We start from the raw sequence: 1,153,433 nt of genomic DNA on the forward strand, positions 1-1,153,433 counted from the left end.
CTTTTTGCGGGTGGTGACTACGAAAACAAAGGTCCGATTAATTTTGCCTGGCCACCGGCGCCGCGGGCTCTTTTAAATCCTTTCTCGGCTTCACGACTATTTCTTTTATAATCCGCACCGCACTACCGATAATTTTGCTTTTCTTCGCCACGCGCGACCAACGAGAACTTTATCTTGCCTGGTACTTTATTGCAAATCGAGTCGCGCGCTTTGACTCGAGATAAGCGGTTAAGTTTTTGTTTGAATTTGATGTATAACAAAGCTCTGATTGTGTACCGTATTTATTAAAACTCTTGCTTTCTTTTAGAGTAATCGTGTCAATCCCCCCCTGCTGGAGAAGCCCTTGCGAAAGCTACTTCTGGGCATCAGATCGAGCGATAGACTTTCTTCGCAGACTCGATGAACTTGCGTGACCATCTCGACCGTCGTAGCATCGGTGCAAGCCCTTTGATAAGTGGATGAGTTCTTAATTGATTGCGACGAGCGACTGAAAGCTTCATTGATATCGCGTGCGCGCGCGCGCGAATCTTATTATTACGCTTGAAAGAATGTAACACCTCCAGCTCTTCCGCCTTGCGAGAATGTCGACAGCCGCTTGGGACAATTTCTCCTCGCCTACTCTCTTTTTTCTCTTTCGCGCTCGCGCTCTATCAGCTCGACTCCATCTTTCTTTGTAGCGCTCTGGCTGCTAGGTACTCTCTGTATCGGCTTTTTCTATACCTCGCCGTCTGCACTGCTCTGGCGTCCTAAGCCCCTCGGGGAGAGGCTCGAAGGAAAGGAACTTGCGCGAGAGTAGAGTGAGAGGGAGTGGGAGAGCCGCCAGTTGCCACCGGCATAAGTCGGGACGTTGGGAGGCTGCAAGCTGCTTCCGGCGAAGTTTAATTAACTTCTAAATCTTTCGCCTTTGATTATAATTTTCTCTCGCCTCTGCGCCGGGCCCTCCTTCCAGCTCTTTTTTGAATCACTTTGCCCGATTAGTCTTTCGGGATGTCGCAATTTCTTTTTTTTTTTAATAAGTAGAGAAGATACTCCGCCCGCACCTTCGCGATTTTTCGACGCCTTGTGGCACGCTTATTTTTTTATTGACACTTTTTTCATACTCCTTAATCCGTCGACCAGGGGAAAGCCGAGAGTTTCCAGCAGATTTAGAAGTTGTTCCGTCGATCTCGCGACTGTACTATTTTGCTATAGCTCGCTGAAATTGTTAAGACCCAAAAGCTTTAAATCACTAATTAAGGATTTAATGAAAGTGGCGCGAGTATAGGGTAATCCACATTGACGACATCATAATTCACTCAGGATTAAATATCAAAAGAAATCAGTCTGCGGGAAAATAAAATTTATTAATCCTTTCGGAGCAGTCCGTATAATCTGGAAAAACGGTTTACTGATTTACTTGGAAAACAGTCGACTAATATTGTATTTACTTTTGAGCCTGGAACTCTCCGAAGCGCATGCTATATCCCTGAACTCTTTTTTTAATCTCCTTGTGCGTTTCGAGGAATAATGAAAAGCCGGCTGTGCGCAAGCTCACAGCAGGACTAAATGAAGTAACGAAATTTCTACCGTTAATTTGCGGATTGCGTGGCTTCTCATTCCGGCGATGGTATGAAAGTTAAAAAAAAACTCCAGGTCGTTACGCTGGAGAGAGGCCTCCACCTCTCGTAATTGCCGGCTTTTTTTGTCGTCACGCAAATAGACTATGAATTTTCAAACTTTCAGTGAACGCGAAAATTTGAAAGTGTTTTTTGTCGTGTGTTTGCCAGTCTCATCGCGTCTTCTTCTTTGGAAAGATTCTCTCGTCTGGGTTTATTAATAAATTGAACGACCGCGTTCCAAAACTTCGAGGAAAATATTGAACGCTGCGCCGACAAGACAATTATTAAATTTACGTGCTTCGCTATATTCTATTAAAAAATTATTTTCTTTACTTCTGCTGCTCTGTATCGCAACTAGTTCATTGCCCGTCAGTCTCCACTTGAAATTAAAATCACTCCTCGTTCTCTTTGTCAGAAAAAAAATATTCTCCACCGTGTATGAAGATTTACACCTGTAGTCTCGAGGCGGTATCAGTGCCTATAGTGGTGAGGCGCCGACCCCTGCGGAATACTTTCCCTCGATTGGCAGGGACGTTCGATGCCGCTGCAGCCGCGCAATCTTCCTCTTCGTTCGCGTGCTGAAAGGTTATGCGACGAGGTCCCCTTGCGCGTTGGGTTATAACCTGCATCTGCCACAAGGCTGTAATGAAGCTTAATTACTTCGGAAAGGAGGCGAGAAAAGAGATTGCTGTGTAAATGAGGAATTCTACGGGAAAAATACACTTTCTTCACTTTCTTGACTTAAAAAACGTCGAAAAAAATGATTGGGGAACGCGCCCGGACCACTTATTTTCTAACTGTACATGTTCGAAATAATGCAAAACCATGTTCCAACACTGAAAAAGTGCCTTGTAACACTGTTTCTCGGCCCCTCAAATTCATCGAAAACTAGCCATTGTTCAACGGCATGTACCCAATGCTTGAGGGCACAAACAAACAATGTGCATTAGTATAGGATAAAAGCCTGCAATTGAAAATATGGAAAAATCATGAAAATTTCAAGATTTTTCCGAGTCAAGAAATTCGTACCTTTTTCATGATTTTTCTATACCTATTTTCAATTGCAGGTTACTCTTGACCAAATCGAGTATTGTAAACAGTTAATAATACTCCGCGTGTATAAAAAAATGTATATGGAAGAAAGAAAGAAGTTTTCCGCGCTCGTGTCAAAATACATCTATTGTTTCAACTTGAAAAATATAAACTTGGGTCGAGTAATTCATTGATTGCCTTGTTAAAATAATCACCTCCACTGTTTTCATTACCGCAAACACAACTCCGGGCTCCCGAACCTACAAATTACTATCCTCAGCCAACAGCACTATTAGCAGCAGTGAAGCTTAGCTCCCGATAATAAACCAAGTGTCGATTCGTCGATAATGCATGTCCCCCCCGTAGCCAAGAAGTCCCCAGCAGACTTGCCGCGATACTACTCCTTCGGACCTTCCGATACTGCGAAATTTCAATAATCGCCAGCAGCGAAACTTGGATGTACGGCATCAGCAGCATCGGCAGCGGAACGGTGTTACCTCGTTAAGCACACGGGCAAATCCGTCGCCAAACATCGGAGAGAGTCTGCGCTTGTCCATCGGACGATCGAGCGCCGCTCGGTATTATCCCGCCTCGAAAACGAGGGGAGGCTGCAAGCAGGCGGTATATAGCAACCGACGTAAGGGTGTCGTTATCCATGTCTATACGCACGTGCGCGTGCAGTCGGGATGGCTGCTCGAGAGGACTCTTAAGGGGGGTATTACATACCGCGAACATGTCTCGCAGAGACTAGAACTCTTTATTGGCCGAGCGCAGGGTTTAAAAAGCAATTAACTCTCAAGCTCGTGCGGGCCAACGTACACGATATTATCTTTTAACGGACGAACAAACAGGCCGAGCGTTCATAAACCCGCGTGTTTTTAATTTCTCCTATGCGCATACGGAAGGCGCGCGCAATAAATACGCGCATATCTTAGCTCGCGTCCGTCGAATATCGTATTAAAGTGGCGCGCGCGTTCATAAATCACGCGATGCAAAAAGGGGGAGGATTCTCCTCTCGCCATGCCAGTGGCTGTTCTCGGTGGGAAAGCATCGCGATCGAGAGCTCGCTCCGGGGAAATTGCATATAAAAATTATCATGTTTTATCACGGAGGAGGAGCGTGAGCTTGCGAAGCCCGGCAAATTGCCTATATTCATGGATTCTTTCGGGCTTTCTACGTGCTGGGGGATATTGCTCGCGATAATTGCACGGCGTGATCGATAGCCGATCTTTCGCCTGCGCGCATGATGTGTACCTTCGCTGGGATCCGTTTCTGGCGCTCGCTGAGTTATCACGTTGATGTATAAAGATGAATTATTATATGAGAAGTTGGAATACCGTATACTCGAGGTACCTGTGTGATACTCGCGCGAGATATTTTGTACTAAGTCGTGTAAACTAGGAAAGAAGTCATGCGTTTACCAAGTTTCCACTTTTGCTATCGCAGGAGTAACCGGGGGATCATTCAAAGTAGCAGCTACGAGAACAAGATCACGAGGAAGGTTGAATATGCGGGGACGTTTGGCCGATCGGGCTTCGCCTCGGTCGCATAAAATAAAAATATGATATCGACTTCTCAACCCGCTATTACGGAAGCTCGACGGGTCCATCAATTTTTCGAACTGCTCTCCGCGCAAGAAGCCTCGTCTCGTAATGCACACAGCCCGCTGTGGCGCAGCAGAGGGAGCGGGTAAGTAAGAAGAAACGAGGGGACGGCTGATTTTCCGCGTGAACTGCTTCCGGCTTCGAAAAGGCCAGGACGAGCCTGCAGGATTGCACGGGTCGTACGTTCAATTTCACATCCAACGCGTTAAATCGCCCTCTAAACTATGGATACGACTGGCCGGTAGCGGGAAAATCCCATTTCGGGGCCGCGATCGAACGCTTGTTACTCGCGCAAGTTTACTGTTACTTTCTCCGACTCGTCTCCATTTTTTCTCTCTCCGGTCTCGCGGAATTATTCAGTGCGCCGAGGCACGTGCGCCCGTTGTTTCCCGTGAAATATCGAGCAGCGGATAACGGGGGTTCCGGCGGAGGTGCGTCTTGTCCGAGTTCATTTGCAGCCGAGAAGCTCGCGTGAATTATTTTCTCGGCATCTCTCTCTCTCTCTCTCTCTCTCTCTCTCTCGCTCGCAGTCGGATACAAACTTCGTTAAAAAGGAACTGCGGCAATTACCACACTCGGAATTAATTAATCGAGCTTGCGGAGTAGCCTTGCGAGCACAAACTGTGTTACCGATTCATCCGAAAATAATTATCCAATAAGAGCCTACCAGTGCGCGGGTGCGCCCGAGTTGATGAAATATCGCGGAGAAATTTTGCCACTGATGCGATAGGTGCATAATAATCGAAACAAACATTCGCCGGAATTGCATCGAATCGATTCGGCGCAAAAGCTACCTAATCGTATCGAACGAATTGCCAAACGTGCGCCAGCCAAGTTCCCTCTCTCTCTCTCTCTCTCTCTCTCTCTCTCTCTCTCTCTCTCTCTCTCTCTTTCTCGCGGGGTTTCCCCACAACGCGTGCCTCCAAAAATAAAGTCGGCGCTCGGCGAGGCGGCGTCGCGCGCAGACCTTTTAGAGCGGGCCGAGCAGCTGCCCATCGCCCTTCGTTATTTATCATTCATTGCTGCTGCGCTCCGCACCTAAATTTTACCACTTGTTATCGCTAACAAGGGGAGAACGTCTTCCCGACTGTTTCGATAAATATTGGAGCGCTGTGTGTTTCACGCAACGGAGAGCTTTTGGCCTCCGATATGTCGTTTAGCTTTCCCAATCAGCTTCGCTGGAGGCGAGTGGAAGCCGCTGTATCGGCTTTTCCACAGCCTGGATAACGAGCGTGCTTTCCAAATAACAAACGAATCGACGTGCATTCGAAGATGCGATACTCGCCGAGATCTGACGAATACAAGTTATCAATTCTTTGCATGTATGCGTGGCATCCGCGAAGCCTGAAACGCATACTGCGCGCGCGTAAAAACCAATGCGAACTGCGATAAAGCAGCATTCATCGCGCTCTCTTTTTCGCTCCTTTTTTGTAATCTCCCTTTTCCCCGTCTCTCGCAAACTCTATACATGTATACACATCCACATCTCTCTCGCGCTCTCTCCCTCTCGTCTCTTCCTCTCTCTCTCTCTCTCTCTCTCTCTCTCTCTCTCTCTCTCTCTCTCTCTCTCTCTCTCTCGGCGCAGCTCCACGCTCGGCCGGCCTTTAAATTTAGAAATTTCGAATTTCCGCACGACGCCGGCCTGCCTGCCTGCCCTCCGTCGTCGTCGTCGCAGTTTACGACGAACGCGCGCGAGCCGAGCAACGACTGACTGCCTGCGTGCCTTGTTCATCAATCGACGCGATTTTAATCGACTCGAGAGAGTTATCGGGACGAAAGAGTCGATGGCGGGAGCGCGATGACGAACGGCTTTGTTCCGCAGTGCCTTTTTGTGGATTTTACATGGCGATACGTAGTTCGTTGTCACAGTCAAGTATTCGTGTGTTCTGCGAAAAAAACAAGTGCACGAAGCGGTCCATTTTTAAAAACACCTCATTATGGAATGCGCAGCAGTGACGAATCTTGAAAGCTTTCGTCGTGGTGGCGGAATAGCGCAGCGTGAAAATAAACAAAAACGGAAACTTGACGATACACTGAAGAGCCATATTTGCTCTCGGATTGAAAAGGCAGCGGTGCACTGAGCAGCAGCGAGAGAGAAAGTGCGCAGTTAGATAAGTGAAAAATAGCGACGGATTAACTCAGATTTTCGGCGAAAAGCACAACCGGGCGATTATCGTCTTGTGACGGTGCGCGTCGTATACACATACGTGGACGTTCACCCTATGCAGTAGCGTCTTCATCTCTCTCCGACTCTCTACAGCCGCCTAAAAATAGTGACACACAAGCGCGCAGCAGTTGCAGCAACAGCATCGGCGGCTTCTTCGTCGTCGATTTCATCTTTTTTCTGCGGACGTTTTAACGGACTTCGGTGCAGAGCTGAGAGCGCGCGCGTGTGTGTTTTTGTGCGTGTATGAGCGGACCTGAAAACGCGACGCTAGCGGGATGCAAATAAAGAGGAAGACGATGCCGGAGTGAGATTGCATTCCAGATTCGCGCTTGTATTTTCCGGATGTGCAGTTTTGCACTTGGACTTGGGCGCGAGGATGGCGTGAGCCATGTAAGAGTCAGCTGGGATGCTTTAAGCGTTTTCTGGGAGTATTGATTGATAACAACATAATTATTCAAGAGTTTTTTTAACCCGCCATTTGATTGACGATTTACCGATCGAGCGATAGGTTATGTAAACATTGAATATTTTTAGGGTCTATATAAACATTGATTAAGCCGCGAAGATCGTCGCGAAATCATTTTTCAAAATGAACTGTCTACTGTGAGTTTCGTTCAGGTATACCGGATAGTGGCATTTTCAACTTCTTTTATGCGATTGACATCTATTAACCTAAAATTCAAACACATGCTCTAAATTCTCATAAAAAAAAACATCCTTTTGCAATGTTTTCACTTAATCAGTTACAGTTATAGATATATTAAAAGTATATAATTTATTTATAAAAAGTCTTTTACCCATTAATCTCGCGTAACCTACTTATATTTGACATTTCTGAAATATTTGTGCACTATCCTTTGCGAAAAGCATGCTCGTGAAAAAAGCAAAACACTATTTTGATGGTCCCACCAAATATTAAAATGCATCTATTAAAATTCAATAGTATGAGCAGATGTGAAAATTACGTGCATTTGTTGTGACATGAATAGATAGATTTGTGTAATTCAGTTTGCATCGCGCTATTTGTATTTTGAAATGCAATTGATCCGATCACATTAATTGTACGATTTTCATCGAGTATTCATCGAGTTAATTGTCATAACCATGAAAATTGCGGTACTTTATTTTATAATAAATTATTTTAAATAATAATTCAAAATACACACTGCACTAAATAAACATCCAAAAAATTGACTTGGGCGTGTCGTACGAATTTTTAGAAAGAGCAATGATTAATGGTTATAGGAAATGCGTTTTCTAAAAATAAGCATTTTATTCAAAAGTGATGTGACACTGGAAGGCGTTGCACAAGATTCATGTTTATATTTTTATAAAACAATCGCCTCACACGTTCTATATCTGGTCTCCATTGTTTGACAGAATTTTTCTTCTCGAAGATCAAAGCGTGCAAAGACACAGATAAGTATATGACAGCTAGTGGTCGAGAAAGGCGTAAAATCTTCTTCAGAAGGGAAATTTTTAACCTATATCGTTAACTAAAGAGTGCATGGAAAATAATTTTAATTACAAATATTTAAAAGATTATTCTTTAGAACGAATTAGTCGTAAAAAATAGAATCAGAGGTATACATTTGCTATCTAGTATAACGATACGCACTAAGATGACAGATTTGGTATTTCTAGAGTCATTGTAACGATAAGACCTGTCATATAAAACGAGATTACTTTCTGTCAAACAAAATACGTAAATAAGTCAGGCGCAGTCCCGTGATATTAGTAATTATAAAAGTTTGAATTATTAAATACATTTAGAATTATATATTTCAAAATATACGTAACATTACACAAAACAAATTAAAGACATTTTTCAGAATTATTTATATTGTGTACCTAAACCAGACTGTTAACACTATAAATAAAGAATCTTTCATACATTAGAAATGTTTTCTAGAATCACAGCCAATATTGTCGATTCATAAGAACCATAAACCTAATGTTTATTCTATGGTTTTTTAATAATTTAAATTGAATAAATTAAAAATTGTATTACTACGATGAAAATTTAATTTTCTTGTTTTTCAGGAATAACCCCGAACATCAGAGCCATTGAATCGGGTCATTGCTATGACCAGTATGTTACGTTTGGAGATAGTAGGTGTCCTGCTACTGAGCTGTACGCAGATTCTTTCGGAGAATCGTGACTTTTACGGGTCGCGCAAACAGTATGGAGGTCATCGAGGCGGCTTCGGAAACGATCGAAGCCATCACGGCTCGAGAACGCGTGAGATAGAAGTCAAGTATGGACGTCTCAGGGGTATGGTCGTGCAGCCCAGGGCTGACAGCTCGCAGCTCGTCGACGTCTTTCTTGGTTCGTTTGATAAAGTATTCTACTCTAGTTTGAAATTAATAAAAATCACGTTTGCACAAGCCATATTCTTTGGACTGGACCCGCGGATCCGCGTGAACATGATTATCGTATACGACCTCTAAGTATAACCAGAGGCTTTTTTAAAATTGTTATTTTCAAAAGCAACTACACTATACTGTGTTTACTGAGATGGACAAATCTTTTTTTTCGCCTTTTCTGGGTCCCTTTCTCGAAAGTCACCCTCTCTCGTCATAAAACATTTTTCGCCTGCACTTTGCAATTCTTACATCTTGGCGAGTAGTTATAGGTGTAGGCGGAGGTCGAGTGGGCGTTTCTCAAAAGAAAAGTTTCCACCGCTCGTTTTTGAGCCTTCAACTTTTCATTGCGCCCAAGAGGAATCCGTATACGTTTCCAAGCCTTCTTAGGTGTGCGACTGGGTTGCTTTTAGTGAATGAGGAAAAAGTGCGACCGAAATTGTTTGCGATGAGTGTCGAGGCTATTCTGGCACGCTGATAAGTGCAAGTGTTATGTATAAGTTTCGGTGTATTTCGAAATGTAACGAAGCAATATTATTTTCTCGGTAACGATAGCAAATATTAGGAAAGTTGGCGTTCGAGCCCTAATCGATAAAGTGAAACACTGCTTCTTTTTGGCTGGTTCCTCCTCCTGATATTTTTCAACATCTCGCGTAAGATTGACTCAGGTTTTCTTCAGCATCGGCAAACTGCTGGCTTATGGTAGTTTTCTCGACTCCTTTAAATAACTTTTTAAATTGTCGAGCCAGGCTCACGTTATCGAGTTTTTCTTCTATAAAGTATAATTTCGAAGTCATTTGCTTCTCTCTGAAAGAAGCAGAAATCGGATGTTGCAAAGCGTACGAACAAGCAATCTGATTATAATTGAAATTACGTTTAACGATTAATTATTTTACAAATGCAGGCGAAGCGCATAAGCGAAATTGACGCGAGGATAACGCTCATAATGAGGTTGATGAATACGTTATCCTTTTGGACAATTAAAAGCCAAAATTATGGGTACTTATACGTGCAATCCAGAGTGCAGCCGCGAGGCAATTATTAACGGCCGACAGCGTGTAATTCATCACGATTAAATTAAAATATTAGCCCCGAAATAAATATTAATAAAGCCTCCGGCGCGACCGGCACGGGCGCGCATATCCGGAAATGGTGTTGTCAGTTTTCTCGCATCCGCTGGCATGGAGCGAGCGAACGCGCGCACGCGTGTGTATATAAACAGTCGTTACCTGGCCGCGCGCCGGATATTTTCTCATCCGACGTGCGCGTTCGTCTGCCTATTTCCAGTGCGCGAGGCGAAAAGTTTGAGAAATATGCCGGGCCGCGCGCTGCTTGGAATGGCTGCAGAAAATATACGAAATGGAAAAGCGCGCCGCGACTGAAACTGCAGGATACGCGTAGACATATTAAAAGCAGTGCAATCACACCCAATGGAGCTTGCTTTCTATTTCTTTTTTGTTCCCAAAAACTCAAGTCAATATACTGCCTTTTCGGTGTCTCTCGGAACGCGTCCATGCAGGTTATGCCAGCAATAAACGGCAGCGTCAAAGAGCGGGGCGCTATGACAATGGCAAAAGTAGGCGAATATGAAGAGGCAAGCGCAAGGCGAAGCGGAGAAAAGTCACGGATAAAGAAGAGAGAAAGAGAGCCAGCGCGTCGTCGCGGCCATGAGCGCGCGAGCGACTTCTCTCCGAGAATAGAATCGTCCGCCATGCGCGACTGTCAAGTTGAGTTCCCCTCGCGCTACCGCTGTGTAGCACTGATGCCGCTTCCAGCAGCGATCTACATAGCCTCTAACGGCCCGCGACTCGGTCTCGTAATTTATTTGTATACGACATTCTCGGCATTTTTGTGCGCGTGTTTTTTTCTCTTCTCGTCAAGGGTGACCAGTTGCGGGTTTCCGGTCAGCGTTGAGTCAGGCGCCCGGCGTTGTGTATTTTTGTAATCCCTCGTGATTTAGGGGGGTTCGCCGCGTCGAGACGTTATTTATTGAGTCGACCGCCGGGGATTAGGCATTGTGTAATCAAGTTAATAATTGAGCTACCGTGTTGAACAGCGATAATAGAAATTAACTGCAGTCCAAATATTTTAGCGGGAAATCGCACTGTGTTTGACGGGCGTTCATTCGAGATACGCGAATTCCGATCGCGCACTTTCTCTATGGCATATAAGAAAATGTCCAATATAGTCTGCGATCGAAAAAGCTGCGAGTACAAATAGAAGGGCTGCAGCATCGCGTCGAACGAGGAATCGAGTCTGACAAAAACACACTACTCGCACTTGGAAATGGAGAAAGCAGAAAATCAGCGGAGCTGCAGCGCGGGGCGCTTTATTTATCGGCGACGATTTCCCTTAAAAAGTTCGGCCCGAGGGAGCGCATCGATCTCTAATCGGGCGTGAAGTAACGCCGCGTGGCGAAAACGGACGGCTTGTCAGACGGGCATCAGTTTAAGTCGTCGGGAGAATGAGACGAGGCGACTGAGCCAGAGATAAATCGGCAGATAAAGGGCGGAGGGCTTGAGGATTGAGATGATATTTATCTCGGCGAAATTCTTTTTAGGCTTTCTCGAAATCGTCGGCTTGTTCGCGGATTAAGTTTGATTCGCGCGCGGTTCTGCGGGATTAGTCGACTGATCGATCGTTTCGAGTAAATGGCTGGAGTTTTTCTGGGACCGGGGAATAAGGGAGTACGCTCGATTCAAGAAGTTTGCTTTAATTTTAAGACGACGTCGTACGGCACGTTGGAAACTATTAATGACGGAGACGCCGATGGATGGGATTTCCGATCTCGCGCGACTATCGAAAGGCTTTTTCCAATTTTACGGATTACGTTTCTATCCGAATTATTCTGGTCTGGTTTCAAAAATACATTATCACATGACATCTCATAGATTATTACACAGAAGAAAATAATTAGATCATGCAATTGATTGAGCGCTCAGTCTCGAATGATCTAAAACACTTGGATCATATACATCACAGGGAATTGAAAAAACATGCATATTATAGCTTCTCAAATAGGAATGCGCCTTAGACAATGACTATCTATGTCAATCGACATTTATAGTAAATGATTATTTGAAGCACCCTTAATTTCGCGAGAGAAGGTTTAGGATCCTCTGTTATGAGTATGTGGTCATTTAGACGAGATGGATGGAATGGGAGAGAACGAGAATTTAACATTGTGATTTCTTAGGAAAACCGCCCAAGTCCAACTTTGGAATGAATCAAGCTAGGGCCGGTTGATATCTTCTTTCGGAACAGCTGATCAAACTTTCACATTGTCACACCCGCACTGAACTATACTTTTAAACAGCACTGAAATATACTTATATAACTATACTTATTGAAGGTCTGCTCAAATAAAAATTCTAATTTGATAGGTTTTATATGAAATTTTTGTAACGGTATATCCATCCGAAAAAAAGTCCGTCGAAAAAAATGTTCAAAGAAAAATCAAAGCTTTCAACGCTCTGTCGACAAATAATTATAGAGATCCAGTACAAAGCTGTATACTAAAATTAGCGAAGACGCGAGAAATACCGATGATTCCTCAGACTCGACACGTAATCGTGGCTCGAAAAATTTCAGGAGTGCCTTACGCCGAGCCTCCCGTGGGTCCGCATCGCTTCGAGCCGCCGACGACGCAGACGCCCTGGACTGGTGTGCGACATTTCGTCAGCTTCGCCCCCGTCTGCCCTCAGAAGCCGCCCCAACTGGAGGAAGAAGTCGATCCGGCGCGACATCAGTACCTAGAGCGCTTGCTGCCTTTCCTTCAGGACCAGAGCGAGGATTGCCTTTATTTGAACATCTACGCGCCGCATCAGGATAACAGTGAGTGGTTCCTATTATAGTGTCAATTATTTTTACCGCATTAAAGCATAAGAGCTCACGTGACGTTAAGACGACTGCACTTTCGTGTAAGTTTGTACTTAAACTAAGAAATCCATAAATAATACGCACGGATACATGCTGAAAACGTTGAGCTGTAAATGGAGCGGCACTCTCGCGCAGAAAATTTATAAGCGCAAAACTACGAAATTCAAAATTACCCAAGCTTTCGGAAAGAAAAGAAAATCGCGGAGGCCGCCGTAGATACGCGACAATACCACGGTAAAAATAAAGCGAGTGCTGTTCCCAAAAAAAATGACCTGAGCACGTGGCAAGAGCTCTCGCAATGAAAATTCACAGCGAGGTATACGTATAAGAAGTGAAGGAGTAAGGCTTGCCCAAAGAAGCAGGAGAGTAAAAAAAAGAGCGGGTTAAGGAGACGACGACTGTACGCCGAGAGAAAGGAAAAAGTTGAAAGAGATCTTGCCCCGTCACTCTGGAACCTCCGCTATATATAAAATTTGTCTAATGGCTTGAGCTGCGGCGGCGGCGCGAGCGCGCTCCTTTTTTCTTCCTTCTCCTTCCTTTCCTCCGTCTTCTTACTCTCTTACTCTCTTACTTACCACCAGCCTAGGCCTTCTCCCCAGTTCTTGATCACGCTATTTTCAGGCCGCGATTTCATTCTCCAGCGGCGCCGTTGCTCTTTAAGGCCAGACTGCACTCCTGCAATTCGGAAAATCTGAAATATTCAGGGCCGAATTTTTCAACTCGGCGTGAAATACTTTACGACTAGGCCGTTATTTTTTAATGGTGTATGCGAGGTTGGCATTGCAGCAGGCTCTGCCATGACCGGCAAGAAAAAAGCCGGAATCGGCTGGAAAAGAGGCTCACATTCATATACGCTCACGGCGGCCGAGTTGAGTAGAGTCCATAGAAAATGTTCAGTTTGAAAAAGCCCGTTTTAAAACAAATAAGATACTTGAAGTAATTACTGCCTCGCATTCTTTCAAACGCCACTTACCGCAATCTCCATTGTAGTCCAGCCTTAAAAAGCTCTCTTCCAGTTTTCTCCCTCTCTCTCCTTCACTTTCGTCCCCTACTAGCTCTCGTCTTTCTTCCCACTTTCTTAGACTCGCGAGAGTGCACCGGAGAGTTTGAAAAGAACTCCTTAAAATAAACGGCCGTAGCTGCCCTACACGGGCGAATGTGCAAATGTGTGGGTGGAGAATAAGGAGAGCCGGACAATACTTCCTCGAAGGAAGCAAAGCGAGAGAGAGAGAGAGAGAGAGAGAGAGAGAGAGAGAGAGAGAGACCCTTTGTGATGCTCCTGGCAACTCAAACGCTCGCAGCTCCATTCTCCCTCGCTTACCTAGTTTATGATAGATATATCGCGCTCGCGCCCTCCTTCGTCGCGGCATTGAGATTTAATACGACCAGCAGCAGCAGCAGCAGCAGCAGAGATAAGAAGAGGAATGAAGAAATCGCAAAGCGCTGCGTATACTCTCTTTCTCCGGCTTATTTATGGATTTTCAATAAGCCGTTTATAATGCAATTTACTGTTTCGCCGACCTTCTTTACGGGTCTTTCTTTTTTCCCAGCTCTCCTCGCTTTTCTTTTTCTCGGAAAGAAGAAGGAGCTGCAGCCTTCTTTGCTAGCATACGAGCGGTAGGGAGAGAGAGAGAGAGAGAGAGAGAGCGGCGGAGGAGAGAATCCGCGCGAATCCTCGCGATTGTGCTTTTATAACGCTTGAGAGGATTGAAATGAAGCGAGTCGAGAGACGATTATGCCTTCGTTCGTCTGGCCTTTTACGCGCGCGCGCGAGGCATAAAAGGATTCCGTTTATCTTGTTAAGTAGCCGGACCCTCTGCAACGTGTTTACGAAATTTTTCGCGAAAGAATTCACGCATAGTCGTGCAATCCGACCGAGCTCGTGTCAAAGTGCAGAAAGTCCCTCGCTCACCGGCCATCGAAAATACATGGCACTGCCTGCCGCTGTTTATATATATATATAAGTAGAGCTTAAGAAGTCCTCTGCATTGTCCCGTCTTCTATAGTGTATTCGTCTCTAAGCTTCTTTTTTGTGTCTCGAACGCGGCGCGTACCGTTTGACGTGGCTCTTCGTGAATCTGTGTATAGAGGGGCTTGACTCGCTTTTGAAGATTCTTGAAAGATCGCCTTTGAAGCCACTTGCATGCCGATACACTGCAGCGCATGTAGAAGAATTGTGGGCACTTTCATTGTCGTTAGCGCTCCGATTGAAAATGTTAACTTCCACAACTCCCTCTCGTTTACTTCTCAGAGCCAAAGTACGAAACTCGTTACATATATTGCGCCCGTTTAAAGCTTGCAGTGCACACATTTGCCGCGAGCACACACGGGGCCTCATTCATTATTCTCAGGGTATCACCCCTCGTTCGCTTCTCATTCTCTTTGTGTTGCGCGGCGGGTGCACTGCAGCCACTGCACTTTCTTCGACTGGCGAGTAGACGCTCGAGCAAAGAGCCTTTGCGGAGGCTGCTTTGATGAGATTCGCACACAATCTGCTTTGCTTGTGGTTTACGTCAAACTTCTGTGATTCTCTGTGATATTGTATTATTGCTTGATGCGACGGAACGAAGATCAAAAGATCGGATTTTTTTCCATGCGCGAGCTAGCGTTCCTCGACGAATACTATTGCAGTATTGCGTGTGCATTCGAATTGATTTTGCCGTTCATAAAACTTAGTACGAACAGTTTGTTTGGATTATAATGTGCATACAGCGGAAAATTAACGCACTGTTGCTCGCTCAACAATACACATGTCTGTGAGGCAATCAGCAACAATGACAATAATAGCCGAGTTATATATTGCTCGAGATTATGCGGCCAAAATTATTTCAGCTAAAGAAAGTTTAGTCGATTCCGGGACATCACCCCGTTGCCGCCGCCCCTCAACTCGAATAATATGTTCTATTTGCATAAATCTGTCGCGGGGATTGCCATTAAATTTGGCCAAGCCAATGTAAATTCCAGGAGCTAGGACAGTCGCGAAACTTTTCGGAGAGTATAATATTCAGCTAACGTTGGCTAATTGACTTTCGGCGCGTCATTTATAGCGGCTCTCGAAAAGGAGCAAATCGAAGAAGCCGATAGTTTGCATTCGCGTGTATAAATATATGTAGTCGGAAAAGCCCCTTCCCGAATTCCCCTCCACACGACGAGACAATGACCGGCTAACCCGGTCAGGCGCGCTGACCCGCGCGCGAAATGAATGTTGCATGCGTCTGCCACTCAGTAGATTACTTCAGTAAAGTCCGGCCGAATAGCTCCGCGCGTATACACAGCCGCTGGGTTTCCCTCGTAAAAACTCCAGTCCGTTTGAGCAGCTCCGCTTTTGCTGCACACCTGGCCGGCTCGTTTCGCGCGCCGCGCTTTACTTTTGCAGATGAATTGCGCAGCTCCTTTTATTCGTTTACGGCATACGCGTTGACTCGTCCTGCTCATATCTAATGATCGCGTTAAGGTTTCAGGCGCGCTGGCAGGCGTTTTGCAAAATTAGTGACCGGAGCGTCATGTAACTGGATGTGCAACTGCATATTCTATACTTTCGACTGCCAGCTAACGTATTAGACTTCGATATAATTAATTGGCACGATCAATGGATGAAAAAAATAATTCAATCATTCAGCAAAAGTTGCGGGTTTACATTTTCGGCCCGAAAGAGAAAGGGTCGCGCGGATATTCTCATTATTTTGTTACACCGCTCAATCCACTTCTCGCTCTTACCTCCTCTCTCTCTCTCTCTCTCTCTCTCTCTCTCTCTCTCTCCCTCGCTCTCTCTCTCTCTCTCTCTCTCTTTCTCTCTCTCTCTCTCCCTCTCTCTCTCTCTCTCTCTCTTTCTCGTCCGTCCCCTTAGCCGGGCGCCAAGAGCTCGTACACTTACGTATATAGAGCTAAGCGTTTACTTTCCGTTACCGCCTCGCGTTTACGGCCAATTTCGCAGCGGCTGCAGCTAGAGAGGATCGTTCGATTAGAAACTACTTTGCAAGAGTCAGTCGCCTTTCTTCGATTGTCCGCTGTTTGCTCTTTATCGCGTTTCACGTGTCTCTATTGCATAAGTATACGCTTTCCGCGCCAAAATCGAGTCGCCGGTGCGCCTTTTTTCTTTACCAGTAGCATCATCGGGATTCGGGTCGAGAGTCGCGAGGTGTATTCTTTTACGGCCTGCAGTGTAGTGTCGTCGTCGGAATCTGAGATTGACCCCGGCGACGTGAAATCCGACTGGAACGCGAAAAAATCCAGCTCGCTTCATGCGAAATATTCGCTGTCCTACAACTTTTTTTCGCTGCGTCCGCGATCGTCACTTTTATTACAGATTCACGAGCGAACGAACGATCGGACGAATGAAAAAAATCCGAGTTTGATTTCCACGCACTTAATCCAATGTCCAGCCGCCGCATATCATCGCTCATCGATACGACAATGAAAACTTCAATTCCGCAAATTTTTTTCCGCGCTCCTCCACAGCCTTCCCGCACTCTGGCATTTTGACGAGTTTTCGCGTAATTTTTACCCACAGGCTGTACACCAACGGAGACGTCGGACGGCGGGGTCGCGCGCTAATGGCGCCATTTTTCATGACGTCAGTCGTTTTCCACTCGGCCAAGCCGAATCGGGCAGCCGGCCGCGAAATATGCGCGATGCACTCTATCGTCCGCTTAACCCTTTTTTTCGGTTAACAAAGTTCCAGCCCGCGCTTTTTGCCGCATGCTGCTGGGCCGCCCTGCTGCTGTGTGATCGGTGGCGCGGCTTTCGTTATTCTGCGCCGATATGCGAGGGAGAGCTCGTTTATTTCTACCGCGCGTCGATATTATTTAGACGCTTTCTGCAGGAGGAAAGTAGTGCTCGTATAGTTTGCGAGCCTGAAATTTTTCGCATGAAATTAAATTGCTGGCACGAAGGGCCGGATGTTCTTAATGAAAGCAAATTCAATATTTGCTGGACCTTTTTCATCAAATGTGTGTTGATAATGCTGACGGAAAATTGACTGACTCGACTGGTCAATGTTTGCCATTGAATGTTTTCCTTCTCGTAGCCTTGGTTATTGTAAAATTTTGGTATGCTTACCTGCACACCTTGCAATATTGGGAACAATCGAAATACAACGCTTCCACGCAATGGGCGAACAAAGAAAAGTGTTCTTCTGTGCACGCATAACAAGAGCAAAACCCTTGAGAATCGCGCGGGGCGAGTAGTTTTGAACCGTCCCCTAATGAAGATTAAACGCGCGTGATTTGATTGAAGTTTGTTAACAACGGTCTCGCGCGATCTCCTCTAATTAGAATGTTTACGGGGATTCCTCGACGGCTCTAAATGAAGATGTCCGCTTGATGCATGGTTTAATTTTCAAGTATGTGGATCGATAAAACTGTCTCCGCTCCGCGAGTTCTGAATAGCTTTCTCTCTCTCTCTCTCTCTCTCCCTCTCTCTCTCTCTCCCTCTCTCTCTCTCGCCCTCTTACGCATTACCGTTAATACACGGTTATTACATCCTGGGCTATTAATCAATGCTTTTTATTGCTCCGACATTCTTGACAAATGTGTAGTGAAATAATAAATCTGCGCAGCCGCGATTGCTCCGTCACTCTCGATTTCGAAATTGAAATCGTTAATCTATGGAACGACCGTCCATTTGATTGTTTGACTCGTTGCAATGGCGTTTTAAAAAGACTCTCGTTGATTTTTAATGCCTCGTTATGCCAGCGCAATCGATGAACATTGACAAATGAAAATGAGTCTCGATGCACACGAGTATACCGTTTAGCGTTCAATTTCGGCATATATTCGACTCTTAGACAAAAAACATCACCAACGAATTTTGCTTCGTACATGTTCTATTTCGATTGAACGTCCATCATCCTGCTATATGAGTCATTCTACAAAAAGTTGGACACTTTCCTGTCAACAAATTGAGCTCTTGCAATTTTGAGGGCACACGCACCAGACCAAGTTTTTTACATGTGCTTGGGCATACAACATGTAAAAAGCATGGGTAGCACTTACATACCCTATGCCAACAAAAAGTTACGGGCCAATTACCAAAAAATTGCCTTTATTCACGACTGACCTATAATAGCCACTTTATTCCATGAAAAACGAGACTAAAGTAGCATTTTATTCCCTCATATTTTTTTCCCGCAAAATGCGGGAAATTTTTAAAAATTTCGAAAATTTTGGAAATTTTGCAACAATGTTAAAAAGTAGAAAAATTATTTAAAAAATGAAAATATTTTAAATAGTTTGAATATTATAAAAAAATTGTATTAATTTATTCAATTTAGCTGTTGTAGGTCCCACTTTTCGACAAATAAAGTGGCTGCACATAGTTCAGTTGTGAATAAAGCACTATATGAAACACGAGAGTAAAGTCGATTATTCCCTCGGGTGATTTACTGCCCTCGCTTCGCTCGGACAGTACACTCTCACCCGCGGGAATAATGAACGACTTTACTCCCTTGTTGCATAATGTACTATTATTGCGCCCCGAATAATTAATTGACTGGCCGAGTAATCCTTATTTTTTCCGGCATTAATGGACAGATGAACCCGAGATCTTGAATTAAAAAAAAAATCATCGAAAACGACCGTCCCTATCTATATGACAATGAAAAAGATAAAAATACAACCATAATTGATGTACATATATACTCGAAATATTAAAATGTCAAGTAAATGTTTTTTGCTATACGCATTAAGATATCATTTTTTGGGAAAACTAATTTTAACTTTAATTTTATATCTTAATGCGTATAGCAAAAAACATTTACTTGACATTTTAATATTTAGAGATTTCACTACGTTTATTAGTCTTTTTCTTGCCAAGATTTTCACTTTTGAAAAAAGTTTTTTTTTGAGAGATTTCACATCTTTTACAAAGCATATTATTCTTCTTGCTATTGCACTTCATTAAATCTTGATCTATTCGATAGACAACAAGCTACTGTTGGTTCAGACATTGATCGCATCGCGCATATAATCGTATAGCAATATATGCATATATACGTATAGCATAACATGCATATTATAATCGCGTGTCGACGAGTAGCAGACGAATGTCGGTAAAGTAGATTAACTACTGTAACCACTGGTGTATAATACCAAATATACTCACCGGAAGTCACGTGACCGGAGGAGACGAAAAATATCGGGAGAGGATGGAAACTCTGAACGAAATGAAATATACCGAGAAAATTTTCAACTTGCAATATTAAGTTAATAACTTAATATTCTTGAATGAACCTTTTATACATGAAAAATTAGGATAATATATTTAAGTAAATACCAACAGATTGCGCATACGCGCAATAATAATGATTTAAATGCAATCGAGATTTTTTTAAGGTTAGGAACACCTAATTTCAAAGTATATAGGGTCGCGCCGTCGACAAATCGTACTTTGTACTTTCTCTTGCCAAAGCGGCGCTATCGCGCCCCTTGATAGCTTATGAAACATGAAATATATTAATCTGATTTTTTAAATGAAATGTAGAAAAAAGATCTTAGATCAAAAGTCGTAAAGATTAAAAAAATGGGATACATCGCTGGATTTCGTAAAAGATCGAAACTTTCACGATTTTTTTATATTTTTAAGCCTATAGACAACTTTATACCCAGACAACCATTTTTAACATTTTGTTCACTCAGACCCCCTGAAGTGTCCGGTTTTCCGTGTATTTGCACATATATGATTTCTGGATCGATCAAACTGCGGCCATCACTGAGAGAAATGTAGAGTTGGATTAACCGGAAACTCTGGCAGTTTTTACCGGAGCACTCAAGCGAATGGTTTAAGATTGAATCTTAAACCATTAGGCCTTAGCACTACCGCTGTTTTTACCTGACAGTAAGCATAAGTATAAAAATTGAATATTTAATAAGTGATTCATTGTTTTGGCATGAAAATTGGTTTACAAGTCCTCAGAGTACAGTTTATCGTATTTGTAAATTTTCATGATCCCAAAGCAGAAGGTTTGCTTAGCTCTGACGAGCTTACGGCAACATCGGGTATTAAGGGAAATTCAGGTCTACGGCTTTCAGATAAGCCAAGAGACAAGCAGGGTATGTCACATTGTACTCTGAGGGCTTGTAAACCAATATTTATGGCTGAACAATGCATTGATTTATAATTATTAAAATTTTGTGCTTCAGCATAAGTTTACAAATTTTGAGATTAAGAGGTTAGGTTGTACATATTGCAATACTTATTCTCAAACCTTTCGCAAAACTTTTACAAATTCCACGAAACCAATAGGTCCCTTATGAATTTGTCACTCATTGTGATATGATATGCTAAAAAACATAAACATATAAGTAAAACCTCACGTGTTCGGCACAGCTGATATAGCGCGGGGAGGAGTCAAGCTTGGACTACTGCAAACTCCGATAGAATCCGCCTGAGTCCACCGCTAAATCAGCTGTGGTCGTCCAAGGTTAATACCACAGAAAAATGTACGGCTATTCTAACTCTACATTTCTCTCAGTTATCAGCGTATTTGTACACTACGAGAGGCTTTAGAGGCCGTTTAATGATAATCTTGCCAGTCGCGCCGACGCCCATTTGTATTTGCATTGTAATTCAAGCGCGTAAATATCGAAACTACCTCAAGCGCGTAGTGCGCAAGTTCAACGCATATACTCGAGAGCGCGCGAACCCATGCACTTTAAAGCTGCGCGTTATACCTAGCCGAAGCACATAATCAGCGGCTGAGTTTTATTATAATTCTCGCGCACGGCTTGTGCACTGACTCTGAATGATTTATGTCGGCCGCGGCTTTTTCTTCGCTTTCAGGCACCTACCGATTCACCGCATTCGCTCGAGCATGAGGGATTTATTTTAATAATCTTTTCCAATAGGATTATGGAAAAAATCATTTTATGATTAATCGGATGACTCGAACCAATAAATTTTCTAATAGCTGTAATTTATATTAGTAATTAATTGGATTTGGTTCAAATGAATCTTTTATTAGTGTGAAACTCATTGTTCTTGCGAAAATAACGATGGACTATGAAATTGCCCTTGCATGTGAAAGCTTATCTCTTCTCTCAGCGAGATGGTTAAAATTATTATGTAGGTCAAAATGAGCGCTACGCGCAAGTGCATTACATAGTCGACTGTGCAGTATGTACATTGCACATTAATTTGACGAGTACAACAGTGCTCGGCATAAACCGGCTTGAGAAGGGTTAAAGTTTCGAGGATTACTTGAGCAGAGGCTTGAGCGGTGCCGCATCTCGAAAGCCTGTACGAATAGATTCATCGCCCGGAATTTTACGGAAGTGGTTGGTTTTCTCCTTCTCTTTAAGCTTGCGATGGCCACCGAGTTGATATGGGTACAGTATTACGATTCATTATTTCGTACAAATCGGGGTGCACAGTTATAACTTCGCATGCAGTGAAAGAGCAAAATAGGATTAGGGCTTATATGGTTAATGCTGTGCAAGTGAATATGGTACTCGGATATAGTACGATCAGTATGTGTGTAGCTGCTGAAGCAATTCAATTTCATTTTGTATTTTCCCTAAAGAGAAGATTCTTGCATTCTTTAAAATGATTGTGTCATAACTTGAACACTAAAATAGCCTTTGAAAACTAAAATAGCCTTTTACCGAAACTTTTTCCTGATTTTTCCTGTTTCAAAGATTCAATTATATTTGATTGGAGCGATCGTGTGATGTTTAAAATCTCTTTTGGAGAAAGCAATATCCGCTGAATAAATTAGTGGCAGTCACGGAAAGATCTTTTCGAAAAATCGTTCATGTTTCACAAAAATCGATTACTTTTCCTATGGTAAATTACTAATTTTTAGTTTCCATATTGAATAATGCAGCTGTGTGAAAACATTAATAATGAAGTGCATTCTTTGCGGCTACATGAAAACGTTACAAATATAAAGTGCCGTATTGTTTCGAACAGTTTTCGTCGGTTGCGAAACTCTGCAATAACAATGGGGACAGCTGAAATTATTTAGTGCCATGTACGAGAGAAGCTTTCGCAACACGATACCCACGCAAAGGGCTATCAACGTCAACGCGCAGACGACCGAAGCAAGGGGCAAAGTGGCGAAGACGCGAGTTCAGGAATATAGGTAGCAATTGATACAAAGGCGAGGATAAATTACACGCGACGCGCAGCCGCTGTAATTCTGAAATGAAAGTTCCGCAGTGAAAATTAATTAACTACCCGCGTCGCTTATAAAACGAGAAGAGGAGAAAGAGTCAGCACAACAGAGAAAGGAGATAAAATAGAAATAAAATTTTAACGATCCGGCAACGTACCGTACAAACGCAATAACACTCGACGGCGAGTCCGTATTGCATTATTATTACGCAACTCGCTGCGAGAAACAAAACGCGGAGCCCGGTTCTTTTCGTTTTAGCGCTGAAAAGAGCGCAGAGGCAGTACCTCGCGTGTGTACACACGCGAGCGTAATGTGGCGCGCTCGGTCTCTCTCTCTCTCTCTCTCTCTCTCTCTCTCTCTCTCTTTCTCTCTCTCTCCCACACTCTTTGACCTGTATGTACGCGCGCTTCAGGAATCGCAATTCGCGTAATTACGCGTAACGCGAAAATGTACGTACCGAGCTTCGACATCGCGACTCGCGCGATATGCGAGCGAGCTTATGCATGTTGAGCTTGGATATTGCATTAGATGATTACCGAATTCATGAGTCGCTCTCCCGCGTGCCTCGTTACTGCGATTGATTCTCGCGCGCTCGCGATGTTCCCTCTTTTATGCTCGGCGCTGCTTCGCGTTAAGAGGATGATGGCTTTGACGTTCGCGTGCCTATCTGCTGAATCGGTGAAAGAATTTTCGCCATAGTTGCGGCTGAAGGTCAAACACTTGTTCGCTCCAATGCAGTTCAAGAATTGTTGGGGAAAATCACCGCATTAGATTATTTAGCAGCGTAATCGTAACGCGAAATTCTGATCTCGTCGTCGGCTAAGGTGTGCGTGGGGCAGCAGCTCACCTCATCGCAGGCGCTTTCGCAGTCGCTCAATTTTTTCAGTTCGCGCAATCCCCGCCCCGCACCTCTTCCCGAATGTAAAAAGCCGGCGACACGGCTTTGCACTTTGGCCGGAAGCGATCTACCGCTTCTTCGCCTTCGCATCAGTCGCCCGGCGCTGACGAGCACTGGCAAGAAGCTGCCACCCCCGCCGCGTATAATGGCAGCTGCAGCGCATTATCGTTGTATATACGCGCGCGAACGTCGCTTAAGCAGTCGAGTCTCCTTCAGCTCTTCTTCCTCTTTCGCGCTTTTTGCTCGCTTTGTTTGTTTGTTTGTTTTTTTCCTCTTCTTTCGATGGCTGTCGTAGGCGAGCAAAGTCGTTTTGAACGCGCGGAAAGTACCGCTCCTTTGGAGAACGCATATATTTTATAGCAATGCGTGACTAAGTTCGCGTTTCGTAATGTACTATTGTACCAAGATTTTATCATATACGAATGAGTATTTGGACATGGACTCGGAAAGTTAAATGTTAGGGATAAAGGAAAATAATAATATCCTTCGCTGGTGCGTGCTGCGTAATATTGACATCCTGCTTCGAATATAATTTACGAACATAATAGAATAATCAACGTTGCAGAATTTATCGAGAGCTTCACTCTTGAATCAGAGAGCTATCGCGTAATTGCACATAAATTAGTAAGCAGTAATTAATTTTCGCGAGGTAATAGGAGATAGTACAAATTTTTTTCAAACTTCCAATCCGACAATCGACAGCGATAAAAAGAGCGCGCAACTTACGTCAGCCCCGGCAACAAAAAAGTACACAGACCGGCCCGAGTGCATTTAATTGCGCTCGAGCTCTACCTCCAGCTGCAAAAGAAGAGACTACTTGCGGCCTCTGCCGTCGAGTCTGCAATCCGACTGAGCTCGCAGGGTAAGCTCTCCACGGCCCGACGCAGTTCGCGCGCAAGATCCGGGATGGCAGCAGCTTGTCCCCCGCGAAATCTCGTCCCTGGCACAGCACGCACGGCCTGCGTTCCCTCCCGAGCATCAGCAGCCGCGCAGTTCCGCTCGTTAATCCTGCGATATATACCTCGGCTGGACATCGCTTTTCAATTTGCGGTCGGATCGCTTTGATCGATGTGGCCTAACCCGCCGCGCTCGCTAAAGGTGACTAAAGAATAGCAGCGCGCAGGCGCGGTATAGAGTCGTTCGAGCGGTTATCAAATTTAATTGTCCCCCCGGCGCACCTGTAAACATGCTTCATGATGATAAAATACGCTCACACATACGCAGGAGGACAGGGTTTTATAGGACCGCGAGCTTTTATTGGGGGCGGGGGGGGGGGGGGGGGATGAAGCGACTCCGCGCAGAGCGCGTACGGCACTTTGACGAGCTCTTACATGAAATATTGCGTGCATACCGCCTGCATGGACGGTATTCGCCGAGCGAGCTCTTTTTAAGGACTCGCGAGATTTTCGAGCGCGCGCGCGGCTCCATTTCGCGATTGAATTTTTTTACAGCCACTTGCGGCAGCGAAACAATGCCGTTTCGCGGTGAATTAAACCGCGAGCCCTAGCTTCGCCGTAGACACTTTCTTTTTTATTCGCTGCGCTCTGAACGCTTTGCGCGCTTCCGGCTGAAAAACTCGGCTGATACGCTCTCATTCCTGCTGCGAGAATGTTATAATTGCCGTTTGTCTAGATCTCGGTACATCGATAATCCGCGGCGACTCGCCTGCAAAATCAGCCAACGTGTAACTTTTCGAGCTCGCACTGGAGCGAATAATCAATTACCATACTCTGTTTACAGCGCCTGTCCCGGAGACCGCGGCGCCGTCGAGTCTCTCGATCGGCGATATATAACGCCGCGGCACGACCCCCATAAATTTGTTGTCAAAACAAAATTAATTATTCCGTTATTAATCTTCGCTGCGTATATTCTCGGGGCGTGCAATATTTCATTAATAAAACGTTATGAGCGGACACCTCTCCCTAGCGGCCCTCGGCGAAATAAAAATTGAGACGCGCGACGCGAATAGGCCGCGAGTTTATATAGAGAGAAAGGAAATGAAAAATCATCGGGAGCTCGTTTCCCTAGAAGCGCATGGACTACATTTTACCCTTCATTGTAGTGCAGAGGAGGATGGGTTCATTTCGCACAACAGGACGCAGCTCTCCTTTCTTTCAATCCGACTGACGGATCGGACGCTCGCGCACACAACGTTAACGGAGAGAAAAGATTATAAAGTCTCTGCGAATTCTTGAATTATTATATTGCTTCGCGCGGCTAGTTCGCGTTGCACGCTTTAATCAAAGGCGAACTTTCTCTTTCTCAAACTTCGACACGAGAGTGTTGGATTACTTGTCTCGTCACTCGGTATACGCACTATTTTAAATGCAAGTTTCCGCGCTCCTCGCCTGAATGTCATTACCAACTTTCACCGAAAATACCAGCTCCGAAGACTTCTTGTCTGAAAACTTGCCGGAGAGCGATGAGGATATAGTAATTAGAAAAGCTTTTTCCTGACCAATTTGCAAATTTTCTCCGATAATCACAAAGGCGTATTCGGAGTATCGCGCGCGCAGAAAAAGGTAAAGATAAACAGAGAATGGCCTGCGAAGGAAAGCGTACATCTACGCGCGACGTATACGAGAGGGGGAGCGATTCGCTGCTGCATTCGCGTGGATATAAGGTGTTTCCCAGATTTTTCGCTCGGAGCAGCAGCAGCGGCAGCGAGTGATTTATAAGAGACGCTGCGCAAAATGAAAATATTCGCGAGCATGATTCTCCTCGATGCATCAATTTTCCTCCCGTCCCCCATCGATCCTTGCAGCGGCGGCTTTCAATTTTCATGTAAATCTCGGGGGCGACCCCACTTCGATTTTTCCCCGAGCTTCTTTCGATATCTTTTTATCGTTTGTACGATTGCTCTCTCTCTCTCTCTCTCTCTCTCTCTCTCTCTCTCTCTCTCTCTCTCTCTCTCTCTCTCTCTCTCTCTCGTAAATTTCTGTGTCTCTCTGGATTTTTTTCAGGCCAGTACCTGTCCGTCTCCTGCTTTTTACATCGACGGAGACAATGCCTCTGGCCCATAGTATCACCGGGATATAAAACCATTTGTTACGCGCACATAATTGCGAAAGCTAATTGAAAGCCATTCCGACGACGCGCACGCACGTAGGATCGACGAAATTTTACGAGCATTGCTTTTCAAAAAGCGTCTTTTTTTATCGACGCGAGCCTCGCAATCGCTCGTTATCGGACTCGACGATATCGTTGGGAGGCGGTTCGCGCGGATATTCGAAATTGTTTCTCGGTCGATATATGTATACGCTGATTCTGTAACGAGCTTGAGTTCGTAAAAGTTGACCATTGTTCGAATTTTTAATAAACGGTGGGTTTGTTCGTTAACTTTGTTCGCGCCTCGCGTTATTTCTTACCGAAACGGGCACAGGTCGTCCGTATACGGACCGCATAACATCGGCAAAACTCGTTAAAACATTCTCTAAGACGAGCAAACAAATTCGAGATTCTACATTTCACAGCTGCAGAAAAGAACGTCGTGTATAATCGCTGCGAGCAATTTAAAATGATCTTATCAAAGTCGCGTTGCGCAAGCGTGTCAGAGCCGCAGCGTCTTAATGCAAAAGTTACGCAATTATAAATTTCAAATTATAAAACTCGTCTCTAGCGAAATGTTAATTATGCACTATTAATTTATGCGCCTCGAGCGTAGAAGGAAAATAATACCCGAGGAGCGCAAAGTACATCTGTATAGACGCGTTTTTGAAATTCCCTTGATGCACACGCGCCAAGTGGCTCGTCCCTCACGCGGAGCTTAAGTTTATAAAGCGCGGCGATTGGTGAGCTTTCCTGCGCTTTCTTTCTTCCTGCTTATTTTTCGTTATTTACAGTCGTCGTCTGCGTCTCTCCGCGCTTCTCGGGAATGAGTCAGCCAATATTTGAGCCCCGAGCCTGTCAGCACTGTGTTTTTTGAAAAGATTGAACGATAGCTTGAAATTGTTCCGCGGGTTATTTTTTTTCTTTTATTTGGAAGTCCCAAACTTTAGTCTTCTCGATTAATTAACTATTCACCATCGGACAAATAATTCATCGGTGCATACGAAAATCTGTTTGTGATAGGTATATTGTGTTCTGCTTTTGTTAAGAATTTTTGTAGTGAAGACGAATGCTTATCGTATTCGAAAGCACCATGATTGGGTATGATATACCTTAGTAGATTAGAAAGAACTGATTGAAAGCATAAAAGTCACATTACTTGGTGTATGTTAATACACCTTGAAGGCAGTATCAAGGAAGTGGATAAAACTAATTGATTCGGTATCAGGTAATCTTGAAAAGCGTGAAAATTCACACTTTATAAGCTAATGCCTGTATTTAGAGCAATCGTCTATTTATGGAAGTTTTGGAAGACGAAAGATGACGAAAACTCCAAAGAGATACCCTTGTAAGTCTGCTCTCTAATGAGCTCGTTGCTCTTCGAGAAAAATTGTAAGGTGAGCGCCTAGTCCTTTCGATCGTCCATCGCGCTCGCAACTTTTCGACGCATGCACACTCAGCGTTCGTGCCCTCTCCCATACCCTGCACCCTGCGTCTCCTTGCGGCCCGGCGACGCATCGGAGCGATGAGAAATTTATCCCGTCCATTAGCATAACAAATTCGGCATTTCCCGAAAAATATTAGACCATCGCAGCCACCTGCTGGTGTTTACACCCGTGGAGGAGCTCTCGGCGCATACTGGCCCGCCTGTAGGTACGTACACGTATATGTACACGTATACGTACCTATAGGTAGCAGCGAAAAAAGGCCGTAGCCGGTGGCGGGAATTTTCATTCATTTTTCCATTATGCCCGTATAAATCAAAAGTTTTCCGCCAGGCCGCGAGAGAAAGTTTTTCATCGTGGAGCGCGAAATGTAAATCAAATAATAATAAGAGGAGTAGTGCCGCCAGACCGAGCGCGAGAACAAACGCCGGGGCCGAAGTTTCAGAGACGATTCAATTGCGCGTCGTCCCTCCTTTTTTCCTCTCTTCTCGGACTTTTTCCTCTCCCTTTTCATGGCCGGCACCTTGCATAAAAGGATCGCAAAAAGCTAGCCGCTGCAGGTGCCCCCTTGTCCCGCAGCGGGAGAAGTGGCCAAAGGGACGCCCCACGCTCCCCTGCGTATTCCTCGCTAGTCTCTTTCTGCTTTCGTTCGTTGTTCGCGGGCTCTCCGACCCGAGCGGGAACGCAAAAAGACGTGCGTCACGTGCGAGCAGAGCTCGTAAGTAGTAGAAGGCGAATTCGGTCGGACGATCACCGGGGCAGCAGTTCTCCCCTCTATTCGCCGCCTGCTAATAAACATTCACGCGAAATAACAAGGCGAGCGACGAGAAAGGAGCAGAGGAAAAAAATGAAGAGACACACGGACTCGCTGAATTATTAACAATAAAATCTCTTGGAACTCCGTCGCGCGGGGCGGAACACCTATTCAGCGACACACCTGCAGCCGGAGCTTTTAATAACTGACCCTGCGCTCGCTGTTTCGCACAATGACCGGCGAGTTCTATGCCTCCTCTCCTTTCTCATCTCTCGCCCCCTTTGTACATTCATTTATTCGGGCCGCGTGTGCTGCTGCCGCTGCTTCGCGCGGCTCATTCTTTTCGCCGCTCGTACGTACACATACAGCCGGAGAGCCAGACGCAATTGTACGATAATCCTTTGAACTATCACCTTGGACTGAATAATGGAGGCAGCCCGAGCCGGGGAAAGCACCTGTGAGTGGCGCGAAAAAACCGGTGCTTTCGAGAGCCGTTAATAACGGGGCTGAGGAAGTGTGCGGGGGTCAAGCTCTTGGTCCAGTGAATCGGGAAGATTTTTCAGATTCATACCCTGCACAGTGTACGAAATGTCATCGAGTGCAGTGTATACGCATTCCATGAAAATACTCTCTAAAGTCCGAAGAGTGAGACGACTTTCCCTGGAAAGGCTCGGAGCGGCTTGCTACAGACAAGGGAACCGGGCCATTTCAGTTTTATCTTTTGTTTCCAGTATCTTTCGTCAAATTTAAAACTGGCACGAGTACGTAGAATGGGAAATTCATTTAAGAGTAACTCTGTTTCGCTGCAGAAATGGTACAGAAATTTAACGAGCGAAAATCTTTACGAGCTTAATAGTTAATCGCTTTTAGTTTAAACTCAACTGAATTTAAATGAAAACCTAGCTGACAATCGCAGTTAAATAGCATGTTAAGCATGTTGGGTTAGATTTTGGGGTTCTCGTGATTTTGGTTCTTCGCGGCAGCTTCAGGCACAGGTTCGCGCGTATGAAACTCATCTGTATGCATTTTAAAGGTAAGCGCTTTCCATACACAAGACCAGAAAAACAAGTTGTAACGGATCGTACCTACTCCAGAGTTGATTTGATTTTAAACGACGCCTCGATACCGAGAAAGAAAGACGAAGAGTAGGGAGAACCAAGCACGTGTGTGTGCGTATAGAATAATGGTGTGTGTGAGACGCGGACTAGTTTAAGGAAAATCTACGCGCTGCATCGCCAGAACGCTGTGTGAGACCCAGAAGGACGCTTCAGTTTCTCATTTAAATTTGTAGAGAAATCCAGACGACGTACACATCACAAAAACCCGAGAAGGGTGCCCGCTACTGACCAGTGCAGTGCATGCTGAAGATCGCACATAGCATCGCCAGGACCAACTGCGAACGAAAGCATCATATCCAAAACACCAAGACCTATAGCCACTAGATTCCTGTGCGAGATAGTATGTGAATTCCGTAGCAGTCAGTGAGTAAATGTTTAACATAAAAATAAGATTCGAGGTTGATTCATTGTAATCATAACTTGGCCGCGCTGCGAGCGTCGCGCAAGATTTGACGAGCGTATAACGCATAATTATTAAGAAAGTCGTCTGTGATATTAATTTAACAGCGATCATCATCGCATGATCAATCCTACTGTGTGTATGTTTGTATGAGTGGAAAATTGTATGAGCATGAATTTATAACTATTTGATGAACTTACCGTCGCAAATTCTGAACCAAATATATCCTCCTTATTATATTGTCACGTTTCAAAAAATAAAAAATGTAAATATAAATTTTTCAAATATAATCCTAGCATTTTTTACAAAGTCTCGTTTCGGAAAGCATGTTATGGTCAATCAGCCAATATTAGCATATAATAAAAAATGCATAACTGCAGTTATCTCATGAGGCCAGAGTGATTTCCTAACCCAAAAAATTCTCCCAACTTCAATTCTATTCAATTTAACGATTTTTCAGCTAAATCTTAAGCGGCGCATTTGCGGTTTTTCGTTTAAATAAGTGAAACATCGGCTGAATATAACCGTTCACATTTCTACCTGGGTGCTGTGCGGGAAAAGCCCATTTCAGTGAAAATCGGGAATAACCGACGCAAATTTAATTCGTATAGGTATCATTAAATAACGTCTTTTCACGTGAAAATGGCGGGAGTTGGTGAAACCCTGTGAAGCTCTAGAATATAGGGTATATATAGGTACACGATGAACACACAAAATGTGAATTCTTTAAAAAGTACTACTGATAATCCAATACAACTGGTCAATATTACTTTCAGGTCAGAGAAACAACTTGGAGAAGTTTCCGGTGATGGTGTTCATCCACGGGGAGAGCTACGAGTGGAACAGCGGAAACCCATACAACGGCAGCGTTCTAGCGGCTTACGGCAACGTCGTTTTCGTCACTGTCAACTTTCGACTGGGTATTTTAGGTAAAATGATCGTCTCGAGGCGCAGCAGCGGTGTAACTCAATTTATTCGCAACTATTAATGAAAATCCCCGGCAGCCGACGCGGGGCTGGGAACTGCGTGAGCTTTTTGGAAAGCCTCTCAGACTCTGCGCGGCGCTGTTGCTCGCTGCACCTATTTTTTTCTTTTAGCCCCTTTTTCGGTAATCCTGCGGCGAGGTCCAGGCGTTATCCTCGCCGGTAAGTTTAAAGGTGATTTTCGAGCGGCGCTCCGCGCTGCCTGCGGCTGAAAGCTTTTACTCGTCCTCCTACGCGCGCGCGATTTTCCTAACGTCGTTTCGTCTAATTAATAATCGCGTTATAGCTGCTCTCGAACGCACCACGCGCTCGCTCTATCGTACCGTTCCAACTCGAGAAGCGCGATGGCATGCAGTTCTTCGCCGGTTGTAGGAGGCTTGTAAGTCGTTATGTGCACTGCGTCCTCGAGACAAACCCGCGCCACTTTTTGCCTCGCTCGTATAATAACCTTAGCCAAACCCAATAATGCCTCCCGACGACTCGGCTCCGTCGTTAATCCCCTTTTGTGAGGGATAGCCGAACTCGCGTCCTCGGCAGCTCACCCCATCCCCCGAGATTTTCCCTCTCAGTCTCTCGCTCACCCACACTTTGCACCCGACCATGTACACCCGCAGGTTTCCTACGGCCCGGCAAGAGGGACAACACCGCGAGCAACTTCGGCCTGCTCGACCAGATAGCCGCACTCGCCTGGCTCCAGGAGAACATCGGCCATTTCGGCGGGGACCCGAGCAGCGTGACCCTAGTCGGCCACGGTACCGGAGCCGTCTTCGTCAATTTACTGCTGCTTAGCCCTATTACAGACGGTCAGTATAGCCCGCAGCCGATACGAGACGAGGCGAGCTATAGCTCTCGCGATCCACTCTATCTCGCTGTGTGGACATTTACTTGAAGCGCGCGCGCTCCTGCTGCTCCCGTCGCCGCTGCTGCAACTTTGAATGTATCTACAATACGTACGTCGGGCTTTGTTGCTGTTTCGATTTTGCCGCACAGTACGGCAGTCTATTGATTATCGGAGGAAAGCTGTTATTCCGACAGCGCGAATAATCGTTTTCCGTTGAACGTCTTTCATCCGCAATCACAAGAGTAGCATCGCATTGTTGCAACGGCGAAGCTGGTGAGTGAAAAAACCCTGATGTATCATTCAATGTCCGCCGCGCTATATCCTTTTTCACTCGACGCCAGACCCGCACGTACGAGTGCTCCGCATCGGTTCTTTATGTCCTCTTTTTTACAGGTATGTTCAAGCGAGCCGTTCTCATGTCCGGCTCTGCCCTTAATCCAGACGCGATTGGCAAAGCTCCTCTGCAAATAACGGAACAGGTGGGTGTCTTGCGGTGGGGGCCTTAATCTTCTTTCTTGCGCTTATTCGTTTATTCGCTACATACTGCACTGCGAACCGTGTAACGCTCCGGAATTACGAAAACATTATTCCGCCCGGAGTGTTGTTTCAGTTTACGAACGAAAACGCACACAAACGCACGAGTTGCTTGCGTCGCGTAGAAATAATTTGAAATATTCACGCGAAGCTGAACCGTGTACATTAATTTCGTTTTATTTCGATCAACAATAAATTTAACGTTTTCGCGTGGATGTGAGGCGCGCTACGCGTATATTGCAATTTTCCATTTATTTAGCCGCTGCATGAAAGCGTCGACGAATTACATGGCCGCCGCGCATGTTGATTTATTCTCAGTGAAAAATACAAAAGAAATGAAGCCGTTTACTTTCCACCAGGTTGCACATGCCCTGAACTGTCCGCAGAGCAACGACGACGAGCTGGCCGCGTGCCTGAAGATCCGGCCGGTTGAGAAGCTGCTCTCGGTGAAGCTGTACCCGCCGAAATACGTGCCGGCGTTCGCGCCCCTCATCGACTCGGCTGTCATATCCGACAAGCCGGTCAACTTGATGAAGAATGCCGAACGTCTCGCCAGGTACGCGATCTATCGAGGCAGATTTCGTTGGGCCGCGCGCCTAGTTTGCATAAATATTCGCGGCTGCTGGGGATTCTCGAAGCGCGGTTATTAATCGCCTGCAATTAAATACTGCCGAGATGGGGAGGAGGGGGGGGGGTGCGAGAGTGAATCTTGATGATAAGTTGCAGGAGGGGAACGCCGGAGATTCGAGAGCCCGGAATTCGGGCTATTTAAAATTCGATTTAGCCGAGAGCGGGCTCGCTGGAGCGCCGCTGAATCAGAGAGGGAGAGAGAGAGAAAGATAGATAGATAGATAGAGAGAGAGAGAGAGAGAGAGAGAGAGAGAGAGAGAGAGAGAGAGAGAGAGAGAGAGAGAAAGAGAGAGAGAGAGAGACAGACAGACAGACAGACAGAGAGAGCGGTAGGGAGCCACGAGCGCGGAAATTCAATTTTCGCGGAATGCTCAGCCCATATAATTAACTCGTATAATACCGCTGCGAGAGTCAAGTCAAGCGCGTCGCTCTACTCTTTCGTCTAATATACTCGCTGCGGTGGATTTTGCCGTCGACGGTGTGAATAATAATATGCATTTCCAGGGATCTGGTAATAAATGCTGAACGCTTGCGGCTTGTGAATACGGATTGATGAAGTTTGTTTTGTTTTACAAGTGATCAATACACGCTCGAGTGCAGGATATGTTGTCCCAAACAATATTGACGTTTGCAACGCGCAAGTTACATTATTTCGATGCATCGAGCGTTTTGAAAAATTCGTCCGATCGGTCATAATATATCAAACGGAGCAGCCGAGCCACAGTTGCAATCCAGTGTCCTCAAACTTGGCAGACAGTTCCCCGCTGGGGAGCGCGCAACTTTTAAAATCGTTAATGCCGCTATACCCAGTCCTCTCCGCCGCAGCGAAACTTTGTTCCATCCGAGAAAGCGCAGCCAAGGTACACAAGAGAGGCCTATATATGTGTGTGTGTGTGTGTGTGGGTGCGTGCACGACTCTACTAATTCCGGCAAGTTGCCGGCACGTTAAAAGTCCGGCCTGGGAATGTCGGCTCGTGTACACACGGACAGGCCACATGGCATTGTTTTGCAGGTTCGACCTCATGTACGGCGTGACGGAATTGGAGAAATTCCACGCACTGCCGGGAGTGGCGCTACTCGAGGGACTGTCCAACTCCGCCCGGGACGAATTCATCCGCGACAGCGTCAAGGTAGGTAAATCGTGCCACAAGACACGCGCACCAACCGGCTGGCTCCGGAAATGCGACGCGCGCGATTTCGCGCCTGTATCCGACCCGCACACGTATTATGCCTTTTGCTTTGGAATTTTCCTTCGAGTCCTCGTTTTTTACGGCGTACGCCGCAACATTTTCGACGGGGAATTTCGAGTCAATCATGCTAATGCCATTATTCGCATCCTGGTAGTAGCGCAACAATGTGCCGTTTAATCGTTGACGTGTTTGTTTTTACTTTTTAAACTACTAGCTTAGAGAATAATCTTCGTATTTATTGATTTAATTATCCATACTATACGTGTTTTCTCGTTTCATAAAAGCGTCCATTATATGCAGTACCAATGCTCAGGAGCGTGGTCCGACCGTGTCGGGTTTTTACTATTTGCTATCATTTTCGCCTTTGCCAGCATTTTTATTACAGTTAACAAGCGAAATAGCCCACGCGCATTCCAAAATTGTTGGCGGCCTCGTTATAGCTTTAATCGACAGCACTAGAATGCGTCTGCCGCTGTAGCTATATCGGACAGAAATAATCAGCTCTCTCGTGGCGGTGAGCGTGTCCTCGACTCTCGACACGGATCTCGCATTTCCATCGCCGGTATCGAAGCTTCCGATGACCCGTGTGCATACATGCTGTCTCTCTCCTCAACGGAGGGAGATAACCATGTGTAGCGAGGCTGTACGTACAGAGCCGGCAGTGCAGCGCGGACTCTCGATTTTCACAGGCGACCCACGAGCTCGAGCCCGATCTGATTCTGCGAAAAGTTCTCGAGCACTACAAAGGGACGAAGCGCAGGCAGAGCCGCTCGACGAGCGGAGCGGAGTACCAGCGCAATCGCGATCTCGCTCTCGAGGTCGTCTCCGACAGCGGGGTCGTCGCGCCCCTAATAGCCACGGGGAACCTCCACTCAAGGGCCAATCCCAAGAGCTACATGTACGTTTTCTCGCACACGAGATCCATCAGGGACGACTCCGAGATGAACGTGAGTATGAGAGACATTGCTTCGCAAACATTTCATTTTTTTTCTCTGATAGTCCTCTAGTACGCTTGGAAAAAGAGCTAATCCTCGCTTCACTGAAATCCCTCGTCACCAGCTCAGCAAAGTCCTTCGCTCCTCGCCAAATGCCATTCCCATCGAATCCGCAGTCGGTCGTAGCTCCGAGCTGAATTTCACAAAGTCCTGCGCGTCAACAAAGGCTCGCGCGACATTCAAAAACGTCGACGTTTCAGCAACAGATCCGGCGCACAGTGCACGGCGAGGAACTGCCTTACGTCCTGGGCGTGCCTCTGGGCGGCGAGGGATATCACCTGAACGGACCATACGATAAGGGCGAGGAGCTCCTGTCAAAGGATATTATGGACTGGTGGTGCAATTTCGCCTATTACGGGTGAGAGAGGGCTTGACGCGTTCTTGCTCGACGCTTTTGCGCTGGGATTTTTCAGTTTTTCGCTTTAGCCATTGAATTCTTGAATCGAGCGATTTGACGGTATACTCGCAAGCTTTGCATTTAGCGAAAATAATTAAATCGGGTAGAGTAATGCATTTGGATCGGTGGACCAAAAGTTCGAGACGAGGAAATGAGAAGTCGGGAAAGCCTCCGTCACGCAAACGAACGACCCCACGACTTCACATAAGGCGAAGGAAAAACTAGCGCGCAAGTGTCCAACAGACTTCTTCCTGCACTGCATGCGATCGTAAATTAATATCGCTCGGACCGAATCAAGTCTACTCAGAAAGCTCGGAAAAGTTTGCTCTCGCGCTCGGGAGATAGTACCTTCTTGTTTCTCTAATTCACAGGAATCCGAACAACCTGCGACCGCCGCCCCGTCGGCTGTCTCACCTAAGGGACGAGTACAAGCCCAGCTCCTCGAGGTACCACATCGACTGGCCTGAGTACGACCCCGAGAACCAGACGTACTTTAATCTGAGTAAGTCGGCAGCGAGAGCTGAGAGAGAGGGGGAGGGGGGGGGGGAGGGCAGTTGGCGCTGCATCTTTGACCGCATTATGAGCGGGTCACGTTCCAGCCGTGTAAGAGCGGGCACGAGCATTAGCGCGATTGGCAATTGATAATTGAGGGGCTCGATCGCAGCCGCACGCGTTCTACATCACCGACGACCGCCAGCACCGCTCGATTTCGAGGCCGCGCGCCACGCGCGCATTCGGCTAATTGCTCCGGCCGTATAATTTGCTGCTCGTCTTTCGCCAAGGCTCATTGAGCGATTCTGGACAAATTGCTAAAGTAACTCGCTTTTCGCTCGTTTTCGCGCCTGAACTTATTCCCGTGGACAAGTACTATTTGCTCTCCTTTTTGCGTATCAGACTTCGCAAGTCGACGCTGATGGTATTTATTTCGCGGAACGAAAGTCTAGTGCGGTACGACAAAAGAGCCGACCTTTTTCCCCTGACCTAGGCTCGATAGAACATTGTAGCAGACCGCGGCACACATCGGGCGCATAGTTCGAATGCCGCGGTTAATCCGGAATGCTATCCTTGAAATTTCCGCTGATTTGCATAGCCTAATTAAACTCCCATCGGCAAAAGGGTGGAGGGAAAAATCTCGGTGCGCTCGAAATCACAATATCGCAGCGACGGGCCGGGGCCGCGCACTCGAAGCCGCGCGCATCGAAAGCCTCTCAAAACGCAACTCCGATAATCCAGACATTAACCCGGATCCGCCCCTCCGCGGCTCTCCGGGGGGAATCCGATATTTTGCGCTCTCGCGAAGCCTCCCACCCCCCTTTCTCTCTTTTCCTGAAATAAAAGAGTGGCTGTGCACGCGCAACAACAACGAGAAACGTTTGCAGCAACGCCACCGCAGCTGGGTCGGCGTTATCGCGCCGCGGAAATGGACTTCTGGAACGAGGCGATTCCGAGGCTGCTGCGCAGACCCAAGCCGGGAAGCGACGCCGCCACCAGCAGGAGGCCCCGACCCGGTCTCCTCGACGCCTTCGACCACGACTACGCCAACGGGAGCTTCGCTACGTCGCCGCCCGCGCCCCCGGCCAATGTCGCCAGGGATAACTCGAGCAGAGCTGCCGGACAGATGCCCGAGCCGCCGTCGAATCTCGGGGACGGCGAGCCCGATAAGCCCGATGTGAGTATGATGTGCAGGCTCTTCTTTCGGTTTTCAATTTAGAATCCGCTACCTTTTTTCTTTCATATCGCTCCTTAGATTTTCTGGCTTTTCGAATCCGATGAAGAGGCGAGATTATTCGAAATTGCCTACGGTTGCTTTAATTACAGCCGTGATGGAGTTGTGCAAATAATAAGCCCTTTTTAAGTATGTACAGCGAATGGGAGGTTAATCGCAATAGGATTGTAACAAATACAAAACTTTTCTATGTAATAACAATACTTACCATTGACTTTTCACGCACATTTTATTCTCTTTCAAATGCACTATAGCTGAATTGTTTGTAATAATGGGATGATTGAAAAAAACGCAAAATAGAGTTTTTCAAAAATCAAAAAATGGCGAGAGAATGAAAACTAGTTGGCAAAATCAAAAATAACTGCATTTCCCGAATTCAGAATCCAATATATATATATATATATATATATATATATATATATATATATATATATATATATATATATATATGTGTGTGTGTGTGTGTGTGTGTATATATATATATACACACATGTCAAATTTCATTGATATTGACGGAGTAGTTCCAGAAATATATTACGGTATAAATACACACACATCCCTACAGACATTTTCTAAAAACACGTAATTCTAACTCCAAACACTTCAAAATGTGTTTCTAACGTGTTTTCAATGAAGTCGAAAGTTTTACTATTACAAAGCTTCCTAAATAATAATTGCTGCACCGGCGAGTAAAATATACTTTAATTTGATAAAATTGATGACATGAATCTCCGAATGATCATCGTCAGCGCAGTTGCGTCCGCAAACATGATGGATTCCTCTATACCGCAGGGAAGCAATTATTATCAGCAACATGTGCATAGCAGCGGCGCATCTCGCATCAATTATCGTACATTACAGTCGTGGGCTTAAGATCAAACAGACTATTATCCAAAGCAAGAGACATAATAGCAAGGAGTCCTTGGTGTATGAAGCGTTAATCTCCTCGATTGTCCTGTTTCAGAAATCCGACAGCGACGACAATGGCAGAGGCGGCTCACTGAAGAACACCTCGGCCGTCTCTCTGGTAATTGGCTTTGGCGTCGTCTTCCTCCTGATCAACGCCACGGTATTTGTCTACCTCTATCACAAGCGCCAGCGGATGCAGAAAAAAGCTTCTGGCAGCGGCAACCCTCCGGGCCCAACCTCCAGTGCGTCCATCAACTCTGGAGGTGGGCTGGCTCAAGACGCCGCCGCTGTCGCGCTGGCCAAGAAGTCCAAGGGCAGAGATCGAGAACTGGGCTACTGTAACAGCGCCAGCAAGCCCGACATCAGGGAGCTTATCAAGAACGACAAGGCTTACGACAACAACTCGAACTTCGGCAGAAGGTCCCGGGAAAATTCGTCCTCCACCATAGACACCAGGATCAAGGTCAGGGAATGGATCCAGCAGGAAATCGTGCAAAGGTATATCAGAAGGTGGACTCTCTGACTTGTGCCTATATATGTGTATACACTGTACGAGAAGGTGGAAACGACTTGCGCGTAAATACGCTTCTTTGTTCCCGGGCGAGTGGAACGACGCGCTTTCTAAAATCTTGTCGTCGAGAAAATGCGAGTATAGAGAGGGAACGAATTGCCGGTTTCTTCGCTCGAAAATTGGATTCGCAGAAATGACATGTCGTTTCCAGCTTACGCTGCCGAGTCTCTCACGCTGTGTAAACGCCGAGAGTTATAGAAGAGAGAAATAAAGACGTTGTTTAATTTCGCATGTAGTAATAGCGAGTGAGGCGAGAAAATTTTTTTTTCTTAACACGTGAATGAAAAAGACCCGTTTCCATGCCTCTAAAGTGAATGGCAAGCTGCTCATTTCGAGCGTGCGGGAGGGAATCATTCCCTCCCGCTACTCATAAACACTCAAAAACACTCAAAAATAATCAAATTTATGAAAATTATTGAAAATATTTGAAAAATATTGATATTTTTTGAAAGAGAGTGGTTTACGACTCCAAATGCGCAACTTACCATTCACTCTATATGCATGAAAACGGGTCTTTACAGGCACTTGTCAAAAAAAGTACAGTGTGTAACAAGGGGGGGGGGGGAAGGGCGATATCTAACGAGGGTGAAATTTGAGCACGAGTTTGAGTCGAGGGTGCTTTCGGCGTGAATTTAACGTAACGTTGAATTTATTCAAACTAAACACATTCACAATTCACAGAGAAGATTATTCTAAGTATTAAAATACGACACCACAAATCTAGTGGAATACGACGAGACTTGTTACCTGAATGACCATAATTAAAGTTTTTTTTTCAATTCAAGCTTTCGCGGTACTTTAAGTGTGCATATTTCTCTCTGCATACATTGAATGTGTCTCGTTGTTGATCGCGGTATGAAAAAGAAAAAAATGTTTAAATTTGGCACTAGGCGACCTCGAATAGATTTAAAAAGATTTCTAGGTGTGCAGCAGAAGCCAGGGCCTGTTTGTTTGTTGACATGTTCGCAGCCATTACCATGGCCCACTTATCAATCTCACTTCCTCGAGCGCTCTTCTCCCGCCGCCTCTTTTCTTCAACCTCGTCGGAGAAAACGTTCGTCGTCGACGAATAGCTTGCGAGCGCGCGCGCGTGAGAGAGAGAGAGAGAGAGAGAGAGAGATAGAGAGAGATAGAGAGAGAGAGTATTAGAGCTTCGAGAGATTGGATGAGAGAAATAACCCGATAAACCGAGGCGGAACACCCCGGCGACTGAGCGCGAAACTCGGCAGAGGAGAAAAAAATCCATTAAAAGCCTCGAGACGCGATCGCGAAATCAGTGCCGAAATTCAGCGTCAGCCTCGGATAAACCCCGCGCAGTCGCGCTCTTAATGAAAAGCGCTGATTACGTGTCAGCCTTAATTCCGCAGACGGCCGGGCGAAGGAAAAAATCTCGAGGTGGGTATGTATTCCATAAGAAAGAGGCAGAAAGCTTCGCCGCGCGCGCGCACGAGCGACTTCTTCTCCCCGAGTCTCTCGGTCCGCGAGGGGGAAAAAGAAGAAGCAGCAGCAAGACGGTGGCCCGAGACGAAAAAATCCATTAGCCAGGTTTCTCGCGACTTACTCCTCGAGAAAAGACTCCCACTAGCGTGGTACTTCGGAGAAAGAGAAAGAGACGGGGGATTCCCATCGGGCCAAGAGAGCCAGAAAGGGATGTGTATGTGTCTTTTCCGACTTTGCCTAATTGGACGAGCGAGCCGAGAAGGAGGCAGTATAGCAGCGGCAGCGACGAGGGCTCAATTCGAGGGCACTTGTCCAGAGCTCGCCGACGCGACTTTGCCATCTTCGCGCTGCTGCTGCTGCTGCAGCTCGGGTATAGTTTGGAGTCGAGCAGTCGAGTGTAGAGTGAGAGAGGGAGAGAGAGAGAGAGAGAGAGAGAGAGAAGCCGGTCCAATTACAGGCTCCTTTAAAAAGAGACGCTGCTGCGCTCGCGAGCGAGCGAGCGAGCAACCCTTCGCGTTTCCACTCGCTATACATTGCGCGCTCAGCTTTAATTCGCACAATGCAAAGCCGGTTGACGATCTCGTACCTTGGTATCGTCTATATATTTGAACGAGGCAAGTCTTTTCTCGGCTGGTGATGGTTGAGTCTTTCCGCGGAGATTCAAAAAATTGCTATATAGGTCGATGCAGCGAAGAAGCTCTCAGTGGCGGCGCTTTGATGATTCAAATGCTGGTGGCACTCGCCAATGAGAGCTTTCAATAGGATTTTGCTAACAGTGCAAGGTTGACTGATTCCGGTGGTTGGTATTGACGTTCGTAAATAGAATGGTAAAATCACGATCACTGATGCCTATAGTGAACAAATGCAATTCCCGACTTTCAACAGCTATTAGTATCACTGCTCACAGTGATAGGTAAACATTTTAATGAATCAGAGAATAAGTGACGCGATCGTCTTGAAATAAGTGCATCAGTATTTGAAACAGTGCACATTCTTCATTTTCTCAAGCGGTGATGAATATTCATGCCCTTTCGGAGATGCACGCTTTGCACTTTTGGGAATAGCGCGGATAATATCCAGTTCTAAAAACGGTGAGGTGTTGTATGCGAGTAAGACTGGAATATGACTCGCGCGTGACGCTCCGCTATAATATTATGCATATTGAAATAGGTTTAGGCCGGGCTGAATTTACCGTGACTCGCTGTTTCTATACACCTGCGACGATCCAAACGAGGGGGATCGAATTTTATAATTACCCTTCTGCATATTTACGAGCTAATGAATCGCAAAATTCATACTAGAAATATCAATTACTCTTGTCAAAGTGAGCCTTAAACGCAGCGTGGCGTTATCAGTTTATGCTTAATAGGGCCATCGTCAGCTCTCTCTCTCTCTCTCTCTCTCTCTCTCTCTCTCTCTCTCTCTCTCTTGGGCGTGCGCGCGATTAATTGCGTCGCAGCTGCGAAAATTTCTGCGATATAATCCATTCATCTAAAAGACTCTCTACATCGCGCGCATTGAAAGGCCGCACATACGTCCGTTCATGAATTTTGTTCCGCAGAAAATAGTCCGCGCGATGGTACTCACATCGATATACGTATAATGTAATATTGGATGTATATAGGGCGGCTGTAATATTCTCACCGACTCCGAGCGCAGATACATCAGTTTGCTCTCGCTCGCCGCGATGTTTACGGCACGGTTCCCTGAATACACATCGCCTCAATGATTCCTCGCCAACGCTTGCCCTTTTTCTCCACTTCTCGGTATAGCCAGTGAAAAGTTATTATTCCAGTAGTCGTATTTTGATATAGCTACTTTTTATAGCTGCGTTCCCGGAAAGGAGAGCGAAAATCACGCGGTATTACTAAAAAAAGTCTCGGGCACCCTCGGCACGAGCCTGTGCTCCCACTCCTCGAAACGATGTGTAGTTCCGTGCCGATGATTTTCGGACTCCAGCAGCGGCCCGAAAATCGTACTAAAACAAAGGTGAGGCTATCGAAAGGCGACTCTCCAAAACTACCAGTGGCACACCGTTGTTCTTACTGAACAGTCGTTACGATGGCAGAACGGTTAAAATCACCGGGCTTTACAGCAGAAACGACTGTGTTTTTTCTCAGTGTATACGTACCGGCTGTATCACTGCAGCTATTATATAACATACCAAGCTGCGAATGTGGGAGAGCACCGGATGAGAGGGAACAAATTCAGTTTTCCGCGTAACTCGATAATGGCATCCCCTAACGATAGGTTAAATGCCGGTAGCCTTTTTCAATCCTCGAAAGCGGCATAGTATAGCACGCGGTGATCGAGCAGAATCTAACGGTCGCGAATGACTTGGCTATATTCAATCGATTGGCATCTTCTTCTCTCTCTCGTTTCTCTCAGCTGCGCCACAGCGGAGGAGATGTTTTCCTCGTCAAATCGAATACGATGCACTATGTAGGGAGTAGTGCAAGAAGCGCGCGCGTGGCTCTCTTACGCGTGTAATGGAATATAGATCGATGAAAAGCGCTCAACCGCGCTACGCGCACACTAAAGCCACGCGACGATGATTTAATCACTGTCCGAGCACTGTTTGATCAATCGCTGTTTGTTACTCTTTAACGATTCGTCGAAGCGTTATCTGTTGGTCGTTTTGAGCGCGCGCGCGCGCGAGAGAGAGAGAGGACGGGTAATTGAAATGTGATCGCCGCCGCCGCGCGGGCACATATATAATAAATACACGCGACTTTTGCACTTTGGAAGCGAAATAATTATTCAGCACGCGACGCGGATTCGCACGACGCGAGCTGCATGGCACACACGTGGCGTTGAGATGTCAGAGCCCTTTGAAAAATTAGCCGCGAAACTTTTACGACCAAGCAAACATCCGCCGCGTTAACTTTGTCCCTTTCGCGCCCCCTATTCTATTTCTCTATTCTGGCTCTCGCTCTCTCGCGAGCTCTTCTTTCCGCGTATAACCACACTGAAAGCACAAAGCGAGACGCGCCTCGGAGAATCACAGACCCGACGCTTGCTCTCGCCATTGTTGATCTCCTGCTCCTTCCTTTTCCAGCCATTCTCTCCTGTGCCTTCCTCCGCCTTCTGAGTGCGCGCATCCAGCGAGATTATACGCGGGGGGCTTTAAGAGCCGCTTCCGGTTTCGTGCACCGCCGCCGTTAACGGCCCATTGGAATACGTGCTCTCTCGAGCCACTTTGCCGCCAGCCGCTCCTCTGCTCCTTACGACAATGCGAACAGGCTAATAACAAATAATAACACCGAGCGCTGCACTGCGACTGGGGGCGGGAGGTGAATAAGAGAGCTATTTAATTAATGAGGACCGAACGAGCCGAGCAGCTTTTCGCGTGCGCGAGGCTGCAGGAGGATCGCACTCGGCGCCCGTCTTGGATTCGATTTTTTTCCGCGTCCGCGAGGCCGACGGGGCGATCATGCGCGATTATGTTACCGTTGTTACGAGATTACTTCATGCTGCGATTTACACTGCTTTTCGTCGCAAAGCTTTATAATTTCGAAAGCGAAGAAGTCCACTACGTTATCAAGTACAATCGAACGCGCGACAAGGGGTGCTCCCTTGTATCAAGCTCGCCAGCTGTGTGTAAAAGTTATCGCGGCTAACTTCTGCGTGCGCGGCAGCGTTAAAAGTTCATCAAGTATCAATATAGCGGCTGCAGCGGGCTATTTAGTTAATGAGCAGATAAGTGCACCCGCGATAGCCGATACATACCTGTACACGCGATGCGAGGGAGGGGAAGGAAACTGTCGCTCGCGACGCTGCGAAGTTTCGGAAGCCAATGTACAAAGGCCGACAACAGCCAGCGAACGTATCTCGAATTCTCCGCTGCTTCATTCCTTTTCTTTTCTTTCCCTCTTTTCTTTGCTACGAGCTTCGTTCATCTCGCTTTGTTTTTGACTGGCTTCTCGCCGAAGTTCCTCACATTTAAAATTACTATTTCGACTTTGTCGAAGACAATGGACTTACTTATCGAATGGTTTACTTCTTCCGAGAAGGTAGCGGTAATGGAAAAAAGCTTTCATTCTTCTTTGCTGAAGAATTCGAGCGAATGAAACACTTGTCTTGGCATTTCAAGGACTTTTGGATATTGGAAAAATTTTGCTTAAGGATATCAGTTCAAAATAAATTCCATAGCTGAACTATATGCTGATGCCAGTTTATTTTATGCTATTTAGAATATAGTTCAGTTCAAGTTAAATGACGATTCGACAAAATTTTCTGGATAGAGTAGCGAGACTAATTATTAGAGCTTCAATCGTTACTGCAGCCAATGGAGTAATTATGGGATGACTGCTTCAAAGTTATTATAACGCAAAAAGCAGTTAATTATTCTGAAAATCAATTTTCGTTAAAAAACTTTGATTATAACCGTTCGCCGTGTTAATATCCGACCATCATGAACGTATTTCCCAGCCGGTCGTTTTAAGCTTCCATGCATAATTTTCACCATTAACATCTCCCATATTTCGCGCATAAACTACTTACACAATACGGGCGGTAAATATAAAATAATCGGGCGTATTAAATTGTAATTTAATAATATAATTTTTCATTTACTTTGCTCTCAATGATTCACGTTTAATTTCTAGTTTATATTTTCATATGAAACGTTTTTTCGAACGCTTTTTGTGCAGCATATTATCGAAGGCTTTTTTAAGCTCGCTAACATATGCAGGATTTCATTATCTGAAGCAAAGCACGGGTAATAGCTAGTTAATGGTTGTGAAGGTGTTACGCAAAATAAGTCAGGTCATAATAAAATCGAAATGGGATCCCGCGTAGTGTATCGTAGTGTCACGAATAGTCGAGATGAATCTCGATTTGTCTCGAGTTGGCCTCACGCATTCTTAATGGAAGGATCCTCCATCAGGCCGTGTCGAAATTCAGCAGAAGCAAGTGACCGATATAATTATTCGATGATCGCTTCCTCTATCCTTCGATCTTTGGCTAACGCGAGTTAAACGTGCAACTAGCCGGGACATTTCCATCGCCTCGACACACGCGTACCCGAGCATTTTTGCATTCCGCTCGCTTTCGCTGTATAATTAATGATGTGGCATAAATTAACGTACCGGAACGCACGCGGAATTCTGTGAGAGGTGAAGCGAATATTCTACCTGCAACTAAACGCGTTCATTCCTTTTAAATCAGCTTGGTGCCATTTTTCTTGGAACTAATAAACAATTTACGCGACATCGAGAGCAATCTATAGCTCCTCCGACGATGCTGAGCTGAGTCGAATCGCTGATGCGCCGAGTTTTTCGACACCACCGACGCTGAGATATTGCGGTTTGAGAGTATAAGCGCGTCTCGTGCTAGTCTTTTGCGCTAATGTGACGGCTGTAATTTTAATGAGTTTAAAAATCAGTTAGTTAGTTAAGGATAGGTCAAGTTATCGACCACTGGGAGGAAGAACTAGTTAGTTCAACGGAGTCTCCGGAAACCGCAGGTATTTCAAAAAAGACATGAGAAAGCAGGTATTTCGGAAAATGACTTAAGAAACAAGGTATTTCAGTGATTGAGCTGAAGAACCAGGTACCCCCCCCCCTTCTTGTTGCAATCATTCTTCATTTTAAGGGGGTGTCGTTCCAAAAGCTTCGCAAATCCGCCACGGAGTATTTTGTATTTCCAAACTTCTAGAAAAACAAAAAGTCCGATCGAAATTTTCTTTTGGTATAACGATTCATTAAAATTAAAACTGCAGCGCTATACAGATTCGGTTTTTTATTTGCAAACTTTATTCAAAAAGTTTTATGTAATAGAAAAACAGTGTTTTTAACGACGACATCCCCTTAAGGAGGCACACCACCTTTGAAATTAAAATAAAAATTTTTCATTAAAAATTTATAAATACTTATATAAATAAACCAATTTTTTTACTATTCTCAGACAGAATTTCCTTCATTTTGATGGTTTTAGACCTTCTATATACCTCTATAATACCTACGTATAGTTGGGAGTCCATGATTCACTGACCGTAAGATTCCAAAAAAAAACGAATGGCCCAAATGAGCTCAAACTCCAGAATATTGTTTAAAAGTACATTAGTTATGGTATGAATGAGGGGATTTGGTTGAAATTTCATAGAAAAAGTTTTATAAGCATATTAATGATTTTTTCATCAATTTTTGATTAATTTTAACATAATTATCATGTAACTTTTTCTATGGAATCAGTGAATCATGGACTCCCAACTATACGTAGGTATTATAGAGGTATATAGAAGGTCTAAAACCATCAAAATAAAGGTAATTCTGTCTAAGAATAGTAAAAAAAATTGGTTTATTTATATAAGTATTTATAAATTTTTAATGAAAAATTTTGATTTTAATTTCCAAGGTGGTGTGCCTCTTAAAGGGTGAAAATAGAATTGGGGAGATAAAATCATGAAAAATTCACGAAAATACAAATTTCAAAATTTTCAAAATTTTCAAAATGTTTCCGATGAGCGCCGCTAGATTGATATGAATGAGATGCGTTAATCGAAATTTGAAATACTTGGTATACTTTTTTTCATGATAATGGGTGGTATATCTATATTGATAGTTAATAAGTGGAGCGGAGTCAAAGGGTGATGGAAGGTTCGGACGCGTCTGGAGAGGTGGAGTGCACGATTGTAGTATTTTCTAAGTAAACAGTCCACCCCTCAAACCTTGAATAGGTGTATCTATTAATGGTTAATTAGAGGAGTCGTGTAAGGGAATGGGGGGGGGGGGGAGTGGTTCAAGGGTGGATGGCATAATTGAACTCTTTTTTTCTACCTAAGCCATATGATATAACTCTAATATTTCAAATTGAAAAATTAATTGAAGAAATACAAGTACCTGCCTTTTTGAAATACCTGGTTACACTGAAAAAAAAACACAGCCTTTTTAACTGACTCGCACCAGTAATCCGTCATTGTACGAAGACTCGCCAAAATTACCGTAGAGTTCAGCAGTTTTTAAGAATCATTTCGGTCGTTTCTGCTGATGTCCCGCATAATCGACCAATTTTACGAGTCGGGACTCGCCAAAATTACCAGTGGCACACCGTTGTTCTTACTGAACAGTCGTTACGGTGGCAGAACGGTTAAAACTACCGAACTTTACAGCAGAAACGACAGTGTTTTTTTTAGTGTACCGGAGATTCCGCTGAAGTATTAACTAGTTCTTTCTCCCAACCGTCGATATACCGTGTTTTTAGTTCGTAATGCCCCATGTTATGCGAGTTGAAAAGTTATATTTAAAAAATTAAGCTACAATTATTTGCTTCCAACATTGTTCTGAATCGTCATTTTCAAATTTAATTTTTACAGTGCGTTCAACGCGAAATCTCCTCTATTAAAAAAGTAATGGCCGAATGTTGTGAAGCCAATTAATGCCGTATTTGGTCGCCAGGTTTAAGAATTTAGGAACGTAAATAAGAAATTTTATTCTTAAATTTTAAGAGATGCATGTCCGGCTTTCATGGCACCAACATTTAAAATTTAATATTTGAGATTGAACGTTAACGACGAGATAAAAACAATTGCATTTAGTTTTGTATTGCTTTAAATCTCAGATTTCGTTTGTATTAATTAATTTATTATAAAAGATTGATAGCGATAAAATATAATATTATCTAACCTCAAAAATTGAAGACTACATAGCCTATTGTATTGATGTGTTTTTTAGAAAGAACAATATCGAACCAGATACATATGCAAATAGAGTGTACAAATATTTGTCGAAGTTCAAGTGCTTTTTAGAATGTGACAAAAAAGCGCATACACAAAAATATCAAGCCCGATGCGCGCTGAATTTCGCTATAGTTAAAGAGACAGAGAGGTTATGATTAATATTAACCCCCGCTTAATAATGATTTATTCAAATTATGTTCCACATACTAGGTAAAACAGGGTATAGCTCTTTACGTATTTGCGAGAAACTGGTGCATTTAAAATTGTAGATACACAACGCTCGCATAGAGCCGTTCACTTCGAACGAGAGCCTCAACATTTTCGTTGCTCTTAGGCCACAGTCGTTCTCGTCGGTGCAGCAAGAAAATCTAGTGCTGTAGTGTTTCATAAATTTAACAGCAGCGAATTCGCGAATCTGCTCCAGAGTGAACATTTTCAACATTGTTGTTTTCAGTTTTGGCCATCAAGAGTGTCGGCAGAAAGAGCCTTAAAAATTGCAGTGCCCGTGCGGTTTCGCGTAATGGAGATTTGCATTTTTGATCGCGAGTGTGTAGCGCTACGCCACGAGGATACCGTCAAATTTTAATTCCCGACCCACCAGCTTGATTTCGCCTTTGAACTGAATCTCCCAAGCTAGAGTGTCCGGTTCTCTGAACTTTCAAAGCTGTGCCCCTGTTAAATGAGAATATCAGCTTTTCTCTGCAATGAAAACAATGCGCTATACGATATATCGATTTAATTATTGCGAAACAGTAGAGAATTTCACCATAATCAGGAGTTCATTGAAAATTCTTTCTTCGAAAACGTTGGCCTGCAGTATACAATGCATCGAATATTTTGTCGAACATATCGCTGTGTAAATATTTCGATGCGATGCAAACAATAATATTGAATTTTCGAAATCAATGAACTAAACAAAATGTAACTTTGCCAGTACCCTGAAAGCAGGAAATGCGTCGGTCCGAGCATTATGCATGAAGAGCAAATATAGAAACGGGATTAAATTTCAAATTTGGAGTCTCTCTCCCTGTAGTGAAATTGGATTGAAAACTAGGTCAATCGGAAGTGCTTGACATGTGCCATACTATATTAAGCCGAAAAGTTTGTAAGCTATAATTACCTTCCTAACTGTGAGTATAATCCCATTGTTTAGTTCCGAGAGATTTAATGTACCTTCTTTCGACCCCACATCAGATAAACAGACTATCCTTTATGTAGGTCACTCAATGGGCTTTCAACTAAATACTTTGCAGTCGAAAATTTACGCGAATTGCAACAGATGATAATATAACTGCTCTTCAATTATAGTACATGAATTAATACTCGTTCATTTCGGTGAATAACCGAAGCATTGATTAGCCATGAAACTGTACAACGCTTTTTCAGAAAAAAAACGCGACCGAGAACTCGTATAGCTACGATATCTCGATTGAAATTATCCTCCAGCGATGTATGCAAAGAATACACTCTCGTGATCGATGAAATAACGCATCCATGAAATAAATTGGCAAACTTCAGCTTATTGTCGTAATCTCCACTGAAGTGGAAATACTGCAGTATCCCCCCCCCCCCTCGAGAAAAAGCCTTCGCAACTAACTTTCCGAAATTTGGCCCGTCGACAGCTCATCAAAATCTCATCCCTCGCCCGCTTACAGATGCTCGCCGCGTTTCCTGCGCAAGACCCGCGAGACGCTGCAGCGGGAGCACCGCGAGAAACTCATGAAGCAACAACAGCACAAGAAGCAGCAGCACCACCTCGACGTGCCGTCCAGCCACGAGGAGGCGGAGGAGGAGTTGCGTCAGCGTAGGCTCGACGAGGCTGCCCTCTACGAGGAGAGCCGTCAGATCCGTGTGCGACCAGGTGTTCGCGGAGCCAGGGAGAAGCCGGGCAAAGTTTCCGTCGCGGTGGACGCAACCCCGGCCACCCGCACCGACTCCGTCCTCAATCAAATACCTATCGAGCTCGCGAGGAGCGCTCCTGGAGCTTCGAGCGAGTATCTCAACTCCTTCGAGGATGCGGGGACCATTCTCGGGACGTCCGAGTACTGCGAGCCGGCCGAGTTCCAGCCCGACGAACTTCGCGAGGCAAGGAGAGAGGTAAGGAGAGAGGTTAAGTGTGTGTGTGTGTGTGTGTGTACGCGCGAATCTGTTCAAGTGAACTCTTCCGTTTATTTTCTCGAAGAGAACTTTGTGACGATCAAATCAATTAGATTAGAGAAGATGCTCCATCGAAATCTTCCAGGCAAAGATTATTTGTTGAAGATGAAAGAAGGGGTTACATATTTGCATGCCTGTCATAACTGCAGTTACATGCGTTATTAAACTCTGACAATTTCGAGGAATACATAATTTAGTTTAAATATATGTACTTACAAGCCATTTCGTATAATAATTTGTTGTCAGAAGATCACGCTCCAGCCTGTTTATAACCAACTGATCTGCATACTGAATCCCGACGAGAAGTATCTGTATTATACAGTTATACGTTCCTGTTTTGTGCTGTGTTATCCCTTATTACGCCCGAGATCCTTTGGTTTTAAGTTGAATGTTGTATTCAAAATGCTTGAATGCTTGCTCTGAATAATAAGGGCCTTAAAATTTATAACTCATTATAAAATCTTCATCGTGCTTAATCCTGATAAAACTTTTTAAAGAACTTTTGAAAGTGAGTTTGCCTTTAAAATGTTGAAGCTTAAAATTAATTTGCTTATCGTCGTTGAAAAGGGCGTAAAAGAAATATTATCACGCTTACAACTTACACTTATAATAGCGTTTTTTATTGATGGACACGAAGTGACGAAGAGATAATATACATTTTTATCAGAGGCTTACAATTTTTCGGAAGCCCTTTTTATCGGGAATAAAGGAGATGACGCGACTAAAATACGCGTAAATGGAAAAAAAGTTTAGAATGCAATCGACTTTGGGATAACATGTTCTGGGCGAGTATTTCGAAAATATTGACAACCGTTTTCTTTGGAGTATTATACAGCGTCCTCGTGAGTGCTTTCAGTTTAGTTTAAAAATGTGACCGGAGATAACCCCGGCGAAGAGGAACATTTTGAAAGCGAATTTTAAAAACACACAACGTTTTGTGGATTTTCCGTCAAAGTATTTTACCCATAATCCCAGTCGATGGCAAAAGGGACTCTTTGCAATCAACTTTGTAAGCGCCGAATGGAAATCCGCGCAAAATAAAACATTCAGCCGTTTTCCATGATTATTATATAGCCAACTTTTTATTTAAGATTCAGGGAGAGTCTCCGAGAGATTTTCTTTTACTGGCCTATCTTTATTCCCAACTCTCCCCCATACTCCTCTCTCTCTCTCTCTCTCTCTCTCTCTCTCTCTCTCTCTCTCTCTCTCTCTCATTCCCTCCCTCCTTCTTACAATTGCGGTTACAGCTAGAGCAGGCTTCTATTAGAAACGCTTGCATTTTTCCCAACAGGATATTGCACCAGCGGCGCATTCGCTCGCGCGATCTGTATACATAAGGAAAGCCAGTGCAAAGCTCTACCGAGGCCTTGGCGAAATTGTTTTATGCTTGAATGGAGTTTCGCTGTACGTTCTGCTCATCTAGCTTTCAAGGCCTACTACGTTCTATAGAGTTTCATGAAGTCCCTTCCATTTTCTCATTTGACATTTCAATTTAAAGGAATTGCGCAGGGCTCTTACATTATACATAATACTTTTTAAAGATGATTAACCTCACATTCATAAAATATTAAATTATAATAGAATGTTCTGGCTCACTTTTCCAATACAACATAACTTGTGTCCGGCAAACTCAGTTGAGTCCACGTTTGAAATGCTTACAATAATACAATTTTTATCAAAATTCGCGATATGCTGGAATTAACAAGAAAATTAATTTATCATCGGCAAAATGATTTCAGTCCATTATTGTCTACGAACTATTCCAGGATAAGGAAAAAAATTTCGAAACTATAGAATTGTTTCATGTATCCCACGTTACTAAAATTGTGATTCCCTGAAAAGTCGAGAATGCGACTTAATTCGCATTGCCGAGGAGTGACAGAATTACAATCTTCCGTTAAGTATTATCATACTTCGCAATTAAACACATCGAACAAATTTTAGAAAGAAGCAAGAGAAGGCCCCAGCATAGTGGTCATCGAGCATCATCATTCCAGAAGTGATCCCCTACCGATGGACAAGCTTCCGAGCGGCAGCGCAGCTAAAGCCATTTCCACGGCAGCGAGAATAAACGAATCGGATTCCGGCAGCGCCAGCAGCCTCTACGCGAAAATCAATCCTAGGATGAAGTCCCGGCTCCCCGTGCATCAGCAGGTTCAACAAAAACATTTGGTAAAAAATTGATTTTTTTTTTATTTTGTAATGGATTTATTCTGCAGCCGGCCCCTGCGAATGATAACCGGATCAAATCCACGGCGTTTAGATGTACGTTAATCGATCGGGAATTGAATTTGTAATTCCGAGCTCCGGAAAAACTCCTCGATTGGTAGGGCAAATGCTGCTCAATCATCAGTCAAGCTCAATTAATATTTTTCACAAAATTTTATCTAACTATTCAGCAATATTAACAAGAGATTTTTCCGCGCAGTTTTGTTACTTTTCGAACGAGTATTTTCAGAGCAAATCCATCCATGTTGCAAACAGAATATAGCTCTGCTGAAAAAACTACGTTAAAAAAATAAAAACGTTTCAACGTTCGAACCGAGTTGAAACGGCTTCTGTTTCGCTAAAGCAAAGCTGTCCGTTTTAATGTCGGCTATGCGCGCACGCGAACAACACTCTTACTTCATACATAAAAAAAAACAAAAAGAAAACAAACATCCCGTGCCGCAGACGCAAACGACGATAAGCAGAGCTCAAAGAGAGTGAGAGAGGAATAAAAAAAATTGTCCCATTTCTTCTCAGCAGCCGACAGACGTCGAGGTGAGGAGCCAGCGGCAGCAGCCGGCGCTGATGGCCGCGGGCGGCTCGACGACGCTCCCGCGATTGCTCACTTTCGGCTCTCCGCCCGCGGCCCCTTTTCATTCAGCCGACGTGAACGTAACCAACCGCGAGGAGAACGTAACGACGAGTCCCGCCACGTCGTCTGAGACAGCAGCGGCGGCAGCGAGTAGTAGTCACGAGGAGGCCCTCAGGACGATCAGACGGCGCAATTACCCGAAGGTGCTGCCGGACATCGAGAAGCGTAGGTCTCTACCGCCCAATGCCTCCTTCGTCATCGGCACGAGTGTCGCCGCGAGCCCGAAGCATATGCCACCGCCCCAGGGCCATCATCGACAGCCGCTGTCGCCGCCGTCGCCGCCGCCGAGAATATACGGCACCTCGAGGTATGTCGCCGCAATGTTAACACTCGCGATTAGCGCCGCGATGAAAGCTCTGCTGATGTAAGATGCCGGGGACTTGCGCAGCGCTCGTTCTCGGCTCGGGGAGAGGCTGACCGAGGATTTACTGCCGCACTCGCGGATTTGAGATTGCTTTTTCGAGTCTACGATTGCTCGGCCGATTCCGCAGCGATCGGCCTTCTTCTCTTTAGATTAAAAAATCCCCATCAAAGTTGATGCTCATTTTTTGCGTTCACAAATCGCGTGTTAATCTATATGAGGCATTCTACGAGAAGCCGGACACTTCGCGGTCGAAAAATCGAGCTTTTGCAATTTGGAGGGCACACTGACCACACCGAGTTTTTTACATGCGCTTGGCCATACAATATATAAAAAACATAGGTACCACCTCCAAACCCTATGCCAACAAAAAGTTACGGGCCAATCACTAATTATCAAAAAATGGCCTAGAATAATCATTATTTTTCCGGCATCAATGAACAGCGGAACCCAAGATCTTGAATTTAAAAACAAATCATTGAAAAAACGACCATCTCTATCGAAAGTTGCAAGCAATTTAAAATAGGGTAAAAATCGTCAAAAATATGGAAATCAAAGTAAACGGTGAAAATTCTGGCTTTTCAGGCATGTTTTCCCATTTTCGACGATTTTCATTTATGCCGGAAAAAATAATGGCGCTCGGCCAAGTAATAAATTACCCAGGGTACAATAAAGGCTATTTTTTGGTAATTAGTAATTAGCGTGCCCTCAAAATTGAAAGAGCTCGATTTTTCGACCACGAAGTGTCCGACTTCTCGTAGAATGCCTCATATATACACGATTAGAGTGAACAATCTCTGTAAAAACGAACTCTCGAACTTGCAGAAGCCTGGACTGCGTGGAGGATCGCGACGAGAACGAGGAAGAGGACGACTCGCCGATTCTCGCTGTGACGACGAATCTGCACGTGGGTCCGCTGCGCAAAAAGACGGATTCGCCGAAGAATCAGTCGGTGCCGAGTCTCGCCGAGGCCTCTGATGACAGCCGCAGCAATTCCCAGATGCATCACAAACACTCGCTGTCCAGTGCCACGAGTCTTCCAGTCTGTCCGGTTCACGGGGCTCAAAGAGAACCTCTGCTCATCCCTGGGGCTAGGAGCGAGCCGAGAATAGTCATCACGCCGAGGATCGAGTGCAATCAGGAATCGCAGGTGAGTTTTTTTTTCATACACCACAGAGTATTAATTATCTTTGAGTCGCTCAACATTGCAAATGTTCGTAAACACATTTGAAATTGTAATGCTTCGGTCTGTTGTACGTCGGGTGAGTGATTCAGGCTATGTTTACACACATTTATAAAATAACGCGATTATCCGAGCGCGCCTCGTGAAGCGCAATAATACATGATTTCGCAAAATTTATTCTTCGCGTTATATTCCGTTGAGCGACGCGGTGACGCGTTAATTCATGCGCGCAATCAAAGAACCCGCACGACGGAGCCCTTTGTTGGCGTTAAATGTCGAAAGCTGTTATTGCTTCGAAAAAACCTCGTTACCCGACTCCGAAGCTTCTTTCACATAAAATCACGAACCGAGAAGAAAATCCGTCAAAGAGCATTCTCGAATCCCTCACGGAGAGTTCTTTGATACCCAACCAACCTATAGATGTCATAAGAGCATTTGCAAGACATGAGCGATTCCCATTTAAAATTTAGAGATAAAAGACTGATGCGTTCGTTCAACAGACGACAAAGGAGGAGGCAGCGTTTGGCAGCATCGATCAACTGGACTACCCGCGGCCACGACACATCCCAGAACGCGGTAACGCGAAGTTGCCACGCATCATTATCAAGCCCACGTCGCCTCCGAACAGCGGTGGCGCAGGTACTCAGCCCCGCCAGTGTAAACCCAACGTCGTCGTGCCGATGACTAACCAACTTCACAACAACGAGACGTACCAGCGGCTGCTGGCTCGTCGAGAGAAAATGCCGCTACCAGACGAAGCCGTCTCTACTCGCATACCGTTGATCAGACGCGCAGGGGTCGACGCGGCGGTCACGAAGCTCTGAGAGCGACATCAAAGGAGCGGCATCTTCTTCTACTTCTTTTACGAGCGGAGAATCGACTGGACCGACTTTGACTTTTGTTATTTCCTCTTTTTTGCGCCGAACTTTGTGTCGAGCTTATAGCTATATAGGCTGCAGCCGCGATGACATTGTTAGGGACTCGTTACCCTTTGCATGTGCGCTGTGGCGCTCGCGCGCGTGTACTCTCTCCATGGCTTTAGTCGACGATAATGGAAACATCCAGGGATTCTTTCGTTTTGCCCGCCCTCCTACGTCGGACTTTGCTTTGTGTTGCGAGCCAATTTTGATTGATTCGCCCGCGTATAGGGCGTGGGAAATATGCAGTGAGCCGATATTCCAGGTGCTCTCGAGCATTGACCGGGGACGGGATCGGACCGGGCGAGTTTTTACTTTGCTCGAGTATCCGACCATCGATTGATCCGTCGCTCTGTTATACTGCCGACGCGCGCTGCACACGCTTGTACGCGAGAGAGATGGAACATTTCGCTCCGCCGCGATGAGCGTGAAATATTATATGCCGTTAGCGTAGTTTTACTAGTTAATTTACTCTCTTGAGTGGGGAGCAACAAATAAACGTATAGGCTTTATAGTGAATTTTTCGAAGAGTCTTTTTGTAATTCGTACTCTTTTCTACTTTCTCTACGCACGATGACTTTTCTAAGCTAGTTTAAATAACAGACTGATATAATATACTACTTATGCACATGTACATATACATTGAAAACCAAAGTTATTGCTGCGCACCTGATTTCTGTAATCTCTTTCATGCACAATGCGCCCTGATTATATTTAGTTATTCTTCATACAAACAGTGGCGGGAAAAAGTTTCGGTCATCTCGCTAGTGTAAATGTGGGGATTTCGTTGTACAATAAATATTTAGGAGCTGTTTTCAAGATACGCCGTAAATTTTCATTTTAATTCTAATGGAAATGTCCGTCTCAGCATCAATACGCGCCATTTTTAGACGGGCGAATGCTGTCCTTTATTATAGTATGAAATTTATGTAAATAGGCGAGTCAATCGAAAAATAAGGAGAATTCCACTCCCAATGCGGCTTCGTATGATGTATGCATGCGACATATACATGTACGCCGCGTATGTGCGCACTGAATATTGTACATTCGAGTCTGCCGTTAACGCACTCTCGTAGGCGCCATTTGTATACTCTTTCTCCCTGGACATTGAATAAAAGACATTTTGTACTTCAACACCGCGCCGCAGAAGCTTTGTTTATTTTCCCCGATGCCCGACGAATCCGGTATGCAAATGAAATTCTGCTTTGTATAGAAAATTTCCGAGAAAATTTCGTAGTGAATTCGCCCTGGGCTTGATTTCATCAAACATTGCGGCTGTGTTAAATATTAACTGCTGATTTACAACATAATATATTGTTTCACAGCCTGCGCACGCAGCAACGAACAAGAGAAAATATGCAAACATTTTACAGATGGCCATTTGAATTACGGCCATATAGTATTTGCGGATAACCTCGATTTATCCAGTTCATCAGTTGCATAGGAGTTGAATTTCATATTACCAGTGAGCTTGTGCATCAAATAACGGGGTAAAAGCGTGAGAAAGCATTAAAAAAAGTAGAGAGAACACATTTCGCGCGGCGCACACACTTTTTCTCGCGAGTCAGCATCAAATCTTCAAAAGCCGTTGTATCTTACGTGACCTCCCTCTTAATCCCCAAGGCAATTTTCGTCTCGGAATGCTCGGAAAACTATAAAAAGTGAAAGCTCATATTAGACGAATTCTAACTCTATGATGAAAAACTTCGAGTGAGATACGCCACTGATAACTGGTCTTTCAATTTTCCGAATCAACCTTGTGGATCATGAATTAACATTACGCGAGAGTAGCACGGAGTTGCTATAAAGCGCGCGCGGAAAAATGGTTACGATCAGGAGATAATTCGCGGCGCTGCGAAGAGATAATCACTGTCATCGTATAAATCACGCGAAATTTTCGACCCAAAGAAGCAATTAGGTCGCTAGCCGCGCTATATGTACTTTGCGACCCCCCCTCACGATCACTGGCTTGTCGCGCCGAGGGGTCCCGAGTTCAGGAGTTTGCGCAAGCGAACCCTTGTTCCGCTAAAGTGATCCTAACCCAGGAAGTGGTGGAGGATGCGGTGCTTTGGCTAGCCGACCCCACTCTCAGGTACCGATCCGCGAAAGCGGAAAGGAGACCCTGAGAAGTGTGGGAACGCGAACCGAAGCGCCGGATTGGAAGCCACCGGGCTTGACAACCCCGGGGTTCCTAGTCCCAAGCGATGAGCGCCGTCGCTTGGCCCGTAAACCTTGCACCGTCTTCAACAACCTTCGCAGGGCGTGGCGTTGGTACGTTGACGATGTGGGGAGCGGGGGCTTGGCTTAATCGCCTGGCCGCGAGGTGGGGTCCTCTATAAAACCCCCCCAATCCTACGCTCAGGTGGGTGGCTATGGGATGAATGGCTCCTGGGCGAGGAGTCCCAAGCCCACCAACCCCCGTTGGCTGTGGCGGCTGACGGGATGTACTTGCCTTACCGGGGTAGGGCCGTATCCCCGGTGGACCGCCTGTTTCGTGCCGAGAATTGAACGCTCACCGTACGGCTTCGGCTAATATGGTGGGCGGTACGAACAAGATGACAGACAATTTAAAAACAGCCTCGGAATACGAAACGCAAAAGGGGGAGGAATCGGCGATTGAAGGATCAGGGAATGAGAGGGAGAGGAAGGATAGGAAAAACGAAGCGCCTGAGAGCAAACGTGAGACTCCTCCTGATGTTCGCTCTCGATCTGCTCTATGTGGGTCCTCTGGGCGCATCAATGGGAGCTCTTCGAGCGCTGCTTCAGGAGGGGAAAGTAAGGAGGAAGATGGGGAAGCATGGCAGCATGTTCCTCTTGGAAGGAACTTGCGAAGCAAGACGAAGAGGGGATGCAAAACGCAGGCGGGAAATGAAAAGCCGGTTAAAAGCGGACATAGGTCGAATGATGGACGCATGGACGTAGCAACGGTAAAGGCAGAATCAGAGAAAATGGATCTAGGTGAGTTGAAATTAGGTAAAAGAAGGATTGACAAGACAGCGGAGGTGAAGATGGGGGATGAGGGAAGTGAGAGTAGGAAGTATCTGAAATTATCACAAGAGAAAGAGAGGAATAGAACAGCGAAGAGAAAGGGAGGAGATGGGAAAGCAAGGAAACGAGAGGAAAAGAGAAGGGCACTCTTGCTAAATGAAAATGAGGATGATGATGATGATGATAATGGCGAGGACTCTTTAGAGGATGACAGGAATTTAGAAGTGAGCCTGGAGAAGGAACTCGCGAATATCCGAGCGGGCCTCCGTATGCTCGTCATTGGCAGCAAAGGCCTGACGAAGGGAGAGGCCAGCAGGATATTCGCCAGGATTGAACGATATGAAAACGTAATTGTACGCATGAGTGTAGAGAATGAGAGGTTGGAAAGTACGATGAAGTTGCAGGAGGAAATGTTTAATAAAAAATTGGCAGCTATGGATGAACGAATGAATAGTATGGAGGATATGATGAAGCAAGTTTTGGACAAAATGGTTAAAAAAAATAACTGAAGGTATGGCGAAGAGCATAGAAGCGAAGGTGGATGTGATGTGTGAGAAAGTGGCCGGGAGGATGAATGTCGAGTTGAGCGAAATGAAGGGTATACAACAGGGTTCTGCAAAATCAACTGCAGTTCCCGGTAAGAGCTATGCACTTATTGTTAAAGGAGCGAATGAGAAACTGACGAGTATGGAGGTACAAAAAAGAATGTTTGAAAGTTTGAGTGATGAAACTGGAGTGAAAATTGATAGAGTGCGTATGCTAAGGAATGGAGGAGTGGTGGTAGAGGCGGCGACGGAGGAGGATCGGAGGCGACTGGCCCAGTGTCCCCTGGGCGATGCCGGCTTGCGTGCGGATGCACCAAAACGGTTTGACCCCAGGGTGATCGTTTACGATCTTCCTTCATCGGTGACCGATGCCAACCTACTTGAGGAGCTAGCCCGTAAAAACCTAGATGGTTTAGCGAGGACAGAAGTTGTGAAAGAAAAGGTGAAAATTGTGAGGAGGGAAAAGAGAGGAAATGACGCAAGAGTGGGAAACGTGATTGTGGAGCTGCCGAATGAATGGAAGGAAAAATTGTTAAAGAATGGAAGATTGTATGTTGGATGGATGTCATATAAAGTAAGAGTGTATGAGAAAGTGTTGAGGTGTCATGGATGTATGTTATTTGACCATAGAGTGAATGATTGTAAGAATGGGAAAGTGTGTTACCGATGTGGTGTGGTGGGACATCAGGCCCGGGAGTGTCGGAGCCCCGAGGTCTGCGTCAACTGCAAGCGCAGGGGTAGACCTGCGGATCACTCAGCCTTCTGGTCTGAGTGTCCTGAGTTTGTGTGGCTGCTGAACGTATTGAGAAAACGTGTAAATGGCTAGTACAAATGTAGATAATAATGATGCGAATGTAAGTGTGTGTCCCGTTGTAAATGTTATACAGTATAATTGCCAGAAATCGAGTGGGGTGATGTATGATTTGGGTGAATGGTTGCTCCGGGAGGGGATCCAATTGGGTCTCCTCCAGGAGCCGTATGTTCGGAGCGATCGTGTGTGTGGTTTGCCCTCATGGATGCGTCTGTTTAAAAGTGTATCTGGATTAGCATGTGTAATTGTTCCCGATAGTGAATGTGAGTGTATGTTAGTAGAAGTGTGTAAGTTTGATGATGCGGTGTGTGTATGGTTTAAAAATAGTGTGTGTGAAATGTATGTTGTATCGCTGTATTGTCGACCGAGTGGAAACATGAATGAATGTGTAGAGTATTTGGAGAAATTGATTAGATGTATGAATGGAAAGTGTGTGTTAATTGGTATGGATGCGAATGCCACATCCGGCTTATGGCATAGCAAGGCCATGCGTGGAATAGTCTGAAAAGAGGTGAGATATTGGAAGAGTGGGTGATGAATGCGAGAGTGGATGTCTTGAATGTGCCCTCCCAGGAATTCACATTTAGTGGAGCCCGAGGAGAGAGTGACATCGATGTCACTCTCCTCAAGGGAGGGCAGTATCAATGTGACTGGATGATAAAAAGCGAATGGGGAATCTCCGACCACAACCCGATTCTTATTAGAATACGGGCGTTGGTTGGGGAGACAGAAATGAATGACAATGTGTGTAAAAGATGGAATGCAAGGAAGTATAACTGGGGCGTGTATGGGGGAATGGTCCTGTCATCCGCGGAGGACTGCGGAATTGAAAATTTCCGTAGTCTCTCTGTGGAGGATAGGATAAGCATGTTGTATGAATGGATGGAGCGAGCGAACGATGAATGCATGATTAGGCTGAAAAAAGGAATGATAAGGAAGGGATTAGTATGGTGGAATGAGGAATTAAAAGAGAAAAAACGAGAAGTAGCGAAGAAAAAGAAGAGATACCAGAAGGAGAAAAGAAGAGAGGGCGCGAATGTAAGAGAAAAATGGATAGAGTGGAAGACAAGTGTGAGTGAGTATAAAGAAATGATGAATGAAGCAAAAGAGAAAAATTGGAGGGAGTTTGTAGGAAACAAGAGTAGGGATGACGTGTGGAAGGTGATTAGTGTGTGCATGGGTAAAAGTAAGAATGAATCTCTGAGTGCTTTGAAAATTGGTGATGGATGGACGAAAGACTGGAGTGAAAGTGTGAACGTATTATTGAATGAATTCTTCCCTCCTGATGACGGGATACCCGTGGAGGGAGGGGGAGTGAATGAAAGGCTTGTGGATGAGTTTGATGAAAATGAATTTAGTATGAATGAGTTTATGGATGCGGTGAGGTTGATGAGTGTAAGAAAGGCGCCAGGTATGGATGGTATTACGAATGAGATGATTAGATGTATGTGTAGAGTGATTCCTGAATACGTGAAATGTGTATTTGATGGTTGTTTGAGTGAGGGCCTCTTTCCACAACAGTGGAAGGAGGCCAAAGTGGTTGTGTTGTTGAAAGGGTCAGGAAAGGATAGGACCGAGCCCAGGTCATACAGACCTATAAGTCTGTTAAGTGGCCTGGGTAAGGTACTGGAGAGGATGCTAGTGGCGAGAATGATGGTGCGTATGTATGGGAAGTGGAATGAATGTCAGTTTGGATTCGTCAAGAATAAATGTACGGAGGATGCATGGGAACGAGTGAAAGAGTGTGTATCAGTGAGTGAATCTAAATATGTTGCAGGAGTATTCGTAGATTTTAAAGGTGCGTTTGGCTATTTGTTGTGGCGTGTGATCTTGGAGAAGCTGGTTGTGTATGGGTGTACGGAAGCGGAAATGAAGGTATGGAGAAATTATTTTAGGAATAGGAAGGTGTGTATGTGCAATGGAATGAATGTTATTTGGAAGAATGTAAGCAGAGGTTGTCCACAGGGGTCGATCTCAGGACCACCCCTGTGGAACTTGTGTATGAATGAGCTGCTAAATGAGTTAGAAGGAATGAATTTAAAAGTAGTTGCGTATGCGGATGATTTGTTGGTGCTGATCGAAGGGAATGTAAGGGCTATGATTGAGAGTAGAATGAGTGAAGCGATGAGTGTAGTGTACGAATGGGGAAGTAGGTCTGGTGTGGAAGTGTCCGAGAAGAAAACGGTTTGTATGATGCTTAAAGGTGGATTGAACATGAGTCAGAGAGTAGTACGTGTGAGTGTAGATGAACGAGAGGTAGGAGTGTTGAGATTTGTGAATGACGTGAAGTATCTGGGTGTAAATATGAGTGTGGGTATGAATTTTCAGGTGCATATAGATAGATTGAGAGAACGTGTGTGGAAAGAGATAGGCATGATGAGAAGAGTAATGAGGAAAGACTGGGGAATGAAAAAGAGGGCTATAAAAATGTATGTAACTGGAATGATTGTGCCGATTGTTATGTATGGAGCGAGTGTGTGGAGTGGTGAATTGCGGAAAAAGAAAGTGCGTGAAGAATTAAATAGATGTCAGAGGTGGGTGTTGTATGCGAGTGTGAGAGTGTGTAAAACGGTCTCCACGGAGGCGATGCAAGTGATTGCGGGGTCGCTTCCGTGGGACCTGGAATGCCTAAAACAGAGTGCCTGCTACAAAGTACGTAAGGGTTTGAGTATGAGTGAGAATGATTTAGTCACGAATGATGAATTGGAAGGTATGGATGTTTTTGCGAGAAAGAAGAGAGTTGAGGATGCGGCGTATGAGGAATGGCAAAGGAGATGGGATGCAAGTGCGAATGGACGGGTAACGTATGAATGGGTTAAGGATGTGCGGCTCTCAGCCAGGAGAGATTATTTCGATCCTGGTCTGAGGGTCTGCTATATGTTGACTGGGCACGGGAGTCTCAATGCGTTCCTCCACCAGAGGAACCTACATGAAACTCCCGAATGTATGTGTGGAGCTGCGAGAGAGGATTGGGTGCATGTGTTGTGTGAGTGCGATATGTATGCTGGATTTAGAAATTTAGATAGTATGGGTATTGCTTGGGATGGGAATAAATGGGATGTGAGTGGGGTTCTGAAAGATAAGGTTAAGTATGACTGTCTGTGTGAGTATGTTGAGCGTGCGTATAGAATGAGAGATTCGGTGAAGGCGAGATTAGACGAAGAAGTGATGAATGACGAAGACATGAATGAAATCGATATGAATGAAGTGTGAATGTGTAAAGAAAGAATGAATGCATCTTATTGTTGTTAAAGTTGTTTGTTTTGTTATTTATTATCTGTTTGCGTTGCTATGTTATGTTGTTTATTGTTATAGTTGTTATGTATGGAAAGGTGATTGTTGATTTATCGCAGGGGGGTTCTTAACCTTTGGGCCTGGCGTACCCACGAACCCGAGCTGGCCTGCTGGTGCCGAGGTGGCAAGACCTCTACCGGCCCTCATACCAGAGGCTAAACGGTACCACGGGCGACCGGGAGGCCCGCGGGGGGGACTACGTCCGCCCCGCCCCGGTCACTGGGTTTGGACTCGTGGTGGCAGTGGTTGATAGCCCACATCGCTTAGGGCTAGAGGCTGGGGTTGAGTGAAAGTCTCCTTGGGTGCTCTGCATCATCGGAGTCTGGAACTCTTCCCTGGCCTCGACGTGTGAGTTGCGGTCTCAACTCGGGGAGCGGCCCGCTTAGCCGTTAGGGATTGGATGGGTCCCGGCCCCCACCGAGGGTTCCCTGCGGCCTTGCCAGCCAAAGGGAGAATCGGTAGTCGTGGTGAAGCTGAGGGTGCGGTTTCTGGTGAAATGTCTTGTGCATTCCTCCTTAAACCGTGCTCGAGGTGGAGCCGCGACGCGTTGGCCGAGCGTATCTCGGCCCCGCGCCCCATGGGGGGCCGTGTGGGAAAGCCTCTGGCAGAGCCCGCACGTAAAACAACGGACAAATGTACTTTGCGACCGTACGCGCAAGAATCGTTAATATAAGCAGATAACATATTATAGGTAAAACCATAAAAATGCAAATTAATAGTAAAAAAAACATTTACCCTAGACAATTTCGATACTCCTTCATTTTCGCAGCTCTAAATCAAGATTGTACTAGTTGACGCTTCAAATCAGGAATTCGATGAAAATCAAACCGTTGATCGATTTTAACAAAAAAATAATACTAAAAAAGTGCGGAAGTGTATATAGCTTGGAATAAACGAAAAAAAAGAAAAATACCGGAGCGCAAACATGCATGCATTCGCCACATCTAATATTCGTTTACCTACAGTTCACAGCAAACAAGATACTTTTATAAAAGTGTTTGGTAGAGAGGACTGCGTACACAGAGAGGAATTTCTTGATTTTTCGCGATCAACGTTGAGCGGCTCATGACTAAAGCAAACGACCGCATCAGGATGTCTCTCGTCGTTATTTAACGGCGACGGTGCACAGACGCGACGCGCAAGTAGTCCCGACGACAGCTGCCTAATGAAGTATCATCTCGGGCCAATAGCAGAATAAGCTTGCGGGGCCCTTCTAATTCGAGCTCATTGTCCAGGAACGGTCAATTAATAAATTTGCGCCGGCCGGCTGGACGCAAACTGGTGCCCCTTTCGACGCGCCATTGTACTGCCCGGGAACAATGCACCCCATAGTTCGCGGACAACCATTGCTGTAGGGCGGCGCCGCCTGACCTCCTTCGCCCGCGGAAGTCCACTGCAGGCGATGCATCGTTGAAATGTTTTTTCACGTGTTGGCTGCGCGCGTAAGATAGGTATATTATAATTATTGCCGCGCAGCTGAGTTAAATGGGGCTTTTCGTTGGATTAAAGCGAGAAACCAAGTAGCCACGGGCTGCTCGACAAATTGTTTACCGCCTCGAGGAGAACTGCCTGGGGTCCATTTTCAGCGGAACAAGCTCTATATTTACTGCAAGCAGACGCTGCTGCGGCCGCTGAAGGATTTGATATCTTGAACTGGTTGCGCCTCGGAGTATACACGCTGACGTTGGCTCTTGATACTCGATACCCGGGACTCATCCCGGTTAATCGCGCGTTTTATGAGGATGCAGGCCCTGCAACGATAAGTAACGACGAGATCGAATAAAATACTAAGTTACGTGATGTCGCAACGCAAAGTTACGTTTAAAGCACGCTGATAAAAAAACAAACGTTTTTCTCGCTACGACTTTGGAATACATTTTTAGTTCTCGTTCTCTTCAAACGAATTCAAAGTACGCGAGAGCTCTAGACAATAAAAACATTGAGAATTCCACGGCATATTCCGGCATCACTATATTGATCATCAAGTCGATTCTATAACCACCGCGACCGTATTCTCAGTGTTGAGCGAGTCAGCAAAAATGCTGAAAAGCTCGACATATTAAAACTTCAAAGTCGCGGCATGAAAAAAGGAGGAATCGAACTGTGGTGAGAACGAGCAAGAAAAGCCGGCGCTCATCTCTCGCAATCGAAAAATCTCACTCATCGCCTCGACTGTGTTTTCCCGCACTAGCAGAAGTCAGCTCGTCTCCAGGAGCATTCCAAATAACGAAAACTCTCGTCCAAAGCTTCCTCGCTAGAAAACTGTCGTCCATTCTCCCTCTATCTCACACACCAACCCACCCATACCCACACGACCAACCAAGAGTGCTTTCAGGAGGTTCAAGGAGCCGTCGCTGCAACCAGAGATTTTTTGGGCAGCTTTCAATCCATACGAAGGCGCTGAAAGTTTGTCGGTCGGTCTGCTGAAAGTTTCAGGGCTTTTCGCGAGAGCGAGCTAGCTATGTGTAGCATAATTCGGAGGAAAATGTTTTCGAGCCGCCGGATGTTATATATGTGACCTCTTGAACTCTCGCGGGTCAATGCGACATGGCAATGACCCACGCCCGACTCGTGTACACGAAGCGCCATCTCGTACAGCTATCGATTGCTGGCCCGCCCGAATGCATGTGTCGGTGTGTCGGTGTGTGTGTGTGTGTACAGTCTTATGGCGAGCCTCGCTGTTTCCATGTCCGCTGAGCTAGCTCTTCTCCGGGCCAGGGATCTATTCCTTTACCCGCGCGCGAGCGCGAGCTCAATTAGCCCGGCGATTAAAATTCGATAAATTACGCGCTGCGAACGTTCCCCGCCGTATGCATGTGCACGAATAGACGGTATGACTGCGCTTCTAACTGATAATCTTCATTGATCGAAACGTAATAGGTCCTGAAATTGGTAATTTAGCTGAGTATCGTCGAGTCGAGTACGGCGTCGCTGCCGGGGATGTAAATTTTCTCGCGGCGAGAGCTGTGCAGCAGCTAGCGTGTACGTCTGTTACTCTGAATTCTCTCTTGCGGGCTACTGCGTGTTTGTGAAAAATACGCGCAGCGCAGCCCTGCATGCACGTAGACGCAACAGTCGAAATTTATGGATGGATAACAAGTATACAGGTCGAGATAACGTCGATATGCGAGAGGTGAATGCATTCTGTCAGATGTGTGGAAAGTTTGAAAAAGCGGAGGATCGGGCGAATCCTGAATTATCCCTCGCAGCACGGCCAAATCGTCAAACACTCCCCCTACTCGACGGCTTCCCCCGCTGTAGAGCGGCTTGCTTATTATATAAGGACTGCGAGCAAAGCCGGAGAGGCTGTAAACTTTCGGCGACATTATTCCGCGCGCATGCTGTGCAGCGCCTGCACTTGTGAAGCTTCGGAACGAAGTTTAAAGAACTATTATACATAACGCACGCATGACTACAAGGCGTTCTGTATCCAGCCTCGGGCTCAAGCGCGGGGGAGAGGCGAAAGCTCTCTGAGCGCGACGGCTTTTAACGCTCGACTCGCGCTGTAATTGCGTCGAAGCGCTCGGAACACAGGCGCGCCCGGTTTTTCTCCAGCTTCCCTCCCTCCTGCCATCGGATGACGACGCATTTTATCGATATCGACTCATCGCACTTCAAAAGCGACTGCCAGAGAGACCGAGCGAAAAAGTCCGAAGTAAACGACTCGGCTGCCGGCGTGATAAGCCTTCGAGCTTCCTCTAATTTTATTGCTACGGCAAAGCGGTGGAAGTGAGGAGATCCCTTATAGGTATTAGCCGTCTGCATAAAGGAAGCACCTCGTTCAGGGGCGCTGATGCGACTGCTACTCTCCGGCCGCTCGGCGGATTAACCGTTTTTGCGCGCACGATTCCTACCCGGCATAAGTCTTATACATCCGCTCGCTGGACACGAGAGTCGAATGCACTTGAGTGAGATAACCTACGGGCTGTTTGCCTTTCCAAGCGGCTGTTCATGTGAGGTTCGCCTAGTGTGTGCTTGTGCCACTTACAAGGAGAGCCACCGGCGGGCTCCGGGAGCGGCAAGGTTCTCGGAGCCGAGGTTTTCACGAGAATATTCGGGAACATTCGGGAAACCCCAACTTTTGTGTCCGCTCGATGCATTGGGTTGGTCTGTGCGACTATTGCTACCGATCAAACTGGTCTCAAGGTCTAACCTATTTTCTTCAAAAGACGCAGCTGATTGATATAGAATTCTTAATCCGCGGAAGAGCGTGCAAGCGCGAAGTTAATTAAAGCCTTTATATCTGCCAAAGAAAATGGCATTTTCGTTTTGAAGCCATACATCTCAAAATCTTTCCGTACTTTGATGCTAGAGGATTCGTGCGACTGAATGAATTACTGACTGGATAGCGAGAATCATCTCCGAAAATCTTGGCAAAATTCCTTTCCCAGATCAAATTTCTCACAGCGAAACGGCTGGTACGACCAAGGGTTTGCAAAAATTGAAAGAGCACCATTGCCTGCAAACGTGCGCAACTACTTATTTTTCAGCCAGGAGCGAACACGACGGTGTCGCGCGAATTCCAACTAAGCGTCAACATCCGCGAGTGCGCTTAGCTTCTCCATTATTTCAACAAATTACCGATTCACAGCATACATCCAGCTGTAAGAATAGGAGCCGGATTCCCTGCGTTCCCCATCTAATTACGCGTGTGCAGATGCGCGCACGCATTCTCGGAATACCTTGACGCCGGGCTTCTCCATTCACTCTAAAACGCTCCTTCTCTCTCTCTCTCTCTCTCTCTCTCTCTCTCTCTCTCTCTCTCTCTCTCTCTCTCGCATGCGCAGCCGGCAAAAACGAATTCCAATAGCATCTCAGCTACTCGCTCTTCTCCTCTCGCGAATAAACACGGCCCCCGTTCATATATCTCCGGGCTGGCAGTTAAATTGAATCGGCGATGTTCTCCTATTTTTTCGCCCGAGAAACACGGAGAAAAAGGAGGCGCCATATAATCCGCTCCGTGGTCGCCGAGGACGACGTCGTTCTCGGAATAGGCGATTCATCATCTTCGCGGAGATTATTGTGGCCTAAGATCGGACGCGGCAAACACCTTTGGATCCGACATCCTACAATTTTCTCCCCATGGCAAGCGCGTGCAGCTGACCCCGGCGGCGTCATATCTGCTACTCACACACTGTACACACAGACGTACACACATACGCGTACACGCACACACCGTCTTCGTCGATTGATTGCGATCCATTAAACAAAACGACGCAGCCGCGCGCCTCTCGATTTATCAATTCTTCCCTTACCATTTTTCTCTTCGCCCGCCGTCTTCTAATTGTCTCTGCCCCTCTATCTCTCTCTCTCCTCCGATTCTTCTCCTCCTCCTCATTTTTCGGATCGAAGCGAGCAGAGCTGCAACTGAGGGCCTTTCTTTCGCGCGCGTACGATAATTGACTCACACGCGACGACGATTGTGGCGATGGATTCTCGAGTATACGGCACAAGTGGAATAGGCCGAGTTTGGTCGGACTCGCGCATCACTCGATCATTTTTCTCGTCTGTTGTTTTCGTTCTATAAGAAATCGCATTAAACTATGACGCATGAATTGCGAGAATCCTATACCGTAATGCAACAAACTCATCGACAGTTATAAATTACGCAGTACATGTGGACTTTCTGTGCAGTAATGATGTCGCGATTTGGGTCGTATATTATTAATTCGCTTATGAGTTCGCACGAGAAGCAGCTCATATTTATTTGTTCATAAAACCGCGATAGCCCAAAACATAATCAGCATCGATATATTGCAATAATATCGAAATTGAAAGCGAAAAGTACAAGCTCGAATTTGTCATCCAAATATGCGGCCGCAACGCTGCCAGTGATTAGTTATCGGCGATTGCGATAGCCAATACACATTCATAGTTCTATACACGTCACTTGGTTTGTATACTTTCTATAGCTAACCATTTCGCTTATTACACGTACACGTTACACACTTGATTAACTGCTCTGGCTACAAATTAGCCCTGCAAAAGGGAAACACGCGCGCATACGCGCAAAGACAAATAAACATGAATTTTTCCAATCAAATCGACCGCGCTCTCGCACTTTTCGTGCCCGCGTACGGAACAAGTGCCGAACGTAACTTTGTTACAGCAGCCATGGATGTAAAACTTTCACCGACAGGCATATTCGTGTGGTCTCCTGTAGCCGGCAGCTCAGTCCTATTCCAGCATGTAATAATTGCGTGGTTTGGATATTTAATGTACATATAATTTATAAGGAAGATATATCTCGTTCATGACATAGGATTTGATGACATAATTGTAATTATATAAAATAGTAGAATGCAATACAGAGCTATATTACCACGATAGTTCTCGCGAGATGTCTCGTATTTTACACGCACACACACCCATACCACTCATACTCACTCTTGTTTATACGTCCAAAAGACGTGGTCAGTATAATGTTAAATATTTATTATAGTCAAAACGAATTTTCCAACGAGATATTGACACGTCCCTCGTCGCCTATAATAAGTACGACACTTGCTTGCGGATCTCCAGCCCGGAGAGCTGGAAGGCCGATCTGTCTGTGGGAAGCCGTGCAAGAGGAGAACCGCTGAGGTCTTCGTTTGCTCCAAATGTAGATTCCGTGTGTGGATGTCTGTCGACTTTTGGTTTACCGGACTTCGACCTTGGCCTTTCTGCTCAGAAACTCTTGCCTTCGCACAATCGTTCTCCGTCCGTTTCAATAAACTGTTTCAATTAACTTCGTGTCATTTTTACAATAATTACATTTCGCTGACTGGCCAGTTACAGACATGCTTACCCCTTTCGGGTCACTCTGGTTATTCGCTGGGATCGCACTTTTCCGCAGGAGCCTGTTCGTCGCTGGCCTCCTCGCTCTAATCTGACCTGTTCGGCTTCGCGTTGTCTACAAATCACCTCTCATAACCCATACATACATACCGATACCTACATTTTGTCCTGCGCACGTCTCGTCCTCTCCTACTTCGCAAACGCGGACTTTTCGAATATGTCGAATGGCCTTCAGACCGTTACAAGCAGGGTATATATATTTTTATATATATCTTTTGAGCGATGAGGTTATAAACTCGGCGATAGCAATAAAATTTCAGTAGCCGTTTTTCGGATCCGTTTTTCCCTCTATGGCTAACGAGACCTTTTTCATTTTCAACAGGGAAAGTATCGTACTGCAGCGCAGTTATCGACTCGCGTCGCCGAAAACTCTCAGCCCCCTCGCGACTGATCTTATAATCACAGCTATAAAACTCGAACTGGAGTAAACCCCCGCAAAGGAGATCACGGCAAATGGACCTCTTCTCTCGTCAAGGTGTAAAGTTTCCGACCGTTATTGCGCGCTGCTGCGTGACACCGAAAACCCGAAATCGATGTCTCCCCTAATAGAAATGGAAAGTATGATAAAAATATTAATTTTAGCCATTGAAAAATTGTCGTTTTTCAATGATAAAAACGTGAGGTTTTGTTCCAGTTGGGGCATTTTCTAATACTTGTATCACATTTTTTTTAATACGTATGTCACATTTCTTAAACAGCTCTGACACACTTTCGTATAACGTATATGTTTAATCCAAAAATTGGATATATACATGTTCCAAAAGTGTAACAACTGTATTTTAAAACTGTTCTAAATAAATATCGTATACCTAAAATCATAATTTTCAGAAAAAAGTGTTATAAAATTTGATGAAAGCGTTACAACAGTGTTACAATAGGTTAAATACACTATTATATATTTTCTGCTTCGATATGCGTGAAATATAGGTAATTCATATGCATTACAAAAGTGTAACGTAGTCAAAAGGAAAATCTAAATATAATATGATGAAAGTATGACAAACTATCATAATTTGTCTATATATTGTGCTATATCTTGTCCCAACTACGACAAAAATTACGGTTTTCTTCGAGGTTTTATCACACTTTTGTTACACTCTTGTCATATTTTTATCGCACTTACGTCACACAATTATTTACTAGAGTCGCTCGCATCATATTATTATTGTTATAATACACACCATCGACTGATCCACGAATTGCTTGAAAAATTGAACCGAGCGCCTATTTGAACGTACAATCTGCAGTAATTGGTCATTTTGATATAATTCCTTGAAGTACGTTTTTCCGCGTATTGCTTTCTACTACGACGCATATCGGCGAGTCGGGTGACCCACGTTCTACATGTCCCTAATTGTCTTTTACCCAAATTCGTGGAAAAATCTGCGATGTAATAGAGATTCTCATTTGATAAATAATGATCGAGTGTAGCAATCACTGTTTCGTGTGTACATCTCTTTGATTTAATTTGACTTAGATGCCATAGTTACCCGCTGACGTTCCAGTCTCTTTTCATGTGTGATTCGCAGAAAAATCTACAATGCAGCAAAGGTTCGCATGTGATAATTGGTCACCTCGCTTCGTCCACGCGCAAAGTTTGCGACCATCTCTAGCAACTCGAGAAATTTAAAAAGAATCTGCGCTGTTTGGAAAAAGTGTGCGGAGAAAAATTCACCCAGGAGAATTGAGCAATATAAGGGAATCGAGTAGCCCCAGTGGTGCACGTCAGGTTGCCGCAAGCAACATATCGCCGCGTGTACGTACACACTGCAACGCCATAATTTTTCGCGAGAGAGGAAAGAGGAAGAGAGGGAGAGCTGACCGAAAGCATTAGAAGCGTAGCGTCCGCTCCTACTGTCTCTCCCTCGTGGTCCGTTATCTTGTAACAAAGCTGGCACGCGCGCAGCAGCCGGTGACAATTCCCTAGGCGGATCGAGAAATGTCGAAAGTCACTAAGGGCTCCTTCCACCCACCTCTTTCCGTCTTTCTCTCCAGTGGTTGGCAGGACTGAATCAATAGCACCGCCGCTGCCGCCGTCCTCTGCGAGCTACGGCGCAAACTCAAGCACAAAGCTCGAGCCGCCCCGAGCGCGAGGCTCTTATACGCTTGATGCCGCTTGTACGTTACCACCACGATGTGGACACGGTGTTTTACATGCACAGCTTTTCGAACGAATCTATTTCACGAGGGCTATGTTTTATTCGACATTCCCTAAATATGTTTTAAACCAACGAGAGATCCAATAGAAAAATAATTATTTTTCGCCCTCGCAACGATTGTTTTCGTATGCTTTTCGACGGTACATTTACGCAATTTTATTAACGGGATCGCATATCGTTGCTGTTGTGCGTGAATATTGACCGTATTCTAGAGATTTCGCTGCAGCAAATAACCGCAGCACTTTATTCCAGCCCACAGGCGTGCAGCTGCATAAGAACAATGCAGACCTGCAAAAATAACATTTCAACGTGCAGCGATTCTATGTGACTCAATTTTCTCGCGCATTAACTTAAAAACCTCCTCGTAATATACGTTCGGCGAGGACGACAGTGCACTTTAATCCATCTGACTCGCTCTGCTGCTGTTTTGGTTTTCTGCCAGACTCGCTGCTACATCTCCAATTCTCCCCGCGCGGCGGCGATAGTATATAGCGCAAAGTGATTAGACATGTTCGATGATTCCGATGAATTAAACTCTGGTTGAAAGTTCGCCATTTTCGTTGGTGATCGTACGTGTTAATCAAATGAGGCCATTATTACTCAAAATAAACCTGTATCTATACATGTGATCATATGTTTAGGTATGCCTATACACATACTTACCTTTTTAATCAATTGTTCTTTTCAAATAACAATTTAATAAACGTAGTGTGATGTTCTTTGAAAATTTCCTATAAATTGACAACCGACGGTGAGCATTTCTACCAGGGAAATTGCCGTGACTTTTTCAAGACTATGATGCCTCATTAGCGGCAAAGAAGCAAAGTTTTAGATACACCGTTAAAAGAAGTGTTATTATATGAAACACGAGACGAGTTGGGTTGAAAAAATGCGCTACTATAAACTTATTGACTTAATGAACTTGTTTACGCGACGTTGACTACTTCATCCTTTATTCATTAAGGCGCTACATTTTCTTTGGCACACCGTAATGGTCACTCTTAAAATTGCAGACTCAGTCATTCATTATTTGCAACTTCATCAATCCATCAAGCGCTGGGATATTTTATTAACGAAATAATATCCTCCACCTGGTTTTTTTTTTACATCAACATTTTATTTTGTATGATGTATAATCGTCGACTGAATTTGTAAAGCCTGCGTTGTAAAGCCACCACCGCTTATTTACCGCTAATCAGAAATGTCTCTTTGCTTGCAATTGCCACAATGACATACTTTTGCTGCTTTAAAGAAAAAAAAGACATACTTTTGCTTCCTTCCTATAAGAAAGCCTATTGTAATTGTAACTTTTGGAGTTTCTGTAAAAACACGTAGAAAATATCTTTTAATGCATTTTAAGTTAAAAAACAATATTTTTAGAACATGTCCGCACGGGTGTGTGCGTGCGCGCGTGTGTGTTCTTTTGTATACGCCTGCATCTCAGCTTCTACTCAGTGAATTTTGATTTTGTAGTTTTTTTCATTTAGTAGACGCGTTTTTCTTTTTGTAGAGATTATTTTTTTTTAGGGATTTTAATTTTTTCTAATAAAGTTACTAAAAAAAATTAGTTAAAGTGAATTGCGTAATATGTACCGGGAAGAAAAATAAATTACCTATCTTTTCACCGCGGATAATTTATATTATCGTTCGTCGTTCTTTTATTATAAACTATAAAGTGCAATTTTTTCAAACTGTTATAGAAACTCGAAAGCTAAATTTCAAACCTTTCTAAAAAAATCATGGTTATCAAAGGTTATTAAAAAAGTGGAAAAAGTCGTTTATAGCACTGGGTGGCATATATCCGCATCTATGTCAAGCCTATCCGTGACATAAATAGTCCATTATTGCACCGTGCTGATCGCCCTCGCTACGCTCGGGCGCTATAACTGCACGGTGCAAAAATGGACTGTTTAGGCCACGGATAGGCGTGACAGCGGATTTATGCTAGTCAGTGTTATAAAATAGCGTACGATACTCGTGGCATATACGGTCCGATACGGTACGGCGTTTAGCTCCCTCGCTACGCTCGGGTGCTAATACATGCTGTGCCGTAATGGACTATTTATGTCACTTGTATCGTAATATACTATTTTCTATAGGATGTGATAACTGAAATATAAAAGCAAAAATTGAGTTCACATTTTTGGATTTATAGTTATATTTTTATACATATGTTATATCCCAATCATTACAACTTCATAAATTAGTGCACTGTTATTATTTAGAAAGTAAAGTAAAGGGAGAGGATCTTAATTGATTAGAAATAAATTTATCCATCAAACGAAAAAAGACAAAAACTTTATAAAATTATATGTGAATATCTTCGACGAGCAGTAATTTACTTCAACACTTGATTTTGATAAGCCGAAACGTGGCTGCCTATTGATGCTTTGTCGCCGAAGTCAAAGAATCATAATTTACAACAAGTACTTACCTTTCTGGATTAGAAAATTTTTCAGAATATCCTTTTTCAGTGAGACTATAATTCTCTGAACTGACAACTTTTGGATCCTTTATATCTTTACAACAAATTTTTTGTAATAAACAAACAATTTCCTCGTTTTTAGACCTAATAAGAGGCCTTAAAAGTGGCTTTTTTTTGGTTGGCCTGGAAAAACCAGGCAAAATTGAATTAGAAAATGAATTCAAATCGAAAAAATGATTGAAACATTTTCACTTTCATAATAAAATAAGTAAATAAATAAATAAATATAAACATACCATGCATAGAGCTAAATACTATGGGCTGCTGCATTAAAAAAAAGTCATCTTTACAAAAACTATTGTGTGCGTACTGAGGGCTAAGCGGTCTTTTTGACCTTTGTGTGGTTGCTCTCCTTTACTCGGGCTATAGTTCGGCTCGACTCGTACTGCAAGCCTCACACTTGATCTGAAAAATCCTAATCCACACTCGAGATACACAATATACTATGAAAATATATTTTTAAATTATACTTGTTTCGCTTTATTTCAACTATACTAGGAAGTCTTAGTGGGCTTCGCAAACTCCTTATCATGTCATCAATTATATTTTTACAGAAAGATTTTAAATGTGGCCGCCTAATGCTGAGCACTAACAGTTTAAAGCGTTTGTTGTAAATTCTTGTACCAGGTGACCAATCATCAATTAAATCATTAGTTGCTTCACAACAAAGTCCACCGCATTTTCAAGAGTGAATCAATCAATATTTTTGAGATTTCTAAAATTCTATGAGAATCTCTCGAGCTAGGTGGGACTCTGCCTCATTTTGCCGAAAATATTTGAGATAAGTATAATGATTCATCCCGAGCTCGTCTTGCCCATTCTTACTGCAAACTACCTATTATATAGACTAGTCTAGTATCGTTGGCATCAGTTCTTATAAGAACAGTGTGCGACAAGTCAAGTTGTCCGCCGAAAATGAGCTCGAGTCGAGTCAATTATATAGGCAAAGAGGAAATAATTTTAAACATTTAATTAAAAATATAAAAATGTATATAAGTAAAAGAATCAGGCCTGTCCGCTCCGTATAATTATGCACCAACGTCGAGTCAGTCGCAAGTATGAGAGGCGCGAGCGCGACACGCGAGGGTAACCCGGCCTCGCCGGTGCGGCGGCGCCGCGCGCGCGCGCAGCCTCCGGGGCGCGCGCATCGGCGCGACTGCCTCCGCCGTCATTCCGCCGCCGTAGTCCGTCCCGCGTGCTTCGCCGTGACGTGTGCTTCGTCGTCTTGGTCGTAGTCGCAGTGCTCCCTCGCGACGTCCCCACAGTTTAGTGCGGGAGAGGTACAGCTCGAAGTGTGCCGCCGTTGTGTGTTATCGGCAATCGACCCTGCGAATCTCGTGCTCTTCGGCCTCCCCCTCCATCCTCCATCCGTGACCATCAGCAGCAGCGAAAGCCGGGAAGTTTGGCTTGACCTGTAGCTCTGCTACTCTCTTGGGAACACAAGCTCGAGCGATACGCTTCTCCACGAGCCTTCGCAGTCCGCGGTCGGGACAGTATACAATACGAGTGTTACACTCGGCCCGGCCGGCGAGTCGGCGTCCTTCCCTCCCAGCTCTCGCTGCTGTTTTTGCATCCGTTTTCCCCTCTCCCCTCGGTTAATCGATCCCACATTGCCCCGAGCTGTCACACGTCCGAGTTTTCTTCTTCTCTTTTTCTCCGCCGCAAAACTTTCCGTCACGTGCGTACACTAAGCACCAGTTTCCTGCAGTTGTTTCTTCTTCCTCAGTCCTACACCGTTTCGTATTTGTTTTCTATAGAGGGACCGAGAGGTAGAGGGGGAGGAGTGCGAACATGCAAAGAGCATCAGTGCAGCGCGCCAAACAGCAATCGCGCGATTGACCGGTCAGGGATGAATAAAAATTTGTGATTTTCAAGCTTGCATTGTGCCGATGGAAGAGGAGCCGAAGCGGCTAACGGCCGGGATATAGAGGTGGTGTGTGCTGTGCAGCCGTGGACACAATACACGTATTGCCAAGTTCGAAGAAGCGCGCATCGAAATCCTGCAAGCTGGATCGAGAGATGCGGAGTCGCGGCGACGGGTTCCCGGCTTCGATCCGGCGAAATCCGCGGGCTGCAGCCGTCAGGTGAGTCGCTTTTTATCCGAGAAATCCCGAAATCCTTGCGCGCGCCGATTCAACTTTCCATGCATCGAGTTGGCCCCCGTAAGATTTTTTTCCCGCCTGGAAATTCAAGCGCGCGAAAATGTCGCGAGATAGATACGCTTATACGCATGAATATTTAAACGAGATGCCGTCGTCGCGCTTCCTCGCGTCGCCTCGCGTCTCCTCGAATTTTATTTACCGAAATCTTCCAGCGCGAGTAGGCATGTTTTATTCATGAGTTCGCAGAGCCCGCGGCGCCTCTGTTTTTCCACGTTCGCGCGTACGTACATACGTATGAAAGTAGGGCCGAATTAGCGGCCCGATCAGAACGCTCGCCGCAACTTTGTCGCTAATCCCCCGGCCCCCCGGTGCGACGATAAGAATGACGGCAAAATTACGCGGCGGCCGTTCCGATAATCTAGCCGCCGGCGGAGTTAAGTGGGCTTAGCAGCTCGACGAAACTTTCCTGCGGTCGATGGACGCGGACTAAATATCGCGCGAGGGCGACCGGCTGCATGGCTCACCTGTTGTTGTGTTTTGCGCGCCGATAATCGCTCGTAACTTTCGGCGGCCGCGCCATTTAATTGAGCAAGTTTTGCACGCCCGCGTAACTTTAGGCGTTTGTAATGCGAAATCTAATTTCGGCGTGTCGCGCTCAATGAAAAAGCAGATCGCCGCGCTGCCACCGTCGCTTGATATGCAGATACGCCGGATGAGATTTGATGTCGCGAAGATGATTTGAATAATTAATTGCGACGAGAGGGAGAGAGGGAGGGAGAGGGGAGTAAAAAGAGGGACGACTGGGCCGTTAAGGGTTTAGTGCTCACGCGCCGTCTTTATTTTTTCTGTCGGCCCTTTACGGGGTTTAGGGGGACGTTACCTTTTTTACGCCCTACTGCCGACAATACAAATCTGTATAAAGTTTAATTGGAGAAAAACATTAAAACCTGGCATGGCGCGTTAAAGTTTGCCGGTATAAAGTGTGAATTAGAATTATGTTTAAACTTCGAGACAAGGAATGAAAGTTTTTACAGTGCCGTGCGCGTTGTAAAATCCGAATCACCAATTCGTTAAGATTAAAAGCTACGAGAGTAATGCAACAGCGAATTCGTTAGCCAACAATAACAATCGTGTCAAAGCGCTGGTTAATTCTTTATAGTACACCCGACTGCACCCGCTTTTAAATTAATCTCGTCGCGATGAATATTTTTTCCGCGGGCGCGACTATAAACGTTAGCGGAGCCAAGCAACATTTTTCCCCAACCATTCTCAGAGAGAATCGTATACGTAGGGGACGAGAACCGTTTATTCTTATATGCGGGTGCGCGATTTTATCGCAACGGTTTTCGCGCCCATTTTATTTTGATTCCCCGTGGCGGCGGCGGGGTCTGCAGGCTGAGCGCGCGCGCGCGTGCGACGAAATACACGAGCTTTTCGTCTCGACTCTAGCACCCCATTGTTTACCTTTCATCCTCTCGCGCTGCTCTATAGACTCCCTTCATTATCCGACACGTCAAAAGCTCTTTAATTCGGGGCCGCTGTTGTTGCACTTTTTCGGACGTGCTCCTCACGTTGTACATGCGGGAACTTTTTCTGCCCTAAATAATATTTTTTCGACTGTTACGCTTCGCTGGAACGTGTCATGGATTGTTAATTGAACGCGGCATGCACTGGACTTTGTCAGCCGGAATTTCGTTTACTCTCGCCTGCGAATTATTAACATTTTCATATCTGGATTTCAAAAGTTTTTGCTTTCGTTTCGCGACTTCAGGTTTAGTACGATGCAGCTGTTTGCGATAACGTTGCAGTGGTGGTTAGAATTTCTTTTTGTAACGCACAAAGGATTTCGCCGTTTTTTTTCTTAACATTTTGAAAAGCTGCTATTTTTTAAGTCAACAAATTAGCTGCGCAGTTGAATCGTGTGAATAAAGCTCTATACGTATACGGAACGAGTGTCAATTATTCTCCGGGTGATTACGGCCCTCGTTTCGCTATAATCTATGAATTTAGGCCCTTGTTGCATTATGTACTATTTCAGTAGTGTGTAGATTCTATGACTCGCTGACGACATTAAATGGAGGCGAATCTATTGATCACTGTGAGCCAGTTTAAATTAACGTTGATGGTCATCAAAGTTTAAATTGAAATGCAAAGAATTTGTGTAATGCATGCACGATTTTCGTTGTTTTTTGACCTATTAGCGGGACTAAAGCAACCTTTTTCAAGTTTTAGATTGAAAAGATTTGAAAGTTTTAAGAATTACAAAATTTTGATGAGCTTGTCCATCATAAACGTGCGAAAATACATGTACATGCGTTACAAAACATATTGTGTGCACAAAGAGCTGAGAGGCTGTTTGACCGCGTGTGATTGCGGTTCTCATTTCTGACTTGTGTTAGCTGCTCGCTTTGACTCGTACTGAAAACTTTATCAAGTCTAAAAAAAGTCCATTTCGTGCTTTTGGTACATAATGTATTAATTGTTTTCTTAAGGGGATGTCGTCCCAAAAGCTTCGCAAATCCGCCACGGAGTATTTTGTATTTTCAAACTTCTAAGTCCGATCGAAATTTTCTTTCGGTAGAACGGTTCATTAAACTTAACACTACGGCGCTACAGACTCGGTTTTTCATTTGCAAATGTAAAGGAAGACTCGTCGCGATTTATATTTTGATAAAGATTTTATTGATCCGATCAAAATAGATCCGCTCCGTGTGTAAGTTCTCGCGCTACTCCCAATCAAACGCGTCCAAGCCTTCGTCCCCAGCGCCGAAAAACAAAGAAACTTTCGTTTCGTTTTAGCAACGCTAAAAATGTCACTCCTCGGCAACCCACGCACCAAATCGTTAATTCAGAGCTTGATCCGAACATTCTTTGAAATTAAGATCAAAGTCGTTCTTCGCGCTCGAGACGGCCGACCACGAAATAACACGTTTATTCCGCGCCGGGGCACCGTGGCCCAACAGGAGGTTATGCGCTACGGTTCTATTTTTATTGTCGCGACAACTCTCGGGCCAGTTCCGCCAAATATCGACAAGAATTCTGTACACTGAAAAAAAACACAGTCGTTTCTGCTGTAAAGTCCGGTAGTTTTAACCGTTCTGCCTCTGTAACGACTGTGCCGTAATAACAACGGTGTGCCACTGGTAGTTTCGGCGAGTCGCGACTCGTAAAATTGGTCGCTTACGCGGGACACCAGCAAAAACGACCGTACTGATTCTTTAAAACTGCTGAACTCTACGGTAATCTTGGCGAGTCTTCGTACAATGACAGATTACTGGTGCGAGTTCAGTTAAAATGGCTGTGTTTTTTTTTCAGTGTATTCTTTCGATCTCAACGGCTCCAGAGACACTATTTCTCTCTGTGAACGAGGCGACTGACCACAAAAGAGACGACAACATTCTTTCGTGCCAGGGTGTCGCGAATTGTCGCATGAACTTAATATTAGAATTAAATTAGACCTTGCATACGAAGTTGTTACAAAACATGTAGTACTTCTTAACTTGTACAGCAACTTTATTCAAAAAGTTTTATGTAATAGAAAAACAGTGATTTTTGGGACGACATCCCCTTAATAACGCTTCACGCTAACTCTGAGAAGAGCAGAACGTAATCGGTTTCGGAGCCACCTCGCAGTTGAGTCCACCATTCACAGATTCGCTGTTAAAATCGAGTTGGTTGCAACGCTGCTAGTGGAGCAAGACGAAGAAATTAGTCGAGGAATTTCTGAACATCCCTCCTGTGTATGATCTAATTAGCGCAGAGCCGCGTAAATTCAGCAACAGTTTGCCCCGCTCGCGTGCTATACACGCATTGGCCCCCCGTGTACGCGCCTATGCGTCTTCATTAAACAATAGCGTCTGCGGCTTATTTGTATCGCATAATCCCGATGTAAACTTCAGCTGCGAGGACAAACGAGCGCGAGTAAACCCGAAGCACCGGCTGTTTATCAGCAGTCTAAGTATTTCCCAGCTTTCTTCTTCGCTTGATTTCGCGCGCGATACGCGTGATGACGAGAGCAAAAAATGTGTTCAACGATACGCGCGAGCACGCCGGGGGCAGAGTTCTCAAATTTTCTTCGCCCGATACCTAAATAACGACATCGCAGCGTCTGCATAAAGATACTGTTTAGTGCAGTACCGAAACCCTATATGTTTACGTCAGCAGGAGTCAAGATTTTTCCACCGTAAAATATCGAGTTTCCGGAGGAGCAAAAAGCGGCATCAAACTCGGAGATACGCACACGCCACGCTCGCCTCTTCCCAGCTCTATCGCTCATCATTGCGTTATTAATGGGCCAAAGCGAATTAGCTTTTTCCATCTTTCCTTCTCCCTCTGCTGCTTCTTCTTCTTCCTCTTTTCCTCGCTCGAGAGCCAAGTCTGTCTCCGGTCGTATTTTAAAAGTGCACCTAATTAATGCTATCCCGACGAGTTAAGTAATTGCAAAAGTTTTGCCTCCTCGGCTCTCCGCACACTTTTAAATCATTAGGTCTCTCTCGCGCGCCGGCCGGCGAGTTTGAGAAAGCTATCAGGCGGCCCCATTATGACGCGCGCCAGCTATAAGGCCGGCCTGCCAGCATCTATCTGCATGCATATCGCGACCCTCGTGCATCAGAAGTTCCTGTAACGGCATATATCGTTGCCGTACGCGGGCCTTTTGTTCTCGTCGCCCGGCTGCTCTTTATATTTTCGGCCGCTACTGGCTCTGCTGCTCCTTTGAACCAAGCAGCAGTAGCAGCCCCAACTTTTCGCTGCTCTAAAAATGGCAAATGGGTTATATGCCGGCTAGTACTACTACTGCATCAGGACTCTTCCGCTTCGCTGCTCCTTTTTCGCCGGCTGAAATAATTTATTTACTTAATCGGTCCGAGCTAGCGAGATAATTAAGTCAGCCGAGTGAAAGAGTACTACTATACACCGGTTTCCGGCCAATCGATAAATGCTCCTGATGCTGTAACTGCAAAAGTACTACATTTTTTCTATGCAATAATTTAAGAACTGGGTATACTTAAAATAGATAAAACTGTTCATGTACTCAAAACTTGCCAATAATTATCTATTTTTGATGGGAGAGAAATATATTTCATGAAAGTATCAATAATTTAATTAGTTTTTTAGATGCAACATAACAAATTATTAGTATTTAGACGTAAACTGAATAATTTTATTACTTTAAGCATATGGCGAACTTCGTTGATCTCGTGTGGAAGAACGTATCCGTGGCTCAGTCCGCTAATAAGCCGCACGACTGTACTATTTGGCCTCATGCAGGGCGTGTGTTGAGTCTCCGATCAGACAGAATACTCGTCTGCGGCTCGTAAACGCCCACGCCTTCGGCTCGGGCTAACTCGCCTTGACTCTAACTGCAAACTCCACACTTGGACTAAAAGAGCCCACTTTACGACCTTGGTACACAATATACTAATTCTTTACATACTAGGCAAAAACTCAAAAAAGCACTCGAAACTTTATTATGCGAGTGCGTAAATTAAATTTCGTATTAATATTCGAAAGCCTCAGGATTTTTTGTACTGACTCTCGCAGAGTAATTGCTCCATTTAGCCCGCGCCGGAAACTCTTTGCATCTCGGAGCTTCGAGCTGTGGATCATTCGGCACAAAATTGATGTCACGTGAATATACATACATACATATATATATATATATATATATATAGGACTTAGGTAGCTATATACAGATACGGATGCAAAATTCAACGGTCATTCCTTTTTATATGATTACATAATCGCTCGAGCGAGTCCCATTGTGTTATTTTACTCTTCGACGTTATATATAAATTCAGTTATGGATCTCATTTCGGGCTCGCGCCGGCCGGGCGTTCAGTAAAACTCAAATTGCAGCATCAATTTGAAATAAAATGAGCTCTGGGCGGGCAATCGAATATCGTTTCCGGGATGCCCGGGCTTTTGCATCGCGCTAAGCCAAAACAGATGAATATAAGTCTTCCATGGCCAGGACCGATTAAAGCGCATTATGATTTTAAAGCGCTATGCTAATGCGAAAAATAATAAAGGCGTTAGCCTCTCTATGTTGTTAATGCGAAATTTACATTTTAATAGTGCAGTACCGCATGCGCGCGCGGGCGAGCTCGCGTTATTCACATTATGGCACTGCAGCTTTTCTTCATCCCGTTGTTTTATATTGCTGTGCATGCGCTCGTGCGTTGTTATAGAGGGGATATAGGAGGAATATGAGCGTAAAATCCATTCAAACACTAATGCGTTGGTAGAGTTTTCAGGAGTTGATGTACGACTAACGTGGAAACGTATAAACAAACGTGATTTCGATGCAGCTTCTTATAAAAATGGAAAGTTTTCGATTGGAAAAAGCTATTTTAGTTAAAGTGCACACGCCTCGGATCTCAGGGCCGTAGGGGGTTGAATCCTCCTCTTCGCTTTACTTTTGCGCGATTTAGTTCTCAAAAATCCCGTTACAATGTAAATAGAGTAATTTACACAAGTTTTCATAAACTTTTTAATCATCAGTAGTTTTTGGAAGTCACTTTTTGTCAAACGACTGATTTTTGATAAAAATTTTAATTTCAGAAAACAAATTCTCGGGTGGGGATCATTGCAACGAAAGATAATTCACCGAAAGATGGAAATGCCAACGGTCAGAATATTCGATTTTCAAAAGTGCCGAAAAATTATTCACGACGGGTAAAAATGCCGATAAATAAAATGCCGAATCATATATGTTGATCGGTAAATGAACAAAATTTTTATCATTTTGAACAAATCTTAAATTTCGGCATTTTTACCCCACGTGACTTTTTTTCGGCAATTTTAACTTTCGGCAACTTTATTTAATGGGATTTGTTTCTTAGGTATTTTTATTTATCTGCAAAATAAGCTTTCGGTACATTTCTCCCCACCCCGTTTGCGCAAATGCTTGAAAGTAAATTAAACTAAATCTGTATTTTTTGTTTTATGTAACAGTCCTGGTAGAAAACTTAACCTCCCATAATAAATTATCAATAATAATGAATTACTAATTCTAAGGTTTTTTTTTTATAAAATTTTAGAAATTAAGCATGATATCGTTTGATGCAGGAAAAATCAATGCATGTGTAATTAATTATTCTCGAACATGAGCATGAGTCACTCGAGTTTTTCGCGTCGACCATGTCCAAGTGCTCAGGGGAGGACATAATCAGGTCTAGGTAGTGCGCTTTGTGATTTACAGTCTATTTTTTTTTAAGTGGCATTTGAAACTCGAAAGTTCATCGCCTCATCTACGCAAGCCTTCCACACTGCCCTATCTCTATCTTGTGTGAACCCCACCCAAGATGCACCTCTCCGATCGACACCCACCCGTCCTATTTCTACTAGATCCGCTTTTACGTTGTCCTCCCATCTACGTCTAGGTCTACCTAGTGGTCGCGCTACCATCGGCCTGCCCTTCATGACACGCGCTGCCGTACGGTCGTCACCCATTCTTACTACGTGCCCTGCCGATCCCAATCTGCGCGATTTTATTATTCTGTTAATATTTGGTGACGCGTACAGATTGTGTAACTCATCATTGTGTAGTCTCCACCATTCCCCGGTTTCCTCATCTTTCTTCGGCCCGTATATTTTTCGCAAGACTTTATTTTCAAATACCCTAAAACGGTTGTCCGCCTGCTTAGTGAGAGCCACGTTTCGCACCCGTACAGAACCACCGGCAGTATTATTGTCCTGTATATTCTTATTTTAACGTTTTTAGACAACAGCCTCGACTTAAGTAAATTACTCACGGCGTAGAAGCAAGCATTACCCGAATGGAGTCTCTTATTTATTTCGACATTAATCTCGTTTCTATCATTTATGGTCGTACCCAGATACCTAAATTTGCTAACCTTTTCAAAAGTAAAATTCCCAACTCTGAGATCTTCCTCCCCTCTGCAGATGCCTAGCTTATCCACAATCATGTACTTTGTTTTTGATTCACTCACTTCTAACCCTGCATACTCCACCGCTTTTATGAGGATTTCCGCGTTTCTTGCTACCGTTTCCCTACAATCCCCCAGTATATCCAAATCATCTGCGTAGCCTAGTATCTGCGTTGTTCCATTAAGCGTTGCGCCCAGCTGGCTAACCTGCATTTTTCTAACGGCATACTCTAACGTTAAGTTGAACAGCACCGTAGAGAGCCCATCCCCTTGTTTTAAACCATCGCGTATCATGAAGGGTTCTGATACATTACCGCCTACTCGGACCGTTCCCGTGCTTCCGTTCAGACATAGTTGAATTAATCTCACGAGTTTTTTCGGTACACCGAGAAGTACTAGAATTTGATACATTTTGCTTAGCTTAATAGAGTCGTACGCTTTTTTAAAATCTATAAATAGTTGGTGTATGGTTTCGCAAAATTCCCACTTTTTCTCTAACAACTGTCTTATGGTAAACATTTGATCGCTCGTCGATCTGTTGCGCCGAAATCCGCACTGATAATCTCCAACTATATCTTCCGCGAATGGAGTGAGTCTAGCTTGTATTACGTTTGACAGAACTTTGTAGCACGTTGCTAAAAGTGAGATACCCCTATAGTTATTGCAGTATGTCTTATCCCCCTTTTTAAAAATCGGTATAATGATAGATTCCTTCCAATTTTCGGATATTGTTTCATTTTTCCAGATGGCACATACTAGTTTATAGATTTTGAAAGTGAGCTCGACGCCCCCATATTTGAGTAACTCAGCTGGTATAGAGTCATTTCTCGCGGCTTTGTTGTTTTTTAGTTTTTTAATCGCGGCCTCTACTTCTTGGTAGCTCGGTTTCTTCACGTGGAGTTCAGCAGTGTGAATTTCGTCCCCTAATTCTTCGCTATTTTCGTGCACGTTTAATAATTTATCGAAATAATTTTTCCACAGCGACAGTAATTCGTTGTCATTTGTTACGAGGTCCCCGTTTTCGTCCTTCATCAATTGCGCTCTACTCCTAAAACCCTTTCTGATGGCGTTAATCCCTCTGTACATTTCGCGGGGGTTATTTTCCTTACTGTTAGTTTCTATTCTCCTAATAAGATTCTTTTGATACTCCCGCTTCTTATTTTTGTAGATCGCGCTCGTCTGTTTCCTAACGTTAGAATACTCTTTTACGGTCCTATCGCTTCTATTTTGTAAGCTATCTAATTTAGCCTTTTTGCGCCTTTCAAACCAGAGTTCGCACTCTTCGTCAAACCATGGTTTGCTCTTTGGCTTTTTCTTTTTACCCAGTACTTTGTTCGCGGCCTCTTTTACCGTTTTTTCGATGTCCCCCCATAAGCTATTCGGTTCGTCATTCCCCTCCGGCGATGTGTTTGCTTCTTCAAGTGCCTGAAACCTGTTATTAATTTCTATCTGGTGCCTAATTCGCTCTGTTCTATCTCGTAGTTTCTCAATATCGAAGCTTTCTACCTTGTTTGCTCGCTTACTATTTTGATTCGCTACTAGTCTAGCTCTTAATTTGGCTACTACTAGGAAGTGGTCCGAGTCGCTATCTGCCCCTCTGTAAGCCCTTACAGTCGCTATCTGCCCCTCTGTAAGCCCTTACGTCAAGAACATTAGTATGTCGTCTTTTTTCAATGAGAAAATGATCAATTTGGTTCTGTGTGGCCCCGTCCGGCGATATCCACGTTGCCTTGTGTATGTTCTTGTGCTTAAAACACGTAGTTTTGATTATAAGATCTTTTGCCGCCGCGAAATTTATGAACCTAATACCGTTATCGTTGCTGGCTTCGTGCAGGCTTTCCTTACCTATAGTAGGCCTAAACATTTCCTCCCTATCTATTTTAGCATTGAAATCGCATAATACTATTCTTGTGTCGTAAGACGCGAACTGGTCGATTACCTGCTCTAAAGTTTCGTAATAGAGATCCTTAGCTTCTTCTTCTTTGTCCTCCGTAGGACAGTGTACATTAATAAATACATATATATACCATTCCCCTTCGATAATGATATACGAGAGCCTATCATTGACGGATTTGAAACTTTTAACCGAGTGTATGATGCTTTTGCTTACGAGAAATCCGGTGCCTAGAGATCCCCCACTCCCGGCCCCATACAGGTACGTGAAGTTACCCGATGCTAGTACTCCGCCATCTGGCCACCGCGATTCCTGTATTGCTATCAAATCTAGATTGTACCTATCAGCTTCCTTTACGAGTTCTTTAAATGCACCTGCTCTGTATAGACTGCGAACATTCCAAGTTCCGACCCTTAAGTCCCTTATGGTTCGGATTTGATTTTTTTGAGCCATGATGTTATGTTAAACCCGCGCGTTTCGGATCCTGTTCCGATCGCAGGTGAGTCCACCGTTCTAGAGGTGATAACCCCCATACCTCTCTAGAACTAAGTATGAGAGCTTTCCGACTTTGACGAGGACAGTGTCAATTCGTCGTCAGACACACTACGGTTTCATTCTCGCATCCTAACGCCCCCCTGCAAGGCAGCGCGCCTTCGCTGGCATCGTTACCGCGTAAGACCAGGTGACGAATCATTCTACACATCCTCTTTCGGGGCAGTTGTCATCGCTCCCGCATCCTCCACGGCAGCAGGATTTTTGCCCATTTTTGTAATGTGTGATGAAAGAGATAGATTGAGAGATAAGAGATAATGTGAAGTGTTTTTGTTGTTGTGGTGCTTGCGTAGTGTTTCAAGATGAATGCGTTCGACAGTGTGGGCTCACCACACCCACACCTGGTCCTATCAGCTGTCCGCGGCTGCTTATTCAATTTATTCGCAGCCAACCTCTTTCTCAGGGGCTGTTCCTCTATCCGTAACCTAAGGACGCGCTGTGTAGTGGTGATAGGCACCCACCCGTCCGATCTGGACGACAACGCCCAAGACCCGCTTATGGTAGCGGCATTGTAACAGGATTTTCAGTCTATACATTTGTAAATTCTGCTCGAAAATGAGTCTCGTTATCCAGGACTCTCGTGGACAATGTCCAGGTGTTCGACGCCAGGTGAAATTGAAGTTTGGTAGTGCCTAGACATTGTTTACTAAAGTCTGAGGTAAAGCACTGAAAACTGCGAAAGGTTCTGTCTGGACTTAATTTTTTTCCTGGGTGAAGGTCACACAGCATACTATTTCACAGACTAGATTTTTTTTTGTTCCGGACACCTAGGCGTATTTTCTAGAGTTCCGAGTGGCCTGAGCATTATTTCCAGGAAGATGATTTGCGTAAACGTCAAAAGCTTACTTGTATTCTTCAAATTGAAGTTATTATCACGTAAAAGTAAAAGTCGATTATAGTAGTATTAAAATTTGCAACCTAAAGTTACTGTACTTTGAATTTTTACCAACGGATGGCTAATACTTTTTGTAACCGTTAACCAGAAATATTGTCCAACAATTAGTTGACATTTCGGTTGACTCGTTTTCTCCCAAGGATCAAAAAATGTTACTTCAGGTACTTGTGTCTAAGCGTATATCCTTCACTCCAATAAACGCATTAAAACTATACTAATTTTTGAAATCAAAGCTTTTCCGCGGATAATATAATCCATCTATCTAAAGCTACACTTTCCCTATAAATTTATCCGATAATCCGAAACGCTAGACACAAAAAATACTCGGCACAGCAGCGGCACTCAGCGAAATTTATCATTAAACCCGCGTCTCTTCTGATCTCTTTAATCCCGCGTTCAACTCCTCTCTTCCGCTTTCCGCTTCGTGCCGCACAGCACCGCTGCATGCGTCCCTCGGCTATTAGCGGCACAATGAAGCGAGCCGCGCTATATCCGCACGAAAAGGCACGCTTTTTTCCCGACCCTCTCGATGAAAATTTAATTAATTTTAATCCCCGAAGTGGACTCGCCGAGTTAAGGAAAGCCGGTTGCCCGCGAGATTGTATATCTGTAGCTGTATAAGCTATATCTGTATATACACTCCGGAAGGAAAGTCGCACGGAGAGAGCATTTCATCAAAACTTGCCTCACCTCCAGTCCGCCCCCCCCCCTCTCTCTCTCTCTCTCTCTCTCTTACTCGCTCTTTTACCTACTTCCGTCTTGTGCTCTCACTCTTGACCTACGGAAATGCAGATTCCGAGGCGAGATAGAAAATGCACGTAACCGAGCTTCCTCGCTCCGCTGCCGGTGCACTCGAAGGAAATATATTTTAGGCGACGCTAAGACATTTTTACGTTCCTTCCGCAGCCGCGACGACGACGGCGCGACTGCTGCTACTGCTACTGCCTTTTTTTATTTTTATTGTTTTTTGTCGTTTCTTTTTTCCTCCCTCTTCATCTGTCTTCTTTTTTTGCAGAGCAAAATACGAGATGCCCGAGATGGCCTTATTACAGGGAAAGAGTTTTTTTTATTAAGGAAAACTGAGTTCTTGGATATTTTTTAATTTTATGCCGAGATTTTTTCTGTTTTTGAATAATTAAGTGTCGCAAATGTGCAGCGTTGATCAAAAGCCAGCGTTAAGTAAACGTGATTGAATTTAAATGGAGTCGACTTAATAAAAGCGTTGTAATAATATTAATAAGCTTTCATATCAATGGTATAGCGTGTGCTCTCAACTCATGAAATCCAATCAAACTTATTATATAATTACTCTGCAGTTTCTCTCCTGCATTCTGTCGCATAGGACGTACATACTGCGTTAACAGAATCGAGATCCAAATTGATAAACAAATTCACCTTTGGTAGCTTTGATTAGATTGCACACCCAAGCCTTTCAAAATTTCATCAAAGTTTCTGCATAAAGTTTCACAACGGATGAGATTCTCTGGCCCATTCAGAAGTCGGAGTGCACGACGTTGCGAACATGCGTACGCGGACTGCAACACACTGAGCATTTTATGTTGAATAATTAGCCTTTTTCAATAAACTTTTGAAGGACATTGTAAAGAGGAAAGACTCGCCGTGATATTTGCAAATATAGTTTATTCCAATTTTTGAAAAATTCAAAGGTGTTGTTGTTCACACGCAAGCTTTTATTTCTCACTGATCAAGCTTGATTAAGCAAACTTGAATATGTTTCGAAAACAATCAAAATGTTTATAAATAGCAAGGCACTTTCCTTCCCTGAAAACCCACGCGCCAGTTGCTAAATGAACAGCGAATAATCGGCTATCCTCAAAGATATTAATCTTTGCGCTCGCCACATCGGACATCGAAATGGCCCAGTAGGCAGCATGACCCAACAGGAAATTTATTAAGTTCTATTATTCAGTAATAAATATCGCATCAATCCGCGAGCTTATTCGCCAAAATGAGCATAGAAAGAATCGAGCACCCCTTCACAATCCCTATCAACTAATCCCAAAACCTCTTCATCACTTTTTCGTGCTCAAGACGTTGTAGGTTGTCGTGCGTAACTCTACATGGAGAAAAAAATGCGTTGAAGGTACTGGGAAGATCGATAGAATCTACTCGGCATGCGAACACAAGTCGAGATAGATATGCAGAAGTTTGAACCTGCAGGTCCGTCATCACACCGAGCCGCTGCGAATCACCCCCCCCCCCCCCGTTAGTAACGTATTTAGCTGAAACAAAAACATCCAAAGGCAAGCATCTCAGTGCAATAGTTACGACAGCAGTTGTGTAGGCTGCGTGGAGCACGACCAAGCAATTGGGATCAATCGGGGCCGCTAATCACATCCCCAGCCGGTTACGGCTGATTAATGGATGAGGCCCGGAACAGGAAAAAAAATTTGAGTGTTTTCTCGGCATCTAGGTGCCCATGAGAGACGGTAAGTGGTTCACTTGTGTTTCAGGGGAAGCTGATGGTACACATGAGTAGCCATTTAGTTTTGTGGAGTGAAGAATTTAATGGACGATGCCCGCGTGGTTGATAATAAATTTGGTGATATTATTCGAGCTTTTTCCGCTTCATAGGCTTCGTATATCATATATTTTCGACTGCGTATAGAGCATTCTGGAATGCATGGGTTGTCTCGGAGAGAACGTTCGCGTTGTGCGATGTGTATACGTATATAAGGACGTGCAGTGTTCGGTTCGGTTTTATGGCTTTTCCTCGGAGGAAAAATGCACATCTGAGAAGCATAGCGACGATTCGAGCGTCTGGACAAGGCCTTTATTTTTTGGGTTCGAATTTTATGACGGATTGGATTAGCGCGGAAACAGCTTTGACGCCGGGCGCTGGAATGCCCTGCTTTCTTTCAAGGAGTGTTTTTGTGCGTAAATGAGTGTGAAGAGGGTCAATCGAGAACTGAACTTAGAGCTGTGTGCCTTGCTCTTTGCACTCGACTACTTGTCCTTTGATATACTTTTTCATTTTAATCTCACTTGTATTCAATTCGAAAGTATATTGACACCTCTACTCTATCGCGTTTGGATATGCAGAGTTTAGCAGACTTGCCCGTGACTATTTACTCGAGTAAATTCTACTGGAATTGGTTCGGTAGACGCAACGGTTTTTTTTACGCGTAATGTAAATTCATTAAAACTTGTATACCTGTTGTCACGATTATAACTTATAAGGAACTTCTTAACTTTAGCAAACAGTGTCGCTGCAGTGCGATTTTCAATCTGCAACCTCGGACGGAAAAAATCAAAGTCCTGATAGATTTGTAAAACGCAGTGCCACGTTTAGTCGCTGGAAGAGAAATCAATCATATATATATATATATATATATATATATATATATATATATATATATATATATATATATATATATATATATATATATATATATATATGGCACTCGCTCTTTTCTCATTATAAAATTTCGTGCTTGTCTCGCACGAGAAAATAAAAGACAGAGGGGGCTGAGGTATAGAGCTGAAAGGTGAGGAGCGCACTTACGCAGGGACGACGTCGTCTATAAGGTGTAAAGTGTAAAAGGCCGCGCGCGCGCGCGCTGAAAGAGTAGCTAGGCGTGAAAGGGGCTCGCGAAACGTGAGGAGAGTGCGCATCGTAAAGTGGGAGCTAGCTGTGGGTGGCTGCGAGCATTCGTGAGGAGCTTTATGACGTTTTCCGCTCGACTCTCGCGCGGGTAATTCATCTGCTACTGCTGCTGCTGAGGCGCTGCACTGTGTAGCTGACTTGAAAGATAATAAGCGCGGGAAAGCTGTTGCGAGAGAGCTAAGTGAATCGAAGCGTTTTGGAAATGCGCCCGAGGTCTGGTGCGAGTTTCCACGACGCAGAGAGAATTTTGCGTTTCCTTGATACATGTACCGAGTCCGAGCCTACATTTGCTTGGATCGCACGAAGCGGTTTTGCGCGTATACGAAAATAATAATTTTATATGAACTCTCTATTCCGCCGTAATAAAATAAGTAGCATGCGATGCCTTCAAGTATAGAGTCCAATATTTAAATAAAATACTCGCACTCGCCTCGGAAAAAGGCGAATTTTCAACGAAATACGCGTGTTTAATGGATAAGCTTACGCATTAGCAGGATTACGCAAAAAACAAAAAAGCGAAAATTAACAGCATTGCAAACCGCGCTAATGAGAAAAGCTGCGCATTAATATTTAATGTAAACATTAACTGCCTACTTATGGTCGTATTTTTTAATCCATCGTTGCAACTACGGAAGGCTGAGCTGAGCGAACTCGCTACTATACTCCCATACGCTCGCCTACATATGAAAAGTCAATTTATGAATTTATTGGACGAAAACATCTTAAATTTTTTAACAATTAATTGAGAATAGGTATATACACTGAGAGAAATAGTGCGTACATTTTACTATATGTTCATGATAATTTACTGGAAAGTTTGGTAATCTCGTCACAGACTGACAAAACTGACCTTTTTACTAGATTTATATCAATTTTTACTAAACTTCCATATAAAATTTACCATACTCAATAGGAAAAATTAACAGAAACTATAGTGAAAATCGCCAATGTATGAATTTTTACCTGACAGTATAGTAATTTTTAATAGAACGTATAGTACTTTTCATCTGAAAATCGGAACTGATGCGTATTGACGCGTTATGCGCATGCGCGTTTAGCAAACATGGCGGCCGCGAGAAGAAGCACCTGAAAATAAGCATCATGGCAAGACTCAACTTCAGAGCAGCAGTTTGAAGCCGGTGCTGTTTCAAATAAAGTCAAACTGTTTTGTGTGCTGCCGCTAGGGGGTGCACGGGAAATAAAACCCGCAAGCGGTAAGAAGTTAGCTCAGTTAGTATATAAGTCCGTTTAGCAACCCTGTTGTAACAATTGCGAGCGTATAAGCATATGCACTGCGAATTGCGAATATGTATAATAATTAAGCGTTTAGTTGTAGGAAATGTGTCTAGGTTAGTTTAATGTCTCTAAAAATCAACTGCGGCGAGTGAATCAATAATGTTCTCTGAATGAAGTGCGTTAGAATAGTAATCCTCCATAACCATAAAAATTTAGAGCCATATAATAATTGAAAATAATTTTTCCACTATGTGCATTTTTATATTTAATTTAGTCAGGGTAAAAATTACTACTCAGTATAGTAAAATTTATAGTTTTATAAACTTTACTATACAGTTTAGTAAAAATTACTAGACTGTCAGTCTGTGAGTGGATTACCAAACTTTTTATTAAAATTTCCTATCCAGTATAGTAAAATTTACTATAAATTTCTCTCAGTATATAGATAGTGTATATGTATACATTAGGGCGCGCGGGAAAGGGAGTCCGAGGATAATTCAGGCCTGATTAAATTATACTGCTCAAAAATTTCATCAAGCCAGAGTGCGGTGCAGCCAGAGAGCGGGAAATTCTCCAGGGCAAATGTTCGAAAGTTTGGACTCCCGGAATTTGTTGATCCAAGGATCCAACTATTTGTGCGCTCGCGCGCGCGCGGCAGCCGTATCAATCAAAACTTTCTTAATTCGCGCGCTCTGTATATTCTTTTCCGCACGCGTTCGAGCTCTCGACTGCTCAACTATTACTCGCTGCCGCCCTGTACTCCCTTCGCTCAATTAAAAACGCAACAAAGTCTTTCGCGAAGCTCTCGACTAGAGCTGCTCTTCCTCCTCTCTCTACTTAATCCAGTCGAGAGTATGCTTTCCTTTCGGCGAGCCAAGACTTTCGCGAGCACACGCGCAGAAACTGCTCTATTTGACACAGTGACTTTTATGGCGCGAAAAAAAAAATAACAGAAGCGGAGACGGAGACAAAAATTTGACGACCCCGAATCAATAGCAGAAAACAATATAGACTCGGCGATCGTTCAGTTCCCTCGCAAAAGAATTCGACCTACACGCAGGGTGAATTACCATTCTTGCTCGGCGATGAAGTATAAACTTAGGCATCGGCTGCAGAGAGCCATAAAACACGCGAGAAGAGTCTAAAAGAGTCCCCCACCCGAGTTTACAAATGGCCTTCACGCACGCGCGCTACATCGACGCAACAAAAATTCAAAGCAGCCGACTCGAATTCGGAATTTCGATCATGCCATCGATCCCCCATTCCTCCGCTCACATACGCGCTTTCTCCAAATACCAGAGTAGAGAGTGTCTCTCTCTCTCTTCTCCCTCTCTCTCTCTCTCTCTTGCAGTGACCTGCAGAGCAGTACACAGTAGCCCTATGCTGCTTCTGTACCTCGTTCTGTACTTTCCTTCGATGCCATAGGGGCTGCCTTTTGCGCGACGTGTGTGCGCACGTGCAGGTACGCGAGCTCCCAGACCGAGATTGGCAATTTGTAGGCAACCCATAGCAGCAAGCCAAAGACCAGTCGCGAGCGGCCCGCAACAGCAGCAGCAACGGTAGCAGCAAAGTTTCGCGAGAGGGGAGAGAATCACACGCGCGCGCGCACCGCAGCAATTACCTTGCGTGTCGTCGTCTCTCGGATGTAAGCTTCCGAGTCGACGACGACTAGCACAAGTTGTGATGCAATGATGGAATTAGGCGTGTGCACGCGTGTGCTCTCTCTCTCTCTCTCTCTCTCTCCCTCCCTCGCGAAGGAGCTGGTGACCTTTGTAACGGTGAGGTGCACTTGCGGCAAGTCGAAACTTGCTTGAAAGATTGCGTGCTTACTGTTTAGCGCGGCTGAAAATTTGATTATACGCTCCGGCTTGAGATTAGTTGGCAGCGATTAGGAAGTTGACGTTTGGAGAAGCTTCATTGGGATTGGATTAAAGTTTAACTTACTTTAGAATCGGACGATTGAACTTGCGCTCGATTCACTTGATTGTTGCTAACTTGCGAGAATATTTCTTACTCGAGGCAAATGTATTTACATTAGTTTTGTTGAGTGCCACTGCAGACCTCGAAGCTCAAACTTTGTACAGCCAAATTATTATTATGATTGAGCAAGAAAGACCATGGCTTCGCAGTGAACCACCTGCCCCACAGTCGAGGGGTCGTGGGTTTGAATCCCCATCATCGTGGTCCGGTAGAAATCTTACGACGGAGACGGGTTTAAGAAGGGCGTAGGCGTGATCAATTTGGCACCTCGAATAACAAAAAGAAACGGTGCAAAGCATTGTTTTTATCGGATCTTAGAAATTATTCAGCCTGTGAGGAACAAGAACTTAAACGCCTCGGATATAGCACCTTATCTTTTTAAATTCATGTTTTTTGCACTCCTCTAGGACCATTCAGGAGGCTATTCTACGTACTCCGCAGGCATCATCCAAATCAAATTTTCAAGAAATATCGTGTTTTGCCTAAAAGTCGCGTGCATTGTAAACGATTATTTGTAAAATTCAGCAATCAAGAGGTGCGTTGTGCTCTATTATGCTCCAACGTTAATGACCAAATAAACACGTTAATATATCCTCCAATTAAAGAATGCGGAATACCGAGTACATCGCATCTCTCGAGGCGTCACTCCCGCAATCTCCTCATATCGCTTTAGGATTAATTTTTCCAAAACTCCCGACGAGCATCAGAGTACCACGAGAAACGCGATTGAGGCCTGCAGCTTTCCTCTCTTTTTTCCCCATCACGTAAAACGAATCGACGGCTAGCGCGCGAGATATCCCGGCTCTGGAGCTCTCGCAGATTCTGTTTTGCCCCGCGCGCGTTCTCGTTTTAAGTAGAATGAATCGGGCTCCGGTTAGACGCTGTCTGGTAGGTGGAGGCGCGATTAAAGCGATCTTTCTCGGCAAGCTTGAACGCCGAAGGAACGGCCGCACGTGCGCGACAGCCTGTAAAGGATGGAGCTGGCGCACAAAATTCGTACCGAGAGAGAAAGAGAGAGAGAGAGAGAGAGAGAGAGAGAGAGGGGGGGGAGAGAGAGAGAGAGAGAGGCAGAGGGAAACGAGAAAAAGGGAGGGAAAGATCTGACTTTATCGCAGGAGCCCGCCGGAGAGGGATTTCGCTGCGCTGCGTTTGGCTGCAAATAGCGAGGATTAAAATTGCGAGAGCCAGCTCCGGAGTTTTTATACACACAAAGCTTTGTGAATAAACGATGCGGTGGCTTTGATGCTGATGGAAAGCACACAATCAACGCGAACGGTTAAATTGCACGCGCGTATATGGCTTCGTACATTGTTACCGTCGTGTTCTATATAAGATATGAAATTTGAGTGGATGGATACGCGGGGCGGAAGGGGCAGGGGCGGGTGCAGGAGGAGGGGAGAGAATTTCGGGAAGGAGAAATATGGCTTTCCATAAAATACGCTTTTATCGCTCGTCTCATCCGGAGGCAAGACCCACCCAAGCGCAGAGTCGTCTTCCAGCCATCTATTTTTGAACGCATGTACGCGTAAGCACACTTTTGTTTCTTTTTTTTAAGCGAATACAGCAACGAGTAATCTATGGCCGATCGTTACTTTTTATCATCATCGAGAGAGGAAGCGCGAGCAGTTGCGTGCAACGCAAAGTCGCAAAAGTCATCGTTCTCGAAGGATTCTCGAGAAGCAAAAGGCAGTGGCGTATTGTCGCGCTCTGTTTGTGCGATCGAGGTTAAAACATTTTTGGAGGCTTTCCGGGTCAGCACTTTTGAATCCGCGATAAAGGCATTCAAAGGCAAAGGAGCGAATCTGGTACATCCGAGGCGAAAACTGCGAGAGGGAATCATTTTTTTCGCTTGGATTTATGTATTCGGACGTCTCGCGGTACGGGTATTTCATTGTCGCCAACATCCTATTTCACGCCAGGCAGCAGACAATTACGACGAAAGTCGGATAACTCATGGATATCCATTGGCGATAAAGCACCGAAACGCACAGTTCGATCATTCCGGACAAAAGAGACGCGAGTAACCCGCCGGAAAAAATTATTCGTCCGCGCAATCGGCCAAAAATTCCATCCGCCCAAGCCGCAGAGCAGCAAAAAGCCATCACTCTTCTACGCCTCCTCTCTTTTGTTTTCCCCACCGAGACGCTCTCGAAGTCGTTCCACAGAATGATCTATTATTACCTTTTTTCACTCCCGAAACTTTCACCTCGACAGCTCTCTCTCTCTCTCTCTCTCTTCGGAGAGTTTCATGAAGTTGTGAGAGAGGGAGGGAGTTACGCAGCTAATACGGCCGTCTATTTTCGGGCAATTTTCCCGCGTTTAAATAAATATAAGCTGCGCCGCCGCTGTAACTGATGAGGAAACCTTTGTTTTCGTCGCGAGACGCCGAAAAACTGAATAAGCGTATCGAAAATCTGATTTTCCCTAACTTTGTTTCATCTCCGAGGCGCGGTTTTGCGATTCAAAGTAGCCTTATCGAGCGGCTCTTTTTATTTGCGATGAGAATTTGCAAGCGCCAGGGTTATGAGTTAATTACGCGAGAGCAACGTTTTCCTAGGCTGTAATTCAACCGCAGCGCTCGCGTATGAATAACGCTTTTAGTGAATTAAGCCAAGTGTGATATTAATATCTTAATTACGTTTGCCGCGCGCTACAGACTCTGTGCGAAATTCCCATGAAGAGCGCGCGCTTGTCGTCGCTCGTTGCAAAGTCCGACTTCGCGAAGTCACTCGTCGGATTTTCGTGAAACGACTGAGTTAGCGAGAGAGAAAGAGGCTACTTATTTCATTAAATCATTCGGATATATACTTTTCTGGATTGAAGTTATACTTCGCAAAGCAACTTCTCGTTAAAGTCAAACGATACGACCCGAGAGTGCGCTTCATTCCGAAGATTTAAAATTGAATAATGAATAATTTAAAGTTCAGCCGAACTTTCCGCAGTCGGTGAATAATCACGCGATAAAGGCGAAAGTCACATACCGGAAATTCTTTTTAATGCGGCGGAGAAGTACGAGATGGATAATAATTCCCTGGGATGTGCGCGATGGCAGGTTTCAAATGAGTCCTTTGAACTAAAAGTCTGATATGAGTTGTTAACAAAGTTTCATTGCAACAGCTCGCGCTGTTATACAAGTTCGCGTCAAACGGATTTGAATTGCACGATGCGCCATATGTGACGCAAAAATGATTCATTTATTGCTGCCGAAGCACCTATTAGAATTTCAACGCGGAAGATCATATTCGATATTTATATATTATTAGCGGTGGGAGTAGCTACCGTCGAGGAGTTATAAGAGGCTTTGCGTACGTCGCACCGTATAATGTACTTTATACACCGCTTCTTTGACCGATACCGTTGCAGCATAATTTCATTAACGTGTTCAGTGCAGCATTGAAGTGAGTTACTAAGAACTCCCGTGAATCACAAGTATCCGGCTCTCTCTCTCTCTCTCTCTCTCTCTCTCTCTCTCTCTCTCTCTCTCCAAGTTGAGTAATTGCTCGCGAAGCTGGCCTTGTTTTGCTCAGCGCTCAAACCAGCCACCACAATCAGTTTGCTTGCTGATTAACGTATTTTTCTAAAATGTTCTATAATATTTTCTAGATCAAAATTACGGGAGCGGTTTCAAAATTTTTGGTATATAATGTAATGGCACAGTAGAACAAATATCCGTCTACGCTTTACCTAACTAAAAATTGTAACATAAAGGCACAAATAAACCCCGCCATTATAGAATAAAAAAAAGAACAGCTTGACTCCAGCAAACAGAATAATTCGACAGAATTATCTAATAAAACGTCACGGAATAAACAAAAGCGTCATTTCGTGGTAATAAATATCGCTCGGCGCGCGAGCCAGAGCGAGTGTGTGTGTGTGTGTGTGTGTGTGAGAGAGAAAAAGAGAGAGAGAGAGAGAGAGAGAGAGAGATTGATTGATAATATTTATTAACGCCAAGGTCAAGGACCGTATGGCGAACTCAAAGTACATACAGAAAGATACAGGTGTTAAGGCGAAGAATGTACATAGTATAAGATTATAGCATAAAATATACAGATTATAAGAGTAATTTTGCTCTCTCTCGTTCGCAACTAGAACCAGAAAAGTACAATAAAAATAACGGTGAGAAATTACAAGAAAAACCAAATATTATGGATAAAATCGTAAGTAGTAATACAAATGTGTATGCTAACTAAACGCTAAACACTTATGCTACGTAACGTTGTTCGAGGCTTAATAGATACTCGTATAAACGAACTTTAAAAGTTTCGACGGTGTTACATAGTTTAATTGCGCACGGAATAGCGTCCCAGAAATACATGCTCTGGATAGAAAAAGCGTTCTTATACAGTTCTGTCCTCGGTGTCGGAATCGAGAAAGCCGATGACTGATTACGAGCCAATCTACGTGTATCATCCGCGATTTTAGGAAATAACTCTGCCAAGTATTTCGGTTTGTGGCGTGTAAAAATTTTATACAGTTTTACTCCTAAAAAATACTCACGCCTACGTGTTAAGGAAAGCCATTTCAATCTAGCAAAGTAGGGTGCTAATGGAGAGTCCTTCTTTAATCGAAAAATAAAGCGTATTGCTGAATTAAACAACCTAGAGTGCTCACTAGCTGAGCTTTAAGAGCATATGATAAATTATAACACTTAAATCGAAGGCGATACAAAACAAAGTGAGCATTCGCACATACCTGACTAATATGCGCATTCCATGTGAGAGTAGTTGAGAAGTAAACGCCTAAGTTTTTGACTGTATCAGACAAAGGTATCACACAACCGTCAACCACAATAGGTGGAATCAGATCCTTCTTCAATCGCATGTGATGTTGTACCGAACCTAACAAGATTGCTTTTGTCTTAGCGATGTTAAGCATCAGTCCCTTGTCTCTCGACCAAGAGACAACAGCGTTCGCATCTTCGTTCAACTTACAAACTGTCGACTCGAAGTCAGAAGGGTGGCACTGGATGTAAATTTGTAGATCGTCCGCAAAAAGCATACACGTTGAATTACAGTGGCGTAAAACTAAGGTGATAAGATTTATAAAAATAAGAAATATTATAGGCCCAGGAGACGACCCTTGAGGAACACCAGAGGTATTCATTTTAAAAGCCGAAGTTGTGCCATCTAAATCAACTACTGCTTGGGAATGACCAGTTATGTATGAATGAAACCACGTTATAGCATTAGCTGATAAATTTATATCACGCATTGTTTGTAATAGTAGTACGTGATTTATGGAATCAAAGGCACGTCTGAAATCGAAAAGCAACAGCAAGGTCATCAATCCTCGATCGGCTCCTCGTCGAATGTCTTCAACAATCCTCAGCAAAGCTGTTTCAGTACTGTGGTCTGCTCTAAAGCCGGATTGGCGAGGGGAGATAATAGACTCATTTTCAAGATATGCGATAGTCTGTTGTGTTATTAGTGAGTCGAAGACTTTAGCAAAATGGGCCAGATTCGCTACGGGTCTTGTTTCAGTAGTCGATTTCGGGCTTGCGACTTTACTTAAGGGCACAATTTGTGACTTTTTCCATAGCTCTGGATAGATACCTGATGTGATTGATCGATTAAATAAATCAGTAAGAAATGGAGTTATATCAGCTAGAACTGTTTCAAAATAAGTCAAGGAAAGACCATCACAGCTGCGGCTTTTTGACTTAGAAAGGCATTTTAGCATTGCCTGATAGACTTCAAGAGGTTGAAGTAAGGAGAGTTCAAACTTACCCACCTCCAAGTCGACGGAATCAGTAATAACCCTGAGTGTATCAATAGAACATGGGGGATGGATAGTGGTGACCGAAGAGTAATAATCAATTAACTCATCCTTCGAGAAGAAGTGAAGTGGAGATTTGAGAACATTACCAACCAGGCCAAATTTACGCAATATGCTCCAAGTTTTAGATACGTCTGAGCAGTTTTGAATGATGTAAGAATCCCTAGCCTCTTTAATTTCACTCTTCACATTACTGTCTAATTTTCTGTAGTGTCGAAACACACGGCTGTCTCCCGAACGTACTGCCCGCTTAAATTCATGATCACGTTTCTTACATTTATCTTTTATGTTCTTGGTGATCCACGGTGATGGCTGTTTAAGCACTTTACGAGTGGTGAACGGTGCGTATAAGTCAAATAGCTTTACTGATGTAGATTGGAAGAGATCCAAAGCCTCATTCACATCAGCATGAGCAGCCTCGGGAATTGTAAGGCTAGCCAGCAATTCGCTTGCGAATTGCTTTGGAGAAAATTTCCGAAAATCTCTTGAGACAATTTCCAAATCACGCTTTTTAGGAGTGTCAAACTCATACTCAATAAAAAGAGAGTCATGACCGTTAATAAACGGGGCAAGAGATTTTTCAAATGTGATCACCCTATCAAGTGAATCCACAATAAAAGTGTCAAGCCAAGAGTGTGAGTTCTCACAGTGATGCGTTGCGCCAAAGGGAACAATGTGCATGGACTGCTCAAAAACCAGCCGTTTTAGGTTAGAGCTATAGTAATCGTCAACAAGCAGATTGGAGTTCAAGTCACCTGCTAATACAATACTACTGTACGAGTGAGAGAATCCTTGCACAGTAGAAAAGAAATCATTCAAGGTTCTCCCTTTTGGCCGTCTATACATATATTATACCTAATAATAATTTATTTACAGAATTAATACTAACTAATAGATACTCAGTATCGTTAATATGGCTGATCTGCGGGGCATCGACAACCGTGAAACGTAGATCATCTCGAATGTAACACGCGACGCCACTTCCTTGAATATAGTCTCATAGACTCGAACCAAATGTATCTCTCTTCAACCCTCTATCGTTACGAATAAGGTTGTAGCCCTTGATATAAAAAACGGAGGAGTCATGAGTAGGTGTTAGCCACGACTCAGAAATACAAAGAATGTCAATACGTTTAAGAAATAAAAAAGCTTCAATCTCAACTAAATGTGCTTTAATGGAATTTGCGTTGATGTGTGCAATACGTAGAGTTTGACAAAATTGCTCTGCTGGGCTACTAACACAATTTGAAGGTACGACATCAACCCGGTTCGAATTTACGGTAAAACGTCATTGTATGCTCTCAATATCGTTCATGGTTACAATGTTTAAAATCGCCGAGTTATCATCCTTACGTACTAGAACATTATCATCATGAACCCACACGTGTTTGTACCCTCTCTCACGAGCACGTGTCTTCGCAGCCATTCGTAAACCATGAGCAAACGGTGATAACATCTCGTACATGTTGATAATATCGCTACTACCGTTTTGAACAATATCGCAGATTTTTAGGATTCCATACGAACGCTTCATTTTTAGGACCTTGTTACGTACGCAGAGTGATTTAAACTCGATGACCAACGATTTGTGGCCAGTATTTTGGGACGACCCTGATCCCTGCCTATGTTGTAGTTCCCTAAATCAAAAATATCGTTGAGATCCGCTGGAGTCAGACCTAGCTTAACGAACAAGTGTTCGGTGATCTGAGAAGGTGGCAGTTGACATGATGCCGGTATACCGACTACCTTAAGTTCAGGCTTCGCTGTGCCTCGAGAGTACCGTTCCTTCAAGCTAGCTACCTCAGATCGCAGAGAATCGTTCTCGAATTCTAGTAATTCAATGCGTTTACCCTGATCATCAACCTTAACAGCCAGGGCATCAACTTTGGTAACGAGGATGTCAGTAGTCGAGCGGACCGTGCCAACGAGATTGAAGACTGATGCTAGTTTATCATCAAGCGACATCATAGCCCAGTCACGTGGCAATGTAACCATGGCGGAAGATGTAGAGTTTGACGAAAGATCTAGACTCGTTGCAGCGTGAGGCTGCCCAACACCGTCTCTCACTGATAAGACCGAGCTGGTGCTAATCGAGCTGATATTAAGCACGGATTCAGAATGTAAATCGCGACCTAGATCGAATAAATTCTCACGTTCCTTAAGGCTAGGTGGATTTGGATGATTTACAGTAGATGTATCCACAAACGTGTTGTATGTCGCAAGACAACACGGTTTACAAACTTTAGAAAACGCAAATCTAGCTAAGCACTTCTCGTGAAATACCAATTTACATATAAGGCACGTGATACGCTTGTTTACGACACCGTTACTACATCTCCTACACCTTGGCATCTAGCAGAAAATTTATAACTTGTCAAGTAATAGCCAATATGGTGTTGTAACAATCTACGACAGGCAACGCAAAAAAATTGCGAAAAAAGCTTTTACAGCACTTTTGCAAGAAAGTAGAATTTTTCCTAACACCAACACGACCTACAAACACAATCTATGAAGCTGCGCAAGAACAAAAACGAAATATAACGAAACTCGATCGCCACGTGGTCGAATAAACCTAACCTACAAAGCCACTTAAATTCGCTACGCACTAATTCCACACACTGCCGGCGCTAATTATCTGACAACTACCACAAACACATCAATTTAACGCACAATAAAAATGAAAAATATTAAATTTCTAATAATTAAACAACTATATACACTATAATTACACTAAGCACCTCAGCTGATATCGGGTCAGCATGTATTTTGCGCAAAGTTAATTTAAAGTCACTTCACCACACACAAACTTGAGACTGGGTAGGCAGGGTCACTGGACGAAGCTGGGACAGGAAGAGCATCCAATAATCCTGGTCGCCAGCACAATAGCAGTCAGTCCAGGAAGAAAAAGCCAAGTCCAGGAATAAAATGTCGAGTGAAGCGAAGATGGCCGCAAGAGTCTCACTCTCTGCTACCTTGCTGATGTGAATATTCAGATCGAGTTTTCTCCGCAAGCACCGATCCCAGGCCAATAAATAATGGCACACTCGGAAGCTTGCAAAAAAGCGCATGCAAGGGTCTGTAAAAATAACGCCCGGAGGCAAATAAAGGCAGACAAAATCCAAGCTTTAGGGAGAGCGATGTAAAGCACGTCTATCTATACTTACAGAGAGAGAGAGAGAGAGAGAGAGAGAACGAGAGAGAGAGAGAGGCGGAGAGAATATTTCGCAGACGTTGCCAAAAGCAGCGGGAAAAAGCAGCGGGAAACGTATAAGCGTAACCGAAAAACGCGGATGCGTTATTGTCACGCTCGCGCCATATTTACCATGTCGTTGAGCGCGTAGAGATAGCGGTGTCTATCTCCCGACAAACAGTCTTTCGCTCTACACCGGCATAAATAATCGATCGGTCGTCTCCTCGGCTCTCGCGGGGCGAGTCTCCGCGCGGAGCAGAATAAATCCCAATGAGGAAAATCAATGCCCCGCGACCTCTCTCTCCCTCTATCTTTCTTTGTTTACCCCCCCCCCCTCCATTCCCCGAACACGATCCAAGAAGACGCGCTCCTGTCCCGACCGAATAGCATTTCGCAAGGCTGGCCGCTTCGCTGATTTCGCTCCTGATTTCGCGTCCATCGGCCGTCTTAATCCCACAGCCGACGCGTCAGGCAATCTCACGCTAGCCTAGCTCTACTCCTTATTTATATGCGCGCGCGTCGTCGGCCAAGAAAATAGCGCCAGCCGCGCGAATCTAATCGCATTAGACGTTGGCGACCAACTTCTCGTGCGCGCGCGAGACTTCGAATTTACATGAAGCTCGAGCGCGAGATAAGTGAAATTGAACGCATTCTAACTGAATTATTCGCTAATTCCGTAAGTGTTGAACCGCTCTCGCTCCCTGAGCGACGAGACGTCTTTGTGCAACAGCAGCAGCCGCCGCCGCCGGCGCAGCGCTCCTCTTTGCGTGCCCAATTTCATACGCATTCGCGTGCATCGCGGATCTCTGACGTATACGTACGACTTCTAGGGAGCGAGTGTTTGCTTACTGCGCGATGCCTTGGATTATCGTTCATTCGGCTTCGAATGGGAGCGATTGCTTCCGCGTCGCTGCTACATTCGATTTGCGCGCTCGTAATTGCCTATCGGGCTTCTCTCCTCGTCTCATATTTCCTTCTTTTTCCAAAGTTCCTCGCGGAACACGGTCATTACCGCGTGATGTTTCTTATTAAAATTTCGAAACTCGTGATTCAACTCGCAAATGAAACTCGTAATTACTCGGCGGGCGAGAGGAAAAATTTTAAATTTCTGCAGCGCCGCGGGAGTCCGGTAGAGCGCGACGACGAACTACGCCGTCGTCCATTTTTCTCTGCGACGCGAAGGATATTAGCATTCGGAGCTATAATTTCACACTCGTTTGTTTCGAAATAATTAACAAAGTAACGCATCCGCCGCCGACTATATCCAGAGAGTGGCATCTGAGTAGACCCTCTAATAGGCGCTCGAAAGTAAATTCACTGAGAGAATCGCTCGCGCCAAATACACCGAGAGAAAAGAATCCTTGACACAAAGAAGAATTCTTCACTGTTAAGAAAATTGGATTAAAATATGGACAAATCCAAGCGTCTTAACAGTTAGGTTTTCAGATTTTTTAATTTTTGTAACTTTCTTTCCGTCAACGTAAAATCACTCCCTGTTGAAAATAATCGGATGGATATCCAGCTGGATAATCCAACTGGATTTCCAGCTGGATATCTACATGGATTGACATGGATTCCATGTGACGAGTCGCGCTGTTGCTGCACTCGGTCGATAAGTCTTTACCGACAGTGCGCCACAATCGCTCAAAAATTCCTAAATCCTTAATAGTTGAGAATTATTCTCTTACTATGAAGAAATTTTCGTTTGCAGAAAATACATGAAAAATAAGCTGTGGTTAAGTCGCGAATCCTTTGCGACAAGGATTCTTTTCTCTCAGTGTAGCTCCCGCAGTTTCGCGCGGGCGCGCGTTAAAGAGGAGTGGCAAGTGGCTCAATGAGGTTCCTTTGCTCCCTCCTCGAAAAAAGCATTGCGAGTGAAGCGGCGCGCCGGTATACGCGCGCGCTCACGCGTAACAACGACGGTAGACAAAGCGATCGAAAAAAAGACGCGAAAGAGAATAGCGGTGACCCCGAGAAAGCGAGAGGAGAACTAAACGCAACCGGAAGCTGGGAGGGAGATAAATACCGACGCAATGAAAGGCGGACGAGGAATAACGATTAAAGAGAAGGAGCGAGCGGGTCGATTAAAAAGAGCGAGAACGGAGCGCAAAAGGAGAACGCAGCCGAGCTTTAGGGCGTGTGTATACGTGCGCGCGATCGGCGGAGCTTAACATCGCGTCGCGATAAATTTCTCAGTCCGCCCCGTCGAGACTTCCGCCGGCGGCGTCTTCCAGGGTAGGACGAGGAAAATTAGAGAATCCCGTGCGCCCCCCCTCTCCCTCTCCCTCCCCGCGCGCCATTTCTTCTTAACTTTGCCCGGACCCCAGCTGCTGGCGAGGCAGGCTGCATTACTTAATGAATGTTATCGGTTTTGCCAACAAATTTTGTGAAATTGCCGATGGTTATGCATACATATTGACGGGAAATAACGGATGTTCGTGCGGTGCTCTGTAAAGTGTATGATTTTTGCGCGTTCAAACTTTCAATTTCGTCGCCGTTTTGCCAAATCCTCGGCAGTACGAAGCGTGCGTAGGAGGAAAAAGCAAAGTCTTCCCTTCCCTTCGTAAAATTGAACTAGTTTAGCTGGCGCTGAACAAACTCGGCCGTGTTTGCACTGCGGCGGACCCGCCTGCTTCACCCGGTGTCAAGCTGGTACACTATGTACCTATATTATTCAGCAGTCGACGAATAATTACTTTTATTCCGGCATACCGATCGGGTGGAAGGCTAAATATTTTCTTTAGCTACCGGCCGCACGGATATTGGAGAATAATCTCGAGCGAACTGCGCGCGCGACTGATAGAGCTGAGCTTTCCCGCCTCCCCGACGTCGTCAAGTCCTTAAGTCGTCTTAAGGTTTCTCTCTCCATCTATCTCTCGATATTGCATGCGGCGGATCGACCGGTGCCGTTACCTTCTTGTGGCGAGCGCACACCAGCACTTGGATTTTCGGCCTTTCTTAATATACATGAGCGCGGGATCCACGCGGAGAATCGCCGCTGTAAATATGTCTCGAGAACAGAGGAGATCTCGTGTGTGTGTGAGCGCGCGCGCGCGTGTGTGCCTCGCCTACGTCGCTCGCTATTTTTATTAGAATTGCTGATGGATTCCTTCCCGAGTCCTTGATTAATTTTTTTCTTTTTTTCGAAGTATATGGTAATTGCCGTGCTGTACGAGCGAAGTCGGAATTATTGCTCCGACGTCCCGTAAGATATTCATAATAGATCTCGGCTGATCGAATATTCAGCGTGCTTCACATAATTTGCAACGCACGCTCGAAGATCTGGGCTACGCATCCTTCGTGTCCTATACTCATGCATAAAATGTCCGCGAGAGAGCATAGGTTCTTGTACACGCCAACCTCATGATCAGTCGCGCATATTCGCGTCTCATGATTCGTCGACGCGCGCAGCAGCGAGAGAACGAAAGAAACGCGCTATGCAAGCAGCGCGCCGAAACAAAAGAGCCAGTCTCTCCGCTCGTAAAATCGATAGCGCGCTCTCGCTCTCCGATAAAAGGTCGTTACAAATAACAAGGCGAGAGCAGAGCGCAAGGAATCCATTAACATCGATCGGCAAAAAATGAAAAATCCTCGCGGGTTATCATATATACCTGCAATGTTTTCCGCCATCGCGGAGCCCATGGACGGACAGTCGAGAGAGATCGAGCGCGTCCGGATTCCTCCCGCCCCCAACTCTGCCTCGTCCGCATCGGTATATTGCTACTTTTTTTACGCGTGCATCGCGAGCCGGCTCTTTCCAATTAGAGCGCACTGCGGCCAACGCAGGCCACGCGGCTCATTATAATGAATACGCGCGAGCGCGGTGCCGTAAACATGTCTTAGAAATTAATTAAACGAGATTTTATCAAGATTTGCTGCGCAGCATTGTACAGCGTTGTACAGTACAATTATACAGCGTACAGTTCTACTGCTATGCAATCTTCCACTTTTCCTATTCCCTTCTTCCCCGTTTTGTGCTGGAATTTCAGTTTTGCTCTTGTTATGGATTGTTTATGCCGGGGATGCTGAAAATAACGGCGCACGGATTATTGAATTCTCGCTGCTCTGTGCGTTGCGTTTCACTTTTTGTCGTATGGTTGAACAGTGTCTCCGATTCGCGTTCACCGACTGAGACAGACGTTTTCAACTTATGAAATTACATATTTCAATGTTTTTCTCCTGCTTGAACACCTGTTGGTTGAGTTTCATGTGTACATGTGACAAGGAAAGACGCACGTATTATAATTGTGATTTATTTTTTTTCCTGCATGGATATGACGTAACAAAATGGTTTATCCATGTGGAATATGAATTTATATAATCGCGATTCAACCTATAAAATTGAACATAGTGCTGCATTAAGGAGGTTCATCCGATTTGGAAACAACAAACAGATTAACTCGGAAAATCTAACAAAACAGATTAATTATAATTAATAACAAGCTATGCAAAATTTTGAGTCATTTGGATACCCCAGATACGAGATATTAATAAAAGTATTTTTTCCAATTTTACATATGGAGTATTATGGAGAATCACATTGTCCTGGTTTTAATTCGCAAATATTTATTATATTAACCACCCTGGACACCAGGTGCCTAGAAGGCCATTAGCGCCGCTTTATTCGTGTTCAGCAACCTCGAAAACCCCCGAGTAACGAGTTTCGACAAATCATATTATTAATTTCCCGTGAAACTCTAGGTGACGACGTTGATACTGGCCACCCTGGGCACCAGGTACCTCGGAGAGCGTCACAGTCACGATTTTCGTGCTCTGCGACGTCGAAAATCTCCGAGTAATGAGTTTCGACTAATTGTGTTTTAAATTCTATCGAAACTCCAGGAGAAAACTCGTTTTAATTAATTTATAACCTCAAAGTTCTTACTATTATTTGTCTCGCCACAATTTTCACCAGGTTCTAGCCGAGTACCGTCGCTACTGGGAGGAGATTTTGGGCAGAATCTCTAAGATATTCTGGCCACCCAGCATAAAATTCGCCAGATTCTGCGCAGATATAGGGCTAATTTTCCACTAGGGGCCCTTTATTTTTATTCCCGGGATAACATTGAAGCTTGTTGCCATGCATCTTTATTTCAATTATAATTTAATTCTTGTATTTCCGATCATTTATATTGAATGCACGTTTTACAGCTCATGATATTGAAATACAGTCGCGCGCGTGAGAACCTTTCCGTGTAGCTGATCTGAACACGTTTAACGATGTAAATTATCGATTACCGCTGAATAATATCATTAAAATTGTTAAGACAGCAGAACTTCATCATCGTGCTGGTTATTTATTTTTTACTCTACATATGTAGCCGTCTGTTAAATGGCATGCATACCGACGGTGGGTCAGTAGGTACTATATTTCGACTTTTATTTGTATTTTGCCTAAAGAAATCGTTACTGTTACAATGCCGCTACCCTAAGCGGGTCTTGGGCGTTGTCGTCCAGATCGGACGGGTGGGTGCCTATCACCACTACACAGCGCGTCCTTAGGTTGCGAATAGAGGAACAGCCCCTGAGAAAGAGGTTAGCTGCGAATAAATTGAATAAGCAGCCGCGGACAGCCGATAGGAACAGGCGTGGGTGTGATGAGCCCACACTGTCGAACGCATTCATCTAGAAACGCTACGCAAGCACCACAACAACAAAAACACTTCACATTATCTCTTATCTCTCAATCTATCTCTTTCCTCACACATTACAAAAATGGGCAAAAATCCTGCTGCCGAGGAGGATGCGGGAGCGATGACAACTGCCCCGAAAGGGGATGTGTAGAATGATTCGTCACCTGATCTTACGCGGTAACGATGCCAGCGAAGGCGCGCTGCCTTGCAGGGGGGCGTTAGGATGCGAAAATGAAACCGCAGTATGTCTGACGACGAGTTGACACTGTCCTCGTCAAAGTCGGAAAGCTCTCATACTTAGTTCTAGAGAGGTATGGGGGTTATCACCTCTAGAGCGGTGGACTCACCTGCGATCGGAACAGGATCCGAAGCGCGCGGGTTTAACATACTATCATGGCTTAAAAAAATCAAATCCGAACCAAAAGGGAATTAAGGGTCGGAACTTGGAATGTTCGCAGTCTATATAGAGCAGGCGCGTTTAAAGAACTCGTAAAGGAAGCTGATAGGTACAATCTAGATCTGGTAGCAATACAGGAATCGCGGTGGCCAGATGCCGGAGTACTAGCATCGGGTAAATTCACGTACCTGTATGGGGCCGGGAGTGGGGTATCTCTAGGCACCGGATTTCTCGTAAGCAAAAGCATCATACATTCGGTTAAAAGTTGATTCAATGATAGGCTCTCGTACATCATTATCGAAGGTGAATGGTATAGATATGTATTTATTAATGTACACTGTCCTACGGAGGACAAAGAAGAAGAAGCTAAGGATCTCTATTACCAAACTTTAGAGCAGGTAATCGACCAGTTCGCGTCTTATGACACAAGAATAGTATTAGGCGATTTCAATGCTAAAATAGGTAGGGAGGAAATGTTTAGGCTTACTATAGGTAAGGAAAGCCTGCACGAAGCCAGCAATGATAACGGTATTAGGGTCATAAATTTCGCGGCGGCAAAAGATCTTATAATCAAAACTACGTGTTTTAAGCACAAGAATATACACAAGGCAACGTGGACATCGCCGGATGGGGCCACACAGAACTAAATTGATCATTTCCTCATTGAAAAAAGACGTCATACTAATGTTCTTGGCGTAAGGGCTTACAGAGGGGCAGATAGCGACTCGGACCATTTCCTAGTAGTAGCCAAATTAAGAGATAGATTAGTAGCGAATCAAAATAGTAAGCGAGCAAACAAGATAGAAAGCTTCGATATTGAGAAACTACGAGATAGAACAGAGCGTATGAGGTACCAGATAGAAATTAATAACAGGTTTCAGGCACTTGAAGAAGCAAACACATCGCCGGAGGGGAATGACGAACCGAATAGCTTATGGGGGGACATCGAAAAAACGGTAAAAGAGGCCGCGAACAAAGTACTGGGTAAAAAGAAAAAGCCAAAGAGCAAACCATGGTTTGACAAAGAGTGCGAACTCTGGTTTGAAAGGCGCAAAAAGGCTAAATTAGATAGCTTACAAAATAGAAGCGATAGGACCGTAGAAGAGTATTCTAACGTAAGGAAACAGACGAACGCGATCTACAGAATTAAGAAGCGGGAGTATCAAAAGAATCTTATTAGGAGAATAGAAACTAACAGTAACAAATCACAACGAATTACTGTCGCTGTGGAAAAATTATTTCGATAAATTATTAAACGTGCACGAAAATAGCGAAGAATTAGGGGACGAAATTCACACTGCTGAACCCCGCGTGGAGGAACCAAGATACCAAGAAGTAGAGGCCGCGATTAAAAAACTAAAAAACAACAAAGCCACGGGAAATGACTCTATACCAGCTGAGTTACTCAAATATGTGGGCGTCGAGCTCACTTTCAAAATCTATAAACTAGTATGTGCCATCTGGAAAAATGAAACAATACCCGAAAATTGGAAGGAATCTATCATTATACCGATTTTTAAAAAGGGGGATAAGACAGACTGCAATAACTATAGGGGTATTTCACTTTTAGCAATGCGCTACAAAGTTCTGTCAAACGTAATACAAGCTAGACTCACTCCATTCGCGGAAGATATAGTAGGAGATTATCAGTGCGGATTTCGGCGCAACAGATCGACGAGCGATCAAATGTTTACCATAAGACAGTTGTTAGAGAAAAAGTGGGAATTTTGCGAAACCATACACCAACTATTTCTAGATTTTAAAAAAGCGTACGACTCTATTAAGCGAAGCAAAATGTATCAAATTCTAGTACTTCTCGGTGTACCGAAAAAACTCGTGAGATTAATTCAAATATGTCTGAACGGATGCACGGGAAAGGTCCGAGTAGGCGATAATGTATCAGAACCCTTCATGATACGCGATGGTTTAAAATAAGGGGATGGGCTCTCTACGGTGCTGTTCAACTTAACGTTAGAGTATGCCGTTAGAAAAATGCAGGTTAGCCAGCTGGGCGCAACGCTTAATGGAACAACGCAGATACTAGGCTATGCAGATGATTTGGATATACTGGGGGATTGTAGGGAAACCGTAGCAAGAAACGCGGAAATCCTCATAAAAGCGGTGGAGTATGCAGGGTTAGAAGTGAGTGAATCAAAAACAAAGTACATGATTGTGGATAAGCTAGGCATCTGCAGAGGGGAGGAAGATCTCAGAGTTGGGAATTTTACTTTTGAAAAGGTTAGCGAATTCAGGTATCTGGGTACGACCATAAATGATAAAAACGAGATTAATGTCGAAATAAATAAGAGACTCCATTCGGGTAATGCTTGCTTCTACGCCGTGAGTAATTTACTTAAGTCGAGGCTGTTGTCTAAAAACGTTAAAATAAGAATATACAGGACAATAATACTGCCGGTGGTTCTGTACGGGTGCGAAACGTGGGCTCTCACTAAGCAGGCGGACAACCGTTTTAGGGTATTTGAAAATAAAGTCTTGCGAAAAATATACGGGCCGCAGAAAGATGAGGAAACCGGGGAATGGAGGAGACTACACAATGATGAGTTACACAATCTGTACGCGTCACCAAATATTAACAGAATAATAAAATCGCGCAGATTGGGATGGGCAGGGCACGTAGCGAGAATGGGAGACGACCGTACGGCAGCGCGTGTCATGAAGGGCAGGCCGATGGTAACGCGATCTCTAGGTAGACCTAGACGTAGATGGGAGGACAACGTAAAAACGGATCTAGTAGAAATAGGACGGGTGGGTGTCGATCGGAGAGGTGCATCTTGGGTGGGGTTGACACAAGATAGGGCAGCGTGGAAGGCTTGCGTAGATGAGGCGATAAACTTTCGAGTTCCAAATGCCATGTAAAAAAAAAAAATGAAATCGTTGAATAAAACCACTCCCAGACACAGCACCAAAAATTTATTTATTTTAAGTTTTGTACTTCATTGGAACACCGACAAACGAAATCGCACTCGATCCCAGTCTGCACTTTCTTCACTTTCTCATTCAATTAATCTTTATTCAAATTTAATCAATATATCGGGCATCCGAGCAGAGGCCGTCGGCGACAGCCGGAAAAGGGAAGCCGCAAACTCGGCGCCTCTCTCAACTCACTCTCTCTCGCGCTGTCTCCCTTCCTTTCACACATACACACGCGCGTGTCAGCAATACGCGTCGTCGATCGTTTCCATGTCGTCGGCTCAAGGCTCACATCGTTCCTATAGGGCGCGCGATAATTCATGCAGTGCGCGCTTCGCTTCACTCTCTTCTGCCTCCCGCTAAGTGCGAGAATGCTTACGCTGCAAGTTTTTTTCAATTCGTCTCTGCGACCTACATATCCGGGGCCAATAAATTTTTCGCTTTTTCTCCTCTTTTACCCCCTCTGCTCCTGGGTTTTTCGCCGCCGCTACTTGCGATAAATTTATTTCTAAGCCTATGAATTTCCCTTATTAATTGAATCCTTGCGATTACGATACTATCGATCGGCAGCCTCGTAATATGGATGGAGGGCTAGTGCTGCCTGTCGGAGCAGATTCATCGGTTTTCGAGTCGGGAGTGACTCAATTAACACAATTATCGGTCCTCGATGATAGTCGCTGTGCGTCGATAAGTTTTTAATGAAATACTTGAACTTGTAATGGCGCCTGCTCGAAGGGACTTGAGGGCTCTTGGATCGATTGATATTTATATATCTTGGAGAAATTACAAGATTTATCTCATAATACACTTGAAGGAAGGATCTCATCACTATTATCATATTTCCAAACAAATTGCCGCGGCATCATCAGTCTCGGCGAAGTTTTCAACAATTTTAATTTATCACCAAAGACTGCAACTGATGTTTTCCGTTCGGCGATGAAATTTTGAAGTAAGGCCGACCTTACGCAAAACTTTAATGAGAGAGAAAGAGAGAGAGAGAGAGAGAGGGGGGGGGGGTCTTAGTTCCGTTTGAAGCACGAGCCGTGCGCAGCGTAATGAAAATCGAAAGCGCTGTAGCATCGATCATACTCTCCGTCACCCGACTGCAGCCGATAAATATTTTTTCCTTTTATGTTTTTCAATTAATCTTCATCCGCTCTGCCCCGTAATAAACGAGATTATTTCCGAGTCGGAAGTATCGCCGGTGTCGATTCATTCCGAAAATTCAGGCCTTAAAGGATTTGCACATTCAGTAATCTACTAAAACGTTTATATATAATAATACACCGAGTAATGTCGATGTCGGGGATGAAAGAGACTGCAGAGGCGCCGGCATCGTTGGGGCGCCGTATACGTCGTGTCAAACTTCTTAATTATTAAAGTTTTCCTGCTCTCTCGCTCTCTATCACGCGCGAGCGCGTCTCACCCTCAGCAGACGCTTCCAGAAATCCTTCGACCTTAAGACTATGGCCGTCGGCACTGCCGTAGACTTGAATCTCGGATTACTTGGCTCCGCCGCCAGGCTGGATGAGTGGGCGACGAAAATAAAGTTTCTTGGCTTGTCGCGCTTCGCATTGTTTGCGCCTCGACGGCTAATCATCGGAGGATCTGTTCGCGAGTGCAGACGAGTTGATAGTTAAAGCGCTTGATTATCCTATGGAGATGAGGCGAGGATTTTCGAGAGGCTTGTTAATGAACTCGATTTGATTGAAGCAGTTTGCTCATGTGTGGCTAATTTGTAGGAAAAATATAACTTTTTTGAGCAGCAAATAAAATATGACGTTATGCACTGTTTTCGCAATCATTATATTCTAGACAAGTAAAATTTTGCGCTGTGGCCTAAGCCTGCACTTTGAGTTAGAGCCCCGATACAATATTTTCTTATTCGCTATGGAATCTTACTTTTCATCATGAAACTCTCTCGCAATTGCGCAAATCTTTCTTGCCGATCCAAATTCCCATCAAGTCCCCTATCTCCCATCATAATATAATCCAATTTCGAAATCCTCCACTGGAATGAACAGATGCAAATTTTTCCATAATACACTTCGCAGTGACGAAAATAAAGAGAGAGAGATCAGAGAGAGAGAGAGAGAGAGAGAGAGAGAGAGAGAGAGAGAGAGAGAGCGAGAGAGAGAGCGAGCGAGCGAGAGAGAGAGCGAGCGAGCGAGAGAGAGAGCGAGCGAGCGAGAGAGAGAGCGAGCGAGCGAGAGAGAGAGAGAGTGAGAGAGAGACAGAGAGACTGAAACGTTCATTAATGCGATGTCGACGTATATTGATGGCACGGCTTCGACCGCTATTTATTGGATATTTCGACGGGGCGCGAGGGATGCAGAAGCATAGCCCAAATCGATGCTCTCGACCAGTGCCGACTTGAAGTTAATAGGTCCGCCAATTAAAGCCGCTGCGCTGGAGTATCTAGAAGATCAATGGACACGTCGGCGGTGGCGGCGGCGCTATTCGAGTACTCGTGATTTTCGTGAATGGGGGGGGGGGGGGGATTGAAAGAGAGCGATCATCAAAAAAAAAAAACAGAGGAGCAAGAAAATAGGTCGGATATTCTGGGAAAAAATCGATCCTGGCTTCGTTTTTTTTTGGTTTGCGCGCTCGCTCGCTGGGCTCTTGCTAATGGCGAGAGATATTTGTACACGTTTATAAGAATAAGCCGATTGTCTTTATCACTGACAATCGCGTAAATCCCTTGGCTGGCAGCAGTTAAGTGACGCGAGGACGAGAGCGGGGTTGTATATAGACGCGATGATGACAACGACGACACCCCGGTTGTCGTCGCCCGTTCCGGAGCTTTATTAAATTTGGTGTTGCTCCGACGCTCCCCGCTGACAGTTATTAAGATCGGTAATTGAGCGTGGGAAATTTGAAAAGATTTACCCCAGACGGATCTATATATAGCAAGCCGAGGTTCACGTCCGATTATTTTAGCTTGTTTGGAGGCTATCAGCTTGATCTATGAGGTGAATCTCGTTGCATTCGAATTTATAAACGGCGAAAAACGAATGCAATTAATCGTTCGACTATCTGTGAAAATAGAAAAACATGACCATATCGGTAAAATAAAAGAAAAAGATTATGAAGCCTTAATAAAGCAGTCATCTTGAAAAGAAGGTCGGCTATTATCCTCCACAGAGTCGTCCAATAACAGTGAAAGAGAAAAGGAAACTGCGCGCCAGGGAAAAACGTCTCACCCCCACAGTCAATTTCTGACAATCAAATGCCCATCAATTACATTTCAGCCCAGCGAGCGACGTTGAAAAAACTCCCGACAAGTGCGGATCGGCTCTCTATGTCGATAAAAATGCGGGTTTACGTGCGAAAAATCGTACGCGCGCGCGCAACAAACAATGGCGGCGAGGTAAAAATCGAAGGGGCGTGGCGCTGCAGCTTCCTGTTTGCGAGGCTTTATTTACCGGGCAAGTATCTCCGGCAGCTCGAGAGCGGGCCGATAAATAGCCCGGCGAGTAATGCCGAATATCGCGCTTGAGTGGCCCGCGCTGAATTTATCGGGGGGCCTGTGTGATTGTTCAATTAGCCGGTATACATCAAGCCTGTTCTATCGCGATGGCATGACGGGTTTTATAAGCCCGGCCCCGCAGTTGTTTGACGGCGATTTTCAAAGATGATTTGGTAGGCAATTGCCTGGCACAAAGTGCGCGCCGTCAAGAGTAAGGGCAACGATGTATCATGCGTACTCGAGGTGGTGCTTGTTTCTTCGTCTATTATTTATACTGTTCGGGTTAGGAGCGGAAGGATGATGTATGTGTGTAGTTTGGCTTGAACTTGGAGTCCGTGTATATATATATATATATATATATATATATATATATATATATATATATATACATATTAGGGTGGACCTTAATTTTTTTTTTTTCACTTGGGCCGGGCAAATATAGCTTCTATATACCTCAAAAACCATGCGCATATAGGTTTTGAACCCATAGCATCGATTTTTCACGTGCCTCAAACCACCCGAATTTTCTTATGGGACTTACATGTTAAAAAAGGGTCAAAACGTTTATCGTTCTGAAAACCTGTGAAAATTTTGGAATTTTAACTTTGGAAGTATATTTTCCCATGTATTTTGAGCCGCTGAATCGAATGGTGCTATTAGTTTTCGCCGTAATAGTGAAATAAAAAAGTTATAAGCCAAAATCGTTGAAAAACTCGAAAAATCGCAAAAAAACGTGTAAAAATGGACTTTTAACGTTTATAATCAGTGATAAGTTCGAAAGTTTTTTTCAAAAACATACATTTTTATGTATTTTGAGCTCATTAAACGAATGGTGCAATTGGCTTTTGCCGATTCAATTGAGAAAACAAGATATAAGCCAAAATCGTCAAAAAGGTCGAAAATTACGGTTAAGTGACCAAAAAATGGGTTTATTACAATGTTACTAATACGAGGTCAATTTTTTAATACATAAAAAGTATAGTTATACATATCTGAAAAATTCTTTTGTATCGGATACGGGCTATATTCAAAAACCGGAAGGGTAAACCGGAATGGCTGTGTGTGACTGTTGTCATTCCAGAATTTTTATTCCGGATTTTCGTTCCATCGATGGGACCGCGGCCTAAAGCATTTTCGGATCAGCGAAGGGATCAGCTGACACGAAGTAACGTGAATACAAAATGGTAGTGTTGAATGTATACATATTATATTATACAACGATAAACAATAAACACTGTACGTTCTCTCTATCATCGGACTCAGAGCAATAAGCACTGCACGGCGAGCATATAGCTCATGTAAACATAAGAATATTTATATTAAACTTATTTTCCTATTTAACCACGGCTCAATTTATTTCAACAGGTTCTTTTTAATTTCGAGATATATTCCTCCGTATCAACAATTTTATTTAGTTTTGCAACAATGGTTTATAATTTACGCGAAAGAGTCAATCACATTGGATATTATACTAATCAAATAGTTGCAACTAATAATCTACCAACGATAAAACTAGCTGCTTTATTCTATAACCTACGAAGAGTTTCAAAGTCTGTACGTGAAAGTGCGAAGTTAACCATTGAAGAGTGTACCATTTTTTGGAAGAAAGCTCGAATTCCTACGCAAGAAGATAAAAAATGTGTCATTAAACTGGAGGCTGAATATGAAAGGTGGAGAAAAATACAAAGAAATGCTTCACGTAGATCAGACACTCAAATAAAAAATGAACAAACATATAAAGAAAGCATAAACAAATTATTTGACATTGCTTGCGCAGATGCTTTGAAGAAGATGGAAGACGAATCTGATAAACAGTTTTTACTTGATCAGAGAGGTAATTATATTTTGTTTTTGAATACTTAATTATGACACGGCTGAACATGGAAAATAGAAATGGTGGTTATAGTCGATACTGCAGAAAGAACTGATGATCTACATATAGTTAAGCTTTGTTCAAAAGTGAGTTCTACGGAGAGCTGAAATTTTGCATTTTAAGTGATATCTTTTATTCTTTCTAAGATATAGACTTAAAACTTTACAGGTAAGTGTAATTTAACTTAATTAACAATAAAAAAGAAGTTATAGCACTTCAAGTCCTTGAAATATATTATTTGAAAGTACACCTCCTCTGAAAAGGCGAGCTACTGAACCAATTATGACTGCGAAATTGGCTACAGTATTAGATAAATGTAAAATTAGTAAAAGAGACGTAATGCATTTGTTGATGGCCGCTGCGGAAGCACTCAGCATTGATACGCGCAATTTAGTATTAAACACATCATCTATTCACAGGGCTCGTCAAAATTTTCGCAAAGAACGATATGAGGCAATTAAAAAACTTGCTCCACCACTTTTTTCTGGTTTACCGAGCACCATCCACTGGGATGGAAAGTTGCTTCCAGGATATTTACGAAGAGAAACTACTGATAGACTAGCGATTATTATTACAAGTAATGGAATGGAGCAACTCTTGGGTGTTCCAAATATCTCTTCTAGTAGTGGAATAAATCAAGCTCAAGCAGTATTCGATACTTTAAATGACTGTTCTTTATTAGAAAATATTGAAGCTCTTTGTTGTGATTCAACAGCTAGAAATACTGGTCGAATAAATGGAGCTTGTGTGTTATTAGAAAGATTAATCGATAAAGATCTTCTCTATTTTATCTGCCGGCATCATATTTACGAGCTTGTTCTAAGAAGTACTTTTGAAATTAAATTTGGTAAGACAACTGGTCCGGAGGTACAATTGTTTAAAAATTTTGGAGATTTTTGGAAATCTGTAGATCAAACAAAATTTGAACCGGGTATTAGTGATATCTTTGTAATTGAATCTCTGCTAGATGTAAAAGAATAAATTTTAGACTTTTGTTCGAAGTATTTAAAAAAGGATTTAAACAGAAGTGATTTCAAAGAATTTTTGGAACTAGTCATCATTTTTCTAGGCGGAAAATTACCTAGTGGTATAACTTTTTATCCACCTGGAGCTATTCACCATGCTAGGTGGATGGCAAAAGCTATATATTGTTTGAAAATATTCATCTTTCGGAAACAATATTTGCTAGATAAAAAAGATGTTCAAGTAAAATGTAGAGACGTTTGCATTTTTATAGTAAGAGTCTACGTTCATGCCTGGTTTTGTACTCCATTTGCTACTCAAGCACCAAATCAAGATTTAAAGTTTTTAAAATGTTTGTACGAATATAGAAGAATTGATGAAAGTATATCTGACTGTGCTGTTAGAAAATGTATGAATCACTTGTGGTATTTGACTCCGCAACTAACAGCACTATCATTTTTTGACTTTACTATTTCAAATGAAGAAAAGTTAAAAATGTGCGAAGCTCTACAGTCAAATTCTAGTGCGTTTCTTTATGGAAAACGAATTTTAGTCAATGAAAAAAATTTGGATAAAATAGTGAATTCAAGTATTAGTGATTTTATTTGCAAAGACACTTATGAAACTTTTAGACGTTTAAAAATTGACACAACTTTTTTAGAAAAAAATCCATCAATATGGGCCAAAGATAGAAACTACACTCATGGTTTGGAAGTTGTTAAAAACCTCAGAGTCGTGAATGATACAACCGAACGAGAAGTAAAATTGATAACTGAATTCAACAATCTTTTGACTAAAGATGAAAAGCATTTGCAATACCTATTACCTGTAATAAAAGATTATCGAAGCTTGTTTTCAGATAGCAAGAAGGAAACGCTGATGCGGCCATATGAATGAATATTTTGTTTGAATATACGATTAGAACATTTTTGTACTGTTTTTTAATTTTTACCTTCAGAATCTCGCTTCGACAGATCGTTTTTCTTTATCTCAGCTTATAAATTTTCTTTTATTTCTTTAAACTAATAAGTTTATGTGATTCAGTAGTTCAATGTATAAATTAGTAGAAAATATTACAAATCAGCTTTTTGGCCTTTTTACCATGATTTTCGTGTTTTTTGATGATTTTAACTTCTTTTCTCGATTGAATCGGCAAAAGCCAATTGCACCATTCGTTTAATGAGCTCAAAATACATAAAAATGTATGTTTTTGAAAAAAACTTTCGAACTTATCACTGATTATAAACGTTAAAAGTCCATTTTTACATGTTTTTTTGCGATTTTTCGAGTTTTTCAACGATTTTGGCTTATAACTTTTTTATTTCACTATTACGGCGAAAACTAATAGCACCATTCGATTCAGCGGCTCAAAATACATGGGAAAATATACTTCCAAAGTTAAAAATCTAAAATTTTCACAGGTTTTCAGAACGATAAACGTTTTGACCCTTTTTTAACATGTAAATCCCATAAGAAACTTCGGGTGCTTTGAGGCACGTGAAAAATCGATGTTATGGGTTCAAAACCTATATGCGCATGGTTTTTGAAGTCCATCCTAATATATATATATATATAAAATTTATTTCGGTATATAATAAGTCTCCATACAAGTTTACAAAGTTGTCTTCGTAGTGTCGCCTTAACCTAGGTTATCTCTCTACTACTCGTGACGAGAGCTGCGAATGAAGTGTCCGTCCGTTAGAATTTTCCGCCGAGCTGGGCCCTGCTCTTCCCCCTCTACAGGGTCGTTTCTCCCTTCTTGTCCTGCTTGGAGGACTGCGCGGAGGTGGTCGTAGCTTCGTGCTAAGAATCTCGTTGCTTGACCCCCCCTCTCGCTCCCTAGTCAACGCCGTCCCTCGTGAGGTCTAAAGCCTCGTCGGACTCCCGAGCATTAGGCGGACCTGCATTGGGCACCGGGAGCTTAGCTCCCTCGTGAGGTCAACAAGCCTCGTGGAGTTGCCGACGAGCTGTTCGGCGCCGCGTCCGCGAGTCGATCGGCTTGCGTCCGTGCTATGTGAGAGGGCGCGCTCCGAGGAGGATTCAATTCTGCGGGCCGACTTATTCATGCATACATCCATACACGCACGCATAGTCCACACATCCTATGCTTACAGAATTTGCGTAGGTCCTATTCGCTGGCGCGCTACACGTAACATACCTCGTGTAGCACGCAAATCTAACACGCAAACCCGCACATTGCATATCGCACTTTTGAGCCGCTATGCTCATCGCCATTTTCGGGGAAGCAAGTTTCTGGAAAGACGCTTCGATCTGTTAATACCGTCGTCGTGCGTTGCCGCACGTTCGCATCGAGCGATTTTATTAGCTATCGTCCGAGCGGTCCCGACCAAAAAACCCAGCGCTGTCTGCGTCGTTTACGCACCGTGCTTTCCGAGCAGCTTTTCTTTCGGGACGCGCTTTATGACCGATCCCTTTTCAATTGCGGGCCTCTGGGTTTTTCCAGGCCCGGATCTTCCATACGGCCGGCCATTAGCGCGCCTCGCCCCGTCGGACAGCCACGCTTAGCGTCACACGCCTCGATCGCCGTGTAGCGCTCGGCCCTCGTAAAGGCCCCCTTTTTAATCCGGAACATCTTGGCCCTCATAAAAGCCCCTTTTTAATCCGAAACATCTTGGCCCTCATAAAAGCCCGTTTTTAACCCGGAACATATACAACCTTTCTTTTGCGCGATTTCTATAATTTTACGCTTCATTATACGATACTGGTACTATATTAGACGCTCACGTTACGAGGTAGTGATACGTACTTGAACGCTCAGCGTTAGATGTGCCAATCGATCGCATCTGTTTCAATTTTCGAAATCCCTGCGGTTACACCCAGGCTAAACCCAAACATTTGTTCTACCGAAATCATCGTCAAAAATAACGAGTAGTAAAATCAAAGTCTGGTCAGGCATGCCTAGCATCTATTTGGGTTTCCGGAACCCCAGCAGTCACGTAGTTAAATCGAAACATCCATTCGAAACCATCATCGGATTTCGTTAACCAACAGTTAGGACTGATCCCTGTTCCCTAGCGAGAGCCGGATAGACAGTAACGAATGAGGCGCATGAAGAAAGAGAGATGGAGTAGAGAAATGAGCTAGCAGCAGCAGTGGTTTATTGATTAAACACGTGTCAGTGTAGCGGCAGCAGGAGCCACAGCAGCTTTTCTGGATGGGCTGTCGATGATTTTATCGGCAAACGGCGCCAAACATGCTAATCATCTTCGATCGCTGTGCCGATTCAGCCTCGAGTTTCACAGCTCCTTTTTTGCTGCCGCTTTGCTCCGATTGTCGGCCTCGAGTAAAAGAGAGACTTTGGTTGACGACGGTAATTTTACGCAAATGTGATTACCGCTGGACCGCGAAGAAGGTCAACATTTATCGATTTCAACGCTACTCCCGAAGTGCGTGTTTTTGCACCGAAAGCGACGAAACTAACGCTTCACGGGTAAGATTTTTCGAAGACCGCATATCCAGATAATTCGGATAACTGTAGGTTAGACTTAAGGTTAAGGTTAAACATTTCGAGCCGTTTCAGAGACAACCAATCACATTTCGTTTTAGTCGGATTCTCCTTTCATGAATCACGTTTTTTGATAAGGGATTATATATAGGTGCATTAATGAGCGCTCCGCGCACTCCTCATTTTGAGGTCAGAATTTGCAAATCTAGTGCCTGTTCCCGACGTGCGTGATCGGACCAAAGTAAAAGCATAAACTCTGTGGATGAATGCTCCAGCGCGAAAACCTCAGCGTATGTGTGGTCACTTGATTTTTTTTCTCCCTCGATAACTCAGCTAGATTTTTTTGTACAACATAACCTCAAAAGTTTTTATCACTCGTGCTCGGATAGTGCCGCATAATGCAACGGTTTTGCCTTGGCTAAATGGCGAATAGTATCATCGGGTGAGGTTAGAGGTAAAAGCGTTGCGCAATGAAAAATAACGCAACGCTTCTCGCAGTGCCCTCGTAGTCTACATAACCTCTCCCATTTTTTTGCCTCGGCAAAACCGTGCGTTAAGCGACACTTTATCCTCGCATTCGTAATAAAAAATAGTGTGGACAGCTAGTGCGATAAGTTGCACAATATACTATTGTATTACAGTTTTATAATAAAATAGAGATCTGAATTGATAGAGTTTCAATCTGACATAGTTATAGATAGTATTTGTTTTTTTTTTTTTTTTTTTTTTTACATGGCATTTGGAACTCGAAAGTTCATCGTCTCATCTACGCAAGCCTTCCACGCTGCCTTATCTTGTGTCAACCCCACCCAAGATGCACCTCTCCGATCGACACCCACCCGTCCTATTTCTACTAGATCCACTTTTACGTTGTCCTCCCATCTACGTCTAGGTCTACCTAGAGGTCGCGTTACCATCGGCCTGCCCTTCATGACACGCGCTGCCGTACGGTCGTCTCCCATTCTCGCTACGTGTCCTGCCCATCCCAATCTGCGCGATTTTATTATTCTGTTAATATTTGGTGACGCGTACAGATTGTATAACTCATCATTGTATAGTCTCCTCCATTCCCCGGTTTCCTCATCTTTCTTCGGCCCGTATATTTTTCGCAAGACTTTATTTTCAAATACCCTAAAACGGTTGTCCGCCTGCTTAGTGAGAGCCCACGTTTCGCACCCGTACAGAACCACCGGCAGTATTATTGTCCTGTATATTCTTATTTTAACGTTTTTAGACAACAGCCTCGACTTAAGTAAATTACTCACGGCGTAGAAGCAAGCATTACCCGAATGGAGTCTCTTATTTATTTCGACATTAATCTCGTTTTTATCATTTATGGTCGTACCCAGATACCTGAATTCGATAACCTTTTCAAAAGTAAAATTCCCAACTCTGAGATCTTCCTCCCCTCTGCAGATGCCTAGCTTATCCACAATCATGTACTTTGTTTTTGATTCACTCACTTCTAACCCTGCATACTCCACCGCTTTTATGAGGATTTCCGCGTTTCTTGCTACGGTTTCCCTACAATCCCCCAGTATATCCAAATCATCTGCGTAGCCTAGTATCTGCGTTGTTCCATTAAGCGTTGCGCCCATCTGGCTAACCTGCATTTTTCTAACGGCATACTCTAACGTTAAGTTGAACAGCGCCGTAGAGAGTCCATCCCCTTGTTTTAAACCATCGCGTATCATGAAGGGTTCTGATACATTACCGCCTACTCGGACCTTTCCCGTGCTTCCGTTCAGACATATTTGAATTAATCTCACGAGTTTTTTCGGTACACCGAGAAGTACTAGAATTTGATACATTTTGCTTCGCTTAATAGAGTCGTACGCTTTTTTAAAATCTATAAATAGTTGGTGTATGGTTTCGCAAAATTCCCACTTTTTCTCTAACAACTGTCTTATGGTAAACATTTGATCGCTCGTCGATCTGTTGCGCCGAAATCCGCACTGATAATCTCCTACTATATCTTCCGCGAATGGAGTGAGTCTAGCTTGTATTACGTTTGACAGAACTTTGTAGCACGTTGCTAAAAGTGAAATACCCCTATAGTTATTGCAGTTTGTCTTATCCCCCTTTTTAAAAATCGGTATAATGATAGATTCCTTCCAATTTTCGGGTATTGTTTCATTTTTCCAGATGGCACATACTAGTTTATAGATTTTGAAAGTGAGCTCGACGCCCCCATATTTGAGTAACTCAGCTGGTATAGAGTCATTTCTCGCGGCTTTGTTGTTTTTTAGTTTTTTAATCGCGGCCTCTACTTCTTGGTAGCTCGGTTCCTCCACGCGGGGTTCAGCAGTGTGAATTTCGTCCCCTAATTCTTCGCTATTTTCGTGCACGTTTAATAATTTATCGAAATAATTTTTCCATAGCGACAGTAATTCGTTGTGATTTGTTACGAGGTCCCTGTTTTCGTCCTTCATCAATTGCGCTCTACTCCTAAAACCCTTTCTGATGGCGTTAATCCCTCTGTACATTTCGCGGGGGTTATCTTCCTTACTGTTAGTTTCTATTCTCCTAATAAGATTCTTTTGATACTCCCCTTCTTCTTTCTGTAGATCGCGCTCGTCTGTTTCCTTACGTTAGAATACTCTTCTACGGTCCTATCGCTTCTATTTTGTAAGCTGTCTAATTTAGCCTTTTTTCGCCTTTCAAACCAGAGTTCGCACTCTTCATCAAACCATGATTTGCTCTTTGGCTTTTTCTTTTTACCCAGTACTTTGTTCGCGGCCTCTTTTGCTGTTTGTTTCTTCAAGTGCCTGAAACCTGTTATTAATTTCTATCTGGTACCTAATTCGCTCTGTTCTATCTCGTAGTTTCTCAATATCGAAGCTTTCTACCTTGTTTGCTCGCTTACTATTTTGATTCGCTACTAGTCTAGCTCTTAATTTGGCTACTACAGTTATAGATAGTATACGCTAATAAAATTATTGTCTTTGTTTTCGTTTTTACATTTGTCCATAGTCATTTTGTCCCCAAAGCAAAGTTTTTAATGTAAACCCTTGTCATTAAATGCGTTTGCACATCGCTCGCATCATTATAAGCAGTCTCAATGACAAAATCTTGTCCGCAACAGCTGAGGGAAATGATATTAGAATTAAAGTATCCCAGCGGAGAGGCCGTAGGAACATTTCCGTAAAAATCTACGCAAAAATATACAGTGAAACTTTGCAGAAAATAACAATCTGTAAAGGCATTCAGTGAGGATGGACTACAATTTATGACCCTGTAATAAATTCCGGAATACCGCTTCCATCGATATTATATTAGCTATTCATCGTTCAGATGGCACTTTTTAAAGAACGTTTCCTGAGACTTTTTTGTACATCTATAAAAAGTATAGCTGAATAGCAGTAAGTTTTTCTTGAGCAGCGCTTCATATTGTTAAATGAACAATCCTCCTTTTTTAAAAAAATCATACCGAAAAATGGAAGCCGAAAATGGATTGATTGATTCTGATGAATCGAATAAATTTGCAAATTTCTACCTTTAAATGCTGCCTTATTCATCAAGTAACGAAATCTCAAAGTTGAGCCGATTCGACAAGGTTTTTACTTTTGAAAAAAGTTTTTTAGGGAGGTTTCACATCTTTTACACAGCATATTCTCCTTGAAATCTTGATCTATTCGATAGAAAACAAGCTACTATTGCTTTAAACATTGATCCCTTCGCGCATATATTATAATCGTATAGCATTATTATATGTATATATATGTGTATATATATATATATATATATATATATATATATATATATATATATATATAATACAATCGCGTGTCATTGACTAGTAGACGAATGTCGATAAAGTAGGTTATAACTGCTGGAGTATAATACATCTCACCGGAAGTCGTGACCGAAGGAGACAAAATATCGGAAAAAGAAACTCTGACGAAAAGACACTGAACAAAATTTCAACTTGCAATATTAAGTTAGATAAAGAACAGCAGATCATGCGCTAGAATAATGCCCATGACTGCTTGACGTATACATTGCCGGGAGATTATCTAAAAGGTTAGATGTTGATAGAAATGTTCACATGCCAAATTTAATAGCATTCATAATTTATAAGCATGCACTGATCCATATTAGTATAAAAGCGGACAATGAACGATTACCAGTTAATGCGTCTTTACCTAAATTAGCAGACGCTCGCGAGGCTTTTTACCAGAGAATAAATGAAGATAATTCAACGATTTATATGAACTTGATTTTTGGTATAAATGGAACTTTATCTTCTGGTTGAAAGCCCAGCAAAAAGCCATTCCCCGAGCTTTAATTTCCACGCCGAGTGGTGAATCTTCACTGCAGGCTTGGAAGCGAAAATCTCCTCACTCGACTGTGAGCAATCGATGTATAAATCTCACGCCATCAAAAAAAGATTAGTCACGGGCGGCAGAAAACTCCTTCCCTCGATTATCCGCGTGAAACTGCGAAAATTCCTTCGGATATGTCCTTCTCTCTCGTCTTCGCAACACGGAAGGTCAAACTAACATAATCGATGCTTTGCGATTTTCAGAAGAATTTCGGGGGAAAATTTCCACTGAATTACATCCGCTCACGCGCTCGTGAGATTCAATTTGAGTCTGTGAATGCCTGCGAAAAAAAGGTTCGAGAGAGAGAGAGAGAGAGAGAGAGAGAGAGAGAGAGAGAGAGAGAGAGAGAAGGAAGAAAGCAGGAGGAATAGATGCGTTCGGGAAATGGACGAAAAGAGCGTAAAAGCTAGCGAAGGAGAGGGATCGGGCAGCACCGGGAAGAAGACGAATGATGCCCGTTCGCCGTAGCGCACACCGAGAGAAAGAGCTTTGAAATGGAATCTCCCAAATTTACTCCTCCCTCTCGCGTGCGCGTACTGCAGCACTGACCCTGTTTTTTCTCGTTCATGCTCGTCTGCCCTCACCCACCCTACCACCACTCCACTCGCCTCCCCTCTTTACATGACTACCCTTTTTTCGACTCGCGGACCTTTTGTTGCTTTCTCTCCCCATCTCTTTGCGCAAAACAACGAGCGTCGAGCGCGCTGATCTCGTGCGCACCAACCGCGTATGTATTTACGAAATTCTATGCGAGCTTCGTAAAATATTCATTTATCATTGGACTTCTGTCTAACGGGGACGCGGTGATCTCAATGGAGCGCGCGAGCTTTCGTAAATATTGTGCTTAATTTTCGACGTGACGCCTAGTTGGTTTTTCGATTTCAATTTCTCGTCCGGAAAATATTTGCCGCCGCACGAGGGTAGAGCTCTCTCTCTCTCTCTCTCTCTCTCTCTCTCTCTCTCTCTTCCACTGTCGTTAAAGATGTACGATCTATTCCTGTGCCATATTTCATTCAGAAAAATCGTTATTGTTGCGCGCCAGTGTAAATGCACACTCGCGAACGATACTTTTGTGCGCGAGGGCTAGCTGGAAAAAGCAATACGAAGAGTAGAGAATAAAGATTCTATTTAAAGGGAATAAAGGAACTCAATTTTCTATAATACGCGGCGTAGGTACTTGTGTAGAATGCGGGATTTATTATTTCCATTTCTCTTCACACTAACACGGTTCACCGCTTGCGTGAGCGCTCCATTCAATTCGCAGCCGACTTTTTTCCACCTTCCGGTGAACGGGTTTTTCAGTTTTCTTATTTTTTTCATGGCAGACTAAGTAGAATTTCGCGTGAAGGCGCGTATACGGCAGCTCGTAATCAAGCAACTGGCCGCTAGGTTTTGAGTTTAAGGAGATTCTATCGGTACTGCAATACTCAAAATGCGCGCCTTTTTTATTTATGATTTATTCGTAGGATGCATAGTTGTTTAAAATAATGATTATTATAATTTCGAAAAGTTCCGTCCGTCAAAGTTCCTTTTTCGTATTCAATGGGCTTTTACTTTTAGTAGATAAATGGGGTTCGTTGTGTATTTATTTTATACAACAAATTCGAACAAAATCACTTTGATTTTAAATTGTAACACGCGAACTTTGTAACACGCATAAATAACAAGATTTTCCCTTTGTTGATTGATCTGTTTGATTCTATTCCGTCTATAGCCGTATACTATTTTTGCAGAGGCACAATCTGCATACGAAATTTTAATTATGTCTTAATGTTAATTCCACTACCGATATTGAACGTCATTAAATAGCGTGCGCTGCAGGCTGGCACACATGAGCAAATTATACCGCCACTGTTTGTCACATCTAGATTATGCATTTAATTACCCAATGGCAGGTGCCGCAACTGATTGATACGTACACAATATTGCGTGTAGCTTATTTATCGATATATTATTTCGTTATATTCTATTCGCGTAAACTGATCACGTAGTATCGAGTGCTTTAGTCCTCGATAGAGAGAAAGGCTTATAAAAGCTGCACGGGAGAACTTCGGTCGCATAACATTCACAGCTTATCAAAAAGCTTTTGCAGCCGACGAATCCGAGCAATTTATTTAGCATCAGACGAATAAAAGCAGTCCACTAGAAATAATTAATTTTCTATTTATCCATACGCTATAGAGCTAATCACGAGCTGCACTGTGCAGTCAATAGTAGGTAAACTCGCGCCGGGCGATTTAGTTAATATTTGCGTATGTTGGTCTTCACTTTAATGGACATGCATGTATTAGTTGTTCCAGCTAATGTAATGTGTCGGCCTTTTGATTTACGTACGTATCCGATTGAATCAGGGAGAATAATTTGATCCTAACCAGGATGACCAAGCTTAAAGTTATAAGCCAATTATCAATGGTCAAAAGTTGAAATTTGGTTAGAGGAGTCGCAATTTGTTCAATAAAACAGCTTTTACGTAGTTGCAGGTACTGAATTATACTATTTTTCAGAGAATTCTAGCATGTCATCTTGGGCACCCTCAGCCACAGGCGAATAATGGAAAATCGTCCGCAGGCATCCAAAAATCACGACCCCGACTACTTGCCCTGCAGTGGAAACAACGTCGCTCGTGCGCAGTGTCAAGGGAAAAAATCCATCAGCCGTCACGAATTTCCGCAGTGTCAGGAGCTGGTCGCGCACAAATTTCCATTCGTTCAGCCGAATTTGCCCAAACGCCTAGCGTCTGTGTCCCCTCTGCGAATAAAGCGCGCGCGCGCTCGCACACACTGTCCAGGCACGCGGAAGTGTCTTCCGTTCGATATTTCACGCGAAAAACTCTCTGCGCATTTCTCGGCTCTTGTATTCAGCCATGTATATAAGAGCGTTTTCGCGCCCACGCTAGCGTGACTGTGTGTGTCCCGGCCAATTTTTGCGGTGCTCTCTTTGTCTGGCGCGCGAGGAAGAGGCGAGCCCAGACAGGCGGCAGGCAATATCACAGTCGACTAGCGCGATCAGCCGCGGCATACTAAGAGGATTTCCCCTCCCTCCGGCTTCCCGCTCACCGGGAGCCGGAGTGATTTTTAAAACAGAAGCGACGAAGGCCCGCGGGAATGTTAAATAAGCCCGCGCAGCGGATAAACCTCGAGTCGAAAAAGAGGAACAATGAAGGAAGCGCGTGCAGAGACAGAAAAATATTCCGAGCGAAAGGACGCGATGGTGAGAGTGACAAGACGGGAAATTGGAAAATTGAACTCGATGCTTTCTCTGTCCCTTTCTTTCTTCTATAAGACTGTATAGTCGATCTGTCACCTAGGAGTCCAAGACGCCACCGGCACCCTTTTCTCCGATGCAGCAGCCGAGTCATCGTGCCTCTCTCGCGAGGGTAGATTGACTCTGCGCTATTATGCCGAGGGTCGAGGGTAGCGGTTTGTGCGAAGGGCATCAGAATGAAAGTCGGTAAAAAAATTTCTTGGATCAAGCGTCTTAATCGAGTCGAAGAGATACGCGAGCCTCGTGCTAATGAAGCCGGTGCTCCGCATCCGCTGTCGATTTTCCATCGACGGCCTTATTCGTTGCGCTGATCCGCTATAGATGGCTGGAATGTTAAATATGGAGTTTGCGATTAAGATGTGCACGCGATAAAGTGTTGTCATATGCCACGTTATAGCGAGGGTGGAACTTTTTCCTCGCGTATGAGTACCTATAGTTTTGATCATAATCCACGCGTATTTATATTGTTAATCATTGCTACGCATGATTCATACTAAGGATGTGCGAGACTAGGCCGACAACCTTGAACTTTTTCGAGAATCCCGAAAAATAATCTGCGAGAAAAATGAAAATTCTAGCTTTTCAGGCATTTTTTCGCATTTTCGACGATTTTTACCCTGCTTTAAATTGCTCGCAACTTTTGATAAGGACGGTCGACTTCAACAATTTTTTTCTAAATTCAAGATCTCGGGCTCAGCTGTCCATTGATATCGGAAAAAATAACGTTTGCTCGGCCAGGTAATAAATTACCCGGGGCGCAATAAAGGCGATTTTTCAGTAATTAGTAATTGGCCCGTAACTTTTTGTTGGCATAGGGTTTGGAGGTGGCATACATGTGTTTTTTACATATTGTATGCTCAAACGCATGTTAAAAACTTGGTCTGGTCAGAGTGCCCTCAAAATTAAAAGAGCTCGATTTTTCGACCGTGAAGTGTCCGACTTCTTGTAGAATGCCTCATATTTATACTTCATAACTGCCCTGGTAGAAATGTTCAGCAGTTTATTAGCAGTCACTGCCCAGTTCAGATTGAACTGGCCAGTGCGTTGAGCAGTGACTCGCCAGTTGCTGTGCCTATTTCGTCAGATTTTAGACACAGTCACTGGCCAAGGACTGGGGAATCAGACTTGAAAATAGAACTAATGACAATTGTGCGTTTCTTACTATTTTTAGCAATGGAAATTAATAAAAATGACTTAGAATCAAAAGAAATAATCAAAAATATGTTTTTTAACAATGTCTCAATGTAAACTTTTAGTATAAAAGGTATTTGTTAAAAGGGTCAACCTAACCCTGCAGATGCATACACTCATATATGAAAGTATGTACAAGTATGTAGTACTGACTGACTTTGTGTTGTGTAAGTGCAAGTACTGTGTAAAAAGTGTCATCGATGTGCTCAAAGTCACCAATCATGAGGTTTGAACAGATATTTCAACCTCATCAGTATGCGAGTCAGTTTCTGTCAATGTCCAAGTATTATCATTATCATGCTAAATCCATGATATTAAAGTTGAAAATCTGTTCTTTTGTGTGAAGACTTGTTAAATTATTTAAAAACTGGCTGCCATGTCAGTTTTTACTTGACTGTCTTAGTTCGGCTTTTCACCTTGAACCTTATGGCTTCGGCGTCAAAAAATAAAGATGGGAGGTGGGCTTATACATGAAAGGCGAATTCATATCAGCTAGAATGAATTCAACTCAATATATTGTTTGAGCATGCCAATACAAATTAAGTTGCAAAATTTCAATGCTCTAGGTATGATAGTTTTCAAATAAGAGCAAAAATAAAACTGTGAAACCAGTAATCAAAACCAATAAAAATTTAATTTTGCTCTAATTTGTAAACTATCATAACTAGAGGACTAAAAATTTGCATCTTAATTTGTATTGGCATGTTGAAACAATATATTTAGTTGAATCCATTCTAGCTGATATGAATCCGTCTTTCATGTATAGACCCACCTGTATATTTTGCCGCCAAAGCCAAACATTTCATGTTCTTGAAGTCTTCTGCAGTACTGAGACACTATATGTGTTGGTGACCGTAAAGCACTACTCATTTTTCCTAGGTACGACTCAAAAGAAAATGCACTTAGTTCGTTAAAATTCATATTCATATTCTCTACATCATCACATACATGAATAAGATTATGAATATTTAGTGACATAAATGTCACTCCAAAAATGTCAACAGACTTCTCAACAAAGCAATTCAAATATTGTCGAGCTAGAGGAATATGCGCAAGTGGGTTCTCACTCGACATCAGTCTGCATGCTACAACAAACAGCATCAAATGTTTATACAGTTCAACGGACAATAATTGTTTCAAAATCACTGGTGCCGCATAGAGTATAAAAATTGTGTACTCTACTGCTTTATATTTGGCCCAGACTTTTGTTGGTCTTAATTTTCTTGGAAATTCTTCTGGTATGTTTGGATGAATTTGAACACTCCGTCGTTCCAATTCATTTTTCTCCAATCCACTTAGTCGAACCTTGTGCTTGGAAGGCTGCATAAAATATTCCAGAATCCTTTTAACACAACCAAGGTAGAGAAGATGCATTGGAACCACAACAAACTGGGATACCAAGCCTAGTGGTGGATTTAAACTATTGAGTAATGACACTCCGGTATGACATTGTGGGTCAACAAAATTTCGAAAATCATCATCTGTTTTTCTTGGATGGTCAACGCCTAAAGATACAGTGACACCATTCACTTTTACACAAACTACTCTGCATCTCTCACATGCATGAAATGCTACGTGGCTAACTATGCACTTTATTAATGATCTTGCGTATCACAACAGGAGAACTTAATTTTCACTTCTAAATGCTTGTTCTTAATTGTAAGTCCATCAAACATTAAATCTTGAATTTCATAAACAAATTCTTTCAAGTACTCAGACGAGCTTTTGGGTTTACCATTGCCAGCATACGCCGAAGCACTGAAAGGTTTATAACACTGATCACCTTTTGTATATACTTTAACGAGAATTGGCCAAATAGAAAGATTATTAGATTTAAATGGCGAAAAGCCATCAATGTTGACAATCAATTCTATAACATTAGACTCGTGCAGTTTAACTATCACAGAATCTTCTAATTTCTTTTTTAATCCAAAGTGAAAAAATTCACTACTTGTACCATCAGCCACTTCCATTTCTTCGACATTAAACTTGACATCACTTTTTAAAAAAGTTTTTGTGCATTTTGGCAATGTCAAGATAGCACCCTCTCTCATAATCTTTAAGAGTTTGTCGGAATGTGCCTGAGGTGTCTTCGTGTCCACAATCCAACGCTGTAATTATAGAGCCATAATTGATTGCGAATCTTGATCTTCTAGTAACTCTTCTTCAGACTCATCTGAAAAACTATTATTCTCTTATCGAGGACAACCTTGATGACTTGATGATTCACTGTCTAAAGTCTGGTTTGCGTCTGATGTGTCACTTACACTTGATAGTTCTATTATTGGATTATATTCTTCTAATAAATTTTCCATCTGTTACAATGCCGCTACCCTAAGCGGGTCTTGGGCGTTGTCGTCCAGATCGGACGGGTGGGTGCCTATCACCACTACACAGCGCGTCCTTAGGTTGCGGATAGAGGAACAGCCCCTGAGAAAGAGGTTAGCTGCGAATAAATTGAATAAGCAGCCTCGGACAGCCGATAGGAACAGGCTTGGGTGTGATGAGCCCACACTGTCGAACGCATTCATCTAGAAACACTACGCAAGCACCACAACAACAAAAACACTTCACATTATCTCTTATCTCTCAATCTATCTCTTTCATCACACATTACAAAAATGGGCAAAAATCCTGCTGCCGAGGAGGATGCGGGAGCGATGACAACTGCCCCGAAAGGGGATGTGTAGAATGATTCGTCACCTGGTCTTACGTGGTAACGATGCCAGCGAAGGCGCGCTGCCTTGCAGGGGGGCGTTAGGATGCGAGAATGAAACCGTAGTGTGTCTGACGACGAATTGACACTGTCCTCGTCAAAGTCGGAAAGCTCTCATACTTAGTTCTAGAGAGGTATGGGGGTTATCACCTCTAGAACGGTGGACTCACCTGCGATTGGAACAGGATCCGAAGCGCGCGGGTTTAACATAACATCATGGCTCAAAAAAATCAAATCCGAACCAAAACGGACTTAAGGGTCGGAAGTTGGAATGTTCGCAGTCTATACAGAGCAGGTGCGTTTAAAGAACTCGTAAAGGAAGCTGATAGGTACAATCTAGATTTGGTAGCAATACAGGAATCGCGGTGGCCAGATGGCGGAGTACTAGCATCGGGTAACTTCACGTACCTGTATGGGGCCGGGAGTGGGGGATCTCTAGGCACCGGATTTCTCGTAAGCAAAAGCATCATACATTCGGTTAAAAGTTACAAATCCGTCAATGATAGGCTCTCGTACATCATTATCGAAGGGGAATGGTATAGATATGTATTTATTAATGTACACTGTCCTACGGAGGACAAAGAAGAAGAAGCTAAGGATCTCTATTACGAAACTTTAGAGCAGGTAATCGACCAGTTCGCGTCTTACGACACAAGAATAGTATTAGGCGATTTCAATGCTAAAATAGGTAGGGAAGAAATGTTTAGGCCTACTATAGGTAAGGAAAGCCTGCACGAAGCCAGCAATGATAACGGTATTAGGGTCATAAATTTCGCGGCGGCAAAAGATCTTATAATCAAAACTACGTGTTTTAAGCACAAGAACATACACAAGGCAACGTGGACATCGCCGGACGGGGCCACACAGAACCAAATTGATCATTTCCTCATTGAAAAAAGACGTCATACTAATGTTCTTGACGTAAGGGCTTACAGAGGGGCAGATAGCGACTCGGACCACTTCCTAGTAGTAGCCAAATTAAGAGCTAGACTAGTAGCGAATCAAAATAGTAAGCGAGCAAACAAGGTAGAAAGCTTCGATATTGAGAAACTACGAGATAGAACAGAGCGTATGAGGTACAAGATAGAAATTAATAACAGGTTTCAGGCACTTGAAGAAGCAAACACATCGCCGGAGGGGAATGACGAAGCGAATAGCTTATGGGGGGACATCGAAAAAACGGTAAAAGAGGCCGCGAGCAAAGTACTGGGTAAAAAGAAAAAGCCAAAGAGCAAATCATGGTTTGACGAAGAGTGCGAACTCTGGTTTGAAAGGCGAAAAAAGGCTAAATTAGATAGCTTACAAAATAGAAGCGATAGGACCGTAGAAGAGTATTCTAACGTAAGGAAACAGACGAGCGCGATCTACAGAAATAAGAAGCAGGAGTAGCAAAAGAATCTTATTAGGAGAATAGAAACTAACAGTAAGGAAAATAACCCCCGCGAAATGTACAGAGGGATTAACGCCATCAGAAAGGGTTTTAGGAATAGAGCGCAATTGATGAAGGACGAAAACAGGGACCTCGTAACAAATCACAACGAATTACTGTCGCTATGGAAAAATTATTTCGATAAATTATTAAACGTGCACGAAAATAGCGAAGAATTAGGGGACGAAATTCACACTGCTGAACCCTGCGTGGAGGAACCGAGCTACCAAGAAGTAGAGGCCGCGATTAAAAAACTAAAAAACAACAAAGCCGCGGGAAATGACTCTATACCAGCTGAGTTACTCAAATATGGGGGCGTCGAGCTCACTTTCAAAATCTATAAACTAGTATGTGCCATCTGGAAAAATGAAACAATACCCGAAAATTGGAAGGAATCTATCATTATACCGATTTTTAAAAAGGGGGATAAGACAAACTGCAATAACTATAGGGGTATTTCACTTTTAGCAACGTGCTACAAAGTTCTGTCAAACGTAATACAAGCTAGACTCACTCCATTCGCGGAAGATATAGTAGGAGATTATCAGTGCGGATTTCGGCGCAACAGATCGACGAGCGATCAAATGTTTACCATAAGACAGTTGTTAGAGAAAAAGTGGGAATTTTGCGAAACCATACACCAACTATTTATAGATTTTAAAAAAGCGTACGACTCTATTAAGCGAAGCAAAATGTATCAAATTCTAGTACTTCTCGGTGTACCGAAAAAACTCGTGAGATTAATTCAAATATGTCTGAACGGAAGCACGGGAAAGGTCCGAGTAGGCGATAATGTATCAGAACCCTTCATGATACGCGATGGTTTAAAATAAGGGGATGGGCTCTCTACGGTGCTGTTCAACTTAACGTTAGAGTATGCCGTTAGAAAAATGCAGGTTAGCCAGCTGGCGCAACGCTTAATGGAACAACGCAGATACTAGGCTACGCAGATGATTTGGATATACGGGGGAATTGTAGGGAAACGGTAGCAAGAAACGCGGAAATCTTCATAAAAGCGGTGGAGTATACAGGGTTAGAAGTGAGTGAATCAAAAACAAAGTACATGATTGTGGATAAGCTAGGCATCTGCAGAGAGGAGGAAGATCTCAGAGTTGGGAGTTTACTTTTGAAAAGGTTAGCGAATTCAGGTATCTGGGTACGACCATAAATGATAAAAATGAGATTAATGTCGAAATAAATAAGAGACTCCATTCGGGTAATGCTTGCTTCTACGCCGTGAGTAATTTACTTAAGTCGAGGCTGTTGTCTAAAAACGTTAAAATAAGAATATACAGGACAATAATACTGCCGGTGGTTCTGTACGGGTGCGAAACGTGGGCTCTCACTAAGCAGGCGGACAACCGTTTTAGGGTATTTGAAAATAAAGTCTTGCGAAAAATATACGGGCCGCAGAAAGATGAGGAAACCGGGGAATGGAGGAGACTACACAATGATGAGTTACACAATCTGGACGCGTCACCAAATATTAACAGAATAATAAAATCGCGCAGATTGGGATGGGCAGGGCACTTAGCGAGAATGGGAGACGACCGTACGGCAGCGCGTGTCATGAAGGGCAGGCCGATGGTAACGCGACCTCTAGGTAGACCTAGACGTAGATGGGAGGACAACGTAAAAGCGGATCTAGTAGAAATAGGACGGGTGGATGTCGATCGGAGAGGTGCATCTTGGGTGGGGTTGACACATGATAGGGCAGCGTGGAAGGCTTGCGTAGATGAGGCGATGAACTTTCGAGTTCCCAATGCCATGTAAAAAAAAAAAAAAAAAAAAAAAATTATCCATTATTTTCTCTTTTTTTTGACGATAGATCTTGCTACTCAATTTTCTTTTTGTGCTCATCTTATCTTATTAATGTCTTGAAAAAAGAGTACAATATATTCAAAGTTTTAGGTTACGGAATCAATTGCTCCAAACTTAATCAAAACTTTTGTTATTGCAGTCGTTTACAAACACTTTCAAAAACTTTATTTACTAACTATTCACTCTGTTTGAGCCGTTTATAATTCATATTTCGCGCCTGATTAGCTTCGCCGATAATAACCCGTTCGTAGAAGCGCTGTACTCTAGCCTGATCACGTGATCGATTGGTGCTTCGAAGGAGACTACGCGCGCACTGGTCTCGGCCATATAATTCACGGACCGTCGACGCGGCATCATCCTTCGGCTTTTCTCTGACTCCGCAAGCTTTTCGACGATACTGATCTCGAGTCAAGTTAAATAGTTGTTAAGTTAGCATCAGTCTAGTGAATAAACAGTGTTCGTTTATTGAAATTAAAAGGTGTTTTGCCTAGCTGCCCGCCACTTCCTTCGCTTCTCTCCTCGTCCAACCTTTTGATCATAATCCTGCTGAGCCTTTCCTGGTCTTGCTGAACCCAGGCAAGAGCAACTACACACTCACTATTAATTATACTTTTATTGTTTCAAACTGCGCTATAGAAACAATTTCCGAATTTCGGAGCAGCATGCCACATGATCGCGACGATGACCGACGGTTAGACCATATTATGCTTGTGTGTGTGCTGCGTGCTCATGTATACACTTCCTTTCTCTCTCTCCCTACCATTCTCTCTTACTATATTTATCTTTCTCACTTGCACTGTAGTAATGAAACTTTTTTTTCTAGTTCACGCACTAAGTATTTAGCATAAAATTTCGTAGGAGACAAAGTAATGAAGTAGTTTTGTTTATTATTATAAATATTATTATAAATACGAAAAAAGGTTATGTTCGTATTATAGCCCTACGCTTAAGGTACCGTAAACTTATTGTAAGCTTACAATTTTTTAACATGAAACTTATTTTTACTTACTGATAGTAGCTTAACGTTATTAAGCTAGCTAACTCGGTAGGTTATTTCTGTACCAGGGAAGATGATGTACTTATAAGTCCTTATTAAAAGAAGCGCCGCTCCGCAGTTTAATATCTGCGAAAGTTGCTTAAGAAAAGGGTAAAACTCTCGACTAGCGACTAATCATGCAGCGGTAGTATTAATAAAGTTTGGCTTATATTGTACGCCCGAAATCAACTTTTACGGCAGAGGAAAAATAAAAAAGATAACGATTCGTTCTCTGTTTTATGATGATTTGTGCAGCAGCTGACTATAATAGCCCATGTTATATTACACTGTTGAAAAATAGTATATTACGATACGTGTGACTTAAATGATTCTTTTTTACACGGCGCTTAGCTTAACTGTGCCGTGTAAAACTGAACCATTTAAGTCAAGAGTATCGTATAAAATGTTATAGCACAGATTGCTAAAGTCCGCAAGTCTCGCCTATTCGTGACTAAAGTAGTCCTTATTTGTACCGTGAGATTAGCGCACGAGCGTAGCGAGTGTGATAAACACGGTGCAAAAAAGGAATACTTTAGTCACAAATAGGCGTGACTTAACAGCGGATTTTAGCCCCACTGTGCTATAAAGTGTATTTTTGTCAAGTTTAAATTTTACGTCGTAGAAATAACAACTTCTTTCGTTTAAAAACTGTATTTATGTGACACATCTTATGATAAGTAAAATCAATCTCCTCGATTTTTATTTCGATATTTATAGAGCACGTAATTGTATGCCAAATATCATATCAACAACAGTATTTTTGAAATTTTGCATCATTTATAAATCTTAATAAGCTCAAAAATTGAAAAAAGTCATGAAACCTTAAAATAGAATAGAACCCTCTACTCGAATCGACGAAAAACAATACCGAAGTGACGGTGTAGATTTTTCCGTTCTGTGTCGATCTACTCTCCAGCCCTCGTAAAAATAAATCAAGCCGAAGGATGAAACAGAAGCTATAATTGCAGTACTTTCGACGGCAACTCGTCAAAAGTTAATACTATCCATATTTACAACTTTGCCTTTGCGTAGCATTGTGTCATCCGCCGCGCAAATTGCACCGTAGTTCCGACTGTGAGAGCTTGCTTGAACGAACGAACGAACGAACGAACGAACGAGCGAGCGAACGAACGCAAAAGTCGCCTTGGCGTACAGCGTAATTGCTCACTCGAACGCGCGGTTCGCCCTCGTTGAGCGAAATTTTTTTGTATTCGCAGAGCTCTCCCTCGCGTTTTGAACACTGGAATTTTCCTCGCCGGTGACGTGGCCAATGTCGTCGCGCCAGTGCATGAATATAGTAAAGTCTCGGTTTGGGTATGTCAAAAGTCAAGATTCGCTTTCTCTTTTGCAAACGCGCGGCATTTTGAAAAATGCGAAATCTCACCCGAATCAAAACCGAGCATAATGAAAAGCAGAGCCGGATCTGGAGGAAGAGACGCGGAAGATATCTTGGCTCTCGGACTTTCTTGGCCCAGAAGTCTGCGAGCTATGACTTCATTTTCCGGCAAGAAACATCCCACGCGAGAAGAAGCGAAAATGAGGTGGCTGCCCTACAACGCGACGAGAGCAGCGGACGAGCCTAGACTCACGCAGAAGTGTGACGAATAAACGAATATAGAGCACGTGTGTGGCTGTGGGATGCGGAGACTTTTCACTACCAAAACGAGAGTGTTAAAATATAGAGCACGAGTCGCCGGGGCGGCAGATGTAAATGAAATAGGACTAATGACCTCCTTGCTTTTTCGGCTTCTTCTTCCATATTTTCTGTGCCAAGCTAGCTGCTTGTTACCCTGGATATACGCGAATTTTCAGTTTTCCTGTAATCTGCACACCTCTACAGAATGTAATTGCTGCTGGTTCTTATTTGCATAATTCGAAATTTCCTTTGCTTCTCTTAGCACTATATGGTTGTACCGCGCTCATGCTCTTTTCATGTTCTGGTATATTTTAGTATACACTGTTTCGCGAAGAGACTATAATTAGGTTTCTCAACGCATTCACCGTTTAATTGATAATCGGCAAAAATCTTGATGATCTGAAAGTAGGCTGAGCAAACAATTTCAGTAGAGATGAGCAAATAGGTACGGACGCCAAAAGATCCGTGAATAAGCGGAAATTCCGTTTACCCAGAAAAGAGTATTTAAATATAGAACAAAAGTGAGATAAAAGGAACTAACGACCTCAGCTCTAGTAGCGCTACTTTTTTCATATTATTCAGTTTACCGGGTTTGCTTTCATCGGAGATTTGTGGCAAGATGCGCGAGGTAGAGGTGACCTTTTGTAATCAGGAGGAACGGGTATTTTCGGCTCCAAAAGGATATCAGAATTATCCTAGTGAACTTCATGAAACAATTTCTATATCCGCTTATTGTACAAGTGGCACAATTTTAACTGTCATGTTTCAAGCTCATTCGCCGCAAAGCATGCAAAATTATAAGCTATTTATCCTCTTATTAATATTTTATATTCCTCATAACCTAGAATCGAGGCATTAATAACAGCCTCTCTGATTATAAACTATTTATCAACAATATGATATTATACTATAGTTGTGTGTTCATTCTAAATCTGTACCTATAACAACTTTGGTATAAACTATAATAATTTGTGCAATGAAAATCCAACAGCCCTCTAAAACATACAAATTGTCCAGATTCAATGTCCGGTGTAGTTGTTAATTCGCACTTGAGGGTTCAATTTGCCAATTTTGGTAATTTAATTAATGTTGGCGCTATTATGGAATTTTCTTCTCGCGCAACTCTGCTTTTTCTGGATTGTGATTCATTGCAATAGTCATTCTTTATATTATATAAGATATAAAAGTCAATAAGATCTAAATTTTTAGGGGTGCTCATGTCAATCACACAGGGAAAAATAAAAATAGAAGTGTCTTGCATTGCGCGTAAATTAATAGTTAGAAGTTTTAATGTCCCATTTGACTTAGAAAGACCTAAAGTTTGGATAGAAATTATTAGACAGATTACATAAGCGTATATAGAAAAAAAATGGCTGAGTCCCGTAGAATAACTTTTGACACTCCCATAAAATAAACAATTCTCTTATTAACTATATAGCTTTTGCTACAATAAATTAAAAATGCTGACTGGCCTCGAAGTGTGTTCAATAGACCACAAATACACACGTAGTAATCGATCTAAAGTGACTCCATCTGTTATCGAAAGCTGGAAACATTAAATTATCTATTCCAAAGAAATCGGTCAATACAAAACGAGCTGAAAACATACGAAAATCCCATCGATAGCTCGTCTTGAAATTATATACGTCAAATTTTCTTATCTCAGAGAGAGAGAAAGAGAGCTTGGGGATCTTGAATTTGTGCGGTTCGGTCTATTTTGCCGGTCGATCGAGGCCAAGCCAGATATCCATTGTATTCTCAGAGTCGCTCGCCGACAGAAGAAGCCACTTCCAAACCACTTTCCGATACTACAATTCGATACACCGTTCTCGCCCTGGTCCATATGTGTGAAACTGTACAGCGTCTCGGGGTCAGCGCGATACTCAGAAATTGATTTCGCGTGGAGGAAGCGAGAGAGAAAGACCGAGCATATGTACTTGCTTGCGCCTTGCGACGATTTATAGCCGTCGTCGCTGTCATCGTTACCGCGAGCAATCGCCATCGTTATGTTCCAGCGCCATTAGTCGCACACTCGTGTCTTTGGTTCAAGGGTAAAACGAATCATACGCACTCACGCACATCAGCGGTCCTGATCACTCGAGTCTTTTTACTTCAGTCGCAGTATACATCGAAACTAAAATAAGCATCGTACACTGGGCTCGCGTAACACCTTGAATACACGAGAGAACAAGGTTTCATTAGCTATGCTGAAAGCGGTTATTAGAGGTATACCGGTATCTTTCATTAATGCATCCGCTGTTAAATATTTAGCTCTATGCGGGCAAAATTACCAGCACGAGCCATCTCCCCGGCAGCTCGGCGCGTAAGCCTTTGAACCGATGTATATATAGAGCTTTCTGGAAAATTTTAAAGGTTCATTACTTCGAATTTCGCGAAAATCGGACTATAACAGCGGCTAAAACAAGCGAGATTTTGCCTCGACAATTTTCCTCAAAGAAGCATTGTTGCGCTTGCATAGACTTTCTCTATTTTTCCCTCTCGGAAAATGGATAGCGCAACGAAAACTCGGCTCGCATTAGCGCTCGCCAGGCTGACATAGCATCAGCATAACTTTGCGTAATTGCGCGCAATAAGCGTTTGCACTAGCGCTTGATACGCTCGGTTTCCAATAATCGCGACGTAGGACAGGATAGGGACTGGACAGAGAGAGAGAGAGAGAGAGAGAGAGAGAGACGGAGGCGCCGGTTAATGAAGCAGCCGCCACTGTGGCGTAGCGTCCGAACTTCGGCCGGGCCGCGATAGGACGATTAATGAACTCGGACACGCGTGCATTATACACGCGGCGCACGTATGACTTATAGGACGGACGGATTTACGATGCGAGGGATGACTATGCCGTTGTAGAGTGGCTGTGTGTGCTCGAGCCTCCGTGACGAGGTTTCCGCACTCGACCTCCTGCCGGTGACCCTCGACCCCTTCTTCTCCTTCTTCTACCCTGTGTGTGTGCCCATGCGGCTGTGTATATATGCATGTACAGCAGAGCCCTTTTACGACTCCCGGATTTTTTTTTCTCTATTTTTCCGCGGACTTTCTCCTCTCTTCTGCTGCTTTTTTTCAATTCTGCGGGAGCTGAGGGCTTAAGAATGAAGAGCGAGGAAATATTTTAAGATTTTTTGCTAGGCTTCGTGCTCCTTTTTCTTCGCCTGCTAAGCCGTACGTACTTTGAAGGTATAAATTATTAATTTTTTTGCACGCAGAGATTCCTATGAATAAACCACACACTCGTCGTGAATCAGCGATACCGATGAATTGTGGATTGTTTTACGCCACCAATATAGTTCTCGCAATAACTTGCTGCAGCGAGACCGTATAATCTCCGGCTCACTCGTCGGTGCATAACGAGCAGTATCAATTGTGACACAGAGGTAGTTAGAGAGAGAGAGAGAGAGAGAGCCGAATATAAAGGACGCGTCGTTCAAAGACAAGCGCAAGCTCGCGAAGTTGATACGGCCATGATAGGAATCGTTTTCGGATCATCGACCGTGCCGTAAACACGGCCATTCGAAATTATAGACGCCATCGAGCACGGCTGCAGCGACTCGAGTTAGTGCCACGGCGGTAAAGGGGCCGCTGCTATGTGTGTATATATATATATATATATATATATATATATATAGCTGCGAATATGTTTGTGTAATATATATATATATATATATATATATAGCTGCGACCGAATCCCACGACGACACGAAGAGCCGGACCAACTACTCGCCTCGTCGCGCCGCGAATTGATAATGAACGCTCAAACGATGACGAGAGCACGTCTGAGATGTGTCTAGAGTTATTTTGGTTGGCGCTGTATCGCCGCCGTCGCGCTGTCCTTCAATTTCGAAAGCACGGTTCGGCCGGCGATGTTTTCTTTCCGCCATTTGACTTATTCTCCCTCATTGTCAGTCTAGCACGAAAGATATGACAGCTCCAATCCGGAAAATAAATTGCAAGGAACAACAACAACTACAATAGTAAAGGGAGAGAGAGAGGGAGAGAGCTGCAACTGAGAAAAAAGTATCAGCCCGCCAGCAGAGCGCAGGTGTACCGCGACGTCCCGTTGTCTCAAGAAAGCTCTCGCTCGGGAGCACTTCTTTCTCCCTCTCTCTCTCTTTCCCCTATTTTTGCGCAGTATGGCAACACCGAACGAGACGCCGTAACAAGCCGCGCCAGGTGGAGATGGATCGCCCCGGCGACGACGACGACGTTCTTGGCTCATTAGACAAAAAATACGCGACGTACAGTCTCGGGGTTTCCTTTTCCAGACGGGCGACAGCATGTTACGTATTATACAGTAGAGGTCGGGCGCATATCGCATGCCTCATTATTAACGCGCAACCTCTCGTTCCCCTCACGCAGAGACAGCGTCGCGATGAGGATATTTTTTTTTGACCACCCTCTGAGAAATTTGAGAGCGCGAATGCGGGGGCACGTATGCGTGGGTAACGTGGGCGCGCATGTACATGAAGCGAGGCTCTGCACGTTTTTGCTTGGTTTTTGGGTCATTATTTCGGTGTGCACGTACAGCGTTGCGAAAATAGCTGTAAAATAGAGGAATTCCGTCGCTGGACAATCGAGTTGATGCGCGAGGTTGGGGGGCACGGAATCAGAATACATTATTTTTGTATAATGGCTTGGTTCGTCGCAGAGTACTTTATAAGAGAACTTATAGTAGGATATAAAAAGATTCCTTGATTAAAAATCATGAAAATTGCAGAATTTTCCGAATTCAAGAACTTTGTATCTTTTTTCGTGATTTTTCCAACTTTTGACTAAATCAAGCATTTTTAACGCATTTTTAAATTGAATCTCTTCCTGCTCATTCATTCTGCCGTAATACATTTTCTGTTCGTGTCCTTATGTATTACATGTCCTTGAACAATGGCTAGTTTCCAACGAATTTGAGAGGCCGAGAAAACAGTGTCGTAAGGCACTTTTTCAGTGTTGGAACGTGGTTTTGCATTGTTCTAAACATGTACAATAAGAAAAAAAGTACTTTTTTCCCGTAGAATTCCCTGTATACTTTCAGTTAGTATAGGTACTTACGTAGGACCGAGAAAAGCTGTCGGGCTATGAATACACCTCGTACCTAAGACTCCACATATTCCAGGGGTCTATTCGCTCGTACATACGACAAATATAGTTGCCGAGTGCAAGCCTTCCAGGGCTGCACGTGTCACCGGCTGTTTATGCGCGCAAACCCTGCAGTGGCACCAGCTTTTTGTGGCGCATCCGAGAGCGGCGCTAATGCGCGCATATATGTACGCAGAGGCGTAACGATGGAATAGCTAGTCAGTTTCTTTGAGGCTCGCTTCCTTTTTTGCATAGCAAACGTTGCCTACCACCAGCACTGGCGCTTTTGCTCGTTATGCACGTATCGCTAACTGTGAAAACTGGGAAGAGCGCGAAAGCTGGAGTAAGTGTCTCATTTTTGACTTCCTTTTTCCCTGTTATTTGCGGGGTTATTTTTAATGAAGCCGTGCTTGTGACGGGAATCGCGACAATTTTGCTAAGTAGAGTTTGAATTTGAGGTACTCATTGATCGCAGACACTCGGTAGTGCATGTTAGTCAAGGATATAAGGCATTAAACGGGAAGGATACAACGCTTGCGCTATAAAGTTTCTTGCTCGGGACGCGCAAGTCCGTGTTACTTATTTTGTATAACATTCGAGTACATTGTAGGTCGAAAGTTTCCCGTCATCCCGAGATACGGGGTGATGTATTAGAAATTCGATTTGGGAGCTCGAGTATTCCTTTTTTGAAAGTGCATCAAGATATTAACTTTCCGAACTGTCATGTTTTATCGGCGAGTTGCAAGCGGGTAAACTTTATGTACCGGCGCCGCTCTGTTGTATATGCGCATACTTGCGCAAGCTTAGCATTTTTCCGCCGCGATGATCTTGACAGGACTTTTCTATTTTATTTTCCCTTGATAATGATGCGAGAAAAACTGTTGCCCATTTTGAAAGCAAGCAGGGATATTCAATTAAAATAACCTCTCATCCCGACTTAAAAAAATAAGAGACATAACTCTTCGGGTTAAAAAATGCTCGGGTTAAGCGACACGACAGCGCTTAATTGAAGCAAATCCGAAATAAAGCGTCCCCAGCTCCCTCCTTCGCTCGCAGACACACTCGAACGCTAATGAAAAACCGACTTCTTTCTGCCGCTGTTTCAGGAATTGGCAGCAGGAAGAGCCGACAGAGGCAGAGCCGCTCAATGAGAAGCGAAAAATCTAAGGATAAATCGGCGCAGAGGCACGAGATGCAACAGCGAAAGGAGCAGCAGCAGCAGCAGCGCCTTAATTGGATTAACCAACGGATAAGACATTCTGGAGTGCAGCTGGAGATCTAGAGCGGCAGAGGCACGAGAGCGAGAGAAAGTGCAAAAACAGAGCGAGAGAGAGAGGGGAAGAGCAGGAGAAAGGTAGATAAGGATAGGTGAGGTCGATTGGCTGTGCGGAGGTTAATGCGATCTCGCGGTGAAAGGGCGCAGTAGCGCGAGATGCAGAGCGCCGATCGGTAAGGTGGGTGGAGAGCGCGAGGAGGCTGGAGGAGCCGGACGCCGACGCCGAGGGGGCGCGGCCAGCGCCAACGGCACCCTCTGTTGCAGGATGGACGTGTTGCCGCTCTGGCTGCTGCTGCCGATCATGATGATTCTCATCCTGATGGCGCCGCAGCCGACGCAGGCTCTCGCCACCAGGAGTAAGCTCAATCCTCGCGTCGTTCAGACCAGGTGAGTACGACACCTCGATCTTCTCTACTTTTAACTATGTGTATCAAATTAGTGCATTAATTGAGAACTGAACATTTTAAAAATTATAATTCCATTCCTTTCCCACACACAAAAAGGGCCTATTTTTCTTGCTCTTGTCAAAAATAAAGCGCGGTGTGCACCAATAAAGGGGGATGACTTTTTCAGACTCGGGTGATGATTTGTGCGCTCGTGCTCAAATAATCGCCCTCGCTAGGAAAAGCCAATCCCCCCCCCCTCCTAGTTGCACAGTGTACGATTAAAATTGTCTGTTGATAAAAGTGAAAATCTCACATTTTTCCTACTTCCTATACGGCCATCTCACCTCACAGAGATCCCAGAAAATTTTTTAACGAACGGACTTTTCATTTTTCAAGCGTGCCAGCTCGGGCGTCGATCGTTCCCAATTAACCTTTGCCACCTTTTTTGTTGCTCCGCAGGTACGGCAAGATCCAGGGCCTCGTCCTGTCGTTCGAGAACACGAGGCACCTGAAGCCGATCGACGTGTACCTCGGGGTGCCGTACGCGACGCCGCCAACCGGCGGCAATCGCTTCTCGCCGACGCGAGCGCTGAGCCCCTGGGACGGAAACAAGTGAGTCATTTATCATACACACCTCCGTCCTTCCTTCCTTCCTTCCTACGTGTCGTTTTTTTCCTCTCCCCCTCTCTTCGAGGCTCTTACGCCGCGTGCAGAAAGGGGGACTTTTTTCTCGTCCGGTTTCCTTCTTCCTTTAAAAGGGCCGCGGCGGTAGGTTATTGATGGTGGAAGTAAATTTTTTGGAACAACGCGCAGCCAGCCGCGGCGGTAGTTGAGATTTTGTTCGCCGGAGGAGCCGAGTGAATGTAGCAGTGTAGCTCATTTTTAATGCCGGGCAAAAAAGGAATGTTTAAAAATTCATTTGACATTCCCGGACGCCCCTCGTTTTTTCTTCCGCGCGTAATTGTTGAAGCGTAGCTTTCGCGGAGATTGATGATCCTTCGACGCGGTCTTCGACGGCCTAGGGAAATCGTTCCGGAAGAATTTTACAAATGATAGAGGCGCTCACAACAGATTACGCCGCATCGTTCTATCAGCGTCGCGTCTCATTCGCATTTGGGGAATAAAATTACACGCTCGCGCAGATTTCAGCATAGTGTAAACGAAAAACAGTGGAGACTTTCGCGCGGCGAAGTTCGATGGAGGGTCTCGAGCTTCCAATCAGGCCGCATGATTCATAATCCCCGGGAACAAAGCGCAGGGGAGACTGGAAACGAATGCCCGAGTGCATAAATGCCCGGGCATGAATTGCAGATTGGCGGAGAAGCTGGGCCCTGTCTGCCCGCAGAAACTGCCGGACATCTCGGACGAGAAGGAAGCGCTCGATCGCATGCCCAGGGGCAGGCTCGAGTACCTAAAGAGGATACTGCCGCATCTGCGCAATCAGAGCGAGGACTGTCTTTACCTCAATATCTACGCTCCCGCCATGGGTAAGTCGTTATACACAGTTACATATACCTGTGTAGTATAATATACACCCGCTATACTTCGTAAGCTATATACATATATATATATATGTGTGTGTGTGCGTGCGTGTGTGTGTGTGTACATATATAGGGTCAGACTGAGAGTCCAATCGTGTGATATTTATGAGGCGGAAATCGACGAATTTATTGCGGAAATTGATTACGAGCGGCATCCTTTAAAACGCTACATTTTAGCTATTTCCGATCAACAATTGGTCTGCGCATCCCACTTTTGTCCGTTTATCCACGGAAAAAAATGGTTTGTAACAGTAACAAAGCGCTTGGCAAAATACTCGCTAACTATATTTTTGGTTAACCTATTACCAAGAACTTGATAAATTTTACCAAAAAAGCAAGTAACCTGCCAATTTTTTTATTATACTTACCAAATACTTGGTAAGATTGACCAAAAATACAGTTGGTGCGTATTTTGCCAAGCGCTTTCTTACTGTTACCAAACTTTTTTTTACGTGTCGGTATTTTATAATAAACTTGATTTATACAAAGTGAAGTGCAGTGCACAAAATTTCGGCGGTTCGTCAGTAAAAATTGAATCGACCAACGCGTGGTATGTTTCTTGAAATCAAAATATCAATACATTACTCAGTGCTGCGAATGTGTTTATCAAAAATTCACGAGAATTCGCATGAGGAATCGGAGTGATTATAATGTATCTCTTGCTCGCTCGAGTCAATTTGTCGTGCAGCGCGATGCCGTCGATTACACGTTTTAATTTTCAAATTAGCCACGCGGCGTCTAATCGCAATTTCAAAACTCGCGCGTCCCTTGTCCCCAACTCAAGTCCCTCTGCGAATTTAGCACATCCCGGAAATCGCGAGACCCACACTATGCGGCGCTCATATCGATTTATCGATTAGCCAATAGCACTGCTCTCTAGGGCCATTTCGCGCCGCCGTGAACCGATGTATATTACTACGTCACTCCGTCAGAGCTCGCCGGCTAATGCATCGAGCGCAGCCAGCTCTCAGACCTCGATTTCGTGATCGCTTTTCTTCTGCGCGTTAAATTCATCATTCGTTAAACCGATGCATACCGATTAACGATCGATGTTTCGCAACGTCTGCCTCGCATAAGGCCCAAATTATGCAGTAAGTTGTTCATCAGTTTTAACAATGATAAACTTATTATGTACCCATCTTTTATACTCGCCAATGTACGATTTTTTCGATGCAATATAAACAAAAATTGGACCCCGCTTGATCGGACGAGCGTAATATATCAAGGCAGTTCCCGAATTCGCTTTCCTAAACTTTTACCGCATGTATGACCGATAAGCCTTTTCCACATGCATCCGAAAGCAGCGATGCGTTAAATTTTTACGGTAAAACTTTTTTATCCACATTGTTGCTCGTATTAAGCCACAAAGTCGTGATCTATGTTATGTTGTAAATTTTGTCCGCGAGTCGCCGTAAATTTAACGAATTGATCGCTGAACGAAACATCTGACTCACCTTCCCATCCGTATTGCGTTGTGTCTTTGACTCTTAGTCTAGACGCTCAGCTCGCGTAATTATCAGTGAAGGGTATAGGACTGAGAGAGAGAGAGAGAAGGAGAGAGAGAGAGAGAGAGAGAGAGAGAGAGAGAGAGAGAGAGAGAGACAGCCTTCGATAATCGTCTTTGTGACACACGCGTCGCAGAGCTTTGACTGGCGCGTCCTCGCCGCGGTGCTTCCCCTTGTGACAGTGTGCGTAGTTGCGTACACAGCGATTGCGCGCGGCAGCCTCGTCCCTGCGTGCATTCATCGCCGCCCACAGCGTTTCCAATTGTGTCACACCGCCGCAGGAATTATACTAAAGCTCGAAGCTCGTGTCTCTGGCTCCGATGTAGCAGACTCAATGTGCAGTGTGCACCCGCGGCGCTAGTTGATTCTGGTGGAAAGTTTCTTCAATAATTCGAGCACTCTGACTGGGGCGTTTTGAAAAATGTTCCTCCAGAATTCGTTACTACCGAGAGCCGGTTTCCATTTTCCGTGTAGTATACCCGGGGATACAAGTTATTGCGATGCAATATTAATGCTGATATTCTTCGCTGGCTGTAGTCGGAGGCATATTGGAAATCGTTATATCATAATACCATACGCGACGTATAATAATGTCACAGACACACACATAACGCCTCTAATCTGCGTGGTAATGCAGCCTGCAGTCTTGTGTCCGAACATGGCCGAAGGCCAAGACACAAGGCCGAAGAAAGCAGGAACTGCCTATCGGTAAGGAAGTGCGCGAGCCGAGGACGGCTCGCCTCAAAGGGGGGTGGTGTCACAGACGCACACGTCTGCAACGCGAGCAGCGAAGACGAGTCAGAGATAAGAGTCCGCCGAGCCGTACTACGATGCATAGCGTCCGAATGCATCGTAAACGTTAGCTCAGTGGTTAGAGCTCCCGCTTGTTAATCTCGGGGTCCGCGGTTCAATCCCGCGTCTACTCCTTTTCGCTTTCCGATTCGTCTCCTCTCCGTCCGTTACAGTAATAGCACACTCGTCTCATTTGCGTTCGGAGCACGAGCCAACATGAATATATTCAATAAACGCATGCGCGCGGGCTCTTCCTCGAAATTTACGATGAATGCTTATTACATAGCAGCGCCAGCGGATGATTTTCGCTGCAGCGATGAAACTTTTCGAGCACGCGCGGCGCGCTCTCCTCTCAATAAAAGAATCCCCATCGATTTTTTCCACGCACTCGCATCGTGCCCCTTCTCTTCTGCCAAAAGCTTCGAACGTAATACACTCTCTATGCTAAGAGGCCGGCAGCAGTTCCGCAAAGAGAAAACCCTCGCCCGGCGAGATATGTGAAAAACTTTCTTACATATTAAACTTTTACCTCCGCGAAAATATGCCAACTCCGCGCGAGCTCACGCCGGAAAACAAAACCTCCATCGAGTTATTTTTATACGAAGCGAAAAATAATCCGAGCGAGCGTAAATTGTAATCTCGCGAAAAAATGCGCGACGCTTTGAAAGAGCTACACTCTGTTTGCGCGCGTGTGCGAGAGAGCACGACTGTCGAAAATTTCAATAAATTTCAATATGCCGCGGCTTGCCCGCAGTGCGCGCGTAGCGCAAAAACGTTTCGCCGTCCGATGGAAAAACAAAACAAACGAAAAAACCGAGCGCGCATATACGAGGACCATCGACGAGCCTACTTCTCATCGAGTTATTCAAACTCTCGGATCGCCGAATCGCTCGAGTGTTATTCAGCCAGGATTTAGCCGCTTGCGGATTAAAAATGAAATCTAAAAGCGAGTCGCCGATATGTATATATGTGCGCGCACGCGTAAATATTTGACTCGCTTCTCTTTTTCTTACAGCGGCGGCCGGCCCTGTAAACTGCAGACCGTCGCATATGCGCTGCGCGTATAAGGTTCTTAAAGCGCGTTCTTTAGTTTTTAATCGGATTTGCGGGAATTGAGATCCCAACGTGTATTTTTATACCCGGAAGAGGAGACTCCCCGGTCGTACGGCTCGCTTCTGCACTTATGGAAACTTGACGAAGTCCTCTACTTCTTCGTCTCGCAGTCTCATCGCTTTCCCATTTTACTTCCTGGAATGCGAGATATAGCAGCGAATAAAGAGGTATGATAATGGGGAAATTTTATTTTTAAATAAAACGCCCTTGTAAAGGGTTTTGATTGCGCTGACTACATAATCTTCATTTTTTTAAAAGCTTTTTTTCACGGCGAACCTCTGGCTCTGTGAATGTTTGCGTCTCTTTGTGTACATTAAATTCACGCGGTGTTTTGACTCGTCGCTCGGAATTTTTAATGGAAATTTATTCGCCTCTGCGCTTTTGCATAAAATGTGCATCGATTTAGCTCGGATTAAACGTCCTTATGCTGCATGTGGTTGCTCTAGGAAGCAGTGTCGCGGACGGAGTTCGCGCCTCTAATTAAAAATTACTAAAATTTATTTAAATTAATAATAACAAATTCAAGCTAAAAATCGATTAAGACTGAAATGACAAAGCGAAAAAAACTACTATAATCGGAAAGAAAACTAAAATTAAAACTCTAAAATTTAATCAAAAATGCAGAAGATATATTTGACAAAAACTCTACAAGGCGAAGCTCTCAGCTCTGTGGACAACGCTTGCCCCCGTAAAGTCCTTGAAACACGGCTTCCCCTTCCCGGGTCTCTGTTTTTCTAGCCCGATTCATTTGCATCGCCAGAACTGACACATCTCAAATCGCGAACTTTTCCATCCGCGAAAAGCCATAAAATCCGGACTGTGACGCGCGCGCTCTCCTCGCTCAGAACCCGACTCCGCGCCAAGCACAGCGCTGGGCTGTAAATGCCACGACGCGAACAAAGACCCTTTTTTTCACGATCGCACACGTGCTACGCAGTCCTCACATTTTCGAGCCCTGCACTCTTACCGCATTCACTCTGGCTTTCGCCTGCGACGCCGGAAAAACCTCTTGAGGAGAAAATCTACGCCAGAAACAGCGCTTATACATAAAAAGTCCTTATTCTAAACGCACGCAAACTCATTATCGACCATAAATCTAGAGACTAATATTCCCACCCGTACGCTCGGTCGACCGAAACGTAGAACAACGACTCCATACTTTCTCTTCATGGCAGTCGATCGGGACACCATGCTCCCAACAAGCTTCGCTTGTCTTAGTGCAGCATGTGACACTGTTTTGTAGGCCCCTTAAATTCGTCGAAAAATAGTCATTGTTAAACGTCATGAAAATATATAACGGTAGAATGAGAGTACGGAAAAAGAGCTTCAATTTAAAAAAAATGCATTGTAAACGCTTGATTTGGTCTAAAGTTACCTGCAATTGAAAATATGGAAAAATCATTTTTCTGTATCATGAAAAATCCGAACACCAATATAGAAGTAAATAGTGTCACGGGCGCCGCGGCTTCGTCTGCTTCTCAAACTCGCCTTCGTGAATTGCGGAACATGATTTTGCATGGTTCTAAACATGTACAATAAGAAAATAAATGATCCGGCCGCGTGTCCCAACAATTTTTTTTTCGGTTACTCCAACCAGAAAATGGTATTTTTCCCGTAGAATTCCACATATACTTGAGCTTTTTTGAAGTTTGATGCACAAAAGTGTTTGAAACTGAAATTTTGCCCATACCGCGCAAATCATTTCTGTCGATGTGGCAGCTGGTGCAGTTCGTTTTATTTCCGAATACAGTTGTTCGCGTAGTATGCGTCTTTAGAATAAGAATGCGTATGGCATAGCATGGTTTGATTCTCGCGCCTCTCGGGGACATTTAATTATGGCGCTCGAAGAAAAAAGAGCGCATGCGTAAGCTTTATGTGGCGTGAATTCGATCAGCGCGCGCGAGAGCGGCAGTTGCGTTTCGGCATCGATCGAGTACCGTGATCCATAGCCTGGCTCAATGTAACGGATAGCCTTCGTTCACGAATATCTATAATTTCGATCAGACTCGCTTGTGTTATTCGAGTAAATTAACAAACTGAAAGTTAAGCTCTTATTACATTGCGTGGGCGAGACACGTGTGCTGTTATCGCATAGCGAGCTTTCGCTATGGATACCGGTAACGACGTTCCCAAAACGTCGGGTCCCTGTGACATGCTGGGTATCGCCACAGCGGACCATCACTATTGCTAGAACCAACACCTAACCAGAAAAGATGGTGGTTCGGCTTGATGTAGCGCACAAATAGCTTGCTATGGTTTTCCCTCAAAACTGTGAGGGTTTTTACGCCTAAGCAAGTTATTGTTTCATATCTAGCTAGTTTGTCCGCGAAATTGATGTGTTTTTTATTTCAAAAACATGTCGGCTCATTCCGATTCCTCTTCCATTATATAGACTCATATACTGATAAACTTTCAACCGTCCTTAATCATTATGTGCAACAGTTTATTTCTGTCGATGAGATGAATACGTTCAACACGAGTTACGTGTCATTTCACACTTATCGCACTGCCGGCATAACAATCTCGCGAATGTCGAGTACCTCTCGCGTAAAAGTCAAGAAAACGAAAGGCAATAACCGGACGCCTCCTTATAAAAGCGACGCCTCGCAGAAATGCAGGGGCAGGCGAAACAACGCCCGCGAGGCCCTTAAAACGCAAAAAGCGTCAAACGCTGAGACTTCCTTGGCGCAGAAAATATCAGCCTCTGCAGGCTTTCATTATATTCAGCGTCGTCGGGAGGGAAAATGGAAAATTTCGCGGCGGGTAGAAGAATAGAGCCGGGTGGCGGAAGCCTGAAAAATCCTAAAAGTGCAGAGCCCCCGCCACTCGCTAAAACAGAAAGCTGGCGCGGGAGTGAGAGAGCAGGACAAACAGAGGCGCGCGAGACACATTGCGGCGAAAAATAGCAGAGGGTTAAGGGGGAGGAGCGGCGACGAGTACACGCGAGGTAGAGGGAGAAGGCAATAGATAAGAGGCGCGAGGGGCGAGCGGAAATTGAACGGGTCGTCGTCGCCGAGAAAATCCGAGAAAACACATGGGGCTCAGCCGGCGCGCGGCGCCGTAGACTCTCGAGAGCAGGAGCAGCAGCAGCAGCCTATTGAATATCTGAAAATGTAAATCCCGAGAACGACGATGTGTGCGCGCGCCTAAAGCCCCAGCTCTCGAGCTTGTCCATTTGCTGTTTTACCATTTTACGAGGCGAATCCGCGTGCTCTAAATTTTTTAGAGGCCGAATTTTCGCTGCTGAAAATAGAGATGAGGTAGAGAGCGGAGAGGATGAGCTCAAGCACTCGCTCGCGCACATGCATGCATATACATGGCTACGTGTGTGCAGACGTATGTGCGATGCCAAAATGTTTGACTTCTTGCGGAGAGGCTCGAATGTGAGCAGAACGCCTGGGGAAGCGAGAGAGAAAGCTTTTATTGAGCTTTAAAGCTCTAGAAGCCGCTAATTGCCGGGCTTTTATTTAGCGGAAAGTCAAAGGCCCGACCGACGACGTAAAATATAAAAGAAGATGTCGCGGCGACGGGTTCGCGGGGAATTTCACTCTACTTCGTGAAAGTGAAAGTGTACAATCGAAAAATCGTCATAAAATGTTACCGGGGAGTAAAGGTACGTACGGTCGACGACTAATGAAGGCGACAGCGTCTTCGTTTTTTGCTTTTTAATGAACCGATGAAAATTCTCGGCGTACACGGAAAATCGATTTATGGGAAATTAAAATAGAATTCGCTTGGTCAATTGACGGCTATCAATTAAGCGCGAGTGAATTTATCCACGTGCGGCGGCCGACGCTGGTATATAGACACGAGCTACTGCGCCGATGAATTTTTTACTGCGCTCACCCGCCGCGAGCTCGACGACCGATTTATTCATCCATTGATCAGGTATAAAAATAAATAAATTATAACAGTGGCGTATTTTATCAGTGCCACGATAATGAACGTCATTGCAAATATAGGCTGTTGGATAGAGATACTTCTTTAATCAATGTCTTTTTATAAATACTCGTTTTTATATACTATGTATATAATATGTAGTTTTATACAGCTACTGCGACACGTCTAAGATCTTATCTCCGAGCGGTTTATTGCCACGTGCTGTTACTGCGAAATGCATCAACGAATATAACTACGCTTTTATAGCGACACTTTCACCATCCGCATCGGGAAAAATGAGTATAGAGGCGCGACGCACTTCCACGAGGCCTTCCCGATTCAGGCGACGAATGAAAAGAAGCGCGTGTCGGATATTTAAATCTTCTCCGAACAAACTTCCCCGCGCCTGATGATTCAACTTCCGATCAAATCTTCTTCCGCTGTGAGTCCTACAAAATGTCGAAAAAAGAGAGAGGCTATTCGCATCGTTTGATTGTGCCAGTGCGCGCGTCGGCCTTGCAAACCCTTGGATAAAAGCGCACGAAAAAATCCTTTCACGACCGAATTGGTGTAAAACGACAGCCGACCTCGTGTCACAGACGCACACGTCTGCAACGCGAGCAGCGAAGACGAGTCAGCGATAAGAGTCCGCCGAGCCGTACTACGATGCATAGCGTCCGAATGCATCGTAGACGTTAGCTCAGTGGTTAGAGCACAGGCCTCTGGTTCTCGGGTCCGCGAGTTCGAGTCCCGTCGTCTACTTTTTCGCTTTCGACTCTGTCTCCTTCCGTTTGTAACACTCGAGAGATCCGCGTCCATCAACATCGCGATCGTCTCCGCGGGAGCAAATCTTGGCGAGAGCAGACGCACAATGGCTGCTGCTGCCGTTGCAGCTCTGAGAAAGAGAGATGATGAAAGCGGTTTGACCCAGAATCCCTGTGTACATGCATGCGCGCGCGCTGGTGTGCGAGCGAACAATCGTCGCTTCGCGTGTGTGTGCGCCTCGTGTGCCAGCTCGTACAAGTCCGGGCGCATGATAACACACACTTCTTGGAGAGGTATGTAAGTAAGCGAGCGATTGTGGCGGAGGGGATTTTCCCGACTTTTGCCAAATTCCGGGCTACGTACATCTTTGATGCATGATGCTCAAATATATGTCGAGGATATCTCTCGGATTCACGCGTAATACGGGGGGTGCGGTGTGTATAGTGTATTTTGTGGAATTGCAGGTTTGTGAGCAAACTTGTTACAACTCGAACTCAGACTTAGCAGTATAATGTGCCTTATAAATGTAATATAGCAATCGCAGAATATCGAAAATCATGTTATTCTGCTTTCGCGTGAGCCGCTTTTGAATTCTCTTTGAAATGTGAATTTGTTTTGAATCAATAGCTAAAAATAAAAATTGACGGAAAACGAAAGCAGTATATTTGTAACTTAACTCATCCCGACATACGTCGCAGGTAGACGCGTCGGCACAGCCTATTTATCATAGAAGCTGGAGTGTAGGCCGGCGGCTCATTCGATTTATAGGAATCGAGTAGTGGGCGCCGCTTTTTTTCAATGAAACTACTTGTGAGAATTAAAGAGCGGCATTACAAGGCATGAGAGCTGAAGTGTCTTTCTTGTACTTATATAGGGAGCCACGCGAGCATCGTATCTACGGATACACGAGGTATACACTTGGCAAAAGTGGCCTAAGTTATTGAATAATTCCGAATTTGTTAATACTGCTCTTGACACGAGTTTTTCCTGAGTTACAAGTTTTGGCTCGTAACGCTTGAAAATGCGTTCAACGATCGTAACTATTATATGTGCTGTCGAATGCGAAGAAAGTGTTTATGGCGTGCAATGTGCATGTGTCAGGAATGAAGGGCTTGCTTTGTTTGCTGGTACTAGTCGAGCCGATTTTATGGTTTTCTTTGGAGCAAGTACCTGTAGATCGTCTCGAATTCATGCGAGTGACAACGATTAAAGTTTCGTAATTGATGGTTGCATAATATTTTCGAAGCATTCGGATACCCAACCACTCATAGCTCGTTCACGAAATCGATATCTCGATGAGAGCGCACTTTCCAATTCAAACGACCATATAAAATCTAATTCGCTGCACCCCAATAGAATCCACATGGGCGTATACTACCATACTACCATCGTCGTCTAACTTCCGAACATTACAGAAGCCCAGCCACGCCAGCGAGCGAGCCCAGAGAGTGAAGATTAAAAGTCGACGTACACGCACGCTCTAAACGGCAGTATGCGTCAACACTTGTATAGAAATAAATTAGGCAGATGATGTGCAGTCGCGCGCAGCATAGAGCGCCAGGTCGTGTACGAGTAAGTGCGATGTCTGGTCGGAGGGATGCCAGTGTTTTCGAGTGCGCCCAGTCTATTCGCACATACTCATATATATATATATATATATATATATATATATATATATATATATATATATATATACATACACATCTACACACGTACAGCAAGGTGGAATGCGCGCAACTATATGGCGGGACACTCGGCATATCCGTCCGCGAATGGCCTTCAGCTCCTATATAACGAGGGACGATAAAACCGAGCGCACGCCTTCGCGGCCTGAATTATATAAAACAGCGCGCGCACGAGGCGACGAGTCGAAGCTCGTTAAGGATTTTAACTGCCCTATGCTGGATCGCACGCGAGCTGAGTTTTGTTCGCGAACAGACTGGGACTGCTAATACTCTTATAATTGTGTTGTGGAGAGTGCTGGCTCATCCTATCCCAAGCGCGCGTGCGTGTATAAATGACGCACTTGGCGTAATAACGTCGTTGCAGGACGAGGTAGGTGCACACGCGTACACTTTGAAATCCCGGCGAGAGAAAACCTGTGCCGGCTCAGCGTGTAGCGCATTAATGAAGAGGTTGGGCCGTGCGTTTTATTCCTTGCGGCGAGCACGTGTCGGCCGGAGCAAATGACCGCGTTATCGTGTTTTCCTACTGACGATGCTCGCGTCTCGCTCTTTCTCTCCCCCTTGTCGCTGATTTTACCGAGCGGCAGCGGCGAAAGCAATAAATGCGCGCGCATCCGGCATCTTGCACGAGTTTTGAGTGAATATTTCAGCGACAATCGTAAAAATAACTTCTCGTTAAATCTCGTCCCAGTTACGTATACTTTTACGAGAGAACTTTGCAAAATGTTGGATCAGGGAAGAGTACGCGCGAGCGATTTTAAGAATCTTATTTATGGTCGATGAAGAGTGTGGCGATCGATTACAAATGTAACAATGTTTAGGAGGAGTAGGGCAAAACTCGTAAAAGATGCTGCTCGTAGCTTGTTGTTCGTGGAACATCCGCTTCAATAATCACTGATCCTTGAGAGAACGTCTCCTCGATGTAAATAATACAACGAATACAGAGAAGAGATTTGCCTAACAAGGCTCGAGCTTTCGTTATTAGAGATATTCGCCAAAGTATATCCTCCTCTCCTAGTTTCAATATATGCCCTGTACTATACTAAGGGATTACCGTCGACAAGGAGCTCTTGATACTCTGCTAACAACCTTGGAAATCAAACAGCTCTTCATTACAGACATATTTCGAGTAATCACTTATGCCACTCCATTCGTAGCTCCGGCTGTTTGCGCTCGCCCAAAAATTTTCCCGATGACCCCCTATAATATTACATTCTCCAACTTTCTAACACACTTTCGGGCAGTTGGCCTCAGTGCGCCTCGCGGAATCTCGTTGGGTTTCTCAAAATTCGATGATGGAGCGAGTTTTTCGCTGTACCTCTCGCGGTGCCAAGAAAAAGGCCTCGCAAGTTGCTCCGACGCGGAACTTCCATACTTGGGGGTGGGAAAAGGGACGCGGAACGTTTGCTCTTAAAATTGAGATTTCAAACAAAGTTTTCGAAAGTGAAATATCATTTCGCAGATGTGATACCTGCGCGCTGTTCCTTCGCCTGTTCTACTTGTCTGCGATGCTTCTCTTCGCACTTGTACAGCATTGTGCGGCATAGTTTCGCAGCGCAACTCAACTACACCGGCATTTGCCATTTGGACTAATAAAAAGTTGCATGGCTCCCCACTCGCGAAGAAGGAGAGTGAAATGCAATGGGCTCTTTGTTACGGCGCGCATATTGCCTATCAATGATTGCTCAACGGCAGCGAGTTTCTTACATCTCGTACGCGCGAAGCTTTATTTTTCATTCGGGCCGCCGACTGCAACGGGGCGTGCATGCATCTTGTTGCCCGTCACTCCGCGGGCATCTGCGTTATTCATATTTCATGTGTGTTTTGAGTGAATGCGTGCACCGGCTCCCGGTGTTCTTACTTCCTGCTTTTGCCGATTCAGCGTGTCGTTGCAAATTCATGAGAGAGCCGCGATGTTGGAATCGTTCGTCGGCTTTATCGGGGAACCGGGAAAGCTCGCTTCCTCTTCATTCTCATTCTCCCCCCCCCCCCCGCTTGCTGAGCCCCTTCCTTTTCTATAAGCTATGCACTGAGAAATTTAAGCGAACATTACAATGCTTTTATTGTCGTCGGAACATCATATCGCATAATGCATTAAGTAATATCGCTGCCTTGAAGCTGCGCTACAATATTAGGAGTTTTTATCAATCGATTTCAACGAAGAAACACTCATTCACAAATGCCTTGCTCCAGTATGGTTCAATAACGAAATCTACGTCTGATGAAAGTTGATGCGCAAGTCAGTGGTGGAATAAATAATCCAACCCAGGCTTCAACGACTGTTAGTTCCACACGACCCCTCCTCCGCGAACCATTTCTACGAGAATCGCCGAGATCAAAATTTGTCGGAGAAGCATGGAGAACTTTCATAACCCAGAACTTTACGTTTTATCGCAAATTGAAAAAAGCGAGAAATTCACGGCGCTTAAATCGTAAATAATGATTCGACATCGATTTGCCGAGTCCGGCTATCGGCCGAGATACAAGTGCCGAACTTTTTGCCAGAAATTTGTCCGCATTATCTCTTTTTCTCTTCTCTCCCCGTTCGGCTTGTCCAAAACGCGTCTCTGTACACAGCTCGCAGCAGTCGAATAAGAGAAAGAGAGGAAGCTCGTCGATTTAGCCACGGGTCAATTCACCGAATAAGTCGCCCGCGAGCAGTAGCTGTATTATAAGGTACTGCAGGAGCTGAAATAGAGGCAGTCGAGGAGGCGAATGCTAAATGTCCTGGCGCGGCGTCGTGGAGTGGAAGGAAATCGCGAGAGTCGCTCACGGAATATGGAATCGAGAGGGACAGGGAGTAGTGTGCACGTGAAATTTTACAATCGGGAGTATATCGTATACGCGCGCCGGCGCAGGCGGCATAAAGGAGTAGTGCTTTCAAGAGATGCTTTCCGGCTCAATGTATAGCGGCGATGAAAGATTAATTCTCATGAAGATGGATTCTTTGGAAATCGAGACGACTTCTGTTTACGAAGGAATTGAATTGATTGATTGCCATGCATGGCTAAGAGGACAAGTACTGTGATGCAATACTTATGTGCAAATCCTCGGAAAACCGGACACTTTAGGGGGTTTGAGCGAACAAACTTTAAATTTGAGGGCACACCTACCAGACCAACTTTTTTGGGTCACTTAGAACACGAAAAACTAGTCTAGCGTGCGTCAAATGAGTTGTGCTACTTATGAGGGGAAATTTGAACAGTGCTACCCTTCGTAGGGCACGACGATATGAGCGATGTTCTGCAGGCTACTATTGTGAGGGTAAAGATGCCGCGAAGTAGTAAAAAAGAATATGGTCAGACAAGATTGGTGGATAATTAATACTTGGTAAAACTAAGTATGCGACCACGAGTAGTACAAACACATGACAGCATCGATTTGAATCGACAATTTATGCTTATGCGCACGCTCAAAGAGACACGTTTTTGCATTGACAAAATGGATTTTAAATTGCGCACCACAGGCTTGAAAAATTATCAGATGGCAAGTTTTATCAGTTTTGAGCTACTTCTTTTTTTATTGAGATAGATACATAGAAAAGTTTGAGCAAAATTGCATTGAAATAAAAGTTCTATAAAGTAGTAAAAATATAATATGGTCAGAAAATGTGTGAATAATTATTGAATACTAGCTAGAGCTGAGTGGATGACCACAAGTAGTGCAGACGCAATATGGTCAGACATGTTGAATGGATAGCGTTCGAAGAAAATGAAAAATAAGAGATACTGTTTTTACCGATTTGGAATAAAATTGGTTCTTCATGAACCGCAGCCTATGCAGGGTGAAAAACGTCGTATCATTTTCTGTTAAACAAAGAGACCTGGAAACGTTTGAGCAAGATTGGATTCCCGGACTTTGTGGTCGTCCCTTGTCAGTGCTGTGGCTCTCAGAATCTGAAAAAATCTAGACGAAACAAAAAAAAAACAACAACATTAACTCATCGCTCATTTAGTTATTTCTCTTCTACGGAACATCCGCCGGTAACGGCAGCAAGAGTACATCGCCTTCGCTTACTCTTCCATCTCTTCTATGTGAATTTGCATGCGCCGAGATCAAAACAAAGCTACTCCGTCGCAGTATAGCGACCTCTCGAAGAAAGGACGCGACCGGGTGGAAGAAGAATCGGAGAGAGCACGAACTGTAGCTGCTTTAACAACGTCGCCCTTCTTGTCACTAGGCACATATATTTCCCAAGATCTCCGACACTCGTGAGAAAAGTTAAAAGAGAGGCCGAGGGAAAGCGCGGACAATAAGAAGCTGAGCCAGGGCAACGCCTCCACCAGACATGTAGAAAGCAGCCTCTCAGACGAGATCCTACAAAACATCGAGCTACTATATTGTTTGGCCTGGCATTTTTGTATACACGCAGTATGAGTGAGAAAGAGAGGGGGGGGGGGAGATAGAAATGCACCGTGCACCAGCCACGTCGTGTTTGTCACCCTCTAGCGGCGCTGCGAAATTTAATTAAAACGTAAAATGCGTTTCCCCGTGTTGACGGTGAAAAAATTGATAAAACTGACGTATGTGATGTGGCCGTTATGTAGGCGTTACTTACCGGGGTTTGCATATAGGTGAAGTGGGGCTCCTTAGATGGCTTCGAGTTTGGCGGTGTGTGGGTTGATATTTGATTCGAGAATTGAATACTGTCCCTGATTAAAACAGTGAGTAAAAATTATTTCATCCGTATCAAACCAACACTCAAAGCTTTTTCCTGCTCTGCTCCACTGGTTATCTAATGCTGTACTAGCAAAGGTTGCGAATACGTAAAACCAGTATTTTTACGGACGTTTAATTAGCTTTTCCTCCTCTTTTTTCTTCTTTGTTTCTCTCGCCTGCAGACCGATTCCTGCTTGCTCCTGAACAATACAACTTTAATTAGGTCTGTAATGACTTTTGAAAGTTGCAAAGAAATCGAGTCTAGTTAATTTTGTTCCCGTCAGCCGGTGCAATCAATGAACTCCAATATTATACTTTTTCGCCGACTTGTTTCTAGCGACATGATGCAGTGTGCGCGCCAAAAGGATATTGCAATTCGCGTCGAATCTCGCCTCGCGTCCACTGCTTCCGTAAAGTTTATTGCCTTTTTTCTGTGTAAATTGAGCTGCCAGCAGAACCGTATGCTGGATATTTCTCGGCATGAATTAGTGAGGTCGGCTGCAAACAATTTACGCCACTTATATCTTCAACTCCCGCGGGCAAACTCATTACATTACCTATTCAATTCGAAATGTTCTAATGTACAATAAGAGTCGTGCCCACTTGACAGTCCCTCCCGCGGTCTGTCAGTTAGTGCTAAACAATCAGAGGCAACAATATCAGATGCGAATCTCTACTGCATCAGATTCTTCGACGAATCCTGGCGGCAAAAGAGAGAGAGTGAGCTACTCGACAATATGTATATCTGACGCAGCAAATAAAGCTTACGAAGATGCACATCCTTCTCTCACTTTGCGAAGCAGTGATAAATCTTAGTTAGTTGTATACGCGATACAAAATTGTCCGTGCTCCAAGCAAATTTGCTTCTTTAGCCACAGAAGAAACCCCTCCAGAAAAGTATATCTCGTGCGCACACTCGCGGGCAGAACAAAAAGCCCAAGACAATTCTCGGCTACAGCTCTCTCGCTCCACTTCTAAACAAACATAAATTTCCCTCAAGGTTTTTCTCCCGCTCCTGTCTAGATCTCTTCCTCTCCCTCCTCTCGTACATGCGTAAGAAATCCAGCGAACAGTGCAGATGCCCTGCATACACACGGTTCCTGTGCGGGTGTATGATGGCGTAAATAAGTTCACTCCGAGTCAAGTCCAACTCTCCTCATCCTCCTCCTTTTACTCCTCGTCCTCTGACGTATTTCTGCACCTATAGCACATACGCCATGTGTTTTGCTCGCTGTAAGTAGTGTGGTCCGGCGGCCATGTTTTATCGAGTCAGACGCAGATCTCGACTGCTTTCTCTGTGTGGAATCGCCGGCCGCGCGCCTCTCGCTCTCCGATGCCAACATTTATTGTGCATGCATGTCGCGCCAAACTCGAGCCTACTCGAAAATTTCCCTGGATTCGACAATTTCGAGTCCCTCCGAAAATACTGGCGCGAGCTCGCGTTACTCTGTACAGGAGGCCTGATTTTTTCGTCTTCGTTTTGGCCGAATCGCCGCGTCTGCTGAGCTTTTTGTGTGATTTATGAAAGCGAGAGAGACCGAGTATAAAGTGCGGAATGAGTGCGCGGCTCAGTGCGCTCGACTTGCCGCGCGGGAGAAGCTTTTTTGCCCGCCGGGCTTTCGCGCGAGTTAAAGTTCTGACCTTGATTTTTTTCGCTCGGCCTACGGTTTTATCGATTATCGTCGTGCATGCGCGCACGAGCTGAAACTGCGATGATTTAAAAATAAAATAACAAAAGCCATAACATGCCTCATCGCTTCCGTGGGCAGCTCGAAACGCTTTGACAGCGATTCCGCGGCGGCTAACTGGAAATACAAATATTTGGCTAGCATGAATATTGAAAGAGGAATGAAAATGAACCTTATTGGATTCGTTTCTGCGTGTTTTTTCCGGTAACCCGAAACGCGATCGCTGTGTGGTGAAAAATATCACGTGCAAGCCGCGAGAAATGCAAAATAAGCTCCCAGCATAGCCGGCAGTTCGTTTCATGGGTCGATCGATACGCTGCAGCAGAAGTGTAAAACTTTGCGGAAAACTTAAACGCTGCTGACCGCGCGTACTTTCAATATATAATAGATGTAATGCAATTTCGCGCCGGTACATGCGGCTCGGGGACGCGATATTTCGAAACCGCTATTTCATGCCTGTAGCGGTGCAAAAGCGCGAACTACGGAAGAAGAAAGAGAAAAGTGCGCAGGTTGGGAGGGTTTAATGCAATCTCGGTAGCTCGATTATGGCGCGCTGAATATTAACTGAGTTAGGTGCAGGTGATGGAAGACACCCGATGCGTCGATGGAATGGCTCGTCGATTTATAGAGGCTCGAGTTTTACGGGATATTTAGTTTTAATTTCTCAAGTTTATTGCGGGAGGCGAAAACATTATACTGCAATTTAACACTGGTGTGGTTCTTAGGGCTAAAGTAATTAACAAAAGCAATAAAACTGAATGGGACACATTGTGAGATCACAGTAGTACATCCGAGGTTCTAGGAAGCAAGTCGCATTCAACTTCCTTCCTTTGTATTTGGATCTTTTGCGCATTTCCTCAGCAGTAATCGAGCCGGTGAGCCACCACTATTTGGCTTTGGCACGATGATAATCCGATGGGTCCCTTACTCGCTACGCTCGTGCGCCAACTTCACGGTGCAAATAAGGACTACTTTAGTCACAAATAGGCGAGACTTGCGGATTTCAGCAGTCTGTGCTAACAAATTTTATACGATACTCTTGACTTAAATGGTTCAGTTTTAAACGGCGCTTAGCGCCCTCGCTACGCTCGGGTGTTACAACTGCGCCGTGTAGAAAAGAACCATTTAAGTCACGCGTATAGTAATGTACTATTTTGTGACGTAATGCCTGACGGCAGTCGTTTGTCTGTAGAATCTAGTAGTGTCGACATTAATACGTTGGTAGAAAAGCGCCGATATAAACTGGGCAAGAAAACTAAAACCTGGTCACTTAATTACAATATATTATAAAGCTGTTGTTACTCGAACTCTTTTGTACAGTATTTAGAAACAAGGTATAGGCAGATTCAATCAGAGAACTCTGCCTGTCAAATGGCATCAAAACAAGCTAGTTCTTAGATTCACAACCGCAGTACTGGTGAAAAAGCTGTGTTGAAAATTCAGATAGAGAGTAAGAGACGGAGCGAACTATTAAAATGCCCATTTAACAGTTAGCTGCTGATGTCCATAGCGCGCGAGAGAGTGATGGAGGTAGTGACTTCCTGTGTCGGATAACGAGGTTACGCTCCGCGTACCTGATTACGCTATAGCGCGCAGTATTTCGCGAGTCGCAGCAGCCCTTGGCCTCCTATCTGCAGCGCGATGTGTCAGCCGTATATTCGCGTCGCGAATGTGCATAGCGCCGAGAGAGCTGCAGATGGATGGTGGCGGGAGACACAAAGAGAAATGGCGAGGAGTCGCGGGCTTATGACACGCGCCGCGTAATTCTGCTGCGACCGCTGCGTTATACGGCAAGACAGCCGCTCGCTCGTTCATCGATGCTCTTCAGGCGGATTATACATCGACGATCGAGTCAGTGGCGTATTGCCGCTGAGCTTTTGATAAGATTCTGGGCTGGATTGACACTCCAGTTTGGAGGCTCTCAAGCGCCAATCCCAAGCGGCTCGCCGACTGTTGCATAGGCACATCTGCTAATCGAAAACCACGCATAGAACTACTCCGAAAGCTGTTGGCAATCAGAGCCCAAAGTTGTGCAAATCACGTTGGCTAGTCTTTTCGTTTAGGCTTTATTTCACTTCTCGAAAATCCATATTGAAAATTTGGATATGAAAAACGTAGTTGTATATATCCGCGGCTCGCGACAAATCCTAGATCGAATGAAAATAGAATTCAAAAAGTTGCAAACAACGACCGCGAATCGGGATGAAAATCGATTTCCATATTTTTCTAGCCGCGACGGCGGCGGCTCACGCGCTGAATAAATGGCGCCGTGCTGCAATATCCAGCCCCGGCGTAAAGCCGAGAGGGAAAGAGACAGCAAAAAGAGCGGCGGCGGCCTTAACAGCTTGAAATTTTTTACGCGTTATACACCATTTTTTTACTGCCTTCGTACACGCGTCTGCCGGCCTCTATATATATATATATATATATATGCGTGTGTGTGCACGCACACTTGCATCGGCCCTTTCCGAACGAAGCCTGCGAATCGATTTTACGAGGGCTCGCTTCACGACACTTTTAGCGCATCAGGGGAGACGCGCGCGTCTTATTTTCTTGTTGTTTTTCCCCTCTTCTTCGCTACTTTCATCGCCTAGATCTATATACACGTACAACGTGCCGACGTACGTATAGGTACGGGCCGTATAAATCCGGAGGGTAATGGGAGGACGTGGACTTGTAATTCAACTGCGGGGATGTTTGATATGCATGAGTCGCCGTGGATATAGAGTGGGTCCAATGATTTCGGGCGTGCGAGTATTTTCGAGGGCCGTTGAAAAAAAATTGACTACGTGTGTTCACGTTCGACGCTCCCGTATACTGGCTCTGTGTTTGCGAGAGATTGAATTTCGGAATTAACTTTTTCGCAGTATTCATACATCCACGCTTACGTCACAGCAACGGACGGATCTAATTATCGGAAACATATATAATGTTACGCGCAATGCGAGAATTTCCATTTCAAAAGTTGACGTTTCGAAACTCTTGACGCGAATTGAAATTGGAACAGGTTGAAAAAACTGCGTTGCCATCGCTCGAATTCCAAACGCTTGCGTTATTGGTTACGTCAATAAAAAAATTAATTCCAAGGCGTGGATTGTAATGATTTTAATTATTCCAAGAAAAAGTTGATTTTAGAAAGTTGTTCAAGTATAATGGTAATCAATTTTGAAACGGACTATTCGAGTGGAAACCATTCCTTTTTCATCTTTCGAAACTCGTAAGTCTGGAAACGAAAGCTATACTGGTTGATAGAGTTATACGGGGTAGGATGGGGAGGTGGTCCATCTGGGTTGTACCATCCAAGGATCATCAAGACCAGGAATGTGGAGAAACACGTGACAAAGTGACTAAATGTACTGCCATAATTATGAGAGATAATGAAAAACCAGATGGATCTCGAACGAGGTTGCATGATTTTCAATTCAACGCACAGATCGAAATCCTGCAAGCAGTCGCGACTCGATCACGAAACTCTTCAGTCTTTTAGCATAGCAGCAGCAGCGTCGGCTCCAAAGCTGAACTTTCACTTATATACATAGTACACACGAAAGCACTTGAACCTTCCGCTTCTTTTCTATACACAGCTGCTTTCGCGCAATAAAGCTCCCGTTCGACAATTAGGAGTCTAAAGTCAACACGCAATGCTGCCTGGCAGATTAAGCTTAAACTTTAAATTATACACGACTGCCGTGGCAGGGCGCTGCAGCTAAAGTCGCCTCTCCGCGAAACGATTCCATTTCGAGCACTTTAACTTACTCAAAACGCAGACGGCTCGGCGCCGCCGCAATTAAACTCGGCAATTCGTTAATGTACACACATGCTTACGCACGCGCACACGCCGGCTGAAGGTATATCCCGAGAGCAGATGGGAGAGGGGCAGGGAGGGGTGGGGGGAGGGGGGAGAGCGAGTTGTCGGCAAGCGCGAATGCATTTGCATAACACAATTAGGGAGAGAGAGAGAGAGAGAGAGAGAGAGAGAGAGAGAGAGAGAGAGAGAGAGAGAGAGAGAGAGAGAGAGAGAGCGATTCTGCGCGTATAACGTATCGTTAGTCAATGGTAATATTTGGATATAATCAGCGGCTCACGCAGCTGCTTCCTTACCACTCGCTCTCGCTCGCTCGCCCCTCTGTATATGCATAATACGCCTGCACAGCTGGATAGAGAGCGAGAGGGAGTTAAATATCGGCGCATCCGGTCGAATTGGTCGGCGCTATAACTAGGCAGCCGTCGCCTCCGACAGTTGAATCGGATTCGGTTTGGCAAACCAGCGCCCGCCGGAATTAGCTGTCCAATTTGCCCAAAGGAGCAGCAGGTACGGCGGCGGCAGCTCCGGGCATTAATCCGGTTGTTTTAACGTGCGGGCTATGCACTAGGCTTCCCCACACGGCCCCCCATGGGGCGCGGGGCCGAGATACGCTCGGCCAACGCGATCAAAGAATGCACGTTAACATTCGATGACCTACCGATGCCTGGTGACATTAAGTGGGAAAGTCAACCTGTCGCTCGGATGGGCGGCGGGATCCATCCAATCCCTCATGACTCTGCAGGTCAATACCCGAGTTGTTCACTGCAACTCACACATCGAAAGTTAAACTTTCTGCCCAGCATGCGGGCTAACCGCCGCCACCACGAGTCCTTTACCCTGTCGGGATAGGATTTCTATCCTGCGGCTCCCCGACCCCGTGGTACTGATTTTATCCTCCCCAATAGAGAGTTCACAAACGTTTCCACCGGAGTGTACTAAGCAAGCTACCACGTTCTAAACGTCCCACTCGTTCTGGCATTGGCCAACCATACATTACGCCGGAGCGTTCCAAGGGCTAGAGTCCCAAGCAGCTAGTTAGAGCCCGATTAGCTTACAAGGGCCTGGGTATACTAGTTTCGATCTTCGCCAACCGGATGGTCCTTCAATCACTCGACTAGTTACAGCTCGGAACATTACTGATCCTTCCCCCTTCCTCTCGTGGGGGGGGGGGGGTATACCGAGGCTACCGAAATCTCAGGGTTCACCCAACTGCTCTGGCAGAAATGCCGCTTCTTTCCTCGCGTAATGCCCTGGCTGCATATTACTACGGCGGGGGGAGGGATTTCAATTTCCGACGTTACGCCATCGCGAGCGCTAATACGAGGATCGCTGAGATTCGACGCGTGCGCGTGTGCCCCTGCGCAAGGCGAATGCGGAGGCGGAAAGGAACTTTTGGTTGATGCGTGCAAACCGTCTCGGGAATGTTGATTTTCCGGGTATTTTTACCGCGCGGCATCGCTTACGGACACGCTCGCGCGATTCAGGGCCGATGATGAATACATTGGCTCTATTTGAATAGAAAACAATCGTCAGTGAAATTACTTTGACGCTGCAGCCGGGATGCAGGTGAAAGGCCCCGGCGCAATCGACTTGAGCCCCTTTTTGTCCCGCGCGTACTCCGCCGGCGACCGCATGACCGGAGCTTGCCAAAAAATCGTTGAGAGAGTCAACAAACCCAGCCGCCGCGGTACCGAGCTGTGCGACGCGCGCATCCCGCAATCGTATCTAACACACTTTTAGGATGATTAATTCGTTACAAGCTATATATACAAGAGAACGTAGCTCGGAGGCAGCTGCTTTTTGGTTTTCGATGGATGATAAATTTTGGCGCTGTGACACCAGTCCGGTCCCTCTCGCTCCCGCGCGCGCTTATTTATACCCCCGCCGGCGGTGAAAAAGTTATACGAGTGTTTATCGCGGGGATATTTATGTTTGCCGCTTGGAAAAGTCGTGAAATGCTCGACTCTCCCGCTTGTATGTAGCTTGTATGTACACGCTAGCGTCGGCTCTATCGCGAGTGCGGCGCCCTTTTTCCCCCGATGTGACGCGGCTGAATAACGCGCTCAAGCTCGCGGCTTGAATTAAAGCTCATTGCGCCGAAAACGCACGTTGTTGTTGTTGTTCTTTTTTTTTCAACTTTCGACGAGTCAAGATCGTCGTCGGGCCGATAAATCTCCGCTGTTCTAACCGATAGCAGCCGAAAAATCGAGCTGTGAATTTCACGTCTCCGGTCGTGCGTGGATTGAATCGGCTGCCCTCCTGAGACGGGATCGATGAGCGATTCAACCACAGCGCGCAAACGTAAACTCACTCGCTGCGGACAAATCAGCGCGTAGCTCGGCCATAAATACAAATACCAGCGGCAAACGCGGGCCAAGCCGCTCTCTACTGCTAATTGGATCAACCGCGTTCGCTGATACCACTGCCGATGATAGTGTGCGGCGGACTGCGTGCGGAAAAAAGGGAGAGAATCGGAAGCAACGCGACGAAATAAATAACAACCGCGCATAATGCATTATTCCTGCGAATTACGCTCCAGCGCCGGCTCGATGCGGACTTCCCGCTCGCCTGTACGCGCATGCACGCGTACATACGTGCACGTATACAAATCTCGGCGAAAATATTATATATAGTCGCAGGGCCGCCGAAATATTGAATAACGCCACGGAGCGACTACTGCGCGCAATTAGGTAACAATGGCCCGCTGGGCGTTATTAATGATGAAAACGAGGCGATCTGCCGGCTAACGAATTTCGGTTTGAGCAATACCCTTTTGCCGATTCGACGTATTCAATAAGCGTACACCTTCGTGTTATGTATATACATTCGCTCACATGCTTCGAAACTTCCGCGTGTCGTATCAAACGAATCGAAAATTGCGGATACCCGCGACTTTATAAAATCGAGATAGGTATGACGCGCTGGAATATCCGAGCGATACTGCGAGCGCGCGTCATTCTGCGTTCCAATCGTGTTTCGCTCTGTAGAGGGATAAAACCTGCACGCGATTACTTGCCGGGGGAACGCAGTTTTGAAAAAAAATGAGATTCGAGATACTCTCTTTTGACTTTTTCAAATTGCTGATACCCTCTGCGCATTGATGGGTCTACCTTGGTATAGAGATGAACAGATGGTATACCATATATAGGTTTCCTTTTGAATTTCAAGCTCTGATCAGCGTTGATCCTGCACTGAGATAAATATGACAGTAAAAATTACTATCTCGAATAATAACTTGGTTACAGACTCGGATGCTAGTAATTTTTACTATCTTTTATAGTAAAATTCTTCATAAGAGATATTCATTATAAGAGATCTCAGATAGTAAAAATTGTTATGGCTTTCAAAAAACTTAATTTTTACTATCTGAGATAGTAAAAATTACTAGCATCCGAGTCTGTAACCAAATTATATTATCCGAGATAGTAAGTTTCACTATCAAATTTTTCTCAGTGTGTGTCAGTGCTGGCATTTGAATTTTGGAAAATTTTGAATAGTTGCCAGAGAATCAGATGTATACGAAGTCAGAAATGCACTAGTCTTCGCAGCGGGACTGCAATAGTATGCATTGTGCAACTTTTTTTTTTTTACATGGCATTTGGAATTCGAAAGTTCATCGCCTCATCTACGCAAGCCTTCCACGCTGCCCTATCTTGTGTCAACCCCACCGAAGATGCACCTCTCCGATCGACACCCACCCGTCCTATTTCTACTATATCCGCTTTTACGTTGTCCTCCCATCTACGTCTAGGTCTACCTAGAGGTCGCGTTACCATCGGCCTGCCCTTCATGATACGCGCTGCCGTACGGTCGTCTCCCATTCTCGCTACGTGCCCTACCCATCCCAATCTGCGCGATTTTATTATTCTGTTAATATTTGGTGACGCGTACAGATTGTGTAACCATTGTGTAGTCTCCTCCATTCCCCGGTTTCCTCATCTTTCTGCGGCCCGTATATTTTTCGCAAGACTTTATTTTCAAATACCCTAAAACGGTTGTCCGCCTGCTTAGTGAGAGCCCACGTTTCACACCCGTACAGAACCACCGGCAGTATTATTGTCCTGTATATTCTTATTTTAACGTTTTTAGACAACAGCCTCGACTTAAGTAAATTACTCACGGCGTAGAAGCAAGCATTACCCGAATGGAGTCTCTTATTTATTTCGACATTAATCTCGTTTCTATCATTTATGGTCGTACCCAGATACCTGAATTCGCTAACCTTTTCAAAAGTAAAATTCCCAACTCTGAGATCTTCCTCCCCTCTGCAGATGCCTAGCTTATCCACAATCATGTACTTTGTTTTTGATTCACTCACTTCTAACCCTGTATACTCCACCGCTTTTATGAGGATTTCCGCGTTTCTTGCTACCGTTTCCGTACAATCCCCCAGTATATCAAAATCATCTGCGTAGCCTAGTATCTGTGTTGATCCATTAAGCGTTGCGCCCAGCTGGCTAACCTGCATTTTTCTAACGGCATACTCTAACGTTAAGTTGAACAGCACCGTAGAGAGCCCATCCCCTTGTTTTAAACCATCGCGTATCATGAAGGGTTCTGATACATTACCGCCTACTCGGACCTTTCCCGTGCTTCCGTTCAGACATTTTTGAATTAATCTCACGAGTTTCTTCGGTACACCGAGAAGTACTAGAATTTGATACATTTTGCTTCGCTTAATGGACTCGTACGCTTTTTTAAAATCTATAAATAGTTGGTGTATGGTTTCGCAAAATTCCCACTTTTTCTCTAACAACTGTCTTATGGTAAACATTTGATCGCTCGTCGATCTGTTGCGCCGAAATCCGCACTGATAATCTCTTACTATATCTTCCGCGAATGGAGTGAGTCTAGCTTGTATTACGTTTGACAGAACTTTGTAGCACGTTGCTAAAAGTGAAATACCCCTATAGTTATTGCAGTCTGTCTTATCCCCCTTTTTAAAAATCGGTATAATGATAGATTCCTTCCAATTTTCGGGTATTGTTTCATTTTTTCAGATGGCACATACTATTGTTTTTTAGTTTTTTAATCGCGGCCTCTACTTCTTGGTAGCTCGGTTCCTCCACGTGGGGTTCAGCAGTGTGAATTTCGTCCCCTAATTCTTCGCTATTTTCGTGCACGTTTAATAATTTATCGAAATAATTTTTCCACAGCGACAGTAATTCGTTGTCATTTGTTACGAGGTCCCCGTTTTCGTCCTTCATCAATTGCGCTCTACTCCTAAAACCCTTTCTGATGGCGTTAATCCCTCTGTACATTTCGCGGGGGTTATTTTCCTTACTGTTAGTTTCTATTCTCCTAATAAGATTCTTTTGATACTCCCGCTTCTTATTTCTGTAGATCGCGCTCGTCTGTTTCCTTACGTTAGAATACTCTTTTACGGTCCTATCGCTTCTATTTTGTAAGCTATCTAATTTAGCCTTTTTGCGCCTTTCAAACCAGAGTTCGCACTCTTCGTCAAACCATGGTTTGCTCTTTGGCTTTTTCTTCTTACCCAGTACTTTGTTCGCGGCCTCTTTTACCGTTTTTTCGATGTCCCCCCATAAGCTATTCGGTTCGTCATTCCCCTCCGGCGATGTGTTTGCTTCTTCAAGTGCCTGAAACCTGTTATTAATTTCTATCTGGTAACTAATTCGCTCTGTTCTATCTCGTAGTTTCTCAATATCGAAGCTTTCTACCTTGTTTGCTCGCTTACTATTTTGATTCGCTACTAGTCTAGCTCTTAATTTGGCTACTACTAGGAAGTGGTCCGAGTCGCTATCTGCCCCTCTGTAAGCCCTTACGTCAAGAACATTAGTATGACGTCTTTTTTCAATGAGGAAATGATCAATTTGGTTCTGTGTGGCCCCGTCCGGCGATGTCCACGTTGCCTTGTGTATGTTCTTGTGCTTAAAACACGTAGTTTTGATTATAAGATCTTTTGCCGCCGCGAAATTTACGACCCTAATACCGTTATCATTGCTGGCTTCGTGCAGGCTTTCCTTACCTATAGTAGGCCTAAACATTTCCTCCCTACCTATTTAGCATTGAAATCGCCTAATACTATTCTTGTGTCGTAAGACGCGAACTGGTCGATTACCTGCTCTAAAGTTTCGTAATAGAGATCCTTAGCTTCTTCTTCTTTGTCCTCCGTAGGACAGTGTACATTAATAAATACATATCTATACCATTCCCCTTCGATAATGATGTACGAGAGCCTATCATTGACGGATTTGAAACTTTTAACCGAATGTATGATGCTTTTGCTTACGAGAAATCCGGTCCCTAGAGATCCCCCACTCCCGGCCCCATACAGGTACGTGAAGTTACCCGATGCTAGTACTCCGCCATCTGGTCACCGCGATTCCTGTATTGCTACCAAATCTAGATTGTACCTATCAGCTTCCTTTACGAGTTCTTTAAACGCACCTGCTCTGTATAGACTGCGAACATTCCAACTTCCGACCCTTAAGTCCCTTTTGGTTCGGATTTGATTTTTTTGAGCCATGATGTTATGTTAAACCCGCGCGCTTCGGATCCTGTTCCAATCGCAGGTGAGTCCACCGTTCTAGAGGTGATAACCTCCATACCTCTCTAGAACTAAGTATGAGAGCTTTCCGACTTTGACGATGACAGTGTCAATTCGTCGTCAGACACACTACGGTTTCATTCTCGCATCCTAACGCCCCCCTGCAAGGCAGCGCGCCTTCGCTGGCATCGTTACCGCGTAAGACCAGGTGACGAATCATTCTACACATCCCCTTTCGGGGCAGTTGTCATCGCTCCCGCATCCTCCTCGGCAGCAGGATTTTTACCCATTTTTGTAATGTGTGATGAAAGAGATAAGAGATAATGTGAAGTGTTTTTGTTGTTGTGGTGCTTGCGTAGTGTTTCTAGATGAATGCGTTCGACAGTGTGGGCTCATCACACCCACGCCTGTTCCTATCGGCTGTCCGCGGCTGCTTATTCAATTTATTCGCAGCTAACCTCTTTCTCAGGGGCTGTTCCTCTATCCGCAACCTAAGGACGCGCTGTGTAGTGGTGATAGGCACCCACCCGTCCGATCTGGACGACAACGCCCAAGACCCGCTTAGGGTAGCGGCATTGTAACAGGTGCATTGTGCAACTAGGGGGGAAAATTGCTTTTTTCTAGCGAGGGTGATGTTGCGCGCACGAGTGAGAGTCAAGGGCGCCGTAGGCGCCCGAGATGGACACGAGTGTTCAAAACATAACCCGAGTCTGAACAGGCCACTCCCCCTTGTTGCACACCGTATACTTTTATGATAAGTGCATGAATAGGCTACTTTCCATGAAACTGAAAGAAATGGAAAATTCGAGGACTCTCATTTTTCGAATATAACACACATTTTAAAAATTCCGAAAATTTTGATAATTCTATATATGTATATATATATATATATATATATATATATATATATATATATATATATATATATTTATATACACATACATACGCACTCACATATCGGATAGGCTGCAGAGTGAAGAAAAAACTACTCCCTTTGGAGGAAAAACGTTTTCCTCCCAACACTGGTAGGAACGTTTGCCAACCATTCGCCAACGGCGGATCAATTTTATTAAGTCTGGCCAACACTTCCGACGACGATTTCGCGACTTAATTACTGGTAGCTCTGTCGACAGCCCGGAGTGTCGTAGCAGAGTCCAGTTTGAGTGAATAATATCGACTGACTGACTGATCGCTTTTAGGCGTATTTGTAACTTCGCTGATCTACTTTACGTACGCACTCAGCGATTTTGTGTTTGCTGACTTACTTATTACTAAATATTACATTACGCCTCAGGACGTAACAGGGCCATCTTGGTTGGTCTATTTTCTACCAGGAAATGGAGTAGTTTTTTTCCGCTGCTAAGAAAAACGCGATTTTCAATTCATTTTACATGCATAGAAAATGTCCATTTTTATGCACGTATCATGAAAAATATGTTATGCAATCAAAACTGTCGTATATTTCACTCGACACACGGCATTATGCGATACCAAGTGATTTAAATTAAAACCCAGAAGGAAAGTGGCCCAGTAGCTGGAAGCAATCAAACATTCTTATCCTGTTACGAGTCAAGCGTTTTTTGATTTCACGCGAGTCTCTACAACGCATTTTCATTCGCCGATGATGTCAAAGCCAGAGCAATAATTAAAAGTTCGTCGATTAATAAATTTCGCCCGCCACACTTAGACAACCGTCGGCACAAAAGAACGCAAAGCTCTAGTTCAGCTCTCATCTGAGAAGAAATCGAAAATCGCGGCAAGCTGGAAAAGCTACGATTTTAATTAAATTTTGATGATTCCACGGGAAGAGACAAACGAGCACGCGGCTATATAGCAGTGCAGTATGGCATAGAAAAAGGAAGCTCACAACTTCGTACAACCGCGTGACGATTTTTCCACCACGTCATCGAAATAGGCGAGAGGAAAGAGGCGCCATATCGAGGAAAGAGTGGAAGAAGGGCGCGGAAACGAGCGACAATAAAATCGGCCCGATGCGAAGCCATTACCGGTACGAAGCAGCCGACACTACACCACTACTCGCCACCATTTCAAATATTGCGTTTCGTTTCGCTTGATGATTATACGTCCGCGGAGAATTTGTTCTCTGATTCGCTCTCTATCTCGCGCGTGTGCACAAGGAAATGTCATTAAATCCTTCAGTTATTCCGTGCGGTCATCAAAAGACAAACTTGTTACTGTTGTTTAATGTATATTACAATGTTCATAGAAAATCAGTTGTTATTGTGTAGTAACACACCGTCGAATGATGATTTGAATAGCACAGAAACCATAATCACAAACCGCAGATTTTCTCGTGTTCCACTCTCATTTGTTGATCTCGAAAACTGACGGTCTCTAAAAACTCTCTAGCGCAAGAATATTCATGATTCATATTATGCGATGAATTTGGAAAATGCAAGCTGTCTGCGCTTCTGGCGCGAACGTAAAACGTGGAATTGCGGCATTATTGAACATTGAATTGAATTGAATTTCATTACAGATCTGAATTTGTATCCGCATTGCACTTTACTGTTTCGTCAAGTAATGTCGGTTCGGTAGTATTGCGGTGAAGAATATCAAATTTCTGCGTGTAAAATGTGCGCGTCGAATAAAACGACACGTGAATTTTTGACGAAGCTATATCTACAAAATGCAAAACACGCCAAGCCATCTCCGTTGTCCGACATCCCTATAACAGCTTCGATGCGTTCGTTCGTCGTTATATTAGAAGAGCCTTTGACAAATCAAAATGAATTAAGTACGAAGGGGCGTAACGTTGAACGTTCAATTTATGGAGTGCATTCCATAAAAAAGTTTACCCCGAAAGGGACACGCACAAAAAGTCCAATAAACTCATGTAAATTAGTGCTACTGAACAGTAAAAAAAAATATGAGCGTCGAGGGAAAAAGTTTGCATATACTGCATCGTAGGCACTGTTCCAGAGGAAAGTTGCGAATGATTTATGATTTTTCGACGTTTCAAATGAATTCAGCATGATACGCCCGCTGCGCGCATCCGGGCAATTTACAATCGATCGGAATAAACGTTTGTGCGCTTGCGTGGGGGCCGCATACGCATCGCATACATTTTTTATAGATCGCTGCTAAAGTAATACAAGAGAATGTTTACGAATATTTCGTGAGGCAGGAAGATCACTCGCGCCTACGGCGGTTTACACCGCACCGGCGTCGCGTCGAAATACGAAACGAGCGTACGGTATATTACGAAATGCGAATATCTACGCGCCCGAGATAAAAAGCACGTGAAAAAACAATATAGTCGCAGCTATATTACAGAGCGATTTTATTGCATGCTTCGAGCTTAATATACTTCAAATTCTGCAATATTCAGCCGCGAAGATCCGAGAATCCTTGCGTGATATCTTGGCAATTCCATAAAATATGCAATGAAAATCGCTCGCATAATTCACTTATCAAGAGCTCAGGATCCTCGCGCGGCTAGGCGAACTCTAACCCCCCTCAATTGTGCACCACGCGCAATTTCCAATTTCCATAAAATCGACACTTCGGAAAAGTCCCAGGGCGAAATTCTCTGAAAACAGTCGCGGCTCGCGATTGTCTATAAAAACACCGAGGCGTAAAAGCCGAAGAACCTTTACTTCCGATGGCCGCGGGGAAAAAACCCGCCGCGATATCATCTCAATGATTTTTCATTTGAGCTGTCGACGAACGAAAAAAAGTAAAGAAAAACGAGAATGCGCGCAAGCCGCGCGCCGAAATATAAAAGCCGTTTAACGGCACAGTTAAAGGCTCGCGGATCTCTGCGCAAAGTTCTTATACGGACCTTACTTGCAGCATCAGCGCCGCGCGATCGGCTTTTTACGACTCTCGCCCCCCCCCCTCCCTCTTGCATCAGTCGTGCACATTCTTTCGCGCGCTCGCGCAAGTGGCAATTTTTCTCGTTTTTCACCCACTTTATTTTCGAGCTCCGCCGTGGCTGCAGGCTTCCCTGCACACGTCGCGCACTCGTCACCCTCCGCATCGGCCGATGTTAATCCCCGAGACTCGGAAGCTCGTTTCGAGTGTGTCGGAAGTCGCGCTCGCTCCCTTCTTCTCATTCCGAATAGGATCGTGGAGAGCTGTTCCGAGAGTTTTACCCCTTTTTATAGTGTGAACTGGGGCAGAATTTAACCGAGGAGTAGGGGATATCTAGTGCACTTTTCATGAGATTTATCGGGCGAACATTTAATGAGGTACGTTATTTCGCCTTTAATGGCTATAGTTTAGCGCTCGAGATTAAGCTTGATTTATGTTAACCGTTAATCGATGCGCGCACCATCGACGTTTTAAATGAAGAAATTTTAATCGCAATCGCTGACTTTAAGAAGCGGAGCGGTAGCTTGCTGCGAGGCGGGAGGATCAGAGAAACTTCACGATCAGCCAAGTCGGATGGGCTGATCGTGAAGGAGATAAAGTGGTGAATGAGAGGTGCGTGCTTGTATGTGTGCCTGAAAGGGCGCACGGGGGACGGCTGCCAGAAGCAAAGCTCCCTTTTAAGAAGATTTCATATTTTCCTCATACACCGGATTTTCACTCTCTAAAACTTTTATATAACTCTTATTGCCATAATCCTCTTCGTTTCGGCCACGAGTAAAGCAAAAAAAAACCGCTGCCAATTCATTGGCACGTAGCTTCCTCCAACTAAATAAAATATTGTTTTAATATATCTATATATCTGCTTGCTAATGTATGAGGCGATTTTTGATACACAATTTAATAAAAGTTTTGGATAGTTCATTGTCCAAAAGTTTGCAAACCCCTCTATTTTCTTATTATAGAATACGAACACTGTCGTCAATTTTTTTTCACAGAAATTCACGCATGTTTACATGTATCCTAACCAACCTAACCATCAAAACATCAGGTTATTCATTAGATAGGTCGCTCGCGCAATTTTCAAGAAAACGATTTTTACATTTTAGCTATTTACTTGAGAACCGCTCAGGAAATTGTTTAAAATTTTAGCAGCAAATAGCTTTTTTTATGGTGAATCAGCAAATAAAATTATGAAGCATTTGACTGCATTGTTTTAGAGATATATAAGGAATCAAAAATTAAAAAAAAAAATTGAAACCTTCATATCTTACGAACCATAGGGGTTTGACAGCTGTGCAATAAACTTAGCCAAAACACATAAAATATCTACTTTTTCCTGATATCTCAAGTGCAATAAGGCCTTTTTGCGTCCGTAATCGAAGCACAAAAAAACTTATTTTTTTCAGTTTTCGATTTATTAGTGAAAAAATAAGTAGTCAAATCACTTGAAATTTTAATGGGGTATAGTTTGACACGTGACCCATTGACATAATTTTTTTCGCGAGGTTATGACGTTTAGTTTCAGATATATGAATTTAAAAAAAATCGCCTTTTTCATTTTATCTGCCGAACAAAGCGGTCAATCCCAAGCACCAAACGAAGAAAAGTAGGTAATTTTATTCTCTTTCAAATGCATTATAGCTGAATAGTTTGTAACAATGGGATGATTGAAAAAAAACGCAAAATAGTGTTTTTTAAAAATAAAAATATGGCCATAAAAAAATATAGTTATAAAATTAAAAAATAACTGTTTTTCCTGAATTCAGAATCCAAAAATATATGTGCATGTCAAATTTTATTGATATTGACAAAGTAGTTCCAGAAATATTACGGTATACATACACACACACATCCACACATACACACACACACATATCCATACGGACATTTTCCAACACTTGATTTGAACTTAAACACACTAAAAAGTATTTTCTAAAAGTTTTGAAGAAACTCAAAATTTTACGCCTTGTCGATTCGCGCATATGAGAGCCAAATGACGGAGAAACGTTCGCTAAAACTACAAATAGGTAGAATATATTATTAATAAAGAAACGCCGCATTTGTTATTATCCCTAGTAGCCCTCGGTCACGTCCGGAACACAAACAATAAAAAAGTACCTGAATCACCTATTTTCACAGTAAGTCGTTATAGTTAAAGTAAGTTTTACAATACGCATACCAAGAGTGGGAACCTAACCCTATACATATACACATGTGTGAATTTCAATACCACTCACTGACACTAATCTTCATACTATATCGCAAGTATTATAGGGGAACAGGTAGTATACCTGGGGGAAGGATCGCCTGTATCAGTCGTATGAGATCTATAATGTGAGAGACAATATCTGAGCATATGCTTGATATATTATGGTGTTATATGCACTGCTTTAAAGTTATACAACTAATTATCTGCTCGTGAACTTGAAAAATTATTTAGAAACAAACTACAATGTCACTTTCTACTTATCTGCCTTGGTTGGACAGTTCGCATCGAACCCCATAACTCGAGCGTGGAAATCTACCCAAAGATTTTTATATAAAAATCAAAACAATACCAGTTAAGGTAAAAACAAGTTGACACATTGTTTGAATATATCAAAACATTCATGTAAAATGTTCACGTAAAATTTCAGCTCACTAGCTATGATACTTTTCGAATGAGAGCCAAACCATAGTTGTACAACTACTTTGAGCTACTACTTGTAATCGTATAACAAGTTATAATGAAAATTTTGTTATGGCGCTCATTTGAATTTATCATAACTAGTGAGCTGAAGTTTTATTTTATTTTTTTTTATTAAATATAACTTTTTTAATACATAAAATAGTCAGTTTATCTTGTTATATACTTTGACATTATGTAATTTGCACAACAGTTCAGTAAGCAGTTCCTACACGCAGTGAGATCGATAAAAATCTGACGAAAATCCTATGCTCACTGCTTAGAAACTGCTTAACCCACTACCTAGTTCACTTCAAACTGCGCACGAACTTGCGACAAACTGCGGATCATTTCTACCAGGGTATCAAAAGGTGTTTTTAGTAAAATTGAAATCGAGGAGCACACTATATTTTTTTTTCAGGTTCAACAAAATATCAAAATAAACAAAAAAAAGGAGATTCCTATGAGTAAACCGATGCCAATTCTTTGGCGCGTCTTCCTTCAACATTATGAATTATTTCAATATCAAAATTGTTTTGATTAACATATAATTTTATAAAGGTTTTTTACTTTTTTGGACACCGAACAAACTGTACACATAAATACCATACACAAACGTATTTTCTTACACGGAAAAATTCAACACCGATGTTTTCTACACGGATATTCTTTACACCTATTTTTTATTATATTACTACACTGCGAAACACTACACAAGCGTATAACCCATTGTTGTAAAAATGATCTGACAATTAGGTTATGTGCCCTGGTAGAAATGTTCCCGGCATTCCAGCCAGTTTTGAGCAAAAAATCACGATACGAGTCGGAAAATACCAAAAAAACTGCCCTGTAAAAGCGTGTATTTTACGCGCTTTACTGCTCTGAAACTGGGCAAAACTGGCGTATTTTTAATGTAAAAATCAACAATGGGTTTTTGTTGTTTATTGAGAAGAATGTTACTGTCTTTTAGGAATAGTTAAAATATCATTATTGAAAGTCAATAACTATCGTCATTATTCATTAAACAGAGGCTTTTTCGTAGGATAAACAGAGTTCAAAAATTCCTAACCTAAGAATACGAATGAATTCAATTTATGTAATAGGTATAATTGGAAAACTAAAATTGGACTTTTCACAATGTTTAAACCGTCAGTGTGCAGCACAAGAAAAAGGTTAAATAATATTTACATCCTTCAATGTTATGATGGTAACTCAAGTTTGTTAGTAAGTAAATGGTAGCCTATAATCTTATTAGCCAAGGCTCAATCATTATTCTTATGCCATCTGCATTGTATTAAAGCTAGATATTTGAATTTTTGTCTAAATATTTGTAAAATTCTTTAGAAATGAGTTACAGTTAGACTGTAACAGTTTTTACTGAACTGTCTCTGTTGGAATTTTCAGTTCGAGGCCTATGATCAATTTTGGATTTGTTGTGTCAAATTTCATGTTAGAGTTATTTCAGAGGATCTACTAACTCTAGCCAGTTGTATTTCTGGTTTCTAGTGTATTTTTACAGGTAAAAAGTTATAATAACTCTGCCTCTATTCCCAATGCAATAATAAGAATTTTCACTTTCAAAAGTCAGAAGAAATTCTCATTTCGATGTCTGGTTTTCAAATTTTCTGGCTGCTATTATTCAGAAACTAATGTACGTAAAGATCTGATCTCTTGCATGCACATTTCTTTTACAATAATGAAACAATATTTAATGTTAAATGTATCTAAAGTGATATACTTTTAATTCCCATTCGAACATCCATCCAAACATATCAGCGATGAACCCAAACATTCAGATGGGTGTCGAATGAAAATTAAAAGTATATCACCGTATACCTAAATAAAAAAAAATTGCTATAAAAAAAACACGTCCAGAAAATGCAAAAGCAGACTGTTTTCCCATTATGTTGCAGTAAAAACAAAGAGAATGAGACTTAGTGGATTAAAATCCACTAAGTAAAAGTTGGGATACAGGCGTATGCAAACGAACACAAACATACATTCATACCATTTTCATCCATACGGACATTTTCCACCAACACTTCCTATCATTCCTACACAAACTACAAAAATAATTATTACAAGGCTTTCTTGGGGAAAGGGAGCAAAAGCTATATCGGAAATCGCCACCCTACCTCCCCTTGATCACCAATAAATCTTGAAAACCATATATACAACGCTCTCGGGACGCAAACGATAATAATACACAAACAAAATGTTAAAAAACAATTCGCATCAGCAAACAATACCATCCCGAGCTGTGAGTGAAAATGCAGCTAAGAGGAAAAACTGCTGATGAACACAAACATCTTTCGCTATTAATCGAAGCCCGTCTAGCAGTCCGCATTTTTGCTTAGTTCGTGGTGGATAATAACGGTACAATTTTAATAGAAAATCTCAGACAAACAATAGTATAAGTGGGAGAAATACCTACAAAGAAGTCAGGGACACTGGCGGGACGATGATTGACCCTATCGATCGGCCTCCGTCTCTGAGAGACAAAGGAATAGCTCGGTTCCACGACGGCGTGAAATTCAGCGCGCTTATCTATGAATAAAGTTCTCTCGCCTTCAACATAGGCCAGGGTATATCATCCGGCGTGTCTATGCACTCGCATACTGCCATTGAATTACAACAACAGTAGGTCACAGAGGAGGCGAAATATTCGAAGCGAACTGCGCCGGCGGTCGATTGTTTTATGTGCCCGGTACATCCACAAGGCTATATAGTTCGAGTCTTCTTTCTCTCTCTTCTCCCGCTCTCTCATGCCCTGGTAGCACGTGCGTTCATTTCCATCGGTAACTCGATTCTGCTGGGAATAGAGCGGTCGCCTCCGCCGCCACCACCACCACCGGACAGAAACGGAAATTGAGGACAAATGGTTAAAAGCCTCCGCCGCCGCACTGCAATCCGGGACGGTCGCTCTCTCAAAAAGGCGAAAGTGCAGTTTTTCATGCGGGGCTTCAGTCTTTTCGGGCAACAAATAGACGCTCGAACTGGGCCATGGGGGGGGGGGGGGGGGGGTATCGAATAACGTTTAATCGGCTCAATAAAGTAATCCGTCGGAAGAATCGGCCTTTTGATCCTTTCCTTTTTTTCAGTTGCCCCTCTCTGAAAGAAGCGAGCCGCTGCTGCCCATTCAGCCTTCGGCCAGATTTTATTATTGAGAGGCGCGTAACCAAATATATATATATATATATATATATATATATATATATATATATATATATATATATATATATATATATATATATATATGCCTGGTATAAATGAGTCTAACAATAAGAACAGGCTAGTAACTGGCCAGTTCTTAGTATTTAACCTAGTTACTACCTAATAAATGGCCAGTTCTCAGGGTCATTTCTACCAGGGATATATATATATATATATATATATATATATATATATATATATATATATATGTTGTTGTGACCGAGCCTGAACGTTGGCGATTCGAACACCAAGAATCGCGCATAGCGACCTTAGCAACGAGATAAACGACGCCGCGAATGTTGTTTTTTATGTTCACTCTGGTTCTGACAGCTGTTGAGAACAATTGTGTTTACTTTCGAATAAAGAGTCCGAGTTCAAGAGTGATTTTCTATAAATAACGTGTTGTTATTTTTATTATCCGAACCCGGTCATAACAATATATATATATATATATATATATATATATATATATATATATATATGCGGTTGCGCGATTGAGCTCGCTGCTGAAGCATGAATATTTATGGATGACTCAAATTAATTTTCCGGCGTTGATTAAAAATTGATTGAATTTATACTCCGTAAGCGAATGATGTATTTTTGTAAAATACATTAGCTTTGAGAGCTTTCAGTGCGAAGCAAACGCGGAGGTGTTTCAAAATGAATTTTTAATAGATTCGCACGCTATGAATAAACAGATGAAAAAATGAATTTCCTCCGACGAGAAATCATTCACAAAAGTATTCGCTGCATAAAACAAACGCATTTCCACGAAGATAATATGTTCGCGGCTGTCAGCTAATACCGTTTCACTGACGGTCACCCAACGCTCGGATCCGCGCAATAAAATTCCCATCCATGTATAACTGGACCCTCATTCATACTCAAATCACGAATCAGGCGCCCAAGTTAGACTCCAAGCGAGGGCCGAGCCAAACGATCGTCGGCTTCCGTGTTGTTTTATCAAATTGAATAAGACTCGGGAAAATAAGTTGTGCTATATATATTTAGGTTTATTATTCAAGACAAAAAAGAAGAACTTATACTTTTACATTCAGAGACATCAAGCGTTACATTTGCTCAAATCGATCGTCGATCTTACTCGCTTTGATGCTCGTTCAACACTGCCGATATTTTGTCTGTCGCACGCGGTTGCGGCGTCGCTTTTCCTCCCACTACGCCCTTAGCCGTTACCTTTTTTGCGGTATAGACTAAGGTCCGAGTTTCGATTGCTACAGACCCACGCCTGTCCGAAAAAGGCACTATCATAAATGACCCTATTATAAAACGTGTCTCCGATGGCGATCGACGGATTTGGTTTTTCCCGTAAGCTTAATCGCTACTCTACCGCTTTCTCCGAGTTTTCCTATACTCTACGCCAGTACACATGTACGCATTTTGCTTACGATTTTATGCTAACACAACACGCGTGTAATTCATGACTGAAAGCCCGGCGAAACTCGATTTTCATCCACTGCACTATACTGCCGTTCTTTTTGCATCGTGCCACCGCGTGAATACGGATAATGGAGGAACGACGCTCCGAGTGCAGTAAACGAAGAGCAGCGAAATCGAGCCAAACAAAAAGCAAAATTGGACGATGCAGTCTGCAGACTCGCTGATGTAACAGGGAGGAAAAGAGTGCGTCGAAAAATTTATATCAGCAACGAATCGCGCAAAGTCGTAAACTTCCGCGAGCGGCGCATTGATCTTCCGCGGCTTTAATGCTCGATCTGCCAGCAGCAGCCGGGAGAACAGAACGAGAAGTGTCTCCTTCTCTCTTCCTCGGAACTTACGCCGACTATCGACATCTGTTCTCACTTTTGTTTTCCAACGGGGTCGAGACTATACCGCTTCGAATTCTTTCGCTCGATGGAGACGTCAATTTTTTATCGCCTTTTTGAGTCGAGCATCGAGAGGAGAATATATAGGAACTCGAAAACGTCTGCTTGCCGAGACGCAGATTTATTCGTGAAAGATGCTCCCGTTCTCCCCTTCGAGTCCAGCTGCGCGACCCGGGGCGTCTTCTTCGGCTCGCGCGCAATTCGCGAGGTCGTAAATATTCGAATGTTTTGTGCGCGCCCGGAGCTTTTTCCGCGATGAGCTTTCAAACTTTTCATTACTTCGCTATGAATTTTTGAGGAGAGCCAAGTTGATAGTGCTCGATCCGGTATAAAGCTTGTTCTGTTTTTCCTTGCGTCTCTGCTCCTCGACGTACCGCGCGTCCGGCGTTCGAATTGAATCCTCATGTTACGAGGGAGCGAGCCAGTTGAAATTAATGAGATTTGTTATTTTTACACTCAAGTTTTGCAGTTTTTGTCGACTAATAATTTCTCAAGCACACAGTTATAACACGGTGCTCATGTTTACCTTCTGTATGAAAGGAACGTTTAAGCAATATTATATCAATATGCAAGATTGCTCGTGTAATTTTGTATGCAGGTGCTGTGATTTTTGAGATCCCCTCCAGAACTTTTTGAGTTTGTAACTTAATTTATTTATTCCTGCGCATGATACGAGAAGGTAGGCCTCAATTAATTAAAAATTCGTGTATAGTTACAGTAAATATTCGTTCTCATTTTTTCAATAATACCTTTGCCAATATTCTAGCCTAACAAATGTGTTTCTATAAAAAAATCAATATATTATTTCATTATATCTTGAAAATCCAATATTTTAATGCGAATTCCGTCAAAATCGCCTCCGGTCTGGTATCCATAGTGGCAAGTCGCTCAAAATTAGAACCACAATTAAATTCACATAAAAAATACAAAGTATTCTCATTTCATCCGTCTACCATTTTAAATATACCTGCAATTTTAACCCGTAGTTTGATCGACATTTCTCAAAGCGGTATTTTTTGAGTGTTTAACATCTTGAAAATACACTTGAAAAATATAAAAATATGTCAATTTTAAGCCGCCACTAATATACTAACTCTACAAACTAATCCAGCTTCAAATAAAATATCAGTAAATCGAAATTGTCCACTTTTATCCCACGCTCCTCCCTAGATATATGGGGGATTCTTAGGGGAAAATACATATTCTTGAGTTCAAAACGGCGAAAAAAAATTGTTGACGCACACACCCAGACCACTTTTTTCTAATTGTACATGTTTACTTTCATGTAAAACCACGTTCCAACACGTTGAATTCAGAAAGGTGTATATTTCTCAACGAGCCTTGTTACATATTCGAAATATTATATATATATATATATATATATATATATATATATATATATATATATATATATATATATATATATATATATATATATATATATATATATATATATATATATATATATATATATATAATAAGCCAGTAATGATCATGATATAATTTGCAGAGTGACTAACAGTGTGCTTATATCAGGTTAATCATATTGCAAGTGAATATTGCGCGTTACGAACAGAAAGTAGATGAATCGAAGGGCGATAAAGAGTAGACAACGGGACTCAGACTCGCGTACCCGAGAGCAAACAGCCTGTTTACTCTGATCGCAGAGCTGACGTCTATACGATACAGTCGAAGTGCTCGCTTTACATACTTCTTTTGTTATTTGTGAAACTGTTGTATAGCTATTTCATTTCGCTCGTTTTTGCGTACGTAATAGATACTACCCCTTGACTCAGAATTTTTCTCCTAATTGCCAATTTGGCAGACGAGGATCAGAATGCCAACATGTCGAAAAAGCATCGGGGAAAATCATCATTCCAGATAGCGCACACAGTGCTCGTGGTAAAATTCATCCAGCCGAGTATCCCGCATCCCGGTTTTCTTCAGCTCCCCGACGAAACCGAAATCTTTCTAATCTTCTCGTCGGGAAATAGCGGCGCAAAGTCGCGAAAAACCATCACGGCGCGGAATAAAAGCCGCGCGCGTAAATGCGAAAACTTGGAGCGACGCGCAGTGTCAATTTTGCCCCCGCGAGTTTTGCGTCAGTCGCTCCGCCAATGTTTATGCAAAGTGAAAGGCTCTTTCTTTTCCTCCCCCTCGTCCTCCCTCCTACCTCTGGATACCCAGTCTCGCTCAGGCCCCCGAGCGGAATGAAAATGCAGAGAGAGAGAGAGAGAGAGAGAGAGAGAGAGAGAGAGAGAGAGAGAGAAGGCGTGCACCATCCTCCCTCGCATAAGAGTATAGCAAAGGTATACACCCCGACTTCTTTCTTCCTCTCCATCTTCTAAGTCTAAAATACTGAAACACTTTTACGAGGGACGCCGGTATATAAGTTTCCTTTTTACCAAGGAGCCGTGCCCCTTCTCCCTCGGCATCGCGCGGACACCCAGAAGAAATATGTCTGCACTCAGGAAACGTGCGCTCGCGACTGGCGGGCTTTCCACTAAGTTGCCCTCTCTCTACCATACGAGTTCCTTTAAGCTTCTCTCTCTCTCCCATTCTTGCTTTTGTCGACGTGTGTATATACTCGGCCCTCCTTCGCCTCTCTCTCTCTCTCTCTCTCTCTCTCTCGCTCTCTCTTTCTTTCTTTCTTCCTTTTCGCATCGCCCTTTTCCCCTCCACCCGGGTGGCCCGGCGCTCTTTGAAGCTTTTTATCGCCACGTGCGCCCGCGTGCTATCTCTTGTTTTCCATGCCAGCCGCAAGGGTTAATGCATTTTTATAAATTTTAAACAAGAGGCTAGAAGACAAGGGAGATGAATTCATCAGACCGCCCGAGGTTAAGCCAATTCATTAGTTTTCACGCACGAAGAGTGTGTGTGCGTGTGTGTAGCGCGGGGTATGTGCACGGATCACGGAGGAGACAAAGGCCGCTCGCGTATTTCTTCAGTAGCGTAATCAAGTGGCTACGATCGCATTTTAAACGTTTGAAATTCTATAAGTAGAAACTTAAGCTTCAGCTCTAACGTAATTAATTAACCGTACATGCTAAGCGGATGCTACAATGGAATGCAGCGGAATTTTCACGCGTCGTGGTAGGTATAGGTATGACAGAAATATTTCTATAATCCGAGAGACAATTCTGAAAAATATGCTGCGTAACAACTACGTATAAGACGGTTTTGTATCTACGCAAAGCATACATTTCGACGAAAATTCTTCATAAAATAATTGTATGTAACACAAGCCCGATTTTCGCGTTTTTCTGGCCTATTAAGCAGGACTAAATTAACTTTTTTCAGACCAGCGAGCAAAAAAACCGCTGCCAATTCTTTGGCACGTAGCTTCCACCAACAAAATGTATAGTTCCAATAGATAAAATATTGTTCAAATATACGGTATATTAATGATTTTAAATAGATATTATCGTTTTTTATTGTCATACATTTTTTCAAAACGTTTGCCAATTTACTTTTGGAGATATTAAATTTTATTTAAAAATCACCCTTTTATCGTAACAATTGAACGGAACGGCCAATCTGGAAAATCTTGCTGGAAAAAGTAGGTAATTTTATGCTCTTTTAGATAAACTATGTCGGCGCAAAAGCTTCGCAAATCCGCCACGGGGTATTTTGTATTTCCAAACTTCTAGAAAAACAGAAAGTCCGATCGAATTTTTCTTTTGGTAGAACGATTCATTAAACTTAACACTACGGCGCTACAGACTCGATTTTTCATTTGCAAACTTTATTCAAAAAGTTTTATGTAATAGAAAAACACTGTTTTCTGGGACGAAATCCCCTTAAGGAAGCTTACTATATTAACTATAGATAAAATATGTTCATTTGTCATAAAAGCTTAGAATTGTTTCTGTTAGTGATTTATCCATTATGTTTTCTATTGGCCTTATGCTTCAATTTAGACGTCGGGAGATTAGCAAAAATATTGTACCAAGTATTCAATCGAACCCATACAGTCATGCCATCTATAGACATCATGTATGCGTAGTTAAAGAACAACTACTTATCGTTAATATTACCTGTGTTGAATTTTCAGAAGAGAAGTTTAACGAAAAATCCGGTTCACGCAAACTGATTTTTTTTAGATATCTTCGCATGATTTATTATTGCACATTTATATGTTTGCATAAAACTTTTTTTCTCGTGAAACTGATATTTGAAATGATCGAGCTGTGCCTGGAGTGTTGCAGCCGATCAGGTATATCTAGACTTGAATAAAAAGGGATTAGTTTGCGCTGCACACCATTAATATCTTCATTTATCAAGCCAAGTACAATGGCGACAGAAGATTGGCCGAGGGGATAAGGTTGCCGATTGTCAGACGGCGTTGCCGGTTGTACAAAAAGGAATGACAAATTATACTCTGCGTCATTCGTTTCTTTGCGATGCATATATTTTACACACTATTTATTTATTTATTGGCATACTTTCGACAGAGTTTAAAGCTTTATACACGAAAACTAACATCTTGTTTTATATTTCTGTTTCAGGTGAGTTCTGATTCAATCGGCCATAATCTTCTTAGCCACGTAAGTTAGCGGCAGCGAGAATCCCTGGACCAATTGTAGAGACTAGCCTAAAACTCGCGCAAAAGCTGATTGAAACAGTTTTCCAAACGTCACCGCACACGAGTTCGTACGTCAGTACACGAGTCATATTGCGGCAAATCATAATGCAACACGCACGCCCTCAATTACTCCATTCACTGAAAGCTTAACCACTTTTAAATTAAAGCCTCATCATCCTTACAACGGTGGACTGCGTAGTCGCCCATTCAGCAGCTAAGCATACACATACTCGGCCGCGTATTTATCTTCTCTTTGTCTTTCGCTTTCGCCTTTGCCCCCATCCTCCACTCATCTCTTGGTCCATCTAGCAGTCTACACACATACGCGCGCAAACACACACACACACACTCTATCTCGCGATGTCCCTCTCTCTCTTTTGGCCAATCACGCGGACGACTACGTGCTTTTGCGCTCCGATAGTGTGCTAATCGTTTTAATATGTTTGAACATTCCTCCGCCACTGCTCTGATTCGTATAAACGTGTATGAATATAAGATCTATTATACACGAGACCAGCCTAACAATCTTCTTGGTGCCGTGCTCGAGGACTTGAGCTAAATTTTTTTTGTGTGCACGTTCGCTTTTATTAAAAAAAAAGAAATAATGATGCTTGCCTTTACTCGTGCGTCTGATTGTACTCTGACTACATCTACTTGTGAATAAGTCGGTATTGTATCGCGAATAGTATCGAGGTGAATAATGTGCTAAATGATATTCCGATAGAATGTAAAAACAAAAGTAAATATTCTCCCAGGCCGACGCTTGGGGTACAACAATTAAAATACATAGGAATTCCGGTGCTGTGATGTTGCGCAGCTGCTCTCCACCCACGTATACACGGCATACTCCAAACGTACCATTAAGCAGAGCTAATAAACAATAAAGCTTTGTAGCAGCAGCAGCAGTAGACCGCGAAATCAGGTCGAGAGTTTAAAAGTCCGACTAGGTTTTAAGACAGGAGCTCCGAAGCAAACAAATGCTACTCGCAGTCGCACGCAGTCGCACCCTGAACTCTGATTGTTTGCCTCCCCCCCCCCCGCTTCCTTTCTCTCTCTCTCCCTCTCTCTTTGGTCAGCCGTCTTTCTCGATATACCCACCCACACGTACTATATTTCATCTCGCTTTTATCGCGAGCAGCGAGGACTCGCTCGCTCCATCCGCGCTCGGATTTTCTCCGAAATCCAAAAACGCAAGCGAGAGTGGGACGATTTTCTCCTCTCATTTTTCCTTCCGCTAGCTGTTCTCTCTCTCTCTCTCTCTCTCTCTCTCATTCTCTCTTCCGCGACACGGGGGTCATAGGAGCAGCACAGAAGAGCGAGGCGGAAGAGAGAAAGAGAGAGAGAGAGAGAAATAAGAAGGGGAAGGGTCGCGATAAGAAAAGGACTTCCATTCGGCTTGGTTATCGTCGTTGCGGGATAATCGCGCACATTCTCCTCCTCTGTTCCTCGCTTCGCTATTTTATTTTAGAAGAGGAAGGAAGGGGGGGGGGGAGTTTCCCGATGTGATTTTATTAAAGCAATGGTATCCCCGGTGGGATGCGATACTCTTGCGTCTTTTTTATCCTTTTCGATTTCGTGCGCGAGCGCGGGCTTTGTTCTTCCTTTTGCGGCAGAGGTTACCGAAGGCAAAGCCGAAGATAGCGAGTGAGCGAGCGCGGGGTCGTTAAATAAAAGGCGTGCTCGCTTCTACCTCTTCTGATTCCCTGCCTCGCTTTGCTTTGCTCCGCGCACGACTTTTTTCCCTCTCTCCCTCTCTCTTTCTGGAGCGCGCGCTATATTTTATATAACTTTAATTAAGTTCTTGACAGAATGAATTGCACGGCCGCGGGCCTTCGCGCGCGCGCGCTGTTACTCCATCTGGGCGAGGCGAGGAAAAAACGCGCGGGAAATGTGGCGCCTGTTCAAAGGTGTAATTGTAAAATGTAATTACGCGCACACGAGAAAGGCGAACAAGCTTCGCTGTTATTATTAAATTAGCGTATCATTGTTTCGGAAATTCCATTAGGGACTAAAGTTATGTGGAAATCCACGGAAAACCGGACACTTCAGGGGGTCTGAGTGAACAAAATAGAAATTTCAGGGTACACCTACTAGACCAACTTTTTTAGGTTTCTTAAGCCAGTCAGAACACGAAAAACCTTGGGTTCCCGCGATTTCGAAATACCTATTTTTTTGCCGGGCAGTTTAAATTCTCTTATGGAAATATAACATGGGAAAGATTAACGAGAAGTAGCCATTGCTCAACTGTAGGTACTCAATGTCCAGAGGCGCATTCCAAAAATGTGTATTAATACGATCAAAGTATCCGAAGAAATCTTTAATTTGAGGGCTGGTGAGTTTAAAATGGTTTTCTAGGTAAAAAGTTGTCTAGGCTTGAAAATAGCAGAAAATCATAAAAACTTGGATTTTTTGCGCATTTTTCCCATTTTTAAAATCCAAATAATTGTTGATCCGAGCGGCCAATTTTAACCACTCGGTCCTTAAATTAGAGCTCTTTTCTTCTACTGTACATATATATATATATATATATATATATATATATATATATATATATGTGTGTGTGTGTGCGTGTGTGTGTGTGTGTTTTGCATGTGTGCCCTCAAATTTCCATTTTGTTTACTCAGACCCCCTGAAGTGTCCGGTTTTATGTGGATTTGCACTTACATGCTCGCGCAGTAAAGGATGTTGAGAAGTCATGCCGCGTTCAAGATGATTAGAGCGAGTTGTCACATATTGCTCGTCGAGAGCTGGTTGTGAGATTAGAGAAACAAATTTCCTTTTGCATTCTTCACTTTATCTCCGCGGCAAAAATTCTGCACGTATCGAGCAAGTTTTCTCTATCCTAAAGTTGCGCGAGGAGCCATAAAAACTTATCGCGCGAATATGTGCATGTATCATCCGAGCTCATATACATAGTGAGTCGACAAATCGGCCAAAAAAAGTTGTCACCCTCTCTTTAAAACCATAGTCACGCAGAGGGTAGTGTAAGAATAAAATATCATAACTCTTTTGCCTCCCTCGCGGCCCCCGGGACACGAAGATAAGACACTTTATAGCCCTGTCCATATCTAAATCCCAGCACCTCGAGACAAAGGGGGATGGGTGGACCGGGAAATACCGGTCGTCGTACGTACTTTTATATCAATCCTCCCCCCGTCCGCTTTATCCAAATAAGATCTTGTTAAAGTATCGGCTTTTTCGGGCGACAAGTTCGAAGCGGAAGCTCCCGGAAAAATTCGCGCCTCGCGCGCAAACTTCATCCCTTTCATTTTCATATTTCATTTTATATCGGCTCGCACGTCTCTCTGGGCAGCTTCAAAGGACACGTCTGGCTGGGGTAGCCAGGCAGACACCGGAGGAAAGTGGGAGAAAGTATGGCAAAGGACGGAGCGTATCGCGCGCAGCGGGAAAACTAATGTGTATCGAGTAGCGATATACAAGCGTGCGCGCGAGAGAGAGAGAGAGAGAGAGAGAGAGAGAGAGAGAGAGAGAGAGAGAGAGACAGAGAGAGAGCGACAGAGAGAGAGAGAGAGAGAGAGAGAGTTGGCTCGAAAAGTTTGTCGTCATGTCTATGGCGAAAGAGAAAGAGGAAGCGAAAGAAAAGTAGAGAGAAAGGAAAGGGGAGGAAACAAGGGAGTTGCTTGTAACACAGTAGCAGCAGTAGCATATACATATGTAGAAGCGCGAGCTCGGTGCAGTATCCTTAGGGCATATAATTCGTGGAAAAGAGGACACGGAAGCCGAGTAGGAATCCTCTTAGCAAATTTCACCATCGATATGTGTGTGTGTGTCTGTGTCTGTACCTCACTCTCTCCTCGAGTTTTCTTGGCACTTGGCCTCTTGGATGCAAACGGGCGAATTGGTCATCGCCAAGGGGACACTCGACAGCCAGCGTCTCCGAAACAAGCCGCGGCGGAGTATTCTCTTTGAGAAGGGCTGAGCCGACGGAAAGCTCTTTTGTTCGTATTATATGCGGAGGCGGGCGCGGGATAATGAGCAGGCAGAAGAGGAATTAAAATTTATCAGAGTGTTTAACTTCTTGCAACTGCTACTACGCGCCTTCGTGGATGTTTTGTGTGTGTGTGTGAGAGAGAGAGAGAGAGAGAGAGAGAGAGAGAGAGAGAGAGTGCATGTTTCACGTTGGATGCTACAGGGCTGAAAGCAGCTCCTTTGCAATACGCTGAATTCTGCTTACTATTTACCATTTTAAGCTTGTTCTATTTAAGTAACCTGGTATTTAATTACCTAGAATTTCATCATTCGCTGATAGGTAGTAAAATAAGGAAAGGGTTGCAAGAAAGAAAGAACGATCAAAGGCACGAATATCTCCGAGTGCGTATGTTCGAACTGATAGCTAACAGGTAATCGGAAGAGCCAAAGTAAATAGCTTCGAGTTCTGTTCAACACGACTGCTGCACGCTTACTCTCTGACTCTCACGCGGTGAGTCGCATAGACTAAGACTAACTACAGTCACCGCCAAAAAATTGGCCGCCCTTTTCTGATATTTCGGCACTTTCCTTCAGATGTCGAAGTGCAGACGCAGTTCTCAAAGAACCTAAATAGTCCTAAGACCCACGTTAACAACCGCGCAAGAGATAAAAAATGGTCTTCGCTGGCCAAAGTTTACGAGCTTGCGTATCAGTTCACTTTTCAAGTGGCAAAACGTCCATTCAAGTATATAACTTTTCAACATACGCATATATTCTTGTATTTTCCCAGGCCGTCGCTTGTGATGCAAAAAAAAACTCACACCAAGAATATCAACCTTTTCTGTGCATAGAAAATCTAATTGTACTTCGCCCACTCCTTAGTATGTCGTAAATTAAATATTTTCAGAAAGATTTAAAATTTTGCCGCCTGCTGAGCTCTAACAGTTTCAAGTGTTTGTAGGTTATGTAATAAAACTCGCGACTTTTAAATCTAATGAACCATGACAACCAATAAGGAACACATATTAAGGGGCCACCAGTCACCACACCATTTATATAGATACTAGGAATGAAGGCGCGCTTCGTGCGCTCCTTATTCTATCTATGTCTAATAACCCTGGTAGAAAAAACAACATAAGTTTTGGGTACACTAATTTCTGCTAATATTTTTACCATATTACCTACCATATGTTACCATATTCTGTAATACTTTTAATATAAATATATTAACAACGCCCAAAGTCGTTGTCGTTAAGGTCTGAGAAGTGAATTTGAAGAAAAGTTCAGTAGAAGAGTCAGTGAGTATAAGCCTATTATTACAACCCTATTTATTTGCATTGTAAAAAAGCTAGGCAATTGAAATTTTACACAGATACTTGATATGCTACCTATAAAAACATGTAATCCAGATGATTTTAATTTAACTGTTTTCATTCATATTTTCACATTGAGGCACATGTGAATTTTTTAATTTGGCGGGTCACATTTTGCTTATAGGCAATTACGCAGTAAATACTATCTCTAGCACATTGTATTTTTGGTTTTCAGTGTATTTTTACATGAAGAAAGTGATAAATATTTTGCCTTTCTTGTCAAGACATTAATAAGAATTTTAACTCTTAACAGTCGTGAGAGATTTTGAGATCGATGCCTATTTCTCTATTTTTGCATTTGCTCTCATTCGAAAACTAACGGGTCTAGAGAGCGCATATTTTACATATAGATTTATTTTGTGTCAATGAAACAATATACAAAGTTCAATTAACCTTAACTGAAATACTTTTTATTTCGATTCCGACACTGATGTGAATAACTTATACGACTAAATAATTATCATGGGTGTTGAAGTCGAAATCAAAAGTATTTTAGTTAAGGTCAATTCAACTTTAAATATTTTCACAACCAAAACAGAAATATACATGCAAAAAATGAGCTCTCTAGAAATTAGTTTTTAAATGAGAGCAAATGCAATGCAATGGAAAAATCTCAAAATCTCTCACAACTATTAAAAGTAAATATTCTCATTAATGCCTTAACAAAAAAGCCAAAATATTTATCATTTTCTCCAGGTAAAAATACACTGGAAACCGGAAATACAATGTGCTAGAGATAGTAGTTACTGCGTGACTGTCTATAAGCAAAATGTGAGCCGCTAAATTAAAAAATTCACATTGCCGTTGGTGTGAAAATATGAATGAAAACAGTTCAATTATCTAGATTACATATTTTAAAATTTAAAGGGCATTGTAGTGATAAACTCAAATTCACTGACTCGGATACTGAACTTTTCTTTAAATTCACTTCTTAAACCTCACCGTGGGCGACTTTGGGCACGGAGACACAGTATATCTTTATACTTTTTATTCTTTTAATTGCACTTCTCACTTATATTTAAAAAAAACTAAATAACATACACACACACACACATTATTACCTACTTCAAATAGGGTTAGGGTGACACTTTTCAATGCACATGTTTCAATACTACACTTTTGGTAATGATTAATTTATCAAGATTTCTTGTTGGTAATATTGCATATATTTTTTTCTGAATCCGCTATTCAGATTTCATACTATTTAACCTCATTTCATTTTATTTTAAACACCTGAAAAATTTCTACCAGGGTTATGACTGTTATGAGGGTTATGAATTTAAAGCGTGCGGGTTCTCATCTGTTACCTAGGCAACCGACCATAGCAACCAATCAGAATCACGTATTAAAGGCTTCACAACCAAGTCCATCATTTTTTTAAGAGAGGATACTACCAATGTTAATTTACGTGATCACTTGCTCCCAACTTCTGAAAAAACGAGGGATTTTATGACTCTCAAAAAATTACAGGATCTAGTTGTTGGTACAATCTTTGCGCGGAAGTGAGCTGGACAGCATTCGTCAATAGAATCCCAGGGAAAAGAATACTTAAAATATACTATCCAGATATTTAAAATATTTTGGGTTAGATCAGATCGATCTTTTATTGTTTATTTTGGCCGAGACTAGGCGCTCGGAAGGAAAGCGTACTTTGAAGTATCTTTTTCTCCAGGATCTCGTTGACGCATGATGTCCAGTTTACTTCCGCGCAAAGATTGTACCGACATCTACGTCCTGTAATTTTTTTTTTTTCAAGTAATAAAAGCCCTCTTTTTTCCAGAAGTTGGGAGCAAATGAACGCGTAAATTAACATAGGCAGTATATGTATCTATATAAATGGTATGGTGGCTTCTTAGGCTTTAGAACAAAGGCCATAACTTGTTAAAGAGAGAAATACACAATTGAAAATTCGCGCTTGTAATTCACGTTCCTAAATTCTTATATCAGGCGACTAATGATCAATTAAATGTTTCGCAACAAAGTCCATCATTTTAGAGAGGATGCTATTTTAAAACTTGATTCAGTACCAACATCTGCTTCTACTCCTGACTGATCTGTCTAAATTACTATTTTTGCTCCCTTCTTGCGGATGCCTTGTAAAAGTAATTTTTGGAGTTTGTGTAAAAACAAGTAGGAAATATGTTTTTATATATTTTAAGTCAAAAAATAGTGTTTTTAGAAAATGTCGGTATGAACGTATACATGTGTTTTCCTATGCATACGCCTATATCCCAGCTTTTACTCAGTGGATTTTAATCCACCAAGTCTCGTACTCTTTGTTTCTACTGCAACATAATGGGAAAACAGTCTGCTTTTTCATTGATTATGTCCGGTAAAATAGTGGATTTTCTGTAATCGATATCATACTTGCAATATCAGTCTGTGAAATTCAGCATTATTTCATCTTGATCTAAATAATAATGCTTGTACCATCGAATGTGTAGTGTCAAAAGTAGATGGTGTATTAACTTGTAAATCTTCTTTATTTTAAAACAAAACTCGATTCCATAAAATAGTACCTGTCTTGTCGTAAAATTAATAAACACTCGTTTGATCCTCTTGGTAAACTTATACCTTTTGTCTTTGAACAATTCACGTACCTGCCCCGAAATAACATAAAGTGGGAAACGTTCGTACGACTGTAGGTTCACTGAGACGTACCTTTCGTCAACTCATCGTCCGAAAACTAACTAAAAGCCCAAAGCCGAAGGCGCGTTGAATACCGAGAGCGCGCCATACAGTGCGCCGCGGTGACATCAAGCGCAGCGCATTTAACAAGGCCGGAAACTGCTCTTGCTCAAAGCCACACTCGCCCATGCTCTCATTTCTAGCACACCCCCGCATGTCTCGCGAAATCCGTCGTCTGATCCCCGGCCGCGGCTCTATCTCTCTCTCTCTCTCTCGCTCTCTCTCTCTCTCTCTCTCTCTCTCTCTCTCTCTCTCTCTCTCTCTCTCTCTCTCGCTCGCTCGCTCCACCACATGTTTTTCTCTTCTGTTTGGGCTCTTTCGCTGTCGAGCCACACAAAAGACGTGCGCGTCTGTGGCGGTGAATTTATTATCCGTGACTAGTAGCACTGGACGACAGCCTCGCTACCTCATTTATAATACTTCTTATCTGTGTGTGCGAGAGCATTATGCACTTGTTTGTGCTAGAGTGAGAGAATTACTGGAGAAATTTCGCGATAGTCCGCATAAACTATATTTAAAAATTGATCAGAAACATTCTGTGACGCGTTTGTACTTCAGCAGCTTAATCTACGCCGTTAAACACTTGATTATCTGAGTTATCTTCACCCCCGCTGGTTTCACCATGCTCTGTCTATTTCCATCGCAACCCTGAAACTCTGTTCTCTTTACTAACTTTTGACATCTAACGTTTTTTCTCCCCCTCCCCCCTGCCCATCCAACATTGAACCTGCCGACCAGCCCTCCTCCCCCTTCCCATGCGGGATTACATCTTCAGAGCGCGGACGTATTTGCAGCTGTGGAGTTTTCAAACTTGATTCAACATTATTTTTTAATAATGCTGCTATGCTAAAAACAATGAGGGAATTCAATAGTTGTTATATTTGATTTTATTGTAAACTGGCATCAATTCAAAATGTGCATTCAATTTCACTGAGCAGTAATTACTTAAATTGACAATTTCATTGAGAATTAATTAATTATCATAATGACAAGGCCGCATTCCAAGGTTTTCTGTAGAAAATACCAAACTATTATTATTATTGTTGTTATGAAGTAAATTGCTAATAAATATAGTCTAAATCTGTTCGAGTGATTTTTTCACTCTAAAAAAGAGTAGTTCATAGAATGACTCGCCTTCGAGTGAAAACTATGAAGTCCCTATCTATAGGTTACTCGTTGTAGAGTGATTTCTATTGTCTTTGTTCGATCACTCTTTAAAGAGTAAGTCACTTGATAAGGAGCCCTCTCTTCGTCAACACGTGCTTCGTTAGAAAATGTGCAAAAGTGTTTGTTGCAGTATTTTTAACAATATAGGATGTCGACAATGATATCAAAGTTGCCTGAGGTGAGATGAAAATATATATTTACGATTCGTATGTACAGACATATATGTATATGCCTATGCAATGTGCATGTATACGTGCATACATATAAAGAAGTTAGGTTAGGACATTAACAATAGTAATAAATACTTTGTGTTTTTAGGAAACATTAGATGCGTGTGATGCTCTAGACTCCAACATTTTTTATCATCTCGAATGTAATTGCAATACCTAACCTCAACCATAACCTGCAAATCTAAAATCACCCTACCCATGGCAAAGAGTGAAAATATCAGGAATTACTCGAAGCCGAGTGACTCAATTTTGGCGGAAAGCTTAGAGTGATTTATCACTGGTTTAGAGTGATTGTTCACTCTAAGAGATTTAGAGAGTATACATTAACGAGGTTCTACCGGTGCTGCACTAGTCAAAATGTATGCCTTTTTTATTTGTAAAATATACTTTGTTAAAGAAGCTGCACAGATAAAGTTTCACAAAATAATGATTATACAATTGTATTTATCTTAATTATTTATGAAAAGTTCCATACGGACGCTGATTTGACTAATTTTTTGAGGTTAAATGCATGATTCTTATATTTAATCAACTTTTATTATATGTCAGAGCCTCTGAACAATATTTTTGAAGGGTAAATAATTTTCCTTATGTATATATTTATAACTATAATAAATTCTAATTCTCTCTCAATAATTGAGTCAGTGTATACTACTTATATCATTTTTAACATCGACTGAGAATTTGAGAACTGTGTGTGGTGTATTTGCTACTCTGCTGTATAGCATAGCAGACAACATATACAACCTGTATACTATACATGAATATGGTATATACTTTTCCATGTATGTGTGTGTACGATTAGGTACTGCTTGTGCTGCTATATAAATATAAGTAAGATATAAGCAGATAGCCTGTACCACCTGTAAAACACAGGGTATTCTAGGTTAGGTTGTTACTTTTTGCATCTTTAACACATTTGAAAAATTATCACAAATATTTGGGTAAACGGTAAATATAAGTAGATTTATAATTGAAAATAATTATCGTATTCAAATATGTTTCGATTGTTTTTATTATACCTGTTTCTTCGTATAATAGATTCGTATGAATTGTACTTAGCAGTTCTTAGCCAGTGACATGTACTTCGAACTGGCCAGTAGCACTGGCCAGTCACTAGTCTGCTCACCAGTTTCGCTGCTCAATTTTCTACCAGGGATCTAAGGGGTTTTATTGTAAGTTACGATTGGGATAGACTTTATTCTGAGTAGCAGAGAGAAGAAGCACGTCGGAACTCTACGAGATTCAGTCGGAGACTAAACGGCTAGCGCATATTGACAGTGCATAGAAATGCAGTAAAACTGCCTAAGACAAAGGTATCTGCTAACGTGACATAATACTTGTATGCTGCTACATTTGTTACACAATTGACAGCTAGGTGATACATTTTTCGTATCTTATTCCACACGTAGAATCTGAAAAGTTCGTATGATTTATAGTATTTGATAAGATTTGATGGTAATAATTGGCAGATGTCTGCGTAGGCTTAGGCTCTTTTCTTACATACAGTCAATAAATCAGAAGATAAAAATAATTGGGTTAGTATTTAATCATATGACTATTATATTAATTTAATGGATTTTTAAATAAAAATTCAGTTCTTGCATGCGAGCATGCAGTGTTATATTACACATTTTATAGACATATTACGCAAGTATAGAAAAATTTAGTTGAATGAAGAACACAATTTTACTTGCTATAAGACACTTTGAGATAAAATGTAGCCTGGGATATTCATTAAAAAATTCCTCCCTCGCGTGTTCCACTAGTGAGAAAAATAATTAATGCCGAGGGGAGGCGTGCCTCAAACGATAATCATGACGTTTTTGTTCTGCGTGAAAGAGCCGACGTGGTTCTCTTCTTGCTGTTGTTCCCTACCTTTTTTGTCCTTGTGCGAGAACGAACGCCGTCGACTTTGTTATATCCCTGCTTCGGCAGTATAAAAACTATTACACGTCGGCTTTAGAGCTTTTTATTTGAATTTAATCCCAAACCTATTTTCGGATAACGTTTGTAGCGGTATTAATGCGAGCTATATTATGTTTGTCAAACAAACGGTAAAAGCTCCTTTGGTATGTTCCACGCAATTGCGACTAGCAGTTCTATATAGTACCTAGATCGAGATCAAATGACAAAGATCATACTGTGTCAGCCATGAAAACGATTTAAAAGGATAATAATTCATAAAATTAATGAATAACGTTCAAGGAATATCCGCAAATATTGTTTTACACATAACAATTCAGTTTTCGGACTCACTGAAAAAGATATCCTCCGTAGTGCTTGCTAAACGAGCTCTGCCGCGTTATAGCCCGTCGATGTGAGATTGGATTTTGCTCTCTAGACAATTGAAGCTGTCTTGGATAACCACCTTAACGAGCATTTCGAGCCTTCTGAATCCATCCTTTGGAGTACCGAAACTGATGCTGTAAGTTTTTATCTCGATCAAAAGTCGAAGAACATGTGTTCCATTATTTTTCACTTGGAGACTAGAGTTGGCTAAATGGATTTCACATGGGGCGCGAGAGATACGCGCTTTCCCTGAACGTGGACGCGTTTAATCGAGCCCGAGTGACGGGCCGCCGTCCTTGCACTAAAGCGGACTACGGCTCGACCTTCTGCCCGGTCTTTTCCACGAACTAATTGGATTATTTTTAATGAGAATCTTAGTCGCATCCCGCGCCGTCGGTAGCTGAGTGCTACTCAGTTCGAAGAACATCTATATGTACGGGAAAAATATACTTTCTTGACTTTAAAAGCGCTTCCGTTCAGACATATTTGAATTAATCTCACGAGTTTTTTCGGTACACCGAGAAGTACTAGAATTTGATACATTTTGCTTCGCTTAATAGAGTCGTACGCTTTTTTAAAATCTATAAATAGTTGGTGTATGGTTTCGCAAAATTCACACTTTTTCTCTAACAACTGTCTTATGGTAAACATTTGATCGCTCGTCGATCTGTTGCGCCGAAATCCGCACTGATAATCTCCTACTATATCTTCCGCGAATGGAGTGAGTCTAGCTTGTATTACGTTTGACAGAACTTTGTAGCACGTTGCTAAAAGTGAAATACCCCTATAGTTATTGCAGTCTGTCTTATCCCTCTTTTTAAAAATCGGTATAATGATAGATTCCTTCCAATTTTCAGGTATTGTTTCATTTTTCCAGATGGCACATACTAGTTTATAATTACTATTACGAAGCTTACTCAGAAGAAAACAAAACAATGAAAAAAACAATATATAATACAACGAGAACAATTAAGTATCAGTAATTTGTTGGACGTACCTTTAATTAAATGTCCATATATAGCGACATATAGCGATTCAGTGTAATGGTCGAGTTTTCAATAAAACCATATCGATTTTCTGACTCTCCTCAGGGTATCAGTAATCGTCTACGTTCATCCAGAACAAGTCCAACTTTCTCCCTCTCGCTCTCTCTCTCTCTCTCTCTCTCTCTCTCTCTCTCCCTCCCTCTCTTTCTCTCTCTCTCTCTCTCTCTCTCTCTCTCTCTCTCTCTCTCTCTCTCGGTCTCTCTTGCGCTCGCGCGCTCTAGAAGGATCACACCAACCTATATGTAGGTCATTAGGATAATTATTTTTCCTGCACCAAGCAGTGGCCCGGTACTTCCAATATGAAGCCAGGAAATCCATTTCACGTCCAGCCGATTATCTCACCGAGATATCGCTTGCGCCTTTGGACTCAAGTATACTAGTATACGATATTGGGATAACCCCTGCCCCTCGAATTCCCGCGTTGGCTTTTACGTAATCTTTCTTTCCTCTGCTTGCTTGCTTCGGACGCCTGCTTTCTCCCCGAAAATTTCGCACTTCGGGAAGCTCATCCCCGAGAAAACATAATGCCCCCTGGCAAAATAGATACACAACGAGGATGAAGAGAGATGGCGGCTGAGGCTGTTTTTTTTTCTTCCTCGCGAAGAAGGCTGTGGAATAACACCCATGGGTGATATTGACCTAGTCGATGGCTCTTTTTCTATTCTCCTCCTCCTTCTCCTCCGCCTCCGCCATCCGGCTCTGCGAATGCGTTTCTTATTATTCCTCGTGGCTGCTGCTGTTTCTTCCTTCTTCTGGAACTGTTTATTGTTATTTAAGTCCCTCTGCTGTGTCCACCCTAGCCTATATAGCCTATATAACGGTTACGGCACATTGGATTTGTTATTGCGTAGGCGCGAGAGAGTTCTAAGAGTAGAAGCGTATCTTTCGAGCCGGCAATTAAACTGGATTTTTCCGTTGATGAGCGTACGAGGAGGGATTATTTTGGGCTATCAAGTCAATTCAAAAGTTTGGCGTGTAAAATCAGAGGGTGCGCGGGGATGTGTTTTTTAAATCTGGAGAGGGTCGAGGGCTGCTTTGATATTGCACTGTAAAAAGTTAAGCGCTTTTTTATCAGAAGACTATTTATCGCTTCACTACGGTATACGACTCAAGATCTAATCGCTGATCGATTTAGAATGTGCGCTGCATATAAAGTAGGGGCTTCGCGGCGCAATCTGAGATTTTCGCGATTATACGTGTAATGTTGTTGTATGATCTCATGCTGAAAGAGTCGATTTTTATAAAAAGAAAACATGGCAAGGGTGAATTTTAAATGTTCTTTATTTGATGTTATATACACCTGATGTGATTGACGTTTTACTTAAAGTCGAGTTTAATCAATAAGTATCTGTGGCTGCCAGGCAAAACGACATAAGTGCACTTTTCATGTTTTTGAGAAAAGAGAGTTTTATTGTTCAGACTTGCTATTATAAGTACGGAGCGCGGTACAGGTGAATAACCCATTCACACATTAAATAGACTTACACATATCCACATGGTGCTGTGAATATATTATACATTTGCTGCTTGGTGCAACGCCGCACAGGTATGAAGTTATATCTTGTTATGTTTAGAACTGTTGACTGATCTATACTGCGGTCCCCGGCGTCCATACAACGTTGCTCGAATAAGTTTTTAAAACAATTCAAAAATTCTATAAGTCTATGATTGCAAAACAAGACGACATAAGTCCGTTATTGGATTTTCCTCAGAGAATTTACTGCAATTAGATCGATCATTGGTTGTTAGTCCAAAATAACGGAGGTTATAGGCAATATTTTGTTGCCACTCAAACAAGAGGTATCAGAGAAGCTACCAGCACATGAAAAGGTCATTTTGAAATAGACTCGTGTTGTTTTATCGGGCACAAAATCTAAAGTCGGACTTGTGTATCAATTTTTCAGGTTTAAATTTAGACAGGAACCCCAATAAAAAAGTCATTGCTTTTACAGGTAATATTAATGGAATTTTCACTGATAAAGGGAAAGCAACGTGGGTGAGGGCACAGAGCAAAAGAGTCAGTTGTGCTCATCCCTAGAAGAAATAAATAAACGGTTCGGCCTTCTGCACACGCACGCGCACACAGAGGAAAAATGAAGCTGCGGTAGAAAATTGAACGCCACCGCCGTCAGCTGCGCACGTAAAGTCAGACCGAGATTCAAAGGCCCCGTGTACTCGGCACTTGCGCGAGAAGCGATTCCGTTTGTCGACTGATAGTGAGATTCGCGAGAGGGCTGGAAACAGTATAGGTAGTAGGTACGCACACGTCTATTACGCGCGCGCGCCATTCGCGTCAAATGTAATTTTCAACGCCACGGAGAGCAAGATAAACGAGCGACAGCACTACCGAGCTTGCAAGGCGTTCGCAAACATCTGATCCGGTTCCACTTTGCGGTACCAACGCCATGGTATCTTCGACACGCTGCTGCTCTATATGGAGGCGAAGGTGGGGGACGGCAAATACCCACGCGAGAAAGAGATACGGGAAATTCACTTTGAGAGAAAAGCAAGTAACTCGGCCAGCACGTGTGATTTTTCAGAATTTGGCCGTGTGTTCATTATTATTTTAATTTTGAGCTCTGCCTAGAAGAGGTTAATTATTTATATTATATCATTACGTGGATTAACAAAATAAGCGTTTTAAACAATATTTTTTGCGCGCAGAAAAATTTTAATAAATATTTGTTTCTCTTACCTTTTTCACCTTCTGTTGTTCTGCTTTCCCAAACCATTTGCTCTTTCAAAGAACAAACTTTAATTATCCACTGAAGCGTTCTCCGAATGCGTTACGCCCGACCAAACAACGAGAGTTTTCGTAAATGCGCTTGCAAATATCTAAGAACTCAAATAAAAACGCATTATGCAGTGCAGAATAATTCTGGATATCTGAAGGCCGCATGTGTCGTGGTCGAGGAAACTCCTCAGCGCCGGCTCTATCCAGCCAGAAGCAGAGGAAGCGCGGGTGAAACTCATCGCGTCTTTTGGTTGCAGCTGCTTGCGTGTAAATATGAGCGATCGCCGCAGAGAGAGCAAGAGTAGATAACGGTTTCCCGTAGCAATTTCCACGGGTGACGACAGGCCTCGGGCAATAAGGGGCGCGCGCGAGAGCTGCAAAGCTTTGCCCCGCAAACAAAGAGTTGTCTCGCTGCTGGAGTTTTTTCCTCTCTTTCTCGCGACCCCTATCTGCCGGCGGCTTTGCGATTTGAGGCCGTTGGACGACGAATGACGAGCATATCAAGCCGAGACGAACATTTGTGAAAATAAAACACGGCACGAAGCTGCCGCTACCATGTAATGATTCACTTTGTGATATCTTAAGGCACTTTTTTATCTTTTTATTTTCCTTCCTCTTTTTTGAATCGTTTGCTTGGCTCTCTGAGCTGGGCTTATTGCTCTGCTGTTGCTTAGGGATTACGCGCTTTATTGCTTTCTGAGAAACGAGAGTCGTTGCGAAACTGTTAGTAGTTTACTGCTTGTTACCGACGTAGGTTAGCTGAAATACAAACTTCTAAAGGCGAGCATCTCAGCGCTACGGTTTTGGAAACCGACAGCGTAGGCTGCGTGCACGACGATTAAATGGGATCGATCGGGGCCGCTTTCCTCACCCCCAGCCGGTTACGGCTGATTAATTGGTGAGGCCCGGAACAGATGAAAACTTGGGAGCGTTTCTCTGTGGCCAGTTTGCCCTAGGGAGATGCGTCGTCTGGAAGGGTAGCCTGCTTCGAGAAGTGGCTCGCTTGTATTTCGGGGACAGCTAACGTACGAAGGAGGCATTTTAGATTTTGTGGGGTTATATTTGGTTGACAGTGTTCGCGAATAGTAGTAATATAATTTGTAATTGCTGCTCTCGGCGCAGGTTCTCTCCTCGTGAGACAATACGTTGAGTTTTTCCTGCGTCACAGACTTCGGTCTGGACAAATGTGGGAACGACAAGCGCGCGATTTATGTATATTTTTTCGGTTGCGGAAAGTGTGCAGGACAAAGGTCGAGTTGTACCGCGCACGTGAAACCGCGCTGTTTTCGAGTTCGAGTTTTATGGCTTTTCCTCGAAAGAAAAGTACGTAGGCTCGAATCCGAATCTCGAGTACGCACATCTGGCCAGCATAACATCGGCTCGAGCGTGGGCCCGCGCTGTTGAGCCGAGCTGTGCGGCGCGGATGTTGGGCTCGGGTTTTATGGCGGATCGGATTAGTGCGGGCGGCGGGGACAGCTTCGACAACGAGTGCTTTGTGCGGCTTTGTTTTATAGTTTTTGTGTGGATGAGCATTGGAGAAGGGAAATTTGGGACTTCCCAGCGACTGTAAAAACGATCGGCGACTAGCGGTGGGGTAGAGCGTCGATCGTCTGCGAGGGCGGCTGCAGCGGAGTCAGTCGAGAGCTGAACTCCAAGCAGTGCGCTTCGCAATTTTTATTTGAATATAGTTTTTATTTACTGAGTTTATTTGTGTTTTAATTATTTATCCTTTCTTCGCAAATTACGCGAGAATACTCTCGGAGTATTAACACTGCTCGCGAAGTACGTGAAATATCGTTGCTTCTTTTTACCTCAATTGAATATTCTATAGTTATATTTTTCGCATTATCATACAGTTGGGATATCAAAAGGAACCTCAAACATTATTTTAAAAAATTGCCGTATCTCTCGCGTCGCTATACATGCGCGCATATATGCGCACGCATGCAAATCAGAAATACACGAAGCTTTGACAAATCGATTACATTATCGGTCGAGTCGCTAGCTCGGATGATTTATAATGCCGGGCTCGCGCGGCGCACTCGTTCAACTATATACATGTATATAGAACGGCGATACGATAAAAAAGCGAGCGAGCGGCGAGGCATATATATATATATATATATAGCCGAGCTGCTCCAACGAATAAATATACAGGGCGCCGGTGGCGTTAAAATAATAATAACAATCGGCGCCTCGGTGTGCAGGCAACGTCGGGCGCATAAGTAATTAACAAAATCACGGCAGATTAACGCTCGCAGCGCGGCATTTTTGGGTCGCATTTTTAGCTTCAGAAATTTCCTTTCTCGCGTGCGGTTGCGGATGACATAGTTATCGCCAAAGATTATTATGAGCAAAAATGCGCGCGGTATCTTAGTAGCGAAGCCTTTGATCGGATATTATATACTCCCTATAATTTCGATTTTCGTCGGGACTATGTATGGATGCGAAATTAAGAGCAAACGTGAGCGTAACGATGGCGCGCACGGTACGCGCTCGTAAAGTTAGCTCGACGAATTATAGAATTAGAATAGTCAAAATCGCGAATTTCCATAATCGGATTCTATGCGTTGCATACATTAGGTGCGTTTCCTGCAGCGAAACTTCTGAAACTTCAGGCACATTAACTGTTATTTAGTCTCGGAACAATTTAATTTCGAAGTAGTTCTTCCCGCTCATTGTACTTCTTATTGCGTTAGCCGACACTCGGGGCTCGGGGGCGCTCGCTATATTTAATTTCATATAAAATTCGCCTCGCGCGCGCTGTCTACGGAATCGTCCGCGCTCGAAATAATAATCCTGCGAGAGAGCCGAAATCTAGCGAACAGAAACATTCCGTAATGTCCTTCAAACAACTCGCATTCCTTACACCTCCCGCGTCAACCGTCCTGGAAAACCAACTAAAACTTCGTCCCCATGCTGCACTCTCGAAGATAGAGCACGAAAAAAAAACAATTTCACAAAACTTCTCTCTCATCGCAATCGTCATTTTCAGCGACGATAAATCGCGGGCGGGGACCGCTGCGCGCACGTGTGTGTGCAGCTCGATTTATCTTAATGTATAATAATGCGTGCTCTCAAGCTCCCCCTCCTGTCTCGAGTCTGCTCCGCGCGCAGGCGAATTTTCCTCCCAGCCTCGCTTTGCTATCTTATCACTCAGCCCATTCCCTATACTCGCTATCTGTCGATGCATAGTGCGCGAGGGAGGGATACCAAGCCGAGTCTCACGGCGACGCCTGCTCCGCGAGTTTTCTCTCCGCGAAGGCGTCATTCAAAGTCTAGGGCAGGGCTTCGTGTGGCTTTTTATGCGAGGCCATCCACTTCGGGAACTTTCGAGCCAGGTCCGCGTCTGCATAGAGCGGGACGCGAGTTTCGTAATTAATTAAACGCAATCCGATCGATGCTAATCATACATTAGCGCGGAGAGGGAAAATTTTGCATTTGAATTTTCGTTAAAAATTCGCAACGCGGAAGGCAACGCCCTGAGAATCAACCATAGAACATTAATTTGCGCGGCTTAATGCGGTGTCAGTAGCACTCGCATGTACCCAGCGAACTATGATTGAACGAACGATTCCACATAAACTGCGCGCAAACATGTTTCGTACGCCATGTACTGATTTGCACTGCTGCGAATTTACGAAGTTAGCATTCACGGAAGCTCCTATTAATATCTGGTATTTGAATCGGATATTAATTCTATGGTGAAAAGTATTCCGATTTCGTTTGTACTAGCGGTAGAAAATTTGGGGATGAAAGTTGCAACAACTGACCCAGTGGTCACCGATTTAAAAACGTTCTCGAATTCAAATTTTCAATATTTTTTATAGTCAACAAAAATTTTGTATGATCAAAGAAACGCCGAGTTTTTATTGAAAACATGCCTCAACTCGATTGACTGCGCGTTAAGGTAGTTTACCAGAATATTTATTTTCTTAGGATATCGCTTAAACTTTGTTTACATGTTCAATCAAGTGTCCTCTACAATGTGGTATTTTTTTACCCACCAAGCGACATTATTAGGCACGACCGCGACACGGAAGTGCCTTATAGTTTCATGTGCGAAAAATGTGTGAGATGCGATATCTCCCGCAATTTTCGACCGATCGGGCTAAAATTTTAGGAGAAGTCTCCTTTTGCAAAAGCTAAAAAACTATGTTTTTTTTATCCCGATCCTCTACGTCGTTTTGAAATGCGGGCACAATTTGTTCGATTTTTAAGCGTTTTTTTAATAAAAATTTTCCTGTGATGCGATTATCTCGGAAAGACTTTAATCAATCGGGCTAAAAATTTGTGTGCAAACTCCTCTCGTAATACTAAGCTGACAGATTTATTTTGGGCTTGATCCTGCACGTATACGCAGAATGCGGTCACCTCCAAAAATCGCTAAAAACGGTTTTTTAGCTCTAAGTCGAATTCTAAGCATTCTACAAAAAAAAGTTGAAGGGAAAAGTTATAGATCTTTGAAAAATACAACTTTTTCCCATTAACATCAAATCATGAAAATGCTCAGAACTCGAGTTTACAGCCCAAAATCAATTTTTTACAGCTAACAAACCAATTATTTGTCATAAAACATTAGGATCTACGTTTTATATTAAAATATTAAATATAAAAGTTGTAGACATTTTTAAAACCGTGGCAAACATTTTTTTAACACTTTTTGACATACACAACCCTAAAAGCGATTTTTTGATACATAAATTCAATAATACTGTTACAATGCCGCTACCCTAAGCGGGTCTTGGGCGTTGTCGTCCAGATCGGACGGGTGGGTGCCTATCACCACTACACAGCGCGTCCTTAGGTTGCGGATAGAGGAACAGCCCCTGAGAAAGAGGTTAGCTGCGAATAAATTGAATAAGCAGCCGCGGACAGCCGATAGGAACAGGCGTTGGTGTGATGAGCCCACACTGTCGAACGCATTCATCTAGAAACACTACGCAAGCACCACAACAACAAAAACACTTCACATTATCTCTTATCTCTCATCTATCTCTTTCAACACACATTACAAAAATGGGCAAAAATCCTGCTGCCGAGGAGGATGCAGGAGCGATGCCCCGAAAGGGGATGTGTAGAATGATTCGTCACCTGGTCTTACGCGGTAACGATGCCAGCGAAGGCGCGCTGCCTTGCAGGGGGGCGTTAGGATGCGAGAATGAAACCGTATTGTGTCTGACGACAAATTGACACTGTCCTCGTCAAAGTCGGAAAGCTCTCATACTTAGTTCTAGAGAGGTATGGGGGTTATCACCTCTAGAACGGTGGACTCACCTGCGATCGGAACAGGATCCGAAGCGCGCGGGTTTTAACATAACATCATGGCTCAAAAAAATCAAATCCGAAACAAAAGGGACTTAAGGGTCGGAACTTGGAATGTTCGCAGTCTATACAGAGCAGGTGCGTTTAAAGAACTCGTAAAGGAAGCTGATAGGTACAATCTAGATTTGGTAGCAATACAGGAATCGCGGTGGCCAGATGGCGGAGTACTAGCATCGGGTAACTTCACGTACCTGTATGGGGCCGGGAGTGGGGGATCTCTAGGAACCGGATTTCTCGTAAGCAAAAGCATCATACATTCGGTTAAAAGTTTCAAATCCGTCAATGATAGGCTCTCGTACATCATTATCGAAGGTGAATGGTATAGATATGTATTCATTAATGTACACTGTCCTACGGAGGACAAAGAAGAAGAAGCTAAGGATCTCTATTACGAAACTTTAGAGCAGGTAATCGACCAGTTCGCGTCTTACGACACAAGAATAGTATTAGGCGATTTCAATGCTAAAATAGGTAGGGAGGAAATGTTTAGGCCTACTATAGGTAAGGAAAGCCTGCACGAAGCCAGCAATGATAACGGTATTAGGGTCATAAACTTCGCGGCGGCAAAAGATCTTATAATCAAAACTACGTGTTTTAAGCACAAGACAATACACAAGGCAACGTGGACATCGCCGGACGGGGCCACACAGAACCAAATTGATCATTTCCTCATTGAAAAAAGACGTCATACTAATGTTCTTGACGTAAGTGCTTACAGAGGGGCAGATAGCGACTCGGACCACTTCCTAGTAGTAGCCAAATTAAGAGCTAGACTAGTAGCGAATCAAAATAGTAAGCGAGCAAAAAAGGTAGAAAGCTTCGATATTGAGAAACTACGAGATAGAACAGAGCGTATGAGGTACCAGATAGAAATTAATAACAGGTTTCAGGCACTTGAAGAAGCAAACACATCGCCGGAGGGGAATGACGAACCGAATAGCTTATGGGGGGACATCGAAAAAACGGTAAAAGAGGCCGCGAACAAAGTACTGGGTAAAAAGAAAAAGCCAAAGAGCAAACCATGGTTTGACGAAGAGTGCGAACTCTAGTTTGAAAGGCGCCAAAAGGCTAAATTAGATAGCTTACAAAATAGAAGCGATAGGACCGTAGAAGAGTATTCTAAAGTAAGGAAACATACGAGCGCGATCTACAGAAATAAGAAGCGTGAGTATCAAAAGAATCTTACTAGGAGAATAGAAACTAACAGTAAGGAAAATAACCCCCGCGAAATGTACAGAGGGATTAACGCCATCAGAAAGGGTTTTAGGAGTAGAGCGCAATTGATGAAGGACGAAAACGGGGACCTCGTAACAAATGACAACGAATTACTGTCGCTGTGGAAAAATTATTTCGATAAATTATTAAACGTGCACGAAAATAGCGAAGAATTAGGGGACGAAATTCACACTGCTGAACCCCACGTGGAGGAACCGAGCTACCAAGAAGTAGATGCCGCGATTAAAAAACTAAAAAACAATAAAGCCGCGGGAAATGACTCTATACCAGCTGAGTTACTCAAATATGGGGGCGTCGAGCTCACTTTCAAAATCTATAAACTAGTATGTGCCATCTGGAAAAATGAAACAATACCCGAAAATTGGAAGGCATCTATCATTATACCGATTTTTAAAAAGGGGGATAAGACAGAGTGCAATAACTATAGGGGTATTTCACTTTTAGCAACGTGCTACAAAGTTCTGTCAAACGTAATACAAGCTAGACTCACTCCATTCGCGGAAGATATAGTAGGAGATTATCAGTGCGGATTTCGGCGCAACAGATCGACGAGCGATCAAATGTTTACCATAAGACAGTTGTTAGAGAAAAAGTGGGAATTTTGCGAAACCATACACCAACTATTTATAGATTTTAAAAAAGCGTACGACTCTATTAAGCGAAGCAAAATGTATCAAATTCTAGTACTTCTCGGTGTACCGAAAAAACTCGTGAGATTAATTCAAATATGTCTGAACGGAAGCACGGGTAAGGTCAGAGTAGGCGGTAATGTATCAGAACCCTTCATGATACGCGATGGTTTAAAACAAGGGGATGGACTCTCTACGGTGCTGTTCAACTTAACGTTAGAGTATGCCGTTAGAAAAATGCAGGTTAGCCAGCTGGGCGCAACGCTTAATGGAACAACGCAGATACTAGGCTACACAGATGATTTGGGTATACTGGGGGATTGTAGGGAAACGGTAGCAAGAAACGCGGAAATCCTCATAAAAGCGGTGGAGTATACAGGGTTAGAAGTGAGTGATTCAAAAACAAAGTACATGATTGTGGATAAGCTAGGCATCTGCAGAGGGGAGGAAGATCTCAGAGTTGGGAATTTTACTTTTGAAAAGGTTAGCGAATTCAGGTATCTGCGTATGACCATAAATGATAGAAACGAGATTAATGTCGAAATAAATAAGAGACTCCATTCGGGTAATGCTTGCTTCTACGCCGTGAGTAATTTACTTAAGTCGAGGCTGTTGTCTAAAAACGTTAAAATAAGAATATACAGGACGATAATACTGCCGGTGGTTCTATACGGGTGCGAAACGTGGGCTCTCACTAAGCAGGCCGTTTTAGGGTATTTGAAAATAAAGTCTTGCGAAAAATATACGGGCCGAAGAAAGATGAGGAAACCGGGGAATGGAAGAGACTACACAATAATGAGTTACACAATCTGTACGCGTCACCAAATATTAACAGAATAATAAAATCGCGCAGATTGGGATAGGCAGGGCACGTAGCGAGAATGGGAGACGACCGTACGGCAGCGCGTGTCATGAAGGGCAGGCCGATGGTAACGCGACCTCTAGGTAGACCTAGACGTAGATGGGAGGACAACGTAAAAGCGGATCTAGTAGAAATAGGACGGGTGGGTGTCGATCGGAGAGGTGCATCTTGGGTGGGGTTGACACAAGATAGGGCAGCGTGGAAGGCTTGCGTAGATGAGGCGATGAACTTTCGAGTACCAAATGCCATGTAAAAAAAAAGCTTCGTAATAGTAATTTTTGCGTACAAAAATGTCGAGATTGTATTTCAATGTACTATTTCAGCCAAAAATCGTGGATGTATGTGCGTTTTCGTATACGCCTGTCTGTCAGCTTCTATTCAGTGTATCTTAATCCACCCGGGCTCGCTCTCTTTGTTTTCACTGCAACATAATGGAAAAAAGGTCCGTTTTTCATTTTACTGAAATTTTCAGTTTTTCTCATCGCTTTATTACCATAGTTTTTTATTAGCGCTTTTCCGACCGATGAGAAGAAGCTGCGTTTTACAATCTGACATATTTATACATTCGGCTGACAAGATATGCAGAGCACAGTTTCAACTCCTTCAAAGTGTTGCTTAATGTTTCAGCATCTGAAAATCACACAAAACAGCTTAAAGAATGCAGTGGCCTGAACATGAGACGCTATATGGGGAATTCCACGGGAAAAATACACTTTCTTGTCTGCAAAAACAGCGAAAAAAAAATTTTGGGGCACGCGTCTGAACCACTTTTTTTCTAATTGTACATAATTAAAACAATGCAAAACCTCTTCAAGCTCTTTTCCTTTACTTTCATTTCACTGATGCACAATTTTTGTTTGAGCACTTGAGCATCGGGTACATGCTATTGAACAATGGCTAGTTTTCGACAAATTCGAGTGACCAAGAAAACAGTGTCATAAGGCACTTTTTCACTGTTGGAACGTGGCTTTGCATTGTTTTAAACATGCAATATTATAAAATAAGTGGTCTGGGCGCGTCATCCAATAATTTTTTTTCGCCGCTTTTAAAGTCAAGAAAGTATATTTTTCCCGTACAATTCTCCATATAGATGTTCTTCGAACTGAGTAGCACTGAGTTCCAAATGCCATGTAAAAAAAAAAAAAATTCAATAATAACTTCGGTGCAACATGCCCCATCCAACCCAATTTTTTTCATCAATTTTCCTTTATTATTACAAACTGAAAGTTATATTTTGGCCTTTATCTCATACATATATACAAAATTAAACCACTTTTTTAATTAAATTATAAAGAATGCATAATTTAGGGAATACGTAATCGCCGAATACAATCCGTGTAACTTGGCATCATATAACGACGTACGCTATATTAATTAAATCTTTTAGGCTGAATCAGTATAATTCACTTTCAAAATTCAAGTGTATATACTGAACTAGAAAAACCTAAACTCAAGAAAGAAAATTGCTTAGATTGAAGAAAAGCTCTAAGTAGCTTACTACATCCCTCTATACTATACTAAAAACCTAAACAATCAATTTTCTAATATTCTAATTGAAATCCTACAAACAAAATATCATCCTTTTGTTTACTTCCTCTTGAAAACTGCGATACAAAAGTATTGTATTATTTATCTGAAATTACAATAGAATAAAATTAAATTTTCCTGTAGTTTTGATGATAGTGTTGATGACCGCCAGAAGAATACCAATCAAAACTTTAACAACAACTAGCAAGGGCCAGCGCGCTACGCGCGCTCAGTTGTTTGTTGCCCAATTCGTTACTTGACCTCTAAAACTTTACTTAAAATTTTACAATCCTTTCTTTAAAAAGTGTCATGGGAAAAGTAAAGCCGCTGAAAATGCTAAATTCAAATTTCTGATTCAGAATGATTTGAAAATAATGATTTGATTGTTATAATTGAAATTACATTTTAAATTTTGGCGCCATTTAACACAGATGTCGCTTCATAACCAATAAACCATGGCAACCAATCAGAATCACGTATTAAATGCTTCACAACAAATGCTTCAAAACATAGGCCATCACTTTTTTTAGAGGGATATTGAAAAAAAAAACAGGATAATACTGTATAAGCACCGACAGGCATTACGAACGCGAAGCGCGAGCGTCAGCGGTCGTGCCTTATGCGCAAAACGCGAAGCGCGAGCGTTTTACGTGGCGCGCTAGTTTTTAGAGATATTGAACCTTGAAATTTTGTATTTTAACACGGGATGTCTATATCAAGTCCGAATTTTGAGGACGTTCAGTTGAATTGCGAAGCGAGTTTTCTTAGAATATTTTTTAAAAACTAGCTTATGGTGTAAAATAGCAATACAAATCATGGAGAAAAAATTGGATAGCGCAAACGAGGCTTTTTTTAAGATACAACAATTTAAAGTTTTCATCCCATGCTATCAGTATATCTATAGAGTTGCGCAGTGTTCCTCTCTCTTACAAGTTTTGAGAGTATTTTACACTCTAAACAATTTGTATCACCATTATAATGTTTGATACTATCAATTGTAAGGTTTTGACATTAAATAACACTGTATAATATCTTAAAAAAAAGAATTTTCTAATAAAAACCCTAATTGAGTACCACTGCAGCCAGTGAACTACCTTCCCATTACCAGCCCATCAAAACGTCCAATAGGACGTCAAATATACCAATAGAGTAAAATCTAAAAACTCGATTTCACGATACTCCCAGCGCTAAGCCAAAATCCGCGCGCACGTTCACACGGTCGACTGAGCTTGCGCATGCATTATTAATACATATTTTGGTTTGTTTGACGCACACCGCGCCGCAGTCAGGGACGCCGCCGCCACCGCCACCGCTTTTAGTTTCGTGGTGAAGTTGCGCCGGCTGTTTAGATTGTGAATCCCACACCGCGCATGCCAGAGAAAGTTTCGGTTTTTAATTTGCGACTCTCCTCTGTAAAACGCTTAGTCATTACAGAGCGCGCGGTCGAGTTGCTTTCGCCCGTACGCAACTTTCGCGAAAGTTTGTTATATATATATATATATATATATATATTTTTTTTTTTTCATTCCTTGCAAAAAGGCCTGGACGGCGCGAGTTTAAACGCGCTATGACTTTTATTCCGAGTATTTGGACTGAAAATTTCGCCAGTGCGGGATTATCATTCGAGTCTATTAAGGCGACGCTACCCTGGTAGAAAATTAACGAGTGAAAACCGTTAAAAAGTTAAGTTTAGTTGACCATTATTATCAAATTTGAATGTAAAAAAATAAAGCAAAATGTTGCTAATATTTTAGTGATGCGTGTCTATTATAGCAACACAGTATTATTTTTAAGTTAAAAATTGTTTTTTCCTTTTTTTCTTGCATTAAAACGTTCGCATGTTTTATTACAAATATTTGGTTTTTTCACGATTGCAAGATTTCTATAATTTCTGGATTGTAACAGTCATTTGACAAATTTCAATTTTATCTTGACTTAATGTGTATATCTATGCATTTATAATGTTTAAACTCTTATTTATTTAAATTGTTAACCACAACTTAGCTAAGTGGCCCAAAACTTAGCTTATTAACCGTTAACGTTTCTACCAGGGTAAATCTGAGCAAAAATTTTCGGAAAGCACGCGCGGCACCATTGTATCAGACACTACTGCCGTGTCAGACAAGCTCTTGGCGAACAATATCGTTATTGCTCGCAGTGATTCATAATGCCGGCGTGACGAAAGATTAGTGTAGTGTTGTTATGCAAATGCGGCTACTGACTGTTAAATCCCAACGTATAACAATTAACGTAACAATCATCTGTACATCGCAAGGCATTAGCAGGCCGTGACGACGCTCAGCGTGACCGCATTAACATCTATAACCGATCGATTACGATTAGCAGGTCGGAATGGGCAGCTAAGATCAAAAGGTCACGATGCATCGCCTTAATGCATGCACATTGCACGTGCATGCGTAATCCCGATTTTGCGCCAATTATTAGCATAATGCCGGGCCGCGCGAGGTCTAAGAGCTGCAGCGCGCAAGGCGCGGGGATATATAATACAGTCGAAATCGATTATCCGTTCGAGCGCCGGCGCGGTAATTTCGACATTAGCAATCTAAATACCCATGTACATACGTGATGGCATAATCATATAATATGCGTATATGGGGAATTCTATGGGAAAAATGCCATTTCCTGGTTGGAGAAACCGAAAAAAACAAATGTTAGGGCACGCGCCCGCAACTTTTTTTTCTTCTTGTACATGTTTAGAACAATGCAAAACCACGTTCCAACATCGAAAAAGTGCCTTTTTAACGATTTTTTTTAAATTGAAGCTCTTTTCCCCTTCTCTGACTCTACAGTATTACATTTTCTGTTTGTGCCTTTATGCATTAGGTACATGACGTTGAACAATGGCTATTTTTCGACGAATTTGAAGGGCCTAGAAAACAGTGTGTCACAAGGCATTTTGAGGCGTGTGCCCCAACATTTGTTTTTTTCGGTTTCTCCAACCAGGAAATGGCATTTTTCCCATAGAATATATCGGTATGACTTGTTCGATTACTAATTCCCGCTCCATTTCGAGCTGGATAATAGAGTGTGAGTGTTCAATCGTCGCAAACAGGTTGTAAAGTCTCTGTCAGTCGCTCATTAACAGCGAACGAGCCCTACCAGAGCGCAAAGTGAAAAAGGCCGAGTTAACCAGAGAAAACTGCAGCTCGCGTAACGGTAGTTGGTTAATTGCGAAAAGAAATTTCTCTCTCTCTCTCTCTCTCTCTCTCTCTCTCTCTCTCTCTCTCTCTCTCTCTCAGTTCGATCCGGAATGGGCTGTACACTCCAGGCGAGCCTACTCTCGCTGGGGATTCCAAATTATTAAAGCAAATTCATCAGAACTGGACAAATATTGTTTTATAACGATGATTGCTACAACGGTCGTTCCGCTCGGTTCCACAAATTTTAACCCTACCGGAAAAGATCTGCAAGTCTACTAATAGCCACTGTTCGATATATGCAAAGCCAGAATACTGAGGGGAAAAAGAGAGTGAGAGATAGAGAGAGAGGCGTGTGCACTTTTTACTCGGAAGCGTTTTGTCGCCAGGGGATACTCGCCAATGGACCCGGCGAGCTATATATACTGGCTTGTTTGACCATACGAACGCTAATTAACACGCTGAAGTTTGAACAACACAAATATTAAGCGCGACGTGGACGCCCACCGACTAGACTCTCGGCGAGTTTGCTATATAATCAGAAACTCTTGGTTCGCGTGGCCGCCGTGTTTACACGTATCAGTCCGTTATCTGCGTCTCTCCCCCGTGCTCGCCTACTTTTCGTTTTTATTTATTTATTTTTAATCGCAGGAAAGAGTCGATTTGCGGGGCCGTATAATATGCGATCGTTTGCAGAATTCAGCGTCTCTTCAAACGAAACGTGCGCGAATTTTGCGACTGTAAATAATTGGACGAATTTTTTGAGTTTATTCGAGTAAATTGAGCGGGAATCCGAAAAGCCAAGGACCCGAGTAAGAGCAGATTTTCGGAGATTCCTTCGCCTGCCGCTGAAAAACTGAGGAACTCGCGATTCCGCGCAAAGCCTGCACATCGTGGATAAAATCATTTCTTCTCACACGCCCACAGGTTTTCTCCCGAAGTTCAAACTTTTCGCGCGGCTAAAGAAAGTCGCCCCGCGGTTTTTTCGCTTTTTCACTTTCTCGCTTTCGCGGGCTCGTCGTCGCGCCTTTATTCTACCACCCCCGCTTACTAATCTTCGTTTAACTTCCATTACAGTTTCCAGCGCTTATTTCTTTTCTCCGCGAGAAGGCAACTCGTTAATCTTGCGGCGGCGGGGGCCACAGATAGCGATACTTAATGTGGAAAATCGCGCGAAATTCCTTATGACGCGCACCGACGCGGAGAAATGGAGGAAACAACCCCACGGCGTCTAGCTCGTTTCCTGTACATTATTACGCGGTGCCGCGGCGGTCGCCCCCCTTTTTTGCGCGCACGCGCGAGCTTCGATTTATTACAGGATGTGCGCGAGCGAGCAAGGAGCGTGAATTAATTATTCAGAAAGTTTTCCCGCGCCGCACCGAGCCGCGGCAGCACGGAGACTTGATATGCTGAGAGTTTTCGCGCGCGCGCTGTCTCCCCTTTTTGATATTAATTGTTCCTTCCGCAGAGATTTAATGCAAGCTGTTTGCGTTTTGGGCGCGCGCGCTCTTCGTCTGGACCGATGCCGTTGAACCGGCGCAAAAATAATTGTTCGCAAAAGTTTCGCTTGGACTCGCGCCAATGTTTAAATGCGAAGCATCCTCGGTATTTTTCATATTTTCCTCATTCTGGCAGTGCTTACCTGGACTTCGCGTAAAAATGCCGCGCTTGTCTCGGCTGACGCTTGTTACTCCATGTGTATTATAACTTTGATTCGTACAGATCGAACCGCACGAGCAATTTCGTCGCACCTTCAGGGAGGATTGTCGGGAGACGCTTTTTCTCGCAACAGAGTGCTCGTGTTTCTTTTCCATGCGGACGCACGACTGCGTGATAACCCCTTCGCTTTTAATTTTAATGCAAGCCACGGGGTCGTCGCGCGCAGCAAAGTTTACTGCCACACGTGCGGGCGAAATTTGCATGAGAGATAGGGGAACGGCGCACGTATAGAGGTGTGTATGTGTAACTATGGAGGAAAATATTATGTCAGGAGGGCGCGAGTTACCGGTGTGGTAGCGGAAACAGGAAGGAGAAGCAAGTCCTTGAAAACCCGAAAGATAAACCTCGCAACGATATCTGCTGCTGCAGCGGGACGACCTCGTTCGGGGAGAGAGAGAGAGAGAGAGAGAGAGAGAGAGAGAGAGAGAGAGAGAGAGAGAGAGAGAGAGAGAGAGATAGATAGATAGATAGATAGATAGGTCTTTATTTGCTAAGGCAAAAAAAAATAATACAATTAAGGTCACATAGACTGTGTCGCTACAGTCTAACAAAATTATAAAATACAATATATACAAATATCGTCACATATAATCACATAAAAACATATTTGGTCACATATAATTATCACATAAAACTTTTCAAATATTACGTTGCACATTTATGGTTTGGTCATAGACCTATCTGTATTGCACATTGGAAATCTAAATTACGTAATACTGAATGAATTTTTACGGCCTCAGGGCCAGAGAGAGAGAGAGAGAGAGAGAGAGAGAGAGAAAGAGAGGGGGGAGAGGGGGCGTTCGTCGGCATAGCCAGAAGAAGGCCATGAATTTAAAAAGTTTGACTCTTTGCTTGGCGGAGTTCGCCGGAGCCGCGTCGAATTAGAATAGGAATGATTATGTATGTCGCCGCCGCAGTTGCCAGATTAATCTCGGCTATTACTACTTATCCAATTTTCTTCCGGCTACATCCCAAGGTGTTATTCGCCGCGCGCGACGGGCAAAATTTGAATATTGAGATAAGACTGATTGCCCACCTCCGACTGCTAATTTTCATCTCCGCGTTTTACGGCGGATAGTAAAATACCTCGCGCCGCGCGAAGAACAATCAGACTGCGAGTTTGTTTTCGAGTTACACGTTTGTGAATCGGCGCGGGAATTAAAATCTTCCGGAGGACTGCACGGAAGGGAAGTATGCGCATGGATATTTAGGGGAAGAAAACTCGCGAGCGACGCTTATCGGAAAAACGATTTTCTAATCGGCTGAGAAGAATGCCTGTCCCCCTCGACAGAGAGCATAGGCAGGCCATTTCTCTTCTCGACGCTACTCTCTCGCGCTTCTTCTGCAAATGTATCGCATTTATCCTCCGCCTCTTTCGCCTCTTCTTTCTTCTTCTCGGGCACTCCCCCTCTTGCGATCCCGCACTTCTTGGCCGCTCTGACGTTCTTGTGCCGCACGCGAGCTTCCTATCTTCTCGAGGACGTACTGGAGGTACAGTCAGCGAGAACAATGCGGTTCAGCCTTGAAAGGGCGATCGCGCTATCGATGACGCTTTGGTAAATTTAGAACTCGGAGATTGCTCGCCTTTGTTGCGCGACGGTGTTCGCGTTTCTCTGCCGCGATACGTTTCCGCTGTTTCGATCTGGAGTATCAAACGTGTGTGTGTGTGTCGTTTTATCGATCTCCTGTACGCGTTCTCTTTTTTTTTACTTCGCAAAAGATAACGCGCTCAATTAGGGAGAGCTGCATTTTTAGGATCGATATCGGCTGAATATTTATGCCTGCCGAGTGCTTTCAAGCTTTCTATTTCGCCTCTTGGAATTTTTTCCCCAACTGAAAGTACATGGCAATGAATGCGTCCGAGAGTTGAAGTGCACTTGAGAGCGCGTGCCTTGGAAAAAAAATTACGAAATTAAATTGAACGCGCTTTTAACGGATAGCGGCTATATAATCAAATTTTTCGGTCCTTTTAATTCGCCCGTTGAAAGTTTTCTGCTGCTTAATCCCTTATGTTAAACGAAAAGTGCTCAGATCATCTCTTGAGAATCGCGAAGATGCGTTATTTTCACGCAACAGTAAGACGAATGGAGTGCTGCTCGACTGTGAATCAGGAAACATTGGCAACATATACGCTCCGACTGTGACCCCGGCGCAACATCGTCAAGACCGTTTTTCCTCTCTCTCTCTCTCTCTCTCTCTCTCTCTTCCGTCCACCTTTGTGCTTATCGCCCCGGCGATCTCCATTCCCTTCTTCTCCTCTCTCGGACGACGTCGAAAGTCCTCCCACAACTTTTCCACCCCCGCGTGACATCGCTCTTCTTCGCTCGAAAATCCACGCGCCGAAAAGAAAAAATAGCAATCCGTTTGGCTTAATTGAGTCGAGTCTGGCCTGGCAGTGGCAGCTAATTGGAGAAAATGTCGCTGGTGGTCGGGTTTCTAATTACTTAATTCAATTAGTTGGAATTTCGTTGTCGAGATTCGGACCTTCTTGTTTTTTGCCGCGCGTATTTACGGGGCGACGATGGACAGAGAGAACATTTTTCGCGGCGGCATAATTAAACGTCGGGTGTTGGAGGATTTACAACGGCGCGGGAGATGTATTTGCGTTTGTTTCGCCGACGCTCCGCGTCTCAAGTGGCGATAATTAAATTTTAATCGCGCGCTGCTGTTGCGCCGCAAAGGTGCAGCCTGGAAGCGCCGGTTACGCGACGAGTGTTTCGCGGCGGTAACTGCTGACACTGATTTGCAAGCGATAATTTAGCGGATGAATCATCGTGCGCGCGCGACTCGTCGGGCTGCCTTTATTGCGAGTTCTCGCGGCAGCGGGTGCAGCGGGCGTAAAAGCTGACTGGCGCGAGAAATTAGTTAACTTTTGACCTGCAAAGTCGATGGGATCCGAAGTGGTACGAGTCGGCTGTGGTCAGACCGATTGAAGCCGAAAGAAGCCTTCGGCAGAGGCAAACAGGCGCAACATGCCAGCGCAGGTTCCAATGCGGAGGAAGGAAAGCAGCGCAATTACAGGCCGTTCACACTAGAAAAAACATTAGCGGCGCGTCAGCGACTGCAGTGTAGTACGCTCTTCCTCTGGATCTCCTTAAATAATGTATAACGGCTCGAAAACGACCCCTAGCCGGGCTCTCACATATAACTTGACACACTATAGCGTGTCCCAGCGGGCTGCGGTCGAGCTCGTAACGTTCGCGGTCAAGTATCCTCTTACGAATTAATTACGTAGCTCTGCGCTCAGCGCTGTATACGGGCATATATACGTCGCCCACGCGAGCGCATAAATCCGAGCCAAGCATTACGATCCTTTTCCTTAGCTTCGCGCGACCGAGCTATACAGAGCGCAGCACTCGTATTTCCCGTGTCGTCAGCGGCGTATTATCGCGCGCGCGCCGCCTAATACCCGCGGTGCCGCCGGTCATAATTGCCAGAGATATATTACGTTTAATTACCGAGCGTGTATAACCGGCCCGCGAACGATCGCCGCCGACGTTGCAGAGACTAGTGCTTCACACGGAGGAGCGGTATAGAGCCGCCTGTGGGTATACCCGCGGCCGTATAGCGGCGCGGGGAGTGGCACACGGCTAACCAACAACGCTCCCGGACCGCGATCGCACGGCTTATTAAGCCGGCTCCAACGTGTGCCTGGCTGCGCGAGTGTGCGAATCTTGGGACGAAGTACGGAAGAATTGATTTAGCGGACGAAAGAGACGCCGCGCCTGACCGTAAAAATTTGTGTACGAGCGCGTCCCTTTCACGAACAATAAAGCGCGCGCGCCATTCTTCGTCATAAACGCTGAGGCGCTTTATCGAAAACACGAATTTATAACCTCCACGCGCGAGTCCGATACGTCAAGCGCGCCGGAGGAAAAATAGCCCCGTCGCAGCGCTCATTTACAAGACAAAAGTGCGGGGGTTCGGGAACGTTTAGTCGCGGCCCGGTTCATCAGAGCGCGCATATTTCAAACTCTATTTCGTCATACATCGGCGAGAGATCCGCTCTAGTCTCTTTCACTATCCGCTCTTTATTGCCGCGTGTGTACTTTCAGACTTCAGCGCTTATTTAAGCGTATACACTGCAGCTTCGAGGTGGTGTCAAATTTTAAGGACACGTACATGCTCGCGGGCGTCTCGCATCATCGGCGAGCGGTAAATTAACCAGTCCATGCGTGGCGGCTGAAGAGGCACAAGTATAGCCGGCGCGCAGTAAATTTGAAACTCCGCGCATCGATTTTCTCGGACGCATTAGCCGCAAATTTTTTTTTACGATAATCCCGAAAGTTTCCGGCCAAGTTTTCCCGTAAAACGCATTAAGTAATGCATCGAGCGTTTTTTCCTCTTTAATAATTTTGCGAGAAACAAGAAGGAAGCGCGCTGCGGCAATTTTTCAGCGGCAAAGTAGTTGCTGCACGCGCAGTGAGAGAGAAAGAGAGTAGGGTAAGTACAGCGGGTATGGGAAAAAAGTCGCGTGATCTACGCATCGCCGTCATCCACACGTATACTTGCGCGCGCTGATACAACTTTTATCCGAGAAGCTGCTGGCGGCGTGTGCGCGCATAAAGAATCCGAAAGCCTCCCCTCCCCCCGCGCGCGAGCCGTAAAAACAAAGCAGGGAGAGACGAGACGACGGGCCTGAGAAAAATGGGAGCAGCAAGAGCTCGGAAATAAAGGAATAAAGCCAAGCAGAGATACGGGCAAAGGAGTCGCGCACGTCTTGTCTGTATTGTATGCATGTGTATACGTATACGTGCACTTACAGGCGCGTGTCTTCTCCTTGCGATGCTTATGGATATGTACACGCGGCTGTACGTAAAACAAAAATATCCAGGAAGGCGAGAAAATTGCTAGCCCGATTTTGATTTCGCCCGCCGGCAGACGCGCCAGCTATTCTTTTATTCGTTTTCTCATCAGTTATTAGGTTTGGAAAGCGATATCGGGTATAAGAGTAAAGTTTGCATTCCTTTCGAGCCTATTCTTCCTTCGCACATTCAACAATTTTGCAGGTGTATCGTTGAATTGCGTAGCGGTCGTTTTTATTTTCGTTACCCCAATCATCTATACGTGGTTGATCGAATTGATTGAATTGAAATCGTATAAAAGCCGTGTACGTGTTTTCTATTAATATATATGTGTTATTGAAATTCTTGACTCGACCGAGGACACTGAATATTGCGGTGGAAAAAAACAGGAAAATCGATTTCCAGAACAGGCTTCAGTTGTTTTGTACGCCATGATGGCCATCAGTTTATAAGCATTCTTCTGATTGCCTAGACCTTTTCTCGTAACTTTCGTTGCCAGCTTGCTTCTTACATAGATCCTATTGTTTGCATCTTAGCAATAATTGGAATTCTTTTAATTAGTGCAGCCTTGTGAAGCTTAGTCATGGTGATACTGAATAACAACAGATAATTTATCAACGACAAATACAACGATAACTACGACGTTCTCTCTAGGACACTCTTTTACGGTCGCTTTCGCCCACGTCCCAAAATGAAGCTGTCGTCCCGATCTCCTCTCAACATACGGTTTCTTAACCTTCTCTTGATGATTGCTCCTATAGAGAGATGTTGCTAAGCAGTTTGTATGTATTGTACTCACATCAGCAATACGTTACAGTGTACTTATTTGATTTTCAGTAGAAGTTTAACCGTTTGCTGGAAAAACGCGTGATTTTCAAAGGTTGTAGTTTCACGATAGGTCAAGAAACCCTCTAAAAAATGTCAGGACTCGGGCTGAAAGACTGTCTATAGGCCTGATAAAGCGGTAGTTCGGAGATAATACAAGCACAGAGTTGTCGGGGGTTTCCCCAAAGAGTAACCCAGTGTGTAGAGCATGAAAAGCTCAGTTACTTCCGGCCTCTGACTTTGCGAGAAAAATACGACGATGGTTTCAAACTATGTGGGCCACAAAAATTTCAAGTGATTCACTACTTGGTAATTTCTCAGTATAACAAATCGAAAACTGCAAAAACAATATGTTTCACAACATGTCGATAATAACATAGAACTGGTATGACGTGTGATCTCAAAAAATGTGTCCCGTTCATACCCATCAGAGAAGAGTCCGGTCTTCCATAGATTTGCCAAGCGCGATATAACTCGACTATAGATAGCAGACGAGCAATTGCGAATGAACGATAAATAACCGTGTGGCGTGCAGTATAATATGTATATACTTAAGGCGTAAGGTGATGGGCGAGGCTTTGAATAAAATCGTCGGAAGTTTACTAATGCGAAATAAACCGCTTTAAAGATTTATCGTCTCACCTATCGCGCAATTTCCCGCTAGCTACAAATAGATAATATCCGAGATGGATCAGCCGATGCAAATAATCGCTATACCTCTATACTAAACCCGCCCGTCCGTCTGCCTGCCTAGCATATTCCATTGCAGTAATGGCTCGGGGGGAGATGCTATGCAAATATAGGCGTTATTTCATGCATATTGTATTCGCGATTATTTTCTAATACGATCGTTACCCGCCAGCGCAGTTGCGATTATAATCTTGATTACGCGCAGCTGCGCTTCTGCGGAACATGGCCCAGCAAAAATCCCGCGCGTTGTCAGTACAACGAGTCGGAATGCATTATTAACGCGGTTATATTCTATGGCTGCTCAACGCCAAGTGCACAACGCTCGAAAGAACATTACGCTCGCAACAACCTATACGAAAGTTTTGTTTCGGCAATTACGTGCAGATTTGCAGAATTCCATATTTCATTTCCAAGGTGTGTGCGTTTTTTTTAAATATAAAGTGCAGCCGCATGCGCTATTCATCGAAAATTGCTGCCAGACCAGCCAACAGAATGAGCCACGCGACAGCAATCAAAGCCCCGGCGCGGGCGCTTACTCATTTCCCTCCTTTTTCAGCCTTCTCTCGCCGGCGCAGCATTACAAACCCACATAATTTCCTACCCGGCGGTGCCCCGACCGCTGAAAAAACACAGCGCCACACAGAGTCCCGCCGCGCCCTTTGCGCGCGAAGGCTTGTAGCAGCAGAGAGGCGAAATCGACTTCTTTTCAAATATGCCTCCGCGGGAATTAATCGAGTCTCGCTCGCGTTCTACTCCTGCGCGATGACAATAACGACGATAGCGCAGGCAGCTTGACGAGCTAGAGCAAGGTGAGCGCGAGCCTTAGATTCCGGTCGCGCGCGCGGCGGCTATCGATCGCCGCCCATTTTCTCTCTCGCTCTCGCGCAGAGATGCGCCGCTGCAGCATCAGGGACCCGGGAGCCGCTGCTGGCGCTGCTCTCCCTGCCTCGCCCCTCGCGCGCTTGTTCGCACAGGCGCACATGGCTGTTGAGTCTTTCGTCATTCGTCGATTAATTGCCGCTCTGCTGCGCTGTCTCCCACGCGCGGACCGATAATATCGATTCGCGCGCCTCGCTGCTGGCTGTCGCTCGCACGCCTATACGTTCGGGAGATCGAACGCCATGCTGCGGGAGTCGTGTCTCTTTCGGCCGCACGCCTGGAGCCGAGAAAGACGTGTGCGTATTTTCGATGCGCCGCGCTCAACGCCAACCAGTGAATTTTCGAAAAATTCCACCGGCTCCCCAGGATTTCCGTAATAACGATGAGCGAAATTTAATTAGTCTCCCGAGCAAAACGCTGCTTCCGCGGATTAACGTATATTAACGTATAAATTACGCGCACATCGGTCGGATGAATCATTCGAGCGGGAACAGATCGTTGTGGAAGGATATCACTTTATCTCGTCTTTCTCTCAGATTTCCCCCCGAGATGCAGCGAGGCGCGTTTTTCCCCTATCTCCACACACTCGAATTATTCGCGCATTATACTCGAATCCCGCGTATTTGTCCTGAAATATAAAGAACGCGCACGTAGCTACGGAGTCAACCGGCTCAGATCAGTTGACTGGCTGCGGCGCATACCTTGCGGAATGATTATCCCGGGCGAAATTAATCATTGCCAAGGTCGAATAAGAGGCAGACGCTCCGTCACTCGAGGGGAGGCTCAAATAAATACTAATTCCGCAGTCAGTCACGGATGTACATGAATTATTTTTACGGCGATTTCGCAAAAAAAGTTCCGATCTCCCCACTGGCCCTCGATGGCGCGGCGCGTGCATCAGCCGCGATTTGTCAGGCTAATGTGTCGCTAGTTAAGTCTAGCGTGCGATATTTCATACATCCGCGAGGATCATTCGGAGCGTGCGTAGCAAAAGACACATCGATAAATCAATCTCCGCCGCCTCTCTTTTCCCCTAGGCCTCATTAACTCGCGCGCTCTCCCGCGCATAGAAGGGCCTCTCGGAAGTAAGTTTATGATAGCCGGTCCCGTCTTCTACTTTTATCCTCTCCTTCTCCTTCTCAGCTCCTCCTTTTCTTTCTCGAATTGCTGCGCAGCCGCGCGCGACTTGTGTTGGTGATGCGTTTCCCTCGAGATTCTGCGGTGGAGATAGCTGAAGCAAAAATTGGAATCATTCTTCCCGTATGTGGGTGTATGCATGCACACAGCCAAGCCTTTGCCGCCGCCGCCGCCGCCTGTTTAGCTCCGAAGACGTATCGCGAGCAGCGCAACTTTGCTTTCTCGCGAGAGGCGGAAGCACTCTCTGATGCTTCGTAAATACATTTCGAGATAATGCGCGGCGCAGCAGCTAATGCATTTTCTCGGGGAAATATACCAACGTTTTTTCCTCCGGCCTCTAGTAGAAAAGAGGATGTTCAATATTTCAGAGAGCCGCGTAATAATAATGTATTTTATTCCCTCCCCCTCACTCTCTCTCTCTCTCTCTCTCTCTCCCTTCGTGTTTGAAATACCTGGAACGGTGATTGTGAGCTTGTCCGATGCAGTGTCGTACTAATTAACAAAATGAATCGCCGCGAAACAATTACGCGAAGGGAAGGCAAATGAAAGCGGCTTGTGCGTTGATTGCTTGCCGGGTTCAACTTTTACACTGCGCGTTTGTAATCTGTTTAGTGTATTTTAGTGCCTGCGCGACTGCTCAAAGCGGTTCTGTTGTTTTTCTTCGGCGGGAACAGTGTACAGCTGATGCTCTTTTCGCGCGGCAAACACATTCCCGCCGCGGTAATCAGGTTTCAACCTGGAGCGTTTTCTCTGAGGATTGAACTACTTCAAACTTTTTCACGTGCAGTGCGCACATTCAACAAGCTTTTTTCACCAGTCCCTAAACACGATCATCCCGGAGTTTGTGAAACGAAACTCAATGCAGCACGCGAATCGCATTTTCGCAGTATTGGAGCAGAAACCGCGTGAGAAATAATTTTTCCATGCAAAAAATTTGGTCGCCACGGCGCACAGTGGGAGAAAATGGACAAAATTCGAGCCACGCGTCATTTTTAATCGTAGAGCCATGATTTTTTTTAAACTCTTTAAAAAAGCATCAAGTTTAAGCTACAGGTGCGGAAATTATTGTATCACCTTCCCCTAAACCCATGCGACCCCTAGAAACCACCCCTACCAAACCACAAGCAGGCTAACTAGCCTAACCCTGGGAACAGCGAGTTAAATCGCTTTATTTTTTCTCAAAATAATTAAGCCACACACCAGAAGCCAGCTAATCACCTAAATACCTACCCCTAACCTGATTAACCCCTAGAAACCACCTCTACCAAACCACAAGCAATAAAACATGGTTTAAAAAAAAAATCTTTATTCATGTCGATTCTTCACATTGAAATCATTTAAGATTTAATGTTTAGAACGAAGAAATCGTGTCCTCAAGACTTAAACTTCAGTGTCACAGTTTAAATTTTGAAAAAAAGGTAAAACCATATAAAATGGCTGCTAAGACGGGAAAATCGTGAAAAATTTCCAGAATTTTTTACTTGAGAATGATAGACTTTAGAAAAAAATTTACTGAAGAAAAAGTTCTTAGATTAAATAAAAAAATACGTTAAAATTCTTTCAGAATTTTTTGAAGATTTCTCGAATTTATTATGTAGTATAATTTAATATAATTAAATCTATTGACCATACGAGTGTTTGATGGTTAAATGTTTATTTTTGAATTTATTAGATTATAGTATAATACATACAAATATTGATCATACGATTTTTCGATGGCTAAATGGCAACCTTGACGTGGTAAAGGGGCTTAAATCTATTTCAACGCAGATGACTAATAGCAGTTCATTCAACAATTACAGCTAACAAATAATGTGACTAATTTACTTGTAATAATGTCTTGAATTACGTGGTTATACGATTCTGCGTGTTTCCGGTCTGGCCTGTGGAGTGGGTTTTTATTATTTTAAGAAAAAATAAAGCGATTTAACTCGCTGTTCCCAGGGCTAGATGAGTTAGACTGCTTGTGGTTTGGTAGGGGTGGTTTCTAGGGGTAGGGGGGTGAGTGGTTAGGTGGTTAGCTGGCTTATGGTGTGTGGCTTAATTATTTTAAGAAAAAATAAAGCTATTTAACTCGCTGTTCCCAGGGCTAGATGAGTTAGACAGCTTGTGGTTTGGTAGGGGTGGTTTCTAGGGGTAGGGGGGTGAGTGGTTAGGTGGTTAGCTGGCTTATGGTGTGTGGCTTTATTATTTTAAGAAAAAAATTAGCGATTTAACACGCTGTTCCTAGGGTTAGACTAGTTAGCCTGCTTGTGGTTAGGGGTGGTTTCTAGGGGTTAAGCGGGTTAGGGGTAGGTATTTAGGTTGTTAGCTGGCTTATGGTGTGTGTCTGTTCAGTTCGTTTTATTCGTTCAAGTAGTGTAGGTGTAAATTGTTCGTTGAGAGCGCGCGCGCATGCGTCGAGTTGCGCGCCGCTGGCCCCGCTTGCGAGCGCGCGAAGGGCCCGCGCGCGCGGATTCCTGTTCGGACTGCCTAGCGCTTCGCACGTTTGGCTTCCTTACGCTTTTCCATTTTTTTTGTCTTCTGACGGTGAGCCAGTGACTTGTTCTTCTCAGAGCTATCACTGTTCACCTCGTTCTGCGCCGTGTTGGTAGTGTTTAGCGAAAAATTCGCGATCGCGTCGTTCGCGTGTGTGTATTTGTGCGAGTGTTTGAGTGTGCCTCGAGGCGATAGTCTTAAGGTTTGTTGGCGAAGGTGTCCACGTGTTGTACGTGACTCCTTCGGGGCGAGCGAACAGCGGCAACACCCCTTGTTGCCCTCGTGCCAAGCGTCTGGCTCCCCGAGACGTCGGGGCGCGCTTGGTGCACGGTTGCGGACCATCCTTTCGCTCCCCAGGCCCGGCTTCCAGACCTCCAGGACCAGGACGGAAGCAGCGGCGGACTACGACGAGGCCTGCTCAACGCCCTCTTCAGCGGCGGTTTTTGCGTTCGTCTTTGCGGTAAGAGAGCTCTCTCTGCGTGCGGAAAAGGTACCTCGCGTCTTTGCGTTTGCGTGCGTTCTTTCACTTGAGTTTTTTCTCTTTTAGAGTCACTGTTCTCTTTCTTTTATTTGTATAGTTTCCCTTTCTTTATTTTCAATAAAGCTTACACTTGCTGAGGCTTTTCCCTCTAAACCGTGAGGGTTTTTACGCCTTTGTGTACCGCGAAATCGTGTGTGTTAATTAAAAAGAACCCTTCACTCACTCAACCCTTTCCTTTTGTTGGAACTCACTCTGAGTTCTTTCACTCGTTCCAAGATTAATATTTAGTGTCTTAATTATTTTAAGAAAAAATAAAGCTATTTAACTCGCTGTTCCCTGGGATAGATGAGTTAGACTGCTTGTGGTTTGGTAGGGGTGGTTTCTAGGGGTCGCATGGGTTTAGGGGAAGGTGATACAATAATTTCCGCACCTGTAGCTTAAACTTGATGCTTTTTTAAAGAGTTTTAAAAAAAATCATGGCTCTACGATTAAAAATGATGCGTGGCTCGAATTTTGTCCATTTTCTCTCACTGTGCGGCGTCAGAGGGAGGTTACTGAAAATTTTACAATAAATGCAGAAGGGCATCGAGTTGTCTAAAATCACACGCGGCTGAGCAACTTGCACATGAATTTCCGAGCAGTAATGCTTTATCAAAGTATGCCGAGCGGTATTACTTGGAAAACACAGGTATTCTGCAAAACACGTCTATCAAATACGCCGATCGGGTAAAAGGTATACATATTTTCGCGCGTACTACGTAAAAATAAAATTTTTAAAAAAACGATGGAATAAGAAGCGCGAATGATAACGAAAAGTAATAACGAGACTCTTTGCAAAAAGTAAAACATATTTGCATTCGAGTCCGATGTATTTTCCCTGCATAAAAATTCATAAAACGCTGAAATTCGCCTTTTGATGTATGAAGATACTGTTAATCAAAACGGATTGCTTCCGGCGTCTAATGAGGGATTTTGTTTCCTCCTAGAGGAAGCTTTGTAATATTAAAATTTTGAGTTTCGTCAAAACTTCTAGAAAATACTATTTGGTGTTTTAGAAGTTCAAATCACGTGTTTTTAGAAAATGTCCGTATGGATGTGTGTGTGTGTGTGTGTGTGTGTGTATGTATACCGTAATATTTCTGGAACTACTCCGTCAATATCATTAAAATTTGACATGCATGTATATTTTTGGATTCTGAATTCGGGAAAGACATTTCTTTTTTATTTTTCTAGCTATTTTTTTATGGACCATTTTTGATTTTTGAAAAACACTATTTTGCGTTTTTTTTCAATCATTCCATCGTTACTAACTATTCAGCTATAATGCATTTGAAAGAGAATAAAATTACCTACTTTTCTTCGTTTGGTGTTCGGGATCGACCGCTTTGTTCGGCAGATAAAATGACAAAGGTGATTTTTTTTAAATTCATACCTCTGAAACTAAACATCATAATCTCACGAAAAAAATCATGTCGATGATTTTTCTCAAAACTTTTTGTTCCTCTTATAGGGGCGTTGCACGTCGTTAAAGTCCCTCCCTATGAATTGTCCCTATGTAACATGTTTTGAGAGTAGAATTATACGGCACAATATATATTTGTTTTTTTATAGTAAAATTATACGTAAGTTTTTTTAGATTATAATCTTATTCTCTTAATACGATAACTTTATTTTTACAGAGTTATCCTTTCATCAATCTCTTCTTTTTCGCGATTTAGAGAGATTTTGATCGGATTTTTCTGATTATTATATATCTTTTGCTATAAGAAAATTGCTCCTACAGCAAAATAATTAAGCTTTGAAATATTTAAAATAGCATTCACATACTGTATTTTAAAACAATATTTTATTTATTGGAACAATAAATTTCGTTGGAGGAAGCTACGTGCCAATGAATTGGCAGCGGTTTTTTTAATTACTATATAGTCGGCCTAAAAAATGCTCTAAAATGAAAATCTCCCGTTTCACAGCGGCGAATCTACGTTTTTAGCAGATGAGCGTGCGTGAAATTCCGAGTTTCGTACACGCTGTGCGTGAAATTCAGCTTTAATTTGAGGGCTGGATAGTTAAATTAATCGCTCGAATCAAAAGTTATAAGGATATTAAAACTGGTGATTTTTTGCCATTTTCAAGCCTAGACAACTTTTGACCTAGGCAACCATTTTTAACCCACCGCAGCTCTTAAATTAATTCTTTTTTCTAATACTTCGATTCCCTGGTGAAATGAGTCTAAGAACAGGCTAGTAACTGGCTATTTATTAGGTAGTAACTAGGTTAAATCCTAAGAACTGGCCAGTTACTAGCCTGTTCTTAGACTCATTTCTACCAGGGTTCTATTGAAACACATTTGTGGCTTGCGCCTCCAGACAAAAAGTGTCAATTTTCTGATTTTCGTTAATTTTTCCCGTGTTAAATTCTCATAAGAGAATTTCAACGTGCTCTCAATTTGAAATTCTCAACACTCGAGTTGTGTACTGTCGGTCGTGAATTTGCTCATATGTTCAAAAATACGTTTTGGTCTAGTTGGAAAATTTTTAGTCTCGCGAAGTGATTTTGCCTCGGGTTTTACGAAGAACCTTAACATTTTTTTAAATATATTAGAATAGAAATCTCGAGGCTTTTTTTGGTCTCGCACATCCTTACAGCAGGGTACCTCGCGCGCAATTAGCACAACATAGCAGAACTCGGGTGCGACATTTCCCTGGACCACGAGTGAGCCCTTAAAGCGCCCCGTGCGTCGGACCAAGACAAAGACGGAAGAAAAAGAACGATTATATGGTCGCGTGCAGAAAGGCTCACTGGAAGACCGGACGCCGAATATAAATAAAAGAGAGGCCGGGCATTGTTATTCGAGCAGTGCACTTCTGAATTTCTTCCTTCCTCCCTAACTCCTTCACCCTCGCTCTTACTCTGTCATCCCTAGTCTCTTTTTGCGCTCAGCCAGTGCAGTGTACAGCGCGATCCGTACAGTTTTGTCGTATAAATATGAATAGCTTCTAAGTAGAGAGGTAATATCAAATTTATTTGAGCCGTCCTTGATAGATGCAGCTAAAAAACGATGCTCTTAAGGGGGAGCTAGCCCTTTGTGCGACGTTTATGGAACAGGTATACATACATCGGTATTACGCGTGTACGCGCTTTTTACTGAATTGTGCAAGCTGAGAGGAGCAACTGTACATAATATTACAGTGCAGTAGCATCATGGGCCATCATCAGTCTGAGCTGCGATCAAAGCTCGCGCTGTTTTCTTCCTTTGACTGCGCAGCTGCGATTGTTACGACACAGAGCTGGCAGCGCAGGATGAAACAATTTCACGCATGCCGCGTTAAATGTAATAACGATCGCGTTATTCTCGAAGGATCGAACAATGATACTGCCTCGAATTCACTGTATATAGTCGCAATGTTGAGATGAGATATAATCATGACGCTATATTACAAAATTGACAGAAAATTGCATTTGTCTGAAGAGAAAAAATAAAAACCACGTAACTCAAAAGCTCGCGTGAATCCGCGTCGATAAGCACAGAATTTCTCCGAGCTTCAATGTTAAACCAACGCCGCATTATATCGGCAGAACCGGTATTAAAGGTATACAACTATACGGTTATTATTCCATTGGTTTTTTTTCGCGGGGAATGACATTCGAGCTTGCGGCAGGTGCGCGGCGCGAAATAAAATGAGGAAAAAAATGGAGCCGAGCAAAAAAAATGAAATTCCAGGAAGCCACGCGCGCTCGCACTTTTGTGACAACTCTACGGCGCGCATTTGCATGAGAAAGAAGAGCCGGCGAGCGGCGCAGGCGATTTATGAATATTTCGAGCGCGCACTTTCATCCGGTTTATTTCTTCCTTCCTTTTTCCGCATGCGCCTCTAGCTGTGGAGAGACGTTTCCGAAATCGCGCGGCGTAATCGAAAGCATTATTAATACGCGCCTAATGGCACCGCGGGTGAGAAATTGTCGGAGGGTGATTAACGAAGACTCGAGAGGAGCCTAGTGATCGATCAAGCAAATAATAAACGCGCGCTGCTCGAACAAGGGAGACTGCTGCTACTGCTCGGTACTGGACGGTTGTTCATGCCTGTTGCTTCGAATACACATTGTTTTTGCACTCGCAGCGATATAAGCGCCTTTCCAATTGAATCCCGCGGAGAAGTACACCGCGCGCAAGCTTTGACGACGCAGTCAAGGGCATTTATGAATAATAAACGTGCGTTGGCGGCTTTTTCCGAATCTCTCTATACACACGGCATAATACCCGCGCGAGCTTTACTGCAATAATACGAGCCCGCGAAGTGGAGCGTCGTCGACTGTACCATGCAGAGCTTCTTAGCTCTCTCGGATCTCGGCAGTAAAAACTCGCTCGCCGCGCGCATCGCGCGAATATAACGCAGTTTGCAGCGAGATATTTCATCAGCGTACCTTCTATCTACGGTTAATTCGCAAATAACGAATGACGCGCCGCGAGCTGCGTGCATTATCCAATCTCGCTAGTGGCCAGCTGCTGCGGAGAGAGATTGGTGAGTGGAAGATAACAAAAGCACGCGCACGCATAAATATTAATCGGCGTATCCGGCGCGCTGCGCGAATATTCTCCACCGAGCTTACAGTTGACAATTTTCCAATTATAAGTGCTGCTCTGCTGCTTTATTTACACGGAAAAGAGAAGCTCGTAATTCTGCCAGGGAAGAAAGTCGCGGCACGCCGGGCAGAGAATTTAAGTGCGTTGTCGCGATCGACGGAAGTTGGAAAGTGATGTATGAAGCGCTGTTCCACAAACTTATTTGAGTGCGGGAAAGAAAAATATCGAGTCGCATTATCGCGGGGAAAGAGCAGTGCGCGTTGATTAAAAGCGACCACGAGGTCTAGAATTAGCCGAGCAAGTTATCGAACATCGGACAAATGGCGACCGAGGGGAAAAAAGTCGCCGCGGTGATGCTGGTTTCGAAACAGACTTTCATTTCCGCGTATCATCGATTCGAGTTTTTATTATAAGCGATTTCCTTGCGTTGTTTCGTAACCACGCTTACGTAAGCTGGAAAATATACAGCTTGCGACAATATACCTGATTAATACCAATTATTTATTGCTGTATTTTTTATACGGGGGATGAAAGTAGTGGAGCTTTTCCTCACGAAGGGTGAGATCCAACACACCGTACTTTTCCATGCGTATGACGCGAAATGGTACAAACGTTTCAAACGTTCTAATATTTGACAAAATTTCATCTACTTGAGTAGTGGGAGGAAATACCATGCTCGAAACGAGGATCTTGCCATTCACTATTTATAGACGTACGAGAACGGACGGTTTTTCTATGCACGAGTTGAAAAGAAACTGTTTCCCCTCGGTACAAGGGCTTATCCGCCTCGATCGACCTGCAGAATCCAAGGAAATAACGAGGCGGGGGAGAAGGAGCGTTCGGGAATCAAGAGGCTGCAGGCGCATGCACAAAAGTGGCGAGCAAAATTACACAGCCGAGCGAGTTTCGCGCAATTACTTGCACGTAGTAACTTCCGTATTAACGATCGGATGGGGGTGAGTTGCAGTAGCTACCGTTAGGTATGCGCTAGCGGACTTTATAATTTCGACGGTCTAGTGAGAGAGAGAGAGAGAGAGAGAGAGAGAGAGAGAGAGAGAGAGAGAGAGAGAGAGAAGAGAGAAGCGCGCAGCGATCGTTAGACCGTCTGATCCAAGTTCTCCCGGCTATGCTGCGCAGTCCCGAGGGCCCAAACAACTGGCTTCTTGGCAGCAGTGTGTGCGGGCGAAAACAAAGATGGTGAAGAAAGTTTAATGACTTCGCCGGGGATTGTTAGTCAATTTATTCTGCGCGAAATCGATGACACTGTGGCTCATTGTAGTATAACAAAACAAACACGATGTCACCGAGGAGGGTGCTCCGGATAGAAATACGCCGAGGAAAGATAGCGGACGAGGCGGAAAAATATAAGACCTTCTCTCGAGATAAGGCGCGTATGTAGCGGGAAGTGGGCCCGGGAAAGATGGACACGAGGGAGGGAGAGGGAAAACGACCGAGGTCTCGTCGCGTTCGAAAAGCGCATCATAGTGATAGAAAGTCAAAATAAAGCCTTCGCAAGAAAAATGAAATAAAAATGGATTATTTGCCACCCCGTCCCAATCCCGATCAGAGGGAGTTACCTCGTTTTAATTTATTGTTGATGCACACGTCGCGTGTTTAATCGAGTTATGAACGCGAGCCTCTGTGCGTGTGTGTGTGGGGGATTCTTGGTGAAATTAGATTTATAATACTACTAGACCTGGCGCAGTGCGCTGCGGGTACTGTAGTAGACTATAATTTCATTAACTTATTAAATGGAATATAAATACTTGATTGATATTTTTAATATTTGTTTTCTATCACGGAAATATGTCAAACTTTACAATATATGATTCATTTCGCGCTCATATAAATTTCAAAATTGCCGCGGTTTCGTCGCCAACTTCCTTTTAAAATTTTAAGGTTATGTCTCGAGAATAGAATAGTCTCGAGAGTAGAATGTCTCTAGAATATTATAAATACACAAATTATAATTTGATATGTATTATAGTATTATATTACATTTGTAATATTAGAATCAATTTTAGAAATTAAAAAATTCTAACCATACTTTTGACACATGCGCACTACATGAGCCAATCATATTGACGCATTCTTGGCTTCACTTCATCCGGCCATGACTTTTTTATATAGGGAAACACCCTGGTAGGAATGAGTCTAAGAACAGGCTAGTAACTGGCCAGTTCTTAGGGTCATTTCTACCAGGGCAGTATAACAGCGATTTGAAATCCAGTCCACGCACATTTTGACCAATGAACTGTTATGCAATCAGCGCGCCGACTTACGTGAAAAATTAAAAAACAAAAACAGAAGAGAAAAGGGGGAGCTGCCACATATTACACGCTTTGGAATCTGTTTTCAAAAGGGCCGCGGCTTTATTCCGATCATACCGGCGGAAGCGGCAGCAGCGGCGGCGTTCCTTGATCAACAAACAGCCGCGCGCGAACTTTCCAACAATAGCGGCCCGCGATGAATCAATCAAGTTACGCGCAGCTCTAAGAGTGGCGAGCACTTTAATTACGTCAGCTCAAATGAATGTGAATCCAGCGAGGCCGAGGAGAACTTATCGAGGGATTGAGACGCAAAAAGGAACTATGCCAAGACCGAGAACTAAAGTTTACGATAGAGCCAGCAACATTCTGTGCAAGGATAAGCTCGAATGTGAAACCTCGCGACTTGCTTCCTGCGAATATAAATTGAATTATGCCGATCGGAAGTTGTGCGCGGAGTGTAGCAAAGGGCTGCAAGTTCGCGACGACGGTTTACGAGGAGCCGCTCGTCGCCTATTATCCGGCCGCAGACCAATTTATCTCGAGAGTCGTCGGACAATAGACTGCGCGCCCTCTGTGCAGCAGCTTCTGAGCAGACTTATTCGACAGAGTCCACTTGCTGTGCGACAATGACTGCTTTATCGTCTGTGTGTACACAGAGCTAAATTGGCGTGAAGCGCCTCAGAGTACCCGACGTTGGACGATTTGCTGTCGTTTTTTTATCGCCAATCTCATTAGAAAGGCGAGAGTAACACAATAAATAGCCAGAGGAGTACAGTCTTTCCGCAGGGAACTTATCTCAGCTGTGGGATTGGCTTTCTATACTTCGAGCGCACTATTCAGCGACTAAAAAACAGGAGAAAACACATTGTAAAAAGGAAGGCAAATCCGTTGCTCTGAAAAATTCCCTTCGCGCTCGTGCGGCTGAAAAATTCACCCGGTTATCCGCAGCTTGCGGCACACATGCACTCAAATCTTATCCACTGCGTGCCCTACCCATAGCTGCAATTTTGAATATTCAGAAATGCTCTTTGCGACTGCCTATTCGAATTCCGTCCAATTCGCACGAAACTTCGCTGACGCTGCTGCCCCGGCGGCGCGACTAAGAGAATAATAACGCTTATAACGCTATTCTCTTTGTGATCCGAAGTCGGGACGAGAAAATGTTTATCTGTAGGATAAAAGTACGAGAAAAGAGCTTTAATTTAAAAAAAAACGTTGAAAATGCTTGATTCGGTCAAAGGTTACCTGCGATTGAAAATGTAGAAAAATTATGAAAATTCTACCTCTCACGAAATTTCTACCTTTTCATAATTTCTCCACATTTTCAATTGTGCGTAACTTTTGACCAAATCAAGCACTTTCAGCGCATTTTTTTAATAGGAAAGCCCTCTCTACTCTTTATCGTGTCGTAAATAAAATTTAAATTTTGTCGCCTTCTGAGCACCAACCGTGTCAAGCGTTCGTGTATAATATAGGTTATGTAATAAAATTCACATTTCTAATTCGCGTTTCCAAATTCTTGTACCAGGCGACCGATTATCAATTATAAATGCTTCAAAACGGACCCATCACTTTTTAAAGAGAGGATTAAAGCTCTCTTTCCGTACTATCATCTCACTGATATATATATATTGCTTCCTCCTAGAGGAAGCTTTGTAATAGTAAAATTTTGAGTTTCGTCAAAACTTCTAGAAAATACTTTTTGGTGTGTTAGAAGTTCAAATCACGTGTTTTTAGAAAATGTCCGTATGGATGTGTGTGTGTGTGTGTGTGTATGTGCGTGGATGTATACCGAAATATTTCTGGAACTACTCGGTCAATATCAATAAAATTTGACATGCATGTATATTTTTGGATTCTGAATTCGGGAAAAACATTTATTTTTTATTTTTCTAACTATTTTTTTTGTGGCCAATTTTTGATTTTTGAAAAACACTATTTTGCGTTTTTTTCAATCATCCCATCGTTACTAACTGTTAAGCTATAATACATTTGAAAGAGAATAAAATTACCTACTTTTCTTCGTTTGGTGTTCGGGATCGACCGCTTTGTTCGGCAGATAAAATGACAAAGGTGATTTTATTTTAAATTCATATCTCTGAAACTAAACATCATAACCTCACGAAAAAAATCATGTCGATGGATCACGTGGCATACTATATCTCATTAAAACTTCAAGTGATTTGACTACTTATTTTTTCAGTAAAAATCGAAAACTGGAAAAAATTAGTTTTTTTGTGTCTCGATTACGGAAGTAAAAAGGCTTTATTGCACTTGAGATTTTGGGAAAAAGTAGATATTTTATGTGTCTTGGCTAAGTTCATTGCGCAGCTTTCAAACCCCTATGGTTCTTAAGATATCAACGTTTCAATTTTTTTTTTTGAAAATTTTTTGATTCCTTATATCTCTAAAATAATGCAGTCAAATGCTTCATAATTTTATTTGCTGATTCGCCATAAAAAAGCTATTTGCTGCTAAAATTTTAAACAATTTCCTCGAGCGTTTCTCAAGTAAAGATCTAAAATGTAAAAACTGATTTTTCTCAAAACTTTTTCTTTCTCTTATAGAGGTGTAGTTGCACGTCGTTAAAGTCCCTCCCTATGAATTGTCCCTATGTAACATGTTTTGAGAGTAGAATTATACGGCACAATATATATTTGTTTTATTTATATAGTAAAATTATACGTAAGTTTTTTTAGATTGTTATCTTATTCTCTTAATACGATAACTTTATTTTTACAGAGTTATCCTTTCATCAATCTCTTCTTTTTCGCGATTTAGAGAGATTTTGATCGGATTTTTCTGATTATTATATATCTTTTGCTATAAGAAAATTGCTCCTACAGCAAAATAATTAAGCTTTGAAATATTTAAAATAGCATTCACATACTGTATTTTAAAACAATATTTTATTTATTGGAACTATAAATTTCGTTGGAGGAAGCTACGTACCAATGAATTGGCAGCGGTTTTATGTTGGTGCCCTTATTTTTCGATGAATTTGAGGGGCCGAGGCCCCAACAATTTTTTTGTCATCGTTTTTGAATTCAAGAAATTGTAATTTTCCCATAGAATTCCGCATTTACTGTATAAGTATTTCCCAGAATCTTTATGCACAATTCACTACTAACATTGAACCATCGAAAAAATTGTCTCTATCATAGAGATTTTAATTGCATCTTTCGTCGTGTTTTCGACGGATAATCATCATACAACTATAGTCTTCGGTCCCTCCTAGACGCCATCCAAACAAGCTTCCAAAAACACAAAAACTCGCGTGTACGTGTACAGAGCTCGCGCAAAAATAATACGCTTAAACGAATCCCCAGCTCTTTCAATTTCATAAAACGCTCCGCTCGAACTGCTTTTAGCCTGGCTTGCGTGAAGAACAAATAAACAGAGTCCATCAGCCGCCGAGGCGTAAAAAGCTGTGCGCTCCGAACTCTTCACGAGGCTCGAACAGGTACTGCCCTATACTGTATGACGCCACTTTGCGCTCGCTGCGTGAAAAAGCACGCGCTTGCGACTACTTAATCCACGGCGCAATATTTGATGCGTACCTGCACCTGGCCGTATGCTGCATACGTCGAGAGTCTAATCGTAGCGAGCTCATCATATGATAGAACAAAGGCATATTATTCCCAGCGGAATCGGCCGGGCGTTAACCTGGGCTTAAGTGCTCCGGGAGCACGGCGCGTCGGACGTTGCCACTCCCTTGTCATAACGTAAATCTGCACTAAGACCCTGCGGACACTCGCCGATTGAGCCGAGGGAGAGAGAGCCGCCACACTGCATCCGTTAAATATGCAGGTCTTCTTTCGCCGCCGCTCCGGCCGCTACGATTCCTCTCTTGCCTGCGCAAATAGGGTGTGTTATATATGAAGGTGTAGGGAATGTGGGGGGGGGGGGCAGAGGCTTGCTGCACAAACGAAGCTGACTTACGTGAGTGCACGCACAAGCGCGAAGATTCTGACGCGAGCGCGTTTACAGAGCTAATTCGCCGACCTAAGTGCGCGTCATGCTCTGGATGTTTTACGCGAGCTGTAGCTATTGCACTGCTGAGCTATCGGAGGACTGGTGTTTGCAACGCAGGCTTTGATGTTTTTGGGCTGGGATTCGAATTTGTTGATAGGTATGGAACACTTACATTTGTTTTGGCTTGTTTTTGTTTTTGCAGCTTGCTAAAGTTAAAGTGTAGCTAATCATCGATAACACCCGCTCCAAAAATTATTGCAACGAATATGCGAAAGGCCGTATGGGTAAACAAACGTCAAAATCAAATAATTCTATTTTATATCGCCTCTGCTCTTTTATTAGCCCCGCGTATGATGTTTTTTACAGTAAGCCGTCCATTTTTATTCACTTTTTGATTTAAAACAAAACTTTATCATCTCTTTTTTTATTGCATTCTGATAAAATTTCAAATATCTCGCTTTAATACCTACTTGCCAAAGCTGTATTTTGCTCATTTATTTTTCTCTGGACTCTGCCTGTCATCGTGTTATTATAAAAACATAAATTGCTTCGTTCCTCGTTCCTCAAGCGATTCGTTCAACTGGATCACCGTATTACATGAATCGAAGAATTCATCAGAGAGTCAGCTCTCTATGACGTATACGAATCCTGCGATTCTACCCTCATCAAGCTTTCTAATTACACGGCTGCAAAATTGCCACCTACAAATACAACAGCCGGTTACTCTAGTGGCTCGTTATAAAGCTAAGAAGCCCCTTCGAAATAACTGTACGCCAACTATTCCATCAGCAATGGCATAAGCAACAGTATAACGCTCGGCGCATTCTCGCTATATACGTGCACATCTCTCATATAGCTCTTGTAGGCAAGCAAACCCTCGCGTGCACGCGGTATAGGCGCTTATTGGGTTCTCTTTATCTTCGTTACACTGACCGTATTCTACAGTCGCACGATCCGCCGTAAACGTGTGTGTATACAGGCGTGGTTCGATTGAACTTGTATCAAACTAATAATTCCGGCTCTCGCGGTCTTCTCCATATATTCCTCCCTTGTTTGCTATTCCGTTTGCTCTGACGTTCCGTGCGTCGCTCTGCCCTTTATCGATACCATATTCAACTCCGCTCGCCCCTCCCCCCACCCCTCTCTTGCTCGCGACGAAATAATTATATATAGAGGTCACAGAAGCGCGAGGCTCATATTGATAGATTAGGAGCTCCGGATTCGTTGCACTGAATCACAGCCGTGCGAAAATATCACGCGCAACAAATTCAAACAGGCCCGGAACCTCGGAAGCGAAATAGAGTTGCGAATCCCTGACTCTAATATCGCCGTTACGCAAACATTTGCCCAGTGGATGCAGCCTTTGGGACGTGCTCTTTCGAGACGTGAAAATTGCGATAATAACGACCAGCTCATAAGCAGAGGTCGACCGCATAAGAATAGGGACTCTCTTCTAGCAACGACGATCACAATCGCTCGCGGTGGCGTCATAACCGCCGAAGCAGCCCGAGACTTTATCCCCGAGCTTTGGCCATTAACGCCGGGAAAATTGAAGGCCCGCAGACAGACGCACCGAGCGCGCGCGCGCAGAGAGGGAAGAAGCCGCTTGTGTATACATGCTTTTCTCCGCGTCGAACGAAGAGAGAATCGAGTAGCGGCGGCGCATTGAAGGCGTCGATGCCGCCGCAGCGCAGTGGGCACTCATTCTCTTCCCCTGGCCGCCGGCGCATCTCTCTTTAGAGGCCGAGCCAAGCCCTTATTCAGCTGAGCTGCGCGGAGAAAAGCAAGAGCGTTTTCTATAGGACCAGACGCGCGGTCAACACGCCGCGGCTTTTGTTTCGAGAGCCAAAAAGGCTCTCCCGACACTCTGTGTATCCAGAGCTTTCCTCGTTGTGCACTCTATCTCTCTGTTCCTCCGGCCTTTCCACCTCTTCTTCTTCTTCTTTTTCTTTTTCTTCTTCTCCTAGTTGCCGTCTCAACGATTCGCCGGGGAGGAAAATGAAGAACCCGATTTTCTGGGTATAATCTAACGGTCGCGCTGCGGAGTAATCTTTGTATCGAGTTATCCACGGGTTCGCTACCTTATGCATAAGTTATCGAGGTTGCGGACGTTAAACGTCGAAATTCCTCGCGAGCCTGGCAAATTCCGAGCCGCAGGCTGCCCTCGTGTAGTACGCGACGAGCCACCGCATATCGAATATTGTTGCGCGCACTGCGCGCGATCGATTTTATTTAAGGCGCGAAGCATCGATATCTGATGTGTAATCTTGAGGTCAGCATACCGTACGTGGCGCAACTAATTCAGCCCTCTGCCGCTGTAATCATTGCGATGTGTAATATTCGTTCGCTAATTGCAAAGGCAAATCGTCGCAAAGGACGCGTGATGAAGTCGTTCGCAATAAATCGAGCGCAAAGTGCAGCGGACTGAGCCGCAGCTCGTGTATCTATACAAAAAGTGCTAATAATCATCGGGAGGATGGAAAGCGTGCGACCCACTTACAGCCTGTAATTTTAATCAGCCCGTTCTCCTTGCCTTACACGTGCAGATTCAGTTCGACTCTCCTCTCGTCGTTTTCTCTCCCTCGCGCGACTCTCGAGCGAGGGGGCATGTAGGTATATGGGTTGTATATATATACAGCTAGAGTACAGCCGGTTCCGTGTAGCTTGGCGCCGTTACAGCGGCAATGAGGGCTAGACGACACGGGTGCAGATGACGAGGGGGCTTACCGGAAAAACCGCAAGACCCGGACGATTCAGCTCGATTTTCCCTTGTATGTACTAGACATGCTCGCGCGCACATACGAGCGGCGGGCGGTGAGTATCTAAAATTTTCGAGGACCCGAGCGGTTTACGCGCGCGTGTCCCGACACGCTGCTAAACCGATTAGCGTTCTTTCACGAGCTAAGAACAGCCGTACTATGTGTACGCCTGAATGTACGTGCACGGAAAGGGGCTTAACGATCTCGAATTTGATGAAAATTTACCAGCAAGGAAGCGCCTCTGCGCGGAGGTCGACCGTCGAATTTTATGCATCATCAATTGCATGATCAAATGCTTATTCTTATACTTATCTATATTTAACAACTCCCATGCACAAGAAGTAAACCGCAATTTCTGCTTTACCATACTGCCAGTGATTCAAAACGTAGCATGCCGTGCAGATGCAAGAATTACGTTTAGGTGGTCGCAACTGTTATCTATTTATATAGGCTGCATCGAGTTGCGAAACGAATGATCGAATTATTTCAGACTGCGCTGCAGTATTGCTTCTATTTAGCGAACTTGAACCATTGCTCGCGCGAGGCTAATACAGCGGATAGAGCCACTGTTGTTTAATTTCAGTGCTGATCCTACATTGGCCAATACTACTGTAATTGTGGTTTCGATATTGGATCGATACAAATATAACGATCTCCATTAAACGGCATTAATTGACCTGATGCTTCTCAGAGTATTATTTTATTAGTTAACAAGATGCATCGATTTGAATCTCGTGTATAGGCTTCATTTGAATAATTAATGCGCCCCCACTGCGGAGATTGCAATTTTGATGAGGCTTCACGAAGTAACGTTATACGTTTCGCTACCAAACTGCGATGATTCAAACGCAATGCAACAATCGTTCATCATTTACATTAAGCCTACGTTGAATGTTGATTATCGAACCAATGTTTTTGTAATCTACTCGCGATACCTGCTGTGAATGTAATGAAGCGAACGCATCGCATTCGTCTCGTTAGCTAAATCGAACGCTATCGCTATTGGCACAGTGGCATTGGCACACAAATCATCATTTTTCTTTTTATCACGAAATACGACGCGTTTGAAAATTTTTGCCTAAACTAAAAAGTGTAGAATAGGTATTTTAAGATGATGGATATTGGCTATAAAATTTAGTACCTATTACAATTTTTATAGTAAAAAATACCAAATCATTTAGTACGTTATACTATACTCTAATAGAAAATATAGCTAGACAATTTATAGTAAACCTGACTATAAAAATTGTACTATCTACCTGACGAAAAATAGGCCAAAAGTTTTACTAAAAAAATATAGTAACAATTACAAAAACATTGTTACATTAACTATAAATTTTGTGATCACTACCATATTTTAAATTACTTTGGCGTATAGTAATCTCTACTAAGTCGATTTTTCTCAGTGCAAGTAACATATTTCTATAACGGAGCTAACCGAAAAATTTTGCCCTGATTCCAGGAATGTCGGAGGGCGGTCGCAAGCATCCAGTGCTGGTGTTCATCCACGGCGAGAGCTACGAGTGGGGCAGCGGTAATACCTACGACGGCTCGGTGTTGGCGAGTTACACCGACCAGATCGTCATCACGCTGAACTACCGACTCGGCGTTCTGGGCTTCCTCAACGCCAACGTCTCGCCCCACACGAAAGCTCGAGTGGCGAACTACGGCCTGATGGATCAGATCGCGGCGCTGCACTGGGTGCAGCAGAACATCGAGTACTTTGGCGGCGACCCGAGCAACGTCACGCTTATGGGCCAGGGTACAGGGGCGGCCTGCGTTAATTTTCTCGCCATCAGTCCCACCGTCATGCCAGGTGAGTTTTTGATTTTGCGTAGGTCAGGTTTATGGAACATTGAGTTCGGAAATTTATATTTTTTCAATTTCGATGATATACTTGTATCGTAGTTTTTTTTGCAAAATTGTACACATGGCAAAACTGGTGAAATAGATTCCCATAAAAACGCGCGATCCAATAATTTTACAAAATGTAGGGATTGACGTTGCTTGTAAAGTCAGATTGGTCGTGGATAGAATGCACGTCACGCAACTCGACGATAAAAGTAAAAATGCAACTCCACTCAAGCGAGATAGAACACGGGCCAATTCCGCCGCCTACTACATTTGTGCTGTAAAAGTCGAGCTCGATTCAAATTCAAATTTCACCGTGCAAAGTGCAAATACTGTGCGATCGAACGTCTCGGTTCGCTTGGCAACTTATGACTTGAGCCAGGCATAACCCGCTCGAGTGGACGGCACGACGACACTATATTCCATATAACACGAAGAGTCTATTATGCAGCAGGTCCGCAAGCTATACAGGCAGCGGAGGCACATATAGCTGTAAACGGAGGAAAATAGAGCAAGCGTAGCCCATCTATAAAGCGACATGTCGTGCACATTCGTTGCAGGTCTGTTCAAGCGAGCAATCCTATTATCGGGCAGCGCCCTGTCGTCGTGGGCTGTGGTGGAGGAGCCGGTCTCGTACGCGCTGAAGCTGGCGGAGGCGGTGAACTGCTCGGTGCCGAAGGACCTACTCAAGGATCACGAGCTGCTGGTCGACTGTCTGCGCGAGAGCAGTCTCGAGGCCCTGCTGCGGGCCGACGTAAGGCCGCCCACCTTCCTCAGCGCGTTCGGGCCCAGCGTCGATGGAGTCGTCATCAAGCCCGACTTCCAGAAGGATCTGCTCTCCTATCTCGGCCCGGAATTCCAGGGATTCGGGTGAGTGGAACGTGCTCCGAAATTCATTTACCCAGTGCACTCTCCCCCCCCCCCCCCCCCCTCCCTTCCTCCTCTGCGTCCGTCGCTTTCCGCGGCTAGAAGCCGACCAGAATTATGTGCGCATGCCTTCTTTGTTTGCCAGTGCCCTGGAATAGGACGCGGGGGATTATCGTCAGCGGAGCTGGAGGTGGCGACGTCGTTGATCTTGCAGGCGCGCGACTAGCTCTAATTAAGTCATCCGGATGACGAGTGACTCCGAGGACGGAATTTTTACGCGTCGTGCTGACGTCTTTACTCGGATTTCGAGCTTCCGATCTGTCGAGATCGCACGGCTACATCGCGGTGCGTTGTGAGCGTTCATCTCGGCCGCGAATATTAAGCGGCGATAGTGCAAGCGCGGAATCCGCCGAGCTCGCGCCAAGGTGCACGTAAATGAGCGACAAGCACCTGCACCCGTATAAGCTCGCAGTATAGTCGCTTGTAGTGTATAATTGCGCGCGGCGAGAGTTGCGCCTGCTATTCCAGCGCGGAGAACGCGAAATTATTCGGAGAATTACGCGAGAGCTTCACTCGCGCTCTTGATGCCTGTGCCATACCTCGCGTCTGTCTGATATCTTCGCCTTCTCTTCTCTCCTCGTCTTTCGAACTTTCCCTCTGTCTCTCTCACTCACTCCCTCTATCCGATACTATCGGCTCGAGTAATCGTAGTTTACGCCGAGTAAGTTTCAGCTGCCTCCGCTATCGTCTTGAAAGAGAGAGAGAGAGAGAGAGAGAGAGAGAGAGAGAGAGAGAGAGAGAGAGAGAGAGAGAGAGAGAGGAGAAAGTAGTTTGCCAGCAGTGGAGAAATATTCGAAATTCGCCCCTGAGGAATTCGCTCAATACCGCACAGTCTCAACTCTCTCTCTCTCTCTCTCTCTCTCTCTCTCTCTCTCTCTCTCTCTCTCTCTCTCTCTCTCTCTCTCTCTCTCTCGCTTGCTCGCTCTCTTTCCAGCGTGCGTAATTCTTCGGAGCATGCGAAACTGATAGCTCGCGGTTATGGATCGAGTCGGATTGTCTCATACTAGATATAGCGTACATGTGCGCGCCCGGAAACGATACGATTGCGTCGCGGAGACGTGTACCTGCTTTGATTCGCCCCGTTCTGCCGTTAACGCATTATACTATGCTATAGTGCGCACGAGATGCGTGCGATCAAGTCAGAAGTGGTTATGGAAGTTGCGCCGTTCGGCACTATTCGGATTTCTGTTTAAATGAAGCTTTCGCCAGGACCGAATAACGCTTTCTCGGCTCTGGAGTGTGAAGAAAACCCCCTTGAGTTTTCGAGTAAACGCCTAGCAGCGGGTTCTTCATATTCGCGCTAGGGATACAACTCATTTCCTTCCGTGTTTCAAACCGAGAATAGAGACACACTTATGATAAAATTACGATTACAAACATTCAATTTTTCCCCTAAAATTCCTAAAATCAAGTAGGAAAACTTATTTATGAAAATATCGTCGATACGAATCTTAATTTTTTTTTTAATCGAATGTTTCGATTTAATGAGTTTAAATAAGTCCAGACGAGAAAAAAATTCGAAATAAGCCCTTCCTCGAAAAAGTTCAAAGACGTCATTAATTACATCATGATAATAGATTCCAATCAATTATCCAAACGTAGAGAGGGAGCCAGACGGCAGTTAAATTCGAGCGAAAAGTACGACATCCCCACGGTACAGGTACGGAAAGCGAGCGACGTCGACCTACATTTGCATACACAGCCCCGCCCTCCCGCTCCCCTCCGAAAACAAACGTCTACAGCAGTAGGCGAAAAAAGAATAACACGACTCGATTAATAAAGGTATACACAACGCGGACGATTTTTCAGGATCCTACCCAAGAAGGCGGAGCACGGCGAGGCCATCACAAGCAACAACAAGTACGATTTGTTATTCGGCGTGACAACGAGCGAGGCCCTATGGCGCTTCGCCGAGCGCGACGTCGAGAAGGGCTTCGAGGGCGAGCGCAGGGACAGAATCATAAGGACCTACGTGCGCAACGCTTACATGTATCATCTCACGGAAATATTTTATACGGTGAGTCGCGCTGACCCTCGTCTGCCGAGTTTTTTGTTCCTTTTCTTGGTGGCTGCTGTCGGCCAATTCGAGCGAGGCTGACCACTGCTTTCTTTTTTTTTGTCGGTGGAATCGGGTTGGAAATTAGTCGAAATGGGTGAGCCTGGGAGCTTTAAATTTTCTGATCCTCGTGCGCAAAATTTATTTCTTGACTTCTGACACTCCGTGCGCGAAATTATGGTCGGATTTAGTCCGCCGAGATTTCGAAAGCTGTGGATTTAGAATTGATAAGTTATCATCACGTACGTTTGAAGAGTGTCGCGTCGAACTATTGTTTCTTTCCATGCATTTCTGATCGTTCCAGTCTTGCCTGTCAAAATTGATCTTGGGAATTGGGAGTTTAAAGTTGCAATGCGATACTAGCGACAGCTTCGGCAATTAAAAAACATGGCGTCGACAAAGTCTCTGTTTACATTGGTGGTATATGGGAGTTTAGTATTTTCAGTCAATTTTTAAATAACAATTATTGTAAATCTATATCTTCCGCGAATGGAGTGAGTCTAGCTTGTATTACGTTTGACAGAACTTTGTAGCACGTTGCTAAAAGTCAAATACCCCTATAGTTATTGCAGTCTGTCTTATCCCCCTTTTTAAAAATCGGTATAATGATAGATTCCTTCCAATTTTCGGGTATTGTTTCATTTTTCCAGATGGCACATACTATTGTTTTTTAGTTTTTTAATCGCGGCCTCTACTTCTTGGTAGCTCGGTTCCTCCACGTGGGGTTCAGCAGTGTGAATTTCGTCCCCTAATTCTTCGCTATTTTCGTGCACGTTTAATAATTTATCGAAATAATTTTTCCACAGCGACAGTAATTCGTTGTCATTTGTTACGAGGTCCCCGTTTTCGTCCTTCATCAATTGCGCTCTACTCCTAAAACCCTTTCTGATGGCGTTAATCCCTCTGTACATTTCGTGGGGGTTATTTTCCTTACTGTTAGTTTCTATTCTCCTAATAAGATTCTTTTGATACTCCCGCTTCTTATTTCTGTAGATCGCGCTCGTCTGTTTCCTTACGTTAGAATACTTTTTTACGGTCCTATCGCTTCTATTTTGTAAGCTATCTAATTTAGCCTTTTTGCGCCTTTCAAACCAGAGTTCGCACTCTTCGTCAAACCATGGTTTGCTCTTTGGCTTTTTCTTTTTACCCAGTACTTTGTTCGCGGCCTCTTTTACCGTTTTTTCGATGTCCCCCCATAAGCTATTCGATTCGTCATTCCCCTCCGGCGATGTGTTTGCTTCTTCAAGTGCCTGAAACCTGTTATTAATTTCTATCTGGTACCTAATTCGCTCTGTTCTATCTCGTAGTTTCTCAATATCGAAGCTTTCTACCTTGTTTGCTCGCTTACTATTTTGATTCGCTACTAGTCTAGCTCTTAATTTGGCTACTACTAGGAAGTGGTCCGAGTCGCTATCTGCCCCTCTGTAAGCCATTACGTCAAGAACATTAGTATGACGTCTTTTTTCAATGAGGAAATGATCAATTTGGTTCTGTGTGGCCCCGTCCGGCGATGTCCACGTTGCCTTGTGTATTGTCTTGTGCTTAAAACACGTAGTTTTGATTATAAGATCTTTTGCCGCCGCGAAGTTTATGACCCTAATACCGTTATCATTGCTGGCTTCGTGCAGGCTTTCCTTACCTATAGTAGGCCTAAACATTTCCTCCCTACCTATTTTAGCATTGAAATCGCCTAATACTATTCTTGTGTCGTAAGACGCGAACTGGTCGATTACCTGCTCTAAAGTTTCGTAATAGAGATCCTTAGCTTCTTCTTCTTTGTCCTCCGTAGGACAGTGTACATTAATAAATACATATCTATACCATTCCCATTCGATAATGATGTACGAGAGCCTATCATTGACGGATTTGAAACTTTTAACCGAATGTATGATGCTTTTGCTTACGAGAAATCCGGTTCCTAGAGATCCCCCACTCCCGGCCCCATACAGGTACGGGAAGTTACCCGATGCTAGTACTCCGCCATCTGGCCACCGCGATTCCTGTATTGCTACCAAATCTAGATTGTACCTATCAGCTTCCTTTACGAGTTCTTTAAACGCACCTGCTCTGTATATACTGCGAACATTCCAAGTTCCGACTCTTAAGTCCCTCTTGGTTCGGATTTAATTTTTTTAAGCCATGATGTTATGTTAAACCCGCGCGCTTCGGATCCTGTTCCGATCGCAGGTGAGTCCACCGTTCTAGAGGTGATAACCCCCATACCTCTCTAGAACTAAGTATGAGAGCTTTCTAACTTTGACGAGGACAGTGTCAACTCGTCGTCAGACACACTACGGTTTCATTCTCGCATCCTAACGCCCCCCTGCAAGGCAGCGCTCCTTCGCTGGCATCGTTACCGCGTAAGGCCAGGTGACGAATCATTCTACACTCAGTAGGTAAACTTCGGACGAACTTAAGCTCGCTAAAGACGGCATCTATTAATTTTATAGATAAATAAGCAAGTAAGGCCGGCTCTCGGGGAGAAATAACTTCGCTCCGATCAACAGTGCGCCGAAAACTTTTGATGAGCCCGCGCGCTTCCCCACTTTGTCTAGCGCTCGCGAAAATGTTTTCGAGTTGCTTGTGTGTATTTTTCTGGATACGTTACCGAGCGAGTTGAAAATAATACTGATGCTGTCTCCCTAATATAAAGCTCGCGACATTTAAAGCTTTTGTGTTGGCCGGCACACGCGGAATTGAATTCAACAGTCAAACAAAAAACCGTGTAGCGACAATACAATGCTACCGACCGGCATCAGAGCGATAAACGCGAGAGCGCGATAAATTCGCAAGCCAAAATTGCGAGCGAAAAGCTCTCGTATCAACGTTTGTGCCAAGCGCGTTAATTCAGATTAGCCGGGAAAGTACTCGCGACGCGAAATGCCTGCATTTATTAATCGACGCGCTCGAAAGTAAATTGCCGAAATCGAAGAAGAGCGGAAGCGAGGTATAATTAATGGCAGCTCTTGCCATCTCCTCGATTAAAGTGACCCAGCAAACGTGGCTGGCACTCGAAATTAGCGCGCCGAATCGATGGCAATCGCCCATGCGGACGACCATCGCAAAATAAAGCTTTAGCCGTGCGTGCGGTTCTTCTGCTGCTCTCCGGCGGATTTTTGATCGACGCGCTGGATGCGGCTTAGATGCATTTGCGCACGATAATTACAGAATGCGTACGCTCTTGAGAATTCATTTTAACACTTTTACGAGTATTATGCATCAAGGCATCGCGAGGTGTAAAGAACTGAATTTTAAGAGGGGTATAACTTTTGGTATAGCGATGACACAGCGACGCGTTAATCACTCCTATCTCGAACTAGATCATTGCGAGCACAAAACTGACTCCTCTGACAATAGTCTCTCGCTCTACATTAAAATGTATAACACCATACGTCCGAGCGGTTCAGTCCAACTTAGTCGAACTTAATCGATTCCGAATTCCCAACAACACTCGAACTCGCGGCCGCAACTTTCCAGCGGAAGCGCATCGCTATATGTATAGACACGTTATATAGAGGAAACAGCACCACTATTATTTTAGTTTTTACAAGTTATTTCGTGAAAGGCTTCTCGCGCAAAAGCCTCAATTAAAAACTCACGCTACAGCAGCGAATTTGGAAAAACGGCGCAAGCAGCTGGTCAGAAAAGTTGACGATAATAATTAGGATCTCGCATTCATATGCTTGGCAGTGCGCGTGAGCCGAATTGGTGCTAATGAGCTGTGTCGTTTTTGCCAGAACACCGGTGAAAACACGCGGTGAGCGTGCGCTAACTTTGATGGTCTATTTTCGCGTGTCGCGACGCGGATCGCAATTAAAAATGATGGGATCGCTGGAAACGAGCAGTTAGCAACTGGGCTCGCCAAATTATGCGCAGAAACTTAGCAGTCTAAAGACTCATTGGTAGGCCTGCGGTTTGCAAGCTGACGCGGCAAGATCAGGGCCGCGAAATAATTTTGTTTACGAGTGCATGGAGTCAAAAACAGAGACAAACAGCGCTATAACTGCACTGGGCGTTTCTAATTAACGCTCAATCTTCGCCGTATCTGTCAATGCTTCATTAATGCAATTACGCCGAACTATTTTCATTATCGCATCGATCGCGATATGCACAGCTTCATCGGCAGGGAATTTAATTAACAAACTGCGAGCACGTCTGACCGAACCTGCGCTCTTCCACTCGCTGCCCAACCGTTTGATGCCATCTCGATTTCTCGTTCATCGATATCGCGCCAAGTTTGCCAAAGTATGCGTGAACCAATTTTGTATACGACGAGAATCATAACCACTAGGCAACGTCAGTGATACATTGTAATAGCTTCCCCATTTAATTAGCTTTGCACTTTTTGTCGCGTCTGGCCGAACCCGACAGTTTCCACTGAACCCGCGTATACGCTCGTTGAAAAACTGATTCCACCTCAAGACTGGACCCGAGCTACCGAGCGAAATGGTCACTGTTGAAGTTGAAATGTTGACCAAACTAGAAAACATTCGATGCGCCCCCCAATCAAAAACATGCCGACCAAGCGTGATCAATCAAGACCCTCGTGCAATGTACAATCACTCGCGACTAAAATCTACAACCTCTCGTGTATGTGTTTGACCCTCGTTTCCGAAACGACAGATCGTGAACGAGTACACGGACTGGGAGCGGACGGTGCAGCATCCGATGAACACGCGCGACGCCTGCGTCCAGGCGCTGAGCGACGCCCAGTTCGTGGCGCCGCTCGTCCAGACGGGCGACCTCTTCACCCTGCGACACACCAAGAGGCCGAACGGTATGCATGTGCCGTTACCCGTCCACGACGCCGACAAGGAGCCCTTGCCCAAGACCTACTTCTACGTTTTTGATTATCAGATGAAGGATGGCGATTATCCGCAGGTGAGTACGCAAATTTTTTCACATCCAGGGAATACAGGTATGAATTTTAAATTCGTACTAGGAAGGAAAAGAAAAGCCGGAAACAAAATTCTCTGCATCAGAGCATTTTGTTGGCTAGATTCGGATTATAAGAATTATCTAATTTAAAAAGCGAAATTATTTCAAAATGTTTCAAACGTTGTTGTAAAGTGAAATTTTTTTAAAAATGACAAGAAGTACATTGTTACTGCAAATATTACGTAGCTGTAGCTCGAATAAAAAGAAAAATCCTTTAATCGGCGCATGCAAGATTATTATTTTCACGTCAGTATCAGGGTATCAGCAAAGAGAATATTACTTTCGAGCTACGCCTAGCCTGGACCATCAGCGTAGAGCCAGTTTTGTTCAATCCAGATGAGAAACAAAGGCATCAAAGATGCAAAAAATGTGTCGTTACAAGCGGCAAAAGAAATCCGCTCCGTCGTTTGATCGTTAAGCGGCCTACGGAGCCTCGACACGAAACAAAGCTCCGGCGAGCTATATAGAAGAAGAAAAGTCGTCCGCAAACGGCGTCCGAAGAAAAATATAAGGGAGGAAACGGATCGTCCCCGTAATATCTCGTCGGAGGTGGGCGTCTTTTCTACGCCGATAATTACCGGGCCGCAGGTCGGGGCGCACGACGTCCGTGTAATAAGAAGAATTACATCGGGGCCGGTCGTTCGTTCGCTCGTTTCTCTCCCTTCTCCCTCCTGCAAAAACTTGGCCGCGTCCGCGAAAAGACGATGAAACGCCCGAGATAAGGCGGGTAATATTTAATTAAAGCAATCCAGCCGTGCCACGGATCTCTATACGTACACGTCCAAGTGTATAGCTGACTATATATGAAGCTCGTTCCGTCTTAAGTGTCCGGCCGATGCGTATAAAAAGTTTTTAAATTGAAGACGCGTTATAAAAGCGGATGGATGACAGCTTATGCGGACGTATAAAGAGACAATGAAACATTTTTGGATTCAGCGCGTAAAACGCGAAATCCGCCAGTGTATATGCGCGTGCGTAGTCTGCATATGAGAAATCTCAGGAAAAAATACATACCTATGCCCGTATAAAAACGGTGGAAAAAATGTTTCAAATATTCCAATTCCATATGTTAAAAACAATACAAAACCATTCTCCAACAAACAAAAAGTGCCTCGGGATACTGTTTTCTCGACCCATTGTTCAACAGGGCGAGCACCCAATGCAGCAAACGGAAAATGTATAGAAGTAGGATAAAAGATGAAGCTGAAGCTATCCGCCACACAGAACCCGCCGAACCGTGCCATATATGCGGTGGAGCCCCAAATTTTTTTTTAATGTACACAGCTTAAAACCGCTTGATTATGGTTAAGATAATCAAAGATTATCGGGGAAAGTACTTTTCCGTAAAAAACAATCAAAATAGGCATTAAAAAAACAATTAAAGTCAACAATCGCAAAGATAGCAATTTTAAAGTACGAATCAATAAAACATATTCCTGAATTATTACTGGCCAACGAGATTTGCGAGGATTGTTCCTCATACGTGTAAGAAGTCAGCCACAGCGTTGAGGTCATGGGAATAAGTTATAAATAAACAAAATCACCTCCTTACTTGCAAAATATATCCGTATATATAGGTTTCACGTCGTAAATTCTATGTAACTTTTTTTAAAATAATGTTTGGCACGCGAAATTTGCTGGAGGCTTTCTTCTTCGGTGTAAAAAGATATCTACCGTGCAAAACTTGTGGCACCAATGTTATTAATAAACAATGTCGCCTCTTAGTTGCAAAAAAGGACGAATATTCGGCTTTCGCTACGTCACATCCATGAAACTTTTTTTCAAATAATGTTTGGCGAGCAAAACTTGCCGGAGGCCTTGTTCTTACGTGTAGAAAAACATCCGCCGTGAGAAACCTGTGGCACCAATGTTATTAATAAACAAAGTCACCTCTTAGTTGCAAAAAAGGACGAATATTCGACATTCGCTAAGTCTTACCAATAAATTTTTTTTTAAATAATGTTTGGCGAGCAAAATTTGCTGAAGGCTTTCTGCTTACGTGTAGAAAGAAATCTACCGTCCAGAACTTATGGCACCAATGTTATTAATAAACAAAATCGCCTCTTAGTTGCAAAAAAGCACGAGTAAGGGGCGACATTGTTTATTAATAACATTGGTGCCACAAGTTTCTCACAGTAGATTTCTTTCTACACGTAAGAACAAATCCTCCAGCAAGTTTCGCTCGCCAAACATTATTTTAAAAAAAGTTTCATAGAATTTAATTTTATTGAATTAAAAAAAAAAATTTGGGCCCCCACCGCATATACGGCACTGTTCGACGGGTTCTGTGTGGCGGGTAGCTTCAGCTTCATGGATAAAAGTACGTGAAAAGAGCCTCAATTAAGAACATCGTTAAAAATACTTGATCTGCGCTCTTTTGCATCGGTTCAGATTGTTGAATAACGTCTAGTTTTCAATGAATTTCAGTGAAAACAGTGTCACAAAGCACTTTTTGCGTGTTAAAACGCGGTTCTTTATTGTTTTTAAGATAAAAATTTAATAAAGTCCTTTACATATAAAGCGTAATGCTATAGTGGCTTTTATTGAAAATTGCCTGAGAATATTGTAACAAGCAGAAAAATTTGCTACGGGTGGGTCAAACATAAAAAGATACGACTGATCAAACTTTCAGCTTTGTCGCTTTGTTTATTGCGTCGGCATAATTAGTTTGACCAGGATGCCTGCGCCAAACGCATATAGTCGATGAAAGCTTCTAGTTATCTTTATTTTACTCGTATAACTCGATCCATCATATTTATTGTCGCGATTTGCAGTGTATAAATTGTCGGTCCAGATTGAATCAAAAATTGAATCCAGTATCAACTCTGATGCAACGCTTCCTATTTCGATTTCATCTGTTTTCAGCTCGCAGTCGATTAAAATTGCATATACAGAGCAAAAAACGTTCGCGAGTTTTCCACATCAAGCGATCTTAAAAGCGAAAAGGAAGCCGATGCATTCGCCATTTATTCCGCACACGCTTTTATCACGTACGCTGCGATACATATATATATCTATTTATTAAGCTTACACGGGCAACAGCTGAAATCCACTTAGGGAGTATAAAAGTCAGCTGTTATTTTGCGGAAAAGTCGCGGCTAAAGCCTGGGCTGCAGCTTGAAAAATTAGATTATTATCGAAAGTTTTTCAAAGCCAGCAGCAGCAGCGCGCGTAGCTAGGAGGCTCTAAATCGTCGTGCTGCTGCTGCTGCTGGCGGACGTTGCCGAGCAAAATGACGAATAACGGTAACGAGGAAACTTGCTCCCCGGACGGCTCCTCAACTTTTACCGCGTGCATATAACTCCCGCAATGAGAAGTGGAAAAAGACGACGTGCCCCGGGACACGCCGAGCGATGAAGGAGTGTAAAGTTTTAGAATTTTTATACAAAAGAGTGGCCGGGGACGAGAATGCAGAAACGGCGGCGGCGGTGGCTGCCGCGAGGGTCGACGCTGAGTTATTATTTTTGAGAATCGATACTCGGCTATTCTTCTTTCCGCGCCGCACTGTCCTGTGAGCGGGTATCTTGGTAGGTCTGAAAAGTTGGGGCTTCAGGATAAAAGATTGCCGAGGCGGCGTCGCGGGCAAGGATTTCTGCAAGTTTTGAGTTCGCGAAATTCTCATGGATTTTGTGGGCAAACAATAAAAAGTGATTGAATTTTGTTTTGATGCTTGTTGAAGAAATAATGAACCAAACCGCAAGTCTAACTTTTATTTAATTTTACTCAATTGGCGCCATGTTACGCTGTTCGACGATCACGATGAACATTTGATTGTTTGACGTATGTTGCGCAGTCAAAGCGAAAAATAATATCAAACTTGATTGGCGCAAATTATACTTATACGGTAATAGCAATTTAATCGTTTTCCGGGACTGGCTTATTCTATATAGAATCGAGATTTGTACAAAATTATGTACAGTTTTTCCAGGCTACATTATAGTGAAACAAAAATTGAGCATAATTCTCCAGTGCGCGGCGAGACGACTTTTCTTCTTTTACACGATATTCACTTCGCAATTTCGTTCCTACAAAAAGACCATAACCACGCGCGCAGCCTTAATGGTACTCGTGCCCCTCGCGCGTTAAATATAGTCGCTTTATCGCGAAGCGTTTTCTACCTACTCGGAATTTACGTACATAACTGCTGCGCGCGCGCATATGTTTTAAAAAAATACGCCCGCAAGTAGCGTGGAATATGAACTTTCTAAACACAAACTCGAGCATCCTCTTTCTCTTCCATTTAATCTTATCCTGCAGAGGTATGTACAATTCTGCCTTAGCTGCAAAGCTCGTACAAAGGCGACCTCAAAACTCGTATAATCACGGGGAGCGTGTGCAATTATTCCTCAAAATCAATATCAGCCGCGCCGCACAGCCTCGTAATTCAATATCGGCCCGCTTGAATTTTATCTCTTCCTCGAATCGCACGTGTATCGATAATAATCGGTATAGCTCTTTATCGAGCCACCTGAAAATTTAATTACTCCCGTTTATTTCACGAAGCCCCTATGAAGAAAGAACCGATAAGCCTTAGCAGAATACGATGCCAGGGCCGATAGTGGAGTAAGACGATAATGGCGAAGAAGAAGATGATGAGGCAGAACAAGGCAAGTGGGGGCTGGGCTACACAGACATTAAAAAATCGGGAGATAATGAGAGTGCAGCTCATTTGGATAGAACACGGGGCGAGTAAGCGATGCCGATGCTCTAACCGGGAAAATAATAGAGCAGGGTAAGCATCAAGGGCTGCTTTCATAATTTTCCACACGTGCCGGGCGAGAAGGAAAAAAAGCTAATATCAACCGGACCGACTAATTGGACGGCATTGTTTTACCGGACATTATGTCAGTGTTTTATGAAGCTCCATGGCGCGCGTTTGTGTGAAATCATCCGATGTTTTTATGTTTGTTTAATTGCGTGGGAATTGGAACGACGGCGTCGGCGAGTTCTGTAGTCCAGTCTCGGACAATATGCGAAATTGAATACATGGAATTTGCCTGACCGTGGCTGACTCGATCTGCTTAACACGGCTTTTACTTCATGTGCAAACACGATTATTTTCGAAATCTTTTCGAAGGTCCAAAACAATCACGTTTCAAAATGGGCATAAGATTCACCGCAAGTGTCGAGTCATAAATAAGGCAGAGCAATGTAGGCATGGAGCTGAACTTCCTCTATACCCCTCTCTCCATACCAACACACACACACACGCGCGCGCGCGCGCACACATAGAGTCGGGGGCGTAATCGGCCTTTCAACTCCTTGTGCTTTAGCTCTCGGGGCAATCGTGTCCGTACGGCCGTTGCGCGGGAGGCGAGATTTAAACTCGCGCATTGGTCTTTTTCCTCGGCTTTACGTTTCTCCAAAGCGTTATACCTACATATATACGCGTGTACACGCCGGTGGCTGCTAATTCTGTTCGAGGATTTTTCTCGGCACGCCGGCTTTGTGCTCTCCGCTCGTGGTATCTCTCTTTTTAATTGACTGCCGGCAGGGCTTCTGTGCAGCCTATTAATTTGGAGAAAGAGAAGAGTCCAGAGGCTGCCCTGCAAACTGCCCTTTAACAAGCGGATATGCTCAAGTAATATCTAGCCGCGCTTCGTTAGTCTAAGCTAATCTGAATCTTATGCTAACTGCTACTGTGTTTATGATTCATAATCCCGCGGAATCGAGCTTTAGACAGCGGAATAATTTCTACTTTGCTTTCGCTTCGCAGAAAATTGGTTACTGAGAACCGTTGATTATCGATATAAATGAATGAATAATGTAAAGTGCGCTGGCGTGTGGAACCTTATGAGAATGCAAAGTAGAGCAGTGAGTTGATTTTCGGCACCGAATAATCTCTCCACTGCGTAATAAGCGAATAAATCCGCATATCGTACTCACGAGGACTTGAAGCTGCCCATGCAGTTTTCATTTCTTATGATTTTAATCGTATTATTCTACCAGAAAGAGAGAGAGAGAGAGAGAGAGAGAGAGAGAGAGAGAGAGTGAGAGAGAGATATGAATAAATAAACCGAGCGAAGTAGTTGTTTCAAGCCAGACTTCGCTCGGAATGTAATTAAAAATTAGGATTAGTCTGCTTTTCTCACGCCACGCATTGTATAACGACTATCACACAAACGCACTACGGTGAATTATGCGAAACTGGAGAAAATAAGTAAAACAAAGGCCCGAAAGGGCTTGGCATCGCGAGAAAAGCAAGTTAAGCGAAATAATATTTCAAAATTATGAAGGCAGCTCCATCCGCTCAGTGATATAAATGAAAGGTGGCGGGGCGGACTCGGGGAAAAAAGCGAGAACATAAAAAAAGGATGCACTCGCGCGGCGCATGTAAGAAAGCCCCGCGTAAATCTTGAGCGAAGTTGACGTTTCGCACCTCTCTCGCAGCCCACGGGTTATTCTCTCGCCCCCGCCTCTGGCTATACGCTTGGTATTATATACAGTAATTCGGTCTCTTTTGTAGGGTCGGGCTGTGCGCGCGCGAGTCAGAGGGAAAGAGGAGGAGGGAGAGTTTCCGGATATGAATGGAATTCTTAGCACGTTTCAGCCGGTGCGGAGTCGCTGTCGGTGTTCTTTATCTCGGGCTTTTCCGGTCAGCTTCTTCGCTTCTCTCGAACCGGTTTGGCCAAAAGCCGACGCGTGTTCATCGCCGGCGGATTCATCTCGTGAAAAAGTGTCGACGGGAAATGGAAGCGGCTAAGTCGTAGACAGAGGTGCCGCACTAGTGTAGCCGCCGATCAAATTTTAATGCCGCTATATTTCTTGAACGATTTTTTCACTCTGGGATTTACGTTGTAGACCGACAGATAAACATGTGCAAGGCACCGGAAGATGAATTTATCAGGCCTGGAAGGGCTTCGCGGAGGCGAGACTTTGCGGCCAGGAAATGCAACTACAGTCAGAGGATATTCGTAGAGGATAAATCATTCGTTTTTAACCAACTAGAGTTCAAATTGAAGCTCTTTAATTATTAATTTGGTTTTCGATTAAAATATTCACACTGCACATTGTTTGTTTATATTATTGCTAGCGCTCCAGGTGGCAACGATACTAGATAGCTGAGCTAGGTGTCCAATAATGGGCCAATAAGCAACCATGAAAAATGCAAGTTTTCTACTGTCTTTCATAAGATTTTAGCCTGCACGTGTTATCGCGAGCTCACTTATGTCATCAGACGCTTCATTACCAAGATTTATATCCGCAGCAAATTCGAAAAAATCATCCCCGTCCGCACTGATCCCTGTACCCATCCGTTCGGCCAAATCCTAAACGGGTTAATGTTTCGTTTTCATTATTCACTATTACAGCGAATGGGCTCGCCAAAGCCCTGGCACTCGCCGTCCATATTTTCCCATAAAATCCCCGGCGAGACTCTCCGCATCTACTCCTGTTCGCTCCGCTGTTGTGCACCTATATAGATGCCGCTCGAGTCGGAAAAAAATATGACGCTTGTCGCGCGACTGTAAATTAAGATAAACGCGCGACGATAAGTCTCTCTCGCGAAGACGAGGAAAGTATAAAAGAAACGTATAATAACGAAGGATTCCGTTTCTCCTTTTAACCGGGCTCGTGGATAAGCGTCGCGTAATAAAAGTCGCTCCACTATGATTGTCGACGCAAGTCAATAATAATAAAAGGTGAACTACGGCAGCTTTCGGATCTCATTGTACAGAGCTCGTTGACGTTGCCGGTGAGAAAGCCTCCGAGAATATACACAGTATATTATATTCTGATGCACTTTATCTATTTCGCTCGCGCGAGAACTGGAGCTGCACACCTAGATTTTATTTCGAGTGCGCTCGTTTTTCGGGCGATATACACACGAGGCTATTATAGCCGCAATGAAAATCCTCTTTTGCCGGGGTGATAAGGATTTCGTATCTATTAAGCACTGCGATTGCCCGGACGCTCGTTCTCGTTATGAACCAAGCGCGCCGTGTATATAGAGGCTGCCAGAGAACTCAAAGTTGCCACGCGGGTAGAACTTTGCAGGATCTAAGAATTTCGATACAGCTTTATCTTTTCGATTCAGACTGTTCGGAAAATGCTGAAGAATTTTTTTTAGCACCCGTAAAAAGAGCGATCGAAGCCTCACTTATAGATTAATCAGCGCGCGTCTCAAAATAAAGTTAACTGATGAGATGCCGACAGAGCAATATAACGCCAAGCTCAGCCGGGAAAAACTTTCAAATCTCCCGCTTTAGCGAAATATACATAAACGCGACGAAAGACTAGTACACACTGCTACAGTCGTGAATCTGTATTATTAAGATTCGGAGCGAAGCCAAGAGGCCTTGCTACTGCGATTTACCGTGAGCTGCAGCTTCTTCTTCTCCTTCTTCTTCTTCTTCGATTTCTTCGCGTTGCTTCGTTGAGTATGCAAACGAATACAAACAGAATTCGACTGGCGCTTGATGCAAGTCGCATCGAAATAACGGAAGCGACAGCTCGAAAAAAGACTCGACGGAGTCAGTCGCTCTCTGGCTGAAAATGCAAACGAACTATGCAAACAAAATTGTTCAATTAGCTCCTCGGCCATACGGCTCTTGTATGGACGCGATTGATTGCGTGCCACTTTACTTAGGGCATCCTTTGTTTTGCTTTATCAGAGCATCTTTGCCTCGATCAGTGCACTGGCACACTTTCCCAGCGAAGCGTTATGGTCTTTATGCGAAACGTTTTCAGTATTTTTTGAGAAAAAAGTTACCCATAATACCCAACAGTTCATCGAGTCAGCCCAACTACTTGAGAAGAATAACTTGTAACGTGACGATTACATAAGGGAAAAAACGAATGATTGAATAATTTATAAGGATAGAGCGACTACTCGTGATTTTAATTTTTGATTTTTTATATTAGATCCTGTACAAAATAAATATTACATCATAATGTTTGTTGAGAACTAAGAAAATCAACCCTAGTGGAGTTTCCAAGCCACTTTGGAAGCTAATACTTAACCAATGTGATGTCACAAACTCACACGTCAGCAGCGCGATCAGCGAGACGAGTCAGCGATAAGAGTCCGCCGTGTCGTTCTGAGATGTATAGCATGCGCTTGCATCGTAGACTGTAGCTCCATGGTTACAGCTCGGGCTTGCTACTCTCGGTCTCACACTGTTTCGCCTGTCGACTCTGCCTCCTTTCTGTTCGTATTACAGTGAATTTATTAAAAATCGAAAAATTGACAATTCTCAAAATGCCCTATAGTGATGAGACACTCAATTATGGTACTTTGCATTCAAGTACCGTTTATAAAAACGCTCGCTTCGCGCGTCCATTGTTAAATGTTAACTCTTAAACTATTAGATTTTTAGAAAATCAAGCACACATCCATTATTAAAACTACACCACGAATTTAAAAAAACATTGTGTGATATTACCAGTTGGTCAATGCATTATTGGTCGACATCAATAATTTAAATTATTGCTTATTAGAATGTTTTCTGAGCTAAACTATGATTTCCAACAAAAGTATTAGTGAAAAGGCTGCTTATTTTCAAAATATGTGAGTGTAAAATCCACAAATGCTGAAATCACGTTTTTCTTCTTCAGTCCGACATGTGATAGGACCGTTAAGTTAGCCGCAAGTGTTAGGAAGTGTTAGGACCGTGAAGTTGACCGCACAGTTATATACAGATGGGTATTGCTTTCTCAAGAAAATATAATAATATATTACGATATTCAGAATTGAGAGGTTGCCAGTGCATACTCTGCGTTCCGGAGAAGTAACAGTAACTAGGTGGCCAGGGTAGCCGATGACGAAGTCTAGATAGTGCGCTTCATAGATATTGGTATCTGAGTGTAATAATAATATTCGTGGACAGCGTAAATTTACACCTATCCATATTTTTCTAACATACATTATCAATCATAGCCACCATACTAATATTTTGCGACCGAACAATCAATGTTTTCATGTTAGTGGTAAAAATGTTACAAAAAAGCCACGGTCAAAAGGTGCTAGAGTTGCTTATTTTTTATTATTGGATACATATAAAATACTCAAAAAAATGTACTAAAAAGGACTGAAATCTCAAAAAAAAGTAAAAGGTTAGGCGAGTTTGATATATTCCGCACCGAAATCACAGATAAAAAAGAAGTTGGATCAATCAAAGTCAAGATGGTTTATTATATTTAATCACTTAAAGTTAAATTATATGATGATCCATTAGGAACAACTCTCAACATACTTACTACGTAACTTGCCATGCCCGTTTCATTGTGTTTTCTAGTAAACTGAAATTTCCTTTTTATGTATTAATACAAGTTACGTAGTAAGTATCTTGAGAGTTGTTCCTAATGGATCATCATATAACTTAACTTTAAGTTAAGTAAGCCCTTGATCGAACAAAACAATTTTTTTTTTGCTTTATTATGATTAAATATAATAAACTTGACTTTGTTAGATTGATCTCAGTTCTTTTTTGTCTCTAATTTTGTTGCGGAATATATCAAATTCGCATAACCTTTTACTTTTTTAAATTGTCTTTACAGCTAATTCGTACTGCATAAGGTGCACAAATTATTTGATTCACGTGATTAAATTTATGACTTTACAAGTATAGAATATAAATAGAAAAAGATTGGTTACTACTATAATCCAACAAATGATCATTTTCAATCATATCTTCATTCAGAATAACTGATTTTTGCATTTGAAATCTTACAAGCATCAGTACCTCGCGCCTCTTTTTCATCAGCTCTCAGAATACGCCGCGTTAAAGAATGACACCAAAAAGAGTAAAATTTGCGCGTAGCATTAATCACAGGACTGCAGCCGTCAGACAGCAGCAGCAACAACAGCAGGAGCAGCAGCAGCAACAGCAGTTCAAAATAAAAAGCCGATCGCGCGCACATTATGTTTCCAGCTGGCGGGGAATCGTTGCAAAACATTTTCCAGCGCATATATTAAATTCCAGCGCCGGACCATAAGACTGACAGTTTTACTCGGAACAAGCTTCCCGCGCGTGCACGCATGCATAATGCATACGCGTCCCCGCGCATGAGGTGTTTGCTTCGTAGCTGGCCCTGTGACAAAAGGTCGCTTTAATCAAAGGATACACTCATACACACGCGCGTTTACCCGCTCGCTTGTTATTATATAAAGATCGTCAGGCAAATTGATTGTTTCGCAAAGGTATATGAATTTGGATCTTCCGCGCGAAGGCCTAAAATTCGCCTTTATACAAAATTATTAACACGATTGCTGGACGACGCACACGCACATTGGGTTGGGCTTCGTTATGCGCGTGATATTTTCATTAAAATCTCTCGCGCTGCTATTCTGCGCGCTCATTTGATGGCGCACGCGTAACGGGCACCAAGCGTCATCCGCTATAAAGGCTCGGGACTGCTTTATTTTGTCCCTTTCTTGTCGCGACAGAAAAGTCCTTTGGGGCGTGGGCAGGAAGAGAGACGACAACACTTTGGTCCGGCGCCGGGCTGGCATTGGCTTAATTACGCGCGCAGCATGCGGCACATCTCTCTTACTTTCTGTTTTTCTTTTCCGCGCTGTTCCTTCCCTTCTCTTTTTCGAGCGCGAATGTCGCTTTGAAGGACCCCTGCGCATTCTCCCTCAGCGCCACCGCCGTCGTGTCTGCCATGGCAAAGGGTTTCGCGAAGCCGGACCTTTGAGTTTAATTAAGGTTTATAAAGTCGCGAGGGACGAGCTCCGCTGCGCGCATGGCCGGATAAGTGTTTTTCGCGCCAGCTGAGATTTCGTGATTATGAGGCCTAGCGAGGGTGCAGGCTACGGGATTTCCGCGCACTTTACCCCCGCAGCAGTGCACGTATAGCATCTAGCTTTCGAGTGTTTTTTGACATTAGACGAGGGCACTGAGGATTTCGATGAGAGGTACACCGTAGAGGAAGTCTCAGCCAGATCAGTCATTTCAATGACGCGATAGAATAAGCGCATGTTCTACATTTTGATTTGGCCAAATAAATCATTATTCTATTCTATTCTATCTTTGGCGGCGCTTGACTTCCTTTGCCATATTAGATGCTTCTATCGTTTTTGACTGAAATAATATCAAGAGAGCACAATTAAATAAGCTGTGCATGGGCAAGAATTTTTTATCGTTAGTCTCGGCCTAAATTTATACAGGGAAATAATCTTGCTCGCTATTTTCGCAGACGGAGAGAGCCAACGTAAAGTAAAAGTACTCGCGAGGATAAATGATTTTGTGTTTAGCGCTGAAAATATTACAGTCGCGCCGACATCTACTACAAGAAGCTTAAAAGAGATAACGAAACAAAGTTTGTTCAAAGAGAGGCTCTTACGAGATTGCGTGGTGGAGCCCTTAAGCATACTTGCAGATATAAGGAAATAAAAGATACGCTTATTTTTGGGCTAGCTTATGACTATTAGCGAAAGACCTCCGGAACTACAATCTAAGCTCTCTTTTCAAACAAAGTCAGAAGTTCGAAGGAAGGCGGCTGTAATTCATGCATTATGCGGTGTATTGCAGGCTTTCGAAAAAGTCACGCTGAGAGCTTAAAACTCGAGTTTTTCGGTTAAAATACGCGCAAAAATATGAATTTTCTCTGGAGTTACAAAAATTATTTTTTTAAATAATACCGTCATTAAACTAGTGCACAAAGTTCACAAACGTCTACTTATAACACCAGTACGCATTCGGATTCTAACACGCCCCAAGACCTCAATGAGGCTGAAGCGCGCAGGCAGCTCAATAAGGCTTTTGAAATGTATCAAAAGTTAGACTCTTCGCGTAACGATCTCGAGGCTAAAAGGTGACTTTAAAATCAAAGCAGTACCTCAGCCCCTTATCGTCGCGCTATTCGCAGAATTGTTGAGAGCGAAATTCTCACCCTTGGTCCATTACTCTCGCTACGCCGCAGCTTCTCTCTCTCTCTCTCTCTCTCTCTCTCTCGCCGGAGCTTTAATCCCGTATAATTTAAAGAAACGATTTCGCGGGAGGCGTTGGGCTTAGACAGAGTGAAAATGGAAAGAAAGAGCAAAGAAAAATTGGTACAAATGCTTTAATAATCGTAAAACAGGATAAAGTGGTTAATTAGTGGTACATCCCTGACGGCGCTTGTTCTTCTTGTTTCAGAGAATGGGCTCGGTGCACGGCGAGGAGCTGCCTTTCGTCTTCGGCGCGCCATTAGTCGACGGATTCGGCCATTTCCCCCGGAATTACACCAAGGCGGAGACCCAACTGTCGGAGAGCATAATCCAGTACTTTGCCAACTTCGTGAGGACCGGGTAAGTCGATTCATATACACACGGGCGAGCTGCAGCCACTGCTGCGCGTACGCTTGCTTATTGCGCGACCCCCTCCAGCCGTATGCTGCTGCTGCGTGGAGACAGCTAATTTATTGCGTATTCAGATCTCTGTGAAGGGCTTTTGTTGTCGAGAATCGCCCAGCCGGCGTGGATTCTGCTGCCTTTTTCCCGGATATCGCTTGATTCCAGCTCCGCCATATACTGACTGGCTTATTTATTGCCGCGTATAACCTCGGGCTCCTATATAGCAAATTTCTACTCGTGCGCTCTGCAGCCGGTGCGGCGTTTAGAAAATTAGAAATCAATTTTCCAAACGCCTCGCCACGTACTACTCATCCTTATTACTGCGTAATCAACATAAAGCATTCCCGTATGAAAATCAATAATACATGCTCGCGCTGCACAAGGCGAAAGCCGCAGTAGTACGCAAAGCTTCGGAATATAGCTCGAAACTCGCGAACCACAACGAAGCTACTGCATGTAAACGCGGAGCTATCAGCATCCATCCATCCTGCAAGCGCTGCGGCGCGGCTTCATTCTCTCGTGGCTTTTCTTTCTCTCGCGGCCTGTTTTTCCAGCCTCTCTAGGAAGCTACGATATAGCGCTCCGGCAACGGCCAGACTCGCCCTACCCCCCCCCCTTTATCGCGTTTTCAGCCACAACAGAGAGACTGCAAAGAGAGGAGCAGAGCGGGAAAGAGAGAACAACGGCACATTGTCCTCGCGCACGTATAGCGCGCGAATCGAATCCTTATATTCGCGCAGCGGTCCCCTCTATATTGGCTGCGCCGCCTGTGACCATCGGAAAACCTGTTCGCCACTCGACTCGAGCACAGCGCGATATCCATTTCATACGTGCTATTTTGCTTTCGAACGATGGAATTAGTTTCCTTCTTTTCCTAATCTCGCCAGTCTCGAAGCTCTATAACTATATATACATATACAGTACGAATCGCCGCGCGTCACAAATCTACGAGCATCCGATAAGAGCGAGTCGTCGAATAGCCCGGCGGTGTGTATAGGGCAACTGTTCAATAGAGGCGTAAAGACGAGAAGCATAAACGAGCCGAAGAGTAGGATAAGATAGTAGGTAACGAGCCAGCGAGTCCGAGGAAAGAGTAAGAAGATAGTGAGAGCTGGCGAGGCGAGCGCGAGAGAGAGAGAGAGAGAGAGAGAGAGAGAGAAAGAAGTGGCTGAAAGGAAGAAAAAGCGGCGCCGCTCCTTTTTCCGAGGAGGGAAAGGGATCAATACTGGAAAGTACGTAGAGCTCCTAGCCGGCGGGGGCAGCGAAATTTTTGCACGGGCCTTTCACGGAGCGCGCCGTTGGTCGCAGCTGACTTTGATTAAAAATTTCTCCTACCCTCCGCTGCGCTCCGCGATGGAGTGTTTATCTTGTCTGCATGATGTTTGCAAGCGCAATCGCTACGTTATAGATTGTAATCAACAGTGCAATGCATTGTTATTGTTGTATTATCGATAGATGTATTCCGCCTAAGGCAAAAGCTAGATTGACTCTGATCCTCGCTATACGTTTCTGATGCATGCGGTGTTTATACCGCGACTTTCGCGCTCTTACTCTTGAGTGCGTTGATGACGTTCGAAAATACGGAGACACACACGCCCAGTGCCCTCTATTCGAAATTCGAAATCGCTCATACGCAACGCGTCCATTGCCAATCCGCATTATAAACCGAAATTCGAGCACTTGCAACTTTGTGCTTCTCGAGCTAGACAAATGGTCAAACATTAACCAGGCGATCGCAACTACGCCGGGCGCATCTATTTACCGAAATCAAACAATCGTCCAACAAGTCACATTTATCAAAAGTTATAGCTGCAGATGCCGTATACTGCAGCGACGGGTTGCAAACTGCGTCCAGGGCGTTATACTCCCGGTGTATAGGAACGCGGTAAGCGAGAGAGCGAGAGAGAAAGCGAGACGCTGAAGTCGAGAGCGAGAGCGCAAAGGTGTCACGTGTTCAGCCGCAGCTTCATAGCTAAAACTTGTATCGGCGCCATGTGCGCATGAGAAAGGCAGAGAACCGCATGAATATGCAAAAGCTCGCCCCGGCGGATCGGCAATATTTCAAGTCCCCGACTGCCGGGCGCCTGCGAGAACTGCTCTCGCGTGCAAGCCTGACTCGGAGTCAATAAAAGCTCCCGAATCAAGGAGCTCGGCTATACACGCATGCAGCCGCGCACACAGATTTCGTCAGATCTTCCTATAGTTATAGGAGCCGCGACGCCGTAGCCAACGCGGAATTTTTCCGTTTTTATTCCTCTTTTCGAGGGCCGCTTTCCATTTGGGGGAAGGGGCGAGATTTTGGACGTCCGCTTTGAGTTGACCGGATCAATTTATCGCCGCGCCGAGCGTTGGTTTCGAAGCGACGGATAGTGGACGGGATACTGCCATGCGCGCGCGCGCGGCTGCAAATTTTGATTGATTCAAAGTGTGTTCGGCTTGTCTGTTTTACAATTCGCGCGTTGTAGCACTGTTTCGAAGCAGCACTCGGCCATCAATCCTGCTCAACCGACTCGGAAAGCAGTCTTGGTTTATACGCTTCTTCGAAAGCCCGCCGGCTTTTTACATTAAAATCGGAATTTCATAACCGCGGCCCGGGATAAATTTATAGCGACGAGTACAGGCGGAAAATCGTTATGTACAATCTAGCGAAAATCCTTTGCGAACCAAAAGCTCTGAAATGCAATTCATTGCGAGCGTTTTTCTGAATAAAAGCGCGTAAAATGCAAAAATAATCACGGCATCTCTGAAAAAAAGAGAAAACAGGATACGCGCGTGTTAATGGCTTTTTCGCATCGAGATAACACGTTAAATTTTATCAAAAATATTACATCGGCGTCAGTCCGTGGGTCAACGTGCGAATTTCCCCGCGGTGCATGACTCGTGGAAATTCACATACGTATTGCGTCCCGATGCAATCGAATTAAAAATAGAATCGAACGTTTAAAAAAAGGAAGAAAGGAGCTAGAAGAGAAGGCGCAAAGGGTGAATTCCACGCGGAGCATGACGACGCGATTCGAATGCGAATGCGCCGCGCGGCGGATCTCGCTCGGAAAATTAACATTTTCGATCGCTACTGTGCTTTTCTCCGGGCCTCGACGCCGCCGTTACGGAAAAATAATAAAACGTGCGCACGGCTCGCGATCCGATACATTTGAATAATGCGTGCGCCCGCGCGCGTTCAGAGAACTAATAGGGAAAATATAGCGCCGCGACGTGTGCCTGCCGACATTTCGAGAGGTCAGCCGGAGGCGTGAGCGCGGAGTCCGAGAGGGGTACTCGATAGCCAGGAACAAAAAGCAGCAGCAATTTCTATTAAACTGCAGTCGTCGTTAGACTGCAAGGCGCGCGAGCGAAGGGATAGCCCCCGCGAGTGTGTGATTCTAACAATAATTTAGCATAATCGTGCGGGAAGCTAGGACGGCCCGGGGGCGGCAGCTGGGGCCGCAATCGCAAACAGCCGTACTTCAGCGCAGCTAATCCCCGAGCAAACGCCGCGGATAATACAGATATACATAGGTGGATGCAGCCGTGCACACGGCCCCAATGAAATCGCCGCCGCATCTTCGCGCGATTTCGCATTCTCTTGGATTTGCGCTACCGCTCGCGCGCCGCGTGTTTCCTTTCTTATGCTCAAAGCCTCTCAGCTATCGGGATTTTCGCCGAGAGGACGAACGTGTATCGCGTTTTCTTCTGATGTATGCTGGAGTCAACCGTGCGGCAGCGATTGGGCTGTCGAATTATTCGTGCTCATCAGACGCTGCGAATAATGGCCAGAGAGCTATGTCCGCTGAAATCTGATATATAAAAACCATTCAAAGCTGGCAGCTGCCCTGAAAAAGAAAAACAAAAATCTCGCTCGGCCTGCGTTTGAAATCGCGCATATCGATCAACGCGAATCAACGTCGCGCGAGTAAATGCTACACACGCCCGGCCTCAAAGGGAGGCGGCGCGTCGAGCGGAAAGCGGATCGCCCCTGAAAATCATAAATGGACGGCCGGAGCGAAATTTATGCGCGGCGTCCGATCTGATGAATTGAGTTACAGGCTATCGGATCCGTTCGCTTTCGCCGGGCGACCGACTCTTTCCGGATCCGGTTGCTCTGCAGTAGAATGATTGCTCCTAATTCGCGTTGATTGATGTGCAATTGACAGACCAGCGATAAAAATAATCGTTGCCCGACCTTTGACCGACCTGCACTACCGAAGTCTGACGCGAGGCGGCCTTTGAGATGCGCAAAAATTCATCAATCCGCAGCACATTTACGTATCCGAGAATGATTCAAAGACTCCGCCGCGAACGCCCACGAGGGCCTGCGCATACGTTCGGTCTTTTATATCGCTGCCGGATATTACGTTCAAAATGCGCGCCGTCAAACATTTCGGGCGAGCGTTCCCCTTAGGTATTTCCTGATAAAAGTGGCTTCAACTTGGAAATGTGGATTACGCATGCCGGTTCGACGGACAGCTCGAAAATATCTGTTTTGACGCGCGGGCGCCGCCGTGAACGCCTGTGTATGTATCCGGAGGGGCGTTGGCGGACACCGCCGGTATATTTATTATCGTGTGCTCTCGCGCGCGCGCAAGCCTTCGGCCGTTTGTCATCATTTAACGATAAATAGGAGAAGGGGGTGAGTGAGAGAGAGAGAGAGAGAGAGAGAGAGAGAGAGGTGGAGGGATGGGGGAGGTTTATATGGCGGACCTCAGGCCCGTATCTCGTAATTCAGCCTGACTGACGCTAATTCCGTATAGGCGCGGGATTATCCCCGCACAAACCCGTGGCTTATTCTCATCCTCTGCCTCTTCCTTCTGCGTCTGGCCTCTTTTCATCTCTACACTGCGCTATACATCTAGATAACCTTACCCCCTTTCTCTCTCTCCCTCTCTCTCTCTCTATTTATCCGGTTTACCCATAGCTCACACGCTCGCTGCGCTTCTAATACCCGGTTATTGAGGGGATCTGACGCGCGCGCGAGTCAGTTGGCTGCATGTGGGGTTTTCCGCCTTTTTCTCTGTTTACTTCCGCGCTCCTATTTAATGACGAGAGAGCGAGCGAAGTTCAAGCACCGCACGCTCTGATCAAGTTTGTTCGGAACAAATGAGAAGTTTCAGGACTCTCAACGGTAAAATCAATTTTTCCTCCTCGATTGTAGGGATGCTCGCGGGAACTAATACACAGAGATACAACAAATGCAGAGCATGGACATTGAAAAATGCACGCATCTTCATCAATTGTGCCACTTATGCTATATACGTACGCGCTTTCGAGGATAATATTCGTCGAGAGCTGCAGCAACATGAATCGACTGCAATAAAAGACGATGCCGATGCGCGAAAAATCGATCAAACCCTCATGAATTAAAATATGTTATGAATTCAAACATTTTAATTAGTCTCTCCTTGCCCCTTGTAGGCCATGTCAGCGTTATTTGACATTCACGACACAGCTGCGCCCTCGTCTTGGAGAAAATTCCCGCCCCATACGGCGACACCGCGCCGGTTATGGATTCGCCCCTTGTAAATTTCGCGCGATACCCGGCCGCCTACAAGCGATTCAATTTTCGCAATCGGCTCGTATTACGCGCGGCAAGCTTGCTGTAGGACGGGCTTTTTTGTTCCACGCGCGAGAATGAAATTAACTCGCCGAGGGACTGCAGTTTCCTTTATTAATATAATAACGCGATACCCGCGGCTGAATCGCGTCACTCATTGAAACGAGTTTTTTTCTGTCAGCTTAATGGATTGTAATGGGACGAAGTTTCACTGCGGGCTTCGGCGGAATCGCTATTGATTTTTGGAGCTTGTAATATGGAAGGGTTATAGCTAAAGTTGCAAACACGAATTTGGGTTTAGCGTCTCTGGAGTTTTATTGTTGCCCCCTCTTCCCTTGGGTGAAGTAGACTTATGGGATTAGGCAACTACGCGTATAGCAGGTATACAACCGCGCGTGATATTTCCTGCAAGACTACGGCTATGCGGGAATAAATTCATCAGGGAAGATTATACGCCAAGTTTATACTGCCTAACTTCCGTTCAACCAAGTTGTTTCGAATAACCTATTATTCCGGTGCATTTGATCAGGCCGAATGCTAACGCGCGTGATACGCAAAAAACGCCGTTTCTCGGCTGCTGTACAGCTGTAAAACATCGGATCCTCTCCCACGGAGTCATTAATTTTCATTAGTCCGGGCTGAAAACCAGTTCAAAAACCAGAAACTCCCTCTCGTGCGCGCAGGCTCGTATAAAAACACACAACAAGAGGGGTCCATCGAGCGCATCGACAGCCGCGCAGTGTGGCGCGCAAGGTGTCGAAAAAGGAACTCGAGTCTCCGATAAATAACCGGCGCGCGGATATGTAAGAACGTCCTCCAATTTAATGACGCACGCGTCGGCCATAAATTCGTGTTTGGCCACTCAATGATATATCCCGACAGCGCTGCCAAAAAGCTCGCGTGTCCGCGGCGGAGGAGATCGATCAATGGCCTTTCCCCGCCGAATACATGAGGCGGGCGGGGAGGGGGGCGAACGGAAAGGCTGCTCGGAGTCTCTCTCTCTCTCTCTCTCTCTCTCTCTCTCTCTCTCTCTCTCTCTCTCTCTCTCTCCCTCTTTATTTCGCGCACGTACGCACGTTTAATTCGCAGGGCGGCGTGCGTGTGCGCTCGCGGCTCTACAGGCGCTGGAATCGAGTAACGAGATTGTGGCCGGCGTAAATACCGGCAATTACGAGGTCGGCGGGAAATTTCGACGTTTGCGACCGCTGGAATAACTGAGGAACGCGCGGCGGAACAAGCGATTCGCGCCTCATCGAGGACTTAAAGTCGCGCGCTGCCGCATCGCCCCCACTGCGATGTGTATTACGCCTGACCCGCCGAACACGCGAGGGAAAAAACTTTCGACGTTTAAGCCGCTCGAGCGAACTTTTCCCATAAAGCCTCTCTCTCTCTCTCTCTCTCTCTCTCTCTCTCTCTCTCGGAGTTTAAGGTTACGTCCGGTGACCCTGTGCACGCGCGCAGGTATACTGTAAAGCGGAGACGCTTTTCTGCCGCTGCTCTCTTTTGTGCGCTGTAAATGCGAGGCGTAAATTAATGGCACTCACTCGAACACATCGCGGGGATAATTTGTAACGCTCCTTTACAGGCCCAAACTGGCATGAATCAGCACCGCCGAGAGCCAAGGAACAACGAGTTTTCCTTATCGACGTTATTTGTGGCCCCGCGCGCAGAGGAGATTTTGTTTTCTGTCAAAGCCGGCTTTTTTGCTACTTCGCGCTCTCTTAATTTCGGCTCGCTAAATCACGGAGACGCAGTAACTATAGCTTTTTTTGTCCTCCGCTCTTCGCTCGCCAAATTCGATATGATGGACCGAAAAAAATCTGCACTAATTAAGAGACTAATCCAAGCTCTTCTTTGACGTATCCGGAATCAACGGCGCGCAAATTGGACGCGGTGTGGTTCGCTAATTATAGAAAAGATCGTCGTATTTACGCAGTGGGATCGCCGCTATTTTCAAAACTGACGCAGGTTTCGATTTTCACGCAGCGCCAGATCCCCGGAAATGTTTCCGTAATCGGAGGCAGAAAGTCCGTTCACCTACGGAACGAATTTTTTCCCCGCGAATGTATGCTCAGCCGACGGTGCGTACGTTTCTGTTTCTCTTCCAACAGTATATTCGGTGAAAATTTGTTTCCCCATCCCCCATTTTAGCGGGCGCAGCGGCCTTGTGCAGGCAATGACAAGCGAGGACGCGTTCGGTGAACCTTAAGCGCCGCGGCGGCTCTCCGGCAAAAGTTCTCTGTGTGCGAAATTCCGCAATTGATGTGTAGCAGTGCGGCAATCGAACTAGTCCCTCGTGTATGCCAGACGTTCTCTCAAGGGGCATCAACGACAAGAATAATTTTCATCTCGTTTGGCGCAATTTTTTTTAACGAGGAAGCTACCTTTTTTAGCTCTTTCTTTCTGCATTCTCATGCTTTTACGGTTCGACAGTTTAGGCTACGTTTCTACCGCCGACAGCGCCAATTTTTGCGGCCAAAATTGGCAAAACAAAGGTCCTAAACAAACTTGTTTTGACAAATACAAAAAAGTAATATACCGTTAAAGTAACAAATTATTTTATCTATAACGTAATAACCAAAATAAAGGAGATTCATACAAAATTTTGCTTAAAATCATAGAAATATTAATTGTAGGACCCTTATTTTGCCACGTCTAGATGGCATTTGCCTTGCACGCCCAGAGGTAGTTACGTAGCGTATTATGAACGAGTATTGTATCAAATTTGAAACATTATTTTTATCTATGGAAAACAACTGCTGTTGCGCCAAATTTTTATTTCTATTCGATTACGGGCTATTTCGGCATTATAGCGTTGCGTATCATGTATTACATTGTCCGTGCATCTGCCTACATTATTCTCGTTATACGATCAGCGATGCACTATTATACATTATCTTTTAGAATCACTGCTTTTATTCGATGCTTCATTACATGCAATAAAACAGGTATATATTATAACGAGGACACTAATCTACGTCAGCTTGTTAATGGACACAAAAATTATTTTTGATTAGTGAATTTGAAAAAAATCAACAAAAAAAACAAGAACATCCATGTGTACAGTCTGCGAATGCCCACTCGCAAGAGTGTAAATAAATCGTTTATTCGCGCGAGTAAACAATCCATTAAAAAGTACACGCGGTCGTCGGGAACGCGAATCTTTGAATAATGAAATTCTAGTTCGGCCGCTTTGTGCCTGCTCCGAAAGTTTCGCATGCGACCCGGGAGCGAATCATGCACACGCTTGCGCGATAAAACCCAATCGGTCGCTTGAAAAAGTTGCTGTTTTTTGCGCGGCGATCCCCTCCAGCGGTAGCGCCACAACTCAGGATCGTTCTCGGGCGGGGAAAAAGAGCCAACCCTGCGGCAGATAGCTGATGACGGTGAAAAAGAAAAGCGAAAGAAAAGTCGCTGCGCACACAGTCACGAGCCGAGGAGAGCTAAATTACGCGATGGGCGTAGACGCGAGACGGCGTCGTTAACACACATTCTTGGGTGTCCCAAGCCCCATGCATACATATTTCTTGCTGATATCCGCGAAAAAGCTTCATATTCCAGAGCTTAGCGGCGCGAAAGTGCACGAGTTGCAGGCCATTTGTCCGACCGGTCTTTCTAATTTCCAACTTCCGCGCGACCGAGTTTCCACGGAAATTAGGAAGGCGCGCGCTTCTCCCTCGCTCTCTCAATAGGTCTTCGGATTATGTATGCGCGCAGAGTGTGCAGACTCGTATGCATCCATTCAATCCGGCCTGCTTGCGCAGCCGCGTAAAATTCGACGGAAAGTTGCGCAGCCATATATAATACAAAGCGAGCCGTCAGTTCTCAGTTCTGCAGAGCTCCTTAAGAGGGAAAGGGAGAGAAATGGAGATATAGGCATATCGAGAGCTCTGCCGCGTGCAGGAGGAGACGGAACAAAGGCAGGCAGCTCGCGCTTACAACTTGCAAGCCCTTGGAATTGCCGTGGCATCGAACGTTTGCGTGCACAACCCGTGTATAATTTTGAGGGAATCTGTTTAAATCCGTCAGGCCAATGGTCGAAATAGCCGAAAGGCCTGAAAACCCAGATATAGTTTGCATTGCTGCTCTATAATGAACTCGAATGGCCGAGATAACAGTGTCTCAACGCACTTGTTAATACTGCAATCATTATATTGAAAATTTGGTGACCCCGAACGTGGCGGATTTATACCGCATACAACGACGACCTCGAGAGGGGATAACAGAGACAAGTAGGGAGAATCGCGAATCGAATAATGGCTCGGTTTGTTATCCTTAAGTGCGCAACCCCTGCTCGGAGATTTTCTCTTCGCTTCGTGCAGAGCGTGCATGTATGTACGTATATATGTGTGCAGCGGAACTAACGGAAGGGAAGCGGCCAAGCGGGGAATGTGTAGTTGCTTGTTATGGATGCGCATGCAGGTATACGTGCAGGTGGCCGTGCCCGAGGTTCGAGCGAACTTGTTTGTCGTTCGCGTGCGCTGCGCAGTGCTCGTCGCAATTAACGAGCAGACTCGCGGTCGCGAAACTATCTTTCAACCCCGCGCAGCACGCATTCGCGAATTATTAAACTTCCCTTCGCGGCGCTCGCGCGGGTTATTGATGGCGAGCTGCTGTACGCCGGACTGGATTGATGAATTCTTTGCTCGACGGCGCGAAAATTTACAAAAAAGAGAAGGAGAGAGAGAGAGAGAGAGAGAGAGAGAGTGTGTATTTGTACTTTGCTGATGCATGTGCGCGCGAAGCAACAGTATGGTGGAAACTGCGCGCGTGGCGGAACTTTGCTAGTTTCGCCGCGTCAATATTGAGAGTTCTTTGGTGCGTGCTGCAAGCGCTAGAACTAATAATCGCAGCCGATAGTTTTACAAAGGCTTAACGGGAAAGCCGCATTGCTGCATAATCAGGCACGTTAACCAGTGCTCGCTGACTATTGCAATATCAATAGCTGGATTAATCGAAACGTCGGATGGAGTTTGAGCGCGCTCCGCGATTTATGCAATATGAATCCATGCTTCGGTCATTTCGTATAGAATGTTGAAACTAACGCAGGTGTCCGAACGTTAAAAGCGCTGGCGACTCGCATAAAGGAGCAATTGATATCCATTAGATACCCGCGAGGAGCTCTGCTTTCGGCGCAAATATCGCAACCCAAAGGGCGCGCACGGCTGTTTTCACTTTCGGGTCTCGCAGACGGGCCGCGCAGTTTGTCAAAGAAAAGCGATCTCGACAGAGACAAAGCGCGAGCAGAGTATACGTGCGCGAGTGCGGGAGCCGCCGCGTGAACGATGGCCAGAATTATAATTAACGCGATTTCCTCGGCTCCCCATACGCCCCGTCCGATGTAAGTGACGCTCAAGTCGCGCCGAACACAGCCTCCCCAGCCCCTCTAGCATGACCCGCGCTGCACACGTTAGTCCGGCAGGCCAGCAGAACTTGCGACGGCAGCGCCCTCTGCCTCTGCGGGGTGTACATAAGTTTACATAAGTTAGCGCGGCGGGGCATACTAAATTATACGAGTATCGTGTCTCGCATGAACTAGCGACTTTTATGCAAAGTCCGCCGCCCCGGCCGCGCTACCATATACACATTAGATACGTGCCGTACGTAAATACACGTCGTGTACGGGAGGGAGGCATTAAGCGCATGCAGCGACCCTCCCGAGCCTCGCGCGCCTCCTCCTCTGCGTCGTACCTACAGACGCTACTGTGCGCTCTATGCGCGAGTGTATACTATAGTGTTTCGCCGAGGACAGATGGATGCAGCAGCAGCCGGTGTATACCTAATACCTATACAGTATACGCGCTGGGCAGTCGTTCGACGCTAAAACGATAAGCCCGGGATGCCGCTGCGCCATCCGTCAGATTGTGCCGCCGGCCCGAAGCTCGTTGTTGTTGTTGTTGTTGCACGTCGGAAGAATACGCGAAATTTTTGCGCGCCCTCCGCCCGGGAATACGGAATTCGCTTTTCCGCTTTCCAAAATATCACGTCGCACGCGCGAGTAGCGTCAGTCGCTGAATTCACGAGGCGGCGGGGCTTTGTAACGTAAGGCGCAGAGGATTGCGAGCCCCGCGGGGATGTGCATCCGTATGTATTATGCGGCAAGATTCGCTCTCGCGTCTACCAAGGGGAACGCGCGGATTTCTCCCCAACAGTCGGCGACGCCTGAAATTTCGCTTAATTCGAACGAGTGCTCGGCGTGTCCGACTGGCCGGTAAAAATCCAGAGCGTATATAAGATACACGTGCGACACGTGCGACACGTGCATAACTTAGCTCGTTGGTAACAACCGCGCCGTGGCGTAGATGTAGATATATATATATATATATATATATATATATATATATATATATATATATATATATATATATATATATATGCGCTGTAACTTCTGTGTCCATCGCCCTCCCTCTCGGCGATTCGCTTCTCCTTACACTTGCTGTGTACACAACTGCTGGCGCTACTCCTTATTTTTTTTACTGCCAGAAAAACGTCACGCGCCGTATACAACGAACGCCAACTCTCGGCCAAATGTGCACTGGATTTTAGCCCGGCGGCGGCTTTGTTTACGAGGCCGTAACATAACGCCGCCGCTGCCACTGTACCTATACTGACTTTTATTGCGGAAGCTAATTTTTCGGTAATCGCTTGGCGAAATTTTCAGTCGTCGCGCAGGGAACAGACCATAGAGGTATTATAGATAGTGCAGGGGAGCCAGGCCTCCAGCTGTCCCTCGGTTAGAAAGAGAGAGACAATCGCGGTACCCTATCTGTCTCTCTCTCTCTACCCGTGCATGCGCAGTTAGCGCGGAAAAGCAGAATATAATTATTGTGATTGAATTTCTGCAGTTGATGATGCGTTTATAACATGACACAAAAAAAATAAAATTATTTTATCGAGATTTGAACTTGAGAACACAAGGCCAAAAGCAAAATCATACACGCGTCTTATTGTTAGTCCTCAAAGCTACTGGTATACTACGTGCATGATGTGGATATTAGATCATTTATGATCATCTCTAACCCTTCGGGCTTAGAATTTAAGGTTTAAGCTTTGGGTTATTTCAGCTTTGTGCTATAATTTGTTATATATATTTCATTACTTTAAACAACTTTATAGGGTATTTAAGTTAATTTGATTTTATTATTCGAGTTTGTCATATAATAACAAGCTGTCCTTTACTGCGCATGCATCAGTAGAGAGAGACAGATAGGGTACCGCGATCTTCTCTCTCTTTCTAACCGTCGGACGTTTCCGCTTACAGGCAGCCGTATGGCTCCCCTGCTCTATCTATAATACCTCTACGGAACAGACATGGTTTTGCTATATACATATAAATACTCATATACAGTAGAAAATAGCATATGAATACGTTATGTATCAATTTTTTGCTGATTTAGTACCTCTAAACCCTGATATGATTAATTAAAAATTCATATATTTGAGTAGTTTTTAAAACGGCAGCTCTTCAATATGGCGGCTCAAAGGATAAAGACCTAACCTAAAGTACGGACATTTGAGTACATGAATTCAGTCATCATGAATCTATTTTGATTTTAAAGCATTATCTCTCATCTCTATTATGATTTGGGAGGAAACAATAAGGTTATTTTATGTATTAAAATTTACGTACAGAAACACACACACACACACACACACACACACACATATATATATATATTCTCATCCTTCTCGTCGCCGCCATATTGATCACGTGAGCTCTTGTACTTTTGTGTAAGATTTATCCCTATAACTTTATTTTAAAAAAGGTTTTAAAAATCATGTCTGTGCCCTATTCAGAATATCATTCCGCGAGTCATGCGGCTGTGCGCTTTATCACGGCGCGTGCTCGTGAGCTGGAATCGGGCGACTGTATCATTAAGTCTCACCCTTTGGCATTTGCTGTTCTTTTGCAGGAACCCCAACGCCGCGGAGAATCACGGCAAGGCTGACGCTGTCATGCCGATCAGCCGAGAGAAGAGCCGGTTTCGCAGTCTCACGTGGGATCAGTATGATCCTGTGCATCAGAAGTATTTGGAGATCGGTGAGTGTCGTACAATACCTGATAAACGCAAATCCCGGATGGAGCAGGATGATTTTTCAAAGGGGTTTCCGGTGGATTTCCTGAAATTCAATAAATCAAAATGTTATTATACCTTCAAGAGAAATGAAAGACAATACTAACGGGAAAATGTTATTTTTCCTTTTATATTTGTAAGCCACGCATAGTACAAAATGTAGGAGGTTCACTTGAGTTTGAAGCTTGTTGAAAAGTATTGATTTTTATATACATAAAGCGTCAGACTAATTTTACTTACAAGTATAGATCAACTTTTATAGCTCAAAACGTTGGTTATTTATATAAGTTTTGCCACTCCATCCACATAAATCTCTATCTTTGTATTATATGGGACTCCCCGTATCTGGAACTCTCCGGGCAAGGACCTTCCCTCGTTGCTCTCTATATAAACACCTGAAAAAGTGAAAAATCACTCCTTTCGAACAAAAATTGAATCATTCTTTGCAAAGTAAGCCCATGCCCACTGAACCTCTGTCTCTTATATTCTTCCTCTATATTTTACGTAAAAAAAATTAATTTTATGATATTAAAACTATCTGATAAGTCGTATTTTATACTCCTGTGCAAAAGTACAATCAATATAGTACATGTGCGCGTGTAATTATCAAAAATATGTATGAATAAAGAAATATATTTATCATCAGCAAGCGCATGTCATAAGCGTGAAGTTGACTTGTAAAAAAACTAAATTATATACATGAATCTTAAAATATATCCTGATACTGGAAATAATATAAAAAATAATGAGAATCTTAACAATAAAATATCTTTGCTTCCTCACTTTCATGAACATGGTGCGTGCAACGTGAACTTATAGCTTCTATATCATACCATCTTTCATGTAACTAGTTACTTCCATTTCTTCAGGTGGTACATGCAAAATATGCGTTATGTTGTTGTCTTGTTTCTTATCGTCTACATCCATAGGTTCTATCCTTGCTGCATTACAATTCACTTCTTTCTCTTTACCCACAACTGCTGAAATCTCTGCTTTTGAAGCATAGAGGTATTATAGATAGAGCAGGGGAGCCATACGGCTGCCTGTAAGCGGAAACGTCCGACGGTTAGAAAGAGAGAGAAGATCGCGGTACCCTATCTGTCTCTCTCTACTGATGCATGCGCAGTAAAGGACAGCTTGTTATTATATGACAAACTCGAATAATAAAATCAAATTAACTTAAATACCCTATAAAGTTGTTTAAAGTAATAAAATATATATATAACAAATTATAGCACAAAGCTGAAATAACCCAAAGCTTAAACCTTAAATTCTAAGCCCGAAGGGTTAGAGATGATCATAAATGATCTAATATCCACATCATGCACGTAGTATACCAGTAGCTTTGAGGACTAACAATAAGACGCGTGTATGATTTTGCTTTTGGCCTTGTGCTCTCAAGTTCAAATCTCGATAAAATAATTTTATTTTTTTGTGTACATCAATTATTTACTTTTATTTTAATTTTTCGACTACAAACAAATCATAGGAACAACTCTAATATGCACAGTAATAATTATATTCTGCTTTTCCGCGCTAACTGCGCATGTACGAGTAGAGAGAGACAGATAGGGTACCGCGATTGTCTCTCTCTTTCTAACCGAGGGGCAGCAGGAGGCCTGGCTCCCCTGCTCTATCTATAATACCTCTATGTTTTGAAGTGCCCTCTCGGGTATAGCTATATCCAACGCGTAACGAATGGTGGCCCGAGTGAAAAACAAAGGCACCGATTTCGTCTCCTCCATAAAGCATATTCGACATGATGCTAAGTTAATTTAATCTGTAGAACTGTTATGACTTATTTTTAAACTTGACGCATATAACCCCCTGTTGAAAAATCTCACGCCAAAATCTCATCTGACCAAGTGCGGCAATTAACTAAGTTCTACCACTCTAAAAAGTACTATGTCTGATTAGAAATAATTGTACGATCGTGTTTTTATGGTTTTTTAAATATTTTTGATTGTTTTGTATGAATGCTTTCAAAAAAATCTAAGTCCCAACGCAGGAAAATTCTAAGTTCTATGCAAAATAACGTATTTTTTGGACCCTTTTTTCTACGCATTTTAGACGATTTTAAGTCGTTCTAGATGGTCGTCCGATGCACTTTTTTTCTTTTTTAATTTTTACCAACAGTGCCAAGTCCCAACGCTGGAAAATTCTAAGTTCTATGCAAAATGACGTATTTTTTGGACCCTTTTTTCTACGCATTTTAGATGATTTTAAGTCGTTCTAGTGATCGCCAAATGAACGTTTTGAATTTATTTTTCAATTTACAAAATAGATGATAATATTTTTTTTACGAAATAAAGTACCTTGTTGCATATGGCAAAAATAAATGACCATGATTTATGATATATACCTGAAACAAATAATGGGTAGTGCTTAGGATATTAATATGACTAATTTACCATCCATGTCATACTTTGATTACATATTAATGAAACTTTGTTTATATAAATACAAATAGCGGTATAAAAAATAATTACAATATCACACATTTATGTAGATAGGTATGAAAAATAGTCACAATAACACACTTTATTTAGTAATGTAATAAATTGGACATGGGACATATGTCTAGCTGATTCAAAACTAAATGTGGAATTCGCCCATAAAGGTCCCCATTTTAAAACACTTCTGCTGACATGTAACAAAAGATGTACATTATATGTCATGGCTTTTACATTGTATATCTTTTGGACATCAACTACAAATCGATGTAACATTTCGTCAGCTTTATTTAATTATAAGGCTTCAACAAATAGTAACCAATGCTTCATAGCTTTTGTGCTCAAAATAGATGGAAAAATAACAATACTATAATACAAGACAAAATTTTCCCATTCCCTAGCCTTCCAATCATTTCGACAACTTATTTTTCTACAATAACGAGCAGCTTATTGTGGAACAGTTATCATATTTATTTTGGTATCAAATGCCTTAATAACATCGTCCTTTAAAACATCAATGTAATAAGACGTGAATTGTTTCGCAACACCTTCTTATGCCATATGCATATAATCAGGAGTAAAACCTTCAATGATGTCAAATTTTTGTAAATTTATAAGAGGCGACGGATATTTTATTCCAAAAACAGGATTTTCTGGATCGGCTTTTAACATTAGGGCAACAGTATCATTATGATTTCGAAGTTTAATTTGCATATTCATTAACGGGTATTTAATAATTCCATGATATTCTCCAGGGTGCAAACATCAATTACATCCAAATTTACCATTGTACTGAGTTAATCCTTGAACGGGAGCTCGGGCTACGGCATCTACACAGCATGACAATACATAAAACTTAAGAAGACGCTGCTCGTTTTTAATCTTAACAGGAACTCGACATTGATTTACAAGACTTACAAATTTATCCAAAAATACTGGCATTTTTTTTTTTTTTTTTGGTAAACATTAATCCATATACTATTAATTTACTTGTTCTAATATTTTTTGGCAATTCATTTATCATTAAATACAGTAGCCAAGTAGAATATTGAGAGCATTTAAAGTTTGGAGCACAATCTGTATTGAATACTGCACTAACATAATTAGTTTTGTCTTTAATTGGTAACGATTTAACAAATTCAGTGTATTTTTTACCATCAGATACGTCACTAATATACCCTCGCCTATGTATTCTTGCATTAGTCACGTAATCAAAATATTCTTCGTGATTACTCAAAAGATCAGCAATTTGTTGTGATGGGTCTATTAAAGTAAAAAAGGTCGAATCGCTAGTATTTTTTACATTGATTGGAGAATTGCAAACGTTACAAATACTGCTGGATGGTATATCTCCAAATTTTCCTAAATACATCGAACAATTCTGACAAAAACTTTAGCTAATCCTTACAACTGAATTACTTATTTACAGAAGTATTTTTAGATAAAATAAATTTTAAAACAAATTCTAAAAAAGTACAAATCGATCAACATATTTTTTATTTTAAAGTTACAACTGTGTAAACTATGGTAAAGAATGTTCGCCAATAGCCACATTATTCTAAAAATTTTAAGTAAATTAAAATAAAGTTTTTAAAAAATAGTTTGCTGTGGTTCTTAAACAAACACTAACCTCTACATTTGTTTCTTGTGCATCAGCACCAGTAAAAGTTTCGTGTTCCTCATCCATTATATCATTTTCATCAGTCTGTTTCTCCTAATTAAAATATATTATTAAAAATATTTTTATCGTAAAAAAAATTAGTGAGTATACATTATTGCAATTCTTTGTACTTTAGTATATTCGTTAGCATGAGTAAGTGTGCGTGGCCTGAAAAGCGACTCTAAAGCAGCATTATATTCCCTCGCATATGTAACATCCGCATTTGCAGGAAATAAAGTTCTTTATTTCAGCAAATAAAGAAACAATAGTACGTACATTCCCTACTGAAAAAAATCACGCGATAATCGCGCGCTGGTCGCGCAAAACTATCGCGAAAATCGCGTTAAGTTTTCATCCACTTTCTCGCGCAATTTTTGCGCGATTATCGCGCATAACATAAAAAAAATGTCGGTAAAAAGTTTCTCTCGTGATTATGGCGCGATGATCACGCGATATTTAAACATACCGTCACTCTACTAAAATAATCGCGCGATTAATCGGAAATGAATGTTCAAATAAAATAAGATGGTGACACGTGAACTGGCCACCCCGCTTACTAATATATCACGCGCGACTATCGCGCGAGAAATTCGTCCACAACCTCACATGATTTTCACGCAATTATCGCACGATTTTTTTTTAGTAGGGTTTACTTTCACCCCACTACATTTACTTTTGTCCCGCTAATTTTACTTTCGGCCAGCAAAAGCAGTTTTTGGGAAGAATATATGCTACTTTCGCCCCGCTTATTAGGGGCGTAAATTGGACTTTCTTGACGGGTGCAGAATAAAATGATTTTATAGCACTGCGTGGTATAAATCCGCATTTATGTCCTTTTTTGCACCGTGAGGTTAGCGTCCGAGCGTAGCGAGGGCGATATGCACGGTGCAATAAAGAACTCCTTATGCAAAAAATGACTGCTAATGCCACGGATAGGCGTGACAGCGGATTTATGCTAGTCAGTGCTATAAAATATCGTACGATACACGCGTCATAAGTCGATCTTCATGGCACAGAGTTCAGCGCAGTCGCTACGCTCGGGCGCTTTATATACACGCCGTGCCTTAAAGTACGATTTATGCCACTAGTATCGTAATGTACTATTTTTAAATTCATTTTCGCTCTGAAAATTTTACTTTTGCCCCGCTAACTTCCTTTTCACCCCACAAATGGAGTTTGCGATAAAAACTTTAGTCCCTTTATTATCCCTTTTACTTTAGTCCCTATTTTCGGGGCGAAAAGTGGTTATAAAAGTTTAGAAGCTTTAAAAACTAAAAAAGTGGTGAAAAATATTCAAAATTTTTTAATTTCTTCATAATTTTTCGACTCTTTGACCTTCTAAAATTTTCAAAATTTCTTAATAATCAAGGGGCGCGGTAGCGCTCCAATGGCAAGTATTTTTAAACTTCCTAACATCTTTAAAGGCTATAGCCGGGTTACTATGGTAAAATGGCCCCCTTGGAAAATGTATATATGTTATATACCATTCGATGGGGGATAAAAAAAAACTCCCATAGCCAAATTTTTAACTCTCTGCCTAGTGCGCATGCGCAGTAACATCGATAAACGTGTTTTTTTGATTTTATTTTTTTCTGAAGTCCCTATAGGATAAAAATTTTTTTAAAAATTCACATTGGTGTATTTTTATGTCATGAATAACTGCAATTTTTTTGGGATTACATAACCCCAAATATCGGATCTAAAAAAATTATTAAAGTTTTCAATCGATATTTTGACCCCCTTGTTTTTGAGGTGCAACTTTTTAAGTAGACTTTTTTTGTGTACTTTTTCCCGTTCTTTACGATGGCACTAACGTTTTTTCCTTAAAAATGGTGGCACAACTCGATTTGAGCCAAAAACTGATTTTTTTGCCATTTTTTCACGTTTTTAGCTGGTTATGTTACAATTTAGTTACTAAAGTGACTCCTTTTGAGTAGTTTTGCATATCTTCCCATGAAAACATAATCAAATGAAATATTTTGTTCGCTCCAAGCCGTATTTTTTATATTATCTTACGTTTTCAATGATGGTCTTATCAGAATTGTGATATCACCTTATTATACAACTGATGGCTAATGTTATGTTCTTTTTAAACGTTCTGTGATTGGTCGAAAGTATTGTCTCTGTCGCACTTTTTTGTTTATTGTTTATTTTTATTTATAATAAAAGTTTATGCTTGGCCGCGCGGTTGACGCGGCGGCTGCAATGCAGACGATCTGCGTAGTGAATGGTCAATCATAAAATTAAGAATTATCAGGAGCATAAACAAATAAAGTATTTTGATTTCTTAATTAATTAAACGATGCGCAAACCAATGGCCAACATTGTTTTTTTCAAAACTAATTTTTTTTTTCTTACAATTGTCTATATAAGGGAGAAAGTACAATACGTCCCGTCCCGTCCCGTACCGACCCCGGGACATACCGTCTGAAATAAGTCACTTTTATATTATTGGCTAATTCTGTTCGATAACCCAATCGACGGTACAGAATTAGCCAATCCCGTAAAAACAGCTTATTTCAGACGGTATGTCCCGAGGTCGGTACGGGACGACGGACTCAATTGTACTTTCTCCATAATATACTAATACAAGTGAATGGTGAAAACGCTGTTAGTATAAGTTTATAACTTTTAAAGTAAATTAAAATCTAGCAAATAAAAATTGTTTCGATTTTTCTTTTTACTATTTCGGCTTTTGACTGATAATTGATAGCAATACTAGAAAAAATAATAAAGTAGTTAAGTATTTATTTTCAAATACATTGGAGTTAGTTGGAACCGAAGGCTGACGCGGCTACTTTAAATCTTTCTGCTGTTTACTTCAAAACTAACAATCTTGTATATTTAAAGTGAGTACTATATATTTTACATATCTTTTAAAAAAATGAAGATTTAACAAAGTTTTTCAAAAGTTTTGACATCACAGATTATATGCTTTGATATTAGGGTTATATGTATTTCTAATACATATTACACAATAAATTAATATTTTGTTAAATAACTTCTTTAAAATCAAAATCAAAATTATTAATATCTAAAATGTTATTTTTATGCCGACACTGAGTTTTGAAAAAAATACTGTAACCAACCTACTGATAAATAAAAAATCTCCCATGTATTTATAATAAATACACTTGTATTTTACCGGTATATGCAGAGTAAGACTTATTAATGGGTAGAAAAATAAAATTTTTATTATAAATTCTGTAGTATTAAGAGTAATTGTATCAAAAATAATGACAGATAATATAGTAATATAATAATATGATATAATAATATAATAATATGATATAATAATATAATAATATAATATAATAATATAATAATGTAATAATAATAACAGATAATTATTAGACCTTTTTATACGCTAAATAAGAAAAACATGTTGTGTACGTTATTAAATTCTTGCATAAAATCAAAAGTTTAAACCAACATTAAATTATAAACTGTTTTAGTACTCGCATAAAGATCCGATCTTATCCTAAAACAAAAATAGCAATCAGATTTTAAATCAATAAGCTAACAAAAAAGTAATTAATAAAAATGAATTTTCAATCCTATAGATATAGATATACGTACAATGCATGTAAGGGGAACGAGTCTTTATCTATTTAACTTAACCAATTTAGGCTAATCACATAAAGTAAAATGAGAAATTAGTTAAACATAAAGTTGTTGAAACTATTAACTAAATAAAATTAAGAAGGAAAAACATTTGAATAAAATATGACAATAAACTTTTGCTAGAAACGGATTTGACGATTGATGAGTTGCATGTTTTGATGTAATGCGGTATATTAATTATACAAGTATGATTAAATTGATAAAATATAGAAAGTCTTGAACAATAATTAATTTGTTTATGTATAAAATACTGTCAAATTAATAAAAAATGCACATAAATATCTGCATATGACTATATATGATGTGATTTTTACTATAGTTAATTATTATGAGATGAGAAAAAATATTTGGTTTTACATAAAAACAATACATGAGAAATAATAAAAATGAAAAATAGAACTAATAGGATGCGAACTTATTAATTGTCAATTAACTTTTAAGTTAAAAAAATGTAAAATGAATAAAGTAAACACAAGCTAACCTATGCTTTAAACACATACGTATATGAAACATCATTAAAAACAACATGTCTAGATACAAGAACATATTTTTACAAAAAAACAAATTGAATATAATAATTTCATAGGTTTGTTGATTTTATAAAATCACTAGGTGCAAGCACTTCAATACAGTTTTTATGACAAAAAAAAATTATTTGCTTAAAAAACTTATAAATGAAATACAACTTATTTCACTTTTACTAGGCAATATTAATTTTTTTACTTTTCATGTAAAGCTACTGAGAAAACTGGATTATACAAGAACTTAGATTATAATATTTTTGTAATATTTATTATTCATTCTAGTTTTTAATTTAAAAAAAGGCAAACAATTTTTTTAGATTTTTAAAAACTAACTAACAGCATTTTTAAATGTATTGTAAAATATTTATATTTTATTATTTCAGAAGTGATCTTCTTGTCTAATGGTTAAATAAATATGGCATCTAATAGTAATGAAGAGTCAGATAACATCAGGAAACGCGATGATCGAAGATGTGCCATGTGTAATATTTATATTAGAAAATCAATTGGTCGAGAAAAGGAAATCGAATCTGAAGTTGAAATCGAATATGCTAAACAATTATCAAATAAAGATATTTACATCCATGATGTAATTTGTGATTCATGTAGAAAGCGATTAGCCAAATACATATCAAGCTCTAAACCTAAAAAGGTTAATGTTCCAGCAACTGCTTCGTCTCAAGATTCAAATGTTTCTGAATCATTTTCTCAGCTAACTGTCACTTCATCATCTCAGGAAAGTACACAATCATCTGTATACACAATAAAGGAACAAAAAGTACGAGCAACCACGGAATTACTTATTCAAAGGACGATTGCGGCAAATAAATATTGCTTTGTTTGTGGGTACCAAAAACAGACTAATAATATATTAGTTCCTTTAGAGGCCCGAATTCAAGTTTATAGTAAAATGAATGTTTTTATTCCACATGGCAATAGATGCTGTTGCACACATTTAATTAAAAAAAGATTTTATGAAGATGAACTAAATAAAATTAATATTTTTTCCACTACAAGTACGGTATATATTGATGAATTACTACAATTTTTGAGTCAATTATCAATGAAAGCAGACGAAACTTTATTAGATACAGTAGCTGAATTTTCCATGCCTGAAAAAAAATTGAAAGTTTTTACGGGATTAACGTGGGAAAATATTAATTATCTTAAAGATCAACTCACTTCTCTGAAGAATTCCTGTGTAAGGACAGCGACACAAGCCATTGTCGTATTTTTATTCAAAATGCGCTCTGGGAATTCTAACTCGCTCATCTCTACAATATTTGACATTGAAAGCGAACAACAAGTATCTCGTTTTTGTCAATCAGTATTATTATCTTTCGAAAAAGATTTACTACCAAAACACTTTGGATTAGAAAATGTAGACAGAAATGAATTGATTGAAAATCAAACTTCTAATATGGCAAAGAAATTACATCCTGGTAAACAACTTATTTTGATTGCTGATGGTACTTATATAAGGCATGAAAAAAGCTCTAATAACGAGTACGAAAGAAAATCTTATTCAGGCCAAAAAAAAGTTCCTCTGACTAAACCATTTACTATATGTACTACTAATGGTTATGTTGTTGACCAGTTAGGTCCATATCTTGCAAATAAAAATGATGCTACAATACTGATTGAAATATTGGAAGAGAAGCAGAATATTTTACAGAAACTTCTTCGCCAAGGGGACATTTTTATACTGGATAGAGGTTTCAGGGACATTAAACAAAAATTAGAAAATATGGGTTATATTGTTTTGATGCCTGCACTCAAAGGTTCAAAATCTCAACTTTCTACGCAAGAATCAAATGAAACAATATTCACGACAAAACTGCGATGGGTTGTTGAAGCAGTGCACGGAGTTCAAAAGAAAAAATATAGGTTATTAGATCACAAACTTGATAATAAAATGGTGAAAAATACTGGATCTTATTGTAAAATTTCTTGCTACTTAAATAACTTGTTTGGCAAACGCCTAGATTCTGATGAAGACATGCAAGATGAAATATTTAGTGCTATGCAATCTAGAAAAAATGTTGAAAATACATTAGCAGTTTTAGTAGCAGACAAAAGATGGAGTCGTCGGAAACTACCATTTAAAATAATAACTTCGGATGATTTACCAGACTTTCCTGAATTAACAATAAAAGATTTGAAAATTCTGTTTACAGGAACATATCAGCTTAAACAGACAATATCTTACTTAGCGGAAATGCTTGACGCAGATAATAATTTGAAGATTGGATATTCAAAAGAGAATAACAATATTCTCAAACAATATTCTCAAGTTCAATCCAGGCATATTAACAGAAAACAATACAAATGTTTCGTTGAGTATAAACCAAATGGTATTGGTTATTCTAGCATCTTAAGACACTGTTGTGATTGTGCTAACTGTAACCGTACTATAGGATGTTGTGCGCATATTGCTGCCATAATCTATTATCTTTCACATGGAAGATATTTATCAAAAATCATACGACCAGCTGAAATTCTGTCTAAAATGTTTCTTAATGATCAAATTGAAGTGTGTATTGATGAAGATAGTGACAATGATGAGTGAATCATTTTTTCTATTGTGAACATTCGTTATTTTTAAAAAGCTACTTGTATACGTTCCATAATTTATTTTAAATAGCCTATGAAGATAATAAATTATACTTTGTACGAATTGAACATACTTAACTTCAATTCCTTTTTACCTGATAATTATTACTGTCAATAGATTTTGAATAATCAATTAAGTAGAGGCAGATAAGCCAAATATGGCCTTTTTAAGACCACAAGACGCCAAAAGTACCCTCAAACGATCGATTTCAAGGCTATGTTTAGCTAAAAACAGGCTTTTTTGCGTGAAAACCCTTGCATTATGACATTTTTAGGTTAGTTTTGGGTTACATGGTACCAAAAATGGCCCTTTTCGGCGTTAAATCACTCAAATGAGGGCATTTTTAGGTTAAAGAGAAAAGCAGACACTGACAGCGGCGATATTCTTTTTATATATAGAGAGAAACCCTTTATTACCTCAAATTCTGATAAGACCATCATTGAAAACGTAAGATAATATAAAAAATACGGCTTGGAGCGAACAAAATATTTCATTTGATTATGTTTTCATGGGAAGATATGCAAAACTACTCAAAAGGAGTCACTTTAGTAACTAAATTGTAACATAACCAGCTAAAAACGTGAAAAAATGGCAAAAAAATCAGTTTTTGGCTCAAATCGAGTTGTGCCACCATTTTTAAGGAAAAAACGTTAGTGCCATCGTAAAGAACGGGAAAAAGTACACAAAAAAAGTCTACTTAAAAAGTTGCACCTCAAAAACAAGGGGGTCAAAATATCGATTGAAAACTTTAATAATTTTTTTAGATCCGATATTTGAGGTTATGTAATCCCAAAAAAATTGCAGTTATTCATGACATAAAAATACACCAATGTGAATTTTTAAAAAAATTTTTATCCTATAGGGACTTCAGAAAAAAATAAAATCAAAAAAACACGTTTATCGACGTTACTGCGCATGCGCACTAGGCAGAGAGCTAAAAATTTGGCTATGGGAGTTTTTTTTTATCCCCCATCGAATGGTATATAACATATATACATTTTCCAAGGGGGCCATTTCACCATAGTAACCCGGCTATAGCCTTTTCCAATTTTTTTTTAAATTGTAATGATAGTTGAAATATACGTTTAAATATTGACAATTTATTCATAATTTTTCAACTCTTTGACATTCTAAAATATTCAAAATTTCTTAATAATCAATGGGCGCGGTAGCGCTCCAATGGCAAGTATTTTTAAACTTCCTAACATTTTTAAATTATCAAAAATTTTTTCAAAATTGTTCAGAAAATTTTCCGAAATTTGCGGGATTAAAGTAAATTTGCAGAAACACTGTAAATTTGTAGGAATAAAATGCTACTTTAGTCTCACTTTTCAGGGAAAATACAATGGCTATTATACTTTACTTATGAATGAAGAATTCTACTTCGTTGTTGTATAATTTACTAAAAAAAATTAAAAAACGCATAAATATCAGCCTTTAATTTTTTGGAAATGGCTTAGATTTTTCAATTGTTATTTAGATCCTAATTTTAAATATTTGCATGAGATCTCAGCTAAAATTCATATTGAGTTTTTATATGAAAATTTAAAAAATTAGCCTTAAACAATTGTAGTACACTTGTTTTAATTAATAATGTTACAAGTTTTGCCTACGTGTTTCAGCTAGCCAACGATCAAGTCTGATTCTAGCATATTTTATGAATATTGTTAATTTAGTATCGGAATCAACTACGTAGCCAGCGCAAGCAAAGTTGATGGTATTATGATGCTATCGTCATTGTGATAAAGGTAGATATTTACATTTTTATAGGTCTTTTATACAATTCTTGGGAGTGAACATATTAATTGCATTGGGAGACGAAACAAAGTAACGCTTATTTTTTATTATTTTATTACTACACTGCAAAACTTTGAATATGCGTATAAGATATTGTTGTAAAAAAGGTATAGAAATAGGTTATGTGTTTGTGTAGAGTTTTACAGTATAGCAAAATAATAGAAAAATAAGTTTAGGGAATATCTGTGTAGAATTTTCTTGTGTAGGAAAATATGTTTGTGTCGGTGTCGATTTTAGAGTTATGAATCAGACGTATAACTGACAAGGAGTAAAAGATCCTCCATTAGGACTAGCCTTTAAAAAATATCAGTCGCCAAATGTAAAAATCTATATGCCTCAAGATATAACATTTCCAAGAAAATATTTGTGCGAAAACTGTTTCAGTAGTATATTTCTACAAAAATTTAACAATAAAAACTATACATCTACTTCAACAATGCACATGGCGAAACATATTTGGAGTAGCTTGTGTTTACACTGCAATTATGATTTACACTCAGAAAAAATATCGTAACAAAAACTTTTTAATCGTACAAGAATTGCAAAATTAAGTATAATATTAAGATATTTCTGGAAATAATTTAATATGTTTCTGGAAATAAAATATTTATTTACCACATCATCATCTGCATCTATATCTTCCTCAAGGTTGTATCGCTGTGCTGTACGCAATGTAATTGCTGCATCTCCATGTAATAAATATCTTTTATACTTTTCCATTATGCTCTGTTATTTATATCTTCATTACTTATTAGCTTATTTACATTTGTAAACAATATACACAATGTGTGTATATCTATAGGTCCGTATGATATTTACACGCTTGCAGTTCTTATGAATCACGCTTTATGATTCAATACTCATATCTGATAAAAAAATATAACTAAACACAAATAATTGCACATTACAATATTTATAATAATATGTATCACATCGAGACGTCAAGCAACATATTATGTGTATGTACACATAAATATACACACACACACACAAAAGGAATAGGAACAGTTTGTTGTTCCTCATATATATATATATATATATATATATATATATATATCATATCTTGTTATACATACATATTCATAGGCCGTGTAAAACTCCCGGCAAAAGTATCACCAATATCACGATTTATTATGATTTAAATGCGTTTAAAAAAGTGGTGTTTTATATAAAAAAAGAGTTGTGCTTCCTAAGCAATTGTGATAAGTGATATGATGGGTCATATAAGATATGCGTGTCTTATCACAAAAGATGATCCAAAGAACAGATACTGTAAACCGATAGACGTGATTTACAGATCTCAAAAAGACAAAAAACATATTTATCCGTCAAATGCACAAGATTTTGATGAAAATCACACTTATGCAGTTTATTGGAGAGTATGCAAAACAAACTGAAAAGTTGAAGATAAATGTTGCTCTTTTTATAAAGCTTATATAATCAACCTTGGAGGTTAGTATTTATTAAATAGCAATATTTAGTTATTGTATTCTATTCATTTCTAATGATGTTTATATACTCTCATTACAGAATCCGAAGAAGATGCGTTGAAAGCAGCTGCAAACAGGACAAAAAGATTTCGATTCGTTAAGAAATTTGAATTGAGTGAATCCAATGAAAGTACGGTTGAAGAATTTACTGAACAAGAATTGTCTGTAAGTTATTATTATTATTATATTATTACTAATTACAACTATTATATCTAATAATCTAATCTAACGATATGCAGTTCTTTGTGCAATCGAAAAATCTTTATAATTTTTTAAAAGTTTTGCTTGTTTCCGTCTATATCTCAGTTTCTACTCACAAGGAAAGGTACCCAACCCGAACTCACCGATTTTGATGATTTTCATATATGTTGTAGAACATAAAAAAATAAGAGACACGTATTTTTTTTATCGGCTAATTTTCACTTTTAAGGGGTAAAAACCTCCCCTAAAGTTAACCCCCAAAAAGCGTTTTTTTTAAATATCTCGGCTTAAAATTAATATTTTTCAATGAAACAAATTGGAGGTTATTTCTTACAAAAAGAGCAAGTATTTCATGGTGATTTGAAGAGTAAGGGTAGCATCCCCTATTTTTTAGGGGTTGAAAACATATATTTTTTGGCATAATTTTATAATAAAAATGTTTAAACCGACTAAAAAAAATTGGAAAAAATGTTTAAACATCCTTAATAACAAAATTTAGTTGACGTCTTTCGGTGTTTTCATAAATATTATCCCTAAGGGGGTAAACCACCCCTAACACAAAATAACTGTAAATATGTAATTCAATACATAATATTTCGTAGAAAGTTTGTATATAGAGGTTTTCGAGGTCGCTGATTACAAATCTGTTATCAGATTTTGAAAATTCAAAATGGCGGATCCAATATGGCGGACGGAAATATCGAAAAAAAATTTTATATAATAAAAAAGTTTTAAACGACTAAAAAATTTGGAAAAAATTTGTAAACATCTATAATAAACAAATTAAGTTTTTCGGTTTTTTCATAGATACTTCCCCTTAGGGGGGTAAACCACCCCTAACACAAAATAACTATAAATATACTTCAATCCATAATATTTTGTAGAAGGTTTGTATATAGGGGTTTTCGAGATCGCTCTTTACAAATCTGATATCAGATTTTAAAAATACAAAATGGCGAAACCAATGTGGTGGACGAAAATGTCGAAAAAAAATTTTAACTTTCAAAAAAACTTGTTTACAAATGTGTGATCTTTGTAGCCTGTACATGTGAACTAAAGAGCCTTAAACCCTAAACCCCTAAAGAACAAATAGGCTAAATGGTTGTGCTTTTTAACCAAACGACTCCAAACCCCTAACCTCCAGACAAGCCGAAGGCCTATGCTTTACCGTAGACACGAGTATAGACATATTACCGATATTTTATTCTATCATTTGAAAAGTTGAATAAAACCAAAAATAGAGTTTTCCGAACATCACAAAGTGGAACGAGAATTCTTCTCCAATGCATAAATTAATGATTTGATTCAATTTACATTCACTCGTTTTATTCTGGTAGAAATGTAGCAGTCGTGCCTTACATGTAAAAACACAGCTTGTATAAATTTTACCGCTTGTTTTCATTTTAGATTGAAAAATGAAAATTAATCCGTTAAACGTTCTAAACTTATTATTAGCATACTTTCAAGCGTTAAACATACCAGATAGTGTCACGAATTATCACGAAACAGAGTTGGCCGAAAAAATAAAAGAAATTTTAATAGATGCAACACATGATTTCAACGATGTAGAAATGATTACTGATGACTCTTTGGATTTTCAAGAAGAGTATAAAGACCATAATGCGGAAATAATTGAAGATGAAGTGCAACATCATTTTCCTGATCCGGATATAGCACCAACAAATCAATGTACAGCAGATAATGAAGAACTAGATTTTGAATACAAAAAAAGAGCTGTAGAATTTTGGAGAAGTAGCAAAACGAAGCAAAATTTAAGTCTCAAAACAGTGCAAAACAGATTCAAAAAAGTATCATCTATTAGTCAGCTACGTCGTTGGGCTCATTCAATTAATAAAGGTGGCACGTATAGAGAAAAAGTAGCACAAATTTGTCAGTATACCCTGGATAATTTTCAAGCAGCTCTCGACAGTGGTTTAATTATCCATGATGAAGATATAATTCGATGGGCCTTACAAGCTAAAAAAGAAATTGGTTTTGATGATATTAGATTCAAAGCTTCTAAACATTGGTTACTCAAATTTAAGTAAGCACACCGAATAGTTTCTAGGAAAATAAATAAGTTCATAACAAGAAAAACACTAGAAAGTAGCGCAGAACTTACGGCTAAAGCTGAAGCATTTATCGATGACGTTAAATCGTGTATACCAAGGATTGGACTCGAAAATTTGTATAATACAGATCAGAGCGGATTTCAGCTAGAAATGCATTCTGGAAGAACATTAGCAGTAGAAGGAGAAAAGCAAGTGCAATGTCTGGTACAGTCAATTTCAGCAACAACGCATAGTTATACTATACAGCCACTAATATCAGCTACTGGACAACTGTTGTCACCGCTATTTCTTGTTTTAAAGGAACCAAGTGGCAAGTTTGGCCCTATTGTAGAACAAAACATATTTAGACCAGAAAACGTGTACGTGGAAGCATCCAAATCTGGAAAATTAACAACAAGTAAGGGAACTAATAACAATTTTTACATTGTAATATCGTTGATCAGTTAATTAGTAAGTCGTTTAATTGCAGATCACTTCAAAATCTGGTTGGAAAAAATATTTTATCCCTATGTAGGCCATCACTCAATACTATTACTTGATTCTTGGAGTGGTCATTGTGACAAAGTTATAGAAGAAACAATGCCACAAAATAAAATTATTAACATAAAAAAAATTCCAACTGGAACCACAGGAAAAATACAACCACTTGATGTCTATGGATTCCGTATTTGGAAAAACTTTGTCCGAACATTTTCTGATAATGTAATGTTAATGGATCATGATATGAATTTACATGTGAGAAATAATATAATTAAACTTCAATCATTGGTTCACAACCAACTGTCTTCGCCGAGATATATAGATTTGTTTAAATATTCCTGGTATAAAAGCGGTTACGTCAATGAAAAACCAGATAAATTTGATAATCATATAGATTTCAGTTTTGGAAAGTCTTGTGCAACACATTGTGAAATAGAAGGGTGCTCAAACATTGCAATTGTACGATGTGGTTGGTGCAAAAAAGCATTGTGCTTTAAACACTTTTATGAGGACTACCATAATTGTAAAAACATCGTAAAATAATATATTTTATGCTCAATACAAAAAATGCACTATGGCAAAAGATAAAAGATTGTAGATTATTATTATACTCTAATATTATAAACAAAAATACATTATAAGTTGAATTTACAATAAAGGAATTTCAATAACATTCTGATAACAATTTCTACGGAAATTATAAAACTGCTTCACACACAGAATTTTCTTGTTTACAAATTTTCATTTTCGTCCACCACATTGGTTCCGCCATTTTGAATTTTCAAAATCTGATATCAGATTTGCAAAGAGCGATCTCAAAAACCCTTATATACAAACCTTCTACAAAATATTATGGATTGAAGTATATTTATAGTTATTTTGTGTTAGGGGTGGTTTACCCCCTAAAGGGTAGTATCTATGAAAAAATCGAAAAACTTAATTTGTTTATTATAGATGTTTACAAATTTTTTCCCATTTTTTTAGTCGTTTAAAACTTTTTTATTATATAAAATTTTTTTTGGATATTTCCGTCCGCCATATTGGTTCCGCCATTTTGAATTTTCAAAATCTGATAACAGATTTGTAATCAGCGACCTCGAAAACCTCTATATACAAACTTTCTACGAAATATTATGTATTGAATTACATATTTACAGTTATTTTGTGTTAGGGGTGGTTTACCCCCCTAAGGGGAAGTATCTATGAAAAAACCGAAAAACTTAATTTGTTTATTATAGATGTTTACAAATTTTTTCCAAATTTTTTAGTCGTTTAAAACTTTTTTATTATATAAAATTTTTTTTCGATATTTCCGTCCGCCATATTGGATCCGCCATTTTGAATTTTCAAAATCTGATAACAGATTTGTAATCAGCGACCTCGAAAACCTCTATATACAAACTTTCTACGAAATATTATGTATTGAATTACATATTTACAGTTATTTTGTGTTAGGGGTGGTTTACCCCCTTAGGGATAATATTTATGAAAACACCGAAAGACGTCAACTAAATTTTGTTATTAAGGATGTTTAAACATTTTTTCCAATTTTTTTTAGTCGGTTTAAACATTTTTATTATAAAATTATGCCAAAAAATATATGTTTTCAACCCCTAAAAAATAGGGGATGCTACCCTTACTCTTCAAATCACCATGAAATACTTGCTCTTTTTGTAAGAAATAACCTCCAATTTGTTTCATTGAAAAATATTAATTTTAAGCGATATTTAAAAAAAACGCTTTTTGGGGGTTAACTTTAGGGGAGGTTTTTACCCCTTAAAAGTGAAAATTAGCCGATAAAAAAAAATACGTGTCTCTTATTTTTTTATGTTCTACAACATATATGAAAATCATCAAAATCGGTGAGTTCGGGTTGGGTACCTTTCCTTGTCAGTGGATTTTAATCCACCAAGTCTTATTTTTTTATTAAAGTTTTATTAAAGTTATTGAAAAAGTTAATCGTTAAAAGAAAATCGTTTAATATTTACCTAAAATAGAATAAAATTACCTATCTTCCCTGGTAGAAAATTGAGCAGCGAAACTGGTGAGCAGACTAGTGACTGGCCAGTGCTACTGGTCAGTACGAAGTACATGTCACTGGCTAAGAACTGCCAAGTATAATTTATACAAATCTATTATACGAATAAACTGGTATAATAAGAAAAATCAAAACATATTTAATAACGATAATTATTTTTATGACGATAATCTACTTAAATCTACCGTTTACCCAAATAATTGTGATAAATTTCAAATGCACGTGTTAAAGAGACAAAAAGTAACAACTTAACCTAGTATGCTACGTAGTGTATACTACAGATGGTACAGGCTGTCTGCTTATATCTTACTTATATTTATATAGCAGCACAATCAGTACCTAACCATACACACATACAAGAGTATATATATCAGATATAGTATACAGGTTGTATATGTTGTCTGCTATGTTATACAGCAGAATAACAGATAACAGCACACACAGTTCTCACGTTCTCAGTCAATGTTAAAAATGATATGGTATTCACTGACTCAATCATTGTTGATTAAGTGTAAATAATAAAAAAGTGTCATCTATGTGCCCAAAGTCACCAATGATGAGGTCTGCAAAGTGAATTGCACAGATATTTTTATCTCATCAGTATGCGAGCCAGTTACTGTGAATGTCCAAATCTGTCATTATCATGCTAAATCCATGGTATTAAAGTTAGATGTCTGTTCTTTTGTGTGAAGACTTGTTAAATTATTTGAAAACTGAATGCCATGTCAGTTTTTACTTAACCATCTTAGTTCGGCTTTTGATCTTGAACCCTTGGCTTTGGCGGCAAAATATACAGGTGGGTCTATACATGATAGACGAATTCATATCAGCTAGAATGAATTCAACTAAATATGTTGTTTCAACATGCCAATACAAATTAATATGCAAATTTTTGGTACTCTAGGTATGATAGTTTACAAATGAGAGCAAAATCAAATTTTTATTGTTTTTGATTACTTTTTTCACAGTTTTATTTTTGCTCTTATTTGAAAACTATCATACCTAGAGCATTGAAATTTTGCAACTTGTTGTGTGCAGTTTCGAATAACTTATGAATAACTTGTTTATTTTTGTACATTTAATTAATTGTACTTATAACCTTAAAAAGTAAAAAATAGATAAAGTAAAAATTGAAATGTTTGATGCGCGTCAGAAGTTAACATTAAAATAAAACGCAAATTGCAGAATTAGGATGCCCTATTTAGGTGTTCCTATCCCTATAGTAACACATAGGGTATCCTACTTCTAAGGTTTGCGTTTTTAATAATTTTATTTGATAAAAAAATTATTACACGTTAATCACATGATTAGTTTAATCATGTGTTTACCGACGTGATTTTTTCAGTAGGGGAAAGCAGGCTTTTAACATTTTTTTGTCCGTATTTGCTCGATTGTTAAATAAGCAAGCTTTTTGTCACTGTAACACAATTTTTGCGTTTTTTTCACCAAATACTCAGGCGTGAAGTACCATTTTTTTACCGACAGACAAAATAGTATCTTGTGTATCAAACGCGTATTGTAGCCTTCTTTATCCTGCTGAGCCTTTAGTGCACATCACAGTTTTTGTAACGCATGTTTAATTTTCACGTTTTTTGTACCTACAAGCGCGGTCTAAACTTTTAAAACTTTATAACATACTCCAAAATTAAAAAAAAATCTTTAATTTTCTTCCGCAACTTTCTAATTTCCCCCGCAAATGTTCCCGCAAATAGAGTTCGTGGGCAAAATATACTGCTATCGACCCGCATTTCAGCACTAAAAGTGGTCGTTTCTATTGAGTGTGGAATAGAACCTTTTCTACCCACTAATTTAGGAAAAACGGGCAAAATGGTATATTGTATACTAAGGGCGTAAAGTAGGCTTTTTTAGGCCGAGTGTGGAGTTTGCAGTACGAGTCAAGGCGAGGGCGTTTACGAGCCGCAGACGAGTACTGCAACCACACGAGAGATTTAATTTTTTTGCCCGGCGGGCGTTTTTAATTTTTTTTCCTGGACTGTAATAACCACTTTTTACGGGGATTCTGGAACTAAAGAAGATTTCGATTTTCTTAAATATTTTATATCACGTTCGCCGAAGAAAAATTATTATTCATCGTTTCAATAGAAACAGGTATTTACCCGGTAAACAAATTCGTAGAAATCGTAACATTCTATAAGAAGTTATAAGCTACAGTCCAAGTCACTACCTTGGTCAACCTCTCATTTGCAACCTAAGACACTGTTCAAGTCACAATCTGTCTCACCATCAGAGTTGCCCCTTCAATTCGAGTCCAAATCGAAGTCTGAGTCTAATTGTAAGTCACATTCACGAACCAAGTCTAAGTCTAAGTAACATTCACGATCCAAGTCTAAGTCTAAGTCACATTCACGATCCAAGTCTAAGTCTAAGTCACATTCACGATCCAAGCCTAGGTCCAAATCACGGTCTAAGTGACGTTCACGTTCAAATTCTAAGTGTAAGTCACGTTCACGTTCAAATTGTAGGTCTAAGTCACGTTCACGATCAAAGTCTAAGTCTAAGTCACGCTCACGATCGAAGTGTAGGTCTAAGTCACGTTCACGATCAAAGTCTAGTCTCCTATTCATCCAATATCTCCTATATCAAATTTCTCTCCAGTTTGCTCACCTAGTCGATCCACATTTCCCACTCCATGGTGGATTACAATCCCCATCTCCCAATAGATCACGGCATTCTTTTTCCCAAAGATCACGATCTCCATCTCCCAACAGATCACGGCATTCTTCTCCCCAGAGATCACGATCTCCACCTCCCAACAGATCACGGCATTCTTCTCCCCAAAGATCACGATCTTCACGCCCCCCTTCTCCCCAAAGATCACGATCTCCACGTCCCCCTTCTCCCCAAAGATCACGATCTCCACGTCCCAACAGATCACGATCCCCATCCGGCCCTCCCCGTGATAGATCAAGATCACCGCATCATAGGGTAGAACAGCCTCCTGTTGAAGAAGTTGAAAATTCGAGTGCTAAAATATTTTTTTTCTCCATTTAAATGGAATATACATATATTATAAATAAAAGAATATACCCCTATAGGTTCAGAGATTGATGAGGACGAAAGAGATGAGCATTTTGATATGATCAGAAAATATAAGCCGAAACTATATAAGCAATTTAGAAAATATCATCTTCTCTTGACTCCAGGTAACCATTTGCATTATTTTTTTTAACAAAAGTGCTTTTTTCAAGTAGTGTGCGTAAAATGCACTTTTACGCATCCAGCGCGTGCGTTTGATCGTATAGAAATCTGAACACGATTACTTGAACAATCGGTCTGAAAACCCACCCCACACACCCATGATCATATATGATTTTTAATATATACTCTTAACGTTTCAGCGGGTCCTGAGCCTAACAATCGTTATGATGATAATCAAAATATGGTATTTATTCATTTATTTAAAAAGCCCAAATTCTATTTTGACAGTTTGTTCAATAATGTTTTATTTTTCTAGATATATTTAGGATTAGGAAAAAGAGTTGGCAAAAGAAGTTTGCGTTTAATGAAACAAAAGGTTTCACTAAGTTTTGTAGAGAACTCGCTAGAAAGCTGTGGAGAAATGATCTATGCAACATATGTCTGTTTTTTAGATTGTTACAGGTTTGATAAGTGATTACATTAACGACGATGAAAGATTTAAAAATCTGGAAATCGAAGACAAAAACGTCATGATAAAGCAGAGTACTAGACGCTTAAGCGTAAACATAAGGGACAATAGGCGAACAGCTTTAGACACATAATGTGATTATGAATAAGATGTATGCTTATTATGATGCTAAGATATATGATATGTGCCTTATTATAAAGTTCAACCTTTAATATGTCCTTTTGATCATTTGCTATCCCTCAACAAAAATTATTTTCAGTATTTAAATTATTTCTTAAATATTTTCAATTCGTTTAGACAATCATTCTTATTACTGTTTGCATACATTATATTTCGTAAGGTTGTTTATTATTGTGGGAATGCGTGCGTAGAGTATGTGTGTGTGTGCGTGTAAGAGAGAGAGAGAGAGAGAGAGAGAGAGAGAGAGAGACTTCGCGATTATGCGGAAGCGTGTATGTGTGTGTGAGAGAGAGAGAGAGAGACTTCGCGATTATGCGGAAGCGTGTATGTGTGTGTGAGAGAGAGAGAGAGAGACTTCGCGATTATGCGGAAGCGTGTATGTGTGTGTGAGAGAGAGAGAGAGAGAGAGTAAGTGTGAGGGAAGCCCGAGCGGCCCCCGCCGCTCGGTCTTAGCTAGTCCTCCCCCGCCAAGCTACCCTCACCCCCCGCGAACTACCGAGGGGCTGAGGCGTTGCGGCCAGCGCCGGGGGGCAGCAGTCCCAGCGTGACCTCGAACGAGAGAAGAGCCCTAGAAGTAACTAGCCATATTATTTCAAAGTGTAACCATTATCGACCATATCAACAATATATACCATTCAGTTTATTCTATTTCTCTTTATTCAATACACCCTGTACACCACGAATCCCACATTATTTTGTTCGCATTTTTTTAACGATGTCATAGGGTTTTTAATAAAACTAAATTTTATAGAAACAAAATAACTGTTACTGCAGTTGGAATTTACACTCATGAAAGGTAAGTCTCAATTTTTAGACAGAAAAAAAAAATCAAAACGTAAATTTGGCAATCATCCAGAACGACTTAAGAACTTAGAATTGTTCCGGCGTTGGGACTTGGCCACTGTTGGTAAAAATTAAAAAAGAAAAAAGTACATAGGGCGACCATCTAAAACGACTTAAAATCGTCTAAAATGCGTAGAAAAAAGGGTCCAAAAAATACGTTATTTTGCATAGAACTTAGAATTTTCCGGCGTTTGGACTTAGATTTTTTTGAAAGCATTCATACAAAACAATCAAAAATATTTAAAAAACCATAAAAACACGATCATACAATTATTTCTAATCAGGCTTTGTACTTTTTAGAGTGGTGGAACTTAGTTAATTGCCGCACTTGGTCAGATGAGCTTTTGGCGTGAGATTTTTCAACAGGGCCCAAAACCACTTTTACAGGCATGAAACCAAAAATGAAGAACCACTACCGAGCGCACCAGTTGTCGGTCTGGCTGAGGCTCGTTCCGGAACTGCATCGCGCCGGCATGGAGGACGTGGAGCCCCGGCACAACCTGTTTCGCGGCTACGCGGACCCGAACCTCTACGACGGCTTCGTGCGACCCGACCCTCTGAGCAGGATCGTCAGCCCCAGCAACGACCTCGACTCCCAACGCCGAGGTGCTGGATCGGCGGCGAAAAACGCGACAACCGAGCTGCCCACGACGACGGACTACAGCCTGACCACGTGCGTCAGTCTCATCCAGAGCACAAACATACAGAACATTCACAACGCCAGCACGGACACGCTCGCGAGCCTCGACGCCGCAGGGTGAGTCTGCAATGAACCTATAAAATGATCCTGTGCAGTTTTGAGGCTGATGAATAATCGCGCGTCAAGCTGCTGAGCGCAGTTATTAAGCCAAACGTTTGTCGCGTTTGGAAAAGTTCAAGCGCGTTAAACCCCCTTTAATCCGCTCGAAACATACGCAGGAATTGGGTCACCGCGAGGGCCGGACTAAGTACGTAACGCGCGCTGGAAAATTTTATCCGCCTTTGAAAAAAAAGACATGAACTGAATAAAGCGAGAAACGATGGATTCTGAAATTTTTAAAGCCCCCGACACCAGTTTACAGTCGGCGTAAAACTTCATACATAATATACTTATTCCCGAGCCTGTGAAACTGCAATTTTTCACCAGAGCCGTTAGGTTATCCGGGCGGAGTAAACGTTGATTTAGGTCCGATGAAATAATTCAAATTAACGAGTTAGCTGCAGTGAAACAGAAATAGAAATTGTCCTTTGTCCGCAGCTACGCGACGTACTCGACGGCTCTGAGCGTGACGATAGCGATCGGCTGCAGTCTCCTCATCCTGAACGTTCTCATCTTCGCTGGGGTCTACTACCAGCGCGACAAGACGCGACTCGAGGTGAAGAGCTTGCAACAGCAGCAGATGATGAACCAGCAGTGCGGGCCCAGAGGTTTCAACGACCTCAAGCAGCCACCCCCACCGCCACCCCCGCACACGCACTTTCCCGGCGGTGGTCAGGTCATCGTCGACGTGGAAAACGAGATGATTCGCAGGTAGAACTATTGCATTTGAATTTCAACGTGAATTCACCTTTTCATGTAATAAAAATGAAGGCGACTGTCGATGTCGTGTATATACGCGCGCGTTCAAAATTAAATGAAGGCAAATGCAGCTGCAATACAGTAATAAATACCGCGACTGCAAAGCAGTTTCACGCGTTTTACGTTATTCGATTTTATGTGCTTTGTAACAACGAAAGCGAACTCATTTTATTCTGCGCTCATTTATCATAATCATATACAGAGTTTCAGGTGCTTAAGGGAATGCCTGTATGCATTCCAGCTTGAAAGCTTGAATTCCAGCGGTACAATGTAACATCATTATTACGCGAAAACTTGATTAAAATGTTATTGTAGCACATCCCGGAGACAATTAGTCCTCTCTCGTATAGCGCGCTTAATGTGCCTACATAGCGTTGATAAGAGTCTCGTTCCAGAGCTATTAACCGCGCAAAATTTCCGCCGTTATACTAGTATGCTAGTAGCCGAAACGATCAATTCAGAGCCATAAGCAGGAAGGTGTAGAAGGGCATTTTAATTGAACGCAGGAACGTGATGAAGACGGCGCCGCCTAGCGAGACGAACATTCTCTTGCAGCAGACTCAAGTGACGCACACGCTGCCTCATCCGCACCACTACCAGAAGCAGCATCATACGCAGCACTCGACACTGCCACGGGGCTCGGTGCTCCCCGACATAAGCACGCAGCAGAGCCAGGTAAGGACTGCGTATGAGGTGCAGTTATAAAAATATATATTGTATGGCAGCCCATGTACTTACATACCTTCCTCAGCTCTGGGGGCCATCTCATCAACACAATGTTTTTCGGCTTTCTTTCTAGATACAAAAGGAAACACTTTGGGCCCTAAGTGTATAGTAGGACAATCCGAAGTCCAAAGCTTTCTTTCCTTCCACGGTGAATAAAAGGCTCTTTTGTCATCCTTGTATTATCATGTGCGGGAGTTCCTTTTTCTCATTTGACATGCGTGTATTCTTATACTTTCTCGAGAACCTAATTATATTGCACGACTTTGGTTTCTGTACACTCGGGGCTCAAACCCAGCCAGGCTGTTGACGCACACTGTAGTATAATACGCATACCACATTCTTTGCTTCTTCGACGTTCTCTCATACCCGCGCGTGTCTCGTCTCACCACACTCTGCTCTGCCGCTGCATATCTCTTTTCACCGCTCTCGTCCTGCCTGCGCTATGATATTACAAGCGCGGCTCGCGTCTCCCGTGCAGCCGGAATGCGCCGGGAAGAAGGAAAAAATTCTTGCGTAACACATAAAGGAGCCGCCTTGTGCGTGTGTTCCTTGGGCTTGCAGGGACCGGCCAACGGATCGATCCACCTGACGGTGCCGCGGGCTCCGCCGCCGCCCAGGGCCAAGAGTCCACCCGAGAACCAGCCGCTGCTGCAGCAGACGACGATGCTGTCCGGCCGAGTGCAGTCGGGCATCGGCGAGATGCGCGTCTGATGCTTCGAGCCCCCTCCCGAGCCACTGGTCACCGATCTTCTCACCGCCTCCACGCTACTCTAAAACCCAACTCCGCGCAAGCGAGTGCAGAAGACGGCCTGACGTACGCGACGTGTGTGTCCGCGGAGTGTAGGACAGTGAGGCAGGGCTCGTTCTTCTTAGTTCCTTCTCCCGCGGTTCTTATGATTCGCAACCGTCGTGCGCGTAGCATCAGGATGGATTTTTCTGATCCCTCGCCGTGTACACCTGAGAAGAGGACGACTCATACTCATCCTCCGCGCGAGCCACGTCCCGGAAGGAGGGGGAACACGAAACTCTCGAGCTCCGGAACTTTTCGTCCTGTAAGAATAATCAAAAGAACGAAAGTGCGCGGACTGCGTTATTGTGTGCGAAGGATGTACCAGATCGCGACAAGTGCGCAGCAGAGTACTACGACGTCGTTATACATAATTTATACATATAAATATGCATAGACTGGTCAAGAAGTTGTATTTTTATGCAAAATATCCGTGCTTTCCTGGCAAAATGACTCGAGTCCGCTTTTTGCGTTTTTCCGATCTACTCGATCGCGCGGGCTGTTTTAAAAGGCAACTCTATTATGCGTCTGCTCATTTATTTTTTGTAGTCTGCTTCGAAATGGACTGAAGAAAACATTTTGTTAGAACACCGGTATAAAAGTTTATATTTCAAAAAAGGAGATTGCAAGTTGAGTTGTCTTGTTGGGAAGCCACAGATATACAAGTGTGACAGGTGTAGCGGTGTGTTTTGGATGGGCATACATTGCCGCATATACTTACGAGGATATATAGATAAGTGACGTTGAAGAGAAGGTTCTCGCGGGCGCGCGCGCGACAAAGTAGTCGCGCCGATGTTCATTAAATCAATTATTTTATAATTATTGTTATTGTTATTATCATTATTATGAGTATGAAAAAGAAGCGATATTGCGTTATAATATATACGTAAGCGGTACACGATTCTTTACGAGAATGCAAGTGATTGGTATAGGTATATAAGATAGAGCGTAAATAATCTCGATTATACAAGAGGAAGCGAAAAAAAGTTCATACATAGAAAAGACTGTTTTGCCTCTTGCACAGTCGAAGCTGCGATGATGAATAAAGCACCGATATCGAGATATAATTTAAACTGGTTTTTGATACGTTATTGCAATCGGAAGTATCCTTATACAGTCGTCGGTTTTTCACCGCCGAGCTACGACTGCGAAGAGCGCGATTATAATATAATAATTATTATTATTAATATAAAGAAAATATATAAATATACATAAGCTGGGATGAAAGTAGCGGATTCCGAATAAATCGCTCCTCCCGTCCGATATTGGATACAAAAAAAAAACGAAAAAAGAGAGATGACAAGAGAGAAAAAAGTGGAAAGGCAAAAGCGAATGATTTACGGTTCTCCTTGATGCATAAAGTGCTGTACACAATAAAACTTCTCGTCTTCCGTATACGAGCCCGCATTATGTATATCTCGAATTACTTTTTGCATTTTTATTTTTTTTCAAGAGAAAAAAATTAGGTACACGACTGTAGCAAACTGCGGATCGACGCGAGAGCAGAAAAAAAACTTCAACGTCGAGGATCCGTCGGAGGAAAACGATCTCGGTGTAAATGTAAAAACGATGTATAGATCAACGCGAGGATGCAGATTTCCTGAAAGAGATTCAGTGTGGAAAAAAAATATTTAACGAGCAGCCGACGTTCCTTAAAAAATTGTAAATCAAAAGTTTTATCTAAACTTATTTGTACGGGCATAAATTCTAAAATCAAATTGTCTCGACCTGTATGTAGCTTGCCGGCTGTCGCTGTAATCCACGTTCACATTTTTGTAATTGTACATATCTTTCGTAAATCTGATGACAACTGTTTTTTGTCCTACTTTCATGAAGGGATTTTCGTAATTTTCTAAATCGATCTAGTGCTAACAGCAAAAAGAATTATTACATTGTAGAATATTTGTCAATTTGAAAATCGTAATATACTCGTATGGATTCATCAAATTGAGGTAAACGATAATGGCCGGTAAGATTTGCAGTGTCATTATGTTTCAGGAAATAATTTGTGCGAAAGGTTTGGTTGGACTTTTTCAGCATCGGATAAGCCGTAAAATGTTAAATTACTATGCGAGAAACTTGATAGTGAGTAAATTATTTTCTGAGAGGTACCGATATAATCTTTTGTCGATTTAACTGTCGTTTAGCGTAATATCGAGGGAAGATAAAAACAACATGTAAAGTACTGACTACCGCCATAAATTTTCAAGTACCCCGATGTTCACGTTAATTACTTTTTAATACTACTTCAGAAAGCTGAAAATGTACTTGCGATACATGTGTAAAATAAGTGGTAATAAAAGATAAAAGCAGCACAATTCCTCAGAGTAACGTTGAAGTTCATTTTCTAAAACTAATTATTATGCATAATTTATTACATTTTCAAGCTCCAACGTCTCATTGTATACAATTATACATATAAAACACATTTATTCGACATATTTAAAATCAAAAGAAGAGAAATGAATGTTAAAAGGGATGATCATATTCAACAAGAGAAATTAATAGCTGGAAAAACTTGTACGAGAGCTGATAGCGTTAAAAATAATATTTATTGTTATAATCGTCGATGAAGCGCTAGTTGTTATACAGACCGAATGTTATACGTCGTGCGCCGAATGTCTTTGAAGAAAATTAAGAAAAAGTATAGTGATGCCAATACAGATATTACAAAATTATTTCAACGTGAAAATGCGCGAGTATATGTGAATACAATATCATTACATATGGACAATCTGATTATATACATATATAATATATAAATCGCGTGCATTCGTCAAAGCATAAATTACACAAGAGATACGAAGGAGAATAAAAATAAAGTCCGATAGAAGTAATCGCGAGAACGATGGGATGGATCTTTATGAAAGCAAGGATATATTATGTCTCGAGAACTTGCAAAGGAAAGATTTTTATCCGTTTATCGGGCTTTTACGATAGCCTATACACACGCTATACGCGAATAATCTCTAAACAATTCTGGTTTGCCAACAAAAACTCTCTTCAATAATAACTTTCACTCTTTAACAATGTCTATGTAAGTAAATAAACTTTTTAATATAAATTTATCAGAATCGAGATTCTCAAAAAATGTGAAACTATACTGTTGGTGATACGGAATTTTTAATGATTATTATTGCATAATGCACTCGATTAGTTGCCTTACTCACTTCTTGAAAATGATAAGAATATATAAATTTATTGAATGTTACGAATACCAATATGTTTAATTATAGTATGGATGTTAAAGCTAACAATATATTTACAATACAATTTTAATTCAAAATGATTCGCACTTTAACGTCGTTTTATATTCATGAGTAAATATTATACAAATTAATTTGTGTTATATTTAAAGTTTACACGTGTCTAAAAGATGAGTTGAAAGTTTTAAATATATTTATAAGAATCCAAAGAAAATTCAAAAGTGAGTAACGTAGCTACTTGAGCATTAGAAATATAAAACGTGAGTATATAAATATATGACGATTAAATGCACAGACTTAATTCAGGCTAGTTCAAAAGATTAAAAATAAAGGAATCATTTGGAAGAGGGTTGAACGTGCAAGTGGAAGTGAAAGTCTTATCACCACTTTGAAGCCACCTGTCTCTTCTAAGAGTTTAAATGAAAAACAAAAAATCATATGAACGACACATCCTACTTTATAAATAATACAAAATAACTTTGCTGTAATAACTCTATTGAAAACTACGTAATCATCGACACAGAAATTTTGACGTCTCATCAAGTTTCAGAAGTGGTAAACTTCACATTGGTGATATTCAACTTTCAAGCTTTTGCCAATCAGAGGGATTTATAATTTTGACTCTGATGTGTCTTTATCAGCCATCTGCTATATACGATCGGGAATTATTAAAACCGTTGAGTTATAAGCAAAAAAAAATTAGAGCCTTATGAAAGACAGTTGTAGTAATTTTTCCTGCTGTAAAGCTGTTATATACTCAAATCATCATCATAAATGTCTGTAACACGTACATATGCCTACATATGCCCTATAATTGGTGAGTTATCCTTCTTATGGTTGTTAAAACATCAGCTCAAATTATACACATCTCTAAAATAAAAAAAAAGGAATAGAAAGAAAGACACACACATTAATAGACGCACGTAAATATGTATACATACACATAAAAAGAGATCGATTATTGCGAAGCATGCAGATTTTAATGAATCCATTACAAATCATGAATTATATACATAGAGCGGAAGAGGGGCGATTATGAAAAGGCGCTGTTGACGATGTTTTATTCGTTGACCTCACGCTTTCTTCATATGACAAAAAAAAATGGTTAATGTGCTTTCGGCCGAATGCGGGAATTTGTATGTTAACACAGAAAAATGAATATTTGGAATTAAATAGAAGAGCGAACAAGATACTTAAAAGTAACACAAATACCATGTCGATTAAACGGTTTTCTGTTGTCATACTGTAAATATATGTGGACTATTAATTGTAGATTTCGGCTTTCTTTATTGCCCCATATTATTTTAATAAAATAACCAGAGATAGTTTATTTTTGAATTTAAAGAAAATAATAACCAATCATATAGCTTTACGCAAATTCAACTTGTCTTTGATCGTAATGACTATCACAACTTGAATCGTTTTACATCCCGAGTAAGTATATTTGAAGATTATGTTGTGAATCCAATTTCACAGCTCATTCATAGGAACATTGTCCTTTCGTGTACGTATGCATGTAGCGCAATTTCCTTTTTCACACTGGTGTCACACTAAAGATCAATACCAGTCACGGACAAATGGCGCCCACAAGTACGATATTTATTACAACTACACGATCAGCTGATGGTAAGGTAAAAATTTACCTTACCGGCGGCCAGTCCAGCACACTTTAACTGCTTTCACGACGGTAGATGGCGCTGCGCTCGACACCGAGTATTTAACCTTGATACCACGCTAGCGCGCAAATCGTAACATACAACACCGTATTATTCTTCTTCCGGGTTTAACCCAAACAATCGGCGACAGATTTTGAACAATAACAAGTCTTACTCGGGGAAAGCGAGAGTAGCAACCGACAGAACATAACCCCAAAGCATCTCGACAGCGCAAAGTGATGCAGAAAATCAACAGGCCGGTGAGTGTCTCGTCAAAACGAAGAGCAGAATTATAGAACGCGACTACGTATAAATATATACGTTCACACAAACACACATATGTTAGAGCTTGTATAGCTATATAGGCTGCTTCGTGCGAGAACTGAAAGAGAGAATATAGTAGCAAGAGTATACGACATATAATCTGGCAGCCCTGCGACCAGCAGAGTATGTGCAAATGGCTGCCGCGCGACTGCTGTGAATACTTGTAATAATAATGCGTATCCGCGGCTCGCGCATCGTAAGATGTTGCTGAAGAGCCAGAACGAGAATCAGAAGAAGGGACGAAGGGGTAATGGGAAGGCCAGCAACGGCAGGTCAACTACTACAGCAACAGCCGGTGAGTATTTTCTTTAGAGTTTATATATGTTGTTATATATGAGTTTACGTATACACGTTGTATATGTATGCGTGTACGCATACATGCACTGATACACGTATGTATATTTATATGTGTATCAAACCTCAAGTAGACTTGGCATAAACTCTTATTTTTCTGAATATATGTACACGATGTATATACATGTCCTCGACTGACTGATGTGTGCTGTCTTTGGCCGTATATTGCTGTATGCTGCTTCGACGAGGTTATCCGCTCTCTCAGAGACTGCTCTCTTACGCATGCACGTATGTATAACATATAGATATACATGCGCCCGCGCGCGCGGCCACGAGAATATCAACACAACATGGCTGACACATCCGCGATGATGATGTGCGCGCCAATTAAAAACCGCGACAAGATTTTTTCGGGTGGTTGATTTTCAATGGGTTAGGTTTTCTATATTCACTGCTCTTACTGCTTTCTCCAGCAGGTGATGTATCAGTGCATTTTCTAGGTTAGGTAGGCTTTGTTTACGAAAATACTTGTGCCGCTGCTGACGACGGTATTTTTCGAGATCTTCTGCTACGGGGTACTGCAGAAGGAAATAAAATAAAAGTAGATGGCCTTTTATCGAATGCATTTGAAAAAAAAACTGTCAAACATATGTTTTCATTATTTTGTCTTTTTCTTTGAGATTACAATCCCATTATTCTTTAAAGCTAGCTGAGATTGAAAAAAGCTGTATTTATAATTCAAAAAAATACCTTTTACAAGGTAAAATGTTGGCAACTATAAGTTTTGTACCCATCTGGATTTCTCCTCTAAAAAGTTATGCATTCCTTAAAGAAATTGTCTAATGTTTATAGCTTACAAAAGTTTTCTCTATTTTTATTAATATACGCTGATGAATGTAGTGAAATCATTTTTAAAAATGTCAAGTGTTAAAAATCAGAAGACTGACAAAAATCATTACTTACTCCAAGAAGAATCAATCTCACTATAACTTCAAGGTGAAAATCTGCTTCGTGTTTCATGATTCTCTCGCATTTAATCTGAATGTTCTAAAACTAATCCAAATCATCTTGTTCAAAAAATGAGCAAAATCATAAATATAAAAAAATCAAGTAAATTCCTCCTAAGTATATATTTAAAGAATTTACTTGATTTGTTTATATTTATGATTTTGCTCATGGGTACCAAACTTATAGTTGCCAACATTTTACCTTGTAAAAGGTGTTTTTTTTTAACTGGATTTCATAACCTTTTAATGAGTTTTAAATAAACTTATAAAGAAATGTTTAAAGAAAAATTCAATTTGAATTACAGCATAGCATAGTTAAAAGTTTAGGTTTGATTTTTGCAAAATCTACTACACCTGCACTAAAATGCGTTAGATAATACTTTATGAACTTTGTCTTCAACAAGTTTTAATAACTTTTTGTTATAAGAGCAGTTGTTTTTGAGTTATTGTTGAAAAACCACATTTTGACCATTATTATTGTTAATAATAAACAAAAAAAGTATTTGACTGCTGGAAAACTAAATTATTTGTAATAAGCTGCTCGTTTACAACAATATCCAGTTGAAAAATTTTAGAGACACGATGCTACGAGTTACATTTTTGCAAAAACTGCTACGCGAAAATACGTCAGATGATAATTTATGCATTTCAATATTTCAAGCAACTTTCAATCACGATAATTTTTTTGTAGGTGCTGTAGTTTTTGAGATATTTTTAAAAAACCATGAATTTGCCGTTATTATTGTTAATAACAAACAGAGTAAATATTTGCTAGGAGGGAAACCAAGTTATTTTCAATTAGCGCTATAAATAGAACCAAACCGAGTTGAAAAATCCAAGGAACAATAAAAAAACACAGAAAGGTAGCTGGCGTCTGAATTAGTATATAAGTAAGGCTTCTCTATCTATATCTGCTGAATTCTGACTAGTTATTGACTCTTTTGCGGCTCGATCGGTTCAGCTGGGCTTGCACTTAATAATTATCTTCCTGGAATAAGTATATTTTGGAACTACGGGCGGTTTTCTTCCAGTGTAGGCTACTAAGCATTGGCTTCCAAAATTGCATGTCACTGCATAGCATATGCATTTTCAACCCTTGAGGCGATAAAGAAACGGCTGCAAGCCGTGAAATGAGAAAAACTTGATCACTCGCGCAGAGTGTTTACTTGCATTAGCTGATCAACAGGAGATCGAATAAAATATATACAGAATTCATAAAACGTAAATAGGTTATTTAGCAAATTCAAAGTATAATGCGGCGCGCTCCCGACGGCACAGTAAATATACTTTATTATTTATTATTATTTATTCACCAGAAAAATTGTTACAAGACATGTGAATCATGCCTGAAAATCCTGCAGAGGTAAACAAAGTTACCTGTTAGCAGGCCTGGTTACAACAAAAACATATATGAAACTTAAAATTAGAACTTAACCTATTTAAAACTACTTATGTACATAATTGTATTTGTCGCTGAACAATTTTACTTGTTGTTTTTAACAACAAGTTGCTATTTATTTTTTAATTTCTTATTTATTACTATTCTTATTATTAATATCTAAAATATATTTTTTTAACAATTGGATTTTATCCGTTCTATAATTTTTCTCTTATTTACAGTATATATAACTTATATTAGCCATTGGAGCGCTACCGCGCCCCTTAATGATGAATAAAATTTTGATCTAATCTTATAAATTTAATATTTAATTTATCAAATTTCTATAATTGTATCATAAAACACTGTTTGTTATAAAAAAATTAATTTAATTGAACATATATGATTTAGATAGCAACACACATAAGTACAACACACATTTCATCTTTCGCGCTAAAAAAATGTAATCGTAAAAAAATAATATAATTTTCAATGTCGTGGCCGTTCACATAGCCTTTGCGTTACGCGCGCGCATTCTCAATTGACAATATACAGACAGGATTCTACAATTGAGGTTAGTTTTTTTAATAAATAAATTGTGAGCAGTTTGTGCGCTAATTTGTGAAGCGCGCATGCTTTAGATAACTTTGTAGGTTAGGTTTAATTTTCTGAGAATTACATAAGGGACAATGCGCACTAAAATAAGAAACTGAGTCTGGGTGACAATATTTTATGATATAATTAAGCATTCTAGAATTCTTTGTTACATGATAGTTTTCATATAGTTCAATTATTTTTTCCTCGTGCATTTTCAAGTGTGATTTCGCAGATATTTGTAATAAATACAGGTATGTTGATCGAAAATAACTCGATTTAACAGGTCCGTGCAATATTTTGTACATTATTAAAGATTCCATAAATTTTTTCACTGTTTTTATTTACAGTAGTTTTTATTTACTTATAAAGTAAAATTATAATTGTATGAACCCTGAAAATTTTAACTCCGAATAAATACGTATTAGATCTAACTAAATATGAAATTAGAATGGAAGAAGTAATGAGAAGCATTGCATTTTTAGCAATAGCATAAGGAATATATCTAAAATTCACTATTATAATTAATCCTGTTGTTGCTAATAAAGCAAGACATTAATATTTTTTGAAAGTGATTATTCTGTTTCCATGACATTCAGCGATTGTCTATTGATTACCATAAAATCGTAGAAAAGAAATTAATTTAATTTGTGACAGCAAAATATTTAAAGAAAAATTAATTTTTACAATAAAAATAGGTTAATTGGTACGAGGAAAATACATAAAAATACAGAATTGCTCTCTTTAATAATGCTAAATGAAGGGAAATTAATTTAGACCATTGTTCCGCCTATGTCGATGCAAATAGGAAAATACATGCGTACTGAATCGATTATAATGCACGATATATCACTGATATTTCTATCGTCCTCTTTACTGCTCAACGAATTCGCAGCAGCACCTCAATGATCTTCTTTTCTCAGAATAAAATTTCATTTTTTAAATTTCTTCTCCATTGTTTAGATTCATATTTTATCGCTATTTTATTTCTATTTTATCAAGTTTATCTGTCAAAAGAGTTATATGTTAAAAGTGAAAAACTGATAATAGCGTCAAAAGTTATTCGCAATTTTTTACTTATCTCTACAAAATTTAGCTCACGAGATTTATAAAACTCGTAGTCTCTCTCACACACATACACACTCGCGCGCGCACAAATTTACTTCGGTATAATATCGATAAAACTAGACGGTCAGAGACGTACGTACGCACGCAATAGGGCAAACTTACATTCGCATGCAAAGAGAGAGAGAGAGAGAGAGAGAGAGAGAGGGGCGTTGAGCGTCAAGGCCTTTGCAATGTAGACTCTCAATCGTAACCAATCAAAAGCCTTCCATGTTAATTTGTGGTGGACCACCTTTTGAATTCACGCTTCTCTTTCTCTCTTACGCCTCATGGTTTCTCTTCGGACCCTAGAAAAAAGGAAGTGATACTTATCTCTCCAGTTCGCATCCATGGCCACTTTATTATTACATACTTCGCTTATTTTGTACATTTACTTTCTTCTGATATATTAATATACGGAATTGTTTAAAAGTTTGAAGCGAGGGCCTGTTTATCCCAATTTTGAATGTCAGTCCCATTATACCATGCATTTTTTTAAACATTATTTTAATAATAACAAATATATACAACAATTGTATTTTAAAAATAAACTACCGATTCAAGATGCTTTGCGCGCAGTTATAACATAAACAACCGATGTATCAGGCTAAACAAGACAGTTTTAGCATTGATGATACACCACTATATCTAGACTCTGTGCAAATACTATTGTGAGGGTAATCGAAAAGTGTCAATGCGCTACTTGCTTTTACCTGCCAAAGGCACGGAGAGTTTAGGTGGTGACGAAAGGGCTTGTCAAAAACTGCTTGCACCCACCGGTCCGTGTAGCAGCGTTTTAAATTTATTTAATGGTCGCTTTAGTCCTGCTTAATATAATATTGGAGCCAACGTGACCGATTGTGACCCTATCTTGATCTGTCATTTACATTGTTTGCTTGCAATATACTTGATGTCTTGATACGATAAAAAATTGTTTTATATATACATATGTGAGAGTAACGATCATCTTACTGAACATGTATCAGTTTTAAAAAGAGAAACGCACACAATTTCAATACCAAAATGTGGAGTTTTGATACAAATCATTAATTGTATCTTACCTATAAAAATGTTACGCATTACATTTGTAATTATATCAGATAGACAGTCAAAATAAATTGACAGTTTCATTATTTTGCTCTCGCGCAAATTAAACCTCCGATTTCGTGTAGCGTGCACTCAATTTTAATTCAGCTTGACATTCGAATTCACTGGTCGGCACTCTCGTCTAGAGTTGCATCATCAGGACTATGTGTATGTGTAAACATATAGGCTCACGGTCTCAAAAAATTTTTAAATCGAGCTCCAATCGAGCCTCTTCAGCTGTTAAACCGGTTGCCATTTTCTGTTTTTTTTTTCAAAGGCATCACACATTCTAGATTGGCCTAGCTTTGTAGTTCTTCGCTATTATTTCGCTATTATTTCTGTTTTTTTATTACTCCTAATTTATACAAAATAAGCTTTTATCGCTTCATTGATTTTTTAATCAATCGTGTGACTTCATAGCTTATAAACAATTCAATAAACCAAAAAGAATATAGGAGAAGCCGAAATTGTTAAAATGTTATTTGGCGCAAACAAGTGCTTATGCGCCATCTATTTTCATCTGCTATATACAATATACATGGAGAATTTAGGCGGTGACGAAAGATCTCACAAAAGGGCCAGTCCAAAAATGCTTTGTTTTAGTAATTGATATTGCTGTAGCGGTTCATACGTGCGTACGTACATTAAAATTTAATTTAATTTCTGTAGCTGACAGTAAAAATTATATAAGTCAACTTTTCGTATTTTCAAGAAAAAATGGTTTCCATGTTCATACTTATTATACTCTAGTCTCCCTGCCAATATTCAGTACACATATGTACATGGAGCTATGGCCGGGGTATACGTTTAGTGCCTTATGCGATGTGGCAAAAATATCAAATTATGTTATTATGCCAGGAACTGTTGACTTGTTTAGCACTATGTTTTGCGCCTTCGACATGTACGCATTGCAAGATTAGTAGCAAGACAATCAACACATCAATACAAATTTGCTTGAATAATTCTTTAAAGCAATTCCAAAATCGTTCTTATAGCCTAATGTAAGTCTATCCCTATATAAAAAGTCATGACCGGATGTTGTGAAGCCAAGATAGACGTTATGTGATTGGCTCATGTAGTGCGCATGCATCCAAGTCAGGAAGTCTAAACTTCTTGTTTTGTAGGTTAGGGCGCGCAAAGCGCGCTGTTCAAGCTCTCGTAATTTAAAATAACCTTTGGAGTATCTGAAAACAGGTCAGAAGGCAATATTTCATTATAAATCAATAAAACAAAGTCCCAGAGAAGGCACCAGCACATGAAAAACTCATTTTAAAAAGGACTTGCGATTATTTTGTAGGTGTATCCTAGCTTTAAGGCAGCGTTTCAGCAAATATCGACATATTTACATAAAAAAAACTATTTAAAGATATGACATTTTGGCTATTAACCACAGATTTAGACTCGCAACAGTATTTTTAAAATAAAAATATTCGATATATATATAAATAAGCTTTAAATGTTTTGAAAAAGAAATCGATAAACCTATATGCCATCTTAAAGTTAACTAACGCACACTTTCTATATTATGTAGACAATCTTCGGCGTTTTCTTTTTGTTCTCTGTACACTCGCGGGAGACGGGAAACGAGATTCTAGTCAAGAAGTGGATTTTTTATGCTAATCGTTATAAAGTTTGGCTGCTTGATATTCAGATGCGAATACTTAATGTTTCGCAGACTTGTTGGATGGCGAATGTATAATTCCAGCCAGATTGAAACGTTTAACTTACGTTTAAGCATTTTTGGCGTAGACAATTTATTTACAACTCGATTGATAATACTGTGCAAACTGAAAGAGTAAGTATTAACTCTGCAAAAAGAATCAACGCTAATGAGAACTTGACACACGATTTAAATTAGTTCAATGCACGAAGCGCCGTGATAGCCTTGAGAAATCAAAAAATTCCGGGATATGTCAACTATCAGCAAGCAAACAGGCAAGCTATAAGAAAACCGTTTAAAAGTTCACTTCGACGGTACTTAATTAATTATTGCCGAGCGTGTGTATCTCGTGCAATTATCGATGCATTGGCCTCGATGAAATTTTCCACTTTGCGAGGGATGAGCGATTTTTTTCGAGATCCGCGCATTACTCTTATTGTTTTTGCCTATAGTCGGAAAGATGATGAGAGAGAACCACGGAGAACATCAAACTCTTAAACACTTTACAAAACACAGGGACGTTGATTTATGGTTATAACGAGCGTTTCTCGTTCCATCCGGTTTCTGTATATTGACTGATTGTAGATGCAACTGCGTATATGCGTAACGAAATCGGCTATAACGATTTTTGATCGGGGACACGACTATAACATCGAAACGAAACAAATCGAGCTACAAAGCGAATCCGCCAGGGGTCGCAAAATAAATACATTGGTCATAAATCATCGCGGAGCAATCGTTAGCTTGGCGGGAAAAGGGATGCGCAAAAAAGGCGAGAATCCGAGCGCGAGGAAAATGAGAATTCATTCGTTTGGGATCGAGCGATGAGCACCGCGCACACGTGAAAGGCATAAAACGAGAGCTATTCGGCCGTGGCGCGAGTTTTATTGGGAGCCTTGCGTAATTGATTTTTCTTGCCGCAGCTGCTATCACTTGCTGCTTCTAATATCTCTCCCGTTTGCAAGCTGCTCGCGTTTTTCTACCGGCGTTGATTGACTAATGCACGGAATCAAAGGAAATCGCCCTCTGACTATACTTAAAGGCTCGTTATTGTTCAGACTCCACATGGTGCAGAACCGGAAGAATTTGGTTTCGCGTCCTTGTATGGATTAACAGAGATCCTATTTTTATTAATTAAATTTCAAGAAGAATTGCAAACTATTGACTCGCTGATATAGAGATGTTGGTCATTTGGATCCTGATCATATAGAAATAGATTTCAGTGATGCTACGGTGAGACGTATCTTAATACACTGTTGAGCTTGCAAACATAGATTAGATTTACTGAAGTAATACATAGGAATCATAGCCAGATTCGGTCATAAAAGAGCTATGCAAAATGTGCTCATTCCAATGATGGCAAAATTAAAAAAAAATCAATTATTATCGTAACTCGTACTATATAAGACGTAGAATTAATATGATGGTTTCGGGCTAACGTTAGTACCATCAAATGTTCGAAGAATGTAAGAAAAAAAGTTTCATCATGATAAGCTAGTTCTGGGCTATTTTAAATATTTGGATTTCTACCAAGGAACACAAATCACTTGAATATTAAGCTAAACATTGAAAAAAAAATGTAAATCATATAAGTTTTTTATAATATTTGGTGATGCGTACAGATTGTGTAACTCATCATTGTGCAGTCGCCTCCATTCCCCGGTTTCCTCATCTTTCTTCATCCCGTATATTTTTCGCAAGACTTTATTTTCAAATACCCTAAAACGGTTGTCCACCTGCTTAGTGAGAGCCCACGTTTCGCACCCGTATATAACCACCGGCAGTATTATTGTCCTGTATATTCTTATTTTAACGTTTTTAGACAACAGCCTCGACTTAAGTAAATTACTCACGGCGTAGAAGTAAGCATTACCTGAATGGAGTCTCTTGTTTATTTCGACATTAATCTCGTTTCTATCATTTATGGTCGTACCCAGATACCTAAATTCGCTATCCTTTTCAAAAGTGAAATTCCCAATTCTGAGATCTCCCTCCCCTCTGCAGATGCCTAGTTTATCTACAATCATGTACTTTGTTTTTGATTCACTCACTTCTAACCCTGTATACTTCGCCGCTTTTATGAGGATTTCCGCGTTTCTTGCTACCGTTTCCCTACAATCCCCCAGTATATGCAAATCATCTGCGTCGTTCCATTAAGCGTTGCGCCCAGCTGGCTAACCTGCATTTTTCTAACGACATACTCTAACGTTAAGTTGAACAGCACCGTAGAGAGCCCACCCCCGTTCTGATACATTACCGCCTACTCGAACCTTTCCCGTGCTTCCGTTCAGACATATTTGAATTAATCTCACGAGTTTTTTCGGTACACCGAGAAGTACTAGAATTTGATACATTTTGCTTCGCTTAATAGAGTCGTACGCTTTTTTAAAATCTATAAATAGTTGGTGTATGGTTTCGCAAAATTTCCACTTTTTCTCTAACAACTGTCTTATGATAAACGTTTGATCGCTCGTCCATCTGTTGCGCCGAAATCCGCACTGATAATCTCCTACTATATCTTCCGCGAATGGAGTGAGTCTAGCTTGTATTACGTTTGACAGAACTTTGTAGCACGTTGCTAAAAGTGAGATACCCCCTATAGTTATTGCAGTCTGTCTACCCCCCTTTTTAAAAATCGGTATAATGATAGATTCCTGGGTATATTCGCGTATAAATTCGTCCTCATTTTTACTCGCAACAGGATAGACGTCACAGTATACAGAGAATGCGTCACGATGTGTATACATACTGCTTATTAATAAATTTGAAATGCGTGAACCGTTTCCCTTTGTATCCTATGTTTTGTCCACGATTCGCACACCTTTTTGGTAACTGGTTTCCAGGCCTTGAATATTTATGGGTTTATTCGCAACGACGTTTGTAAGTTTGATTAATTATCATATACATATATATGAATCCTGTACTTTGCAGGTAGATATATACTAATGAATACACGACTGTGTGCATGGCATTTACATTCGGGTGTATAGTATTGTGAACTACTTGTACTTCGCACGGCACAACACAACTTGTACAATTAATTACACGCGCATATTTCCTTCGCGACAATCGTCGTACAATGAATCAGTAATTATATATTCTGTATAAGTCCATGAATTTCAGAGAATATTTTTATGCCGCGTAAATCTAGCTTATCAAATTGCAAACAATATTCACCTTTCCGCGCATTCCAAACCAAATACAATCAATACGCAAATTTCCCGTTATTTCAGAAAAAAATTTAAGCAGTTAACCGTTTGTCACCATCTCCGAAGCGCAACACTTATACAGCCACATAGCAGATGAGCATTGAGCGAAGCAAATGGCGATCGCGTGCGCGAATGGCGCCTTGGCGTTTAACAGGTCCGCGTGCTCGCGATGTTCATACAGTTTCGTAACAGCGATTCTCTCTCTCTCTCTCTCTCTCTCTCTCTCTCTCTCTCTCTCTCTCTCGCGCGTTTAACGATGACTGCGTCCGTTGTCGTCGGGCGACACATAAACAAACGAATCGCCACAGGCATCATGACCGCTCAATTAAGCTCTCGGCATATGTGCAAATCCAGAAAAAACCGGACACTTCAGGGGGTCTGAGTGAACAAATTTGAAATTTGAGGGCACACCTACCAGAATAACTTTTTTGGGTTCCGTAGGCCACCCAGAACCCGAAAAACCTTGGGTTCCCAAGATTAAAAAATACCTATTTTTTGCCGGGCATTCTCTTATGGGAATTTAACACGGGGAAAATTATCGAAAACAAGCCACGATTCAACTTTACCCACTTAGTGTATGAAGGTGCAATTCAAAAATATGTATTGCTAGGATCGAAGTATCAGAAGAGAGCTCGTAAGAACAGAAGCTTCAATTTAAGGGCTGGTGAGTTAAAAATGGTTGCCTGGGCAAAAAGTTGTCTAGGCTAGAAAATAGTAAATAGTCACGAAGAGTAAAATGTTTTACGAAAATCAGCGATCTTTCTCTTATTCTTAAAATTCTTATAACTTTTGATCCGAGCAGCTAATTTTAATCATCCAGGGCTCAAATTAAAGCCCTTTTCTTCTGTTGTCGTTTTAAATGTTTTGGATTTCAATTTTACGATCAGCTATATCTATGCCTATCAATTATGGCCGTTTTTTGGCCGTTTTTATCGTCATACACACACACATATATATATATATATATATATAGCTGATCGTAAAATGAAAATCTTATTCTAAATTTTGAAAGCGAAAGAGAAAGAAAAGAGCTACAATTAGAGTCCCGGGAAACCAAGGTTTTTCGAGTTCTGGGTGGCCTAAGGAACACAAAAAAGTTGGTTTGGTAGGTGTGCCCTCAAATTTCCAATTTGTTCACTCAGACCCCCTGAAGTGTCCGGTTTTTTCTGGATTTGCACATATGCATATACGCAGGGACATGGGTGTGCGTGTGCCGTAGCGCTGCCTTTAATTGACTCGAGGACACATTCTATACGCGAGACTCCCGACTCTCGATCTCTCGGCCCTTTGTCTTTATTACGGATTACTTCTCGTTGGTGTGATACAGGCTGTGATTATATTATTGGAACTTCGGGAACTTTCTCCTCGCAAACCGGATTTTCTGTCTCGTTTGCTTTGCCATATTTCGGTTTATCGATGTTACAGCTTCGTTTTGATCATTAATAAATTTTACTTACAATTTTTAAAGATAAATTTTATCATATTAGCCTTCTCATGCACTCTTCATTCTGCGTTGCGAAGTATAGCTTAACGGCTTGTACGTGCTCGTCCCCTGGTAGAAATTTGACCCTATTTCTGGGCAGCATTTCTAGTCAAAATTTTTTAAAATAAAACACTGTCAAAAATGCGTTTTAGAGTATTTTCAGTAATTTCAGATGAACTTCATTTCAACACGCGTTGACCAGAAATTCTGCCCAGAAATAGCGTCAATTTTTTTATCAGGGACAAAATATGAATTTCGCTGCAGTACTTTTCAAAATAAAAGTATGTTAGAAAAAACGCTCGAAATCGTTGCCACGCGCAATCGTCGCGTTTCATAATTGGTTTAGCCAGAATGCAAACTTCAAACGCCGGCAAACAAGTCTTTTATAATTAGCAAACAGCTTTGCATCGATCATTAGCATGTCTGCTGGTCCACTTAAAACAAAGAGCCGAAAGAGGCTTCTTCGACTTGGCACCACAGTAAGTTTGGAGTGACCGGTCATTGACGCGCCAGAGCTAAAGTCGAGGACGTTACTTCGCGCGACGCATAGCTGCATATTATGTACATGAGTATACATAACAAACGCGGAGCGTTCGATTTTCGTTTTCCAACCCCTTCGTTCTCTCTGCCCGATATGGAGTTTAAACGCGACGAGCGTAGGAAGCCTTTATTGTGGAAAATTGATCAACCGCGTTTTTTTGTCGGGAAGCCCGTACTGATAGTCACCGAGAAGGGAGAAGAAAATTCACGACGCTGTGTTGGTTTTTCAAACATTCGAGCAGCAGTTTCTAGCACTTCGAGATGAGTTGATACGCGACGTTCACGAGTAAAAAGATGTTTTAATGTTCTAAAGTATACAGTGCAAAGGTAAATGGCAATAACAATGCACAGTCGAGACAAAACTTCTGTTCTGAAGAACGCGCAACCACTTGACTTGTCATGTCATCAACGGCGCATCGAGCGGTGCAAATATTGTTTAATTGTTCGCGCACCGATCGAATCGCACGGTGGATCGCAAATAAAAATCAAGCGTGCCATCCAATGTTTACCAGCTTGCAGCAGAGGCTCATGATCTTCGATAACCTGCGCAAGCACTTGAAAGTTCATTCGTAGTTTGTTGATCGTCACGGTTCGACGCTTCTTCGGCGAGATACTCTTGTCAATAATGCTGCTGTTCTGCTATGGTGCACAATTCACTGCACTGATGCTTGCGTCTCCCGCCCCACAGGAGCAAGATAAGATTTCTTTTCTCAGATTCTTTCAGCGTATATATTATGCACGTACAAATAATCGCTCCCGATATATGCGCTCCGATAACGCGCAGGTTCTCCATTTATGTCTCGAGGCTTCGCATCATCATCATCTTCGGACTCGGGCTACTTTGAACATTTCAGTCTGATATTTTAATTGAGTAACAAGTATTTCACCTCCTCATATGTAAAATAAATAAGACTCGTTTTTTCTCTACTATAGAAACGTTCGCGCATATTGACTGCGCATCTCATCACTATAACCTCGCAGATTATAAAAAAATGAAATTCGTCAGCGACGACCAATTCCATCAGTTTATAACCGCAATCTCAAGGCGAAACTCGAATTTCCCGCTCGGATGCGCACTCTTAGAGACTCTCGCGGCGCGCGACAGATCAAGATTGTCGTTTCGCATCTGCTCTCCGAGCGCTCTCGCTTCTCTCCTTATCAGAGCGGCTTGGTATGTACATTATACGTTGAGAACCACGGGGCGCCGCGATAGCAGGCCGTCCACCTAGAGATAAGATGAGCCACGGCCTCTGGATGTGTGTAGTGTGCGCCAGAGAACAGGAGACGATTCCTTCGTACATACTGCCATACTCGACGATGACGATGACGAGTTCTTGTATTCTTCTCCGTAATTCAACGACTGCTTCAACAGTTCCTCGAGATAGCAGCGCCGCGGCGCCACATTGTCAAGATTTATTTTCGCTCTTGTGCTTGCGGAATGCCTAAGCCCCGGCATTTTATTTGCTGTTTGATCGGCGATAATTAGGCTAGACAAACGCCTCGCGAAGCCCGAGGTGACTATACACAAACGGTATCCGCCGATGCTGCGACAGTCCCGCAGCCGTATGGAAATTGATTTAACTCGTTTGTATGAATGTCAAGTTTCTAAATTTATTCGAATAAAAGGGAATTTGAAATCACGTGCCGACGCTGCCGATGGGCCTACGTGACTTTTTCACGGGAAGAAAAATTTCTCTCTCTTTCCCTCTCTCGCGGGCGCGCGCGCTCTCCGCGTAAGACTGTTCGGGCCCACACGCATTGCCCAATCCGTACTTGAAGACTCGACAAAAACTGCGCAGTTAGCGCGTACGCATATAGGCAGCTGCGTCGTTAACGATTTTCCACCTTAATATGCATGTGCGTGGAAAGCCATTAATAATAAATTCTTGACGTGAAACTTCTTGTGGAATACTCTCCGGGGTAATAATGGACATGGCTTTCGTTCGCTCGCACCTTCTAGAAGCTGTTCTACGGAGCCCGGTGCTTCGCGGAATTCGGGAGAATGTGACAAATGGGGCGGTTCGTCGATCGAACCCGCTGAAACATAACGAGCGGCTTAATCTAGTAGAAAGCGTCGCTTAAAAATTAACGAGCCCGGCTCCCTGCACCGCCCTTTCGAAAGACGTATGTAGGCCGTCGATTTTCACAAAAGCGCGCCTCGCGCGCCCGATCTTCGCGGCCGATTACCACGGCGACGAGTTTCCCTCGTTATTATCAGCCGGCCAATCGGCGCATCGAGCACTTTCATCGGCTATTTTCGTGGAAATCCATTACTTCAGAAGTACAATTAAGTTATACACGTATGCATGTATATATAGTATAATAAGCGAGCGTATGTGCCGTACGCATTCGCTTAATCTAGGTTAGCACACAGAGCCGAGACTCTCTTGTTTTCCTTATAGAAGACATATTAGATAGATACAAGCGAGATAAGATATGGGAAAGAAAAGCAGATGTATGCGGCAGAAGCGCTGAATTGACAAAGTAAACATTGTAAAATGACGATAAACTACTCAAACTTATGCACTACAGGCTTACGTCTCTGCTTCTAAAATTTTGCAACGAGCACACATTTCCCTTGCAAGCGATCGCTACGACTATATTTGTACAATCTCTCTTCTTATTCCTCGCTTTATATGGTATAATCGTTCCATTATAGTGCCGCTTATAAATAGGCGTCCCAAATCGGAACGAACGAGAACATTAATTCTAGCCAAGATGCGACTTTATATCATTGCTTGATTTATATCGACCAACAATACTTCATAAAACGTCATTTCCAAAGCTTATGCAAGATTGACGATTATGAGCTAAGTCAAAAGCTACGACATTAATGTGTTTATGTAACACGCGAACGATTTTCGCGTTTTTCGTACCTATTAATAGGGACTAAAGTGACTCTTTTTTGACCGGCGGGCAAAAAAGTTATTTTAACGGGCAATAAAAACCTTTATTGCCCGCATATTCAAACAGCGGGCAATAATGGCCTTTATTGCCCGCAAAATTTTTTTTTTGTAATTTTAAAAAAAGTTGATTTTGATAAATTTGCATTATTTATTATTAAATAAAAAATGTACAAACTGTTATGTTCTTGAACAATATATAATTTATAACTAAATATAACTTAACATTGTCGAAATTTCTTATTTTTTTCATTAAAACCCTTTACATAATACTTTATTTGATTTTTTTTCCAATTTTCCCATTATAAATTCGGTACTGTTATAATCAATTATTTATTTACAAAAGAAAACAAAAATGAATTTGACTTTTATATAATGTTTGATCAAGACAAGAGCACGGTTGCCGTGTTAAAAAATAGTCACATCAGTGCCTCTTAACACGTACGAAAAAACGCGAAAATACGTCCGCGCGTTACATAAAATATGGTGTGCACCAAGGGCTAAGTGGGCTTTTTGGCCTCGTGGATTTTGCAGTACTCGTCTGCGGCTCGTAAACGCCCTCGCCTTCGGCTCGGGCTAACTCGCCTTGACTCGTACTGCAAAATCCACATTCGGCCTAAAGAAGCCCACTTTACGCCCTTGGTACACAATATACTATTTTGTAAGCTTCATTTTCTCGCCTTATTGTTAGAACACTCCACGCGATCGACCAAATATCTATATAAATATAGATAAAATTTATAAAAATATTTTTCTCGCATGCGTTGCTCTCGCTGCGAATTTATATACTCCACTCGTTGGTATTTCAATCTAGAATCGAAATCGCACATGCTGTGCTTAAGAGCAGCCAAAGAGCGCGCTCAGTTATAATAATGAGGCGAATTGAAAACGCCAACTGCTCTAGGAAAAAGCCGAAAAGGGGATCTGTTTGTTGATGTTGCCGTCGCTGCTCATCCATATAGTATACATATAGCGCTGAGCTTTTTAGCACTTGGCTCGATGGCGACGACTCGTTTGGACGGCTTACCCCCCCCCCCCTCTCAATCTCTCTCGCTCTGCATCTCCTCGCCCCTCTTTATACCCTCATTTTCATTATGAATGCGTCAGAGGCGCCGCATAGCTTGCCAATCCGCTATATAGCCGTGCAATTACGCATGTCTGCGTTACCTTCTCCCTCTCTTCTGTCTGCACTTAGGTGCATGCATGAGCACGTTTGCATGGGCGTGTGTGCGAGCGCGCGCGTTTTATCCACTGGCTGCGCGGGATGCGGACACGACTGGATATCTGGGGCATTCCATGCTTTAAGTTTATTTCTGAGGGAGTACCGTTTTTTTCTTCAAGAAAAGTACTTTTCGTAACACCAGCACTATTTTCGCGTTTTTTCGACCTATTTAGCGGGACTAAAGTAACTTTATTCAGACCGGCGGGCAAAACGAAATTTTAGTGGGTAAAAAAAAAATTGAAAAATAATTCGCCTTGACTCGTACTGCAAACTCCACACTCGGCCTAAAAAAGCCCAGCGCTTATACACGCTGTATCGTAAGGTACGACTTTTGCCACTTATCGAATAAATCAACTAATGAAATCGCTTTATTCATTAAGGCTTTACAACTCTGGTCGTAAATGGGCGGTTATAGGGGCATTGTGCTTTGAGGTTGAAGTTCTCAAATTTATATCGTCGTTTTTAGATATCTTATATACCGCTTCAAGAAAGTGCCTTTCATTGCGTTACTTTTTGTTTCTAAAATTCGTACGTACAAATCGTCTGAAAATGTTTGCTTCCTGCCTAGAAAGCTTTGTAATAGTAATTTTTGGAGTTTGTCTAAAAAAAGTGTGTTTTGAAGTATTTTGAGTCGAAAAATAGTGTTTTTGGAAAATGTCCGTATGCATGTATGTGTGTGAGTGTGTGTGCGTATGTATACACCTGAATCTCAGCTTATACTAAGTGGATTTTAAGCCACCGAGTCTCATTTTCTTTGTTTTTACTGTAACATGGTGAGAAAAAGTCCGTTTTTACATTTTTTTAACTCGTTTCTTTATAGCGATTTTTTAGTTTTGAGAGTTCAGTTTTTTCTGATAAAGTTATCGAAAATAATCAATTAAAGTAAATTGCTTGCTATGTACCTCAAAGAGAATAAAATGACCTATCTTTTTAGTCCATTATTGAAATTGTTTATACTCGAAAACTAAATGTCGAACCTTCTCAAAATTCATATGATAATAGAAGATCATTAGAACTAAACGCCATACAGCACTATGATCCTTTTATTTGGGCTGTTTACAAAAATAATTAGTTTCGAAGATTAAGGTTCAAAATTTGGTTTATATAGCACAGTGTGACTTGAATCCGCGTTTAAGGGCCTGTCGTAGCGAACTTAACTGATTGTGACCTCACCTCGTGCCGTAGTTCTCTTATTTGCTTTTAATATACTTCAAATGAACGAAAATCAAATTGTTGATTGTTCCTTATCGTGTAAGTGACCTCGTAACACAGAGTTTTTAGCGATTTAATTATTAAAAAACTTTATATCATGAAATATTGTTCGAGAAAATGACGGTCATCTTACTGATTGTCACTTTCATCGGCGCCTTCACCTCGCGCCGTAGTTCTCATTGTTTGTCTAAATTACACATTAGTGTACATAGTAAAGCGCTCGTAAATGTACAATTTTATAATACGCATCTCGGAACACCGCGTTTATGTGCGATAAATATAAGATTATATACTTATTATTTATGATCTAAAATATTTTTGAGGTTAGGGAAAAGAAGAACATTTCGACCAATCAGCGTTGCTTTGACATACCCTTAAGTCACGCCTATCCGTGACCTAAGTGGTCCATTATTGCACCGTGTATATCCTGTATTCGAGCTAACCTGACGCTGCAATAATGGACTGCTTATAGATCACGGATCGGCGTGTCAGACGGATTTAAGCAGCTGTGCTATAAAATTGTATACGATACTCGTGACCTAAGCAATCCATTAGTGCACGGCGTTATATCACCCTCGCTGCGCTCGGGCGCTAATACACGCCGTGCAATGATCGGCTACTTAGGTCACACGTATCGTAATATACTGTTTTCACCCTATATACTCTGTTAAACTGAAAACTCTATCATTTTTATCTCAGCTTCTAAAACATGAATTCTAATTTACCTATAGGCTCGTTTTTTCTTTTTCTCTTTTTATATTAATTCATGAAAAACAAAATTTTTAGTCTTGCATGTGTGTTTATTTCATCGCGATATTTCATTTAACATCTATTGATCAATTATAACTATGTGAGCAAGAGAGAGAGGGAGAGGGAGAGAAACTTATACAAATTATGAGTAATTTCATTGATTCTACCCCGAGAAATAGATCAAATACTAAAAAAAACATGCTTTTCTGTCTTACACGATAACTGAAAATTGTTCCTACTCGCCCGCTTATGTGCAGCACGTGTTAATTAATTTTATCCATCAAACAGAAAAGTAAAAAAGCTGTATGTAATTATGTATGGAGCAAAAAAAAAAAAATTTGATATCAAAGCAATACACTATGTTGAAGGAAGCTACGTGCCAAAGAATTGGCAGCGGTTTTTCAGAAGATCAAAGCTATGAATAGTACATTATGATACGTGTGACTTAAATGGTTCTTTTTTACACGGCGCAGTTAGCACCCGAGCGTAGCGAGGGCACTAAGCGCCGTGTAAAACTGAATCATTTAAGTCAAGAGTATCGTATACAATTTTATAGCACAGACTGCTAAAATCCACAAGTCTCGCCTATTCGTGACTAAAGTAGTCCTTGTTTGCACCGTGAGGTTAGCGCACGAGCGTAGCGAGTGACTAACAGCGGATTTTAGCCACACTGTTCTATAAACAAAGTTTTTCGGTGCTTCATCCCGACGATCGAAAAAAAGCGGACAAAGGAAGCAATTTGGTGGTCATGTTATAGTATTACTATTTTGGACGGGTATATTGTTGAATTTAACCAAAATAAAGTTGGCAATCGATGCTTAATAGATCAAAAAGTTCATGAAAATCTTTATACGATATCTTTTTTTAAAATCCTTATGAATTTTTCTCAAGCGGGCGGTTTATTTTCAACCATTCTGGGTTTAAATTTTCAAATTTAATTTCATTTATTGATCACAGCTGTTCTTGACTTTCGTATATACATACATGTATACCTATAGTATGTATACATTAGTTTTTCGAATAAATATGATGGGAATAGCTTATTGAACATAATTCAATTTTGTCTTACTCTACAGTCTTGTTAGAAAAAGCAGACTTGCCTTAACGCTACAGGCCATTAATCGTAATCTTGATTCTCGCGTGAACTCTCTATAAAACAAAATCCATACGATATAATATTGTCTGTCTAGAAAACGCTTTTCATACTCTACCTAGGTTCACCTCAATTGGAACACTCTAGATTCAACGCACACGTCTTCAAATCTTTTTTTGTGGTGACGTCAGACTTCGATTTTTCTCATTCCTCTTTTATCCAGATGGATAGGCCGCAGCGCTGCGAAATTCCGCCGCGCGATTGCTTCTCTCCGCGGCGGTCAGGTTCTGCGCGTGGGCGATGGAAGATCCGAGGATCTGCGTAACGCGGGAGAATGAAAATCAAACGCTTAAGGTAGGATTTCTTTCGCTTGTATTGCGGATCCAGGAACGGATACACAGCTGTCGCGAAAAAGTTGAGAATGTTTCTGGTTAGTCGGCGGGAAAGCCCGCGGTGTTGCTTACGCGCCGCAGCGACTTTTTCTTCTTCTAATTATTCGTCGTGATTTTATTAAAAGCAAAGGTGAGAGTGCTGCCAGTGTGCCTATCAATCAGCTTAATGTCCTTATAGGAAATGTCCACTTTACTCGTCGCGCCGCAACCATCGACGACGTCCTAGATGAATGAGAAAGTGCACGTATATAGCACTCCAGAATGAAGTGCGCAGAACCAACACGAATCCTCCACGCGGAGCACCGTGAAAACGCCAGAGCAGCTCTCTCACCCATATAAGAGCGCAACCGGTCGCGCGCACGTTAAACTGGAACGGCGCGCCCATCCTTGGACTTCAATGGAAAAGTTCATTCAACATCGTTAAACCCGCTCTGTTTCTCTCCCGCGCGTCGATCGCGCCGCGTGTAATTGCCCATAGGGAAATAAGACTAAAAGGGCGGGAATTGAAGGACGAGAGGTGGCAAAAAAATGAGAAAGGAAGGAGAAAGCACTCTCGATCACTCGATTAAATGATTAAATAACGCGCGGCTTTTCGGTTCGTTGGCTTGGGAATAAGTGGCTTTTTCGCGAATTCGATTATCGCGAGAAGTCGAGGAGCAGTGGTGTGGGCATATTTTAAACCTCGCATTTTACACGTAAATCTATGGAAAAGAGGAGCGCGAAAGTATTGAAAAGTCGTCGTTTTCTCGCATTCGCCCTTTAACGAGGGACTCTTTCGGTCCCAAGAACGTTTCATGGCTTCGAACAACCGAAAAACGAAAATGAAATATATCGTCCATCAGAGAAAGAGAACTGATGACAGAGGTGAAAGTCAAAGAAGAAAAAAACAGAGCGAGTCGAAAGAAAAGCGAAGGGTATGATCTCGCGCAGGCTTACGTGGTTACGAATCGAATACATAAGTTACCCAGAGTTTTCTGCGACTTATTTACTGCTTTTTTGTCTTTAACGCAATAATGATATGAGTTCTCGTTACGCGGCGCGTAATTATATACTCCATGCGCTTTTTTTCTTTTTTTGTTCAAAAGTAAATGCTGCACGTGATTTTTATACAAGACCTCACAAAGTTATACGCGGAATTCCATCCAAGGATCAATTGTTAGAAGATATTATTGATTCCATATAATAAAATGCTGTCATAATGTATGGGTAGTCTTGTGGGATTTTTCTCGCTGAATATCTATAAATCCTAGGAATAACGCTGATTTAATCAAGTAATGAAGTCACCGCTACGATTAGGCCGGTTTTATTGCGGTTTTAAATAAATATTTGCAAAATCGAATGCGGCTTGAGTATAATATATCTCGCACTCGCGAGTGATTAAATATTTCGATGCGAGATAGTTCTGCCTGTCTGATCAAAACAAGCGAGCCTGGTGTTACCACTGGAAACCCCGAATTATTATCGCTTACAGTAATTTTTAAAAGAATATGTATTGCTCTAAATTAATAACATCCTTTACGAGCTCATGTATAGGCTGAAGTCCAATACAGTCATGCATCGGAGAAGCAGCATCAAATATAGCTGGGAAGCCAATGTGTTTGCGCACTCTCTCCGTATAAAATAGTGAAATTTCACTGATTATTAGTGCATATGCGTTAATTTATACAGTGAAAAGTATGCAACTGCCAAATAGTGACTATTCACTGAATGAATTAGTGCAATGGTAACTGCTTAAATCAGTGAAAATGTCGTATTTTAAATCGTTTAGAAATGTACACTGTGAAACAAAAAAATTAATTTCTTTCTTTGTTTAATTTATTTTAAACTTATTATTATAAATTTGTATTAATTTAGTATGAAAATTATATTATTTAGAAACAAAGAAATGAAATTAAATTTCTTGTCGGCGGCGGGAATCGATCCTTTTATTTGTTTAAAGATTTTTATTTTTGCTTATTATTGAACATATTATAATGGTTAGGCGCAAACAAAACACAAAATAAAAGCCTATATGCTAAGTTGAGAATAACGTATGGTTCAGATGGAACAGCTCGCGTTTTAGCAATGACGTGTTTCCCTAATATTTAAAATTATCTTAAGTTTAGAAGCTGTGGTCCCTGGTTGCTTTACAATGTTTTGCTATAATAGTGCAGGTAAAAAATTGTTGTAAAAAAAAACCTGCGATCTTTTTAGTGGCGGGAATCGATCCTGGGTCATCAGCATGGTAGTCGTGCGTGCTATCCGTTTACCTAAACTGAACTATTACGTTCAAAATTTCATATCTGATATATTAAGTACTTCAACATGTACAAACTAAAATTAATAATAAATAACGCCAATCCATAAATAATAGCATAGTATATCTCGAGCTTTGGTTTTTATGAGCAGCACATAGTAGGAAAGCAAGCGGAGGTGATAATTTTTCATCTAAAAACAAAACCTCAAATCCACCTACCCTATAAGCACCGAGAGCTCTTTAATTAGAGGTTATATTTTCGAACGATTGCTTTACGAATAAATAAATGCCTGAAGTATGCAGCTATCTAGTACGCTACATAGTTTTTCGTGTCTAGGTGTTCGGGGTCGGCGATGACGGACTCTAGGAAGTGCGCTCCGTAAATTTTTGTAAAAGGCTCATTTGTACACGTCATTCTCTTTATGGAGTTGTAGGAAATACGCATAGTTTCGAAAACAAAAAACGAATTACTAACCTCAAACTTAAAAAATCTTTTAATTGATTACTCGAATGGAAATTCGATGTTCGAGCCCCATATATAGGGCGAAAATTTTGTCCTTTTCTCTCGAAAAGCCTCCCTTTACGAGATATCGACGAAGAATGCAATCCGAACCTCAAAATTGAAAAATCTGACTATACTACTTGAATGGAAATTCGATATTCGAGCCCCTTGTATGGGGCGAAAATTTAGTCCGTTTTTCACGAAAAGCCTCCCTTTACGAGATATCGATGAAAAACGACCCTCTGGACATCATCTATTTGCGATTCGTAATCTTACTTTCTCCTGGTCAAGGATCAGTTTCGAGAGAACTCCCTTAATAAATATTATATTCTTGCCCTCGCTTTCCCCCAATGTTCAAAGTTATAAACACAAATTTTTTTCCTATTAAAACTTTGCTGCAGGGGGTGAATGGGGTATGTGGATTTAAGAGTTTCAGTTTTAGGATCGCTCCTCTCATTTGTTCACTGTTGAATAAGTGAATCAGATTCACTTATTCAAAAGTAAAATTTTCACTTGACAAAATAGTATTTATGTTAGCGTTTCACTGATTAGAATAGTCATATTTTCACTGTTCTAAAAGTTAAACCGAATTTTGGTGTCAAAATAGTGATTTTTTCACTATTTCAGCAGTGAAAAATGCGTTCACTACATAAATAGTGAACATTTTCACTGTTTTACATGGAGAGAGCACTATTATAGTTTGACTTGATTCGCGGTTACACATCGGAAAATCGTCGTCAGTATCATACCGCACTATTGCGGACTTGTTTATTTAACAATCAACCTTGGCTGTTTAGTGTCATCGTTCGAGAAGCTAAACTCGTATATTTTCGCTCGACAATTCGATTACTAGGCCTATACGCACGCTCTATCTCTTATCGACTGTATAACCTATTAGATCCATTGTTCCTGTGCCGTCCAGGGTCGGATACTCTGAATATTCAAAAATCGTGATCTCCTTTGTAGAATTCACACAGACAGCGGCGCGACGGCGGAAAGACCAATGACGCATACGTAATCGCGACTATGCACGCTCTTATTTTCATCGCGATCGGCCAGCAATCACAGCGAAATCGTTATGTGAACATTTCTATACTATTATATAAAAAAATTTTAAGTATTTTTGATTCCTTGCAACATTCTGAATTAGAGAGCTTATATACAGTAGGGTGCGAATATAAAATGGCGTTTGTTATGTTTACGATGTTTAAGAAATAAATTTTTTTAATTTATCAAACATGACAGTACTGAAAGTGTACCTTAAAAGATTTTGATGTTAGACGGCTTTCTTGTACTTACTTTTTCTTATAAATATGCATCAGACTAGTTTCCCTGAACGCAAGTGTCAAGGTTTCTACGAAAGAGAAGTAAAGGCAGACAAAATAAGATGAAGTACGCTTGATTCATCGCTTTGGAGCAATGTCAGGGATTAGCATTTCATTGATTCATAAATTTATATAATCCGTACTTTTAGCTGAAAAGTCTCGTTTTATAATCTCCATGCACAGTACAAAAGAAGAAAGCTGGCCATGTAGCACGAGGTAAAACTTGTGAATCTTTATAGGACTTATAGGACCGGTATCGCGTTATCCTTTCAAACAAAACGGCTATAGGAGAAAAACTGCCGACAGCGCCGTTGACGTCACAATTGACCGTAGGAATTATGCGGCATTACCCGCACGCTAATTACACGTCTGCTCACTCGCAGATCCGCGTGTGTAATGTATATATGTGCGATGTGCATGGACGATGTTTTTGTGCGGCTCGTTTGATTTTATTCTGCATCTGTCTATTCATCTTTGAGAGATCTTTTTTTTTATTGTGTCGCCCGAGCTGCTTTTTGTTTTTCTGCGCTCATCCGCTACATGTCAAGGTACTTTTTTTCAAGCGCTTAAAAAATGTTGAGCGGTGAAATAAAATAAGATTTTAGTCAGAGAACATGCATGAAAAACATGTCGCTAGATGGCATTTGAATAGTGTCCCAATTATAAAGTGATTCTCATAATTTGATAAAACTGCGCTTATCTTGAAACCCGAAGTTATAATTTGACTTCAAGACCTGCTAACAATGCTGCGATGTAAACAGGATATGAATAATGCCGCGATTTTTTCTATCGGCTTTGCACCTGCAATCAATTAATTTCTCCGATACAGGTTGTGTCATCAAATGCATCCTAGTAGGTTAGTTTTGAAACGTGTTTTGCAGCGCTGATGACGATTACTGTTCGCTTCTTTTTTCCATGATTGCAATTTCGACTTTTAAGCATTGGCAATTTAAATCATAATAAAGTTTGAAGTAATTTGCATTCTTGAGTCCAAGGCATTGCGGAAGGATTGTGCATGTGTCTTTCGTGTGTGCAATTGAAAAAGCCATAATCAGAACGTCCATGAAAAGATCACAAAACGTTGACACTTGCAACCGCGGTGAAAGAGTAAAAGGTGAAAAAGAAACCATTGCACGTAAGAATGAGCAGTCGTCCTTGATGGCTTCAGTGTATGCATGCGGTATTTTCGTGAATCATTTTAATTTTTTTTTATTTTCATAAAAATGCAGCATTTTTGTTTACGTTTTTTCTTATTTGTCGCTAAATATCATGCAACTGCTAGACGAGAATTTTGAAGGCCTTTACTAGTATTATAGTCAAATTTTAAGACATTTCAAGCATGTAATCTCTGCATTACGAATAATGCCGCGATTACATTCCGAGTTGATGCCCGTTTAAGAGGTCGGCCAGATGTCGCAACACACGAAATTATTCGTTCTACAGTTGAAAATCTGGTACGCAAAGATCATGAAGTGACGTGCAAACAACTTCGTGACGTCTGCTCATACTTATCTGCCCATTCTATATATAAATGTATAATAATTTCATGCCTTGTCCTAAGCTTCCGTTTACTATAAAAATCTCAATACATAATAAGAGGTAAAAAATGCGCATTTTGCAAAGAATCGAAAAAGCCATGATATAATTATAAAAGCCATGCTCGAACGCAATTCGCAATTCGAGCGCAATTCAGATTTCGGACGCATCTCAAGATGAGCGGGCACCGATTAATTAAAAGAGCTGCAAACACCTGCTAAGTGCGCTTCGAACTCAATTCGATTAGATACAGACGAGAGAGCGCAGCGTATAGCGTTATGTCAATCGGCCACGTTTTTTGCACAAGGCTCATCAAATATTTTGGATTTTATCTGCTGACCTGACACGACCTGTCTGCTCGCTCGTCCCACAGACTAGTCGAACTATATCTGGTCAGTATTTCTTCTTCTCTCTCTCCTGGATGGCCGCGCTCGTGTGCGACGACGATCAAACGTTTCTTCGCGCATGAATTATTCACCCTAATTAACAGCCGATTTAACTAGGTTACGAATCAGTCGATTTTTTTTGCTTGCCACTTAGAATCAGAAATAACGAGCAGTTAGCATTCTGTGATAATTTCGATACCGTAGTGATGGTGCCGCGAGACGCAGTGGTGTAATTTCGCGTCGAAGCAGTGCATGGTGTTTTCAAACATGGCGTTTTACTATCTGCACTTTTGGATGTTCGGCCGACAACCCGTCGCAATCGTTCAGTGCACCAGTACACTGTTATGAATTTATTGCACATGCTAGAAGAAGGTAGACAGTTTGGCGACCTAATCAGTTTATATTTTAAATTATAGTACTTTATTCGTCCAAAAGGACGTTAATAATACGAGCGAAGTAATAACATGGATTCGAACTTTATTAGTTACAAGTGAAACGATCACTTGTTTTTGTCGGCTCTGCTTGCAAATTCTGACGGCCTTTTTATATCCGTATCGGTAAATAAATCGGTGGACCTTTGACCCCTCGTCTGAGCATATTTATTTTGCACTCGTTGCTACGAAGCCGGCAGACGGCATCGCAAGGGTTTTGGCATTGAAGGATCCAAGCCGAAATCTTCGATCGGTAAAAATGAACGGTACACGCGCTGCCACGTAATATCGCACCCACATAGTGCCACCGGCACGCGTATGTTCTATCTGCGTCGTATAGCGAGAGAATAAAAAATCGAGCACAAAAAGAGAATGCTCGCGCGCGTTATCTGGTATCGCGGCTATGTAAAAGACGAGTGAAAAAGCGCGGTCCACGAAGTACACCGAGAGGGAACGAGCTCCGCGGCGCGATCGGCAACAACGAGGTGACGACAGATCATTTATTAATTGACAACGACGCGTGTACGCGCAAGCGAACTACGGTGGCCTCGAGAATTCGCGGGAATCGACGGAGCGTTTGTTGCCATGACGATACTATTGTAGCCGGCTCTGATCGGATGCAGTCTTCGCGCGTATTTGCTGTACAGTCAATGCAAACTTTCGATTTTCGCAATCCTCGAATAAAAAAATAAATAAATAAATGAATAACAGTCGTATTCAATGAGGGCTTTGGATGCTGGGTATGCGATATTTCGGTTGGTTCTCCTTTTATAAGACTATTATCGAGGAATGCAGTTCTTACCACCAGATACCGCTATTTACACAACATTTGCGCTCGGAAATTTTAACGTTTTCGAGTGAAAACGGGAGGTAAAAATGTTTTTTCAAGGGGATTTGGTTGTAGCAACTAATTCAATAAGGACTCGCTTATCTTTGGGTTTTAATCACGTAAACACGCGCGAAAAAGGTGATTACTCGAGCGATTATTATTATTATCATCTTAATATAGAGCAATCAAAATGTGACATTGGTTTTATATTATTTCGGACACTGAACCGTAGTCGAATTTCGATGATACAATATTAATAAGTCAGTCGAGCACACATAGTAAAGTTTTCAGAACTCCTACACCTGTTCTTATATTGCCTGATTATTTTTATTCGTGATACATGACACAGTATTAACACTGATGTCTCATTCAAAATGCGACATTTGGATTCGTCGAGATCTTGAATAAGTCATCATCAAGGACAACAAATATTGTGAAAGCGTCGAACCGTTTAAAAAAATGAAAAAAAAAAATAATAATAAGTCTGTGTGATAAAGAGGGCATTGATCAAGAAACACGTAGGTAACTCACATTGCCAAACGAACCTGGCATGGCTGAGGCGGAATAAAATAAAATGCAACTGAAAATACTCGAGTATATTTATTCGAAGCATTTTATGTTATACACGTACATGCGGATCTAGATGACCGCACCGTAAAAATCACGTTCCAAAATCGCGGCCTTTCGCTTTCATGCATTTGCAACAAAAGAGCGAAAATTTTGCTCTCTCGGGCATCGAACAAGTCTATGTATAATAGTAAAGTCTGGCTAGGAACCGCGGTCGCTCGTCTCGGTTTCCCGGCAAAAGATTTTTTTCGATTATATATATATATATATATATATATATATATATATATATATATATATATATAGACATCAGCAAATGGAACAATGGACAAATGGACAATTAGAAGGTGTTACCTGTGTCACAATGTAGCACAAGCGACTATTTCCACAGTTAGATGTAGTAAAAGTTAAGATTTGATTCTCTGCGCTGAGAAAAATCGACAGAGCAGAGATTACTATACGCCATAGTAATTTGAAATATGGTAGTAATCACAAAATTTATAGTAAATGCAACAATATTTTAGTAATTGTTACTATATTATTTTAGTAATATTCTCGGCCTTTTTCGTCAGGTCGATTTTACAACTTTTATAGTCAGGTTTACTATAAATTGTCTAGTTATATTTTTTATTAGAGCAAGTACAGCGTACTAAATGATTTAGTATTTTTTACTACAAAAATTGTAATAGGTACTTAATATTTATAGTCAATATCCATATTCAAATACCTATTCTACTTTTTTTGGTTTAGGCGAGAATTTACTAAAGATACCATAATACAAAAAATAACCATAGAAATTCAACTAAAATATGCGCTTTCAATACACAAGTATTAATTTTATGCTCGTAACACCAATGACAAAGAATTTTATAGCAGCTGTTTTTTAAATGTATAATGTAATATATAGACTGCCAGCTTATCATAATACTTTGGGCATACAATGTATTTAAAGTTATCCTATTATATTAATTCTATAAATACCATTAATGTATATGTATAATTAATTTTTATTCATTCCATAATGTGTAGAAACTCATTTATGATGTTTAGAATTCAATATTTCTATAGTCCTTTAAAACGTTTTACAAAAATATGTTAGTAAAACTAACTATTCGAATGAAGTAAATTTGACTATTCGGATATAGTAAAAAAATCATCGATTGCAAACCGATTTTTTCAAAAATTTTACTATAAATTTAAGAGTAATAATTGCTATAAAATATTGTTGTATACCTATGTTGCTAGAGTTTATAGTCAAATTCTGGCAATGGTTACTGTTGGAAATATCAGGAATATGCGTTGAGTGTATGATAATATAAAATACTTTATTGGTTAACAATTATTAGAATATGTGTACAAGAGTAAGTGTAAATATCAATGAAGACTGTATGACTGCTGCTTGACTGTATACATAGGTATATAGATGCTGTAGGAAACTATAGTCTGTGTGTCCTTCCCTTGATATGCGCTTAGCTGCTGTTCTGCCCGAACTGAAGCGCTGCTGCTTCAACTAGACTGACGCTGGCGTGGGTGTCATAAATCCCAGGTATAGTAGACCTTTCGGTTTGGGCCTCTCTGTATATCTGTATCTGAGTGTACCTGTGTGTACCTGTGTATATCTGTGTGTATTTGTGCGTACACATTATTGGCGAATTCCAATAACAGTTACCATATATTTTTCTCGGTGTGCATGAATAAGACAACCTACGATATAAACCACAACGTAGTTGCCCTCGCCGTAATGTAGTTATCTACTTATTATTTTACAAAGTTTGAAATTTACATAAACCGATATCACAAAGAATAAATTAATACCAGTAATTCATAACCGTTTTCATATAAAATATTGACACGAACACTTCAAACTTGAATAATGTTGTATGTTCATAAATACTATAAGAAATTGCGTGAGATAGTTTTGAAATAATTAATGATAAGAGGCCCGCTTAAATCGAAGCCTCCGAAGCAGCTGAGCCTCGCAAACTTTCTTGCTGCCATAAGTATTCGGCCGCGTTCAATTTTGCGGATGCCTGCGATGGGCGACCCGTTGTATACACAGCACAATACTCCTATTTATAGGAGTCCGCCTCTCCTCCTTCTGATCTCACAGCAACGTCATCTTCCCTCTCCGACGTAAGTCTCCTTCTTTCTCACCCACGTAATCGCCGGCCCGGGGCCAACGACCATGTTTACAAATATATTGCAATTGGAATCGAGAGCCCGAGCCGTCTCTGAAGGACGTATGCGAGAGAGAGAGAGAGAGAGAGAGAGAGAGAGAGAGAGAGAGAGAGAACGCGCGGAAGGAGAAGAGCGAGAGTAGGGGTGTGAGCACGAAGAGGAAGGGGGAGGATAAACAAGGGTATGGTTGAGGATGAAAGCTCGAGCGTGTATATATTGCTCTGATAGAGAAGCCGGAAAATCAATAAGCGAGTAAGATGGGAGGGATGAGCTGGGGAGGAACTGCAATTAAGGAGCGAACCTTTCTCAAGGGCTTCGCGATAACGAATTTCGAAAAGCTCTCGGAAATCACGCTGAGCTGTTCGAATGTTTTAATTTCAATCTGCAAGAAGTTGTATGATCGCGCGCAGCTTCTTTCAGAAGCGCCAGCGTACTCGTATAGTACAGCGCTGGTGAAAGAATTTACGGGAAGTCTGTCTTGATATGTTTGAATCCGATACCTGTTACAAAATCAATGGACGCGTACGGCTCCTACTTTTTTCTTCGCAACAATTCCATCTCCGATGCATTCCATTCTTACAATGGATTTTTATCTTGCGCTCGGTCAATGAAATATTTTTACCGGAGAGCATGGACGATAACTGGAATAATAATAATGAGCAATCGGTTTGAGGGCACGTTTGAGAGTACGCGCACAACGCGGCGAGCGAGTCGATACGCTGCACGAAAGACAGAAGAGACAGATCGAGGCGTCCTTGAAAAATGCATAAAGGCCGCCGATTGACATAGGGCTCGGAAGCTCGGAACCCTGCACTATATTAATTAACGATATCAAACTCCTCCTTGGCTGTTTTCAAAATCGATGCTAAGATTTGCACTTTGCAGTGCGTTCACTCGCTCGAAGTGGCTGGGGGGAAAAGTCAAAGGAGCGAATAAACGCGAGCCAGCACGAGAGGAGCGCATGATCGAGAGCGCAGTGACCCGCACACTCGCGCGCAGCTCGGATAAGACCTTTGCGCGCAAACAAGCTCGAGTGAATATGTAGGAAATCTAAAAAGAGGGACGTAAATACAGAGCCGAGAGGGGGCGGGAGCGGGAGTGGGGAGTCTCGGAGGCCTGACACATAATACGCGCGCTCTGTACTGTTTACATTATTAACGAACGGCGATATAGCGAATGGCTCACCTTCGACCTGGGGACCGGTGCGGCGCGAGAAATAAGTATACACGAACGAAATAAGTGTCAACTGCGCGGGCTCGAGATTTTCGTTATGAAAATTCATCGGGTCACCTGCTCGCGACACTCGTCATCGCATTAAATAGCGAACGGATCGTAGCCGGCATTACTATGTTTCTATGCCTATACTCATATAAGTATAGGTCAAGAACGTAACTAGTCGTACATTCAGCTCTCGTATATGAGCTGTTGTCAGTCACGACTACACTTTTGTGGGCGACGCCTGCAGGCCATAGTCGAGCGCCATGCAAATTTAAAAGCTGCTTCAGGAAGGAAGAACGCTCGCGCATTCAACAAGTGATCCGTTATATTATCGTCTCGGTTATCGCGTACAGACGCTTATACGCTATTCATAAAATCCAGATCTATAAACTGCAAATTACGCTATAATAAACTTGTGTCCGCGTGCGAGTTCTGCTGCTCCGCGATAAATAAATTTTGAGCCCACGTTGCATGTACCAATCATAACGCACCGGGTGACTATAATTGACGATATTAATCGGGTCGTCTTTTGATTATTTTATATTTCAGCTGCCGCGATTTATTTGATACAGATGACTGACGTTATAGGACACCCCTGTTTGGCAGAAGAATTAATGAAGATTCGAAGGCACGATAGGTGTATGTGAGCGATGATTCCGAGAAAATCTCACACTTTTCTGCACTCGACGCGTCAATTCGAGTAGTAAACATATCGTCGTTGTCAACGCGATTAGCGAGTGTTTTCAAGCGCGCGCACGTGATCCATCGAGTAAGAGTTTTTTGCTGAAAAAAGCGATACGCGCTTTATAAATAAAACCAGCGCTAATGCGTGATGTAACCTCGCCGAGTATGGGATGTAATAGCGCATCGTTAGGGTGCGTCCACAATTGAGCGTATACGTTAGTGTTTACAAGGGGTTTACGTAGAACATAACGTTTTGGGCAGTACTGCCAATGTAGCAGACTGCAGTTGAAACGAAGGAACACACCTGCTCAAAATTTAACCTATAACAATGTTTAAATTTAAATTGTATGGTAATAAATTGTAAAATTCTTTTTTCAAATAAAATTATAAAATGTTGTAAGAGAATGTATTATAATAAATTAGTTTCTGATTAAAAAAAAAGATCTACCACTGTCTCAAAAAAGGAAAGGAGAATAAAAAATAACGCACATTTCCAAATGAAAATTTTATTATTATAATTAGTTAAATAGCATAGGCAATGATTGTATGATTATGTTCTTCATTGTATAAGTAAGCGATTAATAGCTTCAAACTGAAAGACGAATCATACGTATTTTATTTTAAAATAACTTGAAATTTTGTCCAGCAAATAGTTTATAATTAATTGAACATAGTTTTGACATTAAATTTGGTTTACAATATATTGCTTCAATCTTCAGAAAAGCCATTTTGAATTGATGTCTTGCAAATAAGTATCGATGGGCAGTTTTGTTTAATTGTTCTCTATGACTCTTTACTATTCGATATTCTTGATGATAAAAACTTGGGCTAAGTTGTATAAAACATGCTCTAATCTAAACATAATCATACAATCATTGCCTATGCTACTTAACTAATTATAATAATAAAAGTTTCATTTGGAAATGTGCGTTATTTTTTATTCTCCTTTCCTTTTTTGAGACAGTGGTAGACCTTTTTTTAATCAGAAACTAATTTATTATAATATATTCTCTTACAAAATTTTATAATTTTATTTGAAAAAAGAATTTTACAATTTATTATCATACAATTCAAATTTAAACATTTTTATAGGTTAAATTTTGAGTAGGTGTGTTCCTTTGTTTCAACTGCAGTTTGCTACAGTGGATTGGCAGTACTGCCCAAAACGTTATGTTCTACGTAAACCCCTTGTAAACCCTAACGTATACGCTCAATTGTGGACGCACCCTTAGATACAGAAATTAAAGAAAGCGTGTGCTCGACTTACGCTTGCGTTTCATGTATGTATGAAACACGAGAGTAATAATCCTGCCCGCGAGCGAGCGAGAGCGACAAGAGATCGGTTTATCTTGCCCGTTCGATGAGTACAATACTCGAGCCTCTCGCAGCCGAGCACATCTGCAGCAGGTAATTAGCGTCTCGGGCCGATTGGTTTGTACCTCGGGCTCGGTGGGGGGGGGGAGGGGGGGGGCAGTCTACCTCGATAACCGCATACGTCAGCTGCGACGCGCTGCCTGTTATACGACGACGTCGCCGACTGTGAGCTACTCTCACGCCGCTGGTGGGGGAATATTTACTCGAGCCGCTCTCGGCGTGTCACTATCCGACGACGTCCTCGCGCGGCAGTCTCCCCCGCGCCTCGCTTCGGGCTCGTACGTAAACCCAAGTATAGCGAAGGGTACCTAAGCATACCAACGACTTTTACTCGTGTACTAGTGCGCGCGCCGTTCAACGAGAATCAACGACCGACGACTACTGGAGGCAGCTTTCTCGCGTGCGCGTGTACCCAGTGCAAGACATGAAGCGGCGAAAAAGTGTTTAGAGGACTGTTTCGAGCCATTCAACCCTGTAACTGACGCGAGCGTTTGGGATTTCGTATAGAAAACGACAAGAGAGAGGTTCCAGCGGTGCGCGATTCGGCGGACCATGTAAAGAGTGCGCGCGACGGACAGGTTGTCGGTGCACGCGCTCTCACTCTCTCTCTCTCTCTCTCTCTCTCTCTCTCTCTCTCTCTCTCTCGTGAGCTGAAAGAGCCTTGGCCTGCGCTTGGGGCATTTTGAATGGCACCCGATCTGGAGAAGAAGAGAGAGCCGAGGCGGGCAGCTGGTGTCGTAGTGCATTCGGAGAACGCGAGGACCGACGACACGGGAGGCATGCAACTGTTGCAGCGATGCTCCAGCAGCTTCTTCGGGGACTACTATCGGCACGGTAATTTCTTCTTTCCCGATCTCAATTAGCGACCCGGTTCGCCGAATTTCGATTCTTGTCTCGCGAGCGCATGCTTCTCGGAAGCTCGTCCTTACCGACCGAGCGCGCTGGCGCCGACTCGATTCCCGTCGCTTTTCCTCGCTCGGCACGCGGTATACGCGGACATGCGGTTATTGATGAAATTCATCGATTACTGATTGACAAGCTCGATATGGCCGCTCGATACAACAAACTTACGACTATAATATCTCCCTCTGCGCTTATCTTCGCTTGAAAAGCTGCACTCGCGTACTTTTGAACTTCGAGCCAGCTTCGCGTTGGAAATGCAGCGTTGCGTCGAATCGATTGTCCGCGGGACGATGATAAACATTCCAGCGCGCAGTGTACGATCCTTTGTTCGACGCGGAGAATAATACCGACACCTATATAACTTGTCGAAGATTATATTATAATAAGGCGAGATTAATGCTCTTAACTTCAGGTCGGTTCGACGTTCCACGTTGCTCTCTTAGTCATCATCTGTCGCTCATTTATAAAAAGCCGACTTTTTTGAGTTTCCAATCTGGGATCACAATACGAAAGCGTATATGTATACGCTGCTGGGAACTTATCGCGCATTTTCGCAAACTGATGTTGCTCCCACCGACGACTAATTGTCAGTTATAAGAAGCCTTCAAAAATTACGGGCTCGAAAAAGAATGAGCGATATCCGAGCGAGCGTTGGTTAAGAACACGATGACAATTAACCCAGTTATATATTTCGTTCTTTACATTGGGATAAGCTCAAGCTCGAGAACTTGATAAGGGTACACACGCAGTGACAGCGGATGTGCTCGCTCGTTTCAATTTTCTAGCTTTCACGCGCGAGAAGAACGATAAATCATGCGAGCGGTTCACGACGCGGGGATGAGCGATTACGTGATGCGGCGACGCTGCGCGGGAACAGCGCCGCAGCCGCCGTGGGTATGATACATTGAAAACGGCCTTTTCCGAGATTTTTTTTTACAACGCCTCGTGCACCGCTGTACTTTTCATCGCAATTCCACAGCTTTAATAGGGTTGACGAGTTTACACGCGTTATGTAATCTCGGTAGAACGCGCAGGCAGATTATTTCACACTACACTCTACGCAGCAGCTGAATGATTTCTGTACGTAGACTCGTAGACGTTCCGGGAGCAATTACCCTTGCAATTACGCGGGGAAATTTAGATAAATATAGCGATTGCAAGGCTTCATTGACTTTGAAATAACAGCGCGATCGTCATTCGCGAAATACTCTTCTTCGAATATATCATCGATGTTATATAATAATCCGTCTCGCGCGCGAGAAGTACATAGAAGCTATAAATGAATCCGAACGTTTTCACGATCAACCGAAAAGTATACAATGCGTTAAGTATGCCATCGCTGTTGCTTAAAAATAAAAATATACCGCCGAGTTATTTCGGTACCAGAGATTTACAAAATTCGAAGTAAAAGCACAACTACTAATAGAACGCCCGCTGCATTAGAATTATCTTTTTCGCAAACTAGGTGGTGCGTGAATTATACAGAAAGCTAATAAATTATATTATCGTTTCTTCTTCAATAATCTATAACAGATACTCGTCGTATCGTACGAATTACGAGCAATCGTCGATTATTGTCCAAACACTCGTGAAAAAAAGTAAATAAACGCGCTGCATGCAGAGAGGCTTCCGATGCAGCAGTCGCGCGGTGACGTTTCTTCAAGCAGTTCAAAAGCTGCACTTGTCTCTTCGCGTCTCATGAGCGATTCGCCGAAAAAAAAGAGGAACCGTGCGTAAATCAGTATCCCTATATAAAAAAGTCATGACCGGATGAAGTGAAGCCAAGAATGCGTCAATATGATTGGCTCATGTAGTGCGCATGCGTCAAAAGTATCGTTAGAATTTTTTGATTTCTAAAATTAATTCTAATATTAAAAATGTAATATAATACTATAATACATATCAAATTATAATTTGTGTATTTATAATATTCTAGAGACATTCTACTCTCGAGACATAACCTTAAAATTTTAAAAGGAAGTTGGCGACGAAACCGCGACAATTTTGAAATTTATATGAGCGCGAAATGAAACATATATTGTAAAGTTTGATATATTTCCGTGATAGAAAACAAATATTAAAAATATCAATCAAGTATTTATATTCCATTTAATAAGTTAATGAAATTATAGTCTACTACAGTGCGCGCAGCGCACTGCGCCAAGTCTAGTAGATACATATTCTTTGGCAGTTGGCTGACCGGCCGTTGAGTGTATACTATTACACTGAAAATAAAACACAGCAGTTTCTACTGTAAAACACGGTAGTTTTAGCGAGTGGCCACTGGTAGTTTTGGAAGGTCTCGGCGAGCTGTCTCTATCTCGATGATATTTAGCTTATGTATCACCTTTTAAAACACCAAAAATCTTAAGAAAATAATTCTTTTAATGAGTATTATGACAAAATATAAAGTAATGACCATTATGGGACTGACAAGTAACAAAATTAAAAAAGTTCATGTAACTTATTTGCTAATAGTCAATCTGCATGCGATAGTGGCATGGTAATAAGTTGATGGTTGTTATTCAAGGTATTTTTCACTCTTATAATGATCATTACTTATAACTTTAATTTAATTAATCATATTACTTATTAAAAAAAATTAATTTCTTAAGAGTTTTGGTGTTTTAATAGGTGATACATAACCTACATATCCTTGAGATAGAGACAGCTCGCCGAGACCTGCCAAAACTACCAGTGGTCACTCGCTGTTTTTACTGAAAAGTCGCTACTGTGGCGACACTCGCTAAAACTGCCGTGTTCTACAGCAGAAACAGCTGTGTCTTTTTATATGCACGAAAAATGAACGCGTCGTCCTCGACTTTGATAAAACTCGAGTAGAGACTTTGATAAGCAGCGAGTTTCTTGAATCGATGGCACGCACGCTTGTATAAACCATCGCGCGCGCGCGCACACAGAACCACGCGGTTCGAAACCGTCGCTGGGCCTAAACTGTCAAGGTCACCCGGAATTTCGAAGGATATATTACACACACACGTGCGCTGTACTTCATTTTTTTCCCTTTCTTTCACAAGGTTCGATAAGGCAATGAACTTTGAATTCGCGAGAATCGCTAAACGAAATCCTGATGCACTTCGGTGTAAAACACTTGTTCAACAATTATCGCCTTCTAGTTCGGCGCGACGCCGACATAGTAGCCAGCGCTAGATCTTATCGCGACTTGTTAGCAGGTGTTACGTAAGCGCTGCATGAATGGTCGCCTCTCTCGCAGCGCATAATCAAAGGAGTATCTCACAATCTAGCCAAATAGTCCGACTGCGACGTTTTTACAGCGTCTCGCGCGCGGGCAAGAGAGAGCGAGCGAGCGAGCGCGCGAGAGAGAGAGAGAGAGAGAGAGAGAGAGATTACGCTAACAAAAACAAGACGTATATATTACGTTCGACTGTCTCGGCATCGGCCGCGCGGGGATTCCATTCAAAACAAATGCATTTTTAGCTTATTAATTCGAAGAGTCGCGCTCAACTGTACTGTTTGCACAATTCATAGACTGTGGTTCCGTGTATATAGGGACATTGGAATGCGAAGAGATAAACGTATTATTATGGGTCTGCTCGCGATACATCACGTGGACGTCTCCAAGTTTTTTGAAGCAAACGTCTCGACGAGGGTGTTACGGACTTTTTTCACATGGTCCGAGAATCAATAACTAGACGCTTACTGAAATACCCACGATAAAGAAAAGAACGCAGGTGAGACTCCTTCTCAAGTCGCAACCGTCGCTAAAACAACATTCAACGTCGCCAGAGAGAAAAGTCGTTGCTTTGCTAGAAACGCGTTTATCTCGTTCACGGCGATGTGCCGATAATAAACTCGTTGACTTGTACATATTCGTAGATAATGCGTAAACTCTCTGGTACTTATTATATGACTGACCTAAAATCAAGCGAATAGTATATACACATAAGCCTTCGTAATTATTCCAAACACTAAACTAGCTTGAATTACATCGCCAAATACGAATGAACGAAGCGACATTCGATGAGCATAAAACACAAAAAGTCGAGTCTATCGGCCATGCGAGGTCGCAATTCAGTTCACCCCCGCGCGCGCGCACATGAGCATTTTTCTCGGTATCGCACGTCGCTATAAGCCGATTTGCTAATTTATTTGTCTGCGAGAGGGGGCAGGGTTGGGGGTGATAAATGTCTACTATATTTGGTGACCGCACACATGTGCCTCAAGATAAGCCTCTGCGGAGCTTTGTACATTAAAGTCGCGCATCGCCGGCTTATTGAATCATGCAAATGCTACGCACGCCTGCTGCTCGAGATTATCTGGCACTTCGATAACCCACGGGACAGAAGCGCAAAATTCGAAGACGTCTGATTTGGTGTTCTCATTTAAATTTCGTATTCATGACGCGGACTCCGTTGGTGTTTGCACAGTTTGCTTTGCCGATAATTACCTCGCATATTGGTACACCTCTTTTTCTTTTTCTCCCGGGACACATATGCGTGTTGTATTTATAAGCAACGTATTCGCGAATGGCCTTTTGCGTTTAAATCAAGTTTTCCGGGCATTGGTAAAAGAGCTGCCACTTGTTGTGGCTGTGCGTTTTCGTTGAAATCTAGATAGAACATGCAGATGTGGCAGAAAAAACGTTGAAAAGTGATGAAAATGTGTGTCGGAAGCCGGTGATGTGTGAAACTCTAAATTATAATTCGAACATCCTGTTTGAACTACACGCGGGAGAGAAGAATTCATGGCTGTTTAACCATCGGCGCCTAATCCTCTCTTAAAAAAATGATGGACTTGGTTGTGAAGCCTTTAATACGTGATTCTGATTGGTTGCTATGGTCGGTTGCCTAGGTAACAGATGAGAACCCGCACGCTTTAAATTCATAACCCTCATAACAGTCATAACCCTGGTAGAAATTTTTCAGGTGTTTAAAATAAAATGAAATTCCTCTCTTAAAAAAATGATGGACTTGGTTGTGAAGCCTTTAATACGTGATTCTGATTGGTTGCTATGGTCGGTTGCCTAGGTAACAGATGAGAACCCGCACGCTTTAAATTCATAACCCTCATAACAGTCATAACCCTGGTAGAAATTTTTCAGGTGTTTAAAATAAAATGAAATGAGGTTAAATAGTATGAAATCTGAATAGCGGATTCAGAAAAAAATATATGCAATATTACCAACAAGAAATCTTGATAAATTAATCATTACCAAAAGTGTAGTATTGAAACATGTGCATTGAAAAGTGTCACCCTAACCCTATTTGAAGTAGGTAATAATGTGTGTGTGTGTGTATGTTATTTCGTTTTTTTTTAAATATAAGTGAGAAGTGCAATTAAAAGAATAAAAAGTATAAAGATATATTGTGTCTCCGTGCCCAAAGTCGCCCACGGTGAGGTTTAAGAAGTGAATTTAAAGAAAAGTTCAGTATCCGAGTCAGTGAATTTGAGTTTATCACTACAATGCCCTTTAAATTTTAAAATATGTAATCTAGATAATTGAACTGTTTTCATTCATATTTTCACACCAACGGCAATATGAATTTTTTAATTTAGCGGCTCACATTTTGCTTATAGACAGTCACGCAGTAACTACTATCTCTAGCACATTGTATTTCCGGTTTCCAGTGTATTTTTACCTGGAGAAAATGATAAATATTTTGGCTTTTTTGTCAAGGCATTAATGAGAATATTTACTTTTAATAGTTGTGAGAGATTTTGAGATTTTTCCATTGCATTGCATTTGCTCTCATTTAAAAACTAATTTCTAGAGAGCTCATTTTTTGCATATATATTTCTGTTTTGGTTGTGAAAATATTTAAAGTTGAATTGACCTTAACTGAAATACTTTTGATTTCGACTTCAACACCCATGATAATTATTTAGTCGTATAAGTTATTCACATCAGTGTCGGAATCGAAATAAAAAGTATTTCAGTTAAGGTTAATTGAACTTTGTATATTGTTTCATTGACACAAAATAAATCTATATGTAAAATATGTGCTCTCTAGACCCGTTAGTTTTCGAATGAGAGCAAATGCAAAAATAGAGAAATAGGCATCGATCTCAAAATCTCTCACGACTGTTAAGAGTTAAAATTCTTATTAATGTCTTGACAAGAAAGGCAAAATATTTATCACTTTCTTCATGTAAAAATACACTGAAAACCAAAAATACAATGTGCTAGAGATAGTATTTACTGCGTAATTGCCTATAAGCAAAATGTGACCCGCCAAATTAAAAAATTCACATGTGCCTCAATGTGAAAATATGAATGAAAACAGTTAAATTAAAATCATCTGGATTACATGTTTTTATAGGTAGCATATCAAGTATCTGTGTAAAATTTCAATTGCCTAGCTTTTTTACAATGCAAATGAATAGGGTTGTAATAATAGGCTTATACTCACTGACTCTTCTACTGAACTTTTCTTCAAATTCACTTCTCAGACCTTAACGACAACGACTTTGGGCGTTGTTAATATATTTATATTAAAAGTATTACAGAATATGGTAACATATGGTAGGTAATATGGTAAAAATATTAGCAGAAATTAGTGTACCCAAAACTTATGTTGTTTTTTCTACCAGGGTTATTAGACATAGATAGAATAAGGAGCGCGCGAAGCGCGCCTTCATTCCTAGTTAATTAAAAGAGCTCATGTTACTTGACACGTGGCTCAGTAAATGTGGTTCTTATATAAAAACTGCATCTCTTAACTTGCGTGAATTCTCAATGGCAGATCTATTCTTCATTCTCGCAACTCCAACTATCGACTAAAACCACTGCTGACTTCCAAAACTCGCTTCGGATTCCCTCTTCTTCCTGAATATCAAGAGTAATAATGAGTTATAATAACAAACTTTCGTACTATCTGCTTTCGATATTTTTTTCATACAAAATTAGCCTTGTATCGCTCGAGCAGAGATATAGAAGCGCACACAATAGCGTCTGGAGTGAGGGGGGGGGGGTATGACTGTCGACGGCGGTGACGGGGGGATCGAAAAGTAATTATACAAGATTGATTTTTGAATGCGTGCTCCTCTCGCCGTCTCTCGAGGTAGAAGTTTATCGGAATTGTATAATTGTTTTTAACCATTGCTGCTGAACGACTACGACGCGACGACGATGACTACGAGCATGTGATCGACACGTGCTCGTTTCACAATCGATGACGAAACGGACATCAAACATCAATTATGCTCTAGCTTCGAAAAAGCACCGAGAAAACAGAAAATTTTAGATTCTTTATACGATTGTTGTTGTGAAAAGGACCGATAGCTATGGAGCGATAGTAGTGTGTCTCTCGAGTTTGCGAGTCTGATAAAATAACAGAAATAAATATAATTCTTGGAGATTGAAATACGAGGAATCGTGCAGTATTCTGTGGAGAAGCGTTAGACTTTCGAAAATTCATCTTTACGTGTATATTCTTGTGTATCGTGGACTTTTTTTTATAATGTTTATCTACAGTATAGTATAAAAACACCACTATCAAATGATTTTAAATCTGGTGACTGAATCTTGCGGAGAATATCCTGGGTCTCAAATTTTCGGCTGAATTCGAGATAACGCTGTATCCCCGCATTTCATAACTTTAGTCGGCTTCCGATATCTGTAATACAATAATTCTTCTTCAGGCGATTGATTCTTATCGAATGAAGTAGACCGATCTCTTGTCTTTCATAAATTTTGTGCACCGCGATAACAGTTTCTTTCATTCAATTTTTACGAATAAATAATATATTAGTGTCCGCGTGGAATCCAAGCAGACGCTCCGCTGCAGATTGACTTACAAAACACACTTTTCGAAGAATATTTTTTTCACTTCGATCTGACGTCTGCTTTTCTAAGTGAAAAAGACACCGATTTGAATGGCCCACTCGCGCGTGCAGTTTTAAAATTCACACATTCGCTTGCTTCTTAGGTGTCGAGCCTCCGTCGTTTATACATGTATCAGATTATTAGTATATTACGTGTGATGAATAGGGGATGAGGGGGGTTTTAATCGATTTCCTCCCAAGAAAATCGATACGAATGAAAAGCCCTAACATGCTTTTCTTTAATAAATAAGTAATAACCACGAGCTGAACATTTTACATACTTTTTATAAATAATTTGCTATAAATAAAGCATTTTAAATGTTTTTTTTAAACGTGCGTAATAATTAAAAATCATGCAGCAAAGATAAATATTCAAAAAATAAATATTGTACATTATTGTACAACGCGGTAATTTCAATAAAGTTACACGCAACATTTCTTTTGGCCGCACACATTTTCTCATTAATCCACAACTGCATAAATATTTATAAATTGAGCAGAAAAATATCCGAATATGTGTTAATAGAAGTATAATCGATGCCCGCAAAGTCGCATTCAAATGTATTAATAATAACAATATGAATAAGAGTTTTTTTTATAACGAGTCGCGACTCGGAATATATTTATATATTGAAAATAAATAAATATTATAAATATATGTTCATCTGATTAAGGTGTTCGCATTATCTGCGCTGACTCTTTATTTATGATTCTTCGTCCGAGAGAGAGAGAGAGAGAGAGAGAGAGAGAGAGAGAGAGAGGGGGGGGAGAGGGAGCAAAGAACTCGTACTCCGCACGTCCTTCACCAACGTGTTTATCACATATATATATATACGATACGTGCAAATTTTCTTATCTCCCGCACATCTACATCGTCGCTAATTGAACGCGCTGTTATATTAAGACTGCGCGAGAATCGTCGCTGCGCTTCTGCTTTCGATAGTTTTACGGAATTGTAAATTTGACTTGATTGACCCGGTCATCGAGTTTATTTTTTAAATTTAATCCTTCAATTTTGCTATGTATGCGATGTATTGTTATGGCCGCAAGCGCACTCGTCAGCTGTAATTAGCAATTCTGTAGAGACTATATCTCCGAACGATGTATGCGAACCGTTTGGATAGTAATGTGCTTGAATCTACGAATAGACCCGAGAGCTGACGTCAAGCGAACAGCGCCTGATGTCATACTCGGAGTGTAAACAGATCTGCACCCATTGTCGAAAGCTCACGTATTCGCCCTTCCCAACCTTTCTCAATAATAGACTGCAATAGTGAATCTTAAGAATCCGGCGGATAGAGCATGATTACTCGGATTGACCGATATCGTAGATATGTCGATTGACAAACACAGTGCACACGTCTGAGACGTCGATACCGTCGCACTTTCAAAAACAAAACGCTCTGCTGTAATTTTCTTCACTGTGCAGTACATGACCTATAATGCGCGTATGTTCGATGCTAATTCGTTGTAACGTCGCTCGGCTCAGCTGCGTCGAAGAAAAACCTGTCTTCAACAAGAGAAGATTGCATATTTTTCTCATCTTCACAGCGCGCGTCCGTACTCTCGGTCGTTGTTGTTTTTTCTATGCTTATCTATTTGTGCAGACGCGTATGGAGGACGATTGCCTTGTCATCGGGTAGCAGAAGATTTTATTTTTGAGCGGCAAAATATCTCGCTTCGCGCGAAAAGATCGAATATTAGCAACCATTTGCCATCCGCACTGATTTTATACAGAATTATACTGATAAAGAAACGCAGCTTACACTCCGGCGATACGAATACCCACTTTCTACTCGAGACATTTTGAGACGGGTCTATAAAGTACCGCGGTCGTGTGAAAGTCGCCTGCTGGGCCATTACAATATGCATTTCATATAGTTGAAACCGAAAGAAAAGTAAAAGCACGAGCATTCGAAATCCGAAATCGTTTGTTCGGCCATTAAAATCCGCGTCAACAAGGAGCTGGTGAAAAATGTTAAAAAGTCTCAGTATTAACTCCGGAAATTCCGGGTAAATCAAGAACAGCAACGCGCACGCGCAAGCGAAAATCTTCGCAGCGTTGAGCAACCAGCTGTGCCTAATCTGTGAAAAGAGGCATTTTTCCACACGCGCGGCGCAGCCTACATATTTGAGTCTGGCGCAGCAATCGGCTGTACGCTAGTAATTAAGACATATAAGCATTTGTCATTGCCACTCTTTCTCAAACGCTTATGCTAATCGTTTTTTAGCGCATAGTGCTCTCGCTCCAGGCTCGGCAGTCGGCACATGCACATCGGCGAGCCGTCCTTGACGTTCGAGCGAAGGCTGGAAACGCGTTTAGCGCCATGCTCCGTTGTTGTAATAATGTTTATCGATCTCGTTATCGATGTTTTTTAAATTTACGCCACCGCCGGCGAGGAGCTCTCTCCCGCCGTGCGTAATACCCTATGGTACGTGCCCGTGATGATTCTCTCGCCGCGGTGTTATACGACCGAATATCCCAAGACAAATAGGGATCCGGGTCAGGGTGAGGTGCCATTTGACAAAGCATTAGTGCTCGATCCGTTGGAAAATCGCGTTGGAAGTTTCGCAGGGCGCGATATATGTATATACATCTGTATCTCCGATGTTGATGCGCGCGCGTTGCACAAATAACGTAATTTTCGCGCCATATCGAAACATATTGTAACACACTCGCAAACGTCAGGCATGCGCGTCGCTGTGTAGCTCGGATATTTTGGCAAGCGCTTAATCATCCGCACGCTTGGCGTTGATAGAGAGCCGCAATTTTAGCCGCCTAATTATAAAAATCATAGCGAGCGAATAATGCAAAGATTGAGGTTGGATAATGTAAATACCCATGAACAGTGCTCGACATTCCCTATGCTGAGGCGCACGTGACCGATGCACCGCAGAGTAAACAACGTGGCGGCGCGCGTCACGTGACTGCCAAAACATGTAGTCATCGCTTCGTCACGTGGTCACGTGATTGCTCACTCGCTTACGCATAATACGCACAATCTGTTCCCTTGCATTTACGGGGCGAAATTCGTTTAGAGATATCGTATAGATAAATATTTAGATAGTCGTTTGTCACAGTTGCGACAAATACATATGCGTGAGTTATTGAAAAAGCCCCGAGAGTCGTCACTATGCGGTGGACGACATTCTTTTCATCGCATTATACCTAGTAGCATAACGTCCGAAATCGTCGACTTGTGAGAAATCCGTGAATCATCGCTGCGATTTTAAAATAAGAATGACGAAACGATTATAAGTAAATCACAGTACAGTGTGAAATTTTTGTGTTATTTTTGATTTTTTCCTCTCGCATTCAGTGGATTTCTTATTGGCCAGATCCTCTTAGCGCCGCTATTTCCAGCCCATTATTTTTGTTTTCTTTTTTCATAATGACTGCGCATCAAAGCTAGTCCTATGAGCGTTAAATTATACCTCGCATCAGTTCACGTGACTGGTTTGCATTAAAAAAAAATCAATAAATTCATAAACTCTACCGGTCTATTGTCAACTGTACTCATTAGCCAGCCGAACTCGTTCGTGTCATCTCTATAAAACCAGTCAGTGGCAAATAGATGTTTGTTCCTCGACATAAAAGTTCGCGCACCATAGTTGAAAGCCAAAAAGCTGCTGGCCAGTTATTGAAAACTAGAAAACACGACAGGTTTTATCGTCGTAACATTGAAAAGAGCAAAACGGAGAATCAATAATAACTGCTGTATCGACATCGACGAACTTTCCGAGCAGCTTTGATTAAGGGATCGCTGAACTTTCTTGTACTTATGTCATCAAAGCTGATATTTAATTTTTTCTTAATCACCGCTCACGTGACCGAGACCAAGTGACCTGCCGCCTCTGCTCGCCCAGACTCTCGCGATAAACTTTTTTCCCAGATTTTACTTTTATCTCGCCTTGTCATTTTTTTACCCTACAGATTTGTGTTACGGTTTTTAGGACGCCTGCGCTTGAATCATTTGCGCATTGAAATAAATTAAATATCGTCTTTTTTTCAGCCTTGCATTCTAGCTCAATGCATTAGATCGAAGCGCGTCTCGCAATAGTTGAGTTTGAAAGTGTTTTTACGGGCACTGAGGGTTAAACTGATGCGGGCCTTTTACAGAACATCATGCATCCATGTGGATCCGCGATATTTTAATGCGAGCATAATATTATAAGCTTCGCCGGTTGTTGCTTTATTATTCACTCGCTTGTTGTGCACGCCTAACGAGATAAACGAGAACAGAAGGCGCATTCAAACTTGCGCGGACGGCAATATTGTTTATCTCATAAAAGTATTGTTACGTAAGTGAAAAAGCAGGTTTAATCGAAAGATCCAGCTTCTATGAACCCGTCTCGCGCATACATTTTACCGTGAATCTGATGAGTAGTCGGCAGTACGCGCAAATGCTGGCGCTGGGGGCACGTGTGCACCACTTGTCCTCGTCACACACGTCACGAGTTTTCGTAGCCCGACCAACACACGCACTCGCGCGCGCATTATGCAAAGCAAATAACAGAGGCACATTGGTATTATAAGAGAAAAGCGAGACGTCGTCGGCAGTGCAATTGCATTTATAGCGAGCGAGCGAGAGAGAAATGGCATCAGGCGGTCGTTGACATCGAGCCGTAATTTTCCTCGCGAATTACACACACGCGCGCAGGCGCTCCTCACTGATGCAGTAGCAGGCAGCAGCAGCAATTCTCCCGAGTGCAAGTGAGCTGGCTTTTGAGCCCTCTCCTTTGTGTGCGTTCCTGCCTATAACGCATCGAAATAACTCCAACCCCTTTTCGCAATTATTTTCCAAGTGTGCTGCTGCTGCTGTTGGTAGCGGTGGTGGCGGTGGTCGTTTGGTTTTCTATAGATAGACCTTCGAGGCGGCTCGGCTCTCAAGCCTCGTTTCTTATCTCACCACGTCTTTTCCTCCTTCGTTCGGCTTTGCTCTCTCTCTCTCTCTCTCTCTCTCTCTCTCTCTCTCTCTCTCTCTCTCTCTCTCTCTTCCTCTTTCTCCTATTCGTCTTTTATCTCAGTCAAGTTTTATAATTCTGGAGGCTTGATTGACGCGGACGATTATTTCGCTCCCTCTTTCGTTATTTGCCTCTCTCTCCTCACTCTGCTTCGTCTTCGTGCGTCCATACACTTCGGTGTTCTGACAGATGTAGTATCGGTTCGCATTGTATCCGTGTTAACATCGTAAGTTTGACCGTGTTTACTTATGCGTAAATTTCTCACTTCGATTGTAAAAGATTTTTAATGCGAATCATCGAGTGTATATGTTGTATAAAAAAGTATTCTCGGCTTCAATAACCAAATTTCTTATATATTTGCAAGTTTTGAAAGAAGAGGATTCAGGATCCTATATGACTGTCATACTTCGAATTGTGTCAGTTTCACGCCGACTGTTAATTTTATGCTTTTCGGTTTAATTCCACTTGTGATATTTTCGTTGGCATAACAAATAAGCTCGCAATCGCACTTTGGCTCTCGGGTAGCTTATATTCATATATTTTAGTACAGTTAGTTTGGCTTTGCTCATCAATGCTTTTAAAGCCTCGTTATAGAGAGGCGAAGCAAAAACCTGTTGATTTTTCTTTTCTTTTTCTTTCAATATTAGGTGTATATATATATATATATATATATATATATATATATATATATATATATATATATATATATATATATATATATATATATATATATATATATATGCTATAAGTGCATAAATTTCGCGCGAATACACGCAAAAAATGATTTATTATATTAGCGTAAGAAACCATCGTAACTTTCGTTACAAAGTGGCTATTAAGGTAATGAAATCGGCACTTCTTGCACGGCTTTTTTAAGCGTGAAAAAATCAAACTTCTTCTCCACCGCACGCATATAGTCGCGCAATTTCTTTGTTACGATCCGGCGCGCGCATTAAATCTGTTGAGCAATCCCAGGAACGAGAAAAATTAATAGACAGTTTCATTTCTCTATCTCTAATGCTAATTATTTATTTATGTATTTAAATGAGTTTTTTACGATCCCGTTATGACTGGCTTGACATGCGTGATCACTGTGGCGTTCGCAGCGGCCAGGAATAGAAAGGTCGCTCATTCTCGCCTCTGACTTTTGGAATTCTTGTTGAAAAAACGAGCGGGTCGCATTAGTTGCACATCACTCGGGGTCGTTTGTCTACAAATTGAGGAAATCGGTACGGAGACATTTCTATGCGCACTTTGTTTTTCGTGTCGGAACTTGTTGATGATTACAATTCGACTAATTTCAATTTTATTACCATAGTCAAGTGAGTTTTAGTTTAGGTAGAATTGAACAAAGATGCATTCCCGTCGTCCTAAAAAGTTGTAATTGCAGCTACTCTTTATATTATAATAAATCAAAAATATACATTTTCTCCTACTACACTTGTGTGCATGTCACTCGATTTCATCACGTTAGCGGCTTTAGACGCTCTTTGCGCGTCCTTGTTGTCGTATTCGTTTTACATTATAGAACCAAAATTATATTATCTTATCTCATTTATGATTAAGAAAATAAGCGTTGCCATTTTTCTTTTGCATTTTGCATGTTGAATGAAAGAGGCTTTCACTAACTATATAAGACAAACATGATTAACGCGCGTGATGATCTAAATCTAAAATTGCAATATCGTTTAATTAAGAGAGTTTGCGTATCAGAGTCATACAGTATAGATTTAATTGCCGCACACGCACGCATGCGCGTTTTACGTCCATCCTCAAAGCTGTTTAACCTTATCTTACAGCCGAATGGTTCGCCAGAAAATTCAAAGTTCCCTCGCAAGACTACACGCGTGGCGAATAAATTTGTGAACAAGTCTGCCGCCGCACGAGCGCGATGGGAATAAGAAAAGCCAAGCTCCTAAAAACTTGATTCGCGGCGAAAATCCTTGCGTGCATTAGCACGCTCAAGGCATGAATAAACATTCGAGCACGGATATAAATGTTAAATTGACGAGAAAAAGGAGAGTCGAGTATTTAATTACGAGCAATAACACAAATGAATGACGCAAAACTATTGTTCGCTGGTCGCCTGTGCGCCAGACGAGTTTTAGGGTTTCATTTGCGTGTGTAGAGCCGCAAGAAGATGTTTCCTACGGGGAAGCCTTTCGATCATGCGCGGACGATCGTTCAATTGGTTCTTTCTCAATGTGTGCCTTATGCATCTAGTACCTACTCTCGTATTATAAAAAGAAAAGAGTTTTCAATTCGAATTTCTTCTGACGCGCAGGCTATATTCTTCGATGGGCGCCAGACAAAGAGTATTATTATTGTATATATGTATACGTACGAAAATAAAGCCGAAATCGCTCGCTATCGGTCACGTTGGGAAAATTGAATAAATAATATAATCAAGAGCTCGTTTCTTTTGTATTTTCAGTAAAAACACTTGCGAGATTGAGTGCTCGATGGAATGACGCTACTGGCCCCATCGCTTTATACCGAGGCGAGATAAGCTCGTTTAATGCGCCAATGGACTTTGATACATCGGCGTGAAACTTGGCCTGCGATCGAAGCTTATAACGTTTGTGTTGTGTTTAATAGCGATGGAAAAAGTAAAGTATGTTAATCATGAAAAGAAAATCGGCATCTGCCTCGAAGTCTGAAAATAATCTTTTGAATTAATATCTGGTTATAATCACAGCGCATTTCCTTGAAGAGCTAAATCCGCGAGGGCTCATTTTTCCGTCGTCCCTTTTCTTCTGCTAACACCTCCGCAGATAAAATCCAGCCTCCCACGTAGCTGATCGATCACGTATTGATCAAGGAAAATTCTCGTTGCTTTATTGAAAAACGATCGAATCAGAATTTTGCGTATGGGAACAAAAGAAAACTCGAAATGGAAATGCCGCGATGTCAGTCGAAAACGATTCAGAAGGTATTTTGAAAAGCTTCGAGATAGGGGAGGGGGGACTCGCTTCTGCGCCGACGACCTCACCGTGGACCTTGAACCGAAGACGTCAGAAAGACAGAGATAGAGAGTGAGAGTGAGTGAGAGAGAGAGAGAGAGAAAGAGAGAGAGAGAGAGAGAGAGAGAGAGAGAGCAGCTCTTCGCGAATACGCCGCTTCTATTTTATTTATTTCTATTCTTTTGATAATTCGCGGTTATATTATGCACAAGTCGTGCGTCCAGAGCGCTGCTGTTCCTCTGCTCCGAATATCCGAATTCGAACCCGCGCATTACCCACTCGAGTGTGGTATATAATATACAAGTCCCGAAAATATGGACATGCGCGCGCTTCTCTCTCGTCACGTTTATTTATCTTCTTCCGTCATCTAATTTTTGTTTGCGTATGCGCGGAAGGGGCAAGAGCTGTTTTCTTCATTGCTCCGCCGCACGGCGACGATATATTATATCGGGGAAGAAAAATGTTTTCATTCGCTCCACTGGCATAAATCATTTGGTCCATAAAAGCCGGCCGGCCATCCGGCTATATTTATACCTTGCTTGAACTGGGCGAGCTTCGTATTTTGTTGTCATGCGCTCGAATTGAAGCAACGAGGCGATTCCCGAGTCGCAAACGCATTCGTCATAGGTATTACCTAGCTGGAGGCTCGTTTGAGATGAAGAATTAATTATAGTGGGCTGCGAGTAGTATCGGCCGATCGATATCGGCTCTGTAATCGCGATGCACGAAAATAAAGCAAGGATAACCCGATCGGAATCGATTGATCCGCTGCTCACGTGGACTTTTAAACGTGCGGCGGCAATGGATATGCAGTGTGTAATGCTTGCAAATATGACTGCACCGTCCCAGGCGAAAGTTTAGCGTCGGTAAAGCGAACCCGTTAAAATGGATAGCTTTGATTGTACGCTTAGCCTGCGAAACGCCGCCCGTGTATAATAAGCAGCGCCGGCGGCAGCAGCTCTTATCTCCCAAAGTAAACGTCGACGAAACCGCCCAATAATTCTGTCCAAGGCCGTCGAGAGAACAATCACCTGACCTCGACGTATGTTTCTATGTCAACAGGTACTAGTGCAGGCGCGGCATCAACGGGTGTCCCATCGTCGACGGTGACCGGGGCTAGCCTGAGGAGCAGCAGCAGCAGCCGCGCGGCGAGCAGCAGCAGTAGCAACGGATCGACTACTGCTCCAGCCAGGTCTGCCCTCGCGAATCCAGTCAATACTCGTAGCAGAGTCAGTCAGCAGCAGCAGCCGACGCAGCCGCAGCCGCCGAGGAGTCACCAGCCGAGGCTCCCGTCCGCGGGAAGGGGCTCGAATGAACAACTTGCCGCGAGCAGGTCGCTACAGGGCAGTACACAGGACCTCTGCGACAACTCCAACGACTCCGGCCTCGGGTTCGAGGAGCGCCAGCAGCAGCACCTCAACAAAGCCGCTGTGAGTTCATTATTGCATCTCTCGTGCATTCTTATAATCCGCGCGTATCGACCTGCGCTCTCGCGCGGGCAGTCTGTGAGTGTACCGCATTGAGGCTATTTCGGGATTCGCTGGGTTCGTCCATTGCTGCCTGCATAAAGGAGCGCGCTGTTGCGATTATTTGTTGCGCATATGGGGCATACTACGTTCCACGTTCCAACGCCGAAAAAGTGCCTCGTGACACTGTTTTACAGGTCCCTTATGAATTCGTCAAAAAATAGCCATTGTTCAAATGCATTAGAGCACAAACAGAAAATGTATTATGGTAGAATGAAAGAACGAGAAAAGTTATTGGCCATATGAAAACTGCAGGATTTTTCGAAGTCAGGAAATTTGTATCTTTTTTCATGATTTTTCCACATTTTCAGTCATGCGTAACTTTTGGCCAAATCAAGCATTTTCAACGCATTTTTTGAAATCAAAGCTCTTTTCTTCCCGTTCTTTCGTTCTTACAGTGTCACAAGGCACTTTTTCAGTGCGTTGTTCTAAACATGTACAATCAGAAAATTGTAAACATTTGTTTTTCACGCTTTTTGCAACCAAAAAAGTGTATTTTTCCCGTAGAATTCCTCATATAGCTGTTAAACGCTTCGAGAATTCGCGCGAGCGCCGCTTCATCTTCGAGTCTATAGACTTTATAACGAAATACGGTACCGAATTCGGAAAAGTAATTGCAGTAGACGCAACTTCTGAAACAGCGCGGCGGAGTGCAAATTTATAAAGCCTCTACTTATCTCCAGCTCGAATGTTTTTATTTATTGTTTACATGCATGAATAGCATTTTGCGAAAGCTTGGAATAGACAGGCGGCGACAAGAGCGGCTCAATACAAGCGATCTTGTGTACACCATTGCCGCGTTGTCTTCGAGCAAAAACAAACAGTCGTAATTTTCCCGCAAAACCCTCTCCGTGAAGCGATCAGCAGAATTCTTACAAGATTGCCGCGGCGCGTTATTGACGAAAGGCTAAAAAAGAAAGAAGCACCCGCCGTGCCGTTATCGCGCCGCCGCGGTTATCAGGTTATGGACTCGACAAGACGAAGCTATATTATGCATCGCACCTGTTATCTCAGCAGCTATTTGCTCGAGTCGATAAATCGCCCGCTATCGCGAACCGATCGTTCGCGAACTCGGTTCCGACGATACCGATACGTCCACACGAGGGAGTAGGGATCGAGAAAAAATAGCAGCCACGAAGAAGAGGGAGAGGAACGAGTCCCCGGCGCTTTATTAACGGAACGAACGCGCGAGTCCGCGAGGCGCTTATCGCCGAATTTATTTGTTCATCGATCGTTTATCGCGACCGCGCTACCGCTCGTGCCACTGTTATTATATCGTCATCGGGAGCTTGTTATGTGCGAGTGTTATTGTTTGCAAATACAGGAGAAATTGTTCAATCGGCCCGACACCCTCATTGCTGCACCGCCGAGCGAGCGCTGAACATTGCTCTAATTGTGAGCCGATACGGAAAAAGCTCGTTCGCTCTATATATTGGATCGGTTGGATCTTCAGCAGGTCTATGTTTTCTTCTCATTAACGAATAATTTGGATGAAATGTTCTACGTCTGATGATATGGTTCTTCAAAAGGAATATATATATATATATATATATATATATATATATATATATGTGTGTGTGTGTGTGTGTGCATGCCACTCGCTCATTTTTGAGCGGCGTGACCTACTTTCTGCGAGATAAAAATTTTCTTCGAGCACAGCGCCGTTTTTACACGCGTGTTTACTCTGCAGTCTCTTGCAGCAACGTTTTTCCCCATCGTGTAAATTCTCTATCTTCCTCGACTCACGAGGAATTCACTTCTGAAAGATCATGGTGGAAATACATTGCGTAAATCGTAGATCTGCAGTCGCGCAGTCAGAAAGGATCGATGAAATTCTTTCGATGACTGTTGTATTGTGTTGTGTGTGTATTTGTGTGTGTGTGTGTGTGTGTATTGTCATGCCAATGCGCGTCGATGCGCCAAACGGCCGATCAAAGTACAGAGCTGTAAGAGTATACGGGGATGCACTGGTTACACAACGAATGCTAATAAGAAGTATAATGCTCGCCTTGTTGTCGCGTACAGCAAGGCAAACGGTAGTTGAACCCGCATCATCTCTCTCTCTCTCTCTCTCTCTCTCTCTCTCTCTCTCTCTCTCTCTCTCTCTCTACGAGCCTCATCGTGCCACAAATTGTTTCCCTTCCAATCTGAGGCAATTTCTGCGGCTCTCGAGTATGTATGACAAGTAATCTCGATTATCCTGACACTCTTTCTACACTCGTACTCGTTTGCTGTATTCGACATTTCTTTTATTTTAATACTACGTAACGCGTGCAGGCTCTTTACTCCAATGTAGATTTGAAAAAAAGATTGGATAAATTCATAATGATGAATATTCGTTTAAATTTCGCATGAGTTGTTAGTTGCGTTAACAACCGATAGTTATATATGTTCAGTTATGCTCGAACACAACATCCTCGTAAATAAGCCAGTTAACGGCGAGTAAATCCATAAATACGAGGAGGACGTTTTTAAAGTATAGTTAGTGTGTATTAGTTGGGCTTAAATTTTTCCTTGTGAAGCCCGCCGACGCCTTTGTACAAGATTATTGCTTCGCCATAATACTTTTCGTATTCACATAATTTATTATTTATACGCGTTATACATACGTTCTGCTGAAAAAATAAGATTTTTCTTTAACTTCTTACGATTAGTACATTGCGATAGAAGTAGCACACAAGTCGTATCTGTAGTATCAACTTACCATTTTCGGTACAATAATGAACTACTTGTGCCACGGATAGGCGCGACATAAATGCGGATTTGTGCCAGATTTCAGTCACGCGATAAGAAGGGACTATTTCAGTTTTTTCAAATTAAGAATCCGATTTCTATACACTGTCGAATTTGTAATAGAAACATGCTCAGCTTGGTCACAAACTGTCAGCTGGCGTTGAAGTCTGCTACTCTTCAAGATGATCCGATGGATTGGAAAGAGCTTGACAGTCATAGACGTCTGTTCGGTTTCAATAAGAATAAAACGAGTTTAAATTCTAATTCCGTTAATTTCATGTCGCAAGCGTAATTTCAACGTCTGAATATAATATCCTCTCTCGAGTAGGGCTAGCGTTTTCGATGTAAAATCCGTAGCGTCGCATCGCTAGAAAAGTAAATAATCCGAATGTCTTCCTCTGTCAATTTGAAAAAGCAGCTTCTACACCCACGATTTTCGTTCAAATCGTTGCAGGCGTGGAACGGAGTGGCCGGGGAGGAGGACACGAAGCGTCGTAAGATGGACATAAAGCTCGAGTCGGAGGACGCGAACTTTGCCTTCCCCGAGGTCGTGCAGGGCGTGCAGAGCGAGAGCAAGAGCGCGAGCAGGAACAGCATCGCCCACAGTGGCAGGACGCCCATCAACGTCAACGGCTCGGTCGGCCGGGTCGTCGGCGTCACCAGGCCTAGGTCGCACTTGGGCGTGCTGGCCAAGAGGGCGCCACCCGCGCACCAGGGCCCGGTCACCCTCACCTCGACGTTGTGTAAGTTTGAGTTGATATCGGCTGTGCTTTCTTCAGCACTACTCCTCGGAATACTTATAGCTTTCTCAATAACAATGTCCCCGCCACTGCAGCTAGCTTATCGAGAAACGGCAAAACACACCTGCAGATTGTCTGTCAGCCCGAGCAACAGCATCGAGCGCGTTACCAGACGGAAGGATCCCGCGGAGCCGTGAAAGACCGCACCGGCAATGGCTTCCCGATCGTGCGATTGATGGGTTATGACAAACCGTCGACGCTCCAGGTGAGTGCGACTCGTTGAAGCAAACTTGCGCGTACGATATCGCGAGGCGAATCGCTTTAATCCGTCCTCTTCTCAGGTATTCATCGGCACGGACCTGGGCCGCGTTGCGCCGCACATGTTCTACCAGGCATGCCGGGTCAGCGGGAAGAACTCGACGCCGTGCGTCGAGCGCAAAGTCGACGGCACGATCGTCATCGAGGTGGACATGGACCCGGCCAAGGAAATGCTCGTCACCTGCGACTGCGTCGGCATTCTCAAGGAGCGCAACGTCGACGTAGAGCATCGCTTTCCACAAGAGGCCGGAATCCTGCAGGGCCGCAGCAAAAAGAAGTCGACGAGGTGTCGCATGGTCTTCCGCACGACCATCGCCCACGACGATGGCACCAGCGAGACCCTCCAGGTCTGCTCGCAACCCATCGTTTGCAGTGAGTATCCGACTGTCGATCAATAAGTCTAATGGGCGTACCGTCACGTGTTTCCATGTCAAATACGCGTACTGCTACTTACAGCGCAACCGCCCGGCATCCCCGAAATCTGCAAGAAGTCGCTGACGTCGTGTCCGTGCACCGGCGGCCTCGAGCTCTTCATCCTCGGCAAGAACTTCCTGAAGGACACGCGCGTCGTCTTCCAGCTCGACAGCGAGGACCTGAGCTCCTCGCTCGAGCCCCACTGGGAGTGCACCGTGCTTCCGGACAAGGAGTTCCTGCAGCAGACCCACCTCGTCTGCGTGGTGCCGGCCTACAGGCGACTGGACCTCGCGCCCTCGGAGACCATCAGCGTCAAGCTCTACGCCGTGTCTTCCGGCAAGACGAGCGAGCCCCACACCTTCCTCTACACAGCGGCCTCGGCGGCGCCGGCACCCTCTGTCGGCAAAATCGAAAGCGCGCAGCCCGGCCTGGCCGCGGCCAATGGAGAAGTCGTGCTGGCCTCGAAGCTGCCTCAGGCTACGTCCCTCGTTGTTCCTGGAAGCGTCACGTCCAATGGTGAGTTTCTCTCGTGTGCGACGACGATTGCCGGCGTCGGAAAAACCGATTAACGGATTCGTTGCATTTTTCCTCCGCTCTAGCCGTGCTTCCAGCAGCTGCGGGATCAGCGAGTTTTCTGGGGGCCATTCAGCCCGCCGCATCCGCCACAGTTCCAGCCGTTAGTCCAGAAGTTCTGAAGAGCGACCCGAGTCCTCCGCCGGTGACAGCCGCGTCGCCCGTTACCCCGGTGATGTTGTGGAGCTCGCAGTCCAGTAACCAAGGCGCTTCCGCCGATGTGATGATGCCACCTCCAACCAATATGGTGACCAACCCCATGATGACGAGGAGATCGTCCTCGAGCTTGCAGCTCATCCTGCCCGACAATCTCAAGACCGAAGTTCTCGACGAGAACAGTTCGAGCAGTCTCATGGGCGACAACAGCATGTCGGGCATGCCTACCTCGACGCACAATCCCACCGCTGTAACCAGTCCGCTAGAACAGATGGTCAACGAGAACTCGAGAGACTCGTCGCAGAGCAGTTTGATCAGAAACACCGTGGCGGCCAATGGCTCGCCGGTACAGGATGCTCTCCTTGGTGTCGTTGACATGATGAGGAACCAACATCCAATGGGCATGGTCACGCAGACGTCGCCCTTCAATGGCATGCATGAACAGTCGCAGGTAAGATTGTCAACGCCTACTTCTTATTTCTTATACTCAACGCTCTCTATCTGCATGAATGGCTATTTTCTTCTCAGCGTGACTATTCTCGTCAGTTGGCTCTAATTGCTTATGATATACAGTCGAGAAGCCGTAATTTTCAAAAGTAATTCTCTCGTTAAAGTAAACTTGAACATTGATAAAAAAATAAAAAAATAATCCTCTTGTTTGATAAATTAGCTTATCCCTTAGCGGTCTTAGCGGTAGTAGTTTATTTTGCGTCGCTAATAAGCCCTCGCGGTCGAAGCGATAGAAGCTTAAAAAAAAGCAGAATAAAGTTTCCAATCGAACAAAATAGATGAAGCTAACTATTATAATTGGTTTTTAAATTCATTCCTGTTAGCATCGCAGTCAATTTAGCCGAAAAGATACCAATAGCCAGTTTGACCATTTTTTTTAAATCCAAATATTTTTTCAATCATCACAATATAACCAATATTTTTATTATTCTTCATGACCATTGCAAACTTTTATTAAGGACTAAATGCACGTTTCTAGGTAAAAGTCTTAAGCCCGCACCATATTAACAAAGACGCCAGTCCGATAATGACGAGCGAGGCGTGTATTGCGAGTAACATGCAGAGTCCCGGAGTCGTAGACCTAAGAATGAAGCATCATCAGCCCGAATTTAACGGCATTGGTAACGGCAATTTAGGTAGTTTCGCCGCGACACCCGCCGATCAGCCACTACCCGCGCAAAGTGGCCACAGCATCGAGAAATACCTCAATCAGATTGAGTCCACGGTAATGAAGAAGACCGATCAGGTACCATTAAATAGTGTGAAAAATTCTACCTTACCTGCATTAGTTTGATGTTTTATCTATTTCGTTTGATTGGAAAATTTATTTCTCGAAATGTCAACCTTGTCATATGATAAATTTTTAACAAGAAAAAGCGAGCTTAAACATAAGCTTCCATTAATGAAAATGCTATGATAAATCATGTACCACTGGTTAATATACATACATACAGATATTTATATATTTAATAATAGACTGGTTCTATCACTTTTGCTTAAATCAATTAAACCTACTGCGTATTCATAAATCTTTGATCTAATTAATAGTAATAATAGTAAAAAATAAAAAAAATAATAATGATAACAATTATAATAATGGCAATATCTTAGTATATGATATAAAAAATTGAATCTCAAAAGAATAAACTTTTCTCGAAAAGCCAACTTTTAGGGAATGATTAAATGTTCACATCCTTCTTATATGATCGTTTTTAAAGCTACGTTACTATATTACTAAAACAAACAAAAAATCTCTCCGCTCTAGGATTCAAATTTCGTGCGAGCCTCTATAATAGCGAGTAGTCAACAACAGAGTCCAAACATGTTGGCTCCATCAACGACAAATGTGCCGCTCGACGATCTTGTTAATTCCGCTGTCGATTCGCATCAAATGGTTTCGCCTCTGAGGCCAGCCAACTCAAGTCCTAATGCTATGATCAACCATGTCGCTGCCGTAGTCGACCAGCACGACCAGACCATTAGTAGTCCGCAGCAGACTACGAGAGCTACCCCACCGATTCCCGTCAAGACGATGCTGCTGGAAGCCCTCATGCCCTCGAACAGCGTTTCGCCGCTGAGGTACGTACTTAATAAATCCTGTCCAAAATTAGTAAAATTAAAGTTCGTTAATAAAACAACGGCACGTTCATTGCAGCGTGGATGGCGGTAACACAGGACCGAGCGTACCCGTCCAGGTACAGGAGCCAACACCAGACGACAGTTTACTAAAGAGCATTAACGCGGCCTTATTGCCAACGATCCAAGAGTCGCCTATCGTTACTGCAGCAACTGCCGTAGCCGTCGCCAGCGTCAACTCGAGCGTCAATGTCACAGCCCACAATCCTCTCCAGGTATCGCCCGAGGTGATGCCGAGCGTCGCCACGGCGATGCAGGCACTCGCTCAGGATCCGGTCAATTTGCAACAGCAGGTCCAGCAGGTCGAACAAGTCGTCGCGCAGGCTCAGCAGCAGGTTGAGCAGGTATGCTAAGATCGTGTGTCTATTTATGTGCATGGGATTAGCATATTCATGAAGTCCGACTTTCTATGCCATTTGCATATTAGATCTAATACCTCTGTCGATCTTTTACTTTTTATTTTCACTCTTGACACTATAAGAAATTGCACTGCGTACTTAGGGTCATGGTCATAAAACAAATTGAGAATTAATAATAACGAACAATAAATTTACAGGTCGTGGCTCAAGCCCAGCAGCAAGCAGTACAGGCTGTGCAAACGGCGCAGCAACAGGTGGTTCAGCAGGTAGTTCAGCACGCTCAAGTGGTTCAGCAAGCCGTGCAGAAAGTTCAAGCAGTACAGCAAGCTCCAGCAGCACCAGCGCTTCAACAAGCCGTGCAACAGGCTACCCAGGAAGTGGTCCAGCAGGCCGTGCAACAAGCGACCCACGAAGTCGTCCAGCAGGTTCAAGCTGTGCAGCAGGCGGTGCAACAGGCCCAGGCTGCCCAAGCCATGCAGCAAGCCGTTCAACAGGACATTGGCTCGATGCTCAATCAGCCCGCAGGATTCGTCGCCGAGGCCAGTTCAGCTCTGGCCAGCGGAGCTGCCCAAGAGCCGAGCCAGCAAAGACTAACCACTGCTGCTGAGCAGGCGATCAACAACGTCATTACCAACGCCACTCATGATATTATCAATAACAGGCCGATCACCACGACTACAGCTCACGCTATCATTGCTACCAAAAATATTTTGAACAGCGTGGCAACACAGGTAAAAACTCACTCGCTCTTCCTCGCATTATTTTTAATCTGTTTAATTGAACGTGGTTATTGAAACTCGGGCGATTTACTTTTTCAGAGTGCACAACTTATGAACAGCGCGATGGAAGGCATCCTGCCAAAATCTCCAGCAACGCAACAAAATATAGTTGAGCAGGTGGCCAGCAAGTCTCCGCCAACCGGGCCGATACCCATGCAGACGTCGTCAAATGTCGCTCCAAGGCAGCCGGTGGTGAACCAGCAGACGCCCATGCAGCAGAACAACGAGCCACCGCAGGCCCAGCAAGTGCCACAGCAGCAAGTCCAGCAAACTCAGGCCGGCGTTCTTAGGAAGTCTGAGGCCACGGCGAACGGCATGATGACGCAGGATCTCATGACTGACCACGAGCTGCTCAGTTATATTAATGCAAGTTGCTTCGATCCGCAGAACGGATTTCTCATGTAGTCTGTCGGTGATGATTGATTGTCGTTATTGTTCTTGTTGAGGACTCGGCTGACTAGTGCAGGACACGTGAGTCCAATCATAGTTTGTCATTGAGTGTTTTACTAACGGTTCTTCTTTGTTTTCAAATTTGGTTATTATTATTATTATTATCATTATTATTATTATTATTATTATTATTATTATTATTATTATTATTATTATTATCATTATTATTATTATTATTATTATCATCATTATTATTATATCATTGTTCTTGTCGATGGTAGAGGTGATACAGGAGCGAAACTCAGTGGCTTCCGATATTTTCGGAAATTGGTTCATGTTTTCCGACTCGCAGACTAGAGAAATCACAAGACGAGTGCACTACATACGTAGGACCAGTCGATTAATGAATGATCGTCGTATGTAAAAAATTCTGTACATAATAAATGAATTAACTTTTAAGGGATTAGAGTAAATCGTTTTCTAGAGAGACCGCTGCGTTCAAAATGTATTCATGACGATTATTAAGTTCTAAACTGTCATCAAATTTAGTAATGATTCTTTTATCATTATTTTTTTCATTCAATGTGTACATATATACATTTTTGTTTAAATTGAAAGTTAGTTTGACAAAGTACAATTGAAATTATATAATTCGCTTCGTTATCATTTATGAGTTTATGTTTTTTACTAATAGAATTAGTGTAGGTTTGATGAATGCCATTAGCCGATCATTTACCAATATACTATGACCCTGTGATGAATTATCAACGAAGTGTCAATTGATATGTTACACAAATTTGCTATTATACTTAAAAAAATCAAGTATACACACGCTGTTTATTATTCATTGATTTATTATTGATGATTTATATTCAATAATTCATTTTTACCATAGAAATCCAAAATAAGTTCCATAGAAATTACAAAATGGTCAAAAATTATATTTTCAAGTGACATTATTGTTGTCTTCAGAATGCAGGAAAAGACACTTTATTGATAAACTTTGAGCTTCATGCGATAGTTTGAAACATAAAAAGTATAACAAAGAAAACTGACAATGAAATTATCTGATTTTAGGGAAATTGATTTGGTTAAAACATTAAAATCTGATTCTAGTAACAAAAAATGCAAAAAGTTGTCTACTTTGCTTAAAATATTAATTAAAATGGTATCATATTTTGTAAAGTTAGCCCGCCGATACTGAAATAAGCCCTATGAACGGAAAATTAACACTTGGTGAATATTAGACAAAAATAACAATGATTCGTTGAATTTTTAATCACCGAAAATTAGTCCATAAAGTTTGAGCCGTAACCGTTTACTGAAGGTTAGAAAAGTTCTTTTGTGAGCATTGCAACTGTATCCCTACATACCTAGTAACACAAAGTGCTTAGAGGGTTGAAGGCGTTGAGTCTCACAAATTTGTATGTAGAACTTGAATTTGAATATAGTAAATAAAGAGAATATTGGATTTATAACACTGTTTACAACGTGTAGCTTATACGTAATTTCAGACGAATTTCGGAATTAGGTAAGGCAGGCCTAATAGAGACGACAAGTGGTAGTAATTGTTTTTAAACTTGTATTAAAATTAATTAATTTGACGATTGTGTTCTATATTATATTGATATATAAGCCTTAAGAAAATCATCGGTTTGTCTTGTATTCCATTCTAGAACAACTAAAAAAAGGTGCCTTTCGAAATCTCGACCAAAATGTATCTCTTCATTAAAACAAAATCATGCATTCGAGTTCAGCGAACGGATGGTTGTATGAAATCAGACGAGTGAATGCTTGGATAGAAGCAGGCGAAAAGTTAAAAATGAGGATTAGAATTATATATATTAAGGATAGGCAAGATGTCGCCAATTACTAACGTTAACTAACGACCATGTTACGTGCTATTTCATAACTATTGGATTACGTCTATGAAAGTTATGGAATGCCCTTATTACTATTTACTATTGACTTGATTTCATTGCGAAAAATGAATCATCTTGTTGTTTAACTATTCGTTTTTTTTGCCACATTATCAAGCACCTGTTCATTATTATTTTATAGGAATTTTTTGTTTTAATCGTAATGATCACTGCAGTTTTTTGTTAACTAGTACTCAGAAGTAAAATACAAAGGAGCATGTGTGCGATATATTGTGGATATATATGTGTGAATGCCGGAATATGTGCGCGTGAAAAACAGTAGCAAGAAAAAGAATTTTGAGAAGTAAAAAATACATAAGGAAAAAGGGCAGTTGTCAAGATGATATGCTCCCCTTATTTTATGTGTGATTATACGCTGATGTTATTGTCGATTAAGTAAACGTTCATACAAATATATCTATACAAATATTAACATGTAAAAAAATGATATAGAGATTATATATTATAAACTACGCAAGTTACGACGATCTAGTTGAAAGTATATTATATGAGAGCGAGGAGAAAGGCCATATATATATATATATATATATATATATATATATATATATATATATATATATATATATATATATATATATATATATATATACATACACACACACATACAATAACAATGGTTATATTATATATAGATATATAATATATATTTTTTACGTTTACCCAAAGAGAAAAAGAGTAAAATGTGTGTGAATTTCTATTTTCGTGTATTTTGAAAATGCATTATTCTGTGTATGCAGCTTATATTATATATTTATGCAAGTACACATCTGCATATATTTCCATATATTTGTACGAACCTGATGTACCGCACGAAAAATTGAACATTCATAGTAACGGTAAAGACGAGTGTGCTTAATAGTAATTATTATTTTTCCGAATTTGTAATGGACTGTATAAGGAAAAAAATGTCAATGGTGCTGTGAAGTACACTGAAAGCCTCCCGAATGATTAAAATCATCAGATATTCTCTATCTGACAGAGAAAGAAAAAGAGAAAGAGAGAATTCGTTCACAATATTGGGTTTTCACGGATTGATATTTTGTATTTGTTATACGGACATTGAGCATCTATCAATGCGTATACCGTGCATCGCTTCGGTCTAACTCATTTTTGCGAGTCGGAAAACTATGTATACGAAATTCCGCCTCTGCAGTGTGAATTCGAAAACAATTACTTTGTTAATGTATTAAAAGGCCCAACGATTGCATATTTACACTCGAATTCTCGAAACATTAAGTTTTCCCTGTGCTACGTAATACTTGTATACTCTGTAAACCTGTTTGTAACTTAAAGAAACGTAATAATATTAACAGCCAATCGTTCAAAATGCCTATAATGCTTGTATATCGTCGATACTCCTAGGTTGGAAACATTTAATTGAAAAAAAGATTCATGCATCAATGAGCCGTAGATTTTATTCTTTACTACACGATTTCTTTTTTCTAGCGAAACTGTACGATCATCGATGATTTTGCTTTGTTAAGTTTCTTTTTGTAAGATAATATTGTGGTCTTCAACGGCCTCTTTGTTTTTATACCTATTATTATGTGTAACATACAATTTTTGTAACAAAAAATGGAAATCATAAAAATAAGTTTTTGCTGAATTTTACGTAGAAAACTTTCATTTTGCAGCGCTCGCAATTGCTTTATTTACTTTACAAATATTTACACGATATGCTTTCTTCTTTTTTTTTTATTTTACAAAATCTAGACGATTGTGTTTTCTTTTATATTGCACGCATTTCTTTTCTCAAATTATCAACCACTTATCGTCCTCGTGACTGACTCGACCCTCCTTCAAGAGTTTCTCCAAATGATGGTTCACATTCGATGCGCACGCTGGCCAGAGGTTTTTCGGCGTGTCCTAAAAGACAAAGTAAGGTCCAGTCGAATTTTTTTTTTTTTTTTTAAAGAAACTAAAAAATGACTCGTCCAACCAACCTTGTACATAGAGTCGACGATATCCCAGACACCGCAAGCCTCTCGACCCCTTCTGCCCTCGAGAAACTGCACTATCTGTTCTTCCCTCTTCTGTCTGTGATCGATGTAGGCCTGAATCTTCGTGCTAGGATCTCGCACCACAGGTCCGTGTCCCGGATATATCAGTTTAGCGTCCTGCCGCAGGATCTTTTTCAGCGAGATGAGGTAGTCGTGCAGGTCCTCGAAGACGGCCGAGGTCTCGCCGAGGATGCAGTCGCCGCTGAACAGTGCGTTCTCCTCCTCCAACACGAGACAGGCGTGATCGGTCGTGTGACCCGGGGTGTGCTTTATCCGCAGGTTCGCTCCTTCTATCTCTATCAGCTGCTCGTCCTGATCGTTCGTTTTTATTACAGTGGAGTAAGTTGAAAAATGTATGCCAAGTAATTTAGAGTAGTGTAGATTTTAACGCCTCGATTATAATTAACAGCGATCATATTATACGGTGATATATCACAATAATACGACCTGCGCCAGTAGCCGATTGAACCTCGAACCTGATTTGTTAGATTAAATTGCATGAATCGGCATATAATATAGGCCTTTCCGATAAAACCATGTGTGTGCTAAAAAGAGTTTTTACATTCAAAGGGCTCCAAGCACCGGCGGATTCCTCGTCCTGCTCGCCGCCAGGGTCGCCAGTAGACCGAGGCAGCTTCCAGACCGTCGCGGGACTCGATTGCGGATTGCCTTTCAGCAAACTCTGGACCGCCCTGACGCCGCCGATGTGGTCGTGATGCCAGTGCGTTACTATCAGGTGCTCAATCGTCGCGTTTTCATCCGCCAGGACGTCTTTGAGGAGCGCCGTGTACTGATCCCCGGTGTCCATGTCCCCGGAATCGATCAACACCCGTCTGTGCAATATTTTCAGAAAAATTTAATAATAACTATGGTTTTGGATCAAAATTGGTTGCGTCTTTTTTCATTGAAAATTTATATTATCCAGAGATGTAAATAGCGAGATTAGTGTGGACAAAACAATCTAAAACATTTATTATATATATTTTTTCCCATACTGTATAGCCTATATAAAACATTGTTTTTTAACATGAGGGTTTTATTTATAAAGATATTCCAATTGTCAAATGTTTTATTATCATCCCTGCAGTCCAATTATGCTCCTGCAATTTTTTGTCAATCTACTTATACCATGTGCACTTACATTATAATATAGATACTTCGATTTAAATTTCAAATTTTAGTAATTGTTCGAGTTTAAAATCATTTGTTACAATATTGTTAAAAGCTGTAAACAAAATATACAACTATACAAAAGTGGAAATAAAAATGATAAAAAAAAAATGATAAATTGATAATTAATATGCGAACGTCATAGGTACGATAGACACATATGCGCAATAAATCATGACATGTATGTACATAAATCAGAACAATAATAATAAAGTCATCCTAAGCAGTGCACACACACACACACATATATATATATATATATATATATATATATATATATACACTTATACTGCAATATAATGCGTGATATGCGAGCAGGGCATGCCGTACACACTTATATAGGTATACATGAGTATGGTGAAATATTGCAAATAATAGGCGATCAACTACAAGGCCGCGCATCATCAGCTATAGCTGTGAATAATAATAAATTAATAACAATTGACAATGCCACATGCGTACTTGCAACCAGTACCGACGAGATAAGTGTTGGTGCCCTGCAGAGTCATGGGTCCGGGATTGCAGCCCAATATCCTGATGACTCTATTGGACAGGCGCGAAATCAACGGCAGCGAGGTAAGCGTTGTCATTTTGACTGCGATACCATAGGTACTCATATCCTGCCGAATTTATCATGCGATGCTCTCGCTCTCCGTGCCCAGTTACTTATAAATTATAAGCGAGTCTGCCATCTGGCCGTCGGGCCGTCCGCTGTGTTCGCGCGCACGCGCAGTCTTTCGTTCGTGACCAGCTGACTACGCGCTGCGCGCACTTGGAAAAAGCGTGCGGTTATATAAACTGCCTAATGGCGGATGGGATATTTCCGCAGAACGAGTGAAAAGTAAGCGCAGGGGGATCGTCGAGCGAGAGCGGTTTAGTCGAATTTTTCACTCGGTCTCAGGCCAACCTCTCCCAAAAGATGGGTTTTGGAGACTACCCCAAGGAGTACAACCCCGCCATACACGGAGTCTACGACCCTGCCCGTTACTACGGCCCGAGTAAGTGCTGTAAATTAGTCTTGTAGCAGGCGATCTTGCGCAGTCGGCTAATTCGTTAGAGCGCTATTGCATCGAGTCCATCCGCGAATTTCGTACGCGAGGCTTTCCTGCTGTTTCCAAAGAGGCGTCGATGCGGATCGGTCTTTTATGTCGTTGTAGTTTTTACTTAGCTTCCTAATGACAAGTTGAAACTTAACCTCAAATTAAATTGCTCAGTGCCACACTCCACTTTTACTAAAATTATTTTACCATTATGAACGAAACTCGCTTTCGATCGATAGATGCATGAATTACTATCGCAAACTGTATTTCATGGAGAAAGAATAGTTATAAGTGGCGTTCCTTGATGAATAAACGAAAATCTTGAATGATCGGTCGAGTGAGATTTGATTGACCTCTATTCAAACTATTCTCAAACTGATGATGTATCTATGACATTTTAGGGGACACTCCGTTTGGCCAGGTGAAAGTTGGTGAACTTGGAGCATGGATTGGTCGTCGTAACAAGAGTCCACAATCTTTCGCTGCTCTTTGCTCAAGAGCGTGGTGGCGTTGGCAACACAAGTACGTGCAGCCAAAGCGTACTGGAGTTGCTCCATTCTTCCAGCTGACTTTTGCTGGAATGGCACTCTTCTACTTTCTTAATTACGGACGCATCAAGCACCACAAGAACTACAAGTACCACTAATCTGTATGTCAACGTAGCTCTACAAGTATTTTCAGCAACTCAAAGATTCTGTTTAATACTATTATTGGAAAATATAAACCATTAATCAATAAAGTGTAATACAGTTTAAATTAGCATAAACTGTTCAAAAATTCCTTTTAAAAAATCAATAAAAACACCTTGAAATGTGACAAAATTGATAAAATTAAATCTAATGTAAATCCTTGTGTAAATAACTCATGTTTTGGCAGTTTTTTAAGCGCAATAATTTTTATCAGTTCTCTCCTATTACTGAATAATATTTTTGCAAGTTCTTTTCCCTAAAGTACTGAATATTGTCAAGTTCAAAATGAATTTTTGCATTACATAATATGTTGAATAACCCAAAGGTTATAAAACTAGTATATCAAAATTTACTCTAAATAAAATAATCATGAATCTTGGTTTTTGGAGAGACACGAAATAGTATAAACATAATTAGTTTCATTTTAAGTACGTGTATCGTCTTAAATTTGAATGGTAAAAATAGCAGCAACTAAGTAATGATAAAAAGGTTAATATGTGATTACCTTTACTAATGATTCTGAAACATCGAATTAAATTTCTGCAATGTGCTGGTATAATTTAACAAAGATGTCATTATTAAGAAAAAAAAGTAAATATTTCAGATGGATTTTCTTTTGAATGAAAATCAATTGAATTATGCGTTACAATAATCATGAATTAATCTGCCGTGATATAATTGGTCATGATCTGTTAGCATAACAATACAAATGGTTTGATCACATTATTTTTATTAGATAAAAATGTCAATTAATAAAAGACTTAACTTTCACCTGCGATATACCAAAAACACACATATTATTATTTTGGAGAAAAAAATTCTTTCTGCAAAAGTCATTGGTGGCCTAGTATGCCTTCAAGTTAGCTTTCACTTCAAAATTATCCTGTATAAGAAACTCTTCGATTATAGAAGCTATTACGAGACCGATACTATATGACTCAATAATCTCATTCTATTTATAAATAGTTGTATCTTCCAGGCAGATGCTATAAAATATTGTACGATACACGTGTCATAAGTCCTTCATGGCACGGCGTCAAGCGCAATAATTTGTGTCTTTCACCAAATTAGACTTTACTTTTTATTTTACTACGCATCCAATTGTTTAAAACAAGCTTGAGTTTGTAATTTGAAAACTTCATTAGGCCCAAACGCCAATTTCTCAAATTTTTAGAACTCACTATCACGAGTGCCAAAATGTATAAAGCCTAGAGAAACAAGGCCTAATATTGATGAGACAATACATTTTAGGGCATCGGTATTTAAAGGACAAAATTTATAAGGCTCAAAATTTATGAGGCCCAATAACCCAAAATTTATAAAGTCGAAATTTTAAGGCCTAAAATTTCTAAGTCCTGAACTTATAAGTCCCACTTTTTTTTGGTTAATTTATTTAGGTACATTTCACACGGCACACTGCATACTGTTAGCCGCTTAAGATAATCGTATACGAACGTATAAATCATACAATTAACTATATCGTTATTATAATGACGTCTTTTTTTTCAACAGGTACAACGCAATTGGTGCACTTCTTTCTGATGTAGCGGACTATACCTACCTACGAGAATAGCCGTTGCGCGCGCGCTTCTTCATCTTCAGCTTCAGCTCGTGCACCGATTTGGCAATCATTTTTTTATTTTTTTTTTCTAAATCTTCTTTCCACCTCCTTGGGTTTCCCTTCCTCGGCTGCGCTTTTCGCTCACCTTGCCTCGCTTTTTCGGTGACACTGGTTAACCGCAAATTTGTGACTTTATCAACTGAGTACGCGGCTTACACGAGCATTATCCCTTTTTTATAAGATTATGATATTTAGTGTCAATATTAGTAAGTATAGTATATTTTTCAAGTTTAAGGGAGGGAACCTTGTCTAGAGGGCGCTCGAAGAGGTCAATATCGCAAATTTCAAACTTTGTGGACTTATACAAGTACACTTACAGCCTTACAGGCCGGCTTGCACAAGTACTCTACCATTTTTTTATAACAGATTATGGTTCATGACATTGATATTTGTTAATATAAGAAATTTTGGAGAGATCAAAGGTAGAAAACCTAGTTAGAGGGCGCTCGAAAAGGTCAAAGTCAGTAAAATTCGCAAATTTGGGACTTTGTCAAATAAGTGCCGGGACACGAGTATTATCCCCTTTTTCAGACAGGTTATTGTTCTTTGTAATATTAATATGGGTAGGTAAAGCAAGTTTTGTAAAAATCGAAGGTAGAGAACCTTGTATGAATATGAGTAGGTAAAGCAGGTTTAATAAAGTTTAAAGGTAGGAACCTTGTCTAGAGGGCGCTCAAAGAGGTCAAAATCGCAAATTCCTAGTCTCCCTGTTCGGGTCGTTGTCGATTAAGTGCTAGGCTTTTACAAATATTATCCCTTTATTCAACTAGCTAAACCATGGCGTTAGAAGAAAAAAAGCACTCGTAGTTGTCAAAGCATTGTTGCGCATCCCACGTGTCGCTAAACATCAGTGGACTCAGTTGCTACATATTTGTACATCAAGGACTTGTTGTCTTCGGGCATAAACCTGCAGGTATATGTAAAACACGTCAGAGGCATGAAGCATATTATACGAGAAGTATCAATTGTAATTGTAACAGCGTATAAGCATACGAAACAATTATTTAATAAATAAATCAAAGACTAATAATATTGTATATTTTTCTGGTTAATAAATGATGAAATTGGCGGTATTGTATGATATCAAGATAAAAAGTGTATTCAATTTAGTAGTAGCCAAAGTCACGGTGCAAGATAGAAGAGAGGTAGTTTGTTCTTACTCCTACTCTGGTGACAAAAATTAAAAAACGTATAATTGTACCATGATAATAAAGTGAATATTTTATAATATTATAGTATATAAATATTATGCACCTATCATACATTTCTTTATTTAAACATTGTACGATCAAATAGGCGAAATTTGATAATAAATAAAAAACAACAACAAAGGCGTGAGAGTGATATTCATCGTTTTATAGGTTATGAACAAACGTGAACAACAGGTACAACATACAATATTGGTCGAATAATAATGTACATAATATATTCTAATTGATAAATTACTAATGAAATAAGTACAATTGGTATACAGATCGGGTAACTTTTTGTCGTCATTTCTCTTCATTTTTTAATTCTCTTTGGGCTGTGTTTTGCGCTTTCATTTTTTTTACTCTTTCTCTCGACTCTCTCGCATATTGTCGTGACTCATATCATTACAATAATATAAATATAAATATTAAATATAAATATATGCATTTCAATGTATAAATCACTCGAAAAAACGTGAAAAATATTCACTCGCATCGTAACTGCACTTAGGACGAAATGCATGAGGAAAATCACAACTTTTTGCGCGAACTAATTTATGTCATCGAAGAATTTCGAAAGTTTATCTGTCTCTGCGCTCTCGTTTCCGCCGTCATAATATTATTTATATGAAAAAGATCGCGTGCGCTCGCTATAATAACGACGATATTCCAGTCTCGCTTATTCTTATCTTGCATAGATTTTTTGTTTTTCATGAAAAAGTCACGTGTAAATATATGTACAAATGTATAAAATCGCACCTCATCGAAATCGAAAGTTTACAGATGTGCCACTTAACGAAATAAGAGGACGAGAAAAGAACCGAGCGAAACACAATTTCGTGTATTTTTTTTGTAAAAGTACAATACGTTGTAACGTAATTGAAGCACCTGCGTGTTTGATACTGCGAAACTAGGCCGACGTATAAACTTTCAGTATTTCGACTTGAATTGATATTTCGTTCGTGCTTACATTACACATTACTATTACAGTAATAGATAGTAGAAGACTTTTTTCATTGCTGTGCATTTGAGAGTACATATAGGGAGAAACTGGTCGTCTCCGTATAAAGATGGCAGTAGTAGTGAAACGCTTTTGCGGTACCGCAAAAAGGTTGTGTTTCTATATAATCGCGTCTTGAGCTAAACCTCGGTACACGAAATACGCATTATATAGTGTGTGTGTGTGTGTGTTTGTGTGTATATATATATATATATATATATATATATATATATATATATATATATATATATACACGCGCGCGTGCACACTCAGACACACACACACAAGAGGCCAAACTCGCAAAGAGTGTATATATTTATATATATAAGCTGCTACAGTAACTCTGCGAGTTTGGCCTCTTGTGTGTCTGAGTGTGCACGCGCGCGTTTTTCTTCCTTCGGAGCCAAGTCGATCGACGAAACGACGCCTGTCTCTGCACGACTCGACCGTTCGATAAAAAAATAACGAGTTTGTAATTCCACAGGAGCATCCACGCAGCAGCGCGTAACTCCGAATATATACAGCAAAGTAGCTGTTTTGATTAGGCTTCTTTGATTCTCGTTCTTTGTAAAGTTAGGGTTTTCCAGCGCACTAAAATTGCAGAGTCCAAGCGATAAAATAACGTATAGCTTCGCCAGAGTCGCCGTCGCGAAACTCGGCTCCGGAAAGTCGAACGGGAAGGAAAGTAACACGATGCGAGGGGCGTGACAGGGCATCGGGTAACGGGGATACAAAAAACGCATCGACGCGCTATAAGGGTTGTTAGGCCTGCTGCTCCGTGGCCGCGCACTTGTCGTACATGGCGTCGAGGACCTGCACGAACTTGGCGTGCCTCTCGCTGGCGTTAACGAAGGCGCCGCGACTGCCCCAGAGAAATCTGACGTGGAACTCGGTGCGGAAGGCGTCGCTGATCAGCTCGTCGCTCCGACAGCCCTCGAGGGCGATCTCGGCGTTGCGCCGGAAGAGCGTGAGATTCTCGGTCATCTTGCGGGAGGCCTCGAGGTGCGCCCACATTATCGAGAGGCCGCAGTCGGCCGCGGAGTTCTCCCACGGCGAGAGCACCGCCGCTGCCAGGGCCGAGGGCGGCGCGTTACCTGCGTGCGAGAATGAAATAATGAGTGGGCGCGCTTTATCGAGTAGGCGCATCGTGAATAAATTGTACAAAGCTGTCGACGCACCGAGGACATCGTCGTGAGTCCGTTCGTTGAGCAGAGCGATGGGCAGGACGTGGGGTATCGTGGTGTTGGGCGCCTGGGGATCCGTGCACTCGTTCATCGCCCGCAGGGTGGGCCTGAGCTTGGCCTCGAAGGTGAAGGCCTCGTCGGTGTGCTTCTGCCTGAGCAGGTGCCAGGTGTCGGTGAGCCTCTGGATCTGCGGCAGGCAGAGGGCCAGCATGATCGAGCAGAAGCCGAAGAGGTTGCCTAGGGCGGTCTTCGTATCGATGGCCACCTGGATCCATCGGCTTATCGTCGCGGCTCGCTCCGCCGGCGTGCCGCAGGTCAGCACGGTCACAGCCACCAGGAGCTTCAGGCACTCGGTCCTCTCGATCACGTCCAGCCGGGTCTGCCTCGCATAGGGCAGCACCAGGAGCTCCAGGCCGCAGCGGCCGTCCCGGAAGTTCGGCGGGTCCTCGACGTGAACCTTGCAACGGAACAGCGTTCGCCGGGTGAGATGCGGTACGTGCGAATTGATTGAGAAAGAGCAGATTGACGGAGACTCACCTTGAGCAGCATGTCGACGTCGATCTTGGTGAGGTGCGAGGCCAGCACCCTGGAGGCCGTCTCGTAGAGCATGCCCGTGACCGCCCTGAGCGCGGTGGCGTCAAGGGGCTTGTGCTCGACCGTCGGCAGCAGCAGGGTGTTGAAGTTCTCGAGGTCGAGGACCGAGGCTATCTCATAATTGGGCGTGGTCTCGAGTATCCGCCTCTCGAGCTCCTGCCACTGCCTGATGTCGAGGTCGCTCAGCCCGAGGGCCTTGGCCTGGTGGTAGCTGCGGATGATGATGCCCTTCATGGCGGGCTGCATGGGCAGGGCGCAGGCAGCCGCGTGGGCCCCGGCCTCGAACTCGCTGTCCCCGGAGCCGTTGCCGCTGTCGCTGCCCGAGGCCTGCTGCTGCTGGCCCTTGCTCGACTGGTGCTGCTGGTGCTGCTGGTGATACGGGTGAGGCGGGAGCGGCGGGGGCTTGAGGTGCCGCGGGACCCTGGGCGGCTTGGGGGGCGGCAGGTCGTAGGCCCCGGAGCCGGCCGGCAGCACCGCCGAGTTGTTCCGCGGCGTCTGGTAGTGCGGCTCCTGCAGCTCGCTCGGCTCGAGCTGGCGCTGGTGCTGCAGCTGGAGCTGCTGGAACTTGAGCGCCGGGTCGGAGATGACCCTGCAGATCTTCTGCCGGCCGAGCGAGAGGGAGCAGCTCATCTGCTGGCCTGCGCCGATCGGCGGCACCCTCGGCAGCGTGCTGGACTGGAGCTGCGGCGCCTGCTGCTGGAGGGGCACCAGCTGCGGTGGCGGCGGGCTCTGGTAGTGCTGGTACGCCGTCAGCGACTGGCTGCGCTCCTTCTTGCGGGGCACCCGGGGCGGCGAGCGCGTGCTCGTCGAGAGGGAGGACGAGGAGGAGCTGGCGCTGGGTCCCGGGGCCAGGAAGGCCGCCGAGCAGCCGCTCGACAGGGGCAGCCTGCGGTGCCGCGGGTTCACGATGCGCGCGCCGCTGGCCTGGCTGATCGGCCGCTTGCTGCCCACGTAGAAGGTAACGAGGTCGGCCACCGTGTCGAACGCTTCGTCCTCGAGCTGGTACTGCACGCGCTCGTAGACCGTGTCCGGCTGCAGGACCAGCTGCAAAAGCAATTGTTGTGATCATCAGATATGAAGCGTCGGAGGCTTTTCGAAAGCTCCGTGTCTTCCCCGCTTGGATAATGAAGCATTATGTGTACCTTGTTGATGACGAAGTGGAGGGCCTGTCCCTTATGCCTGACGCTGAGCACGTAGTTGCCGGGCTGGCTGCTGCAGTCGCGCACCAGGAAGTCCCCGTCGTTGGGGATCTCAGCCTCGGCGCCCTTGCGACCTCCTGGTAAGCTGCTGCCATGGTACCAGGCGTATGAGCGCAGATCCCGGGGGTCGATCAGGTCGAACAGGCGCAGCTCGCGCTCGAGCAGCTTGCGGACAGACTCCTCGACTGGCTCCTGCGACTGAAATGGAAGCACTATTTTGAAACCGCTAGCTCTGAATTTTCTAATTACCACTAATTATAAGGAACTGGTTTCACTTTACTTCTAGAAGATAATAATAGTGCAATGCGTTATACTGAAAGGTAAAGTGGGCTTTTTTATACCTAGCGTGGAGATTGCGGTACTGCAAGTTCACACGAGGTTACAAGCCCGCATAGTCCTTGGTGCACACCATAGTTTTTGTAGCGCATGCATTAATTTCTGCGTTATTTCTTTTTTATATTATAAGCGAGGTCGATGTAATCGTTTTTAGACTGAGCAAGTAAGTGGGCAAACTATTGAAAACGCCTGTATTGGCAGGCAAAATAAAAAAAATACGATGGGTTAAAAAAGGCAGAAATATTGTACATGCGTTACAAAAAGATATTTTGTATAGAAAAAAGGATGAAACGCTTCCTACACATCGAGGACCTCGAGTAACGTGCTCAGGCCTGATCAAGTTTTCCGCGCTGATTTCATAAACCCGTCGACGCGAATCCGCAAGTCCCGGCTTTTGTGCAGCGCGGATTCGCGAGCTTTCTGCCGAATCGCTACGCTGGCGCTCGATAGTGATTTTACGGTCGGCAAAGCAAATAAGTATGCAGCGCGTTTTGGCACGTGAATTTCCTTGTCGCGGATAACTGGGTGAGGTATTTCTGTCGGGCTCGAGTCTGCAAACCTGCATAGGGCCGAACGAGAATAGCAGGCACACGTGGGACGGTCGGCACGTTTCGCGACTTTTATTTCACATCGCGCGGAACAATCCGGGTCATGACTTTTGGCTTGCTTTTCCGCAATCGCAACAGTCTGGAGCGACGTGATATTACAATGTTCGCATTCGGAAAAGCAAGATTCGCGGAGCCCGCATAATAGTGGTGGCGGGGTGGGGGGGGGGCGGATATTCGCGCATAGGAGCGAACGGACGCAAAGGGCGCGTTACCTGCATATAGGCGCGTATAGAATGAGTTTTGTCGTGCGCACGGAGCGAAAATATGAATCATCGCGTGACGTTTTCGAAGTTTGTAAGCGTGACCGAAGACCAGACTGACAGCATCACTCGCTGCGCGACTCGGCGTCCTCTCAATCCAATCGCTCCCCACACGCCTGACCTTGCCATTGTATGCGGGATTATCGCGCGATTGCGTACACCTCCATTACACCCCCGACGAGATTTCGCCGCGGACGGAAAATTCCTGCGAGCGATGTCAAGCATCGCGAATGTTCGGCCGACAGGACTGATACTTGAAGAAGAAATTTCGATTTCCGGAGCAATCGATGAATTTCCCGTTCGAGACGGAAGAATGCTGCAGTATTGCGGACTCACCATACTAGCTCGTGGACTGGAACAGCCGGAGGCTGGGGCCGATCCTCGGGGTGGCAGCAGCAGCGGCTCCTCGTGCTCCTGGTCGCGACATCCGGGGGGCTGGGCCGCGGCGCCGGCGGCTTTCTCCTCGCCGACGGCTCTGTGCACGCAGAAAGCCACGGTTACGTACTACTGCTACTCGGCCGCGTACAACTCACAGGCTCGGCTGCATCGCAGTCCTCCTCCGCCCCCCTGCGCACTCCCTGATTTACGCGATTTTCTATTACGAAAATTATGAAATTTCGACTCGGGCGCGCGCGGCTGTCAGGACTGACAGCCGCCGCTGCCGTCCTGTGCGTGCGTGTACGACGTGTTTTTTCGACGCTCGCCCGTGCTGCTGTGAGACGGAGAGAGACGGAGGGAGAAGCCGCTTCCCGAGTATTGTGTCGTGCATTTATACACCCATTCACGGGGTAGGGAGCAGGGTTTGGCCGGGTGAACGCGCGCACCCCAACTGAAGCGCCGCGCGCTTGCGCACTCGGCCGGACCGAAGACCTGTATAATACAGAACCGGAGACAGGGGCGGAATGCGGCGCTGACGGTGCCCCGAGGCGTCCGCGATCGAGACCGTCTGTGGCGTAGCAGGAGTAGGGGACAGGACATGCACTGGGATTTTATTGTTTTCTGCGCGTTTGTCAATCCGACGAGGGTGGCTAATTTGATCGCTCCCGCGGGATTTTTCGCTGATTTTGTGGGAGAAATTTCCTTCTGATTTGATTTCTCCAACCTGAATCGCTCCCAGAAAGGCCAGGAGCCATAAAGATGATTAAAAGGCGAGTCAACTTTTACTATGCACTTTTACGAAGCCCGCCGATCTTAATTTAACCAGTCGATTCGAAATCGATTTTCAAGCTTCCAGCCGATCCATCACACATTTATTGGCAATCGCGCGCAAGCGGACGTCGTCACCCCCATATATTATAAGCCGCGCGGCGTCACTCGGGCAGAAAAGGGAGAAGAACCAAACCCAGTTCCCCACATGTCGTAAAAGAAAAGAGGAAACGCAGTGCACCTCGCGCGGAGCGGGTCACCGACCCCGGAGATCTCTTTAAAAGCTCCTCTTCGAAACTACGAGCGAGAGCACGCGGACGATCTCTCCGCGCAATCATGCATCTCGCGGGCGGTCGGAGAGCGTAGAAGGGTCAACTGCACGACGGAGACGCTGGCGGTGCACAATAATCGGGGAAAAAGCGAGTAGACGACTCGCTCTATTATAAATAGCCTACTCGTCTCCAAAGGAATCTCGCTCCCATTCACCGGCCCTGCGCATTGTTCGCCACCGCCGCTCGTGTGTATAGGTAGACTTATACACACCGGCCGGCTTTTTTCCCGATTCGTGCCGCAGACGCTTCCGTTTTCCTATATGCCCTACTCTTTCTTAGGTTTCGTGCCGCTGGTTCTCGCTGTGTTTCTCGAAGAGCCGCGAGTTTGCATCCGCGAGTGTACTGCGCGAGAAGCTATTGGGCGTCGATATTGCGGGGGATTAATCCGTTCTCGGGGTTATCGCGATGCGAGATTTTGAAGAAAAGCGACTGTGCTTCATTCACTTAACTTTCGTTACTCTGTTTGTTGCGGATGCAAATGAGCTTTCTGAATTGAATAAAAAATCGTTTAAAAGCCATATAGGCGTGAGTCCGGAGAATATCGACGCAAAATCAAACAGGCCTGTACCAATTCCGGACAAAATCGAGTCGCCGGTCGATTACTTATTATATGCCTCTACGCCTTCCACACTCGGGGGCTGCTATAATCATCGCTCTCGGATAATCCATGTACACCCATTCCCGTCACCTCGTTAAAATTCGATCAAATTCTTCCGGCGTCGAAAGGGCAAATCGCCGGCGTTGCATATCAACTCGGGGGACGTATAAACGGAATCCTTTTTACGAGCCATGTATCCCGAGAGAAACTCCAGAGACGAAAGGTGCGGGCGCGCGGGAGAGCACTGCCTTTAAGAGCGCGGAGCCCCCTTAGAAATTATTGATTCGCGAGCGCGCGCGCTCGTACCTACCCTCTCTCTCTCTCTCTCTCTCTCTCTCTCTCTCTCTCTCTCTCTCTCTTTCTCTATGGGGTAGTCCCCGTCGCCGCCGCAGTCGCCGCCTCTCGAGGGTGCGCGGAAAAAGGGAGCGCGCGCGCACCAGATGCGCCTGCGTCTGTTTATTAGCCGACAAAAGCGAGAGAGAGAGAGAGAGAGAGAGAGAGAGAGAGAGAAGCTATGGCTTCTCTGTATCGCCGGTCGTTATTCGGCGTAGGTACGTGTACTGGCATAGATGAGGCGATCGCGATATGGTCTTATTCCGATGGCTTCTCGCTCTGCGTACGAGGACGTGATCGATCGCGATGTGATAGTCCGACGGGCTTTAGTGCTGATGGAGGTGTTGGGATATGGGATTACGATTTTTCTAACGCGGCTCAGGCCGGAAATTGAAATGTTTGCTCTAGGGTTGGCTGCACTTTAATTGGTTATTTGAGATATAGAAAGCCAGACTCGAGCAATTATTTACCGGCTATTATATTATTTTGCTCTTAAAAAAAAGGATTTTGATGGTGGCGAATTACATAATAATCATTTGAGTTTTTTATCTGATAAGAGCGAGACTTATCATTGAAAGCACTGTTTACGTTTTGCAAAAGTTTTTATCGCCTACTGACCAGTCAACAGCGTTTTATACTCGATCAACGTTAACGAAGCATCTCCTTCACATCATAGAACATAAAAATGCATCTCGCTCTCGAAATTGCAAAGATCTTCCCACCTCGAACTGTTATCTAATTAACCCTCGAAACAAATTACTTGCACTCCGCACGAAGCTCACACCCCGTGGTTTCATCATTGGTCCTTTATCCGCAGTACGTTCCTACTGCTCAGCGGCATTTTTTTACTCTCAACGACCGTGCCGCAATGCGCGGGTTTCATTTGTGCCACTCGAGCGCGGCTTTTGACGATGGCAAAGATCAAGCGAGGCTGCAGTGCAGTGTGTGGATTTTCAAGTTGGAGCTTATCCACTGCGCCCGAGGAGAGTGCACGCGCGGCATTTTTTATTCGTTTGACGGAATTTTTACTTGTGTATGTGTGTGTGCGTGTGTGTGTGTGTGTGTGTGAAGAAACTTTCTGCTGATTGCAGCGAGTCCTGGTTGTCGCGTTTTTAAAAAACGTCGCGATCAAATTTAACCATAAACGATGTTTTTTCTTAAAGGGGAAAAGTCCCAAGAGTTTTTCCGTACTTTAAACTTCAGTTGAGAGGTGACCTTGGTTTTAGACGAACATGTAGTGAAGCGTAAGAAGAAGAGAACTTTCAAGACTATTTAAGCATATTTTAAAATTATATGGTGTTACACATCGCAATCAATTCAACCGATTAGGAAACCATCAAGAACATTTTCTCCCTAGAGCTTGCACTATCAATCAGCCGAAATCTCGTATTACACCAACACGGCGCGGCTCAGAATCAACTCACTTGATGGTGTCGGTGGAATCGCTGCGCGAATAGGGCGCGGCAGCATCGCCTAGTACTATCTCCGACGAACTTGCTACCAAAGTTCCCCGTCTCTGATCTCTACCCTCGCTGCTCAAATCCTTGCAAGAGACGGAATTGGCGACGAGGACAACGCCGTCGCGCTGCTGTTGCTTCTTTCGACGTCTGCTCGAGCCCAGAGCCTGGTGCAGGCCGTTCGCCGATGGGAACCTGAAGCTCCATGCTATACCTGGTGACAGAAGGGTCATATAGTCGATAATTTAGGACGTGTTCTTTGTTGTTTTCGGGATAGAGTGTAATTAATAATATGCTCTAGAAGATAAGTTGACGGTTGCGATGTGTATTAATTTCAATCGAGGATCAGATACTCTATGGAGCCCAAGGATCGATGGAGTATTCCTCGTGGAATTCACCATCATGTGGTGTTGCAGCGACTTGCCGAAGTATGCGTTTATTGCGGAAATATTTGTTTTAGCATATTCAAATTCTACCTTTGTCGGTTGGCGTATCGTAAATTATTATTAAATCATTCTTCGCTAAAGTTATTTTTGAAACATAGCCGCCGCAATCCACTGCTTCTTTCATCTGTATTAAATGCAATTATGTACTCGTGCGAAAACGATGAAGTATCCAAGTATTTTTATCCTATTACCCAAGAGTTATTCTTGCAAAAGGAAAAATAGGATGAATAACGCGCACGCTTCGAGAAAAACGCGCTGTACGTCCGAATACCTATTATAAACGCACGAACAAGCGATCGGATTCAATAAAACTGCAAGAAACACTCGTCCGAGGTCGCCGCATCAACGAGCGAATAATTGTCGCACTGATGCAGACCCCGATCGAGGAAGCATCTGATGATTTATCAGGAATCGAAATGAATGAATGGCTCGTCTAAAAGGGGAAATTTTTTAATTTTCAAACGCATACTACGACGATATTTGCCCAAGAATGCGCGTCACGCACTGGTGTGGTGCAGTTCCAGAACTTCGTCAGCAAAAATACAAGCAGCGAGTTTACACGTGAAAAAAATACTGCTGTGCGGCCTGTACGTACCTTGCGATAAGCGTTATCATTTTGTACATAGACACGCGGGGGCGAGTACGGAGCGAGGGAGAAAAGCGGTACAGCTATCTCTCCGTAGTGTGTGCTTTGCCCGTACGTCGCATCGATTTATTTCTCCCGCGAGTGAGAGAAGAGCGTCGTCGGCGAGACTTTTTTTTAGTCCGGGAGGATGACGCGACTTTGTCTTCGCGGCTCTGGAATCCCAGTAAGAAACAAGTTTCGCGCAGCTGCTGCTGCTGCGACATATTCCAATCCACTTGGACGATATTGCGGTTTCGGAGTGTTATCTGTCTCCGGACTTCGGCTGTGATTTACATTGCCTCGACTCAATCCAGCGCCGATTTTCCCATCGATATATTCCAATATTATCGAGCGACGTGTACAGAAGAGAAACCACTCAAGACTCGAGCGCAAAAATGTGTGTGTGTGTGTGTGTGTGAGAGAGAGAGAGAGAGAGAGAGAGAGAGAGAGAGAGAGAGGGAGAGAGAGGAGATGCGAAGTGCGCAGACACTTCGGAGAAGCGAAGCAGCGCCATTAGAATTTCAAGCGCGCTCCGCGCCGCCAACTCGAAATTATTTGTGGCATTCCGAGGAGTTACTCGACGCATACGAATTTCGCGCGACGGCAGATGTTCAGCTTATCGGCTGCGGATCAAATGTCGCGGCTGCTGCACTTGCTGTTTCTCGCGGGTCGTTCACTGCAGGCGGGCGAAATCGACCATGTTTAGCTCCGCAGAACTCGTCCTCGATCCCTCGCGAACACAACAAACAACGGGAGCATAGAGCGAGAAAGTCGCCTCTACAGGTATAGGTCAGCTGATACTCACTCTGGCTGCGTCTGGATTTCAATTTGCTGGAGGATTTGCCCATCGCGCACTGCCACACCGTATAATAATAGGATACACACTGTGTGACTGCGGAGCACTGACGGACTCGCTCTAGTGTGTAGACGTCCTGTGCACATGCCGTACCGACGCCGACTGTCTATGCTGACTGAGAGAAAGACGGAGAGGGACAGAGAGATAAGAGCGAAAAGGCAGAGCCGTGCGCGCGTACAAGTGGGGAATAATGCGAGGAGCAGAGGATCACGAAGCGGAGAAGGGAGTATAGAGCGAGGGAAGTCGCTGCTAATCGTTAACTTTCCAGATTATTATGTACATAGCAATAAGTTCATCTTGAATGACTGATCTTTGATGAAGCTCGAGATCGATGCTTTGTGCGTGTATTTTTTGGAAGATCAAAAAACTGAATTCTCATTGGCCGCAATCCGTACGAAAGTCTGCGTTGAAGCTTATGGCCAAGGTCGTATTTAATAACCGTCCACTGAATATCCAAATGCTTCTAAAAAGCCGCGACTGTTCATTGATATCGTGTGCTGGAGATACCGCACACCAATTCTTCTGTACGTCTTCAACTTGCGCAATTTTCAGGCATAAATTATACGAAACCACTCGACCAGCTTTACTATACTATAGTATTTCCCCGTCGCGAAAACTGAGTCAAATGCGCAGCTCGCGGCAAGAGAAGAAAACGCTTCAGCTCGTCACAACGCATACACCGCGAGTACAGCCAGCCCTTCTCAAAGAGCCTCTTTCTAATCCGAAGGTGAAGAGTAAAAAGAACGAAGGCAGCAAGGCGGTCAAGTGGTTTGCATTTTCCGCGCCTACATGTGTCGTGCTCACAAGAACGTGTCATCGCGCTCGCTGGAAAGTATTTCGCGCGGTTAAATCACTCTATCTCTTGAACAAGCTGTTTACTGCGATTCGCAGAATTAGCGGCGCCGGTTATAATTTATACTGCGATGCCGGCTTATGTGTACGCTCGATATCTGATACGGTGCGTGTGCCATGATCAGAGGAGGAATGTGCTCGTGCTTTGATTATTCGAAGACAGAAACATTCGGTGTGGTGATTACTTTTTCAAAACTATAATTTATTAAATAATTTTAATCTGCATTCCTTACACGCAAAGAAGACAACGTTTACGAGCAACCGCTTTTGCCACCGAGAGTAACGTGGTTGCCGCTCCACAGGTGCACAAGATTTTTAGTCGAGTTCGTTTTTGATATAGAAGTATGAATGAGCGATTCTCCAAGAAGAAAAACCAACATTTGTGAATCTGAAAATGGTGGGGAAAAATGTTCAACTAAAACTAGCCGTAGTAGGAACAAACGGAAGATTTCTTTATTTCTCGGCTAACGGCCGTATACGGGACATTATTTTGAAAAAGTTAAAAACGCTGTTGGTTTTTTTCGTAGAATTCCTCACATACTGTGTGTATATAACAAAGGATAGATCCCAGAAAACGAAAGCTTCTCGCATGTATGCGATAATTAGGCCCTGTTTATTTGGTGCTGTCTTTGTTTTAGAATACATGTGTCTTTCTATATTATTATTATTGTTATTTTGTATTTTTTCCAACGAATCACGTTACAGATTATAAACATGTTTCATGGTCAATTATATATTCGTTGAAAACGCAACGACAAGTGTGGGTGTCGATCGCCAACGAAAGTCTTGTGTTCAACTTATAACGAAGTTGAATTTGGTACAATGATCTATTTCGGTATATAGGTTGCGCGTTATAAATTTTTTGGTTCAGCATTTTCTTTCGAAATGATAACACAATATATCCTTCTTCATATACATCGGCGGTTTATACATATTGGATTCATTATTATAAGAGTAATATTTATATGTATAGTTTTGTTTGCATATGTTTGCTCTTTCTCTTCTTTTACAATCGATAAAAAGTTTTGCAAATTGCTTTCCCATCTTCTGCCAGTGTTAGACAAATGGTACGCATCGAAGGGTTTAAAAAATATTTACGAGTGATTGCGTACACATCTCAAGAGTTGCGGATACTGTCGCGCTTTTACAGTGAATGCTGAAGTGATGAATTCGGATTATCTCGTTTATTTCATTATATGGTTTTTAATTTTCTAAACGCTACATTATAGAGCACAGGTGAGTTATTAGTTACACTCTTACAAACTAGACAGTCATTTTCGTGTTGGCGTGTTTAGGAAATTCTAAACAAGTACACTCGCATCCTTAGCACAAAATTTCATGAGAAACTACTCGCATTTGTCTTGCGGCTTGCTATGTTTCATTCTTTTTTTATTTATTTTTTTACTGTCATGTATATATGTTTTTACAGTGTCACTGTTCGTCAACGACTTGTACTTTATTGAAAGTTCCGTGTTTGCCTTCGCAACTGATCTATTTTTTGCTTCAAGAAAACACTTTCCGACATTTCTATTATACGTAATGTAGACATTAGCTAAACACAAACATTCGCATGCATAATTGTTTCAATAATAATTGCATAACTACACAGTGAACGTATACATCTTGGAGATTATGATTTTTAAAATTATTAAATATCCGTTGTATATATAGAACTTTCACTATGTGCCTTACCCGAAGAAAGTAGCCAATGCAGAATAAAATGTTAACAAGTGTTTTCTTCAAGGATATTGAAAAAGAAGTTACTATGCAATATACTTCGGATGTCTATTAGACCTATAATTACGCTATTGTGGTAGCCCAGCGGATATCATGCGGTTATCACGTTCAACTTATGTTTAGGTATTTAGTGTTCAGTACAAAAACCGCTGGCTGCACTCCGTGACTAATTCGAGTTCCAATTTTTCAAACGTCCCATCAAAATGTCCATTTGCCTTATCATTTCTCATTTCTAAAATCGAGAGTTCATCAAGTTTTAAGTAAAAATTTCGGCAGGTACATAATATTATGTTTTCTATATGTATTAAGACTTCTCTATATCCTTTAATTATTTTAATGGCTCTTTATGTAACAATTGTTGAGATTTATTTCACTAGGGCTCTTATCGTTTCTCAACGATGTAGCGCAGCAGATTTAGAACTTTGCTATTTGAGACATCTCTTTCTTGAAAAAACTCAGAATTATTTCAACGTATTTTGATTGATTTCATTGCTTTGACATTATGTAAAAAATTCATATAAAAATCGTAAACTATTTATTATTCTTCGCAAGTACAGATCGAGAATAGTTTTAGTTCAATTAATAGAAAAATTAACATCGCACTCCTTTTAAAAATGATTTTAATTATTTTGAATGTTTCTCCTGACAGTTCAAGTACATTTATCGAGCTATACAAGCACTATATATATATATATATATATACGTGTATATGAAAACGTTTTTTTTATTGCTGCGATATAAATATACGCACAGCAATGATTAGTGCCTCGGCTATAACCTTCTTCCAATTAATATATGAACGTGAAATTAATGCCAGACGAACCTGGGCCGATTCATTTCTCTATAGACACTGCACTTCTGTGCAATTTCCGAACAAATAAAAAATTCTCAGTACTGCGATAACGGATTTTCTCAGTTTTCCGTTTCTTCCTTTATTTTAATTATATAAAAATCAGACCCCTTAATACTACCACCTATATAAGAGCCGTTAAAATTTACACTTGTTTAATTAAATAGAGATTGTTAAACATAAATGTGCGCTGTTACAAGTACGTAGTATAATCATGAAGGTAACGCGATTTCTCGTTTTGCAAAGATAATACGCGACTTTAATACTCGTCAATGATTTACTTTCATTTGTTTCAAGCGCGAGATTCCGAGATTTCGCGATGTAATTTTTAACTAATTTTTAACGTAATTTTACTTTATTTTCGTAAGTTTTCATCTACTCGATAAAATAGGTTTCATATTGGTTTCCTATAATCGTCAATTGTACACACGTGTATAATTGACTCTATAAACATTTTACCTTTAATCTTCTTTTTCTGCAATTTTCAAATATCGTGCTGGCGTCTAATGTATTACGTGAAAATTATTTCCTTATTTCATATTAGGTGCTTGGATATATTTCTACGTATTATATCGCTACGTATCCACCATACGCTGCAACAATTGCTTTGTGTATTTATGTTGATAATTTTGAACTTTGAAATAATGAACTTCAATATCACAAATTCATGTTGTGCAAAAAAGTACGAGTATTTTTGAACAATTTATACATAACGTACAAAGTTGAATGCCTTGACATACTCAAATTATTATTTTTAATTTGTTACTCACATGGCGATTAAACGATTAAATAATCATCACGAGACACTGTCACGGTCAGCCTTATAATGCAAACGATTATTGTAAAGAAAATAAGTGCAATCACTGTCATGGAAATGAAAAGTGTCGAAACACTTTTAAGTATGAAATTCTCCAATCGTAATCCTCGTCCGACACACAGTCTCGTCGAAATTTTTTTGTCTTTTGAAAAATGTAAAAAATAATTTCTCTAGTCTTTGCATCAAGAAAGCTCGATGTACTTCCTCGCACTCCCCTCTCTTTAATTCCACTGTATTCCAAAAACTCTCATTCCTCTCTTTACATGATAATATACCTATATATAAGTATATGCAACATGGAAAAAAGATATGCCACAATTATGTAGGCACTGGCCCTCAGATTACACATTTTACCAGACTTTTTCACATCGATAGCACGTTTTACACGAGTAGCATACATATTTTTGTTTGTTACAAATTACAAAGGAACCTCAGAGCGAATCAGGCATGGGCAGTCTATATATGTTTGTATATCCGATTATACGAAATGTGCTAAGCGTTTTTTTTCTTATCCAGATACATCATCGCGTACGCATTCACATCTAGATGGAAACTTACTCGTTGACGTAGTTGATTCGAGGGACGTTATACAGATTCTCTTTCTTATCGATCAAGGGCATACAGCGTTTAGATAAGTGTTTACAGATACAGGTACGGGCTGAATTCATGCATCTAGATAAAAAAAATGCGCGGACTTACCAGCTTTTCCAAAATTTCGCATCGCCCACGGCCGAGCCGCGAACCTCCTTCTACAATAAAACCTTATAGAATCATTCGAAGCAGAATTTTTGCTATATGACTTCCATCAGCTACTACTCCCATATAGATTTTCGCGGAAGCACCAAAGAATCTCGTCTTGCGCAAAAGAAATTTTCGAAACGCGATCGCTCGATTGCTTCTACTTCTTGGGTTGCTCCAAGCGACGACGACGAGATCGAGTAAGAAAGCAAAATGCTTAAGTATTTGACGCTTAGAGCAGGAGACAGGCCGAGCCGTGCATCACTTCTGATACAAACATCGGCGTACTTGCGCTCAGACCGCCGTCCGACTGCTCGTGGTACTTGTCGTAATCTTGGTACTTTTCGTAGCCGCAGTCGAAGTAACGACTCTGCAAAATGATGAAGAGGGGGAAATTAGCATGACGATGGACGAGGAAACTTATTTTACTCTATGAATTTCGGGGCACGTGATTAACATTTTTAGATTTAAGGATTCTCGTATAAAATGTACATTGCTCGTCTTCTTGCTGTTGCTCTAAAGTATATTCAAAGTCATGTATATTGAAAAAGATTTGAAGTGTAAAAATGTTAGCTACGAAATTCTTTGATTAAAGTAGACGATTTTACTAAAGATATACGGATTTATTAATGATTAAATTAATAACGAGTTAATTAATTTGACTTCATCCATAATCACCTACGCAAATATGCATGCGTACGTAATATAGGTGCATCTCAATCCGAGAAATTCGAGTTGAAAAATAATTTTCCAAATGGAAATTTCATGGAAGTTGAAATTTATTCAAGCGAATAATGCTTGACGTTCAAGGCAAGGCGCTTAGTATAGTACTTTTTTACAATACGAGAGCGTGAAGAAATGCGAGGAAAGAGTTGACTGCACGCTAGCTTAAATTTCGTATTTATTAAAGATGTAATATAATTCAAAAATTAAATTAATACAGCTGCGCAAGTTAATTCATTTAATTTCATTCAATCACCTGGGCGTATGTATCGATGCATACGTAGGTATACGTCAATTTGTAAATAATTAGTATATATTATTTGAAAAAGTACACATTTTTACACCGATCTACATAACCGCTATAGAAACGTTTGAATATTCATTATTTACTAAATTTGTAGACTTCTTGACCGAGCTTGTTTTGCGCAGCTTTTTCACGGGTATTAACTTGTTATTAAATTGTTATAACATATACTCCATTTTTGCTCTGAGGATTGAAAAAACATGCTTTGCGTAAAGGCGTCTTATTACTCGGCTATTTCCATTGACAAAAAACATCCACTTTTTATAAATGAAATCAATTCCTTCAAGGTTCAGATACTGTAAGAATATGATTGATACGCAATTATTTGAATTAATTTAAATTATAATTTGAAGAACACGTATCATGTATGATCTTTTATTATTCCTTTCAAGCCCGATAATACTACCTAACGGAGCTTGGGTCATGTGACAATTTGGCATATACGTAATATTAATTGATTATAAAGATATCTAAAATATTCAAATGGTCTGTCACCTGACAATCAAAGCATCTACAGTTGTCGCTCATCTTGCAGGTGATCCCCCACTGCTTGGCCATGGCTCGGTAGAAGTCTTTGCTGGACTTGTACAGTATTTCTTGTCCCTTCTTCGCTGGAGGCGCCGCCTGCTTGTTGACAGCCTCACCTTCGTCGGTGCTTTCCTCGATCGCTTCCTCATCTTCCGTCATGGATCTCGCGAGTCTCGTCTACAAGAATAAGAATTGAATTCTGGATGAGGATGCTCTGAATATGTTAGCTTGAATTTTGCGAGGTATGAGGTACTGGTGCGGATGCGTGATTTTTATGCAGTGATGGTTCGAAATTGTTGTAAGTGAAAGGATCGTATTTGTAGGTCAACAAAATTTATGCATGCCGACTAACAATGACAATGAACAGCCACGGAGTCGAAAATCAGCTCATCGCATTATTCGATTTTCAATGGAAAGCTTTTTTCTCCGTGGTCGTCCAATAAATAACACTGAGAATGAGTATAATGGCGAAAATGATCGATTGGAATAACCTTTAGCTCACGTACTTCCTCGAGGACTCGCTCGTAGGACGGCGGCGGCGAGGAGGCAGGCATCGTCGAGGTATCAGTGTTGACGCTAACGACGCTGCTCGCATCGGCTGTCAACTGGTGGGCGCACTCGCCGCTCACGACGCTCTCGGAGCTTCCCAGAGCCAACTGGTTGAGCTCAGCCGGCTGCACCGGAGCCGACTCCTCGACCTCGACGCTGTTGCTGCGACTGCCACTGCCCCCGCTGTCGCCGCTACGCGACTTTCCCAGCTTGGAAAAGCGGAGCTTAAACGGCGCCAGCTTGAACGGTTCTTGAACGGTGACCTGTCGGACCAAAGGGGACGAATAGTAAGCCGAAGTTTTTGCTAACCGCAAGGAAATTATTATTGACTAATCCTGGATCCACGCCGCCTCCGCGGGCTCGTGTGAAATCACACGGGCATATAGCTAAACAGGGCCCTTATCCGGCCCTGATTATAACGCGAGATTAATTGAGCGTTATAGCTTTTATAATGATTCATTCGTATATGTTACGAATTTTTATACTGTGAGAGATACTCAACATTCACGTTTAAACGCCGAAAAAAGACAAAGAATTGTGTTGATAATAATTTTAAATCAGGATCGGCATGGCATAAATTGATGCCGATTATAAGCCAAAGACAAATTGATACGATGTATTATTCAATCCGCTTTAACGGCGTTAACATGCACATCATTGATTCCATTGAATACATTCCATATCATCGACGAATAATACCAAATACAGTTGACCTCCGAAACACCAGCTGCACTATCAGCACGCTGAGATCTAGCTAAAACTGACGTTTTTCAGAGCATATGGGGGATTCTACGGATAAAATACACTATTTTGTAGTGCGGAAAATGGGGACGAATGAGTGATAAATATTATCTTTTTATATTTTTTAATTTAGTGAAAGTATTAAAAATGATTAATTTATCAGGCATAAGCCCCCATTTTCCGCATTACAATCTGCATGGCAGCACCTATATATGGCCACTCAATTCAAAGTATTTAAGAGAATAATTATTTTGAACTTAATATTTATGTAATTAAATAACATACTAAAATCACGTTGAAATGTTTCATGAAGCTGAAATTATTCCAATTTTTCTAAAAAGTCATAAAATTACGCGATGAAACGTTCGAAATCAATACATAACGAACTGACGTCACAAATCACATATCAAAATTACATGAAGAAATAAGTAATTTTAATACATCACAAAATCACGTCAATATTTTCACCTGGGAAATCAAGCATTTTCAGCGCATTTTTTTTAGCTCTTTTCCCGTTCTTTCATTCTAGCGTAATACATTTTCTGTTTGTGCCCTAATACATTAGGTATATGCCGTTAAACAATAGTTAATCAATAACAATTTTCCGACGAATTTAAGGGGTCTCTATAAAACAGTGTCACAAGGCACTTTTTCAGTGTTGGAACGTGGTTTTCCATTGTTTTAAACATGTACAATCAGAAAATAAATCTAATAAAAAAAATGTATTTTTCCCGTAGAATTACCCATATTTAAAATAAATCTAACCAAGATTTGATAAAGTTAAAATAACCAAAAGGAATAAGCAAAAACGATGAGCAAAATAATAAAAAACCCGAAGGTAGAAGGTAACTTTTTCTGGAACCGTGACACTTCCCTTGAGCATCAATCTGACAGTCACTGCAGTCGATCAGAAAATCCGCCACATCCAAGGTACTAACGTGGGTTCCCCGCTGCTTATCCAGCCGTGAAACCATCAGTAGCACATCCCGGCGCTTATTTATATATACGAGTGCATCTGAATCGGTCCGCTGCCGCCACGGCTGCTGCTGCTCTCGCGCGCAGTCGTCGTGGAACGCGAGGCTTCGACGGATCCTGCCTCCCTTCCTCCGCGGTACGTTGACCCAGTGACCGAGTTTCCGTTTTCCCCGACGTGTCACCGGATCGTCCCGCGCGTTTCTATATCAAAATAAATTATCTGCTCGTCGGCCGAGATGTCATAGAGAGGATAAAGGCTCGCGTCCGCGCGGAATCGACTTGAGAGAATAATATGCGAGTAGAGCGAAAAGTTATAATCGCTCTATGTGTACGTTATATCCCCGCAAAATGAACGAGCCAAGTTACAGAGGGAACAACTAAACTCTGTTTGATTATCCAAGCGGAAAATGATCGGATGCGATCAGATGCGCGTGTGTGCTTGCACGCGCGCGCGCGCGTTTTCGCGAATGTATGAACTCTGACCTCGTTCTTTTGTGGCTCTTTCACTTCGGAATCGCTCAAATTTATTTTCGTATTATGCATAAAACTTCTCTTTTCCACTTCCAGTTTCACGCACATAATTATAATATTATATTAGGAATTCGTTCAATCATTAAAGAAACGCACATGATGTCTATCGTTGTTGCAACAAAGCTACAATAGTGCAAATTGTTCCTAAGCTATTTGACGAGTGCAAAAGGAAAGGCAACAAACCTTTCAGTTCTCGCGCTGCATGGCGACAGAGTAACGGCAAATCCGGCTCGACTATATCCCTCTCTCTCTCTCTTTCTCTCTCTCTCTCTTTCTCTCTCTCTCTCTCTCTCTCTCCCAGCACTTGCGCAACTTTAACGAGTTCGATTTGCGCGGACTAAGCATAAAACCGAACTCCGCTGAAAGATCGGCTTTGTGCGCCTAAGTAGCCAATGCTTTTTCTCCGATTCTCTCAACCAAGTCTATATTGCAGCGAATCAATATAATCGGTAATATAAGTTATTTTCATTTAACTCAAAAAAAAACTCGACTCCCAGCTAACATTGCAAGCTTGCACATGTATACTCTAATGATATAAGAGTCGCGAGGAAATAAGGAGAGCCAAGTGGCGACCGCCGAACACGCTTTGAATTCCATTAGCATCGTTTCACGACTTTGTTTTTTCGCTCTGGAAGCGGGGGCGAAATTGGAATGCCAAGTAGAGCTTGATCGCTTGACGAAGAGTGTCAAGATAAATTATTAATCAAGCATATGAATTTGCTGTGGCTTGCAGATGGTGGAAACACATGATATTCCATCTATCAAAAAATTGTACTAATATTATTTGTTAGTCAACTGAATTACGCCCAAAATTGCGATTGAGACCGAGCACCAACTCGTAAAGTTAACTTTACAAAAATTTAAACACAAAGATTATATTTTCTGTGAAATTGCTATCATACTGTGGTGAAATTCCCTAACTAAGAAATTTTTCAGTTTTAAAAGCTCCTTTCAACTTTTTGAACGATTCACGGAAAATTTAACGATTATAATGTAAAAGCAAACGTGAAGGCATAATACAGGCGCAAAAATAAATTATTTATAAGCTTATCTATACGCTTTTCGGAAAATCTTCAACCCGTAGGCGTTCTTCTGCTGCTTTGGCAGCCAGAAAAAGAAATACTCTACTACGCACGGTTTAATTAATTAATGGTTTCAGTTAAGCTATTTTTCAATAAGATTATAATATATGGACATATATAATATGAAACGAGAATCTATTTGGTCGCGTGTGTTTGCAACTCTGCGGTTAAACGAAAGAGCTAATCGTCGCTTTGATGGATATTGAAAATGAAAAGTATTGAAACATCGTTTCCATTCGTCGAAATACTGCATGCACAGTTGGAGAGGGCATTTTCAGAGGACACTCCATATAAAAATCGGTATAATCATTTGCTCACATGCATATCTGCAGAGCATTAAAATAAACGCCTTTCATGTTGCGAATTGTTTTGCGACGCGAAAGATATTCGCTGCGTAAAAATCGGAGCGTATCCGAATGACATTCGTTGCTCGACAAGCTGAAAGCTTTCAGCGCCGCGTCCCGTCATCCGTGCACAATGTACACATATCTAAAAGTGACGAGTGAACGTGCAAGCGAGCGGAGCGTGCTTTACCGTTTTTATTGCTCTGCCGCACAGAAAGCCTGCTATTACAAAGCGATGCTAATCGGGAACGAGCTTGAAATTATCCTCCCTATACGCAACTACCAAATAATATGCAGTATATCATATAAAGAGCTTAGATAAGTTCAGGCGATTGAAGGCGTTCATCGTCATTTGCACTGTAATTCTTAGTATATAGAATTTATACATTAGTTTGTGACGTGATTTTTTAGAAGTTAATAAGTGACATCAGATGCAATATGTTAAAGGTATCCGACCTGCAAAAAAACGAAACAGCGGCGCACCTTCGCGATAAGTAATTCCGCGAAGGCCGACAAGCAGCGACTCGTTTTTCTGAATTAATCCTCGTGAATAATCGATGACCAAAGTCTTGCACGTCGCGAAATTCGCTAAGAGCGAAACGCGCAGAGAAAAACGGTCTTGGGGATGAAAATCTTGCAGCTCTCACGACTCTAATCCCCGCCTCGATCGACGTCCGCCCACTAAACCCTAAGCGTTCAAGCAAAAAGCAAATCACAACTGCAGCTGTACGCGCCTTATTCGCGTATCTGAATTCTCCGCGGTCCCTCGTCTTTTATCTACGGATTTCGCCAATGGCAAATAGGGATGTGCGAGTCAGAAGTCGAGCTTTGTATTTGCTTACGACATTGTAGTATAATGAAATGTATAATTAAATCAAAGATATATAATGATACATTGTAAAAGTCTTCCGTAGTCAGACATGACAAATTTTAATCGTCCTATTCGGAAAGTGGACTCGCGCAACGGCCCCGCGCGCGTGTCAGTGGCCCCGGCTTGGTGCGCGTGTCCTGGCCGACGTGGTCTCCCTCTCCTCCCCGCAGTAAAGTCGACGCTCTCGTCCTAGTTTCGCCCGCGCGCTCGTCGATTTTCCAGGCCGTACTGTCTACTTTTTCAGTTCCTTCTTCTTTTTTTCTCCTCGCAAGTTTCTACTGCTGCCCCTGTTGTCCTCCTTTTTTTTGCACAGAGCTCTCGGCCGACGGCAGTGCATTGTTTGGCGTCGATTCTGCGAACGTCCCTTCATTTCGTCGCGCGATTATGTAGCTGTTTGTCATACTTATTTTGCGGCGGGTCACCGGGCTGAGCGGCACGTGGCCGTGCCGCGTATATTCATGCGTATAATGGAGATGGAGACGCGGGATTTTGTCGGTTTGGGCTTTATGAGGACTTTTGTATCGCAGTTGCGCCTGCAGCTATTACGCGTGCCGGCTATGAGGATCGATATTTTATGGGCGAATTTTCACGGATCAGTGTGAACTGACTCAAATAATAGGTATTCAGCTTATGCACGCGTTCTTTGTTGTTTTCTTGTATGCTTGTTGTGAGAGAACAGCTATTGGGTAAGTGCTTCATACGAATGAGAATCGCGAGGAATAGTCTTAATGATGCAAGTTGCATGCAGTGCTCCCTGTAAACCAGTCAATCAGTTACAGGCTGTATAGCATGCGCTCAAAAGAGCGTAATTCCTAAAACGCGACAAAGCATACGTCGGCGCAAGCTCTTGTTACGTGGCTCATTAAAAAAGCTAACAAAAAGCGCATGTACCGATCCTGATTTCTGCATACATTTTGAAAAATTGCATCGATCCGGCGATTTTGTTTCGCCGGGCAGTTTGCAATTCCGCGGCCATAAAACCGGAGCAACGCTGCACGTGCACTATTTTATCATGCGTGCAGTCTAACAATATATGAGGCTGTTTTTCTTGCAAGCTCGAGCCAGATGAGCCAGTACGCGTCTTGGCTGTCATGGCCGCCGCACCTGTAACTTAAAGCTGAATACATAGCTGTGCTAATTTGCCGTAAACTCATGTGCCTCAATACTCAAGGCAGGTTTAGAATTCGCAATTAAATTGTAAACGTTCCTTGTTTACAATTTAATGTATATGTACAGGCTATTTTCAGACTTTCGCTGTGTATAGAATAATTAATTGATTAAGGTAGCCTATTTATGCTATATAAAATATGTGAATTGGCATACGAGTAGCACGAAATGTTTGAAATTTAATTGCAGATTCTGAAAATGCCTTGAGTTTTGCAAAATACGCAATAATTATGCAAAAAATGATGTTGGTAATTAGTGACGATTTCTCTCCATGCTCTCTACACTGAGGACATGAGTCCCCAGCAGACTAGCACAGCCAACGAATATAGAATTGGTATAGAAGAACGGTCACGGGTTAAATTGAAGGGACGAAAACTTGGGGGACTGGTAGGGGAGAGGGGGGCGAACTTGAACGCGGGGCAATACTGTAACTTTTCTATAAGTGAATTAACAATTCTCGAACACTTTCTGTAACTTTTAAAAGGCAGGAAAAGTGTGTCTAAAAATTAATATTTCGGCCTGTGAGATCAAAAAGTACACATTAAAAGGGTGATTTTTACGCCGGGTCGCTTGCTTTACGTAAGTTTTAAGGCTAGATATTGACAATTGAATTTTTCAAAACCCTTGGGGCTAGTTTGTAAATCAGGTACGGGGCAATACTGTACATAAGATTAACATAGATAATTTAATCTGTATAATATTGCCCCGAGACCGTTATAGGATTGCCCCACCCCTGAGGCAATTTTATAAAAGTTATGCTTCGTTAAAGTTGTAGACGGATTTTTACAGTGGCCTTTTAGGGAGCTGAAAATTTTTGTATAACAACTTTAATCCAAGTACTTGGAACCTTATTGATTGATTTTTTATTTTCTCTTAACGGTTTTGAAATATAAAGCGACAAAAAAGCGTTTAAGTTCGCCCCCCTCTCCTCTACAGTCTGTTATAGGTCTCTCCTATACAGTCTTGGGGTACAGCTATGGTGTAATATAGGCTCTGCGTGTATTTGACCGTCCTTCTATACCAAGTCTATATTCGTTAGCACAGCTATGTGTGCAGAAATGTTATATGGCGCGGCGGCCATGACAATGCTAACGCGTACTAGCGCCATCTGGCTCGAGCTTGCTGGGCAAACATCTTCATTCAGCTATGTTATAGGTGCGGCGGCCATGACAGCCAAGACTTGTACTGGCGCCATCTGGCTACAGCTTGCAGGGCAAACCCAAACATCCTCATAGCGTGAAAATAGAGATCGGCAAGCTGCGCCGCTGGATTACTCGTGCGACACGCATCGATACAAATATTTTATGTGAACGCGCGCTTTTGCGTTGAATAAACTGCAAATTCTTATAGATGGATTGAATTTACGAAAAGTGCTCCACATTTATGCTGAAAGTTTAAATTTTTAGCAGCGCCCCCACGTTACACCTCAATAATCATTAATGATTTAAACAGGCTTAACAGTCAAAAAGTAGGTGTTAGTGAGTTTAAGCAGCTGTAGTACGTATCAAAGAATATTAAAAAATTAAGTTTCTTAGATAAAAGTTTGAATTAACATTTTATTTCGTCGGACAAATTTGAAGAAACAGTGGCCATTTTGCAAACTACAATTTGACTTTTTTCGACGAAATACGTCGTTATTATTTAATTTTCACTGCTTGATTTTTTTCAAACATTCTAAGTACTTATTGCAAATGCTGAAACTCGATATACGGTGATAAAGTTAGTTAATTAATTATAATAAACGAAAAACGTTTTCTCCACTAGGTGCCGGGTCACTCGAGGTGTAGAGCACTCTTAAATTACATCGTCAAAGTGTCGGTGGTTACTATAGGTAGGAGGCTGTCGCTTTCATATTATACTTTGTATGTGTATGACTTTCTAACTCGGCAAGTTTTCGAAGTTTATAAAATTCCACTGCTAATTCCAGGCGCTCGTTTTCGAGATAATAAATCTTGCACTTATGTAACAAGCATTTTACATTGCGGCAGCTGCTTCGCTAATATTGGATTAAGAGGCGCTTTTTTTATAGATGAATTTCTCTATTCGCTTGGCACGTGCACACGTATGCAAATATTTGCGGGATAGTTCATAATTTAAAAAAATTATTTGAGATTTTTTCATCTGATCTTCGTTTACAATTTGATAAATGAAAAAGAAACACAAATATCCATTTGAGAAATAAAATTATCATACATTTATACAGCGGAAAAAAACGCTGCCAATTCTTTGGCACGTAGCTTCCTCTAACATTATGTATCGCTTTAATATCTGAATTGCGTAATTCTATAAAGTTTTTGTACTTTTTCGTTTGATAGATAAAATTATTTCGAATCAATCATGTATACATAATCAATTATAATTCTCTCTCTCTCTCTCTCTCTTTTTTCTCGCATATAGCTATAATATTGTTTAACTAAGCTCGAAAATATATCACCCTCCTTTTTTTACCTGACACCTTATTTACCAAGCTATATATTCAAACGCACATGCGTAATTGAAAATCTTGTTTCTAACGAATTGGTAAGAGAAAAACAGGAAAAAACGAGCCAAAGTATACGTTAAAATCCATTGAATAAAATCTGAGATATAAGCAATGCAGTTTTCAATTATGCAAAGTATATAGGGTGAGAAAACAAAATTTGGAAGCTTAATATCTTTGAAACTAATTGGTTTCATTAACATCTCAAAAAAAAAGAGATCAAGGTGCTATATAATGCTAACTAAATCCAAAATTTGAACTTGATTAATGCCTTTTTACTTCAGTTATTGCGTTACATAGAAAAACGACTTTTTTCAGTTTTTGATTTTTTTCTCAGGATCTGCCCCATGAAATGACTCAAAATTAAAGTGGAATATAGTCCTAATCAAAACTACGTGTTTTCAGCACAAGAACATACACGAGGCAACGTGGACATCGCCAGACGGGGCCACACAGAACCAAATTGATCATTTCCTCATTGAAAAAAGACGTCATACTAATGTTCTTGACGTAAGGGCTTACAGAGGGGCAGATAGCGACTCGGACCACTTCCTAGTAGTAGCCAAATTAAGAGCTAGACTAGTAGCGAATCAAAATAGTAAGCGAGCAAACAAGGTAGAAAGCTTCGATATTGAGAAACTACGAGATAGAACAGAGCGAATTAGGTACCAGATAGAAATTAATAACAGGTTTCAGGCACTTGAAGAAGCAAACACATCGCCGGAGGGGAATGACGAACCGAATAGCTTATGGGGGGACATCGAAAAAACGGTAAAAGAGGCCGCGAACAAAGTACTGGGTAAAAAGAAAAAGCCAAAGAGCAAACCATGGTTTGACGAAGCGTGTGAACTCTGGTTTGAAAGGCGCAAAAAGGCTAAATTAGATAGCATACAAAATAGAAGCGATAGGACCGTAGAAGAGTATTCTAACGTAAGGAAACGGACGAGCGCGATCTACAGAAATAAGAAGCGGGAGTATCAAAAGAATCTTATTAGGAGAATAGAAACTAACAGTAAGGAAAATAACCCCCGCGAAATGTCCAGAGGGATTGACGCCATCAGAAAGGGTTTTAGGAGTAGAGCGCAATTGATGAAGGACGAAAACGGGGACCTCGTAACAAATGACAACGAATTACTGTCGCTGTGGAAAAATTATTTCGATAAATTATTAAACGTGCACGAAAATAGCGAAGAATTAGGGGACGAAATTCACACTGCTGAACCCCACGTGGAGGAACCGAGCTACCAAGAAGTAGAGGCCGCGATTAAAAAGCTAAAAAACAACAAAGCCGCGGGAAATGACTCTATACCAGCTGAGTTGCTCAAATATGGGGGCGTCGAGCTCACTTTCAAAATCTATAAACTAGTATGTGCCATCTGGAGAAATGAAACAATACCCGAAAATTGGAAGGAATCTATCATTATACCGATTTTTAAAAAGGGGGATAAGACAGACTGTAATAACTATAGGGGTATTTCACTTTTAGTAACGTGCTACAAAGTTCTGTCAAACGTAATACAAGCTAGACTCACTCCATTCGCGGAAGATATAGTAGGAGATTATCAGTGCGGATTTCGGCGCAACAGATCGACGAGCGATCAAATGTTTACCATAAGACAGTTGTTAGAGAAAAAGTGGGAATTTTGCGAAACCATACACCAACTATTTATAGATTTTAAAAAAGCGCACGACTCTATTAAGCGAAGCAAAATGTATCAAATTCTAGTACTTCTCGGTGTACCGAAAAAACTCGTGAGATTAATTCAAATATGTCTGAACGGAAGCACGGGAAAGGTCCGAGTAGGCGGTAATGTATCAGAACCCTTCATGATACGCGATGGTTTAAAACAAGGGGATGGGCTCTCTACGGTGCTGTTCAATTTAACGTTAGAGTATGCCGTTAGAAAAATGCAGGTTAGCCAGCTGGGCGCAACGCTTAATGGAACAACGCAGATACTAGGCTACGCAGATGATTTGGATATACTAGGGGATTGTAGGGAAACGGTAGCAAGAAACGCGGAAATCCTCATAAAAGCGGTGGAGTATACAGGGTTAGAAGTGAGTGAATCAAAAATAAAGTACATGATTGTGGATAAGCTAGGCATCTGCAGAGGGGAGGAAGATCTCAGAGTTGGGAATTTTACTTTTGAAAAGGTTAGCGAATTCAGGTATCTGGGTACGACCATAAATGATAGAAACGAGATTAATGTCGAAATAAATAAGAGACTCCATTCGGGTAATGCTTGCTTCTACGCCGTGAGTAATTTACTTAAGTCGAGGCTGTTGTCTAAAAACGTTAAAATAAGAATATACAGGACAATAATACTGCCGGTGGTTCTGTACGGGTGCGAAACGTGGACTCTCACTAAGCAGGCGGACAACCGTTTTAGGGTATTTGAAAATAAAGTCTTGCGAAAAATATACGGGCCGAAGAAACCGGGGAATGGAGGAGACTACACAATGATGAGTTACACAATCTGTACGCGTCACCAAATATTAACAGAATAATAAAATCGCGCAGATTGGGATGGGCAGGGCACGTAGCGAGAATGGGAGACGACCGTACGGCAGCGCGTGTCATGAAGGGCAGGCCGATGGTAACGCGACCTCTAGGTAGACCTAGACGTAGATGGGAGGACAACGTAAAAGCGGATCTAGTAGAAATAGGACGGGTGGGTGTCGATCGGAGAGGTGCATCTTGGGTGGGGTTGACACAAGATAGGGCAGCGTGGAAAGCTTGCGTAGATGAGGCGATGAACTTTCAAGTTCCAAATGCCACGTAAAAAAAAAAAAAATTCATAAATAATAAATAAATAAATTTAAAAAAGCTGAGATACATACGTATACGAACAAACACACACACACACACATATGTGCAAATCCACGACCGACAGCACACAACTTGGGTGTTGGAAGTTGCAAATTTCAAATTAAGGGCACGCCTACCAGACCAACTTTTTTGTTTCTTTGGGTCACCTTGAGTGAGAAAATTCCCGCGTGCATCGCCGATCGCTTGCCAAACTTTTTTGCGGGGCAGTTGAAATTCTCTTATGGGAATTATAACATTGGGAAAAATAAGAGAAAACTAGTCACGATTCAACTTCACCCGCTTAATGTTTGAAAGCGTAATCCAAAAATGTGTTCTACTAAGATCAAGGTATCTAAAAAGAGCTTTAATTTGAAGGCTAGTAAGTTAGGAATGGTTGCCTAGGTCAAAAGTTGCCTAGGCTTGAAAATAGTAAAAAATCACGAAGAGTAAGATGCTTTACAAAAATCAGCGATTTTTCTCTTTTTTTTTTAATTCTTATAACTTTTGATCCGGGATGCCAATTTTAACCACCCAGGGCTCAAATTAAATCTCTTCATCTACTTCCGTTTAAAAAAATTGGATTAACATTTTAATTTTACAATCAGCTATATATACGCCTATCAATTATCGCCGTTTTTTGACTATTTTCATTGTATATATAGCTGATCGTAAAATAAAAATGTTAATCTAAATTTTCAAAACAAAAGCGAAAGAAAAGAGCTACAATTTGAACCCCGGATGGCCGAAATTGGCTGCTTGGATCAAAAGTTATAAGGATTTAAAAAATAGAAAAATTGGAAAATTGGTGATTTTTGCCATCTTCTAGCCTAGACAACTTTTGACCTAGGCAGCCATTCCTAACCCACTAGCCCTCAAATGAATTCTTTTTTCTAATACTTTGATTCTATTAAAACACATTTTTGGATTGCGCCTTCAGACAAAAAGTAGCAATTTTCTGTGAAAACAGTCAAATTACATTTATGAAGGAAGTGGGAAAAGGAATGAGTAGTCGGGTCCTTAAATAAAAAACGCAGCAATTTCGCGGTTAAACTAAATATAAACAGTAACTTGCTTAGGCATAAAAACCCTCAGGAACAGAGGGAAAAGCCTGAGCAAGCTAGTGAATAGAAATTATTTATTTATCAAGCAAATTAATGAATTTACGTAAGCATAAAATACAAAAGTCAAAACTTATTATCTAATTTAACTTACGCAGTGAATGATCGATCCTTATATTTACAGAGCGCTCGCTTACCTAATATTTCGGGGATCAGTCCCTACAATAACGCCGCAAATCGCAAATATCGGTGCGCTGTACGTGAGACGGACCACCCTCTCTTCTGGGTAGGTTGTCGGTCGAGAAGATGGAGATATCCCGGGGTGGCAACGCCCAGCACGTCACAGGGCCCGGCTTCTCGGGAACGGGTCCAGCCCTCGCTCCGTGAACGACTTGAGACGACTCGTCGAGTCGTCGCGACCGGGACCTATAGCGAATATTCGCTATGCGATGACAGCACGCTTGTGTCTCGCCCATACGGAATTACAGGCACTTTATTTACACGAATTATAGAAATAAGGGAGGAATCACACGCGAGTGATTTACTAACAAATGTAATTCAAATTACAGCGGCTACTACAGGCACTATAAAAAAGCTACACGCGAATAGAGGCTAGGCTTCGGATCACACTGCTCTCGATCGATGCCGAAACGAATCTGACGCTCTCGCGCGCATTAATCGATCTCAGACCGCAGAAGGGCTTACGCATGCGCTCTTTCTTTTCTTGGCGCGCCATTATTAACTCGTCATCAAGAAGCGCAAGAATCAAACCGTGCTAGGTGATACATATTTTATGCGGAGACGTATAATAATACGCGAACATTCTGGTTTTTGTTAATTTTCCCCGTGTTAAATTCCCATAAGAGAATTTGAACTGCCCCGCAAAAAGTTTGGCAAGCGATCGGCGATGCACGCAGGCATTTTCTCACTCTAAATGGACCAAAGAACCAAAAAAAGTTGGTCTGGTAGGCGTGCCCTCAATTTGAAATTTGCAACTTCCAACACCCAAGTTGTATACTGTCGTTCGTGGATTTGCACACATGTGCAAATCCAGAAAAAACCGGACACTTTTGGGGGTTTGAGTGAACGAAATTGAAATTTGAGGGCACACCTCCTAGGCCAACTTTTTTGGGTTCCTTATGCCACCCACAACCCGAAAAACCTTGGGTTCCCGCGGTTACGAAATACTTTTTTTTTCCGGGCACTTTAAATTCTCTTATGGGAATTTAACACGGGGAAAATAACCGAAAATTACCACTTTTTGTCTGGAGGCGCAATCCAAAAATGTGTTTTAATAGAATCAAAGTATTAAAAAAAAAGAATTAATTTGAGGGTTGGTGGGTTAAAAATGGCTGCCTATGTGAAAAGTTGTCTAGGCTTGAAAATGGCAAAAAATCACCAATTTTTCTATTATTTACGAAAATCAGCGATTTTTCTTATTTTTATAATCCTTATAACTTTTGATCTGAGCGGTCAATTTAAATCATCAGGGGCTCAAATTGTAGCTCTTGTCTTCCGTTTTCGGTTTGAAAATTAAGATTAACATTTTCATTTTACGATCAGCTATATATATATGACGATGAAAACGGCCAAAAAACGGCCATAATTGATAGGCATATACATAGTTGATCGTAAAATTAAAATGTTCATCCAATGTTTTAAAACGAAAATAGAAGAAAAGAGCTTTAATTTGAGCCCTGGATGATTAAAATTGGCCACTCGGATCATAAGTTATAAGAATTTTAAGAATAAGAGAAAGATCGCTGATTTTCGTAAAACATTTTACTCTTCGTGACTATTTACTATTTTCAACCCTAGACAACTTTTTGCCCAGGCAACCATTTTTAATTCACCAGACCTTAAATTGAAGTTCTCTTCTGATACTTCGATCCTAGTAATACACATTTTTGGATTGCACCTTCATACACTGAGTGGGTAAAGTTGAATAGTGGCTTGTTTTCGTTTATTTTTCCCATGTTAAATTCCCATAAGAGAATTTAAAGTGCCCGGCAAAAAAATAAGTATTTCGGGAACCCAAGGTTTTTCGGGTTCTGGGTGGCCTAAGGAACCCAAAAAAGTTGGTCTGGGAGGTGTGCCCTTAAATTTCAATTTCGTTCACTCAGCCCCCTGAAGTGTCCGGTTTTTTCTGGATTTGCACATATCCGTACGGACATTTTCCAAAGCACCATTTTTCGACTAAAAATGCATCAAAACATACTTTCCACACGTTTTTACATAAACTCCAAAAATTACTATTACAAGGCTTCCTTAGAACGAAAGCAAAATTGCTAACATAATTCAACTCATCGTTGCCGATTTCCGTCCTTTTGCGGATCGATGGACAAAACAGTTCGGGAAAAGAAAATCACCTATATGGAACAGCAGTTTGTGTGTGTGCGCGTGTGCGTCGATGATAGCGCAACTCAATATTTCGCAGCGAGAGGGCTTCAAGCTGAAAGGCCCGTAGCACAGTATATACGTAGCGTTGGAGAACGGTCTGCTGCTGTCTCTCGCAAAAAGGAGAAGCTTTTGCGGGAACGTCAAGCTCGCCGCAGTATCCCGGCCCTCGTGTCATCGAGTTTTATTTGGGTCGAAACAGAGGTCGCAGAAATCCAATCGCCAAACAAAACAAAACGAATCGCGATCTCGCTGTCGCCAGAAAGCTCTAGCGCCTCGTCGAGAAACTCGCCTCTGTATTTGTGAGTGGATATATCTATGCGACGTCGAGAGCCATTAGATTAGGGGGCGAGTTTCGCTGGGATTATTCGGGGGATTCACCGACTAAAGAGATGTATCGCGTAAATCAGAACAGTCCACGTGTTATCATTCTGCTGTTTTTATCCACCTTGTCGTAGTGCCATCCCATAAATCAAGCCGATATGAAGCAATCGGTAAAAATCACGCGAATCGTACATACAGCTGCACGAGTCTGCGTGTGTACTGTATAGCAGTATAGATGTACGTTTATATATTATTAATGAATTATGCATTTTCAAAGTCAAGGGAAAACCTGATAATGAATTCCACGAGAAAGATATAAGTATTTTGCAGCGGCTTTTCGGGTAACAGTCTGCATGGTATTCACGGAATTGCGGGCATTATCAAGGGAAATATTGCCCTCAGTGTATAAGTGCTCCGTTAAGGAAATGAGGCACACTTGATTATACTGATTATTATGCTGGACGCTTGTCAAAAGCGGTTATACCTGTGTGGCAAGCCTGAAATGCGTTCTTCTAGATTAACATAATTACTGCACCGACCAGAGATACATGCATGGTGAGCAGAATCAAACGAAGAATTAGAATATTTCTACTATGTTTTCCTTACAACGAATAAAAGTCGGATCAATCAGTGTTCCTCTGGAACAAGTCGCTGAAATTTTATTTTCGATACACACTGTGCATAGAATGCAATTCCATTGCATTCTATCGTGTACACTGCAAAATACTATTGGAAACACGCACGAAAGATGATTGGATGGGCGAAAATCATGACACTTTTTTACTTGTCTCGGAATTGCATATTATTTTTTCGTCGCACCTTATTTGTTCAGTCGGTATTTTGTCGTTTTGTTGACTGGGTTTTTAAAATGAATAATTGATTGTGTTTGCCGTGTACATACATTAAATTCGCTCGTGGTATTGACTCTGAAGGGAACGTCATCATGATCTTAGATGGTTTGTGAGTCGTAAATCTTGTGACTTTCAGCTCATTCTAAATCAAGTTAGCTGCATATACTTTTATTTTTAAGCAAGAAAATTGATGGGTAAAAATAATGTTGAGTTACGGTTGTGGCTAAAGGTTTCTAACTGCAAGATTTTAAAACTTATGTTCCACCATATCTCAGAGTTTAACGTGTATATCCAATAAAACTCCTGAAAAGCAAGTTCCATTTTGTCTGCTTAACAATTTTTACAATCAAACAAAAACAGCCATCCTATGGTTTTTGATATAATATTTTTTTTATAAGAGATTGAAAAATCTAATGCGATGAATTATAACGTATTCAACATAAAGGAGCTAAAATTATTTCTTAGCTCGAAATAAAAAATTATGCTATCCCTTTCTATTTTTGAAAGCATACCTACAATTAAAATAGCACATAAAAAGTACATGTAACGAAACGGAGTATATGCATTGCTTGAAATAGTGTGAAAAAACAAATTTTTACAACTGATAAAGTTCAAAATTTGGAGCAATAAATAAACCAAGTTTGATAGTATACTTTGCTTGAAACGTTAAAGTGATATATGTGTCTATGAAAAAGATCATAGAAAGGGTTATTAGTTGGAAATCCTGATTGTTGTGTGAAACATCGAAATTAAACATGTGGCTTCTAAAAATATGTCAATTTTTAAATTATAAAGCTAAGATAAGTATCACTTAAAAATCCATAAATCTGAGCTTTAAAAACTATATAATCATATTCATCATCCCATATTGTCTTGAAAGAATGTATGAAGCAATTTAGAGAATCCGATAATGTCGATTATAATCTAACTAGATAATATATGCTAGCTACTATATCAATGATATTTCTGACAATGAGCTGCAAATCCATTTTAGATCCTTTTACGAGTATTATGCGTATAAGATACATCAGATGCACATGAGCTTATTCATACTAGTTGCTATAATTTATTATAATCAGTAGGATTTTTAATAAACGAAGAAAATTCAAACCAATTATTATTCTGCTTTCAAATAACCTCAAGCGATACTTTTCCAACACATAGGTGATTCGGAAATTTTTTAACTTTTTATACTGTTTAAAGCACGTTTGGAAATCAACAAAGTTTAATTATGACATATATCTGCAGTGATGTTTACGTAAAGCACTTTGGGAAGAATTTTTACTCGTTAGCAATGAACGGTTCGCTTTTTTTTAATGCATTCGTTTCATTTTATGCATTCGGCCTTGCACACCGGGCTTGTTGTTATACAAACTGCCAGCTTGACACTTTGCCCACGCGGCGCTGCAGCTTCTTTGTGAGAGGCTTTGCGGATTGCCTTAATGTTTAATGCGGATAAAGCTTTCTTTGTGGTCGAGATTCGCACTTGCTCATTAGATGCTAGAAAATTTTGCGCTCTGTATTTGATGACGAGAGCTTTATAAGAATGAATATGCGGAGACCTAGTTATTAAGTTTGTGGTCACGTTTCGCCAATACGGTTATATTGACGAGGTAAGCAGACTGAATTTGTTTGCTGTTTTTGAAGAATGTACGTATACAATACAGAAAAATTTACATATGTGTTAAATAATTACATCTCATACAATTTTTATTTATTTGCATTCCTATCGATTTGTTTTACTTATTATTTTGTTCGTGCCTTCGTCTTTCATAGTGCATTTATAGGCGTATATTAGGCGTGGCTTAGGTACTATTGATCTCCTTTCTATACTTTATATAAAAAAAAAGTTTTTTCGGGTATCATGTCTTAAGCACGTGTTTTGCAAAATTCGGTGCCCAAGTTCTTCTGACATAATATTTTCGTGAAACTTTATTATTTTGTCAAATTCGGTCTGCTTCGTTTGCAAGCTCTCGTGCTACTTCCGAGCAAACGCGTCCTGGGCTTCGTTCCCAACATCGAAAAACAAAGAAACTGTTGTTTCTTCTTAGCAACGCACTTCCCTCCTCGACAACCCACGCGTCAAATTGTCCATACAGAGCGCGAATCGAACATTCTTTGGGATCAGCATCAAAGTTGTTTTTCGCGCTCGAGGCGGCCGACAACGAAATAACCTGTTTATTCCGCGCCGGGGCAGCGCGGCCCAACAGGAGGTTATGTGCTGCGATTTTATTATTATTTTCGCGACGATTTATAAGCAAATCCGACAGAGTGAGCACATCATCGAGAATCCTGTATTCTTTCGATCTCGTATCGGCCGCCCCAGAGACACTACTTCTCTCTGTTCACGAGGCGACTGCCTCGAAAGAGTCAACATCTCTCTTTCGTACGAGGACCTTGCGAATTTAACATTAGAATTGAATTAGACCTTTCATACGATGCTTTTACGATACATGTAGTACTTCTTAACTTTTATACAGCTATTGTGTCTTAAACTGGCCAGTGGATCCTGGACAGTGATTAGTCCACCGAGCGGTTTAACTGCTCAAATTTATACCAGGATATTAAGAACCCCTATTTTGTGAAAACCTCTCTGTAAGCATAGCCTGCAAACGCCCAGAAGTAAAAATATACAGATTTCCAATACTTAAAAAAAAAACATATTTCTGCCATCTCACTTTATTTTCTGCATTTTTTAAAGACTCTTGACCTCGCGCGCTTCTGGCGTACTTAAACATATCCGTGATCGTAAATATAATTATACTTAAATTAATTACAATACCGTTAACGCAGATGTAATGCAATGAAAACAGAAATTTATATCACGCCGAAATTAGGTTTAATGCCGAAAAGTCCAAATTCTCATGGTCGTATAATGACATTAACGAGAGATCAGCATTTGCGCGGCAAAATTGAATAAAACCGTCGATCGATAGAGGCCTCGATAGAGGCTCAGAGCAAGTTACTCGCGTATTTGATTTTAGAGGGAAGCTTGCACAATGCAAGAACCGTGGTAGAAACGCAGTTGCTCCGCTCCGTACGCTTTCAGGACAAACCCATGAGCACGTGCATAACATAGATGGAGCTTTTAGAGTCCATTCTCATCGGAAAATGGAAAATTGATTAAACAAGAAATTGTACTCGTCTGCTCTTTTCTACGGCAGGTTAAATAGAGCTGCGCGTTTTCTTTTCTTTGCATTTAAGTAATACGCTCTCATTCGCGTACTTCATTTTTAAATCAAAACAATTTTTTGAGCCTATCTTTCGTTCTTTAATATTTTTGGTGTACTTTCGAAACTGGCAAAGCATTTTTCATGCAGTTGCTTACTTTGCAGTGTGCCGTTGAATAAAGACAAAAATTGACCTATGCTTAGCATTCGCGTGGCACAACGAAATGTCCTTTCCTGGAAGGCAACCTTTCCACTTTCGCCATCAGGACTGAAATTCCACACCAAAAAAATTTAGAGAGTATATCTTTTCGTCGGGGATTATCTTTGTCAATCCCCCTGTCTCTTTGCTATTTCTGCATCGCGCTTCCCGGTCTTACATTCCCATTCCTTGCTTAGCCCTTATCTCTGTGTCTGTCTCTGACGTGCGAAAACATGCGAGTTTTGGTAAATAATTAGTTGGCAAACATATAGGGTCAAACACTTGCGCTTCTTATTGAAAAATCAGTTATACTACTTGGAGTTATATTATAATCCCTTATGGCGTTCTTTGAGAAACAGTTTTTATTATTTCTAAAATAATGCAATTCTGTATTGGGTAGAAAGCTAAAAAAAAAAAAGCTTGAACACATTCTACAAAGTGTGCTCCGTGGTTATTAATGTTTCTGGTTTCGAAATAAATATTGTAAAAAGATTAAAAACAGCGGTTGTGGTTTGTGTCTATCCTTGTAAGTAAATAGATGTACATATCGTCGCTCCCTACTTGAGGTAAACTTTGAGGTTTGTCTGTCTTTGTCCAAGGTTTTCATGAACTTAACTAACCCAATAATCCAATAAAAACGTAAAATACTCACATTTTAAGTAATAAAAGTCGCGAGTTGTGCTAGTCTTCGGGAAATACGTGAGTTGTGCTACTTTTGGCGGCATTTCTGAACTGTGCTACTCTTCGCGGCAAATCGTGAGTTGTGCTAGTTATCGTTTGAAAATTTGAACTGTGCTAGTCTTTGTACGGAGCGACGATATAGCGAGAGATATAGGTATCCAGAATCGCCGGTGTTGCGGTCCTGGTAAAATGTATGTACCATTCTCTAAACAATACTAACTGCAGTGCACTTTAAAAACCCTACCATGGACAAAAAAACATTAAAAATAAAATACTTGATATTTTTTAATAATATATGTGACAGAAGATTCATAAAAAATAGAGGAATTAAAAAATTACAATCTCACAAAAAATATGAAAGCTTATAGTATTTGCATAATTGATTATCAATTTAAAAAGTGTGATTGCGATTCAACAGTAATTACACGGCCAAACCGTAAGGCCTTATCCAATAAGCGCTTACAGGCGTCTGGTCAGACCCTATACTAGCACTCAGGAAAAACACGTCATTGCAATTATCCTCCTACGCCTTTCGAACGAAGTTCGGGCTCGAGTATTCCCCTAAGATAACAATGCCAAAATCTATCCGATTCCTACACACACTCGCACAAGGCAAGGATGAAGAAGAGCGAGTTCGTATTTGATCTTTACGAGAAGTCGTGCGCAGGCGCGCACCCACGCGGTCCTCGCCGGTAAATACACTACTGGAACCCGAAAGCTCTCTCGCTCCTGTGAATGGAAGAATTCCGCTGGGATGTTCGAGCACGAGTCCGATGTAAGTATCGAGCGCATACTCCATCAGAGATGCCAAAGGCAATCTCGGTTAGTCGATATACGTATACCTACAGGAGGATGACGCATCGATTACTCTGCAGGATCAATGGATTTCACGGTTACAGGCCAGAACTTTACATAAGCATGTCAAGCTGCAAATTGGAGCTTTTAAAATTGCTGTTTGTATAATATTCCAAGAACGTAATTGAAATTTTGCTTGTTCATTTACAGAGTTGATTGGTTACAAACCTTATTAGTTTTCACGTGTTCGGGGCAGCGGTAAATTTATACGCATATAGAATTCCTTGGAACTCGCTCTACTTTGCAATATTTTTAAATTCGTTTGAAAATATTGTTTGCTCTCGTACATAAAGGATTCATCGTTATTTACATATGCATAATGATACACCATACTATTCGCAAAATATAAAAAAATGTTCTTCTCAATATTAAAAAAAAAGTCGCGTGGTTCATCGATATGTGAGTCAGTGTCACAATTTTGTTAGTTCACAACCCTCGAAAAAGCTCGCGCAAGCTCGGTGCGTCGCAACGAAAACATTCTTACGAGCTTTTAACGTATTATTAGTGCCAGTAGTCGAAAGAATCGCAGCGAAATTTCCAAGGAAGGAAAACTCGAAAAACATGCGTGCTCGCGAAGGACGCGCTCACAGGGTGAAAGACACGCGAGCGCAGCCCTTGCGTCTCGTCACGTCTCTATTGATCGTTTACGCGAGAGAGCGCTCCAACTGGCTCGAACCGGCTGGCAGCGTAATCGCCACGATGTCTTTTGCGAGGAAAGCCTTGATTTTCGGAAGAATCGCGAATAAACACGGACAAATTTGAGAATGCAAGTTTGGCGTGTACTCACTGTGATAATGCAGTGGACGAGCCGAGGGTGGCGCGCTCGGAGGCTAGAATCGCTGGATCCCGATGCGCAGAACTGTTGGCCCGTCAGTGGCGAGAGGCCATGTTGAAAATGTACGGACGACCAGCACCGCCTGTCGGGGAACTGTCGAGGCTCTGGCTTTCCGGTTCTGCGTAGCACGCTACGAGCTACGAGGGTGTCGGGGGAGGGAGTGAGCCGCTGCTGTTTTGTTGTGATCCTTATCGATTTTGTGTGTGTGCGCGTGCGCGCAGTCGAGAGAGAGAGAGAGAGAGAGAGAGAGAGAGAGAGAGAGAGAGAGAGAGAGAGAGAGAGTTTGTGTGTGTCTGTCTGGTGGTTCAAGTGGGATCCCAGTTCGAATGGCGCACGATGGATGATAGGCTTCGAGTACGCTCTTCTTTTTGCCTCGGGTGGTATATGGAAGAATGTTTGTTTGATAAAAATGTCGGGCCCGCGCATGCTGAGAATATTCCTGTGCAATATCCAAGTTATTTTATGTACGTTCTTCTTGATGGTGGATAACGAGTTGATGTATTTCTCGAATTTTTTAGTAATCCTTTATAGGAGTTGTACGGAAAAAAGTAACAATGACGATGATTATCCTGTAGTAGCAGTAATTCATTTTTAGGATCCTTATTCGGCATTTTCTGTTATAACGCTTTGCAACAAAAGGAAACTGAAAAATATACGACAATGAATCAATGAATGTTTTCATAGCGTCATTTACATTTTATTACTGCATACTGTGAAGTTGACTGCGATAAAAGAACATAAACTGTATCAACAGAAAAGAAATTTACCAATCAACATCACGTTTGCCACTTTTTATTTATCGTATAAACATCCACCGAATAGCAATCAAAGTGAGAAAGGCAAAAAGGGGCCGCGACCTCAAAAACGCCAATCTGCAAATTAGGGCCAGCGGGTTCGTGCCCGCAAAAACCATCCGATGAACGATGCCCGCCCACGTAGTCGGCAAGTGCATCGAGCCGTGCACAGCTGTTGGGAGCCACTCGCGACTGCTGGAAGCAGATTTATAAGACGTGCCGAACTATACATATTTGTTTCTGCTCATCTCTGCTGTTGGCCATATTATGACATTTTTTCCATTAGCGAATATCCTCTCTTAATAAAAACAAAATTAGGAGGATACAATATTGTTATTAAGAATACTGAAAATTTTACGGATCGAAATACACAACGCAGAACATTTCGAGGAATTCTGAACGTGCATTTTCACCGCGGCACACGCTGCATCTCACAAAAGCCGCGGCGTTCCCTGCGCACGGAAATACATCAGAGAGCGATGTATCGCGCGCTGATTAAAGCAGTGCCAGTCAGTACGGAAACGCCTCTAATATGTAGGACTAACTCTTTAAGGGATATGAGAGAGTGAGACCAAGTCACTGGTATCACTCTAATTCGCGAACGTTCTCTCCAGTCGACGAAGAGAGCCGGCTATACCGAGAGGGTGAAAGCCACAAGAAGCCCACAAAGGCTCCTTCCCGTTTTATCAAGATTGATACGACTTCATTTGACCTGACGACTCTGCTGTGCCCCTCGTGGAGACTTCGTGGCTGCGTACTGCTTTTTGTAGAACTGGATGGGCTGAATACGATGGATTTTATTTTGTTTCACTCTTATTCCAGAATAACATCAACTTTCCATTTTTGTTTCTCAAAAGTAATTGACAAAGTTGCGAGCAAAGTTGTTGTTTACCGAATGATTGATTAAATAGCGAGCTTAAAAATATCTTATACTATTTCATGCAACTTATAGCAGCTCCTGATAGCTCAGAAAAATACTGGCGAAGAAAATTTCACCTCGACTTTCACGTAGATGAATAGGAAGCCGAACATGACTTGTTTTCAAAGAACTGCGATTTTCAGATATTTGCAAGGTAAATTTCGCGAGTATCTCTCGCTCGAACAGTAACTTAGGAAAATCTTAACGCATAAGTAAATCAAGATAAAAGTCGTGCCCTCAAGACTTTTCTAACGAATCTTTCATCCCAACTGACGTTACCTATATTACTTACTTTATGCTAGTTTTGGTTAGCAATACTATACCTTTATACATGCAGCGTCGAAGTATTTTCCGTCACAGGCCCACCTTTTTCCGCTGACGAATTTTGCAATGGATTTTGCAATTATTAACGCGTGTGTACTTTTTTTGTTTACCTTTGACATCCGGGGCTTCGGAAGGACGGTGCGCATCGGGAATATCGCGCGCGAAAATCTCACGAAAACGCGCTTGGTAAGTGGCCGCCGAACACCAGATCCAGAGGAAACAGACGCGGGCGCTTGCAATCTGAACGAGAGCAGGAGATCTGTGGCTGAGTCGAAGAAGCTGAAGAAGAAAGCGAGATAGATAGATAGATAGATAGAGAGAGAGAGAGAGGGGGGGGGAGAGAGACTCTACTGCATCAGATTTTTCGACGAATTGTAGTAAAACAGAATTAGAAGGCTGGGCACTCGACAGTCCCTGGCACGCGTCGTTCACAGGAATAGGAAATAAATGCTGCAGCGTACTAGTTAATTTCATTAAGCCCAAACACGGCTAACCTATTGATGCTTTGCCGACGAAGAGACATGTTCGCGATAAGCAATTTCACACACCAATTATCAAACACGCGAAATTCTCAACTGAATCATCTTCATCGGCGACACTTAACTGTCCCTGGAAGGCGTCGTTCACAGGCAATAAATGCAGCAACATACTTACTTCGGTGTATCGCGCAGACTTTTAATTTCAGCCGAAACCGGGATACCTGGGACCTTATTGAAATGACCGATATATCGCAAAACAAAACAACACTGGCTGAAATTAGGCTTGTACAACGCTGGAAGTGGGCGATATCGATTTGTTTTTCGAGATAACTGTGATATATCGTTTACTTCAATATATAAAGCCCCTGTTATTGATGCGTTGTCGAAGAATTCCAAGAAATATAATTTACTATTTACAAATAACTTACCTGCATTAAAAATTGGTTGTTCTGCTGACTGTATTATTTTTCTGTTGATTATCTTTCTCTGGACTATAAGCTTTTGGGTCCTTCCTTAAGTTTTTAAAGCAATATTTATGTACGTAACATATACACAAACGCGAACCTGAAAAACCTCGAAATTCGAAAAATCCTCCACTGTGGACGTCCTGATTGTCCCTTTTTTTTCTAACCAATCGCATTCTACTTCTTGCAAAAAACACAACGTTCTAGACCCGGTAGATCTCATGGATCGTGTATAATAAAGAGGCCCATCCAGCCCGATTACTTACGCAGAAATTTTGACGTTCGAAAATCCTTCACAACTTTTCTCGTCTTGATGATATAACCACTCACGATTTAGCAAACCTGCAAAATTTTAATATGTAGGAAATTATTCATAGTGATCGCCCTGATCTAGGCTACCTGTTCTAAATACTCTAAAAAATCCAAATTTCTATGCCCGGTGGGTCTCCAGAAACGTGCACAAAGGGTATAATAAATAGGTCTATCCAGCCCGATTAGGCCAGCATTTCATAGTACAGTTTCCGATTGAGGTTTCCCGTTCTAGCCATATTTCATTCGATTCATTTTTTTTTTTTTTTTACATGGCATTTGGAACTCGAAAGTTCATCGCCTCATCTACGCAAGCCTTCCACGCTGCCCTATCTCGTGTCAACCCCACCCAAGATGCACCTCTCCGATCGACACCCACCCGTCCTATTTCTACTAGATCCGCTTTTACGTTGTCCTCCCATCTACGTCTAGGTCTACCTAGAGGTCGCGTTACCATCGGCCTGCCCTTCATGACACGCGCTGCCGTCTCCCATTCTCGCTACATGCCCTGCCCATCCCAATCTGCGCGATTTTATTATTCTGTTAATATTTGGTGACGCGTACAGATTGTGTAACTCATCATTGTGTAGTCTCCTCCATTCCCCGGTTTCGTCATCTTTCTTCGGCCCGTATATTTTTCGCAAGACTTTATTTTCATAAACCCTAAAACGGTTGTCCGCCTGCTTAGTGAGAGCCCACGTTTCGCACCCGTACAGAACCACCGGCAGTATTATTGTCCTGTATATTCTTATTTTAACGTTTTTAGACAACAGCCTCGACTTAAGTAAATTACTCACGGCGTAGAAGCAAGCATTACCCGAATGGAGTCTCTTATTTATTTCGACATTAATCTCGTTTCTATCATTTATGGTCGTACCCAGATACCTGAATTCGCTAACCTTTTCAAAAGGAAAATTCCCAACTCTGAGATCTTCCTCCCCTCTGCAGATGCCTAGCTTATCCACAATCATGTACTTTGTTTTTGATTCACTCACTTCTAACCCTGTATACTCCACCGCTTTTATGAGGATTTCCGCGTTTCTTGCTACCGTTTCCCTACAATCCCCCAGTATATCCAAATCATCTGCGTAGCCTAGTATCTGCGTTGTTCCATTAAGCGTTGCGCCCATCTGGCTAACCTGCATTTTTCTAACGGCATACTCTAACGTTAAGTTGAACAGCACCGTAGAGAGCCCATCCCCTTGTTTTAAACCATCGCGTATCATGAAGGGTTCTGATACATTACCGCGTACTCGGACCTTTCCCGTGCTTCCGTTCAGACATATTTGAATTAATCTCACGAGTTTTATCGGTACACCGAGAAGTACTAGAATTTGATACATTTTGCTTCGCTTAATAGAGTCGTGCGCTTTTTTAAAATCTATAAATAGTTGGTGTATGGTTTCGCAAAATTCCCACTTTTTCTCTAACAACTGTCTTATGGTAAACATTTGATCGCTCGTCGATCTGTTGCGCCGAAATCCGCACTGATAATCTCCTACTATATCTTCCGCGAATGGAGTGAGTCTAGCTTGTATTACGTTTGACAGAACTTTGTAGCACGTTACTAAAAGTGAAATACCCCTATAGTTATTACAGTCTGTCTTATCCCCCTTTTTAAAAATCGGTATAATGATAGATTCCTTCCAATTTTCGGGTATTGTTTCATTTCTCCAGATGGCACATACTAGTTTATAGATTTTGAAAGTGAGCTCGACGCCCCCATATTTGAGCAACTCAGCTGGTATAGAGTCATTTCCCGCGGCTTTGTTGTTTTTTAGTTTTTTAATCGCGGCCTCTACTTCTTGGTAGCTCGGTTCCTCCACGTGGGGTTCAGCAGTGTGAATTTCGTCCCCTAATTCTTCGCTATTTTCGTGCACGTTTAATAATTTATCGAAATAATTTTTCCACAGCGACAGTAATTCGTTGTCATTTGTTACGAGGTCCCCGTTTTCGTCCTTCATCAATTGCGCTCTACTCCTAAAACCCTTTCTGATGGCGTCAATCCCTCTGGACATTTCGCGGGGGTTATTTTCCTTACTGTTAGTTTCTATTCTCCTAATAAAATTCTTTTGATACTCCCGCTTCTTATTTCTGTAGATCGCGCTCGTCCGTTTCCTTACGTTAGAATACTCTTCTACGGTCCTATCGCTTCTATTTTGTATGCTATCTAATTTAGCCTTTTTGCGCCTTTCAAACCAGAGTTCACACGCTTCGTCAAACCATGGTTTGCTCTTTGGCTTTTTCTTTTTACCCAGTACTTTGTTCGCGGCCTCTTTTACCGTTTTTTCGATGTCCCCCCATAAGCTATTCGGTTCGTCATTCCCCTCCGGCGATGTGTTTGCTTCTTCAAGTGCCTGAAACCTGTTATTAATTTCTATCTGGTACCTAATTCGCTCTGTTCTATCTCGTAGTTTCTCAATATCGAAGCTTTCTACCTTGTTTGCTCGCTTACTATTTTGATTCGCTACTAGTCTAGCTCTTAATTTGGCTACTACTAGGAAGTGATCCGAGTCGCTATCTGCCCCTCTGTAAGCCCTTACGTCAAGAACATTAGTATGACGTCTTTTTTCAATGAGGAAATGATCAATTTGGTTCTGTGTGGCCCCGTCCGGCGATGTCCACGTTGCCTTGTGTATGTTCTTGTGCTTAAAACACGTAGTTTTGATTATAAGATCTTTTGCCGCCGCGAAATTTATGACCCTAATACCGTTATCATTGCTGGCTTCGTGCAGGCTTTCCTTACCTATAGTAGGCCTAAACATTTCCTCCCTACCTATTTTAGCATTGAAATCGCCTAATACTATTCTTGTGTCGTAAGACGCGAACTGGTCGATTACCTGCTCTAAAGTTTCGTAATAGAGATCCTTAGCTTCTTCTTCTTTGTCCTCCGTAGACATTAATGAATACATATCTATACCATTCACCTTCGATAATGATGTACGAGAGCCTATCATTGACGGATTTGAAACTTTTAACCGAATGTATGATGCTTTTGCTTACGAGAAATCCGGTGCCTAGAGATCCCCCACTCCCGGTCCCATACAGGTACGTGAAGTTACCCGATGCTAGTACTCCGCCATCTGGCCACCGCGATTCCTGTATTGCTACCAAATCTAGATTGTACCTATCAGCTTCCTTTACGAGTTCTTTAAACACACCTGCTCTGTATAGACTGCGAACATTCCAAGTTCCAACCCTTAAGTCCCTTTTGGTTCGGATTTGATTTTTTTGAGCCATGATGTTATGTTAAAACCCGCGCGCTTCGGATCCTGTTCCGATCGCAGGTGAGTCCACCGTTCTAGAGGTGATAACCCCCATACCTCTCTAGAACTAAGTATGAGAGCTTTCCGACTTTGATGAGGACAGTGTCAATTCGTCGTCAGACACACTACGGTTTCATTCTCTCATCCTAACGCCCCCCTGCAAGGCAGCGCGCCTTCGCTGGCATTGTTACCGCGAAAGACCAGGTGACGAATCATTCTACACATCCCCTTTCGGGGCAGTTGTCATCGCTCCCGCATCCTCCTCGGCAGCAGGATTTTTGCCCATTTTTGTAATGTGTGATGAAAGAGATAGATTGAGAGATAAGAGATAATGTGAAGTGTTTTTGTTGTTGCGGTGCTTGCGTAGTGTTTCTAGATGAATGCGTTCGACAGTGTGGGCTCATCACACCCACGCCTGTTCCTATCGGCTGTCCGCGGCTGCTTATTCAATTTATTCGCAGCTAACCTCTTTCTCAGGGGCTGTTCTCTATCCGCAACCTAAGGACGCGCTGTGTAGTGGTGATAGGCACCCACCCGTCCGATCTGGACGACAAAGTCCAAGACCCGCTTAGGGTAGCGGCATTGTAACAGTTCATTCGATTCATTATGAAGAAAAAATGCATCTGTTAATACTTCTATATAAATAAAAAGCCATATAATTATTTACAAAAACTATACAAAAAAAAAGAAAACAATAATCCAAATTTGAGACATTGGCGCGCTTTCACGCCTGATCAAACCCTAGTCCATAATATTATTCGAGCAAATGCTTGAAAAAAGCGAATGAATAAAAAATTTCGAATTGATCTCGAAACTCGAAAGGATAACTTTAGATCTATTCATTGATCGCTAGAGCATTGTCCTGTTTGCTACCGTTGCGATTTATTCGAAACGCGATTTTCGAAAATTTTTGGAATTATGTGAAAAAATGTGTTGCCCACTTCTTAAAAAACTTTTCGAAAGTAATGTACATAGACACTATAATGAGTAATTAAATTTTTTGAGAAAATTAAAACTCATTCTACACTTGAGTAAAGATGACGCATAACAACGCAAGGTCAAGTTTGATTTCTATTTGACAGGTTTATCATAACGTCTGCCTCCTCTACACCGCATATATTCCACTAAAAAAGTGTCACCCAACACTCATGCATCGCGCCACGATCGGCAAAAAATCAACAGCTTTGAACTCTGCTGACTGCCCGAAGTGCTCTCTTTTAATCTAGCTTGCAGTAGCGCCATCCCCAACTCGTATGCCCACGTGTGATCGGCCGTAGCACACATACAAGTGCTTCGCCGTCGGCTCATCGACCAAAGAAGCAGAGAGGATCAAAGGCAAATCGACGCCAGCTGCTGTGTGTTGTGCAGGGAAACTTGCTTCTCTTTCATTAAGCCGTGCCGACTCGTCGTTTCGTGTTATACTGTTATTTTTAGCGAATTTTCTACGTTAGCCGCGGCTAATTCCTCTCCGCCAAAGTCTCCGCTAAAGTTTTTTCTTGATTATATTTTTTTTCGTTAAGATTAAATAAACTGGAAGGATATAGTGATTTTCGCGTGTTTTCCAGGCGAACAAAATTAACGGAAGAAACCATGCGGAGAGTTCTTCGATACTGTGCGGCATTCTTCTCGCAGATCTCACAAGCCACTCCTTTAATTTAATATGTTTTCGTGAGCTTACAAACTGTTCTTGTTCAGAGTGTATTGTAAATCACGATTACCGGTAAACTTTTGCTTTTAGGAATCTTGCTCGTAAAGAAAGACGCAAAGAAATGACTAGGATATTTATTTAGGCAGGGTGCGAGTCACGCACATTATATGAAAACATTAATCATTATTAAACCTATAGCTGCGAGAAAATGCTTGCTGTTTTTTCACGACTCTTCAATTGCGACACCCATTTTTTTTTTTTTTTATACGATAACGAAATTCTAGCGACGAGAAATATTCCGCGGCAAGGGAAGACCGCTGGCAATTCCGAGCGTAAAAAAACTGCCCAAGAAATCGAAGCCTAATACCGTGTGAAGACAACAGCGTGTGGAGCGCGTAATTCGCTTAGAATCGTGGTGGCGCCTCGTGTGTGTATCTGTCATATACACAGCCAAACGAAATGTAGACTTATAGGTATATATAGGCATCGCGTCGATCGTGGAATTTCGATGGGGGAAAATTCGCACGTGCGACTATATACTGCGTCGTGACCTTGAGTTCCAAGTAGACACGCGCGATAATCATTTGCCTGTGGTTCCTCATCCATTTTATATCTACGCTTTTTCGAGTGCATTTTTTCGCTCTATTTCCAGGCGAGTCATCGCTCTGTATACGTGCGTGTGCGCACTTAACTCGTTTCGTTGTCGTATCACGCGCCTGTGCCGCCATTCCGATGGAGATTAAGTTTGCCCTAAGTGATTCGAGCATTCAGAACTGAGCATAAATGCATACAAAAAATGTATTCGAATAGGGTGTTTGGTCAGCTCTTACTCTGCTTGTACCGAGTAGGGGACGCTCTCATTGTCCCGCTAGAAACCTTTGCCGAAAAGCGCGCTTAGCCAGGTGTGAATCCTAGCTCGGCGAAGGAAAATAAATGAAAGACAAGCAGTTGTAGCAATTCCAATTAAGCTAACAAGTGGCCAGCAGAGCTTTGACGCTCCCTGGCGACGGTCCAGCGCGGAGTCTGCAGAAAAGGCCAAGTAGCGTGTCAACGGCCCTGTCAGTAAATCGATGCGAAAGTTTGTCTGCCTAGGCCTCTCTCTCTCCCTCTTCCTCCACCCCACCGTATCAATCTAAAAGCCTCCTCCTCCTCCTCTTTCTCGCGCCTCTTCGTATCAATCCATAGCGGGAGAGAGAGAGAGAGAGAGGGAGAGAGAAAGTGGGAGAGAGAGGGAGAGTGAGAGAGCGAGAGAGACAGACGGAGAGACAGAGAGAGGGAGAGAAAGAGATGCCCCTCTCTTCGTCCCTTTTTCCAGCCACCCACGACCTATCCCCGACTTCGGCGCAGCAGGAGCTCGAAATGCGTGCGCGAGAGGGAGCAGCAAGCTCAAGCCGCGCGAACTGAACTCGGTCGGCAGCGCGCGGTTCAGCCGAGTTCAGTACGCCACACGAGTCCTCGTGCTCACGTGCAAAGGTGCTCGCCAGACCGACCCTTGTATTCAAAAGAGCGACACTGTATTTTGGCAAACGTGCGTTGGTTTTTTATTCGTTGTTGTTTTTTTTGTTCTGTGCTATTCAGTAGTCGCAGGGTATGATCGAAAGTTTCTTTACGCGAAAGAACGACCGACGTTGTTGTTGTTGTTGTCGACGTTTGTGTTTTCGTGGGTCGACGGAGCACCGAGATTCTGAGTATTGATGATTTTGCGAGGGACGAGATAGTTGGGTTGCTAGATACGCCGCTGTTTACTTTTCATTTGCTTCGAGGCATCGCGTAAAGAAAAGGAAATGATTGGCGCTTTTGTTCGGATTATAATATTCCTCGTGAGATGTAATCACATCAATACTCAGCTTTCGGCAAATTGAAAAAGCTCAGTAGAGAAAGCGTGAGCGCAAATGGAAAATTAAATTTATCTCTGCAGAAACTCTGGAGACTCGGCGCTAAATAAAACACAATAGCCCAGATATTGAGAACATTCGCTATGTGTCTTGTGTGCGCTCTTGGAATGCTTTTGCAAACGGGTGCATGGGTACTTTCAAACTTTAAAAAATTGAGACAATTTACGATTCATCCTGCAGACCACGCCAAAGCATCGATGGCTTTGGGACTCTCTTTGATTTTTCTTCTTCTCTTGCAGAGGAAGCGTTATTACGGAGCATAGAAAGTAAATATCGAGAGTAGCTGAGAAGAGGGGATCGAATTCCGGTACGTCGTTCTTTCGATGTTGCTGCTGCCTGCAAGCCTCAACGAACGAGATAACTCAGAGGTCAGAATACTTTGTATCTTGATTTTCATTGCTTTGAGCACAAACGCGTATTTTTGCGAGGGAAGTCATTGTACCTGTACCCGCCGGAAGCGACTTTTTCATTGAATATGCATAAACCTGCTGAAATTTTTAATGATTAATGACGTGCGGATGCGCAGGCTTTTGTAGGTATTTTAATGGTTTAGAGGTTTAGCCGGCCGACCGAGGTACCCGCACCATTTACTCTCTTTTCTCGCATCTCTGCCTCGCGAGCGCACTAGAACATATTATAGATAAGCTGGCTCGCCGCCGCGACTCCGGCAGTAACAGCAGTTTGATTGGGTTTCATCGATTTTGTTCGAGCCGTCTGACGGGAAACGAGATTTTTATTTTCGAAAATAACGGAGAAGGCCAGGCACGAGCTTCTCCTGAGAGGAATTTTCACGTTTCGAAATCGCATTTCATATTATACGAGTGCAGAGTTCGAAAGAGAAGGCATTTTTCAATTGCATTTATTCGACGCGAGATGAAATGACACCCTGGTTTTAATTTTCCTTAGCGAGCGTTTGTTGCGAGTACTTGAATAATATTGTTATCCGTATACGAAAATTAACTATGCTAATTAGTTGTTAGAAGGAGTACGTGAACACACTTCGTCGAAATGTCCAAACGATTCGGAGCGCAAGCTCCCTAAAAATAACACGTTGTATCCGTCTGCATTTGCACAAGAAAAGCCAGTCTTACACGCGCTTATCTGAAGCGTAGGGGACAATGGCGCGACGACGATATATATCCCTAGCTTCCATTCATCATGCTCTTCCTTCCATATAATACGACGCGGAAGAAGAAGCAGCCTTTCCCGTGACTGGCTTGTTTGTGTGCGATTCGGCCCACACGTGCTGATTATACGGTGATCTACGAGTTGTTTTTGTAGCTTAGAAAAATATAGCTATAACCTTTTATCGTAAAGCATTTTGCGTGTATATAGCACAAGATTAGGCATCTTTCTCTTTAAAAGATGCTCGAAAAAAGGAAAACAAAATTTCGCATGATTAGACAGTATACGTGTAGTCGGGCAAACAATAACGACGTAGCCCAGCTCAGAGTTTAAAATATTCCATTACAACCCTATCGCTCTCCATAATTCGTAGAGCAAAATTGCGCAACCCGCGAGGTGGGAGGAACATAAAATTCGCATCCTTCCTCAACTTCTCGGCAGGAGGAAAATTCCCGAAAGCTTCTTTATTCCAGCTCTCTACAAACACAAAACTCCGCGCGCCAAGTGCTTCCGACCCTTCGTTTTTATTACCTGCTCCTCCTCCCACGCGTTCGCTTCTTTTTCAACATCGTTCCTTTCTCGTTTCATCCCGAGCGGGAATACCGCGATTGACACACACACACACACAGACACACATACACACACACACAAACACTTCATCCACCTTCTTTTCTATGTGCTTCATCAATTGGTTTCTATTGCACTGCGCGTCTGACTAGAACCGGTCGTTCTACTTGATTGCACTCTAATTATGTCGTCACTAGTTGTCAATCTACATAACCTAGAAAGTCATGCTCTCAGTCCGTTGTTGCGAAAATGGCGCATGTTTCTTGTTCTCAACTATTCGAATTCAACGAAAACAGCGATTGTACCAACAGTCTGAGGATGCAACCAAAAAATGTTTATTACTAGGATGAAAGTACAGGTAAAAAGGTTCAATTAAAAAAGTAATCGTTTGAATTGCTTCACGGAGAGAAACCGTCCAGTAAAATTAAGTATATTCTGCAGGAATTATTACTGTTATTCTGATCAATAATTTCGTCACAGACTGACCATCGTTCAGTAACTTTTACTAGACAGTACAGTCATTTTTATTGAAGCATTGAAAATTATAAAAATTCGAATTCCCGGCCTTACCACGTCACGTTGTCACAACGTTTGTCGCGATTTTATTTATTGCAAATTAATTAAAATTAAAAAACCTCAGAAAAAATCCTGCTTCGACTGGGACTCGAACCTGCAACCTTTGGGGCGAGAGGCGGATCGCTTATCCATTCCGCCTGCACCGCGTACGTTAATAACATCTGCATGGTGGCGCTTCAAGACGTCTGAACAGCTGATTATAGAAAATCGGAAAACGGCTTCGTAATGGTATTTAAAATACTGAGGTTTAAATTTTAAGAAAATTATATGATTTGAAATTGTGACAGGTGCTCCTCCAGTAAAATAATTAAGATTGAAAGTAGTTTAAAAATCATTATTATGTTGTATATTTGAACAATATTTTATCTATTGGAACTATGAATTTTGTTGGACAAAGCTACGTGCCAAAGAATTGGCAACGGTTTTTTACTTAAAAATAATACTGTGGTGGTATAATAGACGAGCATCACTGAAATATCAGAATATTTTGCTTTATTTTTTTACATTCAAATAAAAATGGTCAACTAAACTTAACTTTTGAACGGATTTAAACGTAAATTTTACTGTACAGTACAGTAATTTGCCTACTATTCTCACTTTGTGATCAAATTACTGTACTGTTCAGTAAAATTTTCCATACTTTTAGTAAATTTTACTGCACTGTTTCTCTCCGTGTTGATCTGGGTAAAGTTTTTTGAAAAATTGAAAATATGGAAAAATCATAAAAAAAGAAACTACGAAAAATAACGAAATTTTAATTATTTTTCGTCATTTTCAATTCTTTGTCACGTGTCAGCATAATAAGTGACCTGTCAGGGAGAAACTTGTGAATAGTTTTAATGAAGCAATCGACGACCCGGCGGATGGTCAATTTCGTAAATCCAATTCATGAGTTAAGAGAGGAGGCGCGCGCACCCTCCAAAAATCTTGTTTCTACTTCAAAATGCTTTGATCCAAGAGTGCTCCGACGCTAACGCATGTGAACGCTTTTCCCGACGCAAATGCTTGAGAACTTTGCAGTAAGAATTAATAAACACACCTATAATTTTTTAATATATATTAAAGTGATTTTCATTTTTGCATTTGAATTTAGTAACAAAAATAGTTAAAACACATATATTAATTTTGAAGAATGCTCAAGACTCAGATGTACGTCGTCAGTAATCTAGGAGTGCAACTTTTTAAATGGCTCGTCTCGTTACTCAAATACACGTCGGACGAACGTGGGTGAATTGTGCGGGACAGAGTCCAAACTATCTGTGCGTTAATATTTGTACTTTCGACAGAGCTCTAGTGTCCACTAAATCTGCATGGTTATACCACTACTCCCTGTTTTTCATAGAGTTGCTGAAATACATCGACTGATAGCTGATCAAACAGATTATTAAATGTTTTTAACTAAGCAACAGTCGGTATCTCTTTAAATATCTAAAAGGTGTAATTTATTACATCTACACTCTACTAGAGTCTATTGCTTGTAGCAAGTTATAAAAAATTAAAAATTTGGCTACTACAGCAGATACACAACTTCGTTACAAGTTTATCATTTGCCAACCTGTTCTCATTATGTTCAACGGCTGTTGTTTACTTTTCATTTAACTACATCAGCCAATCGGGTCGATCAAAAATGTAAAGAACTCTGGCTCATAGTGAAAACATCAAGGTGTCACAAGCAATAAATAAAAACTCGAAAGAAAAATATGATGAACTTGTTGCGCTTCGCATAAAAGCATTCCAAGAAAGTTTAGGAGCCATTCATACTCTCAGCAAACTCGTATTATCGAAGTAATAACCAAACTTAGCAAAATAAAATCTTCTTGCATATGAGTAATTTATGAATTCAGCTGGTGGGAATAGACGTGACCCGTTAAAATTTAGTTAAAAATTAGCTATAAACCAGCTATTAGAACGACATTTCTAGCGGTTTTGCAGCTAATATTCAACCTATTCATAGACACAAAGAATATATTCAAATTTTTTTTCTGGTTCAAGTACAAATAAAAACTGAATTTGTTTGTGGTACAAAGACAATGTACTTAATACGAATTTTTGATAGTATTAGAAAAAAATGTCTTGATGATGAAACAATTTTTTATAGCACAGTGTGGCTAAAATCCGCTGTTAAGTCACGCCTATCTGTGACTAAAGTAGTCCTTTTTTGGACCGTGTTTATCACACTCGCTACGCTCGTGCGCTAACCTCACGGTGCAAATAAGGACTACTTTAGTCACGAATAGGCGAGACTTGCGGATTTTAGTAGTCTGTGCTATAAAATTTTATACGATACTCTTGACTTAAATGGTTCGTTTTTACACGGCACAGTTAGCACCCGAGCGTAGCGATAAAGTAGTCCTTTTTTGGACCGTGTTTATCACACTCGCTACGCTCGTGCGCTAACCTCACGGTGCAAATAAGGACTACTTTAGTCACGAATAGGCGAGACTTGCGGATTTTAGTAGTCTGTGCTATAAAATTTTATACGATACTCTTGACTTAAATGGTTCGTTTTTACACGGCACAGTTAGCACCCGAGCGTAGCGAGGGCGCTAAGCGCCGTGTAAAACTGAACCATTTAAGTCAAGAGTATCGTATAAAATTTTATAGCACAGACTACTAAAGTCCGCAAGTCTCGCCTATTCGTGACTTAACAGCGGATTTTAGCCACACTGTGCTATAAAGATAATTTACGCATATCTTTTGAACAAGTACAGTATCAGACTAATTATTATGATTGCGGAGTTTTTGTTATAGCATTTGCAGTCGCAATTGTATTTAATGTTTTCCCATGCAATGTTCAGTTTAATATTATGGAAAACAATGGCATTGTATATTTATCAAATCAAAATAGCAAAAAAAACCTAATTAAAACGAAAATCTGATTAAAACAATATAGTATTTTAAAATACCTTATTGGTAATAGATTAATAGATAATTGATTTGTTTTTTCATATAGCCCATACTTATTATTAAAATTTAACTGTCGCGATTAAAGAAAAAAATTGACTTTGATTGAACACTGCATAGGTGATCGAAGCATTATAGATAATCACTATCAATTCATTTGGAGGTAAGAGGAGGAGAAAAAAATCGGTAATAGTTGCATTGTTTCCTATACCCATGATAGATGATGGAAATACGGCGAAATTCTGCCGACGTTTATTATCCATCGCAACCAATCATCGCGAGATTGTGATGATGATAGCACGTGAAAAGCCTGATCTGCAGCACAATTGCGCGACAGACAATGAGATTTCGCGAAAGGCAAAATTTATAATGAATTTACTGGTGAACGGTTGAGTTTTGTTTGCTGACAGCTCCGTGACCCGCGAATGACCTATTTTATCCCCGTTTTCCCCTCTTCTATGTATATATGACAAAATAGACCCCAAAACTCGAATTTGTGTGAAAAATAATATACAAAAGTGAGATTCATAAAAAAGAAGCCGGTACATATACATTATAAAATATAGGGTTATACAACAAGATATTTTCCATAGTTTCATAATTCAAAAGCACAATTTTTTTTAAAACACTGAGCTCACTTTCTGTTACTTCCAAAGGAAGCCTTGTAATAGTAATTTTTGGAGTTGGAGAAAAACACGTAGAAAATATGTTTTGTTACATTTTAAGTCGAAAAATAGCGTTTTTAGAAAATGTCTGCACGGATGTGTGTCTTCTTTCGTAGAAAGACTCATTCATGTATTCGTAAATACACGTCTATTCCCTTCGTGACATTAAAAATTTCAAATTCAAAGGCAAAGATATATACATGTGTAAATCCACGACCGACAGTACACAACTTGGGTGCTGGAAGTTGAGAATTTCAAATTGAGGGCACACCTACCAGACCACCTTTTTTGGTTTTTCGGGCCATCTAGAGTGAGAAAATGCCCGCGTGCATCGCCGATCGCTTGCCAAACTTTTTACGAGGCACGTGAAATTCTCTTATAAGAATTTAACACGTACGGGAAAAATTTAACGAAAACCAGAAAATTGCCACTTTTTGTCTGGAGGCGTAATCCAAAAATGTGTTTTAATAGAATCAAAGTATTTAAAAAAAAGAATCAATTTTAGTGCTGGTGGGTTAAAAACGGTTGCCTAGGTCAAAAGTTGTCTAGGCTTGAAAATGGCAAAAAATCACGAATTTTTCTATTATTTACGAAAATCAGCGATTTTTCTTATTTTCATAATCCTTATAACTTTTGATCCGAGCGGTCAATTTAAACCATCAGATGCTCAAATTGTAGCCCTTGTCTTCCGTTTTCGGTTTGAAAATTAAGATTAACATTTTCATTTTATGATCAGCTATATATATGACGATGAAAACGGACAAAAAACGGCCATTATTTGATAGGCATATACATAGTTGATCGTAAAATTAAAATGTTAATCCAATGTTTTAAAACAAAAATAGAAATAAAGAGCTTTAATTTGAGCCGTGAATGATTAAAATTGGCCGCTCGGATCAAAAGAGAAAAATCGCTGATTTTCGTAAAACGTCTTACTTCATGACTTTTTACTGTTTTCAAGCCTAGACAACTTTTGACCTAGGCAACTATTTTTAACTCGCCAGCCCTCAAATTAAAGCTCTTTTCTGATGCTTCCATCCTAGTAATAAACATTTTTGGATTACGCCTTCAGACACTGAATGGGTAAAGTTGAACCATGGCTAATTCTCGTTAATGTTAAATTCCCATAAGAGGATTTCAACTGCCCCACAAAAAAATTTGACAAGCGATCAACGATGCATGCCGGCATTTTCTCACTCCAGGTGATCCAAAGAACCAAAAAAGTTGGTCTGGTAAGCGCACTCTCAATTTGAAATTTGCAACTTCCAACGCCCAAGTTGTGTCCTGTCGGTCGTGGATTTGCACATATGCGTGCACAGTATTGTAATTTTAAGATATAATTGAATGAATCTGTATGTACTATTTGACGATGAATTCAGTATAATTTTATACGAAATGCATCACAATAAACACCTACTCCAAACATTGTTCTCTATGGATGTGCCTTCATAAGAAAAAACTAAAACTATTGAACACGTAAAAGAAAATTATGAGAACCGTTGAGTCACTAGCGTTTGTCGAATCAGCCTCCCCTATGAAGTCTCCAAGTGCGTGCGACAGCTTCAAAAGAATATAGAAACACTGTCGGTCCACCGAACGCCAATTTGTCGGTGAACCAATTCCTAAATATGAAATAAAATATAAAATCGGGTTAGCCCTTTTTTTGACTGATCGAATCTCGGTATTAACCTCTTGAACGGCAGAAATAGACGTGAAATTGAAACATTTTTTCAGAGTTGACGTAGAGAAAAAAAGAATGGACGAACGCTTAGCTTTCTCTACACTGTAGACTCGACGTGCCGAGCTTGCGCGGGCTTTCTCGTTTAGTGCAATTTTTGTCACGGTTCTCTCATCAGATTTTGGTTCAGTTCAGAAAGCGAAATGTCGACTTTTGAAAATCCGAAATCCAATTTCATAGACGACACCTATAACGACTTTTCTTTTAATTTTATAAAGTACAACGAATTTAAAATCTGCTATTCAATAGGCATATACTACGCGCAGCTATACCTTGCGTATTAGGACAAATTTATCGCGCATAATTAGGACATTAGCGATTATGTGCGGAACAAAATTATAGCTGCGTACGCGAAAACAAGTCTATACAGCGCGCACGCTTGACCTGCCGCAAATGCCTCCATTGTAGAGTTCCACCTTTTTGTGATGTAATCGCTATTTTCGCACCTACGCATCCATTTCAGAAATTTTTATGGTCTGTTATCATTGGCGTCTTGAATTTATGGCTGATTTTTGAACACATAAGTATTAAAACTGAAAAATCAGATTTTAAAATCTCTATTATTGAATTTCGTCCAAGTTTATCTGACTCTCTGACCTCAGTGACCAGAGACCTGGAAATCAGAGAATTGATTTTTAATCATTTGCTGAAAAAACAGAATGTAATAATTTTCAGTAGTTTAAACTATATTTTAAATGATTTTATGTAACACGCGAACGATTTTCGCGTTTTTCGTACCTAAAAGTGACTCTTTTTTGACCGGCGGGCAAAAAAATTATTTTAGCGAGCAATAAAAACCTTTATTGCCCGCATATTCAAACAGCGGGCAATAATGGCCTTTATTGCCCGCAAAATTTTTTTTTTGTAATTTAAAAAAAGTTGATTTTGATAAATTTGCATTATTTATTATTAAATAAAAAATGTACAAACTGTTATGTTCTTGAACAATATATAATTTATAACTAAATATAAATTAACATTGTCAAAATTTCTTATTTTTTTCATTAAAACCCTTTACATAATACTTTATTTCATTTTTTTCCTATTTTCTCATTATAAATTCGGTACTGTTAAAATCAATTATTTATTTACAAAAAAAAAACAAAAATGAATTTGGCTTTTATACAATGTTTGAACAAGACAAGAGCACGGTTGCCGTGTCAAAAAATAGTCACATCATCAGTCCCTCTTAACACATACGAAAAAACGCGAAAATACGTCCGCGCGTTACATAAAATATGGTGTGCACCAAGGGCTAAGTGGGCTTTTTGGCCTCGTGGATTTTGCAGTACGAGTCAAGGCGAGTTAGCCCGAGCCGAAGGCGAGGGCGTTTACGAGCCGCACACTCGGCCTAAAAAAGCCCACTTTATGCCCTTGGTACACAATATACTATTTTAAAGTGTTTTTCTGTAATGTTGTAGCAGCTAAGTGGACCAATGACCTTGGTTCTGAAAGAATAGATCTGTGTAAGCACATACATACGCATATATTTAATCATTTCCGATAAACAATTCCCACTTTCTAGATTCAGTTGAAAGACTCGATTCGTTTCATTATGCTGTTATTACACGCTCGTTCTCACTCATTTTTTCACTTTAAATTTTCCACTGATGTGACGTCGGGATGAAACGGAAGCTCGATTGAATAGGAGTGACCCCGATTCCGACGACGGATTACAGCTATATATACATCTACTTAGACGCATATAACTGTTTCACGCTGCAGCACCTTTTTTACCAACCGTCATTTAATATTCTTATAGCATTTTCACAGTGACGGGTAGCTCAAGGGATTTAAACTTCAACATGTGGATACAAGGCAATTGCTGAGGCTACAGTAGAGAGGTGTCGTTTTGCTTTTAATGACGGAGTTGTGCAACCATGATCGCCAGATTAACAATCTGGAACCTGACAACACCGTCATAATTTTTTAGCGCCTGAACATATACTTGGTTCGACGCTCACGGTACAAGGCTATACCGCTGTACCAGTGCATCGCCGCAAGATTCGCATTTTTATGTAGGGTCTGGTAGGTGCTGCTCTCTTGCATGAGCACCCCTCAGTTATTACCACGTTATATAGCTATAGCCGCTATAGGTTAGGGTGCACATGCGGTCAACTGTGTGTCTGTGTGCAGTATCGTATTGCCTCCGTGTATTTGCGGCGCTTGCGGCTACCTTATAGATACTGCCATCGTGCGTAAGTATTCCCAAGCGACTGCAGCGCCGCGATGGTGCTTATACGGCTGCTCTTGGGTAGTCGAAGGTACCCTTCGATATACCGGGGGGTATGCCGAGGGTACTCGAGGATACCTTGGGCTATCCGAGGGTATCTTGGTGGGTTACCTTCATGACAGAGTAGCCACCGCGACAAATTCCCCGATACATACATGCAATATACTAGATGAACGCACCTACATTCGCGAAATATATGCAGTTACATACAATATAGCTTGATATTTTTTTAAAGCCCGTGCTAGTACCCGGCACTGAAAGAAAACCGCTGGATCTGACCAATAATCTTTGGGAATCGCGATACTTTCGAAATGGAGGCGGGGACATGCAAACTGTCCAGTTGTGGTGTTTTCCATATCAGGGTTATCTTTTGTATATGTGAAAAAACTTTTTCCAAATCCGTCAGTTTTCTGAGTCAGTAATGACAAATATTGAAATTAAGAGAACGTCTTTCGAAGCCAATTTAATCTTGTTTACCACGCAATGTTAACAAAAGCAGTCGAGTTCGAGAAAAAAGCTCCGTACTGTACTATTTTTTCGGTCATTCAAATTCATTGAATGTAGCTATTATTCAGTGACATATAGCCTTAATATCTGAGTACACGAACGGGAAACGAGAAAAAGCACAGTTGCTGAAATAACCTATAGATAAGTCTTTATTAAAGTTGACCGTACATGTTGTTTGCCAAAAATACATCGCCTGAATGCAAACAACGGTCTATTTATTTGAGGATATTAAAAATTCAAAAGTCATCGCACGAAAGTTGAATTTGAATAATTTTTCAGGACGCAGAATTCTACGTTGGCTTGAAGACATCGTCTCGCTCTTGGTGTCGGATTCAATCACGGTAGAAAACTTGTTTAGCTTTCATCCATTTTTTAGCACGACTTTTCGCTAAGAGCCTGTACCTTGGGTTTTCAGACTCTGGGGGGCTCTCGCACTTTCCCTCCTGCTTGGAAAATTTGAAAAACCACTGGGGAAAACGAATTACGTGCTTATCAAGAATACAAGTCTCGTACAAGTCATTCGTGAGAGTTTTAAAGGCTGAATGGCCTCCGAACGTTGTATACATGGGGAATTCTCTTTTTTCTTATTGTATATGCTTAGAACAATGCAAAACCACGTTTCAACACTGAAAAAGTGTCTTCTGACACTGTTTTATCAACGTTCCTAAAGAAGACTTAGCTCATTTCACGATTTGAAACGAAAACCAAGATTGCCGCGAAGACTAACTCGCTAAGAAACCTTTGCATCAAATAATCGCACGTGTTGCGAGCTCGCAACGAAAACGAAAGCTCTCTGTCTTCCGTGCTGCGAAAACTACCACCAACAGATTTAGAAGGCTGGCCACTCGACAGTCCCTGACACGCGTCGTTCACAGGAAATGAATGCAGCAACGTACTTCAGCGTATTGCGCAGACTTTAGTTTTTTTTAGGGATATATTATATGATGTAAAAATATTATGTTCTAAAGGATGTTTAGGTTTGTCGGTAGACCACTATTTGTAAGACTAACAATTTTCCAGCTAAAGTAAAACATATGTTTAAACATTGTACGTGTAAGAGTTAATATTTTTGGAATTACATTATTTACTTATTTTTTAGCGATATCGTAAATTTTTAAAAAATCTTGAAATTTCTGGAAGATCTCGAGATTTTTCGAAAATCCCGAGATTTTTTGGGATTCTCGAAAAAGTTCGAGATTGTCGGGCGAGACGGGATCTCGCTTTATCTCGAAAAAATGATCGAGATAAATCTCTATTTATTTTGAGCCTGATCTCGCACATCCTTAACAGAAACAGATATACAGATATAAAAATAACATTGATTAGTATATGTATACGAGGAACAGGAACAGATAGAAGGAAGAGCATGCTGTTCCTTATACGCACAAGGAGCAGCCATATAGATATACTAAACAATGTTATCTTCTTGTATCTGCTCATGTAATTAATCTGTTCTTTTGTGCGTGTAGGTGAGCTAGGCCAGTACGGCGGCAGGCGGGTATGGTCTCACCCAAGTCACCCCGGTACGATCTAATAACATTTAATATTAACATTTAATGATAACATTTAATTATTTCCAATTTGCCGAGGTTTAGTATATCAGGCGCTTTGTATTCTCGAAGCCAGTTATGCATCAGCCTGAAATAAATAGTAAACACTTGTTCTCGAGCCATATTTTCTTTGAGGCATATACAATACCTCTGAGCTATGATTCCTAGATCCAATCAATGCATACAGTCTCGGCAGTAAACTTGAAATTGACTTTAACCATTGCTAGTTAAAAGTTTACCGATATAAGTTCAGGTGTTGACCGTTTGCCACTTCGAAAAATAAGGGAATGTATATAAGCCTTCTGTACATCAGCGGCGATTGACTGACTGCGAGAGAGGAGCTTTGTAATTTAAGTTTTTTTCAAAAAACTACGTGAAATTTCCCAATAATTGCGTAGGATATCGGATTCTAACTTCATTGATCATGTGAAAAGTTAAAAGTATTTGAAAAAGAAAAGTCACCTCTGTAGCTAAAACAAAAATCACAGACTTAATTCAGAACTTACTTTCTTATTGAAGAATTTTAGAACTCCTATTTTAGAATTTTAGACTCCACCCCAAAAAAGTAGGCTTAAGAAGCTACTATACACTTAGATAACTAGCCAAAATAAAACTACGATTTTTTTCTTGTTTATTTGCAGTTGGTTGCATGTAGCTTCATACGTCCGCCACAGGGTATTCAACATGTAAAATGTCAAAAAAATTAAAAGTCGTATTGACACTTTTTCTAGATAGAATTATTCACCAATTTTAAACCTGTATATGACTCTGCTTATATTGATGAAAACTAAAATTATAAAAAGTTGCTCAGTAAAATTGTATAATTGCATGTATGCATATCGCCTGCTCTTATTTCACATCTTCTACAAAAACTGAAAGTTTGATCGACATTTCCTTTGGCTTATTAAAATCATTCATTAAACTTAACACTATGCAGCGCTCTGGTATTCGTTTTCAATTTCAAGCTCTATTCTAAATATTATATAGAGTAGGCAAACGGTGCTTTTAGCTCCGACATCCGTTAACAGAACTTGCATAAATCAGAGTACAACAAATAATTATTATTCATTCACATTAATTTTAATTTGTTTATCACAGCGCTTACAAGTGACAAATCTTTCTTGATGAGCACTGAAATTTTTCGTTATTTTTTAGGCACGATATCGCGACACGGAAGTGCCTTATAATTTTGTCAGCAAAAAATGTGTGAGATGCGATATTTCACGCAATTTTCGACCTATCTGCAGCTAACATTTTGGAAGGAGTCTCCTCTCGCACAAACTAAAAAACTATTCGTTTTTATCCCGATCCTCTACGTTTTTTTGAAATGCGGCCACGATTTATTCTATTTTTGCGTGCATTTTTGAATAAAAATTTGGTGTTACACGATTATCTCTGAGAGACTTTAGTCGATCGGGCTAAAAATTTGTGTGCAAACTCTTCTCACCACCAATTAAGCAAATTCCGAGCCGTCAGTTCTATATAATCAAAAGTGCAAGAGAAATGCGATGGCTTATAGAAATTAAAATGTTCACAACTTTCGTCTCACGTTCAAAACGTTTATCAAACTTTGCAAATAGATAGGGAAATTAATTGAACTTTTTCAAAGCATGGGTAATAGAAAAGGATTACGTAGCGTCAGGAACTTTTAGGAGCATAAAGTGAGCAACTCTGTTCGATTGAACTCGGTTATTTGACTGTTCAATTGGTAAAAGAAAATACCGACGAATGTTTGGTCAAAGTTCTTTATAGCTATTACACGCAGATAAACATTAGCTTGTTTTCCATATGTATGTATATGTTCACGGAAAGAATTTTACAATAAAAATTATGTAGAAATTAAAGATAAAAAGTACAGTTTTAATACAATAACGCTGGGACACCGCCCAATCTAGTGCGATTTTACTGGATCAACACTGTACAATTTTGGGTATTTTGATATTATTTTACATATCCTATGTAATATAATATTTTGTTATGTACGTGTGGCTCTGTAGAAAGGAGTGAATTGTTACAGTTGAGTCAATCATAGGCTTCGAATCAAAATTTATAGACTAAAACGATATATATATGTCCATACTGGACTAATCTTTCCAATGAGTTTGCTCGATTTGTTTGAGGGTTTCATACGGAAATTTGATATTTGAAACGTCGAAACTGAATTAATTATGGTATATATATATATATATATATATATATATATATATATATATATATGTGTGTATATATATATATTCCATGATAATTCAAAACTTAAACGTGAAACTCGTCATACTGAACTATCGGCTCATCGGGTTAACATCGCAAACAAATTTCAGTCATACATCTCAACATTAACGAAAATATCCCAGCTGATACGGCGATAGCAGCACAGCGATGCTTTGAAGTGCGATAAGCGTTGAAATAAGCGAAGACAGTATCCTTCGACGTTGGGCCGACTAATAGCCGGAGTTTAATCACTGGATAATTGAAGAACGCAGGTAGGAGCATATAATTATACTGTACGAAACAAGTAGGAATCGTATTTCATGATCTCGTACTGCACAGCTCAAAGTTTAGGAAAAAGTAATAACTTAACGCGAGTTTCGATTTCCATTGATAACGATCAGCCTAGCCACACAAGAGATGTGCAACAGTGTCGGCGCCTGGAGTGTGTCGCACTCGGAGACGTAAAAAAGAAACGAGAAGAAATGATTCAGATGTAAAAGACGCGGGCGAGAGAAAAAACGCGCGTGCGAGAGAGAGAGAGAGAGAGAGAGAGAGAGAGAGAGAGAGAGAGAGAGAGAGAGAGAGAGAGAGAGAGAGAGAGGTTGTCTTTTATCCGCTGGGACAAAAGAGCTTGTAGCTCGCCGTAAAAATAATGATTGCGCCACGTGTACACGAAAAGGTTTTTCTTTTTAGTGAAGGACGTCCCCTTCTCCCCCCCTCTCTCTCTCCCTCTCTTTTTGAATACGCTCTTCCTTCGTATTCTTCTCTGCCACACATGTGACGACCCGACCCGACGTCGCTGTTTCTTTTTGAGAGGCTCGGTCTTCTCTCCGCTCAAAAACGCCGGATCATCAGGATCTTCGCGCGTGTACATGTTTTTACAAGCTTGCTTTGTTTAATCGTACATAACTTGTTCCCGACATACACAATTTCGCGGATAGCCGCATCGCACTGTGGATCTACAGAAGCCACAGTGTAGGCTCGTGGCTCATTCGATTCTATAGTTATCGAGTGAATGCCAATTATCTTTCCCTTAGTCGTTGAAATTACTTGTTAGCAGGAGAGGCTACACTGGCATATATCACTAAGACAAGAGAAACGAAGTGTCGCTCTTGTGCTTAGAGGGACGCAGATGCGTCGTATCTGCGAAATAGGTACGCTTGATAGCGGCCGACGAGTGTGAATTTTGTACAAAGCAGCGTGCCTGAATGCGAGTGCGAAGATTGATTGGCAACGCTCGCGTGCGTAGGTAATTTTAAGGTTAAAATTGTAATCAATGTTCTCGACGTAGGTTTTCTGCTCGTGATACAAAACGAGAGTTTTTCCTACGTCACAGGCTTCGGCTTGGGTGAATGCGAGAACAGAGAAATGCGTTATAATTTTATAACAATGTTGCGTGCGTTTTTATTGCATGTGTGGTGTTGGAAAAGGGTCTCGCTTCGATGACTTTTCTCGAAGAAAGTGTATCAGCTCGGATTCGATTCTCGAGCACAAACATCTGGCTACAGTGTGGAGCCGGGAGTGCGCACAAGGCTCGCACGGTCAAGTCTGGCTAAGTGGCGCGCGGTGTTTGGGCTCGGGGTCAAGTTATTGTTTTATGGCGGTACGGATTACCGCGGGAACAGCTTCGACGCAGGCGTCGAGGTTTTTCTCGAGTTTTTCTGATACAGCCGAGTCATTGTACGCGTGTAAGCACGGAGTGGGAATATATGCGTTTGCTTTCCTTCCTTCAATTATCTTAACTTCTTTTTACCTTCCTTTCACGTGATAGTTACTCACGGGAGTGACAACATAACACATGTGCGCGTATCCGCAGAAATTATTTAACAAGTACTGAACGATTAGCTTTTAGGTTCCCTTCACTTCTTAATTGCAAATATTGATATTGTCTCGGATTTGTGAAATAAAAATCCTAGCAAAAACACTTTACATAGCAATAAGAAGTGGTATTATTTTATTTTATAAAAAAAAATCGCCTACGCTAAAAAGCGTTGGTCCGTAAGTACTCAACTGTTTCAGGCTGTGTGCGCGTCTCTGACGAGATGGAAAGCTTTAACGCGAGCTGACAAGTGTTGTCGAGGGAAAACGGAAACGATTTCTCAAGCATGAAAAAAATTGTGATTTACATTTTGTCTCGTCTCTCTCGCTGCACACGCATATTCTCCTACTATTTTTCACATCGACATGCTGCTTTTGTTTTGTATTTATCACACGCATAAAACGTTTAGGACTGACTTGAAATCTGATGAGCTTTGACATTGAAAAAGTGTGCACGCTCTTTTTTAATTTTGAAGGAAAGAGTGGATGCATATGGCGCAATGTTTGATTATTTTACTAACGTTATAGATATTTTACATGACATAAGCTGTATGAAACTAAATGATTACTCGTTAAAATTGCATTGAAAAAATAATATCCATTTGTCGTGTAGCGAGATAAGGTAAAACGATAATCCTAATTCCTCTCGAATCCGAGAAGTCTGAAGGCTTCCTTGGAAGTTCTTTAATTATTGCTGCGCGATAACGCCAAGACGTCTCAATCCATCGTCTTTCATTTAAATTCAAATAACTTGTAGCTGAAAAAATAACTCATGCAATAATGCCGTGCTGTGCCGAGAAAACCCGACGTTTTTCCGTGATCTAAGAAATTCACCGTTGCGAGACAGATCGTGCCGTGCGGGAAAAACGTATGGTTTTCGAAAGCTGTAGTCTCGCAAAGGTGGTTTCCCGGGCGGAAAATCTCTGGTTTTCGAAATCAGGAAATATGGGTCAGGAACCCGTTGACAAATGTCAGGACTAGGGCAGAAAGGCTGACGTAATAACAGGCGTCGGTTCGGAGGTGACGTGATCGCAAAATGTTCAGGGGTTTCTGCAAAGCGAAACCCAGAGAGGGGTAATCTCGGGCGAGCGCATAAAAGGGCAGCGCAACACGCGCTCTGCTCACTTGACTTTTGGCCTCGCTAAAGAAAGGTAATCATTGCTGTAATTTTTTACCGATTAAATCTGTCATTTTTCTACAAACACGGGTGAAATATGGGTGAAACAAATGAGGTATAATTCATTACTGCAAAGAAGAGTCCTAGGTGTACTTTTCATCAAGCGCGAACCTGCTGCTGTGGGTAATACGCACTACCCTTCCTTCTCTCTCTCTGTTTGTCTCTCCCTTGATCTTTCTCTGTATTTTCGCTCTCTCGCCTAAAGCGCAGCTGAGTGCAACAATAACGGCTCAATATGACGAGATTGAATACCGCATGTAAAAATGGTACATAGGAAAATTTTGTCAATTCAAGTAATAAATATATAAACTTTATATAATTCAAATATAAATCATATGTCAAATTATTTTTTATTTAATTATATATAGTTTATATAACTCCAATACTATATATAATATACCTATACTTTCAGTTGTCCAAAAAATTGACTTTTATTATTATATTAATCTCGCATTATTTGAAGGTAGCATTTTATGCCACTATACTATTAAAACCATAACTTTCATGTGATTATTCAAGTTAATGTATACACCGTTACTATATTTCTTATAGTAAACCTAAATCTACAGTACAATTCAAAGCGTTTTTAGATCTTGGGATTTCAGGGATTACTTGATAAAACAGTTGCACATTTAGTCAAACAAAACATGTATATGATATATAAAACGGCAGCCGACAACTGAAACAAGGGGAAACGAAAAGAGAATGAATTACGTGATTGCAAACTGACCATCAGAAATTTCCTGTATGGCCTGAATTCATTGTCACCACTACTGCCTATACTGCGCGAGTCCATTGTTTGGGCTAATGAGACAGCAACGGTGCTGCTAGATATAGAACGCATAGTAGTTTTTCGACAATGAGGGAGGCCTGGGGGCATTGTATGTCGCGACGTAAGGTCGAGCCAAAGGACGAGGAAGGATGGAGGAGTGAAGAAACGGGGCAACGAGAGGAGAAAGTGGTGGTGGTGGTGGAGGTAGGAGTGGTATATAGTATACTGGATAACGGGTCATGAGAGGGATAGAGAGAGTATGAGAGAGAGAGAGAGAGAGAGAGAGAGAGAGAGAGAGAGAGAGAGAGAGAGAGAGAGAAATACTTGCAGGGGGCGAAACCAGGTTGAAAAGCGACCCAGTTCCCGAAGGGTGGCGATGCCCCGGCGTGACTGCTTCCTGGCCCGGTATGACCCGGTTTCTCTCTCGCTCTGGTCTTTGCTCCGTTAGCCGACTTCCGCCGCTGCTGATGTTACTGTGCATATAATCGAAGAGAGAAACAGAGAGGCTGCAACTGGCAAATATATGCATTATGCGAGTCGTTGAAGAGTGCGAATATCGCTGGCTCTCGATTTTATTTATCAGTCTATCAGTATTGCTGCTTTCTGCTGATATTTCAAGAGATAAACTAATGGTGCTCGAGAGAGCTACGTCTTCGAATTAACGAGACTATCTTTCCAACCGTCGCCCATTAAAGTAGTGGAGAAGTGCAATGGTTGATTTTAAACGCTCTTCACTGGCAACGTGATAAAAAGTTTTGCGCGGAGGTTTCCCTTCGCAAGAGAGTAGATTCCATTTTCCTATCACAGCTCGCATCGATTCTCTTGAGTCAATAGCGAAACAAATATTTTCCCGATGCTGCGCCGTTTTCGTAATTGGATCTGTATCCGTTAGTTCTTCTGAAAAATTAAAGCCAACTCTATTGAATATTCATGGCTTATAGAACGGATCACGCAAACCACATCCTGTTACACTGTCGACGCTCCTTTATTATTTTCCACTCGAGCTTCAGCGTGACAGGTCTAAAATATAGTTCGATAATAAATTTTTCGAACAAAGTGAGGCGATTTCAAAGGATGCCTCGTGTATATTATGCTTTGTAACTATAATTTTCCTGAAATCGTCAAAGTTCATACGACCGTACCGGAAAATTATATTAGAGCGAAGCTCTTGTAGCGAACGCGATATACTACTGATGAAACATGCGCGTCAAACAAGAAATTTTCGGCACTATCGCTATAACCCGTCGCGACAACCTTATTATATTATCATACTCTCTGACAATTATTATCAAGCGACGACCCGCGCTGCAGTTCATTCCCGATTAAAACACGATGCGCAAAATTGGTTTTTATTTTGCAATTACCCACGCTTAATGTACTATATTAATTGAGTTGAAAGTTCGATAACTCCTATCGACCCTATACACGCTCGTCGTTTCTCGTGCCGAAGTAGAGAGGCTGCGCATCTAATTTTCTCTAATACGCTCTTTGTCGGCGAAGGAATTACTACTCCACTGAAACTATTCTGCTGCTCCTATTGCTTTCTCAAAGAGAAAGCTTTGTAACGATGCAAATTTTCGAATCAAAGGTTTTGATAGATTTCGACGTTTTCAAGGTTCCTGAGTCCGAAAAAGAGGATTTGAAAAAGTAGTATATTGTGTACCAAGGGCATTAAGTGGGCTTTTTTAGGCCGAGTGTGGAGATTGCAGAACGAGTCAAGGCGAATTAGCCCCCGAGCCGACGGCGAGGGCGTTTACGAGCCTGATTTACGTGTTTTGGCCCTATGTAATAGGTCATATTCAGCGGTCGCAAGATATCAAAATTTCCGCTTTTCCTACGTAAAGTAAAACTATTTTCGAGTAAGTCTACCAAGAAATTGTTACGATTTGTTAAGAATTCTCTTGTAACAAGAGTTTTGTCCATACATATGCCAACATTTCCTACTGTGCGTCATTGCGACGAATAAAAAACCATTAATTAAACAAAATAACAGAGAACTCAAACATCCAGGTTTATCAAGCGCGTCACCTTCCCCCATCTCTCTCTCTCTCTCTCTCTCTCTCTCTCTCTCTCTCTCTCTCTTGGCTACATACCGTTAGATGGGCGGCGTATCGGGCTTGTGGCGTACGGGCTTTGAAAAATTATGATTGCAAAAGAAGTTCGTACTTACTCAAGGCTTATAAAGAGAGCCATGCGTCGTTCGCTCAAATTTGCATGCTCGTTATAATAGGCCAAAATTTACAAGGCCATCTTTGATTAATATGATCTGCGTGGATCAACTCGTCATGATATAGGTTATTGAATAGAAATGCAATACGAAAAATGATATTTTTGAGACCAATCAAGGAGTTGAGAAATATTTGATTTTTCGCTATTTATTTAACGATTAGCGCGTGGGTTGCCGGAGAGAGGTTAAAGCGCATTGCTATTAGAAAAAGCTTCATTGTTTTCAAAACAAATTCGAGTTGGCTTCGCAACACGCTTGGTCCGTGTGAAATAAAAGCTTGCACGCAAACAACACCTTCGACTTTTTCCAGTTAAACTATTTACAAATATCATGATCGTCTTTCCTTTATAATGCAAAAACTGATGGAACTTTCAAACGTCGGAGAAGGCATAATTAATAGGATTTGCATCCAAAGAACCACAATGAATAATACAAATGTTATGTAATTACTATAGATTTTTCTCATCATACTTCAAAAGATGAGAATCTACCGTGGAAAGTGCTAATTTCGCAGAGAAAATCGAGATGTGCTAGTCTTTCTGGCAATTGAAATGTTCTAGTCTTCAATTCGCATACTACGAAATGTGCTTAGAAATGTGCTACTTTTCCTAAGAAGCGACTATACATAGGCGGAGAATGAAGCAAGCGCAATTGCATTGAAAGTGCCGTTGAGCGTCGACTGAATGGTCCATTTGATTATCCATTTTACTGTGTCATACGCCGTCGTTGACTATCGAGTACAGACGGTTTTGGAATGCAGGGGAACCTTTTTGCCCACCGAGAACATTAAAACGATTAAGGTGACACAGTTAAATCTGGACTAATCTTGAGATGAAATGCACGCGAATTTGATCATGCTGAACGTAAAATTGATAACATTATCGATTGTTGTTTACTAAACCAAGGGGAGCGTACGAGCTGACTACGGCGCGGGTTGCGGCACTGATATGTGCAAATCCACAGTAAACCGGACACTTTGGGGTCTGAAAAAAGAGCTTTTATTTGAGGGTCGGATGGTTAAAACTGACCACTCGGATCAAAAGTTGTAAGAATTTTAATAATTGGAAAAATCGCTGATTTTCGCAAATAATTGAAATTTTCACGATTTTTTGCTATTTTCAATCCTTCATAACTTTTTACCCAGGCAACTATTTGTAACTCACCAGCCCTCAAATAAAAGCTTTTTTGGCTTTAATTTGAGGGCTGGTGAGTTACAAATAGTTGCCTGGGTAAAAAGTTGTGTAGGCTTGAACGCTTGAAACCTAATCGGTTTCTTAAGCTGCAAAAACAACGTATCCGAGGTAATGAAAAGATCTATCTTTTCCCAAAATGTCAACTTAATCGAAGCCTTTTCCCCCGTAATCGTACGACATTGAAAACCCATTTTTTGATTTCGATTTTTAACTCAAAAACTAGTCGCCAAAATGACTTTCTTTTACAGCCAATAGGTATCGTCGCTTTTATTGTAATAAATTTTTTCAAAACGTTCAACGATTTATTGCTTCGCTCGGGCAGTAAACTTCCACCCGCGGGAATAATCATCGACTTCACTCACTTGTTACATAATGTACTATTTAAAATCGCCATTTTTAGCATAACAACTGAAAAAAAAGGTCAATCTGGAAAATCTTGCGGCAAACAGTAGGCAATTTATTGCTTTTTTTAGAAAAACTATTGCTGAATTTATTGTATAAATCATATCATCATATGTATAAAAAACAAAATTTCCCGAATTCAGAATCAGAAAACATATATACGTGTCAAATTTTATTACGTCCCTGGTAGCAGCGTTGCCGAAAGAGTACCTGGAAGCTACCGAGATTTTTTAAATCTAGCGGGTTTTAAGGTTTGAATCTAGGTGAAAACCCCGATAAATCAGACATGATTTCTGGAGAAAATATCGGTAGAATTTGTTCCCCACTATGATTCCTTCATATAACCTTACTTTTTGTGCCAACGATCCTGCTCTGTACTAACATTGTTTATAAATATTTATAAATTGATAAATATACACCGTATTAATTCATCTAGAATATTTTTTAAAGGGTAAATATAATTTTTAAGGTGCGTATTAAGAGTGGCAACCTAACCCTACACATGCATACACTCACGTATAAAAGTATGTACAAAAGCGTACTGTACTGACTGATTTTGTGTTGTTCAAGTGCAATTACTGTTTGGTGGGTCTATACATGAAAGTTGAATTCATATCAGAGTAGTAGGGGCTATGCGGGTTCTGCGCCACTTACCATCCGATCTGGCATTTCTACCATACCGACGCCGGTAACTGTCGGTATGGCAGTTCTGCCTTATCGGCCCCCTTCCCTGTGTCATCTCGCGTCCAGCGGCACCCTGCATTTTCAGCAGCCCGCGTCCCCTGGGTAAAAAAAATCGATGATCTATAACGATTATTCCTGCCATGCCGACGTCTGTAAGTCGCGGGCATATAAGCATCTAGCTACTTATCTCCGCGTTCCCTGGGTAAAAGAATCGATGATCTATTCATTTAAGTATCTGGCTGCTTATATATTTTTTTCATCCATAGGCCCGATGCCCGAATCCCGCGTCCCGATTTTTTCTTCACGATTACAGGCTGCTGCCCGTGGGCCGAGTCTCACTACAAACTTGATTTTTATTAAAATATTAATCATTGAATTTGTTTTCGAGGCTAGCTCCCCACTTTCACGATCACTTTTTTTATATTCACTTTATATTAATTATAAAATAACACTGTTTTATATAATATAACGAATAATTCATCAACTGAATTTGGAATGAAGAGGAGTATAGGGTAAATAAATAAAATTTGCAGGTAAGATTAATACATATATTTAAACAAAAATTATAAAATTATCAGTATTCTTTTACAAAATGTCTTAAATTCACTAAGCTGTTTTTTTTATTCTTCTTAAACGTCTATCAAATAAATTTAATTAGACAATTGCCTAGATATTTTAATCTAACTTCTCTTTTTTTAGTATCTTCTTTAAAATTATTGTACGCCTCTTCTTTTTCAACGAGTATAGCGTTACTCTAGTTGGCAAGAAAACATCCAATAAAGAATCTAGCTGTAACACAATTTTCATTCCAAACCTAGTAGCAACTTTTTTCACGCCTGTAATCAAATACGATTTATTAACTTCCAAGTCTCTTAATTTCTTAGTTGGAAGGTAACTTGGATTTTTTCCAGCCTGATTTAATACATCCATGGTTTTGTTGATCTGTAAAATGAATATATAATTGTATCAAACAATTAATTTTATTTTATTGACTATAACTGCACATATAGAATTAAACACTTACACTTTATATAGCACAAAAGAGAATTCACTGAACGCACAAAATCGAGTGTGCACACTGGCGGTCTGCAGCCGATTTTATAGGCCGAGATGAAGGTCAATCCCACCCGTTCGCGAATCTTATGCGCGCGCAGTGAAGGACACCTCCCACTCTCGCGCGAGGTCACCCGCCACCTCCTACTCACGCACTCATCCGAGGTCACTCACGGCTCCCCGCTCTCGCGTCATCCGCCACCTCCAGCATTCGCACACGGCGAAGGCCGCGCGCCACCTCTCCCTCTTTTCGCGTGAATCAAATGCGCGCGCAATCAAGGCCGCGAATCCCTCTTTTATGTGTGCGCTAACCTTGAACTTGCATATATAAGTTGTACGGAGCGCGCCTACGCGCACACGTGATCGTGGTTTATTTATCTCATTGTAATAATTTTTGTGATGTGATTATGTGAATGAGAGTGTAGTGAAAAAATTATAAGTGACAGCATTTTTAATGAATATCATAAGATGTATGATATTGTAAAATTTGTTTAATGATACGTTTGATAGAAAAAACGAGTGAAAATTAAATTTTAAACTAATTGTGCAAGACATTCTGTAAAAACGGGTAGTAGTGATTTTGCTGGAGCATAAATGGAACATTGTGCGCGACTCGAATTCCCTCTAAAACTCTGCGTCCACTTGAGTTAGCCAGCCGAATAGTGCGCTGTAGTAAACGGGTACTGCATTTGTGTGTCTACAGCGTTAGAGGAAGCAGAAGAAAAAAGCGCAGAGTAAAAAAATGAGTTCTGAACCAAAGGAAGTGTGTAAAAAGCAAGCTGGAACACCGTTAAATTTGCAACTACCACCATTTGCTGTGAATCAAAATCAACAGCAGCAGCTTCTGCAACAGATTCAACAACTTCAGCAACAGCTTCAGCAGCTACAGCAACAGCAACAGCACCAGGTATTAACATTAACGTGTATGTGTGTTTACGCGTTCGTGCATGCGAGAAAATGCGCGCGCGCAGATGTGTATGTGTGAATGTAGTGTATGTATTAATATAATTAATAATTTAATGAATATTTTTGTATAAATTTTCTATTTCAGGTGGATGATGAAGCGGATACGCCGGATTCACCAGATGCTGCTAATCGTGGCGATTTTAGCTATACTAATGATTCCAGTGATGAAGATAATGGTTATGCAGGGATGATTGAGCGTTTTTTCTGCAGTAGTGTTACAATAGTTTAAAAAAAAAACGCTTATTTCTAGTGCATTTTTTCGGTATGTTGCAGTAGTGTTACAATAGTTTAAAAAAAGACGCTTATTTCTAGTGCATTGTTTCGGTATTGGTCATTTTGCTGCAGTGTGAATAGGGCATTGTGCGCGAGTAAGATTTCCTTAAAAACTCTAGGCAATAAAATTTTCACCCACTTGAGATTGCCGATGGGCTAGTATCGTGCAGCAAACGCGTATTGCAGTTGTGTATCTACAGCGATAGAGGAAGCAGAGGAAAAGTGAAAAAAATGAGTTCCGAAACAAACAATACGTCATCAACGATAGTTGTATCGATTGATAATACAACAATCTATCAGGAGGTAAAGAGTGGTGAAGTAATTGTGAGAGAAGTGCGACCAGATCCGAGACGCACGAAAAAGCCGAAAACACCTTGAGATTTACCATTACCTCCGTTTGCTCGCAACTTAACATTAAAGTTTTTTCCTTTATACGAAGACCCCGCTGTTCCAAATACAAGTGAAAGACAGGTAAAGTGTTATATTATGATTTTAATTTTAAACAGTATGAGTGTATTGCGCGGTACAAATCGTGTGTGTGTGTGTGTGTGCGTCTACGGGTGTGTTTATATGTGTGCGTGCCTGCATGTGTATGTGTGTATAAGTGTTTTGTGCGTGCGTGCGTCTATGTGTATGTATGTGTGCGTGCGTGCCTGCTTGCGTATGTGTGCATACGTGTGTATGCCTGTACGTGTATATGCGTGGGTGTACATGAATGTGTGTATGTATGCGTGTGTGTATTTGTACGTGTGTACGAGTACGCGCGTGTATGTGGAGTTTAATTGACTTATTCATATTTTTTATTTTATAGGTGCAAGAGCTGCAGCCCGATCTAAAGTCAGAGCCGCAGCTCGATGTACAGTCGGAGCAGAAGCTCGATCTACAGTCAGAGCCGCAACTCGATGTACAGTCGGAGCAGAAGCTCGATCTACAGTCAGAGCTGCAGCCCGATCTAAAGTCAGAGCCGCAGCTCGATGTACAGTCGGAGCAGAAGCTCGATCTACAGTCAAAGCTGCAGCCCGATCTAAAGTCAGAGCCGCAGCTCGATGTACATTCGGAGCAGAAGCTCGATCTACAGTCAGAGCTGCAGCCCCATCTAAAGTCAGAGCCGCAGCTAGATCTATAATCGAAGCTCGATGTACAATCAGAGTTGCAGCTGGAGCCGCGGTCGAGCCTGTACTCGTAGTCGCAGCTCGATCTACAGTCAGAGACGCAGCTCGATCTACAATCAGAGTTGCAGCTGGAGCCGCGGTCGAAGCAGTCCCTTGAACAACATCATAAGGTATTACACATTTTCTCTTTATCATCATGTCTTTATATATCTTAGTTATCGATAAAATTAATAAGCTTTTTCGTTTTTGTTTTTTACAGGAACAGCAGTATTCACCTACACATGCCACCACCATGCCTTATTCACCGCAGTTTGTTCAAGTAAATAATTATATGAGTATCGATGATGAGATACTTTTCTCAACGTTTGATCTCGAATATTATAATGGAGTATCAAAAATGCCTGTTGGAGTAAGTAAACTTTTTCTTTGCTTTCAACACATTATTTCTTTTACTGTTGAACAATATTTAAACTTCATGTATTTTTTCAGATTAGTATAGATGAAACCAACGAATATGACGAGATATTGAAGTCACTCCCTACACCATCCGCTTCGGAGCCATGCTCATTATCGAAGTCTGAATCTTGTCCAAATCCCTCCGTCCCAATAACACCTTCATATATAACACCAACATTATCCTCCCCGATTTTATATAACGCACTAACAAACCCCCGTAAGCCAATATTAAAGTCAATAATTCCAGTAAACATTCCTCTTCCTTTTAATAAAAAACAATTTCTATCAAAACCAGTAACAAAAAGCTCTCCTATAAATATTCCTCTTCCTAATAATAAAAAAGAATTATTGATAGCCGGCTGCTCACCTATAAGCAGTTCATCCGATTTTTCAGACGACGAAAATGAGGAGAAATTTTTTGAAAAAGATTTAATTAAATAATTTTATAATTTTTAAAGTTGTCATTTAAGTTTATATCATTTTTCTACTAAAGTGCCATATTAATTACATAAGTTATTTAGCATAATTTAAAATTGATATTATATAAACTTCATTATACTTTTTGTATGTTTTTATATATTAAAATTAAAAGAAATTATATATTCAAACAATCTGTTCTTATTTGTTTGTTACTATTCATAATTTTTTATAATATAAAAAGCTAATCATAAAAAGATCTAATTACTGTTGAAGATGATTCTAATTAAAGATAATTTCTTGTTGAAAATTATAATTGTTTGAAAAAGTTGATTTATTATAGATTCAAACCGTAGTTGCTAAATACTATAAATGTCTAATTATGAGTTTAAATGATATTAGTTTAGGCGCTGCATTCTTCTGCTTAGTTGGTAGCAGTCATACAGGCATACTCTTTTATGAATTCGTATCAATAACCTTGTAAGAATCCCTTTTACTAACTTCTATAATGACCTTCAATTTATCCCCACTGACTTGTTACAATAACCTTGAATTAATCCCCCACTATCATACTTTGACCTTGAATAACATGGAATATAAGGAGCGCTACAGCTTCGCAGAGTCACTTTCTTTTCTCTCGTGTACAAAAAAAGTAAATCATGACGACATTAGTTGACGAATGTGTTACTTACTTGAAGTTTTTAGAAGAAGCAGCTAATCTTCTAAAGTCTCATAATCCAAAAGAGGTATTTGATCGATGGAAAAAACATTACAAGCTTGCTCTCAAAACTTTGCGAAAAGTCTTGAATAATAGCAGTCTAACAGTGCAGCAAAAGCAAAGTGTTTTACACATTACAGCAAGAGTGGAGTGTATTCGCGTGAAAATTCATACTTTAGTAGTTAAAAAAGGTGGAACACTCACACAAAGTTTGAGTCAACGTATAAAATGGATTAATTTAGATAGTGCTTTTAAAAATCGCATGCGTACAAGCGTTATTGCTAATATTGAGCATATCGATATTAGTGCATTTTTAGATGACTCATGTCAGCTTTTTACAAGACGTATAAAGAACATTTTAAAAAAGTGTGGAAACGCTTTAAAAATAAATACTGTTTTATCGTGTAAGTTTAAAAAGTTAAGTGCTGAAGGTGATATAATTGAGGTGAAAGATTTTAGTACATCTAATGCAGAAATTTTCTTATCAACTTCATTAAAACAATGGTTTGTTGAGAACGTTAAACTACCTCTTTTAAATGCGATTGAAGAATTTCAAGATAAGGATTCCGGCTGGACATTAGATTCAATTATCAATATTCAACTAAATATGAACAATTTAAACGCAATGCGAGGTGGTAGTTCATATATACCATTACCTAAATTTATTAAAGAAAAAAAAGCTTGTATAAATGTTAAAAATACAGACAATCAATGTTTTAAGTGGGCAATGTTGTCCGCGCTTCATCCAGTTTCTAGCCAAGATCATCCTGACAGAGTCATTAATTATGTCAGATTTGATGGAGAATTAAATATGAAAGGAATTGAATTTTCAGTAGCTTTGAAACAAGTATCTAAATTCGAAAAGCAAAATAATGAAATTTCAGTGAATGTTTTTGGTTTAGATGGCCGAGAGGTTGTACCACTTCATCTTACGTCGGAAAAGAAAGTAAATCATATTAATCTCCTTTTGATTGAAGCTGGAAAAGATATGTATGATAGTGATGATGATAGTAACATGAATTGTAACGATTATCATTACGTTTACATTAAAAATCTATCAAGATTGGTGAGTAGTAGTAGTCTGACACGTACAAAGAAGAAGATTCAAATGTGTGACCGATGTCTACACTTTTTTTCTACTCAACAATATTTAGAAGCACATCTGCAGCAATGTAAGCTGATTAATGATTGCAAGGTTAAATTACCAAAAGTTGGTAATGATATCATAACCTTTAAAAATGATAGATTTAAAGAAAAAATACCATTTGTTATCTATGCAGATTGTGAATGTTTATTAATACCGATTAATGAGTCAGAAGATGATGAAGAAGAAGATTACTGCATATCAAAAACATGATATGTTTAGTATTGGATATTTCTTGAAATGCAGTTATGATGATTCTTTATCTCAATTTAGCAGTTATCGAGGAGAAGAACCAGCATTGTGGTTTGCTAAGGAATTGAAATTGATAGCTGAACAAATAGATAATATATATGGAAATCCTATACCAATGGAAAATCTTAGTTTAGAGCAACAAATATCTTTTAACGAGTCAGATACCTGTCATATTTGTGAAAAATCGATAGATGGTAGAATTAAAGTTTATGATCACTGTCACTTAACTTCAAAATATCGAGGATCTGCTCATGCTGGATGTAATTTAAACTATCAAGATTCAAGAATAATTCCAGTGGTTTTTCATAATTTAAGTGGGTATGATGCTCATTTTATAATCAAAGATATATGTAATTGTTTTCCAGGCAAAGTTGATCTTCTTCCCTTAACAAAGGAAAAATATATTGCTTCTACTAAGCATATTGAAAATAGTGTGATAAAGCTCAGTTTCATCGACTCATTCCGCTTTATGGCATCATCTCTCGATCAATTAGCATCTTTTCTGAACGAGTTTAAAATACTGAAATCTGTTTTCTCAGATTTGGAGGCTAGGAAATTTCAACTTTTGACAAAAAAAGGTGTTTTTCCCTACGAATACATTAATTGTATGAAAAAACTAAATGAAACTGAGCTGCCTGCTATAAAGAAGTTTTTCAGTTCACTCACAGATTCAACAGTATCGCAAGATGATTATGCTCATGTGCAGAAAGTGTGGACAGAGTTTGAAATAACAACTCTTGGAGAATATTCAGATCTTTACACGAAAACAGACATACTACTATTAGCTGATGTTTTTGAAAATTTTCGTGATCAGTGTTTGACTGTATATGGTCTTGATCAGCACATTATTATACAACACCTGGTTTCACCTGAGATGCAATGCTTAAAATTACTGGTGTTAAATTGAAACTGATCCCGGATATTGATATGTTACTTTTTATTGAGCGTGATATCAGAGGAGGATTAAGTCAATGTTCTCATAGATGTGCTAAAGCTAATCATAAATATATGAAAGAGCATTATAAATGCGATCAAGATAATGTATATCTCATATATTTAGATGCTAATAATCTTTATGGTTATGCAATGACACAATCTCTACCATATGATGCATTTGAATGGATTCAAGATTTTACAAATATAAACGTTCAAACTATAGACGATGATGCTCTTGAAGGATATATCTTGGAAGTAGATCTTAAGTATCCTAAGGACATTCACAGTATACATAATGATTTACCTTTCTGCCCAGAGCATATGAAACCTCCTGGATCCAAGCAAGAAAAACTATTAGCTACTTTGATGAATAAAAACAATTATGTTATTCATTATCGAGCTTTAAAACAGGCTTTAGCAAATGGACTTGAGCTTGTTAAAATTCATCGAGTGTTAAAGTTTAAACAATCTCAATGGTTGAAGCCTTACATAGATTTAAATAGTTCTAAGAGAGCTAAAGCAAAATGAGTTTGAACAAAATATTTTTAAACTAATGAATGCTGTTTACGACAAGACTATGGAGAATGTACGTAAGCATGTTGATGTAAAACTCATGACAAAGTGGGAAGGACGATATGGCATGGAAGCTCTCATTTCAAAACCAAATTTTCATAGCAGTGCAATATTTAGTGAAAATTTAGTTGCTATAGAAATGAGAAAGACTAGTGTATATGTGAATAAACCTTTATATATTGGTTTGTCAGTATTGGATATTTCAAAGACTTTTACCGTTATGTACGGCTTTCATTATGATTATGTGTTAAAAAAGTATGAAAATAATTGTAAGTTGTTGTACACAGACACTGATAGTTTGATTTTTACAGTAACCTGTAATGATTTGTATGAAGATATTAAATCAAATATTGAACGATTTGATACATCAGATTATCCAGAAAACAATGTTTTTGGAATGCCACGTATGAATACGAAAGTTGTAGGACTAATGAAAAATGAATGCAATGGAAATATACTTACTGAATTCATTGGATTGAGAAGTAAAATGGACAGCACACGTGTTGATAATGTGGATTTTGTAAAGAAAATCAAAGGTATTAAGTCGTCAGTTGTGAAAAAAACTATTTGTTTTGATGACTATGTAGACTGTTTGCAAAATCAAAGATTTTTGAAAAGAAAGCAATCTGTTATTAGATCAAAATTACACAATGTTGAAACAATACAGCAAGAAAAAATTGCACTAAGTCCGTACGATGATAAAAGATTCCTGATACCAGACAGCAATGAAACACTGGCTTGGGGACATTATAGAATAAAGTGAGTATAAACCTTTACAAAATCAATAATGATACATCATGTTATTAGAAATATTATGAGAAAATTTAAGTTAGTATAAATTAATTTCAGGCTATCGAGTGCTGATAATAACTCAAGTAAACAAAATAAGAATCTACGTTTTAGTGATAAAGTTTTGATTCATAATATGTGTACATGGACGTTTATATCAGAGTGCTCGACGTGGTGAATGGATGCAGGCTGCATGTGGTCGTGAACGTTTTAGAATGAGGATTGAAAGAACGGGAGTAATTATTAATCCAGTGCTTTTAAAAAAAATCTCACAGTTTTGTTAATACTAAGCAGAAAAACATATAATAGAAAGTTATGTGTATGTATATATATATATATATATATATATATAAATTAATAAATTAAAACGAAATTAGTTATAAATGTTGTTTATTAATTTTTTCCTCATTACAAATCATTTTTACTTATCCAACTATTATGTGTATCATCGAATCCTAACCATTTTACATAGTAATTATTACCGCGCTTTTTAACAACTTTTTCTATCAAATAGACATCCGGACACTTCGTTTTTTGTAGTTCTTCTTCATAAAATCCTCCAGCTATCGGTCGATTTTGATAGTCTTTCAATAGATAAGTATATGGACTCGTATGATGTACTCGATCAACAGTACAAATCTCAGTAGACCAGTTGGGTGTATAACCTTTCTCAAAAATCTGTTTACTTTTACTTACTCGAACTCTATCACCTACTTTGAATTTAGCACATTTAAATAATGGATTTGGAACTTTTCGCTTCTTGATTTTGTCATATATACTAGATGCATTATCAACTGTGACATTTCTAGGTTTAATGCCAATTGTTCGATGCTTAGTATCATTATATTGATTTAATAAACTTGATAAAATTTGCAACCATTTATGATTTCCATTCAAACTAAACAGTTTCCACATTCGAGTTTTAAGTGTACGATTAAAACGTTCACAGATTGAAGCTTTCAGATTGCTGTAGGTAGAGTACAAGTGTATTTTATATCGTTTCATGAGATTTTCAAATTCCTTATTATAGAATTCCTTGCCACGATCAGTTTGTAAATTTTTCGGAACGCGTCCTTGCTTCAAAATCGACAGCATCGCTGCTGCTACATCTTTTCCAGTCTTCCGCTTGATTGGAACTGCCCATGCATATTTGGAAAAAATATCAATTACTGTGAGCATATACTTATAGTTCTTATTGTCTCGAGCGTAAGGTATCATCTCGACAAGATCAGCTTGCCACGTTTCATCAATATCTCGAATATCAACTTTTCTGCGTGTATAATTAGGTCGAGCAGGCTTATGCAATTCTTCCACAACTTGATGTCGTTGATCCATAGTTTTAGAATCTTTTATAACCTTGTTTTTCAGGAAAAGAATTAGTATTAATAGAATATTTCTCAGTACACTTCTTCCAGCTATTAGAAGATTGGCTATCTTTTGTTTTCTGATTTTCAAATGTATTGTTATCAAGCTTTTTATAGCTTTGTTGTCCAGGAAAAGAGTAAGTATTCGTAGAATACTTATGTCAATCCATATTCACTTTTTTTTTTATTTCAAGTAGCAGTTTGTGTATTGACCGTCAGCAGTGAGTTTATATCCAATTCCTGAAGGACCTCGAAGGCCCTCTGAGCTATTCAAATGCCGTCCGAACAGGTCAACACTCATAGTTCAAATAGCTTGTTTTCTACTCAACTACTCTTATTTATACTCTCATCTAAGTTAATTGATTATCAGATGTTTCAATCGATTATATTAGCTTCACGGAGTTCTTCAATTATAGACTGAATTTCATTCACATGGTTTTGATTGCCAGCTGATGTTTCAGCTATTAATAATCTCAATCGATTAACAAGTTCGTTTGGATCATCCCAGTATATATAATCAGTATTTGTATAACGTCTACCAATTTTGAAGGGAGGGGGTAAACCTGAACCTTCTTTAGACGTACGTTCATTATCCTTAATGACTGACATTTTTCCAATGTAGTCGACGAATTTTTTTGAATTTGAATAACGTATTGATTCCTCTTGCTTGTAATATTTCTTATGTGCACTAGTTTGTTTAACAATTTTAGCATAGTCTGATAAATCAGTTTTATTTATATTAGTGGATTCGGGTTCTTTTTTAAACAATAATTCAATCAATCCGGGACTCTTTTTATAATGTTTGTTTCCCAGAATAATAAACTCATTATCGTAGTAAAAAGGAGTGTTTCCAATATAAAAATCATCAGATTTTTTACGTACACCATATATTAGATATAATGCTTTTGTCTCACCGCTTCTTATCACAATCATGTACTTTGTTTTTGATTCACTCACTTCTAACCCTGTATACTCCACCGCTTTTATAAGGATTTCCGCGTTTCTTGCTACCGTTTCCCTACAATCCCCCAGTATATCCAAATCATCTGCGTAGCCTAGTATCTGCGTTGTTCCATTAAGCGTTGCGCCCAGCTGGCTAACCTGCATTTTTCTAACGTTAAGTTGAACAGCACCGTAGAGAGCCCATCCCCTTGTTTTAAACCATCGCGTATCATGAAGGGTTCTGATACATTACCGCCTACTCGGACCTTTCCCGTGCTTCCGTTCAGACATATTTGAATTAATCTCACGAGTTTTTTCGGTACACCGAGAAGTACTAGAATTTGATACATTTTGCTTCGCTTAATAGAGTCGTACGCTTTTTTAAAATCTATAAATAGTTGGTGTATGGTTTCGCAAAATTCACACTTTTTCTCTAACAACTGTCTTATGGTAAACATTTGATCGCTCGTCGATCTGTTGCGCCGAAATCCGCACTGATAATCTCCTACTATATCTTCCGCGAATAGAGTGAGTCTAGCTTGTATTACGTTTGACAGAACTTTGTAGCACGTTGCTAAAAGTGAAATACCCCTATAGTTATTGCAGTCTGTCTTATCCCCCTTTTTAAAAATCGGTATAATGATAGATTCCTTCCAATTTTCGGGTATTGTTTCATTTTTCCAGATGGCACATACTAGTTTATAGATTTTGAAAGTGAGCTCGACGCCCCCATATTTGAGCAACTCAGCTGGTATAGAGTCATTTCCCGCGGCTTTGTTGTTTTTTAGTTTTTTAATCGTGGCCTCTACTTCTTGGTAGCTCGGTTCCTCCACGTGGGGTTCAGCAGTGTGAATTTCGTCCCCTAATTCGTCGCTATTTTCGTGCACGTTTAATAATTTATCTAAATAATTTTTCCACAGCGACAGTAATTCGTTGTCATTTGTTACGAGGTCCCCGTTTTCGGCCTTCATCAATTGCGCTCTATTCCTAAAACCCTTTCTGATGGCGTTAATCCCTCTGTACATTTCGCGGGGGTTATTTTCCTTACTGTTAGTTTCTATTCTCCTAATAAGATTCTTTTGATACTCCCGCTTCTTATTTCTGTAGATCGCGCTCGTCTATTTCCTTACGTTAGAATACTCTTCTATGGTCCTATCGCTTCCATTTTGTAAGCTATCTAATTTAGCCTTTTTGCGCCTTTTACTTGCAAGTACTTATCATAAAAAGTACGGTGTGCAACAAGGGGGCAGTGGCTTTTTTAGACTTGAGTGATGTTTTGAGCACGAGTGGGAGTCGACTCCCACTCGTGCTCAAAACATCACCCTCGCTAGAAAAAGCCAATTTTCCCCCCTAGTTGCACAATATACTATTACCACCGCGAAATTTATAACCCTAATGCCGTTATTATTGCTGGCTTCGTGCAGGCTTTCCTATCTATTGTAGCCCTAAACATTTCCTCCCTCCCTATTTTAGCATTGAAATCGTCTAATACTATTCTTGTGTCGTAAGACGCGAACTGATCGATTACCTGCTCTAAAGTTTCGTAATAGAGATCCTTAGCTTCTTCTTCTTTGTCCTCCGTAGGACAGTGTACATTAATAAATACATATCTATACCATTCACCTTCGATAATGATGTACGAGAGCCTATCATTGACGGATTTGAAACTTTTAACCGAATGTATGATGCTTTTGCTTACGAGAAATCCGGTGCCTAGAGATCCCCCACTCCCGGCCCCATACAGGTACGTGAAGTTACCCGATGCTAGTACTCCGCCATCTGGCCATCGCGATTCCTGTATTGCTACCAAATCTAGATTGTACCTATCAGCTTCATTTACGAGTTCTTTAAACGCACCTGCTCTGTATAGACTGCGAACATTCCAAGTTCCGACCCTTAAGTTCCTTTTGGTTCGGATTTGATTTTTTTGAGCCATGATATTATGTTAAACCCACGCGCTTCGGATCCTGTTCCGATCGCAGGTGAGTCCACCGTTCTAGAGATGATAACCCCCATACCTCTCTAGAACTAAGTATGAGAGCTTTCCGACATTGACGAGGACAGTGTCAACTCGTCGTCAGACACACTACGGTTTCATTCTCGCATCCTAACGCCCTCCTGCAAGGCAGCGCGCCTTCGCTGGCATCGTTACCGCGTAAGACCAGGTGACGAATCATTCTACACATCCCCTTTCGGGGCAGTTGTCATCGCTCCCGCATCCTCCTCGACAGCAGGATTTTTGCCCATTTTTGTAATGTGTGATGAAAGAGATAGATTGAGAGATAAGAGATAATGTGAAATGTTTTTTGTTGTGGTGCTTGCGTAGTGTTTCTAGATGAATGCGTTCGACAGTGTGGGCTCATCACACCCACGCCTGTTCCTATCGGCTGTCCGCGGCTGCTTATTCAATTTATTCGCAGCTAACCTCTTTCTCAGGGGCTGTTCCTCTATCCGCAACCTAAGGACGCGCTGTGTAGTGGTGATAGGCACCCACCCGTCCGGTCTGGACGACAACGCCCAAGACCCGCTTAGGGTAGCGGCATTGTAACAGTATTTTAACCTTGATACTATTAAATATAATTATAAACGTTATCAAGAGCATAATACTTTTACTTGTGGTCATCTTTGTCTCAAGTTTTTAAATGATTTATTAGATCATCCTGATAATTATCATCTATATAAGCTGTTATAAACCTCATATATTTTTAGTTACGTTTAAGTGTTCAAGATGAATGAATCTCTGACTCTCAGTTTATCAGATACTTAATCAGTACTTGAAACACATTATTTTCCACCGATAGAGACAAAAGTTATGTTCTTGGACTTGTTGAATTACTTACATTCAACTCTATACCAAATGTTGACCTTGGCCAAAATAAATTCTATGTTGGCAATAAAGTTATTGAGCTTCCAGTTGGTAGCTATGAAATATCTGATATTGAACATTTTCTGAAAAAGCAACTTGAATCTGAAGAAATAGAGCTTAGCATAAAACCAAACAATAATACCTTACGTAGTGAAATATACTGCAGTCATAAGATTGATTTTCAACCACTGAATTCCATAGGAAGATTACTTGGTTTTACATAACGTCTTCTGCAACCATATAAAAGTCACGTATCTGACTTACCAGTATCCATTCTCAAAGTGAATGCTCTACGTGTTGAATGTAATATAACATCAGGAGCGTACATCAATTAAAACAAAGTTCATACCATACACGAATTTTTTCCCGCTGTTCCGCCGGGATATAAAATTATTGAAGTACCAAAACAAATAATTTACTTACCAGTGTCAGTGAAAATAATTGACTATTTACAGTTGCGTATTGTTGATCAGAACGGTGACCTTGTAAATCTTCGGGGAGAAGTAGTCACTATTAGACTACACATCAAGAAGGTCACGTAATGGGCATTGTTTATAACACAAAGGTGGGCTTAGGCTATATAAACAGACTACCATGTCAAAAGAAAGTTATTCATCGACAAGTAGTCAAAGGTCTAACACCTCAGAACGCTTAGTATCTGAAGAGTCTCGGACTCAAAGTGATCGCAGACGTCAGAAAAAAAAGAAAAACTGTAAAAAAGATCAAATAAGCTGTATTCTTATTTGCTGTTGTCGTTTAAACGATAGGAGAAAAAATGGAAGCGATTCTTAGTGTACAGACACCGATCGTCTTTGACGAATCCATCGCTCACTACGAGATACATGCTCATCAACCATACACTTCACTAAATTTTAATAATAGTGATGAGATACGTATATCAATTCAACATCAAGATCTATGTTTTTTGCCTTCAAAAAGTTCATTACATATTTGTGGAAAGATAAAAAAATCAGATAATACAAACGTATCAGCAACAAAGTTGGTAAACAATGCTATATGTTATTTATTTGATGAAATTCGTTATGAAATTAACGCTATTGAAATCGATAAGTGTAAGAATGTTGGTATAACCAGTGTCATAAAAGGTTATGTCTCATATAGTTCAAATAAAAGTAAGCTGTTAGAGAATGCTGGATGGCTTGATGTTCAAGAGACTGCTAAAATAATCAACGAAAATAGACAATTTGACGTATCAATCCCGCTATCAATGATTTTAGGATTTGCTGAAGATTATCATAAAATTGTTGTAAACGTTAAGCATGAACTTATCTCACAAGATCAAGAAATGATATTAATGCTATTATACAAACAGCTCCTGCAGCAGGTGCATCAGCTGAAGAGTATAAGTTTGAACTCACTCGGATTGAGTGGATGATGCCTTACGTTGCTATGTCAGACAAACGTAAAATACAATTGTTCAGTCATATTAAAAAGGATATTCCTATTGCTATGAGTTTCCGTTCATGGGAATTATATGAATATCCAATGCTTCCAGCATCATCAAGACATATTTGGACAGTAAAAACGTCGAATCAATTAGAGAAGCCAAGATTTGTTATTTTAGCCTTTCAGACAAACAGAAAAGGTATAGCTCTAAAAAATGCAAGTCAATTTGATCATTGTAAAATCGCCAATGTAAAACTTTTTCTTAACTCACAGTACTACCCATATGGTAACTTAAATCTCGACATCGAGCAGAATCAATATGCTTTACTTTATGAAATGTTCATACAATTTCAAAATGCTTACTATGAAAACAAAGATTTACAATCTGATTTGCTAGTTAGTAAAAGTGATTTTATCAAATATACGCCATTTATTGTCATCGATTGCTCAAAACAAAATGAGTCTGTGAAACAAGCTGCTGTAGATGTTCGTATTGAATTTGAAACTAAAGAACCCATAGCTCCGGCAACGACAGCTTATTGTTTAATTTTACATGATCGCATAATTCAATATAATCCTATTAGCGGAGATGTAAAAAAACTAGTGTGAATATAGTATATTATAGCATAATAAGTAATATACAAATGTATACTTTTTTGAAAAAATAAATATGTAAAAAATGTATTTAAGTAATATAATAATTTGAATACTCATATTCCAATTATCCATTTCCTTCCATAATTCTCAATTAAAAAAATTAAACACCTGTGTAGAGATGTGAAAAAAATTATATAATAAATAAGCAAAATATTTAGAAGTTTAAAAAATTAAAATCTGTAAGTGAGAATCAGCGCAAATGGTCGAGTGGGAGGTCGCGGGTGACCTCGGATCCGCGCGAGAGTAGGAGGTAGCGAATATCCTTGAGTGCGCGCGCATGAAATTTTTCGAACGGGTGGGATTGACCTTGATCTCTGCCTATAAAATCGGCTGCAAATCGCTGGTCTGGTCAATTGGTGCATTTTGTGTATAGTGTCTAGTGCAAAATGATGGCTCGTTGTCAACCAGTGTAATTTTTAATTCTTTATTGTGGAGATAAAGATCTTTATTAATGAGAAACAATTATGGAGATTGTTGTGGATATCCAGTGCTTCAAATATGCAAATAATATAATTATTAAAGAACTTGCTGCAGTCGACGTGGATGGACTCTTAATACCGAGAGTGTATGTGTTTCAGCCACCTTGTGCATGGAATGAATTATCACCAGAAGAAGCTAGGGAAAACGGTTGGCTGCAGCGTAATTATCATGGACTTGAATGGGATAAGGGAACTAGACCATTCAATGATATTCAAGACAGTTACCGGCGTCGGTATGGTAGAAATGCCAGATCGGATGGTAAGTGGCGCAGAACCCGCATAGCCCCTTCTACTATCAGCTTGAATGAATTCAACTCAATATATTGTTTCAACGCGTCAATACAAATCATGATGCAAAATTTCAGCTCTCTAGGTATGATAGTTTTCAAATGAGAGCCAAAATAAAATTGTGAAATAAGTATCGAAATCAATAAAAAATTGATTTTGCTCTCATTTGAAAACTATCATACCAAGAGGGCTGAAATTTTGCATCTCAATTTGTATTAGCATGTTGAAATAATATATTGAGTTAAATTCATACTAGCTGATATCAGTGCATCCATGTGCTGTGCTGATAATAGCTGAAACAAAGAATGTATGAATTACATGTTTCGATTATTCCGGAGACTCGGAGAGGGGTTATGACGGACGATGCTAGCATAAATAATTATTTATGCAACCGTCATAACTAAATGAGAAAATATAAGTATGTCCATCGGCCACTCGTGATCAAATACTCGGCATATGCGGCGGCACTGGTTATCTTTGTCCCAATGCTGGTCCGATAATTTACGATTTTTGCTGAAAAACATTCTATGTAAAATAGATGCTTATAACTTCTACGTTTTTAAATTCTTTAAGACATTTTTTAGAATTATTATGTTGAACATGAAAGTTTTTATTTTCACCTACTCAGTTGCAAAAGTGAATTGGAAAACTACGTTTACATCTCCTAATCTTATTTAATATTACTGTTATCATGTTATTGATTTATAATAAAAAATAATCGCTCTTACAACGTGAATTTTTTAAAATAAAGTATACAATTTTGTTTATTCAGTATTAACTGAAGTTTTACAAATGACGCCCTAACCCTCACACTGGCAAACACTCGAGAAGTGACGAGGTTCCATAAAAATTGTTAATTAAAAGCAATACCCGACGTGTAGTAAATCTGAACAAAAAAATCCAACGTGGCTCAAAAACCACGTCGGTCTCTACGTAATTAAAGCTCACGGTATCGTCAATTCAAAGCAGCAGCCAAGTGCCTCGACTGCGCGTATTCCTGCATTGGCTGTAAAAATTTAATGCTTTGCAAGCAGTGTCTCTGTAGCGCTTCTTCGCCGACGATCCTTACGCAGCCAGCAATTAGGGAAGCCCCGAAGTATAATTAGTCGACGCTCGGTTAAAGCTCTGGTGTGGAAAGTAATTTGCGCCTTCCCGTCGAGCTCTTGACACTGGCCTGTTAGCTGAATACTAGTCACAATTAAAGCTGCCGATAATAATAATAAAGATCATGACTGTACTGCATGCTATGTGACTCGATGAGAGTTGCGTACATCTGTGGCTTCAGTAGCCGAAGGGAGTGGATACTGCTACGTGTGGGCTTATATTTTGACTAATTGCGATTAATTACATTTTGATTTAAATTCGTCCTGGAGTAGTAGCGTGTTAAGTGTGGTTTCCTAACAAAGTGTACAGGCCTACGCTATGTTCCGGTGCACAAAGAATTTTCGCAGGCATCGCGGTAATTAGAACAGTATCTGGGTCAGAATTATATTCAAATTAGGTCAGTTCAATTCTGATCTAAAATGCGCTGCAAGTCTATAATGATTTGAACTTCTATTTAACGAAATATCGAGACTTTCCGATTCCAATCCAGGGATCCGACACCTCGTTAGTAGAAGCATTTACTGACGAAATAGGTACTGCCTCAGCTTGAAGTATTATTTCAATTAGAATACACATTATTTTGTTCTTTATAAAGTTGAAAAATGTCGAATCGCTCTATTTAAAAGAGTAAACTTCCAAATGGCTACTCTCAGAAAGGAGAATTTCTCAATTTAAAAAAATTTCTACTTCGTATAAGTTAAACCTTCAATTTAGAAAAGAGCAAATTAAGAAATGCACTCGAAAAGCACGGTACCTGAGTTCAGTAATTAGGCTATTGTACACATTCAAGGTTACATTTTCCACTTATGCAAAATAAGAATTTCTCAATTCACTCTTTGAGAAAGACTTTTGGAAGTTAACCCTTCTAGAAAAAGTGATTCAACGTTTTTCTGCATCCCAAAGACCGAAAGTCGACGATTCACTCTTTTAAAAACGGAAAATCACGAAATTTCTACTTTTTGCGTCTAATTTTACTCTTTAAGGGTCATAGAACAGTCCACAAATCTCCCCTCTAATTACATTATATTTATAGTAGCCTATGCCACTTTGTGACATTTTAAGAGAGATGAGATTTGGTGTAGGCGCTGACTGATGCTTGTTGAATACCTTAAATACAATCTTTGCGTAAACCAACCGCCCGGTGCCTTCAAAGTGAAAAGCAGGGACAGATATTGGTAGTTTTTGTTGAAAGCGAATGAAAGCAGATGACGAGAGAGAAAGATAGGAAATCGAATAGCGCCGAGGTTGCGGAAGGCCTAATTTATTCACCCTTTTCCGGTACACTCTCGCGGCAGGAGCATTCGAACATCGTCTCAAAGTATCCAACGGGGATTATGTTAATCCTTCAGTTGAAGAACTTTCAGTTTTAGTTGCTGCATCTCGCTGAAAGCGGTCGTACATTTCTCGAGAAAAATGCGAGTGACCGATTAATCTAAAAGAGTTATCTAAAAGAGGGGCAAAATGCTGGGACGCGCATGACTCTCGCGCTAGAATCGAATTACGTGTCCCGTGAAAAGTGGCGCGAGCCGCTCTTGTTGGTTTCGAGTTTTCTGAGTCGGTCCACCTCTGACGCTGCCCGATGCGAGGTGTCTCTCTAACAATTGTAGTACAAATAACCCAGCCGCATTAGTGACCGGTGCTCTGAGATGCGGTGCGCCGCTGCTGTCGGCCCGCCCGGAGGAACCAAACTTTGCGCTGCTTCTACCAGGCTGATTCGCGCGAGGAATATGCTCGAGTTGTGCGACTGTGGTCATCATCGAATGGTTGGCGCCATCCGAGATGAATTACCGTTTCTGCTGCCGCTGTTGCTGACAGTGGAACCTTGTACTAGTGGGTCTGCATGCGGGGAGCGCACTGCAAGGAAGTTGCGACTCTTCGAGTTCGGGGGCGTCGGGTTCGATCGGTTTGAGATGATAATATTGTGGCCTTTTTCAACCCATCCAAATACATTTGGAGTGGATCAGGATGTAGCTAATGTTACAAGTTTAAGGATGTTTGATCTGTGCCTGGCATTCATTATAATTTCTGGCCAATTTCCTCAACTATAATCGGGTAACGCGCGTAACTGACCTAATACATGTGGCTCATAGTTTCGGGCTATTGAGTTGGCGAAGGGAGTCCTAGTCCCGGTCGGCATAGTTTCTGACCCAGACCTCCGGGTATAGATTATTAACGATTATGCTGTTCGGCAATATATAATTAGAAAGTACTTTTCCGATCATGATCCTTATCACCATAATGAGCTAAAGATGAATTTACCTGTAAATTTTTATCTAAGCGCTTTCCCATTCGTTTCATTGCAGAATGCCTAACGATAACACAGCAGTGTGCGGCTGCGGCGTAGTCCTGAACCTTCCGAAGTCGCGCAACGGCCTGACTGCGATCTCGACCCGCAACATCACCATCCTCATTCCCAAGACCAACAAGAGCAGTGGCAAAGTCGAGGGCAGACCCGGGGCGAAGAAGCCAGCGGAGATGCTCGAGCACCATTCGTCGAGAAGTCGAGAGCCGAACAGCCGAGCGGCTGATTGCCACGGCAGCACGAGTTCTGTCGCTGAACAGTCGACGAGGCAGTCCGGCAAGAGCATCAAAAAGGACAAGCGCATCAACTCGTCCAGGAGGACCCGCAGCGCCGAAAGGGTCGAGTCCCATTACACGTACATAGGTACGAAATTGTTCTATTTATTCGTTCCTTTTTTTTGTTATCAAAAGTTGGATTAACTGTATATTATATGTATCAGTCACACTTTACAAGCAGTAGACGTGTCAAGGGATCGGCAAATTTCCAACCACTCACAGAACAAACACTAATTAAAATTGGAACTGCGCACTTTTACGCTTCGCTTCAGTTAGTCTACGATTTATTGAGTTGCATAATTATTCGAATATCAGACGCTGCCCTCGGCCTCAATTCAGTCCAGCCGCCGCTCTATAAATCTGCTCGCGCTAAACCAATTAAACTTTAAAGAACCAGCGATACAGTCTTTCCGTGATTTCTTGGATTTTTTCCGAAACTTCTGAACTGGCAAAACCTGATTAAAGTCTCATCGGCGCTGTTCGTCCGCCGAGGAAAATTAAATTAAATACCGTTCGATTCTACAATAGGGTCAGTCTAACATTTTGGCTTTCTAGAGACGAGCAATCGAATCTATTAAACGTAACCCGATTCGCGCGAGTAAGCCTCACGGGCAATTTCGGTAAGTAATAGTGGCTACAATACGAAAAATATCTACATCATTATCTTGAATGCAACTCTAGACTTGGGTATAGAAAATGAAATTTACAATATAACGTCAATGTATATGTGCAAATTCACGACCGACAGTACACAACTCGGGTGTTGGAAAATTTAAAATTGAGGGCACGCCTACCAGGCCAACTTTTTTTGGTTCTTTGGGCCATTTAGAGTGAGAAAATGCCCGCGTGCATCGCCGATTGCTTGACAAACTTTTTTGCGGGGCAGTTCAAATTCTCTTATGGGAATTTAACACGGGGAAAATTAACGAAAACAAGAAAATTGCCACTTTTTGTCTGGAGGCGCAATCCAAAAATGTGTTTTAATAGAATCAAAGTATTTAAAAAAAGAATTAATTTGAGGGCTGAAAATGGCAAAAATGGCAAAAAATCACCAATTTTTCGATTTTTTACGAAAATCAGCGATTTTTCTTATTTGTAAAATCCTTATAACTTTTGATCCGACCGGTCAATTTCGACCATCGTGTGCTCAATTGTAGCTTTTGTCTTCCGTTTTCGGTTGGAAAATTTAGAAAAACATTTTCATTTTACGATCAGCTATATATATGACGATGAAAACGGCCAAAAAACGGCCATAATTGATAGGCATATACATAGCTGATCGTAAAATTGAAATGTTAATCCAATCTTTTTAAACGAAAATAGAAGAAAAGGGCTTTAATTTTAGCCCTGGATGATTAAAATTGGCTGCTCGGATCAAAAGTTATAAGAATTTTAAGAATAAGAGAAAGATCGCTGATTTTCGTAAAACATTTTACTCTTCGTGACTTCATATTTTCGTATTTTCAAGCCTAGACAACTTTTTGCCCAGGCAACAATTTTTAACTCACCAGACCTTAAATTGCAGCTCTCTTCTGATACTTCGATCCTAGCAATACATATTTTTGAATTGCACCTTCATACACTGAGTGGGTAAAGTTGAATCGTGGCTTGTTCTCGATAATTTTCCCGTGTTAAATTCTCATACGAGAATTTAAACTGCCCGGCAAAAAAATTGGTATTTTTTAATCTTGGGAACGCAAGGTTTTTCGGGTTCTATATGACCTAAAGAACGAAAAAAAGTGGTCGAGCAGGTGTGCTTCTAAATTTCAAATTTGTTCACTCAGACCCCCTGAAGTGTCCGGTTTTTTTTCTGGATTTGCACATATACGAAATATTACTTATGGTGATGCATATCATTCTTGAAAACAATATAAGCTCGAAAAGAGCCATAGATTGTACATTGATTGAGATACTACATTGAGAACGGAATGAAAAAAGTGAAAAAGTTTTACCTATCATTAGTCTGCTTAAGTATTTACTTGAATTTATAAGTTTGTTCTGCGCGCTGCATTAATTATCTCTTGAACGTTCGACTATTATTTCATAGCGTTTTGAATATAGATTTGGTATGAAAAGGCGATGAGTGCATTGTCTGCAAGTAACTGTTGAAAATTATGTCTAGCCATTTTCGGCATACTCGAGAAGCATTGAACAGGAATGGTTGCAGTGTCTAGTTTAAAGAGGTTTATTTGAAATAGCTCAACAAAAATTTCAGGAACAAAATCAATAATTGTTTAAAGAAAGTGACATCGAAAGCTTCGTTGGCATGTTCATCAATATTTGACAACAAATTGTGGATTCGCGAAGAATATAGGTAATTAAATAAATATAATTATTAACGTATATACGTAGATATAAATTGAGTCAACTGTCGATACCTGAGCTAAGGATTACAAAAGTTATGGATGTACAGACAGACAATCAGATTTTCGAAAAATAATTTTTCACGCGCTAAAAAAATGCAAAAAATCAAAATTCTCAAATGTATTTTAATTTGTATACAGACAATGCACTTTCTGATAAACTCGCACTTTCATGAATCCGCCATTAAAGCCACTGTCATAATTTACAGATTCAGGCTCGAGCATCATCAGAGCAGGCATACGGGAAAATGCGATTGCGGAAGCTCTCTACTGCACCATCGACGACGACGAGCCGGAGCCTCAGTCCCAGCAGCAGCAGCCAACGAGTACGAGTATAGTCGGTAACAACATCAGCGGTAGTAGTAGCGTAGGTGGCGGCAGTCTGAGCCAGCAGGTGAACAGCGCCGGTGGCGTTACGCAGAACAATCGACCGCAGCAGCCCGTCTACGTAGTCCCATCGATGACCTCGCCGCCGCCCACCTACGACGTCGCGATCGCAAAGTCTTGGCAGGTGAGCGAGACTGTGTGTTCGGTTATTTTTTTAACCTCTCGCGAAAAACCGCCAATGTGGTTATCGCGATATAGTCTTTTTCCGTGCGCGCATATGGGAATATTATAAACTGAGTCTATAGCTCTCTGGGTTCAAATTCAACAAGTGACCCGTTGTTTTTCGGAGGTCGTATCGATTGTTAGCTGAAACTTTTATAACTCGAGAATACAATTTTCAAAACTCCTTAAAATTGATGCCCCTGAAATTAGAAATGTCATCTCGTCTCGTCAAAATTTTTAATATTTTGATGTAATTTAATATTGTAAATTGGATTCACGAAATAACCATTAAATTCATCAAATATAATTTTAATCCATGCTGAGCACTTTTTCAACCGTAAATAAATATGCACACAAAGCCGCATGTGCTCGTTGATGATAGAGTATTTTATTCCACACGTGACCGAAATGGCCACTTTTTGCGCCTGAAAATCCGCTGGTCGGAAAGCGATTACTTTTGTCCCTTAATTTTAGGTCAAAAAAACGCGAAAATCATGCATGTGTTACAAAAAATTTATTTCTCGCATTTTGCGGGAATAAAGTTCTTTGCGTGGAAAAAATATGAGGGAATAAAATGCTACTTTAGTCCCGCTTTTCAGGGAATAAAGTAGCTATTATAGTTCAGTCGTGAATAAAGTTACTTTAGACCCGCTAGTAATAGGTCAGAAAAACGCGAAAATCGTGCTTGTGTTACAAATAGTAGATTACGGGCCTAGGAAGGAAAAAACTTGAACAGTCCACATCGCGTGTAAATTACCACCCGAGCCGAAGGCGAGGGTGGCAAACACGAGATATGGGCTGTCCAATTTTCTTCCCTTGATGCGTATACTATTTTTCTTCACACCAGCACCGAAAATGCAAATTTTTCTCTAGGCGCCCACTTTCGGTGCACGTCACTTTAAGCCCATTTTTTAGGTATAACAAAATGCAGAAATTGTGCACGTGTTGCAAAAATATTTCTTTTTAATAACCGTAATACTTGCAATGCTAATATTAGATTCGTATTAGATTTCGAGTCCGTTTTTTTTATTACATTTATATGACGACGTATTGATCGCGTCATGTTGAAGGACGAAGTTAGATAACGAAGTTTCTTTGTTTTTCTTTGCAAACGCTAATTCAGCGTAAGCGCACCCAAGTTTCAGTGTAAACAGAACAACAGAATAGCGGACCTAATAAAACTAAACATTTTGCATATTCGCACTATAAACAACACGTGATAATGTTGGCAATCACTTATAATGACAAGCATACCATAATATCGTAAGATAACAAGAGAGAGAGAGAGAGAGAGAGAGAGAGAGAGAGAGAGAGAGAGAGAGAGAGAGAGAGAGAAAGAGAGAGAGAGAGAGGGCGTTGATCGATCCACGCTGTTTAACAGAAATATTATGCAAGCAACAAATTTTAATATTCTCTGACACCTAAAAATTCATTTTAATATAAATTTTAATATAATATAATGTGTTGTATTAAAATAATTGTAACATCTGACACCATGGTAGATGGGCCGTAGTAAGCGTTTATGAATGTGTGGGTATTTTTTACTTTTTATACACTTTTTTAGAAAGAGCAGACATCAGAAAATGTTAAAAACAAGTTCAAGAAAAAACGTATAGAATTTTTCCTCGTGTCACTTAACAACCTAGTAAAATTGCAACGGTCTGTAAATTAATCTCAATTGAAGAATACTGCTATTTTTAGTATAGGCTATAATTATAAGAACTAAATATAAAAGGGTACTTATAGTGAAGTAGCACAAATGCAAGTGGAAATTCATCAAGAATGTTCTGAGCTGCAAAACTTAACTTTCTAATTCAAGCGAAATCGTAACTCACAAAATAAATCCCCGCCAGCAAGCGAGAGAAAGAGAAAGTGGGGGCGAGGGGGGCTAGGAACTCGCGCGAGCGAAGCTCATCCAGTCATAATTCAAAAAGACTTGCGAACTCGTTAAAAGCTCGCGCAAGCGTGCATTTTCCAGTTCATCCGCCGTAAAGCGCCGAGTTAACGAGCCCTAAAATGCACGCTCTCAGCGCGCATCTCTCTCTCTCTCTCTCTCTCTCTCTCTCTCTCTCTCTCTCTCTCTACCTCTTTCAATATCTTGTGCCGTTTGGCCTGGCGTTCCACAACAATTCGACTTCACGCAAGGTGCAACCGCGTCGGCGTCGAATTATGGAGCGCGCGCGCGAGGCACCTTCGCGCGCATTTTGCCGGCGCCGACTGGAACATAAATTCCCCGGAGATCCGACGCCCATCCTAATTCGCGTTCGGGCCGTGTTATGTGTTATCCGAACCCAACCTACATTGCTCTGCAAGTACGGGCGCGGAAGGAGGAGGAGAAGAGAAGTAGAGTCAGGCAGGATGTGCGGTAGTCCCGCTCGGGAAACTCCTACGACTTATGCGTTTTCGTATAGCACGTATAGCTCTATAGAGACGTATAGACCCCGTGTGTGCACTGCACAGCAAGGTGGGCATAGATACGTCACGCGAAGCTGTTCGTGTGTGCACTTCTCGGCTGCGCAGAGTTTATTTGTATTTACATTTTAGGGAGAGTCTTAAATTAATTTGGACGTATTAAATTCGTGTGGGGAACGTTAATTACGCTTCGCTTCTTTTATACAATGCAACTAATGCAAGTGTGTCGTATAAGAATAATTCGAACCAATGGTTAATCATCATATCATGACGGTACTTGCTTAGCTCAACACATTTGTTTGCATTCCCTAAGACTTTTACTTTCTAAAAAAAGTAATGCGAGTTCACAGTATTTTAACGACTTGAATCATACGAGGCGAAATAACCCGTATGCCTATGCGCTCGACCCTCGAGTGTATAAACCGCAAGCTCTCACCCTTGTACACCGCAGTATACGGCTGCATTAGTCTCCTTGAAAGCATTGCGAGCCTCGTAAAGAGGAAGAGACAGGCAGAACATCAGTATAAGAAGTTCGTGCACGAGGCAGGCGTCTGTTTGACGACAGAAATATGGATCCGGCTGAGATACGCTTGCATTCCAACGAGAGACTCCCTTTCTTGGCTTGGGCAGCTTCCAAGGGATGCTGAAAAAAATTGAACGACCCTTGTTGAGAGAAAAATGCGGGTAAATCTCCATTCTAACCTTGTGACTATGTCATTCGCTAGATTTGATCTTCTTATATGTATGGCGGTCTAAGGTATGGATATTTTGATTTTGCAGCAAAGTTGACGTGGAAAATTCGTACGTCAAATTTTAGTAATCAATTGAATATGCTTATACACCTTGATGATAACGAGATTAACGAAATTGACGCGTAATTTACATACAATTGCCTGCACCTGAAAACGTATGAAACAGCTATTCCATCATCTTTGTATTACAAAAAACATGAATTTAAAAAGCAAATTGTAAAAAATCGATTTGAGGCTGTAAACTCCAGTTATAAGCATTATTTTCATGATTTTATGTCAACTTTTAAATCTAGTCTCAAATCGCTTGTATCCACCTTTTAACTTTAATTTTGTACCAAGTTTATTCTTACGTTTTAGTTACCTTGCGTTTTGGCGAATATTGTCATATTTGTAACCGACTCTCGGGTGTTGTAAAAAGGACAGCCTGCCCGTTTATTGATGAAATAAATAAATAAACAGAAAAAATTGTATTTTTCAAAGATCTGCATCTTTTTTATTGAACTTTTTTGTAAAATGTTTAAAATTCGAGTCATGGCTAACCGATTTCAGCGATTTTTGCCCTGGTAGAAATGAGTCTAAGAACAGGCTAGTAACTGGCCGGTTCTTAGGATTTAACCTAGTTACTACCTAATAAATGTCCAGTTCTTAGGGTAATTTCTACCAGGGTGGAAGTGACCGCATTCTATGTATATGGGGAATTCTACGAGAAAAATGCCATTTTCTGGTTGTAGAAACCGAAAAAAACAAATGTTGGGGCACACTCCCGCAACTTTTTTTTCGTATTGTACATGTTTAGAACTATGCAAAACCACGTTTCAACATCGTGAAAGTGCCTTGTGACACTGTTTTCTAGGCCCTGGTTCTAAATATGTACAATAAGAAAAAAAAAGTTGCGGGAGTGTGCCCCGACATTTGTTTTTTTCGGTTTCTCCAACCAGAAAATGGCATTTTTCCCGTATAATTCCCCATATATACATAGGATATATGTATATAGGGTCAAGTCCATAAGAGTCCTCACCTTGTTATTATTAAAAGAGTTAGCAAAAAAATGCTGAGCCTAATTGATCAAAGTCTCTCAGAGATAATTGCATCAGAAAAAAATTTTTATTATTAATCACATGTAAAAATCAAACAAATTGTGCCCGCATTTCAAAACAACGTAGAGGATCGGAATGAAAAAAATGGGTTTTTAGTTTGTGCAAGGGGAGACTCTTTAAATTGCAGCACGGTCGGTCGAAAGTTGAGTGAGATATCGCATCATACATGTTTTTCGCTTACAAAACCATATAGGGCACTTCCGTAACCCGTTTCTGCCTAAAAATTAACAACTAGCTTAAATTGAATATTCTGAAAAGGAAATACCTTGATCCGCAGTAACACCAACAGTAGATCCTTCTAGGATACAAAACGTCGGAGAATAAAAGGCGTTTCAATTCATTCAACGCGTCGCCCTGAACTGCGTAGTCGCAGCTACGCGTACACGTATGCATAACTACGTGACAGTAGAGTATGCGATGCATCTATACGACAACTGCTCAGGTATACCGCAAACTTGAAGTCTCCGGAGGAATCGCGCAGCCGTAGAACTTGTCTCTCGTCTTAAATTTGTATCTTACGCAACAACATGCGAAAAGCTCGCATATGTATATACATTGGTAAGTGCCACGATAGCTCCCTTACGGTATCACGAGTGTCCATCCGGGATGATCCATAGTTCCTACATCCACTGTAACTTTGCCTGTACAGTCAGTCTTTATGCCATCCGCCGAGTCGTGTAGAGCTGAGCGAGGAATAAAGCGACTTCAAAGGCATTCATGGGGAGAAGATATCGAGTTTCAGGGCGCTATTCGCGATATAAACTAATCTAGTCGTGGAAGCGTTTACATGTTTACAGCCGGGACTATGATGAATAAACATGAGGCAGCGCGCGTGTAACTCAAAGTTCGAGAGATCAAAATGTGCAGGTACCCGCGCACGCTTCGCTGGATAGTTATCTCGTCTCAAGCCCGCGTCTACTTTGATCTCCTGGATGAGCTTGCGACTTTCTGCGAAGCCCCGAAACACACGCGCTTATGGGAATTTGAAAAATGTATATTGCATATTGTGATCAAAGTACATTTAATTGCACAGTGCACTTAGAGACGCCCGCAAAACCCTCATGTACAGCTTGCACATGAAGCTTTGTTAGAGGTTGCAGCACTACGATTAACTACGTCGAATTACAAGCTGCAAGAGAGAAAGCAAATGCACCTTATTTGAATATAGCCATATTGGTCGCTAATAATGGGTAAAACTTCTTATGGTTGGGAATAAACTTATTAACTTTTTATCGCTTTCTCCAAAAAAAATGTCAATCCGACTTTTGTTTTTTGGGGGGATTTGAAATGCTAAATAGCCCGTATCATTCAGGAATCATTAAAGAATTAATTCCATCATTAAGGAAATAAGGAGCGGTCGGATCTAGAGCTGTGCAAATCCTCCGCAACGCTGCAGTCAGGTATAATTGACTAGAACTATATTCTTGAAGGGAAAATTCCGTAGTTGCACATCATTCCCCTTGTCAAAAAGTAGTAAACACTCGTGTCAAATATGTGATCAAGTATAATTTATTGTGGGCATGGCATTGAAGATGTGACCCACAGGTACAGAGGATGCGACAGCATAAAAATACAACATGGCAGCAGCGTATTGTATTTTCAATACCATTTCCACAATACACATTTAATGTCATGTTTCAGACAAATTTTTACTGCTTTGTAATAGGGGAAATGGCGCTTCGCTACGCATTTTTTCTTTAAGAATACCATTTTTTCATATTTATTATTAAAATATTACAAATCCCTATAAATATTGCCACCTGACCGTCACGGCTTCTGTTGAATTAGATAGGATGGAAAAATTTGTTATGAATTTCATCTCAAGCGTAATGCTTTATTGGAAATTAGTCAGGAATATGCATGAAGTAGGTTTGGGCCTTTTTCTATACTATATATACGTCGTGTATCTGTGTATGTTTGTGTGTATACATTATTGGCATACTTCAACACATTTTTTCATCATAGCAAATAAAATGCAGATCACTGCTCTATAGCCGCTAATAATAACATATGCTCAATATATACTTTCTCTGCAAATTCATCTTTTGTGAGCTCAGCAAGTTTGCGCGTTTAGAATACAGAGTAAAGCTGCCATTATAAAGTATTCAAGCCCATTGATAACGGATTCTACAAACGTCTTCTCCTGGAGAATTATTGTAACTGAAAGCGTTAAATTACAGGTACATGACGTGAGCGCGCACGCCGCGAGTTGACAATTTACTATGGCGCACGCGAGTGACGCATTGGCATCTCGGATTCCAGTTAATTAAACAATGTCCAAGCCGTATAAGCCTTGATTCCCGGCATACCACACACTGCGCAGCCTCGCGTCGGATAACCGTCCCGATAAGCTGTGCCAATCTCTCTCTCTCTCTCTCTCTCTCTCTCTCTCTCTCTCTCTCTCTCTCTCTCTCTCTCTCTCATTCTCTCTTGACTATACGGTCTAATAAAGATCGAGAAAGAAGCGCTAGAAATTAGAGCTTGAACACGACTCGTTCAATCGTGCGAAATTGGAAAAACTGCAACAGAGTCGTCAAGCAGCAATAAAGCGATGACGGAGGGCCACGGATCGAATCGTGCGCGCGCGCACAAGCAGACACGCACACGCTCACACACAAGCTGCATAAAAGGCAGCATATGTCGACGGGCGCAATCTGTTCCAGACATTAATTAACTGTACAGACGCGCATATACACTCGCGTGTCTAAGCGCCACTTTAATCTTTTGTCAGCTGCAGACTTGGCTCCTGGATAATTAACTTTATCCTCCGCCTGGCTATCTAGCGGAATTCTTTGCAACCTGCATCGCATTTTTCACAAATCGACTGATTGGCGCTGCTATACACGGCACTGCGCGATGTTTGTTCAACGCGCGACCTTTTGTTCACCTCTTGCCAGCGGGAAATTGACGAGTGTGATATGCGGCGCTTTTTCAGCGTCGCAGTTTATTAAACTCGCACACTCGCGCGAGAGCTTAATTAAAATTTTAAAGCGTAAAAATAGGTTGCACGCTGCATTTTCGTTTTAATTTTTCAATTAAAAGTATGCGTGCGTGCATGTGTCATGTGTGTGCGTGGAGCGCTGTACATGAAACAATCAAAAGCCGGGTTTTACTCGGCAATCTAGTCTGAGAGGTAGGGTCGATTCTTTGAAAAACCCAGCGCGTAGAAAAGAGCCATAAAACGGTGATCCGAATTGAATGAAGAAGCCTTAGTAGAAAATTACCTGCTGCTCGACATAGATATTCATTTGAAGTAAGCCGCTCTTATCGTAAATTATATGGATATGAAGCTAATAAAGCTGGATAATTTTCCAGGTCCCGCGCGCACACGGGATGAAAATTTGTCCTTGAAATTAAGGAAAAATTTGTAAAAGATTGAGAGCTGGAACGTAAAAAAGCTGCACTAGCCCACATAAAACGAGCGCAAAATCTCATCAAAATCTTGCGAACTGTGTGGATCTTAGAGATGAAAAACCGCCAGGAGAGTGATAATTCGATTTACTACAATGCCTCGTATGAAACATGTATCTCTTATAATCGGCAGTCTATAGTATTAAAAACTATGTTAGTCTCGAAAAGTGGATAAAATTGCTTTTGCTCGTCTTTTCGGCAGATTGCCCCTCCAATTATTGCATATAGAACTTTATTCACAACTTGCGAATGTAACTACTTTTGTTTTCTTTGAAAAATGAGAGCTAAGATCATCCATTAAAATAACATCTTATATTTATTGAATTAATGAAAGTTCACGAATTGTAAATCGTGCATTTTATTTATCATTTTTATTTAGATTATAGAATTATAGATAATAAATTATAGAAGGTGGATAAGCTAGAGAAACTAACAATAGCGGGAATAACAATACACATTCTGCGTGCAACTAGAAAGTTTTGAAATTTAAGGTATAAAAAATTTTGAAAATATTGGAGAAAGGGTTTTTAATAGTGTTGATCTGGATTACCCATCTGGTCCTCCTTGCATTAAAACAGGACCTATTCATAACTATGCCCTAGTGTAAAAAAGCACGGCATTAGTAACGATAAGGGAATAAGTGACTCATTCGGACACTCGTGTTGGCCTTGCGTTAGTCTCGCTTTCTAGGACAAAAAGTGACTGTTAGCTATATAAGTAGCGAAAAGCGTGATATTTTGAAAAACGCTCTGCCTAATAACCCGAGTTGAATGCTTGAACTTTAAGGAACGTTCACTATAAACGCCTGCAGAACAAAAAAAAAACCGATGAAGTCTGCGACGACGAGCAGAGCTACTTCTGGAATTAAATCTCACCTATACACGCATCTCTCCAGCCAAGATGAGATTTATGTTTAATTTCCCGCCGGCGGATTACTAGAGCGGTGCTCCTGTATGAGCTCAGCCGGTACTCTCTCCTCGATCCCCTTACACCCTTACACGCTGCTGGATCCTTTGGCGCCGGTGTAGTAGTGTGTATGCGAAGGCCCGCGGCAGCAGCTCATTTGAATAACGGAGGAGACGCGCGAGCGTAAGTGGCCGGAACTTTCCTCTTCACCGCGCGCGCACACGCAGGCGATGATACGCTCGCGGCATAGGACAGCTAGTTCTCGGCCCGATCGATAGCCTTATGCGACTGGGCGACGCTTCTTCTCCGGACCTTTTTTCACTTCTTCTTTCTTTTCCTCTCTAGAAACTTTCCGAGGGCTGAACTTTTGCTATTCGACGCTGGAAGATTAAATGCGAATGGATTTGTGTATTCAATAACTGATCAATATACCTGCCTATTGCGTGATTGTTTTCTTCAACAAATATCTTCGTGAACGATGTCCTTGTAATTTCGCTGAGTGCTATCGATTTTGGATGAATCGATTCGCCCGAACCGTGTAATAGCAAGTATACCGATACATAGAATAACAATTGGCACAGAGGCGAAATCTACTTATGCAGGATTGCACTTATCTGAAATACGCGCAAACGTGTCTCGTTGCTGCGCTTTACTCCTCTTTAAGTTATTATAGACATTCTTTCAGAGCTGGATATCGAATGCATTTTCAAAGGGTTCGCGCGTTTTCCAATAAGAGATAAGAATACGCAACGTGTCGTTATATATTTCGTCGAGGGAAGCATCAGGAAGCTTTTCGTAATGTTTGCTTTGTTTTAAATTCATGTACGCTTTGAAGAATTAACCGAACAATCACTGTTTTTCGCCTTATAGCGAAACAATCATATCGATTAGCGATGATCACTTCAGCGTACAAACGGATCAGTTAAGTGAACAACTATAAGAGGGGAAACAAACGTGCTCGAGTCACGCCAAATGGAATTAGTCGATTGACCTATTGTTCTTCTACTTCGGCGTTCGTTATAAGACGAGCGTCTCCGCTGTATATTGCATACACATGTATACATATGCTGTTCTATACCCACTATGTGCCTTTTGGGGGTGGGTACGTTTGCTGAGCTGAATTCAATCTCGAGTTATAAAGTCGAGTTGCAGTGATATATACCTAAGTACATGGATATTGCACATATACATATATGCGACTGACCTCGATGATGCGAGAAGAGTCACTCCGTCTCTCAATCAGCAGTCAAATTTCGTTTATTATTGTCGAGAAAAGTACTTTGCAACGCATTAGCGCCCACAAAAGCATAAGTTCGTTGCACTCTGTTCAATCACTTCTATTAACCATTACCTGCACTCAAGTATTGTGGATTAGATCTCCTGTTGGTGTTTATAAATAAAGTCCCTCAAATGACTACTCCTGCACCAACCCTCTCGTTAGCAGTTCCATCGAAAATAGGCAACAGTTACGATTTACCGTCAACGATAGTCCAGAATTGAAGTGTGAATATGTCGTTAGATTTGTACGATCGGAGCCGTCAACAACCATATTCCAGCAAAGCTGTTTGCTTCTCTCAAATTCATGAAAAACTATACACTCCACACCGGTGAACGCGTAATAAAAAACGCAGCTTAAACTCTTTCCAAGTTCAAAGCGTTTGATTGAGCGAAAAATTATCCAGCCCCTCTATACGAAAAATTAAATTTCACTAAACCCTGCAAAGAGCAAATACAAAACGGATTCGAGAGACAGCCTGCACGTTATATACCCAGTCGCGAATCCTCATCGCAGGGCCAATCGAGCTAATGGAAAGCTCTGCAGCTGAGTCGGATAGAAATATCACGAGAAGAAAGCGGCAAGAAAGATCAAGGAAAGACGTATGTATTTGAGGAAAGGGATGTAGGAGAGAAGTGTAGTAGTAAAAACGGCGAGAAGCAGCGACATGAATCACTCGGTTGAGAAATCGAAGCGTGCTTATACGTTTTCTCGTAACAAATATCGTTCCGGAAGACTCCATTATCCGGGGTAGTATAGCAGCGTGCTACGGCATTCTGCCCGCCAATGGAGCGCACGACGGCGGGAAGAAAACAAAATTCAATAGACGAAGTAGAGGGACTTTTATAAATGCATTATCCGCCGGGAAACCCTTTTCAACCTGCGGTATTACTTCTCTCTCTCTCTCTCTCTCTCTCTCTCTCTCTCTCTCTCTCTCTCTCTCTCTCTCTCTCTTGTGCAGCGGCGGCGGATTGTATTTTTTTCTTTGCCGCTGGGTAAAAGTTGCTTCGTCATTCGTACGACGTGGCTCGGAAAACAATGCGACTGCCGCGATTTATATACCTACCACGTGAGCTTTTTGCTGTGATCCTTCCACGTGTGCCATGTTGCCGCTGCACGGGAAAGCTTCGTAAAAGCTCGGATAGACGACGTTTGATATAGATATCGCGTACGACAAATAAATGTTAGTGAATTTGTGCGTGAAGCACAAACAAGCGCAGACGGAGCAACACCGTGCGTAAAGTAAACTTTAGTGAACACCAGATAATATAGAGTTACGCACCGTCAAAACTATGAGTGAAGCTGCAATTTTGTGCACAGTTTCTCATTCCACGTATTGTCGCACCGAACTTTCGATCTGGTTTTACCTGAAATCGACACTATAGACGCTTTACGTGCATGATTAAAAAAAAATATATTTTATGTATAACTCAAGTTTATAATGCTCTACGATCTTGTTGCAGTGATTAACTGTTTGCCAAAGATTTATAAAGTGCTTCAAATTTTGTTTTTTTACCTCTAGCGTATCCTACTCTAAAAAAGAGAGAAATAATCATTCTATTCGTTCTCTGATTGGTCGTCGATTGGCGAATAAGATTACAAGATAGATGACGGGACGCGCGTAATAGTTTATTTGTAACCTATAAAAATATTTAATATAAAGCAGAGCGCGCATTTATCTTGATACTTAATACGAAAATCAAACCGTAATGTGTCTGACGACGAGTTGACAGTGTCCTCGTCAAAGTCGGAAAGCTCTCATACTTAGTTCTGAAGAGGTATATGGGGGTATCACCTCTAGAACGGTGGACTCACCTGCGATCGGAATAGGATCCAAAGCACGCGGGTTTAGCAGACTATCATGGCTCGAAAAAATCAAAACCAAACCAAAAGGGACTTAAGGGTGGGTTCTTGGGATGTTCGCAGTCTATATAGAGCAGGCGCGTTTAAAGAACTCATCAAGGTAGCTGATAGGTACGATCTAGATTTGGTATCAATACAGGAATCGCGGTGGCCAGATGGCGGAGTACTGGCATCAGGTAACTTCACGTACCTGTATGAAGCCGGGAGCGGGGGATCCCGGCTCCATTCCCCTAGGCACCGGATTTCTCGTAAGCAAAAGCATCATACATTTGGTTAAAAGTTTCAAATCCGTCAATGATAGGCTCAAGTACATCATCATCGAAGGTGAATGGTATAGATATGTATTTATTAATGTACACTGTCCTACGGAGGACAAAGAAGAAGAAGCTAAGGATCTCTATTACAAAACTTTAGAGCAGGTAATCGATCAGTTCGCGTCTTACGACACAAGAATAGTATTAGACGATTTCAATGCTAAAATAGGGAGGGAGGAAATGTTTAGGGCTACAATAGATAGAAAAGCCTGCACGAAGCCAGCAATAATAACGGCATTAGGGTTATAAATTTCGCGGCGGTAATATTATATTGTGCAACTAGGGGGGAAAATTGGCTTTTTCTAGCGAGGGTGATGTTTTGAGCACGAGTGGGAGTCGACTCCCACTCGTGCTCAAAACATCACTCAAGTCTAAAAAAGCCACTGCCCCCTTGTTGCACACCGTACTTTTTATGATAAGTGTACGAATAGGCCACTTATCATGCATATGAAAGGAATGGGAAATTCGAGAACTTTTCAAAGTAAAACAATAGTATATTAGAAATTTTGAAAATTTTGAAAAATTCAAAAATTTCGAAAATTGTGAAAATTTTGAAAATTTTGAAAATTTCGAAAATGTCGAAAATTATGAAAATTTGGAAAATTTGGAAAATACTTATATAGACACACACATCCATTGGATAGACTGCAGAGTGAGGAAAAAACGACTCCCTTGGGAGGAAAAGACGTTGGACACGTAGCGAGGATGGGAGACGACCGTACGGCAGTGCGTGTCATGAAGGGCAGGCCGATGGTAACGCGACCTCTAGGTAAACCTCCACGCAGATGGAAGTACATCGTAAAAGCGGATCTAGTAGAAATAGGACGGGTGGGTGTCGATCGGAGAGGTGCATCTTGGGTGGGGTTGACACGAGATAGGGCAGCGTGGAAGGCTTGCGTAGATGAGTCGATGAACTTGCGAGTTCCAAATGCCACTTAAAAAAAAAAATAACTCGTGAAAAGAGAACCGTCTGCTTTGCAGAGCGAGGTGTACACAAAATAATAAAAAGGGATAAGATTTTATCAGCGAATAAGATGTTAGTTTCTAAAAATGCCATACCATAGACTTAGTGACGCGATTTTGCGCTTCTATTTGATCATTCGCGATCCAATGGTTTCTATGAACTCTATATGAATCAATTGAAACGAGATTTTCATCATCCATTAACGTTTCTCTTACTCTTTAAATCTGTTAGAGTGAAAAATGACTCTAAAGAGTAAAAAAACACTCGAATCAGAGGCAAAATTGATTGATCTAGAGAATTACTCTCTTTTAGATTTAGAGAGTATCATCTACAGCTGATACGCGAGAACAGACCTTATAATATCTACACGCGCAACGAAACCGGAACTACTTCATATAGTTCAGCAGGTTATATAGTCTTTAGTCACGCGACTAGAGTAACTTATCGATCTATCTGTATATACTTTATTATAAGAATTTGGTCTAAAAGTACGATCTTGGAATGCTGTTGCAGATCTTGGAATGTTGGTAAACACTCCACGTCCTTATCTGACACTACGCGGTTATGGCTCGATGAATACGCGTGTCTTAGAAAGCAGTAGCAAGTACAGCATTTCATTACGTGAATAAACGACATTTAACACGAGAAACATAAGAGAAGCTGTGAAATATAAATTAATGCAATAGCCTGTTATGAAATATTGCTATTTATTTAAGATTGCTAAATGTCCAAGTCATAATATCAGCCACGAAGCCGTCAATATGATTCTTGTTGACATTTAATGCGACGCAAATATGATGCTTTCATACTCAGTCATACGTTTATTGCGTTAGATTGCAAGAATTAATTTTGTACTTTAACGTTCGTAAACACTTTGACGGGTAAATTATTTAAAGAATATACAGTATCCTCCTATATGAAGGATTGCTTGTGATAATGTATTGAAAAATATCGAATCGTTGTAAAGTACTTAATTTTAAATATTTTTTGACACTTAGTGCGCGAAGTTAGATTTCTCCTATTTGTTTAGCGTGTGCAAAATGCCGGATTTTTGCGCTCAACTGGAGCTTCGCACACAAAGTGTTAAAAATTTTCTTTTTCTGAAGTCGAAAGTAAGAATGATAGAGTTTTGATTAATATCAAAACGAAACTGTTGCGTAAAGCAGGATTTCTATGAATACATATGAATTTCTAACTTTAAAAATTGATCTTTTTAAGTTACCGTAATTTGAATGTTTTAATCCTGCTCTAAGCCTGTGAAAAGTTCACTTAGAATAACGGAAAATGCGCGAGCGTTACTCTAATTTCTAAATGGCTTTTCACAGTTCTGTGTGGAAGGCTACCTTTTGTTTGGAATAAGGAAGTAAATATTCACGCTCATAATATAATATATAGAAGTTTAAATTTGCCCAACTTTGTAAAGCATTTAAATTTACTTTAACTCTAAACTATATTGCGGTATTTTCTCTGCTTATAACAATGACACTATAAATACATTTTCATAACAAGTGCATCGAAAACGCGCTTTTCGCCTACGAAAAAGTGGAGCGAAAGTCGAGTTTTTCAAGCCTGGGCGAAAGGCCTTTTTAGTGTTTTTGTGTGTGTATGTACATATAAACTAAACACACATATATACATATATCTTAAGGCGAAAGTGTTTTTTCCCTAGACAGCACTTTCGCCTCCACAATTTCCAAAATTTTTTAAATTCGAAACGGAAAATTTTCAAAATTCTGCCTTTTTAGGCAGGCTAAAAAGAGCGCTATCGATGTCCTGATTATGCCTGCGGCGCCCTCGACTATCACTCGTGCTCAATCATCATCCTCGCTTGAAAAAGTCAGCTTTCGCCTAATTGTGTAATGTACTATTTATTCACGGCTTAACTATAATGGCCACTTTATTCCCTGAAAAGCGAGACTAAACTAGCTTGTTATTCCCTCATATATTTTCTGTCGCGCATTTGCGGTAATAAAGTAACTTATAATATAGAATAAATTATTAATGCAAGTTTATTACGGTCTTGAGAGGTCTTGAAAGAACAAGTGAAGTTTGGCTTCATTATGTATCGGCCGTGATTGCGATGATTTAGCAGAGTGACTTTTCTTTTATTACATTTACTAGCCGCAGCCACAAGTGTGCCAACTATATTTTTTAAACGAATCTTCATGCGGAGCCAAAATGTAAAAGCTATTTATGTCACGACGTGGTGTGCACCTCGATTTACCGCTTGCTCGTGCACAAATGCACTCGCTAAATCTCGGTTTACACACGTTGTGTCATAAAATATCATACGATGCTAGGGGAGGGAGGGGGGGGGGATTTCACGCTATTTTTAATTGCTCGTAGTCGTCGTACCCACTTTTAAATCGTCCAAAAATGAAAGAATTCAAGAAAATACTGAAAATTCTTGTTTTGAAGGCATTTTCGACGAATTTTACCCTATTTTAAATGGCTTGCATCTTTTGATATGGACGGTCATTTTCAACAATTTTTTTTTTTAATTCAAGATCTCGCTGTTCAGATGTTCAGTAATGCCGGAAAAAATAATGTGCGCTCAACTAGGTAATAAATTACCCGGGGGTGCAATAAAGGCTATTTTTCGGTAATTAGTAATTGGCTCGTAAATTTTTGTTAACATAATTTGGAGGTGCTACCCATGTTTTTTATATATTGTATGTCCAAACACATGTAAAAAAGTTGGTTGGCCAAAGTTGGACACTTTATCTCAGGACGGAGACTGATCTTTATGTGCTTGGGGTTCGTGTACATACATCAAAATAATATAATATTAATTCGTCTATTAAGGGGATGTCGTCCCAAAAGCTTCGCAAATCCGCCACGGGGTATTTTGTATTTCCAAACTTCTAGAAAAACAGAAAGTCCGATCGAAATCTTCTTTCGGTAGAACGGTTCATTAAACTTAACACTTCGGTGCTAAAGACTCGGTTTTTCATTTGCAAACTTTATTCAAAAAGTTTTATGTAATAGAAAAACAGTGTTTTTTGGGACGACACCCCCTTAAGTGCAAGCCCAGCTGAGCTGATCAAGCAGCAGAACAGTCAATATTCCAGTCAGAATTCAGCAGATATAGATAGAGAAGTCTTACTTATATACTATTACAGACGTCAGCTACCTTTCTGTTTTTTTATTGTCCCTTGGATTTTTCAACTCGATTTGGTTCTATTTATAGCGCTTATTGAAAATAACTTGGTTTCCCTACTAGCTAATACTTACTTTGTTTGTTATTAACAATAATAACGGCAAATTCATGGTTTTTTAAAAATATCTCAAAATCTACTGCACGTACAAAAAAATCATCGTGTTTGAAAGTTGCTTGAAATATTGAAATGCATAAATTATCATCTGATGTATTTTCGCGTAGAAGCAGTTTTTGCAAAAATGTAACTCGTAGCATCGTGTCTCTAAAATTTTTCAACTAGATATTGTTGTAAACGAGGAGCTTATTACAAATAATTTAGTTTTCCAGCTGTCAAATACTTTTTTTATTTATTATTAACAATAATAATGGTCAAAATGTGGTTTTTTAACAATAACTCAAAAACGATTGCTTTTATAACAAAAAGTTATTAAAACTTGTTGAAGACAAAGTGCATAAAGTATTATCTAAAGCATTTTAGTGCAGGTGTAGTAGATTTTGCAAAAATCAAACCTGAACTTTTAACTATGCTATGCTGTAATTCAAATAGAATTTTTCTTTAAACATTTCTTTATAAGTTTATTTAAAACACATTAAAAGATTATTAAATCAGTTAAAAAAAAACATCTTTTACAAGGTAAATTGTTGGCAACTATAAGTTTTGTACCTATTCTCACCATTCCGTATCTTAGTATTATAATTATGATTTCTCCTCTAAAAAGTTATGCAATCCTAAAGGAAATTTTCTAATGTTTATAGCTTACAAACGTTTTTCTGTATTTTTATCAATATACGATAATGAATGTAGTGAAATCAGTTTTAAGAATGTCAAGTGTTAAAAATCAGCACACTGACAAAAATCATTACTTACTACAAGAAGAGTCAATATACTATAACTTCAAAGTGAAAATCTGCTTTGTGTTTCATGATTTTCTCACATCTAATCTGAATGTTCTAAAACTAATCCAAATCATCTTGTGCAAAAAAATGAGCAAAATCATAAATATAAAAAAATCAAGTAAATTTCTCTTAAGTATTAAAAACCGCCTCATACATTAGCAGGCAAATTATACTGTATATTAAAACAATATTCTATTTATTAGACCTATAAATTTAGTTGGAGGAAGCTACGTGCCAATGAATTTGGCAGCGGTTTTTTACACGGCGTAGTTGGCGTACTAACGTATCGAGTGTGATAAACACGGTTCAAAAAAGGAACTACTTTAGCCACAGACAGTAGTTACTTGAAAGCGGATTATAGCACCACTATACTATAAATAATATTATGATTCCAAAACTACTTACTATTTTTTCAAATTATTAAATTTAGCTTTGAGATTTTTTCTGTGCAACAAACATGGTATATTTGAAGATTTTTGCGACAACATCCTGATTGTAAAGCTCCTTAGATTATAATTAAAAAATATTGTAATTTTAATTAATATTATCTAACAGATTCACACCTTATAAGTAATAATGCCAGTGTTTCATCGATAGACTATAAGGATTTGGATTAGTTTTAGAGCATTCAGATTAGATGTGAGAGAATCATGAAACACAAAGCACACTGAAAAAAAAACACGCAGTCGTTTCTGCTGTAAAGTCCGGTAGTTTTAACCGTTCTGCCACCGTAACGACTGTTCAATAAGAACAACGGTGTGCCACTGGTAGTTTTGGCGAGTCGCGACTCGTAAAATTGGTCGCTTACGCGGGACACCAGCAAAAACGACCGAACTGATTCTTTAAAACTGCTGAACTCTACGGTAATCTTGGCGAGTCTTCGTACAATGACGGATTACTGGTGCGAGTTCAGTTAAAATGGCTGTGCTTTTTTTTCAGTGCAGATATTCACCTTGAAGTTATAGTGAAATTGATTCTTCTTGGAGTAAGTAATAATTTATTTCAGTGTGCTGATTTTTAACTTTTGAAATTTTTAAAACTGATTTCACTACATTCATTAGCGTATATTGATAAAAATACAGAAAAACTTTTATAAGCTATAAATATTAGACAATTTCTTTAAGGTTTGCATAACTTATTAAACGAGAAATCATAATTATAATACTAAGATACAGAATGGTGAGGATGGGTACAAAACTTATATAAGTAATTTTTTCATTTTTGCAATGAATATTAGTAGCTAGAAAAGATAAATAAACACAATTATGAGTAACAAATTGTACAACAACAGTATAAAAAGGCTAGAAAGGTGGGGAGCACAACGAGTATGCAAAGTACATACTTGTTTTGGTTTTCTACTTTTCTTTCTTGTTTAGTTTCAGGTTACTTTTTAAGCTTTTCTTTATACCATTTCCTATGTACAGGTAATTTTATTTACCTTTATAGGATGCCTTCTAAAGGCATTGTAAGTGGTTTGATAAATAAATAAATAAATAAATAAATTCTGATTTTTTTAGAATTTTTTACGCACATTTGTGCCTTATTATAAGTCGTATCTTAATCTCGCGCAGTACTGCTACTACAAAATCGGAAAAAATCGTGTCTGCAGGAATACGGCGTTCTCGAAGCTGCGGCCGGGATACGAGGTTCTCGGAGCCGCGGACGAGATACGATTATATTCCACTCAGCCGTCGATATGCTAATGTATTATGTTTTAAGAAGTGCTAATAAACTAGCAGTGTTTTTTGAATGCATAACCACAGTATTGGGTTTGGGGTGCGTCAGATCAACCAATAAAAAAATTGTAGACTAAGAAAAAACTTGCAGAGCAATAAGGTGACGATTGTAATTAAAAAACTTTCCGTGTTTATTGAATCAATGTAAACAATTATCTGGTATTCTTTGAAAAAAGCTTCTTCTTTGCTTCTGAGATCACAAATAAAAGTATTTTGAAAAACCCCCCTTAATTTTAATTTTTTCAGTCGAGTCTGCCTCCCTCGTATGAGGAGTACCTTCGTCACAAGCACGCATTGCTCTCCCGCTCGCACACACCTCCACCTCCGTGGACGGACTCGTCGACGGGCGGCGGAGCTGCGAGCCTCGACATTCAACAAATGAGTCGTGAGCTACTCGCCAGCGAACCTGAGTTGAGAGAGTACTTAACCCAGCTGGCATTACAGGGTGGTGCCGAGCAGGCGGCTCAGCATTGCCAGCAGCTGCTCAGCAAACAGCAGGCTATCAGGAAACAGGCAGTCAGGACACAGAGGAGGAGGGCTATGCCACCGAGGTAAGTTAAAAGTTTTAGCGAAAAATGAAGGATTACTGCTCTTCTAATGAGTTCTGGGCACGCGTTAGTAGATACGTGCTGGGTGTAGTCGGACAGATCCTGTGCCAATCTTACTAGTGAGTCTATTTAAATGGGATTGCGCTTTTTTGTAGAAGAAGCTTGGTAAAAGTGAAATAATACTCGAGGAATAGCAAAAAGTGTAAGTCCAAAATAGATGCGGAGAGTAATAGACAAGTTCAAGAAAAAATAAGTAAACGTTGTACTGAATATTCCGTCATGAAACATAACGCTTTGATATTTTAACTTTGAAACGCACATACAGAGGCATAGTTCTTGCCTCTCTGTTTGGTATTAGCACTTGTTGCATTTCAAATAATTTTGGACTTTGATTTTTTCTAGTCATTCATGCAAAAATATCAACTTTTAAAGCAGTTTCCACTCCCTTCTCGCGCTACTCGGCGTTGTGCATGCTTTTCATATTTTAAAAAGATTTTTTATATTCCGACTTGAAACTTTTGAAAAGTCAGCCACATTTGTCAATCGCAAGTCAATCGGAGGCAGAGATTTTTGCTGGAAATGGAGAGATAGAGATAAAGAGAGTTTTGTATTCTTCCAAGAGGCGGATTTGACTCTAAAAAATGCACCGAAAAGTCTCGAGGCGGTTAGGAGAAAAGAGACGCTGAAAAAGGTCGCAGTGCACTCGAGGATCTCGTTGGCATGAATGAAACGCTCTCGAGTGTACGACTTTGTTTACCGCGGCGAAACTTTCGGGGACATCGTTCATGACGATGATTTATTATTCGGGATCCTTTCTCTCTCCCTCTTATGAATGAAGGCACGCATAATACACATTTTCTTGTCGGCACTTCCCGAAGACGGAAGCGTGAACTAGCTTCGTTTTATCGATATACACACGCACACACACACATTCATGTAGTTGAGAATAACGTGGGCGCGCTTCACTGCCCCCCAGAGTGTGTGTGTGTGTGTGTAAGAGAAAGAGAGAGAGAGAGAGAGAGAGAGAGAGAGAGAGAGAGAGAGAGAGAGAGCCTGCCAGTATATGACAACCGGCAATAACGGAGCAGCTTTTTTCCTGCGCTATCTAACATCCGGCCTTCAGTCTTGTCTGCTAATAATCTTCCCCTTAGTAATTTTGTGCGCGTTAATGGTTGTTATCCTTCGTGGATGTTCACTTCTCATGATTCCGAAGAGTGACGAAATATTCATGAACACTTTGACAGATCGTTTATACCAAACTCAAAACTTGCACTATTACAAAGCTTCTTCTAGATAGAAACAGGTATATAGGGATAAATGCTCCGATCCAGGGATGCACCCGACGAAAATAAACAGCAATATCAAAAGGTTACAGTCCGTCGCAATATGCATAATTTTCCATTGGCTCTTGCAGATCTCAGAGCGAGAGCCGGGCGCACCAGCAGCGCATCGCGACGATGTACGAGGATGGTGCGTTTTGCATGGAAACGACGGCGATACAGTCGGCCTTCGAGAACGGCGTCGCCTTCTGCAGCCTCATGTAAGGCTACGACACACGTGTGCCAAGGAATAGAGAGAGAGAGAGAGGGAGAGAGATAGGGAGAGAAGAGGAAACAAAAGCCGACGCCATAGTCCATCAAAGGAAGCGAGCATAAAACGGAATTGCCGCCGGGTAAAACGACTCTATCCAACCCACGCACACTTCTACGCGCGCGCACATACACACACGCAAACACACACACACTGTCGCATACGTACACAGAGACAGACGGGACTGCTGATGGGAGAGGCAAACCAAGCCGACGCGCATTTTTTCTGGCTGGACCGGAGAGGGTCGGAGGAGAAAGGGTGGAGCGAGCAGCGCGATATGCCCTTTGCTAAAGTATACAGTAGTGTATACGCCGCGATCGAATGTCGCGTCGCTAAAACTATACTTCGATTGCACATTTGCACGGGGCTCTGATTACGAATACACGCGACAGTGCACAGAACTTTCAGATCGTATTATATACCTAATACTTACTGCAGCGTTCACTCGCGTTTTCATTTTCGCTGCGTGCGCAGCGACCTTCTGATGCTTCCACTTCGTCGCGATCCTCTTCCGCCGCCGCGCTTTCTATATACGCTCTGCTCGTGCAGTCAAGCAAAATTTACATGGTAGGAGTGCCAATAGAACGAGTCATCTATCAAAGATGCAGCACACGATATAATACATTATAGAAACGATATTTTCGATATATGTACATATACATATGATTTTTATGCATGCAGTACGTAACATAGAGAGTATATATTTACCGAGGGTAAAAGAAAGGACAGAGCTTTTTATTTTTTGATTCCAGTTATATTGCCATGCTTTTAGGGATTGTAGGGATGTGTTGTAAACCGAAAGTATGACGAGCGCTGGTAATATATTTTTCTCTGAATAATAAAGAGAGAGACTTACGGTATATATTTTGTATAATCATGAAATCTATCGGACGACGAGATATGTATAGGGATACGCGAGCCCATGTACATTTTTCATGGCTTGTTTTTGGCTGCGCTGTCGTGCGCATATATTTTTCAAAAACGAATTACATGCGCAAAACTTTCTATCGTCATTGAGGATAGAAAATGAAGCAAATCATATTATGAAGGAAGGATGAAAAATGAAAAAAATATAATAACGAAAAACGTGTGCATGGACACACGCAAACCTAAGAAAAATTGTATTTTCGAAGCGACAATTGAATTTGAAGAAAGTACACGAGTCACTTCGCTTAATTGCCAATATAACTGTCGATGTATAGGAACAATCGAGTAGTCCAACTTTAGAAAGTTGACTTACTCGTTACTGATCTGACAAGAAATCAGCTTGGGTACATAATACACAAACACACACACACACGCACACACAAACTGTTCGTTTGAAAATTGTTGAGTGTGAAATTTCAAAAGTACTTATAACGTGTTGACCATACCTGTCCAATGCTATATAAGTCAACGTTAAATTTCTATTCATCTAAAACGGACACGTACACTCGCCATGGTGACGTTGAGTAGGTTATACATCGGGTGAAATAGGATTCGACCATTGATGATCAATCGAGGTTGTTCTTCGAAATTACCTTTAAAAGCGCGGGTGTATTCAGGTGCTAGCGTTAAGATACAATGCTCATCGGCGTCACACGCACAATCAATGCTAAAACACACAAGCCCGCGTATTATTGATATAATATGTTGAAATGCTGCGAATTTGTATAGTTTATATTATAGTATACAATGTACATGTACTTATCGTACTTGGTACCGTAATTAACTTGATATCGCAGCGCCTAAGTACACATAATTAATGCAGAATCATATAGTTTTCAACGGGATATGTATACATATGTGGCATAATGTCGAACACTAGCCAAAACTATGTGAGTCTTCTCGTACGAAGTTGTGGATAATGTTTTATATAATATACTGTGTGATGCAATAAATGTCATAAGTCGTTTGCTGGCATATTATATCAATAATGATCGATCCAAGAGAAACGAGAATCACATCAGAACTGCGAGTGTCGGACAACTGAACTCTGCACTATGCATGCTTGAACCCTGATTTGAGAAAATTTACCCTATTTCTGGCCAGAATTACTAGTCGACGCATGTTAAAATGACGTTCATTATACATTTTTTAAATACGCTGAAACAATTTCTCATAACGTATTTTGTTTTAACAAATTTTTACTAGAAATTGCGCTTAGAAATAGGGTTAATTTTCTACCAGGGAACGGAAAATCTTTTTTATAAATAATCTATCGTGAGTATAGTTGTGGCAGGATATTGTACGTCATCGTTAGTACATAGCGTATAATTAATGAAAAAAAAATCATCACTAGCCTGTGCCAAGGTATTATTTAGTGCATGTAAACGCGATACGCGAGACTCGCAATTTTCCAAAATAATTTTCATTTACGAAAATCTAAACCGTTGATGGTTTAGAGTTGCAGTCAGTTTCAATAACGTACAGCAAACGTTCTCATCGGTTGTTGTTTGTAAGAAAGCGAGACAAGTGACTTTCCTTTATAGAAAAATAAATCACCACTGAGGGTTCTGATGAACAAAAAACCTCTGTCAATTCTTTGGCACGTGGCGTCCTTCAAGCTTATACTGTGTTGCTTCAATAGTGAACATTTTTTTTAACTTTTGTACTTTTGGTTTCATGTACAAAACTATTTCTAAACAATCATATAATCTGTATGTAAAGAACAGCATCGAGTACGAACTTCACGGCGACTATGTCAAAAAGCACATATGATTGATGATTTTGATTTAGACAGATTTGCTTGATCTCTTAATCCCTTTTTTGGGCTGCGTTCATTTTTGCTACATGAGATTTTTGAGATTTAATTTTTTCAAATTCTTTTTTTAAACTAATATAACTTGTTAACTCAACTTTTGAATTTTTCAAAACGAATCATGATAATGAATAACTGCTTTATGAATACTAATAAACACTGATTTCATAATAAAATGAATCAGCTTGCTAAGGAAGCTTGATGCCATTTCAATATGACAATTAAATAATTGATAATAAATAACTTTATCAAACGTAAAGTAGAAATACTTATATGGGTAAAAACAATTTTAATATTGAAGCTATATCTACATAAGCTTAAAGGAAGTTACCCTTCGGTGAATTGGCAGCGGTTTACGAATCTTCCTTATAGAAAGGAAGCATATATCCGATTCAAAATACGCTAGGGTCGTTCTTTTGAAACCAACTTTAGTGTAGTATGAACATTCATACTACACTAGGTAGTTTAATCATTTAAAGATAGACGCACAAAATATCGGTGGAATATCCGCAGGCATCGCGCATCGGGGCGTGATCGAAAATTGAGTTTGATGCTTTTCCTCTCAACGGCGATGCAATGTGCTGCGAAACAAAATAGGCAAAGTCGTAGCCCGATCGATCGTACATTTGATATAAGAGATATACAAGTAACGAGTGTGTCCTAGCCGTTAATCTGAACCTAAACTGTAGAGACTGTTCTAATCGACTCGAATCTGACGCGCGCGCATACACACGGGCACACGCACACTCACTTTCGCATTCACACGCACGGATATTCGCGTAAAAAAATTTCGAGCCTGGGACGTAAATTTAATTTTGGGAAAAGCTCGCGCAGATCCGTATAAGGGTCGTCCGGCGCTCGAGACTTTTACAATAAATACAAGCATAAACTTACACAGAGCTTTATAAGTCGATATTGAACTCAATATCCATCGCAAGACAACACTTTTAAACGATACTGCTATAAATTTTAACGTGCGTCTAAACTTTGTTCATTAATGCGCTACAAGCTGGCTCTCTGAGGCAAAGTTTTGTTCTCTGCACAAACTTTGCAACGATGCGTCGTTAGTTGCATGAACGTTGCATCAAAATTAGTTAACAAATTAATGTGTTACTACTTACAGAAAAATAAACAATGATTGTACAACAAAGTTCGCTGTTTATTGGAACGATATAATACATTTTCTAAAACGATTAAACGATTTTTTATTGTACGGCAAAAAAATTATACTGAACGTTAAAAGTTTTAATAAGATACTATCAGATACGTCATGTCACTAGCCTTTTAATAATATATACGTTCAATTAGTCTCTGTACCGCGGACCATGCGTGTTAACGTAATCATAGAATATTTCTCGCTAGAACACAGTGGATTTTCCTAGTGTTGTTTTACTACAGTCGTGAGAATGCCGAGTCTTTTTCTTACTGTGTTTAATTGGTATGCTAGAAAATTTTGTGTTTCAACTTAATATCTATATTCTATAATATAGGAGGTCAGAGAGGTATTGTTTAGAACCCACACAATTATTCGAATCCGAATTATTTTATAACCTGAAATAAATCGTCTACGAGTAAAGATGTATTAGTATATGAAACCTATATACACTTGAAAAATCGTATTTAGAAAAAAGCCTATAGATTATAATATGGAACACAATTTATTTTGATTTTCATAGCATAAGCTTAGAATTAACAGATGAGGGTTGTAATAAGATTGTTATATTTTGAAAGCCCTATATCTTAAGATTTCTTATATATGACTGAGGATTTCGCGAGGCCAATGTGGCCTATAGAAGTGATATTCTATGTATGAATATCACATTAAAAATGATTTGACGAAAAATTCAAGCAGAAGTCACTATTCGGGCCCGTACGGGTATTATAAAAATATTTGTGAAAACTGTATCTAAGGATGATATACACGTTTTTTTCTCTACGCATGTATGAGAAAATTCAGCAGCTTAATTCCAAGTTATATCTGCGTCATGTCTAAGCGCACACGTGTCTGATCAGTACATAAATGAAAAAAAAAAACTACTTTTCAGATGATAAAAGAAACGTACGAGTACAATGGGGATGACACTTGGATTATAGAACTGCCAGGAGCGCAAAAGTTCTAAAATGTAAAGTTATGAAGTCTATAATAATGTACATGCTGATATTCGGATGAAATTCATGTATGATTTCAGCGCATGTCTAATAGCAAAAATGTTCTCCAGAAAAAAAACGTACAAAAAAAAATGCAAAAAAAGAAAATAATAAATTACTACAAACTCTTATGTATTCGCATCAAATGCAGAAAGTTAACGCGTGGATGTTTTATTAATGTTGAAACTGGTGATAAAATTTTCGCGACGTGTACTTGCACAATTAAATATGTATGCAAACACTAAATTTCTAAAAACTGACGAGCGACTTGAAATAATCAGGATTCATTTCTATGCAATCGAAAAGTTGTGGGCGATTTCTAGCGAATGGCTCTATCAATATAACCGGAATACTATTGATTCACGAAGTATTTAAAATGTAAATAGTGTAAAATTGCTTATATTTTCTTTGCGATTAAATTGCACGTTGTCTTTCAACTTTATTTGAATACTTATTATCTGAAAGAGAACACTATATCTAGAGATACTATATCGATAATAAAAATCAAACAAGGTATTTTTTTTATACCTTATAGATCCAAAACTATTTAGTTACTAATGCGTCCAATTTTGCGCAGTTACTTTATTTTTGGAAACGTGAGAAGTGCAACTTGCCCATGACTGAGAAATTGTATAATCAAACAAATCATTAGGTATTGATACAATTAAAAAGCGTCTCCTTACGCCAATTGAAAAGCCGTGCAATCTAGAAAATTATTGATGAAGCATTTAATTATATTTGAAAAATAATAATATATGATTGAAATCCAATGATACGAACTGAGAACAAACTTTTAATAACAAATAATCACACATTTGAAAATTTGAAAAACCAAAAAAGGTCAATTGCATCGCCAATCCCGCATGAATCAATAATTTTCTACATTTTTAAGTCATAAGACATAAGCATTATAGGAAGAGAATTAGTTTTAAGCATAAGAAGCAAATGAAATAAAATAAATGTTAAAGATAACACAGAATAATGTTACTAACATACGTGTAGCACGAAAAAGTATGAATATAAAATAAAGAAGAAAAAAGAGATACAACGATGACGAGCAGCCTTTAACCTCGCGGTGCGTTGAATTTCATTACCATGCAAATCAAAGCGGAGTAGTGGCAAACACCTGCCGTGAGGTAGTCATTAATTTTCTAATGTCAATTTTTCGTTATTGACCCGTGAAAAAGAGTGAAATAAATTCATGTTTGTAAAATTCTAATCTGGAAAAATGTTTAGTAACAGAATGTATTTCGTTCTTCGTGTAACATGGAAAATAATAAATATAATTGAAAGCAAAAGCGCCTAATTTATACAAAGGAAATGCACGTATTTTGCCATAGATGATAAATGTCCCGTATAAAGCATGTATTGAAAGGGATAATGTCAACTCTTTTTCAAGAAATAAAATCAATCTAGACTTTATTATATTTCTGTATTATATGAATATACTGTGAATACACTCGGTTTCAAAAATGTTGAATAAAAGTACATAATACTTGCAGGAAGTGTAATTTTTCGTTTGCCGACATTTTTTGTGAATACAAAGATAAATTTGAGAGTAAATATGTGTAAAAAAAACTTATAGCTGAACTATTATTTGGAATGTTCTACGGGAAATATGTTGGACAAACGAAAAAAGGTTGTACAAGATGTCGATAACCGAATGTATAAGAGATCATAAGAGAGAAAGTATGATTTTCATGCAACTCATATTTTTGTATGATTCGAACGTCGGTCTATGCCCGATCGCATTACCAACGATGAGAGTCAATAAAATGCCAATTTATTAAACGAGAGTCTATCATTATTGTATAATAATATGTATTGTCTGCCAAGCGTGTGCAGTAATTAGAATAATATTAACGTAATTATATGCTATACATACATTGTATTACGTGTTGTGTATATTATAAATGTTTAGAGGACCAAAAAATACATTCTACCAATGTAAACAACAAATTAAAATTTCTTTAATCCTTATATAATTTTGACGATTACTTTCATTTTATTTTTTATTAAAAATTAATTCTACTTCTTAAAAAAAAGAGCATGCCTACGTTTTTTTTATATCATCAAAATTTCATGTTACATGCACTTTTGAAAATTGACTAAGCAATATTGGATTTTCAAAAATCAAATTTTGCTTCTTTCTAGAGGAAGCTTTGTAATAGTAAAATGTTCAGTTTCCCTAAAGCTTCATAGAAACGTATTTGGAGTTCGAATCATGCGTTTTTAGAACATGTCCGTGCGGATGGCTGTGTGTGTACGTATACCGTCATAATTCTGAAAGTACGTTAACGATTGTAATAAAATTTGACATGCATATATATTTCTGATTCTGAATTCGGACAAAAAATTTTTTATGATCCTGACCATTTTTTACTCATTCTATGGCCATTTTTCGATTTTTGAAAAGATATATTTCCTTTCTCTTAATAATATGATTAATACACAATAAATTCAGCAATAGTGTTTCTAAAAAAGCATTAAATCGTCCACTTTGTCCTGCAAGATTTTTAAGATTGACTGTTCCGTTCGATTGTTATGATAAATAAGGTGATTTAAAAAAAAAATAATACCTCCAAAAATAAATCGTCAAACTTTTTGAAAAAATGTATGACGAAAATTCATGATTTTATGAGGTTATGAGGACCCTATGGTATTTAAAAGAATGGGGTTTAAATTTTTTCATGAAAATTATATGATTTGATATTGTGATGGCTGCTTCTTCAGTAAAATAATTAAGATTGTAAGTATTTTTCATGATAGATGCATGGAAAAGGCCACTTTCCATGCATGTAAAATGAATGGAAAATCGAGTTTTTCTTAGCAGCGGGAAAAAACTACTCCCTTGGGAGGAAAAAACGTTTTTTCCTCCCAAAGGAGTAGTTTTTTCCTTACTCTGCAGCCTATCCGATGGATGTGTGTCTACATAAGCATTTTCAAAATTTTCAAAATTTTCAAAATTCAAAATGCCAACGCATTTGACGATAAAAAGAGACTGACCTGTACAACTATTATAATTGAAAGTATACTCTTCGGTTCCTTCTATACATGATGATAACAACTCTATCACAATCCTATTTTCTAATACAATTACATTCATTATATGCAATAATATTTTTTTTTTCTCCATAATTATAACGTTACATTACATCGAAATCAACTATTTCTATCCGTATAAAACTAAAAAGAAAGTTTGAGTTCCATAAATCGATTAATTGAAATCGCCTTAATTGAAACGCTGCTGCACTGACGCAATAAAAAAGTTTTGAAGCGTTTGGAAACTTTGAAGTAAACATCAATCTCTTTTTAGATGAAAATATTCCTCAAATGCTGTAAGATAAATTCTGGCAGTGCATTTCATAATTCAAGGAAAGCAAAAACACAGATATGATAGCCTACGAAAATAATTATTATTCTTATCGTCTTTGTGCGATTGTCGGAGATTGAATGCTTGTTTTCTTAAATTCACGTTGTATTAAAGTGTTTCCAACAATGAGTTATTTTATTTGCAAAAGTTTCTTCAAACTTTTGCGGATGTACAAATTTGTGTATAAAGATACTGATTCTTAATCCATTTATACGAAAATAAATTATCATCGTGAAACTGTCTTCAAAGGTTTCCAATCTTAACAATGAATGGTTCGATTTAAGATTGCATCTTATGTTACACGATTGCAAACTAATTTCCGCAACTAAGTCCGCACATAAGCAAACGCTAAGAGTTTTAAATAGTCTAAGCATGCATGATGAGCACATGCGATACAGACCACATCAATCGATATATCGATATATCGCATAAAACCGCAGACCTTATTATTCGTGCAAAGTGATGCTCGGCACTTGTATCAAATTTAGACTGTGTAGTCGCATGCACGTGTCTACCATCTAGCAAGAAGTTTTACGCTCGTAATCAAAAACTGCGAATCTATTCTTTGTAGATTTGCTTCATTTGAAAGTATATATTTTTGCTTTTTATGCGGTATGGGTGATTTGATATCTTAGTGACGAGATGGTTAGTCAATTAATAAAACAGAGAAGTATTGACGTAAGAAGATAGTTGTAATCTAAACTTTGAAATACTATTTTTTTTTTACGTGGCATTTGGAACTCGAAAGTTCATTGCCTCATCTACGCAAGCCTTCCACGCTGCCCTATCTTGTGTCAACTCCACCCAAGATGCACCTCTCCGATCGACACCCACCCGTCCTATTTCTACTAGATCCGCTTTTACGTTGTCCTCCCATCTATGTCTAGGTCTACCTAGAGGTCACGTTACCATCGGCCTGCCCTTCATGACATGCGCTACCGTACGGTCGACTCCCATTCTGCCGATCCTAATCTGCGCGATTTTATTATTCTGTTAATATTTGGTGACGCGTACAGATTATGTAACTCATCATTGTGTAGTCTCCTCCATTCCCCGGTTTCCTCATCTTTCTTCGGCCCGTATATTTTTCGCAAGACTTTATTTTCAAATACCCTAAAACGGTTGTCCGCCTGCTTAGTGAGAGCCCACGTTTCGCACCCGTACAGAACCACCGGCAGTATTATTGTCCTGTATATTCTTATTTTAACGTTTTTAGACAACAGCCTCAACTTAAGTAAATTACTCACGGCGTAGAAGCAAGCATTACCCGAATGGAGTCTCTTATTTATTTCGACATTAATCTCGTTTCTATCATTTATGGTCGTACCCAGATACCTGAATTCGCTAACCTTTTCAAAAGTAAAATTCCCAACTCTGAGATCTTCCTCCCCTCTGCAGATGCCTAGCTTATCCACAATCATGTACTTTGTTTTTGATTCACTCACTTCTAACCCTGTATACTCCACCGCTTTTATGAGGATTTCCGCGTTTCTTGCTACCGTTTCCCTACAATCCCCCAGTATATCCAAATCATCTGCGTAGCCTAGTATCTGCGTTGTTCCATTAAGCGTTGCGCCCAGCTGGCTAACCTGCATTTTTCTAACGGCATACTCTAACGTTAAGTTGAACAGCACCGTAAAGAGCCCATCCCCTTGTTTTAAACCATCGCGTATCATGAAGGGTTCTGATACATTACCGCTTACTCGGACCTTTCCCGTGCTTCCGTTCAGACATATTTGAATTAATCTCACGAGTTTTTTCGGTGCACCGAGAAGTACTAGAATTTGATACATTTTGCTTCGCTTAATAGAGTCGTACGCTTTTTTAAAATATATAAATAGTTGGCGTATGGTTTCGCAAAATTCCCACTTTTTCTCTAACTGTCTTATGGTAAACATTTGATCGCTCGTCGATCTGTTGCGCCGAAATCCGCACTGATAATCTCCTACTATATCTTCCGCGAATGGAGTGAGTCTAGCTTGTATTACGTTTGACAGAACTTTGTAGCACGTTGCTAAAAGTGAGATACCCCTATAGTTATTGCAGTCTGTCTTATCCCCCTTTTTAAAAATCGGTATAATGATAGATTCCTTCCAATTTTCAGGTATTGTTTCATTTTTCCAGATGGCACATACTAGTTTATAGATTTTGAAAGTGAGCTCGATGCCCCCATATTTGAGTAACTCAGCTGGTATAGAGTCATTTCCCGCGGCTTTGTTGTTTTTTAGTTTTTTAATCGCGGCCTCTACTTCTTGGTAGCTCGGTTCCTCCACGTGGAGTTCAGCAGTGTGAATTTCGTCCCCTAATTCTTCGCTATTTTCGTGCACGTTTAATAATTTATTGAAATAATTTTTCCACAGCGACAGTAATTCGTTGTCATTTGTTACGAGGTCCCCGTTTTCGTCCTTCATCAATTGCGCTCTACTCCTAAAACCCTTTTTGATGGCGTTAATCCCTCTGTACATTTCGCGCGGGTTATTTTCCTTACTGTTAGTTTCTATTCTCCTAATTAGGTTCTTTTGATACTCCTGCTTTTTATTTCTGTAGATTGCGCCCGCCTGTTTCCTTACGTTAGAATACTCTTCTACGGTCCTGTCGCTTCTATCGTGTCGCGCAGACATTATAGAAAAATAAAACTCATTTTTTTGTAAATAATAAATAAATAATGCAAATACATCAAAATAAACACTTTTTTAAATAGTGGGCAAATCAGTATATTACGATACGTGTGACCTAAATAGCCGATTATTGCACGGCGTGTATTAGCTAGTGATAAGACGCCGTGCACTGTAATGGGCTGCTTAGTTCACAAGTATCGTATACAATGTGTATGCATTTCACTGCCGCCCCCCTTCTCCCGCCTCTCTTAAGCTATCTTTTCTTAGCCACTTATACTATAAAAGAATGCATATAGCACATCATTCTTACTGTATCTATATTTTTGTATCAATTAACATGGCTTTTGCAAGTTTGTAAAAAACGTTGACTAGATACTTTGATTTTTCTTATCATGCATTTTATGTGTTTGTCCCATTTTCAATTGAAACCAAAGACCCTTCCGTTTGTGACGATGCTGATTTTTTCGCGAAGCTAGTTCTTAATTATAGCTATCGTTTTATCGTACAGGAGATACTTTGATTAATAATATTCACTGAATACGTGTAAAAAAATAATTATGAAACTATACAAAATTGTAAAGTCTTGAGGTAACTGTGGAGACTGGAAAACTGTAGTCTGTGCGTGTCCTTCCCTTGATGTGCGCTTGGCTTTTGTTGCTGCCTGGACTGAGACGCTCCTGCGTCAAAGACATTGATGCAATAAACCTCGCAGCTAGTAGATCCTCTTGGTTTGGGTCTCTCTATACTGTGTACCTGTATTTGTGTACATATGCGCGTGAATATTATTGAGGAGTTCTAACAGTTTAAATTTATTTTATCTAGAATTTTATAGGATTTATATTAGAAAAGTTATATACTTTTAACTAGACTAAATTTTTCTCTGATATTTACTCAGATTGATTATGTATTCAGCAAAATTTCAGCAAAATCTGTTTCCTAAGGCTAAATCCTCTCATTGTGAGGATTACACACACCAATTATCGAAAGCGTGAATCTCCCTACTGCATCATCTTCGTCGGCGAATCCAGGTGCGAAAGGGATTTAAAAGACGGGCCACTTGACAGTCCCTGGCACACGTCCTTTACAGGAAATAAATGCAGCAATGAACTTCGGCGTATCACGCAGACTTTTAATTTCATTGAGCCGAAACATGGCTACCTATTATTGATCCGTTATCGGAGAATTAAAAGAAATATAATTTACCATTTACAAATAACTACCTGGATTAAAAATTAGATGTTCTGCTGGCTGTATTATTTTTCAGTTGATTGTGTTTCTCGGGACTATTAGCTTTTGGGTCGTTGGTATCTTATATTTAAAAAAATATAGATAGTGCGCTTCATGGTTTTCCCGTTAACCCGGACTTTCGTAGATGATGTCGAGATGTTCGGCATCGCGGGTGCAATTGAGTTTGAGTAGTACGAGGTAACAATGTATGTTGATAAAATGTGCGATATGCAACTCGAGATGAATCGAGACTTTTTGGTCTCGACTATTTTTGTCGAGACGAGGAGGGATTCTGTCGAAGAAATTCGGATACTCGAAATACTTCGGTATCCTCTCTTTAAAAAGAGATGGCCGGGAGTTATGAAGTCTTTTAAAATTCTATGGCAAAACATCCGGTCAAATGGCGCCAAAATTGGAAATGTTTTTAAATACAGATGTATACTCAATTGGAAAGTATTTGTTAGAGTTTTGAATGCTTTTTAAATATTATAATAAAGAGACCAAATGCAGTAAAAATGAGCGCGCGAAGCGTGCTGGATTTTGCTAGTATTCATTAAACATAAGGTGCTGTCTGTTGTGTAAAGAATATTATATTATTCATAATTTATATGTATAAGATAAGGATATGCAATAGGTATAATTAAAATTAAAAAACATAATGTAAAAACATAATTGAAAAACATAACTATACATGCATATAGTAGTATAGTAAATTTTATTTGTATAAAGCAATATTGAGACTAGGTTCACATGTTTATTAATTAGCGCAGAATATCTTAACAACAGCTTTCACAATACTTAACATTTTGCAATATTAAATTTTTATTACGTAGACATTCTTCTTCGACGATATTTTAAGTACGTATAACAGACAAGTTGATACATTAGTATCGTAAATGATAGAGAGTAAACTATTACCAACATACAGGTAAGTTCCAAGTTCTTACGCCTAAACTATTCTAAAGCCACATAAATTGCTGAAGTAATGAAAATTCGCTAATTACAAGATTCCTTACAACTAATTTTTAAAAGCACTGCGTATTTAATACTAAAGTTGAGTATACGATTTTTAGCAGTACTGATGAAATCTAAATCTAGTGTAATAAATAACAGGGACAGACATAGCGTAAACTAAAGAGTCTTAACAAGGCTATCGAAAAAAGTTACTTTGTCTCGTCTTTTATTTCATGACCCGAGCACTCATCGTTATTGATATTATAGAAGTACAAAGTGATTGAGAATCGCCTTACGTCAGAAGAACAAGCACATGTTTTTATCGCGTGATTTGAATGGCAGTATAGCAACAAAAGTACTGATTCTCAGGAACCTTGGCAGTGTCATTCAATGCGGCTCGACAGTTATCAACAGATAGTTAGCTTCTGCTTGGTCATTTTGCAATTGAAATTCGAAAAATGTTTCGCTTTTTTATTAAGAATTCATTTACGAATTTAACGTTACTCTGTTACTCTATTCCTAAGCGGTTTTTATGTCTAGCAAGCTTAACACCACTTTTTCAGATAATCACTCAGACACAATCGCCTATTTTAATACCGTCAACTGTGCGAAAAATTCTCTCGGAAGGCGGTAGTTCACCTATGAGGAATTTCTCGAGTAGTCTGTTGGCACCCTGGGAGTGCCCTGAGCCGACAAATGCCAGAGTTGCGTCTCTGCCCGCGTACTCGAGGAGTACGTCCTGACCCCCAGGATGATTTTTTATGAATTCGGTACAATTGTAGACGTAATCGCAGATGACCAGCCAGCAGTCGTCTATGGTGTCGTGCCAAGAGATCTCTTCCAGCGATATTATGGGCAAGCTGTTCTCGCATTTGTCGGAGTAACCCAGTTTCTTGTTGGCTATCGCTTCTGGACTGGGCTTTGCGTAGTTGCTCGATCGTTTTCCCATGAGGTTCAGCGTTTTGTCCAGGAGGTTGAGAGCCCGGAAATTCAGTGTAAGTCCCGACAATTCCATGGCACTGGAAGTAGGCTCCCTCAGAATGATGCTCCGCTCGGACTGCGACTCGTTGCTGCACAAATGCGAGTTGTTTTATGTTAAGCAGAACGACACCGGCGCACAGACACTACTAGTACAGTGATCGAGGAAGTGAGACTTAGTTGTGGCTTGCGACTGAGGGAATTGAAAACTGTTAGTCTGGAGGCGAGTGGTAGTTTTTATATCCCAGCGTACGGGCAATCACCTACAGTACGTTTGACGTCAGGAAAAAGACGAGAAGAAGCGTCTCACTTTCATCAGATCATTTTGCTTGTTGGAGCTAGGGAAGGGATATTAAGTCTTGAGTGTGACGAAATGGGGTCTGTTATCGCGCGATTAACAAGTTCAGTTGAATTTTGTGATTAGGCCATACATTTGAACTCGCGCGACACACGAGTCGACAGTGAAATTGCGAAAGAGATTACTTTACTTGCTTTTTTTGCTTTACTCTTTTCAAAAAATAACACTTGACTGCGACGATTATAATAATCAGGTCGATGGTAGCGATGTATTAGCTAATTTAAGCAGACACAACTGATATGGAGCGAACATCTGGTACTTACGAGAAGCGGGCAGCGCCATGAGGTTGTCGGTCGTACGACATTTCTAGACGTACTGAAATGCTATTACACGGGAGAAATCAATTCTGTGTACGCAAAGTGTGACAGAGGAGAGGTAGGTTAGGAGAGAGAGAGAGAGAGAGAGAGTGAGAGAGAGCCAGGAGAATATAATTCCATTACCGGTTGAAACCTCACACCCAGTCGAGGGTCTGCAGCCGCCGCACTATATTCACTATGACTACGAATAGATGATTTCAAGTAAAAAGCATTCAACATCATTTTACTTAGAAAAAATTTTTAACGTTTCACCAGTATCATTTTGCAACCAAATTATTCACTTGATTAATAATGTTTTTTTCTTACTTGAGGCCCCTCTCCACAATCGAGATACCACAACAATAATCCAGAAAAAATCATTGAACTTTGCATCTTCATAGGACTTTTGAGTTAAGTGTCAACAACAACAAAAAAAAAGCGCATCGGCGAAATTTTAAAGATTTTTCCTGGATCATTGTTAAAGAATTGCAGCCGGAGCTCGTATCCGCTATATCTACGCATCATGATCTATCGTTGGTAAATTTTTGAGGTCGAAATATCATTATCTTGCCGCGATTTAATGGAACAACGAGACCGTAGTTTTTCTCCGTTTACTGTATATATTAGTATATCTATATTGAGTGTGGAGAGGTACCTTAAACTGATGAAAAAGGAATTTAAAATCGTTTGAATTGACGAGTTCAATGACTGTACTATAAATCTTTAGCAATGACAAATATGTTGTTGAGAGCACTTCATACGTAGTAGATGTTGTATTTACGCTATAGTAATCTGAAGATGCGTAATGATTGTTATGAATGAAGCATAGAGTCAAAGGAAACTATGAACGCAAAATATTTATGACATATGACGAATAGGAGACTATGTGCGAATACTACATTGTCGTCGTAGTTCGAAAAAGTAAATATTATTTCTTTTGCGATCGAGGAATAAAGCCATAGGGGGCTCGCCTATCACACAAAAATAATGACTTGACATCAGCGAATCACGAGGAAAATGTTTTTCTGCTTTTATTCAAATATTCTACTTTCTAAGCAGTTAATTATTGCATTATTATTAAAATTTTTATGACGATAATCTATATGTCGGCCTACCTGTATCTTCAGAATTCTCTTTTTCGCTCAGATTTTTTTATGAATATAATCTTGACGCAAACAGTATTATCACGTGCTAGATTAAATATGATTAATTACATTGACACACATGCAAGATTCTTTTGGCTGGGAAACTTTTAAGTATAGATTTGCCTAAAAACTTAATTTTAAGATCGCTATATCACTCGCATATACATTTAAGTGTTATAGAGATTAGACGTATAATCTGAAATAAATCCTATTATTTCTGTGACGTTAATTTAATTCTGTGACGTTCTTTATTCTACGAAGTTATGTATTCATGATTGAGTTTGACTTTGCTTAATCAATAGATGACTTGCTTGACTGCGATATTAATAATTTAAAAATACGCTGTTCAGTATTCGTTAAAGAAAGTGATAAGCGAAGGTACGTGTATCTTCAGATTGTCGTATTTTTAACTATGATAAAAAATGTTACAGATTTTGTTCAGAAAACTAATTTCAAAAAAGTTGTAAAAATTTTCTCTGGCAAAAAACTGCTACCAATTTTTTGACACGTAGCTTACAGCTAACAGGTATCGACCAACGCTTGGCCAATTTTTACATTATCCACTACTAAGTAAATTTAGTCGTTACTCTGCAGATCAGCCATTTTTATGGTGAAAATTTTTCCCAAAAATAATAAATTGCTATAAAACAAAAACGCGTAAATAAACTGAAAAATAGACTATTGTCCCGTTATGTTAGAGTAAAAACAAAGAAAATGAGACGGGGTGAATAACAATCTACTTAGTAGAGGCTTTCCAAAAATACTATTTATTGACTGAAACGTAGTTCGAACATGTTTCTCTACAATCTCTAAAAAATTACCACTACAGAGCTTTCTAAGGCGAAAGCACTAGCCCTGACAGAGCTTCCAAGACTCTTGGAGAGCTACAAAAAAAAATTGATGACACCGTATCTAATGAACATATAACGAAGAAATTCGTGCTCACCCGCATAAGAATTTTCTAAAAACACGAGAATAGAGCTTTATAGGGAAACTGAAAATTTGACCAACCACCTGGAATATTCATCAGTAGAAGAAAACAATGAATCAGACCAGATTCGGCTTAACGCAGCACTACAAAAACAGGCAAACGAAATCAGCAATCAGTAATTTTAATTTAAATGCATATTAATTGCGCCAACGAATCCAGAAAAAGTGATCTGACTAATACTCGACTCTTAAGATAAGACCAATTATTGAACGTTCGCAATGATCTGCTACACTGAATATAAATAATTTCTAGCTTGTGATATAGCTTATCATACCTCCAGGGGAGAAGAAAAATACGAATAGGTGCATCTGTATTATCGTATGAATGAATGGCGCCACCAGCTGGTCGACGGGCTGCCAGAGCACAGGCGTCGACGATGCTGCCACCTCGCGAAACTTGTCCCAAAGCAGATAGACGCTTTTAGCAACAGAGGGAACAAGTCCTGTCTCTTTCCTCGGTCGAGTCTGTTTTATCGTTCGAAGGTGCGGAAAGCACCTGCTCGAAGTGGCTATTATATTGATCCGCGACCGACCATGCCCGACTGTGACTACTTAGAAATTCACGTGTCCCCATCGCTACCCCCGCTAACAGCGCCGCGCGATTGCGATATCTTGGTTGGCAAATGGAGCGTTGGAGATAAGCGCTTAGCGCGAGCGAACTAAAAGCGATAAAACAGGATCCGTCCGCAGTGATAGAGCCCTTCGATAGGCCGTAAATTCGAGTAGGTAGATAGGTACGCCTAGCACACCGGCAGATGCGCATACATCGAGTTCATCGTGGTATTCGCAGAGCGCATGTGTTGCCTCCTTCGGCCCTTCCCCTCTCCTCCCGACGGCGAGGCTCCCCTGCTTCTCTCTCTGCCACCTCGTCGACGGTGGCGGTAGCATCAGCAGCAGAGGCGGCGCGACGCCGTGGCGAGGGCAGCGCCGAAGTGTCGACTGCTTTCGTGCTAGTCGCAATCATGCCACCAGCCGGGCGCAAAAGCTCGCGTCTAAGCTACTCCCCGTGGCGCAGCCGCTGCTGCTGAAAGTGTGCCTCTCCGTTTTCTCTTTCTCTCTGCCTGCCTGTCCATCTATCCCCCTGTTCCTCTCTTTCGCCTTTCGCTCGCGATCGCGTGTGTCGCGTTCTGTACTCCTGTCTGTCCGTCTATCTGTCCCTCGCTTTCTCGGTCCCTCTCTCCGCACGACGGAGAGGAACGAGGTGTCGAGTGTCGCGGAAGGAAGCAAAAAGTAGTCAAGGAGGCGGCGGCAGCGTGGCGTACGAGGAGGAGGAGGAGGAGGAGGACGGCGGCGGAGGAGGCGACGACGACGACGAGGAGGCGGCTGGTGCTGCTGCAGCCGGTGACAAGAGCAGCAGCAGCAGCACGACTACGAGCAACGCACTTCGAACGACGAAACACAACGAAAAGTGACGACGAGTATCAGTGCAGCACGAACGCGAGCTAAGAGAGCCGAGGGGTTTCCATGCGACGAGGAGGAGCGAAGCAGCACGGTACTGCCCCGCACACACACACACACACACGCACGAGCGCGCGCGCACACACACACAATCCGCCGCGTTGATACTCGGTGCATTTCGCATCGGCCATGCTCGCATAAAACTCGGCTACGGAATGCAGTTCTGTCTCGCGCGCGAATTGATTTTCCTCTCGTCGTCGCGCCGCTTTTTCCGAGAGCTAGCGCACGAACAGATGTAGAGAGAGAGAGAGAGAGAGAGAGAGCTCGGTGAGTGCGCGATGTGGAAATGAGTGCACGTGTTTCTAACGCGTTAAACCGAGTCAGCGGTAGTGTCGAAGGGGGATCGATAGTAGATAGCCCCTATCAGAGGTAAAAGCAAAACACCGTCCACCGCGGCGCGGCGGGGGCGCGCGCAGGAGACCCAGAGAACGAGAGAGAGAGAGAGAGAGAGAGAGAGAGAGAGAGAGAGAGAGAGAGAGAGAGAGAGAGAGAGAGAGAGAGAGGTTAGAATCGCGTGCGCGCTTTGGAAATTATAGACTCATCCCTTTTTTCTTCCCCCGCTGACCACGGCAGTCCTCCGCCGTAGTGCATCCTACCTGTATACGGCATTATGCTTGGAGCGGGAGAGAGTTTTCATCCGCAGCGAGACGGCCGCTTTTGTGCCGCAAGTCCGAGGCATCGGCGTTCTCGCGCTTAATTAGCCTCTTTCAGAAGCTCTGGCGTCGCGTAACCGGCTTTGTCCTCGTTTATTCTTTTCGGCGAGAAAGTCCAAATCTTGTCGGGCGGTTATCGCGCGGATGGAAACGGAAAATCTTAAAAATATACCGGAAGGTTCAAAGCCGCCGCCGCGGCTGCTGCTATTTCGGTTTATCCGAAAGTCTATTATTTTCGTCGAAAACGAAAGCTCTCTCGAGCGCCCTCACTTCAAAAATACACGCGCGCGATACGAAATTGTTTTGTAATTTCGCTAATTCTATTTCGAGTCCGCGCTCCGATGATTTACTTGCACCGTTGCTGTCCGCGGCATTGTGCGATGTGAGCCCACTACAGCCCGTACGCGCCAGCGCTTTCACCTCTGAGGTGCTTGTCGCCTCCGCGAGCTATGGCTTTCGTGCGGTCGTAGCGAATTCCGGACTTCGATCGAGGCATCGATCCCCCCAGAGGCGCACGCGTAGCTCGGAGCGAGAAAGAAAGAGAGAGAAAGAGCGAGCGAGTCCGATTTTGCGCGCGACGTGACTCCTACTATTTATAAATGGTTTGAACCCGGTCGGCGCATTGGCGAACGCCGCGTGGCACACACGCGAGCTCTGGGCTTGGGGAACAATTCGCGCGTACCCCATGGTAAAAATAGTAGCTCCGGCTAGCCTAGCGCCTAGCTTCGTCTTCTTCTTCTGCTCTTCTGGTTCTCCTCTCGCCGCCGCTACCAGCCGCAGCAGCAGCAGCGTAAAGAGGCTGCAACTTTGTCATGCAGCGGCCCTCCTTTCGTCGCGTTTTCGCTTCCTGCCTGGGCATGGACGGGACCCAGTTAGCCGGCACCCTAGAGCCCTTGATCGTAGGTGCGATGCCCTCAGCAGCCAGTGCGTGTGACTGTCGCTGTCGCGGAAATGCCGACAACGCGTAACACGTTCTACTCCCCGCAAGAAGGCAATCGAATCGTGAAAAGGCTAATCGGCGATTCCTAAAGATCCCCCCCCCCCTCTCTCTCGCTCTTTCTCTTTCTGTACGCCGCCCCTCTCGAGTCGGCGCGCGGAGCGAGCCACATTCCCGGCAGATCGCGGATGCTAATAGAAGCGTTGTGTAACGGACAGCGGAGCCCGAGCTGCTCTCGCACCCGTAGGAAAATCTGTGTCTCGGCCGCAGCGCGCCTTCTGGGCCCGGAGCGGAGTGAGAGCCGTTATAGCTCTACGCGAACTTTGGGGCCGTAGAGTTTGTAGAAAGTGCGCAATTGCCAAGAGCAGCGGCGTCGCCGTCTTCGTCATCAATGACGGAGCCTCTCCTCCTGTCACTCTCCGCTGAAATATTCACCAGGGACCGGCCCTCGCTCCGCGCGCGTCTATGATAGATTCTATATTTATAGGCTCTCTCTCACTCCCTGCGGACGCGTCTTCTCTCGCTCGGATCTCTGTGCGCGTGTGCGTGTGTGTGTGTGTATACGTGGGCTTTCTCTCTCTCTCTCTCTCTCTCTCTCTCTCTCTCTCTCTCTCTCTCTCTCACGCACACACACTCGCGCGCGCAAGCTCTCTCGATGCATGTCATCACTGAAGGTGCACGAAAGTTTCACGATGTTGACGTGCGATTCCGCGGCTACTGCGGAAAAGAGATCGCTGGCTGCAGTACGGTGCGCGCGAGTCGCGGAGAGCGAGTTTTGAGGTTAGATCGACCGAGTTTGCAACAATTTATAAATAGTGCGCTCGGGAAAGTAAACAGTGAGCGTCGAGTGCACGCTTTTCTCGCAAACGGCTTGCTTCTCGATTATCCGAAGTTGGCTGGATTAACCCGCCGATATAAATCGAATGATCGGCGAAGTAGCCTCGAGACATATATTGCGCGACTTCTCGTGGAGCAAGTGGGTCGGGAGCTGCGAACTTCTCTGCGGATTTCTTACGTGGCTCTTTGCGGAGCCTTAACTTCCGAAGCCGTATATAAGGCAATCATCTTGAAAGCGTGCGTACACTCTACTTCTCAGAGCCGCTGTGTTAATCGCACTAGGCCGATTTGCGAGGATCCGATCGAGCTAACCCCTTCCTTTTCGAAGTGTGCACGTTATTCTCTTGTAAGCTTTAAGCTTGCTAATTTTGATTTTGTCATTCATAACACGCTGGGGTCCAGTTTGTCGGTAATATCCGCGCCCTAGAAGTTGCTTTGTGTGTAAGAATCAAAGTTATATAATGCCCTGTCGGATCTTTGTCGTGTACAAGTTGCCAGATTTTTTTCATTAGTTGCTTTGTTTGCGTCATGCTGATGACCTCGAAGTTGATCGTTTAGGAAACATGCCTTCGGGATTATCAGCATCCATAACTTTTGTTTGAGTTTGAATTAAAAGATTAGACGTGCGAGATCCAATATTCTTTGTATCAAACAATAAATGTGTATACGCGTAAAACAATTTACTACGTATTGCGCGATGAGGTATTCTCATTTAGACCGGCATATTGTAAGTTGTACGATATATGACTGAGCCCAGCACCGACTCCCGGAATTCGCTTCATGACGGGATTGCGGTTGTCGATGAACTTGTAACGCGGCCAAAATACGCGACCTGGCCGAAGATATATGAGGTACCATCATAGTGATTCCATACCGAGAAACGAAAGACTTGTTATTTTTAGCGTTATGCGGCAGAATCTCATAATAATTGTCACTGCGTCAAAATATGAAAAAAAGCTTCAATGGCGTTAAGCAAATTGATAAAGGTGTTTGAAGGTGAGAGATAGCGAGAAAGCGAGACAGAGAGCCTGTGGCGTTTTATTATAGTAATGAGCGTTAATTAAACTTAAATTACAGCCATGCGCGTAAGAGTATGATAATGAAATTGCAGTGCATTCGAACTCAATGAATCGAGCAATTAAATAATAATTCGTTCACATGAATCCTGCCGAAAATTAACTACACGTGCAAATTGCAGAAATTCTCGCTTATTGCCGCCTTTCTCTGTTCCAACTCAAAGCAGGAAGCCCAGCCGAGGTCAAGGATGGAAGAGCGTGCTCGACTCGCAAGCAGCAGCACCACCACCAAAAGCAACAGCAGGATCAAGCTGAGTCGTCGCTGAAGGCCCGGCCGAGGCTCTGAAGTCAGCCGGACCTGACAAGGCGACATGCAAAATCCACAGCAGCAGCAGCAGTCCCAAAATCCTCAGCAGCCGGGCATACCGGGTGGCGCGCCTAATGGCGTCGCCGGAGGGACTCAGATGCCCCAGAGCCCGGGCCATCAGCAGTTTGGGCCCGGCGGTAGTGGCGGGCCCAATAGGGCCCAGGTCAACGGGGGCAGGTTCGATTTCGACGACGGAGGCACCTACTGCGGGGGATGGGAGGACGGCAAGGCCCACGGACACGGGGTCTGCACGGGGCCCAAGGGCCAGGGCGCTTACTCCGGCAGCTGGCACTTTGGCTTCGAGGTATCCGGCGTCTACACGTGGCCCAGGTGCGTTACATTATTTTATCTCTACACGCTAAGCACACATGCGCGACTTCTGACCAGCCACCCCGGTTACTACTCATACTATTTCGCCTCTATTCGTCAGTCTAACAATGCCGGATTCTCTATACGGTTCTCCTTTTGCATACACGTATGTAGGTAAAAAACTTTACTTAATTGTCAAGCTCAAGTGAGGGCAGGGTAAGTTCTTGCTCTTACCTCTATACATCCGTCCATGTACACCATTGATTAAGACTGAAAGTCTAGTTTCGTCAAGTGTGCGCGACTCGCATTCGTACTCTTTTTACTTCTCAAATTCAATATTGATTTACATAAAATGCGATACAACAATTTTAATTAAAAGTGGGCGAACATTGTTTAGTCATCGTTATTTACACTCAACACTCGAAATACCGTTCAAAGGGAATTATTCTTCGATTCAGCTTAGCGTGTTGATCTATATAGAAATTATGAGTCGTTGAAAGTCACAATTGTTAGCTTCTCGTGTATATACTTCCAGCCAGTATCAACATGCATAAGCTTGGAACTCTTTGATGTCATATTCTCTATAACTGCTTAACGAAAGTAGCTTGAACAGGTGCTCCTTCTTTCAAGTCAAACTTTTCAAAAATAGCTTTTGTTTTAAAAGACACTACGAGCTGTACTCAGCCTATACAACTGAAACTGCTTGACAAAAGCCTTCAGATTCTAGCTTGTTAGCTCATGCAGCAAGCTCTCGAGAAGCGAAATTCTCGGATCGACCGTGTCGTTTATTTGAAAAATCTCCTTTTTTAATTTTGAATAAAATTGCGGGAAATCTATCGTTTATATATCAGTCGAAAAGTTTAATGTACTATTGTTGTAATTGTCTTAATATTATCAATAAACAATTCTGATAATGCTATGTAAGGCAGTTTAAAGTCACATACAATGGCAAATTTTTAAATAAGAAGCACGCCTTTCTCTTGTTCATCACGTCATACAATGACGTAAGAAAGCAGTAGAACACGAAATCGGTGCCTTGTAATACTTTTTTTTCAGTCATTAAAATTATACAAAGTGCAATTGGAAAATGCATACCAGCAAACTCAAAGTGATTTGTTCCTTTTCTCAAAGTATCTCGTTGTTTTCAAAAAATTGAAACCTTGATATCTTAAGAACCATAGGGGTTTGAAAGCTGTGCAATGAACTTAGCCAAAACACATAAAATATCTACTTTTTCCCAAAATCTCAAGTGCAATAAGGCCTTTTTACGTTCCTAATCGAGGCACAAATAAACTCTTTTTTTTCAGTTTTTGATTTATTACTGAAAAAATAAGTGGTAAAATCACTTGAATGTAAAATCATTTTTATGGGATATAGTTTGACACGTGACCCATCGACATGATTTTCTTTCGTGAGGTTATGATGTTTATTTTCAGAGATATGAATTTTATTTAAAATTCACCTTTTTCATTTTAAAACGAGGAAAAATAGGTAATTTTATTCTCTTTCAAATGCATTTTAGCTGAATTGTTCGTCACAATGGGATGATGGAAAAAAAAACGTAAAATAGTGTTTTTCAAAAATCAAAAAATGGCTATAAAAAAAAGATAGTTGAGAAAATAAAAGAAAACTAATTTTCCCGAATTCGGAAACCAAAAATAGAAATGCATGTAAAATTTTATTGATATTGACGGAGTAGTTCCAGAAATATTACGGTATACACACACGCGCGCACACACACACACACACACACACATCCATACGGACATTTTCTAAAAACACTTGATTTGAACTTCTAACACACCAAGAAGTATTTTCTAGAAGTTTTGACTAAACTTAAAATTTTACTATTACCAAGCTTCCTCTAGGAGGAAGCAAAATCGATCAGGGCCAATGTTTCAGTATATTTTATATACGCAATAAAAGCCAGAAAAGCATTTCTATTCGCGCTTAATCATACACAATTATCTTTCAATGATTCCAACTAACTTTACGTCCAAGCGAAAGCCTTGCAGATGACATATAAAAATGTCGTATAACGACTCGTTGAGACGATTCATCATAAGAAAGCAAGCAAAAAATATTCAACAACTTTAGTCTGACAGAAAGCTTCAAAGCACGCGTACAGCCCCTCGCCCTATCCACAAACAGCGAGAGCTCTCAAAGCAAACAAAAAATCCGTCTCAAACAGCCGAAGGGGACGGAAGCGCAAAAATTGCACGCACGAAATCTCTCTTTCCCCCCTCTGGCTGCACATAGGGAGGGAGAGAGTGAGAGACACGGGAATAATCCACAGCGGCTGAAGCGTGTGCCGCGCGCGGACCTTGACACTTTTCGCAGGGGAGACGGCATGTATACCGGGAAGGGATCCTGAGGCGAAACCGGGTCACCGAGTGCAAGGACAGAGCGAGAGAGAGAGTCCAGGTCACTGGGACTAGCGGATATGCCATGTGTGGTTCAGGGCTAGCGTTTTCACATCTGCGGATCGTGTGTAGACGTGGCGGCAGCAGTCTTCTTTTCTTTTTCGCTGAGCGGATCATTGTGAAAGGCTGCGCGGTTGGCTCTCAGCGCACTCATGAAGGTCAAGGCGAGACGCAGGCGCGTTCTTCTAGGATTTTACAAAACTTTTCCCACCGAGGCGTTTCCTTATATCCCCGCGAACATAATTTGCAATACGTATAATGATCGATCGTACGTGTCCCGCGAGAGAGTGCGCAATGTGGAATTAAGAAATTGAAAGCCATTAGCCTTCGGATCGATACCACTGCCGCTGCGCTGTAGGCTGATGATGCAGAGTCGTTAGAGCTCGGGGGAAACGAAAAGCTCTCGAGAGCATTAGCGTCCTAGAGTTAAAACACACGCGCGCGACTGCATATCAATCAAAGCTACTCCCGCGCTTTATCGCGATAGCAGTTTTCAAGTTGCATCGAGTGCAATCGATGATCGAGGAGTTACGGGCTTCACGCCCGAGAAGACTCTCTCTCTCTCTCTCTCTCTCTCTCTCTCTCTCTCTCTCTCTCTCTCTTCTCTCGTGTACCAACTCCTCTGCTCGCGCGCGCGAGAGAGTGCGAGAGGGGGGGGGGAGAGAAAACCGGCCGCCACCAGCACGGTAAACATAAAAATAGCGCGGATTGAAATAGCTTGCTTGCGGGCAGCGTTCGCGCGATTGACTTTTAACGGATTCCTCGATGCTTACTCTCAGCCGAGGCATTGGCAGCTGTGTAGCAGAGGGAAGACGCCGCCGCGCGGATGATGACGCAGAGCTAATTAGGATGAGCTGCATTGTTTGTTTTGCAACAATGTGTCACGCTGCCGAGCGAACTACCTCTACCTCTTTCGGGCGAGGTTTTCATGAGACGCGATGGGGCTACGGAAAGGCTACCGTAATGAACGCGTTGCGCTTTCGGTCATTTTTCCTACTTTTTCCAACTCATCAAAATCAATGTCTGCTCCGCGAAGTAGTATTGAAATTCAAGTTGCACATCGGCGAATACATCGAGTCTCCTTTTGTTCTTTTACGGTTGATAGACCGCGGTCTTCGCGTATACTCGCCCATGATCTGCATCCAAGTTATTATTAACGCCAACGTGTTCATTTTGCGAACGTTTTTCTAACAGCCTGTAAAGTCGCCTACGCCATAAGTTTAAAAATAAGAATCCACTGAATCGATTACGCATACGGTGCAAGTGTTTTGACAGCATACTTGCGGCAAGTAATTATACGATTCGCTGCTCGGAAATCGATGAGTACACTTCCTCAGTATGTCATCTTCGATAAACTATAACAGAGGATTTTTGCATAGCCACAACAACCCTCTTATAGTTGACAAATTTTCACCTTCTCCCTCACTCAAACGCCCTTAATCCACCCAGGCTGCTAACGCACCGCATCGCGCTTCAAGTAAACCCGTAATTAACATGGACAGTTAGTCGCCCCACCCAACCCAGCAATACTTTCAGATTTCCAGATAATTTTCGTGAGGGACAAATAATCGTCTCGCACGACAGCCATTAATAACGACACGCGCCTCTCAGGTGTGTACAAACGCCGCAATAACGATGTTATCTCCATCGTCACGTGAGGCGCGAGTAAACACTCGTGGTTTTCAACGAAAAATTAAAGCATCTGGATGATGAGAAGCAGGCGCGTCGCGCATGTTAATCGAGCGACGATTGTTGCTGCGATCGCGTCATTGAGTGCGTATATATACCTGTTATGGTGATTAACGGCACTTTCGCGTGAATTTCTCGCAGTAATCTTCGATCGCCGAGCTGAAAAATAGAGATGAACGAAAGTAAAGCGGACTTTATTTTTGGCAAAATAAGCGACGAAATCGAGCATTGTGCGGCGCGCTCGCATATAAATACACACTGGCACAAGGGATCGGTAATATCGGTGCTGCTGCATGCGCGAATTTGATAAATATCTCTCCCGAAAGTTCGGAATTCGTTCTTGACATTATTTCGACTCGCGCAGCGGTTTGACATTTATTTTAATTTTTCATCTCCTCGGCCGTCTCCCTATTGTATTATTGTGCTGGCTTATCATCGAACTCCCATTTCACCGAAACTCGGAAAGCGCGATGTTGCTTGCTCGGCTCATTCCTCCTTGTAGTCTAATCCCTAAAAAAAATTCGGGTTTTCTTGGTTCTCGAGCGACTTGGCGTGAGGTCGAAGTGCGTTTCAGGCTTCTCGGTCTCTCGGAAGCCCTGATCGAGACTCCCTCGCACGACGAATAAAAAGAGAAAAAGAAAACAAATCGCCATACATAAATCGTCTATTCTCGAAAGCTCGAGCGCGATGCCGATGAAAAATACATGACATATCCACTTGAAATTCCTCCGCGATAGATCAGCGTCATCGTCGTGGCGCACAGCTTCCATAATCATAGGAAATTATCGCGTGCGTGGGGTCGCGTCGATATCGATATTTTTGAATAACCTACATTTTTGAGTCTCTTGAGTTTCCCGCGCGAGGGATGTCTCTCCGACGCGCAACTGGAGCAAGGTCAGACTGGCCGCCGCTGCTGCGACGCAACGCTCTCCCGGTGCGTCCGCGTCGTCTGACAGCTGCATCGTCGCAGTAGGGAAAAAGTTGCGGCGTTGCGATTTTCGATGGCGGAAGAAAGGGGAAAGCGGTCACACTGAGGCTTTGCTTTATTGACGGTCTGCCGCAGGGTTACAAAAGGTGCAGGATACGAATTAGCTTACAAATGTTGTATTTTTACTTGTAATTTTGTTTGTTTTTATACTTACGTATTTTTTCGATTATTCGTCGAAAGGCATTGTGTAAAGTTATAACAAACCCGAAGTCACGAAAGCTAATTGCAGAGAGCTATATTTACAACCAGCGTGTCACGAGCGAGGCGTCACCGTGCCACGTCGCAGCCTAAGCCCACTGACGTGAATGACGTTATACGTGAATTCTGAAGCGACGTACTTGACCATATTAGAATGGTGATTATTCCGCAGTGGCGGATCTTTCGACAAAGTAGTAAGGTCCGAAACTGGTCAGACGCACATGAGACTGGACATAAGAATTAAATAATGATTTCAATGCCACTACGACGTTCCTTTTATCTCAAAAATAAGAGCACGGGTCGATGGACGTTCGATGGATGATATCATCGGAACCCTGAGTGTTACTTAAAAGCCCAACTTGCGCAATGTTGTTTGGTCAATTCTCTTGAAGCCGTCCCACGAATCTTATTTTAGTATAACAAACAAAAATAATAGTTCGCGCCGAATGCATTCTGCTCGCGTTTTTCTCGTTAGGTTTCCAACAAAAATGTTCGCACGAGCCGCGGATGATTTGTTGACTGATATCAGTTCAGTCTTAGAGTCAAAGTCGCAAACTAATCCGACGTAAAAACAGATCCCCAAAACGAACGTTCTCGTTCGAATACCAAGCGATGATCGATCACTCGGCAATTGGGACTCGAATCAAACCATCCATCAAGCCATATTTCATCGAACACCGAGAAACGCTCACATAAACACACACACACACACACACACAAATACACATGTCGGAGAAGCTAAAAAAGCACACTCGACGACTGTTTCAGCGGTTCGTGTTACGAGGGCCAATGGCAGAACGGCAAGCGGCACGGTCTCGGTATGGAGACGCGTGGTCGCTGGCTGTATCGTGGCGAGTGGACCCAGGGCTTCAAGGGCCGCTACGGGGTGAGGCAATCGACCACCTCGACCGCCAAGTACGAGGGCACTTGGTCGAGCGGCCTTCAGGACGGCTACGGCTCCGAGACCTATGCCGACAGCGGTGAGTATATATATATCAGCCTTCTTTTTTCCGCGCGAGCTTAATTTGTCTTTCTCAGCTCTCCTTAGTCTTTTTCTCTATGTTGTCATCCGCCGACCCTGATTTACGGTTACATTAGTCGAATTATGTGAGCGGAATAGGCTATGAGAGGAAAAAGAGAAAGAGAGGGAGAGTGCTTCTTTGTGTTGGCGCGGTAATTACTTTTTCTTGTTTTCTCTGCGAGGCGATTTAATTTTGGAGAGAATAACGAGTTTTCGCATGGAAGCGAAAGATGTACGCGGCTGTCTGAAGTAGGAGAGTTTGCCTATGTTGTTGAAGGGAGCGAGTTCACGTTTGATTGGATATTGCTTATCAATTCAGTCATCCCTGCGCGCGGTTTGTTTACGTTGTATCGAGTTGATTTTGTTTGTTCTAAAGATTGAACAACGCGTGTGGCAACGCGGTTATCGATTGCGATGGATGCAGCTGTATGAAAGAAAACATTTTCAATGCGGTTCGTTAGAAACATTGATTTTCTGTCGTCGAAAATTCTAAAAGCTCAATATGGCTGCTGGGTATGAGCGAAACTTTTTCACCGAAATTATGGCTACAAAGCACATATTATAACAAACGAATAGCCTCTCTAAATCAGAAAGAGTGAAAAATGACTCTAAAGAGTGCAAAATCACTCCAATTAGAGACGAAATTGAGTGATTTTTCACTCTTTCAGATTTAGAGAGACTCTTCCTTTATATCATTTTTATTAAATTTCAACAAACTGACCTTTGGACCTCAATAAAGAATGCATGATATTATATTTGCATCCGGATAAGAAGTTGTTTCGACCGGTGAGATAAAAGTTTCACCAACGTACCGTAATCAACGCAAAAGGTCGCTCGAGTAAAATTCGTTTAGCGAAGCGAGGTAAATATTCATAGGATCACGAGACATACCATCATGGCCCGAGAGATTCCGGCAGCGGATAATCGCTCGGAAATCCCAGACGCACATTAAAGCCGGAAGATAAAGAGGAGGAGGCGACGCGTAGGCGCGCAGCGCCGAGTAAATAAATCGTATAGGGTTCGTTAGGGGTTCCGATCAGAATAAATAAATGAAAAATTTCGATTCCGGCACAAACACGTGGCTCGCAATGCTAACATTTCCTTTCCGGGATTACTGCGACCGTGTGCGTCTGTATATCTGGCGCGCGGCAACTTATTGGATTGGCTCCTTAGGCCTTTTTTCCAATTCGTTCGCGAACAGGTATGCAAGTGTATAAGTTCGAACTTCCGGTATGGACATTTTTTCCCATTAGCGAAGTTCGGACTTTCATGATGGGCGGGAATGTTTATGTGGCCAAAGTTTTCGAGTTTTGTTCGAAAAAGATATGGACAATCCATAGAACCTTCGAACTATGGCATATCGGAATAAAAACTATTTATCTACTTAAATTATAGGAATAGCAGAAATTTTATGTTTTATGTCAACATTAAATACTTATGTCGATGAAGCATAAACCTGTTGTATTACAATTTATATTAAGATCTTTAATCTAATTTCTTTCAATGGGGTCTTGACATCAACTCATATAAAAATTCGGTGCACAAATAAAGCACAATATACTATATTATTATGGGAAGAACGTGCTGTTAAAAAAAAAAGTAAATCACCGATAAAATGTTACTTGTCAAGGATATGTTGTATACATATGAATATATGTGGAAAAAGGAAGCACTTTAGTACTACTGCTCGCGAGGAGATAAACCGCGCGTAATTTATTCTATAAACATTGTTATACCCTCGCCCCGTATCGGCTTATCGAGATTCCAAAGGAAAACAGCAATTTCCATGACTCGGCCGAGTAATATTTAATCCGGTTTTCTTACAGCTTCACGTAGCTACTCTTGTGAATTCGCGTATCAACACGCGGCGTGCACAACAATAAATGCATCAATCCACGCCGCCAATCTATCTGGACCAAACAGACGCATTTTCGTCGGCGTAATTAGTCCATCCCGCACATAATACTGGCCGATCTGCGCGCGCGCGTGCGCGTTTATTTTACAAGAGTCGAAAAGTCAAGAAGCTGCGTCCCGGCTTATCTAAGCAAGAATTTTCTCCTCGGCACACTGCCGTTTGATGGCTGTTGCCGCGTCGCTGCTGCTACTATACCTCTCTGTTAATACCAAGCGGAGGGGAGATAAGTTTTATTGCATTTCACGCGCTGCTGTGGTGCTCTTGAGCGCTTTATTTAGAGCGCGTAACGATCGGCGCGGGGCCTCCTTTTCGAATTTCGCGCCGACGAAATCAGCTCTCGTTTCGCTGAGGCTGCGTGAAAAATAAAAAAGAACGGCACGTACGCCGCGGTCTTATATGATTTTTCAAAAGTGCCCTGCGGATTTACCATTTTGTTTAAGAAGAGTTTTTCGAGTAGCCTGATGATCAACTAGAAGAAGAAATTCTCCAGTGGCACTCGCTCATCTGAATGGTCAACAGAACGATAATCGATGCAGGTTTTATAGTAGAATGCCAGCTTGTCCGCCTGTTTATTTTCGCCGAGAGAAATGGAATTAGATTAGTTGAAGAGAAGCGCATGTAATTGTTTCCAAGACAAACAGAGACTATTCAATAGGCTGGAAATGCCAAAGCAGGTACTGAAAATAGCTCTTAACCGGCTATATTCAGCCCTGGTTTATTTACCCGGGCTTTGTCATGGCAAAATTGACGTAACCTTGGTGGACTCTCTTGCGACACTCGCCATGTCCGTGGAACATTTTCTTTATTCCACACCCGACCGAAATGGTCACTTTCTGCGCTAGAAAATCGGGGCAAAAGTGGCATATTTTTCCCGTAAACCTGTTTGCGGGGCAAAACTAAAAATAGCGGCGCAAAAGTAAAATCAGCACGGCAAAAGTAAAATTAGCGGGGCAAAAGTAAAATTTGCGGGGCAAAAGTAATTTTTTTTCTTTTTTTTTCAATGAATGAAACAAAAATATAAAAAGATGTCGACTTCGATTTTCAGAGACAAATAGTAGCCATTTCAGTCGAAAGTGGAATAAAGTACTATATGCAACACGGGACGAAAGTAGATTTTTTCCGCTGGTGATTACTGCCCTCGTGAAAAATCTTCTCGCTCGGGCAGTAAACCCACCAGCGGGAAAAATCTGCTACTTTCGACCCTTGTTGCATAATGATATGTGCGCGATAAAGCCCGCGGAGCCAACGATGATCTTTTTGTCGCTTCTTTTTTCTTACACGTGCACAGTGAACACCTGTGCGTGCCTTCTATTATTTTAGAAAGCAGCACGTGGTGCTACATGAGGTCGACGAGTATCGCCTTTATTTATAAATAACTGAGGGTACAGTGGCGAAGCCTGCACTTTTTAGACGGTCATATAATCCGCTCATCGCTAAGCGACTGATATCGGGTAGCACTCTCATTAAAAGCTCGTGAAATAGTACATTACGCAAAAGGCCACATTTTGGTCCTGAAAAGCGGGGTTGAAACAACTTCATATTTTGTTAGATAGAGGAATGCGTAAGAATTTAATTTTTTGAAAAGGTTTGAAAATGATTGGAAAAAATATGCAACTGTCGCCTCGCTTATAAGGGGCAGAAGATGGGTTTTTCGGTTGGGTGTGGAATGAAATCCATGGCGCTCTATCTGTTATCTTTCAATTTTGGAAGTAAACTCGACTGCAACGTCGTCTCTGCGGGAAAATAAATCGGTACAGCCGTGAGCCGAATCCAGGCTAACGAACGGGTTGCCTGAGCGCAGGGGTCACTGCAGAGCGCTCAGACGCCGCGGCGCCGTCGAGTCGCTTCCCACTTTTACTATGCAACTCGCTTCTTCTTCTTCATCTTCTCATTCCACGTACAAAAAATTGTCAATCTCTTTTACGCTTGTCTCGGCGCTTATTCGTGATAAAAACACTGAGCTTCGAGGATGCCACTGTGGCGTTCGCGTCGGGGTACAGCAAGGTGTGATCTCGAAATAGCACAGCAGCAGCGCCGGAGTTCTCTTGGTGTGGGAGCAGTCACTCAAGCGGAACTAATACGACAAATTGCTCGCTTCACGTTGAGGGATGATTTCTCTCTGGGAACGATTGTGCAGGTCATCGTTGCAATTCTCATTCCCGCAGTAGATGTACGACGAACTTCACCATATGTTGCTCGTATAATAGATAATCCGTTGCAGCTTTCTAGGGATGTGATGTAAACGATACGATTGAAATAGTACATTGAGATACGAAGCAGGTGGTTCCCACACTCGCGGAGTTTGTCGACCAAGCGAAGCTAGTGTGGGTACACCTACTTGGAGCACGAGCATCTTACAATTTTTCTCCTACTGATGTGCAGAATGTTCGATTTTGCAGACGCGTTTGCCTGCTGAATGTTACTATCCCAGGCGGTGAGAAGAGCATGAGTGAAAGAAGCTGAGTGTTCGGGAAAGCGACACTTTGCAACCGCAAACGTGCTCGTAAACTTTAACTTTGCGCACGTAAGTAGGAAAGAATCTCTATGCACTTACTGCCCTGAGTGATTTTCCAAAACAAAAACCGATAATCATTTTGGAGTGATAGATGCGCTATCAGATTCATATATAAGTAGTCCATCAGCCCCACAATAGTGGTTCGTCTCACTCTAAGGTGACCGCCTTCGTCAAAGTTTTTTAAATGGATTTTGACCCGCTGAATCCAAAAAACATGGATGTTATTGCCGAAAGTGGTCCTATATGAATTGTTGATTGCGAAATTCTGTCTCGGGAATAACTTAACTATGTATTTCACAAAAGATGGAAGCCATATATATTTCGGAAATGTTTTATTCTATATTGCAGCAATAAAGTTTATCTCGCTTATCTCGGAAAGTAAGCATTTCACAAAAAAATTTTACATTATTTTTGGTTTAGATTGTGCCAATTAACTTAAACAGTTATTCTTGAGGCAGAATTTTGCAATTATTAATTTATTTATAAAAATTGTTGAAAACAATTAATAGGACCGATTTCTGCAATAACATCCAAGTTCTTCGGATTCAGCGATTGAAATGCATATTAAAAAAACTTTGGATAAGGCGGCCACCTTAAAGTGAGACGAAACACTATTGCGGCCGCTCGACTAACACTATTATCAGCCCCTCGAGCTGTGACCTCCTGTTTCACGCGCTTATGACACTGCCGCCGCAATCAAGCCATCTCTCCCAACGCTTTCCTATGACCACGCGTGTATGTGTATGCGCGCATCGGTATGGGGCTCCCCTTATTTGCGCAGGCAAGGGAAGTATAAGGACGCGATGCAATATTAAAGCTACGTCGAACTATGGACCTAGACGATGGGCTTTCGCGTTGATGAACTTAAACATTCATGCGGAAGTCATGTCTATTATTTATTAGCTAAACATGTGTAGTCCTTTGTATATTGGAATTCAGATATCTCATACGTTAATAGTGTTGTTTATTCTAGAAACTGAAAATTCTACCAAAATTTTCGTTTAACCGAGACCTCGGCATTCGTTGCAAAATGTATGTACCTTGTCAAAGGAAGCTGATGTAATATCCCAGTTTCCACCCCTGCGGCTTTAATTACTCGTAATCTCTTATCCCACGCGTGCCTGTACGTACACACACACACACACACAAAGAGACATCGCGTGTACATGTGCTTGTCGATCTGGCGTGTACGTACGCCGGCGTTACCGAAATATCCTCTCGCGGCTAATGCCCAGCAGCAGCAGTAGTGGCCAGTAGCACCAGCAGCGACTTCGATTTGCACGTGCAGTGCCGCTGCCGCTCGACTGTACACCGGGCCAACAGAGCTTCTTCGGCCGCGCTATTTCAGGCGGCTCTGCTGCGCTCGAACATGGCCGGACATAGAGAGTCGGCGAAACCGCTCCTCATCTTTTTACTACTTGTGTGCTATATAAAATTTTTTTTCCTAATTCGATGTGCACCTGCATAACCGATGAAAATTAAAGCGATGAACACGGATGTTCTCGCGTACACCATGTCGCTATTCTAATAAGCCTGTGGGCGTAGCAATGGGCACATAAAAACAGACTAGTTTCAAATAGATGATAAGTATTGTAGGTTTATTATCGCACCGATCGCAGCGGAATGGGACATCGCTTTAATTTGTGAAAATACTTGTTAATAATTATAAAATAGTTGTAGATCCCAACACCATAAAGCATAGCTAATTAACGATCCCTGGCCAGCGCATCGAAGTCACCCTTAACGGTGTCAGGCCGGATTTTTCGCGGTGGAAAACGCCGAGCAGGCGCGTCGATCTTCGCGCCGCCTCACCTTTGTTAATTGGAGCGTGTTGTCGCGTTTTATAGCAATTAAGTTGATAAATTCACAGGGGCTTTCCTTTTCCTCGTAGCCGCTCCCTATCTAACCATTTGCGTATTAGACACCTGTCGTGGATTCCCTTCTCGCAACGGAAAAAATGCCGCTGTATGAATCGACAAGGTCGACTACATCTTGGAGTTGACAGTCTCGAAAGCTGAGTAACGAGAAATGGTAAATAACATGCGTATGGGGACGGGAGTAACGAGATTGCAGCCTTTGTGATTCACAGAGGGCGTTTTTATCTCGCAACGTGTATGTATGGAGGGTTGCTTCGAAAAGTACTGGTTCTACAAATTATTGCGGGCAGATCGTGAACCGCACTTTTCATCGCGCTTAACCACGTGGGAAGTGGTGCCTGGCTCATGAAACGAATAGAAACAGACTTCTTGAGCACGTGGAATAATCGGCTGCGCTACACGTGCCTGATGAACGCTCACACACATGTCAACTCGATAAATCGCATGATCTTTTCATCTCGTTCTAAAAAATAAAAATAATCAAGCCCGGCTGCAGGCAGAGACACGAGTCATGAAAATCCAACCGGCGATCGATACACAGGATACATTACAAGAGCAGCAGTATAGCGCCGGCAATTAAAACGGTAGCCGTGCTTATACTTATAATAATCGGAATCCCCGGTGCCTTTGACGGAATCGCTGACTCAAAGCGAGAAAAGTAATTGGTGAGTTGAACACTGAAAGATTATGAACTATGAGGAGCGATTATAATTATTTTTCTAGCCTAATGCAGCTGCCTGTACAGAAAACTGTCGCTCCGATGGCGATCGATTAACATCACTCCTGATGATGCTAATTGAGTTATAAAGTGGACGAGCTATTTTTTGCTGTTGCCGATTACGCTTAATCAATTAGTCGGGAAATTTTTACAGCCAGTAGAGGCTCATTCACGGACGACTGCTAAGCAATTCGTCCAGCCGACGGGTTCGCCTTTTCAATGCATGTTCACTGTCGTAATTTATACTATATGAGATGAAAATCGATCGAATTGACCTTTGAAAGTCTTCATGATACAATATTCATATCGATACAAGAAAAATCAGAAGCATTTACCATGAAGTTTTATCGTTTTTGGTCAGATTATACAATTTATAGATAAGCCAAAAAATGTGCAAACTTTTCAGTCACTATTCACGAGGGGGAGTTCTCCTAATAATACGAAGTAATTTACAACAGTGGACCTCAAGTGTAGCATGCTGGACATCAAATCATCTGCTTGCATCAGTATACTCGGAGAAAATGCTGAGTTGGAATATAGTTATGAAAAAATTACGAGTCATAGTGAAGTTTCCCTGCATCCAGTGCTGACCGGTAGAGCAAACGCATTTTCATCCAGTATGTTAGGTGATCTCTATTTCATACTGTGTTTTTCAGTAATTCAAACGTTTTGTCAGCTGAGAGTCAGCTATAACAACTTTGCACAAGAAAGCATCGTGACTTTTCTTTAGAAATTAGCGAATTAGTGCCAGTTTGAATTCGAATCAGCTGTATCTGAATCTAAATCCCAAAGCACAATTGAGATTAATTAATCCGTTGTATACATATGTTGGGTACTAGCGGCAAGCACACGCAAGAGGTGTGCACAGACGACGAAACCACGGCGATAAAGAAAATTACAGAGTTAGGGTGAATCGCGGGCGAAGACGAGTGCGAAGCAGAGAGAGATATGGAGGGGGAAAGAGAGAGTAGGACAAAGACACAGACTTTTTGTGACGAAGCATTTCCCAGAGGCTAGCAAAAGTTGACCTCAATAGCGCCGGGCGCGGGTGCAGCTCTCTCGAGAAAGAGACAGAGCCCCTTCTCTCGTGCTCGATTCGCACGTGCCAATTCGGATCCGATTGGAACGAATGACGCGAAAAAACTCGGCCTTGTCTAGACTTTCATCTCGGCGCACTCGAATTTGTACAGGACGCGTGGGCGACACACGCATGTGTGTATAGGTATATATATATATATATATATATATATATATATATATATATATATATACATATACACACATAAGCACACACAGTAGAAGGACACTTATTACTTATTGTGAGTCGAGCGAGCAAGCAACGGCAGCTCGCTAAAAATAAATGACTGAAAGCTCTCGCTCGCATCGACTGTGCTTTGCGCCGACGTGTGTGGCTCTGGAGAGGAAGGAAAGTTTCTCGCGCGGGAAAATGAGCGGAAAATTACGCTTGGTATGCGGATTAGTGGGTGACCGATAATTGTTTCAGCAGACGGGGACCAAAGTCGAGCATTTCGCGATTTCACAGAACAAACGTCTCTGCTCTGATGTTGATTTCGTTTCCTTTTCCAAGAAAGGCTTGTATTAATAGTTGTCGCAAAAACAGATTGGGAGCGTGTTTTGAGATGTTTCTTGGCGAAAAGTAGTGATTCCGGAAAATGAGAAGGCATCGGCAATAATATTTTATCAAAATTGAATTTCGCAATGAACTGTTCAAATTGATTTCTCGGTGGAGGGACAAATAACAATCCCCTGCAGTATCAGCGAAGCTGAAGAACTCGTTATTAAATTGACCGTTTAGCGAGTTTCCGGCGGAACGGCAGTCGCACTTACAAAAATATAAATCTATTTTCCGTTCGAGAATAAGCAGCACCTGGCATCATCGCCCACCGGATGGATTCCCTCGTCGACCTCCGTGGCACACTGATTCATCCGGCGATGATGCGTGGCGTTCTTTTATTACGGGTCGATCGACGAACTGTGCACGAGGCGGACATTCCATCGCGAGACCGCGAGCGTAAATAAACGTCATCTAGAATGAATGTCCGCGGCTGACTCAGGGCCACTATTTCGTTTCTTCGGGCGCGTGCCGACTTTTCCGGGGACTGCGAAATTTGCCCGAACGGATTGAGTTGCTCACACAAGTGTGGTAAGCACGAGTAGTTCATTGGAGACAGTATGGAGCAGTAGTGCCCGCGCGAAAGTCATCGGTTGGGTTTTAACGATGATCGATTGCACTGAATTAGTCGAACGAAAATAGCACGGTTGCTGTGATGTCTTGCCTACTTATAGGGAAAAACTTTTATACCTTTGCCAAATAAATAGATCAAGTTAAGGAAAAAAATCCTCGCGTTAAAAATAAAGTTGTCCGAGCGCGACGAAGAAAAAAATATTCAGCTTTTTCTGAAGAATCGTGAGCTTACTTTTATTCGAGATGCGCTGGGCTCGAGTGGAAGCGACAGCTTCTCTGACTCAAGCATCCGGGGACTTCCTCCGAGCAGAAGTATCTCATTGAATGAAATGTCTCACGGCTGAAAAATTCGAACTTTTCGGTATCTATAGAAAAACGAGAAAAAGCCGATGCGAGAGTCTCGGAATAACTGACTCGGATAGCTTATAGGTACATCAAACATACCAAGTGTGTTAATATGTATCCTCTCAGCATTATCATCAGAACTGCATATTATTAAAAACCATACATCGAATAAAAGGATAAAGGAGATGAATTAATCTGGTGCTTTTGGTTGCAGGAACGTACCAGGGACAATGGCTGCGAGGTATGCGACATGGTTACGGAGTGCGGGCGAGCGCGCCGTTCGGTCTGGCCTCGCATTACAAGCCGACGGGCAAAGGGGTTAGGGCGTCGCTGACGTCTCTGAGGAGCACCGAAGGTGCCCCGGGAACGGCACCGACGCCCGAGCCGACCGATAGGCGGGATCGCCGAGTCGACGATAGCAGAGGAGGCTTCGTGCTCAAAGCGAGGAGCGACGATCCGCCCGCCAGGCGGAAAAGTCTTACCGAGAAGTCCCTTAAAAAGGGAATCCTCGCTGTGAGTATCTCCATTCTTTTGCAACCTCTTATCGCGCACTATCACCATGTACCGGAATGCAACTGAGCTTTTCTGTTCCCGATGCCGAAGTCTCTTTTACCGACTTAAATTTGTAAACAAACTTACATGACTCTTTTGGCCGGCGCGTATTACAATCCGTAGATGAGTACTGCCAACACACAAAGTGAAATATATGCTCGTTTCATTTATTTTCGTTTTTCGTTCGCTGACAGAAAGACTTTCACTTTCGGTCGCTTTACAAGCACTAAAAAGGCTAAAATCATATGCATGTCTCGTATTACCACGCATATCGATTCGCAATCCGACTTCATTTAAAAAGTAGTGACTATTAATTATAGTACGTGTAAAGAACTGGTCTATGTACTATGTAACGTCAGTCTTGTATTTAATTTTGGATTAGAAATATTTTTTAGCCTTTCTCCCTAACGCCTGAATTCGAAAAACCTGCACTCACGCAAGTATTTGTTATCATGAGCTAAAATAATAAAAACTAAATACAAAAGCAATGGTGGTAACATTATTCTGTTGGAGTTTCTTATCAAACAACAACAGTGGAACTTTTTATAATTTTTGAACCATATTTTTTAACGAACACAACCTATAGGTATAAATTGTATAAATTACACATATGTATGGCAAGAATTACCCGACTGCTCATTGAAGTTTATTCAATGCAATGCGACGGTGAAAATTTGACTGCCTAGCATTTTTTTTAGTCTGTGGATGGTAGTCTGGTACATTTCATTCAATTGGTTTGCGCTACAAAATGCAATCATTCGGTCCGGCAAACCGAGCCTTTATTATTTAGCGGAGCAAAACATTCTCATATTATGCAGTCCCATAAAAGAACAGATATTGGTTTTCCTCGCGGCAAAGCTAGAGCCTTATACATACCTGTACAGAAGCTCACGCCTAGAGCTTTTCACGTGCAACAAACAAGCAATAATAATGGTGAAAATGTTAAATTGCAGGGCTTGAAAATCCGTAAGCAAAGGAGCACGGGCGACCTTGAAAAGCGTGGCACGGCAGGCAGTATCCGGAGCAATGCGAGCACCGCGTCGTGGATGTCGACCGAGAGCTCGCAGAGCCAGGCTTCCGCCTCGATGCACACCGACAGCAACGCCTCCTTCGTTATCGAGGTTAGCCTGCATGCCTCTCGCCGTTCCCTTTGACCTTACCGTGTACTTTAATTATCTTATCCAAGGGTATAATATGACAGCCCTTTGCGCTTTACCTTATAAGTTTGATGCGTCAATGCCACTTTCTTCGTCGATATGACGTATTATTGTTGAAACATTGCAACTTCACTGAGAAAAGGATTTGCTTGCACCGACCAAACGAATTCATTTGAGATTCCATGCAATATGCAAATGTTCTGTTAGCTGTACTAAATATTAGCTGACTATTGCCAAACCTGGCTGTTCCAAGTTACCGACTGAGTTTTCGGAATTTTGTTAACCCTGTTATTAATGCAGAGAAATAAGTTAGAGAAAAGGGATGGAAAGCGATTTATCGCGGTGCAAAAGTCGAATGCAACGTATAAGCACGTGCATTAAAAATTCTTGAATTTAAATAATATTTTCAACACATGACTTGTTAACTGTTACTAAACATTCATTTCAGTTGATTCAATAACAGTTGACAACTCATATTTGATACAGCCAAACTCTTCTCTCAGTGTTGGTATTATGCGCGTTATATAAGCATGGCAAAGCAGATGCTAGCCTGCTGATTAATTTCAAAACTCTATTTAGTAATGAAAATTTTTGAAAAATTCGTAGGACGAACAGATGGATGCCTCCGTAACCGAAACATACCTCGGCGAGTGGAAGAACGACAAGCGTACGGGCTTCGGCGTCTCGGAGCGTAGCGACGGTCTGCGCTACGAGGGCGAGTGGTTCAACAACCGCAAGTACGGCTACGGTGTGACGACGTTCCGCGACAACAGCAAGGAGGAGGGCAAGTACAAGAACAACGTGCTCATCACCAGCCAGAAGAAGAAGCACCTCTTCCTCATACGCTCGGCCAAGTTCCGCGAGAGGATAGACGCCGCGGTGGCGGCGGCTCAGCGCGCCAGCAAGATTGCCCTTCAGAAGGCCGACATCGCGATATCGCGAACCGCGACGGCCAGGGGCAAGGCCGAGCTGGCCGACATCGCCGCGGAGCACGCGAGGGAGGACTCCGAGCTGGCCCAGCAAACGGCCAGGCAGTTCGCCCCGGACTTCCGGCAACCGGGATTAGAAAGGTGACCCATGCTGCCTGCGCCTATGCGGTCTCGAGGGGTTTGAGAGCGCGGATTTGATCGTTTCGATTTCGAGAGTAACGCTTCGTCATTTCCATAGAGGCATATGTACCTTCTTAGGCAGAGAACTATGTAGGCCATTATTTCGTCTTTAGCTCTTGCACGATTCGATGCGATATTGTAAAATAGATGCGAATTGCAAAGCAAAGCGTAAGTTTTGGAATTGTTTGTTTACGAGTTCGAGCTCACTAATACCTTAGTCGAAGTCTTCGCTATAGACAGCTCCCAAGGTAACAAAGTAATTTCCAGAATTCGCACCCGTATACTAACGAACGAATAGAAATCCATTTGACCGGCAGCTGACCGAAATCTCTCGTTCTTCCGCAGGCTAAAGAATCGCGATATTCCAAAGTACGTTCCTCCGCCCCAAGACGCGATGCCGGGCAAGAGCATACTGCACAAGGGTTCCAGCCTCGACCAGCAGAACACGACGCCTATGAAGCAGCAGCAACCGCAGCAACTGGCCCAGCAACCGGTCGGCGCGGACGGGCTCGACTCGGGCGGAGCGACTGGCGCCGTCAGTCAGGTGCTCCGGCGAGCCAGCATGAAGCCACTGCCGCAGAACACCTTGACCCTGGCCGACCTGATGCCGCAGAACCAGTCGTCCAATCCGTACTCGGCCCAGAACCAGCTGCCCGGCTCGCCCAGCAGCCAGAGCAGTCCCAGCAATCCCTACTCCCCCCAGATGACGCTTCCCCAGAACCAGTTCCCCACCAGCAGCACGCCGCCCGCCATGACCATGTACCAGCAGCAGCAGCAGCAGTACCAAGCTGGCCAGTACGGACAGCAGAATCCTTACGGGGCGACGCAGTACGGACAGTCGCAGTACCCGAGCTCGCAAAACGTGGACCAATACGGAAACTACGGACAGGGATTCCAGAATCAGTATCAGACGCAGCCCGGTTATGCGAACCAACAGGTAGGCACTAGAGGCGACCAGCACTGGGTAATTAACGTATAACCTGTTATACATAAGTCTCGGCATAAATTTCCATGCGCTACCACGCTCTTCTCTCCGTGGTCTATCTTTATTTTGCGTTTATTTTATTGAGCCCCTTTGTACGTTGATGACGATGATGCTGGTGCGAACCCTTTCAGGTGCCTTCCTCGCATGAAGTATGTGAGTTAATCAACTATATAATGGGCGACCTTTTTCTTTCTAGATGTTGTTACAACAACCGCATTTGGTTTCGTACAGCCCAATGTCTTTAAGCCAAATGAGTCTTTATGGAGCGCAACCCTTTGGTGTAAGCCCCGTGTTTCAGTTTGAGAGTTTCGGATGTGGACGTATAAAAATTAATTAATCAATCTTGCCCCAATATCACACTTGCTCCTTATTACTTCTCTCACCGTCCAGCGAATCGCTACTGTTTTCTGGTTTTTCCTTTTTTCTTTCGTAGATGTTCTCACGGCTGCGCGATGTTGTGTAGGCTTATTGGAGCGAAGACGTTGTTTGCTTGTACAAACGTTTTCTATAATACTTGCGTTCCTAAAGTAACGAACGAACAAGCAAAGCGTCGTATTACACGATCTAAAGCTTGGGTTTGATGCTTAGGGTTAAGAATACTCATATGACGAGCTGCTGTAGCCATCCAGTCGACTGATCACACTTTTTACGTTGAATTCGTTTTAGCCGCCTATACCCAATCAATATGGATACACACCGATGATGAATCAGATGAACCAGTACAGCCCGACGGCGCAGCAGCAGCAGACCACGTACAATCCGCGGCTGGATCAGATGCAGCAGCAGTTCCAATCCGCGGAGAACCAGCAGAGGCTGCCCAACACGACGAGTATACGAAGGAACAGCCGAATACTCAGCCCTCAAGACAGACCTGCCCCTGGCGGCATCGGACAAACACTCAATGACAGGTTGGTCCCGATTGATCAAAGCCTGCTCATCGCCTGCAGCTCGCTGTCGTTCAGAGTTTCAAAGCGCAATTTTCCTTTTCAGACTGGATCACTACAAGAGGCCCCCGAGTCGAGACAGTTCCGTGGATCGATACAGAAGACATCCGCTCGTCAGCGGATCAAGACAGACCTCCGTCGATAAAATGGCTCCGTCGCCAACGCCAGATATTCCAGACAAGTAAGCATGATCAGAATGAGCATCAAGCGAGTTGTCGAAACGTTCGAAAACGAATGACTGATCGGCAACACTGACAAATTCAGCAGGTCGATTAGAAGCCCAAGCGCCTTACGGTTAGGTACGCCGCTCAACGGATCGGTGTTGGGCAGCGGTACCGCGACGCCGAGCTACGCTGCCTCTCAGTCCAGTCAGTTCGAGGACGTGCTGATAAAGAACAAAGGCCTCGGACAGGAGATACTGCCAAGTCCCGGTCAGCCGAAGCGCACCGAGAGTCTGTACGTCACGCCTGGAAGAGGTGGTGGTGGGGGTGGTGGCGGCGGCGGAAGCGGTGGAGGCGGTGGAGGAATCAAGGTATGCTTCCATTATAATATTTTTTTCTTACATCATGTCCGAGAGTACGCGGCGATTTAGAGATTCGAACTCAATTTCGAAGATAAAAGTAGAGCTTGCTCTACCGCCGAATTTAAAGAGAAATATTTTTGAAAATCACGGTGGCAAGGTATATATGCCTCTGATTCTTTCGACAGTTATATCATATAGTTTACAGTTTTCGATGAAAAGAAATTTCTTTAGCTCATTCTATACTAATACACTTTGTTATTAACAATCGTTTTATTAACACATTGCATGTCAGCTCGCATAATATACTTACGCATACTGATCGCTGAATTTTCAACTATATATAGATAACGTTATTGATTCAGATATGGTTATAAACATCCAAAATTGAACATTCGAAATAGAGTACATTGTAGAGTATTATTGAATATTTGTCATATCGTCTAGTCAAAGAATGTATGCCTCAAACAGTTTTATATTAATTAAAATTGTCTTAGAAAAGTAGCATTACTGGACAATCATGCTTTAATATTAATTTACTTTTAACTAAAAATTCGGTCGATTGAAAAGCAAAAGGATGTTGTCTGAATGATGATTAGTTTAATAGTACATATTATATATCTTTGAGTATAAAAAACGTAACACCTTTTGCCGCTGCAGTAGTTTAGCAGTAGCAATTTATACTATTATATATACATATATTTTCTTTTCTCTATGACTTTTTCTCCCTGATCATGTATAACAAAGAATTACGTATATATTATTAACTTTGAAATTTCGTAACTTACCTTACATATATTTATATTTCAATATATTAATACACCATAAAACTACTTTTGATGTCTCGTATTAATAGATTAATATATCTTTGACCCCCCATGACCTTCCCGACAACAAGTTCCCGTAACCTCGATCCTGTGCCCACTCAATCACATCATCATCCCGATAGATCTCTCTTTGCAATTTTTGTCTGACTGTCTGTAACTGTTTGGCGATTTGTGCTGTGTTCTGTGCATGCCGACACCCAGGACGCGAGCCGGACGGTCCCCGCCTTCACCGCAACAGCGAAGGGCCGCGCAACCCTCTAAGTATAAGTATCCTAACTCATTCCAATTTAACAAGCGAAAATCACTCGAACGTCGATAACTATAAATAAGGATTAATATTCACTAGCGAGGAGAGTGTGAGCATTTTCACTCTTGAATCATATCGAACTGTGCTTGATCATCCTTGTCGATTGTTCGCGCTACTGGTGTACAACTAACTATTGTGAACAAAGTGTCAAGAGTCAAAAGGATTATACTCTCCTGGCCACAATACTCGCATATACTTTTAGCAAATATAAAAGAAGTGATCAAAGAAATATTTTTCGAGGGATAGGTGATGTGTTCTATTTACAGATCGATAATGAAAGTCCGGATGTTCACGAATGAAAATATACGTTGACTATAAAGAGACGCTTGAGTATAATTTTAAGGAAACAGAGGAAGATCAGCAAATATATTACGATACGTCCTGATCAAATTACGCTGTTTAATTATGAAAATCTATGAATGTACCTGCTGATATTCGTCTTGTAATTTTGGATAGTTGCGTGTATGTTGCTCGACTGGAAACAATTGTGAGAATTTGTGATATATTGTAAATGGATAATTTTATGATACAGACGTCTATGGACGTTATTACGTCCAAAAACAAACTGACGGCTCTTTTCTGGCAATTGTTTCCGCGTTGAATCAGCAGACAAATTTTTGCCACGACGTGTGCCGAGCGACTATTTCTCACAAGATAACGATATCTGAGTACCACGATTCCACGATTTCTTAGTACAATACAACAATCACCAGCTCAATAATAAAGTGGTCATCTGAATTGGCGCTTGGAAATTATATACAGATATTCGACGAAACGTCGCACTCGAAATACCGCCGAAAGAGCTTATTTTTCTATCGTAAAAGCATTTATATCGAAAGATGTTCGCTCGGTACAGTCACAAATTTACAGGGTGAATCTTACACTTGATCGGCACGATCGTACCGATTCACTAAAATAGTATGATTGCAAGGTTCGATATTTTGACAAAAGGAAAAAAGAGAAAAAAAGAAAATTTGCTCGTTAGAGACGAAAACGCTACATTGCGAAGAACAATAATCGTTATTAATCGCACATGTTCCTTCATTCCAGAGCAACTAATGCCCTCCAGTTTGCGATTTGTTTCTCAGCGTTACAACTAGAATATAGTGCATACATACAACGTTAACAAAGTAAGCGTTAACGTAACGTTAAGTATATGAGAACTTTCACATCAGTCGTTGATTTGTTCGAATCAAAGTCTTAGGCTCTGATCCATTTGCCTTCGTTCGACTCCCCGAAAACCAATCGTGAACGTTCAATAAAGAATTCGTCCGTTCGTAGACTGCAACGAGATATGATGCCGGCCGTTAAAACTTTGGGGGATTTCGAAGAGGCAAATGCTTTAAAGACCTCGAGCCAATCGATCAACGCGTATAAAATATAACGCACCTAAAATGTGTAGTGCAACAAAGACGGCCATCAAACTATATATTATACATCGTTCAAATGATGGACTACTAAAAATGTATGAAAAAAATATTTAGCTAGATGCAACACAAATGTCCGATCAATATGCGTTATGTCGATGATAATAAACGTGTTTTGCCATACGATTATGTATGTGAGAATACAACAAAAACACACAGGTATAGCATATGATAATATTAACAATAATAGTGGGAAAAATGCAGGAACATCGAGGGGGTTGTGCGCGCGGTGTGGAGGCGGGGACCAAGGATTTACGTGTAACGTTTTTACGGACCTGTGTACAATTTATTGAACAATGCGACGAGACAAGGCGTCGAGTGAAGTCCAATTTCCTATTTTCCCTCTGTATACTTATTGTGCATACGTAACAGACACTCACACTTCTATATTGTTGCTCTATTGTTCTCCGCAGACTTTAAAATTTTTTCTGAAAATTCGAATAAGCTTTGATGATATAAAAAACACACGTATTTTTTAAAAACAAATATTTATATACTCTTCCAACTCCACACCGCTTCCCCCCTTGTTTGTCAAAGATGTTATTTTTCTAACGCATGCTTTTATCTCTCTATTGTATACAGCATATATTGTATAATTACGCCATGTACCGCATTGACACATAACATTACAGTATTTGAGATATCGACCATCAGCTTAGATAATAGCTATAGAAAAAGTATTTAACGTATTCTAGTGAATAGTGATCTTGATAGTGTAAACTATGAGTGTAGTCTCGTGTTGCAAGTTTTTAGTTCCTTCAAAAATAGATAGAGTTTATATTGGTATGTAACAAACCAATCTAGCTAGGATTACCCAATTCAATTTCCGTTATACGTTTTGCAAAGTAAATTTTTTCATTACATTTGAGGGACTCTCAGCAATAACGTTATTACTTTTTTTCGATAAAATATTTCTATAAATCCATCGTGGAAGGGAACTTATTGCAAGGTTGAGAGAAATGTTTATGCGTAAAAATCTGTATAAAAGTATATAACGAACAAAGTGCTAAGAATTCTGCAACGTATATGTACGATTTCGCCTTAATCCAATCGGTGTCCTTATTCTTATAACTATAAATATTATAACTACCGAGAATCGCGAGCCATTTCTAGATTCGCAGATGTATAAATAAAACTCATAAAGAATTTAAACTTTACGCTATATCTCTAAAACTGCAGATCATTAAACGAGTATATTTTTCGATTTGGTTCAACTGCGAACGATTTGGATACAGAATGGTCCTATAAGTGAAACAATATTTCATATTCACGCATTTATAATTTCCATGTTTGTAAGTTTGACGTTGTTTAGGAAACAACATTTTCATATATACTCTCAGTACACGATGTTTTGTATTTATATTAGTAGCTCGAATATCTTCACTCTTTTGATAATTTTTATACAGTTTTATATTAGAGTAATTAATTTAAATAATAGTACATCACGAGAATTGTTTGCACAATACATTGTTATTACGAAAAGAGTAATAATGAAAAATCTCGAGGAAGAATATTCAAGTGCCAAGCTTCGCAAAGTGTCTTTTCTCGTAAACACGAAACATACCTCGGCATATATTATAATGGTTTACTTTTTCAAAATGAAAAATCCTTGATCGGCGCAGGTACTTTTTCCGCGTCATATTTTCAAACGCAATGCGTGGAAAATAAGATATACACATACAATTATTTAAAAATATTTTTGGGTCGCGACTTACTACGATATATAATATAACTGTTACAAAAAAAAATATGATGAATATAATGACGAAATAATATAAAAGTGTGTAAAACAAATAATTCAAAAAAGTGCACAAATGAATATTTATGCAGTACGAATTTATAAAGAACAAAGTATAACACATGAAAGAAAATGCAAGGCGGACTATGAAGCAGTGTGCAAACGTATGTGTACATAAAAATATTACTATAGTTAAAAGTAATATTATATATTTAAATATAGTATACATATATACATATGTGTATGGCCAAATATTTTAAGATCGAGTTTTGTCATCATATTATACGCATGATTTTGTTTGTGACGGGCCTATTACAGGGCCAATGTAACAAAAACTTAACCATAAGAGCAGCTCTATTTATAATTATTTATGGCCACTGCTAATTAAAAAATAATCTACTAATACTCCGCAGAAAAAGCTGGACTGTGTATGTGTCTAATGAGTGTAAGTCAACGTGCGTGTGTTAAAAGTGATTTACGCGTTCATTTATTCGGACATCGTAATATTATGCTATAGATTTAATTGTGGACATTTTTTTCAAATTTGTTTATAGAGAGATTCAGAGTCTCTTTCGTTCCTGTGATTGCTTTATACGTGTTATATCGTCAACGTGTAAATAATCTATGAGTTTTATTGACTCACTCTGAGCCATTACTTTCAGTACGAGAATAAATTTTATGTGAATCATTGATGTAGGAAACCTTTAAATGTGTTCGAAACGAATAAATTATAAAGAATTATCCAGACAGTTTATAGATCTATATTGTGTCTCATGCTTTATATCGAAACCTTTTTATATGCACACAAGAAGAATGATCAATTATAAATGCATTTGGTTCTAATGGGGAGCGTCGATCGTAAAAACGGTTCAGATTTGAATTCTATCGTGGATTTAAAAATATTCTATTCTTTTCTCATTTTTAAGAAAATTATTTATAACCATTCGACGTAAGGAAGTAAGTCGCCGGCGTCTCAAATAAAAACAAACTTTAAACTCAGATGTTGCATCGGGCAAATTCTACACGCAGTAAAAAGCTCACAACAGAAAGAGACGGGGAGCTCGCGCAAAAATAACATTGTCGAACAATACGATACGTGTGTCTCGAAAAAAGAGAAGCAGCCGTCCCCGCCCTTCGATCGGTTCGTTCGTTCGGGGGTAATCCGCGTGCCAAATATTTGCGCGAGGACAACGATACACGCACAAGTGTAAGACGAAGCAGAGACAGCAGCAGTAGCTCTACAATCGGCGATATTTCGGAGCTCCCAAAATAATTCTCGCGAAGCCTCGCTGGGGTCCGGGACCAGGTTGTTCGGTAGATGAGTCGCCGATTATTTGCACGGAAGCACTAATTGCCGCGCTCGTTGACACGCGACGATGCACTGCTCGATTTGGTCAAGTGGAAAATGTCTCTTGGTTCTTCGGTGGGCGTTTGAGTTAGGATTCTTTCTGTCTCCAAACTTAATCTTCGTCTTCTCCGATTTTACATTCTTGACAGTTCACTTTTTCTCATATCAATTCCGCCGTAAGCTCTCTTCTTCAATTTCAAACTTTGCACGGCACTCGTCTTCTTTAAAATTATCGCAGAGAGAAGCATTCAGTCTTGCGTCTTGTTTTCGTCTCGCTCCAACGGTATCAATGCCATTGTGTACCCACAGCCCATTAATCAGGTGAATCAAGCATCATGATCATCAGGTATACTCTTCACCGGGGCCGCGAGATAGAGAGGGGAAAATACTCTTCTATTTCCGTCGCAGGCGCGCGCGCGCGAGAGAGAGAGAGAGAGAGAGAGAGAGAGAGAGAGAGAGAGAGAGAGAGAGAGAGAGAGAGAAGGCGCTAGAGCGCGGGGACGTTCAGTCTGCGGCCTGGCCTCCACTGCACATAAACAACAAAAGTTCTCCGTTTCACATCGCTAGTCTCGTAGGTGGTGACCCGGCACCACCCGATGGGTCACCACCACTGATAACGCGATAAGTGATTGTTGTAATACACGTGCCGGGAAGATGTTCTGGTCTTCGGAACCGGATGAGGAGGAGGAGGCGTTGCTCTGCAGTCCAGCCCTCATGGCCAGGAGGGCTTCCGAGTCCTGGATCGTCGCGCCACCCGTTGAGGTACGAGATCCCAGTCGCGTCGATGATTGAAAGTGGCCGTTTCCAAAAGATATTTCTCCTTTCGCGATGGTGTCTTCCTGTAGAATAAAGTGTTTTTTTTTATTCTAGCTTTTTTTGCCTTTTTACGCGAAAAATAATATAATGTGAGCTATTTCGACAAGCGATTGTGTGTTGTGAAGTAAGTCAGCAGTTTCGGGCATGTTTTCGAGAGCTTCTGCCAAAATAGCGGTGCTTCAATGGCACACCACGTGAGCAATTATGTAAAGATATTTATTATAAAGGTTCAAGAGCTACCCAGAGAATGTTCGCTACCGATGTTCCCGCGTTGACGTTAATCTCCTGCAAATTTACTGGTGATCGTGTACGACTTCAAAACCGTTTGTTTTTCGAATACACACGTATAGATAAGGAAGAAAACAGTTTGCACAGAATCATCGTATGATGCTTTCAAACTCGGCCATTCAATTGCACAGCAATAGCTAATTTCGTAGTGACATTGAGACAGCTTGCTATATTTATACAAAAATTAGACGTGACAACTTTAGCTGTAACATTTGCTCGCTCATAATAGTAGTCTATCCTAGCCTTTTTTATCATCTATAGCAGCTGCGACAATGTTTCCTATTGACAATAACAACGCAACGCTTTTTCAAAGTTCAGTGGCACTCATTCATAGTCTTCTAATGGGCGTTAAAATTTTTAAGATCGCCCGTATCTAAACTTTGTCAAACGATTCGCGAACTTCGTCCAGAGCCCGTAATAACCAGTTTTCGCGGGCTTTTTAAATTAAAACCACGTTACAGCCATCTAAAGCTTCTACAATTAAGAACATTACAAGCCCTCGATCGGTAAGGTAGATCAGTATACTGATGTCCTAACCCCGCTACTAAATCACAATACGCTGCGGCCAAAATTGTCGTGGCGTCAAGTTCACGCGTCGTTGAAAAGTTTCACGGTCGATCGTGTAGATGAAAAACAAGGATGGGGCGACAATGGCGCCGAGCGAAATTATGGGGACGAGGATTTGCGTTTGGCCGGCTTCCAGGACTCCTCTGGTAGTTCGGCCAGGAATTGCATAGCTTATGAATCGAGGTGTCCAATTATAATTCCGGGGTCATCTCCGTCTCTCTCTCTCTCTCTCTCTCTCTCTCTCCTCTCTCTCTCTCTCTCCTCTCTCTCTCTCTCTCTCCTCTCTCTCTCTCTCTCTCTCTCTCTCTTTATATCCGATCTCTCTCTCCTCCTCACTCCATCTCTCTTTCTCCCCGGAAGGAAAAGATACGAGGCGAGGCTTCGAGGAAGGTATGACGAATTCTGCTTGTTTCTTCAACCGTCTTAAATTAGCGAAATAACACGCGGACCAGCGTATATTCGACGATTGATTTATGGAAACTTCTGACAAAAATTCACACGCGCGTTTATTTTCATCGTGAAGCCCTGACGTCAAGCTTCCCTTGAATCTGCCTTGCGGACTTCTCTGTCAAAGTGTCAAACGTATCCGTGGAATATGCTAATTATATAACGGCCCTCGTTTGTCTTGAAAGAGTAAAAATTGTGCGGACCGAGCTCAGTCGAAATAAGCTCGTTGTATAGCTTGGATTTTCGTTTTTTACTATTATCATACTGCGATTTATCGATGTAGCGATAACACCTGAGTTATATCTAATAATTTTTTGTGTGCAATAAGAGCATGAAACAACTAACACATCAACAACGATTAACTTCTTTTAATTTTCACTTGAAATAGGTACATTAAAATTATATTATAATTTGTCATTGGAACTATGTTATAGCTTCAATGACAAGCACCAACAATTCAATGTAGCTTCAATATGGTCATTATACAGTCAAATTTGAAAGGAAAAAAGAAGCGCGCGTGTGGCATTGAAAAGAAAAAAAAATAGCATAGAAAGTTGCAATTCCTACTCCATCTGCCCTGTTATTTAGGCGATGCCGGTGGCGGCGATGAGCCTGCAACGAAAAAAATCACTGCCGGACGTGACGCAGCCGATCCAACTGGCCGCAACCGCACCGCTGTCTAGGGAAGAGGCCAGCGTGCTAAGCAGCTTGAGGCGCGAGGAAGTGCGCAAGCAAATCTACGAGCACGAGAGGCTCAAGGCCAATCCTCTGCTCTACCTAGTCAGTCCTCAGGTTAAAGTGAGTGTCCAGGTGCCACATGGCGAGAAAGAGAGCGCAAAAGAGATCTGCGTTTGGCATGCTTGCGAGCGCTCAGAGAGATTTACTGATCCACCGATCGAGTTGCATGAGCGAGAGAGAATCTTGTTCTCCTTCGCGAGACTTACATGATTAACTGCAAACTTGAGGTACATCTCTCTGAGCCGAGCAAGATGGACACGCTGGTCAGTACTCGGTTTCTATAATGATTGTGGTAGTGAACGGCTATGCTCGCTGATTAACCTTACGTTGCTCTTGGTGTTATAATGGCTATCGTTGTTAACTCAAGTGTTGATGAAAAACAGTTTGAGATGTCATGATTATACTCACTCAGTCGAAGACAAACTCTCGAACCATGTCGTTTGACATCGTAACAGAGTTTCATAATCCATCCGTTAACCATCATGTGTTTTGTATTCATGTTGTTGTGGTCCATTTACAATTTCGTCCAGCACGCAACCTTTTTTAACAATCAATAGCGCATGCATGACGAGACTTTACTCCTATAAATATCCCAGGGTGACGTTTACACGACCCGACTGCGTGGCATGTGGCATGCAATATGAGAACATCCTTCATGCAGGTTGAAGTTTCAAAGAAATCGTCATTGATCGGTATCAGTACGTCGACGGCCTCTTACCGATCAGCAACGACTTTCGACTTTTCATGATTAACATCGTATTGCTTTCCAAACGTATCTTATATACATATATATTATCGCGCTCTCGGCTGCACTCAGGCGAGAGCTTCGGCCACCGATGCCAAAGTCTGTAATACTTTTATATTCTAGGACTGGTTCTCGCGACAGCAGCTGGTGATGCTTGTACTGTTCATCAACATATCGCTGGCGTTGATGTTCATCAAGCTGCTCACGTAGCATCAACAGGCCGGCGGCAATCGACTTGAGCATCGAGTCGTGGAGGTCACTTGAAGCGAGAAGTCGAGGACTCGAAATGATGATTCATAACTCTCTTAACTCTTTGGATGTCTTTTAACGAAAAGATATGGGGGATGAGATGAGCATTCAGGTGGCCATTGATTGTATGCTTCATACATTTGACAATTCCTGGAAGGAAATGCTCTGCACGAGGACGATTTTCGAACGAAGATGATGATGATGAGGAGAGAACGACACGGCTTTGGCACACACAAGTGCTGCTGAAACTGAAAGTACTAAAGCCGTGACTGATGTTATACGCGGCGAAGGAAGAAATTTTTGTTTGTTGTCGCGGTTTTTTGTTGTTGTTCTTGTTGTTGAGCTTCGCGCTAAGTGCTGGTTGATAAAAACTTTTTTTTAAGAGATGAGAGAAGCATACACGGGGATCAAGAGCCGGTGGCATATTATACATAGACACGCGCACGTCTGTAGAATAATTTAGCGAATGAGAGCCGTCATATACATGCCGATCGGTGTATACACATGACGAGTAATGCGAATACACTGCTACTGTCGTAAAATTGTCGGCGCGACGTACCGAATACGAGGAGCTAAGAGGCCGGGATTCGTGTTATAGGTTTGTACGCGACCGCGTGACGATTATCATTTGTGTTCTGCTGGTCGAGTTTTGACAAAATTTTTCGAGTTTCGAAAGCTCTGTAACATATAATTACTGTATACTACTATTTTTACACTGAACGTTTTCATAAAGGCTCCGCTAATGAATCTTCAATTGAAGTCAAAGCAAAAAAGGGAGAGAGAGAAAGTAAGAAATTGTAATAAATTGAATGAAGCTAAATAAATGAATGTGGCTGCAGGGAGGGGCCATAAGAGCGAAGCCATTTAATTGTTTCAGCGAGACTCCAATTGATCGTAACTTGTGCGCACAAAGAGTATAAGTAAGTAAGAAAAAAACCAGTTGAATAAAAAAAAAACCTTATGTAATATTTGTAAAACGATCGACGAACGGTGGAGATCGCGACTGTTATAGACTTTAACAAAAAAATTTATCGACTTTACGGATCGAATTTCAGGGCCCAAAGTCGCGACGAAAGCCGCAGGCGCGCAGTGCGACGCCAATCGAATTAATTTATTTATTTTTCGTTGTTGTTGTTGTTGCTGCTGCTGCTGCCAAGGGCTTTCTCCTTTTATCTAGTAGGCGCGACGACTACGACTATATTATAGGTATGGCTTTTGAGGACGTCGATCGAGACCCACCGAAGTCGACTGAAATTGCTCTTTGTACTGTATTAATTGTAAAGGCGAAAGTCGGGAGGATACGAGGAGGGAGGTGACCTTAGGATAAAGCCGGAGAAATTAGCATATCGACAGATCGTTTTTGCACTTTACGAGATAAGCCAGAGCGACAAAATGCAAAATAATATTCGAGTATTTTATCAGAACGAGTAATATGGATAATAAAAAGTAATGAATAAACTGCACAACGTTTGTAACTTGCTGCTATCTATATTTACTTATCTATTTCTTGAAGAATCCATTCGACAAAGTCGCTAATATATTAGACGCTATATTTACACACCAAGAAGAACGAAACACTATGGTAACGTAACGAATATGATAAATATATACTGCAAAAAGACGTTTTATAATAGAGAATGGCATTTCGTCCTCCTCTTTGGCGTTTACACTAAAAATTTAACGATTTACTCCGTGTCTATTTCTGAAAAAAGACGCTTTCAAGACATACATTTAATATAAAACCCGCGGTTCGATGCTCGAAGTCTTTATAGAGTATATAAAAATTCGACGTGATTATCGAGAGATCGAAGAAAGCGCCGAGGAGGGGGATCGAATTTTTTCGGTCGGAAAAAAAAAATAAAGAAGAGTTTCCAGAAACTGTTGTAGCTGCACGGTGAAACGGAGACGAGACTTTGTAGCGAGCGAATGTCCAGAGTCAGAATGTAAGAATGCGTGTATGCAATTATATGGAAGAGTGCAAAAGTTACGAAGATGAAAAAAATTTCGAAACATTTATCATTATTAACTTATTTGGCTTATACACGAAGGAACAAATAAAGATGACAAATTGTCGGTACCTCGTGCCTTCTATGCCTTCCGAATCTGCAGGTACCGGGTGAAAATTGTTTTTTTCACGTTGCGTGGTAAATGCCCAATCTCGAAACATATACACATATATACGAAATTCTGATAATGGGAGGCAAAATTTATAAAGCTCACAAAACAGAGTTTAATCGACGCCACACCTTTTTCCTTAGCCCGTTCAAGCCAAAATGTATCGCTGTCGTATACATTAACAAGAAAAAAAAATAATAAGCAAAACTAAAAGTTCTATCGATCCAGATTGTGTAAAAAATGTCGGGCCTCTCGGATCCAAGCATTGTATAACTTTTATCGACATAGGAATTCAGTAAAACGGAGTAAACTTATATATAGTATAAATCTGCATGAAACAGAGGATTCGGGGAGTGAAAAGTATAATGTTTCCTCAAAGGATGAACTTGAATTCCCCGCGTTATTATACATCTTTTTCTTACCGCCGTAGCTTTACGTATAGTCACTTGGGCAAAAAGCATCCTTACATCGTTGTAATAATGTACGCGCAATACGGGCATTGGTCATGTGTGCGTGTGCGTTTCTAGACTTTTACGACGAACATTTTCAGAAAGTCAAGACGTCTCTGTTTAAGAAACAGATTTCTCGATTTGAAAAATAAATATTGACAGAAAGCGAAAAAGAACAATATCTTGTCAGGCGCTTTGAATCTGTAAAAAATTTCGATTGCGTGTATTATATGTGCTGTATAACTACATCGATTCACTTCTTATTTCATCGATGTGTATAATGCCGAGAGTTTTGGTAATCAATTGAATCATAATTTGTCGAAGGATAAAATGAAATTCGTAAAAATACAATGAGGTCTTTGTAAGTCTTAAGCGCGTTTTTCCGTGTAAAGGATTAAGCAGGGTTAAGTGAACAACATCTCGCATCGGTCGTGCTGAGCGCGTACAGTGTTATTATATACATTATACAAAAAATATTGTTACGGGAGAATATGAATGTATACGAAGATCACGCGTTTTCAAGGTAAAACACGTTGATACATCGTTTTTTGTTGTATTTCATCATAAGATTTGATTCATATTTAAACTAATAAAAGATACAATAAAAATCATGGGTATTTTTTTGTATTTTGCTGCGTATTTGATGTCAATACTTTTTTTAATCAAACTAACATGCCATCATGATTCAAGGAATGATTACTGCTGAGTCGATTTTCCTGTTATTTTCTTCATTAAGGATAATAATCCATGCATATCGTAGATTGATGCTGCATCAATATAATGATCATTGAATTTAGCGTCCATAATAATTTTCAAGCGTGAGCTTGCCTATTACACCCGTGCAAATTATTCTTGACGCTTAGTGCACGCTTTATTTTTCATTTATTTATTTTACCAGAACGTCGTTTTTTTTATTTGATCTCTATTTGTGAAAAGAAAACTGCAGCAATTTAAGCGCACATGCGTCAACGGCATTCGCACATTGCCACAGTGTATTTGTACAAACAAATGTGCAGTGACAAAGGTTACCACTTATAAATTGTTAAACCGGAAATCAGTAAAATATATACGTTTATGGCATTTAATACTACAAGTAAATAGACAACAGAATCGATGAGTAGAAAACCAAAATTGCGCGAATCGTAATTTGGAGGACAACGTTATTCTAGACATTCAATTCCTCACGTATCATTATCATTAATCTTGGTTACTCTCATATAAGCCAAGCGCCAAACCTTCGTAATGTCAATTTTCTATCATTGATCAGCATCTTATAAACGCGAAAAATTGCTTGCAGCTACTTATATGCACGTCCTCTCGATGAATCTCGCGCAGCAAATAGAATTAATGAATTGTTACTTATTCTATAAATGAATCCAAGCCATATCATGACATGCATAAAGTGGAAACTTACTTTGTACAGATATGAGCGTACGCAGCATGAGTTTATTATTGAGAGTTCGACAAAAAATATTAGAGCGAAATACGAAAGAAAAAATATGATTTTTGACTTTTTATTAGACGATTCTTATAATATATCCATTTGTACATTTTAATTGTTGACAACTTCTTGACTATAGTCTATTCTATCATAATTATACATTAAAAAAAAACACATATGTATTTTTGTAAAAAACACATATGTATGTAAACATATTTATCGATTCTTCTTTATATTTTATATTATTGTATAAGAACTGTCATTATATTATTATATTATATGTATGATTGATACTATTACATTTAAAATTATTGTCGCGTTGTATTATAATGAGCATTGCAATGATTGTTATTAAAATAGGTATCTTCGAAATGAAGCAGAACGAAAAATAGCCTCGAGGATTATTTCTTTATTTCGATGCAAAAGGAAAACTTGCGCAAGACCAGCTATTCAATAAACTTGTATTATAAATCCACAATACCAATGTGTTTGTTTTTGCGATATAATTTGTTAAGAAATTCTCTCCTAAATATATAACATCTGCATATCCTTATCTGAAGAATCTGAATTTTTCTAATGCAAAAATATATATATAGGAAAGGAATATTTTTAACGTCATTAAAAAGTCAATAAAAACAAAGTCTATTTTCGATACAGTGCGCGTAAAATGCACTTTTACGCACACTCCGCGTGCGTTCAAGCACATTTCCGCCCCTGTATCAAAAAATAACATTCGATACTCGTGCGAAAAGTTGATTCTACACGCACTTGTATTGCGCACTTGTATCGAAATATACTATTGTCCACACAGCTGTCGTCTGGCTAATTAATTTTATCTAACTGGGATAGGATTTCACAGTTTCATAGATATCATGTATACCATTACATCATAGCAGACTATAGAGATATATGTCAGCCGGACTGATAACATTTTAGACAACAATACTCATATACGTATTTTTAATCGCATTATAAAATACCACGCTTTAAAAATTGTGCGCTAAAATGTAGGCTAAGTATAAAATCAGTGTTTAGACTTGTAATTAATGGCTCTACATATATGTATAGGTATAGTAAAGTATTATACGAAATTAGACGTAATGAAAAATATGAACTTTTGGTGGTGTATGTAGTAGCGGGTTATCACGTCAACTGATACAAAGTATTCTTCTTTAGTGGATAGCCGCCGCGAGATCGATGACCTAGGCGAGAAAAGAGGCGAAAAACAACCGTCGATAATTGCAAGAGGCGTTGACTTTGTGAAATTAGCACATAATTATAGTGAGCTTCATTAGGATAAAGTGATAATATATCATCAGAGACGGATAGTTTTATTGCAGAAAACTCCGAATACTTTTAAATTGACTTTTAGATGATACCATTTAAATTCTGGAAATTGTTACAAGTACATTTAAGGTAAAATGCCCAGTACATGGACAGATTTTGAGGAAATTTTAGAAGCTTATTTATTTCGCACAGATAAATTGCAAAGTATTAAAATCTTTTTACACCATCGTTTAGCCGGTACAATTAACTTTCAATTTAAAATAACCGAACCTCAAACAATCAGTTATTACAATAAAAATATATATTGAAAAGTGGCATCAAAACACGGTATAGTTGGACATCATTTGACACGGTTGATCTAGTACTCGGGCGCGGTCTTAGCCCCAATAGTTGGACATTGTAATTAAACGTGCCCAACTACTGCTTTATGGAAATTGTGTTTTCGGTGAAGTTGGACAATACTGAAAAAAATTGCTCTTATGGGACTCGAGAGCAGTCTTTTAAATCATCCTTGATCATTGATTTTTGTTAAAATGTTATCAATATCATTAGTATATTATCAATATTATTATTTATGACGTTTACAATACTGATCCAGTTTAGTTTTTGAGGTTACGTTTTTTATTTTATCACAATAGCAAATATTCAAGTGTCCAAGTATAGGTCTACATTTTCATTTTGTCCAAGTATTGGGCATTTTACCTTATGTGATTTTGGTGCTAAGTAACAAAAATCTTGATAAATCAAAAAGTGAATTCTTTTCATGCTCATAAAAAATTACACATTTTATGTCTATATAACAGTAACCTTAAATAGCATGTTTTCCGTCTTTAATTGCTTGTGGAATGAGAAAAGCTTATGATGAGACGTACGCCGTGACTTGAATCTCCGATCGCAGTGTTTATAATTTATATAAATCATAAAGATGTGGATCGTTTTTCATGCGTTGTAAGCACTCATTCAAACTATGATAAAAAATTCTCTGGTAGAAATTCCACCTGATTTTCAGCTTAAAATAAGCTCATTTTTGCAAAATAAACTTATCGAAGCTCACGACATAAGTTTATGGTAAACTTCCAGCAACATCGCTTTTAAGCGGAAATAAGCTGAAATTTAACTGATTTTGTATTGAATAAGAGTAATTAGTACTTAATATTGACTTTGTTTAACGTTAACCATGTATTTAGTGTCCCTGGTAAAAATAACTTATTAAATGCGATTCAAAAGGTAATAGGTTGTAATTGGATTTCTTAATCGGAAATTATTCAATTAAAACAGTTGTGTTTTTAAATAAAATGTTATATTTGTTGAAAAATACAACTGATTGAATCCGATTAAAACCGACTAAAAGTTATAATCAGATTAAATAGATTTTAATCGATTAAATAGGTTTTAATTCGATAATTTCCGATTAAGAAATCCAATTAAACCCTATTATCTTTCGAATCGGATTTAATAAGTTATTTTTATCAGGGGTAGTATTATTTATATAAAAAGTAAAAAAAGAAAAAAAATAAAGCCTTCAAAGTATTAATGTTGCATCAATATACATACATTTTTGCAAATATAAGCAATAAACCTGAAATTCTGTCAGTTCAAAGCAACGTTAGGTTATACTGCTTACACTTACAAAAATTGGTAAATTTTGATGGCTTTGTAACCTTTTTGCTAACCTTGATGACGGATATATTAAAAGTTTCGTATTTGTTATTATTACAAATAAAAAAGGTTATGATTGTATTAGCTATGCGCGTCAAAGCTGAATTTAAGCTTATAATCTTTTATTAAATAAGTTTGTTTTTTGCTACTGTTACTAAGCTAACAGTTTCATAAGCTATTTTTCTACCAGGGCTACTAATGTCTATACATACATATAATATGCATATTTTAATTTGAATTCGTCGTAAAAATTTTGATTAGTTTATATAAAGACTTGATCAAATAAGAAGCTGAAGAAGCTTGGGAGTTTCTAAAGAACGATGTTACGAAGTGCCGATGTCACGTACCAAATACTTAGGACGCCACCATCAAAACCGCGGACAACTCGGGACTCTCACATTAGGCGCGAAACTCAAAACGCATAATGTAAAAACGCCGAAACCTAAAAACTCGGGAAACAATAAATAAGCGGAGAATTCAGGATTATCACTCGTCTCTCAGCAGGTTATAGAACAATAAAAGCGTGGATACAAGGGGGAAACCATGAAGCACCAAATGAAGGTCTGGGAAAAACTATACATGCCGTCCAACGGCACGGCGCAGCAGAGCCGGATCAACGTGCTCATTCGCCGCAGGTTTTGCGACAGACCCTTCCGCCACTGCAGCCATCCGCACGCACCCTCTCTCAGGGCCCAAAACACCGCCATGGAGGGGGAAACCGAGGAGAGATGCTTCAGAGGAAAAGAAGATCAAGGAAATGAGCTCGAGACGCGCTTCAGTTCGCAACTAAGTTTGTTTTTGAACCTACAATCGAATAAACACAAGACCTAGAACATAAATCTAAGTCTTTTTCACCTTTAATTCAGTTTGTTGCTTGCACCGAGTAGAATTCTGCTAAAATCAATTACTTCTTTTCACACAAACTTCATCTCGATCAACGAAATCTAGTCGATTCGAATTACGCGCGGCATCACGCTACCATTTTTGTCAGTGCGAACGCGCTGGGTCATCACATCGATATAAATCAAGCTTTATGACGTGATGTAACTATTAAGCTCAATAGCTTCTGCGTGCTTTTCCTACTTGTTTTAAAGAAGAACAACTAGGTTGACATTTTTGTATTTTGATAATCTGAAAAAGGTGCGCTACTTATTATTATTATTTATTTTTTTAGAAAGATTAAAATAACAAAAATTATGAAGTATCATACTAATTATAAAGACAGTTTAAAAGTATGTTGCAAACAATAAATCGATTAGAAAGTTTATTCAGAGATGCTGCGGTTATTCACAACATCGTTCAATGACCCTCGACGAAAAAGGAAAATACTGCGTTAGTCTGCACACTAGAATAAAAAGATTTTATTCTAACTCATGAGAAATTCACAATATTTGACCTTATCTCTGTTAATTTTTGAAAAAGACAACTCGGTTATTTTTAAAATCAAACAAGCGGAAGTTTAAAAATATTAGATTAGACAATGCGTGACATCACTCGAAGACTTGACATTGAACTTACAAAAACTCTGCTCCGCCCAAAATCAATATCCGAAATGAGAAATGTAAAAATACAAGCGTTAGGTATAGTTAAAGTTAGGTTAGCTAAAGATCTCCCTTATTTCAAGCAAATTCCATGACCATATCTGAAAAAATCCTTTCCTTTTCAACAAAAATCTGTATTAAAATATACAGAACACCAGCAACTGGCGTCTCTTCTTTATCATAGAAGCGTTACCATCAGGAAAACGAACATAGCTGCCCTCTCTCAATTCCTTTTCGACCCCCACTTTTCGACGTTTGCTAGGCTATGATCGATTAAGTTTCGAAGGCGAAGTAATCCTAGGAAAAAAGGGCCCCGATCCTGGTTGTTAATCACATGTGTATCGCCTCAGCCCGGACCTTTCACACTTAAAAAAATAACTTATCCAAAATTTTGTAAATTTAATTGTTCATAGTAAATGCAAATAATAGTTTAACTTGTGTAGTACTAAAAAATTAAAAGTCAACAAAATTTGAACGGAAAAATCGGATTAAAATAGTTTTACATCATGTAATAAATATAAGGTATAATTGATATTCAATATTATAGGAGAAAAATAAGTACAAAATACATGCCTTAATTTTTATTTAAAGTAAATTTAAATAATGTTCTTGCAAATTAAAAATAATTATTACAAAATTTTAATCATGCTTTTGACGCTTCAACTAATTTTTACTTGTTCATAAATTTAGGAAAATAAGTCTATATTTTTTGATAATGATAAAGTGTTATACATAATGAATATTAAAAATAATTTAATGAAACTATGATGTAGAGCAACTTTGATCCGATTTTTTCCATTCAAAATTTGTTGACATTCATTTTTTAGCAATATATAACTTCCGTTATTAATTGTATTCATTGTGCATTTTATTGAATTTATCAAATTTTAGATATATGAATTTTTTTCTAGTGTGAGAAGCCCGGGCCAAGACGCTACACGTCATAATTTAAATTTCAGCCATAAGTCGACACCTTTTCTTTCTAATAGGACTACTTCGAGTCCGCCAAACTTTGAGTGGTGGGGGTCGAAAAGGAACTGAGGGAGGGAAAGGCTTTCTCTCTCGCACTTACATCTTCCTATTAGAAAAAAAGTGCCCTATGTTCGCTTTCCTGGCGCTGTTAAGGTATACTATACTATATGTAACGACTCAGCTCACCGTAGCGCGGCACAACCGCACCACACGTGCGGGCTGACCTCGAAGCGTTCACGCATCTCCCGCATGGGTCGCTGGCGCAGCACGTTTTGTCTCTCTCTCTCTCTCTCTCTCTCTCTCTCTCTCTCTCTCTCTCTCTCTCTCTCTCTCTCTCTCTCTCTCTCTCTCTCTCTCTCTCTCTCTCTCTCCCTTTCTTTCTCTGACAATCTGACATAAGTCCTACTATGAGGAGCGAGAACTTTGGCGGATGAGATGCTCGATTATTTACATTTTTTTTCTTCTCATCTCCACATGGAGTTTGAACCGCGAGCCAGAAAAACTGCTAATGGGTCATAAAGCTTAATCAACGTTGCTCGTTGCTTCTGGTCTCTGAATGTTTTAGCCCGTGTTTGCTGATGGTTAATTTTGGGACGAGTATTTTCGGCGTTCTTGGTTGTTGCGCAGAGTCTGAAGAGGGAAAAAGTATTTTGTAATTTACGAAGAAGCAACATATTATAACGCTTTCTCACAATTGCGTCAACTACATGATGTGCACGGATATCTCGAAAGAAATTGTAGCAGTCACTATCGAATATCGTCATTCGCTGTTTAGAGAAAATCGGCTGCCGATGAAATGCACTTTAGTCGCGTGAATATAGCTGTTTACACCACGCACATGTGTCGTTTAATTTTATTATTTTTTTATGCGCGCGATAATTAATATTTTTCATCGCGCAATATGAAGCACAATTGCGAAAAAATATAGAAGCTTCCTACGTAAAATCCTCAATACGTTATTCACACTTCACCTGATACGGGACAACATTATACAATAGCGATGCATATCCATGCTTTATTCATAAAATGGGTTTTGCAAACTTCTGCTGTAATAAATAGCTCTGCGGTTGTTAACACTAAAAAGTTATAAATTTTCCGCAGAGAACAAACTTCTTTGTGCAATGGATAAGAAATGATCCCTATATAAAAAAGTCATGACCGGATGAAGTGAAGCCAAGAATGCGTCAATATGATTGGCTCGTGTAGTGCGCATGCGACAAATCCCTATATAAAAAAGTCATGACCGGATGAATTGAAGCCAAGAATGCGTCAATATGATTGGCTCATGTTGTGGGCATGCGTCAAAAGTATCGTTAGAATTTTTTGATTTGTTTTTGATTTCTAAAATTGATTCTAATATTAAAATAATGTAATATAATACTATAATACATATGAAATTATAATTTGTGTATTTATAATATTCTAGAGACATTCTACTCTCGAGACTATTCTATTCTCGAGACATAACCTTAAAATTTTAAAAGGAAGTTGGCGACAAAACCGCGGCAATTTTGAAATTTATATGAGCGCGAAATGAATCATATATTGTAAAGTTTGATATATTTCCGTGATAGAAAAGAAATATTAAAAATATCAATCAAGTATTTATATTCCATTTAATAAGTTAATGAAATTATAGTCTACTACAGTGCGCGCAGCGCACTGCGCCAAGTCTAGTTAATTAAAAAATGAGGTTTTATTCAACGCGTATTGTATGTTTAACGATGAAAACATTTGAAACAAATTAACGGCGTAATATACTCGTGTGCAACATAACATATTATCTGTTAGCAGCTCCAAAGTAAAATGATATAATATTGCGTCGCAGAAAAATGCTAAGAAGATGCAATGCTGAGTGTTTTTTGCACATTCATAATCAAGTTCAACATCGACTATTTCATTAAACTCGTATTTTGAAAATACTCGCAATGATCGAGAGCAATCGCTTCCAATACTCTGCACATTTCCGCGAAAAATTTGCGATGTATAGAAAGAATCATTTTCCCCATCCTAAAATCAAAACAAAATGATTCAACAACCGGCAAAGTAGAATAATCCGTGCAAAAACCAATGCGCGAGATAAGACGAGTCTAGCCAACATCACTGCCGATCTTACATCAGCTCCGAAAATATCAACGAACACAGCAAGCCCGAAATATTTACACCCAAAAGTAGGCAATCCACGGAGAAAAAAAGTTGAATTCGTCTCCGCGGAGAAGAAAAAAGTAGGTCGGCGCACTCCGCACGTGTAATAGCAACAACGGAGTGCGCGCGACCTTCGCCTCTGCCTCGTGCGCAGTATAGATATAGTGCGGATCTTTGAAAAGTATAAAGTGCGTTGTACCCGTATATACTATATGAGCGGCCACGTGTGTAGCTCTCGAGAGATAAACGCGCAGTAGATTTTGCCCTTGCTCCGTCGAGCAAGATGTGCTGCGGCACACACTGTGCTATATATGTGGATGCCGATCGCTCACGCACTCGTCTCTAATACGCAAGGCGCGTTGCCCTTTTCCAAAATAGAATACGGGAGCGAGGAGCTGACCCTCGTCGTAAAATTTAGCCGAGCCTTGTACCGGTACACGCCGTGACTTGAATCTCCGATCGCTGCGGTGCTCATCGCGGTGTTTATAATTTATATCAATCATAATAAAGATGTGGTTTGTTTTGCACGCGTTAGCACCTGCGCGCGGGATTTCCGCTGTTGTCCGATATGCGCGGTAATGTTTTCGCGAGTGGAGTAATCCGTGCGTATACCGATGTTTCTATACTGTTATGGTTGGCTAGAGATAAAGATAAAGAGTAAATAAACAAGCCCGTACCGAGGCGACGTTCGCGATTCGCGCACATGTGATCTCCTTTTTAGCTTATTCATGAAAGTTGGCGAAAATTGACACGCTAGTGCGTGAGACCGGATCGTTCGTCGCGTAAAGTCTATATTATGACGCAATGCAATTTTGAATCGCAACGATGAATCAAAAGAGTTAGCAAATCAAGCATTACGAATACGTATACATATCAGCGATTATATCAAACACTCGACCAACAAGTTCATCATCTCTTCTCGCATGTCATCTCATTCTCGTAAAATTCGTCTCATTGTCTGAATGAAAGTCTGATCGTCTCTATACGCACGCTGGAGGTTTGCTAATACGTACGTCGTACACACATTCCTAACGCACGTGGCACTCGTCTCGTCATTCATTTCAATTCCGCGCGCGCGCGCGCGTGTACGTTTATTTGAGATAACGAGAGAAAAAAGGGGAAGGAGATATCTTCAATTTTCAGATCCTGACCCGCGATAAATAACAACGACTCATTCGGCTGCTAATTGAATTCACCATCGGAGCTCTCGAAATTCGAATTTTGAGAAACTATACGCCCGGCAGCTGGGAATGACGCAACTTTTGTTTTTTCTTGCGCGCCGGAATTCGTTATTGGGAGAGAGATTCAACGCCAAAACAAACACGGTTCGCGGGGGAGCGTTTCGAGCGGGAGAGCGTGGGTCCGATATCTTTTTTTTTATCGGTTCGATAGAGGTGCTTCCTCGGACAGTTATGCTTTTTTTTACCAAATATCTAAACTTATAAAAATTTGTTTACCGCTTGATCCGAGTTGTGTCGATCACACGCTAGGTATAAAACAGCTACACAACTCAGTAGAGAACTCGAGAACTCTCTTCCGCAAGTAAAGTATAGCATGTACAGTGCGCACACACGCGAAATAACTCGAAATCGCTGCAGGCATTCACACAAGCGGCGTAAGTACTAAAAATACATAATGCGCGACAATCGCCGCAGAAGCATCAGTAATCTCTTCTCCTGCGAGATTCAAAGCCGAAAATTGGCGGGGCGCACTTGCTCTTGTTACGGATAAAGGAGGCGAGATAGTAGGGAAAAGCGAAATGGCGCAGTTTGTCATAGCGCGCGATCACGACCATATTATTGTGACGCGGAGCCACGGGCCGATTTGCATTTTTGCGGTCCCAGACGCCTCGATCATTATGACTAAGTAGTCTCGAGTGGCGCGATTCGCTGCGTATTTTGCTTATACTGCTGGGATTTCGTTTCGCGATCGAGAAGCCGGAGAAGCCGCTATACAAGAGAGCTTTTAAGCTATCGCTATTGTTTTTCTGCACGTCGCATACTCACACGTGACTCATATCGCCCGAGGTAAATAAACATGCTTTCGTACTGAAACGCATGTACCGCGGCAGAGTAGAGATTTTTACGCGAGGTTTAGCACTTTGTTTTCACTTGCCGAACGTGATGCAATGCGTACTACGACTTTGCTGTTTTCTCGCTCCTTTTCAAATAAGTTTAGAGGCTGATGGGATCCGCCGTGTACGAAAACAGCCGGTCCCCTTCAAATAGCTCGCTTTTGCAAGCGAATATTCAGGATACTGCGAGATAGGTTCGCGATTGGCGCGTGCGAATAATTGCGTGAACATCGACACGTATTTTTGTGAGATAGGCAGAAGCAACGCGCGCGAACGACGTGTGTCGAAAGGATATGAATATATTATGATGTATCGACTTGGAGGAAATTAATCAGCTGCTGTACGCGAGCAATGACCGATAACCGGAGTTGCCGTTTTTTATGCATGCGTTCGTAACACGATGCGCCCATGCTTTATTTTTCGCAAATTACATAGCCACGGCCGTTATACTTGGATTCTCGAAATAAAATTCCCGCAGATCCATAACTGCATTTTTTCGAATTTCCCGGCGCATGTGCAACGCAACACTTGTGCAATTATAGCAAACGATGACTAAATTAATTGTAACGGGCTGCACGCGCGGAAACTTTACTGCTCCGCACTGAACGATTGAAAAGAAAAGTTGCAACTATTAAAAAAGTTCTTTGGCCGAGTCTTGGCAATGACGAAAGCCGGCGAGTATAATACACGAAGCAGATTATTTATGATTCAGCGATCGACAGTATTGATTTGTTCGGCTGACGTTTCGCCTCGAACGATCGCGCGGACGACGAACGATAACGATCGTGATGGGCCCTTCTTTCTCTCTCGTCCTTTAGTCGCGGAAATTGTTTTTATGCCAATGTTTACTATTCATTTTTTTGATCAGGTGCAGTTTCGCGATGTACAGGTGCGGAAAGTGCGTTCGAATAAAGTCATCAGATTATTAACGCTACTCTCTGCCTGATCCGTGGAATTGAAATGTGGAAGACGGCGAAGGGGGATAAAGAAGCTGTTGTTTCATTCATTCAAGCTTCGTACGACCAATCGAGTCCGAAGAATCGCTCGACTCGTCCGATTTATCGCGCTAATGAATGGAGAAGGCGCGTCAGTCGCGAAATGTAATCGTTCAAAAATGAAAAACTTTTCACGCAGCAGCGGCGAAGCGAGCGACCTCGAGCCAGTTCGCGCGTGACTCCCGAAGCAATTTAGATTCGCGCACTTTTCAAGCGAAAATTACGTTCGATTAGAATATACACGACGGCCGATGCAGCGACTGCAATCGCGACGCGTATACACAGAAGTGGGTTACGAGGTCGATGTTCCCTGCGCTAGCTTCTTCGGGCACGTGCAAAAATCTTGATTGCGGCTCTGCGCTTCCTCCGTCTTTTTTCGCTCTTCCGTTTGCGGCTCCTAAATAGACCGCCAAGACGAGACACGAAAATACCCGGCCAGCACCGGCTGTTGCTGCTGCTGCTGCTGCTGCCGCTGCCGCTCATGCTCGACTGCAGTTCTCGGGAGCTCTCTTTCGGCGCGCGAATGCGCAGAATTATATAAGAGCGCTTGCGATTCTGGATGTAGCGTGACTGTATAGCGGATCGAGATGCAGCGAGTTTGTGAACTGGAGTGCGCATTGATGGCTGGCGGCATCGGCCCGCGTAAATGACCATAACGCAATGAAATACTTGCGATTCCTTTAGGAGACACGATCTACGAAGACAAAACCGAGAACAAAGCGCTTGACGCCATCGCACGCGCGCGCAACAGCGAGAAGGAATACAAGATTTATCCTTCATGTACAGCCAAAGCGCGCACTAGTTCGAAATCAATACGCCCAGCGCGTGTATTATTACCATGCAAATACTCGCAGAGAGGGTGCGAAGTCCGGAAGCTCATAGCCGCAGGAGTCTCTCTCCCCCGAGGCGCATACGGAGAGAAGGGAAGCAAGCCATGTGTGCGCTTATATGTACCCATATACGTTTCGCGCACGCTGCATCGGTGTGGCTGAGTTCGTATTTTTTTTCTTCAGCGCGCGATTTTGCCTTTAGTATTGTACGAAAAAAAGGAAAATCAATCTAATGAGAGAAGCAAGTATAGATTTTTCGGTAAATTTAAGTGAATTAAACATATCCGATATTTCAGCAAAATTGTTTTTCTTTTGCATTGCTTTTAATTATACGCAGTTTTGAAATTTGACAAACAAAAAAAAACGAACTTGCAGGATTCTACGATTGTAATACGCATTCTCGGCCCGAATATAATTATCTAATTAGATTGGCGTCATTATCCTGCGGGTATAGCGTTATTTACAATCTTCCTCTCTCAAGAATTCTCCATCAGGAGAGATGCTACGCAGTAGAGTCCCTATCTTATTCGCGCTCAAACTCCCATTCCAATGCTGTTGACCCCCTCAAATAGAAGGCGAAATTTACGACGACTCTCGCACGCATGTTCGTAAAATAGGTATATAGAGTAGGTATACGCAGAAGCCGGTTCTCTCCGAGAAAACAAAGCGCAGAGAGAGAGAGAGAGAGAGAGAGAGAGAGAGAGAGAGAGAGAGAGAGAGAGAGAGAGAGAGAGAGAGAGAGAGAGAGAGAGAGAAGGAAAGAGCGGACGGAAGGCACAGCATCAAAACTCGCATCAAAGCTCGAAACGTAGCATAGTATATAGCAGTAGTATAGCATCAAACGCCGAGGGGGGGGGAGGGACACGAAAAACGAAGACGCTATACACGCGGCTGCGCAGATAATCTTGGTATGGATGCGGTCCTGGCGACTTGCGCACACCTATATCTATATACGTGTCTTGAGAGAGAAAGCGGGATTGGGTCGTCAAGTGCGCCTGCGCTTGGATCTCCCGCGAGGCGTTTGAATATTTGACGTGTATTCGCAAAACACGTAAATCTTCTTTCCAAAAGATTAAAATTGACGAGATTTTGATAATATTATCAAACAAGTATTATCAGACACGAAATAGATACTCCGCCGCGATAGAAAAAAAGCAAAAAACGGGAGATAACCTTTGTATGCGTATGTAATAGCTATCGACGGTAGGCGGAAGATCGCGGCTTCGCTTCCTCTTGAAACCCCGTCGATTTTATTTCGTCAGTCGCAATTAATTCTGTCTTCGTTTTCCTCCGTTTTTCGTGTCGGATGGGCGCTGCATACTACTTAGCCGCAATTGCGATTTCACTCGCGAACTGTTTGTGCGTTTCGGCACGAAAAAGCATCGCCATGAGAGATTTCCATGGCTCGCTTCATCACGCGCGTTGTGTTTATACGCACGATATTGTTATATAACGCGCGAAAATATGCCTGTACTTATTTTAAAAACGCGAAGTTTGGGAGAACTTTCCAACGGCCAAAAAACGTGATCAAACAAATTTGGCAGCAGGAAGCGGAAACCGGAAATCGCCTTTCCTTTGTTTCATAATAATATTCGTAACCTGTTTTTCGCGACACTTTATAGAAAATGAAAAAATACATAAGAATTGAGGGGGGCAAGAAAATATATCTCCAAAGTGCATAAACTCAGATATTTATTTATTCTCCCTTTTGAATTATGCATTCGCCTAATCAACCCTCCGGTCTTTCTCGCAGCTACGTTCAATGAACTGCGAGGGGTCGCGCGCTTTCCCCGACAACATCAATGGGAACATTTTTTAAGAATCATTTTAAGAGGGATCGGCGTCGGGAAAAAATCCATAATGTCGTACGGGGAGTCGTACCGTTCTCAGGCGTGTACATTTAATAATCTCGCGCGTATTAAAGGTTACCTTCAGTATCATATTTGCACTAGGCAGTATAAGCGTAAACGCCAAAGTCGCATTACAAAATATCAGTATGTATGCACTAAGCTATGTATGTACGCAGCTAGGCGCAACGCATTGGGATTTGGGATTTAAAGTGCCAGGAACGAAACTGTAGACAGCAAATATCGTGCACTTCTCCCACCCCCTCGTGTTACCGCAAGAAGCAACGGTCCCCACCTCTTGCCCCGCCATGACGACTTAAATCCCACAGAGCTCCTCTCTCTCTCTCTCCCGAACGTCGCCCCTTTTACGCTCGCCCGATCCGACAACAGCGCATCGGAGCTATCGCAGGCGCCTCCGAGATGTAAACAAAGCAAAAATGTCCAGCCTCGAGGCGATCGAGACCTTGTCAAGAGCCCGTTGAATCCTGATCGAAAAATGTAACTACTCACCAATGCAGGATCGTCCGAAAATCAGCCGCATGAAAACGAGGCATCGGAAAATCTGCCGTTTAAAGTCCCAGCCGAGCGTCCATCATAGATAGAAGAGGAGGGTCTTCGCCGCTGCGCAGCAGGCAGCCTGGCAGACAGCGGCGGGGAATGAGGCTCGCACGTGTGCAAGAGCGAGACGTTCCCGGAATAAAGCAGGACGAGGTGGGAGAGAGAGAGAGAGAGAGAGAGAGAGAGAGAGAGAGAGAGAGAGAGAGAGAGAGAGAGAGAGAGAAGGACAGAGCGCACACAAGCTTCGGCGGCGGCAGTTCTATCCTCCGTGCGCAGCTTGGCACTGGCTTAGTGAACAGCTGGCGAGCGGCGGAGACGGCCGACAATACACGACTTCTCGCGAGCGGGTGAGAATATACACACGTAAAAGTGCTGCGAGAGCGAGACAGAGCGTCCGTCTCTCCGAGAGAGCAGTGTATGTGCAGTCAGGCGCTGCTGCAGTGGTGACCGCGAGTGCGCTGTTGTATAGCTGCGAAGTCGAGTCGACTCGACAAAGAGTCAGTGCTAGTGTGCGACTACCAGAGGCAGATGTCAACGGGGACGATCTGACGCAGAGTCGAGTCGAGAGCGTCCGAGAGCGCCGTCGCATAACGCGTCTCCTTTGTCGTCCGAACTCCGCAACGAGACGGATTCGCTCCATCTTTCCCTCTGTGGCGCACCAGCAGCGTTTGTTGTGATTCGACGCAGCTGAGACGACGAAGACGACGACAGAGAGCTCAACGTTGCGCATCGGGGAACGGGTAAGTTTTCGCGCGGCGTCCTTCTCTTTCTTTGTGCGCATCAGATCAGCGGACGAGCGTCGCTGCGAGCGCTGCGCGTTCTTTCTCTTTCTCGCACTACCACCTCTGCGCGCTTTGTTTTGCCAAGCAGCTGATCGGCCGCTTGGCAAGTCCGAGCGCGTCGCCAGCTCCAACTCTTTTCGTTATCGATTCGCCGAGCGTGCGAGCCGCGGCGGACGACGACTTCGGGCTTCTCCTCTCGTCGCTATGCTTTTCCCTGTAGATTACATGCACCTGTCGTTGCAGCTCTCTCTCGCTCTCTCTCTCTCTCTCTCTCTCTCTCTCTCTCTCTCTCTCTCTCTCTCTCTCTCTCTCTCTCTCTCTCTCTCTCTCTCTCTCTCTCCTTCTCGTGCACGGAGGTGCGCGAGAGCGGCTCTATTGTGCGCGGCCCTCTCTCGACGGCCTGAGAGAAAAATCCTTTGTGACGCGATGCTCCATTATTCCGACGCCCGATGCACTTGATGCGTGCGTTCGGGTTTTCGGAAAATTTAAAGAGCTCGAGAGATCTTGGAGCAGCGACTCGATGATCGCGGCACGACAGCGCGTTATGTAAAGGGCTTATCGTAATTAGATTACTATGCACTCGCTGGGGGCACGGTTAAAAATAATCCAACTGAGATGCACCTATATGTATAGTGAGTGTACACTGCTTGAAAGAAGAAAGAGGGAGACAACTGGCTAATTCGTTTTTTTTCCAGGTGAGAGAAGAAGCAACAGGAAGATTTGCAGGAACGGATGAAGCTTCTCTCTTTTATACAACTCAACCTAAGGCTGTTATAAATATTGTATTAGCGAGGGCTGCAAGAGATTCTTCTGTCCTATCTTTTGGAGATTCATAGATCCTTCTTTGCGAAGAAAGCAAGCACGACTAGTCAGATGCGCGTTTTTTTATACTAGAAATTCAAAGCAAGGTTCCTAAGAGTTGCTCCTAATAACTGTAAGCGAGACTGCTGTTTACGAAGCAATTTTGATCTCCCACCATGCTGTAAGCTAGACGCCTGTTAGACACAAGGAATACGTACAGCGAGTCCACATAGATACTGCAATCGTTGACAGGATTGCTGAAAGTTTTATTTCTGAATGAAATTGATAAACGCTGACAAATTTAGAAGAGACTGCGTGAGGGCTACCAAAGCATTCAGCGGAAGAGCCAAGAGGTAACTCTGCCAATCGATGAAATTAAAGCAGTCAGGGGCCGTCCTCGCGCAGTCACAGGTACGTGGGGATCGGCCCCAGCTCAGCTGACTAAAAGGGTTCCAGTAGTCGAATGACCGTCACAGTACAGAAGTAAGGTGTTGTTTGCCTTGGCCTGTACTACCATCATTGCTAACAACTGAGAAGTGACCGGCTTGAAAATGCTCTACATCTTCCATGTTGATACTGGCACCACCATCACCTTCGACATCAAGCTTGCTCTGCAGAAGTGAGTACATCTATACAATTACTATTATTTTTTTCCTCCTTGCTTATTGCATAATTCGAATGTACCGATAATCAACAGTATGACTCGTAGGCTTGAATCACATTGAACTAGTGTAGACTGTTTTGGTACGGCAAGACTCACAATCCTCGTGAAGCAATTTACTTTGGTTTAAAAAAAAATAATAATAATAACAATAATAAGATGACACACTACGAATTAATTGTCAGGATTTATTAGCCTAAAAAACCCGGAAAGTTTCTCACTGTTGCAACAGTTGAAATCCTCTTTTCCAATGCAAGTAATTCAACGGCTAATCACAACATGAAAATGTCTTTTGTTTTTCTAATGCCTTCAATAAGCGCGTCTAGTGACATAATGTCTAGTTGATTTTAATCACGCTATAACTCCATCTCGAACCGTTGTCTTTGTTAGCTCAGAGATAACGTTCTCAATCGCTCGCTAAAACAACAAAAGTTCGGACTGTATTGAAAAAAAGTATTGCGCCACATTTACGCGCGTACTATATACATATATACATTCAAAATTTCCGCGTGCAAAAAGCGCTTTTAATAATCAGCGGTAATTCCCGGTTTACGAGACATGAGCCTAATTAAAGCACGCTTAGCCAGAGTCGCAGTATCCAGAGACAAGGAAACGTGCGGCTTTCGAATGTGGGACATACGATAGGAAAGTACAACATGGATGATAGATATAGTAATCAATGGTTTTAAGACTGCATATACTTTGATCTTCTTCGCGTTAGATGATCCGGATAGATAAAAAACTTGATTTCGCTTCTCCGCTTGGTTCATTGCATTCACTTACACGCACGTAATCACGCACAGACGTGCGCGCACTGGCATCGTTAACTCCTGACGCGCTCAGCTGCGCTGTATACACGCGTTCGGTATACAGTCTAATTTCTAATAGAAAACAAAAGCCGCGCGAAACTTTCCTCTTTCTCGGCAAGAGTACACGCACTCTTTTCTCGCACTCAACTCTCGAGTCAATTACGTCTTAATTAACCCGTCGTCACGACCTATCGATGATCCACGAGGGAGAGTCAGAGAATTAAGACACTTTGCGATTTCCAGTGCAATCGGGCGGTCTCCCTTTACTTTGCACTGACTCACTTACTCTGCATAAGGAAAAATATGAAAAAAGTCTTCGTGTTTCTCTCCGCAACGCCTTATCTTCCGTATCGCTGTCGTCAGCGTCGAAAAGAAAAGGGAAGAATCGCGTGTCGTGATTTCATCGCAAGCCTCTCGCCTTCGATATTCTCTTTCATGCGCACTCGCGCGTCCCTCTTTCGTAACGCAATGGTTAATAGGGTTATAGCACCCGTTGCCTTATCAGCTGCGAGCGACAGCCTGCATTTTTATGCGCCTACAAAAACTTGTTGGTTTGGCGTAGCTTTTGTGTGGGCTTTTTGCCCTCCTTTTTTTGCAGTAGAGACGCAGTAGTCGATATTGCGCGGAATTATTTATTTGATGATAACACCGGGTGGAACGCGGCCAATTTTGAAAGTTCGCGGGGGACATTCCGTCGTGCGTTTCAGATTCTTCCTGCGCCCTTGCCCGTTGACCTGAGCTGCTGTTGGATACCGCAGCTTGGCCACTGGATTTTTTAATATGTTTTAATTTTAATACTTTTAATAATGAATTAATCTTATAGATTAATTATTAGGTTTTTGGTGGCTGGAAGCTTTTGCTAGCGTAGTTTCTCAGATAAACTATATCATTGCCGAATGTCCGCGTCGCCGTCTATATCAGCCAAAGCAAACGTTTATACTCTTGCGATAAGCGCGCACTTTTCGAAGACGCCGCTCGCGCAGCAATTAAAAGGCAGGCGACGTTTGCGTTTCGTGTCAAAGCGAAAACAATGGGATTAAGAATCCACCTTCGGCGACGTGCGATCCTAGAATCATAATTGTACAGTTTATGTACGTTCACGCGCACACACGGAGTAGCGAAAGCCAGAGACTGGCCGGGAAATCGAGCTTATAGATTTTTTTTCATCGATTTCAAGTCATTAGTAAGTAAAGAGAACGACGGTCTTGCCGCCGACAACAGTCCGAAGTTAGACAATGACAACGAGAATAGAGGATGTCTCTGTATTTTTTAAACGCCAAGTAATTGTTATACAGGCTATATAACGACAAACAGTTTCGATACAAATAGGACGAGGAATATCATCTGGTTTGGAGGCAGTAGATTGCCCGCTATCGTGCGATATTTGCACTGTGTTGGCGAGCAATAATTACGTGGCCATAACGTGTTGAACGAAATGGTGTTGATATTTTTGTAAGCTGTAGATATATAATTGTGGCCATAAATATCGCGTTTTTTTTATTATTTCGTATCGACTGATTTAGTGCATCCTTTCTTTTGATTCCGCAATAAATTATTTCGAAAAGTGCGCGAGAATCAATAAATTCTTTGACGAAGATAAGTAATTAATAATTCAGTAAAACTTTACTAGTCGGACGCCGCTGTGAATAAAATGCAATCAAGCTATCGACGAGTCACATCATTTTTAATCGCAGCTCAGATCAATAATCCGCGAAAAAATTCCGTATCGGTTCATTAATTATTGTTGTTTGTTTTTTGTTCGCAATTAAGTCGCTGAACACACTTTTTCTCTCGTGTATTTACGCCGATTGCCTATTTATGAAGCTCTGCGCTTTCGTCTGTGTAATATTCAAAGAACATCCGAGAACAACCCGGTGATGAACACGTACCGCGCGACTTTCGCAAAGAAGATAAACTGTTTTATTGTTTTGAATTTTCTCCTTATTCGGGTCGCCTATTTTCAAATTACGCCAAAGTCGAGAAATAATGCCGTGTAGAGCTGAAAATCGTTGCTGCGTTAAAAAAAAGGCAACCAAGAACGATTTTTACTGTTTCTCGTGTATGCATGCATAATATTATGCGCATACAGTTGGAAAAAGTTACGGAGCATTGTTTACCATATAACTTCTCGTTTTCGCGCATTAGCATGAGAATGAAACGAATTTTCTTCTTACTATTCATAACTTTCGAGTAAACAACGAAAAATAAACATTCGCGTTTTGCAATGCATAGCTGCATGTGCAAACAAACGCGCGCTCTCTACGGTTTTGAAAAATCGTCCTTCGAAATTGAGGAAGCTGTCCCGGCGCAGCAGCGAACTATCGAAAACGCATCGTTCCGGCTAAAACAGTATGGCGCAACGTTTACGAGTAGCAGACGGGCGTAGCATATAGTTCCAAGCAGGTCGCTGAGCCCGATAGCAAGGAAAGAGCTCGGCGAACTTTTCTTTCTCTTGCACTGCGCGTACACACACACACACACACACGTATACATACATATAGACACTCGCCGTGCAGTCTTCGCTCCTTGCCCCCCCCCCCCCACCGACGCGTTCGTTCTCCTTAGTTCGCGGCGCTGCTGCCGTGGAGAAACAAAGATATACTGCACTCGGAGAAAAATGTGGCAGAGGCGCAACTGTAAAAGTAGTCAGTTTACGTTTTGTCGGAGAAAAAGGAAAACTTCAGAATGAGCAATATTAAAGCTTGTAATTTCCTACCGTGAGAAGAGAGTCGTATTTAACCGCAGTCTTTATTGGATATAAATATTTGCATATTATAATTGATTCTACCTGATTTCCAAAACAAATGTTTTGTACGTGTACAAAATAAATAAAGATTAAAAACTGTCTTTAAAATTTTGGAATTTAATATTAATAAAACTAATATACCAGTGCATGGCTCTAAAAATTAAATATATTTGAGGTTTGGAATTTAATATTGCGCGTATCCGACGGGCGTGAACATATAGCCGCACTAACAAAATAATCCTCAAACATATCCTCTATATTTATTTAAATTCTTAAAGTAGAGGCCGTTATATTTTTACTTTATTAATATACGTTACAAAGGAGATAAGTAAAGTAACGAAAATTGACATTATCTTATGTTATACTTATGTCTATACTTATGTCTATATACTTTTATCTATACGCACCTTGAAAAGTTAAACTAATGAAAAAGAATTAAAATATACTACTTTTTAGAGAATAAGTGCAGATTTCGCGTAAGCCTTTCTTCTTTTTTTCATTAATATTCGAGCTGTGATGCGATTAATTATGAAATTGTCTGGAGTCGAGCGAGGCACTCCGTTATTTCATTATGCGCACAAGAGCTTGATTCTTCTTATTTTAATTCAAAGGCCGTGATCGTGAATATTGGGGTAAAACGTGGGAAATATAACCTACACGTAGTCACGACCCGCAGTGTTCCAAGTCCAGTTTGCATTTTGTGCTGCTTCTATAATCTTTCGACAGAGTGAGAGAACGAAAGATTGGCATATCTGTCGTAATGTATATATACTTTTGTCAGCTCCCTCTATCTTTCTTTGTAAAAATATTTAATTTTAGAATAAGCTCCGATAAGAAAACTAGATTTGTTTACTTGTATACCGACGATTAGATAATGGGCGATAGAAAAATCAACACGAGCCGGTTTCGCAGTACGTAGGCTGGTGGGAGACGACGATTTATTATAACGAAATAAAGCACGGATCAATTATCGTAATACCCTCATCATCATCGAAAAGTCAGATCTCATTCATCATCTCGACACAACAGAGCTATATGAAATCCCGCGAATAACTGTAACGAGCCTCGCTCCTCTCTCTATCAAGCCCGCGAATCGTCAATTTTCTCGCCTCGTCCTTGGCTCTCGCGCGCGGCGATGACTCCTTCGCAGTCATTTCCACCAAGGACTTCGGCGCTGCTCTTCAAAAAAGCGCGCGCTAGCTTATGTAAACTCATCCGCGTACAGCTGCGCGATCAAATGCTCGACGAGTGCGCAGCGCTTGATCGATTTTCTGCAGTATATAGGTATATCTCTTCTGAACCGCACGCAGACCGATTTTCTCTCAACGAGGGCCATCGCGGTGTGCTGATGAATTATTCGAAAATTCGCGCGTATAGTGAAGCTATTTGGAGAGAATACAGCTCTACGATGAGGCAGGAGCTCTTATGAGCGCTTGTTCAGAAATTACGGAATTAGGTCATTTATTTTCATAGTCCGAACGAACAGCGCATTGTGTGCACGGTCTTTAATAATAGGCACCGACGACTGCCTGATGATGTCATTCGATACCTACTATAAACGCGCCGAATTTACGACTGTAATTATGCAAGGGCAATTAGAGCAGGTACGTCTCATACTTAATGCCGCAAGTTGAAATTCTTGAATTAAATCTGAAACAGCTAGCTGCTATATCGCTCCCTTTCAATGTGTGTTAAATTCAAATAGTTCGACGACGAGCCTAACGAGCTAACTAACGAGAACAATTTCTGTTGCAGTGTATCCGAGCTGAAGGAGGCAATCGAGCGAGAATGTGGAGTGGCGACGACGCAGCAGGTCCTGCTGATGAGCGGAGGCGAGAGCCTGGAGTCTCACGTCCGGGTCTGCACGTACTCGGCCGGCACCGACACTAACCCCATCTACCTCTTCAGCAAGGCCGCGATCGAGAGCCAGATTCCGCCCGTCCCCAGCATTGACTATGGCTCAGGTCAGTAACTGTGACACGCACATCTATATATTATATAGTTACGTCGTGTATGTTCAGTGGGGGTACGTATATACGCTTTATTGTTCGCTCCCGGGTACGCGCAGCGCGACGGTGTTTCACGCTGCACTGCGAGAGCACGTGCATAATGCGGCCAGAGGGAATTTTTTGTGCTCGGTTGGATGCGCCGTTGGCTCTCGTTGCTAGGCAGTCAAGTTCTAGGAAATTCACCACTAAGATTGTGCCGATTTTTCTCAATTAAATTTTCGTAGCCAGCTGTGCAATAATAAATATGCGATTTCAAATATAGTGAACTCGTGAGTCGAGCAAAGTTGTCACAACGCGGATGGACTTGTTAAGTGCCTAGTAAAGTTTATTCGTTCTCGAGGAACGACGTGTAATCGAAATGTATTCTAATGCGTCACAAGTCCATCCAAAAGCCTCTATATGTGCGCATAATGAAGAATAGCCAAATGTTCAGACTTCCTGCACAGCTTTCGATCTCCCTGCCAACGGGCTTCTAATGATAGATTCAACAATGTGTTCTATGCTCTCGTACTTTTCTTCGATCAAATGCTCCTAGTGCAGTCCACCACAAAAAGGTGCAAATGATTCACAAAGAGAAACGAAGCTTTGTCGAAATCGACTTACTCACGATTCGTGCAACAAAGTCGCGTACAAAAGCCGGCTCGCAATATCGTCTAATCCTCAAAAATCCCCTTTAAACAAAGAAAAGCTCGTCGCAGAAAAAAACTCGCCAAGAGTGACCCACAATCAATCCCTTCGCGCTCACGTGTAGAGCCTCTTCTACTTATACGTACGTGAGGCGCGCGAGCGTAAAAGGGGCTCGTCGTCCTCGTCGCTGGCAGACAGTGTGTCGCCTGCACCAGCTTATCATTATTTCAGCGCGAGTCGAGCGCTCACGCGTGATTTCGCAATTTTTGCGCGAGCTTCCGATGTTTATCGGATCACTTTTTTCGATATGCGTATAGCATCAAAGCCGACCTTCAATACTTGCGATGAAGAGCGTAGAGTGGAGGATTTTTTTTCTCGAGCTAACAGGTGGAAAAGAAAATATTGAGCTGTTGCTGCTGGGCTAGAGGTCACTCGGCTGTATTGCACTTAATTGGCCAATTCATTCTGGGAAGAAAGTTCCTCCGTGAACAAAGGATGAATGCATGTGTTTTTTTATTCAGCGAAGAGATATAAAGCGGTGTGTTACGTAATTTAATTGTCCACGCGTACGTGTAAACCGAGATTGTGTGCTCTCGGCTCTCTTACATTTACGTTTCGCAAAAGCATGCGATATATTCAACTTTTGCTTCATACGAGCGTTTAAATCTCGCAAGGTCTGCGCAAATCGAATCTCGTTAGTCGATGCGTTTCACATCTCAAACGCCGCCGCCGCCGCCGCCACCGCCACCTGTTTTTTTGCCTATAATACAACACTCTCTCGCGTGTAACGAAAAAAATTCCGTCCTTCATGCGCGCCTATGCAATTTTATTGCAAGTAACGACAACTTTGAGAAACGCTGTCATGTATATTTCGATTGAGCTTTATGTCGCAACGATTGATGCAGTACGCTGTCCTCTTTCATAGGCTTTACGAGGTTAGAAAATCGGATAGTTTTGTTATATCTTGTTGCAGTAAAAAAATAGAGGAACTGATTCTTCAAAGGCATTCCTTGGGCAGAGTTGCTTTGGAGACGAAAATTCATTAGGAAACGTGCCACCAAACACTGTACGTTAATTAGAATTGTAAAGCGAGAGAATGTCGCAGCATTTAATTTAATTAAATTAAAAAGTTGAGGAGAAAAATGCGGACGCAGATTCAACGAAATCCGTAAGAACAATCATTGACGATGATTAAATTAGTTGTATCCGAAAGAGCAAGTGCATCGGCTTATAAAAGTTTGTCTCGAATTATCTCAAACGTTTATGCATACACATGGCTGGACACAGCGAAACGAATTAATTAATTATGCGTAATGCATTGCCAGTCGCTTGGCTTATTACAATAAAATCAGCACGCTGTGTATACGTATAAATTAGCAATGACGATTTTCATTTTATTATTATACGACTTGCAACACGTTATACTACTGACGATTTCACCGTTTACACTCTGATACCATACGCCATAAATTTCCGATTTTATTATTATTATTTCCGCAACCGCGGTGTAATAGGAAATATCAAAACAACAAGTTAAAATTTGTAAAAAAAAAAGAACATCGCGCAAAATTCACGATACATCGCGCGGATACCTATATGTTCGCACGATGATAATTGGCCGAGAGAGTCGTGGCGGCGCGTTGCGAGAAAGGGAAGTGCATACGTGCATGCTCTATTGTTCCGAACGATATTGAGCGAAAAACGAAAGTTGCGAGTTTGTAAAAATCGCAACTCTCTCTCTCTCTCTCTCTCTCTCTCTCTCTCTCTCTCTTTATATGCCTAAGTGCGCTGCCGCTGCAGTCGAAATTACTCCGTTTCTTCTGTCGCCGTGTAAATACGCGCCTCGCTTTCGAGCAAAACGCAAATACACACGAATTTGCGCAGTAAGAGGAGGGAAATGCTTATTTTAAACGCGCTTGATACCATGGGAGCGCGAGTATAATAGATTACTCTCGTTATTAATAACCTCGAACGATTCTCTTCTGCATAAATATTCAAGTTGATATTTAAGCCCCGTTTGCGGCGAATCAATTCTTATCTGAAATTATTTGTATTTAGATATATGGAACCGTGACATATTATGGCCATTCCCGCGAGCGCGTAAGTTATCGATCAGCGCGAAAACTTTCCGGCGATAAGACACATTTAAAATTATAGAATCAAATTTTCCCGCCACCTCGCTTCAACTCTCTCGATGATTATTTACCAGCGATCTCAAGCGCGCGCGAAACTTTGAACGCGAAGGCCGTGATCGTCATTGTTGTGCATTAAACAGACGCGTATACTAAACAGGCGTATCCTATTTTCACGGCTAGTGCAGCTTTAACGAGTATCAGCCGCTGCAACGGTATACAGAGTGTCCGCATGTGCACGTACGTCCATAGACACACGTATACATGCTCGCACCCGTCGGGAGAGTTGGAGAGCGATCGAATGAGGGGATATCGCTTATAGACACCGACTCTATAGCTATAAAATATACGTGGTCGACGGAATGGGGAAGGGCCGTTATATGCGCTGTACAGTTTGAGAGAGGGAGACTATCCTCCGATACCGATGTGTTCCATATATGCGAGTGTGTGTACTGTGTATATGTTAGAATCGAAAGTAGCTCCAGCTGATTGTAATGCAAATAAACGACGTAGCGATCGTTGATGTTTATACTCGTCTGTCCGTCGCTGCTGATGTGTGTATGCGTGTTTGTATAATTTTGATTCCAGGACTATCACGTGTGCTTTCTCGTTTTCGAGAAATAATGCGTTGTTACGGTGCTACATTCGAAGAAACGGGTTTGGGCTCGGAGTAATAGTTTGTTTTGATGCTTTATGGGTCGGATCTTTCGATTCTACTGCTGCAGTGATTAAAGCGGTGGAAACAGAGTTTATATCTGCTCGGATGTTGGAAACTAAATAGATACTTCTGGAATAGAACGTTCGACTGTTATTTCTGACTTTTCAGTTTCAGAATGTACTTCGATTCGCACAATATCCGTACTAAACTTTCTCACGAATAAAAAGGACGTAAATAACTCTTGGTCATTGTAATTGACAATAGCTTTCGCAAAACAAAAATCACGCGTGGCTCATGGTCGTAATACTGACGCGCCCGCATATTGTGTTTTTGTGCACTTGAGAATTTTAAACGAGCGCGAATCCGTTTTATTGGAAAATTTTATAACGCGGACTTTATGTACTCGAGACTTCTTTCGACATTTATTTCCCGGTCAGCGCGTATACGCTTATGTGTAACAAAGCTCTTATTATGGACTCTGATTCCGCTCGGCAAAAAGTCATTCCGATAGGTCTCTTTTCTTTTTGCTCGACTATCGTAAATAAACATACGTAAAAAGCGGCTGGATTGTTATCGGTCCAACGTATAGCATGCTTTATTTCTTTCCACAGTGTTTGCTCGTTGGCGGATAAATTTTTACGAACACAGATAAGAGCCGATACAAAGTCGTGTCATGGGTATCGATGATGCGCAAAAAAAAAAACATGTTTTGATCGTGCAAACAACAATGTTTACGGTCTCATTTCGACGAGTCTGGCGTGCCCACTTTTTGGCACTTCTTTTTATCGTGAGGTGTGTATTAAAAAAAGTTATCCGCAATCTGCAGCATTGTGCGACGGTAATCATTGCCTCTTGGATATATTTAACTTTTTATATTTAGCACTTCTTAAACTGCGTGACAAATAAATCCTGAGATACAAGTGTGTACTATGTAGGTTTTGCGCAAGATTATTTCATAATAATCGACAATATGTATATAGGCTTATGTTCTGCAAATCAATTTTTTCATCCAATTTGTTTTTCTTCTGGTAAAATCGCCCTTCCTCGGCAATTCCAAGCTATGCAAATCAGACACGTCGCAAAAATCGCGTAGAATTTCTTTGCGTTGCACACGTTTTACTCGGGAGTAAACCAGATCACAATCACGGATAATTGCAGCGAGCCGAGAAAAAAAAAAGAGAATTAATCAAGCCACACGTTACACGTCGATCAGGTCAAACAATGCAACGCTGCTCCCGGCGCTGCTCGGATCTCGACTGCATACAAATGCACATATATTTTCGAAAGCTGCTTTACATTGATCCGTAGCTATCTGCGGGTGACATAACTGCGGTGTCCCGAAAATATTTCGTTGACGTGACGATCAATTTTTCTTCAGCATACACTGTCGCAACGAGAAAATACGACGCAGACAAAGGCAAAACAATAAGGTGCATCGGGAGAAAAATCGCGAACCTTGGGCTAAGCTCGTTTGAAAGTTTTTTCTACATATTGTCGAAGAATATCCGAAGACGATTAACGCATAGATTTGCGGTTTCTCAAGCTCGCTACGTGGTTCCGGCGTTTCATAATTTTGCATCAGATGTCTCGTGATGCAACGATATAAAACGCGCGCCGCGATGAATAGTATATTAAAACCGCGAGCAACGTGGTTTCTACACGTTCGCTGATGTTTGCGCACAAGAAGCTGTCCTCGTGTTGATGCGAAAAACGCTTGTTAAAATGTAGAGACGATTTGTGTTGTTTAATAATAATGGAAATGTTCAGATATAAATATAATCTATATCTGCAACAATGATGTCACTATACTTTTTGTGAATTCTTTTTATTAGTACAATAATATATTTCGCAGCTATCCTGTCAAAGCAGTTTACTCATCCGTTGCTTTAACCAAACACTTATAATGTATATTCTATAATCTGCAGAGGCCCAATTTAAAGTCGACATTTTTTCCCATGAAATTATAGCTTTCATATTGTCGATTAGAAAAGGACCGCGCCACCCAATCAAATGCTGACATTCTATTGATCTTCTCATTATCTCGTCCGAGAGTTTAGGTTCTTTTCCCAAGCATCGATATATTAGTGTGCGTGTGCGTATATATATATATATATATATATATATATATATATATATATATATATATATATATATATATATATATATATATACACACACACACACACACACACACACACACACACACACACACACACACACACACACACACACACACACATACACACATACACACGATATAACACACAGGGCCAGTGTGGACCTACCCACATTCGTTAGCTCTTCGCAGAGCTGTTTGATCGAAGTTTCGTATACATATACCTCTATGAGATCGATCAAACAGTTTTATGAATTCTGTTCTAGTACCGCGTTTAATTACCGCGATAAGTATCTTTATCGTTGCGCAATTTAAACTTCTCTTTATATGTTTCGTAATGTGGTTAATCTCTCTGTACCGAAGATAATCGATAATGTCTTAACGGAAGAGTGCATTTATGACGCCGTGAAATATACACGGAGTATTTTGGAAAATGTTTACGCCGGATATGCGATTATTAAATCATCCTAAAAAATATATGCACATTTTAAATGAGGGAAATGCAGCGCCGAAGAAAAAACGAAGTATAGGTATCGTGGGGTCGTTTTAAAAAACTGATACGCATCCAAATTTTCAATTTTGCGTCTTTGTCTTTTCGTGGTGCAATATCTACATGTTACTGGGTTAGTTATAGGTCAGCATCAGCAATGAATTCGAGTGATTGACAAGTCGGTGATGTCTGATGCAGATTATCATTATCTAGTCTCTAGCGTATATTAAGAAAATAGAAAAATGATTTGTAGAACAAATGTGTGTCGAGCATAGCGATTATTCCTTGCTTGTTTGTATTCTTTTACTCACTTTTTCAAGTTACTATATATAGTTGCGCATTATTTATGCCGGTTTTATACTTTATAAGGTTAGAAATTCAGAATCTAAAATAATTTCCAAATGTCGTTTTCGCAAATGCTTCACTTTTCCAGTATAATTTTCTCAATACACGATCAGCCATAATATCTACTATCAAATCAAAAAGTCAATCCCAAGTCTTTCTTCAAGAACTGATGCCTGACAAAAGACTCTCATAGCGCATGATCCACACCAAACTAGACCATCGAATCGCAAGCATCGGTCCAAATTGCTGCAAGCCAAACTTGGTGGCTCGCGTTTGCGATATCTCGTAATCCTTTTTATATATATATATAAACGCGCGCGCGCACACACACACACACACACACACACATCCACCCAAGCGCAATAGCACTCTATCGAGAGGCAGCAGCAGCAACGTATATAGCTCACAACCTGCGCTCGTCTGACGCAAGTTTTCCGAAAGCGGCAGCAGCTGCCGGCTGCCCTTGAATTTTCATCGCGTGCCAAGATTTCGCGCGCACAGTCCTCTTCTGGCACGTGCCGCCGCCACGCTTATCGCGTATCAAAGATAAACAAGAGATGCCGCCTTTTTCCACGCTACGAACTGTTCGAACTCTGTTTCTTTCGCTGATGCAGGTGTGTTTTCTATTTCTGGAGTGCCTATTTCCTAGACTGTGTAGTGCAGCGTTGCTGGGATTTTTAATAGGTGATCGTTTATTTTTGAAGGCAGGTGCATACGTGTGCGCACGCGCGCAAACACCGAGACTTAATCTCTACTGAGCTGTTGCTTATGTTTGCGAGGTTGGCTTGATTTTTCGTGTCGGGATAATTATGATGTGACGAAGATCCGCGTGGAATTTTTTATTGAAATTGGTGTGGTTTATGATACACGTTCTAAATTATGTCCCAGTTATCTATTGAAATATTGAAATAGCGATTTAGTACGGTATATATATATTTTATAAGCACCGCCGTAATATACAGACAAATTTCCATTGAACCCAAAAGTTTTCAGAGTGCTTTTAGATTCATAAATTATTTTACATATATCAGTTAAGAATTTTTTGCCCTTTTTAAGTATAAGATAAATAAGAATAGATAAATTGAAAGAATTAACTAAATCGTGACATTGTCTGAAATTTCAGATATCGATCTGCAGACTCAAATCGATGCCTCCCTAGCGCTGCCGGCAACCTACCAGACGCTGGTGGCCCGAGCCCAGCTGGCCCAGCAGTGCTGCGCTCTTGCTCGCGACCAGACGCGCATCTGCGAACGTCTGGTCCACGACCAGCACCTGCAGCAGCAGGGTTGGGCGGCTGTAGTCGCCAACCTGGAGGATATCACCCAGACCTTCCAAAATCGGGCCGAAATTCTGCAGCAGAACTTTGCCATCTATCTAACGGAACGTCAACAGCACATGGATCTACTTGCTAAGTTAGTTTTCAGCAAATTTTTCGGAGCTATTATTTGATGTCTTGTTCTTGAGATTAGTCTTATCGCTCGTAGTTTTACGATGTCTGCGCCTATGACTTCCGCGTTGATCCTTATCGTCTGAATCATTTCTGTTTACTCACAGTAGAGTTACATTTATTTTTTTATTTATCAGCTGTTTCTTACGAAATGTAGTGACTTTTTTCAATACCACGATCTCATTTCCACGAAGTTGTCAACCAGCGCAACAAAACGCTTGGTTCTTAATCAAAACGTCATATCTGTCCCTTGGCACTCCAACAAATAAGCATCGTAAACTCTATGAATCTTTCTACACGTATAAATCTTACCAACGCAATCATCAATCTCTAGCTTCAACGCCGACCTGCAAACTCTCGAGAAGATCCCGATTTTGCCAGCCTTGCGAGCTCAAGCCGAAGGCCTATTGAGCCCTGACGAACAGCAGAGCGAACAACAACAACCGCAGCAACAAGCGCAACAACAGCCAGAAGCTACGTCGACAGCCGCAATAGTGGAGGCTGTGGCGGTGGCTGCGACAGCGGCTCAGGAAACATCGTCGAAGGCGGCGGATGTACTCAGCCTTCTTAAATGGATATCCGCCAAGGACAACCAGAGCAGCCTGGAACAGGTAGCCGACCAGTGCTCCAGAGGTCTTGAGCAGTTCGACGAGCGCGTCATGGAGGCTCTAAAGAACGAGGTAAGAATAACGCTGATGTTATATTATATCGACATATAATAAACTACTTTTTTATCGATTTTGCTAACCATGGATAAAGGAGTTGGTAGAAACTGTGACGTAGTCGTGGTTCAACGAGACGGCAATTTATCGTCACGAATAAAGATCGAAAGTTTACGTCAGTCTTGACGCTATTAGTTAGTTTTTTTTACGCTATTATTATGATCAGAAGAGCGGTTTTCTATTTATAAAATCAATTATTCTATTCTTGGAGATTGATTCTAATCTATCTTTTGAAAATTAGTAGATTTATGCAGTCGTTTTGATTTCTTTTACTAACGAGAATCGCAGTCACGTCAAATCATCATTAAGACATTATTAGCATTTTCTGTTTGGCTATCTGATCAAGTCACAGTCGAATTATTTTATTCAAGGAAAATTGTTCGCTTTCTTTTTAACAGTTTCATAAATCTATAGTGATATGACGTAAACTATAACTAATCCATCATTTGACGAGTAGGTGAGCAGCGCAATAGAGGCTGCGAACATGCAGGACATGAAGGAAATCAAGGGTCTCGGAGAGCGGCTCTTTGCCCTTGAGCAGCTGATGGCTCAGACCAAGAAGCTCGTGCACGATCAGAGCGAGCTCGCCCAGGGCTTCCAACAAAATAAGACACGTGTTTCCAATCTTAACGATGACAGTGTCTTACCCGATCTTTGTGACTCCCATCGACGCCAACTCGTCGTAATGCTCCAAAATCACACTCAACTGCGCGACATTCGGCGACGATGCACTAAGGTAACGGATTTATAATATAAAGATTTTACAATTATATCGGATTGAATTCCTGTTTTAAAACAATAATTTTTATTGAAACTGTTGAAATGCGCTATTATTAAGAAAACTCATAAAAATTATTTCAAAACTCGGAATACTGTCCGTATTATTACTTAAATTTCAGCGATAAATTGATAGTATAGCCAATCGAGTAGTTTTGAATTCATGACTATTATAGTATTGGACTTTATACTCAAGCCAAAACTAAATTCTAGGCGAAAGAAGAATTATCAGTCAACATTCATCGACGTCTCAAGTGGATCATGTACGTAGAAAACAAAATGATGGAAGTGGATGGTAAGTTGGTGATGTACCACGAAAGCTTGCGTCGTTTGCGCCGGCAGCTTGAAATTCTCCGCCAGATTCACCTGGCACCTCAGATGTACGTCAGCGCGATATCTGAGGTCGTGCGCCGGCGTACCTTCTCTCAGGCGTTTCTTATGTGGGCCAGTAATCTCGCCTGTCAGCTGCTTAGTGTACATAGTGAGGAGATTGAGAGGCGGCGGGAGTTTCAGAATAAGTTCGATGGTCATTTCCTTAACACCCTGTTTCCTGGACTTGAAGACACACCACCGCCGTATGCTACCCAGGCGCCATCCGTTTTCGATAATGGACTGCCGAAGGTATGATCGATTAATTTGTGCATTTTAGGTGCAAAATGATTCATAGTAACAGTTTTTATATCAATGTCTTTTTAATTAGAAACAATAATTTAATACGTAGCAGGATTTGTAATATATGAAATTTGAATTTCAGTTGACTGCTGAAGACATGGAGTCGTTAAGACAGCAGTTGCCCGACTTAGCATCAAGCGTTTCGACACCGGATTTGAGCAGCATAACGCAGTTTTTCTTCTCCAAAAGTCTCACCGAGAGCGGCAGTGACGGTAACAAGGAAAAAGAAAGCACATCGATGCGCGTGGATTCACCGCCAAAGGAGCAAGAAGGCGCAAGACCACCTTTAATTAGCGACAGGTGTGTACTTGAGATCACTATCATAAATAAATGTCTTATCTTTACCATCTCCGCACAACCGATCGTATTCGCTTTCGGTATTTACTTATAATCACCTCATTTTCACATAATTAACTACACTTCGCGTTTCCGTTAAGTTTGCGAATTACCGAAATATCGTATCAGTTGTATCAAGGGGCGCAACAGCGCCACGGTGGCAAGTATAAAGTACGAAGTACAATTCAAAGGTTCCGGGAAGCACCGCGCCCTATATTCTTTAAAAACGTGGTTTATAATCTTACATTATTTTTCCAACATTATTTTCTAGATGCTACAGCAGCATTTCATGTGACTGTTGGCATTAATTTAAAAGCTATAAATAGTATATTACGATACGTGTGACTTAAATGGTTCTTTTTTACACGGCGCAGTTAGCACCCGAGCGTAGCGAGGGCGCTAAGCGCCGTGTAAAACTGAACCATTTAAGTCAAGAGTATCGTATAAAATTTTATAGCACAGACTGCTAAAATCCGCAAGTCTCGCCTATTCGTGACTAAAGTAGTCCTTATTTGCACCGTGAGGTTAGCGCACGAGCGCAGCGAGTGTGATAAACACGGTGCAAAAAAGGACTACTTTAGTCACAGATAGGCGTGACTTAACAGCGGATTTTAGCCACACTGTGCTATAAATTTATTTTTCACATCACAAAAGAATTTTCTGAAATTATCATTTCTTTAATGAAATTTAATAGATTGAAATTCGGCCATCTATTTTTCATTATCGCACTTTTCATTTTCATAACATGACTTCAGGAGTGAAGATTATTTGATTTGAACTTTGTCAATAGCTTCTAAACTATGGATTAAAAGTATATGATCGAATTTGTTTTTGGAAATACGAAAAGTTGATAAGTAATTTAAAATTTTACTAAAAAGGATAAACAATTACTTAACAGTTATATTTTGAGGATTTCATCACTTTTTCAAACAAAAAAAATAAATAAAATTTTACTTGCCAACACTCTACCTATCAGAAAGATTTTTTTAATCAGGGTATATAATACAAGAACTTTGTATGTTTGATCTTATTCCAGAGGAGGCTTCGAATCGGAAACCGACACGGAAGAGTTCGAGAAGATAGGCCAGGCAGCTATGGACTCCAAGTTAACCTCATACGAGAGCACAAAGCAGCCTCACGACCAGAAATGCCAGAAGCAATTGGAGGTTGGTGCCTCAATATCAACCTCCTCGATCTCGACTAACATTTCCCCCTTGAACCGCTCCATTTCCTCCTCCTCAAGCGAGATGCTACACTTTCCGTCCCTATCGATCAGTGAAAAACAGCAGCAACCTCTCAGTCCATTGACCGAGTGTGTCGAAAACACTGACACGACTCCGTCTCCCAAGTCCTCGTCCAATTTCCCTAATATATCCACTGCAAGTTCGTGCGACGGCCAGCAAAAGAAACTGAGGAGACGATCCGGCAGCGACGGCAGCAGTCCGTCTGTTGGCAATGCCGCGATGGCAAATGACTTTCTCGGCACTGAGTTCTATATGGACGAGTCGTTGCCCAGCAGCCTCAGCGAGCACCCGACCGACAGTCAGCATCAGGCTATTGTGTCCCTGCTCCAGGTATTGGACACGATCTCATGAAATGCTCGACACAAGCGCCGATAATTAATATTATTATTATTTGTACTAGTAGATTCATTTAGTTTATAGCCGTTTTTTCACAGCCAGAATCAGAGATTTTGGTTATCGCACTCATTTTCATAGTTTACGCAACATTTTTTTCGTCTCACATGTATTGTTGATTTTCAGTAGAATCACGTGATTATTTATTTGACAATCAAATTCACGATAGTAAAATTAATTTTGAAAAAAATGTTGGCTATACTAGATTTATCACGTCGATGCTAACGCAAAGAGCAAACAAACACAGCAACTTTCGAACACAACAATGTGTATACACACACACACACACACACACGCATATATATATATATATATATACACACTATACAATAGCTCTACCAGGCAATCATTGGCTAAATTTGCGATCTAGTCTTCTATCATTAATTTTTATTTATTTTTCACTTTAAGAGCTTCAAATTAGTTTCTACGTAATTTTTGTTTTATAACTTTACGATTAGTTCAGATTCCATATTAGCTGACTCTGCTCATGATTTACTGCTTCATTTTATCGTAGTCTTTCTTTCGGATACTTCGTATACAGCCCGCTATAGCACGGCTCGTAGATTTACTTTAATTGAGAACGAAAAAAGGAAAATTATTAATTTATCATGGTTTCGGATTTGTTTGTCTCCTTTTGATTTTTTTCAGGATAGCTGCCGTCGCACTTTATCCCCACTCTTTTTCCACAACCTTAACCAATATACTCCAGTATGTATTTTACTTCCAGGCAAAAATTATCTTTTTTCACTTTAGCCCATAACAATACATTTATACTTTTTTATGATTACTTCTAGTTTTAGTACATGCTGTAATCCAAATAGATTATAGTCATAGGGAAACATGATATATCTTTTGCTTTTAAAAATTAAAAATAATATTTTGTACGAGTAAAATGGAAGATATACATTTTTTCACAGAGCTTATGCAAAGCTTAAGCAACACGACTATTTGACAAACATCAGAATTGTAAACTCACAAACAAGCGTTTTCCTTGAGACGGTTTGCCGTTCCAATTGCATGTACTACAGTATAGAATTGACTACTAACAAAATATTGGAAATCTTAAATCTCTTTCATTACATATTTTTATTTAATTCTAGGAGAGTCTAGGTAGTACGCGTGAAGAGGTCGAACGTCTGCGCGCATTCATTAACAACATGAAAGCAGTGGCTACGGATTCGCTGCTGACTCTCCGCCGCGAGCTGACCGCTCTTAAAGAGCAGGCACTGGTCGACCGTGCTGGCTCAACCAAGATTCTCGAGAAAATAGGCGAGGCTGTCAAGTTGCATACCTGCGCTTTGAGAGAACGTGAGCAGGAACTTACGGTTGATCATGAACTCGAGCTTTCTGATTTGAAGAAGATGCTGCAAGCTAGAGACGAAGAAGTGCAGAGTCTAAATACAAGTCTGATGGAAAAAGAGATAGAACTTGCTGAGCAACATAGGCTTGTTGTTACCATGAGACAGAAGAGCGAAGCCGAGCAGCAGGAAATGAAGAAACTGCAGTCCATGTACAGGTACAATCATCACATCTTACCACGAATCTTATTTTATTTATAATAAAACTTCTTTATTGACACTTTAATTATTACGTTTACAGACAACTTAAAGAGACGCTCGAACAGACGCAAATTGATAAGGAAAATGCTGTGAAGGAGACGAATGAGGCTAGAGTATTGGAAGCAGGTTCACTGAGAGGCTCTTTGGAACAGTGTCAAGAAAGAGTACACGAGTTGGAAGAGAAATTGGCAGCAGCTGAACTCGAACACCAGAAGACCATAAAGGAGGAAACCGAGAAGCTGCAGTTAGATTACAAGACTCAGCTGGATACCATCAGAAGTCGGTTCAAGTTGATGACCGCTTCTGCGATGGAGCGCAGTCCAAGTGATTCCAGTCTTGAGAAAATCGAGGTTTGCATTACCGACGATCACTAAACTTAAATTTCTCAAATGTTAGACTAAATATGATGATATTTGTTTTCCGTAGCGGGTTGATGTCATCGAACTGGTTAATCATGAGACGATCCTTGCGCAGACGAAAAAGGATTTAGAGTGTAAGAAGGACGAAGCTATACGCGAAGCCATCGAGCGTGAGCGCAAGTCACTCACCAGAGATCTGCAGATAGCCAACGATATAATCTCCAAAAACGAGCGTGAACTCGAAGTCTACAGACAGCGAGAGACCACTCTGCTGGAGGAGTGTCGCCACTACAAAGCTACCTTACAGCGTCTCGATGAAGCTGAGTCCCTCATTCACAGTCTTGAGACGGATAAGGCGACACTCGAACACAAAATATCAGCGGATCAAGAGAAATTGGAGCAACAGGATGACCTCGTCTTGCGTTTGGAGGTAATTTATTTTTATTTTCGCACTTTATAAGTGCGAATTTAATGCCGCCTATAAAGAATTAAATTAATTATTATGGTGGTATGCTTTAGAGGGAGAGAGATGAATTAAGGCAAGAGCTAGACAATGAAAGGCTGAAAATGAGTCAAACTGAACTGGAAGAAAGTCTCAAAACAGTTGACAAACCTGAGAAAGATGAGGTGAGAGTATCTGAATCGAAGAAAGTTCGTTTAGAAGCAGACAGCGACTTGGTATCCTTCCCTGGTAGGCTTGATGTCCTGGAAGCCGACAATAAGAAGTTGACGTCGGAGTTAAGAGCCATAAAAGAGAACAAGGAACGCACGGAGGCAAAAGTAGAAGCTTTAGAGAATGAACGCGTTCGACTTGAAGTCGAATTAGGTAAAGGTATATCTCTTTTTTTTAAATTTTTATTAAATTTATTTTTGGTTCATATTAATACATTAGTTCTTGACTTAGCAGTAAGGGAACGTTCAAAGAGGAACTTATCTGCGGAGTCCCTAAGCTTATCCTCGATCTCAGTATCCGATAGCACTCGTGACAAGGACATGAATGCCTCAGTGTCGGTGGTCTCTGAATCATCAATGACTAGTCGTGTGGACGTGGCGACGAGTACCGAGCGTAGCCGTCGCGAGGTATCTTCCTCCTCACATGCAATCCGTGACAAGCTCACTAAGAGCACAAACAGCCTTGTGCAGCAGGGTAAAATCAATTTTACCACCTGCAATACGGGCGACGTCGTACTCGTGCTCTGGGACCAGACGCATCGCAACTACACACTTCTTCAAGATTCTCCGACCTTCTACTTTCTCAATTCGGACTGTATCAGCGACTTAGATCTCAAATTGGGTTCGGACGGCTTACCGACCAAACTACACGCGGTCGCTGAGGTTGTTGAAAAGGAGTACTGCTCGGCTAGAAAGGTAGGATTTTCTTAGAATCTAATCTAAATCGACATCATTAAACCGATATTAATAATATTTAAATTTTACAATTGCAGCCAGAAAACCGTTATAGGGTTCCACAAGGAACAAAGTTTTACCGAGTACGCGTAAAACCACTACAGAGGCACGCTGCAGCCAGTAAGAGCCAATAGAAATCAACGTGTACAGCGTCGTCTTAGCTGAGCATTCTTGGAGGATATTTGCCTAAAACTCAAGTCTACTCAGCATTCAAAAATATATAGCTTTGAATGAAAGGCCAAAACCTGCCAGAGCCTCGGGCGCATCCCTGTCAAGATTTTTGTAAGTGTTGCGTAAGATGCCAATAAACGCGAGGAAAACCACATGTGCGCTGTGTTGTGAGAATACAAAAACAGTGTAGGATGCGATGGCATTTTATTGTGATATAAATAATTTAAAGATAAAAAAGCTACAAAAAAGCTAACAAAAAATGCGAGTGAAACGTATTTGACAGAATGCTGTGGATCGCTGTGAACGTACGAGAGTAAAGTTTGTAAGGTTGTTTTTTGTTTGTTCTTGACACATTGATTTCTGCGAGATAAGAGCAAACATAAAAGAGATGAATTGGTAAACTGGGTAATTTAAGAGAGCCCACGTGACGCTCGCGAATCTATGCCGTTAATTTTTTTTTTTGTTATTTTTTAGTTTAAATTTTTAAATAAACTGATGACGTTTGTCGACAATTTTTTTATAACAATCTAAAGTAAAACATCGAACTGAAATGACGAAGACAAGAACTTGGTGCAGGTTTGATACTATCGTCGTTTAAAAAAAACAAATAAATAAAAAAAACGAACTCTGAGTAATTTTACTGTGAGAAGTAAATAATTATTCTTTGCACCTTGTGGAGAAATAGCCCCGTAAGTTGTATAGCCTATAACGAAATTACGCTATTTCACTTCGGTCATACCATTATATATTATAATCGTATATCTTAACGATGTGCGCTTATCAATAATATATACTCGTATGAGTAAATGCTATTGTTCGTCTAAGAAATCTCACTCGAGCGTGCAATATAATTCATGTGTAAAAATAATAAAAATACTATATAGCTTAAAATCATTTTTCAAGAAGAATATATTAAATAGCTTGGAATGATTTTTCAACTGACGCCAATACATAGTTTCGCTATATCATTTTCATTTTTTTTACAAAAAGTTTTGTGAGGACTGTTTTTAGATGTCTCATCGACTTCTTCTACTTCAGTGTTGCTCCAAATTACATTTGTATTGTTTTGTTCAGCATACAAAATATTGCACCAACCGGGTCACTCACAGCAAAAAGAAAGTTCGATTCGATTTTTTCTCTACAAAAATAGCCTCATAGAAGTGTAAACATTCTCAGTGACTACGTGTCACCTCTTTTTCACTTAACAAAAAAAAAATATATATATATATTATAAAAGAGTAGAGAGAAAATTCCTCGAGCAAAGCCGAAAAGAAGCCAGTGATAATGCGGTCGTTATCCCTGGTCTCGATCGTCTTTCTCGAAGAAAAAAATTGACATTATTAATAGATCGTGTGAGACTCGAATTTCTACATTTAGGACATTAGGCACCGATTGTTCTTACCGATGCACGTATAGGCACTTTGTATAGTGTATCGTAAAATAGCTGTGATCATTTCAGTGCGACGTCACTCAATGGAAAATCTTCTCTAAAAACTTTTTTTACGTTTTTTATATGATAAAATTGTCGATTTTACTGTTATATTCCTCTATTTTCTATAAGAATTAAAATTTTTTCTAAAGAAACGACATTTGCGGGATCGATGATTTTCCGTAGAGTGGCTTCGCGCTTATTAATCTCCTTTTAACGTTTTCACGTCTAAGTAGTAACTAGTAACTTCAATCTCATGTGAGCGTAAAGACGAAAGTAGAATCTTTTGTGGGGGTGGTAGGCGTTAAAAGTTTTCACCCTTTTTAATGCTACGTAAAACAAATGTAGATTTAACAAAAAGAAAAAAAAAACTTTAACAAACCTCGACTCCAAACAATGATTCATTAAGCATGCACTTTCTTTATTTGTTGATTTATACGTCATTTTCAAAGTATAAGACAATTATTCATCTGTAGTCGAGGCGATTGTAATCGAGCTTTTTATCGTCCTTAACTATAATGACAGTATATAATAAGTTATCGACCAATCGCTCTTCGAATTTATTCCTTTTTTCTTCAAAAGTCTTGATTTATACATGTCTTGACTATAGAACAGTAAACCTTCGCACGACTTTCAAAAAATTTGATGGTAAAAGTAACAGAAATTAGCGATCTTATCAAAGTTTTTTAAAAGTATAATAAACATCTAGATGGTAAGCTCAAACATCAAAGATACGTGCCTGCTATAGATTATTGTAAAATATAAAAGAAAAAAATCGTGTGCTGTCTCATCGGTCGTGATCAAAACACATTGTTCTTAAGTCTTTGTAAAAGGACGGTTTTGAGATGAAAAATTGCAAATCAGATACAGTTTAGAAACACAGCTAAGATTTTAACGATCGACTGCTTAATAGTTCGAAACCAGCTTCCATGGAGTTTAATGCGTCACGCGCGAGTAAAGAATTGTTTAAAATGATAAAAAATAGATACATAGTACATAAACTGTAGAGAATGTAAACACAGCACATGAGCGTTAAAGGCTACCGATTTTGTCTCCTTCAAAAAAGATTCATAGTACGTAAGTAGGAAGATATTTAAAAGACGCAACAGCGGCATAATTCAATCTCTAGAACGTAGGTAATATAACGATACAAAAAAAGCGTGCAATGCATCGAAGAAATGTACGTGCGAAGGAAGAAAACAAAGAATTTTTTTTAATGGAAGTATGACGTTATTTTTTTCTTTTTTCTCTCATTACAAAAATTGCGTCGTTGCGTGTGCAACCATTGTAATTAATACAGGAAAATAATAAAAAGAAAATAGAGCATTTAGGCATGCGAAGCATTGTGATCGTGAAAATAACCGTTAAAATTAAAGGATTCACAAATAATTATATATGAATTAATAATAAAGAACAAGTGACTTTTACATGAGACATGACTTGTATTTTATTTTTATTTGAACCAGACATTCCTCTTTTCGAATCAACAGTGTGTGGATCGTATATATGTACAATTTCGTTACAATTAACTGATAATAATACTATGTATGTACACTCAAAAACTCGATACTGTCTTTTCATCGCAAAACAGTAATAATTTTTATACTCGCCGTTTTTATTTCTTTTCAAATTTCACACGTCCACCTATAATATAAAAATTTTATAAACGCTTAGACAACATTGCAATTTCAGGAAGAAATTATAGTCCTTAGTTTATATAGTAAATGCACGATTCAAGTACGCATGTAGAAGAAACAATTGGAATTTCCCTATATTGCCCGCAGACAACAAGGGAAAGATAATAGCCATTCTTTTACACATATAAAACATTCTTGAGTGACGCGACTACGCTAACAATGTAGGGGAGGATGAGACAATTTCGCATTTTACATAGGCGATGATAATCTTATGACCGCAACTTTAATCAAACATTGAACGATTTGAATTTATAAGTCTCGTAACTTTGCGGGGTGACTCGGAAGTTTGTCTGTAAGTGATGTGTATATGTAATGCGGTTCTACCAACAATGATAAAGGATTGCTCAAGATGAATCTCTAAATTTTAACTAATATCGGACTATAAAATTCGTAAAGTTTTGCGGAGGCAAATTCGTAATTTGTGCAATTACATGAGATTTCAAATACTTTTATTAAAATACGAAAAAATACGAAAATTCCAGGACTCTGAGATTTTCTTTAAACTTGGACAACTTTTTATCTTAGCAACCAAACCTTAGTTTATCAGCGCTGAAATTAAAAGTTTTTTTATATTATCTATATACAAAATTGCCCAATCGCAATAGGAATTTGTCGCAGGATTTAAATATAACAGGTCAGCATTTTTCTTGCGAAAGCTTCCATAAGCATTTTTGTCATCCGGTTAATTCGTCACCTAACTTTACGAATTCGCCCCATCCTCCCTTATATTCAATATCCGTTATAGTACAGTGTGCGAAACGATCTAGCAGTTCTACACGTCGTATTTTGATTGCTGCTTCGTATACAAGCCTTTCGCGACGAAGGTATGATACATAAGTACGTGCGAGTCCACCAACGTATATATATATATATATATATATATATGTGTGTGTGTGTGTGTATATGTGTACAACAGGAATAACTACACAACGAGCTAGCAACGGTAGCAAGTCACTGGGGGAGAAACTAGAACCTTCAGTCGTGACTATAAAATAATACGTGATATGAGTTCAAGTCTAGTGGTGGGGAACGTAGCTGTGCACCATGGCCTGTTGTTGGCAGGGGGCCAGTTCCTCTTCGGCGGAGCTGCAGAGCATGCCCACGAGGGTGTAGTCGACGAACGGTGGTACCTCCATGTCCGGTACCTCGGCGTAGCTCATGGGAGGAGCGGCGTTGACTTGGGCTTGCAGCCGCGTGTCCAGGACCTCGCAGGTGTAGTGGCAGGAGGACCTGTCGTTGCCCTGGTAGAAGAAGGATGGCGCGGGGCTGGTCTGCTGCTGGTGCATGTGGTAGCCGAGTCTCTCGTCGAGCATCCGCTGTTGCTGCTGCTGCTGGGGCGACTGGTTGGGCGAGGGCTCGGTCCGCGGCGGCTGGGGGAGGCTCTGCATCATCTGGTGGTAGCCTTCGTAGTTGAGGAAGCTCGGAGCCTCGGCTACCGGGGAGTGACTAGAGAGCAGCTGGGAGCTGCGCATTTCCTTTGGCTCGTCGTAGCTTGCGACGTGGCCCGCGGCCGGCAGGGGGGCTGGGTAGTCCTCGTGGTTCGTCGACCAGCTGTTGCTGCCCTGCTGAGCCTGGTACGAGCTGTAGGGCGGGCAGGTCTGCGTTTGGCCGGCGTCTTTCTCGCTCTCGTGCGCCTGAAAGGTGTCAAATGAAGCGTACTTTACATGACAAAACGCTTTGCATGAGCAGGACAAAACGTTGGACGACTCGAGAGAGGCGTTGAGACCAACCTGCGAGACGCTGACGTGACTGCTGCTCGAGTCCTCGCTGAGCAGCTGGGTCCAGTAGGTCTGCTCGTGTATGTCGGGCATCTCGTACTTGATGGTGCCGCTGCCCAGGTCCAGCAGACTGGGTGGCGACCTCGCGACCTCGTGGTTCCCGTTGAGCCCGAAGTCCGGCCTGATCGGCTGGTCCAGCTGGAAGATCTCCTCCGGCTGGAAGAGGTCGCCGCCGAACCCGGCGGGGAACTCCGCGCTGGGATAGGCCGACGCCTCCTGCGGCAGGCCGGGGTAGCCGAGGTTGCTCTGCTCGATCGAGGGCTCCTGGGGCCAGTAGGCCGGCGCCTCGTTGCCGGTCATCTGCTGCGCGTGCTGCGGGTCGTACACCGGGTTCGACAGCGGCTCGTGCTGCTGGTGCTGCTGCTGATGGTGCTGGGCCGCCTGGTAGGACGGCTGGGCCGCGCGGTAGCTCCGCTGCAGGCTGCCGCAGACGCACTCGAACGGAGAGCAGGAGCAGGAGTAGCCGGTCCTGTCGCCGATCAGCGGCGGCACCGGGGCCGGCCGAGCCGGCAGCTCCAGCTGGTCCGAGGCCGGTCGTTTGGTACCTCGGAGCGTCATGAGCTGAAGCGGAGAGAAATTGTTGTAGACGAGCTGCGGTCGTCGACGGCCGATGGACGTATTAGAAAAAGTAAGACTCACCTTTGAGCCGAGCGCGGCCTCGCGCGCTAGGATGACGGCGAGCCCCCGGACGCGCCTGCCGGCGCCGACGCTCCTGCGCGCCTCGGACGTGGACTTGGCCTCGGGTCGCGGGTGGTCGTGGCTGCCCTTGGCCTGGAAGAAGATCGCGTGCTCGGTGTGTCGCCAGAAGTGCGTGACCGGGTAGCCGCAGTGGCCCCTGCAGGCGTGGATCTGCAGCCGGCCGGTGCAGAGCCGGTTCGGGCAGGGCTTGCCCTGCTGCTTCTTCCGCGCTTTGTCGCAGATGGCGGGCCGGAGGTGGACGCGGCCGCCGCCGGGCAAGACGCACTTGAGCGAGCACTCGAGCACGCCGAGGCAGGACTTCTTGAGTATGCTGACGTTGTGGTTGTTGGTGTTGCGCATCGCCCAGCCGGACGCGTGTCTGCGCGCCTCCTCGCAGTCCGCGGGGTAGACCTTCCTCACGTGGCCGTCCGCCCACTCGCTCCAGGCCTCGTACTCCACGACCTTCGGTACGTTCGAGTCGTTGATGTCCCACTCCTGGTGCGGGTACTGCTGCTGCTGGTTTCCGGCCACGGTCGCTGACATCGTCGGCGACCCAACTCGACTCCTGCAACACGAACGTAAAAGCTCTCTCGTGAACAGGCTGGTCGAATGCAAATGCGCGGACGCGTCGATTTTTCAGAGCCGCCAGCTCTCGGCGCTAATTGGCGCGAGCGTGCGAGGGGCATTAATATCGCGGGGACGCAGGCTCGTTACACCATTGTCTTGCGCGAGCGATAGCGAATTCTAAATCGAGAGATAATACGGCTGCGCGCCTCGAAGATTCCGTCGAACAGGACAATTTGTCCTGACAAAGTGGCGTGTAACATTGCGCGCACGCCTACCGCGCCGCGCGGCGAAATTATTATTCAAAATTTAATTGACACCCGGTGGGCGAGAGCCAGGGAGCGTACGCGCGCATGCATCGGCGTGATTAATAAGTCCGCTTTATCCCGCGTGCGCTAACTGCGGCATTTGTTTCTCTCTCTCTCTCTCTCTCTCTCTCTCTCTCTCTCTCTCTCTCTCTCTCTCTCTCTCTCTCTCTGCACCCTTGAACCCGTTCGGCGATATTTCCTCTCCGCGGTATTATAAGCGGCCATAAATAATAACAAATATCCAGCCGATGATTAAGCCGTTGAAATTCCCCCGCCAAGTGTCGTATGAGGACGTATTATAATATATTATCAACGCCGTGGAAAAGTCTAATTTAACGTTGCGCAACGCGCGTACGCGCCGAGCGAGTCGGCCAGCTCGCGCGCGAGCGATCGAGATAAAATCCCAATTTATGGCTGAGCCTACTCGCGCGCGCGAGCGAGCATTATACTTATGGCTGCTCGTGGGTGGCCGGCCGACAGGCGGCTCTGCGACTTCCCGGAATTTGTGCTGCGGCGTAGGCGATTTCCGCGCGAATTCGGCGATTCGCAATTGCACATTCGCACGCCGGCCCGGCCGAGAATCCGGCGTCGCCTATGAATCACGGCTCGTGTATGGTGTGTATAAGAGCCGAGAGGGCGCGGAAAGCTCGAGACTAGCCGTATGCAGCGCCGTTGGAACAGCACGCGCGAGGATCCGAGTCGGAGATTAGCGAACAAGTTAATTCCTCGGCCGAGAGGACGCGACCCTCTTGAGATAGACGAACCGATTATGGCCCATAAGAGAGTCGGTGAGGCGCGCAGAGGAATCCCGAGGATGCGACGCTCTGATTTATAGGCGCGCATATAATGCACGCACCTCTCCGATCAGTCTTCCGCTAATAAACTCATCGCGCGCGCGCACTCGGGCACGCTCTAAGCGCCTGTACCAGGCGCATAATTAGCCTGCGAAAAAGAAACTAGAGACTGCGTTGCGTGCGCGCGATAATCTCGAGCCGGCATCGGCCGCGGCCGATGTATCATCTTACTCTCGCGGGAGAGGCGACGACTTTATCGCCCGGTCCCGGCAATCGTTCACTCGACTTTTCATTCGCGCGCCTTTGACCCTATAGCTGTATACGTGCAAGCGCGCGCGCGCGCGAGAGAGAGAGAGGGAGAGAGAGAGAGAGAGAGCTTATCTTCGCGCGTAATTTAATTTGCGCTCTCGTGTTCGCGCTAACTTATGGCCCTTCGAGATCGCGACCCTCTCTCTTTTTTCGGGAATTCCTCTCCCGCTCGCTGCGCCCATCTGACGTCCTCCTCGTTTGTCGAAGATAAGCTCCGCTCGCCTGTACATATATTATAATGCACGCGCAGGCATTTAATTGCGCGGGACGCGATATCTGAAAACCATTATCAATATCTGGCATCGGCCGCCGCATGCATATAATATTTTCAAGTTCGCACGCACTCTTGATTTAGTATACGCGCGAGTTCGAAATTTCTCCCCACCCAGCTCCGTCGCCGGCTTCACATATTGTTACAACTCATAGCTTGGATTTTCAAATCGTTATTATACGGAACGCGTACACTCGCTGCCCAGAGTGCAGCCTCAATTCTCTCCCTCTTTCTCTCGCAGTCGCGCGGGCCGTTAACGAACGCGTTTGGTGCGCCGCTACAGCTTCTGTGCTGATGATGATGGGCGATGGAGATAGCATCTCCCGCCGGCGCGGAACGGCCAATCTCGCCATCTTCAATATTTACCTCTCAATTATACAAACGTCGCGCCAAAATCGAGAGCTTGTAATGAGCCCCCTCGAGACGGGCTTGACTCGAGTTTGGATTTTAATGTGCCGAGTGCGAAATACGTTCTTGTGTTTAGCGAACAGGCCGATCGTAATGATATGAAGGAACTTTGTTTCGCAGTACCTTTTCAAAGGCTCAAATTCGAATGATTAGATATTCGCGCAAAAGTCAATTTCGAAACTGACGCATAGCTCTTTAATTTCGAGTCTCTCGTTCTCGGCGATTCCCACTCGAGATAAGGAAGATCGTTTTTCGCGCGCGCGACGAGAGCGACGGCCGACTGATGCCCATTATTCAATGCACAAGCGCGTTCGCGTTTCAAGTAAGTTTACGCTGCGCCGAGTGAAATCTCAATTAGAAATAGGAGCGCGCATAATTCAGCGGGATCGCAGGGGCTGCGTTGCCGCATTAATTATCCCGGCGTCAACATCTCGACTCGAAGAGAGAATTCCCACAGTGCCAGAAACGCGCGAAAAACTCATGATTTACCGCGCGCTCTCCTCTCCCGAAAAATCCGGACCAACTTCGTAATCCTGATTTAGGTCGCGGTCCTAAATCACGTCATAGCCTGCTATCTTTCTCTCTTCCTCTGCCTTCCTGTCTGATTAAAGATGGCGAGAGAGAGAGAGAGAGAGAGAGAGAGAGAGAGAGAGAGAGAGAGAGAGAACCGCGAGGATTAGAAGCGTGCTCGTGGCAGCCAATCGTGGCGAGCCGCCAATGGGCGACCAGCCGAAGACGCCCCCGCGTCCAATGGGGAACCACGAGTACGCCCACTGATTAGATACGCGCGCTTCTTTCTTTGTATTTCGTTTTTTCCAAGCTATTCTTGGGAAATCGATTCGCTTAAATGTGGCAGGGTAAAATTAGATCGGTAAGAGATCGGCTCTATATCGCTTGACGCACTTCTCTCCGTGCGAGTCTGTGTAATAGAAAGAAGAGATGCGCTTTGCGACGACGGACAAAATCTACAGAAAAATAACCCTACACCCTACCCAAAATAATTCTGCTCGGAAAAATTCTTTACAAATTTTCGGTAATTGTACTACACCACAATCGCGTATAACCTATTGTTTGCATTGTTGACAACAATAGGTTATATGATTGTGTAGAGTTTTGCGGTCTAGTAAAATTACCGAAAATGTGTGTAGGCAATTTCCGTGCAGTGAATATCTGTGTAGAATTTTTCCGTGCAGTTATATCCTGTGTACTTTGACGCTCTTGTGTTCGAATGCGTAGAAAATTCAGACTGGGATTCAGGCAAAGCATATATAGATAGAGCGTAAGTTCAGCTTATATAATTAGGGAAGAAAAAAGAAAATATACTTACAGCACAACCATAGTCGAATAATCTCTTTGCTGCAGGTCCTCGATCCTCAACAGTCTCCGGGGATGCCTATCACCGCAGTATCTCGTTGCTACCAGCACTCGTAGTCCAGCGCACCTCACTGCATGTGGCAAAACTCCAACTCTCACAAACGGTATTATCAACACCCACTGCAAGTTCCTATGCAGTTCCGCGATGAACACACACAGGAAGCTTGGACACCGTGTACTGGCTGAAGAACAGAACAGCTGCTTGCTGCGCGGCTCTGTCAGATGCGTGCGACACGGAGTCGCGCGTCGAACTGCAGACCAGGAGCTCGTGCTTACAGCTCGGTGGAGTCTCGATGCTCTCTCCGAGTAGACCGATAGGGGGAAGCAACTCCGCCTTTGGGGAGGGGCCTAGCCCGGCCAATGGCAGCCGAGTACACTAGCTTACGGTGGTTACCTACCCCCGGGCCGATGCTCAGGCCTGAGCAAAGCTGTGGTATGTTACTACTGCTCGACGCCTTAATTGCTGCTGCTGCTGCTCGACTGATGTTTGAGCGGAGAGGAACAGACCAGTGCGAAGGGAGACTTCATAGGGTGCGGGTGGCTGGGAGAGGGAATGGGTGGTTCGTTCTGTTAAGCATATATATATTTCGTTTCGCCGAATGCAACTTATTTCCGGAAATCTATGTTATTGTACGTATAGTAAAGTATAGAGTGAAAGACTGCATCTTGCTACTTATCAACGAGCTCAAATGCTAAAATACATACCCGACACAGACAACAAATTCATGCCGTTCGAGGAAATCGCGTTCGTCAAAGACAACACCTCTAATAGGTACTCGGTGTTTTAATTAAAATACATAGGGGACGCAAACTTGGCACGAACGTTACATAGCCAGAATTTTAAACGATCGCAAGCAGCAAGCTGGAAAGGACAATGTTTTAATTTTAGGTCAAACACGGAGGCCCGTTACATTTGTTCAGCGTTCACTCGTACATGACGAAATTGAAGCTTTCGCCGCCTTGAGTTTTGTTTAGGCGCTGCCATATACTTGTACTATTCTTCAATATGTCGCTCAAGTCAATATATAGTACAGATAATTAACGCTGTAAGCTAATACTGTAGGCGCACGAGATCGGCGACAATTCGTATTCATTTTTCTGGAACAGGAAAATGACAGATAACAGACCGTTTCTGTGACAAACATGTCGTCAGCGGATCCTTGAAATTACTGCGAGTTCAGCGAATTGCGCCTGCTTTCGCAATAGAGAACTTTTGCTCAAGTTAACGTGAGCAAAACTTTACTCAAGCCCCATTCTTATTCCTATAAAAGGTGTGGGTGGAGGTTAGAATAAATAAATGTTGAGTCACATCTTAAAAAAAAAATATACATATATTATTTATCTACATTTATGCTTTCATAAACGAATATATCAAAAATCCTCACGTATGTACGTACAAACGGTCAGATGATCACAGCAGTGTTCCGATATGACTATTGATATTTTACTCCCGTAGACACTTCACAACAAAAACTTTTCTGTGAAATCAAAGAATGTATCGAAATATCTTCGGGCACACGATATTTTCTGTACTCATTGCACTATTTGAAAAAAAAGTCGAAAAAAAATGTCCTCGCCTATACGGCCTGTGCATTTGGTAAATGCACCGTTTCGTTTGCACCGCCATATTGATGATGTTATGACCTCCGTATTATATTGCCAATAATGAGGAGAGCATGGAGGGGAGCCGTCACTCAAACCAAGACTTTTCGCACAATTACTGTGATTATTGCAAAATCCAAGGCACTTGTAGAATCTGTAATTGAATTGCAAACATTTTATGCTACTCTTATACCAATATTATCAGGCTATTTCTAGATTTTGTCTATATAGAATAAGTGAGGTAGCCTATTTCGATATAAAAACTATAGATTGGCATAAGAGTAGCACAAAATGTTTGCAATTTGATTGCAGATTCTAAAAATGTCTTAGGTTTTGCAAAATTTGCAATGATTATGCGAATAATCATGTTGGTTTAAAGGCCGATCCCTCTCCATGCTCTCAACGCTAGGCGCATGCGTGTACGCAGCAAACTAGCGCACCTATGTATTCAGCTATTATGTTATATAGGTGCAGCGGCCATGGCAGCCAAGACGCGTACTAGCGCCATCTGGCTTCAGCTTAAAGATGCTTACTAGCGACATCTGGCTAATGGCTTCAGCTTGAAGATGCTTCTATTTTTAGAACCGACGCTTAGGCTACTTACATATTTTCTTATTATTGAGCCCAGGTAATTAAAGTTAGGTCTGTTACAAGCAAAGATAAACCAGAAACATGAACAGCATAAGGGGGCACACCACCTTTGAAATTAAAATCAAAATTTTTCATTAAAAACTTCTAAATCCTTATATGAATAAACCAAATTTTGTTTACAATTCTTAGACATAATTTCCTTTATTTTGATGATTTTAGACCTTCTATATACCTCTATAATACCTACGTATAGTAGGGAGTCCATAATTCACTGACCGTAAGATTCAAGAGGAACGAATGGCCCAAAAGAGCTCAAACTCCAGGATATTGTTTAAAAGTACATTAGTTATGGTATGAATGAGAGGATTTGATTTAAATTACATAGAAAAAAAGTTACATGATAATTATGTTAAAATAATTCATAAATTGATAAAAAAAAAACAGTAATATGCTTATAAAACTTTTTCTATGAAATTTAAATCAAATAACGTGCAAAAATCCATGTACCGATCTCTGTACATATTTGCGGAACAAGAACAGAAATGAAAACAGCTTGCAGTTCTGCATATGTGAGCCATTCTGCGAGAAGTCGAGCTTTTGCAATTTTAAGGGCACATGTGCCAGACCAAGTTTTTTTACCATTACTAATTACCGAAATATATTTAAAATAATTAAAAAAAAAACCGTTGCAAATCATCTTCCCTATCAAAAATTGCGAGCAGATTAAAATAGGGTAAAATTGGTCGAAAATGTGAGGGTCTGATAAAAAAGTAAAAATGCTGGCTTTTCCGACATTTTTTTTTATTTTAATGGGCCTGTAACTTTTTGTTCGCCTACCTATGGTTGGAAGGTAGCAAACTTCTTCTTTACATGTTGTATGTCCAAACGCACTGTTACAATGCCGCTAGCGTAAGCGGGTCTTGGGCGTTGTCGTCCAGATCGAGCGGGTGGGTGCCTATCATCGGTACACAGCGCGTCCTTAGGTTGCGGATAGAGGAACAGCCCCTAAGAAAGAGGTTAGCTGCGAATAAATTGAATAAGCAGCCGCGGACAGCCGATAGGAACAGCCGTGGGTGTGATGAGCCCACACTGTCGAACGCATTCATCTAGAAACACTACGCAAGCACCACAACAAAAAACACTTCACATTATCTCTTATCTCTTAATCTATCTCTTTCATCACACATTACAAAAATGGACAAAAATCCTGCTGCCGAGGAGGATGCGAGAGCGATGACAACTGCCCCGAAAGGGGATGTGTAGAACGATTCGTCACCTGGTCTTACGCGGTAACGATGGCAGCGAGGGCACGCTGCCTTGCAGGGGGGTGGGGGGCGGGGCGTTAGGATGCGATAATGAAACCGTAGTGTGTCTGACGACGAGTTGACACTATCCTCGTCAAAGTCGGAAAGCTCTCATACTTAGTTCTAGAGAGGTATGGGGGTTATTACCTCTAGAACGGTGGACTCACCTGCGATCGGAACAGGATCCGAAGCGCCGCGGGTTTAACATACTATCATGGCTCAAAAAAATCAAATCCGAACCAAAAGGGACTTAAGGGTCGAAACTTGGAATGTTCGCAGTCTATACAGAGCAGGCGCGTTTAAAGAACTCGTAAAGGAAGTTGATAGGTACAATCTAGATTTGGTAGCAATACAGGAATCGCGGTGGCCAGATGGCGGAGTACTGGCATCGGGTAACTGCACGTACCCTGTATGGGGCCGGGAGCGGGGGATCCCTAGGCACCGGATTTCTCGTAAGTAAAAGCATCATACATTCGGTTAAAAGTTTCAAATCCGTTAATGATAGGCTCTCGTACATCATCATCGAAGGTGAATGGATAGATATGTATTTATTAATGTACACTGTCCTACGGAGGACAAAGAAGAAGAAGCTAAGGATCTCTATTACGAAACTTTAGAGCAGGTAATCGATCAGTTCGCGTCTTACGACACAAGAATAGTATTAGGCGATTTCAATGCTAAAATAGGTAGGGAGGAAATGTTTAGGTGAAAGATCTTATAATCAAAACTACGTGTTTTAAGCACAAGGACATACACAAGGCAACGTGGACATCGCCGGACGGGGCCACACAGAACCAAATTGATCATTTCCTCACTGAAAAAAGACGTCATACTAACGTTCTCGATGTAAGGGCTTACAGAGGGGCAGTTAGCGACTCGGACCACTTCCTAGTAGTAGCCAAATTAAGAGCTAGACTAATAGCTAGACAAACACATCGCCGGAGGGGAATGACGAACCGAATAGCTTATGCGGGGGGACATCGAAAAAACGGTAAAAGAGGCCGCGAACAAAGTACTGGGTAAAAAGAAAAAGCCAAAGAGCAAACCATGGTTTGACGAAGAGTGCGAACTCTGGTTTGAAAGGCACAAAAAGGCTAAATTAGATAGCTTACAAAATAGAAGCGATAAGACCGTAGAAGAGTATTCTAACGTAAGGAAACAGACGAGCGCGATCTACAGAGATAAGAAGCGGGAGTATCAAAAGAATCTTATTAGGAGAATAGAAACTAACAGTAAGGAAAATAACCCCCGCGAAATGTACAGAGGGATTAACGCCATCAGAAAGGGTTTTAGGCGTAGAGCGCAATTGATGAAGGACGAAAACGGGGACCTCGTAACAAATGACAACGAATTACTGTCGCTGTGGAAAAATTATTTCGATAAATTATTAAACGAGCACGAAAATAGCGAAGAATTAGGGGACGAAATTCACACTGCTGAACTCCACGTGGAGGAACCGAACTATCAAGAAGCAGAGGCCGCGATTAAAAAACTAAAAAACAACAAAGCCGCGGGAAATGACTCTATACCAGCTGAGTTACTCAAATATGGGGGCGTCGAGCTCACTTTCAAAATCTATAAACTAGTATGTGCCATCTGGAAAAATGAAACAATACCCGAAAATTGGAAGGAATCTATCATTATACCGATTTTTAAAAAGGGGGATAAGACAGACTGCAATAACTATAGGGGTATCTCACTTTTAGCAACGTGCTACAAAGTTCTGTCAAACGTAATACAAGCTAGACTCACTCCATTCGCGGAAGATATAGTAGGAGATTATCAGTGCGGATTTCGGCGCAACAGATCGACGAGCGATCAAATGTTTACCATAAGACAGTTGTTAGAGAAAAAGTGGGAATTTTGCGAAACCATACACCAACTATTTATAGATTTTAAAAAAGCGTACGACTCTATTAAGCGAAGCAAAATGTATCAAATTCTAGTACTTCTCGGTGTACCGAAAAATCTCGTGAGATTAATTCAAATATGTCTGAACGGAAGCACGGGAAAGGTCCGAGTAGGCGGTAATGTATCAGAATCCTTCTTGATACGCGATGGTTTAAAAGAAGGGGATGGGCTCTCTACGGTGCTGTTCAACTTAACGTTAGAGTATGCCGTTAGAAAAATGCAGGTTAGCCAGCTGGGCGCAACGCTTAATGGAACAACACAGATACCAGGCTACGCAGATGATTTGGATATGCTGGGGGATTGTAAGGAAACGGTAGCAAGAAACGCGGAAACCTCATAAAAGCGGTGGAGTATACAGGGTTAGAAGTGAGTGAATCAAAAACAAAGTACATGATTGTGGATAAACTAGGCATCTGCAGAGGGGAGGAAGATCTCAGAGTTGGGAATTTTACTTTTGAAAAGGTTAGCGAATTCAGGTATCTGGGTACGACCATAAATGATAGAAACGAGATTAATGTCGAAATAAATAAGAGACTCCATTCGGGTAATGCTTGCTTCTACGCCGTGAGTAATTTACTTAAGTTGAGGCTGTTGTCTAAAAACGTTAAAATAAGAATATACAGGACAATAATACTGCCGGTGGTTCTGTACGGGTGCGAAACGTGGGCTCTCACTAAGCAGGCGGACAACCATTTTAGGGTATTTGAAAATAAAGTCTTGCGAAAAATATACGGGCCGAAGAAAGATGAGGAAACCGGGGAATGGAGGAGACTACACAATGATGAGTTACACAATCTGTACGCGTCACCAAATATTAACAGAATAATAAAATCGCGCAGATTGGGATGGGCAGGGCACGTAGCGGGAATGGGAGACGATCGTACGGCAGCACGTGTCATGAAGGGCAGGCCGATGGTAACGCGACCTCTAGGTAGACCTAGACGTAGATGGGAGGACAACGTAAAAGCGGATCTAGTAGAAATAGGACGGGTGGGTGTCGATCGAACAGGTGCATCTTGGGTGGGGTTGACACAAGATAGGGCAGCGTGGAAGGCTTGCTTAGATGAGGCGATGAACTTTCGAGTTCCAAATGCCACGTAAAAAAAATGCCCAAACGCATGTAAAAAACTTGGTCTGGTGAGCGTGCCCTCAAAAATACAAGACCTCAATTTTTTGATAGTAAAGTGTCCAACTTCTCGTAGAATGGCTAATATCAGCCTGTATCTCAGGTTTTACTCAGTGTTTTAATCCACCAAGGCTCGTTTTCTTTGTTTTTGTTGCAACCTAACGGGAAAACAGCCCGTTTTCCAATGAGTAAATTAGTGTTTTATAAGGATTTTTTATTTAGGTATTTCAGTGTTTTCTAATGATGTTATTGAAAATGTCGCTAAAAGTAAATTGCTTAAAATGCACCTGAAAGAGAATAAAATCACCATTGTTTTTGCCGCGCAGAATTTAGATTATCGTTCTTCCGTTATTTTGTTATACACCAAAATGTGCAATCTGAGGAACTTGTAAAAAAAAATTATGGGAATCAAGCATAATATAAACTACTCTCCGTATAAATATATGCATTTGGCCTTCTAATCACAAAAACTTGGCGGCGGGGGAAGGAAGACGAGCCGCCTTTGTATCTTGCATCGTGTGTGGTGATTATTTAATGACGACTCCGGAAAAAGTCACGAAGAAATGGTGAATCCCTCTAGCATAATAACTCATCCGAGTTCCTCTTCACTCCCACACCCACATCCACATCCCTAGAAAAAAACGCAAGGACATCCCGCGCGAGAAATCACTTCATCAATACAGAACTCCACACAATACAGACTCATCATCCCGCTGCACGTATAGTGAGCCGCGTGACATCGAGTGGAAAAGAAGTAGCTGCAGTAGCTATCCTCTCCGCAATCATCGCGCCCTCGCATCGTGGGAAGCTCTCTTGCAAGGGGTGCTTCATACATAGCTCTATACGTATGTCGCGCTATATAGGAGGATCCCATGGTACGGAGGAAATTTCTGCCTTTCTCTCTCTTGCTCTCTCTCTCTCTGTCGCGCACCTATATTATTCCGGTCTCTCTCTCTCTCTCTCTCTCTCTCTCTCTCACTCCGAATACCCGCATGCCCAAGACAACGGCCCGTTACACTTGGATCGAACTCGAGCCGTATTTGTGTGTGTGTGTGTGTGTGTGTGCGGACTTCGTCGAGGTGAAACCCGCGGCACGCGTCCTCGAGCAATCGCTACGAAAATGTGTGCATGCGTACATATGCGCGGTGTATGTGTGAATGTGGATCGGGCTGAGGGAGAGACTATAGCGCGTGCCGGCTGTCGGCGTGTGCCCACACCAGAACAAGCGATGGCGAGAATCGCGCAGAGTGTCTTGCAAACGACTAGCCGACTGTTTAGGCTTTTTGGGACGACGATACTGGGAGATGAAACCTTCATACCCGTCAGTTCGGTATTTTTATCTTTGCCTGAAAGGGCTTGGAAGTATTGACAAATCTTGCATAACTTTGTAATCTATTAGATTTTGAGTCTGCCGATCAGTATCAAAAACGGAAATTAGAAAAATATTCGTGATCAACGATAAACTGTATTTTTAAAACTTTAATTTTTATAAGAGCACGCATTATTATACTTGCAACAACGGCATGGCCACAATTTCTAAAATTTTATGCGTTAAACTCAGAACGGTACATTGATTACATTATTTTTGAATAAATATAATAAAAAACATTAGAAATCGCCATTATTTGCAAAAATATCTGACACGTTTCAAGATGCAAAATGATTTTCACAATACAATACTATTTTAAGTTATGCTTTTGCTTTCTTCTGTATAGTAGAATCTTGATAATATTTAGACTAATTTTGCGTTTTGTAAAAACAGATTAGATATACCCGGTTTTAAAGTTTTCAAGTATAAGTGTTTCCTTTGTTTTTGTTGTTGGAATATTCAATTAAGCTATATAAATGCCCTTATTATATCTGGCTAGATAAACCAAAAAAGCAAGACATATATATGCTTGCTTTTTTGTTGATTCATATTATTACCAACGCTGTTCGCAACAACGAAATTCGCGAAAAATTAAAATACATATACGTACAAATGTTAACATTTGTCAACTTTCAAATTCAAGGAAAAAGATATCGTGAAATACGACAAAAGCTCTAATTGATAATCCTGTATAACGAAGGAAGAACTGGCGTGAATCCCAATAAAAGACGCAGAACAAATAGAAGGAAACGACGAAGAGGCTTCTAAACGAAAATTCTAATCAATCCATTGTTGCTCGCATTGAAATTGTTAAATCCAATAAAACACTCTCGGCTCGATCTGCTGACGCATTCGTTTGATCCTCGACGAGCCGCCACTGTGTATAGCTATATTGCTGATGCTGCTGCTCGCGCGCGCATTGTTTGCTGAAGGACTTTACGTGCGCTTAGACGAGAGATCGCTACTCGGCGAGACGGAAATCGCAATTAGCCTCGATTATCGGGGGGACAACCCTCTCTTCGACTAGCGCTCCGCTGCGCTATTCGGTATATGGGAGTAAGCGATACTCACGGGAATGCGGCGTTTGTGTGTGGTCGCTGTATTTGGAAACTATTAGTACTGATCGAGACGAGTTAATCCTTTTACTGGTGAGACTTTTATTTACACATTGATCATTTCGTGGGAGATTTTTAATTTTTAAAGTTGGCTTACATAAATAGTATATTGTGCAACTAGGGGGGGGGGGGGAGGGCGATTTCTAACGAGGGTGAGATTTGAGCACGAGTTGGAGTCTCGGGCGCCGAAAGCGCCCGAGACGGAGACGAGTGCTCAAATTTCACCCGAGGTAGATACCGCCCTCCCCCCCTTGTTGCACACTGTACTTTTTTTGACAAGTGTCTGTAAAGACTCGTGTTCATGCATATAGAGTGAATGGTAAGTTACGCAATTTGAGTCGTAAACCACTCTCTTTCAAAAAATATCAATATTTTTCAAAAATTTGATTATTTTTGAGTGTTTTTGAGTGTTTATGAGTAGCGGGAGGGAATAATTCCCTCCCGCACGCTCGAAATGAACAGCTTGCCATTCACTTTAGAGGCATGGAAACGGGTCTTTTTCATGCACATGTTAAGAAAATCATATTACTATATATATTCACTTGAATTATCTGTTACTTTTGGCTTAATACGAAGGCGTTTATGTTACGAAAATCATAATGACCGCGCACAAATAAATAAAAAAAAATTTTCGCCATATGTATTTATGAGTAAAACAGTTGATGGTAGAAAAAGCTAATATCTTTCAGTAGTACACAACCGGCGTACGACACGTTATTAGGGAAACTTGTAACTTTCCCCCCAAACACTGCGATAGGTAAGTAGTTCTTCATGCATGTGTGATTTGGCACGTGCGCGATAGCGAAGCCCTGTACAGCGTCGCACTTCTTTCCGACCACGTGTCTCCAGGTGCGAAGAAAAGAAAGCTCGCCGGAGAAATGGATATAGAGGCTAGATTAAACATTTTTGTTCTTTCTTATTGGAGTTGTGCCGTTTAAGAAAATTTACTATATAGCGAAATAAAAAAACGCGTAACTCACCTAAGATTCACTTATTTTTACTTTATAGAAGGCGCTCGAACTCGTGCGGATTTGAGCAGAATGTGCTACAAAATTGTGTACGATACTTGTGACTAAAATGGCTATTTGCACGGCGTGATGATCACCCTCACTACTCTCGGGCATTATTTAAGTACACGCCGTGCAAAATAGAGCCATTTTAGCCACACGCATCGTAATTAACTATTTTTTTGAAAAAAAAAAATACGTTATGCAGTTGTTCGTCTTTTCTTAGACCGTTAGGATGCGATTGTTGAAGGGAAACCTCATTCGGCGTGTCAGTTCTGTCAAAAAGTAGAATTTGAATCAGGTTGGTAGGTCGATAAAACAGAAGTGTGATGGCTTGTCATTAATATAATGATGGTGAGCTTTTAAATATCACCGCTATTAACCAATCACATTATTCTTGATTTAATAGAATCAACCAATCCATTTTTGGCTCCAAGTTCTCAGTATCACTTGTTCAAAGAAGGAAAATTTAAAATCCAATTATTTACATGAAAGTATATGAACGTGAGATCAGATTTGAAATATGAAATGAACGAGTTTAACAATTTTAAAAATTTTTTCCTAAAAAAATATGCACGGTATACATACACGTGCACACACTCGCGTTCACACACATACATATTTTAACATTTTATTTATAGAACTCAAAATTTTACCATGATAAAGAATCTTCTATTATATACTGGCAAAAAACAACGATTTTAAGCAAAGTATTATTTTTATTGAGGATGTTATTACAACGTAAGTCTAAAATTTCTTTATGCTATATAAATTGAGCTTGCATAAAAGTCAAATGATTTATAAATTCAAGTAATAATCTTAATTCAATCATTTGAAAATATTTAACGAAAGCCCAGAATTTTGGGTCGTAAAACGACGATCTTGATTTGGACGAGTCAATTCAATTTTATGTTCTTGTTGAAAGGCAAGTTTTATTCGTACAAAAACGGCAATAACTTGTTTCAAAAAAACCTATTTACAAATTTCCGATAACAAGATTCGTATCGAACTAACGATGCAAAGATGGAAACTCGCTGAATGTCGGTATTAAACGGAAAGTACTCGACCAAACAATGCGCTATAGTGCCCAGCAGAGCAGAGTGAGAGATAAAGAGCGTCGAGGCAAAAGCTCGTCGCGTCGTCTCCTTATATACCTAGCCTGAAATCTCTCTCTCTCTCTCTCTCTCTCTCTCTCTCTCTCTCTCTCTCTCTCTCTCTCCCTCCCTCTTTTCAGAGTAAAACCTGCCCCTCGAACAGAGAGAGGTAGAGAGAGTGGAGGTTAAACACCGCAGTTGCGAGAGTGAGAGGAGAGAGAGAGAGAGAGAGAGAGAGAGGAGTTCAGGCCTGTTTAAACACGGGCTACAGCAATCAGCGCGCGAGCTGCTCTCTGTGTGTTTGCCGCAGCACGGCGCGGATCAAAGGATAATGGGGTTGAACTGATAGCGCTCCGATTTGATTGTTGGCTCTCTCTCCCTCTCTCTCTCTCTCTCTCTATTGTAGTCGCTCTGACTCCCTCCCTCTCTCTATTCCATTGTACGTAGCTATGAGCGCCGCGAAATTTCCCTCCTCTCTGCCGCTGACACTATCTCTCGGCTTCTGCGGAAAACGCTTTTAAGGGAGAGACTCGAGCGATGGTTCATTGCGCTGCGCTCTTTATCAACGAGTTTCGGTACTTGTCCGCCAAAGGGTTTCATTGCTCGAGCAGGAAATCTTTATGCACTTTTATGAGCCGAGTGATCTTCGCGCGAAAATAATAAAAAGAAAAACAGTTTGGGGGGAGGAGGCTTTTTTCATATAGGTATTAAGGACGATGGAACGAGGGATAGCAGGCGACGGCACAAACGTGGATGCCTTAATTGCTGTTGGATGATGTGTGAGATGCCTGCATGTTGTGTATACTGAAGATAAAAAACAATTGATGGCTGTGTGTTCGGCGAGCTCTTTTATACGCACTGCGCACTGGATATAGTGCGATTGACAGCTATTGGGAATGCAGCTAACGGGCTGATGGATGCATTTATTGAACCGCGCAGAAATAAACGAAGCGAACCTTACGGCTCTTATTTTTTCTCATATTCAAATCGCAAAATACAAAGCGAGTCAACGGTGGGCGCGCCTATACATCCAGCTGGTATAAATAAACCGTCAGCCAATCAGGCTCCTGACATCTCAATTCGACAATCTGCCGCATCCATACGTAACTATATCCCCTCTCATCTGCATCGACAGCCGGCCTAACCCACTCGGGGGCAATGTAGAGAAAGGAAGAAAAAGAAAAGCCTCTCTCGCGCATATCCCCGAAAAAGTCACGGTAGTGCGGTTACGCAGCGTGAATTTTCATCGCGGAGAGCGAGAGAGAGAGAGAGAGAGAGAGAAAGAGAGAGAGAGAGCGAGAGAGAGAGAGAGAGAGAGAGAGCGAGAGAGAGAGAGAGAGACAGAGAGAGAGAGACAGAGACGCACGCGAACATCTGCCCCCTCCTTCGATTTGCATAGAATGCCAGTCGCGTGCCCGGGACACGTAGGCGGAGGGAGCCTGCGCTCGCTTAAAAATTCTCTCACCTGTCAACCACGTGCGTCCCAGGAGCCAGAGCAAAAGTCTGCTCTTTAAAAATCTATCGCTGTCACTCCGTCCCCCTGCACTCGCGTGTACGCTTCGTAATGCTGTACGTTTTCCGGCCGCCGCGCCGCTTCCGGATCATGTACAACTTTGTTGAGCGCGGTTATTGAAACGATTCGGCATTCCGAATGAACTGGTTATTGCAACTTTTCCTGACTCATCTAAGTGACACATAACGTTGTTGATAAACTGCAAAATACAAATTTGTTACCTTCGTCGTTAAAATGTTCAAAAACTTAAGGCAATTATAGGTCCATGCATTTTCCTACGTTAAATTAATGAACAACTCCCCATAACTGCAATAACGATAAAAAATTGGCACGCTTCAAAAACGGGCAAAAAATATGCAAATTTCGCCCATAAACGACGCCTTTATACGTCCCTTTTTTCACCCACACACGCGCGACCTTCTCGACGCACTCCGGAAGCGCTCACGCCCCTCAAATGAACATCGACTCTGCTCTCTCGCTTTCGAATACTCTAAAAAAGAAGAGAGACAGACAGATAGGTATACGACGCGTAGGTAGCACACAGGCCGTTTAGCGCTGCGCCACACGCCTCGCTCGCGCGCGTCCCCCTTGGGGCCTCGCAAACATATGCCGGCGGCGCGCGCCGTCGAATAATGTTCCAATAATGCGAGAGGGGGGCATCTTCGCTCTTTGTCATGGAAAAAATGTATACAGAAGCAAGAAACTCTATCCTATTATTAAAAAAAGAACGAGGATACAATGTGTTTTGGCCGCCGTACTGATTACGCGCTCCGCGGCTGTTAACGTGTTGATCACATTGGCAGCCGATGAGAATGGAAAATTCTGAATCATCAACGTTTGAGGTGCAAAATGTAGCAACTTTTTTCTCTCGAGTTAAGTTACAATAAAATGCAACGATCCGCTCTAACTCACCTATCTTATTCTCACGTCACTTAAACAAACGCAGGCGAAAGATAGTCGATATCGAAACGATCGAACACTGAGAACATACGCGCATACAGTCGACTCCTATTAATTTCATTAAACGCAGCTCCTCTCGACTTGGTCTTCGGTTACAGCGCCATTCACACGCGTGCCGCGGTCATACCTGTCGCCTTATCTCGTGCTCTCCCACATCCACTTTATGGCGATCTTATCGCTTATCCGACCCAGGCGCACGAATTCGAATCTCTCCGTTGCCGTTCGCTCGTCACCCCCCTTTGCGATTGTGGATTCCGAGTGTTTCGGGGGAAAATGACTTTCACACTGACCACGCTCGTTACCTTTCTTCCAGATACACGTGAGAAGAAAACAGAGAAAACAGAGATAAGCGAACTAACAAGTTTCTGCCATTATAATAACTATATCTTCATGAACATCAGGGTCAAGAAATTAAGAAGTCATCCGAAGATCAATCCTCGACGGCAGCTAAGCTACTACAAGCGCGTCGGGGCAGCCGGTCTCCCGAATGGATTAGAGGGCTGCTTGTTGACACAAGGGAAAAGTGGCCACCGACCCCTTGCTCTACTGCGCGCGCGATATCCTATATGTTTGAACACATTTGTTTATAACCCCTTGATACGTCCGCCGTATAGAATTACGCGCCATCAGCAGCCGCCGCGCCGCGCGCAGAGAAAGAGAGGCAACACGCGCCGACACAGGGGCGAGATTTTTTAAAAATCTCCGTCTTTTTTCCAACTCTCCAGCTCTTTCTCTCTCTTGCCATTTATCATTAGATCCGCGCGCGCGCGACTAAATTTATGGCGCGCGTGTCCGGAGAAACTCGCGGAGGATATTACTCGCCGTGGGACGTCGTCGCCGGCGCTTTTGTTTTGTGCCTATGTCTATACGCACTGTACGGTCAACCCTTTGGCGCTTTCGCAGCCGGAAATCTGTTTAATGGTCACTATTATACGCTTATATTTATTAGTCTGAGACTTTATGCGTGGTGAGCGAGCTGGCTTTTAATTGTGCTGTATAGCCGAGTTCGGACGCGCGATGCTTATTGGCTAATTTTCGGTTCGACCGTTTCTCAAAAGCTCGCTTATCGTACGATATATGAGGATAGTCTTTCGGGTTACGAGCTGCGCACCTCGTCGACCTCTCTGGCAAACTGCGTGTGCACGCATTTTCGAAACTTTATCACAGCCAAGCAAGTAGAATGATCGAGCAATCGATAACTTAACGAAACGTCCATATAAAGCCGCCAACATTTCAATTCTCACGCTGCGACGACTACTGGCACTACCGCACTAAACGAAGAGCATCCCACACATACGACTCCTCGAAATTTTCTCAAGGAGGAAAGCTTCCACACACACATACACATACACACATGCGTTATTATTGTATAATATAAATCATAAAGCTCCCACATACTCCTGATCTCACCGCCGCGGAGAGGCTGGATTTCTACGTCGTCGCAGTGTGAAAAAAGGGCTGAATTAGAAGGAATTTCCAAAGATTTGCCACACATACGGGCGCACTAATAGACTCGAAAAACGATCGGTCTCGTCCTCTTCTAGACCTGGATATAAGGAGAAGTGTAAAGTCGCAGGTAAGGCGCGAAGAAAACGACTAAATGCTCCCGTATCGCAGCGAGAACGTAGTGGCTTGTATGATTTTTTATTTATCCTCGCTTCCACTTCGGGGCAGTTTGAATCAATTTAGCCGGGACAACCCCCGCCTTGAACGAGCCTCAATTGCTGGACAATGGGCACGGATCGGGTGGTTTGCTTTCGTCTGCGCGTCCGTATAATACTTACGGCACACTCCCTTCGAGTGCTGCTGCTGCTACTCCTAATGCCTTCGGAGAAACGGGATTAAATACTCATAGACGAGGAGGGATTAATTGATGGTCGTTAAAACGTCCAACTCACGTCTCTATGAATGCTTGATCGAGACCGTCTTTATTGCTTAATTGATAGATTGTGCATCAGCTTGAACTAGATCTTTGAAATGCCCTTTGCGAAACTCGTGGGAGATATAATTGACAAGTATATTTATAATTTTACGAGAAAAGCCAAGATCGAATCCATGGCAAGCTGTCGTGAATTACAGAGAACATTTCAAATCGCATAAATATTCTAATAGCGTTGGCCGAGATCGGATGGCAACCCCTTGCTCACCGCACATCAGACTCACCTCCGCACATCCGATCGTCAACGAGTTGAGTCCATTGTCGGGGATGTATCCTACATTACAAGTAATCCCTCGAGCCTCGTTCTAATCTCATACGAGCCTCTACACACCGGTACTCGGAAAGTCGAGGAGACTCCATCATGCGCGCACAATCCTCCTTTTTTCGCAAAGCTGCAGCCCGATGGCGAAATAATATAATGCGTCGCGTGACGTTTAGACGAGTCCCGTCCACGACAATGGTCCCCGTAACGAGCGCCTCGTGATGGATCGGACAGTGCCCATGTGTGTATAGTGAAGATTTTCACTGCCAGCAGTCCGCAGCGAGGCCACGTGCCGCTACAGGAATACATATACAACAATAGGCAGAAGGACGCTCGATTCATGCGGAGCCGATGATGTGCTTTAGATCGGCTAAAATCGGCAAGAGGATTTTTTGTCAAGATTTCATTGTGAAATTTGCCTTATTAAAATAATGTTTGTAAGATCTTCGCTCATGAGATTAGATACTTCTCATTGAAAACTGAAGACGAAGAAAGCTTACTGTTAGTATCATTTTAATGCATCATTTGTTTCTTTAACCAACTGTAGGAAAAATTCTGCGTGCAACTGACGACGTTCTCGTCATTACTCCATTTAAATAACGACAAAAAGCCTAGAATAGGGGTTGACGCCGTCGCTAGGGAAAATCTGGCCACGAGCCACTGAGCTCAATGGCGGAAACCGCAGACTCGTGCGCCTGGCCAAAGCCAACCGCACCGTTCGAAATAATTGCCAGCCGGCTCTTCGTGATTTTGAGAAACACGAGAATCTCCCATTCAGCTGACTGCTGTAAGCTGCGTTCTTCTATATCGTGCATCAATCATCACGGGGGTGGGAAGAACCAAATTCGAGTATCACCGATCAGCGATCGGATTTCCGCATTTATGGCAACGCTCTTTGGCCCTACAGACATCATGTAATACTGTGTGAAGATTTTTATTAATTTCTGAATGGAAATTCATGAGCGCGTACCAGCGTAGTGTAGGTAGAGTAGCAAATCGCCCGAAGTTGCGTTATAAATCGATGAAGAGAAATCTCGATAAAGGGGCGTGAGGCCCGTCATACGCTAATCAAGCCGGATTACGTAAGAGCTCGGTCTACCATGAACTGTTCAACCCCTAAAGCAGACTCGTGTGAACGCCGCGGAAGAGATACGGGTAAGATATAATAGAAGGAAGCGAGGATCGAAGAGAGAAAGATAGCGGGGAAAACGGTAAACTGATCGCTCATGTCATGGTTTATTGGTCCGTCAATCCGTCCGCATGGAAGTGGTGACTCTTTTCATTTCCCATGCAAAATCAAACCTCCCACGACTCGGTGTACGAATATATAATATAAGAAGAACAATAAGTGACAGTCGTAGTCGTTTTTCGACGTTATTTCTGCGATAAGAGCGCGGTTTTTCCTCGAGCGATTGACGTCGTGGGTTGCCGATAATATGCAAAATATTAGCGCGCGCGCGCGAATCTGTACTTTTTACGAGCTCGAAACGGATTATTGCTGTAATATGCCTGTACCTTGAAATCAAACTTTCACATTACGGCCGAACGAACGAGTTAGCCAAGCAGCTACATTCCCTTATTTTGCCGAAAATAACATTCGCAGTCTCCAAAAGCCATAAATCCATTAGCAACAGTAGTTGTCACCCCGCAGCCTTCTCCCGACCCCAACTAATCGCATTCCTATGCACCCTCTATGCCTAAATCGATCGACTCGAATGAAAGAATGAAAAAACTCACCAGAACGCGTAAAAACTTCCGAAATTTATTAATTACACGTCGAGAGTCGGAGAGAGAGAGAGAGAGAGAGAGAGAGAGAGAGAGAGAGAGAGAGAGAAGAAAGCCGACGACCCTCATATGGATGTCCGGTGCGACACGTGTGGCGTTTGCACCAGGTGGTCGATCGCGCGCGTGCGTAGTCACGCATCGGCTAACGCCTAAACGCCCAGACCGTGATAAGCGCGATGACGACCCCTGCGAGTTACGCCTACGTGTGGGCTGCGCGTGTACGGGGATACTTGCCGCGAGAGTCAGGAGAGTTTATCGTCTGGAAAAGTATGCATTTTTAAGTAGTCGCAAATAGTTTCGGCTATATTTGAATAATTCGATCGGAATCGGTCCCGAATGCTAATCCTACGCACAGAAGAGTTTGTATAGTATAACTTACGTTCCATAATGGGCACCGATTCTTCGAAAAGTACATCCCCTTCTTCGCCCCCTCGGAGCCGAAGCTTCATCCCCGAATGCAAAAACCAAGTCAATTAACTATGCAAAGCAAAAATAAATCACACTCCGTGCATAGCCCTACAAATATGCCTACACGCACACAGCCCCTCAGCCTCGTTCTGAAGTACCTAGCCCATTGTGCGCGCCTCTCTCGCTCTCTCCACACCGAGCTGCGTTATATATCTTGGCGGGTCAAATAAACCAATATTTAAGCGTTTCCCATGGATATACATAAGCGATTTTCGTACGTACACTCGATGATGGGGGCTACACGCGCACTGTGCCCCCCGCCGCGCGCCTCTCTCTCTCTCTCTCTCATATCCCCATAAACATGCTGTTCCGCATTATGTTCGTCCCCACTATCTTCACGCGTATATTACGGTCTTGAGTGCGCTGCTTCGGATTGTTTTTTCCTTTGTAGCGTTAGATCGCGATCGACGTCCGACAGGGGAATGTCCGAAATCGCATTATACGAATTCACTGCGCAGACTGCAGGCCGTACTTCGGAATGACGGAATAATGAGCTGCGCGCAAGGCTCGTACAGTATTGTGCTATGATACCTACACTTTGTAAATAATATCTAGCTTGGACCGAGAAGGAGCGAGCGGTGCGCGTGTTTAATTTATCGATGCTCACCGAGTCGCTTCGCATCTGCTTGATTTTTGGGGATCGTCGTGTGCGTCAAAATTCAAAATCGCACACATTGGGGCGCCGCACACGGGCGGGACAAATGAACGCCGTATTTACACGCATCGTGGGTTGGAGAGAGAGAGAGAGAGAGAGAGAGAGAGAGAGAGAGAGAGAGAGAGAGAGAGAGAGAGAGAGAGAGAGAAAGCGAGAATGAAGATAGACTCTACTGCGCGCGCGCGAGCAGGGGTAGATATAACTCCCCGGGGATCTCGAGTCGCTCGTCAAGAGGGGGCCAGGACTATTCTTTGATTGCTGTGGGAAGAGCCGAACGGGAGCGTAGCGCCAAAGTACAGTCCTTCTCGCGCTACGCTATACACGTTGTATAAATTCCTTCCTGTTTACGAGGTTTGTATATCTATAATTGGTGCATGCTCGGCGATGGCTCGAGTTTAGGGCAGTGCGTGTATATAGAGCGCATGAGACCATGGTGAAAAGCGCTTACTCGGCGCTTTTTTATCGGCTGACCTTCCGAGATCTATATCTATAATGTTCGTATAGTAGCTTTTAATTCAATTAGCCTCGAGCTCTCGTCGCTTACATACGTGTTTAGGTGGTCGGATTTTTTCCCACATTTTTGGAATGATACTCATCGCTTTCCGATAAAACTGTACTCTGGGCACGCGAATATCAAAGTATTTTTTTAAAATGAATAAATCGCAAAAAATGCCTTCCATTGAAATATTATCATTAAAATAAGAGCTACGTATAATTTGATCACGGGCGTGTACTCACAGACTTCGATTAACACAAATCCATGCAGTAGCAGAGAGCAGACGCAGAGCATGACCGCAGGAATTCGAAATTCATGGGGGATATGAAATCGGGCGCAAGCATCAGGTCCCCGTTATCAGGGCTAGTGTCATAAACACGCCCTCGACTCCCTCCCCGTACGCTGTTGTTCCTCGTGGCTCTATTGTTTCCGAGCATAGCTCGTTATACAAAGCCTACAAAGCGCTTAGTCCAGCTTGACGTGTGCTTACGCGAGAGAGCAAGACTGTGTTCGTGTATACGCACGTGACCATAAGCCCCAGAGGTATGCGTATACTCGAGCATATAGTTGCTCTGCAGTAGCCAAGAGTTCGAGGGATAAGATGTTTATCTGCGGTGCGGCGGAGAAGCCGCTGTTGTCAAGGCTGCAGAGACGGAGACTACTTGCCGCCTGTGCTAAAGTCAGCGGTTATTGTTCCTGTTGGCTTTTACTTTGATTCGCGCGTGTTTTGCCTTCTTCTAATAAAGTGAGTTTCGTACAAACTGGTGTGAATGCTGTTGAGGTACAAAATGTGTTAACATGTATCCAGTTAGCTTAACTAATCAATAACACAAATGAAGAAATAACAAGACATTTATATGGGGAATTATACGGGAAAAATACACTTTCTTGACTACAAAAACGGCGAAAAAAAATTGTTAGGGCACGCACCTGGACCACTTATTTTGTGGATACCACTAAAACCACGTTCCAGCACTGAAAGTTTTTTTCCCATTCTTTCATCCTACCAAGATACATTTTCTGTTTGCACCTCCAGACATATTAAGTACATGCCGTTAAACAATGTCACAAGGCACTTTTTCAGTGTTGGCCGTTTATTTAAAATATAATTATATAGTTGAGTTATATAACTGTATGATACATGTATATCTTTGCAATAACAATTTTTATATCGAATAACTTACTTCAATCTCGCCAAATCACAATGAGATTTAACCATTCCAACTCGCGAGCACTACAAAATACAATCCCAATCACCCATCCATCAGACATTCTTTCTAAACAGATCACGAAATCCATCCCCCATTGCGATTCGTCGACAAAGAGGAGAAATGTATACGTGGAGCAATTACGCATTGAGTCGAATTTCTCAGTCTTTCAACCGTCGCCTTGCCTCGAAGAAGGACATCGACGTCTTTTCTTTCAGGCCGCGACGAAGAAAAGCGCAACCCCCCTCGAAACCTCGGCAAAGTGCACTTGCAGCCTCGCGACAATGGCCAGCTTTTATGTGAACCGCACGCTGCACTGCGCAATTCCATGCCGGGGTATATCGTGTATTGTGCGCGGAAGAGGCCAACGTGTTTTATCCGTCTCTGCGCGCCTCGTGATAATTGAGCATTATTGTACAGTACAGTGTACTTTTGTCTTGAGAACGAATTATTTTCAAATGTAAACCGAACGATCTGATGTCCATTAATTTTTTAGTTGCGATTATTTCTTTTAATAATACAACTCAAATGAAATAAATTTAAATTGTAACCCTATAGTCTTACGTTCATTCTCCAGCTGATGGACTCCATTCTTTATGGATTCTACAATAAAACTCTGCGTAATACAATTTAAGCGGTATACGTATTATCCGTCTCTATATCTATCTCTCGCTCTCGCGTATCGTCGTCGGCAATGAAGCTGAATTGAGTTAGGCCGAGTTTCGTGTACATATTCATTTAGACGTACGAGCGTTAATAATCGAAAGAGAGCAGGAGAGAAGCCGCCGCCGCCGAGTTTAAGAGATGAATCATGCGCAGGGCTTTTAACGTTCGGCTTTTCAAAGGCGTATCCTTCGTCTTCTCTCCGCGTATGTCAATTGTGAGCGCGTAAGTTTTTTTTTTAACCCTACGTAGGGTTCCTGGTGTCGGGGCTTGCCGAGAGGGGCGGCTAAATTCGAGTGTCATTATTTGTGTGATGTGGACACACACGCACACACACACATACCGGAAGGTGATCTATCAAAATAAAACTATATGTCCGATAGAAATAGAAAATACTCTTACACTGGCGTGTTTCAAAACGCTATAAGAACGTATCGGATTGCAAACATAAAATTTTTCGGAGCTATAATTAATAAACTAGTCTTACTCTAATAAAATACCCTGATATAAAGCTAAAGAGCTTCTACTAATTCTCAGCTGATTCTCAGCTGAAACTAAGATAAATCTCAGCTGAAAATCTGCTTTATAGTAGTTAATACTCACATAAGAGTGGCAACCTAACCTCGCATAATCCTGGGTATATAATTCTACGTAATAAAACAAATATCTTGGTAAACGATTATAAATCTTATAATAATAAACTGCATATTCCACCATAATGTTAGATAATGCTTACGGCTGACTTTAATACTTTTACTTGAAAAATATCTATCAAGATTGTCTGATCCTGACTTTATCGTTGATAATCCTGAACAAATAGATTACACCTTATATTTTTGATTGGCCCGTAACTTTTTGTTGGCATAGGGTTTGGAGGTGGCACCCATGACTTCCCGTAGAATGCCTCATATATAATGGAACATTTATGCCAGTATTGTTGGTCAGTGAGGTTTGTCAGTGGTCATGTACAGATTTACATATGCAGGATTATGCAAGGTTATATTGCCACTCTATGCCAATTTCTAACTACTAACAAAATATTAGCTAATTTTAGCTGAATGTATAAGCTCCTATTAAGGTGAACAGTATTTCAGCTAAATTGTAAACTGTAAACTAGCTAAATTGTTTAAATAAGCCAATATCCAGATGAAATACCGTTCACATTTCTATCAGGGTACACGGTGATAATTTTATACTCAAGCATTCGCATTATAAAACATTTATTTTTACTTTAAAAAAAATTGCATTTGGTGGGTGTAAAAAGTAGTCAGCGTTAATAGTACATTACGATATGTGTGACTTAAATCGCTACGCTCGGGTGCTAACTGCGCCGTGTAAAAAAGAACCATTTAAGTCAAGAGTATCGTATACAATTTTATAGCACAGACTGCTAAAATTCGCAAGTCTCGCCTATTCGTGACTTAAAAGCGGATTTTAGCCACACTGTGCTATAAAATTAATTAAGTAACTTAGATTTTCAGACACGGCGCTCGTGCCCAAACTCGCATGGGAGCTGCTCACTTCAATGTCACAGATCCGATGTTATATACTGGCCCGATATTTACGGACACGTAACAAAGGTGAGTCAAAATTTTTTTATCTTCATCATGTGCCCACGCGATTTTAATAGTTAGTTATATTAAATTAAACCACTCGGTTAGGAAGTAAAACAGCAGTCCTATAAGTTATTTACTTTCTTGCAAAAAAATATGACGTGTTTCTTGGGCCGTACAATCCTCAAGAATACTACGCTATATCCACTGATTATACTCGCACAAAAATATCTTTGCGACTAGTCCTAGCTGGCCTGTTTCCTCCGTCGCCAGAGATAGGTGGAATAGCAAATACTGGAGGCCTGTCCCCCTTGGTAGAAACGGTATCCAAGTTATTTGGAAGTTCTGAGGTTGTCAATCTCAGAACTTGGTAGTTTTCTCTGCCAGTTTTTGTTACAAGATGTAACGCTTTTTATCCTAGTTCTTTGGCAGTTTTTAGATTGAGTATTCTGAACTATTTTCTTCCGAAGATAGTTGGTGAAATAATACGACACAGGTGCACGTGGTTAATGGCGATTCGAGGTTAGAATTGAAAAATCATTACTAGCAGGCTTGTATTCAAGTTTTTTTTTAATGAAAGTATATAGAATAATGATTTACATGCGAAAAATCATCCGAAAAATTTCGAGCGACCGGGAACTCGAACCCGAGCCCTGCACAAGGATAACCGCGCGCCTTAGCCAACCGAGCCAATTAAACGTTGTCATTTGACCAACTATCTTGGGCATTACTTTTCAAAAACAGCTCGACCTAAGAACTGCCAAAGAACTAGGATAAAAAGCGTTATATCTTGTAACAATTGGATGTATGTTTTTTTTTGTGTCTGCACGTTCAAGATTCAGATATCTTTATCAGAAGGCAATTGCAAATTTGAGCGACTATCAAGAGAAGCTATCGCCATATCATTTTATTGTAAGCCAATCTGCCTTAATGAAATTGAAAAAAAAAACAAATTTGTTATTAATTGTCAGAAGGTGCGAACAAAAAAAAATAGATAAAGCTCGTCTATATTATTTGAAAAGACATCCGACATAAATCATACGAATCTTGATTTTTAAGAAATCCATAGCGGTTAATCGCGAGAGTCATCCATAAACTTCTTGGGCTTTAATTGTAGGTCTTTATATATTCATGTGTGTTATTAACAATAATTGCTACCTATAAAGCAAATCAACGAGCATGGATTTAATATAAAATGTTGAAACTCAAGTTATTAGTACAAAATTTCGTACTTCTCCGATAGTAGCTGAAACTTTGATTAATGTGTGTAGTATTTTTGTTCCTGGATCACCTTAATTAATTGTATATACATCATTTTTGGTTATTAATAACAGCTTAGCACTTGCAGAAAGTTTTGAATCTACTGGTACACTGTCGACTCGATCGTCGCAAATCTTCTCGAATTAGTCACACTAGGTATGGACAGTATGTCTGGGACGACTCAGCTGAAAATATTAAACGGCGGCCTACTGGCTAGACTATTTATTGACAATGTAAAGGAGAATGGTGAAGCTGCTTTGCTGAGAAAAATGTACCTCTACTGCGGTCATGATCAAACCTTGCACGGATTTTTAAAAGCTCAAGATACCAAAGATATTAATAGTAGTATTCCGTCGTATAGCAGTGCATTAACAATGAAAAAGTACACAGATTCTCAAAAATCTAAATTTATGTTTGTCAAATGATCGTGTATTTTTGTACTATACGGATTGCAGATGCTTTTTTGGGACGAAGTTAGTGAAAACTTTGAAATGGTGATAATAGCAATTTTCAGAGTTCTGAACATTTGAAGATTACCTGAAAATCGTCAAGAATACGTTCCTTCATCAGACGAGGATTTAGCTTTCTCCTAAGAGGAAGCTATGTAATAGTAAAATTTTCAGTTTCGCTAAGCCTTCGTAGAAACGCATTGGCAGGTGTTTGGAGTACTAATTATGCGTTTTCAGAAAATGTCCGTGCGGATGGCTGTGCGTGTGTATGTATACCGTCATAATTCTGGCATGCATATATATGTTGAAAAATTTTTTTTCTGACCATTTTATGGCCATCTTATAGCCATATTTCGATTTTTGAAAAAATCTTTTTGCTTTTTTTAATGATATGATTTATACAGTGTATTTAACAATAGTGTATCTAAAATAGCATAAAATTGACTATTTTTCCCGTAAGATTTTCCAGATTGACTGCTACGTTCAATTTTTATAATAAAAAAGGTGATTTTAAAAAAAAATTCATACCATTAAAAATAAATAGTTAACCGTTTTGAAAAAATTCAGGACAATAAAAATCTACGAATATAATAAATAATTCGCGGCTACTTGATGCACGAAAATTCGTGAAAAAAATAGTAGGTGCTTATACTCGTATGGGGTTGGCACAATCTACTATTACATTTAAAACAAATTAACAAAAAGCCGAACAGGAGGAAGCTTAGTGCCAAGGACTCTGCAGCGGTTTTTCTTGATTTGAACAACTTTTAATAAGCCCACGTGAATAGATCGCAACGTCGAGGATCACGAATGGTTTAATTTTTAAATATCATATACTTAGAAAAATTTCGTATATAAATACCGCTGAGATGGTGCATGCCTTTACAATAAAAAATATGTTATCATATATTCTAATATAACATATGTGTAAAACAAAGTAACGTTGGACTAGCCCTTTGAACACGACAAATAATATAATATAAAGATACAAAAGTTATGGCTCAATTTGTGAATTAAAGCGAGCGTATATGAAGAACAAGCTTCGCACACAGTCGAAAAAATGACACCGTAATCTCGCATACATCAGATTTCCAAGGTATATTACTCGAAACATAACGCGATATTATACACCCCTTCCAACCGCATTCCACTCACCATCTGTTCTATCCTCCGCCTTGTTTTATTCGTCAATTAGTATATTCTACGACCTCTTAAACGCTCCCGATCGACACACCTTATGTTGCTTCTTGTTTTTTACAATCCGCTGGGGGTACAAGTAATAGTATACAAGGTCGCACCAGTTGCGCGCGACGATCCACATAATCGCGGCAATTACGTATGGAAATTTCTGATTCATCGGTCCGGCTTTTCACGCTCGGCTGGCGATTGTTGCGTGCGCGTGCAGTGTATAATATAATGCTTCGAAGAGCTGCGCCCGATTAATCGATGAAGATATTACGTAATTGCGTCGAAAATTAAGCGGGCGTCGACAAAAGGCGAATCGCGCAAGTGACAGTCGAGGATCGTTTAATTTCGTCTGATGGAATTTGCATTTTATTATGCAGGGGGTAAGGACGCATGGGAGGGATGCGCGCAGGGACACGTACATAGTATTATAATTAGGGGCCGTCGTGTTTCTATTTATGCCTGCGAGAGATATCGATCGAATTTAGATCTAAATTTGTCCGTCCGCAGCTAACTGCGCTGTCTAAATTTAGCTCCGTATTTTTCACGAGTGCCGTGGAAGAAGAGAGAGGGGCGGGAGGGATGTCGGCACGTTATGGTAGTGTACGAATAATTCCTTGCAAATGATTTTCAAAGCAACATTTATTTACAACACAATCGAGTTCTGATGATGGGGTGTGGAGCACTTAGTTATTCATACCTACAGGCAACAAATGAAAAACATTGAACCTGAGTGACGCATCGCACGCCTCCTTTCTGTATGCTCCTCGACCGCATCCCTCTTTCGCCACAACACGAAAGCCGATCCGTCGCGTCTGAAAAGAGGTGGCCCGCCGCCCTTTGTGCGCAGGTAGCCCTTGCAGCGAGTAGTGGCATGTCCCCGCCGCGCCGGTAGCGTTTTGGGTTACCCCCGGGGCAGCGTGTGTGGCGCCTCAGGTGTCTTCGACGTGCGGCCTTTCATGTAGGCAAATCGCGCGCCGATTCTCCGATACGCACATTTCACCGCGAGACGCACAGACGTTTCTGCATATACGCGCGCGTATCATCGAGAGCCGGCTGCCTGACGCATTCCGATGGACCTCGCGGAAAAAAAGACGCGCGTCTTGTTTTACAGCGATGCGATGCAGGGGGTTTACGCGGAAGGAGGCTTTGAGCGCTAGTGCGGAGCATAATGTAAAATCGCAATCGTTCTTTCCCATTTGGTTTTTTCGTCAATTTCCTTAGTATACTATATATTGCCTTACGCTTATCGGGCGCATCATGCATATTCAGTAGTTTGGAACGTCACATTTTTCAAACGCTCGAGGCAGGCTTGGTATTTTTTCTTTTTCAATTTTCGAGCACTGATAAACCCGATAAAAAAAGAGAGAGAGAAAAAGGCGCGCGCACGCGTCCCGCTACGTGTGCACACAGGCGTACATCAGAGAGCCGAGTGTCTACATAGAGTGCGGACGCGTGCGCGCATGATATTTATGAGAGCAGGTGAAACGCGAAACTGGAAGTGATAATGTTTGAAACAAATACAAGCGACGATTGTAGCCATACGGGTTGATTATCCGCGCGACGGATTTCCCATATTGTTTACGACGCGTGCTTTTTGCGCGTTTCGCTGTCGATATTGCGCTATTTTTAGACGCTGGAGCCTTTTATCGGAATGGCAGAGTCGTGCGAGAGGTGTCTTTTTTGACGGGTGGTTTTTATTGCGAAAAATAATTTTTCTATCAATTTATATATAGCCACAACAGTTTTTGGTACACTGCACCTTAACGTTCTAACACCCCGAAGCTAATCGAGAAAACGGATAAAAGAAACTAGTAGTTCAGCGCAATAATTAGCAATAAACATTGGCCGGATATCAGCGGATCGGCAGACCTGTAGCCCATATAATCCCCGGACAATGACAATGCAGTCGAAAAGGCTATAACACATTATTATTTATAGACTCGCGAGTGAGATAATTAACGGCGTACATAGCATCAGACGCACACGCGTGACTAACGTCCATTAACTCCGTCTGTCGTGGCGTTGCTCTCCTCGATTCTCTGCTGGGGTGCGAATATCAACCCCTCGTTAGGATGGAAGCTACCTGCATCCGCGGAGTCGGCTGCAACATGGCGATTCGTCGCGCCTTGCAGCATCAGCGCCGCCACGCGACACTCCATATGCGAGCGAAATTGCGGGCTGATGTAATTTAATTGGTTCATTTTGATGAATCGTCGGATCCAGGGGTGCAGTTGATGGGGCGGGTCTTAGGTGTTTTGGAATTATTGGCAGATATTGATTTCTGCGTTGTCAAGTTGTTCGTGTATTGAAGCTGTTTTTTCTTATCGAGAAAGTGTCGAAGAAAATCAATTTATTTTTTACGAGGTGGAGAGCCCTTTTATAAATCTGGATTAACATACTTTGCGTTGAGATTTATGGGGAAACAACTTTCACGCTGCAGAAATCGCTTCATAAATTGCCGCTAATTTTAATGAAAGTGCGCACTTTAAAATGCACTTTTTCGCGGATTTCCGGCAAAAATGTATTTAAAGTGTGATTTATTGAACCTCATTGAGCAGAATTTTTAATTTAGCAGTAGTCGTTGTGGAACTGATGCCTTGGTACGTTCCATCAGGCTCTCTCGCGCCGACATCAGAATTCATATGTCTATCATGCGAATTATACTTTGAGTATTACTGATAACATTGAAACGTTTTTTTTTTCGAGAACACGAACAGTGGACTTGTCATTTTGGCTGTAAGGCGCAAAAACCATAATAAATATTAAATAAAAATAACGTTTCATAGTTTTCATGATATTTCATATTTTTTATAGCTGAATTCTTCATCACATTGAGGAATGTGATTAACTTTTTGACAGAAAAAACGTATTTGTGTTGATAATAATCTCTGTAAGAAATAGTCCCAGGAAAATCGGCTGATTATGTTTTAATTTATGTACTGAGAAAAAAAATTGATTTTTAAAATATTTCAAGTACTATGATTTGAGAAATTATGTGATGGTTTTGTAAAATTTAATCAGATTCGCATTTCTCTATAACATTTATAATGAAAGGAAAAACGCTAAACTATATATAATAGCGTCCGAAAATTTGAAGGCAATTAATACAACACTCTCGCGATTTCCATCGAAGATACGAACCTCGTATGCCAACGCCTGCAGGATTTTTCTAAGCCTGTCGAGAAAAATGGAGGAGCTGCAACGGACGACTGCAGCAGCTGCAGTGCAAAATTACCCGGCAGAGCTATAAGTCGACTTTACGCTCATACGGTTTGTCGCCCGGGCAATACCTATATCAGCAGCAGACCTAAGGACAGGTGCCGACGAAACGACTCGGCGTCAATTCGCATCTGCAGGATTTTCAGTTTTCTATTTTTTCCTTACTTCGGCCTGTTGCGCGCGAGCGTTGCGCGACACACTTTGTCATCCTTTCGGGCAGGAAATAAAAGCGCTCGTTAAATATATGCGCGGTGAGTATATGCAGCGCGCTTGGGTGTCAAATACTTTAGCATTATGGGATGTTGCAACTAATATTACAGCAGCTTTCTAATAAACTGACCTATGCAAACGTTGTATTATATTGATAAGAAATAAATCGTACAAAATTAACCAGTTCTGCTTGATGCCCTCCATCAAGGATACGATGACTGGCTGCTTATGGTCAGTATACAGCCATGACCTTGCAACTCGAAGCTCGAGTCAATCAATCGACCATTAATAGTCGTTATGCCACCCCGACCCCTGTTTTTCCTCAAACGGGGAAACGTTGCTCCATCGAAATGTTTTTTGTCTCGCTTCTAGTGTACCTATTATATGCAGTACACGCACGCACCCGAGTCCCCCTCTATATATTATCGTGCTAATGTATACATATAGGTCTAGCTTATCCGCTGCACATCCCGATGCGTTTTTCTGCGGTGCATCTACCGAGCGCGATGCGATGGGGAGAGGGGACACATCACCGCAGAAGAAGAAAGAGAGAAAGCAATATTGGGTTTCGCGCGCAGCGCGATTTAAAGCGTTTTGTGGGGTATCCTCTTACGCTCGCGCGCGTGCCAAACTCGACGGTACATACGCGCGCATGAAAAAAAAGGCACACGCAACCGCATACCACCGCAGCTCTTTGTGAGCGAACGGGCGTATACCCCTCGCTGTTTTTCATCCATCAAGTTCGCCGACTGCAAATGAAAGCGCGCCGGAGTAAGTCCGAAAATTGAATAAACGCGTAATTATACTGTTACGGAACGCGCGGAATACTTTATATCGTTGCGTGCGCGAGCTGATGGATTAATCGAGGATTTTTACGCGACGCTTTTGATTTATTCGCGAGAATGATTTTTCGTCTTTCCTCTCGCAGCCCGTATGTCGAATTAATGCTCTTGCCGGAGAGTCGAAACGTTATGATAAACCGAACTTTCGCGAGCGAGCAGTAATAATCCGCGCGCATTATGCACACACGTGGGAGCATATGTGTCGCGCCGGATAGAAACGAACGGCCTTTATGAGATATTGGCGGTTCACCGCATCCCTCCAGGTGCGGCGCTGTTACATGAAGGAGAGAGAGAGAGAGGGGGGGGGGTGACGCGCCGCACGCGACTTTCACGAGAATTTCCCGACGCTATCGGACTCATCTCCGGAAAGCTCGGGTTTCTTTCACGAAGCCTTTCTTTCGTTGCGCATGATGCGCTGGCGATATCATCTCGTATTATGCCGCGACAGATGCGCCTAATGGCGCGAGTAAACGCCGTTTGATCGAGTTTCCATCATAAATAGCTGTGCTCAGCTTTCGAGATTCAAGGTGTCCGTCGCGCGAGAGCGGCTGCTTTCGTATTCAGGAGGGGTTGAGCCTCTCTGCGGAGTCGGGTCCGGAATTCGAATCGGGGCTTTCGTCGACTTGTGCTAATTACCGCGCGTCAAAAATCATTGAAGGAGCAAAAAAAGGCTCACTCGCTGCCGCCGAAGGTTGCAGCGCTGCAGGATTTTCGTGCGCGGCGAAAAATCGATCGAGCTGCCAGAGCGCAGCCGCAGCCAATCCGAAGCTTTGGCCAATAGTGTCGCGGCGGCAGCTGTTTAGAATACGACGCGCCCCTAGATTCTCCGGGCATATAGTGCAGGGCACACAGTCGTCTTCAGCGGCGCCTCTTCGGGGCTAGACAACGGCGACGCGTGCCGGACGGGTTGCTCGGCTCGTGGCTCGTGGCTCGTACGTCCGAGTCGGTAATGAGCGCCCGCATCGACGTGCTCCGAATGCAATCTCGTAACGGTGTAAATGTAAATGCTGTAGCCGCCGCTGCCGTGAAAATATAGGAGAGCACCTGGTTGACGCGTGCGCGGACGGCGATAAAAGATTACGCGCGTGCGCGCGCAGAGGCGAGCTTCTGCTAGTAGGTGAGGCGAGAGATAGGAGAGAGGGAGGCATATGGCTGCGACGAGGAGGAGCTTACGCAGCTGATAGGGAAGTCGTTATGATGGAGAGGCTCGCGCCAAGTCGAGCCGTTTCTTTTTCCTTCTTCGGCGGATTCTCATTTTTTACACTGCAGAGACCAAATGAGAGGTAAACTTCCTCGAGCCGCTCGCGCACGAAGACCGAGAGAAGAAAAGAGGTACAAAACCGCAGCCTCCAAAGCTCGCTGGCCAAAGGACATAAGACATAAAAAGAGCCGAGCGCTCGAGAGAGGTTTTCCTTTTCGATTCCCCGGCCGAGATAGTCGCGCGTAATAACACGGGCGTCGATAATCGTCGGCGAGTCGTAAATAAGCCGCCGCGTCGATACCTACATACCCCTTTGTACGGTCCGCGAATTATCGGCTCTCGTCATCGCTCGTGATTTGTCGCGGCTTCGCGAAATTGAAATTCGCTTAATTATGCGAGATCGGGCCTCGATAGCGCCACGCCTGAGTAATATCATTAAAGGGGATACACGTGGCCGCGCTCTGTTTTTTGCTCTCTCCCACTTCTTTCCCTCTCTCTCTCTCTCTCTCTCTCTCTCTCTTCATCGAGGGGGCCTCATTAAGTTTCAAAGACGCAACCTGCCGCAACTCGATGTTCCGGTTAATCACCGGCGCGCGGCCCGAAATGAGGAGCGCGCGTATTCGCGACCAGCGAGAAGCTCTCTTCGAGACACCGAGATGGGAGACAAATTTCAGTTTAATTTCTTTATCGGGAGGTATTTAATTAACCCGGGAAGGTATTTAGTGGCTGATAAATCGGGGAGTCGAAAATTACCGTTTTCGCGGTATCTTGTGAGATTGAACCTCGTATCCCGAGGCGGTTATTACGGCTGATTAATTATATTTCATACATCTATACATTTCCTGCGTGCTTCATGGAAAAATCGCGGATTTTTTTAAGTACGCTAGAACGATCGCGTCCCTCTGATCGGTTGGTGAAGGCTTTTTCCGCATCGAAACTATTAACTAGTTACCATCAGCTTACATTATTTACAAATCACCGTTTCTCCCCCCCCTCGCTCTCGCCAAAACAAGATGCAGGCGCTGCAGCTCGTCCGTTGCGCTCTTTGATGTGGGTTAGGGATTCCAAGGCTAATGTAACGCATGTTTGACTCACCTCTTTTCTCTCTCTTTCTCCCGCTCTCCGCAGCTTCTTCGGAACTTTTTGCTCCTCGCGCTGTCCTTGACTTCCCTCGGCTTGTACTCTCTGCCTGCACGTTCTGCCCCATCGGTTTGTTCTCTTTTCCGCGGCGCAGAAGTCGCGTGCCAAAATCCCTACTCCTGCACCATAACTTTGTCCTTCGTCGAGGATACGAGAATATCGCTTTATTGGCCGGACTTCGATCTCCGCGTCACATGTTGCGATGCTGATCTGACTCTGATGGGTATTATAAATATCTACAAATTAATCAGCGTTTTTCGTCTTTTCGACTATAAACGCGAGAACGTTCTCCTCGGAACAGGCTTTCGTGTGCTCTCTTTGTCGCCGAGGCAGGACTGGCAGAAGGTTTACCGATACGGGGATAATAACGTACGCGCGGGAGATTAAGAGGAATTTTGATATACGATCATATCGCGATTTTTCATTGAAATTGTCAAATCATCGATGTATCGCGTGCACAATGATCTCATTCGCGTCGCCGTGCATCATACCTTTCGTCGAAGTTTATCGAAGCGTGCATATCATTAATTTCGTGGTGAAAAGATCGCGTGCACCGATTTGCGTACATCGACTGCACCTGTGCGCGCAGCTCGGCTCGTCACAATTTCACAAAGGAGACGCCGCTTCTCCTTCGCTCTCCCGATTCGTACGTGACTCGATGAAATGCGGTACTTTTCGTCAGCGGTCGCGATTTGTTAGTATACGTCAAAATCAAAATCGTACCTGCATATCCTTGGACGTTCCCGCGCGTCCCTCGAGCCGCGGAGAATCGAACCTGACAAACGTACGAGTATTCGTCTCGGCTCATCGCAAAGGAAATGCCGCTTGCCCCCCGAAGCAATGCCGGAATCGCATTCGCAGTCCTATCGCATTATAACAAGTAGTCTCTGTCAGAAGGCCGAATTGGCCGACCCGGACAAACTGACTCGAGCAGTTATTATCGCTGTATCCCGCGATGTGGCGATCACTCAGCCGACCACCTACGCGCGGCGAGACATCTCCGTTGCGCCAAAGCTATGACGGGAGCGAAGGAGAAAGAGGAAAGCACCTATAACGATTCGACAGAAGTCGAAACATCTTTTGTCTCTCTCTCTCTTTCTTTCTTGAACCCGGCGTGCTTTCCCCTCGGAAAAAGGTGCGAGTCCTCCCGTCGCGTGCAGATGGCTTGTCGTGCGTGTCATTAGATGCGATCGCCGATACTCGCGCGTGTAGGCATTGTTTGTGCTCCAAGGGGTTGCGATTCGACCTCATCTCGGCCCCCCGCGGCTGCGATCTTCGGGAGATAGCGAGGTGGACGGCACGCGCGGTCACGTTGTATTTCATTTTTTACTTTCGAGAAGGTGCACAGCTCGCTTTCTTTTTCCGAAGACGATCGGACGATTTTACGATCGAGCTGACTTTATCATAAACATCCAAAATTCCAAATTGGGAAGTGCATAAATCACTAAGATTCTGAAGTTCTGAAACACACAACTGGATTATCGATTCTAGATATAGAAATAACGAGTGAATACTTGGCCGATTTTATTGTGAGGAATTACATACATTATTTCTCCATTATACGACACTTAAACGCGTCTTCCGCTCGTAAACCCAATCTATTCTCTCGGCTCTTTTCTTCGACAGCTTGCGCTGCAGAAGCCAGGAAAAAAAACAGTCGCAAACGTGTGAACTACGGGCTCCGATGATGGGTCACCACTCGATCAAGAAAGAAGAAGAATAAAAAAAAACGAGAAGAAGTAGCTGCGACAAAAGTGAGCGAGCGATTCTTCCTGCGTGAAAAGTGCGACGGCGGCGTAAGGTAAATAAATATAAATTGAGTGGCAAAGCGTCCGTCTTTTTTTCCCAAGAAAAGCCGAGAGAGAGAGAGAGAGAGAGAGAGAGAGAGAGAGAGAGAGAGAGAGAGAGAGAGAGAGAGAGAGGAACCTCTTCATCAGATCTCTTCTATGTATACCCATGCCGTTCGTCGGACGGGCCGAATGCTTCGACCACCAAAGACTCGGGATTTCAATAAATCACGGAGGAGTTGGGGATGCTGGAAGGAGCGCGAGGATGGTTTCTTTTCCTCGTTTTTTTCGCTCTTTGCCCGGAGAGACGAGTCCGGATGATAATTTGTCCGCTGCGAGATCGGCTCGCTGGTAATGAGCTGAGCGCGCATTGTTCTTTTTCGATTTTGCGCAAAGGTGCGAGATGGTGAGAAATTTCGTGTGGTTAAGAAATAAATTATGCGTTATTATACGCGTTCGACTCGACGGGCACAACAAATACAGTATGAAGAAGAGTTGTTTCGCGAAAGCCCGAGAAGATTGGAATCCAAGCGTGCAAATTATACCGTTTCGTATAATATGTCGTAAAAAGAATGATGCTAATGCTCGGCGGTTCCTTCGATCCAATTAATTCAATCCACCCGGTTTAATGAATTTCAGTGCAGCGCTAACAAATCGGACAGCGGACGAACGAGATGTCGCCCGGGAGAGCTTATTCGGTCCCGTCTATTACTCGCTCAATTACGCGCGAAATCAATGATGGTGCTATACCTTCAGCAACAACGGACTGTTATTAATGAGCGATTTTCCGAAAAATTCGCTCTCTGTATAGCATACGCGTCTCGAGCGTGGAAAACGCCCGTGGCTGAAGAATTCATCGATCCCTCAAGAATCAAGAGTCAAGACGTCGCGACGAAAGGAATCACGTCTGCGCTGATGAATCGATGATCGAGCGACAGCGAATCGATCTTTTCTCGGATAATACTTCTCGCACCCTTACGCGTAAGATGAAAGCCTCGTAAGGAGCATATAGGAGGATATCAGGGAAGATTCGAGCTACCGCACTGCTGACTCTCGATCTTATCCGACTCCACGATCGATAGATTAATGTGGGACTCGAGCCCTCGTGAAAGGGAACGGCTCTAAAGGGCAGGAGCCTTTTCGACTCGCGCGTGTGATGGATTACTAATATAGGATGTCTCTCGCGAGGCTCTCGCTCCTTCACCTACGCACTCGGCTTCCTTCTACTCCCCTTGATTTTCTCCTCTCGACTCCTTTCCTCTCGCGGATAATTCCCAGGCGATTACATCTGGCACAGTGTCACAATGAAATTGTCCGGTGCAGTACGGAGTCACACGTGCGCGCGCGCGCACATCCCCCCACGCGCCGTCCGGTGAAGTGTGTTCGCAGTGAATGAGAGGAGATCGAAGAATGAGGCGAAGAAGGTAGGTTCGACCGCACTGCGAACCTGCCACAGGCGCTCGCGAGGGGAGCAGGAGAGCAAAGGAGCGAGTGTTTGTTGTTGTGTACACAACGCTATATACCTGCGCGCGTCGTCTTTGTGCCAAGGAGCAGGGGAGACTCGAGAGGATTCGGGAAAAGGTGCAGGACATTGTGTCGCCAATCGCCGGCGGGAAGTCAAGGAAGCGGGAAGGAGTTGACTATTTTATCATCTTTTTCTTCTTTTTTTACGACGATGTCCTAGCGAGATCAATAGCCGTGTGCTCCGCGGCTGCTGTGGGAAAAGCAGCGCTGCGAGGTTATTGATGACTTCATTAAATAGGCATTTTTCGCATTACAATGGAAGCAGATATGCACTTTTACTGCGGTTTTCATATGCGAAGCCTAATTGACAATCGGATTAACAGGATGCCGGGCTTGTTTGGCCATTACAGTATCTGGCGGACATCTCGCGCGATAAGATAACAGCCCGCGGAGGGAGTCCGTTTCCTCGCTCGCGGCGAGATTGTCGAGGCCGACGAGGTGAGTGCGCCGCGGGTATATATAAAACGCATACACGTATAGTAGAAGCCGAAATCGCTGCACCGAAGACATCGAATTTTGAGCGTTATCAGGCTGATTAACAATTCCGAAATCAGGTTTCGATGCTGCGCCGCCGCGACGTCGACAAGTCCGCGCGGCGATCGTTTTCATATCCGTTATTGATGATAATTGTCGAAGCACGTATTTACTACGGGGGACACGCGGTGTTATATGCGCCGGCTTTTTTTCCTTATTCGCATATGCGCGAGCGACGCGAACATGATTTTAATGAATACATCAATCGCGGCCGCGCGCGCGGCACGATGACTTATTTATTTGACAAATTTTGTCGACACCGTGTATGTAAATTTCGTGATTCGTAGCGCGCTATCGGGGATTCGGATCGGCAGTGTATCGGTTACTTTTCAAAATACGGCTCGTCTCATTTGCATTCGCATCGCTCGTAAATTATCTCGATTCGCTCATTATTATCTCGCGATTTTCACTTTGGCCGCGCAGCGCGATTCGCAATTTCCGTTTCAGATGGAGACATTGTATACGGATGATCTACGGCGAGCGATATCTCTCTCATATTCTCGCTCTCAAGTATGGCCGAGCGCGAGTCGCGACGTAAAACGAGTAGCGCGGCGAGACAGCTCGCGTCATCCCACATTCGCTCCTTTTCCGCGTATAAACGATACTCGCTCGTAATCAGACTCTGATTTACGAGGCCCATAAGCAAGGCGTAAACGCGATGTAATTACACAAAGCTTCGAGATAGGCGCTACCGCAGACTCGCCACCTCGTAAAGCCTCTTCTCGCCCGTGAGCACGTATATCGAGTGAGTCGTGATTTACGGTATCTCGCGGCATCTCCCGGCGCTCTCCTCTTCCTCTTGCTCTGACTGCGGGGCCCGAAAAGAAAAAACACGACCGCGCCAAGTATAATGAGAGTCGCGAGCGCGAAAGAAATTTATGAAGCGGGAGACGTATGGAGCTGGGGGGAGGGAGAAAGACATTACACCTGCTTATTCGCGAACTCATATGCATTCTTTTTCAGCGCGATTCTCCCGCCCAATAAAGAGCTGCTTCATACACCGAGAGATGAGAATCCTTGACACTTCCTAAGTGTCAACAGTTAATTCGAGACGAGCTAGGTATTGTTACGCTCGTCGAAATCTTACTACCGATGGTGCGACATAATGGCTCAAAAATGCCTAAATTCTTAATATAGTTGAGGGGAAGTCGGACGTAAAAACACTGTATTTCAATCAATATAAATTTTTTTTTGAAAAACCTGCTTTGCAGCCGCCTATAGTGTTAAGTTTAATGAGTCATTCTACCGAAAGAAAATGTAAATCAGACTTCACTTTTTTTCTTAACCTTGAAATTACAAAGTGCAAAATGGGCTGGCGGGCTTCCGACCGCCCCTTAGACGGATTCTTCTCTTACTGTGAAGAAATTTTCATTTTTGACGAATACATAAAAAAGAAGCTGCGGTTAAGTAGCGAATTCTCGATTGCGACAAGGATTCTTTTCTATCAGTGTATAAAAGTACTCGTCACGCTTCCCTCCCTAAATTTATTAGTTTTTCCCTAAACTCATAGTTTTTGGAATATTGCTCTCAGTGACATTCCTATCAATTGTTGCATCACTATGAAATCAGACGACAGGGCTTGAGAGGGAAAATCAGTCAATTCGATGCGTCGAAAATCGCCGACTCACCTGGCCCGGTCGCCTAGCCCCGCCAGGGAATTCGCCTCGGCCTTCGCGTGTCCCATTCACAAAACACAAATCACGAGCGCGCGCGCACAAGAGACAAGGGTCGAGAAACAAGTTCATTGTGCCCTTTGCTTGCGCCACGCGTCCTCGTAAGCCCGATGCGCCTGTGTTGCGTAGGCGTGAATCTCCTACCTACAGCTACGCCTTTAAATGGATTTTCATTTGCATGAAGGATAATCCGGCTCTTTGTGCGCGTGGCTCAACCCTTTCCGCGGGCTGTATGGAACGCGCGCCTGTCGCTGAGTCGGCGACTCTTTTCGGAAATCGCACAATCCTAATGCCCAGGTGACGATCCGAAGACGAGAGCGAGGACGAGAGGCTCGTCGAAATCGAAATCGAAAGCATATGCCATGCCGCATTATGCGGTGGCGGCTCATTGTGTCCCGCGGACGGGGACGATCTGGGGGGAGAACGACTGAACGAGTGGCGTGTGAATGCGAACCACTCGAGAGAGTCGAGTGCTGCATGCGCTTGTCGAAAGTCGAACGTTGCGCGCGAGCTTTGTCGACTGCGCGCCTGTGTTGTTCTTTGGACTCGTAATTTATTGACCGCTGTCGATGAATGCGGAGAGCCTCTGGAGACGCATCGACGAGGAATGATTGCCAAACAAACACTTGTGCTTTGAACGACTGCGGCACCTTGCGTTGAACGCGGATTATTCGATTCGAGCAGCCGAAACATTTTCAAGTTACATCGTTCGACAGAATAAAACCGTACTAATAAGAAGAAGACTAATGACGGAGAATCCCCGAAAAAGGGGCAAAACTTGGAAATCCGCCGATAATGAAGCGCGAAGGAGCTGACTATATGCCTTATCAGCGCTCACTTGGAATCCTCGCGAAAGCCGTGTGCTTGCTTATCGCCTACTGGCGTGCCACCGCGCCTTTATCGAGCACTGAATGATCCGCCGAGGGTCGACGGAAGGCCGGAGAATCGCCGTTCATCCCTCACCGGGAACTAATCCCAGCTATTAAGTACCCTCGTCGATAAAGCTCGAGCGTCCGGTACTAAACTAATAGTGTCGCGAAAATCTTTGACTCAATTGCTGATGCAATTGTTGAATGACGGCAACTTTGCTTTCACGCGACGAACGAGAAAAATCCATTTAATTTGATCGGGACTGTGCAACGTCGGATTCCTCGAATTTATTCATCGCGCGAGTTATTAAGCTTATGCTTTAATCGCGTGTCTGCGCAGAATTCAACGCGAAGGACACTTCTCGATTTTGACCTTAATTCTATGGACTTTCTCTCATGCGCGCGAGTAACTGAATGCTCGCGTTGCTCTTATTTCCTCCTCATCATTCTCTGATCTAAACTCATTCGAAAGCTCCTGATGGCTGCTCGAACGAGAATTTCTGAAGACAATCCACGCACAAGTTGATATAACAAACATCAGTATTTCGCTGCCAATATGCGTGAAAATCGTTATTGCAGCTGCAGCATTCCTCGGAACGGGCAGATATTATCAATCACGGCGCCGCCGCGCGTCCAGCATATTTCGGTCATATACACAGCAGCATCGAGAGAGCCTCAACGGAGGTGGTCTGGCGCTGCGTATATGCTAATGCGCGCGCGCGTTTACGAGCCGCAGCGCGCGTCGCGTGCCTCGGCCGGACGATATGTATGGCCCATACACATACGCTTTTGCACACCTCTGACAGCCACCTATTGTTTCTTTCGAGCTCTCCGCACGCTGATCACCAGCTTTCACGACCTCTGCATGCGCTTGACAAAGTGTTTTCGGTGCGCGAATTCGCTTTTCTGCGACCAGTTCGCTATTACTCCATTTAAATTTCGAAAAATACTTCAACATTTCGAGACGCAGATATATTTACAAAAGAATCTAGGCATGAGCGATATCGTGAGTGTAAAATATTCGAAGGAGTGGAAAGGACATTATTCTCAAAAGTCATCTCTCGCGGTAATCGTATCCATCTATAGCGAGCGAGTAGGTAAATACGGCATCGTACGCAGCATATACATGCAGAGAATGAATAAATCGTCACCGCTAAAAGTTGTTAAACGTTTTATTTAAAGAATAAATCAATCCCGCCGATAGTCGGCCAAACAATGGCCCGAGTATAAAATCCCTGCGTAAAATGCGCAAGTGGATTTGCCTTTTAATAAAATATTGCCAAGTTTATTGGGCGTTACACGTGCAAGCTGGACGAAGTAGGTAATAACTTGGTCGCACGCGGACGTTGTATATATTATGTGTATATTTCATTGTGCATACATGCGTGTGCGCTGCTTGCAAAGCCACGAAAGACACACTGACACGCGCCCCATAAACGTACTCATATGCGCCTGTGCGCATGTAACGCCTATGAGCGCACGCATCTGCCTGAGAGAGGGAGAGAGAGAGAGAGAGAGAGTCGAGACTGATGTGCGACCACCTTTCCTTAGACTTACTGCGCAGGCTCGGGATCTTTTCTCGTTTATGTGGTTGCTCTTTTCTCCACTGAAAAATTCTGAATAAAGTTATTATACTTGTATACTCCGCCAGTGGTGCGGGAGTGATGCGATGGGTTGGCGGCTGCAGTTTTATCTTTTATGGCATACGTGAGGAAAATAATGAAGCATGATGATAATCATGCGGCCGGAACCTGCTGTGTGAAAGTAGAAAGATGTTCACGCGACAGAAACTTTATACGCAATGCGCAATTTCATTTTCCTATCAAAATAATGCAGAAAACAGCTAGGCTTCTGGTAGCCGTCAAAGTCGAAATTCCGACTCTAAAATCACAAGCACCATCAGACACACGTTGAACAGTCGAAAAAATCAATCTCGAAACCTTGCACCTGCGAGGGCTAGAAATAACAGCGACAGCCTGATGCAGAAAATACCAACAAGACGAGCCAGACGCGACTGGACGAGGACGATAAATCTTGTGCCGCGGTCGCGCAAAGATACGAGCCGCTGATAAATATTTAGGGCTCGATCCTTTCGACGACGCGCTTCCTGATCAGTATTACGTGCGGATGCTGCATCGGCTGCAGTAGAGGAGAAATTGATTTACGATGGACATGGCCAGGCAGGATTCGACATTCTTGGCATATCGTGCAGAATCTTCTTCTCGATCTGTATACACTTGTATACTTGTTAAATCTTATTTCGACGATTTAATGAAATCGAGTCCCTCTCCTTGTTCGAAAATAATTGAATCAAACAACTCCGATGTCGAATGCGCGCGCGCGTTGTGTACAATACGAGTACGCATAAGCAGCGATAATTTACGCAGCGACTGCCGCTGATTGCTCCGCGCGCGCACTTACGGAACGTCCTATACACCTATATATGTATGTATATGCAGTGACAGAGTTAACCGCTCTATTAAAACGGTGCGCATTTATTCCGTACAGCCGCCGCCGATTCAATTAGCGCGCGCTCGAGAAAAATATTTCCGCTTCTCTACTTACGCGCGACTCGATCGCGGCTGCCGCTCGGTTTTAAGCTTAATTGACAATTACGTTGTCGGGAGGCTGGTCGATACGGTAATTTATTTGCATCTTTATCGACAGGTTCGCGTGATTTTTTTTTCTCTTTCGCCGCGGCAGGCTGATATGATCAGTGCGCGTTTGCGCGGCTACGTATGCGGAGGACGTTTCGACAAACACTATCCGATTTTTGCTCAGCTGTCATCGCGATACTTTTATTTTGCCAATCGACCGACTCTATAGCCGAGATCACTAATTTCACAGCTACGTACTGAATGGTCATAATTATTTTTTGAAATGACATTTCAGTCCGCGCGCAGGAGTAGCGAAAAGAGTACACTTATAAATAACGTGATGCACGGCCGCGGACTTTCCCATAAGCTTGACATGCGCGCGCGCGCGCGATGATGCATAAGGGCAATAGCCTAGGCGCACGCACATCTATAGAGGCGACACAAAAAGCCTCGGAGTGTGTGAACACGGCGGTCGCAACAATAAACTCCTCGTGCTCTTTGGCCCCGTCGAGGAGCGAGAAATTTCGCGCTCGTCCTGGAGGACGCACTCGAGTCGCGCAGCGGGCGGTGCCGCCGGAAAACCGAGGAAGGAATACCATGGGCCCATAGCCCATATTCCATCCTCAAAAATCTGTGTCTCTCTCCTAGCTGCAGCTCTGCATCCACACTCGACTACTGTGTGACTCGGTCCTTGGACGGGCTTCGGGGAATTCTTTTTTACGACACTCGGTTAGGAGTGTTAATTGAGATTTACATTTATGCGGAGCAGGCGATGGGAAGAAGCTCTCTTCCTGACTCTTCGATGACTCTATTTTCGAGTATTTTTCACACCGTTTCTCTCTGCTCTCGAGGATCGGGTCATTTTTATTGGAGAAAGCTGGCTTCCTCTCTCGCCCCACTATGCTGCAATCTCCTTATAATGGGATTCGTTTCGTTCATTATAGCTGTAGCTTGCATTTTCGCGTAAACTTTTTTCCGCAGCCATCCTCTTGCCCACATCCTCGAACTTTTTTCGACAATTTAACGTCCCTCCAGCCATTGTATGCTTTTCATAACCGACGAGAGCCCATTTTCCGTTCCATTACAAAATTGGCCTCTTCTGACTGAACAAATTCGATGCTATCACATTACAAAGAAAGAAAAAAAACTGTCAATCCTCGCACTTGCAGCCCCGACAATTTGCACACGTTATATTACACATACACATCAGTCTCCCCTCGAGGGACGATGTGAAATCGAGCGTGAAAATCGCGTCGTTATACCACGTACGCGCATGCATATAGTAGGTACATACTTTAATCCCCGTGCGTAATCTCGAGTCGTGTACAGAGCCGGAAAAAGGAAGCCGCGAGGATCTTTTGCGCTCGGGCGTGCCGTGAGGTGAGCTATCGACGGGGTGCCGAGAAATTCGTTTTTGATATTCTCGAAAAACTGGAAAAGGGATGCGTACCTGTCGTCGCTATTTGCATGCGTCGATCCTGTCGGTGTCTAGTTTCAGCTTATTATCGCATTTACATGCGCAGGAGCATTATACAGGCTTTTCTTCGGGACAAAAGTAAACATATAAACCGCGAATAGTTCGGCTTGAATGCAAACCTCTAGACCATTTGAATATTTTGAGCAATACATACATTTTATAATCTCGGCGAGAACTCGGGCGGGGTGGTTTCTTTGTCGAGAGTTCGGCGCTATGTTGTACAGGGTGATCGTCAGCGGATTTAAAATAACGTTCAAAAGTATGTTTGAGGAAATAATATTCGTTACGAATCTCAAGAGTAGTCAGTTAGTTGCTGTACTAGAAGAAGAGGGGGGGGGGGTTAAGAAGCGCAAGCGGCAAGCAAGACGAACGTGGGTCAACCGATATTGTGAGGACACTATCTTGCACTTGAGTCTGCTCAGGAACGACGGCGATACATAGGGGTTATTTGAAGGCTCGAGTAGGGCTGCCGCTGCTGTTTTTCTCGAATGTACTTGTTGCACAATGTAATACTATATCCAAGGGGCCATTGTGAGCGAGCCTCGAGTGCCTTAATGCGAAACTAAGCGTCCGAGTAACCGTATAGTTCTGTATTATTTTTCCATGAATAAATCCCTTTATTATATCGAGGCGCTGCGCAGGGGGGAAGATGAGTGCGAAGAAAAAGAGGAACGAGTAGAGCAATTAAATTGAACGCTGCGTACGAATCCACGTACAGCACTGGCTGAGCGAATGCGCGCGCGAGAGCTGGCATCGGAGAACGGTACATGGGTACATACAGTATACCTGCACGCGGCGCTTCCGTTTTCAATGTACCGGCATCGGGAAAATGAACGTGTGTGGCCCACACAGTCTTGCAATATAATGCGAGTAATAGAATTGTAATCAGGCACAATTATCGAGCGCCTTTCTGGCCCCGTGAATTAACAGCCTTCAAACAATCAAATCAAGTTAAGGAAATCGAAAGCCTCGATAGTCGATGCAAACGTCCTCGCATCTCTATACGTGTATAGCTACACCGAAAGCGAATGAGCCAGGAGAAAAAACCGCGCGTTATTTATTACCGACGCAACGTGTCAAGGCGCGCGTGTCGTCCATTATTTAAGGCCGAAAACAGTCCTGCGGATCCGAGTTACACAAGAGGAAGACCCCCAAATATTTTGGCACGCGCCCCCCTGCGCGCGCTTCGCCACGTAATGTCGCGCGTGTCTGTCGCCCTCCAGCGTCGATACGATGATATTTATGAATAGGAAATTTGTATTTGTTGCATTCTCTATAGGGCTGCTGGTCTCGATTGCAGATGCTAATATCAACTGATTTCGTGCTGTGTTCGCTTTTTGCGTTGGCTTGGCTGTAAAGCTATTCACCGCTGGAGCTTACTGACGATGTGCCTGTATCTTTTTAATCGTGCACACAATTAACGCTACAAAAACAGTACAAAAATTGGGATGAACTGCACATATATTGCGAATTTCTATGTACTCCAGAGTAAATTTTTGCTGTTGTTCAGATCAATAAATGCGTGTAACGAGGTAAAAACTAGCGCATTATTTTCAGTAAGTTTGTGATAAAAAGCCACGAATTCAAATAAAATATACGGCCGCAACTTCTGTTATAAACATCCTGGGGACGCGTGAACATGCTGGATGCATATTTTGTCGCAGCTTCGAATAATTGAAATGTTAAACTTGTCCGCTCGTCGTGGGTGTCAGAGCCCATACACTAGACGGCCCGCGCTCTCATACTGTTTTCTGCATTCGAACACTTTACGTTCCACAGTACATTACACGCATTACAACCACCCAAAACGAAGGACTCGCCCTGTCGAATTTATCGCGTACTTAGAGTCGAGCTCCCGAAAAACGCGTTCATTATTCCCTGAGTAATCCGCTCGAGTCAACAATGGAAAGGTTGTCATCAAACCGAGCACCTTTCATCCCGGCGCGTACTATGTGTGTGCGTCCAGCCATGCACGACAACAACACAATGCCGCCATGTCCCTCTCGTCTAGCCGTCTTATCAACTTGAAAATAAAAAGAAAATCAAAAATCCCGCGGCGCGCGCACTCGGAGTCACGCATGTGCCTTGTCCTCGAGTGCACGGACACAGAAGAAGCCAGAAGAAAAAGCGATCGGAGCCGAGGAAAGAGATAGGCATCAATCGCGACTATCCGTGCGTAGCTTTTCTCACAGCAATAAACACACACGAAGAAACGGACTTTCACGAGTGCTCGCGCAGGTAGACCTGGTGTGTGCGTGTGCGTGTGCTCGATATCTATATACGCACATACGCAGGGTACACGCATTAGATTCCCCCACATACACACAGGTAGAGGTATGATATTCTCGCCGATGCTCACGTGCGAGTGCGAGTGCGAGGAAGTGAGGGAGAGAAGGACACCCCGCTGCGCATTTGTGAGCTCTCCTTATGCTGCCCGCCCCGCACTGCAGAATATGTGCAGGAGCCGCTCTCGGCGCTGCTGCGCGCTGCAGCTATACCTATGCAGGACATCAAAAGCCACTTGAATTTCGCCATTGTGTGCGCGCCGCTTTGCATCCCCTCAGGGGCCGTATCAATACATAGATTTATGCATGCGTCGGCTTCTTTTTGCCGACTGCGTCGTCGAGGTATAGCGATTTGCCCGTACAGATTGTGCTATTCCGCGTGATCATTGGTCGGGGAGTGAGCGGATTTTTGGGAGAAAGCGGAAATCGAGAAACCCAGGACTACTTAATTGTTGCTAGACACTGGATTTATTCGTCTTTTAGGCGAAACTCAAGTTTAATCTTCTGAGCACTGCTGTTTATGTGTAATCGCATAATCGCTGAGGCACTAAGTATCATATTCTGCAAACAAAACTCACTATTGTTTGAAATACGCAAAAATTACGGTTTGATATACTTGTGCAAGAATGCAAAGTAGATTTTTTATAGCATATTAGCGATGAACCATTCAGCTAAAATTTTCTTAGGTAATAATATAGGTATGCCTTATTTTTATGAAATTCTTTATAAACAATCACATACTTGTAATTTCAATTTTTGGACTTGAAGAAGATATAACCTTTTTCCCAATACGCGCATGAAATGGGCCTATTTTCATGCCTAAAAGTAGCGTAGAAAATCGCCCATTCCAAGCGTGTTAGAAAAAGTTTGAGCTCAAGCGGGTACCCGTTTTTCAAAAATATCAAATTTTGTCAAATTTTTTAATTTTTTCAAATTTTTCTATTTTTTCAAATTTCTCAAATTTTTTATGTACGACTTGAAATGCACGATCTCCTACTCAACTTTCACACATAAAAAAAGTCCCTTGCATGCCCTTGTTGGAAAAAACTCGGTGTGTAATACGGGAATAAAGGCTATGTCAGATTCGGGTGAGGTGTTTTCAGCACTTGTCTACGTCTCGCCAACTCCGACTCGTGCTGAACACCTCACCCACGCTTGACATAGCTTTTTTTCTCCCCTTGTTGCACAACGTACTATTACAAGGTAAAATGTTGGCAACTATAAGTTATGTGTTCATTCTCACCAATCTGTATCTTATTGTAATTTCTCCTCCAAAAAGTTATGAAATCTTGAAAGAAATTGTTTAATGTCCAGCTTACCAAAGTTTATCTGTATTTTTATCAATCTACGCTAATGAATCTGAAATCAGTTTTAAAAATGTCAAGGGTTAAAAATCAGCCCACTGACAACAAACATTTCTTATGACACCAAAAAGAATTAATCTCATGAGCTTCAAGATGAAGATTTGCTTTGTGTTTAATGATTTTCCTCCATCTAATATGCAATCTTCTAAAACTAATTCGAATCATCTTGTGCAGAGAAATGAGTAGAATCATACATATGAAAAAATGAAGCAAATTCCAATCCATCATAGAATAATCATTTTAACACAAAACATATTTCCATCTTGAATCTATAGTAAGATTAATTCTTCTTGGAGCAAGAAATGATTTTTGTCAGTGCAGGTAAATAGAATTTGCTGACTAGTAGTTATGAAAATTAAGATGATTGTACTTTTTAATAAACTATCTATACTTAGATTAATTTTTAAGTAAATGCATCTGTAAAATGATACGCCAGAAGTATTACGTTTAAAGTGAAGGATATTTATAGCAACAAGCAAGACTTTCTTGATCCTCTTTCGTTATAATCACAATATAGTTTAGAATCCGAAAAATATTCCGAAAATTATTTCACAAACTATAAGATTCACCTTGCGTCAATATACTTTCGATATTTCCGTTACTCTGCAAATTTCAAAACTCCGGCCAGTCAGCTGCACACGTAATTATATCCTACTGGTCTATACTTGTACCTAATGAAATACACGTATGATATATACAACATCAATTAGGCCCTCACTGTCTCACTATCATCGATCGACGAGATCTTAAAAAAATGTCGGTTTTTATTGACATTTGAAAATTTCACTTTTGCTCTACATGCATATTATATTATATATATATTTGTACACTTTTTCTATTACATTATATAGCCTCGGACTCATCATCTGTCTAAATCCAGTACATTTCCTTCTTTTTTCCGAGAAACGGTGAATTGCGGAGTATTCTCTGCTTCGTCGTAGGATGCTGCTACGGTAAGGTAACCTGCACTCTACTGTACCGGCATTTGCCCAGACACTCTTTGTGTCTGCAACGCAAGGAAACACTTTGGAAAAAACTACGCCCGATACAGAGAGTACAGGTTCGGGATCTGGGTTGACAAATCCGGCAGGATACAGAGAGGAAAAAACCTCATCTGCTCTCACCGGGATTGGAACCCGCAACCCCTTGAGCGGCCGTGTTTCCGCTGAGTAAGGCGTGCGCCTTAACCTTCTTCTTCTTCTTCTTTTACTGGCAATGAGATTACTTGTGCCATCACCCGGTAGTTGTGCGCCTTAACCAACTGAGCCACGGACCGCTCGACTAGATCTTACCGGCACTCGACACAGTGGCGCCATCTACTGGTGCGGCTCGATACTGGGATTGCCCAATTGCTGTTCTGTTGGCATCAGGCATGTTGCTCAGTGAGTCTTTCACTCAGTTTCTGCAACTGTGCTCGACCGATTATTTGGTAATTTTATTTATATAAATCTCTGATTCCCTTGTACAAAAGCAGTGTCGAGTTTTAATCGATAACTCGAATTAAATATCCGATTAACACTGCCATCAAGATTAGAAGATCGCATAATGGATATTCATAACTCATGGCGCAAAAATGTTTTTATGAAAAGTATCCAGGAGCTATACCAAATTAGTGGCGACATTATGTACATAATTCAAATCTAGAAGATTTACGCAGTTCCATACATACAAAATATATAAAATTAATTCTTTTTATCTATTTTCTATTTATCATTCCTCTTTAAAAAAGTGATACAAGAAAATTGAAGCTAAAAATGGATTGGTTGATTCTGATGAATCGATAAATGTGATTTCTAAAAACTTACCATCGATTAATTATTTTAATAGCGATAAATTTGAAAACTCTTATCTTGAAATGCACCTAGTTTATTAATTTTTTATTTTATCTTTAAAAAAGTGATGACCGAAGGTTTTGAAGCCGTAAATAAAGCGATTTGTTTGGTTGAAAAACGAATATCCGGTCTGAATGTAGTTACGATTTCGAACTTTAACCCACAAGGAAAATTGAGCACGCGAAGCGTGCATTGAAGTAGCTAGTAATTATAAAAAATTGTTCCTGAAGTTGTCTAGGTCATTCTTATTTGCATTACGTATTGTACATTCTATATGCAATTCACGTGTATAATACTAACGCCCAGCAGTTTGGTGCGAAATACAAAATTTTAAATGTTACAGTCATTCTTATCAATAAAGTCTGATACAAGCTACAAGGCCCGGACACTTAAGAAAGGAATATAAAAAAAGCATAGGAACAGCTTAAAACAGAGGAACAGTGCGCTGCCTGCATTTTAATGCCCTGCACACAATCCATCGTGTAATTAAAATAAAAATAAAAACAAATAAAAAAACATTCGACTTTACTATAGCGAATTTCCGGGCTCTCTCCGTCTCCCTACTCTTGCCTATCGCTACGAAGCCAGCAGCGGACTCGAACATTGTGTAACAGCCCAACAACCAGCAGCAGGCTCAGCGACACACATGTGTGCATGCCTTCGAGCATATACTACTGGAGGTAGCCACCTTCAGCCCAGACGCGTGACTAGGTGAAGAGAGAGATAGCTGCTACTGCAGTACATGCTATCTCTCTCTCGCTGAATCTGATTGGCTATTTCTTGTCACGTGGGTTTTCAAATCACAAAGAAGCGGGAACGTGGCGAATTGGGCAAACCATCCTACTCGGGATATTTTTGAACGTGTAATATCTTAAATTTATAAATTGAAACTCACAAAACTAAACTCGATCCAACAAATCAAACCAAACCAAAATTCAAGCCCCCACAGGGGGGTGATGATTATATGTGACTTTTAAACTAGTCGTAATGTCCTAATCCATGGCTATGGTGGCTAAGGCGCTGTCCTTCTAACATTTTGCCTAGGGTTAAAATCCGGTGACTCAAATTTTTTTTATTTTATTATTATTTTTCTTTAATGCATGTTTTTTTAATTTTTTTATTTCAGGGTTGGACAATTGAAATAAAATACATATAACTGATTTCGACAAAAAACTATAATCTTTATTATCATAACTAAAGTGGTAATATATATGTATATATATATATATATATATATATATATATATATATATATATATATATATATATATATTTATTGATTCTTAAAATAATATTAGTTTTGTAAACGTTCGTCTAATTTTTTTGGCAGCGCGTCTTTTTTGACGCTCATAATGATTTATTCTTATATGATAATACTTTATGATAATGTATTTGATCAACTGAGATCTATGCAATTTCGGATCGTGGGTGTGATTTATAGGTAATAAATTTGTCGGTATTTGGTACGTTGCATCACAGCACAAATTTTTAAAAATACCTTTGGTCGATTTGTAGTATAATCTAACATTTTTTTCAAGAACTTGACAAATCGTGATTACATCTTTTGCAGGTTTTATCAAGCAGAAGTCACAGTTGGAAGGACGCGTCGAGTAACCAATCAGATTCAGCGAGAGAGAGATAGCATGTACTGCAATAGCAGCTATCTCTCTCTTTACCTAGTCACGCGTCCGGCCATAAGGTTGCTACCTCCAGTAGTATATGCTCGAAGGTGCATGCGCTCCCCTTCTCCCTATTTAGGCTGTGTCCACAATCACCCGTATACGTTATACATACAGATATACTAATACACATAAACGGTACCGAATACGGAGCCAAAACGGTCAATTGTGGACGCAGCCTTACCAGCAGCAGCGGCAGTAAGGGAGCGATGACGTAGCGACGGCGAGTCGCGCGCACATGATGCGTGAATGTATAGATCTTTTCGGCGGCTCAATCCGCGCTCGCTTAGCTCCCTATAAAAGGCCATGCGCGGCCTAGGGCTAGCTACTAGATGTCGCATCTTCAGCGCTCTAGTTACTACACACTCTACAATTTAAGCGTAGAATCATGAACACACATACACAAACTAGTATAGTAGCAATTTATGCTCGCTAGTAAACACTCTATTGCAATTTAGGCGTAGAATACACACTTGCAATATTTATAAAATTTAATACTTATAAAATATATTTGTAGCATTATCAGCACTTTATTTTAAAACTCTAATGAATAGAGTTTCAGTATAGAGTATAAATTTAATAAGATACAACAATTTGTGTATTTTTTTTTTTTTTTTTTTTTTTTACATGGCATTTGGAACTCGAAAGTTCATCGCCTCATCTACGCAAGCCTTCCACGCTGCCCTATCTTGTGTCAACCCCACCCAAGATGCACCTCTCCGATCGACACCCACCCGTCCTATTTCTACTAGATCCGCTTTTACGTTGTCCTCCCATCTACGTCTAGGTCTACCTAGAGGTCGCGTTACCATCGGCCTGCCCTTCATGACACGCGCTGCCGTACGGTCGTCTCCCATTCTCGCTACGTGCCCTGCCCATCCCAATCTGCGCGATTTTATTATTCTGTTAATATTTGGTGACGCGTACAGATTGTGTAGCTCATCATTGTGTAGTTTCCTCCATTCCCCGGTTTCCTCATCTTTCTGCGGCCCATATATTTTTCGCAAGACTTTATTTTCAAAGACCCTAAAACGGTTGTCCGCCTGCTTAGTGAGGGCCCACGTTTCGCACCCGTACAGAACCACCGGCAGTATTATTGTCCTGTATATTCTTATTTTAACGTTTTTAGACAACAGCCTCGACTTAAGTAAATTACTCACGGCGTAGAAGCAAGCATTACCCGAATGGAGTCTCTTATTTATTTCGACATTAATCTCGTTTCTATCATTTATGGTCGTACCCAGATACCTGAATTCGCTAACCTTTTCAAAAGTAAAATTCCCAACTCTGAGATCTTCCTCCCCTCTGCAGATCCCTAGCTTATCCACAATCATGTACTTTGTTTTTGATTCACTCACTTCTAACCCTGTATACTCCATCGCTTTTATGAGGATTTCCGCGTTTCTTGCTACCGTTTCCCTACAATCCCCCAGTATATCCAAATCATCTGCGTAGCCTAGTATCTGCGTTGTTCCATTAAGCGTTGCGCCCATCTGGCCAACCTGCATTTTTCTAACGGCATATTCTAACGTTAAGTTGAACAGCACCGTAGAGAGTCCATCCCCTTGTTTTAAACCATCGCGTATCATGAAGGGTTCTGATACATTACCGCCTACTCGGACCTTTCCCGTGCTTCCGTTCAGACATATTTGAATTAATCTCACGAGTTTTTTCGGTACACCGAGAAGTACTAGAATTTGATACATTTTGCTTCGCTTAATAGAGTCGTACGCTTTTTTAAAATCTATAAATAGTTGGTGTATGGTTTCGCAAAATTCCCACTTTTTCTCTAACAACTGTCTTATGGTAAACATTTGATCGCTCGTCGATCTGTTGCGCCGAAATCCGCACTGATAATCTCCTACTATATCTTCCGCGAATGGAGTGAGTCTAGCTTGTATTACGTTTGACAGAACTTTGTAGCACGTTGCTAAAAGTGAAATACCCCTATAGTTATTGCAGTCTGTCTTATCCCCCTTTTTAAAAATCGGTATAATGATAGATTCCTTCCAATTTTCGGATATTGTTTCATTTTTCCAGATGGCACATACTAGTTTATAGATTTTGAAAGTGAGCTCGACGCCCCCATATTTGAGTAACTCAGCTGGTATAGAGTCATTTCCCGCGGCTTTGTTGTTTTTTAGTTTTTTAATCGCGGCCTCTACTTCTTGGTAGCTCGGTTCCTCCACGTGGGGTTTAGCAGTGTGAATTTCGTCCCCTAATTCTTCGCTATTTTCGTGCACGTTTAATAATTTATTGAAATAATTTTTCCACAGCGACAGTAATTCGTTGTCATTTGTTACGAGGTCCCCGTTTTCGTCCTTCATCAATTGCGCTCTACTCCTAAAACCCTTTCTGATGGCGTTAATCCCTCTGTACATTTCGCGGGGGTTATTTTCCTTACTGTTAGTTTCTATTCTCCTAATAAGATTCTTTTGATACTCCCGCTTCTTATTTCTGTAGATCGCACTCGTCCGTTTCCTTACGTTAGAATACTCTTCTACGGTCCTATCGCTTCTATTTTGTAAGCTATCTAATTTAGCCTTTTTGCGCCTTTCAAACCAGAGTTCGCACTCTTCGTCAAACCATGGTTTGCTCTTTGGCTTTTTCTTTTTACCCAGTACTTTGTTCGCGGCCTCTTTTATCGTTTTTTCGATGACCCCCATAAGCTATTCGGTTCGTCATTCCCCTCCGGCGATGTGTTTGCTTCAAGTGCCTGAAACCTGTTATTAATTTCTATCTGGTACCTAATTCGCTCTGTTCTATCTCGTAGTTTCTCAATATCGAAGCTTTCTACCTTGTTTGCTCGCTTACTATTTTGATTCGCTACTAGTCTAGCTCTTAATTTGGCTACTACTAGGAAGTGGTCCGAGTCGCTATCTGCCCCTCTGTAAGCCCTTACGTCAAGAACATTAGTATGACGTCTTTTTTCAATGAGGAAATGATCAATTTGGTTCTGTGTGGCCCCGTCCGGCGATGTCCACGTTGCCTTGTGTATGTTCTTGTGCTTAAAACACGTAGTTTTGATTATAAGATCTTTTGCCGCCGCGAAATTTATGACCCTAATACCGTTATCATTGCTGGCTTCGTGCAGGCTTTCCTTACCTATAGTAGGCCTAAACATTTCCTCCCTACCTATTTTAGCATTGAAATCGCCTAATACTATTCTTGTGTCGTAAGACGCGAACTGGTCGATTACCTGCTCTAAAGTTTCGTAATAGAGATCCTTAGCTTCTTCTTCTTTGTCCTCCGTAGGACAGTGTACATTAATAAATACATATCTATACCATTCACCTTCGATAATGATGTACGAGAGCCTATCATTGACGGATTTGAAACTTTTAACCGAATGTATGATGCTTTTGCTTACGAGAAATCCGGTGCCTAGAGATCCCCCACTCCCGGCCCCATACAGGTACGTGAAGTTACCCGATGCTAGTACTCCGCCATCTGGCCACCGCGATTCCTGTATTGCTACCAAATCCAGATAGTACCTATCAGCTTCCTTTACGAGTTCTTTAAACGCACCTGCTCTGTATAGACTGCGAACATTCCAAGTTCCGACCCTTAAGTCCCTTTTGGTTCGGATTTGATTTTTTTGAGCCATGATGTTATGTTAAACCCGCGCGCTTCGGATCCTGTTCCGATCGCAGGTGAGTCCACCGTTCTAGAGGTGATAACCCCCATACCTCTCTAGAACTAAGTATGAGAGCTTTCCGACTTTGACGAGGACAGTGTCAATTCGTCGTCAGACACACTACGGTTTCATTCTCGCATCCTAACGCCCCCCTGCAAGGCAACGCGCCTTCGCTGGCATCGTTACCGCGTAAGACCAGGTGACGAATCATTCTACACATCCCCTTTCGGGGCAGTTGTCATCGCTCCCGCATCCTCCTCGGCAGCAGGATTTTGGCCCATTTTTGTAATGTGTGATGAAAGAGATAGATTGAGAGATAAGAGATAATGTGAAGTGTTTTTGTTGTTGTGGTGCTTGCGTAGTGTTTCTAGATGAATGCGTTCGACAGTGTGGGCTCATCACACCCACGCCTGTTCCTATCGGCTGTCCGCGGCTGCTTATTCAATTTATTCGCAGCTAACCTCTTTCTCAGGGGCTGTTCCTCTATCCGCAACCTAAGGACGCGCTGTGTAGTGGTGATAGGCACCCACCCGTCCGATCTGGACGACAACGCCCAAGACCCGCTTAGGGTAGCGGCATTGTAACAGCAACAATTTGTGTATATCCGTTTAAAAACTTACAATAATTATTATATTTTCAAAACACATCGTAAACTTGACAAAACTGTAAATAATGTATATCAATAAGAAAAGTTGCAGATTTAAGCATTATTCTTTTGTTAATTAATTTTATAATAGACTTTATTTCTATGCAAAACAAAAGTTTATGATTATTGAAATATCACTCCACTACCTGGTATCCCGGACCTGACCTATACTAAAATCATTAATTACATTCTTTCTTTCTCTTCTTTGACATGTCGTCAGAATTACGACACAGGGCAGTAAAAGTTCACAGCTTTTCAATAATAATATAAATCAAATATTTGCACCGGACCGAGAAAAGCAGTGACCGTTTCAGCATATTGTGTCATCTGGTAGTATGACAACGTTTCCGTGTTTATAACCTATTTATTTATTTATTTATTTAAACCAGATAAATTTACATAGTATTTAGAATACTACATAACTCCGCAGAGATAAACATGGTTATCCGTTCGCAGGTCTGGGCTCATATATACAAATTTTTTACTCCAGTTTTAATAAATGATTCTATAGTTTTATTATAAAAATAAAATGTACAAGGCAGCACAAATATGTCGAAACAGTAGATTAAGGTCGCGGAACTATTATCATAGACAGAAAAAACTAAAAAGTGAAAATGCAGTGAAAAATTTTTCTGAAAAAATGTGTAGTGATAATAATGATTTTACTCCTGTTTCATCCATGGATGTTGAATCGACTAAGCAGCTACCACTTGAATTGCCTCCCAATTCATTAGAAAACGTTGAAGATTTCAACAACCAGCATCGAGAATCAACTGGATTATACCTAGATAACTTTGCTAAAGAGTGTAAATCATCAAACATCAGTGATCGATTTTCTTCTGATGATTCTGATTTGAGTGAACTTGATAGCAGTGACAGTGAAAGTGTTAGTGAATTTAATGACACGTGTGGAGCTACAAATGAATCAGATTTAGCAACAGACTTAAGAAAGTGGTCTAATTATTTACCAAGCTGGTGAGTATGATTTACTTTAAAGTTTTTACTCTGATTCTTATATCACTATAAATCATTGTTTTCAGATACTTTTAACGAGGCAGAAAGTAACATAAGTACCAAGAAACCAAATGTTATTGGCAAACGTCCAAGTGAAATGTTAGAACACAAGAGGATTATAGACGGACAACAAAGTTTGGTAGATGTACCATTATTAGATGGTAATAGATAGATATGTATCTTATTATGCATCATAAGCATATTATACTCTACTAATAATTTAAAACATTATTCTTTTAGGTATCGATATACCGGATTTGTAACTCAATAAAGACACTTTGGAAACAGACCAGTTACTCGAACCCAATGAAGAACAAATACCTACTCTGCAAGGCTCACTGTTAGCCGAAGAAATTTCTGTCACGAATGATGAACACCTGGATGCAGTAAACGAACAATCTTCTCCAGTTACGAAAGACAGTTCACTACAAGAAAGCTCTCCACCTCCAGCCATACCAACACCTGTACCTGCCCTACTGGACTCTCCATCTCCAACTAGAGCAACGTCTTCACCTGCTCTACTGAACACTGTACCTCCAGCTACACTAACGCCTGCCCCTCAGGACTCTCCAGCTTCTGTGCAAGCATCTTTAACTACTAAAAAAAGTTCTTTGGCCAAAGTATCAAAGAATTCACTCGAGGATCAAGCTGATCCATTAGCTGGTATGTACAGAGTACCAATGATTAATTTAAACCATGAAACTTGAACTACTCGTATATAAATTTCAATTTAAAATACTCATTCTTTTGCAGGGTTCTTGAAATCTTTTAGTAAAAATATAAAGGAGCAACTATCAGGTAAGATCTATACGTATAAGTCAGTTTGCTGTACTATAATAGTTTTTATTTCAACCAGACTAATTATTTAATATGCTTACTTTTAGCTATGAAGACTACTTTTTCAACAAAAATTAATGAATTAGATGTCAAACTAACAGTTATGCAAAAGGATGTAGATGAGATTAAGACTTTTATAATGGAATCAAGACAAATGACAAAAAATGAAAGATTAGTGGCATTTCAAACTTTTTGTGAAAGTTACGATGCACACCATTTTCCTATGTCATCCATGGAAAACTTTGACAACTTCGACAGTGATCTAGAAGGTCAAATGTTCGATGATTTAGTAAGTATATTAATAAATGTTTAACATTCTTTAAAACCTTTCAAGTTGATTCATAAAATTAAAACTTATTAATGTATATTTCATTTTGTTTTTTAGCAACAACATCTTCTTTGTACGACTAACACAAGTTATGATTTAATGAAAATCATTATCAGCATTTTTAAAACATTTCTGTCAAGAGATCTTTTTAAATTATTATTTTTTAACTCTTTACATTATTTTCTTAACATTTTATATTATTAATTAATAGAATCGCTAATGCAAGCTTTTGATAAAAAAAAGTGATCGACGATTCGATGCTCCTGATCACAATTGGAGCTGTCATCAATAACTGCTACGACTGGTATGGCTACAGAAGCAAGAGGCAGAGGATAGACGCAGTTTAACCCTAGAATATCGTATATTAAATTACTTTTTTTGAACTAACTAACTTTGTATTTTTTTAAATAAAAATCATTCATAGTGCTATTTTTAATTAATTCTATTTGTATTTACTTCTATTAATTGTTTTTATAAATCTTAAGAGTTTCCCATTAGTAATTTCAAAATAATAATTACTTCAGGCGACCCTTATCAGGACCGGATCCGGTCCTTTATCTGAAGTTGGATATCAATGCAACATCAGGCATCTGATCAGGCCCGTGCTCGCGCCGCGTGAGACGCCGTATACGTCCCGGTTCCGGTGCCAGATCAGGTCCAGACAATTATTGTCAGGCACCTGGTCCGGCCCTACTTAGCGCCGTAGGTCTATTTCCAGTCGGGATGATGTACAGAGTGCAGGAGCCTGTTTAAAAAATTGCCCACAAAAGGCGCGCGGATTCAATTGCGCAACCGTAACACCACCAAGCAGGACTTTTGCGGAACAAATCAACAAAACGAATGCATTGTATACATATGATGCTCATACATATGCTAACCTTCAAAGCATCGAACCTCAAAGTTTTATTCACATATAGACAGATACAATATATTTTATTATTTATATTGTACTATATTAAAATCTTCAGACAATGTTTAACAGAAAAGGTAAAGAATATAAAATTTGGATGGATCCTGATTCTAAAAAATACATTCCAAGATCAACCAAACATGATCATAAAAAAAGAAAATTACAAATATTAACTGACGTAAGTATAAATATAAAATTATATTAATTATATACTATATACATTTGTTTGAAGGTATAAATTCACAAATATTTCGTGAAAAATTATTTAGTTTTAAAAGTTATACTTTGAATCCTACTTAGTATATAACCTACAACTTTCATTTTCTTCGAAAATTTGTTTTTCCTCTAGCACAAGTTCATTTGCACTTGAGGCTATTTTCAAAATTTTATTGCAAATTTGCGATATTATTATTTTTTTTTTATTTCAAATTCTCTATCACTATATATATATATATAATATTTTATTACTGCGTATAGCTAAATTGACAATGATATTAATATAATTAGTTTCAGTGGGTCTGAAAGTCAATTGAAAATTTAAATTTGCACCACAATTTAGCAGACAAAGAATAAGCTATTTAAATTATAAGAAATGATAAAAATCAAATCACAAAAAATTATAAATTGGTTGCCCTCCGTTATAATTATCTCTCATTTGACATTTCAATTTTATATTACAACCACGACGAGAAAAGTTTGAATAATGTAAAAAATTACAATTGTTATAATCGAAATAGCGGTTAGATTTTTTGTTGTTGAATTGTGGTACGAAATATTAATTTTTAATTTACTTCCTGATTCCCGTTGTATTACAGATTGTTGAATGTTGAATTACAGATTTTTGTTGACATAATAACTTAACCTTTTAATTAAATAATATTTTTATATTTATGTTTACAGATGTTGGTAGATAATGCAAGTAACAGCGACAGTGACAGTGATAATCAGTCTTGTCATGAAAATGTTTTCCAAGATCGTGAAATTGAACAATTTGAAGAAGAACAGATGGATGAGGTTCACAGTAATTCAAGTGAGTCTGTAAACAATGTGGAGATAGATGATATTGATAAAGAAGAAGAATGTGATATTGATAAAGAAGAAAAATGGATTAATGCTTTTTTGGGTGGTCAAGAAAAGTCACACAGTGAAGAAGAGATACAATTTCATAACAAAATAAAATCTACATAAAAGATGAATGAAAATATAAGCTATCTTAACAAAAGACTCCCTAAAAAAACTAATACGAGTAATACTTTTAATGTGCATGTTGTTAGGAGTTCGACATTCTCTTACTTGGGGAGCATTATTGGATATAATGACTATGATCAATAAGTTATTCGATAAAGACGTTCTGCAAATAAGTAAATATAAAATGTTAAATTTTTTCCCTAAAGGAAAGATTGGTTTACTTATCATATTTATTGTTCGGAGTGTAAATACTACTTAGGTAATCGTTCAGAATTATCTTCTCTCATAACTTATATTTCATGTCAGTTCGTAGTGAAAGGTGCAAAACAAATGCCATACTTTTTAACACTAAATATTAAATCTCAATTGAAAGAATTATTAGAAAATCCTATTTTGCAACCTCACTTAAAGTATAAAAGTAATCGACAGAAGAAACACAAAGACAATATTGAAGATATTTTCGATGGAGATTTCTACAACCGTCTGTCACAACCTAATAATATTTTATTTGATAATAATAATTTTTCTTATATATTTAATACCGATGGGTGTCAAGCTAGTGATTCAAGCTTTGTTAGTGTATGGACAGTTTTTTTAAAAATAAATGAACTACCGCCAAGCATACGTGATGATCCGATTATTTTAGCGGGACTGTGGGTGAATGAACAAAAGCCTACAATGAACATATTTTTACCACCTTTAGTAAACCAGCTTAACGATTTATCATCTGAAGGAGTCAATTGGAAAATGAACAATCAAATAATCAACTCTAAATTCATTGCTCTTGGGTGCTGCGTTGATTCGGTAGCAAGGTGCAGTATGCTAAATATGAAACAATTCAATGGACATTATGGCTGTACATTTTGCTACCACCCAACTGAGAGCATTAATGGTTTGAGTAAATACACTGTGAATTATACGTATTATCCTCTTCGAACTCATACAAACATTGTGAAAGATATGATTTCTACTTGTAAACAAGATGAAATAACGGGTGAAATAACAACAACGCAAGTCAATGGAGTTAAAGGCATCTCAGCGCTTATAAATTTAAAATACTTTGATTTAGCCGATGGAATGACGCCAGATAGTATGCATAGCGTCTACCTTTGTGTTATCAATCAGTATACAGAAATGATCTTAAGTTCTTACAAAAAACCGTACTATGTTGGATCTCCAGTTGACTTAGGTGTAATAAATAAACGACTTCTTTCTATAAAAACACCAAAATGTCTTACAAGAACACCACGATCTTTATCTGTTCGTAGCTCGTGGAAAGTATCTGACTGGCGTAGCTGGCTGCTTTATTACTGCCTAGTATGCTTAGAAGGAATTCTTCCTAGGAAATATTTAGTACATTTGTCGAAATTAGTTTATGGTATTGAAATATTGCTACGAGATTCAATCAGCCAAGAGGATATCAAGTTTGCTAATAGATTGTTAATTACATTTGTCATCGAATTTGAACAATTGTTTGGCCAAGATCAAATGACATATAACGTACATTTGTTATTACACATTCCAAAAAGTGCCAAACATCTGGGACCTTTATATGTACACGATGCATTTTGTTTTGAAAATCAAAATCGTTTATTATTACGTATGAAAACAAGTCCAACAAATATGGCCGTTCAAATTGCAAATCGATATTTTTTTTACAAATCAATACCTCTGTTTTCGACATATTTTACCGTTGAATCCAGAGTTTTAGAATTCTACCAAAATTTTGAACCTGGAGTTAAAAACTTCATAAATATAGATGGAGCAGTAGTAATTGGTGTAGGCAAAGAGTATATTTTCAATGAGAACGAACAGCAGTTAAACTTCTTTGGATCTTGCTTCAGTTATCAAAAGTTAATTTATGAGTATCGTAGATACGCTACAAAAAATTACGTAGAAAAATTAAAAATCAACGATTCAATAATTGAAATGTATTGCGGAAATAAGGGTGTAAGAAGTAATATTTGCTTACTGCATAACGATGATGAAATAAACATTGTAATATTCTATCATCCTTTAAAAATTCATAATAAGTCACTTTGCGATATACGAAATATTAAACATATTCAAGAATGTTCCATTGAATATGATAAGTTATGTGTATGTACTCCTAAGGACTTATAAAATCAATGCGTTGTAATTGAATTCGAAAAAAAAATGTACGTAAGTTCAATTATAAGAGGATCTCGCGGTGATTAATTAACAAAATTTAATAGCAATAAACATTTTTATACTTGAAATGAAATAATGTATATTTATTCCAATATCTTTGTATTAGCAATAAACAATTTATATATACAATTTCGGACACATTAGAGAAGTGAGATCGATCAAATTATTTCGTTGGTTTGACTGAGAAATAACAAATAATACCAAATAATTATGCATAATAATCGATATTTGATGATAATGATAAATATTAAAAAATAATAACAAATAATAATAAATAATAAAAAATTTTTTTTAAATATGAACTAATAATCCCAAAAAATGATGAATAATAGTACATAATAATCGATATTTAATTAATACATATGAATAATGAAAAATAATGACTAATAATACAAAATAATGACTAACAGTACAAAATAATGACAAATAATAATAAATAAAAATGTCCGAAAACCAACTGCTACTTTTTATATTTATTTGTCATTATTTTCCAGTATTTGCCAGTATTTCTTAATATTTGTTTTCTCTTCCACAAGGGCATGCGTGAATTTCTGTGAAAAAAAAAATGACGGCAGTGTTCGCATTCTATAATAAAAAAACAGCGGGGTATGCAAACTTTTGGACAATGCACCATCCAAAACTTATATTAAATTATGTATCAAAAACCGCCTCATACATTAGCAAGCAGATATATAGACATATTAAAACAATATTTTATTTATTGGACCTATAAATTTAGTTGGCTGTTACAATGCCGCTACCCTAAGCGAGTCTTGGGCGTTGTCGTCCAGATCGGACAGGTGGGTGCCTATCACCACTACACAGCACGTCCTCAGGTTGCGGATAGAGAAACAGCCCCTGAGAAGGAGGTTAGCTGCGAATAAATTGAATAAGCAGCCGCGGACAGCCGATAGGAACAGGCGTGGGTGCGATGAGCCCACACTGTCGAACGCATTCATCTAGAAACACTATGCAAGCACCACAACAAAAAACACTTCACATTATCTCTTATCTCTTAATCTATCTCTTTCATCACACATTACAAAAATGGGCAAAAATCCTGCTGCCGAGGAGGATGCGGGAGCGATGACAACTGCCCCGAAAGGGGATGTGTAGAATGATTCGTCACCTGGTCTTACGCGGTAACGATGCCAGCGAAGGCGTGCTGCCTTGCAGGAGGGCGTTAGGATGCGAGAATGAAACCGTAGTGTGTCTGACGACGAGTTGACACTGTCCTCGTCAAAGTCGGAAAGCTCTCATACTTAGTTCTAGAGAGGTATGGGTGTTATCACCTCTAGAACGGTGGACTCACCTGCGATTGGAACAGGATCCGAAGCGCGCGGGTTTAACATACTATCATGGCTCAAAAAAATCAAATCCGAACCAAAAGGGACTTAAGGGTCGGAACTTGGAATGTTCGCAGTCTATACAGAGCAGGCGCGTTTAAAGAACTCGTAAAGGAAGTTGATAGGTACAATCTAGATTTGGTAGCAATACAGGAATCGCGGTGGCCAGATGGCGGAGTACTGGCATCGGGTAACATCACGTACCCTGTATGGGGCCGGGAGCGGGGGATCCCTAGGCACCGGATTTCTCGTAAGTAAAAGCATCATACATTCGGTTAAAAGTTTGAAATCCGTTAATGATAGGCTCTCGTACATCATCATCGAAGGTGAATGGATAGATATGTATTTATTAATGTACACTGTCCTACGGAGGACAAAAAAGAAGAAGCTAAGGATCCCTATTACGAAACTTTAGAGCAGGTAATCGATCAGTTCGCGTCTTACGACACAAGAATAGTATTAGGCGATTTCAATGCTAAAATAGGTAGGGAGGAAATGTTTAGGCCTACTATAGGGAAGGAAAGCCTGCACGAAGCCAGCAATGATAACGATATTAGGGTCATAAATTTCGCGGCGGTACAAGATCTTATAATCAAAACTACGTGTTTTAAGTACAAGGACATACACAAGGCAACGTGGACATCGCCGGACGGGGCCACACAGAACCAAATTGATCATTTCCTCATTGAAAAAAGACGTCATACTAACGTTCTCGACGTAAGGGCTTACAGAGGGGCAGATTGCGACTCGGACCACTTCCTAGTAGTAGCCAAATTAACAGCTAGACTAGTAGCGAATCAAAATAGTAAGCGAGCAAACAAGGTAGAACGCTTCGATATTGAGAAGCTACGAGATAGAACAGAGCGAATTAGTACCAGATAGAAATTAATAACAGGTTTCAGGCACTTGAAGAAGCAAACACATCGCCGGAGGGGAATGACGAACCGAATATCTTATGGGGGGACATCGACAAAACGGTAAAAGAGGCCGCGAAGAAAGTACTGGGTAAAAAGAAAAAGCCAAAGAGCAAACCATGGTTTGACGAAGAGTGCAAACTCTGGTTTGAAAGGCGCAAAAGCGCTAAATTAGATAGCTTACAAAATAGAAGCGATAGGACCGTAGAAGAGTATTATAACGTAAGGAAACAGGCGGGTGCGATCTAAAGAAATAAGAAGCGGGAGTATTAAAAGAATCTTATTAGGAGAATAGAAACAAACAGTAAGGAAAATAACCCCCGCGAGATGTACAGAGGGATTAACGCCATCAGAAAGGGTTTTAGGAGTAGAGCGCAATTGATGAAGGACGAAAACGGGGACCTCGTAACAAATGACAACGAATTACTGTCGCTGTGGAAAAACTATTTCGATAAATTATTAAACGTGCACGAAAATAGCGAAGAATTAGGGGACGAAATTCACACTGCTGAACTCCACGTGGAGGAACCGAGCTACCAAGAAGTAGAGGCCGCGATTAAAAAACTAAAAAACAACAAAGCCGCGGGAAATGACTCTATACCAGCTGAGTTACTCAAATATGGGGGCGTCGAGCTTACATTTAAAATCTATAAACTAGTATGTGCCATCTGGAAAAATGAAACAATACCCGAAAATTGGAAGGAATCTATCATTATACCGATTTTTAAAAAGGGGGATAAGACAGACTGCAATAACTATAGGGGTATCTCACTTTTAGCAACGTGCTACAAAGTTCTGTCAAACGTAATACAAGCCAGACTCACTCCATTCGCGGAAGATATAGTAGGAGATTATTAGTGCGGATTTCGGCGCAACAGATCGACGAGCGATCAAATGTTTACCATAAGACAGTTGTTAGAGAAAAAGTGGGAATATTGCGAAACCATACACCAACTATTTATAGATTTTAAAAAAGCGTACGATTCTATTAAGCGAGGCAAAATATATCAAATTCTAGTACTTCTCGGTGTACCAAAAAAACTCGTGAGATTGATTCAAATATGTCTGAACGGAAGCACGAGAAAGGTCCGAGTAGGCGGTAATGTATCAGAACCCTTCACGATACGCGATGGTTTAGAACAAGGGGATGGGCTCTTTACGGTGCTGTTCAACTTAACGTTAGAGTATGTCGTTAGAAAAATGCGGGTTAGCCAGCTGGGCGCAACGCTTAATGGGGGATTGTAGGGAAACGGTAGCAAGAAACGCGGAAATCCTCATAAAAGCGGCAGAGTGTACAAAGTTAGAAGTGAGTGAATCAAAAACAAGTACATGATTGTGGATAAACTAGGCATCTGCAGATGGGAGGAAAATCTCAGAGTTGGGAATTTTACTTTTGAAAAGGTTAGCGAATTCAGGTATCTGGGTACTACCATAAATGATAGAAACGAGATTAATGTCGAAATAAACAAGAGACTTCATTCGGGTAATGCTTGCTTATACTCCGTGAGTAATTTACTTAAGTCGAGGCTGTTGTCTAAAAACGTTAAAATAAGAATATACAGGACAATAATACTGCCGGTGGTTCTGTACGGGTGCGAAACGTGGGCCCTCACTAAGCAGGCGGACAACCGTTTTAGGGTATTTGAAAATAAAGTCTTGCGAAAAATATACGGGCCGAAGAAAGATGAGGAAACCGGGGAATGGAGGAGACTACACAATGATGAGTTACACAATCTGTACGCGTCACCAAATATTAACAGAATAATAAAATCGCGCAGATTGGGATGGGCAGGGCACGTAGCGAGAATGGGAGACGACCGTACGGCAGCGCGTGTCATGAAGGGCAGGCCGATGGTAACACGATCTCTAGGTAGACCTAGACGTAGATGGGAGGACAACGTAAAAGCGGATATAGTAGAAATAGGACGGGTGGGTGTCGATCGGAGAGGTGCATCTTGGGTGGGGTTGACACAAGATAGGGCAGCGTGGAAGGCTTGCGTAGATGAGGCGATGAACTTTCGAGTTCCAAATGCCATGTAAAAAAAAAATAAAATAAATTTAGTTGGAGGAAGCTACGGCGAATGAATTGGCAGCGGTTTTTTCATCTCTTTACTAAAGCTTTAAATCGTTAAAAACTTTAGAAACAATTTCCAAAAATTAAAAAATTTTGATTTATATATATATATATATATATATATATATATATATACACACAGGGTGATCCAAGGCTAGTGTATTTTCTTTCATAGGGTAATAGAGCGTAAAATTCTAAGCAAGGTAAGCTATTTTATTTTATTTTTTTATTATGAATTTTTTTTTGCTATAACCCGGCGAAAGTTGCGTAGAATTTCAGTGATTTTGAGAAAGCATTTCCCAACCTCACCAACACCAACTTCAATCGTAATCATCTCAACAGGTGGTCGTTATCTTTAGGTTAATTTTGCAGTTTCGTAATCATTGGCTCATCATGTTACTCCTTACAATAACCAGCAACTTTTGCGTCGACAAATTTTGAGATAGCGTGAGACTACGAAACGTGCTAATTCGCGCAATTAATGATCGTAATGTGCGACAGACCGTAAGCGTTCGAGCGAAGAAGCATGTTGTGCCGAGCAGTCGGAGCAACAACGATTCCATGTCGCCTGGATGCTCCAGGCTCAGGGACGTCAAAAATCCCAAGAAGTATCCCAAAAGTAACCCAAGAAGTATCCCAAAAGTAAGTCCCTTATAGTATTCTTTTGAGTATCCTAAAATTAAACCGCCTGCTCGCACATCGTTTCGACGATGAACATGGGCAAGCGGATCGCCGGCACCGGGGGCTAGATAGCCGCCAACGGTGGCACCTGACGAGACACGAAGCAAAAAGAACAGTTAATTGGAGTCTCTATCACCGACTATACCAAAAAGTATCCTGAAGTTATGGTAAATGTTCATTCAGGAAAAATCAATCGAATATTAGTTTATTGACTCGATTATCGTAAAAGTTATTTGCGTCTGGAAGAGACAAGCGTGTACGCGTACACAATCTAGTGTACACATGCGTTTGCTTCGCATGAAGATTAGAAAATTCTTTATTTTTTTGGAAAGAGAAGAAAAACGTAGGCGTTTAACCGGTAACGTTACACCCCCACCGAAAAACAATAGCTTATGGAATGAAATGATAAGAAGCTAACGTAAGAAACTATTAGTGATCGCGGTCTTATATCACGATTGTTCAGTCCAGACAGCGATTATCGAGATCAGACTTTTAGAAGGAAAATGTATTAGGATTTTATGAAGTTAGAGTGAACAAGCGTGAAACATGATCATATAATATTAGACGAGAGACCCGAATCCAAATTTGTCAGCTATTTGAGCGAGGAAATGTAAGATACAAATCGAACAAAATTTATTGAATTTAATTTTCGGCTGTAAAATCCAAAACGATTTTTCTTCAATGGAGAATATCGCCTATACTCTTGTTTAGGCCATCTTCCACATATTCAAATTCAGAAGATACGTGATAAATAAATATAAAATAATATGTTATAGGTTTATAGGTAAGAATTGAATAATGTACATAGCAACATAATTTTTAATTATAAAAAATGGTGTTTTATTTCTTAATTAGTTAATAATATTACTATAGTACATACAAATTATATTAAAAAAAAACAAATGCCTAATGCCCCATGCCTGTATACATAATATATTATTTACACAAATCACAAAAATATCGCCCTGCACTCTTCTTCACAACGATTTCGATTTTATGGTGGTGGCCGCAGGTTTTACGTTGTGTTTGTTTAAAACATGTCTCTTCATGTGGAACAATCTGTTGGACTTATAGTCGCATAAGTGCACGAGTGAAGAAATTTGGGATGACATTTTGTATCCACGTACATCTTTATAGACTGCATTAATGAATATTGTTTGTCGCACTTAAGATACGTGTAAACGATTTGAGTTGCACATTCGTGACCCTTGCGCATCACCTGAGATGCGGATTCTGATACCAGGTCACAATTGGTACACTCCTGCTTGATGTAGCGAGCTATGCGAGAATAGCCGTTGCGTGCGCGCTTCTTCTTCATCCTCTTCAGCTGCTGTTGCTGCACCGGTTTGACAATTTTTGTCTTTCTTCTTCTCAGTCGCATGTGCATTGGCTCACTTTTCACCTCCATGGGTTTCTCTTCCTTGGCTGCCCCTTTCGCCTCGCTTTTTCGGCGACACTCTTGGATCTCCTTGACAGAAAGCCTGGTCACTACGGCGTGTGAGCTTTTGAGTCTCGTATTCTCTCGTAGGGCCTTAAATTCATTCTCTTTAATCGAGAGAAAATTGCGTTGAACTTCGGATTTCGAAATAAAAATAATGAACATAAAACCGTTAAAAGATTGAAATTATTCTTTCCATTGAGGCTTACATGAGTCTTCGACGGCTCTTTGTCTTGTTATTTTTCTCGTTCTTTTTTCTGTTCTTTCTCTTGTTCTTTTTCTTGTTCTTTCTCTTGTTCTTTTTCTTGTTCTTTCTCTTGTTCTTTTTCTTGTTCTTTCTCTTGTTCTTTTTCTTGTTCTTTCTCTTGTTCTTTTTCTTGTTCTTTCTCTTGTTCTTTTTCTTGCATTCCACTCAATGGCTCGTTTGTTGATTCCATTGTTTCATCGAATAAGTGGTCAAAGTCTCCATTCACAAGACCTTCCAGACTGTATTCTTCAAAAAATGGATCTGGTTCAACGGGACACCACGTATACTTCACTCCGATGGTTGGTTCAGTTTTGATCTGCCCCTCCGTCCCGTCACCTGCATGATTTGCTACAAATTTTGCTTAAAGCATGTGTATTTTACAAAAAACTGACGAATACATACCATCGAAGGGGACGTTGATCTCCTCTTTAATCATACTCATGGTGTTGAGCTATTTTAGACGCGTGCAAAGATTAATGAAAACTCCTAGCAGCCGTGCAAATCTCGAAGCAAGCGGAAAAGTCCTGTTGTATGCTGATACTGAACTCTGTATCAAAGATTGCAGAGCAGCAAATATAGCAAAAGGGCTTGGCTGTATGTTTTTAGCTGTACACTACAGAGGCACACTTGATCCTACTTATTTAGTTCTTAACTCCCTGAGATTTGGCGTTAGACTGACAAGAGCCGCAGAAGGGCCCTTTAAAGCCGCATCATCCCTTCTTCCCCCACTCCACTGTTTCTTCCCTTTCTGGGCCTTTTCCAATAGCCGTAAGAGCCAACACCCACACACCCCCACTTTCGCGCAGAGAAAGGGGTGGATTGGGCCCTGCGCGCGTCCAAGTGCGCAAGCGCATTGCGCATATCTAATACGCTTGCAGCTTTGAACTTTTGTTGTTTGCAAAATAGTAACTAATATATAAGTATTTATGACGATTTTCTGTTTTTTATGCCCTGTATGGTAGTGCTCGTCTGGTACGCAAAAAAGCTAGGTGGCTTGATTTATATTGACATAGCGCAAAAAACAAGAGTTCAATAGTTTTCCGTGTGCAACTTTGCTTTTTTATGTATTTTGTATAAGTAGCTGAACAATGTTAAAGTCAAACATAAACGAGTTTACTAATCATCATGTACCAGCTTTCAGAGGTCACTCTGCTCTAATGTATATGTAGACGATAACATAAGAATCGTATTCCAAACTGCTTGCAACTAATAACCATTGTTCTACAATTCATAGCATTTTTGTATTCTATTGTAGTTTGCAATAATATATCAATTTTTAGTCATTTGTTTTTTCAAGAGCATCTCTTTTGAGCAATAATAAGTTACAAATGTAAAAGCAAGTAATGTAATATACGTATTATACAACTGGTTTTTGTAGATGGTTTAAAAATAAAAAATAAATTCATTGTAACTGTAGGAAAAAGGGACAATGCCTTTGTACGTTGCTGCTAGAGCAGGTCAAGCTCTTCACTTGGAGCTTGTAATAGCTAATGATGGCTATCCCAGTACAGTACATTCTAATGGTGAAACCCCAGCAGACATTGCCAAGTAAAAAATTATAATAATACATGTCGTGATTATTCCCTCTGTACATACATATATCATCGTCAGTGTCATTGAAATTTACTATAATATCTGTAAGGTTTAAAGATCGTGCTGTCTAGTTGATCCATCTGTCAATGTTCTTAGTTAGCGTAACATAGTAAATTATAAGTATATATTAAGTAACATTTGAATACAGTATGTATTACAAGAAGTAATGCACAAAATTGGCCAGTATTATATACAATAGTTGCAATAATAAAAATGATTTCTGCTTTTGTAACTTTTAATTTTTTTTTATATGATTTTGCACAATTTTCAGAATACCATTTACACATTCTAATATACGTTCTTGTGGGACTGATTTCAAAGCTTCTGAAATTGATTATATGTAAATGTCATCAACATCATCCTCCTTGCATAAATCTTCAATAACTTGTCCAGCTTTTTCAATGGTTTTGACAACATTTTTTTCCAAGTTAGATTGCACTGAGATATTCCTTTTCGCAAATTGATCCTTTTCTGGCATAATGGTACGTTGAAAAGTTTCACATTCAGGAGTTACATTTTATGAAGAATGCTTTTATTTTAAACCTTGATCAACAGCTGATTGATTGACACTTGATACGAGTTGATTAGATTTCTCATTTGAATTTCCACTAGATTTATACTTCTTGTACAACGATAATACATCCTCGAAAGTCAAATTACCATTGCTGCTGTCATTACTAGAAGGTAGCGGTTGTTGTTCTGATCCAGCAGCGACATTAGAGTCATTGTTTGTGTTCAATTTTCGTTTATGTGCAACGTATGATTCCAAAAAGATCATATCATTATACAAGTAGTATGATGATGCATGCCCAGCAATAACCTTTTTATGGTCTCGTACAAAGGCTTTACGAAGGTTCTCCCATAGATGCTTAACTTTATCTCCTGTAACTAGAAAGCATTATTTATTAATTTACTTTGTAATTATTTGGGCAATAATCTAATTTAAAGTGTGAGAAAATTAAAGAACTACACTGAAACAAATTTTAATTAACTGTAATGCAATAATAATAGAAAGTAAAAAGTTATATTTATAGGCTGCAACATACACTCATCGTTTGAATGTAACGTTCCATTAATATAGTTGGCAATATTATTAAAACATTGCATTTTTATGTCGTCATTTGAATAATTAATATGATTTTTGTTGTAAATGGATTCGTAAAGCGTTTTCATTCACTAAATAAGAATCCATCGTGGAACGAAAACAGTAATGCAGAAATTAAATTTTAGAATAAAGAAAAGTAACCAGATTTTCTTTTTGCCTAGAAGGCGTTTCACGTGGTACTTAGCTATTGTTGCGCATTTGTTTTTTTCGGTGGTTCGCTTCCAGTTGGTAAATAAGCTTCCTTTAGAATAACCGACTAGTACCAGCACCTATTTGTCGCGCAACCTTTGATCAAATTTTGAAAAATGTTTCCCACATTTTTGTTTAGTCGAGAAATTGGGAAAACGTCAACTTTATCGTTAAAAGAAGACCTGCGATTAATAAAGAATGGCACAACTTTTACCGATATTTATCATCAAGATCGTATGGATTTTGCAATGCGCCTAATTTGGCCAGCAAACAGAAATGTGTACAACAAGGTATTGTTGACTTATGCCGAACTTGACGGTTATAGATACTGCATGTGGACGGCAAGCACCGGCTGCCGTCCACAAGTGGCGTTGTAAAATTAAAAGAAGGAGATCCACAAGAGAAGTTCGATTGTCATACGTACATGATACTGCTGCTACGTAACATTTTATCACCGTTATTAACCGCGCAATAACAGAACCCGCAAATTTTATGTTTTATTGAGTGTGACAAGTTTTTAGTAAATAACGACGAGGTTAATACATTTTACAACAAATTTTTCTTTGTACAGAGTGCTTCTTCCAGAAGCATCTAAGACGTACAAAACTATTTTAAAACCGTACGTCGGCAGGCAATTTTAGAACAGTTATGGCTACGTGTTATTGAACGAATGAACAAATTAAAAGTATGCCAAAAATTGTACGATGCATTGGATGCCTTGAGAATTGAAGAGGTAAGATTTTTTAATATTTTGTTCTGCATTAAAGTTTTTTTTTAATATTTTGTTTGCCATTACTTGATAATGTTCTATTTAATTTTAATTTTAGTTTTAGTTATAAGCTATACTTTACCACAAGAGATGACAACGAAGTTTACTCCAAGCATATACGATGAATAGCATGCACAATTATTTATATACATTTTTGGAAAGTTTTTCTGCAATTCTATGTTGACAATATAACCTAAACATTTAGGAATATTTAATTTTACATGAATTATAAAACTTTTAAATAAATCTATACTGTTACGTGTATCATTTTTTTTTGGACATAAATACTGATGTAATTTCAATAATGATACATGAATTATGCGTATTAAAAGACAAATCGGTGGCCAGATGGTGGCACATAAATTTGTATGGATTTCACTCATGCAAACAAATAAAAATTGAATTAAGAGAAAGGTGTAGCAGTTGTTTCCGTTATAAATTGAGTATCCATTGAACCCATCATCGTGCAGAGTATGACAACCACAAGTCAACCATCTGTAAACACAAGAAGACTTTCTTAATTCCAAAAAAAGAACTTGCTACAAAATATAAAATTCAAAATAACATTCTCATTACGATAATTGTACAGATAATTATACTCAACTCATCATACAGAGTTTGCTTACAAGAAGTCAAGTTCACACACAAACACACACACACACACACACACACACATCCAACAGTCCAACAGTGATAGTCACTTCATATCTGCTTACAAAATTTTGATATTAACCAGACCCTTGACAACAGTTTCTCGAACTAACTGATGTTGATAGTCATTAGTCATTGCATCACATGTGTTTGCCTCGTCAAATTTGATCATACCCACTCATACAATGGAGATCTCAGCCTTATACATAATTTTAAATGACTAAAATTTTAAAAAGTCACTCGTCATCGCATTCGTTACTGTAGAAAGAAAATCGAAAATATTACTACAGTAATCATTAATAATATGTAAGCTTTGTTTTGTAGAACAAAATGGATACTAAATGGAGTCTTTTATAATGTCACGATTTCTTACAGTAAATATTATTATAACGACATTGTGCATATACTATAAAGCTTCATTAATACTTCTAATAACTGTATTCATAATTTAATGGCGAAATCTTACCTTGTTAAATATCTTTTCGGATATAACTGACGGTGTGTTTGATGAGAATTTCATTTCGGAGCTTCGGAGCAATTCCTAAAACTAGTCATGGTTACAAAATAACATAGATAGGAAACAACGTTACTATTCTATGCAGAACGAGAACACACGGAACAACGCAACGGAACTCACAGAAGAAGGGAACGGAAATTGTAGACAGGCTCCAGGACGAGGTTGAGCTGAACCCCTGTGGGCGACCGTACCAAGTGGTAGTGAAGAAGACAAAGGGAGGTTATATCCCCCCTCCTAAAAGCCCGGAATGGCTGGATCGTATTGTGACCACGCTGTTTCTCTTAAACTGGAAGTAACAGCTATTCCCGAAGTGGAGGCGAATGACGAAACCATTCCAGCAATCACCACAGAGGAATTACTGGCTGCATGCAAAAGAATAGGGAACAACAAGGCTCCAGGCCTGGATGGCATACCCAATATTGCATTGATACAAGCTATACAGGCACGCCTCGATGTCTTTGTGGACTTGTACAACTCATGTCTTGAAGAAGGGACGCTTCCTAAGAACTGGAAGAAGCAACGCCTGGTGCTACTACCAAAAGGAGATAAACCACCTGGAGAAGCTTCCTCATACAGACTACTCTGCATGCTGGATACCCCGGGCAAGATCTTAGAGCGCATAATCGGCGTAAGAATGGACCAAGTCATTGAAAAACCAGGCGGACTTGCGGAATAATAATACGGCTTCAGGAAAAAACGCTCCACTCTTGATGCCATAAGCTTAGTAGTTGACATCGCTAGAACTGCAACAGAAGGAAGATGGAAAGGATATCCAAGAAGTACTGTGCTATTATTACACTGGATGTTAAAAATGCGTATAACTCAGCCAGCTGGGGCAAGATACAGGAGGCACTAGGGAAAAAAGAGATACCCGCATATATAAGAAGGACTATGTCTGACTACCTGAAAGACAGAACCCTTTTGTATGACACAGAGAGCGGCACGAAAACCTATCAAGTAACCGAAGGGGTCCCACAAGGGTCAGTGCTCGGCCCACTATTGTTGGAACGATGGCGTACTTAGGCTAGAGCTACCCGAAGGTGCAACAGTTGTAGGGTTTGCAGATGACATTGCAGTAGTGGTAGTAGCAAAGCAAAAGGAAGAGGTGACGGAAATCGCTAACGAAGCAGTAAGTATAATCTACGATTGGCTAAAGCAGACTGGACTTGAGCTTGCTAGCCATAAAACGGAGGCTATTCTTATATTCAGTACAAAGAAAATAGAGACAATAACGCTGTCAGTGGACGGACACGAAATAAACTCTCAGCCGAACATTACCAGCAAAAGTCGGTACTGCACTATCGCGACTAATGCCAAATGTAGATGGGCCAACGCAGGGCCGAAGGTTACTCCTAGACAGTGTAACTACATCAATTATGTTATACGGTGCCCCAATATAGGCGGACGCTATGTTGGTGAAGTCCTATGCACGAAAGCTGTCAACAGTTTATAGGAGAAGTGCATTGCGGGTCGCTTCTGCCTACCGAACAGTATCAGAAGATGCAGTGTGCGTTATTTCAAGTATGCCGCCTATTGACCTTCTAGCAAGAGAACGGAAGAATATATACGAAGAAAACCGGCGTGGTGACAATATTCAAAAGGAAGTTTGGAAATCCACAAAGGAACAAACCCTAGCTGAGTGGCAAAGACGATGGGACTCCAGTGGAAATGGGCGATGGACGCACCACCTCATACCATGTATTGTTGGCTGGACCAATAGACGACACGGGGAAGTGAATTACTATCTTCGAAAGATGGCTGGTGCGCAGTAAATAACTACGTAAGGACTATTATCAAGAAGGTTAGAAATGACGAAGAGAATAGAAGGGAAGGACATGGCGAAACAGCTGAGTAAAACTGTTGCTAGACGAAGGCCACTAGGTAAGAGATACAAAACGCTCCTCGGACGGATGCAGAGGAACGTAGGTGTCGGGGTTGAGTCTGTCCAGAGGATGGCCGGTCGATGCTGCTCGAAGTAGACGACCGGACGATGCGGCAAGAAGCAGGCGGCTGGATGATGCAGAAGAAAGAAGACGGCAAGACGATGCAGAATGAAGAAGACGAGTTTGATCCTGAACACCTAATCACCTTGGTGGATGGGGGATGTACGGAAATGTCAAACTTCAAAGAAGAAGCCAAAAAAAGGCTAGTTAACGGGCCCCACGGAAGTATTGCTCAACGATAGTACCTGTGGGAATCCGGTGTCGGAGGGCCACTTGTGCAGAGCTTGCTCTGCTTACGCCACATAAAAACACACACATACACATATATGCACACACATACACGCGCACGTACACATTCACACACACGCGCGCACATCTATACGGACATTTTCTAAAAACATTTGATTTGAAATTCTTACACACCAAAAAGTATTTTCTAGAAGTTTTTAGGAGGAATCAATAACAGTGGTAATAAGATTATTTTCAATCATTAATATGTATTTATTTAAAAAAGTACAAGAATTACTAACGTTTCTATTGGCTGCTGCTGGCTCAACTGGGTGATTTTGGTTTCGATGCGTAGGGGAGCGAGCAGGAAAGATTTATGTGTTTTTCCGATTTAAGTTTAGCTGTATTACGCCCTGCACTTCTTTTCAAACCTCACGAAGTTCTTTGAGTAATTGTTTGTCCGTAATCTTCGAGATATTTTCAGTCTCTGCATTGCTCCTCGATGTCCCAGCTCTTTCATCAATACTGCAGCTTGGATTGCAACTGCGCTCTGCATTTTCTCTCGAAATAGAGGCTTTCTCACAAAAGTTTCGGACGTTAATTATTTCGTTGCGTATTGACTCGATATCTTTTTTTTTTGTCAAACCTTTCATATTTTCAGGATCATTCTCATCTTTTGAATTGAACATCTTAGGAGCTTTTCTAGGTGCACTGAGAGGACGATAACATTGCCGTAAACATGTACACACGTTAGGTGCAATGATATATTCGTGTGCATCTTACAAATATTCTATACGAAACAAAAACAGTTTGTATGTATACTATAGAAATCTATAGTATACATACAAACTGTTTTTGTTTCGGGAAATATCTGTATGTTAAGGCTGCATTTACATGGAGTCTGGCAATCTTCAGAATTCTTAATATTAATAGCAGATTTAAGAGACCGGGAGATTTGAATTGAAAATCGGAATCCTACTAAATTCATTATTATTAATGTAATGATGCACCTTGGGAAAAGTTTTTGTATTATTTTAAGACATACCATTTTTAAACAAATTATTAATTTTTTTCGCTTGTCTCTCAGTCGTTTCAACAAATGACTTAATGTCTGAAGTTGGTCAATATTCAGATTTTCGGCTTTTCTGAATTTCAAGCCTATAAGCCACATACAAACGTATTCGTCTGCTTCAGGCTTTAGCGATGGGAATGACTTTGGATTAATGTGGGCCAATGTAATGTTCGGATTCCTGTCAAATGATCCTATTAAATGTCGTATCTTCAATTCAATAAATCCTGACCATTCTAATTGAGCATCTTCAGTTAAACTACTTGCTGACAAAATTACAAAATGTTTGTATTTGTCGAAGAAATTTGGTGGTTCGAAACGTTTGTCCCACGAAGCTTTACCCATGGCTATATCTTTTGTAATGGCTAACCCAGTCTTTATTGCCTCCTCCATTATTGTCCTTGTAGAAATGGTTACATTAAAAGTCGAATTCTGCTGAGGGTAAGCAGGTCTAATGATTGGCATAAGGTGATAAGATGGCCTGTCTAAAGCATTCACCCGAGGATCCCACACTTGCAAGCCTAAATGAACTTTTTTAACAGATTTTAGTAGCACTGGTCTTGGCCACTCCCACATTGAGAAGATCAGGAAGAATTTCTCTATTAAAGTTGCTGGGGCAGCATTTGGATACAGCTGACACGTTCGTGCGACTAATATTGCCCACGAAACGCCACCCAAATACCCTAAAACGTTACTGTAAATTCCGTTATTTTTTGCCCACAATTTGATGGACTTCAAATTAAGCCTGAAGTTTTGTAAATTCGGCACTGATTGCAGTATTTCTTTCATCACTCGACAACCATTTAGACTTCTGACACACTTCTGATCCAAGTATTTTAATAGCATGTCGTCCGTAAAATCCAGTGGATCTGGAAGTTTGGTTTCTTGTAATTGGGCAAAGAGCATATCAATCTCAATACCATCGAAATTCATCTTAATGACAGGTACGAATGCTTCTTCTATAGCTCTCAAATCTTTGACTTCTTTTTGCGATTTTAACAACTCAAAAAACGATGAGAAAAATTCTTTTCTATTTATATATCTCGGTACGACACACAAGGCATCGATATCTGATCCTTTATGATGAACTCCTAGTTGATAAGATCCAAATGTACAGACCTTACCTCTGATTTGATCTAGGAAATGAGAAGGGAAATTGTTTCCCGCACATGCGTTATAAACCCATTGCTGTACTAAAGCATCAAGTTTGCTAATCACATCTGCTCTGTGCTTCATTTCTTCCTGTGACTCAAGAACCTGGTGCAGTTTTAGAGCTTCCTCAAGTTCATTTGTTCTACGGAGATTACTAGGATTTGGCCCATCCAAGCTGATAGCTGAGGTAAGGCCGACATTTTTGCGTTTTTCCGTATGCGACTGTAACGGCGCTGTATGGCTCCTGATCGTATAATTTGCTCGAGGTTTCCACATATTGACGATTACGTACAATATTTTTAACTGAACGGATGATAGAAAGCGACTCACAAGTATAGTTGCTCTGGTTGATGTTGCTCTGCTGACTCTCCCGTTCTAACTGAGTCACTTGATCCTTTGCGCGTGGCGCTTGGGTTAGGTTCCCCCACCCTACGGCTACTTAAAGCGCTCCCTATCGGCAGCGTCTTCTACCCAGAGTCGGCACCTATCGGTAGCATCGTCAAACCAATGCGGCGAATAAGTCTCCACAAAGGGGAACTAGTGCTATTTTGCAATAAACAAATAATCACTTGTTTCAACCAAAGAAAAATTGTATTACATATTTAGGAATTTTCTGCACATTATCTTTTGAAATGCATATTGCTTCCTCCTAGAGGAAGCTTTGTAATAGCAAAATTTTGTGTTTTGTAAAAACTTATTGGTGTGTTAGAAGTTCAAATGAAGTGTTTTTAGAAAATGTCCGTATGGATCTGTGTGTGTGGATGTATACCGTAATATTTCTGGAACTACTCCGTCAATATCTATAAAATTTGACATGCATATCTATTTTTTTATTCTAAATTTGGGAAAAATAGTCATTTTTTATTTTTTTAATTATTGTTTTTTTATGGCCATTTTTTGATTTTTTGATAAACACTATTTTGCGTTTGTTTCAATCATTACATTGTTACAAACAATCTAGCTAAAATGCATTTGAAAGTGAATAAAATTATCTACTTTTTCTCGTTTGGTCCTCGGGATCGATCGCTTTGTTCTGCAGATAAAATGAAAAAAGTGATTTTTTTTTAATTTTATATCTTTGAAACTAAACGTCATAGCCTTGCCAAAAAAAATTATGTCGATGGGTCACGTGTCAAACTATATCCCATTAAAATTTCAAGTGATTTGACTACATATTTTTTTAATAATAAATCGAAAACTGAAAAAAATGAGTTTATTTTGTGCCTCGATTACGGGCGTAAACAGACCTTATTGCACTTGAGATTTTGGGAAAAAAGTAGAATTTCATGTGTTTTGTCGAAGTTCATTGCACAGCTTTCAAACCCCTATGGTTTTAAAGATATCAAGGTTTCAATATTTTTTTTGAAAATTTTCCGATCACTCTCTAAAACAATGTAGTTAAATGCTTTAAAATTTTACTTGGTGATTTACCATAAAAAAGCTATCTGCTGTTAAAATTTTAAACGATTTCGTCAAGCGGTTCTTAAGTAAAGAGCTAAAATGTAAAAACCGATTTTTCTCAAAACTTTTGCTTTCTTTTTTAGGGGTGTCGTTGCACGTCGTTAAAGTACCTCCCTATGAATTCGTGTCACACTGATCAAGTGGCGCGGTAGAGCCACGAAGGCGAGTTTGAAGAAGCAGACGAAGCTTTGGCGCCCGCGACACTATTTACTTCTATATTGGTATCCGAGATTTTACTTTTAAGAAAAACGATACTTTCCATAATTGTTTCTAAGTAATTTTTATATATTATTACATTCGTGTGCTAATCAGTGATTTTTAATAGAAGTTGTCAAAAAAAAACGCGGTAATTTATATAATATAAATAATCTTGTATACGATTTGCTCAAATCATTATCTTTTTCTCCAGTGTGAAAGGACAGTGTACAGGAAATCCTAAGAAATAAACAATAACAACAAACAACGAGAAATACGATACGACGCGAGTTGGGCAAGCTGACTGACGCCACGGAAATAAACGGTTATCATAGTGACACTCAGATGGCGCTACTCATGAATTTCACACCACAAGCTGATAAATACATAAAGAGTTAATTGATAAATAAAAACTTCATTATTAGAATATAACTTTTATAATAATAATCAACGTATAATTATCACATGCAAGCGTATACTACTCTAAAAAACTTTGAGTAACGGTGACAATCACCGTTACCCCCGAATTAATGTCCGCCTGGCATACGTCTACAGGGCAAGAGTCATGGCGACGCACGATAAGTTGTTCTCGCCTCGAAGGGACCGACTAGTAAAATGTTCGGTACAGATATCTACTACGAGTGCTTATTTATTGCTTTCGTAACTTTCTGTCCCAATATTTACTACAAGCAAGTATAATAAGATTTCTCGCGCATCATTTGCTCTTTTCCCGTAGAACCATGCCTACAAATACTAATTATTGAGTCCCTCTAATGCGTTATTTGATTTAAATACTCATGGACTTCTCGCGAGACACTGCTGGAAAAGGAGGCCTACGGGGCGAGAGCAGCGGCGACGCACGTAAAATTGCTCTCGCCCCGTAGGGTCTGACTATCAGATCAAAATATTACGCAACATTTTCCGTGGAGCCACATCTACAAATACCAGTTTTTAAGTCCTTCTAATGCCGTATTCGAATTGTAAGGCATAGGATTCGCGTCCAATGAATGCAAAACAGAATTCAAACACTCATGGACTTCTCGCGAGACGCTGCCGGAAGAGGAGGCCGACGAACGAGCACGTTAGACCCTACGTGGCGAGAGCAACTTTAAGTGCATCACCACTGCTCTCGCCTCGTAGGGTCTGACGTGCTCGTTCGTCGGCAACTGTTCCTCCTAGGCAGCATTGAAGCTCTTTCTTTTTGAGACATTACAGGAAAACAAATCAACAATTAATGGCCTACGTTTTTTTAACCAGTCGTAGAGTGATGTTAAGTTCCTGCTGCAAAGGAAAGATTTTTCCTACAACACGATGATTGTTAATAACGTGTTCTTAATATGAAATATTCTCTTTTTAACACTCCGTGCGCGAAACACCAGCTTTTTAAACTAGTCCGCGAAATAAATAATATGGCGCGAAACATACCGTTGCTATGGAAACGTAATTTTGCAAACACTACACGAAAAACGAGCCCCGTGAAAACCGCGTTTTTCGCGCATGTCGTGTTAAAAAATATGGTTCCAAACATGTGCACGGAGTTAGCGAGGGTGACAAACTACACCCGTGCGAGAATTGCTTACTTCGCGCACTTGTATCAAAATATACTATTTTAAAACTCGCCACGCGTGAGGTAGATTGGTTTAGATGCTTAGGTTTTACATACGTTTATTACGTTTTTTTCTCGTTGTTGCTCACCTTTCTCCGATGTGCCGGCGTATAAATATTACATTATTAAAACTATTCAAATAAATATTACATTATTAAAACTCCCTACGAATGCGGAGTATATTAGTTCAAGAATATATTTTAGGTTTTTATATCGTCGGTCCCTACGAAGAGTAGTACGGTTCAGATTTGCTACGACGAAGACTAGTAGGGTTCAGATTTGCCGCGAAGACTAGTACATTTCAGATCTTTCCTACATGAAAAAAAGTTTTGGAGATATACAAATAGTTATTTTGGTTAAAATTAATAAAATTAAAATATTTTCAAAGTTGCCAAAAAATTTTTTTAAAATTTCGAAATTTACAAAGTTGTTATGAGATTTAATATTAATTTTTTACTTCTAATTAAAGTTTTCATTAAATAATTATAAATTTCGAAATTTTTAAAAAATTTTTTGGCAACTTTGAAAATATTTTAATTTTCTTAATTTTAACCAAAATATTGGATTTTTTATAAATATGTATATCTCCAAAACAATTGGATTTTTTCATATGGGAAAAATTGTTAGCCTTATATTAAAATTTGTTACGTGTTTACTAGAAATTAGTACATTATATAGTAAAAATTATTTTAAGAATTTCTCCGTGTGCCAAAATTGGAGGTTATAAAGTTGATTTATGCAGTAATCAGAGACTAAAATCTATAATTTTTTGTTTATCTGGTATTATTAAGTGATAAAATATCATTCGCTGCTATTATTTATTAATTTTGGTCAATTTATTATTAATATTAACTCATGAGTAAATGTGATTAATATATCATATTTGAAATTTAGTACATAACAGTACTGTTTGGGTAAGTGGTCAGCGCGCTCGACTCCCATTCCAGAGGTCCAGGTTCGATTCCCGTCGCCGCAGAAAAATTTCTTTCTTTCGTTTATTTCTTTCACTTAACAACATTAAATGTCAATAATAATAATAATAATAATCATATTCGAATAAGCGCGTAAAAGTGGACAGCAAAATAAAAATTAAATTTAAAAAAATTTCATTTCAGTATAGAAATTACTATCTGAGATAGTAAAATTTAATACAAAGCAAGTATAACCGTCCGTTACTATATAATATAGTCATTTTTCCTGCATATGTAGTAAATTTTAATATCTAGTTTTCTCAGTGTACGTATGTACGTATTTTTAGGGGTTAAGCATCTTTTTGTTTACGTTTCGCATAATTCGGAATCTCAGCAGTGCTTGGCCAGTGCCTAAGCAGTCATCCCGCTTTGAACTGGCCAGTCACTGCTGCCTAAAAAGCTTAATAAAAGAGGTGATGATAGAGTAGGTTTTAGTCAAAATATCCATCACGAATTGCCGATAAACTTGCGCAAGTGCATACAATGGTATAACAAACAGCATAAATGAAATCCGCTGCTGATGCTTAAAGTCCCTTTTTATTACCTCAAGTAAAAGTAAACGTGACATAAGGTGGATCCTCCTCTCTTAAAAAAATGATGGCCTTTGTTGTGAAGCATTTAATACGTGATTCTGATTGTTTGCTGGTTGGTTGCCTAGGCAACGAGATCAGAACCGCGCTTTAAATTCATAACCCTCAAAACAGTCATAACTCATAACCCTGGTAGAAATGTTTGAGGTGTTTAAAATGAAAATGTTTAAAATGAAATGTGGAAACCTTGATAACAGATAAAATATATGTAATATAACTAGCAAGACATTTTAGTAAAAATTAATCATTACCAAGAGTGTGTATTATTACAACATGTGTATTGAAAAGTGGCACCCTAATCCCATTTGTAGTAGTAATAAAATGTGTGAATATTATTTTGTTTTTTGAAATGTCAGTGAGAAGTTCAATTAAAAGAATAAAGAGTTTGAAGATATACTGTGTCTCTGTGCCCAAAGTCGCCCTCGGTGTGGTTTGAGAGGTGAATTTAAAGAAAAGTTCAGTATCCGAGTCAGTAAGTTTAAGTCTATCATTATACAATGCTCTTTGAATTGTAAAAAGGCTACTAGACATGTTACCTAGAAATATGTAACCTAGATAATTCTGATTTAACTGTTTTCGTTCATATTTTCACATCCAGACTCATGCGAATTTTTTAATTGTGCAGGTCAAATTTTACTTATAACTAGTTACGCAGAAACTACTATCTCTAGCACATTGTATTTCTGGTTTCTAGCATATTTTTACATGGAGAAATTGATAAATGTTTTGGCTTTTTTGTCAAGGTATTAGGTAATTAGAATTTTGACTTTCAATAGTTGGAAAAATGCAGAAACAGGTATCGGTCTCAATATCTCTCACAACTGTTAAAATTAAAAATTCTAATTAATGCCTTGACAAAAAAGCTAAAATACTACAAGCAAAATTTGATACGCTAAATTAAAAAATTCATATGGGCCTCGATGTGAAAATATGAATGAAAACAGTTAAATCATAATCATGTAGGTTGCATGTTTTCTAGGTAGCATAGTAAGTATCTGTGTAAAATTTCAGTTGTATAGCTTTTTTATAATGCAAATAAATGGCATTGTAATGATAGACAAACTCACTGACTCTTATACTGAACTTTTCTTCAAATTCACTATTCAAACCAATGATGACGACATTGAGCATTATTAATATATTTATTAAAAAGTAGTTTTGAGGGATTTAGTTGAAGTTCTTTGCTGCTATATATAGGTGCTAAAGCGTCAATAGCTGAAGACGAACTGACGAGAGCTGCTGGAAACATGCGACAGAAGCTCGCTCATAAATGAGTAATGTAGGATAAACGCCGGATAATAAGGGGGTTCTTACATTTCGTAGAAGTTTCTTTCCATAAACTTCTGCCTTTATCGCGAGAAGTTTCAGGCCTTCAGAACTTATAGCTATTACTTCTTATTCTAGTTCCTTTTGCCAGCCACACATTTCTAGTTGAGGTAATAAGATATAACAAGGTGCGTTGAGGACATAATATGATAAACATATAGGATAGGAGCCGAGGTAAATAAAATGGATCGACGTCGTAGCACTTTACGTACCGATTCGACAAAAGGAAATCAAGATAACAATCAAGGTATAGTTTTGAGAGAATGTAACATGTGATAGTGTTATGGGTGATTGAACCGAATAATTATTTCGCAGATTTCGAGTGGGCATTTAGTCTGAATCGCATCTGCCTTAAAGCGGTAGGCGTATGGCCGAGCGAATTAGACGAGCTGGATACTCGCGGAGTCAGCAATAATCGCAATCATCTGCGAATTCCCATCATGCTATTTACACTGTGGTTTGGTTTAATAACACCACAGCTCTATGCACTTGCAAAAGTATACAGACAACTTCAATTGGTACTCGACGCTCACGTACTGCACGCTTACGTCCTTTATAAAACTCTTTTTTCTTTGGAGAAGTCGAAGAGGTAATTGATCACGCAAGACCGATAAACACCGAGAGGCTAATATTTGCAGCTGTAATATAAAAGAATCGTGCCCCACAGTATACGGCCTAATCCTACGGAGTGCACTAATCGATTGGTCCGGCTCGCGAAGTAGTGACTGGAAGTACGAAACCATGTATAAGCAGGCCTATAGGGCGCAGATCTTTACGCTCGGCGGCTACCTTGTCATGTACCTTCTCCTTCGTCTGCTTCATGTTCTTTCCATTTTCGGCCCAGAATCCGCATCATCAACAACATCACCGATCCTGGCGGCGAGTATCGATTTCTGCCCATATAGGCTTACTACCCTTTCAGATACGACCGCTCGCCGTACTTCGAAATTACCTATGCCACGCAGATGCTCGTCGGCTGTTGCGCAGCCTCCACCTTCACTATTCCTGACTACTTTTTCGGTGTATTGGTATTCCATGCTAGTGCTCAGTGCGAAATTCTCGCTGCCGGGATCCGAGAGCTGTGTCTCGAGGAGTTAGATACTTCGTCGACTGAAAAGCCGAGGGAACTCGGAATTTTTAGAGACATATTGTACGGAGACACGTTCATTTAATAAGGTAGTAACTATTTACTTTTACTCTGATACGAACAATTAAATTTTCTTATACTGGAAACTGGGTAATTTTATTGCACATTTGTTAACAACATTAAAAAGTCCTTCAACATGGTTATTCTGGCACAAACGTTCAAATTGGTTCTCGTCATTTGCTGTTTAGGCTTCAATATTGTCAAGGCAAGTAGACGACAATAATGCTATAAAAAGTAAGTGTGTAATACATCCAACTGAAAGAAATTCATAGGCGACGGGAAACAACAGCGAAAGTCTGCCAATTCTGCCAATAGTAACTTTGGGAGGGTCAACTATAACTATGATGTGCCACATGCTGGTTTACTGTTTCGCGAGTGAAGTTCTTGCAATGCATGTAAGTTTATTTTTTCACTTAAAACTATTATCATCGTCGATTTTATACGAGTAAATATGCGCAAAGCGAAAGCATTAGTGTCAAGTTTCTGTCTAGTTTTAAGTTTTTCTAAATGTTATAAAAAATTATAAGCGTCTGTCTGTAGAAAATCCTGAGCGAAAATGTATCGGCACGCACAAAGGATTATAGTTTATTGTAGGGCTTTTATAGCTTTTTATGAACGATGGTCACAGCCGACAGATACGCTCGGAAAGAAGAGCCATGCTTAGAGCAGGTATAGATTAGCACTAGCTCGCAGGTTTATGGCCCACGCCAAGTTCGTCCACGCAGCAGCGTCCATAGCGGAGAGAACCCAAGATCCATCTGTCCCTTCGCAAGCAGGTATACGAAGTGAGCATCAGCTTCTGCTGCGACCAGAGTTGTTCTGCTCGACAAGAACTGTCCAAGCAGTCAGTCTCGCACGAGCATCGACACGAGAAGTAGCGCTCTCGTACATTATGATCGATGTGTCGTTAGTGTAATTTTCCTCTTCTGATATTTTACCTTGAATAAAGTTCTAGTTTTCTTATATTTTAAATTCATCTTGTCAGCACCTTATTTTTGCACCCAGTCAACCGTGAAAAGAACAATTGGTACTGCCTGTTATGGCAGTGATTGGCACTTGCTAACGGTCGATTGTGCTCGCACCATCATTCCGATAATTGCTCGAGCACAGCACCCACTACAGCTCAGCGCTGGTAAATTCTTTTACTTATCCCTCAATGCTTTTCTCAGTGCAAGTTCATCATAAAATAGAGATCTATCTATGCTCTTATTTAAACTGAATTACCGTAACTTTGACATTTTTCAGGTCGTAAAAACCTCTTTTGGATAAGTTTCAGTCCTTTTGGCTGTCGGCGCTTAGTTGGAATAATTGTGTTTGGAACTTATAGATACCACTCATTTGTTTGAGTTGAGTTACACAGTGCGTATAAAGACGTATCATTCGGTATTCTTTGATTCCCGTGTTATATTGCTAAACTAGTAACACAAAAACTAGTAAATTGTCATATAAAATTAAAAAATATATTCATTATTCTTAATAATACGCATGCGAGTTTTTAATTAAATCAGCAAATCAACCTTTTGATCACTATGCCATACGGAAGAGATGCATTGCTGTTGTGCGTTATTTAATTGAATTCACAAACTCTATCTGCCTATGGCAAGTATTATATGCAAAGATGGTTTACAAAATTTAATGCTACAACTCTGGAACCGCGTTTTCCTTGCTGTAGAGTACATTAAAAATACTAGGTAAATAATAATCCTACCAAATTGATCTCAGCACACCATTTTCTAAACGATTCCATTTATACTAAATGCCTATAGCCATTGTTCAACAGCATGCACTCCATGTTCGAAGGCACAAACGGGAAATCCATATTACTAGGATGAAAGTACGAGAAAAAAGCTTCAATAAAAATATAGAAAAATCGTGAAAACAAAGAACAACCCTAGAGGGAAAAAAATGTAATAAATTGTAATAAATTGTAATAAATTGTAATAAAACGTAAAAAATGTAAGAAAATGTAAGAAACTGTACCTTTTTGTTGGATTTCGGACCTTTTTTCTCATACGTTTTTGTACACTTTCTTACATTTTCAGATTTGTTAAATTTTTTTACATTTTATTACATTTTATTACATATGTTATTTTACCGCCTAATATAGTCAATATATTTTTTTAATTATTAATTTTAAATGTAACAATGCATAAGAAATTGTAAGAAAAAGTAAAAGGATGTAAGCAGAAGTAAGAAAAGAAAAAAGTCGCCATTTTCTTATATAATATTACGCTTACAGACAATTTTTTACATTTTGTTATACTTTTTTACGTATTGTTACATTTGTCATTTCAAAGAACAGACCCCCATGAAATCCTGGATCAATGGATTTGTAATAAATTGTAATAAAATGTAGCAAACTGTACTAAAACGTAATAAAGGTCCGAAATTCAACAAAAACGTACAAAATAGTACGATTTGTTACATTTTCTTATATTTTATTACACTTTATTACATTTTTTATTTCCACAAGGGAACCACGTATAACTTCGGAAAATTTACGCAATTTTGTGATTCTGGATTTTCTCATATATACATCTTTGTTGTTAGAACCACGCAAGTCACCTCAAGATACTAAGAAACGAAGTATATTGACCAAATCGAATCAAAACTTTTTGGAGATTTGAGTTTTTGATCATAAATCTACTCATATGTCCTTGTGTAAATTATTCTATTTCAGAAAATATAATGACGAGTGTAGCTAAGTAAGAAATACACTTCTTTCACCCTCATATTCATTTTGATTTACATCTATCAAGGTAAAGTACGTGGCCTTTTCTTCGCGTCTATAAGATAAAGCCTATCATGCTATAACATAATGCGCTTCAGTGAAGGCATTATAAGAAATCATAAGATAAAGGTATTTCATATAATCCATACTACTTTGCAATAGATAGAGGAAAAAATGCGGAAAGAAAATTATCGTCACGCAATCCTTTACTTCTACGCGCTTCTTTGCGCGTTGCAACTTGCAAAACTTGCAAAACTTCCCAGACACTTTTTTCTCAATTATGCAAGAACAAAATCTTCTTATGTCAAGGTTCGATGTCCTATCGCTTTGCCAACGACCCGAAGTTTACCCCTTCAAAGCCCCTGCTCGGCCAGGTAATAAATTACCCGGGGCGCAATAAAGGCTATTTTTTGGTAACTATTTGTAATTGTGGCTTATTATATTTGTTATAATATTATTCATAGGTGTATCAGTGGTACACCTTTAAATAAAATTATAACATATATTATGAGCCACAACTATATGAGTTGGTATTATGTAACGTCTAATACTTATATAGACACACACATCCATCGGATAGGCTGCAGAGTGAGGAAAAAACTACTCCCTTGGGAGGAAAAAACTACTACTCCCTTGGGAGGAAAAAGTGTTTTCCTCCCAAGGGAGTAGTTTTTTCCCGCTGCTAAGAAAAACTCGATTTTCCATTCATTTTACATGCATGGAAAATGGCCTTTTTCGTGCGCGTATGATGAAAACTTAATTTCTTATTTTACTAGGAATGAGGGCGCGCTTCGCGCGCTCTTTATTCTATCTCTGTCTAATAACACTGGTAGAAAATCTACCATAAGTGTTGGGCGGCACACTAACGTCTGCTAATATTTTATAAGCATGTAACATGTTACTAAATCCCTCAAAACTACTTTTTAATAAATATATTAATAATGCTCAATGTCGTCATCATTAGTTTGAATAGTGAATTTGAAGAAAAGTTCAGTATAAGAGTCAGTGGGTTTGTCTATCATTAAAATGCCATTTATTTGCATTATAAAAAAGCAACTGAAATTTTACACAGATACTTACTATGCTACCTAGAAAACATGTAACCTACATGATTATGATTTAACTGTTTTCATTCATATTTTCACATCGAGGTCCATATGAATTTTTTAATTTAGCGTATCAAATTCTGCTTGTAGACAGTTGCACAGAAACTACCATCTCTAGCACATTGTATTTCTGGTTTCCAGTGTATTTTTACATGAAGAAAGTGATAAGTATTTTAGCTTTTTTGTCAAGGCATTAATTAGAATTTTTACTTTTAACAGTTGTGAGAGATTTTGAGACCGATACCTGTTTCTCCATTTTTGCCTTTTTTCGCATTCGAAAACTAACAGGTCTAGAGAGCTCATATTTTGCATATTATTTATGCATTTGCATATTAACTATTAAAAGTCAAAATTCTAATTACCTAATACCTTGACACAAAAGCCAAAACATTTATCAATTTATCCATGTAAAAATATGCTAGAAACCAGAAATACAATGTGCTAGAGATAGTAGTTTCTGCGTAACTAGTTATAAGTAAAATTTGACCTGCACAATTAAAAAATTCGCATGAGTCTGGATGTGAAAATCTGAACGAAAACAGTTAAATCAGAATTATCTAGGTTACATATTTCTAGGTAACATGTCTAGTAGCCTTTTTACAATTCAAAGAGCATTGTATAATGATAGACTTAAACTTACTGACTCGGATACTGAACTTTTCTTTAAATTCACCTCTCAAACCACACCGAGGGCGACTTTGGGCACAGAGACACAGTATATCTTCAAACTCTTTATTCTTTTAATTGAACTTCTCACTGACATTTCAAAAAACAAAATAATATTCACACATTTTATTACTACTACAAATGGGATTAGGGTGCCACTTTTCAATACACATGTTGTAATACTACATACTCTTGGTAATGATTAATTTTTACTAAAATGTCTTGCTAGTTATATTACATATATTTTATCTGTTATCAAGGTTTCCACATTTCATTTTAAACATTTTCATTTTAAACACCTCAAACATTTCTACCAGGGTTATGAGTTATGACTGTTTTGAGGGTTATGAATTTAAAGCGCGGTTCTGATCTCGTTGCCTAGGCAACCAACCAGCAACCAATCAGAATCACGTATTAAATGCTTCACAACAAAGGCCATCATTTTTTTAAGAAAGGATAATTTTTGCACTGAGATGTAGTACAATATTTAATAAACCTTGATGTTTAAATGATTGAACATGAGCACGACGTTGATAATTTCAGTAACAATGCTATTCAGTTTGTTAATTTTTTGGGTACGGTGATCAGCGACAAATGTGTGTATGGCTGTAAACAAGTACTTTCAATAGGTAAGAAACGAACAATTATCGTGGAAAACAGCGTATTCTTTCAAAGATCAATAATGTATACACATGTGCCAGTCGACGATAAGTCGAGCACTTTATACGGTCAAAAAATCGAGCTTTTGCAATTTTTAGGGCACACTCACCAGACCAAGTTTTTTCCATGCGTTTGGACACACAGTATGTAAAAAACACGGGTAGCATACCTCCAAACTATATGCCAACAAAAAGTTACGGGCCAATTACTAATTGCCAAAAAAATGCCTTTATAACACAGTGTGGCTAAAATCCGCTGTTAAGTCACGTCTATCTGTGACTAAAGGAGTCCTTTTTTGCACCGTATCTATCACACTCGCTACGCCTGTGCGCTAACCTCACGGTGCAAATAAGGACTACTTTAGTTACGAATAGGCGAGACTTGCGGATTTTAGCAGTCTGCGCTATAAAATTTTATACGATACTCTTGACTTAAATGTTTCAGTTATACACGGCGCTTAGAGCCCTCGCTACGCTCGGGTGCTAACTGCGTCGTGTAACAAAGAACCATTTAAGTCACACGTATCGTAATGTACTATTATTGCGCCCCGGGTAATTCATAACCTGGCCGAGCCAACATTATTTTTTCTGGTATTTCCATAGAGACAGTCGTTCAACGATTTTTTTTTAAATTCAAGATCTTGGGCTCCGCTGCTCATTAATGCCGGAAAAAATAATGATTACTTAGCCAGTTAATTAATTACCCGAGGCGCAATTAAGGCTATTTTTGGTAATTAGTAATTGGCCCGTAACTTTTTGTTAGCATAAGGTTTGGAGGTGGCATCCATGTTTTTACGTATTGTACATATGTCGAAGTGCATGTAAAATACTTGGTCTGGTGCGTAAAGTGTCCAGCTTCTCGCAGAATAGCTCATATGCAGACGCAAGATTACCATATTGAAAGCGAAAGCGTAAATTGCAATTTGTTTAATGCATGAGGGCACAAACAAAAAATGTATTACGGTAGAATGAAAGAGCGAGAAAAGAGCTTTATTTTTAAGAAAAAATGCGTTAAAAGTCACATTTTTAATGGCAGGTAACTTTTGACCTAATCAAGCATTTTTAGCGCTTTTTTTTTTTTTAAATTAAAGCTCTTTTCCCGTTGTTTTATCCTCCTATAATAAATTTTTTTGTTCGTGCCCGCATGCATTAGGTACATGCCTTAAGTACGCGTAAACATCTGTTCGTATTTCCAAGATTTTAGAAAAATAAAAAGTTCGATCGAAATTTTCTTCTGGTAGAACAATTCATTAAACTTAACACTACGGCGCTACAGACTCGGTTTTTCATTTGCAAACTTTATTCAAAAAGCCTTATGTAATGCAAAACAGTGTTTTTTGGGACGACATCCCCTTAATTATAACGGTTTTGCAGGCTTTTAAAAAAATAGCATATACTTTGAGTGTCTAGTTATTATATTATTATCTGCATCATGAACCTTTTTTGTATAAATTAATAGCATGCACATTCTATACAGACCTAAAAATTAAAAAATGTTAAGTACTGACAGCTAGAAGAACAGAGACGTAACCAAAGGAGGTTTTCACGATCTGAAAAATAAAAAATTTAACAGCGATGCATTTAAAATAAGAGAACAAGAAGAGGTGTAATGTTGAACTTACGCTGAGAAAAGCATTGAGAGACAAGTAAAAAAATTTCCCGGCACTGAGTTGCAATGGGTAAGACGCGCGAACCATAATTGGGATGATTTCTCGAGCACAATTTGCTGGCAATGTGTACCAATCACAATCATAAGCCGCTTCACTGATACCCTCGCTCTAAAAAGTACGATTATATAATTTATTGTCTACACATTTTAAAGAATAAGAAAACTTACGTGCATTGCAAGGATCTCACTTGCAAAGCAATACACCAACATGTGCATAAGAATTGTAAGCGTTGATCCTCCTAACGACACTACTGGTAAAATAGGTGAATCATTGCTTTCGGTCCCAAGTGACTGTGAATAATATTTTTGTTCATTATGCATTTGAAAATAATTGATCTGTTCTTTTCTATATTATGGTTATAAATAACTTTCCATTATGATGTTGAATCCCAAACAACATATGATGAGCGTTAAGCATATGGTTTGTGCCAAAATTATCAAGTTAAAGGAATTTTCGATCATTTCCACAAAACTAAAAAAAATGTACATAATTTTGGTAAATAATAAAAGCACCTTAATATCTTTTAAAGTTATTTCATCTGCTTGAAAATATAGTATAGACTGCAAGTTGCGCTAGATGAATATTCAGCGTGAATTTCAAGCTAATATATTGATTTTTTCTTAAGTTATCGTTGGCCTTATAATATATTTTTGGAATTTGTAAACAATCATTTTTCAACGATATGTATTATTTTTGTTAATAAACCTGTAGAAGGGCCCCAGCTCGTTTGTTATTAAAGAAATAAGTAAATAAATATAGTATCTATCTCAAGTTATTTGCAAAAATTAATTTGAAATCGACAAAGCCCTTGATAATAACGTACGCGAAGAAAACGAAATTAGATTAGAATTTTAACTATGATTTCTGATAGCTGAAAATTAGGATTCCGCATTTTACCAAATTTTAAATTTGCAATAAATCAAATTTTGAGAATATTATATTGGATAAGAGTGACTTGCATGCAATACTACACAATATTTAATCTAAAGAGTGAATTACATTTTCGTTAGCAAAATTAAAATACCTGATGAGATGAACGTGCCTTTGCACTAGCTGCTTAATTTTTGTTCTAAAGAATTTATTTTCCAAAAACGTATTACTTATACCAGCTTCGACTTGCGGAGGAAACAATTGTTGAACTTTAACGGCTAAAATCTCGCACTGAGCACTTGCGTGGAATACTAAAGCGCCAAAAAAGTAGTCGGGAATCGAGAAGCACGAGGCTGCGCCGCTACATATTATTACATGCGAAACGAAAATCATTTCGAAATATGGCGAACGATTGGCGTCAAATGGATAGTAAGTTTGTATGGGCAGGAAACGATCCTCGCCTGCCGTGTCAGTGATGTTGTTAATGATACGGATGCTCAGGCCGAAAATGGGAAAGATTATAAAAACTATAAACGAGAAGAGCATCACTATGTAGCCGCTGAGCGTAAAGATTTGAGCTCTGCGTGCTTGCTTCCGCATTATCTCGTACTGCCAGAGGCTGCCTTGCGAACTTTGCCAATCTAAAAGGGCGCTGCGCAGCATTGGTCCGTATACTGCAGCTTGATAAAATTAATTTATAAATGGTTGCGTATACCATGAAAATGTTAGTACTGTTTTGTAATATGGCTTTTTAATGTTTTTATCAGTTTTTTTGTTACACTAATATATTACGTTTTGTAACACATGCACGGTTTCAGCGTTTTTTAGAACTTTTATAGAATCGGCTCTAGAGTGACCTTTTTTTGACGGCCTTAAAAAAAAACATATATAGAACTAAATATTTTGAGGTACTGCATACAAAAAATTCACTTTACTTCCGCTTATAGGCACAAAAAAACGCGGAAATTCATACATACGTTACAAAAACTATGGTGTGCACCAAGGGCTAAGGAGGCTTTTTGACCTCGTGTGGATATTGCAGTACTCGTCTGCGTCTCGTATACTGCACTCTCCATACTTGGTCTAAAAAAGCCTACTTTATGCTCTTAGTACACAATATATTATTATAGTGTAATGAATTTAATAAATTGTTTCCACTATAATTAAATCGAAATATTGTTTCAAAGCTTATACCTCCTCGACTCTTCCATAGAAAGAAGAGCTTTATGAAGGATGTAATGGTACAGTAACTTAGCGTGAGGTTATCTAGTACGAGTTGCAAACGTTTGTAAACTTTGGTGATAGCGTACATTTGAGGAACTATTAGACCAACCAGTATCAGAATAAGCATGGCAGGAATGCGTAAATACTTTATTGAACTGGCTTTAACCCTGACAGTGTTTGCGTCGACTTCATTTGGCCAGACGCCGATAAAGTTAAGACAGATGCGATTAAGACCAAATGCCCACTCAAAATCTACAAAATAAGTATATATATATATAGAAGCGGCATGAAATTTTCTGAATAATATTCATTCTTGCTTGAAACGTATTCAGCGTAATATATTAGTCACCTTGATGATTATTTTTTCTTCGTCTTATCGTAGCCCCCCGGAGACCACGTTGTTGCCGATCCATTTAATGTATCGAAATTTTCGTATCCGTAAGTCAACTATTACAGGTTCGAGTAAGAAGATGGAATAAAAGGAAATAGAAGAAGGTTTCAGTGGGGGCCTGGACGTTCATGTGGCGAGGGAAAGGCAAAGAAACTTCTTGGTATAACACGATCTATTATCCGGCTATTTATCCTGCATTATTAACGTATAAATGCAGCGCCTTTATGGATGCCGACGACAAGCTCTTAGAGGCCTCATTTTTTCTCTCGCTTCCTTCTGAGTCGTCGTCGAGACTCTGCATCTAATGTAACGCCAGGTTTACGCATAAAGACGAAAGTTTTTCATTGTACTTATAGTGTTTGTATGACGTTCTAATATATATATAAAAAGAAAATTTAGTTGTTCGCCAATAAACAAAATTAAATGGGCATGGCAAGTGACGTAGTAATAATCTTGAGAGTTGTTCTTTGCTTCATTACGATTAAATATAATAAACTTGACTTTGTTTGATTGATCTCAGTTCTTTTCTATCTGTAATTTTGTTGCGGAATATATCAAACTGGCCTAACCTTTTACTTTTTTAAGAGTTAATTTTTTTTAGAGATTTCAATCCTTTTTTTAAAATTGTTTAGAGTATTTGATATTTAACGTAGTAAAAATAAAATATAAGCATCTTTAGCACCATTCAACCACAGCTTTTTTGTAACATTTTTATTACTAAGATGAAATCACTGATTGTTCTAATATACATCACCCTCGAATTATTTCTACACCTAGACACCAAAAACCACGGTGCGAACTACCCAGATCTCGTCATCGGCCACCCTGTACACCTAGACGCCGCCCTTAAATGATTTTTACACCTAGACACCAAAAACCACGGAGCGCACCACCTAGACCTCGTCATCAGCCACCTTGTACATCTAGACACCGCCCTTGAATAATTTTTATACCTAGACACCAAAAACCATGGGGCTAACTACCTAGACATCGTTATCGGCCACCCTGTACCTCTAGACACCTTCCTCGAATGATTTTTACACCTAGACACAAAAAACCACGGAGCGCGCCACCTAGACCTTGTCATCGGCTACCCTGGCAAGCTAGTTACTGTTACAGCTCCGGAATGCAGAGTATGCACTGGCAACCTCTTAATTCAAAATATCGTAATATATTATTATATTTTCTTGAGAAAGCAATTCTCATCTGTATATAGCTTTGCGGTCAATTTCACGGTCCTAACACTTCTTGCGGCTAACTTAACGGTCCTTTCACATTTCAGGCTGAAGAAGAAAAACGTAATTTTAGCATTTGTGGATTATACACTCACATATTATAAAAATAAGCAGCCTTTTCACTAATATTTTTGTTGGAAGTCATAGTTTAACTCAGAAACATACTAATAAGCCAAAAAATCTTACGAACAGTAACAATAAGCATTTTTTTCTGTATCATGAAAAATCCGAACACCAATATAGAAGTAAATAGTGTCACGGGCACCGCGGCTTCGTCTGCTTCTCAAACTCGCCTTCGTGGCGCTACCACGTCACTTGATTCGTTTTGCATTCTTCTCTAAAAATATTGTCAGAATCTATACTAACCGCTCACTGGATTTCCGTGCTAGTTTTGTTTTTTGTCAGTGCAGTAATCCAGATGGAAAATGCCAAGAGGTGTAGGAACCAAAAGATTTGAGCCAACCGTAAATAACTCATACGTGCAGTGTTGCCCTTTTTTTTAAAACACGTTAATTAAAGATATTGTAAAGCTTTAAATTGCAGTTGTAGCTTTGTAATGAGCTTCGTAGTAATGTTTTAGCTTCCCACCGGACATTTCGTAATGTTGTAGATTAACGTTATGATTAACATTATAATGCTAATTTTGCCTTTAAAAATTATGAAACTTGTCGCTTAAAAGTTGGAAATGATTTTCGACTGTATCGCACAGAACGAAAGTTAAGGCATATGCATGTGCACTTCTATTAATTCGATAGTCTTTACCATTTTACAGTGTTGGCATAGACCTTCAGCTACGACGTAACGACTTGAGTCCATGCGCCAACTTGAGATACTGCCCTAAGTATCGAAAAAAGTTGAAAAAAAATAGCAGGAGTTGTCTTAAAAGTAAATTTGTAAATATGCAAAATACGCATGCTGATTTATATGTGGCATATCCATTGCACCAAATAAACGAACAAATAATACATACAAAGTTAGTTACAAAGTGAATTGCATATTAGAAAAAAACTAACTTTTGAGAAAAAATCCACTTTCAAGAAAATCTATTATCGTGGAAAACATTTTATAGGGAGAAATGTTTCTTGGGAAACGCGGATTAGTAAAAATGTCCAATAAATAATCACTTTACCAATAAATATCACTTTACCAGAAATGTTAATATTTGAATTTTTGTTATTTTAAAATTTTAGGAAAATCTATATAAATCAAAACTGACCAAATATTATTACAGAAATTTATTAGAAACTGTTAATCTTGATTTCTCCTTGTTGAATATTTAGCGAGTAAATATAAAGCAGGGCTTCCAACATAAGTATATTTATTCAAACAAAAAATATAAAATTCAATACAAAATATAAGAGCGCGACAGTTGAGAGCATCACAACTGCTCGTGCTCGGTGTCGGACTTAGACTAACTACTGTCCTCCGCTGAGGGCATTACAGTACCTCGGAGACGCTGCTTTTATTACACCTACGGCTGATCGCGGGGGGACGCTGAGAGAACCCTTTTGCCAGAAGTCGCGCTTTATATCTATCGCTGTTATCCAGCGAATTTTTCTTGACAGCAAACATCCATTTGCAGCCGATGGCACGCTTGCCTTTTGGTAGCGGGACGACACTTCACGTATTATTTTCTTGCAGAGCGTCGATTTCTTGTCACACAGCTTTTCTCCATTTTTCGGCGTCTATGCTTGACATGGCTTCTCGGTAAGTCATTGGTACAGCATATGCTATATGTGCGACCGGATTATCATATCTATTAATCAGATTGAGCTTCTCACTGTTGTGCAATTGCCTACCTTCTTGCTGTTGGTTTTCAATGCGCTGATTTGCTTGCTCGCCGATTTGCTCATTATCTCCCACTTCATCTACAATTTGTTGATCGGGAGCAATGATATCAACATCTTGTTGATGATTTTCTTCATTTTCGGCGTCTTGAATTTCTCGTTCTTGTTCCATCCCAAAGTCAAACGAAACACGATAAACTTCATCTTTCTTCTCTATATTCTTTAGGCTACTTTCGTTAAAATCTACGTCGCTGCTGACGTAAATTTTGCGCGTTGCTGCGTCCCAAAGCCAGAGTTCTAAGTTGACATTGCTGCCTATCAACATACACCTGGCGCTCTCAACGAGAGTGCGAATTTCTCGTTCGGCTTGGCCATTTTCCTCGTGGATGTATGGTGATGAAAACTCGTGCATTATACCCTTTTCTTTCGCGTGCTTTTGAAATTTTTCAGAGGTATACTCACAGCCATTATCTAATCGTAGCACTTTTATTCGATTTCTAGTTTGTTTAAATGCAAAACTTTCAAACTCTAAAAATCTTTCAAACACTTCTGACTTATGTCTCAGAAAATACACTTTTCTAAAGCTTGTGCACTCGTCTTTAAACAGCAAAAAATATTTTGAGCCTCGCGGAGACTCAATATTCACGGGGCCACACACATCAGTATGTGCTGTGACGATGCATGCGGCTTGCGGGTTTGCTTACCCATTAAGCACGTCTCGCAAAAAAATCGTCTTCTTTCTCAAGTACGAATTTTTTATCGTTAAACACTTTGTTGGTGTTTATCACTGCGCGCACATTTATATGTCCGAATCTCTCATGCCAGAGTTTTAGCGCTTGATTATCTTTAGACTCAGCGATGTTGCACTTCTCGGGAACTTTAACTTTGAACAACATTTTTAATAAATTCTCGCCGCGGGCTACTACTTTGTCGTTTCGGTCACGCACTTCACAGTTAGTTTTAGAGGTGTAGAAAAAGTATTCTTTGTCGTTAATTGCTGGAATCGAAAACAAATTTCTTTTCAGTTCTGGCACTAGAAGCACATTTTGCATTTCCCGACTGATTATTTCACCGTTGATTTGCTCTTCAATGATGATCGTGCCGATGCCTGCAGCGGGCAGCATCTTATCGTCCGCAATTTTCACATAGCGGTTTTCAGTCGTTGCGTCAAGAGTCTTAAAAATATCAGCTCGGAAGGTCATGTGCATGATACCACCCGAGTCAGCCAGCCAAATATCTTGATCACTATCGGTTGTTTTACTTACGAGCGCTGTCACATCGCTGATGTGTGCTGAAGCTACAAACGATGATTCTGCCTTTTGTTTGCTGGCGTTTTTATCCGGACGCCTCTGATATCCAGGTATGCGACGACGCGGTCGAAGCGCGGTCCGCTGAGCGCGCGTCCCTTTTTAATCCCTGATTGCTGTGTTTGTCGCACGTTTTTCTAGCAATAAACGCACCGCGTCTCCGAGAAGCTTATCTTCATAAAAGAGCAGATGCGCTGCCGAGTTCGGCGACGGACTCGGTGCAGCATCTGCGCTTGGGTTTTTCCCAGCTATAATAAAATAAACTATCCTAGAACTACGCGTATTTCTAAATTAAAACTACGTCAGATTTTAGCAAAAATCCAACACTCCTCTTATCTTTCCCGAGAGCTGAAACCGATGACCAAGTTTCCCATCATCTACCAAAAATAATATGAAATCCTCCCGTTACCTTATAGATGAGTCTAACGAAAACTAATTCCTGGTTCACCGTTACGATTTGTTAGAAGTAAATTAGTTTCTATTATTATCTGTCATTTTGAAACGCGAAATCTAGATTTGAATCGGCCTTCAGGCATGTTGGCATACCTGAACAAATTTCGTTCTGTCTCGACTCCATTCCCTATACAAGCTGTTGTGTTTGTACTAAGGTAAGGATTAAGCGGAATATTATGTATAATAAATAATGATAGTTTATTACAGATATATGTTAAGAACACTGAGAATACGAAATGCTGTGCTATTCCACGACCCTGTGACACTTTGGGAAGCTCGATCTCGTCTGACCAGCGTATATGAGGCATTCTGCGAGAAGTCGGACACTTAGCGGTCGAAAAATCGAGCTCTTGCAATTTTAAGGGCACACTGACCAGACCAAGTTTTTTACATGCACTTCGACATATGTACAATACGTAAAAAACATGGATGCCACCTCCAAACCTTATGCTAACAAAAAGTTACGGGCCAATTACTAATTAACAAAAATAGCCTTAATTGCGCCTCGGGTAATTAATTAACTGGCCAAGTAATCATTCTTTTTTCCGGCATTAATGAGCAGCGGAGCCCAAGATCTTGAATTTAAAAAAAAAATCGTTGAAAACGACTGTCTCTATCCGTATGGGAGGCGCAGCCCTCACTGATCTCTCGACCGGCGCAAAAAGTTTTGTATCAAACCCTCCGCAATGAACAGCAACTGCGGAGGAGCGTCTATATGAGAGTCGTCAACGCGTCCAACCAAGGTCGGAGGTCCGGCTCTTCAGTCTCTCCGAAATCCATGAACCCCGGCTCCACTGGCAGTCCAACCTCCGGGGCAGGTGTCGCAGGAACTACCTCCTCGCCCTGAAAACGACTTGCCGCGACAACCAGATACCACCACCGCGCTTCCATCTCTAACTCTACCATCCCGGAAGCAGGGCGACCGGACACTAAGACTGGACCGTCAAATGGGCGCAACCAACGCGGCTCCGGAGAGGCTCCCCCGGCAGGGGTACCTCGACGCCGATCTCGATTCGGAACTCCTTGGGTCCTGGACATTTCTGAAAAGATGGCGAAATTAACGCAAGATTCGTTACCTCTAACGGACGCTATGACACGACAGGACGGCACAGAATTGACGCAACGCTATTCATGCAGGACAGGAATGGAAATCACTAACCACCAAGTAGGGGGGGTAGGTAGGGTATTGGCTGTTTATTATAAAAACAAAAGGCTTTATGCGTTGCCCAGGTGAGAACGCAGCAACGCAATGACCTTTGGAGGGGCCGTCGCAATGTGTCGCAATGCCTCCATCCACGATTGTGGCACCAGACGGGGATACCGGCCTGCACCCTCTTCCACTGGAGTTGGTACTAGGATTGGCTCCCGGTAGGGCGACCCCTAGCTCGCCAACGCCTTGTCGTAAGTCGGAGGAGGCGCGTCGATATCGGGGTGCTGGTCTGGGTATTCCCATAGTGGCACGAGACTTTTCCGATAAGCAGCATGGCTTTAGAAAAGGGCGATCGACCATGGGGGCCATTAGAGATAAGAAAGTTGAAGAAATTAGACATACGACTGAAGACATTGCGATTCTGGTAACGTTAGACATAAAAAGCGCGTTCAACTTGGCGAGATGGACCGACATACTTGCTGCCTTAGAATCATTCAGTATGCCGCGATACATTATACAACTTACGAAAGATTATCTGGGGACCGGGTCATCGAGTACAACACGAAAGAAGGGCGTAGGAAAAGACGTATAACTACAGGAGTAGCGCAAGATTCGGTCTTATGGGGCCAGACTTATGGGGTATCTTGTACGACGGGCTTCTGAAACTCGAAATGCCGGGAGACATGATGCTCGTTATGAGTGCTATGGCGGATGGCAAAGCACGGATTGACTTCAGCGCTGAATAAGACCGGAATTTTCCTCTTGACAGAAAAGCGGATACCGATCATTATACCTATGAAGGTAGGCGGCGAGACTATACCGACAAAATTATCGGCCAAGTATCTAGAAATAACTCTGGTGCGACGCTGTGCCTCCCAGTACAGGTGCGCAACACTTGACGCCTCGTACGCGCCAAGATTTTTCATTAATCGCGGGATTTAGCGTAATCGCCGACGTTTGGGAGAACGTGGGGAAAGAAGGAAGAAGTAATCACACAAGTTATTAAGTTATATTGCACGTATATTTGGCCCAGCCCTTCCCTACAACGTGGTGGCCGTAGCCGCCCACGCACAGTAGCCACGCAGGGCTCGCCGTCACACCTCTACTCTCATATACACGCGCGCGCCACGAAGCTCTCGCCTCTGACGTCGCGCAGTCTGACCCGTCTGCTCTCTCTCTCTCTCTCTCTCTCTCTCTCTCTCTCTCTCTCTCTCTCTCTCTCTCTCTCTCTCGCTCTTCTCGGAGCTCGCGCGCACAGGCTTTGCCTCGCGTTGACAGCAAGTCCGACCTGCTGCTACCGAGCAGCGAGGATTTCACGGACGCCCCGGTGCCTCTCTCTCTCTCTCTCACTCACACACTCTCCCGCGTCTCTTCTGCGCTGCGCTTCTCTCTCTCTTTCTCGCTCTCGCGCACGCTGGCCCGATGCCTCGCGTGGATGACGTCGAGGTGTGCGCCCGCACCGCACACCGCTCTCTCGTCTCGCTCACTCTTTCTCCCACACATCCGCGACTTTCTCTCTCTCTCTCTCTCTCTCTCTCTCTCTTCTCTCGGCGTCCTAAAGGCTCGCACCGAGAGTATCCCGAGAAACCCAAAGGTTCTTACCTGGTGTAGGAGAGACGAACACTAGTCTCCCGTCCCCCAGCGGAAGCATCGCTAGCCCAGGAGGTGCTGGCTTCCCGTAGTCTTTCCCTCTCTCTCTCTCTCTCTCTCTCTCTCTCTCTCTCTCTCTCTCTCTCTCTCTCTCTCTCTCTCTCTCTCTCTCTCTCTCTCTCTCTCTCTGCAGACTTGGGGATGAAGGCCTGGCTCTTGTTCCGGCTTCCTTCCTCTGGCTGAACGGCTGGACGGTCGTCTCCGAGGAGGGATCTCTTCCTCGGGGCGGTGGTCCAGGTCGTGGCGCTGCTGCTCTCTTACTCTCACTCTTTTCTCGCAATTCACTTTCGCGCGCTCTCGTCACGTCGAAGTGTCATCGACAGGGCTCGGAAAGGAACTCCCGAGCCGCTCTGCCGCGTGCGCGCTCGGCGTCCCGCCGTCGGCCGTCGGGCCCGGCTGATAACGTAGCCCGATTGGCCGCGCGAGGCGCGAGACGCGCTGATTGGCTGCTCGTTTCGCGCCTGTTCGAACCGGCGAGCTCCCCCCTTGGGTACGTCGACCAGCGAATTCCACGAATTCCCGGGACGTATCTCGCGTCCGAGAAAACGCGGGCCTCGCTGGAACCGATCGCCTTTTCTTCCTCGCATCGAGTGAGGTTTACGCGCAAACAATAACGCGCGATTTGCTCGGCTGCGACGTACAACGTCGCACTGGATATGAAGCTGACCTACGGGGAACACCTAGAACGCATCTATAAAAAAGCCACGACTCATGGCCAACGTCCGCAGACCTATAAGCCTTCAGTCAGGCAGTTACTCATGGCGAGTGGCGACCACTAACTCTATCCTGCTATTGGGGTCAGAGGTGTGTGCCGACGCTATGAGTATGAATAAGTATCGAAAAAAGGCTTGCATAGAGTCGAAATTCGAATTGCATCTCAATCGCCGCTGAAGAAAGAAAAATAACAATGCGCAATTGGCAGAATAGGTGGATTGCATGTCCAAAGGCTAGATGGACTGGGATCCTTATTAAAGATGTAGGCCGGTGGCTGGACAGGAAGTGGGGGAAGGTCAACTTCTACCTTACCCAGTTTTGTCTCCAGTCACGGATACTTTAGGATCTACCTGTTCGCGATGAACACGGTGGCATCACCGGGATGACGCGAGAAACATGTTTTTGAAGTGAATAGGCTCGCAGGGTACACATTTTACTGGGGAGTGAATCGTCACGGCGTCGCGACAGACCGATCGTCACGAAAGCAGCGGCAGCTCTCTCCCCCTATCACGCACTCTTCGCCGCGCATATGAGAGTGATCCCACAGCTCAGCTTTCCTCTTACATATCAGCAGAACTTATTTACACACGCTGCAAGCGGCTATCGGGTATTCTCGGTTCTTCCCGCTGGATTTTGGGTCCCTCGACGCGCTAATATAGCGGTGGCTTTTCATGGCGCTTCAATTTGTTTGCGTCAACTAGACGACGTGACTATTTTAACATGCGCGAAACGTTTGCAGGTAAACATTATTACTTTATGACACACCGTAGCGTAAACCTCGACTTACCGCAAGTTCGTACAAAAATGCACTCGCTAAATCTCGGTTTACGCACGTTGTGTTATAAAATATCGTACGATAATATTATTCTTGTTATATTTAGCCTATCCTTAATTTACTAGTTAATCAATGATTATTATACCTAAGATTTACGCATCAAAATCACTAAATCAAGAAATTATAAAAATTTATCAAAAAGGTCACAATTAAATTTATCCTTGTAGATTACTACTTTGTACTCAACAAAGACGCATTTGAATTTGCGTTGAAAAATAATTCATTTCAGTTTTGCCGCGAAGACTATAGTATATATATTTTGAACTCTTGCGTCGAAGACTATAAGTATATTAGCAGTCCCGGTGCAAAGACTAGTACATTTCTCACTTTGTATACGTTTGATTCTCTGGCAACGAAACTATTTAAAATTTTCAAAAATGTCACATCATCTATTTAGTATTCACTTCTATCGGGACATTTTTCGACTGCCCTCGCTGGGCTGTGAAGCGTATAGAGTACTAGAGCTGACGATAAGGGCATTCACGCCCGAAACAGTAGTTAAAACGATGCTTGATAGCAAGCAGAATTGGGACAAGATTACGGCGTACGTGAAGATGGTCCTCCGCGTGAAAAACAGTGGCGGTCGTTTAGAATAGCTGATAGCTAGAATAGCTTAAGACAGGCGACCCCCCGAAGGAATGCGAGCGCGGCTTTCGCGGCCCTATGAAAGGTGGAGTTTTAGTGAGTAACCTGGGGTTGTCCCTCACCAGGAGAGTCTCACACACAGGGAGTCTCGCACGGCTCCTGTCATGGTGCATTAAGCTTTTCTCTAACTCTCCGGATAAACAAAACAAAAAAATAAAGGGAATGGTGACACTTGGAGGAGTAGGGCGCATTAAAAAATTTAAATTTGAATATTTTAAATACCATAGAGTCTTCATAACCTCATAAAACCACCAGAATTTTCTCAAAACATTCTGATCTTTAGTTAGCGACTTATAAAATTTAACAAAAATAGTAATTTTCTGTTATACAAGGTTTACAGGGTGAGAGACGAAGAATTCAAATCTTAATATCTTTTTCTTAACACGTGCATGGAGAAGACCCGTTTCCATACATCTAAAGTGAATGGCAAGCTTCTCATTTCAAGCGTGCGGGAGAGAATCATTCTCTCCCACTCAAACATGCTTTAAAATTTTCAAAAACCTTAGAACAAAATTTTCACGTTTAGCACGACTCAAAATGAAAAACTTCCTATTCACTCCATATGCATAAAAACGGGTCTTTACATGCACTTGTCAAAAAACAATAAGGGAAGGAGGGCAATTTCTACCTCGGGTGAGATTTGGGCACGAGTAATCCCCCCCCCCCTAGTTGCACAATATACTATTAAACTAATCGGTTTCATAAGTCGGAAAAAAAACTTAGCCGAGGTAAGGTAAAATTTTTACAGCAAATAGATATTATCGTTTTTTATTGCCATACATTTTTTCAAAACGTTTGACTATTTATTTTTATAAATATTAAATTTGTTTGAAAAATCATTTTTTTATCAAAACAATTGAACAGAACGGTCCCCTCGTAGGAAATTGAGGCTAATATGGCCATAATATGTTGAATTTTATGCTCTGTAGCCAGATTATGTGGCATATCGTTAACAGACGACGGTAATTGGGCATAATATGTCAAAAAATTATGGCTAACGTTTTAAGAATGGCAACCTAAACTTGCACACATTTATTAACAAACACGACAACACTCAACGCACTGACATGTATAGTTTTTATGTAAGCGGAACAATTTCTACTTGACAGTCTTTGCTAGCTGATCCACGCCGAACGCCATGGCTCCAGGGGCAAAATTTAAATAGAAAAAAAGTAATCGTACAATCATTAAGAATTTGGTTTTGCTCTCAATTAAAAAGTATTATACTTGGAGGGCTAAAATTTTGCATGGTGATTTGTTTCAAGCTGTTAAAACAATATATTCATATGCCTTTATCTCAAGTGCTGTATAGTTTAAATTCTCATGTAAACACCCATCTGTAAATTTTGCCCCCGGAGCCATGGGGTTCAGTCATGTGGATCAGCTAGCAAAAACAGACAAACAAAAATTGTTACGCTAGCCTGTTTCTACATGATAAAATAAGCATCTACATTACAAATTAAACATCTTGCATGAATACACTGCATGCGACTGACTCGAACACTGAGTTGGAGAATATCTATCAAGATCAACGTATTTAGACTCCATCATTGGCATCTTAAACACACAGATTTCACCTGATGTTTCTAATATTCACACTTACATAAAAACATGCATGCCAGAATAGTATACATATGTCAGTGAGTGTTCGGTGTGATTATATGTAAATTTGTATGTATGAATATCTCAAGGTCAGGTTACTACTCTTAACACATTGCTTTGTATTTTCATAATTTATTGAGAAAACCTTTTTTAAACGTAAATGGTTTTAAAATTTACTGCTTAAAAATAAATTTGATTATTAAGTTTATGCATTTTAGGTTCTAAACCCATTGGTGGAGTCAAGTACTTAACATGATGTAGGCATATTATGTCAAAGTATCATTACATATTATGCTAAGAAAATCTAGGCACTATAGTTATTCACCGGCCATATCTTATGGCGTATTTCCTACGAGGGTCGATCTTGAAAATTTTGCGGGATAAATATAGGCAATTTAATGCTCTTCCATAAACACTATTGCTGAATTTATTATATGAATCATAGCATTAAAAAATAGCAAATATATTTTTTCAAAAATTGAAAAATGGCCATAAAATAGTCAGAATCATAAAAAAAATATATATATATACATATAAACACACGCGCGCGCGCGAGCACGTGTGTGTGTATATATATATATACTAGGGGGGTTCCCCTCTGCTCGCTTCGCTCGCCAACCCCCATATGTTAATTTCAAACATGATTTCTATCTATAGTAGTTTTAATAAAATATTTCTATGTTTTCCATATCACTCTTGAGGTAAATAGAAAGGTGCGTTTTTTTTTGTTAATAAACTTTACCCATAATGTTTTATTGCTTATATAGTATTTCAGAATCATTATGTTCGTCATAAACAAGTCTTGTTTACATATTTTATACACTTATTTGTGTTTATATTTAATGTTTATAAGACTTGGATAAGTATAATGATTATATAATTTTGTTTTATGTGATTAAGTTTATTAACAAAAAAAGTGGTATCCCCGATAGGCCTAATCCACTTTAATAAATCAACATATTTTTTTCAGATTTAAAGTTTTTACTCATATTTGTCTAATATTTAGCATGTATATACATTTATTTATATGTTTTATACTCTATATTTTTAAACATACATCATTTGTTTTCCAATTATTCGGAATAATTAATGGATTAATTTTTCCATCTCCTAATTTTAACAAAAATGAAGAAAATTCATCATCTTCAGACCTTATATTTTTATGTAATTTCATTATATTAAATAGAGGCCATAATATAGAGTATTTAATTGTATTTTCGATAATTGTATTTCGAAAACTATTTTTAATAACGGGTAAAATTTGACGAAAATCACCTCCTAAAACCATTAACTTACCACCAAAATGTAAATCGTTATTACAAACACATCTTTTATCTATAATTTCTAAAGCTTTTTGAGGAATCATAGAAGCTTCATCCCAAATAATAACATCTACTTCACGTAATTTTTTTTGTCAGATTCTAACTTAAAAAAGGAAACGGTAATGTTAGTTAAATCTACAGGTAATCTAAACATTCTGTGACTTGTCATTCCTCCCGGCAATAATATTGATGCTATTCCTGTCCAAGCCATTGATAAAATATTTGTTCCAATTGATAGATAATAATATATTATGGTTTTGTATAAAAATGTCTTTCCTGATCCACCTGGTCCATCTATAAAATTAATTTTTTCTACACCATTAGTTAATATTTCAAAAATATGTTTTTCATCTGTATTTAATTTACAATACATATTATCAAACATCTCTTTGGATTTAATGACAATTTTTTGATACTTTTTTTGAATTAAAGTAAAATCTGATGTTGGTAGACCAAAGTCTTTACAACACATGTTTTCCGTAGACAATATATCATTAATTTGTATAAGTGCATTATTTTCTTTATTTTCATTAAAATCCTCAATAAAAAATTCTTAACATTTTTTCCAAATTGATTTACCTTGTATATTTTCTGACAAAAGATACCATGAAAAAAATTTTCGTAATTGAAATGGTAACATAACAACACGTGCTTCTTCAAATATACTAAAAATTTGTGAATCATCTTCTACTAATCCCATTGCAATAACTGTTTCTTTATGTGTATTATAAACTATATGTTTATGTGTTAGTGAACTTTGAAATGATGTTGCTCCTTTAACATGATTAATATTAATTTTATTAATATCAATTAATATTAATTGAAACACTGGGGTCTGCTAGCACAGCCCAGCGTTCTTAAATCTATGTTCGCGTGCCGTCACACTCCAATGCATACACGGTGGCGGGCCGCCTCGGCCCAGGGCGCCAGGCATCGAGATGCCAGGGATCCCGCGATCCCCTTTCCGTGTGAGCGCCACCGTGTGTTGGGACCTGACGGCGTGGGAGATGAGCTCGGCTAGCTCTAAGGAAGGGGTGGAGTATCGAACTGGGTCGTGGCTCATAAAACTCATTAAGGCTTGCTGCTGATATGATATGTCGTATTTATTCTTCATTTTCCCTCTTAACAACCACGGCAACCTGCCGAAAACCTGCGGCCTCTACAGTCCAGAGGCACTACGCTGAACTAACTAAACTACTATGCGGCACGTCACGCCGCCGATCGAGGTCATCGTGAGTAAGAGCGAATTTCTACAGGCGGCCCCGCAACGATATTTTCCACTTGTAACGTGCAGTCGAACTGCCACGTTACATAATTTTAAATAAAATCGTTCGGTATCTTTTGGAGAAACAACGTGACAACGTCCTATACATACATTTTTTCTTATATTTTTACATTTTATCCAAGATTTAGTATTATTATTAAGAACATAAAAGTCAGGTATTCTAGCATACTTTATAGTTCTAGCAAATTCGTCTTTTTTATTTAACTCAAACAATGCTGTCAAAGTTGTTTTCCAGTTATTTGAAGGTTATAATTCTTTATTTTCCTGATAGATTATTTTTTGTTGATCCTTAGTATTAATAACTAATCACACAATGACTTTTATAACAAAAAGGAAATTCTTGCAATCGCCAAGCAGCTTCCATTGGACTTAAATATCTACCATCTACAAATTGTGTTATTTCATCGTACGTTTCATTATCATTATCATCTTGTTCCTCATTATTTTTTTCCTCATCATTCACCTTTTTCAGTTTGCAAAAAGCCCTATCACCACCTTTGTGTAAAAATTTTTCTAAATATATTTTATACTTTGTATTGATGCGCAATATTCTACATTTATATGGCATTTATATTTTTTTAACAAAAACCTATGATATGGAACCACCATTGAATTATTAACTAATATCTTTGAACTATTTTTATTTTTATTTTTATAGGTATGACCTTCATTTTTATTATTTCTTCTTCTATATAGTGGATAACCATTACTTTGAAATGTTGTAGTTTCTACAAAAGGTTTTGGAAAACTTTTATAATATTGTTTTGTATTTTCTAGGTCACATGAAGATTCTTTATTTGTTTCTACAGAAGTATACTTAGTATACTTTTTTTGTATATTTTCGGAAACATGGAGATGATTTAGTATGTGGTCCATGGAGCATATGTTTTATAACCAACTTTTGCAATTCTTTATCGTCAATTGGTATTTCAGCAGAAATATGTTTGTCGATAGATTCGAGTGTCATTAATTTAGAATTTGTTTATAATGTAACAAGAATATGAGCATGAGGTAATCCTCGTTTTTGAAACTCAATTGTGTACACATAAGCTAAAGTTTCACAAAAATTTTATTTTTTGTTATATCTTTAATAATAATTTTTAATTTTGCGTAAAATAATCAATGATAACCTGTATGAGTAAATTATCTTATTGTAGATGATTAAAACAAAAACTACAGAATTAAAAGTTTGACATTGAGATTTCTTAATAATTATTGATTGCAAATACTAAAACAATAAAAAAATGTTTCCTATATAAGATAGAGTGTATGAATGCAGAATGTATAGTATTTAATGTTATTCTAGGTATAATAGATACCTTATTTCCTTTGTGTTTTTCTCTTCCATTTTCCGCTTGTATATTAAACTCATAAAGTTTTGCATTTCTTACTATATATTTAAATCTTGTTACTGTTTTAATATGAATATGCAGTATAATACATTAGCCATATAAACCAAATATTTCATAAAATTGTTATCATTGTTTGTAATTACATTCGTTTTTGATGTTTTACTCTAAACTTTAACACTTGTATAATTTTTTCCAGCATGTCATTGGGAATTTGGTCGAATCGTGTAAAACTTTTATTTATACTACTACGATTTTTTTCATGAGCTTTAATTTTTTCGTCTAATTTTTGCATTTCTTGTATTTGGAAATTTTCTAACATTGTATTATAGCAATATGCATCGTATTCCTCTTCAAATTTGTTATATTCGTCAATTTCTTGATTTAGTTCCGAAATAAATGGTTCTTCGTCTTCAAAATTTTCATTTTCTACATTGAGATGCGGTTCCATTTTTATTAAAAAAGTAATGAAATTTTTTTTTTGTAACCTCTCTTTGATTATATATTTGGAAATATGTTGCAGATACACAATTACTTTATAAATTAATTGATTTTCCAAACTATTTTTCATTGATTTATTTATTATCTATATAAGATTGTATTATAAATAATTATATAAAAAATACAAATATGAGACAAAATATAAAGATGCGCAAAAAGAGTTGAGATAAATATGAAGTCTGCAACATTTACTACAGCTTGTTAATAAGTACATTAGAAAGAAAATTACATTTTCAAATTCTACTTAGTATCAGTAATATAAGAAAATTCAGAAGATAACAATTCTTTTATGTTACATAAACACAAGATTGTGTTGTGCGTTTTTTGCTAACTTAAACGATACTTTAAAAGATGAAAATACTTTTAGGTCTAGAAAAAGTATTTTCATCTTTAAAGTGAATATTATTATACAAGATGGACATGAGTATTATCATACAAGGAGGATATATTAAGACTATGAGGAGGGGTATGGTGAGGGGCTGAGGAGAGGGGATGAGGGGGAGGAGGATCCTTGGGCCCTAAAAAATAACATGATTTTTGAAACGATTCTTGGTTATTTTGAGGAGGGGTATGAGGAGGGGGGAGGAGGAGCTGAGACTTACGAATCACATAAACAACTATATAATATAGGGAGATACACACACTATTTTTAGTCATAAGATTTTGAGAAAAACTGAATTTTTTCAGAAGGGATGTATCGTACAAACTTGAAACTTGACATCCAAGCCATTTGCATGTAATAAAGCATATTTATAAAGTTTAAACACTTAAGTCGAACCAGAGGATCCAGTTCATCCGAAGTAAATTTGGCGCAAGTTTTTTCAAACCAACTGGATCTTCCAGTCATCGCTGATTCATCAAACTTTGGAAATATGTTGAAACACATTGAAAAGGCTTGTCTATCAAATTTTCCTACTAGCAATAGATAGCTATCTATGCGATGTACTTAGTCTCAAAATTGTCACCCTTTCATTATTTTACGTTTTTTGTCTTGTAATTTTAAGTATGACTGAGACAACGTTTAAGTCGTTTGCGTAATAACCGACAGGAGAGTTGGCGGGTCAACGATCGAAGGGTATGAAAAAGAACGTCGAAGCAGGTGAATCATATAATGAATACGAAACTGTCGAACCCCGCCCATCATTCGCCTATTTATCTTGCATTATTGATGTACAAAAGTATAACCCTTTGTCACTTACGTGCCTAGTCTAGCTCTACTCGACTGTTTCGCAACCAGTATCACCTCGAAACAAAAGAGATCACACGTGGTACAGTGTTGCTCGTTGAATTAAATTGTCATTATAGATAACTTCTGTTGTGGTTAGCTATAGTCTCAATAAATATGAATTAATTTGCATTGTACTACTACTATTTTGAATGATATGATATGCAATGTAAAAATGGCATTATAATATATCGGTATGGTAAGGACTGTCTTGAATGTAGAATAAATTCGAAAATATATCTGCATTTTTGTTTTTTTGTTCTTCAAAGTTTTATATAATAATAATTAATTACTCTGAGCAATAAGTACAGAAAGATATCCTGCTATTGATTTTAATATCTGCAATAAAAAGCAAAACTATATGACACATAATTAATTATTGAACTTAGTTTTATTGTTTTTACATACAATGCAAAATGTTGACAGAGACAAATACAGAATTTTTCCAGCAGACAGCATCTGGGGATTCTTTGACATTATCATTATCATAATAAGATAACAACAAGTACTCCTTTTAGGAATCTTGTACCAATCGCTACTATAGACTTGTTGGAATATTTCTGCGCTCTAAAATGAAAAACCACATTTTGATAATTTTTCAAAAGCTCATGTTTTTTGAATCGCTGCTGCCACAGTAAATATCTTACGCGTGAAGCTAAAGTCTCACTCGCATAACAATTACTAAACGCGAATATCATTAGGCTAATTAAAGTGGCACCGAGATTGATGATTTGAATGACTGCCGTTTTATCGTTTGGATTCCCAATGGCCTGAAAATAAAATAAGTTTACCACGGCACGCACATGTTTTCTTAGATCAATTACGCAAACCTATAACTCACAGACAAAATTCTGACACCTAAGCAGCAGGCCATCACACACAGGCAAAATATTTGAATTAAAATAATGAAATTGAAAGACTTCTCCACGATGGCGACCATCCTGTAAAACAAATTCCCATAATTCTTCGTATACCCAATTCAGCACACTCATATTTCACGTGTGAAAAAGCTGCTGTTACCTGATTAGGTGCACGTGCCTGTCAACGTAAACGCCTAAACTTTTATTAAAATCTCTGACCGCCATAATCCCTACAATCTTCTCATTCTGTTTGATAAAGTGCTCAAAGTTGAGTCCCAACAGTTGAAACTGTCCACTGATGTGAAAAACCAAGGCGCCAAAGTAATTGTCCGGCACCGCGAGTGACATGGCTACGAAGCATGCAGCGACTATTTGCGAGCTGTGAGTGATTTCGAAATTCGGGCTCTGGGAGTAGTCGTAGGGATAGTAGGACTGCACAAGCAGGGGTTGCCTGCCGTAGTCGGTGATGTTCTGTTCAACGCGAATATTCAGGCCGCAGAGCGGAGCGATGATGAAGCCCATGAGGCTACCGGTAATGAGGCTGTAGCCGCCGACGGTAAATAGCCTCGCCACCACCGCCGCGTCTCGCATTTTTTGGCACTCCAAATCAGACTTTGGGCGCAGCCAGTCTTCCGTGACCGAGCACACTACTGGTCGCAGAACTTGCTTGGAAGTATTAAATTTTAAAATTTTTATTTAATTCTAAAAAGAACTGATAATTTTATTCGCATGCAACAACCGCACTTTTAAAGAAATGCAATTTTTCTTAAAAACCTTCTTTGCTGCGCCAAAGAAAGTAAAATTTCGCACATCCAATGAGAGTCGGAAAGCTCGTCATGAAGTTATCGATGATGAGCAGTAAATTGTTCCTAACTAAAATCAGAGCGTACATTTGTGGTACTACTATGCACAACATCATGACCGATATTATGAGCGGGATACGCAAAATTGTCGTGAAAAGTTTCGTCTCGGCAACGCTATCGTCCGGCCATATGCCCATTAAGCGAAGGCTCAAACGATTTAGGCCTATAGCCCAGTTCAGATCTGAAACATAATAAGCATATGCTTTTAAAGAGTTCGTCAAACTTGATTTATGAAATATTACAAAACTGATGAAAATATTTACATGCAAAGAAAGATTCGTGAGCATTGTTAGATTTCATCACGAATTTAAAACAAATATACCAATATGGCTTATAAGCTACCTTGCAATTTTGTCAACTTTGAATTCAAATCCGCAAAGTTTTACTGTTAGCTCGCGAAAAGATAGAAGCTATATCGATGGATGGAAGTGTGCAAAGAATATGCGAGCACAGCAACGTACGTGGATAAACGGCGTCTTGCATAATTTACGAATGAGAAAGGTAACTGACGAGGGTGGAATGGATGAATGGTGAGACAAGTAAAGCAGTCTTATGTGCCACTCAGTATAACGACGTTCATCAGTCAGTGCACAGCTGTGCACTTTTAATCGTGTTGTCGAGTGCATCAGTCAGTTTTTTTGCATCTCCCGAATCATCATCCTAGATTATTACCTTATATTAAAACATACTTATGACTTTAAATTGTATTATTATAATCTTGACATTTGTGCGTCATAGTTACACTGCTAACAGTTTAAACTGGCGAATTGCATAAGGTATGAAATGCATGCATGAAATCGATATATTTTTAATATTCAATTGTAATTTTCCGAAAAATATGTTTTAGCTGGTCTCAAAACATTTCAAATTTTGATTTCTTCCATGAATAAAAATTATGAGCACCCCATACATAGAAATAAATTCAATGATGATTGTTTTACTGTCTTACTAAAGCATGTTCCCTGATAAATTATAATCCAAATTATAAAACAACTACAATTTGATATAAAACAAATTATACGCATTCAATTTATAAGAAATGCTTCTATAATGTAATTGCATAAATTCTGTCTTCAAATTATAAACTCTAATTATAATTATAATGCCAAAGTATTTGCATGATATGAACAAATCGAGGGTATTTTTAAATGTCACTGCTCAGTACGTATAGTTATTTTTATGCAGGCCGGGTTGCGATCAAGTTGAGACGTATAAGTATGCTATTCAGACCGAAGGCTCACAGAAACTGCAATGAGTTGTATATTCCTATATTATACTATACCTACCTATCACTGACGAGAAACTCTCACGCTCCTTATGAAAATCACCTTGATAATCGACGGTCTCGTTCTATTAAAGTCATTCACTTTCGCAGGTGTAGGTAATCACTCTCTCGTCTTCATTCGCCGCACTTCTGTACTACTGCGCGTGCTACTTGAAGAGTCGGTGTAGCGTCGTCTCGTGGACAGCCTAGTGGCTCGGCAAAAATAAAAGTCACTACCACAAAGAGAAAACGAGAGGATGCCAAAGGGAGTGAGCATTCGAGTCTAGACAAAAGTTTCACCAACCCTCTCTTATTATAGAGGAGATGTGCTCAGTATGGATAAATTCATGCATCCAGCTTCCAATAGCAGATACTTTAGGCAAGTTTTTTCGCACATATTTGTGGTCTAATGAACATACTTCGGTACCGTTATTTTTAATTAATCACAGCAAAAGTTATAAGAAAAATGAGAAAATGTGGATTCCCAAAGTGCAAAAATTTCACGAGGATTGAAAATCGCACTTTTTATATTGATATCGCGAATTAACTATTGCACGGAACATCGAATCGGGACCATTCCTAATCATAGGAGGTTATTCTAGGAACAAATTCACTTAACAATTTTTTATTTTTGTTGAAGGTAAGTGAATAGTTACAGCCGAAATAGTTAAAATTATCCACACTGGGGCACATGCTTTCGAGATCTCGTGAATTGCACTTTTTACGTTAACGCAGATAACTTTTTTTAAATGCGACTTTCACTGGCGCCCGTCCATTTCCTTGTAGAAAATAAGTAGAAATTTCGAATTCGAATTTTTATCGCGTCATTTAAAAGTTATGCCAAAAATAGCGATAATGGTATCCGTACTGGGCACATCTCCCCTACCATTTGCTTTGCATTATCCCTATATTCCCTATATAAAAAATTCATTACCGGATGAAGTGAAGCCAAGAATGCGTCAATATGATTGGCTCATGTAGTGCGCATGCGTCAAAAGCATCGTTAGAATTTTTTGATTTGTTTTTGATTTCTAAAATTGATTCTAATATTAAAAATGTAATATAATACTATAATACATATCAAATTATAATTTGTGTATTTATAATATTCTAGAGACATTCTACTCTCGAGACATAACCTTAAAATTTTATATGAGCGCGAAATGAATCATATATTGTAAAGTTTGATATATTTCCGTGATAGAAAACAAATATTAAAAATATCAATCAAGTATTTATATTCCATTTAATAAGTTAATGAAATTATAGCCTACTACAGTGCGCGCAGCGCACTGCGTCAAGTCTAGTATATGCATACACGAGAATATGTAATTCTACGAAAAGTCGGACATTTTATACGGTCGAAAAATCGAGCTCTTACAATTTTGAGGGCACATGCACCAGACCAAGTTTTTTGGTGCTTGTATAGTGGGGAAAAAAACTTATGCAGATAGAAACTGTGTGTAAGGTATTTAATACTCCAACACTGTCATGGACGTGTGCGACGCACGGCTAAAAAATCAGATGACCGCAAAAGACAATAATATTAATAATGATGATAAAATGTCTGGAGAAGGACCGCGTATCTTCGAATGTCCGGGAATGTTCGTTTTTATAAATAGTTTGTGCAAGGTCTCTAGATATGCAGTGAAGTGAATTGCAGTCAGACAGGTGCTGATTTTAATGCCCCCAGAAAAACCAGGGAGCTCTATTAGAATTATCGCGTACTTCAGTCGTACTTTAGCGACCTCTTATATTTCATATAATATATGATTAACCGCGAACGATTAGTTTAAATCATTTGAATTTTCCTTTGTTTCGTGTGCGCAGAGAGGTGATTAAACGAGCACGTGAAAAATCTTGTCATTAGTAAAAATATTAAATTATTATCGAGCGTTCAAGTCAGATCGATATTATTGCGAAACGTGTTATTTATTTATTTATTTATTTATTATTACCAGAAGAAATTTACAAGGTATGTATTTCATACCTGGAAACCTGCAGAGGTAAATAAAATTACCTGTTCGCAGTCTGGTTACAAAGGAAAAAGAAAAATATAAACAAAACTTAAAATTAAAATTTAAAACTAAGATATATACATTTGGCATTAGCTTCTAATAACAAATTTGTGTATTGCATACAGAAACAATTTTTTTCTTTTATTATTTTTCTAACAGTTGTATCGTATCCAGTCTTTTATGATTTTCTTTTGAGGGTATTTATTTATATTTAATACTTTTAGTCGATTAGGAAGCTCATTATATACATTAATTGCTTTCATATAGCTGTTCTTATTGTTGATTCTCTTATTTGTTTTTGGTATAATAATACTTCTATTCCTAGTAACACTATCTGATGCTAAGAATTTTTCTTTGAGATCATAGTAATGTAGTTTAAGAGCTTCGAAAGCAAACAGTTGTCCTATATTTAATGGATTGTCTTGTAACAAAAAGTTATTTTTATTGCTGATTTTTAAAATTTTGTTTTGTAATTTTTGAACTTGGTCTCGGCTATTCCTATATGCACCGCCCCAAGCAATGATGGCATAAGTTATAATACTATGAAAAAAAGCGTTGCAAATCATTCTGAGAGTCTCTATGGGCATTGATTTAGAGATTTTATAAAAAATATAGACTAGGTATTTAGTTTTTCCAACTATATATTGCATGTGGTTATTCCACTTTAGATTATTATCAAAGACAACTCCTAAATATTTAAAGTTCTCCACCCTAGTTATACTTTAATCAAGAATTTTAACATTTATCTGAGCCGGTACGCTTCCAATATTACTTCCAAAAGTCATGCACACTGTTTTTCCTACATTTAAGGACAACTTGTTTACTGCCAGCCACTCGGCAATTACACTTAAGAAATTGTTCATGTTTACTTGAGCTTCTATCCAGTCTTTACCTGTAGCTATAATAGCAGTATCATCTGCATAAGAAATTATGGACTCGGGGGGAATCTCCTTTAAGACATCATTAATATACAGGATAAATATTAGCGGTCCTAATATCGTTCCTTGCGGGACTCCTGTGTTAACTGAAGTTCTATCACTTTCATTACCGTCTATTTTGACTACTTGATATCTGTCATTTAGATAGCTGGAAAGGAGATCCAACGCTTGACCCCTGATTCCAATACGATATAATTTGGCCAGTAGTATACTGTGGTCAACAGTATCAAAAGCCTTCGCCAGGTCAAGAAAGGTTATTATCGTAGGCTTACTCTTATCGATATTATTATAGAATACATTGGTTAGGTAGTTCAGAGCATCCTTCATACCAATCCCTCTCATAAAACCAAATTGTTGCTTAGAAATTATATTACTCTTTTCTACAAAATCATTTATTCTATTATACATAATTCGCTCAAGAATTTTTGCAACATTAGATATAAGAGAGATAGGTCGATAATTCGTGATCTTATGTTTTTCGCTTGATTTATAAATGGGCACTACTTTAGCACTCTTTAGAGCATCAGGCCATAACGCTTTTTCAATACACTTATTGAAAATATGGGTCAGAGAACCTGCTATATGATTACATAGCAATTTTAAAGTCTTGGCATTTATCTTATCAAATCCCCCATTTTTCAGTTTTAGCGTATTGATTATACTTATTATTTCAGCCATACTGGTTGGCTTTAAGAAAATCGACATAGGATTCATGTCAGGTAGCCTAAGTTCTGCGTTGACAGGTTTCACGATATTTGCACTTAATTTTCTCCCAATTTCGCAGAAGAAAGTATTCATGTTTTGAGCTATTTCGACTTTGTCTGTAATTTTCCTATCATTAACCTTTATATAATTTATGGCATCATTAGATTTTTTAACTTTACCGATTTTTGTATTTATTATTTCCCATAGTTTTTTTGAGTTGTTGTAATTATTCTGCACTAGATTCAATTCATATTTCATTTTGGCATCGGTAATTACCTTATCCAAGATTTTAGAGTAGGTTTTATACTGTATTTTAAGCTGTTTATTCTGCACATCTAGTTGCCACAAATTATACAAAAATTCTTTGGTTTCACATGATCTTATTATTGCGTCGGTAATCCAGTTTTTTCTACCATTTTGTCTATTAGCCTTTTTTGTTGTTTTTGACAATTCTACGCATTGCTTGATTTCATTTAACAATTTTTCTACAGCCAAGTTTAGATCAGGTATCGAACTAATTTCATCCCAGCTTCTTGAATTAGCGTTATTTTTTATTTTTTTGTAGTTAAAGAAAACATACGGTTCTTTAGTTACTGTCTTTAGCTTATTTACAGCTATGATAATCGGGTAATGATCCGTTAGATCATGCTTAAGGTTGTATGTGGCTGTGTTAATGTTGTGAGATTTAATGAAAATGTTGTCGATACATGATCCTTTAGCTCTACCGATAGCTGGCTTTGTAATACCAACAAAACCCTGAATAAATCCCTTATCAAGGAAGTTACATAGAAAATCTTGGCTATAATGATCACAGTCTAGCAGGTCAATATTAAAATCACCTATGACTAAGTGATTCTTTACATTTTTTTTATAAATTAAGTATTTATTAAGATCTAGTATAAATTCTGTTTTCGATATCCCATGTGACCTATACATGGCTGATATTTCAAGACCGCTTTTATCATTTAAGGTTATTCTAGTATTTATTATTTTAATTCTCCCTGCTTCAATGACTTTGGTATTTTGGACTAGATTGCTATTGATAAAAACAAAGACTCCATCATTCCTGTTTATCCTACTTTCGTTATAATAAGTTTTATATTCATAATCTGAACCATTCAGTTGATAGAAATTATAATTAACTTGCTCAAAAGCTTCTGAACATATCACAATCGCTGGTTTGATAGCTAAACTTTCTATTAAAATTTTCAGCTTATCAAAATTTGCATTCATACTACGAATGTTTACATGCATGATAAAGTCCTTCTTATTGTTTATAGCTTTGTTAAAATTTTCAATATTACCGCATGTCCGTTCTTTTTGCATCGATTCATTTTGAAACCTATCCAAATAATCAAAAATATCCATTTTTACCTATTTCTTGATCTTGTTTTTATCACTCTTGTTGGCTGGTGACAATGCAGAGGATTGCGGTTTTAGATGGTTCAGTGGAATTTTTGGATCACGTCTTGTGATTGGTCTTCTGTTGTGTTCAGTTTCTGGCTTTGCTTTATTGCGTGGAGTGTCATTTTCCTGTTGTTCACTATCTACGGCATTATTAGCCTCTGAGGATACTTTACGCCTGTTTGCCAATTCTATGCTGTGATAGATTGATTCAGTTTCAGGTAGAGTAGGTTTTATCGGGTAATCAATAGAGTCAATATATCTGTCAATTTTCTTTTTCAAGATGCTGTACAAGTTAGAGTCATAAGTATGATGTTTTGTGTCTAACTTTGACTTGTATTTTGTGTTACTATAGTGACAGTTAATGCACTTAGCATAATCTTTATCACAATTACACGTATTATGCTTCCCGGAACATTTCAAACACAGAAACTCATTTTGGCATTTCCTGGCACTGTATCCAAATCTACCGCACTTGAAACATGGGCAAACGTTAACCAAATCATAGGCTTTGCATTGCTGATATCCAACAAAGACTTTCTTATTATTTTTTCTTATATGCTTGTAGATGTCAGCTGGGACTTCCATTATGACCGTACTCAAGCTATTATAGTTATTCTTATACATGTGTAGGACTTGTCCTCCCTTTTCAAAATAACTGAAGTTCCTTTCGTTTATGTCCTTTTCAATATCCTTGATGTCCATATTTGCGTGATTATCTATACCTACTATCTTAATTTTCGAGTTGTTGAGTTCATTTTTCATGACATCACATTGGTCCTCTAGTTTTTCCTTTAGTACTGTCTCTGTCAATACCGCACTATTCTCATTAAGACAGCTTATAATGACTTCTTCACTTTTATTTACGTAGATGTTCTTTGTTTGGATATTTTTTTCAGCTGTTAGACATTCAATAACTGACTTCATAACATCTATATTACTGTTGTTGTTTTTTCTTACGGATATTTTAGGAATTTTTTTATGGATTGGTCTAGAGCACTTCATGGCATCTGAGTATGTAAGGACATTGTTGTCAGTTTTACTTCTGGTGTTTTGTAATTTTTCTTTTAGGAGGTCATTTTTCTCAGTTAATTCACTAACTAATCTCCTTAACAGCATGTTTTCCGTTTTCAGCAGTTCAAAATCACTTTCATCTATGGAATCAGTTTCTTGCAAGTCTTGAGTCTTGTTACTAGTTTCTGCCAGAAGGTCATTCCTCACATCTTCTGATTTTTTTAGTTTAATCTGTGCAATTAAAAGTGATGCTGACTCACTCAGGACATCCTCATCAATTTTTGAGGTTATGTTCCGATCACTGTGTTCAGAGCATACTATAAGGTTATTACCAATGAATTTAAAGTTTTCATTCTTGTTCTTAAGGCAGCTATGTCTATTAAGAAGACTGGAGTAATGCGTATTTACTAGGGAGTATATAGAGATAATTCGATATTTCAATAACTTCCCGTACGCATACAATGTCAGTAGTATTTTAATATTAAGATTTGTTCGATTTTTACAATTCTTTTTCAGATTAAAAAATAATCTATGCGCCTCAAATACTTTAGGACAGTTCGAAATAAACTAATGTACAGAGTTTACTTCGAATGCCAGCTGAACTTACTAGTACATTAGCTATGACCGATTTGAATGGAAAAAATACGCTTGATAAAAAAAGAGGGAGATTGAATTTACTCTCTCTCTCTTTCACTCTCCTGCAATATCAAATGCGATCCTGGTGATTACGCCCTTTACAGCTCGGTTCGACATTTGTAGGCAAGCCTCGAAGCTACTCGGGTTGTCTTTTGCGACACGCAGGCTCTCTATTATTGTTCGTGGCACGATCGAGGTTTGTTTAAAATCTGAAGTCCTCTCGAGCGTCATTCGGTCTGATCGAGCGTCGTTTGTTCCGATCGAGAGTTCTTCCGTGCGATTGAACTTTCTTCGGAAGCGTTCGAGCAGTCCGTGTAAACATCGAAGCGGCTCGATCAACTCCGAGCGCTTCGGAAGAGTTCTGATCGACTCCGATCGCTTCCGAAGATTTCTGATCGACTCCGATCGCTTCCGAAGAGTTCGATCGCACCGAAGAACGCTCGATCGACCCTGAACGACTCCGAATCACCCCGATCGACCCTCAACGACCCCGGACCACCCCGATCGACTACGATCAACACGAAATAATTCCGATCGACTACGATCAACACAAAATAATTCTGATCGACTACGATCAGCACGAAATAATTCCGATCGACTACGATCAACACGAAATAATTCCGATCGACTACGTACAAACCAGTATATTCATGTGAATACTCGTACAATCGCGCGCTTCTCCATTTTTTAGTCGTTGTAGGCACCCGTCGATTTCATTGTAGAAATGGACTAGAGAACACGTAGAATTTTCAAATTCGAATTATACGTTATTTTACACATAAATATACAGGTTTGTACGTAGTCGATCGGAATTATTTCGTGTTGATCGTAGTCGATCGGAATTATTTCGTGCTGATCGTAGTAAGTTATATATTGCTGCATTTCAACATCAAACTTTTCTTATAAAATAAATCAAGACAAAACATATTGCACATATTGTTTTCAGGTATTTGACATGCTACTTAAACTATCGACCTATGAGTCTGCGGCTTCGTTATGCTTTTAACTCCGATTTTGGTTTGCAATAAATAACACAAGTATTTATACAATACAGCACAAAAGTGTGGGAGAACTCACATATAGTCACCGAAATATTCGAGGCATTTGGCAATATCGAAAATCGATAATTTAAGAATGCGCAAGACACCTCGAAAACCCCCGAGTAACGAGTTTGGACTAATTATGTTTCAAATTCTAACAAAACTCCAGAAGATGACATTAATACTACCCTGGGCACCAGGTACTTTTGTGAGTATTGCCGTCGCGATATTCGTGTTCAGCGACCCCAAAAAACCCCTAGTAACAAAACTATACTTTCTCTCATCAATATTTACCGCGTTTTTTTGCTTTGCTGCGTTATTATTTACATTTGAGGTTACGTATATCTTCTTTAAAAACAATATGGGCAAAAATAACCTTATTCTTGCGTTAAAATGATGTCGCTGTTAGCCAATTATAACATAATATTCTTGGCTTAGATAAGCTAATTCGACACTTATAAGCTTATTTTTGGGTTAAAATTGGTTGCGATTTCTACCAGGGTATATGACGATGAAAACGACCAAAAAACGGCCATAATTGATAGGCATATATATAGCTGATCGTAAAATTGAAGTGTTAATCCAAATTTTTCAAACGAAAATAGAAAATGAAAAGAAGTACTACAATTTAAGCCCTGGATGATTAAAATTGGCTGCTCAAATCAAAAGTTATAAGAATTTTAATAATAAGAGAAGAATCGCTGATTTTCGTAAAACATCTTACTCTTCGTGACTTTTTACTATTTTCAAGCCTAGACAACTTTTTACCCAGGCAACCATTTTTAACTCACCAGCCCTTGAATTAAAGCTCTCCCTGGTAGAAACGGTATCCAAGTTATTTGGAAGTTCTGAGGTTGTCAATCTCAGAACTTGGTAGTTTTCTTTGTCAGTTTTTGTTACAAGATGTAACGCTTTTTATCCTAGTTCTTTGGCAGTTTATAGATTGAGTAGTCTTAACTATTTTCTTCCGAAGATAGTTGGTGAAATAATATGACACAGGTGCACGCGGTTAATGTTTTTTTTAAATGAAAGTATTCTGATGTCCCCGCTGCCTGCTAAAGCGGGCAGGTTCGTTTTGCGCGGACGTTGTTGGTGTCCCAGCAGTATAGTCACGCTGTAGTATCGCAAACTAGGAAATGTCCACGATTATGTTGTTTGCCCTTACCTTGTGTGGCTTATGGTGTCAGCAAGCGTGTTTACTTCATCTGTTTAGTCCGGGCGCTGGTGCCAATTAAGTGTAAATTTTGAGCTCCCCTCAGTAACTTAGAGTTTTGTGGGATGCTGAATCGAAAGTGCTCTTACAACTTTTTCCTAAGACGCATACGTTATGAGTTAAAAATCGTTAAATTTTTAGATTTCACGAGAGTGAACGTAAAAAACAGCTCGAAAAATCGCGGCAAATCGTATTTTGTGAAAACTTTATTGATTTTTAACTCAAAAAGTATGCGTTTTACAAAAAAAGTTGTAATACCTAAATAATGTAATCCAATTTTTTCAAGTGCAAATAATGATTATTTGTTTATTGCAAATCAGTAATTTGTTTATAACAAAAAAACTGACGGGTTTCGGGCAACGTAACCAACAAATTTCGATTAAGCATCCCAAAAAACAAAAAAAACTCCAAGTTACTGAGGGGGGCTCAACATTTACACTCAGATGGCACCAGCGCTCAGACTATGTGCTTGTATAGGTTAGCAGTGTCGTTGTCTTAAAAGGGTGAAAGAGGGGATAATGACTTAAAAGGACAATTGCGTCGTAGACAAGACGCTCGGACATTTTATAAAAACGTATAATTCGAACTCCAGAAAACCTTGAAATACATTTCTATGATATTAGCGAAACTGAAAATGTTACTATTACAAAACTTTCTCTAGGAGAAAAGAAAAATAGTATTACATTTTTTAAATATTTTTAAATCAAAAGTATTCTTCGAAAATGTTGAAGTTCAATTGTATTACGCGCCTCTTCCTCATGATCACACGTAGTAGCCCCACCGATGTCGCCACAAATTTAACGCATACGAAAGTAAAGAAAAACCGCTGCATCCCGCCGGATGGCGCTCTTCACCGGCTCGTGCAGGAGTGGGCGTCCGAGATGACGCCGAAGTGAGTCCTACTCTCACTGGGGAATGGTAAGGAGTAGCCAGGAAGAAGAAAACCTCCTCTTCTCCGAGACAAAGACTTCTTTTTTTATTGAGTAGCTGTTGCCGGCACAAGCGCCGAAAACGTTATGCCGCGCGCAGGCGGCTACATGTGCTCATTCGTTCTCTCTCTCTCTCTCGCTCCCTCCAACATATCGGACATCCCCACTCCTAACTTACGCAGGCTAGCTGGGGAAGCTCCCTACACAATCCCCCCCGAGATTCTTGCTGCTAAACTTGCAAGCTCTGCGTGAGCACCGGAAGGGTTGAGAGTACAGAAAGAATCGCATGAACATGGTAACTTATAACTAAAAGTACAAAGGTATAAAACGCTGCTTACAAACTACGTCGCAAAGCTAAGCTTGAGCTTTGGGAACAGGCGCAACCTTTCGGCTAATCGCATCCACCTGCGGTTTCCATGTCATCTTCGAATCCATTACAACACCAAGGTTGGTTACAGTGTCGGCAAAGGGTACGAAGACGCCATCCTCGATCTCAATACCAGGCAGCTTTAGACTTTGCACCCTGTTAATATTACTGTCCGACCCAAAATTAATAGCTTTAGTCTTCCCGACATTGAGGCGAAGCACGTTCTCGGACCAGTATGGCCAGCACTGGCTATTTATCGCCAAAGTGGCGATTTTCTGTTTGTACTGGCGACACAATTTTGTAATATGGCGATGGTGAATTTTTAGGCGATTTTTGGTTATCTTCGGCTATGTTCGTTGACATATTACTAGTTACTGCAGTTTGAACTACGCGCCCTTATTAAAGGCAGCACTCATGTACGGCGCATGCGCGGTACATGAGTGCTGTCTTTACGACATCCAATCAGAACGAGATAAGGAAGGTTAGGTGCAGTTGCTTTCTCTCTCTAGCTCACGGTCTAGGTAACTAGGTTTATGATTTTCAACGTGACCGCAGCGACATGGTGTTGTATACCAACTACTGCCTCGCAAGTCGCAGCTCGCAGTCATTCGAATTTGTCAAACCAGTCGGACGTCATTTGTTCTTAAAGCTAACGCTAATATTTTTTAATAGCAGAGACAAATATCAAGCTGAGATTTACTTCATTAATGTTGTAAAGATGAGCTGAGCAAAAGCGAAAACAAAACCGAGAGTGTTTGCTTATAACCCTGCGTGGGAGAAAGAAAGTTGGGCAAAAGGTAAGTGATAATATTTTTTATCGCCTTCGAGTATAAATTCATGGTCAGAATGTTATTGTCATCCAAATTTTATTATCGCGTTTTTGCATTAAATTATTTTCTGTGTGGAAATACGTGCACTAAGCTAAGGGTATAACATCCCAAAAAATCTGCGAGACAGTGTTGTTATTTTTTTCTCAGAAATGGATTCGCAGCGCTGCATTCGTGGAACCGTGTGATGAAGCGATTCTATTTAGTCGAATTCGTTTGTTGCTTGTAACACTTCACCACGCAGTTAAAGAATACGGCTGAAATTTATATTTTTTACGAGAAATATTTTTGCGTATACTTTTAATATATGTACATTAATTATTTTAGGTTGGTTTACCAAAAATAAGGACCCACAGTCTACAAAACAAACGTAGTGCAATGTATGCCGTAAAAGTTTGCGTGCTCATTGTACGGATCTCCAAGCACACAAGGAGCGCGATACGCACATCAAATTTGCAAACAGCGTGGACACCAAAAAGCAACAAACAATGGATTCAGCATGCAACATACAAAAAGATAAGGACAACGATAAAAAAGTAAGAGATTTAAAGCTTTCAGTTTATATAGCGTGTCACTCGGCTATTCGTAGCATAAATTACCTTTCTGATATTCTAAGCAAAGAATTAAAAGGTTTGCAATTACATAAAACAAAATGCGGGAATCTTATAAAAAAATGTTGTAAATCCAAACATGTTAAAAGACTTAATAGAAGACGTTCGCGACCAATCTTACTCGCTAATTATTGTGCCTATGCATAAAGTATTTTAGCAAAATTAGAAATGAAGTTGTAATTGATTATTTAGGGATTATACAAGTAGAAAAGGCTGATTCAAATACTCTATATAAAGCGATAATTGATTATTGTTCAGAAATTAATTTGAAAACTGACAATTTAGTAGGCTTAGGAACAGACGGCGGTAGTAATTTGTGCGGTAAACGTATCCACCCTTTTTAAAGCGAATAATTCTAAATTACAACTTGTAAGATGTATTTGCCACTCTCTTAATAATGCTGTTTCAGCTGCAGCCTCTCATTTTCCAGCAAATATAGAATTTTTGTGTAGGGAGATTTATAATTGGTTTGCACACAGCCCTTTAAGACAGTTGCAATATAAAAAAACGTGGGATCTCTTAAACTCTAGTGTTGATGCTGATAATGACGAAGAAGCTGCAGCTGAAACTGATTCAAAAAGTGATGAGTGCAAACAAAAAAAACCTTTAACATTTAGAAAATTTGGAAAGTTATCAACAACTAGGTGGCTTGCCCGATATAATGTCATAAACGTTATTGTAGAAAATTACGGGATTTTGCAAAGCCATTTTAATTTGTTTGTTCAAACAAATACTGAAAAATGTTACACGACCAGATTACTGAACACAATACTTAACGACGACTCAAATTATTTATATTTATTAATAGTAAAATCTATATTATGAGAGCTTAACTATGTAAATGCTTCATTTCAAAGCAATAATATTGATATGGGTAAAGCATATGACGATTTGAGCGATTCGATAATACTTTTAAGGAGAAAAATCTTAAAGCCTGATTTCATGACTGAAAATATAGAAACTGTATTGAAAAATTTCGAGAATTCGTCAGTGTTTAGACCTGTAGACTCTGTCGATTTCGGAATCGATTATAAAAATGCAGTTTCTAAAAGTAAAATAAGCAGTGAACAAAGAATAGAAATTGAAAGTCGAGCATTTGCTTTTATTAAAGCCCTCTGCATAGAAATTTCTGATAGATTACCAAACAATCTAAAGTTTTTTAAGAAGTTGAAATTTCTGTGCCCGTCGGTTTGTTTGTCGCAAACAATACGACCAGATTTTTCAAATCTACCATTCTTAGAAGAATTTGTAAGTGCTCATGAGCTAAGTAATATGGAGAATCAATGGAATAGGTTATTAACAGTAGATTGGGGTGCACACTTCGGTAAAAGTGTTTTCGAAAATAGTTACACCTTTTGGTCTGCTGTGTATTCATTCCAGAATGCTGGTGGTAAATTTATATTTAAAAAATTGGCCACCTACAGTTTGATAATGCTCAGCCTGCCATCAAGTAATGCTGTAGTGGAGCGAGTATTTTCTGTCATGAATACTGTGAAAACCAAACTGAGAAATAAAATGTTGATAAATATGTTAGATTCCATTTTAAGAATAAGGTTACGATTTTATTCTAACCATACCTGTTGCCAAAGTTTTATACCAACGTCTCAAATGTTAGCAGATTTTAATTATAAAGTAGTGTACCCAAAAAATGTATCCGAAAATGAAAGCAAATTGCAAGAAGAATTGGAATATGAGGTTATAAGGTTATTAGAATCGTACGAGATTCCATGTATAAACATTAAAGATGTTTATTGACCGAATCTTTCATTTTCGATTAACTTAATGTAATAAGTTATCTCTAATTGTTAGGGAAACATCTTTACCGCTAAATGTTAATTTATTTTGTATTAAATTATTTATAATAAAAAACAATACAAATAAATATTTATAAAATATATTTTTATTCTATCATTATAAAATTTCCCAATTCGAATATTTGAACATTCGCGCCAAGCTAGGCGTACTTATTAGGTTGTAGCAATTTCATTGGTTGTACAAGTATAATGTGGCGATTTTTGGCGAGTTGGCAGCCTGTAGATGGCGACAGGCGCTCAAGCCATACTGGCCACACTGTCTCGGACGCCCATACCGCCACTGCACGCGCCACAGCCGACAGACGATCCACACCCCCGCTCAAGTCGTCCCTCGCCACCTGCGTATAGGTTTGAAGGTCATCAGCATATAGCAAATGCTCGACACTATCCGATAATTCGCCCTTAGGGCCCTTAAAAGAAGCCAAAATGTCTCTGAGATCGTTGATGTAAAGACTAAAGAGAAGAGGACCCAGGACCGAGCCCTGTGGAACGCCAAGATTGGTAGTGAGCCAAACAGAATTGCCAACTGTTTTCGTAACCACTTGATGGTTACGCCCTGTAATGTATGACTTGATCCACAGAACTACAGACCTAGAGAAACCCATTCCTATTAGCTTTCGAAGAAGTTTAGAGGGCGAGATCGTGTCGAACGCCTTACTGAAATCAAACATCAGGAGGATAGTAAGCAGTTGTTTTTTGCTATTAATACCCGCCCTAATATCCTCTGACAGACTCAGTAGTGCTGTTTGCGTGCTGTGATAACGCCGAAAATCCGTCTGACGTGTATCAAGAAGCTTCTCCGACTCTAAGTACTCGGATATCTGGTCGTGAACAATCTTCTCTAGAACCTTGGCAAGAAAACATGACAGAGCGATCGGACGAAAGTCTGAAGCGGCTGATGGAATTGCCGTTTTCTTGAGGGGCACTAGACAGGCCTTTTTCCAGGCTCCAGGGAAGACGCCACTAGACAGAGAGGAGTTAAAAATAGATGCAAGGTGGTGGCCCAGGATCGGAAGGGATAGCAATGACATCCTGAGGAATGCCATCCTCCCCTTTTGCCTGTGATGAGAAATGCGCAACGGCCAGGACCACGTCCGAAAAAGTGATTTCACGGAAAGTGAAACCAGCTTCACTGGCCGTCGCCACAATCTCATCCAAGTTCACCTCGCTCTCTGATTCTGATACGGAGACCCCGGCAAAGTGGGCATTGAGCTCGCCTATAGAGAAACCGTGCAGTTGCTCCTTAGTCGTGGACAATAGTCCAAGATTACGAAGCTCAATCCAGATGTTTTTGTTGTTGTTCAGGGCCTCCGAAATTCTGGCCCGAATAAAAGCCTCTCGCGCCTCGATTGTGCGCTGTTCTGCTTGAGCCGCAAGAGACTGGTATTCCGACCAGAACCTCGAGTCACGGGTCCTTTTGAATCTTTGTTCGACCGCATCACGCTTATCATAAAGGTCTTGAAGTTCTGCGTTGACCCACGGTGAAGATTTTTTATTTTTGGGTTTAAATTTTTTGAAAGGGGCAAGTTTTTCAATGACAGTCATGATGGTACCACTAAGCGCTTCTAATTTACTGTCTGTGGTCATGCCCGGCCAACTGATGGTCGACCAATCGCAGGTTTCGAGAAGGGAAAGAAGCTCCTCGCACATGATGGATTTAAAATCTCTATAAAAGAATGGAGTTAGAGTAGGAAATTCCGACTTTGGAGTCCGAAACGTAAAATCAATGATGTTATGCCTACTCGGAAAGGTCGCCACCATGTTGTTCGCATTCAGCACTACTTCATTGTCATCAGCATAGATTACGTCAATCCACGTATGAGACTCCCCGACGTGGTGCGTCGCGCCATGTTCAACTAATTTGAGATTCAACTAACAGGTCCTGACAAAATTCGTATCCTGAGACGTCGACAACATATTTGCGTTCAGGTCCCCCATGACTATACGATGATTATAGTCATCCGCATATAGTTTTAATTTATCCACCAGGTCAGAGTTGGTCATGAAAGAAATACCTGGTGGTCTGTATATAACGGCGACAGAAATGGGGGGCATGCGGCCCTTTTGAATTCTACACATAAGGTACTCTGGAATCCCGGGCTTTCTACCATCCGTCGTTGTTGGAGATGAGCACAGTATGGTCGCCTTGTAACTATTGTGGATATATAGTGCCACACCTCCTCCCTGGGTATTCCTGTCCTGCCGAAGGACAGAGTAGCCCTTTACCTGCGCAAATACATCGTCGACGCTTGGCCCGAAAACAATGTATCAAAAAACGCGCGAGCTACAGTCTGGGCTGAGGTGTCCTGAAGGGGAACCGCTTCCACCCATCTCGAGAAACGATCTATCATGGTAACCAAATATTGGTAACCGTCACGCACCGGTAAAGGCCCTACGATATCGATGTCAACATGGTCAAAGCGACCATCCGGAGCTACAAAATGCTCGGGAAACGTTTTAACATGCCTGGAGATCTTAGATTGCTGACAGGCAAGACAATTTTTGCATCATACAGCAATCTCGCGATGCATGTTTGGCCATACGTAACGTTGTCGAATAAGACGATCGGTTACCTTGGGACCGGGATCAGGTATGTACGGACGCAAGCTTTCGCCAGTCAACTCGCAATAAATGACTGCGTGGTCTGGACCCAGCTAAAGACGCTTAAGAGTAAGAGGGTAGTTCGGAGACTCACGAATCTCTTTTAGCTGTTCGTCCGCTTTCTGTTTGGCTGCTAGATCGGCCAAGTCGAACTCTAGGGGAAAACGAATAGTCTCTATTCTAGAAAGAGCGTCCGCCACCACATTGTCCGAACCTTTGATGTGTTCGATACGGGTAGTGAACTGTGAAATGTATCCTAACTGACGCAAACGACGCGGAGGAGCTGTCTCGTTGTTTTGAATGAAAGCGTAAATGAGTGGCTTGTGATCGGTACGAATCGCGAAGTCACAGCCCTCAACTATCAAATCTGATTTGATTTGCTCGAAGGCTTTGCTAGTCTCTGCAGTCCATTCGATTGGACGTTTGTCATTTTTACGAGAGTCCCGAAAGTATGCGTTCAGAGGAACCTGAGCCTCCGCGGCATGAGAGAGGTTGCGGTGATAAAAGTTCACCATGCCGAGAAAGCGGCGCAACTCCACTACAGTGCCGGGCTTGGGAAAATCCATCACTGCCTTGACCTTCTCCTGAGTTGGACGAATGCCCTGCGAGTTGATGTAATATCCCAAGAAGACGAGTTCCTCTACAGCAAAGATACATTTATCTACGTTGATGCGCAAACAGAACTTATTTAAACGCTCGAAAACTAGACATAAGTGTTGGTAGTGCTCTTCAACGGACTCTGACGCGATCAGAATATCGTCAATATAAATAAAAACAAATTTCAAGTCCCCTAACGCTCTGTTGATGTACCTTTGGAAGGTTTGGCTAGCGTTGCGCAAACCAAAGGTCACGTATATAAATTCAAATAAACCGAAGGGCGTGATTATTGCCGTTTTTTTTCAATGTCTTCGGTAGCGATGGGAATCTGATTGAAAGCTCTTAAGAGATCTAAATAAGAAAAGATTTTTTTTCCATGCAGTTCACTGGTACAGTCGTACAAGTGCGCTGTAGGGTATTTGTCAGGGGCGGTCTGTGCGTTTAGAGCACAGTACACGCCACAAGGACGATAAGACCCATCTTTTTTCAAGGCCATGTATAACTGGCTAGCGTACGACCCGTAGTGTAGATGTGATGAACGATGTCCGGTTTGAACTGAGGATCGTGCGGAACTGAATCTGTTATTTTAGGAAGCTGGGCTAAAAGTTGAGCAGATTTGGAGCTAGAAGCTACTGCATGGATTCCGGCACTATAATCGCGTGAGGCACGGACGCAATGACAAAATTCCACGCTATGGGACGATTCAAGCCCAAGTCTAACAGCAGGAACGTTTCACCAAACGTGTCAATGGTTGTGTCGTTGGCCGCATAAAGCTTGCGCGAAGAGGGTTTCGAACTGACCTTGGAGCAAGCTGGGAGTACAGAGATTTCTGCACCTGAATCTATGAAGAATCTACGACCTGATTTTAGGTCTCTGAGGGTGAGACGTTTCGAATCTAAGGAACCGTCCCCTGACATCTCAGCAAGGAAGGGTTCAATTAGTTTTTTGGCGATCACTTTGCATATTCTGAACACCACTTCCTGCAGGAACGTGCGCAGACGAGATCGTATGAATACACATAACTCGTCAAATTGAAAAGCAACGCCGCGCGCAATTCACTTTGATTGAGGTTCAGAACTCTTGAAAAATTCCGCGAAAAGCGAGCGCCAAGAGCGGGCAGAGCGGATAACGCGCCTAACTACCGCAACCCGTGATACACGCGCGCCACGAGAAACCGCTCGCTAGAATCCAAGATGGCCGCCCTTTTCTCGGAAGCGAGCCAAATTCAATTTGAATTCTTGGTAACGCGCTTAAAAACTAACACTGCAAATACCTCGGAAAAATTCGCTAAATTATGCTGGACGATGGATGATGGCTGGATCTGCTGCGATGTCTCGGAGATGATGTCCGAGTTGACGTACTGCGAGAAGCACGCCGTCGATGAAAGCTGCCGGAGGACAGCTGCAAAAGGCGGTCGCCTAGAGAGGCTGACCGTGGCTCGGATGCCACTGAAGAAAACGCTGCTCGAAGCTGCTGTACGGCCGTCGCCTAGAAAGGCTGACCGCAGCTGAGATGACGCTGATGAAGTTGGACGACGCTGCTGCACAGGCGGTCGCCTAAAAGGCTGACCGCGGCAAGGACGTCGTCGATAAATTGGACGCTGCTGCTGCAAAGGCGGTCGCCTAGAGAGGCTGACTGCGGCTGGAACGCCGTCGACGAGATGAGCTCGTTGTCTGGTGCACGGCGGTCGCCAAGGAGACTGACCGCGGCAGGAATGCCACTGGAGATGCGATGAGCATGGCGGTCGCCTGAGTGGCTAACCGCGGCAAAAAGGCCGTCGGCGAAGATGACGCAATTCCCGGAAGAAGTGCTGCTCCTGGAGACGGCGGAACGAGTGGTCACTCGCTCGCCTGCTTAAGTCGGGGCCACCAATGTAGGAGTGGGCGTCCGAGATGACACCGAAGTGAGTCCTACTCTCACTGTGGAATGGTAAGGAGTAGCCAGGAAGAAGAAAACCTCCTCTTCTCCGAGACAAAGACTTCTCTTTTTATTGAGTAGCTGTTGCTGGCACAAGCGCCGAAAACGTTATGCCGTGCGCAGGCGGCTACAGTAATGACACGAACTTGCATCACTGGCGCCGATCCCAATCATTAGGGTTGGGGAAACCCAGTCGTCGGCTAGACTTGATTATACCTACGTTCAATACAGGAATATGACATATTGTTGCGCTGCAATATTTATGACGCAGCGCAATAAAAGAGAAAACTCAATCTAAATACATTGTACTATATTCGGCAAATGTACACAGGGTATAGGTATGGAGTATCCAAAATAATTTCTGATGATTAAACAGAAAAAAATTCATTATTGATTATAAAAAAAAAATTATTATTTTTTGATCTGTTTTTATTACTTAAAATAACTTTTAAGGAGAGGTCGGAGCTATAGCTACGCAAACCCGTCACGGGGTATTTAGTATTTCACAACTTAGAAAAAAACTTAGAAAAGTCCAAATGTCATTTTCTTTCGGTAAAATGATTTACCAACCTCAAACCTATAACGCTCTGCTCATTATACAGGGTGAGTCATTTTAATCTTTAATCTCAATTATCTCGTTGGCAAAGCATACCAGCGAAAAAAGTTTCGGTAAAAGTTTTAGGATTTTTCCCTGGCTATCTGATGATGACCTTGACAATGTCATTGAGCATGACCTTCAGGTCATTTGAAGGTCAAGTCGATTTTTCAAATAGAAACCCCTACTTTTGGCACCAGAAATGGAAAGAGCGGGAAATTTTACGTTCGAACATGTGATTTTGGAAACAAATCATCTTTTGTGCGGAAATTACCTTTGACATCAGCCGAACCCAGGATGCACCATCGAGGAGGTTGTCAAAAGGATTTAGCATCCCATTTTTTGTTTTATTTTTTTTTGTATTTTTTTTGTTTTTTTTTTGTTTTTTCCCTTTTTGTTATTTTTTTGGTATTTTTATGGAATGTTAACTGGAGTTAACCATTGATTAATTGTTCGAAATTACCGCCGTTTTGCTGGATGCAAAGATCAAGTCGAGCTCTGAATTGTCTTATGGTTCTAAGTAGAACATCTCGAGGGATTGCTGCACAAGCTGTACGAATGCGTTCGATCATATTATCTCGCATTGTTGGCCGTTGAGCATAAACAACATTCTTAAGATATCCCCATAAGTAAAAATCGGGAGGGATTAAATCAGGTGAACGAGGGGGCCAGGCAACTGGGCCACCTCGCCCAATCCACCTGCCATTGTAGCGGGTGTTTAAATAATCACGAACAATGCGTGCATAATGTGGTGGTGCTCCATCTAATTGGATCCACATTCTTAGCCTTGTGGCTAGGTCTACATTTTCTAGTAATTCAGGTAAAATGTCTCGAAGTAATCTCAAAAAGTTTACCCCATTCACGTTCTCTTCAAAGAAATAAGGACCAATCAAATAGCCATTGATGTTTCCACACCAGACCATAACACTCCAGCGGTGTTGATTGTCTATGGGCCTGAACCAATGAGGATTTTCATCTGACCAATAATGGCAATTATGTCTATTCAATTCTCCAGTGTTTCTGAATGTTGATTCATCTGAAAAAAGAACGTGCCTGAAAAAGTCTTGATCTTGTTGAATCATTCGTATTGCCCATCGACAAAAACGTACTCGCAAAATCATATCATTTGGAGTTAACTGTTGTGTTAATGTTATGTGATAAGGATGATATCTTCTCGCTCTCAATATTCGGGATGCTGTTGATTGAGGTATACCTATTTCTCTTTCTATTTGTCGAGTACTAATGTGAGGATCAAGATGAATAATCGCTAGAATGGTAATAACACGAGGATCGTTTTCGTCGTATTCATGATGACGGCGTTGACGAACAAAAGCTCCATTTCGAGCTCTCTGAGTTAAGGTTTGAATAATAACATTACTTGGGTGTCTCCTATTGGGATAGCGTTCAGCATAAAGTCTGGCAGCTGCTGCATAATTATTTCGACTTTCTCCCAAAATCATGCTCATATCAACGATTTCGTTGGGACCATAATCAGCCATGATCAAAATCAAAATAATTTGTTACAGACCAGTAAACAGGGAAACAGATTTTTTTCAATAATAATTATCGATTTACAAGAAGTAAAAAACACGATTAAGCTTTTCTGCACTAATTTGCTATCTACATAACTGTTAAGAGTAGTTCACTCTCAAAAATTGACACTAATACAAAATAATGGAATGACTTAACTACATCAAGAATTTTGAAAATTGACACTAATACAAAATAATGGAATGACTTTGAAAATTTCTGGAAATATTGAAAATTTTTTCATTTTCGAACGCATGTCACTCTCATTTCATTTATGGGGCTAAAAGTAGGGGTTTCCATTTCAAAAAATCAACTTGACCTTGAAATGCCCTTGAAGATCCTGTTTAACGACAGGGTCAAGATGACCATTCGTCAGCCGGGGAGAAAACTGAAAACTTTTGTGGGTAACATTTTCTCCTTGAATGCATTAGAGTTCAGCTAACTAGTTGTACTGTTATCGGCATGACCAATGACCTTGACCATTGAATTCAAGGTCAAGGCAAGGTCATATTCAAACGTAAAATTTCCCGCTCTTTCCATTTCTGGTGCCAAAAGTAGGGGTTTCTATTTGAAAAAATCGACTTGACCTTCAAATGACCTTGAAGGTCGCGCTCAATGACATTGTCAAGGTCATCATCAGATAGCCAGGGAAAAATTCTAAAACTTTTACCCGAAACTTTTTTCGCTGGCATGCTTTGCCAACGAGATAATTGAGATTAAAGATTAAAATGACTCACCCTGTATTTATGAAGAACCAAATTAAAATCTAGTTTTACAAATAACTTTTTTCTACGGTTAGCGCTGTAATCGCGCGTAAACACCCGCTCGTATTTCACAAATTTTACAAAAACTAAAAATCCGATTGGTATTTTCTTTCGGTAGAATAATTCACTAAACTCAACGCTATAGCGCTCTGGTCTTGATTTTTTATTAAAAGCTTTATTCTCAAAGTTATAGGGAACCGAAAAACAGTGTTTTTAGCTCCGACGTCCCCTTAATTAATTTAAATTATTTTGTAAGTGTTCAAAGATTTTTCCAGAAAAATTTACGCTCTTTTAAACTCATTTTAAAACGATAGAAATGTACGTACGCATGGTATCAGCTGGAGCATAACGCGAATGGCAGACGCAACAAAAGAGACGTATATATAGATATATGCCATCTGCTCCGCGACGTTCCACATCTGAATCTTTCCCATCACCATAGTCTTTTGTTGAGAAAATTGCTACCTTAGTAAAATAATCACTATTGAAAATATTTTAAATTAGTACTTATATGCTGTATATTTAAAAAATATTTTATCTATTGCAACTATAAATTTAGTTGGAGAAAGTTACGTGCCAAAAATTGGCAGCGGTTTTTGCATTAGGGCTTGATATATAACTCTTTATAGGCCAATATAGGTCAATATAGGCCGACAAAAACTCCATGCGAAAAATTACATCTAAAATTAATGAAATTCAAGATGATCTTAAATCTTTTGATTCCGATGGTAATTTTTATCAGAGGAGAGAGGACTTTTCAAGGACAGTTTTTACTACTGCTTACGTGTTACGTTATTATTTGAATTATTTTTAGTCAATCCAAATTCCAAATTTGTTTGCATGAAATAGAAAAACACATATTTATCATTCAATTTTTTTATTTATTTACATATATAACAATTACAAATATACTTATATACAGGCGATAGCACGAAAAATCTTATCAGGCGTTGAATTTGGCTTATACTTCTCTATAACCAAACCCTGAGTTGCTGGAGATTGGAATTGACTGTGGCTGTTGATGTTGCTGCTTACTATTTTGAACTTTGCATTTCTTATTATTACTTTCTAGACTCTCATCTGAACTCTTTTTATTACGGTATAAGGGGTAAAGCGCACAAAATAATAACTAGTTACTTATGTAATAGAAAACAAAAAGTTAAAATAAGAACAGCGGACAGCCGTTATGAGACAGTAATTACGGGTGTGCCAAAAGGTACAATTCTTGGTCCACTTTTATTTATAATATATGCCAATGACTTGCTTGTAGATAGGACTGAAAGCAACGATGGGAGTCTATCTTCGTTGCTGAAAGTACAATCTCATATGCTGATGATACAGCTATTTATACATCTGATAATACTTGGGCCAAAGTCGAAAATAAAATGAATATGTACCTAGTGGATATATCTACTTGGTTGTTGCTTAATAAATTATCTCTTAATATAAGTAAAACTGTATATATGACATTCGGTAATTACTGTGATAGTGTTGAAGAGTATAAGTATCTGGGTATTAATTTTGATTTCAATTTAAAATGGGATAAGCATATTGAATATATAATAAAGAAAACTATATATATATATATATATATATATATATATATATATATAATATAAATTGTCAAAGTACATGCAAACCGATATTCTTAAAATTATATACTATGCATTTTTCCACAGCATAATAACCTATGGAAACATTGCATGGGGTGGTGCGTACAAAAACAACTTAGAATTACTACAAAGATCTCAGAATAGAATATTAAAAATTATAAACAAAAATAAATTTGATCAAAATAATCCATTAAACCTTAAACAAATTTTCGCTTATGAATGTGTTATCTATCACTATAATGAACTTAAGAATCAGAATATGACATCAGAGCGATACAAGTATTTAATTGTCTACCTAAATCTAATCCAAATCTAAAACATCTAGATATCTCGAAAAATTATAATAAGAAAAAGGTAAAGAAATGGATCAGTACTCATTTAGATTGTAAACTAACAAAAAAAAGAGTGCAATCTTAGTAAGATTTTCATTTTGTTAGTATTTTAGTTTGTAAGTTAGTTTTGTAAGATCATTTTATTAAGTATATATACCAGACCTATGTACAGGTTGCTGTTTCAAGTATATCTTGGAGTTAACTATAACATGTATTTATTACTCTGGATGAATAAATAAATAAATACCTATACCCTGTGTGCGTTCGCCGAATATAGTACAATGTATTTAGATTGAGTTTTTGCTTTTTTATTGCGCTGCGTCATAAATATTGCAGCGCAACAATATGTCATATTCCTGTATTGAACGTAGGTATAATCAAGTCTAGCCGACGACTGGGTTTCCCCTACCCTAATGATTGGGATCGGCGCCAGTGATGCAAGTTCGTGTCATTAGGCGCTCTCTACCTAGGATGACTGCACCGCTCTATCTACCTAGGATGACTGCACCGCTCTATCTACCTAAGTCGCCCTACCTTTTGTACTACCTGGAATTTACCTACCCTTTTTTTTTGCAGAATCTAAATTTGTTACAAAGTACGAACTAGTCAGTTTTTTGTTATTAACAAATGACTATTTTGAAATCAACAAATAATTGCTTTTCACAACTAAAAAAATTGTATTATAATTTTTAGATATTCTTAAATCAAAATTATTCCTACTTCCTACGCATTTTCTTTTTTTTTTTGCAAAATTGAACTTCAACACTTTCGAAGAATACTTTTGATTTAAAAAATGTAATACAATTTTTCTTTTCTCCTAGAGAAAGTTTTGTAATAGTAAAATTTTCAGTTTTGCTAATACTTCATAGAAATGTATTTCAATGTTTTCTGGAGTTCGAATAATACGTCTTTATAAAATGTCCGAGCGTCTTGTCTACGACGCAATTGTCCTTTCAAGTCATTATCTCTGTTGGTTACGTTGCCCGAAACCCGTAAATTTTTTTCTTATAAACAAATTACTGATTTGCAATAAACAAATAATCGTTATTTGCACTTGATAAAAATTGGGTTACATTATTTAGGTATTATTAAATCGAAAGTGCTCCTACAATTTTTTTTGTAAAACGCAAACTTTTCGAGTTAAAAATCAATAAAATTTTCACAAAATGCGATTAGCCGCGATTTCTCGAGATGTTTTTCCCGTTCACTCTCGTGAAATCTAAAAATTCAACGATTTTTAACTCATAAAGTCATCGCTGACCGGATATAGCTACACGACAACAGGTTACTTGTACAAAAGGCGCTCCGGGGATCGTTTCCTGGACTTTTAAAGCCTCGGTGACGATTCAATGAGTGGTGAAATTAATTGAAACGCGGCAACGATCGACCAATCAACATCTGACGTGCAAGGATGATGTACAAAAGTAAGTCAGTAATGCGCGCGTATAATAAGTGCTGACTCGTAGGTCAAAGCACTCTCTCCGATGTTCGGTTTAGTATACGTCGTCTGTATGAGTACTACAGGCGTTATACATATACGTGAATGCTAAAGTATATATGAACGTGGGACATTACATACCTATGTATTACCTACATAACTTTACCACACATCAGAGGAGAGAAGTGTCCCCAACTTATACCTAAGAATTCGTAAAATGAAAAACAACACGCAGCAAACAAAAGCAGATGCATAAAATTCCGCATCAAGCCGGGGTCGCCAACGCATCGCTATACAAGTAATTTGCTTCAATAATCCTCTCTTAAAAAAATGATGGACTTGGTTGTGAAGCCTTTAATACGTGATTCTGATTGGTTGCTATGGTCGGTTGCCTAGGTAACAGATGAGAACCCGCACGCTTTAAATTCATAACCCTCATAACAGTCATAACCCTGGTAGAAATTTTTCAGGTGTTTAAAATAAAATGAAATGAGGTTAAATAGTATGAAATCTGAATAGCGGATTCAGAAAAAAATATATGCAATATTACCAACAAGAAATCTTGATAAATTAATCATTACCAAAAGTGTAGTATTGAAACATGTGCATTGAAAAGTGTCACCCTATCCCTATTTGAAGTAGGTAATAATGTGTGTGTGTGTATGTTATTTCGTTTTTTTTTAAATATAAGTGAGAAGTGCAATTAAAAGAATAAAAAGTATAAAGATATATTGTGTCTCCGTGCCCAAAGTCGCCCACGGTGAGGTTTAAGAAGTGAATTTAAAGAAAAGTTCAGTATCCGAGTCAGTGAATTTGAGTTTATCACTACAATGCCCTTTAAATTTTAAAATATGTAATCTAGATAATTGAACTGTTTTCATTCATATTTTCACACCAACGGCAATGTGAATTTTTTAATTTAGCGGCTCACATTTTGCTTATAGACAGTCACGCAGTAACTACTATCTCTAGCACATTGTATTTCCGGTTTCCAGTGTATTTTTACCTGGAGAAAATGATAAATATTTTGGCTTTTTTGTTAAGGCATTAATGAGAATATTTACTTTTAATAGTTGTGAGAGATTTTGAGATTTTTCCATTGCATTGCATTTGCTCTCATTTAAAAACTAATTTCTAGAGAGCTCATTTTTTGCATATATATTTCTGTTTTGGTTGTGAAAATATTTAAAGTTGAATTGACCTTAACTGAAATACTTTTGATTTCGACTTCAACACCCATGATAATTATTTAGTCGTATAAGTTATTCACATCAGTGTCGGAATCGAAATAAAAAGTATTTCAGTTAAGGTTAATTGAACTTTGTATATTGTTTCATTGACACAAAATAAATGTATATGTAAAATATGTGCTCTCTAGACCCGTTAGTTTTCGAATGAGAGCAAATGCAAAAATAGAGAAATAGGCATCGATCTCAAAATCTCTCACGACTGTTAAGAGTTAAAATTCTTATTAATGTCTTGACAAGACTTTCTTCATGTAAAAATACACTGAAAACCAAAAATACAATGTGCTAGAGATAGTATTTACTGCATAATTGCCTATAAGCAAAATGTGACCCGCCAAATTAAAAAATTCACATGTGCCTCAATGTGAAAATATGAATGAAAACAGTTAAATTAAAATCATCTGGATTACATGTTTTTATAGGTAGCATATCAAGTATCTGTGTAAAATTTCAATTGCCTAGCTTTTTTACAATGCAAATGAATAGGGTTGTAATAATAGGCTTATACTCACTGACTCTTCTACTGAACTTTTCTTCAAATTCACTTCTCAGACCTTAACGACAACGACTTTGGGCGTTGTTAATATATTTATATTAAAAGTATTACAGAATATGGTAACATATGGTAGGTAATATGGTAAAAATATTAGCAGAAATTAGTGTACCCAAAACTTATGTTGTTTTTTCTACCAGGGTTATTAGACATAGATAGAATAAGGAGCGCGCGAAGCGCGCCTTCATTCCTAGTACATTGTAGGTATAATGGTACGACTACACGCGCTCTCGTCTATGCTTTCCTAATAAACGCTTGTAATACCTATCGTTGCATACATGTATACTCCCATTATAAATCGGGGACTGGCTCGCTGCGCGACTGTCGGACTGCAGTGCTGTGTTCGCTGCTCTCTGGCGACTGGCTATCCATCAGCGACTCCAGCTCTCTCAAATGCCGCGACTAGCTCCGAAAAGCGTCCGCAGGTGGCGCTTACCCAGACTCACGGCAGTAGCAGTTGCGGCGCACTGTGTGCCTCGGCCCTCGAGTCGCGTCGCGACCCTCGTTCACCGCCTGTGCCAAGCGACCTGTTATTCGTCCTCTCGCTCTCGCTCTTCTTTCCATCATACTCTCGATCACAACTATTCACAAGTACTCCGCCGCGTGTGTCCCGTGAGTCCCGTGCAGTGCTACCGTCGCCATTCACCGACGGACAAACCGCATCTCGGATCTCCTATTCTCCTCGCGCCGCCGCAGCCACCGGATGTGTCGTTGTGTCCTGCTGCACATACGTTGCACATCAGCCCACCCCTCACCACTCGGGCTGCTCGGGCACTCACCGCTGTCATCAGCATCGCGGCGAACGATGTATCAACGCTGTAGTCTGACAGCGTCGAGCGGCGGCGTCTCTACACTCGTCATTCGCGTGTGATTTAAACTCTTTCTTCTCGCTACTACCAGAGATTAGCTAATATACTGTGCACGCCAGCAGTCCAGCACTACACCGCGTCGGTTAAGTATATCCAGTGCCTGTGTGCTCCGTCCGAGAAAAGAGAGCGTGCCGCGAGTCGGCGAGGGAAGCCCACCTAGTGCCTACTTTGTACATATTATATACTTATACCAGTGTCTCTCCGCGCGCAACTTTTCCTGCACTGCAGCAGCTTCGACGAGCCATAAGTAGCTCGCAGCTCGCTGTTCGTTTTCCTTGTTTAAGTAGTGCGGCGACACGGGAAGCACCGGACGAGCTAGTGCTGCTGTTCGCCAGGAGAAAATGGCCAGGCGCTGCTGGCGATTGGAAAGTCGCCGCCGCCGCCGCCGTCACGGAGAGGCTGCTACCTCGGCAGCAACGCCCGCCGCCGGTTTATGACCAGCGCCAGACGAGGAAAGTCCACGACGACGAGCCAGTACCGTCGTTGCTGCGCTGCTTCTGCTGCTCTGCCGCCGTACTTAGTTTTCATCGCGCCTACATAGGTACGTGCGTATGCCTACCTACATAAGTATCCAGCATTTGCATTGCTCCGTTTTCTGCTTTTCTATGCGTATGTATAAGTACTTCAAGTACTCTGCACTGGTGCTTACTGTACGCTCGCCGCGCTCTCTCCCCGCTGCCCCTCTTGTAAATTGTAATGCGTTTTCTGCTGCGCTGCGCTGGAATGCGTCGCTGCTACTTTGGCATTCGCGCAAATTATATTGCTGTTTAACCGCGCTGACGTTCTACTTTCGCTCTCGCGTCGGGTCTGCGTGCCGTATCGTGCTGACTTTTTGGTTCTCTTTGAGCCTCTTTTGTCCTCAATGTACTGTTTACTTACTCTAAATTTCTCTGCCTTTCCTACTGCCCGTCTCTCGAGTATGGTAATGACGGGTAATTTCTGCTGCTGCACCTTTCTGGCTTATTACACTCTTAGATTTTAGTTTGTTGTTTTGTAAAAGTCAGAGAAATCTTTCTAAGTAAGCCTTGATTTTCAGAGCAAACTTCGACTCATTGACGAGCTGTGATAGGAAGCCTTCACAATGTTTGCCAAAAAGAAGAAGAAACCGCAGATTTCTACGCCGACTAACTTTGAGCACAGGGTGCACACTGGCTTCGACAAGCGAGAGGGCAAATTTGTTGGACTGCCGTTGCAATGGGCCTCTATTGTCGGAAACAACCAAATACTCAAGTCTACCAACAGGCCTCTGCCATTGGTGGATCCTAGCGAAATCACACCGACTGAGATTTTAGATCTGAAGACTATAGTGCGGGGTCACAATGATCCCAGACTGGGCAAATCCATGGTAGGGGAGAAGGCCGTGGAGAGCAATTTGCCAAAAATGAGCAGCGTTGCAAGGTCCAATTCTCTGAGATCTTCCAGTCCACCCAGGCTAAGGAGAGATTACAGGAACAATACAAACCTGCCGCCATCCGTTCCAGAGGGTCAAGAGATGACATTGAATCCAACTCCAACCCAGATGTATCCCAACTACAATAACAAGGCTCATGGATATCCTGATAAAATGAGGCAGAACTCGCCGAGTGTTGGCCCAGCAACAAATTCAGGACACAATATGATTCCAAATCTTCAGAACCTCAATCCCAATATGCAGTCATCACCGAACTTGCCACATATGAGTACAAATGCCCAGAATCTCTCAATGAATTTCCACAATTTGAGTCCGATTCCGAGTATGCAGAGCCCACCATCCAACCCAAACATTCCTCAAATGCAGGAGTACGACTTTCAAAGAATGAATCCATCCATGCCCATCCAACCGGGAACAGCTCAGTACAATGGCAACATGCAATCAGCTAAAGCGGATCCTGCAAGAGCAGCAGCTGCAGCTCAGAATATGATGATACACAATGCACAGCCAAAAGTCTCACCTGTTGGTTCAATTGCATCTCAGCGTCCCTTGAGCCAGCTTAGTTCATACAATGTTACCAAACATACACAAAACTATGGAGCAGCAGAAAATCCAAACTTCCATACGCATTTCCAGAAACCTATCGAGAGCTCACAGTCAATGCACAATCTTTCAAAGGCAGGTGCCCTATCTCCAATGCCAGGAAACAGCTCTACCCCGGATCAGAATCAGAATATGAAGAGTGCCATATCATCAGGTAATTTAGCTGTAGGATCTGGCACAGCTGCAAACAACACTGGAAAACAAAACGCAGAACAGAGGCTGACTCATGAACAGTTCAGAGCTGCATTACAAATGGTGGTACGTAATCATTATTTATTCATGTTTGAAAGAAATTTGTCATTAGTGATATCTTCAATCAATTATTTGATTTGTTATTAATGATTATTATATTATAAATTTTTTAGGTGAGCAATGGAGATCCACGTGAAAACTTGGAAAACTTCCTGAAAATCGGAGAAGGTAGTACAGGTACAGTATGCATCGCTACCGACAAAACTACGAATCGACAAGTTGCAGTAAAAAAGATGGATCTGCGCAAGCAGCAACGTCGAGAGTTGCTATTCAACGAAGTGGTCATCATGAGGGATTACCATCATCCAAACATTGTTGAGATGTACGACAGCTTTTTAGTGAACGACGAACTCTGGGTCGTCATGGAGTATTTAGAGGGTGGCGCTTTAACGGACATTGTTACACACTCTCGAATGGACGAGAGCCAGATCGCGACAGTTTGTCTGCAGTGCCTTAAGCCCCTGCAGTATCTACACTCGCAGGGCGTTATACATCGAGATATCAAGTCGGATTCGATATTGCTTACAGCTGATGGAAGGGTGAAACTTTCAGACTTCGGATTCTGTGCACAGGTCTCACAGGAGCTGCCCAAACGAAAATCACTTGTCGGTACTCCTTATTGGATGAGTCCCGAAGTGATTTCTAGGTAATTGATTAAAATTTGTTATATAATAGACTTTTTATGGTAATCAAATCTTTGTTGAATACGATTCACGTAGAATTATAGATCCATTTCATACAATTTGAACAAAATCTTTTAAAGGACTTCTAATCTAAAAGCAAATTAATCAAATTTTTTATTAAAAAAATCCAGAACTATAATAATTATCATTTCTCAATTAATGATGCATTATTTATTTATAAAACAGGTTACCATATGGGCCGGAAGTTGATATTTGGTCTTTGGGAATTATGATTATTGAAATGGTGGACGGAGAGCCACCGTTTTTTAATGAACCACCCTTACAAGCTATGAGGCGCATCAGAGATATGCCTCCACCAAAATTGAAAAACTCACACAAGGTAACAAGATGACGACGATGATTTTCTTATTCAATTTAGATACTTTGGATTTTTAAACTGAATGAATTATAATATATATGCTTATGATACTTTAGGTGAGCCCAAGACTGCAGAAATTCCTCGAAAAAATGTTGGTGCGAGATCCAGCTCATAGAGCTACAGCTGCTCAATTGCTTGAAGATTCATTCCTTATGCAGGCTCAGAGCCCAAGTATCTTGATACCGCTGATGCGAGGTTCCAGACATACAAACTGTTAATATATTTATAAGAAAAAAAAAATGAAGATGGTAAAAGAGAAAGATTATAACAGTGCAGTATTGGAATTGATTGCTTTCGAGCGAAACACAAGAGTAAACTTTTAGGATGTATGTATTCGGCTTGACACTCGCAGCGTAGTCTTTTTGTCAAAGGACCGTGTAAAATTTTCGTTAAAGTTTGACACTCACTCGCTGTAAGCACGCATCTAGTATTATAAAGTTCATCAAGTTTGCTATAGGTTATGTTAAATGTTGTAGCATCTACACAAACCTATTTCCAAGTGCCTTGACGGAGTAGAATTCCTTGATAAGGTGCATATATATGTGTGTGTGTATATATATATATATATATATATATAATATAGAAACGTCGTACGGATGTTCTAAAACTCTTCTTTATCAATACCGGAAATAACACAACTTTGCTTTTTAATTTTTCTTTTTACATGTCGTATATTCATCGTCAAACTTATGCGCTTCAGTTAAATGATGCTAATAATACAGTTAGTTATTGACGATTTCATTACATCAACTTAATTATTAACTTAAACCTATGTACGATATTTACAAGAATCATCATTCACCAAAGCCAATTTTCAGATTTACTCATCAATTCACATTTATCAACACTTATATTATGATGTTTATACTTTTCATTTATAGTCAATCGCAATAGGCAGCTTTTATATATATATATACCTGACACTTAAATCAAGTTGAATCCATGCTTAATACTTAAACATCGGATTAATAGTAAAATTGATTTTTATTGTTGGAATATATAGAGTATCTGAAAACGAGCGACTAAAGACTTTAAGCTTTTACATTCCACATAAAAAGAAAATGGACATGTGATATTTTTCATCGGCAGATTAAAAAGGAAAAAGATTTTGTATAAGATGATTTTTTATATACACTCGCATTGTTGAGAAAATTTACTGATGTAGACTTTATAAACATTTATGTAAATGGATTGTTAAATAATCTTAAACGATTAAAATTCCACGTTAAGGAAACGTTTATTATGCGTGGCGCTTGATCTTGTCATGATCATTCGCACTTAAGATTCTAGCAATATTATTTTTTATACGCAAAGAATCACGAGATCTATTGTATTTCTAACAAAGCAAATCGCATCACTTGTTTCATGAAATGTTTTTAAGTAATTAAGTTATGCTAAAGTATCAATTTTTATCACTTTTTTGCTATTGAAAATTAGCTATTAAAGTACAATTGTGACGTCTTTGTACGCGAAGACTAAAGAATGAAAGTAAAAATATATTCAATTTTTCTGATACATTCAAAATCTTGTTTTTTTTATACTTAGAAAAAGCCACCTTTATAAGAGATATATGCGAATGAACGATTCGCACACACACACACACACACACACACACATATCATAAAAGACAAAATTAATTTAAATAAACTTTTCAAGAAAAAGTAACAAAACCATAGTTTTATTGTATAAAGTGATTACTTTTTCTTTAATGTAAACAGCTTTTTAAATAATTTAAATGGCTCTTTTCGCTTGATTTGAAATGAACTGTTAAATTATATAAGTATATAATAAAAAAAATTGTATGCATAAATTAAATGTTAAGCAATGTGTTGAAAATCGGTGTTGGCTTTTGCAAGTAGGTACCGTTAATCAATCGTAAACAGTTAAATTATTGTACAAGGATAACATATCTAAAGAGCTGTTTCCACGCGAACATGTACATCAATAAATTATTTGAGGCCAGGCAGAAAATCACTGATCTAGAAAATGATTTTCGAGAAACGCATAGCAGTAAAAGTGTCTGTACAAATAAGTGCGCCTCGATCAAATTGCCATTTATTTACTGAACGAGCAAAACAATTTGATCAAGCTTCGGAAGAAATTTCTCTTCTCAGTCGATCAGATCGAAAACTTTCCATCGTAGTTCAAGTTTTGAGGCGCTGGCGCCACGCGAGGATACAGGCGCCCCGCGAATTCCGAGGTGTCTGGACTTCACCGTACCAAACATATGTCGTTGTTCGAAGCGCGAATATTGCGACCGAAGGTCAATAATTCTCCTTTGAAAATGTACAACTACTGCGAACGACGCGCGAAGATGATGACGCGAGTTCTTCGACAAAACTCTGCGAACCGTGAAGTGAAAAGAAAAATGACAGGCACTTTGATGGTTACATAATCAATCGCTTACATTAACTTTTCTCGCTTTTTTCTATTTGCTTGGTTTATGAGATTGCGTAAGCAGTACTATGCTCAAACGCTAATATTCATCCATTTTTACACCGGGCTATGAATAATTAAAACAAACGAAGTGCAATCTTAGTTCTCGCAATGAAATTTTCAAACCGAAGACGTATCCCTTGTCATTTATTTTTAATGAAACTCATGCATTTTTATGTATTTCTGCATTATTTGTTAGATCGGTAAGTGGCATGTTAAATGAAGGGTAACCAAGGAAAACGACTTACGCTTACCATCAACGGTAAAAACGACCGCCCATGTCGGAGAGTATTGACAAGGTTTGCGTGGAGTTCATTAAGGTAGTTCACCGGAATATTTATTTTCTTAGGATATCGCTCAAACTTTGTTTACATCTTAAATTTAATCTTAAGTTCAATTAAGTGTCCTCCACAACGTGGTATTTTTTTTACCCCCCAAGCGACATTATTTTTAGAGATATTGAACCTTGAAATTTTGTATTTTAACATGGGAAGCCTATACCGAGTCCGAATTTTGAGGACGTTCTGTTGAATTGCGAAGCGAGTTTTCTTAGAATATTTTTAAAAAACTAGCTTATGGTGTAAAATAGCAATACAAATCACGGAGAAAAAGTTGGATAGGGCAAACGAGGCTTTTTTTAAGATACAACAATTCAAAGTTTTCATCCCATTCTATCAGTATATCTATATATGTGCGCAGTGTTTCTCTCCCTTACAAGTTTTGAGAGTATTTTATACACTCTAAACAATTTGTATCACCATTCTAATGTTTGATACTATGAATTGTAAGGTTTTGACATTAGATAACACTGCATAATATCTTAAAAAAGGAATTTTCTAATAAAAACCCTGATTGAGCACCACTACAGCCGGTGAACTACCTTTTCCTTTTTTTAAGATATTATGCAGTGTTATTTAATGTCAAAACCTTACAATTCATAGTATCAAACATTAGAATGGTGATATAAATTGTTTAGAGTACAAAATACTCTCAAAACGTGTAAGAGAGAGGAACACTGCGCACCTATATAGATATACTGATAGCATGGGATGAAAACTTTGAATTGTTGTATCTTAAAAAAAGCCTCGTTTGCCCTATCCAACTTTTTCTCCGTGATTTGTATTGCTATTTTACACCATAAGCTAGTTTTTTAAAAATATTCTAAGAAAACTCGCTTCGCAATTCAACAGAACGTCCTCAAAATTCGGACTCGGTATAGGCTTCCCATGTTAAAATACAAAATTTCAAGGTTCAATATCTCTAAAAATAATGTCGCTTGGGGGGTAAAAAAAATACCACGTTGTGGAGGACACTTAATTGAACATGTAAACAAAGTTTGAGCGATATCCTAAGAAAATAAATATTCCGGTGAACTACCTTAAGCCCCGTTAAACCAGAAATAAATCACGCCCTATATCGATAATCAATACAAGGGACAAAAGTAGAAAGCCGTTTATTTGACATTTTTTAAAGATATAATAGCTAATTTTTGAATTATATTTCTCAAATACTATTTTCGTTGTATTATAGTTTTGCAAAGATTTTAATGACAATATATAATTGACAATCTAAATTAATGCACCTATATGAATTGCGCAGTGGCAATCGTTTGTAGGTATGCTTGAACACTTAATCAATAACCCATTAACAGTGAAAAGAGCACCGCCTCAAAAATCGTTATTTCTCTAAAGGATTCGAGGAACCTGCGCGCACAATCTCCACTATAAGCCGACTGAAAGCGTGTGTATTGGTAATCTTCGCCGGTTATTTCATCATCTTTATATGCTGGCTTCAGTTTATGCCGAAAAGCCCAGAGCTATTATTATATTTTATACATACAGAAATTCGAGTGTGCAAAAATGAAGCATCGAACAAAGAAATCTCTGTGCTATGTCTAACCCTCTCTCTCTCTCTCTTGCGCACGCGCGTTGAAAATCAAACGCCGCGCACGTGAGGACGATTAGATAAGTTGTGAGTTGCAAGTTTGTATGAACCGATTCCTCTCTCTTATAATTCACAAAAAGTATTTTTTGCGCCGGTTAATGGACTTCTGACGGACGGCTCGTATAGAGTCGGAATCGAAGGAGGAAAAAGCGGAGCGCGCGCGGTATCTCGGTAAAGTAAAGGCTTAAGGCTATGAAAAAAATAAGCTAATAACAGTCCGGCGCCTGTACATACATACGTGATCCGCAATTAAACCAGATACCAGAGATCGAAAATAGCACGACGCAACCGACGGCTATATACTTATCGGTATAGTTCGCAGCTGCTTGCTGTATATATTGCGCGCGCACGTAGACAGAAAGTAAGAAGGAAGAACAAAACATCATCAGAGTTAATTATCGGGGAGGAAAGAGCGCGCGTGTAGAAGTATCCATTGTAATATATAGCTGCCGGAGGCGCGTCACCGGCTGTTACCATGCAGAAAAGGCGTAAGCGCTAGGCGAGAGCCGATTGGTCGAGTCGGCGACGAGCCTCTCGCGCGACCGCGGCTCTAAGTATATACTTAGCTCGGATCATGCGGCGACCTTCGCATACCGTTCGTTTTCGTGTCGATGCGTGCAGCAGCTGGACCAAGAGAGACCGAGACAGACGTCTTGAGTAGGATGATGCAAAACTAGAGGGGATTTCGTGGGCGCATAGACTGACGAAACCTATCTGTACCTGCAGCATATGGCTCGATTAAAGGGACGATGTAGGATCCGGTATGGGTCATTCACCGGGACGCACGTGCCGCAGCCCGCGACGGAATATATAATGCGTCCTTGAATGGGATCGTTATGATTATAGTCATACGTATCCAAGCCGTCGGCCGATTTTCGCGATTCTGACTTCCTCGAGCTCTCGCGGCCGATTTCGCACAGTTAGCTGTTTCATGAAAGCGCCGTAAGAGGTTCTCCGCAAAAATGATATTCGCAAGAGGAGCCTTTTCGAGATTCACCGGCGGATCTCCGCATACAAGCGCATGGGACACGCGCCTCGTGTCGAGTTCTGCGCGAGCGAACGAAACGCTGAAGTCACGTTTGCGCGCGAGAGGCAGCGTTCTCACGCTAGAAAGGCGACGATATGGACGCGAGAAACCGCAAACCGATATAGTACACTATCCGCAGCTTATGTTTAATAATTCCATAGCCCCGATGTGCGTAAATTTTTGCTCAGCTAGACAATTATAGAATGGTAATGTGTTTGTTGTGCGATCGTTTGTTTTGTTATTTTACCGATAAAGAAGCGCCAATTACATTAATTGACGATAATTTCGACATTCGAGCTGATATAAATTGAAGCAACAAAAAAACACGTATATAGAAGCAACTCATTGGCAACTCGCCGCAAATTTAAGCGTTTTTAACGCACCAGACTCTTGGCTACGTGATTTTTCCCGCACATGATTTTCCACCACGGATGCTGCAACAAGTTTCCAGGAACGTTCCAACGGCTCTTTTAGTTTCTCTTCGCAAAAACCGAAATTTCTTTATTTTTTTTCTCACTGACGCGCGACCCAAGCGACCTTTTTCGCTCTTTCTTTTATATTACTGTTTAACGCAGACGGCCTCTTGGGCTTTTATCGTCGGCGGCTTAATTGTCTAAATGATGATATAACAATTTATTTTTTGTAATTGATAATAAACGTTTACCCCTTTTATCATCGGGTTGTATTTTGAAATGGAGAGAAAAGTGTACGTATATATTGGCCAAACAGTAATAACTCGCAGCTCTATTTTCGCGTGTTCGCGCGCTTACGTGATTTCGTGCACGAAAAACTGCAAAAATCGCGGCTGAGAAAACAAAGCAATCTTCTCAAATCAATTTCTACAACTAAGTTACGTGCATACATGTTTTTCTCGCCGGACGAATTTCCGGTAAATTCCGATGGAAGCAAACTGTGTATCGGAGGATCAATGCAGCATCAAATTTTGAGAAGATCATCCGACAAAATATTAAGCTGATGCTTATTATTGCGATTCTTAAAACTATATATTATAATTGCGCAGTATGAAGCAATCTCGAAGATACTCACGTCTAGCTAATCAATCGAAGAGTAGGCAATCTTCGTACAGCCTTCTCTCTCTCTCTCTCTCTCTCTCTCTCTCTCTTTCTCTACATCGTGCTCGCTTACAGGATAATTCTTCAATAGGAGCCTCGAAAGAAAGGGGCGTCTAGTAGGCGCCAGGCGCGATTACAACGTAGAATTTTCAATTAGAATTAGCGACCAATTGACGCGGTGGCGTCGGCCTACGCACGCACATGGGGTGCGACAATATTTTTCAATGAATCTCGCGATCTCGCACGTCTCTCGACAAACGTTTCATCAAAAGACAGACAGCTGCGTTTACTAAATCTCGTGTGCAGACGCGGAACATCGTTCTCTCTACAGCGCCAAGGAAATTTTCCAAATACTTGAATAAAAACTTCCACGCGCATCCCTTACCAATCCCCTTATTAAATTCCGCAGCCCATTTCTTTTGCCGCCGGAAACCTCGCGTGTGGCACCGGTCAGTCGCGCCGCCGCCGTCGCCTGCACATACAACGCAATATTCAAAGCGTCGAAACGCGAGGCGTTGCGCAAGCCTCGAAGGATATGTCGTGTGCGTCGGTTATACGTGCCCCCGCGAAACGTTCCGTTTCGATTCGCTCTTTTTGCGAGCCGCGACGAGCCTCCGACACACACACACACACATATACATATATATATATATATATATATATATATATCTTATGTGTGTGTGTGTGTGTACATACACGTTGCTGTCGAGCTGCCGAGCTGCGTCAGACGAGGAGGAGAAGGCAAGCTTATAATCTACCGAGTCATCGTCGTGCGGAGTGAAGTCCGAAGGCATCTAATTAAGTCTTAATTCCGACAGGTTTAGTGCTTTTCGAGATATAATTCTTACCGAGTTTTGAAGAATAGATAATCTCGCATAATTACGTAATGTATCGTGCCTCCAGCACGATTGGCGTAAAAGGAGGATCGAACCTCCAAATGGATGTCAATAACTTTCTATACAGCATCGGCGAACACGAGCAGACAACAGAATAATTTGCGGGAGCTCTATACACAGCCATCTCACGCGTGACGACCGGCACGTCTGCTCCGTTTTTCTCACATCGCGCGCAGGAGCCGGAGTTGCAACCTTGAGCATCTCTGGACATTCTAAATGAACCGGATCGCCGCCGACTGAAGGGTCCTTGAATCGTATAAATGCAGCAAATTACTGCTCCAGGTGCGCCGCCGAGAGTTTGTAACGAGCGAGAGCTCCTGTGGGAGAAATCATGGACAATAGATTATGCGCGCGGGAACTTTTTGGTTCTCTTCTCTTCTCAAGGATCTTTCTTCAAACATCAGCGTCGTCGCTATGCGGATTTACTATTTTGCGGAAATGCATTATCGGCGACTTTTTTTTTAAAGCCGCGCTCGTTGTTTTATAATTGTCATTGTAGTCAATTGCGGATTTACTCGTTATTGCTGACACCGTTACAATGTGCTTTCCGGGTAATTCTTCAGTCTGCACATTTGCGACCGCGCGTCCAAGTATATCCATCCTTCTGGATGTACACATACTGTACAGCGCATGTATTTATAAAATACACACGATGCGGAACACGTCGGCGACTCGATGTCGTACAATACTGCACATGCATTAAAATACTTTTTTCCCCTAAGTTCTACCGCTCGCTGACGTCAATAATAATTGAAACACCTCGTGCACGATCGATCGAGTTGCTCTTTCGCATCGCGTAGTTATATGTCTAAGGTATAACGTTTCGATCAGCGATCCATTAGAGACGACGCGAACAAGTTTAATCACGCGGACATCGTTGTGGAGTCATGCAACGTACGCGATGAGGAAATTCCTCCTCGTCGTGTGATGCATTTGTCATTGCACGATTCGTTGAGGGGCTCGTATATTGTTACACTCCGATTAAATTTTAGAGCGCCTTTTTTTGCATCGGACGACTTTAATTGAGGCGTCACATCTCGTATAGCAAGATGTGTTGCGCAAGCCGACTTTGTTTTAAAACTCGGACAATATCGTTAAAATTACTCGTGATTTTCAAAGTTGGTGTTTTTCAAAAAGATACATTCTATTCCGATCCACATGAATCAGTCGCGCACGTGCCTGATGAATTCTGCTGCGAATCGTTGAAACCAAAAATACCAACCAATAATAAAGTAAATAGCAATCGTCTAGCCGATTTATCAGCGATCGCTGGCCTCGATATCAGTCATTCATTATCGGATGACACACCTCCGCCGGACGAAAAGTCCCGTCGATCCGCTCCAAAGTTCATCCTGACGCAATACCTCGCACAAACACATTATCCTCTGGTCTACCTGAGCCAATCGGCCGTTGCTACGTCGCAGTCCACCGTCCACACCTCTCTGCAGATGGGTGATACAAACCGGCAGCGTCACGCTCGCTTTCGGAATTCCAACGTCCGCTACGCAAAGAGCAGCAGCAGCAGTAAAAACTTAAAAAAGCTAGAGCGAGAGCGGGGGAGACGAGAAAAAGATTGTGTGCGGACGCACGTTCACATGTTTGAGTCGGTGGGCTCGTCGCCTTTCTATCTCGGCATTGGTCGAGCAGGAGCCGAGCCCCCGAGTCGAGTGCCGATGAGAGTGAAACGACCGACACACACGCGCGCGCGTCTTTCCTCGGTCTCTGCGAGTTGCGAGCGCTCCAACGCCAACGGTGCTTTCGATACACACACACATACACACACGAAGGAGTACACGACGACGCACTCGCGGGGGGGAGGGGCACATTGAAAGAATGTGTTGCTGCCTATTAACCTCTGACGTTTTACGTCAGCAGGCCTTGGACAGTTTGTTCGAGAGACGAAGCACTGGTCACGGGGTTCGCATCTTCAGTATTTAGAGCTTTTTGCGTTTTGGTGCGGCTGATGATGCTTTTGCCCGAGGAGAGGCTGATTGTGTAAGTTTCGAAGCGTAGAACGCATGGGCGTGTTGATGCAAGGCCTGCGATGCGTTGCGTTTGATTGCAGATGGTTATATGAGAACTGCAGGCGAAAATTGAAAACTTAAACGCGTTTTTGTTATTGACGTCAGAGATCGCTTGAAGAGTCTCTATAAATTTCATCGGCGCCCAGAAATTCTTTAAGGCACGATGAAGAGACATGTTTACTCGGCGGCATTTTTCTTTTCTGAATCAGCAAATTTACCGGCTGCTGTGTTGGGAGACGTTGTTAAAGGAGCCATTTCTCACCTTAAAGTGCGTTAGCTCGAGTGCACGTGGACAATCTTTATATTCGAGTCGCAGATGTACCTTTTTCCGGTCCTGAAAAACAAATCTGGACAAAATTTATTGAACCGGTCGAAAAATTTAATTCCTTGCGAAAATGTATTTTTAAACGCAGGTGAAAGATACACAACACTTTATTCGACACAAGCATGGATTTCTACAAAGCAAGCGTAAATATTGGTTTCTTGTGCGGTTATATTTCGCTTGGCAGAGTCACCATCCGCCGAAAGACAAAATCTGACGAAACATCTTCTAAGAAGATGAAAAAGGCGTTATACATATACATAAGTTGTAGATTCATTGGCAATGGAAAGAGGACATGACTTGTGAGAATGTGGTCAAGATATCATATTGTACAATAATACGTTATATAATTACAAATGTATTACGACTTTCTCATGAGGTTGTTTTTTAATTTATTTTCGTGATGTTTCGCGAATTTTCGAATTAAAATACATAATATAATAATATATGTTTTCACTTAATACAAATTCAGTAATACAGATTATTATTTTCAAGAATATTGTAAAGGTCTCACTATTGTTTTCAATTTAAAAAGAAGCGACTTTATCAACGCATTAGAAAATCCGCGTATCACAAGCTTTATAATTGCCACCAGCGCAACTTAAAAGGAAAATCTCGAGTTAACAAAGAAATGCGAAGTACTAAATCGTTAAAAATAATCATAATAATTATGATGATTCCAAATGTTATACAAACTATTACTTCTTAAAAACCAGATTAATAAAATACTTCAAAAAGGGCTTATTGGTATATAATATGAGCACATCACAAAAGCTCACCCCACGATAAAACACATAATCGCAATACTCCGCGCACCTTCTTATACGTACACATCAAAAGAAATAAAAAGCAAATAAGATGATGTGGATAAATTGGCTATTTGCCCATTCGCTGAATGGACCATTCCTGTTGACAAAGTGGACAGCGATTGTTTTGCTTGACCCATAGAGACATGCAGCAGTAGTGAAAGGAGTGATTGCACTCGCCCCAAACGACCACACAGTCCTGCTTGCCGTAAAAATCCTTTTTACTCTCGGCTTGACAACGGAGACAGGCGTCTGTAACAAGGTATTTGAACTTAAATATGTACTTATCGTGCGATTAACAGGTAGTTCACCGATTGCAGTGGTTCTCAATTAGGGTTTTTATTAGAAAATTCCTTTTTTAAGATATTCTACAGTGTTATCTAATATCAAAACCTTACAATTCATAGTATCAAACATTAGAATGGTGATACAAATTGTTTAGAGTGTATAAAATACTCTCAAAACTTGTAAGGGAGAGAAACACTGCGCACATATATAGATATACTGATAGAATGGGATGAAAACTTTGAATTGTTGTATCTTTAAAAAAAGCCTTGTTTGTCCTATCAAACTTTTTCTCCATGATTTGCATTGCTATTTTACACCATAAGCTAGTTTTTTTTAAATATTCTACGAAAACTCGCTTCGCAATTCAACTAAACGTCCTAAAAATAATGTCGCTTGGGGGGTAAAAAAAATACCACTCTGTAAAGGACACTTGATTGAACATGTAAACTACCTTAAAATGGACCGCAATAGATATTAATTAACGATTTTTTTAAAGTACTTATACGTTTAATGTAAATATAGGGAAAAATAAATATCATAATTGACGATTCACGAATTTATTATTTCTATATGCGCATTAAAACGATGTAAAGTCTAATTAACCCAAAGATTGTTAAAAGTTGATATCGCAAGGAAAATGTTAAGCAAATTAATTATCAAAAGTTAATAGTTAAGTATTCATCAAAAAGAAATTATTACGTCGAGTTTTGTTTGAATAATTTCAACCATTTTTGAGACACAAGTGCGGCGGAATATTCATTGCATCATTCTTGAAAATTATGCAACTTCAAGTTTCCTGTTTAAAATTACACACATTTGATTATTATACGCATGCACTTGAAGAGAAAAAAAATCAAAGAAAATGAGGCTGTTTAACTTGTTTATCGTGGCGATACAATGTAAGCCATCTTATATTTATTCAGAAAACGCTGGCTTGTACAAAACAAATAGTGTACAACACATTTTTCTCTTACGAAGCACATAGTCAATAAAGAAGATTATAAGAAAATACAATTCAAAAATCGGATGCTTAGAGCAGGACAGCTTTCGATTAATTATTTGGACGTCAGAGTCGCGCGCTCGCGATGCGAGGTTTTGACCAAATGTCACGTAGCAACGGGCCTATGGCTTTTGTTTCCGCGAGATCGACTTGGTCTGAACGTGAGATGTCGCAGAGACATGACGCACGTGAATTTAGCCGTGCAGAATTGCAACTACGATATTTTATCACAAGCTCATTTGAAATGGTTTTCTTTGCACCGATAGATAGACTGAATCGCGAAATGGGAGTTAGATCATTTGGACTTTGATGATCCTTGTAAATTTACTTAATAAGATATACTTAGTATAATTTCTAAAAGAAGGTACAAAAGAGTAAGCACATAATTAAAATAGAAGACACTGGCGAAACTTGGCTAGATGAGCAAAGTAACGTAAATAAATTATGAATATATTATCACTGAATGCAGATAATACACTCTGCATGACTTACGAAAGCTATTACAACAGTGTACTGACACAAATAGAAGTCAAAATCCAGGATAGAAAGCTTACGAGAGTTGAGAATTACAAATGATATGATATACCATTTTTTTTTTCATAGTATGATCAGCTATGGAATCAGCTTGGGGTGGAGCGTATAAGAATAATCGAGATCTGGTGCCGAAATTACAACATATAATCTTAAAGATAATTAATAAAAATAGTTTCATCGGACATGATAACCCTTTCAACTTTTTATTTTCGAAGCACGAAAACTCCATTATGTTGACCTTAAAATACAGTTCCTAAGAAAAAAAAAGTTTTTCTCTTTTCTTCTCAACGTTTCGACGTACAATGCCGCCCACATCAGGAGAATTTATGAAGAAATTCAGTACAAGATTTTTTTTTTGTCGAGAAGGCGAAAATCTTGTACCGAATTTCTCCATAATTTCTCCTGATGAGGGCGGCATTGTACGTCGAAACGTTGAGCAGAAAAGAGAAAATGTTTTAAAGTTTTTTTCTCTCCTTTCTCACCACACAACCTGCCTCGGGAAGACAGTCAAATCAATATTATTAAATTGAAAATATTGAAGTGAAAGTCTTGTAAATTGAAAAAAACGTTAAAATGCATACAGCAGAATAAATAAACTTTATTTATCTTAATTAAATGACACGATGACTTTATCTTATATGTGCAAATACAGAAAAAACCGGACACTTCAGGGGGTCTGAATGAACAAAATTGAAATTTGAATCATATAGAACCCGAAAAACCTTTGGTTCCCAAGATTAAAAAATACCTATTTTTTTGCTGGGGAGTTTAAATTCTCTTATGGGAATTTAACACGGGGAAACTTATCGAAAACAAGCCACGATTCAACTTTACCCACTCAGTGTATAAAGGTGCAATCCAAAAATGTGTATTGCTAGGAAGGAAGTATCAGAAGAGAGTTTTAATTTAAGGGCTGGTGAGTTAAAAATGGTTGCCTGAGTAAAAAGTTGTCTAGGCTTGAAAATAGTAAAAAGTCACGAAGAGTAAGATGTATTACGAAAATCAGCGAATTTTCTCTTATTATTAAAATTCTTATAACTTTTGATTCGAGCAGCCAATTTTAATCATCCAGGGCTCAAATTAAAGCTCTTTTCTTCTATTTTCGTTTGAAAATTTTGGATTAACATTTCAGTTTTACGATCAGCTATATATATGCCTATCAATTATGGCCGTTTTTTGGCCGTTTTCATTGTCATATATATTGCTGATCGTAAAATAAAAATGTTAATCTAAATTTTCTAAATTTTAAAGAAAAGAGATACAATTTGAGCCTCAGATCGTCGAAATCGGGTCGAAATCGAGTCTCCGCGGGAAATACGTGACTTGTGCTACTCTTCGCGGCAAATCGTGAGTTGTGCTAGTTTTCGTTTGATAATTTGAACTGTGCTAGTCTTTGTACTGAGCGACATTATATACACATATACAAATTGTTCGTAAAATTTCCTTTCAGATCTTTTTATAAAATCAAGTTGAAAATATAATTGGTATAATATAAAAGTTATAACAAATAGTTCACATAAAAAAATGATCATGCTTTCCGAATAAATGCGACGATGTAAGATTTTCCAATAATTTTTGTAGTATTTTTAAAATTTTCCTTTTAACTTATCAATTCATTTGTAATGTCAACTTCTTACTTTTAGCGATAACAATACATCAAGGGATAATCTACTTTATAATAAAAGTGTTCATGTAGAGTATCGTTCTCAGAAGTTTTCCATTCGCATAACAATGAATGACTAAAAAAAGAGCTTGATGCACAAAAATCACGATCAGCTTATTTTTTGTTAATAGATTTTCGCGTCATCAAAAGTTGCCGCAGACGATTGAAGAAAATGAATAGATCAGAATATAGGGTAATTATTTTAACCTTAAAAATAATTTATCGATATGCACTCCTCTAGAAAACGCTAAAGTAACTTGGATGCAAATCTATCAAGTCTATTCTAATTTTTTTGATTGATAATAATCGTCTACCTTGTCTTGAAAAAAATCATTTAAAATATCGTATGATCGCCCAGTGATTTCAGCTGTACGTCAATCTTTCTACGCTGAGACGTATGCATGCGCTATTGGCATAATTGTGCACAGAGAAAAAAGTCTCTGACACGCTGCGCACACGTTCAGTAAACTTGTGCGCAGTAACATTTTTTGTCAGGTGAGATTGATATTTTCATAAAAATCATAAGTGTATTGCGTGAGTCAGATAAGAACACAGAGTAATTTACAGCCTATAATTTTTTTGGTAGCTAACAATGCAGACGTTTCCTGCTGAAATATTTCTGATAAGTAAGTGGATTAGTTAAAAAAAATTATGAAATTCAGTTTTCTTACAATTTGGAAGATGCTTGTGTAATAAAATCCAATGAAGAAATAGAAATCGAATCAAATATGGTCCTGGAATGACAGTTCGTTTAAAGAAAATCAATGTAAAGACAATAAAGGAGTAATAATTCGATCGATTTGACGTCGATCGAACGAATGGCTGGCGACGATGGGAGTGTTCGCGCCTAGTAGTATTCCACTGCTTCATCTGCAGCGATGTGCCGCTTCATCACTTTATGTGTGCTATTGTTAACAATGTATATATACTATCTACACTGTAATGCTCACAGAAATGCCTGTGTGAAAAATCAATAACTATCGGATGCATGCATATTGCACAAGCCTGGCTACGCACACCGTGTAAAATTACCTATCTTGAAAACTATATTTAATGAGAGGTTATTAATTTTTTGACATCTATAAGACTTTTTTCAATCTGTAATACACTGTTTATGTTAAATATTAGCCACTGGTTTCAGAAAAAGTAAAAAAGGAGATTAAAAATTAATTAGTTAATTAAATCAACAAAATTACTCTAACGGTCTGCCATTCGATCGAGATAGATGGCGCCAAGACTGTTTGTTTCCAACCTAGAAATTAGTGCAAAGCAAAGCGCATTGATCTTGCTAGTTCTCAAAAGTGAATGTGAACATGAGATTAAAACAACGTAAGTAAAGATAATGAAAATGAACGAACAATATGTTTAAAATGTAGGACATATTTTTAGACAGGAATTTAGTAAATTTATTCCAAGGACACATAATCAATAATATAAACATTATGCATTATTTTCTTTGATTTTGATCTTATTCTCAATCACTCATATGAAAGATCATTGCGGATATTTTGCAATTAATAAATAAAAGAATTAATGCACATGCATCATTTGAAAAGCAGCCAACCGTTATAGTGCAATGATTGAGCTTCTGACCGGTGAAAAAGTTCCACAGTTGAGAGATCATAATCGTCAACGTCATCGATCGCAAATCGTCTTCATGAAGTGCCGGCGTTTAAGAGAAAAAGGCAGAATAAGATTGACCATCTGCTGGGAAGGGGAAGGGGGGGGGCTCAGTTACAGACGTGCCCCCCGTCGACAGTTGCCGTCAACTTCGCAATCAATTATTGGACCCGATAAACGCTTGGCTGATGCATGTGTATTTCCACATCGAGGTCCTTCTCGATCCTTCGGCACGTCGGCTGTAACTCGATTTGTCATCTGAACCAGAACATCATGACGATGATTTTGTTATTGGGTTAAAGGATTTTTTTTCGTTTAGTAGGACACAGCTCATTGATCCGATTCTGTAGGGAGTGGTGATAAGTTTTTGATTACATATGTGATTCATAATAGTAAGGATTATGCGAATATCGGTTAAAATAATAAAGTAAAGAAGTTAATAAATTTATCAAACTTTTATTAATTATGAGAGCTATATGCATTTTCTTAAAACGATTTTGAATAGTATGAACTTTACTACTTTGTATTAAAATATCTAGAGAACAATATAAAAGTAAGGCGAAACAAAATTCAAAATAAAACAAAGTATGAACAATCACATCAAGGGAGATTTTTCTAGATCACTTCGCGTCGCGGTTTGTGCCACTATAAATCATACATTAAAGCGACAATAAGCGTATAGAGGCTATCTTTCGCCGTTCATTCGATCCGATGTTATTTCTTTCTTTTTTTCTTCCTCTTACTTCGACTCATCAAAAGCATTGCTTTATTGTCACACATTGTTTTCGTATCCTGCAAACTCCAGAAGCTTCTTTTGACATCTATATCTTTTTTACGATCATATCTATCTTTTAAATTATAATTATACATATTGAGAACATAATAGATACTTTTAATTATTAAATCGAATAAGAAAAACTATAAACTACTCAAACTGAATGTTTTCTCACGTATAAAATGTTGGCAAGTTAAAATATGAACTTGGTGAAAACTCATATCTCTAGAGTCTCGAAGTAGGTCAGTACACCGGTTAGAATACACACTAACTTTTTGCAGTCATTATTCCGATAAAGTATTATGCTATACTCGATTATTGTTTTCTTCCGCATACTGACTTGTCAGGCAGAGAACAGGGATTATCAAACAATAACTATGCTTGTGCGTGTCCATGACCCAAAGATAAGATATGAAAATCTACTCAACGTCTTAATTCCAATGACATGTGTCTATAAGGCATGACGTCCAATTTTACAGCAACTGGTGCTTTTTTGGTTTTGTGAAACCATAACTTTTTTTTACAAAGTTAAAAGCAGTCCAATCCAGTTTTATTGACAAGAGTGATTGCGACCTGCTATGCGTGCAATATATAAGAAATTTAAGCTGATGATAAGATTCACGTAATGTAGAACGTGAATTCGCAGCAATATAGAGGGATTGTACATATTTATACGAGGAAAGCCACCATTATGAGATATAAGGATTATTTTTCTTGTATATGTAAGACACGTTAAAGTCTATAGAAGCTCTTATCACACATTTTTTAATGCGTGAAAAAGTTTTCAATTGGAGAACAGGTGCCTATTTTGAGTTGCGTCATTTATAGTCATTAAATAGTATCAAGATCTACGGACAGTTGTGACATAGCGGACTTAGGGCCAACTACGCGCCGTGTAATGAAGTGCCACTTAGGTCACACGTATCGTAATGTACCAATACGATACTCGTAACCTAAGTAACACTTCTGAGTTCTGCTCGGCGTAATTAGAAAAAGTGCTACTTTGGTCACATGCAACGTAATGTACTAACGTAACACTGACCTATTCGAGCAACGTACATATATATTCAAAACTTTTTTGAAAAATAAAAACAGAAGGATTTCATTCTGCATGAACGAACAAGAAGTTGCCAAAAATTGCATGCAAAGTCCTTGAAATTGAAGTCATAGCACAAGTTAAATTGAATGGGAAAATTATTCAGACTCGTGTGACAAAGTAGCGCCGTGAATCACTTCAAACGTTATCGCGTGCAGCCAGAGGAATGAAGGACTAAAAATAGCAACAATCACCACTGAAATAAACCAGGTGTGCGACACGTGTTGTGCGAAGTGCAGGAATTGTTCTATTATATCGATGAATGCTGAGGAAGAGGGAGTGATAAAAAAAAGATTTAAAAGTTAATATGCAGAAATTTGTCGATCTTTCCAGGGAACGATTCAAAAGATTCTTGCAAAGATTTCTGCGATGAGTGCGCCTATTGTAATGTCTTCTATAAATGAGGTGCATTGTTCATTGTTTCATGGAAGATCTGTTAAAAACGTAATCGCAAAGGTTTTCGAAGATGGAAAATTTTCAAATTTTGATTTATAATACGAGTATAGCTATAGCATTTCTTCGTGAATTCATTGACGCAAAAATAGAAGTTTTAGTAAAGTTGGCTATACGAGCTATTACGAAGCTGACGATTCCGCGTGTTTATGAGAGCGATTATTACCTTAACAGCCAAAAGTCGAAGGTATTTAAATATTTTACAACCATATCTTTACAGCTTGATGAGAAATGAAAAAAGATATCTTTTGTAGCTTAGCCAACAAAATAGCTTTATTAAGGATTAGATTATCAAAGTATCCAACGCTTGCAAGTCATAAAATGTAACGAGAAGCATTATTTAAAATAAGAAGCTTCTGAAGAAAACTAACAGAGCATTTAGACGATAGCATTGTTTCCTCAACATTGAGAATCTGTAAAAAACGGCTTGTATGTTTCAAATCTTTGAAGAAAATAATTTGTTTGTTTAAATAAAGAAATTAAAAGTTCTGTCGTCTAGTATGATTATTTGTCCGTTTCTGATTTCCACTATCCGATAATACAACTTTACTAAGTCATTCGACATACTTTTATGTACTGTATTAATCATTTAAAGCTATTGATGTTTCTAATTTAGAAGATAGAACACAATTGTCCCCCTCATGTTATAAACATCTTAGATAGAATTAAAAATATGAAATGAGCAATCATTTACCGAGTCTCTCCCCTATATGCACTAAGTATAAGAAGCGAGAAGGAGGTTCTTTGTTTTGTGGAACAAGTAGTGATGGATTAATGTTAAGTAAAGCTATGAACGACCTTGTAAATTATGAGGGGGATCGTGGAATAATTTGGAGACACGCGGGTACGAACCGGTTTTTGCGCAGTTCGCGACGTAAGTTGCAAGTTCGAAAATTAATGCTAATACGGCATTTATGTACAGCCGATAGCAAATGTCTTATAGATTCAGGTGTTTTAAAAATAAAAATAAAACACAAATTGCATATTTTTATGTGTAGTAATATTCGATTGATTTTTTGAAAGTTCAAAATCTTACGTCGTGTTTAAAAAAGGTTTTTGTGTCAATAACATTTCGGAATTCTTTAAACACTGCCTAGTGCATATCAACTGCGAAGTGTAAGTTGCAGAGACAGTTTACCTTAGCGAAATGTATAGAAGTCAGTTATATAAGTAATATGTTCAATGTCCACAAAGATGTGCAGATGTAGGATTAGGAGTATCTTCCGCTAATGTGCGTCTCGGTTAATTTAGCTGTGCTCTGGACGTAAAAACCCGTTGCAATAGCAAAGAATTGATCAAACTATTGACGTATATCTATGCATGCTGATGATTACTATGCGAATCCAAACGTTTCCCAAAGTCTTGATTGAAAGTCGGTTATATAATGATTTATGCTATGCAGAATACAACGATGTATTCTTTCGTACGATCATGATAAACAATTCGGCAACTCGTTTGATCATCATTCAGATACAGCATCTCCCAAAAATGATATTATAGACACGTGTTTCATAGCGCGCTGGACAATGTCAAGCCATAAATAGGACAATAAAGTTGTCGAATAGAATTCAACATGACGTGGTTGTCCCTTAATCAATCACGCTATTGTAGCTTAATTTGTCAACTTTTTTTATAGTTCCAATTCCAAACGGAGAATATCTATCGCCCGAATCAAGCATCAGTACATAAATTTTCCATTCAGAAATCGCTCTTAATGCGCGAAGTGTACTTCGAATCAAACCTGATTGATAAGTTTGCATTTTTCCACAGATTCCCAAGGCGTCGCGAATTGACCAGTCGGATCGGACAATCGAATTTCGCGCGGCTGTCAGAGAAAAACCCAGACGAGCGTGCATAGGGGAGAGAGAAGAGCGCGGGACAACAATGCCGACTCTGTTATCGAGCCGCTCGCACGTGCAGCGCCGGATAAAAGCGAGCCACGAGAGAGCACGACAAAGTCAGGGTCGTAGGAAATTGGCGCATGTGAACGCACGTGAGATGCAGACGATCCGTCAATGCTGGCTGTATAATGTAAGTATACATGTGCACAGACATGTCTCTCTTCCCGAGCCGGTCAAGTTCAAGACTCATCATATCGGGCGGCCCGATAACTCGAGAGACTCTCCGCTAATGTATGATTACTTTGCGCGGCTGATATCGTCATGCGGTAAATGTACACGCAGTCGAAAGAAGAAAAAGGAGATTCGTAAAATTTGCATGCACTGCTGAGGAAGCTAGTATAGGAGCGTTTTTCGCTCCATCCTCAGATGACGATGAACAATTTTCCGATGTAATTTTCATGCGACGCGACTGCTAACTCGGAAAATTTTAATCCTCCATTCAAGCGTCAGGTTCGATTAAGGAAAAAAAAACAACAATGTATGTGCCATGTTAACTCAAGTACAGAAAATCGCGCAGTGTGCAGCAAGCATAATTCATAATTAATACACGCTGAATTCGGATTAACAAGCGTATTACCTCACGCGTTGATGCAATAAAACTGTAAATCAATTTTCCGCGCTCGCGCTGGAGAAAAAAATCGCCGTCTGATTCATTAATGGCAAAGTCAATCGCCTAGAAAGTGCGCTCTTCTCGGAAAGACTGCTTTTCTAATGCGCATCATGCGCTTGTCGCGTGTGTATATTGTACACGCTTAGATTGCTCTCCGAGAATCTCTGATGGGCTCGGGCGCAATAAATATCCGACTGAAAGTTTTGTCTGTGGGTACACGTGTCCAAGTTATCGTGATCAGATGCTGCCGTGCGAACATTTTCGATTAAATAAAATTAGGCTATCGCGTATTTCCTGATTGAAGTGAAAGTGATTTTTTCCTATATAAATCAAGCGAATCTGAATATCATTTTTTGGCCAGACGCGAGTGTTTAATTTTTCTTACACAAACTTCGGGATAGCACCGAAATTCGTGCTTGCAATGACGATCGTGATTAAACTTTTGTACGTGAACTTTGTATACACATTGATAACGCTTTTTAATATCGCTATCTCGACATTGACAGGACAATCTATGTTGCAAGGGGACAATGTATTTATCTCTTCTTATGTCGTTTGCAAAACTAATTTTAAACGACTGTTTAGGTGTAAAATAATATAAGATTTATTCACAAGAAAATATAACTTTGGTGTAAATGATTTAGTACAGAATAAGTATTGAAGCGTATACGTATTGATTGTGTGTATGTGTGAATCACGGAGACAGCTAATGCGTCTCTACTCCGCGACTGTCTAGTCAAATCTGGTCACGTCTGCTGGCGATCGGTAGTCCGTCGATCGCTGGATTTTGAAGTGTCGGGAAGGGGTAGCTTATAGGGTACGCCTAGAGGAAATTTGAAGGAGCTTATTGTCTGAGAAAATGTGGAAATGAGGGCGTTGATTGGGTAGGAGGAAAGTCCGCTGAGTTTGTGTTTTGTCGAGAAAAAAGCGCGCGTGTTGAGCATACGTGTGAAGGGCTGCGAATCAAGCGCGGACCCGTTGACCGATGCACAAAATCGTTCGTGTCATAAATCTGTAGATGCTCGAAAGCCGCGTGGGGACTGTCGATTTCGTCGGATTAGTGAAAAATATGACTATATAAAAACTGTGCGCGTCTGAACAATCAAGGTGTGAGCTTCGAGCGGTAAGGAAATTAATTACATAGAAAAAAAACATTTTTACGTGATTTCCGCGTGTATTCTCATAATTCGATAGATCGATAAGAGAGTTTGATATAAAGTATGATAAAGCTATTTTTTATTAAGCCTGAATTACGGTCAACTTACACGCGTGCTGATGGACGTTGGAAATTTCCGACCTAGATTATGTGGCAACGCGATTCACTTGGTAATTGATGTGGGCACTATGTACTCCGGAAATGTCGATCGGAGTAGAGCAGTATATGTAATTCAACTTTATATGAAAATAAACATGCGCGACGAGCATTATTCAATGGAGGCATCTTTTCACGTCTATTTTTAGCAAATGATGATAATGACAAGGGTTTATTGCATTACTCGATTGAGAGCTGTGTCATTGTACCGTAGAGGATGTTTACATTGTGCTGATCACTGCACTGTCGTACCTTTTTCTTTGGCAGATCGTCGAGCGCGCACGATGTTCAGAAAAAAAAACAATGTTTGATAGTATAATGATGCAGCTAAACGAACTTGATTCGTGATAGTTTGCATTCATTATTTTTATAAGTAAGTGTAAAGCCAGACTCGCATTGCTGCCTATATACTTATATTATTGTTAAACGTCAGTGACCGTAATCGGTTAGAACATTCGGAAAGGTTCTAATCAAATGAATCATCGCGTGCCGCTTGGTGCACGCAACAAAGAACGCACGTATACCTAATTGAAGTTGTACGTCCTCGGTCAAATCTAGCACCAAGACTTAAATTGCACCAACTGCAGGCAGGTTTACAATTAGAACGATTGGATCATTGACCTTTCAACAGTCTTTATTGAGGCATATCCAAAATTCAAACGTCGAAATATTTATTCATTTGTTTCATTTTCATCTCACTTTTACGACTTTATGACTCGAAGTATAAATAAAATCCTAAGAAGTTCTTTTTTTTGCAAAACATGCACTGCCATGATTTTAAAGGATTGTGTAGGATAAAATGAGCAAACAGTAATAAAAAATCTTTTTATTACGTAAGAATATCGTCTCGAACTTGAAAAATAATGATCAATTTTTTATCCCACATTGACTTAGGAAATAGCCAATTGTCATAAAATACCTATAAAGATTGCATTATCGAACACGCTTTACACATGCAATGAAAAATTCAACGGAGCAATATTTGAAAAAACCTACTATACTCGATTCTGTATCCTGCATCGTACCGTCGGCTCCCCACGCAGTTGTAGAAGCTTCGAAAACAACTCTGATCCCAGCCGTGAGCCGGCACACGTCCGAGTCTGCGCGCTAAGGCCACCCCTTGACGAGCGAGTCTGCGCCCTGATCCTGCCGCTACACGCGTGCATGCACACACTCGTACGCGCATTATTTTTATTCATTGGCCGAGTTTTATGGTACGTGCAGCGTCGTTATCGCGCGCCGACGATAAACACGCAGCATTCGGGTCCTGCATCGGTGCAGCGGAAAAAAAACGATAGCGGAACGTGCCGCCGGCAGAAGTTCGCCGTCCCTGGGCATCGATCTGTTTGCTGGGGGGAACGTATTAGTGCGACAGCTGTGCTGGTGTACGACCAATTCGCGAACCTACGTGTATAGTTGCACCGGTGAAGTGTGTAAGTGAGAACGGCGGACTTGCGAATGATTAACGAAGTTAGACAGCTGTTCGGGAAAAGGGGAATGTAGGCATATACTGACATAATTGTACGTGGAGAATGATGAAGTAACAGTGGGAACTGGATAATCCATGCAGCGGGTTTTTGTTCTCTTTTTGATTCCGACGACAAGCGAAGAATGAAATGGCGATTGACCGTCTGCGGATAGTGGCTGAGTCATCGAAAAAGATACGCTCGCTTTTGGCTAATTCTTAAGGTGAGATTATACATGTATTCCTACACTGGGGTTTTCAGCTAATATAACTAGAAGATTTTTTTAGCAGGAAGCGGAGAAAGGATGTCGCCGAAAGGTCACCCATCGAGAGAAGTTTGTGCATGGAAGATTTTCAGTCTCGTAGCAATTGACGATACGCGGCCGGTGTCCAGTTCAAATGGAATAAAAAGTCGCGGCGGATTAATTCAGTAAGAAATACAGTCAAAGACACGTTCGAAGCGCTCGGAAAATCTCCTTCCACCGACGATTGCAACGCGGCAATCTGAGAGTACATGACATTCGCGCAAACCGCAATCAGCATCATTCGCGGTTCATCGCTCATCCTGTCAGGATTCATCGCGGGGGAAAAAGAGAGCTAGGGTTTCCCAGGCCCGAATCGATTCGAGATGAGACTAGACTGAACCTCTAGCAGCCGCAGAGGAATCTGAACACTTCGTCGCGCACACAGCCACGGACATCCCACTCCTTTTCGTGCGCGGCGTGCCGTATAGTCCCTCGCACGCACACATGTGTCGCGTAGAGCGCGAGTCTCTTCATCCCTACCACCGGTGCGGCATCGGAGAGGCGCACGGCGCTTTTACATCGGGTAGGCGGTGCTTACGGAGCGAGCCCCGCACTCACGTATATAAAAGACAAGCGCGACCGCACGCGATCTGATTAGCATATAGCGAGAGTCCAGGAGTCACTGTGTCGATCGCGCGTCGCGCTCTTTTCTCTCCTTTGCGACAACCTATCGCCCTATACCACAACTGCATACGCGTGCACACTCGCGCTTGCGAACTTTTGTTTACTTTGCCAATCGACCAGCACACACGCATCACGCGATCGCGCTCCACGTGCTCGCCCGCGGAAAGTCACAAAGATCATCAAAGAGTGCGCGAACATCGGCGGTCGCTGCTTCCTGCTGCCGTCGCGAGTTGCAACAGAGGAGAAGAATTTCTCTTTCTTGTCGCTCGCCGAGCAGTTTCGCGCGGCTGCCCCTACCTGTGCGCGGCTGGCTGGCGGCGTACGTCAAGAGTAGCCGGTGAAATCGAAATCTCGCTTGGGGGAGAACTCGAGAGAGGCGCCGGCAGTTGGCGCTCGAGCCTCAGACCGACAGCACCTCGAGTGGCCGCGGAACAGAGTAGGCTTATATTCGCAGCGAGTGGCCGAGCCGATAAGGACGGTCCCCCAGCATCGCGCAGCAGACTATACGCGAGGAGACGGCATCAGCTGCGCAGCCCAGCAATCGTCACAACAGAGCCACGTGCGGATTGACGCGTTGGGAGTAGGCGCACGCCAGCCGAGAAGCCGGTCGGCCCTCCGACAAGTCGAGAAGGAAATTACCTGCGAGCTGTCAACATGTCGTCCTCGCAGAACAGGCGGCAGATAATGCAGCCATGGCCTCTGTGCCTCATCAACTTTGGCAAAACCAAGGTAAGCCGTGGGTGCATGTGTCTTTGGGCTTCGGTTCGCCGGCGGCATGGTAGCGCAAAATCGAACCGGCACTGCATTCTAGACAATTCTCCGCGCCGACGAACTCGCGATTCTGACCGCTCGCGACGGCACCGATGCGGAATATTTTTCGCGCCAGGACGTCACAAACGGTTCATTCGATTTTCCTTTCAAGACCGGCCGATCCAACCGATCGTGCGCGGTCCCGCTGCAGGCGCGGCAGCAGGGGCTCGACTCTCGTGTTCTAGAAGGATCCACGGGGGCAAGGATAACGTGACTAATGGCACGTAGCACACGGTCGAATGTAAGCCACGGTGCGGCGTATCGGAGTGGATAAAAGCGGTGCAGCGTATAGTCAGCGGTTCTTACCACTCGGAGCCGATGCCAAGTACTTCGATTTTGCGCTATCGTTGTGCGTTATCTCCGAAGCTCGTTTTACAATTCGCAGAGTCAATATAGAGGAACTGTCTCCAGTTTTGTGTGCTGTGAGCAACTCAGCATTGCGAAACGAGATTCCCAGTAAGGTCTCCTTTGCAAATTATCAGCACGATTTTCCCGTACTCATCGCTCAAGACATAATGGTCGAGACAAAAAAACACCGTGTCATTCCGACGGACGCAACGTGCAGCTCTGCAGGTTGCACGTGTGCACCGGAGTCTCTCTTTCTCCGATCTCCTGGAAGCTCTGGAAAGTTCCATGCGTTATTCAGCTGCTGCCCCGACCGACGCTCACAACGCCCACAGTCGTCCCCGTCGCTGTAACTCGCGCTCTCTCGCTTTCTTCCTCTATCCCCCTCTCTCTCTCTCTCTCTCTCTCTCTCTCTCTCTCTCTCTCTCTCTCTCTCTCTCTCTCTCTCTCTCTCTTTGGTTCTTCTCCGGCGTCTCTCCACGCACGCGTGCTCTCCTCATCTTTCTTCCTAGCCGCTATATACACCGCCGATGCTTCTCGGTCTTTCTTCCTCGAGCAGAGACTTTCTTCTCGGAGACGTTGTCCCTTATTCGATAGGTATAATTTTCCCATCTCTTTGTCCTTGCTGCACTTGACTGGGAGAATTGGATCGAGACGGAATTGCCCGTTCCGGATAATTACGTTCATACACGATACTCTGCTACTTTTTGTGGCATAACTTGACAATGGCTTTTAATTGCAACGAATTGAAAGCACAGTGCAGTCTCTCGAAAGCGGCAGTTTGCTGTTAAACACGTAGCTCGTGGACTAATAAACTGTTTACTAAACCGACGAGAAATTTGTCAACATTGCCAAATTGCACCTCGACTCCTCTTTGTTCAAGGTGTCACCTCGATTTTCTTCCGTATTTTATTCTCGCCACTGACCAGATCTGACACGATTTTTATACACCTTCTTACTCCGATGTCCCATTGTAAAAATGTGTTTTGCGAGGAATTTTCATTGCGCTATAATGTAATGCCACTTTTTCTTTGTTTGCAGTATGTGAGCCTGTCTCTACGACATATGTTTATATACCCGACGTAAACATTGACAATATGCCAGTCGATAACGAGAAAAATAATGTGTGATTTTTCTAGTTTCAGTCTCCTCTGTGTATCCTTCATGTCGTCTGTAAAAGTCATGAAACGAGACGCGCGAGCAAAAACAGAGAGAGAGAGAGAGTGCGGAAAAATAGTTAAAATAAAGGCTGCGCATAAATAAACGAAGAAGAGAAGCAGAACGAATGTGTGCCTTAGACCGCGTGCAATCGCGGCACCGTAAAGAGAAAATAAAAAAGAAGAATTATCCGGCTAAACAGGTTTATGTGCGCCCGAGAGCTGCCGTCGAGAAAACTTATAACGGCGATGAATGGAAAATTTTAAAGTCATGCGTCCCCGGAAAATCTCTATCGATGCGCGCGAGATGCATCCGAGAGATACCAGAGCACCGAGGCAAAAAAAAAGCGGGAGGGGACTCGTTTCTACGGGTGCAGCCGTTCAGCCGAAACACTTTCTTTTCCTCGCCGTAAGCGCAAGTCGGTGCCTTTGTGAAACGAGTCGCGGGGGCCCGATGACCGAATTTCACGTATCATCGACTCATCGGTTTCGCTCGTTCTGCTCAGCCGAAATCGCGTTGCGAAGCCAGCGTGTCCGCGGATCGCCCAGTCTCTAAATCCGCGCGGATATCCAGCTGAAAATAGCGGCCCCCTCTCGGGTGCATCGGCCGTGACCGTCGATTCATCAGCGCGATCTCTCTCGAACACCCTGTAATGACGCAACGCCGCGAAAACGAAAGCCGCGCGCGGCTATTTTTAAACCTGCGCTCTCTCGCGCACGCACGTATAATACAGCCACGTGCAGCGCAGCGCCGAGCCGTTATCGCTGCGCCCACGCATCTCTCTTTCTCTTCTCCCACCCGCGAGCTTTCGGCTGTCTTGCGGATGTATAATCGTATCGCTGTATACGGCGACTCGGCGTCAAGGTCGTCGCCTCGAATATCCGGTATGTTCGCGAAACTCTTATCGCGAGATTGTTGACTCGCGATATTATGCGCGTCTGCGGAGTTACGCTCGTAGGTTTGTATACTTTGTACTTTAGACAGACGCGTCGCTGTGGAGTCGGTGATAATGCGCGCGTTGCTCAATACCGATCGCGCGGGCTTTTGCGTAACTGAGAGGATAATCCGAGCAAACTGTAGGTGCGGTATGTAAATAAACGAATTCTTATCGTACAAGCCGATAAACGCGCCTCATTGTTTTGTCAAAGTAAATTTGGAAGAATTCTAGCAGTTTAACGAAGATTATGCGGGAGAGGAAAAAACTTTCCGACGCAGTTTCTCGCGAGTCGGTCACAATCATGGGCAATCGTGATTATGGAATACTGACAATCTCGGGCTACGCACCACGTGTGACTCAAGCACGTGGTCCGGCGCGTGCGGGCACAATTATCGCGTCATCGACCGGTCGCGACGTCTATCACCGATTTCTCTCATACATACACGATTTTCATTCAGAGATTCGTGGGAGGAGGTCAGAAAGAGATGTCGACGACACTTGTTTGGCTCGGGCTCACTATGAAGATCACAGACGCGCGTCGTCGCCTGACGTCGGCATGCGCGTGTACACTTTAATTTTTCCCGATGTTTCTCCGCTGTACGAGATTCCGACAGCGAGTCGAGTGTTCCGCTACGGATAAGTGCAGCGTAGCGGTCGGTAAGCTCTCGCTGGAACGTGTCGTTGTTAATCTAATTAATCGTAATGTAGTGTCTGATTTCTCGGCTGTTCGTATAAAAATTTTCCCACATCATGCACCATACCGATACTTTCCGGGGACTTTGTCAGCTGACGCGTCCGCGCTTGCTGTATATGTGCCTAAATCTTGGTTTGCGAATATCGTTGACGTAGTTGCTGCGTCGCTGGTCCCGATTATTCATAGAAGTCGTTCCGCGCGCATTAGGTGGATATATTATGGTATAGCAGAAAAACAAGGCGATCACTTATGCCTGCTTTCGTAGCTCGCACGCATAACGCCTATCACACTCGCACATGTATTTTCAAAACTACATAGTGTGATTTTGTGTTGTATGGGATGCAGCGCAAAAATGACCCGATGCCAATGTGTCCGTTGTCTCGGTACGTGACGTTTACGTTATGTTGTGTGATTGCCATTATAAGTGTGCACTGTTCACGGAATGCTGTACCATGCCTTAATGGATTACCGAATAGAATGTGCTACATGCCAGATGCACACTACTTCTTTAATTTCCTTCTATTCCCCAACGAATACCAAATAAAATGCAAACACGAAGCATGCGCACGTTATGGAGCTAAGTATAGCAGGTCGGCGAATGTCAGCTACGCGTCGTCGCAGCTGCGGCAGTCCAGCCCATATCTCCGTAGGTATAGGTGTGCGGGGCCAACAACCGTCGCCGAGAGGATCGAGGCATGCCAGGACCAAGAAAATGACCAGCACAACATTTGCTCTCTTCTCGAGCCCTACTTTTAGGCTTCCGCTATTTCAGGCCCGGCCGCGTGTACCCTTTGCGCAGCAGCCGAATGATGCGCTTTCTCGAAGATTCAACTCGGCCCCCTCGCAGAGGACACTCGGTCGCGCGATTGTGTATTTTTTTGGGCCGCGAGCACGCACGGCGTTCATATTTCTTCGACGCGTTTCTCTTCGCGACTACACGCGTCACCTGTAACGCGTTTTAGCTTTGCGGAAACCTGTTCCGCGCGAGTTTTTGTACCTATATATAGAACCGAGAGCGGACAGAAATAGATCAGCTGGTCATTAGCGCAATAAGCTGCCTAATTTGTCCATATTACCAGTTTTGTATACCGAAAAAATGTCCGAAACGAGCATCGATCCAAAAAGGAAAACGAATAACGCGCGAGACACGCGGTCGCGAACAAAGAACGTTCACGCACCTATATATACTCGACAGTGGAATATTACTGAAAGCGCGGGGACAGCGCGACTTTTAATTGCAAAGAATGCGATAAATGCATTGCTCACAAGCGAGAATGCGAGAGAGAGAGAGAGAGAGAGAGAGAGAGAGAGAGAGAGAGAGAGAGAGAGAGAGCAGGTTGTATTCTTTAAACGTTGCCGCTGCCGTCGCAACGCTCTAAATTTAGAACCTATAAGACACGCGCACGCGTGAAATTGCACTTGTTCAGTTTTACACAGCTCTCGCATGGCTTTTTTTCGCGAAAGTCTCCGTTTACTCGTGTGCGCACATACACTTTATACGTGTATAGGGATGAATAACGAGCACGAGGACAAAAATCGATGAAGTGCATAAATATAGTATGCGAGACGAAATTGATTCATCGCCCGCGCGCCCTTCTGCAGACGTTTGGTTTCCGAGTCCATGTAGGTATATAACGCATATGCACTTCTCAAGAAAATTGTTTATTTCTCGTGCATGTAGACTAAAAGTTCTTATATATTACACAGTGTCCTATATGCGCTGCCGATAATTATGGTAAATTTGTTTTGAATGTACTGTAAGCGCATGTTTTGCATGTCGATCAGTGCAATACGCTATCTGTATTCGCGATCGCGTAATTCATGAGCCAAATTCGATATTTGGCTCATGAATTACTGGCTATTTGAATATAATGCGCTCTTTTGAGAGATCGCTGAGCGCCGAAAAAGCGCGACCCGCTGAACTCGTACACACGGCCGAGATATCGGGAAACAGGCGCATCAGACAAAGTGGTGCCTCTCGCCCGACTGATCTGCTCGCAAGAACCGACGGAGTGTTGCGCGCTTTCAGGCGCTTTATCAGGTTGAGTGTATCAGAGCTTGCGTAATCCATTTTTTTTAAACTGCCATACAAAAGCTGTCAATCAATTCGCTGTAAGCTCGGAACTCCTTTGCATTGCTAGGGAATTAGGAATCATTGATGAATCGGGGTAAGAACCCAGTGACAATTCGTTATGTGAAAGCTTTTTACGATGTTAACAGAGATAAATTTATTTCGAATCGTTAAGTTACTTTATCAAATTTTTTTGACCTTTCGAATTTCAGTCTAATTGGTTTATCGTTCCCGTAAGTATGAGGGATTTTTCGTCATTAAGGGGAGGTGAGAGCTATAGCTTCGCAAATCCGCCACGGGGTATTTAGTATTTCAAATGCCAAAATAAAACTAAAAGTCGTATTGACATTTTCTTTCGGTAGAATGATTCATTTATCTCAAACCTATGGCGCTCTGCTCATTATATTGATGAAATTTCAAATTAAAAAAAGTTAATAAGTAAAATTGGTGTTTGAGGTTGTCGCTGTAATCGCATAAACACGCGTAAACACCCGCTCGTATTTCACAATTTTTACAAAAATCAAAAGTCCGATTGGTATTTTTTTTCGGTAGAATGATTAAGTAAACTCAATACTATGGCGCTCTGGTCTTGGTTTTTCATTGCAAGCTTTATTCAAAAAGTTATATGGAACAGAAAAACAGTGTTTTCGGCTCCCACATCCCCTACTTATCGTGGGGATATATTCGATGTAGAACAATTAAGATAGTTTGTACTCATGAAAAGATTACGAGCAATCGAGGTCGAAGCCTCTCAATATTCGAGTTTTTAACGCATGAAATAATAAAAGTTCAAAAACAAAGCATCTCGATCACATAATAAAAAAGTCTATTCTTAGTGCATCTCTAATCTAAACGTCGTTATGAGACACCTTACGGCATTTTGCATACATTTCACCGAACGACATAGAATCTTCCTTTGGGAGAACTATTAACGATGCTTGCCGTGAGAAGATAATAAAATCCTCTCTAAAATGTACGGAATATCCAAGTAAAATCCACGTAAATCGAAAAGATTCACTGTAATTGTTTTCGTAAGATATTTAAAATCGTTATTATTCCTCGAAGGAGAAAAAAATTAAATATATCGTTCGTGGAACGTGTCATTGGAAACTGTGAATCACAGTGTCATAGTAAAAACGTTAAATTTGGTACTCTGTGCATTAAGATTGCAGTCGTTTGGTTGTCAATAGTTATGATGCAACGAGTGCATCGTTCTTGTGATGACTTTCTCGATTTTTGTAAAGTTAAGTCGCATCAGCGGAAAAACTATAATGTTGGGTGCCTTGAGGGTCGCGTAACAAATGCACACACGTATCCATGCACGTGATATTACAGTTTCTTAGTAACACATAAAGACATCGATGAAAAAATGGTGCTGTCAAAATTTGGATTATCTCTATATACAGGTTTGGTTTTAGAAAACCATGAGTCTATGCCCTGATAGCACGAAATTTCGCAGCACGTTTTCATAATCTCTGTAATATATTTTACTGATATTATAGAAAGAAGATACAATCTAATGATAGTGAAGTGAAGCTAAATAAGCTTGAGAAACTAATTTTTGGGACTGATTTGTACAAAATATTCAATCGACCATCAATCGTTGTCGTGACGTTTTATCACATTTGCAACGACTTTTTACTTCTACGTTCCAACCACTATCAGATACTCGGAATCGCGGCAATGGCCGTTGCACTAATTAATTAATTTCTCTTCTGTCGCGGGAAAAATGGCCCAAATTAACTCATAGAACTAGCGTATTAAAGTTGGCGCGTGTACAACGCTCGGCCATAATAGCCAATACGAGAAGTCTGAAAAGGTTATCGGCAAGCTCGGCAGAAAAGTTCAACTATAAACATGCGGAGAGTGCGAGTGACCGAGAGAGATAGAGAGTCTGCTGTCTCTCCCTTTTCTCCTATTGGCTCAGAGGTTTCCGATCACTACGACTCTGTAAAACTGATAAATCTCGCTCGTATAAATAGTCCAACTTTTGGCTTTTATCCCCTTAAACGGCTCTCCGCGGCTCTCGACGAGGCATTGTTTGCCTCATTATCGCCGGAGTCTTCCGAGCTGCACTTCACTCCAGAGATCTTCGAGAAGCGGCAGTGATTTTTGGTACTTTGGCGGTTTCGAGTCCTAAAGCCCGTTGGTCCAAGTTTATTTTTTACTTACTTACTTCGTAAATGTAAAGTTCGACGCTTTGAGTGGTATGTGTTCATGTTTTATTTTACCGATTTCTTCTGTGCTTTTGCAAAAATAAAATGAAAGGGGTGGGTAGTTTCGTGCTCGCGAGTGAAATTTTTAAGTATCATTTTCATTAAAACTTATTTAACAAATCGACGGTCTGTATAAAATTACTAATGGTGTCAGAGCTTTAGCTTCTTACGATTTTAAAATTTGTCCAAACAAGAGAATCAAAAGTAGAATAAAAAAAATTAAAAAGTTCAAAAATAAATAAAAATTGACAGTCTATACAGACGCAAATTAGTAATAGACATGCATGAACTATTGCTTCTTTGTGAAAACTATAAAAACTGATTAGAGAAAAATTTGAGAATTTAATGAAACTGATTTTCATCATTGTCAAAAGGGTGTGAAGCAGCCGAAAAATCTCGAAGTCGAGCGCGTTTAGCATGCATGTATCCAGACGAAAAACACTGCTTGTAAAGAAAAATCAGATATCGGAATCTTGCAACATGACGCACTTTCGCGTTGTTTACGCGTTTCTTCCCTTTTGCTCCACTATCGCGTACAACTCTCGGCCAGTAGCATCCAGTTTTGTCCAGCCTCGTCTTCGCGCGAGATTGTAATAGCCGCGCGTGTGAAAACTTAAGGAGATCTCGCGCTTTTCTTGCTAATCGCTTTCACATGTAAATATTCTCGAGAGCTTGCGCAATTCTCTATAGAAGAGTAAGATTGCGCGCGATGTCTTGTTGTTCGAGAGGCAGGCAAAAAAGAAGGGATTCAATTGGGTCGCGATGGCGCGAGATAGTGGCATGAAAACGCCGTGAAATTGGGTCACGAACTCATTTGCATCACGGGTCTTTGGTTATTTTTTCGATAAGCGATACACAAGTATGACATTGAAATGCATCTTTATGCTGATAGCGCGAGATTCGGCTTAGCAGTGTGATAATGTTATGCTTCACTTCGATCGATGATCAACGACTATTTCGAGTAAACTGCATTATAAAGACTTTCCGAAAAAGGAATTTCGAAACTTTTAAAAATAAAACTCTCGGTCGTTTGAAAAAATTGACGCATGATCTTGATAGTTGGTCGCGCTATCGTCTCCGCTGAAAAGCTCTCGGTGTTAGAAGTTGGAGGATTTTACGCAGTCATCACAAGATATTGGAGAACTATCTTGTAAAAATTAATTTGAAAAAAACGATGCATCACTGGGAATGCCGGATCAATTATCATCGTAAAGTAAAGCATATAAGAACAGACAGCACACATACACGAAAACTGACAGACAGCCTGCGATAATGTCCGATATCCAAATAGTAGCAATCAACGATCCTCTATTACAGACACTCTATATAATGCACAGAGACTCGTTCAGTTCCGTTTGGGCATTTGGCATGCGATACACACCATAAGTGTCTCCGAGACATGAGTTCAGTCAGTGTTATACAGTATTAATCCAATCAATCCTTATCTCTGCATCTTGTTCAGCCCCCGCACTTGCGCGTCATCCGAGTGAAAATTTGATTGAATTTTAACTAATAACAAAATCATGTTTACAGGAGCGCGCCATCCTGCCAAAGTACTACACGAGGGTGCCTTCGATCGCCCGTTCCTCGACGGGAAGTTCGAGCCTGGTGCAGGACTGCGCCTCGAACGCGACCCTCCTGACGAACGTCAGTCCATTCAACAGTCAGGTCGCCCTTATCGCTGACAAGCGTTCAGCCAGCAGCAGTCGCCAGCAGGGCAGCAGCCCGGCCCAGGTCGAAATCCAGGAACAGCTGGCGTCGAGCAGCGCGACAGAAGCCAAGAGCAGCCAACAGCACTATTATACTGAGAATTTGCGCAACAACCACCACAGGACACTGAACGGCTCGCAGATCTACGATCCTTTGCGCAAGGACCGCGAGGTCGACTACAAGCAGCTCGACCCGCTGCTGAGAAAGGACGAGCCAGCGTCCGACACAAAGATCCTCATGGATTCGCAGGACCTGAAGAAACCGGAGGCGGCCTGTCGAGTGGTCGTCTCGCAGTTCGAGAAGGAGAAGCGCAGGACTCACTTCTACTGGAGTCAGGTACGTCTTGTATTGCTGTTTACGAAGTGTAACAGTATAAGTCATTCTATCGGAACGTTGACCTCGAGATATTGTACACATATTTTCTTTTTTTTTTTCGAAACGCGCTCCCTTTTTCTTCTTCACTTCGAATCCTCCACTTCTTGTTCGCTATTTCTCGGTACACTATTATTTTGCTTGAGAAAAAGCACGTATCGTTTGACTGTGGAAAAAATAAACGCATATAATACGCGCGAGTAAATCAAGAGGCTATTACACTTCCTCGTTTCTAAAAAGACAATAGCTCGAGCTAATAGGCCCGATACCATTGAACTACTTGACGTTCAGTTCAAGGATCGACATTGGACGAGGCTTGCGCGCGTATAGTTTCACTCTCTGTCCTATACGGCGAAGATAAAGAAAAACTCGCTGCTCGAGCATCTCGAGATAAGCATAATGCAGCAGCGGCGAGAAAGTCCGAGGGAAATTAACACAATGCGTGCGTGCATAAGCGATTGCGAGCCGCCCGTCAATATTTACAGAAAACGAAGACGTCATTATGCGTTTGTGTGCGATAGTTTCGAATTCTGAGGACTCGTCACTTTTCTGGAATTCAAACAACAAACTTCGATAGAGCGCCGCGTCTTTTTCCGACGTTGATTCGTCTTGTTGTCCGGCTAATGGTCTTGCTCTTTTCGATTATCGGATCGATTATCGCATCGGCTGCCCGAAGGAACAAACCATCAGTAGTCACATGCGACTCCGGTCGGGCGCACGGAGCTGTGAGATGTTTCGCTCGCGCCGCAGAATTTCGGCGAAAATAAGAGAGGCTGACGACACGCGCTGCGTGACTTCCTGACGAAAATGACTTTGACAATCGCGGCCACAACACGTGACAGTGATATATCGGGAGCAACGTGGAATGAAATTAATCCGTCAAGGTGCTCGGACGAGAATCACATACGAGCCTCAACGCGCGTGTGTATATGCGGGCAATTGGGCGAAGGGGCTGAAAATCCGTGAACTGCAGTTGGCGCGTAGCGTACCTTGAGTCGAATCACGCGCGATTTCCGGCGCGCGACGCCGAGATCGATCGAGAGGCAAATGAACTGTGCAGGGGATAAGACCGGTGCATGTAAGGTTACGGCTGATACAAGGTTGAATTTATTGGGAGAACATATCGACAGTAATGTACAGTCAATTAGATTTTCGAAGTCGCGACCCGCCATGATTTGTTGATGTAGTGTCATCGTAAATTCGATAGATTATACTTTGGCCGATTAGCCGCGGATTACATGCGTATTACGCAATGCGTGCGTGGTGAATTAATGACGTTTAATTAATAACGCGTTTGAGATAAACAATTTACCATTCGGTTGTGACCAGGCATTCGAAATTATAATCAGGCTCGATAAGTACTCGGTGCCACTTGTAAAACAAACATAATAAACAAACGCACGAGTTGTCGAACCAATTAACGAAAATATTATATAAATATGACTGTTATGGTGAAATAAATACGACGAAATTGTTAACAAAAGGTACAACGTGCCGGAAGATTAAAGCAACGCATTCCAAAGTACAATTATACGTAAAGGTATTATATACTGCACCGGTGAGATCCAGTACGCCGGTATGCAGTGTACGCGCGACGCACAGTAGAACAGACGCGAGTCTGATCGGCCGCCTGCGAGCGATCCGCTTCTCTCTTCGCCATCCCCATATATCGCGTGCGTTTCTCGCAAAAAACAGTTTGTCCACAGCGAGCGATTTTCGCAAATCGATCCGTGCCTTCGCGCGAGGAAAAGAATTCGGAATAACGAGGCGTAGCAGAGTAGTATAACAGTCGGCATTGTCATTTCAGGCCGAGCAGAGCAGTAGATTGCATAATGGGATGGATCGCGTAATAGCTCTTTGCATCAGCGCGAGAATAGCGCGAATTCGCCAAAACGAGCAGATCAATTTCCCGCGAATAAGATGTACGAGTGTGGCGTAAAACATCGCTTTTCCAATTAGCCGCGTGACAGGTGTCTGTGCATAACCGAGTGCTGGAGCGGGATTTATTCGAAAGAATGTCGTCGCCGATGAAATGCGGCGTTTGTTGACACCGCCGTTGAAGCTCTGTACAGGCAAACGCGCGTTATTGTTTGTTGTTTTGCAACGCGACAATTATGTTCCAGCGTTTAATATTAAAAAACCTCGCGCTATTTATCTCGGGCTATCTCTCGAGAAAGTCTTGACTCGCTGCAGTGAGAGATAAAGGACTGCGCCGAAATGAGCACCGTCTCTGGTCACGCGTCGAGAAAAAATGGAAAATTTCCGGCCGCGTTCGTGTAAGGCGTAAGTGCCTTGCGCATTGTGAAAGACGCGAAGAATCTCACTTTTATATACGCACCGTAAATTATCTATGAAATATGCTCAGAACTAACGCGCGGCGCATCTTGTGCGCATTTCGATAATAATGGCTTTTGCAAAACGGAAAAGTACCGCGAGAGAGCGCGATACCTCACGGCCGCAAGGAGCGCAAGGTCGACGCACCAGCCCTCCGAACTCGCGGCTTTTTCGCAGTCGCGAATCATATTGGCTCGATTAACGACGCGACGTTTCGTAACCATTGCCTCTTGTATCAGATCGCGAGTCTGAATCAAGTCTGCGATATGGTCGCGCGTCTTCTATAGACTATAAGCATCTATTGTCAAGGGCAGCACATCTGTCGTCGCGCCACGCATCTGAATGTGCGCCTCCTGCCAATGTCTTTTCGAGCGATCGAGTGCGTTTGCATGAATTGAGCAGGCCGGAGAATTACGAGAAAAGCGCATGACTTCCGGAATTCGCGCTCGCGGCGACACAGAGACGGACCTTGGGCGCGCAGATGACGAGCGATCGCGATCGTGAGGCCAATTCGGAATATCGATCGGCAGCTGGATGTCAAAGAGAAAAGGTGGCGCCTCTTTTTTCAACCAACTCTCTCGTCTGTTTCTCTCTCTCTCTCTCTCTCTCTCTCTCTCTCTCTCTCTCTCTCTCCTAACATGCTGCGAATTGAGTACCAACTAACTAAGAAAAATGAACGTTCAAGAGCAAAAGCAATGCTTAAACATTTGGACTTCATTTTTGCAGGCGCGATAGCAGTAATTGTCGTGCGAGGGTATCGAGATCCAAAAATTATTGGAATCCCCTGTGTATGGGATGTAAGCCGGGGAATGATCACGGCACGGTGGGAGCAAAAAGAGCAGCGGGGCTGACGCGGAACTCTGCCGCGTAAGCATCTCTCCCTATCTAGCTGTGGCGTACATATAATGCAGCAGACAGGCGTCGAAAACCTGCCCTCGATTTTCGCACAAAGCGCAGCGTTTGTTGAGCTATGTAGGCTATAGCGACGACGAAGAGGAAAAAGAAAAGGAGACTGTAAAACAATGTCGTCGCGTGGCCGATTTTATTGGCCCAGAAAATGCTAGAGAGATTTTCAATAATCTAATCGAGACGAGGCGGGATTGCTCGTCCCGTTCGCGAAGACGGCGGAGACGCAGAAAAACGCAGTAGAGAACGCTGACATTCTAATAAAGTTCGACGAGTTTTACGCGCGCAATCTTCCTGACGCTCGAGGCAGTTTATTGCCGCGCAGATAAATCCTCCGGGCGAATTTTCACATGAGGAACGGTCGTCTCCAGCAAACACGGCTGCACGAGCGAGCGCGTCACGCCAGGCGCGTTCACCGATCGGCGGCGAAAAATTGAGTTAATGCTCGTCCGATCCAGATATCGATTTGCGCAAGGAGCGATGCGAGAGACGCGCCTCCGCGGATCCCGCGTCTGACGTCTCGGGAGGGCGGCTGCAGGGGGGCATCGTCGGCCGACAATTGCGCACACGCGAGGATAATATACGTACGCGTAGCTGAAGCTGCACGAGAGGGAGGAGGAGGAGTAGGAGGAGGAGAGCCGCGAAAGGAAGGGGTTCCCGCGAGCTTCTTCCTATATAAGCCTAGTCGCGAGGGGTCCACGAGGAGAGTGTACATACGGCGAGCGCACGGGCTGCTGCAGCAACTTTTCCATCCTTCGATATACGTACACGCGTCTACGCGATTGATCAGAGGGGCGCCGTCGAGGATCGATTGCTCGCCGACAATAGAGCTGATTTACAAGCCGCTGTTTATACTCGTTCTGTGTTGTGCCGCTCTCGCCAGTCTCTCCGCGAGCAGCTCCGCTAGCGTCTCGCGATACACTAGCCGCATAGGCATAGCCATCGTCATCAGGAAGGGACGCAGGACAATCGGCCGCCAACATGAAGATCCTGATGCGAGCGGACACCCACGTGAACATCGAGGTGCCGGGGAACCAGCCCGTGGCCAAGTGCACCTTCTCCCAGGTACACGCGCACATCCGCGCGCGGCAGAGCTAGTTGCATTCTGCAGTATTACGCGCCAGATTGTAGAACGCGCGAGGAATCCGGGTTATCGGGCCAGACGTGACGCCCGGGAATGCGATTCTCTCACGCGCGTGGATTCATGCAACGCGATTCTTATCAATGGAGCGGCCATTGTTTCCAGCGCTGATCTTCTGGCCTGCGCCAAATTCACGAGGCCGAATACCGCGCGCGCGATGGTCTACTCGCTCGTATAGATATGCCCAGGAGAGCGTCCAGTGTTTACATAATACATGCGCGCGCGAATAGTCCGTCATTCGCTATGAGTATACATTACGGCTGTGTTGATTAACGCGCTTCCCGGCGATTTTTTGTGATTCCAGGTGTTGGCGGCGTTCTCCGTGTCGCTCGGCTCTATGGTCGTCGGGTTCGCCTCGTCCTACACGTCGCCGGCCATCGTGTCAATGACCAACAGCACGCTCAACCCTGATTTCGAAGTCACCAAAGATGCTGTAAGTACCATTTTTTCTCCTCTTCGCAATATACCTATACATCATAATACACGCACTTTGTAGTCTACTGCTCGTTTGCTCGCCATCACGCTGTCCAGCGAGCGAGATAATCTCATGACCATAAATATACTCGCTGCAATCGCGCATAAGCGGCACCGAAAATGTACAGCCCTATTGTCTCGTTGAGCGAATTTCGGCAATCTTTTTCTTCATCGGCCACTTCCTCCTTAAGAGGCTGTCAGCGTCAAAATTCAGACTAATGGCTGCCGGGAAAACGTGAGCGATAAGTCGAAGATGCAATTTGTGCGCGGGTTTCGCGCTGACGTGAATTCGACGGACGTTGACTGCCTCTCAGCGCTTCCCGTGTATCCGGCGTTATTTTGTCGTCCCTCAATTTCCAGCATAATTTTTGCACATTTTCCTCGTTCCTCGGTACAATGCACGCGCTCATTGGCTCAACGACAACGGTCGCAGTTGCGCTACGATTATTGTCGCTCAACGAGTTCGTATATAGCGAACCAATTAAATCTATTGATACCTACTTCGATCGGCTCGGAATGCTTCGAGCGCCGCGGTTCGAAAACGATTTCTATTGATTCGGAGAGCGACCGACGCGTGAGATTCCTCGGCTATGCTGTACTGGACACAAACAACGTTCCAACGAAAATCCAGCAATTGTTCTGTTTTCCAATAATAAGCAACACCGCAAAACAGAAAAATCGATCGAGCATCGAGGAGAGATAAAAAAACTTGTCCATCGGGTCAATCGACCAGTTAGCCGAGACTGACCTCCGCACTTGCGTCACGATTGAGGGGCTCGTCTGATTGGCCGAAGCGTCCTGCCGATCCCCCGGGTGCACGTATACAGGCGCGCCACACGTGCGTGCGCGATTTTCCATTTCTACAATTGACCTGCTCCTCTACCTCTTATTCCTGATTAATTGATGCCCCCGCCGGTGTAAAAATAGAGCGCTTCGATGCTCATTACCTGCGCGTTGGGCCGGCACTTTCGTTCAGGCCGTTCTGGCTTTTTCTTTTCAATTATGTTCATCACACGTGAGTTATCGGTTGTAAATGCCGGTGGAAAAGTTCTGTATGTATCAAGCGGGAAAATCGATGTTGTACCGAGTGTAATTTCATTACGCGGCGAGAATCTTGTTCGATATGTTCGTTTTTTCTCGGTAGCACTTATCGCACTTACATCGGTAATAACACACGCAGTCACAAAATCGCGAGCGAGCTCTCGATCGAGTCCAATTAATCCTTATGGCGGCGACGTCGACTTTTGATTAACGCGGAGCTTTCCCGCACAAGCTGCCGACGTGCAGAAGCGCATGATCTTCCAAGCAAGCCTCGGCGCGATGAATCAGCGCCAATCGCGTTGCTTCGGCGAATTCGGGTTCGATGAATCTGCGCGCGAAAAACATGAGCCGACTGCGTACTCGGAGAGATCTGGAACCTTCGCCGGAGGCCAAGTGTGCCTCTTCTTCTTCCGGCGGAAAGTGAAAAGCCGCAGAAGGTCCCCCGAGAAATCACGGGACGGACATTTTCGGAATGCTTAAGCGCTTGCTCCATCACCATGCCGCGAGTACTTGTAATAACGATTTCGTGACCTTTGTGATTGCAGTCTTCCTGGGTCGGCTCCATCATGCCGCTAAGCGCGCTTTTCGGCGGGATCGCTGGCGGACCCCTAATCGAGTACATCGGAAGGCGGAACACCATCCTCTTCACGGCCTTCCCATTCATTATTTGTGAGTATTATACACTGTATTCGAGCCTTGCAATGCGACAGTTTCGCAACGAATTCAACTCGAACGTGATCGATTACAGCTTGGCTGCTGATTGGCCTTGCCTCCAATGTCGCCATGATCCTGTCCGGCCGAGCGCTGAGCGGTTTCTGCGTAGGAGTCGCGTCGCTCTCGCTGCCCGTTTACCTCGGCGAGACGATCCAGCCGGAAGTGCGGGGCTCGCTCGGCCTGCTGCCCACGGCGTTCGGCAACATCGGTAAGTTTGAAGCGGTGAAATGTCTAAAGCTAAGTATCGCGAACTGTACCATTTGTAACGAATGCGAAATCGATAGGTATACTGGTCAGTTACGTGGTCGGTATGTACCTGAACTGGTGGAAGCTCGCCCTGTTCGGCGCGATCCTGCCGCTGCCGTTCGCTCTGCTGATGGTCATGATCCCCGAGACTCCAAGGTGGTACATCTCCAAGGGCAAGACGAAGCGCGCCCGCAGGTCCCTGCAGTGGCTGCGCGGACGCAGCGCCGACGTCTCGGACGAGCTGACCGCCATCGAGAAGACCCACGTCGAGAGCGAGAGACAGGCCACCCAGGGCGCCCTGACCGAGCTCTTCAAAGGCAACAACTTCAAGCCCCTGCTCATCTCCCTAGGACTCATGTTCTTTCAGCAGATGTCCGGCATCAACGCCGTCATCTTCTACACCGTCATGATCTTCGATGTGAGTTCCGCAACTATGCATTACAACGCAAGTCTCGAGAAATCGCGAGCTCGCGAATGGGCGCACGACTGACCCTCGACGCTATTTCCATTGCAGGCGGCAGAGACCTCTATGGACGCCAACCTGTGCACCATCATCGTGGGCATCGTGAACTTCGCCTCGACCTTCCTCGCGACGGCCCTGATCGACAGGCTCGGGCGCAAGATCCTCCTCTACATGAGCAGCGTCAGCATGATCGTGTCGCTAGTGGTTCTGGGTGCGTTTTTCTACATCAAGAACGTGGACCCGCTGCGAGCGGCCAGCCTCGGCTGGCTGCCCCTCACGGCCTTCGTCGTCTACGTGCTCGGCTTCTCCCTGGGTTTCGGCCCGATCCCCTGGCTCATGATGGGCGAGATCCTGCCGGCCAAGATCCGCGGCAGCGCCGCCAGCGTCGCGACCAGCTTCAACTGGACCTGCACCTTCATCGTCACCAAGACCTTCAGCGACGTCCTGGCGCTGCTCGGCTCGGCCGGCACCTTCTGGCTCTTCGCCGCCATCTGCGTGCTCGGCCTGCTCTTCGTCATCACCTGGGTGCCCGAGACCAGCGGCAGATCGCTCGAGGAGATCGAACGCGGCCTCACCGGACCCATCAGGAGGATGAGCGCCGTTGCCAACATCAAGCCTACGCCTATGGCCTGCTGAGTCCCACTTCCCGTTCGGACGATGATGATGCTTTGCGCCAAGTCGATGACGCGGCTGCTGCTGATGTGATCGGGCGATCAGTCACTCATCGGCGGCGGCCGACACGACTCTCTCGCGACAGACCAAAAACTTATATTTTTACTTCGCTCGCAATCAGATGTTTCTGTAAATTATAGCCTGCAGATGAACTTGGGGACAACTTGATCGGTCGACACTCGACATTCATCCGGTGTAGTTGATATACTCGTTCGATTCCGACCGCAAGTTGTGCGTCTTTTGTCTTCTTTTCGAGAATGAGCAATACTGTGTGCAGTCTTTGTTGGCAAACGAGTCGTAGAGACTGCTGTTAGAGACTGTTGTCGGAAGATGGATGTATGCGCATATACGCTGAAAAAAAACACAGTTATTTCTGCTGTAAGTCCGGTAGTTTTGATCGTTCTGCCACCGTAACGACTGTTCAGTGAGAACAACGGTGTGCCACTGGTAGTTTTGGCGAGTCGCGACTCGTGAAACTGGTCGCTTACGCGGGACACCAGCAAAAACGACCGAACTGATTCTTTAAAACTACTGAACTCTACGGTGATTTTGGCGAGTCTTCGTACAATTACGGATTACTGGTGCGATTTCAGATAAAATGGCTGAGTTTTTTTTCAGTTTACGTATAGGTATATGACGATGAGGAAAAGCGATTGCTGTTGACTAAGTGTATAGCTTCCGTTATTGTTGTTCGACAATCATATCAGAGACAGGGTCTACCTCAAGCCAATAGCGTTGCGCGCAACTGATGTGTGTCGTATACGCTACGTGCGTATATAGGTATAGAAATAATGCAATAACGCATGGCCGACGACGTTTGCGCGCGAGGTGCAGCGTTTCACGGGATACAAAGAACCAAGGTGCGATATTAGAAATTAGGATATATACCTGTAGCGTTCGTCATAATTACTGCTATTGATTGATGCGAATATTTCATGATTCTCGCGGCGAGCCGTGAGAAAATTGTACATAGTCAGAGGCTTACGTAGAGAAAACTTGATTTTCTTGCTCTTCCTTTCTTTCGCAATTATGTATTCCAAGATTTGTAGATAGCTCTGTGTAAATAATGAAAGAAAGAGGCAGAGAGAGAGAGAGAGAGAGAGAGAGAGAGATACATAAACAATTAGTAGATTACTAAGCGATGCAATGATACATTTACTACTACACTATATTATAACTATAATATAAATTTTTACCTTCTAAAGATTTTCGAAGATAGATGTAGCGTTTAGAGTAGCATTTAAGATTGTTGAAGTTTTGAGATCAAGTAGGCAGATTTTTTTTAGGAAGGATAACACGTGCAATTCGATCAAACTTGTGCTAAGCAAAAATATAAGTACAGGATCAATAGCGTGTACTTAATTTTAACATGGCCTTGCGCCGTCTCCAGATGCGAGCCGTTTATGGAAGAATGTCAACGAATGCTAAATAGATCTGAAAAATGGTTCCTTTCTGTGCGTTCGAGTTCAGTGCTCGAAACCTTGTTGAAACGTGATATCTATAATAATTCCAACTTTATATATTTTCGTTAGCGATATTTTTCTTAAGAAGCAATGGCTATTTTTCTAATAAAAATAATCATACCTAATCAATATTTATTGTTGTAATACTTTCAAAAAATGTACCTGTTCAAAACAATTTTATCAAAGAATCAAAATTACTAGCATCAGTGCACGATGGGAATGTTCATCACGAGAAATACGTACAGCATCGAGTTTGAAAACACCTATGTAGCACTTAGTACATTTGAATGATTAGACAGTACTCAATATATTATAATGCACTACTGAAATGATGGCGATAAAGATAAAGAACAATTTTTCCATAAACTTTCTCTACTTATTTCCTACTTCCCCAAAATTTGAATTCAAACTCCAAAAATTATATCCTAATACGTAACTACTTTTAGTTTTTGGTCGCTTGAAAGAAATATCTATAATATATATCACCAGCATCATATAGATAAAGGTTCATAAGTTAATTATTTCATCTGATTTTCCTTTAAAAGTTAAATACCTATACCTAATTGTTATTTGTTTTCTGTATACGAATTGAGTTGTAGTCAATAATAATAGAAGAAAGCTAAAACTAATCGAGGAAAGATTAGTACTTTTGTTTTAAACAATAAACCTTTTTAGATTTACAAAACTTGTATTGAAGAGATGACGATGAAGTAAAATTCCTGATTTAGAAAGCAATCGGAAGGAAAAGATTAGTACAAGTCATCATTTGACAGCTTTTTTAAATAAATACATAATATAGCTGCAATGATGCTTATATCATAAAGCACTTTAAGTTCAAGGTTGAATCAATCGTATCATAGACAGGCGAATGAAAGAATAAATGTTAGCAACAAACGAGCGGGTTCGGCTTGTTGACTGTCGAGGTTATAAACTTACCCATGACTTGGACGCGGCAAATCGCACAAGTGTCGCACTCGACATCCCAACTCCACATGGCAACAGCATTCCACTTTTTTAACGTGAATAGTTTATCATTTTTATTATTATCCCCATCACCACGATCTGTATTTTCTTGCTCGGTATCACCCATATTTACGTTGATTGTAAGTAGCAAACTGTCTTTGTGCACTGCTGATAACCTCAAAAGAGCTAGCGATGCTCGCTATGTTATATGCTCTCGCTTCAAAACAACTCGTGAGCGACTGACCGCATACCTATACTTACTGACGCTCTGATGTAGCATGCGAATTTATTTTGCGAACGACGGAACATGCGATCATGGACGGCAATTTGTTAGTTGTTGAAAAACTTTAGATTTTTCAAATTTCGAACAATAAATATAAAAAATAATCAATAAAAATATAATTATGTTTCTTTATCAATGAGTAATATTGATTTACAGTTGACTGTTGCTTTTAACTTCACAAAACGGACTTTAAACATACATAGGTACATACAAGTAGCAGCTCTGCAGCTGATTTTAAAGCAAATAGTGCGCATGCGCGATGTTTAAAATACAGGTCTACAGGATTTAGCCGCAGTTCTACTCTTCTGCGCTCGCGAGTCGCGACTATTGGATCGGACTGCAGCTAGTGGACACACATACATTACATATAACCACGCATATAATTACTATACATCCTCGTCGAGGTTTGTTTTCCTTTCCCAGATCTGCAGAATCGGAGAAAATATGACGGAAGAGTCCCAACAATCCACTGAAACGTCAACCACGACCCAACAAACTGATCAAAATGCTTCGAATACCACTACGGAAATCGGCAAAACCAAGGAAGGAAAGAAGGAAAAATGCCGACCCATGACTAAGGTTAGTTTCTGTATAACTGTTTGTTTGTGCTCCAGGTAGTCTGTTTGTTTCTGTGATGATTATTTTTCTGAACAATATAGAAATATGTCATGTGTTACAGGTTGTTATTAGGAGGTTACCCCCAAGCATGACGCAGGAGCAGTTTTTGGAGCAAGTTTCTCCACTACCAGAATATGATTACATGTATTTTGCTAAAGCAGACATGTCGTTGGGTCAGTACGCTTTCTCCAGATCTTACATAGATTTTGTAGATCCACAGGACATTTTTGCCTTTCGGGAGAAGTTCGACAACTATGTCTTTGTGGATGCAAAAGGTACAGAGTACCCGGCTGTGGTGGAATATGCTCCTTTCCAAAGAGTACCAAAGAAGCGAGTTGGCAAAAAGAAAGATCTCAAATGTGGAACTATTGAGAGTGATCCATACTACATAAGTTTTCTGGAAAGTTTAAAGAATCAAGAGGTTGATTCTGCAAATGCTCAGCCAAAGACTGAATACTCTTTTCAACCATCTGATCGTAAGTCCCATAACTCTAAAGTAGCTTAACTGTAATGAGAAATTCACCATCACATTGTGTTTTTATTGTTTAGATGCGCCTAAAAAGGTTACTACAACACCACTTTTAGATTTCTTAAAGCAGAGGAAGCAAGAAAAACAACGTTTGAGAGATGAGAAGCGAGAAGAGAAACGCAGAAGAGATATAGAGAGAAAGAGAAGTAAAGACGAACCTATGGTTTCAAAAGTAAGATTAAATATCATTCATAGAAGACTGTGCTTGCTCGATTACTTTCTGATTATTAATGTTTAACATTATTTTTTATAATAGGTGTTGAAAAATATGGAAGACCGGGAAACAAGAGACAAGGATAGCATAGTAAACAGAGAAAATAAAGAGAATAAAGATGACAAGGAAAAGACCGTACATAAAGACGTCAAAAATAGGAACAAAAAAGAAGAAAAATACAGAGACAAGATGGGCCGAGATGTCAAAGTTCCTGCAAAAAATTTCAGAGAAGATCGAATCAAGGATAAAGAGGTAAAACAGAGCAAGAAACTCGAGGATAAAAAGTTTTATAACAAAAAAGACGAAAGTCATGCGAAAGAAGATCGTGTCCACGAGAAAGAAGAAAGCGCTTCTCATAAAGAAAAGAAACTTGAGGAGAAAAGAGGCAAAAGTTATGAGAAAATGCGGCTAGAGAAAAAGAGATTGGCAGAAATACAGAAGAAGCAAAATATTGAGCAAACTTTAGAAGAACTCGATTATGATAACGTCAATGACAAATGTGATGAAGATTACGAAGATGCTGGTATGTCAATTTTAATAGAAAAAGGTGAGAGTGAAAACAGATCCAAACACAGAAATAAAAAGTCTGGAGAAGTCACTAAATTTGACGAGGCAAAAGCTCAAGCGGAACAACAGAATGATTCATCTAGAAAAACTAAGAATGATTTGGACCAAAGCCAAGATACAAAACAATCAATCGACAATAAACTTCAGGGTAAGAATAACGTCGAAAATAAATACACTCCTATTGTTTCAAAAATTACATAACATCCATATTTTATTTTGGCAGAAATCTGCGAACGTCTCTCCCAGTCTACTCTCGAAACCAATGATACGAAAAAAAGTCCTGTAAAGTCAAGAATAGCTAAGCGAAGAAGTTCACTTGAAAGTGGAGGAGATAACGGATCTGGGGTAAATGTAGGTGGAAGCGGTGGCAAAGGTAGCGGAAGTGGTGACGATAGTAGGGATCATGATGGCGCGTGCCTCAGACGGCACAAGTCACTCGATGGAGGCAATGACAATAACTTGCAGAAGAATGGAGGCGACGAAAAAGAGAAAGACAAAAAAGATCCGCGCTTAGAACGAAGAATTAGAAACAAGGTGATTTCATTGCTTACGCGGTAAAATATGAGGACTACTGTCATTTTTGTAGACTTATCTACGATACCGAGAATCGGGAATTTTTGTTCATAATCATATAATATAACGCAACGATAAGATACAAGTTCATATTTTTATTTGTTTAAAAAATGTGTTTTGCTTTAATGAAATAGACATCGTAATACATAGCAAACAATGTCTTACCTAATGCTTGTATTTTCAGGACCGACCAGCAATGGAGATATACAGGCCGGGAATGGGCAAATTTAGCAAGCAGCGAATGGAGCGAGAGAAGGGAAACGAAGAGCGTGTAACGCCTTCTCAAAGCCCGACGCCGACATCCGGAAACCCGAATTCATACAAATCCGGTAAACCAAACGGTTCCGAAGTTCGCTCCATGACGTTCAAGAGGAGCGTCAGCCGCGACATGTAGTGTTAGTTGATCCGACCAAGTGACAAACATTTGCATGAAGTGTGTACTTGGTCTGGTGAATTGGAGTAGTTTATTTGTTTTGAGCGTGACAAACTGTGTAAGTTTTCACATTTAATCGTGATATTTCCGATGTTCGAGTTATGAGAAAACTCTTTCCCATTGTTTCAGATTTTTAAATGAACGCTTATCGATGCGAAATTGATTTTAGATACGTGTTTGAGGAGGAGGAAGTAGAAATAAAAATGTGCGTACGTAAATACAGTCTACTTAATATTGTACCTTATTTCTCTTTTCTCAGTTTTCTGTAGCGTGAAATTACAAAAGCAGGCGTATACTGATGCAAAAGAAAATCGCTGTATCACCGGAAAAGATGGAATTCTAAAAACGCCAGATAATGAATTCAATAAGCTTTATCGTAACAGGCATCGAATATTGATGTTCCAAGCATTTGTCACTTGCCACAAACATAGTAGTACATTCGCAATTGATCAGGTTTATCAGTACGCCTGGAGATAAAGCGGTTTCAACCTAAAACACCTTAATCTACGCTATCGTGCACAACGCTTCCCGCGGATAAAGATTGAAAATCGAGCAAGTTGTCAATATCGCGTCAGGCTTCAGTTGGCCGCGAGTTTCCGTTAAGTGCACGCGCGCTTCTCTGAATTCTTTTCGGGGCATGGGAAAAGTCGCGGTGCATCCAGGTGCTGGATACGTTTTTGAGGATTCGTGAGCGTACGTCACTGCAAGTGATCTCAAGATCAGGCAAATGGTGAGCAATCGTTATTTATGTATAGTGTTCTTGTTGCAGCTCTCGAGGTAAAATGGACGTGCTTTACATTGTGTAAAAATTGAAAACTGGTTTGCCACCGTTTGGTAGACGATATATTGCTCGAGACATTTTAGGGCAACGATGAGTACAAACAAAATACCAGAATAGACATTGTATAAATAACTAACTTTACTACGAATCATATGAATATATCGCAAGTCAATAACAAGCTTTGTTTCTTAATCCACTGCTAAGCGTATTGTCAAGAGAAATTTCAATTCTCATAATTGTGCCAAAATGATGATAAAATCAATGCCACGGTCTGCATCTATATACATTCTGACAGAATCCCAGCAAACTCCTACCTTCTGCAACGAAACTCGAGGAAAAATCCACTTCCGCGATGTGCGTAACGCAACAATCGATTCATTCATTGACGAGGAGCGTTGAATAGTTGCAATTGTTATTACACTGCTCGTAACTCCATTAGAATCCTTAACTCCGATTGATCGTAGCTGCGCTACTTAGCACTTCTCGGCTTAGTCGCGACTTGGCTCTTCAACGGAGTTGAACACGTTCTACGCTGCGCCGCTCGGCCGAAAGGTGAAAAGTTTCGCTCGCCTCGGGATCCGACAAAGCCGCTATTCTTGTATTTTGGTGAGCCTCTTTGTATTGCTCTTAAGAGAGGAAAAAATGTAATCTAGCGGCGCATATAGGTGTGTTTAGTGTTTATTTTTAAGCAGTTTTCTACAGCGCAGTTATTCGTACATTTATCTCGCGCGCGCGCGCCCAATATTCTTTGCCGATAGACATTCCTTTTATGTAAGGTACACGCCTTCGTTTTTTTGCTTCTATAAAAAAATCTGCACTCACACGTGCGATTAAATAAGAGATACAATTCCCAACTATCCGTATAAATTTATAAATATTCATACCCGCCAAGAGTAGCGTATTTTTTAACATAAATAACGCTGAGCATCGAGAATACTTCATCGGCGAATGGGTTGCGATACTTCGATATAAAAATTGACGTTAACCGTTTTATAAATCTTTTCATGTTAATGCACGGAATTTCAATGGCCGGAACTGATTTCTGCATAGACATAAATGAAGATAATCGACCGTTACATGCACACGACTGTGCAAAACAATAAAAATAATTAATCAAATAGAACAAGCGTTTGCGAAGTAATTAGCACCGATCCGCAGCGCTTAAGTGATGCAACCGCGCCTCGCCAGAGCCCGATTTATTCTACTTAACGCATCGCGTCTCTCCACTCGTCGCTCTACATTTTTGCAGTAAAAAAATGCCCAGCTTTTTTGTTCTTCAAACTTTTGAGGACTCGTCACCGTCCACTTTTCGAATGGCACACGCGCGCGCTCTAAAACAATTTTCGCGAAGCTCGTCAGAGACACGGCTCAATACGCCTTATCGCCTACGCAAACATCACATGAGAGAAGGTGATCGCGTCATCGGTTCAAGTCCATGGCCGCGGCCAGCATGTCGCGGCGCTCGTTCTCGTAGATGACCTTGCTGCCAGTGGCGGGGGAGGCCGAGCTCGGACGGCCTCCGAAACGCACCTCCTCCAGGGACAGGTTCAGCGCGTGGGCCAGACGCTCGCGGACGTAGTGGTAGGCGCCCTGGTTGCGATGCTCCTCTTGCAACCACATTATCTGTGAACGATGCGTTGCATTTTGTTAGAAGGGATTAATTTTCTCGTTTTTTAATAGTCGTCGTCACGCGTTTACTATACTTTTCGCTAAACTATATATGCATCGATATTTTCACGACACTTTTGAAAAATATTTCCATGGATATTAATAATATTCAAGGAAAAATTTCTGCAGTATTGCAATGTCTAAACATTGATATGTTAATGCAAGCAACGTTATGTATGTGAGAACTATGAGAGTAAGGTGTATAGAGATGAAGTCACTCAATAAAAACAGATGAAAACTCGCGAAGTAATAAGTATCACCCGTTTTAATAGCGACTACCAAGTAGTGAAAAATTATCGCAAAGAATGCATATAGCGTGTACGTTGAATTGTTTTTCTCAATACAATATTTTGTCAATAGTTCTTGCTTTTGCTACTATGCGTGTAACGTGTATTATTCAGCAAAACCTCGGCATTACGAGTTATTCTGCTGCACTTAGCGATTTTTCACAGCGGATCAAGATAACGGCGATTTCTTTCTAAAAACAACTTCCATAGCGCTCGCGCGCGCGATAAGCATCGACCCACCTTGCACTTGGGATACTTCGACACTTGCTCCGCGACGAGTCGGTAGGGGAATGGACAGATCTGCTCGACTCTCAGAATCGCTATCTCGTTCTCTAGTCCTTTCTCTTTCCTCTCCGCGTAGAGCTCGTAGTAGACCTTTCCGCTGCAAAACAGGATCTTCCTCACACCCTCCGGCTTGACCGCTTGGTCCGGTATCAAAGGCCGAAAGCTCGTCCCAGGACCGATCTCGTCGAAGCTCGACTGGGCCAACGGGTGACGCAGTAGCGATTTCGGCGTCATGATAACCTACGGGCGCGATTTTCTCTTATCGTTCCACGAACTTTTTACACACGACGGCGGAAACGAAGGCTGTTATGAGCGATAAGCCGACGCGGGTATGCCGCGTGGGCTATGTGTAAATCCACGCGTTGTCGATATTGGAGCAAGTGCTTGCGTACGGGAATTGCAGTCAGGTTTGCTTTTAACGACAGTGCAGTTACTCTCGGTGACCGCCATAATCGCTCGGTATCGGTATTTTAACTGTGACGAACATTTATTCTCAATAGACATTCAAGTCGCGAATGAACGGTTCCTACATTCTAATTTGCACAGTCCAATTCGAACGGTTCGCGACGACACGCGTCATTTATTTAGCGCCTGGACTACATAATACATCCACCTGCAGCGACTATAATAAAAAAAGTATACAGTACTCCAGCAGCGCATCGATCGATTTCCGTTAAAACTATCCCGGGGCAGAGCTCACCAGCGGCTTGCGGAATGGCATGAGTATCTGCCTACGCAGCGCGTGCACGAGGTTGGCCGGTGTGGTGAGATTGCAGACGATCCAGTTGACGTGGAAAAGCTGTCGCGTGGGGCTGTCGTCGCTGTCGTCGTGCCCGGGCTCGTCGTCGCATAGTTGCAGGAAACGCTCGAGTCGCGCGGACGAGTGCTCGGGACCTTGGCCTTCCATGCCGTGTGGTAACAGAAGAATTAGGCCAACCTGTCGGCCCCACTTGGACTGGCCAGAGCAGAGGAGGTTGTCCAGGATCACCTGTGTGTCGTTTATTGCGATTTGATTTAGCCATCGGGGCATGAGGGGTAACTCTTACTGCTCCGCAGCTGGGAACAGAGTCGCTCCTACTGTTGACGGTACAAAGTGCCAGGTATACAGCGAGAATTACGCGTGTTTTGTGCAATTCTTTTTTAAATTAGGTTGCCGAATCGGGTATTGATTAATAAAAAATAAGTAAGTCCGACCAAAGGTATATTTGAGGCAATGAAAAATTTACTATACTCCACCAGCACTAAGTTGTGAGTTTTTCTACATATTTCATTTTGTCAATACACGGCTGCACTATTCAACAGTGTATAGTAAATCTCACTGAAAAATGTATAATTTGTACTAGATTATCGGTGTTTTAAGATATTCAACTTCACCTGACAACTGTTGGCAAAGTCACCGAATTGAGCTTCCCACAGCACTAGATTTTTGTGGTTGTACGATGAGTAGCCAAGCTCGAATCCTTGAAAAATCAATTTTGTTATACTTTACAATTTTTCAAGGTTTACAAAAATACGTATAGGTTCATATTTCAGGCTTTGTATTCTTGATCATAATTATATTGTATCCAAAAGTACTTTAAAAGAGAGAATAAGTTAGATAAGGACTAATTTAAAAGTTAAAAATAAAACGCAAAATAGGAGAAAGAATTCGTTGAAATTAATCGTACCGCAAACTCCGTACTCCGAGAGCGAAGAATTACTGACAGTATAGGTCGCCTGTCCGGGAAAGACATCATTGAGCAAATTGACCCAGGTTTTGTCTTTCTCCTGGTCGTGCAAGATATGCATGCGATGGGAAAAGGTTCCGCGCTCGACGTCCTCGCCCGAGAGGCGCACGTGATGCCCGTCCTTGAGAAGGCTCAAAAAAGCCAAACACTCTGCCATGGCCCAGTCGATTTGTCGGGATTCGCTCAACTTGCGACGCTTGTCCATCATCCGGTGCACCTTCGCATGAAAATTTTTTGCATTTGCACGACCACAGTATTTTTTAAAGTCCAGCAACGATACAAAGAGGAAATCGTAAAGAGATTATGTTGCAGTGATGATTTCTTTTGTTAAATATTGAAGTAGTACACCTAATGTCCGGTCTTGCGAGTTTGCTTCTATTTTTATCGTCGCGCAATCGATGAGGTCAAAAATGATTCACCTTACACTCACAGATGACAAATTTTGCGTGCGAGTCATACTTGCACTGTTAGGTACTTGTATCTCTGTTTGATGAAAGATAGTAAGATACGATCGATTTTGATCTGTGGAGGTCGTTACACAACAAACCAAGTCAGACGCCAATTTTAAAATAGATATTATATCTTGTCAAATGACAGAGACCGTTTATACGTATTTCTAAGTGTGAATCATGGACAATTTTCAGGAATCATTATTCTCACCATGGTATGAAGCTTCATGTGTTCGGGTGGCGTCGATACATGCTTGCAAATCGTCTGTATATCTTCGTTCTCGATACCAGTTGACGGAATGGGATTTGTCGGACTTTGGTTTGAAAAAAAGTCAGTCCAGGGGACGTCGTGCCAATCGGCCATCTGCATGGAACTGATTTCCTTCGCTTTCTCGAATTCGGATTCGCAGTGAGCTAGATATTTATCCGTTTCCTCGTGTTTTACAGGAGATAAATACATAATAGTTTAAATTTGATATACATTTGATAGTAATTGATGAAAATCGTATATGAATGATCGCGCATCGACGTATATTAAACGCACTTCTTTGAGAAACGCCTCATCAATCAGGCCTTCCTTGAGCAATTTATCAGTGTATATGGCGAGGACGTTAGGATGGGATTGGATGCGCTTGTACATAAGCGGCTGCGTAAGCATGGGCTCGTCCATCTCGTTGTGCCCATTTCTGCGGTAGCCTACTATGTCGAGCACTACATCGTTGTGGTACTCGGCTCTGTTGTTCAACAAGCAGCGTCGACGTTATCATCGTCCGTTTAATAAATAACTTTGTAAAATCCCGCGTCGAAACTGACGATTCACGCGGATCTAATCGCGGCGCAAGGCATTATCGAAGCATCGGTAATACAAGATATATATATATATATATATATATATATATATATATATATATATATATATAAACTTTTGTCGATCAGTCTTTTATCGATTGATTTCCCGGGATGATTTTTATTTAGATTTCAAACCGAAAAAATCGATGACATAAGTTATTTACCGATACTCGCTGGCGACTTTGCTGCAATAGGCGACTAAATCTGGATCGTCCGCGTGCACGTGGAATATTGGTGCGTTTACGATACGACCTATGTCCGTACAGTGCGCACTCGAACGCGAGTATCTTGGGTCGGTTGTAAAACCAATCTGTTGGAGATATACTTGTACAGTAATCATCTGTTATGTATGAGCTTATATAAATCTAGTAACTATAAATTCGACATTCATAAGCCCAAGCAGATGCGGCTTTTATCTATGTACTCAAATGAAACAATTGAGCGCGATTATAAAATTGACAAATTGATGTATCACAACATTATACTGTGTTTAAAATCGCTTATCACGAATAGTTCTTTTTGTAGGTGTGATGAACAAAACAAGTGTATTTACTTGATTATTGATAACAGAGTGAATGACGCCCCCAGTCGTGTAGTCAGGGAGTTTAGTAAGATGCATCGTTTCATAGCAGATGCCCTGACCGCTGTAAGCTGCATCTCCGTGGACCAGAATGGCCAAGGACTTTTGACCTTTGATGTCCCCTTTCTCCACCTGTTCTGCTCTAACGCGACCCACTGTCACCGAATCGACGGATTCCAAGTGTGAGGGATTCGCAGTTACTGACACGTGCATTTTCTTGCCGCTTCTTGAATTTTTCGTTACTCAATACATCGAATGTCCGTTTATGGTTTAGATATATATTTTGTCGCTGTACCTCTCCAAGACTCTTTCAGCACAAGTTCCCAGATGATACTTGACATCCCCAGATCCTAATCCCTCTAAGGATATCGGCTTGAATTGCGTAAGCAGCTGATGAAGTGGCTTTGAACACACGTTGACTAATGTATTCAAGCGACCGCGATGTGCCATACCGATCGCGACAGTTTCTACGCCTGTGTACGTCAAGGAAACGCGCTCTAGTTTAGATTCATTTCCATTGGGACTGTACGATATAATTATAAATCCGTCATTTTATAACACCAGATTCGCACCTTGTTCAGAACTAGTTTCCAAGCACTGGGCCATCGAAGCGATGAAAGACTCGCAACCCTCCAAACCAAAGCGCTTTTCGGTACCGTATTTCTTCGCGAGAAAGTTTTCGAACGTCACCGCCTTCATGATGTTCACCCAGATCCACTTGCGATGATCCGCTGCTAATTCCCAGGCGCCTGGTATTTCGAACTTGTAACGCAGCCATTCCAGCTAACAACAGAATCACTGCTGTAGCGTTGATGTTAGAATTATATACATTATATTAAACGAATGAATATAACGCTTCAATTTTCATTACAACAGTCGAATCGTGGATGTAGATGTACTCCAAGCCCAAATGACCACAGTAAACTTTGTTTAGTCTCTTGATGATTTCTCGCAGGGGGAGTGTTTCCCTATCGCCACCGATTACTGTGATGGTACCAAGTGGAAACTCACGGTTCAAGTCAGTCTCGGTCATCCCTTTCAGATGCTCGCGCACCACTAGTCTGGGTGGTAAGTCACTCGTGTTCTGGAGTCTGGCTGAGTCTGGGTTTTGGATACCGAGAGGGTCAATGTCTGCTATCAGATGTCCTCGAGCCTGTTTCATCGTTGTTTATTATACTCGTGTACAGTAATGTATCCGAGAATCGATAAGTGCTCCATAATTTTAATTACTTGATACGAGCGTATAGTGGCATTAATGTCCAGCGTGCTCTCCACGTAGGCCTCGCCTTGTATTTCAGCTTCTGACTTGAGCCTCACTCTGGGCTTTGTCATCAGGTCATCTTTAAAAGAACATAATTCTGCTATCAGTATAGAAGTGGTCCATCTCGTACGCTCAAACCTTTGCTACTTATTATACGCAAGACAAAACGTTTGGAATTTTTTGTCGGCGTAGAGGTTAACTAGACACAAAAACTTAATCACTAAAAAAACACCAACATTCAATTCTCTGTGCGCCCAATAAATTCGCCGGTACATCTTGCATTTTCGAGGATGACTTCAGCGAGGATTTCCTCGGTGATGGTCCGAGAGGTGCGCCCGATTCGACTTTACGAAAGTAAACATCCCACGATTCTGGTACAGAACTCGGATCTTTGCGCCACTTTGAGAAGAGGTGCTCAATGTATTGGCTACTCGTCTGCGTGAGGAAGGAGTCGTGGTCGCTTTTGCATCTTCGTTGCTGTTGCAGCCGCGAGGAGAGCGTAATCGGATTTAACGCGAGACGGATCGAACGTAATGCGCGCATTGTTGTACTCCATTTGATAACTTCTGCGGCATTTACATTTTTTATAGTTTGGGATTATTTTTTACATGAACTACTAGAAGGGATTTCCGAGATATAGATTTAATTTTGAGGTTGTCAAGTGTCTCTTATGTCATTGAAGAGAGTTTCTAGTGACTAAACTTCAGGTTGTTCGATGCTTACATAGTTTATTTGCTTTTTATGTTTTGTTTATTCGCAGGGTTATGGAAGCTCCGCGTCATCCGAGTACAGAGTCATTGAGCTTGAGCCAAACAATGATTCATCCAATAGCCCATTTCCTCGAAATAGGATAACGTCGAGCAAGGTAAAAATATTTTATAAACTTTCGTAAATTCGGAGTGGCTTTGTAGAGGTTACTTACGCAAATAATTTTTTTAATTTAAATTCAAAATTTTCAAATAGACGCAGGGAAAAATAATCATAAGGAATCTTTGATACTTTTTCAGTACACAGTTTGGAATTTCGTCCCTAAAAATCTGTTCGAACAATTTCGGCGAGTCGGCAACTTTTACTTTCTGGTGACTGCAATCGTTGCTGCCAGTATAAAGTCACCAATTTCTTCATTAACGAGCTCCTTACCCTTACTATTCGTCATTCTGGTAACAGCATGCAAACAGGGCTACGAAGATCTATTGCGGTACAGGTCCGATCGGCGGGTGAACAATCTACCTGTTACTGTTATCCGTCGAAAATGCTCTCAGGTAATCTTTGATTTGCTTTTTTGCGTATTGTCGATATTTGAAATTTTTTTAATTTGGAGATTAGTCTGTATTGTGATGTGACAAATTAAAATTCCACTACTCATAACCACATACGCATAAATAATTATTATTTTGTAAAGAGATTTAGAGTTCTATCGCAGGTCTTGAATTTGAAAAAGACTTTGAAATTGATCTTTTTCAATATTGCGTGAATACTTTTTAAATTAATTACAAACTATTGATTTAATACTTTTCAAACAGAAACAATTTTTTAAAATAGAATTTGATATTGTAGGAAATACGCTGTCAGCAAATTGTAGTAGGCGATCTTGTGCGAGTCAACCGAGACGACGACGTACCATGTGATCTCGTAATCCTGCACAGCAGCGAGTCTTCGGGCAAATGTTATGTAACAACTTCGAACCTCGATGGCGAGACGAACTTGAAGACACTGTTGGTCCCGAAAACGTTCGCCAATCTGGAAATCGAGCAGGTCATCTCGATGAAGGCAACTATTACCTGCCAGCAACCGATCGCCGGACTTTACACATTCGAAGGTCGAGTACAAGCAAGTATTCCTCGGGAAGATAGCGTCGAAGAAGAAGTGCGACAAGGTCCACTTGGTATTGAAAATATCGTGCTCAGGGGTGCTAGACTTAAAGATACCGATTGTGTGCTCGGATGTGCTGTCTATACCGGTAGGGATACCAAGCTCTCGCTCAACTCGAAATTGAGTATCAACAAATTCTCAAGTGTTGAGAAGTTAGTATAAATCATGAGCTGTTATAATATTATGATATACAATATTTTAAGAATAGTCCATTAATTTGTTTATTTTATTCTAGATCTATAAATAAGTATGTTTTGATATTCATAGCTTTTTTAATACTTGAAGTATGTTTTACTACCGTGATGAAGGTCATAGTTGAAAGTTCAGCTCGTTGGGATGTATACCTAGGAAAACTCAATAGCTCAATATATGCAAACGTTCACAATGATATACTTTCATTCACTATTCTTTTCAATTACGTTGTGCCGATTTCGCTTTACGTAACTATAGGCATGTATACATTATTGTTAAAATTTGCATACATTATTATATTTCCAAAATTAATAACTGTATTTTTTGTATCCTAGAACTTCAAAAGTTTATGGGATCGTTCTTCTTCAGTTGGGATTTAAGAATGTACGACGAATCAACTAAACAGCCAGCAATAGCCAATACGTCTGATTTAAACGAAGATCTCGGACAAGTGGAATATTTATTTTCAGACAAGACTGGGACATTAACGGAGAATTTGATGATATTCAGACGATGTTTCATAGATGGTTACGCTTATCTAGAAAAAGACTGTAACGGAAATTTGTACCTTTTACCCCAGAACGGAACCGAGACAGATGTTCAAAAAATCGGAATGTGGACGGTTAGTTTATGGCTATAATTTAGAATAGTTCAATATGCTCGAATCATTGGTTGACTGAATGCATTGATTTTTTTTTCAAACGTTGCAGCCTGAAATCTGGCACTTCATGTTGAGCATCTCAATCTGCCACACTGTACACATAGCTCCTGATAGTCAGAAGGCTAAGGCTCAAATGAAGAGAGTAGAGTTTCGAGAGAGCTTTCGTCTGAAAAAAATAGTCCGATTAAACAGTTCACTCATGATGCATCCAGACTTACCAGAATACCAGGCAGCATCTGCAGATGAAAAAGCTCTAGTTGAAGCAGCTGCTCGATGTGGCGTTGTCTACCAAGGCGATGGGAACAAAGACGAAATCAAGATCGACGCAAAAGGAACCGAGCTTAGGTTTTATAGGCTAGATACTTTAGAATTCAATTCTGGTACATTTTTTTCAATAAATTAATAAATCAGGATTTTAAGTTTGATCTAAATTATAATTTATCTAAGTTTTATTTTATTTAAATTCATCAGATAGAAAAAGAATGTCTGTGATAGTTAGAGATACCGCAGGAGATATTTGGCTGTACTGTAAAGGAGCTGACACAGCCGTATTTCCTCTAGTACATCAGGGAAAGCTAGAATCCGGCAAAATATCAGTTGATGATTTTTCTATGGTAAGTATCTACGGTACTCTATACCATTAAATTTAATCAAACAAATAACATATAGAAAATATAACGGATAATCCGTTCTAGAGAGGATTGAGAACTCTTGTGATAGGTTTTAAAAAGTTTACGGAAGATGAATATCAACGTCATAGTCGTGAAATAAGCTCAGCGAGGCAGACGATAGGCATTGACAGAACAAGAGGAATTGATAGTGCGTATTTGAATGTCGAAAATGGATTGACGCTGCTTGGAGTTACTGCGGTAGAAGATAGGTTGCAGGAGGGTGTACCAGAGACTATGGAAAAGCTACGAATAGCTGGAATAAAGGTTAATATAAATATATGAGATCTATATGTATAAGCAAACCTGTACTTTAGACTGTATTATGTCTAATAATTGCTCTTCGTAATGATTCTTCAGATTTGGGTGCTGACAGGAGATAAAGCAGAGACAGCTGAGAATATAGCCTTCTTCTGTGGGCACTTTAAAAAAGGCACGAAAGTTTTAAGGCTAATGGCTATGAAGTCAATCCCAATGTGCTACGGCGTTCTAACAAGCTTCGAGTACTAAAAGTCACTCTATAATATTAACTACAATTTATTAAAAAGTATCGCATTGAAGTAATTCATATTGGACTGTTTTTGTTTGATCTACAGGCGGAAGCTCAAATTAGATCCTTTTGTTCAATATGGATTGCTGGTAGATGGAATAAGTGCCGGTATTGCTTTGAAAAACTGCCCAAGTTTGCTTAGGAACGTTGGAATGGCCTGTGAGGCTGTTGTTTGCTGCCGAATGTCGCCTTTGCAAAAAAGCCAGGTGATAACATTTTTCCTAAGAAAATACGGCTCATAAAACTGATGACGGGGGAAAAAGGCCAATCTATCTTATTTTTTAGACAGTGCACCATTTTACTTTTACGAAATGTAGAAAAAGTTTTTTATTGCATTTATATGATGAATTAGTAACGCAAACTTATTTCTAGAGCAGATAGTGCATTTGGTGAAGCGCGCACGTGGCAGACCCTTAACAGCGGCAATAGGCGACGGCGGTAACGACGTGTCCATGATTAAGGAGGCCCACGTAGGTCTGGGCATTACAGGCAAGGAGGGCTGTCAGGCCGCGATGAGCGCTGATTTCGCCTTTGCTAAGTTCATGCATCTCGACAGAGCCTTACTCGTTCATGGGCATTGGTACTATCTGAGGGTCGCAGTGCTAACGCAGTATTTCTTCTACAAGAACCTGGTCTTCATCACACCTCAGCTGTTTTTTAGTATTTACAATGGATTTTCTGGACAGGCTTTGTACGACAGCATATTCCTAATGTGCTTCAACATTTTTTTTTCCTCGGTACCGATCTTAGTTTACGGAATCATCGAGCAGAACTACCCTGACGAAAAGCTGCTTAAATTTCCGCAATTGTATCAATTGCATAAGAAGAATTATTTATTGTCACCCTCCCAATTTTTATTGTGGATTTTTATGGGTAATAAATATAATCATTAAATGCTTATGCCAGGTGTTATTTCAAATTTTGCACTTTTAATAAAAAGATTATTGTTTTTTTTAGCAATTTGGCAAACCTGTACAATATACTTCATTTCACACTATCATTATATTTACAATCCTATTCTCTTTGACGGAACACCAGCGGATCATTGGTGCTTCAGTACCTGCATATTTCACCTAGTTACCTTAGTTATTAACCTACAGGTACTTATTTTTACGCATCATATCACAGTATCATAACCGTTGTCGATTTTATTAAAATAATTGATTTTTCATTTCAGTTGCTTGTTTTAAGTTCCTACTGGACGATTCCATTTGCGCTCAGCATAATAACCACAGAACTATTCTTTTTTGCGTTTACATTTTTCTACAGTTTCTGGAACTTGTAAGAATATCATTTTATTTGAAACTGGTATTCAAAGCAGAATTGAAATCACTGTTCCTTTTTTATATTTTAGACAATACGACGGAAACATGTACCGCGTATTCCCAAGACTTATGCTCTCTCCCACGTTTTGGATTTTGACAGTGCTTGTAATTACGATTTGTCTGATTCCAACTTACGCACTTGTTATGTACCAAAATAGCAGGCCTTCGAGAATACGTGGACAATTGGAAAGTAGAGAAGATAGTATAAGTGAAATAATTTACTCACCTGCTGAACGTATTTCGATTGCTAGTCCAGTATTACCAGTAAGTATTTAGAAATATCTAGAGAAAGCAAATTTATAATCCATGGTTGCTTAAAATATTCAATTTTCATTTCAGAATCGACGTTCATCTACTGTTGTTCCTTGGAGAGGAAATTTCTCTTGTTATGACAATAAAGCGTTTTAAATCTTCGAGTAACGTAGGTCTCGTTTTTCATCTACCAATGATTGACAAACGACTTGAAGTTGTGCAATAATTGCATGTTGTTTACATTAAATTACATGTATTAGGATTAAGACTTTAAGCATGTACATATTGTACACAAAAATGCATAAAAATATTTTTCACGCATAAAGCTGCAAATAAAACAAAGTCGATGAATTTATAACGAAAATTGAGTTTATTTTAATTTGTACAATTATAACAGGCACCTTTCATCTCACTCGAAAGGTTTATGTATGCATCTCTCATGTTTCTAATAATATGAGTAGACTTCTGCAGACCAAACCCAAACGCTAAAACTCAATTATCGTTTTAATAGCAATCATATATTTGTAATGGGATTTTAAATTCTATATGAATTTAATACAGACTGGAGGGCGCAGCATCATATCTGTCTGTCGTTGATCATTTCACATACTTATATATCACAAAAGAGGAATGATTACATTAATGGACACAAATAATTAGAATCACAATAATATAACAACAAAGTAATCTCTCACATCAGTGCTTTACAGAATGAGTCGTTTACAAGAGTCCCCTCTACTGGTAGAGCATATTATTATGTTCGTAGGTTCGTTTTCAGCTTATTCTAATGTTTTCATCGCGCACTTTGGAATTGTTTGTATGATATGAAAAAAGTATTGTGATTATCTCTAAAGAAAAATGATAAGATCGTTTCCCGTAGTTTTGAGCGAGTTTAGAGTAACTATGTTTACCCGAGATAAATGACAAATATATAATATAACAATCCATTCGACGTATTAATTGTGTCGAGAACCGTTTTATTGATAGTTTCTTCTATGTGCAACTTCGCGAGAAACGTTAATGACCGCAAAGCACACTTTGAAACTATCATACAGATAAACATTGTAAACTCTTGCGTAGTTTTAATTCTCTTGCTTTGAGATTCACATCCGCGGACTCCACTAAAGGGGCAGTTAAGTAGTGGCCCCCTTTGACGCTTCCAGCGTTTATATTGTTTTCCTGACTAGGGATTCATGTGTCTAACTCGAGAACGCAGTGGGTAGCTAGAGATTCTAGTCGAGGGATAGTATCGATTCTATGGAGGATCTGCTCCTCGAAGCTGGCAGTCGAGGACCTCCGAGATAGCTTATGGGGTTGGCGAAGGTTCGCTGATCCGGAGAGAGGAAGATTGGCGTTAGGCTCATATTCTTTAGCCTTTTCGCTTGGTCCGCATCTTAAAATTAAAACATCAAGTCAGAGAATAAGTTTGCTGAATGGAGTTGTAAAAATAATAAACACAGAGACAAGTTTTAGAAAAATGCTTGACAAACCTGTAGCATTGCTCCAAGTAGCCGGTATTTGAGAAGTGCTGCTTTTTCGGCGACCCTACACATCCAATCACAAATTTTTTTCATTAAGTCTCACTCATCACAAAACTTATATAGAAAGCGAACATTGATTCAAGCAGTAATATTGATTCAAGTGCAGTATTTGTTTGTGTGAGTCCAAAGCATTTCACAGGTTTTATTTGGTTCGTTTCCATATGTATTGCAGTAGTTTTGGTTATTTAAACTAAAGCTGGTCTACTTACTCTTTGTCTTTTATTTTTTTAAAACGACGAAGCACATTGATAAAACATCCAAAAGTGTAGCCCAAAGCGTGCCATGCAATGAGATGATCAATATGTCGCGTAAGGTGCAGTATACAGCTTCATTTTCAAATTAGTTACTTCGATTTTGAAGAAGTAGATTATTTTTGGTGATTTTTAGGCAGTTTTTGTCGACGCAGTAGCGATAAAAAATGAAGTATAGAATGTGCATTGTACAGATATTTTATGTAGCAAATTTTTTATACATTTCGATCATATACTTCTCGTCGATATTTATTCCTTTGGTCATTTTTCAGCCGGTATTAACATGCTTAGTTTAAAATATATAGCTTCATTCCCATTCAGCATACATTAGAAAAGTCATTTGACAGCTTTTCGCTTTGAAAAGTTGACAAATGAATTTTGTAATTTTTAATTTATGAAAATAACGAGTACCTTTAACATTCATCTGAGTTTTCAGAATCATCGTAAATGTTGAAAATTGAATTCAAAGAGATCACGTTGTCACTGAGACTAATCAACGATGTTTTTCTCATCTGAAATTCAGTATTTACAATTTTAACCGCAAACTTAACTTGTCTTACATCTTATCCCTTAAGAACAATTCAGTAGATAAAAGAAATTATTATCTTTGGAAATATAAACGTAAAGATAAAATAAATTGAATATATTTGGACAATGTAGTTAATTGCTATCCTATTATGATGATTGTGAAATGTGCTGTGAATCAACACTGGCCACCAAAGCGTTGTTATTTTACTTGCGCAAAGAATATGTGTTATACATATATAAGATAACATTGATAAATAAAATTATGAATCAAATTAAAGTTTATACCGCATGATTAAATATGAAATTTGAAATTCGCCCAGTTATTAAAGGTGGCTTAACATTTGTGTATAGTTGTACACATGTAGGAAAAAGCAAATGTTCCTTAATCAATAGTTCATTATAAAGTTATTGCATGAACATTGTATTTTATATACTTTCTAAAAGCTACTTATGATTATCTCAGCCTTTATGGGTAATGTTCGTTTTGACAATTGACCTTTAAAAATATTACGTCGAAGCATCTGTAGACTTTTCTAAAAATTTTCTAAAAATATCTTAATCTTGTTTGGTCAAATACTTTTAGGACTAATTATCTTCTAAAGAATCTTATGGTATTAGAACGATCAGAGTCGTTGGATTAACAAGACTACATCAGCCTCAAAATATTGTAAGTCTTTATACTGAATAGTAGTGTCTAGCGCGTTCGAATATTTGTATGAATTAGAAAAAGAAAAAAAAACATTGATCATTCGTCCTGAGACGAAGGATCTATCATCTTAGTGGTGACTTTTTCAACGACCATGCTGCTGGGCCGCGGAGGCTTGAAAGTCGTGAAAGTGCTATTGAGGTGCAAGCTCACAGGTCTCATTGGCGGGCAATTGTCAGCCGTAATGTCGCACTGCAGAACAATGTGGTGATCCGCGTTGGTGGAAATGCTCTCGGTCTTGATCTCATTGAGACCCGTGACCGAGAAATTCGTCTGCAGCAGAGCCTTGCGGCTCCTGCTTCGGCGCTTCATACTACCGGTGCCCGCGTGTTTTGCCGCTGAGCTTCTTACCGGCTCGTCTGGCCTCGTCAGCACCTGCGGCTTGCCGTTGGCTTCAATGCTGATCTCCGTGTTCGTCAGCTCGGGCTCCGTCTCGCTCTCCTCGTCCTCCTCGTGAAAGGCTTCGTTTTGTTCTTCTTCCTCGAGTTCAGGCTCCTCGCGTAGGTCTTCCATCGACTGGAATGAAAAGAGATACGTGTAAGCGAAAGAATTTGATTGGGGCATTCGTTTTTTTTTTGTAACGATAAACGCATATACAGCGCGGTGAAAGCGCGCCAAGTTTAAATATTTTATATTGGAGTTGAAGAGATGTGGACGTAATATAGATGGGTCAATGAATTACTACACCTTGATGAACATCATCAAACGCTGAGTATTGCAAACAGTTTGTGCTTGAGTGCACTTTTCAGGTTGTCTTGGCTTATGTAGGTAGACGATGCGAATGGTAAAATGAGATACGGATGTTTATATATTAGGTAGTAAAATTGATATGTATGTGGAAGGACATACAGATAATGAAAGCCAAACCGCAAGCCTTGCAAGCTCATGCAAAAATACACAATAATAAATACACAAGGAAAAAAAGAAAAATTTTTACAAATGGGTTCGGTTTCGCAGGTTTAGAGACGAGGCCTGTATTTACCCCGAGCAGCTCCTTTTTCTCAGCCTCATCGTCTGCTGTAACAGAATCACAAAGTTCACTTGATGAATTGTATAAATGATGTGATGTTAAATACTTTTTCTGAGTCATATAAACAGAGCTGGTAAACATAGCTAGACGGTGCTCGCATGTTGGATACACACAAAGTTTCACAGCATTTTGTAAAAATCAATCTTTTTTATTTGACCATTGAAGCCATACAGCACAAGAGCGGTGCACAGAAAACCATTTTCTCACTTCAATAAATAATCATGCAAGATTATCCCACATCCCTACGCACCTTTAATGCTCCTCTTATCGTTCAAAGCATCCGCCTTAGGCTCCGAGTTCGCCAGCGGTTTGTAATCCTTCGCGTTAGGAGTACCGCTGGTCTTGTGCGTGCCATTGGGTCTTTTCTCCTCGGCATCCACCACGACAGTCTTGAACCCGACACTCTTGGTTCCCGGACTCAAGGGCGTGGTTGTTCCGCTGTCGGCGCCGTATCCCGGCCATCGCTGCGAGCCAGAAGTTGAGGAGCCCGATCGCGAGCGCTGCTTGCGACGCTTGCGATCCTTCCGCGCGCTGCGCCAGACCTCGTACGAGCAGCCGACTACAGCTGCCACAAAGAGGCAGACTAAGGCTATGAAGATGTAGGTGCCTGCTCCCTGTTCTTCCTGCGTCGCGTCCGAAAAGTGGGACTTGTAGAGCACGCGCTTCGGTGGGTCCTCGCCCCATGAGCGTTCACGATTCTGCAAGTCGAAAGGATGTTACTATGATTTTAATAATAGTAAGTAACAATAAGTTAATAGAACTTACCACACTGTCATTCTTTGGCGGTTCGAGTCCACGTGGCTGCGTATGGAAAACGGCGCACTGGGCACTTCGCACACCGGCCGGTGCCGTCACTCGCACCGTCTCGCTGCCTTTCTTGGTGAACAACATGTACTCCTCAAGCGGCTTCATGCCTACGCCACCATTTATTGAAACTACTACGTCTGCAGAAAAAATAAATGTTTTTGATATCGAAAAAAAATTATGGATATTTTCGTTGGTCAAATGCTATACGTACTGCTCAGGCATCCAGTGTAACCTTTGTAAGCTCTGAATCTCTTGTCTGTTGTATTCAATCCACCGAGTTGAATCTCGGTCGCTCCAGGACCGTCGTCGTCCTCGTCGCCTGCGTCGTCTTCGTCATCACCCGAATTCAACGCTGGAATGGGCATCAGTTGCACCTGCTCTCTGTCGATCTAAAAAACGTCAAATTCAATCTTACTTATTCTTCCGTATTATCAAAAGTAAATTTCATTTTATGTTTATATGAAAAAGGATTGTAAAGACTTACTAAAAGAGTGGCAGTGTTATTGTCCCTAACGTAATAAATACTGTGACGAGCTCCGTTCGAGAAGGTTCTATCGTTGAGCCGCACTCCGTATGCTGAGCCTTCTCTGTCTTCTTCAAAAATAAGCTGACCCTCCGACGTGAGAGCGACTAATAAATAATAACTTCTCCTAGAAAATAAAAGCATTAATTGTCAGTATGTAAGCACTAATCGTGAGACTGGATAATCCAGACGTCTCACTTGTTCTCCGTTTGAAGAAGCAGAAGAGCCGAAGTTCGCTGTCGATCTATCGTTGAAAAGGCCAGTTGAATTTTTATTCGATTCACTTCTCCATCCAAATCGAACTCTCGTTGCAAAACGCTTTCTCCGCTAAAATCTGCGCCTTTTTCTGCAATCAGCAACCGAAGCTCATTAATTTCATCGGTTATTATTTATGGTACTTGTAAGACAATCTTATTCAATTATTACCATCGGCACAATGTTCTCCAAAGTAAGAAGTCAACTCGCAGTTGCAAGATGCTTCCTGTTTGCCGAAATCCTCTGTACAGGTTCCTTGATTTTTGCACGGAACAGCATCGCACTTCATGTGACAGTTCGGTAGGACACCCTTGCTACCTTCATGATTGGCTTCGCTAGCCAAATTCGGCAAGTCAACGAGATACTGGCCTATCATGAGGCCTCGTAGACAGCCGATATAACCTTGAATTAGGTTTCCTTCAGCGCCAACGCGTAGGAGATTATCCGGATCGAATCCCCCCAAATTGACCTTGAAATTCGCAATAAATACTCTTTCATTAGACCAGTGCATTGAAAAATTGTCACAATCATTTTGCGACAGTAGATATAGCCTGTATTTGTTACCTGAAAGTAGTCTGTAGGAGGAGCGGGAGGTCTTTGCGGTGCGAGTATCTCCTTTTCTGGGTTGATCCAGGGTTTGTTTGAATAAGTATCGAGAAGAATAGGGACGGCATCGAGGGTCACGTTGTTCTCATTCACGTGCAACGTCGTCGTGTTCTCTGTGCGGACAATGGCTACTTGCACTGAGATGCCAGTATTGGCAGCTGGATACTCGACTGTGATGTTCTTGATTTCGTTGCCGGCATTGAATAAATAGACGATGTTGGTACCGTTAGAGATGTACAGGTGAGCGAAATTATTCAAGTGATCGTTTGCATATAAAATCAACGAGTGCATATCGTATGTGCGGAGGTTGATAAGGATATTCTTCACCAGCATGCTTTTTAATAGAGTTTTTTCTTCCTCCTCTTCGCTAGAGGCGAAGTAATTCTTCTTCAGGAAAGCTCCAGGTGACGTGAATGTTAAAGCTTTGTTGTTGATGTCTAAAGGAAAAAATATTGAAATAAGTAGCGGTGCACCCGTAAAAATTATTTAAATTAATATGAAATTGTGCGATATTCACTTGTTTCGCAGTAGGTGCCAAGGTGTGCCCATCTGTTTTCGCAGACGCAGGTAAAGTTGCTCCAAAGTTCAACGCATCGAGCATTGTTCTGACACTTGTTTGGCTGACACGAGGGTTTACAGTCTTTTATAATTTCAGATAAATGGACTGACATGTAGCTGTGGATATCGAGAATTTCACCATTCACGACTAGACCTCGGAAACAGCCGATCAAACCTTGTCTCACAGACGAAGTTCTTAAATGTTCCCTGGAAAACAAACCAAACATCTGAAAAACTTTTCACTATAATACGCCTGGTGCTTATCAAGATGATGAAACAGAAAACTTACGCTGTAGCACCGCCGATAAACATGGAACCTTCGAACGGACCAAACTCCTCCTCGGGCAACAAATCGACCATCTGAAAGTCTGTATTTATCATGAACCTCACGTGATAGTCATTATAATCTATCCAGATCTTCTGCCACTCTCCGTTGTTCAATTTTCTTCGACTCTTCACTTCGAGTTCTCTAATCGTCCCCGTGTTCAGGGTGAAATTGAAAGTTAGCCTGTAGTCAGATGTAAGCGCTACCATAAACGATGGATAGTTGCTGCGAATGGGAGGTTGATACAGGAGAATAGCCTTTTCCCCGGTCGTTCTAAAACTGAAGGCTATGTCACCCTTTCGCCAGCCGGGCACTTCGATGTACGATTGCGACGTCGTGAAAGTCACGACGTACTTTTGCGTATCTGCACAAATTTGAAATAAATAAATTAATAACGATTATCTTTTTGTCTTTGTCGAGAGTGTAAAACATTTCTTACTCGTTTCGACGCACTCGAGAGGCCCGAGTGTAATTCGACCCTGGGCATCCTCTTCGAGATCTCTCTGTTGCAGAAAGACCATCTCCGTAATTCCCAAAGACTCTGGGGTTTCGTAGTAGCCCTCGTCAGACAACCACTTGCCAGCTGACACGTCGCAGTTGCAGCTCAGGTTGGAAGTGACGCACGTTCTATTGACTATTGAATAAAAATATATACTGTGTCCTCGGTACATCCTTGCATTATTCGCGGGCTGTGTAAAAATAGATGGTAGTAAAAGCATGATTACCTCCGCAAGGACAGGAACCTCGATTGACGTTTCCAATGTAGTCGACGGGGGTGCCCTTCGAGCTCAAAAACCACGTCGCGCTGTGCAGTTCCAACGGAGCCTTGTAGCAGTCGTACTTGACGTATTGGCTGCAGTAGAGCGAGTGCGATATGAGCTCCTGCAGCATCTCCGCGGTGAATTGCACGTAACTGATGCTGAACGAGAAGTCGGACTCGGTTATCGAGCGCACGTCCACTTGGGACGGCAGGTTGTGCTCGACGATCGTTTTCGTGGAATCCTCGATCGCTTGGAACTCGCATTTGACTAGGGCTGGCGGAAACCTACCGTTGCCGTCGATATCGATTCTATAAACGTCGTCTTTGGTGTAGCCTAGGAGAGCTAGTTCCTCGCACGTTTTTCTGTATTGAGCTGAAAATCGATTTCACGAATCAAGTTCAGATGAGATGCAATCATGCGCATCAACGAAACTAGTGGTATCTTACCGAAGTGACAGTTTTTTCCTATGTAACCGGTGTCTGTACAATCACAGGTGATTCTATCTTCTTTGACAGAACACTTTCCTCCATGCTCGCATGTATTCGGTCTCTTGCACGGATCGACGAATTGGCAGTTATCGAGCGCAACTTCTCCGACTACTCGTTCGGTATTAATAATATATCGAGGCTCGACTCTTTGGTCATTCACCACGATTTCTCTCATGCATCCGACCAAACCTATAAAAGGGATTATTCCAACGATTCGAATTGCGCTTCACTTTTTGGATTTGAGTACTTTACGGGAGCAAATATTCACCAGCGTTTCCTTTGCCACTTCCGATGATGACTCGATCTCCAAGCTCCAGGTTCATCTGCAATAGTTTACTTTGCTTGTTTTTGTAATCGACGAGAATGCTGAGCTCTTCTTTCGTGTAGTTCAGCTCAACAGCATGCCAAGAGGTGTTGTATGGAAATTTTACAGCTGCGGTGACCGTCATATTTTCTCCTAGGACCGGGACCAGATGGAAACGAATTTCATCGTTGACGACTCGTAGCTGCAAGAAAACAAGTCGCTGTACTCGTGGGCCCCTTGTGCAAACAATGTACAAGGTTTAAGGGTTTTTTTCCCCGTAATACCTCCCAATATCCTGGACCGCTTTCGCTCTTGACGTCGCCAGAAGCAACGACGGCTATCGGCTGGAAACTTTTGAAATCGAAATTAAGTTTCAGAGTATCGGTGCTCTCTATTGGCCACCAAATGTGACTTCCGGCGAAGGGATAAGTAATCGGTATAACTTCTACGTCGTCTTCGTAATATTCGGGCTCCAATACTCCGATGTAGTGGACCATAGGATTCGATCGTTTCAATTCGTAAATTATCGACTTGTCGTTGAAGAAAACGTACTTCAGAGATCCTGAAATTTGGTTTATTTACAAACAACCGTGATCAACAAAGTGAACAATACGAAATTCCAAGTCGATGCCTACCTGCAAAATTGTTCGTCGATGCAAGTCCTTGTTTCTTGTTTAGTTCAGGCCCACCACCGATGTAGATCTCAGGGTCGATGATCATGTTGTAATTTTCGCCAGGTACCTCGAGCATCCTGACTTCATCGTTAAGACTGATGAACACCATCGATACGTTGTGAAAAATAGTGAGATTGTTCCAGTAGTTCATAGTTATGTGTTGACCAAAAGTTGTGTGGATTTTCGAGTCGTGTCCAAAGTCAAGCTCGACTATGACAGTAGCGTTGATAATTGATGCAGCGATGTAGTGAGCCGTGCCATCGATCTCTCCCGAGGCGTAGAACAGCGCTGAATCGTCCCATTTTGTCTAGAGTGACGTTAGTAAAAAATAAACAAAGATGCAAAATATAAAATTCAATCATGTTTGCCATCTAATATGAATAATCCTTCAAAAAATTCCTTGAAAAATACGGGACCTAAGATATGCAAAAGCAAAAATTTAGATATTTTTACAGAAATTTACTTTCAGCTACTCGATATCCTTATAAGTTTTATGAGGTCAATTTAAAAATAAGAAGATTGCAACGTACTAAAATAGGCATGTCCAACACTGTACCTTAAATGCAAGGCTGATTCTATTGACTGACGAGTGAACGCGATCCTTCCAGTCGTAAACCCGAAACGACACGTATGAAGATCCACGCAGCGTCAGAATAGTGGCAGCTGCAAATGAGAATATTACATAAGCAACAACATCTCACTCGCTAATGCAAAAATTAAGGCAAATGCTGATCGACACCTACTGTACACATCGCACCTTTCTCCCTCGTACTTGGTGCCGAAGCAGTCGCACGTAAGACTGTTATAATGGTTGACACACTGGCTTCCCAAGAAACATAGATTCTCTCGTGTTTTACATCTGTATGTCAATTCAACCGATATTAATAGCTGTTGATTGTGATAATTGATGTGTAAGATCGAGGCGAAAAAAAATATTACTTGTCGATGCAGCCTTCTTTGACGTTCTCATGTTTCGTAGCGATAAGCGGTCGGATGGGAAGAAGATCGCTGGCGGACTTTCCCGAACTCAGCACCATGTCCATGATACACCCGACGAACGACTCTATAATGTATTTAACGCCGTGTAACCGTTCTTCAGAGCTCAATCCTGAAATTAGATGTATCTTTTTGATTTTATCTGACGGCATGCGAGAAATCATGGAATAATTTATAACTTAAAAATAGATGTAAATTTTTTCTTTAGTACTTACGATGAATTCAATTGTGATAACCATTTTTTTTTACTTTTTGAACGCGGTTTAAATTATTTGACTAAAATTTACTCTACTGAACTACTAAAATCAGTTCATACAAACAGTAAAAACTTGACTGTGAAAAAAGCAAAAATTTCCAATCATATGGCGATTCTTGCCAGAGAGATTTTTAACCGATCAACAAATTTGTATAAAACTCAAAAAATTCTACAGACCTCCAATCAATACCACGGATGCAAGCTCTTCGGATACACCATAATTCACAATGTGCTCGAGCACCTCGACAGTGGTCTCAGCTTGCTTGCCATCAACGCTCGCGATGAGCTTAGCCCCATGGACGTCGATCCTCACGAGAACACTGTGCCACTCGTCGCGATTCAGTCCCTCGCCAACGGTCAAACTCGTCGAATTTTTGCCAAACACGTGGACCACTTTTAGCTGGCCCTTCTCTACTATGACGTACAACGCGTAGGGATCCAGACGTTCCGGCCGATCCTTGACGCTATGGTAGACGAGAAGACCATGCGGCAACTTGGTCCGGAACTTGAATGAGATCTCGCGACACAGTCGCAGTTGAAAGGTTTTGATACCAGGGCCGTCCAACTGAATGAAGGTATTGCTCTGGGCGAACATGAAAGTCTTTTCGTAGCCGGACTCCATGAACGTCAGCTCCTGCATAAACGCGATGGAAGAGAGTTGAGTACTTATTCCTGAGCAATTTGGTGAAAACCGATCCAGTCGCACAGTTTCGAAAACATTGACATACCTTTCCTCTTTTGTGCTTTGGTACGGGTGGTCTCGTTGGTTTCGTGGGTGTGAATGTGGGTATTGGTGTCGTGGTGGTCGTTGACGAGGTTGTGCTCATTACCGTTGCACTCGTCGTTACGAATACGCTCCCCTTTGTCACCATGTACGGCGGCAATGTATCTTTTTTTAAAACATTCACAATAATTAACTTACGAATCCAAGTTGCAAAAATGTTCGGATGAAATCCTAATATTAGTCTAACCGCGAACGTCATATTTTCCAACAACGTTTTAAAATTTCAGATGCAAATTTATTTAGAGTGTGAACTCTAAAAGAACACTTACGCTCAGGTCCGCCGACGCAGTGATGCATGCACTCCTCCTCGGTGTTGAACCGATTGTCATTGCCTAAGCAGCCACCGTAGACAAAAGTGCTACACTTGCCCTCGGTATGGTTGAAAGACCACTTGTGGACATAATTTTTGCAGGGCCCATGCTCGGTCTTGACGAAGCATCGATCCGGCAGGTCGCGCCTCGTCGTCGTCGACACTGGAGCCGTCGTCGCATGCTGCTGCTGCTGCTGCCCGATGAATAGTGAGGTGATCGTCGACGTTTGCGGGGTGACGATCACGTCGTCGGACGCCTCTTCCGACAGAGTGGCCTGACAGGTCTCGGGCTTCAGGAGAATCGCTATCGTCAGGATCCCGAGGATCCATTTGCCTCGGCTCGTCATTGTGCCTCATTCGTAGACGATTCGCAGGAGGGCTGGACTTTATAATTACAAGCCTGTGAAAGTGGATCGTCGTTTTATTTTGATTGTCACATTACGGTATAGCTTTCTTGAGCATATAATTTAACTAAACTGTTACGATCGGATAATATAAATAAATAAAAAGTATACATTCTTTTTTGTAAAATTTAGTAAAAAAATAACTTTATCATTGCACTAGTGGAAGCCATGCGCATTGTTAGAATGCAAATCTGTCATTCGGGTAGAAAAAAGTACGATGAATCATAATTTGTTCATTGTGCACAGGCTCCTTTTCCATTACATTATCGTAAGTTTTCTCCACGGAATACAAAGTTCAATTACGCTGAGTCGCTCGCCAAGTATACGCGCTGTAATAAAAAGCACGTACTATGCGTATACTTATAATACATGACGGATAGGAGTTCTAATAGAGACTCGCCACCTCAGTGAGTCGCGTGTCGCGGCGCACTTTGGAATAACAAGTTCCTCTGAAGAAAAAAAAGCAGTAACGCAGTACCAAAAGGGCCTATATCGCACGTCGGCCTGTTACATTCGGAGCACGTGTGCGCGCCCACGCGTCGAGTCAGCTTCGCCGAAGCGCAGTTTTCAAAAGATCCGTTTCCTTCCGGACTCGTAAGTACGATGCGTGTTCACGGTTAGCCGCCGCGGACGCCTCATACTTGTCGCTGAGGCTTCTTTCGGATATTAACGACGTCCACGTATGTGATCTGAGCTAAGGAGCCACCCGCGACGAATGATTGGAGTTTCTATGGTGTATTGCTGATGATAATAACAATAGAGTTAGGATCGGGATACTTTATCGCAAAGTACTTTGCAATGATCTTTTAGTTATAATTTTTAAATATAACATAGCATCTTAATCCTTTTGATACTTTAAACATATTAGATAATGTAACTGGATGATTTTATACAATATTATTTTTAGATGCATGCTAATTTATTAATAATTTTTTTTTGTTTGAAACATCCATTTATAATAATTAATTTTATACTCTTGATTAAGCACTTTTTAATTTAATCTTGTGCACCCAGTAGTATCAGAAAAAATCAAGTTATGATTCGAACAATTTCTCTCAGACATAAAATCCATCAGTTTGAGAAAACGATCAGTAGCCAGTAGTTTTGACGTAACTTTGTCTGAGCCGAGTCACTTACCGGAATCTGACTTCTATCTCCTCTATCGCTCATCAATCAATCGCCCAACAGCTCGCCGAAAGGCTGACTGTTGCTTTTACGCGGCTACACGAGGACCACCCATTAGTATACGTATTGAAAGAGAAACAGATCTTGAGTGAGAACAGTCGATAACTATACAGCTCCTTTTGATTGATGGGGATGAAGTCTTATAAGTGTTTCACATTAAAGTGTAGGGCTAATGTGTCGGAAATCGCTTTTAGAATTTCTTCAATATTTATACATTGTCTTGAGATATCTCTGTCTAACTTAGAGTAAATTCATGCGGTGATTACATTTTTGTCATTCCAAACTCGTAGCAACATAAGAAAGGTAAAATGACTTACATATAAATCTACTCCAAGCAAGACTTACATTTTTAAAGAGCCGCTAAGAGAAACGGCTGTAATACACGCTAATTCTCGTGCTAAGTGGTTCCCCGTGAGACCAATTGGATATGACGATTAGATTCTCAAGTACGTCTGTGAAAACAGTCCGCTGGATACCCTCGACCCATTAATATGCTGTTGCTATTTCCCACCTGACTGCGCGCAAAGTGATTTTACTCGAAACTAAATCAAACCGATAGCATCGCACCATTTAGAATCCTGTCACGTACCACTTTTTCGCTATTGTACGCGAAAAGCTCCCACTCTGCCGGAATATACAATCGCAGCATCGACCAGGCTGATGATTATAGCCAGTGGAGAATCTTTCCTCGAGCTATATTTTTCTTAGTAATCCCGTGACTATATTATTGCAGCGAAGCGGCGTGAACGTCACGTACATCATACAGGTGTAATAATTATATCACACACAAGGACTTAGCCAAACGCAATTTTATCACGTGGTCAAACTTTTCCCGCACACCGCATACCTACATATAAGCGCGCGATCTTAATAGAACCGCCTGCACTCGCGGCGGAGAAGCTCGCGCAAAGAAGGAAGTTATTAACATCGGGTCGTCGTAGCAGCATAATAGAGCGCGCGTGTAATCATTTTAGTCGAAATAATTAGCGCCAACCGATACCAACCGGACGTGGAATCGCAGGCGAGTAATAGTTCGGTCTCAAGAGTTTCGACTTTTCGATCGTGCTTCGGAGCATAGACAGGCGTATACAGATAAGTCTCCGTAACGCGTGGAAAATTTGACTGTCGCGTTTCGTGCATTGAGCAAGACGATTTTCGAGGCTGTATCCGAACTCATGACGACAATCTACAAGCATCAGCCACCGTGCCTGTTTCCCAATAACCCATATGAATGATACACGGTGTACACCTATCACTTGCTCTTGCGCAAGAGCACGCACGGAAAGCAGTCGAACGGGCAAGTCTTCCTTCGATGGGCGCAAAAGTCAGGGGCGAGCATCGCACACACGCGTCACACGACTAGAAAACGTCCTTGTCCGCGCGCCGTACGAAACGCTTTCGAACACGTCGCGTCTATTGGCGGATGTGCGCGGGCCGTCTCAATTGTCTCGGCGACGAGAGAGCGGAGCGCGCGCGCAGCTACACGGACGCACGATGTAGCGCATAAGAGCGCAGAGACCTGCGCGCTATATGCTGCGTCGATTATTATTATCACATCGCGTAGTTCATTACGCCCTTTCGGTTCTTACCGGTTTTCGTGTCGAGCGCACGTGATCCTCGTTTGCGGATCGTCTTTATCTATGCACTGCGTTTGAGTTGTGCGATATTTTACGAGCTGGTTTGTGCTTGAAAACAAACAATCGTGTGCGTCGTGTTGACATAAATGCAAAGACCCGTCACGCGTCGCTGATGACAAAGAGGCCGAATTCCATGACCATCCTTCAGTGTACACACTTCAGTCATGCGCGCAACACACGAGTCGTCAGCTAATTTATTAATGACCGCGCGCTCTGACGACGAGAGAGCCGAGCGGCGTTCATCCATCTCTCCTTTGCTATGGTTTATTGACTTGTTCGTCGCTCGTCAACTACCTACAAGAGATCGCCAGCGATTGTCCGGAGCTGATCGTTTCGTTCATTCTCAAATTGACATTTGACAAAACTCGCCGCTCCCTTTTCGTTCTACTTCGTCTTATACACCGCGCACAAAGATATAAGATTCACAATAAAACTTTGAAATATCAGGTGGGACTTCGTAGTACATATTATAGAGGCCGAACAAAAGACAGATCTGCTATACCTGCCGCGGCTTATGAATAAAAGTCTCGCAGGGGCATAAAAGTAGGCCCGCAAAAATAGCTCGCCCTGTGCAAATACATCTCCGCGCGGACTGTTCTCGGGAAATCGATATATCGAGCAAAACGCGACTCGGCGCCGACGAGTGCTCCAGTTTTCCCGGCGCGGAGCCACGCCGGAGCCGACAAAGGTTACGGGTTGAACTTGGAGTGAGATTCACCCAGATACCTGTTTACTACTGCTCCCGTTTTTTCAACTTTCGGACGAGCTGGAAAAGCGATCGATCACGAGGCTTCAAGGTTTCTCGATTTTAAGAGGTGTTTATTAACGGTGACCGCGTGTGCGTGTGGTTATCTTAAAGAATCGACTGTATTATAATTGCGATTACCATTATTTTCTGCTCTGCATATTCTAAAGTATATAGTTAACGACGATTGGTTGTGAAGTTTGAAAGATTTTTAAAGCGAAATAACTGCATTTCGTCGAATAAATGCAAATAACGTTCGAGTCACTAAGTATGGCAAATAAAAGAAAGGCGAGGTGAAAGACAGTCACGAACTGGCCAGCAAATGTCGTTGGCCTCTGACAATACTGCTAAGAATGAGTAGAAAAGTTTCGTCGCGTCGCGCGTAACAGGACCCCCTCATTTCGAATTCAAGCGACGCGCGCGCACGCGTTAATGTCTCCGTATAGACTTATACCAACGTGCGAGGAGACACGTGGGGCATATCCTTTGCCGTTGCGGTGAATCATTAGCTTTCATTGTATATTTTTGAAAATGCTCGTGTACAAGTAGAATAAGCGCGTGCGCGGGAGGATGCACGGATTTACGAGATAAGATCGATGCATTGTGGAACCTGATTGAATCTTGGAATATTAATGATTTCATGCTCCTGAGTCAACTCTACACGAGTATTATTTTTTTTTTCTGTACTTATAGTAATCTACTCGATAAAATTTTAAACGCCAACAGTATACCTACTCTTGATTTTCTTTTTCAACAAATTGACTAACTATTTCTATGTGAAAATGTTTATCTAATATTATTACTTACAGAATGTGAGACCATTACGGTCAAGTTTCGCTTTTACGCGTGTGAAGTAGCACGTCCACGCGTCGCTTGTCGCCGCATGTCGCGTGTGTGTTCTAGAGATCCGGTTACGACCGGCTCGTTATGTTTACCTTTGCCTAATGTCGAAGATTTTCTGCCTCGCTCAGTTTTACATACAAATAATACGCCGACCGCTAATGGATTGAGTGTAATAGATTTCACATCTTTTAAGCTGTTTAGGAAATGAACGCTATGGATGCCGCATGAGGAACGAAACCTTTTTAATATTACCTTATTACTTCAATTAGTACGATAACGCAATGACTAAGCTAGCGAGAACTGTTCCATTATAATGCCAGAATCACTAATTTCTAGCCGCGATGAATCATTGGGAGCACGCTTTAGATTGCTGTTTGAAATCGCATCGGTCGCATTAATATTTCTAATAAATCTCATTGAAAACTCAACTGAGCATTTGCAGCGGCTCGGATAATGAATGCGCAAAAATCAGCATATCTCTCGAGATGTGTGAAGAAATGAACGAAAACCAGTTATTGCCGCCTGCGTAAGGTGCACAAACTTTAAATTTTAAGTTGATTCGTCTCGAAACAATTTAATCAATGTATTTTTTGCGTCTGTCAATAACAGTGTCACGCGCGGTTTATCAACGAATCGCGCTTTTTTTAGAACCATTTCTTCTCACTATAATAATAATTATGACGTGTCAACGCGAGCGTCATGTTTGATTTTATTACTATTACTCAATCGTAAGTATGGATAAATAAGCAAAAAAACTCAGTTAAAAAATATAATGCGTCGAGTTTTTTAAAGAAAATTGGGCTATTTAAATGTTCGTTACCACACGAATCGAGGAAAAAAGTTAACAATTTCGATTCCTCGAATCGTCACAGCAAAACCGAGCCGTCAACTCCTATTACAGCGAAGCAGCCTAAAACAGTGTAAGTGCTGTAAACAGCAAGTATTTACCTTTATAATTAAACACGTGCGCATACGGAGCCGAACTGCAGCAGCTGAACAAGGTCGTTGTCATCGTCGTTGCCGCACCACTCGCATCAGCTGCATTGCCTCGGCGATCTCGTGACTGCGGCGGTCGCTCCTCATATCACAGGACGCTTTTCAATATGACGGTTGACCCGATCGCGTCGAACGAGAGCTGGTCCGCGCGGATTGCAAGCTACAGGTGCAGTTGTCGCTTTTCTTTCATACCGCTAGAGAGAGAGAGAGAGAGAGAGAGAGAGAGAGAGAGAGAGAGAGAGAGAGAGAGAGAGTGAGATATTGAATTGTTCAATTCGTGCATCGAAAAGCTGATGATACTTCTAACGTAATAGAAACATCGCCCGCAACAATGTCATAACACACACAGCGACGCAGTAAAAAATCGGTCGGTAATCAGTGCGCAATTACCTTGCACGCGAATCGAACCCGCACCAACAACGTTGTGTAGCCGGTGCACGCACAGTTCCAACAGCCTTGGAGTAAAACAAAAATTGCATGCTAACGTTTAAATAAGAAAAAAAGAAACTCAGTCACGCGCGACAAGTCAGTTCGACGAAAATTAAGGAATCGGTCAGCCCAACGAAATGGAAAAATCGAATTTGGAGCGCGAGCGTGGGTGCTTGCGGCGCGGCGGCGTTCGCGCCTACGACTGTCGGCCGGCGCGCTGCTTTGCCGGTCTAGAGCCTCTGCTCGCTGCTATCGCTCATATCTATCTTTCTCTTTGTTGATCGCGCAGTCGCGTGTGCAAACGCTCTCTCTCTCTCTCTCTCTCCACCCCTCTCTCTCTCCCTCTCTCTATATCTCACTCTCTCTCTCTCTCTCCCTCTCTCTATATCTCACTCTCTCTCTCTCTCTCTCTCTCTCTCTCTCTCTCTCTCTCTCTCTCTGTATGGCTATGTATATAGGTATAGTCTCGAGCGAAGCCTCCTGATGCGCTGGTCCCCTCTTCGTTGACTGACGGATGGACAGTCGCTGGGTTCCGCATTAAAAGAGCCTCGTTTCTAGATACGCAACAACCGGGCTGGTGAGTTCTAGATCGGCCATCGGAGGAGGGCATATATTAACGATTTTTGGGCTTTTACACTGAGAAAAATTGACATAGTAGGGATTACTACAAGTTGTACTATACGCCATAGTAATTTGAAATTGTTAGTAATTACAAAATTTATAGTAAATGTAACAATATTTTTGTAATGGTTACTATACTTTTTTAGTAAAATTTTAAAAATAGAACAATTTCTAATTTAAACCATCGAGTTTTACCCTAATTTTTACTATAAATTTATTAGTACTAATTACTATAAAATATTGTGGTACCTGCTAGAGTTTATAGTAAAATTTTGGCTATAGTTACTACATATATTTTTCTCGGTGTACGGGTGCGGATTTCCAATGCTGGCTCAAACTTTATGTGGCAAAAAAGAACGGTTGTTGAAATCTGCGTATATGAGAACAGGTGTCTCGTGCGTTCTGGGAAGTCAGAATTGCAGAATTATAGTAGGTCTATTGATAAGTTTATTGGCTTTCTGTTTAAGCGAGATTAATGAGTTTGATGCATGGTTGTTGTCTTTTGTACGAGATTATAAAACTGCAAATCACATTTTGATCGACGAGTTTGTCTTATTGCAATACTCATGTTGTTCGTATATGCGTTGGAAAGTAAACTGATTTGCTTTTCTGATATACCTGTACGAGGAAGGGACGATTCTTAAAGTTGCAACTAGTATCTAAATGAGCAAGTTGTACAGAAGCATGGGACTTGCATAACAGCTTGAACTACTGCAACAAAACTAATCGGTTAAACGTCTCGAGAGGCAAAATCTCTGCAAATCTCATCGAAAGTGATATATCTATGTTGCACGAGTTTGTCGCTGCACAGAGTAAACGCACAAGCATGCAGGGGTCAGCGAGAGGAATATGAATCGCGCCGAAGAGAGAGTAGAGTAGAGAGGTTCAGTTGTCGAAAGAAAAAGAGCAAGAGCACGTCAGAGCGAGTGAGCACTTCAGTCAGTGCACAAGTCTCACGTGTCCCTCTCTCTCTCCCTCTCTCGCTCTCTCTCTCTCTCTCTCTCTCTCTCTCTCTCTCTCGCTCTCTCTCTTTCTCTCTGCCGAGAAAGAGTAGTAACAGTAGCAGTGGCTCGTAAGTGTAACAAATAAACTGGCAACGAGATAATAGACAAATTGACCCTAAGCACATCCGATTCGTTACCCGCGAGTCGTAAGGTCGTATAGCTGTGCGAGTACACTCTCGGCTCTGTTCTTTCTCCTCGTATTGTTATACGTGTGCTTGCGAACTACGCGTGGTTTCAAGGCGACGTAGAGCATCCCGTTTCGAGAACTCGAACATTTGTGGTGTAAATTTTTCGGTATACTGCTCAAGCCTATATTTCTTATTATTCACTCGACTCTTTATCTTGTTTATTGGCGACACGCCTTGCGCGTGTACGCATGTACCTACGTTTAATGAATGAGATAAATAATCCATGGTAAATAGTTCCAAAAATGTTATTAACATTTAATAAAGCATATTATACTCAAACGCACAACACCTCCAAACATGGTTCTGCAAGTTTTAACGAAATTGAAAAGTTCACTATTACGAAGCCTGTAAAATCTAGAAGAAAGAAATATAATGTATATTGTTATTTATATACTTGCATGACTTTGTTGATCATCGTTCAATTTTCATCCGCATTATGTATCTAAAGAATACGACTATTTATTGTGGCTGCGTTTACCTGATTTCGTATGTTTTCATTGCAAGAAGCAGTTGTCGGACAAAAACCGTTTGAAAACAAAGCAAACCGGAGAATCTGAAAAATGCAGCCTGAATCATGAAACCTGGAAGAAGGATCCAATACTCCCGAGGGCCCTATCGATCCATGATATACGCCCGCCCCTATGGGCCTGCGATTCCGGCGTACAAGCTTATACCCTCGATGAGTCACGCCAGCAAGCAAATAAGTACACACAATGTGCATACACGCGGCGCGCGGGAGATAAGATTATAGAGCCAACTGGCGAGAAGATCTCTCTTTTTCCGTTCTCTGCCCTGTTCTTTCTTTTGACCAAGCTTTAGTAACGGCGAGGAAGGGCCTTATCGCGTGAGCGCCAGCGTCGGATTTTCACTGATTAAGAAAATGCCACCGTACGAGTTATAAATATTAAGTCTGATTTTATGTAACTCTTGAGTAAATGTATTATGTGAAGGTCAAGTCGTGAAAATGCTTAAATATTTCGCTGAGTTTTTGAATAAGCCAATTTCATGCACATTAACTTGTTTTTTTTATTGAAATTCTGAATTCGTATGGTATTTTTTATATAATAATTTAGGTAATGATTATAGTCTATGACAATATATATATTTTTTTTTTCATCTAACTTTTGGCCAAAGTAAGAAAGAAAATCATTTATAACCATTGAATTTGATCGAGGAACATTTTCATACCCATGAAAATGTAACCTAGAAAAAGCTAACAATGAATACCATGTTTTAAGCCCTAATCAATATACCTAAAAGCCAATTTTAGACTCCTTTCAACTGCTAAAATTAATTTTTTAGCGAGCTTTTTATTATTATGCGTATTATATCATTATATGTAAATGAATCTGCAATTTTGAGTTATTAAATATCTAAAAATTATAGAATAGGTACAACAAAAAAGATAAATTTTTCCTCTGATGTTTAAAAAAGAAAGTATACTTTTTATGTTTTAACTGCACTTTTAAATAGTCGACAAGAGAAGTTTCGGACTGCTTGACGAGGCACATTGTGTCGCAAAAGTGTGGTGAGCTTGAGAAGAATCTTCATTTCAACTCGGACAGCTGTTTTCGGGAATCAAAAAATGCCCAAAGATAAAGAAGAATTAAACATCCGCCGTACGCGTCACGGCGAGCCGCGAGCGTTCAAACACTTGCACAGATGTTACATGAGGTATGCGCGAACATCGAAGCCCGCTATCAGATAAGCCGATCTAATATACAAACACGCGCGGGTTTTCAAACACTCGCATAGTCGTACATTTTTGCGTGAATCAATTATTGGGCTTATGATCACTATGACCTTTTGTTTTTTAAATTTACTTGTCCCGCACAATCTGTGAGCAGCTCTGTTTGAACATATATACATATAAGATCAATTGGGGAAAAATGTCACGTACTTAACGTGAAGAATTCAATTTCTATGCAAATGACTTTTCAAGCTCTCGGTGTACTCCACTCCTCCGACCGTGTGTATATATACGAAGTCGAAAGAGGTCGTCCGCGACTCACGAGGGAGGATTTAGGAATCTTGGGTGTGCTAGTCGGCACAATATTAGGGAGCTGCTAACAGCCGTAAATATTATTAACGGAGCCGAGCGTAACGCGATTAAGCAGCCGATGAAAAGGAGCCGCCGCAGCCGCATGTAGAGATGCAAGAGGCGCAAGATTATTAGCGGCTGCTAAAATGTTCGACCCACATGTTGTGTCATCGCCCGTGCACCGAAAGCACCTCGAGTATGGGTTCGTGCGCACGTATGACATGATTTTTTTACTGGTGTGCTTATTTTCTAAATACTCACACCTGATGATGTCTGGGTAAAGCTTTGTTAAGGTTATGAACTATTCAATCTATCAGTCTTGTCTGCTTATAATAGGTAGTAAGCAATTTATGTATTCAAGATTCAACTATGAACAGTAAAAAAATCCAGATTCTACTAATAAAATTTCTCTCGCTTCAGCTTCATGATTTTTTTGATTGGGCTAGCAATTTTCTCGTGACCACTTTTTGTAGAAACAGAAACATATTCGATTATTAATAAATCATTTTTAGATTTTTTAGGTGAGGGAAGATTAAAATTGTAGCTGGTATTAATTTATTACATTGTTATAATAGAAACTCGAAAAGGATTTTACAAATTGGACTAAATTTTTTAAACTGAAAAATTAAATCAACGATATTTAAACTTTAATGTTGGCACCCTTTACAATTGATGAATACAAGGCAAACAAAAAAGAGTAATTATTTGACTTGCAACTTAGAATAATTATAAAAAGACAGCACTTAATTACTCAAAACATATTTGTCTGTTCTTGAAATGCAAAGGTTTATTCTGAAAACAGTTGAAACGTTTTATCTCACTTGCCGGCCACACAGCATAATATTGCAACTTAAATTCTACATCAGACTGACGCCTGTACTCAAGCAACCCTCCGCATGCCTGACATCAGCTGATTCTACTTGCTTTAGCTACGTCTATATATTACGATGTTCTAAAACTGCTTTTTACTTCCTCCTAGAGGAAGCTTTGTAATACTAACATTTTCAGTTTCTCTAAAACTTCATAGAAACGTATTTGGAGGTGTTAAGAGTTCAAATCATGCGTTTTTAGAAAATGTTCGTGCGGATGGCTCTGTGCGTGTGTGTGTGTGTGTGTGTACGTATACCGTTATGATTCTGGAACCACGCGACCGATCGTAACAAAATTTGACATGCATAGATGTTTTATGATTCTGACCATTTAATGGCCATATTATACCCATTTTTCTATTTTTTAAAAATATTTTTGCTTTGTTTTCGATTATATAACTCAAAAAATTAATTTAAAAAAAGTAAAAGGTATGGCGAGTTGGATATATTCCGTAACGAAATAACAGATAAAAAAGAACTGAGATAAATCAACCAAAGTCAAGATTATTACATAGATAGATATTACATAGATATATGACGCAACAAACATAGTCTCAACGCTAAGACGGACCATGCAAGAGAGCAAGATTATTCAGTTGATCAAGGAGGTGCAATCCAGGCCATTTCTTTGGGAAAGAACTTTCAAGGAGTATTAAAACAAGACTAAAAATGGTCAAGAGTGGAACAAGATCGCAGCTGACTTGAAAGAATCCAGTAAGTATGAATCTAAGCAATATTAAACGTTCTTTATTCGAACGTCATTTTGTTCTTACCTAAAGGTCATGCAAAACAGAAATCAGCCCTTCAGAGGAACTTATATGTCACAGAAAGATATCCACTATACAAAACAATTTCTCAGTTATAATTTTGGTATGACGATTGCTTTTTATAGTTGAATACTCTATGAGGCTTATTCGCTGTGAACGCGTCGTTGGAGGGGAGGGCTGGCGCTGGTGTCACTTTTCGCACGTTATCTTATGGGATGTACTCCCGAAATGAGGACGCCACGGTATGTGATGCGTGCTCACAGCGAATAGGTCCTTTTACAGGGCCCATTTCAGTGTTGCATCTTGCATGATACTTGGCTTTGAACAAAGGAACTATACAAGAAAATGGTTAAAAATCATTGATTTGAGTGGTTAGTAATAGAAAGCAAGTAAATCTTATATCCATGGCCACTTTTCTTGAAAAGTCCCTTTGTTCGCCTACGGCGCCCTCGACTCCCACTCGTGCTCAAGACATCACCATCGCTAGAAAAAGCCAATTTTCCCCCCTAGTTGCACAATATACTATTCTCCGCTCGAGCGGGGTGAAATTTTTGTTCTCCTCTCTGTTAATACCCGTTTTTCAAATATCTCAAATTTTCTCATATTTTTTAATTTTTTCAACTTTCTCACATTTTTTAATTTTTTCAAATTTCTCAAATTTTTTTGCACGACTTAAAATGTACGATCTTCTACCCAAGTTTCAGGCATAAAAAAGTTCCTTTCATGCCCTTGTTGGAAAAAACACGGTGTGTAATATGGGAATAGAAGCTACGTCAGACTCGGGTGAGGTGGATTCAGCACTTGTCTAACCGTCGCCGACTCGTGCTGTCACCTCACCCACGCTTGACATAGCTTATTTTCTCCCCTTATTGCACAATGTACTATTTTCATTTTTAGAAAAAATTTAATATCTCTAAAACTTAGTTGTCAAACGTTTTAAAAATGTATGACGATAAAAAAAGGCTAAATTAGATAGCTTACAGAATAGAAGCGATAGGACCGTAGAAGAGTATTCTAACGTAAGGAAACAGACGAGCGCGATCTACAGAAATAAGAAGCGGGAGTATCAAAAGAATCTTATTAGGAGAATAGAAACTAACAGTAAGGAAAATAACCCCCGCGAAATGTACAGAGGGATTAACGCCATCAGAAAGGGTTTTAGGAGTAGAGCGCAATTGATGAAGGACGAAAACGGGGACCTTGTAACAAATGACAACGAATTACTGTCGCTGTGAAAAAATTATTTCGATAAATTATTAAACGTGCACGAAAATAGCGAAGAATTAGGGGACGAAATTCACACTGCTGAACCCCACGTGGAGGAACCGAGCTACCAAGAAGTAGAGGCCGCGATTAAAAAACTAAAAAAGAACAAAGCCGCGGGAAATGACTCTATACCAGCTGAGTTACTCAAATATGGGGGCGTCGAGCTCACTTTCAAAATCTATAAACTAGTATGTGCCATCTGGAAAAATGAAACAATACCCGAAAATTGGAAGGAATCTATCATTATACCGATTTTTAAAAAGGGGGATAAGACAGACTGCAATAACTATAGGGGTATTTCACTTTTAGCAACGTGCTACAAAGTTCTGTCAAACGTAATACAAGCTAGACTCACTCCATTCGCGGAAGATATAGTAGGAGATTATCAGTGCGGATTTCGGCGCAACAGATCGACGAGCGATCAAATGTTTACCATAAGACAGTTGTTAGAGAAAAAGTGGGAATTTTGCGAAACCATACACCAACTATTTATAGATTTTAAAAAAGCGTACGACTCTATTAAGCGAAGCAAAATGTATCAAATTCTAGTACTTCTCGGTGTACCGAAAAAACTCGTGAGATTAATTCAAATATGTCTGAACGGAAGCACGGGAAAGGTCCGAGTAGGCAGTAATGTATCAGAACCCTTCATGATACGCGATGGTTTAAAACAAGGGGATGGGCTCTCTACGGTGCTGTTCAACTTAACGTTAGAGTATGCCGTTAGAAAAATGCAGGTTAGCCAGCTGGGCGCAACGCTTAATGGAACAACGCAGATACTAGGCTACGCAGATGATTTGGATATACTGGGGGATTGTAGGGAAACGGTAGTAAGAAACGCGGAAATCCTCATAAAAGCGGTGGAGTATATAGGGTTAGAAGTGAGTGAATCAAAAACAAAGTACATGATTGTGGATAAGCTAGGCATCTGCAGAGGGGAGGAAGATCTCAGAGTTGGGAATTTTACTTTTGAAAAGGTTAGCGAATTTAGGTATCTGGGTACGACCATAAATGATAGAAACGAGAGTAATGTCGAAATAAATAAGAGACTCCATTCGGGTAATGCTTGCTTCTACGCCGTGAGTAATTTACTTAAGTCGAGGCTGTTGTCTAAAAACGTTAAAATAAGAATATACAGGACAATAATACTGCCGGTGGTTCTGTACGGGTGCGAAACGTGGGCTCTCACTAAGCAGGCGGACAACCGTTTTAGGGTATTTGAAAATAAAGTCTTGCGAAAAATATACGGGCCGAAGAAAGATGAGGAAACCGGGGAATGGAGGAGACTACACAATGATGAGTTACACAATCTGTACGCGTCACCAAATATTAACAGAATAATAAAATCGCGCAGATTGTGATGGGCAGGGGACGTAGCGAGAATGGGAGACGACCGTACGGCAGCGCGTGTCATGAAGGGCAGGCCGATGGCAACGCGACCTCTAGGTAAACCTAGACGTAGATGGGAGGACAACGTAAAAGCGGATCTAGTAGAAATAGGACGGGTGGGTGTCGATCGGAGAGGTGCATCTTGGGTGGGGTTGACACAAGATAGGGCAGCGTGGAAGGCTTGCGTAGATGAGGCGATGAACTTTCGAGTTCCAAATGCCATATAAAAAAAAAAAATGACGATAAAAAACGATAATATATATGCTGTAAATTTTTCAGCCATTTTGGCCACCAGTTTTAATGCTAAAAATCGAAACCCCAAAAAATGGGTTTTATATGCCGTACGATTATATGGGAGTTAAAAAAATTTAATTGATTTAAAATTTAGGAAAATATAGATCTTTCGCTTACCTCGGCTAAGTTATTTTGCAGCTTATGAAACCGATTAGTTTAAAAGATATTAAGATTTAAATTCTTTGTCTCTCACCCTGTATACCTTGTACAACTGAAAATTACTATTTTTGTTAAACCTTATAACTCGCCATTAGTTGCCATGGTCATGGCTGCTGTTTTTTAATGAAAATTATGATTTGATATTGTGACGGGTGGTGGACGGGAACAGCGCCCGTCTAACAGCTAGTCGGCGCGATTGCAGGGCGCCCCACGCCTCGAAGTTTCATCCTTCCCTTATTTTAAAGTAGTAACGCAGGGATGAGAATTATTGTCCCGATTTCGCTAAAACTTAATACATAGGTTGCTTTAAGTATACAAGAAATTCAGTCAAAATTGTATGTCTCTAGGGTATGTAAGAAAAAAGTTATAAACTCAAGGGGTTTATGGGAAAACGTAGTTTTCATAGAATTATGAAACTCATTTTGAAATCTAAGAAACATAATTATTTCTTAAATTAATATATCAAGTGGCGCGGTAGCGCCACGAAGGCGAGTTTGAGAAGTAGAAGTAGCTTACTTCTATATTGGTGTTCGGATTTTTCATGATACAGAAAAAAATGCTTATTGTTACTGTTTGTAAGATTTTTTGGCTTATTTGTATGTTTTCTGAGCTAAACTATGATTTCCAACAAAAATATTAGTAAAAAGGCTGCTTATTTTTATAGTATGTGAGTGTATAATCCACAAATGCTAAAATTACGTTTTTCTTCTTCAGCCCGAAATATGAAAGGACCGTTAAGTTAGCCGCAAGAAGTGTTAGGACCGTGAAGTTAGCCGCAAAGCTATATACAGATGAGAATTGCTTTCTCAAGAAAATATAATAATATATTACGAGTTTCATTTTGTTTATTGGTGAACAACTAAATTTTCTTTTTATATAGATTAGAACGTCATACAAACACTATAAGTACGTTCAAACGGGCATGACAAGTTACGTAGTAATTATCTTGAGAGTTGTTCTTTGCTTCATTACGATTAAATATAATAAACTTGACTTTATTTGATTGATCTCAGTTCTTTTCTATCTGTAATTTTGTTGCGGAATATATCAAACTCGCCTAATCTTTTACTTTTTTAAGAGTTAATTTGTTTTAGAGATATTAAAAAATACATTAAATTTATGAGCTAAGTAATTAATTAATAATATGAAAAATCTATGTGATTGAGAAGATGTGGCAACGTCGGAATGGAAGGTTGGGTTAGCGCGCCGTTAAAATAATGTACGCAGGGTGAAGAATTCTCGACAAATGTGCAAGATGTCAGACTTCAACGTAATCTGACTAGTAGTAAAATAAATAATCGGAACACACAGTGTAGGCAAAAATATCTTTATTTGATAAAAAAAGCTTAGATTTAGAGTTACAAAATATCGTAAGATTCTCACTGGTAAGAATTTGAGAGCAGCTACAGAACTAGTGAATTTCGTCTATTCCTGTGAGTCCGGGCGCTGGTGCCATCTAAGTGTAAATTTTGAGCTCCCCTCAGTAACTAGAAGTTTTCTTATGTTTTTTGGGATGCTGAATCGAATTTTGTTAGTTACGAAGCCCAAAACCCGTCAGTTTTTTTGTTATAAACAAATTACTGCTTTGTAATAAACAAATAATCGTTAATTACAATTGAAAAAAATTGGATTAGATTATATAGGTATTTTTGAATCGAAAGTGTTCTTACAACTTTTTTCGTAAGACGGATACTTTATAAGTTAAAAATCGTTGAATTTTTATATTTCACGAGAGTGAACGGGAAAAACAGCTCGAAAAATCGCGATATATCGTATTTTGTGAAAACATTATTTATTTTTAACTCAAAAAGGATGCATTTTATAAAAACAGTTGCGATTGCACTTTCGATTAAAAAATACATAAATAATGTAACACAATTTTTATCAAGTGAAAATTACTAAGAGGGGCTCAAAATGTACACTCAGATGGCACCAGCGCTAAGACTATGTGCTTATATAGGTTAGCAGTGTCGTTGTCTTAAAAGGGTGAAAGAGGGGATAATGACTTAGAAAGACAATTAAAATAACATTTAAGGGAAGGTCGGAACTACAGCTTCGCAAACCCGCCACGGGGTATTTAGTATTTCACAACTTAGAAAAAAAAAATGTTTACAACAACTTTTACACAAACTAAAAGTCTGATAGGTATTTTCTTTCGGTAGAATAATTCACTAAACTCAACGCTATAGCGCTCTGGTCTTGATTTTTTATTAAAAGCTTCATTCTCAAAGTTATAGGGAACAGAAAAACAGTGTTTTTAACTCTGACATCCCCTTAATTAATTTAAATTATTTTGTAAGCGTTCAAAGACTTTTCCAGAAAAATTTACGATCTTTTGAGGTCATTTTAAAACGATAGAAATGTACGTACGCATGGTATCAGCTGGAGCATAACGCGAACGGCAGACACAACAAACGAGACGTATATATAGATATATACCATCAGCTCTGCTCCGCGACGTTCTACATCTGAATCTTTCACATCACCATAGTCTTGCTGAGAAAATTGCTACTATAGTAAAATAATTACCATTGAAAATATTTTAAATTAGCACTTATATGCTGTATATTTGAAAAATATTTTATCTATAGGAACTATAAATTTAGTTGGAGGAAGTTACGTGCCAAAAAATGGGCAGCGGTTTTTGCATTAGGGCTTGATAAAATGCGATATAACTCTTTATAGGCCGATATAGGTTAATATAAGCCGACAAAAACTCCATGCGAAAAATTACATTTAAAATTGATAAAATTCAAGATGATCTTAGATCTTTTGATGCTAATGGTAATTTTTATTAGAGGAGAGAGGACTTTTTAAGGACAGTTTTTACTACTGCTTACGTGTTACGCTATTGTTTGAATTATTTTTAGTCAATCCAAATTCCAAATTTATTTGCATGAAATAGAAAAACACATATTTATCATTCAATTTTTTTTTATTTATTTGCATATATAATAATTACAAATATACTTTTATACAGGTGATAGCGCGACAAGTCTTAGCAGGCGTTGAATTTGGCTTATACTCCTCTATTACCAAACCCTGAGTTGCTGGAGATTGGAATTGACTGTGACTGTTGATGTTGCTGCTTACTATTTTGAACTTTGCGTTTATTATTATTACTTTCCAGACTCTCATCTGAACTCTTCCTGAGCGTCTGATTACTTTTTTTTCTTGAAGAAACTCCTCCGTTAAGGTTGGCATTTTAATTTTGCTGAGTACTGCTCGATGTTTTCCTTCCTCTTTTGATCTGGTTTGCAGCGATATAATTTGACAAATTCTTCCTTCTAACGTATTAACGCCTCTACAGACATACCATTTTTAAACAAATTATTAATTTTTTTCGCTTGTCTCTCAGTCGTTTCAATAAATGACTTAATGTCTGAAGTTAGGTCAATATTCAGATTTTCGGCTTTTCTGAATTTCAAGCCTATAAGCCACATACAAAAGTGTTCGTCTGCTTCAGGCTTTAGCGATGGGAATGACTTTGGATTAATGTGGGCCAATGTAATGTCCGGATTCCTGTCAAATGATCCTATTAAATGTCGTATCTTCGATTCAATAAATCCTGACCATTCTAATTGAGCATCTTCAGTTAAACTACTTGCTGACAAAATTACAAAATGTTTGTATTTGTCGAAGAAATTTGGTGGTTCGAAAAGTTTGTCCCACGAAGCTTTACCCCTATATCTTTTGTAATGGCTAACCCAGTCTTTATTGCCTCCTCCATTATTGTCCTCGTAGAAATGGTTACATTAAAAGTCGAATTCTGCTGAGGGTAAGCAGGTGTAATGATTGGCATAAGGTGATAAGGTGGCCTGTCTGAAGCATTCACCCGAGGATCCCACACTTGCAAGCCTAAATGAACTTTTTTAACAGATTTTAGTAGCACTGGTCTTGGCCACTCCCATATTGAGAAGATCTGGAAGAATTTCTCTATTAAAGTTGCTGGGGCAGCATTTGGATACAACTGACACGTTTGTGCGACTAATATTGCCTGACAATAAATGACTTAATGTCTAAAATTTTTGGCTTTTCTGAAAAATAGTAATTTTCAGTTAAAAATTACTAAAATTACATTAAAAATCCATTTTTTTTAGTTTTTTATTTTTAGCTTAAAAACTAGTCATCAAAGTGGTTTAAAATTTCTACAGAAAATAGATATTATCGTTTTTATTGTCATAATTTTTTTTAAAACTCTCACTCTGTATACCCTATGCAACTAGCCGCAGGCGCCCTTGACTCCCACTCGTGCTCAATCATCATTTGAGTCTGAAAAAACCAATTTGTTCCTTGTTGTGTACCATGCTTTTTATAATCAGGGCATCAATAGCGCTCTTTTTACCCTCCCTAAAAATGCAGAATTTTTGAAATTTATAAAATTTTATTAAATTTTAAAAATTCTAAAAGTTTTGGAATTTTTAGAGGCCAAAGTGCTGTATACTTTCGCTCCTAGGGAAAAAACATTTTCGCCTTAAGATATATGTATATATGTGTGTTTGGATGTGTTTATATGTACATATACACAAAAACACTGAAAAGGCCATTCGCCCAGGCTTGAAAAACTCGACTTTTGCTCCACTTATTCGTAGGCGAAAAGCGCGTTTTCAATGCACGTGTTATGAAAACACTAATTTTGAATTTATTGTACAAATCATATCATCAAAAAGAAGCAAATATATTCTTTCAAAAATCGGAAAATGGCCATAAAATAAACAGAATCATGAAAAAAATCCCTGATTCAGAATCAGAAAATATATTATATGCATGTCTGTTTGAACTCAAAATAATGTATGTATATAACGTATGTACGTTATATACGTACGTTTCTAAATTCTGGAAAAAATCTTCCGGATCATAGTAGCCGGGAAAAACCGTAGCATCGGAACCTAACGGCTGTAATGAATATGAATTATGCGGGCGTTAATCCGACGCTGCTCCAGGTAGTAAAGATCCGTCGCTGCAGGGGTCCTAATTTCGGTGCAAGCGTCATTAGCTTCCTCTACCACTCGGGGCACATACCTGACGCTTGGATTAGGTCCTTCCTAAGGGTCGGAGACTGCGTACGGTCTAATCCAAAGCCGTGTTACGTAAATTTGGCTTCGTCAAGCAAAATTTCTCCAACGGATAAAAGCACTGCAAATTCCACTATAAATGGGCTTACAAGCCACTAAAACAACAGAAAAATCTTGAAAAAGGAAAAACTTAAAAAACCTAAAAGAAACTAAACTTATTCTCGATTTGAATTTTTGATAATCAACATTTGTACTACGCGCCATTACAAAACTTAGATTCACATAGATGATAAGATTCGTTTATAAATAATGTAAATTTAATAAATAATAATTTTTTGTACTAACAACACAGCGTGTTTGCATTTCTTACTGTGAGAAGGAAACTGCAACATGTCAAATTGTATTATGATCGGTTGCATGCTTCTAGAATTATAACGCTGTGCATTTATACGCATACACGCACACAAACATATATACAAACGGAGCAATCCGCTCGGACATTTTATAAAAACGCATAATTTGAACTCCAAAAAACCTCGAAATACGTTTCTATGAAGTATTAGCGGGACTGAAAATTTTACTATTACAAAACTTCTTTTAGGAGAAAGAATAAATTGTACTAGATTTTTTAAAAATACCTAAAAATTGTAATACAATTTTTTTAATTGAAAAAAGCAATTATTTGTTGATTGAAAAATAGTAATTTGTTAATAACAAGAAACTGACTGAAAAGGACAATTGCGTCGTAGACAAAACAAAATAGGTTAGGTAAATTTCAGGTAGTACAAAAGGTAGGGCGACTTACGTAGATGTGTTTTTCTATTTCATGCAAATAAATTTGGAATTTGGATTGACTAAAAATAATTCAAACAATAGCGTAACACGTAAGCAGTAGTAAAAACTGTCCTTAAAAAGTCCTCTCTCCTCTGATAAAAATTACCATTAGCATCAAAAGATTTAAGATCATCTTGAATTTTATCAATTTTAAATGTAATTTTTCGCATGGAGTTTTTGTCGGCTTATATTAACCTATATCGGCCTATAAAGAGTTATATCGCATTTTATCAAGCCCTAATGCAAAAACCGCTGCCCATTTTTTGGCACGTAACTTCCTCCAATTAAATTTATAGTTCCGATAGATAAAATATTTTTCAAATATACAGCATATAAGTGCTAATTTAAAATATTTTCAATGGTAATTATTTTACTATAGTAGCAATTTTCTCAGCAAGACTATGGTGATGTGAAAGATTCAGATGTAGAACGTCGCGGAGCAGAGCAGATGGTATATATCTATATATACGTCTCGTTTGTTGTGTCTGCCGTTCGCGTTATGCTCCAGCTGATACCATGCGTACGTACATTTCTATCGTTTTAAAATGAGCTCAAAATATCGTAAATTTTTCTTGAAAAGTCTTTGAACGCTTACAAAATAATTTAAATTAATTAAGGGGATGTCAGAGTTAAAAACACTGTTTTTCTGTTCCCTATAACTTTGAGAATGAAGCTTTTAATAAAAAATCAAGACCAGAGCGCTATAGCGTTGAGTTTAGTGAATTATTCTACCGAAAGAAAATACCTATCGGACTTTTAGTTTGTGTAAAAGTTGTTGTAAAAATTTTTTTTTTTCTAAGTCGTGAAATACTAAATACCCCGTGGCGGGTTTGCGAAGCTGTAGTTCCAACCTTCCCTTAAATGTTATTTTAATTGTCTTTCTAAGTCATTATCCCCTCTTTCACCCTTTTAAGACAACGACACTCCTAACCTATATAAGCACCCCTACTGAAAAACCTCAGGTGAGAATCAGATGATTCTCGTCTGATTCTCATGTGAAAAGCACGCCAAAATCGTTCGTGATTCTCATACGTTTTTCATACGATTCTCATACGATTCTCTTACGATTCTCATACGATTAAAGTGGTTGAAGATGTATACTTTTTCATACTATATAATACTTAAAATTATTAAAAACTTTTGTATTAGATTTCAGAAACAAAAACGCATGAAAATAGAAATGAATGTATGTTCCAAAAAATATATATTTAGAAGAAAGTTTCAATACAGTTAAAATACAAGTTTTAAATATTTTATTACAAAAATATAAAATATAATATATAATAATTATTTTAAAAACATTTTATTACAAAAATCTAAAATATTAATAGCTTTATATGTGAACACCTTACGGGTGTCCGATTACTACAGGAGAGAAATAACTTTGTTTTATTTAACCTTTAGACTGTCGGGATTTAAACCTTCAAACGGCAAATTAAAAGTGGACAAATGAGTGTCTTGTATCACGTATCAACTATATACAAAGCTCATGTCAGAGGTAGAGCCTATATATAGGCTTTCCAGCAGTCTAAAGGTTAATAGTGCAATAAGTTTGGAAGAGGACAAATGAATCTTAAGTTAAATATCTTCATAAAAATACAAATGGTCATGATGTCAGATGTTGGTACAATAATAGATTCTGCCACGATTCTTTCTACTACTTGTAATGCTTTATAGTGATTTGTAAAGCGGTATCTTGTACGTAAGACATTACAGACCGTAAATTCTTGTTTTAAATTCTCATCTACAACAAAACTAATAATTTGGACAAAACGCTTGTCTTTTAATTGTACATATGAATTATTAGATCGTAACTTAGATTTAATAGAAGATTTGTATAAGCATCCATCTTTTATCATCTTTACATAACATTTTGTTGATTCTTCTGAAAGTTGCAATTTATGAAGTATATCACGGTCAACACAATCACCTCTGCCAAAATACATTACTGAAGATGTTTTATAGTAATTCTGCACTCTCGAAGTTAGAATATCTTCACAGTATATTTTTACTAAAATATTTGCATGGGGGTAAGCGAATTCTTGCAAAGCCGACGTCAGATGATATTAATGAATCTAAGAATTTGTAAAGTAACTCCCTTAGAGCATTTGATTGCTTGTAATAACTGATTGTTAGCAGATTCAAATGAAAATGTAGATTGACACCATAAAGGCCCCCAATTTAATACACTTTTGCAGATATGTAGCATTTGGTGAACATTGAAAGTCATAGATTTTATACCATAATATTCCTCAGTTTTTGCCACAAACTCGTGTAGCATTTCATCAGCTCGATCTAATTCCGTGATATTAATACTACTCTGCAATAATATGTATAAACTTTCAACAAAAAGAAGCCAATGATTTAATAAATTTCTGCTTAAATGCTCAATTAAGAGAGGAACACTATAATACAACACGTAATTTTCCCATTCGCGTGCTTTCCAATCTTTTCTGGCACTCAATGGTCGGCTTAATCTTGAGAGTTGGTGAGGAGCGGTAATTTTACTTATTTTAAAATCTAATTCTTGAATATCATTTTTGCTCATTGATTCAAGATGGTAATTTGTAATTTGTTTTGCGACACCTTCTAAACAGCAGTGAAGATAGTCCGGCACGAATCCAGAAATAATATTAAAATGTGGCAAATTTATAAGTGCTGAAGCGCTTTGGATACCATCAACTGGTCGTTCAGGCGTAGCAACAAACATATCATTAATCGTGCTCTCATGATCTCGGAAAACTAAAGGACTCGTTAATAATGGGTAGCGCATGCTACGTTCAGCCCACTTACCAGGATGTTTGCACCAATTGCATCCACAATGAGCATTGAACTGCTTGCAACCTTGAACCGGAGCCCGAGCAACGGAATCGACGCAACAAGATAAAACGTAGGGCTTAATTAATCGTTGTTCTTCTTTTATGTAACACGATATGCCTTCATTTGTTAATTTATTAAATACATCAACGAATGCTCCTAAAAAAACATTCATATCTGGTTTTATTTTATTAAACCATAATCCACATGTCACTAGTTTCTGCATTCGGTCTTGTTTTGGTAACTCATTTATCATGAGATACACAAGCCAAATAGAATATTTCGAGCATTCAAATTTTGGTGCTCCATCAGTATTCAAGACAGTGGTTAGGTAATTATATTTATTATCTGCAGATAACTGATCTATGAATTTGCGGTATTCCTTTCCATCATAAACATCTTCTATTAGTCCAGCTTTATGAATTCTTTGTTTAACTACGTACTCGTAGTGATTTTCATAAACTTTAAGTAAATCTCGTATCTGTGCAGATGGATCAAGGATCAGAAAGAAACTCGTGTTGCTCGGATTACTTAACTCCAGTTTCACTTCACAAACAGAACAAGTTTTTTGAGATTCAATTTCGCCGAATTTACCAATGTATCCCGAACAAACATGGCATACTGCGTGAAATTCGGCACTTTCTTTAGGGTTTAAGAATTTGTCAACTGCATACTTTGAATCAGGCAAAATCGGAGTTTCCAAAAATATATTAACAAATTTAAATAAATTGTTCATGCCATTTACTGATAAATGATTAGATAAACAAAACTTTAAAGCCATTAATAATAATTCCCCCTTTGTTATGTTAACTGAACTTGTAATAGGTTTGAAAAAATCTTCACTTTCTACCAACTCTTGTAAATTTTCAGGATATTTACTTGACTGAAAAACCCTAAGTTCTTGGTTATCTTCCGTTAAAAAGTGGGGTAGGTATTCAGCTAAATTGAGATCATCCGATTTATCATTACAGCAACTTTGAAAAATTATATATACATTCATGTTATAAATTTTGATAAGTTAAAAGCAATAAATAGATTTTTAACATTATTGTGAATTATTTATAAATTGGATTGAAATAAATATAGTATATTGTGTATCCACGTCGCAAAGTGAGCGTGATTTTTTAGAATGAGTGTACAAATTTCGGTTTTGAGACGTATGCATGGATTTTTGCATTTGTCATGATTACGAAACGAAAATTTTCAAAATATCAAACAATAGAATTTTCAATATATAACAGAAAACTTGCAGTTAGAAACCAACTTTCATCAACGGGCAAAGATGTTGGAAGCAGGTAAAATAAATATTTTTATTCCACATCCCAAACGAAAAGCCACCTTTTGCACCTGATAAGCGGGGCGAAAGTAGCATATTTTTCCCGCAAACTGGTTTTGCGGGGCGAAAGTAAAATCAGCGGGGCGAAAGTAAAATTAGCGGGGCGAAAGTAAAATCAGCGGGGCGAAAGTAAAATTATCGGGGCGAAAGTAAAATCAGCGGGGCGAAAGTAAAATCAGCCGGGCGAAAGTAAAATTTAGCGGGGCGAAAGTAAAATTTAGCGGGGCGAAAGTAATTTTTTTCAAAAATTTCAAAAATGTCAATAAATTAAAAAATTTTTTAATTTTTTCGACCCCACTTTTCAGGAACAAAAAGTGGCCTTTTGGTCGAGAGTGGAATAAAATACTATATGCAACACGGGACAAAAGTAGAGTTTTCCCTTGGGTGATTGTACTGCCCTTACGAGAATATTTTTCCAGAGGGCGCGTTTACTGCCCGAGCGAAGCGAGGACAGTAAGCACCCGAGGGAAAAATCTTCTACTTTTGCCCCTTGTTGCATAATGTACTATTTTTCTACAAATTTCGAACAATGTGAAGTTGTTTTGACCCCGCTTTTTAACACCAACAAGTGGTCTTTCGGTCGAGAGTGGAATAAAATACTATTTGTAACAGGAGGCAAAAGTAGATTTTTCTCCTAGGTGATTGATAATATATATTTGATTATACTGCCCGCGGGAAAAATCTACTTTCGCCCCTTGTTACATAATGTACTATTTCCGTGCTCAATACGACAAAACAATGCGAACGCCGTGTTTGAGTTACCTCTGCTAACAGTTGGAGATAAGAACAGATTAAAATATCAAAATGGAGCACGAATACCGATTAAAATAGATTAAATGCCGATTAAAATCGATTAATTTAATCTATTTTAATCAGTATTTGTGCTCCATTTTGATATTTTAATCCGTTCTAATCTCCCGACTGTTAGCAGGGACAAAAGTGTTATAATTTGTAATTATATTTGTAATTTCGTGATTAATCACGTGAATAATTCTCTATTATATTATCATATAATCAATTGATCGATAATATTACGTCATTTATCACGTGATTAATCACTTCCCTGTCAATATTTACATCAAATTTTACATCAAATTTTATGTAAATATTTTGAACTGTTACATGTACAATTTCACATGCACGAATAAAATTGTAAAACTTTACATAAAGTTTTATAATTTTGTTGATGTTTGTGAAACTTTACATGTAAAAGTTCAAAATCTTTACATAAAATTTGATGTAAAATTTGATGTAAATATTTTTAACAGGGTTGATTTTTTTATTAGGGTTAAGGGTACCTAACCACCTTAAATTATCAACAAATGAAAATTAGAAATTTAATTTTAAATGTACTGAAGTTATTTAAATAAAAAAGTTATTTAAATAAAAAATGTTAACTTGATAAAACTATGAAAACCACTTTTACATACACCGGATACAAGGTATGATATGTTTTCGGAGTCCACAATTCATAATTATTTATTTTTCCGGTCCATAATTAGGTTAGGTACTAGAGACTTTCTACTAGAACTCTCAAGTTTGACAAATTTATTATGATATATTTTTTCCTCACAGTATTAATTAAATATACTTTAAAATTGGTAGTAAATGTCAAAATTTGAAAATTAAATTAATTTAAAAAAGTTATCTGTATTTTAAATATGTCATTTTCTTATTTTTTTTACAAATTTTTTGCTTGATTAGTGATATATTATGGATGAATTTTTAAAATTATTAAATTAATTTTCAAGTTCTAATATTCACTACCACAGTTTATATGCTTCAAATTGAACTGCAAAGTTTTAGTGCTCCACGATGCCTCTAACTCAAATAAGTCTTGGGCTGGAAAATATCAATCTGATATAAGTATAAATTTACAACTTTTTTATGAACAATTGAAGGTACGTAGAACAACTTTTTTATCAACAATTGAAGGTACGTTGAAATTATTAAAATAAGTATTAAACTTGTAAGCAGAAATATATAAATTATTTTTGATTATGTCGTATCTTTTACATTAAATAATAAAACAATAAAAAAAAAACAAGGGATTATGATTTTAACATTGTAAATAAAGATAAGCTTATAAATATAAATTAAAAAATACATCAACCCGTGACTCGCAATATGAAAGTGGGATATTTTTTAGAATTATTCTTTCAACTAACTTATATTAAATTTTGTTCCTACAATTTTCTTTTTGAGAAATTGATATCTTTGTATAAAAAATCAATAACTTACATTATTAATGTTGTTTGCTTTATCAGAATTGTAATCATGAACATAATCTATTAAAACTTCCTCGTCTTCATAGGAACTGTCATTCTTAACCTCCTCCTGTAAAATTATAAAACTTAATTATAAAATAATATAAAAATATACATTTTTTTAGAATTTTAATATATAATTGCAAATATAATAATATATTAATAATAATTTAGATAATAATAATATTAATAATTTACCTTAAATTGATGCAATGCATGAGGATTGATGGCTGCTTTATACCTTTGGGCTGTTCTTTTTGTGATGCCTTCGTCACCAATTTCTAACTGTCTTTTATATCTGTCCATGTTATAAATTTTTAGACTTTTTCTGCTTTTCTCTTCGTACTTCTTAACTTACTTTTATTACAAAGAATCATGTATGTACATAGAAGCACTGGAACTTCAATAAAATGAAAATAGATTAAATTGTTGCTACTGTTCTTATTGTATTTTTTCCGTTGTATGATGCAATTAACATACTAAATAAAACCCTTTTTTATAAAATTTATTATTGCAATCTTCTGATAATAGATGATAAGTACAAGATATGTGTATATGGACTAGATGGCGGCTTCCGGTAGGTTGACAACAGCTTTTATTCACACGTAATTTTCATACAGTTTTCTGATATATTTCTTACTTGTCGAGTGATATTTTTTAGCGGATGAGACCCTTTGATCGGCTCTCAAGCATTAGCCCAAAAAAAAAAATCGCACTATTCCGGAAGAATTCCTAACCTCAAAAGAAGACAGTGCTGGGGAACCATCATTCATCTCAGTATTTTCGCTGTGGATTTAACATGAATACCAAGCGATATCGTCTTCAAAGAGACAGGGCCGTTGTCAGCTTCATCGCAGTCGGCAGACGTTCGACAATCGACTTCAAGTTGTCGACTCATATTCCGAAGCATCGACTTTCAGGTTAGATCTGTGTATATATCTATATCGCTCAGTAAGTGCACAGTGTAGATGCCCCACGTTAGGTGGCAGCACCTCCCGACTGCGGAGAGAGAGAGAGAGAGAGAGAGAGAGAGAGAGCAGCCATGCTGCGAGCGAGCGCCGACGCCGCAGCAGAGTTCCGCAGACCACGGTACAAGTCGGTTGAGCTGGAGAGAGAGAGAGGAGAGAATAAAGTTATTGTTCAGGAGAAGAGTGTTCAATCTCTGGCCTAGCCTAGACGTACTCTTCCTACATTGGTGACCCCGACGCAGGCTTCTCGACGACGAGTCAACGAGCGCCGACGAGAAGAAGAAGAAACGCACATCTCGGCAAGTCTCTCCAGCCGCGGAGTCTTTGTCTCGCACGTCGCGGACAAAGACATTTTGCGATTGCGTCATTCTTCACGCACATCGCACACTCCCGTGTGCACGCTGGCACGCCGGTGCACACGCGGAGCATTATCGACAACCAAGTCGATCTCCTCGACACACGTCTTTTCGTGTCGAGAGCGGCAGCAACAAGTCCTAGCGAACATGTCCCGCCGTCACTTTGAGCTATACGCGCGCAGGCACGCCGGCGCGTATAGTCTCCCCGCAACTATACGTTGCACAACGTGGAAGCCCTCGCCGATGGACTAAATCTTCTGCGCAAAGCCACCGTCACCGGCGCCTTCTCATCGTCAAGGCCGTGACCTTTGGCGCTCTCCAACAAAGGATTTGCGTAAAGCCATCGACACCGGCGCCTTTTGTCCACCCAACCAACACCTCCTCATCGGCAGCAGTAGTGGTGGAATTGTAGCGTCGTGTCTGGCGAGACGTGCGAAAATCTCACACTCAGGTAATTTAGTGCGCGCGAGCGAAATTTCACCGCAAAGCCGCGATCTTGGTTACGAAGCGGCTCTGATTCCGAGAACTGTGTGTGCGAATCGCAACAGTTCGTCGAAGTCACGCATACGTTGCGTCAATGAATAGATTCAGTAAATCTACATATTTTTTTTTAGAGTGCGTAATTAATACAAGCGTGTGATCTTCTTTTAGTTTCATAAGGCTTAGGGCACGTCAGGCCTCTCACGTGCAGACACGTTGCTTCCTTCTCCCGGACGTTGGTTCACGCAGAAGGAACAACAATCATCTCTAGTTGAGAGAGTCCTCTTACACACGCCGCAAGGTCAACTCAGCGCCGCGGCATATACAGGTTACAAACTTTAATTCCATAATTTTACGTTTCCTATCTAGGAACTTTGTGATTTCAATCATTTTCCTCTTTTATCAAATAAACAAACGATGATAATAAATAAATTCAAGCAACAGGCTCCCTCGCAAACAGACGCTGTTGCTTCCTCCTCCCGGACGTTGGTTCACGCAGGAGGGACAACACGTCTTTTCCGAGAGCCACGTCGTTTGGCAACGCAGCGTAGCGTTAGCCTTTGCATTTGCACCTAGCAATAAGTTAATTTAGTTGGCGGTTGAACAAGTCTTTGCCTTGCTAATGTATGTACCTGCGAGTACACTTTAGTCTATTAATAATTTTGTACGGCTTGTTTCAACGTAGAGTTAGGCTGGTCGTTGCACCCCACCGTTCATGAGCGATAACGAGTCTAGCTTACAATTAAGGTCGGGCAAGCTAGTCCCCAAGACTTTCCTTCCTATTTCGCGTAATTCAAGGTCACTCAGAAGACCCGGGAAAATGTCGTTATTCCACTCTCCAGTCAAGACAACGAATACAAGTACCAGCAACGAGAGCACTCAGGATGCCACCACGAGCGACAGCCAACCAAGTATCTCTCCATCGCTCACCACCCACGTTAATTCGGGTTCATTACCGAGCACTTCGTCAAACACGATTTTTGACTACGTAGAGGTAACAAATATGGCAACCGGCTTTGGCCAGCAACCCAACGGTACGGCAAACGCCTTTCAAGATGGCTTTCGCCAACCACCTGGTACCATAGCGGAAGGCTTTGACTTCAGTGGAGTGAGCCAGCGATCAAATTTTCCAACTTCAACTTCGTACTTCTGGCCCTCAAGCACCACTAGCACCATTACCAACTACACTGGTGCCACCAACAAAAACAGGCCCTCAGACGGCCAGCGACGAGCGCCTAATGCCGACCAAATCCTGGAATCGATCGACCAGAAAATTGACAGCAAGATGGATGAATTTAAAAGGTACATGGAGGAATGCTTCGCCTCGTGGTCGCAGAAGCAACCCACGAATCACGTCATTGAAAACAAGGCTGTAATGACAACGACCTCGACCTTCGCAAGCTCGTCACTGGCAACGACAACAACTGCTAGCACTACCTGCTATAGTTTTTCCAGCTGGACGCCCAACGTCTTCGGCAACATTCCCTCAACTGGTCACACCTTTCAGCCTGACCTGCCTTTTGCTTCACGTAGCAATTCAGGAGCAGATTTCCAACAACGAAATCAGTTTCAAGGAAACTCCATGCTTGGACAGCCACACTGCCTTCCAACGGCACCAAGCACCAAGCATCTACAATTCTGGAACTTCCACAAACACGATCCTCAAGGATGGTTCAAGCAATTGGAAGATCTGTTCTTGACTCACAACGTCCATGACGACGAAGCCAAATTCAACTTCGTCGGCACACGCTTGAGTCAAGACATTCATCACGAGCTCCAGTACAAGATGAACACTCTTGTTAGAGGCTGCAAATATGAGGAACTAAAAAAAATTCTCACGGATAAATATGCTGAGACTCCGGAGCAACAATTAGACAGGCTTTTCAAAGGTCTGGAAATTGGTTGTAAGCGACCATCAGACTTCCTCGCTGAACTGCTCAGCCTAGCGCAGGACCGAGTGCCCAGAGATACAGTAATTTCGCTCTGGAAAAGCCGTCTTCCAGCACAAATACGACTGATGGTTTGGAACTACAAAGAAGAAGCAGAACTTGTCAAAAGCGCAGATATGGCCTTCGACATCCTTCAACAGTCACACAACATCAGTGCTTTGAAGGACAATAACCAGCCTGCCGCCTACCCGGTCGACAAGTTCGAACAACTATTAGCTGCACTTCAGAAGACAATCAATCCTGAACAGCAAGGTCGTTCTAGGCCAAACAAGCGTCACAACAGGTCTCGTACTAATTCAAAGAATAGACGCGATTCGACCTCGGGCAGATCAAAATCCAAGCCGCGCTATTCCAACAACACAAACTTTTGCACCTTCCATCGGAAATTTGGCAAGGAAGCGTGTAATTGTCAGCTGCCGTGTACTTGGAAACGTGGCCCCGGTCAGGAATACAAGATAAGGCAGCCAAAAGAAACGGACAAACAGGAAAAGTAAAGAATCCTGCTGTCGAGGAGACTGACAGCCGGTCCAACCTCACCGCACGTCTCCACGTGAGAGACAATCTCTCAAATGAAGTCTTCCTGATAGACACCGGCGCGGACATTTCCGTAGTCCCCAAGCCAGACAATTGGCAAGGTAAGCCAGCTGACCTCAAGCTCTATGCGGTCAATGGCTCTACTATCAACATTTATGGCGTCAAACGTCGCGAGTTGGACGTTGGCCTACCATACAAAATCGCTTGGAACTTCACCATAGCGGATGTTCCGCATTCAATCATAGGAGCCGATCTCCTGAAGCATTACCATCTTCTGCCAGATCTCAAGCTCAAGAGACTGGTAGATGGAAATCAGTTTACGCACGCTCCCGCTTTCGTCAAGTCAGTGCAGCCAGTGCAAATTTCCTTTTTGGCTCCGAACCATAAATACGCACACATCGTGAACAAATATCCCCAAGTCTTTGGCCCTGACCAGTTCAGAACGGTCAAGAAAAAGGGAGTTTTTCACCACATTGTCACCAAGGGCCAGCCAGTCTCGCAGCGAGCCCGTCTTCTCGCTCCAGCGAAGCTCAAGGCAGCGAAGCAGGAATTTCGGAAATGGTGCGAGCTGGGCATCTGCCGGCCTTCCAACAGTGCATGGGCCAGTCCACTTCACATGGCGCTGAAGAAAAACAACCAATGGCGTCCTTGCGGCGACTTTCGCAAATTAAATCTAATCACAGTCCCGGATCGTTACCCGATTCCGCACATGCATGATTGCATGACCTTCTGCCACGGCAAGAAGATTTTCTCGGCCCTAGATCTACGCCAAGCCTACCATCAAATCCCGGTAGCACCAGAAGATGTGCCCAAGACGGCAATAATTACACCTTTTGGACTTTATGAATTCCTAGTTATGACTTTTGGCTTTCGAAATGCCTCACAAACCTTCCAGCGTTATATTCCCTCGGCGTTGGGAGACCTAGACTTTGTCTTCGTCTACTTAGACGACATTCTTATCGCTTCCACGTCTGAAGAAGAGCACCAGAAGCACTTAGATATAGTGCTCAATCGCCTCAACGAGTACGAGCTGCAGGTAAATCTGGAGAAATGCAGTCTCGGGGTTTCAGAACTCGTTTTCCTGGGTCACCTCATCACGCCTAACGGTTTCAAACCTAACCCAGAGAAAGTTAAGGCGATTCAAGAATTTCCATTACCACGGACCATCGAAGAATTAAGAAGATTCTTAGGTCTTGTGAACAGCTATAGGCGTTTACTCGCGCACGCTGCCGAGACACAACGCCCTCTTAATGAATTCTTAAAAGGTGCCAAGAAGAAAGACAAACGCCCAGTTCCCTGGACTCCGGAAGCTGAGGCTGCTTTCCGCAAATGCAAAGAGGATCTCTTCAACTTAGGTTTCACAGCTTTTCCCAGTGAAAACGCTGAACTGCGCCTCATCACAGATGCTTCCGATACCGCAATGGGAGCGGCCCTCGAGCAACGCTCGGATGATGCCTGGCAACCCTTGGCATTCTTCTCGCAGAAGTTCTCTCCTGCGCAAATGAAATACGCCACTTATGACAGGGAACTAACGGCAATTTATGAAGCAATTCGTTACTTCCATCACTACCTTGAAGGAGCAGAATTTAAAATTCATACGGATCACAAGCCTTTGATCTACGCTCTTCAGCAGAGCCACGACAAAATACCAGCAATTCGCTCACGCAGATTGTCATATATCGCCCAGTATAACACGGAGATTCTTTATCTCCCAGGGGAGGAGAATGACGTTGCTGACGCACTGTCAAGAATCAACGCTTTCACATCTCCTGCATTTTTCAACTGGAGCGATCCTGAACTCTTGGCTGATCCACAAGTCAGGGAAGTCCTCGCTAACATCAACGCTTTCAAGCTGCCAACACTGTTCGACGCCAAACAACTCAGCGAGGAACAGGGAAAGGACGAATAGCTAAAAGAAATTCTGCAACCGCCGGACCACCCCTTAAAGCTGCACAAACTTACGTGGGGATCCGCGCACGCAGCATTTTACTGCGACATCTACGAGAACGTCATTCGTCCATACCTTCCCAAGAAATTGAGAAAGGAAGTTTTTAACAACTTTCACTCACCCTCGCATCCCGGAGTCAAAGTCACAACCCGACTCATCCACCAGCAGTATTTGTGGCCGAACATGAGTCGCGACATCGCCTCTTGGTGCAAAGCATGCACAGCATGTCAGCAATCTAAAGTGACCAAACACAATAAGTTTTTGCCCAGGCATTTCATTGCTCCAGATGCTAGATTCGATCACGTCCATTTGGATCTCGTAGGCCCCTTCGCCCACAGCAACGGCTACACGCATCTCCTCACCATCATCGATCGCTACACGAGATGGCCAGAGGCAATACCAATTACAGATACCACTGCGGCTACGGTAGCTCGTGCTTTTCATGACAACTGGATCTGTCGTTACGGTTCACCCACGACGATCACTACAGATCAGGGTGCCCAGTTCGAATCCAAATTGTTTTCAGAATTATTATCGATCCTAGGAATCAACAGGATCAGAACCTCGTCGTATCATCCTGCTTCCAACGGCATGGTGGAGCGTCTCCACCGAGACATCAAGTCAGCTCTCATATGCCACGGAGACAACCAAAACTGGGTTCGTTTACTGCCCACAGTCATGCTTGGACTACGCACGCGCATCCGTTTAGACACCGATGCTAGTCCAGCTGATTTAGTTTTCGGCAAGTCAATGAGGATTCCCGGTGATTTCTCTCCCTTCACCAACGAAGAGCCGAACGTTCGTGTCTTCTACAACGAATTTTGTGATTACATAAGACAACTGAGACCAGTTCCAGTTAATCACAAGACAGCTACCAAGCCATTCACACATCAAGGTTTAGATACCTGTACACACGTCTGGTTACAGGAAAAACCTATTAAACCTGCATTGACGCGGCCCTATACTGGCCCTCACAAAATAATTTCGCGCAATCTAGCGAACCACACCTTTAACATAGATAAGGATGGCACTGTCAAAACAGTCAACATTGAACGGGTGAAGCCCGCGTTCATCCTGCAAGATGATCCCGACGGCACTAAGGAAAATACCACTCCTGAACCGATCAGGATTCCTTCACCGACGGATATTAACCGCATTCAACCAGCAGACGACACACGTCCAGCACCCCTCACCACTGATCCGGTGGATCACCCTATTCCTTCCCCACAACCTCATACACCCAAACGTACGAAGTTCGTGCCGAACATTTTAAAAAGGAATAGGCATTCGGACTCGATTCTGTTACAAAACGAGACTTCTAAGAAACGAATCTCTTTCGCTCGTAAACCTCAAGTCAGAACGTTCGTTTCAGAAACTCAACCAAAGAACAAATTAGATTTAGTATACATTGTTAACACGTTACGAGAAATTTTCTCACGTTAGTCAAGCTCATTTGCGCTGGGGTGTAGCGAATAAGTCCTCTCACGCTCTTTACTTATTTAATTTATCTAATAATCATTATTTAAACGTCTAGTCATGGACAAGGTCAGAGAAGCTCGAACACAGCTGCAGGCATACAGAAATGCCTCTTCCGATGAGCAGCTGAGTGCGGATTGCTTTCGAGTTGATTTAGACCTCGAGCAATTCGAAGTCTTCCTTCAGCAAGCCCTCGAGCATCGCGAAACACGAGCACTCACCACCAGATACGCGAGTTCGTCAAATTTTCCGGTCATCCAAGATGCTCAAGTTCCTCAATTGTTCGTTAACAACAAACCCGTATTGCGACTTTTCCTGCGTGACATCCTGTATCGCGTTACTAGGAAAAAGCTCTACGAATGCTTGTCAGCACAAGGGTGCACCGATTTTTCCATAGATAGTCTTAAGAATACAAGAAAGGGTCGCGGTCATTTCTTGCAAGTTGCTGTCATCCTCATGCGCTATTCAGATCAAATCTTGTAAAAAAGAACTGACTTTCACAGATCCTAGAGGCAGAGTCTCATACATCAAAACGAGACCCGATCAATTCACTCAGCAAGAACCTTTACCGAGCACTCAGCCTGCATTCAACAAATTAACGCTTCTACCCACTCCTCTTGTAGACATTTTACAATGTGGAGATGTGATCAAACGCTTAGCTCACTATCTTACTTACAATAATTTCCTAAATCTTTACACAGATTGCCATGATGACCCCCAATTCCATGGCACAGCACTTCCATTCGACTCTGAATAGAATGCTTGAGGATGTCAATAACTTCAAATTCACTAGTATTTCATTCAATACTTCAGTCAATATAATAGAAATTCCGTTTATTAACAAATTGTTATGGCGCTGCGTCAGCCACAGGCCCATTCCCGACAAGTATCTTCGTCTGCGCGAAATGGACCTATCAGCTGTCACTGTCTCTAAGAAAACTTTCGACTTACTCTCGGACAGTTTTGCAATAAACAAACTCACGTTGGGCAGCACTCCAGGTGGGTGCGACGAATTTCTAACAATAACCAACTTAGAATCACTGAACTTTATAAATAACAAAAATTTATCGCTTAAGTTTTTAACCAGAGAAAAATGCAGTTCTCTGCGTTCTCTATCGTTTAACAACTGCCAAGAAGTGCCTATCGAACGTCTGTTCGACTTCGTAAAAAACAATACACACCTTGCAGAATTAAATTTCTCAGATTCTCAAGGTAGAAAGAGACACACAGTCGATCTTATTATGTCAATGTTCTCACCGTCCAATGTCACTGAAGCATTTAACTTCAATTATTCAGCTTGTAAAGTATTCCGTACTGAGATCATTCCTCGAGTAGTATTCTTGCGTACGAATGCTCTCAGGACACTCAATCTCGAAAACAACGACTATTTCAAAGGTTTTGTTACAGACATCATAGACAATGCGCCAAACCTAGTCGAGTTGAACTTATTAGGATTGGACTTCAATTATCCGTTACTTCTTTCAAATTTACCTCAATTACGGTCGATCCGGATAAATTACAACTACCATATTGTAAATGCACTCATCAGTGCTGGTCCTAAACAAACCTTTGAAGTACTCATAAACAATACGTGGGGAAAGAAAAGAACTCGAGTAATCAACCTAGCTAACTTAGCTGGAGTGATTCACGCCTGCGAACAAATAGATTTTAAGTTTGTTAACTGTCGAATCAATGTTCCGACGCACGTTCGCCAAGATCTCGCTACACACGGCGTTAGTCTACGAGCGTTAGACAATACTGTCTCTTTACTAAAGACTTTGTAAATACTTTAAGTTCATATTAATAAGTTCATACCGCGAGTTGTTACCATTAGAATTTACACAATCGTTATATTGTAATCTCAGATTCTAATATCTTTAGTTTTAATCATAACTTCTGTAAACGCTCTCCAGCTACTGACACTTCGCAATCGCAAAAAAATGTTGTAATCTCTCTCCGTCATAATTTCATTGATCATAATAATAAAAATACTTTTCAGTCTTTTTTTTTCCTTTTCGGGGGGGAGTACTGTAGGTGCCCCACGTTAGGTGGCAGCACCTCCCGACTGCGGAGAGAGAGAGAGAGAGAGAGAGAGAGAGAGAGAGAGAGCAGCCATGCTGCGAGCGAGCGCCGACGCCGCAGCAGAGTTCCGCAGACCACGGTACAAGTCGGTTGAGCTGGAGAGAGAGAGAGGAGAGAATAAAGTTATTGTTCAGGAGAAGAGTGTTCAATCTCTGGCCTAGCCTAGACGTCCTCTTCCCACACACAGAATCATCGCGCCACTGCGTTCGAGTTTCAACTTTCTGCCACAAAAGTGCAGCATCATCGCGACTCAAATTCTTCAAGCATCAGTTGGCTACACTGATTGGGTTTTGCGCAGGCGCAATCTAGTCTTCAGCGCGCGAATTTTGAATTTTTTCGTAGGGCGCGAAGTTTAAAATTCGATTTCGAAATTTGAATTCTCTGACAAACAGTATTACTATTACTATTGCAATTATCTTTCTAGTCATAACTGTCCTTATATTATTTATTATATTTACTTATTATATTTATTATATAACCTAGGTTTACTATTAATTGTTAAAAATGACACGAGATTCATGCAAAATATTCAAAAAGATAACTCGCCCAGGCGGTATAATTTAAAATTGTAAAAATTGTTCTGCAACATATCACAATGTTTGCATGGCCTGGCATATTGTAAACAAAACAAATTAGATATACCAGGCGTGTTACGTAAGAAATAGAAGCAATAACTCTATTAGAACACAAAAGATTATTTCGAGGGTGGACAAGGACAAAGACGAAAATAAAGATAAAGATACCAAAGATAACAAAGATAATAAAGATGTAGATAATAGTAAAAATTTAAATAGTGACAAAAATGATCGAAATAATACTGTTAATAATACTGCTGATACTGTTAATACGGTTCATAATACTGTGAACGGCACCGAAGTATGTAATGCTGGCGATAACAGTACCGATTATGCGGATAACGTCAGCGCTGACGGTAATAGTGCTGATTTAGCTCTTTCTGCTTCGACTCCAACCGTCTGTGCCAGCAAAATTGCTGTTAGGAAGAACGCCCAAGCAAAATTATCAGCGGATATAGGTGCTCTGCACGACTGTTCAATGCCGTCATCAATGCTCGACCTTTTTAGCAACCAGTTCGATCTCCTTGAGGGGACAGTCGGCGATCTAAGGACTCTTCTTTGTGGGGAAGCTTGATGCCATTAGTCAGATCAGACCCTGGCCTAGCGGCATCAGAAATGATCGATAGACTGGTGGATACGGTCTCGTCACTTGAGGAGAAAGTGTAATGCAAAACTCTAAGCTGGAAGAGTTGCATGATGGTCGCTTTCTGCTCTCTCAAGAGAATAAGATACTTAAAGATAAATTGGAGGAGCTTACGCAAGTAATGCTCAAAGTGGAAAATTTTGTTGATGGTGCTCGGTCTGGCAGGGATGATGGTAGTTCTAATACTAGTCCTAGTAATAGTACCGGTGGTGATGCGAATAATAATAACAACAGCATGCGCAATAACAACGAGTGTGATTTCGATGCATCACGTGTTTTCGTCTCGCTTAGGGACATTGAGTCCGCTGATGCGAATACGGGCGCAAGCGCTTCCACGTCGACTGATACAGACGATTTTGAGGTCTGTAAAAGTCGACGTCGCATTCGGGGTCGCAAGTGTAGGGGGAGGGTTTGCGAACACTCTGCTGGCGGGCAATCCTCTTCAACGGACGGGCTGAGCAGTGTTGAGCCCACCACAGAAATAATTGTCTCTAATATTTTTGATGGTTCCGAGCAAGAGTGTGGAGACGTGGCCCACGCAATTCTCGGCATTGTTCTACCCTCCGTTGCAAGGGATGATATTAGATCTACGCGTTTGCTGCGTGCAAATGCAAATGCAAATGACGACAGCGGGCGCCTATCACCGTGGGTTGTCCGTCTTTTGAGCGGCGCCGTTGTGAAGGAGATAGTGAGAGCGAAACACAGGATCACTGGCCTCAATACGCGGCATATCAAAGTCTCGCATATGCCTTCGGAAACGAGTAATAGCCTGGTACAGAGTAAAATCTTTATAAATGAAATGTTAAGTAAAGAATTATTTTTGCAATTTAATAGTCTGAAAAGTTTCTGTTACAATGCCGCTACCCTAAGCGGGTCTTGGGCGTTGTCGTCCAGATCGGACGGGTGGGTGCCTATCACCACTACACAGCGCGTCCTTAGGTTGCGGATAGAGGAACAGCCCCTGAGAAAGAGGTTAGCTGCGAATAAATTGAATAAGCAGCCGCGGACAGCCGATAGGAACAGGCGTGGGTGTGATGAGCCCACACTGTCGAACGCATTCATCTAGAAACACTACGCAAGCACCACAACAACAAAAACACTTCACATTATCTCTTATCTCTCAATCTATCTCTTTCATCACACATTACAAAAATGGGCAAAAATCCTGCTGCCGAGGAGGATGCGGGAGCGATGACAACTGCCCCGAAAGGGGATGTGTAGAATGATTCGTCACCTGGTCTTACGCGGTAACGATGCCAGCGAAGGCGCGCTGCCTTGCAGGGGGGCGTTAGGATGCGAGAATGAAACCGTAGTGTGTCTGACGACGAATTGACACTGTCCTCGTCAAAGTCGGAAAGCTCTCATACTTAGTTCTAGAGAGGTATGGGGGTTATCGTCTCTAGAACGGTGGACTCACCTGCGATCGGAACAGGATCCGAAGCGCGCGGGTTTAATATAACATCATGGCTCAAAAAAATCAAATCCGAACCAAAAGGGACTTAAGGGTCGGAACTTGGAATGTTCGCAGTCTATACAGAGCAGGTGCGTTTAAAGAACTCGTAAAGGAAGCTGATAGGTACAATCTATATTTGGTAGCAATAGAGGAATCGCGGTGGCCAGATGGCGGAGTACTAGCATCGGGTAACTTCACGTACCTGTATGGGGCCGGGAGTGGGGGATTTCTAGGCACCGGATTTCTCGTAAGCAAAGGCATCATACATTCGGTTAAAAGTTTCAAATCCGTCAATGATAGGCTCTCGTACATCATTATGGAAGGGGAATGGTATAGATATGTATTTATTAATGTACACTGTCCTACGGAGGACAAAGAAGAAGAAGCTAAGGATCTCTATTACGAAACTTTAGAGCAGGTAATCGACCAGTTCGCGTCTTACGACACAAGAATAGTATTAGGCGATTTCAATGCTAAAATAGGTAGGGAGGAAATGTTTAGGCCTACTATACGTAAGGAAAGCCTGCACGAAGCCAGCAATGATAACGGTATTAGGGTCATAAATTTCGCGGCGGCAAAAGATCTTATAATCAAAACTACGTGTTTTAAGCACAAGAACATACACAAGGCAACGTGGACATCGCCGGACGGGGCCACACAGAACCAAATTGATCATTTCCTCATTGAAAAAAGACGTCATACTAATGTTCTTGACGTAAGGGCTTACAGAGGGGCAGATAGCGACTCGGACCACTTCCTAGTAGTAGCCAAATTAAGAGCTAGACTAGTAGCGAATCAAAATAGTAAGCGAGCAAACAAGGTAGAAAGCTTCGATATTGAGAAACTACGAGATAGAACAGAGCGAATTAGGTACCAGATAGAAATTAATAACAGGTTCTCAAGTCTTGTGGAATTTTGAAAATACTAGTCTTGATGAAAGTAGCTTTATTTCAAACGAATTTTATGAAGCATTTATAATATGTTTAGCAGGTAAATTATAGTATTATCTTGTAAAAATATATATTTTTATAGTTTTTTTTGTGAGTATATTTAATTCTTAAATTGCATGAACTGACATAGCTGTTATAATGTGCTCATTTTGCTCGTAGTGATTATTTAAAACTCTCTTGTTAAAATTATAACGAGCATTAGAGTCTCTTATTATTATAAATTAAATTATTGCACAGGTTAGTTAAAAATATTGAAAGTCACTGTTGTAAGATTATATGTATCGTAAAACAGATATGTCAGTACTTTTGTGCGTTAGCTTTGAATCTTTAAATAATATATTTGAACATATTATAAATAATACTACTTATTTTTTAATATCATTGTATTGCAGAAACAGAAAAAGATGCTCAAATCAAGGGCGAAACAAAAACAAAACGACTTATAATGCCAAAAAAATTGACTTCAACTGATTCTAGTGAAAGCGTATGTGCCGATGAGGATGATAAAGTGCATAAATCTGTGAGTATATACAAAATACTTAGCATTTTAAATATTAATACCGTAGTCTTAAAGTGAATTCCATGGATATTGGCATCTGAACAGTATGCAAACAAGTTACGAGTCATGACTGCAAACTCAAAAATTCTAAATTATTATGATTGCTTGTTTCATCAAATTTGGATCTTATTAAATAATTATAATCATTCATATTATTCTAAACTTGATTACAGTAATATACTATATTTATATTTATTTTCTGTACTTACAGCAGTGTACTAAAATATTGAAAAAAATTGTTGGTAAACAAAATTCTCAACAAACATTACAAAAATTTAAACAGCAGATTCTAATAAACAGTAGAACAACAATCAATCAAGAGAATGAAGAAGCTTTCATGTCTTCATCAAATACTATTAACGGAAAATTAAATTTAGAACCAAAAGTATTAATAAACAGGATACAAAAAGAAAATAGGAGTTGTTATGCGTCCAAAAAAGGTTAGTTATTATCAGATTTTATCACATATACTATTACAAAGTTATGCGATTCCTGTGCAAGCCCGTATTTATAATCCAAACGTATTTTATTCTTCATTTGACCTAAATTTGACAATTTAAGCGAAAAGCAGCATGTTTTTTCTGGAAAGCAGTTTTGTGTGCAGCGCAGCACAACGCTACTCAACTCTTGGTTTTTTATTGTGTTATTTAGAAAGCCGTACTCAATATAAGAGACTCGTTTTTAGATATCCAAAAACGAGTCTCTTATATTGAGGGGATACACCACTTATAAATCCTGAAAAAAATATTTATGAGGCAAAATTACAAAATTAAAGTAATAGATTTAAAATTTTTTTTAGTGATATTTGGTATAATTAGCTTCAATTCTACCGTGCTAGAACATTAATTACACATACTTACTCAATTGGGTTTTACACATCAAACCTCACCTAACCTCCAAATATCTTCTTTTCGACATTGGAAATATAAAATGTCCTGTGGCGGCGTTGCTTTAGATCCGGCCGCCCCTAAAAATTCTTACATTTTTAAAACTTTTGAAATTTTGAAAATTCCACAATATTTAACATTTTCTTGATTTTTAAAATTTTTTAAATTCAGTAAATTACAAGACAGTACAAGATAAAAAGTACCAAGAGTGGAATTAAATAATTTTTTAAAAATATTTTTCTAATTAAGTATACATTTTTAAACCTCTTGCTGATCAAATTTGATAGAATAAAATACGTTAAAAATAATAAGTTTTCACTTTTCACGATTATGATGACTTTAGTTTCGTGTTGCATACAGGACTTTATCCACGACTTAACTGTGTAGCCACTTTGTTGTCTGAAAAATTGGGACCTACACATCCATTGTTAATGCAAACTAAATTTTCAAAATTTTAAGTTTTTAAAATTAAATGTTTTTTTTTATTCTTCCACAAATTAAAAATTTTTTGAAATCATTAAAAATTGTATTCCCGCAAATGCGGCAAAAAATCTATGAGAGAATATAAGACTACTTTAGTCCCGCTTTTCGGGGAATAAAGTGGCTATGATAGTTAAGCCGTGAAAAAATATTAATATCAAATATCAAAGAAACTATAATGATAACTGTGTTTCAATATTACATTAGCTTTGCTCAGGAAGGTAAATATATGTGAAAAAGTTGAATTTATCATTTTCTTTTAGATTTATTCAAGAAAAAAAAGACTCTGATAAAGAAAATGAGAAATCTATGGAAAAATTCATACTTTCATCACCATTACCGCTTCGATGCTCGACACAAGTAGACCATATGTCAAAACGCACGTATGCACAGTGGTCGCGTACATCTATTCGTTCACCGCATACAAATGCACGTTTAAATTCCTTATCACGATCGCAACCGTCTCGACGTAAATCACGGTCACCTTTTTCGCGGCAAGAATCACGGACATCAAAGTCTCAGCCTGAGCGACATTTGACAACTACTCGTTACCGTTCACGTTCGAATACACCTCGGCATCGTACATCAGAACCGTTAATGTCCAAGCGTGAATTACAAGTAAAATCTACACAAAGCAAGCCACCGTCACCTCCGTCGCATACACTTCAGCATCTCTCACAAGCGAAATCTCAGGATAAGTCACCATGTTCTCAGCGTCAGTATGACAAACCGAAACCTCCGCTGCAACATAAGTCAGTGTTGGCTAAATCTCAAACTGCACCGCAGATATCCCCACATCACTCACGATCTTATACATCTCGGCGTCACTCCCGATCGCAGTCATCTCGGCATCACTCCCGATCGCAGTCATCTCGGCGTCACTCACGGTCGCAAACCCCTCGTCCTCACTCACGATCGCAGACACTTCGGCGTCACTCGCGCTCGAAAACATCTCGGCGTCACTCACGATCCCAGTCTTTTCGGCATCACTCACGATCCCAGTCTTTTCGGCGTCACTCACGATCCCAGTCTTTTCGGTGTCACTCGCGCTCGAAAACATCTCTGTGTCACTCCCGATCGCAGTCATCTCGGCGTCACTCGCGCTCGAAAACATCTTGGCATCACTCACGATCCCAGTCATTTCGGGGTCACTCGCGCTCGATAATATCTCGGCGTCATTCGCGCTCGCAGACATCTCGGCCTCACTCACGATCGCAGTCACCTTATCTCTCTCTTCAGCAGCTAACACAATCGCAATCTTCTCATGATAAATTACCATTACCTCAGCCTCAGCATGATGTATCATCACCTCAGCCGCAGCCTGATTCAGGTTCACCTAAATCTCAAACTTCACCACAGAAATCCCCACATCACTCACAATCACAGTCAGCTTGTCTCTCACTTCAACAGCTAACACAATTATCTCAGCCTCAGCATGATGTATCATCACATCAGCCGCAGCATGATTCAGGTTCACCCAAATCTCAAACTGCACCACAGAAATCCCCACATCACTCACGATCGCATACACCTCGGCATCACTCACGGTCGCGGACACCTCCGCATCAGTCACAATCGCAGACATCTCGGCGTCACTCACGGTCGCAAAAACCTCGTCGTCACTCACGATCGCAGACACCTCGACGTCACTCACGGTCGCAAACACCTCATCGTCACTCACGATCGCAGACACCTCGGCGTCATTCACGGTCGCAAACCCCTCGTCGTCACTCACGATCGCAGACACCTCGGCGTCTCTCACGGCCGCGGACACCTCGGTGTCACTCACGGTCGCAAACACCTCGGCGTCACTCACGGTCGCGTTCGCGTCCACACAGTTCTCATCATTCGACCCCACGTTCGCATATTAGAGATCGTGCACGTCATCATTCACGTAGTGCTGGTCCACATCACGGTAATTGTTTTAAACACAGATTTCAATTATTTTTATTGGTTAAATTGTTTCATTTTTTATCCTTTAAAATATGTTATTTTGCAGAACATCCTGAATGTGCAGTGAAATTTTTAAAAGAGTTTAAGCCAAAGTTATATCGTATGTATAAAAAGAAAGGTTTCGACTTAGAATCAGTAATTCCAGAAAGATACCGAAAATATCAACGGTTAAGAGACGATAAGGTATATTGTCTATTATTTTATACTACCATTAAAACTCATTTAAGTAATATTTTAATTACATTTTGAAAATATTCTAGATATATTTAGGATGTGGATTATCTGTCGGTAAAAAGAAATGGAGAATAGCACAATATAAGCGCCGAACAGGCTTTTTATGTGATCTTGGGTACATATTATGGAAATGACGAGATTTGGCAAATCGTTGTTTAAATTTGTCTAAAGTTAAAACGCAAATACCAAATAGAAGTCCAGTAAAGCTGTGTACTCCAAGAAAACTTAATTTGTATTTAAGTAAGTATTACATATGTACAGAATTGTCTGACAAAATATTTTTTACTTAGAATATGTGAAAAAATATTTAATATTTTATGTATGATATCTACAAAAACACCGGAGCTGAATCAACAAATGCAAGACAGAAATCACAATCCATGACGTCACTATCACCACGCAGCAGTATTCTTTCAATCCCAAGGAAAACCGACGCAGCTAAAAAACTGTAATACGATCATGGAGCAGAACATCGAGTTAATTGACAGTGTACAAAAAGATATAATTCAAACAGAAAATACTTTTCATAGTGTTATCACTCTCAATAATTACGTGAAATATAAAAAAGAATATATTTTATACTTAAATATTCGCAGCCTTAATGGTAATTTTTTACAACTCCAAGCACTTATTGAGAGCTTAAATACTAAGCCTAGTATTATAGTTTGCGTCGAAACTTGGATCATAGATTATTGAAACTATTTTAATCTGAACGGATACAAATTATATTACAATAATAGCAAAATAAACAAATCGGATGGTGTAGTGATGTATATTGAGAATTCCATTATTGAAAGTACTGAAATTATTGAAATAGGTAAACTTAAAATAATTAATTCAATCATTGAAACTGATAATGGCAATATAGAGATATCAGCACTATACAGATCACATGCCATTCCAAAAATTGAATTTATCACCAATATAAAACAATTACTATATAACAAGAAATATGCTAACAATCACTTAATTATAGGTGATTTTAACATTGACCTACTAAATCTAGATAATATTAGTCAGGAATTTCTGAACAATTTTTTAGATAATGGTTATCTACCGGGATTTCAAGGTATTACTAGACCGTCCGATAGGAATAATAACACTGGAACATGCATTGATCATATATTTACTAAAGCTAAGACAATACACACTTTACATTTTAAATTATTAAGTACAGTAACAGATCATTACCCATTATTTACAGCATTAAGTACATTAAAGAAAAAAAAATATAGAAGAATCAATAACCTAAATAAATTATGATAAATTAAGTAGCATAGCCAGTAGAGAAAAATGGAGTACAGTATTCTCAATGCATGATCCTAATGTAGCTGTGAATACATTGTTAGAAAAAATAAATAATTGTGTACAACGGGCTACTTTCATAAAGAAATTAAACAATAAACACAATAACAAAGTACCCAGAAGTAAATGGATCACTAAGGCAATACTAAATTCTTGCGAAAGAAAAGAAATACTATACAAATTATGGAAAACTGAACCAAATAATGTGAATCTAAAGATAGAATATCGGAATTATATTAAAATTTTAAATAGGGTAATTAAAGAAGCAAAAATAATATATGATAGAGATCAGGTTGTAAAAAATAGTGATAATCCCAGAAACATGTGGAGAGTATTCAAACAAAAACTAGGTAAAAATGCGAAAAAAGATAGAAATATAAACCAGATTTATGATGATAGGAAAAATTTAATAAATAATCATACAGATATTGCTAACCATTTCAACTCTTACTTTAGTAGCATCGGCAAAACATTGAGTGATCAAATAGTGCAACCAATGAATGTAAACGTCAAATTACCAAAGATAAATAATAATTCTATTTTTATTACGCCTACTAATTACTTTGAAATTACTGGCATAATTCAAAATATGAAATTAAAGAATGGAGGAGTAGACAACATAAACTCTAAATCACTAAAAACTCTAACACAGTACATAGTAGACCCACTGGTACATATTATAAATATATGCATAGAAAAATCTATATGGCCGACTGCGTTAAAAAATGCTGATATAATACCGATACATAAAACTGGAAACTAGAGGAATATAACTAATTATAGACCAATATCTTTAATATCACATGTAGCAAAGATCTTCGAAAAAATCATTTATAATAGAATATTGAGTTTTATTAGTACATTTAATATTTTATCCAGTAATCAATATGGTTTTGTTAAAAATAGAGGTGCGAAAGATGCTCTGGCAGAAATAACCAAGATTATTTATGAGAAATTAGACAATAGTACCCCGATTGCAATCACTTTTCTCGATCTTGCGAAAGCTTTTGATACGGTAGATCATAAGATACTACTTGATAAACTTTACAATTATGGAATCAGAGGCACGGCACACAAACTTATAACAAGTTATCTGGAAGGTAGAAATCAAAGAGTAAAAATTAATGACTGTATAAGTGAATCCAAAACAATTACTACGGGTGTACCACAAGGTACTATCTTAGGTCCACTGTTTTTTATTATATATGTTAATGATCTCTTGCAAAATATGCCTGCAAATTCAATAATATCATATGCGGATGATACAGCAATTATTTCGACGGATAGTTCTTGGACAGGAGTAGAGGAAAAAATGACTAACTACCTGTATAAAGTATCTAACTGGCTTGCACTAAATAAGCTATAACTAAACATTGACAAAACAGTTTATATGACGATCGGGAACTACTCTGATAGCGTACCTAAAGATTTTTTAATACAAATTGATGGCAAAGACATCAAAAGAGTTGAAAATACCAAGTACTTAGGAATTATTTTTGATTATAATATGAAATGGATAAATCATATACAGTATTTAATAAATAAGTTGAAATATATGGTATTTATTTTTAAAAAGATTAATAGATTTATGCAAATTAAATCTATAAAAATTATATATTATGCATTTTTCATAGTGTTATAAATTATGGTATAATAGCTTGGGGTGGTGCTTACTCTACTGCTACCAATCTATTACAAAGGCTACAAAACAGAATTTTGAAAATCATAAACAAAAATAATTTTGCTCAGGATAATCCATTGAGTATTGGGCAACTATTTGCATATCAATCACTAATATACCACTACAACACATTAAAAGTTAAATTTTTAAATTCAGAAAGCAAAACTAGGAATAAAAGCATTCAGATACCTAGGAGACTTAAGACTATAAGTAATAAGAATAGTTATATTAAAGCCATAGAAGTTTATAATGATCTGCCAAATAACCTAAAAACTTTAAGCTCTAAGAATTATACTTATAAACTAAGAGAATGGGTTAACTTTCACATGTAAAAAAAAATCTTTTTTATAAAATTAATAAGAAATATTGATAATGTATTTATAAATTGCTATGTATTCTGTATACAAATTTTATTAAAACGTTATTAATCAATCTTTCATATTGTAAAATTGTTAAAGTGTAAGTTAAGTACTACATATCTTGAAATAGATTTTATTTTAGTTATAAGGAACTATAGTTAGTAAGTATACCGGCCTCGCGAACAGGTAACTGCGTTTACCTCTGCGGGAATTTTACTATTATGTAAATAATATGTAATTTTTTGTCTGGTTAATAAAATAAAATAAAATAAAATGATACAGATTTATACGAAGATTATCTAAAGACTCATAAATCCTATGCGCGTATATCAACAAAAACAAGAGATTTGCTGATAAAAGACTGTACTCAGCACCTCAGCGCTCGTATACGAGATGTAAAAGCAGATTTAATCAAATCAGCTAGCCAAGCTGCCTAAATAAAGGTTACCATACTTTATTTAATAAAATTAAATCATTAAAACTGAATGAAAAATTTTTTTTGTATTCCCCTTTAAATGAAATAAATTGTTGAAAGTTATTTTAAATGGATGTACTTAAATATCATTTTTTATACTTCATTTTAGTTGTATGAGAATCGTATGAGAATCGTATGAGAATCGCATGAGAATCGTATGCGAATCGTATGAGAATCGTATGAGAATCGCATGAGAATCGTATGCGAATCGTATGAGAATCGTATGAGAATCGTATGAGAATCACGTACGATTTTGGCGTGCTTTTCACATGAGAATCAGATGAGAATCATCTGATTCTCACCTGAGGTTTTTCAGTAGGGACATAGTCTTAGCGCTGGTGCCATCTGAGTGTACATTTTGAGCCCCTCTTAGTAATTTTCACTTGATAAAAATTGGGTTACATTATTTATGTATTTTTTAATCGAAAGTGCCATCACAACTGTTTTTGTAAAACGCATCCTTTTTGAGTTAAAAATAAATAAAGTTTTCACAAAATACGATATATCGCGATTTTTCGAGCTGTTTTTCCCGTTCACTCTCGTGAAATCTAAAAATTCAACGATTTTTAACTTATGAATTATCCGTCTTACGAAAAAAGTTGTAAGAGCACTTTCAATTCAAAAATACCTAAGTAATCTAACCCAATTTTTTTCAATTGCAATTAACGATTATTTGTTTATTACAAAGCAGTAATTTGTTTATAACAAAGAATCTGACGGGTTTTGGGTTTCGTAACTAACAAAATTCGATTCAGCATCTCAAAAAACATAAGAAAACTCCAAGTTACTGAGGGGAGCTCAAAATTTACACTTAGATGGCACCAGCGCCCGGACTCACAGGAATTGACGAAATTCACTAGTTCTGTAGCTGCTCTCAAATTGTTACAAGTGAGAATCTTACGATATTTTGTAACTCTCAATCTAAGCTTTATTTATCAAGTAAAGATATTTTTACCTACACTGTGTGTTCCGATTATTTATTTTTACTACTAGTCAGATTACGTTGAAGTCTGACATCTCGCACATTTTTTACTTTTAGTTTGTGTAAAAGTTGTGAAATACGAGCGGGTGTTCACGCGCCATTACAGCGCTAACCTCAAAATCTAGTTTTACAAATAATTTTTTTCTAATTTAATTTTTCACGAATATAATGAGTAAAGCGCCATAGGTTTGAGATTAGTGAATCATTTTACCGAAAGAAAATGGCATTTGTTTTTTTCTAAGTTGTGAAATACTAAATACCCGTGGCAGGTTTGCGAAGATATAGCTCCGACCTTCCCTTAAAAGTTATTTTAAGTAATAAAAACTATCAGATCAAAAAATAATTAATTTTTTGTATCATAAAATATTATAACAAAACATTCTAATATGTTAATGAATTATTTGCTGTTTAATTATCAGAAATTATTTTGGATACCCCATTCCTAAACCCTGTGTACGTTTGCCGAATATAGTAATATTGTAGCGCAACAATATGTCGTATTTCTGCCTTGAACGTAGGTATAATCAAGTCTAGCCGACGACTGGGTTTCCCCGACCCTGATGATTGGGATCGGCGCCAGTGATGCAAGTTCGTGTCATTAGGCGCTCTCAACCTAGGATGACTGCACCGCTCTATCTACGTAGGACGCCCTACCTTTTGTACTACCTGGAATTTACCTAACCTATTTTGTTTTGTCTACGACGCAATTGTCCTTTTCAGTCAGTTTCTTGTTATTAACAAATTACTATTTTGCAATCAACAAATAATTGCTTTTTTCAATTAAAAAAATTGTATTACAATTTTTAGGTATTATTAAAAAATCTAGTACAATTTATTCTTTCTCCTAAAAGAAGTTTTGTAATAGTAAAATTTTCAGTCCCGCTAATACTTCATAGAAATGTATTTCGAGGTTTTTTGGAATTCAAATTATGCGTTTTTATAAAATGTCCGAGCGGATTGCTGCGTTTGTGTATGTGTTTGTGTGCGTGTATGCGTATAAATGCACAGCGTTATAATTCTAGAAGCATGCAACCGATCATAATACAATTTGACATGTTGCAGTTTGCTTCTCACAGTAAGAAGTGCAAACACGCCGTGTTGTTAGTACAAAAAATTATTATTTATTAAATTTACATTATTTATAAACGAATCTTAAAATCTATGTGAATCTAAGTTTTGTAATGGCGCGTAGTACAAATGTTGATTATCAAAAATTCAAATCGAGAATAAGTTTAGTATCTTTTAGGTTTTTTAAGTTTTTCCTTTTTCAAGATTTTTCTGTTGTTTTAGTGGCTTGTAAGCCCATTTATAGTGGAATTTGCAGTGCTTTTATCCGTTGGAGAAATTTTGCTTGACGAAGCCAAATTTACGTAACACGGCTTTGGATTAGACCGTACGCAGTCTCCGACCCTTAGGAAGGACCTAATCCAAGCGTCAGGTATGTGCCCCGAGAGGTAGAGGAAGCTAATGACGCTTGCACCGAAATTAGGACCCCTGCAGCGACGGATAATCTTTACTACCTGGAGCAGCGTCGGATTAACGCCCGCATAATTCATATTCATTACAGCCGTTAGGTTCCGATGCTACGGTTTTTCCCGGCTACTATGGTCCGGAAGCTGTTACAATGCCGCTACCCTAAGCGGGTCTTGGGCGTTGTCGTCCAGATCGGACGGGTGGGTGCCTATCACCACTACACAGCGCGTCCTTAGGTTGCGGATAGAGGAACAGCCCCTGAGAAAGAGGTTAGCTGCGAATAAATTGAATAAGCAGCCGCGGACAGCCGATAGGAACAGGCGTGGGTGTGATGAGCCCACACTGTCGAACGCATTCATCTAGAAACACTACGCAAGCACCACAACAACAAAAACACTTCACATTATCTCTTATCTCTCAATCTATCTCTTTCATCACACATTACAAAAATGGGCAAAAATCCTGCTGCCGAGGAGGATGCGGGAGCGATGACAACTGCCCCGAAAGGGGATGTGTAGAATGATTCGTCACCTGGTCTTACGCGGTAACGATGCCAGCGAAGGCGCGCTGCCTTGCAGGGGGGCGTTAGGATGCGAGAATGAAACCGTAGTGTGTCTGACGACGAATTGACACTGTCCTCGTCAAAGTCGGAAAGCTCTCATACTTAGTTCTAGAGAGGTATGGGGGTTATCGTCTCTAGAACGGTGGACTCACCTGCGATCGGAACAGGATCCGAAGCGCGCGGGTTTAAGATAACATCATGGCTCAAAAAAATCAAATCCGAACCAAAAGGGACTTAAGGGTTGGAACTTGGAATGTTCGCAGTCTATACAGAGCAGGTGCGTTTAAAGAACTCGTAAAGGAAGCTGATAGGTACAATCTATATTTGGTAGCAATAGAGGAATCGCGGTGGCCAGATGGCGGAGTACTAGCATCGGGTAACTTCACGTACCTGTATGGGGCCGGGAGTGGGGGATCTCTAGGCACCGGATTTCTCGTAAGCAAAAGCATCATACATTCGGTTAAAAGTTTCAAATCCGTCAATGATAGGCTCTCGTACATCATTATGGAAGGGGAATGGTATAGATATGTATTTATTAATGTACACTGTCCTACGGAGGACAAAGAAGAAGAAGCTAAGGATCTCTATTACGAAACTTTAGAGCAGGTAATCGACCAGTTCGCGTCTTACGACACAAGAATAGTATTAGGCGATTTCAATGCTAAAATAGGTAGGGAGGAAATGTTTAGGCCTACTATACGTAAGGAAAGCCTGCACGAAGCCAGCAATGATAACGGTATTAGGGTCATAAATTTCGCGGCGGCAAAAGATCTTATAATCAAAACTACGTGTTTTAAGTACAAGAACATACACAAGGCAACGTGGACATCGCCGGACGGGGCCACACAGAACCAAATTGATCATTTCCTCATTGAAAAAAGACGACATACTAATGTTCATGACGTAAGGGCTTACAGAGGGGCAGATAGCGACTCGGACCAATTCCTAGTAGTAGCCAAATTAAGAGCTAGACTAGTAGCGAATCAAAATAGTAAGCGAGCAAACAAGGTAGAAAGCTTCGATATTGAGAAACTACGAGATAGAACAGAGCGAATTAGGTACCAGATAGAAATTAATAACAGGTTTCAGGCACTTGAAGAAGCAAACACATCGCCGGAGGGGAATGACGAACCGAATAGCTTATGGGGGGACATCGAAAAAACGGTAAAAGAGGCCGCGAACAAAGTACTGGGTAAAAAGAAAAAGCCAAAGAGCAAACCATGGTTTGACGAAGAGTGCGAACTCTGGTTTGAAAGGCGCAAAAAGGCTAAATTAGATAGCTTACAAAATAGAAGCGACAGGACCGTAGAAGAGTATTCTAACGTAAGGAAACAGACAAGAGCGATCTACAGAAATAAGAAGCGGGAGTATCAAAAGAATCTTATTAGGAGAATAGAAACTAACAGTAAGGAAAATAACCCCTGCGAAATGTACAGAGGGATTAACGCCATCAGAAAGGGTTTTAGGAGTAGAGCGCAATTGATGAAGGACGAAAACGGGGACCTCGTAACAAATGACAACGAATTACTGTCGCTGTGGAAAAATTATTTCGATAAATTATTAAACGTGCACGAAAATAGCGAAGAATTAGGGGACGAAATTCACACTGCTGAACCCCACGTGGAGGAACCGAGCTACCAAGAAGTAGAGGCCGCGATTAAAAAACTAAAAAACAACAAAGCCGCGGGAAATGACTCTATACCAGCTGAGTTACTCAAATATGGGGGCGTCGAGCTCACTTTCAAAATCTATAAACTAGTATGTGCCATCTGGAAAAATGAAACAATACCCGAAAATTGGAAGGAATCTATCATTATACCGATTTTTAAAAAGGGGGATAAGACAGACTGCAATAACTATAGGGGTATTTTCATTATTTCACTTTTAGCAACGTGCTACAAAGTTCTGTCAAACGTAATACAAGCTAGACTCACTCCATTCGCGGAAGATATAGTAGGAGATTATCAGTGCGGATTTCGGCGCAACAGATCGACGAGCGATCAAATGTTTACCATAAGACAGTTGTTAGAGAAAAAGTGAGAATTTTGCGAAACCATACACCAACTATTTATAGATTTTAAAAAAGCGTACGACTCTATTAAGCGAAGCAAAATGTATCAAATTCTAGTACTCCTCGGTGTACCGAAAAAACTCGTGAGATTAATTCAAATATGTCTGAACGAAAGCACGGGAAAGGTCCGAGTAGGCGGTAATGTATCAGAACCCTTGATGATACGCGATGGTTTAAAACAAGGGGATGGACTCTCTACGGTGCTGTTCAACTTAACGTTAGAGTATGCCGTTAGAAAAATGCAGGTTAGCCAGATGGGCGCAACGCTTAATGGAACAACGCAGATACTAGGCTACGCAGATGATTTGGATATACTGGGGGATTGTTGGGAAACGGTAGCAAGAAACGCGGAAATCCTCATAAAAGCGGTGGAGTATACAGGGTTAGAAGTGAGTGAATCAAAAACAAAGTACATGATTGTGGATAAGCTAGGCATCTGCAGAGGGGAGGAAGATCTCAGAGTTGGGAATTTTACTTTTGAAAAGGTTAGCGAATTCAGGTATCTGGGTACGACCATAAATGATAGAAACGAGATTAATGTCGAAATAAATAAGAGACTCCATTCGGGTAATGCTTGCTTCTACGCCGTGAGTAATTTACTTAAGTCGAGGCTGTTGTCTAAAAACGTTAAAATAAGAATATACAGGACAATAATACTGCCGGTGGTTCTGTACGGGTGCGAAACGTGGGCTCTCACTAAGCAGGCGGACAACCGTTTTAGGGTATTTGAAAATAAAGTCTTGCGAAAAATATACGGGCCGAAGAAAGATGAGGAAACCGGGGAATGGAGGAGACTACACAATAATGAGTTACACAATCTGTACGCGTCACCAAATATTAACAGAATAATAAAATCGCGCAGATTGGGATGGGCAGGGCACGTAGCGAGAATGGGAGACGACCGTACGGCAGCGTGTGTCATGAAGCGTAGGCCGATGGTAACGCGACCTCTAGGTAGACCTAGACGTAGATGGGAGGACAACGTAAAAGCGGATCTAGTAGAAATAGGACGGGTGGGTGTCGATTGGAGAGGTGCATCTTGGGTGGGGTTGACACAAGATAGGGCAGCGTGGAAGGCTTGCGTAGATGAGGCGATGAACTTTCGAGTTCCAAATGCCATGTAAAAAAAATAAAAAACTATGGTCCGGAAGATTTTTTCCAGAATTTAGAAACGTACGTATATAATGTATGTATATAACGTACATACATTATTTTGTGTTCAAACAGTCATGCATATAATATATTTTCTGATTCTGAATCCGGGATTTTTTTCATGATTCTGTTTATTTTATGGCCATTTTCCGATTTTTGAAAGAATATATTTGCTTCTTTTTGATGATATGATTTGTACAATAAATTCAAAATTAGTGTTTTTATAACACGTGCATTGAAAACGCGCTTTTCGCCTACGAAAAAGTGGAGCAAAAGTCGAGTTTTTCAAGCCTGGGCGAATGGCCTTTTCAGTGTTTTTGTGTATATGTACATATAAACACACCCAAACACACATATATACATATATCTTAAGGCGAAAAAGTGTTTTCCCTAGGAGCGAAAGTATACAGCACTTTCGCCTCTAAAAATTTCAAAACTTTTAGAATTTTTAAAATTTAATAAAATTTTATAAATTTCGAAAATTCTGCTTTTTTAGGGAGGGTAAAAAGAGCGCTATTGATGCCCTGATTATAAAAAGCATGGTACACAACAAGGAACGAATTGGTTTTTTCAGACTCAAATGATGATTGAGCACGAGTGGGAGTCATGGGCGCCTGCGGCTGGTTGCATAGGGTATACAGAGTGAGAGTTTTAAAAAAAATTATGACAATAAAAACGATAATATCTATTTTCTGTAGAAATTTTAAACCACTTTGATGACTAGTTTTTAAGCTAAAAATAAAAAACTAAAAAAATGGATTTTTAATGTAATTTTAGTAATTTTTAACTGAAAATTACTATTTTTCAGAAAAGCCAAAAATTTTAGACATTAAGTAATTTATTTTCAGGTAATATTGGTCGCACGAACGTGTCAGTTGTATCCAAATGCTGCCCCAGCAACTTTAATACAGAAATTCTTCCAGATCTTCTCAATATGGGAGTGGCCAAGACCAGTGCTACTAAAATCTGTTAAAAAAGTTCATTTAGGCTTGCAAGTGTGGGATCCTCGGGTAAATGCTGCAGACAGGCCACCTTATCAGCTTATGCCAATCATTACACCTGCTTACCCTCAGCAGAATTCGACTTTTAATGTAACCATTTCTACGAGGACAATAATGGAGGAGGCAATAAAGACTGGGTTAGCCATTACAAAAGATGCCATGGGTAAAGCTTCGTGGGACAAACTTTTCGAACCACCAAATTTCTTCGACAAATACAAACATTTTGTAATTTTGTCAGCAAGTAGTTTACCTGAAGATGCTCAATTAGAATGGTCAGGATTTATTGAATCGAAGATACGACATTTAATAGGATCATTTGACAGGAATCCGAACATTACATTGGCCCACATTAATCCAAAGTCATTCCCATCGCTAAAGCCTGAAGCAGACGAACACGTTTGTATGTGGCTTATAGGCTTGAAATTCAGAAAAGCCGAAAATCTGAATATTGACCTAACTTCAGACATTAAGTCATTTATTGAAACGACTGAGAGACAAGCGAAAAAAATTAATAATTTGTTTAAAAATGGTATGTTTTTACAAAATTATATCGCTGCAAACCAGATCAAAAGAGGAAGGAAAACATCGAGCAATACTCAGCAAAATTAAAATGCCAAGCTTAACGGAGGAGTTTCTTCAAGAAATAAAAGTAATGAGACGCTCAGGAAGAGTTCAGATGAGAGTCTGGAAAGTAATAATAATAAATGCAAAGTTCAAAATAGTAAGCAGCAACATCAACAGTCACAGTCAATTCCAATCTCCAGCAACTCAGGGTTTGGTAATAGAGGAGTATAAGCCAAATTCAACGCCTGCTAAGACTTGTCGCGCTATCACCTGTATAATAGTATATTTGTAATTATTATATATGTAAATAAATACAAAAAAATTGAATGATAAATATGTGTTTTTCTATTTCATGCAAATAAATTTGGAATTTGGATTGACTAAAAATAATTCAAACAATAACGTAACACGTAAGCAGTAGTAAAAACTGTCCTTAAAAAGTCCTCTCTCCTCTAATAAAAATTACCAGTAGCATCAAAAGATTTAATATCATCTTGAATTTTATCAATTTTATATGTAATTTTTCGCATGGAGTTTTTGTCGGCTTATATTAACCTATATCGGCCTATAAAGAGTTATATCGCATTTTATCAAGCCCTAATGCAAAAACCGCTGCCCATTTTTTGGCACGTAACTTCTTCCAACTAAATTTATATTTTCAATGGTAATTATTTTACTATAGTAGCAATTTTCTCAGCAAGACTATGGTGATGTGAAAGATTCAGATGTAGAACGTCGCGGAGCAGAGCAGATGGTATATAATTTTCTAAGAATAAAAACGTCCTTGAGACGGCAGGCCCAGCCCGGGGGATAAGAGAACAGCAACAGATAACTTGCCTGGCGTAGGCAAGTTACCGACCGAGTGGCGCTAGTAGCCACATGTAAATAGTCTACCTAAACGCTGGTAGAGGGCGTGCGCGCAGATAACACAGGAGAGAGGAAGCATCCCGGGTATATAAGGAGCCCCGGAGCAAGCAACGATCATTCATGATCTGGCTCTCAACTGAGCAACGTGCGAATGGTAGTACTCGCTGCTTGCTCCGGTCTCCACCATACCCAGTAGTCCATGAGCCCCAGGCTCTCGAAGAGTATGTGTGCAGTCCACTCCCTCTCCTTATAGACTGAGAACCAGCATCGCTTATAATTAAATATTGAATGATTAAATAAATAAATGAAAGACATTTAAAACATATAAACTATGTTAACCCTTGTTTAGCATTTCCCACTCCCATCCCCCCATCAGTTGTGTCACCGGTGTAGGATGGTAGTACCCTGCATTTAGGTGGCGCATCTGGTTCTAGACTCATGGTAAGATGGTAGTACCTTACACATCAGTCTAATAGCTGCGTGGTTTAGCTAATTTTGTGGGATACGCGTAGTGGGAATACCCTACTCATCTCCCTCTACACACGAGCAGCTTCTGGTGGTTCGGCCATTACAGAGGATAGGGAGATCTTTTGTCCACTCAATAGATATTACCGGGTGGATCAATGACTGCTATCACTCTTCGAATGTGCTTCTCTCCCGCTTTACTAACCTCGGGTCTCGAATCCTTCGCGTTCGCGTAATAACCCTTCGCGTACTGTTTCATCCTAAAATTGATCAAAGAATTCCCTCATATTTTTTAGAATCGTAAAAGAAAATGTTTTTATAAAATTTTTCCGCAAGTTCATAGTCATTGAAAATAAAATTGCTAAAGTCTTATATTTTTTGATTGACTTTATGGAAAATCAAAAATTTTCTTTTACGATTCTGAAAAAATTTATGAGTGTTCTTTGATCCATTCTAGGACGTTTTTATTCTTAGGAAATTTTTCCTCAAGTCCATATAAATTAAGAAAAAAATTGCTGAATATTAAAAGTACAATTTATTGTTTTGAAAGCCATTTTGTATAAATGAATTTTTTTTTTATTAATCTTACGCCAATAACTTTTATTTTAGGTTTCATGGACGCGTTATTTATTGGTATTAAGTATGTAGAAAAATGCACCAGCTAAAAATTTTTTTTTTAAATTAAAAAAAAACTGTTTTTTTTATTCAGCAATTTTCACATAAAAAAAAAACTAATTTTAGGGATTTCTAACCATTACTATTCGAAAGAGCGACCTGCAGAACATGGGGTACAATGGTATAAACATTTGTTTTCGATAAAATTCATTGTACCCTGAATATCTGAACTTTGGTGTCGAAAAGTGTCCGTTTAGGTGCTAATGGGTTAACTACCAAGGATAAGAAGGATAGTAATGATAAGAATACATTTCAATTGTAGGTTAGGTTTTTTATGTTCTAAGAAATGAACTTTATTATAAACTTATATTTAACTTTCAGAGTTGATAAAATTTTTATAAAAAACATTTCTAAGAACACACTTTTTTATAAAAATAAACTTCTCATAATATTTGTCAGTAATTGCTGATAAATAATTTTACTATTTCAAACATATCAATCTAATCTTAAATCATTATTAAACTGTTTATAAAAGTAAACTTTTTATAATACTTTTTAGTAATTGCTTATATATTATTATTATATTATATTTGAAACATACTAATCTAATCTTGAGAATCTTTAGATTGACGAATACTGCAATTCTTAAAAACAATATTATTATTTAATTCGCCATGTAAGGCGACGTTACAATTATTGAGAATAATAGTCTTGTTTGGGTTTCCATTAATCATGTCATACACAAACAGATCGATATCTGGGTCGTAGAAAACGGGCAACTTGAGCTCCTTTTCATTTATCCTAGATTTTGTAGTTTCCAAAATCGAATCTCCAGCGCGAAGAATATTTAAATCTGAGATTTCTATTTCTGATTTAGATGGTTCATTATAATTATTAATGGAATCATGAAAGACCGGCGAATTTCTGTTTGTTTTTTTCTTGTTGCAAACAGGTTGTATTTGTTTATAGATGTATATTGTACTTTTGGTTGTGCTGTAGATTTAGATGGTTGTCGTGAAAGTGGTTGATCTTCGTCATGTGCGCTGGGTAGATCAATTCTAACTACTTCAATATATAAGAATCCATATTTTCAATATTAGCACCATTATTCATTGAAATTCCAGAAGTTATTTGCCAAAATACTTGTTTTTTATTGTTCAGTGACTCTGCAATGTATCTTTCTGCCAAGGTGTTTAATTTTCACCCTCCATGCCTTTTAAGTGAAGTAATGTCTGCTCCAGCATCTAGTAAAAGTGTGGCAGAAGTTCGCCTAAAACTGTGTCCAGTGAATGAGTCGGCATATTTATTTTTGGTCAGCCCAACATTGACGAGTATCAGATCTTCTCCTTGTAAACAATCACTGATTAATAAATTAACAAATTCACCTACTTTTAGTGCACCTGCAATTCCCATTATAAGAGCAACCTGCAAAATCATAAATTCAAACAATCAAGGTTTGAGATTTACAAATTGAAGCAAAAGTATATTTCATTCGTATTATTATATAAAATTAAAAAATCACAAATCAATCTTAAGAAAAAGGAATTTCAAAATTTGGCTTTCGTTCAAATGAGATTTTACAAAATTGGTCATAAAAACTGTTCTATATAATATACCAAATTTCAATTTGGTATAAAAGTTTATTTCATCTAAAAATACAATAATAAAACCCTATTAGTAGCTTAAATCACTGTATTATTCGAATCAACCTTAGAAACATGAAATTCCAAAATCTGGCTTTCGTTGAAATGAGATTTCATACAATTGGTCATAAAAACTGTTCTATATAAGATACAAACTCGAAATTTGGAATGAAAGTTATTTCATCTCTAAATACAATTAAAAACCCCCTACTAGTTGTCTAAGTCACTGCATTATTTGAATCAACCTTAAAAACATGAAATTCCAAAATTTGGCTTTCACAGCAGTAAGATTTTAGACAATTGGTCAAAACTACTACTCTATAGAAGATATCGTCGCTCCCTACAAAGAGTAGCACTGTTCAAATTTCCCGTCATAAGTAGCACAACTCATTTGACGCACGCTAGACTAGCACAACTCAAAATTTCCTGCGAAGACTAGCACAACTTAAACTTCAACAACAACCAATTTCTATAAAAATTTCCCGATTTTTGCGAAACTGTCCCAAATGATCATTTTTAAATATTCACAATTCACAACTTTTTACCAAATTTTAAATTGTTTTCCCAAATTCAATAATTTTTTACAAACATTTTTTTAAATTATTCACTTTTTTTAGAAATTTTCGAAACCTTTTAAAACTTTGAGATTTGTCTGTCTTTGTCCAAGGTTTTCATGAACCCTAGTGGAATTAAAAAATGTAATAAAGTGTAATAAAATATGAGTTAATGTAACAAATCGTACAGTTTTGTACGTTTTTGTTGGATTTCGGACCTTTCTTACGTTTTATTACAGTTTGCTACATTTTATTACAATTTATTACAAATCCATTGATCCAGGATTTCATGGGGGTCTCTTCTTTGAAATGACAAATGTAACAATACATAAAAAAAGTATAACAAAATGTAAAAAATTGTCTGTAAGCGTAATATTATATAAGAAAATGGCGACTTTTTTATTTTCTTACTTCTGCTCACATCCTTTTACTTTTTCTTACAATTTCTTATGCATTGTTACATTTCATTATAAAATGAATAATTAAAAAAAAAATATTGACTATATTAGGCGGTAAAATAACATACGTAATAAACTGTAATAAAATGTAATTAAATGTAAAAAAAAGTTAACAAATCTGAAAATGTAAGAAAGTGTACAAAAACGTATGAGAAAAAAGGTCTGAAATCCAACAAAAAGACAGCTTCTTACATTTACTTACATTTTGTTACGTTTTGTTACTATTTATTACAATTTATTACATTTTTTTCCACTAGGGAACTGAACCAACCAAATAACCCAATAAAAAAGTAAAATACTCACATTTTAAGTAATATAAAGTCGCGAGATCTGTCACTCTTGGCAGCATTTCTGAACTGTGCTACTCTTCGCGGCAAATTATGGGTTGTGCTACTTTTTATTTGAAAATTTGAACTGTGCTAGTCTTCGTAGGGAGCGACGATATAGACTTGAAATATATATTATATAAATTGCACTCACCTTTGTTGCTAAATAAATCTCGTCAGGTGCATCACTTAAGAATCTCACAATATTATCCTTTGTAAATACTGTGAAATGTAAAATTCAAAGTTTTGCACACACTGTGCGTGAAATTCAGAATTTGCGCACAGAGTATGCGAAATCTGTATTTCGCGCACTAGTGTGAAAATCAGGTATTTTGTACATGCTAAGCAGCTATGAAAAATCGAATTTCGCACACAGTGTCAAAAGAGCATTAATATACTGTATATTCGAACAATAATTTATCTATTGGAACTACAACTTTGGTTGGAGGAAGCTACCTGTCAAAAAATTGGCAGCGGTTTTTTTTTAATTGAATTCTTTTTTCTTTTATTTGAAGTTTTCATTTTTTTTTGGCTACGCGATAATTTTCGAACTCAGTATCATATTTAGTGTCTGATGTTTTATCGTATGCATATCCTAATAACTTGTAAACTTGTAAAATTGTATAATATAATTCATAAAATCATCCTTTTTTACTAATTTTTAAAATAAAAGATTTATCAAGCAGCTTGGTAGCGCGTCTATGGAAAACATAAGTATATATGTGCATACATAAACTGTACTATGGAGAGCACAACGATTTGATTATACTTTTAACTTGCTTCATAATCCTATAATTTTTCACTGTTTTCTTTGATATCTCATCATGTTATGAGAAATCATAATTAAAAGGTAATTTTATTCAAATTCAATTAAAAAATTAGAAGTTAAAGATATCGTTAAAGCATATTAGAGATTGGAACAGAAAATTATAGTTGCTGTTCGGGTTATGTAAGAGCGGGAGGGTGAATTTTGAATTTCGCGCCATAGCGCGGCGAGCGCTAGCTGCAGCGAGAGCGGTCGAACGCATGCGCGCGCTGATGTGGGCCTCTCCCGTTTGCGCGGGCTCCGGCGCGAGGGAGCACGTGCAGTTCAATTCTGACAGCTCCTCTCGAGTAATCAGTTGACATTTTGCGCTTTGTACTTGCAATTGAAAAGGCCTCTTTGTAAATTGCGTGCGAATAGAGTCGTTATCATCGTCCTTTTCGGGACAATCGACACTCTTTATTGTATCACCGTGCGTTGCGTAGTGTGTGTGCATTTTGCGTGCGGTGTGCAGATTGTGTGAATTCTTTGAGTGTTGGGATTTCGGCCACGTGTGAGCTTCCTCGCCGTGTCGATCTCCACCCGGCGATTGCTACCTACGCGGCAGGGCTGAAAAGGCCGGGCCGTGGTCCAGGATTGGGTCCTGCGACCGAGGAAGGTGCACCCCACCAACGTGCGGCCAGGGCATTACGTCGCGCCGTCCACGTCTCGTTCTGCGAATAAGGTAGGTGTTCCGTCATAACTATTCCGCAACACGCAACACGCATGCGCATGTATGAACGAGCAGGTTATGTGTGTGTTTGCATGAGAGTAGTGAGAGAGGGCAGCACCTTCCCGGGGCCTCTTTCTTGCGAGCGCGGACTCGCGCGCGTGAACGGGCAGCTAGTTAAACGACTTCGGCAGTGTTCATATCTGAATCGCGACTACAACCGAATTCTTAACGTTAACTTAACATTCAACGAGGATTTCCGATCCTCTGTCACAACGTGACATCAACGCCATTTTTGGCATTAACATCAACGCCTTTGTTGACGTTGACATCAACTTAACGAACGAGTTAAATTAGTGCGTTTTTTTCTGTATCTGTGCGTGCGAGTGCAATCAGTGCTTTGTGTGAGTGTTCGGCGTTTTTTCTCGTTTTATCTTTTATATATCATTTCGCTTTTTATTGTGTCAGTTTGCTTAAATATTAATAAATCAGGGTTTTTTATGCTGAAAGGCTTTTTCCCGTAAACAAGTGTTTTCATTTTAAAACTTTTATCCAACAGTGTAAAATCATAAGAATCTAAAGTCATAGTATCCTAATTATTCAATTCAACAAAATTATCTCTTTTTAAATAATAACTAACCTGCCACCTAAGGCAAGTTAGATAGTCAACGTTTATTCAGTAGGAGAGTTCTCCAGCGTGCGAAAGGTACCTCGGCGATAGAATTAAGCTACGTGCGTTTCTTTCTCTGTTGTTGTCTATAGTAGAGTCTCTATTTTTTTTGGTATAAGCGTACATTGTAATTGCGTTTCTCTCCATTTGTTTAGTCTATCCTAGAGTCACTTTTCTTTGTATAATTTCCTTATTTCTAAAATAAAGCTATAGGCTTGTCCCGGCTTTTCTCTCTACTGCGTGAGAGTTTTTACGCTGCGGCAAGTCGTCTTTCTTCTCCCGCAAAATTCATTGTGTTTTACGTTGATTTATTCACCCAAGCTTCCCTCACTCATTCCACCATTTTAATTTAATATATATATAATTTGAATTCAGTTGCCAATCTTTAACTTCGTGAAAATATTTAATTACATTTCGTGTCTCAACTTGATATACTGGTTTGTCAATTGAGATTATATTTAAAGAAAAATCCTCTCTAAAAAAGAGAGAAATCATCATTCTATTCGTTCTCTAATTGGTCGTCGATTGGCCGATAAGATTACGAGATAGATGGCGGATCAAGCGTGATAAGTTTGTTTCTAACCTATAAAAATGTTTAATATTAAGCAGAGCGCGCGGAGCGCGCATCCGTACTGAAAAATACTAATCGCGCGATATCCGAAAAATTTTTTTTTATGTTATAAATTGTTAAATTCTACTCTGCTTATCATTGAAAACATGTGTATAAATTAACATAAGGGCCAAATAGTACGGGGCAACGTATAGGTAGCCATAGGAATTGGATGTCCATATGCGAGTTTTGCGCTAAATGTGGCAGGTATAAAGTTATTAACAATTAAATTGTTATTATTCTACGGCCTAATATAAATTTGAAAAAAATAAATAAATCCAGTATATTAAAAAAAATTGTTTGTTTATTTGTTAAGTATTTAGAACATCAATAAATTTAAATAAATAATGAAACTTATTATTAATTTTTTTGGTTTCGCAATTAATGATAACTCATAAAATTAATAACAATAATTTTACAATTTGATTTAAACTTCTAAGTGTCACTATCTTTGGTTGTATTCATTTTGTTATTACATTTAATAACCATATAGACAGTCTTAATCTTTCTCTTTTTTGTTTTTAAGTAACCGCAAAAAAATATGAATTATTTAATCTCTCATTTTTTAAAAATATAAATAATATTTTTTGTATATAATGTTCATATATACGTATACAAAATTTTTACTTAAGTATTCAACAAAATTTGGTCCTAATAATTTTAAATGTTATCAAACAATACTTTTTATATCTGATCGAAGCCATTAAAGGAAATACCATGTATACAATAACATCAAAAATAGATTATATGTGTATGTTAATTGTTATTTTACTTTTAAAACTTTATGTTAATTTTAATTGAATCCTTAATAACAGATAACATAGCCATATAATCTATTATTATCGACACAGCATTTTTATAAAATACATTTGCAATACCAATTGCAAATTTCACATACAAAATACGACTTAAAGACGTACCAAATACATATTTTTTTTCAAAAAATTACATTTGTTACATTATTAAAAATATGTTAGTCAATGTATTATTACATATCCAGAGTAGGATGAAATAAAATGATCAGTAACAATCACTATCAAAATTATTAATTACACATGTACTAAATTTACGAAACTTATTTTTAGGTATATAGGTTATGTAACCAATAACGACATAAAACAAATGTATCGCTGATCTTCAATACTTTTAAAATTATTTGAAGCCTCTTCCAAACATAACGTGATAATTTTGTATACACCGAGAAAAAGTAAAACTATCCAACGCTGTTATAACTGAGCCTCCGTCTTGCATTTTGTGCATTACGTGGTGTTTTAGCTTTCTTCCCCTGTAACCTCAATGTTCTCATCTTATTTCTCTATATATACGTTGCTTTTAACAAGTACGATGCTTTGGACTCATGATTGAAACAACTATTACGTTTTAAATAATCATGGTATAAACCTACAATATAAAATCTATAATAGAATGAAAAAATGTTATATGCGAATTATATAAAAAAAGTAGATTGTACTTATTAATAATTGCAGAAGATTTGTTTCTATGAGTTTTATTGGTGATCTTCCTGGAATATTTTTATGTCATCGTGAATTCCAAAGGCTCTGTTAGAAAAATCGGTAATATCCCATAAATGTAGTGCAGTTTGAACAAGGAATATGGGTGGTCGCTCAAGATTTATCATTTCCCATTCCAATACTTGAACACTTTTGTTTTCTCCAAGATATATCTAAAAATCATTGCTATAAAAAATTAATTCTTATATCAAATGTTGAAATAAATGATTTTTTTATTGCAAGCATACATTTTTCTCAAATAAAATATTCTATAAGATATTGAAATAAGTACAAAACAAGTAACTAAATACTTTAGGCGCATTTAAAAAAAAATTTTTGTAACAACTAACCTCATCATTTTCTATTCTATATCTTTTTTGTCTTTCTTCAAAACCATGGCCTTCTTTTGCTTTGTAGTAGTTTACACAATTTAATATAAAATCTTTCATTTTAATGATTTTACGTTTCTGGTTCCCATCTATAATAAATAATTAAAACTTTCAAATATATAATGTCGTAGCAACTCAATTTATAAATATCTTAAGGTAGTATAGTCGTTAACTAAATACAGTTCAGATATGAAAATTTTTGTAGTGATAAAAGATAAATATTTTAAGAATGTTTATTATTTTCGAAAACTTCGTTTAGGTAGCTATAAGTAATAGAAAGAATTGATTGAAAGCACACAAGTTACATTTAACCTCAAAGAATAAGTCAGATCAGCTTCTGTATGGAAGTTTTAATTAATAATTAAGACGAATAGAATCATTTAATATTATGTATGTTTAATTATGCAGCTTCTTTAGCAAAGTAAATATTGTGAATAGACAAGAAATAAAAAGTAAGCTTATTTTGACTAGAGATGTAGCGACAGTTAAGCCGATGTGAAAGAATTATAGTGATTAGATTTACAAATAAATTTTTTTATTTTTATAAATAAATATGTCATTTGAATGCATAAAATTAATAATAAAGTGAGTTAAATTACAATAAATTTTGATGTACCTGGATTTGCCATTAATATCATAGGGGCTATAATAAAAATGTAATCACTATAATTTGCTGTTAAAATAGCAAAGAATACACCGTAGTTTGCTGGAATCATGAAATGGAAATTCATTGCGTAGGATGCATTTTGAATATTTCAAAACTTAAAGCTGAGAAAATGAGGTTTTTGTAAAAAAGTACTGTCATTCATAATATTTTATAAATAATCTATTTTACTGTACATAAATGTTTACAAAATGATTTCATAATCATCCGTACTTTGGTTTTTAATGTTAACATTAATATCTTCTTATTTTATATTTACATAACCTAACTAAGCATCAGTCTGATCTCAGTCATCAGATAATAATAATCTCAAATCCTGAAATCGTGTAAAACTATATAAAATTATTAATTCTCTTGATTAATATTTATACTCTTATCATAAAATTTATATAAAATTTTAGAACTCACTTAGAAACATACGGCACCATATGTAACACCTTCTGATTTTACTTTTAATGACACTTGTCGTTTACTGCCATATTTTTTTGAAATTCTTGCAGCTTTAGACTCTGGTTCATGTTTCTTGTCACTTGAGAGTTTCCTTTTTTTATCCTTCTGAGTCGTAATTTTTTCTGCGTGACTTGTCATCTTACTGTTTGTAATTGATGCAAGTATCTCAGCACTTCTTTGACGACTCAGGTTGTACTCAGAAACTGCATGAGCTGCAGCAATTTCTACTCTAGTTTTTGATGAAGAATTATTTTTGGAGCACTCTCTCCACACACTGAATGTATAGCCTCGTTTGCATTTTGAGTAAGTCCTTGGGTGCACCGAGCTAATAATTCTTCATTTGACAATCTTTCATTTATTGGTAGAATATTTTCTACAACAACCTGATTCAAAAACGCTTGCATACTTGTATGACTATGCGGCTTTTTTTCTGCTACAGCACGCTTGTAAAAGCACCAAGACTATTTTCCTTGAGGACACAGTGAATGATTGTGCTTTTTATCTGTGGAACTACAATGATATAAAGTAGCGATAATTTGTTTTTGCCTGTCCCGTACATTGTTTTTATTGCGAACAATAGCATTCCTATAATATCCAAGCGTGCCAATCACTTTTTTGGTCAGCGCTCCAGCTGACTTTCCACCAAGTGTTATCCCCTTAGCTTTAGCACTTTTTACTATTTCTCTTAAAGCTGTAGACAAGCGTTTAGCCACATGATTGATGCACTCTTCTTTCGCTAATGGATCGGAATAAATATTAGGTGAGGATAAATGATTGAATGTCTTAGCGTCACCATCAGATAGCATTGTCATATATCTCATTTCACAATCACTCACAGATCTTCACCATGTTTATTAACATTTATGTTGGTTAAGGTTTTGATATTATAAACGGCTTCACGCCTGATTACATGCATTGTATGTTAGCTGGCGTAGCACAGCAGTTTACAGAATATTTATTAAATTTATTATCAAATGATGAAATAAATATAATAAATGATCAACTCAAAACAATAAAAGTGCCTCATCAAGTAGGTCGTTTATCAAGATCATTAAAAGAACGATCAAACTGGAAAGCACGAGAGTGGGAGAACTGGGTTCTCTATTATAGCTTACCGATTTTGAGAATAGTTTTAAAAAATAAGAATCTCTTAAGGCACTGGTCTTTGTTCGTCAATTTATTGCATATATGTTTACAGTTGGATATCACTTACGCAGAATTGAATCAAGCTAATGTAATGTTGCATGAATTTGTTTCACAAGTAGAAATGTACTATGGGATCACTTTTATGTCTTACAATGTGCACCAATTACTTCATATTGTAAAAAGTTTGAATAGCACACACATGCACACACATATATATATTTATACCTATAATTTGAACACTATTGTTCGAATATTAGTTTAATATGCGAAGAGAGAGCGAGAAGGTTCGAGAAGCTTGTCACCTTAAGTTCAAATTCGACGGTTTTCGCTAGCCCGCACGGCACCAATGAGGTTGCCATGGCAACGCGCGCTCGCTCGCTTCTACTCTGTCTCTCTCCGCCTGTTTTCGCGAGCGGTCTTCTGCCGCTTTCGCTGATTTGTGTTATTCAGTTTTCGTATTGCCGAAGCGCTGTGAGGACTCACCTCACAGTGTCGACCGTTAAACAATATCGTTTGTTAACGCGTCGGTGCTCTAACACTCTTCTAATACTCTTCAATTTTCCATAGGCAATACATTTGTAATCACACTCTTTTCTTTTCAATAAACATCAATAGTTTGACGGTATACTTAGTATACCTTTTCATCTCAAGTTTAAAGAGCGTGTTATTATTTTCACATTAATTGTTTTGATCCACAAGTCTCTATCAAAGTCGAGAGATTATAAATAACTATTTAAAACGACTAATCGTGCGATAAATCGCGCAAATAATCACGTAATAAATCGCGCGATATTTTTCAGTAGGGATTTATCTTGCTAGTAAATGTAAAAAGTATGAATTCTGTAATTTTTTGAAACTGAAATAGTTTGATCATTTATAAAAGTATGATTATTAATATGTAAGAAATCTGGAGGAGAGTAAATTTCTTAATCGATATTTTATAGGTTTCATCTTTAACGCCACATGGTAACTTTTGCTTCCTCCTAGAGGAATACCATAATATTTCTGGAACTACTCCGTCAGTATCAATAAAATTTGACATGCATATATATTTTTGGATTCTAAATTGGGGAAAAATAGTTATTTTTGATTTTCTCAACTATATTTTTTTATGCCTATTTTTTGGTATTTGAATAACACTATTTTGCGTTTTTTTCAATCATCGTATTGTTACAAACAATTTAGCTATAATATTATATGTTCCGTATTATATGTTAATAAAATTGTAAATCTACTCGTTTCTTGTAAATTTATAATTTCAAGAACGATTTTCTCCCAAAACGATGGAGCAAAGAGAATTAGTCTTGGGCTCGGTGTTTTGATAGTCGCGAGCACGACAATCTTGTTTTATCGGGGTCGCATTTTGATTTTACTAATTGAGTAGAAAATACTACGTCACGTGGACATAGGACCATGCGAGAGAATCGTTCCAAAATTTGAGCGTCTGGTTGCTATGGCAATAACGGCAAAGTTTAGTTTTTCTTTTTTTTCGCCGGATTGAAAAAAACTTCGAAGCGAGCAGACCTACACCTAAACGTTGTAAAAGTTGACTTAATAAATCAAATCCAGATAAAAAGTCGTTATTATTTGAGAGAACAGCATTTGAAGGAGAATAAAATTACTTACTTTTCCTTGTTTTGTCCTCGGGATCGACCGCTTTGTTCGGCAGATAAAATAAAAAGGTGATTTGTTTTTAATTTATATCTCTAAAACCAAACATCATAACCTCGCGAAAAAAATCATGTCGATGGGTCACGTGTCATACTATATCCCATTTAAATTTCAAGTGATTTGACTACTTATTTTTTCAGTAATAAATCAAAAACTGAAAAAAATCAGTTTTTTTTGTGCTTCGGTTACGGACGCTATTGCACTTGAGATTTTGGGAAAAAGTAGATAATTTATGTGTTTTAACTAAGTTAATTGCACAGCTTTCAAACCCCTATGGTTCGTAAGATATCAAGGTTTCAATTTTTTTTTTTAATTTTTTGATTTCTTATATCTCTAAAACAATGTCGTTAAATGCTTCAAAATTTAGTTTGGTGATTCGCCATAAAAAAGCTATCTGCTGCTAAAATTTAAAACGATTTCATTGTGCGGTTTTCTAGTAAAAAGCTGAAATGTAAAAATCGATTTCTCGAAAATTGCGCGAGCGACCTATCTAATGAATAGCCTGTTATTTTGATGGTTAGGTTGGTTAGGAACACATGTAAACATGAATTTCTGTGAAAAAAAATTGACGGCAGTTTTCGTATTCTATAATAAAAAAACAGAGAGGTCTGCAAACTTTTGGACAATGAACCATCCAAAACTTATATATTAAATTATATATCAAAAATCGCCTCATACATTAGCAGGCAGGTATACTGTATTGTGACGTCCTGCGACGGATTGCATTTAAGCAATATCAGGGAAGTCGTTCCCTAGTAAAAAATTGAGCAGTGAAACTGGTGAGCAGACTAGTGACTGGCCGGTGCTACTGGCCAGTACGAAGTACATGTCACTGACTAAGAACTGCCAAGTATAATTTATACAAATCTATTATACGAATAAACAGGTATAATAAGAACAATCAAAACATATTTAATATCGTTAATTATTTTTAATTAAAAATCTACTTAAATCTACCGTTTACCCAAATAATTGTGATAATTTTTCAAATGTACGTGTTAAAGAGGCAAAAAGTAACAACCTAACCTAGTATGCTACGTAGTGTGTACTACAGGTGGTACAGGCTGCCCGGTTAAAAATAATTAGGAGAAGTTAGTATGTGATATAGTTACATAATTTTATTACATGTTTTTATTATATGATTTTTTAGTCCCAAATATTCATGTAATAAAATCCTATACTAAAATCATGTATAGTAAAAATATATAACAATATGATTTATGAGAGAAATGACACATATACATATAGCATTACAAGATAAAAGGTAGACAAAATGATAGAATATTTTATAATGAATATTGTACACATGTTTTTTACATATATACCATATTTTAATAATAATATAAATTAGGCCTAACAGATAAATATGTACAATTATTGGCATTCACAAAAATACATTTTGTTTTATTCTATCAGTTTTAATAGCTATATCATCGTGAGAAATAATAACAACTCTTTTTACAGATAAACAATCTATCAAGTGGCGCGATAGCGTATGCCCAATCTGTTGGTATCTACTTAAATATATGATCCTAATTTTTCATGTATAAAAGGTTCATTCAAGAATATTAAGTTATTAAGTTGAAAATTTGCTCGGTATATTTCATTTCGTTCAGAGTTTCCATCCTCTCCCGATATTTTTCGTCTCCTCGGGTCACGTGACTTCCGGTGAGTATATTTGGTATTATACACCAGTGGTTACAGTAGTTAATCTACTTTACCGACATTCATCTGCTACTCGGCGACACGCGATTATGATATGCATGTAATGCTATACGTATATATGCATATATTGCTATACGATTATATGCGCGATGCGATCAATGTCTAAACCAATAGTAGGTTGTTGTCTATCGAATAGATCAAGATTTAATGAAGTGCAATAGCAAGAAGAATATGCTTTGTAAAAGATGTGAAATCTAAAAAAAAACAACGTTTCAAAAGTGAAAATCTTGGCAAGAAAAAGGCTAATAAACGTAGTGAAATCTCTAAATATAAAAATGTCAAGTAAATGTTTTTTTGCTATACACATTAAGATATAAAACTAAAGTTAAAATTGTTTTCCCAAAAAGTTATATTTTAATGCGTATAGCAAAAAACATTTACTTGACATTTTTATATTTAGAGATTTCACTACGTTTATTAGCCTTTTTCTTGCCAAGATTTTCACTTTTGTAAAAATTAAGAAATACTCAGCATTTACAACATTACACATTACATATTCTTTCATAGTGATTTCGACAACAATAAATTGCTGAATCAGAATGAAGCGACCGTTGTCAGTTGTTGCGATTGAATTATTCGACCTAAGCCTTGGTCTCCTGCTGGACGTGTAGGGGCATCCTTCTTTAATCATTATAAAAAATGATAAACTATCAAAAGATAACTGTTGTTGTCGGATCCACGTGCTTTTTGTTCTTTTATGCCATCCTAAATATCTCGCGTTTGACAATTTTAATGTTCCTTCAGACTCAACACAACAACATAATACACAGACTTTAAATCGTCGTTCTTCTCCATTAATGTTGTACTTAACACCTACACTTTACAGTTTGTTCATATAAGAAACGTAAGGCTTCAAAAAAAATATCCTTCAAAAAAATAAATAAATTGTATTTCTTTTTTCAAGCACAGAATTGGAGTCTTCAGAGTTTTCTTTCATCAACAAAGTGATTTCGTTATCAATATTAGAAATAGCAAAGTAATCTACGTAAGTTGGACTTTTTAATGAAACTCTTTCATCGCAGGAAGTGCATGTAGCTTCGCGATCATCACGATGAAACTGATTTATATACTTTTTGCAATGAGGGCATACAGCATGAAAATCTATTCCTGCATTTGAATTAAACAATTGATCAACTTTATAATGGGTATCAGGAAATTTACGCGTACCAATGAAACAGTTGATCATTTTAAATAGATCTGCTATTCCGGAATGGCAAAGATTATATGCGTATGCGAATTTCAAAACGGCAAGTAAAACTTTCGCTTCACTTACAACATAACTTTTGAACTAATAGTGATAAACTAGTGATTAAATACTTTTTTGGAAATGCCCAGAGGCGGCTGAATCAGTTGGAATCATACACATTATTGTATTTATAAAACTACCAGATCAGGTATTCAGACCCAAAAGGCCAATGAAAAACAAATTTTTGAATTTTGATATTATATCATTCCAAAGTCACTCAGCATTAATGAAATTTATACAAGAGCGTTTTCTAATAATTTTTATCTGATTATTACTTTACAAGGTCTATTAAAACTCGTACAGGAGCCATATGTTAGATATTTATATATAGCTATTTGGCATAATATAGCTACGTTAACTATTAACATACTTATCATTGCCACAAATCAAACATGCCTATGTTAATTGTTAACATACATCTTTGCTGCAACCTTACTTTTCTCATAGTGTGCTTCAGAGAAATTTTAAAATCAAGATCTTGTGCTATGTATAAATTGTTTATTAATATTTTAGTTGATGATATTAATTGTTAAAAATCAAATTATTTGATGATAAAGTTAATGAAGTATCATTTTGGAAAACAGTATCAAATAGTACAATATTTATATTATAAAATACATGAAGTATTGATATACAAAGGATTTTCATTTACAAATTTTAAACATGGTTTCTAAATAATAAAATTCAAGAGAAAATTGATCCAAAGTGTGAAAAGCTGAAAATTTCTTTTATCGATGAACTGAAAGTTAAAACGCGTAATAACTATTTCTGGTCAAAACACAATACAATTTGAATTGCACCATTTAACATGTATTGTATGTTACAAAAGGACATTTTAAAGCACCATGCAAGTTTTTAGACCTCTGAATGCTATGGTTCAAGAGAAAATTGATCTAACATGTGTAAATCTGAACATTTGTTTTGTTAGTTGACAGAAAGTTGAAGCGCTCATTAACTTTTTCTAGTGAAAACACAAACTAACCCTATCGTAATCAATTTTAATGCATATTGTGTTAAAGCAGGACATTATAAATTGGTATGCGAATGTCCAGATCTCTGACTGCTATGTTTTTATAAAAAATTGATGTAATGTGGGCCAGAATTGAAATACCTTTCGATGATTGACAAAATGTGGAAGCGCGCACGAACTCTTTCTAGTCACAAGATAAAACTTATTGTGATATACAATACTTTCTAGCTATAAATAATAACTAGATAAATCCATATATCACTTCTTTATTTTACCTTTCTTCATCCTTTTGTATCTTATGATTTTTAAATATATTCCTTCGAGTTATGTTGCAAGATACATAAATATGAAATTTATTTTTTATATAATTTGTAACTTGGGTTTTTTGTGCAACCCAGTTACTATGCAATTTCTTGCCCGGGACTTAGAAAATAACCCGATGGTGCCAGACGCTCTCCGCGAGCGTCAGAGTCTCGCGACTCTTTGTTTCCCGGTGCGAAGTTTTGCAGAGTGTTTTGCTCGGATAGCTGCAGCCCCGAGATCGGTAAGGAGAGAGGGCGGTTTGGGAGAATCAAAACACGTGGGTGATCAGGCAGAACTTTATATTCGAGTTAAACTTTTATAATTCTGAATCGAGATCTGCACAAATTATTAAGATAGCGCGTAAACATAGACAACCATAACAAACAGATATCCGCACACGAAAAATACCTCGCGTGACTTGCACGACTTGCACGCGCCTCAAGGCTCGAGGAACAACAAGTTAACACACTCGATAAAACGCTTCGTTACACACTCACTCTCACATTTTTGTCGAACGCGAAATCCGCAAACGCAAGAACGACCTATTCTAAGATTGCCCGACCACTTTACGCCTCGTGCGTCAAAGTGCCGGCGCCAAATATTATTTGACGGTTTCACTAAATCCTTATTTCTACGTTTTGCACTAAATTTCTATTTCTACGATTTATTGTCACACGATAAGATAACCCGTGATTCGCACTATACAAACGAGATAGCCCTTTCTTCGGGACGGGAACACAAGATAAAGAGAAAGACAGTGATCCAATCGAAGGTAACCAATACACACGCGAGATAGCTCGAACCGTTCGCGAGACCAAAACGTGGAACTGCTGTTCACCCGTAAGACGGATTCGACCAGAGAAAAGGAAACGACTCACTGACCTTACAAAGAAATCCTCCAGAGCGAGGTTGAGCCGAAGATTTTTACCGGGGCGAAGTTGTAATACCGGGAGCATGTCCGTTTAGGAGCAGTCAGGGCAGGCGAGTGCCGGCTCGAGCGCTCGCGGCTCGCGGCCACCACTCTGCTCTCCCTAGCCACCGTGTCACGGGAGTGCTGATTGGTCAGCGCGTCGCGGCCCGACGTTCTGATCGCTCGCAACACTATCGGTTCGCGCACCGTTGCCACATCGCGAGGTCGCGTATGCGCACTGATATCCCCGCGGACACACTGTCGGAGAAGATAGCCGCAAATTTCAAACTCTCGCAACATACAGGTAGCCTTTTACTCACAGACAACCAAGATTGCTCTCGGCCGTAGAACCTGTAGCGACTCCCAATGCCCCGTCGTCAGGGCCCCTGACTCGGGTGACATCTGTCACTACGAACGCGAGACGCTGTAGTTTTTGCTTCTGACGTTTGTGCGGGCGAGCTGCTCTTACGCTGGTCCTGCTGCATCAGACTCTTACGTAAGCAGACCCCACGCTTCTGCCACCTGCATCGAGGTAAATGGTTGCTGCTGCTGCGCCAAAGTTGCTCATCGTCTCCCCGCGTTTCTTACTCGCAAGTCAGTGACGTGCGTTGTCCTTCGCAGCCACTGCTCCTCTCTCGCCGTGTACTTGAAAAAATAAACGGCGCAATTAATCACATGCACTCTCTCTCTCTCTCTCATTCATGAATATTTGGGATTAAAAAATGATATGATAAAAACATGTAATAAAAGTATATAACAATATCATATACTAAATTCACCTAATTATTTTCAGCTGGGTGTCTGCTTATATCTTACTTATATTCATATAGCAGCACAATCAGTACCTAACCATACACACATACATATAAGAGTATATACCACATATAGTATACAGATTGTATATGTTATAACAGATAACACCACAGACAGTTCTGACATTCTCAGTCAATGTTAAAAATGATATGGTATACACTGACTCAATGTTTGTTATTAAGTGTAAATTATAAAAAAGTATAATCTATGTGCCCAAAGTCACCAATGATAAGGTCTGCAAAGTGAATTGCACATATATTTTTATCTCATCAGTATGCGAGCCAGTTACTGTGAATGTCCAAATCTGTCATTATCTGTTCTTTTGTGTGAAGACTTGTTAAATTATTTAAAAACTGACTGCCATGTCAGTTTTTATTTAACCATTTTGGTTCGGCTTTTGATCTTGAACCCTATGGCTTTGGCGGCAAAATATACAGGTGGGTCTATACATGAAAGACGAATTCATATCAGTTAGAATGAATGAAATCTTTAAACGGACTCATTCCTTCATGTTCTCTCCCCACCACCTCAATAAGGAACAAGTCCGTTTAACGCTTACTTCTGATTGGCTGTCAGCTGCTATTCCTCGCTATTCCTTTTTACGTGTAATACCCCTTACGCCGACATCTCATGACTCGCTTTATCTCTGTGCGCACACAGGATAAAGAGAGGAACGAGACGAGCGACGAAGATTTGTGAAGCCGTGCGCACACGACTCCATAAATCCGAGGGATAACCTCAAAACCCCGTTGCACTATCCCGACCGTTACTGTGCGCACACAGAGCGGTCGAGATCGTTGTTACTCGACACATTCGGATCGGTGTAGCCGTGCGCACACGACTCCACCGTACCGAATGAATTTCTAACCTCAAAATCCGCCACCGATCCGTCATACCGCCACCGTACCGAAACACCGTAGCCGCGAACACCGAATCATTCTTGTAACGAAATCGCGTAGATATTCTTGTAAATTGTCAACCGTGTTAGTTTAAACAAATCTATTTGTAAAGGCGAAATATTTTTAACAAGACGCATAATTGATTTCTGTTTCACCCGGGATTTAATAACTGATTCCCACTTGCTATTCTTTACTTAAGAAATATATTTTGTTATTATTAAGAATATAAAAACAGACTCTTTTCTTGCCCCTTTCCCCTATCCAGATCCTGGAACCGACTGACTATCCAGTCTCTTGGGGAATGTTAAACCGTTACAAACAGTTAAATCAGAATCATCTAGGTTACATATTTCTAGGTAGCATAGAAAGTGGCAGTGTCATATTTGAGTTGTCTAGTAGCCTTTTTACAATTCAAAGAGCATTGTATAATGATAGACTTAAACTTACTGACTCGGATACTAAACTTTTGTTTAAATTCACCTCTCAAACCTCACCGAGGGCGACTTTGGGCACAGAGACACAATATATCTTCAAACTCTTTATTTAATTGAACTTCTCAATGGCATTTAAAAAAAAACAACTAAATAATATTCACACACTTTATTACTACTTTAAATAGGGTTAGGGTGCCACTTTCCAATACACATGTTGTAATACTACACACTCTTGGTAATGATTAATTTTTACTAAAATTTATTGCTAGTTATATTACATATATTTTATCTGTTATCAAGGTTTCCACATTTTATTTTAAACACCTGAAACATTTCTACCAGGGTTATGAGTTATGACTGTTTTGAGGGTTATGAATTTAAAGCGGTTCTGATCTCGTTGCCTAGGCAACCAACCAGCAGCCAATCATAATCACGTATTAAATGCTTCACAACAAAGGCCATCATTTTTTAAAGAGAGGATTAAAGAATAATTTGATAAATTTATTCCAAATACGCAATTGCCATTTAACTATTTGATATCATATATTTTTTTACCATAGTTTGTCACTTATATAAATGATTATTTGAATGGATATCATCATCAAATAAAAAATTAATAGTAAATAAAAATCAGTTTATACTTGCCTACTTTTTACTTTTTGAGAAAGGTTTTATTTTAAAGATTTCACGAATTTTAAATTATTAATTATTATATTATTAATTATTAATTAATTTAAATTTTTACTTATAATAAAAACTATCCTCTCGATATATTACATTACACCTCACTAACTTAAAAGAGAATCATCAAACTGTTGTTAAAATAGTGAGTATTAGTTTTAGTTCAAAAGCAACCATCAAATAAGAATTGTAAAATAAATAGATGTACACGCTAGAATCTATCTCCACAGCAATACCTACAACCAGTATCCACACATACCTCATAAACTACGAAGTGATAAGTGACTCCCGAAACCCTTGAGTAACGAGTTTCGACTAATTATGCTACAAATTCTCATAAAGCTGGACTCATTTTAATAAATACTATGCACCGAATGCGTCTTTTTATTATATATAGATTTTATTTCTAATTCGATTTGATTTTTCGCGCCAGAGAAGTATCGAGGATAGAAACGGAAGTTGGGAGAAGAAAAAAAATTGAAAAGAAAAACACAACACAAAATTTTGGTCAGCTATAGAATGATAACGGATCGTTCATTTTTTAGGAAACTTTTTTTAAATAAAAGTTATTCTAATATCTTTGAAAGTAATATTGATTCGCTTGATAAAACAACGTATTTCAATAAGATATAAATGTTTGAATATTTTGTAGAGGTTAGAAAACTCCATTTCAATTCACCACAGATGATTACAACTAGCATGCTTCAGTTGCCAACTTAAACGTGCTCGGATATTTGATTACGAAACAAGCTTTTGTTCAACGTTTAACATTATAGATACTGTAATTGCGTCAAAACTACCGGCTCTTACATAGTCATTCATTTTTAGGACACTACATACTTCACTTCTAAGTCAAAGGGAAGTGCTAAAAACGTTATACTTTTTTTCTCTTTTCTTATAAAAAAATCGCTCACTATACAAGCACCAAATCCGATCATACAGATTCATGATTACTTTGGCTGGCCTGCTGAAACGGTTTATCTATAAGTTTTCGAATATGTTTAACATAGGGGATAAAAAGCAATTTGTAGACGTCTTAAAAGGCACAGCCAGCAAACCTTATAAGAGCGCACTATTCATAACCAATATTGGCTTTCCTTTTAATCTTTTTACTCTTTTTCTGCATACTATAAAGACCGCCATAAAATATTCTACTGTCACAGGGTCGTTGTGGTAGCTACTCCTTCTGCCTCTCAGTGTTGTTTGATTCTGTCGAATGTTAATTAGCGTCTCCAAGGCTAAGGGCACCAAATACTAACACTGATATTCTTCTGTCATACCTTGCCACTACGGTTTACCTTGGTGAATGGCAAAAACGCGGTCTCTGCGAGCAACGCCTTCAGCGATCAACCTCAGCGATGAGGAGCCGAGCGATGTCTTCACTAATTCACTTAGAGATTGACGTCTGCACTAGCCCGAGCCATCTTCGTCATTATTAAAGCAGTCTTTGCTACCAACGCAGCAGCTCTGGGTAGTCGAGCTATTTCTATTATTATAACAGTCACCGCCGCATCAGCTCATACGGTATAGTACATTACGATGCTAGTGGCATAAGTCGTACTTTACGGCACGACGTGTATAAGCGCCTGAGCATAGCGAGTGCGCTTAACGCCGTGCCGTGAAGATCGACTTATGACGAGTGTATCGTACGATATATGTATCGTCACGCCTATCCATGGCATTAGCACTCCTTTTTTGCACTGTGAGGTTAGCACCCGAGCGTAGCGAAAGCGATATGCACGGTACAATAAAGGACTACTTATGCCACTTATAGGCGTGACATAAATGCGGATTTATGCCACACAGTGCTATAAATAGACTTCATCTCGTCGACAAAGCCAGAAGTTGTCAAACTTTCTACCCTCTGAAGGTAAAATTTCTGGCTGGGATACAGAAACCGAGAAAGGAAGGCAACAATAACAGCGATAAAATAACTAATTCAAACTATTGTTTCATAATAATGCTTTTCAAAATTCATAATATTCTCTAACTGTCCTTTTTAGTTCAGAAATAATAATACTCTCTAAAAGAAGAATGTTTCAAAAGTTTAATGCTCAATCACCATAGCCGATCACACAATACAGTGGAGTAAAAGTAGAAATTTTGAAAAAAATTGGAAAGAAAATCACCAATTGATTTATGACAAAAGAAAAAATATTAAGTTCCAAAATATTAGAAAGGTATAATTTTTAAAAACTAAATTTTGAAATTACTAAAATACCCCTTTTGAAATATTTTAACCCCAAATACCCCTTTCGCAATATTTCTATTCAACATTTTTGTTTTATAAATTTTTTCATTTGAAAACCTCCGTTTATAAATTTTGAATTTCCAATATTTACCCTTTCTGATTTTTAATTTTCAAAGGTTTTCCAGCCTTGTGATCAATGCTAATGAGACTCAAATATATGTTAGCTGCAAACGACATGAACTCTCAGACGCCGTAAATAGAATACCTCAAGACTGCGCAACGTAGCTAAGGGGACTGCTACCAACGGCTTTACTCATAATAATTATTTCATAATTATTATTTAATAATAAATTATTTCATAATAATACTCTTTAGCTCTCTTTTTCTCTCTTTTTTAATCGTATAGTTTCTCTGTAGATCTGCGCAAAGTTTATTAACAAAACTTTATAGCAACACTTCAATCGCCGATAATATCAATGAAAAATTTGATTCAGTTTTAGACGTTAACAAGCTAGCCAATTAAAGCCTAAGCGCGATTCCACGAATTCAATTATTCTCGCTCACGCACGTCCCATTCCCTTTCCTTTACCTTCTCGAACGGTATAGCATCCTCCTGCTGCACTTCTATCGACATCCACGCAAGTATAATGCAGTTGCAGATTGCACAGGTGCTCGGCTGCTCGAAATCGCTAGAGACTAGAGAGCGAACTAACGCATGTCGCGCATTCTTTAGCGACTGCGTGCTAATTGTGCGAAAATTTCCCACGATTCTACTCTCTTGCAACGCGAGCGCGCATGTGAATACATGCCTGTTATGTTTCGTGCTGCACTCTCGACTTCGTGGTTTTCAAGATTCAAGATCACGGGCTCGTTGCCGCGCAAACCCGTCCTTTTCCTCTCCTGCGTTCGAAAGGCTCTTCCTCCTTCCTGCTTTCCATCTCGTAGAACATTCTTCTTAGCTTTTGCTTTTTTACTCTTTCTTCGGTTCATATTTTATGCATGCTTTCCTTCTGCTTTACAGATAATTCTTGTTTAAGTGTTTTCTCTTTTAAACCATCTATCTTCTCTCAATTCCCTATAACATAGTTTCAATGATTAACGATAAAGTAAAATGCCTAGCATACTTGGACGAAACAAAACATCTGACCATTGCTAATGTGCCGATAAAAACTATTTTGGATAATAAATGTTGTAATTGTGTTGATTTATTATTATTATTTATTTTATCGATTGTGTCAAGTAAAACTGAAATTTTGTTTATCCAGACCATTAATTTGCTCTCTCATGAAGCATATAAAATTTTTTAAAATTATTTTTCAGAAGAATTCACATGTTAGTACCAGCATTGTCTAACTTCAGATAGCTTTCATGTATTATAATGTAGGCATAACCAGCTGCTGGCTAAACTCTTTGCCAAACTACTAGTGTTAGCTGTTTTAACTTTTTATAATCGAGAGCAGCACATGTTTGAACTGTACATTTAATTATTGAAAATTGTCCAAACTGTACGTTGATATTATAAATTTTCCTCGTTATATAATTAATTTATTGTCATTAATTTTTTTCTAAGAAAAATAGTACATTCGAGCTTTAATATCAGTAGATCGCTTATTTCCTTTTATAGCCGCGATATACTTTGCGAACATCATCTTTTAAACACAATAATAAGTTTGATAGGTCCAGTACAAAAATAGCATTTTTAAAAAAAAAAAAAAAATGAATAAGTAAACATGTATATGACATAATGGCTCTTACACAATCGTTTCTCGGCATCCTTGAAGGATTTACCAAACTCGTCGTAAAACTTCTTTCTCTTTCTTTTCCGGATTCGAAATCGGTGTTATACACGTTCTTACAAATCATCCCGCGTAGGTTCAGAATCGCGTGCGCGCGCTGATGACTAAAAGTAAAATTTGCAGAATCGTTCAAAACATTTTCTCATTCCGTCCTAAACACGCAATTACCCCTCTCCATATACCTTCACCTCTCCCCTTCTTCCTATCTATCTTTCCAATTTTCTTACCCCCACTGATATGCATCGCATCCACTGCTCACGCATCCAATGTTTCTCTTTCCGCGAGTATAATACTCTCGCATAGGTTCATTCCACCTTCTTTAACACGGCAAGCGAGCTGTGTAAGTATTTTCTCTCGCTTTCCTGCTCTCTCTTGTCATCGGTTATTCTTATTATTGACAGTTAGACGCACCTGCGCACATGTGTGCAGCATAATAGGCTCGGAAAAATTGCTTCCTCCGAGGTCTATACACGAGAGGAGCCTTTAAAATTATTTAACGTTGATCTGCTGCAGTGTTTCTTTCTCATTGGGTACAGATGGAATGGGATTTGTGTATGTGCTTATCCACAGTGGTACCTTAGCTGGTTATGATTCGCTTCCCGTTCACACGAGTCTTGTATGCTGATGTGCTTTTGCTTGACGACAAGACCGTTGCTTCGTACTAAAACGCTTTTTCGGAGGATCGCCGGTACTATGAGAAATTGCGATTATGCATATTGCGACTGCGAGCATTTTAATTGCGCGTGCACGCGTCTGACCTTTGTTACGTTATGCCAGTTTAATATATCAAGTTTCATATTTACTGAATTCTCTCTTTTTTTCTCGTGAAAAATATTATCTTTGTTTACAGACAGTTAAATGCACCGAAGGACTGATCGTCGGCTGAGATGTATTTGCAGAGTATTAAAGTACAAGAATTCACAATGTTTGCTGAGAAGGAGCTAAGTCACGGGTAAAATCATCAGCCCTACAGTTCTTTTACCTCTTCTTCCTCTCGTCGTATTTAAATTTTCGTGTTCCGTCACCGTACCTGCACATTTTTGTCTCACGATGCAAAAATTTGATGTTCATAACTCTCAGGATGCTCTTTAATAACTAACAATGCTTTCATCATAAAACCCCAAGCCGCATAAAATTACCATATTACACTTAAAAAAATTCGCGTATTAAAATAATTTTGGCGAAAGCTTCAGCACGTATAAGAGACTGCATTTAATTCGCATTAAAGGAATTTTTCAGTTCCTAAGCCATGAGACAAGCGAGGTAACTGTCCCTTGTTGCATCAGCAGATTTAAGAATTCCCGGCACAGTGCGACAAGAGTAAGGACTTTTCCTCTTTCTTTTTTCTTCGTCGGCTCGAGACGAGGTTGAGTCTCGAGAGCACGGCCGCGATTTGCCTACGTGAGCGGCCACTACGAGTGCTTATGTACGTTCAGTTTTATTCATTGTCATCGAGACGCGCGGACATTTCAATTGCACGTTTTTTCATAAAAACAAGGAATACAACCAAGCTCTCGTTGTGATTATTCAGATTCGAAGAATGTATCTCGTGTCAAGGATAGTTCTGAAATATAACGCACGATTGTCATGCTAGATAAAGTAAATTGAGTTGAAAATGCACAGAGTTTATTAATTTCGAAAGAATTAATAATCATCATAGACTCCTTCGAAAAATAATGTTCTTTGTATGGCGTTATAATCAATAGAGTCAATCAACGTCTAATTGATGGAAATCCAATTAGTCTGCAATGATCGAATCGTCGACGATTAACATTCTCTATGCAAAACTATATGACCATCGGAATTACGAAATTCCAAGTCTTGAAGAAAACTGACCAAGGAATAAAAATGCAATCTGTATAAAATATGAAACAGAATTTTTGTATGAAACTTTTCGCTCTCCTTGTCAAAAAAGCCATAATACACTTATGGTATGAGCGAACTTGCGGTGGAAGTGGCTACGTGCGTGCACGAGTGCGGTTAGACGCGTTCGCGGACTAGGTTCGCGTAATAACGATGACATTCGCAGCCATGGGTGCGATCCAGTCTTACTGGGCTTCCTCCTATTCTTAGATTTTCGCCGAGCCACACTCATTGTGTTTGGAGATTGCGAAGAGGAGGACTTATGTTCGCGGGATTTCGTGGCCCGCGCGGTCATTAAAATCACCACACAAGCAGGACATCTAGATTGTGCGTTGAAATTGCCCAGGCTCTTTAGGATTTTATACAGATTTGCATAATATTTCTTGATAATTCAGCGGGAATAGATTATAGGACAAATTATAAGTAGTGCTGTAATAAAAAAAGATATGTTTCGTCCGAGCTATAACGATCCTTGCAGTGCGTAACCGTTTATATAATGCGCTCGAAGGAGAGAAAAGCGATTTTGTAATAGTTTTAACAACAAATTTCTCTTTAATTTTGCATAGATTTTGTATAGAATGAACTTGTTTCGTTGTTTTGTTGTTATGTATAAAAATTTAATTTACACTTCTATAATATGATCTCAGCAAAACTACTACATTTACGGGTTGCATGACAGGACCCAGCGGAAAAAATAGTCCTTTTACACGCTCCCCATATTTGCCCTGTATATACTATATTGTATGAGGATAGACTATAACCTAGTTGATGGTTTGATAGATAGATGTTCAAATTTCGGGCTTCTTAGATTAGAGAAAACAATTGCAGGTGTACAAGCTACTCTTGAAACATCAACAATAACCGCATCAGATACAAAAAGAGTTCATCGCCACCAAGCAGTGAAGTTATCGAGATGGGTTCGATCGAAGCGCCTCGTTAAAGTCGTGGACACATCCGCAGCGTGTATATGGCAGCGGCAGGATGATGACGCATAGGAACGCAACAACACATCTCAAGTTCGTTGAGAGAGATACATCTTCGCGCGCTCGAGAAAGAGAGAGAGAGAGGAAGAGGAGAGGACGGTACACTCGTAGTAGTAGTCTTCTTGCCAGACCGTTATATCCGCGTCCGTGAAGCTGTTCCTACGAGCGCATTTACGCGCTTCTCGACTCCGCGCACAGAGACGCGATCGGCTATCGGTAAAAACTGTCGAAGCGTCGGCGCTGCGGATTGGATTCTTTTTGAGAATCACCAAGTTGCGTCACGCGATCAAATGCAAAAAGAGAGCTGTTTACTGCTGTCTGAAGCGCGGTTGATTCCTACTCGAGTGGCTATTTATAGGGAACTGCTAAATATAAATGCTGCTAATTTTCCTCGCAGCCGGAGGAAAATTCTCGGCCGTGAATCTGCCTCGTCACTCGCTGGGAGAACACAAATGTTTGCGAGTGTACAGCTATTGTTTCCCGAATGTTTCACTCGGTCTTTTGGAGATTCGATTCACTAACAAACACCGCAAAGTTCCCGAGCAGACCGGCCCGTCAGAACAGCGCATCCATCGCCTCCAAACATCCGCATCTTCTATAGTTTCTCTCCCGATTGGAGCACCCCACTCTCGGTGCACTGAAGCGCGTGCCTATAAAGCGAGAGACAGCGCAGCTAGGAGGAACAAGGTGAGCTAGCAGCTTCGCGAGATATCGTAAACTAGCTCCGCTCCCGCGCTGTTGCTGCTGCTACTGCGGCGGCAGTTCGACTGTATATCGATGAAGCTTTTTCAGAGCTGCGTTTTTTTCGCCCCGACTCCGCTACTGTCGAGACGTTCTTTTTCGCTATACTCGACTGAGGAGAGTGCGTAGAGGGTTTTTATGGAGTGCCGCTGCGCTGTTTTCTGGAATGCAGTGGATTTAGCGCGTGCACATAGCGCGTATACCTATAGTTGGGCGATTTGTGTTTTAGCTCGTAAGTGGCTCGCGCTTTATTGCCTGTTATTCATTCGAGGCGAAGGAGCTTTTGGAAATGACTTGTCGTGTTTTATCATTCCATAAATAAATCCGAACGATTCGACCTGTTATTGTTATTGGCCAGTTTTCGTTCTCTCTCAAAAGTTACTAGAGAATAAATCTCAAGTGGAAATTTACTGGTACGGCGGCCGGGCGTGTTTACATCGGGGCGCTAGTTTATTTTCGAATAAGAAACCTGGCGCCCACTATGCATGATGCAATTCGAGTTCTCAGTTGAGTTTCGCATTGTCTCCCGCAACACTGTCGAACAGTAGATAGGCTATAGGCATACCAAAACACCCCCTCTCCTCTCAAACTGTTTTGGTACCCGATTAAGGAGTGGGATAGTTTCCCTCTTTCACGCATACTAAAACATTCCCTCTTCTCTCAGAGTGTTTTAATACCTGATGAAAGAGAGGGAATAGTTCTCCCCACTCTCCCTTATGTTTTGGAATGTCTATAGCGTTCTCTTACGTGTTCTAGTACCCGAGATGAAAAGAGTGGGATATGTTTCCCTTTCTCATGTGTTTTAGTAACCAATGAGAGAAAGAGTGGGATGGTTTCCCACCACTTTCAATTCCCTTCCCTATACAAGTCTGAATTTGTAGATTTTTCACCGCCTACAAAGAAAAGCTATTGGCTACTTTTTTTTTTTAGTGGAAGGGCAGCCTTTTTTTCAGAGAAACACACGATTTGATAGGGCCTTTTTTCTTGCTCGGATGGATGTGAAATCGAAAAGGGCCTGCAGCGAGCTCGGAGATGTACACGATCTAATGGGCCTTATGAACACCCTAATGGCTTGGACCTTGTTTTTTATGTACACAAGCCATTACGACGTCCGGCGTCTAGAAATTTTCTCAAAGGTATACGGGATGATAAAGAAAATGCGTTTGGCCGAACTGATAAGTAGATGGAGCGAAAAAAATTGTACACCTGCGCGCTTGAGTCTAAAAATGTGTACACAGGCCAATATAGGGTCTGACTTTCTCGCTCGGATGGATGTGAAATCGAAAAGGGCATGCAGCGAGCTCGGAGATGTACACGATCTACTGGGCCTTATGAGCACCCTAATGGCTTGGACCTTGTTTTTTATGTACACTAGCCATTACGGCGTCTAGAAATTTTCTCAAAGGTATACGGGATGATAAAGCAAATGCGTTTGGCCGAACTGATAAGTAGATGGAGCGTAAAAAAATTGTACACCTGCGCGCTTGAGTCTAAAAATGTGTACACAAGCCATTACGGAGTCTACGCGCAGAGATTCAAAAGCCTATAGGAAGGGTCTTAGAAATTTTCTCGGTCAAGAAAAGGTCATGGATTAGTCGAAGAGTGTTTCTGCGCGTTTATGAAGATAAGCAGTGTACATTTTTTTTAGCGGGGGTGTGCGCAAACTGTCGCGCTTTGAGAATTAGGGAGGAAAAATTTTCACCAATCAGAGGATTTTTCAAGATGGTTGTGGAAAGAGGAACTCAACCAATCGGAGAACTTTTCCAGGGGAGTTTTAGAATTAGGGAGGAAAAATTTCACCAATCAGAGGATTTTTGTAGGAGAGTCATATAAAGAGCAAGCTAAAATTTGGGTATAAATAGTCCCAGTGCTAACTGCAGTCAGTTCAGTCATCGATTTTTCAATTTCACAAGTTTGAAGAAAGATCAAGATGGCAACGAAGAAGTCGAGTTCCAGAAGAAGTAGTATTCGAGTCGCCCAGGAGCGCATACGTTGGCTGGTGTCCAACGCACCGACTCTATTGACTATGCTGGAGTACGTCTCCTGGTCGATGGAGGTAATGGAAAGGTGTAAGTATAATTTTTTTTGTATATTAATGCGCAAAAAATTGTTCATTTCTGCTTTTAATTTGATTTTTTTCTCTGCGTTACAGTGCCGCCACTGCCGTCTAATGCTGATTTGCAGAAGTTATAAGGCGAGCTCACGGCATCCTGGCCGTTCGTCGACAGTTGCCGATGTCAATCCTCGACGATCCCAGGCGGCTGAGGAGCATCGAAGATCCCCGGCGGCATCAGAACCTTCGCAGCCCCGACGATCCTCGGCGGCGGCAGAACCTTCGTAGCGCCGACGATCCCCGGAGGCGGCAGAACCGTCGCAGTGTCGACGATCCCCGGTGGCTGAACCTTCGCAGCCCCAACGATCCTCAGCTGCGGCAGAACCTTCGCAGCGCCGACGATCCCCGACTGCAGCAGAAGCGTCGCAGTCCCGACGATCCCCGTCAGTACTGGGATCTCAGCCCCGAGGAAACCGGTCTCGATCGTACAGTTCGAGCAGTTCCAACAGTTCGAGCAGTTCGAGCAGTTCGAACAGTTCGAGCAGTTCCAGTTCGAGCGGAACGTCATCGGTTATAAGCATACATGATCTTGGGCCGATTTCCAAGCGGAAATTAAATGGTAAATAATATTAATTTTTTCTTAAAATATTGATTTATCTATTAAAAAAAAATAACAATATTAATTCTTTTTTACAGAAGACAAAGGCGGGAATGAGCAGAAGAAAAGGGCATCTGGTGAGATGTCTCCAAAAGCAGGAACATCGAGAATGGACCTGGGTAAGAAAAAATTATTTAAATATTAAATTAAGTTTATCTTTAAAAAATTCACGTTAAAAAATAAAAATGTATTTATTTGTTACAGAAGCTACGAGACCAGTTTGCGAAAGACGGGGCCGTTTACAACTGAAGCGGACAGACACCACTGCTGATAAAAACGTAAAAAATAGCAGCACTCAACATGAGCAGCAGCAACAACAACAGCGACACCAAAAACAGCAGCAGCAGCAACAACAGCAGCAGCAGCAACAACAGCCGCAACAACAGCGGCAGCAACAACAGCAACATCGACAACAACATCAACGCAATCTACCAAGAATTGTAGATGACGAAATTATTGTAGATCCAATTGATGTATCAAACATTTTTAACGATTGTAAAAAAAGAAAATAAATTAAAAAAAAAATTGTTGACTTATTTCAATGCCTTTTCTCATCCCAAGGAATTTTTTAAGAATATGCAAATTATCAATGCAAATGTTTTTTTAGTTCATTTTAAATAATTAAGAATTTTTAAGATTATTTTATTTAATAGATTTGTTTTTTAGTACACTGACCAGAACAAATAGTTTTGTATATCACGCAGAAATATGGCGGCGAACAATGTACATGCGATCACATCATAACCTTTCAGCGTCAGCCTAGATGACCGTTATCTGACGTCATTTTTTCCGCGCGATATTTAAAACTATTTGTTTCCGATACTGTACAAGCAAATACATTTTTAAATAATCATAACATAAGAATTTTTTCATTTTTTTAAAGATTATTTTATTTAGTGCAAGCAAGTACATTTTAAATAATTATAATCTATCTCGTCATGACTAAAGTTTCCGGCAATATAATTCAATAGCCAAGCTCGTATCGAAAGGACGCTGTGGACAGCACACGCAGGTGATCGTCGTATGCAAAGATCGTGATTGTAGCAAAAGTAATGTTCATTACTTTTTATATTCTCAAGTGATGGACATCCGAGATCTTCAACATTTGAGATTAAACTGAAAATAGTGGAAAATTATTTAGTAAATACGTAAGTATTTATACTTTCAAAGTATAAATTAATAAAACATTAAGATATATTATAAATACTTACGCATTTGGTAAATAATTTTTTAACCACTGTGCTTTCTGCTCCCCCTTGATAAATAGCTTTTGAACACCTTGCGTACAGATTTCTAAAACATGCTTAAGTCGATGGTAAGGAATATCACCAGAATTCCATTCGATTCCATGTTAACTTTTTTCTAGCCAGTGTATCATGCATTTTTCTTCCTCTGTTAGATCTTCCCAAGGCATTGGTGACTTAAGGAGATATACAGTTGGAAAAGCAGTTTTTTTCAAGTTAAGAAAACTGATTTCCTTAAAAATAAAAGTATCCACGGCAATTCTTTGAAACCCTTGAATGTCCACAATATAAACGTTTTCTTCTGGACATTGCAGCATGTTATTTTTGAACATTGTTTCATATTCACACGTTGTAGTCATCTTGTAGAGTTAATTCAGTAAGAAGTAAGTATTTAAAATGAACAGATTGATTCTCACACGCTCAATATATAAGGAGAAACTCCGCCTTATGTTTTTTACAATTGGTCGCTCAAAAAAAGTACAGGCCTGATTGGTCTAAAAATAGAAAATTCATCCCTTCCCAAGAAAATATCCCTTCTCCTCGTCATGACTTACTCCTGAGTTTTTCAATGTCGAAGATGACCACTTCTCATTGGAGCAAAGATAGAAAATCCATCCCTTCCCAAGAAAATATCCCTTCTCCTTGTCAAACTTCCTATTCATTGGTAGTTTCTAAAATTTTCCTCCTTTTCTTTCGTGGTCTCGTCTATATATAGCAAGAAATTTTACTGTGAGGAGCAGACTTCGTCTACAACAGTACACGAAACTAGTTCTTTATACAATTCTGTTTTGTGAGTGTTAAGTGAAAAAGTAAATATGGCTTCATTTCAACTTTTTGAACGCCTTGTTGAAGTAGTGCGTGAAACTTGAAATATATATGAAATGAGCAATAATGATATTCATTATTGGCTGGACATGTGCAATTCCACAATAAAGGAATTGAACGAAAAAATCGACAAAGCTAATCTTGCAAGAGGAGAAAAGCAGAAATATCAAACTCGTATGACACATCTTTCATGTGTGCAAGTTCAACTCCAACAACATCTTCAGCAAGGAGGTGGTCTACAATCGGAAGAAACTGAAGCTAGAGTTGAGTGGCGAGATGTAGAATCAGCGTTTCAAAATCGAATTAGAACAGGTGTAGTTGTAAACATAAAGCATGTAGACATTCTAAGTTTTTTTAACGATGCGCAAAAGCTCTTCAAGGTTAAAGTAGAAGATTGCTTGAAGGAATATAACGCTGTAAAAATAAATTCTGACTTTATCGCAGAATTTTCTATGCAAAAAAATGGTGAGGAAACGACAGACATTAAATATTTTACAAGTGAAAGTGTTACAGCATTCATGTCAACGAATTTGGAAGAATGGTTCAAGGATCATATCAAAGAACCTATTCTCACCCAGCTTGAAGAATTCCAGGAGAAAGATTCTGGCTGGACCCTGACGAGTATTATCAGTTTGTGTATCAATATGAAAAAATATTCTCCAATCAAGGGGAGTTCCTTCATTCCACTTCCAAAGTTTATAGAAAAGAAAAAGGCATGTGTTAATGTTCGTAATGTAATAATGATAATCATTGTTTCAAGTATGCTATACTTTCAGCATTGCATCCTAGTGAAACTAATCCCAATAGAGTTAATCAATATCGTTTGTATGAGAACGAGCTAAATGATATTTCAATAAATGTATACATATTAAAAAAGTACAATGCAAAGTTCGAAGTATCGCCATGCCATATTACAAAAGAAAAGAAAGAAAAACATGTTAATCTACTCCTCATTCAAGATTTTTACATAGATGAAAATGAAGAAAATAATCATGATGATGGCGGAAGCTTGCCTAAATACCACTACGTTTGGATTAAATATCTGTCTCGACTTTTAAGCACTCAATTAAGTAAATCTCATGTAAAATCATACCACTGCGAAAGGTGTTTACAAATATTTTACTGTGAAGAAAGGTTGGAAATGCACGAAAATGATTGCAAAAATTTAAATAAATGTCGAATTAATTTGCCCGACTTTAAGAATGTTATTCTTAAATTTGAAGATTACAATAAAAGTGAAAAAGTTCTTTTTGTTATTTATGCAGATTTTAAATGTTTGTTAAAGTCTACTGAAAATGAAAATGCTTTTCAGCTTCATGAAGCATATAGCATAGGCTATTATATAAAGTGCAGCTTCGATGACAGTTTATCTGTTTATAAATCATACAGACAAGAAAATGAAGATGAAGAGACACCGGCAAAATGGTTTGTTCGAGAACTGAAAGGAATTAGTGAAAAGATTGATCTACTCTACAAAAATCCAAAAGCAATGAGACTTACAGATCTAGAAGAATTATTTTTTCGGGCGTCATCTGTTTGCCATATATGCCGAAAGCCTATAAAAAGTGAAGAACTCGCAGTACGAGACCATTGTCATCTAACAAGACGGTACGTTAGTTTTTAATGTATACAAATATTTAACTTAAATGCTATATAACATGTAAGACTTTTTTTTCTATTTAGTTTCAGAGGTGCAGCTCACAATTCATGCAATTTAAATTACAAGGATACGAGGTTTGTGCCGGTTATCTTTCATAACCTCAATTATGACACACACTTCATTTTAAAAGAGATTGCTACTTCTACAATAATGAATGGACGAGTATCTCTGATACCTCACAACAAAGAAAAATATATTTCATTTACGAAGTATATAGATGACTGTGACATCAGTTTTAGATTTATAGATTCATGGCGTTTTTTACCATCATCGTTGAAAAAGCTTGCATCATATTTGGAAACCGTGCCGATAGCAGTAAATGAGTTTAAAAATGATGGATTTACAGATGAACAAATCAATCTACTTAGACGAAAAGGTATATTTCCATATGATTTCGTAGATGGATTGGACAAGTTGATGACTACAAAACTGCCAGAGAAGAATGAGTTTTACAATAAACTAACAGATTCTCATATTATTGACGAAGACTATCACCATGCTGTTACAGTATGGAATATGTTTACTATAAAAACTTTGGGTGAATATTCAAATTTGTACTTGAAAACAGATGTTTTATTATTTGACGTCTTCGAAAGTTTTCGAGAGACATCTCTGAAAGCGTATAGTTTATGTCCTGCTCACTTTTACACGACTACAGGTCTCACATTTTCAGCAGCTCTAAAAATGACAAAAGTGGAATTGGAGCTTCTTACAGATATAGATATGCTGATGTTTATTGAAGTAGGCATTCGAGGAGGAATAAGTCAATGTTGCAATCGGTATGCTAAGGCGAACAATCCGTACATGGGACCATCATACGATAAGAATTAGAAAACGAAGACACTCTTATATTTTGATATTAATAATCTTTATGGATGGGCTATGGTGCAGTATTTACCAGTGGGAAAATTCAAATGGATCGATTATGAAACGAATTCAAATTTTTTCAATGCACCACCAGACTCTGATACAGGCTACTTTGCTGAAGTAGATTTAGAGTATCCTGAAGAAATACATGATGATCATCAAGATTTGCCTTTTTGTGCAGAGCATCGTACACCCCCTGGCTCAAAGCAAAAGAAACTGTTGACTACTTTGAACGATAAGAAAAGGTATGTCATTCATTATCTTGCGTTAAAACAGGTATTAGATAATGAACTTCGACTAAAAAAAGTGCATAGGATTCTGAGTTTTGAGCAGAAGCCTTGGCTCAAACCATATGTTGAATTTAATACAGAGAAGAGAAAGCAGGCCAAGAATGAGTTTGAAAAGCTTTTCTACAAGTTATTAATTAATGCAGTATATGGTAAGTGCATCGAGCGAGAACGATCTCGCGTTGATGTGCGATTAGTGAATAAATTTATAGGTCGATATGGAGCAGAAGCACGTATAACTCAACCAAATTTTCATAGTTGTGCTATCTTTGATGAAAATTTGGATGCTGTACAGCTAAAGAGAACAAGTATTACAATTAAAAAACCAATATACGTTCGTCTCAGCATTCTCGATTTGTCTAAAATATTGTTATACGATTTTCATTATTCATATATGAAGCGTCGACTTGGGGACAAATGTAAACTCCTTTAGACCGACACAGATAGTCTAATATATGAAGCCGTTGACGTGGATATGTATAAAATAATGAAAGAAGACTTGCACAAATTTGATACTTCTGATTACAAAGAGAACAATCAATTTGGAATCCCGCGTGTCAATAAAAAAGTGCCTGGATTAATGAAAGATGAATGCTGTGGCAAGATTATGACGGAATTTATTGGTTTACGTAGCAAAATGTATAGTATTTTGATAGATGGATCTGAGACTGTGGAAAAAGCCAAAGGCATAAAATCGAGTGTTGTGAAGAAAACAATCACGTTCGAAGATTATCGAAAATGTCTTGAAGAACAAATTATTGTTAAACGTGAGCAGTGCAACATTCGCTCTAAATTGCATGAAGTACATACTGAAAAACAGAATAAAATAGCACTAACAATAAGTCCGCATGATGATAAAAGATACTTATTACCTCATAGCACAGACACTTTGCCTTGGGGTCATTACCGAATTATTGAGGAATAGATGGCGCTGGCTGTAATTCAAATGGAGGGGGATGAAAAAATGGCTGATACAAGAAAAGAAAGAGTGGGGGAGATGGAAGTGGAGAAGGGGTATGAAGCGACCAATACTGAAGAAGAAAGCGAGAGAGCAATGGAGAGGTGGGGGTGACACTTTATGGCGATACAGGTGAACAAATCATTATCGAATACGATGTTTGTGAGGAGCTAATGCACGAATGGAATCCATCGATGGAGGGGGCATCTTCCGATAGAAGAGATATTCTACAAGAGGCGATGGAAGGGGCAGATATCATGGTGGGGAATGGGCTATATCAACCGACGCAGCACGGTGAAGAGCACATTCGAGCAGTCGAGCTTGAAAATTATCTGCCTTTGGAGAAGAAACCAAGACACACTTAACATTTCCATTAAGTAAGTTCATAGCTGATTCTCACTATTTTTCTTCTCAAAGAAAGTATTTTCTCTAACACAAATTCTTATATTTCTACTTTTCAGAATGGATCTATCTGCACTTAACAAAATTGCTGAGTGCGAGTTCTTGCCCAAGAAGAAAGCCACGGACTTAGAAAAAGATCATGCATACATGGTGACTGCGCTCAAGGAAGTAAAGACGAGATTCGGCACGAAGATCGTGGCCGAGATCGATGACAGCTTTCAAATATTTCTTCCAGAAAAGATCTCATCAGCAATCTTGAAAGATCAAGAACTTTTCAATAATCTCTCTAACACAGCAAATAAACTTAGTTTATTTATAACATATCAGGGTGGAACTTCTTTTAAGTTCACCACATGCTAAAATAATGAAATACAAAGACTGATAATTGTTAAATACTATTTATTTATTTGTTCAAACTTGTGTGCAATTTACATGAATAAATACATTATTAAATATAATAACAATTGCTTTCTTATTTATTTGAACCTTGAATAATTCATACTATCTCATTTTTAGCTATCCAACTATTATGCTTGTCACTAAATCCTAACCATTTAACATATACGCGTTTACCACTTTTCTTTAAAACTTTTTCTACTAAATAAATTTCCGGATACATAGTTTTATGAATTTCCGTTTCATAAAAGCCGCCAGAGACGGGTTTATCATAATAATCTTTGAGATGGTAAGTTACTGGATCTGTTTTTACAACTCGCGTTATTGTGAAAATTTCCGTTGACCAGTTTGGCGTGTAACCTTTTCAAAAACATTTTTTATTCTACTTATTCGTGCTTTATCTCCTACTTTAAATTTTGGTTTTTTCACTGGCGACTTTTCATTTGGAAAACGTCTCTTGACTTCTCGCTCATTTGCCTGTGTAACATTTTCAGGCTCGATTCCTGTTGTCCGATGTTTTCTCGAATTATATGCTTTGAGCAAGTTAGGTAGAATATCCAACCATTTATAGCTTCCTTGTTTGCTGAAGTCTGTCCACATTGCATTTTTTAACGTTCTATTGAATCGTTCGCATATACTTGCATGAAGATTACTATGTGAAGAGTATAAGTGTATATTGTACTTCTTCATAAGTTTTTGAAAAATTGAATTGTAAAATTCTTTTCCTTGGTCAGTATGTAGATTCTTCGGTATTCGTCCTTCTTTCAGTATTGACTTCATAGCTGTAGTAACATCATTACCACTCTTTGACTTGACTGGCACGGCCCATGCATACTTTGAAAATATATCTATGACAGTGAGTAAGTAATGAAAACCTTTGTTTTCTTTAGAATATGGTATCATTTCTACAAGATCAGCTTGCCAAGTCTCGTCTATTCCACGTATGTCATATTTTCTTCTCTTGTATCGCCGACGTGCTGGCTTGTGCAGCTCTTCAGCTACTCTATGGCGTTCCATCTTTCTTTACAGTAGATGAAAATCCATCTGGATATTCGTCTATACGAACTTTTAATTGTTTATTCACTTCTTCAATGATATAATCAACACCAGAGTAATTGCGAAGAGTTGTACTATAAAGATAACGCAATTTTGCATTCACTTCCAATTGATGTTTTTCAACTTGCTGCTTGTATTCTTCTATAACTTCACCAATTCCAGCAATTTTAGCAGCTATACAATTTAGTTCAGTTTGTAGAATAACTTTCAGTGAATGCAATGTGATTGCATCGTTTGGATGATTGGGCGGTCCTAGGTTGCAAAGTCGCTTGTTTTCTAGATCAAAATCACCGTCCGGTGTAAAATTGAAACCAATGCCTGGAGGACCACGACTCACTTGCGAGCCCTCGAGTTTTCTTCCAAACACATCGAGACTCATGGTAGTACTGATGCAAAGAAGAAAGTTGCGTATCAATATATATGCCCAGCTTCACGTAATTCCTCAATAATCGATTTCATTGTTGTGATTATTATTTCCAGCTGATCGTTCGGCAATCAATAGTCGAAGTCTCTCAGTAAGCTCGTTTGGATCATCCCAGTAGACGAGATCAATGGAAGAATTTTTCTTAGCTATTTTATATTTAGGTATGAGTCCTCCTCCGCTGCTACTGTTCTTTTTACGTGGAGTGCTGCGGAACATTGGTGCTAAAATATTCTTATATTTATTACTTCTCGACATTTGTATAGATTCATCTTTGCTGAATTTTTTCCGATGAGCATTTGTTGCTTCCAGAATCTTGCGATAATTTGCACGATCTGATGAGCTCAGAAGAAGATCATCCGGATATTTTTTAAATAGCAATTCCATCAGTCCACTCGTTTTAGGATAACTTTCATTTCTGACTTTGACATATTTATCATCAAATTCAATTTCTGAATCACCACACCAATCATATACACTTCATCAACCTTTCGCACTCCGTATATATTAACAATCGTTCTACGGCTTTTATCTAGCAATGATAAAAAGTCTTCAGCTGATTCATTTTTTCCACTCGCGGATCTAAATGTAGAATTGGTTATTGTGTCATCATCATCATCATCATCATCATAATCATAAACAGTATAATCCAATAAACTTGATTTATTGTTCTTATTTTGATCGTTGAGCAAACTCGATCGATCGATTCTCATTCGTTTTTTCATTTTTTTTTACTGCTGTTTTGATCCAAAATGTGATTGGATGGTTGCTGTAGTGGGCTTTCACTTTTCATCTCAACAAGTTTCTCAAGTGGTGTGACGACTGGTTTTAGAGTATCACCGATGACTTTTTCAAAATCATCTTTCTCCTGTTTTAATAAAGTGTATTTTTTTTAATAGCCTCACGAGCTCGCAAGAGCTCACTAAGAACATTCTTCTCTTTCTCGAAGTCTGACATACTGACGTGGCGATGTCTACAACTGAACTGCAAGTTTGAGACTCATAATTCCTTTTTTATTGCAAAACAGTCAAATCCTTTTCTGTATCTACCCTCATTCATCGGTCTATCTTTGTCAATGACGATGAATCCATATCTATCATTCTTCCAACATTCAGAACAAAGATTCCGAAATTCATTGAAAGTTAAATCAGTATTCACATGATCTTCATAGATATGTTTAAGATTTACATCATCTTGTCGATAAATTACTAACAAATTGACATTATCCCTAATGAGATGTTTTCCTATATGAGCATAAGATTGACATAGATAGAAACTATCTACACTCTTATGTCTTCCCATACAGAAGAATGCTCTGACGTTATCCTGCTTCTCACATGCCACATCATCAAAAATCATAATTGAATTTGGTAGGGCTTCATCTGGAGATACTACAGATTCATGCTCACTAAACGGAAGATATGATACTCCTTCAATCGGATCCAAGACATTTTTGAGAAATTGATACTTTGGCTGATTCAAGGATTTAGAGTATACATATAAATTCTCAAATCTAAGACCATTGGGGTGTGTAATTAGAGCCAATAAACTATTTGTTTTTCCACAGTTTGATGGACCACAGAATACTGCTCGTATACTATCTGGTAGTAATTCCCCATGACGCTTCTTTCTCTTCTCTTTTCCAAAATCAAAATTCGTGACAGGGAGTTTGACGTTTTGCTCGGTAAAATCCATGTTCACGCAACAAAGTCACATTCAACATTGAGCTCTTGAAATATAAACGCTCGTTTTATACCATAAACGTCAGTTGTGAATCAACACTCGAAGAGAGATGATCATACACAAATCTCAGAAACAGCCGAAAGGCTATGGATTGCTTGATAAAGTTATCAATAACTTACCTGTTGAAATGTATCTTCCTGGATATCAATACTGCGGTCCCGGAACCAAATTAAAAAAGCGAATGAAAAGAGGAGATCCTGGTATTAATCCGCTTGATCTGGCATGTAAAAAACATGACATAGCTTACTCCGATAAAAACGGAGATCGTAAAGCTGCTGACAAGAAGCTTGCTGAGGAAGCTATGCAGCGTGTCAGAGCCAAGGATGCGAGTCTTGGTGAAAAAGCGTTTGCTTTTGCTGTTAACAGTGCTATGAAATTAAAAGGAAAAACTGGAATGGGACTGAAATTTAATAAGTTAGTGACTGTAGCTAAAAAATCAATGACAGCAAGTAAACATTCTCGCAAGGTTATTCAATCAGCGTTGAAGGGTGCACGTCAAGCTGTTAAAAGTGTAGTAGGAAAGAAAAAAGTTATCATTCCACGTGTTCTGCCGCTTCCAGCAAAAATTGGTGGAGTTCTTCCTTTTCTCATTCCATTGTTCGCAGGACTAAGTGCCACCGGTGCTCTAGCAGGAGGTGCTGCTGGAATAGCTAAAGCTGTTAATGATGCTAAAGCCGCGCAGAAAAATCATGAAGAAAGTAAGAGGCATAATAAGACCATGGAAGCTATTGCTTTAGGCAAAGGACTCCATCTTAAGCCCTATAAAACTGGGATGGGATTATTTATGACACCTCATATTGGTTGTGGCAGCAATCAAGTGAATAGAAAAAAAAAAACTTCGATTTAACTTTGCCGAATCGTCCACTGACTGACTACGATCTAAAAAAATATGCTCATATGATGAAAATCTCAGATTTCCGAGGTGTTTTCATGAGAAATAATTTGCCTCCCAATGGTCCATGGTATAATGAATCTGCAGTGGTTAACTTGGATGACTATCAAAATAGAGGTACTCACTGGGTTTGTTATCGCAAGCAAGGTTCTGAAGTGCTTTATTTTGATAGTTTTGGTGATCTCAAACCTCCCAAGGATCTCATGATGTATTTTAACGTGAAAGAAGTGAAATACAATTACAAAAGATATCAAAATTTTGACTCATTCATATGTGGCCATCTTTGTCTCTACTTCTTAGCTGGAAGACTATAAAAAGAGGTGCTCGCAGCCGAATGAATTCATTATCATCCGATCAGTCATGGAAGATAGTTTCACTCTGAGTCTAACGGGAAAATCGAACTACCAGAGCATAAAAATTTTGTTTTGGGCTTAGTTGAACTTTTAACATTCAACTCTATTCCAAACGTTGACTCATCAAACAATAAAGTTCATTTGAATGGTGAATTTATTACTATTCCAACTGGCAGTTACGAGATTGATGCTCTTGATCAATTTTTACAAGCAGCTTTGAAAGCTAAAGGAATTAATTTTTCCTTGAAAGCTAACAACAATACTCTCAGAAGTGAAATTACTTGCAGTCATCCCTTAGATTTCAGACCACACGATTCAATAGGTCGTCTCCTTGGCTTCACTCCTCGTATTCTCAAAGTTAAAGATCTTCACAGCTCTGATTTACCTGTGAAAATATTGAAAATCAACGCACTGCGAGTAGAGTGCAACATCACTGCAGGTGCTTACATCAATGACAAAAGAGTTCACACAATCCATGAGTTCTTTCCCCGCGTGCCTCCAGGATATAAAATCATAGAAGTTCCGTCTCATGTCATATATCTACCGCTCAGCGTCAAGTGCATAGATCATCTACAAATTCGAATCGTCGATCAGGATGGAAATTTGGTGAATTTTCGAGGAGAGGAAATCACTATTAGACTCCACATCAAATCTGTATAATGGGCATCGTTTACAATTCTGGATCATATATAAGTCAGTCATCATGGCAACCAGTCATCAGTCGACCGAAGAAACTCAAACCGTTAACACGCAAGAGCATTCAGTTTCTGAAAAGTCTAGGACTAAAAGTTCGTGGAAAAAATTCACGTGTATAATTTTTTGCTGCTTCCAGAAAAATGGACGAAATTCTAAGCATTCAATTAGGTGTCGTATTCGATGAGTCTATTGCTCATTACGAAGTACACGCACATCAGCCATACTCATCATTAAGCTTTGACAACAGCGATGAAATTCGTATTTCTATCCAACATCAAGATCTATGTCTCCTGCCATCACGTAGTTCTATCCATGTATGTGGAAAATTGAAACTCAAAACTGGTTCATCAGCTCCAGCTAAAACTACATTCGTGAACAATGGCATTTGTCATCTGTTTGATGAAATTCGTTATGAAATTAATGCTGTGGAGATAGATAAAAGTAAAAATGTTGGTTTGAGCAGTCTTATGAAAGGATGGACTTCATTTAATTCGAATCAGAGTAATATGCTAGAAAATGCAGGCTGGCTTGGCAATGAAGAAAACGTCAAATCGTTTGTCGATGAAAAGGGAAACTTTGACGTTGCGATTCCGCTGAGTATGATCATGGGCTTTGCAGAAGACTATAAAAAAATTATAGTTAACATGAAGCATGAGCTCATTCTTACAAGATCGAGAAGTGACTTGAACGCAATAATCCAGGAAGGTACTACGACATCTGGTGTAACTGCTTATGAAGATTGTGAAGTAAAAATATCGAAGATAGAATGGTTAATGCCATATGTCATTGCATCTGATAAACAAAAAATTCAGCTATTGAATTTCATTGGTAAAGATAATCCCATCTCTATGTGTTTTCGTTCTTGGGAGATATTTGAATATCCTCTTCTCCCAAGCACGAATAAACACGTCTGAACAGTGAAAACATCAAATCAACTGGAGAAACCACGTTTTGTAATTCTCGGACTACAAACAAAGAGAAAAGCTGTAAGAACTGCAAATGCGAGTAGATTTGATCATTGCGAGATAAGTAATGTGAAACTTTTCTTAAATTCACAATATTATCCATACAACAATATGAATCTCGACATATATAACAATCAGTATGCGATTCTCTATGATATGTATGCTAATTTTCAAAAATCATACTATGGAAGAGATCCACAGCCGATGCTGACAAAATCTATGTTCATCGAGAATGAACCGCTAATAGTTATTGACTGTTCACGACAAAACGAATCTCTCAAGAACGCTCATGTTGATGTACGTCTAGAGTTTGAGGCTAAAAAGGATTTTCCCGCAGACACTTCAGCCTACTGCATGATCTTACACGATCGTATCGTTCAGTACAATCCCATCAGTGGGGATGTCAAGAAACTCGTCTAGGTTGCACAAAAAAAAAATGGAGTATGCAGTAGACATGATTGGTTTCAAGCAAACCGGAGAAGATTATATTCTAAAGGAAATTGCAATCATTCCTCTCAACGATAATAGTGAGCCTATTGTTCTAACATTCAAAAATCCCTTCTCATGGAAAAAACTCTCAGACAAAATGCAAAGGGAAAACAAATGGCTCAAACATAATTATCATGGCATCAGGTGGAAAACGGATGGACATGACTACTCTCAAATCGGAAACTTGCTTCGTGACGCTTTACATGATGCATCAAAAATTGTTGTCATGGGTGCATTAAAACAGAAATGGCTTCAACGATTCAAATTTCCTGTTCACAATATTGAACAGTATGGCTATCCGTCAAAACCATCTTTTAAGTGCGTCACAGTATGCACAAATCATAATCCAAGCTATAAGACGACCTGTGCATTACACAACGTCAAACTCATGAAATTGTTCTATCAGCAAAAACTGTAAAGTAAAATAAAAAAAATTAAAAAAAAAAGTAGAGAACGTTATAGGCATTCCAAAACATAATAGAGAGAGAGAGAGAGGAAAAATTATTCCCACTCTCTCATCGGGTACTAAAACACTCTGAGAGGAGAGAGGGTATTTTTGTATCTTGGAGAGAGAGAGAGGGGATCCCTCCTCTTCCATCGGGTACCAAAACACTCTGAGAGGAGAGGGGGTGTTTTTTTATGCCTATAGCCTATCTACTTCGAACGATTTATCGTCTCGCGCCCTTCATTTTCGAAATTTATCCTTATCCCAGCAGTTCGTAGCCTGTTTTAATAACGATGCTTTGTTATCCACCAACAATTGAATCCGCTCAAAAGCTGGGCGTCATTGCAAGCGACTTTAGGAAAATTGCGCAAGAGCGAAGATGAGCAGGTTAAGACGCGGCCGCATGGTATCCGCGAGTGCGTTGTGGATTCGAAGCGAAGAGGCGCTGCGTGAAAGTGTTGGCGCGCTTTGTTGCGCGAGTGTATAATATACCTACGCTTCTATTGCACTTTCAGCCTACAGGAGAGCGTACAGGTAAGCGTCGCGGTCCGCCGCCGTTACCGAATTAATTCGTTTCCTCTTGCGCGCGCGCCTCGCGCCGTTCTTCAGTCGTGTGCATAAAGTTCTTTCTTCTATGCGCGACCTTATCTGAAATAACTTTCTGGTATAATGCCTTCAACCTTGGTGAATTCGCTTGTGCAATTTTTTTATCCGCGCGCACAGCGAGAATATAGAGTAGAATCACCTTGCACGAATCATTCATCGTGTCGACGCTTTAGAAACATTTGCTGCGGATCAAAATTTTCCGTGATTTATCGTTGGTAAAAGTCTCGTCGGGATAAAAATCGCTTTGTTGTTTTGCTCTCTTCAGTGTTACTTTATGCAATGCTATGTATTACGGTAGACTGGAAGAACGGGAAAAGAGCTTCAATTTAAAAAAAATACATTTTCTGTTTGTGCCCTTATGCATTAGGTATATGTCGGTGAAAAATGGCTATTTTTCGACGAATTTGAAAGGCCTAGAAAACAGTGTCACAAGGCACTTTTTCGATGTTGGAACGTGGTTTTGCATGGTTCTAAACATGTACAATAAGAAAAAAAAGTTGCGGGAGTGTGCCCCAACATTTGTTTTTTTTCGGTTTCTCCAACCAGAAAATGGCATTTTTCCAGTAGAATTCCCCCTATGTATACTGGCTGCGTCGGAAAGGAGACCTCTCTCGACGCACGATATCTCAGAAGAAGAATAGCCATACGCTCCTTTCGCGCAGCGGCAGTGGCAGCGTATAATCTCGTACCTACAATGGCAGTCCGGTTAATGAATTGGCCGAGAGAGTCTCTAGGAATCAAGCGTATGCATATATGCGCACGGATATACGGCTTTTGTCTCTTGTTTGATGATGACGTACGCGTACTCTCTCCACGTAAAAGAGTGAAAATTTGCACTACTCACGCAGTGAACGCATTTTTCACTGTTACAATAGTGAAAAAATCACTATTTTGACACCAAAATTCGGTTTAACTTTTAGAACAGTGAAAATATGACTATTCTAATCAATGAAAAGCTAACATAAATACTATTTTGTCAAATGAAAATTTAACTTTTGAATAAGTGAATCTAATTCACTTATTCAACAGTAAACAAATGACAGGAGCGATCCTAAAACTGAAACTCTTAAACCCACATACCCCATTCACCCCTGCAGCAAAGTTTTAATAGGAAAAAAATGTTTGTTAATACGTTTGAACATTGGGGGAAAGCGAGGGCAAGAATATAATATTTATTAAGGGAGTTCTCTCGAAACTGATCCCTGGCCAGGGGAAAGTAAAATTACGAATCGCAAATAGATCATGTCCAGAGGGTCACCGATGTCGGGATTCAGGGCCCGCACATAAAAATGCATTTTTCGTCGATATCTCGTAAAGAGAGGCTTTTCGTGAAAAACGGACGAAATTTTCGCTCCATACACGGGGCTCGAACATCGAATTTCCATTCAAGTAGTATAGTCAGATTTTTCAATTTTGAGGTTCGGAATGCATTTTTCGTCGATATCTCGTAAAGGGAGCTGTTACAATGCCGCTACCCTAAGCGGGTCTTGGGCGTTGTCGTCCAGATCGGACGGGTGGGTGCCTATCACCACTACACAGCGCGTCCTTAGGTTGCGGATAGAGAAACAGCCCCTGAGAAAGAGGTTAGCTGCGAATAAATTGAATAAGCAGCCGCGGACAGCCGATAGGAACAGGCGTGGGTGTGATGAGCCCACACTGTCGAACGCATTCATCTAGAAACACTACGCAAGCACCACAACAACAAAAACACTTCACATTATCTCTTATCTCTCAATCTATCTCTTTCATCACACATTACAAAAATGGGCAAAAATCCTGCTGCCGAGGAGGATGCGGGAGCGATGACAACTGCCCCGAAAGGGGATGTGTAGAATGATTCGTCACCTGGTCTTACGCGGTAACGATGCCAGCGAAGGCGCGCTGCCTTGCAGGGGGGCGTTAGGATGCGAGAATGAAACCGTAGTGTGTCTGACGACGAATTGACACTGTCCTCGTCAAAGTCGGAAAGCTCTCATACTTAGTTCTAGAGAGGTATGGGGGTTATCGTCTCTAGAACGGTGGACTCACCTGCGATCGGAACAGGATCCGAAGCGCGCGGGTTTAACATAACATCATGGCTCAAAAAAATCAAATCCGAACCAAAAGGGAATCAAGGGTCGGAACTTGGAATGTTCGCAGTCTATACAGAGCAGGTGCGTTTAAAGAACTCGTAAAGGAAGCTGATAGGTACAATCTAGATTTGGTAGCAATACAGGAATCGCGGTGGCCAGATGGCGGAGTTCTAGCATCGGGTAACTTCACGTACCTGTATGGGGCCGGGAGTGCGGGATCTCTAGGCACCGGATTTCTCGTAAGCAAAAGCATCATACATTCGGTTAAAAGTTTCAAATCCGTCAATGATAGGCTCTCGTACATCATTATCGAAGGGGAATGGTATAGATATGTATTTATTAATCCGTCAATGATAGACTCTCGTACATCATTATCGAAGGGAAATGGTATAGATATGTATTTATTAATGTACACTGTCCTACGGAGGACAAAGAAGAAGAAGCTAAGGATCTCTATTACGAAACTTTAGAGCAGGTAATCGACCAGTTCGCGTCTTACGACACAAGAATAGTATTAGGCGATTTCAATGCTAAAATAGGTAGGGAGGAAATGTTTAGGCCTACTATAGGTAAGGAAAGCCTGCACGAAGCCAGCAATGATAACGGTATTAGGGTCATAAATTTCGCGGCGGCAAAAGATCTTATAATCAAAACTACGTGTTTTAAGCACAAGAACATACACAAGGCAACGTGGACATCGCCGGACGGGGCCACACAGAACCAAATTGATCATTTCCTCATTGAAAAAAGACGACATACTAATGTTCTTGACGTAAGGGCTTACAGAGGGGCAGATAGCGACTCGGACCACTTCCTAGTAGTAGCCAAATTAAGAGCTAGACTAGTAGCGAATCAAAATAGTAAGCGAGCAAACAAGGTAGAAAGCTTCGATATTGAGAAACTACGAGATAGAACAGAGCGAATTAGGTACCAGATAGAAATTAATAACAGGTTTCAGGCACTTGAAGAAACAAACACATCGCCGGAGGGGAATGACGAACCGAATAGCTTATGGGGGGACATCGAAAAAACGGTAAAAGAGGCCGCGAATAAAGTACTGGGTAAAAAGAAAAAGCCAAAGAGCAAACCATGGTTTGACGAAGAGTGCGAACTCTGGTTTGAAAGGCGCAAAAAGGCTAAATTAGAGAGCTTACAAAATAGATGCGATAGGACCGTAAAAGAGTATTCTAACGTAAGGAAACAGACGAGCGCGATCTACAGAAATAAGAAGCGGGAGTATCAAAAGAATCTTATTAGGAGAATAGAAACTAACAGTAAGGAAAATAACCCCCGCGAAATGTACAGAGGGATTAACGCCATCAGAAAGGGTTTTAGGAGTAGAGCGCAATTGATGAAGGACGAAAACGGGGACCTCGTAACAAATGACAACGAATTACTGTGGCTGTGGAAAAATTATTTCGATAAATTATTAAACGTGCACGAAAATAGCGAAGAATTAGGGGACAAAATTCACAATGCTGAACCCCACGTGGAGGAACCGAGCTACCAAGAAGTAGAGGCCGCGATTAAAAAACTAAAAAACAATAAAGCCGCGGGAAATGACCCTATACCAGCTGAGTTACTCAAATATGGGGGCGTCGAGCTCACTTTCAAAATCTATAAACTAGTATGTGCCATCTGGAAAAATGAAACAATACCCGAAAATTGGAAGGAATCTATCATTATACCGATTTTTAAAAAGGGGGATAATACAGACTGCAATAACTATAGGGGTATTTCACTTTTAGCAACGTGCTACAAAGTTCTGTCAAACGTAATACAAGCTAGACTCACTCCATTCGCGGAAGATATAGTAGGAGATTATCAGTGCGGATTTCGGCGCAACAGATCGACGAGCGATCAAATGTTTACCATAAGACAGTTGTTAGAGAAAAAGTGGGAATTTTGCGAAACCATACACCAACTATTTATAGATTTTAAAAAAGCGTACGACTCTATTAAGCGAAGCAAAATGTATCAAATTCTAGTACTTCTCGGTGTACCGAAAAAACTCGTGAGATTAATTCAAATATGTCTGAACGGAAGCACGGGAAAGGTCCGAGTAGGCGGTAATGTATCAGAACCCTTCATGATACGCGATGGTTTAAAACAAGGGGATGGGCTCTCTACGGTGCTGTTCAACTTAACGTTAGAGTATGCCGTTAGAAAAATGCAGGTTAGCCAGCTGGGCGCAACGCTTAATGGAACAACGCAGATACTAGGCTACGCAGATGATTTGGATATACTGGGGGATTGTAGGGAAACGGTAGCAAGAAACGCGGAAATCCTCATAAAAGTGGTGGAGTATACAGAGTTAGAAGTGAGTGAATCAAAAACAAAGTACATGATTGTGGCATCTGCAGAGGGGAGGAAGATCTCAGAGTTGGGAATTTTACTTTTGAAAAGGTTAGCGAATTCAGGTATCTGGGTACGTCCATAAATGATAGAAACGAGATTAATGTCGAAATAAATAAGAGACTCCATTCGGGTAATGCTTGCCTCTACGCCGTGAGTAATTTACTTAAGTCGAGGCTGTTGTCTAAAAACGTTAAAATAAGAATATACAGGACAATAATACTGCCGGTGGTTCTGTACGGGTGCGAAACGTGGGCTCTCACTAAGCAGGCGGACAACCGTTTTAGGGTATTTGAAAATAAAGTCTTGCGAAAAATATACGGGCCGCAGAAAGATGAGGAAACCGGGGGCTGGAGGAGACTACACAATGATGAGTTACATAATCTGTACGCGTCACCAAATATTAACAGAATAATAAAATCGCGCAGATTGGGATGGGCAGGGCACGTAGCGAGAATGGGAGACGACCGTACGACAGCGCGTGTCATGAAGGGCAGGCCGATGGCAACGCGACCTCTAGGTAGACCTAGACGTAGATGGGAGGACAACGTAAAAGCGGATCTAGTAGAAATAGGACGGGTGGGTGTCGATCGGAGAGGTGCATCTTGGGTGGGGTTGACACAAGATAGGGCAGCGTGGAAGGATTGTGTAGATGAGGCGATGAACTTTCGAGTTCCAAATGCCATGTAAAAAAAAAAAAAAATATCTCGTAAAGGGAGGCTTTTCGACAAAAAAGCACGAAATAGGAGTCGTCAACGAATATAGACTTGGTATAGAAGGACGGTCAGTATTGGCGCCGGGGTCCCATTTTGAAATACACGTAGAGCCTATAAAAAAATTAACTTTTAAAAAAGTAAAAGGCTAGGCGAGTTTGATATATCCGCAACAAAATTACAGATAGAAAAGAATTGAGATCAATCAAACAAAGTGAAGTTTATTATATTTAATTGTAATGAAGCAAGGAACAACTCTCAAGATAATTACTACGTAACTTGCCATGCCCGTTTCATTATACTTATAGTGTTTGTATGATGTTCTAACATATAAAAAGAAGATTTTAGTTGTTCACCAATAAAACATGAACGCAGAGTATGCACCGGCAACCTCTTAATTATAAATATCGTCATATATATATTATTATATTTTTTTGAGAAAGCAATTCCCATCTGTATATAGCTTTGCGGCCAACTTCACGGTCCTAACACTTCCTGCGGCTAACTTAACGGTCCTTTCACATTTCGGGCTGAAGAAGAAAAATGTGATTTTAGCATTTGTAGATTATACACTCACATATTATAAAAATAAGCATCCTTTTCACTAATATTTTTGTTGGAAATCATAGTTCAGCTCAGAAGACATTCAAATGAGCCAAAACACCTTTCCAATAGTAATTATAAGTATTTTTTTTTTTGAATAATGAAAAATCCGAACACCAATATAGAAGTAAATAGTGTCACGGGCGCCGCGGCTTCGTCTGCTTCTTAAACTCGCCTTCGTGGCGCTACTGTGCCACTTGATACTACACTATAGCTGTCCCCCAAGACTGCATAGGAGAGACCTCTAACACACTATACCTGTCCCCCAAGTTTTCGTCCCTTCAATTTAACCCGTGACCATTCTTTTATACCAAGTCTATATTCGTTGGGGTCGTATACCTGCAGATTTATGATACTCGCGTTGGGTTTCCCCCTCTTCCCCCCCCCCACACTTAATTGCCTCCCAATAAAATCACTACAGCCATCAACCCTAAATGCGTACAGCTCTTAAAATTCATCCCCGCCCATACCGTAAACATCAACTTACAATCGTGTGCGCGGCAGCTTCTTGACGACGGCCCCCTTCGACGTCGTCGAGACGGACAGCCTCGGGCTGATCGGCGCCAAAACTTTACCGCAGACAGTTGTGCTTTTCGTCTGACCGCTTCCCGTTGGAAAACAAAAGAAAAGGGTCGGTACGATACTAGTAACCAATTTAAATCTCGAAATTTATAACTGATCGCAATCAGCACACCCAAGGGAGAGAACGCCAGAAACGGCGCAATCAAAAAAAAAAAAAAAAAATGGCTGCAACACGCACCTTTGAAGAAACCGTGCACGGCTTGACAGACACTATGAACTATTTGATTGTTGACGCCCGGGGACTTCATTTCTGGTTTCTGGAATTTTGAACCTGCAACAGATGGATTTGCGAGATCGTTCGCCCTTTCGCTTGGCTTATGGATGTGGCGCAATGTTAAGTAGACTTTTTTTTTATACAGCGCGATGGAGAGGTTTTCGTTCCTAGACATATACATCCCCGGGCGCCAGCTTTTTAATTGTGTTTTTTTCATATAGATATGCATGATGGTGGACAGTGCTTTGATTTTCGTTACTCACAGCTTCGAGGTATATCGTGCAGAGGTGTGCATTATAGAGATTGTCTATACAGTCATTACTTTGGCTTTCATTCAACACACGACGTGCATTTCGTTAGCGATTTGCAGTTTTTCTCTACAAACGTGTATACAATATATAAGTGGTGTTTATATATATATATATATATATATATATATATATATATAAAACAATATATCGATGCTGACTATAAATGGACTTTCAAGCAATATATTTCATCAACTACGAAAGCTTCAGAGAAGAGAGAGAATAAAAGAGCTATTTCGAGGCGACGAATTGATTTTTAATCCGACGGCCCCCACTCATCATGCGACGGAATGAATTTCAATATCGGTGCATACTATATACTGTATAATCGAACAAAATTCGAGGATCTCGATTTCCCGGGAGCGAATATCGTCGCCTCGACATAGAGCCTCGAAAAATGAGTGACATTGAAAAATCTTACAGATGACATCTTGGTGGAAGTTGATTTGAAAGTACCTAGGCTTCGCTGTATTAGATTGACATAGGCATTGCTCTTGGTCGTGGTGCAAGGTCGGAAGCAGCGACAGCACTCTTTTTTCAAATCGATCGCGTAGCTTCCGTAAACTTATGGATTGGTGCAGGAATTGCCGACTGCCATTATGAACAGCGACTCCTGCACCATCTCGTTCACCTCTTTCGCGCTCTTTTTGTCAATCACGTACCTGAAAGCGTCGTTTCACAAATACTGCGCCGTGTTCTCGATTGCTTGTACTATTTTTAGCCGTTGAATATAGAAGCTTTTAACGGATTGGAGAGAATATTATCGCAGATTCGTTATTTTTCGATTCGCCCGATAAAACAGGCGTAATGCGATTATCGATCAAAATTGCGAATATAAGCCGTATAATTTGATTTTACGGAGTTGTTGTATTTTGTTAAACTAATAATCCGTCTCAATTATCGACGAGAGGAATCGAGAGAGCCCACTCGAGCATAATATACTCAGTAAAATTCGTAATTGTGCCGCATGAGCTAAAATTGAATTTTTCATTTATTAAATCATCCGAATTAGTGGATTCTACTGCTTCTGCGAAATTCGCAAAACCGTTCATTTATTCGTGTGCTATATATGCTTACCATAAATTCCTGGTGATGTAGGGCGTCCAGCAAAAAATGAAGGCAACCACTATTATAATGGTCATCTTCAGTGTGCTTCGCGCTCTTTCGATGCTCGACATATCCGAGCGGCGTAAACGCATTTGGCTTCCTTGGTTGCTGTTTGAACTCTCTAGGGTTCCGTTGCTGCCGGCTTTTATTAAAACTACGGAGGAAAAAGATTGGTATTAATATTGATTTTAACGCCGATCAGTACTAATAATGTATAAATAATAATTTTTCCTTGCAAAGTCCATAAGCGACAACATTTAGTACATGAGTCCCAAAGTTCCTAAATATGCCACTAGAGTGCCAAATATCGCTGCGCATAAAGTTCCGCGTACAGCGAGGGAGTGGAGAAGCGAATGGGGACGGGGCAATAAAGCCATAATTCCACTACCCTCGTGGGACTCAGTCCCGGTTGAAATAGAGGGCAGCAGACTCTGCTTGATGGTGGGGGAACCATTAGAGCTCATAGAAGCTCACCTCGTCAGTTCGCATTCGTATAATTCCCATCCGGAACGTTGTTAAGTAAAGACACTTCTGAGCATAGTAAAATAATGGCATGCGCAAAGAGAAGATCAAGACGCGCCAAAACCCGTCGGCAGACCCGCAAAACAATGAAGACGAAGCCAGTGAATCGAAAATTGAATGTAAGTCCTGAGATTTTAGCGTCCAAGCCCGTACTCCAGACACTCCAGTGGCTAAGAAAAAAGACGGAGTGGACGACTTTATTCAACCTTGAGGAAACATGGGATACAGCCAGTCTACCTAAATATCATCCCAAGTCGAAGGCACGATGGGCCTGGAGGTTTACCTTCGAGAAAAATCACGTCCAAGAACCACTTAAACTGAAGAACGAAGCTGAGACTGCTGAACAGGCCAAAGAAGACAACATCGTTGAACAAACTTGTAAGTACTATATAAGACCAAAGTCACAGTGGTTTTGGAAGTACATTATTGATGAAGAAGAGCAAGAATAAGAAATTGCTGAAGACAAATTAGGTGTCAAAGTACACCCCGTTAAAAAAGCGCAGTGGACTGCGCAATTCAACAGTGAACAACAAGCACTCATCATCGCTTCCGAAGCTGAAGCATCACGCACCAAAAAAAAGCAAATTGCTTTCTGAAGTCGTAAAGAGGATTTGAGAGAGTGAAAAAGTTGATCTAACTGAAAATCCAACTTCGTAAGTAAAAAACAATTTGGGGAAATTTCGTGCGTACGCGTTTCTCTATACTTCGACTCTCAGATACTGATACTTCCATGTATGTGCCGACGACGCTTCGGATGAGCTGCAAAATTTTACGACGCGGAAGAACTGACCTGATGTGCGAGCTTGATGCATCGTGGGCTTTTTTTTATAATTTGATTCATAGATAGTTCTAGTGCCGCATGAGGCAAACAATAAGTTTTTTTTTAGAGAGAATTAAAGGTGACCTAACGAGTAATGTGGCCACATTGAAGAGATCTCGTGAGCAGACATTTTAATTTTTAGAAGATGTAAGAAGATGTACTCGTAAATACGTTTGTACATAAAAAGAGATCTCGTCAACTAACTTTTTGGACTATTAGAATATGTGAGAAGAGATACTCGTAAATACGTTTGTATGTAGGAAGAGATCTCATTAACTGACTTTTTGAATTTTTAGAAGATGTAAGAAGATGTACTCGTAAATACGTTTGTACATAAGAAGAGATCTCGTTAACTAACTTTTTGGACTTTTAGAAGATGTAAAAAGATGTACTCGTTAATACGTTTGTGTATAGGAAGAGATCTCATTAACTGACTTTTTGAATTTTTAGAAGATGTAAGAAGATGTACTCGTAAATACGTTTGTACATAAGAAGAGATCTCGTTAACTAACTTTTTGGACTTTTAAAATATGTAAGAAGAGATACTCGTAAATACGTTTGTGTATAGGAAGAGATCTCGTTAACTGACTTTTTCAATTTTTGTGTGTATTTTTAAGTTAAATTATGATTAGATTCAAATATAGCAGAACAAAACTTGCGATTAATTTATTTTTCTGAATATTATTACTACCCAACCCCCCTTGCATCGCGAAGGCACGACCGCTAATGCTCGCGCTGCGCGCTCGCCTTGATATTGTCTGATGCGCGCGCTTCGCGACGATTTAAAAAAAAACGTCAACAATCGGGATAAAAAAAATTAGCTTTTAGGTTTGTGCAAGAGGAGACTCCTCCCAAAATTTCAGCCCGATCGGTCGAAAATTGCGTGAGATATCGCATCTCACACATTTTTCGATAACAAAACTGTGAGGCACTTCCGTGTCGCGGTCGTGCCTACACTGAAAAAAAAATTTGGTAAAACTAAGAAAATTTTGTTTGATTCTAGTAAATTATTTACTACAATCGTACTTAGAAAATATTTACTAGAATTTACACAACCCATTTTGCGAAATATAAGAAATATTTACTAAAATATAACCAGTTATTTGCTATGGATAATGAACAAATGAAAACCGTTATCTGTATTACAATAAATATTTATTAAATTTTAGTAACAATTTTTTTAAATTAAAAAAGGCCAATTTTATTTTAAGATAATCTTATTTAAAATCCAACTTTCACTTGCTTGAAAGTAGACGCATTTAATATATAAAAAAATTAGTGAATTTTATACTCTTTATTGTGGTAAATATTTGTTTATTTGTACAAAACTTTCATTTAATTTAAATTACCCTTCTTTCTTTCTAAAAAATATTTCCTAGAAGGTGATTGACTAACGATGCACTCAGAAAAAAATATTTTTATTATCAGGTTCGGGTAATAAAAATAACAACACGTTATTTATAGAAAATCACTCTTGAACTCGGACTCTTTATTCGAACGTAAACACAACTGTTCTCAACAGCTGACAGAACCAGACTGAACATAAACAACAACCTCCGCGACGTCGTTGATCTCGTTGCTAAGGTCGCTATGCACGATTCTTGGTGTTCGAATCGCGCAACGTTCAGGCTCGGTCACAACATTGCCCTCTCCTTTTCAGATTGTCGTCCCGACAATCATAACCATCCATCCTTCAAGCGGGTTGATCCTCTTACAATCCAATGATGACTTACAGGAACTGACATCAACATCCTCTACCTTGACCCATCCTAGGGATCAAGTTACCGAGCAATGCTTACAGACATCATTCCAATCATCACTTAACAGGACTAAGACGGACTTGTCTCTTGAAAAATCTACTTCAATCATCCTTCTTATTTTCTCATCATAGGGTCAGTCGAAATCGGTATTCAGACAAGAGGGGGGAAGTTGACATGCCGTGGAACCTCACCTCAAGTCCCTGCTCCGGTATTTACCTTCACGCCCACGGGAAAAACCGCAGCTCAAAAGAACCGTGAGCAGAGCAGTCTTCATTGATGGGTATCTCTCTCAGTGTAAGTCCCTAGATGATTGATGTTGACTATCTTGGATTTATGTCTTGGTGAACGACGAATACAATAGACGACGTCATTGATTTTTCTCACAACCTCCCAAGGTCCTTCCCAATTCGACTGTAGTTTTGGTGCTTTTCCTTTAGTTCTTCGAGGGTTGAAGAACCAAACTTTTTGTCCTTGGGAATATTCAATGTTGAGAGCTCGTTTGTCGTACCAAGACTTCGTCTTTTCCAATTGTAAGTTAAACCGGTATCGTGCTATTTTATGGATCACGCTGAGTTTCCTCCGAAGCCTGTGTACGTAGTCTCCGTCTCCTTTAATCTCGACCTCCTCTGGTAGATAACTTCGAATTAAGTCCAAAGGAAGCCTCAGATCAAAACCGGTGTAAATCTCAGCTGGAGTAGCTCCGGTCGTCGCATATTTGGAGGACCTGTAAGATAACAGAAATAGTGAAACCTAGCGATCCCAGTCTTTCTGATTGTCGTGTATGTAATTTGTGAGATAGTGAAGTAATGTTTGGTGTTGTCTTTCTACTTGTCCGTTTGATTGTGGGTGTAATGGTGATGTTCTTGTCTTTTTAATTCCTAACAACTCAGACAAATTTTTAATCAATTTCGAATCGAAATTTGTTCCTTGATCAGTATTTACTTCTAAAGGTACCCCATACCTACAGACAATCTGATCAACGAAAATCTAAGCAATTGTTTTTGTTCTCATATTGTAGATCTTCATCTCACCATGGCCTTTATCTGGAGGACCTTTCTTTGCAATACAATCTTCACAGGATTTACACCTTTCTACATCTCTTTTGCAAGTAGCCCAATAAAATCTTTTTCTAATTTTATCTAAAGTTTTGTTTACTCCGAAATGTCCTCCAGATGGTGAATCATGTGCTTCTTCTAAAATATCTTTGATTTTATCTATAGGAACAACCAATTGACTATACAAAAGCCCATTCTCTATACAAAATTCCATTAATTAACACTAATAAATCCCATTGTGAACAATAGATTACACAATTTAGTGAATTCATCCATCGAAGAAATTTCTTGCCATGCTGGTTTTTTCTGTAATTCCTTCGTTTGACAAATAAAAGAAATAGCCTCATCTTTAGCTTGACTCTTCTCCCAATCTACCGATGTATTTTCTTCAAAAATAATACGGCAAATAGTCTCTTCATTGAATTTTTCTTCTACTCTGGAACAATATTTACAAGAAAAATCTTCACAAGGGCGTCTTAAAAGTCCATCAGCATTTCCATGTAAATTACCTTTCCTCTGAATAATTTTGTAGTCATACTGATCTAATTTCCCTAACCAACGAGCTAATTGTATTTCGCGCTTCCTCCTCAAGATCAAATCGTAGTCTCCCTACTCCAGGCCAGTGTTGCCACAATTTTAAAGTAAAAAAGAAAAAAACTCCTTGCACGCAGGCAGCGCCTCCTGATTCTCTTTCTTTGTGCCGGAGAAGCCACATTATGCACGCAAAAATGGGGAAGTAAAAAACTCCGTGCACGCAGGCAGCGCCTCCTGATTCTCTTTCTTTGTGCCGGAGAAGCCACATTACGCACGCAAAAATGGGGAAGAAAAAATCACCGAAATTATTCTTCGGATGAACGAGACCCTGCATCCAGCGACGAGGAAAGGCGTAAGAGAACCAGGAAACACAAGAAGAAGTCACGTCTTCGAAGGAGACACGATTCAACATCAAGCGACTATTCCCCCAGAGACAGTAAGCCATTTTAATTGTTAGCTACGACTACGAGTCAAGCTAACAGAGATTTTATCTCTGGTCACAGGCGTCATTTACGCAGAGAGACAACCTTCTAAGGTTGTTCTGACTCTAAATTGCGGAAGATGCTAATCTCTAATATAAGCAACTGTGACATTCGATATTACACAGGTTCTAACCTGCCTTGAAAACACCCTCGAAAGAATTGTTTTCTAAAAAATACTGTCTAAGGGTTCTAACCTAAAATAAGAAATTTTGGCAAAAGGAGACATAAGTAGCACGTTGCTCAGTATTCTCTTTGTTACCACAGGAAAAAGATCGAGGCGTTGTTCGAGATCGAGAAGCCCGAGGCGTCGTTATTCTCAATCACGTTCTCAATCGAGAAGTGTGCGTTCGTCGAACGCTACACCGCTTTCGTCGCCGATGCCACCAGCGCCACCAGAGAACAGCGGCACCGATAAGAACGCGGATGTACCGACTAAGAAGGAACTAAGAAGTGAGATTCTAGATGTCATTGGCAAGCGGATTGAAGAAGAGAAGGCATTGGCCCCGCCTGTTCACAAGGATTTCGCCGTTCGATGGGCTGAGATAATGAAGTTAGGGCTATCATCTGAGGAAAGAATTGAGCTCTGTAAAAAATATCCTCTTCCTAAGAATTGCGAATTCTTCAATCCGCCAAAATTAAATGCCGAAGTTCATCGAGCAATAAATGACAATGTTCGAACTAGAGACAAGCGGATTACTGATAAACAGGGAAAGCTCGTGGCTATTTTGCCTAGTATTGCGAAAGTTATTTCATTCCTCCTGGAACGAGAAAGAACTGAGGACATTCAGGCTATTGAAGCTTTGAGTGATGCAAGTCGTTTAATCGCAGATTTCGTACACGACGAGATTTCAATTCGTAGAAGCCTAATTCTCTCAAATATCAGTTCTTCAATGAGAGAAACTTTAAATTCAACTTCGGTAGACGATTGTTTATTCGGTAATAAACTAGTGGACGAATTGAAATCTGCTAAACTAGTCGAACAGTCAGCGGAAGACTTAAGAATAAATAAGTCATCTCACAATCACCAGAAGGCATAAAAAATTTGAAGGGCTCGTATCGACCACAGAACAAAGGCCACGGATCTACGTCGAACGGGCTGAAATAGACATCGTCGTCATCTGGGAACTATCAATCAAGATCACATCAATCGAAACAATCACACCAATCGAAACAGTCGAACTACCCACAAAGGTCATCAGCCAAGAAGCCGTACTACCAGTCAAGACGCCGTTAGACACCACTGTAAGTTGTGTTGCCGGTCGGTTGCGCTTATTTTATAATGACTGGAAGTCGATTAGCTCAGATCCAAGGATTCTATCCTGGATTCAAGGATATAAAATTCCATTTCTATCTATTCCTTACCAAGCCGTAGCGTTGAAGGAGAAAACATTGTCAAAAAAGGAACACATACAGGCTTCTTTGTCAATCACAAAATTGATAGAAAAAGGTGTGATCGAGGAATGCAAACCACAAAAAGGCCAATTCATATCGAATTTCTTTCTCACCCCAAAGCCTTATAAAACTTTTAGATTCATTTTAAACTTAAAACAATTAAACGCATTTGTTCTTACAGAGCACTTCAAACTCGAAGATCATAAAGTCGCAATTAGAATGATAGAAAAAGATTGTTTCATGTCAACGTTAGACTTGAAAGACGCTTATTATCTAATATCCATTCACAAGTCTCACAGAAAGTACTTACGTTTTAGCTACCTTGGTAAACTATTCGAATTTACCTACTTACCTTTCGGCCTCGCTTCAGCACCGTTCGTATTTACAAAGCTATTGAAACCGGTTGTCTATCAATTACGTAAATCGGGATTGCGATCAGTTTTATACCTCGATGATTTTTTACTGATAGGACGTAGCTCTCATGGCTGCATGAATAATGAGTACGCGAGTATTATTACAAAAATTGGGATTCATTATTAATGAGGATAAATGCACCAATCCATCTCAAAGATGTCGATTTCTAGGTTTTGTATTCGATTCACAAGTCATGACGATAGAGCTTCCGATAGAGAAAAGAATCGCAATTAAAAAATTAGTAAAAACTTACAGTACAAAAACCAAGTTTAAAATTCGAGAATTTGCGAAATTTATCGGTTCTCTTACGGCAGTTTGTCCGGCGATCAAGTACGGCTGGCTATATACAAAAGAGTTTTAGAGAAATAAATTCTTAGCTCTTCAAAAATACAACGAGAATTATAATGCAGTAATGAATTTATCTCCGAATAACGCGCTTTTTAACTGGTGGAAGTCACATTTAATGTCAAGCAAAAATTCAATTGAGATAAAGGACTATTCTATGGAAATTTTTTCTGATGCATCGCGCTCTGGCTGGGACATAGTACGTAATTCGGAAAAAAATACATGGTTTCTGGACTGAATCAGAGAAAGAATTTCATATTAACTATTTAGAGTTGAAAGCTGCCTTCTTCGGATTGCAATGCTTTGCAAAAGATGAAAAGAATATTCATATATTGCTCAGAATAGACAATACGACGGCTATAGCGTATATAAACCGTATGGGTAGTATCCAATTTGAAGATCTAAATTCACTAACTCAACAAATCTGGCAATGGTGCGAAGATCGAGAAATTTAGATTTTCGCATCTTATATTAAGTCAAGAGATAATTTTGAGGCCGATTCCGAGTCACGAAAACTAGAACCAGAAACAGAATACGAATTGTCGAATTCGACTTTCGACGTAATAGTCCAGGTCTTGGGAGCTCCGGATATTGATCTATTTGCGAGTCGATCCAACCATAAGTGTCCTAGATATGTATCGTGGAAAAAAGACCCTGGATCTGAGACAATCGATGCTTTCACTATGAACTGGAGACACCTTTATTTTTACTCTTTCCCGCCTTTTAGTATAATTTTAAAAGTTCTAAGAAAGATATGTCGGGATAAAGCTGAAGGAATAATGGTGTTACCAGACTGGCCTGCCCAACCCTGGTACCCATTATTCCGATCTATGCTAGTATCTAAACCTTTGGAATTTGAACCTAATCAAGAACTCTTATTCTCATGCAATAGGGAACAACATCCACTGAGGAGAAACCTTTCCCTGGTGGCCGGCAAATTATCCGGGAAAGTTTAATCAGACAGAAGGTACCATTGTCATCATTGGATATCGCAATAGCATCGATAGGCGATTCGACCATAAAAAATTACGAAATCGCTTTAAAGAAATGGTGGAAATTTTGTTCAGAAAAGACGATTGATTTGTTTGGTCCAGATACACAAGATATTTTATTTTTTTTAACAGAAGAGTTTAAGAAAGGATTATCCTATAGCACTATTAATTGTACAAGATCAGTCTTGTCATTAATTGTAGATTGCGATATCGCAACAGATAACAGAGTTAAACGATTTTTCAAGGGTATATCAAACCTACGCCCAGCTAGACCCAAATACGAATATACCTGGGACCCAAACATTGTAATAGATTATTTCTCACACAGGCCCTCTAATGAGGATTTTAGTTTAAAAGAATTATCTAAAAAATTGATAATGCTTCTTGCAATTACAACAGGGCATCGTATGCAAACATTCTCGTTGATAGATCTCGCCAATATTAAAATTCAGAGTGAAAAAATAGAAATTATGATACCTGTGCGAATAAAGACGTCAAAGCGAAATGAATCGCAACCCGTTTTAATCTTACCTTATTACACAGATCAAAAATTGTGTGTAGCTTCAACTTTATTGGAATATTTAGAATCAACAAAGGAAATTCGAAATTCCATTAAGAATTTATTTATTGCAACTAAGAAACCGTTCAGAAAAACGTCGACCCAAACTCTTAGCCACTTGGTTAAAGACGTACTAAAAGAAAGTGGCATAGACACGTCAGTTTTTTTCAGCGCACAGTGCGCGTCATGCTTCTACATCAGCTGCTAAGAGATTTGGAGTCGATATAGAGGTAATAAGAAAAACAGCCGGCTGGACAAAAAATTCTGCTACTTTTGCAAAGTTTTATGATAGAGATATTATTACTGATAGACAAACGTTCGCGTTATCAATATTAGATAACTAAATTGTTTATTGTTTAAAAATTCAATACGTTTCTATACGAATAAGTTTACATTAATCATTAAGTATTGTTTCGTTCATAGATTACACTTTTGTAAAAATTTGAAGTTTACTTAAAAGAAAATAAAGTTAATTTACAATTACACTCGTCGTAACTTGTACAGCTTTAAACATCTACGATTTGATCTTGAGGAGGAGGCGCGAAATACAATTGTAAAATTGAACAAACTTACCAAGTGAAGTTCAATTTAAATTGTATGAGCGCCTCCTCCGAATAGATCAACCCACCCGATCTTTTAAAAGATACACCTTTATATCAAATGACATTGATATACCCGTAAAGTTACGACAACACTTTAAATAAATGAGGAGGTGCTGCCTGCGTGCACGGAGTTTTTTTCTTTTTACTTTAAAATTGTGGCAACACTTGCGTGGAGTAGGGAGACTACGATTTGATCTATTCAGAGGAGGTGCTCATACAATTTAAATCAAACTTCACTTGGTAAGTTCGTTCAATTTTACAATTGTCCATCTATTTCTTTAAACGATAATAACCAAGTCAAAGAGGAATGATCAGTCCTAATGATGAAAGGTTTACCGATAAGGTAATGATGAAAATGTTTTAACGATTCTATAATAGCGAGGAGTTCACGTCGAGTGACGTAATAATTTCTCTCCGGTTTAGAAAGGACTCTACTATAATAACCTAAGACTCGTTCGATTCCATCTTGTTTCTGAGAATGAACCGACTCAATTCCATGATCAGAAGCATCAGTATCTAAAATAAATTCAGAAGAAAGAGAAGGAAATGCCAAAATTGGAGGTTTTGTAAGAACCTCTTTTAATTTTGAAAAGGCTTTTTGACAATCTTCTGACCATAAGAACTTAGTCGATTTTTCAGTTAATTTATACAAAGGTTTTGCTATATCAGCAAATCCTTTAATGAGACGCCTATAATAACCACAGCAATTCACAAAACTCAGCACAGCCTTTTTGTTATGAGTTATTGGCTAATTTACAACAGATTGAATTTTCTTTGGATCAGCTGATTTTCCTTTTTCAGAAACAATGTATCCTAAATATTCGACTTGCCTGCTGAAGAAAACACATTTCTTCTTATTTAGACGTAAACCTGCTTCTTGAAAACGAACAAATACCTTTTTTAAATTGGATATCATCTCTTTAAATGACTTTCCTAATACCATGACATAATCTAAATAAACTAAACAGAATTTTGAGAGATAATCTCTGAGTAACTTTTCCATCAAACGTTGAAAAATCGCCGGTGCATTGCATAATCCGAATGGCATAACCTTAAATTGCCATAAACCTTTTCCAATTGAGAAAGCCGTGATTTTCCTATCCTCTTCCCGAATCTTGATCTGCCAGTATCCACTCTTCAAGTCCAATGTACAAAACCACGAATATCCTGCAAGTTTATCAAGAGTATCATCAACTCTTGGTAAAGGGTACGAATCTTTAATCGTAATTGCATTAATTTTTTGGAAGTTAATACAAAAACGAATTTTTCCATCCTTCTTCTTCTTGGGAACTACACGTGAGCAATAAGAACTATCTGATTCTTCAATGACTCCTTGAGAATGCATCTCAGTAATACATTCATCTAATTCCTTAATTTGATGAATAGGGGGTCTTCGAATAGGTTGTTTAATTGGTTGATTATGGAGTAATTTAATTCTGCGTTCAACCAAATTACATTTTCCAGTAACGTCATCGTCTTGAAAAATTTCTTCAAATTCGTCAAGATCCGCAAACTCCCGACATTGATCTTAATCCAAGTTCTCTGAGTTCTTGTCAAAAATTTCTTGTAATGAGTCTGGTACAACCTTACTAGAATCGACTATTCTTGAAATGTGTTTATTAATGATTGAACTTGGAGTATTTAAAATAATTTTAGTAATTAAATCTGTAATACCAGTTGCACCAAGAAAATCACTTCCAAGTATACAATCAATAATATTTCCGACAAAAACATCTAAATTAGCTACATGATCACCCAATTTTAACGACGCTGAAATCAAAAATTCAACTGGTACCTTTTCTCCAGTTGGATACTTAAGTGTTGTAAAATTAATAGGAATTCTCATATCTTTTGATTCAACAAATTTTGGATTTATAATAGTCACATCAGAACCAGAATCTACTTTAAAAATACAAGCTTTGTCATTAATTAAACCATCAAAATAAAATTTATTAGAGTTCCTATTAATTCTTCCAGCATGGCAATCAATCCGATAAGAGTGAGAGTTTGTTGGAGTCTTGTCAAGTTCAGTTAAACTAGCTCCAGAAAGTTTAACATAACCTAGTTTCCCTGATGGGTTGACAAAGTCGGACAATTAGACTTGAAATGTCCTTTTTTACCACAATTCCAACACTATTCCTTTTACAAAATCTTGAAAATTCTGTCTGCCTGAAAGCTGAGATGACGGCTTAGATGAACTAACACTCTTTGGAAATGATGAAGAGGTATAATTATTTCTCTGAGCTAGATGTTGAAGTCGCTTGTCCTGATCTTCGATAACTTTAACTTCCAATGCTCTTGCCAGAGCAATTTGAAGCGAATCAATTCTTTCTAATTGAAGAATTTTCCGAGTTGAATTGTCGAAAATAGCAATTAAAAATTGAGCACAGTCGATTTTATCTTGAGTTTTAAAAGGATAATCAGGATAAATCAAACCAGCTAATCTCATAAGATCAGCAGGTAATGTTGGAAAATCTTCACCCCGTTGTTGACGCCTGTTCTGAAATTGGAAATAATACGTTGGTGCAAAATGTACATCACCAAAACGTAACTCTAAACTTGATTTTAACTTATCAAAATCTATTGGATCAGTATCTTTATAGCTATCAAGAACAGATTTAGCTTTTTCCCGTAATGAAGCTAAAGCAACCATCATCCTAGCACTATCCCAATTATTTGCTCTAGCAATTAATTGAAATTGATTCAAAAACTCACGCAGTGGTGTTGTACCATTATAAGTATCTGGTTTGAGATTATAACCTAAATTAATACTTCGTGTTGATTGTGTAGTGTCTAGTGGGTATACATTATTAGACCTTAACCTATCGTATGTGCCAGTCGCTATAGCAGAATTTGTGTTCATGTTTGTGTTAGAAATATTTGAACGACTTAGCTCAGTTAATCGACGTTCGAGATCCTGTTGTTTCCTTGTCCACTCTGACCGTTCTGCGAGTAATGCCTCAAAAAAACACTAGTATCCCGGACGAGCCCCCAAAATGGTATGATCAGGTTCGGGTAATAAAAATAACAACACGTTATTTATAGAAAATCACTCTTGAATTCGGACTATTTATTCGAACGTAAACACAACTGTTCTCAACAGCTGACAGAACCAGACTGAACAAAAACAACAACATCCGCGATGTCGTTGATCTCGTTGCTAAGGTCGCTATGCGCGATTCTTGGTGTTCGAATCGCGCAACGTTCAGGCTCGGTCACAACAATATTTAGCTAAATTAACTATAATTTACTTGCAATAAGTAAATATTTTTTGTAATACGTACAAAATAAAATAATTTAAATAAAAGAATTTTTAAAGCATTTTATAGCATTCTCAACTTTTCTCTTACTTACTGTTTGATTTTTATACAATTGCATTTTGAGTTTTCCAATTTCGATTGACTTCAATTGTAATTTATTTATTTAATTATTTATTTATTTATCATACTATGTTTAACAACGCTTATATATTATTATTATACTAACACTAAAGCATATATACCTATATCGCTTGCAATTCGCAATGTAATTACATAAACTCCTAACGTCTTCAGGCTCCTTTTATACGAATCAACATGAATTTTGAGCGCTTGCGAGCAGAGAAAATAGGGTCGCCACCTACCGGCCGGAAAAAAGCTTGTATTGTCAAATATTTTGTTAAAACAAACAAATCATCTTTTATTAATTAAAAATGTATATTTTATTAAAAATTTATTTTACTTTCTAATAAAGTATTTATTTAATATTAAACATTAAATGGTGATCAAATATTTAAAGCAAATTTTTTTTTAAGTAAATGTTTGGTAACAACTATTAAATATTTTTTTGATGAAAAATTTTTACATCATTGGCTTTTTCTGACATCCGCCAACACTTATTATTTTTCAAGTAAATAATTTCTTTGTTTTAATTAAGCTAATTCAATTAAGTAAACCATTTACAAACTATTTAAAATAACATTTATAAACATGTATTTGTACTAAATTAATTCTGTATAAAAATGAAATATTAAATTCTAATAAATATTCACTAAGTAATGTATGTACAATTGCAACTAACAAATATTTGTTCGGTTATAAGAAATGTTTTTCAGTGTATTGAAAACGTGCAAGTATCTTTTTAATTTCAATAATTTAAAAACTGCATCGCAGTAAATTACTTATAATCGTTGGAGATCATATTGTAGCAAATACATTGTATGGATCATATGATATTTTTTCAAAAAGAAGCAAATATATTCAGTACAAATTTTTTATATCTTTGAGAAAACATTTTTTTAATTTAAAAAAATTGTTTAATCACACGTAAGAAATATTTATTTAAAAATAATAAATATGGAAAAAGATAATTCAAAATAATAGTGGTCAAATAAGATAATATTGTATAAGAACTATCAAAGATTTTGCTGAAAATAAGAAGTGGTTTGTGTGTATTGAGTCATTAAGATATTTTTGAAATCTTTCATTTTCAATATATTATAAAGTAGTTTATAAATTTAGAACATTTGAATTAAATAAATGATTTACTAAACAGTTGATACTGTATTTTCATAATAGTATTCAAATAAACGTAAAAAATGATTCCGTATTCAAATAAACGATTCATTTAATTCTAACAAACTGCATTGCAGTAAATGACTTATAATCGCTGGAAAGCATATTGTAGCAAATATATTGTATGGATCATATGATAATTTTTCAAAAACAAGCAAATATATTTAGCAAACATTCTTTAGATCCTTGGGAAACAATTTTTTTAATTAAACAAAATTTTGAATTACATTTAAGAAATATTTACTTAAAAAATAATAAATATGGTGAAAGATTATTTAAAATAATAGAGGTCAAATAAGATAATATTTTATAAGAACTATTAAAGATTTTGCTGAAAATAAGAAATGGTTTGTTTGGACTGAATCATTAAGAAGATATTTTTCAAATCGTTATCTTTCAATAAACGCTTTGTAGATTATAAATTCAGAACATTTGAATTAAATAAATAATTTACTAAACAGCTGATACTGTATTTTAATAAATTAGGATTTCAAACAATGTGGAATTTAAGTAAATGATTACTTAAATATCAGAAAATATGATCATATATTGAATTTAAAAAAATATTTACTAAAACGTACATTATTATGCATACTAAAAATAAATATTTACTCAAATATAGGAAATTGATTTTTTAACAAACTCATTTATTTGGTTTTAAGAAATTTTTGTTCAGTGTAATAAAACAGACATTTGATATTTTACTCCTACCAGCTTTTTTTATTAGTTTCTTTTCAATAGAAACACGCGTTATTTCTGCTTTTGATCCATAGATTCGTGAATATATGTGTATTTATAGTTGGGTTTCGCAAAAGCGCCGCTGCGAAAACAATTCAAACGCCGCGTTGATTTTCTCCGAAGCGGAATTTTGACAAAAATATCAGTCTCGTAACTGTTCGGAGAATTTCCAACTTTAAAGCTGATATAACAAATAAATTCACCTGGTTTGTTGTCCCTGGATTTGCTGCTGATCTCGCAAAGAATCTTCAGATAAACCCAGCATATGATGGCCAACGGTATGAAGTACATAGTGAGTACGCAGAAGACGTTGTACATATTCTCGACCAGGTCCGAGGGAAAGACGCCAAAAGAGACGCACTGCGTGAAATTCTTGTGATGCAGGTGGTTTTCCACGTGGAACACAATGGACTGCAACATACGGGGAAGAGAGAAAAGCACGTCACTACAAAGACTTCGTTACCCAACTCACATATTCTCACGAGGAATTGTCCGTTGCGTAACGACGAATCGGTGCAAACCAGTTTCAAGGGTAAACTCTCGCGACAATGTCGAATTCGGCTAAATAATCAGAAGATTGCGCGCAATCATCATTCGCTACCTCCGGCTTATACACCTACTCGCCTAATGCACCGTAAATTGAACGACGTGCCCTATATAACAGTCACGACGATGTAATCGAAATTCTCGTCGTAAACATCGTGTAATATCCATAAACGAAAGTATAACGCGGCCAACGATCGGTTTATCAATATTCAGAAACGTTAATCGAGAACATCGCGCGCTGAGGACCAAAGTCACATTTGTCTCTATACATACAAGGCTGAATTGCGGAGCCGTCGGCTCGGCTCGATTATGCGCACCTAAGGCGTCCCATAATTGAAGTGTCGAATGCGCTGTCGACTTGGCTGATCTCGTATACAGCAGCCTACGTCAGCGGCAGCAGCAGCAGCTTCGTGGGAGTATGTGTGCGTAAACTAGATGCGCTGATTCTTTAACGGCGGGTGTCTGACTCGATTCTGAGCGATACTGCAGCCGGTGAATGAGAAGGTCCTGTGCTAACTTTCGCGGCTAGGTTCGTTGCCTCTAGCTTCGCGCGTTATGTAGGCTGTTTCGTTAGTTGGGACTCGTTGCGGGGAACGATTAGAGCTGGGCTTCAAAAGGCTCTTATACGAGATAAAAATGCGGACGGTTTGAAAACGCTTTTATAACTTTTTTTCTAGGCGCTAGCCGCGTATAAGCAAAACGCCGGCGTTATTTCTCCTCAACTCAGGAATTTAATAAAGTTTTACTTTTAGGATTTCCGCACGTGTGGCCGTAGAAATGTTGCATTCGCGTGATGTGTGTATGGTTTCTAAAAGTTATACGCTTCGTTTGTGTATTTTCCTCGTGAACGATTTTTGATTGAAAACAAAGTAAAATATTCAATCAAATGTTTTTTGAAAAAAATTTTCTTACGCGTAGGATACGCACGGCTGATGAAAACTCGGAATGACGCACATCACTCTTTATACATGATATATACGCCCGCGAGACGAGGAAATAAATTGCAGCAGTCCTAGAGAGTGTGTGAGAGAGAGAGAGAGAGAGAGAGAGAGAGAAAGAGAGAGAGATTGATTGATTGATAAACAAATTTATTAACACCGTGGCCAGATGGCCGTAGGGCGAGGAGCAAATCATACAACAAAGCAAGATAAAAATACAGAATAAAAGTAACAAAATAATAACAAATTTTCAATGGCACAACAGAAGCAAAATATTTAAGCATAAAGTAAACTCGCAGTAACATCCAAATCTAACCTAAAGTTAATAGTACACATAACATTGCGGCAGACTTAAAAGATAAACATAAAGGCGCTGTTTAAATACGCCTAGCGATTTGCTAAGCCTAATAGTTGTAGGGATAGAATCCCAAAAGTGCATGCCTTTAACTGTGAATGAGTTTTTAAAAATCTCGGTCCTGGCAGTCGGTATCGCAAACGCAGACGACTGGTTTCTAGCCGAGCGCCGTAAGTCCTCGTTAGGTGGCACAAATAACTCAGCAAGATATCCAGGCCGCTTATGAATGAAGAGCTTATACAAAGTAATTCCTAAATAATAATTTCACCGGTGGCTAAGTGATAGCCAGCCCAACTTGGCATAGTACGGACCAAGCTCAGAGTCTTTCTGCAAAAAAAAGATAAAGCGTACCGCAGTATTACACAGCCTTTGCAGTTTGATTGCAAGGTAATCTGGAAGGTCCATATAAACGAGACAAGCATAGTCGATATATGGAAGAACTAGAGCATTGACTAGTTGGATTTTTAAACTAGTAGAAAGGCAATAACCCTTAAACCTAAGGCGATGGAGAGCAAAATGCGCGTTAGAGTAGGTGCGAGATACATGAGCATTCCAAGAGAGAGTTTTCGAAAAAATTACGCCCAAGTTTTTCACGGAATCATCAAAGGGAATCAGTAATTCACCCACAACGATTGGTTCAATTTGCTGCAAATCCAGACGCATATGGTGCTGAGTTGATCCAACAATCATAGCTTTCGTTTTACCAACATTCAAAAAGAGGCCATTATCCTGAGACCATTTGAGAATGTGGCTAGCATCCTCGTTAAGGGATGCGACTACTCTGCTAATATCACCAGGTAGGCATTGTATATATATTTGCAAATCATCGGCAAACAGCATGTACGACTTACTGCAGTGTCGAAGGACTGAAATAATCTCATTAATATAGATGAGAAAAATCACAGGGCCTGGAGAAGATCCTTGAGGTACACCCGACGTGTTGAGAAGAAAATCGGAAAGGGTGCCATCAAGGCCGACAACAGCCTGTGCACGACCAGTTAGATACGAGTGAAACCAACGAACCACATCGTTTGAAAAACAAATCGACTTCAGCTTGGCAAGCAAGGTAGCGTGGTCAATCGAGTGGAAAGCACGCTTAAAATCAAACAGTAGAGGCAGGGACAGAAGGCCCTTATCCGCGCCCCGCCTGATATCTTCAGTAACATTCAATAGTGCTGTTTGCGTACTGTAGTTGCTACGAAAACCAGATTGGTACGGAGAGATAAGATTATTATCTTCGAGGTAAGCAATAACCTGGTCTGTAATTATTTTATCAAACACTTTGGCAAAGTGCGGGATGTTAGCAACAGAGCGAGTATCACCCGGAGAGCTAGGTGTCACGCATTTACTAACAAGGAAAGGTACCCAACCCGAACTCACCGATTTTGATGATTTTCATATATGTTGTAGAACATAAAAAAATAAGAGACACGTATTTTTTTTTATCGGCTAATTTTCACTTTTAAGGGGTAAAAACCTCCCCTAAAGTTAATCCCCAAAAAGCGTTTTTTTTAAATATCTCGGCTTAAAATTAATATTTTTCAATGAAACAAATTGGAGGTTATTTCTTACAAAAAGAGTAAGTATTTCATGGTGATTTGAAGAGTAAGGGTAGCATCCCCTATTTTTTAGGGGTTGAAAACATATATTTTTTGGCATAATTTTATAATAAAAATGTTTAAACCGACTAAAAAAAATTGGAAAAAATGTTTAAACATCCTTAATAACAAAATTTAGTTGACGTCTTTCGGTGTTTTCATAAATATTATCCCTAAGGGGGTAAACCACCCCTAACACAAAATAACTGTAAATATGTAATTCAATACATAATATTTCGTAGAAAGTTTGTATATAGAGGTTTTCGAGGTCGCTGATTACAAATCTGTTATCAGATTTTGAAAATTCAAAATGGCGGATCCAATATGGCGGACGGAAATATCGAAAAAAAATTTTATATAATAAAAAAGTTTTAAACGACTAAAAAAATTGGAAAAAATTTGTAAACATCTATAATAAACAAATTAAGTTTTTCGGTTTTTTCATAGATACTTCCCCTTAGGGGGGTAAAACACCCCTAACACAAAATAACTATAAGTATACTTCAATCCATAATATTTTGTAGAAGGTTTGTATATAGGGGTTTTCGAGATCGCTCTTTACAAATCTGATATCAGATTTTAAAAATACAAAATGGCGAAACCAATGTGGTGGACGAAAATGTCGAAAAAAAATTTTAACTTTCAAAAAAACTTGTTTACAAATGTGTGATCTTTGTAGCCTGTACATGTGAACTAAAGAGCCTTAAACCCTAAACCCCTAAAGAACAAATAGGCTAAATGGTTGTGCTTTTTAACCAAACGACTCCAAACCCCTAACCTCCAGACAAGCCGAAGGCCTATGCTTTACCGTAGACACGAGTATAGACATATTACCGATATTTTATTCATCATTTTGTATGTAACAAATAACGTCTCGTTTTATGTTTCAATCAAAGATTATTTATTTTTCTGCTTTTATAAATTAGCATAATTTCAAAAGTAATTTCATAAATTATAAAGTATTTCATAAATTATAAAGTATTTCATAAATTGCATAATTATATAATTTTATAAATTCAAAAAGTCCACACTTTTTTGCAAATGAAAAAACATAGGTTAATAAAATTAGTTTATCAAACTCTTTTGCGTTTTGTAATAAAATTTAATGTTGTCAAACTTGGGAGTTTTTCATTGTTACAATTATTTCGTAAGCCGAAAGTTTTTTAGATGAATTCTCGAAGTAATGATTATTGTATCTATAGTAAAATATTTACAGTCTGGAATTCCATAATAATACTATTTGCTACGATTTAATGAATTTATCAAAAAATCTAAATTTAATAATAAATATTATTCTAATTATTATTATTTTTCATTATCATTGCTATTATCAGTATTACTGTTATTATTGCTATTGCAATTATGCTTATTCTTCTTCTTCTTATTATTATTATTATATTACTATGATAATTTTTGTTATTGGTAAAAATACATAAAAGAATATTAATACTCGAACTTCATTTGCAATTAAAGGACACCTTGTTATTGAAAGGGAATTTTATGTGCATTCATTAGTTTAATGAATGTTATCGTACATTCAATGATAATTCCACAGATAAATGTCTTTCACTCATAAAAGTTGTTGACAATATGTGCGAATCAGTATGTTCTTTTTTTAGATTGTTTTCATCGAGTGTTTACCTCAGCTGCCTGTGTTATTTTTTAGGCAGTGAGTGAGTTTTGTGGGTATTCTAGTTCGATGCCGGAAAGTACGAATAGTACGTCTTTTTGTTTGTCAGTGGTATCATACAGTTGTAGAAAATTTTCTTTAGTGATTTTATATAGATTTACATTATTCAATTTCAAAGTGAATAAAAGTTGAATAAAACCAAAAATAGAGTTTTCCGAACATCACAAAGTGGAACGAGAATTCTTCTCCAATGCATAAATTAATGATTTGATTCAATTTACATTCACTCGTTTTATTCTGGTAGAAATGTAGCAGTCGTGCCTTACATGCAAAAACACAGCTTGTATAAATTTTACCGCTTGTTTTCATTTTAGATTGAAAAATGAAAATTAATCCGTTAAACGTTCTAAACTTATTATTAGCATACTTAAACATACCAGATAGTGTCACGAATTATCACGAAACAGAGTTGGCCGAAAAAATAAAAGAAATTTTAATAGATGCAACACATGATTTCAACGATGTAGAAATGATTACTGATGACTCTTTGGATTTTCAAGAAGAGTATAAAGACCATAATGTGGAAATAATTGAAGATGAAGTGCAACATCATTTTCCTGATCCGGATATAGCACCAACAAATCAATGTACAGCAGATAATGAAGAACTAGATTTTGAATACAAAAAAAAGAGCTGTAGAATTTTGGAGAAGTAGCAAAACGAAGCAAAATTTAAGTCTCAAAACAGTGCAAAACAGATTCAAAAAAGTATCATCTATTAGTCAGCTACGTCGTTGGGCTCATTCAATTAATAAAGGTGGCACGTATAGAGAAAAAGTAGCACAAATTTGTCAGTATATCCTGGATAATTTTCAAGCAGCTCTCGACAGTGGTTCAATTATCCATGATGAAGATATAATTCGATGGGCCTTACAAGCTAAAAAAGAAATTGGTTTTGATGATATTAGATTCAAAGCTTCTAAACATTGGTTACTCAAATTTAAGCAAGCACACCGAATAGTTTCTAGGAAAATAAATAAGTTCATAACAAGAAAAACACTAGAAAGTAGTGCAGAACTTACGGCTAAAGCTGAAGCATTTATCGATGACGTTAAATCGTGTATACCAAGGATTGGACTCGAAAATTTGTATAATACAGATCAGAGCGGATTTCAGCTAGAAATGCATTCTGGAAGAACATTAGCAGTAGAAGGAGAAAAGCAAGTGCAATGTCTGGTACAGTCAATTTCAGCAACAACGCATAGTTATACTATACAGCCACTAATATCAGCTACTGGACAATTGTTGTCACCGCTATTTCTTGTTTTAAAGGAACCAAGTGGCAAGTTTGGCCCTATTGTAGAACAAAACATATTTAGACCAGAAAACGTGTACGTGGAAGCATCCAAATCTGGAAAATTAACAACAAGTAAGGGAACTAATAACAATTTTTACATTGTAATATCGTTGATCAGTTAATTAGTAAGTCGTTTAATTGCAGATCACTTCAAAATCTGGTTGGAAAAAATATTTTATCCCTATGTAGGCCATCACTCAATACTATTACTTGATTCTTGGAGTGGTCATTGTGACAAAGTTATAGAAGAAACAATGCCACAAAATAAAATTATTAACATAAAAAAAATTCCAACTGGAACCACAGGAAAAATACAACCACTTGATGTCTATGGATTCCGTATTTGGAAAAACTTTGTCCGAACATTTTCTGATAATGTAATGTTAATGGATCATGATATGAATTTACATGTGAGAAATAATATCATTAAACTTCAATCATTGGTTCACAACCAACTGTCTTCACCGAGATATATAGATTTGTTTAAATATTCCTGGTATAAAAGCGGTTACGTCAATGAAAAACCAGATAAATTTGATAATCCTATAGATTTCAGTTTTGGAAAGTCTTGTGCAACACATTGTGAAATAGAAGGGTGCACAAACATTGCAATTGTACGATGTGGTTGGTGCAAAAAAGCATTGTGCTTTAAACACTTTTATGAGGACTACCATTATTGTAAAAACATCGTAAAATAATATATTTTATGCTCAATACAAAAAATGCACTATGGCAAAAGATAAAAGATTGTAGATTATTATTATACTCTAATATTATAAACAAAAATACATTATAAGTTGAATTTACAATAAAGGAATTTCAATAACATTCTGATAACAATTTCTACGGAAATTATAAAACTGCTTCACACACAGAATTTTCTTGTTTACAAATTTAGGAATTTGAGGTGGTTTGGTTAAAAAGCACAACCATTTAGCCTATTTGTTCTTTAGGGGTTTAGGGTTTAAGGCTCTTTAGTTCACATGTACAGGCTACAAAGATCACACATTTATAACAAGTTTTTATGAAAGTTAAAATTTTTTTTCGACATTTTCGTCCACCACATTGGTTCCGCCATTTTGAATTTTCAAAATCTGATATCAGATTTGCAAAGAGCGATCTCGAAAACCCTTATATACAAACCTTCTACAAAATATTATGGATTGAAATATACTTATAGTTATTTACAGTTATTTTGTGTTAGGGGTGGTTTACCCCCTTAGGGATAATATTTATGAAAACACCGAAAGACGTCAACTAAATTTTGTTATTAAGGATGTTTAAATATTTTTTCCAATTTTTTTTAGTCGGTTTAAACATTTTTATTATAAAATTATGCCAAAAAATATATGTTTTCAACCCCTAAAAAGTAGGGGATGCTACCCTTACTCTTCAAATCACCATGAAATACTTGCTCTTTTTGTAAGAAATAACCTCCAATTTGTTTCATTGAAAAATATTAATTTTAAGCCGAGATATTTAAAAAAAACGCTTTTTGGGGGTTAACTTTAGGGGAGGTTTTTACCCCTTAAAAGTGAAAATTAGCCGATAAAAAAAATACGTGTCTCTTATTTTTTTATCTTCTACAACATATATGAAAATCATCAAAATCGGTGAGTTCGGGTTGGGTACCTTTCCTTGTAAGTGGCACAATGACCGACCTTTTCCAAATTGACGGGTAGACTCCACTCGCAATCGACAGACTAAAAAGTTCCGTGAAAAACGGGGCAATTTGAGGTAATACTTGCTCAAAATATGAGAGAGATAACTCGTCACAGCTTCGACCTTTAGCTTTAGAGAGGCAAGCTAACATATACTGCGCAACCTCGACGCAATCTAAATTCCTAAACCTGAATTCATGCGCAAAACCTAAACTATTATAATGCCCATCGAGGATAGCACCTAGAGAATCAGACGAGCAAACTGGATGGGCGCAAGTGACAGAGGAATAATACTCGATGAGGGTATCCTTATCGAAGAAATGGAGAGGTGATTTGCTTTTGGTCGGGACTAAACCAATTCGACACAGAAAGCCCCAACATTTCGCTCTATCAGAGCAGCCGTGTAATAAATACTTCTCGCGTGCACTTTGAATTGCACTTTTCACCTCCGTGCGAGCAATCTTGTAGCGGGTAATAGCTGCCCGATTTCTGGAGAATTTAGCAGCGCTGTATAGCCGATCGCGAGCTTTACAACGATTCTTAAGGTCTAGTGTAAACCACGGAGTAGAGTTGCGATTTGGCTTACGTGCGGTAAACGGTGCATGAGAATCCAAAGCCTTAAGCGCAGCTTGCTGAAAACCGGCCAGCTTGTCGTCAACGCTAGCTAAAGGATCGAAGGAAGCTGGCAGGGAGAGATCAGGTAGAAGGTCAGCCAGAAAAGCAGCTGAAGAGAACTTTCAAAAATCACGTGATATGATCTGCAGCTCGTGCTTTACATGGAGATCAAACGTGAAATCAATCATGAGGTAATCGTGGCCATTGATGAAACGTGCAGTGGATTTCTCATAGTGCACGACCTTGTCACCACAATCCGATAGAATGACATCGATCCACGTGTCGTAATTATCGGTATGATGCGTAGCACCAAACGGTACAAGGTGAACATTATTTTCATTAATCAGATTACGGAGATGATTGCCGTAATAATTATCAGAGAACAAGTCAGAATTAAGATCGCCCGCAACGACAACATTCCCGAACCGGTGAGAATGATTTTGCAGAGCGTTGAAGAAGGTGGAAAGAGTATGCCCTTTTGGTCTGCGGTAAACACCGCCAAGCAAAATTTTTGAACCACAATCAATGCTAACAGGCATATATTCAGTCTCATTAATATTATTGATGTTAGAAGCTTCCAATAGAGAGAAACGCAAATCCTCGCGAATATAAAACCCGATACCACCGCCATGAATATACGTAACTCCTTCCGCATTGGCAGGGTTGAGAGTTCTCTGGGAGACAAGACCTCGATCATTGCGAATAAAATTGTAGCCAGGAATAGAAAAAAGTGAGGACTGCACAGGTGGAGTAAGCCAGGTTTCAGTAATAATCAAGACATCGGTACTATTGTCAGATAAAAGAATTTCTATTTCGTTGAAGTGGGCTTTGATAGAACTAGCATTGAGGTGGGCAATACGAATTTGACTAGAGTTCCGAACAGGTGCAGGGATCGCCTTAGGGATACTCGGCTCTGATTGTCAAACCATGCGCTCCAGATCACTAATCGTAACGATCGGAATAATTTCAGACCCGTCTGTTATCCTAACTAAAATTTTATCATCGCGTACCTAAACATATTTGTAACCTAGGGCATTTGCACGCGTTTTCACAGCTAAGCGTAAATTATGAAGAAACGGGGACAACATATCGTGCATCTCCATAAACGTGCCACTACCTCCTGGATAGATATCGCTAAACTTGAGTAGGCCAAATACTCGCTTCGCTCGCAATACATCGTCGCGCACGCAAATACTTTTAAAGCGTATACAAAACACACTTGGGCGAGGCCCGCGCTGAGACGAATGTTGAGAGGCCTCGGTAGTATTAGACTGAGGGCGACTGACAATTTCACGAACGCTGTGCACGTCGGTAAGATAGTTTACAATATTAAGCTTCGTAAAAATAGCACTAGTAACGTCGTGCGGAGATGTTTGACAGGTAGGCAGAATTCCAGAGACCTTAATCTCGGCATATTTACAGCCCTTATCAACGCGTTCTTTGAGACTCGCAACCTCTCTTACTAATTTAGCATTTTCATTCTCGAGCAAAGTAACCCGGCTTTCCTGGTTGTCGACCTTTTCTGCGAGCGCATCAATTTTGCTGCTAAGAGCGGTATTGCCAGTCGTGATTACATTAAATAACTCACCTAGCTTATCGTCAATAGACATCGCATTCCAATTAGAAGGCTTCGACATTGTGGGAGCGCAGAGAAGAGGACGCGAACTAGTGTCAACCAGCCGTTTGTCGTTCGACGACGAGGGATCAGCACTAGGAGTTAACTCCGAACTGAGGCTCGCAATGCTGAGATCGATGATGTCGAGAAGCGATGAAGAGCCGAGACCTCGTCCAGCGTCAAAAATTGAATCACGCTCACTGCTACTAGGAAGCAATGGAGCGTCGGGTGGCGCAGTTAGTGCCTTATGAGTTTTAATGCAACAACCGTTACAACACTTTCTGTTGACGAAGCGTGCTAAACAACTTTCATGAAAAACAAGCCCGCATTGAGTGCACGAGACTACTCTAGTAACTGCGTTACGGTCGCACTCCCTGCACACTGGCATTAATACGCATACAAATATAAATAAAAATGAAGCACAAACTAAATAATAAATCGCAAACTTAAAAATAAAACGCAAACTAAAAAACTAAAAACTAAAACGAAAACTTAAGAATAAAACGCAAAACTTAAAACTATTAAAAAAAAAACTCTTCGAAAAAGAACCAATACGTTCAAACGCAACAGATTTTCGCACCAAAAATAAAAGTGTATGGGTTCGAGAACGCAGTGAAATTTTGCGCCAAACAAAAAGAACGTTTTTAGGAACACTCGCCAACTCGGGCAAAATTAAGTGTGTTCACGAGCACATTTCAAAAATCGCGCCAAAATTTGAATATATAATATAACGTGACAAAATAATTTGAATAGAGAGAGAGAGAGAGAGAGAGAGAGAGAGAGAGAGAGAGAGAGAGAGAGAGAGAGAGAGAGAGAATAAATAAAATAAAATCTTTAAAGCTAAAGCACCAGGTACAAAGATCAATGGCAAAAAAGGTCGTATCACATAAGTCGCATTACAGTAAAAATATATAATAGCTACACATGAGTAAAATAAAAACTATTGTAGTCCTAGCGTGAACTCATCATGAAAATATTCATATAATTTGAACTTAAAATTACGCTGCTTAAAAAGGCTACGTACGCTATCTGGAATCGCGTTACGTTTATTAGTCTTTTTCTTGCCAAGGTTTTCACTTTTGAAAAAAGTTTTTTTGGGAGATTCCACATCTTTTACAAAGCATATCCTCCTTGCTATTGCACTTCATGAAATCTTGATCTATTCGATAGACAATAAGCTACTATTGCTTTAGACATTGATCGCAGCGCGCATATAATCGTATAGCATTATTATATGCATATAATCGCGTGTGTCGCCGAGTAGCAGACGAATGTCGGTAAAGTAGATGAACCACTTTAACCACTGGTGTATATAATACATAATATAATACTCACCGGAAGTCACGTGACCGGAGGAGACGAAAAAAAATCGGGAGAGGATGGAAACTTTGAACGAAAAGAAATATACCGAGCAAATTTTCGACTTGCAATATTAAGTTAATAACTTAATATTTTTGGATGAATCTTTTTAATCATGAAAGATTAGGTTAATATATTCAAGTAGATACCAACAGATTGCGCATACGCGCAATAGTAATGATTTAAATGCTCTCGAGATTTGTTTTAAGGTTAAGAAAACCCAATTTAAAAGTATATAGGGTTGCGCCGTCGACAAATCGTACTTTTTACTTTTTGTGTCGCGCCCCTTGATGAGCGATAACAAGAGGTTCGAACATTTTTTATTTTCAAGTCGAGTGCGGACGCGCGCTTAGAGCCGATAGAATCTTCAGGACGAAATACTAAATGCCTACAAAGATAATCAGGAGTCTTGTTTACAAGAGTATTGGCAAGTAAACTGGTACAGATATATTCTCGCCTATCCGTCTCCGGTAGTATATCATATTTTACATAAGATGGTGTGATATGTTCAAATTTCTTTACTCCTGATGTCGCAAATTTAAGTGCAGCAGTTTTGCACCTGGCAAGATTGGTATTTAGTTCGTCTGAAAGGTCGAGAAATATGCTGGCGCAATAGTCAAAATATGGAAATATCAGCGCTTTAATCAACATGAATTTAGTGCTATTAGGTAACGAATCACCGCATTTATGCAGACGAGATAGAGCGGCGAAGCATTTTTTCGCAGTAGCAGAAGTCTGCTCGCGCCAAGAGAGCGTGCTGTCGAGAACGATGCCGAGTATTTTTAGAGAGTCGCAGGGCTCGATTATAGCGCAATTTACCTCTATATTCGGCAAATAAAGGGCCGGAAGTCGGCTTATAAATCCTCTCGAACCAAGCCACATCGCATGGGTTCTATTTGCGTTAATCAATAGGCCGTTATCGTAACCCCAAATTTTGATTCTACGCAGATTATCGTTAAGTCGAGTTACGAGGTCGTGGGTTTCCTGAAACAAACCGTGCACATAAATCACAAAATCATCTGCATATAAATGATAATCACAATCTCTGAGTACAGACAGCATTTATAAAGAGAGAAAATAATGGGGGCCCAAGAATTGAGCCCTGAGGAACACCCTGAGATCTCTTTGTGAGAAATGATCTGATCCATCTAACAGCAGAGTCAGAAAAGCCGTAGTACACAAGTTTTTGACATAACAGGTCAATATTTACAGTATCGAAAGCCTGGCGAAAATCAATCGAGGCAAGCAGAGTGATATCTCCGCCGTTGATATTGCACATAATGTCGTCGACTATTTTGATAACAGCAGTATGTGTGCTAAACGATTTACGAAAGCCAGATTGAAGGGGATCTAGAATATTTCTACGCTCGATGAACTCACCAATCTGGTCATATGCAACAAATTCGAGTAACTTTGAGGGTGCAGGCAGGGTACTTATAGGCCTGTAATCTTCGGCATTTTTAAGCGCGCTTTTTTTTGCCAGAGGCCGAATGACTGCCGTTTTCCAACAGGAAGGAAAAATGCCTGATTGGAGCGACGCATCAAAGATGTTTAAGAGTACCGGACAAATTGTAGAAAAGGTTTCCTTAATAAATTTTACAGAAATACAGTCTGTGCCCTGGGCATTTGAGTGCGCCGAAACCAGAGCCGCGATGAGATCTCGTACCTCCAAATGTCTAAAGAAGAATCTATCGTCAAACTCTACCTCATCTCCCTGCAATTTCAACTGAAGCCGTTGTCGAGAGGACGAACCAACAAAATAGTCGTTGAGCGAGTCAACTGGGACAGCAAGAGGAGCGTTGTCGCTGGAGGACGAGCAAAGACCGAGCTCGTTAACAATTTTCCATCTCTCAGTGTTGTTTTTACAACTACTGGGCCTATTTTTGTTATACTCGTTCTTGGAGTTTCTTACAAGAGTTTGAAAACAGTTCCTGAGCCGCTTATACTCAAGCTCGTTTTCTCTTCGTCCGTAACGTTTGAAGCAACGATGGGCTTCACCCCTGCGGGCTCTTAGTTCGTAGAATTCGGACGAGAACCATGGCGACACACGCCGCAACTTGTCGTACACACTAAGTAATGAGGTGTTAAACAATTCAACTTTTTTATTAACATCAGCCTGCGCCGTAATAGCATCCCACGAGATCCCTGCGATATCCTGCTCAAATACAGCAAAATTTCTCCTTTTAAAGGAGCGCACCGTGATTGTACGCTCAATAACCCTGGGAGGTGTATAATCGAGGGTTGCGACAAGAATATTGTGGTCTGAGATTTCCGGATGCGAAAATGGCGAAAAGGGTGATACTTTCGAGATTTGACTCAAACATATATAGTCGATTGTAGTATGAGAGTTAGTAAGCGCTCGGTGATGTGTAGGGTTGTAAGCGATTGGCGTAAGCCCGCAAAGATCGAAAGATTCGCTAAGTATTAGTCGAGATGCCGAGGCTGCTCGCCAGTCGATGTTTAAATCGCCTAGCAATATTAAATTATCATAGGACGAATTATAGTTAAGAATAATATCCTCAACTCTCGACCAGAAACCCGTTTTCGGAGGGTTATATACAACAGCTATATGCAGCTTGACATTCGAAAAAGAAACCTGAACGAAAATAAACCAGTGGCTGAGGAGAGAACTCGTACAACCTAGTCGACAGTTCATTCCTCACGTATAAAGCAACACCACCGCCGACTTTTCCAATGCGGTCTGAGCGTAATAATTTATACCCCTGGATCGCTATTGAGGAACTTTTGGTTGTTGGCTTAAGTCAGGATTCACTTATAGCCAACAGACGGAGATCGTATTGACTAATTATAGCGCTGATATCCGTGATGTGCGGTGTTACAAACAGAGAGGAGACAGAGTCGAAAGCGAAAAAGTAGACGACGGGACTCGAACTCGAGAGAGAGATAGAGAGAGAGAGAGCCGTGTGTGTTGTGAACATATATAGTATATAGACTGCGTGTATCGCGTGTGTATAGAGAGAGCCTCCTCGAGTCTGTTTCTGTACGCAGAGCGAACCGGTCCGTTATGAGTCCATGGGTTTGTATATACTGCGCGCAACACTGACTCATACTACTGTAGTTTTAGCAGATATGTTTTACGTTGTGCATAGTAATGCTCCTGCGCCGATGGTTATACTCCGCCGCTACATGGGAACTGAAGATTTTGCGGGATTCGGCAAGCTGTATATACACCAGCACCACATCGACGTTGATTTACTTTTTTTATCTCGCGACCTGCGTGATTGTAACTGTCGATAAAAGACGCGATGAATGCAGGACATAATGTTATTTTCGTTCGTCGTCCCACGAGAGACCGTTTAGATACGTAAATGGTTCGAAATTTGCATATCTATATGTGGACGATTCTAGCAGGAAACTGAAACAAGTTCCAACGAGATAGGTAAACGAGTGTCCCTAAATGTTTTATGTCTGTTCCGGCGTGCGAGTGTGACGCTTTCAGATATGAAATTGTATATTGTTTTGAAGTAGAAGGCTTCAAAATTTATTTATAAAGCTGGTTTAAATGTCGTGGCGTAGCTGATGATGCTCACTGCAGGCTTTATTTCATACTTGTTTATTTCAGCAGCTCTAGTGAATTTTCAAACAAGCGAAACTTTATTTCCAAGACCACTTCAAGCGGATAACTTGACATGTAAGTTAATTTTAAAACAGATACAGGTACTCTCTAAATTTGAAAGAGTGTAAAATGACTCATTTCGAGTCAAAATTGAGTCACTCTTTCAAATTTAGAGAGTATACAAGTTCAAAGCGCACAATATGAAAACACGCAACGTCCCGGTCGCCAGTGTGAAAGCAGCTTAAAAGAGAGGAGCTCTCGAGGCGAGAGCAACAGCAGCAGCAACAGCCTGCGAGAAAGAAAGAAAGAGATAGAGAGAGATAGAGAGAGAGAGAGGAAGATAGAGAGAGAGAGAGAGAGAGAGAGAGAGAAAGAGAGTCTCTCTCCTTCCTGACGTCACTGGTTCACCACTCGGCGCTCGCCGCTACTCGGCTCTCTGCCTCTCACTTGCTCGGCGGCGCCCGAACCGAGCGCAACTCGCGCGCTTGCCCGTGCAGTACATACGCCGTGAATACACACAGTCAGCAATCGTCCCGACCGGCCCCAAGGGCTTCACCTCCTTCAAAGCAAGCGTCTCTCAAGCTGACCTTTTTCCGTCTGTCGCGCTCCTCTGCAGTTCCTTTCTTTCGCTATTCCTTTCGCTTTCTTCCTCTATTCCAATTCGAGTGACCACGCGAGTGTACTCTGACGAGGATAAATTGTGCGTTAATCCAAGGACGATGTGCCGGATCGTCCCGCGAGCTGTCGGCTCGTGCTGAGCCCGCAGCAGCGTTGTCGAGGGTGCGATATACTTCCTGCGCATGGAGAGAGAAAAATCATAATATTGTTGTGGTGGTGTGAAATTATTGTATTTGGTTCCCGCGCGCTGCAAATGTCCGAGGCAGCAGCTGCCGAGAGGACAAATTGGCCTGGGTTCCTCCGCTCGTGACGCCGAGAGAGAAAGAGACGACGACCTGTGGGACGAATTTTTTTCACCGCGAGCCCTTTTTGTTATGTGTATCGTGTAGCCTGGATACAGCGATCGCCGGATGGATTAGAGGCACCAGCGAGAGCTAGGCAAGTGCAAATTTATTCTGATCATTTTGCGCGGCGACTCCTCCCGTGCGCCGAGTTTTTTAATTCGAGTCGATTCGAGTCAGGGTCAGGCGATTATCCTCCTCACCGAGGCGATTAGACATTTGGTAACTTCAATTAGGCTCCTCTTTTTTTCACTGAAAAATTAAGCTGGGCTCATTATGACCGAAACGTTATACGAGGTTCGCGCCGCACGAGCTAACTGTAGATCTTAAGTGCTAAATAACAGCTTCTTCACCGAGTGGACCAGGCAATTAACTGGATCCGCAGTCTGCCTCTCCGAAATGTTACATCAAAAATAGTCGCTTTATAAGGTCACGTACGCGCGGACATCGTTCGCCTTTTAAAAACAACGACGCTATACTAAACACAAATGCTTAAAAAATATCAAATTATTTACCTCGCGGCAGCGTCGCTTGCGCGAAAAAAGGCAATTCTCGGTTTGCGCAAAGCAGTGGCTATGACGGGAACGGGGATAAGAGATACGCCTTTGAATTGTGCGACTGTAAAGAAGAGGGTCGCGATGATTTCTCCGATTTCACGTGCATCATATATAGCGCTCGCGCAGATCAAGAGGAGATCGGATTAACGTCAGCAATCAAGCGAATAATTTTAATGCGTTCGGTAACGCGAGAGCATAGCGTCGATAAAGTAGGTTTTTTTTAATTATACCGCCGCGTTTTTCCAATCCCTGCAGATTCACGCGGTGTACAATAAACTCGACGAGAGCAACAATACATTAGTCAAGGATCGCCCACGTGAACAGGGGCGTCTTTGTATAGAGGCCTAGTACGCCCAGGCCTAGGGCCCCGAGGTTCTGGGGGGCCCCGAAATCTGAGAATTAACCCAATAACCCTGAATAACCAAATATAAATATAAACCGTTTACAACAAGCTAAATAACAGACCGTGTCGAATCACAGATAATACGAAATAAGCTTTAAGATATAAACCAGAACCATTTTTGAGAAGTGTTATATTATAAATATGAAATTTGAATTTCTACTCTTGACTTCGAGACCATGTTACTAAGATGCCGCGCCGATAACGAGTAAGTGTATATCGTATCTCCCTACGAAGAGTAGCACTGTTCAAATTTCCCGTCATAAGTAGCACAACTCATTTGACGCACACTAGACTAGCACAACTCAAAATATCCCGCGAAGACTAGCACAACTCAAACTTTAAACAACGAATTTCTATAAAAATTTGCCGATTTTTGCGAAACTTTTCTGATGAACATTTTTAAATATTCACAATTTACAACTTTTTACCGAATTTGAACTTGTTATCACAAATACAATAATTTTTTACACTTTTTTAAAATTATTTACTTTTTTTAGGAACCTTCTAAAATTTCCGAAACCTTTTAAAACTTTGAAGTTTGTCTGTCTTTGTCCAAGGTTTTCATGAACTTAACAAAAAAAAACAAATAAAAACGTACAATTCTCACATTTTAAGTAATATAAAGTCGCGAGTCGTGCTAGTCTTGACGGTATTTCTGAACTGTGCTACTCTTCGCCGCAAATCGTGAGTTGTGCTAGTTTTCGTTTGAAAACTTGAACTGTGCTAGTCTTCGTAGGAAGCGACGATATAGAATAGCTCGTTGTTGCGTATCCATATACGCGGCGTCTCACGCACCGCAAGTTGCAAATATCAAACGTAAATACTAAAATAATTTGCAACTATAGAATTTAATAATTAATTTATTATAAAAAAAAAACTACATTTTTTTTCTTCCTATTTTTATTGCAAAATCTGAGATTAACTCTTAAAATGAAATAAAATTTAATACATCAGATTCTATATTCATAGCCTATACGCATAATATTCTTGCCTGGGATATTTAACTTTACAAAAGGCAGTTCAATTATTATAAATTTATGTTTACTTACTCGGTACGTATTATATTTTTCTAAATCAGGCATTTGAATTTAATATTTCGATGTAATTTTGAGGGGCTCCGATACGATCTGGGCCTAGGGCCCCATGAATCCTAAAGACGCCTCTGCACGTGAATTAGCCCTCTCGAAATCGGAGAGGAAAACCTTGCACAACAGCCGGGCTGGTGGATGAAAAGCCGAAAAAGAAAACTACCGTCAGTGCATAATGAAACTGCAAGGCGAGTTCTTACGCAACGCTCGCATTATAACGGTCCCCCATTCAAAAACAGCCCGACGTCGCTCTTTCCTAATTAACGCGCTCGTGTGTACACGCGGAGCTCACTCTCGAGATCGTAATCTGGCGGGGAAGCTGCCAGGCGCATGCAGACGTAGCTACGAGCAAGTCTCCGCGCGCGGTCTGACTTTTTTTCGGCGCGTCGCCATCGGGGAATTTCAAAGTGTGGGTCGAGTCGTCCGCCCACGGGACGACTGCGCGGAGGGAAAGGTCGAGAACTCGCGACTGTACATCGTATGTCATGTTTATGGCTCGATTATGCGGACTATTATTCGCTGCTGCCGCACGTGAAAGCCGAGCTTGATTCTCTGCTGGATGTATTGTATGCGAACTTTTGGAAAAATCGGGCGCTCCTACGCGTTTTCACTCTGCCGCTGCAGCGCTCATATCTATTAACAATTGGATTCGATTTTTCAACGACTCTCGTAAATCTCCGGTTGAATCGGTATTATTCAGCATCGTACGGTCGGATTCTCGTTTTTACACTTTCCATCAAATCCCAGATCGACCGAGATCTTCGCCACGCTGGCTGACACTTGCGCTAGTCGTCGAACGATTTCAAGCTCTCGCACGTCTTTCATCACTGCGGCACGAAATCCATCAGCAGGCACTGATTCCGATGAATTTTCTTTGTCTCGACACACCTCTCGACACGCGCTGCATCTTTAAAAATCCCGCTCTCTGCAATTATATCAGCCTCAACCACGCGATTGCAGCCTATCCTCGTGCGTTTCCACGACGCGGAAAAACGAGGAGGAGGAGGAGCAGCAGATGTTCGTCGAGGTGGTCTGCAGTATCAAAACAGAGAAAAGGCTGCGTGAGGTGTGCAAAGCGGAGAAGATTTTCTGTGCGCCCGAGGCGCGCGGCTTTTGTGTAACGCGTGTTCGAGGCGCCTTTAAGCAATTCTCTCGTGCAGGTCGCGCGTTTAATTTAACGATCAAAACGCCATGCGGAGGTGGCTTTCTCCATCGCGCTGTCATCTCGGCTCTGTGCGACGTGGTGAGGGAAACGATCGGGAGAAGTATACGCACGCGCTGTACGTTGCATTACATCTGTCTTTCGATTACACCCAGAAAATCTTGCTCGTTAAAAGCCCCGGCTTATGGAGATTTTTTTACGCGAGATGTTACATTTCTTTTCCGCGACTACACGGCCGGTGACATACAGCTGCTGTGTCACCGGTTGTTATATGTGCTGCCGCGTGGAAAAGCGTTTTCGTTTCATTCGTATCGTATTAAGAACTCGAATGTTTACGAAAAACTCGCGGATGCGGTTCGCGAGAGGCGAGCACGGCTGGATAAGGTTTTACGAAATTATCAAGCGAATTCGCAGAGACGCGGCGATTATTTAATCCCCTCCGCGATTATGGACGTACTCGTCGCTCGGCGAAGAGAACCAATTAATTGTGATTAAAGCGTGTGACAAGTTGGTATTCAAACTTTTTGGCTTCGGAATAGCTGAGCCGGCGAAAACGCAACTGATTTCTGCGCTTGCGCGTAAGTCGCTTTTGTGTTTAGGTTTATTATACACGCGGCATCCAAAGAAGGCAGAACGAGAATTCAAAAGACGCCATTGATATGCAACACGAATTATATAATCCCGTCAGCGGAAAAGAAATTTTATCGGGTGTATGGGCAAAACACAATGTGAGACGCAACAACGAATGTTTACCCTACTAGTGTGTGTCCACAAGAAATATTAATCCGACGCAAACGCACACAAAAGCCGTAATAGCCGGGCTTCGAATGGCGTATTTTATTTATATAAGTACGGACTAATACAGCAAAAGGCGCAGCGGATAACTATCCGTTTCTCGAAAAAAGGAGCGCAGCGATGTATCGAGTCGGCTTTTTTCCAACGTCTCTCCCGGCATCGGCAACCATCAATTCCACGCGATACGTGTGCCTCCTCTGCACGCACGCATCAGCCGCGCCGCAGCTGATTATTCCATCGACTCGACACTAATTCGCCTTCGTGTCTATAACGTGTTTTGCATAACTACGACTGGCCACCGCGCAGTAGCCGCAGCGGCAGGTGCGTTGCCTCTCGCTTCTTTTTTCCGCTTTCGGCGGCTCATCATTGTCTCGTCTCCGTCATTTTCGCGTGCTCTCGCCCCTCTTCCTTTCTCGTCTCTCGTCGTGCGTGCGCGCGCTGGTCTTCTTTCTCGGAAGCTCATTATGTCTCGATAAAATGACCATGGAAATCCAGAGCAGGAGCGATGAGCACGTTGCCAGTTGGCTTGTTTTGCACCGCGATCTATCCGCTCCTCTCTGCCTTTCTCATTGTTCTTCTCTTCCCGTTCTCCCGTCAAAAGTCGCACACGCGGCGATTCGAATGAAGCGCCCGTCGCGGCTATCTTAACGGGTTTGCGCGGCGCGTTCGCGTTTTCCGTAAAAATACAGAGCTCATGTTTCATCCAAAGCCTGCTGGTCGTCGTTTACCGCCTGGAGACCGATTCGCCGAACGCCTCTCGCCGCGCTCGTAGCTTCGGAAAGGTCAGCAGCCGGATCCTCTATTATTTTTTCCTCTTTCGGCGCGGGCGATTCGCGAACGCGATACGAACTCAAGAACGCGCGTCAAAGAGCCCGGCGCGGATTCTTATTTGTCCAACGAACCCGCGAGCGCGCGCTCTATTTTTTCTACAAACAGAAGGTTAACTCTCTCGAGCATCTGTCACTCACTGAATAATAAGCCCGCGTGTGTATCAGGACACACGTGGACCGAGAGGGAATTTCGTCAGGATAAAAATGACGAAACGTGCGCCGTGGACGCGAGGCAACAATAACACAGCTCTCACTAGCCCCGCGGAGGTGTGACCTTGGTACCTCTAGGATAATAATTACACGAGCGCGTCGCCGCGCGGGGAAATTAGATTTTCGAGGCGAGCCCCGTTATATTCTTTTACTCTCCCGAATGGAGAACAGCGCGAGCGAGGAGCCAAGGAATAATACGAGCCCGAGTCACGCGACTCGAGTCGAGGCAGAATAATAAACGCTCCGCCATGCGGAGAGTCGGCTTTTTTTCGCGCTCGGCAATGCGCGAATCTCACGGCCGCCTGCGCGTGTGTGTAAGATCGACTTTCGAAACTTTTATCGGGAATTAATGATATGCGCGCGAATAAGGGGAGACCGGTCCGATTTTTCGGACTCGAGAGAGCCAAATGACCCATATTTCTTCCCTTATCTCTTATTTTTCCAGTTAATGCTCGCGAACCTGCTGTCCGCGCGAGAGAGCAGCGAATTTGCAAAGCCCTATTTTAAAATAAGCCATTGTCCTCTCGCGGCGGACGGAGTGTGAGTCACATATGCAGCGGCGCGGCAGCAGAGCGAGTCTCGAGGAGAACGAAATTTTTGATAGCCGCGCACGCTCGGCGATTCCGTGACCGCAATATTTATGATTCTTAAACGGGCGCTTCGATCTCGCTTCGGCTTCTCCTTTAAAAATCCCCGTTTTTGTCGTGTGTGTGTGTGTGTGTGTGTGTGTGTACGCGCGCGCGTATACCTGCGATACACGGAGAGTCAGTGTTCTTTGTCCCGAGACCTGGCAGAGTTGAATTTTGGAAAAATTGCAAATGCGGAACGCGAACGTCGGTTTGCAGGAAAAGATGCGTGTCATTGTTCGTCATACCGTGCCGTGGAAAATGATGGCCTGCGAGTACTCGGAAAACGCGAAAAATTGATGCTCCGCTACGTGCAATCTCGAGTTCTTCGTATTTTTTCTTCGTATTAAACATATGCCGTAAACTAGAAGCCATCTCGAGCAGAGTCTACAAAGTTCTGCATTCACTTCGCGGAGTAAAGAGAAAAAGCCGATTAGCGAAGGCCGCGAAGACGAAGTTAATCTGGGTCTGCCGGGCAATAAGAGCAGCACAATAATCAGTCGATAAAGCCGCCAGGCGGCTTTCTAGCGCAGCCTCTCTCGCGAAAAAAAAGAAGAATAAGCCACCGCACCGCGAGATACCGGCTAAAAATGGTGATAAAATGCTCCCCTTCCCTCTCGCTCCATCTATGTGAACTGGGCCGCGATTCGACTCGTGCCGCGCTGCAGCGATCATCCATATCGCGGGGCGCCGTTTATTGGAACGGAACGCACGATATTCCGTATCGGCCGTCAATCTTGGCTCACAATGAGCAGCGACCGGTTGAATTCAGGAGAAACAGCCCCGCCCTTGCGCAACCGCCGGGCTTTATCTGCGCGAGCGAGAGTCGGCTTCCTGGATCGTGCGAGCAGTGATATACGTTGGCTTAGCTCTGGCAGTATAATCGATGATACATCGTCGACCGGTGGGCCGTGAAACGCGGGCGATCGACTATATTCTATCTCTCTATCTACCGACTATAGGCGTTGGAGGTTTTTCCACGCTTTGATGAGATTATTCTTACGCGGCGATGCGCAAAGGGAGCAGTAGGATCAATTGCAGGGCTGGATCGTCGTAACCGTCGGGGCTACTGCAGCCGACGTGTGGATGCGAGTTTCGAGAGACAAGCCACCTCAGCTTATTATCATAATCCGAAAGAGCGACGATAACTCGAATTTAAAAGGCCCGATCGCGGGAAATGCGCGCGAAGATAATATGCAACCCGCGTGCGTAATGACTCCGTATGCTAATGCCCTGGTCAGTAGAAACAGGTTCGGCTGTGGTCAGACGGTGCGTTAATGCACGCGCCGATTATTCCGCGCGCGAATCATGCGAAGCGGCGTTTGCTCGGAAAGGAGGTTTACGGCCCCCCTATTTCACGGTCCAATGGCAGAAAGTGTACAGTTCCTACTGGTATACGATTCTCCAAAAGACTTTCGAGGCGCGAATAAAAACACGTACGCCGATCGAGGCGGGCGTCAATGAAAACAAAGAAAAAAGGCCGAACCTTTCAATGAGAATGATAATGCAGCTGTAAAGGAGAATCGAAAGCGCACACAAAAGAATGGGCCACGAATTAGACCGCCGCAGCGAGAGCCGAAAAATTAGGAGAAAAGCACGGTGTGACGTAGCAGTCGATCGCCGCCGCGCCTCGAAGTAGGCAACGCGAGAAGAGAGAGAGAGAGAGAGAGAGAGAGAGAGAGAGAGAGAGAGAGAGAGAGAGAGAGAGAGAGAGAGAGAGAAGGACGGCGGAGCAGTAGGCGATGGTCGAATCGGTGAAGCATCCGCGTCCTTCAAGACCGGAACCCGACTTAGAGTGGTCGTATGTGTAACGCGATAGAGTCGCTGTAATACACGCGCGCGGGCGACAAAGAAAAGCGAACACTCGTCGAGGATTATCGGCCTTTGTGACGCCTGTCTTCAGAGAAAGTGAAGCTTTTATTATTATAGGCCCTCGGATCTCGGTGCGCACAACGCCGCGGCGTTTTCCTTTCGTCATGAGCGACGGCTTGTTGCGGCAATCGAGGGTAAAAAGTCGACTTCCAGCGCGACACGCAAATTAGGGCGAGCCCGCGGCAACGGCGCGGTATTGACATTCAGGAAGTCCATCGCCGTGCGCGCTCGCGCATCAATATTCATTGGGTTCGTAACCTATAGACATACTTTTACGCACATGCGTAAACCGCGGATGACTTTTCGAAACTGCACGTTGTACGCGCGGCGCGCTAACGAGCGGATTTTTTACGCCGCTTCCACCAACCACTGCGGAGAGCTGCAGCGAAGAAAAAACGTAATGTACTATCTTTGATTTTCTCTCGGCCAACAGTTTCTAATTTATGAACTAATAAATGCCCCCCGCTGAACGGCTCTGCTCTCGAGGCGTTATGTAAGCCGTTTCTATTCCGCACACTTTGATATTTCTTTTTTCTCCAAAGATACAGCAGTGTGTATTTACCCGGACTATTTATAGCCGCGTTGAGAATGTGCGCGTAGAAAGCGGCGCGACAGCGGTTGAAATTTATCCTGCGCTTTCGGAACTAGATCAAAATTGACGCTCGTCGCCGCGGAAGAGTATCGGGCTGAAATCGAGTACACGGGGCTCTGAGAGGAAAACGAGAATTATTGAAATACGCAGCAGGTTCGAAGCCGCGTGCCATAAGCGTAACTTCCAACTCTCGGCCGTTTAAAAGGTTAAGAAGTATATAGTGCGCAAAAGAGAAGGGAAGGGCAGTAGCAGCGGCAGCGCGTGTGCGCGGGTGATCGCCGTGCGAAAAGGAAGACTCGAGCCGGGTTTCTCGATTGCGTGACCCATTTGCAGTCGCCGCCGCTGTAAGTATAACAGTCTCCGCAGCGGCCTTTCCAAGCCGATCACTTTCCTGTGTACGTGTGTGCACAACTCTTGAGTGGCGAAGCTTTTTTCAGCGGTAGCGCAGCTGCGGTGAAAATTATATTCCGAGCGCAAAAAGCTTCCAGCGCTGAACGCTCGAGCGGGGAAATTTGACTTTACTGTAGCGCGCGGAAAATATTTTTATTGCACGCCGACTGCGGCGCGGGCTTTTTGTTTTGTTCTCTCCGCCGTAGCCAGGTTTATCATCGCCGAGGAGAGCGTTTAATCAGATGGGGATTTTTACGCGGCGCCGTAATTACAAGATCGCCTGAGAGCGATGAGTGCGCGGGAGCGGAGATGCGTATCGGAGAAACTCCTCGTTGTGTATTTTTAGCAGCGCTTGTGGGAAGAGTCGCGCAAGAGCTCGATTTTTAATTGCTGCCTGCTCGCGCTGAAGCGAGTTTACAGCCTTTCGCAATGACGCGGCTGGACATCGAGCACGAGTGCACCTTCCAGACTGGCGCTGCGTGTCGTACGGCGATCGAGTTTCTCGGGAGGAGACGCGGAGGAAAAAAGCGTATCACATTTGTCGATTTGTCAATCATCGGGTCGGTGGGTGCGCGAGAGGACTGCTTTTCAAACTGCGCGCGGAGGGATCGGGTTGTCGGTTCTGCATGCGCGCAGAGAGAAACAGGTGCACGCTCGCCCGCGCCGCATGAGTATCTGTGCGCGATCGGCTCATACCTCGAGTCCAGTGACCATTTACTAACAGCCGCGAGGTGTCAATTCCACTGCGAATTATCGCCGAAGAATGTTGCATAAATAACATTCTTCGGGCATTCCGCGCTGTCGCGAATTCGCGAAGAAATCTTGACGGCGTTGGGTCGCTGACGGCGTATTGCTCGTAGGGTTGTGCGAGTTGCTGAAAAACACGAGTCGAGTTGAGCCGGGTTTTGTTGCCTAGTTCGAGTCGAGTCCCCGAATTGTTCGGGAACTGGAATGGTCGAGCCTAAAGACTTAAAAAGCTCGAGCAGCTCGACAATTTTTATAATTTTTAGGATCATATACATTCTGACGTGCAACTTACTATTCGTGTAATTCTACGTACGAATACTGAACAAATAATGCTATAGATTCTAGGTATTTTAATATTTACATAGAATAGACGAAAATCCACCGAGTGCGCCACTATACCCATGCTAGTAAGTATACATACTTATACGTGGGTATGTTAAAGAGAATTGTTAAAATATTAAATGGGGCTTGCAGGCCTCAATGCTCGAGCGAATCCCAAACTGAATTGGACGAGCGCGAAAAAAAGTCGTTACACAACAATAATAAATTGGTAGATTAGGGTTAAGTTAAGTGGGTGCTAGGTAGGAAAACAGAATCTAAATCATCTTCGATGGAAATTTTGAAGATATTGGCGACTGGCAACTAGCTACTGTTATATATAGCGTTCTGAGTTGAGGGTGATTGCATTTGAATTATTTGAGATAAATGAATTTTAATAAATAATCATCGTACGACGATTTTTTTCAAGCGTCTTCGCGTGTTAATGAAGCAGGCCATTTCAGCTGGTTAATGGCCGCGTAAAAACGTTTGTGTAATGAATAATAAGGCATTGTTTCAACCAGCAGCGTGTAATTCACGGAACAAGCACTATTATTATTCTCTCGTTAAAATATAATATTTGAAATTAGGCTGCCTGCCTGACAAGTGTGCCAAAATACCATGAGTCTAATATAATAAAACCGTTCGAAGAGCATCGATAGTTAGCTCCTATGGAGGAATGCACGCCGCAGCTGCGAATTTCCATTCGAAATAATCGTAAGAATGTCGAGGATTGTCGAGTCGCATTAGTCCCGCCGGCTAAAGGGAGTACCGATAAATTCAAATTTCACAAATCCAAGCATCCATCCCCCCCTCGGACACTATCTTCCCGCGTAAATATATCCGCCGCGTCCCATCGTCAGGCAATGCAACGAAAGTTAAAACGAGTCGCAACGGAATCCTCGCGGATCCATAAATATGCTTCGCGATCAAGTAATTTCGAAAAGGAGCAGAAGGCAGGTATATAGATACGCGCGCGCACGAGAGAGATAGAGAGAGCTTGCAGCTGCGCGCAAAAAGGACACGAGTCACTGCAGCAGAGCGACTCTCGACTCGCAGCTCTGCAATCTCCTACGCCGAAAGATGGAAATCGTCTCCTTTCACCGTCGTCTCTCGAGCTGAACTGCCTCTCTCGCGCTGCAGCCGCCGCCGCCGCCGCCGCCGACGTCGATGTTTCAATGCACTCAGTTTCAATCGAGAGTGAGCTCACCGGCTGCTGCTGCTGCTGCATGCGCATAGCCGCACAGCGGTATTAGATCACTGCAGCGCAGCGTTTATCATTCGCTGCTGCGGCGCGGCCTGAGAATTCCGTGCACGCGTGTTCCCCGCGATGACAATGCGCGCGCGTGTATACACCGCGCTGGGGAATTGGGGATGAAACGAGAATTTTCAATCGTTATATACTCGCACCTAACAATTAGCTTTCGCACGGCTCGTGAACCTGTTTGCATTGGTAATTGTAGCGGTAATGCAGCTGGTTATCGATAATTACGCACTCGATCGCGCCTAATGAGACGCCGCCTGATGCAACGCACCGATTTTAATAATGGAAAATGAATGAAGTAACGCAGGCCGATCACGTCGGCGTGTGATTTTACGGTTCTCTAATGAAAAGCCTGCGCCTGCTCCGCGCCGGCTTTGTACTAATGCAACGGGTAAACAGCGGGAATCGGCCGCCGGACTGCGCATGAGCGATTCTCTTAATAACAGCTCACGATCGCGACCGCGAAATCGAATCTGATCGCGAAAATCGCGAAACCCGCGGGGTGGGGGAGAGAAGAAGGATGTTTATGAGCGGGCGTAATTTACGGCTGCGCGAGGCCATTTTCATGAAGCAAGGAAAGCCGTTTACCTACATTGTAGGCGGCTCCGGCGTCGTGGCCCCCTTACTCCTTTCCCCTTTGCTCTCTGATGCGGTCTTAGATGCAGCACGGCGGACGACTAACGAGGGGCCCAATCCATGCCGCGAGGGACCATTCTCTTCTGCAAGGATTGTCGGGATTGCCGCCACGCGCTACGTAACATGCATTTTTGTCGAGCTCGTTTGCCGCTTTCGGTCGGTCTACTGCTTCGAAAACTTCGAATAATATTGCATTTCTTGTGCTCCACTGAAGAATATACTTACAATACTCAAAAGTTAAAAGTAAATATAAAAAATACCGATAATCCCGATTGAAATAAATCGAGCCGCAGCGACAGATAAACCGGAATAGAGCATACGGTATAATGCGCACGCAGGTACGCCTACGACCGGCCGCTCGCTCGCGCGGAGGCGATCGTTTCCGCGCGGCTCGGTAAAAGTTAATGAGCGCGCGCGCATGCGTATACGGGGATGATTTATGAGTGTGGCAAAAGAGAGGCGAAGGTTTTCGCGCGTTCGGAGCGGAGGAAAATTTCGCTACCGTCTGCTGCGCGCTACCTGCGGGTCTTGCAACATTTCATTAGCATAGTAGTATAAGATGCCTGCGTGTGTGCGCGAGCCTGTATGCGCGCACACCGCGTTGCGGAATTATTTAAACGGCCATCCTGGAGGTTGACACGATGAGGATTATCTTGAGTTATGAGAAATCGAGATGTTAATTGCGCGGATTCGTCGGATTTACAGTAACCATCATGACTTTACATCTCTCGCGATAACTAGCCTTTCACCTGCGCGCGCGCTTGCGGGATTTTCAATTAATACTTTCGAACTCGATACTCATCTACGCTTTTTGCGCGATCGATCGCTCGATACAGGGCATCACTTCTGATTTACCGCGAGCGAGCCCGCTCGCGTTTGGAACAAATCACGACGTTTGCGCACTTTTTGTTTCGGCGCAAAAAGTCGCGCGCCGTTTCGAAAATTGAAAATTTCACAGCGAAATCGAATTAACTGGTCGATCTTCTCGGAAGGCCGCAGCGCGCAGTGAAAATAAAACGGGCAGGATATCGCAGCAGGCGAGGCTATAACATCCTCGCGCAAAAACTCTCGAGCCGAAACTCGAGACTTCCTGCATCGAGGAAGGCGGGCAGATCGAGGTTATCGCGGCCCGATTGTTCGCGGGATCTTCGCGATGTCCGTCCGACTATCGCGCTCGATTTCGAAAGCCTCATTCAAACTGATTTTCGTAACCGGATGTGCACGCAGCGCGGGTTCGGCAAGCGAGTGTGCGTGGATGGACTCCTTACGGTGCTACTGGACTTGTGCAAAGCGGCTACGTAGCCGCGGCTTTCTCGATTTGCATTTTTCTTCGCCTCGCGCTGTATCGGATTTTGGTTGTACAGTCCATACGCGGAGGGGATTATGTAAACGCGCTACGAGAGGAGGGGAAGATTTAGCAAATGTCTTTTTTCAGCGAGTGAAAACGTGTTATGATTTCGTAGGAAAAACTAGTTTTCACGTCTGGTTGAAAGGATAACGCGTAACTCGGCTGAAACATTATTCTCGGGCGTTTAATTGATTTTGCGCAAGTCCGCAATTAAAGTTTTATGAAGCCAATTATCGAGTCACTTGTGCACAGGTATTTTTATTCGGCGCGCGCTGAACAATCAAAGCAGTTCTTCTGGCTAATGGAATATAGCGAAGGTATGCGGTTCAGCATAGCCCGACCCTTAGGAAATCTCCCAACCGGAAGCTTTCCTCATTACCGCGACGGCGTAAAAAGGCCCGGGAACTCATCCGCTGCCAGCTCCGCGGAATACATTTTTAATAACACTTATATCGCGAAAACTATTACGCATACAGCATTCCTCATTAGCCGTAACAGTTATGCAGCTGAAAAAAAAACCCGCATGTGGCGCGCTCATGATCATAGAACGACTGCGTTTAGCTCTGTCTGTGGCGACGAGAATGAGAAAAGAAGCCGCTGCTGCGCGATTACTTTTCTCGTTTGGAAAAGTCGCGGCCGCTGCGTCAGAGTATCTTTTTCCAGGTCAGACCGGTAGCGGTAGCTCGAATGGAGACGGCGCTGAGAGAGAGAGAGGGGGGGGGGAAAGATTTCGCTCGCCATTTTGTCAAAGTCGTAATCAAGCGAGGATATTGGACTGCGAATGAAGACGTCCGGGCGATTAACGCTTTTTTCTCAGCTCGATTCAGCCGCCTCTGTCATTATCTCCGTCGTATTTGCATTTCGCTCCTGGCTTTTTAAGCACTCGCTGCGATCTGGGACAATTTCTCTCGGAGAAACATAGCGGCTGTATCCGATAGTTTCAGCTTTATTAGCTTGACAAAGTAGCATGATTTTCATGTCGAGTGTGGTTCGTTGTTTCTTCGCAGCTTATCTGGAGCCTCTATGCAACATTAAAAGCGGACATCAAGCCTCGAGCCCTCGATCCACTCCGGGGCAGGCAGCTTCGTCCAAGTTCCGGCAAAAAACTGCCAGTAGCACCCGAAGGCTACATCCTCCCGTGTAGTCGGAATCGTAAAACCGTTTTTCCAGGAGAGAAGCAGCAGAAACGGCTAACGCGCACAGCTGTTGCATCGCGGTCTCCACATCTCGCGCGACACCTGCGTCGCGTTACAGTTGGCCGCGCGCCATTGAACTTGCGGGGAATTCCCTTTCTAGACCGCTGATACATGCGATTGACAGCCGAAAAATGTATGGACACGGGTCGCGTCTCGAAGGACTACCTGATTATTCGCGGCCTAGGTCAACTCGTGAAAGCTTCGGTGTGCAGAGTGGAAAGCCGCGCGCGAATTTTGAAAAGCGAGGAAATTAGCCGGTGCGCAGGAAATTGGACAGTCATTAGTCCGCGTGTGTGTATGTGCGTGCTACTTGCTTAGTTTGCTCGAGCCACGCGTTAAACGCACGCATTATCGACTAATACGTCGGATAAAATTATCGAGTTATAGAAAACCGTGTTGCGAATGGAGATTTATCGCCTATTCATTCGTGGCCCGTATCTGCGCTAGAAAGGAGTAAGGCGCAAGTAATAGTTTGGGAGATTGTGTTTATCTTCTATAACATAACATCTAATTTCAGACTTTAAATTGTTCGTTATTTAAATTCATGCTCTCGCTCTCGTAAGTCTGCAACAAAAGATCAGTTAGAACTTGTTATATTTTTTATTTTCAGAAAATACACCATATATATTATAAGAATCAGAGAAAGTCAGCTTGAAATCACCCTTGATAACTCGCTGCTCAATGCCACCGGCGTCCAAAAAAGCGCAAAAGTCGAGATTTGAAAGTATACACACGTCGGCTCCGTAAAGGCCAGCCTCGCCTCGATTTTCGACCGCAGCGCGACGACGGCATTAGTATTACAGTCTCGAGTCCGGCACTATGTACTATACTGCAGCCGCGGCACGGCCGCGCAGTCGCGATCGGTTAACGGTGAGCGCGACGATGAAGCTGAGCGTGTATAGGTGGAAATGGAACGATGATCGCCTCACTACTCTCTCATCTCATTCTTTCTTCTGTTCTCGGCGTGGCTTATTATTTTGATACTCGTCGATGCTGATGGCTCTTTCACAACATTGACGTGCGGTAACTATAACATTATATCCGATGTATCGGTATTACAGCCGGAGGTGTCCGGTGTTTCTATTTAAAGATCGAGACCTGGTCGTGCGCGCATCATCCCGTATATGCGCGCGGCGGAAGGAGGATTGTTCCAAGTGTCACGCGAGCGGTACTTTTCTGTAATTGGCCACTTACAGCGCCGGCCGATACTCGTTTCAATGCCGCGCGCGCATCGATTTTACGCTCCCGATTCACACGGGGACGGGTATTGGAATTTTCAGAACGACCGTTTTCATTCCGCGAACGTATACACCTGGTAATTCGATTTGTCCATTATACGCTCGACTACCTCGGTCACCTCTAGCTCGAGTAGAAATGCTAAACATATATTTCAATTATTTACCGAATTTCTCCAGGCGAGTGTCTGCTCAAGACAAACATAAGCATACACCGCGACGATGTCGTCGGCTGTACACCTACGCGCGAGAAAATTCCAAAAAAGTTAAGGAAGTCTCGAGGCAAACGCACACAAAGCACACTGCAGCGAGTATACTTATGGTCTGGTCGTGGAACCCATAGCCGAGCGCACACACGCGCGCAGCCCGTTCACACATATACGCGAGGTATACCTATACGAGTCGAGAAGCCGGTCGGTCGTCTCTCGAAAGTGTGTCAATAGGAGAGCAAACACTCGAATTCGAGCCCGCACCGTTCGATTAACCCACTCACGAATACAACGCACTCTTCCGCGTGTTCACTATGTTCACTATGTGCATATATACGCGCGTGCACGTGTATAATACGCTCGACCCTAATGCGTGTCCGAAATCGCACTGAAACTCGCGCGCGAATAATCTACACTTCCGCGCGGGGAAAGTGTACACGGCGAGATAAGCAACTGCTTATTAGGCAAGTGCAAATGATTCGCGATTGCCTGATATTTTCCGGCGTGATTTCTAAAAGCAGCCTGTATGCCTCTTATACAGCGTAATTAACGAGCGCCGTGCGGTGATTTTCGAGCGATTTCTGTGTTCCATCGGGGCAGATCGATCGAAGGTCGATTGCGCGATCGTGAGCATCTTTTTTCGCCGACGGGAGAGTTGCAGAAGATATTTTGATCGTTCCTATCTCGGCACGTGGCGAGGGATTTATATAACGTGGCGGCGGATGGACTGTCTGTAAAAATGGAAATTTTTTCGTTTCCGTGCTTTTTTTACTCGATATAATAATTGAAATTTGCATTTTTTCATCGTAAAGTCAAAAAATGTGACTCAATGTGATAGTTTCAGGTTTTGATTTTATGCACAAAGTCCGCGATTCAACGACTTTTATCGTTTCTGAAAAAGCGCGTCTCATTTCAATTGCAAAGCGAAACAGGACGTGTCCTTTTTAGTGACACGCATCGATATTTTTTTCGATGATACAAAAAGTTGCGTCAAGGAGCGCGCTCATTTCAACGAGCGTGCTGAACTTACAAACCTTGAAAGTACTTGAAATTTAACAACAACATTTAGCGTCACGTTAAGCAGTAACGAGAATGAGGATTCACAGCGAAACCTGCATTTATAGACACATCGACATTCAGCGAAAGCATTTGCAGCTGCACAGTTTCCAATTGGCCTGTTATATGAGCCCGATCAGGCGCGCAAGTCCAGAGACGAGTCACTCGAAAATGATTTCCAAACCGAGAGCATCAGCTTTCCCATAACTTTATAAACCATCTAAAAGTGTATACTACACACGCTACCGGCTGCACTCGCTGTTAGCTGCACTTTCCATAATCGACTCAGCGGCGCGTGTCATGAGTCACATATATCTGAACTCGAGCGCGTCGCTATTTGCGCCGATGACGGACCGATGAGGAATCGCTCGTTGCATGCATACGTACGTACACACGGACCCATGCGCGAGCCGTGCTCTTACGTGATTTACGACAGCGTGACTCTTCGCATTCTCTTCTCTCTAAGTGTTTAACAGCTGTTTCGCTATGCGCCGCAGATGGAGCTCGGAGCCCCATTAATAATCCGCAGTCGTAAATAGTAGATGAAATAATAGCGGAGTTTGTAAAACAGAAGGAGCATGCGTGCCTATATGGATGGAGGCAGGCATGCGTTATAACAGTATGGCAAAAACTGGAATATGCCCGGCGTTGTGAGAACTGGTCAGTTTCGCTATTTCAAAACTTTTCCTTATCGACGATCATGCGAAGATTTAAGGATTCCATTTCGCTGATCATTTTACGAGGTCCGCGTGTAATTACTTTATATACAGAATATTATACTCTGGGATTTATCGACGGTGTAATTTCATTACCGGATGTATAGGAAGAGACCGTTATTTCATTTTGCGAAAAAGCGCGCTCTTTGTACCAACAGAGTTTCCCTTACGTAAACCGGCTACGAAAAGTCAACCATACACTGCTCACGCGAAAAAGTACGTGCGCTAGCGACAAGCGCGGTTCAAAAAAGCTCTCTCTCTCTCTCTCTCTCCCATTAGAATAGCTCCGATAATTGGCTCTTCCGTCGACCGTGTGCGGACGCTCGGACTCTTTTCCCGCTCCGAATTAGAGGCTAAATTTTAATTGAACGCCAATTAACGTGCGTCGTTCGACGACAGGACTCGCGAAAGTTCGCTCGTTGCTAGCCGGAAAAAGGGAAAGGACGAATCCCTTGGGGTTCGCGCGTACGCAGAGAGCCAAAAGGCAAGGAAGTGGTTTGTTTTCGAAACACGCGGTAAAGTGTCTTTGCGGACGGCTCACAGACTGCTTTCTTTGAATAAATTAATTGGACGTGTTTCGCGCATGGAAATTCTCTCCCCGAGCGAGCGCGTACAAGCTGCTCGAACAAATAACGAGCCAGCTTATGCAACTGCGGCAAACACTTATGAGTGACAGTAAAGTCCCTTGATGAATTGTCGCGCGCGTGAGGTTTTCTTTTTAATGATTTAGGAATGGAAGCGTTTTTTCATTTACGCGTACGTGTTTTGTTGCAGCTGACTTAATAGAATTTCGATCCTCAGGCATGAGTGCGTGTCGAAATTGAAATCTACTTTAGCGTACACCTCGTTACGTAACTCTGCGTACACTGTGTGTTTGCGCTTTTAAATGCGACGATCGAGGAACACGGAGAAGAAAAAAATTATGTAAAAGCTAGCTTTCAATTACTCTTTCCGCCCTGATCGTCAATACCGTCGAAATAAACTCGGCTCGCGTCACGCGTTTGATTAACGACCAATCGAATCAAATCCGCATTAGGTCTCGCGCGCGCGCGCACCGTGTTAAATCAAACGCGCGCGCCAAACGTGGGAATAAAGCTCGCGCGTGTGCACGGGACCCTTGAAAAAAAAAATAAAGTAATATACTCGCTCGCACATTACATCCCTTATATCCGAGAAAACACACTCGCGGCGCAGCAGGGATGCTACCGCCGGCATTAAAGTTCCCTCATGCAATTTGCAGGTCGCTGCCTCCGACGACATACACGGCGGCCTTTTACGCTTCGCATATGACACGGCTGCGCGCTGCTCGTTTTATTTCATACTCCCGGACGCGAGCAACGCGATATCTCTCCGGCGCTTTTTCTCCTCGTCGCCGTCCTTCTTTCCTTTCCTGCTCTTCCTCGTCCTCCTCCTCTTCTTATTCTTCTTCTGTTCGAGGAAGCAAATGAACACGTTGCACAAAGGCTTCCGCGCAATGCCCATTACACCCGGAAAAAGAATCGCGAACGCGAGCTTTATTCACGGCGATTATTGCAATTACACAAAGACGATGTGTGCTCTTTACGTCGTTTTCGCGAACTTCGATTCCGAGTTCGGAATATTGCATCGGAAAAACCTGAAAGATTGCGATGTATTGCACTGAGATAGACGCGCGCATCGTAAAACACGATGGCTCCATTGTTCCGACGTGCGTATGATAGTATCAATTTTGCGGGATGGAGACGAATCAATTACACATGCTCCAGTCGAATATTTTCATCGCCCTAAGGACGATTACACGAACCTGCGCATTTTCGTAATTTACGATCCTACAAATTACACAATTCCCCGTTGATAAAGTCGTCAAGAAGAGTGGGTGCGTTAAATAACCCGCGAATGATTTATTTACCGACGGCGAGTGCGGGAACGGGTCTGAAGCGCTTATCCAACCGAACTGGATCTGGACTCCGAGCTTCCTCGTATACGTACGTACGGGGTTTCTTAAAGTTGACATAACAATACCGATCCCTTTGACTCCAGAAATACATTACGTTGTTTCTTCTCCTCGAATCTCTCTCGGTTATATTCGCGCGTAGTTTTTCCTTTCTCTTTCTCGATCACGTACTCTCCGTGCGCGAGGTTTTTCTTCGGCGCGCGCGCGCTGTATTCCTTGAACCGCCTTTCTCTCGACGACGGCTCGTTTTTCAACGATGCCCCGAATATAAACTCCTCGCCGCATTGTTTCTCGGCTCGCCGGGATTTCGAGAAGCATTACTTTTGTTTGTACGACGCCGGGTAGGAGATGGAACAATTTTATATCACTGTGTGCTGTATAAGCAAACGGCGAATCGGTAGAGATAAATCCGATTGAGAATAGGAGTGTGCTCGGAGCCTGCGCTTTGTGCGCTGCGCGTTCGGAGGATTAATGAGTCGAGATAAGAAGCTCTGGCTCGTCGAAATTTCAGCTTATTAGAGCAAATGACGGTCTATTTTCGTATTATGCGATGTGCGCGGTACCGAGAATGAAATGAAACTTTTGATTCGCGTTATTTTAACAGACTCAGCTATATAGCTCTGCCTTACGTATATTAGCTTCACGGACTGCTGAATACATTATATTCGCTGCTTTTGAAGAAACTTGCGTTTTGTAATTTACGGTGATTATTGTAGTAAGTAACCATTTCCTAACTTTCGACGCGGAAGCAGAGCCAATGATCCTTCGAAATGCGGCGCTTCGCGGCGCTATTATACGAATTCATTATAATAGCTGACTGCGCTCGTAATTCGCGAAACTAAAGATGCGTGAAAAGCTAATTTCGACGCCGGAGTTGAACAAATTTTTCTGCCGCTCTCCGAAGTATCGCGCGCAAAAACGAGCCGAAAGTCCACAGCGAACAATTTTTTACATCGACTCCAAGGACAGTGTTATCGTTTCGTTTGTTGTCTTACCGGTTCCGGACGTTTCCTGTACAGCAAAGAAGAAACCTCTGTGTCGCATGAACTCGACGAAAATACCTCTCCTCGCGCCAACGCCCTCGAAAAGTGCGCACGGAGAGCTCCGAATTCCAAAAGCTGGCGTCAATTTTCACGAAGCGGCCGACGCCGCGTGAAGAAAAAAAAAAAGAGGCGAGAATAGAAAAGGCCGAATAGGAAATTCTGTATACCGGCTGGAATAACATCATGACTGCAGCGGTCGCGGCCGCAACACGTACTTCTTAACGGCATTCGCGCATTAGTGTGTCAGAGCCGCTCGCATATTGTCATGTCGGTCATGCGCGTACATTACTCGTCGCGCGCGTCCATGTCGATATGTACCGGCTGCCGGCGTGACTTGTTTCGCCGCCGTGTCTATTATTAAGCGGCTCCGCGCGCGATCGAATACAAAAGGTTACTGGGTCCCTCTCTCGCTCGGCTGCATTGCGCAATCTATAGATGCAGGTATAATATGATAGGCGCGATCATCTCTATGCGGTTTTTCATCTTTCGCACCTGGATCTTTGCATTGAGAAAGTGGCGGCGGGGACAGGAACTTTTTCGAGCCGTTTAATGAGGAATGTTTGCATGCGAGCGGCGCCGCTTGTTATTATTCGCAAAACAATGATGATGCAAATTACGCGTGTTCGCTCGTCCTCCGAGGCGCGATTGTGACTGTTATACAAATCGCGTCTGTGTGTGCGCGTGTACCCGTGCTTCAATAGCGAGCGCCGCTTGACTTTCAAATCGCGCCCTGCTGTACTATAATGGAAGATTTAATTTTAAATAAAGAAATGGACTGCGATGATATTATAAGAGTTTTTCTTTTTGGCGCTCTGCGCCATTATCGCATATCTATGAGTCGCGTAATAGGCTGGTACACATGGCCGTCTTTGTTACGATTCAATTTGTTATTGCAGCGTTGACAGTTTTGCAATTACGGCAAAGCTCGCGTGTAAGTAAATACGCGCCCGGTCGATTAATGATACGAGCCATAGGCGACCGGATCGCAATGGTAAAAAGTTGATTACGATCCCAATCTCCACTCAGCTTTCGTCATTGCATATCTGGATGCGGGATCCAAAGAGTGAAACAAAAGGTGAAAACGTAACGAAAGTCAATACAGCAAAGGGCATTAATCACGCCGCTTCACAGACTAATGGGCATTTCGGATTATATACATAACCGATATCGACGACCGCGCGCCTGACCAGTCCCGGAAACAATCAACTTATCAAAAGCCTTCCTCCGCGTCACAAAAACGCATTATAACAATATTTCGTAACGTATTTTACCCACGTTTATAAACCTACTTCGCCTGATTTTCGCGCGCACGACTTTCGATTAAAGGGGAGTCGCGTAGTAAATTCGTACGCAAAAGCCGAAGAAAGTGCTCGCGCGTAGGCGCATATAAAAGCGATAAAAAAGAAGGTAACCGCGTCGAGACATTGGTGGATTCGAATCGTTTACTTTCTACGCTGCACGCGCGCGCGCGAGAGAGAGAGAGAGAGAGAGAGAGAGAGAGAGAAAGAGAGAGAGAGAGAGAGAGAGAGGGAGAGAGAGATAATCGAAGGGAGGAAGTGCCGTACACTTTCACGATTGTCTCGCGCAGCTACTATATGCGGCCGCGTTCTCATATTATTCAGATCTGTCACATAATGCTGAAGATTCACCGCTACGCGCGCAGGTTCTTAACTTTCGATTGTAAACACGGCGCGACTGACTTTTTACAGTCTGTGAAAAAAACGAAACGATTTTGGTCCGAGAAAAATCTGAGAGATCGAAAGGTTCGCGACGATTTTTCCGGCAGAACGAATTCAGTTGTTGGCGAGAAGATACGGCCAATATCATAAATCAGCGAAAAAACGCCTAAACCAGACCGACGAGTTTTTACTCGCTGCGCGCAGCTTTCACGAATTTGTCCGCGGCGCGTAACTCCTTATGTATTCTCTGGAGCGGCTCCAATTTTCGTGCAAAACGCGAAAAGCTAGGCGTTTACTGGCAGATCGTTACACGCGGGCGCGTTATAAGCCGTAATATTTTTAAGATCGGCGCGTTTATAATGGGACGCATATCCCGACAGATATTGCGCAACTGGGCAGCAGTAGAGTGTTGTTCGCTAAATTTTAATGCCTCGCGATACATAACCGTACACGCGCGTCGAGCAACATGTGCGTCGAGCGAGTTATAAACAGCTCGAGTTATAACAGTTGTTGTAATGTGCGTTATGACCAACATTCGACTGCAACAATATCGGTGCGGTACAAATAAACTAAAGCGCCGCGCGTCCATCCGCGTGTTACGACGAAATTAGAGAAATATTATACGCGTTACAGTTAATCCGAGGCTCGCGGCAAAGGCGTGGAAAGGTACGACGGAGCGAAAGTACTTTCGGATATGTATACACATGCGTGAAATCGGTAGCTGAGCTCGAGCGCGCCGCGGGAGAAGAGTGTGCCCTCCTGAGAATCCTGTAACCTCCTTTTGACCGCGCGCGAGTGAGTCTCTTCTCGTTACCCCAATTCCGTCGGAACCCACGCGACTCCGCGCCTCTCCTCTATTATATTGTACATACACACGGCTCCTCCGCTACTCTTTTTATGCTCCTTATGTCGGCGATATACCCGCGCGTGGGTATTCATATATATAAATTTCGCCTGTGGGAGCGATGAGAATTTTTTCTCTTTTCTTCATTCGATTTAATGATGGGTTTGTTTCCGCCGAGTCGTTTCGGCTGCCGCTGCTCTCGGATGACGTCTTATGTAGGTCGCGCACACGTACGGCTCCTTAGATTTTACTTTCGCTCGCATTAACTCGCGCTTTTATTTTTATTATTCTTCTCTCGAGGAAGTGAAAACCGCCTCGTGCGAGTGTGTTCACGCCGAAACGGATGCGCAGCTGATGCGTACAGTAGTTCGCAAGTTAAGGCAAAAGTGGCACACCTGGCGGATATATTCGGAAGCTCTGAAAGTTATACCAAAACGAGTGATCATAACCTCGCAATGATACAGTCATTTCTTTGATCTGACCCCACTGTTGGCGTAAATCAGTACATCCTAATATTTCTATAGAATCTTTTGTGTCCCTAATCATAAATATTAAATCAATATTTATTATTCATATATTAGTCTTCGAAAAGGTATGTGTATATATATATATATATATATATATATATATATATATATATATATACCTATGAACCTATTTAAAATTAACAGTACTCCTACAATGTAGGAGTAAATCACGAGGGATCGAGCGGAAAAGCGCGAGCAGATTGCTCACGTATGTATACGGCTTTCCAAACGCAGCAGCCGTCGAACTCGTCAACTCGACGGGCACACGTAGATCGCATCAGGTGGTAGCACCGCCACAAGCCGTCCTCGTCTTTGCGCGTAATCCAGGGCTCGATATACCGTTCGCTCGGCTGAAATAACCGTTATCGGGTCAGCGTCTAGCTCTCGTGTCCGCATCTAAAACCACAATTACAGCTTCGATTCTTTTTCCTCGGCATCAATCCTCTCTCGATTCGGATCGTCATTCTTTCCGCCTAAGGCCTTTCTTACGTCGCTGCTGCTATTCGCCGTATCGCCGGAGCCAATTTCCCGAGAAATTATTATCTGATAATCTCTCGGAAGCATCTGCTGCGAACTCGTTTGTTCTTCCGTGCGCGAGCGCGCGCTTGCACCAGTTAGGCTGCTTTCCTCCAAAGGACAAGATCCTCGCGAACGCCAATAACGATGCCGTTTGTGCTTTGACGAGCAACTACTCCGCCGCGTCTGTACGCGCGCAACATTGAATTCCGCTGCGCCAAAACCGTAGACACGCGCCTGCCTAATATCTGCGAAGATCGGGCAGCCCGAAACAATCAGCGACGCGGAACCTGCATAAAAGGCCTTTACGTTCAACTTCCTTCTTCGTCATTCTCTCTCGCGGACGTATCAAGAAGGTGAAAGTCCTGAATATCTCAAAACGCATACGTGCACCGCGGCGTTGGCGCATTATTTCCTACCTCGACGACGCGAAATAAATTGCCCTCCCCCGCGATTCATTAAGTTGCTCTCATCTCGGTAATGCAGCTCGCTGCAGCGACAATTCATTTCTCGCACGCGCGGGCTGATTGTGCAGCAGCATCAGGGAGAAAGAGAGACGGAGCGAGCGGCGCGGCTGTAATTTTCGATTGACAATCAACTTGCAAGTTTTCAATTACAGCCCGATGCTGCTCTGCAACGTTTTGCAAGGATGAAAATCGCGTGGGATAGAGCGAAAGGCGAGTATTGCGCCAGAGAAAGACGCGGAGAGGCATTGTCAAGTGATGTAACGCGATCGCGGCGCCGGCTCGCTGTATTGCGCAAATCGTCTCGGCTTATTTTTGCGGAGGCGAAATTTATAATTTCTCTCGTGCGCAGAAATTTTAAATGGTTCGCGCGCGATTGAATTGCTTATGTGGATGAACGACGGGCTCTCTTATGTATAGGTACTCTTTATAACAATCTCTCATCGTCTGTTGCAGATCGCGCGGCGAGAATGTTGAGCTGCGCGAGTAGCAGCAGGAGGAGAGCGGACCTGTCAGCTTTGGGGCAAGAACAGCAGCAGCTGGTGCAGGAAGCAGCAGGAGACGAGGCCGCTGTTCGCCAGGCAGGAAATGACAATGACGAGCGTGGCCGTAGGGCCGGCTAGCCTAGCAGCGCCCAACATGCTCGGGCCCAAGAGGTACCACCTCCAGCAGGGCCCCACCTCGCCGTCGCCCACGCCGCCCAAGGTAATTACAGCCTTGCATTTTAATCGTCTTCCTCTATGCATATAAGGATTTGTATCGACTCGATTCGAAAGTCCGTTTGACAGAACAAATGGTAAAGTAAATTATGATGGCAAGATACTATCGCAGTGATCAATACCTTCTGCACCAATTTAACTCATTCAGTTCCCTAAAAATGTACCATGTAGATCGCCGGAATGAACGTTCTCAGGATCTATTTTGTAAAAATGAAAACGCTCGCGGGCCCAAACTAATCTCCGATCGTTAAATCAAGTTATTCCGTATATTCAGTCATCAATGGCTTATTGCTCCGATACTTTCCTGAAATCCCTTGAAATATAGTCATTAAAATTACCACGTGAGTTCTTAAGCGCATACGCGCGGTTATCTAGAAAGGAAATGAGACTCGAATAACGCAGCGATATCATCGACTGCACGCATTTTGAGCTGGCACAGTACAAGGCAAGACCAGTAGTTTTTTAAGATCCCACAGTCCGTTACATAAGCGCCTTACTACTTGAAGTCAGAAACTATAACTAACTATATAATAGCGACGGATCGCGATAATCCGTGCAAGCAAATAACAACCCACTCTAAATTGTTTCAAAATATCATGCTTTCCTGCACTGATGTGTATACAAGAAAAAGAGATCGTCGGGAGGCTGAAACAAAAAAGTTCCAATACTCGCACGCAAGTACCTATCATTATACACGTTTCGCAACGCGCGCGCACGCGCGTTACATTTATAATAAACCCACAAGAACACGGAGGGGCGTGAATAGCGGCTGTACTACACCAAAAACCCGAGCCGCCTTCACCTTTTCGACTCCTCGATTACGATTTTCTGACGCAACGCCGCGTTACGCGACTCTCCGATAAAATAAAAACGAAAAAAGCGATTTCGCGCCGATTGTGTGTATGTGTAAACAATAAAACTCGTTTTTTCTTTACGCGGCTGGAATATTATTATTACGAAAAAAATCGTGCAGAAATATGCGGACTAAGAGTCTCGAAATACTGGTTTGTTGGTAAAAGGGGAACGCGTTTGCGACAAACTTTACCGTCGCTCAATCAAATCGAGAAAAAAGAGTCGGAGTATTACTGTACTTCAGCTATAGTAACTTGGCGGTGCACGCGGTATGGATGATCCTTGCCTCGCAACTGAAAAAAGAAATGACCGGTAGAGTTATTCGTGCATTCTGCGTATAATGAATTCTAATGCGACTTTGTAAGATAATGATACGCGATAAAAAATGATGACATGGACGACTAATATATTATTCTAATAGATCCTGTTCTTCGAGTGCCAACTTCTTAGTTAGAAAGTAATTTTTTCGAAGAGTCAGTGCCGAGCGGCTCTGTGGAATAATTCATGCGACAATTTGAATTTTTAAAGCCAGCTCATGCACCTATCCCCATAGCATCGCTCTTTCGCCGACAGTTATGTCATTAATACATGTGTAATTCGTTTAACTGAAAATGCTAATCAGACGCATTGTGCTACGGAGACGACATTATGTTATTCAGATCAAACGACGCACGGATCGATGTTACCGAACGGACATAATTATATCTAATCGTTCGTCGAAATTGAGCTCAAACCTTCAGCGACGACTACAAAGTCGGCAATGCGAAATCGATTATCAATAGAAGTGCAGTCCACGTGAAAATCTATTTATAACGACGAGGAACGGCACTTAAACGGTAGCGGCTAGCGCGCATATTATTCGCGCAAAAAGGGTATAGAGAGAGAGAGAGAGAGATAGAGAGAGAGAGAGAGAGAGAGAGAGAGAGAGAGAGAGAGAACTAGTTCCAGTAGCAGTAGCAGAAAACCGTGAAACCCAAAGCGATTCGCGAAGGACGCGCTTTGAGAATGAGAAAGGACGCGGAGCGTGGAAACCGTCGACGGCGTCGCGATTACGCTGTCGCAGAGCGAACCAGTGATTATGACACAGCTCGCGAGTAGCCTTAGCTAGCGCCGGCGATCCGATTTTTAGAAAGTCGCGCGCAAACTCGAGCGCCTTATTTTTGCTCGCTACGCCGGCGCCTTCCTTTCCGTGTGCTTTCCCGACTTCTCGATGGAGTGAAAATTGAGTGTTCCGTTTTTGGCAGCAATGAATCTCCGTCGTGGACATTAAAATTTCATGTGCAGTTGGTGATTATAGGGGAAATAGGGTAGCCGAACGTGGACTCGTCGTGGATGCAGGAAAACGAATAACGAGATGGCAGATGGATAAACATTAAACAGTGATCAATCATAAAGCTTCCACTCAATAATCGCTTCATTTGGTCTATATACGTCAAAAGTGACACACAAAATTTCAATGAGCGTTGACACACTTTTTTTCATCGCACGGTTTTTTTTTGTTTTTCTCCTCTCGATATAGCCTAATTCGCTTTTTTCCCCGCTTTGTTTGTCGAAATTATAGCCCCGATGAGTCGACGTCGCTCACGTCATCATGTGTCACATAAGCGCAGTTTGAGGCCATAGTGAAACTCCCGCGTAAATGTACACCGAAAACCAGTGGAACGTCGTGAAATCATGTACGTGTGTCTGTGCACTGGGATTTCTAGCATTGAAATTATCATAATTCCAGTAGACCGATCTCGGTGAACGTGTGATTATTAGGAAATGCGTGCGGTGAAGTCAGCCGGTGGCGAAAAAAGGAAGAGTTCACGCGGAAGAAAGGCTCGCACTTATGAAACTAGAAAGGTTGTAAATTTTGATTTTTATCAGAAATAAAAACGCGTAAATATTTATAGAAGAAACCGTGCTACGCACTCACTTGAAATCGCAAGAAAGTGCTGCGCGCGGAATTATAAATAAATATAGTAATAACGAATTGCATATCAAAGTATGACTTTCTAAAGCAACTTTTGTTTTTTCAAAGCAGATCAGTGTATGAATTAGCATAATATGGAGACGAACCGAGGAAAAATGTATCGGTTACAAAACTTGGCGAATCGATTTGTCACTGGATCAGCGACCCATTGGCCAACCTGCAGTAGCTGAAAATCGATCGCGGTTGTCGATGAAAATACCGCTCTTCAAAGCAGAGAAAACTGCGAGTCGTAAAAAAATACGAGCCACCGATTTATGAGATCAATCAGGCGTTTTGTTGACACACTGGAAAGAATCATAGTTTTTGATCACGGAGAGCCAGTGCGGCATCGCCAACAAAACGCGACTGTTTTTCCGACGTTCGCAATCAATTTTTTACCGGCGTTCGATGTTTCCTTCGAATGCATACGTGCAACGCAAGATTACCCATCGTTTAGAGCCGAATGACAGAGTTCGGCTCTCCTCCCAAACGCGCATTTAAGCTCATAAGTCGATGCCTCGCCGCAAACGAGTGCAAAGGTCGGCACGGAAAAGCCGATCGTGGCCGGCGATATACCGAGCGATTACATCGCGCGCGCATATTCCGCCCGCGTTTCCTCTTGCCGACTTTCTTCCCTTATTTTCGCCAATGTTCGATGTCGACTTTTTCCTTACAAACCGATGTATACCTATGCGGATCTCGAGAAAGTGATCTGGCGAAAATCGATGGATTTACCCGAGAGATTGGCTTAATGCGCGTCGGTAAGACGATACGCGCGCGAGCGGTGCAATTTTTACGCTCGGTTGATTGAGTGCTTTGTTGGATCGAGCGCGAAGATATCGCGAGGTATCGATTTACCGATCCGACGTGAACAAGTCAGGCTGATTTGTTTTTGCGGAATCGACGACGATAAGTGTTATTAATTCACTCGGGCATCGCTTATTATAATGACCGATGTATTTTCAGATACACACCGTGCGGGTGAGATTCATGCTTGTGCATGCGGTATCTACGGCTTGCTCCACTTACGATTCCGCGGGGCACGGCAATAACGAGCGTACCCACGTACACCAACGAATATCCGCGGCATTTCGAAAGCGCTTACATGCAGCCGCGCGTACGTAATGGCATCGTTCGTTATGATCTTGGGAATCGTTATTGTTTAGCGATCTGCGGCGCGGGTCGGTGTAAAAAGGGACGACACGACAGTGGTGGGCGTAAAAGTACAGCTAGTGCGCAAGAGGTCTTTTTATAATCTGCGCGCAAAGGTCGCGGACACGTTATTTTCCGCGAACTGGCCGATCGTGAGACTCGCGACTTGTTCTGCATAATATGTGTACATGTGCTGAGAGGCTGGTATGCGTTCAGAGGATCGCCGGCGTTTGATATCGATGTGACCCTGTGAACTTGAACTATTACTCTAGAAAATGGTCGGCCGATGGGTTATACCGTACAATGTCATTAATTTTTAATGATGATTGGATTTCTAACTTTTCGAACACTATACTATCTTCAAAATTGAAGACTTATTCTATGACATTACCGGATCATCGCATTTTATACTGTTGTACATTATTTTAAAAATGACATAATTAAAAACATAATTTGTATACATAATTAAGAATGACAGAATGATCGTCATTTACGTCTTTGAAAAAAAAAAATCTACTCTGACAACCAGCACATTTAATGAAAAGTTACAGTTTACAGTTACTACTTCTAACTTACGTTACGCAGTCTCTCGGCTGAACAACGATGCCTTACGTAACGCAAAACAAAGCGAAAAAAATAAAAAACATCAATTTTCCTCTTCAAAGAGATCTAAAATTTTTCACACAATTTTCCATCTTGACGAAGCCCGAGTTCACGGAGTTCACACGTAAAACACGTATACACGCAGCAACCCTATTATATATGTAACACACAGAACATAACCAGCTTGAGCGCATAACGACAGCATTGTTATAATTGCCGGGAACGAAGATATACGCGGGCTAACGATCGGCAGCTTTAACGGGTCCTCGTCCCGAGATATAACTAATGCACGCCGGCAGCCGCTAATTACGCGGAAAGTCGATAAAAGTGCAATTGTACGCCACCACCGCCGCTGCTTCGCCGTAATGCGATGGCATAATGATCGGTTCCGTAACGAGAGGCTGCTTCGAGCCGTCGTGTACATGTATATGTATACATGTGTACAGCTGCGCTGCTGCTGTCGAACTACGCGAGATGACGGAAGTGCGGGAAGATTGATTAAATCCCGCGGTGAATGTTCTTCGGTTTTCTTCTCGCAGTTATACTTTTTTTTGCGTTTTCGGTGTTTTTGGTCGGGTCTGCTTGGCTGATATTTGGGAAGGTATATAAGGTTTCTGAAATGGGTGAATCAACCGCTGCCCTTACTTCTATGTGGGCCTCCGACAATCTTACGTAGATAGTACATTTTTTTGATAGGTACTCGCATTTCGTGCTGCGACGGTTTGTAAATAGGGTCAGTGTTTTCACCAGACCTTAGCGCATCTTTTCACGCTTGAGAAGTAAAGAAATTACACTCACTTCAAAAGAGTCAATGTCTCGCGTGCAACGCACCTACTCGCCATTTCCGCTTAAATGTTAAGTTGGCCGGATGGCTCCTAAACTTATATATCTTTAATTGGCTGTGAAAGGAAATTGACGCAATTATGCAATTAGACGGGGTAAAAGTAAAACCAAGCCGCACTTGAATAAACATTGCGTTATAGCGTTTACAGTTTTTCTATGTTTGAAGGAGGAAATCGAAAAGCCGAAGTACCAAGGTACGGACAAGTTTTTTTTCGGCTCCGCGGTTTGAGTCTCTGTTTACAAAATGCAAATCGGCGGCGGTCTCGTCGTTTCTTACGTTTGCATTTCCTAATATTCTTGAATAATCAGTACACGTGCTTATTGCGATACCAACGGATCGAGTTATGCGGCATAAATTACTACATTTCACGCTCGAAAATTCCGATAAGATTGTATTTTGGATGGAAATCGTTATATTTACAGAGGTACAATCGTGTGTGATAACGGATAAACCAATACTTGCAAAAATTTTTTTTTTTATTTCGAGACGAGGACTTTTAAAGAACACTGGAATAATGGCGAAATCCTGTGTGTACGCAATCGAATCAAACTACTTCGCAACGATTCACCCAATGCACAAATTATATGTAGCAAGACGCGCGGTGGTATTATAATATGCAAGTAGGTTAGTAAATATCCTCCGAGTAAGTATCATAACGCGTCGGCATCAATATCGTCTGAAAATAAACCGCGGAAGTGCGAAATCTCTCGGCGGCGTGAATACATAAACTCCGAATTTTTCCACGAGTTCCGGTTCTCTCTCTCTCTCTCTCTCTCTCTCTCTCTCTCTCTCTCTCGTAAACGCGCGAACCCACGCAGTCTTCGTACAGCATGCTCTCGGCACAATATCTTCTCCAGCTCTACATACACGGAGCAGATCTAAAATCGGATTTCGTGCGCCACGCCCCGCGGCTCAGCTTGTATTATTATACGCTCGCTCGCCTGCACCTGCCCGCGATATCGATGCCACGGCGCAGCGGACGTTCTGTATAGCCAGAGAAAGAGATTAGATTAGAAAGGAGGATGTTAGGAAAAAATTCTGTATATGTAGGCCCCCCGCGCGCGAACGAGATTTATTGTTTTGAAACGTCCGCGCGAAGCGAGCTTAACTCGAACGTGCAGAGATCACTGGACTGAGATAAGGGAAGGATGTGGGTTGTACCGGCGAGTGTGAGCTATAAGTCGATGGGATTTTGCTCGTTTTCCACCAGAATCGAAGTTTGTTACGGTGCAAGGATTTTTTGCGTGAGAAATCTGGGAGAGGTGGGATTCGTATTGGTTCAGATTTTGATCGGTTAATTTTACCGGTGTTGAGAAGCGTGATTGTAATGATAGGCGTAATTCGAAACAGCAACTGACTTCGTACTACACGTTGTTTCAGTACAGTGCTTCTGTTTGAATTTGGATGCCATTTGAGTGTGTATTAAATGAACATAATTTATGATTGATCAAAAGTTTTTTCATCCAAAGCCAAATTAGTCTTATTCTACTATGTGATACCTATACTGCAGCTCGTGTTTGCAACCACAATAGCACAAATTATTTTGCACTTTCGTTACAATGATTCTTTATTAGTATTATTATTATCATAAGTATCTCTAATACAATTGCATTCAAAAACTTTTTACCTTAAAATAGAAGGGCAACTTAATAAAGTGAATCATTCTATTGCTTAGAATATTTTGTTTAGTGTAGAAGATCAGTCATATTGTATATACTTCGATATAATCTATGTTTGATAAACAGTTTTTTTAAGTATCATCTTTCAGACTTTGTTGCTTAAAACGTCTTCAAAAATATCCTTAAAAATGAAATCGTGATCAATGATCATACGTGAAAACTGATGTTGTCAATCGTACGCAGAGTAATCAAAGACTAAAAAATCTTAAATTAAATACACGGGTAACACTGTAGCATTACGTGCGTTCATGCACATAGCGACATTAAGAAACCATTCGAATTTTATGTGCTGGTTTTCCTCTCCTCGACCATGGCAGCAGCGCAGCACAGATCGAACAGCAGCGGTTTTACGTGGACACGCGAGTGCGTGAAAGTATACGTGAACCGCTCGAAAGCAGCCCGAGAAGACTCGGCGACCCATTTTTCCCGGAGCCTCTCGTACACTTACACTATATGTGTGTGTGTGCGCGCGTATAGGCTACTCGCTTCCGCCGTTTGTGTGCGCGCGCGCGAACACCTGCACCTGCTTGTATCCGCCTCATCGGACCCATTAATTTCGAGCTTGCTTATTTGTACTTTTAAATCTTCTTGCTTGAAGTGCCGATTGCTGCTCCTGCGGAGACTTTCTATAATATCTGGTGCGTCTATATAACTTACGCCTATGGTACGCACTGTCGACGAACTAAAAGTTACATACGGTACAAAATTCGCCGTAATAATTAGCGAGAGAGTGGTAAGCGACTTTTATGATCGTTTCTTTAGTTTGCCATTTTTAAGGTTAGGTTATACCAAAACTTTGAACTTTTTAATTTAATTGTTATATTTTCTCAAATTTTGCACTCATATTTTGATATAAAAAAGATAAAAATATCTAATTTTGAACAATTTTCATGAATTATTTAATGAAATATTACAAAAAATAACACTAAATAATGGTGTTACTTGCAAAAGTCTCTTGTGCACAAGGTGTTATTATAAATCTAAAATGAACAAAGTTAAATACTTCAAAATTTAAAAAAGCTTTTGAGCATTTTTTGACATAGAAAAAACTGTTTACCATCAATTTTTGTCTTTTAGTCGAAACCTTGTGCGCAAGAGTCTCTTGCAAGTAACCCCATTATTTAATGTTTTTTTGCAATATAATTCAGGTGTCTTTCTTTTCCTCATATCAAAATATGAGTACAAAATTTGAGAAAATACTACAATCAGATGAAAAAGTTGAGAAAGACAAAATATTTGGGAGAACTCCACCAAACTCGCTACGTGACAAACGCTTCCTCTCTGGCAAACTTTCCGTAAGTTAAAGACTACAAAGGCGTCGGACGCGATTATAGCGACGATCTTATATTCAACAGTCGATTGCCCGAAGTCAAACGAAATCCGTTTCCACTGTTCTGCAAAAATCTGTACCGGAGTCGTAAAAAGTAATTGACTCCAATGCAACCATACTATTTATTGCGGCATAATTTAGGATAAATAATATCATTCTCTTGAGAATCTTTTTTACGAGTTCGACTAATTGACAAAACAAAATTTAATATTCATAAAAACAAGCGTTATTATGCTAACGAATATAATAAAAGTAGCAATCCAGCGCATTGTCTCGAGCGCAAATTGAATTTCGCCTTGCGCCAGCAAACTCGCTTAAATGAAGAAAAGCTCCCGCACGATATTTATGGTTTTGCAAAAATAACTTTATCTTTTAATTTCTTTAACGCAACGATCACTTTCGCCGAGTTTTCAAAAATACGACGACGCTTAAAGCGTTTAAAATTTATGGGAAAACGAAATTCTTCAAGCATCTTTTTGACGAGCCTTATATGTAATGGGTATGGGTGCAGCAGCAGACCTATATTAAAACCAGGCTGAAAGCTAAAAATCTAGTGCACGTCCGAAATTAGACACTGCTCGTCGTTGACTTAAATGCAAATGACCAATAATTTATACGCAACGATGCACATACATGCGTGCGCCAATTAAGTCAAAAATGATAAATTAAATGTCTCGACTCAAGTCCATCCGAGCTTATCTCTCTCTCTCTCTCTCTCTCTCTCTCTCTCTCTCTTTCTCTCTCTCTCTCTCTCTCTCTCTCTCTCTCTCTCTCTCTCTCGCTCGCTCGCTCGTCAAAGCGCCGGTCACTTTCTTCACGGCGTGAAAAATCCGAGCGACGAAAAAGTGAGCAGACTTTTTGTTGCCTTCCATTTTCTTGTTTGCATAACGAAGCTGCAACAGACAAAATTCGTTTCGCACTGTTTTTCCATATTGCGTAAGCGTGGGCGAAGACACAGTCGCTCCAGCTGGAATTGATATAAGCGCCGTTGTCGGGGCGCAATTTCACGTGAATTTAAATGCATGCGCGCGACTATTTGACTTTCCCTTGAGACATGCGCTTCGCCTTGTTATCGAGGTATGTTCTTCTCTTCCGATTGTTTCGTTTGCTCTTATTATCGAGCGAAGATCGTGTAAGTGCGCTGCAGGGTGGTTCACTTTCCTTCTCCGATGCTTTATGGACGAAATTTTTCGAGGAAAAGTCTTTGTCGAAGATGCGTTGTTAATAATACCGGTTAATAATTTACACCAACCAGCGTTAAGCTCCGAAGAAAGCACGCAACTTCCACTTTCTAAGAAAACCCCGCCATATTTCAAAATGAGAGTATTCCTCACGTTCGAAACGTATGCGCGACACGCGGGTAAAAGTACCCGATAATTCGACGAATTTCAGGTCACACACAAAGAGTCTTGCATTACGCGAACAATGCGACTTTCAAAAGCGAGTCGACACCTCAATCATCCGTAATTTGCTGGTTGTGAGCAACGGCGAGCTGCAAAAAGTGAAACCCGATAGCAAATCCTGACTGCAAGTATTTCGTAACCCGATATTAAATACGCGCGCGCGCAAATCAAATTAAAACACCTCCTGATCTGTCCGCTGTAAAATCGCAATCATCGTCAATTAAGCGCGTGATCCGCTGAGAAGTGCGCTTTTTGGTTTCCATTTGCCTATAATAAAAAGCCGTACAGCGTCGGGCTCACGGTTAATTGCGCCAGCTCGGCTTTAATGCCGGAAGAAAGCCGCGCGCACGGAAGAAAGAGAGAGGAGAGGGAGAGAGAGAGAGGGATAAATCGAGGAGATTTTTCGTCGCCGCGTTATCTCGCGCGGAATGCCTGAGCCGGCTGTTTCATTGATTTTACGAGCGAGAATTCGGATCGTAAAGTTTTCGACGTGCGCCGCGAGCGGAGCTTGTAACGAGGAGGAAATCGCTCCTCGCGATTATCGGGGAGTTGTAGTAACACGTGTATGGTAGAAGCCGGTTCGGCGGTGATACAGATTTTTTTCGGTTCGCTCTGTCGAGGCAGCTTATGATTAATTATGCGGAGCGTGAAATTGAGCGTCGCGCTGAAGCCAAGTAGGCCAAAGCTCCACTTTGCGCAGACCGTGTGAGAGGTTTATCAGGTGGGCTGTTGATTTTAATCGTTTTTCCTTTGCGGTTAATGGGCGAGATTGTAAATGAGTTCAGTTAAACGCTTTGGTTTCTACATGGTAGACTTTGAACGTTTGACAACGTTTGAATTATCTAATAATGCCAACTTTTCTGTTCTTCTACAGACAGTCTGAACTGAAATTTGAATGATTTTTAACTTTACTTTATAGCCACGCGGCTTTGATTATCCTAAAATTAAATATACAAGTATTTATACTGCCGTAATATAACTACCCGATGTTTTCATGACCCTAAATAGAGTAAAAACAAATTGCAATGTTACAAGAAATTTATAGCGTAGTTGATTACTGCATCGGATTAAAGTAATTTTTAAATTTATTTCAACAAGGCGAGTGAATGCGAATGATGCATTCCATAATGACGCACAATAAATGTAATAATAAAATTATGTTTCTAGTTTATATTATTGCGTATAGTAAAACGATTCTTGGTACCTGATACCTCACTCAAAAAAATTAAATTTTATTCTCTCCACAGGGTTACGAGACGCTGAGCAAAGGCAAAAAATCGTGGAGCGTGCGCCTGGGACTGTCGCGGGCCTCGCAGTCGCCGCGCCAAGACATGGCGCAGCACCGGAGCCCGTACCACCCGGGGGCCGGTGGCGGCGCCGGTTGGGGAACTGTCAGCGGCGGCAGCGTCCTCGCACAGCAGATGATCTACGGCGAGCCATGGCTCTATGGAACAGTACGCTCGCGGGCCGCACCTGGAGGACACATGCCCCAGCTGGCCCACCATCACGGAGCGCCGGTGCTGCTCGTCTGCTCGTGTCCGGACTTCTTGAGCGGAACCGCCAGAGACCTAGGGAGCAACTGCAGGAAGTGCGGCGGACACAGACTAGCAGGACTGGCAATTGGTGGCACTTGCAGGATGCCTACGACGACCGTCAGGGCTAGGCCCAGTTTAGCAGGTACGTCTTTGTCTTGAAAATTTTACTGGACTATCGTGAGAAATTAAGTTTTATCTTTTGTGCAATGCGCGCTTGAATGCAAGTTAAATCAAGGAAACTGATTGTAAATAACGACGGTGATATTCAAAATTAAAAGATAGCTAGATAGCCAGAGCCACGCAGCGTATTGCACACGGAATGCTTTTACTATAACAATTTGATTAGTGTCTATCCATTGATTCGCGCATGTTTTCTGCGATAATAACAGCAGGCGTTGGGAGATTAATTCAAAATTAAGTGATTATGTTCTCGATTGAACTACTCCATACGTATAGGTCACCGCATAAGTCAGCATCCAATAAAGATAGTCATCACTACAAGAGAGAGAACAATTTAAAATGTTCGAACCACCCATCATCCAAAGCCACTTTGTGAATGATAATCGAGAAAACTCGCATCTCGGCGCGTACACAAAGCCGTACAAATAATCCTGTTAGCTCTTCGCGCATAAATCCATAATTAACCGTTGACCGTTCATTCATTATGAGCAGCTTGCTTGCTGCTCGCCGCTCCGCGTAACATTACAAATAACAATGAGGCGCGAGAACCCCGAAGAAAGTCTTTCATTGAATTTTCTCCGCCTCCCCATGGCGTGTATAAAGTAAATATTTATACTCCATAGCCGCAACCGCGGCAGCGCAGCCAACAAACTGTACCTATATACAACGCTGTATACGTTGGCATGACTTTCACCAAGCGCTGCAGACACAGCGGCAAGTGAGAAGAAAAGAAAAGCGCTGTATAATATCCGCATTTTGTCGCGACTCGCTGCAACTGCAATCCAATCCTAATTCTCCGCTCATATCATGTTAGTTGCGAATTTCATTCTCGGTTAAACTGTATGGAAAAGTGGTATTTTGTCAGCCTATCGCGTTCGATCGGTATACCAATATAATTCAATGCGCTGTGTGATAAGCGCTAGATCAGATTAGCGGGGAACGATAAATATTTATGGAAACATTCTTTATAAGAAAAAACTACTAATTATCATAGATAGCGTGCGAATGAGACATAAATCTGAATCTAAACGCCCCGATACGCCGATGCTAAATATGTTTGACGTAATAATCACAATGCAACAGTTTTCTCTACCCGACTGAGATACAAGCGTTCTCACCCTCGGAGAGTTCGCGCGAGATGCAATCTCAGAAACTCATAATTTCGCGAGTTCGACGATATCCTGAAACACCGGGAAATCACCGAGATCAGACATGCCCACGTCTAATCCGACGTTCCCACTGCTCGCACACAGGTATGCTCAAGCCGACAGTCGACGACCCGTACGATCTGATGCGCCGCAACCGACTGATAGAGCCACGTTCGCGAGCGCGCAGCATCTCGCCGCAGCGCCAGGCGAATCAGCGAGACGTGCGAAGTCAGAGCGTCGTCAGATGCAACCCCAAGGATCGAAGCGCTTCCAGCGGAGCCGCTGTCAAGGTGGCCACCGTCGAGCCCATGTCCAGGACTGAGTGGTTCGACTGCACCGAGGTGTCCAGTCCAAGTTCTGGACCTGGACCCGGAAGCGATCGGCTGCTGGATGATAATTCTAATCAGTCGGTACGTATACGTAACTCTACTTAATTTATCGCTCCAGAGCGTATGAAACTGGTTGACTGATTAGACCTCTTTCTTGCTAACTGAAGATATTTTTTTACATCAAACTCTTACGCTCGCGGTTAGAATTCCCAAAAAGTTTTGCGAGTAATGCTAATTCTATAACCGATTTTTCCTAAACGATCCAGACCGACCCGAAGGACAGCGACTGGACTACGAATAAGTCCTCCGCCTCCCAGGATCTGGTCCCGCTCCGTTCCCAGCCCGGTCGGATAGTCCGGGTACCGAATCACAACGTCAAGTCCAGGAGATGGCAGCCCTCGTCCTCCAGCTCGTCGTCGCTGCCGCAGTCAAAGCAGCAGCAGCAGCCGGACGAAGAGACCAGTAGCACGACGACCACGACTAGCGGCGACTCGCGTAAGAGCATCCTCGAGTGCGACGTGAACCCGTACCTCCTCCTCAAGAATCAGCAGCAGCGCAAGCAGGACGAGGACGACCTGTCGGACGATCTCTCGGACAACGCTCTAGAGCACGAGCTGCACCACTCGTCGAGCTCCAGCCACAGGTCCACCAACAACCTCTTCGACCCATCCAAGGTCAAGTCGATCGAGAGGATACCGAACCGCAGTTCCGTCGCGGCAATCGGCGGCCAGCGGATCCGCGTGTTCAACGAGCCTCGCGAGCCCAGCGACGAGGAGGACGGACAGTCCACGCTCCAGCCGAGTCTCACTAGGATACCCATCCCAAAGATATCGCCCAAGCGGCCGCCCAGACGCCTCAAGGAGGCCAAGAACGCGCTCAAGAGCATTCTCAAGAGGACCGACAAGCTGCCGCTCTTTGCTGGCGAACCCAAGCGCAAGTCCGTCCTCTTCAACGTGGACAACGTCATCCTGGCTCCCGAGAAGCCCACCGACATCTGCCTGAGGTACGTGTGCACAGAGGCTCTTCGCTTTTAATTGGGCTATTCGTTTGCTTTTATCGGGAACCATCTAACTGTTTAGGGGAATTCTCATAACTGTACAGATCGTTAGTTCCCATGAAATCATGAATATACTATACATTTATACCGCGTGTTCAACATTAATTTTTTTCTTCAATCTCTGATTATTCTCTGCAGCCCGCAGAGGAAGACGAGCAAGACGGCAATGTCTCCGACGCCAATCGACGCGAAAGCGGTTTCCGAACTCGATGCTATCGTGAACGAGGCGCCGATCGTACCAGAGGAGCTGCAGGTCGAGAGGCCGCGGTTCATCACGATACCAAACATCAAGAGCTTCAAGCAGCCGACCGGCAACAACACTTGCCAGCAGCCAGCTGTGACGCCGTGGCAGGACAGGCCGAACACACGAGAGCTACCGGAAGCCAAAATCGTGCCGCGGGTCAAGAGTATGCCGCCGATCGAGAAGATCAAAATAGACAAGTTCGTGCCGTCAAAGAAGCAGCAGCTCCAAGACCAGCACCACCAGCAGAATCGGCTCAATCAGGACCTTAACGCTCTGAATGCGCAGCAGCAGCAGCCGATGAGTGCGGAGGACAACGAGATCAAAGAGAAGAGGATCGTTGACGAAGAGAAGAGTGTCGAGGAGTCGGAGAAGAGCAAAGTCGTTCAGGCGCCGACGAGTGTCGCTCCCGCTGTTGACATCGAAACGGAAGTCGAGGCTGAGAGGATGGAAGCGAAGGAGGAGACGGCGGACGTCAAACCCATCGCCGTGGACGAAAAGGATATGATTGAGAAGTGCGAAGGTGAGTTTATTTTTTTCGTTCTGCGCTCTGCATGATACACCTAAAGACTGTGAAAAATTGCTCTTTGTTCTCCAAGAAAGCTTATAAAAGAGTCGGGTAATTTTTTTCTATAGCTATTTTTTGAACTATTAATCATGTAGCAAGTAATAATTATTATTGCCTATCAATATTTATATAGCGCGAAACAAGACTTTAGATTTTTGCGTTAAACAGTTTTTTTCTCCCAGCCATTTTTAATATTCATGATATGCAGCTGCGGCAAAAAATCAGAAAACTACACATTTCTTCGTTCCCCAGCGATACAGACGTAAAGCCCCTCTTTTTCCTTGCTGCAGGCACTAGCTTTATAAATACTTCAAGTCGGCAGTCGCTGCTCGGCTTCGATCCTTTATCGGGCGAGAAAATGAGTTTCGGAATGCTAGTTTTTTGATACGCTGCTGCATCTGCCTCCCAAAAAGTTCCTCCCGACTGGAAACGCACCGAAGCTACCAGCACGGGAGCCTCTCTTTCGAAGAAAAAAAAGAAGCGGTCGGGCGCCGCGCGCTCGCGACGACTATGCTAATTTCTGGGATAAACGAACCGTTAACTGGTATACGAGCCCGTTGTCAAGGTCTTTGGACTTTTGAAAAAGAAAAATCGCTCGCGCGCCAAGGATAGCAACTTCTTCGTCCGTCCGCTCGCGCACTGCAACAGCGGCAGATTTTATACAACTTCACTTAACGGTGAAGTATAACAGCTTTATGGCGAGTACGCGAGCATATCGCACTGCAGAATTCGTTTTCGTTTGCGCGTATTCACGCCGCGCGATCATTTTATGCGCGGGCCGGGGAGGCTTTACACGTTACGCAATGATTAAGCGTAATTAATGCGCGTGCAAGACTTATTTGAGCTCCGTAAAGGGATATAATATTCGCGGCTGATTTTACGGCCGAATGTCTCGCGGAGCAGAGTTAGTTTTGCAAACACGGCTTAACGTACTATTTAATTAGTGCTTTACGACTGGAAAAAAGTAAGACGAGAGCGGTTTTACGGTGCGTTCGTATGCACATTTAGTAAAATCCGAATCCATTTTACTACGCAGGATCACGAGTGAAAAATTTGTTAACCGATTAACGAACCCGTTAAGCGAGGCGTTATCCCGGGGAAAAATCGCTCGCTGAATCGTTTTAGCTGTTATATTCGCGGAAAATCGCCGCTCTGAAAGCGCGCGTTTGGCATGCCATTATGATTTCATCACGTCGACGAGGACGGCGCATTATGCGCGCAATTTTTACCCCGGCTCGATTTAATGCTAACTCTCGTCTCGAATATCGATCGCCAGCCGTGCGCGCACTTTCAAAGTCTCGGCGCGCTCAGCTATAGATATACACGAGAAGAAACCAGCGACAAGCTCGCAGCGAAAGTGCATTTTATCGGCGCTGCAGGCTTCCGGAAAAATCTTCCGCAGATGCAGCGATCCCCCCCCCCCAACTCGGAAGTCTCTCACCACATGGAGTACTCGAGTCCCCGTCGAGGTCAGGGTCAACGAGCTTGTTCCCCCCCCCCCCCCCCGGGGGGCGAAGATGCGCCGATCCGATAACGAACTACCAGCGGAGGTAGAGAGATAGAGAGAGAGAGAGAGGAACGAAATCCGCCGCGGTTTCCCTGCGCGTACACCGCGGCATAAATCTCCCGGCCACACATGAATTAACCCGTCTCTTGCACGTGTATGCGTGCCTGCAGCGAGCGATGTGCTGCAGCAGCCACCAGTGAAAACTGCCGTACCCTGCGATGGATATTTCTTGTAACGTGTATACAGTACCCGAAGGTGTGCTAGCTCGCGCGAGAAGAGGGATGCGCGCTCGGTGTTGCGCAATTTCTAATGACGGCTGCGCGGGCTTTCGTCGCTCGTTTTGTTTAGCGAGCGCGCGTGACTCAGCACGGCTTCGATCATCGATCACTCCGGCAGATTAGTCGTGTGTATCGCGAAAGGAGCAGCGCTATTTTTTTGTCCCGACAAATTGCCCGATAATCGGCAGCCATGCCGCTCCGAAAAGCAGATCAAAATTACTTCATCTCTCTTTCTCTCTCGGCGTGGAAAACTCGTTTTGCGAAAAATCATAAACATTGCGTGCACGTATATACACTCAATCAGCCGGAGGAGGCTCCATTACACGTATATCGTGGTAGGCTGCGCGCACTGTGCACACACGTCGGCGAATAGCTCTGAGGAAAGTGAGCGCGTGGGAAAAGCGCCAATCGACGCTCCACGGGACAGAGCGAGAGGGAAAAGGTCTCGGCAACGGCAAGACAATGGCGCGACTCTCCCTCTATACGGCAGCAGCTATCCTCTCCGAGGCACGTCGTACAAGGTCTGCGGCTCGATTTATCACGTCCCCTTCTAATCTCTCATTACGGCTGGTCGCGGGCGCACGCGGCTATATTTTGTTTCAGAGTGGACGAGCATCGGGAGTCCACTGCTGTAACTGATTCCGACTGGATGTCTTGCGGTGCTATAACGACTCAATTATGGACTGCGTTTTGCGTCGAGTGCGCAGGTTTATCGGCCGGAACGGACACTGCTGCTTTGTCGTGGACAGCCGGCCTGTTTAGGAATGGAAATATCGTAAATCGAGCCTTGAAAGATCGCGATCGTTATTGTCGGGGCAAGTGGATGTTCGGCTCTGAAATATTGCGGTTTCCGTTTCCAGAGCTAATAGCACGACCGAAAAAACGTTCAATCTTAAAAGTAAGAATTCGCACGTTTCGAAGCTTTTGTGTTTATACTGCTGGTGCAGTAAACGCGCGACGATAAAATGCAGAGCAAAAACTGCTGTACACCGCGTTTATACAGGCACTTGATAGCCATTAGGAATATTTATATAGAAAGTTTTTCATGGCTCTATTCAGCGCGGACGGCCATATGGCATCGGAACTTTTCCCTCATCCGCGCGCTTTCCAGGTATGATCTTTCAAACTACGCGAGCTGTTCGTTACTTCGAAATTGCTGCGTTATCCTCTCTCGTAAAGCACGGAATCGCTTTATAACGGCGGAGATCCTGGTTTCTCAAAACAGGGTTAGCTCGTGCACAGAAAACTTCGTCCTATTTATTCAGATGAATTGTCGGACATTTTTCCGACTCCAAAGTAAACTGAGAGCGCCAAGGAGCATGTACACTTGAGAAACTTTTAATTAATCATTAAAATGTGTTCTTCAACGCAGAAACATTCTCGCAGCGGCAAGCCACATCCGATTTTTCGTGCTCTCTCGGCGCGAGTTTCTCTCTCCAAGTTTCGTTTCCGTGCGGCTACATACCTGCCTGGCTTCATTTCACGCGCGCGCAATTACCATAGGCCGCGCACGTGCGTCGTCGTCGTCGCGAAGCTCTTGATAGTTTTCGCTGTAGCAGCTTCCGGTGTAAACGCACTCGACGGCGATGTTGCCGAGTTGCCAATTTAGATGCGCGGGTGTCCTTTGACGCGTTTATACACATACGCTACTGACATATAGCCCAGATAAGCGCTTTTCTACGATGAAGTTTTCTGAGCATCGCGCGCGAGATGCATCTGTTGCTAATTGTGATTTTTCAGCGTGAGTCATTGCAATGCGTATTTACCTTGGCTACTTCATAAATCATCAAACGGTTCTTTCTCTGCTGGTAATTTAACGCCATGTAATTATCCTTTTTCAGCTCTCTGTGCCGCGTTGTACGTTCATTCGCGTTTTCACTCCTTTACATGTGTATTGTTCTTATTTATTCACGCATCCTATTTGTCCCGTTGAGTCGCTACTTTTCTGTTTCGTCCACGGTTCTTTTATACCCCAAGAAAAATATCCGCTCTTATTGTTCGCTAATTATCGCCTGATCGCCGTTAGAAACTGACTGCGAGCGCGTTCTCGAAGAGATTCCAGCAACAACTTTTCAAGCCGATCGCGATCGCTTAATTTGTGTGCCGCTCTGCTTGGCGCGCTCGAAATTTCCCTCGTCGAAATCGACAGTGCGCCGGAGCAACAGAACTTTCCTACGAAATAAATTTAACTTTTTTTTTGTTTTAGTGCACTACACGCGCGCGTTTACATACCAAGCGGGGCATTGAATTCGAAATCTCTGTGCTTGGGGGATCGCGAAATAGCTGACGGGCTGCTATTGACAATATACGACTGTACATCATAATATGCGCGCAGGCATGGTTTCTTCGCGTGTGTAAAAGTGACACTCGTGCTTTTAATGATCAAAGAAACATAGACGCCGAGGCGCTTCCTCATACGTTCGCAGGCTCATTATTTTCCATTGTCAATTATAAGCGCGAGAGCGTCTAATGAAATGGAGAGATTTCTTTCACCTTATTGACACGTCCCGAACGGATTTTCTCTCGCTCGCTGTGATTTCGCTGCGTATAGCACATCCGCGCCTACGTTTCATCCGAAGCCATTGTTTCTCGAGGAATATGGGACAAAAAATTGCATACGAAATATCACGAGGATTCTCCCGCCTAATTTAACCTGATTGTCTTTTTGTATGTATTTACTTACATTTCTACGGAATAATTATACTGCCAGCGATTATTTCATGTACGACGAAGTTAGTTATACGAACGTCGCAATTAAAAATGCATTTTCAAAGTTGTACTTTCGGGCTCGTAATTTTCTTTAGAAACGATTTTGAAAAATATCGTTATACGCGTCCATTGTTTCGTTTGAAAATGTGAGGAATGAAAACAAATTGAGCAACGATGATTCCCTATACTATTGTTCCATCTGAAAGGCGTGACTGCTTCTTTTATAACTTTATGCGGCGTATACAAAGTGATGTTTACTGCCATAACCAATAGTGGAAACATTTTTTTGTGTACTCGAGAAAAAAAATAACACTACAGAGATTAAACTAAATCTCGAGTCACAACTTTCCGCTGCCACGAGATACCTCGGGTTCTCGCGAATCATCACTTGCCGTGCATGCATAGCAGAGATATGCTCGCCTAATCCACAGCAGCACACACCGACCGCACCGAAAAGAGCCGCGGAAAATTGTGAAACTCGCGATGCATTGTTCCACGAAAAAGGCGTATCTCTAATTTTTCCCCAAAGGCGCATCAATATCTCTTTCTGCCAGCTCTCCACAGGCCTCTCCATATCTCTCTCGCACAGCACTCACGCGCAGCGCAAATAACTTGCCTCTCTCGGAGATTTGAAAGTCTGCATCGCGAGCTGTGCCACTTCGAGAGATACACATACACTTGTACTACGACATGCACGTATAGAGGCGCGTATATACGTATAAAGAGTCATGCGCCGGCGCGTAGTGCTCGAGAATTTCTGGAATGCACGCAAATGACTTACGGTGAACCCGAGCGCGCGAGAGCCGCGACGCTGATTGCGTAAATCGCGAGACCGTCGTCCCTTCTTTCGCGTAGGACTATAATAGATACGCGCATGGTATACACGCGTCGACTTTTTCTTCCGTCTCTAGTCGCCAGCGCCCGCCGATTCCCATATGAAAATTCATGAGCGCGGGGAAGAAGAAGACGCCGCGCGAGAGGAGGACTTGTAACAATGAGAAAGCAGAGCGTAAAAGCAAGGGTAAATCTAATACAGTTATAGCGATTGTGCACGCTGGTATATTTGCCCGTTATTGTTTACGATTCCGTTCGTTTATTCTGCTGAATGCCGATGCCACTCTGTTCAATGTTGCGTAAAATCCGATTCGGATCCAGCTGTGTCTTTTGCGAGAAATTTAATACGTGCACGTCGTCGTGGATGATTGTTTTTGAGAAATGGTAATGGTCTTTCGTTTCATTGCGGGATAATTAAAGTATATCGAGTTAAAGTAACGATGTTTCGCATACAGATCAATTGACTCTCGAAATCCCAATGAAAAAACTACAACATTCATCATCCGCTGGTACCTAGGTAAGGTTCACGGATTTCGAGATCGAGAAGACTCTGAATCGCGCATAAGTACAGCCGCAAAAAGGAGGATGCGGTGCGGCATCGCATTATGTATATTCCCTTTCTCCCGCGAATCCGAAACTCCGCTCAACATCCGAGCCGGTGTTTCCTCTCTTTCTTGCAGTCGCCGCCGGAAGGGAAACCGCAGATCCGAAGCATTGACCGATTTACCATCCAAGGAAACCGGAGAGCGCATACCTGCACGTGTATGCACATGTATGTGCGGCGATTACGATTTCACGTGCGAATCCGAATCCGCTGTTGCTGCTGCAGTCTCTCTATCTCTACTCAAGGAAAAGGCGGAATCTTTTTTTATTTCTGCATTATAGTGTCGATATTGAAACGTGATCGAGAGTTCATTAGGCGCTGCGAAGGAATTCTTTCATCGCGTCTTTTGCGCTCGAGCTCGAACGGGCAAGAAAAAGTTTTCGTTTTCCGCGCTATAGAAAGTACAGCCCTCTTCTATCCGGCGTGTATATTATGCGTACGGTTTTGATTTTTATACGCCAAGGTCACGGTGAGTTTCCAGTCCATTGTCGAAGAAGTACTAACCACCTGATGGCTTAATGGTCCGCGCGCATTCTTTTTTTCCTTGCATGAATAGTAAATTTACATTGAATAAATCTTCGCCGCAGATAAAGAGCGTAAGGATGTAAAAGTACCGCTAGATCAGTGCTCGAGCCAGCCTGACTTTTTTTTTGAAATTCTGCTTTTACGGCCTTGCAATATGAATTTAAATTTGAAACGTGATTGAAAGTAACTTTCGCAACGTTCGAGCGCTGCATTGGTGCGAAGTCGAGAATCCGATGTTTCGTGTCAGTGCAGTGCGAGAAAAATCCTCGGTTTGTTATCGTCGAGAGGAAAAACGAAGTCAGATAATGACATGTCGATTAATCAAGTGCATCTCCGTCTCGCTGCGCCGTAGTCGTATCATTAACCCATGAAAAGTGCATAACGCGTCGTCGTTGGGGCTTGGGGCGTTTCGACGACTGCCATCTCTTTCTCTCTCGCATTATTATGATCATCCGCCAAAGGTCTATAATCGCTTTCGGAACGCGCGGCTTTGCGTCATCGGCGCACTTACTCTATACAGAGCTGGCTTTTATATATACAAAAAGAAAGAGCGCAGCAATGACCCAGAAACTTTCGAGAGTTGGTCCGACGCGCTGAGGCAATTAATGCTCAGAGATCGATGTATATCGATCGGATGTATATACATCTATGATTAATTGGTGACCAGAGCCTTGGATCTTGTTTCCTCTCTTTGTATACTTTGAAGAGATGAGGAATTATTTGAAATGCCTTCGGGCGATCGAAGATGCGAATGCTACTGCGAGATGTTTGCGTGACCTAAAAATAGTCGCGAGTCGTATTGTCCTCCACTCGTACTGCGTCGCGCGTCGCGGTCGTTAAAGCTGCTAGCTTGCGATTAGTTCCGGATATAAAGAGAGAAAAGTCATCCGAATTGATTGCGTTCATTATTATTCAGAGTCTTTCGAGTATAATTCGTGTAATATCGGACTCGCGAGCTACTAAAGTTGCGAAAAATGGCCAATCATTGTTATGCTATTTCCTCACTCTCTGCACTCATTTTCAATCAAATTTAGCAAATTCGATTCGTATGCGAGAGAGCAATCCAACTCTATTAGCGTCAATGTATTCGCAACTGACCATACTTGCGCGTATGAGCAGTCGCAAAATGTCTCCTGCGCAATCGGTTTTCCCGAAACGTCAACACCTGTCGAGATTTAATCAACTACCTGCCAAAAACGAGATCCTTCCAGTTTCAAGCGTTTCTACAATTTCACATTTCCCGTTTCGAAAAATCGTACGCGGATGCATCGAACGCTTTAATATTGGCATATTCGACAAACAAAATATTATCTTATCGCTATCCTCAAAATGTTCCTATACCAACGCTGCACTTTCCACTCTCTAATTTCTCTCAATTTCGCATAAATCATACTACTTACCGCTCGAATTCGCCTTTTAGTTTAAGTGTTCAATAAAAGCAAAAAACTTCTTAAACACGCTACATCTATTCATCGTCGAGCGGGACGAGCCTTCGCGAGCAACCCCGGCATTTACAGTCAGAAAATCTCAGAAAAATCGGTAGCATCAGCGCCGCGCGCGAATTAAATCACGGCATCCCGACTCTCCACGCTCACATCCATTCCCCGCCTCATCCCCGTCTATTTCTTGTCTAGCTGGAAATGAGCGGCCAGTGCAGGAACAAAATTCCACGTTATTTCCACGGATAATTTCACGGTGCAGGCCGCCGGCGTCGTCTCGAGATTATCGCGCTCTTCATGGGAACGGAGACCGATTCGCCTCGCTCGCGCGCTCGGAGGAGAAAAAGTGTCGCAGCGCATCATCGCTTAGGAGAAAAACGGTATTTTATCTCTCTCTGGTTCTTTGGCTCTACCCCACTCCCTCCGGAACAATCGTGTCCGACTCTCTCGAGCGTATATACCCACGTAGGAAGTGACTCCGAAATTCCAATTAACGCCGTTTCTAATCCGGTGACTCGTGGCCGATGTCGAGCCTTTCTTGCGCTAGCTACCTTATGCAGGTAAACTTTTTTGTGCGGATGTGAGGACCGCTGGTTTTTGAATTGATTATTTTCTGCTGGGTCGAGAAGAAAATTGATTTTTTTTGATTGACGTTTCACGAAGGAAATGCAGGTTTCCCTGATTTCAAAGTATGTGTATCTATTTATAGACGCAGCCGCTGAAATGATTTTAAAATGTATAATTATGTTGTCCAACCTGTTGAAATAGTGTTTGATGCGCCGTATCTATGGATGTATCGGTGTTCGGGAAGGGTCTGACTATATATTGACGCTGCAACTTGTTAACGCACAACGTATCGAATTACATTTGGTTAAAAAGAAAATGCATTAATAATTATGCAGATATCGACAATCTCGATGTATATCTAAAACGACTCTTTGTAGAGATAAAATATGGTTTGATGTTTTTTTTTTGGAAGATATGGCGTGGTAATCTTGTTTCTATGGCTGAAGGAATGAGGGCTTTTACAAATGCTGCAGTGAAAGTAGAATTAATTAATAAATACAGCAAGGTTAATCCTATGCATATGTACGATATATGTCACTATCTATTCTTAAGTTTGTACACGCGGCTTTCACTTTAAAATCCAACGACGTAATAAAGTAATAAAACAAATGTAGTTGTTTGTGCACCGCCAGCCTTGATAAAATATGGCTGGCGGCAGTAGCGTAAACCGATATAATGCATTTTTTGCAATATTGAGCTCCGGCGTATTTTTATCGTGCGCGTATAGTTTGCCAATGATCGATAGAGTCGCTTTCTATTGAAAACGCTGAGTCTGAAACCAGGTGGATTTTTGCCACTGCATCCATACATAATGAAACTGATCAAACGTCGTTTTACATGGCAATCGGTGGACGGATGACTTTTGTGTTTCTCAAGTCTCCGAGCAACTGCTCACAGTTACTCGGCAAATACTTAGACTATGAAACGAAGAACCGATTCTTTACACCGATCAAACAAATGAGCATTATCGCGCTTTTCCGAATGAAAAAAATATTCAAAACTGAGACACGGATTCGGATCTCGAGTGCAGTAACATTTTCACGCGCTGCATATGTATAGACGTGTAATTGAAACAACGCGAGTTCGATGTACGTGGAATATTCTGTAAGCAAGTTTATGTACTATAAAATAAACCTCCTCTTGATGTTATACGAACTCTTGCGAAGCCGTACACCTTTCCGCGCTTCTTGAATTATTTATCGATCCCAGCGATCGACAGCAGCACAACAGCGCAGTACATTATATTACCGATGCATACATATAGATCCCTTTCACTTATACCGCCAGATTAAATCGCGCATATTGATCTTATTATCGTATACAAGACGACTTTCTTAAGAATCCTCTCGAATTTTAATCGCACGTTCATGCACGTTAGGATAATTTTGCGGCATAAATGAATGCTTTGCTGGTAGGAGTGACTTCGCTTTATTCATTTTATAGGCAAAATCATCATTTTACATAGTTAAAATATAACTATAGTCTTAACAATTCATTTTTCATAATATACTGGGCAAAAATTACCTTATTAATGGATTCTATACATATCATTGTCATTATAGTCGAAACAGCACAATTTTCGAAATGCACGATTAATTTCAGATTACCTTTTCATTACAGGCGTTAGTGTCCCAAAGATATCGACAACAGGCACAACGTGTCTGACGCGGAGTCAGAGCGAACGATCAACTGCAAGGCCGGAAATGTCGGCGGCGGACGTCAACTTCGTCGACACGATGAGGCTGAGCCTCTGCCGAAGATCTAAGGATGAAGACGTGGCCGCGATAAATGCAGCTGGGCCCGAACAGGGTAGACGCAAGATGAGCTTTGAGGAGGCAAGGGGAAGGGTGGCTCTGAAGGTATGTCTTTCTTCTATTTTTCTCGGATGAGTATATCAATCAGCAATAAGGAAGTTGAGAGTAATTTGAAATTAGTTTCAATTACTGGGATCGCGAAATGGACAAGACACATTAATTTATCTTTGCGCCCGAGTTTAATTCAAGAAATTAGCTTTCTACTGAGTTTTTATTGCATGGTTTGCTATCTGCGGTAGTGAATGAAGTATCATTATTTTGATACAATTAAAATAGTTTTACTGTTCATGCATCAGGACGCGATTGGACTTTATCAGCTTTAGCATAAAATGTACATACTGCCGCTACGTACGTAAAGATTGCGTCAAAACAAAGTTGGACAAGTCTGTACACTTAGTTTTCTGTTACTTTTCATACGATTTTCCATATTCAGTATATCCTGCATGATATTCGATGTAAGAATTCCACATGCTCGTGAAGGCTGAGTCGAAACGTTTCACCATGTATTCATTAATTGAAAGCATTTTTTTAAATGCCGCATTCCTATAACTTTTGAAAATATTGATATGGTTATAATATTAATGCTCCAAAACGGGAATCAAAGATGATCGAGTCAAGCCTAATGGGCGCACGTATCGAGGAGGAGAGCGAGAGCAAGGAAGTGAGGGACGATCAGGGGAGCGAAAAGAAGAGTATAATTAATGAGACGTCAGCGGCCGTGATCAGGCAGCCGAGCACCGAAGAGGAGCAGTTCAGGAGGACGCGACCGACCAGCTGGTCTCCGCCACCTGTCGAGGCAAAAAGCAGTCCACAGCAGCAGCAGCAGCAACAGAACAACGTCTTCAAGATAACCGTGACCCCAAGATCGGCGCCGGCGTCTATCATGGTTCACAGACTTCAGGTTTGTTTTTTCTTTCCGACAAAGTTAGTTTTGCTTTTATTTCGCTTCTCAGTAAGATAGCTCGTACAGGATATTAGCTGTACTGAGATGAATTTCGATTCGTCTTTTTACACAGAAGGCTATGATAAATGACTTGTATGTGCTGTAGCAGCTATCGTTATTATTGAATTTTGTACTTCAATCGCATTCATCAAATGAGGTATGATTCTGGAAAAAAATGAATGCAAATATTTTTCTGTACAGGTCGGTTCGAGCACGCCATTAAAGGGATCGCGGGGAACGTCGATCATCATCAACAGCGATCAGCAGTCTCCCAGAAGCACCACCGAAAGCACTTCAGACTCGGACAACAAAGTGACCATAAGCGTGGGCGGCGAGAACACCATCTGTAACCCAACGGTCATTTCGGTGAACAGCAACATGCTCGACAGTCCTCCGATCCTCAACCAAACCTCTGGAGATGAGAAACGAACTCTCGTGATCCTCGACAACTACCGTTCCAACATAGTCATCGGTGGCGAACGACAAGATGTGCCAAAGCCGCAACACCTGTCACCAGTGGTATTGCAGCAGGACGTGAACGCGAACGAAACGTTGAAATCCCAAAGCAAGCCAATAGAGATCAGGCCGAGGCCGAAGTTCAAGGAGACCGACGAGTCGCCCGATAGTTCTCCAAACTGGAAGCAGATCGTCGACGCGCCCAAGTCCTCGGATATCTCGAAGGAGGAAATGATATCGAAGCTGCTGGAGGACTCTCTTCGAAAGGCTCGCGAGAACGGCGAGATTCTCGACGAGAGCAGTGGCGAAGCCATACTCAAGATTCTCAAGCAAAGCCTACTCAAGAGCTCTGAGCCCGAGCCGGGATACTTCAGGCCGTCTTGCAGTCTGAACTCAAGCGCGCTGGACGGTGAACTCATTGCCACGAACATGTTCCTCGAGGAGAATGCGTACGAGGTGATCAAGGAGCCGATCTACGAAGAGATCCCGGACGAGCCGCCGCCGCTGCCACTGAGTCCGCCGCCAACAGAGGACTACTTGAAGGGCAGGATATTCTTCGGGGACGAATACAGAGGTGAGTTTTCGCAACGGTACACAATATTATAGATGCTTGATTTTATAGCGCAATTTCAAAACTGATCGCGAGGTTTATCCTTTTCTTCGCAGACTTGAACAGCAGCATAGTCACACCACTGGACGGATACTACAAGCCTTTGACCGCCCACTCCAACCAGTACCTCGAATACTCATATCTCTCGAAAAGCCCCGACGAGCAGCTGTTCAAGAAGAGCTCGACCTCTTCCATCGCCGATCACAAGGACAACCTGTCCAGCAAGTTCGAGCTTCTGAACTTCATCATGGACTCGAAGGAGCGCACCCGTGTCGGTAACGTCGCCCTGGACCAAGAGGAGGAAGTCGACGAGGTGGAAGAGGAGGAGGAGGAGGAGGAAGATGAAGAGGAGGACCCGGAACGTGACCTCGAGGCCCTCTACGAACAGAAGGAGACGAGCCTGGGAGATCTGAGCTCCAAGAGCTCGCAGATATCGAACGTGTCCGACAGTAGCGAGGAGTGCAACATCATCCTCGCTAACTCGCCGGAAGCTCTAAAGGTAGTACGCGCACAAGGGGGATCCTTTCTCATTGCGCGAGTCTATAATTACTCGCGCGTGCTCGATATCGCGTTATTAATATTCTCCAGATGCAGCGCTGCATCAATAACGATAACTATGTTTTCAGACCCGCACGGTGGACATCGAGCGTACGGACAGCGGCGTAGGCTCGGAGAGCAGTCAGGCGAGCAGCGGCCGAGGCGGCGGGATCAGCAGGCGCTGGCGCGCCGGAAACGCCGCGAGCACCGGCAGCGGCGTCGCCCACGGTGCTGTCGGCGCCGGTGTCAAAGGCTCCGCCGGCAACGGTGCTATAACGTCGCCCGGCGCCGCCTGCGCTCCCCACAAGCCCAGCGACATCAAGCACTGCGAGGACTGCGAGCAGTGCATCGAGCTGCCTCTCATAATCGACAGGTGATCAATTGCTGTCCATTGTTTCGCTCTAGTCGGCGGGCGTCTCTTCGACAATGGAGCACGATTCATTAAATGCGCTTTCTCACTCGAAGGCATTTCTCGTGACTAGAAGCTCCACCGGCTTATTCTTAAAACGAATTTTTTTCCTCGCGGGCAACGCGGATTAGATGGGAAAGTGACTTGGTCGATGGTACTTTTTAATGGAAAATCAAGCGCGCGAGAGTTATTTCAACGCTTGATCTAATAGGCTTTCAGGATATCCTCGTATGGAAATTAGTTGATGCAGTAATAGATCATGGGCCGCAAAGAGACCGAAATGTTGATTTTGCCGGTCGGCGGCAAATCCTCCTTATCCGCAACGTGTCGCGAGTTAGTGTCTTTATCGGCGCATAAATTAGAAAATCCATCAAGTCCAAACTCGTTTCTTATGCGTCCTTACTCGCGCTTCGATTGTTTTACTCATCCAGCATCAGTGGATCGAGTTGGTATTTTCGCGAGAAATCACTGTTGATGATTATCGAGCGCTAAGTAACCGCAAATTAAGGGCACTTTATACTCCCGGCGCGGAGAGCTAGCCTCGTTCCTTTTTCGTCAGCGAGTGACTGCTGCTCGGGATGTATGCAAATGAGGACGCAAAACCAGACAACGCGAGCTTCGAGGCTGTAGTCTTTTTTGAACCGCTACCGCTCGAGGGCAATCTGCAGGAGGAGGGAAAGAGCGCGAAAGAGGAAGGTGATCCCGGTAGCGGGAGTGGTTTGAATTTCGTTTCAGAGTTTCATGGGAACTGCGTGAATTTTAGTGAACCATTGCACCTGCGACATGGTAAAAGATTGTACTATCGTTTTTCATTCGCGAGCAGTTTTTTTCCTTATCAAAATCGAATCAGCGGCCAAAAAGATAAGATTATAGGCAACTAGCGCTACTGCAAAAATGTCAGCGCTAATAACTCTAATAACGATTAACCGCTGCCGATTTTCAACTGGAGAAATTACGTTCGTGCTTTTTGACGGAAAGCTCTACTATCAGATTGTCATAACAGAGAACACGGTTTTCAATCTGGCGACTATACGTTGTACAACCAAGACTAATCTCGACATCAATCGTCGCCGATACTTGCGACGACTTGCAACGCCGTTAAAATCGGCCCTGCATGGAACCATAAGACTCTCGCGCGCGCAGGCAAGAGAGAAAAGGCGCAGCAGCGCTATCAGAAGCCAAAGCCCAGCGAAGCGGAGCGCTCGCGATTTTCTCCGTGGCCGATATCGATCAATCGCTCGGATAGATCTCGCGATTATGCGGCTTCTCTCATTATCCGCGCGTCGGACCTCCCGTTACGAGAGCCATTTTCAGCGGCGGATCGCCTGGAGCTTTTACGTGTCCGCATGTGGCGTAGAAAGGCACGTCCCAGTGCACTGGATCTGATTTCCGATTCAGTAGGCAAAATGCACGCACGCGACAAGTGGCCAGACACGTCCCTCTGGCAATGCGCTGATGGTATTCTGCTCGAACTTTCACTCGCTATCAATTCTCGCGAGAACGAGCGCATGTGTGCGCACGTGTGTACGTGCGTGTAGAGCGAGGCGAAAGCTGTTATTGCACGCTATTTTCAAGGATTTTGTTCCTTCTTTTATGTCCTCGACTTCTTCCTCTCGCGAGCCGCGACGATGCTCTTTCTCCCGATGCTAATGGCGGTTTGTGCACTATACTCGCTGATCCGCAAACCTCTTTTATTGGAGGGATTCCTTGAGTTCCTCCGTAAAAAAATTAGCGATTCAAATCGTCTCTTCATTGGCCGCGGAATGCTTGGTAATGATGACTGGCCGAATATAATCGTTTCGTTAATAATAAACATACGACGGCACTCGGCAGCAAAAGAACATACGATAACGTCGTGTAGACAGAAGTTATCGCAACTTTCACACGAAATACAGAATCCGCCAGCAAGAGTTTCACGTTCATACCCGATGCGGCTAAAGAAGCAGATTAGCATAAGATTCCTACATCCCCGAGCGTGTAATCCCATAAATTCCGCGCGTCATGCAATATCAGCGCGTTCGATCGTGCGGTAGACGTGCGCTGCGGTCGCAAAAACTATTTGTTACTTACCGCACGGCAGAGGTATAAGCCAACGATCGACCTTACCGATAAAGTATACGTACAAAGCGCGCGCTAAAATCCACAAACATGCCAACTCGTGCTGATTTTCTTTCTTTTCGCCCGTGTCTGCAGTGGCTGCTTGGTGTACTCGCCGCTGGTGTGTCGGAAGTGCGGCAAAAAACGCTCCGAGCGCAAGGAGATCATCACGGAAATAGTCGAGACGGAGCAAAAGTACGGCCGCGATCTGCAGATCATCCTCGACGAGTTTCATCGGCCGATGCTCAGGGCTGGCTTACTCACCCAGGAACAGCTCTCCGCGATCTTCCTCAACGTAGAGGAGCTGCTCGAGCACAATCAGATACTCGCCGAGAAACTCAAGGATGCAGTTGACATCGCTCAGGTGATTATGGTGGACTGATATACTTCTTTCATTTTTATTCTTTGCTTTTTTCTTGAAAGTGTAAATTGATGATAAAAGTATGGAAATTCGAATCGCTTCCTGCGCTTGTTCCGATTCGGACGATTTTGGTTCTTGAATGAATAAAAATTTCCCTCTTGATGGGTCGTCAAACAACATTTGAAATCGTTCATTTACAAGCAGGAATCTGGTGATGAGGATCTGGTAACGGTTGATCTGGGAAAGATCTTCCTCGAGGCGGAGAGAATGCTGCACGCTTTCGAAAGCTACTGTACTCGGCAGGGAGGCGCGAGTCTTCTACTGCAGAATCTCGAAAAGGAAAAGGAACTGCTGAGGATATTCCTCAAAGTCTCGCAGATGGAGAACACCGTTCTGCGTAGAATGAATCTTAATTCTTTTCTGATGGTATGTTCTGCATTTCCCGTAATATCTATACGATAAGTCGCTCGATTCGAAATGAACATCAGGAATAACTCAACGCGATTCTTGCTGCACAGGTTCCGGTACAGAGGGTCACGAAGTATCCGCTTCTTCTGGCGCGTCTCTTAAAAGCGACGCCCTCGGGAAGGCCGGAGATGCAAGAACTGAAGAAAAGACTCAAACAAGCGCAGACGAATATAGAGCTGCATTTGGAGCATATGAACGCTGTAAGTATACATATAACTGCTATCGGCCCGTTGACCATTCAGACAAGTTGACTGGCTTGTTACTAACACTTGTCAATGTGCCTCTAACAGGAGGCCAAAGATATCACGTCGACGAAACTCTGGCGGCGAATTTCGATTATACAGAATGGTAGAAGATCGACCGGCGAGCAAGATATGGTTAACATTAAGTTACGAAAGGTCCGTTGTTTTTGCTATTATTTTGAAATTTTACACGCACGAAATGTGGGCATACTCGACGTTCTTAAACATCTTGCAGATGGCTGTGGAAGTACTCGAGTGGGCACACGAGGATTCGAGGTTCGTGTTGGAGGGTCGACTTTTGGTCGCCCAACCGACCGACAACAATTGGAGACGAGGAAGAACCGTCAAACTCGCTCCCGTTACTGCGATGCTGGTCACCAACGGCAAGGTACATCAAGTCGAACGCATTTTTTCCGACGCATTTCGATACTTAATTTCGTTTCTTTTATTAATCATCTTGTCGACCAAACAATGATTACAGCCGAACAAAGAATTCCTTGATTTCTCCGACGACTCTCTCTTTCCGAGGCAAATAGGCATCAAAGATGCCACTCTACTTCTTGTCAAGGAAAAATTGGGACGGTACTCGTTATTAAGAGTGAGTGAATTTCTTTACTACATTTAGTCCTATACTATACATTTAATTGACATAGTTTTTATTTCACATTTATTTCAAACCTACGTGAATTCGCGATCATTTCAGGAACCACTCTATCTCGATAAGTGTATCGTGTGCTGTGAGACGGACCTCGAGGATTACTTTGAGATTCAAGAGTTGTCCTCCAAGGAGACGTTCATCTTTAAGGTACCGTATCGATGATCATGTCAATCGCTCGTACTTTCGTACAATGCAATATCGTTGATTCGATGAACGCCAACTTTTCAGGCTGAAGACGGCGCCAGGACGAAACGCTGGTGTCGAACCCTGCAGGCCCACGCGCAGTCATTGGGAGCCTGGCGACGGCGTCGCGGCGCCCTGCCCAACATCATGATTTGCGGAGTGGCGCGGAACTGAGTGATTCTCCGGACAAGTGCTGATCCAAGAGAGAGAGAGAGAGAGAGAGAGAGAGAGAGAGAAAGAGAGAGAGAGAGAGAGAGAAAGAGAGAGAGAGAGAAAACTATAGTGCGTCGCAGAAACGGGAGTTTCCTACGTAACTGTATATCGAGATAATGTAACGAGAGACAAACGATTTATACTTACGACGAACGCGAAATTGTATGTCGTGTCGCAAGTGATTCCTAACTTTAAACAATGCGTTTTACGATGAAATTAGTGAGACGCGAATAATATGCTTTGTTTTTTTTTGTTTGTTCACATAAAGTGCATAATGAATTATTGCTATACTGTTTTTGCGCAATCAGTCGTATGCATTATAATTATATACATAGAATGTTACATATAATAAGTACTTCCCCTTTCCGTTCTCTACTCCTAAGTAACACTAATATTCCTTTCGTTTAGATTAACCAATATTTGAATGTGAATTTCTTGTATTTTTCTCGAGACACGATCAGTAGCTGTGATATCGACCCGGTGTATTGGGATATATTATGTATACATAAATGATAATATATTATATGATATAAATTTTAACTTTTTCTCGCTGAAGTAGTTATGCGCATTTCCTTTACATTTTCTTTCTTTTTAATGATTTTAAACGTCAAACGCTGACATTGTATGAAATGTAAAATGTGCAACGATTTATTGTACATTATAATATAGTTACAGCCATTTGTATATACCTTTTATGCACGTGTAAAAACCTCTATCAAGACATTATATAATACATGCGGCATACAAGATTAAGATTAGAGAAAAATAGTATATTGTGCAACTAGGTGGGGGGGGGGGAAGGGCGATTTCTAACGAGGGTGAGATTTGAGTACGAGTTGGAGTCGAGGGCACCGAAAGCGCCCGAGACGGAGACGAGTGCTCAAATTTCACCCGAGGTAGAAATGGCCCTCCCCCCCTTGTTGCACACTGTACTTTTTTTGACAAGTGCCTGTAAAGACCCGTGTTCATGCATATAGAATGAATGGTAAGTTGCGCATTTTGAGTCGTAAACCACTCTCTTTCAAAAAATATCAAAATTTTTCAAAAATTTTCAAAAATTTGATTATTTTTGAGTGTTTATGAGTAGCGGGAGGGAATAGCCATTCTCTCCCGCTGCAACGGGAGGGAATGATTCCCTCCCGCACGCTCGAAATGAGCAGCTTGCCATTCACTTTAGAGGCATGGAAACGGGCCTTTTTCATGCACGTGTTAAGAAAAATTAATTTTTATATTATTAATAAACACCGAGAAAAGCTTCTTGATTTGATGTATAATGTATAAAAGAAAACTATTATAACTAATGCGCGTTAAGTGCAACGACAAATATTACTTACAAATGATGTATAATAATAAAATGTATAATATTTAATAGGATTGTTTGCATTTCAATTTATATTTACTTATCAACCATGAGATTAATCTTTCGTTTCAAAATCTTCATGTTGATAGAAAATAATAACAAATACTGTACTCTAAAATTAACGCACCCTGGTAGAAACGGAATCCAAGTTATTTGGAAGTTCTGAGGTTGCCAATCTAAGAACTTAGAGTTTTCTTTGTCAGTTTTTGTTACAAGATATAACGCTTATTATCTTAATTCTTTGTCAGTTTTTAGATCGAGTACACATGCAACGTTTGCGGGTTAAATTTCCACGAGGGGTGCCTAGTCAGATTTGCACAAGCTAAGAGTTTAAAATCGTGCTGCGTCAGAACACGTGACGATCTTTTGTCGCGTGGCGAGGCTTGGAAAGACAAGATTATTGGCAGCAGTATTACTAGAGCGACTTTCTTTGATAACGATAGAGATCTCGAGACTGACTCGATTCTAGATATCAGCGACCTTGATAAGAGCAGCAATAGTACTGTAATCTCGCACGGGCCGAACGACCCTTCCTGTTCGGACGCTGGTTATTCGACGAGACGCCACCTACTTAACTGCCAAATATGTCGCTTCCTTCAAACCGGGCACGTTTATCATTTGACGATAAAGTTGCTCAGGTTTTTTGTTCGGTCAATGAAAGCAACAATGCTACGAGCGCGTTAACGACTAGTGTTGATACGACTTTGAGCAAAGTAGAGGAACAGGGAAAAGCTATTCAATCGCTTTACGCTGAAAATGAACAATTGCGCGGTGAGGTTTACAATCGTTGGAGCTACTGCTAGGGCTCGGGGATTGTCAAATCATGCGTTCAAGATCAGCGTGAGTGACAATAGACAGTGGCTCAGACTTTTCATCTTTGCGAAAAGTCACGTTTCCGTCGCGAATCCATACATACTTATAGCCGACTGCATTTGCCCGACTTTTCGCCGCTAATCGCAAATTATGCACAAAAGACGAGGTCACTTTGTGGATCGCAATCTAAGCGCCCTCAGCATTTTGAAAAAGGTCGGAAAGTTTAAGATTCCCAAAAGATCGTTTATTTCACAGAACTTCACGGACGCAGATTGATTTGAATTGCACAATAAAGGAAATCTTATGGCTTTGCTGATTTTGAGTATTAATCGAAGAGGCCTTATGCTTGACTTCGCGTACATCAAAGACGTCAGGAAGATCATTCTTAAGATCTAATACCGTAAGGAGTGCTTCGGTTATAGTGCCTATAGAATGTTCGCAGGAACTCGGTATTCCCACGACCTTCAGTTCTGGGTTGAGATGGAGCTCTGCGCTAGTCGTCCCTTTAACTGGAGTAGATAAACAACGCGGATACGGGCGCCCCCACCACACCACCCTCAGCACACCTGCGCAGGTGAGAATCCATAAAGAAGGTCACTGCAGGGTACCCGGGAGGCTCGTTGGGGCTCAGGGAGGTAAACTCCGGTGCTCCAGGAGTCCACGCTCAAGGTCGAGTCAATGCGTGGAATATTCTAGTCAGACTGACGTCACCGGCCGACGTGCAACTCGTCGCATCTTTTCGTCGACTCGTGATAGAGTAAAATGGCAGGATTTAGAGGCAGCATTCAACGATCTATGAGATCAGGAGTGATTACAAACTTGAAACAGTTAGATATAGCAGCATTTATGAAAGACTCTCAAGTTTTATTTCAAAGCCGAATCAAGACTGCTCTTAAGAAAGAGACTGCTGTGAAAGTGTATACTATATTGGCAGCTGAATACGTCATCACCAAAGCAGACAAAGAAATTACGGAGATAAAATATTTCAACACAAAGGCTGAAGCTATATTTCAAAATACCAATCTCAAACAGTGGTTTAGTTTGAATGTTCAGCAGCCTATATATCCAGCGAGATATGGACGAATTCCAGGAACGTGGCTCAGGATGGACACTTCGAGCAATTTTTAATCTATGTGTGCACATTAATAAATATAATGTATTGAGAGGTAGTTCATATGTAGAACTACCATACGCAATAAAAAGGAAAGAAGCTTGTGTCAACGTGAAGAATTTCGATGACGCCTGTTTCAAATGGGCTATTCTTTCAGCATTACATTCAGCAAAGAAAAGTTCTGATAGGGTATCATCATATAAAGCTTATGAAAACGACCCGATTTTCAAAGATCTACAATACCCTGTGCAGCCAAAACATATAACTAAGTTTGAAAAACAAAGTGGTATTTCGGTTAATGTTTACACTTAAAAAAAAAAAATGGAGGAGCATTCAAACGTTGTAGCAACGCACTTGACATCATGTAAAAAAGAAACTCATATTAACCTTTTACTGGCACGTTATTATGCAGATGCAAAAGAGGAGGTTGATGACAATCTTATAGTTTATCTTTACGTTTGGATTAAGGAATTGTCTCGCTTAGTATCCAGACAATTATCAAGACAACACGTTAAACTACACATCTGTAATCGATGCTTACATTATTTCCGAACTGAATCACAATTACAGGCATATGAATGTGATTGCTCACTACTAAATAAATGTCGAGTAAACTTGCCAAATACCAAAAATTCGATTCTGCAATTTAAAAATTTCAATAACAAAGAAAAAGTACCATTCGCAGTTTACGCTGATTTCGAATGTATCCTCAAAGATATAAAAGATGGAAATGCTTATCAGCAGCATGAAGCTTATAGCATAGGATGTTATATGAAATGCAGTTACGATAATTCACTCTCGTATTATCGTAGCTATAGAGGACCTAATCCTGCAAAATGGTTTGTCGACGACCTTTTACAACTTGCTGAAAACATTGAAACAGTATTTTGGTGCCCCATACCTATTGAGACATTGACTTGGGAGCAAGAGCAGTCTTTCCAGCGAGCTACATCTTGTCATATTTGTGAGAAAGTTCTGGAGCTTGATAGAGTACTTGATCACTGCCATCGCACTGGAAGGTAATATTTTCACGTAATAATAACAAAAATAGCGCCCCGATGACAAGTACTATACTTAAATGTGTTTCAGATATCGAGGAGCAGCCCATGAGAAGTGTAACTTGAACTATCAAGATTCTCGCTCTGTTCCAGTGATCTTCCGCAACCTGACTGGATATGATTCACACTTTTTAATTAGAGATATTGCTCAATGTATACCTGGTAGAGTCAACCAACTATCTATAAATAAGGAGAAATTTATATCATTTACGAAACACATTGATGGTAGTGATGTCAATTTCAAATTTATCGACTCTTTTTGATTTATGGCATCGTCACTAGACAAGTTGCCATCTTACCTCGAAGATGTGAATATCCTCAAGCAAGAGTTTAACAAAGATAACCAGCTGACTAAAGAGAAATATCAATTGCTAAGGAGAAAAGGCGTTTTCCCTTACGATTATGTGGATTCATTGGAAAAACTCAATGTTTCCGAGCTACCGCCAAAAGATGCATTCTACAATAAATTAAACAACTGTCACATTTCAGATGAAGATTATAAACATGCACAAAATATTTGGAATAAATTCAATATTTCAAACTTGGGTCAATATTCAGACCTCTATTTGAAAACAGATGTACTGCTGCTAGCTGAAGTTTTTGAAAATTTTCGCACCAGCTGTCTGAAAGCATACAGATTAGATCCAGCACACTATTATACAGCACAAGGCTTAACTTGGGACGTAATACTCAAATATACAAATATTGAACTAGAGCTACTCACTGACATTGACAAAGTAATGTTCATTGAGCGTGGAATAAGAGGAGGAATAAGTCAATGCTGTAACCGCTATTCTCGAGCGAATAACATTTACATGGATACCGACTATGATGCTGATGAATATTCCAAATATTTAATTTATTATGATGTTAATAATCTGTATGGATGGACAATGCAACAATCACTACCATATAGAGGCTTTAAGTGGATGACAGAGACAGCAATCAGTCAAACCGACTTTTCCAGCGTAGATGATGATTCAGCAATTGGCTACATTCTTGAAGTGAACTAGGAGTATCCAGTGCAGCTTCACGACGATCATAGAGACTTGCCTCTATGTTCTTAGCATATAAAGCCACCAGGTTCAACGTACTCGAAGCTCATGACGACTTTACACTCTAAAGAGCGATATGTTTTGCATTATCGAAATTTAAAGCAAGCTCTGGGAATGGATTGCAACTTCAACGAATACATAGAGTCTTACAGTTTAATCAGAGGCCATGGCTAAAAGCGTATATAGATTTGAATACTAGCATGAGAAAAAAAGCAAAAAATGAATTTGAAAAAAATTTTAAAAGTTAATGAATAATGCAGTATTTGGCAAAACTATGGAAAACGTGAGAAAGCGAGTTGACCTGAAAATAGTTACCAAATGGGACGGCCGGTACGGTACTGAAGCTCTTAGTAGTCAACCTAATTTTCACAGTCGCATCATACTAGATGAAAATTTGTCAATTATAGAACTGACTAAAACTGAAGTTAATATGGATAAACTTATTTATGTTGGATTCTGTGTACTTGATTTATCAAAAACGTTAGTATATAGCTTTCACTATGATTATATGAAAAAGCAGTTCGGCGATGATTGTAAGCTGCTGTATACAAACACGGATAGTTTAATATACGAATTACGTAATATAGATATATATGAAGTTATGAAGCGGGATATTGAACATTTTGACACTTCGGACTATTCGGAGAACAATACCTTTGGAATGCCACTGGCAAACAAGAAAGTAGTTGGCTTAATGAAATATGAGTGCAACGGACGCATAATGACTGAATTTGTTAGTTTGTGCAGTAAAATGTACAGTATTCGAGTGGAAGGTCAGGACAAGGTGAAAAAAGTAAAAGGCGTGAAATCTGCTGTAGTACAAAATTCAATAACTTTTGACGATAACATACAGTGTTTACAGAACATGTCTACGCAGTCTCGTGAATAATGCATTATTCGTTCTCACACGCATAATGTATTTAGTGAAAAACAAGTAAAATTAACTTTAAGTCCACACGATGATAAAAGGTACTTGCTACGAGGTGAAACTGATACTTTACCTTGGGGCCATTATAAGATTATGCAGACAGATTAAGAATAAATTGTATATAATGTTAGAATAAAAAGACAATTTGTAAACATTTATTTATAAATCTGATTTATTTATCCAACTATTGTGCGTATTATCGAACCCTAACCATTTTACATAAAGCTTATTTCCTCGTTTTTTCAATACTTTCTCTACAAGATAAACATCTGGATACTTGGCTTTAAGCAATTCCTGTTCGTAAAAACCACCAGCGATGGGTTGATCTCGACAGTCCTTCAGCTTGTACGTTGGCACTGGATACGTTGGCACAACTTGACTAATGGTGAAAATCTCTGTCGACCAGTTGGGTGTATAACCCTTCTCAAATACTTGCTTCATTTTGCGCACTCGCACCTTATCTCCAACCTTAAATTTAGCTTTTTTCTGCTTTCTTGGTGAGAGAAACGTTGAAGGACTTGAGTTTCATTCTCTCTGCTGACTTTAGGTTTCATACCGATGGTGCGGTGCTTGCTGTTATTGTACTCCGTCAGTAAATCAGGTAAGATATCAAGCCATTTATGATTACCCCGTAAACTAAATTGCATCCACATCTTGTTCTTGAGTGTACGATTGAAGCGCTCACAGATTGAAGCTTTGAGATTGCTATATGTTGAGCAGAGATTAATGCCATACTGTTTCATAAGGATTTCAAACGAGGAGTTGTAAAATTCTTTGCCTCGATCGGTATGCAAGTTCTTTGGCACACGACCCTGTTGCAGAATAGACTTCATTGCTGCTGCAACTTCCTTGCCAGTTTTCTGCTTCAAAGGAACAGCCCAAGCGTACTTTGAGAAGACATCGATAACCGTCAGCAGGTACTTGTAGCCTTTGTTCTCTTGTGCATAAGGCTGCATCTCCACCAGATCAGCTTGCCAGGTCTCGTCCAAGCTACGCATTATAAACCGTCGACGCTGATAATTACGCCGAGCTGGTTTATGAAGTTCCTCCTACTAGTCTCGCCTTTTGATGTGTCATTATTATTCTGAGAATGTTTAAGCAGAATCTCATACAATTCACTTATAGCTAAATCTATTTTTCTCAGTTTTTCATCATTCTCATCCTTTGCGATTTGTACAGCTAATTCCACAGCATCAATCGATTGTCTCAGATCACTTGTGATCTCGTGAACGCTGCGTATTTCCGAATTAATTGATCGCTGAAGGATTGCTAAATTCACTGCATTGTTCAGCTCTAGGGGTTCTGCTACGTTACACAATTTTCTGCTTCTAATGTCGAAGTGTCCGTCGGCAGTTAGTTTATAGCCAACACCAGGGGGACCACGACGACCTTTAGAGCGATTCGACTGACGTCCATACACATCGACACTCATCTTGCTACTGACTTCACATGCTTGCGACTACGGTTAATATATCATTTTAGCTTCTCGCAACTCTTCGACGATGGAATGGATTTCATTCAGATGACTATTATTTCCAGCTAATCGTTCAGCCATGAGCAAGCGTAGACGATCAACTAGTTCGTTTGGATCATCCCAGTATATGTTTCCATGAGAGTTCCTTTTCTTGCAACTTTATATCTTGGTAGAAGCCCACCACCGGTCTTGCTTTGGACTTTGAAAAGTGGAGCAATGATATTATTATATTTCTTACTGTTCTGTTGACGTATAGGCTGGTTGTAACTGTAATATTGTCTGTGTGCGTTTGTAGCTTCGAGAATATTTTTATAATTTTGCAAATCATCTGACTTAATCAACGCCTCATCTGGATGTAGTCTAAAAAGCAGCTCTTGCAGTCCTTCAGTTTTTGGATATTGTTTATTCAAAACAATTTTATTATTTCCGGTGATTTCTATAGGCGAATCTCCAATCTTGAGTATTTGACCCTCTTGACGAATTCCAAACACGTGATCGAGATATGGTTGGCGATTTTGCATTAACGCCGACAGATACTTATTGTTCATTTCCGTGTCTTTCTCATGACGATTTTCTTTTAACGATAGTGAATGCTTGTTCTTTATTTTACTGTCTTTCTCAATCTTCTCGTCCTCACTATCCTCTTGAGCACTTTCAAATGAAGTATCAGCTGTTTCATTCAGTAGCGTATCATCCTCATTATCTTCGTCATCATCATCGTATATGTGTTTGAAATTTACGTCATCTTGACGAATAACTACTAGCACATTTACGTTATCGCGCACCAAATGTTTCGGAATGTGAGCGTATGACTGACAGAGATAGAAACAGTCTACGTTTTTGTGTTTTCCTATGCAAAAGAAAGCCCTGACGTTGTCTTGTCTCTCACAGGCGACGTCATCGAAAACCATGATTGAATTAGGGAGTACGTCGTCAGGTGACACAACTGTATCATGTTCACTGTAGGGGAAGTACTGTATACCAGATAGAGGTCGCAAAAGCTGCTCGAGAAATTTATACTTGGGCTGTTTCAGCGACTTTGAATAGATGTACACGTTCTCAAACTTGAGTCCATTGGGATGCGTTATGAGAGCGAGCAGTGTATTGGTTTTACCACAATTTGATGGTCCACAAAATACTGCTCGAATCTTGTCAGGCAGTAATTCCCCGTGACGTTTTTGCACTTTTTGCTGCTCTGTTAGAGTATCGAAATTCGACACCAGTAGCTTGATTTTTTGTTGCTGGAAATCCATGTGAACGCTTCGTCAGCTTGAGAGCGACTATTGCTGTAGCTATAAAAAGCGCGTTTATAATGTTTTAAGATCAGTCGAGAGCTGTACTCTCATGCATCATGATCGTACATAAGCAGCAACGATGCAAAGGTCGTGGTTTAGTGAATTCACTTATCAATAAGCTCCCAGTCGAGTTGCATCTCCCAGGATATCTTCTAGCACGTGGAGATACTGGAATCAATAATCTTGATAGAGCTTGCAAGGAGCACGATATTGCCTACTCACAGAATCGAGAAAACGTTGAAGCAAGAAACGCTGCAGATAAGGTTTTAGCTGCAAAAGCGTGGGAGCGAGTCCGAGCGGCAGACGCAGGAGTTGGTGAAAAAGCAGCTCCTCTCGCTATAGCAGGCACCATGAAAGCAAAATCTAAGTTTGGAATGGGCCTTAAATGGCGACAAATAAAAAAAAAAGAAACTATCTATTTCACTGGATAAAGTGATCAAAGCTGCTTCCACTTCTGCTGTTCCAAGTAAACAAGGCTGGGGGCAAGAAAAATATACGTATTCCACGTATGCTGTCAGTCCCATCCAAAATCGGAGGATTCCTACCATTTCTCATTCCGATATTTGCCGGTTTGAGTGTAACAGGTGCATTAGCAGGTGGCGCTGCTGGTATCGCTAAAGCTGTGAAAGATGTGAACGAAAGCCAAAGACATAACAAAACAATGGAAGCTGTTGCGCTCGGTGGTAAGGGTCTCTATTTGAAACCTTACAAAGAGGGCTATGGTATGTACCTGAAACGTGGGCAAGGTTTAAGAAAAAAAAACTTCAAATTTCCGCAACGCGCACTAACTGACGCTGACCTTCTCAAATATGCCCGCATCCTAAAAATTCCATATTTTCGGGGTGTTTACCAGCGAGTGGACCACACTATCGCGAATCAGCAATCGTCAATCTCGATGATAAAAATGGACCAGGCACGCATTGGGTCGCCTATCGAAAACGAGGCAACCATGTAGTGTATTTTGACAGTTTTGGTAATTTACAGCCACCTCGGGATCTTATGGAATATTGGAATGCGAGCAGAGTCAAGTACAATCAGGAGCATTATCAAGATTACAATAGCTACAACTGTGGGCATATTTGCCTAAAATTTCTTCTGAATGATATATAAGTGTTAGTTCTGCTTCGGCTTCAGTCCGTTTAGTTCGAGTAGTCATGGAAGATTCACTAACACTGAGCCTGTCTGGAACTTCAGCTGTATTGGAAGCTCAATATTTTCCACCGCTTGAACTTTCACCTAACAAAAATTACGTTCTCGGACTTGTTGAGTTGTTGACATTCAATTCAATACCAAACATCGATACAGGCAATAACAGGTTTTACGTGGGAGGAGAAGTAATAATTTTGCCTACAGACAGCTACGAGATTGAAGACATTGAGAAGAGTCTGAAAGAGGCGCTTACACCAAAAGGCATAACCCTCAAACTCAAGCCGAATAACAACACCCTTCTTTGCATGATCAAGTGTAATCGATCGATTGATTTCTAGCCAGAAGATTCTATCGGCAATTTATTGGGTTTCACGAGTCGCGTATTGTCGCCAAATACTGATTACGAATCCGACTTGCCAGTAACCATTCTCAAAGTTAATGCTTTACGCGTCGAGTGTAATATTACATCTGGGGCATACATAAATGAGCATAAGAACCATACACGAATTCTTTCCAGCTGTCTCACCAGGCTACAAGATTATCGAAATACCATCGCGAATTATTTACCTACCAGTCTCTGTCAAGACTATAAATAACTTGCAGCTCCACATCGTCGATCAAGACGGTCATTTAGTTCATTTTCGTGGCGAACTCATAACAATTAGATTACACATCAAATCAGTCTGAGCATTATGGGTATTGTGTACAATACTAAAGTGGGTAAAGACTATAATAGTAACTTACCATGCCGTCGAGCAGCCAGTCATCGACGAGTGCTCAAAGCGCTAACACGTCAAAACATACAGTTTCTAAGAAGTCTAGGTTTAAGAGTTGTCCTTGGAAAAAAATAAGTTGCGTAATATTTTGCTGCTTTCAGCGAAATGGAAAAGGTGCTAAGCATACAGTCACCTGTCATATTTGACGAATCTGTTGCGCATTACGAGATTCATACGCATCAGCCCTATACTTTATCGAATTTCAATAACAGCGATGAAATTCGCATTGTATACAACATCAAGATCTATGTGTGCTGCCTTGGCGCAGTTCACTACATATATGCGGAAAATTACAAAGACCAGATAGCACACAATTTGTAAACAACGCCGTATGTCATCTATTTGAGGAAATTCGTTACAAACTCAACGCCATAGAGATTGATTGATGCAAGAATGTGGGCTTGACAAGTCTCATGATAGGATTCGTATCTGTTGTAATATAGTAAGTATTATAATCTTGATTATAAGTACCAAAACGGTACACGTCACGCCATCTATTGGTCGACGACGTTTTCGTGCAGTCAGACGAGCTCACGAGAGAGCAAGTGTACCGCGCATGCCTCGCGACTATACTCTAAGCGCCGACTACACTGTATACTCTGTTCTCTTTCTTCCCTTGCCTGTAAGACTCCGATGTGATCGGACGTGCCGACTACTGGGCTCTCAAGCCTAACTACTTTTTCAATATACATTATTATTATTAACCTCAGTGTTTATTATTTATTCCACCACTCCAACATGGTAGCAGAGCATTGGAAACTTTACTTTTTCAATTTTGCATTAACCTTCGGGGAAATGCAAAATTGAGGGGGGTAAAAAGTGAGGTAAGAAGAAAGCCACGTGGAAAAGAAGTTAACGGTTATTGTTAACAAAATGAATCGCACAGTGAAAAATTGAGCAGTGAAATTAAAGGAGAAAGTTTCTCAGAAAGATTATATGCTTGTGGAGCATTGAAATTTAAATTTTGTGTCGAAACGGCCGTCGAAAAAAAAGAAAAATTTCAAGTGAAGATTAACCAGTCAAGAAAAGGTTCAAGTCAAATATATATGCTCAGTGACAAAGATTAAGTTGTCAGGTATTAAACAATAAGAAGAATTTTGAAAATTAATAAAGATTCAAGTGTGATGTCAATAGATTAAAGTCGGCAAGTGAAAAACGTGGTAACGTGCTAGTACAGAGCACGTGGCAATTTTGAGGTTAAGCACATGTTCTCGTGGCTTAAACATAGAGTAAAACAAGAAAATGAATTAGATGCTACAGATATTGAATTAACAAAGAAAATAAGAAATAAGATTAGAAAAATATTTTTAAAAGAAATCAAGAAAATTGTTGTATTGAAAAATCAAGTGTACGAGAATATACGTGTCAAAGAAGAAGAATTAAAAATGACAAAACAAGCTAAAGTTGAAGATATTATGATACCCGTGTTTGATGGTGCAAATTACTCCAGTTGGAAAATAAGATTGATGATTTTATTAGAATATAAAGAGTGTAACGAACCTGCAACTAGTAAAATAACTGCTGGATACAAAGATAAAGAAGATGAATGGCAGAAAAAAGATTTAAAAGCAAGAACGATAATAATAAGCACTGTATCCGATAAACAATTAGAATACATTGGTGAATGTAAATCAGCATTTGACATGATGGAAAAATTCGATAAAATGTACTCGACGCAATCCACGTCACTACAAATAATTTGCAGAGGAAAGCTGGAAGAAGTAAAGTTGAAGAATTTTGATCAAGTAGACGATTTTTTCGCAGAATTCGAAAAATCCGTGAACGAGTTCAAGGCGGCTGGTGGAAAACTAGATGAAACAGAGAAGATGAGGTATTTAATACGAGCACTACCACCAAGCTACAGCTACATAGGAGACTTCATTGATGTCATTCCAGAAGATCAAAGGACAGTAGACTATGTCAAATCGAAAATTAAAGAAAAAAATTATGCAAAAAACGATTCTGATAAAAAGAGTAATGTAAGTACTTTTACAGCCAAGTTCGAAGGCAAATGTTACAACTGTGGAAAAGTTGGACATTACAAAAATGCATGCACGAGACCACCACAGCAGAGTAACCGAGGACGAGGTGCTCAATCCAGTCAAGGTCAGCGAGGTCATCAGAGAGGCTACAACAGAGGTGGAAACTACAGAGGTCGTGGCCGAGGCAGAGGACAAGGCCAACCCAGAGGTGACTTTTCAAGCGAGCAACAGGGCAACTATTCATCTGAATCATGGACAACGCAGGTATGCCACGACTCGAACAATTCTTATACCTATCCTCGGGAAAAGTATAAGATTGATAAAACAAGTGAAGTAAATCATGTAACAGGTTATAGCGAAAATTGTAGCGAAATCGATTGGTTATTAGATAGTGGTTGCACAGATCATATTATAAAAAATGATAAATTCTTTGATAAATGTGTAGATTTGAAGAATCCTGTTGATGTAAAATTACCAAGTGGTAAAATGTTAAAAGCAACCAAAATAGGTACTGTTAAGACTTATTTTAAAAATTATTATAATAAAAAATATGTTGATATAAAAAATGTCTATTACGTTAAAGGTATTAAACAAAATTTGATGAGTTTAGCAAAAATAACTGAAAATTATACAGTATTAGCAACTAAAGATATTGCAAAAATATTTAATAAATCTAGAGAGTTGATAGCTGTAGCAAACAAAAAAGAAAATTTGTTTTATATGAAAAGTTTTGTATCAAAAAGAGCAAGTAATGAAATGTATGTAAATTCACTAAAACTAACTGACAAAGAAAAATGGCATAGGGCATTAGGCCATGTAAATTTTCAATATTTAAATAAACTAGTAACTAATAAATTAGTTGAAGGATTGCCAGAAAAAATTGAAAATGTCGAAATGAAATGCGCAAATTGTATAGAAAGCAAAATGGCGAATGTAGCTTTTGAAAATAGCAGATCAAAAACAACTGAAATTCTAGAATTGATTCATACTGATTTGAATGGTCCACATAACACAACTGGTTATGGTGGAGAAAAATATTTCCTAACTTTTGTTGATGACTATAGTAAATGCACGAGAATTTTTTGTATTAAAAGTAAAGCTGAAACAGCTAGTTGTTTGAAAGAATTTGTTAATTTAGTAGAAAATAAATTCAATAAAAAGGTTAAAAAATTACGATGTGATAATGGCAAAGAATATTTAAATAAGGAAATTTATGACTTTGTAAAATCAAAAGGAATAGAGTTATTGCCATGCCCACCCTACGTCCATGAATTAAATGGAGTAGCGGAGAGATATAATAGATCTGCAATGGATATGGGTAGATGTTTAATGCGAGAAGCTAAAATTCATAGGCGTTACTGGCCCGAAATCATAAAAACGGTCGCGTATTTAAAAAACCGTACAATTGCAAATACAGCTGAAAATAAAACTCCTTTCGAGATATTCTTTGGTAAAAAACCTAATGTAGATAACTTAAAAATTTATGGTAGTCGTGTCTTTGTAAGAGTACCAGAAACTTTACGAAAAAGCAAATGGAACGATAAAGCACAATTAGGCGTATTAGTAGGTTATGTAGAAAATGGTTATAGAGTCTTAGTAAATGGTAGAATAATTCATGCTAGACATGTTCAAGTAGTTGAAGAAAAAACTCAATTAATTTGTTTAGAAAAACTTGATGATGAAAAAGATAGAGATTTGGAAAATAGCGAATCTGAAAATAAAGGAAATGAAATACTAGAAAATGAATCCAAAATTGATAAATATGATGTATCTGCCCGAGAAAGAGAAGTGATAGAATGGAAAGCAAAAAGACGTTTAGAATTACGTAATCTATATTTGCGAGAGAAACATAATCCAAACACGTCTCCCACCGGTCACCGATCCAAGTACGACATGCGCCCCAACGCTGCTTAACTTTGGTGATCAGTTAAGAAGCCAGAGTTCAACGAGGTATTCAATATACATTATTATTATTATATATATATATATATCAATATACATTATTATTATTAACCTCAGTGTTTATTATTTATTCCACCACTCCAACAGTATCATTCAACCCTAGTCAGAGCTCAGCGATTGAAAATGCAGGCTGGCTCGACATCGCAGAGACTCAACGGATTGATGATAATGGCTACTTTGACGTATCAATTCCACTTGGTATAATCCTGGGTTTTGCCGAAGATTATCGCAAAATTGTTGTGAATGCCAAATATGAGCGTATTCTCACAAGATCAAATTCTGATGTGAATTCTATTGTGCAGACGCAAGTAGTCGTGGCCGGTGCAAATGTTTACGAGGATTACCAAGTTGAAATCACCAAAATTGAATGGCTAATGCCATACGTAGTGCTCTCGGATAAACATAAAATTAAATTCTCAATCATCTGCAAAAGGATAGACCTGTCACCATGAGTTTTCGTAGCTGGGAACTATACGAGTATCCGTTGTTGCCCAGTACGTCGAAACACGTATGGACTGTTAAGACTGCCAATCAGCTGGAGAAGCCTCGCTTCGTTATTCTCGGCTTCCAGACAAATCGCAAAGGACGAAAAACAGCCAATGCTAGTCGCTTTGATCATTGTAATATAAGCAACGTTACACTTTTTCTCAACTCTCAACACTATCCCTATGGAAATCTCAATCACAATATTACTAATAATCAGTATGCTCTACTCTACGATATGTATGTCAACTTTCAAAATGCGTACTACAACAAAGAGGTAGAACCAATGCTGAAAAAAGCCGACTATCTGTCATATGCGCCTCTCATTGTCATTGACTGCTCAAAACAAAATGAGTCACTTAAGCAAGCATCAGTTGATGTACGTCTCGAATTTGAGGCTAGGGCAAAAATATTCCAGTTGGCACCTCTGCATACTGTCTCATCCTACACGATCGTATAGTCGAATATAACCCTATAAGTGGAGATGTTAAAAAAATCGTTTAAACGGTGGTGAGAGAAGATGGTATAAATTAAGCAGCAGCTTGTGGTAGGCAGTCAGTTAAAATGGAGTACGTGCTCGATGTGCAAGGATTCAGAAAGCCTGTGAACGAATTTATCGTCAAGGAACTTGCCATAGTTCCACTCAACGCTCAACTCAAGACGTTGGTGTTTTTTTTTTTCAAGCCACCTACACCGTGGCGCAGACTCACAGCCAAGTATAAGCCTTAAAATCTCTGGTTGGAACGCAATTATCACGGATTATCATGGAGTTCGGGAGATCTGGCCTACGAGAAGCTGGAAAATGTCTTGAAAACTGTTCTACATGACGCGAGTGTTGTGTATGTAAAAGGAGCCGAGATGAAGCAATGGCTCGAGAAGTTCAATTTTCGCGTAGTTGATATGGGTGAAATGGGCTTTCCCTCGTTACAGAGGCTGAAATATGATATCTTGGAGCCACTGTGTCCACACCATAAGTTAGCATTCAAGGCAAACTGCGCACACAAAAATGTATTGTCGCTGAAAAAGTTTTATCACGACAATGCGCCATCTTTTGAGAGATCTCTCAGAGAATTTTATCGCACATAGCACCTGTCATTTATGACCCCGAGAGATATTGCATATTTACCACGAGAATTCCTCATAACATTGGCCGCCAATAGCATCGAGCTAGCTTGGGATAAGCTGCCAGAGCACCTAAAGCAGGACTCAGAGATTTTGGAGTGTCTACGCTGTCGAGAGCACAATTCCATTGAGAGTCGAGTTCCACCTTTAAAAAGATATTGTGTGCAGTGTAAACTTAATCCAACAGTTCATTTAATGTGTAATGGGTGTATGCATATAAAAAGGCACGTCGTGGAGAGTGGGAGCAAGCAGCCCGAGATCGAGAGCGTTTCAAATTAAGGATTGAAAGAACGGGCAAAATTATTATGCCAGTACGTATGAAAAAACTTGAGATGTTGTCTATAAAATAAATGTATTTATTTTAATTGTGACTACTATTTTATAAACCTTTACCTAATCCCTCTACATGCTGTAAAATAAGCCAAAGAAAAAAATATAAATATAGAGAGTTCCCATTTTCAAATCTGATAGCAAAATGGAGATAACTAACTATAGACCAATATCGTCAATATCTAATTTAGCAAAAATATTAGAAAAAATAATATATAACAGATTCCAATCCTTCTTTGACAAATTTAATCTACTAGCCAAAAATCAATATGGTTTTAGAAAAAATATAGGGACCAAAGATGCTTTAAGTTATATCACGAACATAATTTACAGTAAACTAGATAAAAGCAAACCAATAGCAATTACCTTTCTAGATCTGGCTAAAGCTTTTGATACGGTTAATCATGCTATTTTACTAGACAAATTGTATAACTACGGTATAAGGGGTAAAGCGCACAAAATAATAACTAGTTACTTATGTAATAGAAAACAAAAAGTTAAAATAGGAACATCGGACAGCCGTTATGAGACAGTAATTACGGGAGTGCCACAAGGGACAATTCTTGGTCCACTTTTATTTATAATATATGTCAATGACCTGCTTGTAGATAGGACTGAAAGTACAATCTCATATGCTGATGATACAGCTATTTATACAACTGATGATACTTGGACCAAAGTGGAAAATAAAATGAATATGTACCTAGAGGATATATCTACTTGGCTGTTGCTTAATAAATTATCTCTTAATATAAGTAAAACCGTATATATGACATTCGGTAATTACTGTGATAGTGTTCCAAAAAAGAATGATATAAAAATATTTATACAGGGTAATGAACTGAACAGAGTTGAACAGTATAAGTATCTGGGTATTAATTTTGATATCAATTTAAAGTGGGATAAGCATATTGAATATATTGAATGTATAATAAAGAAAACTAAATACTTAATATTATATTATGTAAATTGTCAAAGTACATGCAAACCGATATTTTTAAAATTATATACTATGCATTTTTCCACAGCATAATAACCTATGGAAACATTGCATGGGGTGGTGTGTACAAAAACAACCTAGAGTTACTACAAAGATCTCACAATAGACTATTAAAAATTATAAACAAAAATAAATTTGATCAAAATAATCCATTAAACCTTAATCAAATTTTCGCTTATGAATGTGTTATCTATCACTATAATGACAGCATATGTCATCAAATAGTATAACTAGAAACAAACTTATTAAACCGCCAAAATGCTCTAAAGCTGTTAGTGATAAGAATAATCACATTAGAGCGATACAAGTATTTAATTGTCTACCTAAATCTAATCCAAATCTAAAACATCTAGATATCTCGAAAAATTATAATAAGAAAAAGGTAAAGAAATGGATCAGTACTCATATATTGTAAACTAACAAAAAAAAAAAAATAGAGTGCAATCTTAGTAAGATTTTTATTTTGTTAGTCTTTTAGTTTGGAAGTTAGTTTTGTAAGATCATTTTATTAAGTATATATACCAGACCTATGTACAGGTAGCTGTGTCTACCTCTATAGGATGTCAGTTAACCCAGATATATCAAGTATATCTTGGAGTTCACTATAAAATGTATTTATTACTCTGGATGAATAAATAAAATAAATAAATAAAAGAGAGCGTATTATACTTCTTGAATCATTTACGCATACTATGTGGAATGTACGCACGAATTTTCTAGAGTATACGCAATCCGACACCCCCGACTGATGTCTGCGAATCGCGATCAACATGTACATAGCTGTATTTAATATAAGCAATAATGCATCGTCTTAAAAAATAAGCGTGAAACTAGAAACCCTTTGATATTAGCCGCTGCGATACAAAGTCATCGAGCTAATTCATAGCGCGTATAAAGAAAGAATAACAGGTGTAATGTGATCCGCGAGTCGACGAAAAGATGCGACGAGTTGCACGTCGGCCGGTGACGTCAGCCTGACTAGAATATTCCACGCATTGACTCGACCTTGAGCGTGGACTCCTGGAGCACCGGAGTATACCTCCCTGAGCCCCAACAAGCCTCCCGGGTACCCTGCAGTGACCTTCTTTATGGATTCTCACCTGCGCAGGTGTGCTGAGGGTGGCGTGGTGAGGGGCGCCCGTATCCGCGTTGTTTATCTACTCCAGTTAAAGGGACGACTAGCGCAGAGCTCCATCTCAACCCAGAACTGAAGGTCGTGGGAATACCGAGTTCCTGCGAACATTCTATAGGCACTATAACCGAAGCACTCCTTACGGTATTAGATCTTAAGAATGATCTTCCTGACGTCTTTGATGTACGCGAAGTCAAGCATAAGGCCTCTTCGATTAATACTCAAAATCAGCAAAGCCATAAGATTTCCTTTATTGTGCAATTCAAATCAATCTGCGTCCGTGAAGTTCTGTGAAATAAACGATCTTTTGGGAATCTTAAACTTTCCGACCTTTTTCAAAATGCTGAGGGCGCTCAGATTGCGATCCACAAAGTGACCTCGTCTTTTGTGCATAATTTGCGATTAGCGGCGAAAAGTCGGGCAAATGCAGTCGGCTATAAGTATGTATGGATTCGCGACGGAAACGTGACTTTTCGCAAAGATGAAAAGTCTGAGCCACTGTCTATTGCCACTCACGCTGATCTTGAACGCATGATTTGACAATCCCCGAGCCCTAGCAGTAGCTCCAACAATTGTAAACCTCACATTCGGCTACTGTCTTACCCCCGCAGCCTCTGCGTATTGAGCACATAAATGCAAACTCTGTTAAAGCGCACATGTTTGAAATTGAATCTCTTCTTTCAAGTAAAAAAATTGATATATTAGCAATAATCGAGTCTTGGTTTACTCTCGACTCATAATATTAAAGGATATACTATTTTACGTAACGATCGTGGATTACTCTCAGCTAGAGTACCCGAAAGCGACTGTCAAACTGAAAAGCGGTATGTACAAGGCGGTGGGGTTGCCTGCTATTTACGTGAGGATATTCTTTTCAAAATAGTCGAAGCTTCATCAATTAGTAATATCAATGAAACAGAATACCTATTTCTCAGTATTGAATGTTCTCAAAAGCTTCTGCTAGGCATCATTTATCGTAAACTTAAGGGTCGCTTCCTGTCTAAAGGCTATAGCCGGGTTACTATGGTGAAATGGCCCCCTTGGAAAATGTATATATGTTATATACCATTCGATGGGGGATAAAAAAAAACTCCCATAGCCAAATTTTTAGCTCTCTGCCTAGTGCGCATGCGCAGTAACGTCGATAAACGTGTTTTTTTGATTTTATTTTTTTCTGAAGTCCCTATAGGATAAAAATTTTTTTAAAAATTCACATTGGTGTATTTTTATGTCATGAATAACTGCAATTTTTTTGGGATTACATAACCTCAAATATCGGATCTAAAAAAATTATTAAAGTTTTCAATCGATATTTTGACCCCCTTGTTTTTGAGGTGCAACTTTTTAAGTAGACTTTTTTTGTGTACTTTTTCCCGTTCTTTACGATGGCACTAACGTTTTTTCCTTAAAAATGGTGGCACAACTCGATTTGAGCCAAAAACTGATTTTTTTGCCATTTTTTCACGTTTTTAGCTGGTTATGTTACAATTTAGTTACTAAAGTGACTCCTTTTGAGTAGTTTTGCATATCTTCCCATGAAAACATAATCAAATGAAATATTTTGTTCGCTCCAAGCCGTATTTTTTATATTATCTTACGTTTTCAATGATGGTCTTATCAGAATTGTGATATCACCTTATTATAAAACTGATGGCTAATGTTATGTTCTTTTTAAACGTTCTGTGATTGGTCGAAAGTATTGTCTCTGTCGCACTTTTTTGTTTATTGTTTATTTTTATTTATAATAAAAGGTTATGCTTGGCCGCGCGGTTGACGCGGCGGCTGCAATGCAGACGATCTGCGTAGTGAATGGTCAATCATAAAATTAAGAATTATCAGGAGCATAAACAAATAAAGTATTTTGATTTCTTAATTAATTAAACGATGCGCAAACCAATGGCAACATTGTTTTTTTCAAAACTAATTTTTTTTTTCTTACAATTGTCTATATAAGGGAGAAAGTACAATACGTCCCGTCCCGTCCCGTACCGACCCCGGGACATACCGTCTGAAATAAGTCACTTTTATATTATTGGCTAATTCTGTTCGATAACCCAATCGACGGTACAGAATTAGCCAATCCCGTAAAAACAGCTTATTTCAGACGGTATGTCCCGAGGTCGGTACGGGACGACGGACTCAATTGTACTTTCTCCATAATATACTAATACAAGTGAATGGTGAAAACGCTGTTAGTATAAGTTTATAACTTTTAAAGTAAATTAAAATCTAGCAAATAAAAATTGTTTCGATTTTTCTTTTTACTATTTCGGCTTTTGACTGATAATTGATAGCAATACTAGAAAAAATAATAAAGTAGTTAAGTATTTATTTTCAAATACATTGGAGTTAGTTGGAACCGAAGGCTGACGCGGCTACTTTAAATCTTTCTGCTGTTTACTTCAAAACTAACAATCTTGTATATTTAAAGTGAGTACTATATATTTTACATATCTTTTAAAAAAATGAAGATTTAACAAAGTTTTTCAAAAGTTTTGACATCACAGATTATATGCTTTGATATTAGGGTTATATGTATTTCTAATACATATTACACAATAAATTAATATTTTGTTAAATAACTTCTTTAAAATCAAAACCTATTATTAATATCTAAAATGTTATTTTTATGCCGACACTTTGAGTTTTGAAAAAAATACTGTAACCAACCTACTGATAAATAAAAAATCTCCCATGTATTTATAATAAATACACTTGTATTTTACCGGTATATGCAGAGTAAGACTTATTAATGGGTAGAAAAATAAAATTTTTATTATAAATTCTGTAGTATTAAGAGTAATTGTATCAAAAATAATGACAGATAATATAGTAATATAATAATATGATATAATAATATAATAATATGATATAATAATATAATAATATAATATAATAATATAATAATGTAATAATAATAACAGATAATTATTAGACCTTTTTATACGCTAAATAAGAAAAACATGTTGTGTACGTTATTAAATTCTTGCATAAAATCAAAAGTTTAAACCAACATTAAATTATAAACTGTTTTAGTACTCGCATAAAGATCCGATCTTATCCTAAAACAAAAATAGCAATCAGATTTTAAATCAATAAGCTAACAAAAAAGTAATTAATAAAAATGAATTTTCAATCCTATAGATATAGATATACGTACAATGCATGTAAGGGGAACGAGTCTTTATCTATTTAACTTAACCAATTTAGGCTAATCACATAAAGTAAAATGAGAAATTAGTTAAACATAAAGTTGTTGAAACTATTAACTAAATAAAATTAAGAAGGAAAAACATTTGAATAAAATATGACAATAAACTTTTGCTAGAAACGGATTTGACGATTGATGAGTTGCATGTTTTGATGTAATGCGGTATATTAATTATACAAGTATGATTAAATTGATAAAATATAGAAAGTCTTGAACAATAATTAATTTGTTTATGTATAAAATACTGTCAAATTAATAAAAAATGCACATAAATATCTGCATATGACTATATATGATGTGATTTTTACTATAGTTAATTATTATGAGATGAGAAAAAATATTTGGTTTTACATAAAAACAATACATGAGAAATAATAAAAATGAAAAATAGAACTAATAGGATGCGAACTTATTAATTGTCAATTAACTTTTAAGTTAAAAAAATGTAAAATGAATAAAGTAAACACAAGCTAACCTATGCTTTAAACACATACGTATATGAAACATCATTAAAAACAACATTACTTATTTATTTTAAAATACACTATTATTCATGTCTAGATACAAGAACATATTTTTACAAAAAAACAAATTGAATATAATAATTTCATAGGTTTGTTGATTTTATAAAATCACTAGGTGCAAGCACTTCAATACAGTTTTTATGACAAAAAAAAATTATTTGCTTAAAAAACTTATAAATGAAATACAACTTATTTCACTTTTACTAGGCAATATTATTTTTTTACTTTTCATGTAAAGCTACTGAGAAAACTGGATTATACAAGAACTTAGATTATAATATTTTTGTAATATTTATTATTCATTCTAGTTTTTAATTTAAAAAAAGGCAAACAATTTTTTTAGATTTTTAAAAACTAACTAACAGCATTTTTAAATGTATTGTAAAATATTTATATTTTATTATTTCAGAAGTGATCTTCTTATCTAATGGTTAAATAAATATGGCATCTAATAGTAATGAAGAGTCAGATAACATCAGGAAACGCGATGATCGAAGATGTGCCATGTGTAATATTTATATTAGAAAATCAATTGGTCGAGAAAAGGAAATCGAATCTGAAGTTGAAATCGAATATGCTAAACAATTATCAAATAAAGATATTTACATCCATGATGTAATTTGTGATTCATGTAGAAAGCGATTAGCCAAATACATATCAAGCTCTAAACCTAAAAAGGTTAATGTTCCAGCAACTGCTTCGTCTCAAGATTCAAATGTTTCTGAATCATTTTCTCAGCTAACTGTCACTTCATCATCTCAGGAAAGTACACAATCATCTGTATACACAATAAAGGAACAAAAAGTACGAGCAACCACGGAATTACTTATTCAAAGGACGATTGCGGCACATAAATATTGCTTTGTTTGTGGGTACCAAAAACAGACTAATAATATATTAGTTCCTTTAGAGGCCCGAATTCAAGTTTATAGTAAAATGAATGTTTTTATTCCACATGGCAATAGATGCTGTTGCACACATTTAATTAAAAAAAGATTTTATGAAGATGAACTAAATAAAATTAATATTTTTTCCACTACAAGTACGGTATATATTGATGAATTACTACAATTTTTGAGTCAATTATCAATGAAAGCAGACGAAACTTTATTAGATACAGTAGCTGAATTTTCCATGCCTGAAAAAAAATTGAAAGTTTTTACGGGATTAACGTGGGAAAATATTAATTATCTTAAAGATCAACTCACTTCTCTGAAGAATTCCTGTGTAAGGACAGCGACACAAGCCATTGTCGTATTTTTATTCAAAATGCGCTCTGGGAATTCTAACTCGCTCATCTCTACAATATTTGACATTGAAAGCGAACAACAAGTATCTCGTTTTTGTCAATCAGTATTATTATCTTTCGAAAAAGATTTACTACCAAAACACTTTGGATTAGAAAATGTAGACAGAAAAGAATTGATTGAAAATCAAACTTCTAATATGGCAAAGAAATTACATCCTGGTAAACAACTTATTTTGATTGCTGATGGTACTTATATAAGGCATGAAAAAAACTCTAATAACGAGTACCAAAGAAAATCTTATTCAGGCCAAAAAAAAGTTCCTCTGACTAAACCATTTACTATATGTACTACTAATGGTTATGTTGTTGACCAGTTAGGTCCATATCTTGCAAATAAAAATGATGCTACAATACTGATTGAAATATTGGAAGAGAAGCAGAATATTTTACAGAAACTTCTTCGCCAAGGGGACATTTTTATACTGGATAGAGGTTTCAGGGACATTAAACAAAAATTAGAAAATATGGGTTATATTGTTTTGATGCCTGCACTCAAAGGTTCAAAATCTCAACTTTCTACGCAAGAATCAAATGAAACAAGATTCACGACAAAACTGCGATGGGTTGTTGAAGCAGTGCACGGAGTTCAAAAGAAAAAATATAGGTTATTAGATCACAAACTTGATAATAAAATGGTGAAAAATACTGGATCTTATTGTAAAATTTCTTGCTACTTAAATAACTTGTTTGGCAAACGCCTAGATTCTGATGAAGACATGCAAGATGAAATATTTAGTGCTATGCAATCTAGAAAAAATGTTGAAAATACATTAGCAGTTTTAGTAGCAGACAAAAGATGGAGTCGTCGGAAACTACCATTTAAAATAATAACTTCGGATGATTTACCAGACTTTCCCGAATTAACAATAAAAGATTTGAAAATTCTGTTTACAGGAACATATCAGCTTAAACAGACAATATGTTACTTAGCGGAAATGCTTGACGCAGATAATAATTTGAAGATTGGACATTCAAAAGAGACTAACAATATTCTCAAACTTGAAGTTCAATCCAGGCATATTAACAGAAAACAATACAAATGTTTCGTTGAGTATAAACCAAATGGTATTGGTTATTCTAGCATCTTAAGACACTGTTGTGATTGTGCTAACGGTAACCGTACTATAGGATGTTGTGCGCATATTGCTGCCATAATCTATTATCTTTCACATGGAAGATATTTATCAAAAATCATACGACCAGCTGAAATTCTGTCTAAAATGTTTCTTAATGATCAAATTGAAGTGTGTATTGATGAAGATAGTGACAATGATGAGTGAATCATTTTTTCTATTGTGAACATTCGTTATTTTTAAAAAGCTACTTGTATACGTTCCATAATTTATTTTAAATAGCCTATGAAGATAATAAATTATACTTTGTACGAATTGAACATACTTAACTTCAATTCCTTTTTACCTGATAATTATTACTGTCAATAGATTTTGAATAATCAATTAAGTAGAGGCAGATAAGCCAAATATGGCCTTTTTAAGACCACAAGACGCCAAAAGTACCCTCAAACGATCGATTTCAAGGCTATGTTTAGCTAAAAACAGGCTTTTTTGCGTGAAAACCCTTGCATTATGACATTTTTAGGTTAGTTTTGGGTTACATGGTACCAAAAATGGCCTTTTTCGGCGTTAAATCACTCAAATGAGGGCATTTTTAGGTTAAAGAGAAAAGCAGACACTGACAGCGGCGATATTCTTTTTATATATAGAGAGAAACCCTTTATTACCTCAAATTCTGATAAGACCATCATTGAAAACGTAAGATAATATAAAAAATACGGCTTGGAGCGAACAAAATATTTCATTTGATTATGTTTTCATGGGAAGATATGCAAAACTACTCAAAAGGAGTCACTTTAGTAACTAAATTGTAACATAACCAGCTAAAAACGTGAAAAAATGGCAAAAAAATCAGTTTTTGGCTCAAATCGAGTTGTGCCACCATTTTTAAGGAAAAAACGTTAGTGCCATCGTAAAGAACGGGAAAAAGTACACAAAAAAAGTCTACTTAAAAAGTTGCACCTCAAAAACAAGGGGGTCAAAATATCGATTGAAAACTTTAATAATTTTTTTAGATCCGATATTTGAGGTTATGTAATCCCAAAAAAATTGCAGTTATTCATGACATAAAAATACACCAATGTGAATTTTTAAAAAAATTTTTATCCTATAGGGACTTCAGAAAAAAATAAAATCAAAAAAACACGTTTATCGACGTTACTGCGCATGCGCACTAGGCAGAGAGCTAAAAATTTGGCTATGGGAGTTTTTTTTTATCCCCCATCGAATGGTATATAACATATATACATTTTCCAAGGGGGCCATTTCACCATAGTAACCCGGCTATAGCCTTTTTCCACTCCCTCCAAACATCAGCACATCTGTTCAGCAATATAGTCCTGACAGGCGATTACAGGAGATTTAAACGCTGATTTGCTGGATACTAGTTATTATGCTATAAAAATTCGTTGCTTTATTAGCGAGCATTCTATGCACCTTGTCCCCTATGGAGCGACGCACCATCTTGAAAAATCGGATACATGGCTTGACGTTTTTATTACTGATTCTGCTGATAAAATTTTCACTTTAGAAAAATCAGAGGCACCATTTATCAATGGGCTTGATTATACAATAATCGATTATTTACTCAGTGTAGCTCGTAAGAAAGTGATCACGCTCATCTCGCGTGATTTTCGTAAGTTTTCTCCAGCCCTCTTCTCCGCGGCTCTACAGTCTGAACTATCGAAGCTAAGCTCGGAAGGAAGAAATGTCTGAGCAAATCGACAATTTGCTCGAGAAGTTCCACAATATAACAACCAATTTGCTTGATGTTTATGCTCCGTTCACTTCTCGTAAGCTTAAGCGCCGTCCTGCGAAACTGAGCAAAACGCACTGGTAATACTTCTCTTTATCAACAATACACCGAGAACTTCGTAAGCGACTTAAATTTTATATTAGGAAAGCTCGCGATGCCTTTCTAATTAAGTCCTGTTTTGATCGTGATGCCTATTGGGATGCTTTACGCAAAAATGGACTGATTGCCGTAAAACCAAAGTCGCCCTTACACCTTTTCGATAAAGATGAGCTTATGGAATTTTACTCGTCAGTAACGTGCTGTCACCCACACTGCTCAGAGGCTGAGCTGGAACTAATACTTAACGACGTAGTTGCTCCAATAGTAAATAGGCAACTATTTAGTTTCAAGTTACTTGACCGAGTCGAGGTGTTACAAATGATGCGGAGCTTCCTACCTATCTAGAGACCGTAGCTGTGATGGCTTATCGTTGTTATATTTCCCAGATCTACTACTGGTAATAGCTATGTTTTTCACTGAGCTTTATAACTTATCAATAAGCTCGTGCCAATATCCTTCGATATGGAAACAGCCTATTATCATTCCTCACAGTAAAATTGCGACACCTGCTTCGGCAGCTGATACTCGACCAGTCGCCAATATTCCACACTTGGCTAAAGTATTTGATGCATTAATCACTAACCAAATGATTGAGTATCTGGAAGCAAATTCGCTTATAACACGCTTACAATCAGACTTTCGAAGGAATCATAGCACTGAAACGGCTCTGCTCAAAGTATCTGAGGACATTCGGTGTGCTGCGAACAGCGGCTTAATTCCTTTGCTGCTTCTTTTCGATTTTAGACGAGCTTTTGACTCTATAGACCATGCAACTTTACTAATAAAAATTGAGAGTCTAGGGTTTGCTAATGATGTAATTGCATGGTTTCACTCTTACTTGACCGGACGTTCACAAGCAGTCGTTGACCTTGACGGTTCTGTTTTAGAGTTTAAGCCCAATAATCTGGGGTGCCCCAGGGCTCTTCCTCAGGACCAGTAATCTTTTTGATTTATATCATCTCTATTATTTCGAGGCTAAGATATTGCAAATCAACATGCGTGCTATTTGCTGACGATTTGCAGATATATATTCACTGTTCCCCGCGAGCGTTCGATACAGAAATCGTGAAATTAAACGAGGACGCCCAGCTAGTCGTCGATTGGGCACGTGAAAATGGTCTACTGCTTAACGTTGCTAAAACTAAAGCGATTTTCATTGGCTCTATGCAACACCACATGCGCATTGATATCAGCCAAATGCCCCCAATAGTCGTTGACGGAGTCGATATCCCGATTGTTAACTCGGCTAAAAATCTAGGCGTAATTTTTTCTAAAACCCTTACGTGGAATCAGCACGTGTCACAAATTTATACGCGGGTCCACCACGTGCTTTATCGACTTCGTTTAAAAGGTAACAATTTTTCGTCTAAGTTAAAAGAGCAACTTGTAAATGCACTAATTCTGCCGCATTTTGATTATGCGTGCTTGGCGTTTCAAGACATGCCCGAGTATCTCGTGACTAAGCTCCAACGCTTGTGTAACTCAGCTTTTCGATTTATCTATAAACTTCGCAAGGATGATGTTCTAGATGATATCCGCATGGGTTTTAGACTCTCTGATTCGGTGCGGGAAAAGTTTAGCTAGCGAACTTCGGGACCCAGCTACCAGAGCGTGTTTTTCGATCCGGGAATACTTCCTACAGATCTGGAGGTTTCGGAGCAACATCTCCGGGAGACTAGCTCGTCCACAGAGGCCTTGTCGGCTCGGAACATCAAAGCAGAATGAGCTGTGAGCGAAGAGCCCTCTCGGCTATAGGGGAAAGCGTGGCCCTTGGAGAGAGGCCCAAATGGTTGAGCGCGGTTTTCCGGGGCCGAGCCACCAGAAGGTCGCGAGGTAATCAGGGATCGCTCCTCGGAAGCCGAAGCTCAACCGAGAAGTCAATCACCAGATATGTCTGGGGTAGCGACGCTCATGAGCGACTTCTCCGGGAGGCTTAGCTCGACCAGAGAGGTCTTCTCGGCTCGCAGCGCCGAGGCCGAATGACTCGAGAGCGAGCGAGCGCTCGCTCCTATTGAGAGAGCGCGGACCTGGTAAAGAGTTCCCAAAGTTCTAAAGGACTGTTTAGATAGGAGTAGGTTACGCGAAGGAAGGAAGAACGCTTTATTTCATCTTAAAAGTAAAAATTATATTTATTCAGATAAAAATATGTACTGCTGAGCAAGAAAAAAAGGCCAGGGCTTACGATGTCCAGCTCGAGACTTCGCGTTCGCGTTCGCGTCGGGACTGCTGTTGCCAGACGATGTCCGTAGCCGGGGCTATGAGCCGCCCAACTCGAGAGGCCGTGTCCGAGGCTGCTGCCACCAGACTTAGTCGGTTGCTCGGTCGGGAACCGAAAATGCCCGAGCGCCCTGATCGTCCCCCTTTTATGTGCTCATCGGCTGAAGGCCCAATGGAGGGGGAACGATCAAGTGCGCTCTCTGATTTGGTAGTTTTTAATGGTGGGGGAAACCGAGCGCAAGTGGCTAAAAAAAAGTGGGGCATGATAGAGCCATCCTACAGGAAGCTTGGCTGGCTTTCCCTTGATCTGAGAAGAAAATATTATTTAGGTGTAGCATTATACAAAATATTTACTACTAAACGACCAGCATACTTTGCTGATCTTTTTCCTAAACCTTGGAAGGAGCTGAGACGATCAGCTCGGAGAAACATGTCGGCTTTTCGCTGCAACTGACGTTTACCTACGCTCTTTTAAATTCACGGGGATGCACTTTTGGGATTCTATACCCTTTAAGATCCGCTTAAGCCCGACACTTAATTTATTTAAACAGTGTTTATACGAAAACTTGCAAGCGCTAAAACAAAACTACATTAGCTAGTAATCGCCACATGCGCAATTTAGATACTAGCTCATTAAGTTAAGTTGCGATTTAGTTAAATTGTTATATTGTTATTATACCAAAATGCACTTATTCTGTATTCTTCGAGAGGAGTAAGTGGTGGATGGTTTTTCATGAGAGAGCTGAGGTTTAGCTGTGGTACGATCTGAGTGTGAGCGGTGCTTAACAATGTTAATGTTCGCAGTTTGTTTGCAAAAAATTAGTTGCTACATCTCTATACTTTTGTTATACATTTCTACGTCTGTTTTTGATAATAATTATTATGTATATTATACTTCTCGCCCTACGGCTTTTAGGCCCGTTTAAATTCCCCATAAGAGCATTTAAACTGCCCGGCAAAAAAAAATAGGTATTTTTTAATCTTGGGAACCCAACGTTTTTCGGGTTCTGGGTGGCATAAGGAACCCAAAAAAGTTGGTCTGGTAGGTGTGCCCTCAAATTTCAAATTTGTTCACTGAGACCCACTGAAGTATACAGTTTTCTGTGGATTTTTATAGATACAGAAAACATTTTTATAGATTCTTTACATAATTCTAAATCAAAAATGTTCTTATAAGATTTTCTGAAAAAGGCTTTGTTTTTGCGTAAATAATTGATTAAGTTTGATAAAATTCAGAAAAAAATCGCGATTGTGACCGTATTTTAGTACTCATTAACTCGAAAACAAAGCCTTTATCAAAAAATCTTATAAGAACATTTTCGATTTTAAATCATATAAAGAATCTAAAAAATTATTTTTGGGTTGAAGTTTTTGGGAAATAACCTAATTTTGTTGAATATTAACAATTAATTTGTTAATAACAAATTACCTTACCACTTTTGGGCATTCTACCCACGAAATTCGAGTTCAGGAGGCAAAAATTCATAGAAAAAACCTTGGTGATCTACTGGCCATTCAAGTCCGACGAAAAGTGCTCAGCGCCTAGACTAATTTGAGTAGAATGCATGACTGCCTTTAGCTCGGGATTCAACTTGGGAGGTTCGCTAAATTTGCAGTTCTCTGGCAGGAGATATTTCTTGATTCTACTACCCTTCTGCCGATAGCGTCCAGAACTTTCTCGTTAAGCGAAAGCTCGTCTAAATTTGTTGAATCCTTCAGCGGGCATTTGTCAGTGGATTTATCCACCGAATGGCGTGAGCTTGATCGAATACCTATTGCATAACAAAACAAATTCAGCCTTGTTGAGATGCTCTTCTTCACTCCATAAAATCAGATAATTTTTATGTTAATTAAGTTGGTTAGGGCCAAGCGAAAATTCCAATTTTACTGTGAGCACATTTTTTCCGACTTGGGTTAGAGCCCAGTCATTATAGGTTAGAGCCCAGATCAATTTTTTAACTTAGTTAGAGCTTAGTTTTTGAGGTCTGATCCTCTGAATTACATGTATTTTGGCGATGCTTGCCATTTTGTTTTTAAGGTCAGAGCCTAAAAAGAAAATTGGACTTGTGCTTTGGTTTCGTCTAGATAAGAATCTAGCGAAAATCTTGCCGACAAGGTCCAACGGGTTGGATTACTTGCGGGAGCGCGGTGATTCCCTCGATCGAACTAGTTAAATCGTACGAGTTCTCAGAATGGCTGCTCTCAAGGCGTCGCCTTCGTCGCCTTCCGCTTTCCTTCCTCGAACGTTTCCGTTTGTTGATTTTCCTTTTCAACTTCTTGAGCTTCTTCTTCAGTTCTTCCGATGAACTCTCGGATGTGTCGCTTGACAAATCATGTCTTTGTTTTTTGCCCATTGTCCTGTTGAAAAAACACTTAACCTCTTTGTGTGAGCACGTATGGCTTGTACGGCACAAAGCGAAAGAATGAAGAACCGCGCGCGCGGAGAGACGCCAAACCGCCGAATGGCACGAGGCTCGGAGGCCCCCTCCCGGGCCGTGCGATTTTTGCTTTATACAGGAAGCTTTGTAATAGTAAAATTTTAAGTTTCGTTAAAACTTCTAGAAAATACTTTTTGGTGTGTTAGAAGTTCAAATCAAGTGTTTTTAGAAAATGTCCGTATGGATGTGTGTGGATGTGTGTATGTGTGTGTATGTATACCGTAATATTTCTGAAACTATTCCGTCAATATCAATAAAATTTGACATGCCATGCATATATATTTTTGGATTCTGAATTCGGCAAAAACAGTTATTTCTTATTTTCTCAATTAAATTTTTTGATTTTTGAAAAACACAATTTTGCATTTTTTTCGATCATCCCATTGTTGCAAACAATTCAGCTATAATGCATTTGAAAGAAAATAAAATTACTTACTTTTCATCATTTGATCCTCGAGATCGACCGCTTTGTTCGGCAGATAAAATAAAAAAGGTGATTTTTTTTTAAATCCATATCTCTGAAACTAAACATCATAACTTCGCGAAAAAAATTATGTCCATGAGTCACGTGTCGAACTATATATTATCCCATTAAAATTTCAAGTCATTTGACTACTTATTTTTTCAGTAATAAATCAAAAACTAGAAAAAATAAGTTTTTTTATGCCTCGTTTACGGACGTAAAAAGTCTTTATTGCACTTGAGATTTTGGAAAAAAGTAGATATTTTGTGTGTTTTGGCTAAGTTCATTGCATAGCTCTCAAACCCCTATGGTTCGTAAGATATCAATGTTTTAATTTTTTTGATATTTTATATCTCTAAAACAATGTGGTTGAATGCATTAAAATTTCATTTGCTAAATCACCATAAAAAAGCTATCTGCTGCTAATATTTTAAACGATTTCGTTGAGCGGTTTTCAAGTAAAGAGCTAAAATTTAAAAATCGTTTTCTCGAAAATTGCGCAAGCGACCTATCTAATGAATAGCCTATTGTTTTATGATGGTTAGGTTGGTTAGAAACACATGTAAACATGCGTGAATTTCTGTGGAAAAAAATTGACGGCAGTGTTCGTATTCTATAATAGAAAAACAGAGGGGTCTGCAAACATTTAGACAATGAATCATTTAAACCTTATATATATTAAATTATGTTTCAAAAACCGCCACATACATTAGCAGGCAGAATATACTGTATATTAAAACAATATTTTATTTATTGTAGGACCTATAAATTTAGTCGAAGGAAGCTACGTGCCAAAGGATTGGCAGCGGTTTTTTTTATTTGTTTATAAATGTGTTTATAATAAATTATTGCATCACTTTAGCGCAGAACACCTTGCGGATTCGGATTCAGGGGGTTATAATACATTCAAAAAACCTTCGTGGATGCTTGGAACTCGGTGGCCTCGCCAACACTATAACGTGATTTCACCAGGTGGCAAATTTTTTATAGGGCTTACTGCAGGATTTATTACGTTATGATTCGATATTAGATGAACAAAGTATATCGACGGACGGAAACGCTTGGTTCGCGAGTATCTATTTAAAGCACACTTGATATTAGAATATTCGAGCGCTGAAAATACAGTAATTGAAATTTGAAGCGATCCTACGAAAAATCATGTTATTTTAAATGACGATCCTCCTGGACATTCTCTACGCAAGCCACATGAGTATGCGGCAGTCATGCCCTTTTACAGGCCCAAGATCTCGGCCGACGGCTGTCCTACCTCCCAGCGCCCCTGCGGGCTCGGGTTGGTTAGGACGCCGATGCCGCCGTTCATTCAGGGGGCTTCGGAACGTTTCGCCGTACGCTCCCCCACCATCACCCTCCCCACTCCTATACATTATCACTTTGGAAACCCTGTTGCCCCACCTTCTATTTTCGGTATAAAATGCGCGCTTGAGCCGTTAAACCGACATTCGAGTACCTATTAACCGCCTCGACAACTCTATTAACTTTTGTTGCTAAGACGTGAAAATGGCTCATCAACAAAAGCAGAAGAGAAAAATTACGCAACATTCGCAGGAAACCAAGGCATTAGCAGTTAGCTCTTGCCTTGAAGGAATGCAAAACGTGGAAAAAATGCGACTTTTAAATGTTCGAGAGTCAAATCTACGCGGATGGCTCTCAAACATAAAGGAGCAGAGAAAACCATCACAGAAGAGAACAAGAGAGGAAGCCAATACAAGTGAGCAGCCGAAACCTAAACGACGCTGTCCAACTCCGTCAAACTCCAACGTCCGAGAGGTCGAAGAAGTTCGACAGAATCCTGGAGCTGTGGAGAAAAGGGTTAATAATAACCCTCAAGGTGGGGTAATTATTCAATCTTTGGAACTTGATCAAAAACAAATCGAGTTCTCAAAACATTTAGGTTTAAGGAGACCTAACCGCCTTAAATCGACTTTTGAAAATCAAATAAAAAATTGATAACAGATTGGTTGTCTACTGTTTTTGGGGTCGCTGATGACGTTTTCACTATCAGATTTGCATAAAATTATTTTGTTTAGAAAATTTAGGGAAATTATTTATTGCAAAATTAATGTTTTTCCGGTAAATATGAAATTTACGATCAAAGTTAGTAAAAGAATAATTCATACACGATTATACACATATGCGCGCATATAAACTCATACATATATATATATATATATATATATATATATATATATATATATGTATGAGTTTATATGCATACATATATATATATATATATATATATATATATATATATATACATCCCTGGTAGAAATCTACTACGTATCATCATACTAGGTATTACTAGAGATGGGCGAAAAATAGGTCCATTTTTCGACTAGCGATGAAACGCTTTTTCGGACATTTTTTACGCATTTATTGGAGTAAAAATAGAGTCATACCATATTACAAGGAATTTTCAAGCTTGTAAAAATAGATTTCATTGTCTAAAGCAAAGCACAGGTGATAGCTAGTTGATGGCTACGAAAGTACTACGCAAAATAAGTCGGGTCAAAAAAGGGAAAAAATAAGAAAATCACGAATATCTTCGTATGTCGTGCTTGTATAACTCTAATTGACTGTTAATTGTGTAAACCGTTTGGAAATCGATTAAAATCCGTAAGCGTCTTTGAAATTTGTGTACGACACAAGGAATAATATCAATACGAAAGATTTAAGGTTATGTTCATTCCAATAAATGCTCAAGAAATGGGAGAAAAAGCGTTTCATCACAAGCTATGACTAGGCTATTTCTCATAGCCATTTCATAGTTTACAGCCCATTTTAAATTTTCGAATTTCTACCAGGGATATATATATATATATATATATATATATATATATATATATATATATATATATATATATACACATACACACATAACCCACACAGCATAAAATATTTCCGAAATATGATATATTATCCCCCCAGCAGTTGTGTCACCGGTATAGGATGGTAGTACCCTGCATTTAGGTGGCGCATCTGGTTCTAGACTCATGGTGAGATGGTAGTACCTCACACATCAGTCTAATAGCTGCGTGGTTTACCTAAGTGTGCGGGATATGCGTAGTGGGAATACCCTACTCATCTCCCTCTACACACGAGCAGTTCTTCTCTGGTGGCTCGGCCATTACAGAGGATAGGGAGGTCTTTTGTCCACTCAACAGATATTACCGGGTGGATCAGTCTGCTATCGCTCTTCGAATGTACTTCTCCCCCGCTTTACTAACTTCGGGTCTCAAATCCTTCACGTTCACGTATTAACCCTTGGCGGACCGTTTCAAGCTACGGAATTTTTTTTCATGCATACGTAGCCTAATGTTGACATACTTATGTTATGCTACAGGTTTTTTCTGTTTTTAATAAAAAATATAAAATGTATTCAAGAAACCATCATACAAAAATTACTAAAAAAAGATCTCTTGGCAGAGAAAAAAACGTCCAAAAGTCTGTAATGCGAATTATAAAAAAAAAGTTCTTCCGCTTATAAATTATCTTCTGTTTACTATCGAGAAGTCAGTTTTGAAGGTTATAGGATTTTTGATATGAGACTTCTTTTTACAATTCTTGAAAATAATTTAGTGTGTAAATGTGGTGGAAATATCAAAATGTATGAAGAAAGTTGTAGTGGATTAGGTGGAAAGTATAGTATTTCTTGTGATAAGTGTAAGCATGATACTTTTTTTTTTAATTGCAAGAAAATTGGTAAAAAATCAAATATTTATGAACTAAACAGACGTAGTGTTCTTGCCATGAGAATAGTTGGGGGTGGGAAAGCCTCAGAAGTTTTTATGGAATGATGGATTTTCCTGCTTCAGTGCAAAACTCAAGTTTTACTAAAATCAGAAAACAGCTATTAAACGTTACCTGTGATGTTGCTCATAAATTCATGACTGATGCCGTTGAAGAGGAAATCAAACTTACTCAGAATTCAAGCAAAGAAACTGTTGAAGTTGATGATTCCAATCAAGAAGCTATTCGTCGATTGAGTATCGAAAATTTAGAACAGGAAGATGTCAGAGAATGAATCGGAGTTGACAAATACTCCAAACGAAGTTGTAGCTTGTAGGCGAAACATAGGTGTTCAAGGTGATGATACATGGCAGCGTCGAGGTCATAGATCTTACAATGGTGTTTTTACAATTATTGGACAAGAAAGTGGAAAAATCATTGATATTGAAGTGCTTTCCTCATACTGTTTACAGTGCAATTTATATGAAAAAATTCATGGATCTGAAGGGACTCCAGAATGGCAAGAATGGTTTAGTGCGCACTTACCATCATGCACTAAAAATCATATTGGCTCATCCGGATCAATGGAATCTTCAGCCATTGTGGATATTTTCTGTAGCTCAGTAGAAAAGTATGATGTAAAATACGTATCTTACTTGGGCGATGGAGTTTCTTCAACATTCTCAAAAATTTTGGAAGCAAAGCCGTATGGTAATGATGTAGTAGTTACGAACAAGTCAACTCAGAACATTAAAAGAAAAACTTAAATCAAAGATTCTTTCCGATAAAAAGAAAATTGGTGGAAAAGGACACTTGACAGATAAACTAATAGACGAACTACAAACATATTATGGAAATTCTATCAGAGGAAATTCTGATTCTTTTGAAGACATGACCAGAGCAATTTGGGCCATTTTTTTCATAAAGGTTCGACTGATGAAAATCCCCAACATATGTACTGTCCTGCTGGATCCGGATCTTGGTGCAAATATCAAAAGGCATTAGCAGAAGGTAAAGAACAAGATTATGTCCATCCTCCATCAATACCAAAGGCAATTTTAGATGAGATTGAAGATGTGTTTAAAAAACTGTCTGAGCCGGAGCTTCTTAGAAAATGTTTAGGTGGACAGACGCAGCATGCTAACGAGTCCTTCAATAATGTTTTATGGAACATCGCACCAAAGACTGATTTTGTTGGACTTGAAACATTAGAAATATCAGCATATATAGCGTGCATTACGTTTTCGACTGGCTGGAAAGGATTATTATTTCTCATGTCTAACCTTGATATTGAACCTGGCAAAAATGCATTATCTGCTGCAGTGATAAAGGACCAATTACGTATCAAGGAAGCTGAAAAACAAACAGAAATTAATTCAAAAGAAGCACGAAGATTGAGAAGGCAATTGAATATTCCCACTGCTGATAATGAATATGTCAGTGGCGGATACTGAAATTTTATTTTAATTGTAAGTGGCGTGTATAAAAAGCACAAATACAACATTTTAAATTTTTTAATTGTAATTTTTTATTCTAAGATTCTATGTTGTGTTTACAGATTTGGCTTGGCGTATTCAGAGGTCTAATAAGTATTGAGACGCAGTCAGACAATTAAAAGTATTATGAGAAGTTATCAAAAAAGTATAATAGTAAAAAGTAATTATAGTCTTGACGCTGTCCATATGAGATGTGGGCCACCGAGGTCTAAGGATTCATCAAGGTTTTTTAAAAGTATTTCGACCCCCCGAATCCGAATCCGTAAGGTAATCTGCGGTAAAGTAGTGAAATAATTAGTTACAAACATATTTATAAACTAATAAAAAATATTTAAACTTTTGCACTGACAAAAAAACACGTAGCTTCCTCCAACAAAAGTTAGTTCAAATAGATAAAATATTGTTCGAATATACAGTATATTAATGATTTTTAAAATACTTTTAATCTCAATTATTTTACATAAGGAGCACCCGTCACAATATCAAATCATATAATTTTCATAAAAAAAGTTGAACCTCAATATTTTAAATACCATAGGGTCCTCATGACCTCATAAAATCATAACATGTCTTAAAACATTTTTTACTTTAGTTATCGAATTATAAAGTTTAATAGAAATAGTAATTTTCAGTTATACAGGGTATACGGGGTGAGAGACAAAGAATTTGAATCCTGATATTTTTTAAACTAAACGGTTTTATAAGCTGCAAAAAGAACCTAGCCGAGGTGATCCAAAAGATCGATATTTTCCCAAAATTTTAACTTAATTAAAGCCTTTTCGTTCCCATAATCGTAAGACATATTATCGTTTTTTATTGTCATACATTTTTTCATAACGTTTGACAATTCAGTTTTGGGGATATTAATTTTTTTTTAAATCACCTTTTTAGATACACTATTGTTAAATATATTGTATGAATCATATCATCAAAAAAAGCAAAAATATTTTTTCAAAAATCAATGAATGGCTATAATATGGCCATAATATGAGAAGAATTATAAAAAAAAATTTTCAGTAATTTGATTTTCAATATATTTATCAACATTTATTACTTTTCTATTTTCAAGTTAATATTTTCTTTGTATAAATTGAATTTCCTTGAATTAAAAATAATACATTACAGTTCCAGAATTATAACGGTATACGTACAAACGCACATAGCCATCCGCACAGACATTTTCTAAAAACGCACAATTCGAACTTTAAACACCTCCAAATGCATTTCTCCCAAGTTTTGGCGAAACTGAAAAAAGTAGCAATATTACTTAAATAATATTAAATTTTGAGAAGTGTTATTAAAATTAATATTGCTAAAATGGGATAATATTCGATGACAATTATTTAAAATCTATTTAAAAATAACAAATGGTTTAGTTATATTGAGTCATTAAGAAAAAATATTCAAATAATTAGTTTTGTATAAAGGCTATGTTGATTATAAATGTAGAAACTTGAATTAAGTAAATGATTTATTAAAAATTTGGAATCGTATTTTAATAAATTAGAATTTTGTATTCGTACAAGCGATTTGATTTAATTCAAAAAAGCAATATGTAATTCAAGTAGACGTTTATTTAAATGGTGGATAAAACTTTGATATATTGGATTTTGAAAGATATTTACTTAAACGTATCTTGTAATGCGCAATAACAATGATTGTTTGCTAGTATAAATAATATAAATTCTGTGCAAATATATTTATTACGTTGTAATTCGATATTAGATGAACAAAGTATATTGACGGACTTAAACGCTTGATTTGCGAGTCTTCTACACTATATTAAAATTTCATATTTCGTCAATTTTGTAAAATCCCTCCAAAACTCGTAAAAAGAAAAAAATTAGATCTATTTTACGGTAGAAATCTTCTTTGAACTTAAATTATTCAAGTTACAGAAAAAAATATCAAATGTATCAAATTTTAATTAGTTTTTAGCAGTAAAAGAACTTTAAAAATGTCCGTCTGTTCGGATTTTTTTTTGTATTTATTCTAATAAACTTGATGTATCTTATAAATAAAAAACTATTTAACGGTATAGACAGGTACATATGATAAAAATATACATTTCTACTAGAAAACATTTTCAAGATTTTGTCCAGGTAGATTGGAAGCTGTTAAAATAATTAAAAAACCGCCAGTTCATTAGCACGTAGCTTCCTTCAACTAAATTTATAGGTCCAATAAATCTACACTATATTAAAATACCAAAATGAGCAATTATGTAAAAATTTACCGGAACTAGTGAATCATTCTGGGATGATTATTATTTTATGATAGATATGTGGTAAAAACATAAATACATAATCCTATTTAAAAAAATTTTAAAAGTTATTTATAGTACACTTTTTCGATAAAGAATGATTCACAAAAAGTGACCGGGTTGTAACGAGAAACAATGTCCCTCGCCTCGCCGATAATCGAGGCAGGATAGAGAGTGACGAAACAGGGCGGCGTTAGCTCAAGCGGTAGCACGCGCGCCTAGATATCTTGGGAGCGCCGGATCGATTCTCGGTCCCGGCGTCTCCTTTTGTGATTTTCTCCTCTCACGTCAAGTCTCATCCCGTTACAGGGTCATGAAACATTTTACATACTAGACTTGGCGCAGTGCGCTGCGTGCACTGTAGTAGACTATAATTTCATTAGCTTATTAAATGGAATATAAATGCTTGATTGATATTTTTAATATTTGTTTTCATATAAATTTCAAAATTGCCGCGGTTTCGTCGCCAACTTCCTTTTAAAATTTTAAGGTTATGTCTCGAGAATAGAATAGACTCGAGAGTAGAATGTCTCTAGAATATTATAAATACACAAATTATAATTTGATATGTATTATCGTATTATATTACATTTTTAATATTAGAATCAAATTTAGAAATCAAAAACAAATCAAAAAATTCTAACGATACTTTTGACGCATGCGCACTACATGAGCCAATCATATTGACGCATTCTTGGCTTCACTTCATCCGGTCATGACTTTTTTATATAGGGACTAGGAATGAAGGCGCGCTCTTGATTATATCTCTGGCTAATAACATTGGTAGAAAATCTACCATAAGTGTTGGGCGGCGCACTAACGTCTGCTAATATTTTATAAGCATGTAACATGTTACTAAATCCCTCAAAACTATTTTTTAATAAATATATTAATAATGCTCAATGTCGTCATCATTGGTTTGAATAGTGAATTTGAAGAAAAGTTCAGTATAAGAGTCAGTGGGTTTGTCTATCATTAAAATGTCATTTATTTGCATTATAAAAAAGCTATACAACTGAAATTTTACACAAATACTTACTATGCTACTCAGAAAACATGTAACCTACATGATTATGATTTAACTGTTTTCATTCATATTTTCACATCGAGGCCCATATGAATTTTTTAATTTAGTGTATCAAATTGTGCTTGTAGACAGTTACACAGAAACTACCATCTCTAGCACATTGTATTTCTGGTTTCCAGTGTATTTTTATACGAAGAAAGTGATAAGTATTTTAGCTTTTTAGTCAAGGCATTAATTAGAATATTGACTTTTAACAGTTGTGAGAGATTTTGAGACCGATATCTGTTTCTCCATTTTTGCATTTTTTCTCATTCGAAAACTAACAGGTCTAGAAAGCTCATATTTTGCATATAGATTTCATTTGTGAATGTGGAAAGATATTTAAAGTTGATTCAACGATAACTGAAATACGTTTGTGTTCGACTACAACACCCATGATAATTATTTAGTCGTATAGCATGAGTTTGCATTCACATCAGTGTCGGAGTCGAAACCAGAAGTTTTTCAGTTAAGGTCGACTCAACTTTAAATATCTTTTCACATTCACAAAAGAAATCTATATGCAAAATATGAGCTCTCTAGACATGTTAGTTTTTGAATGAGAAAAAATGCAAAAATGGAGAAACAGGTATCGATCTCAAAATCTCTCACAACTATTAAAAGTCAAAATCCTAATTACCTAATACCTTGACAAAAAAGCCAAAACATTTATCACTTTCTCCATGTAAAAATATGCTAGAAACCAGAAATACAATGTGCTAGAGATAGTAGTTTCTGCGTAACTGGCTATAAGTAAAATTTGACCTGCTCAATTATAAAATTCGCATGAGCCTGGATGTGAAAATATAAACGAAAGCAGTTAAATCAGAATCATCTAGGTTACATATTTCTAGGTAACATAGGAAGTGGCAGTGTCATATTTTAGTTGTTTATAGTAGCCTTTTTACAAATCAAAGAACATTGTATAATGATGACTTAATTAAACTTACTGACTCAGATACTGAACTTTTCTTTAAATTCACCCCTCAAACCTTACCGAGGGCGACTTTGGGCACAGAGACACAGTATATCTTCAAACTCTTTATTTTTTTAATTTAACTTCTCATTGACCTTTAAAAAAAACTAAATAATATTCACACACTTTATTACTACTTCAAATAGGGTTAGGGTGTTACTTTTCAATACACATGTTGTATGAATATCAATACTACATTATATTACATATATTTTATCTGTTATCAAGGTTTCCACATTTCATTTTAAACACCTCAAACATTTCTACCAGTAGGGTTATGAGTTATGACTGTTTTGAGGGTTATGAATTTAAAGCGCGGTTCTGATCTCGTTGCTTAGGCAACCAACCAGCAACCAATCAGAATCACGTATTAAATGTTTCACAACAAAGGCCATCATTTTTTAAAAGAGGAAATTATGTATAGGTATAAAATAATGATAAATAATGACAGATGTGTCGGATGCTGTAAATGATAATCTTTTTAGAGAAATATGGCAAATATGTTTATTTGTATTTATAATCTGAATTATTTTTTAAATCATATGCGCCACATAGATACATATGTATGTTTTACATAAATCATTAGTAGTGATCTTGAGATTTCGTCCAAATGAAAGGGATGCTGCGAATAATCATCTGTGCAGATATGATCTGGTTTTTTAAAGATATCTGTTTGTGAATGAGAAATGACGTATGCTCTATGGATTTACGCATTTCAAAAGACGTAATCTGCAGATTTGGTCCGTATGAAAAAGATGCTGCGAATAATCATTTGTGCATATATGATCTTGTTTCATGCCTGTTTTTGTTAAGAAACCTGGAAATGATACTACCGTAAATGATTATTTATATTAATATTAGTTGTAAATTTGCTCTTTGCGTTTCACGGGGTAGAGACTGTCGTTAATTATTAAATGTAACATTTGTAATAATAACACCCACATTACAAATTATTTAGAAATGTGTCATCAGATTTAATATATATATATATATATATATATAAATTATGATAGTGTTAATATATTGCTACCAAATAAATTTAACGATTACATATCTAATATTTAGATAATTTATTATTAAGTATATTTAACATTTGGATTTTTAATATAGTTTCTGTGGCGATTATTTGGCTAATTATTTCCATATAATTATGTTGAATTCACATTTTATTTACAATTATCAATATGATATATGATATTTAGTTTCAAGTGATAACTTAGTTATTCAATATGTAATTTGAATGTACTAGTAGTGAAGATAATTTAGCCGATCAATAGAAAAGTAATATTTTAACAATTTATAATTAATGGCAATTACTCAGCCAATCAATATGAATTTAATGTTTTGATAATGTATTATTAGTGGTGATTACTTAGCCATTTAATAAATAACTTAAATTTTAATTATTTACGATTAGTGAAGATAACAGCTAATTAATACATAATTTGTATGTTAGTAAAGTACCATTAGTAAAAATACTTCAGTCAATCAATATATTATTTAAATTTTGGTAATGTATAATTATAATGGCGATTACTTAGAAAATAAAAAATAATTCAAATTTTAGTAATGCACCATTAGTGGAGATAACTCAGCCAATCAATATAAAATTAATGTTTTGATAATGTATTATTAGTGGCGATTACTTAGCCAATCAATATAAAATTAATGTATTATTAGTGACGATTGCTTAGCCGAGCAATATTTAATTTTTATTTTAGTAATGTACTATGAATGGAGATAATAACTAACTAATACATAATTTATATTTCAGTTATGTATAATAATGGCGAATACTCAGCCAATCAATATAGAATTTATATTTTATTAATATACTATTAATGGAGATAATAATTAACTAATACATAAGTTAGATTTCAGTAATATACCATTAGTAAAGATACCGCAGCCAATCAATATATTGTTTAAATTTTGGTAATTTATAATTAGTGGCGATTATTCGACCAATCAAGAAATAATTTAAATTTGACTAATGTACTATTAGTGGAGAAGTCTCAGCAAATCAATATATAATTTATACTTTAGTATTGTTGTATTAGTAGCGATTACTCAATCAATCAAAAGATACTTCATATTTTAGTAATGTTTTACAATTAATATAATCAATTTCTGAATATTTCAGAATAGACTATGTTTTTTGTGTAAATTTTCATTTCGTCGTTTAATTTTCGTTTAAAAATTGTTGATTTCTCTTTTGATGTTGTTCTTGATAGTGCAACATATAACTGACCGTGACTAAATACTGGAGTGGATAAATATAAACCAACTTTGTCAAACGATGGCCTTGAGATTTATTTACTGTCATAGCAAAGCTAAGTCTTATTGGAAATTGCCTTCTAACCATACCAAATGGTGTTTCATCTAGTGATGGAGCTAAATCGATACGAGGCAATAATACTTGTTTACCGGAATATTTTCTAGTAATAATTTCTGCTGTAAGAACATATTGTTTCATATCTTTAATTATCAATCTAGTACCATTACAAAGACCACCGTCAATGTCTAAATTTCCTAAGCAACTAATTATTGCACCTTTTTTTAATATTAATTTATGTGGTGGCAATCCATTAGGTGTTGTTATTATTATTATTATTATTATTATTATTATTATTATTATTATTATTATTATTATTATTATTATTATTACTATTATTATTATTATTATTATTATTATTACTATTATTATTATTATTATTATTATTATTACTATGAAGGGGGACCACCAAGATCCCTGGCACTTAGGCTGTAAACCCATTATGTACCACCCTTCGTCATGGCATCCCCTACGCAGGTAAGCCTGCCCTTCTCCAGAAGTTCAATATGGCTCCCGCATCGAGTGCCCTAATTTCTTCATACGTGGGGAATAGCTCTCCCTAGCACTGATGTCTGAGCTGCGCAAATTTTGGGCAAACAGTCAGTACATGGGTAGGCGTTTCTTCCGCCCCCTCGCACCACTTGCATATACCCGTAGCCTCCTTCCCCATCTTCAGACCGTGGTACCTTAAGCGGATGTGCCCGGTCACTATCTGTGTCAGGAGTCGGGAGTTATTTCAGCTGCCTCCTGCGATGCACTTGGTCCAGCCAACATTGGTGTCGTGTCCCCATTACCGCTTTGGCTTGTCTGCATCCTTGAGTTCCTTGCCATTCCTTAGAATGCTCCCTCTCAACCCGCCCCGGATTTCGTCCGTTAGCAGGCACCTGTGTAGGGCTCCGGCCCGATTGGAGGGTGTTTATCTTCCAAAGCTGCAAGTCTATCTGCTATTTCGTTACCCCTGATCCCGGTATGCCCTGGGACCCAGAGAAGTCTGACCTTGTTGTTGTGAGCGGTCAGCTGATTTACAACCACTTTGCATTCCCAGACCAGTCTGGAGGTCATTCTATGAGCCATAAGTGCTCTAAGTGCCGCCAGACTGTCTGAGCAAATGGTGATAATTCTATCCCTTGCGCCGAGTTCAATGTTCCTCTGAGCGCAGGACAGTATAGCGTATATCTCGGTCTGGAAGACCGTAGCATACCGCCCCAGGGAAAAGAAAGTTCCCCTTCCATCCCTTTGGCAGTAGTACCCCGAACCAGTGCCAGTCTCTGCCCTAGAGCCATCTGTGTACCAGGCGTTCCCAGTTCCTGGTAGACTGTCCCTGCGGGCCTTCCATTCTTCTCTTGTCGGTATCACGACCCCGTATCTTCTTCCAAAGAAGAAGCGCGGGATCATCATATCAGTTTTGATGGAAAATTCCGGTAAGAGACCCACCCCACCCGGGAGCCGGGTGTTCCTCGTGCCTTGTGTCCATTGTCCGTAGTCTGTGCGCTGCCTTAGCAGCCATCCCAATGATAGTAATGGACCGCCAGCTCCGCCCTAGGCCACCAGACCAACGCGGCGTAGGCCAGACGAGGTGCCACAATATAATCCGGGGACTTAGTCGCCATGTACTGCCAAATGCCCTACGACATGTCCAGAGAGCCACCAGGAATTTATCGCACTGGGCTGTGAGATGCTTCTCCCAGGTTAACTGTTTATCCAGAACAATGCCGAGGTACTTAGATGAGTTCTTTACCTGTAGGACGACTCCAGAGAGTTTGGGCGCTCTGTAGGCATCTAACTTGTACTTGCGGGAGAAGATCACCATTTCGACTTTATCCGGGTTAACCGAGAGTCCCATCGAGCAGCACCAACTCTCCACTTTCCTTAATGCAAGCTGCATGGCATCCATGGCTGCGCCAATTTCACTTCCTTTTATCAGTATCAGGAAATCGTCCGCGTAGGCTTGAGCATAGCAGCCCCACCCATTCAGCCATTCCAGTAGCCCATTTGCCACAGGCACCAAATGGTGGGCGACACCACCTCGCCCTGCGCGCATCCCTTACTGACCTTGCCGGAGACCGTTACGGTTCCGAGATCACAGTGCTGCGTGTAAGCATGCCCTGAAGCCATTTTATTAATGATCCAGGCATCCCATGTAGTCCTGCCTCTTTGACAACTGCTTCGATAGAGGTGCAGTTAAACGCTCCCTCTATGCCTAGAAATACTCCCACCATTACCTCCCCCCTTTCCAGCTGCTCCTCATTGCGCCAAACCGCCAAGTGTAAGGCAGTCTCTCGGCTGTCAATCTATCCACCAATCTTTCTAGTGTCTTAAATCCAAAGGAGTTAAGACTTATAGCTCTATAATCCTTGACGGTGGTGTGACTTGACTTACCTGTCTTAGGAATAAACACAACCTTGGCCGTTTTCCATATTTCAGGTACATGAGCCAAAGCTACACTTGCTCTGAAGAGCTTTACTAAGGGGCCAACCAGTTCCTCCAGCCCCTCTTGAAGGAATGCCGGGTAGATTCCATCGATGCCCCGCGCCTTGAAGGGTTGAAAGTTCCTTATGGCCCACTTGACCTTTTCCGGTGTGACGACCTTCGCCGCCAGATCCCATGTCGCCCTCTGCTGTCTATTCCTACCCGAGCTCTCATCCCCCATCTCATGGGAGAGCCGAAAGCCCGGGAAGTTGGCTTCCAGAAGTAGTTTTAAACACTCCTCTTCCGAGGTTGTGTATTCTCCTGTAGGCAGTCTGATTGCTTCAAGCCATACCTCAGGATTTTTCGCGAGTATCCGGAGGAGTCTGGCCGCGTCAGAATATCTCTCGATATCCTCTCAGTAGTCCCTCCATCCTTTGATTCTTACCGCATTGATGCGGTTTTTATATAGCCTCTGGGCTTCTCTGTGAATCCGTCAATCGATACTATTGCGAGTATTCTTGGCCCTGTTAAAGGTCCTCCCCGTTTCACGTGGCAGATCCTCTAGCTCCCGGTTCCACCATGGGGTACCCCATGTTCCCTTTGGGATGGTCCAGGGGCAGCTTCTCTGGAGAGAGATGTTTACTATCTCACCTAGCTCAAATGCCCAGTGATCAAGCTCATCCGTTGTTCCAAAGCTTGGTTTGAAGGATTGAAGCTCGTTCCTAAGGTTTTTCCTAAAGAACGCCCAGTCTGTTTTCCTGGGATTCCTAAAGGCCCTTGTTTCCGAGCATCTTTCCTTCCATTCGAATTCGATGTATCTGTGGTCGGACAGTGAAGGTCCGTTAGATACCTGCCAGCTGCCCATCCGCCCCTCCATTCCAACTGTACACAGAGTTAGGTCAATCATCTCACTTCTAACCGAATTGTAGAAGGTAGGTTCTCTGCCCCTGTTCATAATACACAGACTCGTCGTTACCAAATACTGCAGCAGTGCGTCGCCCCTGCCGTTAGTATCCGAACTGACCCAAACTATGTGATGAGCATTAGCGTCGCATCCCAGTATAAGAGGAATGCTTCGCTGTCTGCAGTGTTCAACAAGATCTTGTACCTCCCTTGGTGGGGGCTCTTCCTGAAAGTCGTATGGGAAGTAGCCAGAGGCCACCACAACCTCCCTCTCAAAGTCCCCTCCTACAGGGAGTTTGATCTTTATTGCCGTGAGGTCCCTGCTGCACCGAGCCGGCAGCAGCAGAGCATCAAAACTTTTAACAAGTATGCACGCCCTGGGAACGCTGCACGTGGGGTCTCTATAGATCCGACCAGCACCCCCCAGACCCCTGATCTTCCCCGCGACTAACCAAGGTTCTTGTATTAGGCATCCATTAGGTGTTAATGAATTTAAAAATTCTGTAGGTATCGTGTTTGTCAATTTTTCATCTGCGTCACTTTGAATTCGATAATCACTATAGTATAGGTAGTGGTCTCCATCTATTCTTACAACTATACTTTCATTTATTTTTAGTATATTAGAATTTAGTAGTGACAATATCACTTTATTTTTTAATGTCGAATCATTAGGATTAATTTTATGTCCAAAATTTATGTCATTAATCACTTTCAGAAATACATTGTTTCAATATTTCTCTTATATTATTTTGAAGTTCATATTCAGTCATATTTTTGTTTTCACCTATGGCAAGTAACCAATTTTCAAATTTATTATCTGGATTTTGTAATCGTAGATTCTCACTTAAAAATTTTGACCATGAAAAACTCCTTTTCACACATGTTTCAAGGATTTTTTTTTTGTTTCTATGCCGTAATATAGGCAGGGTTTGTCTAAAGTCACCAGATGTTACAATAACTTTCCCTGCAAAAGGAAGATCATTTTTACATATATCACGAAAACATTTATCAATTGCTTCAAAAGCATGTTTTGAAACCATTGATATTTCATCCCAAATTATAATTTTTACATTTTTAATATGTTCACCATATTTTGAATTAGGACAAATATTACACGATGTTTGTTCATTAATATTTTATGGTAATTTGAAAATACTATGGCCAGTTTTACCATTAATTAATAAATTAGCAGCAATACCAGTCCGGGCTATTGTAATGAACGGAACATTCATTGAAATTAAATATTTAATCATCATGTTATGTTAATTTATAACTTTTACCACTTCCACCGAGACCATCGATAAAATAATATTTATTTCCTATACAGTTAATTGTAGCATTAATGATCAGATCATACATTTTTTTTATCGGAAGACAAAGGATTAATTTATGTTTCTAAATTTTCACCATCTTTACATACTTGTAATTCGTTATTATATTCTTCATCATCGTATAATTATTCTCAATACTAGATATATGGAAATCATTTAATCTCAACCCATGTAATAATAAAATACTTTCTATGTTTTTCAAAGCTCTTTGTTCTGCTTGAATTTTTGGTAATTTCGGGTCCATAAAGTGACATTCATATTTATCGTATAATTCTAACGAATTAATAGGTCTTTGAAATACAAGAATGTATGCAAATAATTCACACATAGATTTCGGAAACTTAAATACTGCAGCTTCTACCAAACGATTCCATTCTTCATCAGTACTAATATCACCTCTTGATATACAAGCATTTCCATTTTTATCAGTAATAATTTTATCTACAGTACGTATATCCGCAAATGATTTCGCACCACGTACATGTAATAATAAAAGTCGTGGGAAAAATGCTTCACGCTTATTTGGATTTACAAAATACATTCTACTAATGAGAGGTTTTATAAATTTTTTTCTTTTATTTAATTTTCTTGGTTTTTTTTTTATCAAAAACATAATGGTACGGAATTTCGTGATATAAATATTGCGTTGCATTTTGATCTTCTTTATTTCATTTAAAGCACGATGTCAATGTAGTATGGACATTTTTATCAATCATTTCGTTTTCTTGATAATAAACATATTGTTCCCTAAACATACTAAATCCCTCAAAACTATTTTTTAATAAATATATTAATAATGCTCAATGTCGTCATCATTGGTTTGAATAGTGAATTTGAAGAAAAGTTCAGTATAAGAGTCAGTGGCTTTGTCTACCATTACAATGCCATTTATTTGCATAATAAAAAAGCTATACAACTGAAATTTTACACAGATACTTACTATGCTAGCTAGAAAACAGGTAACCTACATGATTATGATTTAACTGTTTTCATTCATATTTTCACATCGAGGTCCATATGAATTTTTTAATTTAGCGTATCAAATTTTGCTTGTGGACAGTTACACAGAAACTACCATCTCTAGCACATTGTATTTCCGGTTTCCAGTGTATTTTTACATGAAGAAAATGATAAGTATTTTAGCTTTTTTGTCAATGCATTAATTAGAATTTTGACTTTTAACAGTTGTGAGAGATTTTGAGATCGATACCTGTTTCTCCATTTTTGCATTTTTTCTCATTCGAAAACTAACAGGTCTAGAAAGCTCATATTTTGCATATAGATTTCTTTTGTGATTGTGTTTCTAGACCTGTTAGTTTTCGAATGAGAAAAAATGCAAAAATGGAGAAACAGGTATCGATCTCAAAATCTCTCACAACTGTTAAAAGTCAAAATTCTAATTACCTAAAACCTTAACAAAAAAGCCAAAACATTTATCACTTTCTCCATGTAAAAATATGCTAGAAACCAGAAATACAATGTGCTAGAGATAGTAGTTTCTGCGTAACTGGCTATAAGTAAAAATTGACCTGCTCAATTAAAAAATTCGCATGAGCCTGGATGTGAAAATATGAACGAAAACAGTTAAATCAGAATCATCTAGGCTACATATTTCTAGGTAACATATCTAATAGCCATTTTACAATTCTTTATTACTACTTCAAATAGGGTTAGGGTGCCACTTTTCAATACACATGTTGTAATACTACACACTCTTGGTAATGATTAATTTTTACTAAAATTTCTTGCTAGTTATATTACATACATTTTATCTGTTATCAAGGTTTCCACATTTCATTTTAAACAACTCAAACATTTCTACCAGGGTTATGAGTTATGACTGTTTTGAGGATTATGAATTTAAAGCGCGGTTCTGATCTCGTTGCCTAGGCAACCAACCAGTAATCAATCAGAATCACGTATTAAATGCTTCACAACAAAGGCCATCATTTTTTAAAGAGAGGATATATATATATATACATATGTATATGTGTGTGTTATACCTATCTTATAAGCCATTTAAACCTTAGTATTGGTGAAAGTAAGCGTTCGATCCGGACTACGACCACCAAAAATTTCATATCACTAAGCTAAATTATTTAAATACATGTTTGCTTATAGAAATAAATTGCGTCACTTGGATTATCGCCAAAAAAATCATAAAACTTGATTTTATAAATTATTTTAATGTTTGCTACCTCTGTGGTTTTTTTAGGAATGCTCCAAGCAATTTATAAGCTTTGCCACAGGCTTTGAATATGAATTTTAATCATTTTAGCACAAAATTATGGATATCTTCACTTTTAGCCAAAGATACAGGGTCTCTGCCATTCTGGAACCCATACAGGAACTTTTGCACTATAAAAACCGCTGTCAATTCTTTGGCACGTAGCTTCCTTCAACATTATGTATCGCTTTAATATCTGAATTGCTTTGACTTCATATATAATTCTATAAAGTTTTTGTACTTTTTCGTATAATGAATAAAATTATTACGAAACAATTATATATACATAATCAATTATAATTCTCTCTTTTTTCTCACATAGCTATAATTGTTGATATTATATTATTATATATAGTTGATGGCATGTCTTCGGCATGAAAAGAAAATTTGTCAACTATTTATTTATTATTAAATTTCTTATTCATTTATTGTATCTATTGAGCTTCAAGTATTTTTCTACTGTGCAATCACACTATTATAAATAGGCTTACATACTGCCATCTGACGAAAGATATACGTGGGTGCCTTACTCTATAATTCGCGAAAGATATAGTAGGAGATTATATTCGCGGAAGATATAGTAGGAGATTATCAGTGTGGATTTCGGTGCAACTGATCGACGAGCGATCAAATGTTTACCATAAGACAGTTGTTAGAGAAAAAGTGGAAATTTTGCGAAACCATACACCAACTATTTATAGATTTTATAAAAGCGTATGATTCTATAAGCGAAGCAAAATGTATCAAATTCTAGTACTTCTCGGTGTACCAAAAAAACTCGTGAGATTGATTCAAATATGTCTGAACGGAAGCACGGGAAAGGTCCTAGTAGGCGGTAATGTATCAGAACCTTTCACGACACGCGATGGTTTAAAACAAGGGGATGGGCTCTCTACGGAGCTGTTCAACTTATCGTTAGAGTATATCGTTAGAAATGTGAAGGAGAATTCCTCGAATTAGTTACGACCGTTAAATTCGCACTTGTGTATAAGTGTGTATGACATAGACGACTACTGTTTACAGGTATTAGGATCATGTGACAACACGCGAATAATTGCGTAGTGAGCGAAGCGTCGGCTAGCCAGTCTGACACCGACCAAGCTAGAGAGTTAGATGGTGGAAATTTTCGGAAACCCGTGTTGCGATAAAGTTAAGGTGTAGATTGCCGCTGTCCTAGACATCTTGTCACGCTATATTAGTCTAATAAAGAAAACTCTTATTTATTATTCTTAACATCCCCTGTATTATTTACTCAGCTACTGTAATTTCCTCAATAAGAAAAATGCAGGTTAGCCAGCTAGGCGCAACGCTTAATAGAACAACGCAGATACTAGGCTACGCATATGATTTGGATATACTGGGGGATTATAAGGAAACGGTAGCAAGAAACACGGAAATCCTCATAAACGCGGCGGAGTATACAGGGTTAGAAGTGAGTGAATCAAAAACAAAGTACATGATTGTGGATAAACTAGGCATCTGCAGAGGGGAGGAAGATCTCAGAGTTGGGAATTTTACTTTTGAAAAGGTTAGCGAATTCAGGTATCTGGGTACGACCATAAATGATAGAAACGAGATTAATGTCGAAATAAATAAGAGACTCCATTCGGGTAATGCTTGCTTCTACGCCGTGAGTAATTTACTTAAGTTGAGGCTATTGTCTAAAAACGTTAAAATAAGAATATACAGGACAATAATACTGCCGGTGGTTCTGTACGGGTGCGAAACGTGGGCTCTCACTAAGCAGGCGGACAACCATTTTAGGGTATTTGAAAATAAAGTCTTGCGAAAAATATACGGGCCGAAGAAAGATGAGGAAACCGGGGAATGGAGGAGACTACACAATGATGAGTTACACAATCTGCACTCGTCACCAAATATTAACAGAATAATAAAATCACGCAGATTGGGATGGGCAGGGCACGTAGCGAAAATGGGAGACGACCGTACGGCAGCGCGTGTCATGAAGGGCAGGCCGATGGTAACGCGACCTCTAGGTAGACCTTGACGCTGATGGGCGGACAACGTAAAAGCGGATCTAGTAGAAATAGGACGGGTGGGTGTCGATCGGAGGGGTGCATCTTGGGTGGGATTGACACAAAACAGGGCAGCGTGGAAGGCTTGCGTAGATGAGGCGATGAACTTTCGAGTTTCAAATGCCATTTAAAAAAAAAAAATACTCCATGAAATAACTTAAAATTAAGGTTTCATAAACAGCCCAAAGAAAGGGATCAAGGTGCTATATAATGCTAACTAAATCCAAAATTTTAAATTGATTATTGCCTTTTTACTCCAGTTATCGCGTCACATAGAAAAACGACTTTTTTCAGTTTTTGATGTTTTTCTCAGGATCTGTCCCATAAAATAACTTAAAATTTAAATAGAATATAGTCGTAATAACTTTCAATAATCATGTTTTTTTTAAGATTCAACATTTAGTTTTCAAGTTAAAACTATTTTTAAAAATTGCGCTTTATGGTGTATAATAATAGAACAAAGAATGATAATATAAATTTCCTGCGGTACAAAGATAGGTAATTTTATTCTCTTTCAGGTACATATTAAGCAATTTACTTTTATAATTTTTTTCAATAACTTTATTAGAAAAAACTATAATATCAAAACTAAAAAATCACTATAAAAAAACGCGAACACAAAATATAAAAACGGACTTTTTTCCACAACGTTCTAGTAAAAACAAAAAAAATGAGACTTGATGGGTTGAAATTCACTGAGTAGACGTTGAGATACAGGCGTCTACACACGCGCGCCCACACACACACACACATCCGTGCGGACATTTTCCAAAAACACCATTTTCGACTAATGATGCATCAAAACACACTTCCCACATGCTTTTACACAAACTCCAAAAATTACTATTACAAGGCCTCTTTTGATCTGGTTTGCAGCTATGTAATTTGACAAATCCTTCCTTCTAACGTATTTAGCCACTAAAGACATACCATCTTTAAACAAATTATTAATTTTTTTCGCTTGTCTCTCAGTCTTTTCAATAAATGACTTAATGTCTGAAGTAAGGTCAATATTTAGATTTTCGGCTTTTCTGAATTTCAAGCCTATAAGCCACATACAACCGTGTGCGTCTGCTTCAGGCTTTAGCGATGGGAATGACTTTGGATTAATGTGGGCAAATGTAATGTTCGGATTCCTGTCAAATGATCCTATTAAATGTCGTATCTTCGAGTCAATAAATCCTGACCATTCTAGTTGAGCATCTTCAGTTAAACTACTTGCTGACAAAATTACAAAATGTTTGTATTTGTCGAAGAAATTTGGTGGTTCGAAAAGTTTGTCCACGAAGCTTTACCCATGGCTATATCTTTTGTAATGGCTAACCCAGTCTTTATTGCCTCCTCCATTATTGTCCTCGTAGAAATGGTTACATTAACAGTCGAATTCTGCTGAGGGTAAGCAGGTGTAATGATTGGCATAAGGTGATAAGGTGGCCTGTCTGAAGCATTCACCCGAGGATCCCACACTTGCAAGCCTAAATTAACTTTTTTAACAGATTTTAGTAGCACTGGTCTTGGCCACTCCCATATTGAGAAGATCAGGAAGAATTTCTCTATTAAAGTTGCTGGGGCAGCATTTGGATACAGCTGACACGTTCGTGCGACTAATATTGCCCACGAAACGACACCCAAATAACCTAAAACGTTACTGTAAATTCCGTTATTTTTTGCCCACAATTTGATGGCCTTCAAAGTAGTAAGCCTGAAGTTTTCTAAATTCAGCACTGATTGCAGTATTTCTTTCGTCACTCGACAACCATTTAGACTTCTGACACACTTCTAATCCAAGTATTTTAACAGCATGTCGTCCGTAAAATTACTTTTACTTCTTTTTGTGATTTTAACAACTCAAAAAACGATGAGAAAAATTCTTTTCTATTTATATATCTCGGTACGACACACAAGGCATCGATATCTGCTCCTTTATAATGAACTCCTAGTTGATAAGATCCAAATGTACAGACCTTACCTTTGATTTGATCTAGGAAATGAGAAGGGAAATTGTTTCCCGCACATGCGTTATAAACCCATTGCTGTAATAAAGCATCAAGTTTGCTAATCACATCTGTTCTGTGCTTCATTTCTTCCTGTGAATCAAGAACTTGGTGCAGTTTTAGAGCTTCCTCAAGTTCATTTGTTTCTACGGAGATCACTAGGAGTTGGCCCATCCAAGCTGATAGCTGAGGTAAGGCCGACATTTTTGCGTTTTTCCGTATGCGACTGCAGCGGCTCTGTACGGCTCCTGATCGAATAATTTGCTCGAGGTTTCCACATATTAATGATTACGTACAATATTTTTAACTAAACGGATGATAGAAAGCTACTCACAAGTGTAGTTGCTCTGCTGACACTCCCGTTCTAACTGAGTCACTTGATCCTTTGCGCCTGGCGCTTGGGTTAGGTTCCCCCACCCTACGGCTACTTAAAGCGCTCCCTGTCGGCAGCGTCGTCTACCCAGTGGCGGCACCTGTCGGTAGCGTCGTTAAACCAATGCGGCGAATAAGTCTCCACGAAGGGAAACTAGTGCTATTTTGCAATAAACAAATAATCACTTGTTTCAACCAAAGAAAAATTGTATTACAATTTTTAGGTATTTTCGAATTGAAATTATTCTTGTACATTATCTTTTGAAATGCATATTTTTTTTAGCAAATGATCATTAAACTTCATTACTTTATGGAAAAAAGCTCACAGTTTGAGCACTAGAACACTTTTTCTCAAAAGTTTAGTGATTTGTCATTCGAAAAATATGCACTCTAGAAAAAAAAACCACTGCCAATTCTTTGGTACGTAGCTTCCTCCAAAAAAATGTATAGTTCCAGTAGATAAAATATTGTTCAAATACACAGTATATCGATGATTTTCAAAAATACTTTTAATCTTAATACTTTTACCGAAGGAGCACCTGTCACGATATCAAATCATATAATTGTCATTAAAAATTTAAACCTTTATATTTGAAATACCATAGGGTTCTCATACCCCCATAAAATCATGAATTTTCTTAAAACATTCTGAACCTTAGTTAGCGAGTTATAAGGTTTAATAGAAATAGTAATTTTCAGTTGAAAATTACTAATATTACATAAAATATCCGTTTTGTTTTAGTTTTTGAAATAGTTTGACATTTATACAGAAAATAGATATTATCGTTTTTATTGACATATTTTTTTTCAAAACTGTCACCCTATATACCGTATGCAAACAACCGCAGGCGCCCTTCACTCTCACTCGTGCTCAATCATCATTTGAGTCTGAAAAAACCAATTCGCTCCTTGTTGTGCACCATGCTTATTATAATCAGGGCATCGATAGCGCTCTTTTTAGCCTGCCTAAAAAAGCAGAATTTTCAAATAAATTTCGAAAATTTTTTAAATTTGTAAAATTCTAAAGATTCGCTCCTAGGGAAAAAGCATTTTCGCCTTAAGATATATGTATATATGTGTGTTTGGGTGTGTTTATATGTACATATACACAAAAAGACTGAAAAGGCCATTCGCCCATGCTTGAAAAACTCGACTTTTGCTCCACTTTTTCGTAGGGGAAAAGCGCGTTTTCAATGCACGTGTTATAAAAACACTAATTTTGAATTTATTGTACAAATCATATCATCAAAAAGAAGCAAATATATTCTTCGGAAAATGTCCATAAAATAAACAGAATCATGAAAAAAATCCCGGATTCAGAATCAGAAAATATATTATATGCATGTCTGTTTGAACTCAAAATAATGTATGTACGTTTTCTAAATTCTGGAAAAAACCTTCCGGGCCATATTAGCCGGGAAAAACCGTAGCATCGGAACCTAACAGCTGTAATGAATATTAATTATGCGGGCGTTAATCCGACGCTGCTCCAGGTAGTAAAGATTATCCGTCGCTGCAGGGGTCCTAAATTCGGTGTAAGCGTCATTAGCCCCCTCTACCTCTCGGGGCACATATCTGACGCTTGGATTAGGTCGTTCCTAAGGGTCGGAGACTGCGTACGGTCATTGGTATTTTTTTTTTCGGTAGTATAATTCACTAAACTCAACGCTATAGCGCTCTGGTCTTGATTTTTTATTAAAAGCTTCATTCTCAAAGTTATAGAGAACAGAAAAACAGTGTTTTTAGCTCTGACATCCCCTTAATTAATTTAAATTATTTGTAAGTGTTCAAAGATTTTTCTAGAAAAATTTACGCTCATTTGAACTCATTTTAAAACGATAGAAATGTACGTACGCATGGAATTTTAATCATTTTAGCACAAAATTATGGATATCTTCACTTTTTACTCGAAGATACAGGGTCTCTGCCATTCTGGGACCCATACAGGAACTTTTGCACTATAAAAACCGCTGCCAATTCTTCGGCACGTAGCTTTTATTTTTATGTCCCCTAGTAGATAAGACAGGTAACTGTGAACAGACAGTCCACTTGTAGACGACATGGTAAGATCCCACTTCATAGACACCAGAAAATGTTACGAGTGAAGAGTGTAACGAAAAGTGATGGACCCCGAGTTTGAACCGAGATCCTCTGGCTTATAAGGCAGACGTTCTGTCGTCGCGCCATAGCCGCCACCGCATTGCACACTTCTACTCGCTCTCTTATAGTAATTTGACACCCGTGACGTGTATCCACACGTGACACGTCTAGGACCCAGGAGGATCGACGCCCCCTTCGATGCAACGCGCGCAGCACTGCAGAATTCTTCTATTATCGGCACGTGTCGCTCGGATCCTCGTGATAACTTGTTGAAATTTGAAGTTGAAATTTTGAGAAAAGATAGATCTTCTGCTTACCTCGGCTAAGTTCTTTTTGCAGCTTATAAAACCGATTACTTTAAAAGGTATTATGATTCAAATTCTTTGTCTCTCACCCTGTGTACCCTCTGTAACTGAAAATTACTATTTTTGTTAAACTTTATAACTCTCTAACTTAAGTTCAGAATGTTTTGAAAAAATTCATGATTTTATGAGGTTATGAGGACCCTATGGTATTTAAAATATTGAGGTTTAAATTTTTTCATAAAAATTATATGATTTGATATTGTGGCGGGTGCTCCCCCAGTAAAATAATTAAGATTGAAAGTATTTTAACAATTATTAATATACTGTATATTAGAATAATTCAGTCAAAAAACGACTACAATTAGTCCCTATTTTTAAGTTAAAAATACTTGAAAATTAGACATGTGTGCTGGTAAAAAATATGGTATACTCTATGAGGGAGGAGCCCTTCTGCTTCCTTCTGTGTTTGCAATTCTAGACCTCATTTGCAGGAATAAAGTAGTTTTTGTAAGACATGAACGATTTTCGCGTTTTTTTTTTTGACCTAAAATTAGGGACAAAAGTAGTCGTTTTCCGACCAGCAGGCGCAAAAGTACTTTTTTGATACAGTGGGCGTAATATGCACTTTTATGCTCGCTTCTTGTGCGTTCTATCGCATTTTCCTCTCCCTGTATCAAAAAATAACGTTCGATACATGTGCGGAAAGTTGATTCTGCACTCGTGAGATTGTGCGACAAACCTCCCACTCGTGTAGAATCAACTTTAGCGCACTTGTATCGAAGTATACTTTTGCGCCCGCTAATTTCGAGGAGCGGACGCAAAAGTACTTTTTGTTGGCTGCCGACTTTTTTTGCCTGTTAATGAAATTTTGATAAAAACTGTAAATTTTGAGTTTGTGAGGGTTTTCAAAATTTTGAAAATTTTTGAAATAATAAAAATTTTAAGGATTTTAATAAATATTGATACTTGTGTTAATTAATGAAAATATTAATAAACAATAATACTTATATTTTTAAATATTCATGGCTGTATAGTGGCCGTGTAAAAAACAGCCAATTTACTCTTGCTTTATAGCCATGAAAAACGTGAAAATCCATACACGCGTCACAAAAACTATAGTGTGTACCAAGGGCTGAGCGGAATTTTTTACCTCGCGTAGTTTAACTTCACACTTTAACTTTAAAAACCACTTTTGAATATTTTTCAGCGTTTTTTAATTTTTTTTTTTTAAAACTTGTTTTCTAATTTTCATCCCTAAAATAAAGGATGACTACCAAGTGGTTGTACCTATAGAACCCTGCAAAATTAGCGCACACCATCTTAAGGGGGACACCACTTTTGAAATTAAAATCAAAATTTTTCATTAAAAATTTATATAAGTAATATGCTTATAAAACTTTTTCTATGAAATTTAAATCAAATCCCCTTATTCATACCATAACTAATGTACTTTTAAACAATATCCTAGAGTTTGAGCTCATTTGAGCCATTCGTTCCTTTGGAATCTTACGGTAAGTGAATTATGGACTCCCTACTATACGTAGGTATTATAGAGGTATATAGAAGGTCTAAAACCATCAAAATAAAGGTAATTATGTCTAAGAATAGTAATAAAAATTTGGTTCATTTATATAAGTATTTCTAAATTTTTAATGAAAAATTTTGATTTTAATTTCAAAGGTGGTGTGCCCCCTTAAAGTGTGATAGAATCTTGTCTCAAGATTCGATCGCGCTAGAAAATAATAAAAGTGCAGGTTAAGAACAGCACGCAAAAAGAGCCTTACCCTTAATGGCACATGTGAGCAGACACCCACGCTAGAACACTATCAATTCCTGCTGAATCGAATACTTTCAAGTCGTCTAGGATGGCTGGTTATTAACTCGAGAGCAGAAATGTTTCGTTTTTAAACTAGCTCCGAGATATCTGGTTCTTGATCCTCGAAAAATGAATCTGGTTCCATAAAGATTTTCTCGACTAGCTGCTTTTTGAAGCGATTTTTTGGACTGGCTGCTTTTTAAAGCGCTTTCTGTAGTAGTTACTTTCTGACGCGCTGCCTGGACTAGCTGCTTTCCGAAGCACTTTTTGGACTAGCTGCTTTCCGAAGCGCTTTCTGGACTAGCTGCTTTCCAAGACCATTTTCTGGAGTATGTAGCTGCTTTCCGAAACGGTAAAGAAAAATTTTGAACGCGCACTTTTTTAATGCATTGATAATAGTTAGATCTTAAGATGATATTTAAGTTTTTGTATATTGTATAGGGTTTAAAATTGATTTGCATTTTACCTAGATAATGTTTGTTGTATCATATAATATACTGTGAAAATTTTATAAAAAACAAACAGTTATTCTTACTGCTATACAACATCTAGACGTAGTTCTAGTCGTAATGGTTTTCTCCAACTGTTTTTTATTAGTTTCTTGTAAACTAATTTATATAAATCAATAAACGAATTCAAATCCATATGAAGAAAATCATAGAAATCTTGTTGAGAAAATAGAAAAGGAGAGTTTAAAAATGCTCCATAACACTCCGTTAAAGTTGGATGCAAATATGGTTTTATCCACCATCATCTAATCCTTCTCTTGCTCAAGTCTTCCAGTAAAATAAATATAATATTTGTGCCAATAAAGTGCATGCAACTATACGCATTTTTCGATTTTTCTCATATGTTCGGTGATGCGCTAGACCTTAAGCAGACGAAATTTGTTTTAACAACATCACTATATCTGTCTAGTAATTGCAAATTATTTAGATAGGCAATTTAATCGATATTCCTATTGGTACAGAACGGAACACGGGAACAACGGAAAGAACGCAGAAATCTCATTAAGATTTTGAATTGAAATAGGTACTACATGATAATGTCTTAATAATAGTATATTTCGATACAAGTGCGCAAAAGTTGATTCTACGCGAGTGTGAGGTTTGTCGCCCGAGCGAAGCGAGGGTGACAATCACACGAGTGTAGAATCAATCTCCGCACGCGTGTCGAACATTATTTTTCGACACAGGGGGCGAAAAATGCGCTTTAGCGCACACTTTATTAAAAAAATAATTTCAGAACATACAAAATTTGCAATGTTTTATTGTCATCACGTCAGGTAATTGCATATAAAATTAAATTTATAAAATATGCTGCTTCCATAGAGAAAGTTTCAACTATGATGGAAGATCATCGCACATTAAGTCTATATTTATTACTTTGCAGATATTTTTATTTGCTACTTACTGTATTATAAAAAAAAGTATTAACATCTACAAAAATTAAAATATTCTGAAGATCTTGATACAACTCATTTTCTGAACTTGAAGCATTTGTCGATATTGTTGTACCAGCAACAATTACTTTTGCTAAAATATCTTAAAATTCAGAAGTTATCTTCCTTTTTTATAATACTTGATATACCCTGGTAGAAATGTAAGCCAACCCTTTGCCAATTGGAGTGCGTTGGCCAACAATTTCACAAACGGTTGGGTAAAAATGTACCTTATTTCGACATTTATTTATCAGGTTCATTAACTTATAAAAATGTAAATATGTTATATGACTTCAAAATTTTTTAAATTTTCTAAAATTAACATATTTTAAAAAATTTTTTAAAACATAATTTTAAAAAGTTTCCAACCTTTTGTTAACGGTGCGCTTATATCGACGACAATCGTTAGCTTACGGGGTTGCCCGATAATTAGTAACCAAGTCATTTTGGTTGGATTACTTTCTACCAGGGTAGTAACCATTTTTTTCTTTTTATTCCTTGTTGGTGTACTTTTAAATGCTTTTCTTGGTTTCCCAGGTATCTTTAACGGTGTTAGCATCATATAATACTTAAAAGATCAATGTCTTAATCTTCATTTGACGTAATTTTTTACATATTGATAAATTCAATAGAGATGTTACTCATTGAATTTATCAATATGTAAATCAGTTGATATACCCTGGTAGAAATTGGCCGATTTAAAATGGTGAAAAAACTAAGAATTTGGTAGTTTTCTTTGTCAGTTCTTGTTACAAGATGTAACGCTTTTTATCCTAGTTCTTTGGCAGTTCTTAGATCGAGCTGTTTTTGAAAAGTAATGCCCAAGATAGTTGGTCAAATGATAACGTTTACTTGGCTCGGTTGGCTAAGGCGCGCGGCTATCCTTGTGCAGGGCTCGGGTTCGAGTCCCCGGTCGCTCGAAATTTTTCGGATAATTTTTCGCATGCAAATCAGTATTCCATATACTTTTATTTAAAAAAACTCGAATACAAGCCTTGGTCTTGGGCGCTGTCATCCAGATCGGACGGGTGGGTGCCTATCACCATTATACAGCGCGTCCTCAGGTCGCGGATGAAGGAACAGCCCCTGAGAAAGAGGTTAGCTGCGATTAAATTGAATAATAATGTATCAGAACCCTTCACGATATGCGATTGTTTAAAACAAGGGGATGGACTCTCTACGGTGCTATTCAACTTAACGTTAGAGTATGTCGTTAGAAAAATGCAGGTTAGCCAGCTGGGCGCAACGCTTAATGGAACAACGCAGCTACTAGGCTACGCAGATGATTTGGATATGCTGGGGGATTGTAGGGAAACGGTAGCAAGAAACGCGGAAATTCTCATAAAAGTGGCGGAGTATACAGGGTTAGAAGTGAGTGAATCAAAAACAAAGTACATCATTGTGGATAAACTAGGCATTTGCAGAGGGGAGGGAGATCTCAGAGTTGGGAATTTTACTTTTGAAAAGGTTAGAGAATTCAGGTATCTGGGTACGACCATAAATGATAGAAACGAGATTAATGTCGAAATAAATAAGAGATTCCATTCGGGTAATGCTTGCTTCTACGCCGTGAGTAATTTACTTAAGTCGAGGCTGTTGTCTAAAAATGTTAAAATAAGAAAATACAGGACAATAATACTGCCGGTGGTTCTGTACGGGTGCGAATGCGGGTGAGAAGACTACACAATGATGAATTACACAATCTGTACTTGTCACCAAATATTAACAGAATAATAAAATCACGCAGTTTGGGATGGGCAGGGCACGTAGCGAGAATAGGAGACGACCGTATGGCAGCGCGTGTCATGAAGGGCAAGCCGATGGTAACGCGACCTCTAGGTAGACCTAGACGCAGATGGGAGGACAACGTAAAAGCGGATCTAGTAGAAATAGGACGGGTGGGTGTCGATCGGAGGGGTGCATCTTGGGTGGGGTTGACTCAAGACAGGGCAGCGTGGAAGGCTTGCGTAGATGAGGCGATAAACTTTTGAGTTGCCAAATGCCACTTGATAAAAAAAATAGGGTTCTCATAACCCCATAAAATCATGAATTTTCTTAAAACATTCTGAACTTCCATTAGCGAGTTATAAGGTTTAACAGAAATAGTAATTTTAAGTTGAAAATTACTAAAATTACATAAAATATCCGTTTTTTTTTTGCTTAAAAACGAGTCATCGAAATATGGTATTTAAAATATTAAGGTTTAATTTTTTTAATGAAATTATATGATTTGATATTGTGACAGGCGCTTCTTCGGTAAAATCATTATGATTAAAAGTATTTTGAAAATAATCAATATACTGTATATTTGAACAATATTTTATCTACTAAAACTATAAATTTTGTTGGACAATAAAAATATTTAAAAATAAAAAAATTGAAACCTTGATATATTAAGAATCATAGAGGTTTGAAAGCTGCACAATGAACTTAGCCAAAACAAATATAATATCTACTTCTTCCCAAAATCTCAAGTGCAATAAAGCCTTTTTACGACCGTAATCGGGGCACAAAAAAACTCATTTTTTTCAGTTTTCGATTTATTATCGAAAAAATAAGTAGTGAAATCACTTGAAATTTTAATGAGATATAGTTTGACACATGACCCACCAAAACGATTTTTTTCGTAAGGTTACGATGTTTAGTTTCAGAGATATGAATTTTTAAAGAAAAATCACCTTTGTCATATTATCTGCCGAACAATGCCGCCAATCCCGAGGACCAAACGAGAAGAAGTAGATAATTTTATTCACTTTTAAATGCATTTTAGCTAGATTGTTTGTAACAATAAAATGATTGAGAAAAATGCAAACTGGTGTTTTTCAAAAATCAAAAAATAGCTATAAAAAAAAATAATTGAGAAAACAAAAAATAACTTTTTTTTCTAAATTCAGAATTTAAAAATAGATATGCATGTCAAATTTTATTGATATTGACGGAGTAGTTCTACAAATATTACGGTATACATACACACACACAGACACACATCGATACGAATATTTTCTAAAAACACTTGATTTGAACTTATAACACACCAAAAAGTATTTTCTAGAAGTTCTGACGAAACTTAAAATTTTACTATTACAAAGCTTTCTCTAGGAGGAAACAATATGCATTTCAAAAGATAATGTGCAAGAATAATTTCAATTCGAAAACACCTAAAAATCGTAATACAATTTTTCTTGGGTTGAAACAAGTGATTATTTGTTTATTGCAAAATAGCACTAGTTCGTTAGCACGAGTTGTTAAAATCGCAAAAAGAAGTAAAAGATTTGAGAGCTATAGAAGAAGCATTCGTACTGTCATTAAGATGAATTTCGATGGTATTGAGATTGATATGCTCTTTGCCCACTTACAAGGAACCAAACTTCCAGATCCAATGGATTTTACGGACGACATGTTGTTAAAATACTTGGATCAGAAGTGTGTCAGAAGTCTAAATGGTTGTCGAGTGACGAAAGAAATACTGCAATCAGTGTCGAATTTAGAAAACTTCAGGCTTACTACTTTGAAGGCCATCAAATTGCGGGCAAAAAATAACGGAATATACAGTAACGTTTTAGGTTATTTGGGTGTCGTTTCGTGGGCAATATTAGTCGCACGAACGTGTCAGCTGTATCCAAATGCTGCCCCAGCAACTTTAATAGAGAAATTCTTCCTGATCTTCTCAATATGGGAGTGGCCAAGACCAGTGCTACTAAAATCTGTTAAAAAAGTTAATTTAGGCTTGCAAGTGTGGGATCCTCGGGTGAATGCTTCAGACAGGCCACCTTATCACCTTATGCCAATCATTACACCTGCTTACCCTCAGCAGAATTCGACTTTTAATGTAACCATTTCTACGAGGACAATAATGGAGGAGGCAATAAAGACTGTGTTAGCCATTACAAAAGATATAGCCATGGGTAAAGCTTCGTGGGACAAACTTTTCGAACCATCAAATTTCTTCGACGAATAAAAACATTTTGTAATTTTGTCAGCAAGTAGTTTAACTAACAAGATGCTCAATAGAATGGTCAGGATTTATTGAATCGAAGATACGACATTTAATAGGATCATTTGACAGGAATCCGAACATTACATTTGCCCACATTAATCCAAAGTCATTCCCACCGCTAAAGCCTGAAGAAGACGAACACGGTTGTATGTGGCTTATAGGCTTGACATTCAGAAAAGCCGAAAAACTGAGTATTGACCTAACTTCAGACATTAAGTCATTTATTAAAACGACTGAGGGACAAGTAAAAAAATCAATAATTTGTTTAAAGATGGTATGTCTCAAGAGGCTAAATACGTTAGAAGGAAGAATTTGTCAAATTATATCGCTGCAAACCAGATCAAAAGAGGAAGGAAAACATCGAGCAGTACTCAGCAAAATTAAATGACGGTGAGGAAGAGTTCAGATGAGAGTCTGGAAAGTAATAATAAAAAACGCAAAGTTCAAAATAGTAAGCAGCAACATCAACAGCCACAGTCAATTCCAATCTCCAGCAACTCAGGGTTTGGTAATAGAGGAGTATAAGCCAAATTCAACGCCTGCTAAGACTTGTCGCGCTATCACCTGTATAAAAGTATATTTGTAATTATTATATATGTAGTTCCAATAGATAAAATATTTTTCAAATATACAGCATATAAGTGCTAATTTAAAATATTTTCAATGGTAATTATTTTACTATAATAGCAATTTTCTCAGCAAGACTATGGTGATGAAAAGATTCAGATGTAGAACGTCGCGGAGCAGAGCAGATGGTATCTATATATACGTCTCGTTTGTTGCGTCTGCCGTTCGCGTTATGCTCCAGCTGATACCGTGCGTACGTACATTTCTATCGTTTTAATATGAGTTTAAAAGAGCGTAAATTTTTCTGGAAAAATCTTTGAACACTTACAAAATAATTTAAATTAATTAAGGGGATGTCGGAGCTAAAAACACTGTTTTTCTGTTTCCTATAACTTTCAGAATGAAGCTTTTAATGCAGTGGCGGCCGTGACGCGACGACAGAGCGTCTGCCTTGCAAGCTAGAGGATCTCGGTTCAAGTCCGGGGTTCGTTACTTCTTGTTGCACTTGTAAAAAATGGACGGATGGGTAAAAAAAATACGTGTATTATGAGAGCAATAATATTTGGAATTGGGTCGTAGAATACAAAATTTTGCGAGGCACAATTGACTCAACGTCGTTCGTCGGATTACTTCTAATTACATACACATACACTGTCCATTAAAAATGTATCTGCGCAATGCGCTATCGTTACACTCAATATCTCTCTTATTAAATGTGGTGCTGCCTTTTGTTTGTCCATAATATCAATCGAACACCATAAGAATGCCAGTCTCGGGTTCAGAGGAAAGGAAGTTTAATAACACAAACACTGGTTACAATTACTATAAGTTGATTACTCCATTTATTCACTAAAAAAACAACCTTCTTTGCCCTCTAATAAAACTCTACTAATGTTCAAATATCTTTCTCGAAGTATGACGTGGCAGGACTACAGTATCTATTTGAGCTTGCGACCGGTTCCGTCGAAGGTTCGTAGCGAAGAGAGCGACTCTCGCTGACGATCGTCTCATCTCCTGAGCTAGACGCGCGAAAAAGGAGAGGGAAAATCTCCGAGCGAAGCGACGCAAACGAACATTCGCGAATAATCGAGACGCGTGTCTACTCAGCATACGCCAATATAGTTCGACTTATTATTGGCGCGAACATACCGCCCGCCACGACATAAGTGGCAAGTTATGCCGTAAAAATTACAACTAATCGTCTGTATATCATTCGCATTTCATTACTAAAGCAACGAAATCACCTAAATCGCACAAATTACTCTTAACATACATACGAGTATACAAAAGACAAAATCTCGAAAAAACGACTCTTTCTAAGGAACGATTAAAGTTTACCCGATCATGCGCTAGCATGATACGCTACCCAGTCATGCGATTATACAACTAAAGTAAAATTCGACGCTACATACAATATGGTCAATCTACAAACCTCTATAAAGCATAAGACAACAATATTAAAATAAATTTACATCTCAGCTCGACGGTAAAATACATTATAGACGCGGGTTTTGATATCTTTTCTCTTCCTTCTTCAGTTGGCGACAAGACATTACCTCCTAAACGGGGTGCGCAGAACCGCCCGCCGTGCTCGAATTGGTTTCGTTGAGCCCCTCTGAAGCCTCCGAGCTCACCGGCAACAGTATGAGTTTGCTGATCGGCCGCTTCTATTCGGCGGTAGTTGTGCGAATAACTGCCACGCGGCTCAATCCATCAGGCCCAGGAAATAAACGGGTGACCCTGGCGAGAGGCCATTTAGTAGGTGGCATTAACTCGTCCTTGAATAGTACCAGATCTCCAACCTTGAAGCTATAGTTCGAATGCAACCACTTCGCTCTCTGTCCTAGTAAAACCAGATACTCCCGTGTCCATCTGTGCCAGAAATGATTTCTCATAAGAGACAGTAGGTGCCACCTAGAACAGACTGAATTCGTCTCGTCAATCTCCACAAAAGGCTCCGGCGGGGAAACCAAAGGAGCTCCCACTAAAAAATTACCAGGTGTTAATGCAGATACGTCTTCTCCCGACGAACTAAGCGGACTCAGCGGCCTCGAGTTTAAGCATGCCTCGATTTGTGCTGTTACGGTGGTCCACTCCTCGAATGTCAGCTTCCTTTCGCCAATAACACGCTGAAGGTGAAATGAATCCCTTCACGTTGGCTTCCCATAAGCCGCCGAAGTTAGGTGCGCGAGGCGGGATATACGTCCACTCCACTCCGTCCTTTGCCACCTCCGCCGCGACCTGCTGGCTCAAACTCGATGTGGCATCGAAGAGGCGTCGCAACTCGGTGTCTGCGCCGCGAAAAGTGGTACCGTTGTCGCTATAGAGCACCTTACACAGTCTCCGCCGGGCGACAAACCGTCTAAATGCTGCCAGAAACGCGGTGGATATATAGTCCGACACCACCTCTAGATGTACCGCCTTGACGACCATACACACGAAAACAGCCACATAGCCCTTGTAGGATTTTTGCCCTCGACCTGGCGACGATTTGATTAGGAAAGGCCCAGCATAATCCACTCCAGTAAAGCTGAATGGCCTGGCCGGCCTCGTGCGGGCCGCGGGCAAGGGGGCCATCTGCTGCGTGTGTGTAGCGGCTCTATGCCGCGCACATTTGACGCACCTTCGTACTACTCCACGTATGAAATTTCTTCCCCTAAGAATCCAGTATTGCCTAGAAAGCTGGCTCTGCACAAGCGAAGGACCTCCGTGTAACGAGGTTAGATGAGCTTTCCAAATCAAAAGGTCTGTGACGTGGTGTTTGCTGGGCAGTATTACGGGGTGCTTCTCTGCCTCTGATAGGTAGGAATTCTGCAATCTTCCACCGACGCGGATAATCCCGTCTTGATCGACGAAAGGCAGCAGTCTACGTAGACAGCTGGCATTGGACACGGTGTTTTTCGAGTTCAATGACTCACTCTCTGACCCGAATGCTTCCTGCTGTACGATCCTCAGCAATGTCCTTTTACCCCACGCCAACTCTGCTGCAGTCAGCCACGTTGTTCTACACTCGGCCCGATCGAGCTTAGCGTTGGCTCGCCATCGATGGATGTACGCCAGAATTCGGATGACTTTGTCGACTGAGGAGAACTTTAGGCACCATTCGGCGAAATTTGGATGATGTACAGTAGAAAACCCAAGACAAATCTCCGCCTTCTTCGCCTCTATATCCGTCGTAAATTCTTCTTCCATTGCATTCGGCCACTCAGTCTCCTTCTTCCGCAGCCATCTGGGTCCCGTCCACCAAAGCGACGATTCGCGAAGGCTTTTTGGCGTTTCTCCTCTTGTAGCCAGATCCGCCGGGTTGTCCGCCGAACGAACGTGTTTCCATACTGCCGATGGCAAAGACGATGATATCTCACTCACCCGATTTGCGATAAACGTTTTCCACTTCGATGGATGACCCTGAAGCCAGGCCAAAACCACCTTTGAGTCAGACCAGCAGAATATCTGAGTTGGTTGAGTGTCCAACTTCGGCAATATATATATATACCACCAAGCGCGCAAGCAAAACAGCCCCGCACAGCTCCAATTTAGGCAAACTGATCACCTTGATAGGCGCGACCCTTGACTTTGCCGTGATGCTCGTCGTCCGCAAGCTGCAGCAGGCCAGGAATGGGGCGCACGCGGTACCATACGTCACCGTAGTCAGCCTATAAACTTCCACCGGTGATTCAACATCAGGGCGCCAGAATATGCGCTGCCAGTCTGCGTCATCCGGGTGTACTCGAAACTGGCGAAACATCTTCACTATATCGCATGTGAAGACGAACTGAAAGAAGCTCCAACGAATCAGAATGATGACGATATCCTCTTGCAATTTTGGTCCTGTATGGAGGTAATAATTGAAGGAAACGCCGTTCTCGTCGAGCTGTGAGGCGTTGAAAACAACGCGTATGTTCCCACTGCCGTCTTGTTTGAACACCGGATGATGGGGCAAGTAGGAACGAACCGCAGACTCCCTCTCCGCTGGGGGTACCAACTCCATATGGCCGAGCTGCAGATAGTCCCCCATGAAAGCACGGTATGCAGCGTATAAGGTTACCCGCCTCGCTAACCGCGCCTCTAATCAACTGAAGCACGCGGCAGCGATCATCTGTGTATCCAGTTCAGTGGGTGGTTCACGAACAGATAAGCGAACGTTGAATCGTCCCTTTTTGTCGCGATAATAAGTACGTCGGAAGTGTGCATAACACTCCTCCTCTTGCGGCGATAGCCTTGTGCCAGCTGACACTGTTTCGATTTCCCAAAACCGGGTAATGGCCTTGGTCAACTCTTGGTCCACTGTGATGTGCAGTGATGACGTCTGTAGCTCCCGATCCGTGGCTACGTTAACAGTGGTAGACGGCAGTCCGAGCGCTCGAGCCACGTGCTCGCTAATAGAAGATTCTTCAGATCCAGAATCCAGTAGCGCTCTCACTGTCATAGCGCGTCCGTGGTCAGACTCCAGAACTACGCATGCTGTAGACAGAAGAATGCTCGTTTCTCTGGTCGCGAAGAAGCTGTTGACCGAATCCGTAAGAGCATGGGCTACAGTAGATTTCCCCGCACTAGTTACACCCACCGAGCTGTTCCCAGGTGTTTTCTTCTCTTCGTGCAGCCGGGTGTGATGCTTATCTCCACAAGCAAGGCATCGTCCCTTGGAAGTACATGCATTGATAGAATGGTGCGAACTAAGGCAGTTGGTGCACAGGCGAGCCGATTCTGCATGCTGTCGACGTTGTGTCGGTGAACAGGCCCCGAACTTCTGGCAGTATCCGACGAAGTGGTCCGCGCTGCAGAATGAACACTTTTGCTTGCTCCCGGCTCGCCCTGCCCGCTGAGTAGCGGAATAAGCTCCTTTTCTTCCGGTCCGCTGCGCTGAGACAGACTTTTTGCTAGATTCAACCTGAGTTCTCTGACTTGATGACTCCAGGTCCGTGTCGGCTATATCTAGGGTCTGCACTCTATCCTCCAGGAATTTTCGCAGCTCCTCATACGTCGGAAACTCGTCCGCCATCTTCGATGATTTCTTACTCTCTATCTCCTTTACCCAGTCCATTCGGGTTGTCGGCGCCAATTTGCATTCAATGAAATGTATTAAAACATCGTCCCAATGTTCGACCGGGCGTCCCAGTGCACGAAACGTGTTAATACTTTCGTTGGTTGTATTGAGCAGTTGGTTGATGTGCGACACATATTCCTTGGCAGCCGACGGAAGAGTAGAGAGGGCCTTCATTTGGACGAGGAATCGCAGAAATTTGTTGTCGTAGCGTCGACACAACGTTTCCCAGGCTGTTTGAAAATTAGTTGCGATGATTTGGATGCCTTTAAGTTTCTCCGCCGCTTCACCCTCCAAGCAGTTCAACAGATGCTGGAATTTTATGACCAAAGGCATTGTCGCATCGTCAAGCACCAACAACTCAAACCTCTCCTTGAACGCCTCCCACTCTCGCTGAGTGCCACTAAATCGTGGCAGTTTTAGCTTTTCCAACGCTGCTTGGTGAGAGACAGCACCGGCTGCCGCTGTTTCTGAGGGCGCCCTCGCAGGGGGAGGTGCTCGCAGTGTCCTTACTCGTTCTGATAACCAAGCTTTTCCGGTCAGGTAGGCCCCGAGTCCGCCATCGAACATGTTCTTCGTGAAATATGAGCGCGCCTTCAGTGTCTTCGCATCCCTCTGCAATACGAGGTCATGGTCAGAGAATTTCTCCCAATAAGCTTCCAACAGCCCCAACCGGGCCTCTACGTCGGCGGCGTTAAACGTTTGCGATGTTTCCGTTTTTGTGACTGCAGCGATCTGTTGCATCAGGTTGAATAAACGCTTTTGATCGGCTAACAGATCGTCACACTCCCCCATATTGATGCGTATAACTCGACTTTTCTTGAACTTGTATTAATGGAAAGATTTCACACTTAATCAACGCGGAGAATTGTCAGCAAAATTTGAAAATTCGCCCGTTGCGTTCCTATAGGAACCGATCGCGCTAATACCGTCTATTTGTTTTGATCGCGCTGCGTGTTGTTGACGTCGCTTGTGAGTTTATAGGCTTGCCGTACGTGTGCGAAAATTGCGCATCAAAACAACTCGTCAGTAGGCTTAGATGATGATCGAATTAGACTATAAGGCTCGATGCTAGGCATTGAATTTTCCAATTCGTTTCACGTGATTGTAGAAAAGATATGGACAGCAATCCAAGTGGCGTCGGCAGAATCTTTATCAACTCCTGGTGATTTGACGACCTCGGTCTTCCCGTGACGTTGCTAATTGGGTGAGGCCAATTCTCCTCCTCGCACCGATGCTATGTTCGCACTTCCACTCTCACACGCGATTTCATACCGAGTATAGTCTCATTCGCGAGAAACGGGAGTCTTTCGCTAACAATGTCCGCACTCGGTGTTAGGTTTGTTCAGCAATCAGTCTGTAAGAGCACACACGAAACTTCCACAAGATGTGTAACATAACTTTCCTCGTTGAATCCGTCGTATCCGGCTCGAAGGACCAAAAATTATGGTGCTGCCTTTTGTTTGTCCATAATATCAATCGAACACCATACGAATGCCGGTCTCGGGTTCAGAGGAAAGGAAGTTTAATAACTCAAACACTGGTTACAATTACTATAAGTTGATTACTCCATTTATTCACTAAAAAAAACAACCTTCTTTGCCCTCTAATAAAACTCTACTAATGTTCAAATATCTTTCTCGAAGTATGACGTGGCAGGACTACAGTATCTATTTGAGCTTGCGACCGGTTCCGTCGAAGGTTCGTAGCGAAGAGAGCGACTCTCGCTGACGATCGTCTCATCTCCCTAGCTAGACGCGCAAAAAAGGAGAGGGAAAATCTCCAAGCGAAGCGACGCAAACGAACATTCGCGAATAATCGAGACGCGTGTCTACTCAGCATACGCCGATATAGTTTGACTTATTATTGGCGCGAACAAAATGTATAGACGATCAAATCGTTTTCACGCTTCTTATAGGTCAGTCGACTCAGACAATAAAATTACACAATTATTTTTCACGATATACCGCTCGGAGCCACGTCTCGTCGGACTAGCGGATAATAGTATATTGTGTACCAAGGGCGTAAAGTGGGCTTTTTTAGGCCGAGTGTGGATTTTGCAGTTCGAGTCAAGGCGAGTTAGCTCGAGCCAAAGGCGAGGGCGTTTACGAGCCGCAGACGAGTACTGCAAAATCCACGAAGCCAAAAAGCCCACTTAGCCCTTGGTGCACACCATATTTTATGTAACGCGCGGACGTATTTTCGCGTTTTTTCGTACGTGTTAAGAGGGACTGATGTGACTATTTTTTGACACGGCAACCGTGCTCTTGTCTTGTTCAAACATTATATAAAATAAATAAATAATGCAAATTTATCAAAATCAACTTTTTTTTTTAAATTACAAAAAAAAATTTTGCGGGCAATAAAGACTTTTTAGCGGGCAATAAAGACCATTATTGCCCGCTAATTCATTTTAGCGGGCAATAAAGGCCATTATTGCCCGCTGTTTGAATATGCGGGCAATAAAGGTTTTTATTGCCCGCTAAAATAACTTTTTTGCCCGCCGGTCAAAAAAGAGTCACTTTAGTCCCTATTAATAGGTACGAAAAACGCGAAAATCGTTCGCGCGTTACATAAAATTCTTTTCGGGGCTACGATTCCCTGGTCGCCTCATCAGAGTGGCGCGTCTTGATGAGTCACAAAAACTAAATAGGAGCTGATTACAACACGTTCGAGCTTCTATACCGTTATACAATTTTTATTCAGCTTACCTCTTCTCGGGTTTCTGCAGTGGCTCCTAAGTCTCGACTGTTGATGAGAGACCCACCGATCGCTTGGACCTCTCGCAGCGTTCTGCTTGCCTGGCGATTTTGAGCTTCGCACTTTCGCACACACACACCGAATTTACCTTTCCTAAAACTACTCCCCACCCTACATGTCGCTAGTGTCGTAGCGCAAAATTTCAAACCTCCCCAACCCATATATGAGCGTTACACACTCTTCACTCGTAACATTTTCTGTGTCTATGAAGTGGGATCTTACCATGTCATCTACAAGTGGACTGTCTGTTCACAGTTACCTGTCTTATCTACTAGGGGACATAAAAATAAAAGCTACGTGCCGAAGAATTGGCAGCGGTTTTTATAGTGCAAAAGTTCCTGTATGGGTCCCAGAATGGCAGATACCCTGTATCTTCGAGTAAAAAGTGAAGATATCCATAATTTTGTGCTAAAATGATTAAAATTCCATGCGTACGTACATTTCTATCGTTTTAAAATGAGTTCAAAAGAGTGTAAATTTTTCTAGAAAAATCTTTGAACACTTACAAATAATTTAAATTAATTAAGGGGGTGTCAGAGCTAAAAACATTGTTTTTCTGTTCCCTATAACTTTGAGAATGAAGCTTTTAATAAAAAATCAAGACCAGAGCACTATAGCGTTGAGTTTAGTGAGTTATTCTACCGAAAAGAAAATACCAATCGGACTTTTAGTTTTTGTAAAAGTTGTGAAATACGAGCGGGTATTCACGCGCGATTACAGCGCTAACCTCAAAATTTAGTTTTACAAATAACTTTTTTCTAATCTGGTTCTTCATGAATATAATGAGTAGAGCGTCATAGGTTTGAGATTGGTGAATCATTTTACCGAAAGAAAATGGCATTTGGACTGAAAGTTTTTTTCTAAGTTGTGAATTACTAAATACCCCGTGAAGGGTTTGCGAAGCTATAGCTCCGATCTCCCCTTAAAAGTTATTTTAAGTACTAAAAACTATCAGATCAAAAAAAATTAATGTTTTTTATAATAAAATATTATAACTAAACATTGTAAAATATTAATGAATTATTTATTGTTCAATCATCAGAAATTATTTTGGATACCCCATACTTATACCGTGTGTACGTTTGCCGAATATAGTACAATGTATTTAGATTAAGTTTTCTCTTTCATTGCGCTGCGTCATAAATATTGCAGCGCAACAATATGTCATATTCCTGCATTGAAAGTAGGTATAATCAAGTCTAGCCGACGACTGGGTTTCCCGACCCTTATGATTGTATTGCGCGCCCCTTCCTCATGATCAAACGCAGTACCCCCAGCCCCTACCGATGTCGCCACATATTTAATGCTTAAAAAGCGAAAATTTTCCCAACCCGTTGTGCGACGCGCGGTCTCTCGCGCCTCAGCGTATTTGAGTTTCCTCATTCCTTCGTTTTGTGCAGATGAAGCCACAAGCCGTTTGAGATTAGAAGAAAGAAGACTAAGAGAAAAGTCAACGATGGGACGAAGAAGACGCAGAGACGAGAGTGAAAGTGACGAGTCCTTGAAAGAAAACCCTCGTAAACGACGCAGAGTGTCAAGGAAGAAAAAGGGAAAAGAAAAACCGAAACATAAGAAGGATAAGAAACGCCACAGGAGGCGTCGCCAGGACAGTAGCTCAATGGATTCTTCTAGCTTTAGTAGCTGTAAGTACCGAAAATTAACCGGGTCAACGCCAAGAAATTTGCTTTAGGCTCTAACCTAAAAACTATACCTAAATAATAATAAAATTCAGAATGTTGGCTCTAACCAACGTTCGAGCTACAGCTCGACTGTGTAGCGGGGTTTACCGTGCAGGCACTAACATGCACGCATCTCTTAGAACGCAAAAAACACGCGGAATATTTATTCCAAGAAAAAGACCACTAGATGGGGCCCTAACCCACTATCTACTGAGAATCATTATAGGCTCTAACTTATACAAGTGATCCTTCATTTTCATAAGCATCAAAAGAAAGCGAGCTTACGCATACGCTTTTTCTTATAGATGACGACAGCTATGACTCAAGCTCAACGTCGACGGACTCAGACAGGCGCGAGTCTCGGTCGCGAACGCCCAGGAAAGACGTACCGCCAGGCGGCGCAACAGACGCAGAAAAGAAAGAAGAGCCTTTAAGAACAGAGGTACTATCTGCGCTGGGAAAGCGAACTTACGAGGAACGAGTCTTTGCACCACCTCTACATGCCGAGCTGGCTATTCGCGGAAAAGACGTCATTGAGCATGGGTTACCTGATGAAGACAGAGCTGATTTTGTAAAAAAATACCCGACACCACAGAATTGTCTTTTTTACGATCCTCCTAAAATGAACCCAGAAATGAAGCGTATTATGCCGCAAGGAGCCAACACTAGAGATGAGCGAATAGTGTTAAAATAGCAAAAAATAACGGCGTGCCTCGTAGCCATAGGAAAAGCTGAGATGGAGTTAATAAAAAGTGGAAGAGATCTACAAGATTTAACCATCATCGAGTGTCTTAGCGACACTACAAAATTATTAGCTGACTTACAACGTGATGAGGCTATGATACGTCCAAGTTTAATATCTGCAAATATAAACGCAACTTATAAAGAGGCGATTTCTCAGACCGTTTGCGGAGAATTTTTATTTGGCGAAAAACTCGATGACATAATCAAATCGACAAAAACCTTGGATGCTGCGGCGAAAGATTTGAAGGTAACGCAGAAGACAAGCTAGGTTTCAAAAAACTTGAATTCCCCGCTCGTCAACAGGGAAATCGCCAATAGAAGACGTGGAGCGGGTACCGTTCAGAGAAATTCAAGAAACAGAAAAGTCAGACGTCCCGTCACCCACGCACGAGGAAACATCGAGTCGATCGTAAGTCAAAAAAATCAAAAAATAAAAATAAGAAACTTTTCTAAAATACTGGGAATTTTGGTATCATGCTGTACGGCAGTTGAGTATGGCTGGCTCTATACGAAAGTTTCTGAGAGAGCAAAATTTTTAGCACTAGAAGCCAATCACGATAATGATGAAAATTACATGATTATTTCAAATGAGGTTTTACAAGAGCTAAAGTGGTGGAAACATTTAAGCGAGGCACCAAATTGTCGCATTAGAAACTCTAAATACGAATTGGAAATTTTCTCGGACGCTTCCCTCACAGGGTGGGGCATTTTTTGCAATGGACAGAAAGCAAATGGACATTGGAATGAAAATGAAAAATCAAAATATATAAATTACTTGGAACTTTTGGCAGCTTATTTTGGTTTAAAAATTTTCGCTAAAAATTTCAAAAACTGCTCCATCCTGCTTCACATCGACAATACAACTGCCATATCTTACATTAATCGGATGGGCGGAATCCAATACGAAAATCTAAATAATTTAGCAAAAAGTATATGGCAGTGGTGCGAGGAACGGAAAATCTGGATATATGCCTGGATATATAACATAATTTTGTTGAATATTAATAATTAATTTGTTAATAACAAATTACCTGACCACTTTAGGGCATTCCACCCTCGAAATTCGTGTTCAGGAGGCAAAAATACATAGAAAAAACCTTGGTGATCTACTGGCTATTCAAATCCGACGAAAAGTGCTCAGCGCCTAGACTAAAGGGAAGGACACACAGACTATAGTTTTCTACAGCATCTATACCTATATATATACAGTCAAGTAGCAGTAATACAGTCTTCATTGATATTTGCACTTATTCTTGTACACATATTTTAATAATTGTTAACCACTAAGGTATTTTAGATTATCATACACTCAACGCATATTCCTGATATTTCCAACAAAATACATAAAAATAATATGATTCAATTTGTCCATTAAGTTAAATTTGATTCGCTTAATAATGTACGTTTTCATAATATAAGCAAAAGCAATGAAAAATTAGTCATTCTATTTTTTTTAGAATTTTTTTGGCGCATTTTATGTTTTGCAAATTCGTATTTAAAAATTGCACCGTGCTGCCACTACCGAATCAGAGAGAAAAAATCGCATCTGGAATACGACGTTCTCGGAGTCGCCGCCGGGATACTTTTGCAAAGTCGCCGCTGGAATAAGATATGTTATTCCACTTAGCCATCGATATACGAATATCATACTCTTTTTCGTAAATCATCATATCATATTGAGACCGATTTCAACGCCACCCTTAGACGATTCACCCTACCCTATCACTTATCAGTGTGTCGGTCAAGCAGGGCACTCCCCTACTTACTGTAGTAAACAGTCGTCTACTCTGACTGGCGAGTGGTGGCCGGCAGCGCACAGTGGGAGAAAATGGACAAAATTCGAGCCACGCGTCATTTTTAATCGTAGAGCCATGAATTTTTTTAAAACTCTTTAAAAAAGCATCAAGTTTAAGCTACAGGTGCGGAAATTATTGTATCACCTTCCCCTAAACCCATGCGACCCCCAGAAGCCACCCCTACCAAACCACAAGCAGTCTAACTCATCTATCTCAGGGAACAGCGAGTTAAATCGCTTTATTTATTTATTTATTTACCAGAGTAATACAAGTAATACATAAGTTATACATGTAATACATGTTTGCTAACCTCCGGACATACTTGATATGTCCGAGGCAGCCAAAACATCCTATAGAAGTAGACACAGCTACCTGTACATAGGTCCAGTATGCTACATACTACTTAGAACTACTTAAGAACTACTTAAAACTAGATTCCAAGATCTTCAGAAAATCTTGAACAGAATCAAACAATTTTAACAAAACCCAAAACCATAACAGATTCTAATTATGTTATTCAAATATTGCTTGTAATATACTATTAATTTTATAATATATTTTTCTTAATCCATTTTTTAATTTTATTCTTATTATATTTTTTGCTAATATCTAAGACTTTAAGATTAATTTTGTTCTTTGGAAGACAATTGTATACTTGTATCGCTCTTATGTAGTTATTTTTATCACTAACTGCTTTAGAGCTCTTAGGCGGTATTATAAGTTTGTTTCTAGTTACACTGCTGGACATTACATATAATTTCTTGAGATCAATATAGCACTCATATGCAAAAATTTGAAACCAATTGATTCTGCGCTAATATTTTATATTTATCAAGGAATGAGTGTAGTCTTGAATATATAATTTTCTCAAAAATTTTAGCTAGATTAGATATTAACGATATCGGTCTATAATTTGATACTTTAGTTTTAGCGCCAGATTTATATATTGGAACCACTTCTGCTGTTTCTAGGGCCAAAGGTCATACAGATTTTCCAAGGCATAAGTTAAAAATATGAGAAAGTGCATTAACAATTATATATGATATTGTTTTCAGGGATTTGGTTGTGATATTATCAACCCCTCCATTCTTCAATTTCATATTTTCAATTATTTGGAGTATCTCTAAGTTATTAGTCGGTTCCATAAATATAGAGTGTGTGTTAATAGGTGGCAAATTTAACTGTTTACCCTGTGGGTTTATTATTTTATCAATTAAGTTTTGTCCAATTTTACAAAAATAGGAATTCATATTATTAGCAATTTGAACTGGGTTTTCTATTATATTATTATTACTAATTTCAATTTTACTTATAGTATTTTCAGTTAGCAAATTATTTCCCATTTTATTTTTTATGTATTTCCATAGTTCTTTTGAATTGCTCATATTCTTCTTAATTATTTATTTTTTCATAATTCATTTTTGCCTCATTAATCACTTTGTCGAGATACTTTATATAGTTTTTATATTCTAGTTTTAGTTTATCATTATTTGGTTCCTTTTTCATTTTAAAATATAATTGTTCATTTTTTTCACATGATATAATTATTGCCTTAGAAATCCAATCCTTTCTTGGATTTTTTCCATGATTCTTTGTTTTTATTATAGATGAGTTAGATTGCTTGTGCTTTGGTAGGGGTGGTTTCTATGGGTTAAGCAGGTTAGGGGTAGGTATTTAGGTTATTAGCTGGCTCATGGCGTGTGGCTTTATTATTTTAAGAAAAAATTAAGCGACTTAACTCGCTGTTCCCAGGGATAGATGAGTTAGACTGCTTGTAGTTTGGTAGGGGTGGTTTCAAGGGGCTGGGGTGAGTATTTAGGTGATTTATTGGCTTATGGTGTGTGGCTTAATTAATTCGAGAAAAAATAAAGCGATTTGACTCGCTGTTCCCAGGGTTAGGCTAGTTAGCTTGCTTGTGGTTTGGTAGGGGTGGTTTCTAGGGGTTAAGAGAGTTAGGGGTAGGTATTTAGGGTATTAGCTGGCATATGGTGTGTGGCTTAATTAATTCAAGAAAAAATAATGCGATTTAACTCGCTGTTCCCAGGGTTAGGCTAGTTAGCCTGCTTGTGGTTTGGTAGGGGTGGCTTCTAGGGGTTAAGGAGGTTGGGGGTAAGTATTTAGGTTATTAGCTGGCTTATGGTGTGTGGCTTATTTATTTTAAGAAAAAATTAAGCGACTTAACTCGCTGTTCCCAGGGATAGATGAGTTAGACTGCTTGTGGTTTGGTAAGGATGGTTTCTAGGGGTTAAGCAGGTTGGAGGTAGGTATTTAGGTTATTAGCTGGCTTATGGTGTGTGGCTTATTTATTTTAAGAAAATAAAGCGATTTAACTTGCTGTTCCCTGGGATAGATGAGTTAGCCTGCTTGTGGTTTGGTAGGGGTGGTTTCTTGGGGTTAAGCGTGTTAGGGGTAGGTATTTAGGTTATTAGCTGGCATATGGTGTATGGCTTAATTAATTCGAGAAAAAATAAAGCGATTTAACTCGCTGTTCCCAGGGTTAGGCTAGTTAGCCTGCTTGTGGTTTGGTAGGGGTGGTTTCTAGGGGTAGGGGGTGAGTGGTTATATGGTTAGCTGGCTCATGGCGTGTGGCTTTATTATTTTAAGAACAAATTAGGAGACTTAACTCGCTGTTCCCAGGGTTAGATGAGTTAGACTGCTTGTGGTTTGTAGGGGTGGTTTCTAGGGGTAGGGGGTGAGTGGTTAGGTGGTTAGCTGGCTTATGGTGTATGGCTTAATTAATTCGAGAAAAAATAAAGCGATTTAACACGATGTTCCCTGGGATAGATAAGTTAGACTGCTTGTGGTTTGATACGGGTGGTTTCTAGGGGTAAAGGGTGAGTGGTTAGGTGGTTAGCTGGCTTATGGTGTGTGACTTAATTATTTTAAGAAAATATAAAGCGATTTAACTCGATGTTCCCTGGGATAGATGAGTTAGACTGCTTGTGGTTTGTAGGGGTGGTTTCTAGGGGTAGGGGGTGAGTGGTTAGCTGGTTAGCTGGCATATGGTGTGTGGCTTAATTAATTCGTGAAAAAATAAAGCGATTTAACTCGCAGTTCCCAGGGTTAGGCTAGTTAGCCTGCTGGTGGTTTGGTAGGGGTGGTTTCTAGGGGTTAAGCGGGTTAGGGGTAGGTATTTAGGTTATTAGCTGGCATATGGTGTGTGGCTTAATTAATTCGAGAAAAAATAAAGCGATTTAACTCGCTGTTCCCAGGGTTAGGCTAGTTAGCCTGCTTGTGGTTTGGTAGGGGTGGTTTCTAGGGGTAGGGGGTGAGTGGATATATGGTGAGGTGAGTATTTAGGTGATTTATTGGCTTATGGTGTGTGGCTTAATTAATTCGAGAAAAAATAAAGCGATTTGACTCGCTGTTCCCAGGGTTAGGCTAGTTAGCTTGCTTGTGGTTTGGTAGGGGTGGTTTCTAGGGGTTAAGAGAGTTAGGGGTAGGTATTTAGGGTATTAGCTGGCATATGGTGTGTGGCTTAATTAATTCAAGAAAAAATAATGCGATTTAACTCGCTGTTCCCAGGGTTAGGCTAGTTAGCCTGCTTGTGGTTTGGTAGGGGTGGCTTCTAGGGGTTAAGGAGGTTGGGGGTAAGTATTTAGGTTATTAGCTGGCTTATGGTGAGTGGCTTATTTATTTTAAGAAAAAATTAAGCGACTTAACTCGCTGTTCCCAGGGATAGATGAGTTAGACTGCTTGTGGTTTGGTAAGGATGGTTTCTAGGGGTTAAGCAGGTTGGAGGTAGGTATTTAGGTTATTAGCTGGCTTATGGTGTGTGGCTTATTTATTTTAAGAAAATAAAGCGATTTAACTTGCTGTTCCCTGGGATAGATGAGTTAGCCTGCTTGTGGTTTGGTAGGGGTGGTTTCTTGGGGTTAAGCGTGTTAGGGGTAGGTATTTAGGTTATTAGCTGGCATATGGTGTATGGCTTAATTAATTCGAGAAAAAATAAAGCGATTTAACTCGCTGTTCCCAGGGTTAGGCTAGTTAGCCTGCTTGTGGTTTGGTAGGGGTGGTTTCTAGGGGTAGGGGGTGAGTGGTTATATGGTTAGCTGGCTCATGGCGTGTGGCTTTATTATTTTAAGAACAAATTAGGAGACTTAACTCGCTGTTCCCAGGGTTAGATGAGTTAGACTGCTTGTGGTTTGTAGGGGTGGTTTCTAGGGGTAGGGGGTGAGTGGTTAGGTGGTTAGCTGGCTTATGGTGTATGGCTTAATTAATTCGAGAAAAAATAAAGCGATTTAACACGATGTTCCCTGGGATAGATAAGTTAGACTGCTTGTGGTTTGATACGGGTGGTTTCTAGGGGTAAAGGGTGAGTGGTTAGGTGGTTAGCTGGCTTATGGTGTGTGACTTAATTATTTTAAGAAAATATAAAGCGATTTAACTCGATGTTCCCTGGGATAGATGAGTTAGACTGCTTGTGGTTTGTAGGGGTGGTTTCTAGGGGTAGGGGGTGAGTGGTTAGCTGGTTAGCTGGCATATGGTGTGTGGCTTAATTAATTCGTGAAAAAATAAAGCGATTTAACTCGCAGTTCCCAGGGTTAGGCTAGTTAGCCTGCTGGTGGTTTGGTAGGGGTGGTTTCTAGGGGTTAAGCGGGTTAGGGGTAGGTATTTAGGTTATTAGCTGGCATATGGTGTGTGGCTTAATTAATTCGAGAAAAAATAAAGCGATTTAACTCGCTGTTCCCAGGGTTAGGCTAGTTAGCCTGCTTGTGGTTTGGTAGGGGTGGTTTCTAGGGGTAGGGGGTGAGTGGATATATGGTGAGGTGAGTATTTAGGTGATTTATTGGCTTATGGTGTGTGGCTTAATTAATTCGAGAAAAAATAAAGCGATTTGACTCGCTGTTCCCAGGGTTAGGCTAGTTAGCTTGCTTGTGGTTTGGTAGGGGTGGTTTCTAGGGGTTAAGAGAGTTAGGGGTAGGTATTTAGGGTATTAGCTGGCATATGGTGTGTGGCTTAATTAATTCAAGAAAAAATAATGCGATTTAACTCGCTGTTCCCAGGGTTAGGCTAGTTAGCCTGCTTGTGGTTTGGTAGGGGTGGCTTCTAGGGGTTAAGGAGGTTGGGGGTAAGTATTTAGGTTATTAGCTGGCTTATGGTGAGTGGCTTATTTATTTTAAGAAAAAATTAAGCGACTTAACTCGCTGTTCCCAGGGATAGATGAGTTAGACTGCTTGTGGTTTGGTAAGGATGGTTTCTAGGGGTTAAGCAGGTTGGAGTAGGTATTTAGGTTATTAGCTGGCTTATGGTGTGTGGCTTATTTATTTTAAGAAAATAAAGCGATTTAACTTGCTGTTCCCTGGGATAGATGAGTTAGCCTGCTTGTGGTTTGGTAGGGGTGGTTTCTTGGGGTTAAGCGTGTTAGGGGTAGGTATTTAGGTTATTAGCTGGCATATGGTGTATGGCTTAATTAATTCGAGAAAAAATAAAGCGATTTAACTCGCTGTTCCCAGGGTTAGGCTAGTTAGCCTGCTTGTGGTTTGGTAGGGGTGGTTTCTAGGGGTAGGGGGTGAGTGGTTATATGGTTAGCTGGCTCATGGCGTGTGGCTTTATTATTTTAAGAACAAATTAGGAGACTTAACTCGCTGTTCCCAGGGTTAGATGAGTTAGACTGCTTGTGGTTTGTAGGGGTGGTTTCTAGGGGTAGGGGGTGAGTGGTTAGGTGGTTAGCTGGCTTATGGTGTATGGCTTAATTAATTCGAGAAAAAATAAAGCGATTTAACACGATGTTCCCTGGGATAGATAAGTTAGACTGCTTGTGGTTTGATACGGGTGGTTTCTAGGGGTAAAGGGTGAGTGGTTAGGTGGTTAGCTGGCTTATGGTGTGTGACTTAATTATTTTAAGAAAATATAAAGCGATTTAACTCGATGTTCCCTGGGATAGATGAGTTAGACTGCTTGTGGTTTGTAGGGGTGGTTTCTAGGGGTAGGGGGTGAGTGGTTAGCTGGTTAGCTGGCATATGGTGTGTGGCTTAATTAATTCGTGAAAAAATAAAGCGATTTAACTCGCAGTTCCCAGGGTTAGGCTAGTTAGCCTGCTGGTGGTTTGGTAGGGGTGGTTTCTAGGGGTTAAGCGGGTTAGGGGTAGGTATTTAGGTTATTAGCTGGCATATGGTGTGTGGCTTAATTAATTCGAGAAAAAATAAAGCGATTTAACTCGCTGTTCCCAGGGTTAGGCTAGTTAGCCTGCTTGTGGTTTGGTAGGGGTGGTTTCTAGGGGTAGGGGGTGAGTGGATATATGGTGAGGTGAGTATTTAGGTGATTTATTGGCTTATGGTGTGTGGCTTAATTAATTCGAGAAAAAATAAAGCGATTTAACTCGCAGTTCCCAGGGTTAGGCTAGTTAGCCTGCTTGTGGTTTGGTAGGGGTGGTTTCTAGGGGTTAAGCGGGTTAGGGGTAGGTATTTAGGTTATTAGCTGGCTTATGGTGTGCGGCTTAATTAATTCAAGAAAAAATAAAGCGATTTAACTCGCTGTTCCCAGGGATAGATGAGTTAGACTACTTCTGGTTTGGTAGGGGTGGTTTCTAGGGGCAGGGGGGTGAGTATTTAGGTGATTTGTTGGCTTCTTTCGTGTGGCTTAATTATTTTGAGAAAAAATAAAGCGATTTAAATCGCAGTTCCCAGGGTTAGGCTAGTTAGCCTGCTTGTGGTTTGGTAGGGGTGGTTTCTAGGCGTTAAGCAGGTTGGGCGTAGATATTTAGGTTATTAGCTGGCTTATGGTGTGTGGCTTATTTATTTTAAGAAAAAATAAAGCAATTTAAATAGCTGTTCCCTGGGATAGATGAGATAGACTGCTTGTTGTTAGGTAGGGGTGGTTTCTAGGGGTAGGGGGTGAGTGGTTAGGTGGTAAGCTGGCTTATGGTGTGTGGCTTAATTATTTTGAGAAAAAATAAAGCGATTTAACTCGCAGTTCCCAGGGTTGGGTTGGGGTGGTTTCTAGGGGTTAAGCAGGTCAGGGGTAGGTATTTAGGTTATTAGCTGGCTTATGGTGTGTGGCTTAATTATTTTAAGAAAATATAAAGCGATTTAACTAGATGTTCCCTGGGATAGATGAGTTAGACTGCTTGTGGTTTGGTAGGGGTCGTTTCCAGGGGCAGTGGGGTGAGTATTTAGGTGATTTGTTGGCTTCTGGTGTGTGGCTTAATTATTTTGAGAAAAAATAAAGCGATTTAACTCGCTGTTCCCAGGGTTAGGCTAGTTAGCCTGCTTGTGGTTTGGTAGGGGTGGTTTCTAGGCGTTAAGCAGGTTGGGGGTAGGTATTAAGGTTATTAGCCGGCTTATGATGTGTGGTTTATTTATTTTAAGAAAAAATAAAGCGATTTAACTAGCTGTTCCCTGGGATAGATGAGATAGACTGCTTGTGGTTAGGTAGGGGTGGTTTTTAGGGGTAGGGGGTGAGTGGTAAGGTGGTTAGCTGGCTTATGGTGTGTGGCTTAATTATTTTAAGAAAAAATAAAGCGATTTAACTCGATGTTCCCTGGGATAGATAAGTTAGACTGCTTGTGGTTTGTAGGGGTGGTTTCTAGGGGTAGGGGGTGAGTGGTAAGGTGGTTAGCTGGCTTATGGTGTGTGGCTTAATTATTTTAAGAAAAAATAAAGCGATTTAACTCGATGTTCCCTGGGATAGATAAGTTAGACTGCTTGTGGTTTGTAGGGGTGGTTTCTAGGGGTAGGGGGTGAGTGGTTAGGTGGTTAGCTGGCTTATGGTGTGTGGCTTAATTAATTCGTGAAAAAATAAAGCGATTTAACTCGCTGTTCCCAGGGATAGGCTAGTTAGCCTGCTGGTGGTTTGGTAGGGGTGGTTTCTATGGGTTAAGCAGGCCAGGGGTAGGTATTTAGGTTATTAGCTGGCTTATGGTGTGTGGCTTATTTATTTTAAGAAAAAATAAAGCGATTTAACTCGCTGTTCCCAGGGTTAGGCTAGTTAGCCTGCTTGTGATTGGTAGGGGTGGTTTCTAGGGGTTAAGCGGGTTAGGGGTAGGTATTTATGTTATTAGCAGGCTTATGGTGTAGCTTAATTATTTTAAGAAAAAATTAAGCGATTTAACTCGCTGTTCCCAGGGATAGATGAGTTAGACTGCTTGTGGTTTGGTAGGGGCGGTTTCTATGTGTTAAGCAGGCCAGGGGTAGGTATTTAGGTTATTAGCTGGCTTATGGTGTGTGGCTTATTTATGTTAAGAAAAAATAAAGCGATTTAACTCGCAGTTCCCAGGGTTAGGCTAGTTAGCCTGCTTGTGGTTTGGTAGGGGTGGTTTCTAGGGGTTAAGCGGGTTAGGGGTAGGTATTTAGGTTATTAGCTGGCTTATGGTGTGCGGCTTAATTAATTCAAGAAAAAATAAAGCGATTTAACTCGCTGTTCCCAGGGATAGATGAGTTAGACTACTTCTGGTTTGGTAGGGGTGGTTTCTAGGGGCAGGGGGGTGAGTATTTAGGTGATTTGTTGGCTTCTTTCGTGTGGCTTAATTATTTTGAGAAAAAATAAAGCGATTTAAATCGCAGTTCCCAGGGTTAGGCTAGTTAGCCTGCTTGTGGTTTGGTAGGGGTGGTTTCTAGGCGTTAAGCAGGTTGGGCGTAGATATTTAGGTTATTAGCTGGCTTATGGTGTGTGGCTTATTTATTTTAAGAAAAAATAAAGCTATTTAAATAGCTGTTCCCTGGGATAGATGAGATAGACTGCTTGTTGTTAGGTAGGGGTGGTTTCTAGGGTAGGGGGTGAGTGGTTAGGTGGTAAGCTGGCTTATGGTGTGTGGCTTAATTATTTTGAGAAAAAATAAAGCGATTTAACTCGCAGTTCCCAGGGTTGGGTTGGGGTGGTTTCTAGGGGTTAAGCAGGTCAGGGGTAGGTATTTAGGTTATTAGCTGGCTTATGGTGTGTGGCTTAATTATTTTAAGAAAAAATAAAGCGATTTAACTAGATGTTCCCTGGGATAGATGAGTTAGACTGCTTGTGGTTTGGTAGGGGTCGTTTCCAGGGGCAGTGGGGTGAGTATTTAGGTGATTTGTTGGCTTCTGGTGTGTGGCTTAATTATTTTGAGAAAAAATAAAGCGATTTAACTCGCTGTTCCCAGGGTTAGGCTAGTTAGCCTGCGTGTGGTTTGGTAGGGGTGGTTTCTAGGCGTTAAGCAGGTTGGGGGTAGGTATTAAGGTTATTAGCCGGCTTATGATGTGTGGTTTATTTATTTTAAGAAAAAATAAAGCGATTTAACTAGCTGTTCCCTGGGATAGATGAGATAGACTGCTTGTGGTTAGGTAGGGGTGGTTTTTAGGGGTAGGGGGTGAGTGGTAAGGTGGTTAGCTGGCTTATGGTGTGTGGCTTAATTATTTTAAGAAAAAATAAAGCGATTTAACTCGATGTTCCCTGGGATAGATAAGTTAGACTGCTTGTGGTTTGTAGGGGTGGTTTCTAGGGGTAGGGGGTGAGTGGTTAGGTGGTTAGCTGGCTTATGGTGTGTGGCTTAATTAATTCGTGAAAAAATAAATCGATTTAACTCGCTGTTCCCAGGGATAGGCTAGTTAGCCTGCTGGTGGTTTGGTAGGGGTGGTTTCTATGGGTAGGGGGTGAGTGTTTAGGTGGTTAGCTGGCTTATGGTGTGTGGCTGAATTTATTCGTGAAAAAATAAAGCGATTTAACTCGATGTTCCCTGGGATAGATGAGTTAGACTGCTTGTGGTTTGGTAGGGGTCGTTTCCAGGGGCAGTGGGGTGAGTATTTAGGTTATTAGCTGGCTTATGGTGTGTGGCTTATTTATTTTAAGAAAAAATAAAGCAATTTAAATAGCTGTTCCCTGGGATAGATGAGATAGACTGCTTGTTGTTAGGTAGGGGTGGTTTCTAGGGTAGGGGGTGAGTGGTTAGGTGGTAAGCTGGCTTATGGTGTGTGGCTTAATTATTTTGAGAAAAAATAAAGCGATTTAACTCGCAGTTCCCAGGGTTGGGTTGGGGTGGTTTCTAGGGGTTAAGCAGGTCAGGGGTAGGTATTTAGGTTATTAGCTGGCTTATGGTGTGTGGCTTAATTATTTTAAGAAAAAATAAAGCGATTTAACTAGATGTTCCCTGGGATAGATGAGTTAGACTGCTTGTGGTTTGGTAGGGGTCGTTTCCAGGGGCAGTGGGGTGAGTATTTAGGTGATTTGTTGGCTTCTGGTCTGTGGCTTAATTATTTTGAGAAAAAATAAAGCGATTTAACTCGCTGTTCCCAGGGTTAGGCTAGTTAGCCTGCTTGTGGTTTGGTAGGGGTGGTTTCTAGGGGTAGGGGGTGAGTGGATATATGGTGAGGTGAGTATTTAGGTGATTTATTGGCTTATGGTGTGTGGCTTAATTAATTCGAGAAAAAATAAAGCGATTTAACTCGCAGTTCCCAGGGTTAGGCTAGTTAGCCTGCTTGTGGTTTGGTAGGGGTGGTTTCTAGGGGTTAAGCGGGTTAGGGGTAGGTATTTAGGTTATTAGCTGGCTTATGGTGTGCGGCTTAATTAATTCAAAAAAAAATAAAGCGATTTAACTAGCTGTTCCCTGGGTTAGGCTAGTTAGCCTGCTTGTGGTTTGGTAGGGGTGGTTTCTAGGGGTAGGGGGTGAGTGGTTAGGTGGTTAGCTGGCTTATGGTGTGTGGCTTAATTTATTCGAGAAAAAATAAATTGCTTTAACTCGCTGTTCCCAGGGTTGGGTTGGGGAGGTTTCTAGGGGTTAAGCAGGTCAGGGGTAGGTATTTAGGTTATTAGCTCGCTTGTGGTGTGTGGCTTAATTATTTTGAGAAAAAATAAAGCGATTTCACTCGCTGTTCCCTGGGTTAGGCTAGTTAGCCTGCTTGTGGTTTGGTAGGGGTGGATTCTAGGGGTTAAGCAGGTTGGGGGTAGCTATTTAGGTTATTAGCTGGCTTACGGTGTGTGGCTTAATTAATTCGAGAAATAATAAAGCGATTTAACTCGCTGTTCCCAGGGTTAGGCTAGTTAGCCTGCTTGTGGTTTGGTAGGGGTGGTTTTTAGGGGTTAAGCGGGTTAGGGTTAGGTATTTAGGTTATTAGCTGGCTTTTGGTGTGTGGCTTAATTATTTTAAGAAAAAATAAAGCGATTTAACTCGATGTTCCCTGGGGTAAATGAGTTAGACTGCTTGTGGTTTGGTAGGGGTGGTTTCTAGGGGTAGGGGGTGAGTGGTTAGGTGATTAGCTGGCTTATGGTGTGTGGCTTAATTATTTTAAGAAAAAATAAAGCGATTTAACTTGCTGTTCCCTGGGATAGATGAGTTAGACTGCTTGGGATTTGGTAGGGGTGGTTTCTAGGGCTCGCATGGGTTTAGGGGAAGGTGATACAATAATTTCCGCACCTGTAGCTTAAACTTGATGCTTTTTTAAAAAGTTTAAAAAAAGAATCATGGCTCTACGATTAAAATGACGCGTGACTCGAATATTTTTCATTTTCTCCCACTGTGCGGCAGCGGGACTCAGTACACGTAAATGTTGTTGGCCGCTTTTCTACCGACTGAAAGCCCAACTTACCACATCATATAATAACATAAAGGATTTACTTCCGTGCGTCGCAAGATTCGTACGCTTAAAAGCAAAATTTTAATTAAAGAATAAAAGATAATATAACTGAAAAGAAACAAAAAAGAAAGCATTATTACAAATTTTAGTTTTAAATAATTTTTAAATTGAGGAAGGGTAAGAAATTGTATAAAGAAAAACTTAAGAAGCATCCCTAAATACCAAGGAGCTGGCGCGAACTCTAAAGTACATAACAATGAAAATATAAACGTAAAGCGCAGGTTACATGACCGCGTTTATATATATGTATATACGTGTATAAAAATAGCGGTGTTAAGTATGTAATATTCGACGTGTCGTAAATTACATTTACGACGCGTAATATTATACGTACCCACCACTGGCGGGACTGCTGTGAGTGCTGTGTACGGAAGCCCGGTCACGACATGAACAAGTTGCAGAGTTACCGTGCACGCAACGAGTTGGCGTGCGAGTTACTAGTCCAGTAAAATTAGCTGTGAAATCGCCCTGCGGTAGAAGTGGCTGCATTTTGGATATTTGGTAAATCGGGGTCGAAAAAGCCGATTCTGAAATTTGCAGCTTCCTAGAATGAGGGGTTCTATGCGAAAACAGCATGCAAAAGTTATTTTTGCTCATATCTCGAGATCGGCTTGACCTATGAGAAAATGGCTGGTATCAATGGAAAGAGCATTAAATTTTGCATTGAAAACGATTTTTTAATCGAATCCGATGAGCGCAAAGTTCCGAGATAATTAATGAAAAAGAAATTTGCTTGGTGTAGAGGCAGGGGAGGGGAGTGAGCAGACGACATGGCCGCCGCCGCTCTCTCCGCGCGCAGCGGTGGGACGGCGGGAACCGAGCATGCGTCATGCGAAAATATGATTTTTGATTTCGCGGCGACACCCGGAAAACTTATTGTATGAACTTTTTATTAATATTATCGAAATTAGCTATATAATTATCAAGTATGTATAGTTAATTATGAATTAAATAAGTAATAAATGTTCTCAACAATATAGCTATCCAATGAGCGGAAAAATGACATTACCTTGCATCCCAAATTTGATTTAATCGTTGCACCAATGATGCTGAAAAAATGAAATAATCATATTTCATATAACTTTTGTATGCGCGGCAGCGATTTCTTTAGTTTGAGTTACCCATAGTACATTACGATACAAGGCGATGAGGCACATTCTGGCACGGCGGGGTTAAGCGCCCGAGCGTAGCGAGGATGCTTACGCCGTGCTGGAAAGTGAACATACGACACGAGTATCTAACAAATTATTATTTGAATTTGTGTTTTTTTTACCTGTAAGTAAATTATTGTTGAAAAATTTACGATAGCATTTTTTAATGTTATTATGAAGCAACATCAATAATACAAGGATAAAACGGTCAAAATATAAATAAATATGATTATTGTAAAAATTTAATATATAATAAAATGGTTATATTATTCTAGTAAATAGAATTGACAGAATTTTTCAGCAAAATTTTTTAATTTTCAGTTTGTGATTCATCAACATCTTCTTCTTGTAAATCATTTATTTCATCATTCCACATATTTTCATTATCTTCTATATCATCTATATCATCTTGTCGCTCTTCTGTATCACTCTCAAGTATGACCTTATGCGAATTTGAAGCATTTTCACAGCTTTGGCCATTGCAATTTTTACAACTGTAACTACATTTTATGCCAGCCTTTTTGCACGAACATCGGGATGTGTTACAATTTGTTTTACATCCACAAAATATCTGAAAATCAAGTTAATTATTTTTTCTTATCACAGTAAATATTACAATAGAAAATATCGAATAGTTCACTAAAGTAAATATTAAATACGTCATTTGGAAATTATTTTCAAAGAAAAATTAGACAATTTCATATAATATATTTTAGGATAACATATAATAACTCACCATCTCCAGTAATTCGACTGGTGCAACTGGTTTAGGATTCATAATAGGTAGTAGCATATTACTCGTTCTCTTCCATCCCCATAATACTGGATCTAAATCGAATCCAAGCCAAATCTGCATTTGGTAATATACTCTTTTAGCATGCTCTCTTAATACCGAATCGGTAGGCGGTAAAGACGATAAAGATAATTCTTTTTTTGCAATTGCTGTAGATGTGCAAAATATTTTATATCTTAATTCATGTAGAGTCAGTTTTTGGTCATCTGCACCATACATTATTATCATAAGTTTTTCAGCAACTCTATATATATCGTCGACATTTTGGAATGGCTTATAAAATATGGATATTAATTGTTGCAAGTCTTCATTTTTTTCTAATAATGTTATAATACTTTTTTTACCTTTATTATATATAGCACTTGTTGAATCACATCCAGCAAACGCATGAGCAAATAAAATGTATTTTTCTAAATGTTTATGATCATATCGAACAATAGATCGATCATCTGCAGACGTTGATGGTTGAGCAGCAATATTTTCTTCGCGTATTTGGACATTCGTAGTTTGAAATGGTATAGCAGCTTCATTACGTTCATCATTATTATTTTTGCATTTCATACATATTGGACACAGTCGAAATAGACAAAATTTAAAAGCAATTGAAATGCAATTGAGTATTCCAGTTTTATAAAGGATATAAAATACTGAAATAGTGGCAATAGTATACATAGTATAATGAAAGATACTATAACCCGTAAGCAGCCGTGAATGGTAGTTATGATTAGATGTAATAATTTCTAAATCTTTCATGATATCTTCAATATTTTTTGCTGAATTTAAAATTTCAGAAGTGTCAATATTAGATGAAGTAAATACAGGTAGTTTTAAAGCTGATGTATTTAGAGCTATCTGCTGAACTGGTAGAAATTGAATGTTAATTTTATATTCTGAAATTTTTGTTTCATTGCCGTGACTTCTTGGTAAATACTTATGGTTCTTAGAGTATCCTTTACAATTTTAATTGAGTCGTAATATATGAGGCTTCGTAATAGTCACATATAAATCTGATTTAGAATCGCCGCAAGTTATGAATATATTTTCTTTATTGGTTGGTAAAATATACCAACTAAAACCATTACTCAGAGCCAAAACAAAATCAGCTTGCAAATCAAAATATTTTCTAGAACAGCCATTATCATCTTTGTATTTTATCAAATGTGCATAACAACTTTCTTCCTCGTTAAATGTATGAACGGCAGATGTTATCTCGCAAATTTTAAAATCATTTATAGATGTACAAACATTTAAATCAATTACGCTATACTCTGTAAAATTTGAATCGACAGCAACAGGTTGATTTTTAATACTGTCAAATATATAGTAACGTTTCCATCCTGACATGGGTATTGGTGTGAATTTGTACACAGTATAATCATAGCCAGTTGGTATTGGCGTATGAAATACATAAATAAGTTTACCAGCGGACAAAATAATGTTAATCTTACTAATTTTCATGTACATTACATAATAATTTTTATTTAAAGGAAATAGTAAGTCTTGGTGAAACCATTTTAAATGTATTGTGCGTAAAGCGTCCATAAATTTTGTGGGTGATATTAATCTAGGCGACACAACTCCAAGTTTTCCATCAACAATCGAGTCATAGATTAGATTGACATTACCTAATAAATTATCTATATGAATATTTAAATTTAAAATGCATTTTAGCATATTATCATTAAAAGAATGTTCATTCAGGACTGTAATGATTCCATCCTTGATAATTTTCATATTTTGTTTATAATTTTCAGTTATATTTATAAATTTGCGCAGAGTACTCTTGATAATGGCTGTTTGGTCATTTAAAAGTGTCGCTATGTGGCCCGTATGATTATATACGTCATCTATTTGTTTATCAATTCTTTCAGTATCGTCGGCTGACATAGTGCCAAATAAAAAATGTTGTATTGTTCCAACTATATTAAATAACCCTCTTTTTTCTCTTTTCTTATCGCTTAAGGAGACTAAAAAATCAATTTTTTGTTGAATTGAATAAAGACTTTTATACATATGATCTAACTCTATTCCATAAATGCACGGTTTAAATGTAGAACATTGATTTCGAAGATCTTGTAATGTTGTATTCACCTCATTTGCATGGCTTTCTAACTCAAGCATGTCAACAAAATGGATCGTCGTCCAAATCTCATGGTAAAGTTTGGCTTGAAACAGCTCTTCTCGTAATATTGGTGTCGTTATAGGTATTAATTCATAGGGTGAATTTTCATCTCCACGTATATGTAATAGAAAAGCTAGTGCAAATATCAAGCAAAACATCTGAAACAATGAAATTTTAAGTTTTTTACAGAATTTTATTCGTCGCAAATTTTTTACTTGTTTTGCAATTATAAAATTTTTAACATATCCTACATTAAAAACATTTGAGAATGTTCTACGGTTTTTTACACATTTGAATTCAAATTTTTATACGAATTTTCTTTTACACATAAGCTTTTTTATTGAACATAAATAGATAATTAGTACTGAACATTTAATACAATAATATTGTACACAATGTTATTGTGTAGAAAATGTAATATTAATCATTTCTTTGTGTTCAATGTTTTTGATTATGGAAGCAGGTACGGAATGTTTTAAATAAAAGAAAAGAACATATATTCGCTTTTATGTGCTCTCTTCTTGACTGATCTAACTGGACTAACTATCGAAACCCATTCTTTGTACTTCGGAGGTCTCAGTCTCCAAACTACTTATCTTTGTTTACGAATACGCGTGAGAGAAAGAAAAGGTTCGGTTTCGATGACGTACTATTGAAATGAATGTTATATATAACTTGATCATTGTTATGTATATATGATATGAGTAAACTAATTCCTGTTAAGCTTGATAAATAATGAATTGATATTGAAATTTTTGCATATATTTCAACAAATGTAAAAACATACGTGTAAAAAGAATTCATATAAAAATTCGTGTTAAATTTTTGTGTATAAAACGAACCCTACCAACGAATGTTAAGAGTATGCAATGTGAAACTTTGAAGATATATTCGTCTAATGTATACAAAATTCTTGTTTTTCCCAATATTGGTTACCGAACATATTTGCGTAATTTTCGATTTTAAAGTTGGCAGGTTAATATGAAGCGAGGTAAAATTGCCGATGAACATGTAAGACTGCCATGTTTTTAAAGTTTAGAGAATAAAATAAAAAACTACAATATACTCGTAATAATATTAAGAAGACCTATGCAAAATTTCAGCTTTCACGTAAAAATTTCTAAGAAAACAAGAGTAATATAAATATAATCCGAATCTCGTAGGCTGCTATAAATAAAAGTATTACAAATTAAAATAAAAAGAATCAAGTACTTGTACGTGGTGCAATTGAACTCGCTAACCATGCATTAATATAAAGTATAAAATATACTACATTTTGCCGCCGGGAGTGCGAAATGTATGTACACTCGACACGTAAAATATCTGATTCGAGCTATTTAAATTGAACATCGTGTAATATGGACATTTTTAAAAATGAGCTTGATTTTACCTCTTAACACTCTATCTCGACTTTGATTTCGGCAAATCCCATATTACACGATGCAAAATTCAAATAGTTCGAATCAGATATCTTGCCTGTCAAGTGTACTAGCTTTCGACGCAAAAGTGCGAAATGTGCCAGTCTTCGACGCAAAAGTTTAAAATATACTAGTTTTCGACGTAGAAGTGTGAAATGCACTAGTCTTCGACGCAAAAGAGCGTAATAATGTACTAGTCTTCATTGCAAAAATGCAAATAATATTTTCATATCTAACACATACACTAATTTAACTTTTACTTGTACTATTTAAAATGAAAAAGTATTTGATATAAATCTACTGCAGTGCATTATTTGAATAATGTCATTATGTAGTGCGGACACTATTTTATTGCATTACAAACCTAGCATGTTTTTTCAATAAATATTTATTTTCTTTGCTATAAAGTTTTTAAATGTCAATCGTATTCAAATATTTAATCTAAATTTCTAGCATTTATATGAATAAATAAAATATGTGGACATACCGTAATTCTGAATAAATTCTTCGAAAATAATAAAATATTCTTCTAGGATTCAGAAACCAATCAATAAGCTGGTATCACAAATTAAAAAACTGTGAAGACACACACTCAAAAAACAATAATTTTTTGATTTCTAATAGATTTTTAGTTAAAAATGACTCTGGAATACACTCTTTAGAGCACGATGTTACTTCGATGAGATACCAAAGTGTTCTGACCTATGATTAACCAGCTCGAGTAATGAACTGAGAAAGTGGCGTTGACATTCATAATTTATAAACATTTAGTATGCGGTGACAGGATGTTTGGATGAGTTCGGTTATATGATACGTGGCGAATGATTTTTTCCAGAGTGCATTTGAGACACTGGTATTTATATCGCACTAAATAATCTGAATTAAAATTTTTTTTTCGAAATTCTATTTCGAGATTACCAAAAATTTAGTAGTATATAAATTACGTTTCATATGTTTCATGCTTTCGTAAAATAAAGAACATCAAATAGTATAGTATAGCTATGATTTTGAAAATACTAATACTTTTTATTATATAGAAAAATCAAGAACCATAAAAGGAGTTATAAAAATAATTATATTTCAAAACGGAATTGTTAATAAACACAGAGTTAAAAATAAATAAGTTGTGATGGTCAGGATCATTTATAACTTTGTATAAAAACTTTGTATAACTTTAAATTAACATTTTTATCTTTCTATTAAAAAATAGGTCTAACAAAAAAATTTTATTCAAGTAATTTACAAAGTTTTCTGAGTGTCGCCGCGAAATCAAAAATATTTTCGCATGACGCATTCAAACGCGTCTCGGTTCCCGCCGTCCCGCCGCTGCGCGCGGAGAGAGCGGCGGCGGCCAGCTCCGTGAAGTCCTAAAATAACTTTCATATATCGTAATAAAAAAAATACCAGTAATTGCGGAATCGATAACAACGTTAACAACCGCAAGTTACAAAATTGCGGGTGGTTTTCTTTTTTTGTAAAAAATCAAAAACTTTTTGAGTCGTCAAAACTATGGGTATACGGTTTTGTAAGGAGATACCCATTATTTATAGATATGAAACCAATATGAATCGTTCCCAATTTAATTGCGGTCTTTATAAATAATTGCGTTACCACCAAATTTGCTGTAATTAATTAGTTATTAATTAATTTTATTTTGGCGATAAATTTGTCCATTCCATAGTCCGCGTTCCGGCTGTCCGATTGGTTCTGCGCATGACTCGAAGTCGAAGGAGCAGACAGCAGTACACAATTTAAATTCGCGTTACCACGTAACCTCAAATTAATTGTAAATAAAGCTAACGCTTGTGAATCGTGCTTCTAACAACGCTGAAGAATAATGGATCAGATAAATATCAAAGTTTTAAAATAATCGAACGTAAAGAAAAGCAAGAATAATTTACTTTGTTTTTCTTTTATTATTTTTACAGGCAACAGTGATAAATAGGATTTGTGCAATGGTAGTAACAAATCATCATCTGTTGAAAATGGCACTCAAGCAAAATTGTGCATTGATTCTGATCTTAATAACATCAGCCACAATATAGAAAACCCTCTATAGTTTTCTACTTATTCTCCGGACAAGTTATGGATGGCGAATGTGAAAAGGTTACAATTTACAATTTGGTGGCTTATTAAGAGAATCAGTTATCAATGAAATTAATTTTGATGATGTTAATTCACAATGCCAAACGACAAACTCCATTTGTCCAAAGAATAAGCACATCCAATGCGATATACACTCCTCTGACATGGCAGCAGGGAGATCCAAGAAGATCATATACCACAGATATTGAAATGAGCAAAATCTGAACCTGACTTTACGATGACTAACTAACAATTATTTTTCATATTTATACTTTTTACTATATTTATATTTATACTATTTATACTTATGTTATTTTCAACTATTTATAGTCACCAGCTGTACCTGCAAGTTCCAATGGTGGTACTGGAATAATAACAAAAGAACATACAAGAGCATCTCTTTTATCCGAGCTTTTGTCAATCATAGGAGATACAAACTACAACTACGACGACTAACAACTATATGATAACCAATCTATTGAGGGTGATGATACTGTTACTACAGTTTCTCCATTATACAAACAGTATGTATTGGCATTCAAAAAAATTAATTTGTAAGTATCTTAATGTGATGAATCTTTTTTTTCTGTAGAATGCTGAATGTTTTTGTGGAGAAAGCTGCTATTGAAGATGCAATTTACTATCTTGCTGAAGGATTGCGAAGCAGCACAATTGATTTGGATGCTTTCCTCAAACAAATCAGGCACCTATCGAGAAGACAATTCATACTCAGGGCACTCGTGTCTGCACTTTGAAAGCAGAAAGCTGGATTAGCAAATTAAAAAAAAAGAAAGATCCTTTCACATTATTATTTTATTTTTCAAAATGTAGTTAGCGCCACAAAAAACGACTCTTACTTTTCTTAATTTTATATTTTAAGCTTTATTAAAATAATGATTTTTTATAGGTATCAAAGTTTGCTGATACACGTCTATAGTATCATCCTCATCCATCTGTATAACATAGAAGTCCAGTTCATGAACAGGTTGACTGACCATCAAACCAGAATCGCACTGCAGTAATTGCAAGTTGTCTGCAATTGCTTGTTCATAAAGTGTTTGGGATAAATTAAATCCTGCGTAAGTAATCAATTGGAATTCCTAGACTATGGTTGTAGTTGATCAAAAATTTGAAAATCCAAAAAACTATTTTTCTAATTGAGAAGTTATAAAAAGGTGAAACAAAATGCGTTAAAAAACTTATATTTTGTAATCCACAGCAGTTTGTGGTCGATGCGTGATCTTGGTATTTTGTATCTTTTTTTTTCATATTTATTGAAAAGAATTATTTATATATTACGTTTTTTATTTAGTATGGTATTTACTTATAGTTTTGTTTTTACTTATATTTTGTTTTGTTTTTGCATTTTTGTATGTATGGAATTCAAATGCTTATAAAATAGTTTTAGGTACAGAAATATTCTTCCTCCTTATTCCAACAGGCCAAAGCTTACAGACTAACATCCAAGATGAGGAACGACAAGTATATAAAATTTACAAATTATAAATGTTAAAAAATAAGGTGCATATTCTTGATAGTTTTCCAACTCTAATTGATAAAGTTTGTCTGCTGAATTATTAGGATGGATCAGGTGTAACACTTTCGAAAGGTTCTGGGATTCTGCTTATAAGCTTATCTTCAATGTTTTTTTTCTATGATCTGTAAAATGTATTTTATTAAAATATATCCATCTAGTTGAAAAATTATCTAGATAAAACTAAAATCTACTTATTTGTTTTGTCGGATGCTCAAGCACCTGTATTGTGAATTTATTAACTGTACAGTTCATGTTGCATAAGAACATCAACACAACATCTAGCTTTTATCGTACCTTCTGGGTTGACTGCTATTTGTATGTAAGTATTTGTAAGGTGCAGTAGAAAAAACTAAAAAACAAACAAAAACAATTTATTATTACCAAATATCCAGAAGATTAAAATGAATAATCTTTTATTAATCTCATACAATAATTTTTTAATTTTACAGGAAAATCATAAGGATTGTACAAAATCTGTATTGGATGCACGGTGTCAAAAAGAAGGAGATGGAAGCTTTAATTGAAGCAAGATCAGCCTAGGAGATTAGCGCACACATATGTACCTGTATAAGTGACATCTATATCAAGTGGTGTCTCGCTGAAGGGATCTACATTGATACAAGCAGATTCGTAGACATCCTCACCAGGATGACATCCTCAAGGAGGATGATACAATTGGAGATGCTCAGTAGGAATGAGTTGAGATCAGTGGAGGTCAACTTGTCGCAGCACCTGACTCACAGCGGTCTCTTGGTGCTCCAATGCTTGCAGCAGCTTTGAACAAGTGTTTTTTTGTACTTTACTTATTGTAGAAACTTTTATCAAATACGTGGATTTATTACACATTATCTTTAGTTTCTTTTTTAGAACAAATTTCTTCTGAGAAATTTTGATGAAATACACATCTGATTCTCTCTAATGTAAACAAACCATATGCATCTGACAGCTGATACTCTGATTGTATATATGCAATATAGAAACTGACAATGTTGGTTATAACCTTGCGTTAGAAATTTAAAATTATAGCTGTATACTTAATATACAAAGATATATTAGATTCTTGAATCAGCAGAAACTTTTTAATTTGTTCTTTAAACGTATTGAGCACCACATATTTTTAATAAATATATACATTATCTATCTTGAAGTTGTGTTCTCATAAGTACTTATTGTAGGCTCTGAAACATATTAAATTGAAATAGAATTATGCATTGTTCGTTCATAACTCTGTTAAGAGAGTTATGTATTTTTCAAATTTTTACCATTTTTAGTTGTTCTCTTTAATATGTAGTTTTTCATATTTCTTAACAACTGTATCAATAAGGTTTTTTAAACTTAAATCAAATAAACTATTCTCTTGTTTCTCACATTTTTTTGTTTCTTGTTCTTCAGATTGAAGTTTTGTGAGTCCAACTTTGACTTTGGCTTTATTCCTTTTACATGTCTTTAAGATGAATTTTTGAGTCTTCAGAGGATGTGGAATTGAAGATTTTAAATCTTTAAAATTAGCTTCTGATCTGCTAGACGTCCCAACTTCGTTTGGTGATTTGAAATGATTTTTGATGCAATTAGTCCAGGAAGGAAAAGTGTAACACTGTTTTTGAAATAAAATTGAAAATTCTGGAAAATAATAAAAATTAGCTTTATTTGTAATGATGTCATCAGTTGTACAATCAGACATAGTTGTAGAAAATAGACTGTCTATAAATGATACTAGACTGCAACTATTATTTGACTCTTCTTCGACGCTACTGTTGCTTATTTGTTGATTCAATGTTTTACTTTCAGTAATTATTGGTAATTCATTTAACTGATGTTCATATGTCTTCAACAACTGCATCATTTTTAAAAGACTTGTGTGAGATTTGTACCTTCTTTGGCTATTGAGCTATTTGCAATTATAATAATCCATGTCACAACTTCTAAAAAGTTTGCTAAATTATCTTCTTGACTCAAATATCCAACAGCTCTTAAATAAAACTTTTGAACTACATCATTAACTTTTTTCATGCAGTTCCAATTTCCTACAGCTTTTAAAAAATGTGCTATATTATGTCGGTAATAACAGGGAGGAAGATCATGTTTGTTAATATTTAGGAGTATTTCAAAGCACTGATTATTGTATTGCTTGAATGTCATTCCATTAAAAGAGAGACAAACAGCGTTTTGCAATGCTAAGGAACCATCAGTTGTTATTTCTTTTGGCACTTTTGCTCCATGTTCTAACCACCTATCTAAAATTTCTTGAATTACAGGAACATGATGAATAGAAAGTATGGCCTGAATCAATGGTATAATTTTTTTACCTATGCCAACCACCACTTCATAATAATACATAGTTTTTGATTTAACATCTGGGTAGAAATTATACTTCCTAACCAAACTCCCTGTAGAATCAAACGATACAGGTAACATTTTATCCTGAATTCGATTCCAAAAATCAAGCTGCTCATTGGAAAAGTATATGACATAAAAAGGGTTTATAGATAACCTTCTTATACCACAATAATTTATAAACTTTTGGTTTGTAATAGACAATCTCTTGAATTCCTTATACCCTATTATTTCATCCAATGCTTCTTCTCGTACTTTTCTTAAAGTGATGGTATTATTTAATTGTGGTGGTTCGTAGTTCATATCTAGCTTTTGCAATTCTTCCTCGCGATAACTGCTTGCAGTTTGATGAGCAAGAGCTTTTTTTACAGCACATCTCCTTGATCCTCGAAGTCTAATTTTTTTTGAATGAGGTATATCGTATGTTTTAAAAGTCTTTACACAGATTTTTAAAATATTCTCATGATTAACACATTCGCCAACGATACCACTTTTACAATCAGAACACTGACCAAAAAACTTGAATTTTTCGGTTGTTATATACCCATTTAAGGCAAAAGCACATTGTAAATGTGTTGATTTCCAAATTTCATCACGCACTATTTCTCGCCAATCTTCTTTATTTTTTTTTCTTTTCAAACATTCTATCACATTATCTCTCGGTATTTGTATAAAGAACTCTAATTTTTCGCAATTGTAAGGATTTGCATTCTCTACGTTAGGTACATAATTTGGATCGAAATCTAATGATCTCTTTTTTTTTTCAACACTTTTTATTTTGAAATGACTCTTTAAATCATCTAATAGAGCTTTATTCTTGTACAAAAGTAAATACAGTGACTGTGGTTGCATGCGTAAATTCAACGATTTCTGTAAGTCTTTCCAAACTTTGCACGTTTTTCCTTGAAGTGATCCATTATCCTGAAAAATATCTGGCCTTTTTTTCAATTCAGCTGTAAGAAATGTTGTCGATATTTCTGCTTTTTTAGGCATATTATAATTTATTAGAACATTGCTGATATGAAAACAAAAATAATAAACAAAAGATTGCTGCCTCTATACGTCGTGTGGATATACTGATTACAGATATTGTACACAAAGAGCGTGCTCACATAATTTGTACACATTTCCATGAAACAGATAACGTTTCGTTTTTAGAAGTTTTTTGACCATGTTGCTACTAGATGGCGGTACATGTGCCGAACAAATGTTTTCCGTTTGTCAGGGTCCCTCCCCACCCAGATAACAGCGTGCTCTGAAAATGCTGAAAACGTGCCGGCACGAAATGGGCACGCATGACGGTCCACTTGCATCCGCACATGAAAGTCATATGACGAGCATATGACCGAGCATTTTGCTTGCTTCCGTGGTGGATCTGTCCAGCACGGGTGCCGATAAAATGCGAGCATAATGCCGTTCGTATGCAGGCATTTTGCGCGCATGTTCCCGATTTCGTGGACGCGTATTTTTCGCACGGCACGGCATGCTCCTCGTATGCAGGCATATGGCCGGCGGGGAGCGATTTTATCGCATATAAAAATTAGTTAGAACGCATAACTAAGCATCTACATCATAAATAATTAATAAATTTTGTTATATAGTATAAAAAAAATTTTATGTAAGAAAAAAAAATCTGCCGGGTGTAGGGCTGGAACTCACGATCTTTGGATCAGAAGTCCGAAGCTCTAGCCTCTGAGCCACAACTCTTCTTACAATTTGATGCACAATTGCACCTAATAATTATCGCTAATAATTAGAATTATGTAATAAAATAATGTTTAAATGTAATTCGGTTTGGAGAGAATAAAAAAAGTAATAAATGTATGCTCTTTACTAATTAAAGTCCATAATTATTAATAATGCAACATTATGAGCACGCGGCACGCGTGCTGTCGCTGTGCAGTCTCTGTGCCGTTGCGTACAGACGCCCTAGGACGCATGTCGAGACAGCAACTGGATGGCACAGTGACAGCACGACGTGCGGCACGTCAAGAGGATGTGTTACATTAATCAAATTTTAATTGTGAAAATAGTAATTTTTAAACTAATGTACGTTTGAGCAATCATCTATCATAGGGTACAACTCGTAATTAAATCATTTTGATAGTACACAGCGCCCTGAAGCTGTTTTTTCCATAGACAATTATCGGTCTCGGGACTTAGCCGAATTTTAAAAGATGCGCACGCGTGTCGTCCAAATGCCCCGTATATGATGCACCTGTGCCGCACGCATGCAGCACGCATGCCAGCACCTAGCTTCTTCAAGTGTCTGCACGCGTGATCCTGGAATGCCATCGAAAAGCGGGCACGAGTGCCGAAATCATGCAGCACGCGCGTGCCGCCAACGTGCTGTCTCGCGTGTTGGTTCAAATTTTCGCGCGGAGCACGGTAATCCATCAAAATGACAGCACTGTGCGAGCACGCGTGTCGAGGCACGCATGCTCACGAATTGCTCAACGCATGCAGCGCGCGGTGCTGTCATAATGCTGACACATTGCCGGCATGCAAACGTTCGAAAAATCGGCCATGGATCGGCATTTTGTGTCGCCAATGTGCCAACATTTCGTGTCGTCATATTGACAGCACTCGTGCTGAGCACGCGTGCTCGCACTATGCCGCCAACGTGCCGTCCAGCGTGGCGGGAAAAAAATTTTAAAGATTTTTGTCCACGCATGTCGGCACATTGCCTGCACATCGACAGCACGCGTGACGAGCACGCATGCCCCAAAAATGCCCAGCACGTGATGTTATTGGGGCAGATAACAACGTGTCGGCACAGAGACGTCCCCGTGACGGCACGAGATGGCGGCATCCACGACAGCACGTGACGTCCAGCTGCCGCAGCACAGAGACGGCACGTGACGGCACGGCGAGACAGCACGACGTGCCGTCTCTGTGCCGTCTCTGTGCCAGCAGAAAACGCTACCGGCGGGGAGCGATTTTATCGCATATAAAAATAACGCTAAATAAAAATTAGTTAGAACGCATAACTAAGCATCTACATCATAAATAATTAATAAATTTTGTTATATAGTATAACAAAAATTTTATGTAAGAAAAAAAAATCTGCCGGGTGTAGGGCTGGAACTCACGATCTTTGGATCAGAAGTCCGAAGCTCTAGCCTCTGAGCCACAACTCTTCTTACAATTTGATGCACAATTGCACCTAATAATCATCGCTAATAATTAGAATTATGTAATAAAATAATGTTTAAATGTAATTCGGTTTGGAGAGAATAAAAAAAGTAATAAATGTATGCTCTTTACTAATTAAAGTCCATAATTATTAATAATGCAACATTCTGAGCACGCGGCACGCGTGCTGTCGCTGTGCAGTCTCTGTGCCGTCGCGTACAGACGCCCTAGGACGCATGTCAAGACAGCAACTGGACGGCACTGTGACAGCACGACGTGCGGCACGTCAAGAGCATGCTCTGCAAAAAAACGCCCGCCAGATGTCCCCGCTTGATAGCACAGAGACGGCACACGGACAGCACGCCGTGCGGCACAACAAGTCTCGGTGGAGACAGCACGTGCTGTTATCTGGGTCAATGCATCAGGAGAGCAAGCGCTGGCGTTGTTCACAGCACGTCCAGGCTGTGTCCAGGTCCGGGTCTGTTCAACAGGTTCTGGAGCAGGTAGCGAAGTGGAAGGAGCTCCGCTTCCTGAATCCCGAGACGGAGAATGCCGGCAGGTGAAGGAGAAAGATCGGACTTCGAGAACCAGTTTGAATTGATCAACGATTTTATTCAAAAGGGTTCGTTAAGTCGCCACGCCAGCGAGGCGAAGGCGTCGTCACGAAGTTTGTTTACAGTTGGGCTCGCAAGATCGGTTTTGTGCACACAGGGTTGCAGATGGAGAGATCTGGTGATGCGCGGTAACGGACGTCCAGGATCTCGGAGACGCGGTCACAGGCGCTCGATGGAGTCTTCTGGAGAGTTACAGAGAAGAACGTCCAGATCGGTTGGCGGGCAGAAGCTGAGTGTCTTAGCGATGTCCTCTATCGCTGCGATGTACACATGTCATAACGCACGCATCGACTTATTTTATACATCGTCTTTTGTTCATTGAGCACGCAGTACTGACAATAGAAAGAAAACAAATATCAATACCTTTATTATTGTGGAATAATAGATATGTTAATTTACTGCGAGTAAACGACGTGAACAATGAGTAAACGCGGGCCAAAACCGTTGATGTCTCATGAAGAAAAAGTAGAGGCATTAAAAAACTTTGAAATTTTTGATGATTTGAACAAAGTCAAAAAGGAAAGCCATCCTGTATGGCAAGACGTTTGCAATTTTATCAATGCTAAGTATGCTTTTCCCGATTCCAAGAAAATGACAATACGAAATATTCAAAATTACGTAGCACAAAATCGTAATGGTGTTTTATTTGATCTGCAAGTGGGAAATGTAACTCAAGAAAGCTATTTTTCGGAACAAAAAGAGATGAAAAATCTTGACGAAGAAAAAGAGTTGCTTACTTTACAGAATAATGTCATGTATAAGCACATTATAAAAGAAGTTTCTACCTTTCCATTAAATATCTTTCATTGGGAAACAGAAGCTATCGATTTCGCTGCAGTGAATTCTACGAAAAATACAGATTACATTTTTGTACGAGTAGGGAATTTTTGTAAAAATTTTTGTTATCAAGATGGAACAACGAGCAAATTCATTTATTTATATATTTTTGGCGCAAGTATATGCAATAAATTTATTCCCATATGCCATTTATCAACAGATGAAAATAGCACTACCATATTCAAAAGATTTTTCAATGAAATTGTGAGAAATGACGCACCAATACCTAACAAATTAATAGTTGATTATAATTATAATGTCTATGAAGCTGCAAATTCTGCGTACAATGTAAATGTATCACTTGAAAAATATTTAACTCAGTGTTTTCTGTACTTAAGAGGTAATGAAACTAAAACCTTACCAAAATGTTTGATTATGACAGATATAAAATTCTTAATAGGCACAGTTTTGAATTGGAACTGTATTCATAACATTTCTACTAATTCTATTAAATATTTTTATGTATACTGCATTGTTTTGCTTAGCCATCAAAATAGATTGGAAGACTTCGAGGATATACTTTTAAAAGTATTTGTTATTTCTCTTAGTGAATTTCAAGGTCAAAGCACACACGATTTTTTTGAAGATATCATGTCAAAAGTAAAAGAGTTGAAGATAGACGAAATTTATGATCAGAATAATATTAAAATTATCGAAGAAGAATTTATAAGTGTTACAGATTCTTATACATATTCAAAAATTAATTATGAAGAAGAATGTATAGAGATTTTGAATTACATTGTCGAAATAGTTATAAGAGCCAAACAATTTACACTGACAGAAAATACCGAATGGCAGAGAAATGCTTATTACAGTGAACAAATTTGTCAAAATTTAATCAAATGCTGCGTAGAATTTGTTATGTGGACAAAAGTGATGAACATAAGTGAAACTAAACATAGTTTATCAGTTAATGAATTGGTTCACTATTATAAGAATGATTTTGAACGTTTCTTAATAAATCCTCAGCCTTCACTATATACATATTTAGTAAAAAATATCGAATATTCAAGCAAATCGTTAGAAATTATTAAGAATAATATTCAGACGTTTAATCAGACAGCAGCAAAACGAAATAATAAACTAGAACATTTGTACCATACTGAGAACTGGATGGGGTATAACATAGTTGATTTAGATGATGTTAGTAATAATAGTTTGGAATGTTCCTCAGATGATGATGCTAGTTCCGATAATTCAGAAATTTGCTCCGATGATGGTGATGAAGAAAACTACTCTAGTGGAAGTGGACCAGATTTCGATGCTCAAGATATCACATCAATTATTGAATCTGCTTGGCAAAATGTATCAATCAAAGACTCTCCCAGGATATCACTTGATGTCGAAGATCATACTCTAAAATCAGATCTTGATAACATGACAACAAACATTAAGTCAAATTGTAAGCAAGAAGTTAAAATAAGAGGCACATACTTGAAAGCATGCCCAGAAATAGATTTATTAAATCAAAAACCATCGTCAAAACTTAAAAATCGAAAGATAATCAAAAATTATAATTTATTAAAACCAAGATCAGTCGGAAAAAAAAAATTATTTGTTACCACATCAAGTTTTTTTGATTCTGTATTGGAAGTGCTAGTATCATCCTACTTTAACATACAAAAGTTGCAGGATTCAATAAATGAATTTTCTGAAAAATTGAGCAACACTAAAATGATTTTTTTGAATTTATTTAAAGAGTATATTAGAACATTTAATTTTACAAAATTGTATGCGGAAAGAATTAAATTAATCGAGAATGTGTGCCAATCAACAAATAATAAATTAACATGGAATAAGTCAATAGGAGAATTTTTTAAATATATCATGTATCCAAACATTTTTATAAAAATGGAGTGTCTTGATTGCAAACTAAGTAATTATCAATATTGTAATCTAGTGGAAGTTTCATTTGAAGAGTTAGTCTCTGAAAACTTGTCAGTTATCATACATAATTGTCTGCTAGCAAAAAGAAATTGTTGCAATATTTGTTCAAACACAGATATTATATGTCAATATTCAATAAGTGATCTGTTTTGTATAAATGTGGAAAAAGAAGCTAAAATCGTAAACTTAGATCAATTAGTACCTGTTCTAACATTTTCTACTGGAAAGTTTATTTTAACTGGTGTAATAGCATATGAAGAACCCATTGCAAGTAATGTGTTACGTCACTATGTTGCTTATGTCAGAAGTCTGAAAGGTATCTGGAATAAGTACAACGATATTAATATTGAATTCTCAAAACCTGAGAAAGTAAAAAACAATTTAGGTATAAAAGTAGCATTATTATTCTATATTAAGTATGAAAGCATTGAAGAAAAAAACCAATGTAGTGTTGTTGTACATGAAGTAGATGTTTGCGAGGATATAAGCAACAACAACTCAAATTTACTGCCAGACTGCAATCTGGAGATAAACAAAATAATATTACAAAAAAAAGTAGAGGAAGAAACTTATATTGAAAGCGAAACAGAGACACATATTCACGATATAAGTCCATCCAATGATTTTCAATATCAAGATAGTCTGATGAACTTTGATGATATGATTGGAAATGAAGTAGTGGTAGAATTTGTCGAAACGAGTATACAAGATGTAAGTTCTTCAAACAATTTGCTATATGAAGATAGTTCAAATTTAGATAAAATGATTGAAAATGAAGAAAAGCCAGAATGCAGTAGTGTAGATGCAAGTTTAAACAACAGTTATACTGAAACGTGTTGGTCTAATAATGAGAGCACGAGCTCGGTAGAATCTTCATTCAATGTGCATGCCTTTCTGAGTTACCATCCATGGAGACATTTAATACAGAACGGATCAAAATTGCCCCCCATTAAATTGCCAACTCAAGATGTTAAATTAATTAATACTTGTCCAATAGACTGTATTGCAGAACTATTGACTGCCGCTCATTGTTTTGAAGGATCAGTCAACTATTTAATATTTGAAATCGGATTATCAAAAAACAAAAAAAATGAGATTTTTGAAATCATATGGGAATATTGTATGAACAAATCAAGAAATATATATTACACAAAGAGAATGGATTATTGCATATCCAAACCGAAATTATATACACAAACAATAAAAACAGATTATCTTTTAATTGACTGCCAAGATAATGTAATTCGATTATTCGAGTCTATAATGTCAGGAGAGCTACTACACTCTATTGAAAAAACGATTACTTGCACATGCAATTATGTTAACAAAAAAAAATATAGCATACAACATATAAACACTGATTTAAGAATGGAAGATTCTTTAATTTTTGAATTAGAAAATTATTTACAAACATATTTTTCGAAAAAAATTAAAAAATGCTATCAATGTCAAAAAGACGCTCGGTTAACTTACAAGATCAACAGTTATTTATGTATTGAATTAGAAACTAATTTCATCATTCATAAGGACATGCAGGCTCGCTTGAATAGTATTCCTACACGTTTAAATTTATGTAAAGAAGAGTACAATTTACTAGGAGTAATAGCTTTTGATTTACCAATTCATGAAAATGGTTTACTTCATTATTACGTATTTATTAGATTACCAAACACAGAATGGGAAGAAAGAAATAATTTGACCAATATTATCAAACGTCATTCTAAACGAAGTACAATAACAATTAAACCAGCTATATTGTTTTACGCAAGAAAAAATGTATATAAACGGTAAAAATATGAAAATACATCTCTTAACAGTGTTATGAACGAACAATCAATCTATACATAATTCTATTTCACTTTAATATGTTTCAGCTCCTATGACAAGTACTTATAAAAACGTAGAACACCTCAAGATAGATAATGTATATATATTTATTAAATATATGTCATGCTTGACACGTTTGATCAAGAACAAGTTAAAAGTTTCTGCTGATTCAAGAATCCAATCTCTTTTAGTATAACACTTATATAGCTATTATTTTAAACTTTGAACGCAAGGCTACCAATCAGAGTATCAGCTGATGTATCAAATATGTATGCAAGATGTTAGTTGAAAATGATGTGCAAATCCACAAAGGAAATATAGATGATAAAAATTGAGTGAAAATCGTAGTTCTTTAGTGCTTTGTACAGTGTGTACTTAGATATACCTAGTTTTTAGTCAGGATTCTTAATCTGCTTACTTATCAGAATGATAAATGGCAGTCTGATTGTTCGTAAGAAAGATAGTAAGTTTTTCTTGTCAATAATGGCCAACACTATTAATATGAAAAAAAAGATACAAAATACCAAGATCACGCATCGACCACAAACTGCTGTGGATTACAAAATATAAGTTTTTTAACGCATTTTGTTTCACCTTTTTATAACTTCTCAATTAGAAAAATAGTTTTTTGGATTTTCAAATTTTTGATCAACTACAACCATAGTCTAGGAATTCCAATTGATTACTTACGCAGGATTTAATTTATCCCAAACACTTTATGAACAAGCAATTGCAGACAACTTGCAATTACTGCAGTGCGATTCTGGTTTGATGGTCAGTCAACCTGTTCATGAACTGGACTTCTATGTTATACAGATGGATGAGGATGATACTATAGACGTGTATCAGCAAACTTTGATACCTATAAAAAATCATTATTTTAATAAAGCTTAAAATATAAAATTAAGAAAAGTAAGAGTCGTTTTTTGTGGCGCTAACTACATTTTGAAAAATAAAATAATAATGTGAAAGGATCTTTCTTTTTTTTTAATTTGCTAATCCAGCTTTCTGCTTTCAAAGTGCAGACACGAGTGCCCTGAGTATGAATTGTCTTCTCGATAGGTGCCTGATTTGTTTGAGGAAAGCATCCAAATCAATTGTGCTGCTTCGCAATCCTTCAGCAAGATAGTAAATTGCATCTTCAATAGCAGCTTTCTCCACAAAAACATTCAGCATTCTACAGAAAAAAAAGATTCATCACATTAAGATACTTACAAATTAATTTTTTGAATGCCAATACATACTGTTTGTATAATGGAGAAACTGTAGTAACAGTATCATCACCCTCAATAGATTGGTTATCATATAGTTGTTAGTCGTCGTAGTTGTAGTTTGTATCTCCTATGATTGACAAAAGCTCGGATAAAAGAGATGCTCTTGTATGTTCTTTTGTTATTATTCCAGTACCACCATTGGAACTTGCAGGTACAGCTGGTGACTATAAATAGTTGAAAATAACATAAGTATAAATAGTATAAATATAAATATAGTAAAAAGTATAAATATGAAAAATAATTGTTAGTTAGTCATCGTAAAGTCAGGTTCAGATTTTGCTCATTTCAATATCTGTGGTATATGATCTTCTTGGATCTCCCTGCTGCCATGTCAGAGGAGTGTATATCGCATTGGATGTGCTTATTCTTTGGACAAATGGAGTTTGTCGTTTGGCATTGTGAATTAACATCATCAAAATTAATTTCATTGATAACTGATTCTCTTAATAAGCCACCAAATTGTAAATTGTAACCTTTTCACATTCGCCATCCATAACTTGTCCGGAGAATAAGTAGAAAACTATAGAGGGTTTTCTATATTGTGGCTGATGTTATTAAGATCAGAATCAATGCACAATTTTGCTTGAGTGCCATTTTCAACAGATGATGATTTGTTACTACCATTGCACAAATCCTATTTATCACTGTTGCCTGTAAAAATAATAAAAGAAAAACAAAGTAAATTATTCTTGCTTTTCTTTACGTTCGATTATTTTAAAACTTTGATATTTATCTGATCCATTATTCTTCAGCGTTGTTAGAAGCACGATTCACAAGCGTTAGCTTTATTTACAATTAATTTGAGGTTACGTGGTAACGCGAATTTAAATTGTGTACTGCTGTCTGCTCCTTCGACTTCGAGTCATGCGCAGAACCAATCGGACAGCCGGAACGCGGACTATGGAATGGACAAATTTATCGCCAAAATAAAATTAATTAATAACTAATTAATTACAGCAAATTTGGTGGTAACGCAATTATTTATAAAGACCGCAATTAAATTGGGAACGATTCATATTGGTTTCATATCTATAAATAATGGGTATCTCCTTACAAAACCGTATACCCATAGTTTTGACGACTCAAAAAGTTTTTGATTTTTTACAAAAAAAGAAAACCACCCGCAATTTTGTAACTTGCGGTTGTTAACGTTGTTATCGATTCCGCAATTACTGGTATTTTTTTTATTACGATATATGAAAGTTATTTTAGGACTTCACGGAGCTGCGGCGGCCATGTCGTCTGCGCACTCCCCTCCCCTGCCTCTACACCAAGCAAATTTCTTTTTCATTAATTATTTCGGAACTTTGCGCTCATCGGAATCGATTAAAAAATCGTTTCCAATGCAAAATTTAACGCTCTTTCTATTGATGCCAGCCATTTTCTCATAGGTCAAGCCGATCTCGAGATATGAGCAAAAATAACTTTCGCACGCTGTTTTCGCATAGAACCCCTCATTCTAGGAAGCTGCAAATTTCAGAATCGGCTTTTCCGACCCCGATTTACCAAATATCCAAAATGCAGCCACTTCTACCGCAGGGCGATTTCACAGCTAATTTTACTGGACTACACCGAGTCTCTGTAAAGTATACCAGGACCAAGCGGCCAACCTCTTAATTCTTACGCTACTAACTTCTAAACACTACTGCATCATACTTATCGTCTGCTATTTTCGCTATTGCAGTTTGGAAAATATAACCTCTTGTTAAATTTTTTGCTGGGTAGTAAGTAAATAGTTGAGCTTTATGAGTTAAATAAAAAAAATACAGTCTTTTGATCAAAAAGTGTAAGCAATGCGTCCAGATCTTCTTTTTTATTTTGAAGTAGGCTGGTATCTACTTTATTGTATGTCTTTAATAATTAGACGAAGAAAAGCAACAGTTTTCCGAAGGTAGTGGACTAAACCACATTTGAGAGAAAATATTCGACAAGCATATGTAGCTTATTCGACAATTTTTTTGTAATTTAAACTTGAATTTCATATTTTCATCTATTTTCACCTATTTTCATCATAAATATTCAATATACTATTTTCAAAAAATTTTAATTTTCAAAAGCATTTAGAGGTTGTCTGTCCACTTGGTTCTAGTACTTTACAGAGGCGTTCGGTGCGCGCAGAGCCCCAAGCGCGAGCCAAGAGCGCCAATGTAGAGTGTAGACACGCAGCCGTTGTGTGCACGGTAACTCTGCAACTTGTTCATGTCGTGACCGGGCTTCCGTAGCTGTGACACGAAGTCACGCGACTCGCGCATCGCGAGCGTCGTCGTTTAATCTATATAGTTTGTGGTCGTAGAAAAAAAGTACTATAGGATATAATATGCGGTAGACGTAGACGCCAGAGTGCCAGACGGTCGCGGTCGAGTATGGACGGGTGTCGGGCGGTGATGCATATTATTGTCATAAATAGTTTGGCTGCTTTATTGTGGTCCTTATAAATGTATAAAAAACAGTTCATTTATTATCCGCTACTAAGAAGTCTTTCGAAGCTTTCTTAACACAGTTATACAGGGCTGAATTGAACTTTTGCCATTATTCAGTAAAAAATGACCCGTAAATGTTTACAATCATTGTGGTTAACCGCAATATGATTTTGGTTTATAAAATTTAAAAGGTAATTATTTCCAAAATTACTATTTAAATAAAATAACGACATTATCTGTTCTATATTTTTGTGTACGTTTATGCAGTAGAGAACTAAGTGTTGATAAAACGATTATTAATGTATCGATTGAGTGTTTTTAAATATAATAAAATAAGACTTATTTATTTGATCAGGCTTCTCATTAGGCTATGTGAAATAGGTTATTATTGCAACGGCTTCATACATTCTAGGTTAGGTTGTATACTATAGCTTAAGCTTTTCTTTTATTTCTATAAGAACGTAGATGTATTAAATAAGTATTTTAAAATCTATTGTTGCACAATATCAAATATTATCTTCATTTTGTTTATTTTCATATCAATCTTCAAGTTTAGGAATTCTTGATTTTCAACAAGAATAAGTTGTAATGTAAAGTTTTGATTCCTACCTTTATTGTGTATTATGTTTTTTCTACAGTCTTTTTTCTTCATACATATCAAGAAATGTATGAAGATTATATTTATGATATTGCACATAACAGTATAATATTTTTGAAACAATTTTATTTTTCAGGTACTTGAAAATATTGACATTTCAAAGCTGCAACAATAAATCAAAGTCATGGCGCCAGTACCTTTGGAAGGACATCAAACGCCAGTAACCAACATGCCTCAAGAAGGGAATCGTGGGGGTTCTATTTCCCTAGGATTGCTTATCGACTTTATTATTCAAAGAACGTATCATGAGCTCACTGTGCTTGCTGAATTATTACCTCGGAAAACAGACATGGAGCGTAAAATTGAAATTTACAATTTTTCTGCGAGAACACGACAGTTGTTTGTACGCTTACTTGCCCTTGTAAAATGGGCTAGTAGCGCTACAAAAGTTGAAAAATCCGCTCATATAATGGCTTTTCTTGATAAGCATTCTTTACTATTTGTTGATACAGCTGACATATTAGCAAGAATGGCACGTGAAACATTAGTTCATGCTAGACTACCAAATTTCCATTTGCCAGCTGCTGTTGAAGTTTTAACTACAGGAAGTTATAATCGTCTTCCAGCTTGTATTCGAGAAAAAATAGTACCACCAGATCCAATAACTTTATCAGAAAAAAGAAGTACTTTGCAGAGACTAAATCAAGTCATTCAACATCGACTTGTAACAGGAAATCTTATGCCTCAAATGAAAGATCTTGAAATTGATGCTGGAAGAGTAACATTTAGAGTAGAGCAAGAATTTTCAGTTTCGTTAACTGTGATGGGCGATGGGCCAAATTTACCTTGGAGATTGCTAGATCTTGAAATTTTAGTTTCAGATAGAGAAACAGGTGATGGGAAGTCTTTAGTTCATCCATTACAGACACAGTATGTTCATCAGGTGGTTCAAGCTCGTTTATCAGAAAGTAGTGACCCTCTTGCAGAAGTCTACCACATTCTACATTACTTCTGCCAATCTTTGCAGCTAGAAGTGTTGTACTCCCAAACATTACGATTGATAAGAGATAGACTTGATGATCATATTCGCATAGATAAATATATATCTGGTGAATGTTTGACCATTTCTTATTGGAAAGAATTAACCAACAAAGATTCAGGATCTGAACTTGGATACAAATTAAGCGTTTTAGTAGATCAACATGATCCTGCAAAACCTTTAGCTATCGTTCATACCCCATCTTTAGCTAATAAAGAATGTGAAATTTCAGATCTGGCAATAAGATCAAATCAATTATCAATGGAATATTTATTGGTTCATACCATTTACATAAGAACAAGAAATCGATTAACAGATTTAAAACAAGAGTTACAAAGCATGTTTAAAGGTGTAGAATGTACATTAGCAGGTTCACCAGCCATTTTATCAGTTCCTATTCTACAGCCATGTTTGAGAGCTGAACTACTGTTGATCGCAGTTGACACTCACACTGGTATGTTGCAGTGTCATATACCGCAATACGACGCTCCATTAGTTCCAGATTTAACTGCAGCATTAAATGAAGATCACTTGAAGCTACCAGCGCTGATATCAGAATTAAGATTTTGGATTACCCAAAAAAGATGTGAAAAAACCTTGCAACATTTACCAGCAACACCCCATGAAAAATTACCACTTTTGTATCAACCAGATCATCCAATAACGTCAATCAGCAAGCATAGAATGTATGTGCAGTTTCATAGACATCCAACAGTTATTTTAATTGTGTCCTTTAAAGAAAATGAACTGCTGCCATGCGAGATTCAGTGTTCTTTTTATTTATGCGCTGTTAAAGCCAGTTCAACAGAGCAAGAGTCGCACGATGACAGTATTGAAACTAAAAGCCACAATATATACCTAAAATTAGAGAGCCTCATAGAATTTGACACCTTTGTTGTTACTCACGGTTCATTTACTAGCATAGACTGTGAAAGTAATGAGTCTGAAAGCAGTGGCATATCAGAGACAGGGGATAAAAGTAAAAAGCGGAGGAGTACAGGTCTCAGTGTAAGAACAGATACCAGTGGTTCAACCCAGAGTAAGAGAACAAAGTCTCCGGCATACTTCATCCCAGAACTAGCACATGTTGTTGCACTTTGCGATGAGCAGATACCATTTGTTATGCTTGCCCAGGAATTGACAAAACGAGAAATTGCCCATCAAGGATTGCAAATCGAAGCAAACGCCACTGCACTGGTACTGAAATTGGTTCAGCTTCCGGCCCCATCAACGAACTTGGCTACAAACAGCGCATGGAACGCTCTTCTCAAAAGACTGCTCAGTGTGGCAATTAGAGTTCAAGGAAAAGGCACTGGTAAGACGTGGCTGGCCGAATTTGTGTTTTATGGCAGTCCTTTGATAAGCAGCCATCCCAAGGAGCAAGGATTGCGCAGGCCTATTTACTTCCAGTATGAAATGGGCACTATAGACACAATACCCCAGATGGTGGACTCGCTGCTGAACGACTGGGCCCAGATTGTAAACCTCTACTCGCTGGTTCACGACCTCTCCGAATACTACAAAATGGAAAAGTCCAATCTGCGGAACATAGCAAATATCAAGTCTTACAACTACAGCAAGTTGATAATGTCCTACGGACCGTATAGACGATCATCCGTCACGGTACAATGGGACGCGAACGAGAAAACCTTCAAGCTGTTCTTTGGCAAAAGTCCCACAAGCACCGTCGAGAACGCGCACTCTCTGCTCAGGGAGCAGCTCGAGGCGAACCTCAACAGGGACAAGAACCTTATGCAGATAATACACATCCTCAACGAGACGCTCCAGCCTCTGACATCGATCAGCAAGCTGCCCATCATTCCGCAGCTCGGCCTCTACGAGAAACGCATCCAGATCCCAGTGCAGACGTTCATCGTGATGCCTCAGTGCATCAGCCTGGTGCGCATAGCCTACCAGAGCATGTACTGCCTGGAGCTGTGCTTCCGGGGCGACGGACTGGTAAGTCTGCGCGACGGCGCCTACAGCCGCTTCGACCACAGCAACGTCGTCGAGGGCTTCACGCCGATCCAGGGCCTGAGCACCTTTCTCTCACAGTACGTGGACAAGAATGCGATCTACCGGCGGAGGTCGCAGTCGGAGGACGACAACCCGCCGTCGCCCGTGACCGTCGACAGCGAGGGCAACAACGGAGGCGGCGGTCCCGGCGGAGGCGGTGGTCTCGGCGGCTTCCTGGCCCATCACCGGAGCGGTCCCCAGTCGCCGGCCCAGCAGCGCGAGGGCCTGCGCTTCCATCCGCCGCACACGCCGCCCTCCGGCAGCAATCCCAACACCCCGGCCAGTCCGCACACCGCAAACATCGGTAGCCAGGGCGGCCAGCACCAGAACTACGGCAACAGCCCCGGCATGTCGCTGAACCTCGCCTCGCCGCCGTCGCTGACGCCCAACACGCCGAACGTCCTGCCGCACCCGTCGCCCGGCTCCGGACTCGTGGCCAGCCCGCTGAACCAGATGCACGCGCCCAGCCCAGCGGGCCTCATGCCCACCTCGTCGCCGGGACCCTGCAGCAACGTCCAGCTCGGGCACTCGCCTGCCGGTTCATTCATGCAGACCGGCGGCCACGGCGTCGACGGCAGCCCATTCCCCTCGTCGCAAAGCATGGCCTCGCCGGCCGCCTCGAATTGGGTTGGCTCGCCTAGTATCTCACGGCCCTCGCCCGTCAGGCCTGGCCAGAGTCCCGGCCACGTGCCGCTCCACAGCCCCCAGCAGCCGCAGCAGCAGATGTCCGCGGAGCACGCGCGCATGGGCAATCACGTGTCTAGGGTGCTGCCTCAGCGCTCCTGGGCCGGCGCCATACCCACCATCCTCACCTACGACACTCTCGAGTTGCTGTGCAGCTGCTCGAAGCACCCGGCCGGCGTGCCCGGACCCGACATGTCGCCGCTCGAGCGCTTCCTCGGCTGCGTCTTCATGATCCGTCAGCTCAAGCGCTTGATACAGATGAACGAGCGGGAGAATCCTCTCAGCATCGTCAACAGTACCGAGTTCGGCGTGATCCACTTCAAGGTTGAGTCGCTGCAGTGCCGCGTCTCGCTCAATCCGCAGAACATGCAGTCGCTGCACATAAAGATTCAGCCGGTGCCCGAGTCTGGCAAGCCCTGGACCCTCGAGGACCTGCAAGCTCTGGAGAAGTTCTTCGACTCGCGGGTCGTCGCCGCGCCCTACAAGCCCAACAACCTGCAGTGCTTCATCAACATGCTCCTCATGCCGCACGCAGTTCTCAAGGACTTCATCCAGATCATGAAGCTCGAGCTGATACCGAGCCTAGTTCAGCAGCATCAGATGAAGTGGGCTCCCCAGTGGTGTCTTCGCGTGCCGCCCTCGGCCATGCCCATCATCCCCGTCGGCTACCCGGCCATCCTGCTCAAGAACACCAAGATCCTCTACTACCTGCACATCACAAGGCTGGGTGTGCAGTGTCGCGAGGAAGAGGAGCCGCCCTCGCTTATCCTGCCTCTGGTCTACGACACCCGGAACAATGTCACGCTGTTGGCCAACGAGAGAGACCCGGCCATGGCCGCTGTCTTGGTGCAGCTCAAGAGGTTCGCCGAATACGGCAGCAACTCGCCGGAGTGTACGCTCTTCTCGGCGGTGAGGAATTTGCTGATTAACCTGACGCTGCCCTCGGAGACAGTTATGTCCCAGCAGATGGCTCCGAATATGGCTGGAGCCCAGGTCGCCCCTGGTCAGCAGATCCCCAACGCTGGCATGCAGATGATGCCTGGTGCCCAGGGTCTATCTCAGGGACCATACCGCGCCCAGGGCATTCCGCCTATGAATATGATTGGTGGACCTCAGTGATACTAAAGGTAAAAAAAAAGATAAATAAAAATCGTAGATTATTTATTCGCTTCTGTGTCGTTGTGTCAAATTTTCAGTCACTACTGTGGTGTTCGTTTTTGCTGCCCATATAAATAATCATCTAATGTCTTATTGCAGTGTAGATATTCTTGTAACTATACTGATGCGCTTCACCTGCGGACCTGCAGACCTGCAGACAACACGCAGCCATCTCGAGTTAGGCATCAGCTAGTGAACTAACGTATGAAATTTCAACACCTGAAAAACAATGCGGCATTATCATCGGTTGGTGACGTGAAAAATAATTGCGAGAAACGGATAGAAGACCATTCATTAACTATGCTAAAATTAATCTTGCATAGATTGAACTTTGTCAGACTGTTTTTACCAGAGCAGTTATTGTACAATTCGTAATTTAGTCACTTTTGAAAAACACAAGAGGTTACGTTTAATGTAAATGTATTTTTATAGCTCTAAGTAAAAATTTCTATATAAAGATAAAATTTATAAATATTTTTTATTATTACGAATCTTGTGATAAGGATAAGATATCATGAAAGCCTTGCTATAAAATCATAATATAGATGTATAGCGTTTAATTTTACTTGATTAAAGTAAAGCTGGAATTAATTTAACATGTAGACTTATACTTAATTCATCTTTAGTTTTTCATCAAAGTAAATTATTGTTTGTTTTCTTCATACATAGGAAAACTTGTACATAAATCAAGACATATAAATGTATGTAAAACTAATTCATACGAAATACATTACTTTCTTAGAATTATGTCCAAAACATCTTTACTATTTCTATTAATTGGCTTAATTATGCGCTGAATTCGACCGTAAAACTGCAACGCGCGATTGCAAGATTATTAAAATAATGAAACATCAATGTAAATTAGACTGATTAACCATCCAGTAGCTTTTTTAACGAGAGCCACGCGGACGAGCCGCAAATACCAAATCACAGTTATGCAAGACTTAAACAAAATCATCTGCAAGAGTTTGGCACGCTCATTTTTCTCTCGAGGCAAAACCCTCGCGCGCCTCAACTCTGTAAGGCCAACAATTATGTACCTTGACAAGACGATGACACGCTCGCATATTCTTCTCGCGAAGAGAAGTAGGTGGAATCACGCCGGTGTAAAACGATGACAATGTCGCATGCAGTTGTGCACACATGCAACTCTCGCGTAAGAGTAATTTTCAGCCTAGTGAGCAGGACAATAGTTAATTGATCATTTATGCTCAGCAACTCCGACAGAGTGCAGAAAAGAACGTACTCGCTAATGTATTTTTTCCGGCCACATTCGATTATTTTATGAGACATCGTGTTGCAGTTGCGATCGGAATTCAGAAGCCATTGGAATCAATTAATAATTTTGAAGCAGCCGTTCATAAAATAATTCCAAGACGGATTATTTTGTTATTCTGTTATTCTTCATACTCGAGCGCGCTATGCACGCTGCGTTTGCTTATATGCACAAGCGTGCTTTAATTAACGTGTCTATTTGCTAGCCATCAGGCATTTTTAGCCGGCCGTCAGTCAACGTTTCCGACGAAGTCGCCACGTCACGAATTCACAAGAGGATCAGATCGTTGCGCCCGCGGGAAATTCGTGCTCATACCAACTTTTCCTATATACACCTACAGAACATGCATAGTCCACCTTTAGGATCAAGCAGAATTGATACTTGCGAGAGTCACTTTCTCCGCAGGGTCGTGTCAGCACGAGAGTTGGGTTCAGCTATTTTGCCGCAGGCCGAATTTGCGCTAGACTCAAGAAACACGGCGCCGGCAGATGCCGCGACGTAAACCTTTCTTTTCTTATCCCCTCGGCTGATTTTGCACCTATTTGCTCATCTTATCCTGAAAACCAATTATGTATGAATGCAGGAGGTTTCAATGGACCATTTAACTGTCGATTAGTCCTTTAACTTTTTGCGGGTTTTTGCGCGCCTATCGCGCATGTGGATGCTCAAATCTTGGGCTACATAGCATGTTAATGATTAGTAGATTAGTTACTTGCAGACATTTTTCTATGCTAAGTTCTTATACTAGAAAACAACTGTATAAGAGAATCTAAAAAAATTAACTCTTAAAAAAGTAAAAGGTTAGGCGAGTTTGATATATTCCGGAACAAAATTACAGATAGAAAAGAACTGAGATCAATCAAACAAAGTCAAGTTTATTATATTTAATCGTAATGAAGCAAAGAACAACTCTCAAGATAATTACTACGTCACTTGCCATGCCCGTTTGATTATACTTATAGTGTTTTTTAGAGATCACATTCAATCAGTCAAACTTATACTAACACATATATGTAATGAGTTATAATACCATATCGTAATTCTCGCCCTGTATAGTATGTGATACCCTTTTATTTCATTTGGTAATTTTAAACTATATGAGAGTTCCTATTTACGTATACATACTGTAATATTATATAGTCTACAAGAAGAAAAGCCAAGTGCAGCCGCTCTGATTTGAAAGATAACGCCGTTAAGTGCATGTTACGCGGTGTTTTGATTTCTATGCTAACAATTGATGAAATTGGAATTAAAATACAAAAGCATAATTTTTGCATTAAATATTCTTTATCATAGTCAAAAATATGTATAACGTTTTAGCAATATAGAATGAAAAGTTTGCATGCCATATATCATATGATATTGATGATGGTTCTGTACAGATAGTGCAATAAAATCACACGATGTCACGATACCAAATAAATCACAATAATTGTCACCATAGCGCTATTATTATTACGTCATAAATGATTATTCCCAGTGATTTAGAAGTAAAAGTATACGTACGACGCCACTTGAACAAAACGCTGCCCAAAACGAATCAGCTAGAAAAATCCGTAGCTCATATCAACACCACACATAGGTACTGCATATAGCACAGAGCTGCCTCGCAATATAAGCGGTTAAGCTGCACGTCTAGCTGCATAAGCATAAGTATGCGCGAGATTTCTCACAGGAAACGAGAAAATGCCCTTCGGGCCGGCCAGGCTATACACATCTCGCAGACTCTTAGAAGTCGTGTTAGGTAACGAGTTGATCATCGAAGGAGTTATAAAGCAATGACGATCCCCAGCTCATCTCTCTTTCCTTTTCTCTCTTTCTCTCATGATACTTATGGGGGTACATGAGCGCAAGGCTGCAGTCGACGAGCCGCGCGAGTGAAAGTTTCCCACTTTACTTGTCTTTCGCCTCAGCGCGGCCGTCGTGGCTGGAGCATCATCAGATACGAGGACGAGATAGACAGCCCAAAGAGGAGCGGTTTCCCTAACGCATCACGGACTTTGATTGTCAGGATTGTGAAACTCGCGAAAAGCGAAGTAGTTGATTTTTCACACAGATCCTACATGTGAAAATGCACGGAAAACCGGCTACTTCAGGGGGTCTGAATGAACAAAATTGAAGTTTGAGGGCATACCTACCAGACCAACTTTTTTGGGTTCCTTAAGCCACCCAGAACACAAAAAACCTTGGGTTTCCGCGATTTCGAAATACTTATTTTTTTGTCGGGCAGTTTATAGAATTCTCTTTTGGGAAATTATAAAATGTGAAAGATTAACAAAAACTATAATTTCAAATAGGCTGCCAGACACAGCCTAAACGAAGCCGCTGAACATTGCAAGCAGTACTGGAAGAACCCTAAGGCAGCTTTTAACTACGGCGTAAGTCACATATAATACAGTACTTACAACGAAAGTCTACACGCTCTGGCACAGGGATCTAGCTGTTATTGTAAAAAATGATTTGTCAGTCACAAAAACAAAGGTCGCGTTTCAGCGTTGTGACCCTATATTTAGGCGGCATTTATCGAGGCATAATACTTGTCAACATACGATATATGGACTATACTCATTCACACACACACACACACACACGCGCGCGCATATGTGTGTGTGTAATGCATATAAGTATCGTTAGGTCATACCTCGAAAAATACGGTCTAATATAAGCTTAAACAGGACCCCCATTTTCTTCGTTAAAAACTAGTTTTCTACCAGTTACATAATCAAATTCGTTATCTCAAGGTTGTGAACTCTACTTTGGTTTATTTCTTATAAGGTAAATTATGTATTACTATAAAGAAAATAATGCATAAATATTAAATTTTGTTTCAGAAAAACTTCTTGGAAGCTAACAGAGGACGTTGCGCCGTCTGCAAATAGAATATTTTATTGCAAAAAATTACAACTTAATCCATGACTTTCTATTAAAAAGAGAAGATTATATAATTTAATTACCCTAAATTTGTATCTTTTCAATAAATATATCCTATCCAAATAAGTTTATAATTCTTAAGAACTTTATTTCCACAATAAATTTTAAAAATGCATATATTTTTGTGCAAAAATTTGTTTTTATAACTTAATTAAATAGGATCCGAACTATGCTTTTAAAACGTAATATCAGCTAATTGAAGATTTTAACCAAGTTTGTTTATATGGTATTTCAATTTTAAAAATTGGGTTGATTCTATCATTCAAAGTAATTTAAAAATTAAATTAACTCTTCTTAGAAGTATATTATAGTGCGTGAACAGTTTTAGCACAGTGACATTCTATTTTCGTGAGATTTTAAACTAAAAACATCAATTAAATTAACTTATCCAGTGACTATACTGAGCAGTTTCACCAAGTTTTTGCATAATTACTCTGTTTGAAACTTATTTTTTTTCAAATATATTTTTATTTTATTACTAAAAATATAAGGCTCTTCCATTATACCATGGAAAATTATACTCCCTCCCTCTGAAGCACGCAACGAAGACTAATGCATTACAATTCTCACCATGAAGCGATTAGTACATTTTAATTTTTGCCACTAAAACAGCACATAAATAGCAAAGACTATTCTATAGTACGAAAACAACTTATAATTTTTTTGACGTCGTTCTTTTTGTACTCCCCATTAGTGCTACTCAGCGAAAGAGGCGTGTACTGTGTTGGGAAATAAAACACGTGAAATTTCAGTACCTAGTGCTTATAGCGATCAGCGGAGGCGGGAGTCAAGCCCAGTACACAAGTTACGAGCTCCTCGCTCTATAATGAGCCATCGATCGCAGGCTTGAAAAAAAAACTTATGATAAATTCTTTTAAGTATTACGATCCGCCAAGAGAGGGAAAGAATGTGAGTTCTTAATTGAATTTACATGTGCCACGGGATAGCCACTTTTATAATATTTATATTAGGTGAGTCTTTTGCATGTATGTTAATATCATATAACATATACGTTTAGCTGGCTTTTATACATTTTATAAGCTTCTGGATTTCACTGAACACGAGTGGAACAAATTCTTATAAAGAACTACGTCTCTTAGATGATTATTATCTTTAAAGGTAAAATTATTAACTGTATTTTGCCATTTCGTTACTAAATTTTTCAAATTTTAAATATATAATGATTTGATAAATTCATTGCAGTGAATAATGAAATTCAGAATTTATATGAATAATTGTGTAGCTATTCTTAAAACTCATCATAAATTTATATTGCATATGTAGCAGATATATTATTAAATAAAAAATAAATCATAGTGTAAAAAAGGAATTAATCATATAAAATTCATAATAAACGTGTTATTTTGTTTTATTGAGAAGACGCATGTACAAATTTATAGAAAATTAATTTCAATTATAAAATTTTATTACGAGCATTTATTTCACTTGCCAACAGCGCAGCGTCCCTTGTTAGCTTCCAAGAAACGTTTCTGTGAAATAGTTTTACAAAATTTAAAATAGTAGCTATATGTATATATTGTAAATATAGAAAACTACACAGATAACTTACACCGCAATTGTAAGCCTCTTTGGGGTTCTTCCAGTGCTGCTTGCAGTTTACAGCGGCTTCCTTTAGGCAATGTTTGGCAGCCCACTTAAAGGCTGCTTCCAGAATCTTAAGTACAGCAGCGATTGCCTAAAAAATAATTATGGTCAACACAAAACGAGTAATAGATTTATTACAGAAATACCTAACAAATATCCAAATTAAAACTATGGTCTATATGTTCCAAATTCTCGACGAAGACCAGTCAATTTTATTTTTGTGGAAAAGGATGTTACACTATACATTTCGTATTTCTGTGACAATGACTATAGTACTTTTCACACTCCCTGCGCAGCAACTATAGTAGGTTTCCGATTCTTCTAAAGTTTATACACTAGATTTTAAGTTTAAAAAATAAATTACACGATTAGAACTATGTATGTATAATATGTACCCACTGTGAAAATTTAACAATAAAAGGCTGATAGCGTTTTCATCGAATTATCGACATCACAAAAATAGAAAAACGAGTTTTTTCTTGTCATCGGACTGTAGAAATGTTCTAGTAATAAATATCACGAAGTGTCTTTCAAACTTACAATAGGGTTGCGAGCCTCAACATCTTGGTCTTCCTCTTCAACAGCATCGACGTTGATGGCAAAAGCGGCAAACATCGCGACGACGCAAAGAGCCATTAAGTAACGAGATAACATCTTGAAGATTATTGAGTTGATTCACTTTTTCATCAAAGTAACTGGAACTGTGATGGAGGTCTGCAAAAGTCGATTATTTATAGGGAGCCAAGATAAGTTTAATGAGTATATGCATCAGAAAGAATCCGTATCTTAGTATAAGAATATAAACGTTGCCATTTCCCAGTTGTTTTTACGCTTTGTCAAATAAATGATCCTGCATCATACTCGAGAACACAAGGAACAAGGAAAATTTACTATAAACAAAATTCCATATCAATTTTGTTTCCTTGTACATACACAAACATGACGCCGTAGGAATTTTGTTTATACTAAATTTTCCTTGTTCCTTGTGTTCTCGAGTATGATGCAGGATCATTTATTTGACAAAGCGTAAAAACAACGGGGAAATGTCAACGTTTATATTCTTATACGAAGATACGGAGCTACGGATTCTTTCTGATGCATATACTCATTAAACTTATCTTGGCTCCCTATAAATAATCGACTTTTGCAGACCACCATCACAGTTCCAGTTACTTTGATGAAAAAGTGAATCAACTCAATAATCTTCAAGATGTTATCTCGTTACTTAATGGCTCTTTGCGTCGTCGCGATGATTGCCGCTTTTGCCTTCAACGTCGATGCTGTTGAAGAGGAAGACCAAGATGTCGATGCTCGCAACCCTATTGTAAGTTTGAAAGACACTTCGCGATATTTATTAAGAATATACAAGTGAGAATACACACACTGACTTGAACTAGAACATTTCTACAGTCCGATGACAAGAAAAAACTCGTTTTTCTATTTTTGTGATGTCGATAATTCGATGAAAACGCTATCAACCTTTTATTGTTAAATTTTCACAATGGGTACATATTATAACATACATAGTTCTAATCGAGTAATTTATTTTTGAAACTTAAAATCTAGTGTATAAACTTTAGAAGAATCGGAAACCTACTATAGTTGCTGCGCAGGGAGTGTGAAAAGTACTATAGTCATTGTCACAGAAATACGAAATGTATAGTGTAACATCCTTTTCCACAAAAGTAAAATTGACTGGTCTTCGTCGAGAATTTGGAACATATACACCATAGTTTTAATTTGGATATTTGTTAGGTATTTCGGTAATAAATCTATTACTCGTTTTGAGTTGACCATAATTATTTTTTAGGCAATCCGTACTGTACTTAAGATTCTGGAAGCCGCCTTTAAGTGGGCTGCCAAACATTGCCTGAAGGAAGCCGCAGAAAACTGCAAGCAGCACTGGAAGAACCCCAAAGAGGCTTACAATTGCGGTGTAAGTTATCTGTGTAGTTTTCTATATTTACAATATATACATATAGCTACTATTTTAAATTTTGTAAAACTATTTCACAGAAACGTTTCTTGGAAGCTAACAAGGGACGCTGCGCTGTTGGCAAGTGAAATAAATGCTCGTAATAAAATTTTATAATTGAAATTAATTTTCTATAAATTTGTACATGCGTCTTCTCAATAAAACAAAATAACACGTTTATTATGAATTTTATATGATTAATTCCTTTTTTACACTATGATTTATTTTTTATTTAATAATATATCTGCTACATATGCAATATAAATTTATGATGAGTTTTAAGAATAGCTACACATTTTTTTTTTTTTTTTTACATGGCATTTGGAACTCGAAAGTTCATCGCCTCATCTACGCAAGCCTTCCACGCTGCCGTATCTTGTGTCAATCCCACCCAAGATGCACCTCTCCAATCGACACCCACCCGTCCTATTTCTACTAGATCCGTTTTTACGTTGTCCTCCCATCTACGTCTAGGTCTACCTAGAGGTCGCGTTACCATCGGCCTGCCCTTCATGACACGCGCTGCCGTACGGTCGTCTCCCATTCTCGCTACGTGCCCTGCCCATCCCAATCTGCGCGATTTTATTATTCTGTTAATATTTGGTGACGCGTACAGATTGTGTAACTCATCATTGTGTAGTCTCCTCCATTCCCCGGTTTCCTCATCTTTCTTCGGCCCGTATATTTTTCGCAAGACTTTATTTTCAAATATCCTAAAACGGTTGTCCGCCTGCTTAGTGAGAGCCCACGTTTCGCACCCGTACAGAACCACCGGCAGTATTATTGTCCTGTATATTCTTATTTTAACGTTTTTAGACAACAGCCTCGACTTAAGTAAATTACTCACGGCGTAGAAGCAAGCATTACCCGAATGGAGTCTCTTATTTATTTCGACATTAATCTCGTTTCTATCATTTATGGTCGTACCCAGATACCTGAATTCGCTAACCTTTTCAAAAGTAAAATTCCCAACTCTGAGATCTTCCTCCCCTCTGCAGATGCCTAGCTTATCCACAATCATGTACTTTGTTTTTGATTCACTCACTTCTAACCCTGTATACTCCACCGCTTTTATGAGGATTTCCGCGTTTCTTGCTACCGTTTCCCTACAATCCCCCAGTATATCCAAATCATCTGCATAGCCTAGTATCTGCGTTGTTCCATTAAGCGTTGCGCCCAGCTGGCTAACCTGCATTTTTCTAACGGCATACTCTAACGTTAAGTTGAACAGCACCGTAGAGAGCCCATCCCCTTGTTTTAAACGATCGCGTATCATGAAGGATTCTGATACATTACCGCCTACTCGGACCTTAACCGTGCTTCCGTTCAGACATATTTGAATTAATCTGACGAGTTTTTTCGGTACACCGAGAAGTACTAGAATTTGATACATTTTGCTTCGCTTAATAGAGTCGTACGCTTTTTTAAAATCTATAAATAGTTGGTGTATGGTTTCGCAAAATTCCCACTTTTTCTCTAACAACTGTCTTATGGTAAACATTTGATCGCTCGTCGATCTGTTGCGCCGAAATCCGCACTGATAATCTCCTACTATATCTTCCGCGAATGGAGTGAGTCTAGCTTGTATTACGTTTGACAGAACTTTGTAGCACTTTGCTAAAAGTGAAATACCCCTATAGTTATTGCAGTCTGTCTTATCCCCCTTTTTAAAAATCGGTATAATGATAGATTCCTTCCAATTTTCGGGTATTGTTTCATTTTTCCAGATGGCACATACTAGTTTATAGATTTTGAAAGTGAGCTCGACGCCCCCATATTTGAGTAACTCAGCTGGTATAGAGTCATTTCCCGCGGCTTTGTTGTTTTTTAGTTTTTTAATCGCGGCCTCTACTTCTTGGTAGCTAGGTTCCTCCACGTGGGGTTCAGCAGTGTGAATTTCGTCCCCTAATTCTTCGCTATTTTCGTGCACGTTTAATAATTTATCGAAATAATTTTTCCACAGCGACAGTAATTCGTTGTCATTTGTTAAGAGGTCCCCGTTTTCGTCCTTCATCAATTGCGCTCTACTCCTAAAACTCTTTCTGATGGCGTTAATCCCTCTGTACATTTCGCGGGGGTTATTTTCCTTACTGTTAGTTTCCATTCTCCTAATAAGATTCTTTTGATACTCCCGCTTCTTATTTCTGTAGATCGCGCTCGTCCGTTTCCTTACGTTAGAATACTCTTCTACGGTCCTATCGCTTCTATTTTGTAAGCTATCTAATTTAGCCTTTTTGCGCCTTTCAAACCAGAGTTCGCACTCTTCGTCAAACCATGGTTTGCTCTTTGGCTTTTTCTTTTTACCCAGTACTTTGTTCGCGGCCTCTTTTACCGTTTTTTCGATGTCCCCCCATAAGCTATTCGGTTCGTCATTCCCCTCCGGTGATGTGTTTGCTTCTTCAAGTGCCTGAAACCTGTTATTAATTTATATCTGGTACCTAATTCGCTCTGTTCTATCTCGTAGTTTCTCAATATCGAAGCTTTCTACCTTGTTTGCTCGCTTACTGTTTTGATTCGCTACTAGTCTAGCTCTTAATTTGGCTACTACTAGGAAGTGGTCCGAGTAAGCCCTTACGTCAAGAACATTAGTATGACGTCTTTTTTCAATGAGGAAATGATCAATTTGGTTCTGTATGGTCCCGTCCGGCGATGTCCACGTTGCCTTGTGTATGTTCTTGTGCTTAAAACACGTAGTTTTGATTATAAGATCTTTTGCCGCCGCGAAATTTATGACCCTAATACCGTTATCATTGCTGGCTTCGTGCAGGCTTTCCTTACCTATAGTAGGCCTAAACATTTCCTCCCTACCTATTTTAGCATTGAAATCGCCTAATACTATTCTTGTGTCGTAAGACGCGAACTGGTCGATTACCTGCTCTAAAGTTTCGTAATAGAGATCCTTAGCTTCTTCTTCTTTGTCCTCCGTAGGACAGTGTACATTAATAAATACATATCGATACCATTCACCTTCGATAATGATGTGCGAGAGCCTATCATTGACGGATTTGAAACTTTTAACCGAATGTATGATGCTTTTGCTTACGAGAAATCCGGTGCCTAGAGATCCCCCACTCCCGGCCCCATACAGGTACGTGAAGTTACCCGATGCTAGTACTCCGCCATCTGGCCACCGCGATTCCTGTATTGCTACCAAATCTAGATTGTACCTATCAGCTTCCTTTACGAGTTCTTTAAACGCACCTACTCTGTATAGACTGCGAACATTCCAAATTCCGACCCTTAAGTCCCTTTTGGTTTGGATTTGATTTTTTTGAGCCATGATGTTATGTTAAACCCGCGCGCTTCGGATCCTGTTCCGATCGCAGGTGAGTACACCGTTCTAGAGGTGATAACCCCCATACCTCTCTAGAACTAAGTATGAGAGCTTTCCGACTTTGACGAGGACAGTGTCAATTCGTCGTCAGACACACTACGGTTTCATTCTCGCATCCTAACGCCCCCCTGTAAGGCAACGCGCCTTTGCTGGCATCGTTACCGCGTAAGACCAGGTGACGAATCATTCTACACATCCCCTTTCGGGGCAGTTGTCATCGCTCCCGCATCCTCCTCGATAGCTACACAGTTATTCATATAAATTCTGAATTTCATTATTCACTGCAATGAATTTATCAAATCATTATATATTTAAAATTTGAAAAATTTAGTAACGAAATGGCAAAATACAGTTAATAATTTTACCTTTAAAGATAATAATCATCTAAGAGACGTAGTTCTTTATAAGAATTTGTTCCACTCGTGTTCAGTGAAATCCAGAAGCTTATAAAATGTATAAAAGCCAGCTAAACGTATATGTTATATGATATTAACATACATGCAAAAGACTCACCTAATATAAATATTATAAAAGTGGCTATCCCGTGGCACATGTAAATTCAATTAAGGACTCACATTCTTTCCCTCTCTTGGCGGATCGTAATACTTAAAAGAATTATCATAAGTTTTTTTTTCAAGCCTGCGATCGATGGCTCATTATAGAGCGAGGAGCTCGTAACTTGTGTACTGGGCTTGACTCCCGCCTCCGCTGATCGCTATAAGCACTAGGTACTGAAATTTCACGTGTTTTATTTCCCAACACAGTACACGCCTCTTTCGCTGAGTAGCACTAATGGGGAGTACAAAAAGAACGACGTCAAAAAAATTATAAGTTGTTTTCGTACTATAGAATAGTCTTTGCTATTTATGTGCTGTTTTAGTGGCAAAAATTAAAATGTACTAATCGCTTCATGGTGAGAATTGTAATGCATTAGTCTTCGTTGCGTGCTTCAAAGGGAGGGAGTATAATTTTCCATAGTATAATGGAAGAGCCTTATATTTTTAGTAATAAAATAAAAATATATTTGAAAAAAAATAAGTTTCAAACAGAGTAATTATGCAAAAACTTGGTGAAACTGCTCAGTATAGTAAGCACTGGATAAGTTAATTTAATTGATGTTTTTAGTTTAAAATCTCACGAAAATAGAATGTCACTGTGCTAAAACTGTTCACGCACTATAATATACTTCTAAGAAGAGTTAATTTAATTTTTAAATTACTTTGAATGATAGAATCAACCCAATTTTTAAAATTGAAATACCATATAAACAAACTTGGTTAAAATCTTCAATTAGCTGATATTACGTTTTAAAAGCATAGTTCGGATCCTATTTAATTAAGTTATAAAAACAAATTTTTGCACAAAAATATATGCATTTTTAAAATTTATTGTGGAAATAAAGTTCTTAAGAATTATAAACTTATTTGGATAGGATATATTTATTGAAAAGATACAAATTTAGGGTAATTAAATTATATAATCTTCTCTTTTTAATAGAAAGTCATGGATTAAGTTGTAATTTTTTGCAATAAAATATTCTATTTGCCGACGGCGCAACGTCCTCTGTTAGCTTCCAAGAAGTTTTTCTGAAACAAAATTTAATATTTATGCATTATTTTCTTTATAGTAATACATAATTTACCTTATAAGAAATAAACCAAAGTAGAGTTCACAACCTTGAGATAACGAATTTGATTATGTAACTGGTAGAAAACTAGTTTTTAACGAAGAAAATGGGGGTCCTGTTTAAGCTTATATTAGACCGTATTTTCCGAGGTATGACCTAACGATACTTATATGCATTACACACACACACACATACACACACATATGTTATATATATATATATATATATATATATATATATATATATATATATATATATATATATATATATATAACATCCTCCGGAAGGTCAAGTCCGCACCGGAGCTTAAAACCCTAGGAGATCGGGTCACCCGTATCAGGCGCACCAGGGCTGGGGAGCTTCTCCTCGTACTGGGGCGACCGGGTACGGAAACAGCAGACCTGAAGACAGTGGTCTCGTCCACCCTGAGCGGGTCAGCAGAGGTCCGGCTGCTGACTCACCAAGAGTCCATCACTATCAAGGACATGGACAAGTCGACGACAGCACTGGAGGTAGCCGCGGCGATTGCGGCAAAGATCGGGCCAAATGTGGTGCCCCCTGACAGCATTAAAATCAGAGGGTCCTATAGCGGCACTCTAGCGGTGACCATCCAACTCCCGGCAGCAGCTGCTAAAAAGCTGCTACAAAACGGGAAAATAAGGATCGGATGAGTCAACTGCAGAGTTCGATTGCGAGAAGGATCCTCGCGGTGTTACAGGTGTCATGAAGCTGGACACATCGCGAGGGACTGCAAAAGCGCAGCCGAGAGGGCTATAAAGTAGTGGACTGCGGGGCCATAGTGAAGGCCCCGCAGGAGGCGGGAGTACCTATTAGAAATGACTAAGGTACTCCAGATCAACCTGAACCACTGCAGGATGGCCCAAGACCTCCTGCCTCAGTTGGTCAGGGAGGAGAAGGCAGACATCTTCATCATCAGCGAGGAGTATAGGGATTTCGAGGACACAAGCTGGGTGAGGGACAGTACCAGCAAAGCGGCCATCTGGGTATGTGGAAGCCTCCACATATCCGGCAAGATGGCCGCCCCCCTCCCCAACTTTACCTGGGTGGAGGTAGCCGGGGTACGCATTTACAGCTGCTATCTTCCGCCCGGCGACACCATCGAGGATTTCACGAGGTCTCTGGACGCCATCGTCACCAGCGCCCAATCCTCCCGGTTGCCTGTTGTAATCGGGGGGGACTTCAACGCCTGAGCGACGGAATGGGGCAGCGCGAAGACCACTGTTCACGGACGCACACTCCTCGAAGTCTTCTCCACACTGGAGCTGCAGATCGCTAACAGAGGGACGACTCTTATCTACGCTAAGGGTAGCAAGTCGTCCATAGTTGACCTGACCTTCATCGATCCAATCATGGTGGGCGAAGCGCACGACTGGAAAGTTAGCGATGGATACACGGGTAGCGAACACCAAGCTATCGTGTATCGGCTCCAGCTGACTAACAGAAGATCCGGGGCAAAGCTGCGACCTGTGAAGAAGAGGTGGTCACCAGCTTCCTTTGACCGAGAAGTGTTCCTCTGCTCCCTGGAGGGAGCAGTGGTGGAAGGGACACCCACCGAGAGAGCCCGAGACCTCGCGACGGCCATAACAGTGGCCTCCGATGCGTCCATGGCCACAAAATCAAACTCCCGTGGCCGACCACCAGTCTATTGGTGGTCAGAGGAAATCGCAGAGTTGCGCCGCGAGTGTCTACGGGCCAGAAGGCTGCACCAGAGAGCGAGGAATAGGCCGCGGTTTGAGGAGCTGACCGCGGAATATGAGGCTAAACGGAAGAGGCTCAAAGCTGCCATCAAGGCTGTGAAGAGAAAGTGCTTGCGCGACTTCTGTGAGGAAGTAGAAAACGACCCCTGGGGCAGGCCGTACAAAATGGTCATGAACAAGATCAACCCCAGAGGTGCGGCAACGCCCACCTGCCCCGACTTCCTTGACAGGGTCGTTCGCCACCTTTTCCCACAACAACGGGAAAGGGCACCAGATACGGGCCTGATTGTAGCGGACGGTACAGCCGAGTCGCCAGACGTATCAGAAACCGAGTTGAGGATGGCTGCTCAGAAGATCATCCCCAGAAAAGCCCCAGGGCCGGACGGTATACCTGGCCTGGCAGTCAAGACCGCAGCGTTGGAGGTCCCTAGTCTTTTTAGAGACACCTTCAACGCATGCTTAAAGGAAGGATGCTTCCCGGATCAGTGGAAGGTACAAAGGTTGGTACTCCTACCGAAGGGAAGTAAACCCCCGGAGGAGCCATCCTCTTACCGACCACTTTGTATGCTGGATATACCCGGGAAGCTATTTGAGCGGATAATAAGTGCCAGGCTGGAGGCAGTCATCCTATCGGAAGGAGATCTTTCCGAAAACCAGTTCGACTTTCGGAATGATCACTCAACCATCGACGCCATAAGCCGAGTTGTCGAGCTCGCCACCAACGCCATCGGTGGCAGTAGAAGTGCCAGACGCATGTGCGTAGTCATTGCCCTGGACATCAGGAACGCCTTCAACTCGGTTAGATGGGACAGCATCATGCTGTCTCTAGAACATCTCAAGGTGCCGCTCTACCTACGAAGAGTCGTTTCGAGCTACCTGAGGGACCGGATCCTGCTCTACGACACCGATGCAGGTGTGCGCTCATACAACATTACTGGAGGCGCACCACAGGGTTCGGTCCTGGGGCCGCTGTTCTGGAACGTCGTGTACGACGGTCTGTTAAGACAGCGGCTCCCCCAGGGGATTTCAATGGTGGCTTTCGCCGACGACTTAGCTCTTGTCGTCGTTGCGAAGAGCGTTGAGGAGGTGCAATACCTCGGAGACGTCTCCATTCAGGTAGTAGCGGACTGGCTGAGCGACCATGGATTAAGTTTGGTGGCAGAAAAGATGGAAGCGGTGCTCATCTCTCGCACGAAGAAGAGGATGTACGTTACCTTCACGGTTGGTAACAAGGAAGTTCGATCGGTAGACTCCATCCGATATCTTGGGGTCACGCTAGACGCGCGACTATCGTT

At 40.7% G+C, this 1,153,433-nt stretch overlaps 38 protein-coding genes, 6 long non-coding RNA genes and 4 pseudogenes across 114 annotated transcripts in view; 25 read left to right on the top strand and 23 right to left on the bottom strand.

The window, feature by feature from the left end:
- The first annotated feature begins 5,922 nt into the window (after positions 1–5,922).
- LOC100121199 (carboxylesterase clade L, member 6) lies at positions 5,923–56,924 on the top strand. 5 transcript variants are annotated; one of them, XM_031928896.1, is made up of 18 exons: positions 5,923–6,791; positions 8,445–8,730; positions 12,357–12,599; positions 31,195–31,347; positions 32,016–32,204; positions 32,636–32,721; positions 33,136–33,332; positions 34,419–34,536; positions 35,286–35,543; positions 35,792–35,949; positions 36,360–36,490; positions 37,368–37,657; positions 38,679–39,121; positions 49,968–50,409; positions 52,414–52,641; positions 53,215–53,636; positions 54,516–54,840; positions 55,374–56,924. In XM_031928896.1, the coding sequence occupies exons 2-18, from the start codon at positions 8,487–8,489 to the stop codon at positions 55,695–55,697; spliced, it is 4,251 nt and encodes a 1,416-aa protein (XP_031784756.1). In that variant the 5' UTR covers positions 5,923–6,791; positions 8,445–8,486; the 3' UTR covers positions 55,698–56,924. The 5 variants fall into 5 exon arrangements, with proteins under 5 accessions (XP_031784756.1, XP_031784758.1, XP_031784759.1 ...); XM_031928898.1 differs by having other exon boundaries at positions 53,218–53,636; XM_031928899.1 differs by having other exon boundaries at positions 35,798–35,949.
- Positions 56,925–58,324: 1,400 nt separating this feature from the next.
- On the top strand, positions 58,325–59,287 carry LOC116417276 (uncharacterized protein DDB_G0283697-like). Its single transcript, XM_031929736.1, has one exon. It carries the CDS (start codon positions 58,325–58,327, stop codon positions 59,285–59,287), a length of 963 nt encoding a protein of 320 aa, XP_031785596.1.
- A 16,792-nt stretch (positions 59,288–76,079) lies between these two features.
- LOC100114473 (neuroligin 4) lies at positions 76,080–313,655 on the top strand. Of its 11 annotated transcripts, XM_031929372.1 has the most exons (16): positions 76,095–76,587; positions 76,667–76,993; positions 146,392–146,948; positions 147,407–147,559; positions 148,259–148,434; positions 247,294–247,647; positions 248,243–248,552; positions 250,419–250,626; positions 255,289–255,546; positions 268,683–268,834; positions 282,341–282,468; positions 306,494–306,863; positions 307,344–307,616; positions 308,171–308,339; positions 308,464–308,538; positions 308,952–309,060. In XM_031929372.1, the coding sequence occupies exons 3-15, from the start codon at positions 146,827–146,829 to the stop codon at positions 308,497–308,499; spliced, it is 2,709 nt and encodes a 902-aa protein (XP_031785232.1). In that variant the 5' UTR covers positions 76,095–76,587; positions 76,667–76,993; positions 146,392–146,826; the 3' UTR covers positions 308,500–308,538; positions 308,952–309,060. The 11 variants fall into 11 exon arrangements, with proteins under 11 accessions (XP_016842084.1, XP_016842082.1, XP_031785232.1 ...); XM_016986595.3 differs by lacking the exon at positions 308,464–308,538 and having other exon boundaries at positions 76,080–76,189; positions 76,785–76,993; positions 308,952–313,655; XM_016986593.2 differs by lacking the exon at positions 308,464–308,538 and having other exon boundaries at positions 76,089–76,189; positions 308,952–313,655.
- LOC116417277 lies at positions 99,699–102,858 on the bottom strand. Its single transcript, XM_031929737.1, has 3 exons — positions 102,447–102,858; positions 99,781–101,654; positions 99,699–99,707 (listed from the first exon to the last, which is right to left on the bottom strand). The coding sequence occupies exons 1-3, from the start codon at positions 102,856–102,858 to the stop codon at positions 99,699–99,701; spliced, it is 2,295 nt and encodes a 764-aa protein (XP_031785597.1).
- Positions 313,656–314,120: 465 nt separating the features above from the next.
- Positions 314,121–379,288, top strand: LOC100114432 (nuclear factor of activated T-cells 5). 11 transcript variants are annotated; one of them, XM_031929364.1, is made up of 13 exons: positions 314,121–314,657; positions 365,252–365,619; positions 368,867–369,191; positions 369,284–369,453; positions 369,530–369,878; positions 369,963–370,436; positions 370,520–371,100; positions 371,638–371,904; positions 372,424–372,737; positions 372,814–373,138; positions 373,351–373,884; positions 373,972–374,298; positions 378,833–379,288. In XM_031929364.1, the coding sequence occupies exons 1-13, from the start codon at positions 314,564–314,566 to the stop codon at positions 378,884–378,886; spliced, it is 4,182 nt and encodes a 1,393-aa protein (XP_031785224.1). In that variant the 5' UTR covers positions 314,121–314,563; the 3' UTR covers positions 378,887–379,288. The 11 variants fall into 11 exon arrangements, with proteins under 11 accessions (XP_031785224.1, XP_032454950.1, XP_032454952.1 ...); XM_032599059.1 differs by having other exon boundaries at positions 368,903–369,191; XM_031929360.1 differs by lacking the exon at positions 314,121–314,657 and adding an exon at positions 347,795–348,389.
- Positions 377,660–380,142, bottom strand: LOC116738559. Of its 3 annotated transcripts, XR_004344855.1 has the most exons (4): positions 379,908–380,137; positions 378,825–379,095; positions 378,206–378,738; positions 377,660–378,128 (listed from the first exon to the last, which is right to left on the bottom strand). It is a non-coding gene; the product is annotated as an uncharacterized LOC116738559 (long non-coding RNA). The 3 variants fall into 3 exon arrangements; XR_004344854.1 differs by having other exon boundaries at positions 377,889–378,128; positions 378,206–379,095; positions 379,908–380,142; XR_004344853.1 differs by lacking the exon at positions 379,908–380,137 and having other exon boundaries at positions 378,206–379,339.
- A 49-nt stretch (positions 380,143–380,191) lies between these two features.
- Atp5j2 (ATP synthase, H+ transporting, mitochondrial F0 complex, subunit F2) lies at positions 380,192–381,289 on the top strand. The gene is made up of 2 exons (NM_001170895.1): positions 380,192–380,430; positions 380,874–381,289. The coding sequence occupies exons 1-2, from the start codon at positions 380,352–380,354 to the stop codon at positions 381,116–381,118; spliced, it is 324 nt and encodes a 107-aa protein (NP_001164366.1). The 5' UTR covers positions 380,192–380,351; the 3' UTR covers positions 381,119–381,289.
- Positions 381,290–385,344: 4,055 nt separating this feature from the next.
- LOC100114358 (breast cancer anti-estrogen resistance protein 3) lies at positions 385,345–395,260 on the bottom strand. The gene is made up of 7 exons (XM_001599351.5): positions 394,896–395,260; positions 392,987–393,233; positions 389,490–389,628; positions 387,893–388,147; positions 386,694–387,794; positions 386,151–386,613; positions 385,345–386,066 (listed from the first exon to the last, which is right to left on the bottom strand). Exons 1-7 carry the CDS (start codon positions 394,936–394,938, stop codon positions 385,735–385,737), a joined length of 2,580 nt encoding a protein of 859 aa, XP_001599401.2. The 5' UTR covers positions 394,939–395,260; the 3' UTR covers positions 385,345–385,734.
- A 969-nt stretch (positions 395,261–396,229) lies between these two features.
- LOC100114329 lies at positions 396,230–426,204 on the bottom strand. Of its 4 annotated transcripts, none has more exons than XM_032599062.1 (5): positions 426,105–426,204; positions 425,561–425,729; positions 402,002–402,307; positions 401,463–401,672; positions 396,230–400,310 (listed from the first exon to the last, which is right to left on the bottom strand). In XM_032599062.1, exons 2-5 carry the CDS (start codon positions 425,594–425,596, stop codon positions 400,173–400,175), a joined length of 690 nt encoding a protein of 229 aa, XP_032454953.1. In that variant the 5' UTR covers positions 425,597–425,729; positions 426,105–426,204; the 3' UTR covers positions 396,230–400,172. The 4 variants fall into 4 exon arrangements, with proteins under 4 accessions (XP_032454953.1, XP_031785235.1, XP_008217390.1 ...); XM_031929375.1 differs by having other exon boundaries at positions 401,987–402,307; XM_008219168.4 differs by having other exon boundaries at positions 425,945–426,143.
- A 6,809-nt stretch (positions 426,205–433,013) lies between these two features.
- LOC100677851 lies at positions 433,014–506,911 on the top strand. The gene is made up of 6 exons (XM_008215883.3): positions 433,014–433,144; positions 433,751–433,879; positions 475,957–476,318; positions 478,803–479,104; positions 498,177–498,481; positions 499,893–506,911. The coding sequence occupies exons 3-6, from the start codon at positions 475,958–475,960 to the stop codon at positions 500,020–500,022; spliced, it is 1,098 nt and encodes a 365-aa protein (XP_008214105.1). The 5' UTR covers positions 433,014–433,144; positions 433,751–433,879; position 475,957; the 3' UTR covers positions 500,023–506,911.
- On the top strand, positions 471,114–471,734 carry LOC116417278. Its single transcript, XM_031929738.1, has one exon. The coding sequence runs from the start codon at positions 471,114–471,116 to the stop codon at positions 471,732–471,734; it is 621 nt and encodes a 206-aa protein (XP_031785598.1).
- Positions 506,912–512,843: 5,932 nt separating the features above from the next.
- LOC100114718 (cytochrome b5 type B) lies at positions 512,844–514,854 on the bottom strand. The gene is made up of 2 exons (XM_001599598.5): positions 514,728–514,854; positions 512,844–514,198 (listed from the first exon to the last, which is right to left on the bottom strand). The coding sequence occupies exons 1-2, from the start codon at positions 514,766–514,768 to the stop codon at positions 513,700–513,702; spliced, it is 540 nt and encodes a 179-aa protein (XP_001599648.1). The 5' UTR covers positions 514,769–514,854; the 3' UTR covers positions 512,844–513,699.
- A 2,931-nt stretch (positions 514,855–517,785) lies between these two features.
- Positions 517,786–557,614, top strand: LOC100114793 (junctophilin-1). Of its 13 annotated transcripts, none has more exons than XR_004344856.1 (13): positions 517,786–518,387; positions 522,024–522,493; positions 528,539–528,750; positions 538,582–538,880; positions 539,873–540,040; positions 540,683–541,146; positions 541,531–542,122; positions 542,367–542,450; positions 542,837–543,078; positions 543,161–543,295; positions 543,379–543,646; positions 544,663–552,197; positions 553,006–557,614. XR_004344856.1 is itself a non-coding variant. In XM_032599069.1 (13 exons), the coding sequence occupies exons 2-13, from the start codon at positions 522,168–522,170 to the stop codon at positions 553,090–553,092; spliced, it is 3,084 nt and encodes a 1,027-aa protein (XP_032454960.1). In that variant the 5' UTR covers positions 517,787–518,387; positions 522,024–522,167; the 3' UTR covers positions 553,093–557,614. The 13 variants fall into 13 exon arrangements, 11 of the variants coding, with proteins under 11 accessions (XP_032454960.1, XP_032454964.1, XP_032454957.1 ...); XM_032599069.1 differs by having other exon boundaries at positions 517,787–518,387; positions 543,382–543,646; positions 551,988–552,197; XM_032599066.1 differs by having other exon boundaries at positions 517,788–518,387; positions 522,021–522,493; positions 551,988–552,197.
- On the bottom strand, positions 548,672–570,277 carry LOC103317556. The gene is made up of 2 exons (XR_512905.4): positions 569,813–570,277; positions 548,672–550,120 (listed from the first exon to the last, which is right to left on the bottom strand). It is a non-coding gene; the product is annotated as an uncharacterized LOC103317556 (long non-coding RNA).
- Positions 570,278–571,269: 992 nt separating this feature from the next.
- Positions 571,270–597,170, top strand: LOC100114875 (RB1-inducible coiled-coil protein 1). Of its 9 annotated transcripts, none has more exons than XM_031929435.1 (15): positions 571,270–571,784; positions 572,522–573,246; positions 578,599–578,807; positions 586,344–586,632; positions 587,002–587,347; positions 587,847–588,125; positions 588,380–588,787; positions 588,921–589,138; positions 590,211–590,748; positions 591,912–592,327; positions 592,411–592,720; positions 592,797–593,159; positions 593,249–593,561; positions 593,622–594,097; positions 594,175–597,170. In XM_031929435.1, the coding sequence occupies exons 2-15, from the start codon at positions 573,179–573,181 to the stop codon at positions 594,268–594,270; spliced, it is 4,329 nt and encodes a 1,442-aa protein (XP_031785295.1). In that variant the 5' UTR covers positions 571,270–571,784; positions 572,522–573,178; the 3' UTR covers positions 594,271–597,170. The 9 variants fall into 9 exon arrangements, with proteins under 9 accessions (XP_031785295.1, XP_031785297.1, XP_031785299.1 ...); XM_031929437.1 differs by having other exon boundaries at positions 593,634–594,097; XM_031929439.1 differs by having other exon boundaries at positions 593,249–593,555; positions 593,634–594,097.
- An 11-nt stretch (positions 597,171–597,181) lies between these two features.
- On the bottom strand, positions 597,182–605,118 carry LOC100114913 (transcription factor glial cells missing 2-like). Its single transcript, XM_008215905.3, has 4 exons — positions 603,871–605,118; positions 599,851–600,454; positions 599,164–599,772; positions 597,182–599,067 (listed from the first exon to the last, which is right to left on the bottom strand). The coding sequence occupies exons 1-4, from the start codon at positions 603,879–603,881 to the stop codon at positions 598,450–598,452; spliced, it is 1,842 nt and encodes a 613-aa protein (XP_008214127.1). The 5' UTR covers positions 603,882–605,118; the 3' UTR covers positions 597,182–598,449.
- Positions 605,119–660,561: 55,443 nt separating this feature from the next.
- Positions 660,562–662,468, top strand: LOC103317557. The gene is made up of 2 exons (XM_008215891.2): positions 660,562–661,218; positions 661,941–662,468. The coding sequence occupies exons 1-2, from the start codon at positions 661,102–661,104 to the stop codon at positions 662,226–662,228; spliced, it is 405 nt and encodes a 134-aa protein (XP_008214113.1). The 5' UTR covers positions 660,562–661,101; the 3' UTR covers positions 662,229–662,468.
- An 8,621-nt stretch (positions 662,469–671,089) lies between these two features.
- On the bottom strand, positions 671,090–671,542 carry LOC116417279 (uncharacterized protein DDB_G0279979-like). Its single transcript, XM_031929739.1, has 2 exons — positions 671,503–671,542; positions 671,090–671,448 (listed from the first exon to the last, which is right to left on the bottom strand). Exons 1-2 carry the CDS (start codon positions 671,540–671,542, stop codon positions 671,090–671,092), a joined length of 399 nt encoding a protein of 132 aa, XP_031785599.1.
- A 1,443-nt stretch (positions 671,543–672,985) lies between these two features.
- LOC103317558 lies at positions 672,986–675,834 on the bottom strand. The gene is made up of 2 exons (XM_031929187.1): positions 674,839–675,834; positions 672,986–673,581 (listed from the first exon to the last, which is right to left on the bottom strand). The coding sequence occupies exons 1-2, from the start codon at positions 675,137–675,139 to the stop codon at positions 673,226–673,228; spliced, it is 657 nt and encodes a 218-aa protein (XP_031785047.1). The 5' UTR covers positions 675,140–675,834; the 3' UTR covers positions 672,986–673,225.
- A 3,307-nt stretch (positions 675,835–679,141) lies between these two features.
- LOC100115102 (poly(A) polymerase alpha-like) lies at positions 679,142–680,592 on the bottom strand (the record flags this gene model as incomplete). Its single annotated transcript, XM_008215906.1, is given in 2 exon segments — positions 679,142–679,215; positions 679,218–680,592. Coding segments are annotated over 2 exon segments (1,449 nt in total), but the record flags the coding sequence as incomplete, so codon positions are not given.
- On the top strand, positions 686,649–688,911 carry Or40PSE (odorant receptor 40 pseudogene; annotated as a pseudogene).
- On the bottom strand, positions 694,271–696,951 carry Or39PSE (odorant receptor 39 pseudogene; annotated as a pseudogene).
- Or38 (odorant receptor 38) lies at positions 714,275–716,012 on the bottom strand. Its single transcript, NM_001190560.1, has 7 exons — positions 715,976–716,012; positions 715,624–715,893; positions 715,010–715,511; positions 714,831–714,930; positions 714,637–714,759; positions 714,398–714,556; positions 714,275–714,328 (listed from the first exon to the last, which is right to left on the bottom strand). The coding sequence occupies exons 1-7, from the start codon at positions 716,010–716,012 to the stop codon at positions 714,275–714,277; spliced, it is 1,245 nt and encodes a 414-aa protein (NP_001177489.1).
- Positions 716,013–730,592: 14,580 nt separating this feature from the next.
- LOC116417281 lies at positions 730,593–735,759 on the bottom strand. Its single transcript, XM_031929747.1, has 3 exons — positions 735,754–735,759; positions 734,964–735,446; positions 730,593–730,830 (listed from the first exon to the last, which is right to left on the bottom strand). Exons 1-3 carry the CDS (start codon positions 735,757–735,759, stop codon positions 730,633–730,635), a joined length of 687 nt encoding a protein of 228 aa, XP_031785607.1. The 3' UTR covers positions 730,593–730,632.
- Positions 735,760–744,122: 8,363 nt separating this feature from the next.
- LOC100115383 (serine/threonine-protein kinase PAK mbt) lies at positions 744,123–749,400 on the top strand. The gene is made up of 5 exons (XM_001600071.6): positions 744,123–745,089; positions 745,585–746,820; positions 746,928–747,460; positions 747,684–747,837; positions 747,933–749,400. Exons 2-5 carry the CDS (start codon positions 745,630–745,632, stop codon positions 748,092–748,094), a joined length of 2,040 nt encoding a protein of 679 aa, XP_001600121.2. The 5' UTR covers positions 744,123–745,089; positions 745,585–745,629; the 3' UTR covers positions 748,095–749,400.
- Positions 749,401–757,654: 8,254 nt separating this feature from the next.
- LOC100678042 (RING-box protein 2) lies at positions 757,655–793,288 on the bottom strand. The gene is made up of 2 exons (XM_003427934.4): positions 792,754–793,288; positions 757,655–758,656 (listed from the first exon to the last, which is right to left on the bottom strand). Exons 1-2 carry the CDS (start codon positions 792,905–792,907, stop codon positions 758,475–758,477), a joined length of 336 nt encoding a protein of 111 aa, XP_003427982.1. The 5' UTR covers positions 792,908–793,288; the 3' UTR covers positions 757,655–758,474.
- Positions 764,998–766,322, top strand: LOC116417236. Its single transcript, XR_004227539.2, has 2 exons — positions 764,998–766,020; positions 766,088–766,322. It is a non-coding gene; the product is annotated as an uncharacterized LOC116417236 (long non-coding RNA).
- Positions 772,019–786,594, top strand: LOC116417235. The gene is made up of 3 exons (XM_031929356.2): positions 772,019–772,779; positions 781,815–782,327; positions 786,487–786,594. Exons 1-3 carry the CDS (start codon positions 772,705–772,707, stop codon positions 786,508–786,510), a joined length of 612 nt encoding a protein of 203 aa, XP_031785216.1. The 5' UTR covers positions 772,019–772,704; the 3' UTR covers positions 786,511–786,594.
- Positions 786,297–792,183, top strand: LOC100115449 (facilitated trehalose transporter Tret1). Its single transcript, XM_001600122.6, has 6 exons — positions 786,297–786,668; positions 787,049–787,177; positions 788,805–788,928; positions 789,008–789,181; positions 789,258–789,637; positions 789,734–792,183. Exons 1-6 carry the CDS (start codon positions 786,585–786,587, stop codon positions 790,316–790,318), a joined length of 1,476 nt encoding a protein of 491 aa, XP_001600172.1. The 5' UTR covers positions 786,297–786,584; the 3' UTR covers positions 790,319–792,183.
- Positions 793,289–793,351: 63 nt separating the features above from the next.
- On the top strand, positions 793,352–796,219 carry LOC100115521 (regulator of nonsense transcripts 3A). 2 transcript variants are annotated; one of them, XR_004227535.1, is made up of 7 exons: positions 793,352–793,642; positions 793,743–794,157; positions 794,231–794,382; positions 794,467–795,139; positions 795,215–795,525; positions 795,749–796,055; positions 796,127–796,219. XR_004227535.1 is itself a non-coding variant. In XM_016989548.3 (6 exons), the coding sequence occupies exons 1-6, from the start codon at positions 793,508–793,510 to the stop codon at positions 795,956–795,958; spliced, it is 1,896 nt and encodes a 631-aa protein (XP_016845037.2). In that variant the 5' UTR covers positions 793,352–793,507; the 3' UTR covers positions 795,959–796,219. The 2 variants fall into 2 exon arrangements, 1 of the variants encoding a protein (XP_016845037.2); XM_016989548.3 differs by having other exon boundaries at positions 795,749–796,219.
- A 142-nt stretch (positions 796,220–796,361) lies between these two features.
- LOC100115599 (probable phospholipid-transporting ATPase IF) lies at positions 796,362–809,572 on the top strand. Of its 3 annotated transcripts, XM_032599391.1 has the most exons (17): positions 796,362–796,690; positions 796,767–797,384; positions 804,645–804,749; positions 804,892–805,146; positions 805,442–805,908; positions 805,992–806,206; positions 806,284–806,570; positions 806,659–806,989; positions 807,081–807,223; positions 807,305–807,544; positions 807,638–807,780; positions 807,874–808,033; positions 808,205–808,700; positions 808,785–808,927; positions 809,005–809,108; positions 809,182–809,416; positions 809,492–809,572. In XM_032599391.1, the coding sequence occupies exons 5-17, from the start codon at positions 805,649–805,651 to the stop codon at positions 809,558–809,560; spliced, it is 2,826 nt and encodes a 941-aa protein (XP_032455282.1). In that variant the 5' UTR covers positions 796,362–796,690; positions 796,767–797,384; positions 804,645–804,749; positions 804,892–805,146; positions 805,442–805,648; the 3' UTR covers positions 809,561–809,572. The 3 variants fall into 3 exon arrangements, with proteins under 3 accessions (XP_032455282.1, XP_016845036.1, XP_008214118.1); XM_016989547.2 differs by lacking the exon at positions 796,767–797,384 and having other exon boundaries at positions 796,362–796,727; XM_008215896.4 differs by lacking the exons at positions 796,362–796,690; positions 796,767–797,384 and adding an exon at positions 799,252–800,118.
- Positions 797,441–804,575, bottom strand: LOC100115561 (2-oxoglutarate dehydrogenase, mitochondrial-like). Its single transcript, XM_031929354.2, has 14 exons — positions 804,121–804,575; positions 803,854–803,963; positions 803,495–803,776; positions 803,196–803,406; positions 802,919–803,096; positions 802,597–802,849; positions 802,208–802,353; positions 801,739–801,928; positions 801,406–801,627; positions 800,686–800,962; positions 800,393–800,478; positions 799,719–800,006; positions 798,974–799,258; positions 797,441–798,401 (listed from the first exon to the last, which is right to left on the bottom strand). The coding sequence occupies exons 1-14, from the start codon at positions 804,425–804,427 to the stop codon at positions 798,198–798,200; spliced, it is 3,039 nt and encodes a 1,012-aa protein (XP_031785214.2). The 5' UTR covers positions 804,428–804,575; the 3' UTR covers positions 797,441–798,197.
- On the bottom strand, positions 808,735–809,498 carry LOC116738570. The gene is made up of 2 exons (XR_004344894.1): positions 809,379–809,498; positions 808,735–809,105 (listed from the first exon to the last, which is right to left on the bottom strand). It is a non-coding gene; the product is annotated as an uncharacterized LOC116738570 (long non-coding RNA).
- A 179-nt stretch (positions 809,573–809,751) lies between the features above and the next one.
- On the bottom strand, positions 809,752–827,580 carry LOC100115644. Of its 10 annotated transcripts, none has more exons than XM_031929352.2 (27): positions 827,308–827,555; positions 826,870–827,111; positions 821,067–821,507; positions 820,742–820,902; positions 820,191–820,647; positions 819,701–819,869; positions 819,505–819,620; positions 819,318–819,424; positions 818,723–819,068; positions 818,372–818,649; positions 818,052–818,289; positions 817,742–817,972; positions 817,260–817,667; positions 816,974–817,168; positions 816,499–816,898; positions 816,169–816,416; positions 815,610–816,088; positions 815,217–815,514; positions 814,989–815,136; positions 814,752–814,917; positions 814,479–814,656; positions 814,226–814,404; positions 813,711–814,158; positions 813,368–813,447; positions 812,584–812,946; positions 810,895–810,949; positions 809,752–810,797 (listed from the first exon to the last, which is right to left on the bottom strand). In XM_031929352.2, exons 3-27 carry the CDS (start codon positions 821,452–821,454, stop codon positions 810,637–810,639), a joined length of 6,297 nt encoding a protein of 2,098 aa, XP_031785212.1. In that variant the 5' UTR covers positions 821,455–821,507; positions 826,870–827,111; positions 827,308–827,555; the 3' UTR covers positions 809,752–810,636. The 10 variants fall into 10 exon arrangements, 8 of the variants coding, with proteins under 8 accessions (XP_031785212.1, XP_008214116.1, XP_008214114.1 ...); XR_004227534.2 differs by adding an exon at positions 811,608–811,708 and having other exon boundaries at positions 809,901–810,797; positions 812,782–812,946; positions 826,870–827,580; XR_004227533.2 differs by adding an exon at positions 811,608–811,708 and having other exon boundaries at positions 809,901–810,797; positions 826,870–827,580.
- Positions 827,581–848,668: 21,088 nt separating this feature from the next.
- Positions 848,669–858,147, top strand: LOC116417174. Its single transcript, XM_031928863.2, has 3 exons — positions 848,669–849,988; positions 850,189–850,345; positions 855,983–858,147. The coding sequence occupies exon 3, from the start codon at positions 856,632–856,634 to the stop codon at positions 857,706–857,708; it is 1,077 nt and encodes a 358-aa protein (XP_031784723.1). The 5' UTR covers positions 848,669–849,988; positions 850,189–850,345; positions 855,983–856,631; the 3' UTR covers positions 857,709–858,147.
- A 3,840-nt stretch (positions 858,148–861,987) lies between these two features.
- Positions 861,988–869,359, top strand: LOC107981171 (serine/arginine repetitive matrix protein 2-like). 3 transcript variants are annotated; one of them, XM_031928976.1, is made up of 4 exons: positions 861,988–862,147; positions 862,398–862,626; positions 865,553–865,689; positions 865,767–869,359. In XM_031928976.1, the coding sequence occupies exons 1-4, from the start codon at positions 862,073–862,075 to the stop codon at positions 865,872–865,874; spliced, it is 549 nt and encodes a 182-aa protein (XP_031784836.1). In that variant the 5' UTR covers positions 861,988–862,072; the 3' UTR covers positions 865,875–869,359. The 3 variants fall into 3 exon arrangements, with proteins under 3 accessions (XP_031784836.1, XP_031784835.1, XP_031784837.1); XM_031928975.1 differs by lacking the exon at positions 861,988–862,147 and adding an exon at positions 863,817–865,468 and having other exon boundaries at positions 862,489–862,626; XM_031928977.1 differs by lacking the exons at positions 861,988–862,147; positions 865,767–869,359 and adding an exon at positions 863,817–865,468 and having other exon boundaries at positions 862,489–862,626; positions 865,553–865,667.
- On the top strand, positions 867,368–877,632 carry LOC116417283 (poly(A) polymerase gamma-like). Its single transcript, XM_031929768.1, has 3 exons — positions 867,368–867,547; positions 867,647–867,715; positions 876,649–877,632. The coding sequence occupies exons 1-3, from the start codon at positions 867,368–867,370 to the stop codon at positions 877,408–877,410; spliced, it is 1,011 nt and encodes a 336-aa protein (XP_031785628.1). The 3' UTR covers positions 877,411–877,632.
- A 109,461-nt stretch (positions 877,633–987,093) lies between these two features.
- LOC100113915 lies at positions 987,094–1,021,051 on the top strand. Of its 3 annotated transcripts, none has more exons than XM_016987777.3 (18): positions 987,094–987,339; positions 998,418–998,847; positions 1,000,139–1,000,443; positions 1,000,629–1,001,365; positions 1,001,558–1,002,183; positions 1,012,312–1,012,550; positions 1,013,110–1,013,406; positions 1,013,650–1,014,478; positions 1,014,571–1,015,013; positions 1,015,141–1,015,424; positions 1,017,654–1,017,921; positions 1,018,123–1,018,344; positions 1,018,437–1,018,586; positions 1,018,677–1,018,784; positions 1,018,864–1,019,016; positions 1,019,110–1,019,226; positions 1,019,332–1,019,433; positions 1,019,515–1,021,051. In XM_016987777.3, the coding sequence occupies exons 1-18, from the start codon at positions 987,223–987,225 to the stop codon at positions 1,019,641–1,019,643; spliced, it is 5,556 nt and encodes a 1,851-aa protein (XP_016843266.1). In that variant the 5' UTR covers positions 987,094–987,222; the 3' UTR covers positions 1,019,644–1,021,051. The 3 variants fall into 3 exon arrangements, with proteins under 3 accessions (XP_016843266.1, XP_031784694.1, XP_031784695.1); XM_031928834.2 differs by lacking the exon at positions 987,094–987,339 and adding an exon at positions 989,323–990,050; XM_031928835.2 differs by lacking the exon at positions 987,094–987,339 and adding an exon at positions 998,189–998,313.
- Positions 1,021,052–1,064,558: 43,507 nt separating this feature from the next.
- On the bottom strand, positions 1,064,559–1,065,080 carry LOC107981597. Its single transcript, XM_016987775.1, has one exon. The coding sequence runs from the start codon at positions 1,065,078–1,065,080 to the stop codon at positions 1,064,559–1,064,561; it is 522 nt and encodes a 173-aa protein (XP_016843264.1).
- Positions 1,065,081–1,073,378: 8,298 nt separating this feature from the next.
- On the bottom strand, positions 1,073,379–1,074,865 carry LOC100113754 (annotated as a pseudogene).
- A 7,418-nt stretch (positions 1,074,866–1,082,283) lies between these two features.
- Positions 1,082,284–1,085,187, top strand: LOC100113721 (annotated as a pseudogene).
- An 815-nt stretch (positions 1,085,188–1,086,002) lies between these two features.
- LOC103316094 lies at positions 1,086,003–1,091,992 on the bottom strand. 2 transcript variants are annotated; one of them, XM_031928971.1, is made up of 2 exons: positions 1,087,180–1,091,992; positions 1,086,003–1,087,097 (listed from the first exon to the last, which is right to left on the bottom strand). In XM_031928971.1, the coding sequence occupies exon 1, from the start codon at positions 1,091,017–1,091,019 to the stop codon at positions 1,089,253–1,089,255; it is 1,767 nt and encodes a 588-aa protein (XP_031784831.1). In that variant the 5' UTR covers positions 1,091,020–1,091,992; the 3' UTR covers positions 1,086,003–1,087,097; positions 1,087,180–1,089,252. The 2 variants fall into 2 exon arrangements, with proteins under 2 accessions (XP_031784831.1, XP_031784830.1); XM_031928970.1 differs by having other exon boundaries at positions 1,086,003–1,087,107.
- Positions 1,087,215–1,089,198, bottom strand: LOC103316095. The gene is made up of 2 exons (XM_008207888.1): positions 1,088,677–1,089,198; positions 1,087,215–1,088,609 (listed from the first exon to the last, which is right to left on the bottom strand). Exons 1-2 carry the CDS (start codon positions 1,089,196–1,089,198, stop codon positions 1,087,215–1,087,217), a joined length of 1,917 nt encoding a protein of 638 aa, XP_008206110.1.
- An 18,118-nt stretch (positions 1,091,993–1,110,110) lies between the features above and the next one.
- On the bottom strand, positions 1,110,111–1,115,036 carry LOC116417148. 4 transcript variants are annotated; one of them, XM_031928679.2, is made up of 3 exons: positions 1,114,715–1,115,036; positions 1,110,631–1,112,967; positions 1,110,111–1,110,465 (listed from the first exon to the last, which is right to left on the bottom strand). In XM_031928679.2, exons 2-3 carry the CDS (start codon positions 1,111,438–1,111,440, stop codon positions 1,110,205–1,110,207), a joined length of 1,071 nt encoding a protein of 356 aa, XP_031784539.1. In that variant the 5' UTR covers positions 1,111,441–1,112,967; positions 1,114,715–1,115,036; the 3' UTR covers positions 1,110,111–1,110,204. The 4 variants fall into 3 exon arrangements, 3 of the variants coding, with proteins under 3 accessions (XP_031784539.1, XP_031784540.1, XP_031784538.1); XM_031928680.1 differs by having other exon boundaries at positions 1,110,631–1,110,744; positions 1,114,715–1,114,804; XM_031928678.2 differs by having other exon boundaries at positions 1,110,111–1,112,967.
- Positions 1,115,037–1,115,603: 567 nt separating this feature from the next.
- Positions 1,115,604–1,117,614, top strand: LOC116417149. Its single transcript, XR_004227420.2, has 3 exons — positions 1,115,604–1,116,836; positions 1,116,905–1,117,139; positions 1,117,220–1,117,614. It is a non-coding gene; the product is annotated as an uncharacterized LOC116417149 (long non-coding RNA).
- Positions 1,117,615–1,124,305: 6,691 nt separating this feature from the next.
- On the top strand, positions 1,124,306–1,129,457 carry LOC116417147. The gene is made up of 2 exons (XM_031928677.2): positions 1,124,306–1,128,443; positions 1,128,531–1,129,457. Exons 1-2 carry the CDS (start codon positions 1,124,353–1,124,355, stop codon positions 1,128,550–1,128,552), a joined length of 4,113 nt encoding a protein of 1,370 aa, XP_031784537.2. The 5' UTR covers positions 1,124,306–1,124,352; the 3' UTR covers positions 1,128,553–1,129,457.
- Positions 1,129,458–1,132,069: 2,612 nt separating this feature from the next.
- LOC100113592 (mediator of RNA polymerase II transcription subunit 14) lies at positions 1,132,070–1,138,416 on the top strand. Of its 2 annotated transcripts, none has more exons than XM_016987776.3 (3): positions 1,132,070–1,132,368; positions 1,132,912–1,137,641; positions 1,137,777–1,138,416. In XM_016987776.3, exon 2 carries the CDS (start codon positions 1,132,960–1,132,962, stop codon positions 1,137,631–1,137,633), a length of 4,674 nt encoding a protein of 1,557 aa, XP_016843265.1. In that variant the 5' UTR covers positions 1,132,070–1,132,368; positions 1,132,912–1,132,959; the 3' UTR covers positions 1,137,634–1,137,641; positions 1,137,777–1,138,416. The 2 variants fall into 2 exon arrangements, with proteins under 2 accessions (XP_016843265.1, XP_003426298.1); XM_003426250.5 differs by having other exon boundaries at positions 1,132,071–1,132,368; positions 1,137,772–1,138,416.
- An 11,794-nt stretch (positions 1,138,417–1,150,210) lies between these two features.
- The window catches only part of LOC116417207, a 4,924-nt gene continuing 1,701 nt past the window's right edge, over positions 1,150,211–1,153,433 (bottom strand). The window contains exon 3 of the long non-coding RNA XR_004227506.1: positions 1,150,211–1,150,379. This is a non-coding gene — a long non-coding RNA (uncharacterized LOC116417207). The remainder of the gene's footprint in view (positions 1,150,380–1,153,433) is intronic.

Source organism: Nasonia vitripennis, chromosome 4 (genome assembly GCF_009193385.2).
Source record: "Nasonia vitripennis strain AsymCx chromosome 4, Nvit_psr_1.1, whole genome shotgun sequence".
In the NCBI taxonomy this organism is placed as follows: domain Eukaryota; kingdom Metazoa; phylum Arthropoda; class Insecta; order Hymenoptera; family Pteromalidae; genus Nasonia; species Nasonia vitripennis.

What these genes read in the sequence shown, in the direction of transcription:
- LOC100113592 (XM_016987776.3), top strand. Translation starts at nt 1,132,960, where the DNA reads ATGGCGCCAGTACCTTTGGAAGGACATCAAACGCCAGTAACCAACATG.
- LOC100115449 (XM_001600122.6), top strand. Translation starts at nt 786,585, where the DNA reads ATGAAGATCCTGATGCGAGCGGACACCCACGTGAACATCGAGGTGCCG. An exon ending in CACGGCGTTCGGCAACATCG is followed by an intron (nt 789,182 to 789,257) that starts GTAAGTTTGAAG and finishes CGAAATCGATAG; the next exon opens with GTATACTGGTCAGTTACGTG. An exon ending in ACACCGTCATGATCTTCGAT is followed by an intron (nt 789,638 to 789,733) that starts GTGAGTTCCGCA and finishes TTTCCATTGCAG; the next exon opens with GCGGCAGAGACCTCTATGGA.
- LOC100114875 (XM_031929435.1), top strand. Translation starts at nt 573,179, where the DNA reads ATGCTCTACATCTTCCATGTTGATACTGGCACCACCATCACCTTCGAC. An exon ending in CAGCATTGACTATGGCTCAG is followed by an intron (nt 578,808 to 586,343) that starts GTCAGTAACTGT and finishes CTGAAATTTCAG; the next exon opens with ATATCGATCTGCAGACTCAA. An exon ending in CCAGTCTTGAGAAAATCGAG is followed by an intron (nt 592,721 to 592,796) that starts GTTTGCATTACC and finishes TGTTTTCCGTAG; the next exon opens with CGGGTTGATGTCATCGAACT.
- LOC116417277 (XM_031929737.1), bottom strand. Translation starts at nt 102,858, where the DNA reads ATGGTTACATTGCCACGTGACTGGGCTATGATGTCGCTTGATGATAAA. An exon ending in CAAAATACTGGCCACAAATC is followed by an intron (nt 101,655 to 102,446) that starts GTTGGTCATCGA and finishes CTACTGTGCAAG; the next exon opens with GATTCTCTCACTCGTACAGT.
- LOC100114329 (XM_008219165.3), bottom strand. Translation starts at nt 425,973, where the DNA reads ATGTCTCTTCGTCGGCAAAGCATCAATAG. An exon ending in CGAAGCCCCGGATGTCAAAG is followed by an intron (nt 402,308 to 425,560) that starts GTAAACAAAAAA and finishes TTGGTCCGACAG; the next exon opens with GTCACCGTTCAAGAACCGTT. An exon ending in GTAGATGCTTTGATTGTCAG is followed by an intron (nt 400,311 to 401,462) that starts GTGACAGACCAT and finishes ATCATTTTGCAG; the next exon opens with AGTCGTTACTTCGACTGCGG.
- LOC100114432 (XM_031929360.1), top strand. Translation starts at nt 348,242, where the DNA reads ATGGCACCCGATCTGGAGAAGAAGAGAGAGCCGAGGCGGGCAGCTGGT. An exon ending in CGGGGACTACTATCGGCACG is followed by an intron (nt 348,390 to 365,251) that starts GTAATTTCTTCT and finishes CTATGTCAACAG; the next exon opens with GTACTAGTGCAGGCGCGGCA. An exon ending in AGCACCTCAACAAAGCCGCT is followed by an intron (nt 365,620 to 368,866) that starts GTGAGTTCATTA and finishes TTGAAAAAGCAG; the next exon opens with CTTCTACACCCACGATTTTC.
- LOC100677851 (XM_008215883.3), top strand. Translation starts at nt 475,958, where the DNA reads ATGCCTAACGATAACACAGCAGTGTGCGGCTGCGGCGTAGTCCTGAAC. An exon ending in CGATCGCAAAGTCTTGGCAG is followed by an intron (nt 479,105 to 498,176) that starts GTGAGCGAGACT and finishes TAATTTTTTCAG; the next exon opens with TCGAGTCTGCCTCCCTCGTA. An exon ending in AGGAGGGCTATGCCACCGAG is followed by an intron (nt 498,482 to 499,892) that starts GTAAGTTAAAAG and finishes TGGCTCTTGCAG; the next exon opens with ATCTCAGAGCGAGAGCCGGG.
- LOC116417148 (XM_031928678.2), bottom strand. Translation starts at nt 1,112,967, where the DNA reads ATGTTTTGCTTGATATTTGCACTAGCTTTTCTATTACATATACGTGGA.
- LOC100678042 (XM_003427934.4), bottom strand. Translation starts at nt 792,907, where the DNA reads ATGGGTGATACCGAGCAAGAAAATACAGATCGTGGTGATGGGGATAAT. An exon ending in TTGCCGCGTCCAAGTCATGG is followed by an intron (nt 758,657 to 792,753) that starts GTAAGTTTATAA and finishes ACCTTGTTACAG; the next exon opens with ACGCCTGTCTCCGTTGTCAA.
- LOC116417283 (XM_031929768.1), top strand. Translation starts at nt 867,368, where the DNA reads ATGTGGAGAGTATTCAAACAAAAACTAGGTAAAAATGCGAAAAAAGAT. An exon ending in AAATAGTGCAACCAATGAAT is followed by an intron (nt 867,548 to 867,646) that starts GTAAACGTCAAA and finishes ATGAAATTAAAG; the next exon opens with AATGGAGGAGTAGACAACAT. An exon ending in AGTACATAGTAGACCCACTG is followed by an intron (nt 867,716 to 876,648) that starts GTACATATTATA and finishes ATTTATTTTCAG; the next exon opens with GTAATATTGGTCGCACGAAC.
- LOC107981171 (XM_031928975.1), top strand. Translation starts at nt 863,863, where the DNA reads ATGGAAAAATTCATACTTTCATCACCATTACCGCTTCGATGCTCGACA. An exon ending in TAGTGCTGGTCCACATCACG is followed by an intron (nt 865,469 to 865,552) that starts GTAATTGTTTTA and finishes GTTATTTTGCAG; the next exon opens with AACATCCTGAATGTGCAGTG. An exon ending in AACGGTTAAGAGACGATAAG is followed by an intron (nt 865,690 to 865,766) that starts GTATATTGTCTA and finishes AAAATATTCTAG; the next exon opens with ATATATTTAGGATGTGGATT.
- LOC100114913 (XM_008215905.3), bottom strand. An exon ending in AGGCCGCGCTCGGCTCAAAG is followed by an intron (nt 599,773 to 599,850) that starts GTGAGTCTTACT and finishes TCTCCGCTTCAG; the next exon opens with CTCATGACGCTCCGAGGTAC. An exon ending in GTCACGTCAGCGTCTCGCAG is followed by an intron (nt 599,068 to 599,163) that starts GTTGGTCTCAAC and finishes GACACCTTTCAG; the next exon opens with GCGCACGAGAGCGAGAAAGA.
- LOC103316095 (XM_008207888.1), bottom strand. Translation starts at nt 1,089,198, where the DNA reads ATGGGGGACTATCTGCAGCTCGGCCATATGGAGTTGGTACCCCCAGCG. An exon ending in TTTTGCTTGCGCGCTTGGTG is followed by an intron (nt 1,088,610 to 1,088,676) that starts GTATATATATAT and finishes TCTGACTCAAAG; the next exon opens with GTGGTTTTGGCCTGGCTTCA.
- LOC100115644 (XM_016989541.3), bottom strand. Translation starts at nt 821,454, where the DNA reads ATGACGAGCCGAGGCAAATGGATCCTCGGGATCCTGACGATAGCGATT. An exon ending in TTTATCGGCGGTGCTACAGC is followed by an intron (nt 816,417 to 816,498) that starts GTAAGTTTTCTG and finishes TTTGTTTTCCAG; the next exon opens with GGAACATTTAAGAACTTCGT. An exon ending in CGCCAAAGAATGACAGTGTG is followed by an intron (nt 814,159 to 814,225) that starts GTAAGTTCTATT and finishes TTCGACTTGCAG; the next exon opens with AATCGTGAACGCTCATGGGG.
- LOC100115561 (XM_031929354.2), bottom strand. Translation starts at nt 804,427, where the DNA reads ATGCGCGCATTACGTTCGATCCGTCTCGCGTTAAATCCGATTACGCTC. An exon ending in CCACTATACGCTCGTATCAA is followed by an intron (nt 803,777 to 803,853) that starts GTAATTAAAATT and finishes ACGATGAAACAG; the next exon opens with GCTCGAGGACATCTGATAGC. An exon ending in ACTCTGTTATCAATAATCAA is followed by an intron (nt 802,354 to 802,596) that starts GTAAATACACTT and finishes TATCTCCAACAG; the next exon opens with ATTGGTTTTACAACCGACCC.
- LOC116417278 (XM_031929738.1), top strand. Translation starts at nt 471,114, where the DNA reads ATGCCTTACGTTGCTATGTCAGACAAACGTAAAATACAATTGTTCAGT.
- Atp5j2 (NM_001170895.1), top strand. Translation starts at nt 380,352, where the DNA reads ATGGGTTTTGGAGACTACCCCAAGGAGTACAACCCCGCCATACACGGA. An exon ending in TGCCCGTTACTACGGCCCGA is followed by an intron (nt 380,431 to 380,873) that starts GTAAGTGCTGTA and finishes ATGACATTTTAG; the next exon opens with GGGACACTCCGTTTGGCCAG.
- LOC100114473 (XM_016986595.3), top strand. Translation starts at nt 146,827, where the DNA reads ATGGACGTGTTGCCGCTCTGGCTGCTGCTGCCGATCATGATGATTCTC. An exon ending in AGGATGGCGATTATCCGCAG is followed by an intron (nt 255,547 to 268,682) that starts GTGAGTACGCAA and finishes TTCTTGTTTCAG; the next exon opens with AGAATGGGCTCGGTGCACGG. An exon ending in TAAGCACGCAGCAGAGCCAG is followed by an intron (nt 308,340 to 308,951) that starts GTAAGGACTGCG and finishes TTGGGCTTGCAG; the next exon opens with GGACCGGCCAACGGATCGAT.
- LOC100114718 (XM_001599598.5), bottom strand. Translation starts at nt 514,768, where the DNA reads ATGTCGTACGACCGACAACCTCATGGCGCTGCCCGCTTCTC. An exon ending in CATGGCGCTGCCCGCTTCTC is followed by an intron (nt 514,199 to 514,727) that starts GTAAGTACCAGA and finishes GCATTTGTGCAG; the next exon opens with CAACGAGTCGCAGTCCGAGC.
- LOC100121199 (XM_031928896.1), top strand. Translation starts at nt 8,487, where the DNA reads ATGACCAGTATGTTACGTTTGGAGATAGTAGGTGTCCTGCTACTGAGC. An exon ending in TGCAATTTCGCCTATTACGG is followed by an intron (nt 35,950 to 36,359) that starts GTGAGAGAGGGC and finishes TCTAATTCACAG; the next exon opens with GAATCCGAACAACCTGCGAC. An exon ending in TTCGCGAGGCAAGGAGAGAG is followed by an intron (nt 50,410 to 52,413) that starts GTAAGGAGAGAG and finishes AACAAATTTTAG; the next exon opens with AAAGAAGCAAGAGAAGGCCC.
- LOC100114793 (XM_032599066.1), top strand. Translation starts at nt 522,168, where the DNA reads ATGCAAAATCCACAGCAGCAGCAGCAGTCCCAAAATCCTCAGCAGCCG. An exon ending in GGCGTCTACACGTGGCCCAG is followed by an intron (nt 522,494 to 528,538) that starts GTGCGTTACATT and finishes CGACTGTTTCAG; the next exon opens with CGGTTCGTGTTACGAGGGCC. An exon ending in GAGGCGGTGGAGGAATCAAG is followed by an intron (nt 543,647 to 551,987) that starts GTATGCTTCCAT and finishes CCTGTTATTTAG; the next exon opens with GCGATGCCGGTGGCGGCGAT.
- Or38 (NM_001190560.1), bottom strand. Translation starts at nt 716,012, where the DNA reads ATGAAATCTAACAATGCTCACGAATCTTTCTTTGCAT. An exon ending in TCACGAATCTTTCTTTGCAT is followed by an intron (nt 715,894 to 715,975) that starts GTAAATATTTTC and finishes ATTATGTTTCAG; the next exon opens with ATCTGAACTGGGCTATAGGC. An exon ending in CTCTGTCAACATTTTGCATT is followed by an intron (nt 714,329 to 714,397) that starts GTATGTAAAAAC and finishes TTTTTATTGCAG; the next exon opens with ATATTAAAATCAATAGCAGG.
- LOC116417174 (XM_031928863.2), top strand. Translation starts at nt 856,632, where the DNA reads ATGATGACCCCCAATTCCATGGCACAGCACTTCCATTCGACTCTGAAT.
- LOC103317558 (XM_031929187.1), bottom strand. Translation starts at nt 675,139, where the DNA reads ATGAGTGAAATCCATACAAATTTATGTGCCACCATCTGGCCACCGATT. An exon ending in CTTCGTTGTCATCTCTTGTG is followed by an intron (nt 673,582 to 674,838) that starts GTAAAGTATAGC and finishes AATGCTTTCTAG; the next exon opens with TTACAGGAGATAAAGTTAAG.
- LOC116417279 (XM_031929739.1), bottom strand. Translation starts at nt 671,542, where the DNA reads ATGAGTATGATTAAAGAGGAGATCAACGTCCCCTTCGATG. An exon ending in GATCAACGTCCCCTTCGATG is followed by an intron (nt 671,449 to 671,502) that starts GTATGTATTCGT and finishes CAAAATTTGTAG; the next exon opens with CAAATCATGCAGGTGACGGG.
- LOC103316094 (XM_031928971.1), bottom strand. Translation starts at nt 1,091,019, where the DNA reads ATGGGGGAGTGTGACGATCTGTTAGCCGATCAAAAGCGTTTATTCAAC.
- LOC100114358 (XM_001599351.5), bottom strand. Translation starts at nt 394,938, where the DNA reads ATGGGCAAATCCTCCAGCAAATTGAAATCCAGACGCAGCCAGA. An exon ending in TCCACTTCGTCATCAACAAG is followed by an intron (nt 387,795 to 387,892) that starts GTACACATAATG and finishes TTGCTTTTGCAG; the next exon opens with CTGGTCCTGCAGCCGGACAC. An exon ending in ACGTCGACATGCTGCTCAAG is followed by an intron (nt 386,614 to 386,693) that starts GTGAGTCTCCGT and finishes TTCCGTTGCAAG; the next exon opens with GTTCACGTCGAGGACCCGCC.
- LOC103317557 (XM_008215891.2), top strand. Translation starts at nt 661,102, where the DNA reads ATGTTTAACAGAAAAGGTAAAGAATATAAAATTTGGATGGATCCTGAT. An exon ending in AATTACAAATATTAACTGAC is followed by an intron (nt 661,219 to 661,940) that starts GTAAGTATAAAT and finishes TTATGTTTACAG; the next exon opens with ATGTTGGTAGATAATGCAAG.
- LOC100115599 (XM_008215896.4), top strand. Translation starts at nt 800,047, where the DNA reads ATGAGGGGTAACTCTTACTGCTCCGCAGCTGGGAACAGAGTCGCTCCT. An exon ending in TACGAATAGCTGGAATAAAG is followed by an intron (nt 807,545 to 807,637) that starts GTTAATATAAAT and finishes ATGATTCTTCAG; the next exon opens with ATTTGGGTGCTGACAGGAGA. An exon ending in TTGCTAGTCCAGTATTACCA is followed by an intron (nt 809,417 to 809,491) that starts GTAAGTATTTAG and finishes TTTTCATTTCAG; the next exon opens with AATCGACGTTCATCTACTGT.
- LOC116417281 (XM_031929747.1), bottom strand. An exon ending in ATTTAGCGAATTTTTCCGAG is followed by an intron (nt 730,831 to 734,963) that starts GTATTTGCAGTG and finishes ACCTATACGCAG; the next exon opens with GTGGCGAGGGACGACTTGAG.
- LOC116417147 (XM_031928677.2), top strand. Translation starts at nt 1,124,353, where the DNA reads ATGAGTAAACGCGGGCCAAAACCGTTGATGTCTCATGAAGAAAAAGTA. An exon ending in AGAAAAAATGTATATAAACG is followed by an intron (nt 1,128,444 to 1,128,530) that starts GTAAAAATATGA and finishes AATATGTTTCAG; the next exon opens with CTCCTATGACAAGTACTTAT.
- LOC116417276 (XM_031929736.1), top strand. Translation starts at nt 58,325, where the DNA reads ATGGTGGGCGGTACGAACAAGATGACAGACAATTTAAAAACAGCCTCG.
- LOC100113915 (XM_016987777.3), top strand. Translation starts at nt 987,223, where the DNA reads ATGACAATGACGAGCGTGGCCGTAGGGCCGGCTAGCCTAGCAGCGCCC. An exon ending in CCCACCGACATCTGCCTGAG is followed by an intron (nt 1,001,366 to 1,001,557) that starts GTACGTGTGCAC and finishes TATTCTCTGCAG; the next exon opens with CCCGCAGAGGAAGACGAGCA. An exon ending in ATTTGGAGCATATGAACGCT is followed by an intron (nt 1,018,587 to 1,018,676) that starts GTAAGTATACAT and finishes TGCCTCTAACAG; the next exon opens with GAGGCCAAAGATATCACGTC.
- LOC116417235 (XM_031929356.2), top strand. Translation starts at nt 772,705, where the DNA reads ATGTCGTCCTCGCAGAACAGGCGGCAGATAATGCAGCCATGGCCTCTG. An exon ending in TCAACTTTGGCAAAACCAAG is followed by an intron (nt 772,780 to 781,814) that starts GTAAGCCGTGGG and finishes TCATGTTTACAG; the next exon opens with GAGCGCGCCATCCTGCCAAA. An exon ending in CTCACTTCTACTGGAGTCAG is followed by an intron (nt 782,328 to 786,486) that starts GTACGTCTTGTA and finishes CGCTCTCGCCAG; the next exon opens with TCTCTCCGCGAGCAGCTCCG.
- LOC100115521 (XM_016989548.3), top strand. Translation starts at nt 793,508, where the DNA reads ATGACGGAAGAGTCCCAACAATCCACTGAAACGTCAACCACGACCCAA. An exon ending in CTCTTTTCAACCATCTGATC is followed by an intron (nt 794,158 to 794,230) that starts GTAAGTCCCATA and finishes TTTATTGTTTAG; the next exon opens with ATGCGCCTAAAAAGGTTACT. An exon ending in AACGAAGAATTAGAAACAAG is followed by an intron (nt 795,526 to 795,748) that starts GTGATTTCATTG and finishes TTGTATTTTCAG; the next exon opens with GACCGACCAGCAATGGAGAT.
- LOC107981597 (XM_016987775.1), bottom strand. Translation starts at nt 1,065,080, where the DNA reads ATGATCCCGCGCTTCTTCTTTGGAAGAAGATACGGGGTCGTGATACCG.
- LOC100115383 (XM_001600071.6), top strand. Translation starts at nt 745,630, where the DNA reads ATGTTTGCCAAAAAGAAGAAGAAACCGCAGATTTCTACGCCGACTAAC. An exon ending in GAGCTGCATTACAAATGGTG is followed by an intron (nt 746,821 to 746,927) that starts GTACGTAATCAT and finishes TAAATTTTTTAG; the next exon opens with GTGAGCAATGGAGATCCACG. An exon ending in AGTCCCGAAGTGATTTCTAG is followed by an intron (nt 747,461 to 747,683) that starts GTAATTGATTAA and finishes TTTATAAAACAG; the next exon opens with GTTACCATATGGGCCGGAAG.